General features: G+C 34.9%; 1 protein-coding gene and 2 pseudogenes across 1 annotated transcript; 1 reads left to right on the forward strand and 2 right to left on the reverse strand.

The window, feature by feature from the left end:
- Positions 1 to 99,098: 99,098 nt before the first annotated feature.
- LRRTM4 (leucine rich repeat transmembrane neuronal 4) lies at positions 99,099 to 956,350 on the forward strand. The gene is made up of 3 exons (XM_036872338.1): positions 99,099 to 99,273; positions 101,110 to 102,656; positions 955,992 to 956,350. Exons 1-3 carry the CDS (start codon positions 99,270 to 99,272, stop codon positions 956,109 to 956,111), a joined length of 1,671 nt encoding a protein of 556 aa, XP_036728233.1. The 5' UTR covers positions 99,099 to 99,269; the 3' UTR covers positions 956,112 to 956,350.
- On the reverse strand, positions 833,463 to 833,784 carry LOC118906268 (annotated as a pseudogene).
- On the reverse strand, positions 866,330 to 866,981 carry LOC118905641 (annotated as a pseudogene).
- Positions 956,351 to 1,153,433: the final 197,083 nt, after the last annotated feature.

Consider the following 1,153,433-nt stretch of genomic DNA (forward strand, 5'->3'; position numbering starts at 1 on the left):
CAAAGTCTTTCTTTTATGCCACAGATTGCAATATTCTGTGGCTAATCTTTTTGAAAAGCAACTTCAAATACTTCTCAAATGCAGCGGCACTTTTTGTTTTCCATCCTTTGCAGAAGTGTAATTTTTATTTTTCTGTCATATTTAATATTTTCATAAATTGATTTAACATGAAGTGGTTTTAGGTGTTGGCAGTGGATGTGGACAACAAAATTGATAAGTAGTTCTGTCTAATCAAGAATCAATATTTTTTATCCTGAAAATAATATAGCTTCCTTAGAGACCTGACTTCTTGTTATGGGAATAGTTGGTTTCATTTTAAACAACATTGTATATTGTCTACATATGATTTGGGGATTTAGGGTTCATTCTTGTGTTTTGCTTCTGTCATTGGGCTGAAGAGAAGATATTAAATCTCAGAGCTCAAACTACCTACCCATATGAAATTAATTTGAAAGTGTAAGACAGAAAGCATAATGTGAAACACAAACTTCCTTAAGGATATAAATATCTGATACTAGGTCAGTTATGCCAATATTACTCCATGATTTAGGGCTTACCTGGTTAATATCTCAAAGTCTCAAATCATCATATCTAAAATAAGGGGTTTTGAAGCAATGATCTTAAAGGGCTTTGTAGTCTAAAACTATAGGATTTTGTTATCCAGTAAAGACATGACATGTTGCCTTTGTAAATGATATAAGTATTCCATGTACACATAGCAATATTGGACAATAATATATGCTTGTTTATCTTACTGTTCTAATGAAATGACAAGAGTGTGTTTTACAGTGTTATTTTATAAACTATTAATTTAAAAAGCATCAACAAAGCAATGAGTATTTAATTAACTATATGACAGTGACAGAAAGTTATTCACGCTGGAAAATAAAGGCTCTAGTCATTCCTTGGCAAAATTTGTTTTGATTTGGAAATCAAACTAAATAACGCTTGAGCAGTAGCTCTTGATGAAGTTATCTAACCAAATAGAATGTTGAAATATGGTGGCTACATCCTGCTGTTTTTAGTAAAAGAGGTAAAATATCAGAGAAGAATTAGCCAATTGCAGAAAAATGGAAAGGTATACAGTTCTGCAAAGGGAAACACTCTTTTCATGTGTGTTATATGTCATATTATTATGGTGTAAAACTTAAACTTATACAATGTTATATGTCAATTATATCTCAATAAAATAAAAAAGAGAATAAATAAATAAAATTACTGAAGATTTACTGTACCTAAAAAAAAAGAGAGTTCAATTATTTGGCACTTCACAGACTTGAAAAAGATAATAGATAATATAACAACAAAAACAAAGAAACAAACAAATGAAAACTAAAGAGGAAGAGATAAGATTCTCTTAGAGCCCTTTGCAAGAACATTCAAGGATCTATCCTCAGACATATAACAAGTACAAGTAAAGAAACCAAGACCAAATTATGCTTTTGTCCATTTTATGGCTTTTCTCAAGTTTATTTTGTCTTCTCAACCAAGTCTTTAATCTCAGATGGGCTTAAGAAGAAGAAAGAGGGGGAAATTTCAAGAACAGAGCCCTTAAAATAATGCTAATTCAGGTTTAAACATCACAATCAGATGTTTTTGACCCTGCTTATTCTCCCATGGAAGTAACTGAAAGCAAATCATCTGGATGCCTTCTAAGTTTTAGCAGAAAATTTACTGCCATAGAATCTACAATTCTGGCCTAAGAATACTTGTTGTCATTTAACTTATACTCTGAACCCTTAGGACCTAAATCAGCAAGAAGCAGGCTATAAAACTAATGCAAGGCTTTTGGGTGGAAGCTTTTATTGTAGTGTCCTGCTTCCCATTCACATCATAAAATAAGCCAAGAAGTACATGAAATAGAAATGCCATGTATATATGGGATTTATATATATTACAGATTATTATTGAACAATATTTAAAATGATATTGAAATAATTATGATCAAGTTGGGAAATAATTAAAGTTTTTATCTATGTTTTCTCATATACATAAAAAAAATTCAGATGAATGAAAGATTTTGACAGAAGAGTACATGCACACATACACACACACAAAGACATACATATATATATATAATAAACCTATAGAAAAATACACTTATAGGTAAAGATATAAATAACAGTATAGTTATATATATATATATAGATATTTGAATTTTTTTTGGCTGTGATAAGCCAGAAGACAAGTCATTAAGAAACCATAAAGTAAAACATTGATTGAATTGACCATATGAAAATTAAATCAATTGTAGGTGGCAAAGGCGATATGAATAGTCTGAAAAATACGATGTTCTGAAAAGTAAGAAAGAAGACTGGAAACATTTATTTGCAATAAATAATAGGCTAGAACATAGTTATATAAATAGTTATTTCAAAACAATAAGGAAAGAGCCCCACAGGAAAAAAAACAAAAACAAACAGGGAGCAAAGTTATTAACTGTCATTAACTATAGACATGAATCAGTCAACATAAGAAGTAATACAAATTACCCATAAACTAAATGAGCACATTAAATGAATTGAATATCTCAAATAATATCTAAAATTCAAATTAAAATACTTGTGAAATACCATTAAGATAAGCCAAATTTTAAAAAATCTATAATTGATAACTGGCAAGATTATGGGGAAGAACTCATTCCATACACAATTGTTGGAAGTTTAAACTAGAATAGCTCTTTGAGATGATTTTTACTATCAAATATAAAATGCATACTATTTGACCCGCCAACTACATTTCTTCTATTTATTAGAAATACTGACACCAGAATACAAAGTTACATGCTTAAGGAGAGCCATTGCAACAATTTATATAATAGAGAAAAGTTGGAACAGAATAATGATCATTATTAGAGAAAATTTTAGAGAATATTCTACTATACTAAAAAGGAAAATAATAGGTGTATTTTTCAAACAAGAAAACATTTCCAAAGCATAATATCATTTATGTGAAATTGAAGTGCAGAGGAAAAAATACAAGTATGTGGTACATAGAGAAATATGTAGGAAGGATACTTGCAAACTTGAATAGTGCTCTCTGAGGTATGCCATGGTATTGGCTGGGAAGTGTTGGGTCATTTTAACTTTGTCATCCTTAAATTTTGGTACTATGAACATTTTAACAGTAATAATTATAGTATTAAGTTTTCAAAAATATTCTTGCTTTCGTGGACTTTGCTATTACTAGAAATGACATTGTTTATTTTGAGCTTTAATATGCATTGGCAGGGATTATGAAGGATATTTAATATTTTTCTATAAATAACTCTAAAACAATATATTCACATATAATCTGTTTACCTTTCCAAGACAAAGTCTTTATCTCTTCGTGTTCATCACAGTAGCATAACTTGGCATATGTGTATTTTGAGGAGCTAGAATTTTGAAAGAACAAAAGATTTCTTAAACTGTGGTACAAATTACATGATTATTTTCCATGAATAACAAAACATCTGCAGAATCACATGACTAATGTCTGCAGAATAATGTAAATAAAATGTCTGTGGAACAGGCCACAGAATATTATATTCTACTCTGATCTCCAAAAGAATTAGCTATAGAAATAAATATTTAATCTCTCCAGGTCTCTATTTGGTAACTATCAAGTAAAAGGATAGACTAGGCAATACCTAGATTCTATTCTAGCCCTTGTTTCATATTTGTTATATTCTGTTTTCTAAAAGCCCAGTTAGAAACCTAACTGCCTCCTAAAAATTTCAGTCACATTTTTTCATGTGTAGTGAAAAATAGTTAAAAGGTCTAAAAGGATTTTTCACAGAGCTAGAACAAAAAATTTCACAATTTGTATGGAAACACAAAAGACCCTGAATAGCCAAAGCAATCTTGAGAAAGAAAAATGAAGCTAGAGGAATCAGGCTCCCAGACTTCAGACTCCATACTGGCACAAAAACAGAAATATAGATCAATGAAACAGGATAGAAAGCCCAGAGATAAACCCACACACATATGGTCACCTTATTTTTGATAAAGGAGGCAAGCATATACAGTGGAGAAAAGACAGCCTCTTCAATAAGTGGTGCTGGGAAAACTGGACAGCTACAATTTAAAAGAATGAAATTGGAACACTCCCTAACACCATACACAAAAATAAACTCAGAATGGATTAAAGACCTAAATGTAAGGAAAGACACTATAAAACTCTTAGAGGAAAACATAGGCAGAACACTCTATGACATAAATCACAGCAAGATCTTTTTTGACCCAACCCCTAGAGAAATGGAAATAAAAACAAAAGTAAACAAATGGGACCTAATGAAACTTAAAAGCTTTTGCACAACAAAGGAAACCATAAACAAGACGGAAAGACAACCCTCAGAATGGAAGGAAATATTTGCAAATGAAGCAACTGACAAAGGATTAATCTGAAAAATTTACAAGCAGCTCACGCAGCTCAATATCCAAAAAACAAACAACCCAATCCAAAAATGAGCAGAAGATCTAAATAGACATTTCTCCAAAGAAGATATACAGATTGCCAACAAACACATGAAAGGATGCTCAATGTCACTAATCATTAGAGAAATGTAAATCAAAACTAAAATGAGGTACCACCTCACATCAGTCAGAATGGCCATCATCAAAAAATCTACAAACAATACATGCTGGAGAGGGTGTGGAGAAAAGGGAACCCACTTGCACTGTTGTTAGGAATGTAAATTGATACAGCCACTATGGAGAACAGTATGGAGGTTCCTTAAGAACCTAAAAATAGAACTACCGTACGACCCAGCAATCCCACTACTGGGCATATACCCTGAGAAAACCATAATTCGAAAAGAGTCATGTACCACAATGTTCATTGCAGCTCTATTTACAATAACCAGGATATGGAAGCAATTTAAGTGTCCATTGACAGATGAATGGATAAAGAAGATGTGGCACATATATACAATGGAATATTACTCAGCCATAAATAGAAACGAAATTGAGTTATTTTTAGTGAGGTGGAAGGACCTAGAGTCTGTCATACAGAGTGAAGGAAGTCAGAAAGAGAAAATCAAATACTGTATGTTAACACATATATATGAAATCTAAAAAAAAAAAAAAAAAAAAAAAGGTTCTGAAGAACCTAGAGGCAGGACAGGAATAAAGACACAGACATAGAGAATGGACTCAGGGAGGGGGGAGGGTAAGCTGGATCGAAGTGAGAGAGTGGCATGACTTATGTATACTACCAAATGTAAAATAGAAGCTAGCGGGAAGCAGCCGCATAGCACAGGGAGATCAGCTCAGTGCTTTGTGACCACCTACAGGGGTGGTATGAGGAGGGTGGGAGGGAGGCTCAAGGGGGAAGGGGGTATGGGGATATATGTTTATGTATAGCTGATTCACTTTGTTATAAAGCAGAAACTAACACACCATTGTAAAGAAATTATACTCCAGTAAAGATGTTTAAAAAAAATGTCTAACAGGGATAACTGAGATAAATTCCTACAAGTGCAAAGACTGAATCAAGAGGTAGGCATATTTTAAATTTAAATTTTAGTGCAAAATCATTCTGAAAATGTATATATCAAACTGCAGTAAGTACAACATTATATGAGAATAACTTCTCCATATTATCTTTGATATCACTAACAATATAACATTTAAAAAATTATGACAATCTGAATATATTACCTATGTTTTGCTGTTGTATTTTTGAAGCCAAACTAAATTATTTTAAATTCTGACTTTACCACTTTATTGCTGTAATATTAAGCAATTAGAATATTGGACAAAAACCTCTCTTGGCTAGGTTAATAAATATGTAAAGAGGAGGAAATAACAGTACCTGGTTCTAGGTAGATTGTAAGAACTGATTAGATAATTCAAATAAAGAATGTAGCATTTGGCAGGTAGTAACTGCTTGGTATTTGTGGTACTTATTATTATCATTTCTGGCTTCTTTACTTAATATGCCCTTACATGCACTTAAGATTATAAATATAGTCACAAAGAAAAATAATTCATCCGGTACTGTAACATACTTCCTTAAGCCACTTAGAATCTATTCTTTAATGTAGTAGGAGGGAAGGATTCATTTTTTTTCCACCCAAATGGATGACTTAATAATACATGCAATGTGTTAAATACATCTTTTCCTGACTTATGTCAATTATCACTTTTAATATTCCCTACTAAATTCCTATAGCTAAATGGATCTGTTTTTAATTTCTACAAATGAAAGAAAATATATCATTGTCTTGGGGAAAATATAAGTATCTAATTGTAATTTGAGTCTGCTTATACCTTTAGTCTCAGGTGTTGATGGGTAGACCATACAGTGGAGCTTAAATTATTCTATTTAACAACATTGAAATATTAACTGTTAGCTTTATTCACTGAAAATTTTATTACCATACTTTTCATTGGAATAAAGTTATTATAAGCATAGCTACCTCAGTTACATCATGAGGGTTTTCAAAGGTAGTGAAATTTTAAATAATGATCGTAAAAATACACCAAGAGTTGTAATGAGGTGCTGGGTTTGGGAAACACTTCATACTTTGCTCCCACTTATCACTGAGTTCAATATTAGGGAAATACTCAATAACTTATTTAACCTTGTCTACACAGAATTTTTCCAAACAAATTCAGCCAGCCATCTCTTAAAATAATCTTTCATATCTCATAGAATACCTTTTTCTATGGAATGTAGCTTAAAAATAAGAAATACAGATCAACATTATCTGATTAAAAAAAAAAAAGTACCAGCCTATCTTGAAAAACATAAAGAATAAAGTGTCGATAGATTCCATTTTTTTGGAAACCAAAGCACAAAAATCTCCTATAATCTTCATGGAAAATAATCACTTCAACTATATCACCCAGTCTATAATCTGATGGGGACAAGTACGCATTCCCTCTTACCTGCAAGTGTGAAAGAAGTTAGTCTTCCTGATTGAATGGTTTCCCACATTACTTCACTTAAATATATTTTGAGACTTGGTTTTCACACTATTCTGTTAGTTTAGATGTAATAACCTAAAACCATAATACTACCATAGGGAAGATTCAAGTAATAACTATATGAAGATTAGTAGATAGAGAGTGTTAATAACTCAAGAACTCTAATGCTTGAATTTGAATCTGGGATCTACCATTTTTGGGCTATGTGACATTAGGAAAATTTATTAAATTCCATGGGCCTCAGTTACCTGATCTAAATAATTTTAGAAATAATGCAAGTACATTTATAAAATTTTGTGTGTGGAATGAATGATTTAATACACATACATTTCTTTGAAGACTTTCTGGCACAAAATAAACAAATATACTCAACAAATAAAGTTACTTATTATTGTCATTCTGTACTAGCAGATTCTATTTCCTTTTCTTAAAAAATTATAATTGTTTATTTCATTCTAGCTATATATATGATCTAGTAAAGGAATTTAAGTCCTTATTCTACCTAATTAATGTGGGATTTTTGGTTGTATTAAATCAACTTTATTTTTTAGGGCAGTTTTAAGTTCACAGCAAAATTTAGTAGATGATACAGAGATGTCCTATATACTTCCTGCCCCACCTTGTGTACAGCCTCCACCATTATCAATATCCCTCATCAGAGTGGTACATTTGCTACAATTGATGAACCTATACTGACACATCAAAATCACCCAAAGTTCATAGTTTTTATTAAAGATCACTCTTGGTGGTGTAATTCTATGGCTTTGAACAAATGTAGAATGACATGTTTCCACCATTGTAGTATCATATATAGTAGTTTCACTTTCCTAAAAGCCCTCTGTGCTCCACCTATTCATCTATCCCTCACACTTAACATCTGGCAACAAATGACTTTTTACTTTCCCATAGTTTTGCCTTTTCCAGAATACTATATAGCTGGAATCATACAGTATTTAGCTTTCTCAGATTGGTTTCTTTCAATTAGGAATGTGCATTTGTTCCCTCCATGTCCTTTCATGGCTTGATAGCACATTTCTTTTTAGTGCTGAATAATAGTCTATTGTCTGGATATACAATAATTTATTTATCCATTCACCTCCTGAAGGACATCTTGGTTGTTTCTAGGTTTTGGCAATCTTGAATAAAGTTGCTATAGATATCTGTGTACAGGTTTTGAACTCCTTTGGGTAAATACCAAAGATTGCAATTGCTGGATTGTATGGTAAGAGTGTGTTTAGTTATGTAAGAAACTGCCACACAGTTTCCCGAAGTGGCTGTACCATTTTGCATTCTCACCAACAATGAATGAGAATTCATATTGTTCCACATTGTCACCAGTATTCAATGGTGTGAGTGTTCTAGAGTGTAGTCATTCCAATAGGTGTTATTTCTTTTTTGACTTCAGGGGATTTTCTTTTTTCCCCAGAAGATAGATTCAGCTTAACTATTTGACTATGCACTTTATAAGTCTTACTTCAAATAATGTAAACATGGAAAAGAAAACATAATCTTGGCCACTTACCCTATTGCAATCCTAGAATTATAAAATTGGGCCTTTTATCCTTTTCTCTCAAATCCATTATAATTAAGAAAAAGAAAAAAATGGCCTCTTCTTGCTCATTCCAAACTACTACTCCAACTCCTTCTGGAAAAAGATGTATATGTATATAATTTATTACTTATAATTCACCTAATATAAATTTACATATATTTAAATATGCACATATATAAGTTCAGTTAAGTAATATATACATTTACAGATATGTAAATATATATGTACATATATATATATGTGGGTATTTTTGTGTCTGTGTGTGTATATTTGCTGCAAAAACTATCTGACTATACTACATTGACTCTTGGCTTATTGTCCTTCAAAAGTGCCTCTCGCTCACTGCTTCATTTCATATTTTACCCTGTCTAAAGCTATTCCTGAATGTGTTTTTCTTTGTGATTCAACTATGTAATATCATATAATTTGGCCACTTATTTTTTATGTCATTTCTAAGAAATATTTGTTCTCCAACTCAGCCACCCATTCTCAAATGACTATATAGTTTTTCATCAATAAACATGATTTTAGTCTTATCATTAGTCTTCAATTTTTATCCATCCAAGTTGAATAATTTACTGCCACAAATTTTTTACTTATTCATGTAGTAAAAAATTATCAAATTTGCCACAGCCTTTAACTCATACTTCATTAAAATTGTACCTGAAATCAGGAGCCACATATTTTAATGGCACTTAAAAAATGGAAAATGATTTTAAAAAGCTGTTAATTTGTTTTTATTTGAGCTCCACCTGTATCTGTATGTTTTTTCTCCCACTAGACTATGAACTCCTAAACAGTAGGAACCTCATCATATTTACTGTTATACCTTGTGCACAGTAGGTACTCTATAAATGTTGATTGTATTGGAGCTGTATGCCTAGGCTACTTAACAAAAGAATGCAATCGGATTACTATATATAATATATATATCATAGATAATATTAGATGTAATATATGTCATATATTATAAATATAGTATAATAAATTATATTTAGTCATATATTAAAATATAACATTAAATATGTAATATATAATATACAAATATTGATATGTATATTATATATGAAATATATGATAAATGAAATAAATCATATAATATAATATCAATATATTATGTATTTATTAATATAATATAATGAAACATACATCAATATATTATATTATAATAATATGATATAAATATATATTATGAGATAAATATATATATATATTGATATGATATGTATATATAGGAAGATAGCATAGATGATATTTAATAGTAAAATATAAGTTATTGAGTAGTATTAATATAATATGATATTAGCATAGAATATGGTATTATAATAGTAAGATAACATAGACATATGATATATAAGGTATGTATACATAAACTAATAAGATAATATATAATAGATCATAATTATAATATTAAAATATAATTTTATATTAATCTATTATCTTATCATAGAAGATGTTATAGTATATATTAATATCATATGCAGCTGCCCTCTTCTATCTCCATATATGTAATATAAAATAATTCACTCTCTCCCTATATCATTCTTATACCTTCACATATTTATATTTATATTACTATAATAATATAGTATATACATTATAATATATTATATAATACTATATATTATTATAAATATACATTATTATTATAATTTGACATGACATTATATATATATATATTATATATTATATAAATATCATATAATATATATAATATCATATGATATAATATTAATATACAAAATTATATATTATACTAATATAATATAGTAAATAATTATGTATAGTATTTAATTTTATATTACCTTATATATTATGTGTAATATATGCATTATATTATATATTATATTATATATTGTATATTATATATTATGTATATCGTGTCATGTCACTTTATATTAATATATAATAATAGATACTATTAACATATAATATGTAAATAATATATCTTACAATATATAATAATATATAATAGTATAATATATCATATGATATGATATATATCATATTATATTAATATATAATTTGTATTATGTTAATATATTATATTATATATATACATACTCTCATATATAATATATATAATATAATACATGTATATATATCATATCTAATATAATATATATATATATATCATATCATACAATGCAGAGGGACAAGAGCATGGAAAGTGACCTTCTCTGAGTCTCAGGGCCACAGATGGGGCTGAAATCTGAGAGGTCAGCTAGAGGAAAACCCTTCAACAACTCAGTTCCCACCCTCCGAACAAGGTATCATTAGACAAATTGGACAATTTTGGTACAAATTTGGTTAACTATAGCAAAAACAAAATTCAAACTCAAGTCCTGATTAGAGTACCTCAACTGCTACTCTACTCAAAGATATGACAGAAAAGGCATACCCTTTTCCAGAAATAAATACTATTTTCCTCGGTATCTGTTGCTCCATACATGATGACCAACATTCACTCAAAAATTATGAGATACACAATATAGCAAGAAATAAGACACTATAGACAGTAAACAAAACAACCAAAATACATAAACTGAAATGTCTTACATGTTGGAATAATCACACAAGGACTTTAAAATTATTATGATTATTATAGTCAGAAATATAGTGGTAAATGTGCACAACATATGTAAAAAATTGGGATTTTCAGCAAATGATGGAAAATATAAAAAGAATTAGAAAGAAATACAAGAAATACTTTTTAAATGATATCAGGAAAAGAATTCCTCAATGGACACATCAGTAGACTCAACAAAGCTAAAGATTCAGTGGTTCAGCTTACATTCATTTGGAGACCCAGGTAAGAACAGAGGACAAAGTAATTGCCAATAATTTCCCTCAAATAATAAATGACAGAAAACCACATATTCAAGAATCTCAGATCACTTCAAGCAGGATAAATATCAAATAAAGCATAGTTAGACTCATCATATTTAAGCTACTGTAAATGAAAAATAAAGGAAATTCTTGATGGAAGCCAGAGAAAAGGACACCTTATCTGTAGAGGACAATAATTAAGATCATTGTACACTTCTTGTCAGGTCTCTGAAAGTAAGAAGACAATGGTGTGATATCTTTGAAGTACTGAAAGGAAAATAAAAACCTGTCAACACAGACTTCTATGCACATATAAGAATACCTTTTGAAAATAAAGTGGATAAGGACTTCTTTTAAAACATCTTTATTGGAGTATAACTGCTTTACAATGTTGTGATAGTTTCTGCTGTATATAAAAGTGAATCAGCTATGAGTAAACATATATCCCCATATCCCTTCCCTCTTGAGCTTCCCTCCCACCCTCCTTATACCACCACTCCAGGTGGTCACAAAGCACCGAGCTGATCTCCCTGTGCTATGTGGCTGCTTCCCACTAGCTATCTACTTTATATTTGGTAGTGTACATATGTCAATTCCACTCTCTCACTTCGTCCCAGCTTACCCTTCCCCTTCCCAATGTCCTCAAGTCCATTCTCTACATTGCGTCTTTAATCCTGTCTTGCCCCTAGTTTATTCAGAACCACTTTTTTTTTTTTAGATTCCATATATATGTGTTAGCATACGGTATTTGTTTTTCTCTTTCTGACTTACTTCACTCTGTATGACAGACTCTAGGTCCATCCACCTCATTACAAATAACTCAATTTCATTCCTGTTTATGGCTGAGTAATATCCCATTCTATATATGTGCCACATCTTCTTTGTCCATTCATCTGTTGATGGACACTTAGATTGCTCCCATGTCCTGGCTATTGTAAATAGTGCTGCAATGAACATTGTGGTAAATGTCTCTTTTTGAATTATGGTTTTCTCAGGGTGTATGTCCCAGAGTGGGATTGCTGGGTCATATGGTAGTTCTATTTTTAGTTTTTTAAGAAACCTCCATACTGTTTTCCATACACTTATGGAAATTTACATTCCCACCAACAGTGTAAGAGGGTTCCGTTTTCTCCACACCCTCTCCAGCATTTACTGTTTGCAGATTTTTTTGATAATGATTATGGCCATTCTGACCAGTGTGAGGTGATATCTCATTGTAGTTTTGATTTGCTTTCTCCCATGATTAGTAATGTTGAGCATCCTTTCACGTGTTTGTTGGCAATCTGTATATCTTCTTTGGAGAAATATCTATTTAGATCTTCCACCCATTTTTGGATTGGGTTGTTTGTTTTTTTGATGTTGAGCTGCATGAGCTGCTTGTATATATTGGAGATTAATCCTTTGTCAGTTGCTTCAATTATAAATATTTCCTTCCATTCTGAGGGTTGACTTTTCATATTGTTTATGTTTTCCTTTGTTGTGCAAAAGCTTTTAAGTTTCATTAGGTCCCATTTGTTTATTTTTTGTTTTTATTTCCATTTCTACAGGAGGTGGGTCAAAAAGTATCTTGCTGTGATATGTCATAGAGTGTTCTGCCTATGTTTTCCTCTAAGAGTTTTATAGTGTCTGACCTTACATTTAGGTCTTTAATCCATTTAGATTTTATTTTTGTGTGTGGTGTTAGGGAGTGTTCTAATTTCATTCTTTTACATGTAGCTGTCTAGTTATTCTAGCACCACTTATTGAAGAAGCTGTCTCTTCTCCACAGTATATTCTTGCCTGCTTTATCAAAGATAAGATGATCAAATGTGCATGGGTATATCTCTGGGCTTTGTATCTTGTTCCATTGATCTATATTTCTGTTTTTGTACCAGAACCACACTTCCTTGATAACTGTAGCTTTGTAGTATAATCTGAAGTCAGAGAGTCTGATTCCGCCATCTCCATTTTACTTTCTCAAGATTGCCCTGAGTATTTTTCCATACAAATTGTGAAATTTTTTCTTCTAGTTCTGTGAAAAATGGCATTGGATGTTTGAAAGGGATTGCACTGAATATGTAGATTGCTTTGGGTAGTATATTCATTTTCACAATGTTGATTCTTCCAATCCAAGAACATGGTATATCTCTCCATCTGTTTGTATCATCTTTAATTTCTTTCATCAGTATCTTATAGCTTTAGGCATAACAGGTCTTTTGTCTCCTTAGGTAGGTTTATTCCTAGGCATTTTATTCTTTTTGTTGCAATGGTAAATGGGAGTGTTTCCTTAATTTCTCTTTCATATTTTTCATCATTACTGTATAGAAATGCAAGAGATTTCTGTGCCTTAATTTTGTGTCCTGCTACTTTACCAAATTCATTGATTAGCTCTAGTAGTTTTCTGGTAGTATCTTTAGGATTTTCTATATATTGTATATTGTCATCTGCAAACAGTGACCATTTTACTTCTTTTATGATTTGGATTCCTTTTATTTCTTTTTTTTTTTTTTTCTGATTACTGTTGCTAAAACTTCCAAAACTATGTTGAATAATAGTGGTGACAGTGCAACCTTGTCTTTTCCTGATCTTAGTGGAAATGGTTTCAGTTTTTCACCATTGAGAACGATGTTGGCTGGGGGTTTATCATAGATGGCCTTTACTATGTTGAGGTAAGTTCCCTCTATGCCTACTTTCTGGAGAGTTTTTATCATAAATGGGTGTTGAATATTGTCAAAAGCTTTTTCTGCATCTATTGAGATGGTCATATGGTTTTTATCCTTTAGTTTGTTAATATGGTGTATCACATTGATGGATTTGCATATATTGAAGAATCTTTGCATTCCTAGAATAAACCCCACTTGATCATGGTGTATAATCCTTTTAATGTGCTGTTGGATTGTGGTTGCTAGTATTTTGTCGAGGATTTTTGCATCTATGTTCATCAGTGATATTGGCCTGTAGTTTTCTTTTTTTGTGACATTGTTTTCTGGTGTTGGTATCAGGGTGATGGTGGCCTTGTAGAATGAGTTTGGGAGTATTCCTCCCTCTGATAATATTTTGGAAGAGTTTGAGAAGGTTAGGTGTTAGCTCTTCTCTAAATGTTTGATAGAATTCGCCTGTGAAGCCATCTGGTCCTGGGCTTTTGTTTGTTGGAAGATTATTAATCACAGTTTCCATTTCAGTGCTTGTGACTGGTCCTTTTATATTTTCTGTTTCTTTCTGGTTCAGTCTCAGAAGGTTGTGCTTTTGTAAGAATTTGTCCATTTCTTCCAGGTTGTCCATTTTACTTATTGGCATATAGATGCTTGTAGTAATCTCTCATGATCCTTTGTATTTCTGCGGTGTCAGTTGTTACTTCTCCTTTTTCATTTCTAATTCCGTTGATTTGAGTATTTTCCTTTTTTTTCTTGATGAGTCTGGCTAATGGTTTTCAATTTTGTTTATCTTCTCAAAGAACCAGCTTTTAGTTTTATTGATCTTTGCTATTGTTTCCTTCATTTATTTTTCATTTATTTCTGATCTTTTTTTTTTTTATTATAACATACATATTTTATTTTTTATTTATTAACTTTGGTGGTATTGGGTCTTCGTTTCTGTACGAGGGTTTTCTCTAGTTGCGGCAAGCAGGGGCCACTCTTCATCGCGGTGCACGGGCCTCTCACTATCGTGGCCTCTATTGTTGTGGAGCACAGGCTCCAGACGCGCAGGCTCAGTAATTGTGGCTCACAGGCCCTGTTGCTCCGCGGCACGTGGGATCTTCCCAGACCAGGGCTCGAACCCATGTCCCCTGCATTGGCAGGCAGATTCTCAACCACTGCACCACCAGGGAAGCCCCCTGATCTGTTTTTTATGATTCCTTTCCTTCTGTTAATTTTGGGGATTTTTTGTTCTTCTTTCTTTAATTGCTTTAGGTGTAAGATTTGGTTGTTTATTCGAGATGTTTCTTGTTTCTTGAAGTAGGATTGTATTGCTATAAACTTCCCTCTTAGAACTGATTTTGCTGCATCCCATAGGTTTTGGGTCATCGTGTTTTCATTGTCATTTGTTTCTAGGTATTTTTTGATTTCCCCTTTGATTTCTTCAGTGATCTCTTGCTTATTTAGTAACGTAAAGTTTAGTCACTATGTGTTTGTGTTTTTTACGTTTTTTTCCCTGTAATTCATTTCTAATCTCATAGCGTTGTGGTTAGAAAAGGTGCTTGATATGATTTCAATTTTCTTAAATTTACCAAGGCTTGATTTATGACCCAAGATATGATCTATCCTGGAGAATGTTCCATGAGCATTTGAGAAAAATGTGTATTCTGTTGTTTTTGGATGGAATGTCCTATAAATATCAATTAAGTCCATCTTGTTTAATGTGCCATTTAAAGCTTGTGTTTCCTTATTTATTTTCATTTTGGATGATCTGTCCATTGGTGAAAGTGGGGTGTTAAAGAAGTCCCCTACTATAATTGTGTTACTGTCGATTTCCCCTTTTATGGCTGTTAGCATTTGCCTTATGTATTGAGGTGCTTCTGTGTTGGGTGCATAAATATTTACAATTGTTATACATCTTCATGGATTGACCCCTTGATCATTATGTAGTGTCCTTCTTTGTCTCGTGTAATAGTCTTTATTTTAACATCTATTTTGTCTTATATGAGAATTACTACTCCAGCTTTCTTTTCAGTTCCATTTGCATGGAAAATCTTTTTCCATCCCCTCACTTTCAGTCTGTATGTGTCCCTAGGTCTGAAGTGGGTCTCTTGTAGACAGCATGTATATGGGTTTTGTTTTTGTATCCAATCAGCCAGTCTATGTCTTTTGGTTGGAGCTTTTAATCCATTTACATTTAAGGTAATTACCAACATGTATGTTCCTATTACCATTTTCTTAATTTTGGGGGTTTGTTTTTGTAGGTTGCTTCCTTCTCTTGTGTTCCTGACTCGAGATGTTCCTTTAGCATTTGTTGTAAAGCTGGTTTGGTGGTGCTGAATTCTCTTAGCTTTTGCTTATATGTAAAGTTTTTAATTTCTCCATCGATCTGAATGAGATCCTTGCTGCGTAGAGTAATCTTGGTTGTAGGTTTTTCCCTTTCATCATTTTAAATATGTCTTGCCTCTCCCTTCAGGCTTGCAGATTTTCTGCTGAAAGATCAGCTGTTAACCTTACAGGGATTCCCTTTTATGTTATTTTTTGTTTTCCCTTGCTGCTTTTAATATTTTTTCTCTGTATTTAATTTTTGATAGTTTGAATAATATGTGTCTTGGCATGTTTCTCCTTGGATTTATCCTGTATGGGACCCTCTGCACTTTCTGGATTTGATTAACTATTTCCTTTCCCATATTAGGGAAGTTTTCAACTATAATCACTTCAAATATTTTTTCAGTCCCTTTCTTTTTCTCTTCTTCTTCTGGGACCCTATAATTTGAATGTTGGTGCATTTAATGTTGTTCCAGAGGCCTCTGAGATTGTCCTCAATTCTTTTCATTCATTTTTCTTTATTCTGCTCTGTGGTAGTTATTTCCACTATTTTATCTTCCAGGTCACTTATCCCTTCTTCTGCCACAGTTATTCTGCTGTTGATTCCTTCTAGAGTATTTTTAATTTCATTTAGTGTTTGTTTGTCATTGTTTATTTGCTCTTTAGTTCTTCTAGGTCTTTTTAAATCCTTTCTTGTATTTTCTCCATTGTATTTTCAAGATTTTGGTCATCTTTACTACCATTACTCTGAATTCTTTTTCAGGTAGACTGCCTATTTCCTCTTTATTTGTTTGCTCTGGTGGATTTTTACTTTGCTCCTTCATCTGCTGCATATTTCTCTGTCTTCTCATTTTGCTTAACTTACTGTGTTTGGCATCTCCTTTTCACAGGCTGCAGGTTTGTAGTTCCCGTTATTTTTGGTATCTGCCCTCAGTGGCTAAGGTTGGTTCAGTTGGTTGTGTGTACTTCCTGGTGGAGGGGACTGGTGCCTGTGTTCTGCTGGATGGGTCTGGATCTTGTCTTTCTGGTGGGCAGGACCGTGTCTGGTGGTGTGTTTTGGGGTGTCTGTGAGCTTATTATCATCTTAGGCAACCTCTCTGCTTATGGGTGTGGTTGTGTTCCTGTCTTGCTAGTTGTTTGACATAAGGTGTCCAGCACTGGAGCTTGCTGGTCGTTGAGTGGAGCTGGGTCTTAGCATTGGGTCAGAGATCTCTGTGAGATTTCTTGCCAACTGATATTACGTGTGGCTTGGACGTCTCTGGTGGTCCAATGTCCTGAACTCGGCTCTCTCAAAGGCTCAGGCTTGACACTTTACTTTCATCTACATTGGGGTCGCCAATGTAGGTGAAAGTAAAGGAATCTGAGTATCTGAAATTGGATAGGGTGCAGTCATGGCAGAGCCGGGGGTCGATAAGGACATTTTTAATGACACAAAAGTTTAGAGAATTCACTTCCAGCAGACCTGTGCTTCAATAAGTGATAAAAGGATGTTCTTAAGGCCAGCAATATGATACCAGAGAAAACTTGGCTCTATATAAATAACTGAAGACCTGTGGAAATGGTAAAAATGATGGTGAATATATGAAATGTTTTTCTATTCTTTTTTTTTTTAATTATTTATTTATTTTTGGCTGTGTTGGGTCTTTTTTCTGTGCGTGGGCTTTCTCTAGCTGTGGCAAGTGGGGGCCACTCTTCATCGCGGTGCATGGGCCTCTCACTGTCGCGGCCTCTCTTGTTGCGGAGCACAAGCTCTAGATGCGCAGGCTCAGTAGTTGTGGCTTATGGGCCCAGTTGCTCCGCGGCATGTGGGAAACTCCCAGACCAGGGCTCGAACCCGTGTCCGCTGAATTAGCAGGCAGATTCTCAACCACTGCACCACCAGGGAAGCCCTATTCATCTTTATATCCTAAAAAGGTAACTTAATGTTTAAAGCAAATAATAGTAACAGTTTTTTGTGGTTTTATAACATATATAAAATTTGTAAGTCTTTTGCACCATAGGTGCAAATATTACCTATAGGCATATTTTGATAAAGACATAAATGATCAACTCTAGGGCAACCACTTAAAATTTTAAAATAGATCATAACAAGCAAGACAAAAGAGGTGACAAAATGGAATAAGGATGAAACAGAATCATACAGCAAGCAATAAATATAACATGGAACATATAGAAAAAAACTAAATATTATGGTCAATACAAATATGATCATATAAATTGTTGCATTAAAGCAAATGGTCTGAACATCCCCAATTAAAATGCAGAGATTATAAAAGTATAAAATAGCAAGACTAACTATGTGTGGAAAAAAAACACTTCTAATAAGTCAACATAGATAGGTTAGAAATGAAAGATTGGAAAAGTATATGTTTCATACCTTCACTAATTAAAAGAAAGGTGAATGTCTATATTATTATGTATTATTATTAGGTAAAGTAATTTTAAGAAAATAATATGATCAGGGATATAAACAAATACTATACAAAGTTATGATTTCACCAGAGCTTCAAAATACCTAAAGCAAAAATTGATAGAAATAGATAAATCTAAATTATATTTGAAGACTTCAACACTCTTCTCTCAATAATAAATAAGATAAATACAGATGAAATCAGTGAAAGATATAAAATACCTAAAGAAAACTGTCAATTAACATGACCCTACTTCTATTTATATAACACTCTATTCAGTAACATAAACTACCTACACTTTTCAAGTATACATAGAACCTTCACCTACGTAAACCTCATTATGGACCATAGAACAACCATGAACAAACTTAAAACAATTAAAAAAATAATAATAAAATCATGTTCTCTATGAGAAGGAATTAAACTAAACATTAACAAGAGACAATGCCCAGACATTTGGAGGTAAAACAATATAATTTTAAACTCTCATGATTCAAATAGGAAATCACAATGAAATTTGAAAATATTTTGATTTTTGTTAAAACTGAAACACAATGTATTAAAAAAAATGTATGTGCTGTGGATGAAGCCTTCTTTAGAGATAGATTAATAGCACCAGATGTTTTATATGAACAATAAGAAAATCTCAAACCAATGCTCTTAACTTCCAGCTAAAGAAACCTGTTTTATCTCACCTCTCTTTTTTATTACTCTCCAATCTTATGCTAATGTCTCTTTCTGGCCAAATCCAACTAAAAGTCAGAAGGTAAGAGGACATGACTCACAGTCTATAAGAGATCATAAAGCCATTCAGAGAATGTTGGAGATGGAATTGGTGGGAACAAATGAAAATTAAGCAACATCAAACTTCTTATACTAACCACTATAAATTACTTCAATGATGAAATATTAAAAATAAGAGATTACCTGGAGTTAAGAAAGGTATTTGTAGTGTTTTCTTCCTTGCGTAGAGTTGATCAAATGAAAATGAATGTTGATTATATCAAAAACAATGTATAAACAATCCTGAATTTACTGAACACTTCAATTTCACCTACCTCTTTTGCTTTAATTTCTTTCTTTTTCATTCGATATAAATGGTCATTATTTTAATGGATTCTTTTCAAAATTATTTCTTTCCTTCCTTTACTCCTTTTTTTTTTCTATTAAGAAAAATCTTTTAATAAACACTACAATCTATGTTTTCTGTGTAGGCCTGAAAGTAGCAAAATTTTGTGTGAGGAGCATGAAAGAAAAATGAGATATGTTAAGAGGCTATTGCGGTCTTCCAGGCAAGAAATGAAGGGACTTGGACTACAGAAGTCAAAGCAGAAGTCATAATATGTGGTCAGACTCTGAACATAGTTGGAAAATCCAGTCTATTTGATGAAGGATTGGATGTGGATAAAAGGGAAACAGAAAAATAAATAACAACTCCCTGGTTTTTTGCATTGGCAACTTAATGAAGAAAACTGGTACCAATTATAGAAATGGGGATGCCTGGGGAAGAAATTTGTGGATAAAGGGGAAAATGTAGAAATCAATTAAGTCTGTTCAGAACTTGTTAAGTTTTCAAAGCCTATTATACATTCAAATCAGATTAATTAGGGAGTCAGTATGTAAGTGAAACTAAACACCTGGAAAAGTCTTTCACACACTATAATCCTAAAAAAATCTCACTCAAGGTTAGTAATACAAGCATGGTAAGTTTAATTTCCTAAAGTACTAGACTATCTTTTGTTTGTTTGTTTTGATGTTTTGTTTTCACCTTAGAGGAATTTTTGTCCATTTTGTTGTGCAGTAGAGTTTAACATACCAAGAAAAATACAGCCTGGGATACAATGTTCAATGTAGCTTCTCTAGTATTCATGTCAATAAATTGAGCTACATGAAAAAACTTTAATATACCCTTTGTCATGTCCATTCTTTTTCCATTCCCTCAGATAATTCCAGAATCTTTACAGTATATTTTTTTTTCTTAATTTATTTGAATACATTTAGGATATAATATTTCCCTTGGCTATTCTTTGCATTTTACCACTAGTGCATGTTGAGTTCAAAATCACTTTTTATTTAAGAAACATATGAGGAGAGTACATAAAGAAAGTGCTATTTTTCTACTTTATTTCTTGTTAAAGGAAATCTTCATCAGGCAAAGGAGATTCAGAGAGGAGATGATTTTCTATAAATTTTGGTGGTTTAAGATTATCCAGAATTTCTGAATTCTCAGATATATCACTGTTTCTATTGTTAAGATGCTGATCTTTCTTTGTTAATATCCTAGGTTTCAGAAAAAAACACCTGTAAAGACTGTGTATTCAAATGTTGTTTTATATCCCCAATTGAGTGAAATCAGTTGCCAAGTTCAATATTAAGTAATGTTCTCTATACAGGTTTAAGCACTAAACCTCGGTACTAAAAATCCTTGTGTTTTATCCCATACCTTGAGGCAAGAATTTTAAGTTTGTTCTTGTCACTTTCTCACTTTTAATGTTGTTATGAGCAACCACCATTGGTGTAGTAGGAAGGACAATGATCAAGTTTCCTAACAAAAGCCAAAATAGCAGTGGCTGAACAAGGTAGAATTTTAAAATTCTCTCACAGTATAGTCCCAATATAAGTAGCTAAGGGCTGTATAAATGTTTCTCAGTGAAGCTCTGACATCCTAAATTCATGGATTCGATAAAGTGCACTAAATTTTCTGTTTCTGCCCCCTTAAACAAGACTATTTTCTAGCCAGTGGAAAAGTTGGAAGAAGGAGTGAAGATCATGCCTCTTCACTTCCATAGTATGATCCAGAAATTTCACAAATACTTTTGCTTTCATCTCACTGGCTGGAACTCAGGCATGTGGCCATACCTAACTGCAGGTAAGTAGGCATATGCAGTCTTTGACTGGTGGCCATATACCAGAAAAATCTTGTCATTTTCATTCTAAGGAAATAAGAGCAACATGGATAAAAGTGAGCAAAATGTTGTCTTTATTAAAATTGACATTATTCATCTTCTTTAAATTGACATTTCTCCATATGACACATTAACCTCAGGTTTCATTCTCATTAAGTATGTTGGTGATTACTTGAATGACTGGTTCCCCAATGTATACTGTATAATGATATCCCATTCAGAATTTATATATATTCTGTAATGCTCTATTTTACCCCACTTCTTTCTAGCAATTAATTGTGAATGCTCCTGTATTTCACCTGGAGTCACCTGCTTGCATCCTTCTTTTGTTATCACTTTCTTTATCAAATACGATTTCTTATAAGCAACAGAAACCAAATCGGGTTAAGTGAAGAAAAATAAAGGATGCTATTGAAAGTATACTGATGTCTCACTGTTATCAAAAGACAAGTTAAAATAGCAGGGTGTGCTCTGACCCTTCTGGAGATTTCACCAGCATGAATTCATGAAACTTTATCAGTGGCTGCCAACAATGACTCAACTCCAACAGCCTTTAGTCCCTGAAACTTCCCTCAAGACTCAAATGCCCAGATAACAGAGTCTAGTTCACTAACTTTGGCCACAGTTTCATCCCCCTTTTCCTGGGGTGTGTGTCAAGGAAGAAAAGGAAGGGCAAGAGTGGAGTGGAATAAATATAGTTTCCTGAAGGGAGGGGTGACAAGCAGCAAACATAAGAGATGTCTTCTCTCTTCCTTTGAAGATGCCAGCCATTCTTACTTTTCTATTTATTTGAGTATTTTATTGACTTCTATGAGGAGGCAAGTCACAAATTGTTCAAAACACCATTTTATCCTCTATTCTCTTGGTAATTTTTATTTGCTTTGAGTATCAATTTTATTATCTTTAGAGTTGGAATGTTATATCTTGTAATTCCTTTGTATGTTTACATCAGATAATTCCTAAGATGTCGGTTATATTTTTGGACTTAGAAATATTAGTTTTCATACTTATTAAATTAGTGAGCATTACAGAATGATTTATTTGATTTCCAATACTTGCAGTTTTATTTCTTTTTTCCCTTTTTGGCTTATGTTTCAACTTGTAAACTTATTAAGAGATCACTTATTAAGATTTTATCTTCTAAAAGCATAATTCAGAGCTAATCATTTATTTACCATTCTATAAGTGCTTCTTCATTAATTGATAGCTTCATTTAAGTTTTTCAACTGCTGTAGTTTTACTAACTCCTCAGATTGAAAGGATAAGAAAGAAGAAAGTAACTTTATTAAATAAACATCCACAAATCTATAACCCTCCATATGTCAATTTCAGTTGATTAGTCAAAGCTATGTGGAGTTGGACAGGGAGGTTTTTGAGTCGTGACTGAGTGAAATTCAGTGAAAAAAGTTGTCTTCAATAATCAGTGATCCCCACCATAGGTACAGGTGAGAGTGTGGCAATATGCATGATTGATTAAAAAAGACTAGCTTCATGTCATGTGTGACATGAAGCACTTAGGAAACCTGATGAAATGCAGGTTCTGTTTCCTATGGTCTGGGGTGGGACACAAGATTTTGCATTTTTAACAATCTGTCAAGTGATGTGGAGGCTGCTGTTCCACAGGCTGCACTTTGAGTATGAAGGACATAAATGTTTATTAATCAACTAGATGATTTCTCACGAGTTTTTGGCTTGTATAATTGAAGATTTATGCATTCATGCAATACATGTTTATTGACACTTCACTATATACCAGGCAACTTCCTAAGTGTAGAAATACAGCCATGAATAAAATGTCTCTGTTGTCACATGTCTTCCTGTCTGTATGTGAACGTGTGCATGTGTGTGTGTTTGTATGAGTTTAAGGGAGGGAGAAGAATAGGTCAGGAGAGGAGCAGAATGGCACAAATTAAACAAATACAAATATAACTTAGTACCTAAACACAGAGTATCTTGCTCTGGGAATATTTACTCCAACTCCCCTTTTCACTTTAGCAGCAAGCATAGCCAGTTTTTCTTAAGAAAATAAACAAGCTTAAGCCATTCTTTAACAAATATAACAGGTTGGATTTAGTGAAAACAATACTTGACATCCATAGGATCTTTCTATCGCACTTAGGTCCTGTTGGGCTTGCCATGAGTCATAATATGACAAAATTGATTCCAGTGTCAGATGCCAAAACTTTACACTCAATGGCAAAATGGGTGAGCTGCACTAAAACAATCACTAGCCCAGGGAACAGCCTAGGAACCCCCACTGCAGAGAAAAGTTGCCATTTGCAGGTAATATCCAGTCCCAGCCCACTATCCCTTTTCACTATTACAATGAAAACACAATAAGATCCTCACTCACATAGCTATTATTCAAAGTAGCAGAATTTCTGGAGAGGAGGGTGGGCAGAAAGAGGGGAGAACTCAACTCTGAAAAACATGTATACCAGAGTCATCAAAAGGGACTATTTAATTCATTATGAAGAGGTTGACTTCGAATAGGATTAGTATTTAAGCTGAAATAAGACATTATTTAGAAGTAAATAAGATACTGTTCACTGGCAAATCTAAGTGTGTTTGTTACCCAACAGGATGGGAACTCAAAAGAATGATAGAGAAGTGACAAAAAATTTACATTTTTTAAAAAACACTTGGTTGTTGTGTGGGTAAATTAATGATCACATAATATATGCTACAGACTAGCTCTTAAGAACCTTCCTTTCTGGACTCCTTTTGGTTAACCTCTGCTACAGAGGACCTTGGTGTTGTTACTCAACTGGGCACTGATGCTGTGGACTAATGACAAAAACAAAACAAAAACACCACGGCCCAACTAAGATCTTATGATCTTTCTGAAGTCATTGCACTTGAAATTCCATACAGAATTTCCATACAGAAATTTCCAGGTACCCAGAAATTCCATACAGAATCTAGATGGCCACAATCATTGAAAATAGTTTCTCTAAGAGATGACAGCCCTAGTCTGAGTTTATAAACCCTTCCTGAGCTGTTTTAGATCCTTACATCTTACCTATGGAGTAACATAGTACAAAATTAACAATGCTTTTTATTCATTTGGCAGACTTATGAGGAAAATATATATTCTCAGAAAGCATAGTACTACACCTGATTACACATTTTCTTATTAGAAATAAAGGTAGCATTTTAGTCTGAAGTACCTGGTCACCTCACTATTCACAGGTGCAACAAATACAATGATGGGTAGGTCTTGTCACATGTCCTCATGACTTAAAAAGTCCAACCTACCACTTTCTGTCCCAGAACAAAATGGGAATATTTCCCCAAAATGAGCTCCAATCTTCAAATTAGAGACTAGAAACTCTTATAATACTAAAGTAGTCAGTTTTATAGCTGAAAGTACAGTTAAAATTTTAGTACTTACTGGATACTCCTTCAATTCAGTGCCTAATTCCCCCTTCCCTCCTTCCTTTCTTCCTACCTTCCTAACTTCCTTCTGTCTGCCTTTTCCTCCCTCTCCCCCACCTCCTTGATTTCCTTCCTTCTTCCTTCCTTCCTTTCTTCGTTTCTTTCTTTTTCTTTCTTTCACTGTTTACAGCTTACTTTGAAAAATAACAAGTGTTTTAAGGACTTTCAGTATAAATAACTTAATGAATATAATACTATAATATTTTAAAGGGTTATATATATATTAGCCAAAAAGGAAAAATTAAAAAAAGCAAAACTCCCTCTCTTTCTCTTTTGCCCTTTTCTTCTATATCTATGAAAGAAATGGTATTCTACTCATTATTTATTTTTCTGGGAGGAATAGCATGTAAGAGTCCCCTTGGTCCAGACTGTTAAGAAAAGGTGGTCAAGGCTAAACACTGTTCTACATAAACTATTATTCTTGAAAGGTTAAAAAAGGGTAAGAAAATATACATCCTATTATTGATGTGAAATAGACTTTTTTATTTGAAGAAAAAAAAGGAATTTGCCCTTAGGTTTTAAAGGAAGTGTTAAACTCACAAAAGTCAAATGAATGTTTCTTCTAAAGTTTAAATATTATAATTATCTATCATAAAAACACTCATAAACTGTCCTACATTTTATATCCTGTTATTCTTTGTAAATGCTTTCCCATATATTTTGATATAATTTTGTCCTCATAAATATCCTTGTGAAGGAGGGTGGGGAGTTATTAATTTTGTCTCTTATTCTCAGAGGCAGCCTAGAATCCTCACTGAGTAGATTAAATATGCATAACTTCATTTTTCATTCCCTGACTGATTCCATAGTCAATATCTTAATATTGCTAGGAGAAGTTGACTTCCTTAAACTAAGGCCCTGTGATACAGACAGAATATTTATAAAGTAATAAGTAAAGCATTTTTATGAAGAAGAGTGCCAGTATTATGAAGAAAACATATTTCACATTTATTATAAAATTTTAATTATTAGAGAGAAAATGTTTCAACCAGGTACCCAGGAATTTTATCTATAAAAGAGTGATATATAATTTTATTAAAATACATTTTCTTTGAAAATGAATTTTTCTATATCCTAAGATTTAATTTTGCTCATGACTTAAGATTCTCAGTCTCTCACAGATTCAGGAAGAGTTTGCCTCATAATTTAGGAACGTGTAAAAGAGAACAGCAAAGCTAGCATTAGAAATTTAGATTTTGTTTTGTGCAGCAAGGCCTGGAATGGAAGTCAGGGCATCCAGGGAATGTAAGAAACTTCATAAACAAATTCAAGCTCAGAATGCAGAGAATGCTGTTAGTTCCCTTGAAGTCCAGGTCAAAGGATGTTAAAATATACCATTAGAAAATGAAGATGACAATTTTACAAGGAGCAATGACTATGGTTCTTCTGTCTAAAAAGAAGGTTGTCAAAGAAAGAGAAGAATAAACCAGGTAGAGATCTCAGCACTCCTCTAAAAGACTTATTGTCTAAGATTATCATAAAAAAATTCTATCACTCAGAGATAATCATTGTTTGAGAGGTATGTTTTTGCAGAGTGTTTTGTTCCATGTAAATGTACATAAATACATATTGCATGTATTTTTGTGTATATCCATACTTAAATCTATATCTATGTACTCTGTCATCTACATAAGTAAAAGGCACATATGCAATTAAAATTTTCTAGTGACCACATTCAAAACTAAAAGGAACAGATGAAATTAATTTAGTAATACATTTATTTAATGTAATATGTCTAAAATATTATAATTCCAATATATGTAATCAACTTGTAATATGTGATTATATACATTAATTATATGTAATCAGTGTAAAAATTACCTTACATTCTTGGTAATGAAGGATGAGTAAGAATGGAGCAGTTTGTGGCACTATGTATTTCTATAATAAATTTATTAAGACAACCTTAATAAAAATTCCTATTTTTTTGAACCTGGGAATGAAGACATGTTACTTCCATCAGCATGCACCCATATTAGAAAAAATGTGAAACGCAGTTCCCTTCAACCTTATTCATCTAGCACCTGAAACAAATCAAAAAATAAAGATCATTTTTAATGGCCACACAATACTCTTTTGTAATATTTAACAAATTGGATTAAATCGGTTATTTGTTAAAAGTTCTTGCTCCTTTTTTGCATTACAGACAATACTTAATAATCATCTTTGTACATATGTCTTTGCCTGAATGTACCTAAAAATCTTTGGAAATATAAGTCATGTGAAAAAGAGGGATCTATATAGAAATAATAGGAAAGCTTGGACAAGATATCTTGAAACATTCTAATGTTCTCATCTCATTCAGATATCTGAGGAAAAGACATACACAGGAGACAATGGAACACAATGGACCATGTGATTAGGCAACTCTGAACTTCAAGCTCAGTGAAGGGCTCTAGTGAGACAGACTTGACTATGTGGACATATAGTTTTACTTATGCTAAAGAAAGAAGTAAAAATAAATCAGACAGTATCTTCCTAAAGGTTAGAGAGCCCTTATTAGGGCCAAGACACAACCCCACTTTTTGTAGCCTGTGATAAATAAACGTTTGCATGTGCATGCGTTAGTGTAACAAGGGTGGGAAACTTCCCCCTCACACAATGTACAGGGCTCTGCCAAAGCCTCTTTCTTGACCTATTGAGAAAGCAAGACTTGGGTTCAGCAGAAGTATTAAGGATAGAGCTATCTGGATTATAACATGCAGTAAATCTACTTAAAATATTTTATTTTCCCAAATATAAAATTTTAGAATTTCATAATAGTTAATAGAAACAAGTTGTTAACAAAGCAATGATTTGGTCATTTTGTTATTCTCCAAAATGAAGTGACTGATTTTTACAAAGTGCTTTGCTTCCATAATAGAAAGTGTCTTGTGACTATAGCAAGGCTGTCATGCATACAGACAGAAACAAGTTAAAGTCACACACTTCTTTTGGCATACTTGACTCATTTTACCATCTTCAAATATGAGAAAACAAAGACATTAAAATGTGGTATATTAAAGTACTAGAGAAATCTGGGTTGGGAGAGAATCAGCATCAAAAAGACTTAGAAAAAATAGTTTAAAATGATCCATTTCAGTTTCTAGAAGAAAACTCTCGAATAATCGATAGATTATCTAGGTGCGCAGTGAGATCAACTCCATGAAAGTCGTTCAGAAAGCCGGCAGGGGAAAAGGGTGAAATGGAAAAGAAGAAAGATAAACTACGAAGACTAAGGATTTTACAAATGGACGATTATGAAGCATGGGAAATCTTCTATACACCAAAATGTTCACAGTGCTTATTTGCTGTCTGTGCAGTTACAGTAATTAAGTTTATTTTTTACTTTTATATATTTTCCAAAATTTCTGCAGTGTATGTGCAATAACTTTATCAAATAGAATATAAATGAATGGTATGAAATACATAGAACATTTTAAATAAGATTGGAAGGAACTGAAAACAATTACAAAAACATTATCAAATAATGAAACTCCAGTTAGATGGTTTCACTTATTATTTCATTCAAACTTTTGGAAGACAGATTATTTAAAATTTACATAGTAGAACCTAAGGTATATTTTGAACCAAAATTATGTTTATCACAAAAGGTAACTCTAGGAAAAGGGTAGTGAAAAACAATACTTTTTATAAATCAATATGCAAAAAAATACTAAGTGCTGTACTAGTAAAGACAATTAAACAGCATTTCAGAATATCAATTGCATAAGACTGAGCAGAGTCTAATACATGGAGTAAAAGATTGTCTTAATATAAGAAACTGTATGTTTACTACAGATCCAAAAATAGAAGCATCACACAAAAAATAAATTAGCAACATTTTGTGTTATTAAAATTTCTAAGTAGTTATATATATATATATATATATCCTTTCATCTTAATATCCTTGTAGACTCTGGCCTATAAATTTTAACACTAATGATTTTTTTTCTCTTATTGGATAGACTAGACCCTCTGGAATAATATTAGGAGTAATATAGGCATTATTTTTAATAAAAGCAAAATTTATAGTGTTTTATCCTTAGGGTATTAGTGGCCATTTTTGAAATAGATATCATTATGATAAAGTGCATTGTTCTTCAATATACTGTCTTATTCTTTCAGCAGTATAGTTGGACTTTATATAACAGTGTCTTTGTTATACTATATTTAATACCAGGTGGACTTTCCTTTAGTTGGGTAATTTGTCTTTATATCTTAGCCTTTGCTTATGGAGTGCTCTCTTCTGGGCATCTCTGCAGTCATGACTGCCCATCCATCCTGCTAATTTGCATCCAGAAAACTGTAGGCTTTTCTTTCCTTGGAACTCACAGTGCTAGTCTGCTTTAGGGTATAAAATATATGGAGTCAATCCAAGGATGTGTTTATCACTTTAACAATTTTTAATAAAAAAATTATTTTCTATTAAAATAAACTATGACAGAATTTCTGTATATAGGCAAATCTTTCTTTACAGTGCTCTTGACAATTCTAAGTATGTTCATGAATATTTTTTAACAAAAACTCATCAAGACCATAACTATATAACAATGTTCCTATCTTTTTTTGTATGTTTATAGGCCAACTTTAATGTTTTCTGAATTTTTTACCTTATTTTTAAATATACTATTTTTATAGTGAAGATGCCTTCCAAATAACTTATATAATTACTACTTTAATTATAAAAATCACATAAATTAGCTAACTACAAAACAAATCATTATAAATTGTATGCCTTAGAGAAAGAGAATAAATTATTAATGCTAGAGGAAAATGATGGCACTTTGATAAAAAAGAAAAGGTGGAGAATAATTTTAAATTGTCTCCCTATTTTATTTTACCCATCATCCTCCTTATAAAGAATATGCCCACACTCACACACTCTGTTTTTCTGACTATAAACAGTTTAATCCTCTGCTGCTGAAATGGCTGGGAAAACTCACAATGATTAAACCCAATTCAAGTTTATGACCATGAACCATGAGTTTCACTTAATGCCCCCAGGCAACTGAATTTTAAGTCCTTAAGCCACTCACACTTTTATGCACTCTTCCTCTTTAGCAGACTTCTATTTCTCACCCTTTTTCTCTATCCTTCAGCCCAGTATTTTCTCTTCCAACTTCATTCCATGTTGATGGCCCTTACCTTCTATTTCACTTGAAACATAATTGAAGCCAGGGTAAGAGGAATCAAAACCCTTAATATTGACCCATCCATCACATGGTCGCAGCTATCCTCTTTCTCATGGATACCTGCAAAGGCCTTCCTACCTCCTAGCTCTTCTACCTTGCCCTCTAGAGTTGGCAGATAGATTACAGGTGAGACATGGGTTACTTTTAAGTATACCAGCTGGTATGTTAGGGGAAGGGGTCTAACCCAGTTACTATCTCAAAACAGCTCACTTGGAGGTTCAGGTCTGTGAATAAAGCATGGTAAGAACTAGTGGGATTGTGGCTTACAGAGGGTTCAAGAAGGATGTCAGTACAACCAGGAAGAGAATAGCAGGTGCTCCTAGGGTGAGAGGTAAGAAACAAGCATATGCACAAACTGTCACTTTAACACATTTGTCCTTGGGAGTCTCATTGGGATCCTTATCATCTCAGTGAGGTTTTGACAGTTTTTAATCATTGGCCCTAGAACTGTAAAAGTTCCAGATGTGTCCAGGCTCCTAAATATTTTGACATCTGAGCATATGCCAGATCTATATGTGTCTTCCCAAGGTATCCAGAATCATAATTTACAAAGGTGTGTAGCAGATAGAGAAAATGTACTTTCTGTTTTAATATATCCAAGTTGCCAAGCTGGCTTTCTCCTGAGATAAAGAAATAGGTATGTTACTGACCAGGGTTCCTGACCTCCTTAATGAATAGAAATTGATCAAAGGCCAGACAAGAAATTCAAGCAAGGCTTTATTGGGGCCCCTGCTGCAGCAGGAGGGTACAAAAACAAACAACAGGTTCCCTTGCTTGCTCGCTCCCTGGGGGGTGTGGTGAGCTTGTTCCTTATATGGAATGAGGGTAGGGGTGTATCCAGGGGTCAGCCTGAGGGGTGGCTTAGGTGGTTTGCCCACCCCTTAGGTGGTGTGGGCAAGGGGCATGCACAGTACCCTGCTTTTGCTTCCGACCCCCTGCTTTTGCTCTGGGCTCTTGAAAAGTGGCAGTTGGGTTTTTGGTCTCTTTGTATCTTTTGTACAGAATTTACCCCAACTGCGCATGCATGCAGCACTGCAGCAAAAGGTCCCAGGCCCCAGCCTGTCTCAGGTGCATTGAGGAAGAAAATATACTTTATTATAACTGGCTTTAATTAAGAAAATTAATACCATGATTTCTTAAGCTAATTTTGTTTTTATATATCTGTCAACAAAAGCATAAAAGCATTTTAAGCCTACCAATACCGATCACTTTCTCTAACTACTAGACAGACTGCCACGTATTTCAAATATGATTAATACTGCCTTCATAAACTTGTATCAGTGTAATTCACCACATGGTATATTTACACTCCATGATCCAAATTGCTTTTCTTATATGACATTATCAAGATGAGGCAGATTTTAAAAAAATAATAACTTAATTCTTTCTAGCCACAGTGTATGACAGAAAAGAAAGGAAATAGAAGCATTGATTATCTTTTAATTGGTTGGCACATTTCCTTTGATCATCATTTCTCAAGGTGACGAAAATGCCCTTTAATTTTTGCTGACCTGTCAATATTCTTTTCGAATGTTACAAATTGCTCAAAGGAATTTGACATCTAAGAAGATGATGAAAAATTATCTTTCATCTGGTTGTAATGTTCTTACAATTGTGAAGAACCAAACATTTAAAAATTATATTTAAATGCCTAAGCCTAGAATCTGCTTCATAGCCACTTCTGAGACAGACAGAAATAGTCCATTCTGAGTAAGAGGGCCATGGGAATTCTACTGTCTACTTTTTTCCTTCTTGTTTTGGTTGTTTCTATATCTCTTCCTGCCTTGCACTTGTCCTCTCTCTCTTTCTCACTCTCTCTCTCTCTCTCTCTCGCTCTCTCTCTCTTTTTCTCCATTCTTTCCTCCCTCTCTCCCTCTCTACTTCCTATCTCTGTCTTTTATCTTTTTTTTTTTTCTTCACTTATTACAACTAAAGACTTAAATCCCTTTGGTACCTTACAAGAAAATTCCCCACATACATTTTACCTCCACATACATTCTGCCTGCAGAGTTCCGATAGCTCAGGGAACTTCTCTTGACCCTTCATTTCAACATGTCTTTACCCTGTTAGTAGGGTTGCTCCTCAACCTTGAGATTTGCCTCTTCATACTTAGGCTTTGTTGCATGCTCTGTCAGAATTTGGTTTTCCTTTCAATCCTAGATTTTTTTTCCACGGGCTAAATTTGGCTCCACAATCTGAAGGCTGTCCTTCCCTAGCACTGGTCTCATATTTCCTCACCTATGCCTTTAAAGAAGGGAGTGTGGGGAAAAACAAAATGGAAAGGAAATAAAATGAAACAAGGTAATACAAGGTAATAGCTTCTTTCCTGGTATATTGGTATAGAAAGGAAGGTAGAGGCCTGATTGTAGAAGACCTTGATTGCCAAAATATGTGTCACCAAAGGAGTTTATGGAAGCTTTTTTGATTAGGGCAGTAAAATGTTGAAAGTGATATTTTCTAAAGTTTAATTTGACAGAGATGTACCAGAGGGATTAAAGAAAGATAATGTTGAAAGGACAGAGCCCAGGTAAGAGGCAGTGAGATATGGAAGTGTGCTCCATAGCCAAGTGGTATCAGAAAGATGGAATTTCCCTTCTCTTTTGTGAGAAGACATGCTGAATACACCAACCACAGTGTATCAAAAAAAAAATTCTGGTCTTGATTTAAAAGTAATATAGAATACCCCTCTAGTTCATTTGTTCCTACTTACAGCTTTGCATTTGTAAGACAGTGCTGATTTCTTAACAATTGTTTCCTAGGATTCAATTTGCACCTGTGTCTCTATAGATCCTTGAATTTTCCAGCTTTTCAGTCCTGTGAGCATGAATTTATGTTTTGATAAACCTATACAAATGAATATTTTTCTGACCTATCTTTGAAATTACTTTATGAAGCTCAAATAATTAGAAAATAATTTTTGTGGAAGACTGTGTTCCTTTTTTGGTATGAATTATAAATCTGCCCTACCTTTAGAAATGTAAAAATTACTACAGGTCAAAGGAAGCAACAACTTCAGTGGCAGGGTCTGCATATGAAACATGATCAATTATGTGTTCTGCATCTTTGCTCAAAGTGATAAAATAGGAAAAAATTGAACCTGAGGAGAAAAGCCAATATTTTCGTTTTCTATATATATCCACTAAATTCATTGTATTTAAGAAATGATAAATGACTTACTAAGGAAAAATGTATTTCGTTTGCTTACATATTATCAGAGGATAGAGACTAACACAGCAAGTATCAAATAGCCATTTTTCTTAGTGAATATATTTTAGAATTATATTAACTTAATATGAAAGTGTTTCATAGTCTAAACACGTGTTAGCTATGGCTGTGAACTTGTGGCATGTTAATGTGTAGAACTATTTTGCAATGGAATAGAAAATTTCCAAATAAGGAAGAAATGAGAAAGAAGCTTATCATCGATACCAACACCTTATATGTAAGAGAGAAAAATAAGAAAGAAAGAAAGAAGTTAAATGGTTTATCCAATGTCTCTTGGGCTTCTTATAACTGGGTTAGAACTGTGGTCTCCCAACTCACTCTCCTTCAAATTTTACTCAAGCTAGTGTTTCTTTGTTTCTGAATGGCATCCCCTGTCTTTCCTGAAAAATAGGAAGTAAAAAATCAGATGTGTCCTTTATTGTTTAAACATATCACCAGCACAGAAGTTTGACAGTCCCTATGAATAATATTATCTTGAATAAAAAAACACAAATATTTTCTTCTCCCAGACCTCTGACTTGTTCTCTTTAGACACTTACTACCATGTGTGTGAATATTCAAAAAATATGTCCACACTTCAAGTAGTATTTTGTGTATGATTATAAAGCATATACAATTTTGCCCTACATATTAAACTCCTAAAAATGTCATCCTTTTTCATAACCAAAGTAAGGAAAATTAGAAAAAAATAGATTTAATTTAAGTAACAAAACAAAATCATGTTTAGCACCATAATTATTTTTTAGAGTAAGTCAATGGGGAATTTTTACCTTATTAATTTTTTTAATGAGAAGATATCACCATACTTTTAGATTTCTTGTGAAAAATATTAGCTATTCCAAAATGCTTACATGTATTTTGTAACTTGGGAAAATGTCTTCTTCAAGAAACAGATTTTAAAGGGCTGGCAGGGCGGGATCTCTTCAGTCTATATAAGTGTGTGTAGGCGCATGAAAAATGCAAGGAAGTTGTAAGTTACTTTAATAAAATAAAAACAATAATTTAACTAATTTTTTTTAGCTATTAGTCACTTTTAACTTACAGGCCATTGCTGACCCCTGGCTTAATCCGTTTTCTTCAAATAGGAATATAATGTAAGCCACAGATTAATTTTAAATTTATAGAGGCTCATTTTAATATTTTATTTAATTGAATATATACAACATATTATCATTTCAAATTGTAATCAATATAAAAATTATTGAAATATTTTACTTTCTTTTATTTTTACACTATGTTTTCATAATACAATGTGTATTTTTCACCACTATCGTCTTAATTTTGACTGTTCACATTTTGAGTACTAATAGCTACATGTGATTCGTGGTTACTGTATTAGACAACACAGGTCTAATCATTTGAAATGCATGGTGTCCAAAGCAGATTTTTTCCTATAAATTTTATTCTCTCAGTATTCACTGACTCTATGAAGTGTAATCCTCCCATTTGCTTAAACTCCAACACTAAGATATATTCTTTATCTTCCCTTTCATATTAATCCATTATTAAGTCCTGCTGGACTTTCTCCAAACAAATCTAGACTCATTCTACCTCTCTGCATTTCCCCAGGCTCTATTCCAGGTCACTGTTACCACTCATCTAGACCATTACAATGGCCATATTTCTAGTTCTGTTAGCTTTAATCTTTCCCCACAGTCATACAATTATTTAAATCTACATCATACCATTTCACTTCTCTCCTTTAAGCTTGAAAATAGGTCCCGCTGCTCTTAAAATTCAACCTCCTTGGCCACGACAGTGAGAGGCCCGCGCACCGCAATGAAGAGTGGCCCCCGCTCACCGCAACTAGAGAAAGCCCTCCCACAGAAACGAAGACCCAACACAGCCAAAAATAAATAAATAAATTTATTAAAAAAAAAAATTCAACCTCCTTGTCGTGGCATACAGGGTCATATAATTTCTCTCCCTGTCACTCATCCATGCCATAAATTAATAAGAATTTCACAGGGTTATTGTTAGGATAAATTGATTTAGTGAATATTGACAAACATTTTAAGTTTTTGTAGTATGCATTAATATAAGTTCTTATATATCCATAAATGAGGGGCCTGTCTAGCTTCTGAATTTTTGCTGAGGGCAAAGTGCTAGTGTATGATTTAATGAAATCATCTGAGAGCAGATCCAAGAAATGGAAAACCAACAGGAACATGGAATAATGACCAATCTATATTTTCTGAGGGTGGAAGCAATTGAAGAAGATTTTGTCAATACATTATTAGTGATATGAGCTAAATAAATTCCTCAATGCCTAAAAATTGCTGATAGAGCATATCTGAATATTGAAAGCACTATTTTTCTTAATCTTCATGCTATTTCAGTCCCAGAGACAATGTGAGTAGATGGGACACAAATATGTTTTTTTCTCAAGTTTAGAATAGTATTTTTGACAGGGAAGGAAGAATTGTTTGAAATTACTTGAAATTATATGTTCCACTTTATTGGAAGAATTTGTGCAGTTTTTATGAAATAATAGTTTAGAATATTTATCGTAAAAGTTAATACATGTTAAAATTTAAATACTTTTAGCATCAAATTACATAAATATAAAAATTCTGTGTAAAGAACTATAAAGGAGTATTCTGTTAGTTTAAACTTTTAAAAAAAACTCTCAGATTTAGGTCAAAGACAGAATTTATTACTGTTACTTACTGAATTTATGTACCCTTGTTACATCAAAGATTTCTGAGTTTCAATCATAAAGTTTGAAAAGCCAATTAATAACAAATCTGTTCAAGGTCCTTGTTCCACAACATAATACATGCACTGCAAAGAATGCATGGCCTTTGGTTAACCTTTTTCTAAATTTGTGGAAGTTGTGTAAAACCATTTTATTGTAATTTAATTCTATCAAGACATCAAAATATACTTTAAATGTTAATATAATTTATAATTAAAATACATAAGTATAAAATATATAGTAGGACTTTGAAAAAGAAACAAGTTCTTAAGAAATTATATGGAATAAATTATGGTATATTATGGACTACTATATACTGGGAGTATATTATAATTATATTAAATTATGAGAGAAAAAATTATTTTCACTCAAATGTTTTAACTATAATATTATAAAAGGTCACATGAGGATGATGATGGGACTGTAAATAGAAAAATAATAGTGAAGTTTAGTTTACTGAAGATAATCTGTTTGAAATTCAGGCATGTCACAAGTTACTATGTTAGTTGCATGCTTCTCCCACTAAGACGGAAAACAAAAGGAGCTGGTGTGAAATTTGGGCATGTGGACAATGATGGGCATGGTTACCAAATATTTCAAAGATGAAGCAAACCTGTGGTGAGATTTAGAAAAGAGCAATGAAGTTAGTAATTGTACAGGATGAATATTTGCTGAAATATATTCTCGTGATTAAACTTCAATTCTATCCTATATATTGACATCTTTCACATTTCTGTAGTGTTTTACAGTTTAAAATATGTGAACTTTCCAAAATAGAATTCTAACTTAGAAAAGCAAGTTGAACAGGATCACCCTGGTGTTAAGAGTGAAAACCTCTAATGCAATCTAGCCCTTGACTCTATACTTTTTACTACATGGTATAATTCTGGACAATAATTCCACTTAATAAATTTTTGTGGTGATTTCTGACATTATTTAGTTTTGAGTTTTGCTGTCTGCAAGTAGTATTCTCCTTTCATGAATGCTAATGGTAATTTCCATGTAATGGCTTAGTTTACTAACTCAACTATAATTAATTTTGTCTCTTTCTAGTGCTCCTACCGAACATAGATACAAGCATAAATTTTCAAATTACAAAGATGTGCTATGTTATTTTTTCTTAATCTATTAATTTTAAAACCACTTTATCAAAATATAATTCCCTTACCACAAAAATGGTCTTTAGTGTATTCAATTATATTTGACATCATTCCCACAGTCACCTTTAAAACATTTCATCACTTCAAAAACAAATCCTGGGTCAATTAGGTATGACAACCCATCTCTCCACTCCTCCCCCAGCTCTAAGCACCCGATAATCTACTTTCTGTCACTATAGACATAAATGCCTATCCTTATAATGGGATTGCATATAAATGAAATATATATGGAATCATGAAGTGAAATCAGAGTAAGTCATCTTCTGTGACTGTCTTCTGCCTGCCTGGTTGCTTTCACTTAGCATAATTTTTTCAAGATTCATTTGTCTTGTGGTATGTGATAGTACTTCATTCCTCTTTATGGCTGAATAATAATCCATTGTATTTATACCACATTTTGATTATCCTTTCACCTTTTAGCACAATTAATAATACATGCTATAAACATTTGTGTACAAGTTTTTGTGTAAACATATATTTTGATTTATTTTGGAAAAATACCTAAAAGTGAAATTGTTGGGTCATATGGTAGCTCTATGTTATTTATTTGAGAAACTTTCTGTTTGTCAAAGTAGTTGCACTATTTTACATTCCCACTACCAGTGTGGGAGAATTCAATTTTCACCACATCCTCGTCAACAGCTGTTATTGTTTGACTTTAAAATATAGCCATCTTAGTGGGTATGATAGTGATATCTCACTGTGGTTTTGATTTGCATTTTCTAATGGCTATTGATGTTGAGCATCTTTTTATATACTTATTGGCCATTTTCATATTGTCCTTGAAGAACTGTCTATTCAGATGTTTTGGCTATTAAAAAAATTGAGTTATCGGTACAAGTTCCTTTGCCAGATATATGATTTACAAATATTTTCTCACATTCTGTGGGTTGTTTGTATTTTCTTGACAGCATCCTTTGAAGCACAAAAGTTTTAATTTTGATAAAATGCAATATATCTATTTTGTTATTGTTGTTGCCTGGGCTTCTGGTGTCATATCTAAGAATCCATTGCCAAATCCAAGATCGTGAAGATTTGTTTCTACGTTTTCTTCTAAGAGTTTTATCACTTTAGCTCTTATATTTAAGTAGTGGATCCATTTTGAGTTGATTTACATATATGGTATGAAGTAAGGGTCAAACTTCATTCTTTTGCTTGTGACTATCCAGTTGTCCCAGAACCATTACTGAAAGACTGTTCTTTCCCATTGAATCATATTGGCACTCCTGTTGAAAGTTTGCTGACTATAGACAAATGGTTTTATTTCTAGAATCTGTTTTTTGTTTTTTTTTTAATGTGTAAGATCATGTTGTCTGAAAATAGAGATAGTTTTCCTTCTATCTTTTCACTCTGGATACCTTTTATTTCTCTTTTCAATCTAATTTTTCTGGATGGAACCTGTACTCCAATGTTGAACAGAAGTGGCATGAGCAGAACTCTATGTCTTGTTCCTGATTTAAGGGGAAAGTATCTAGTCATTCATCATTAAGTATGATGTTAGCTGTCGGTTTTTCATAGATGCTTTTATTCAGTTTAAGAAAGTTCCCTTCTATTCCTAGTCTGTTGATGTATTTTGTGTAATGCTTTTTCTGTGTTGATTGAGATGATCATGCGTTTTTTTGGTTTTGTCTTGTTTTTGTCTTCTACTGACAAGACATATTACACAATTGACTTCTGGATGATAAAGTAATCTTGCATTCCTGGGATAAATTCCATTTGGTCATTGTGTATAATTCTTTTTATACGTTGCTGGATTTGGTTTTCTACTATTATGTTGGGGATTTTTGCAACCATATTTGTGAGCTATTGGTATAGTTTGCTTTTCTCATAATGTCTTTGTCTGGTTTTGGTGTCAAGGTAAAACTGGCCTCATAAAATGAGTTGGTAATTGTTTCCTCCTCTTCTATTTTGTGAAAGAGTTTGTGAATAACTGGAATTAATTTTTAAGTGTTTGGAAAAATCAGTGGTGAGGCCATTGAGCAGTGCTTTTCTTTACAGGTAGATAGGTTTTGATGACTAACTCAATCTCTTTATTTGTTACTGGTCTATTCAGATTGTCTGTTTCTTGTTGGTTTTGGTCATTTGGGTATAACTAGGAAATTTTCCATTTCATTGAAGTTGTCTAATTAATTCATTTCAGACTCTAGTAATTTTGATCTTCTCCCTTTTTTTCATTGTCAATCTACCTAAAGGTTTTCCTATTTCATTGATCTTCCAAAGGACCCACTTTGGTTTCATTGATATTTTCTATTGGTTTACTCTTTTCTGTTTCTTTGATTTCCTTTCTAATGTTTTTATTTATTTTGCCTATCTTAAATTTAGCTTGTTCTTTTTCCAGTGTCTTATAGTGGAAGTTTAGTTATTGATTTGAATAAGAGCTTATTTTTTCCTTAATACTATAGATATAAACAGCTATATACTGTTTTAACTTGATCCCATGACTTTTGGTTTATTGTGTTTTCATTTCCATTCATCTCAAAGTATTTTCTAATATTTCTTTTTATGTGCAAGATCATGTTGTCTGAAAATAGAGATAGTTTACTTTCTATGTTTTCACTCTGGATGTCTTTTAGGCTTTTGCTGTTTACACGAAAACATCTTTTCTCCATTCTTTTAGTTTTAATTACTTGTATGTATAGATCTAAATTTGTAGAAAATATATAGTCACATCTTTTTTTTTTTTTTAATTCAGGCTGTCTCTGCCTTTTTATTGGGTTGTTTAATCATTCTCATTTAAAGTTTTTGTTGATATTGTTAGAATTATGTCTGCCATTTTACCTTTTGTTTTCTATGTCTCACACCCTTTTATTTGGTTCCTGTATTTCCTCCTTATTGTTTTCTCTTGCATTAACTTAATATTTTATAGTGCAGCATTTTAATTTCTTTAATATTTTTTTACTACATTTTTAGCTATTTCTTGAATGGTTGCTCTAGGATTTACCATGTACATCATAACTTATCAGAATCAGCTTCAGGTTATACTAACCTAATTCCAGTCAGATATAGAAATGTCACTCCTACAGTTAACCCCTTTTTGTTCTATCATTGTTATACATATTATATTTATAAATGTCACAAACCCAAAATTACATTTTTATATCTAGCACATTATATAAGTTTAGATCTTTACTGTAACTAAAAGAAGAAAAGAAAGTTTATGTTTATAGTTTTTATTATATTAATTTTATGGCTCTCTTCATTTGTTCTTATGATTCATGTAACAGTTTGTAATTATTTCCTTAACACAGCATTGCTCCCATCAACTTGATTTTTCCTCCTTAATAGAAAATGTACCACATTTCTATATGTTAGAGGCACAGTATTTTTATTGTTTTATATATAATATAATATTGTTTTATACAACTGCTCTTTAAATCAATTAAGAGAAGAAAGATGAAAAATATTTATTTATACTATCCTTTATAATCACATCATTACCATTACAGGATTTCTTTGTTTATTTATGTGGATTTGAATTATTGTCTGGACACTTGTTTCAGCCTAAAGAACTTCCTTTAATATTTATCATTAGGCAGGTCTGCTAGTGACAAATTCAGTTTTGTTTTTCTGGTATCATTAAGTTTTTAACCATTTTTGAAAGAGCTCTGCTGGATATTGGATTCTTTGTTATCAGGTTTTTTGGGGTTTTTTTTTCCCCCTTAGAGCACTTTGAATCTGTTATTCCACTGCCTGCTGGCTTCCATTTTTGTTTTTGCTAGGTCAGCTTTTAACCTTATTGTGATTCCCTTGTAAATAATGACTCCTTTTTTTTCTTCTTCTTTTAAGATTTTTCTTAACTTTTGTTTCAGCATTTTTACCATGATATATCTACTTGTGAATCTTTTCCCATTTATCCTACTTGGAATTTATTGAACTTCCTGGGTGTGTAGATTATTGTTTTTCAATAAATTTAGGAAGCTTGTAGCAATAATTTCATTGAATTTCTTTTTTCTACTCCTTTTTCTTCTCCTCTCCTTCTGGTATTCCCATTATGCATATGTTAATGGGCTTAATAGTGTTCCACCTTTTTCTGATACTCTGTTTATATTATTTTATTATTTTCTCTTTCTGTTTTAAGGATTGTATCATTTCTATTCATCTGTCTCCAAGTTCATCAATCCTTCCTTTTGCCATTTCAAGTCTACCACTGAGTTCCTCTAATAAATTTTCCATTTCAGTTATACTTCTCAACTTCATAATTTCCATTTAATTTTATAAGTTCTATCTCTTATTTATATTTTCTATTTGATACAACATTGTCATCAAAACTTGCTTTATTTCTTTATTCATGGTTTGTTAGTTCTTTAACTTAAAATGACTGCTTCAAAGATTTTTTTCTATTATCCAACATCTGGTTGCTCTCATAGGAAGTTTCCAGTGCTTGGGTCATACTTTCTTGTTTCTTTGCATGTTTGGTAATTTTACTTTTTGGAAAATGGATATTTTAATCTTATATTGCAGCAAATGTGCAATACATATCTCTCAGGGCTTGTTTTTCTTTTTCTTTTTCCTTTTTTTTTTGCTTGATTGTGTAGTGACTGACTGGATAATCTTAGTGGAGTCTATTTCCCCATCTTACACAGTTGCTCCTCAGAGGGTGCAGTCTGAGGCATTTCCACAGTCAGTCTGGGATGACAGTGCTTTTTGCAGGATTCTGGCAGGATTCTCTTTGACTATCACTGTCTATGAATACAATCAATATTTAGGTTTACTCATTGTGAGCTGATTGATCTAATGGTTTTAACAAAGCCCTGGAGTATAAATTGTTCCACAGACTTAACCAGTGAAACTTGGTCTCCTTTGAAGTGGTAGTTCTGAGATTAGTGTTGAGAGTTATTTTGACTACCAGCAGGTTTTTCTTAGTTCTCTCCTTCCCTGAGTCTCTAAGGAAAAACCAGTCAGCCTACAATTTAGCCTATATATCCAAAGAATCCACCAATCTCTTCCCAATAATTTGTCTCAACAGCCTCTGCTGTTTTTGAAAGTGCCCTTAGGCTTGAATTTTTCCACACTCTGTTGGAAATGAAATCAGTTTTTTGGGGAAGAGATTGGGAGCTATCTGTTTAATAGCTTGCTTCTCTCACAAGGTAAAATCTATGAACCACTGTTCTGAAGCTGGGCATGGAACCAATGACATACTTGTCTATAAATGATACCTTTGCTTTAGGACCTAAGCTTTTGGTAGAGTGGAAAAGCAGGCTCAAGTCTTCTTTTTTGCCTCTCCTATAAAGGAACTGCTGACTTATGAGCTGGGGGAAGGATATGCGGGGCTATATTATTCTCAGCAATGTTACACACAAGGTTGGACCTCTGTCCCATGAGTAGTGGCTTTGCACGAACAGGGATACCTTGGACTTTGGGTACATTAACCTGAAGCTTAACCTCAGCAACAGGTAGAGAGAAGATGAGAAATGCTGAAACACTGCCTCTCTAGGGACATACTTGCTTCTGCCCTTCAACTGGGTTCTGGGGGCAGAGAGAGTCCTCTGTTCTTGGCTAAACAAGTCTATGGTGGGATTTCCATCTCATTGAGCTAGAGATGATGTGGAGGAAGCAGTTTAAATACCACATACAGTCATAGTTTTAATTGAATTTTAGTAGATTTTCTTGAATAAATGGTTTTCATTTATGTTATGTCCTTGGAATCATTTACAGATTTTAAAATGTTTTAAAAATAATTTTTACCAGGTTTGTTGGGATCAGGTCCCAACTACCACGTGATTCAGCAATCCCACTTCTTCTGGATATATATCCAAAGGAAATCAAATCAGTAACTCAAAGAGATATCTGTACTCCCATGTTCACTGCAACTTTATATTCACAATAGCCAAGATATGGAAACAGCCTAAGCATCTGTTAATGAATGAATGGATCAAGAAAATGTTATATAAACACACACACACACATACACAAACACAAGAACATTATTCAGCCACAAAAACAGAAGGGAATCCTTTCATTTGTAAGAACATGGATGAAGGAGGAGGACCTTATTCTAAGTGAAATAAGCCAAACACAGAAAGACACAGATATTGTATTATCTCATTTATGTTGAATCTAAAAAAAAAAAATGAACTCGCAGAAGCAGAGAATAGAAAGGTGATTGCCAGAGGCTGTGGGGTAGGGAAAATGGAGAGATGATGGTCAAAGGGTACAAATTTCAGTTACAAGATGAATAAGGTTGTAACTATAGTTAATAATATTGTATTGTATTGTATATTTGAAATTTGCTAAGAGAGTAAATCTTAAGTGTTCTCACCACACACAAATTGTAGCAAATATGAGGTGAAAATATGTTAATTAGCTTGATTATGGTAATCATTTCACAATATATACATATATAAAACCATCACATTTTGTACCTTAAATGTATGCCATTTTTATTTGTCAAATATACCTCAATAAACCTGCGGGAAAAACCTGAGTAAAGTAACTAGAACATAGGCTTTAAAATTTGTTGCTTAATTTTTTTTTTAATTATAATGTAACTCATTAATTTCTTATTCAGGAATCTAATTTGTATTTTCTGCTTCATCACTATTAATAAAAAAATGCACACACACACACACAAACACATGACACAGAAGGACTTTAAATGCAAACTTATGAAGGAGCCAATCTGAAAAGGCTGATTCCAAACTTTTGGAATAGTTGTATCATATAGTTGTATGATTCCAACTATATAACATTCTGAAAAAGGGAAAAATACAGGACAGTAAAAACATCATTAGTTGCCTGACAGGTATTTGAAGAGATGGAGGAAGGGAGGGATGTATTTGTGGAGGATGGGGGAATTTTAGGGTAGTGAAATTATTCTCTATTGTATTACTATGGTGATTACATGGCATTATGCATTTGTCAAAATCCATTGAATTTCACAACCTAAAGAGTGAGCCCTAATGTAAACATGGATTTTAGTTAATAATAATACATCAATATTGGTTCATCAATTGCAAAAAATGTACCACACTAATTCAAGATGCTAATAATAAGGGAAACTCTGTGCTGGGGTGTGAGATTGAGGGAGCTTTCAGAATTTTCTGCACAATTTTGCTGTAAACCTAAAACTGCTCTCAAAATAAAGTTTATTAAAGCTTGTAAAAAATACTTATTTTTAAAAATCCAAGAGACGAGAATATAATGAAGCAGGCCTCCCAAAAAGCAGTAAGTCACTAAGGCAAAGTCTCCTTACCTGATCATTTTGTTTACTTTTTAACTTCATCTTTGTCTTGAAGGTATCTAGAAAATATGTATTTAAAATGTAATTATACTAATATATAAAGATAATAGTTCAGTACATTTTCCAAGATTATGAAAGCCTTATCTTTGGCTTTTCCACCATTTTCTATGGCAGATGTCACTACTACTAAGAAGATGATTCTAACAAAGATATTATTTATATAACTTTATCATTTAGTGAATTGAGATGGGGGATATAATGAAGAAAAATGTAAGATTAACATTTTGCTGTATTTTCTATGTAAAGAGTAAATTTAAAAAATAGCATGTAGACAATGGTGCACAACAGAAAAATATTTACATTCACTTGGATTGTGTTTGTTTGCTGACAAAATAAAGTGCGTAGTTCAACTTCATATGTAACTTTTCAGTAGCCTGCTATGTATGATATAAATAGCTTTAATGTATGCTTTCCTTTTATGGCCTGTAAATTTGCTAAACATAATGCCGTATATTATCTTCCTAGTATCTAATAATCTGTCAGTTAAGGATATGTACATTTCATTCAAATCAACAATTTCCATGCAATTTGCATATATTGTGGGCAATTTTCTTTTCCTTGCAGAAGTATTCTTAAATACAATTACTGTGTTTGTAAAAGGTATGTTATACTAGCATTTTGTAATATGGGACTTTAAAACCATCATATAGCAAATAATGACCCTTTCTAAGAAACATAATATAGATATTTTAGACACTTATTGAAGTAATGAAATAAAAATTCCACTAAGTTGCTATATACTCCTTAGAGAAAATACTTGAAGTAATTTTTCCCTCCTTCTTGAATTCATCTGATGACCTTGAAAATGCATAGTTTAACCGAGTATCTTATCACTTTCAGAATGATGTGCTAACTAGCCTTGTCTGTCTTCATGATTTTCTTCCAGCTTCCTACCGTAAACATTATTTCTCCCACTGATATGGTTTTCTTTTCATTTCCTAATAAACTTGGGACCCTGATTAACAAATACCCCTTTTTTCTTAAACTATGTAGTCGCTTTTACAAAGTCCACATATGCTTTTCAGAAGATAGGATTTATCACTGTGAGAAACTTTAAGATTTTTTTTTTCCTTATCCCAAACCAATAATTCAATTTCTCTATTCTGTTCATACATTAAATGATCAAAATAAAAGTGTGGTCAGCCATAACTGTAGGAAACATTATCAGCAAAATGATGCTGGGAATAGTATGCTTCATGGGAGCATGTCTGAATGCATCTTATAGTCAGTGTAATTGAATTTTACTGCCTGCAGTTTACTGCCGATCTTTAAATTATGTAGGTCCATTACCCCCCAAAGTATTTCCAAATTTAGCTGTAGCATATCCTTATTAAAACTCATAACTGTGTGCTCATATTATATTCTTGAATGTTTATTACTGTAGTGACTGGAATATCTGGGTCTGCATCATGTCACAACCTATTTGCTGTTGGCAGGACCACATATCACTCAACTTAAAGTGCTTACTTTGCATCGCATATTTCCTACAATGATAATTTTTAAATCTTGCATGTGAGTGTCTTTAATTACTATTGATTTTGAATTCCTTATTAAACACGTTTTCTGGGCAAACTCTTGGTTTTGGAATGGGAAAATTCTGACTAAATAGATTAATTCTGATCTTTCTGAAAAATTACTCAAATAATAAAATATGAAATACCTTGAGAATGTAAAACAAACTTTTAAATAAAGGAACCTCTGTGTGGAAAGAAATGCGGAGCAGTTATGCTAGAAATTAAAGTTGATTTTTTTAAAAAATAATGCCCTGTGTTATTAAGAAAACTTTCTTATGTGTTTTCTAGCATCTTTAGTACTTTTGGTTTCATTTAATGCCCTAGGCTGTGTATGAATTTTTAAGTAATTACACAAACAGGCTTTTAAAAATCTCTACAAATACATTGCTAACTTGAAAATCTGAGTCAATTTAATATATGGAGGTAAGAATTCTGGCTCTACAACCAGACTGACAAGTCTTGCATAGAATTCTAATTTCCTACTTGCGTGCTGTTGGGTAAATCACATGCTTTTACTGGACCCCTGTGTCCTAAGTTCTAAAAGGAGTGAAATAATAGTGTCAGGTGTCTGTGGTGCCCTGCCTAGATCTCCTGGAGTGCATTATTCAGTTTTGTAGTTGTGCCTATCTCCTATTGCTGGGGTACTAGGTACTTTCCTAAAGAGTATATAGTTGAATTCTTAATGAATACCCTCATGAAACTGAGCTTACCTAGCATGAGTTGCTTGGGCATTATAACTGCCCCCGCCCCCATGTCTTCTACCTTAAAACTCCCTCCACTGGGGTCATAGGCAATTAGAGAGAAACCAAAGCTCTTCTTTGATTCAAAGTGGAATAGAGTCTTTGGAGTAATTTACCCTCCAGAGCTCCCCTTGAGATGAGGCTCTCAGTTAGACCTCTCCTGAATCCACATTCTTGCACAAATATAACTGTTTTCTCTTTCCTGCTTTTCTCATGACCTTACAGGTTACTCAGAGAGCACTGCTTCAATAAATCACATACTTATAAATCTTCTTCTCAGGCCCTGCTTCTGGGGAACACAACCTAACTCACCTGTCTTCTTGAGTTATTATGAACATCAACTTAATTCATTTAAAATCTGTAGAACCACACCTGACAAACTGTAAATAATAAATGTTAACTATTATTTTAATCATTAATATTGCTGAGACAGGAAAATCATATATGATTTAAAGAAGTTTAGGTTAATTTGACCTATAGAAGATTGTGAAGATGAAAATTATATACAAGTAACTCCAATGAAATGATTAATTTGTCAATGAATTATTAATTATCATTTTATTAAATGGCCAACTTCAAATGTACCTTGATCAATGGATGAATATTACTTTTCTTAAAGGTTAGAGTAAGCTGGTGCAAAAAACCAAAAAATTAGAAAAACATAATACACAAAAATCTGGCAGGTAATTGTATGCAAACAGTATTATGAGACCTAGGAAACAATTCTGTTTCAAAAATGCATTGGTGAGTGGATGTCTGTCTTTTTTAATTAGCATATAATTCTTGACTATCTCAACTTAGTTTTACCACCATAAAAAGTGTGGACAAAATTAAAGTTATATCTTCATATCCATATAATAGATAACGGGAAGAAAATGGACTGAAAAGTAAAAGTTAATAAACTTTTGTTTTTTTCTCTGTTGTTTACACTGAAAAAACTATATAGAAAGATGTAGAAGATGACTAATTTAGTAACCTAATTCTTTGAGAAAATTCTTCTATAGAAGATTCAAGCATTTTTAATGGGAGGCTATCCATCAGAATATCATCAAAATTTTGTCAACATGTAGTACATTTTATTGCCAAAATGGAGTCAGCGTGGCCCACGGTTTGTGAAAGGCCACTTGAAAGTCTCAAATTGGTCTATGTTTTAGCACTGCCAAACTTGATATTAAAATGATTTTATTTCCATCATTTAAATGGAAAAGTCATCTCACTGTGAAAATAATTATGAAATCAATATTTATTCATGCTAGTAAATTGATTTGTGATAGATTTTAAGGGCAAAATTTGGAAAAAATGTTTTATATTTCATACATTCATATTCAGTATAGTTCATATATTTCATGAAATATAACAGTATTTAAGGGCACATTAATAACTATTCACTTCATAAATGCAGTTATTACTCACAAAATAAAGTTGATAATAATTACATAGTATTCAACTATTTAGAGATACATCTTTTTGTTGGATATTCTTCTAGAAATTTCATATGCATATATTAATTTCAAAGTGATATCATACTTATGTACTACTTGTTACAAACAATTATGAAATTCTAATTGTACAAATATTGTGAACAGCCTTCTATGTCATTACAAATTGCCTATGAAGTTAGACAGATGTTTATATAATATTCCATTGTATACATTACTAGATTATCTAATCAATTTTTCTAATTTATACAGAATGTTAATACACAATTATAAACAGCCTGACAATGCAGATTATTATGATAACTAACAACTTTGAATCGATGCAGGATTATTTCTTCAGCATATATTACTCCTGAAAGTTTGTGACAATATACACTCCTCCAGAAATATTTGAGACTGACCATTTCATTGCAACTTCACTCATATTAAAAAATATATTTTAATCATTGACAAATCTGCAATTAAAAGTTTTGACAATGAGTGAAACTAGATATGTTTCACATGTTAATAATATTTAAATGTACAATAGTCACATTTTACATACTCTCCTTTAGGAATTTTTAGAATTTTCGTATTAATTGTTAAGATCTTTTTATATATATATATTCTTTAACATCTTTATTAGAGTATAATTGCTTTACAATGGTGTGTTAGTTTCTGGTTTATAACAAAGTGAATCAGCTATACATATACATATATCCTCATATCTCTTCCCTCTTGCCTCTCCCTCCCTCCCACCCTCCATATCCCACCCCTCTAGGTGGTCACAAAGCACGGAGCTGATCTCTCTGTGCTATGCAGCTGCCTCCCACTAGCTATCTATTTTACGTTTGGTAGTGTATATATGTATATGCCACTCTCTCACATTCTCCCAGCTTACCCTCCCCCTTCCCCGTATCCTCAAGTCCATTCTCTAGTAGGTCTGCATCTTTATTCCTGTCTTGCCCCTAGGTTCTTCATGACCTTTTTTTTTTTTTTTTTTGATTCCATATATATGTGTTAGCATACGGTGTTTTTCTCTTTCTGACTTACTTCACTCTGTATAAGAGTCTCTAGGTCCATCCACCTCACTACATAACTCAGTTTCGTTCTTTTTTATGGCTGAGTAATATTCCATTGTATATATGTGCCACATCTTCTTTATCCATTCATCTGTTGATGGGCACTTAGGTTGCTTCCATGTCCTAGCTATTGTAAATAGAGCTGCAATGAACATTTTGGTACATGACTCTTTTTGAATTATGGTTTTCTCAGGGTATATGCCCAGTAGTGGGATTGCTGGGTCGTATGGTAGTTCTATTTGTAGTTTTTAAAGGAACCTCCATACTGTTCTCCATAGTGGTTGTATCAATTTACATTCCCACCAACAGTGCAAGAGGGTTCCTTTTCTCCACACCCTCTCCACCATTTATGGTTTGTAGATTTTTTGATGATGGTCATTATGACTGATGTGAGGTGATATCGCATTGTAGTTTTGATTTGCATTTCTCTAATGATTAATGATGTTGAGCATTCTTTCATGTGTTTGTTAGCAATCTGTATATCTTCTTTGGAGAAATGTCTATTTAGGTCTTCTGCCTATTTTTGGATTCGGTTGTTGGTTTCTTTAATATTGAGCTGCATGAGCTGCTTGTAAATTTTTGGAGATAAATCCTTTGTCAGTTGCTTCATTTGCAAATATTTTCTCCCTTTCTGAGGGTTGTCTTTTCGTCTTGTTTATGGGTTCCTTTACTCTGCAAAATGTTTTAAGTTTCATTAGGTCCCATTTGTTTATTTTTGTTTTTATTTCCATTTCTCTAGGAGGTGGGTCAAAAAGGATCTTGCTGTGATTTATGTCATAGAGTGTTCTGCCTATGTTTTCCTCTAAGAGATTGATGGTGTCTGGCCTTACATTTAGGTCTTTAATCCATTTTGAGTTTATTTTTGTGTATGGTGTTAGGGAGTGTTCTAACTTCATTCTTTTACATGTACCTGTCCAGTTTCCCCAGCACCACTTATTGAAGAGGCTGTCTTTTCTCCACTGTATATTCTTGCCTCCTTTATCAAAGATAAGGTGACCATATGTGCGTGGGTTTATCTCTGTGTTTTCTATCCTGTTCCATTGATCTATATTTCTGTTTCTGTGCCAGTACCATAGTGTCTTCATTACTCTAGCTTTGTAGTATAGTATGAAGTCAGTGAGCCTGATTCCCCCAGCTCCGTTTTTCTTTCTCAAGATTGCTTTGGCTATTCGAGGTCTTTTGTGTTTCCATACAAATTGTGAAATTTTTTATACTAGTTCTGTGAAAAATGCTAGTGGTAGTTTGATAGGGATTGCTTTGAAACTGTAGATTGCTTTAGGTAGTAGAGTCATTTTCACAATGTTGATTCTTCCAATCCAAGAGCATGGTATATCTCTCCATCTACTTGTACCATCTTTAATTTCTTTCATCAGTGTCTTATACTTTTTTGCATAAAGGTCTTTTGTCTCCTTAGGTAGGTTTATTCCTAGATATTTTATTCTTTTTGTTACAATGGTAGGTAAATGGGAGTGTTTTCTTAATTTCACTTTCAGATTTTTCATCATTAGTGTATAGGAATGCAAGAGATTTCTGTGCATTAATTTTGTACCCTGCTATTTTACCAAATTCATTGATTAGCTCTAGTAGTTTTCTGGTAGCATCTTTAGTATTCTCTAAGTATAGTATCATGTCATCTGCAAACAGTGGTATCTTTACTTCTTTTCCAATTTGGATTCCTTTTATTTCTTTTTCTTCTCTGATTGCTGTGGCTAAAACTTCCAAAACTATGTTGAATAATATTGGTGAGAGTGGGCAACCTTGTCTTGTTCCTGATCTTAGTGGAAATGGTTTCAGTTTTTCACCATTGAGGACAATGTTGGCTGTGGGTTTGTCATATATGGCCTTTATTATGTTGAGGAAAGTTCCCTCTATGCCTACTTTCTGCAGGGTTATTATCATAAATTGGTGTTGAATTTTGTCGAAAGCTTTCTCTGCATCTATTGAGATCATCATATGGTTTTTCTCCTTCAATTAGTTAATATGGTGTACCACGTTAACTGATTGGAATATATTGAAGAATCCTTGCATTCCTGGAGTAAACCTCACTTGATCATAGTGTATAATCCTTTTAATGTGCTGTTGGATTGTGGTTGCTAGTATTTTGTTGAGGAGTTTTGCATCTATATTCATCAGTGATATTGGCCCGTAGTTTTCTTTCTTTGTGACATCTTTGTCTGGTTTTGGTATCAGGGTGATGCTGGCCTCATAGAATGTGTTGGGGAGTGTTCCTCCCTCTGCAATATTTTGGAAGTGTTTGAGAAGGATAGGTGTTAGCTCTTCTCTAAATGTTTGATAGAATTCACCTGTGAGACATCTGGTCCTGGGCTTTTGGTTGTTGCAAGATTTTATTCACTGTTTCAATTTCAGTGCTTGTGATTGGTCTGTTTATATTTTCTGTGTCTTCCTGGTTCAATCTCAGAAAGTTGTGCATTTCTAAGAATTTGTTCATTTTTTCCAGGTTGTCCATTTTATTGGCATGTAGTTGCTTGTAGTAATCTCTCATGATCCTTTGTATTTCTGCAGTGTCAGTTGTTACTTCTTATTTTTCATTTCTAATTCTATTGATTTGGGTCTTCTCCTTTTTTTTCTTGATGAGTCTGGCTAATGGTTTATCAATTTTCTTTCACTTTTCAGAGAACTAGCTTTTAATTTTATTGATCTTTGCTATCATTTCCTTCATTTCTTTTTCATTTATTTCTGATCTGATCTTTATGATTTCTTTCCTTCTGCTAAATTTGGGGTTTCTTTGTTCTTCTTTCTCTAATTGCTTTAGGTGTAGGGTTAGGTTGTTTATTTCAGATGTTTCTTGTTTCTTAAGGTAGGATTGTATTGCTATAAACTTCCCTCTTAGAACTGCTTTTGCTGCATCCCATAGGTTTTGGGTCATTGTGTTTTCATTGTCATTTATTTCTAGGTATTTTTTTATTTCATCTTTGATTTCTTCAGTGATCTCTTGGTTATTAAGTAGTGTGTTGTTTAGCCTCCATGTGTTTGTATTTCTTACAGATTTTTTTCCTGTAATTGATATCTATCCTAGCGTTGTGGTCGGAAAAGATACTTGATATGATTTCAATTTTCTTAAATTTACCAAGGCTTGATTTGTGACCCAAGATATGATCTATCCTGGAGAATGTTCAAGGATCACTTGAGAAGAATGTGTATTCTGTTGTTTTTGGATGGAATGTCCTATAAATATCAACTAAGTCCATCTTGTTTAATGTATCACTTAAAGCTTGTGTTTCCTTATTTATTTTCAATTTGGATGATCTGTCCATTGGTGAAAGTGGGGTGGTAAAGTCCCCTACTATGATTGTGTTACTGTTGATTTCCCCTTTTCTGGCTGTTAGCATTTGCCTTATGTATTGAGGTGCTCCTATGTTTGGTGCATAAAGATTTACAATTGTTATATCTTCTTCTGGATTGATCCCTTGATCATTATGTAGTGTCCTTTTTTGTTTGTTGTAATAGCCTTTGTTTTACAGTCTATTTTGTCTGATATGAGAATTGCTACTCTAGCTTTCTTTTGATTTCCATTTGCATGGAATATCTTTTTCCATCCCCTCACTGTCAATCTGTATGTGTCCCTAGGTCTGAAGTGGGTCTCTTGTAGACAGCATATATACAGGTCTTGTTTTTGTATCCATTCAGCCAATCTACGTCTTTTGGTTGAAGCATTTAATCCATTTACATTTAAGGTAATTATCGATATGTATGTTCCTATTCCCATTTTCTTAATTGTTTTGGGTTTATTGTAGGTCATTTCCTTCTCTTGTGTTTCCTGCCTAGATAAGTTCCTTTAGCATTTGTTGTAAAACTGGTTTGGTGGTGCTGAATTCTCTTAGTTTTTGCTTGTCTGTAAAGCTTTTAATTTCTCTGTCAAATCTGAATGAGATCCTGATGGGTAGAGTAATCTTGGTTGTAGGTTTTTCTCCTTCATCACTTTTAATATGTCCTGCCACTCCCTTCTGGCTTGCAGAGTTTCTGCTGAAAGATCAGCTGTTAACCTTATGGGGATTCCCTTATGTGTTATCTGTTGTTTTTCCCTTGCTGCATTTAATATTTTTTCTTTGTATTTAATTTTTGATAGTTTAGTTAATATGTGTCTTTGTGTGTTTCTCTCTGGATTTATCCTGTATGGGACTCTGTGCTTCCAGGACTTGATTAACTATTTCCTTTCCCATATTAGGGAAGTTTTCAACTATAATCTCTTCAAATATTTTCTCAGTCCCTTTCTTTTTCTCTTCTTCTTCTGGGACCCCTATAATTCGAATGTTGGTGTGTTTAATGTTGTCCTAGAGGTCTCTGAGACTGTCCTCAGTTCTTTTCATTCTTTTTTCTTTATTCTGCTCTGCAGTAGTTATTTCCACTATTTTGTCTTCCAGGTCACTTATCTGTTCTTCTGCCTCCGTTATTCTGCTATTGATCCCTTCTAGAGAATTTTTAATTTCATTTATTGTGTTGTTCATCACTGTTTGCTCTTTAGTTCTTCCAGGTCCTTGTTAAACATTTCTTGTATTTTCTCCATTCTATTTCCAAGATTTTTGGATCATCTTTACTATCATTATTCTGAATTCTTTTTCATGTAGAACGCCTATTTCCTCTTCATTTGTTAGGTCTGGTGCGTTTTTACCTTGCTCCTTCATATGCTGTGTGTATCTCTGTCTTCTCAGTTTGCTTAACTTACTGTGTTTTGGGTCTCCTTTTCACAGGCTGCAGGTTCGTAGTTTCCGTTGTTTTGGGTGTCTGTCTCCAGTGGCTAAGGTTGGTTCAGTGAGTTGTTTAGGCTTTCCGGTGGAGGGGACTAGTGCCTGTGCTCTGGTGGATGAGACTGGATCTTGTCTTTATGGTGAGCAGGTCCATGTCTGTTGGTGCGTTTTTGGGTGTCTGTGTCCTTATTATGATTTTAGGCAGCCTTTCTGCTAATGGATGTGGTTGTGTTCCTGTCTTGCTAGTTGTTTGGCATAGGGTGTCCAGCACTGTAGCTTGCTGGTCGTTGACTGGAGCTGGTTCTTGGCGTTGAGACGGAGATCTCTGGGTGATTTTCGCCGTTTGATATTACGTGGAGCTGGGAGGTCTCTTGTGGACCAGTGTCCTGAACTTGGCTCTCCCACCTCAGTGGCACAGCCCTGATGCCTGGCTGGAGCACCAAGAGCCTGTCCTCCACACGGCTCAGAATAAAAGGGAGAAAAACAAGAAAGAAAGAAGGAAGAAGATAAAATAAAATAAAGTAAAATAAAGTAATTAAAATAAAAATTAATTATGAAAAAAAAATTTTTTAAGCAAAAAAAAAAAAAAAAAAATGGACAGACAGAACCCTAGGACAAATGGTAAAAGCAAAGCTATACCGACAAAATCACACACAGAAGCATATACATACACACTCACAAAAAGAGAAAAAGGGGAAAAAAAAATATATATATATATCGTTGCTCCCAAGTCCACCTCTTCAATTTGGGATGATTTGTTGTCTATTCAGGTATTCCACAGATGCAGGGAACATCAAGTTGATTGTGGAGATTTAACCCACTGCTCCTGAAGCTGCTGGGAGAGATTTCACTTTCTCTTCTTTTTCGCACAGCTCCTGGGGTTCAGCTTTGGATTTGGCCTTGACTCTGCATGTAGCTCACCTGAGGGCATCTGTTCTTCGCTCAGACAGGATGGGCTTAAGGGAGCAGCTGATTCGAGGGCTCTTGCTCACTGATACTGGGGGGAGGGAGGGGTACGGAGTGTGGGGTGAGCCTGCGGCAGCAGAGGCCAACATGAAGTTGCACCAGCCTGAGGCGCACTGTGCGTTCTCCCGGGGAAGTTGTCCCTGGATTACGGGACCCTGGCAGTGGCGGGCTGCACAGGCTCCCGGGAGGGGTGGTGTGGATCGTATCCTGGACTTGCACACAGGCTTCTTGGTGGTGGCAGCAGCAACCTTAGCGTCCCATGCCAGTCTCTGGTGTCCATGCTGATAGCCGCGGCTCGCGCCAATCTCTGGATCTCCTTTATGTGGCACTCTTAATCCCCTCTCCTCGCACACCAGGAAACAAAGAGGCAAGAAAAAGTCTCTTGCCTCTTTGGCAGTTCCAGACCTTTTCCCGGACTCCCTCCCGCTAGCCATGGTTCACTAGCCCCCTTCAGGCTGTGTTCACGCTGCCAACCCCAATCCTCTCCCTGGGATCCGACCTCCGAAGCCCAAGCCTCAGCTCCCATGCCCCACCCATCCCGGTGGGTGAGCAGACAAGCCTCTTGGGCTGGTGAGTGCTGGTTGGCACCGATCCTCTGTGCAAAAATCTCTCCACTTTGCCCTCCACACTCCTGTTGCTGTGCTCTCTTCCATGGCTCCTAAAGCTTCCCCTCTCCGCCACCCGCAGTCTCCGCCCATGAAGGGGCTTCCTAGTGTGTGGAAACCTTTCCTCCTTCACAGCTCCCTCCCACTGGTGCAGGTCCCGTCCCTTTTCCTTTGCCTCTGCTTTTTTCTTTTTTCTTCTGCTCTACCCAGGTATGTGGGGAGTTTCTTGCCTTTTGGGAGGTCTGAGGTCTTCTGCCAGCATTCAGTAGGTGTTCTGTAGGAGTTGTTCCACATGTGGATGTATTTCTGATGTATTTTTGGGGAGGAAGTTGATCTCCGCATCTTACTCTTCTGCCATCTTGAAGCTCCTCCCCTTATATTTTTATATGCTCCATTTTTTTCATTTTACCTTGTTTTTTTACATTATTATTGTAGTATAGTAGATTTACAATATTGTGTTAGTTTCAGGTGTAGAACAAAGTGAATCAGTTATACACATATATATATCCATTCTTTTTTTAGATTCTTTTCCTATTAGGCCATAGAGTGTATTGAGGAGAGTTCCGTGTGCTATACAGTAGGTTCTTATTAGTTATCTATTTTATATATAGTAGTGTGTGTGTGTCAATCCCTGTCTCTCAATTTATCCTTCCCCTGCCCTTACCCTCTGATAACCACAAGTTTGTTTCGACATCTGTGATTCTACTTCTGTTTTGTAAATAAATTCATTTGTACCTTTTTTTTTTTTTAGATTCCACATATAAAGGATATCATATGATATTTTTATTTGTATTTCCTACTTACTTCACTCAATATGACAATGTCTAAGTCTATTCATGTTGCTGCAAATGGCATTATTTTGTTTTCTTTTTATACCTGAGTAATATTGCATTGTATATATGTACCAAAACTTTATCCATTCCTCCATTGATGGAGATTTATGCTGCTTCAATATTCTGGCTATTGTAAATAGTGCTGCAATGAACATTGGGCTGCTTGTACCTTTTTGAATTATGTTTTTCTCCAGATATATGCCAGGGGTGGGATTGCTGGGTCATATGGTAGTTCTATTTTAGTTTTTTAAGGAACCTCCATACTGTTCTCCATAGTGGCTGTACCAATTTACATTCCCACCAACAGTGTAGGAGGGTTCCCTTTCCTCCACACCCTCCCTAATATTTATTGTTTAGAGATTCTTTGATGATGGCCATTCTGACAGGTGTGAGGTGATACCCCATTATAGTTTTGATTTGCATTTCTCTAAAATTCGTGATTTTGAGCATATTTTCATGTGCTTTTTGGCCATCTGTATATCTTCTTTGAATAAATGCCTATTTATTGTAGATCTGCCCATTTTTTGATTGGGTTCTTTGTTTTTTTGATAGTGAGATGCATGAGCTGTTTCTATATTTTGGAAATTAATCCCTTGTTTATTGCTTCATTTGCAAATATTTTCTCACATTCTGAGGATTGTCTTTTCATTTGTTTATGGTTTCCTCTTTTGTGCAAAAGCTTTTAAGTTTAATTAGATCCCATTTGTTTATTTGTATTTTTATTTTCATTACTCTAGGAGGTGGATGCTAAAAGATCTTACTGGGATTATGTCAAAGAGTGTTCTGCTTATTTTACCTCTAAGAGTTTTATAGTGTCCAGTCTTACATTTAGGTCTTCAATGCATTTTGAGTTTATTTTTATGTATGGTGTGAGGGAGTGTTCTAATTTCATTCTTTTACATGTAGCTGTCCAGTTTTCCCAGCACCACTTATTGAAGAGACTGTCTTTTCTCCATTTTAAATTCTTGCCTCCTTTGTCACAGATTAGGTGACCATAGGTGTTTGAATTTATCTCTGAACTTTCTATCCTGTTCCACTGATCTGTATTTCTGTTCTTGTGCCAGTACCATACTGATTCCTCCAGCTCCATTTATCTGTCTAAAGATTGCTTTGGCTATTCGGGGTCTTTTGTGTTTCCATACAAATTGTAAAATTTATCATTCTAGTTCAGTGAAAAATGCCATTGCTAATTGGGTAGGAATTGCATTGAATCTATAGATTGCTTTGGGAAGTATAGTCATTTTCACAATATTGATTCTTCCAATCCAAGAACATGATATATCTCTCCATGTGTTTGTGTCACCTCTAATTTCTTTCATCAGTTTTATAGTTTTATAGGCTTAGAGAGTACAGGTCTCTTGTCTCCTTAGGTAGGTTTATTCTTGGATATTTTATTCTTTCTGTTGCAATGGTAAATGGGATTTTTTCTTGATTTCTCATTTTGATCTTTCATTGTTAGTGTATAGGCATGCAAGAGATTTCTGTGTATTAATTTTGTATCCTGAATCTTTACCAAATTCATTGATAAGCTCTGCTAGTTTGCTGGTAGCATCTTTAGGATTTTCTATGTATAATATCATGTCCTCTGCAAACAGTGACAGTTTTACTTCTTCTTTTCCAGTTTGGATTCATTTTATTTCTTTTTCTCGTCTGATTTCCATGGCTAGGACTTCCAAAGCTATATTGAATAATAGTGGTGAGAGCGGACATCCTCGTCTTGTTCCTGATCTTAGAGGAAATGCTTTCAGTTTTTCACCATTGAGAATGATGTTTGCTGTGGGTTTGTTGTATATGGCCTTTATTATGTTGTGGTAGGCTCCCTCTATGACCACTGCCTGGAGAGTTTTTATCATAAATCGATGTTGAATTTTGTCAAAATATTTTTCTGCATCTATTGAGATGATCATATGGTTTTTATTCTTCAATATTTTTAAGTGGTGTATCACACTGATTGATTTGTGCATATTAAAAAATCCTTGCACACTGGGATAAATCCCATTTGATCATGGTGTAGAGTCTTTTTAATGTGTTGGTGGATTCTGTTTGCTAGTATTTTGTTGACAATTTTTACATCTATGTTCATCAGTGATATTGGCCTGTAATTTTCTTTTTTTTGTGATATCTTTGTCTGGTTTGGGTATCAGGGTGATGGTGGCCTCATAGAATGAGCTAGGGAGTGTTATTTTCTCTGCAATTTTTTGGGAGAGTTTAAGAAGAATAGGTGTTAACACTTCTCTAAATGTTTGTTAGAATTCACCTGTGAAGCCATCTGGTCCTGGACTTTTGTTTGTTGGAAGATTTTTAATCACAGTTTCAATTTCACTACTTGTGATTAGTCGGTTCATATTTTCCATTTGTTCCTGGTTCAGTTTTGGAAGATTGTACCTTTCTAAGAATTTTTCCATTCTTCTAGGTTGTCCATTTTATTGGCATATAATTGTAGTCTCTAATGACCCTTTGTATTTCTCTGGTGGCTGTTGTAACTTCTCCTTTTTCATTTATAACTCTGTTGATTTGAGTCCTTTCCCTTTTTTTCTTGGTGTGTCAGGCTAAAGGTTTATCAATTTTGTGTATCTTCTCAAAGAACCAGCTTTTAGTTTAATTGAGCTTTGCTACTGTTTTCTTCATTTCTATTTCATTTATTTCTGCTCTGATTTTTCGATTTTTAAAAATTTATTTCCTTCTACTAACTTTGGGTTTTGCTGGTTCTTCTTTCTCTAGTTGCTTTAGGTGTAAGGTTTATTTGAGATTTTCCTTGTTTCCTGGGGTAAGATTGTATTGCTATAAACTTCCCTCTTAGAACTGCTTTTGCTGTCTCCCATAGGTTTTGGATCATCATGCATTCATTGTCATTGTCTCTAGGTATTTTTTGATTTCCTGTTTGATTTCTTCAGTGATCCATTAGTTATTTAATAACATACTGTTTAGCCTCCATGTGTTTGTTTTTTTTACAGCTTTTTCCTGTAATTGATTTCTCATCTCATAGTGTTGTTTTGGAAAAGATGCTTGATAAGATTTCAGTTTTCTTAAATTTACTGATGCTTGATTTGTGACCCAAGATGTGATTTATCCTGCAGAATGTTCCATGTGCACTTGAGAAGAAAGTGTATTCTGCTGCTTTGGGATGGAATGTTCTATAAATATCAGTTAAGTCTATCTACTCTAATGTGTCGTTTAAGGCTTGTGTTTCCTTATTGTTTTTCTGTCTGGATAATCTGTCCATTGATGAAAGTGGTGTGTTAAGTTCCCTCACTATTATTGTGTTACTGTCAATTTCTCCCTTTATGGCTGGTAGTATTTGCCTTCTATATTGTGGTGCTCCTATGTTTGGGTGTATATATATTTACAATTGTTATATCTTCTCCTTGGATTGATCCCTTGATCATTATATAGTGTCCTCCCTTGTCTCTTTTAACAGTTTTTATTGTAAAGTCTATTTTTTCTGATATGAGTATTGTTACTCCAGCTTTCTTTTGATTTCTGTTTGCATGGAATATCTTTTTCCATCTCCTCACTTTCAGTCTGTATGTGTCCCTAGGTCTGAAGTGGGTCTCTTGTAGACATCATATATAAGGGTCTTATTTTTGTATCTATTCAGCCAGTCTATCTCTTTTGGTTGGAACATTTATTCCATTTACATTTAAGGTAATTATACATTTGTATGTTCCTATTGCCATTTTCTCAAATGTTTTGGGTTTGTTTTTGTAAGCCTTTTTTCTTCCCTTCCTCTTTTGTTCTCTGCTCTTATGGTTTGATGACCATCTTTAGGGTTGTGTTTGGGTTGCTTTTTCTTTTTTGTGTGTATATCTATTGTAGTTTTTGGTTTGCATTTCCCATGAAGTTTTGATAAAGTAGTCTATATATACACAAGGTTGTTTAAAGTTTCTGGTCTCTTAATTTCAAATGCAATTCTCATTTCCTGCATTTGTACTCTCTTCTTCTCCCAGTTGCTGGTCTTGATATCATATTTGTGTATGGATGATTTCCTGCTTTTATTGTATGTTTGCCTTTACCAGTGAGCTTTCCCATTTGTGATTTTCTTGTGTCTAGTTGTGGCTTCTTTTGTTTTTCTTCCCCTGCCTAAAGAAGTGCCTTTAGCAATTGTAGTAAAGTTGGTTTGGTGGTGGTGAATTTTCTTATTTTTGCTTGTCTATAAAGCTTTTGAATTCTCCTTCGAATCTGAATGAGAGCCTTGCTGGGTAGAATATTCTTGGTTGTAGGTTTTTTCCTTTCATCACTTTGAATATATAGTGCCACTCCCTCTGGTCTGCAGTTTCTGCTGAAAAATCAGCTGATTTTTGAGGATTCCCTTGTATATTATTTGTTGCTTTCCTCTTGTTGTTTTCAATATTTTTTCTTTATATTTAATTTTTGTTAGTTTGATTAATATGTGTCTTGACATGTTCCTCTTTGGGTTTATCCTGTGTGTGACTCTCTGTGCTTCCTGGACTTGGGTGACTATGTTCTTTTCCGTAGGTTTAGTTTCTGTTTTGTGTCTGTTTCTTTTTTTTTTTTTTGGTGTGAGGGATATTTTTATTATGGATGACTGCCTCCTCTTTCCTCAGTGTATGGTGGCTGTTACCCTTTGGTAGAGGGTTTGACTGGTGTTGTGACCAGAGTGTGCCCTGGGTATTGAGTGGGACCACCCTCTTGCTCTGTGGTTGTCACTGCCCTGCCAGGGGCAGGTTCTGCTCCCTAGTTGCTGGAGTAGAGGTCCCCAGATCTGTTTCTTAGCCGTGTTTCTGATCTGTGGTGTGAGGTAGGTGGGATTGAGGAACTCCCACTGGGAGAGAAGCCACTGAGTATTCTTCCTCTGGAGATTTTCACCTGTGAATGTGCTCTGTTGTGTCCCCTTTGGCCTGCTGTGCAAGCTCACAAAATACACTGTTGTTGTCACTGCTCTCAGTCCCACCTTAACTGTGGGTATGCTGACAATTGGCCCTGGTGTCTCTCAGGCATTGTTTTTACCAGGCCACCAGCGAAGATCCACTGAGGTCAGGTTCCAGGACTGCAGTAGTCATGCACCTGGACTAGCTGTGGGAGCTATGGATGTGGCTCAGACTCTGGCCTGGCCCAGCCCCCATGTGCACATGTCCACAAAGCCCACAGCTGCTAAAGCCAGGCCAGTCCCATCTTCAGGAGCACTTGTTGCCCTTTTGGATGTTTCACAGGCACTGAATTTAGGAAGCTGTCAGCGGAGGTGTAACTCCATGGTTCATCCAGCTGCAAGGAGAGATTTCAGCTCTTCTTCATTAGTCACACGGCCCTGGGGCTCAGCTGTGGTTTCAGCCCCTTCTCTGGGCAGATTTCCTAATAGAGGGAGCTATCCATGCCCTCCTGGGACCACACGGGCAGGTCCTGGCACCCACTGACAGATTTCCTTGTAGCAAGTGCTATCCGCATGCTCCTGGAACAGTGAGGGGTGTCCTGGCACTGCTGACAGAATTTCTAGTGGCAGAAGCTGTCTGCCTTACTGGGTCAGTGGGGGCGGGTCTTGTGGCCTGCTGATGGATTTCCTAGTGGTGGGAGCTGTCAACAACCTTCCGGGTTGGCAAGGGTGGGTCTTGGGGCCCGCTGGTGGATTTTTAGTGATAGAAGCTATAAACATCCTCCTTAAACATGGGGGAGGGGCCTGGTGTCTGCCCAGGGGTGAAAGAGGCAGCCAGTGCCTGCCTCTGGAGCCCAAGATGGCAGTGGTGACTTGCGCCCATCCCTGGAGCTCTTATAGGTGATGTCCTGTTTCCTGGGAGTGCTCACAGGGAAAGAATCTCTTATAGTGGTTCCACCCCTCTCCTTGTATGCCTCCCAATAATGGTACCTTGGCTGTCCAGCTGGCACAGGCTTTTTCCTAGTATACCCTCAGTTGCCACAGCCTGGCCTCTTCAGGCTGTTTCTGCACCTAACCCTGGTCCTCTCCCTGAGACTGATCTCCAGAGCCTGAGCTTCAGCACCTGACCCCCACTCACACTGACAGAGGAGTATCTCATGTTGAGGAGTGCAGGGTGGCGGTGCCAACCCTCTATGCAGATTACTCTCGGGTTTGCATTCTGAAGTTCCCCCTCCATCCATGATGATCTCCTTGATGGTGAGGAGATGCCCCTGGGTGCAGGAACCTTTCCTCCTTCACAGCTCTCTCCCTGGGGTGCAGGCCCCATCCTGATTCCTTCTTATTCTTTTTCCTTTTTTTCCTACATGGTTACATGGAGGTTTTCTTGTCTTTTCAGACATCTGAAGTCTTCTGTTAGCAATCAGTAGCTGTTCTGTGTGAAGGTCCACTAATAGATGTATTTTCAATGTTTCTGTGGAAGAAGGTGAACTCTGCTTCCTACTCCTCCGTCATCTTGATCTCTCTCTTATTTTATTTTAAATTTTCATGGTATTTCTAGTCATTGTACAAATATTGTACATTCAAATCCAACCTCAATAATTTATTGCATGTTTTCTATGACATTTCTATGAAATGTGTACATGACTTATTGTCATTGGCTTTAAAATGAATGTGACAAGGACAGGGGTAGGGAAAAGGGCAGGGAATGACAAGAACCTGGAGTCAGCTGTGACAAAGAGTAGAGACTGTGTTTGTGTTTGGACTGACCTGGCTCAGGGACAATTAGCAGTGCTCTGAGTTGGACATTAGCAACAGGAGCAGGGGAATTTGTTCCATAACAATAATCTTTGTAACTGTTGGTGGTATTTTTAAACTTCAAAAAAGCGTCTTTGATATCTACCTTCATTACTTAGTGGTAAACATGATGGGGCACTTGGAAATATCAGTCGAGCTGAACCTTTGAAAAGTGTTATGAACTTCTGGATAAGATGGTCATGTGGAATATTGAGTGCTCTCTTTGTGACACTACTGATGGACATTATTTTCTAGTTTTAAAATTAACACTCTTGATCTTGTTTAGCTCTACATATTACAGTATTGCTATGGGGCAAAAAAGCTGTATTTTTTGCTTGAATATGACTGTTGTTTGTGTGTGTGTGTGTGTGTGTGTGTGTGTTTTGTTTTGTTTTTACGTAATGTGTTATTTATTTTTATCCCGTTTTGAGTTGCTGCTTTTTAGTTTTGGATGACCAAATCTTAGACTCTCTTTATTTTCATTTCGACTATTAATGTACTTGCATTTGTAGTCATTTGTATTTCATTCTGCTACCTGTTCTTCTCTTTTTTAAAAATGTTTGGACTGTTTTATAGGACAGATAATCAATTCCAGATGACATTACCACATATTACTAAAAGGATTTTTAAAAACAAACTTTCATTTTAGAAAAGTTATAAATTTACAGAAAAGCTGTAAAGATAGTACGGATTCTGTATACCTCACAGCAGATGTCCCTACTATTAACATTTTATTTTAATATGGTAAATTTGTCACAATTAATGAACCAATATTGATATGTAATTATTAACTAAAGTCTATTATTATTCAGATTTCCTAGGTTTTAATGTCTTTCTTCTATTCCAGGATCCTATCTGAGACACATTACATTCAGCAGTTCTGTCTCCTTATAAGGGATCAACTAGACTGTGAATTTCTCAGACTTTCCTTGTTTGGATGATCATGATGGTTTTGAGGAGTATTAGCCAGATATTCTGTATATAGAATGTTTGTAATTGAGATTTTATTTTTCTCATGATAAGACTGGGATTTGTTTGTTTGTTTGTTTGTTTCTGGATAGAATGCCAACAGAGGCAAAGTGCCATTTTCTTTACATAATTATCAGGAGTACAGAGTATCAATATAACTAATCATTGTTAATGCTAACCTTGGACATCTGGCTGTAGGTAGTGTTTGTGAGATATCTCTACTGTAAAGTCATTTGTTTTCCCTTCCCCTATTGTACTTTTATGAAGGAAGTCAGTGTGCAGCCCAAACTCTAAAAGTGGAGAGTTGTGCTACCTGTTATTGAGGGTGGTGTATATACATAAATTATTTGGACTTGTTCTGTATGGGATATTTGTCTCTGTTCCCTTATTTTATTTATTTATTGAATCATTTATATCCATATGACTTATGCATATTTATATTACACTTTGGGTTATAGTTCAACAATATGTTATTTATTCTGTTGTTTAAATTGTTCCAAGTTTGGCTATTAAGAGCTCTTTCAGTTGGCTCATCTGTCACTTTCACATACTCCCATCATTATGTTGTTAATTTTGTTGTTGTTATTGTAAGTACTTCCTTAATTTCTAGCATTAAAAGATGATCAAGGTTAATCTGTATGTCTCTACTTCAGCCCTAGAATCAGCCAGTTTTCCAAGAAGCTGTGGTTCTACATTGTTTGAAGAATCATATCAACAACCGACATATGGGTGTTACATTTCCTGTTACTCCTAGGTTGTCAATATTTTATGTCCTCTCAGTGACAGAACATGGAAACATATATGTGTATACTAACCTAAGTATATACAGATATTTATAAATGGTTTCCTCTATGTCCTACTGATGACTAGTTCATACTGATGTTGCCAACTCTAATCTATTATCACATTGATTATTCTGGTCTTCTCCTCTTACTTGCCCATCATTTCCAACAGTGAGAAACATGGTTCCCAACATCCATCATCCATTTACTTAATTGTTAAATTCCAGTATACCTTTATAGTGGTTTCAATACTATTAACCCAAACCCTCATGGAAAAATATCTTTATCAACTAGGTTATAATGCTTCTGTAGAATTCCTTTTGCCTTTAGTCTTATAGTCTCCTTGAATTTCAAAAATAGTTTGTCAGCATGTGTTCTCCAGTCTCCCAGAATGAGATCATTACATTCATTTGTAATACACTGAGATTCTTTTGTCACAGTCTGTATTCCATTCTGAGATACCATGACATCATGAATGATTTTTTAAAAATTTACATACATTAAACTTCACCTTATGTTCTATGTGTTTTGACAAATGCATAATGTCATGTAACAACCCAATAAAATAAAACTATACAGAATAGTTTCATGAACCTGAAGACCTCTGTGTTCTACTTATTAAACACTTTCTCTTTCCCAAATCCCCAGCAACCACTGCTTTGTTTTCCATCTCTATAATTTTGCCTTTTCCAGAATGTTGTATAAAAGAACCATAAATTATATAGCTTTTTTCAGACTGCTATTCATGGTTCTTTAAATTTTTTTCTATCTTCAGATATAATGACTTTTGCATTGTTTAATTTTTTTTTCTTTTAGCAATTTGGAAAGAAAAAGACCAACTTATTCTGGTTTAGCAATTATTTACCTTCACTTTTTTCAAAAACTCATTTAAATCTATTCTAAATAGAAATCAATTTAAACATAAATCAATTTAAATAAATCAATTTTCAAATAAAATAAAACATATTTTTAAAACTATGCAATAAAATAAAATTATCTTTACCTTTTTTTATGGGATATAAGACAGTTAGCCCATTCTAGCTTCAGATTTTATCTTCCTTCATTTTTATGTTTCAGCTGGTGTAATATGATGTTTTAGACCATGTTTACATATTTTAAAAAAATTTTATAGTTGATAACAGTAATATTATTAGTGCATATATACTTATATACACATTATTTTCTACAATATATGTATAGTCTTAAATATTTTAAATTTGCATTTTTTGATAATCCAATCAGACAATACTTAAGACATAATTTAAAAGTATTTTGTAATCATATCTATTTTTTTGCAACCAAAAAGATTTTACAAGATTTTTTTTTTTTGCAGTTTTGACTAAATTTGCTCTTCATTGCTGTTGATTTCTCTCCTTAAATTTTTAAAGAATGGAAAATTGACCTATAGTCAATTTATGTTGAAGGAACGTCAGTTGTCAAGGATCAATATCTGCCCCCCATTGGCTGTTATGCTACTGGTATTTAGATCCAATTACTGCAACTTCAACTCTCAAATGTTAGGCATTCATTTTTATGTCCTTCCTCATCAGAAACAAGAATGGAATGGTCATTCTCATACAGTCAGTCAGGTTGGCCAACATTATCTCATATCTCAATCAGAAATCTGAAATTTCTGAGGTGTGAGGTATATTTTATCATGGTTTTCAGCATAGATGCATATGATTTCTTATTTTTGAATTCCTTTGCTAATTTCTATGAAAATTTAGGAGACCAAGGTTCTTCAGTCCATGGAATTATATCACCCTGTGTTCTGGAAACTCAAATATGTTTTAGTTTTCTTTTCCTTTGGTTCTTTTGATGAAAATTTATCTTTTTTTCCCTGACATTTGAAGTGATTCTAAATTATTTATTAAAGAATAGATGGCTTATAATAGCCAAACAAGTTTTGATTAAATATTATCAGAAACACTACACAGAAAATTTAATTTATATATCTATCCTCTATCACTCCCCTGACTGCAAAAAGGAAGATTGGATCTTTCATAAAGGCTATTATTTTAACTGATATTATTAGAGTATGATAACTTATAGAATGTGCATTGTACATTTTTCTTGTTATTTTTTCTGTTTTTCTAAATATAGCACTGCACTGTACATAACATGTTATTTATTATTTGTTTATGATTTGAATAATGGAGTAAATTATGAAATTGAGAGTGATTTAAGAGACAACAACTTAAAAATTAAAAGAGCTCCTCTTAGGGAAAAAAGCATATGACATAGTTCTAATGTTTAATAATGTTGCATGATCATTTTTAGCATTTCCACTTGAGGCTAAGAGACATTTGCATAACTAATATTTTACAAATATGTTTCTTTAAGGGATAATATTCCCCCATCCCCAAACAGAAACTAGAATAAAAATTCACTAAGAAGCACTATTTGGACTCTTGAGTATAAGAATTCCATCTGTTTTTAAAGGACATTTGTGTGTTAGCAGCAGAGTATTTCTACTATAAAAATATCTTAATTCTAAGAAAGGTATATAGAGCAAACTTCTAAATAGCTATTATTTACTTACCCAGAACTCTGTCTGAACTGATATTTTTAAAAAGTCTGCCTCATAAAAGGCTGATGGTTAAAATCATAGTCCTGAAATGCATATGTTTTAAGATATTATAAAAATAAAAAACATTAAAATATATTTAGCACACTTTTAATTACTAACTCTATTAGTTATAAATATTTAAACAAAAATATACCAAATATATTTCATAATATGCATATTAAAGCTATTTCATTAAAGAAAAATACCAGTTCCATAAATTTATTGAATACTTGAGATATGACTGCTTTTGATCATACACACACACACACACACACACACACACACACACACACACACTCTTTTTAAAAAATTAGTTGCAGGATGTTATTTCTACTTAGATTGTTTATAGTTAAAAACAAACAAACAAACAAAAACAGGGGCTTTAGCCTCTGCTGTCTTCACATATCTTCTGCATAACCTCTCTCTTGGTAACTTTTAGTGAATACACTTAACACCAAACAAAAATTACATACATACACACACATATTTAACACACATACAAATTTTTACTACTTCTTGTAATCCCAAAGAAAACAGGCAAAGACATTCAAATTTCCCATTGTATTCAAATTTTCCATAAATTCTAGCCCTGACTTTTCTTTATAAGGTCTGCCTGTGTTCTTTGACTTTACAATGACTTTTCATATTCACAAGTTTCATGTAAGTTAAAAATGTGCAAGAACTTTAATAAGTAAAACATCAACATCGTCTTCACCATCAACAAAGCTCTGAACAGCGGGGTGATCAGATTTGTTTTCATATATCCCTGTTCATTTCTACTTCTTTTGGCAAATGGAGCTGGGTAAATCAGTTTTCCAAATGAATCCCACTCTTTTGGTAGCCACCTCCACACCCTAATCAATCTATTCTCAAGTTTCACAACAGTGATCAAAAGAATATAAAGTTGAGGAGGGATGACTGTATCAGTACAAGGATCAGTGCTGAGGAGATTTTAAAACATGAATCCCAATTCACTGACACATTCCCTTCCTTTTGGCAATCTCTGGCCAGGCTTGTGACTACTCGGACCACATGGACTAAATGATGTTGTGTGACTCCTAAGGCTGAGTCATAAAATGTGATGTAGTTTCTGCCTTGTTTGGTTGTAACACTTGTGATTAGAGCCCTGAGAATTAAGGAAGATCAGCCTGAGTCTGCCATGCTGCTAGGAAGCTAAGAGACAGATAGAGAAGCCATACAGCTCCCTAGTGTTCCCGTCCTTCAAGCTCAGGTGCCAGACATGGGAGTGAACAAGCATTCTGCAATGTTCCCAGATGAGGACTCTTCCCAGCTGAGGCTCTGGACACTGTGAAGTAGAGAAAAGCCACCCCTGCTGTGCTCTAAATTTCTGTACCCAAAAACACTGAGCATAACAAATTAGGTGTTTTAAGCTGCTAATTTTGATTAATTAGTTACAGAGCTGTAGTAACTTTAACAAATACAAACTTCCTGAAGAATACTTTGAGAAATGTTTCTAAGATACACTGCAGGCTGGTTGAGGGAAGGGCAAATTAACCCAAGGATTTACTTTTAAATGAAAGGGGTCCCAAGAGGAACAGCCCTTACACTCTCTACATTAGGGTAGCAGACAGAAGTTATAAATGAGGGGACAGTGGGGATGAGATGCATGTTCTGGAGTTTGAGGGAAGAAAATTTGATGTTATTAGCTGTTCCTAACATACATTAGATGTTGGCACAGAGGATAATACTGTTTCCAACTTGCTTTGTTTTGGGCTACATTCTTAGAAACATAACACACCCTACTACATGGGTCTAATAAGTTAAGGTGTGTTCTTCCGAAAAGAAGCCAGGGGTCCCAGCTCACTACACATGTCTAAATACCTAAGAAGTAGAAATCTGTGAGCATATTGATTAGGTGCCCTCATGCATCTGCCAAGGGTATAGCTTGTGCTTCCCTTTCCAGAAGCATCAGCCTGAAAGGAGCATTGAGCACAGGAATGGCATGGTTTATTTATATTTTTAAAACATTACCTTGGCTGTTCAGTATGGGATAGATTACAGAAAAGTAGGAGTAGAATTGCAGGGGTTTCTTGCAATAGTTCAGGTGAATCATGACAGTGCCTTAGACTAGGGAGGTCAAGGGGACACAGTCTCACTTTATCTTGAAACTAAACTATAAGAATTGTTAATGGATTGGGCCTGTGGTGAAGGTTGTAGAGAGTTACTCTTTTTTATTTAATTTTTATTTATTTTTTTATCAGAATGAACTCCTTTTTTGTATTTGTTACATGAGTCTCTGTGTGTGAGTGTTGTCATTTATATCTTTACCTTTCTTACTGTTAAGACGTTTATCTTTTTTTTTATGATGCCTCTAACTTAATTATGACCCTAATATATCTCCTTGAGAAAAGTAATCCTTTCACTTTAGTATATTTTGCCAATACTTTTCCAACTTGTCATTCCCCTTTTATTTTTGTTTAGGGTGTAATTAAATTGCCATTTCAGAGCATAACATTTTTACTTGCAAGTATTTGGCTTTACAAAATGCATTCCTCTAAACCTGTTTTTAAGTCTCTAATCTAAAGCTAAAGGAACAAACACCAATGTAGACCACCTGAAATAATTACATTCTCCATCTTCCTTAAATCTTAAAATATTTTAAAGCAAATAAATAGAAAATAATATCTGCAGGGTATTATTTATATAATAGGCTTTACTCAAAGCAAATTTGATCTGTTTTCCCAAGAAATATTTGTTCCATCGAAAGATTGAATTGCTCAGAAGCAATATGTTTTTGCTTTTTTCCCCCAAAACAACAAGCTTGCGTGATCAACATTTGTGAAGCAATGTCAGATTCCTTCTTCTCTTTGTGAAGCTTCATTCTGTGTATCTCTAAATGGATAAAGGAAAATATAGTAAATATAAATGATTCCCTTTTAATTTCACCTGTATATGAAAGATACGGAGATGGACCAACTCACGTCTAGAGTAGAGCCTTTATCAACTTCAAATACTGAATCATCAAAGGCCTCCGTCTATATACAGGGGCCATCCAATTCTGCACATTTACTTGCACATTTCTGAGTGATGATTTTTTGCCTTCCTAGTGTGAGTTCTAACTCAGTGACTGGCCCATGGAACTGTCAAAGGATGTATCTTGAGAATATAAATGAATCTCATGTTAAGTGTTTAACTGACATTTATATAAATATTTGATTATTCAAAATTATACTAATTAACTATTAGTAAATGTCATTTGGTTATTCAAAACATGTAGTCAATTAAAACATTATAAGGACCACAGATTTTGGCAGTTAGGTGTAGGAGAATATAATTTTATTTTATGGTAGAGATTCGTGCGTTCTCTGGTGAATGATGCAGGCATTAGAGAGAATTTCATAATTTTTAAAGCTATTTTGAAGAACGTTTTTAAAATACATTCAATTCATAAGAGCAAGGAAAGAAATTGAGGAGTATAGTCATATTTATGTTTATATGTGGAGATAATATGCATATACATATACAGATCCAAATATATATATATACATATATATAGATACATAATTTTTTTAAAAAAGAACAGAAAGGAAAAACTAAGTAGTGCTTACCCTTTAGAGAGAGGGAATAAGGGTCAAAGGACAAGGACACTTAAATTTAGTTTTGTTTTTTTCTTATTTTATTGTATAAGTATTGCACTCAATTTTTTTTTTTTTTTTACTGTGTGTACTACTTTATTTCAAAGAAATTTTTAAAAAGAAGACAATTTCCATACAAAAATGGCATGTTTGAAGTGCACACTTGTTTAAATTCACATGTCCTAAGTAATTATAATGGCGGTAGATAACCACTTCTGTTGTAAAGTTCATCTCAAGTTCAGCATTGCATAAAGTAACTGCAAATTTAAAAAAATTAAAATGTTTTCTGCAAACAGGCCCACCTGACTCAGCACTCTCACCTCTTCCTAGTGTTTGGGCGGACTTTCTCTCAGACTTTCAGCCCATCCTGGTTTTGAGTGTGGGTAGATATATTCCAAGGCCCAATGATGCATGGCACAGACCAGGCTGGCCTCCCAGGACAGGGAAGCCCTTTCAGTGTACGTTTATACATCTAGAGTAGCTGTAGCCAAATCGAGATCACCCTAATTATCTTGGTTTAAAATACAAAGTTCATTGTCTTTGTAAGTTAATAACTTAGAGTAGAGGAAAGAGAACACAACAGCATTTCATATTTCTAATTATGCCATCAAAAAGTAAGAAGTAATAGGAGAATATGAGTTTTTCAAGGAAGGGAAAAACTTGTGTCTTCTTATACTACAAGGAAACTGAAACACATAAATGAAAACATTTACCGTGTTGAAATTTTATTTCTTGTTGAAATTATTATTCTACATCCACATTAACTTTTATTGTTTTTATACTCCTTAAATGCACTATTATCTTCTTTTTGTCTTAATTTGCATTTATTTCATGTTAAAAATGTACATTCCCACTTTCAAAATTCCTGACTACATTTACCACGTAAGAATTGAGTTTTCATGTCCATTGCTGATATATCTAGTTGAATAGAGATACATTTTTATCAATATTTACAAGTTTTTGCATAAAGCACATTTATATGTGGTCTCTTAGAACTGATTTAAATATTTTCTTGGTCTGCTTTCTTTTTTAATTATATTTTTTGTTATAGAGAAATTACTTTTAATTTTTTGTAGTCAATGGAGCCATAATTTATTTTTCCTTTCACTTCCATGGCTAATAATTTCTACTTCACAACATTTGATAAACTTTCTATTTTGAACCAACTTTTCTATACCTCGAATTTTTACTTTTACTTTCATGTCCATCTGAGATTTAATGTTGTTTGTGATATGAAATATGTACATACAAAATTTTAGGAATTCATCTATCCAATGAAAAAATGTATATAATCCCAAACCATGGAGATGACTTAGCTAAGGAAAAAAAAAATTGTAATTCTCTCTTTTAAAAAATAACTTGCAGTAGCTTATGCTGGCCCATTTCATCACAGAGAGAATCACATTTTATGGCTGTCATTGAAGCAGGCTATCATGTATAAGATATTCAAGAGGCTGCTACACAGGTTTTGGTTCAGCAGACAGTAGCAGAGTTTGAATGGAATTAGGTTTTTTCTTTCTGAAAATAAAAGTGTTGAGATTGTGCATTTTGAAATCAGTATTCATTGGTTGTTTCCAATGTGTAGATGGAGCACCAGTAGCATCACATAGGAAATGTTGGAAATACAAGTTATTGGGCTCCATCCTGAACTTGCTGAATTAGAAACTCTGGGACAAGACTCATTAATCTGTGTTTTAATATACCTTGAGGTGATTTGGATGCACACTAAGTCTGAAAACCTGAGAACCACTGGTATAAAAATCAAGATCTGTATTTGTCTTAATCAGTAGGCAGATCTTTCCTTTGTCATTTTCAATTTTATATATTTAAAGATTTTAATTTTTGACAAAGGAGGCAAAAATATACAACGGAGAAAAGAGTCTCTTCAGCAAGCAGTGTTGGGAAAGTTGGATAGCCACATGTACATCAATGAAGTTAGAACACTCCCTAACACCAAACTCAAAATGTCTTAAAGACTTAAATATAAGACATGACACCATAAAACTCCTAGAAGAGAACATAGGCAAAACATTCTTTGCCATAAATCCTACCAATGTTTTCTTAGGTCAGTCTCCCAAGGCAATAGAAATAAAAGCAAAAATAAACAAATGGGACCAACTCAAACTTCTAAGCTTTTGCACAACAAAGGAAACCATAAATAAAACAAAAAGACAAACTACGGACTAGGTGAAAATATTTGCAAACAATGTGGCCAAAAAATTCCAAAATAGGCAAACAGCTCATACATCTCAATAACAAAAAACCCGAACAACCCAATCAAAAAATGGGCAGAAGACCTAAATAGACATTTCTCCAAATAAGACATACAGATGGCCAACAGGCACATGAAAAGATGGTCAAATGACTAAAAATTAGAGAAATACAAATCAAAACTGCAGTGAGGTATCACCACACACTGGTCAGAATGGCCATCATTAAAAAGTCTACAATTAATAAATTCTGTAGAGGGTGTGGAGAAAGGGAACCCTCCTACACTGTTGATGGGAATGTAAAATGGTGCAACCACTATGCAGAACAGTATGGAGGTTCCTTAAAAATCTAAAAATAGAGTTACCATATGATCCAATAATCCCACTCCTGGGCATATATATGGAGAAAACCATAATTTGAAAGTGTACATGCACCCCAATGTTCAATAGAAGTACTATTTACAACAGCCAAGACATGGAAGCAACCTAAATGTCCCTCAACATATGAATGGATAAAGAAGATGTGGTATATATATATATATATATATATATATATATATATATATATATATATATATATATATACACACACACACACACACACGAATGAAATAATGCTATTTGAAGTAACATGGATGGACCTAGAGATTATCAAACTAAGTGAAGTAAGTCAAAATATCATATGATATCATTTATACATAGAATCTAAATATGATACAAATGAACTTATTTAAAAAACAGACTCACAGACATAGAATACAAACTTATGTGTACCAAAGAGGAAAAGTTGAGGGGAGGGATAAATTAAGAGTTTGGGATAAGCAGATATAAACTACTATATATAAAATAAACAACAAGGTCCTACTGTATAGTACAGGGAACTGTATTCAATATCTCATAACAAATCATAATAGAAAATAATATGAAATATAAAAAAGAAGATATATATCTATAATTGAATCCCTTTGCTGTACACCAGAAACTAACACAACACTGTAAATCAACTATACTTCAATGAAAAATCATTTAAAATAAAAAAAGATCTTTTGTTGCCTATTAATTACTAGTTGTATTTTTAATTTTTGAGGAACCACCATACTGTTTTCCATAATAGCTATACCAATTTAAGTTCCCACCAACAGTGTATAATGGTTCCCTTGTCTCTACATCCTTGCCAACACTTACTCTATTTTGTCTTCCTGATAATAGCCATCCTAAAAGATGTGAGGTAATATCTTATTGTGGCTTTGATTTGCATTTACCTGATGATTAGTGATGTTAAGCATTTTTCATGTACCCGTTGGCCACTTCTAAGTCTCTTTTAAAAATAATGTCTACTCAAGTCCTTTGCCCATTTTTTTAACTGTATTATTTGGGTTTTTACCTATTGAGTTGTATGGTTCTTTATATATTTTGAATATTATCTCCTTATCAGATATATGGTTTGCAAATATTTATTCCCATTCTGTAGGTTGCCTTTTCAATTTATTGATCATTACCTTTGTTATGCAAAGCTCTTTAGTTTGAAGTAGTCCCATGTGTTTATTTTAGCTTTTGTCTCCTGTTCTTTGGTATCTTATCCAAGAAATAATTGCTAAGATCAATATCAAGGAGTTTTTCTAGTGAAATTTTTTTTTTATTGGAGTATAGTTGCTTTACAATATTGAGTTAGTTTATAATGTACAGCAAAGTGAATCAGCTATACGTATAATATACATATATCCTCTCTTTTTTGGACTTCCTTCTCATTTAGGTCACAACAGAGCACTGAGTAGAGTTCCCTGTGCTATGCAGTAGGTTCTCATTAGTTATCTACTTTATGCATAGTATCAGTAGTGTATATATGTCAATCCCAATCTCCCAATTCATCCTACTCCCCCTTTTCCCCCTTGGTATCCATATGTTTGTTCTTTACATCTGTGTCTCTATTTCTGCTTTGTAAATAAGATTGTCTATACCAATTTTTTCAGATTCCACATATATGTGTTAATATACGATATTTGTTTTTCTCTTTCTGACTTACTTTACTCTGTATGACAGTCTCTAGGTCCATCCATGTCTATACAAATGACCGAGTTTTGTTCCTTTTTATGGCTGAATAATATCCCATTGTATATATGTACCACATCTTCTTTATCCATTCCTCTGTTGATGGACATTTAGGCTGCTTCCATACCCTGGCTATTGTAAATAGTGCTACAATGAGCATTGGGGTGCATGTGTCTTTTTGAATTATGGTTTTCTCTGGGTATTTGCCCAGTAGTGAGATTGTTGACTCTATGTTTTCTTCTAAAAGTTTTATGGTTTCAGGTCTTACACTCAAGTTTTTAATCCATCTCAAGTTAATTTTTGTGAGTGGTGTAAGATAGGAGTCCAATTTCATTCTTTTGCAAGTAGATATCCAGTTTTTCCAACACCATTTATTGAAGAGACTCTCCTTTAACCATCATGTGTTCTTGGATGTTTGTCAAAAATTAGTTGATCTTATATTTGTGATTTTCTTTCTGGAGTATTCTATTCCCCTTTTCTATGTGCCTGTTATTATTACTGTACCATACCATACTTTTTTTAAAAAATTTATTTATTTTTGGCTGCTTTGGGTCTTCATAGCCACGTGTGGGCTTTCTCTAGTTGTGGCAAGCAGGGGCTACTTTTTGTTGTGGTGCATGGGCTTCTCATTGTGGTGGCTTCTCTTTGTTGCAGAGTACAGGCTCTAGGCACATGAGCTTCAGTAATTGTGGCACACGGGCTCAGTAGTTGTGGCTCGCGGGCTCTAGAGCTCAGGCTCAGTAGTTGTGGTGCACAGGCTTAGTTGCTCCACAGCATGTGGAATCTTCCCGGACCAGGGCCCGAACCCATGTCCCCTGAATTAGCAGGTGAATACTTAATGATTGTGCCACCAGGGAATTCCTAATACCATACTTTTTGATTGCTCTGTAATATAGTTTGAAAACAGGGAGTGTGATACCTCCACTTTGTTCTTCTTTCAGAAGATTACTTTGAATATTTGGCATATTCTGTGGTTCTATACAAATTTCAGCATTGTTTGTTTTATTTCTCTGAGAAATGTCACTGAAATTGTGATAGGGATTGCACTGAGTCTGTAGAACTCTTTGAATAGTATGGGCTTTTAAAATTGTTATTTCTTCTAACCGAGAACTTTGGATATCTTTTCATTCGTGTCTTCTTCACTTTCTTTTATCAATATCTTCTAGTTGTTAGTGTACAGGTCTTCCATCTCTCTAGTGAAATTTATTCCTAGGTATTTTATTGACTTTGATGCTATTGAAAATGCAACTTCATTCTTAATATTTCTTTCAGATAGTTTGTTGTTAGTGTATAAAAACACCACTGATTTTTGTATCTCAATTTTGTATCATGCAACTTTACAGAATTCATTATTTAGGCTAACAATTTTGGGGTAGAGTCTTTCAGGTTTTCTATATATCAGCTCATTTCATCTGCAAATAGAGATAATTTTACTTTTTCTTTCTGATTTGGATGCCTTTTATTTATTTATTTTTCCCTAATGTTGTTGCTTGGACTTCCAGTACTATGTTGAACAAAAGTGGGGTGAGTGGGCATCCTTGTCTTGTTCCTGATCTAGAAGAAAAGTTTTTAACTTTTCTCATATATGGCCTTTATTCTGTTGAGGTACATTTGTAGCAGTTCTTTATATATTCTGTTTATTAACCTTTTATCAAATATATGATATGCAAATATTTTCTCTTATTCCATAGGTTGCCTTCTCACTCTGTTAATTATGTTCTTTTATTTACAGAAGTTTTAAATTTTGATGTAATTCAATTATCTACTTTTCCTTTTCTTCTTCTGCTTTTGATATCATATTTTAAAAATCTCTGTAAAACCCAATGTCATGAATATTTTCCCCTATGTTTTTCCTTAAAAGTTTTAAAATTTTAGGTCTTATGTTTAGGTCTTTGATCCATTTTGAGTTAATTTTTTATATGATATTAGGTAAGGTTTCAGATTCATTAATTTGCATTGCCTATTCAGTTTCTCAACAAAGTTTGCTGAAAACTGTTCTATCCTTTTCACATAGAACAGTCTTGTTACCCTTGTCAAAAATAACTTGACCATATATATGTGGTTTTATTTCTGTATTCAATATTTTATTTTATTGGTTTATAAAGCATAATTTCTATAGATATATATGGCATAATTACTTGATAATTATGATTAAAACCTTAAGAACTATAAAATCTATGTAACTTTGTTTCATTAGTTAATTATTTACTTGCAATAAAGACCTAGAAAAGAATTGCTGCATGGAAAAGGATGCATGTTTATACATATTTCCAGATATTCTGAAATAATTACACTGTTAAGATTTAAGTGTATTTTTTCTAAACTCCCGTTGTCACTGAATATTAGCTATCCAACACTATAATCTTTGTCAACTGGCTATGTTCTTTCCCTTTTGCCTATTATATGTGTAGCTGTAAATATTATATATTAATTTTATTACATTTTAAGTGTTTCTATAAGTTCGAGATATGGAACATGTGCTTAAAATTTTATTTTAAGAAATATTGGGGCTTCCCTGGTGGCGCAGTGGTTGAGAGTCTGCCTGCCAATGCAGGGGACACGGGTTCGAGCCCTGGTCTGGGAAGATCCCACATACCACGGAGCAACTGGGCCCGTGAGCCACAATTACTGAGCCTGCACGTCTGGAGCCTGTGCTCCACAACAAGAGAGGCCATGATGGTGAGAGGCCCGCACACCGCGATGAAGAGTGGTCCCCACTTGCCGCAACTGGGGAAAGCCCTCGCACAGAAACGAAGACTCAACACAGTCATAAATAAATAAATAAATAAATAAAAGAACGTGAATTTCTTTAAAAAAAAAAAAGAAATATTGATGAAAATTGATAGAATAAAATCATACAAACATTCATGCAGAAAAGACATACCATCTATAAAGTGAAAAAAAACCTCTAGTTGGACTCAAATTTCTCTGCATGCAGGAAAGCAATGAAAGAGGGATTTAGAATTTGAGTTTAAAAGATTGTGACTGAAGAAATTTAAATCAGCTAAACCATAATTCTTTTACAAGCACCAAACAGATTCATTGCCATGCAAAGATTCATTTCGTATGCTACCCTCACACGAATTCCGGAAATATATATATGAATGTAAAATTAAATAATAATAAAAAGAATAACAGTGATTAAAAAAAAAGAAAGGACAGGGGTAGGGGCAAGATGGCGGAAAAGTAAGACGTGGAGATCACCTTCCTTCCCACAGATACAGTAGAAATACATCTACACGTGGAACTGCTCCTACAGAACACCCACTGAACGCTGGCAGAAGACCTCAGACCTCCCAAAAGGCAAGAAAATCCCCACGTACTTGGGTAGGGCAAAAGAAAAAAGAAATAACAGAGACAAAAGAATAGGGACGGGACCTGCACCAGTGGGAGGGAGCTGTGAAGGAGGAAAGGTTTCCACACACTAGGAAGCCCCTTCACAGGCAGAGACTGTGGGTGGCAGAGGGGGGAAGGTTCGGCACCACGGAAGAGAGCGCAGCCACAGGGGTGCGGAGTGCAAAGCGGAGAGATTCCCGCATGGAGGATCAGTGCTGAGTAGCACTCACCAGCCCGAGAGGCTTGTCTGCTCACCCGCCGGGGCGGGCGGGGGCTGGGAGCTGAGGCTCGGGCTTTGGTGTTAGCCGGGAGGGAGTCTGGGAAAAAGTCTGCAGCCACCAAAGAGGCAAGAAACTTTTTCTTGCCTCTTTGTTTCACGGCACGCAAGGAGAGGGGATTCAGAGCTCCGCCTAAATGAACTCCAGAGACAGGCGCAAGCCACGGCTATCAGCGCGGACCCCAGAGACAGGCGTGAGCCGCGGTTATCAGAGCAGACCCCACAGACGGGCAGGAGACGCTAAGGCTGCTGCTGCCGCCACAAAGAAGCCTGTGTGCGAGCACAGGTCACTCTCCACACCGCCCCTCCCGGGAGCCAGTGCAGCCCGCCACGGCCAGGCTTCCGTGATCCGGGGACAACTTCCCCGGGAGAACACACGGCGCGCCTCAGGCTGCTGCAACGTCATGCCAGCCTCTGCCTCCACAGGCTTGTTCCGCATCCGTACCCCTCCCTCCCCCCAGCCTGAGTGAGCCAGAGCCCCTGAAGCAGCTGCTCCTTTAACCCCGTTCTGTCTGGGCAGGGAACGGACGCCCTCAGGCGACCTACATGCAGAGGAGGGTCCAAATCCAAAGCTGAACCCCGGGAGCTGTACGAACAAAGAAGAGAAAGGGAAATCTCTCCCAGCAGCCTCAGAAGCAGCGGATTAAAGCTCCACAAACAAATTGATGTGCCTGCATCTGTTGAATAACTGAATAGACAACGAATCATCCCAAATTCAAGAGGTGGACTTTGGGAGCAGGATATATTAATTTTTCCCCTTTTCCTTTTTTTGTGATTGTATATGTGTATGCTTCTGGGTGAGATTTTGTCTGTAGAGGTTTGCTTTCACCATTAGTCCTAGGGTTAGGTCTGTCCGTTTTTTTGGGTTTTATTTTTTTGTTTTTCTTTTTTTTAACTTAAAAAAATTTTTTTTTACTAATAAATGTTTTCTTAATAATTTTTTCCTTATTTTCTACTTTTAGAAATTAAAAAAAATTTTAATAAGTTTTATCATATTTTTTATTTTAAAAAATTAAAATTTTTTTCTTAATAAATTTTTTTCTTAATTTTTTTCTTATTTTTTATTATAAAAAATTAATAAATCTATTTTTAAAAATTAAAAAAAAATTTCTGAATACATTTCCTCTTAATTTTTTTTCTTATTTTTTATTATAATAGCTTTATTTTATTTTATTTTATCCTCTTTCTTTCTTTCTTTCTATTTTCTTCTCCTTTATATTCTGAGCTGTGTGGATGAAAAGCTCTTGGTGCTCCAGCCAGGCATCAGGGCTCTGCCTCTGAGGTGGGAGAGCCAACCTCAGGACACTGGTCCACAAGAGAACTCCCAGCTCCACATAATACCAAACGGCAAAAATCTCTCAGAGATCTCCATCTCAACATCAAGACCCAGCTTCACTCAACGACCAGCAAGCTACAGTGCTGGACACCCTATGCCAAACAACTAGCAAGACAGGAACACAACCCATCCATTAGCAGAGAGGCTGCCTAAAATCATAATAAGGCCACAGACACCCAAAAACACACCACCAGACGTGGACGTACCCACCAGAAACACAAGATCGAACCTCATCCACCAGAACACAGGCACTAGGCCCCTCCACCAGGAAGCCTACACAACCCACTGAACCAAACTTAGCCACTGGGGACAGATACCAAAAACAACGGGAACTACGAACCTGCAGCCTGTGAAAAGTAGACCCCAAACACAGTAAGATAAGCAAAATGAGAAGACAAAAAAACACACAGCAGATGAAGGAGCAGGGTCAAAACACACAAGACCTAACAAATGAAGAGGAAATAGGCAGTCTACCTGAAAAAGAATTCAGAATAATGATAGTAAAGATGATCCAAAATCTTGGAAATAGAATTGACAAAATGCAAGAAACATTTAACAAGGATGTAGAAGAACTAAAGAGGAATCAAGCAACGATGAAAAGCACAATAAATGAAATTAAAAATACTCTAGACGGGATCAATAGCAGAATAACTGAGGCAGAAGAACGGATAAGTGACCTGGAAGATAAAATACTGGAAATAACTACTGCAGAGCAGAATAAAGAAAAAAGAATGAAAAGAACTGAGGACAGTCTCAGAGACCTCTGGGACAACATTAAAGACACCAACATTCGAATTATAGGGGTCCCAGAAGAAGAAGAGAAAAAGAAAGGGACTGAGAAAATATTTGAAGAGATTATAGTTGAAAACTTCCCTAATATGGGAAAGGAAATAGTTAATCAAGTCCTGGAAGCACAGAGAGTCCCATACAGGATAAATCCAAGGAGAAACACGCCAAGGCACATATTAATCAAACGATCAAAAATTAAATATAAAGAAAACATATTAAAAGCAGCAAGGGAAAAACAACAAATAACACACAAGGGAATCCCCATAAGGTTAACAGCTGATCTTTCAGCAGAAACTCTACAAGCCAGAAGGGAGTGGCAGGATATACTTAAAGTCATGAAGGAGAAAAACCTACAACCAAGGTTACTCTACCCAGCAAGGATCTCATTCAGATCTGATGGAGAAATTAAAACCTTTACAGACAAGCAAAAGCTGAGAGAGTTCAGCACCACCAAACCAGCTTTACAACAAATGCTAAAGGAACTTCTCTAGGCAAGAAACACAAGAGAAGGAAAACACCTACAATATAAAACCCAAAACATTTAAGAAAATGGAAATAGGAACATACATATCAATAATTACCTTAAATGTAAATGGATTAAATGCTCCCACAAAAAGACACAGACTGGCTGAATGGATACAAAAACAAGACCCATATATATGCTGTCTACAAGAGACCCACTTCAGACCTAGAGACACATACAGACTGAAAATGAGGGGATGGAAAAAGATAGTCCATGAAAATGGAAATCAAAAGAAAGCTAGAGTAGCAATTCTCATATCAGACAAAATAGACTTTAAAATACAGACTATTACAAGAGACAAAGAAAGACACTATATAATGATCAAGGGATCAATCCAAGAGGAAGGTAAAACAATTGTAAATATTTATGCACCCAACATAGGAGCACCTCAATACATAAGGCAAATACTAACAGCCATAAAAGGGGAAATCGACAGCAACACAATCATAGTAGGGGACTTTAACACCCCACTTGCACCAATGTACAGATCATCCAAAATGAAAATAAATAAGGAAACACAAGCTTTAAATGATACATTAAACAAGATGGACTTAATTGATATTTATAGGACATTCCACCCAAAAACAACAGAATACACATTTTTCTCAAGTGCTCATGGAACATTCTCCAGGATAGATCATATCTTGGGTCACAAATCAAGCCTTGGTAAACTTAAGAAAATTGAAATTGTATCAAGTATCTTTTCCAACCACAATGCTATGAGACTAGATATCAATTACAGGAAAAGATCTGTAAAAAATACAAACACATGGAGGCTACACAATACACTACTTAATAACGAAGTGACCACTGACGAAATCAAAGGGGAAATCAAAAAATATCTAGAAACAAATGACAATGGATACACGACGACCCAAAACCTATTGGATGCAGCAAAAGCAGTTCTAAGAGGGAAGTTTATAGCAATACAAGCCTACATCAAGAAACAGGAAACATCTTGAATAAACAACCTAACCTTGCAACTAAAGCAATTAGAGAAAGAAGAACAAAAAAATCCCAAAGCTAGCAGAAGGAAAGAAATCATAAAGATCAGATCAGAAATAAATGAAAAAGAAATGAAGGCAACAATAGCAAAAATCAATGAAACTAAAAGCTGGTTCTTTGAGAAGATAAACAAAATTGATAAACCATTAGCCAGACTCATCAAGAGAAAAAGGGAGAAGACTCAAATCGATAGAATTAAAAATGAAAAAGGAGAAGTAACCACTGACACTGCAGAAATACAAACGATCATAAGAGATTACTACAAGCAACTCTATGCCAATAAAATGGACAACTTGGAAGAAATGGACAGATTCTTAGAAATGCACAACTACCGAGATTGAACCAGGAAGAAGTAGAAAATATGAACAGACCAATCACAAGCACTGAAATTGAAACTATGATTAAAAATCTTCCAACAAACAAAAGCCCAGGACCAGATGGCTTCACTGGAGAATTCTATCAAACATTTAGAGAAGAGCTAACACCTATCCTTCTCAAACTCTTCCAAAATATTGCAGAGGGAGGAACACACCCCAACTCATTCTACGAGGCCACCATCACCCTAATACCAAAACCAGACAAAGATGTCACAAAGAAAGAAAACTACAGGCCAATATCACTGATGAACATAGATGCAAAAATCCTCAACAAAATACTAGCAACCACAATCCAACAGCACATTAAAAGGATTATACACCATGATCAAGTGGGGTTTATCCCAGGAATGCAAGGATTCTTCAATATATGCAAATCAATCAACATGATACATCATATTAACAAACTGAAGGAGAAAAACCATATGATCATCTCAATAGATGCAGAGAAAGCTTTCGACAAAATTCAACACCCATTTATGATAAAAGCCTTGCAGAAAGTAGGCATAGAGGGAACTTTCCTCAACATAATAAAGGCCATATATGACAAACCCACAGCCAACATTGTCCTCAATGGTGAAAAACTGAAACCATTTCCACTAAGATCAGGAACAAGACAAGGTTGCCCACTCTCACCACTATTATTCAACATAGTTTTGGAAGTGTTAGCCACAGCAATCAGAGAAGAAAAAGAAATAAAAGGAATCCAAATCGGAAAAGAAGAAGTAAAGCTGTCACTGTTTGCAGATGACATGATACTATACATAGAGAATCCTAAAACTGCCACCAGAAATCTACTAGAGCTAATCAATGAATTTGGTAAAGTAGCAGGATACAAAATTAATGCACAGAAATCTCTTGCATTCCTATATACTAATGATGAAAAATCTGAAAGTGAAATTAAGAAAACACTCCCGTTTACCATTGCAACAAAAAGAATAAAATATCTAGGAATAAACCTACCTAAGGAGACAAAAGACTTGTATCCAGAAAATCATAGGACACTGATGAAAGAAATTAAAGATTATACAAATAGATGGAGAGATAGACCATGTTCTTGGATTGGAAGAATCAACATTGTGAAAATGACTCTACTACCCAAAGCAATCTACAGATTCAATGCAATCCCTATCAAACTACCACTGGCATTTTTCACAGAACTAGAACAAAAAATTTCACAATTTGTATGGAGACACAAAAGACCCCGAATAGCCAAAGCAATCTTGAGAACGAAAAATGGAGCTGTAGGAATCAGGCTCCCTGACTTCAGACTATATTACAAAGCTACAGTAATCAAGACAGTTTGGTACTGGCATAAAAACAGAAATATAGATCAATGGAACAGGATAGAAAGCCCAGAGATAAACCCATGCACATATGGTCACCTTATCTTTGATAAAGGAGGCAAGCATATACAGTGGAGAAAAGACAGCCTCTTCAATAAGTGGTGCTGGGAAAATTGGACAGGTACATGTAAAAGTATGAAATTATAACATTCCCTGACACCATGCACAAAAATAAACTCAAAATGGATTAAAGACCTAAGTGTAAAGCCGGACACTATCAAACTGTTAGAGGAAAACATAGGCAGAACACTCTATGACATAAATCGCAGCAACATCCTTTTTGACCCAGCTCCTAGAGAAATGGAAATAAAAACAAAAATAAACAAATAAACAAATGGGACCTAATGAAACTTAATAGCTTTGGAAATTCCTTAGCAATCTATAAACAGTATAATCACTAAACATTATAAATTTAAGCTATTTAATTCTACTAACTAATATCAAACTTAATGAAGAGATATAGATGCAATTTTTGCATGCTTACTCATAATTATTGATCATCGTTCTGTAATTTTTGATTACTAAAATGAAAAAAAATCAGAAGTAGAATAGAGGTATTGAAAAACACAAATTCACTTTAAAATTTAAAACCAGATCATTTAATTCGTTTATATAGATTTTGGTATTTTCTGTTAAAGAAACCCTTCAGAAAAATATCTGTGGATATGTATATGTATTTATATGTTCCACAGTAAAAATATGCCTTTGAGGAAGCCTTACAATTTAGCAGTTTTGAAAATTATATAGGCATGTTTGTCTACTTATGTTTAATCATAATGTGATTCGAATTTCTACTAAAGACCTTAATAGTGGTTATCTCTAGGAGAAAATACTTTACAAAATATATATTTTTTAATTTTTAAAATCATATTTATTGAGTATCTATTACTTGATATTAAAAGTTAAATGCTATAAAAATAAAAGAGGCAATGTTATTATAGGATACCAGTAGAATTGATAATCAATGTGGTGAAAGGTGTCTGATTTAATATATGACGTTGACAAAACTTGGTAAATGAGCTTTTAAACATAAAATAACCATCACCATGCAGAGACCAACTCAGGTCATCAACTGAGAGTAACTTCCATTCTCTAGTTGTCTTCTCTCTGAGTCCAGCCACTTACTCCCTAGAGTTCTTTCCTTTATATTGCAATATCTGCACCAGATGTTGATTCCGTTAGGATGCTGATGGCCTCAAGCTTGAGACCTTCAAGACAGTCTGTCGGAAAACAAAAATCCTTACCAGTCCAGGTCCAAACACTCAGTTGCTCAGTCTGAAATGCTTCATGGGAGGCATCCTCAAAATGATCCAGGTTGGTCTTTGCCTTTCTCAGCCTTTTCCCCTTTAGGGTTTCTCTGTCTGTGTGAAATTAAGATATTCTTCCTTGAGCTTCTAGACTCTGGATCAGATTCCCTCTAGTTAACCACCTGGAGACAGCTCTTACCAAAACAAATAATAAATGGTGAAAGAAACATTATATGTGTATATCTTAGCCATAACTGCAGCCATAACATTCACAAAGAAGTGCCTGATACAGCCTCAACAGTAGTACCTGTTAGGCAGACTGGAGTTTCCCATTTTTCTAGAGACGACTTGTTTTTAACTCACTTTTACTTTTACATAAAAGCCTAAAACTAAGCTTTCAAGAACATAAAAGCCACTGAGAATAAAAAGTTTTAGCAGGCAACATTTTCCTGTAGAGAGCTAGCTGACATAATATATTATTTTCCATCTGCCAATTTCAACTTGAGTATGTCTGTACATGCAGCCTTAGGGTTAGCTTCACACAGGGTGAATGTGACTATTTGTCAGTGCCTCAAGCCAGAAAATTCATAGGCTGTGTGTGAATAGTTTGTCTGTGAAATCCCTTGAATTGCTTGATGTGGTTGTAATATCTGTTGTTTTTCAAAACAGTTTTATTTATAGAAATTAAGGCATCACCACCACAGGAAAACAGTGTGAAGCTTGCGAGAGGGTCTGTGATACATTACAGACACATTTAGTAAATCTGGTCTTGATTTAAGAATTGACACATCTTGGCTGCGGGAATGCCAGAAGTTTAATTGTCTACTCCAAAGTATAAATGAGCACATGTTAATGTAGTCATTGAATATTGCATATCTCATAAGTTTCTTTCTTAATAGCATTAAGAATAAGGACAAGTGACTTCTTAGTCTGTTGAATTGTTCTGAGGCTGACACAAATTATAGAGTCTAAATTTATTAAGAATCGCCGTTTGAATTATTTTTATGGCACTCTAGCCACAATTAACTAACTCTAGGCTGATCTTTAATATAATGATAATTTGTACTGTCTAAGGAAAGAATTGGAGCTGGTGCTAGTAAATTCAAGTCTTCTTAATATCATTATTATCTGAGGATAATGTTAATTAAAAGTTATATTAATAAAACTACTATAATTCTAATTTATTTGTCATAATTGTGTTTTCCAAGTTTCAAAAAACAGAGTAGAATATTCTAAAAGCTAACTTAGTGTCTACCCATCTTTTATATTATATTTACATGTGTTTGAGATAGCCAAATAATGTCTCTCTTATTTAAGATAATTTTTTTTCTCAATTAGCCTTGAGTTTAAAATGATTAATAATTAGAGAATGTTATCATTGATAAGGTGATATAAGAAATACCTCATTCTAAAAACGTCAGTCTTTTTCAAAAACAAAATTATTACTATGTTCCATTTTGAAAATTCTGGAAGATAGAATTTCAGGGCCTAATATTTTCAGAACAAAAGAATCTGTCAAAGACAGCAGTGCCTTCAAATATTTCATTTTCTTAATTTGGGAATTCAGATGATCTTAAATTATATGGATATGTAAATTATTTTGGTCTTGAAGCTGATTGACTTTTAAAAATATGTACATTAATAATCAATTTGTCTTTAATAATTTTAACATAATGAAATATATTGACTTTAATTCTTCAATTTAATCTATATTAAATGGTGTTTTCTGTGCTTCAAAGACCTTTCTGGAAAAATTCCTCTGCTTAGACTCTACCCTTGATTTGTGATCTCTGAATTTCCTTCACCTTCCTCTTCTACTTGAGAAGCAGTTCTCAATCGGGGAGAGAGTGTATTTTGGTCCTAGGGGATATTTAGTAATATCTGATGACATTTGAGATTATAACAATTAGGGTGGGAATTTGTTATCAAAATCTAATGAGTAGAGACCAGAGATGTTGCTAACTATCCTACAATGCACAGAACAGCCCCCAGAAAAAGAATTATCTGGTCCAAAATGCTGACAGTGCTGTCCTTGAGAAGCCTTGTACAAACATATTAGTCGCCATGCAGAAAAAACCTACCCCTGAACACGGAACCTAGCATTTCCTTAGAAAGTAGCTCCAGCACTTTTGACATCACTGGTGAAGGCTATTTCAAGAAAGAGTGTTTAAGTGTCACCTTTAGTCAAGTCACTTATTAAGGTAAGAAGTCAATCAACCACAAGTCACAAATCAATAATAAAATAAGCTTCATTAGCTCCAACATTTTCTCCAAGGAACAGTTTGCTAAATCATGCAAGTAGAAATAATGCCATGAGTGTGCAGGTATTAAAAAGTAAAAACTGAATCCTGATAATATACAATTTTGTGTTGCAATGGACATATCGAACATAGTATCTCTTTATTATGCAAGACTCCTTTACTCTAAGATTTATGCATGGATTTTACATATTGGTTATGTCTACGAAAAACAGCTATGACATTAAGACACCAAATATTGCTTAATTCAGCAATCTTCTCATAGTTGTCGGGCTTTGAAAATTACAGTCAGTGCACGATCTGAGTTATTTAAATAATATCCATGTTTTTGTAGAGTTATAATAATATACATGTCTTTATACATCATGCAATATATAGTCACATTATTATGTCTATACGGATATGAAAAGCAGTATGATGCAAAAACCTCATTACTCAAATTACAAGTTAATATTGGATAAGAATTTGACAAATTAAAGTTCATAGATGTTCTCAGTGCCATGATTAACTCACAGTTTGACCTAAAAGTATAGTGTAAGTAAGGATTGAATTGTTATACAGCCTAAGAAGACTCGAATTACAAGAATTTTGCTGACACTTCTATTAACAGACAAATGGCTTCCAGCCTTACAAATTTGTTCTCTGTCAAAAGCTGCATGGGTCACAGGAGTAATTCTCCACATTCATATTCTACACTTTCAGTACTTAGTTTCATCATACTTCTTTGTCATGCATTGTGTTAAAAAATAAACTGAGGCACATTAAAAATTTCAAGAGCTTATTTGCACATACATCAATTCAAATCAGGCAACACCAAACCAGGAGTTGTTAGGAGTACCCCATTGGCAGGAGATAGGGGAGATATTTTTACAAGGAAGACATGGAAGCAAAACGAGGAAATTGTTTGATTGGCTACAAGTTTAAGGCTGCATTATTTGGGAAAGCTGGTTGGCTGTTTGTGACTGATTCTTCCTAAGTTTCATATTCTCGAATTTGACTGCATTGATTCTGGCTTAGTTTCAGTTTGCTTACACAGGCTCTTAAGGCATCAGAGCCACCTCCTTGTTTAATTACTTTAATACCTGTAAGTTTTTAAGCATTATTTAAGTATTATTTTAGTCTATCTCTTAAAATATGGACATTATTTCCCTCAGAAAGCCAGAAATTCCTAGAAATTGGATATATATCATATTTATTTGTACTCCCATTTCTAATGCCACAAGGCTAAGCAAGTCATAATAAATGATTCATCATGGAATAACATATTCTTACCTTTCCTAGTCCATCTTGTAGTCAGTGAATTGCATTTGTAAAATATGTGGCTGGAGAGAGAATTATAGAACTTGAGAGCAAAAAGAGAAATTTCTTCTAGGTGTTCTAATATATCCTTTAGGTCAATTCGTTGGTTAAAAACAAATGTATGATGAAAATTCCAGTTGCCCTTAGCCCACCAGCCTTCCATCAGTATGATCTCCATCAGTCAGTTCAGTTTTTATTTGAATGATACTATTCTTTGAAGGACCTAGAAATGTAGTCAGCCATTCTTCAAAGTAGTTTGGTATTCTCCATCATTCCCTTGCAGGACATCTCAGCCCACACAAACGTGTTATCAGAAGGGAGACGTCCAGAGATTACAGCTCCCACACTTTTCTTGGCTCAGAGTGAGTTTGTTGCCTAATTTAGCTCTGCAGATTAGTCACTGTCCGTACAACTTTAGTTTAGAGTAAAAGTCAAACCTGGTTAGGACTAAGACTACTTCCAAGACTGTGGGGATTTACAGTTCCTGACATTCTCAGGAGCAACTGGTCTAGAACAGCTTGCAATGAGCCAGCCCAGAGGCTGAGGGTGTGGGTACAACTATAAGGGTTACATAGATGTTAATTGTTGTTTTCATTACGGTGATTGCTATCAACTCTGATGTATGACTATGGAGTTTATCACAGGGTGATGAAGGCTGACTTTCTGTACCCCTCCTCTGCCAGCTGTACTTCAGTTGAATCCTAGGGTCACACATCTGAATGGATGGAACCAGGCATCTTTGGGGTTCCAGCCTCTGTGTTGAGGTATAGAGCATACTATGTCTCCCCAGCCCATTTGTCCTCTGAAACAAGCTCTTACATCTCTCATGTCTCATGTCTCTTTTTGTCTCATGCTGAAGTTAGGTACTTACCTCCTCAGAGGGGTGAGTCTGTTTGCTTCCACTATAATTGAGAAGCACCACCCCCTGAAATAAAAACTCTCTTTTAAATTTAAATTCATTTCATGATCCCCTGGAAATATGCTTTAGCTAGCCTGTAGAAGTTTCCAGGTCCACAAGTTTTAACCTATTAATACCTATTCATTTTTGCCATTACCTGTATTAAATATATTAAAATTTATAAGACTATATACAGATGTGAAAAGCAGGGTCTTGAGTTTTTAAATAACTAGTCCAAAGTCATATTTTCATAACTGGTATTTGGATAACACCAGAAACCTAGACTCCTGCCAAAATGTGGCAGACCCTTGCATTTTCCTCTGTTAATTTCTAGTGACATTCAGTTTCCTTTGGAGTTTTTTCATTACTGTAATGGCCAATTATAAATATGATGTGAGAATTTTCTATTGGAAAATTGTTTTAAACACAACTATATTTTCATGGGCAGTAATTTGGAAGTAAAAACATGCAAAAAACAGTGTGTCTGTGTGTGTGTGTGCATACTCACATATACATGAGAAATCAGTGTTCCTAGTACAGAGTATTTTCTGAGGGACGTGTTTCAGAGTACTATTTAGATACTTTTTCTTTACATTCTAATTATGTGTCAATCATTAAACCCAGAGGGTATAGGAATTGCACTGATAAACATCTTAGTTCCTGATGCCTCCTTACTTATACACCTACAGAATGGAGAGAAATCTATTCTAAGCTGCTGAAGCATGTTCATTCTGTTCTATTGCTGTTGTCACTATTAACTTCATGACTCCTGCTTTAGATGAGAGTGCCTCAGGGTCATTTGGGGACCTTGTAGCATAAACATATATCTTACTTCCCTAAATAAATGCAATACTAACTCTGAACTTACTGCAAACTGTTACATATAAACTCAACTTTTACATTTTTTTCTCCCAATTGGGCTCTATACAGCTACAAATAAGGAGAAGTTACCTTTGGGATATACTTAAAACATTTTTTTCAGTTTCAAGATTTTCTTTGTTTAGAAATAAAGGGTTAACTTATGAAGTCATAAATTGATTTATAGAAGACTTTTATCTGGGCAGGTGGCAGTTTAATATCTTACCTAATTAACTAAAAAGTTATTCTCAGACATTTTCTTTTTATTTTATGTAATACATGATATGGATGGAGGACATTTTAGGGGCTGTAGAATAGTCCAGGATAGATCTAATGTTGTCAGAGTTTGCAAGGAAGCAAGATGACCAAATATTCCCTTGTATTTTCCTAATATTTATAACCTATTATTTGTTTGCTTTAATATAGTTATTATGCAGTTAATCAGAGACTGTTAGCACCTAAAGAAATCTGATGTCTTTCTTAGAGTTGATGGGAAAAAAAATTACTTAGCAAAATTATAATACTACTAAGGTTACTTTGCTGGCTTATAGTTGAATCTGGACCATAACACAGGCCCCCATGGTGTTATTGCCAGTGCAATAAGATATGTTTGAGTGAAGACTTGAGCAGGTCTATTAATGTACTGGCAATGACAGTCAATAAAAAAAAGAAGTACAAAGCCTATTTTCTCTTTCAAGAAAATAATTGATAGTGAAAAATACAAAATATATACACACAGGCTCAGTTGAATATCATTAAATCTATCAGGGAAAACACTTAACATGCATTAATTAAATACAAATATATTGCTATACCTATCAATATATGGATAATGATATGGAGATATATACACTTAATACTCAAAACATCCTTAGCAATTATATACTATTATCCTATTATTTCCATGTTACAGATAAGGGACTAGAGTAGGACTGCTTAACTTACTGATAACTTATTTTTTTTTTTAATCCAGCTACACAGAGTTCTATTTTTGCTCACTGATACAGTACATACTCAAAAAGTACTCAATACATAGAGAAACAGCTAATAGTGCTGCATTGGAATGCAAATTTTCTTTACTTCAGTAATCATGTTCTTGCTAATATACTGTTTTGCTTTCATCTGAAAAAATGTACCAGTGTGGCAGAAAGAAAAATAATATTGATTGGTGGTGTCTTTTAAAGCTTCATAAAGTAATTGATATAAAATATCTGGATGAGATATTTCATTCAAAAGTGTCTGTGTAGTACTTCACAGAGGACCATACACAAATATAAACACACTGTCTTGATGACAATGAATATAACTGTCTCATGCATGATTATAAAAATTTGTTTATGGAAGATATGATAAAACACACTTTGCAGAAGGCCAAAACCAAATCAACAACAGCAATATGATGAAAATTACCAAAATTTAATTGCTAGGTATGTCAGGACAATGTGCAGAAAATAATAGACACTAGTACTTAATATAATTTTTATCAGCTATATAGACATGAATTCTACTGGAAATATCATAGCAGAGCTAAACATTTTATAGGTCTTTAAATGTTTTGCTATCATTATTTACTTAACTTTAAAAATATCTCTGCTTTCCAAATTTATGTTATAATCCCCTTCCTTATAGAAGATAAACATGAGATGCAAAGGGTAAAGAGATTTATCAGCATGGTTCAGATACAAAAGGTTGTTAGAGTGTAAAATACCTACTCTAACCAGTCAGTATCCTGCAATGGATGTCTGATTGGATGTGATTTTGTAGTCAGGAAAGACAGCTTAAAATCATTTATAAAGTATCCCAGATCTTTCAATAATAAAGTCAGAAACTTGACTGATACCTGAAATTAACTTGTCATAATTTAGGGTGAAATCAACACCCATCTGGAGCCATCTTCTATCCTTCTGATTCATATGTATTTCAGGAAGAGAATTATAGCCATAGAGAAGTTATCAAAAAGTTATAAATTCATCAATTCTTTTTTTTTTCCTGTGTTACCTTCACTCTTTTTTGGGTCTTAGTGTAGATTTTTTTGCATGGTTGTAATCAGTAAGATGAATACCATTTCACTTTAATCATAAAAATTACTTTCATATTTATTCAGTACAAATATTTTATTGATTAATGTGTCATGTTCAATAAAATGTTCTCTTTTTTTAAAGTTTATTTTGTGACTTTTTTTCTTTTCTTTCTAATAATATTGCAATGCATATGTTTGAATATTGTATTCTATTATTTTAAGACATCTTAGAATGGAAACATTAGGTTAAAGGCTAGTAACTTTTGTTTCTATGGATCTTGATACATACAGCTAAGTATATGAAAAAATAATTATTCCAATTTATACTATAGATACAGGTTTTACAACATACATAAAAACATGTACAAATATAATTTAAAATATAATATCTGATAGTCTGTATGTGACTTAACTTTTATTTCTTTTCCTAGTAGGGATATATATTTTATATTTTTTCCCATCTGACTTTCTGAATTTCTGATATCTTGTTACCCCATCTATAGTGTAAGCAGTTTAAATATCCTATGGAAACAAAGTCTTGATGTATTGTTTTCATTTTCTTAAAATTTTCATTGAAGCTAAGTTGTGCATTTTCGTACAAGAATTTGTCAGCTCTTCTGGTGTGGTTTCTTATATCACCTCAAATTGTATAAAAACAACGGACTTTGGAGACAAACAAACAATAATAATTAATTGAGCCAAAGTTACGCCTTGGTAATGGAACTTCCAATGAATGTTGCCACTACTCCTATAACAGACAAAATGCTCATGTTATGTAAAAAACACAATGTCATAGCACCTGCACTGAGTTCTGTTCAAAGCTCTAATGTTAACTATTTATGAAATTTTGAAAAGGCTACTAAACTTACCTTAACTTTAGTTTATATGTTTGTATGTTCATGTCAATGTTGTTTAAACCATATACAGAGAAGTCAATTAAGTACACTATCAGTATATTATATAGCAAAAATTTAAAAAATAAAATATATCAGAGAAATATTGCTTTATGAAAGGCATTTTTAATTCAGTAAAATATATTATTTTCTATGGGTGATGGTGAAAATATATTTATATATATATTTGAAAGTCCCTAAACTAAATTTCCCATTCTATTGTTTTATCTAGTTCTCTATGTAATCTTCCATTCTGTTCTGCCCAATTTCCATTTAAATATATCTATAGAGTTATTAATTTCAATAACTTTCATTCTGTTTTTAGTTTTCTAATTTTGATTTGATTCTTGTTTACAAATTTCATTGAGCTGCTGAAATCCCCCATCTTGTGATCTATTTTTTTAAGATAGTAATGATAATTATTTTTAAGTCTGTGTCTGGTAACTCTACTGTTGAATTATCTGTGAGTCTGTTTCTATTGTCTGCTTGTGTTTTCCTATTATTTAGTCAAACAAAGACAAGCATTTACCTCTTCCCAAACTATTTTCTTATTGTTTTCTCTGTTGTGTTCCTCTCTGTTGTCCTTAATGTTTGCCTAGTTCACACCTCTCATTCATTTAGTCTAAACTATGATAATTTATTTATTCCACAAATGTATGAGAGTATTTTACTTGAAAGCCCATTAAAAGATTATTTTTAAAGATTCCTTTCCCAATTCTCCAATGCAAATTATCACCCATTATTCTGCTTCATAACATACTTTATCATTTACTAACATTTATCATAATTATAAATTATATTCTCATTTTAGTTTTTATTGGCTTAATGTCCAATTTCCACACACCTCAACCCCCATTTTATCATGTTTTACATTATCATTATTTACTCATTAATATCCTACAGTAGATTATCAATATATTTTTCTCTTTTGATATGTTAGTTCACTGGTTAATAAAATAAGACAGAAATAGTCCATTTTTATGTATCTGTATTTTAGTACAACTTTTGCTGTGTCTATATTAATAATGTGAATATTATCATAATTTACACACTGAGATTAAAGGCTTTAAGTATAGACCTTAAGATTCCTAAATTCAGCTGAACACATATAATAAGATGTTATTTTTCTTTAAATTTTTAGCAAGTAAGTAATTATCACTACTATCAGAAATGAGGTACTATTAAATTACAATGAGTAAACTGAAAAAGGAGAAGAGTTCATTCATTTTGAAAAAGGTGATTCAAGGTTCCTCTTCAGGTTGAAATTGAATTATGTACATAATTGAAATGTGTCTTGATGAGTAAATTATTTCTAAACATTTTCAATGTGTGTGGGTGTGTGTGTGTGTGTGTGTGTGTGTGTGTGTGTGTGTGTGTTGGGGGGGGAACATGTGTCCAACATGAATACTTCTGATACATTAATGAGTAAGACAAAAGTGAAATAATATAGACATATGTTGGCATTTCACTTGGCAATGGCATGAGTGATTTCTTTGCTCAATCAGCTAATAGTTTTCAAATATTGGAAGGATATGTCTCAATTTTTGTGCTATTTGTAATTAAATGGCTACAGATACAGTGCACTTTTAAGATTAATCTTTAATACTAATATTTCCTCCTTCAATTTCTTAAGACTAGACACTCAACAAAACAATAGATCATGCCTTAAATTTTAGCTTTTGCTGATTTCCTTTGTGTAAATACTCCTACCATGGTCAATTTAAAATTATCAAAGTGAGGTTACTGAATTCTCTTTGAGGTAACAAAAATTCCTATTATATCCTTAGTTTTAATGTCTCAATTTAGTAAATGAAAATATTGTCTATCATATTAATTAATACCTCTTATTTCATATAAATCTTAAGCATTCTCCCCCCCCGTTCCCCTGGAGGACGAGTTGCAGATGGGCCATCTGCTACCTAGGAAAAACGAGGAAGTGAAGTCAGCTTCTCTCATTCTTGCTCACCTTCTCCCACATTTACTTATTGCTGTTTCTGACCTTCCCAGGAAACTTTTTGGTTGACTGGTACAATTGCAAAAAGGTTTTTTGATCTCTGGGCCTAGCAGAAGTCAAAAATATTTATCTTTCTCACGGACACATTGATAGATCCTTAACAGCCTCATTAAGAGGCTATTATTCCCATGACAAGGATGACACATTTTTTTCTACATATGTCTGGTACCTGTCCAAACTTGATTGGTTTCTATTTGTTTTTTGTTTATCTGTGTGTTGTTTGGATAATGCACTTACACAGATTCATTCTTTTGGGGGGTATCACCAGGATTTAAAATGGCTTGAACTTTCTCCCTCTCTCTCTCTGTCTCATAACTCACCTCTCTTTCATGGAAAACACCTATACATATTTTTATCTAGACAAACTCTGAAAGTGAAAGCCAATCCCAACACTAACTTAACTCTTCTTTGCTCTGGCAAACCCATTTTTTATCTTCTGGATTTCTCAGACAGGAGCCAGATTCCATTCTATAGTTCTGGGCTCACTGTGGGAAAGACATATCAAGCTCTTCAAGTTGCCTGAAGAAGCCCCTTGCACTACAATTAAGCTGAGGAGCTGACATCCCCTCCACCTTCTTTTGGGTGAGGGGATGTGTGTGTGTATGTGTGTGTGTGTGTGTTTATGAGTGTGTGTCTTATGCACATGCACATGTGGTAATACAGGGACAGCTCTTTCCAAAGAAATCTTCCACACAATATCCTTTGTTACTCTCAGCTCTCTCTACCCTTTAATGTCCTCACAGTGTGTTCAGGAGAACTGTAACTGATTTTTGACAAAAGATTCTTTATAAATTCTGTGTATGGTCTAGTATTTCCTTTGGAATACACATATATTAGATCTTAGTACTTCAAACAAAATTTGAATTTTAGCTGGTTATTACACCATAAATGTGGGTAACATCATGAGATTTTTCCAATCTACTATCAAAACTGTTCTCATGTCTTTCATTCAAGCATACACATACATATATACACATCTCAGGTACCACATATTCATTATATTTAAAAAAATAGAAAATACAAATAAATGAAAAAATCATAAACAATGAAATGAAGTACACCCAAAATTAATTTCCCAGGAAAATCTGCTTTATTTTGTGCCCATGCAAATAAAAATATGTACAGAAATAGACTCCCTATCATTATTCTCTAGTACCTGTGTTCTCTGCCCCTCCTATTCCTGCTTTATACATTGTGCTCCTCATTCCCTCTCAGCAAATACAAACCATTTTAATTTCAATGGCAGTATGTGTTCTAGTTCATGAATACATTAACTTTCCTGAACTAATCCTCTATCATTGAATATTTAGGTGGGGTTTTTATTTCTATGTAAACCACAATACTATAAACAAATTATATGTGTATCATTTATGTTAATTTCCTTAGAAAGGTATATACTTTTCATTAATCTCTTTTGGTGTTCATTTTCATTTAATAAGTATTAAGCCTTAAACCAAAGGTATACTTTCTAAAGTAGAAATTTAGGTATCAGTTAATGGGAAAAGGATTTATTTGTTCCTTGAGAAATCCTTGTAATTAAGCAATTGCCTGATATTGCTTACTCATAAATCTGAGTTAAATAATATATATTATTCATATGATAAACCGCCCTTACTTATTAATATTTTGGAAGACAATCTAAAATCAATGACTATTTCTAAAAATATCCATTTCCAATGATCCACAGCAATCCTAGATGATTATGTAAAATTCAGTTATACTTCCCACACCTGCTAAATTAGGTTAGCACACTTATCTAGCAGTCTCTCTCTGTATTGTATTGGGTCGTTATTCTAGATTGTTCCAAAAAAATTTTATCTCCCAGAAGATTATGGAATAAATAAGAAGAGAAACAAAATGGAGGTAATGAGTTATACTATTTTTTTCAAAGCTTAGTACAAGTTAAGGAAAGTGTGTTATTTAAAAAAAAAAATACATATTTTGGGTATTATATCATTTTATCCCTTCTAATTCTGAGGATATTCTGCAAAAATTAGAGAAATACAACAATGATGTAGAACTCACATGCTTCTGTTTTTCTGGAATTGCCCATTATGATAACTGACTTGCATAGGAAAAACCTTGCATTAAAATGTAAATGAGTTTTAAAGACAGTGCATCCAGCAATAAGGATGTCAAGCAGGAATTCTCTTATCTAACATTGTCTCTCTTAGTTACCTGCACATTTGGTAATATAGTATTTAAAGATGACTGTTTTAGGCCACAAATGTGCACTTTTGAAAGTAATGATCTAGACTCCTCAATAAATGTGCAAAATTGCAGAATATATTTTATTATCAAAAGTTGGGAATTTAAAAGTTAGACCTAAATTTTTTTAATGTAACTATCTTTAAAAGTGATATTTTTCCTTGAGTATGACTTTATTCTCAAGGGAAAGGCCTCTATTAATTCCTGTCCTTATGCATTAGAACTCTGCATATATGGCTAATGAGGTTCAGTTTGGGCTGTTTATTCCTGTTGAGCACTCTGTCCATATGACCCATCAAGAGAGTAATGGAAATATGGACACTGAACAGGCTGAACAAAGTTATTGAATGAAAATAAACATAATTCTACTAAAAAAAAGACTGCTTCTCTTTGTGGTTTGCTTAAAAATCTGTAAATAAAACAAACCAACATCAACAAAAATAAAACTGAAATTATTTCTGTTGTTAAAAAACACATATCCCCTGTGATATATGTAGAAAAAAATCAGGTCAAGGAAACTTTAAAAACTACTAATTGAATAATATTTAGAGATGCAGTATTTTACTTAATATTTGAAATCACTGAATGGAACTCTTTGGCATAAACCTTTCATAACATGTATTATCGGAGAAAAAAAAGTGATCCTGTGCCTTTAATTTCCCTTTCTGAGAGAGGGAAGGCTGCACACCACTGACAGGCTCACTTGTTCCCGTCTTTAATGTGCAATCTGTTTTCTCCAGCGGAGGGCACTCAGTGTATCACAAACTCAAGCATTAGCACCAACAAGCTCTGAGGAACATCAGTCTCTGGAAAGCCTTCAGAATTAGACAAGGCCTGCCTCTCAGCACAGCTACAAAACACTTTAAACCTGACCAGCTAAATGGATAAACCTACCCTGCATAGCTTTTAAACTGGGGTCTCATACAGCACAGGAGGCCTACTTGCTTGAAGAACTGAAAATCCAGAGGATGATTTGCTTTATCTGGGAATGGCAAAAGCCAGCACAATAAGGAATGCCAGGTATTCTGAAGATTCTCTTTTTCTTTTTCTTTTTTTTCCTCTCTTTTTACAGAGAAGTTGGTTACCTTCGAGATGGGCTGTAGCTCTTTTGCACAGATTGCCAATTACTGCTGATAGGTCTCTGGTGAATTACACAATGATGCTCAGAGCCTAGAGGCCCTCCCCCACCCCGCAACTGCTTCCTTCTCCCTGCCCCCCATCCCAATACGTGCTGATTTTTTTTTTCCTATATGTATATATATATATTTTTTGTCTGTCCCCTCTGGGGAAGTTTGTATGGGGCTACTAGCTCACATGTGGGATCAGAATGGTGTGAATGACAGCCGCACTGTATCATGAAGGTGGTGGTGGTTTCAACACGTGAGACCAAACAAGAAGAAAGCTGAGAGAGGGGTGAACCGTTTTGGATGACAAAGGATGGGTAAGTGAACTTTTGTTGTTTCCTTCTTAGTAAAGCTGATCCTCTTGGCTTCGTATTCTCAGTCGTGGCATTAGCTGATAAAAGACGGGAAAACAGGCAAAAAGCGGCAGCCTCGGAGTTTGCCAGTTGACTCACTATAGTTGCTATTATATTTTTAGATCATTTTCCTTTTTCTCGTTCTTTTAAACTGTAAATGCATAACATGGACTTAAACAGACTGGAGAAATATCTTTCAGACTGTCTCTTCCGAATGCGTATCCTGGCTTGGGAATTGAGCGTGAGATAAATGTTGTTTCCTTCTATTTCTTGATAATATTAACCATGCTTGTATTTCTGGTTGCTGTCAGGAAGATTGTTAACACTTTACTGCGTGTGTGTAGGGGTGGGGTCATTACTTTATCAGAGGTCGCACAAGGGCTTGTTTTATCTTTGAAGATGCACCCTGAACACAGCTTCCAAATTTCCAGCAGTCATTTGCCAGTCTTATTTTTTCAAGTGTGACTGGCTCCCCACCCCCCCACCGCTTTTTCCTGTCTGGGAGAGCTGGAATGTATTTCAATGAGTCTGTAGCTGGCAAGAGGACAGAGAGCAAGATCGGGTTTCAAATTAAAAAAAAAAAAAAAAAATCTTAACTGAGTAAAAGGAGAAGTTTTTTTTGTTGTTATTTTGTTTTTTAAATTAGGGATTTGGCTGATTGCCTCTTGGTTAAAAACATGAATATTTAAGATTAATAAAGAAACTGCAGCACAAGGTACTTTTTTTTCCCCTCACCACTCAGAAATAATAAATCTACTGTTGACAGAGGAAAGAAGTCCTTTAACATGCTATGACTTGGAAATGCAGCATAAGTGCCAATAGATTGCAACTTTGCAGGTTTTCTGAAGTTAATGGAGGTTGGGGAGAAAAAAAAAGTCAGTGAGAAATTTGAACAGGTTGGGATAGGGGGGAAATAATAGTCTGCTGTTTCTCTGCTTGTTTATCCCCCAAATTTGCAAAACCAACTGTGTTAAATATATCAGAAAAAAACTAGTGCTACACAAGATTATTTTGTATCTTATGCAAATATTTAATAAGAATTTGATAATCATAACTTTGGAGTGTTCTGTGTTATTAGTAGTTAGGACACTGAGCCGGTGATCACTGAGCAGGAGAGCCTCAGTAGGAATCTCTTCCTGAATGTTGAGAGCATATATGCTTATTAACACATTGAGAGTACCTCCTGCTGTTACTAGTCTTCATACCATACTTCACTGGCTGTTTATACTGGTCCCAGGGACATGTTTTCAGAGCTCCTATATGGTTATCTCATTATGCAATAAGGATGCCATTTCAAGCAAGGCGAACTTGGGTTACCTTGACAGTTTACTGAAGCTCCTTTGCCAAATCACAGCCTCTTTACTCAACTAAGAAAGATGTACAAGTATAGGGCTTACTAAGATACATTTTTCCCATTACCGGAAGACTTAGTACTCTTCCTTTTGGTCCTGGTGTTCAATAGAGTGACTAGCCAAGCACTGATGTTATTAAATGTCGCCATTATGTGATAAGATAGGCTCAGTGTTTTTCAGTGTTGATGCACATACGAACTCCTGAAACTCAGGAAGCTGTGCTTAGTTCTATGATGCTGTGGCGATTTGGAAATCAAGGAAGAAAGCGTGAAACCTAAATAGCAAACGTGCAACACTGAAGAAAATAAAGCTTTAAGTGTCAAATACATTGTTCTTAAATCAACTGTGCCATTACTACACTAGATGAAATGCCCCTGATATTGGTAAGCTGGTGGTGATTTACATTAATAGCTTTACAATGTGCATTTGTCTTCTTTTAATATTGTAGGTTTCCATTTAATTACGCAGCTGAGAGGCATGCGTGTAGTGCTAGTGCTACTTCCTACACTGCTGCTTGTTATGCTCACGGGGGCTCAGAAAGCTTGCCCAAAGAACTGCAGATGTGATGGGAAAATTGTGTACTGTGAGTCTCATGCTTTCACAGATATCCCTGAGAACATTTCTGGAGGATCACAAGGCTTATCATTAAGGTTCAACAGCATTCAGAAACTCAAATCCAATCAGTTTGCCAGCCTTAACCAGCTTATATGGCTTTATCTTGACCATAATTACATTAGCTCAGTGGATGAAGATGCATTTCAAGGGATCCGTAGACTGAAAGAATTAATTCTAAGCTCCAACAAAATTACCTATCTGCACAATAAAACATTTCACCCGGTTCCCAATCTCCGCAGTCTGGACCTCTCCTACAATAAGCTTCAGACATTGCAATCCGAACAATTTAAAGGCCTTCGGAAACTCATCATTTTGCACTTGAGATCTAACTCATTAAAGACAGTGCCCATCAGAGTTTTTCAAGACTGTCGAAATCTTGACTTTCTGGATTTGGGTTATAATCGTCTTCGAAGCTTGTCCCGAAATGCTTTTGCTGGTCTGTTGAAGTTAAAAGAGCTCCACCTGGAGCACAATCAGTTTTCCAAGATCAACTTTGCTCATTTTCCACGTCTCTTCAACCTCCGCTCAATTTACTTACAATGGAACAGGATTCGCTCCATTAGCCAAGGCTTGACATGGACTTGGAGTTCCTTGCACAACTTGGATTTATCAGGGAACGATATCCAAGGAATTGAGCCAGGCACATTTAAATGTTTGCCCAATTTGCAAAAATTGAATTTGGATTCCAACAAGCTTACCAACATCTCACAGGAAACTGTCAATGCGTGGATATCATTAATATCCATTACTTTGTCTGGGAATATGTGGGAATGCAGTCGGAGCATTTGTCCTCTATTTTATTGGCTTAAGAATTTCAAAGGAAATAAGGAAAGCATCATGATATGTGCAGGACCTAAGCATATCCAAGGTGAAAAAGTTAGTGATGCAGTGGAAACATATAATATCTGTTCTGAAGTCCAGGTGGTCAACACAGAAAAATCACAGCTTGTTCCCCAAACTCCCCAGAAGCCTTTAATTATCCCTAAACCGACAACCTCAAAATCTGACCCCAGCCAGTCCACCCTTGAAACACCAAGCCCTTCCCCAGGGTTTCAGATTCCTGGCACAGAGCAAGAGTATGAGCATGTTTCATTTCACAAAATTATTGCAGGGAGCGTGGCTCTCTTTCTTTCGGTGGCCATGATCCTCTTGGTAATATATGTGTCTTGGAAACGCTACCCAGCCAGCATGAAACAACTTCAGCAACATTCTCTTATGAAGAGGCGGCGGAAAAAGACCAGAGAGTCTGAAAGACAAATGAATTCCCCTTTACAGGAGTATTATGTGGACTACAAGCCTACAAACTCTGAGACCATGGATATATCGGTTAATGGATCTGGGCCCTGCACATATACCATCTCTGGCTCCAGGGAATGTGAGGTATGAACCATGATCCTCCTAAAAGCGTTTCTACTGTGGGAAAGGAGAGGTAAATATTTGAAGTTCTAGAGGTGTCTCTAATCACTAGAAAGAGTAATGACCCTTTTGCTTTTGGGTTTTGCTCAGTGTGAAAGGTTACTTAATTAAATTACAACCACCAGGAAATTGACTGCTTTTTTTTTTTCCTTAAATGGTTGAAACTTGAAGGAAGTTCATTCAAGGATGATATTAAGTTGGAATAAAGCACTATGTTAAAACACCTGTTTTTTAACAGTTTGTATACAGGGGTTGGATTTACAAACACACATACACACAAAACTCTTTTCATCCTAAAATTTATGTCTGGTTCTTGTTGTTTGACTTTTGTAATCAAGTAAAGAAGGAGGGGCCAGCTTAATTTAAAAAGAGTGACTCTACCAAAATTCCAGGAGGTAATGAAGATTTAAACCAAAGAGCAATTTACCCAAGGGTTGATTTTGTTGTACATTTTATAGTTTTAATTAAAGCATGCAACAGGGATCTCATAGGGATAACTGTTTCTGTGTTACTTGCCATTTAGTTATTATACCAGCATAGAGAATGTCAGGCCTATTGTGTAATTGTATTAAGGCATTTAAAGATGTGTTTTTTCCTCCTTTCCTTCCTTCCTACCTTCCTGCCTTCCTGCCTTCCTTCCCTTCTTTCTCCCTTCCTTCCTTTCTTTTCTTCCTTCCTCCTTTCCTTCCCTTTTTATTTTTTGTTTTTGTTTTTTTATTACTGGACATAGATCACTTTTCAAAAGTTTTCTTAAGTGCTGGCTTTCTGTATGTAATCAGAATGAAACTTAAATTCTACATTTTGGCTTTGTCCCTGGTAACTAAAATCAGGTCATGATGTTGTGGATGATTTAGCAATAACATAATGACAAACATAACAGGGACTGTTTGTCAGTGTTGCTGTCATCCCCAAAGACGTAATGTGTATTCTTGTTAAACTAATCCAAAACTAAGTGATGCAAATATTTATAAATAAAAAGAGAGAGATTTGGGTTCTGAGTATTTTCCCTTTCTGTAACAATCACCTCAAATGAAGGCATTTCATGTTATACTATTTTCATTTTCATGAGAATAAGTTTGGATCAGTGTCTGATTATTTAATTTTAAAGGTCACATATAGGAATGCGTTTATGAGTAGGAAACTGGTCACAGATTTCCAACTTGTTAATAAGTAATACTGGATGCAAATGATTCTTTACTTGGTAAAGTTGATCAAAAAGTGCAAAGACTGTGACTACCTAGGCCTTGTTACAAGAATAAATTAGTAAAGAGAGGTAAAGTTCTGGCTCTGTGTCATCTTACTATCCAATTTTACATGATTACTTTTTCAAAAGAAAGTTTTAGTGACAATTTAAAGACTTTGCCCTTTTTAATACTAGTTATAAGAGTTGAAAAATATAAATTGCTCTTTGATAATATATTCCCAAATCTTTCCATAATCCTAAATGCAGATGCTAATGAAAATGTTTTCAGACAAAGCACTGAGTCTGAAGTAATCTCCAACTCAGTGTAATTTGGAATATGGAGCTATTCTTCACAGAGTTCATTTTCTCCTCTTTGTGTATGATTGAAAATAAGAAAAGTAATCCCAGATAATAAATTCCTGAAAGAAACCTGTATAAGCAATTGCCCGTAAAAATTAAAGAGAATAAAAAATTTTATATAAAAGTCTAACAAGGCTTGATGTTTCTATTGCAGGCTGACATTTATATAATATCTGTGAATATTAGTAAAACAAGTTCATCTTGCTTTATTCTAGATTTGTCTTCTATTTTGAGATCTTCTTAAAAACTAGTAATATAAAAAGAAAAGGAAAATCCACTTCCATTCATTCATTTTCTCCTAACGTTTATATTAGAATCGTGATTTTTATTTGTAAGAATCACCAAGAAAGATACTTAAAGAGCTAGCACTTCAGAACAAGTGGTTCTAAAACTTTTCCAGAGATCTTAAATTCCAGAGATTATCCTTTAAAGACCATAGGCATTACCATGATAGAAACAAAATAAAAACATATTTCATTCTGTAAAAAAGTGTTTAAAAATACATTTTGATATTATATGTGTTCTGTAGAGTGATGTTTATGGTCCTGAAATTGCAGTGACATTGTTGGGGTTGGGTGTGGTGTTACAGCATTAAGTAATGAAAAATTTAATTAAATGTTATAATGAAGCTGTTGAGTTGAAATGGTAGCCCTACTGAAGTAGTCAAACTCTCCATGCCCTAAAAAGTAGGAAATGGTTGGCTATACATCTGAGATCATTAACTCCACTTCTGAGTGCTCGGGGTCCAATAAAGCTACGTTTAAATGAGTATTAACTTGTTTTGAAACACAAATACACAGAAACAAAGTGTAGCTGCCACTCCTCCTTTTTGTCAGTGTAATCAGTGTTCAGTATATTACAGTTACAGATGGAAGTAAGAAATGAGGAAAAGTAGATTCTTAGAAATTGTTATGAAAACAATAATTTTCCCTTACTTCTTTGTCACCCTAGAGTAAAATTTCTCTTGTTGAGAAAACTTCTCTACAAAATGAAGCCAAAAGAGAGAATCAATTGGCCCAAGTTTATGACTTCTTAGGATAGTGGAGGTACGCTGAGTTTAGGTCTGGTGGTGTTTTGAGAAACCTCATGTATCAATAGTTTAGAAAAATAGTGAACCATTATTATATTTATAATACGTTTTTGTGAGGTAGGTTTTTAATTCAAAACATCAAACTCTACCCAATAAAGCCATAAATATTTAACTAGAAAACTTAGCACCAAATGCTAATTTTCTAAGAGAGTGCCTTGAAAAAATTGCATTAAATTGAAAATTTCACTCATATAGTTGATGTTACCTTCAATGATCATAATCTAAATATAGTTAAAATATCCATTTTGTCTGTTTCCTTTAAGAAGAAAATAAAAATATTAACAGTCTTCCTTAGAATAATGTCTGTGAGCCACCACACACATCTAGCATGCAATTTATAAAGTAAATAATTTTGGCTCTGATCTTTATAAATTTAAAATTTTAAAGTTCCAAGTGCACATTATATGATAATAATCTGAAGGAGAATATCGTAATAATATAGGCAGTAAAACTTTCTTATATCTATAAAAAAGGGATAGAGTAGATAGCTATGAATAATTAATATGATTTATGGCACAACTCCAATAGATACATTTCAGTCATACTTTGAGTGGATCAGTGTGCTTTGTTGAACTGAATCATTTAATTTGTTCTCAATATGTGCTCAGAGAAGAGAACATAAAACCGAAAGGATACAGCTTTGTCTAAAAAGTGCCACTGACAGAGAAAATTGCAAATACTTACTTTTGAAAATAGCTTGTGAAACTTTGGATAGCTTTATTTCATAAAAAATTATAAGAATTATAAAGTTACTTCATTTTGCATACCAAATTTTTACTTAAAGATTATACAAACAAAATTTTGAATACCTGGTTCTTCTAGGATATGTTTTATCAACTGAAAATAGCAAGGACTTTTATAAAATTAGTAATTGTGAATATAAGCCAAGAGAGTTTGCCTTTTGAATGAAAAAAAATTGAAATTGGTAAAACCTTAACATGACTGAAAGTGGTCTCTAAAGAGATCCTGCGTTCAGAGTGTTTTAAAGGAGAAGTAATTAAAATATAAAGTTTAATGATCCCATAATGCTAACAGTGCTGTCATTAGGGCAATGGGAATATAGGTGACCTTAAGTACATATTTTTCAAATATTTAGTATTTTGGTTACACTCTTCAAAATCAAGTAAAATAAAAATAAATTGGTTGTCAATTGGGGCTTATATTATTTCTTTCACTGCTGTGCAGTGGGTGGTATAGACCATTTCTAACAATTTATATTTATTGAAGGTATTAGGTCATGTCCAAACTACTGATTTAAAGGGGAATATTAACTTCTTTCTACACTGTAGAAATTGACATTTTGAAGTATACTGAATGAACTTCCAATAACTAAAAATCATAATATATTCAGAGAGGATTCTAAGTGAAACAGGCCCAGTATCACTGAGTTTAATACACTTTACTAATATAAAGCTGTAGAAAACAAAGTTAATTTTGGTGGCTGACTACCACTGTGTCATATTAAAATGTTACAAAATTGAAACTATACTTTGTGTATTTAAAGGAAGTCTATTTATGCTTGTGTGTGTGTGTGTATGTACATGTGTGTGTTTGTATTATGTAAGTAAGTGTATGTGCTCATATACAGAAATAGAGGGAAAATATAAGTATATTTTGTCCATTTTGAACACTTGAAATACTAATAATAAAACTTGGGCCATGATTACTGGAATTTGTTACTTAGGAAAATACTTCTTAAGAATAAATGTTTAATAATCTCTAAAATTATATGTATCTTATGTCTAGATAGTCTAGCGTTCTTTTTTGAAAAAACAGAATTTATACTACACATTACCATTTTTGCTGTGACTTTGGGTGAGTCATTTCATTTCTCTGTGAACCATCACTGAATGAGTGTAATTCAACTAGTGCAATATATCCCAACTCAAATCATTCCTCAGAATAGTCAACTTTGTAAAATCTTTGTGGTCATTCCCAGGACTACAAGAGCAAGATGGCATGTGGGGGAAAAACTGAGCTATTTATATTCATTGTCAATGAGGAAAGAGAGAACTTCTTGAGTTACTAAAAGGTGGCATGCTCAGGTGAAAAGCCATACAATGTCTTTATGCTTGAAGGCAAAATATATAACACACACGCACACACATGAGCGCACACACACACTTATATGTCTTCTAAATTCTTCCAAGTAACTAGTTATTTTGAAAGCATTTAAAATATGACTTTAAAAAATCTACCATCTAAATTTGATGCAACTAAATTTCATTCATGAATACAATTTTTATTAGTCTGCAAATAGTACTGGTGAAGAGTGACAGCTGCCAAGAAGGCCCAACATGGCTAATTTAGGACAGGTTTTAAACTGACAATAAATGGTTCAATTCCTTTTTCTAGAATTAGCTAGTATTAGCATCTCAAGAACAAGTTTTTAATAATTGGTTGCTCTCTAAATCCCCAAGTTGAGAAGTCTGACTCTGGTCTTAGGAATGGATAGCTTTTGACACACCCCAGTAATCTTTAGATGATTCCAGAATTTTTCATCCTGTGACTTTTCTATATTCAGTAAAATCTAGTCATCCTAGTTCTCAAGAATTACATTTATAGATAGCTCTATGCTTTGGAATTTGCTCGGGAATATTAGCATTGGGTACTTGGTGACTCATCAGAATTTTCATGTCTCTAGAGTTTCATGAATCACTAAATCAAAGTGAAACACTAGCAACCTGTATATCACCAGACACTGGAAGTTTTGAAAAATTACTCTGTCTTTTGATCAGTGAAAAGCATAAAAGAGATGCTGAATATATTTTAAAAATTAAAACTGATTTTTATATTACCCAAAGAACTACCATTCATTGAGTCAGTTTGATAATATCTCAATATTCTTAAAATGAAAGAGAAATTGTGAGGGTATTTTTCTCATGCACTCCATAAGCCATTAAAATTTTAACTGTTAGTTAAGGAAGGTTGAGAAAAAGCACAGTATTTCCTATGATATCAGAATCACTGACTTTTTAATAACTGCTTTAATATGCTTGAAACTGCTCTATAGGGGCAAAGGATATGATTTATACTCCTGCTAACTGGTTTAAAAATAATGCTTCCACCATCAAGAGAAATTAGGGTCCTTTAAAAGTAAGACATTTGACTTTAAGTCAAATCTTACACATTATAATACTTGTAAAGTTTGGTAATTAAATGACAGCAAAGTGAATACACATTAATAAAAAGGTTAAAGTAAGGGTGAGAATATAAAATTTTCAGAAAAAATTATGTCCAAAAATTATGAACAAGCTTGACTAAAAAAAAAAAAAAAAAAAAAAGCTGAATAAAATTGATGTCTCGATATCAGATAAACAATAAACACGTGCATAATTAAATAAGATTATGATATTTAACATTATTGTCTGTACATGGAAATGAGATATCTTTTAATACTATATAAATGGTATTCTTAAACATACTTAAAAATAACTTTGAAATATAATTGCATTTCAACAACCATGTACAATTAAACACCCATATATCCCACATAAATATTTCTGAAATACTGAAATATATGTTGTAAACAGGTAGTAGATTAATATATATTATAGTTTTGAATAAACCCCATTCTTTACTAACTTGACCAGTCCCCATAAATTGCCTCAATTATAAACATTTGGAGGAAACATTAAAAAAATTTAATGGCATCAAAATAACTTTATGTTTCTTTTCTCATTGCCTCAATGTATCATGATGGTTTTCTGAATTTTTGGACATCCATACAGCTTCTCTCTCCTTTATTTCAGTCTTTCATATATTCACTGAATTCTCAGACTTTAGAGTTAGGGGTAAAGATGTAATAACTAAATCTAGCAAGAAGGGTCATCTCTTGATTTTTCTTTTATTTTTTAAAAAAATGTAAAGTCTTCTGGTAGAAAAAAGTAAGGTACAGTAAACATGTTTGTCACTTTGATTTTTAAAAGAGAATTTTAAAGTAAAGAAAGAGTAACTATAATATCAAAACAAAATTTCCTAAACAAATTTATAATTATCATTTTTATCTACTATTTCAGTTGTTAGGATCTTCAAATCTCATTGAATTATAAAAACTAAAATTTGTATTAGGTTTTACAATATATTTGAATATTTGAAACAGACAAGCTAAAATGAGTATAGATGGATTTGTTTAAGAAAACTCACTGTTTTTTAGGATCTCAGTAAGCAAATGTATTCCAGAACAGAAATATATAATGTTATGAATTGATTCCATTTTGAGGTTATTTTTAATGTTAGAGCAAAACCATATAGACACTAATTTTGGAATACCAAATGATACAAAGAGGGAAAATGCTTGAAATCGTTTTATTTTGGAAAGTCAATACTACTTAATTCATCTTCACTGTATGTTTTCATTTTAAAAGGTAATGATTGCTGTTTTGCTGCCTTCTTTTAAAATTAAATATCATCAGATAAATCATTGAAATTATACTGATTTTATTAAAACAAACAAACAAGAAACAATCTTTGGGTATAAATTCTATGCTTGCTTTTTCAATTCCTCCTTCTTCCCTCAAGTCACATTTACTGAAATGTTTTTTTTTCATTTTCTGCTGGAGATCTAATTATTTACTGTGCTAGGAATTATAAAAAGTTGATTTCTTGTTTCCTTTAACCGATTCCTATTAAATACATTTATGTGCAAATGAAGTCTTGAAAATATTGCTTGTTTGTTTCAGCATAAAGTTGATCATGATGCATTTCACTATTTGATATTTATTATTTTAAATTGAGACCAGCTATTGTTAAATATTCCTAATAAGACTAAAAAAAAAGGAAAATAATAGAAATATAAGTTAATTATGTCTGAATCTTTTTTGGTATGGTCTCCATAGATGAAATATTGTTATTTTCTTCTGTGTTTATAGGTCTGAAAAAGTAATAGCAGAGAGGACAGCCTTAAAGTACTTTAGGTTGATAGTCAAACCACAACATGGACCAAAATTGCATTGATCCAGTGGTTAGATCAAGGGGTGAAAAAGAGGTCTCAGAGATTTGTTTTACTTCTGTAATACTGGACAAGTAAATATATCTGACCTTTCTGTGATATAATTTTTCCATCTATTGAACTGGGATAATAACTTTCCAACTAACTTGTTGAAATGATTAATGAGCTACTATTCGGAAACCACTCCGAACTCCTCCATAAAAAAGCTTCAGTGTAAATATAAATTATTACTAGCCATAAGCCCTACTGTCTACGGAAAAATGCAAAATACAATGTGGCTGTATTATTTTCATTGTTATTATTAGTTATAATGATGGTTATAATACTCCCTGATGTAGAAACAAGTGTTGTGGTTACATTTTTAGTAAAGTGAATAATAAACCTGAACTTTCAGTCCCTTGTCTGAGCTGTAATTTAGTTTGGGTACCAGACGCACTGATATTTAAATAATACCTCAGGGTTTGTAAAATACTTCCTTGGCTGAATACTTTTTCATGTTTCAAAGAAAGCAGCATTTACAATTCTTTTATTGGTATTAACTCTAAAGAAGAAATGGGTTATAGAAACAACTTATAAGTTTCCAGTCTGATCAAGTATTGCCCTTCAGCTCATTTTCTTAACAAATGGAGGCAGTTTTAATTTCCCCAAAGTGTTTATGCATGACAAGTGGGAATTTTCAAATAATATGTAGGGTATTCCTTTTGAATAAGTTAATACGTGATTTTAAGGACCGGATATTTCTCTAGTGTATATGTATATACATACAGACACACATATGTTTAATGCTTTGATGTGAATAGTATTTTGGTTGAATATAAAATGAGCTCTTATTTTTGCATAAATATATGGTTATATAATTCCTATTATTTATGATATACTTAAAAATGAAATACATTTAAATTTTCACATGGACTATTATTGTATGCTGTAAAATAGAGGGCACCACTGGTATAAGTCCTTTACAAAAACAAGCAGGCTGCAGACAAAGAAAAACGCTAGCATTGCTAGAGAAGACAGTAAGTTGTTTTCTTTGTGATTGGAAAGGCAGAATTATTCCAAATTGGAAATTCTGCCAGTTGATGAATGTCTCTTCCAATTATGTATTCTAGAATGAGGGAAATAACCACATAATGGGGTCACAGACGCACTGGACCCACTGTGAAATAGATCTGAACCAAAACTCCATTGATTTCATGAGCCTCTACGCTGACCAGGGGACCACAATGATATTTTGGATCTCCAGGATTAGTGTCCCTTCAGAGTTGATGTCCCCAATAATCCACAAAAGTCTGATTACTTCACTTTCCCCAGTGCACATTCACCTTGGTAAATAGCTGTATGTAAATGTATTGTGATTTAAGTTAGACTTCTGTCCACTTGACCTAGCAGTCTTCCACTTATACAGACTAAGAATTTAGTAGACTGCTCCTGTATTTTTTTCTAAGGACACCATAGTTAAATAGACAACATCATAGGTCTGTTTTGAATCAGACTACATTGATTACTGCTTTAACTTTACTGTCCCATATGGTAACCATGCCCATCTTGTCTTGGCACTAGACCTGTGCCACCCAAGAATCTCATTTTTCACATTACATTTAGGGACACCAGTTCAGTGGTAGCTGTTCCCACTGTAATTTCTGTCCTGCAGTGAAGAGTGACAAGAGAGACATAAATCCTGAACTTCCTTTTTCAATCTCTTTCCCCTCTTCAGTTGCCAGGCTGTCAATCAATTTTATCATCTTGGAATATGGTCCACAGTATTCTAACCAGATTTTCTTTAGTTTTTGAGAATTACTGCTTAGACTCCAATCTAGAAACTTAAAAGAAAAGAGAATATAAAATGTAAATATAAAATTCTGACTTTCTGCAATTCATAATTCTTTGAGCTCTCTATCCACTCATGGTCTATCTATCTTTTCTCAAATGATTATAGAGGATAAGAGATAATTTTAAACCAATATTCCAACTATTTCCCCTTTAATTTTGGCATAACACCTTCCTTGAGAATGTGCATACAGTTTTCCTCCAAAACATGAAGATTGGCAAGGATCATTGGCCTAGAAAGAAGATAGCATCCATTCTCTTTCTCATTGTGTTTCTTAGAATTTATTGGAACATGGTCATCAATTGCATAAGCAAATATACAATTTTATTAATGTTGTCGAACTATTCATATTCTGTTGATAGTAAACAAAGAGATAATCTTATTCTAAAATATGAACAAGTATAATTTTGTGGATTAATCTGACATGTTCTTATTTATTTATTTATTTATTTCTAATTTTAAATGAATGCTTTGTTTAGGAAATGTTGAAAATATGAGATTATTTATAAAAATAAGCAAAATATTATCAAAAAATCCCACTATGCAGAGATAATACTTTAAATATTCTGCTACATTTACATCTAATAATATGCACAGATATGTGTATGTGAGTGTTTATACAATTAATTTAGCATTGAAAACTGTAGCATAGATTACATAAACTATACTGTTACTTTAAAGTTAACATTTTGTGATGAATAGAGTCACTTTTAAAAATACTGTTTTTGAAATTACATCCCTAAAGTGTCATATTTTACTTACACTTCCCTTTTTCTTGAACTGTTATGATGCTTTGTTTCACTGTTATAAATATTTCTTCAATGGCTTCCTCATCTAGATAGATTCCTAGAAGATAAAATTCATAGCCAAATGAATGAAAACGTTAAATTTAACTCATGTCGCCAAATTACTCTCTTAAAAATATATACCTATTTGTATTACCACATGAACTGTACAAGAGTTATTTTCCCACATATACACCAACATTATTTATCTTTTTTTTTTAAGAAGTTGACAATTTTTTTAGTGTTTAATATTTATGTCTTTGGCTTTAGGCTGTAGAATTTTTTTTCTGTGTATTTTGTGTTATTGGATTTCTTATTTTGAAATATGATATATAAATAGTCCGTGGTGTCAACAGTAATACTAGTTTTCATTATGTATTTTTACATTGCTTTTATTTTTAGAAAGGCCTTTTCCATCCTGCAAGGAAACATTTACTATGTTTTGATCACTCCCTCAATAATTTTATTTTTATATTTATTTCTTTAATCTACCTACAATATCCTTTAGTATATCATGTGAAACATGGAGCTAATTTGTTTTTTATCACTAAAGAATTATGAAAAATGTGTTTTACCATTTTAATGTAGAATTTTCATATATCTGCATCAGTTTTGTGTTTTCTATCTTCTTCCCATGGGTTCATTCTCTATTCTTATATCAGAATCATATGTTTACCCTATTACAGTTTTTAAGTATTTTTTTTTAATTTTTATAAATGTGTCTTTACTCCTGCTGCTAAATTCCACATATATATTTTTAATTGTCTTGTTTATTCATCACTGTTTTTATTTGAAATAAAATTTTGCATCTTTCTCTCTCTGTCTCTTTTTTTCTGGAGCACACACATACAACATACACACACACACAGTATTTTGACTGGGATTGTGTTGCTCGATTAATTCATTTGGAAATACTTGAAATATCTACAGTCATCAAAAAGAAATGTTATAAATGTTATGGCATAAAAATGGCATAGAGCTCCATTTATATTATCTATTTCTTACATCCTCAATAAACATGAGCTGATTTGCTTTTATTATGATTCTAATATGTATATAAAAACATATATATATGCATGTATAATTATTATCAATATTTTGACCAAATCCTTAATTTCAGTAGATTGTTTTTTTTTGAAATTTCTGGTTCAAAAATAAGTTTATAAAGAAAAAAAATGTGTTAGCTTTCTAATAGCTACATTTCTTCTTTACTTATTTTTCTATATTGTATTGTCTAAATCTTCTAGAATAATGTTACACGATTATGGTGATCTGGAGCAAAAATTTTTTTTTTCTAATTTTAACACAGACTGTCTCCTGTGTTTTTGTACATTTTATCATTCTATTTATTCATTCACTTATTTATTCAACAAAAATGTATTGTATACCTACATTAGTATCTGTTAACACTGGGCTCAGTGCTGTGTTTACAGTAGTGGATAAAATACTTTGTTTTAGGTAAAAATTTATTTGTCACATTTTTCATACCTATAGTCTCATAAAATACACATTTATCAGGATGGATATTAAGTATTACTTAATGACTTTTTGTCACTTTGTTTTTCTCTTTTTATGCGTCCTGTATTTTTCCCCACCTTTTAGTTATTCATTTTATGAATTACATACTTTTGTTTCCTAATGTTAAAAGTTATTTGCAATTCTGGAATACATTATGGTTGTTTCTTTCATAATATTTTTCCTAGATCAGCTATCATTGTGTCTACTTTTGTTTGCAATTTTTAAATCTCTCTTCACTAATAAGGGAACTCAAAATTAAGCTCTCTTTATCAGTTGTCACATTTATTATCATTTTTCTAGTTCTGAAATGGTTAAAATAATATGGACATAATCTTTTCCTTGAAATTTATAAAACATTCCCCAAAAACTGCCTTCATGGTTCTCTTTTGGGAGAAAATGGCACAAATTTTTATCTAGTTTTTTTTTGCCTTTTTGTGTCCTTGAATCAGAATGTTGAATTAGATTTCTTAGAAAAATACCCATTTCATTGAAAATGTAACATATATAATGATTTATATAATAATTACATTTTCTTAAACATCTTCTCTAGTCATGTATTTGTTCATTCAGTCTCTGTGGACCACTATACTAGAAACTGTAAATGAGGCAGGTGAGTTTCTTCAATCCATATTCTAATAATCCAGAATAAAGTCATTAAAATATTAGATGTACTTTTTTCTTAAGATTTTAAATTCCTTAATGATGTATAACTTCTCTAGTTGTACTTTTTTGTATTTTAGTTTCATTAATTTATTCTTGTTCATAATTGCTGAAGGTTTTCAGATTTATTGTTTTCTTAAAAGAACTTGAGATGCATTATCTTCAGACTACAGGAAATTATATCAATGTTCTACTTCCCATGGTATAATATCATCTATGTATGAATGAATCCCTCCACCAATACTCTCTGACATTCTAAGTTATTTTACCTTATCATTCTTATCTTACATTTCACTGCCTTATATAGCCAAATTATTTCTTTGATCTATAAGGGGTTGGCAAAATATTTCTGGAAAGGACCGGATAGTAAATATTTTAGACTTTGTGGGCTATATGGTCTCTGTCACAACTACTTTACCTGCCATCGTAGCATGAAAACAACCATAGAAAATATATAAAAGAAGAACACATCTGTGTCCCAACAAAACCTTATTTGCCAAAAACAGGCAGCAGCTGGATTTGGCTCATGTCTTATAATTTGCTGACTCCTAATCTAGATCAGTTTAAACATTCCTGAGTCTTAACACTCAAAAATAAACAGCATAGAATTTTCTCCTAACTTGATACCTTCTTCTACTACTGCCCTATCTTAGTCCTCCCCTTCATAGAAAATCTTGTCATAAGATTCTATCCCAGTCTGTATTTCCTCATCAGTCTCTCAATTCTTCAACCCACTACAATCTGTCATCAGAGCCTGTCAAGCCATCGAAAGAGCTCTTGCTAAATTTGCCACTGACTTCATTATCACTAAATTCTATGTCCTTATTAAAATTCTTTGCTTCACTATGATATCTCAGTAACATTCAACACTGGGTCTTTTCTTCCTTCTTTAAATGTTTTCCTTTCCAGAATACTGTAATCAGACCATTTCCTCTTCATTCCAACATATCCTTTTCCATTTCCTTTGTAAGCTCAACCTGAATATTATGTTTTGCTAAGGCTCTTTCCTTGCATCTCCTCTTATACCACTATATTATCTCTCTCTCTGTCTCAATAATCACATTTACATAGACAGCATGCATTACCATTTATTACTAACAATAAATAAGTTATTTCTCTATTGCTTGACCTCTTCCCTGCATTCCCCACATGTATACCAATTTCCTATTTGACATCTAAATTCAATTATAGAAGAGTACCTTAATCCCATTTCCAAACAAAATCATGATCTTTCTTTCTGAGCCTGTTTTCCTTTTGCCGGTTCTTGTCTTGTGAATGAAGCTATCCACTTCTGTAAGTCAGAATCATAGGAACCATCCTTGACTCCGTCCTCACTCTCACATTCCAAACAAATCACCATGAAGTCCTGCTGGTTTTACCTCTTGAGTATCTCTCAAATCCATCCATTCCTCTCTATCTTTACTATTGCCACATTTTTGTCCTATTTAGTCTCCCTAGCTCAGCTCTTGTTCCATTGGATTTATTCTCTACACTGAAAACAAGAAGCATCGTTCAAAACAAAAGCTGATCATGTCACCATCTTCCTTTATTTCGAGCAATTTGGTGGAGTCCTGTTGTTCTTTGGATGAAAATTAAAACCCTTAACATGACCTTAAAAACCCTGAATGATCTGGCCCTTCCTTCACAGATCCTTCTCACATCACACTCCTCTTTGCTCTCAAATCTCCATCCAAAGAAGCTTCCTTTTACTTATCCTTTGACAACGTCATTCTATAAGCCCAGCCCTAGATGCTACTCACTCTACTTAGTTAATTCCTAACCATCACCTCCTCAGGAAGCCATTGCTGAAATCCTTACTGTCAAACCACAAGATTTAATTCTTCTTCACTATCACTTCTTTTTAATAATGATTTGATTAACATCTTCCAATTCTATTTGAATCTACTGTATCCAAGGAAAGGTAATATATGACTATTTTTGTTTGACTTTTATCTCCAATGCTTTACTCCATACATTGTATAGAAGAGGAATATCATAAATGTTTACTGAAAGAATAAATAAGTGCATTCCCAAATTTTACTTCTCTTTATTTTCTGCCTTTTAAAAATAGACTCCCTTCTTTGAAAAGTCACTTTATAAATTATTCTCTTGAAAAATTAGTAAGTTTATTTCATTATTTAAAGTTCAAAACTGTAGATTAAGATATAGATTTGGTGTAGCCCATTTTTAATAATAATTTTTCTCATCTTATTATGTCTATGTTCAAGATGACAAAACACATAAGGGCAAAAGCAAGAAAAATATATATAACTTTGTTTATATATATAACTTTGTTTATCATTTTCCTAGCATTTTTGTATATTTTTGTTACACAAATAAAATTAATAGAAGCAAATTGTTTATAACCTGCCATTTTTATTTACTTTATTGTGAGCATATTAAGCATCCACCTACAGCATAATTTAGTTACTGCATAATACTGTATATTATTTTACTGTACACGGGTTACAGTTTTGTTTTGGTGGTTGTTTCAAAATTTTTGGAATAAACAAACTTAAGATGACCACCCTTGCACTTATGTCTTTCTAAATATACTTAATGATTACAGTTTTATATTAAAATTTCAAACCATCTTATCCAACATTTAAAAAAAACTGGTAGTGATCTGTTACAATTTAGATCAAAAGGTATTTTGTTGTTTTTTTAAGATTCACCACTTTGATTACAAATGATACCCATAATATCTTACATTTTTTTGACATTTGTATATTTTACTTTCTGTATATTATGTTCATTTGCTTTGCCAATTCATAATTCTTATTGACTTCTGTAGGGTTTTTTTTTTCTATTTCTATAGGTTTTAAATTAATTTATTAATCTTTTAGCTTTTATAAATGTCACAGATGTTTTTCTCAGCACCTGTTATTCATCTTTTAATGATTTCAGGTGGGATTTTGATTATATAATTAGAAAATTAATTTCACATAATTAAATTATTGTATGTTTTATTTTATGGTTTCTGCCTTTTTTTGTATAGTACAAAAGTTATCTCCAGAAATATTAAATAAATATTCATTTTGTTATCCTCTAATAGCTTCATGGTTTTATTTTTTGCATGCAAATCATTAATTCAACTTTTTGTTGTCAAAATTTTACCTAGTTCCACAAACTCATTTGTTATTTACTCACAGTTATGAAATGTTCTATTTGTTAACCTGCAAAGCATTAAATACTTATAGATACATATATTAAAACTGTATGCATATATATTTATGTGATATATGCATGGATTATGTTTTCACATATATGTTTCCATATATATACAAATATATATGAATACACATGCTCTTCTATTAAACTTTTAATTTTCCTAATAATTTTATCCAGTCTTTATTTAATATAATCAGTTGAATTACATCTCATTGTTCATATTTTTAAAATATTCTGGCTATAATTTTGAGTTTCTATACTTAATTATTAAAGTCATTATATATAATATAGTATATGTATACCTATACATATATAGTATTATATATGTATACATTATATTATTATATATAATATACATTATATTATATATATGTGGTTTTTTCAGCTACCTTGCTTTCTATTGCTTTTTAACCTCTCCAAAATGGTATTCTAGAAATAAATCACTGTTAACTCTTTACTCTGTACTCTTTTGGATATTTTCTGTGCATATATAAATGAATATGTTTTTCTTCTTGTATAATATTATACTACCTGTAATGATCTAAATTCTGTTTGTATGCTTTTGGCTTTGTTTCATGTAATATATCTTGGACATTTCTCCATGATGACAAATAAAGATCTACCTCTTTGTTTTTAGTTAACTAAAATGATTCTCTAGTGGCAGACAAGTGAGATGTTTGAAAACATGGAGATGAACTTTAGAATTATTATGTTAGTACCATAATAAAATTTATTTGATACTTTTATTGGAATTGTGTTATTTTTAAAGAAAAATTCGGAGTGAATTAATACCTTTTAAATTCTAAATCTTCATCTTGAGATATGATAAAACTCTACTTTTGTTAACTTATATCTGAGTTAAGTAAACAGTGAAACACTAAACTATTTTGCATATGGGAGAAAATTTATTTTATATATGTTACAATTACAGTTAACCTTTGAAGGCCAGTTTGAACTGCTTGGGTACACTTATCCGTGGATATTTTTCAATAATAAATAATACAATACTACACAGTCCATGGTTGATTGCATCTGATGATGCTGAGGAACTGCAAATACCAAGAGCCAACTATAAATTATAGGCAGATTAACCCCTGCATTGTTCAAAGTCAACTGTATTTTATTTTTGTTCCTAATATGTACATGATGAATTTTCCTTTTTTGATATTTTCTACCTGTTTTTTGCTATCATCCACCTAATCCATGTTTGTGTGTGTATGTAGAAGTGGGGGTTGTATTTTTTTATGTGCCTATTACAACCAAAAACAATACTATTCCAAATGTTAATTCCAATTGTGTTTCAGTATATTTTCTTTGGTTTAATAAATAGGACATTCTTCATTTATCCATTATCTCTTAACTCTCCCAACTGTTAAAATTTGCATCATTTATTTTAGTCAAACTTCTGAAATGATGTTGACCAGTTAGGAAGCTCAACAGTTTCCCTCCCTCTCATCTTCACAATAGTCTGAGGAGGAAAATCATTACTGTGGATGATTTGGACCAAAATCTAGAATGTTCAAAGTGATAGAGCAGTGTTATAGCAGATAATAAAACTCTTCTGCAGGAAGGGGCTGCAATAAGGTGGCCTGGCAGCAATTCTCAAATGAGAGTGTTTCTACTCTGAGGGAGTAGACTTAGACAAGTTGCTCTGAGTAATATCACTTTCTTCTTTAGTATTTTCTATTAGGCTTCTTCTAACACTTGTAATCTTTTGGGTGGAGCTACCAAGGGAGCCAAAATAAGCATATAAGTTTGTGTCAAAATATTAGGAATCTTCTGTTTAAATTTGCCCATGGGTTGCATTTAATGAAACCTAGGCAAACTCAGATGTCTTCAAGGGCAAGAGAGATTATATGAAACAATATGTATGAATAAATAAGGATTAGGAATTAGGGGGACTATGGAAACCTACAGTGACATGGGCAGACTGTGTAGCCTATGTCAACTGTTTTCTTATCTATAAAATAATGAGACACAATTAACATTGGGCAGGCTCAGGTAAGTGTGTAGAGAACTAGAACTAGGAAAACTTTCCTCAGGGACTTGTAAATGCTGAAGTATGGATATTTTCATACCCCTCTCCACCCCCCAAAAAAACTCCTAAAGTAGGAAATGATCTACTAGAGTGTTATTCAACCTCAGCACTATTGATATTTGGGGTCAGATATTTGGTGTTGGCAGGAGGTAGATCTGACCTGAGCATCATAGGAAACATGTCTGGCCTGATCCATAAGAAACCAGCAGCAACACCCACCCTCCAGCTGTGACAACTAACCGTGTCTACAGATATTGCTAGATGACCCCCTGGGAAAAGGGAAGTAACATCAACTATGGTTGAGAACCACTGATGTAGCACATAGGATTTGGTCTTGGAGAGATAAGAATACATTTCTGTAGCCAAGAAAAGTTCACTAGTGATCCTTAGACTTCAAAATCTTGATGTCATCTACATGGAACAAGGGGTAATCTAAGCAGAGATGGGTAGGTAACTCTAAAGTAAACTCAGGCTCACATCAAAATTGAGAGAATTTCTATGTCAAGCTTTTAACAAAGTGATATCAGGATTTTGTTGATGACGGGAATGATATACTTTGTTTTACTGTGACTCTTATCCAAGGTGAAAGGACTAATAGGTGTCTACAGTTAAAATGGTAACAATCCTGTTCCAGGAAAGAATGAGAAGAAATGAATGGTTTTGCTGCCACCATAGTAGTAATGTAGACCTAGAGAATTTTGCATGAGGAGAGGCAATGTTGGGAGAAGTAAGTACATGATAGTTCTTGTCAGAACTTGTCAGCCTTGTCAGCCATAAGGCTCCTGAGTAATTGGGTTTGGGAAACACAAATAGCACCAATCAGGTCTAACAATATTTAATGCATAAATATTAGTTAGGCATCAGTGAATTTAAGACTATGACTTTGTTTGACCATTATATACATGGACAGGGGAAACACCATAATAAAAGATTTTCTACTCTCAGTTCAAAGTTGGAAGACCTGAAAAGCAAGAATCAAGGGGGAAACTGAAAAGCAAATAAAAGGTTTTGAACACACCAAGTGAAAATGTGTAGGAGAAACTAACCTCGGGAAAAACTTGGGGACTGGCAGAGGCATTTCTGTAATTTTCTACAATCTCTAAGAATATAGTTTTTCACAAGACTTGCTCTATTAGAGGAAGCAATTTTCATGCATGGTAGAATTTCCCCCTATTAAATGAGAGAAATATGGTTAAACTCTTGATGAAAGATTTCTTCCAGTTGAGTTTGAGGCTCACAAGTAATGAAATCTGAACAAATGCCACAGACTGACTGGTACCATGGAGAGGCTGAAATTAAAAAGAAAATGATATTTTTTTTCTTCTCCCTTTAAGAATATTTTGTAGTCAAAAAGACCTAGGCTCTAACACTAGCCCTGCCATGTTTAGCTCCGGAATCATGGGCAGACTTTGAAGCTATGTCAACCTGTTTTCTTAACCATAAAATAATGATACCATTTGTACCTGATAAGTTTATATGAAGGTGTCCTATAGTAAAGGACATAACATAGTCTCTGGCACACAGTGAGTGTTCTTAACAAATGGTAGCTATTGTTGTGATAGTGTTATTATGCATGTAATATCCTCCCTCTTTACTCATGTCACTAATTTTTGATTAAGTCTATTACTGTTACCAACTATTTAAGCATATTACAGAATATGTGGTGCCATTTTGGAATAAGACATTATATAAGATAAAAAAGATTATATATTTTATTTCTCTATATTCATATATAAAATTCTTTATAAATCCATATTCAGACACATATACGTATTCAGACACATATACGTATATTCAGACACAGAGAGAGAGAGAGAGAGAGAGAGAGACCATGTGTTTGTGGGTGTGTGTGTGCATGAATATGGATATAGATCTGGACTTGAAATATTTTGTCTTCTTGACTTCTTGAAGCTATAGAAAAGTGCAGCATAGGGGATATCTGGTAGGAGATCCTGACTATAAGCTCTGGAAAAAATTTCAAAATTACAGCAAGTACTTATGGGAAATTGCAGTGATAAATGCCTATATTGTAAAAGAAGAAATGTCTCATAAAAATGACCTCAGCTTATACCTTAATAAACTAGAAAAAAATAAAAGAGCAGATCAAATCCAAAGTAAACAGAAATACATAATTAATAAAGGTAGAAGTTGAAATCAATCAAATAAAAAGGTATAAAAATAATAAAGGAAATTATTCTTTGAGCAAAGCAATACAGTCGATTAAACACTAATCATATTGATCTGCAAAAAAAAACAAAAAAACAAAAAACAATAGAGAGCAAAACACGAATATCAGTATCATGAATGAGAGAGGTGGAATCACACCAGTTTCTAAAGATATTAAAAGCAAAGTAAGGGAATATTATAAACTTCTTTTTGAAAATTAATTTGATAACTTAGATGTAATTAACAAATTCCTTGAAAGACACAAGCTACAAAAGTTTACTCAAGAAGGTAACCTAAATATCTTTATGTCTATTAAATAAATAAAATAAGTGCCATAAATGAAACTCCATGTGTAGATGGCATCACTGATAAATTCTACCACACATTGAAAGAAGAAATAATACAAACTGAAGAGGATTGAAGAGAAAATTAAAGAGGAGGAAATACATTCCAATTCGTTCAGTAAGGCCATCACTGCACTGATACAAGAAGCAGTCAAATCACAAGAAACAAAAACTACAGGCAAATACACCTAATAAATATATGTGCAAAAGTTCTATACATACTCCAAAATTTGTAATCATGACCAAGGGGGGCTTATCTGAGGAAACCAGGAACACTCTTTGGTATAGTACCTAATATCAATCAGTATAATTTATTAGATGATATAATTAACAAATAATTGTCTTAGTACATATGGATAAAGCATTTGACAATATCTAACATACATTTCTAGTAAAAACTCAGAAAACTAGGAATAAAAGGAAACTTCCTCAACAGATAAGGGTCATTTATAAAATATTGATTGCCAACATCATAAATAATAGTGATGAATTCTTTCACCATAATATCAGGAACAAGACAAAAGTGTCTCCTCTCTGCTTCTATGTAACATAATGTGAAAATTTTAGCCAGTGCAACAGGCAAGAATTAGAAATTAAAGGCATCCAGATGGGAGAGAAGGATATAAAGCTATATCCAGGTAACAGACCATCTAAGTAGAAAATCTAATGGAATCTATGAAACAACAACACAAAACTCCCAGAATAAGTGAATTTAGCAAGGTTACAATGTGCCATATTATTATATAAGAAATCGATTGTATTTCTATATTAATAATAAACAAACATTTAAATAAAAACAATGCTATTTATGATAATATCAAAATATGAATTACTTAGAAATAAATCTGACAAAAAATGCCCAAGACCTGATCTGTACTCTGAAAACTACAAAATATTACTAAGAGAAATTAAAGAATACATAAATAATCAGTGACACAGACCTTCCTTATGAATCAGAAGACTGAGTATTATTACAATGTCAATTCTCCCCAGATTGATCTATAGAGTCAATAAAATTCCAAACAACATCCCAACAGGCTTATTTTTGTGGCAAATGCCACATTGACATTGAAATACTAAATTTCATACTGAAATGCAAAAGACCTAGAATACTCGAATGAAATTTGTGAAGGAAGAGCAAGTTGGAGGGCAAATTACCTTATTTCAAGACTTATAAAGCATTAGTATTCAATACAGTATGGAATTGACATGAAGATAGACAAATAGGCAATGAGTCCATAAGTAAACCCATACATATATGGACAACTGATCTTTGATAAAGATGCAAATGCACTACAAGGGAGAAAGCATAGTCTTTTCAACAAATGAGGTTTGATTTCCATATGAAGAAAATAAAATAACAAAACACTACATACCTCATATCAATTTAATAATATGGATCATAGACCTACATATGAAACCTAAAACTATAAAATTTCTAGAGTAAAATATAAGAGAAAATCTTTGTAGTTTTTTTTTTTTTTAGATATGATAACAAAAGCATGATCCATAAAAGAACAAAGTGATAAATTAGACAATCAAAATTAAAAATTTTGCTTTTGGAAAGACACTGTTAAAGGAATAAAAATATAAGCCACAGACTGAGAGAAATGGCTAAAATGCAACTGATGCATGTTAATACCAAGTGTTGACAAAGATGTGGAAAAACTAGAACTGTCATACAATTCTGGTGAGAATGTAAAATGGTAAAATCATTTTGGAAAACCATTTGGCAGGTTCTTAAAAAGTTAAACATGGACCTAACCATGTGACCTAACGCTTCTACTGCAAGGTATTTAATCAGAAAATATGAAAGCACATGCTTATACAAAGACTGGTACATGAGTGAACATAACAGCTGTATTTGTAATATGTAATAACTGGAAACCATCCAAATGCCCATCAACAGATTAACAGGTAAACGGATTGTGTTTTATCCATACAGTGGGACACTACCCAGAAATAAAAATGAACACATCAAGGATACTACACCATAGTAGAATCTCATAATGTTTATGCTGAGTGCTAGTAGCCAAGCAAAAGAGAGAATGTTATGCCTGATTCCATTTTTGTAGATCTCTAGAGAATACAAACTAATGTATAGTGATAAAGAAAAGATTAACAGTTTCCTGGAGATGGAGGGGATTATTGGTAGGAAGTCTAAAAAGGGGCACAAAGAAATTTCTGGGTGTGGTGAATATGCTCATAGTCTTGATTGTGCTGATGGTCTCACTAATGTATACACATGCCAAATCTCACCAAATTGTGTATTTTATATATGTGCAGCACACTGCATGTTAATTATACTTTGTAAAGCTGTTAAAAAATGCAACCACTGTCTTGAAGGAGAATCTCTGGCCTGGACCATGCTAAATAAAAAGCAGTGGGGAAAGGCAGTGCACAGATTCAGGTATTGTTCTGTGACAAATTCTTAGAGTAGAGGAGCAGTAATGGGAAAGGAAGCCTCACTTTTAATTATCTGCTGATATCCTGCCTGAGAGCTTCCTTGATAGTCCACAGGTCTTGGCCAAGAGAATAACTAGAATTATCTAAATGTTGTGAAACTGTGGATCTAGGGACCACTAGCACAAGTCATTTTCCATCACCTACCACTGTGTAGAAGAACCCCTGACAGCCATGAGAAAGATCAAGAAAGATTTGATAATAGAGATCTAGGGAGGGATTCCCTGGTGGTATAAAATCAAAACCAAACCAAACCAAACCAAACAAATGGGAGGTGAAGCCACTTCTGTCCCTAATTTTTTTAAGCTTAGTTTATTTTTCCTCTTTTACATTCTCTCCACTCATAGACAAAAGCTTGACAGGTCTTTTGTAGTCCAAAATTATTGACAATTAGTTTTAGGTAGACATTCTTTAACATGTTAAGGAAATACTGTATTTTCAGTTTATAAGAAATTCATATTGAAATTTAACGTAGAGGTAAGCCATATCTATGGAGATAATTTCTATTAACTTATTACTAAAGTTTACTTATTTTATGAGAATTCCTAATTTTCAACCATCATCACTTTACTACTTGAAACTCTATCACAGAATATCATGGTAATATATGGCTGAAATAAACTGGCTATAAAATATTAAGTATTAGGTATGTATATCTGTAAAAAAATAATTAGTACTTTTTTTTTCAATTTGCCATTTTTATTACCAGAATTAAACTGGGTTTGTTAAATGAATTATGAAGCTTTGCATAATTTTTTCCTCCTTCAATAGTTTAAAGTACCTAAAAATAGATATGTATTTTGTTTATGTTATACTTAAAATTCTTGGGGTCCTGGGTCTTTTGGGAAACATATATTTCCTGACTCATTTTTATACAACTTTATGTTCAAGGATTTATTTAAATAGTCCTCATGAAATGGTTTTGAAAATTTCTACTTTTTAGAAATTAATTTTTAAGATATTCTTAAGTTTATTTGCAGAGCGGTAGAAATAGATATTTTAAATATTAAAGTAAATAAAAAAGTCTCTCAATTTACAGTTTTATAAATGATTCATTTTCTTAGTCTTAACCCCTTTCTTAAATACACATATTTAATGTATATATCTCATATCTTGATTTTGCTTTCAAGAAATTTGCATATATTTATCATTCTTAAAAAGTTGCTTTAAGAAGTATTTATTAAATATGCCACATAGTCTTCTAATTTTTATTACTGTTACATTGATTATTTTTGTTTGCTACCAATTTATACCTTCCCTTAAATATATTTTTTTTTATCTTTTGTATTACTAAGTGTGGTTTAGTTTTTAGAATTTCCTCTTTTGTTTCATAATGAAAGACGTTAACCCATGACATTTGTTCAGAGTAGAGTTTTGGCTTGAGCCCTGATGGGTATGGTTCTGATTGTTGATAATTTTCAAACAGATTTTAATTGCAGTTTTATTGTCTATTTTAGGCCTAGTTTTATTAAAGAGAATGGTATACTTTGGTTTTTGTATTTTTGCTTTTTAAGACTTTCAGAAATAATTTTGTTTTCTAATTTTATTACATTACTTTTACTTTGTAAAACAAATTGAGATTTTTCTGTGTTGATCAGTGCACACAATTTTTTTAAGTATTATAGGCTCTGGGTATGAAAATGTCATTTCTTTCTATGGTACAACTGTAAATATATAAACTATCTTAATGATATTACTTAAGTTGTATAATTTCTTGCTTATTTATCGATCTCTCAAAACTAAGGGCCATATATAAATTTCATGAAGTTTTCCACATTTCATTTCATAATGGATCCTTAAATCTTAATTATTTTATTTTTAGTATGAATAGTTTTGTATTTATACATTTTTATTCTGTATTATTTCCATACATAGATTTTCAGGAATTTTTATGTCCCTTGGGAATGGTACAATTAGACATATATATCAATGTTTTTTGTCCAGAAAAATTATTTTCACCTATGTTCTATAAAATTTTGTTTTAATTTTGTGATCTTGAATTTTAAAAAATTTCCTAATATACTTTTCTAACATATTAACATAATTTCTAATACTTCATATGTTATTTTAAATGTGAGTTTTCTTTGTTTCAATTTAAGGGATGACTCTTGTAAAATAGTTTTGTATATAATTTAACTAGATTTTTCCCTAGGTCCACTTGAAATTATTCATATATGTAATTGATACATTCTTTATATTTTATGATTGCATGTTTTTTAATTTTGACTTTCTCATCTTTATTACACTCAAAATGTACATACCTTGTTTTGTAATTCCAACAATTGTCTTTATTTTTTTCATTTTTTCAATTTCTGATTCCACTAATTATCTGAGAAATGAAGAAATATATAAAATGTTATGCCCACTACCTGAGACAAGGGATTTAGCATTCTTTTACTCTTTCCCTCTTCTTCAACAATATATTTTTATTGTTATTTTAGATCTAATTTTGTTATTACATTATCATATAATTTACATATTACTTTAAATCTTTCATATTTTAAATTTTATTTATTTTTTATGGATTGAACAATGGCATTTCAGATTTTTTCGACTTCTCTCTTTTATTCCATCGTGTCATTAAATCACAGCAATTAAAGTTGTTCATTCTGCTGGACAATGTGGAACTTTGTCATACATTATTCTTTATTTTTTTGGCTGTATCGGGTCTTAGCTGCAGTGCTTGGGATCTTCGTTGCAGCATGTGGGATCTTTTGTTGCAATGAGCGGGCTCTTGGTTGTGGCACGTGGGCTTCTCTCTAGTTGTGACACACAGGCTCTAGAGCACACAGGCTCAGTAGTTGCAGCATGTGGGTTCTCCAGTTGTGGCATGTGGACTCTAGAGCGAGCAGGCTTAGTCTCCCTGAAACATGTGGGATCTTAGTTCCCCAACCAGGGATCAAACCTGCATCCCCTGCATTAGAAGGTGGATTCTTAACCACTGGACCACCAGGGAAGTCCCTGTTGTACATTATTCTTATATTTATCTAGGATGTGCTAAGCTACTGTTTGAGATGTGATAAGCCATTTAAATCTGTATATGGGTATTTTTCATCTCAGGTACATTGCTAATTGCCATCCAATTATTTTTCTGCTTTACTTCCTTTATCTCTTTTTCACTTCTGTGTTTATCCATATTTGGCATCATTCACTTTCCTCCTTATCTATTTTGTAATCTCTCAATATTTCCCAGCTTTTTAATTTCCTTTTACATTCAAAGTATTATTTTCAAATATTTCTTCTGTTACTTTAATTTTCAACAAACTATTTTGATTTTATATCTTTTAATGTAGATTTTTTCTCTGAAATTTGCTCTTTTTAGAAGTTTCTTAAGTCTGTTTTTTCTTTTCTCTCCCTCTCTCTCATTCTCTCTCCTATATTCTCATACTGTTGATTTTTTATACCAAGTTTCTTTCCAGTTTTGATATTCTGTACTCTTTGATAAATGTCAGATATCACTATAACTTATATTAAAGGAATCTTTTTGTGAACTGTCTCTCTGATCCTTTTCAAAGTTTTTAATGAGATTGATTTTTCTTTCCTTTCCTTTGTTCTGTCATATATTATTACCAGTCCCATATTTTGTTCTTCATGAAAGAAAGAAAAATTAATTCAGATACAGTATTGTAAAGACACAGGGAAGCAAGGCTGACTGTGGTGTCCATCTTACTCTAATGAGGTACTAACATTCTCTATCTAGGCTGCCTAGTTTTCATATGCAGGCACACTTTGTTTTATTGAACTTTACAGATATTGTATATGTGTTTCTTTTTTTTAATTGAAGTATAGTTGATTTATAGTATCATATTAGTTTTGGGTGTAGAACATAGTACTTCAATATTTTTATAAATTATACTCCATTTAAAGGTATTATAAAATATTGGTATATTTCTTGTGTTGTACAGTATATCCTTGCAGCATATTTATTTTATACAGAGTAGTCTATACGTCTTAATCACCCACTCATATCTTGCCCCTTTCCCACATTCTCACCCCTAGTAACCACTAGTTTGTTCTCTATATCTGTGAGTCTATTGTTTTTGTTATATTCATTTGTTTGTCTTAATGTTTAGATTCCACATATAAGTGATAACATACAGTATTTGTCTTTTCTGTCTGACTTATTTCACTAAGCATAATACACTCCAGGTTCATCCATGTGGTTGCAAATGGCAACATTTCATTCTTTTATGGCTGAGTCATATTCCATTGTGTGTGTGTGTGTGTGTGTGTGTGTGTGTGTGCGTATAGCTTCTTCTTAATCCATTAGTCTGTTGATGAACACTTAAGTTGCTTCCACATATTGACTATGGTAAGTAATGTTGCTATGAAATCGGGGTGAGTGTATCTTTTCAAATTAGTGTTTTCATTTTCTTTGGATATATACCCAGGGGTGGAATTGCTGAATCACATTGTAGTTCTAGTGTTTGGTTTTTGAGGAACCTCCTTACTGTTTTCCATAGTGGCTGCACCAATGTGCATTCCTACCAAAAATGTTCCCTTTTCTCCACATCCTCACCAACATTTGTTATTTGTGGTCTTTTTGATGATTGCAATTCCAACAGGTGTGAGGTGATATCTCATTGTGCATTTGATTTGCAATTATCTGATGATTAACAATGTTGGGCATCTGTTCATGTTCCTGTTGTCCATCTGTATATCTTCTTTGCAAAAATGTTTATTCAGGTCTTCTGTGTATTTCTTTTAATCAAGTTGTTTGTTTTTTGATATTGAGTTGTATGTGCTGTTTATATACTTTGGATCTTAACCTGTTATATGTCATATTATTTGCAGATATTTTCTCCCATTCAGTGGGTTGTCTTTTTATTTTCCTGGTGGTTTTCTTTGCTGTATAAAAGTGTATAAGTTTAATTAGGTCACATTCTTTTACTCTTTTTTTTCACATTAAATTCTTTTATTTATAGCCCCACTGTTTTAGATGTACATTTATGGACTATCCAAAAGCAGTATTTTTTTAGCAATCCTGGAAATTTTAAATACTCTAAGCAACTCCCGAAGATCAAGTTGTCAAGTTCCTCACTGAGGACATCCTTAGGTCATCTTTGTGCTCCCAGATAGTAAGTAGTCAGCTAGCAGCAGTTTATGCTTCAAGCATCCATCTTTCACCTGAACGAAAATTAAAACCAACAACGTGGCAAAGGGCATACCAGGCCACTGCCCTCCACGCGTTCAGGGACTGGGAGCCTCAGACCCGGCCTGGCTGCGGCGCCCCAGCCGTCAGAGGCCAGGTGGCCACAGGCCTGGGACCGTCCGAACCGCCACCGCCGAACAGGCCGAAAGAGAGGTGAGGTTAGAAAGCCATTCTTTTATTCTTGCTTTTGTTTCCTTTGCCTTAAGAGACAGATCCAAAAAAAAATATTGCTGCAATTTATGTCAGAGACTGTTGCCTCTATGCTTTCTTCTAGGAGTCTTATGGCTTATGGTCCTACATATAGGTCTTTAACTCATTTTGAGTTTATTTTCCTATATGATATGAGAAGATGTTCTAATTTTATTCTTTTACATGTAGTTGTCCAGTTTTCCCAGCACCACTTAGTGAAGAAACTGTATTTTCTCTGTTGTATATTCTTACTTCCTTTATCATACATTAATTGACCATAATTGTATGAGCTTATTTCTTGGCTCTCTATTCTGTTCCATTGATCTATGTGTCTGTTTTTGTGTCAGTATAATACTGTTTTGATGATTGTAGCTTCATAGTATAGTTTGAAGTCAGGAAGTGTGACACTTACAGCTTTTTTCTTTTTTCTCAAGATTGTTTTAGATATTTGAGGTCTTTTGTGTTTCAATATATATTTGAGGATTATTTGTTCTAGTTCTGTGAAAAATGGGTATTTTGATAAGAATTGCATTAAATCTGTATATTGCTTTGTGTAGTGTGGATATTTTAACAATATTAATTCTTCCAATCAATGAACACTAGATATATTTTAATTATTTTGTATAATCTTCAATTTTCTTCATCACTGTTTTATAGTTTTCAGAGTATAGGCCATTCACCTCCTTGGTTGTTTATTCCTAGATATTTTGGGTTTTTTTGATGTGATCTTAAACATGATTTTTTTCTCTTTCTGATAGTTCATTATTAGTGCATATAAAAGCAACAGATTTCTGTATATTATCTTATATCTTGCTACTTTACTGAATTCATTTATTAGTTCTCGTAGATTTTTGGTGGCAAATTTAGGGTTTCCTTAATATAGTATCATGTCATCTGCAAATAGTGACAGTTTTAATTCTTCCCTTCCAATCTGGAGGCCTTTTATTTTTTCAGGTCTGAGTCCTGTGGCTAGTACTTCCAATACTGTGTTATAGAATTGGCAAGAGTAGGCATCCTTGTCTTGACCCAGATTTCAGAGGAAAAGCTTTCATTTTTTCACTGTTGAGTATGGTGTATGGTTTTGTCATAAATGGTCTTTATTATATTGAGATACGTTCCCTCCTTCAATGAGGGTTTTTATCATCAATGGATGTTAAATTTTGTCAAATTCCTTTTCTGCATCTATTGAGATGATCATGTGATCTTTATCCTTCCTTTTGTTGAAGTGGTGCATCACATTGATTGATTTGTGGATATTGAACCATTCTTGCATCCCTGGAATAAGTCCTAGTTGATCATGGATTATTTCACTAGTAGTGATCAATCTGTTCATATTTTCTAGTTCTTTCTGATTCAGTCTTGGAAGGTTGGATGTTTCTAGAAATCTGTCCATTTCCTGTAGGTTGTCTAATTTGTTGGCATATAACTGTTCATAGTATTCTCTTATGATTTTTTGTATCTCTGTGATATAAGATGTTATTTCTCCTCTTTAGTTTTTTTATTTTGTTTATTTGTGTCTTCTCTCTCTTCTTTTCGTGATGACCCTGGCTAAAGTCTTATGAATTTTGTGTATCTTTTCAAAAAACCAGCTCTTGGTTTTATTGATCTCTTCTATAGTGGTTTTTTTATTTGTCTTTATTTTATTTATTTCCTCTCTGATACTTATTATTTCCTTTCTTCTGCTAACTTTGGGCTTTGTTCTTTTTTTTCAAATTTCTTAGATGGTAGTTTAGGTTGTTTACTTGAGATTTTTCTTGCTTCCTGGGGTAGACCTGTATCTCTATAAACTTCTCTCTTTGAACTGCTTTTGCTGCATCCCACAGATTTTGGAAATTTGTGTTTTATTTTCATTTGTCTCAAGGTATTTTATGATTTCCTCTTTGATTTCTTCATGACCCAGTGGGTTTTAGTGGCATGTTGTTTGGTTTACAAGTGTTTTAATTTGTCCCATTTTTCTTGCTATACTTGAATTCAAGTTTCATACGGTTATGATTGCAAAAGATGCTTGATATAATTTCTATCCTCATAAATTTTTGAAACCTGTTTTGTGGCCTAGCATGTGATCTATTATGGAGAATGTTTCATGTGCACTTGAAAAAAATGTGCATTTGGCTGGTTTTGGATGAAATGTCTTGCAGATATCCAACTTGTAAATCCAACTGATCTAATCTGTTTTTTAAGAATACAGTTTTCTTATTGATTTTCTGTCTGGATGATTTTTCCATTGATGTAAGTGTGTTGTTATAGTCCCCTACTATTATTGTGTTATTGTCCATTTTTCCCTTTATGTATGTTCATATTTGCTTTATATATTTAGTTGCTCCTATATTAGGTACATGCATTTTAATAAGTGTTATATCTTCTACTTGTATGGAACTGTGCCCATATAAAAAGGCATACTTAACAAATGCTGTGTGTTCTGACTGCTCCCGTGCTCTCTTCCTATGCTCTGACACAAAACAATGTTGAAATTAGGCCAGTTAATAACCTCTCAAGGGCTTATAAGTGTCCAAGTAAAAGAGTTGCATGTCTCTACCTTTAAATCAAAGGTAGAAATGATTAAGGTTAGGGAGGGAAGCATGTTGAAGGCCAGGTTGGGACAAAATATAGGCCTCTTGCACCAAAGAGTTAGACAAGTTTTGAATACAAAAAAAAAATTCTTGGCAGAAATTAGAAGTGCTACTCCACTAAACACACAAATGATAAGAAAGTGAAACAGCCTTATTGCTTATATGGAGAAAGTAGTCTGGAGAGATCAAATCAGCCACAACAGTCTTTAAGCTAAAGCCTATTCCAGAGCAAGGCCCTAACTCTCCTCAATTCTGTGGAAGCTGAGAGAGTTAAGTAAGCTGCAGAAAAAAATGTCTGAAGCTAGCAGAGGTTGATTCATGAGGTTTAAGGAGCAAAGCCATCTCTATAACATGAAAGTGCAAGGGGAAGCAGCAAGTACTGATGCAGAAGTTGCAGCAAGTTATCAAGAAGATCTAGCTAAAATAAATAATAAAAGTGGCTACTCTAAACAACACATTTTTCAGTGTAGATGAGACAGACTTATATTGGAAGAAGATGCCATCTAGGTCTTTCATAGCTAGAGAGTAGAAGTTATTGCTTGACTTCAAAGCTTCAAAGGACAGGTTGATTCCCTTGTTAGGGACTAATGCAGCTGGTGACTTTAAGTTAAACCCAATATTCACTTACCATTCCAAAAATTCTAGAGCCCTTAAGAAACATACTAAATTGACTCAGCCTGTGCTCTATAAATGGAACAACAAACCCTGGATGACAGCACATCTATTTACAACATAGTTTATGGATATTTTAAGTGTACTGTTGAGACCTACTGCTCAGAAAAAAAGATTTCTGTCAAAATATGACTGCTTATTGACAACACACCTGGTCACTCAAGACCTCTGATGGAGATGTAAAAAGAGAATAATGTTGTTTTTATGCCTGCTAACAGAACATCCCTTCTGAAGACCATGGATCAAGGAGTAATTTTGACTTTCAAGTCTTTTTATTAAATAATAATACATTTCTTAGCTGCCATAGATAGTGATTCCTCTAACGAATCTGTGCAAATTCAATTTAAAAGCTTTTGGAAAGGATTCACCTTTCTAGATGTCATGAAGACCATTTGTGATTCATGGGTAGAGGTCAAAATATCAACGTTAATAGCAGTTTGAAAGTAGTTGATTCCAACCCTCATGAATGACTTTGAGGTGTTCAAAACTTCAGTGGAGAAAGTAACTGCAGATGTGATGGAAATAGCAAGAGAATTAGAATTAGAAGTGGAACCTAAAAATGTGACTGTATTGACACAATCTTGTGATAAAACATGAATGGATGAGGAGTTGTTTCTTACGCATGAGCAAAGAAATTGGTTTCTTGAGTTGGAATCTACTCCTGGAGAAAATGCTTTGAGGATTGGTTAAATGACAAGAAAGGACTCAGAATATGAGATAAACATAGTTGATTAAGCAGCAGTAGGGTTTGACAGGATTGACTTTGATTTTGAAAAAAATGTTCTACTGTGGGTAAAAATGCTATCAAACAGCATTACATGCTCCAGAGAAATCATTAGTGGAAGGAACGATCAATCATGCAACAAACTTCATTGTCTTATTTTAAGAAATTGCCACAGCCACCCAGTCTTCAGCAACCAACACTCTGATCAGTCAGCAGCTGTCAGCGTCAGAGGAAGATTCTCCACCAGCAAAAGGATTAAGACTTGCTGAAGGCTCAGATGATGATTAGCTTTTTTTAGCAAGAAAGTATTTTTTAAAATTATGGTTGTGCATTTTTTTTTCTTTAGACATAATATTATTGCACATTTAATAGGTTACAGTATAGTGTGAACATATCCTTTATATGCACTGGGAAACCAAAGAAGTTGTCTGACTCACTTTATTGTCATATTCACTTTATTATAGTGGTCTGGAACTGAACCCCCAATATCACCGAGGTATGCTTGTACTTTGCAGCAAGATAGGATAGTAAAATAAAAAGTTATATTGTGAACTGCAATTCAAGTTCTTGTGATAGCAAAAATATCTTCTTCTTGTAAGGACTTTTCTTCTGTGGACTGCACCTCCCAGAATATACTTCTGCTCTTCTTACTACTAGATATACCCTTATATTAGAGGAATATGAATCTCTGTAGAAATATTGTATTTTTCCCATATTATTGTTATTTTTTTTTACATTTAGGTTTAATTTTATTCTAAATTTATGAAAAAATATACTTTAGTAAAAGTATGTAAGGTATTGTCAGTGTTCCCTGACATCTTTATAAGATAATTTTTCCTTTTTCAGTTCTTTATTATGCTTTATGTCTTGTAAAATAGACTCAGTCTTCAAATAATTGCTTACAGGACAAACAGATATAAGTGGTATATGTTATGGATCTTTCTGTATATGAATGTGTCTCTCTGTTTTCTCCGTACTTATAATCTAGCAAGGCTGAGCCTAAAGTTATTTTTGGGCACATACTGCTACACTTCTGATATTTAGTGTTGAAGATAAGTAATATGTTTAAGAACTATAAATGAAGGTTGGGTGGCTAGTTTTCTTTTTGGCGCAGTTCTTGCATCTTTGGAAACAATGGTGGACAATAAGGAAGGGATTAAACTTTTGCCTGACTGTTTTCAGGAACCATTATTTCATGATACTACGTGTATTTATTCCATGTAGCAGTGTCTCAGTCAGGATCTATTTATCTAATTGTTTGAAAGGGTCATTCAATATCTGTGAAAAGATTAGCTTTCTGTCTTAGTTTTCAATCCTATTTTAATAGTCATTATTTTTTATCTGTATATGATGGAACGATAAGTTGGGAAGCAGAGTAGCACAGTGGAAGTGTGCTGGGCCCATAGTGATGAGGTGGGAGAGTCTGCTATGTATGAGAGTCTGCTACCTATATGGCATTTTATCTTTATGAAAAAAACATGAATGTGATTTTTATATCTGCAAATATAATAGTCAACTATTATTAATTCTCTTAAATTGGGTAGGCTTGGTTTACCCAATTTTAAAATAAATTGATTAAATAGATGCACTATAAAAGATACAACAACTTTTATAATATAATGTCTTTATCTTTATATAGCAGTTGAATAATTTCAATCACATTTCACAAAATATGAATACATCTAAACTCAAGATAGCATGTTCTTTAGCAAAGGGTTTGTTACCTCCATTATACAAACTTATATCTCCTATCACACTTTAAATCTTCTTTGAATATCATACAGATAATACTAAGGAAGATCAAGGATGGGAAGAGTACATGAGAGTCATTAGAAGTTAGAAATCTAGTATAGGTTTTACCACCTTGGTCCATTCAGCTACAATTCTTGCATGCTGTAAGAGGTAATTATTATTATTTTTTAATACTAAATACTTTAGGCAAGCTCCAAGGGTACCTATGATAATTATTCCTCAAGCTCTGTAGACCATGATTTTGAAAAAAAGAAAACTCTTAAAGATGCATGTTGATCTAAATGTTTAATGTTTCCTATAGCAGGATTGTTTAAAATAAAGTATTTTTGTGAACAAGCCATTCTTGGTTATAGGACTTGTTGCTTTGTGCAATCATAAATCAGAGTTTATATTACAAGTAGTTGTTTAACTATTTTGAATATCAGTCCATAGTTCTCCAAATCACAGTAAAAGCAAACTTCTAAGAAAGACTGATAAGTTGTAGATAGAATGTAGTTCTGTGTAAATGAAAACATGAAGGGCCACCTGTGGATATAACTCATGTGTTATCTGCAAAGGGTAATAGTTGCACAGGTTTAGACAGATTATAATCTTCTGGACTAGAGGCAGTTTGAAGAAATCAGAAGTAAACATCATATAGTAGTATTGAAAAATCAAGAAATATAGAGACAATTTGGTCATTGTTGTTTGTATTACTAATACATATACCTGTTAGATAGACTAGTAGACTTTGGGTAATGTTTTATAACATTTTATGAAGTCACAAATAGATATGGATTATTAAAGCCCTTTGCGCCTGTACCAAACAGATAAGTGCATTGTGTAAGACTCATTCTAGTACCTGGTTCAAACATGGCAAAGACTATAAGTGTTGGATAAGAAGAGAGGTTGTAAACCAGTTTATTAATTCCTGAAATTGATTAGATCATAGTATTGGAAATTAATTCATATTTGTTTGTAGTAAAGAACAGCTTGTTGTTTTGCTTGATAGATCTGAAAATATGTCACTTTAAGAATCTATTAAATTTTCAACGTGCTGCTCTTTCTACTTAATTTTAAAATTTTCATTATTTAACTGGTATTTACACAGTCCTTTGGTGTGCTATAAATTATTTGTGAGAATAGAAATATTTACCTATTTAACTCTTACTGCATGCTGTTATCTCTGATAGTCTCTTTCCATTCAAATGAGAGCAGAACATTCCTAATATAGATCTGTCATTTTTAGATGTTTATCACAAGAGTTGGAAATGGACATTATCATCTCTTTGACATTATTTATTTCTTCATCTCAGTGAACTTATTTAAAAGTGTACATAGGTCAGTGATCAATCATGCCATATATGTAAACTTTAAAAATAGTTTTTTAACTTGCTTAATAATATCACTTTTTTCATAAGGAGTATGCAGTTATATGTAATTATAGTGGCTCCATCCTTGTAATCTATAATCCATAATATTATACCATATCCTTTTTTTAAGTTTGTCACAAAATAAATATAGTTTTTCACACAAATATCTCTTTGCCACAGTAATTGAGGAAAATATTTTATTTTATTTTTCTAAGACAGGGAATAATCCCTCCCTCTTCTCTCTCTCTCACTCTCTCTTTGTCTGAGTAGGAAGAGAAAGGACACAATACTCAGTTTTTCATTTGTTTCCAAAATCCATTAGTTCAGATATTTTTAACTTCTATGAGAATAACTGCCATTACTATTTATTTCTGATGAAACTGCTCTATTGAGTTGGAAGGAAATGTATATTCCAATCAGTGTGAAACAATAGCCAATTAAAATAGTCTTCATGGCTAAAGAAGTGGTAGCTATGTAACAATCTCTGAATATTTATTGTGTTCCTATATGGCGTGTTAGAAGTTTCAAATTTATTTTAAAAATGCAGCCCTTCCTTTGAGGAAGTATAGGGATGAAGCTGACAATCTTCATTTTTGTTGAGTGCCTCCAAGGCTATCTTCTCAAAGAACAAATCTTATGTCACATTCCTGATTTGAAAATCTCATTGACTTCCTTTCTCTTCCTGATAACATCCAAACTCTTAACCTCTTTATAATCTTTATAACCTGATTTCAAACCTTCTATCCGAATTAAAATCCTGTTAATCCCTATTATATATATATATATATTTTTTCCAAGCAGGAGCCCTTTGGTTCACAACTATAAAGGAACATCACATTTTTCTTCACTTACTGGGTCTTTGTTCATAGTTTTTCTCTCAATGTAGATTACAATTTGCCCTATTGTATCTACCTGGAAAATCACCCTCATTTAAGATCCAGTTCAAATTTTATCTTCAACTCTCCAAGTGACTTAGTGTATACTCTTATGTATTCTCAAGTTTTGCATGCTCTCTGTGTCTCTCCAAATTTACATTAGATGACCCACTTTAAAAAAGGAAAAAAACTCTTTGTTTACATACTATTCCCCACACTTGAATTTGAGCTCCTTGGATTAAAAACCTATATTGTATTTATCTTTAATATCTAGGAGTCTCATAAATTGTCTAACATAAAATGTTCTCAAAAATAAATTTTAAAAGTACACATGGTCTAAAGAACATATTAAATACTGCAAATAACTGAATGAGCAGAAACCAATTTTGGAACCTATTATAATTCTACTTGAGATCCTGATTCATTGAGAATTTTTTTTTAACATCTTTATTGGAGTATAATTGCTTTACAATGGTGTGTTAGTTTCTGCTTTATAACAAAGTGAATCAACTATACACATACATTGAATTTTTGTTTTTAGCCTGAGTTTTCCTGATCTGTTTTTCTGTAAAGATTCTATGTGTATATATTCCTCAGTGTTCTCTATTGATAAATATGTCATTAATTTCCATTTATTCTTGGGTAAATTTAAATTATAATAATTAAAACCAGTGATTGAAAGATAGTTCTTAATTAACTGTTAAAACAATAAAGGGAAAGTGAGTTTATCAATACAAAGAAAAAACCCTGAGAATTTGTTTTTTAAATTTTTAGCATTTGCATTTAATTAAATAAAATAATTTAAAAATTAGAGTTATACTTTCCAGCATCAAAGTTATGTTGTGGATGTCTGAAATGTGTTTCTAGTTAGCATACTAAAAATTATAAATTTAAGAAAACTTTATTATAATTATTAATGGCTCTGTGCAGTGTTCTTGACCTTGAGAAAGAGATTATTAAAAGGTAAACTATAAATTTCAGAAAAAGGCCTCATATTCTAGACCAATCTTGAATCCATGGGTACCCCTTTGCTGTCTCATGTCAGGCTCAAGAATACAGACATCTCTTCAGACACAGACAACTAACCTGGCCAAAATATATGAATGATTCATGATTTATACAAAGGGGTAGGTAGCTTAAGTGTGTTAGAGGAAAAAATAAAAATTGAAAATATCAGAAAAATTGACATTGGGCTGTAAAAACAACTCAATCTAACTGTGCAAGAAATCTTCTGTTGCTAACTGAAGTGCTTGGTTATCCAGTAGCCAAAAACCCTGACTTGGTATCTCAAACACTACCTACTGCCTGCCTGTTAATGACACCACTTGCTTCTTAACCTATATATGCCTAGACACTCTTCAGTTACACTCGGACCAGTCAAATAAATGCAGCCCAACTATACTTCACTATGCTATGGTCTAATGGTAACACAACAACACATACTATCTGTATTAGACAAACTTCTAAGACTGAGTTAGCAATGAGGTAAAAACAAACAAACAAAAAAACGTACTTTGAAGTATTAAAAAGAAGTCTATATAAAATGGATAGAATCTCTGACTTATAATAGACAATCAGTAAATTCAAGCTATTATTAAAGATACTTACCATCCATTCCAGCTATACTTAAATGCTCAGCTTGCTTCATTAACCAAAAATAATGTTACTAAAATTTATTAGGTAGATGAACTTGTTTTTTTTTCACACCACTAACTTTCATGAGAAGAACTGTCACAGATAGCTACCCCAAGGTTTTTTCAGTTCACTCATTTAGATTTCAATTCACATTCAAGGTCATTTTTGTTCTCTAGCTGCCTAGAGCTTCTCACCAAAGAGGAAACTTCACTCAAGTCTTCTTGCTAGGACTTTGACATCCTCTCTTATTTACCCACCTATCACTCATATGAATTAAAAAATACCCTATGCAGTCTTCCAGATTTTCACCCAAGATAAAAAACTCACTTATCATACATAAGTCTTTAGATGATATATTCATAGATAGATAGATAGATATGCAGATATGCATTGTAACTTAGAATCTCATGGCATTTAACCCAATAACTTGAAATTTTATATTAGATAAAAAATATTTTGAGGGAGGGGACAAATGGGTTTCATTATTCATCAGTTAATACGAATTCATTCTATTAAATGAAATATAGTCTCAATAAATAAATGAGATTATAAATTTTTAAAACCTGATTTTGAAAGTGATACATGTTAGAGTTATTTGCAATAAATTACAGAAGGATGAAAGATATTTTGCCATGTCATTTTATATCTAAAAATGTATTAGTCAACATATTACGTAAAGATTTTGAATTTTTAAATTTGTCATGTAATTATTTTTTCTTCTATGGATCGACACCTCTCTGGAATCTGTGTCAAGTTTTATTTTCTAATATTTTCAAATGGAATAGAAAGTTAATTACATGTCCTAGTTAGTCTTTTAAAAACATGTCTATGAAATTTTTGTATTCAAAAATACATTGTTTTATAGTAATTTATATTTCATTTTTTCTTTCTTTGCCTTTTCATTTACTTCATGAAGTCTCAAAAACCTCATGTAGGGTATTAGATTTAAAATCCAGTGCCTTGTAGGAAATCAAACAAGAAATAAAAGCTCATCCTATTCCCTCACAGTTGGAATAAAGACTGGCCAAATCATATGGGAAAAAAGCATCAGCAATTTCAAATTAGTGAGAATCAACGATGGTCATTCATTACATGCTTCCCCCATCCATCATCTTCTTTTTATTGAAGTCACTAATTCAAACTCAGGAAAAGTTTAGCTACCCATTGACTTGAAACATGTAACATTTCATTTGAAATTTTAGAGCATTTTTTCATTATCTTCATACAGCTGGTTAGAAATTAGAGTTATACACTAGTTTTATGTCCTAAAATTTGCAACAGAACTTTCAACCCAGGAATTTTGAGAGAAATACTGTGTTTCATGCTTAGGTCCCAAAATAACTACAAGAAAGAAAAAAAAAAAAATCAACCTCCACCCTCTTGTTATGTTATACTGTAGTCTTGTTATGTGAAATAGGTTAACCTGGAGCAGTTGCCCTCATCCTTGGATAATCACACTTTTTTGGAAAAGGGGCTTTCAAGTTTATGTATCCATGAAAAGAACTGACAAGGGATGCCTGAGACAAATACCACACACTTCCAAAAACAAAACAAAACAAAACAAACAAACAAAACATCTCACAATCTTCAATTAAGAAGCAAATAATGTAGAAGGAGAAATTAAGGGTGGCTCCTAGTGCACGAGAAGGTGGGTGGTGGGATCTCTGCCCTTGACTTTTGTCTCTCCCTTCATCTCAAACCTGGAGGATGAAGAGGCTCCATTAGCTAGAGAACCATGGCACTTCCATTATTTTAATTTTTTATTTGAATTTTATTTTATTTTTTCATATAGCAGGTTCTTATTAGTTATCTATTTTATGCATATTAGTGTATATATGTCAATCTCCATCTCCCAATTCATCCTACCACCACCACCGCTGCCCCACTTTCCCCTCTTGTTGCCATACTTTTGTTCTCTACATCTGTGTCTCTATTTCTGCCTTGCAAACCGGTTCATCTGTACCATTTTTCTAGATACTACATATATGCATTAATATACGATATTTGTTTTTCTCTTTCTGACTTACTTCACTCTGTATGACAGTCTCTAGATCCATCCATGTCTCAACAAATGACCCAGTTTTGTTCCTTTTTATGGCTGAGTAACGTTCCATTGTATATATGTACCACATCTTCTTTATCCACTTGTCTGTCAATGGGCATATAGGTTGCTTCCATGACCTGGCTATTGTAAATAGTGCTGCAATGAACATTGGGGTGCATGTCTCTTTTTGAATTATGGTTTTCTCTGGGTATATGCCTAGTAGTGGGATTGCTAGGTCATTTGGTAACTTTATTTTTGGTTTTGTAAGGAACCTCCATACTGTTCTCCATAGTGGCTGTATCAATTTACATTCCCCCAACAGTGCAAGAGGGTTCCCTTTTCTCCACACCCCCTCAAGCATTTGTTGTTTGTAGATTTTCTGATGATGCCCATTATAACCAGTGTGAGGTGATACCTCATGGTAGTTTTGATTTGTATTTCTCTAATAATTAGTGATGTTGAGCAGGTTTTCATGTACCTATTGACCATCTGTATGTCTTCTTTGGAGAAATATCTATTTAGGTCTTCTGCTCAATTTTGGATTGGGTTGTTTGTTTCTTTAATATTGAGCTGCATGAGCAGCTCATTAATTTATATATTTTGGAGATTAATCCATTGTCCATTGATTTGTTTGCAAATATTTTCTTCCATTCTGAGGGTTGTCTTTTCAAATTGTTTATAGTTTCCTTTGCTGTGCAAAAACTTTTAAGTTTCATTAGGTCCCATTTGTTTATTTTTGTTTTTACTTCCATTACTCTAGGACGTGGGTCAAAAAAGATCTTCAGTGATTTATGTCAAAGAGTGTTCTTCCTATGTTTTCCTCTAAGAGATTGATGGTGCCTGGCCTTACATTTAGGTGTTTAATCCATTTTGAGTTTATTTTTGTGTATGGTGTTAGGGAGTGTTCTAATTTCATTCTTTTAAATGCAGCTGTCCAGTTTTCCCAGCACCACTTATTGAAGAGACAGGCTTTTCTCCATTGTATATCCTTGCCTCTTTTGTCATAGATTAGTTGACCATAGGTGCCTGGGTATACCTCTGGGCTTTCTATCCTGTTCCATTGATCTGTATTTCTGTTTTTGTACCAGTACCATATTGTCTTGTTACTGTAACTTTGTAGTATAGTCTGAAGTCAGGGAGTCTGATTCCTCCAGCTCCGTTTTTTCCCTCAAGATTGCTTTGGTTATTAAGGGTGTTTTGTGTCTCCATACAAATTTTAAGATTTTTTGTTCTAGTTCTGTAAAAAATGCCATTGGTAATTTGATAGGGATTGCATTGAATCTGTAGATTGCTTTCAGTAGTATAGTCATTTTCACAATATTGATTCTTCCAATCCAAGAACATGGTATATCTCTCCATCTGTTTGTGTCATCTTTGATTTCTTTCATCAGTATCTTATAATTTTCTGAGTACAGGTCTTCAACCTCCTTAGGTAGGTTTATTCATAGGTATTTTACTCTTTTTGTTGCAAAGGTGAATGAGATTGTTTCCCTAATTTCACTTTCTGATATTTTGTTGTTAGGGTAGAGGAATGCAAGAGATTTCTGTGTATTAATTTTGTATCCTGCAACTATACCAAATTCATTGATTAGGTCTAGTAGTTTTCTGGTGGCATCTTTAGGATTATCTATGTATAGTATCATGTCATCTGCAAACAGTGACAGTTTTACTTCTTCTTTTCCAATTTATATTCCTTTTATTTATTTTTCTTCTCTGATTGCCATGGCTAGGACTTCCAAATCTCTGTTGAATAATAGTGATGAGAGTGGACATCCTTGTCACGTTCCTGATCTTAGAGGAAATGCTTTCAGCTTTTCACCATTGAGAATGATGTTTGCTGTGGCCTTTATTATGTTGAGGTATATTCCCTCTGTGCCCACTTTCTGGAGAGTTTTTATCATAAATCGGTGTTGAATTTTGTCAGAAGCTTTTTCTGCATCTATTAAGATGATCATATGGTTTTTATTTTTCAATTTGTTAATATGGTGTATCACATTGATTGATTTGTGTATATTGAAAAATTCTTGCATCCCTGGTATAAATCCCACTTGATCATGGTTTATGATCCTTTTAATGTGTTGTTGGATTCTGTTTGCTAGTATTTTGTTGAGGATTTTTTGCATCTATATTCATCAGTGATATTGGTCTGTAATTTCCTTTTTTTGGAGTATCCTTGTCTTGTTTTGGTATCAGGGTGATGGTAACCTCGTAGAATGAGCTTGGGAGAGTTCCTTCCTCTGCAATTTTTTTGAGGAGTTTGAGAAGGATGGGTGTTAGCTCTTCTCTAAATGTTTGATAGAATTCACCTGTGAAGCCATTTTGTCCTGGAGTTTTGTTTTTTGGAAGATTTTAAATCACGGTTTCAATTTCATTCCTTGTGATTGGTCTGTTCATATTTTCTATTTCTTCCTGGTTCAGTCTTGGAAGGTTATACCTTTCTAAGAATTTGTCCATTTCTTCCAGGTTGTCCATTTTATTGGCATAAAGTTGCTTGTAGTAGTCTCTTAGGATGCTTTGTATTTCTGCAGTGTCTGTTGTAACTTCTCCTTTTTCATTTCTAATTCTATTGATTTGAGTCTTCTCCCGTTTTTTCTTGATAAGTCTGGCTAATGGTTTATCAATTTTGTTTATCTTCTCAAAGAACCAGCTTTTAGTTTTATTGATCTTTGCTATTGTTTTCTTTGTTTCTATTTCATTTATTTCCGCTCTGATCTTTATGATTTCTTTCCTTCTGCTAACTTTGGGTTTTTGTTGTTGTTGTTGTTCTGCTTTCTCTAGTTCCTTTAGGTGTGAGGTGAGTTTGTTTATTTGAGATTTTTCTTGTTTCTTGAGGTAGGATTGTATTGCTCTTAAGTTCCTTCTTAGAACTCCTTTTGCTGCATCCCATAGGTTTTGGATCGTCGTGTTTTCATTGTCATTATTCTCTAGGTATTTTTTGATTTCCTCTTTGATTCCTTCAGTGATTTATTTAGTAACCAAGTATTAATATTGTTTAGCCTCCATTTGTTTGTGTTTTGTACATTTTTAAAATAAATTCCCTGTAATTTATTTCTAATCTCATAACATTTTGCTTGGAAAAGATGCTTGATGTGATTTCAATTTTCTTAAATTTACTGGGCTTTATTTGTTACCCAAGATGTGATCTATCCTGGAGAATATTCCATGTTGCACTATTTTAATTTTATCAAACTTCTATATTTGGCTATCTAGGTAAAGGCAGAGTCCACCTACTCTCATCTGCTTAGTTCTGTAATGTGTAAAGGGGAGGGGAACTAATGGATTGCCTTGCTAAAGCCAGGTATTGGTCACTGTTAAGAAGGCAGGTACAGGAACCAGGTTGCTGCATTTAAATCTCAGCTCTGCCTTATACTAGGCAGGTTACTTTATTTCTCTGAGCCTCAATTTTCTCTTCTGCAAAATGAAGATAGTACTAGACCCATGTATCACAGAGTTGTAAAGAAAATAAAGTGAGCTCACATACATATCAGTTTAGAACAGAACTTGTCACAGAGAACGTGCTCAATAATGTGAATTAATATTCATATTGTTTTTTCCTGAAAGGTGCCAGTAAGTAGGCAGTGAATTAATACTCTTAGTGGAAGAGTTGAAATTCTCTGGGCAGAGAGCAGAGAGAGGATGACTAATGCTGTATTTCCATATAGGTCATCTCTGAAATATCTGACATCAGTTCAAGGCCCTGTCAGATGTTGCAGTTTGGGATGTGTTTGGTGATTCAGTGACCCTGCATTGCATTTGGATGTAGACTTGATCTGCAAAGAAAAAAATGAGAGAAAAACCTGCACAAAGAACTCTTGCTGTCTGTCTGTCTCTATATCTGTCTCTGGCTCTCTCTCTCTCTGTCTCTTTTCCTCTGTCTCTGTCTTTCTCTCTGTCTCTCTATCTCTGGCTCTGACTCCCTGCTCCCACACACACATTCTAAAACAGCAAGTTTTGAATTTCAGAGTGTTGGAGAGTGATGCTGAATGACTCATATGGGTTATTCTTTTTGTAAATTGTGAGCTTTTATGCTTGCACTTTCTTTTTACCCCCTGCGGCTGGCAGTGCTTAATTTGCCTTCTTTATTAATAGTTGCAGTATGGAGTAGGCAGAAAAAGATCTATCTAGGAATTGGAATGATGCATTAGTTGATTTGCTTGGACCTGTTTGCCTTCATGATGGTGAACTGAACAAGTGTCCAATGAGCAGCCAGACATTAACCCTGGGCAAGGTGACTGTTCATTTTACCATGGGCTGTGCTCTCTTTTCTTCTCATTCGCAGTTGCTAGCATAATAAAATATAAAGAATGTACTATCTGTTGGAAAAATAGGACAAGAATTAGCACAAAGCATCTCTAAGGAAGAGTGAACACCTTCTGAATTACCTGAAAATAATCTGCTGCCAAGCAATAGTGCTGGAGATCTTTTGCAAAGGCTCTGCCTCTCTTCTCTTCTGTAGTTTTTTTCACTTGATAATTTCCCCTTTAAAGTAGAAATCCACTAACATCAACTTCATTAATTAGGCAGGATTTGCTGAGGTTTATAATCAGAGACAATGCTGTTTAAATGGAAGAGCATGGGCTGAGGCAGACATCATCTCTCCTTTATACCAAATTCCAACATTGTCTGCACGGGCTCTAATTCTGGAAAGTTCACTCTCTTCATCTGGATGGTGGTGGCATCACCATTATAGGCCAAATTAAGTTGGGGATAAGGGTAAAATGAGATCCTAGATAGGAAAACCTTGTGTCATAGTAAAATATTATTTGAAATATGTTTGTTTTGTTTCCTAGACATTTAGCCTTTTCCTATTTCTGTATTATTTGAATAACAGGTAGCTTACAGCCTTTGTGAAAAGATGAAGTTTACAATCACTCTGAAGTGTCTGAGGATCTATGGGTTTGAGAGAGAGGGGTCAGAAAATGGCATGAAGTGATGACTGGATACCTCCTGTAACCCTGAGACCCACTGTGGCTCCGGATGACTTACAGGGCAGAACTGTACTGTGTACTTCCTGCAGCTCACCTCACTTTCACAATCAAAGTCACCTCCTGTTACTTATCTTTGTTTGTAAGTCTGCAGGGATTAGTATCCTGCTAAGGGGACACTCTCCAGTAAACTCTGAGGACTTGTTTTTTGAAACCTCCATAGCTTTTACAAAGTGCACTGCCTATTTGATCTTCTTTTTTTTTTTGTCAGATATATTTTGTTAACAGAAAAATATTGATTTCTGGAGTATCTCACTTCCTATACACTTTTATGATGGGTGTTAAAGAGCCCATTAAAAGATTCTCACATTCATTTTCATATTTTAAAAAATCAGACATTGACATTAATGAAAAGGTCAACAAGGAAATGAAATTGCTTATGAGACAGAAAACTCCTTATAGAAAAATAAATACTGAATTACATAAAAATCTTTCACTATAGAGGATCGATCAACACTAGCCCTTGCTTTCTTTTTAGAAAATATAAAAATTATAAACTCATATGTGGCAATTATAGCAGACAGCGTCTTCACATCAGAGACTACTTACAGGTCTTTAGAAGTAAGTGCTTCTGAAATGACATGAGCAAATAGAAGGGCATTTTCTTTAATTGAATATCTTAGAAACTCAGATTGTTTGCCAGGAAAAGAATTAGTGTATATATGCCAGTGTATGTGTAGAGACAAATACCTCTCAATCAATGGGCTTTGTGGAAAGTGTGAACTTTTCACAGAAGCAAAATTTCTCTCATTAAGGAATCCAGAAAAAAATAAAATAAAATATTTAAAATACTAACTGCTGATATGGGACACTATATGTTTAGATGCATAAGGTTTTCTAAATAACCTATGAGAAACCTAATAACTTAAAAAAGAGATTGAAGAGCAAGGCATGGATAATGGTTATAGCACTTTATCTTGATAATTTTGAAAGCTGAGCTGTATTGAATGATAAGTAATATTTGCATAGATGTAAAGATAAAGTTGCACTTAAAAATAACATTTTTATCTTAAATTGCACTTTGGACTAATCATGAAATAAAGGAGATTACTTTCCTTGAGTAAAGTTTGAAGTTGTGTGTTTCCATTACCTCCACACAAGTCCTGATCAATTTTTTTAATATGTGAGATTGAAAAGAAAATAGAGGCGAAGATAAATTTTTAGGGAGAAGCAAGTATCAATACTAGCAGGGAGACCAGTGGTTTACAACCCTGTCCAAAATAGATGTTAATGCAATTCATCTTGAAGATTAGAATCTATGTTTGCTTGAAGAAGATAATGAAAATCCATGAGCCTGATTCCCTTATTCTTAGGATTAAAGTAACAGTACTTGCCTCACGTGGTTGTTGAATGAGTACAAAAACATTAATGCATTTTCAATACTATATGGTACTGATATGCATCTCAAAATAAATCATTTTTAAAAAAGAAGATAATGGGAACATAATATTTCCATTTGTAGTTATGCATGAGTTTGAAATAAAGTTTTAACTCTACAAAATAGGGCCATTACCTTGCTAAATCCCCATTCAGGGCTTCCTTTAGTCAAAATGAAAGTTTTCGTTTTGTTTTGTTTTTTGGAAATTGTTTTTGCTACAGAAGTGCCATCCATTATGTCACCAAGAATATTTCAGATGTACCTCACTAAATACTTTTATTTTCTTTGGTGCCTAGCGATTTCCTAAAAACAGTTTCCCTGAATCCTCAGTAGTCTTCTGGAATTGTACGTAATTTGGATTATTTTGGAAAGAAAATAATCTGCAATCTTACCCCTTAGAGAAAACAATTATTCACTTATATTTCTGGTAAAATATACTGCAGTAAATTGTTTACTTAGACTATTAATTTTTTTAAACATCTTTATTAGAGTATAATGGCTTTACAATGTTGTGTTGGTTTCTGCTGTATAGCAAAGTGAATCAGCTATATGTATACATATATCCTCATATCCCCTCCCTTTTGCATCTCCCTCCCACCCTCCCTATCCCACTTCTCTAGGTGGTCACAAAGCACAGAGCTGATCTCCCCGTTCAATGCAGCTCCTTCCCATTAACTATCTATTTTATATTTGTTAGTGTATATATGTCAGTGCTACTCTCTCACTTCATCCCAGTTTACCCTTCCCCCTCCCCATGTCCTCAAGTCCATTCTCTATGTCTGTGTCTTTATTCCTGTCCTGCCCCTAGGTTCTTCAGAACAATTTGTTGTTGTTGTTGTTAGATTCCATATATATGTGTTAGCATACAGTATTTGTTTTTCTCTTTCTGACTTACTTCACTCTGTATGACAGACTCTAGGTCCATCCACCTCACTACAAATAACTCAATTTTGTTACTTTTTATGGCTGAGTAATATTCCATTGTATATATGTGCCACATCTTCTTTATCCATTCATCTGTAGATGGGCATTTAGGTTGCTTCCATGTCCTGGTTATTGTAAATAGTGCTGCAATGAACATTTTGGTACATGACTCTTTTTGAATTGTGTTTTTCTCAGGGTATATGCCCAGTAGGGGTATTGCTGGGTCATATGGTAGTTCTATTTTTAGTTTTTTAAAGAATCTCCCTACTGTTCTCAATAGTGGCTGTATCAATTTACATTCCCACCAACAGTGCAAGAGGGTTCCCTTTTCTCCACACCCTCTCCAGCATTTATTGTTTGTAGATTTTTTGATGATGGTCATTGTGACCAGTGTGAGGTGATATATCATTGTAGTTTTGATTTGCTTTTCTCTAATGATTAATGATTTTGAGCATCCTTTCATGTGTTTTTCAAACTATTTAAATAATGTTTGTAACTGGCTTTAGTATGACAATCATTCCATGTGTTTATTCTACTGTAACATTATTTTTAAATTGCATTATTTACCATTATAAAGATTTTCCAAAATAAATTTGGATTTAATTTATAGTCTTAACTACAATTCATGGTTTCTACACTTTTCATTATATTGTAAACTTTTTCTAAATGATGCTTTAGTTTTCTTATTGATTTAAGAGTTATTAAAATGAATACTTTGTGTTTACTTAATTTTCAAGGTATTTTACTACTAAAATTAATTTGTGGCTTTTGTTTCATTATAATCAAAGAATCAGATCTATATATTTACTGGTTTTGAATTTTTTGTATTTAATTTTCATTTAGAATATGATTAAATTTTGTAAATGTTCTACAAGCACATAAGAATCGAATATTCTTTTTGATAGTTCAATACATAGCTCTAAAATAAATCCTATCAATTACATTATCCCATTTCTTGAACATCTTATTTATGTTCCTACAAGTTTGATATGTCAAGGACTGAGTAAAATGTATAAAAAATTTCCCCTCTAAAATGGGAAAGTTAAAAACTTGTATGAAAAGTCATAAATTTATGATTCTCACATACATCTATCAAGTATTTCTTTTCAGGGAGAAAAAGGAATCTTAATTAGATGGAGCTGGGATAACTGATTAACTATTTTAGAAAAAAAAAAGAGGTAAATGATTCATATCCTATAACAATAGAAACAGCATTCTGAATAAATTGACATACAGAAATAAATGAGAACATTAAAGAACCAATGATGCAAAGGTGTATGTCTAGGCAAGATGACTGGGAGAAGGGCATTGCAGGCATGGCACAAAAAGGGCAACAAGGAAGAGGTTTCTTCCGAATACACAGTACACTAATGGGCTCAGGTAGTTCATGATTCTTTTTACATGCTTCAGCAAAGTTTTCTCAGTACTTTTTCTCATGAGAAAAGATTCAATTGAACTCTTTACCCTGAGAAAATCCTCCATTGCTTTCATTAAATTTTTTAATGTGTCTGTGTTTGAAACGGTCAATATTGATCAACAGGGAAACACAAAAGTTTATTTTTTGTGTGTAATAAAACGTTAAAATTGTAAAGAAAAAGATAATATAGAGATTGCTATGATGGAAAAATGGTTATTTTATTAAATAGGGAAAGTGGGCCTACAAATAAATCAATCAAAAATAAAATGTCATAAACCTTAAACTAAAAAAGACAAAGAATATGAAGAGGCAACCTAAGAAAGAAGAAATATGAAGTGCCAATATATGAAGAAATGCCCAAATTTACACACAAATAAAATATATGCAAATTACACTAAAATTAATTATCTTCTTTTCCTTGTCAGAATATTTTTAAAATTATTAAATGCTAGTGTTGGTGGAGAATGGGTAAACCTTTCTAGAACACAATTTAGAATCTGTATCAAAGGACTTTAAAACATGCATATTATTTAACCTATAAAGCATATATTTGAGAAACTTCTCTGAAGAAATAGACATTCATCTTTGTCTTGTCTGAAAAAAAAAAATTCTATGTGAGGTTACTGTATATTACTTAAATAAATACTAAGTGTTGGTTCAAAATAGATGAAATATTTGTGAAAAGTAATTTAGGCATTGTTCACTATGATAGTAACCTGTGAGCTCTAGCAATATATAGTGGACTATAAAAATGATTAAGGCTATCTGTTCAAGTTTGAAAGTTTGAATTTTTAATAAGATTAATGCCCCCCCCCAAATTAAGCTAAATTAATTACTTATGAACGAACTGAGTTATAAAACCAATACCACCTGTGCTTCTTTATATGTGTGGATTGGAGTTGCTTCCTCTGCAACACACAGTTGGTGTTTTAGGGAAAGAATAATTTTTTCTTCTTTTACGTATTTTAGAAGAAAATGTTTTCGCATAAATACATCTTCTCTCTTGGTCACAAATTTTTCTTAAAGTTCATATGTCTTTCACACAATCAGTTGTTTGCAGTATAGTGACCCCTTCCTTTACTCAACTTACTTGATTCACAAAATGGAATTTGGACTTTTGGATACCAGTGGATGAGCAAAGTTTTAGGTTATCATGCTGTGATGCTGCCTGGCAGTCAACAACAATGTTGTGAAAGCCTTAACTACATTCATATTACAAATATATGTGTTGATTATTTGAAAATTTTATCATATTATACCTTTATTTTATTTTATTTTTTTGCTTTTTTTACTAGCTATTTTTTCTCTGACAGTAACAATCTTTAAAGTGAAAATAAGAGAATTTGCTCTGATAAGAAGCCTCTAGAAACAATATCATATGAAGGAAAGGGAATTAAATTCTAGTCTGTAGCTAGATATTGACACCTAGGAGATGACTGTTAGATGATTCATTTTTGTGTGACACGGTAAAGAGACATGTGGAGAGATGGCTATACCTTTATTATTTTACAGAATGCAATATAAAAGAATTGCTGATTGTTACAAACAACATAATTGAATTAAATGTGATCATCACTACAACTGCAAAAAACAGCTCATTTTGACCCTTAATAATAGACATATTGGATTTAAATAAGTCAATATGGGTCAAATATAAAGTAAAAATAAGAAAACTAGGGGTTTATAACCTTTATATTTTTACAAATTTGGTACCTATTTCCTATGTCATTTATTTGGCTTTGAATAATTATTGTCTTGATTTAATTTTGACTTTTTTTTTGTTTAAACGAAGTCTATCATATTGATTCTGTTTCAATCTTAGTTTTGACATTGTTGTAGAAGTTCACCCCTATTGAGAAGTTTCCACTGAAATAAGCTTCTGTGACTACTATATATACCATGAATCATATAAGACTCGGCAGTTGGGTTCTGTCAGAAAGCCATAAATATGATTAAGTCAACAAAGCAAGAGATGGGACTGACAATTTATAAAAAATCTTACCTATGTAAACAAATAGCTGCAGCCCCAGACAAATGACTCAAAGTCTACTCAATATCTTTTACTTCTCCATTTCTCAGGTGCTCTCTCACTCTTCTGGTCTCTCTTCTTCTCTGCCTCTATCCCTTCCTCTGTCAGCCTATCCTTCCACACGTGTTAATTTTTTGAAGCAATTTAACAAAATGTGTTTTCTCTGCAAATTAAAAACACATACACACACACACACACAAACACACACACACTTTAAGTGTGAATTCCATGGCTGATTTTTTTCTGCATCACTGATCCAGAGATAACAAAAAAACACATTTGTGTTTCAGTGTAATACCAATGAGGGATGATAACAAAACAAGGACAAAGCAGACAAATTCATCTGGCTCACATTCTAAGTGAGGGAAGTGACAATGAACACTCTAAATTGCCAGGACTAACTGAGTAAGTGGTTATTTGTAAGAATGACATACAAGCAGTCTTGGCTTGACTGCTGCAGTGCTTAGAATTCTACCTGCCAAAGAAAGAGAAGAAAATGAACAATAGAAGGAAATCTCTCTTTCATTTCTTTATTAGTGTCGCATACACTGGTGTCAATAAAGCTGTCAGACAGATGTTTTGACTTAAATATCCCTGGCAGTGACTTTATTGAAAATCAACACAAATCATGGTCAACTATCAGTTTTTGCTCCCCAAAGAAATAATTAAGTCAAAATGACAGCTCAGAAGGCCTCAAAGGGGAAAACCAAAGCTCAAAGTCTGTGAGGGGAAGGTGTTCTGTGTCACAGTTGTCAAGCTGCAATCGGGTCAATGATCCTTTCTTTATTTGATTTTACTTGTACATCAGTCCCACTCATTTCTAGAAAGAAAGAAAGAAAAAAAAAAGACTAATAGAGCTATCAGGTGAGCACTGTGCATAAAATCAATCCCATTAGCCTGAAGGGAAAGCAAAACTCTTGTGTCTGAATGATGTTAATTTGTGTATATGTCTTTGATTTTATGCATTTTCTTATAATAACAATAACCATATTTATCCTAAACTACTTCTTTATGAATCCCTTGATAAATATTTGTTTCAAATCTTAGAAGAATGATTCATATTGTAAAATGTTTATTCATTATTTTAATAATATTTCATACCATTGAGGCTTTTTCAAATTGTGTTTACATTCATGGTCCTTCTTGATCCCTTCAACAATTCAGAAAAGTAGGTAAGGAAGATAAGTTTATATGTAAATAACAGTGCAAAATCTGAGTTTCAAAGTCTTTGTGACTTGATAGTGAGGATAGATGGTATGTGTATGTAAGTGTGTGTGTGTCTGTGCGTGCATGTCGTCTAAAGGAAAAAAGGTAGAATGATACGGGAGTAGAGTCCACATTTTCTAACTCTATATCCTCAATCTGTTATCTACTCTAGGCTGATTTCTAGTTCAGATTAATCACTGCCATTATCTATTTAGCATTTTAATTTAAGGATAAGAATAAATTTTCATATCACAATTAGTTTAATAACTAGTGATATGGGCTTGCTTGTGATCAAAAAATGATAAATTCAGTTTAGAATTAGATATACCTGAAATGCATGTGTTGTTTAATTCATTCATTTAACCTTCCTTCATTTCATTCATCAACCAAATAGTTTTTTACCAATGTCACCTTGAGCAATACTCAGGTGGTTAGGAATCCAAATACACTTCCTGGTTTCACATCTTTGCACTGAGTAACCTTAAGTAAGTGATTGACCTCCTTGTTATAAGCTTTTTTAATATGTCATATGAGTGTGATAGCCCCTACAACATTGAACTGTTGGGAGTATTATATGCTGTAATAATATATTATTACTACTGAGAACCAGCTACATTCCAGGCATGGATTTAATCTCTGGAGATATATTAGTTAGGAAAATAAACAAGGCCCTGCTTTTTCAGAATTCCCTACATTAAAGGAAAAAGTATTACAATAAAAAGGAACAAATATAGTCAAACCTCATTATTCACAGTAGTTATGCTTTATAGTGTTGCCACTAACACTGTATTAACACATACTAAACCATTGCTCCTAGGGGAAACACAGGGTAGGTTCCTGTGAGCCTCTGGTCACAGATTTTTTGTAGACTGAGCAATACGTAACCTTGTTTTATGTGTGTTTCTGCTTAAAGACACCTTGTTTAATAGATGCTGTTGATTCACTGACGTTGAGCTTACAGCCAACAGCACAGTAACTCATGCTTGAACAAGGCTCATCTAGGACACACATTTTCTCTGCAAGGCACAGCATAGTTTTCTTGAATTTAGGAACACTAGACAGCACTTCAGCACTACACTTGGGGTTATTTTAAACAGATAAATCACTAACAAAAACATGAAAAATGGGAAAAACATGGCACAAAATATACTGCAAAAAGGACACTTGTCTATAGTATGAGAGATGAAACAAGAAGGTAGAGAGGTCTGCCTCAGATGAGAATGTGTCCCTGAGTGACACATTTTTCACAGCTCTGCACATGCCTGTGAATGACTTTGAAAACACCACTGCAAGTATTAGATTTGAGGTAACAAGTAAACTTCAGTGAGTGGGCAATTTTGCAAATACAGAATTTGTGAAAAATGAAGACAGATTACATGTATGTATGTGTCTAAAACATACCAGATGGTAAAAAGTGTGATGGAGAAAAATAAATCAGGGTAAAGTGGACAGAAAGTGCTGCTGCTGGTAGTGGTGAGTGTGTGTATGTGTCTAAAGTTGTCAGTAAAGTCCTCTGTGACAAGCTGGCATTTGAATAAAAATCTTAAGAAAGTTAAGGAGGATGCCATGTGTATATGTATCAGAAATGTCTTCCAGGCAAAGAATAGCAAGTGAAAATGACTTGAGGCAGTATCACCATCCTTTTGTTTGAGAATCAGCAAGAAGGGCTGGGAACAGAAGTGGAGAGAGGCAAGAATCATGGAGGAGATGAGTTCAGAGGGATTGCAAAGGGATAGGTCACATGAGGCATTAGAGAGAGCTATGGGAAGTCAAGGGGAATTTGAGAAGATGAGAGGCGTCATCTGACATATTTAAAGTGGATCATTCTGACTTTTGTTGAGAATGGATGGGAGGGAAGAAGGAATTTATTTAGGAGATTACTACAGTTCCAGAGCTTATTACAATAGTTTGGCTGAGTGATGATGATACTTTGTCCTGGGACAGTCAGGGGTGGTCAAACTTTGGACTTATTTTGAAAATAGAGTTGATAGGATTTTCTAACTGTGTATAAGGTATAGGAAAAGAAAAGTCTATGGTAACTCCATGATGGCTCTCCGAGCAACTGGGAGAATGGACTTGCTTTCAATGAGAGGGGAAAACTATATGAAGGGTGGCTTGGGGGAAAGGGACAATCAGGAACCTGGTTTTGTGTATGCCAAGTTTCAGATGCAGATTTGAAACACAAGTGGAGACATCAAGTCCTTGGCTGTTGTGTGAGTTTAGACTAGAGTTGTACATTGGGAATCAGACACATATGATAATATTTAAAAACAAGAGACTGGGGGGGATCACTGAGCAAGGAGGATACAAGGTGCTAAGACTGAGTCCTGTACATTAAATTACTAGATGATTTTTGGCCTTAATAAGTGTTTATATCTGTTTTATTGGTATTAATTTAGTCCATGAAGCTTCCCGTGATTTCGTAAACAGTTGGCATGATCTTATTGTATCCTTATTTATATAATATAAATGAAAAATAAAAGTTGTACATTTCAAAAATACTGAGTTATACCTTAAAGACACCAGAGTGCAATTTTGTGTTCTATATTTTCAAATGCAGTCTTAAGACAAATGTATCATAAAACACCAGATGAATTGTAAATTAATTTCTAAATCACCCTATAATGCTGAGGTGCATTTTTATGGACTGTCAACAACCAAAAGTTGTGATTGTGCCATAAATATCGTTACCTTACTTGAGGCAGCAGTCTTTGTATCTATCTGATGCTTGTTCAACTGACTCACCTTTCTACTCTATACAGTTTCATTGGATAGCAAACCAAATGTCTTTTTGTGGGTTAGTATTTAGTTTTTCTAAAAACACATTTTTGTATCTTCCCTCTCAAAAATATTTCATGCTTTCAAATACTTGCTTTGTGTCATTCGGTCTCTGTTTTATGTAATATTCAACACATTCAGCATCAACTTGATGTGCCTTTCAAAATTCTTACGTCCACCCATCTGCTTATTCACGTGCCAAAAACCAAGGTAAATGGCTCTTAATCCTTAGTTCTGAAGGAAATAGTTGGACAGCATGAATTATTCTACCTTGCTGTGTGATATGTAATTGTGAATGATACAATTGCTTGCATAATGTTATGTACTTTTAAAATGTATTTGCCTACACCCTGAACACATGCCCTTGCTTTTCTGTAGCAGTTCTAGTCAGTCCTAAGAAACTATGCCTATTAGAGCTAAAGCAAATTGATCCTGAGTGACTCACTTCTTACCTTATCTTCCCCACCCATGTCTTTCACAGCAGTGTGTAATCCTACATTTCCAGGAATATAAGTTTATTGTAATTAACTGTACTTTTATAAATAACAAAACTTTGTTTTACTCTATTGTGATATTAAACTAATTATCACTTAAAAATGGAGATAATTATATCAGCCTTATCAAGAATTGTGCAAAAATGTCAGAAAGAGCATAAAGTGATATAGAAAAAGAAAGTTGTCTTTGAATATGTAAAAATTATAATACTGAATAGATTTATAGCAATATATGCATTCATATGCATGTTTAAAATATATATGTGATATACATGTATAAAAATTTTTAATCATCTTCCTTTACCAGAGTGAGATTGATATCTTCAGTTTGCTGTAATTCATCATCTCACTTCCTTAAAATCTTTTTATATATTTATCAAAATTAGGGCCTTTATTCTGGAATCATATGGAAATGAAATAAAGTCTCTGGCTTTCTCATTTGCATAATTGCAAAATTTTGATTTATGTGTTAACCTGGCACTATTTCTTGGCAGTGTCTTTACTGTTAGCAGCAAGCTTATTTTTGCAGTACATTAGCTCTCTATTACTAAATTTCAGTTTGAATCCCTTGTAGGATTTTTCTTCTCTGCCCCCTGACACATTCTCTCTTTCTCCATCAAATAGGCTTCTGTTTGAGTAGTTTATTAGTGGCCTTCTGTGAAATAAAGACGCTTCTGTGTGGGGCTGTGATTTCCGTGCTGCCCCTGCTTTCAGAGGCAAACCCTTGCTGCTTCTTTTGCCCAGGCTGATTCTGTAGTTTTTAGAGATCACCCTTGCAGTCTCACTACTTTCCCCAAATGTAAATATTTAGGCAAATTAACGTCTTCCCCTCTTGTGTTTCCCTCCGCACTCCCTTTCTCTGTCCTTCCTTTTAAGAAAGCAACTAAAGTTGGGTGTGAAAGGGCAGTTTCTGTGTTCCCTAAACAAGGCACCTTATGCACTAATGGGGCACAGTCCTGCCCTACTAAGTAAAGAGCTGGATTAGTTTTCAGTTTCAGCACAAATACGGCAAAAACAGGTAACGTACTGTACTCGGTACTCTAAGGGGTTAAAATTTCAGGACGGGTCCATTTTGCAGACATTTTTTGTCATGTCTGCAGTGACTGAGAGAAGATCTCTTGTGCTGCTCCAGTGAGAGAAGGGAAGAGGATCAGTTTGGACCTTTAGGGGTATCCCTTTGTGTGGTAGACATCACATGGGAGGTTGGGCATGCAGACATCCCTGAGAACACAGGGCACAGAACCATGAGAGCAGGAAGAGAGCTAGGAGAGTGTGTGAAGACTTCCAGACTGCCCCAGTGAGAATCAGTGTTCCCAAGTGTGGGTAAAGATGGCCTCAGAGCACTGTGCTGCTCTCACCCCTGCATGGCAATTGCCCTTTGATGTGTCTGTCTTCTTTATAGAATCTAAGCCCAGTAAGGACTTAGTGATCCAGAATAAAACAGCTTTTCCATATTTGAAGAATAAATACAGACTGCTCCAAAAATACTTTAAGCATAACTCAATTTTATAGCACGCTCTAACAGAATGATCAATTTGTCTGACTGTGGCTTCCTGCGGACACAGAGTGTGTAATAAGCATTTTACATTCTCAATAAATAACAATTCTTTGTTCATATGCTTCCCAAGAATATAGCATAGTGCCATACTCATAGCAAGAGTTAAATATTTGTCAAATGACGTAAAAAGTAGAAGAATGAAAAAAAAACAGTGATAGCCAAATGTATAGTTAATTAATGTGGTTTTAATAATTTTTTTTTTTTTCCTTGCTACTCTCTGACCCTTTGGTCTTTATTCTCTGGAGAAGAAGCAGAGGAGGGTTATAAAAAAATACCACAGGCACTGGCAGGAAATACCGTGATGGATATTTATAATATCATAGATATTTTGGAAAGAAAAGGGGAAAGCCAATGAAATAAAAGCAAAACACAAAAACAAATAGACATCCATATGACATGAATTTTTTCACCTCTTGGCTGACATAGAGAAGTATATAAGTGCCTCTGATTGCTACTCAATTGTAAACAGTAGCAGGGAAAAAAAGACAAATCAACAAATGACCTCTGACATTTATTCAAAATATTTTTTCAGGGTTGACAGCCATTGATTTGATAGCACACAGAATGTGTTTCTTTTCTAAAGGTCTTGTCATTTTCCCTACCATCCAAACTTAAGAACACTTTGCTACTTTTTTTTTCTAAAAACTGTATGGTTTTAAAATGTCAATTTACATTGTGTTTAAAACCACTGTTACATTATTTATATACTCAATATCAGCCTAACTCAAAACCAAACTACCGTGCTTTGGCCTAATTTATTTGACATGAATTATTCTTAGAATATGTTCGTAAGATTCCCTTCACTCTCCTGGTGGTTAAGAATGTAAATGTACAAGCCTACACGTACACACGTTCAATCATAAATGTGTGTATGAATGTGTATACATTCTTGGGCTATCTGAAGTGGAATTTTATCCAAGCACCCAGACTTCTTAAAGGGAGGTGTAAAATGACTGATGGCTGTTGTGTAATCCCTGGCAGATAAGAATCCAGAGCAGCCCACGAGATGGAAATGTCATGCTGTAACTGTCCATGGAGGGGGCTGAGTCTTTCTGCTACATGTCAGGATGTGTATTCCAAACTGGCAATATATAAATAAGTAAGAAGACAAACAATGTTTTGACCACTAGACCTGGTGAAAAACTCAGAAATCAGAGCTTCCGTTAGATACATCTTTCAACCCCACAAACTCCATTCCCCCTTCCCACCACCAAAAACAGACCAACAGCAAAAAAAATAAACTTGTTTTATATACAAATGTTAGCATGTAAAATGTGATATTTAGTTTCAGTAGTGAACAGAAAGTGAAAGTTGCTATACATAGTTTGGGAGCTCTTATCACAGCACCAACTATTTTATTGGCAACAGATTATTCCAGAAACAAAGGATTGGAAAAGGAACTTTCTTGTGTTGGTATCTTACAGATCCGAATTGATTAATTATTCACAAAGAAAACCAGTGACTAAGAAACATGATATTATCATTTAACTGTTAATATAAAAGGAAGAGATGTTTTAAACCATGAAATAGTTGAGGGATTGGATTGTTTAGTTAGTGACTCTAGTGCATCACATTAGCAACCTCAGTTCCTTGCATTAAGGCATCTCTCCCAGACCATTAACCTCACCTTTGCAGTTATAAAACTCAAAATACTTACACTTAGCTACCAGATATTCACATTATTTTTCTTTTCTTGCTCAGTGGTAACCAAGACCAATTTAATTCCGACTTCTCTGAAGTAATTAATTTGGGGTGTTTTAAAAATCAGAATTCTGCAGAAGCAGTGTTCTTTTCACTTCCATACAATTAAATTCACAAGACTTTCCTGTCCCCATATGCCCCCTTCTGATAAGCTTTGTTCAGAATTGAATCTCTGTGGAGAACTCATCTGAATTTAATTCTATGGTTTCTAAGAAATGTATCCCATAGTTAAATCCTATTGTTTTTCCGTAAAACAAAGATCTCCTCCTTACATAAAAAAGAGTCATGGTTGTTTAGGGCCTGCGTCAGACACTTTTTATGTCCTGTGAGTGGATTATAATCACTAAGCAAAATAATGGTGCAAGGGAAAATAGTCCATATCGCATTTGAGAAGCCTGTTGTTTTTATCATTACCTTTGGTGCCAGCTGCCTGTATGCATTGTTCTGTAATGCCAGTCTAATCAGTGCAGAGACTGGGAGCATGATACCTGTGAAAACTAGAGAAATATGGCTAAATAATAAATCCAAACAGAAATCATAATATTGTAACGGTTGTATTCTGAAAGAAAATGCTTTCCAGAACAACGAGTAGGTAAAATCTTTGGCAGAAACAGATATTTTTCCCTCCTATAGTCGTTGAGTTGAACAAGGATTTAAATGGTCGGCGAATCTTAGGTGTCTCTCTATATAATAAAATTATAAGGGATTTTCTTTGTCCCCCTACTATGATCACAGGACAGAATAACAACTATTAAAGCAACTCCTTATGGATTGAAGTGAATCTCTTCAGATATGTGCTTTTAAAATGCAGAAGTTATTGGGAGATGGAATACAACAAGTTATTAACAACTGTGAGTTTATGAATTCACTCTTCTCCTGCACAGAAAAAATAGACAATCTGTTGGGGAAAAGTTGTGTTAAATGAAAACCCTGTACATATAATCAATTTTTCATTTCATACAATACTTAAAGATACATATAATCTTCAGTTTGTGGGTGGACAAATTTTTAGTTCACATGGTTAAATAACTGGCTAAAGGAAGTAAAGATTTCATTCATTCATCAATCAACTATTTGTTGAACACCTACTATTTTGCCAAGAACTGTTTTGATAGATACATACTATATATTATGTGGATACCATACATAAGTCCCAAACCTCATGAAGATTATATGCTGTTGGTGACAGAAAGACAATCAACAAGCTATATTATAGTGTGGGGCAGTGATAAATGCTATGATGAAAAATTAATTGTTTGAGCTTCTGAGAATATGGTGATTATGTATTTCATAATTTTTTATTCTCTACCATGCTGCCTCTCAAGGTAAAAGGTGATTAGAATTGATTTGGCTCTAAAATGTTAATGGTTTCATGTAGCATCGCTCCTTATGTCGCTTATTGGGAAAGTATTTTTTTAAATCTGCATTTTCAGGCATATATCTACACAAGAAATCCTTGGTTAGGTGTGTTAAAAATGCTAAATCTTATTGTCCAACCCAGAGGTTCTAATTTAATAAACTTTGGAGTGGATTATTTTAATAAGCATATGAGGTGATTCTAATGCAGGTGCTTAACTGGTCACCTTTTGAGACAAAATTACCTGAAAGAATGGATAGTTAACTTTGGTTATCCACTGTAATATCAGGCCCTACAGTGGGGCTTCAGAAGAACAGACGTGCCAATTACTGTCTGAGAGCTGCCACATTCAATACATGTGGCTCTTAAGCCCTTGAAATATGCATGGCCCAAATTGAGGTGTGCTGAAAATACAAAATACACACTGGATTTTGAAGACAGTTAAAAAAAGAATATAATGTAGTTCATTAACAATTTTTATATTGGTTACATGCTTAAATGATATTCTGTTGGATGTACTGGGATAAATAATATATATATTGTTATATTAATTTTACCATTTTAAATATTTTTTATTAAATTGTACTTACTCTTTCTTTTTATTTTTTTTTTATTTTTTAACATCTTTATTAGAGTATAATTGCTTAACAATGCTGTGTCAGTTTCTGCTTTATAACAAAGTGAATCAGTTATACATATACATATATCCCCATATCTCTTCTCTCTTGCATCTCCCTCCCTCACACCCTCCCTATCCCACCCCTCTATGTGGTCACAAAGCACCGAGCTTATCTCCCTGTGCTATGCGGCTGCTTCCCACTAGCTATCTATTTTACATTTGGTACTGTATATATGTCCATGACACTCTCTCACTTTGTCCAAGCTTACCCTTCCTCCTCCCCGTATCATCAAGTCCATTCTCTAGTAGGTCTGCATCTTTATTCCCATCTTGCCCCTAGGTTCTTCTGACCAGTTTCTTTCTTTTTTTTTTAGATTCCATATATATGTGCTAGCACACAGTATATATTCTTCTCTTTCTGACTTACTTCACTCTGTGTGACAGTCTCTAGGTCCATCCACCTCACTACAAATAACTCAATTTTGTTCCTTTTTATGGCTGAGTAATATTCCATTGTATATATGTGCCACATCTTATTTATCAATTCATCTGTTGATGGACACTTAGGTTGCTTCCATGTCCTGGCTATTGTAAATAGAGCTGCAGTGAATATTTTGGTACATGACTCTTTTTGAATTATGGTTTTCTCAGGGTATATGCCCAGTAGTGTGATGGCTGGGTGGTATGGTAGTTCTATATATAGTTTTTTAAGGAACTTCCATACTGTTCTCCATAGTGGCTGTATAAACTTACATTCCCACCAACAGTGCAAGAGGGTTCCCTTTTCTCCACACTCTCTCCAGCATATATTGTTTGTAGATTTTTTGATGATGGCCATTCTGACCGGTGTGAGATGATATCTCATTGTAGTTTTGATTTGCATTTCTCTAATGATTAATGATGTTGAGCATTCTTACATGTGTTTGTTGGCAATCTGTATATCTTCTTTGGAGAAATGTCTATTTAAGTCTTCTGCTCATTTTTGGATTGGGTTGTTTGTTTTTTTGATATTGAGCTGCATGAGTTGCTTGTATGTTTTAGAGATTAATACTTTGTCAGTTGCTTCATTTGCAAATATTTTCTCCCATTCTGAGGGTTGTCTTTTCATCTTGTTTATGGGTTCCTTTGCTGTGCAAAAGCTTTTAAGTTTCATTAGGTCCCATTTGTTTATTTTTGGTTTTATTTCCATTTCTTTAGGAGGTGGGTCAAAAAGGATCTTCCTGTGATTTATGTCATAGAGTGTTCTGCCTATGTTTTCCTCTAAGAGTTTGATAGTGTCTGGCCTTAAATTTAGGTCTTTAATCCATTTTGAGTTTATTTTTGTGCATGGTGTAAGGGAGTGTACTAATTTCATACTTTTATATATACCTGTCCAGTTATCCCAGCACCACTTATTGAAGAGGCTGTCTTTTCTCCACTGTATATGCTTGCCTCCTTTATCAAACATAAGGTGACCATATGTGTGTGGGTTTATCTCTGGGCTTTCTATCCTGTTCCATTGATCTATATTTCTGAACTTGTGCCAGTACCATACTGTCTTGATTACTGTAGCTTTGTAGTATAGTCTGAAGTCAGGGAGCATGATTCCTCCAGCTCCGTTTTTTTCCCTCAAGACTGCTTTGGCTATTCAGGGTCTTTTTTGTCTCCATACAAATTTGAAGATGATTTGTTCTAGTTCTGTAAAAAATGCCATTGGTGGGCTTCCCTCGTGGCGCAGTGGTTGGGAGTCTGCCTGCCGGTGCAGGGGACACGGGTTCGAGCCCTGGTCTGGGAGGATCCCACATGCCGCGGAGCGACTGGGCCCGTGGGCCACAGTTGCTGGGCCTGCGCGTCTGGAGCCTGTGCTCCGCAGCGGGAGAGGCCAATGGTGGGGGGCCTGCGCGCCGCGGTGGGGAGTGGCCCCCGCTTGCCGCGGCTGGGGAGGGCCCTCGCATGGAAGCGAAGACCCAGCACAGCCATAAAATAAATAAATAAAAAAAAAAAAAAAAAAAAAAAATGCCATTGGTAATTTGATAGGGATTGCATAGAATCTGTAGATTGCTTTGGGTAGTAGAGTCACTTTCACAATGTTGATTCTTCCAATCCAAGAACATGGTATATCTCTCCATCTATGTGTATCATCTTTAATTTCTTTCATCAGTGTCTTATAATTTTCTGCATACAGGTCTTTTGTCTCCTTAGGTAGGTTTATTCCTAGGTATTTTATTCCTTTTGTTGCAATGGTAAATGGGAGTGTTTTCTTAATTTCACTTTCAGATTTTTCATCATTAGTGTATAGGAATGCAAGAGTTTTCTGTGCCTTAATTTTGTATCCTGCTACTTTACCAAATTCATTGATTAGCTCCAGTAGTTTTCTGGTAGCATCTTTAGGATTCTCTATGTAGAGTATTATGTCATCTGCAAACAGTGACAGTTTTACTTCTTCTTTTCTAAATTGTATTCTTTTATTTCTTTTTCTTCTATGATTGCTGTGGCTAAAACTTCCAAAACTATGTTGAATAATAGTGGTGAGAATGGGCAACCTTGTTGTGTTCCTGATCTTACTGGAAATGGTTTCAGTTTTTCACCATTGAGGACGATGTTGGCTGTGGGTTTGTCATATATGGCCTTTATTATGTAGAGGTAAGTTCTCTCTATCCCTACTTTCTGGAGGGTTTTTATCATAAATGGGTGTTGAATTTTGTCAAAAGCTTTCTCTGCATCTATTGAGATGATCATATAGTTTTTCTCCTTCAGTTTGTTAATATGGTGTCACATTGATTGATTTGCGTATATTGAAGAATCCTTGCATTCCTGGGATAAACCCCACTTGATCATGGTGTATGATCCTTTTAATGTGCTCTTGGATTCTGTTTGCTAGTATTTTGTTGAGGATTTTTGCATGTATGTTCATCAGTGATATTGGCCTGTAGTTTTCTTTCTTTGTGACATCTTTGTCTGGTTTTGGTATCAGGGTGATGGTGGCCTCGTAGGATGAGTTGGGGAGTGTTCCTCCCTCTGCAATATTGTGGAAGACTTTGAGAAGGATAGGTGTTAGCTCTTCTCTAAATGTTTGATAGAATTCGCCTGTGAAGCTGTCTGGTCCTGGGCTTTTGTTTGTTGGAAGACTTTAATCACAGTTTCAATTTCAGTGCTTGTAATTGGTCTATTCATATTGCTATTTCTTCCTGGTTCAGTCTCGGAAGGTTCTGCATTTCTAAGAATTTGTCCATTTCTTCCAGGTTGTCCATTTTATTGGCATATATTTGCTTGTAGTAATCTCTCATGATCCTTTGTATTTCTGCAGTGTGAGTTGCTACTTCTCCTTTTTCATTTCTAATTCTATTGATTTGAGTCTTCTCCCGTTTTTTCTTGATAAGTCTGGCTAATGGTTTATCAATTATGTTTATCTTCTCAAAGAACCAGCTTTTAGTTTTATTGATCTTTGCAATTGTTTATTTCATTTCTTTTTCCTTTATTTCTGATCTGATCTTTATGATTTCTTTCCTTCTGCTAAATTTGGGGTTGTTTTGTTCTTCTTTCTGTAATTGCTTTAGGTGTAGGGTTAGGTTGTTTATTTCAGATGTTTCTTGTTTCTTAAGGTAGGCTTGTATAGCTATAAACTTCCCTCTTAGAACTGCTTTTGCTGCATCCCATAGGTTTTGGGTCATCATGTTTTCATTATCATTAGTTTCTAGGTATTTTTTGATTTCCTCTTTGATTCCTTCAGTGATCTCTTGGTTATTAAGTAGTGTGTTGTTTAGCCTCCATGTGTTTGTATTTCTTACAGATTTTTTCCTGTAATTGTTATCTAGTCTCATAGTGTTGTGGTTGGAAAAGATACTTGATACAATTTCAATTTTCTTAATTTTACCAAGGCTTCATTTATGACGCAGGATATGATGTATCCTGGAGAATGTTCCATGAGCACTTGAGAAGAATGTGTATTCTGTTGTTTTTGGATGGAATGTCCTATAAATATCAATGAAGTCCATCTTGTTTAATGTATCATTTAAAGTTTGTGTTTCCTTATTTATTTTCATCTTGGATGATCTGTCCATTGGTGAAAGTGGGGTGTTAAAATTCCCTACTATGATTGTGTTACTGTCAATTTCCCCTTTTATGGCTGTTAGTATTTGCCTTATGTATTGAGGTGCTCTTATATTGGTTGCATAAATATATACAATTTTTATATATTCTTCTTGGATTGATCCCTTGATCATTATGTAGTCTCCTTGTCTCTCGTAATAGGCTTAGTTTTAAAGTCTATTTTCTCTGATCTGAGAATTGTTACTCCAGCTTTCTTTTGGTTTCCATTTCCATGGAGTATCTTTTTCCATACCCTCACTTTCAGTCTGTATGTGTCTCTAGGTCTGAAGTGGGTCTCTTGTAGACAGCATATATATGGGTCTTGTTTTTGTGTCCATTCAGCCAGTCTATGTCTTTTGGTTGGAGCATTTATCCCATTTACATTTAAGGTAATTATCAATATGCATGTTCCTCTTACCATTTTCTTAATTGTTTTGAGTTTATTTTTATAGGTCTTTTCTTTCTCTTGTGTTTCCTGCCTAGAGAAGTTCCTTTAGCATTTGTTGTCATGCTGGTTTGGTGGTGCTGAATTCTCTTAGCTTTAGCTTGTCTGTAAAGATTTTAATTTCTCCGTCAAATCTGAATGAGATCCTTGCTGGGTAGAGTAATCTTGGTTGTAGGTTTGTCTCTTTCATCACTTTAAATATGTCCTGCCACTCCCTTCTGTCTAGCAGAGTTTCTGCTGAAAGATCAGATATTAACTTTATGGGGATTCCCTTATGTGTTACTTGTAGTTTTTCCCTTGCTGCTTTTAATATTTGTTCTTTGTATTTAATTTTTGATAGTTTGATTAATATGCATCTTGCTGTGTTTCTCCTTGGATTTATCCTGTATGGGATAAATCTCTGCACTTCCTGGTCTTGATTAACTCTTTCCTTTCCCATATTAGGGAAGTTTTCAACTATAATCTCTTCAACTATTTTCTCAGTCCCTTTCTTTTTCTCTTCTCCCTCTGGGACCCCTATAATTCGAATGTTGGTGCGTTTAATGTTGTCCCAGAGGTCTCTGAGACTGTCCTCAATTCTTTTCATTCTTTTTTCTTTATTCTGCTCTGCAGTAATTATTTCCACTCTTTTATCTTCCAGGTCACTTATCCATTCTTCTGCCTCCATTCTTCTGCTAGTCACCCCTTCTAGCGAATTTTTAATTTCATTTATTGTGTTGTTCATCATTGTTTGTTTGCTCTTTAGTTCTTCTAGGTCCTTGTTATAGGTTTCTTGTATTTTCTCCATTCTGTTTCCAAGATTTTGGATCATCTTTACTATCATTATTCTGAATTCTTTTTCAGGTAGACTGCCTATTTCCTCTTCATTTGTTAGGTCTGGTGGGTTTTTGCCTTGCTCCTTCATCTGCTGTGTGTTTCTCTGTCTTCTCATTTTGCTAACTTACTGTGTTTGGGCTCTCCTTTTCATAGGCTGCAGGTTTGTAGTTTCCATTATTTTTGGTGTCTGTCCCCAGTGGCTAAGGTTGATTCAGTGGGTTGTGTAGGCTTTCTGTTGGAGGGGACTAGTGCCTGTGTTCTGGTGGGTGAGGTTGTATCTTGTGTTTCTGGTGGGCAGGTCCACATCTGGTGGTGTGTTTTGGGGTGTGTTTTGGGGTGTCTGTGTCCTTATTATGATTTTAGGCAGCCTCTGTGCTAATGGATGGGGTTGTGTTCCTGTATTGCTAGTTGTTTGGCATAGGGTGTCCTGCACTGTAGGTTGCTGGTCGTTGAGTGGAGCTGGGTCTTGACGTTGAGATGGAGATCTCTGGGAGATTTTCACTGTTTGATATTATGTGCAGCTGGGAGGTCTCTTGTTGACCAGTGTCTTGAACTTGGCTCTCCCACCTCAGTGGCCCAGCCCTGATGCCTGGCTGTAGCACCAAGAGCCTGTCCTCCACACGGCTCAGAATAAAAGGGAGAAAAAAAAAAGAAAGAAAGAAGGAAGAAGATAAAATAAAATAAAGTAAAATAAAATAAAGTTGTTAAAATAAAAAATAGTTATTAAGAAAAAAACATTTTTAAGTAATAAAAAAAAAAAAAACTGGACAGACAGATCCCTAGGACATGGTAAAAGCAAAGCTACACAGACAAAATCACACACAGAAGCATACACATACACACTCACCAAAAGCGAAAAAGGGGAAAATATATATATATCATTGCTCCCAAAGTCCACCTCTTCAATTTGGGATGATTCGCTGTCTATTCAAATATTCCACAGATGCAGGGTACATCAAGTTGATTGTGGAGATTTAATCCACTGCTCCTGAGGCTGCTGGGAGAAATTTCCCTTTCTCTTCTTTGTTCACACAGCTCCAGGGGTTTAGCTTTGGATTTGGCCCCACCTCTGAATGTAGGTCGCCTGAGGGCGTCTGTTCTTCTCCCAGACAGGATGGGATTAAAGGAGCAGCTGCTTCGGGGGCTCTGGCTCACTCAGGCTGGGGGGAGGGACGGGTACGGAGTGCAGGGTGAGCCTGCGGCGACAGAGGCCAGCGTGACGTTGCATCAGCCTGAGGCGCGCTGTGCGGTCTCCCGGGGAAGTTGTCCCTGGATCACTGGCCCTGGCAGTGGCGGGCTGCACAGGCTCCCAGGAGCGGGGTGTGGATAGTGAACTGTGCTTGCACACAGGCTCCTTGGCGGCTGCAGCAGCAGCCTTAGCGTCCCATGCCAGTCTCTGTGGTCCGTGCGGATAGCCGCGGCTCATGCCCGTCTCTGTAGCTCCTTTAAGTGGCGCTCTTAATCCCCTCTCCTCAGGCACCAGGAAACAAAGGGACAAGAAAAAGTTTCTTGTTTCTTTGGCAGCTCCAGACTTTTTCCCGGACTCCCTTCCAGCTAGCTGTGGCGCACTAGCCCCCTTCAGGCTGTGTTCACGCAGCCAACACCAGTCCTCTCCCTGGGATCTGAACTCTGAAGCCCGAGCCTCAGCTTCCAGCCCCCACCCGTCCCAGCGGGTGAGCAGACAAGTCTCTTGGGCTGGTGAGTGCTGGTCAGCACCAATCCTCTGTGTGGGAATCTCTCCGCTTTGCCCTCTGCACCCCTGTTGCTGATCTCTCCTCCATGGCTCTGAAGCTCCCATCCTCCACCACCAGTAGTCTCTGCCCGCAAAGGGGCTTCCTTGTGTGTGGAAACCTTTCCTCCTTCACAGCTCCCTCCCACTGGTGCAGGTCCCGTCCCTATTCTTTGTCTCTGTTTTTTCTTTTTTCTTTTACCCTACCCAGGTATGTGGGGAGTTTTTGCCTTTTGGGAGGTCTGAGGTCTTCTGCCAGCGTTCAGTAGGTGTTCTGTAGGAGGTGTTCCACATGTAGATGTATTTCTGATGTATTTGTAGGGAGGAAGGTGATCTCCACGTCTTACTCTTCCGCCATCTTGAAGCTCCTCCAAATTGTACTCACTCTGTCCCGAGGTCCCAAGGATTGTCACAGCTTTCGCTGGTGGGGTGCCTCCAGAGCTGGCAGCCTCAGTGAGGCCGCCCTCTCCTCGGGCTCCAGGGCAGTTCAGTCTTAAATATTTTTAATGTGGTGACTAGAAAATTTTAAATTATATATGAAGCTCAGATTATAGTTCTATTGGAGTACTGTCTTAGACCAATTATGGGCCTTTGTTTATTTAAAAATCTATGAAAAATAATTGCACTGTTATCCTGAACTTGCTTCCAGGGTCATGTTATTGTGGTATATATGGGTCTTTCTGATATTTCCCTAGTCTTAACCCATGCATGAGCCACACTGGACCCATGTGTTCTCTTTCCTTGTTATGTTCTGAACCAGCCTGCATCCAGGTCATTTGCCTTGTCTGTCCTTCCAAACAAGACTATACATTGCTACATTATACATTCCTATTATTCCATCAAAATCAGTTCAAATCCCATCTTTAAGAAACATGTATCTATAACATTTATTCTGTAACTCTGTATTCATCAATTCATTGATTCACCCCAAAAGTTATTAAAATGTTGCAATAGTAATGTTTCTTATTATTGTGTACTTTAGAGCAACCAGTGATACGGTGTAAAGGGAGGACGTGCAATCACTGACTACACTAATATTATAAAATACATTGCTAGAGATGGCACTGCAGTGCAACTGTGATAAAATATGTATATTTATTTCATTATTCATTATTCCAGTTGTTAAAAGGGATTGAAGTAGGAGGAAAGTAACAAGGTCTGTGAATGAGACTATCTTAGAGCCATTGTCAGAGCTGTAAAATATATAATGACCTTCCATTCATACAAAATATAATCATGATTCTCTGGTGGATTTTCTTGGAGGACAATTACTATCACAAAATGCACTTAAAGCCCATAAACATTTTCCAGTGTTGTGTTGCAATATAGGTATCTATAAGCTATTTTGAATTTCATAATTATGAACATGTGAAAGATTTTGGTTTATTGGTTAGAGTATTTGTATTCATGTATAATATTTGAGATTTGCAATATTCATGAACGTACCTTAACATAAAAGAGAGCGGGTTTCTTATTTATTTACCAAGATGATATAATCAAATAATAATTAAATTCAGCATAAAAATCAAAATAATTCTCCCCTGTGTCTTCCTAGTCATTTCTTCTTTGAGACTTTCATAATCTTTGCCTAGATCCTTCTCTGTTAATTCACTGCTCAATTCACAAACACACACACAAATGGACCCTTCTAGAAGGCTGTTAAAACAAGAAGGATTGCCCTAGACTAAAATTTTAAAAATTGTATGTACATTGATTTCTACACAGGTAGGCTATTTGTGGTTTTATTTTTTCTTATGCTGATTGCTAATTAGGGCAGATGCAAGAACTGCTTTGTTTCCATTTAAAAGCCTTTGCTTGTGAGTATTTCATCATCTGTTAATCCAGCAATAGCATGAATATCAAAGAGAGAGCTGTTGGTTAGATCTTCCTGCCACCTGTTTTTATTTTTTTATTTTTCTCCTGGTGAGCCAGTCGTGCATTTCCATATGCTAGACCATTTCCTTGTAAGGTTCCTTATGTCAAGACAGGCAGTTTATTTACTGATTGGTAGTGGTCAGAAGTGAGGGTGGGGCTGGGTCAGGAAGAGTGAAGGAGGCTGGGCTCTAATAACCCTTGCTCCTGTTCTCACTCAAATCTCTGCCAGGGAAGAATGCTACACCACAGTGATTCCTATATGAAAGGAGACTTTCCAAATGTCTGGGCTGATCACTTCTTGATCACTTCCTCTTTGCAACAATAATCATTCCCTTGAGAGATTTGGTTTTATTTTGATAATGACCTCTCTCTGTCAATATTTTGCTATGTACTGGGGATGCAATGGTGAATACTCCAGAGCTCACATCATGACTTTCACAATACTGTAAGAAAGAAAGAAAACAAACTGACCTTTACAATGGGCATAAGTGCCTTGGTAGAGTTATACATGGGATGTTGTGAGGGCAGAGCATGTGGGGTGTTCAAGTCAGACTTCCCAAAGAAAGTGTCAATTGAGCTGCTGGGTTAAGTGAGTAGATAACAAGGGGGAAAAGAGACAGAATGTTCTCAGTTTGTTCTCAGAGAAAAGTCAATTCAAGATATATTTTATTTTTCAAGGATTATGGCCTGAATGATGTTAATTAATATGTACAGAAAGACAAAAGCAGTAAGTTTTTGCTAAAGGCAAGCAGATAAACAAAACAAATAATCAGAGAAAGGAATAGCAGTTCAGACAGCCATTTGAGGCAATTGACTGAAAAGTCATGTTATTGCTTGCTCAGTACAAGTCAATAATTCCAGGATGAGAGACGAAAATCAGCCACAGAGCAGGGGATGGTGAGTGAAAAGGCAGTAATGTTCATAAAATTCAGAATGAATTGGATTTACTGTAAAGAAGTTGCTTAGCTCCCCAACAAACAGTAATATGTATGTAATTTTTTAGCAAAATAATTTTATATTTGTTATTTCAAAATAATCATAAAAACAGTCCTCATTAGTAAAACAGTGTCCTTTATGTTTGCTTTAAAATTTTGTACTATCTTTAATTTTCATTGCATAGAGGTAGTTAGAAGTAGGGAATGGGATATTTTGACATTTTCAGTTGATATGGCCTCTGAAATTCTTAATCCCTGCCATGGCAGGGAGATATATGCATTCAGTTACAAATCTACAAAGATATTTGACCAGCACTCAAATGAGCAGAGCCAAGGAAGTCCAAATACCAGGGCTGCTGGCAAGTACTGAATCTGAATAAATTGCTTTGCATTTGAGGATGCATACAATAACCAAAAAAATAAGATCCATGGTAAAAGTGGATACCTCTGGATTATTTATAATGTATTCTCATGTGTTTCCATGTTTTGTAAAATAAGTATACATTTTAAGTCAGAGAAAAAAAGTGTTCAAAATCAGCATATACAACTCTGGTTTGTGTGTGTATATATGTATACATATACATATATATATAAATAAATTATATGTTTGTGTATGTATGTATGTGAAAATACATTGATGTTTTAAACATAAGAAAATTAAAGTACACTAAATAGTGAATTAAAAATAATTGATTCTGGGTTGAAGAATTTTTTTTTTTTTCTTCCAATTACTTCTTTGTAATTTTCAAATTCTTTAAAATTTAGTCTGTATTCCACTTTCAATATTCAATGGGGAAACCATTACTTTAAAAAATATCAGGCTTGGTAGAGGGTAGGGAAAATGGGTTGGAATTCCCAGTGTCACAACAGATTATCAGAATACAGCTACTTTATTGAAAGTTAGTACCCCAACTAGGGTGAGGTCAAAGGAATTACTTTCCTGGGGGCTTTTATACTGCTCCTTTCCTGTTGCTCAGAATTTAGGTACAGAGATCCAGTAACTCTACGAAATGCAAAATGCATTCTCTAACAACCAAATCAAATATTTTAACTATTTTTATCTTTCTGACTATCATACATCATTCCAAAAAGAAATTTCTTTCATTATCAATTATTCTATTACATGTAAATAATTTTTTTGGTTAATGAACTATATAAATCATCATTTTAAATTGATTTTTATGGTTGTCAAGACTTACTAAAATGACCTCAAGAAATAAACTACCTGGGGATTTTTTTTTTCTTGCCTAAGATAAACAGACATGCAAAAGAGATTTGTCATCATCATCTTCAGACTAGTGACTCTAATGGTTTCTCTCTTACGGATAAAAGAAAGATCAAAGTTATTAAGTAACTTAACCAAAATTTGTATGGTTAACAAAAGTGCACATTCAGCTTTGTCTTAGTCCAGCACTCATGCTGCTTCCAATAAACAGAATTAAATATGGAAAATAATATATGTTTAAAAAGAAAGAAAGAAAAGGAAACTTGTCTCTGATTATGTGCAGAAGCCTAGGTTAGCTTGATTACGGTGGAGAAGTATTCAGGGAATCAGTCTATTTAATGTATAGAAAATGTATGTAGTTCAGCAGCTATGCAGATATTTAGGTATTCAGTCTGTTCTCCTTATGTTTTCTTGTACTCCTCTTTGTATCCATGGAGGATGCAGATGTGGAATTATTTCAATTAGTTTGCTCAAGTGGAAAGAGAAATGTAGCAATTTAGAGACCATCATTTTTCTTCATGATCATAGGATAGATTGGGACTTGATGAGCTGCTCATTGTAATAAGAAGAATTATGAACTAAACTTAACACAAGGCAGAAGCCCATTGTGAAAAGACAAGATTAACTCACAAGCATTTGAGATTCCATTAGCATAAATGATTATTCAAGAGCCACACAATTTCGTGGCAAACTTTTTTTTTTAAACCAAAACCAATGTATACAAAGAGTATAAAGCTTTAAGTGTGTCATGGGGAAAGAATTTACTTCTATGTCCCTTGTTTTACTAAATTATATTTCATTGAAAAGTATTTCACTGGAGTGTTAGCTAGGCTTGACATTAAATATGTTTAATATGAGCTATTAATATTAATGTCACAGATGCCAGAATTTGATGTTTTGCAAAGGACCAATATTTTATACAATGATTCTAGATTGGAGACTATTATAGTGGGGATAATTAAGGGCTGACTCCTAATTTTTAAAAAATCTGAAGGACAAACAAAACCCAAAATTAGTAGAAGGAAAGGAATAATAAATTTCAGAGCAGAAATAAATAAAGTAGAGATTAAAAAAATAGAAAAGATCAATGAAACTAAGAGCTGTTTCTTTGAAAAGATAAAATCAACAAACCTTTAACTATTTTAAGCAAGAAAAAGAGAGAAAGGACTCAATAAAATCAGAGATGAAAGATGAGAAACTATAACTGATATCACAGAAATAAAAAGGATCATAAGAGAATACTGCAAACAAAAATAGGCCAACATGTTGGATAACCTAGAAAAAATGGATAAATTCCTAGAAACATAGAATTTTCTGAGAACAAATCTTGAAGAAATAGAACATCTGAATATATCAATCACTAATAAGGAGATTAAAGGAGTAATAAAAAATCTCCCAACAAAGAAAACCTTAGGACCACATTGCTTCACTGGAGAACTCTACAAAACATTCAAAGAAGATTTTATACATATTCTTCTCAAACTCTTCCAAAAAAATCAAAGAGGAAGGAAACCTTTCAAACACATTTTACAAAGCCAGAATTACACTGATACCAAAACCAGGAAAGGGCACCACAAAAAAAGAAACTCACAGGCCAATATTTTGGTGAACATAGATGCAAAAATTATCAAACAAAATATTAGCAAACAAAATCTAACAATACATTAAAAGGGTCATACGCCACAAGCAAGTAGCATTTATTCCATGGATACAAGGATGGTTCAATGTCTGGTAATCAATCAGTGTAATATGTCACATTAGCACAGGAAGGATAAAAATTATACGATCATTTCAAATAGATGTGGAGAAAGCATTTGACAAAAATCAACATCCATTTATGATAATAACTCTCAATAAAGTAGGTATACAGGGAACATAACTTAACATATTAAAGGTCATATATGACAAGCTCACGGCTAACATCATACTCAATGGTGAAAAGCTGAAAGCTTTTCCTCTGTTGTGAAAAACAAGACAAGGATGCCCACTCTTGCCGTTCTTATTCAACATAGTACTGGATGCCCTAGCCACGGCAACTAGGCAAGAAAAAGAAATAAAATCATCCAAAATGGAAAAGGAAGAAGTAAAACTGTCACTGTTTACAGATGACACGATACCATTTGCAGAAAACCCTAAAGTGCCACCAAAAAGCTGTTAGAACTAACAAACGAATTTGGTAAATTCACAGAATACAAAATCAGTATACAGAAATCTGTGGTGTTTCTTTCTATATAGTGATAATAAACTATCAGAAAGAGAAATTAAGAAAACAATCCCATTCACAATTGTATCAAAAAAAAAGAGAAATATCTAGGAACAAACTTAACCAAGGAGGTGAAAAACCTGTACACTGAAAATTATGGCAGTGATGAAAGAAACTGAAGAGGACACAAATAAATGGAAAGTTATTCCATATTCATGGATTGAAAGAATTAATGTTGTTGAAATGTCCATACTACCCAAAGCAATCTACAAATTCAGTGCAATCGCTATCAAAATTCCAATGGCCATTGTTGAAAGTGGGATTTTGAAGTCCCCCACTATTATTGTGTTACTGTCAATTTCTCCTTTTATGGCTGTTAGCATTTGCCTTATGTATTGAGGTGCTCCTATGTTGGGTGCATATATATTTACAGTTGTTATATCTTCTTCTTGGATTGATCCCTTGATCATTATGTAGTGTCCTTCTTTGTCTCTTGTAACAGTCTCTATTTTAAAGTCTATTTTGCCTGACACGATATTGCTACTCCAACTTTCTTTTGATTTCCATTTGCATAGAATACTTTTTTCATCCCCTCACTTTCAGTCAGTATGTGTCCCTGGGTCTGAAGTGGGTCTCTTGTACACAGCATATATACGGGTCCTGTTTTTTATCCATTTAGTCAGTCTACGTCTTTGGTTGGAGCATTTAATCCATTTATATTTAAGTTAAATTTTGATTTGTATGTTTTATTGCCATTTTGCTAATTGTTTTGGATTTGTTTCTGTAGGTCTTTTTTTTCACTTCCTCTTTTGTTCTCTTGTGATTTGATGACTAATTTTAGTGTTGTGTTTCGATTCCTTTTTCTTTTTTGTGTGTGTATCTGTAGTAGATTTTTAGTTTGTGGTTATCATGAGGTTTTGATACAGCAGTCTATATATAAACAAGATTGTTTTAAGTCGCTGGTCTTTTAATTTCTAATGCATTTCCAATATCCTGCTTTTGTGTTCTCCCCTTCTCACAATTGTTAATTCTGATATCATATTTGTGTATGGATGATTTCCTACCTTTCCTGTGTGTTTGCCTTACTGGTGAGCTTTTTCATTTGTAATTTTCTTGTTTTTAGTTGTGGCCTTTTCTTTTCTGCTTAGAGAAGTTCCTTTAGCATTTGTTACAAACCTGGTCTGTTGGCGCTGAATTCTCTTAGCTTTTGCTTGTCTGTAAAGCATTTGATTTCTCTGTTGAACCTGAATGAGAAGCTTGCTGGGTGGAGTATCCTTGGTTGTAGGTTGTTCCTTTTCATCACTTTAAATATATCATGCCACTCCTTTCTGGCTTACAGAGTTTCTGCAGAGAAATCTCAGCTGATAACCTTATGGAATTTACCTTTTATGCTATTTGTTGCTTTCCCCTTGTTGCTTTTATTAAAGACCTAAATGTAAGACCAGATACTGTAAAACTCTTAGAAAAAAACATAGGCAGAACACTCTCTGAATAAATTACAGCAATATCTTTTTTGATCCATCCCCCAGGGTAATGGAAATAAAAACAAAAATAAACAAATGGGAACTAATTAAACTCAAAACTTTTGCACAACAAAGGAAACCATAAACAAAATGAAAAGGCAACCCACAGATTGGGAGAAAATATTTGCAAATGAAGCAACCAACAAGGGGTTAGTCTCCAAAACTTACAAGCAGCTCATGCCATAAAAACAAACAACCCAATCAAAAAATGGGCAGAAGACATAAATAGACATTTCTCCAAAGAAGACATACAGATGGTCAAGAGGCACATAAAAAGATGTTCAACATTGTTAATTATTAGAGAAATCCAAATCAAAACTACAATATCACCTCACACCAGTCAGAATGGCCATCATCAAAAAATCTACAAACAATAAATGCTGGAGAGGGTGTGTAGAAAAGGGAACTCTCCTACACTGTTGGTGGGAATGTAAATTGGTATAGCCACTATGGAGAAAAATATGGAGGTTCCTTTAAAAACTAAAAATAGAGCTACCATATGATCCAGCAATCCCACTCCTGGGCCTATATCTGGAGAAAAACTTAGTTCAAAAGTATACATGCATCCCAAAGTTCATTGCAGCACTGTTTACAATAGCCAAGACATGGAAACTACCTAAATGTCCATTGACAGATGAACAGATAAAGAAGATGTGGTATATATATAAAATGGAATATTACTCAGCCATTGAAAAGAACGAAATGCCATTTGAAGCAACATGGATGGATGTGGAGATTATACTAAGTGAAGTAAGTCAGACAAAGACAAATATCATATGATATCACTTATATGCAAAATCTAAAAAAATTATACAAACGAACTTATAGAACAGAAACAGACACACAGAGTAAGAGAACAAATTTATGGTTTCCGGGGGGTGGGGGGAGGGATAGATTGGGAGTCTGGGATTGACATGTACACACTGCTATATTTATAATAGATAACCAACATGGACTTACTGTATAGCACAGGGTACTCTGCTCAATATTCTGTAATAACCTAAATGGTAAAAGAATTTGAAAAAGAACAGATACATGTATATGTATAACTGAATCACTTTGCTGCATGTGTGAAACTAACACAAAATTGTTTATAAACTGTGCTCCAAAATAACATAAAAATCTCAAAAAGAATAAAAGGGCTTCCTTGGTGGTGCAGTGGTTGAGAAACTGCCTGCCAATGCAGGGGACATGGGTTCGAGCCATAGTCCAGGAAGATCCCACATGCCACGGAGCAACTAGGCCCGTGAGCCACAACTACTGAGCCTGCGCGTCTGGAGCCTGTGCTCCACAACAAGAGAGGCCACGATAATGAGAGGCCCGTGCACCGCGATGAAGAGTGACCCCCACCCGCCGCAACTAGAGAAAGCCCTCGCACAGCAACGAAGACCCAACACAGCCATAAAGAGATAAATAAATAAATAAATAAACCCAAAGTTTAAAAAAAAAAAAAAGAGTAAAATAATTTGTAAAGCAATAAAATGAAAAAAAAAAAATTCCAATGGCATTTCACAGACCTAGAAAAAACAACTCTAATATTTGTATGCAACCACAAGAGACCCCAAATAGCCAAAGCAATCTTGAGAAAGAAGAACAAAGCTGGAGGTATGCTCCCAGACTTGAAACTGTACTATAAAGCTGTAGTAATCAAAACAGTATGGTACTGGCATGAAAACAGACACACAGATCAATGGAATAGAATTGAAGGCCAGAAATAAACGGAAACATATGTGGACAGTTAATTTACAACAAAGGAGCAAAGAACATACAATTGAGAAAGGATAGGGTCTTCAATAAATGGTGTTGGGATAATTGGACAGCCACATGAAAAATAATGAAGCAAGTAAGATAGTGAAACTATCTTACACCAAACACAAAAATTAACTAAAAATGCTTTAAAGACTTGAATGTAAGATCTGAAACTATAAAATTCCTAGAAGAAAACATAGATGGTAACTTTATTGACATTGGTTTTAGAGATGTTTTTGTGGGATATGACTCCAAAGGCAAAGGAATCAAAAGCAAAAATAAATAAATGGGGCTACATCAAACTAGAAAGCTTCTGCACAGCCAAGAAAACCGTCAAAACAAGCAGGCAACCTATTGAATGAGGCAAGATATTTGAAAATAATATACAGGCATACCTGGGAGATATTGCTGGTTTGGTTCCAGACCATGCAATAATTCAAATATCACAATAAAATGAGTCACTTAAGAATTTCTTGGTTTTTAAAAAAGACAGTGGATCATTGGAATATTTTAGTTGAAAAAAAAAAAGAATCTGTCTTTTGTTGAGAGAGGATTTTAAAATGTGTCTCAGGAGAAGTTCCCCAATCTCAATTGTTACATGTGTATCTGTTTATTTAAACATGAAAAAAAAAATCCTAATTTTAATATGATGAGTTTTAGGTACATCTGAAATAATCACCTTATTTGTGTCATCCAAAATGATCAAAATATGTTTCACTTTTACTCCGTTGAAATGATCCATGACTTAACAGTACTATAACACAGGTTAAATAATAACATGGCATACCTCTCCCAAGAATGGGGTGAAGATGAAGTTGATATTTTGAGGAGATAAATAATAGTTCCTTCCAGCATTTTATAGAATGAAGAGTTCATTATTCTAGTTATTTATTATTATTTTGGATAAGAAACAAATATCTGAACTTTTTGAACAGATCAAGTTGTGATACAGTCCAGATTTTAAAAAATCAGAATTTCCATGTAGTTAACATTATGAACTTTTAAAAATTCACATGGATCATGTAATATGAGAACAGGGAAAGAACCAAAGGCCATGGTGTCATGAACTCATGGATATAGTACTGTTATTTCACTTGTCATTTCAATGCATATTTAAGATATCAATCAGAGCTCACACATTTAAACTTCCTGCCTAATTTTTGAATTTCCACTGAAATAAAAAAAAAAATTAATGCACTTAAAGTTAAAATTCCTATCTATATTTAAATCCAGGAAGCCACTCAAATGTGAAAAATATTGAAGAATTTCTGTAAAATAAATTGTAGGAATGAACATCTTAATAGGACAGTCAACCATCCAGTGAGTCTCTGCAGAGCTGGAAAAGCCCATTTGGATATGAGGGGTAGTAGCTGCACTGTGGAATCCCACTAACATTCTTTCATTTGCACCAGCAGAAGATGGAGCTAAAGGCAGCCTCTGGGCCTTTGACGGGATGTACAAATTGATCACATTATTCCTCCAGATTTCTATCAAATGCTGGAATCAAGTCCACAGGACAAGCCTGCAGTGGTGCTGTCTCCCAGGTTACATTTGGCATGCATGGCTTTTTCAGTAAAGCAAGGCAGTACTATAGCTGGTTCCAAATGAAGGGAGTGGTGCCAGCTCTAAAGAGTGCCACTGACCCAGCTAATGCCTGCTGCTCTGAGAAATACAAAAAGAAACTATTTGGCAGAAAGATGAAGCACTATGTCTCTGCTCTTTCTGGCTATAGCTCCCTTGCTACTCCATCCTGGCAGCTGAAAATAGAGCAATTCTAAACCTTCCCTTTTATTCCTTTGTCTGGTCTGGAAATATTTGAACAGAAATCAACATAATCTCTGATAGAGCCCATCTTAAATCCCAAATCTGGAAAAGAATTATTGACTGTATGAACTCTGTAGAGGTGGAAAAAATATATTGGACATACACAAGGACTAGGTTTTAAACAGAGAGCTAATCTAAGGATTTAAACCAATGCTACCTATGAGACAGGTCAGACATTTCTCTTACCTGGGTAATTTTAACTTCATCAAGTTGGGCTCACTGCTTCTAGCCTGACTTCCTTTCTCCAAATCCATGTCTGTACTGAACTCTAAAATAAAACTGTGTCAGGAGTGCAAGGTGATCCAGGAAGGCATGTCTTAGAAATTGACCTTTGGGCTGAGGCATAATGAAGAGAAGGTGCCAGGTGATGATATCTAGGGAGACGTTTTAGACCATGGAACAAAAAATATCAAGGAATTAATTCAGGAATAAAATGGGTTTTATGGAGGGACAAAAACAGGTCCAGTGCACTGGCTTCCATGCACTGATGGAAGACAAGAAAGATGAAAGAGACATCATCAGAGCATAAGGAAATGAACAGTAGAAAGATCACAGGTCTTGTAGTACATGATGCAGCTTTAGGAAATTTTTAGAGGGAAATTGAGAGCTGTTTAAGTGACTTTAAGTAGGATAGACATGTGTATGATTTTTATTTTAAAATATCATTTTGGCTTCTTTATAGAAAATGAACCAAGGCAGGGAGGTTGGTGTGGAAGCTCTTGCTATAGTCAAGTTGAGAAATGAAGTTGATTGGATTAGAGGTGTCGAAAAAGAGATGGGTTATGTGCTGAGATATAACAGAACTTGAAGAGTTTTTAGATTTGTGTGTAAAGAGGATTGGGGTGATGAGGGAAAGGAAGAAATCAAGAATTAGTTTTACTTAACCATATCCCACTCACTGACATATGAAAATCTGAGGGAGAAAAAGATTTTGTGGTGAGAGAGGGGGAAATAAAGTATACTTATACGGCTTTGTTAAGTGTGAGATATCACTAGACAGGTAAATATTGAAATATCCAACTCTGGGGAATCTTCAGAGTAGGAGATAGAGTTTAAAGTTAACTAGCATATAGATAACATGTAAAAACCGCTAACTAAGAATAAATCATCAAGGGAAGAGAAACAAAGAAGTCTTGACAAAATACTCCACTGGAAAATATTAGAGTTTATAAAGAATAAATAGTCTGCAAATAATAGGGGGGTTAGGGGAAGATGAGAGAAAATGAAGGATGACATTACAGACAGAGAAGAAAGTAGTTTTATATCAAAATTTCTCCCATATTATCAGAAATTATTTCTAAATATGCATAAAATATTTGTGTAAAAGATCATTTACATTATCAGTAACTCAACAAGTATGGTTGAGGCTGTAGGAAACAGTTTTGTGCAAAAGTGCATTGAATAAAGACTTGGAAGTTGGAAATATAAATCTTAGTTCTTCCAATGGCCCATGGTATACTGAATCTAATCAAAAATCTTGGCTGAAAAAGTCATCATTTTAGCTACTATTAACTCATCCCCAATGTCACTTTCTATTTTTGAGTATGACTTTTTAGCTGGACCAACTACACCCATAATTTTCAGAACTCAGTACAAAATGAAAATGCAGGGCCTCTTGTTAAAAAATTGTTAAGAATTTCAAGACAAGGACACCAGAACCTTAATAAGCCAAGTGCAGGAGCCTCTGAGCTTGGGGGCCCATGTCACTGCCCAGGTTGCACATCTGATGTCCCTCAATAATACATTCCTCTGCCTCCTAAAAAAAATCCATTAAAATGCTTTTACTCTATGTCCAGTGCTGCAGTTTAGCCCATGCTATCTTATACTCTGCATTTGTTAGAAAAGTCATTAAAATGAGTTAATGACACATTTATCTTAAAACCCTCAAAATGTTCTTATATCTCTTAGAATAATATCCAAAGTTCTTACTAAGTAAGAGGACCTCTGTTTTCTTGATTTTATTTTTTTCCTTTCCTCTCCACATCCAATCCATCAGCAAGTCCTGTTGGTTCTACCACCCACATGTATCCTGAATTTGGCAATTGCCCCACAACTCCATTGCTGTCATCCTACCCCCGCTACATGGATAACTATAATAACATTCTAGGTAGTCTCCGTTTATTGTTTTTTTTTTTTTTTTTTTATCTTTAGTAAGGCAGTCTCCTTCTAAATGTAAAAGTAACTTTTAAAACCATAAATCAGTGCATGAGACTTCTCTGATTAAATCCTTCCGGTGACTTTCAACTGCATATAAAGTGAAATCTGTACTCCTGTCAATGCTCTACAAGGAAAACACATACATCTTGGCCCTGTCTAGTTCTTCAAATGCCTACTTGTCTACTCTCTCATTCCCTATTCTCTTGTATTCTGTAAGTAGAAGATAACTAGAAACGTCAGAAGTTTTACCTTTAAACAACCAAACTCATTGGTGAGTAAAGGCCTCTGAACATTTACACATCCCTTTGTGTGGAGAGCTTTTCACAGCTCACGGCCAGCTCTTCCTTATCATTCCTCTCTCAGTTCATCTATCTCATGCACAGAACTTCTAACCTGAAGAGGCCTCTCCCTTCTTGTCCACTACCCTGTGGATTGTATTCAAAGTAATTATCACCATCTAACGTTTCCTTAATTATTTATTTCCTTAGTTTTGTTTCCACCTACTGCAAAACAAGAGCTATGTAAAGAGTATCTTGTTCTTTGCTGTATTATCAGTGATTGGAATAGTACCTAGAATTTAGAAGAAGTTCCAAGTTTTCAATGAACAATTACAAAAAGAAAATGTACAGACCTCTTTCTGTAAAAAAAATTAGAATTAACAATAAAAGAATGAGCAGGCATATAGAAGGGCTTTCCCCGCAGCCAAAATAAGAAAAGAGTGCACCAGGTCTGATTTTGTATTCTGAGTCTCATCTCTAATCAAGTCCACTGGACCTCTAAATTTCATTTGCCAGCTCATCAGGAAAAGTAACAATGATGCTGAGATTGCATATAAAAATCAATAAACAGATATTTATTGACTGTCTCTTATAGGCATTGAGCAAGATTAGGTGATGTATGTGGATGGACCTAGAGGCTGTCATACAGAGTGAAGTAAGTCAGAAAGAGAAAACAAATATCATATATTAATGCATATGTGTGGAATCTGAACAAAATTCGTATAGACGATCTTATTTACAAAGCAGAAATAACAACATAGATGTAGAGAATAAACATATGGATACCAAGGGGGAAAGGGGGGTGGGATGAATTGGGAGACTGGGATTGACATATATACACCATTGATATTATGTATAAAACAGATAACTAATGAGCATCTACTGTATAGCACAGGGAACTCTACTCAGTGCTCTGTGGTGACCTAAATGGGAAGGAAATCCCAAAAAAGAGGAGATATATGTATACGTATAGCTGATTCACTTTGCTGTACAGTAGAAACTAAAACAACATTGTAAAGCAACTATACTCCAATAAAAATTTTTAAAAATATATAGCAAGCAATGCTTGTGTCACCTGTTAGAGGGGACTGGATGCTATCTAACAGTGCAACACATGGGATACTTTCAAAAAGCTAAAGAAATTCATAACAGATTGGGACTGGGGTGACCAGTGATGACTTCGGGAAGCACTAATCATCAGATAGGCTTTAAAAGATGGACTGGGCTGGACTGGAGAACAAGACTTGCAAATGTAAATATGATTCTTTTCAAAGAAATTTTATGGGACAATAAAGTGAACTATTTAGGTTATTACAAATGTTTACATATAGAATTTATGGAAAATAAATTAGAAATTTATGTTTAGTTGGATTGTGAGATCTTTGAATGCTAAATGCATTTAAAAGTTAAAATACAGGGGAGTACTGTTGGGAAAGTAGTAAGATAGGATTTAATCTATAAAAAATTATAGAAGAGATCGGACTACCAGAAACTTGGAGCTGGGAATAAAAGTTGGAATATTAGAATTGTCTAAATATAAGGTGGTAAGTGCTTCAGCTAGAATGTCTATAGTGAAAATTGAACAGGGGAGATAAAAATAGCAAGTCTTTAACACATGACCATTTGTAGTTGCTTTGGGAAGAAAGGGAATCAAATTCTTGGGTATTGTTTCAACTCTCTACAATATAGAGATAAAGAGAGGCAAGGATAGTAGATGGAAACTCCTATGAAAACATGATTTCTGTTTATAGATAGATATGTTCCTTTTTCCCAGTTTCTAAAAGTCCAGTACAGTCACAGTGCTGATTATTGGCACTGAGGTGAAGAATAAATACACTTGTCTATCTTCTTTATTTAGCTTTACCATCAAAAATTATTTAGTTAAAACAGAAAAAAAAGACATTATAAAGTCCTTTCTTTCTATGATATTCATTTAAGTTAAAATTGAGATTTAAGTTCTAGTCTGATAGATTTCCACTGGGACATGTATTTTTTGGATAATGCGGTGGTACAAGATAATTTTTATTATGTGCCCTGTAACTCTGTACCTGATGAGATGTGTGTGTGTGTGTGTGTGTGTGTGTGTGTGTGTGTGTGTGTGTGCAACCTGAGTGGGGGAGGGGGGAGTTAATATTATGTAACTCCTAAGCTGCTGAATAATGTCTCTCTAAACCAAATATAAAGTAGTGTTGTGTTATTAAAATATATTAAAATTGTTTTAAATAATCATTTTAATACTTCAATGACATTTTTTCATGACTATATTTTTATCTGACATTTATTTCTGAGATAATAATAGCAAGCATTTATCCAATAAATATTTATTTAGTGTCCACTATCTGTTAACCTGAGCTGGGTGCTGGAAATATAACACTTAACAAATCAAACATAATTACTCTTGGAGCTTATATTCATTATTACTATAAATCTGGTACTGGTTAAGTGTTTAACATACTGTATCAGTCACGGGTTATAGCCAAAAGCAAGAGAAACTGGCTGATTCAAGCATGAGCAGAATTCATTAACAGTGGAGCTGGAGAACAGGATTTGAGGTGACATAGCCCTTAACAGTGCCCAAAATATGCCAAAGGAAATGATCCAGTGAAGTTAGACTCTGGTTACACCAGGCACCAGAAGCTGCAGTTGACAACACTGACCCCACCACCACAGCACACTGGACCACAGAACTACTGATTCTGGAAAGTAGATGTAGCTGCTGCCAGTGGCTACCTCTTTCCACACTGGGTTCTGTGTAGACCCTACTTCCTTCTATCACTAGTTTCTGATTCAAAGTCTGTGGAGGGTATGTTTAATTGGCACAGTCCAGATCACCTGATTGCACCCTAGTAATAAGGAAGGCTAGGGAATGAGACCGGCACTTTTAGCTTCTATAGACACAAGAATGCTTTGCCTAATGAAATGTAATATTCCCTAAAGAGAGGAAGCTGGTTCAAAATTCTGAAAAGGCAAACAAACAAGAAACAAAAATGACAAATATTCACTCCCTGTACATTATCTAATTTAAGACTTGCTATAAAAAAAAAAAAACTTACTACAACTCTGATATTATTATAATTATTTAGAACATGAAATAACTGACATGCAGAGATTCTAATTAATCCATTGACCAGCCAACATCTTAACCAAGTCCTGTCAGATTCTAAAACCCAAGCCAATGACTCCGTGCTCCAAAACTTTTTGGGATATCTCAATATACAAATGAAATATAATTGTCTTAATCATATATTCATGTGCTTGAAATAGTCAGTTTCCATTAGATTTTATATCCCTTAATAATCTAAAATTTATAGCCAATGACAGAAAAGGAATGCATAAACTTAAAGAATAATGTTTGATTTTAGACTCAGTTTACTGTTCTTTCTTATATTAAGACTCACAGAGATATGGAAGATATTGTCACAATGCTACTAATTTATCTATGTTTATGATCATGGAATTTCAAATATTCCAATGTCAGTTGCAAATATATTAAAATGACAAACCTGCCACTTTCCAGAAATATGTGAGGATCATTATCTATTGATATGGTCATACTTTTAAAAAATTACTAAAATATAAAAAGTACATTCTTAAATTTGCTAGGTACATTCAGAAATAATACAGTTTTGAGTCTTGACAAATAACATCCACTTGTAATAAAAGATCTTACAGAAGGGATCACTATACAACCTGGTGTTTCTGCTCCTAGAACTACTCCCAGAGACTCTTGTTCATGCTCAAGCAAATATTTATGGTAGCATTATTCATAACAGCCCAAACTAGAAATGACACAAACATCGCATTAACAGGAGAACTGAAAATAAAACTTTGCTTTATATAAGAGAAGGCTCTACAGAAGTGAAAATGATTAATTATAGCTATACACATCAAAATGAAAGAATCTCAAGCATAATATTAAATGAAAGGATTAAGTCACAAGGATATATATACAATATTATTTGATTTGTATAAAGTATAAAACCAGGAAAAACCTGGTTATAAATAATAAATTAAAATTAAAATAAAATAATGTAATAAAATAATCTTATGCTGTAATATAGTTATAATGGTGGCATTAAAAGTAAAACAAGGGAAAGGTATACACAAGATTGAGTGCATCACTGCCTTTGGAAGTAAAAAGATGCGATCAGAAATTGGTACAGGAGGGGTCTCTAAGGTGCTGAAAATGTTCAATTTTTTAATCTGAGTAAGTTTTTTTTTGTTTTATTATTAGTTTTTACAGTATGTGTAAGTTTTATACAATATTGATTACATAATATAATCACATTTTAAGGAATAAAGACAGAGAAATGTAACATATATATGAGTCCTTACTTTGTGCCAAAATCTACAATCTTAAAACCTGTGATTTGAAGTGACTACATTTGTTGAAGTCCTTTCAGAACACAAATGCAAATAGGGCTAATTCCATGCTGAGCAGTTGAGAAGGACCTTTAACTCTGCACAAATCTCCCCTTTCCACATCCAACCTTTCCACCATCTTTTTCTGTTCCTAAAGGAACTGCAGTATCCAAAGGGTTTTACCTCACTTCCAGTCTACAGAGGTATACATTTGTTTCCAGTATGCTGATATCAAACCATTGCTTATTTTTTTTATCTTTCTTTCTTTTTCCATCTCCCATACAATCTTGCATTTATATCTTGCTATCTTTTAGGTTATAAGTAGGTTAATTCAGGTAGAACACACATTTGTCCATATTAGCAACATTATAATTAATTAAAATCATAATTATTACATTAGTAATTGGATTGTTATTTATAGGCATTTTTTTACAATGAGGAAAACAGTTTATGTTAGTGGCAGAATTATTTCTGGGAACAAAATACATTAGACAGTTTTTGACAAATTGGGATTAAATGATTTTAATTTGGCCTCAGGAATGTTTCATTAACATCCCCATAACTACCAATCCTGATAATATTCTTCATATTTATCATATAGTTCCACTTAGGCATGATTCAGCTCACTTCATTCAGAAAAGACTTAGAGTGATAGTTACAACTGATTTAATATTGACTCTTTAGATGATCATTGGAAAAAAAAAAAAAAAAAGATGAAACAGCACAACCAACCAAAGGAATTTGGACATAAGATAATTAACTCTAGTTTTACATTAATATGTTAACTAGGATTCCAAAGCATGATAGTGGCTGACAAAAACAAAACAAACCAAACAAACAAACAAAAATATTAAACTTCCAAATACACAATAAATTAGTTGTAGTCCCCTTACCCTGCAAAACTTCTCACTTTATACCATTGAATCATCACTGGCCATACCCACAGAGATGGTGCTGTTTGCCTCTCCACACAAACTACTCTTTCCTTCTTCCTTAATCAACAACCCAAGAGTGAACATATAGCAGCACACAATTTGTACATATGTGATATTTTCAGATTAAAGTTTTTCAAAGTGTTTCTATCATTAGTAGAAAACAAAATTGGCATTCTTGTCCTACTCTGCCACTAATAATCTGCATAATTTTGAACAGTTTATTTATCACCTGGGGCCTGTTTTCCCTCCAACTAAATCAGAAGGTGAAGCAGAGTATGGGCCATATATGCCCAACAGATATCTTTTATTTGGCCAGTTATACCGTTTTTAAATGCTTTGAATTAGTTGTCAACATTTAAAAATTGGAGTTCTTCACTCACATATCAGGTTATACAATGTCCTGTGAATCTCTGTGGATCCTTTCAACTCGATGTGTATATTCCTTCACAAGCCTGAAGTCACAGACCCCTCCTCTCACACAACCTCCAAATCCAGCCATTCACCAAATACTGTCAACTTTATCTTCTGAGTACCTTTCTAATCAATCCCCCGCCAACCCCAAAGCGTTCTCACTGCCCTTGCCTTCATTATCACTTGACTACATTATAGCAATAGATCCCTATTATTATTATTTTTTTTGGCCTCTGTCTCTCATCATTAAAATAAAATGATTGTATTCCTTCACACAACACTTTAAAAAATGTTCTTTATTAGATTTAGAACAAATCCTAGATCATGGCACAGAGGGGCAGTGACACTCATTGTGAGCACTACCTGATTCCAGAACTTCTTCTGCTACCTCATTTTCCCTCATGCAACCTCATTCTTGGGCTCAGCAATTTGTAATTCCTGATCTTGAGAGAATATCTTGCTTTGGGTGTCCTTGGATATGCTGCTTATTTCCTCTATCTGTACCAGCCTTACTTCTGTCTTTTGCCAGTTAATTCCTAAAGAGTTCCAGTACTCAGTTCCTGTGTCTCCAGCTTGAAGCCTGTGCTGCAGTTTGGTCCCTTCCTCTCTAGTCCTTCAGTCCTGTGTGCATGTTTCTTTAATCACATGGATCGTTGTGGTATTTTTTTATTAGTCTAATTACCTCAACATCTTTTTTCCATTCATGAAATACTCAATTGCAAAGACTATTTTCTTGCCATCTTTTCAGTCTTTAGTAAATTTAGAGACAACTCTCTCTTAAATCACTTTTATTTCTTTCCAAAGGAGTCAGTGGGTTCACTGCATCAAAAACCCTAGGGATTTGGCCCCATACCAAACCTACTTAACAAAAATCTCCAGAGGTGGGGCCCTGAATTTTTCATATTTAAAAAAAAATTATCTCAGGTAATTATTATACCCATTGAGATTGAAAAACCATTGTCATACATGAATATTTGTTGAATGAATGTGCCTATTCCAGCATATTTAGATGTACACTTCAACTTATTTAATTCTGGTTCAACTTAGTCTAATCATAGATTTTCCATCTGCTGAACTCCACATCTATTTTCTTGAAAATAACATTTCTGTCAACCTAAATATTAGATATATATCAATAGGCTCAGAACTCAAAGTGGAAGTTAGAGGGAGTTCCACCTGGGTAGGAAGGTTATAATTGCAAAGGTAAAGTTGGCAGCTTCTTAAAGAACAGATTTCATGGAAAGCACTGAAAAATAAAATCTAACCACCTAAAGGGCTTTCTTGACTAAGGCTTCTTGAATTTATTTTAAGTTATTAAATGCCAAGAAAGTATCACATGTGTGGTTAGTTTTGTGCAGAACCTTATTTAAATAAGCTTTGAGTTAATTGTAAGCACTTTAGTTACGTGGCATGGGACCTGTGTCAGTTCCTTCTTAGTGCCATTATATTACATTTATTTTCTCAGACTCCTTAAGAAAAACAGAAAGTGAAAGGAAACTACTTGTGAGTGTCGACTGAAAAGTGAACTACACATTTCAGCTTCTTCTACTCATTCCTCCCTATACTATCATCCTCCCAAAAGTATCAAAGTATCAAAGAATTTTCATAATTTTATGACAAACCTCAAGATATTTCATACGGTTAAAAATAAAAAGTTCGACGTAATCAAGATTAAAACTTTTGCTAATCCTTAAAGGTGTGTTTTTAATCCTGTTACAGTAGATGATGACCAGGTTTATAGAAATCAATAATCTCCTGTCCTCATGCCTCCTTCCCATGGGGCTCCTAAAGCACCCCATGCTTTATTTTCATGCTTGTTAAGTCAGAGATGCCCTTAACAAGGCTTGGCTAAGTTGCCGAGCTCTAGAAAAGGCTGAGTTGGAGCAGGACATTTGGATTTGAAGCCTCAAGTCTTCTGTAGGTATCCTTAGTCATTCTTTTCTAATTTTAGAATATATGTAGTCAGTTGTATCTGTGATGGTTTAGATATGGCCATGTCCCAAATTACTCTTTTAGCAAAAGGGAACTAGAAATAGAGGGAAATGACTGTTTCTTGAGGGTGTGGGTTGGTGGTGTTGGGGAGGCTGATTCAAGTTATCATCTATATGTGCTCAGCCATGTAAATCCACAAGGATAGACAGAGAGAAAGGTTAGCGAGTCCCATGTAGGAGGATGGGAATGGGAGGAGGCAGGATGAGTGGAAATAGAGGGCAGGCATGGCTTCTAGTATTTTAAGGAGCTCAGTAGTAATCATAGCTCAATCAATGCCTAATACTTTTAACTATAGTTTAGCATGTTCTCCTACCTTGAGGAAGAATATAGAAAGGTTGAAGTACCCATAGAATAGAAAAAGGCACTCATAACTTCCCCTAAACCTGCATACCCTGTTTCCTCTTCCTTCTCCAATTATCTTTCCCTCTTTACTCTTTGGATTCAGTGTTCAAGGCTACAGGCAAGAGAAATGGTGCTCTCCTCTACTAAGGAAGGGAATAAAAGTTATAGGAGGGATCTGGCTTTCTTCTATATGGAACTATTATTCAAATACTTAATACAGTTTCTTTATAGTCTTCTGAGAAAGCCAGATCTCTACCCCCAAATCCTCCAGGTCAAAAAATTCACCTTGATTGTATTTCCCATCTCAACTCATGCACAGTCACAAGTGTCTAATCTGACTCTCTAAAAATTATACAATGAGCCCTACATGGGACCATTATTCAAATAAAAATGAAGCATGCATTACAGTTGAGCACTATGGAGTACTGCACAATTCAGTAACCCTGAATTCAGACAAGAACTTTCCTTTTCCTCTCTCTTACATAGTGAGGGGCCAAAATGAAAGTGCCCAATTGTGCTTATAAGAAACTCAGCATTACTCCATTTTTACATGACTCAGAATGGCAGCATAGCAAATTGTAAGGGTCTCTTTAGCAAGTCTCTCAACCACTCTGTGCTAATGTTCTCCCACCTGTAAGACAAGACTAACACTGCAGTGAGGATATAATGTCCTAATACATGTGAGGTGCTTAGAACAGTGATTAGCATATTCTAAGTGTTTGCTAGTATAACTCTTAGCTATAAAAAATCAGGTTAACAGATACTGCACATTTTCTTCTCTTTGAGGTACAAAAGGAGGACAAAGAAGGACATGAGCTCAGCGTTGGAAGAGAGTGGAAGCTCTCTCTTCACACCTGTGATATCATTGATTTTGAACTCCATGATTTTCTATTGTTAATACAGAGGCAGTGCAATTAGTAACAACATACCCGATTGATCACATTTAATTTGTAATATGTGAGTGTGTATGTGTGTGTGTAAGAAAATATTTTATTCCCAGTTTCAGAAGAGTAAGAATCATATTTATAAACTCCTTCTCCAGTTCTTTTCCTATTAGAGCACGTCAGATAATGGTAACTTTAAAATCCAAGCTGCAGAAGTGAACAAAGTTACTTGGAAAAAATTTTTTTGATTTTTTTGTTAACACAATTAGAATGATACAGATGCAAATTGTAAACTGTTTTCCCCTAGGGGTCTAGTTATTATTGTTGTAGGCTAAAGAACAATTTAAAGATGAGGCTACAGAAGGTACTATGTGGAGTATAAGTAATAATTTTGTCATTAAAGTAAAGGGCTGATCTCTACCAGAAGCCAGGTATGCTCAGGCCTTGCCAGTCATCTGAGGGTGTCTGTAGTTAAACCATAGTGCAGGACGGGAGGTCAGAACATGCTGAGCCATCCACACCACAACAGCTGATTCTTACGCAAAATCTACTGACAGTAACAAAGGAGCTAATGCCACCTTCTGTGTGCTATGGCACATGTTCTGCTTTCTATCCCCTTGAGAGGGAATAAGAAATTAATTATAGGATGATTAAGGAATGGAACATTCTCATAATTTGTTTTCTCTTTTTCACCTTTCTCCTGTTTCCCAAGGGTTCATTCATCTAATCTGCTCTTTAAAAAAACAATGCCTTCTCTGCTTCTTATGTAAAAAGGAAAATGTTTAAGAAATAAATTGTACTAATTCAATGCTAACATTCCCACATTCAACATTAGTTACAAAATCCTTAGTGAAACAGCTTGTGAAACAGCTAATGCCAACAACTCTAGGAGTATTCACCAATATCATTAAACTACAGCTGGGTCTGCTGTAACTTGACATGCGTGTTCCTGAAAACCACTGTGATACACAAAATTGTGCAATGAAAGCTACAGTGCTTGTGGGAAAATGGAGTTAGGGGTGCAACACTCAAAAACTTCATATTTAAATATGACATAGTTTTTAAAAATTATAAGACCCTAATAAAAATTGTAGCACAGTTTTATACACACTGAATCATTAAGATATATAGAAATAACACAATAAATTGGCACATAACCTTGAAAAATACCTAAACTTTGAGGGTGGAAGAGGACTTTAGAGTAATTGGAGCTCCTGCTTTATTACACAGTGATAGAAGGAGAGTTCTAGAAATTGGACACCAGATGTAGGTGGTCATAGTTAATAACACAGTGAATTGAGGTCACTGGTAGACTTTGAAGTATGTTTGCTACCTGGCTGCATTCAGCTGGGTGCAGTTTTCTGCATCCACCTAGTGTTCTTGCAGATGCAATTTCAAATAAGAAAACATATTTATATCTATATAGAGGCAAATATACCTATGCTTTATAGATATATTTGCTTACAGCATATATATCATATATATAACTATATATAATATCATATAACTATATATGCCATATTACTTCTATGCACATATCAACTGCCTTGAAATAAATCTGTTTTCAAAACAAGTGTTTTACTAGAACTACCTATAGCAAAAATAAGTGACACAATATAGTATAGTAGTATTTGGAGTAAAGTATTGGAGAATCTGATAAAAACTGTAAATCTTCTCTCATAAATATCCACATATACATGCATACATTCATGAGCAATGCATATAGAATAAGACCACCATTCCTTATGATTTATATTGCTGGTGCCATGTTTAAAATTTTCCTTTGCATCACAAGATTATGTACCCTCTTCATCTTGACTTTGGACTAGTTTCGCTTCATACTCTGAAAACTCTAAACTCTCAAATTACAAATACTTACTTGATTCAATAAGGAAGTTTTGAGTTCATTTCCAAATATGTTTTCATAATTTTGTGTACCTTTGTCAGTCCCCAAAGCCTGAGTTATTATTTCCATTGTTTTCTGTACTGGTAAAGAGGAGGATTTCACCAAATTCGGGTTACAGAGATTGCCAGAGTATTTTTTACAGAGAAAAACTGCATTTGTTCAGGGAAGTTCACAAAACAAGTGCATCCGGTTTACATTGTCCATATTTAAATTGCTATCTTGTTGTAGCTAAAGTCCAAATGCTGATTCTTGTTTAATCAATAAAATGAAAGAAGAGAACAGTGTAATTGATGTTAAAACTTAGTGAAGCCAAAAAGGTGTGAGTTTACATTGGAACTAGACCAAATTAAGCCCCACAAAGAGCTAATTATTGCAGATTGCTAATGGTACTAAGTTAGTTATAAGAATAACCTAACTATTGTTTTATTCTCTTACTTTCCAACATAAGTCATATTTTGTTATTGAGGATGAACAACTAATACTGTCATCTCTGGAGATCAATGTAGTGTAGTAATTCTCAAAAAGTGATAATTTTGTTTGCCAGGAGCTATTTGGCAATGTCTGGAGATATTGTTACAACTAAGGCATGGGATGTGTAACTGGTTTCTAGGGGGAAGATACTAAGAATGCTGCTAAACAGCTTATAATACACAGGACAACCTCCCACAAAAAAGAATTATATGACCCAACCAAGACAGCATTTGAATCTGGGCACTAAGAATACATATAAAGATATATATATATCTTGGTAATACCAAGATTGAGAAAACATTTTGTAGAGGAATTATAACATTTTATTAATTTAAATAGATGAATAGATGAATTATTACGTGCTGAGTATTACATTTAGTAAAGCACTGATCTATTCTGTCTATAAAAATTGTGTGCTGATGCTGCTGTTTTGAAAGTACTTCATTATGTTGTATATCAGTCCCTAACCCTATCCCAAAGGAACTTAGAACATGGTACATATTTTTTGATTGATGATAACAATATCTCATGTCATTGGGACAAATAAAATTAATAATAATACTGGTAATATGAATAATTTACCTTTGCTGAATGCTTACCATGTTCCAGACATTGTTTTGAATACCTTGCATATTCTATTTCATTCAATTCTCACAACAGTCCATAGGATAAATTATTTTTTTCATTGGTTTACAGATGAGGAAACTGAGAGGATAAATACCCAAGTCACACAGCTTGCAGTAGTGGAACCAGGAAGCGGGGAATGAAAATGGATTACTCATGAAAACATTTTTATAAATCTTGATATTAAGGGACCCCAAATTTATTGTAGCTATGCCAAATAGTATGTTGTTTGGGGGTGTTCAATTGTATACTGATATGCCGAGCATTTTAAGGTTACTTCTAAATGTGTTTTATTGATGCTTAGAAAAGCACTAAACTCTGCTCTACTATACTTTCACCCCCGTGATACATAGAGACTCAGAAATCATTTGAAGACCAACAGAAGACATAGCTAAAAAAATGAAAAAAGGGGGAAAGGGAAAAAAAAGGGACAAAAGAAAGAGGGACAAAATGTATGCTAGAAATTTGTTGTATAAGTAGTAGAGTCATGTCAGCTTCAAGGATATGAGAAGGAAATTTTCCATAGACAGACACAGGAAATGATAAAAGTTGATACCTTCTAGACATCCAATACTCTTCTAAGAGTATTACGTGTATTGACTCATGTAATTCTCACAATAACTCTGTGAGTCCCCTACGTATGAACTTTCAAGTTGCGAACTTTCAAAGATGCGAACGTGCATCCACATGTCCAATCATGTTAGTTCATGTGTCTGGTGTACATTGTCACATGCATGCATCCTCTACAAGTGGTTGTGCTTTTGTGTACTTTACTGTACAGTACTGTATAGAGTACAGTAGCACAGTATCTTTATTTCAATCCCAGGATGTCGGAAGCAAGTGTAAAAGTAGCAGTGTTAGTTTTTGAGGCAGAGGACCCAAATGTAGAATGATACATGAAGGTTGCAGCAGCCGTTCGGGATGCAATCCAGTGCTACCATGTCATCTAGGATGAGGGAAAAAAAGAGCTACTACCCAGACATCACTGGATTGTTTTTTCAAGAGGGTAGATGGAATTGAATCCAGCAAGGAACCAGAACCTAGGCTGTCCAAAGTCAGGTATGAGTGAAATTGCAGCTTGCCCTCCATCTCCTATTGCTGAAGATCCTTCAGCTCTAACATCTCTCACCTCTTCCCCCTTTTCCGGTCAGTAACTCTTCTTGCCTGTTCACTTGATGCCAGCCCCTGTATGCCAGCTGTTGTACTGTACTACTGTACTTTTCAAGGTACTGTACTGTAAGATTAAAAATGTTTTCTTTATTTTTTTCTGTTTGTTTGTTATGTATTATTTGTGTGAAAAGCATTATGAACCTATTACAGTACAGTACTATATAGCAGATTGTGTTAGTTGGGTACCAAGGCTAACTTCATTGGACTTACAAACAAATTAGACTTACGAACGTGCTCTCAGAATGGAACTCATTTGTATGTAGGGGACTTACTGCATGCCTACTACATTCATTTTACAGATGAGAAAACTGAGGCATATAGGATTGAATAGTTTGTCCAGGCCATATGAATGGCAAACAAACAAGAATTTGCATTTGAATATGGACACTAAGGCTCTAAAACCCATGGTCTTAACCATACTCAATTGCCTTAAAAAAGATACTTCAGACTTAAAACAAGGAAAATCAGTCCCTGAAATAGCTTGACAATATTTCTAAGCATAAATCAGTTAGGAATTGATCTCTTTTTGCTGATCATCAGTGTTTTGTGTGTGTGTTTGTGTGACAAAAAGACAGACAGAGAGATGAAGACACACACACACAGAGAAAGAGAGAGAGAGAGAGAGAAGGCAGATGCATACAACTCTGCATTTTAATGTATTTAAAACCCACATAAAATAGGTTTTAAAGGAAAATGACAGGAAAGTGTGTGAGACTGATTTTTTCCTGATACTTTTCAACAGATAGAATGCTGGAGGTTGAAGTAACTTATTGAAGAAAATTGTTCAATAATCTGTGAATTTAATAGAAACTCCTATTTTGAATCTAGTGATTATCATGTTGGCTGAAATCAATGTTAAAAGATTTTCACATTTTTAAACTTTACTTTTTAACTTGATGTTTTGCAAGTTAAATCAGCAGTATATGATCATTTTAATAAGTGAAATAATAAATATAAAGAGATAATCATGCAAAGAATATCATGTGCCTTCATTATGTCTCCTTATATTGCTGGCATCCCTAAAATAATAAATTTTATCAGCCTGGAATCCGTCCTTCCACATAGTTCTTTATTAAAAATAACATATAAAACACCTACAGTTTTACAAGTAAGCAATTATATCACTGCAATGAAAGATTTAACCTCAGAAAATATGAAGTTTTACTGGAAATATAAAGGTTACTTTTGATGAGTAAGTATTACCCTGGAAACTTTGTGACTATGTGTTTGCTCCATGTGTATCCACAGGATCCATATATCTTATATATGAACAACATATTAAGCATCTATTCATAGGTACCTAGCCAGGGCATAAATGTTGTTCAATATAAATATTGAGTGTTATAATAACAAAAAAGCTATTTCTTTCAATGTTGGTATTTTTTTCCTTTTTATTTTTATTGATGTATATTTGACATACAATATTATATTAGTTTCAGGTGTATTGTGTAACATAATGGTTCAACATTTTTATATATTACAAATTGATCACTGCAATAAGTCTAGAAACCATCTGTCACCCTACAATGTTATTAAAATATTATTGACTATATTCCCTATGCTGTACATTACATCCCCATGACCTATTTATTTTATAACTGGAAGTTTATACCTCTTAATCCCCTTTACTTATTTTGCCCTCTCCTACACCACCCCTTTGGTTGCCACAATTTGTTCTCTGTATATGTTATTCTGTTTCTGTTTGTTTGTTTGTTCATTTGATTTTTAGATTCTACATGTAAGTGAAATCATATGGTATTTGTCTTTTTCTGTCTGACTTATTTCACTTAGCATAATACCCTCTAGATCCATCCATATTATAGCAATTGTCAGGAGTTCATTTTTTTTATGGCTGAGAAATATTCCCTTGATATAAATCACATTTTCTTTATCCATTCATCTACCAATAGACACTAAAGATGTTTCCATATCTTGGCTATTGTAAATAATGCTGCAATGAACATAGAGGTGTGTACACCTTTTCAAATTAATATTTTTGTTTTCTTCTGATAAATACCCAGAAGTGGAATTGCTGGATGGTATGGTTGTTCTCACTTTTTTGAGGAACTTCCATACTCTTCTCCATGGTGGCTGTACAAATTTACCTTCCCACCAATAATGCAAGAGGGATCCCTTTTCTCCACATCCTCACCAACACTTGTTATGTGTTTTCTTTTGATAATAGCCATTCTGACAGGTGTGAGGTGATGTCTTATTGTGGTTTTGATTTGTACTTTTCATGTGCCTGTTGGCAATTTTCATTGGAAAACTGTCTGTTCAGATCCTCTGCCCATTTTTTAATCAGATTGTTTTAACTGATATTGAATTGTATGTGGTCTTCATATATTTAGACATTAAACACTTATCAGTGTATCATTTGCAAATGTCTTCTCCATTCAGTAGGTTGCATTTTTGTTTTGTCAATAGTTTCCTTCACTGTGCAAAAGCTCTTCAGTTTGATTGTTGTCCCTTTTGTTTATTTTTGCTTTTGTTGCCCTTGCCTGAGAAGACAGATCCAAAAAAATATTGCTAAGTCAGAATGCACTGCCTATGTTTTCTTCTAGGAATTTTATGGTTTCAGGTCTTAAGTTTTCATTTAAGTTTTCAATCCATTTTGAGTTTATTTTTGCATATGCTGTAAGAATGTGGTCCAGGTTTATTCTTTTACATGTAGCTGTCCAGTTTTCCCAGCACCATTTATCAAAGAGACTGTTCTTTTTTCACTGTACATTCTTGGTTCTGTTGATATAAATTAATTGACCATATACGTGTGGGTTTATTTCTGGGCTCTCTATTCTGTTCCTTTAACCTATGTGTCTTTTTTTGGCAATACTATACTGTTTCAATGACTGTAGCTTTGTAGCATACTGAAGTACAATTGGGATGCATTTATTTGATTGGTTTGAGTGTAACTGAAAGTTGTCTAGACACACATAGGTTAAGAAATAAGTAGTGTCATTCATAGGCAGGCAGTAGGTAGTATTTGAGATACTAAGTCAGGGTTTTTTGGCTACTGGGTAACCAAGCACTTCAGTTAGCAACAGGTGATATCTTGAGCAGTTAGCTTGAGTTGTTTTTACAACCCAATGCTAATATATCAGATATTTTCATTATACTTTTTTATCTCTAACCCACTTAGGTGGCCTGCCACTTTTTGGTGGCTTGTATTGTACTGGATCATGAATCATTCAAAATATTTTTCCCAGGTTAGTTGTCATTATTTGAAGGGATGTCTCTATTCTCAAGCCTGACATGAGACCGCAAAGTTGTACCCATGAATTCAAAACTATGTTGACTAAAAGTGGTGTAAGTGGGCATCCTTGTCTTGTTCCTGAATAAGAAATAACTTTGATTTCTTAATTACCGTCTTACAAATAGTCCCTGAATTTTGTTATGCCAGTTATTTTTTAGATTAGCTCTTATTTACCTCTTTAAATAATATCCCCCAAGTTAATTTAATTTGTTTAAACTAAGCACTTATGACTGAGATCTGAACATCCTGTTTTTGTCCATGTGTCTTTGTTCAAGTCTTCTTCTTTCTACCTACTTATTACTTTTTAAAAATGTTTTCCATAGGATTCGGCCCAAGTAAGGGTCTTATTGTTGTTGATGTTGGTTGTCTGATACTGCTGTTGTTATTAGTGAAGATATTAAATTTAGAAATGAATCAATCAACCATTTCATATTGAATGTCTATGTTAGGAATCCAATTATATTTTATGTAAAGTATTATGAGACACTGCTGTGGTTATGAAAAATGCTTATATTTATATTACTTATTTTTCCTCCATAGAACTCAGAATGCTTCACATGTTACTTATTTTATTATCTGAGGATCTAATTTCAATAATGATAGTAGTTATTACAATAATAATAAATAGCTAGCATTTAGTGAGTGTCAAACGTTGATAAAGTCAGTAAAACATTAAATATTTAGCTCAAGTATATGTTGCTTCTGGAATTACAAGAACTTCATTTATAGTACCCACTTTAATAAAATAGTTACATGCACTGCCTACCTACCCATCTGTATTTTCAAAGTATGCAAATAATAAAATATTTATTGAGCACAAAATAGAAGTTATATCCTCCATGGCACCACTTTTTATTCTGGACAACTACCAGGATATCTAATTGATGGATCTACATCCAGTGTGACACCTTTCCAATCTCTGTGACTCAACAGAGGAAGAATCATCTTGTATAAGCTCAAATATAATTAGTTCATATTCACTCTTCCCCTTTTCCTTTTGAAATCTTTCTTAGAATTTAAGAAAAACAGCTCAGCATACAAAGCTCTGGCTGGATTGACTCTCACCTCCCTCTCCAGCCCATCTTACACAACTTTCTTTTCTCTCTTTCCATTGGAGCCACCCTGTCTTTTTTGAGACACTTTTTATTAGCCACACTATCTCATGACATAGGGCTTTTGAACATGTCATTATTTATGTTAATAATGATAATTAGAAGAAGGAGGAGGGGGGCAGGAACAGAAGGAGAGAAAGAAGGAGAATGCAAGTAGCTAACATACTAAGTGAGCTCTTACTCTGTTCCAGGAGCTGATCAAAGCAATATATATATATATATACAACTCAATCCTCACAATGCCCATAAAAGTAAGACTTTATCAATGTGAATACCTAGAATAATCCCCCATACCATCTCCATGAATTTAAAAGGCTTTGGTTCAATCAGACCTTTACCCAAGGGTCACTTCTTCAGGAATATCTTCTTTTACCTCTTTGATTTAGTTAAATCCACTTAACATACACCTCAACATACTCTGTTCACCACGTAGCATTGAGTACCAAGTGCAATGAGGGAGCGAAATGTCTTTTGTTGCGCACCACTGAGTTCTCATAGTTTCTCACAGGGCCTAGAACATTTATAATATCAACAAACATCTGTTCTATCAATACTATATATTTGATATGTGAGGTTTAAAGAACTTTATTGCATGCTAAAATGTTTTTATGTCTTCAGGCATTATTGATAACAAAAGAGCTTGACACACATGCAGCTTTGAGGGAAGTTATGCTGAAGGCACTAATGTAATCGCCATGCTACATTGTGGGTAGTATCAGTCAAATTTTTGTTTCTGGAAGGAAGAACAGTTTTGAGTTGCTGTACATAAAATTTCTTCTTGCTTCCGTCTGAATGCATGAACTACTGAGTTTTAGGAAATCTGAAACGCCATCAATTGTAAGACTCATCATGATATTATAGACTTCTTAGAAAGAAAATAAGAAATGACGATGCTTTTCTGTCAGAATATTGTATATTTTACTTACTGAAATAATGCTTTTAGACTATTTAGACAATGATATGTACATGGATAAAAGGAAAATATATGTGAAATAAACTGGGTTAAAATCTGATACAGAAAAGCAGGGTGTTAAACGCAAAGAGGTTTTAGAAATACCATAACCAGAGTCCTCTGTGCCCATGTTTTTCCATATTACATTCCTCTCTGGAACATTGAGAACATTGGCAGTGCAGAATTTCTGAAAATAATATCCACTACTGTCTCTGCATACTGTCTTTTTTTCTTATTTTGTTTTGCTTATCCAAGATGATGGCTTCTATTCTGAAGTCTTCTTGATATATATATTTTTTAATTTTTAAAAAAATTTTTATTTTATGTTGATTTTAACTGAAATAAAATATCTAGACAATACTCAGAACTCCTATCCTTACCTCAAATGGTCCTTAAAGGGTTTATTGACTAAAAACAATGAGCAGTCACAGTATCTAAGTAAGCGTCCAGAAATAACAAGTTTATACAGATTCAAGCAAGGAAAACTATGTCCAACTTCTATTTAGTTAACTGTCATTATAGGATGTGAAAAAAGTGTGATTTGAAGGCCCATTGAAATACTTTTAGTGGTTTTATTCTATCAACTATGTGTCTAACACTGTGATAAACATTTATTATTTTAGTCATTATTTCTAAGGACCTAGGCCAGATAAGCTTATTATCTCCATTTTACAGATGAGGAGAGACTCAGAGAGAGACACAGATTCATTGACTTGCACTCCCCCCCAACCAAAAAAAAAAAAAAAACTAATAAAAAAGCTGACATGTAAACCCTCATTTATAAATGTGGAATAGAAAAATACTAATTAGGTGATTGTGAGCACTAATCAAGGCAATCCACTTTAAGTTCTTAGCACAATACCTGGAAAATAATAAGTACCCAAACATATTAACTATTTATATCATTCATTTGTTAAACAAGTATTTTTTGACCATCTACAAGGGGCAAGTTACTGATCTAGGCATTGGGTATAATTTTAAAAAATATTATTTAAAAATCTCAGTCCTTGCTCTCCTGAGCAGTTATTCTAGTGGATTGTTAATACATATATACTTTTTCAAATCTAGGGACTTGGTTTAAATAAATTATACCAGATCATCTTCAGTTCAAGGTGAGATAGAGGTGTTTAGACATTAAACAGACTTTCTGCAAACTTATTAAAGTATACATATTTATTAACAAAGTCAAGTTCAGACTATGTTAACATATTTAGTTCACTGTGAGAATTTTTTTTTAAGAGTAAATAATGTAGGGATTTCCAGCATGCACAAATACACAATAACGTGACTTCTTCATTGAATTGGAAAGAGTGCTTCTTAATTTACATATGGAATGGCCAATCAGGACTGTTCCATTTAAATATTACTTTCATATCTACAAAACTAAATCTATGTGAATAAGGAAGGCAAAGGTATCTAAATTTTCCTAGGGCATTCAATCTATACGTAACAAAAGGAAATATTTTTCCTGAGCATAGTTTAGTGTTTTAAAAATAATATGTAATACAAGACATCACATGCATTAGAAATATATTGTATTTGCACTGCCTTTGTAAGAATTAATTTAGTTTAATTAATTAATAATTGTTGAATTGATACTGATTTGCAAACTTAAAGACAGGAGCTTCTGAGTTTTACTTTATTTGGCATTAACATTCTAAGCAATCAATGTCCAAAATAAAATTATTTTTACAGCAAATATTTAATTCCTTAGTAAACACTAGAAGAGAATCCTGATATTTGTCCCCAGTAGACACTGTACTCCCAAGCGGTGTTATCTCTCTCCCACAAGATTTTTAATACATTCGCAGGCTTGTTTGTAGAATATTCATTTTCACCCCTCTCTCCTTTGCCAGTGCCACATTTATTTAATTACTATATTGCAGAATAACTTATTCTTTGATAGTGTAGATATTATATTTTGTATTTAGATGTACAGTATACTTTTTTTTAATTAATTAATTATTTTATTTATGGCTGTGTTGTGTCTTCGTTTCTGTGCGAGGGCTTTCTCTAGTTGTGGCAAGGGGGGGCCACTCTTCATCGCGGTGCGCGGGCCTCTCACTTATTGTGGCCTCTCTTGCGGAGCACAGGCTCCAGACACGCAGGCTCAGTAGCTGTGGCTCACGGGCCCAGTTGCTCCGCGGCATGTGGGATCCTCCCAGACCAGGGCTCGAACCCGTGTCCCCTGCATTGGCAGGCAGATTCCCAACCACTGCGCCACCAGGGAAGCCCCAGTAGACTTTTTAAGAACACTATTTCTGAAATCCTCCAGCTTGGTTCATTCTGTGCTAAGTGTAAAATTCAAAATAGTACTCCAATTTTTCCTATTTCAACTGGTTCATCTGTAAGTTGCAAATAATGATATCACTTTCCATGTAGTTTTGTTTTCGAAGTATAAAATGAGATAATACATGTAAAATAGCACTGCACTGGCTTTTTGAGAGTGCACAGTATGGTACGTAGTATCACTATGTTGTTATCATTATTACTTGTGCTATTTTAAGAAAGTCCTTATCTTTCTTAACAACCTATACTGTTAATTTCTAAATATAATTGTTTGGAATTACTATTCTGATTATTATTGCATTGAATTTAGAGATTAATTTTGGGAAAATAATAATCCTTAGAATAATATGTCTTCTCCTTCAATAGATTTTCTTACAAATTTCTTCCTCAGTGATGGTTAATATTTTCCAAAATTCCTAAATTGAATGAGGACTTTGAGTTTTTATTGTTTGATAACAAAAATAAATAAATTAATCTATGATTAATTCCATATTTGGCCTTATTTGACCATATCTGGCTTTATTCCCTAAGAGGCAATTATAGTTTAAAAAAAAGAGGAGTAAGAAGAGGGGGAAAGGAAGAGGAAAGAGAGGAAGGAGAAAAATATGATTTTAGCATTGTAAATCCTTTGACATAATACTGTTAGGGGCTCTAAGTGATGAACTATCTCTAATTTTTTCAACATCCTGAGTTTAGTCCTGGTTTTATTGCCCTTTTATAAGAAAAGAATTTTAGGCTTAAAAAGGTCAAGTAACTTCTTCAGCTTCATGTCACTTCAGCCTGAGTCTGATGATCATGAACTTAACACTGCTCTGTCTTATCCCCTTACTTTCTAAAGAGCCTGTAAGTGCAGTTTGAGTTATTCTACTGCAAGTGACATTCAGGACTATTCGTTAACTTCTAACTGGCAGAGTAACTTGTTTATGTGTGTGTGTGTGTGTGTTTAATTAATTTCTAGTTCTATTGCATTATGCTCACATAACAGGGTCTATAATTTTTGGGTTTTTTTTTTTTCCAGAAATTTATGAGATTGTATCATTTATAAATGATACCCACTTTTGTAAAATGTTCCATGCTTCCTGGAATGAAGAAATGTTTTGTATTTAAAGGGTCCACAGGGCTTCCTTGGTGGCGCAGTGGCTGAGAATCTGCCTGCCAATGCAGGGGACATGGGTTCGGGCCCTGGTCTGGGAAGATCCCACATGCCGCGGAGCAACTAGGCCCCGTGAGCCACAGCTACTGAGCCTGCGCGTCTGGAGCCTGTGCTCCGCAACAAGAGAGGCCGCGATAGTGAGAGGCCCGCGCACCGCGATGAAGAGTGACCCCCGCTTGCCGCAACTAGAGAAAGCCCTCGCACAGAAACGAAGACCCAACACAGCCAAAAATAAAAAAATAAATAAATAAATAAATAAATAAAATAAAAATAAAAATAAGGGAGAGTGAAAGCATCCTCTCTCAAAAAAAATAAATAAATAAAGGGTCCACAGTTTGATATGTCTTTGCGTATACCTATGCTAATAACAACCCTTATTTTTTGAAAAGATTAATTTATATTTTTCTAATTATCATTATCATTTAAAAAAAGTAGCTTTTAGATTCTAACAAATACTTTATTCTACCTTTCCCACAAAATAAGCATTTTTGTAATGTGGTTTCTTTTTTAAAAAAAAAGATTTATTATTATTTATTTATTTATTTTTGGCTGCATCTGGTGTTAGTTGTGGCACTCGGGATCTTCACTGAAGCATGCGGGATCTTTCGTTGTGGTGCGTGGGCTTCTGTCTAGTTGTGGCATGCGTGTTTTCTCTAGTTGTGGCGCACAGGCTCCAGGGGGCGTGGGCTCTGTAGTCGTGGGGCATGGGCTCCAGAGCACATGGGCTCTGTAGTTTGTGGCACATGTGGGCTCTCTAGTTGAGGCGCACAAGCTCAGTAGTTGTGGCATCTGGGCTTAGTTGCCCCGCAGTATGTGGGATCTTAGTTCCCTGACCAGGGATCAAACCCGCATCCCCTGCATTGGAAGGCGGATTCTTTACCACTGGACCACCAGGGAAGTCCCTGTAATGTGATTTCAAACTCACACTGCTACTCTACTAATTTCTTTATTATATCAACTATGTCAAAATTATTTTTGATATTTTATTCAATGCTATAACAATATTTACCACTCTACTGAAATACATAAGTTTTGTTCATTTCATAGTTTGGCAGTATAGTTTCTATATGTTTTAGATACACTTTGTAAACAACCTGGCTCTGAAATGAAAATATATTCATTTCATTTTTGTGATCTAGCTAGCTTTCCTGAATTTTAAGAAATTTAGTGAAAGATGCCATTTATACAATAACTGTGACATCAGTCACGAGAGTTTGTCTCCATAACAACTTGATAATAATGTTGCTATGCATATAGTGTAGCTATAGTTACAGTACACTGTTAATTCTTTATAACTGATTAATAATCCCAACATAGTTTCTATTCTGTTCTTATTTGGAGGAAATTAAAAGGAAATTGGTATATTATAAATGCTCAGTAAATATGAGCTTATTCATTTCATTATTATATTCAAAAGAGAAAAATATTCAAAAAGGGAATGAGATAATATTAAATGGTCTATAGAAGCAAAAAACAAAGTCTAAAATAGAGATTCATTAAATATTCTGGCCTTATGTTTCCTATCAAACATGACTCAGTCAATTTTTGGAATGTACTTGTTATGTTATTTTTAATCACTTCGATAACTTTACAAAAGCAATGATGATGTTTTACATGTATCTAGTGAGTTAAATGTCCCTAATAAAAATATTATTTTTCCAATTCAATGAGTTTTCACTTTTTATATGAAAAGGTTGTGCCCCAATTTCCTCAAAACAACTTGGTTATTTTTTAATATATTTCTTTGCAATTATTGAGTGTAATAGCTCTAACACCATGGCTTAAAAAGTCAGTGGGGTTGAGATAATACAATTGCCTTGTTTTCTTGCATGAGTCAACAAATGGAGTTCATTAGAGGGTTGAATTTCTGAATAATATGAAGTTGTTGTGAAAGACAAAGCATATTTTAAATTTCTCATGCTTGCTTGCTCAGAAGGGCATATTTAATAAGCTTGACTTTTCATGTTTAAAAATATCATTGATATATCTGACTTCTTTAACTATCCTAAACATCTTGCTTGATCAAAAATTAATAAAAATCATCATATTTAACCAACTGGATATGTAACAGGCCAGTAATGTTGAAAGGTCATCTTAATAAAAGTTATACTCTTAGCAAAGTTATTATACTCTGGGTTGTTTCTAATCAGATCACTGCTGAAACAGTTAATTAGAATTGTCTTGCCAATCATACACACAGATACATAAGAGTTATTGTTATAGATCAATTATTTATATTAATATTTAAGTTGTTATACTTTGTGTGGATTCTCAGCTGATAAAAATATACTCTTTGTTGTAGTTGTACCAAGAACTGATTGCAAATTACATTAAGTAAGTCCAAGTCCTTAAACTTAGTTTGTTTGCTATTTTAGGAGTTTAGAGAAAGAATTGACAGAATTATTTGTCTATACAAATAAAATATTACCTTCATAACTAGTATGTTACATACAGAAAATACTTGATTATTATCATTATAGGACTAGCAGCAGAAAATAAAGTCTTTGTAAGATCGAAGGCATAACATTTTTATTTCTTTTCTCTTCTACTGTATTTCATCATCTAAAGATTATATATTGTGACTTACCCATTTAATCCATCTAAAGCTTTCTAGAATCTTTTGTTTGTTATGTGCATATCATTTCTGGAGGTAATGATTTCTACAGTAAACGAATCTCTCTTCCATTGGTCCTAAACTTACTTCTTCCTAATGTCAAGATGTGACTCCTAATTTTAACTTTACTTTTTAGGGCATTATATAATTATGTAAAATCAGTTATATTTATACATATGTGATGTTATATACATATATAATTAATATAATTGATTTTATATAATTATCTAACAACCTTAGCATCGATCTTCAAAGATAGATAATTTTCCTATTTTTAGTAGTCTAGTTATCATTACACTAGAATCAGTGGCATCACCTGGAAGACAGGGTATGTGTCATGATCAGTATTGTAACTTTAGCACTTTGCAACTTGTTTGACTTTATTAAATGTTGTATAGCCAATTAAAGATTTTATTCCTGCTCTGGTCATTCTTTCTTCTGGTAGCCCATAAAAATACACAGCATGGTTTCTTCACTGTGAAGAACAATCAATAATTTTAATATTCCTTTTAATAACTTTCCTACAACACTTTGTCTTGTTTGAAATGATCAGTGTCTCTCCTAATCACATATATTTCCTCACACATGGAAAGTCAAAACTATCTAAGGAAAAATTTAATGTGGTGGAAATAAAGGAATTAAAACTGAGTAAAGGCATGAGTCAAACATCTCTCTGAGAGTTCCATTGGTCCTTGATTTATTTTCCCCTTGTGCTTATGGTCAAGGTAAATATGGTTTTAATCTCCTGGCGTTATAGTTTATTGTTTCATTTTATCCTCCTAAGCTATTATACAAAGTTGATATTATGATCTTTATTTTAGAAATGAGAGGCTATACATAGATAAAGTAATTGACCTGCCTAAGAATTTTCAGCTGAGCAATAAAGCAATTCAATTAAAGAATGGTTGAATAATAAAACTTGAAAATATGTCCTATGATGCAATTTCTTTCCGTGAATTGTAGAAATGTCTCCAACTATTCTAATTATTAGTATTCAAGTTGTGAGGTCACAAGAAATCTCAAAACTAGAATCAGGGCAGCTAGTAAAGGAAAGGTCATTTGAGTGGCCCCTCAGTCACTTTAAATATAAAGCAATTGTTCTCAACTAGGAGCCATTTTGCCTCCTAGGGGACACTTAACAATGTCTGGAGACATTTTTGGTTGTCCCAACCGTAGGTGAAAGCTCTATTAGCATCTAGTTCAGGGATACTGCTGAACACCCAACCAGGCACAGGAGAGCCTATCACAATAAATAGTTATTTGGCTCAAAAGTTCAATTAGCACCAAGGCTGAGAATCCTTAAAACTAGAGAACCAGTTCCCTTGAGATAAGAGGTAAACAAAACCTTCAATTCAGTTTCAGTGTATATACTCACTCACCAGTATCCCTCTACTTAATTCTGCTTATAAATATATGGTATGGTTTTTAGAAGTAGAATTGTTATGAGTATACTTGGGTTTAATCCCTGGTTCTACTACCTCTTTGCTTACTAACCATGGGCAACTCATTAAACCTTATTTACCTTTAAAATAGTAATGCTGTAGTAATGATTTCTAAGTTGTGGGGTTGTTGTGAAGGTAAAATAATGCAGGCAAAAAATAAGCACTCAATAAATGACAACAATTATGTTAATTTTGTGTAAGGATGTTTGTGAAGCTATATCAATTGTGGTGTGCAAAAAATTTAACTTCTTTTTTTCATGACTCCAATTAATTTCTGCCACCAGATCTTTTTAGCCTGATGGTGAAACAAAATTAGTCAATTGTTGATAAACTCAAATAATTCATTAGTTTCTTAATACATTAAGAGTTATTGTGTTCTCCCTTTATTTCTAAAGTTGCATGTGTTTCTGACTCATTCTGACTTTTCATCAAAGCCCATGAAAGGTGGCTGAGTTCTTGGTGACTGCTGACCCATTTTGGTATCTTTGGCAGCTCTTTATTTTCCCTATCCCCATTCAGCAAGCGATATACTCCTCTGGCATTTGGAAGGCATTTTAAAAAATCTGGGCTCTGATAACGTATCTACACACCTCACTCTGCTTGTTCAACACCGTGACCAGCATGTTGTTCTCTGCAGCTCTGCGTTCTCCATAGGGAACTTTTGGATGTTATCCTATACCATTTTGGCTCCGTGGGAAGCTCTGTAGGGCAATCTCACATCCAGACACAGTAGATGACTATGTGTAAATTTATTGCTACAGCAAAATGTTCATGTAGAGGGAACTCTAGAACCTGATGCTCATGCAGGCCTATGAAACCAGACTAAGGTATTCTCTGCTCTAGAATCCCAAAACTTGTCTAGGGATTCAACTGTTCTCTTTCTCATAAAGCACAGACAAGGGTGAAAACACAAGGTAGAAGGCCATTTCTCAGGAAGCTTTGCAAAGTTGACTTAATTATTTTGTTCTTCTCTCTGATGCTCCCATGTCTCAGTTCAAATGTGGGTAGAGAGAAGTATATCTACTTATTCTGTAGCATCACAGTGGCTTGAAAATGTTCTTTCCATTCCTGTTGTTTGTGTTAGGACTTCAGCTTTTGAAAATCTAGAAGCCAAGGATTCTTCTTCTCCGTCTTCTTTTTGTTTTTTAATGACGCAAGAAGGAGGAGATATGGGGATGTATGTATATGTATAGCTGATTCACTTTGTTATACAGCAGAAACTAACACACCATTGTAAGGCAATTAGACTCCAATAAAGATGTTAAAATAAATAAATAATTAATTAATTAAAAAAGAAAATGTCTGCTATATCTTCCCTTATTTGATGGCAATGAAGATCTTACGGCAATGAGGAATTAAAAATGGGTAAGTAGGGCTTCCATGGTGGCACAGTGGTTAAGAATCTGCCTGCCAATGCAGGAGACACAGGTTCGAGCACTGGTCCGGGAAGATCCCACATGCCATGGAGAAACTAAGCCCATGGATCACAACTACTGAGACCATGTGCTGCAACTACTGAAGCCCACACGTCCTGGAGCCTGAGCTCCATAACAAGAGAAGTCACTGCAATGAGAAGCCTGTGCACCACAATGAAGAGTAGCCCCAGCTCACTGCAACTAGAGAAAGCCTGCACGCAGCGATGAAGACCCAATGCAGCTGAAAATAAATAAATAAATAAATAAATAAGTTTTAAAAAGAATGGGTAAGTAAACTTACTATATGTAAAATAGATAACCAGACCCACCTCTCAGCTCCTGCGCTGTTGGCTGCGCAGCTTCCAGGTGTCCACTCTTCTGGTGAGACGGGGCAGGGAGACACTCTCCTCAGCTCCTTGCCTGGGTGGGCAAGTCAAGCTCTAGGGCCAGTAGAAATCCTCGTTTGAGGGTCTCACCGAGCTCCCCAGTCAGAATGCTTCAGTTGAGTGGAGCGGCTGCTTGGGACTACTGCTTGGGCACTGCAGAAATCCTTCTTGGAATCTGAAATGTTATCACTTTGGGACCGTTGGCCAGCTGCTCCTAACTTGGCCACATGAAGGCTCAGACTGTCCCAGTCTCTGAACTGAAGAGAACAAACACTGTTAGCATATCTCTCACCACCATGAACACAAGGTATTTAAATGAAGGGTATCAGGAGGACATCAACAAATCCCAGAATGGCATGCACAAGTTCTGAGGAATGGTTGAATAGCCCAATGTGTCTGGGTGACCTTTGGAGACAGCTGAGACAGAGCTACAACAGGGTAGTGGTTGACACCCAACTCATAGCCCATCTTCTCCAGCCATGTGGCTGACAGGATCTTGATTCTCGGCCAGCTGTCAGGCCTAAGCCTCTGAGGTGGGAGAGCTGAATTCAGGACATTTGTCCAACAGAGACATCCCAGCGCCATGTAATATCAATTGGTGGGGGTTCTCCCAGAGATCTCCATCTCAACGCTAAGACCAAGCTCCACTCAACCACAAGCGAGCTCCAGTGCCAGACACCCCATGCCAAAAAACTAGAAAGACAGGAACACAACCTCACCCATTAGCAGAGAGGCTGTCTAAAAGCATTCTAAGTTCACAGATACCCCAAAACAAACCACCAGATGCATCCGGCCCAACTGAAAGACAAGCTCCAACCTCATCCACCAGAACACAGGCACCAGTCCCCTCCACCAGGAAGACTAAACAACCCACTGAACCAACCTTACCCAATGGGGGCAGACACCAAAAACAATGGGAACTACTAACTTGCAGCCTGCAAAAAGGAGACCCCAAACACAGTAAGTTAAGCAAAATGAGAAGGCAGAGAAATACACAGCAGATGAAGGAGGAAGGTAAAAACCCACCAGACCTAACAAATGAAGAGGAAATAGGTGGTCTACCTGAAAAGAATTCAGAGTAATGATAGAAAAGATGATCCAAAATTTTGAAAATAGAATGTAGAAAATACAAGAAACGTTTCACAGGGACCTAGAAGAACTAAAGAACAAACAAACAATGATGAACAACACAATAAATGAAATTAAAAATTCTCTAGAAGGAATCAATAGCAGAATAACTGAGGCAGAAGAAGGGATAAGTGACCTGGAAGATAAAACAGTGGAAATAATGACCACAGAACAGAAAAAAGAAAAAAGAATGAAACTAATTGAGGACAGTCTCAGAGACTTCTGGGACAACATTAAATGCACAAACATTCGAATTATAGGAGTCCCAGAAGAAGAAGAAAAACAGAAAGGGATTGAGAAAATATTTTAAGAGATTATAGCTGAAAACTTCCCTAATATGGGAAAGGAAATAGTCAATTAAGTCCAGGAAACACATGAAGTCCCATACAGGATAAATCCAAAGAGAAACACTCCAAGACACATATTAATCAAACTATCAAAATTAAATACAAAGAAAAAAATATTAAAAGCAGCAAGGGAAAAGCAACAAATAACTTACAAGGGAATCCCCATAAGGTTAACAGCTGATCTTTCAGCAGAAACTCTACAAGACAGAAGGGAGTGGCAGGACATATTTAAAGTGATGAAAGGGAAAAACCTACAACCAAGATTACTCTATCCAGCAAGGATCTCATTCAGATTTGATGGAGAAATTAAAACCTTTACAGACAAGCAAAAGCTAAGAGAATTCAGCACCACCAAACCAGCTTTACAAAAAATGCTAAAGGAACCTCTCTAGGCAGGAAACACAAAAGAAGGAAAACACTTACAATAACAAACCCAAAACAATTAAGAAAATGGTAATAGGAAAATACATATTGATAATTACCTTAAATGTAAATGGGTTAAATGCTCCAAAAAAAGACATAGACTGGCTGAATAGATATAAAAACAAGACCTGTATATATGCTGTCTACAAGAGACCCACTTCAGACCTAGGGACACATACAGACTGAAAGTGCGGGAATGGAAAAAGATATTCCATGCAAACGGAAATCAAAAGAAAGCTGGAGTAGCAATTCTCATATCAGACAAAATAGACTTTAAAATAAAGACTATTGCAAGAGACAAAGAAGGACACTACGTAATGATCAAAGGATCGATCAAAGAAGATATATAACAATTGTAAATATTTATGCACCCAACATAGGAGCACCTCAATACATAAGGCAAATGCTAATAGCCATAAAAGTGGAAATCGACAGTAACACAATACTAGTAGGGGACTTTAACAGCCCACTTTCACCAATGGACAGATCATACAAAATGAAAGTAAACAAGGAAACACAAGCTTTAAATGACACATTAAAAAAGATGGACTTATTGATATTTTTTGGACATTCCATCCACCATAACAGAATATATTTTCTTCTCAAGTGTTCATGGAACATTCTGCAGGATAGATCATATCTTGGGTCACAAATCAAACTTTGGTAAATTTAAGAAAATTGAAACTGTATCAAGTATTTTCCAACCACAATGCTATAAGACTCAATATCAATTACATGAAACAAACTTTAAAAAGCACAAACACATGGAGGCTAAACAATGCACTACTCAATAACCAAGAGATCACTGAATAAATCAAAGGGGAAACCAAAAAATACCTAGAAACAAATGACAATGAAAACATCATGATCCAAAACCTATGAGACGCAGCAAAAGCAGTTCTAAAAAGGAAGTTTATAACAATACAATCTTAACTCAAGAAACAAGAAAAATCTCAAACAAACAACATAACCTTACAGCTAAAGCAATTAGAGACAGAAGAATAAAAATAATTCCAAAGTTAGCAGAAGGAAAGAAACCATAAAGATCAGATCAGAAGTAAATGAAAAAGAAATGAAGGAAACAATAGCAAAGATCAATAAAACTAAAAGCTGGTTCTTTCAGAAGATAAACAAAATTGATAAACCATTAGCCAGACTCATCAAGAAAAAAAGGGAGAAGACTCAAATCAATAGAATTAAAAATGAAAAAGGAGAAGTAACAACTGACACTTCAGAAATGCAAAGGATCATGAGAGATTACTACAAGCAACTATATGCCAATAAAATGGACAACCAGGAAGAAATGGACAAATTCTTAGAAAAGCACAACCTTCCAAAATTGATCCATGAAGAAATAGAAAATATAAACAGACCAATCTCAAGCACTGATATGGAAACTGTGATTAAAAATTTCCAACAAACAAAAACCCAGGACCAGAAGGCTTCACAGGCTAATTCTGTCAAACATTTAGAGAAGAGCTAACACCTGTCCTTCTCAAACACTTCCAAAACACAGCAGAGGGAGGAACACTCTGAAACTCATTCTACGAGGCCATCATCACCCTGATACCAAAACCAAACAAACATGTCACAAAGAAAGAAAACTATAGGCCAATATCACTGATTAAAATACATGCAAAAGTCCTCAACAAAATACTAACAAACAGAATGCAACAGCACATTAAAAGGATCATACACCATGATCAAGTGGGGTTTAACCCAGGAATGCAAGGATTCTTCAATATACGCAAATCAATCAATGTAATAAACCATATTAACAAACTGAAGGAGAAAAACCATACGATCATCTCAATAGACGCAGAAAAAGCTTTTGACAAAATTCAATACCCATTTATACTAAAAACCCTCTGGAAAGTAGACATAGAGGGAACTTACCTCAAAATAATTAAGGCCATATATGACAAACCCACAGCCAAGGTCGCTCTCAATGGTGAAAAACTGAAACCATTTCCTCTAAGATCAGGAACAAGACAAGGTTGTCCACTCTCACCACTATTATTCAACATAGTTTTGGAAGTTTTAGCCACAGCAATCAGAGAAGAAAAAGAAATAAAAGGAATCCAAATCAGAAAAGAAGAAGTAAAACTGTCACTGTTTGCAGATGACATGATACTATACATAGAGAATATTAAAGATGCTACCAGAAAACTGCTAGAGCTAATCAATAAATTTGGTAAGGTAGCAGGATACAAAATTAATGCACAGAAATCTCTTGCAATCCTATACACTAATGATGAAAAATCTGAAAGAGAAATCAAGGAAACACTCCCATTTACCATTGCAACAAAAGAAGAAAATACCTAGGAATAAACCTACCTAAGGATACAAAAGACCTGTATGCAGAAAGCTATAAGACACTGATGAAAGAATTTGGAGATGATACAAACAGATGGAGAGATATACCATGTTCTTGGATTAGAAGAATCAACATTGTGAAAATGACTATACTACCCAAAACAATCTACAGATTCAGTGCAATTGCTATCAAATTACCAATGTCATTTTTCACAGAACTAGAACAAAAAATTTCACAATTTGTATGGAAACACAAAAGACCCTGAATAGCCAAAGCAGTCTTGAGAAAGAAAAATGGAGCTGCAAGAATCAGGCTCTTTGACTTCAGACTATAATACAAAGCTATAGTAATCAAGAAAATATGGTACTGGCACAAAAACAGAAATATGGATCAATAGAAAAGGATAGAAAGCCCAGAGATAAACCTATGCACATATGGTCACCTTATTTTTGATAAAGGTGGCAAGAGTATACAATGGAGAAAAGACTGCCTCTTCAATAAGTGGTGCTGGGAAAACTGGACAGCTACATGTAAAAGAATGAAATTGGAACACTTCCTAACACCATACACAAAAATAAATTCAAAATGGATTAAAGACCTAAACGTAAGGTCAGACACTATAAAACTCTTAGAGGAAAACATAGGCAGAACACTCTATGACATAAATCACGGCAAGATCCTTTTTGATCCACTTCCTAGAGAAACGGAAAGAAAAACAAAAATAAACAAATGGGACCTAATGAAACTTAAAAGCTTTTGTACAGTAAAGGAAACCATAAACAAGACGGAAAGACAACCCTCAGAATGGGAGAAAATATTTGCAAACAAAGCAACTGACAAAGGATTAATCTCCAAAATATACAAGCAGCTCATGCAGCTTAATATCAAAAAACAAAGAACCCAATCCAAAATTGGGCAGAAGACCTAAATAGACATTTCTCCAAAGAAGATATAGATTGCCAACAAATACATGAAAGGATGCTCAATGTCACTAATCATTAGAGAACTGCAAATCAAAACTTCTATGAGGTATCACCTCACACCAGCCAGAATGGCCATCATCAAAAAGGCTACAAACAATAAATGCTGGAGAGGGTGCAGAGAAAAGGGAACCCTCTTGCACTGTTGGTGGGAGTGTAAATTGATACAGCCACTATGGAGAACAGTATGGAGGTTCCTTTAAACCTAAAAATAGAACTACCATACGCCCCAGTAATCCCACTACTGGGCATATACCCTGAGAAAACCATAATTCAAAAAGAGTCATGTATGTTCATTGCAGCACTATTTACAATAGCCAGGACATGGAAGCAACCTAAGTGTCCATCGACAGATGAATGGATAAAGAAGATGTGACACATATATACAATGGAATATTACTCAGCCCTAAAAAGAAACAAAGTTGGCTTATTTGTAGTGAGGTGGATGAACCTAGAGTCTGTCATACAGAATGAAGTAAGTCAGGAAGAGAAAAACAAATACCGTATGCTAACACATATATATGGGATCTAAAAAAAAAAAAAAGAAAAGGTTCTGAAGAACATAGGGGCAGGGCAGGAATAAAGATGCAGACGTAGAATAAAGATGCCACTGTAGAAAATGGAGTTGAGGACACGGGGAGGGAAAAGGGTAACCTGGGACACAGTGAGAGAGTGGCATGGACATATAAACACTACCAAATGTAGAATGTATAGCTGGTGGGAAGCAGCTGCATAGCACAGGGAGATCAGCTCGGTGCTTTGTGACCACCTAGAGAGGTGAGATAGAGAGGTTGGGTGGGAGGGGATATGGGGATTCCTGTATACGTATGGCTGATTCACTTTGTTATACAGCAGGAGCTAATGCACCATTGTAGAGCAATTATACTCCAATAAACGTGTTGAAAAATAAATAAATAAAATATAATAAAATAAAATAGATAACCAAAAAGGACCTACTGTATAACACAGGGAACTATACTCAATATTTTTTAATACCCTATAAGAGGAAAGAATCTGAAAAAGAATACATACATACATTTGTATGAATCACTGTGCTGTACTCCTGAAACTAACATGACATTGTAAATCAACTATATTTAAATAAAAATTTTTTAAATGGATAAAGTTATCAAAATCATACATAATCATTATTTAATCTCCCATTACTACATAGACACTCTATTTCATAGTGAGAATACTTTATAGGTATAGTGTTTGGCTTTTAGAAATTTAGGCATTCTTAGATTTGTTAATACTGGTGCAAGGTTGAAATGAAGGTAATTTTCCTCTTGGATCCCCAAGCTGTTTTGATTTTATGATGTCATTGCTGATTCTGTTTGATCTCTCCCAGTTCTTATTATCTCAGAATATAACATCATAGCTTTCAACACATTCTATTTTTCTCATACTGCCCTCATAACTTTCTTTCTTAAGGAAATAAAAGGGTAGGGCTGCCTGAGTCCTTCTACAGGGCAGCAGTCTTCAAATGATTGAATACCTTTTCTCAAGGTGCAGGAAGAAGGCTCAGGGGTTGCAAAGGAATGAATAGATTTAAGGGATTTAATTTCCTGATCCACATATAATATTTCCTAAAACTGAACCACCTGAGAACTGTCTATTGACTGCAGATTTTCTTTTCCCACCTCCCCTTTCTCAGTTACTGCTTACCCATTTTACAGAAGAAAGATACAACTTTCACTCAGCTACCATCTCTCCACTGAAAATAGCTATTAAAAATCTCCTGGGCATGAAGCACAGAAGCAATTGGAAAATGCTTTTTTTCTGAAGGGTAATCCCAGGAGAAAAGCAAACAAAGTATTAATAAGTATTGCAATGGACAGAGTCTGATTTCATCCTAGTTACATACTTCTTGCTTATCTCTAGAATGAAGTTAGTATCTGCTTCTTTCAATACTTCTTACCAATAATTTCAATATTGTTTTGGTATGTGTATGTGTGTAAATACTCATAAACCCAAAGATATGCCAAATGTGTATTTATCTCTTAATCGTTCTATCTCTATCTCTCTACCTATGTAAGAATTAGAATTCATAGTGAGAAGGTTACCACAAGGACATAAGCCATATTTTTATTTTTATTTTTTAAAAATGTCTTACTTTTTCTGAGAGAAATTTGTCTAATTTGGATGAATGATTTGACAAAAAAGACTGGATTTTACTAATGCAGACATTTTCCCTAAGCTGAATGAGATAAATCTGTCCCTTGAAAGTTTAACCAAAAATATATTTTAAAGGATATACCATTTACAATTTGCCAAAAAAATACATCTTTCACAATGATTTTAAGAAAAAAAAAATCTTGGATGTAAACTTAAAATGTACAAGAAGATACCTGGTTTTCAAAGCCTTATATGGAGCATATGGCTGCAATTTTTGAAGTCCAATGCTTTGCAGAGCTCTAAAATATCACTGGAATAAACTGGAATTATTAAATTGTTACAGTAGCTTTTTGCAAGCCATTCTTTCTGTAAGTGACAAATTGCAAGTTGACCTTACCTTGTAACAACAATTAAACAAAAAGTCTTCCCTTGAATTAATTTATCATCATTGAATGTATTTGGAATTTTCACAGGCAAATTGCAAAGTTCATCTGCCACTGGAATCTTGCAGTGATAGTTTGGAGAAATGCATACAAAATGTGGCAGAATGTTTTTTGATAGAAATGAGTATGTTGTATTACTTATTACTAAACATTTTATTTAATATAACTCCCAACATAATATTTGGTTTGAAATTGCAAACATAAATAAATAAATAGATAAATGGATGGATAGATAGTTAGATAGATAAATGGAGAATATGAACTAGGAAGAAACAGAACATTAACCAAGTATTTCAAAACATCAGAACTGCTTTGAATTCTAAATATAAATTACTAAGTACACTTTTTAAAGCAAAATGAATGTTTCCTTATCTGTACCAAATATAAATTTAATGAATATTTTATAATATTTCCTTTTGGATTCTAGGATACTTAGTATTTTGTACATGGCTTCATTTTTCATTGCCACTATTTTCAGAGGCAGACAGGTATTGTATAGCCGAAAAAGCAAGGATTCTGGACCCAAAATTTGGACATTTGTTTTATCATGAGGTCCTGTACTTTGAGTTAAAATAAAAATTTTAGTTGAAATATTTAGTATAACAGTGATAAGATTAGCTGGAAAAAGGCAAGGCCCATTCATTTATTCATCCATGTATTAATCTTGTGCCAATGTGTAAACACTCTATGGTAGTGTACTGTAAAAATGAGATACAGTTCATGTATTGCTGAAATTATACAAAAACTCAATCATTGCACTACCATATCCTAAAACTAGAGTGGTTTTACAAAATCTTATGGAGCTCCTGAAGTGAAGAATCTACCTAACAGCATCAGAAATCCAGAGAAAGAGTCCATATAAAACTTCAGTAAAACTGAGTTCTGCTTGATGAAGATGTGCTCACCAGCAGTGGGAATGTTGGGGGACAAAACAAAAGTTTTAAATGCAAAAGTACACTGTAAAGGAAAGCTTGATTTGTTTGAGAAACTCCAAGCAGTTCAGTGTGCCCAGGGAGTGTGGTGCATAGGAATGGGGCACAAGACTTGAACAGAATAGGGAGGGCTTCAAGATAAAGTTCCTGAGGTGTTTGGCAAAACTATTAAAATTAATTTTGAAAATCCTGGAAAGCCATTGAAATATTTCAAATAAGGAAATGGTAATAGAGTATTTTATTGTCAAAATCACAATAATAATTAATATTGAGAGAGATGGGTCTGCATTATGGAAAGGAAGGTCAATTGGGAGAGGTAAGGAATACTAATAGCTGAATTGAAGTAGTGACAATAGGAAGAGATGAAAAGTATACAAGTTGTAATTATTAAAATAAAGTCTTCCAATTTAATAATTCAGTAGATGTCAGATTAAGTAGAAAGCTAAAATGACTCCAAAAGTTTTGGCAATTAGGTATATGATTACCTTAATGTTACTTCCTAAAATACAGAATGTAAGAAAATGACACACTTTGTGGGACAAAGTAGGGAGATCCGTTTTGAATATGTAATTTATAACATTGCTAAGAAATACCCAAATAAACATAGACATTCAATTGGAAATATGGCTGGATTTCAAAAGGTGAGGTTTGCACTTCAAATAAGTCACCAGTGTACAACAGTATATGTACTGTAAGTATATGTACTATACTGATCAGCATTTATTTCCACTGAAAGTGACAGAAAACCAATTCAAAAGTAGAAAAAATAATTTTTCACTTATATGATACATAGAGTTATTTTTCAGGTACAAATTTATTTGGGGTCCAAAGAGATGTCAAGCTTCTGTATTTCCTTTGGGTTGGCCCCATTTTGAGGGTACATTTGAAGGCTGCCACCAGCCTCAGGCTTCTCTCAACAATTACTGTCTAGAACCCATATTTTCATGTCACCAAAACCCTAGAAAATATAGGATATTTTTCTTCCCTCAAAGCTCCACCAAACATCTCATATCTCCTCTACTCTGATGGGGTTACTTACTCTTTCCTGAACCGATTAACCATGGGCAAGGTACAGGATGTGCTGATTGTCATAAGCTGATCTTGCCTCTTTGGAGCCATATGTACCTTCACATCATCTGGAAACACCTGAGTGAAGAACAGAAAAGATTCCCCCTAAGGAAAGTTAGAACATGTTACCAAGAAGGGCAATAGTAAGCCGGCCAGGCAAAGAAAAAGAACATTAAAGAAAAAAAAAGATTGAGAAATATCCATTAAGTATGGCAATTAAAACCACAGTTTTGGAAGCAGATTACCTTGGATAGTGTATAGGAAGGAAAAGATGTAGTCATATGGTCTTCTAAGGAATTGCCAGCATTTAAGGAATCCATGGTGAGTGATTTTTTGCAAAACTTTTTTGAATGAAAAAGCATATTGTAATGCTTAGATCAATTTCCTGGATCATAAATGGTATCTCATAATCTATTATTCCATATCTAGAACCGTTCTTTAAATGCTTTACTTCACACTTGCCCACATTGGAGCTCAATTGCCATTTGCCTTACCCCACACAGATTCGTGAGCATTTTACTCCCACTGGCTCAGCATTCCTTTGCTGAGGAGAGCTTGGATAATTTACTGTGTACTCCCACTTTTAGGTTATTTATAAAAATTTTTAAATAAAATTACTGTCAAACCTGGGGAATGACATTGTTAACTTTTCCCACTCAGCAGAGCATTAATTTAGCTCTGTTCTTTTTCTCCTAATTGTGTCTACTCCTTATACATAGCAATCAATATTTATTTGTTAAGCATCACACTATGTGCTTAAAAGTACACCAGAGTCTTGGGGCACACTGATGAGTTTGAAGACATTCAAGGGATTCTATTAATCACAAGACATTTAAACTTTATTTGCTTTTTTAACAGTCTCGATGAAATTTTGCTTAAGACCATGCATTAGTTTTGTCCACTGTTTACTGTTCTTATTCTTCCATTAATAATAAAAGACCTTACCTGTGTTTCCTTTTGACGATACACAAGCCAACTTCAACATCTTTTCTCAGCTTTATCACTTATCCAATAGATAACTAAAGTTATTTTGAAGCTATTTGTCAAAAATGAAGAAAATTTCTTAGAATTTTTCATAGGAATGAGGAAAAGAAATATTTTACTCACTTACATTATGTGAGTGATTCCCATATGTCAAATTATGAACTGGGGCCAGTCTCCTGATGGCATTTTAACAGGCCAAGATGAAATGATAAAAATAAGAACACACCACAGTTTAACAAAAAATTATTTTTATTTAATTGAAAAGTCTGTCCTTTGTTTCTTTTTCTTTGGTGTTAATATATATCCTTCTTCTGCTGATGACATGGTGATTGAACAAGTAATGTGGGCATTGTTAATATCCATAGTTGGCAAGTGAAAAAGTTGGCAAATTTATGCCAGTCTGAAACACTTTTTTTGAGTATTATATGGTATGTAAGATGTTAAATATTAGTAAGATTGATTCATATGCCAATAGGCAAAGAATTTAATCCATTCAGCTGAGCTTTGGTTTTGGAATCTAAGTAAAAATTACATACCCAAAAATACAGAATATTCTCCCCTCTGTTCTCTCTCCGTAGCAGACTGACAGCCATATCATATAATTTAAGGTGAAATATATGTTAAGTCAACAGGTCAACTACATAACTGTTTTATATGGATCATTCATCTTCAAAACTGGATTTATCTTGTAATGCTGTAAGAATTTTAACTTCAAACTACCAATAAAGGAGAATTTTCTCTGTATTCTAAGGTGATAGAGCATTGTTGCATGAATTAACGTATGCATGAAAATATGTACATGTTCTTTTCAGTTTAGCAAGAGTATTCCCAAGGGAAAATATTTAACTTGTTAAATCTCTTAGTTTAAGAAAAAGGAAAATATACATGAAGGTAGAATTAGGTAGGGGTATATGATTTGAAAGTATTTATGTATTATTTTTTCAACAAATCCCTCTTACATATTAAGAAGTTTCCAAGCACTTCATTAGTTGTTAGGAGTAAATTAAACTAGACATGGTTCCTGCTCTTATGGAGCTAAAAGAATAATGGGAACCCAGGCATTCAATAGTCTTATGAGGGAATACAGAATTATAACTTTGAAAACAGAGAAGATATATTAATCAGATCTGAAGAATAAATAGAAATTATTAAAAAAGATAATTTAAAGTTCAGGCCCTGAGACTGCAGGGAAACATATTACTGTGAAGGTCTAGTAGATAACCTCAGTAAAATGTTAGTAGGGGTAACTCAACCAACATTTCTAGGAGAAAAGGGAAGCTGATCATTGTTTTACTTGAAAACCATTATCAGGTTACTGTGATGAAAGTATTTCTCTGGCAGAATGCAGAGAATGAACTGTAAGGCAGCCAGGGGGTGGTGCATGTGGGTAGATGATTTAGGTCTCTACTGTAGATATGAAATAGACATAATAGTAGCTTGGACTAAAAAAATGGTATTAGCAAGAGATATATTCATGTTCAGAACTACATGAGCTTGGATAATATTTAACAGGTATATTTGAGAAGATTTTTGATGAATTAGATAGAGAAAATCAGTCAATGGATGTCATAGTCGACTCAATTACTGACTTGAGTAACTAGATGCAAAGGGGTTCTGTTATATGAGAGGACAGGTTTTGAAAGGACATGTAGATATAGACCACCTAAAGATCACAATGCCTTTGAAACCAAGGAGAAGTTGTCAAGGAGACAATGGATATAGATGTCTGGAGTTAAGAGTGAGATCTGGCCTAAACATATAAATCTGTGTCTCTGTTCATAGGTGTCAATTGATATGTATGTGATTACTGTGATTACTTAGGGAAATAGTATAGAGTGCAAAGAAGAGAGACTTTAGACAGAGTCTTGAAGAATTCCAATCAGTAGAGACGTAAGTCTCCAAAAGGAGGCACGGAATGGGTAGCCTAACATGAGAGAAGAAAAACAAATGAGAAACGACCAGGAAGCCAAAGGAAAATATGTCAACAAGAATGAATGATGCTTAGAAGACAAGTAATATGATGGTTGGTAAATAGCCAATAGATTTAGAAAAATGAGTTTGATTGGTGACTGTCATGAACAATTTAGAGTGATGGACTAAATTAATGACTAAGCTGAGAACTGTTTAAAAGGGCAGGAAATGAAAAGAGTCAATATGGACAGCTCTTATAATAAGTTTGTCTATGAAACTGGAAGATATTTAACTTGGTCCCTAATTTTCAGACACTGTTACTTTGAACAACTAAAAACAGGAAGAAAAATTTAAGAAATAAAAATATTTGAAGATTATTAAATGCTAAATTTCTCACTGCATGAGTGCAGTTTTATTTAGCATGGATCTTTTTGCAATTCACATGGTTTTTTAATAGACACCATGCTTAAATCATCTTCAAGAATCTGCCACTGTGATTCAAAGATGTTTCATATTCCATTTAAAATATCAAGCATCTAAAATAAAAAAAGAATATATTAGTCCACCTCCTGTAGCTTTGTGATATTTTAATACAAACAACACTAATAATGGACTCATTAACACTTGCCTCTGTCATCTATAGGCACTCCTGGGTCTATAGCCAAATACAGTATAACTTCCACCATGAGAGTATAAGTGATTAAAACTGGAATTCCTCAAGTTTATAGCAAATGCTCCCCAAATCTTTTGTTCTGCTGCATTTTTTGTTGAATGGTCTCAAGAAATCCATTTCAACAGTGATAGCAACTTATACAATCATCTTGAAGGTGTTATTTGATGGGTTCTAGAAAATTTCCTTTTGCTATAATATTTTGCTCATCAGAAAGTTGCTAACAGAGACATCACACATTGTGAAATACACATTCTATTGGGATAAAGACTGGTTTTGGTTGAAATGAAAATATTCCATAGAAGAAAGATGAGTTACCTCATGTCTATTATTAACACTTTAGTACTAAAGAGTTTATCTGATCTTATCCAAAGTGACAGTGAGGTGATATCAGCTTATTCTATAATGAGACATATTATGAAGAACTTTTGAAGGCAGAAGAGCAGAACAAAATTTCCAGAGCTAAAGCACTATCCATAGAGGGTGAATGAAAAAACATTATTTAAAAGATGTTTTTCTTGAATTCAACTTTCCAGTGATCTCTTATTTTATTAACAACAACAACAACAAACTAAAACATATAGAATGCTTGCTATGTGCCCAGCAGTATGCCAAGTTTGCGTGATTACTAAGGGCTGGAGCATTACACTAACTAGGTTATTTAACTATGGATTCTGAGTTTTCAACCCCCTCAATCACTATAACATCTGCTTATCCCAAAATTGTTGATATAAATTTTTTAATAAACATACAGATACTTATTTAGATAGTGGCAAAACACATGAATAGGTAGCTAGGAAAAGTATAATAAAATTAATAAAGATACAAAACAAATTTGATCTCATTAACAGCCCAATAAGTGCAAGTTAAAAACAAACTAACATCTTTTATGTAAATTCATTAAGAAATGAAATGCAAATGATTGTACCACAAATCGGATATCATTTAGCACTCTGGTATTCTTGAACCATGTGGGGCTCATGTATGATGAATTGACTCACTCAGCAGACATTCCTAGCTACCTTGTCTCTTTTATAGAGAAGAGACAGGGAAAGCTGCTTTTCTTTGAGCTCTGTTGGGCTTAGGGAATCTTAGTTTTTATTTCCCAGTTCTTCATTTTTTTCTTCTGATCTTTTTTTTTTTTGCTTCTAAGAAAGCATTTGCCTTTTTTTCCCCTTTCTTCCTCTCCCAACGTAACAATCGTGGTAACAGAATGATACTGCTGATTTACCAATGTATTTAATGTAAGTAAAAACGGAGAAAAAAAAAAGAAAACTTTTATAGAAACTAGAAAACTAAACACTTTATATTCCTACACAACTTCTAGTCAGGCATGAACTTTCAACACATTTCTCACCAATGAGAAGTCAGAAGGAGTCTACGAGGAATTACTTGCTTATCTACATACAGAGACAAAGACTTGAAAGGAGGCTTTGCACTTTCAACTCAATCCAATCTGGTGCCTAGATACTTTGCAACAGCAAAGGAATCATGACCATGAGGTAGCACTAAAGATGGCACAACAAAAGAACAGAAAGAACTTGTGTTACTGATGACATCATTGTGCTACTGTACTAGCCCTGAACTTTATATTATGTGAGACAAACAAAACACTTCTTATTTAGGTAATTATTATAGGATGTTCAGTTATTGGCAGCCAAATGCTTTCAATCTCTGCCGAGAGTGATTTGTCTCTATGTCTCAATAATCTTTAGAATGATGAGAACTTATATTAGGTTATTTAAATTCTGGGAATTATTCCAAAGAGATCAATTTATACAAGACCTGTATGCCCTAAAATGAATGAGTTTGAATAAGAAATTATATTATATGCAAAACTGTTTATTTCAGCACTATTTATAATACCGAAACGTAGAAAAAATTAAATGGTAAGTAGGGGTTGAAAGGTAAATTAAACAAGTGATGTTTATTTAATGGACTGTTATCTAACAACAAAATGAGCCTTGATAGTGAATAATGCTAAGAGAAAACATGTTTTAATATAAATAGAAAGTTAAAATTAATACAGCATGATTAAAGTACTATATTAAAGCATATATAATGCTAAGTTTTGTTTCAAGTTGATATGCATTATGGAATATTTTATTGCAATATTATCATCTGATTTTCCCCCTTAATTATGACTACAGTAATACAAAACTTTCATGCAACTTTTAAAACTTTTATGCAAAATTTCAGAAAAATGTAAAAGTAGGGAAAATGGTATCATGAACTCATAACTTCAAACTGTTTCATTTGTATTCCTATACATATTCTCTTTTTCCATCCTAGATTATCTTGAGGTAACTACCAACAAATATCATATAATTTTTCTGTAACAATTCCAACCAATATCTTGAAAAGAATGCTTTTTAAAAATATGATCACCATATCATTGTCACACCTATAAAGATTTAAATAATTTCTTAACATTATAATCAGCTATCTAATTTCTTTTCAAATCTCCGTGATGCTCTTATAAATTTTTTCTGCTTATTTGTATTGATTGGAATCCAAATATCTTCCATTTCCTGGAATTGGTTGATGTGTCTACTCTGCGTGTTGTTGTTTCTTTGCAATTTACTTTTTGAAGAAATTGAGACATCAGTCCAGTAGAATTTCTCAAAGTATGGATTTAGCAAATTACATCTAGATGGTGCCATTTATAACGTTCCTCTGTCAGACATGGATTCAGTTTATTGTCAATAAAACTATGGGAATGGTTGTGTTCTTTTATGTTTATGTGATATTAGGTGTTATTGATGATCAATGCTCAAATCCACCTTTTATTAGAGTTTGCAGAAAGTGGGTATTTTACTGTAAACATTATTACTTTGTTAACTGAAATACTTCTATAAAGAAAATTTTCGGCTCTTCAACTATTTAGTTTAAATGAAGTTTTCTCAATCCAGGTGTTATGTTTAGACTGGATAATTCTCCGTTTAAAAGGTTGTTCTGTGCATTGCAGCATGTTTAGTAACATTCCTGGCCTTTTCCTACTAGATAGTAGTAACACGCTTCCCCCAGTCATGAGAACAAAAAATGTCCCCCTCATTGCCAAATTATCCATAGGGGCAAAATTGTCCCCAGTTGAGAACCACTGGGTTATTCTATAGTTTAGACATGAAAAGCAGAATGTATACTTTTCCTTTACTTCTCAGTTTTCAAAATGATGAGTTAGTTCTCAAGCGTTCCTTGAGGAGATAGAGGAGATTTCTTTCTAATATGATTATGAACTCATGATTTAAAATGTATTTTATATCTTGAATATAATGTACTTTTCCAACTTATGCTCATGTTTTCCTATTTTTGGTCTGTTGGAGCCTCTTCACAGTTGTTTCTTAAATTCATTTGATACATCTAGAGGCCTTGCTTTCTACTCTAACAAGTTAATCCAAGTTAATTTTGTACATTTCCTGCTCAGGCCTGAAATCCACTATTTCTCCAAGGAATCCTATTTCTTTCTGAAGAAAATAGAATTTAGAGAGTACAGTCTGGGTGAATGTTTAGCACTCTCCCTCCCCTCTACCCAAGAGATATCAGTAGCACCTCCCCACCCAGTTTTGACAAAGAAACATGTTTCCAAACATTACCAAAACTCCCCTGGAGAACAATATCAATCTCTTTTGAGCATCACTACCTTAGATACAAAATATATTACTTTCCTTTTTTCACAGATGCATGACATATTTGTGTGCATAGACCATAGCTTTTTTCACCAATGCCTTCTCGGTAGACATTTTGGTCTTTCCCAGATTTTTGCTGTTAAATACAGCACTGGAGTGAATAGTCTTGTGCTTTTATCTTTTTATATTTTTGCCAATTAGGAATCTATTCCAGTGTATCATTGGAATAGATTCCTAATTGTAGGATTGCTACATCAAAGCATAAATGCACCTGTATATTTGTAAGATATTAGCTAATTCTCTTCTTACCCCACAGGATTTGAACTATTTTACTTTCTTCCAGCAATATATGAGAATGTTTTCCTATGGCCACACCCACAGTTTGTTGTCAAAGTTTAGAATTATTGTCAATCTGATAGGTAGGAAAAGTATCTCAACCATTTTCATATGCATTTCTCTTAAGAACAAGACTCAGCAACTTGTCATATATTTATATTCGTTTTAAATTTTTTGCCCATTTACTATCAGTTCTTTTTTTTTTTTCTTTTTTTCTTTTCAGAGGTCTTTACATATTAGGTGTATCAACTGTTTGTAATGTTAGTAGAAAATATTTTCTCAGTTATGCATTTGCCTTTTAACTTGTTTACCATGAAAACAAAAAAAAAAAACTAGATTCTTTTTTAAAAAAATCAGTATTTTTCTTTTCTACATCAGGATTTTGAGTAATGGTTAGAAATTTTCCCAATGCCCAAAATAGAGGGGAACTCATCCATGCTTTTCCTTAGCAATTGTAGGAAAATTCTGAATCAATTTTTATTTATTCTAATGTATATAGTAAGAAGAGCAATATCAACTTTATCTTTTTCAATATGGCTACCCAGTTATCCTAACACTGCTAATTTTAAAAGTTCGTCTTTACATTATTGATTTTAGAAGATACTTTTACATTACAGTCCAATTCCAAACGTACTGTGTCTATCTGGATTTTTATTTGTTTTTTAACACCTTTATTGAGGTGTAATTTAATGCCTTGAAATTTTCTTATTCTAAGGGTAAAATTAAATGAGTTTTAGTAAATTTATAGAGTTGCACAACCGTCACCAAAATCTAAGTTTAAAACATTTCTATCACTCCCAAAAGATCTCTTGTTCCTATTTGCCATCACTCTCCATTCCCATCTCCAGCCCCAGGAAACCACTTTCTGTCTGGCTTCTTTCACTAAGCATAATGTTTTTCAGGTTTATCCATTTTGTAGCATGTATCACTACTTCATTCCTTTGTATTGTCAAATGATATTCCATTGTATGGATACACTACATTTTTTAATCTTATTACTAGATTATGGACATTTGAATTGTATTCACTTTTTGTCAACTGCAAATAATGCCGCTATGAATATTCACACATGTGTATTGATGGGGACAATATATATTTTATTTCTCTTGAGTGTATATTTAGTAGTAGAATTGCTGTATGATATGGTAAATTTGTATTTAACTTTTTAAGATACTGCCAAACTGTTTTCCCATATTTCCTATTCTTTAACTTTGGCCTATGTGTCCAAGCCACACTAATATAATTTAGAAAATATATCTTTTAATATCTGAAAGGCTAGACCCCTCCCCTTCAATAAGGTATTTCCTGCTATTCTAACTTCATTTGTTTTACTTAATTTCAGTTTTGAAAAACGGTAATTTAATTAAGATTACATTAAATTTATGAAGTGGGGGACTTCCCTGGTGGCACAGTGGTTAAGAATCCACCTGCCAATGCAGGGGACATGCGTTCAAGCCCTAGTCCTAGAAGATCCCACATGCCACAGAGAAACGAAGCCCGCAAGCCACAGCTACTGAAACCCATGCACCTACAGCCCGTGCTCCACATCAAGGGAAGCCACTGCAATGAGAAGCCCACGCACCACAACAAAGAGTAGCCCCGCTCGCCGCAACTAGAGAAAAGCCCTCTTGCAGCAACGAAGACCCAACGCAGCCAAAAAAAAAAAGAGAAAAAATTTATGAAGTAGGATGGTCATTCATTGTTACGTTAATGTTTTATATTCAAGAGTAAGGTACACTTTTCCATTTGCACCAAGTCTTGGACCTAGACTTGTCCCAAGTCTAGCTTCTTGTTTCTCAGAAGTATAGGCTTTAGACTTTTAAAAAAATCTTTGCCTGAATTTCTTCTGTTTTTGGAATTATTCTAAATGTAGTTTTCTCTTCCATTACATCTTGTAACAAGTTGTTTTATTATGAAAGATATTTTTTTGTTGATTTTATAAATTTCTACTTTGCTCAATTATCTTGTTGATAGTACATTTTCCATTGACTCTTGAGTTTTCTTGATCTATAATAGTATCATCTGAAAAACAAAAGGCTTATTTATATCTGTCTTTCCAGTTGTTATGGTGCTTTTTCTTTTCTAATTGTATTAGATAATACATTTAATAAAATCTAGGTTGTAGTGTAGATAGTGAGTACCCTTGTATTTGTGTGTGTGTGTGTGTGTGTGTGGTGTTATCAAGAAAATCTCTATTATTCTCCATTGAGGAAGAGGTAGTCTTGGAGATGAGGTATTCATCAGTTCTTATGTTATGAAGAAACATTTTCTATAGAACCAATTGAAGCTAGGTTTTTGTTGGGTTTGGTGTTGCGTTCTTTAACAACTTTCTTTGGTAACTAGCCTTTTAGACTTCTGTCTTTATTAGGGATACTTTTGTCTAGTTGTTCTTATTTTTCTAAAAATTTATGCATTTCATCTAGGTTTCCAAAGTAATTATTTTTTTTTTCTGGTTTAATGGTTATTTTACCATTGTCAATTAAAAAATTTCTCTGTTTAAGCCTTCTTCACCCAAAGCATAGCACACCTTTCTTTCTTTATTAGCCCCATTAGTGGCTTGTCTATTTTTATTATTTTCAGAAAACAGTTTTATTTATTAGTTATACTGTTTTATTATATTTTATTTTGCCACTGCAATATATTTACAGGTTCACTAAGCATGTAAAATACTGAAGAATTATATTCATAGTGATTCTATAAGAGAGGAGAGCAGCAGAATCATTGGACCTGGGATGCAAGTCAAGGGAGCTTCAAATTTTGGCTGTATTAAGAGCAAATTTTTCATAGGAAACAGGATAAGCCTTTGTCACATGTGTTGCTTACAACCAAAATTAATAAGCTCTTATTCTTTTGTCAGTGAATTTGAGGTTCTTGATGTCTCATTGCAGAAAGAATTCAGTGAGAGACAAAAGTTATAGGTAAGAAGTGGATTTATTTAGAGAGAAACCTACTCCACAGACAGAATGTGGGCCATCTCAGAAGGCGAGAGAGACTTGAAATATGATGTGGTTAGTTTTTATGGGCTGGGTAATTTCTTAGGCTAATGTGTGGGAGAATTATTCCAATTATTTTGGGGAAGGGGTGGAGATTTCCAGGAATTGGGCCACTGCCCAATATTTTGGCCTTCTATGATTAGCCTCAGAACTGTCATGGCAGTGGTGGGTGTGTCATTCAGCATGCTAATTTATTACAATGAGTGTATAATGAGGCTCAAGGCCTACTGGAAGTTGAATCTTCTGCCATCTTTGACCTAGTTGGTTCTAACGAGTTTTTGTCATGTCCTGTGGCTATGTCATTCTTTTAAAGGTTGTGCCCTGCCCCTTCCCCTCATATCTTTACACTCAGGCACATACATGTGGAAAGTAACAATTTGAAATAATTATTTTAAAGATTAATCAACATGTGAAGCAAACCCACTGTGAGCTAACATTTTGGAAACCAAGAGAAGTGGAATAACAAATGCCAGAAACCCAAACTTGAGAAAGGGGAAACCACAGGTGAGGGTGAAGTGCGCATGGAGCACCGAACACCTCTGATGTCACCATGCATCCTCCCTCAATGGCCCAGTTCATTCGAAGGTGTCTTTGTAAATGCTTGATGCTTGCTTAAAAATTGCTGATTTGGGCTCTATTGTAAAATTCCTGTGTGCTGCAGTCTTATAACTATGGCACTACCTTCATTCCATTATACCAAGGCTTCTCAATCCAAGTACTATAGATATTTTGGTCCACATAATTCTTTGTTGTGTGTTTTGTGCATTGAATGATGTTTAGCAGCATCTCTAGTATCTACCCACTAGATGCCAGTAACACCTTCCTTCATTTGTGACAACTCAAAATGTTTCCAGATATTACCAAATGCTCTCTTAGAGGAGGCGGAGCAACAATACAAACTACTGCATAATGCATTTACTAACCATATTCCTTCTGTGATTGATCATACCTTTCCTTTATTTTCCTGGAAATGTATGGGAGAAATAAGCCTGGACAGCTGTGATTCATCCTTGTTTTCCTTTTTTTTGAAATTTCATTTTTTAATCTTACATGTTTTTTTTTATTTTTAAGCCTGCCAAAATTTGTTCTGTAAAGTTCATAATGGACATTGGGGAAAAATTGTATATTCATAAATTAGTAATAGACTCCAAACAAGATATAATACATGTCAAAATATGGGACTTTCTCTTGACTGGGCATTATTAATTTTGGACCCAGATGTTTGTAATCACAGCATAGACGGTAATATGGAACAAAAACAAGTAGACAGGTTCACAGACAGGGCAGGCAAAAAGAATATATTCACTCATGCAACAAACATTGTGTATCCTATATACTAAGTATGCTAAGCACTCAGTATACATCCATAAACAAAGCAGAAAATATGTCATGCCCTCATGGTACTTACAATGTAGCAGGAAGAGATAAACAATAAACATGAAAAATAAGTGAATGTCAGAATGCCATGTGTCCTAGGGGCCAACTTAAGAGTCTATTGGCCACAGTAAATAAATGACATGCTATCATGGAAACTGGTATAAATAAAGCAGGGCAGGAGATAAAGAGTACATGTATGGGGATGTGTTTAAACTGAAATAGGATGGATAGTGAAGACCTATCTAACAATCTGATTGTGTGCAAAGTCTGTGACTTAGAGAAGAACATCTGCACTGTGGAACACACAGTTCAAAGGCCTGAGGCAGGCAAATACCTGCCATGGTGTAGGAGTCACGTGGTTGAGACAGAGGAAAGGAAAACATAAAGAGACATTGAGGGGGGCACTGGCTTTTGCAGGGCCAAATAAGCATAGGAGGACTTTGTATCTTTCTCTGCACACAATTGAGAATCAGTAGAAATTTTTGAGCAGAGAATTCTTAGTAATGTTAGGATGACAAATCTCTTACTTCAACTTCTGTTTTTCAAGATAAACCAAAAGCATATGCTACGGTGATCAAATAGAAAGTTTTCAGGAGATGAAGCACCATCTAATAATTTTCTAATCTGATCACAAATTTCTGTGTGTTTTAATATTTAAACATATTTTTCTCAGTTTAATGTACAAAATCATCAAAAGATTAAACAAAAATATATCAGTCAACCAGATCAAGTCACATATTGTTGAAAACAAAAATCATTAGGAATACTATGTCCAACAGCTATTGTCCTTACCTCACAAAATCAGTTTGGAGAACTCCACAGCCCACATTGTTTACATTTTAATAAACAGCAAAAATTTAGTTAGAGCCTAAACTAAGAGCCCTCTGACACAGGAATAGCTGGAATGGGGTGCTATGTACCTCTTTTTAATGTTTAAGGGCTCCCCTGCTGCAAGTCCATATTTGCTTCCTTCAGATATCATCCTATGCCTTTAAACTGATTTGTAGACACTAGCTATCTAATTAATGAGACTGTGTTCTTCATTTGGTCTTTTCTCTCCTTCTTGAAGTTTTATAATCCAAAAAGTGGATAAAGTGATATATTTTCCTTGTTTCTTAAGTTTTCATTTTTACTTTCCAGTATTTAAAAAAAAAATTGCTCAGTGTTTGTCTTAGCTTAGGCCCCCATAACAAAATACCATATACTAGGTGGCTTAAAAAAACAGAAATTAATATCCTCACAGTTCTGGAGGATAGACATCCAAGATCAGGGCACCAGCATGATTCAATTCCATCAGGGTTCAATTTCTGGTGAGGGCTCTCTTCTTGTCTTGCAGATGGCAATCATGGTGAAGAGAGAGCTCTTTTATTCTTCTTGTAAGGCTGCCAATTCTATCAGATTAGGAACCCACTCTTATGACCTCATTTAACCCTCATGACCTCCTTAAAAATTTCTGTCTCCAAATTCAGTCACATTGAGGGTTAAAGCATAAACATACAAATTTGGGGGGGAAAACAATTCAGTCCATAGCAGTTTCGTTAAATAATTATCCTTATTGGTATTCTAGACCATTAAGTTTATTTCAAAATTATCTATTCTGTTATCATTCTCTTTTGGTGTTTCAAAGTACATATTGCATATATATACATGTATGTATTAGCGGTATATATGTCTATATGTATACACATACATATACACACATATACAATATATACACATATATACATGTATGTACAATATATATACATATGCATTTCTACAACACACATATATGCCTTGTGTACTACATATACATATATATATATATTTCCCAGATCATTCTTTTGTAATAGCTCCTTGCATTCTCTAAAAATTTTAAATATAGACTTTTTTTTTCCTTTGGCCCTAAAATTTTCTCTTGTTAAACCTTCTTCAGAGAAAATAACCTAAGGCAATTTGTCAGATTGATCTCAATTCTTCAAATCACTGAGTCCCTTAAACAAAGAGTAAATGCCCTTTGTTTATTTATATTATTCCATTCATATTAGACCATCTCTCACCATGAGTTTATTATTAACTTCTTAGTGCAGGGGCTAAGAAGTTGTCATTCATGAGGGAGTACACAGAAACAATTCTTTTACTGTGGGCTGAAAGTAAATGGACTTCAGAACTAAGTCTTTTCCTAAGAATTAAGGGAAAGCTCCTGGTTCTCAGTCTTTGACCAGAAAGAGTAGTCCTTTTTCAGTTGCATGATAGAGAAATAATTCTACTTTTTGTGTAGAGCCCCTAGAGGGCAGCCAGGACCGCAAGATCAGCAATAGTTCCCATATGTTAGCATAACATGTAGACAGAGACAATTCATCCCCTAATGTTGAGGGACACCCTGGGCCAGTTGGTGTCTAGCAGATAAAATACGCCGGCTCACACACATAAGGATACCTCAGTGCCTTGTGTGTATAGTATGTATGTATATAGTAATCCATCAGACCCCATTCCCCCACCTCTCTGATCCTTCCTATCAGTGTCTGTTATTTTTATTAGTAAAGTCAGCCTAGCAAGATATAGCAGAGTAGAGACAATGTCCTCCTAGGCCTGTTTTCCTCTGCAGAACTCAGAGCCGCCACCACCTCTTAGACTTTATCTTTACTTCTCTGATTCTGTTCTGAGGGTCAGAGTTGATCTCAATTTTTAAAAATGTGTTTCGTACATCTTGTGTTCTTGTTTTATTCTCTTAAAAAGAGAGAGTTTAGCAATATAACATATGTTAATTTAGAAGTCATTTACTGTCTTGTTGGTGTTTATATAATTCTGTTCAAAGTATAATTGGGCAAATAATGGAATTGAAAGAGACTTCCTGACCTTCATGAGTCTATTATATAGTTAGAAGTTCAGACATGATTAAATAAACAGAGATAATTAAAATAAGCCTGGGATAACCTCTTGCTGACTTTGATATAAAGTCCTGTAGAAATACAAAATAGCGTTGGTCAGAATGAATTTAGAGCTCACCAGGAGATTTATTGGAGAAGATGTCTTGAAGCAGTTTTAAAGGAAGTCAGGAGTGTGAGTGGGTGGAAATTTCTACATAGCCTAGGTCAAGAATAAGCAAATGTGAGAATAAATGAAAAGGCAAGGATGATTAGAAGATTTTCAAGAGCCAAGTTCACATATAGCTTGGTTTGGATGCTTGAAAAAAATGTTAAATTTGCTTTAGCATATATATATTTTTCATTTAGTAAATACAATTTTCATTTAACTCAATACATTTCAAGCTTACTTCATAAGTGCTAAATAATCTAGTTTCAGTGATAATCATCAGGTTTCTATAATATGATTAGTATTATAGGAAAATGGTGTATCCATGTGTCTTTTTCTCTGATTTCACAAGTTGTCAGAAGAGAAATGGTACAAAAATAAGAAATTCATACCTCTTCCTCTGACCTGACCTCAGATAAAATATGAATGAGTCTTGGGGAGGAAGGATTTCCTAGCAATATACCATAGAATCGTCACAGGAAATATTCTAAAACACAGAACTTATGCAAAAGACTCTCTTGAAAGAGTGGCAGTCAAGAGTTTTAGTGGATGTCTGATGGAAATTAGTTTGGTCTAATACATGTGGGCTGTTGATGCCTTTCTCCAGTAAATCATGACCAGGGAAGAACCAAATGATAAGAATGATGGTTTTTCATGATCCTCTTTGTTACTGACTCAGAAACTCTGTGTGTTCTTAGTATTTCTAGTCCCCACCAAATGGTGAAATCATTAAAAAATGGGTAAGTCATAGAAATGCAGTTTCTGCATACAGAAGGTTTGAAAGTAGCTCTATTTAGGATATAGATTACTTACTTGATGATCTCACTCACCTTTAATAAGATATGAGCCATACAGTGTGCCTGTGAAATACACATAAAGGACTCTGAATAGGAACATCCAAACCTTCAATCATATTATTTCAAAGAGTCAGATTATTTGAGTGTTTCATTCTAAAGTGACAACATAAGAAAATATTTTAAAGTACTTATTTTTTGGTTAAACAAACAACAGGATAATAGTTTCAGCACTCAAATGTTTAAAGTGAAAAATTTTATTAAATTAGGATATGTCAGAGAAAGACAAATACTGTATATTATCACTTATATGTGGAATCAAAAAAAAATGTATATAACAAAACAGAAACAGACTTACAGATTTAGATAAAAAATGTAGTTACCAGTGGGGAGAAGGAAGGGGAAGGGGCAAGGTAGAGGTAGGGGATTAAAAGGACAAACTCCTATGTATGGAATAAATAAGATACAAGAATATATTGTACAGCACAGGGAATATAGCCAATATTTTATAACAACTTTAAATGAAGTATAATCCATAAAAGTATTGAATCACTACATTGTACACCTGAAATTAATATAATATTGTAAATCAAATATACTTCAATTAAAAATGTAAAGTAAATTCCAAAAAAATGTATTGCAAGATGAAGTTACTGCTATGTGGTTTTTCAAAATGGTTAACTTCTTACCATGTTTTCAATTTCCTTGCCCACTGCTTTAGAGACATCTGTTTATAAAGACATTTTAGAGAGTGAAAACATATTAGCATGTTATTTGCAAAAGGAAATATAATATACTTTTTTCAGGAAAAGCAAATTTTTATGAAATACTGAAAATTTAAAAAAATTAATTTGCATTGATTTCAGAAATATTTTTAATTCTGCCTTTCAAGAAATGTAAAACATTTAGGTTGAGAGGGAAGGTTTTTTTTTCACACATTTAATATAATTTATCAGGGCAAGAGAAGACATATCTGATGGTAGCTACTATCATGTTGCCTTGAAAGCTCTGAGTCCTACTGTGAAAATAATAAAAATATAATAATTTAGAGTGTGGTGCCACACTTGCCTTCAGAAAACATTATCATAGCATTAAAGTAATCAAGAATACACTTTCATTGCATTTATATTGTATCGACTATGTGTAAAATAAATACTAGAGGTTTCTCACGTTTGAAAAGCTATTTTTAATGTAAAAATTGTAAGAAAATCTATACACAAAATAAACGTCTGATTGATAAAGTCACTACTTAAGGGAAAAATTAGATATGACAGGCTTGTGATTTTTGTTCACTGATCTACCTCTAGCATCTAAAGTGTCAGAGAAGGTACTCAAAAATTATTTGTTGAATGAACATGTGATTGGGAATACTGTGATCATCTGTGTTCATTATTAAATTATTAAACAAGGAGGTCTAATAGCTAATAAACTCATATTTTTAATGCTTTTGATGTTTTTAAATAAGTAGATCTAATGAAAGATGAAATTTTATAGTCTTTATTTTAGACATTCAATTATTCAGTTACCATACTAACTTCTTTTTTCCTTACTTTTTCTTTGACTAGGTTTCTTTAGTTTTTCTGTCAGAAAGGGGCTCTTTTTACTAAACCTGGGAAGTCTAGTTCTAAGCTGTAGTTTTGTCTGAAGTAGTATGCTTTTACTAAGATTCCATTAATAAATGTCCATAGTAAGAAAAATCTTTTGACGATAGTAATTTTTCGTGTTCATTTTAAGGGAGGGCCAGAAAAGTCTGAATTTTTTTTTTTTTTTTTTGAGAATGAATTTGTAGCCATTTTAATGTTTTACAATTATAAGCTTTTGTAAAACGTGGGGCATATTTATGAACACACTGAAGACATTCAGTAGCAACCCGTACAAATAAATGTTTGTGTACATACCATGAGTTATATATTTATTCCAGGAAAAAAAATCTAATAGTTGGACTGAAGAATCTGTAAGCGACCACAGAAAAATATTTGTTGCTAAAATCCAAAAAGTGTGATAACGTCAGACTTGCTCATTTGTAGGTCCATCATGGGCCTACAAATTTACCTAATGGAGGTGAGTATTTATCAGTTGTTAACTATTCATCATTAGTTTTACAGTCATGATTTGAAAGTCCACAGGATTTAGAGGACAAAATGAAGGAATATTATTCTCTTCTATAATAAAGCATGTTGGAAAAATGTAATCAATGCACAAAGGGAAAAGTACAAATCATATTTTATTTTAAAGAAAAAGAGATGTGATGTGGACTATGGAGAGAAAATATTTGCATATTCTCATAATATACCTTGATTCTAAAGTATAAATTAAGAGAAATGTTAGCCAATTACATAGATTTCCTATAGAGGATTTCAGTCATAACCTAGTAACCAAGAATAAATCAATCATGTTTGGATATGCTGAGTTAACTAGCATTTAATCAATGACATTCATTTATTTATTTATACATGTGACAAATATCCAAGGAGTACTTATGATGTACCAAGCACTGTGCTAAAGTCCATGAGAGAGAAACCGTGTTTGATCTCATAGAATTAGGCCAGGAAGGTACACGTAAATAAATAGGCAATCACAATACAAAACGTTGAGATAAAAGCAAGGTGCTATATAAATTTCTTAAGACATATCCGTATAAGGGATTCTATAGGAGAATCCTAGAAGAAGTAGTACTTTTTAGTAGAAGTACTTAAGATGACTCTAAATGTTGAAAAGGAATTAAACAAGCAAATTGGTGGGGAGATAAGATGTTTTATGCAGACAGAGGAGTATCCACAAAAGTTCTCCTAGGGAGACAAGGAGACGCCGTGTTTTGCAAGAAGTAAACGTGGGTCAAAATGGCTGACACCTGGAGCCTAAGAAGGCCTTATGGGTAAATCTCAAATTCACCAAGAAATCTTGATGGCTGCACAACTGAGAAAGAGTGAATGTGAGGAATTAATATGCTCTTGCACCTCATAAAAAGGAAAACAATTTTCAACTGGCAGATACCTTAAAGAGGGTAATCTCTAATACAGGAAAAGTGAATACTTATTCACATGAAGAAATGTATTTCTCTAAGTAAACCCTGTTAACTATAGTTAAGGTATAACAATTATTCCATTATAAGTATTGTGTACAGGAGTATGATTAGGAAATACTTTTTAGGAAAAAAAGTATTCCCTCAGAAAGAAAACATGTATCAAACATTGAGTGAAGTGGGCAAACTTATTTATGTCTTTTTTAGTGATTTTACAGTGAATTTGATTTGCAGTACACTGGAATGCAAACATGTCAGTACAATTTAGAACCATGATCAATATTCACTCCTTCTTAAATCATTACCATTAAATCTTTCTAAACCTGTTATAGAATGACTGGATTTCAATAGGACTTTAGAGATTATCTTGTCTAACTTCATATTGTATGTTAAAAAAGAAAAGTCATTGGAAATAGTCAAACTCCATTTTTTTGGTTTCCCTCAGATTTCTTGAGGTAAAATTGACAAAAATTGAATATATTTAAAGTGCATAATTTGATGTTTTAATATATGTATACATTGTGAAATGATTACCACAATCATGTAATTAACGTGTCCATCATTTCACACAGTTACATCTTGTTTTGTTTTGTGGTGATAACACTTGAAATCTTAGTAATTTGCTCATTTTGATTTTAGGTTTGATGTTTTGATGTTTGATTTTCTAGCCAGGTAGCTCATGTATTGGAAATGAATTACTGGTGCTGTGTACATGGAAGGGGGAAAAGTATATAAAGTGTTGCAGGGAGGGCTAGAGTTTTGTTCACAAATCATAGATCAATAAGCATAAATTTCTTGGCATGAACACTAGACTGCTGATTTCACTCTTGCTCCTTCCCTAATAATAATCTGTCTTCCTGAAAAAGCATGGTTGCATTTCTCATAGTAATTACTATGAGAAATTTTAGAAAAATGTACATCCTTTACTAATGCCAAATTATACTTGGGAACCTGTCCTCATGGAGTTCATGGTCTCTAACTGGTTTTAGTGCTGATAGGACTATGGTTGGCAAAGAAATGGAGACAATTAAAACACACTGAGATAAACTGAAGTATGAACAGGGCTCTTTGAGAACACAGAAAGAGATCACTGATCAGACAAGGTTTGGAAAATGAGCAAGGGAAGGCTTCCTTGGGCAGGCCAATTGAAGATAGCAGAGAGATTGTTCATATAATACTCAACATCTCTCTTTTCATAGTATTTGACTAAATTATAATTATCTGTGTACTGTCTGTCTGCCCTTAAAAGTGAGGATCTGGATTTACCTTTGTTTTCTCAACTGTGCTATGGTACAGTGCCTAGCACTTGAAAACCTTTGATATCTCTTTGTTTGATGGGAAGAAGATAGGAAAACACTAAAAAGGGGAGAAGAATGTAAGAAGAAAGGAAAGAAAGTGAAAGAAACATGACATAATCAGGTGGAATTAGAAGCTTTTTATTTATTTATTTTATTTATTTTCAGATAACAGTCTAGTCTTCCAACCTTCAAGCATCTTGTCAGTCAGAAGTATTGCAAATATTTCCTCATTTTTCTTTTATAGTTAAATAGATTTGTGGTAAACTCTGTTTGGAGGAAAGTTTCATTGACTTTTGGTGAACAAGTTTCCTGCTGAGTTAGGGTAAAGGACCCCAGGCATCCACATAGCTGGGGATGTCTCTGAGGGAACTAACTGCATAACTGGACAAGAGATATTATTGATGTTTGCCTGGTGTTTAAAGTATGGATCCATATATAAATGAACGATTTCATTCCAGGAGGTAATAGTGGGCACTGTTTGTGGGTGGGGGTTTAGATGAAGGAGAGCCCTATAGAAGCATTTTGCTTCTCAATATCAATTCTCTCTCCCACTGGAAAGAGTTTCGCAAACTTCCTGTGACAAATCATGCCTCTAAGTCTCATCTGTGAGTAGAATTTTCTCCAACACCAGGTGTATTGGCTTAAACCAATTGGACTATCCATCTCACACTCCACAATAATTGGTTCAGTAGCACAGAACAGAGTTGGTCAAAGAAAGCATTTTCTGGGACTTCTGAAAAGGAAAAACTTTCACTGTTTTTGGAATGAGTAGTGCCAGTTTGGGAGACTGGGACTGCTGAAGTCAGTTGGTTATCCTGAAGGGAAGCAGCTTGATGATGAAACAGAGGAAAGGGTCTTAAGATAGGGATCCCCATGACCTGGTTTGAGCTTTAACTGCAGGTAAAACCAGACTTAACCATACTTTTTTCAGGTCTATGAACCAATCAATTTCTTTTTATTTTATTACAATTTGGGTCAAGATTTCCTCTAATTACAAGCAAAACAATCCTTAATGATGCAAGTAATGAACTAAGAATTATAAAACCAGTATTTGAGTCAATAATCTTGGCACTAACCAACTGCACTTGGTTGGTTAGTCACCTCTGCAGTTGAGAAACTGATTACCAAAAAAAAAAAAAAAGAAAAAAGAAAAATCTTTCCTGCCTACTTCAAAATATCATTGTGAGTCTCAATAGAGACAATGTGTGTTAAAATACTTTTTAAGTAGTACATTAATAAACAAATAAATATGAGACTATCATTAATGTTTCAAAAATGAACATTACTTTTTTTCTTCTTACTGGCAATGAAACTGAGGTATAGAAACTAGATGGTAGAAAGTTAAATCAAGATATTTCAACTTTTTATCCAACTATATCTCTGCTATTCTGTGCTGCTGGTAAAATGTAGAATAATTTGCAAAATTGTATCTCATTAATGATGGCAGTTTCTGATTAATTATTACACACATCTCCCTTGATAGTCCTGCTGCCAAAAATACCCTTATGGGCTCTGATTGCACAGACATGACCTTGTGTTTCAATGTTGTCATGTCTTCAGTTACAGACAGACATGATTTGAAGCAGCCAGATTTCCTTTTTACAACCAGTAATTCACATTTAGGCTGTTCAAAATACTCTTGGGGTTAGCACATCGAGAAGACATTATCCTAAAATTAAACACTCATAGTTGCTTGCAAAATGCTTGCAAATACTCTGCATTTGCAGGTGGCTGAATAGATGCAATTGTAGTATGCTGTGGAGATTTGGGGAAAACTTAGGAATGGAACATATTAAGAGTGATACTTTTCTTCCACTGTCTGCTAGTCTTTGTTCAGAGATAAATTTATTTCTTCCAAATGGCATCCTGCTAGAATCTTGGCTGTACTGCAAACTAAAATGTTGCCTTCAGATATTCTACTTGTGTCTGTGGTCCTTGTCTGCTCCACTGATCTACCTGTCATTCTTCACACTGAGGAGATATTTATGTGGGGAGTACTTGGAGGTCTCTATGAATAATGCCAAAGTGAGACAGGACTGTAGCCAGTGTAATTTAGGAACAAGTGATTAGTCCTTAGAGAATCCATTCTAAGGACGACAATCATGTCTGTGGGAAGACTAAGATTGAGGCAGATGACTGGGCTGATACCGCAGACGTTCATTCTTAAAATAAAGTGAGACAAGCAAGAGGACAGTATGATCTCAGAGTCTAAAACCTACATCGCATTATCAGTAGGTCATGTGTTCCTCAAGGATAAGGATGGGGTTTTATATATTCCTGTTTTTCAGAGCCAAGCATACTGTTTTACATGATAGCCTCTGTAAATTGGCTAAATAAATACATTGGTGTGGTGGTGGGTTAAGTGCTGCAGTAGAAACCCAAGACCCTGGGGTCTAATGCTTTGGTACCCTAACCTGGGACAAGGTATAAGGTAAAGTGACTGGAATCTAGGATCTCATCCCCCATATTTTGCAGGGGGTACTTGTGGTCTTAAGCCTAACATAGTTTAGGGACACAAAGGAGACTAAGGCTGTGGTTTAGATTGCTGCTAGAGTCCTTTGTGAGAGACCAGGGAGAGGTAAGGGAAATAGGGAAGGGGCCTGAACATGTGCTCCAGGAAGCTTTTCCTGAATGTTCCCTTCAAAAGTAATGTATTCCTCTATATTTTATTTGCAACATTTTTATAATATTTAACAGATTATGCCTTGTATTTCTAATGTTCATGATTTATTATTCCTGGTAGATTATAATCTCCTTGAAAATAAGATTCATGTCTCATTACAGTTATATTACCTCAACATTGTTTCTTCTAGGTAGTAAGTTTTTCCAATGAATGTTTCTTGAAAGAAAATGAGCCCAAAATAGTTACCTTGCTAGCTTTTTATGGCAATGGTATATGTAACAGAATGATCTGGAGAGATTTTAAACATGCAGATGTGGCCTATCCACCAGACATTCTGATGCATTCAATCAACTGGGGGGTTAGGACATTGTTTAATACTCCCAGATGATTCTGATATATATCCCTGACTAAATACCTGTACTTTCGTGAGTGGAAAAGAAAATGCTGTTGATTTCCAATACATGTATCCTTAAGATAAATTTCAATTTGCCCAAATTTTCTTTAACATCCTTATTCTCATTCAGTATTCCTCTCCTCCTTGTGGGCACCCTATCCTCAATATACTTTCCCATAGGAACTATCTCACTTAATTAGCTGTCTGCCAGATTGGAAAGCAATCCCTGATTAGGTGTTAGCTGATGCTTCCTATGGTGCTACATTCTGTAAAGCAATTTCAATTTAATAGGAAAATGTGAGGAACAAAATCTTAAGGGTTTAAGATATTTAATAGGGGTTTCAAGTACCAGTGTGGGAACTATTTTAGGACAGGGAGTTCTTTAAAACAGACCTATAAAATCACAACAAAACTGGCTCCCCACTTATGTGGCTGGCCCTATTTCTTCAAATATCAGACCCCAGTTATAAAGTGACATGAAAAAGTTTCTGGTGATTTCTCTCTGTTGAATGTAAAGTCCTGAATGTTAGAAAACATTTATCTGTAGATTGTTCTTTTCTATAGTATCGTTTAAAACCTATGAGACTTGTTTGTTTTTATTTCTGATATATATATATATATACATATATGTATACATATATGTGTATATATATATATATATATATATATGTATAATTATTTGTGGAACGAGATTAGCAGTGAAAGGTGGATAAATCCAAGCTATTTTCTTTCAAAGCTTACTCAAGATTTCTTTGTTTATGGGCATTTCCTACTTTCCTTGTTGTGAGGTTAAGTGGAACAAGTGAGGCAAGATTGCCACCAGAGGAGAAGCGCTACACCAGGATGTTGCAAATGCGTCTCTTTCTACTCTGGGTTTGAGTGGCATTGTTCCTTAAACTTTTTCAGTCAACTTTAATATCAATTTAGGGCAGATAAGTTAAAACTAAAGATAGGACTCTTCTACTTAAAAAAACAGTTTTGTTTTTATTTTTTAAAAGAACAAAGGCTGAGAAACGACATTTCTTATTAAAGAAACTTTGTCAGTTATTTGCTTTTTTTGTTTTAAAATTCTTCTAAAAGAATTAAAAACACACATGCACATGCTCACACATACACACACAAATATACACATATCCAACCTAAAAGACAAACAAAAAGGCCTCCTATTGGTTAAATGATACTATGTATCAGATACTCTTACATATTTATTATTTTTAATTTGCAAACTAATCCTATGAGGATAAGATATTATTTTCTTTATTTTTTTCTGCCATTACCTATCTTGATGAAAATTCCACAATGCAGGATTCAATTGTTCATTAAAAAAAAAAAAAAAAAAAACACTTTCAGTGGAAGAATGTTATTTGTATGATTAGATGAAAACAGCTATAGTTTTCCCAATAAAAGTTGGCTCAATTATAATATTTTCTCAAAAAGTGCAAATCATTAGTACCAAAAGACAGCAGAACATGCACATGTGATTCATTACATATTTTCCAAATTGACTGTTTGATATTAATTTTTTTCATGCAAACATTTATTAAACAGAAACTGTAACACCTGTATCAAACACTAGGGATTTAACAGGCATAATTTCTTTTTTTGAAGAGCTTCAGGCTAATGGGGGATACGAGAAGTAGAAAACCAATTATAATTCAAAGTGACAAGGGCAACAATGGGAATAAGAGTTTGACAGCAGAGGAGCATCTAACCCTGACAAGAGGATTGGAGGCTTCTGGAGACACACAGGGCTCACAGGTAATTTGATGAACAAAGCAGTCAATGCCCCAGTGGCTGCAATTACTTATTTTTATGAGAAAACACACAATGAAAATTACTTGTGAACATAACTTCAGCAAATTAAATATTGATTTTATATTATATCTCTTAGGGATTTAAATTCTAAACTTAACAGATGAAAGTCCTAATTAGTAGCAGCATCATTTAATAACATATTTCAAATTGGGATTTATGACCTGATATAATTTGGTCTATGGAAAATTATGTCTGGAAAATATCACAAACCATGATAGATATTGAGCTATTAACAAAGAAACACTAAATTGGAAGATAAATTTCAGTAGCAGATACAAGAGCAAATATTCTACTTCTATGGGATTAGAACCCATCATGAAGGCATATCATGTGCATGGCAGAAGCCATAATCTTAATAAACTAGGAGGTAAGATTAAAGGATAAGAATAGAAAGCATCAATACTGAAAACTGGTTTTTTAAATGGAAATATTTAGGTGAAAATTTCTATTCTAACAGGGGTTGATAATTTTTTGAATGTTGGAGAAATAGACACTCTTGTATATGTAAGCCTACAGAGTCTGATTTACAAATTCCCTTCTGAAACTTACCAAGGGTGAAAGGATAGTCTCTAAGTTTGACCAAAGAAAAAATTAGCCAGGTATTTGTGATTTTTTTTCCTGTTGCCAGGTTATTTGACATGATCACTATGTCTTTAAGATATATGCCCAGATCAAAGACATTCAAAGAGTTACTATTTAAAGACAATTTTGGAGGCATTGAAAGACCCCTGAGAGTAATAGGTGAAGCTACTTGCAGTCTTTTTTTATTTTTAATATTTGTTTATTTTTGGCTGCGTCAGTTCTTAGCTGCACACGTAGCATCTTTAGCTGGGGCGCGTGGGCTTAGTTGCCCCATGGCATGTGGAATCTTAGTTCCCCTACCAGGGATCAAACCCGCCTCCCCTGCATTAGAAGGCAGATTCTTAATCACTGGACCACCAGGGAAGTCCCTACTTGCAGTCTTTTAAATGTATACATATGATTTCTCCCAAGGCTCCTGTTGTCAAATTAATGAACTTTAACTGCCAAAACAAATAAACAAAAACATAAACTAACAATAAACTCAAACTTAAAACAAATCATGTACTTAAAAGTAGTACAAACGTAGTTTTTGTCCAAAGCTATAGCTTCACTCTCCAGAGTATTTGTTAGTCTGAAATCGACACATCAAGATTACAGCTCTCAAAAATTTCATGCAGTGATTACAACTCATACATATAAAAAAATACTTCAAGGCACTTTCTAAACATAATAAGAAGGTAATTTTTTTTTTTTTTTTTTTTTTTTTTTTTTGCTTCATATAAATTCTGTTTTCTTCTAACCAAATATTTTCCTGTCCCTGTCTCAAATTGTTCTCAAAGGGGGACATGGAAGATTGGTGTATATGTATAAATTCCTCTGCCCTGATAAATACCACAAAGCAAACAAGCATGCCAATTCTTTGTGAGATTTTCTTGGTAAGATTTACTTTTAATTACAAGTGCACTCAATAATCCAGGTCTAAGGAATAAATACTTCCTCTACAATTAGAAATTATCTATGAAAAAGATTGGCTTTATTGATCTACCTACAGTAGTTAATTTTGTAGGATGTACATCAGCAACCTGCTGAAGGACAATTTATTTCTCCCAGGACATTGGGCAGTATATTTCATCAGTTATTTTCCATTAGAATGGAAAGACCTGTTTTTTTGGTGGTCATATTTTTTTAAGATACAAGATTACTCTGTCCCAGTCTTTCCTTGTTATTTGTTGATTTAGAGCAAAACAAGTTTTCTTTTCTACTGTATTTCTTTGTATGAGATGAAAATAATCTCTTATCACACTGAAGGAAGAAATTTAAGCTCAATCCATGCAAAGTGGTCTGATGACCATCGATTTTCATAGTAACGACTATATTATCTTTTTTTAAAAAAAAATAATTTTCTTACTAGTAACCTAAACTAATATTAGCAAAATAGATGATGCATGTAAAAGTCTCTATTATGAAACCTAGTACATATTAATTGGTTGCTTACGTTAGCAGTTGATTAATAAATAGTCTCAATTTGAGTTTTTGGTCCAAATTCTAGTGAGCACTTTCCAGGTATAAGCTTTTCTTTCTTACTTCCCTGCTTTTGTTTTCACTTCCCAACTATTGAAGAAAGAAAGGTTAGTATGGCAAATATCATTCTATTAAAATGTGAGTGATTTAATATGTTTGTCAACATTTTTATTCATTTTTTTTTTTTCATTTATTTATCCAATATCTACTGGTTTTGTACAGTGTTAGGCTTTGTTACAGGGATAAAGAAAACGGATGCCAGTCCTGCTCTTAAGAAGCTCATTGTCTAGTGTGAGAGTCAGACGTGTACACACAAAAAGGGTAGAGAGAAATAAAAGCTATGGAAACCAGTGGAGGAGACATACTAGACTGAGGAGAGTATGAGGAAACTGCCTCCTTCCTCAGTACGGTATAACAGAGACAATCCAAGAGATGCGATGCAAGAAGACTCTGGGTAGGTGCGGGATGGTTGGACTTGGAGTCCTTATTCTAGGCTTTCAAATTCCTGCTTCACTTTCAAGGCCACTTACCAATTATAATTGCCAACACCTCCTTTGTTTCATGAGTAGCTCTGTTGCTAATTTCAGAGAATTAAAAGAGAATTCCTGGAAGGGTATATCTTTGAATAAAATATTGAACAAAAATCAGTATTATATAGGTGAAGTTTGAAAAAGGAGTGAAGGGAGAGACACTGGCTAAGAAGAATAGTATAATGATGCAATGGTGTAAGGTTCAGTGCTGACATGAAACTATGTTCAAAGACCAAGAGATATATCACATTCAGGTACATACATGTTGTTCAGTAGAATAGAAACAAAGTATTAAAGGGTTAGGGTGGTGAACAGAGGCCCACTTCATGGATATCACCTCTCTACCATGACCAGGAGCTTCCTCCACCCCCACTCCAGTTTTGAGGTGAAGTAGTATTTTTACTACTAGTATTTTATAAAAAGTGGGTTTTTCATAATTCCCAGAATGGGCAGCCAAATCAAAATGAGCATTGTTCTCATATATCAAAGTAAATTATATTAACTTGGTTGCAATTAGAGTGAGACTGATAAGCGGAAGTTTTCAACTCAAACCTCTGTGGAAGCTGAGTTTCTATGTTAGACTTTTAAAATTACATTATAAGAGTAATTTAAACCATGGCTTACACCTGCTATTTAGTAATGCTGATTGCAGAGTGTTTAATAAGTTTATAAATTTATCTTAAACAGTGCATCACCTTTACCAATAATATGAAAGTTCAATGATTTTAAAAGGAGAAAGGAGAGAGGTTTATGAAAAATATTAGAAACATTAAATTCAAGGTACCCAATAATTCCTGTTTTTTGATTTCCCCTTTGATTTCTTCAATGATCTCTTGGTTATTTAGTAGTGTATTATTTAGCCTCCATGTGTTTGTATTTTTTACAGATTTTTTCCTGTGAGATAGGCAGATAACATAATGGGTTGAGTTTGATGAATCTGGCTGTGTGGCTTAACTATGTTTTATAGAAATTTGGAGGTTTTGATAGTGTTGAAAGAAAACCCCAAATCTCTTTAGTCCATTTGAAAATTCACTAGGATTAAACAATCAGAGGTCAAACTATTATTGGGATATATATGTTAAACAGTATGTTTAGCTACTATATATGTATTCCCAGCATTTCCTCTCCTTCTAAGGGCCTCTTTTGCCTCTTTAAATTTGCTTAAGGGAAGATGTTTTTCTTACTCTTATTAGATAACTCTGCTGTTTTCTGAAATGTAGTGCCCAATAGAGAAAGTCTTAATATTAGCAAACATTTTTGTTAATTACAGTATCATTACAGGCATACCTCAGAGATATTGTAAACTCAGTTCCAGACCACTGGAACAAAGTAAATATCACAATAAAGCGAGTCACACACATTTTTTAGTTTTTCCAATGCATATAAAAGTTGTGTTTACACTGTACTGTAGTCTATTAAGGGTGCATTAATATTATGTCTAAAAAATAATGTATATACCTTACTTTAAAAAATGTTTTATTGCTAAAAAAATGCTAACCCTCATCTGAGCCTTCAGCGAGTAATCTTTTTGCAATTGTAACATCAAAAATCATTGATAAGAGATCACCATAACAATGAGAAAGTTTGAAATATTGTGAGAATTACCAAAATGTGACACAGAGACAGGAAGTGAGCGAATGCTGCTGGAAAAATGGCACCAATTGACTTGCTTGAGGCAAGGTTACCACAAACCTTCAATTTATAAAAAATGCAATGTCTGCAAAATGCAATAAATGGAAGCACAAATAAAAGGAGGTGTGCCTGTATTGTAAAAAGCTGACCCATCAAATTGAATAAAACTCTTTGCCAGTGTTAAGTAGCAGTCATTTGGAAAAAGATGATGGGGAAATTAAAAATAGTGACAACTGAAGAGCATGCTTTTTCACTAGCACACAATTACACCAATTTTGTATTCGCTTTTCATTTCTATAAATTAGTTATGTGACAATATTTTAAAGTAGAGTGAATAGCTAAATCAGAAACCAGAACATCGTCATGCAACATTCCCATAAGGAGAACTGATCTAAGGACCATTCTCCTATATGAAACAATAAATTAGAATAGAAGTAGTATTCTGTTATTTATCCAGGCAAGACAACTTATGATTCCAACTTACTCATGTTGAATGCTAAGATGGATCCTTTAAAACTATAACAATAAATTACATTGCATTATATTTATCTATAAGACATTTTATAAAATGATTTTAAAAGTGTAATAAACATCTTTCTTCTTCTTCGTAAAAAAGAAAATCCCTCAACCAAATTTCCTTTCCTAAAATATATGTCTGTTTCTCATATAAATAGGCAAAAAGATGTTACTTACCTATTAAAACAACAGCAGAAACAAAAATTAGTTATATTTAGTGTTGGCTATTTCATGATATAGTCAGAGTCAGTGTAGGATTAAGTTTCAAGATGATAATGGCAAAATATGACACATACATCTCAGAGTGGACAGAGATTTAAAGGGAGAAATTATCTAAGACCCACCTCAATTATCTAAGTCCTGCCAACTGTCTTAGAATTATCTAGGACCTATCAAGTCCCAACCCCATTACTGAAGGATTAGAAGTCATTAATTAAATACTTATTAAGTAGAGCAAAAAGATAAAGAAGAAATAAAAGTTCAATATATTTGATGGTGAATTTGTTTTTTTTAATTATATATAGATAGATAAATATATTTCTATTATGTACATAAAATCTTCCCAATTTCCATTATTTCTCATTCATCACTCATTCATTTATTCACCCCCTCTTTGTACAAATAATAAATACTCACTCTACTCCAAGTACTGTACTAAGTACTAGAAATCCACCTGAAGCAATACATACCTTCCAACCTCAAGGGATTTGCAATCCTATGGCAACCACAAGACAATACTAGCAGTAAGTGATTTCTGGGATAATGATCAGGGCACTGTGAATACACACAGGAGAGTAAACCAATCAACTTAGGGGGACTGCAACAGCCTTTCTGTTGCTATGGAATTCTGAGAAGAGATCTTAAAACAGGAGCTATCAGGATAAAAAAAGCAGAAAAGGGGGTAGGAAGAATTTTGGATAGACAGGACCACAATTATCAATATATACCTATAGAGCCAGAGATAATAATCAAAGGACTTAAATTAGTTCAGGAGAATTAGAACCCTGAAACCAAGATGGCAGTGGAAGGTTTTTTTGTTTGTTTTTTTTGTTGTTGTTCATTTGCAGGGTGGCTGTGGAGGAATACTATTAAAAGGGCAGGATAGAAAGGCAAACCGATGATTGAGTTTGTCCTGATCACGTGAGGGACTTTAAAACTTACCTTAGGTTAGCAAGGAGTCACTGTTAGGTTTTCAGCACAAAAATCGTATGACCAGATTTGTGCTTGAGAATCATTTTTATGGCTTAGTGTGGGGAGTGGCTTAAAAAGAGTGAAACATGAAAATGTTCACATAGGAATCTAAGAAATAATAATGTTGACCTATATTAGGATAGTGACCACCAGAAAGTAGAAAAATGTGTACATTTTTTATGGGCAAAAGGACTAATTTTTTCTCTCATCTACCACCATAATACAGAGCCCTGAAACTGGTAGATATTCAATAAGTATGTGTAGGGATCTATGAAATGTCATATAGGCCCTTCCCAGAGTATATTCTAATGAATAAATCATTTGTGAGGATTTTCAGCAGAGAAATGGTATGATCTGATACATTTTCAAAGTTCTTCTCTGTCTGCTCTATATAAACATGAGACAAAACTGTGGGAAAGTGAAGCAAGAAAAGAACAGGGAGACTCGTCAGAAACTTCTCTCAATTATCCAGGTTAAAACTTCGCCTTGAACTCAGGCAATGGTATACAAGTGGAGGAAAGTGAGGTTTGGAGATATAAACCAACTACATGTACTGATGGATGAGCTGTGAGATGAAAGAGAAAGAAATCAATGACAGTTTAAAGCATTTCAGTCTTGGAAGCCAGGTGAACTGTAGGGCCAATTCCTGAGCTGTAGGCTTTAGAACAAATTGAAGGGTCAATTATTCAACTGTAGGCAATAGAGCAAAATAAATAATAAAAAATATAAAAAGGCAGAATAGACATTAGACATGATGGAGGAAAAAATAAAGAATATAGAGAGCATTATGCCACCAAGCAAAGAAAGTGTTTTAAGAAGAATGGGCTCAGCATGATCAGATACTGGGAGGTAAAGTAAAGATGAAGATGAAGAATTGGCCAAAGAATTGGGAGAAAAGTAGTAGAGATGGTGTTTACAGATTGTTCTAGAAAAGCTTTGCTGATACAGGGAACAGAGAATGGGGAAGTGGCTGGAAAGGTGTAGAAATAAGCAGCACCCCTCCTCTTTTCCAGTAAAGACTGGAAATATTACAGCATACACATATTAATTATCCAGCTAAGAGGAAAATCTTGATGAAGGGGAAGAGACTAAGAAAACTTTCCGGTTTAGGATTTAAGTTTATTAGAAAAGATGGCATCTTGTTCATGGTTGGAGGACTGTCACTATAGAAACAAGAGAGAGGTAAGAGTAATATATAAAAGTGCAGATATAGAACATGTGGGGAGAGGATATACCTGCTCTTATCTGATTACTTCTATTTTTTGTAGTCTGGGAATAACAAGGAAAACTATGCTTACCTCCAGGACTTCTGTGAATTGGCATGAGAGAAAATAGACAAAAGAAAAACATCTGCTTCTTGAAAAGATTTCCGAGGAATCTCTTTTATCCAACTGCAGGCTGATTTCATGAAGGAGATATGCAGAGAAGAAATTGAGGGATTCTGTTGATGAGGACATACTTTATAGGCCAGAGGAAGGAGTGAGACTCAAATTAGGCTGTGTATAGCACATAATGGGGGTATGTGTTCAACTTCAAATTATTGCATTTTCTTGAGACTGGGTAGTATCATAGTTGATCATATGGGCATATTGAGGAAGAGCGATGGTCTGACCAGGAGAAAGAAGACTTTCATGGCTCTACATAGTCTTTTGGGGTCAGTGATGAGGCCTGGAGTGAGGATGAGGAGCAGTCTGAGCCTTGTGGGCTTCTTCAGTACTACAAGGGCAGTGCTGAGCAGCTGATGGTCACTTGTGAACACACTGTGCCAGGTCACATGATGTTATCACATTCAGTCATCTTAACAACCCCATGCTATAGGGACCATTAATTGGCCATTTCATAAATTAGCATGAGAGAATTTGAAGTGCCTTTACCCAAGTTTTCTGAGACAGTTTTCAATCCAAGTTTTCTGACTTTATGGTCTATACTTTTGGCAACTTTTATTTTTTTTTTTTAATTTTTATTTATTTATTTTTGGCTGTGTTCGATCTTCGTTTCTGTGCGAGGGCTCTCTCTAGTTGCGGCAAGTGGGGGCCACTCTTCATCGCGGTGTGCGGGCCTCTCACTATCGCCACCTTTTTCTTGTTGCGGAGCACAGGCTCCAGACGCACAGGCTCAGTAGTTGTGGCTCACGGGCCTAGTTGCTCCGCGGCATGTGGGATCTTCCCAGACCAGGGCTCGAACCCGTGTCCCCTGCGTTGGCAGGCAGATTCTCAACCACTGCGCCACCAGGGAAACCCCCATGGCAACTTTTAAGGAGACAAAATGAGGAGGGAATTATAAGATTTAACTTGCACATGTTTTCCAAATTCCCTTTTTGGAGTAAGTTTAGTGTCATATTTAAGGGCAAGGACACTGATTTTTATTATGTCTTCAGCAAATTACTGTGTGGCTTTGAGCAAATCACTGAAATGTTTTCAAGTGATTGATTCCTCCTTATTTATCTGTAGACAGTAAGGAACCACCGACGTAATGCAAAGTGACCCTATAGGCAAGGGGTGTAATGTAGAAAGCCAAATTATACTCAAGGTATTAGTTTAAAAATTTACTGATAAGAGGATAGAACATAAGGTCCAGCACATGGAAAGACAATGACATGCATCATTCTGTTTACTTAGCATAGAATCATGATTTTTAAAAGGGGATAATAGTATGAGTTTAAATGGTTAGTGGCATATGCATGAGATAAACTAAGGATAGTTTCATATAAAGAATAGTAGAGACAGAGAAGGCAAATCAAATTCTTGGACCAGGGTACCTCAAGGCTCAGCATAGCTATGGAATGAGCATTGCAGAGGTTCTTCTTTATGACTCTCCTCTGTATTCTATGCCCTGAAAAGCTACACCTCTTTAGAGAGATGCATTATTTCGTAGAGATGATAAATAATTTGATCAGGTTATAATCACATCCTAATGGCCTGTGAACCATCAAGTCTTTTTAAAATGCCTTTTTTTATCTTCTCTCTGATTCACTGTCTGCTGATGTCTGCATTTAATTAGCAGAAATCAGTCTTAGAGGTCTTCCCACCATAAGGGAAGATACTGAGAGTTAGCACATCACAATAAGGAATGACTAAAATTACAAGCAATGGCCATGAAATATGGGATCAGAGGACCTGAGTTCCAGTCTTGATTTGATAACTTATTCTAAGATGGGTGTTCTTATTACACCTGTTACACATTAACTATGCAAATGGAAATATTTTAGTATAGCCTCACATACTTATTTTGATAATCAACTAGTGTTCATCATATATTGCACACTCTCTACACTTAGTAAAAGTTTGTTGAATGTATAAGCAAATCAAAGTCTCAGTCGATCTTTGTGTCTTGCTGTCCTGGAAGCCACCTGTCAGAGGTTCCTGTTATGTACAACTTTCCCATGGGTAAAGTGAAGAAGAGCAATAAGAGAAGACAGTAGCAATGTACTGTCTTCTGTGCATAAATAGCCTTCTCTTATGAAATGTATATTCAGACATTGATCTCTATTGACCTTGCTGTTCAACCTTCCAGCAGCAACAATGCCACTTAATCACTTTTCTGTTCTATGTGTTGTTCAGTAAAGTGTACAGGTTGTTTGGTCTCACCAGTAAATAACTTGTTGTTAACTATGGTGCTGAAACATAAACCTCTGACAGTTTTTCTTAAACTCTCATAATCTAGTATGCATTGTTTTGGCCTATCATGAAAAACAAATTTGTAGTAAATTTTCTTGGATTTTAAGAGGATTTGAGGTTGTTCTTTTTTACCCAGGCAAAGACCATATCGTGTGTATGTGTGATTTATTCAGAAGAACTTTCACAAAATGTAGACCCTAGAGATAACCAACAATTCAGTTTTGTTGTTCTCTCTTTCCATCTCTCTCTCAGTCTCTCTCATTCTCTTCTTCCTTTCCTCCCTCTATTCCAATCCCTCTCCATTTCTCTTTATCTTTCCTCCCTTCTCCATCTATTTTTATTTAAATCATTTTATTTTCAATAAATTGTGTTTTGTAGGGCCTGGAAAATTAAGACTCAGAAATTCAAACATGCTACATTAGGCAAAGGGGAGAAAGAGTGTGGATTTTTGAGAAATATTGATAATCATGTTCTAAATAAAGAATATTGCCTTTGTGTTCTCTACTGAATACTTCTTCCACTATCAACTGATAATAAGGGTAGATGGTGTCGACTGAAGAAATGCACAACCTAAAATTTGAGAATTATGTTTTATATGGTGGACAAAACTAATGGCTTAAGCCCGGAAGGTAGCCTCTCAGATAGCTCTGAGGGACTGCTCTGAAGAGGAAAGGGAGGAACCAGGATATAGAGGAGTTTTTGCAACAAAGACCAGGTAGTTGGAACATCAAAAGATTACTGTTAATTAAAGAAAACCAGATATCTCAAGTTAAGGAATTTAGCACTTTTCTATGTATGGGCAGATACCAGGGTCTCGGCTCACTGAAATCATTCCTTTGATCTGCACCTCAGCTATCTGGGGCCAGTATCCTGTTCTTTCTTATCCTGAGTCTCCTCAGGGTGCACCTGTTGGGACTGGTTGCAGTCTGATGACTGCTAGATAGCAATCATCACGTTCCATGCTGTGTTCCTTCACGGCTCACTGTAGGGGTGGCTGTAATGTGATGGCTTGATGGCCGCAATATCCTTTGGTTACTGATATGGAAGGCAACATTGTTTCATTGACATGGCAACAACTGCAGCTAACTGCATCCTATGAATGACCATAGAGATCTGTCAACTGAAGTGAAGAAACAGGGGTGAATGCCTCCTCATCTAGAATATTCCAAGAGATCACTCACAGTAGATACTTTATAAAAATCCCTGGATCTATTCAGTTGAATGAATACTGAATAAGTGAGGATCTCTGAAGCATTAGGTTTTCATTATGCAAATGAACACTGAGAAAATACAGTGTTAATGGAAAGAGGAAATTAATATTTTAAAAGACCAAATATAAAACTTCCAATTAAAATCAGATGATACATGTAAAGACCTCAGTACATAACAGTTACTCAATAAATGCTATGTTATTTCTTATTTATGCTGACTTACAAAATATTTCTATTATAACATTTCCATCAATAGGTAAATTTTATTTAAGAAAAAAATGATTGTGGATATTTTCCTTAATGTGTCCATTATATAAATAAGCCCATTTTACAGAAGTGAAAACTGAGACATATTTTCAGTAACTTGCTCAAGATCTCACAGCCAGTCAGCAAAAGAGTCAGGACACAAACTTTTGTCAGCTGACTGAGATCCCAGAAGAAAGGTCAAGCTGTTAAGGAGCCCAGTAACTTATACATGTGCAACTCCAAAGTAATTTTCTTGCTTTTGAAAAAATATGTACTGTGGATAAACTGTCATTAGCAGGTTCAGATTTTTTTTTAACAGTAGTGATCAATTTTATCTGTACTCTCCAACATCATCTCGCCCTTGCAAAGGAACAGTTGTGTTTTAAGAAAAGTAAGAAGTTAAATTACCTATAAAGGATTGAGTTCATATTATCATATTTTAATCTGATTAAGTGGCTGAAAAGAATAGAGAAACTATATGCCAGGGTAGCTCTATGGATGGGAAGTTCCTCTGAATTTAGAAGCTTCCAAACTTTTAAATTTTCCCATGTACCTAAGTCCTAAAATTTGGCTTGAAATGCCTTGGTTTCTGGAAATTAGAGTAGTTACTTGTGAAAGCAACATCTGTTTTGGTAGTCATTTGCTACTTATCAAATCTTTTTGAGAAATAGGAAAAATAACAAATATTAATTTAAATAAATAATTCAGTTGTTTTTGAATGTTTCAAAAGTTTGAGCTTACCACACAGATTATCCAGTAGGGATTATTCCTTGTCTGTTAATAATTTAGTGATATTCAAAGGGCATCAAAAGATAGGACTTTTACATTCTCACTGGCAAGAAATGGGCTTTTCTCAGTGTCATGCTTTCCCTTTAAGGTACAATGTTTTAAATTGCTGTCCAAGGACATTTTTGCCCAGGACACAAAAGTGGCTCTCTCACTTACAGTCAGGACAAACTGTCTAGAATTTTGAACATCCAGGTATTAAAAGGTCATTTTGGTCAAAGTTGTTTCCCAACCTTTTAGTCTGATGACTGTCATTCCTATGACTTTTGACAGGAATCGTGCTATATTCTATCTGGTAAGGAGAAAGTTCAATTGTGAGGTTTCCTTGTTTTAATGACAATCCTAACACAAGTATAATCTAACCAAGATTGTTAATAAAAGATAAGAAAATCAATTTTAAAATACTATTGCTTTTTTCTTCTAGCTTCAGTTCAAGGAGAAGCAACTATGTTTGCACTTTTGTACACCACAGTCTTTGTAAAACTCTTCATTCCTTCTAAGCAAACAGACCACACATTTCAATACTTTTAAGGAAAGTCAAGCTTTTACAAACAATTATGTTTCTGTAGTATATCTTTATATTGTATACTATTCTTTTATCTCATGAGTGCTGTCTTGATTTTCTTTTTTGTTGAAGGAAATGCATGGTTTCATTTGTTTTCATTTATTCTTGAAGGAGAATGGTCTTTATGATTTTATTTTCACTTCAAAATAATGTAAATGACCTATTTTAGATCTCTTTACCCATAGCCTCTATTGCTAGAATGTTCCTTTTGGAGATTCAGGTGTGGAAATGTGACTGAAACAAGTGTAATTTTTGGATTAGTGATCTAGAGCAAGGATTGCCATGGGCAATCCCAGTATGGGTACATTGAAACGTGACTTTCTTCTCTGTGTTTTATCTATCCCTATAGAGACCAGCTTTTCTGTTCTACTTATCTGTACTCTGCAAACAGAGGGGTGTGCCCTGCCCTCTTTGTCACTGCTCGTCATAAGGAAGGGGTCTACAGCATCATGGGAAACCCTTACCAAATAGAAACTTAGCTGATTTCAGTTTAGTGTGTCCATACTCTTGCTCCTGAACTTTGCTCCAAATCAGCTGACCTGAAAATTTTTTTTTATCCACAGTGGCCAAAGGGATTCCTAGCAGAATAGTTCCATTCTTTCCCTCCAGTCCTCACCTTTCTAAATTAAGACTTGTTTGTGAGATTCTGTTCTGTTTTGTTTTTTTCTTTTTTTCCCACTTACTTAGCAGCATCTGTATTGCTATTTCAGGAAGTAAATGTTTGCTCCTTCAATAAGGTTCCATTTCAATTGAATTAAGCAGAGATCTCTTGAGGATTTCAGAATGTGGATGTCTTCCTTCCCTATTAACAGCGCTGATGCAAATTTTCTCTACTTTTATATACCTTTGTTCACTCAACTTCTAATATCAAGGGGGGGAATTTTGGTTGCCAATTCTGAAGCCATCACTATTCTCTGAAGACCCTCTATGGAATAAGCTTTTGGCCTTTGGCATTTGTAGACTATTCAGGTAAGTTGCTATATCAGAAACTATATTGTTTTGCTTCACTGCACAATATAGAAGGATTGTATAACAGAAGGCAGGATAATAAATCTCAAATATTTTCTATTTTCACCTTAAATCCCTTTTTTAACCTCACATCTGCAGTAGAAGATGGTACTTACTGATAAAAAATAATTTAAGGTTTGAGAAATAAAATACATCAGTGAGAAATAAAAGAAAGGTCTGAGGAAAAGCTTATAGGGGCTAGATTTACTGCATTTTAATAAAACATTTCTAGACTGAAGGGTCAAATAAACTAAATTTACTGTTTTCTGTCATTCATTTAACAAACATTTAACAAGTACTCAACAGTATGCAAAGCTGTATGTAGGCACTGTGGGAGCTATAAAGATGAATTAAACACAGTTCCTACCTGTGAAAATCTTTGGGAGACAAGAAATATGCATAAATAACTTGAATACAAGCTCCAAAAATGATGAAAGCCATAAGAGGAGCATAAACAAAGTCTACTGAATCCAGCAGCTGCAGAGATTACTTTCCTGCTGAAGGTAAATGTGGAATGCATATACATAGATGCATGTACATATGTGCACAGGTACACACATATGTATACATGCTTTAGAGGCTTTTTATGTGTTAATTAGCCTTTAAAATGTTAACCAGTCTCTAAAGTGGATAAATCATTTTGGTGGTTTTAATAAATAAATCAACAAAATTAAACATGCCTTGATAATAGAATCTAAATGATTCCAAACATAATTCTGAGTTTAATAACGTTCGAAGAAATGTTTCAGTAAAAATATCAATGCAAGATATGAAAGATATGAGATAATTAATAATGAGCAAAATTAGCTCCTTGTCTCTTGACTAATGTCATAGAAACACATCCATTTGTATCTAATTATTTTAAATGTAGCAAAAATTAGGAAGAAAATTGGGTCATTTTTTTTAATTTATTTATTTTTATTTTTTGACTGTGTTGGGTCTTCGTTTCTGTGCGAGGGCTTTCTCTAGTTGTGGCGAGCGGGGGCCACTCTTCATTGTGGTGCGCTGGCCTCTCACTGTCAGGGCCTCTCTTGTTGCGGAGCACAGGCTCCAGACGCGCAGGCTCAGTAGTTGTGGCTCACGGGCCTAGTTGCTCCGCGGCATGTGGGATCTTCCCAGACCAGGACTCGAACCCGTGCCCCCTGCATTGGCGGGCAGATTCTCAACCACTGCGCCACCAGGGAAGCCCGAAAATTGGGTCATTTAAGAAAAAATGTCTAAGGAGAACAACTGAGGTAGTACTGAAATGGATATTAAGTGAATACTAAAGCATCAAAACACTTTTTGAGTGTTTAAATAATTTGAAGTAAATCCTTGCCCAGTGGGCTTAAAGAATATAAATGAAGTTTTGAACATATCCCTGGTCAGCTAGTCTCATTTGTGTCTGTGTGGAGACAAAGAATAAATACATTTTAGTTTTTTTTTTTTAATTACCATTTCTTATTTATTTATTTATTTATTTATTTTTGGCTGCGTTGGGTCTTCATTGCTGTGCGCAGGCTTTCTCTAGTTGCCGCGAGAGGGGGCTACTCTTCGTTGCAGTGAACAAGCTTCTCATTGTGGTGGCTCCCCTCATTGTGGAGCACAGGCTCTAGGCGTGCGGTCTTCAGTAGTTGTGGCCCATGGGCTCAGTAGTTGTGGGTTTAGCTGCTCTGCTGAATGTGGGATCTTCCCAGACCAGGGATCGAACCCATGTCCTCTGAATTGGCAGGTGGATTCTTAACCACTGCACCACCAGGAAAGTCCCTGCATTTTAGTTTTCCAAAGACTAAGTTTCTGTTAGATTTTTAAAATTTTTAAAACAGCAACCTAACTATGATAGAAGCATCAGAACAACTTAGTAAGACTTGTCAACTTATAAAATCCTATACGTTACACACACAAAGGGACATGAGGGAAGCTGTAGTTGAGGGTCTCTTCAAGGGAATTAGTATTGTGGCATAGTCAAAACTATCTAAATTCAAGCACTGATACTCTTGGGTCTAGTTATGTGATTTCAGGTAAATTTTTAACTTTTTTGAGACTTCTTTACAAAGTAGGTAAAGCTAGGTAACATTAATATCTACCTCATTAATTTTTATATGAGCTTACACATGTGAAGTTTTAGACTAGTATTTTCTCACATATTAAATAACACTGAGTAATAAACTCTTCCCCACAAAGCAAAAACAAAAATAAGCAAGGAAGAGAGGGAGAAAACACTGATATAGGGAAAATGTTTGTCACAAATATCCTGATGATTCTTTACTTTCTGAATGAAAATCTGGAAGGAAGCCAGGGGCATTATAACAGAATAAAATTAAGTTCCTTGAATTGTTTATTTAAATCTATTTTATTTTTACACTATTAGCTTTCCTTTGCTTCAGTCTTTTCTGGTCTTAGATTTGCTTTTTCTGGTATCCTTGATTTAAAATTATGAGTTGTATTACATGAGACATAAACCTGTACTTGTGTTAGAAATTAGATAAATTCCTGAATATTGCAAAAATGCAGGTACTATATCTAATACTGTACCACAGTATGATTGTCAGATTAAATACAGGACACCTGTTTAAATTTGAATTTCAAATAAATGATGAATAATTTTTTTAGAGAAATGTCCTGAATTTACATGGGGCATATTTTATTAATAAATTATTGTATGTTTATCTAAAATTCACATTTAGCTGATCATTCTGTATTTTTATTTGATGATTTCTGGCAACCCTGGACGGTAGGAAGCTCATTAACTCCCAATGTGTCAACCTCAAAACAAATTAATCAACAAGTAATTCTGGGGCTTCCCTGGTGGCACAGTGGTTAAGAATCCACCTGCCAATGCAGGGGACACGGGTTCGAGCCCTGGTCTGGGAAGATCCCACATGCCACAGAGCAGCTGGGCCCATGAGCCACAATTACTGAGCCTGCGTGTCTGGAGCCTGTGCTCTGCAACAAGAGAGGCCGCGATAGTGTGAGGCCCGCGCACAGCGATGAAGAGTGGCCCCCGCTTGCCACAACTAGAGAAAGCCCTTGCACAGAAACAAAGACACAATACAGCCATAAATAAGTAAATAAATACATTAAAAAAAAAAAAAACAAGTAATTCTGTATATTCATCTCAGTCCCTGCCACCACCTCCTTCCTTTAGACCATAATCATTCTGATTCTAATCATTCCAACAGCCTCCTAACTGCCTCTGGTTTTATTCTCTCACTCTTCCAATCTATTCTCCACCCTGTAGCAAAGTGATTGTTCTAAAACACATATCTGATTACAGTGACTTGCCTGCTAAACATTTGTCAATGGTTCCCCAGAGCTCTCTGGATAAAATTTAAACTGCTTACTAAATAAGGTAAGGCAAAGCCCTAGGTGATCTAGGACTTGTGTTCCTCTCCAGTTTATCCACTGTAAATTAAACTTCACCTACAGTGAGCCTCATTTCATCTTGATTCCTCTGCCTTAAAAGAGCTTCTCATACATTCCCTCTTCCTCCCTTAGCTAACCCCTACTTGCCAGTCTGCTTTATGCTTTTTCCTTTATGTTGTCCCATGCTAGGTAAATGACATCCAATTATTTGTTTAAATACTGTATAGAAGTATAGGCTATAATATCTTCTTTTCGTATGTATTGAAGACAGAATGGAACTGACTAATGTGAGCTGTGAAAGAATTTCCCTACCTTTAACCAAACTCTCTTTAAAAATGATTGAATTAAAAGCTATTTTTAAGAGGTAACATACACAATGTTCAATAAGTAGAGAAAACAATGTAAAGTTATAAAACTTTCATCTGACATATTCAAGCTGTGGATTTCATGAAAATAATTTTTTTCTTAGTTTCACTGTTTCAATTGGCAATTAAGTAATTAAATATTCATTAATAAAGAATTTATAATGTCCTGATTGCAAATTTTAAGTGGGTCATGCCCTACAAAGATATGCTCCATTTCACAGTCTCAAGCTTTTAAAAATTTAAGCAGACAGCCTCTCTAAAGATTATATATTTCCTTTTGTTTACATTTTTTCTTCTGTAACATTTTTAAATTTCCCATTTTGCTAACAATCATTATACTCATTCTCAATACTCAAAAGGATTAAAAATTAAAACATGATTTATTCAAAGTATATAGAATTGGATATATTTAATAAAAATATAAACTAAATAAATCAAGATATTAACTTCTTGATACAAAAAAAATTTCCTCTAAATTATTAAAAATTATGTAGTATAATTTGTTTTGACTCTATCTAAATGTAAACCAAATTTTAAATTATGTTTATATGAAAATCGTTTTACTTAGCTTTTTTTTTTTACTTTTTGAATTTTATTTAATTTATTTTTTTATACAGCAGGTTCTTATTAGTCATCAATTTTATACACATCAGTGTATACATATCAGTCCCAATCCCCCAATTCATCACACCACCATCCCCACCCCACCACGGCTTTCCACCCTTGGTGTCCATAACTTTGTTCTCTACATCTGTTGTCTCAACTTCTGCCCTGCAAACCGGTTCATCTGTACCATTTTTCTAGGTTCCACATACATACGTTAATATATGATATTTGTTTTTCTCTGTCTGACTTACTTCACTCTGTATGACAGTCTCTAGATCCATCCACGTCTCAACAAATGACCCAATTTCGTTCCTTTTTATGGTTGAGTAATATTCCATTATATATATGTACCACATCTTCTTTATCCATTCGTCTGTTGATGGGCATTTAGGTTGCTTCCATGACCTGGCTATTGTAAATAGTGCTGCAGTGAACATTGGTGTGCACGTGTCTTTTCAAATTATGGTTTTCTCTGGGTATATGCCCAGGAGTGGGATTGCTGCATCATATGGTAATTCTATTTTTAGTTTTTTAAGGAACATCCATACTGTTCTCCATAGTGGTTGTATCAATTTACATTCCCACCAACAGTGCAAGAGGGTTCCCTTTTCTCTGCACCCTCTCCAGCATTTGTTGTTTGTAGATTTTCTGATGATGCCCATTCTAACTGGTGTGAGGTGATACCTCATTGCAGTTTTGATTTGCATTTCTGTAATAATTAGTGATGTTGAGCAGCTTTTCATGTGCTTCTTGGCCATCTGTATGACTTCTTTGGAGAAATGTCTATTTAGGTCTTCTGCACATTTTTGGATTGGGTTGTTTGTTTCATTAATATTGAGCTGCATGAGCTGTTTTTATATTTTGAAGATTAATCCTTTGTCGTCAATTCATTTGCAAATATTTTCTCCCATTCTGAGGGTTGTCTTTTCATCTTGCTTACGGTCCCCTTTGTTGTGCAAAAGCTTTTAAATTTCATTAGGTCCCATTTGTTGATTTTTGTTTTTATTTCCATTACTCTAGGAGGTGGATCAAAAAAGAACTTGCTGTGATTTATGTCAAAGAGTGTTCTTCCTATGTTTTCCTCTAAGAGTTTTATAGTGTCCGGTCTTACGTTTGGGTCTCTAATCTATTTTGAGTTTATTTTTGTGTATGGTGTTAAGGAGTTTTCTAATTTCATTCTTTCACATGTAGCTGTCCAATTTTCCGAGCACCACTTATTGAAGAGACTGTCTTTTCTCCACTGTATATCCTTGCCTCCTTTTTCATAGATTAGTTGACCATAGGTGCGTGGGTTTATCTCTGGGCTTTCTATCTTGTTCCATTGATCTATGTTTCTCTTTTTGTGCCAGTACCATATTGTCTTGATTACTGTAGCTTTGTAGTATAGTCTGAAGTCAGGGAGTCTGATTCCTCCAGCTCCGTTTTTTTCCTTCAAGACTGCTTTGGGTATTCGGGGTCTTTTGTGTCTCCATACAAATTTTAAGATTATTTGTTGTAGTTCCATAAAATATGCCATTGGTAATTTGATAGGGATTTCATTGAATCTGTAGATTGCTTTGGGTAGTATAGTCATTTTCACAATATTGATTCTTCCAATCCAAGAACATGGTATATCTCTCCATCTGTTGGTATCATCTTTAATTTCTTTCATCAGTATCTTATAGTTTTCTGCATAAAGGTCTTTTGTTTCCCCAGGAAGGTTTATTCCTAGGGTTGCAATGGTAAATGGGAGTGTTTCCTTAATTTATATTTCAGATTTTTCATCATCAGTGTATAGGAATGCAAGAGATTTCTGTTCATGCATTTTGCATCCTGTAACTTTGCCAAATTCATTGATTAGGTCTAGTAGTTTTCTGGTAGCATCTTTAGGAATCTCTATGTATAGTATCATGTCATCTGCAGACAGTGACAGTTTTACTTCTTTTCCAATTTGTATTCCTTTTATTTTTTTCTTCTCTGATTGCCATGGCTAAGACTTCCAAAACTATGTTGAATAATAGTGGTGAGAGTGGACATCCTTGTCTTGTTCCTGATCTTAGAGGAAATGCTTTCAGTTTTTATTTAGCTTTTTGAAAAAAATTGAATTTATAGCATATATATATTTTTTAACATCTTTATTGGAGTATAATTGCTCTACAATATTGTGCCAGCTTCTGCCATACAATGAAGTAAATCAGCCATACATATATCCGCATAGCCCCTCCCTCCTGCGTCTCCCCTCCACCCTCCCCATCCCACCTCTCTAGGTGGTCACAAAGCAGCTAACCAATCTCCCTGTGCCATGCAGATGCTTCCCACTAGCTATCCTCTTCACACTTGGTACTATACACATGTTCATGCCACTCTCTCACTTCATCCCATCCTCGCATTCCCCATTCCCATGTCCGCAGGTCCATTCTATACATCTGCTTCTTTATTCCTGTCCTGCCCCTCATTTCTTCAGAACCGTTTTTTTGTTTTTTTGTTTTTTTGTTTTTTTTTTTTTTAGATTCCATATATATGTGCTAGCATATGGTACTTGTTTTTCTCTTTCTGACTTACTTCACTCTGTATGACAGACTTTAGGTCCATCCACCTCACTACAAATAACTCAATTTCATTTCTTTTTAGGGCTGAGTAATAGTCCATTGTACACATGTGCCACATTTTCTTTATCCATTCATCTGTCAATGGACATTTAGGTTGCTTCCATGTCCTGGCTATTGTAAATGGTGCTGCAATGAACATTGTGGTACATGACTCTTTTTGAATTATGGTTTTCTCAGGGTATATGCCCAGAAGTGGGATGGTTGGGTCGTATGGAAGCTCTATTTTTTGTTTTTTAAGGAACCTCCATAGTGTTCTCCATAGTGGCTCTATCAATTTATATTCCCATCAACAGTGCAGGAGGGTTCCTTTTCTCCATACCCTCTCTACCATTTATGGTTTGTAGATTTTTTGATGATGGCCATTCTGACTGATGTGAGGTGATATCTCATTGTAGTTTTGATTTGCATTTCTCTAATGATTAGTGATGTTGAGCATTCTTTCACGTGTTTGTTGGCAATCTGTATATCTCCTTTGGAGAAATGTCTATTTAGGTCTTCTGCCCATTCCTAGATTGGGTTGTTTGTTTTTTTGATATTGAGCTACCTGAGCTACATATATATATTGGAGATTAATCCTTTGTCAGTTGCTTCATTTGCAAATATTTTCTCCAATTCTGAAGGTGGTGTTTTCGTCTTGTTTATGTTTTCCTTTGCTGTGCAAAAGCTTTTAAGTTTCACTAGGTCCCATTTGTTTATTGTTGTTTAATTTCCCTGTCTCTAGGAGGTGGATCAAAAAGGATCTGGCTGTGACTTATGTCATGGAGTGTTCTGCCTATGTTTTCCTCTAAGAGTTTTATAGTATCTGGCCTTACATTTAGGTCTTTAATCCATTTTGAGTTTATTTTTGTGTATGGTGTTAGGGAGTGTTCCAGTTTCATTCTTTTACATGTAGCTGTTGAGTATTCTCAGCACCACTTATTGAAGAGGCAGTCTTTTCTCCATTGTATATTTTTGCCTCCTTTATCAAAGATAAAGTGACCATATGTGAATGGGTTTATCTCTGGGCTTTCTATCCTGTTCCATTGATCTATATTTCTGTTTTTGTGCCAGTATCATACTGTCTTGATTACTGTAGATTTGTAATATAGTCTGAAGTCAGGGAGCCTGATTCCTGCAGCTCCGTTTTTCTTTCTCATGATTGCTCTGGCTATTCTAGGTCTTTTGTGTTTCCATAAAAATTGTGAACATTTTTGTTCTAGTTCTGTGAAAAATGCCATTGGTCATTTGAGAGGGATTGTACTGAATCTTTTGATTGCTTTAGGTAGTACAGTCATTATCACAATGTTGATTCTTTCAATCCAAGAACATGTTATGTCTCTCCATCTGTTTTTATCATCTCTAATTTCTTTCATCAGTGTCATATAGTTTTCTGCATACAGGTCTTTTGTCTCCTTAGGTAGGTTTATTCCTAGGTATTTTTTTCTTTTTCTCACAACGGTAAATGGGAGTGTTTCCTTAATTTCTCTTTCAGATTTTTCATCATTAGTGCATAGGAAAGCAAGAGATTTATGTGCATAAATTTTGTATCCTGCAACTTTACCAAATTCATTGATTAGCTCTAATAGTTTTCTGGTAGCATCTTTAGGAATCTCTATGTATAGTATCATGTCATCTGCAAAGAGTGACAGTTTTACTTCTTTCCATTTTGGATTCCTTTTATTTCTTTTTCTCCTCTGATTGCTGTGGCTAAAACTTCCAAAACTATGTTGAATAATAGTTTTGAGAGGGGACAGCCTTGTCTTTTTCCTGTTCTTAGAGGAAATGGTTTCAGTTTTTCACCATTGAGAATGATGTTGGCTGTGGTTTTGTCATATATGGACTTTATTATGTTGAGGTAAGTTCCCTCTATGCCTACTTTCTGGAGGGTTTTTATCATAAATCATTGTTGAATTTTGTCAAAATCTTTTCCTGCATCTATTGAGATGATCATATGGTTTTTCTCCTTCAATTTGTTAATATGGTGTATCACATTGATTGATTTGCTTATATTAAAGAATCTTTGCATTCCTCGGATAAACCCCACTTGATCATGGTATATGATCCTTTTAATTCTTTTTGCTAGTATTCTGTTGAGGAATTTTTCATCTATGTTCTTCATTGATTTTGGCCTGTAGTTTTCTTTCTGAGTGACATCTTTGGTTTTGGTATCAGGGTTATGGTGGCCTCGTAGAATGAGTTTGGGAGTGTTCCTCCCTCTGCTATATTTTGGAAAAATTTGAAAAGGATAGGTGTTAGCTCTTCTCTAAATGTTTGATAGAATTCACCTGTGAAGACTTCTGGTCCTGGGCTTTTGTTTGTTGGAAGATTTTTAATCACAGTCTCAATTTCAGTGTTTGTGATTGGTCTGTTTATATTTTCTATTTCTTCTTGGTTCAGTCTCAGAGGTTGTGCTTTTCTAAGAATTTGTCCATTTCTTCCCGGTTGTCCATTATATTGGCATAAGGCTTGCTTGTAGTAATCTCTCATGAGCCTTTGTATTTCTGCTGTGTCAGTTGTTACTTCTTTCTCATTTCTAATTCTATTGATTTGAGTCTTCTCCCTTTTTTTCTTGATGGGTCTGCCTAATGATTTACAGATTTGCTTATCTTCTCATAGAACCAGCTTTTAGTGTTATTGATCTTTGCTATCGTTTCCTTCATTTCTGTTTCATTTATTTCTGATCTGATCTTTATGATTTCTTTCCTTCTGCTAACTTTGGGCGTTTTTTGTTCTTCTTTCTCTATTTACTTTAGGTATAAATTTAGGTTGTTTATTTGAGATGTTTCTTGTTCTTGAGGTAGGACTGTATTGCTCTAAACTTCCCTCTTAGAACTGCTTTTGCTGTATCCCATAGGTTTTGGGTCACCGTGTTTTCAGTGTTGTTTGTTTCTAGGTATTTTTTTAATTTCCCCGTTGATTTCTTCAGTGATCTCTTGGTTATTTAGTAGTGTATTATTTAGCCTCCATGTGTTTGTATTTTTTACAGATTTTTTCCTGTAAGTGATATCTAGTCTCATAGCATTGTGGTAGGAAATATACTTGATACGATTTCAATTTTCTTAAATTTACCAAGGCTTGATTTATGACCCAAGATATGATCTATCCTGGAGAATGTTCCATGAGCACTTGAGAAGAATGTGTATTCTGTTGTTTTTGGATGGAATGTCCTATAAATATCAATGAAGTCCATCTTGTTAAATGTATCATTTAAGGCTTGTGTTTCCTTATTTATTTTCATTTTGGAAAATCTGTCCATTGGTGAAAATAGGGTGTTAAAGTCCACTACTATGTTTGTGATACTGTCGATTTCCCCTTTTATGGCTGTTAGCATTTGCCTTATGTATTGAGGTGCTCCTATGTAGGGTGCATAAATATTTACAATTGTTTTATCTTTTTCTTGGGTTGATCCCTTGATCATTATTTAGTGTCCTTCTTTGTCTCTTGCAATAGTTTATTTTAAAGTCTATTTTGTCTGATGAGAATTGCAACTCCAGCTTTCTTTTGATTTCCACTTGCATGGAATATATTTTTTCCATCCCCTCACTTTCTGTCTGTATGTGTCCCTAGGTCTGAATGGGGTCTCTTGTAGACAGCATATATACAGGTCTTATTTTTGTATGCATTCAGCCAGTCTATGTATTTTGTTTGGAGGATTTAATCCATTTACATTTAAGGTAGTTATTGATATGTATGTTCCTATTACCATTTTTTTGATTGTTTTGGGTTTGTTATTTTAGGTCTTTGCTGTCTCTTATGTTTCCTGCCTAGAGAAGTTCCTTTAGCATTTGTTGTAAAGCTGGTTTGGTGGTGCTGAATTTCTTAGCTTTTGCTTGTTTGTAAAGGTTTTAATTTCTCTGTCAAATCTGAATGAGATCTTTGCTGGGTACAGTAATCTAGATGGTAGGTTTTTCCCTTTCATCACTTTAAATATGTCCTGCCACTCCCTTCTGGCTTGCAGAGTTTCTACTGAAAGATCAGCTGTTAACCTTATAGGGATTCCCTCTTATGTTATTTGTTGTTTTTTCCCTTTCTGCTTTTAATATTTTTTCTTTGTATTCAATTTTTGATAGTTTGATTAATATGTGTCTTGCTGTGTTTCTCCTTGGATTTATCCTGAATGGGACTCTCTGCACTTCCTGGATATGATTGACTATTTCCTTTCCCATATTAGGGAAGTTTTCAACACTAATCTCTTCAAATATTTTCTCAGTCCCTTTCTTTTTATCTTCTTCCTCTGGGACCCCTATAATTTGAATGTTGGTGCATTTAATGTTGTCCCAGAAGTCTTGGAGGCTGTCCTCAATTCTTTTCATTCTTTTTTCTTTATTCTGCTCTGCAGTAGTTATTTCCAGTATTTTATCTTCCAGGTCACTTATCCGTTCTTCTGCCTCAGTTATTCTGCTATTGATTCCTTCTAGAGAATTGTTAATTTCATTTATTGTGTTGTGCATCATTGTTTGTTTGCTCCTTAGTTCTTCTAGGTCCTTGTTAAACGTTTCTTGTATTTTCTCCATTCTATTTCCAAGATTTTGGATCATCTTTACTATATCATTACTCTGAATTATTTTTCAGATAGACTGCCTATTTCTTCTTCATTTGTTTGGTCTGGTCGGTTTTTACCTTGCTCCTTCACCTGTTATATGTTTCTCTGTCTTTTCCTTTTGCTTAACTTGCTGTGTTTGGGGTCTCATTTTCGCAGACTGCATGTTCATTGTTCCCATTGTTTTTGGTGTCTGCTCCCAGTGGCTAAGGTTGGTTCAGTGCATTGTTCAGGTTTTCCTGTTGGAGACGACTGGTGCCTGTGTTCTGGTGGATGAGGCTGGATCTTGTCTTTCTGGTGGGCAGGACCGCATCCGGTGGTGTGTTTTCGGGTGTCTGTGACCTTATTATGATTTTAGGCAGCCTGTCTGCTAATGGGTGGGATTGTGTTCCTGTCTTGCTAGTTGTTTGGCATAAGGTATCCAGCACTATAGCTTGCTGGTCGTTGAGTTGAGCAGGGTCTTAGCGTTACGATGGTGAGCTCTAGGAGAGCTTTCACTGTTTGTTATTACGTGGAGCTGGGGCATTCTCTGGTGGACCAATTTCCTGAACTTGGCTCTCCCACCTCAGAGGCACATGCCTGACACCCAGCTGGAGCACCAAGACCCTGTCAGCCACACAGCTCAGAAGAAAAGGGAGAAAAAAAGAAAGAAAATATAAAATAAAATGAAATGAAATAAAGTTATAAAAATAAAAAATTATTAAAGATTAAAAAAATTAAAATGTAATAAAAAAGAAGAAAAAGGAAAAAAAGGACAGACAGAACCCTGGGACAAATGGTAAAAGCAAAGCTATACAGACATAAGCACACAAAGAAGCATACACATACACACTCACAAAAAGAGAAAAAGGAAATTATATATATATATATATATATATATATATATATATATATATATCCATATATTAAAAAAATAAGGAGGAAGAGTGCAACCAAATCAATAAACAAATCTACCAATGATAATAAACTCTAAATACTAAACTAAGATAAACATAAAATCAGAAACAAATTAGATGCAGAAAACAAACCTTAGTCTACAGTTGCTACCAAAGTCCACTGCCTCAATTTTGGGATAATTCAGGTATTCCAGGGATGCAGGGTACATCAAGTTGGTTTTGGAGATTTAATCCACTGCACCTGAGGCTGCTGGGAGAGATTTCCATTTCTCTTCTTTGTTCACACAGTTCCTGGGGTTCAACTTTGGATTTGGCCCCACCTCTGCATGTAGGTCGCCTGAGGGCATGTGTTCTTTGCTCAGAGAGGATGGGGTTAAAGTAGCAGATGATTAGGGGGCTCTGGCTCTCAGGGCGGAGGGAGGGAGTGGTACAGCATGCGGGGCAAGCCTGCGGTGGCAGAGACCAGCATGACGTTGCCACAGCCTGAGGCTGGCCGTGTGTTTTCCCAGGGAAGTTGTCCCTGGATCATGCGACCCTGGCAGTGGTGGGCTGCACAGGCTTCCAGGAGGGGAGGTGTGGATAGTGACCTGTGCTTGCACACAGGCTTCTTGGTGGCTGCAGCAGCATCCTTAGTGTTTCATGCCCATCTCTGTTGTCTGCGGTGATAGCCATGGCTTGCGCCCATCTCTGGAGCTCGTTACATGGTGCTCTGAATCCCCTCTCCTCGCGCACCACGAAACAGTGGTCTCTTGCCTCATAGGCAATTCCAGACTTTTTCCAAGACTTTCTCCTGGCTAGCTGTGGTGCACTAGCCCCCTTCAGACTGTGTTCATGCAGCCACCCCCTGTCCTCTTCCTGGGGTCTGACCTCTGAAGCCAGAGCCTCAGCTCCCAGCCCTCATCCTCCCCAGCTGATGAGCAGACCAGGCTGTCAGGCTGGTGAGTGCTGGTCTGCACCGATCCTCTGTGTGGGAATCTCTCCACTTTGCCCTCTGCACCTGTACTGCTGTGCTCTCCTCCATGGCTCTGAAGCTTCCCCTCCACCACCCTGCATCTCTGCCAGCGAAGGGGTTTCCTGGTGTGTGGAAACTTTTCTCCTTCACAGCTCCCTCCCAGAGGTGCAGGTCCTGTCCCTATTCTTTTGTCTTTGTTTTTTCTTTTTTCTTTTGTCCTACCCAGGTATGTGGGGAGTTTCTTTCCTTTTGGGAAGTCTGAGGTCTTCTGCCAGCATTTAGTAGGTTGTTCTGTAGGAGTTGTTCCACATGTAGATGTATTTCTGATGTATTTGTGGGGAGGAAGGTGATCTCCACATCTTAATCCTCTGCCATCTTGAAGGTCTCCCCATATAGCGTATTTTTATAGTAATAACACAATTTGAAATTATAGCTTTAGAGAACATAAAGAACATTCTGGTTTGCCAATGTTATGAACAGGGATCATGCTTCAGATGAATTATGTCTAAACCTTTATATATATTTATTTATGGTGATATGAATTATTTCATGTTGCAAAATGATTCTTGACTGCTGTGTGTAACTTACATGGAAATTGCACTAATGTGTGAGTACCTCTAGAAGCATAAAATGGAATACTATGGGAAAAAAATTAATGCTCCACAGTTCTGGGAAATGCTATTTCACTATGTGAGGAGCTATTGCCTTCATGCCAACTTTAAAAGTATATACATGTGTATGTATTTTCTCTTTCCTAAGCTCATCCACTGCTCAATTCTCTCCATGGTAGCCAAAGCATTGTCCATTTTTCAAAGCTGTACAGCACACAAATTTTTACAGCACTCAGACACAGTTGGCTTTGATTTAAAAGGAATAGGGCAAAAATATAAAGAGGTGTTTCCTTGGGGTTTAGACAATGTTATTGTGAAAGTGAATATTTAAGATTAAGCGTTACCATGTGCTGGCCTGATTGCTAGATTCTGAGTGACAAGATGGTCCTGTTCTTTAGTACATGTTGTGCCTGTGTGAAACACTAAGCCTCTAAAGCCCAGGACTCAGGACAGGGGACCATCTCATTCAGGTGTAGTAGCTCCAATAAAGTCAATATTGGCTGCCTTCCATAATAAGTGTTTCCATAAAGCCTCCCCATTGTATTCACAAAGCCCAGCACAGTGTCTCACACATATTAGGACCTGAAGAAATGAGAGGGAGGGAGGGAAGGAGTAATAAAGGAAGAAGGAAGGAAGGACGGAAGGATGGAAGGAAGGAAAGGAGGGAGGGAGGGAGAGAGTGAAGGAAAGAAGGAAGGTTTATAGTTTTGTTCAGGCAGATAAGAATTATTCCTGCTTGCAATGTGGTGGGATAAGTAGGGATTTGTTAGCTCAATTGGCAGTACCATCTTGAAACCGAAGTTCCTTTAATGGGAGGTAGTTTAAGTATAAGGAGATATCAATTTTCTTAAGATGATCAGTCAGGAAATAGATTTAAATTACAAATTCACTTTGGTAACTGGATAGCATTTAGGGATTTACAAATATCAAGACCTCTTAAAGTCTCTTTTGGTTTTATATCCAAGCAAAGAGCCAGTGTATAAATAATCATCTGATAATCACCTGTTTGAAATTGTCCACCTACTAGTTACTTTTGCATTTTTAACACAGTTGAGTGGTTCTAATTCATCACAAGCCTGGTTTGGCTTTATCTTTGGCCCTGGCTCTAAGAAAGGCTTCATTACTTTTTCTGCGTGTAGAATTGATATCTTATTCAGTCCCTCAGATTTTCCAAATTTCTTTTTGAAACAAAATCAAGCATTTTTCAGCCCTTTTAATTCTTAACTGTTCTTCTATAGATATATTAAAATATAGTTATAATAAAAAATACAGTTAACTTGATTTGAAATGGCAATATGATTGGCAGCTATTTAAAACCTGATAGTTTTAAAGTGAGATTGTAAAATTTTCACCTGGAACTTTTTTCATGCTCAATTACACTTTTTTTTTATAAACTTTAAAATACTTGTGAATACATATTTTAGTACAGATTATAGAAAAAGACCCCTTCATTCAATATCTAACTCTATAAAATCTGGTATATCTTTGGAATTTCTTGTTAATGGTTATATTAGATTATTTAGTACTGTATCACCCAAATTACTATTTACAAAACCTTTCCAATTATATATGGGACTTTAAACTAAAAATATATATTATAAAGTACATGTATTTATATAAAAGAGTATCTATATGCTATCTTACATATTCATTTACTCATTTATGTATTTATTTATTTTATTACTTCACTGAAATGAATTAGCGACATAATGAATTAATGACATAAAACACATTCACTAACACACCTGCCTTCGGAAATGCTGACGAAAAGACTTAGAGAAAACATCCAGCTAAGTACAAAATTTAAAATACAATTGACACTATACTAATTCATTACTATTCATAAATAGTACTCTTTCATGTATGCTATAAATTATTTGATATAAAGTGATTGTAATAGAAAGGGAGACTTTATAAATTAACCTAGGTGATAAACAATATTTATAAATCTCAAAATTTACTTGTAACTGTAACAAAATTGCATGAAAGAAAAATAATGTTCCCACTAAAGTGAAAAAAAGAAACAATGAATAAAAAAGAGAAACTCTCTCTGATTTATTTCCTCCAAATCAGGGCCTGCAGATTCCTTTTGTTTTGCTGTCACAGTTTTGAATGTCTGATGTACAGAAGTAATATGCTGGCCTTGCAGTTATGAGATCTGTGCGCCACCAACTACATGGTATGACCTTGGACAAGTGACCAAATCTCTCTAGACTTAGGCTAGATGATATTTATGGTCTGATCCAGCTTTAACATTCTATATCTAATCTAATCTTTACTGTGACGATTCAGTTCATTCACTTCTTTACACATGGGGCCTGAATGACTGTTCATTTTCAGAAACGCTTACTTTTTCTATTTTTGAAGACTGAAGTTTCTAATCTGACTTTTCCTTTCTTGAAGATGATCATGTCTCTTAGTCCTCCGTTACACTGTCAGGTAAATCAATTTACCACACCATACATCAGAGGCCTTCATCCAGTCAGGGACAAAAATCTACATCAAAAGAGTGATGTGAGCAGAAAAAGAACAAGGAACTGATCTTATCCTAGGTCCTGTGAAAACATGAAGTAGAGAATCCATTTAAATATCCTCGATCATATTTTTCACTATCAGTGAAGTGGTATATGATAAAAGCTTGAGGACATTTTAATATAATCTCTATTCAAAAAATAGAGGTAATGTGAAGTAACGGTGAAGTGATTTTATTAACTATTAGGCTTATGCTTTCCAACTCATTACTATGTCCCTAGTTTATACATACTTTTTCTCATCAGATGGAATGACTTCCCTTTAGGTAAGCTAGTCCTTGTCAAGAACTGTGAAGGGCCCAAGATGGTACCCTGCTTGCAAGCTAACAAGTTAGCCTGCCACACTTTCACAGAAGCTGGGAGAAGGTGCATGAGAACTCAAGGCACAGCAGACAGCATGAGCTTCCTGTTCACATGGCTTCTCTTGCCTCCCCAGCCCTACAAGGTGATATGGAGTTGTCCAGCTTGATGGTGAGCAACTTTGAGTTCAGGAAACCCCAGTCTTTTAGAGGACCAAACCTGCTCAACTTTGTTCCAGATGGAGATATCCTGGACAGCAAAGAAACATGCCCCTTGCTTAGAAGACATGCAGAACCATGCAGGATCCATGAAAAATTGTCTCTCAACGGTCCTCATAAACAAAGAAAAATCAAAAACAAAAAATATAGAAAATTCACCTTTATATAGAAATCTGCATGCTTATAAAAATTAGAATGTCTTCTTTCCTAAGGACATTAGGAAAGAAGACATTCTAATCAACCAAATCTAGTCATATCTAACATCTATTAAATGCCTGTCATATTCCAGGCATTTTCATATATACTTTTACTCTAATTTCTAAATCATCTCTATGAAGCATATTATATAATTCTCAATTACATATTATCTATGAAGAATATTATATAATTCTCAATTACATTCTCAATTATATAAGAATATTATATAATTCTCAATTGAGAAGGAATATTATTTCCTTCTCAGTTACAAGGAAATTTATGGTCTCACAAGGAATATTACCTGCCTCTTGGTCATAAAACCATTCCATAGAAGCAGTGGGATCTAAAACTGGTATAACACACTGAGAAATAATATGTATGAGGGCCTTATGTGAAATGAAGGTAATAATCAACTTTTGATTAAAAATTTTCTCTTTGTTTTGTTGACTTAGTAGATGCACTGAATTTATTTAACTTTGTTAGGAGGTAGTAGCATCCTTATATAAATGTGCTAATAGAGGATTAAGTAGATTTATAGGTTTATGAAATCTGTCCCTTTTGCTCATGTTAGAAAGCTTATTGATCTAATATAGCCAACACTACTCTTTCCTCTCTTTTTGGTCTTTTAAGCTTTCAAGTGCAGTTATTTTAGAACAATGATGAGGAGTTAGGCTCATCAAAAATCTTAAAAATATTTTCTTTTAGAAATAATCTATTTTCTACATCAGAACTTCTAAAATTGCACCATGTAACGTGTTTTAAGTATAATCTAGATTTTTATTCAAAAAGAAAAAAAAGAAGAAAGTCTACTTATTAGCTTAGGACATCTGGTATTATTGATGGAGTGAGAAATTCTGAGGTTCATACATTTCAAAAGTATGTTTTAAAGTAAACTTGATCATCTTAAGACTATAATAAGTCATGCTTATTCGATATGAGTTTTTGCTAGAAAACTACTCCCATTTTAAAGCTTATGATTGCCTTAAGACAACTGCCTAAGTAGTCAGTGAGTGGGTTAACTGAGGGGCAAAGAATTCCGCTACACAAACATTTTCAAAGCCAACAATAACTAAAGAGGATTTGTTCTTTACTAGTGAATCTACTTCAGAAATCTCTTTGCAACCACGGTAAATACAAATCTGTTCTCTTGTCTATTGTTAATGCTAGTGTTAGTTGACTTAATTTTGGCTAAGCCCTAAGGATAAAAGGTTTAGAAATGTACAGTTAGAATTATGGATGGAATTTATAAAATCGAATGGGTCATTAGAGTGCAATCTACTCTGATCCCTTTTGAAGAATTCCATTTTCCATTATCTCCTAATCTGTTTCTCAGCCTGCAGAGATCCTACTGTGATTGTTACCTCTTAAAATGCATTACCCAACAATGTTATTTTTCCGATTTCTAAAAGTGTTATTTTTTTACTTCAAGTTTCCTTCCTATGCATTTTTCACCGGAATTGCATTTAGAGGATTAAAAGAAGACAGTATAGATGGGAGATGATTAGATTTCTGTAAATGCTACTACTTGAGTACTATAAATTGCATAGCTTTGCTGTAGCATATATTATTTATATAAAGTGAAATTTCTTTAATAGAGATGAATTTTAGTTTATAGCAAGATAGTACCCACATATATTAACTTTAAATCTAAACTTGATCCATCTTCACCTACTGTCCTTCACAAACCTGTTGTTGTATCAAAACTGGTGTATTACTTTCCCAGAAATATTTTTTTCAAATTTCTCTTTTTAGCAACTCCTTTTCCTTTTCACTAGGGAAAGATAAAGACAGACCTTGCTCAATTTAGGCCTCATCTTTTCTTTAAACTTTTCCTTGAACACCCAAGCCCTCAGTGATCTTTCAATTTCATCAAATTATAATTAACCTCTTTTATTATTGCTGTTCATTAGTATTTTTACATAGATTGTATACTGCTAGTAGTACTACTACTAGTAATAGTAATAGTAGGAAGAGACATAGTGATAAGTAATTAACATTTATTGGAAGCTTAATATATGTTAGACATTGTCCAAAATACACACTTTCTCATTTAATTCTCATAAAAACCTAATATGTTGAGTTCTTTTAAGAAAAATTTAGCAATCAAGTATTTGAACAAATAATGGATAAAGCTGCACAAACGATATATAACTATATATGCTCTATAGAGCATTTTTAATGATCTATGTTTTTTTAATATTCTTATCTTCCTAATTATATTAAAAGCTCTTTGAGGGAAATGACAATGTCTTATACATTTCTTGCTCCCTTGTAGAACCTAATTTCATGTACACCGAAAGTTCTTAATGAATATTAAGTCATTAATTGAAGAACTGATACAGTGAATTATAAAATATGCAGTTTAACAAAATATAAATATTAAGAGTAATAATAAAGTAACCAACAATAGCCTCATTTATTCCAGCACATTTCTATCTGCAAACTCAGCTCTTGTAAAATTAAACACTGCAACAGTGCAGCTTAGTGTAGTGGTTCTCATATTTAAACTTGCATTAGAATTCCCTGGAGGGATTATCACAGCACAGATTGTTGGACCCTCAGAGGTTCTGATTCAGTAGATCTGGGGTAGTTGCAATATTTTGCATTTCTAACAAGTTCCCAGGTGATGTTAATGCTGCTATTCCAGGAACGAATCTTTGAGAACCACTGGTTAGTGATTCTAGAAGTGTGGAGCTAGAACCCCAACTCTTTAACTTTTAAGCTGTGTGAACTTGAGCAAATGATTAATATCTCTGGGCTTCAGTTTCTTCATCTATTGAAAGGGCACTTTAGAATTTTTGTGTGGATTAAATGAGATAGCATGTGTAAATTGCTTACAATAGTGCCTAGCACATACGTAAGTTCTCAGTAATTATTAACCATATTAATTTTTATATTAGCTATAATTATTAAGTTGCAAGCATTGATGTAACCAACTGTTTACTAAACTGTTTTGTGTGTGTGTGTGTTGTACTGAAAAAAGCAAAGCATTGAGAAATAGACTCAGCTGTGATTCTCAGAATAGCAGAGAAGAAGAGCTTGAGGTATAAGAAAAGCATGAGAAAAGCCTTAGTAGAAGATCGAAACAATTGTACAACGAACACAGAGAGACTCATGGGAAAAAATAAGGTATGTGAGAAGTGGAAGAAAGCAGGATGATTTAAAAAGAAGCAGAGTAGAGGTCAGAAAGTCAAGTAAGAGAGAGAGAGATCTTATTTGCAAAGCAGAAATAGAGATGCAGATGTAGAGAACAAACGTGTGGATAATAAGGAGAAAATGTTGGGGGGAATGAATTGGGAGATTGGGATTGACACATATACACTACTATGTATAAAATAGATAATTAAAGAGAACCTACTGAATAGCACAGGGAAATCTACTCGGTGCTCTGTGGTGACCTAAATGGGAAGGAAATCCAAAAAAGAAGGGATATACATATCCCTGTATCCCTGTATACATATCCCTGTATCCCTGTATACAGATGTGTACATATGGCTGAGTCACTTTGCTTTACAGCACAAACTGACACAGGAGTGTAAAGCAACTATACTCCAATAAAATTAATTAATTAATTAATTTAAAAAAAAGGAATTCAGGTAATTTTTAATTATCTGAAGTATACAAAATTCAAGATGAATGTTTTTTTTTTTTTAAAGCACTTTTTTTTTTTATAGCTACTTTATTTATTTATTTTATTTTATTTTTGGTTGTGTTGGGTCTTCGGTTCATGCGAGGGCTTTCTCTAGTTGAGGCAAGTGGGGGCCACTCTTCATCGCGGTGCAGGGACCGCTCTTCATCACGGTGCGCGGGCCTTTCACTATCGCGGCCCCTCCCGTTGCGGGGCACAGGCTCCAGACGCACAGGCTCAGTAGTTGTGGCTCACGGGCCCAGCTGCTCCGTGGCATGTGGGATCTTCCCAGACCAGGGCTCGAACCCGTGTCCCCTGCATTAGCAGGCAGATTCTCAACCACTGCGCCACCAGGGAAGCCCAAGATGAATGTTTTTAAGAATAAAATTATCATCACTATTTTATGGGTAGTTAACATGATCCATAGTTTTCTCAATCATTTTACTTTAGTTTATGAAACAGGAAATTGATATAATTTCCAAAATTTAATTTGAGGTACAAAAACACATCAAATATTTTCCTTGTTCCTTGTGAACATGCTAGCAATAAAATTGAAACTGAGGGAATTTTGCAATTTATGGAGAATATGTATTTCCATAAATTGCAAAATGGAGAATATGTATTGCAAAATGGAGAATGTATTGCAAAATTGCAAAATGGAGAATATGTATTTTTTTTAGCAACAGGATGTGCTGTACCAGGATTCCATTCAAATGAGGTTTTTACACAGCAAAAGTAACCGCATAACAGGATAATATCTAAAGATATAAAGTAAGTGGTTTAGGTATGGCTAGTACTCTACCGATTGCCCCATTTTTCAGCTTAGATCCCCTGTATACTTAGATTTCAATTTTAAAAATAATATTCCTTTCTGTTTTTAACAGGACCACTTTATTCTAATCTAAAATGATGTGAGGAAAAAATACAGCAGAGACATGATATCCAGTGTAAACAGTTTTACATAAAAGGTCATTCTGTGGCCACTGTTGTGAGAATATGCTCCTGAATATTTTTGCATACCTCATGAGGCAGATGGCAGGTTAATAGAATCAGATTAACATTGCTAGGATTTATATAAAGGACAAAGACTTTTGTTAGTGTCTCTCAGAGTGTGGTCTGTGGGTACCTGCCCCAGAATCACAGGGGATGTTGGTGAAAAATTTAGGTCTCTGGGCATCTCCCAGGACCACTGACTTATAACCTCTGGGAGTTTACTCATGAATCAATTATTTTAGATATACCACAGGCACTTTCTCCTGAACTTGTAACTATCTGATGTTGACAAGTGCAGGTTTTCTGGGAGAAATTAGGTGGTTAAAAATAAATTACATTTTCTTCCTGTAGGTTAGGAAGTGTGCAAATAAATTAAGCATGCCAATCAGGGGTAAAATACCTGTAGAGAGAACAAAGCATGTATTAGTAAATATTTTATTTTATATTTATTTATAAAATATTTATAAATATTTAGTTTGAAAAATGCTGCCATTCTCATGTATGCCAGATTACAGAAAAATCTTCAAGGAGTATATAATAAATCTGAATACTTCAGTCTTAACCATGACTTGAAAGACAGTAGAAAAGTTCTACAAAATTATTCTCTTTATACAAATATTCTTAACATGAAAATACCTAAAGAGGTATTCATATTGCATGATAACAATACAAAAACTATTCTATAGCTTGTTTATTAGTATTCCAGTGAGAAACTGAAATGCCTTATATATTTATTATATTTACATATTATATTATAAATTATATAAATTTTTCTTCTTTTGCTAAAGTCCCTGTCACAAGAAAATGAGTGGTCTCAAACATTCTTTTTCTGTGCAAAAATGTGTATGTGTGATTATATAGTAAATATCTAGAAGTGAGTTCACTGGATATTCTTTTTCAAAATACCACTAAATCACCTAACTAAAAAGGTTGTGACAATTTGCACACTCATCAAAACACTAAAATGACCAACTCCTTTCCCAAATTCCTATTCACCTTGGCTATTAATAAACTTCTTCATCTTTACCTGACATATGAATAGAAAATGGTAGGTTTTTATTATAATTTGCAGTTATTTAAATCAACTGAGATTGTACATTTGTATGCTTATTGGCTATTTATCTATTTATTGATCAATTCTGCTACTGGTCTTTTTTTTATTGATTTCTAAGAAATGTTTTATGTAAAGCACTTCACTCTCTTGCTGTCATATAGTTGCCAGGTTTTTTCTAGTTATTTGTCCTTCAGTTTGGTTTATTATATCATCTATACAAGAACTTTAAAATTTTATGTAATCAAATTCATTAATATTTCCTTTTCAGCCTTTCTTTTATGTATCACACTAAGAAAATTTTTCTATACATTTCTAAGTCTGAAATCTCTAACTTATTAATCTCCATTTTTCAGTACTCTCATAAATTAATAATAGCTAATTATACACTATGTTATAAACATCTTATTTATATCTACTTTTACTAGGTTTCTTGTGTTCCTCCCATTCAAAATAATTGATTCACCTGATCACAAGGGTGATTCACGTAAATAGCTTAGAAAGTTTAGAAAACTAAAAGAAAATTAAAAGTATTCATCATTATATTACACAAATACTGACCCTGCCACTAGTTGATATATATTATTCACTTATTTTCTTATGTTTTATCTATCTATCAATGTGTTAATCAATTAATTTGACCATATTTTTATCTCATTGTATATTTTTTTTATAAACTAATTTTTAACATGACACGTCTTTTCCCCTGAAGTTCCTTGTAAACCTTACTTTAATAGCCAGGTAAGTGTTTCATTACATAGACATGCCATAAGTTTTAAGCAGGCTAATTCCAGCTTGTTTGCTATTTTATTTAAAATTGTGTTAAGTATCTTTTTCATAGTCTTCTGAATAAAATTATCATTATGAACAATTCTTAGAAGTTAAGTTCCTGGGTAAATCTATATGAATATATTTTCGGCTTTTTTCATATGTTGACATATTACCCCAAAGGGATGTTTTACTGACTATTACCCCCTGAGTTGTGCATTATGTTTTTCCTTTAACTGAAACCTTGCCAATATTTGATAATGTTTCTAAAGTCAATCTATAACAATAAAAATCTTTAAAAATTTAATATACAAAGGATTTTTAAACTAATTTTATGTTTCAGTGGAATATTTGCCCTTGTTTTGTCTTAAGCATATTACCTAATGAGCTATAAGTATAAAGGTCTATACTATTTGAGATGATTGTTAAGAATTACAACTTCATAGTCTAAAAAAAAAAATTACCTAAAGAAATGAGACCCACATATGCCTTTTTGTTGCTTGCTATCTGCATATAAACACAGTATTATGAAACTGTAGATTATCAAACACTAAGTGAAAATTTTAAAAACAACCAGAAATAAAAATAGATTAACTACAAATCAATAATGAGATTGAGAGCAGACTTCCCAACTTCAACATAAAGGTCAGAAAACAATGACATCCTATGTTTAACTTGTTGTGAAAAATAACTGCCATTCAGGTAGCCCAATTAACTACCATGGATGAAAGGCAGAAAAATAAAAGGCAAAACTAGATAGGGTTTATTTATAAGCCTTTTCTAAGGAACTACCACAAAGGTATAATTCAAGTTAACACGGTAGAAAACACAGGGAAATAACAATTATGAGCAAAGAAACTGGTAGTCATGTAGTGAAATCTATATATAATTTACTGTAAATATCAATATTGATAGCAGGAACTAGTGAAAGAGATTAAATTTAAGATAGAGGTAAAATAAAGGACAACAATAATATACTGTATGTGAGACTAGCCACTGGAGTTAACTAATCTAAGTGTCAAATGTTATTGGAAAGAGAATGGAGTGTATAATTCTTTAGATGTTGCCATGCCAAATATTCATATTACAGATATACACACAAACATTAAAACTACATAAACATAAGGTATTACTTCCAAACCAGTGAAGATAAAGAAAGGAAATAAAAGTTAATACAGAAAATTCTATCAATGTCCAGAATCAGATGTCCAGAAAGGAGATGAGGGAGAAAGAATAAACACTGAAAATAAAAGCACAAAATATAACAAAAAAATAAATCCAAAATATTAATAATCAAAAGAGTGAAAATAAAATCTACTCTTAAAGGACAGAAATACATATTCAATGGAAATATATACATCTTTAAAACAGACACCTCTGAAAACTATAAGATTAAAATATAAGATTAAAAGCAAAAAATGAGAAAGTATACTAGAGTCACTTACAAATAAGAACAACATTAGACAAAATCAGGAAAAAAAATGAGTTTTTTAGTCACAAAGAGCACCATTATGCATAATGACAAAAGGAAGAGTTTACCAGGAAGATAAATTTCTGACCTTTTGAAATGTGAAATGGCAAACACTATGCCACCTAATACATTCCAGCCCAGCCTCTAGGTGCTTCACACACATTAATTTGCTCACGATGTATCACAACCAAACAGGAGTGTCCATTGTACACATGAGGTCACAGCAGTTGAAAGTTTAAGTACCCATTCTGAACTCACACATCTAGCTGTGGATAAAGTCAGATGTATGCAGTAAGCCTGGCTGCAAAGCCTAGGATGGTGCAGGACATACGAAGCTGCCACAATTAGAGAAAGAGACATTTACCTCACATCTGAAATAATGCAGATTGAATCCAGGCACGTGTGGGACTTTTAACAACACCTGATCAGGTTACAAACAAAGTCTAAAAAATGCCTAAAATTTGAAAATACAGAGCATGTTCTCAAAGCACTCAGTTAATTATCCAGGAAAGAATATGATAGCTCCAAAAAGGTAATATAGAGAGATTTTTTTTTTAAAAACACACATGCACACACGAGATAAAGAATTGCTCTAAGAAGAAATAATAATAAAAATAATATATATTTAAACAACAAAAATACCAGATATCTAAACATGGGGAATGAATTTAAGACAGCCTTTGAAATAAAAAATTATAATCTTAAATGTATTAGAATAAAATCAATTAAATTTATTTATCACAAGGAGAGAAGGGCAAATACTCCCCAAAAGTAGGAGAAAATGATAAAAGCAGATTTTAAAAAGTGGAAAATAAATTGAAATATTGTATAGAGAATAATTAATACCTTTAACTACTGTCATTTGAAAAATAAAACAAAATAGACACATGACAAGATTACAAAAAGAGGAAAAAAAGATTAAAAGTTAAATAAAATAACATTTAAACTACAGATATAGTTTTTAAATTATAAATGAATATCATGAATAATTGTGAAGCAGTAAATATGAAAACTTGGGCAAAATGGACTTTTATAGAACAACCTAAATTAATAAACTATTTTTAAAAGATGTAAGATTTTGATAGGAATACAGACATCAAAGAGATCAAATTAATTTTTAAAAGGTTAATAGACTGATTTTACTTTAAGGAAATAGATGCAAAATTATAAAATAAAGTCTTAGCATGTTTTACAAAGCAATGAAAAGATAAATATAATATATCCTGACTAAAAAGAGTTTAATTTCAGACAGGGAAGGAAGTCTTATTAGAAAATCTATTCGTGTAATTCATCACATAAACTGATTTAAAAGAGAAAAAAAGAATGTGATATTCTCCAGTGATTCAGAAAAGCATGTGATAATATTGAGCACCCCTATAAGATGTATTTATTTTTTTAGCAGCTTGTAGAGAGAAGATTACTTCTTTAACGTGATAAGTAGTATTATCAAAAACTTGCAGAAAACATTGCACTTTACAAAAAGTAGTAGAACATACAATTTTACATTGTTCTGGAGATGTATCCAAAAGAGTAAGATTAAAATTAAGATGAATCAATATTGTAAAATGTCAACTAACCCCAAGTAATCTATATGAAGGGTCAGAAAGCTATGACTTGTCGGCCAAATCCAGCTCATGGTCTGTTTTTGTACTGCCCCATGAGCTAAGAGGTTAGTAGTTTGTTGTTGTTGCAGTACTAATTGTCAGGCAATTTTCTAAGGTCTTTATTTGTTTCAATTTTTCTTTTTTTCTTCCCACAAACACTCCATGAAGCAATAGCCATGTTTTCCCATTTTACAGAGAAAAAAATCAAGACACACAGTCAGATAGTTACTTGCCCAACATCACAGAGCTAGGAAACAGTGGAGCACAGATTCAAACTCAAGCTGTTTCCCTCTAGTCTTTCTAAGCATTTATTGGAATGATAATGCCAACTTCCTGAGGTTGGAGAAAGAAAAAAAGCCTTGGAGGCTAGAGATCTAGCAATAAATACAATGTGAGTTTTGTTTCTTTTCTTGTTTAGATTTTTTTCCTAATTTTGCTGTGTCCTTTCTTCCAGAGAAAGCTGAAGGTAACTGTAGCAAATTACAAACAATTTCTGTTTCCTACTAACATCTACATTTATTTTTTAATCAAATTAAAAAGTTCTCTTGAGTGTGAAAAAGTTGTGATTTGAAATTTGTAAAATTTGAGTTCTCATTGAGTAATGGAAACAAGAAAAGAGTGAATGGATGTATGACATGTAAACTTTGTTTAAAAAAAATAGGTTTGACCTAATATTCAGAAGAAATTTAGGAAAAATGGAACCTGGGAAGCTGATAAAATTGTAAGAAACTGAGGAAACTGAGATATTAGTAGGATCATCCAATAATCTCTGGATGAAGTTCCAGAAATTAAAGTTTATACTAGAAAAACAATTAATACTTTTCTTTCCTTTTACTAAAGAAAACTAGAATGTCCTTCTCTACAAAATGACTTTGGAACTTAAAATTTATAGCAACTAGATCAAGAATTGCTACAACCACAGAATGTTTGATATTGCATTTATAAACTAGATATAGATAAATCTTTGAGACCAGATGGTCTCTAGTCAAGATTTTTGAAAGCAATTAAGACTGGCACTAAAGTTTCATAGTAAAAATAAATAGTCATTGAGAGTAGTCACTCTGTTAGAGTCAAAATTTACTGACATCCAAAAGAAAAGTCCCACTATAAACCCTAGAGTTACCATCTAGTGACTTTCACTTCCATATTAGAAAAGTTGGCAAGATCTGTGCAAAGTTATTAGCTTCACTCACATTTAAACAAATAATTTTAAGAAGAGAAATAGTGGGTTTTTTTGTTTGTATATTTGAGAAAATCATGTCTGTCTAATATAGAAACCATAGGGAAATGGGTACTAAGTTTTAGTTCCTGGATTATTCTTTTTAAACACCTTTGTAAATTATGGAAAGAGGAAGTTCACTGATTAATTCCCTGCAAGTCAGTTCCCTCTTCTGTCTTCAATATATTTATTCCCATTTGCTTTGAAATTCCTTCTTAGCTCCTCGATCTCACATTTTCATCACAGCTCATTTACTTTAAATTTCAGTCTTTTTTTTCTTACAGCTATTTCCTGGAGCCTCACATCTTCATGTAATCTTTTGAGTGTGCCAAACTTTCGAACGTTATATATTTTTATTCAGCAGTGGAAACTGTGGTTAGGCAGGATGAGGACATGTGCTTGCCCTCTATCTTCAGAAGTGAGTGAATAAAAGAGGGCATGTGGAAAGGTCCCTGTCCAGTTTCTCACTTCCAGTGAGACTTTGCCTTTTTGACTCTGTAGCTGAGCAGTTTCATCTCCATTTTCTACTACAGAGTGGACTTTTCATTGTACAGTGATCCAGGCTGTTTCCATTCCTGCCTAGACTTTTCTGACTCTATGTTAAAAGCAATGTTAACAGTCCTGCAAGGGACACCTCCACTTCCACTCCCACTCCATTCCTACCATATACTTCCTGACCAATTGTTTTCTATGAGTCGTATATCTGAATATAGCTTTAAAAATGAAGGGGAGGGAAAGAAGAGTGAGGAAATCCAAATAAGGTTGTTAGCTTAGTTAATAGTATGGTAACAAGTCTAATTCCTGGTTTGATGTTATATGCTTATATAAGATGTTTTCATTGAAGGAGGCTAGGCGCATGGTACCTGGGAACTCTGTACTGTTACAACTTCTTATGAACCTAATATGTTTCAAACTAAAAAGTTGAAAAAAGGAAGGAGGGAGACATGAAGCAATGAATGTTTCATATACCTCAAAACACAGTACCAATGTTGTTGAAGGACAGTGCTTCCATTTTATATTTTGTATAAACCTTGGATTTATGAGTCTAGAGACAGACAGAAATTGAAGATAAATCATTTCCTAACATATTTTTTTCACAAGTGAGTTTTATTTCCTGGTTGACTATAATGCAAACATTCATTATATTAATTGTTTACTTCTTCCGTAATCTCTTTTTTACTCTTACAGTTAGTGAAATATATTCAAAGACCCTCATTATAAGTTATCCGTAAGTGTAAGTTTTAGAAATTTTAAGAGACTATTTTTTATTCTCATACCATCCTAGTTTTTGTTGGTTTTTATTTTTAAATTTTAGTTTATTTTCTTTTATTATTTTTTGTTTTGTTTTTGAGGACTGGGAAAAGTTGCATAAAGGTCAAATGCCATTTTAAGCCAAAAGTATCCCCAATCTGGTTGATATTTCTTATGATCCTTTTCAGTAAGCCTTTTTTCTTTTTCCCCAGAAATCATTAGGTTTATTTCTGTGAGCAAGTAAATTGTGTTTGACCAGCTGTTCTACTGCACTCATTTCCAGAAGGAATTGAATTTGCTTCTGAACTCTGAACTCACAGTGGCTAAACTTGGCACAATGTGTTTTCTCATCCCTACCCCAAAAGACCAAGCACATGCAGTTATTTAATATCATGCAATTTTGAATGTGGGCTTAAAACAACATGGAGGCTTACAGCAACTACAACAGTGTATTTTTCCATGAAGTGCCATGTGTGCCTTCCAGAGTGAAGAAAGCACTGTTAATGCTGAAATATTATTTGCAACTTATTCATTTTTATTGGATCAGTACTAATATGTGTGGAGATTTTTTTACCAGATATCAATGACTAGTAATATTTCTGCAGTTTATAATGAAATGCCTACCTGTGATTTATGATTTATAATTAAGGGTTTTTAAAAATCACCATTATTCCTGAAATGTGCTGTGAGGTTCATTGTGTTTATTAAGAATTCAATTCTTCAAATCTGGTACTGTACTGTGTTCTGCAACTCTGTAACTCCCCACCTAGCAAAATGGCTATAATGTAGGCAACATTCAGTAGATTTTTTAAATTAATAAGAATATAAATAAAGACAACTTTTTGAAGATGGCATTTCTAAATGAGTTGGGACAGCTTTTGTCCCAGATTATATTTCTGCTAGAGACCATTTTGTCCCAGATTATATTTCCAAGGAGGTTTTTATAACAGAAGGCCTTGGAAGATAGGGATACTTTCTTCCTCAGCAGAGGGCAGGTTTGCTCCTGACCAGAATAACAAAGATAATGTCTTCTTCCTGCACAAAGTTGGACGAATCTGCCAGAAGCCTGCTATAATACTGGGGTTTATCTAAGTGTGGTTGGTTCCTTAGCTGTAAGATAAACCCACTGTGTACATGGTACACCCCCTTGGCCATATGCATCACTGCTGTGGGCCCTAGGGGCCCAGGCAACCAAAGTAAACATAAAGCCCATGCTTCTTGCTGTACCATGAGTAATAAAGACCTTTATCTCTTACATATGAGTTTTGTGTCTCCTGCCACTATGCATAAAACTGTGGCAGACTGAGTTGCTAGCCTTCAAGTGGAGTAAAATCTCATTCCCTTCAAGTTTCTTGAAATAACGATTTAGCTTGGAGCACATTACAACTTAGTGAGTAGCTAAGGTGAACTTGAAGCCAAAGGGAGGTATATTGGATTTGGAGGATTTAGCTCAGAGGGAGGAGCACAAAGGACAGGTTGAACATATGTAAAGGAGATATGACTGATGTAGTCAGTTCCTAGAACAGAATTGACAGGAGAATCTCAAGGCACGAGAGTAAAGCATGGCTTTGAGCAAGAGGAAGGCCACTTCATCTTGTGTGAATGGAGAAAAGAAAGAAAGAACGTTGTGGCAGTGGAAAGATTAATAAATAAAGAGGTGGAAAATTGAGGAAAATCAAGCCTGTTGGCCATAATTTTCTAGGTTGTCAGGCAATCTGCTGAGGGAGGGGGTGAGAATTGAGTACAGAGAAAGTCTGAGGAAAAGGAATAGTTCTGAAATTGTCAGTAAGAGGATGGGAGAAGTAGCTGACTAAAGACAGGTAATGGGATTGATAGGTGGTTTTGAGGGCCCAGCTGAGTTCAGAAAATACTCATCTGTAGAGTTCTTAAAATACTGTCACATAATGGTCTCTAGCAGAAGCAAGTTGCTGTGAAATAGTAGAGAAGGCCCATTTTAGAAGTTTAATTTTCCTGGTAAAGACAAAGAGTAATATCCATTGCCTGTTATTTTGGGATGAACCTTAAAGTTTCATGCCCATCACAGGTCCTAGCTAATTGTACATCCACAGATGTAGATGACCATTGAGATGATAGTTGAGTAACATCCTTTTTTTTAACATCTTTATTGGAGTAAAATTGCTTTACAATGTTGTGTTAGTTGCTGCTATATAACAAAGCAAATCAGCTATATGTATACATATACCCCCATATCCCCTCACTCTTGCATCTCCCTCCCACCCTCCCTATCCCACCCCTCTAGGTGGTCATAAAGCCCAGAGCTGATCTCCCCTTGCTATGCAGCTGCTTCCCACTAGCTATCTATTTGAGTAACATCCTTTTAACAGAAAACTCATTGTTTGATTCTCCAGTAAAAGTTGAAACTTACATACATGTTCATGTTAAAAGGTGTTAAAATGTGTTAAAAGGTGTTAACCTTTTTACTATATGATACAGTCCTCTCCCATCCAACTAATCATATTACAGATTAAATCCGCCTTGTCTTGAAATCATGTATTAATGAGGGTCCTTGGGCATGAAACTAGAGTTAATTTGCCTGGATGCCTCTGTTCTTTTTACTAGTGAAGTCTAGCCAGACCATGTCACCAAGGAGCTGTGAGTGATGGGGAGCTTCAATGAAGCACTTGGCAAATGCATGTCAGAGAAACTCTTAATAATAATAAATCCTCTGACAAGACAAGAGCACTTAAGTCTGATGGTGACAGTTTAGTTTACAGAAATAAAGCCTATGTTCTCTGCTCCATTTTCTGGGTCTGAATGGTTTTAATCGTGCTGTTTGGCAGATAGCTACATCAATCCATCTCATCATATCTAAATTCTGTCATCTTTGGTTAGTCATCCATAGACATATTTCTAAACTTCGAAAACAAAGAAAACCTCTTTTTATTTTTCATTTTCACTTAGCAGCCATAGAAGCATTCTCTCATTTACAGTTTGAAAATGAATGAATTTCCTGTGAAATGAAATGATGCTATTTCTCCAAAATTAGAAAAGTAAAGATTAGTGTCAAATCAACCTTATGTTAATGTTTCATAAAGTACCATTGCTAGGGGCTGTAGTTATTATACTTAGAAACTTGATGGGCTATATATCTACAGTCCTACATCAGATTTGTCCCCATTTTCTGACCCCCCCCCCCACCCCTTGCTTTCTCAAGCCAAGCTCAACATCTTCCCTTGCTTCTCTCCAGCCTGAGTATAGATTAGCTTTAGTGAAGAGTGTATCTCTCTAGAAATGCCATGTACATTGCCCTGACCATAGTCTTTGTGGATACTTCAACTCCAATCTATTCAAGTGTTTCTGGTAACTGTTTTATGTTGATCAGAAAGTTTGAGGATGACCTCAGTATCAGTCTTTTCTTGGGATTTTCCTATATTATACACAAAACCCTGCCTCAATATCATTAGTCTCTCTTTCTTTCCTATACCTTGACCCACAATGGATTAAAAATATATAAAAATATATATAAACCAAGGGCAATGCCTTATTTATTCTTTTATTCCCAGCTTCTAAAACAGAGACTTGTACCTTGCATATATTGTAGCATAATAGAAATGTGACATGTTTTCAATTCACATAAACCATATAGATTTGAATTTGAGCTCTATTACTTTTTATTGAACTCATTAAGCCAAAGTATCTTCATCTGTAAATAGAAATATTAAAATATACGTCATGATTTATTATGAGGATTAAATAAATGTTATTCAAGCTAGCTTATATTTTTTAAAAAGTAGCTTATGTTTAAGGATTCAAGGGTATCTCATAGTACCCCAAGGGCAAGGATAAAGAAAGGACTCAGAACAAGACTGTATGTGAATACAACCATGACTTCCATTTTCCTTCTCATACCTGGTTGATGGTAATCTGCTACCTTCTTTATTTCTTGAATCCAATTTCTCTTCCTCTCCAAAACACATGGTAGAAACAGGTGAGTTACCTGCAGATAAAATGATCTTTCTCTTCTTCAGCCCAAATTCCAAATTATTTGAGAAAAGAGAGGTTGCCCTACCTTGGGAACCTGACTACACCTGTCCCTGGGTGAAGAGGATAGTGAGTATTGGCAAGGTCATATAGTAGAAAGCTGGATCTTCTAAGCCACCTCTGGGTAGTTCAGGTAACACTCCTGGTGGCTTGGATCAGAAGAGAAGTCTAGGTTATGACAGAGGAAGAAATATTTTCCTACTACAGAGTTTTTTATTTAAAACACAGATTATCAAATAATATTGTCTAATTGAGCTTTATATGATGATGGACAAAATCACCTAAAGTATTTCCTTGCAAACCAGGAAATAATATTTGATTTTAATTAATTTAAATTTAAATAGCCATATGTGGTTACTGACTAGTATATTGGACAATGCAGCTACAAAATTTCACTGTCAACAAATGGAAGCTGTTCCTATGAGGTAATCTATCCTTGTTTAATGAATGTGTAAGTGAACGTCTTCCCTAGACAGAGAACAGTTACTGGTCATCTCTTATTACTCAATCCTGCAGCTCTTTTTATACTTTCTGTAATTTCCCCTATTCTTTAGGTACTTGGAAACAGAAGTATCCGGGGAGAGGTGTGTTACAATTGTTTAGTAAGAGTAGAGTTAGCTTCAGCCTGCTGTGGGGGTCACTGAGTTTCTAAAGATGAGGAATCGCCAGAAATTGGAAGGGGGTAGCAAAAATGGAAGAAGAGAGCAGAGGTATTAATAGTCTTTGCCTACTCCACAATTTCACATAAGATATGCTCTGTTCAAAAGTCCTTTAAACAAGTTATTCAATCCTAAACAAGTTACTACCTCAAGTAGAGAATGAGATATGTGCTCACAATTAATCATTGTCTCATGTACACATTTTCATGGCAGTAGCTGGAGTTGCAATCAAAAACAATATAGACAGGCTCCTGCTTTTGTGTAGCTTATTATCTAGTAAGTGACACTAAAAAATGAAAGAATGACACCAAGTGCAAGTGCCATGGAATCCTATGTGGGAGTGTGGAGGGGCATTGACCTAGGTTGGGAGGAAAGGAAGGCTTCTCTGTGGAAGTACCCCTTTAAATGAGAGCTGCAAAAGGATTTTGTCTTCATATAAGAGCAGTTGGAATTTATTAATAATGAGGAGGAGGAAGAGGGAGAGATAGTGATGTGACTAGACTTGTAACTTTTTAAATGTTGCTTTGGTTTTAGCTTGGAAAGACAGACGGGAGAGGGAGAAGTTAAGTGGATAATGCAGTGTCTGGGGCAGAGATGATAATAACTTGACCAAGGATGTTGTTCGAGATAGACATAAAAATGATAATAGTAAGTACAGTTCTTGAGACTGAAGAGGGTATTGGATAGTGTATATGAGTATGAAATAAACAACACTGATGACTCTGTGTTTCACTTATACTGCTGCATGGATGGTGGTACTTTTCATTGAGATAAGAGACTGGAAGTTGGAAGCGTTTGAGAGGGGTAAGAGGAATTATAGATTAATTTTTTTATGATATTGGCCTTTGAGATACCCAATGGAGATGTCAGATTAAAAGTTAATAAATTGCTTGGAGCTTTCAGGAGTGGTCAGGGCTAGAGACATAAATTTGACTTGGGGTGGAAATGAGACAATTTGGGTGAGAATATAAAGTAAGAGAAGGAAGCCATCTAGGAATAAGCCTAGAAGATTTTGAATAGTTAAAGACTAGGTGGAAAGTAATGAAGCTTAAAATGTGGAGAAGAAGTAACTAGACAAATAGGCAAGGGTATGTCTTGGAAGCCAAGGAAAAGCATGTTTCAAGGGAAAGAGAATAGTCAACTGAAGTGAATCAACTAGGAAATTAAGTTGAGTGTCATTGAGTAAATGACCATTAGATCTGGAGACCTTGGTGAGAGATGCTGTGGAGGAGGGCAGTGTAAGAAGCCAGGTTGGACTGAATGTGTGAGAAGGAGGTAAAACAATGGATGTAGAAATAATGAACAATGCTTTTAACAAAGTTGTCTGTGAAGAGAAGGTTCATTATATTTATTTTTGACTTAACTTTCAAAGTGGTACATCAACCAATCTGGCACATTTCATTTCATATATATATATATATATATATATATATATATATATATATATACACACACACACACATATGTGTGTGTGTGTGTGTGTGTGTGTGTGTGTGAATGTGTGGGTGTATAATCAAACTGTTCCATCAACAAGAAGGGATTTATTGCTTAGATTTTTAAAAAATTATTACATAGAGAAAATAAAGATGCAAATAAAAACATCCACAATCCCAACACTCTTACATGGTTTATTTGCATATATTAATAGGTAATATTTATATTAATAAGTATTAATAAAGTCACTCAAGCAAATTAATAAGTAACAAACAAATATTATTATTTACCTTCCCTTTGTTTAGGAGGAGGTCTTACAGTTTATTTTAGAGATATGCCAAATCTAAACTTATTAACCTCTATGAAAAAAAAACTGTGTCAAGAGAAAAATCATGAGAGCTTTTCTGGTTGCTTGATCACTGAATGACTGCTTAGTTTATTCATAATTTTTTCACGTAATTAAAAAAAAAGCTGAGTGTTTTCACAGAGCTGGAACACAGGCTGATAGTATTTAATTAAGTATTATGTTCTGGGGACTGACCTGAACTTTGTGGTATTTGGCAATTAACTAGATGATAACAAGACTTTTATTATTGACTCTGTAGTATTTCTTGAGAAAATCAACATTCAGTAAACATGTTCTTGGTAAATTTTATTCTACTTAAGGCTATATTTTATGTGTAAGAGTCAAAATGTAGACCTAGACTCTACCTGCATAAAGAAAACTTTCTACTCTTTTTTTTTTTTTTCTTTCTTTTAAAGATGATTAGTTCTTACATCTCACTAGTGTTCAACTTCTACCTTGAAAATAGAGGTAGAGGTTTGGGCCCTGAAAGACTTGATAGAATCCATAAAAGTGAAATCCTTCTCACTGGAAGGATCAATGTTGGTTTAAAAGTTTGATTTAAATAAATGTTGTTTGTTTATCTGCTAAGAGGTAGGATTATGTGATTATTGGGGATTTGTTCTACTCTGGTGAATCTAAAAGCAGTGATTTTCCCACACAGAAATTACTACAACAATGAAAATAGCAAAAATAATACAGGTGATTCTGGTTATTATGAATCAGAAGATCTCTATTATGATGAATCTAAGATCTCTAGGCTCATTTTACATGACTGCCTTACTGTTAAGACAGCTACTTATTGGAGTGGATTTAGTTAGACTGCTGTCTTCTTCCTTCCGGGGTAGAGGCTGCATTAAAGGCTGTTGACTCACTGAGGGTGAGGCAAACTTCCAGGAGATGGAGGATGTAGCAAAAGGAGGGAGTGAAAGGACATTATGGGAATTGCAGAGGGCACAATAGGAATTCAGATGGCTCTATAAATTCAAAGAGCAGTGTCTCCAGTTTTCATTATGGCTGCTAGACTCTTAGGGCTGTCCCTTTAAAATATATCCTGGTAGAGGTTTTGTCTGTAAGTTAACATTTGGCCCTCTCCTGGTTAACTCCTTCTTTATTGTTAGGAGTTGAATCCACAATTTCCTTTAATTCTCTAAGTCCTTTAAAATAGAATCAATTTTGTAGCTTTCTCCAAATGCATCCCTTATAATAGCAGTTAGTTTGAAGATTCAATTTTTAGTGGAATTTTAAACAAACGTGTGCTGAGGAGCAGAAGGTAAACATTCTTGTGCTTGGAAACCACTCATCCTGCTACACTGTGGCAGGTATGCTGATACTGAATGCAAATAAAAGTTCATGCACACAGAGGGAAGTAAACAAGAGGTTTTTTTTTTTTTTTGCTTGTTGTCCATGGCATTCTCTGCTTCTAAATGCATGATTTATGAGAAAGACTTTACCAACTAAATTTGCCTTTTGAGATTCAAATTGAGGTATGTTTAGAGGGAATACATGTAGCCCATTATCTTTAGTAATTTTGTAACTGTGGTAAATGTGTCAATCATATGTGGAATTATATATCACTTGTAATTGAAACTTTCCATTATACTAAGAAGTACTCGAGTTCAACTATTTTAAATGGTTTCTTTTCATTTGAGAATTCAAAGAGTTATATAATAGGTTTAGTTAAAATTGCAAAGCATTCCTCTTAATGCCTTATTGCAAAAGAGGAGATAAATCTTATATATATACTCTGTGTTCAGTTAGAGCTGTAGTCTATGTATAGAGAATGCAATTATTTGTGGTAAATTCTCCCCCTTTTATTGAGGACCTAATGTTAATGAGACAAAATTTTGAAGAGCACTTTTATTAGTCATTTACTATTTATGTCACGATTCTGAGTCAGAATGGAATTTTGGGTTGGACGCAAAGCTCAGGAAACCATTTCAGGATGACAGGACACAGAATTCATGAAATGGTGCATGGCCCTGATTCCTTAAAGAACATAAGGGAAATTACCACCACTACTTCTATTCAGTGAGATGACTGGTAATAATACCTGGCTTTGTTATTTTCCATCTCACTACTGTCATTAGGCACAAGGCTGGAGTCCGTGTCAGTTCAGGACTATATGCTATATTCTTAGGAGCACATTTTTCTTTTTCTTCTGATTTCCTACACTTTTCAGTTTCATTATTTTTCTTCTTTGCCTCCTACTTTTTTTCTTTTCAATATTCAGTGCCAAGTACTAAAGATATGTGGATAGCCCATGAGAACTACATAACATGAAATTTGAAGGCATAGCATAATGTTTTTATTATCAACCCTGATAATGTTTATTGTGGATTTTAATTATGGATATAGTATAAATTATAAAGGGACAGAATAGCATTGCTGTTAAGAACACAGACTTGGGGGACATATTGCCTAGTTTCAAGTGCCCTCTTCACACTTATTGATCTTGGGCAAGTTACTTAACCTCTTGTTGCCTCAGTCTTCCCATCTGTGGGCAGTAATAGTACCCGTATGGATTCTTATGAAGATCCTTTGTTAAACACATAATATTATACATTAAAATTAAATTAAGTTAAATTTTCTTGCTTTATAAATTAAGAAATGTGCTAATGTTGGACCAGCTTTTGTTTACAGACTGACTATTCTAGTTTTCCTACTGACTTGTTTAGTCTCAAGAAATTTATAAATTAGGCACTTAAAAGTAGGAATCATTTATATGGTTGTTATGGAGAAAAATTTTTTTTAAAAAAATGGAAGGAATAGTTATGATATCTTCTATCTTATGGCCCTGATGCCAAGGCAGAATCAGTCAGATTTTCATCATCTCATCACAGGTCAGATTTTATTCAATACTTGCCATAAAATGGGCTACTCTAGAATGATAGCTAAATTAGGCCAGTCCCCATGTTACCTCTCATGGGGTCAGTTTTAGGGTAGCATCTGTCCCTGTTTCTCATCTTTCAAACAACCTAGTTTCTCCCCCAAAGTTGTTCTACATTAGAAGTGTTGGTTTGATCTCTGATTGCTTTAGGTTTTCCCAGAGTGGTGTGAATTGAAGTTCTGTTTATGCTTACCTTACTTAGGGAGACCAGTGTTATATACTAGAATCTTCTTCTGACCAGGAAATGCTGAGCATAGGTATGAGACAGATATGTTTGATAGTTAAGAGTACGAACTCTGAAGACAGACTGCCTGGAATGAAATCTAGGAATATGCCACTTTCAGCAATTTAACTAAACTTTCTGGGTCTCAGTTTTCTTAATTATGAAATATCAATGGCTATAGTGATAGAAATGGAGAAAGAGGGATGGGTTTAAGAAATACAAGAAGTAAAATATTTGATGTTGATGTGGAATGATCCTAAGATGACACCAGATTTCAACTTATGTCACCGATCTTAAGTTTACAAAATTTTTGCCAGTTTTGTTTGTTTGTGTTTGTCTTTTATAGTTTGTTTAATGGACTGTTTAAAGGTATATCAGGCATGATTAGTTCACTGAAAAGATAAATGGTATGTCTTCTAGACATATTTTCAAGCAGTTTAGCTCTGAAGAGAATATATAGAACCATAGTTAGCAGAAGATGTGGATTTCAGGGAACATTTTCTTTTAAGATGAGATAAAATTGAGCATTATAATTTAGCTAAGGTAATAGTCAAAAAATGTAAAAGAGTGAGGATGGAGAGAATGAAGGTGTTTGAAATAACACGATATCTCAAAATGTCAGAGAAAAAGGCTTAAATTTTCATTTAGAGAAGAAACCTCCTCAACTAAAATGGGACGAATGGATGGAAGAATGCAGAGTTTGATTCATCTGCGAGTGGTAAAAAGAGGAAGTTTAGACAGTTCTTGCCTGATTGCCTTTTTTTTTTTTTTCAGTGAAGGAGGAAGGATCATTTGCTGAGAGGAGGAAGGAGGTGAGGCATATGGGATTACAGGAAATAAATCAATATGTAGAAGAATTCCTGAAGGAGTTACACTTAATAGGAACATATTGAGGAGGACCTGTCAGAGTTTAGAATCTGAATGTTTTATGAAGCTGTAACAAGATTGTGAGATTTTCTTATGCATTCAGTCAGCTGTCCAAGACCAGAAACAGAAAGCTAAATTGTTGGATTCATCACAGCCTGGGACAAAATGTGGGTAACTAACTAAGAAAGTTAAGTCCAATGGTAAGATACCGATAGAAATGGTGGCAGATGTGACAGACTCTGAGTGAACTACTGAGGGAAAATAATTAATGAACTTGGGAGAAGATTAATGTAGGAAGCTGCAATATACCTTTAAAAAATTCATAATGAAATAAGAGTATCCTGGAGGGATCAATGGCTACTAACTAATAAAAGTTAACATTCTTAATATATTTGTTGAATTTCAGTTAAGTCTATTCAGTTATATCACAGTACTTTGGACTATTAGAAAGATTCTAGAACCCCAAATCCCAGTTCTGCTCTGTTCTTCTCTAGCAAGGGGTCATTAGAGAAGTCACTTAAATCCACTGGGCTAATTTATTTATCTACAAATTATAGCACTATGTATTTTTGGTAAACATTTGATTCATATCAGGTGAATAAATTAGTAAATAGAATAGTTGGGATTTAAAGATAAAGTTTATGTAAGTTATTATAACATGTTTATACAACACTACATTTCCATTTCTCAGATATGTAAACATATATCCTATTTTTTTTAAAGACTATAGAGCAGGAAAATTCAGGTTCTATTTTAGTGACTAAGTCAGAGCTTATTAAAAAGTCCTTATCTGTAATGTCTCCTTTAACTAACTTAAATTGGCCATAATGTATTTCAAGTTAATTTACCCTGTTGAGTAGAAGTGTAGGGGAAGGTACAAAGCAAATATTATGTACCAGATAACTTTCATATCTCATTTCTCTCAACTTGCACAACCATCATTTGAGGGAAGTATCACTGCTCACATTTTATACTTGAAAATAATTAGGCTTAATGGAATCATATATAGTGGCAGATCCAGGATTCAAACCTAGGTCTATGAAAGATACCTGACAAAATCTTAGCCTTCCAGGCTTTTATATTTCTCTTAGTTTACAGAGAGATTGAAAAGTCTTCCTAATGGTAATACAGTTTATAGCAATATATTTCATAAGACCTATGTATACTATGTCATAAATACCGTCATATTTTCTCTAATTAGAAAAACTCTCAGAATAATAAGGCAATGAAAGAATGGAATTAGGGAAATATGAGATGGGAAACTTTTTTTAACTACAGGAGTTAACATAATTTATTATTAGTGAAAAATAGAATGGAAAACTCAAAGAGACCCCAAAACTTGCAAGAATTTTATATGAGAGATGATTGATTATATCAAAAATCTCATTTAAATAATTTGATTGGATTTGGGGGAAAAAAAAATTAGAAGATCCCTGCCTAACAATAAGAAAAATCAATTTAATTTAGATTAAAAGATTAAAGTTGAAAACCAACAATACAATATAATTACAAACTAAAGTAAACAGTCATCTGATTTTAGGCTGAGAAAGGTTTATGACCAAGTCCAAATGCAAAAAAAATTAAAATTTGATACATTTATTTCATAAGATTTTTAAAATTTAGTAATCAAAAGCATTAAAAAGGTAAGAAACTAGTAAAATATTGTAATTAAATGAAAAATAAATGATAATTAATACAATTGTTGAAATGCTTTCATTGATCAATAAGAAAAAGCTGAATCACCTAATGGGGAAAGGGACAAAATATCAAGAGAGGAAATTCACACACAAATAAAAGATAATTCATTAGCTAAAGTATATATTAAATATTTAATATTAAATATTTGTACCCAACCCTATTAATAATGAGCAACATTTTTAAATTAAATTAAATTTTCCATTTTTATGTTTGGAAAAATTGTAAAATTGTTAACAAATGTTCCCAAAGTCATAAGGTAGTGGGCAATCTCATTTACTGATATTGGGTATACATATTAGAAAAATCTCTCAAGAATAAAATTTGTCAATGTACATTAAAACCTCATATTTTTTAACAGAGTAATTCAACATCTAGTAATTATCTCATTAAAAATTCCAAAATGAGGAAAAATTTATGTAAGAAAATGAGTACTGTTAAAAACTGAAAATAACCACAAAATATAATTTTTTCCTGACATAAAACATTATGTTTGGGCTTCCCTGATGGCACAGTGGTTAAAGATCTACCTGCCAATGCAGAGGACATGGGTTCAATCCCTGGTCCAGGAAGATCCCACATACCATGGAGAAACTCAGCCCTTGTGCCACAACTATTGAGCCTGTCCTCTAGAGCCCACGAGGCACAACTACTGAGCCTGCATGCTTCAATTACGGAAGCCCACACGCCTAGAGCCTGTGCTCTGCAACAAGAGAAGCCACCGTAATGAGAAGCCCATGTATTGCAACAAAAGTGTAGCCCCCACTCGCTGCAACTAGAGAAAGCTCGCACACAGCAGTGAAGACCCAATGCAGTCAAACATAAATAAATAAATAAAACAAACAAACAAAAACATTATGTTTTAGAAGAAAGGTTAAGGACATGATTTCAGCATATATTAAGTGGGAGAAAAAAACTGAATTCAAAGCAGTATATAAAGTATGACCCTAACTTTCTCTAAAATATTATCTATTTCATCATACTACTCATAAACATCAAAAAAAATATATGAAGGGAATACACTAAAATAATAACATTCCCTCTGGCTGGTGAGTTATTTTTTCTTTTCATTTTCATCCCTAACTGTGTTTTTTAAGTCCCTAAAATAAACATTTGTTTTAAAAATGTTATGTGTATGTGAACTAATCTTATACTCATTAAAACTTAGAAGTGTTTTTTAATAGATATAATGCTGTTTAATGCAATAAATTGTACATTATCTTATCTTAAATTTATGTAAATTTTAGTCGTTTCCAAATTTGCTGTGGTGACACACTCTTTTAATTGTCTTTGTCTTCTTAACACCCAAAGCATTTCCAAGAATAGAGAGAACAATCAAAGTTGGTTTAGCAAATGAATGAAGTTTGTATTTATATGCATAACTCTTTGGAAGATTTGAAGCAGACATTTAAGCTAACTAGATATTTTCCATTTAATTAGTATTTAGGAGGATAAGGAATATTGGGGGAGAATTTTCCAAGCAATGATTAAAATACCAATGTTGAATGCAATATGTGGCCATGGTTCTTGATTTTCTATAGAATATTCCAGCTGTGCTAATTTGTAATGTGTTAGGGGAAATAGGAAAATGTCAGTATCATCTTTGCTCATTTTGCAACACTATAATAACACTTTTTTGTTGTAAAGTGTTCTTATTTTAGTTTTCATTTCTTTGTTTTTCTTCTTCAAAGATTTTTGAAATTAGTTTTCCCTTCCACTATCTAAACAAATAATAAAATCAACTTAAACATTTTGATGGTAAGAAAAAGGAATGTGAATATAATGCCACCATATAATAAAATATGTCAGGCAAAACACAATTTAACCTGATATTAGTTCATAACCATGAAACACAAGAGATTATAATGTACAGTATCCAAATAATACTTTAAGTCACTAAAAACTAAGGGTGTCACTGTAAACTTCCTCAAAATGAGAGGAAGAAGACATGGTGAATTACTAGGTATAGGTGTTTCATAATCATGATAGTCAAATGGCACATAATACTCTTCCAAAAAAAATTCAAATGTTTTAAATGTGTTACATTTCACCCTTAATAGCAATATAATGCCTAGAATATAGCACATACCCTCATTTTACAGATAGAAAAACTGATACAACAAAAGGTGGAATGAAAATCTAAAATCCCACAATGAATAGTCCTAGTGTTAAGACTGGATTTCAAGTTTTTGGTTTTATAATTATTTTAAGTGGACATCTGCACTTAGCCTTGCCTACTAGCCCCTGTAGTCATTATACATGTTTATGTGACTATTCTGAAATGATAGCATAGTGCCAAGGCACAGAAAACAGATGTCTTGTCTTACTGATTCCTTTTAATAGGCATTTCTCAAAACAAATTGTTCCTTATTCTCATTCTAACCAACTAAGCTGAAGACACTTTTTGCTTTTGATGTGATTTCTTTTTTTGCTGCTCTATGTTACAGAAATACATTTCTTCCTTTCTGAGCTTCAGCACATTAGAGTGATCTTTGAAGCTCCCTCCACTTAAGTTCTTCCATCTTTGTATGTTTTCTGTTATTATTTTCCTTTGAATTATCAATGTCTTTTGAAGAAATCCCACTGCCATCACACTAGTAGAGATTTTTGCAACCTCAAAACTAAAATACCTCAGGAACCTCTAAAACTGGTCTAATGTCTTTTAGAAGATTTTTCAGACCACCAGAAAAGTCAGCATCTATTAAATACTCTTAAAATGTTGCCGTGGTCATGTTACATTACTCCTCTGAGGGAAATCTTTAATTTTTCAATTACTCTATGATCTGCATTAAAAAAAAAAAATTATCCTGGCATTCAAAGCCCACCTATAATTTAATTCCAACATAAACTTCAACAGGGGTTACACTAGTGCCATGCATTGAACCAGAAGCAGTCAAACAAATTGCCATTCCTCAGCAGGCATCATTTTATAGGCCCTTTATCTCTGCTCTTTCAGACTATCTTTCCTCTTCACAGGGGTTTGATGTATTTGTTTATGTCTTATCTTTGAGTGCTTTGATACTGAGAAAAACAAACAGAATCTGTGTTTTATTTGTCCTTTGTCTGAATATGCATGTTCTCCAATGATAACCTTATTGTTCAGCAATTTATGACCATGCAAGTGATCAGGAAAACTAATGATTAGTACAGATGCATCATTCTGGCATAGCAGGTGACTCTTTCAACATTGATACTTTACTCTGAGTGGTAAGAAATTCTTAGAGAGACCCTCCAAAGGATTTTGGAAACAGAAAGCAAGATATTCAGATTTACTCTTTGTTGTCCAGTGTAAATTACATAGGAGGGAGGGGTTGACACTATAATATCCATCCTTAATTTTAAAACCACCATCCCAATTGTTATTTTCATACGAAATGGAATTAGTTAAAATTCCCAAAGATGTTATCCAACACTTTTTACCTATAAATACTTATGGTATAATAAATGGCACTTACATTCATTAGACCATAGCATAGTAAACAGTAGAAGAAAGTCATTAGGTGTTTAAGTGTTTGTAATAAAGAATCCGTGTATTAGATGACCACATTCTTTCTCATATTCAATAATACATTTCAATAAAATAGGGCATTATACAGAGTTAGGAGAGATTATACAATTGTTTACATGGTTTCTATTCATTCCATTTTTATTGTCAAGTATATTTAAAGCCAATTGAGGAAATAGTTGGCAGCTCCTGGATAACAAGAGAGACAGAGAAGTAGGCTTTGTCTGTGACCACCCAGTGCCCTGTGGATCTGTGATTCTGTTCTGAGCACTGTCACTTTTCCTGTAGGTGAAGAGAGGTGGAAAGGCTGGGAGTATATTGAGCCCATTTCTAAGAGGTCCTTAGCCGGTGGCTGACTAGTGGAAGCATGAAAGAGCAATTCCCTTGCCTAGAGCTGAGAAGAAGCTCGGAGCTCTCTCAGAAATCACTTGTACCTTGGAGACCCCTTGTGGTATCTGGCTAAACTTTAGACTCTGCCTGAAATCACATCACTGCTGGTCTTTCTCTTCTTTCCTGTCCTGTTTCCCTCATTCTCTTTCCAGTGTCTCTTGGAAGAACTTCCTTTAATAAAATACTTGCCCAAGATTCCTGGTTTCAAATTTGTTTCTGGGAAACTCACTGAGTTATATGGTTGATTAGTGAAAACAAAGTACGGAACATGCTACCCAAAGTGTAGTCCTCAAACCAACAACAGTAGCAGCATCCGGGAAGTAATTAGAAATGCAAATTCTGTGGCCTCACCCCAGATGCAGTGAATAAAATTTCTAGGAGGTATGTCAGAGAAATTTGTGTTTTAAGAAGTTCCCCAGATGGTTTTTATGCTTGCTAAAGTTTAAGAACCACTTGTCTGGAAATGTATCTCCTAACTCATAGCCCACAGCTTTTTAACATCTTTGTTTCTCTCCTCTACCCCTGTCTGTTCCTCTATCATTCTCCTCTCATTTTTTTTACCTATCTTTCCTTCCTTCCTCCTGTCCTCTCTCCCTCCCTTCCTTCCTTCATTCTTTCCTTCCTTCCTTCCAACTCTCTCTGTCCCTTCCTTCCTTCCTGTTATCTATTTATCTGTCTGTTCCTCTATCATTCTCCTCTCATTTTTTTTACCTATCATCTTTCCTTCCTTCCTCCTGTCCTCCCTCCCTTCCTTCCTTCCTTCCTTCTTTCATTCCTTCCTTCCATCTCTCTCTGTCCCTTCCTTCCTTCCTGTTATCTATTTATCTGCCTGTTATCTATCATTTATCATCATCTTGTTAACAAGACAAATAAATAAATAAAGCTATTTTTATTTATTTGCCTTTTCCTCTACCCATATTATAGGCTTGCCAATAACCTCAAAGAATTTCCTTACCCTCCTGCAGGGAAAGAAGAATGATCAGATTTTTCACCCCTGTACTCCTAAACAAATGATGAGCAGTTTAAATCATAAGTAACTGTTGCGTACTAGTTATTTGACTTCTGTTTTTTTTTTTTTTTTCCTTTAAGAATAAAAAACAATTCAAATTAGATATAGTAAGAAATGTAATCTTCTTCTAAATTTATTTTGATATAACAATTTTTGTGAAAAATATTATTTCACCAAGTGTTGAATGATTTAGCTGACTGCTAATTGGTATTAGATTGTTCATATTTACTTATTTGGCATACATTTTTGATAAATGTAATATCTTGAGAACTTGCTTTGTGCTAGGTACTGTTTTATATCACACAAATTATCTCAATTAATCCTTGCAGCAACCTTATGCATATGCATTATTATCATACTCATTTACAAAAGAGGATACTCAAGTTGAGAGGGATTAAGAAAGTTTCTCAGATTGTTTACTTTTATGCAAATTTCTTCTGGCCTGCAGACTCTAAGAAGATTTCAGACATGGCCAACTTGTGTATTCTTTAAAAATTTGTTTATAAGTTTAAAGAACTTACAATTAAAACTCCAAAGAGATTTTAAAAACTGGGAAAAGTGAGTTTAAATAACAGTTAGCAGGATAAATAGGCAAGAATATCATAGATTTTTTAAACAATAAATATGAGGAGTGACTTGCTCTGTCAGATACCTGATATATTCTAAGTCTGTAATAAGTTTAAAAATCAAAATGGAACCAGAATACAACAGTGGGTGAATTGGTCAATGGCATGTATATCCACATACGTGTGCATATATCTATGCATATACACACAATACACATTTACATATATGTGTTACAAATATACATGCACCAATATAGATACAAAAGTATACACACAGAAAGGTATGCAATACTTTTTTACATTGAAGTATCGTTGCTTACAATATTATATTAGTTTCAAGTATACAACATAGTGATTCAATACTTTTATAGATTATACTACATACAAAGTTATTCTACTATTATTGACTATATGACCTGTGTGGTACATTATGTCCCTGTGACTTATTTATTTTATAACTGGGAGTTTGTACCTCTTAATCACTTTCATCTGTTTCATCTATTTTGCCCTTCCTCCCACCTCCCTCCATTTGGCAACCACTAGTTTATTCTTTGTTTCTGTTTTGTTATATACATTTGTTTGTTTTGTTTCTTATATTCCACATATAATTGAAACCATTTGATATTTATCTTTCTCTGTCTGACTTATTTCACTTTGCATAATACTGTCCAGGTCCATACATGTTGTCGCAAATGGCAAGATTTCAGTCTTTTTTATGGCTGAGTAATATTTCAGTATATATATATATCTTCTTTATCCATTCATCTGTTGATGAACATCATCTAAATTGCTTCTCTATCTTGGCTAGTGTAAATAATTCCACCACTCAGGAGTAGAATTCCTGGATTATATTGTACTTATATTTTTAGTTTTTTGAAGAACCTCCATAATGTGTTCCATAGTGACTGCACCAATTTACATTCCCATGAATAGTGCACAAGGATTCCCTTTTCTGCACATCTTCACCAACACTTGTTATGTCTTGTCTTTTTGATGATAACCATTCTGACAGGTGTGAGGTAATACCTCACTGTAGTTTTGATTTGCATTTCCCAGATGATTAGTGATGTTGACCATCTTTTCATGTGTATTTTTTCTGTGGGAAAAAGGTTACTCAGGTCCTCTGCCCAATTCTTAAATCAAAGTTTGTTTTATTGATATTGAGTTGGATGAGTTCTTTATATATTTTAGATACTCTTTATCAAACAATCATTTGCAAACATCTTCTCCCATTCAACATTGACTTTTCCTTTTGTTGACAGTTTCTTTTGCTGTGCAAAATCTTTTTAGTTTAATGTGGTCCCATTTGCTGAGTTTTGCTTTTGGTGCCCTAGCCAAAAAATCTAAAAAATGTTGCTAAGATCTGCTTCAAAGAGCATACTGCCTATGTTTTCTTCTAAGAGTTTTATGGTTTCAGGTCTTACATTTAAGGCTTTAATCTATTTTGAGGTTTCTTTATGTTTTTTTAATATATTGTGTAAGAAAGCAGTCCAGTTACTTTTGCTTGTGGCTGTGCAATTTTTTAACACTATTTATTGAAGAGACTATTCTTTCTCCATTCTATGGCTTTGCTCCTTTGTCATAAATTAATTGTACATATATGTGTGGTTTTTCTCTGGGCCCTCTATTCACTTTCACTGACATATGTGTCTGTTTTTTCTGTGCCAGGACTGTACAGTTTTTATTACCAGAGCTTTGTAGTATAGTTTGAAATCAGGGAGCATGATAACTCCATCTTTGTTCTTTTAAGGCTTTTTTTTTTAATTTATGGCTGTGTTGGGTCTTCGTTTCTGTGCGAGGGCTTTCTCTAGCTGCGGCAAGCGGGGGCCACTCTTCATCGCGGTGCGCGGGCCTCTCATTATCACGGCCTCTCTTGTTGCAGAGCACAGGCTCCAGACGTGCAGGCTCAGTAATTGTGGCTCACGGGCCCAGTTGCTCCATGGCATGTGGGATCTTCCCAGACCAGGGCTCGAACCCATGTCCCCTGCATTGACAGGCAGATTCTCAACCACTGCACTTCCAGGAAAGGCCCCATCTTTGTTCTTTTGTCTCTAGATTACTTTGGCTATTTGGTATCATTTGTGGGTCCACACAAATTCTGGAATTTATTTTTTGTTCTGTTCTGTAAAAATGCAATTGGTATTTTAATAGAGATTGCATTGAATCTGTGGATTGCTGTGGGGAGTATGGACAATTCAACAATATTAATTCTTCCAATCCATTAAATTTCTTTCTTTAATGTTTTACAGTTTATGCAGGACAGGTCTTTCAACTCCTTGGTTAAATTTATTCCTGGAATTTTATTCTTTTTAATGCAATTGTAAATGTGATTATTTTCTTAATTTCTCTTCTTGATAATTTGTTATTAGTGTATAAAAATGCAACAGGCTTTCTGTATATTAATTGTATATCCTACAACTTTGCTGAATTCATTTGTTAGTTCTACTGGTTTTTGGTGGAGTCTTTAGGTCTTTCTATATATAGTATCATATCATGTGAACATTGACGGTTTTACATATTCTGTTCCAATGTGGATGCCTTTTACTTTTTTTTTTTTTTTTTGGTCTGATTACTGTGGATAGGACTTCTAATACTATGTTAAGTAAAAGTGGCAATAGTGGGCATCTTGGTCTTGTTCCTGATTTTAGAGGAAAGGCTTTCAGTTTTCACCTTTGAGTATGATGTTACCTGTGGGTTTGTCATAAGTGACCTTTATTTTGTGCTGTTTATATGAATTTTGCTGAGAGTTTATGTGAATGGATGTTGAATTTTCTTAAATGGTTTTTCTACATTTATTGAAGTCATAATGTGACTTTTATCCTTCATATTGTTAATGTGGTGTAACATGTTGGTTGATTTGTGGGTATTGAACCATTCTTGCATCCTTGAAATAAACCTCACTTGATCATAATGTATGATCCTTGTAATGTACTGTTGAATTCAGTTTGCTAATATTTTGTAGAGAATTTTTGCATCTAAGGTAAAATTTTAACAATTTATCAATTTTGTTTATCTGCTTTTGGTCTTTATTTTTTTTAGCTCTGATATTTGTTATTTCCTTTCTTCTACTAACTTGGGTTTTGTTTATTCTTTTTTTCTAGTTCCTTTATGTGTAAAGTTAGATGTTTTCTTGTCCCTTAAGGTAGGCCTGTATTGCTATAAACTCTCTTAGAACTGCTTTTGCTGCATCCCATAGATGTGGAAAGTGAGTTTCCATTTTCATTCATCTCAAGCTATTTTTTTTATTTTCTCTTTGGTTTCTTCATTGACCCATTGTTTTTTTATAAGTATCTTGTTTAATCCACTTATTTGTGGTTTTTTTTTCCATTTTATTTGTTTAATTAATTTATAGCTTCATATCCTTGTGATCACAAAAAAATGCTTGATATGATTACAATTTTCTTAAATTCATTGAGACTTGTTTTATGCCTTAGTATATTATCTATCCTGAAGAAAGTTCCATGTGCACTTGAAAACAATGTGTATTCTGCTACTTTGGGATGGAATGTTCTGTGGATATCTTTTTAAGTGGTTGATCCACTGCCTTCACTATATATTTGCTTTTACCAGTGAGATCGTTTCTCTCATTTATCTTTTAAATTTCTTATTATGGTTTTTTTTTTTGCTTTTTGCTTAAAAAAGACCCTTTAAAATGTCTTGTAAGGCTGGTTAATTGGTGATGAACTCTTTTAGTTTTTGCTTATCTAAGAACCTCTATCACTCCTTCAATTCTGAATGATACTTGCTGGAATAGATATCCTTGGTTGTTTTCTCCTTTCAGAACTTTAAATATATCATACTAATCCCTTCTGGCTTGCAAAGTTGCTGCTGAAAAATCAGTTGATAGTTGCTGCTGAAAAATCAGTTGATAGTCTTTCCTTGTAAGGGACTCTTTGTTTTTCACTTACTACCTTTAAAATTATCTTATTATCCTTAAATTTTGCTATTTTATTATTATATGTCCTGGCCTGGATCTCTCTGAGTTCATCTTGTTTGGGATTCTCTGTGATTCCCTGACCTGAATATCTGTTACCTTCCCCAGGTTGGGGAAGTTTTAAGCCATTATTTCATCAAATACATTTCTACCACTTTTTATCTCTCTTCTTATTTTGGGACCCTTCAAATATAAACGTTAGTATGCCTGATGTTATTCCAGAGGTACCTTAAACTATCCTGATTTGTTTTTTTTTTGTTTTTTTTTTTCTATTCTTTTTCCTTTTTCTGTGCTGTTTGGGTGATTTCCACTATTTTGTCTTCCAGGTAACTCATGTGTCCTTTGGTTTCACCTAATCTACTATTAATTCCCTGTTATGAATTTTTTTTTAATTTATTGTATTCTTCAGCTCTTTTTTTCAATTCTTTTTTATATTTCCTAATTCTTTGTTGAAGTTCTCACTGTGTTCCTCTAGTCTTCTCTTGAGTTTGGTGAGCATTTTATGGCTGTTGCTTTAAACTCTTAATCAGTTAAATTACTTATCTCCATTTCATTAGGATTTTTTCCTGGGGTTTTATCATGTTCTTTCATTTGGAACATATTCCCGTCTTCTCATTTTTTTTTGATTTTCTGTGTTTGGCTCTATGAATTAGGCAAAACAGTTACATTTCCCAGGCTTGAAGATGCATCCTTGTATAGGGCATCCCTAAGCAGACTGCAGGTACCCAATGGCTTTGACAGGAGGTCTAGGGTTAAAGAGAGCACAAGCCAATACTTTTTTGCTGGCATGCTGGGGTCACCACCTTGGCAGGGGCATCTAGAGTCGAAGGGACTAGAGCACAGGCTATGGCTTCTACAAGGATGCACTTGGGGTTGTGGCCTTGGCATGGGGGTTTGGAGCTGAATCATGTACATGCTTGAGTGCATATTGAGACTACCTTTGCAGGCTGGCTAAAGCACCATGTGCTTTTCAATCTGCTGTCTCTGTGCTGGGACTTGGAGCGAGTGAGTTTGTGCATGCACCCTTTAAATGTGTAATCTTGGGTTCCTACAGCCCTCCAACTCTCCTGCTTGTAAGCCCCACTGGTTTCCAAAACCATTTAAGGGGTTTGTCTTCTTGTTCCCAGTCCCCAAAACTGGTGTACCCAATGTGGGGCTTGAACCCCTTACTCCTCAGGGAGAACCTCTGAGTTCGTTATATCCCCTTCCTCTTTTGGGTCACTCACTGGGTTGTGGTCTTGACTAGATAGACTCTCTTCCTCTCCTACTCCTCTCAGTGTGGTTTTGTTCTTTATATCCTTGGCTGTGGAAGAGCCATTCTGCTAGCCTTCAGGATATTTTCAGAGAGAGTGGTTTTATATGTGGTTGTAGTTTTTGTGTGTCTGTCACAGGAGATGAGCTCAGGGTTTTCCTATTCCACTATCTCAATCCTGCCTCTGAAGGATACTTAATATCAGTGTGTGAGAATTGTTCAATAAGTAATATCAGTATATTTAAAAATCAATTTGGTTTAAAAATTGATACATTTTTATACCAAAATAAACTTCAAAAGGTAAAAATAATTAATAGAATTATAGAATAATTAGATGAAAATATAAATATTTTTATTACTTCAACATGGTGTCATTATCTCTACATACAAAATTCAGAAAAGATACATGTATACTGTTGTTTATTACAGTTTATATGAAGGAAAAAGTTGAAACAACCTGAATATTTTAAAAACAGGAAATACACTTTATATATTATGATTTAGCCATACAGAAGAAAACTACTTAGTCTTCAAACATAGCACTCTAAAAATTATAAACATTAAAAAATGTTTAAAAAATACAGTGAGCAACAAAGTATATATGCATTTTTATTTTTCAGAGAAAAAAGAAAATAAATCCTTGAAAGTATACATTAAAAGTTAATATCTATTAACTGAAGATGATAAAATTATAGTGATTCTTACTTGCATCTTTAAGTCCTTTAATTTTAATTTTTGCATTTTCTAATGTTGCTACATCTAACATATATATTGTAATATAAATAAAAGCATTTTTAAAGAAAATATTTTAATTCCTTTTTTAACATGTGTAAAACCAGTACTTAAAAATTTTAAAGCGTTTTATACTGCTTACCTTAAATGTTGCAGAATTCAAATTCACAGAATAAAATTAGTCATAAAGTTTAATTACTTAAACCTATTAATAAGAATATAAAAATTAGTTATAGCTACTTGTTTTGATGTGTTTAATATTACCAATTAGGCTCTTTGCTAAAAATTGTGCAATTGACTTCCTACTCTGTATGTTCTTGTTTCTCCATCAGTCAACTTACACTGAAAAGGCACTTGTAATAGCTTGCACCAAGGAACAAAACAACAACAACAACAACAAACTGTTTTCTTGTTTGTTTGTTTTTATTCTCCTTAACTCCTCTAAGTTTCCACTCCAGGTTGCAATAAAATCTTAGCCTGGTTTGGAAGATGGAATTGTTGCAAGGCTTAAGGGATCTCTGTACTGTCACATTTAGATCAATAACTCATGTTAAATATAGCTCTATTAAGCAGGGACAAATCTGGTCTCTCCTCAAATGTAAAACACCTAGAACAATGAGAACTTTTGATTACATCTAGTTTGAAGCAATTTAAATAAGATGGGTCATACATAACATTAATTGCAATTCCTGGAGTTTCCATAAAGATCCAAGGGTGCTGCAGATCACTTAATAATTGCCACAGTAATCTGTCTTCACTGTTAGGTCACTGAGGGAGAGGTTGAATTTACTCTTCATTGCAGTCAAATGTAGGAAACTAACACATTTTCTGTTGGCCATCTGGTGAATTGTACATCAAATCAGTAATATGACTTCACTCCTAAAATCTAATTATTATTCAAACATTGGTAAAGAGAACTAAACAAATAGCTTTAAACTTCTATTCCATAAAGGAAGGTCAGGCTCAGCATCAAGAGGAGAGTGAATTGCTTCTCATTAATGCTAAGCAGAGGAAAAGAAAAGTTGTCCTGAATCTTCCCTCATTCCCAATTGATTGACTAGGAATTATGTGATTGACTAGGAATTATGACATGAAACTTGATCTTTCATTTCCCATTTTAATTTACACTGTCACATATTTCAAACATGTAATAAAGGTGACTTTGTTAATAAAATTATACAAAAGAAACAAAGAGTATACTCAGAGGAATGTAGACAAGAAATAGCAGCTGTTCCTAAATGTATTTTATAGTAATCCTTATTTTGTTTTAAAATTGTTTTTACAAACACAAAGTACAGACACACATCCACACACACACACACTCATGAAGGAATTCTATTGTCTTATATATTCTTTTTTTCACATTTTTTCTTCTTGTTGCTATTTTGTGGTAGTATGATCCTCTTTTTGTTCCTAATTTGTTTGGTTTCTGCCTCTTCATTGCACACATTAAACATCAAGTAGTCTGAGTTAATGACTCAATATGAATCCTTCCATATTTTTCTCTATATTCATGTGTGTGTGTATGTGTGTGTGTGCAAACTTATAAATTCACATATATAAGGGTTTGCCATTCATTCATGAAAGTATATTATATTTTGCATCTTGCTTTTATCATTCAAATATGTTGCATAGAAATGTTTACAAATCATTTGGCTTAGTTCTGCTTATCCTTTAATATTCCATGGTACAGAAGTACCTCAAGATCATTAGCCATCCAACTACTGATGAGAATTCAATTTGTTTCAAGTCTTTTACAATTATACGGTGATAAATACTTCAATAAACATCATTCCACTTGCATCATTCAATATAATTGTTATTTACAAGAAAAAGAATACTTGAATTGGGGACATCTTGTCAAAGAAAATATGCATTTCAGTACTTTATAGATTTTGACCACTTGATATCAAAATGCACTGTAACAATTTATATTTTCACCAGTAAAGGTTTTGTTTGGTTATTAAGCTTTACATTTTTTTAGCAGTAAGCTCAAAATGAAATTTTACTAAATGAAATAATTTTATACACTGTGTATTCTTGAGTACTGATGAGTCTGAACAGCTTCATATATGTTTTTGGATTATCTTGTAGTTATTAATATTCTGCTTGCTGGTGGAAATAAGTCTTTGCAACTCTATTGTATGTACCTTTAATTTGTCTATGGTATTTCTACAAACTATTTTAAATTATTTTTATAATTAAATATATCTCCATTTGTTTCATAGTTTTAGGTTTCAAGTCTTGGTTATCCTTTAATATGCATTATGCATATAAGTTCAGAGAAATGTTAAAGAATTTTTTAACACTTAAATATTTATTTACTCCAAATTATTATATTTTCTCAAATTATTCTAAATTCATTCTTTGAAATCTCAGCATTATCAACTTCTCTGTGAGAAAAATTTATGAGAGGAAAAATTGAAGTTTCTGAAGTTAAGGTTCCCGTTCTTGAAGAGTCTGAACCTAGTTCTAGGGGAATAATTGGGAATTTATTTTGTATGTGGTGTAAAACAGGAGAATAATTTTATATTCTTCTAGTTAGCCATGTAGCATTCCTGATGACAATAATTTATAGTCCGTTTTTACCTACTGCGTTGGAATAACACAACTTTCTTAACTTACGTTATCATAAACATTGGAACTTTATTTTTATGAATTTCCTATTTTGCTCCATGGATTTTTTTTTTACAGTTTCCATATAAGTTTTATTGCATAAATTTATAGATTTTCTAATATCTGGCAAAGCATGTCCCTTTTTTCCATTGTTCTTTTGCAAAAAATATCTTTGGTTTTTATTCATTTATTCTTTCTTATAATCTTTAAGGTCATCTTATCTCCACCCCACCTTCCACCCCAACAACAACAAAAAACACATCAACAACAAAAATGTCACAAGTCATCTGCTTTCATAATTATTTTAAATGTACAGTAAATTTTGAGAATATAAGCCTCTGGTTAAGAGCATAGTATCACTTTCCATTTGTTGAAATCTTATGTCCTTCAAAAAGATTATTAGAGTTTTCTTTATCAATTCTTCTGGACCATTCTTACAAAAATTTCTATCAGCTTTTCCAGTAACTACTGCTGGAATAGAAAAGAGCTAGGGTTTTATTTTTTAATGTATTTACCTTGCATGCAGCCAACATACGAAAGTCGATCATTAACTTTAATGGCTTTTCACTAGTCTTTAATATTCTAAGCATAAATAGGGTATTGTCTTTATTTTTCTGATGTTATTTCATTTTCTTATTGCATTCACTAGATCATCCAAAAGATTATTGATTTTAAAAATGGAGCTAGCCAGTAGCCCTGTCCATCTCCTCATATTACTGAAATGCTTTTAGTGGTTTGACATTTATAATCATGTTTGCTGTCAGTTTTAATGGTCTTCTATTTTTGTTTTCTTTGGAGTTTTTATTTTAAGCGGCTGCTGTACTTTATCAAATGCCTTTTCATTTTTTTAATTAATTTGTGGATGTGAGATTATGTTGATAGATTTTTTTTTTATCTAACCACCTCTGCATTCATGTACTACATTCTACTTAAACATAATCTTTTTATATTAATGTCTTCTATTTGCTATTATTTTTGTATACTTTTTGTAACTATGTTCATAAAGTTTTATCTGTATGTGTTTATCTTTTAAATTTCAAACTATGGGTTCATTGACAATATTTGAAGATTGTTTATTAGCAAAAGGATAAAATAAAATGATAATCTCAGTAACAGAAATAACAACTTTAACATAATATTTTTTATATTTTTCCAGACAAATATTCTTTAAATTTCGACATTCTGTTTTGCATACTTGTAAGTTATATTTCACTTAGCTAAATATTTCTATCTTTCCATGACATTACATATGCTTCTACAATTTTATTTTAGGGTTGGCTTTGTGTTCTATTTTGATTTTATGAAAGCATTTTAAACTCTTCCTTTTGATTGGATCTTTATTTGATTTTTCCAGTTTTTCTTGTGAATAATACTGTTAAGCTTAATTGTCAGGTCAAAAAATATGCTCATTTAAACATGTAGATAGTTTCTGCCTATCTGTACTGTACAGTATAGATACTGCCCCAAGCAGTATATGAGAGAGCCATATTCTCTGAAACTTTAGCAGTAAGAGACTGTGTATATGTTTGTGTATATTCTGCATTTTGTTACTGATTTTTTTAATGTTCATTCATATATTTATCAAATATTTATTAAGTACCTGATAGGTGACAAGGCACTGTTTTGGTATCATTAACTATACCTATGTATAGCTAGATAGATATAGATATAAATAGATAAAATATATGGCTATAGATACAGATAGAGATACAGGTATCTTCTTGATCATATTTTAGACCAACGTTACAAAAATTGTGGTCTGCAAACAGATGTAGGTACACAAACATAAATTAAAATATTTAGAAATGTTTATAGCAACTTAACAGAATAATTTTATGTCTCCTGAATTTAAATATAAAAGATGTGGCTTGTATATGTATTTTTAATTTAATTTTTTATAATTACCTTCATTATATTTTATAAAACTTTATATTCATGACAGATTAAAAAACAAGTAATCTCTCACAATAAGTAGTTTGACAAACATTATTGTAGTAAATTACATTTTTTTCCTTTTGTAGTTACAAAAATCCACACAATACACATAACAGTAAATAACACACAAAACACATGCATAGAAGTAAATCCACATAAAAGTAATATAAATAAATAAATACTTTTCCATAGCAAGGGATAACTTCTGCTAATGTTTTAGTGAAGGTAATGTTCAGGATCCTGGCAGGAAATACCTAGTATAAAGTGAGCTGATTATTGACAGAATTTAACAAATAAACTACTTACAAAGGCTTCAGGTTAATGACAAAGGGAAGCTGAAAAACTCCAGGGTTGAGACCAGTGTGAAACCATCATATCTCCTGAGTCTGAATAGGAGGCAGTGGTTACTGGAAGTCTGTGTAAACTCTGGGTATAGGGTTTAACCACTTGACAGGAGTTATGGCCTTTGGTCAAGTCATGTAACTACTATCCAATCATAGTCTTCAAGGAGAGAGCTGAGGAATAAACACTTTCAATCTTCCCCCTCCTTTCCAATTTAGTCAGTGTCTTAGATTGGCCCAACCAGCTGGAAGCCAGGGTGTAAGGGAGCCCATTGATGTAGTCCCACGGCAGGGAGGAGAGGGTGGAGAGTGGATCTGTAGAGAAGAGTGAAAGATATAACACCTAATGCACATAATTTGTACTATTTGGGGTAGTGTACAAATTAAGAAATATATAAATAATATTTAGAAAATATTATCAAAATGTCTTTATATTCTGTAACTAATTTTTTAAAAATCTGTTATGGTGATTATTTCCTTTTAAGTAAATATATTTCTCAACATCATTTCAATAGCTGCTTGTATTATTATTACTATTTAATCAAACCTCTATTAATGGTTATTTAAATGTTATTAAATTATTCAATATTATAAGTAACTCCACAGTTGAAAATCCCAAAGCTACATTTTTGTCTATGTTGATGATTAGACAAAATTTGATTTCCAGAAGTAGAGTTCCTTTACTTTTTTGAAAATATTTAAAGTTTATCATAAATATTCCAAGGACTATTGTACCAATTTAAAATTCCTACTGACAACATATATGTGTCTATTTTTCCACATTTCGATTGCTCACGTCCACAGATAAGTACATAGATTCCTCCACACAGAAACACGCATATATGCACTTGTACACATCTATATCTGTCTGTCATTTTGTTAGCCATACTTCTCACACTTCTTAAATGTATGCTTATTTGATCGCAAATTAAAACATTTTTCATATCATATTAACCATTTGTATTTCTATTTCCTGTGAATGGCCTTAATATGGTTTTAACCATTTTTTTTTTTTAATTTTATTTTTGGCTGTGTTGGGTCTTCGTTTCTGCGTGAGGGCTTTCTCCAGTTGCGGCAAGCGGGGGCCACTCTTCATCGTGGTGCGCAGGCCTCTCACTATCGTGGCCTCTCTTGTTGAGGAGCACAGGCTCCAGACGCGCAGGCTCAGTAGTTGTGGCTCACGGGCCTAGTTGCTCCGCGGCATGTGGGATCTTCCCAGACCAGGGCTCGAACCCGTGTCCCCTGCATTGGCAGGCAGATTCTTAACCACTGCGCCAACAGGGAAGCCCTTAACCATTTTTTAATTTGGGTATCAATTTTTTAAAAAATGAATTGGCAAGAGCTCTTCATAACTTAGGGTTAATTAAAACTGTTATATTCACGTTCTTTGCAAAATTTCCCGTCAGGTATAACCTGCTTGCACTTTTTTGCATTTATTTATCTCTAAACACTTTAATTTTCTTTCAAATCCATATTTTTCTAGCACAATTTATGCCTGAGTATAAACTTGAAAAAGTACAGCCAAACAAACTTTCTCATATTCTTCATTTTTTTTTTATTTTCAGTAAAACTGAATTTTTTTTTTTTTGTTTACCACTCTGTGAATTTTAACACATGGTTAGATCCATGTAACTACTATCATAATTGGGATATAAAACAGTTCTATCACCTTACCTAGTACTACTCCTTCGTACTCAAACTCCTCTGTGCCTAACCCCTAGCAACCACTGATCTGTTCTCTGTTCCTACAGTTTGCCATTTTCAGAATGTAATGTAAAGGAATCATACATTAAATAACCTTTTGAGAATCTCTTCTTTTACTCAGCATAATATCCTTGAGATTTGCACAGGTTGTTGTGTGTAACTATAGTTCATTCCTTTTTATTGGTGAGGAGTAGTTCATTGTACAAAAGCACCAGTTTGTTTATCCATTCATTCAGTAAAGGACATTTGGATTTTATTGTTATCAATGTAACTTCTATAAACATAATGTACAAATATTGTGTGAATGTAAGCTTTCATCTTTATGGTAAATATCTAGGAATGATATCACAAATTCTTACGGTAAATGCATATCTAACTTTAAAAGAAAATGCCAAACTGTTTTCCATGGTAACTCTATCACATGGCATTCTCACCAATAATGTTTGGCTTTCTAATTGCTGCAGATCCTCACCAGCAAATGGTATTGTCAGAGCGTTGTTGTCATTATTGTTTCATTCAAGTTGGTATTTGGTGATATCTCATGATATTTTGATATTTTAATTTGCATTACCCTGTGGATTGTCTTTTCCTACTCTTATCATTGCATTTCTCAGAGAAAAAACAATTAACTTCAATAAAGGCTAACTTATCATTTTAAAAATGTATTCTCACAGTCTGTTTTTCATTTTAATTAATATGATTACACAATTTATATTTAATATGGCTATTAGACTGTTTGGATTTTACTTTTTGTTTTCTATTTTTCCCTTTATTTTACAATTGTTTTCTGGTTCTTTCTTTCTTTGAATTGCCTGCATATTTTTATTATTTCATTTAGCTTTTTATTGAGTGTTTTATTATTTGTATGATGTGTTTAGTAGTTGTTCTAGAGTGTTCTGCCTTTAGTTTTCAGCAGTTTGATTGAAATATACCCTAACACAGATTTCTTTGATTTAATACTGTTTGAGGTTCTCTGAGCTTCTTAAATTTGTGAATTCATCACTTTCACAAAGTTTGGAAGTTTTCTTCACCACACTCTTCTTTTCTTCTGGTAGTATAATAATACAAATATTAAACTTTGGTATTGCCCATAAGTCCCTAATGCTTTGTGTTCATTTTTTTCCTCAACTTTTTCCTCCCTGTTATTCAGATTGGATAATTTCTATTGCTATATCTTCAGGTTCACTCACATTTTTTGGATGTAAAAGTCCCATTCTTCTATGAAGCCTAATCCATTATTTTTCATTCTAAAACTTACCTTTACTTCTCCTATATTTCTCTGCCAGGACTTGGTGTGTCTTAATTCATTTGACATGTTTGCTCTTATTTATATATATATATATTTTCATTATTTATTTTTATTTATTTATTTATATATGGCTGTGCTGGGTCTTCATTTCTGTGCGAGGGCTTTCTCCAGTTGCAGCAAGTGGGGGCCACTCTTCATCGCGATGTGCGGGCCTCTCACTATCGCGGCTTCTCTTGTTGCGGAGCACAGGCTCCAGATGCGCAGGCTCAGTAATTGTGGCTCACGGGCCTAGCTGCTCTGCGGCATGTGGGATCTTCCCAGACCAGGGCTCGAACCCGTGTCCCCTGCATTGGCAGGCAGATTCTCAACCACTGCGCCACCAGGGAAGCCCTATATTGGTTCTTTATAGTCTTTGTCAGATAATTTCAACATCTATGTAGCTCAGAATTAATTAGTATCTGTTAATCATCTTTTTATTATGACATGCCAATAGGATATCTTATGATATATATTTAATATGATTTATTATGATAATGTCTTTTGTATGTAGAGTAATTTTGGTTTGTATTCTGAATAGTTTATTATGTTATGGAACACTAAGTCCTGCTTATGTCTTATAGAGAATGCTGATTTTTTTTTGCTTTCTCACTTGCTCGTTTGTTTGTTTTAGAAGGCTCGTGTGAATACCACTTAATGGTCAGAATGACACAAATTTTAAAATTTATTATTTATTTTGTATCCAGTTTTCCCATGCTTTTTTCTAGCCGCCCCATCCTTTCTTCTATTTCACCAGTGCAACAATCTAATTCCCTAAGGACTTTTGTATCAAGTATTTGAATTTCTTGATGTACTCTTCCTGCAATTCTACCTGCCTAACTTCCCCACTTTCAGATAGCAGCTTTAATCTTCTTTCTTCAGAAAAGCCTTCCCTGACTACTTGCATACAGGTGTACCTCATTTTATTGTGCTTCACAGATATCACGTTTTTTACAATTGAAGGTTTGTGGCAACCCTGCATCAAGCAAGTCTATCAGAGACATTTTTCCAAAAGCATTTGCTCATTTTGTGACTCTGTGTCACATTTTGGTAACTCTCCCAGTATTTCTAACTTTTTCAATATTATCATATTTTTATAGTGATCTGTGAGCAGTAACCTTTGATGTTATTATTGAAAAAAGATTATAACTCACTGAAGACTCACATGATGGTTAGCATTTTTTTAGCAATTAAGTATTTTTTTAATTAAGGTATGTACATTTTTTTTAGACATAATGCTATTCCACACTTAACAGATTACAAATATAGTGTAAACATAACTTTTATATGCACTGGGAAACAAAAACATTCAAGTGACTCACTTTATTGCAATGTTTGCTTTATTATGGTGGTCTGGAACTGAACCCACAATCTCCCCGAGGTATGCCTGTACTTATATTTATATCACAATTTCTTATTACCTCATGGTACAAAAATACAAGGGTTTTACCTCATTATTTGTCTTCATCATTAAGGTAAACTTATCAGTTTTTCAACATAGTAACTGGAACATAGTAGTCACATACCTAATAAACAAATCTGATATATATAGCTAAAAATTGTTTTATTATTCTACATTTAGAGTATATAATAGTTATAGTCATAATATTTTCAACTTTAATTTTTTTTTTTTTTTTTTTTTTTGCTTTACCAGACTTTTTTTGGGAAAGTCAGTACAAGTTACGCAAGTACTACTAGCCTTATATGACTAAAATTAGAAACTAAATTTTTAAAATAGAGTGAAAGATTATTATTACCACAGGTTTGAGATCTACTGGTCTTGAAAAGTTAATATACATTGGATGAAATCCCATAACTAACTTATGGTTAAGGAATCCTTAATATTTTAATTCAATAATATTATTTGCATTAATTTCTATGAAACATTTCATATTTTTCTCCTAAGGCAATCTATTTTATGATGAAGTCAAGACAGTTACATAGGATAACCCTATTATAATGTATGTTAGAAAACAGGAGAACTCTCCATTTCCTACAGAATGAATAATAATTGTATCTGTGTATTTCAGGACTCTTTGGGTTGCAAGTGACAGACACCCAGTGAGCTAACTAAATAAAAATAGAAGCTTTTGTTACCTCAAATGATGGTAGAAGCTTCAGAGATGATTGGATACAGAGCTTAAATTCAGTCTTTCCATCTACACCTCTTATATTTGCTTTCTGCTCAATACCAGCTTTAAATTCTTTTACTGTAAAAGAGTTTTAGTCATATCCAATATAACTGTAGCTCAATCTCTTGACAAGGGAACAAGATTGTTATTTTTTATCAAGTTTGGAATCCTTGAGAAAGGCATTAATGTCCTGGTTTGGATCATCTGCTCATTCTCAGGATTCTAATTGTGGCTACTGGCACAGGGTCCTAAGTTTGAACCAGCTTGAGGCACAACATACTGGTATGTCCCTGGAGTAGAGTTTGCAGAAAAAGTAGGATTCCCAAGTGTGCACTAAACAGCCAAGCAAATAAACAACACCATCTAGCTATCACGGTTTTCATCTATTAAATGACTGTTCTAATGGCAGATTATCCCACTGTACAATTTCATACACACTATTTTTCTTCAAACATTTACCCTCAAAATTAATTTCATTTCTATTTTTCCAGTGAAGAATCTGAGGCCTAGTCAGATTAAATAATTTAAAATTCAACAGTTAAGCAACAAAATGGAGACTTCAAGTCCTCTCTGAATCCACAATGGTTGCTTTTTCTACTCCACTAGATTTTCTCAAGTTTGACACTATTGATATTATGGGCTGAATAATTCTTTGTTATGGGGGCTGTCTTGAGCATTGCAGGATATTTAGCAGCATCTTTGGCTTTGACTCAGTAGAAATCAGTAGCAACTCCTAACCTGAACAGTTGTGACAACCCAAAATATCTCCAGACAATGCCAAATGTCCTCTGGGGTAAAAAAATAAACCTACCCCAGTTAAGAACCTTGAACTACACTACTGATTCCCAGAATGTGTTTTGTGTATGTACATTCTTCATGATGCTCTGTGGAAAAGAGAAGTTCTTCTTAGATAAATATGTTAAGGACACTCTTTATAAACTATAAACTTCATGGTAAAGTCCATTATGTAGTACATTGGTATAGCAAATAGCTCTGAGAAATCCTACAATAATGAAACCTGTATAAATTTTATTTAACTTAACTGTTCTTTTCTTTCTGAATCACCCAATAGTTGACACAGAACTTCTGTGATACTGTGATGCTTCATCCATCTTGATCCCAATGCCTTTACATATTATACTAAGCCTTTTACAATCTGTCTTTCACAAACTATTATTCTCTACAAGGAAGTTTTCCAATTCAAACTTGGAAAAGATCCTTTGGACTTTAAAAATGCTTTCTTTCTGTCTATAAATGCCCTTCTCCTTAATCCTGCCTGATAAACTCCTATTAGAGCCTTAAGAGCCTCATGAAAGAGTCACTATTCAATATAAACTCTCTAGTCTTCCCAGAAAATAAATTATTTTATCTTAGTAGCCTCTCAGCATTTAACCCAAATTGTCAGGACACATTTGGTTTTTCATTCATTCAACATATATTTATTGAGTAGAGTCTCTTGTGATGAATGAAAGCCTATGTACTTCTTCTCCTCATAGAGCATAGAAGCTAGTAGGGGAGAGAAAGTTAACATGCTATTATCAATAAAACTGTGATAAACATTATTCTAGGACAGGGTCCGCTGGGCCGAAGACAGCAGGAGGAGAGCAGCAAGTGAGCAAAGCTTCATCTGCCACTCCCCATGGCTCGCATTACAGCCTGAACCATCCACCCCCCCCACCACCACCACCACCAATCCGTAGAAAAATTGTCTTCCATGCAGACGGTCCCTGGTGCCAAAAAGTTTGGGGACTGCTGTTCTAGGAAGTATGGATTGTTCTATATAACCATAGCAGCTGAAATAACCTCCAGGTTTCCAAGAAGGAGTGATATCTCGTCTGAAACCTCAAAGCTAAGCAGGGTCTACCAGGACAACAAAAAGAGTAGCAGTATAGAGGAGCATCACAGGCAGAAGGAAAACATGAACAAAGGCTCAGAGGCAAAAGAGAACATGTTTCATTCATAGAACTGGAACAACAACAAAAATCCTAGGAGGAATTTATCTTAGATTTTGAGCGTGGGAAGGGTAATTTAGTACAGATGTGGATGTACTTCTCAACCTGGTTATGTTCAGCCAGATATTAAGGACTGTGTCCTAGTCTTCACATCTGCCCATGTGGCTAGCAAAGTGTTAGTTATTCACAAAATATTTTTGAGTAAATGGACCATTTTAGTCTTGATAACCCATAGGATGGTAGGAGATATGTATGTATGTCATTGTGCCTATGAAGGATTTCATTTCTCTGGCAGAACACCTGAAATTGGAATTTCAAAATGCTTTATGTCAGGATTTTATGCTGCTTGAATGTTCTCTTACTCAGAGGTATTTTATGAGGTTGTGTGATATGCACTGTTAAATTTCCTCTCTATACTCTGACCAAGTAACTTTTTTAGACTTCTTTTACTTTGAAATGTAGATCATGCTCTCTGAACAAGTTGCATATATTTATTCTATTAAGCAACTTGTAGAGTCAAATGCCTGAAAAGAATATTGAAATCATGAATCATGAATGCCAAATATTTAAATCATGAATCATGAAGGCCAAATTAAAATAATTTCTGGTCTCAATAAATGATAAATCAAGGCACTACACACACAGTGACACCATAATTTCTTTTATTTTTACATTAATTAGAATTCTTGACTCATAATTCCACCCCTACCAATTCTTCTCCAAATATAAGCACTCCTCATTTTCTACATGTGACAATGAAAGTGTTTAAAAAGTCAACAATCTGTGTAGAGCTTTACTGTGGTTAATTTAGTGTTATTTCTGCATTTATGTAGGCATTTGATTATTTGAACAGGAATACGTAACCTTCAGTAAGGATTTACAATGTGTCACGTAGTGTACTAAACTCATTACACGTATTGAGTTGTGTAATCTAATTGAAGATACCAATTTAAAATGGTTGTTTTGCCTAATATCTGTGACTTCATAAATTATGGATTTATACCCTTCTGATTCCAAAGCCACATTCTTCACCACTGCTCTATGCTACCACCTCTAAGAATGCATGGCTGAGGGTATATCTTTAACATTTATATTTTAGTGAAACCAAACAGATGCATACTAAGTTATCTGGCAAGAATAAAGTATACTCTATGACACCTATCCTCTTCAGGATGCACTAATAATGTTAATCAATTTCTTAAAAATCTATCAGAATATGGTGCATCACATTTCTTATGAAATTTGTTTTAAACTAGCATTCCTTTAAATCCATGTAAACTCATATTCAGACTATAGATTTATAGCCTCTAAGTGTTTGCCCATTTCTTTGGTCACAATCATCAATGTGTATCATTCTAGTTAGGAAATAAAGCAACATTCATTGGAGAGAATAAAAACAAGTGTGAGGGTTAAGAGTGCATAAGTTTCCCTGGCAGAAATCTTTCCTCTGCTTAAGAGATGAGTCTATTCTTCTCCTCCACTTGTCACACTATTCCCAGCCTCTGGGAGAGGAGATACAGCTCTAACTTTTTCTTGCCTTCTATCCAGTCTCCATATATCTGCCTCTGACCCATCTCAGGTTGGGGAGGATAAGGCAGCATAGTAAAGTGAGAGTCTTTAAGGAATAAGAGTCTGAAACCTTAATAAGGAGCTATATGGTCTCAAACACTCATTTATGCAAAAAGAGTCTCATTTTTCTCATTTCTAATTTAGGGCACTAATACACACATCTCCAATAGACAAGGTTTATCTAATTATTCATTTAACAAATATTTATTAAGCACTTGCTATATGGCCATGCTGCCCTAATGGAATTAAATGAGGAAGACAAATAGTAAACAAGTAAATAAATATGTAAACATACTATCAAATAGTGATAATTGCTTTTGATAAAATAAAGCAAGAAAAAAAAAAGGGGGGGGGGAATGGAGAGTGATGGGGAAACAGGAGAGGATACTTTAGGTAGGACTGACAGGGAAGATTTTCCTGAGAAGTTGGGCTTTGAATGAGCCATAAATGAAATGATACAGCAAGGCATAGCTTTCTGAATGTGAAGTGTTATGTTAATATTTTATTTGTTAAGTCTCTTCAAATTTATTCAGAGTGTGGGTCTCAGAGGAAGGAAATAGGCCAATTTCCTGGAATAATGAGATAGGTAAGGCAGAAAACATTAGGGTGAACAATGGCTATCAGAGACCTCCAGTTCATCCAGGCATAGGCACAAGGCCTTCTAATGCCTATAAATACCTGTGGTGCTTTTATAATATCTATTTAGTTATGTGAATCATTGGGCACTTGTAAGTTGATGGCACAATTAAATTTTGGCATGACAAATAATTTCACAGAGCCATTTCAAGGCAGTGTCTTATTAGTTTTATGTCAGCTATTTCTTAAATGGGCTACTAGTTAAAAGGAATATGAAATGGATTGGTAAAATGTCCTTGCAGTCACAGAAGCATTCTAAGTCTTTCCCTTAAAAAGATGGGTGACTACAAATTTAGACCATGTTTAAACAGTATGAACTTCGATTATGACCACATTGATAGGACATTATTTTTTGACCTAGTTGTTAAAGTAGTTTTTGTAAGAGAAGATTTATTTAGTTTAGTCAAAAAACTTTAAAACTATTTTAAACTATTTAAAGCTTAAAAACAATTTTAAGCTTTAAAGCAAAGAAACAGATGTACTAGACCTGGCTACAGCTGCAAGCCGGGACAGATCATGAGAGATCCTTGTGTGAACCACTTTACAAAGATCAGTGACCTTCGATAACCTCCAATATACTGATGTCAGAGAGAGAAAAAAACTGTTTATCCTAACACTATTAATTTTAGAGAAGATAATTAGATAAAAATATTTAAAATATATTGTGAAAAGTAATTTGAAGAAACGCTTGAGATTATTTTGGTATATCTTAAAAGGAGTTGTAGGAAACAGTTTATAGTTTTGGTCAAAAACTCATTTATGAGCTAACTGTTGAAAATCCAAGGCTTTCATAAGGTATTGTGAGGTAGTGTCTCTTTTTTTTTTTTTTTTTCCTCTCTCTCTTTTGTTTATTTTTTAGAAATAATTTCACAAAAGAACCGTACAATCACTAGAGTAAGGAGCAGCAAATTATGGCCTGCAGACCAAATCCAGCCCACTGCCTGTTTTTTATAAGTGAAATTTTATTGGAAGTAAGACACACCCATTCATTTATGTATTGTTTACAGCTACTATTGTGCTACACCAGCAGCACTGAGTTACTGTGACAGAGACTGTATAGTTCAGGAAGCCTAAAATATTTATTGTCTGCTTCTTTACGGAACAAGTTTGCTCACCCCTGCACTAAACCCTAACTTCTTGAGTGCAAAGACTGTTAGACATGACAAATTAACAAGGGATACTTTGCAAGAAGCTCCAAAATTACTTCTATTTGAAAACTCCTGACTGAAGTAGAGATGACTCAGTTCTGAAGGGTGTGCCAAGGAAATATGGACCCATTCACTACATTCTGCAGTGCTAGGTCAACAAATGCCTCTTTATGCCAAGGACATGTACTGAGGATTACTGTGTAGGGGGCATCACATTAAGTGTTTTATTGCAGTACCTCACTCAACCTCACAATTCACATGAGCAAAGTACTATGCTATTCCTATTTAAAGATGAGAAAACTGGAGTTAGAGCATTTAAGACCAAATAACTAGTGAATGTCAGAATTTGTGTAAATACCCAAGCTTGCCAGACCTCAAAGTCCGTGTTCTTTTTAGTACTAGTATTAAACAATATTGTCTACAATGAAATATATTTTTATACATTGTACTGAAAAAATATATAATTAAATACATTAATATGTAAATGATTATAAATCCAAGTAAATGCAAAAACCAGTTGTAATAAATTTAGGAATGTTGGGGCATTTTTATATTATTACTGAGAAAAATACTTGGAACTATAATCTGACCCTTCTGTCATTGTTTTCTAAGAATGAATATGATTAACAACGTTTTCTTAAAGCCTATTTAAAAACAGAAGTCAGGTAGAATTTGATATATGGTTTGGCCAAGGGAAGAAATCCTTACAATCAATTATTATACCATCACTATACACATATGAACCCCTTTGTTAGACCATTAATAATTTTTTTTTGTATTAGAGAAAAACCAAGTTCATAATTGTGGAGGACTCTTCTAAAATGTTTACTAAAAATTGGGGTTATTATTTACTTATTATGCAGCTCCTGATTCTTCTATTTTTTTGACTCTCACCAGAAGTTCCCAAACATCCAACTATTGTCCTTTGTGGCCTGCCGTATTTATTGTTTGGCTTATTTATAAGTCAAAATTCCAATTGTCCAAGTCTTATTGGAGGGATGAGTTCAAGTAAATCTAAAAAGATTTGTTTGTGTATTTTTTGTTTTGTTTTGTTTTGTTTTTATCAGATTGCAATATTTATGATAGCCCTTGCGTTTTGAAGAAGTTCAATTCTAGAATTTAGCCAGTTTCCAATATGTAATAGTTTTTCCTAGAAAACTAGGAATGCAAAGTTTTCCTAGGAAACAAATTGGCATTTTTATTATTTATGACAATATCTGTTGCTTTGCCCTGATAATAAAATTGGTCTTATTTAGTGAAAATACACTTTCTGTCCTTCTACATAAGTTTTTCAATACATATCTGGTTTCAGAGAGTTTTCATAAAAATAATTTACTTGTGTATGCCTATTTATTTGTTTAGGGAACTATCCCAGTTCCTTTCCATATGGTTTTGGCAGGGCTTAACACAAAGGACTGGTTGTCAATTGTATGTGCAAAAATTAAAGATCTTTCTCAGTATCAACTGTATTAAAATTTCTAGGAGTACAAGTAACCACAGGGTAGAATCACAGTTGGGAAAACTCTGAAACCTCAAAGACCATTTCTCAGATCTTTTCTTGCCACATTCAGGCCCAGATTAACATAAGAGGTTCTTACTCATTCTGTGCAATCACATAACTTACAGACTACAAGTCAATTTGATCATGCAACCTCTCCATTTTCACTTATATAGGTTCATAACCTTTGTGCCCTTTCTCTCCTAAGGACAACACCCAATAAAAGGAGAGAAGAGATTGAAGGACCTGCTACTTAATTATTTACTATACACTTTCAATTATGGTATTTTTTTCCCTCTCCAAATTTTAAAAGTAGGACTGGGCAATCATCGTCCCTCATCCCATTGCCCTAGTTATAATGACTAGTACAATGAAGGGTATGCAAATCAAACAGGGTCAGTGAATCTTCCTTGGAATTGCTATATTAATCTTAGGAGATTGATTTATTTTTCCCTACTGGAATGGATAAACGTGTACCATGGAAAGAATACATGTCTGAAGTAAGAGAGAATAATCTCAGCAAGAAGAAGAAAGCAAATTTGGAAAGAGAACTGTAGAGAAAGAGAATGAGACAAATCAAGATAAAAATATTGTTTGAGTACTGAGTTAGATCCCTAAGGTCTTGTTTTCTTTGAATCTTTAGATCCATCCAACCAGTTGCATGTTTTGTCTTTCAAATTACATAAACCAGTGTTTAACAAATAGATTATTGCCGGCTTCCAAAGAGCCTTAATGAACAAAAATAAATAAATAAATCTTTAATTGAGTCACACTGCTTTATTTTGATAATGGATAAAGCACCATTTTGATATTTTGACAACTTAATCATTTCCTTTTCCCATAATATAAAAAGCACTGTGAAGTACTGGGCTTTGAATTTGATTCCACCATTGAGCAGAATTAAATACATGAAACTTCCTAAATTTTATTTTTTCAAATAAGTAGTTTGACTAAAAGAAAGTTTAGAACAAGTTTGTTTGTTTGTTTTATAACATAGATGAGTATAAAAGAAAAAAAGAACCCCAATATCCAATTATTTAAAGACAGCAACTATTAAATGTCATATTTTATTTGTATGTGTGTATATATATATATATATATATATATATATATATATATATATGATACACACACACACATATACATACATATAAAATAGAAACCAGATTTTTTTTCATTTTCTTTCACATGTTGTAGGAATTTCCTTACATCATTAAAATTCTTTGTAAACATAGTTTGAGATGGCAGCTTATCAACTTATTATTCTTCACTTAGTGTAGGATGACAGCCTTTGAAGGACCAATTTTCTCCCCACTTAGCAAAGCATAAACAATTAATAGTATTTTAAATATCACTATTTAGATTGTAATCAGCACCTCTGAATAAAGCATTATTAATTGGATGCATGTGAGTTCATTTTGTGGAAAGTTAGCAAGTGATTTGAACCATGTGGGCACATTATAAGTAACCAAGTCTAGGAAAGCAAACAATTAAATAACAAAACAACTCCCAAACTTTAATGCATGCCTAATCTATAATGAGCAAGTGGTCTCCCCACCTACAGCCCTGCCCCTCTGGATCATCCCCCTCCAAGTGACATTTACCAAGTGGCATTTCTAAAATACAAACTTGAGTCAGTCCCTCTGCCATCCAAGGTTCCAAATCAGTCCAGTCTGATGTTTAGAGGGGAGAAAGCTGAGTGATCTGATCCCGCCTTCCTTGCTCTTCCTGCCTCCTCTCTCATCCTCTAGTCAAGCCCGAGTCAGTTTCCATTCTTTCAGTTTCCTGACTCCTCCTTGCCTAGCTGAATAGGGATATTTTGTTTATTCTAATAATAATGGAATTATTATCTACTCCCATAACACCTTCATCCTGGTTAATCAGGTCATCTGGAAAAATTCTATACACTCTCAAGACCCCAAACAAATGCCAACTCCTTCTATGAAATTTTTCTTAATTTTTTTCTCTGCCTCACACACATTACAGTCAGAAGTAAATATCCTCCCCACTTCCCTCCCACGTGCTCCTGTGCATCCTGTTGTGAGGAGATCTAAGGCCCATGCATCATATTTGTTGATTTCCCTGACACCCTCATTAACCTGACCACCTTCAGGCCAGGGACCATGGTATAGGCAGCTTTAGAGTTTCAGTCAAATGCAGTCCAGGGAACCTTCCTTGGCTTTATTTTTTCTTTAACATTTAGCACTGTTAAACAAACTATAGGTTTTACTGGTACATCTCTTTTTTTTCTTTCCAGTTGCCAGTCACCCGTAGAATTTAAACTCCTGAGTATAAGATTCTGTTTCCATGTGTTCATGCCAGTATTTCCCACCTAGAAGAATTCCCAGACCAGCACACATATTAGATGCTCACTTAAATATCTATTGAATGAAAACCTATATTTGATTAAAAAGTAAAAGGACACAGAGGTAAAGATATAACTTTACATGAGCAATTTTCTGGTAAGTTGGACTGAGTTCTGTAAAGTTACTCATAGCTAAATGTATTTTAACCAGTCAGTGGAGTACCACAGCCACTTCTGTGATGTTAGAGCACTTAGGACAAGCTACCTAAATTCTCTAACATCAAAAGAAGACACTCTGTTGATGTTAACATTTAATGGCCATCTCATCTGGGATTCACAAAATCCTGGCTATTCTCTAAACATTACAAGTGAGAAAACTCAATTCAGAAACATCAAAGATACCTGGTCAAGGTTCCCAGGTAGCTGATGGACCATTTGACCTGTTGCTGTCTCACTTAGCTCTTAAGAGATCTCTGCTGAAGGGATTCTATACCTAGAGCATTCACAATGCCTTTTGTGAGCATCAGTGCTGAAGTATAGAAGCCGTTCATCAGCTTATTTCAATTTATGTGCCTATGGTGCAGCCTGAAATCCCTAAATAGAAATAAATCACTTGCCAAGTTACATGAAGACTCCTGTGTAACTTCTCCCAACGACAGCACTTGTAAACCATATATCATAGCTCACTGCACTGTCCCCCAGGGCTTCACATTTTGCTATGAATGTATAATATTTCTAGAAAGTTATAGTTTTAGAAACTGTCATTGTACAGTTCCAATCCTTATACCCTCAAACTGTGGCCTGAATATGTTCTAACGGAATAGTTGTGATCAAGGAAAAAAAGAGGATGAGAGAATGAGGGAGAAGGAAGGAAAGAAGAAAGAGAGTGAGGGTGAAGAAAAATGACACCAGTTCCCATTACTGGAAATTTCCCTCTTCAACCACGTAGTTGTAAAAATGTCAACCCACACAGCAAGCTTCAGGATTCTCCATGGAAAAATCAGCCAGCTCTCTGACAGCAATCACATCTGAAGGGATGAGGTTACTATGACTGCCAGAGCAGGGGTTTTACGAGGCTGGGGTTTTGCAAAGAGCTATTATAGCAACCTTCACCTACACCTTTGAGCTCATTTGGACTTTAAATTTAACTTAATCTCAAGTTATATCAAGCAGGTTATGGAGTTAATGGATAAAACCTATTTGCTGAAATTATAACTTTTATTACCAAAATTAAGAGGTCACCAAGGGCTTAGCACAGTATGTAGTAAGAAATGCAATGCCATGTGTCTTAACACATGTATTTTGATAAAAGGCAGATTCTGGATATAAATCTGTGAAATAAAAAAAATCTGTCAAGTAGCCTTTCCTCCCCTGTATGTTTTCACCTCTCTTCTTTGTTCTCCTCCCCTGTCTCTTTCCTCTGACTCTCCTATCCCCACTCCCTTTTAAATTTCTCTCTTCTTTTCCCTCCTCCTTACTTCTTCCTTTCCTTTACTCTTTCCATTCTTGTTGAATTCTTATTTTCCTTCTTTCTGTTTTTCCCATTTTATTAATATTCCATTCTATTTCTCTTTACCTTTTTCCTTCTACATTCTAGTTATTGAGATTATTATTTTTTTTAAATTTTATTTATTTATTTATTTATTTATTTATGGCTGTGTTGGATCTTCGTTTCTGTGCGAGGGCTTTCTCTAGTTGCGGCAAGTGGGGGCCACTCTTCATCGCGGTGCACGGGCCTCTCACTATCGCGGCCTCTCTTGTTGCAGAGCACAGGCTCCAGATGCGCAGGCTCAGCAATTGTGGCTCACGGGCCTAGTCGCTCCTCGGCATGTGGGATCCTCCCAGACCAGGGGTCGAGCCCGTGTCCCCTGCATTGACAGGAAGACTGTCAACAACTGCACCACCAGGGAAGCCCTGAGATTATTTTTGAAGGAGATAACTATGTGAATATTACTGGGCTCCCTATTCCCCCCAAAACATACTACCTAGAGAAGATAGGCTTGCTTAAAATTAAACTAAGGAAAAATATAAAGCAAATGATAGATTACATCAGTCCAAAATGCTGAAATTACATAGAAGAATAAAGGATCACTGGTATAGAGAGGATGGGAGGGAGATGCAAGAGGGAGGAGATATGGGGATATATGTATATGTATAGCTGATTCACTTTGTTATAAAGCAGAAACTAACACACCATTCTAAAGCAATTATACTCCAGTAAAGATATTTTTTTAAAAAAAAGGATCCCTCAACTCCTCTCTCCTTTGTCCCTACCTGCCCAACTTATAATCTAGTGTTCTTCATTCCTTCTGTTACCTATAGAGAAGTTAAATTACTTTTTCAAATACAAAGTGTACCATGATTTAGGAGAAGTTTTACATAAGTCTTTATTATATATAGCCAAATAGCTCTTTATTGTTATTGATATTTTACTAATTACAATGGAAAAAAGAGCTCTACATCCACTGAAGTAGTGTATAATATTAGGGAGCTGTAGGAGGTGAGAGTCTTGAAATTATATAAAAACTATTTGTATCACATTCTCAGGTTACCCCAGTTTTCAATCTGTTATAACTTTTTAATATTTTGTACAATGTGCTTAGACCAACACATTACTTGATTCACATAGTGTTACCCTTTAGTTCCAGAGTGTATATAAATAGTTTAATATAATGAATTAACTGATCTCCATCCTTGCATCCATGTGATGAGATGTCCTCTACATTTAACTTAGGAAGAAATTCTTTCCCCTACTCCTTTGCTGTATCCACTTTAGAGAAGAGAACCACAGATGAAAAAAAACAAAATGGAACAAATCTTCCTTTTGCCTAAGACATGTCTTGCAGCAGAGACAGCTCAGGTCCAGGTTTAGGGAACGTTTTGCATTCTGGAATTAATACAGGCAGGAGAGGGAAATGGAAGCTCATATGCAAAATCAGGGAAAACAATTTTGTCAAATGATAGTTTCAAACTTGCACGAAGTAAGCATGACACTTTTGTGACAAGATGGTAACAGAGAAAGGGAAACTAGTCCAGTAGTATGAAATGCAGTATCTTTCATTCCATTGGCTGGAAATAAGGTTAGAGCCTATAGATTCTATTTAATGTAGAGATGGACAGAGTGGTGATCTATTTGGACAATAAAAAGTTAAACTATGAGAGGTTTGAACATGACATATAATATTTCTACTGCCAGAATCAACTCCAGATAAAGCTGATTCACTGCCTAAGGAAAAAAGCTTTCACAACAATTTTTACCAATACAAAGTACAAAGAGCTTAAAGCTGCAAAAATAGTTGGTATCACTTCAGAAATAGTGCCGTCACCAAAACAAACAAAAAGGGTAAATTTCCCAAGCCTCAACATGAAAGGGGACCTCAGAGAAGAAGTGGAGAAAATTCTGTTAGCAAATGGCTCACTGTAATTCCAAATCTTTGAGGGGAGGCTTGACCTTTTTCTCATGCTATTCTCTCTCTCATTCCCAAGCTGCATTTATTTTTTATGACATCTATACAATCGAATTTTATTTCCCTTCCTTTCTGAGGTCCAGAAAGCACAAGTTCCCTCCTTCAGCTAAAAAACAACTTGACATCTCTACACGGTTGGCTCATATGGGTCTCAAGCCCTTAATGTCTCCAAATGAACTTGCATATAACCTCCATACTCAGCTCTATCTCCAGTGCATTTCAAAGTTTCTTTGGCCAGAAGGATGAGAATCATGCTAGGAATATTTTATCCTTTGCTAACTCTCTGGCTATCTTATTTCCAGTTCCCTAGAAGAGACTGAGACAGGAATTTGGATACACAAGATATTCTGTATCAAGAGAGACAGTCCTTTAGAGACTGACAGTCATTGGCTTGGGGTGTGAGTATGAGGGATGAAGATAGGTATCTAACTTCTGAGCAGGTTTTGAATTTCTCTGTTAAAGGGATTAGGTGTAAGCCTAGCAACCTACTTAAACAGCAGCTGGTCCAGTAGAGGGGATTTGAGTAGGTCACCACAGCATCTACTCCAGCGACTATATCTAGTGTATCACCAAGTCTCATTAATTTTTAAATAATTATTGATTCAGCTATTTTCCTCTATCATTCTACCATTACCCTGTTCAAGGTAATAGCTTCGCTTTTCAAAACCACTAATATATTCTCCTAATTATTCTTCACAAATCCATTTGTATGCCTCTCTCATCTATCCTCCACAAAACAGTCAATGACTTCTTTAAGAAACAAAATGAAACCACTCCACTACCTTACTTAAGACTCATAGGATGAATTCACAAGTCTATAAAATGGTCTACAAAATGCAGTATGATCTGTATTGTGTCAACCTCTCCAGCCACTTCCCTAACTGTATGTCCCCTGACTCTAATTTAGCTACTAGAGGATGTTAAATTTCCTAAAAGCATGAAGTTGCTTCCTGCTTCGTGGCTGTTGTTCATGCTGTCCTCTCTTCTAAACACTTTTCTCCAGATGAAGCTAGTTCTAGACAAAAATCTTATTCACAGAGGACCATCCTCTTGCTTCCTGGAATAGATTTGAGTCTCCATTTAACTGCTCTCACAGTACACTACACTTTACTTTTGTAGCACTTTTGTCAGAAATGTATTTTTGTGTGTGGGTTTACCTATTTAAGTGTCTATCTCCTACACAGTCCACAAGACTGTTAAGCTACATGAAAGTAAAAATCTTATCTGCTTTATGTTTGCTACTCTGTTCCCTTTCTCCAAAACTCTGAAACACAAGCTAAATGCTAATAAATATATGTTGGGGAAAAAAATCAATAAGGTCAAATACATGTGGAATAAGAAGACAAAACCAGAAATACTACAGTCATTCTTATCTGAGCTCTATGATAACCCTACATTTCCAGCTGAGATTTATTTAGGTCTGTTTTTAGGCAGGGATGATGTGCCTAAAGAATCTGTATTCTGTTGTTTAGGAAACCTAATCTGAAAATGTTTCCATGAAAACTAATAAATGCAAGCCTAGTGCCAAGTGGCTAAAACAATTTAGTAACGAGTTTGATGTCTCCCTTGAGTACAATGGGTTGGGGGAATACAGTACCTCACAAGCAGTGGAGCACTATTCCTGAGGGATCTGGGGCAAGAGCCAGCTTTACAGAGGTTAGAAGAGGCAACATGGAAGCAGAGCATGATGGTCTAGGAGGTCGGGGATTTCCTTAGAAGGTGAGCAGGTCCTGCTTTCTAGGGTACGGAGAGCTTGAGAAAGATTAGTTGGAGGATTGTGATTGGTGCATATTAGGTTTCCTTGACAGGTGTTTAGATTTAAGTGTAGGCTGACTTAGGTTTAGATTTGTGATGTGCACCAGGACACAGGGACAGCCTCCATTTTGTGGGTCCTAATACACAAATTAACTTTATCACTAGTAATTATAATAAAAGCTAGTATTTTTTGAGTGATTATTATTACATAGGTACATTTCTAAGCACTTCATATGTTTTAACTCCTTTAATATTCATATAAGTTAGGAACTATTATTTTCCCAAAATTATGTTTGAAGAAATTGAGATCCAATGAGGTTAAATAACTTGCCCAAGGTCACGCAACTAACAATGGTGAAGCCAGTAATTAAGTCCAAGATTACTTTTCTTAACAGCCATGCTCTCAATCAGGGTTCCTATAGTGTAGACTTTGGGAAAGCCATTTGAATTGTAGCTCTGACAATTTAGCAGATGTGTGATCTTTAGCTAGTCATTTAACTTCTTCAAATTTGTTTCCTTATTTATGAAATGGAGGCAATAAAAGCCTTTGCCTCCCAGGCAGCATTTAACACAAAGCCTTTCAATTAGGAAACACTCAAATAATAATAACTACCACCATTGCCACTATATTGTGATTATGTGTTTGTTTGCAAGTAGCAGAAAGCCTGCATTAAACTGGCATAAACAGTAAAGGAAAATGATTGGCTCATACAGCTGAAAAGTCCAGTGTAAGATGGACTCCAGGCAAGGTTAGAGCAATGTGACCGAGGACTCAGGCTTTTTCCAACTCTCTGTTCTTCTGGTGTAGCAGCTTTATTTAAAGGCTAGATTCCTTCATGTTCTCAGGATGGTGGCAGACAATGTAAGTACTGGCTTCTTTCTGGTTTAGAGTAAGAGCATGTTTCCTCCAACCACCAAACAAATTCTGGGAAAGGAAGTTCTGGGATTTACTCTGTTCAGAATAACTTTGGTCAGGAAGCAAAGTGAACAGGAGATTGACATGAGACAATTGCAAATATCTGGGCGACTGCTCATTGGGGAATGATAAGTAGAGCAGATGCTGGTGTTTGATAATCAGAGCTCTCCCCAGAAGCCAATGCCACCCCAACCTTTTGTCTTTGAACAATGGAAAAAGGGTCGTTCTCCCAAGGAACTTCTGGATGCTATGGGAGACAATGATGTTGAATAGACAAGCAATGAATTTTCACTAAAAATTATTACCTTTATAGTATTTTTGTTTTTAATATAAATATCTATGTAACAGATATTTATTGTTGATGTTTCTGTTTTATACAACTGTTTATATGGAACAGAGCATTAGAGAGAGAGAGAAAGAGAGAGGGAGAGGGAGCTCATGTAGTTCCAAAGTCCCAACTCTGTCTTGGACCTTCTCTGGCATATGTATACCAAAATCAGAGGGATTTTGTAAAATTTGTGTGGATTCTAGTTGTTTCACTTTTTTAAACTAATTTTGACACCTGTTTGATGAAGATCTCTTATTTATATTTGGATCTGTGAAGGTTATTTTTACCCTAGATCTACGTAAGTGTTCCTGACAGAAGCAGTTTTTTCTCCCTAGAGCCATACCAAGCACTCTTTTTTTTTTTTTTTTTTTTTAAATAGTCAACCTACAGAGTTTGTATGAATGCATTTTTTCTCCTCATTGAATTCAGAAATGTTTCAACATTTGGGAGAGTATCTGTTGAATGAATTGTTAAATTTGCCCTATCATTTAGTGAAAGCAGAATCATTTTCAGTTTAACTGTACTAAGACGGGATCACATCTTGAAACACTGAGAGTTTAGTCTCAAAGTGTTTAGAAGAGCCAGATGCATAGGAAATGTTCTTAATGTCAATTTGTTTTACTTAAAGAGGTATATTTGGATCACATAAGAAGATGGAAAAGTAGCATCCTAGTGAAGCTTAGAGGAGATTACCCATTTATACGGTAAGCATATTCACTCTCAGCTACCCAGCCACTCCCACCTCCCAGGAAACTGTACTGGTATAATTAAGCTCCTTCTTCACAAATCTGAAAAAAAATTCTTTTGTAAACAAAGGGCCTGAATTCAAATGTCAACTCTATCAACTCTACTTTTGTGATGTGACTTTACCTTGATTACCATTGAAACTCAATTTCTCCATCTGTAATGGGGAGAAATTAATTTAAAAATAAAACAAACTTTTCCCTCCTGAAACTCAAAATTTCATATCTTAAATTTCAATTTGAAATAATCCATTTAATCCTCTCAAGAAAATGTAGAAAATGAGTTCTATTGAATTTACAGCAAAGCTATGTAGCAACAGAAGAATTTTTTGTTTTGTGTTTATAATCCATTAGGTCAAATGCTCATACTAAAAGTCTTTTCAATATCCCAGAAATAATACCTTGCTACATTTTTGAAATATCAAAAAATTCTAAATTTATTCTTTTCATGATGATCTTGCTTTAAAAATAAAATGCTTCACTCTTCCCTTGTTAAATTCACACATCAAATTTTGTCATGGTTAAAATTAACTGTCTAATGAATATAAAATATGAGGGTTCCCCCCCTTTAATCTTATCTCACATTCTTTTCAGAGTAAGAATGTGTTTTTCCTTTCTTCATTCATCCAATACTTATTTAGAACCTACTGTGGGCTAGAATCAGGCTACAGGCTGGGCAAGTTAAAACACTTCAGTTCAGATGTTGTACCGTCTCCTGTGGGGGAGGCCTTTGCACTTACTGAACTAACAATTGCCTTTTGGTTATGTAAGACTTATTTAGAAGAGAAAATACTCTCACTTATATACCTAAGGTTTCCAATAAAAGGCAAGCTGAAAAATTGATTTCCATTGCACACACACAAACACACATAGACTAAAACATTTTACCAGTAAAATCTACCTCCTGTTTCTCTAGGCTTCAATATGCAGAGGAGAAAGTGTGCAGGCCTGCAAGAGAGAAATGTGTTTCTATTCTTTTATCAGAGGATCTGAAGACAGACAGATTGAAATACATCAGTTTCTAGTAACCAGTAGATGGTGCTTTTAGTAATAAATTTATGAGGTTACTTGAATATCCTTTCTGTAGATTTTTTTTTAATGAAACTAACCAGAAATGAGAGAAGGTAATATTTTGCCATGACATGAAACAGTCTATATATTTTTTTGTTGTTATTAACATATTAACTTACAAAGCTCAGCATGGTTTTTCCAATATTCCTATCAGGTCTCTGTCAAATAATGAGAGGTGAAATATCAAAGAAGCTAAAGTTAATATAAGTCTTATAACACAATAATTTATTTAAATGCTGAATGCTTATGGAATTGGAGTAATCTAACAGCCAGCATTAACTCCAATTACAGATAAACTCACATGTATTGTTTTAACTCATGCTGACTTGGTAACATTTTTGTATGTGTGTATAATATTTTTCAATATTAAAAATTAAAACTTTACATGGCTCGTATAGGAAAAATTGCCATGAATTTAAGCTTTTTGACCTCTTAAACTATATTCGCATTTGCTCTTGGCATGTTTTATTTGACCTCTTTCTTTGGTTGTGGACTTCATTTATCTTATATCAACCTAATTGTATTATGCTCTTCCAGTCTTGGCTACCACATTTTAAAGAAATAAATGTCATCTCAAGTTTACCAAGGGAATCTGCTTCTTAAATTGGGCGGGGGTAACTTCCAATAGTAAGAGTAATAGTAAAATTTAAAATAGTAAAAACATTTCCATTTACCCTAATACCTGATTTTTATATTTCATTTGAACAAGCATCATAGGCATAAATATGAATTATTCGGTGTGAACATTTTGGGATAGTGACCAAGTGTTACTTCTATGATATTTTCAAGGATGTAACCTACTCTGAGAAGCAAGGATAAAATAAGTCAGAATAATATCATATACCTCATGATAGGAAGCACTGAGAAAGGCTCTGTACTATTCTTACCATAATTTCAATCTAGTCATGAGAAAATGTCAGATAAACCCAAATTGAGGGACATTCTACAAAATAATTGACCAGCATTCATCAAAATCATCAGAATCATAAAGCAGAAGGAAGTTTGAGGAATTGTCACAGATTGGAGGAACCTAAGGAGAATTGACCACTATGGGCAATGTAGGAGGCTGGATTGGATTCTGTACCTAAAAACTAATATAGGTGGGAAAACTGGCAAATTTCAAAGAATATCAGTAAGTCATTTTAAAATATTGTATTAATGTAATTTCCTAGCTTCTATCATTGTTCTGTAGTCATATAAACTGTTAACGATAGAGGAATCTGGGTGAAAGTATAAAGACACTCTGTGCTATTTTTGCAACTTTTCTGTAAGTCTGACATTATTTCAAGATAAATAATAAAGACTGAGCAGATGGGTATATAAATAATCCATAATGCTCAGAATTTTACAGAAGTCTAACAGGTTTAACTTAGCTTTCAAGTCTTCTTTCTTACAAATCTTTATATTAGTCTAGCTCCAAATGAGAGTTGGTGATGCCACATAAATAAATTGATACCACCTGTTCCTTTACCCAAATTCGATTAACTATCCTATTTCAAGCCAAAAAGATATTAAGTAAGGAGTTTATTAGATTTCAGATCTGGCCCTTGAAAAGAGTAGTTATATTTTCCAGGTGTCATTTTAATTTTCAGCTAAAGGTAACGTGATCTGCAGCAGTTCTATGGAAGTATTGGTCTGAGTTTTCTTTCCCATGGTGCTTTTAAGTTCATAAATATGTAGTTTGAGTTTCCTGTGTGTCTCCACATGAGTCACATGTAACAATTTAACAATATGTCATTCATGTCAAGAGACTTACCATATAAACATGCTTTAAATAAAACTGAGTGTTAGAAATTTAAATGAAAATGTTGATTTGGAGAGGAAAACAATAATACAGTTATAACTATAGTTATATTATAACTATAATACACTAGTTTTATGTATTCTGAACAAAAAAAATTCTCCATATGAGTCTTTATTAACATCATTACCAACCCATGGTGAGTCCACATTATTTTGGAGTTCTTAGAGGAGAGTTTTTTTCTTTTTCAATAAACAACATGCAGGCAGTGGTTTTAAGTTTTATCTATGTGGAGAACAGAAATAAAGTCCCATGTATTTATTAAAAGAGTCAAACAGAAAAAGATGGCCTTCCAGCCTCCTACTAGTTCCCACTACATCAGTGGACTGTCTGAACTGACTGGTGGTTTACTAACTCTCTGGGAGTGATACATAGCATTATCTAATTTTAAGAATACCACTTGACAACTAAAAGAGGAAAATATGTAAGAAAAAAATGTCTATTTGGGACATGGGATAGTCTTACAAATATAAAACTATAGAGGAAACTATTATATTAATTTGGAGATAACAAAATTTACTATAGACCTATAGATAGGAGTTAATGAGAGTTCATAGGAAAAAAGTCAAAAAAGCTAAAAGAAAGCAGTCAAGGGTGTCTAAAAAGAAGACATCAAACAATATAGAAATATTTATTTTAATTTCTTCTAGAAAAATAATGACCTAGAAGAAACTCTTGCTTTTTAACTAGCAGATGAATACCAAAGTTGATTACTTTGGTCATTTTTATATATTTTGTGATTAGTTATGAAATGGCAGAAAACTGCAAAGATGATCCATCACAGTTAATGTTTTTTATTATGCATTTTAGACTGCTAACTAGCCCCCTTGATAGAGAAGTTACGGATTACGATGTATAAATTGTTGTACTTTTTTTTCACTTCACATTTATCATGAAAATTTTCTCAAACTATAAAAGGTTCTTAAATGTGATTCTAAACGTTTATATAGTTGTATAATGCTTCATTTAAGTTATCTCCTATAATTTGGTTTCTCAGGGTTGATTCCAATAATAAAAATAATGATATAATAATATTAAAAATAGAGTTGGGTTAAACATCAGTGCTGATTAATATTTGCTGATGTTGAACAATTTCTTAGCCTTAAAAGTAGGCACAATATATATTTTTTTTAATATTTAATGTCATATTGCCCTCCAGAAATATAATAGCAATTTATATTTTCACCCCTGGCATATGAGAATATTTACTTTGCCAAATATTTGCCAACACTGCAGAGACATTTTTTTTTTTAATTTATGTCACTTTGATTGCTAGAAACTAACATTTTACTGTTTCAACTTCCAGTAAAAAAAAAAAACTGACATGAAAAATTTTTTAGGTGTTAATTAGCAGATTATTTTTGTAATTGCTTATTTAAACCCTTAGAGTATCATTTCTAACTTTTACTGAGCACTTCTTATGCATCATTCTGTAAAACACTTTACCTACTACGTTATCTCCTTTGACCCTAACAACCATCTTGCTTGGGAGGTGCTGTAAACTCCTATTTACAAATCAAAAGTTGAAGTTTAACCATTAAACTTGCCCCAAATTATAGAACAAGAAATAAAAATCCAGCTCTATTTCTTGATGTTTTCGTGTCAAAGAGAAGTTTCTCAGATCCTCGAGAAAGACAATTCTGGCTTGTGAAACTGGCAGGAGGCTTTGGGTAGAAAAAGGATTTACAATTACTTTGCCCTCACAATTAAATTACTCTCAGAAATGGGAATTTAGAGGCCTAGAGTCAGGAAGAAACATGTCTAAAGTTTAGCCAAGCTGAGGTGAATTTTAGACTGTCTTGGTCATTCAAATAATCTTTGATATTCAAAGAAATTAACTCTCCATTAGTCATACTTATTGCAAATAATTTTCAACAACTGTATTTCACTTTATAATTTAGTAAATGTTATAGCAATAGCAATCTATATTTGTTATAGAAAAATGAGAAACAACTGAGTGGCAGGAAACCTATATTTAGACTATTTATTTAAATATGTTATGCAAATGAGTTACCTACTTTTTCTAATTAACAATGTATTTTGAAAGTTGTTCTTTGTAAATAACAACACTCTAGAATAGCATTCTAAATTTCTATTTGACATTTTACTGTTTAAGCAAACCCCTGCTATTTCATATAGATTGTTTGCAACCTAATAATAAAAATGTGTACATGCCATACACTACTACAGAAAAAAAAAATTTATCTGTTCCTAATAATACAGATGGTCCCCGACTTACAATATTTTGACTTTATGATGGTGTGCAAGTGTTATACATTCAGTAGAAACTGTACTTTGAATTTTGAATTTTGATCTTTTCCCAGTCTAGTGATATGGAGTATAATACTCTCTCATGATGTTGGGCAGCAGCAGTGACCTGCAGGCAGCCACAGGGTCATGAAGCTGAACAACTGATACACGTACAGCCATTCTGGACCCAGACAATCATTCTGTTTTTCACTTTCAATACAGTATATCAATAAACTATATGAGACATTCAACACATTATTGTAAAATCGGTTTTTTGTTAGATGATTTTGCCCAACTGTAGGTTAATGTAAGTGTTCTGAGCACTTTTAAGGTGGGCTAGACTAAGGTATGCTGTCCATAGCTTTATGTATTAAGTGCATTTTCAGCTTATGCTATTTTCAACTTAGGATGGGATTACTGAGACATAACCCAATGGGCAAGTTGAGGAAGATATGTAATAACATGTTGTTATTATTAGTTTATAGTACATACTATATTTTCTAAGGACTTTGCATTTAATCTTCTCAAGAGCCCTAAGAGGAAGGTACAGTTTTCATTTCTGTATTTCAGACAAGAATATTTAATCAGAGAGATGCTAAGTTACTCCCCTAGGGTCACACAGCTAGTAAATAATCTTGCAGAATAACTTTTAATTAGTAAACCTCCCAAACATAGAGCATATGCATATAACACTGAGTGAAAAAATGTTGATTGAAAAGAAGTAAATATGTTATGCTCCTATTCTTAGAAAACTGGTATAGATATATGTATAAAATTTACAAAAGGCTATAAAACAAGATCTGAACAGTGCTTACCTCTCTTTGATAGGATTAATTTTATTTTCTTATTTTTGTTAGTTAATATTTAAGCATGGATTGCATTGATAATATTACATAATAAATATTTATTTTCAAAAGTTATGATTGTTGAATCTTTGTTCATTGAACATTAAAGCACAGCAAAATATAAAACAAACAGAATATACCTAGAATATGAGAAGAACTATAATTGTAGAAACTCTATTACAATTTGATCATCCAAGAAAAACAAGTGAATAAAAATTATGTCTGACTATAAATAAGCTTGAACTGAAACATGTGAAAATTTATTTCCTACGATCATCTGAAATGTCCACATCTTCCAAAAATTACCTATTTGGTCACAGAGGATAAGTTACATTATCAACATTTAGAGATAACAGAGGAACTTTGGTTCAAAATTGAGAATAGCAATTTCCACTGAAATTTTTTTTTCATTTTACTGTAGACTTTTGTAATAAAAAATGAATAACAAACTTTGTTCTAAGAGGAGGGCAATAAGTCATTAAAATATTTTGATTTTGAGTGGAGCATAGCTTCCTAAGTAATTTGGATGTTACTAGGTAGCCTTTGGGGAATTATTGAAGTTTAAGGGTATTTTTTGTATTCAAAGAGAAATCCGTTGGCATTACTTGTTTTAGGAAGAACACTGTCAACAGTATGTGGGATAAACCAAAATGAAGGAGAGACTGGGGATAAGAATACCACACAGATGATTAGGATAGTAATAAAGAAACAAGAGGGTGCTAAGCCTTTTAAGAAGATGAAAAAGAATATGGAACAAAAGAACATCAGGAAGGATGCTCATGGATGTCAGGATGAAGAGAAAAGTTAGAGAGGGATAACACAGCAACAGCTTCCAGGAGGCTCTTTAGTCACTGAAGGTGGATTTTGACTTGAAAAGTCAGAAAATCCACCTCTGTGATATGGATTAGATCTTCCTAACAATGGAAGGAAATGAAACAACCTACAGAGATGATGCCTACTTTTTCTATAAATTTACTTATAATTTTATGCAGGCACCCTTGTCTTTCTCAAGAGCTTTTCCCTTCATTTCCAGAACTCTAATCAATGCAGAGTCTTTGGTACTGACTCATTTGACCTTATTCATGTGACTTCAACATCTACTCAAAATTCTCCCTTAACATTTGATGATTCTAAAAGGGCCACATCAAACCTCTATTCCAGTTTTTGAGTTATTTGAGCTAGTGTCTGTTTAATTTTGTTTTTCCTTTTTCAGAGTAGGTTAGGCTTATTAGTTGATGAATTTCCATTTACTTAGATAAGATTTTAGAAAGAACTTAAGGTTTAAGCCACATTATGAAAGTGTGTATGTGTGTATATGCCTGTGTCTATGTGTGTATATCTGTGTGTGTGCTTTAAGAACCACATAGGTAATTATGCAGAGCTGAAACATTTGAAGTATGGGTTTTGTAAATCATAGTGAAATAAACAAGAATACTTATATATTATCTAAAAAAAATATTTAAAGTGAGAAATATTTCTGTCTTCAAACTTTAGATTTTTAATTTGAGGTTCAAAGTGGATAATTAAGCCTCAATTATCTAAAATTATCTGGTAGTGCCCACAAAATAAAATCACATCTATATAATTGTGTTGATAACTTGTTGATGGGATTTAATAACAGCATTTTTCACTACTGAAACAATCACAGTCCAGAAGAGGTTGAAATACAACATGAGTAAACAGGTCAGTTTCACATCATTAAGAAGATTTAAGTGATATCTAATTAACTCTGAGGAATAATATACATTTGTAGAATGGAACACACTACTGAGAAATAATGGGAGAAATTCATATTAATGACAGAAATATGTGGGCAGTGAAATGGATTAAAGTCAAACAACCTTTAAAACATGGATCACATGTTTCAATAGCTTGGGTGTCCAAGGTGGGGGTTTGGGTTATGGGTGGAGTTATAGGAACTCACCAACACTCTAAGAGTGAGGAATGATAAAAAAGCAAAATGTACTGTGCTTGCTGATCATTTGTGGAATATACAGAGAAAAAAAAAAAAAATCAGAGTCCACTGTCCCCTGCTTGGATTGCCTCATATTCATTTGGAATGGCCAGGGTAAGAGTAAAACAAAATTTGCTTACATTTCTCCTGACAACTCAATATTTTGTTAGACTCTCTTAATTTTTAGTCATCATATTTTCTACCAAAGCCAGAATTCTCCATAGTCTTTTCCCGTCTGGAATTTTTAAAAATCTGTGTCTGACTAAGCCCTGAGCCTGCAACCAAACTCATCTTCCCTTCCTAAGCGTTTCTTCATTCATGCTCACTCTTTCTAGTGACTTTACATTGGCAGCTCATTATGACCTACCAAATAAACTTCACACTCGTCATCATTTACTTAACCAGCACATAATACACACAGTCCTTGATATATGCCATCTACTGTGCTAAACGCTTTACAACAATTAGACCATTTGCTTGTGAAAATAACTTTATGAGAGAGACAGGCAGTAGTATAATTGCCTACACTCTAAGGATAAGCAAACTGAGGGCTTTAAACTTGCCCAATTTTACACAGCCAGTAAGCAGAATTCAATCCCAATTATCCCGTCTCCAGAGGTTATGCTGTTAACCTGGGTACTTTGTTTTCTCCCACATAAACACTCACCTCTTAGGTTCTGTAAATTAAGTAATTCTTTCTGACCCCCAGATTTCATCTACATTCTTCTTTGTAGCCAGCAGAAAATGGGAGAGTTTTAATAAATCAAATATGATATACAGAGAACAGTATTTAAAAGGCCAGGTCTTTTAAAGTTCATCAGATTTCTACATTGCACCTTAATTTGTTAATCTTGGGCACAAATCTTGGGCAAGATTTGTTCATCTTGTTTTACAGTTACATTTGAATTCAACTCAATTTTTGCAAAAAAACCTTAGTACTGTCAAATAATTTCGGGTTATTCTGTGACAATATTTGCAAACTTGTACTGGACAATGAAAAGCCAACTTTGCCATCCAAGGCTTAAATTCATACTGAAAATTAAAACCATGAATTATTAGAGATATTTCAAATATATTATTATATTCTTCCTTTAAGAATGAGTCTATTTTTGTCAAATGGCAGGCTCAACATGATTTAAATAAATAAATATGTACATTTATATATATATAAATAAAATATGTATATATAATATACACACTGCCATGATTATTATTCCCAATGCTGCAATGTTTATTGTCATTAAAAAAATTGATTAATCATGGAAGTCTGGTACAGTATCGACATATTGGTTGTACTTGTCTGATCTCCTTTTCTGTAGCAGCTGCTGGGCTCTTAGATCAAGAGACACCTTTGCTGCCACATCAGACAACAGTCTTGTGACAGATGTTCTGTGTTCAGCTGAAGGAGCACAGAGGAAAATTACAGTCTCTCCATGCTTGTGAGACCACAGTTGAAAATGAGCAGTTGTCCCCCTTCCAGACAACTGTTATCAAACTCATAGAACCTTGACATAATTTGCAGCTGCCCCGCTCTAGAATGAGGCCTACATAGTACTTGAGGCTGGCAGGCTCCACACTATTGAAACACAAGTAGGGTCCGTTTTCCTCTTCTGAAAATTCAGCTGTTAGAAACAATGATTGCACAGCCAATGATAAAGACTGCCCCAAAGATTTTGCTCATTTTCTTTTAAAAAATATCTTTTTGTGAGTTATGTGTGTAATTTCTTTATGGAAAAAATTTTAAAATGCATAATAATGACAAAATGGAAGTCCCTAATAATCTTTTCTCATAACCATAACCATCACTAACATGATGTTTATCCTTCCTATACACTAACAAATGAACACATACACATTAACACACATACACATTTTTAGGTACACAAAAATATAAGCTTAGCATACATAGTTTTATAATTTCCTTTTCCACTTAATATTATCTCACAAAAATGTTACCATGTTCATAAATATACCTCTTTCTTACCAAGAGTAAGAAAACTTTCTGTAAACAGCAAGATAACAAATAATTTAAACTTTGCTGGCCAAATGATCTCTGTTGCAACTAATCAACTCTGCCATTGTAGCTTAAAAGCAGCCATAAACAATAGCTACATAAATGTGTGTCTTTGTTACAATAAAACTTTATTTACAAAAGAAGGAAATGTGCCAGAATTGACCCGTGGATCATAATTGCCCATCTGTGACCTACACTACATATTAAAATATTATTTTAATATTGGCAGAAGCTTCCATGATATGGGTATAGTATGGTTTATTTAAGCCTTTTGCTCCCATGGGGTATGTGCTTTCAGCCTTCTGTTATTATAAAAGCTCTTGCACTGGCAAGGATTCCACTGCAGGCATGCCTCTCAGTGCTGTGATTAGCATACCTGGGAGCTAGCTTTCCTATCAGTTAATAACTCCCCCAGCCTGACTGTACTTCCAGGGCTTCTCCTTCCCAGCCAGATGGCCTCAGTGAACTTTGGAATTCCTCCACTATGTTGTCTCAGGTGTGTCCTATTTTATCAGCAAGGTTAATTACAAGAGAACATTTGATGGACATGCTGTTTTACTATAGTCATGCCTGCACGTCAATACATCCCACAACATTTTCAGCATTTGGATGGTTTTTTAACATAGCTTGGAAGATCAGCGAAGTTTTCACATTTCCTAAGTCCAAAAGCAAGGAAGGAGAGAGTCAGACTTTTGTCATTATGACCTTCCAGAGTGACCTGTCCATTTGATTTTTCAGGACATGTTGCTATTTTAATGTCATTTAAAAGTGTGTTATTTGAACTGTACTCCAGTTTCTGCCTCTCTGAATTGGAAATGGCAAACAAAGAACAACATTAAGTGGGTTTATTTCTGCCCTTTTGATCTCGGCTGGCCTTGGCCTGCAGCAGCTTGAAGCAGGGTTTTAGTTCCTGGCCAGAGATTGAGGTTGAGCTGCAGCAGTGAGGGCACTGAATCCTAGCCACTAGACCACCAGGGACCAGTGGTGAGTGACAAGGCCCTGGCCCTTTGGCTTTGTGGAAAAGAATTCCCATGAAGACAGAAAGTAGAGAAACAAGTAAAGTGTTTATTAGGAGGAAAAAGAGGATGTGTGGATAGACACATGGGTGGACTCAGAGAGAGAGAGTCATGCCCTTGTGGTAGTTTGAATCACTTTTATGGGGCATTTCTTCTGGGTTTCCTTTAGCCAATCATTTTTCTTTGCCTTGTTCTGAGTCCATATTTGGTACATCTCAGGATCCTCCCATATGTGTGCACATCTTTTAGCCAAGATGGATTCCAGCGAAGAGGCCTATGGGTAGGTTGACATCACCTACGATGGGGTGGCACCCCCTCCTTTTTTGACCTTCAAGGAGCTTTATAGTCGGGAAGGTCTCCTTGACTTCCAGAATGAGAAATATGTGGTCTCTATCTTTTACCTGGGTAGGGCTCAGCCTCACCTATCTTCATTTTTGAGTTCAAACTCCAGCTGCTCATCCTGGGGCCCATCTGTCTACTGCCATAAATCTCCCCTGAGAGACGTAGACCCCAAGAAATCTTTATTGGGAAGATGAAGGGTGAAGGTCTGTCTTCTGTAGCTTCTCCAGGCTGGCAAGGGGCTTGTAGACCCTACCTAGCTGGGGTCACAGAGCTCTTGCCCTGTCTCATTATGGGGCCCCAGGGTGACTTCCATTGTTATTTCGGCAGGATCTGCTTTGGGGAGTAGCTTGATTCCCTGCATCACCATTGTCCTGTGATGCTGTAGAGAAAGCAAACTAAGTAATTAGATTAGAGAAGCTGGAGCTAAAGACTAGAAAATGACTATTATAATCAGACACTCAAGCAAGGGTAAGAATCTGGTTATACAAGGACAGCATAATTTTGTTAATCTCAGGCTTAAAATTTAGTATATTGCTGTATTCCTAAAATGGAAGGTCTGAACCTGTTAGCCCCAGGCCTCCTTCTTGGACAAAAAGATCTTAGTTGCAGAAGCACAACAGTAAGGAACACTAGGCAAAATAAAATATAAATCATTATGGCTGAAAAGAGGAAGTTTATGAAAAAATGGAAACATCCCATCAGAAAGTTTTTAATACCTTATGGGATCCAGGAGAACAAGCTGGAGAACCAGTTTTCAATTTCTGCACCCATATTGAATAGTGAGGATTGGTGGTTAATTGTCTGCTGAAGCCAGGTGGCTTGTTATCTAATTTTCTCAATGTTGGTCTCTACCTGGGAAGAAGTGTTAATGTATGTGCAACAAGTAGTATTGGCAACTGCACATACCCCTCCTTGTACTGTCAACAGATAATCTAGGGCCAGTTGGTTGTCAAGGACCACCTTGGTCAGTGAATCTAGAGACTTCTGTAAATTAGTGAGAGAGTTAGTGGTACTGTTAGCTATGGCAGTAAGAGTATGAGATAAGTTTCGATGGACATGTTGGTGGGTGGTTACTCCCCACCATAGTAACAAGGTGTACCGAAAGAAATAGGCGTCTCCATCTGAGATGCCACCATGTAAATATCGAGTTAATCGAGTGAATAGTTTTAATGAACTAGCCCAGTGCTTGGATTCATTTAAGGAGTGGATTGAGAAAGAGGTAATCAAGGTTCCCAGCATACACTGTATAGGCGTGGAGTTATTGCATAGGCAATTAGTGGCCTGTGGTTTTTTATCTACTTGGCATATGAAACGTATCCTGGTGAGGCACAATAGAATAACTCACCCAAGATTTTAAAGCCTAGCCATCCAATTCTATTGTTATGGAAATGTTCTCCAGCTACAAACCCAACACACTACATGCACGTCCATCCTGATATCTGCTTCTTCAGTGTGGATCCTTCTTCCATTGTGTAGCGAGTTAGAGTTTGAGCACAAATAGGTAACTGGAGTTCTGGCTTGGAGGGGGCCATTATAAAGCATTGGGGTGCTTTAGTACCAGTTCTTCCTCCTCCCAGCTTGACTTTGTAAGCAAGCAGGACCCTTTGGGGCCTTCCCAGGACAGGTCTTCCCCCATATATTCTGCTTATCTCCTCTCTGAAGTACCTAGATAATGGTATTTGATGCACATTTCCTGAGTTGGTTTGCAGATGTGACTCTCCCCCCAACAAATGGAAGATGTTAACTACTTCACAACCATGAGCACATAGCCCCAGGCCTCCTGGAGCCTGAGGACTAATAATGTTAACCCTTGTGACACCACCCTGCTCCCCCACCATCAGCCAATCAGAGAACTGTGCACAAGCAGATCACATACCCTGCGACCCTCCTCCTCACCTGGCTTTTAAAAGTGCTTTGCCAAAACCCTTCAGGGAGCTGGGGGCTTTTTAGGGCATGAGCCACCTCGTCTCCTTGCATGGCCTTGCAGTAAACCTTTCTCTACTCCAAACTCCCAACATTTCAGTTTGTTTGGCCTCACTGTGCTTTGGGCACATGAACTTGAGATAACAACTTCTCTTTCATTCTTACAGAAATTTAGGGCTTTGTTTTCTTTCTTTTTATGTATATTTTTGTTTGTTTTTGCAATTTGTGTTATCAATGCCAGAAGGCTCAGAATTTAAAATTAGGTTCTTTTTGTGATTTTACACTTATTGTTAGGTTTTGTTTTTATTTTATTTTTTTGAATTTGTGCATTCTACTGAGCTTTAGGATGAGCTTAACCCATATCTCAAATGCCAGAATACAGCATAATTTGATAGACACTGCTGCAGAAGATAATAGTTTGGACTTGCCAACTGAAAAAATTGCACAACCTAAAAGTTGAGAGTTATATTTTTTTGGCAGACTTTCTGAGGACTTAAGCCCAGAAGATAGCCTCTCAGATAACTCTGATGGACTGCTCTGAAGATGTAAGGGAGGAGCCAGGATATATACACGTTTTTGCAACAAAAACCAGGTAGTCAGAACATCAAAAGGCTACTGTTAACTAAAGAAAACCAGACATCTCAAGTTAATGAATTTAACACTTTTTATGCATGGGAAGATGCAAAAGTCTGGGCTCATTGAAATCATTCCTTTGATATGCACCATCCTCCACCTTTCCTACAGAACTTAAAGGTATTGTAATGTATATTCCTTGAGGAGGGGTGCTTTATCACTGAACTATTGTTCTTGACTACTCCTCCTTAGTTTCTGCATTCCCTCTCTTTGCTGACAAGCAAATGTTTGAATCTGCCCTTTGGAATTCAGGGAGGGTCAAGGAGGCTGAATGAAGCATATTTTCTAAAAACAAGAAACAGGGGCGGAGTGGTGGGGACGGACACAGAAAGGATTTGTACCCGGGAGGGTCCACAGGGTCCTGCTCCATTTTGAATTTATACTGCATATTATTAATAATAAAAGAAACATCCCCTTTAAAGTCAAATATTTCATTATAGGCTTTCATGCTTTTTAACCTTTTCCCAATACAGAAGCAAATAACATGACAAAATTGTATACATTTGTGTATGTGTAATAGAAGTGGCATATGTGTGTACATATATAATTGAATTATAAAATTTTAAAATAAATACAAATTATAAACATTATATCATATACAGAAAAAAGTCTATCTCTCATTTTTAATAAATGAAATCTGAAATTAAGATACTGGGTGCATAGATATAAGAAGAAGAAGCACAGCTAAGAAACAAAAAGTAACTAGTAATTCATGTATCAGAGAAAATTTCAGGTTGATCTCTAACCCTTTTATATTTTATTCTGTAGGATTTTAGTACTCAAACTAGACCTCAAAAATATATAAAAGCAGAATATGAATATAGCTACTATTTTAGAAACTATATGAAATGACAGTTTTTAATTTTACTATTTAAATGATTAAGAACATTAGAGCTTTCATCTCATCAGTTGCAGTTCACTGTTTGACATCTGACTTTTTTTTCTATTTCATTATTTTATAACCCGAAAAAAAAAATTCTTTGAAAAATGGGTCACATGTATTGAACTATTCTCCAAATATAGTTGTTTCTCATACCCTTAACCTGGGATAGGTAACTGCACCACAGAAAATTGCATTAAAATGATCCTTAATCGGCCTTAGGTTAACTGATTTGGGGAGGAGAGGAGAAAAGAGATTTTAAAGATTTATCAGCTGCAAAAGTTGAATAGTTATTTGAATACTAGTATTGACACATTTGCATACCATTTTGGGATATGTCTGCTCCCAATGCCTCAGGTGTGACTTAATGGAAACTATCAGGTTTAAGGTTTTGCAACAGGAGGCCCATCAGAAATATCTGAAAGCTATGGTAAATTGCAGTAGAGCAATTGCAAGGAGGTTACACACCATGCTGATGTGAGCTATTGTCTCTGCAACTTGTCATTGTTGAGTGACATGTCAGATGCTGCAGGATGCAAAAGGGCACAGAATTTGATTTCTGTTATTAAACTACAAAGGCCATACGTATTAAAATTCTTTTTAAAAAATTATAACTTTAATGTGGCAATTTCACTTAAAATAATTTATCTTATGTATATAGTTAGAAAATTACAGAATTGATGACAAAATGGAAAAAAAAACCTGAAACTAATTGCATATATATCCAAATATATGGGATTGAATAAACAAATTATTATGCATCCAGACAATGTATAATATGCAGCCTTTAAGGAGAAGTTATAGATGTAGACACATGGTCATAATGCCTAAGTGTAAGGAAAATACAGATTTCGAATGATGTGATCCATTTTGTACACACAAACATGCACATACTTTTATTTTGTCTTATCTAAATTTTCAGAATAAAATATATTGAATCAGTAGTAATGATTTTATAGATTTTTTTTAGAAGCTTGAAATGTTCAGGGTTGTTATTTTATTATGAGAACATAAAAGAGATAATTCTGGTTATACTATTTCAGCATATCACTTTGCACAACTTTCAGAAAACACAACATCAACCTTTTTTTACTTTATAATTTTAGGGTAGCATATGAAAAGGCCATCTTGCCAACTTTTAGTAGCATAACAAAGCAATGATTTTAAGAGTTCAGCAATAACGCATGGCTATGAAATGAAAATTTTAAAACATGCACAGACTGTTAAAACTATGTCTGTTGAATATTAAACACCTGAAATTGCTAGTGCCTAAAACACTTCATTTAGCATAATGTATATCAACTTTGGAACTATTTTCAGACACCAGCTTTTAATAAATGAAGTGCAAGGTTGAGAAGAAAGTTTACTACAAAATATTTTGTTTACAATGGAATATTACTCAGACATAAAAGGAAATGAAATTGAGTTATTTGTAGTGAGGTGGGTGGACCTAGAGTCTGTCATACAGAGTGAAGTAAGTCAGAAAGAGAAAAATAAATACCGTATACTAACACATATATATGGAATCTAAAAAAAAAAAAGGTTCTGAAGAACCTAGGGGCAGGACATGAATAAAGACGCAGACATAGAGAATGGACTTGAGGAAACGGAGAGGGGGAAGGGTAAGCTGGGATGAAGTGAGAGAGTGGCATGGACATATATACACTACCAAATATAAAATAGATAGCTATTGGGAAGCAGCCGCATAGCACAGGGGGATCAGCTTAGTGCTTTATGACCACCTAGAGTGGTGGGATAGGAAGGTTGAGAGAGAGATGCAAGAGGGAGGGGATATGGGGATATATGTATACATATAGCTGATTCACTTTGTTATACAGCAAACACTAACACAACAATGTATAGCAATTATACTCCAATAAAGATGTTTAAAAAAAATAATTTTGTTTTATAATCATTTATTTTAGGTATTACTCATATTGAATCTTTGTAAGACATGTGAAGTTAGAGAAAAGGTTTAAAATGGGGTTAATATTTGAACATTTTGATAATTTAAATTAAGCTCAAGCATGCTTTTAAACATGTTCCCAAGAATAACAATATTGTTTACAATTCAATTTTTTTGTAGTATGTATACAGGATTGGCATTTATAACATTAAAAAAATAAGAAATTTGACAAGAGGTAAACAAAATAACCTGATTCGTATGTAAGTCAATGAAGAAAACTAGACAATCTATGTTGTATTGGTGTTGAATTAACTAGTTCTGAGTTTCAAAACAATAATTAAATAATAATCTCAGGTAACTGAGTTTTATGTGTATCTTTTCAACCTTACTTTATATTGGTCCAATGTTCTCAGAGACTGATGTGCATTAACAATGTTCCTTCATTTCATATATATGCATGACATGATGTTCCTAATATGAAGAATTAATCCACAATGAATGAATAAAATGATTGGTTAATTTACACAGCATAATTATTGGTATATTACATAGGGATCTTAAAATATATTGTTTTAAAAAAATTTGGTATGCCATCCTAAGAAGATATGGAGTCAGAAAGGTGTTCATTTGCATTCTGGTCACACTATGTACTGTGTGATCTAGGATAGTAATTAATCACTCTGAGCCTAGTTTACATATATGTGAAATGGACACAATACTACTGTTACCAATCCAAGCTCAGTCTGCTCACCACACAACAGGCCAATAAATCAGGAGACGAGGTGTTGAGGCAAGGAACAGTGACTTTATTCAGAAAGCCGGGCATCAGAGAAGATGGTGGACTAATGTCCTAGAGTATCATCTTATCGGGGTTTGGATACTAGTTTCTTTTATAGAACAGAGAGGGGGAGGAGATGAGGAGGTAAAGTAAAAAGGCCATAAGTCTTGCAAAATAACTCCTGGTTTTGGACAGCTTTGGGGAGGGGATGTGTTAATTTCTTCTTTTCTGTAGCCATTCATGGGTGTGCAAGGTCAGGGTGTTTCCCTGTGAGCTGAACAAAGTCACTTTAGTTTAACATTCAGGCAGAGAGGCATGGTTCCCCGTGGCAGGCCATAAATGGTTATAACTATAGACAGAACAAAAGCAACGGAAAGCAAAGGTCAAGGTAAAAGAAACAGATCCAACATGGAGTCAGATTTTGTTCTTCCCTGTTACAATACCATTTCTTTGAAGGTTCTTTTAAAGAGTAAACGAGATAATGTCAGGTAAGCACTGATCATAATGCCTGATCACATACTAGTTGCCCAATACATGGTCGTTACTACATTAACACAATTATTGGTTGTTCTGGTACTAGTACACTTAGTCTGGTAACCATTGTAATAAACCGAGAGGCAAGAGCTATTCCCTTCTAGTTTTTCTGTCTGACTTCTAATTCATATTAACCCTCAAGTATTTTTTTTTCAGGTGCATCATTTGACTATTTTTTTTTCATTCATTTCAGATCATTTCTTGGATAAAATTAGTTCCACAAAAGTAGTTTAGATGATGACCACTTGCCACTTAATTCTACACTTCTTCTTCTGAGTTCAGGAACTTGGCATTCATTTCTCCTCAGGAGAACTCCTTTCACTCATTCAAGAAATTTTTGTTGAGTGTTTACCACGTGATCAGCACTGTGGAAAGAGGTGTTGAAGTTAGAGTGGTGTGGGATTCAGGACACTAATGTGTGTGATAAAATCTGTGCCACAGTCAGACTCTGCTAGGGTCCCACCGTGACAGTGGACATGCTTGTTCTAATTAATCACTTTCCCTATCAAAATAAGTATATAGAAGCCTTTGTCTTCTTGGAAATATTAACTACAACTCCCCTCTCTACTAAAATTTGCTGGTTGCAGTTAAATCTACTTTCAAATACCTACCAATAAACTTGTGACAATTACACTTTTTCCTGATGAAGAATGAAAGACATGGTAGTTTTGAGCAGGTGATTAAAACTTTCAGCTTTATATTTTAGAAAAATTTACCTGGGGCAGGTAAAGTAAAGAAGGGGCAGGATAGATATATAGAATTGCAATCATCCAGGAAAACAAAAAACTCTTAGGGCTTTGCCAACTGAAAAAAAACCATTACAACCTAAAAGATGGGAGTTATGTATCGTTTGGGGAACTTACTGAAGACTACAGCCCAGGCAACAGCCTCTCAGATAGCTCTGAGGAACTGTTCTGGAAATGTAAGGAAGGAGACAGGATATGTAGGAGTTTTGTTGAAAAAAAAAAAAAAAGGAAAAATGGTGGTTGAACATCAGAAGATTACTGCTAATCACACACACATAAAATAACAACAACAAACAAACAAACAAACAACACATCTCTCATCTTCAAGGAATTCATGGAAAAGACTCTGACAAGTACAGGTTTCTGGTAACTGACTATACTGCTGAACTGAATGAATAAGCATTTTCAGAACTCTAATGGAAAACTGATGAATTCATAAAAGTGCTAACGAAAGATCAAGATGGAAAAAAAAAATTAATTACATGGGACTGAGTGAACTGATGAGGATGATTATAATTTTTGTGACTTTCTGTTTGAATAAAAAAAAAACACGTCTCAAGTTAATGATTTTAGTGCTTTTCTTTGTATGGGAAGTTGCAAGAATGTGGACTCATTGAAATTATTCCTTTGATCTGCATTTTAACTATCTAGGGTTGATATCCTGTTTTTCTCCATCCTGAATTCCCCTCAGGGCACACATCAGGGTGGCTGCAGTGTCTGAGGGCTTGAAAGTAGACAGTATTTGTTTTTTATCAAAAAGGCAGGAAACATTCTTTGTTTACCAAAATGGCAGGCAACATTTTTTTTTTGGCCATGGCCTGAACAGTGACAGAGTCTAGCATATATACCCTAACCTACTCAGAACCTAGACACTTCAGCCTGCTGATCTGAGTTGTTTCCTCATTTTATCATCCCACCCCTTCCATGCATAGTGGTTTCAATCAAAAGCTAGATTATATTAAGACAGATTGTCTTACATTATCTAACATTATCTCTACACAAAGTGGCTCTGTCTCCTCCCTCCCCTAATACTGTCTGGTAGTAATTTCCTCAAATTCATTCCTCAGACCCAGGAAAGGGTGTGTGTATAAACATTTCACTCAAAACTGCTGCAGAAATCTCACTGAAGGTGTTGTAGTAGTTTATAGCACCTCCATCTACTATTGCCAACATAAGTCCCCTCTACTACTGTAAGAATTTCCATGGGATTTTACAAATTAGAGTAAGAGTGAGCAAATATTTATTGAAAACACCTCCCTTCTCCCATAAAATAGGGACTGTGTTAAATAACATTATTTACATGTTTTATTTAATCCTCACAACAACACTGATAGGCATATTCTGACTTCAAACTCCATGATTTCTTTTTGCATTCTATCACAGCTGCCTTAGAGGAAATCTTGAATCCCACTATTAATGCTATTGAGAGCCATTTGCAAAAAAGTCAACATGTTCAGTGATTAAAAATAAACATATATTTAATATAACAAAACTTTAAATTTTAAAATGAAGGGCAGATTTATCTACTATTTCTTAAAATAATAAGAGCTAGAAATGATCTCATGGATGCCACTTTGAAGCAAGACTGAATAGTATTGTGACACAATTCTTTATTTTTATATTAGATTTATATTTTACTACTTTAAATTTGGAACTCATTTTTTATTATTTCTGTTGAAAATTTTACTGCCCTGATGTGAGTTTGCAGTGATGACTAGAAGAGTATGTCTTTATTTCTCCCTACTCCTCTATTGCTCCTCTGATGCATGGAAAATGAGCCCATTTCTGCTTAGCTCTCTTTTTCCACCTAGATGACTTAGAAACTATGTCTAAAATAGTTTTTAAATGATTTCACCTGTTCTCATTTCTGGTGAGTCTTCCATAGCTTTCATTTTTTGAGGTGTTGCTAGGCAATGTCTAAACTATCCTTTATTTCTTGTGATTCCTTAGCTTCTCTATGTTACAGAATAAGTTTTGAGTAGAGGTCACAGACACACAATATGCCATTTCTACCCTGTGTTTGAATCTCTCTTGGCCCAAGAATAACCAAGCTTAATATGAAGGGAATATAGGATACTACTTATTTTAAGTTTTATTAGCAAAAATTCTGCCTAACAGTTCAAACATAGGGAGAAATATAATTACATGAGTATATTGTCAGCAGCCTCCTGCACTCCTATGTGTCTCATGGGGCAAAATAAAAATGACAGCAATTATAGTTCAAATCTCAGAGGGACACTAATGTAATAGTTTTAGCAATAGCTTTCTTATTTATTTATTTTTATTTGTTTATTTATTTATGGCTGTGTTGGGTCTTCGTTTCTGTGCGAGGGCTTCCTCCAGTTGCGGCAAGTGGGGGCCACTCTTCATCGTGGTGCGCGGGCCCACTCTTTATCGCGGTGTGCGGGCCTCTCACTATTGCTGCCTCTCTTGTTGCGGAGCACAGGCTCCAGATGTGCAGGCTCAGTAATCTTATTTTTTATAAAGTTGTGTTAATAACTGCGGTAATTAGTGCAATATTACATTTTGTTAGCAGTAATTACCACTTAATATAATCTATGTGACATAATGACATAAAAAAACTTCCTGAGACATATACTATTTCAGGGTAAAACCTCATGAAATATCATTCTTATTTATTGAATATTTTCTGATAATATTTTATCTGGTAGTATCTACTTAAATTTTTAGCAATAATTTATTTCTTTAGCTATGGCATTATATTTTTCAAATTTAATTACTTTATTGTATAAACTTAAAATTAGAAATTATCAACATTCAATGGTTATATGATTTCAGAGCATAAAAATTATCCATTTTCTTACAAACCTGTTTAAATACATAAAGTTAAACAGAAAAGCAATCATAAAAATTTCATGAAGTGTTTATTTCAGAGTATATTAAAAATGTGTAGTGTGATTTTTTATAAAGATTTATATCTTTTCTGTTAATCCTAGACAAACCACAGAGTTCAATTAACTTTAAAAGAGACATGGCCTTGTATGTATGGCCCTGTATCCTGTTAAAAAAAAAAAAAAAGAAAAGAAAAGTCTATCTCTTTAGAGACGTTTAAAGTGTTTTTCAATTTACTGCAACTGGAATTTTAGTATGATTTACACCTTTCTTTTAATTTAGTATGTATTACTATTTTTAAATGTGAAGGCATAGAAAACCCAGGATATCACAGAATGCCAGTTGTTATCCTAATCAGATAGATAAGGATAATTGATAAACACAAAATGAACATACAAATGTGCACATTAAATATATCTCTCAAATCCTCATATCAGAAGTAGTAGTTAATTGATAAATGACACACATGCATGTTGTATTTGATTTACAGATAGCAACAGTAGCTACCAGTTATTGAGCACTTGATGTCAAAAGCTCAGCCTCTCTGTACCACCAGTGCCAAATTGAATCTTGGAGACAGAGTTTTGGGTGACGTAGAAAAGGATAGCTTTATTGCTTTGCCAGGCAAATGGGGACAGAATGGGCTCCTGCACTGAAAAGCTACATGTCCCAACCAGGGAGGATTTGATGAGGAGTTTTATAGCAACAGTTCAAGGGTGGAAGTTGCTGACAAGATTAGGGTATGTGCAGGGTCTCAGGTGGTTGGTCTCCTAATCTTGGTGAGCTTCTCTGGTCCCTTTAATCTTGCCTCAGATGGTTTCTTGGCTGCTCCTCCCATGATTAGCAACTGTTTGAATCTGCCCTTTGGAACTCAGGGAAGGTCATGGAGGCTGGAGTCTTGCCTACAGAAACAGGGGACATAAAATGCTTCCGTGCCCAGTAGCCCCACAATGTCCTCCTCGGTTTCACACTTCCTTTGTGCTAGACACTGTATTAAATGGTATGCATAGTTATTATAGTTTATTCTTCACTCCAACTTTATGCGTTGTTTATTATAAAATCTATATTACAGTTGAAGAATTGAGCCACATATTAGGTAAACTAGCCCACAGTTGCCCATCTAATCTTTGTTAGAACTCATCCATAATCATAGGTTGTAATGCTGAATTGTCTTAACACTTAACTATTTTGTCCTCTGACTTTTATGTAAAAATACTTTAAGAATCTCACGAAAGTTTAAAATATCTCTATTTTTCACTTAAACGGTATCACCAAAAGATTAGCACAAGTCTTCCAGCTATGATGACAGTTCTGATTAAATAAGATGACTTGTGAATAATCATTTCTACAAATTAGACATAAAATATCCCCACATTTTCTAGAAGACATCACTTTTATGTACTCTATTAGAATTCACGGGCCTCAAACAAACTTTAAAAAAACTCATTATCACTTCATATCCTCACACTTGGTGACAATGTGTTGTTATGTCTCCATATGTCTGTCAACATGTTTTCTTTGAAAGGTTAAAGTGTTTCTTTTCAATAAGGTATAATGGATTAACTTCTCCTTTTCAATAAGGTATAATGGATTAACTTCTCTACATTTCTTATCCACCTTTTAGAGACTCAGTGTATCTCACAATGGATAATGTAGCAGTTTTACTTAGGCTTTTATTTTTCTTGCACTCGATTTTAGAAATAGATGGCTAAAAGTAGCAAATATTCTGCTTCCACATGAAAAGGAAACAATGTTCCAGTTCCTCTAGTCATGAGACTGAATTTTGAAGAGTCTATTTCTTAGTTCAGGAATCTTCTTGAATTCCTCTAAAGTTGAAATTCATTATATTTCACCACTCATAATGTGGTAATGAAGAAAACATAATTGTGAGATATATATGTATCAGTTATATATCCTGTGAGATATGTATATTGTGACAAGTCGGAAGAACTATTGTGCATTTCTCTTCCTTCTCAAGAAAGCCTATCTGCATTATTGCAAACAACCATGTAGAGTGTCACATTAAAAATTTAATGGTTATTACTATCTTTGTTTTCTTAATTTGCACTTCAGCCAGATTGTAAATTTCTATTTCATTAAAAGGAGAATATTTTTATACATTGTATGAACATTTATGTATAATGTTTTATATAAACCTTTTTATTCATCATCTTCTATACATTTTAGAAACCATGTTAGGTGCTTCTCATAGACTTTAATCATTAACAAGTATTTATCACTATTAAGTTAGAGTTATGATTAGTAGTAAGGCAAGATAATTTAATGTGCCAACAAAATTCCATTTTTTGGTTGGAAAATGAATACAATAATGGCATTGTTTTTATTCAAGGTATTTTTCCTCTGGAATGGTAGCAGCAGGACACTTTCTGATGAATGCAAGATTAATTAATCAATTGTAAACTTCATGACATTAAATTGTAGACAGGATTGGTTAACACATACTTAGTGCATTATTTTGGTTCATCAACTATCATAGTGGTTTTCAACTCTGGCTTTGCATAAAAAGCACCTCTAGAATTTTCAGAAAATACCTGTTCTTGGATTACAACATTTGAGATATTAACTCTGGAGTGAGATCTGGGAATTGATTTTAAAATTTCCTCTAGTGGTTCTCATATGAAATAATTTTTATAATCACTTGTCTATCTTAATTAGATTGTCTTTATTTGAGAATAGATCCACAGAGGACACAAGGTGATACTACTCCTGGTAACTGATTAATCCACTTGTTTATTGATCTTGGATTATTGAAAGGCAGCATTTACTCTCTTCTTATGAGTTTCTTACAGATCACATGCTCATTCATCATACTTAATGCCCAAGTGTTCTGTGTAGAATTAGAAATATAAATCATATCACTTGATTTGGAGAATGATGAAAGATTTTTTTCAAAGAAGAAGAAGAAGAGGAGGAAGCAGCTCATTTTCTTTCTAAGTGGGTAAGCCTTTGACCACATGATGTTGTGTCAGTCCTAAAGTAGCATTGTAATCAGAAGGTATTGTTAATTTAGAGAACATAAAATTGATGAACTAAGAGCAGGGGGATCACCACGGGGGAAAACTTCTCTCATTACATTATTTTTTTTTTTTTAAGGTCTATTTTCTTGACTCTGTTATTAAGGCAAAAAAATCTGAGAATTCTGGTATGGCTGCCTTCAGGGACAGCACCTAGGGGTTTCTGAAAAAGACTATAACCAAGCTTGGTAGGAGAAGTACCCCTAGGTATAACTAGACCAAAGAACAAACCAGGCTTACTTAATCTCTGGGTCCCAAAGTGTAAACAAAGAGAAGTAAACACTAATTATTTCATGCCTGAGGAGAGTCCCTAAGATCAACCTACTGAAGTATGTTTGTAGTTTTCCCTCTCCCCTATCTCTCACTGTATAGATAGTGCCCCTAGAGAGAAGGTACTAACCTCATCAGGTATACAGTAAAATGGGGTGACTATGGAATAACTAGAATGCTCTCAGTGAGTCAAATAATCATTCTCATTACATCTTAGCCAACTTTTTTTTTTTTTTAAGCCAGCATTTTATTTACTTATTTATTTTTGGCTGTGTTGGGTCTTTGTTTCTGTGCGAAGGCTTTCTCTAGTTGCGGCAAGTGGGGCCACTCTTCATCGTGGTGCACGGGCCTTTCACCATCGCGGCCTCTCTTGTTGCGGGGCACAGACTCCAAATGTGCAGGCTCAGTAGTTGTGTCTCACGGGCCCAGTTGCTCCGTGGCATATAGGATCTTCCCAGACCAGGGCGCGAACCCGCGTCCCCTGCATTGGCAGGCAGACTCTCAACCACTGCGCCACCAGGGAAGACATAAATAGGTCAGACAATCTATTCTTTTTATTTACGATGATGTAAAACTCATATAACAGAGACATTTTTAAAATAGTGAAAGATAGAAAAGAGTTTCTGCAACCCCCTTAAGGCAGCTAAAATGTTTGAAGAAAATCTCCAGATAGATGCAAAAGAAATATGTGGAAAAAAAACAAAACCAAAAAAACAAGATTTACTAATAATGGAATGCCAAAATACTAGCGAAATCTATATTCATTACCTGATGGAGCTGTGATGAGGACTTGGGGGCAGAGAACTCTCTCTTCTGTGTTGATTCCAGGTCTCACCTAATGAAACAGGAACAGACCTGGAACAGACTCTTCCCTCACAGCACTCAGAAGGATCCAACTCTGCCAACACCTTGATCTTGGACTTCTAGCATCCAGAACTCTTAGAAAATAAATTTCTGTGATTTAAGTCACCTAATCTGTGGTACTAGCTATGGCAGCCCTAGCAAATTAATCCAATATGGTCAGGTCAAATAATTGAATACATTAATATATCAATATTATTGGAAGTGTAATTTGCCTGAACCTGCTAACATGGACTGGAAAGTACTGATCAAAATACAATCTCCTAACTAACTCCTTTTTAAAAATGTAGACTTTAAAGTTTAAGTAAAATATATACCTTAGTACGAAAAATTATAAGTAGCAGAAAGTTTTCTGATTAAAAAAGATAAGCTCTTTTTTTTAGGGAATTTTTTTTTTTTTAAGGGAAAAACAATTGCTAAGAAATAAGCTACTTCTGTATCTAATGTAATATAAGAGGATACTGCAGCTATGTTCTTAAAATAATATGTAAAATAAATCACACTTGCTTTAAATTAAACACTTAAAAAAGGATGATGATATCTTCAATGCTAGAAATACTTGATTAAATTTGTAACAAGTGACAGCAATATAAGTACAGCACTATGGCTAGAAATTCTAGTATTATTACAAATATATAAAGTTGACAGTACCCTAGAAATAAGATGATTTTGATCACCTGGAATCATTTTAAGTTTATAAATTTTTCATGATGATTAAATAAGTGTACTTTAATTACATTGAAATGTTACTTAAATGGAACACACGGATGAAATATACAAAATAATTGTATATAGTGAATGTCTGTTTTGATTTTTCCAGTTTTAAAATATAGACGATGTTAAAATATAAATCCTGTGTGCATTTATATAATCCATTTATAATCCACTGCAACTGAGCTCAATTCTTTTCTAGTGTCATTTCGAGTTCCCTGTTGCCATAGTTGCTGCTAAGAAAATGCATTTTTCTAAAAGATTTATAAATAATGATTGCAATGTTTTTAGCTCTTTGTAGTGAAATACCATATCCAATGCCTCTGAGAAGAATATAAATTTAAGCACTAGGGAGCCATTCAGGTCACACTTGAGTCTTGTTACAAGTAGGGCAAGAAAAGTGTCTCACTGGTATCCATTAATGTTTACTCTCCTGCCCACTCAAAAGATAAATTCCATGTAGTTAGGTTCCGAAGACATATACAAGACTGTCTTTAAGCTTTATATTTGCTTATATTACTCTAATATCTTGTGGAACAGAAAAAGGTTGCATTTTTTAACCCCTCTCTTTTCTAACATTGCTTACTCTCATCATTCTTCTAAATACTAAATTAAAATATTTAGTTTATATGAACATGTTTTGCCAAATGCATGCCTTCTTAATATCTCTGAAAATTAGGTAAATTCTAATTTTTATTGTGACAAGGAATCAAAGTTATCTATATTTGATAAACTGATTTTAATTATGGCTCTTGATATGAGATGAAAATCAATATTTAAAAGTCATTTCCTTCTCTTCAGATCAGCCACTATTTACTAATTGGATAATTGTTTAAGTTATTCCACATACAGTGCATGCTACCTGAAATAAAAAAAATGTACCAAAAAAACAAAACCCAGAAAACAGAGAATGAGGATAAAATAACATAAATATCTACCATCCAGGAATAAGGAAAAATTGAATATTTCTGATACACACACACATAAATACACAGGTCTGATATACATGTCGGTGGTATATACACATGTATTACTTGGCTAGTCTAGATTATGATGCAGTAACAAAACCAAATTTCTATGGGTTGAAAAAACAAAGGTTTGTTTCTTCCTCACGCTTATGCTCAACACTATTCAATGGAAGGGTTTGCTTTCCTTAGTCACTCAGGGACCCTAAGATGGCAGAAGTTCCACCATCTTATGACATCTCTATCTCATCATGAGGTTTCAGGGTTTACCATGGCAGGGGAGGAGAGGGCTAGTGCTGCAGGCTCCCACACCAGCAATTAAATGCTTTGGCAATAGTACATTACCCACAGTTAGTCACATGACCTTGATTAATTGCAGATGATGGAGAAGTATATTCCTCCCATATGTCCAAATAGAGGGAAATGTCTATTGATAAGCATTGGAAAGATTAACCACAATGTTCTGCACAACTCTTCATTCTCTTCTTCCTTCTTATTCTTTCTTTTTTATGCTTTATATATATCCTAGTCAATAGAGAATGTCAATAATAATGTTACCATTTTTATGTTAATAAATAAATACCTATATCATCATTTTAGTGGTTCCCTGATTTTCCATTATATGGATTTATGAAAAAATGTTCCATTTTATCCACTCACCCCCTTCCCTGTTTTTTCTTTTAATCAGTTAACTATGGGTCACAGTGCTTGGCACATAATGTGTCTAATGAATCATATGGTTTAAAATTCTCCTTCCAGTCTTGTATATTTTTCATATGGCACACCCTAAGTTCTCAACAAATGTTAGCTCTTATTACTTTTGGTGATAATCACCACTTTTTCTCATTTGAATTCCATTTTTAGTATATACTGTGAAAATTCCTCAATTTCTTATTTGACATTTTTCCTCCTGATTTTACATTTTAGTTTTACTTCCCCAAAGTGTCATATTTTCCTATAGATTTCCATGATAATTTGAAAAGGAAAGGAATTAAGTACACAAGTTCATAGTGTCTTGATACAAAAATAAAAATTTTCCTCTTGACAAAATGTGGTATATTTTAAAAGCATACTGGACTTAAAGGCATGTGATCTGGATTTAGTTTCCAATTCTGCTAATAACTAGGGATATGTTTTAAAGAAATAATCTATTAGAGTTGAATTTTTATTTAACCATTAAAATAAATGGGTGAGTAACAAAAATGGCTAAGACTTATTAAATAGAAAAATATAGACCACATGCTAAAATATAATGGTCCCTCAATACAGGTTTGTTCGTTTATTTTCTTCTTTTCCCAAAACTTTCTCTTATCTGAAATTCTGAAGCACACAGAAACTCTGCTAAATATTTATATGTGAATAGTGTTATACAGCTTTTAAGTTTTTGATCTTTACTGGCAATCACTTAAGTTGATATCATTGGAAGTAAATAAGACACAGTTATGTAAATACAAAGGAAATTTTAATTTTATCACTTCTTACATTTTGAAGTTTATTTTTTCTTTTAAATAAACTTTATTTTTAGAACAGTTTTAGATTTACAGAAAAGTTAAGAAGATAGTACTGAGAGTTCCCATATACCCTGCACCCAGTTTCCTCTATTGTTAACTTCTTATATTAGTATGGTACATTGGTTACAATTAATAGATCAATATTGATACATTAGTATTAACTAAATTCGTACTTTATTTAGATTTCCTTAGTTTTCACTTAATGTCCTTTTTCTGTTCCAGGATCCCATCCAAGGTAGCACATTACATTTAGTCATCATGTCTTATTCAGCTCCTCTCATATCTGCTTTACAAAACAAAATCAAAGCTCCTCCATGGCTCCTGGTAAATTAGTTTCTTCTGCTTCCAATCTTTGCTTCCTGGACCCATGCACAACAGAAAGTTTAATTTTTAAGGCATACTTCTTGATGCTGTTCTTCGTAAGATTAGAAAATTATAAGAATAATATTCTAACACTCAAAAATCCAGAGCACTAATGTAGGTGCTACATACATATTTTACCAAGTTTATATAACAATCCAATGAGGTAATGTGTACGGAGTCTGCAGAAGCCGCAATTATTTATTTATTTATTTATTATTTTTTTGATAGAAGCAGGCATGCTCCCTTGCTGTTTTGGTACTCCAAGTTTCTTTGGTGACTCAAGTTTAACCAAAGCAATGTAAGAGAAAAATATTAGGTAAGGCTTCCAGGAAAGTTTATATAATACACAAACCCTCTTGGCACCTCACTTTGCCCTTTGTCATTTGCCCTACCCCATGATTTTTATGTGGAATATCAAAACTCATTTTGATTAATAGAAGGACAGAAGCTATCTTAGTATCTTGTGGATGAAAGTCCAAAGCTAAATTGGAATAAGAAGACAGAAGGAACAATGACCCTTTTTGAAATTTTTGCAGCTTGTACAAGCCCCAAACAGCCTAACTCCAGAATTTTTGTGTTAAAAAAATAATCTTCTCATTTATGCCAGCACTAGTCAATTATGAGACTGTTGCCATTAACTAAAATCCTAGTTGACATTCTAGATTAAATCTTGAGCATAATGCCTGGTACAGGTACTCTGATATTTTTATTAGATACTGTTATGAAGACATCTACCAGTTCAGAAAATTAAAGCTACCAAACAAAATATAAACACCCAGAATATATTAAAATTTAGTTTTCCTTAATAACACATATTTACATTAAATATTTTTGCACATAATGAAAAAAGTGGGTCATCAGCCATTTCCGCCTATATTTCACAGAAAGAGAAAAGCTGCTATCTCCAGGAGAATAGTAGCTCACAGGCCAAAATACAAGATAATGGAAGAAGAGAAGTACTTCAAAAGAAAAACAGAAACTGAACAATACATATCAACTAAGAATAATTATTGAAGCAGTGAACGAATAATTTAAAATAAGCATAATAAGTATATTTAACAAGAAGAAGGAAAGTATTACCATGTTAGATGTGAATGAAATGAAGAACACAATGGGAGAGATAAAATGTGGGATGGAAACAGTAAAAAATGAATTTGTGAGTTGAATTGGGGTAAATTGCACAGATGTTGAGAGTAAAGTGATATAGAAAACAAAAGCAAATTTAAGGAATATAGAGAAAAAGCATAAATATCCCAATTATATGGATATCTTAAAGAGAAAAAGTAGAAAGGAGGAACTACTGCAGTAATAATGGAGTAAAAATTTCCCAGATTCAAATAAATTTGATAGACCTTAGACTAAATGGTTCATAGAGTCCCTGCTAGGTGAGAGAAGGAAAAACTTAACCTAAATACATAGTAAAACTTTAATACACTGATTACAAATAGACAATTCTTAACCTTATTTTTAACCATACAAAGATATTACAATATAATTAACTATACTCCTCACCCCCTGCCCCAGCAACCACTTGTTTGTTCTTATATATGAATCTGTTTCATTTTGTTATGCTTGTTCATTCGTTATTTTTAGATTCCACACTATTGAGTATGGCACTGTCCCTACCTTATTCACTAGAACAGAATGTGAAGCTCCCTATGGGCTATGAGAACAGAAAAGGGGCATATAGCCCAGCAATAATGCACTTCCACATGAAGTGTGTCTTAAACTGAGATAGAAAGATTCCCGAGCTGACTGTTCACTAGGAACTCAGGGCTCATAGATGTTTCAGGAAGCAGATGCAGCATGGAAGAACACAAATTCCAAGAACTTTAAGTAACTGAGTGTGGCTGCAGCATTTAAAAAATCCTGAAGCTGTAGGGAAGGCAAGAAGAAAAGGAAGCTAGAATTATAGGTAGGGCCATATTGTGAAGGGACTTAGATGGTAATACTAGAGTTTGGACTTTGAAAGTTACGGGACAGCATTGGAGATGAATTCAAACATGCGAGGAAAATTGTCAAGTACATGTTAACCTCTCTTGAATAAATACTATATGACAACTGGGAAAGATATTGCCTAGTAGTTACTGCTACTGATGATATTAGCATCCATATTTGTGTAGACTAGGATTTTTATGTTCCACCATGTCTAATGAATCACACAGACTCTCCTTCCAGTCTTTTATATGTTTTCATTAATTTTCACCCTGTTTTAGTTCACAAAACATTTAAGGATGCTTACAAGTCATTAAAAAATTAACAGAGCAGGCTTCCCTGGTGGCGCAGTGGTTGAGAATCTGCCTGCCAATGCAGGGGACATGGGTTCGAGCCCTGGTCTGGGAAGATCCCACATGCCACGGAGCAACTAGGCCCGTGAGCCACAACTACTGAGCCTGCACGTCTGGAGCCTGTGCTCTGCAACAAGAGAGGCCGCGACAGTGAGAGGCACGCGCACCGCGATGAAGAGTGGCCCCCGCTCGCCGCAACTAGAGAAAGCCCTCGCACAGAAATGAAGACCCAACACAGCCAAAAATAGATAAATAAATAAATACATAAATAATTTTTTAAAAAAATTAACAGAGCAAAGTCAACTGATGAAGAAGCAAAACCCTTCTTAATATTACAAAGAGATAATAGTTCCTTCTGGATATCTTTCATGAGTTTTCCCTGATGGATTAAGAGCCAAATTAACTGGGAGCAAGTGGCCAAGAAAAAGAATGAAGGAACACTATTTTGAGAAATATGAAAAATGGCAGAAGAGATGAATAATGTGTGGTTTTTCTTATTAAAGAAAGATTCACCTCAGAGATTTTAAACATTGAGATGTTACTATTTCAAACAGAAATGAATAGACAAAAATCTTATCACATACTCATTGATTATGAAATTCAATTAACATGCCTACTTTAGAGACAGAAATAGGCCTGAGTACAAGCCCCAGAGTCTAAGTTTTCAGTATTAACCCAGGTTGGCCTCCAAAGACCAACTCCTAAAAATACAAACATATCTTCATGATTTTGTATGTGTCATTATTGGCATGAGATAAAATAATAGTGTCTTTGTCAACTGTGCATTAGGAAGCCCATGGTTAATATAAATGTTAATCAGGGTTATGATAGTAACTCCAGGGATGATGGTAATTGTGTAGCATATAATGCAAGCATGATGTCTCAATTCATGTGTAAATATGTAGTTAATGAAGGATACAATCACTTAAGAAACCATTTTCATACTCACAGTTTTGAAATTTTGGGGCTATAAAACCATTAACTTTCAAATTTTCCTTTTGAAAATAGAAACACCCATTTTATATTGAAGCCTAAATTAAGACATGTTATTGTGACAAGGGGAAAAAAAAGAACTGAATTAAGAAAGAAAGTAAAAAAAAAATATGCATAATGCTATCACTGTGCACCCCTTCCACAACATGTTGGTGATTCCAGGCAATGTCTAGTTCATGCATAGAGTATTGGTTTTAATAAAAGAATACAACTATACATACAAAATTGTATATTAAAAACAAAAAAAACCCTCTAACACTATATTATAAAAAGTATTTGACTATCAGAAAACAACTATTCATTTTCAAAATACTTTAAATGGCAAACAATTTTCCATTATATGGGTGAACACTAAACTAATCAATTGTCTCCTTACTGTTTTTATTTCCGAATGTTTAGTGATAAGTGATATGCTAGTAATGCCTTGCAACATTATTTTTGTGGCTCCATCCCATCTGGCTTCTTTTGAGCTATCACTGGGCAGAAATATGACACAAGTACACCTAGCTGGAAGAATGTGTAGGAAAGTGGGAAACATGATAGTCAAGATGAATTTGAAACAATTATAGTACAAAAATCTAAAATCTATATAGATACTATTTCATTTTTTTTTCTAAACATTAATGTTTGCAGTGTACAACTTTGAGATAGAAAAATTTTTATTCCTTTGTATTTATTTTTTCCCTGCCTATGTGCTTTATAACTCAAAGACATTGCAATGGTGTTACCAAACTCAGGTTCAGCTGCTTGCCACTCAAAAGCCAATACTCAAGAGGCAAGTGTTGGTAGAAAGTTGCTTTAATCAAAAGCTGTCAATATGGGGAGAAGATGGACTCATGTCCCAAAACCAACCCCAAAGATTCTGCTGAGCCTTGACAGTTTTTATAGGAAAAAATTGGGAAAGAATCTTAGTGAATCATCAAGGCAGGAGGTCAAGATCTGTGTCATTTTCCATTGCATGCAGGCTGGCTGACCCCTCGTTATCTTCCTTCAGATATTATCTTGTCTCATGGTCTGCCTGCAGGATTGCTAAGGGGGCTCCTGGTAGTAGAGAGCTAGTTAGTCTTTAGCTACTTAATTCTTTATTCCTACTTCTTTCAATCTAGGAAGAGAATCAAAAGGTAGGGCAAGGCATTGTGTGCATTTAGTACAGCATAAATCAGGAGTTAGGTTAAAGGTTACCTAGTGATTTCATTTGTATAATTAAGGTTTAAGGGAGATAGAAATAAGCAAACAGGAATGGGACAAAAGAGCTGATTACAAATCCCCACTTGTCCAACATCATTCTGTTTCTATGGGATTGGGGCAAAGGTCCGTCTTCTGTAACTTCATGCTGACATAGGGTTCTATATTTTCAGAGTGGAAGATGCCAACATGGGTCTGTAGCGTATCTTTGATGACAATTTTAGTTGCCCACTTACGTACATTGGCAGAGCAAGCTACAATTAATTTGATGCCCACAAATATACAGATTATTATGAAAAATAGTGTTAATCCCATTCTCTTGAGTCCAGTTCTAGGAACTGTGCTAGCCATAGACTCAGTACTGCTCAAGGTGGAGCAGCTTATGTCATGGCTGGAGTCTGGTCATCATGCAGTTAGCTTTTTCCCTCTAGTGGCAGTTACAGTATCTGTAAAACAACTCAGAAATGTGCATCAGACACTGAAAGATTCTTTGACTCTATTGTCCTAATCATTAACTGCCTAAGCCTGCTCTTTTGTGACTCAGAGAGGCTTGGGAAACTTCAGCTTTTCTACAAACAAAAGGCAGGAGATGTGGAGGGGCCTTCGCACTTAGGGGGGTCCCCTGCAGTGTTCTGCTCAGTTTCAATGGTATGTTGATATATTAGACAAACTATCCTGGAGAATAATGGGTTTTTAAAACTAGTATATGTATAATATTTTTCATAATTTATAAATATTATTTTCTAATACAGCATTGCTTTTTTACTTCTGTTCCTTTTATTTTTCATCTTTTCCTTTGGAAACATTAGCTTTTGGTATATTGTTCTCTTTAGCATGTCTAACTTACTCCATCTCATTAACCTAATTTATTTTTACTTTTTTAAAAACAAGTTTGCTTATCCATATCATTTTTCTTCAATATTATGTTTGTTATTTGTCTCCAAATTGTATTGTAATTCCATTTTTGTTACTGTTGTTTACTTTCTTCACTATTCTTCCTTTTTAGTTTCCCTTTTAAATTTATTACTTAATCTAATTGTCTTAATTAGTCTATTTTCTCTATTTTATGCTCTGCTTCTGATTCAGGGGGACAAGGCTGTATTATCATCTATTTGGTATATCAGTTTTCTGTGTTTTCCTTCTGAAGTTTCTATTGGGTCATATTCAGAGATAAGATCACCCCCCAAATCATGAAGACATTTTTATTTTCCTCTTTTTGTAACCACAGAACCAATGTTGTAGCTTGCTCTCTTGTTTGTTTTTCCTCATCCTTAAAGAATGTCCAGACAACAAATTTGTCCAATGCTTTAGTATGAATGGATTGCCCTTTTTTGTGCACTTGTGCTTTGGATAAGGTAAAGGATGAGTAGGTATGAAGAGCACCCTGTCTGTACTAGATATTCACTATAATTCTTTTGTTTTTTGGGGCATTTCTCAGGGTGTAAAACAAACAAGTCAAAAACAAACTACAGTTCCCTTCTTGAATTTCTATAATACCTTCCCCTTTCTTCTAGTCTCCTGGGTAACCTACATAGCCTAACCCATGCAGGGATGCTGCATTATATAACCAGCACCAATTCACTCAATGGTCCAGTGGTGCCTTGTTTTGGGATGGCAGCCATGAACACAACACTCTCCTTGATTTTCCCTATCAAATTTCTCCACTCGTTCAAACATGGAGAGTCTGATATAGGATTGGGCAAGAAAAATTAATAAGATTAATTTTGAATAGGTTTTTCCTTCAGGTAGCATACAAGCATCAATTACTATCATTTTCCCCTTTAAATATGACAATTCTTAAATATTTCTTTGGTTATATTTTTTTCCATTTACTTAATGAGCATTTTTATAAAATCTGGTCTAGGCTAAATTAGGAACTCCTACTGAGATACCAGTTTAAAATAGAAGCCTTCTTCTTAACTTCTTCTGTTTGTCTTAAATATCACAGTGTGGTTTCTACAACGTGATTTTCTTTCTTGCTAGAGGATTTTTCCTATATATATATTTTTGTTGGTGGTGATTTATAGTGGAAGGAAAACTGCCAATCGAGGGAAAAAGTCATTTGCATTTTATAATGTTAAAATAGCAGATGCTTAAAGACCAGAATGTTAGTTAACATTTAGTATGTTTTTAATCAATTATGATTTTAAATCATTTTTGGAATTAGATTAAAAGTATGATAATTAATAATTAAAAATTATTTTCTAACACGTATTTCCACAATCAATATCATTTAAATGGCTTAGAATGATTTATTAATGTAAACTTTGACTACCTTGTATTTTATGTATTTAAAAACACACTTTCAGTTTACTGAATTATTCACCAAGATAAGTATGAAGAATAATCTTAACATCTTCAAATTCTAGATTTCAATCTGCATACCCAAGCTGAATTTATAAGATTTAAGCAGGTCCTCAAAACAATCCATCCAGAGCATTCTTTCAGCTCTGTAAATAGCAGGAAACATACAAGTTTACCATATATAAGATTATAAGGTTCCCAATGTTTATTAGATTGTGCTTGTTAATTGAAATAAACCTAGGAGGCAATAATAAAGCAGGAAACATTTATTTGAGATCAAAGAATTGCAATCCCTGGCACACAGATTAGGGTAGAAGCCCAAATATAGTCCTGCTAGGGGAGTAAAAGTCAGGGGTTTTTAAAGGCAAAGAAGGGAGATTTGCATTGTAAAGAATTTTAATTGGAGTTGGAGGCAGAAGTTAGTCTTGGCTAAATAAGATTGAGTGCTAAGGCTATCACTAGAGGGAAGGAAAGAATTTGTTGCTGTGACAAGTTACAGCTGTTCTTGCAGAGTCCTTGGAATATTTGTCGTTTGAGAAGTTCCAAAGTTCATGGTTCCACCTGGTGAGGATGTGTACAAGGTCCACTCCATAATGGCCTCTCAGCTTCATCTTAAAACCCCTTAACAAAAGTGACTTCATTTTTTATCTCACATTCACATCATCTTTCCATCAGCCACACCCAATACAGTTTAACAGGCCATGAAATATAAGGTTAGACATCTATAATTACGTATAAGAAAAAGTTCTTAATATTTAAGGAAAGTATTTTGTTTTATCATTTTTGTCTGGTAGTGCAGCATTTTACATTATTTCTTTAAGCTTAGATTTACATTCATTTTACAGTGTTACCACTTAATATGGCTTATCTTATCCTACATCTTGAAGTCAGAAATATCTCTAACTGGCAAAATTTGGAAGGCATGAAATATCTAAAAATTTGTGTTACTTGTCCTCTTCTGTTTTAGACTATCAGGATCTATTATTAATATTTCTTTCTTAAGGAATTTCTGTAATGCTTTCTTGCAGTTACTCATGCTATTGAATTTTTGTATTTCTATTGGTCAAATAAAATTTATAAAAATTTTGTGTTGGGGTACTGAATTAGTTCCTCTTACTGCAAGTTGAAAATACCCTCATTGTTTTTTAAAGAGAATTTGTGCTAAAATGAGGTCCTGGGGTTTTTGTGTTTTTGGTGTGTGTGTTTTTTTGTTTGTTTTTTTTTTCCTACTGCCAGAAATAAAAGGGCAGGAAAAAAACAGAAAATATTATTAGACTAAAGTTTTTTAGCCCAGTTTTGCACCTATCAGAGGTTTATATCATTTGACCTTTAGTTTAATACTCTGAGCCTCCAGGAATAAAGGCTCTACAGTAGCATTAAGCATTATTGCTCTTATCTTCATCATCTAAATACAATCTTTACTTAAGATTCACCTCTCACTGTTGGACACTTGCTTTAATACCTCTGTAATTGTAAAGAGGACTTTAATGAGAGTATTAAGGTTTCCCCAGCTTCTGAGTGAATTGCCTATTTAATAGTAGATAAGCAGACTTCAAGAACTATTGAGATTATCGACATTCAGTTTCCTCCGATTCCTTCATTTTCTAATTTATTTAAAATTCATCTCTTCCTCACTACTGTGAAATCATACAAGCAAATACGAGGATAAGGTGGAAGACAGAATGACTTAGGAAATAAATTCCATTTTTAACTCCATCATTAACTTTGAGTAAGATCTTGAGAAAAATTACTGCAGAATGGGGGGATAGCCCCAGAGACCATCTGAGTTGGAATATTGGGATTATTCTAGAATGTGTTTAATGCCTCTTATGTATCTAATTATCTTTTCAGTGATTTACTGACACTTAAGAGTAAATATGTCACCTGTCCATGTGGAATTTTAGATATAGTTTTTTTTTTCTTTTCTTTTTAAATTACTTTCTGTATTTAAGAAAAATGCATTAGATAGAAAGAGAAAATAAAATGTAATTTCAACCTGTTTAGATAAATTTGAATTTTTTAGTATGTGTTGTCATCTGACTTTAATATTAATAGAATATTATTTTCTGAGACAATGAGTACACTATGAGAATTATCACTAACAGACCATGTGTGCATATTTGATACATGCACTACTGTAAGTGTAGATACTTCCCCTGTGAAACTCAGCCCAAAGAAAGACTTGGGCAATAAGTAGTCCTTATTTTTTAACTCCCAAATGAGGAATGAGCTTCACTTGTTGCACAAAGAAAGGAATACAGCAGCACAATTTTAAAATCCACCTAAGTAATCTCAAGGCAGTATTTTTAGATATTCAGGAAACAATACAGGGAAAAAGTACTTTATTAAAAACAGATAAACAAAAAAGGAAAGAAAAGTAGTTTAACCAGAAGCTGTTGGATATGTCACCTGCATTTTATTTTTAATTATTTTATGACGCATGATGGAAGTCAGAGAACTGACTCAGTCTAAGAGGTCAAGCTTCCTCTTTGTGAACTCTTTCTATACTTGGCTGTTTTTGTGATTAGTTTGCATGTTTTCCTTAACACATTTACTTAAGTCAAGGCTTCTATGTAACCCATCAGCATATACCTGTCCACCACTGAAAGGCTGAAACTGTTTGGATATGTATAATACATATCATTTCTGTCATGCTAATTTTTTTCCTCCTAAGAATGAGGCACATTAGGAACAGTTGCAAATTGATAGCCCTATTACCTAAATCACAAATCAGATCAGTCCTTTCTTTTATTATCAAAGCTGAACTGCAAGAAGTTGATATGTGAAAAATGTCCTATTTCACCTCTACTAATTTTAAATTTACTTTTATCATTTGTTTAAGAAATAAATTGATATTTCAGTCATGGTGACTCACAGTTCTTCAGTAGATGTTTGGAGATAGCATAAGAATAGGCACTAGTGTCACTCAAATGATGATATATTGAAGCTCCAGTTAAGAAACAAATCTAGAATGTAATATGGTGCAGCTGTAATGGAAAACAGTATGGAGATCCCTCAAAAAATTAAAAATAGATGTACCATGTGATCCAGCAATTCTACATCTGGATATTTATCTAAAATAATTTAAAGTAGAATCTTGAATAGATATCTGCACTCCCATGTTTGTTGAAGGCTTATTCACAATAGTCAAGATCTGAAAACAGCTTAAGTGTCCCTTGATGGATGAATGATAAAGGAAATGTGATATATGTATGCAACAGAATGTTATTCAGCCATGAAAAGGAAAGAAATCCTGCCATTTACAACAACATAGGTGAAACTTATGCAAAGTGGGTACTATGCCAAGTGAAATAAGTCAGACAGAAGAAAACAAGTACTACATAATGTTCACTTATATGTAGAATCTAAAAAGGCTAAACTCATACAAACAGAGAGTAGATTAGCGATTAACAGAGCTGGGAATTTAGGGAAATGAGGAGATTTTGGTCAAAGGGTACAAACTTCCAGATATAAGAGGAATAAGTTCTGGGAATGTAATATACAGCGTGGTAACTATAGTCAAAAATACTGTTTATGTATCTGAAAGTTGCTAAGAGAGTAGATTTAAAATATTCTCACCATAACAACAGTAAAAAAAAATAAAATAGTAATTATGTGAGATGAAAGATGTATTTACTAACCTTTTTGTGGTAACCATCTAGCAATATACAATTGACCTTTAAACAACTGGGGGTTGGGGCACACACACTTGAGCATTCAAAAATCCAGGTAGGTTCGTCTCTTGGTAACCACAGGGAATTGGTTCCAGGACACTCCATGATCCACGGAAGCTCAAGTCCCACAGTTGGCCCTCTGAATCCATGGTTCCACAACCATGAATTCAACCAACTGCAGATCTTAAAGTATTGCATTTTTTTGAAAAAAGATCTGTATATAAGTGGACCTGTGCAGTTCAAACACATGTTGTTCAAGGGTCAACTGTGTACATGTATCAAATCATCACATTGTACACCTTAAAATTTACATAGTTATATTTCAATTGTATATCAATAAAGCTGGGGGAAAAAAAAGTAAAACTAAATTACAGATAAGGAAATATGGTATATGCATACCATGGAATATTAATCACCTTAAAAAAGAAAAGTTTGCTCATATGCTACATAAATGAACCTTGAGTACATAAGCCAGTCACAGAAGGGCAAATACTGCATGATTCCACTTATCTGAAGTATCTAAAGTAGTCAAACTCCGGAAGCAGAGAGTAAAACTGTGCGTGGTTGCCAGGGACAAGGGGAAGGAAGGTTGGAGAATTGCAGTTCAATGGGCTTAGAGGTTCAGACACAAAAGATGAAACAGTTCTAGTGATCTGCTTGCAACATGTGCACATAGTTAACAATACTGTACTCTGGTAAGAATTTTAAAAGGTCAATTTCATGTTTCATGTTATGTGTTAATAACAATTTTTTTAAAGCCTTGAGAAATAAATGGAAGTGACTTATGTGTTTCAGAAGCTGGTCCCATTTCTGATTCAGAGCCTTGTAACTTTGGGAAGGTGAAGGGAGGGCTGGAAAAATGGAAGACCCTAGATACAGAAGCTCGGCTGGTTGCTAACTTTCTCACTGAAAATCTTTCCTATTAATATATTAAAACCTTTAAAAAATCTAGAAATTATAAACTCTGGAAACATTGTTATAATCTCCAGAAATTATAGATAATATGAGGTTCTGGAACCCTGAGAATGACCTTTCCCAAACTGTAAGCTGTTTATAAACTTTCACAATATTTTATATCACAAGAAATACTACGCATAGGTTTCTGGAACGAAACAACTTAGAAAAGAGTAGGGTATTGGACAAACATTAGCCAAATGAGGTTGACATTGATTTCAGATGAAATTCTTGAACTAATTTTAAAAAGAAATTATTAGTGAATACCTGAAAGAAAGAACACATACCACTCAGCTACAGTATGGGTTCACACAGATAGTCATCTCAGACTAATTCAATTTCTTCTTTTAATAGGGTTAGTAGCTTAATTGATTGGGTGATATTAGAGACACTGTAGACAGGGTCTGGATTTCAGCCAGGTATTTGATAAGTCTTCTGATGTCTTGCTTGCTGACAAGATAAAATGAACTGGATTTAAGAGCAATTTCTGCTTGAAGAAAACATGATAATGTGTAAATAATTTTAAAACATTAAACTAATGACAATTATTTATTTATAACTCTTTATGTAGAAGCCACTACTGTGTGCTTTACATACCTGCTCTAATATTCTTAACCCTCATAATCTATGAAATATACACATCCTTCAAGTTAGAAAAATGAAGCAAAGGGAAGTTTAGTACTTTGTATTATATTTAGGTCATGTGGTTTATAACTGGCAAAGCCATAATATAAACCCAGTACGTGTGACTTCAAAATCATACCCTTAATCACTATGTGATAACCACTTGACTTGTTCTGTACTTTTACACAATTAATTACAGCAATGAAGCTATAGATGACATATTCATCAGTTTTGGCATAACCTGTATCTGAAATATTTTGGATGATGTAATAATTAACATTAGAGTTTGCCTCTTTGAATTAGAGCTTTCCATGGCCATGGTAACAAATTCCCATAAACTTAATGGCTTAAAACAACTTTAATTTATTATCTTATAGTTCTGTAGGCTTGAAGTCCAACATGGGTCTCACTGGGCTAAAGTTAAGGTGTCAGCAAAGCTACTTTCTTTCTGGAGGCTCTAGGGGAAAATCTGTTTTCTTGCCTTTTCCAGCTTCTATAGACTGCCTGCATTCTTTGGCTTATGGCCCCATTACATCTCCAAAGCTAGCAATATTGCATTTCTCTGTGCCTATCTTCCATAGCTACATATTCCTGACTCTCTCCCTCTGTCCCCCTAATCCACATTTGTGATTATTACATTAGATTCACCCAAATAATCTAGAATATTCTCCCTATTTTAAGGTCAGCTGATTAACAACCTTAATTCCATCTGCAGACTTAACTCCCTTTACCATGTAACCTAGCAGAGTCATACATTCTGGGGATTAGGAGGATGTAGACATCTTTGGGTCGACCATTGTTCTAACAGTTTTTCTAATTCATTCTCTATAGAAAGAGTGAAATCTCTAAGGCATATACATGGTTTTGTCATTTGGTGAGCATTGTTTTTTCTTCCCACAGCCACTCGCATGAGCTTCTTAGTGCAATTTCTAGTTTAAAATATCCTGCTTAAAACCTTTTATTATCTCTTCATTACTTTATAGATAACCTTCAACCAACTTCATGGCTTATAAAATCGATAATATTCTGGAAGTTGAGAATTATTGAAGCTGGGTGATGAATATATGGGGTATTTACTATATTAGTCTACTTTTGTATATATTTAAATTTTTAATAATAAAAATTTAAAAATAAACTTAGAGATTTTATTAAACTCTATAATAATCAGTCATATAATGAGAACAATCTAAAAGCTGATGCAATACGTACTAAAATAGTAGAATTTTAATATATAGAACAAGAGAGCAAGTATTCCACAGTATATAATGGATAAACAACCATTGATTTATGATATCCACTTTTGATTACTACAATAGAAAGAAATGTAGACAAACTGGATCATATTCATAGGAGAGTGGCTAAAATGATACATGGATAGCAATCTACATAAATTTTGTTGAAGAAATACTTTACCTTGGTCAAAAAAAAAAAAGTGCTGGCATAATATTATCAAGTATTTAAAGATCATTACGGTAAAACAGAAGTAAGTTTATTTTCCCTGGCCCCTGATAAGATGAATATTTAGCGACTTCCCTGGCAGTCTAGTGGTTAAGACTCCGTGCTTCCACTGAAGGGGTTGTGGGTTTGATCCCTGGTCAGGGAACTAAGATCCCACATGCCAGGCAGCACGGGCAAAAAAACCCAAGAAAACAAAAAAAAAACCCAACAATATTTAGTAGATCCATGGGAAGAATTATGGAAATAATCTTGGTTATCTATATAATTTGAGTTATCCAAAGGCGAAAGAGCTGTTTTGAATGACAGTGAGTTAGATGACCTCATGAAGAGGATCCAAACAGTAGTTTGTTGGACTTCAAAAGGTTTGTAATTTCTTCTAACCTAGACTTAAAATTTGGTAATGGATGAAACTTTGACCCTTTTAGTTTGTAATAATCTCTAAAACCATACAACACATTCTACTTGATTTCTCAGTTTTACAGAGTAACAGTTGTCTATTATAATCACACTGAAGTGTTTGGAAAAGACAAGTGAAATCTCATTGCTTTGAGCCAACTTACAAAGGGCACAGTATGCATCTTACTTGATTGAGGGCAGAGGGATTTATACTGCTGTAAGTACTAAAATACCAAGCCCATGAGGGTGCTTATGGGAGGAAAAATCCTATACTTGCCAAATGATATTAGGCCAGAAATTGGTGAAGTCCATATGGAATACACTACCTCCTAACCTGACCTCTACAAACTGGTGAAGTAAGATACTGTGGGTGGGGAATCTATATCCTCCCCATGTACCTGAGTCTTTCCTCCTCAGCTATATTGGTATAAGTGTCCCCTTGGCTCCCGCTAGACATACCCTGAGACTCATAGTTTTGGCTTTTTAATTTTCTTGCCAACTTTTCTCATATACCTTTATGCAATTTAGGGAAAATCTTTTTTTAAGTGACATTTAGTGCTCTACCACTGTGATTTTTCAAAGCAATCTCAGTCTATTGCTAGGAGATGCTTAATGAATGAAAAACATATTTCAGGAATGCCAGTCAAGCATGCACAAACATACATATGGTGAATTTTTAAGTTCCTTCCAGCTGTCATAAGACAGTATTACATGCAAAGAAGATATTTTTCATTTAATAATGTTTAAATTCCTCATTTGTATATAAACTTAATATTTTTCTAAATGTTTGTCAGATATAATCTCTTTTGATCCCTATAAGTACTGTTAAAAAAGAAAGGTGTCATGAGGAAACTGAGATCTAAGTGTCTTTGCTCAAGGTCACATTGCTGGTTAAAGGTCAGAAAGGCTTTAGAGGTGCAATTACTATAACATACTCATCCCTCTAGACAGGAGGAAAACCAGGCTTTGATCCTTAGACTTCTAATTATAAGTTCAGTGCTCTTTTCACTATGCTATATGACCTTTCCAAGTAAAATGCCTCAGCTTTCCAACATGGTAATTAGCTTTCAGTGTGGCTTTGAGGCTTTCATTGCTACTTCTAGGGGAGAGAGAGAGAGAGAGAGAGAGAGAGAGAGAGAGAGAGAGAGAAATCCCAAGTGAAAAACTTTCGTTAACCCTAGTAAATGAATTTGATTTATTTTTCTTATGGGTCTAATCAGAGTTGGAATTAATCTGAAACGAATAGCTACAGTTTTCTCATCTTTAGTTTGCCATATAGAGCTACTTTAAAAAGTACTCAGTGACATTTTAGAGTAAATATGTCAAACAAATGTAAATGTAATTACACAAGTCATATATGGTGTGAGTCATTTGTAAAGTTCACTAGGAATGAGCTATATTGCACAGAATCCATTTGTCACTTAAGAAAATGAGATCATCTGCTTTTACATATGAAGGAAGAAATTTAACAGTGCATTAAACCCAGTCTAAGACAGAAAATATCCAAATTAACATTCTCCAATGGTTTGGGTTCAAATAATCTAACCATGAGGATATTCCCCATTAACTCCTTTCCTGGCAAAGGCTGGTAGAGAAAAGGAATAGAAAATCTGAAGAATATGTATATAACTTTTAATTTTTTGTGTGTTTGAAAGGGGACCTGAATAAAAGACAGATGTATGTCTCTTATGTTTAACCTCTTCATTATTTTATGTCTCTATACTGTACATTTTCATAATATACAATTTCTAATTTTCTGTGGGATAATATCCAATTACCAAAACAATGATTTTCTTTATGATATAATTGGCCAGATCAGAGAAAGATAGGTTAAACTTATAATGAACTAAAACAAAGTATTTTCCATTGCTATACAGATGTACTAAAAGCTGAAAATAGTAAAATTTATTTTCTCAGAAAATATGCTCTCTGTGCTACTGTTGCTGTCTGTAATTGGCTTTGAGTATAATTTTTCCAAAAAGTGAAACTATGGAACAATGAGGTACATGCCACCTTTTAGAAAATTATTTCAAAATGTACATTTTGAATTGTTCCTTCTGCCCTGCCACATGCTTTGTAGTTGTAAGTTGCTGGCCTTGTCTACTACATTTTAAAGAATAAACATCCTAGAGCACAGAATACTGATAGAGGGTGTGAAGCCATTATCTCAAGAACAAAGTTCAATAAGGTGACTGAGGTGACTTCCCACACCTCACCCTCTACCCCTAAACTCTAAATTTGGCCTCTTCTCCTCATGATTTTTGTTTGGTCTTGTTGATCCCCTTCATCCTTTACAGAGAGAGCTCTCCTATCTCCTCAATGCTGGAAGACAAGGGTTATTTCAATCCCCCATGTTCCTTCTTGCTTCTTTTTTCCTTTCATGAGTTACTCCAGCAGCCAGTGTTTAGGACCCCCTCACAAAAAAAATATATATATATATACACACACACACAAACACACATACAAATCTATATGTATGTGTGTGTATATATATAATATATATATATAGTTTTAAATTTTACAGTACAGTCCTGGAAGATTGGTTCCAGAATCCCCTGCGACTACCAAACTCCACAGATGCTCAAATCCCTTATATAAAATGGCATAGTGTTTGCATATAACCTACGCACTTCCTCCTGCATACTTTAAATCATCTCTAGATTACTTATAATAGAGAATACAATGTAAATGCTACATAAATAGTTGCTATGTGGCAAATTCAAGTTTTGCTTTTTGCAACTTTCTGGAATTTTTTTTCAAATATTTTTGATCCGTGGTTGGTTGAATCCGAAGATGTGGAGCCTGCAGATATGGAGGGCAGCCTGTAGTTATATGTCTATATATACTTCCTATGACAAGATTCCATCTTCCTTTCTTCCCTCCCTCCCTCCCTCCCTCCCTTCCTTCCTTCCTTTCTATCTATCTTTCTTCTAGGTTTTAGCATGTTATATATTTTTATGGTGTAACGTTTCTTTGAGACTCTGAAGTAGTCAATTTGGGAGATTTTCAGCAAATAAAAACATTTTTTAAAACCACTGGCTTGTTTTTAATGATTAGAATTATAATTTAATGATAAGCCTAGCGGATACTATGGAGCAGTAGTTGAAGATACATTTAATACTTTTTTTGTACTTTGTTTGGTTGTTTTGCCTGTACCCCATATATTTAAGTCGGTTAACTCTTCTCTACTTAATGACGCATGTACTTCCAATTTAACGCTCAATTTTTGAAAATCAGTTCTTTCCTGAAGCCTTAAAAGGAAGAGGATTGTTATCTTAAGTGTGGGGACTCCAAAGAAAGCTCATCCCAAAAGTTGAATACATGTAATCATTTTTTTCCAAGGCAGAACCTCCAAGAAAATCTCCCATTATCTTATTTATCTCTTTATCTGTCTCTTTGATTTGGTGTCATGTTAACTTTGAGAGTCCTGGAACTTTCTAATGTCTGCATATAATAACAATCTTCAAGCTATGCACTATCACTCAGGTCGAGTAAATGTGAGCACTGTTGAGGTCCAGCATAGAGAGAAACACATTTGTAGATGCCTAGAGGCCTATGTCTTTTTATAGAACTGCTGAAGCCCCGCAAGAGATACAATAGTTTTTAAAGGTCTACTACTATTTATATAGTAGTAAGCCCCTTAAATCAATTTATATGCTCCTGATTTTACTTTCTGGAGCATTTTTTGCATGGTAACATAGCCTACAGAATAATTTTGCCTGATTATCAATTATATTTTTAAAGTATATTCAAGAACATTTACTGAGCTTCTATTGATTGCATCAGGCTATATTTGCTTCCATAACAAATTCAACAAATATTACCTTAGTGGCAATTATGGAGGAGACTGATCAATGCCTTGGAGGGAGAGGAGAATCAAAACATTATAAAGTATTACTCTCATTTTGCAGGATTTTATAACCTAACTTAAAAGTTGTAAAGAAATTTCTGCAGGAACAATGCAAATCAGTGTAGGTGGGTACTAAATGTGTGGCACAGAGAAGTGCTATGGAAGTTTTAAGGGAAGAGATTATTTATAGGCAGCCAGAGCTGCTTTTGCATATGTCAGGATGGGTTTAAATGGTCCATAGCAACCATTTTCTTTCCCATTCCCTTCCCTTCCTTTCCCCTCCCCTTTTTTACTTTTAAGACTTAAACTTTGTCTTTTGGATAGGTTGTGATTTTTGTCATGGTAAGGATTTTATTGTTTTTGCACATTCTTGATAATCTCTGTTTTCTCAGTGGCCCTCACAGAGCCTGACACATGCAGTGATACCCATGGTTAGGTGAATGGAAGTCATACACAGTGAAAGCCACCAAAAGCTTGTTACTCTTTTTTCCTTTCCAACTACACACACTGTCAAACTACCTAGATTTTGGAATTTTAGGGAAGAAAGAAGGACCTAATGACAGTTGTTCTTGTTAACTCATCTATGGCCCCCTTTACATATGTTTTAACAATTAGATACCTAGGGCTTTGGTGGATATTATAAATGGGTCATTATTGCTCCATTAAAACTCCAAAAGCTAATTTTATGAAAGTAACATAGCTAAAATACTCTAAGATCATGCATTTAATATAATAGCTATATTAGGTATTCTTTGCCAAAATCTTCTGACACATTGTTATTTGGGTTCACTAATGTCACTTGGAAATTATTGATTATCTAAATTTTGTTTTTAGATACACTAGAAAAAAAAATCACAGAGACATAAAGTATTTCCCAAGACCAACTTGGAAGTATTTATGTTGATTCTTAAAAAAAGTTCTATGCATAAAAAAAAATATGGATAGTTAAATGAGCACATTTATTATCCAGACACCATGACATTTATTGTACCTGTAGTTTCTCCATGCTCCTCTGAAGTCTGAGATATTTTTCCACAGGAACAGATACAGAAGGAAGCCAAGACGGCATTTAAAATCACCAAATGAACATTAAAACCCTTGGGTTGCATCTCATCTAGATGCTCATTAACCTTTTTGTGATAGATTATTTGGTCTTCTAATATATAGAATGGGCAACAGAAAAGTTACCTGCTTGATTGCCAGCAAGCTTCAATGTTGTGTTGTGTGTGTGTGTGTGTGTGTGTGTGTGTGTGTGTGTCTGTGTGTGTGCATTCACATATGAAAGAAAGAAATAAAGCAAAAGAGAACAAGAGTATGAGGGCTTTGGAAATAAAAAATTACCATTATTTCACCAGAGTGAACATACATGCTGCCAGAGTAATGAAATTAATGAGTCTCAAGCATTGTTAGCCTCTATTTTTAGGAGAGACTCAAAAAACATATTTTGTGAGGGTCACTTCCTAAGAATTTTCTTATTACTGAAATAAGTAAGAAATAGGCATCTTGCATTTACCCTACCAGAAAAAAAAAAAAAAGTGCTGGTTTCAGAGCATATATATATATATATATATATATATGTCCATATATATTCTGAATATATATGGACATATATTCAGATATATGTCCATATATTTTGTAAAATCAATGCATTATATATATATATATATATATATATATATAATCAGCAGTTTAAGAATCTCAAAAGTTGTGTCTATTTCTAAATGCCATCAGATATCAAAAGCAAAGCAGAAAACCATAAAAAAACTTTAAAAATTCCTACTGCTTATTTTATATATTGGTCTTGTTATTTTGTTTCTAAAGAGAATGCATAAAATTAGAACAGAACATTTTGCTTTTTATCCCTTTTAAACATTTTAAAAACCTTACATCTAATTCCCTGGAATGTCTTAATTCACTATTCATCTCACAGTTTTCTTAAATAATGACTCCCACCTAAAGTCTACACAAATCCCTGGCTAGGTGTGTGAGTGAAGGTGTTGTCCACATGAGACCCATATGCTTCCTTCTGCTAAATCCTTATCCAAGTAAAAATAGGGTTTAGTGACTAACATTTTTGCCATAGTGATTATAATTCTAGTGTAATAGACAACAGAGGGTAGAGGTCTGTTTTCTTCAGACTGCTTGTTCACTGCATAAGAGAATCTAAACTGTTGAAAATAAAACAGTTGCTCTGAAAATTATCAGGCTTGTATTTAATTTATGCAGTTTTCCCATTAATAGCATTATCTATTTAACACATCCATTACACATTCTCAGCGTTAATTTAGACAGAAAAAAATGTAACAGCTTCAAAAGGAAATCCTCCATTAAATTAAAGATATTGACTTTAATGGATGTCCCAAATAGACATAGAAATTAACAGGATGAAAAAACAAGTTGATTAAAAGTGGTCCCATTATAATTTGTTATGCCACATAGAATGAAAATATTAAGACAGAATTCACTAAAAAAAATAGTGCCATAGAAAGCTCTTTGTACTTTAAAAGCTGTCAAATCATAGAATCTTATGTAAAAATATGGCTTTCTACTGTTCTAAATAAATGTATATCTTGCAAAAAAAAAAAAAAAATTGGTATTTATGAGGTTCACTTTGTTTTGATGGTCAAGGAGTTGGAAGTAGTGATCAGCATGCTTGTTTAATGACCTCGTTTCAAAGAAACTCTGTACCTTCTCAGGGCAGGCAGGGTGAATTGCTGCTTCTTTCCCTTCCCCCTTTCTCCTCTTTCTGCATCCCACAGTTCACAAATAGCTATTATTATGTTCATTAGATTGCTTGAAATCCCTTTTAATGATTCATTCTTTTGGACCTTAAAATCTTTCAGTTTTTTGATCCTATTAAAGTGTCAATATACCTGAGTCATCATGGAACAAACAAGTCAATAAAAGTCCCAGGCAGTAAGGATTATGCAACTGGGGGGGGGGGCAAGGAATGGGGTGGGGGGAAGAAAAATCAAAGACCAATGAGAACAGGCTCAATATATGACGTGGGGTGAAGAAAGGGGTTTAATAGGGTGAAAGGGAAGGTGAGTGGGGACAAACTATTCCTTCTTTACTATGTTATGTCTAGTTTAGAAATTTAACTGATAACCTTTTTTCATCCACTGATTCATCTGTTCAAACTGATTTATTGTATGCTTATAATCACACTGGCCTTGTGTAGGCACTGCAAATATAAATATAAGAGAGTCCCAGTTCAGTCTAATGTATAAGGGACTATAAATGTAAATTATTATATTGTAATGAATTTTAAATTATTCATTTACAATATACTTGCTGAGGGTCTTCCCCACGCAGGGTAGGAACTTAGAAAAGGAGGATGGGAATGGTATCAGAAATGTAAATGGTCAACTACCAATGAGGAAGAAGAATAACATGGGTTATGAAATGCGGATCCTTGATAGGCTCCTGAAAAGAAGCAGACATTTCTTCCAGAAAATGTCCTAGTAAATTTTAATTCCACAGAGTCTTTTATCGTACGTTTATTATTACACCAAATTAGAATTATCTTTTTCATTGAAAAAGATATTTGGAGGACAACAAAGCAAGGGTGACCTTATTTTCACACCAGTCATCATGGGTAGACCTCGGTCTAAATAATATCCCTTTTGGGCTTGAAGAAAATGCAAAAGGATGCAATTTCACAACCTTCCTTGGCAAACTGAGAGCAGGACCTACTACCTTTTCTATCTTTTTCTTCCAATTAAGCCCTAACTTTTCAATTTTCTAGGTCATTTTTCTAAGCTGTCCCTTTCTTTCTTAAAATCAGTGACCCAAATACATAACTTATTAAGATAGAGGATTTTACTTTTGCCCAAGCCTCTACAGAGGGATGCAGATGAACAACTGCTGCCTGATCAGTCAATCCAGACATTTGCCCCAGTTCAGGTCTTAAATCGTCTTCCACTTTAGTGCATGCCTGTGGCCAGATGACCATAACTTCTATGTCTTTCAACAATCACAGGTAGGAAAGACACAGCTAAATGGGTGTTGAAAGCATGGTCTTTCTTGAAGCCCCATGTTACTTAGTAACCAAGCAAAAAATTCAGAATTTAAGGAACCAGGGCTTCAGGAATTTAGTTCAAGCTTTTTCCAATATATCGCTGTTCCCAAAGATAAAACACTTAACTATTCATTCTTTCATTGTTTGATTTTTGTTGAATGTTATACAAAATTTTATATAAAAGAGGTGCAAAACAAGTGCAGATTGAATAAAATGTCTTGTGCTTTGAAAGAAAAAGAAATTAAGGGGAAAAAAAATCTTAACAAAGGTCCTTGTTTACAAGTGAGCTCTGTATAATCATACGCTGTATAACCAAGCACATTTTTCTCTCATTAAGTGATTATCAGCAATTGGTATATTTGAATTTCATTTATATTTGTAAATGGTACTGACTTAGAATGTCTAACAGACACTTTGATTCAGTAAGTTTTATATAATGACATATAATCTATTGTCTTACTTAGATCAGTGAATGCTTGTCATTAACAATGCAGTGTGCTAATTGGCTTCATTTACCTTATTGTTTCACCACCATTTCATCTCTATGTTTACCATATTCACAGTAAGCTGGTAATACTTATTGAGCTTCTTTTATGTGCCACCATTCTTGATAAATTATGAGTCAATCAATCAGATCCAGGGCCTCCTGTTTTGCAAAGTCTAGATAGACATTTAATCAACTAATCACACAAATATATAATAACACATTTTAATAGTTGGTTTGAATGATAAATGCAGGAAGCTGTGAGAGCTTATTACAAGAAAATCTAATCTAGACGTAGGGGAAGATGAAGCATCAGGAAAAATGCCCCAGAAGAAATAAAACTTGATTTGAAATATAGAAAACAAATAAAAAGTAAGGAAACGGGAGGAGGGAAATAATTACAAATGAAGAAATCAGCATGTGGAAAAGTTTAGTGGATCTCAAGCTTTAGAGTGCATCAGAATTACCTGGAGGGCTTGTTAAAACACACAGTTCTGGGCTTCCCTGGTGGCACAGTGGTTGAGGGTCTGCCTGCTAATGCGGGGGACGCGGGTTCGAGCCCTGGTCTGGGAGGATCCCACATGCCGTGGAGTGGCTGGGCCCGTGAGCCATAACTACTGAGCCTGCGCGTGTGGAGCCTGTGCTCCGCAACAAAAGAGGCCACGATAGTGAGAGGCCCGTGCACCGCAATGAAGAGTGGCCCCTGCTTGCCGCAACTAGAGGAAGCCCTCGCACAGAGACGAAGACCCAACACAGCCAAATAAAATTTAAAAAAACAAAGAAAAACACACAGTTCTGAGCCCCATCCTAGAGCTTATGATTCAGTAGGGCTGGGGCAGTGTCCAAGAATTTACACCAAGTGAATTTCTAACAAGTCCTCAGATGCTGCTGCTGTTGCTGGTCTGGAGAATGTGCTTTGAGAACCATTGGATTAGAGAAATTGAAGGAAGATCATTATGGTTAGTCCACTGTGACTATGGAACAAGGGATTGAGGAGACAGAAATGTAGAGAGAAGACAGATTATTTAAGGCTTTATAAGATTTTTTTCATAGTTTTAAGAACAATTGGTATACCTTAGTGGATTTTAAGTGAGTAACTGATTTGATCACATTTGTCTGTTAAAAAGATCACTGGGTTTATACTGTGCAGAAAGAATTGGAAAGGAAGTGAGAAGAATACATGGTAGAAGAGAAGTTAGGAGCTTATTCTGGGAGTTCAGAGGAGAGCAATGGCAGGGTGACAGGAGTGACAATGCAGAGACTGAGTGACATACAAGGGATATATAGGAGGGAAAATCAATAAGACATGGAAATAAGAAACAAGAAAATAAGAAATAAGAAAATCAATATAAGAGTATTGGAGAGGGATGAGTCAAGATGACTCCAAGAATTCTGCCTTCTAATACCTGGATGGTCCTTTATGGTACCATCCAGGGGAAAATATTTCTGGAAGAGGGCCAGGTTGGAGGTGGAAGTGATGAAAGGAATAGTAGAATTAGGATATTGAGGGGTTTTTTGTTTGTTTGTTTTAGTAGAAATGTCAAATGGACATTTGGATATCTTTTGACCTGGAGCTCAGATGAAAAGTATGTGCCCAAAATACAAATTTGAAAGTCATTGACCTATTGATGGATTTGAAGTTTTGTGTGTGGATCAAATCACCTAAGATTAAAGTATACAGTGAGAACATGAAAAGACCTAGAACTGAGTTTAAGGAAATAAAACTTGACAGAAAAAAAGAGAAAAAGAGCTGATAAAGAAAGTTGAGAGGTTGTAGGAGGAAAAAAAATAAAATTGCTGTTTCAGATGCCTAATTATTTTCCTATGGACTTTACTGGGACTGACCAGGGCAAACTGGAATATATTGTCTCTCTACATTAGTGATATGTTAGATCTTCTGGATTAATATTTTAAGTTTTCTGCCCTTTTATTTTCAATCATTTCTGGGGAATTTCTTTGAGAGTAATTAAATTAAGCACTAAAGAGCTTATTGGAAGATTTATATGGGGACAATTGTTTCCTGGTGGCTTTACTGTACAGAGATCTCGAGGAAAACAGGGCATGACATTTGGTGTAGGGAACTCTCCTTTCACCAAATACCATTCCTTCAATGGTTTTGCTTGTTTGTTTTCTCTGGATAGTGCTTTACTGAACAATCTTCAAGTTTCCAACCTATTTTCAGGGAGTAGGTTGAGAGAGGAGGGAGAAGTCTCTGAGTTCAACATGTCAACTTACCCCATGTTTCAGCCTGATGCCTTGTCTCTGTACTTGACTGGGTCTGGTGTCCTCCACATTCAGAGACTCTGTAGCTCTACTGATCTGTAAAATTGTCCCTTTGCTTCCTGCTGTCAGAAGAACTAGGCCTTTCAAACATAATTTTAGTCTCCCACTATCCACTATAATTCCGCTGGACCCTCTCAGGAGATGGGTGGGACAAATCAACACTTTTCTTATCAGAATGCCCTCTGTAGACCCTTGGAGTGTCATTTCCTCCACTCTACTAAATCATTTACAACTCCTTTATCATCTTTATTGTCCAAAAATCTGTTGGAATATTATTTTGGTCCTAATGTCTGCTTACATTTAAATCTTATTCAACTTGAAATTAAATTTGGAATACAACATTAAGTAAGATTCCTCATTTTCTTTCTGCTAAAATAATCATTTGTTATAATATAATATATTTAATTATTCATTATTTTCTTATCACTTTGTGATTCTAAGTTTTTATAGACTAAAGATTTATCTTCACTTCTTTGGGTTTGAAAAGCCTTTTCTCAAGGTTCCACATGCATTAAATGAAATGTAATTATATATAAAACTATGTAACACATTGATTTGAACATGTTACTAATGCAGAAGATATTACTGTACTGTTTCCTTCTCAAATATGGTAATTAGAGTAGTTAAAATACAACTTTATAAGTATGCTGAGTGAGTAGCAAGTAGAGGAAAGCTTTACATCTTATATCATTGTTTCATTTGTTCTCTGTTGTATTAAGCAGAACCTCTCTTTTGTCCTTTTCTTAACATATTATGATGACATGACTTCCCTTTTGATTTTAAGGCTTTCTCAACTTATAAAAGCCATTCACTGTGACTTCTCTTGGTGAATGGCTCATCATATTTTCCTGTTGTTTTACCATCTTTGAAAACAAATAAAAATGACACTTCTAAACACTCCACTAAAACAAATTAGATTTATTCTGAAGAGTTCACTGAACAGCATTTTGAATGAGATCCATAATGGGTTTTTTAATTAAATGAATATAGTCATTTCATAGAGGCAGTTCTCATTAGCAGAGCAGTATTAAGATGACCATTTCATTCTAATTGTGCTGTGTGTTTATATAAGGGGGCTTATTTTAGGGTTGGTTTGAATAGATTTATATCTACTCATGTCTGGATGCCTAGTGCACATTTGAAAGATAAATATTATTGCTTTCCCAAAGACAGTAGTCAAATAGTCTCAATAAAAACAAAACATTTTTCCCAGTAATTTGCTGTTATTTTATTTGTATTGGGTAATAGAGAAATTAGATTTTATATATTGTCTTTTATTAAACCCTTGGCTTTCATTTTATTTCTTTACCTTAAGTTATGTGTCTTCCAAGTGTGTCTCCTAAAAATTCATATGTTGAAACCTGAATCCCCAGTGTGGCTGAATTTTGCAATGGGCCTATAGGATATAATTAAGGTTAAATGAAGTCATAAGGGTGGACTGATCTGATATAGTTAGGGTCCTTATTAGAAGAGACACCAGAGACCTCATTCATTCTCTCTTTCTTCACATGAATGGACTGAAGTAAGGCTGTGGGAGGGAAAGGCTGTGATCTACAAGCCAGGAAGAGAGTCCTCATCAACCATATAGGCATCCTGATCTCAGACTTCCAACTTTCAGAACTATGAGAAAATTAATTTTTGTTGTGTAAGCTACCTAGTCTGGTATTTTTATGGCAGCCTGAGCACATTAATATACCTCTCTTTATGTAATTCTAAAATGTTAATATTCTGAGTTGCTATCAGAGTAGGTATGTAAGTATTATGATGAAATTTCATAGCAAAATGTTAAAGAAGCATGAGCTTAACATATCTTGCTACAAGTTAAAACCTTCATTACCCGAAGGTCTTCCTTTGCATAGATACCATTAAGACAAGGTACCAAGAAATATTGGAACATTCTATAAGTGGAGCATGAGATTCCAGGAAGAATTATCTAAGTCTAAAAATGTGTATGCAAGGGACTTCCTTCTTTAGGGTATAGTATAAAATGGTACGGTAAGGAATAAGTTTACAGTGGGGAAAACCTAACAAACACTACTTCAGTCAGGTAATTAAGGATGAAATCATCAGTGATAAGTCATTTTAATAGTAGGTACTCTTGGTGTGATGTGATATTCCTGCCCAAAATCCATAACTACAGTCTGTGAGAAAAATATCAGACAAATTCAAATTGAAAGATAGTCTACAGAATACCTAATGAGTACTCCTCAAAATTGCAAAGGTCATCAAAAGCAAGGAAAGTCTGAGAAACTGTCACAGTCTAGCAGAGTCTAAGGAGACATGAAAAATAAATGACATTGTATTCTAGATGGGATTATGGAACAGGAAAAAGGATATTAGGTAAAACCTAAAGAAATGCAAATAAAGTATGAACTTTAATTAATAATAATGTATTAATGATTGTTTATTAGTTATGACAAATGTACCATACTAATGTAAGATGTTAACAATCAGGGAAATTGGGTAAGGGGTATATGGGAACTCTGAACAATATTGAAGCTTTTTAGTACATCTGAAAGCCCTTGAAAAAAAAGTTTATTTTAAAACTGTAAGTGTATGAAAGGGATGCTATTTTTTTAACTTGTTTTTACCCAAAGTCAGTAAGACCCAAAAACCAGGATAGAGAGCCTTCCCTCTCCAAGGATCAGTAATCCTAATACTGTTTGGAATCCTTCACAGACTCATTTATCCAGTTTGCCTCATAGGATCCTGTACCAGGCACCATGTGTATTAATCAGGAGAGACTGGGCTTGGATATTTTTAAAAAGTGGATTAAAGTAATCCAGCTTTATTTCTTTCTCATGTTTCAATTCCAGTTTGGGACACCAAGGGGATCTGCTTACTCAGAGACCAAGGCGAAAGGGAACTTTGTATAACAGCACCAACTCAAACAAGATTTCCAGGTTCACCAGAACAAGGAAGGGTATCCTGTATATCTACTTTTTACTGCCTTAGTCCAGAAATGATGCCTGTTACTTTTCCTCACAGTCCATTGATTAGAATTTTTCATATGGCAGTTGCCAGCTGCAAGGAAATTGGGAAATGCATGGAACAAGTGGAATATTTGGTCATCAGTAAATTTACCACTCATTCTTATTTCCTCATTCTTTACCACTCCTTGCTTACTTTTATCCAATTTCTTTTCTTTTTTTAATTAGTACTTCCAAAATATTTGGGAACTCTTTTTATGAAACTGCTTAATCTTCAATACTCACAGTACTCTCAGTTCATTCTCTAGAGGAACTGGGAACCCCAGTTAGATCCCAGTTTTCCACCATCTCCTATAGACTAAACACAAAACTCATGCTTCCTCCAATTTGTGCTTGTTTAATACTTACAAATGGAAATAAGAAGAAACATGGAATTAGTATATGTGTGAATATAGGAGATGATTATTTTAAAGTTATTGCCTAGTGATAGGGAAAAGTACAAATTACTCTATGGTTCATCTCCTGAAATCATTACTCTAAGATTGTCTCCAATTCCAGTATCATAAATTAGTATAAGGTCCCCAAGTGCATTTTGATCAGGCTTGGTGAGGCTTTATTTTCATAAGGAAATTGTCTTCTTGCCTTCTAAATTGGATAATTATAATTCTAAAAATCCACTCAGAAATGTAAATGCCCAATCACCTATGAAAATGTTATGTTTTGACTTGCATTTATTGCATCTGTGCTTACGAGTTTAGTTGAATTAATTTTGCATCTTGGTACAAGCTCAGTTTGTATTTTCCTTTCTTAATAGCATCAAGAACTGAATGATAACAAATTAGAATCTATTTTATAATGTGGTAGTTAATGATTAATAGAATAATATTTTGGCAGATTTTGGCAAGAAATGGTTTGATATCTAAATGCTGCTATCTATTTGTGTAGTGGTGTGTTATGAATCACAACTATCCTGTAGAAATTCACTTCTGTAGAATATTATTCTGACCCCTAATATACAGATAACACTGCACTCTACACTGAAAACAACACTTCAACTAACCAAACACACACACACACACACACACACACACAATTTCTTGGCAGTTCTAATCTCTTTTAATGATAGGTCAAGAGTTAGGGAAAATCTAATGTAGGAAACCTGGAGGGAACTTTCATATTCACTTGTGCTCTGTTCATGTTTTTGATCTCTTCAACCTCTTCTGTGCAATTTCAGATGAGCATATTCTTTACCTCCATAACCTGTGCTGTGACCCATAACTTTGTAAAGCTGAATAGAAATTTAATTCTCTGTTAAAAATCACACAGACTGTTTCCCAAATCTCTTCATACAGAATTTTCTCCTGCTAGTACCAAAAGAAACCTTATGATCTATTAGGCTGATCTTCTTTTAATTCACATCTTAAACCTCCTGACACTCAGCTTTTGCTTGCTTCACCACTCTCCAAATAGAATGCCCTCTCCTTTCCTTTCTGTGTTTCTCCTTCGATTCACAATAATTAACTGAAGAGTTATGACTCTATTTTGACCTACAAAGGCTCTTGACATGGGCTGTTCTATTGAACTTCTTTGTTCATCAAACCTGTAGGTGTTATACATGGAAGGGATGAAAAGTCAACTGATTACATTAACTTCAAATAAATTATTTCCTCTCAGTCTTGCAAATGATGTGAAACATGTATTAAAACTTGCTACATGTTGGGCACTCAGCATATCATATGCATTGTCTCAATACTCATATCTCTTTTTAAAAGCAATATTAATCCTGACTACTTTACAAGTATCTTAGATACATTTTTGAGAGGTTAAATAATTCACTCAGTGTCACACAGCTAGATAATGTGAGAGCCAGGATTTGCATCTAAGCTTACTTGATTCCTAAACCCATATTCTTGGCTCCTGGCATATTCTGTCACTAACATTTTGAGGACTAACACTTTAAAGGACATTACCTTCTTTTTAAAAATTTTGTTTGTTTTTGGACTTTCTAATTAGTGCCAAATATCTCTGTGTTAATTTCTGGTCAATAATGTACAAATTTAGTTATAGTAATTTTATTATATATTTTGATGTCTCTCTAGTACAAGTTGATCTTCCCTGCTACTCCAGGCCTCCTCCAAATCCCTGCTGCCACACATTAGTTTTGTTTTTTTTTCCTGCCCCAAATCTTCTTGAGCATGTTGCTCATATTATTCTTCTAGGCAAACCTTAAGAGAATTTGGTCTTATTCCAACAAAAACCCACTGAGATTTTTATTTGAGTTGTGGAACTTATATATTAAAAATGAGGATAGTGGGGACATGCAACCATCAATTTGCTCTATATTCAAGTGTTTTAATCATTTTCCTTAATACTGTATAAACAATGATTTAATAGTAACACAAAAGTTTACTAGTTTACTAACTCAATGCCCTGTATTTATTTTATTTAATTATTTTTGGTCAATTTTTTTTGTTATTGCTGATCTCTTATTTTCAAATAATTATAGAGTAAGAGAAAGTTGCAAAGATAGCACAGAGATTTTTCAGATACCATTCATCCAATTTCCCCATAGATTATATATTATACAGCTACTGCACAATAGCAAAATCAGGAAAATGATAGCACCGTAAAATGTGAATATAGTTCTGTCATTTTATCACATATGAATATTCATTAAACCACCACTGCAATACACAATCAAGATACAGAACTACTTCATTACCATAAAGATCTCCATTGTGCTACCTCTTTATGGTCATGCCCAAACCCCTTCCTATACCTAAACTCTGGCAAGCATTAATCAGTTTTCCGTCTCTATAAGTTTGTCATTTTAAAAATGTTACAAAATGGAAACAGACAGCATGTGATCCTTAGAGATTAGCTTTTTTCACTCAGCACCATGCTGTTGAGAACTATCCATGTTGCTGTATAAATAGATTTTTTTGTTCCTTTTTATTGATTAATAGTACTCCTTGATATGGAGACACCACACTTTGTTTAACATTTCATGCTTAAAAGTAACACTTTTGTTGCTTTCAGTTTCTGGCTGTTATAAATAAAATTGCTGTGAAAAATCAGGTATAGGTTGTTGTGTGGATAGAAGTTTTTATTTCTCTGGGATATATTCCCAGAAGTACAATTGATCTGTTGTATGGTAATGTATAGTTTAGTTTTCAAAGAAATTGCCCAGCTGTTTTATTATAGTGACTCTACCATTGTACCTTCCCATCAGCAATGTGTGAGAGATTGAATTTCTTCACGTTCTCTCCAGCATTTGGTATTGTCACTATGTTTAATTTTCTAATAGACGTGAATGGCATCTCATTGTGGTCTTAATCTGTATTTTCCTAGTGGCTATTGATATTAAACATCTTCTCACATACCATTCATGAATTCTCCCACTATTGTGCATATTTTTTAATTAGATTTTTTTCTTGTTGAGTTGTGTGAGTTCATTATGAATTCTTGATCGAAGTCCTTTGTCAGATATATGGTTTGCAAATATTTTCTCCCAGTCTAGAGCTTATTTTTTCATTCTCTTTACAGGGTCCTACTCAAAACAGAAGTTTTTAATTTTGACAAAATCCAGTTTATCTTTTTTCTTTTCTTATATGGATATCTCTCTGTTGTCATGTTTAAGAATTCTTCACCAAGGCTGAAGTCTCAAAGATTTTCTCCTACGTTTACAAAAAGTTTTGTAATTTTTTGTTTTTTATTTAAGTCAACAGTCCATTTTGATTTAAATTGTGTAAGTTTTGAGATTTAGGTTATTTATTTATTTTTTTACCTATAGGTATCATATTACTCCAGTACAATTTATTGAAAAAACTATTCTTCTTCCTTTGAATAGTTTTTGTCCCTTTGTCAAAAATGTGTTGGCTGTACTTCTGTAGGTCTGTTTCTGGATTATCTTATTCTGTTGATCTTTGTGTCTAACCCTTCGCTAATATCAAATAGTCCTTCTTACTGCAGCTTTAAAATTAGTCTTAAAATCAGATAGACTGATAATTTTTACATTTTTTAATTTTTTAAGAAATGTTATCTATTTTATTTCTTTTGCCATTCCATATAAATTTTAGAATAATCTTGTATATGTCTACAAAATAGCTTGCTAGGATTTTGATAGAAGTTCTGTTAACTGTCTATTTCAATTTACAGAAAATTTGTCTTTCATACGTTGTCTTCCAATTCATGACCATGTTATGCTTTCCATTTACTTAGATGATCTTCCATTTTATCAGAATTTTATAATTTACAACATATAAAGGTTGTACATATTTTTTAGATGTGATATAAGTATTTCTCTTTTTTGAGGGTTTGTAACTGGTATAGTCTTTTCATTTTTAACTTTCACGTATTCATTGCTAGCACGTAGAAATGTAACTGATTTTTTTATGTTTATCATACACTCTGAGACATTTCTGAACTCACCTATAAATTCTAAAGAGGATTTTGCATAATTTTGAGGAGGTTTTCTAAGTAGACAATCAAATCTTCTGCATATAGAAATTATTTCTTCCTTTCCAGTATATATACCTTTTTTTTCCTTTTCTTACCATATCTTGTTTGCTAGATCTTCCATTTCTATGTTAAACTGCAGTGGAGAAACTGCATTGCTTTGCCGTATTCCTAATCTTTGAGGAAAATACATTCTGTCTTTCATCATTAAATATGATGTTAGCTATAGATTATTTTGTAGATTTTTTAATCAAAATGGAGAAGTCCTTCACTCCTAGTTCTCTGAGAATTATTATAATGAATTGGTGTTGAAATTTGTCAAATGATTTTTCTGCATCGATTGTTAAGATTATACATAATTTTTTTTAGCCTATTAATATTGCTGGTTATATTTCTTTCTTTTTTTTTAGTTGAAGTGTAGTTGACATAATATTGTGTTAGTTTCAGGTGTACAGCAAAGTGATTCAGAGATGTATATATATATATATATATATATATACACACACACACACAAACATATGTGTATATATTATGTATACCCTATATTATTTTTTCTCACTCTCTTCCTTTATAGTTTATTACAAGTTATTGAATACAGTTCCCTGTGTTATACAGTAAAACTATTTTTTTTAAGATGGCTAAAGTCTTTTATTATTTGTGCAGAAGACTTTTAGTTTTTTCTTTTTTAACATCTTTATTGGAGTATAATAGCTTTACAATGGTGTGTTAGTTTCTGCTTTATAACAAAGTGAATCAGCTATATATATATATATATGCCCATATCTCCTCCCTCTTGTGTCTCCCTCCCACACTCCCTATCCCACCACTCTAGGTGGTCACAAAACACTAAGCTGATCTCCCTGTGCTATGCAGCGGCTTCCCACTAGCTATTTTACATTTGGTAGTATTTATAAGTCCATGCCATTCTCTCACTTTGTCCCAGAAGTCCATTCTCTACGTCTGCATCTTTATTCCTGTCCTGCTGCTAGACTCTTCAGAACCTTTTTTTTTTTGGATTCCATATGTATGTGTTAGCACACGGTATTTGTATTTCTCTTTCTGACTTATTTCACTCTGTATGACAGACTCTAGGTCCACCCACTTCACTAAAAATAACTCAATTTCCTTTCTTTTCATGGCTGAGTAACATTCCATTGTATATATGTGCTACATCTTCTTTATCCATTCATCTGTTGATGGACATTTAAGTTGCTTCCATATCCTGGCAATTGTAAATAGAGCTGCAATGAACGTTGTGGTACATGACTCTTTTTGAATTATGGTTTTCTCAGGGTATATGCCCAGTGGTGGGATTGCTGGCTCGTATGATACTTCTATTTTTAGTTTTTTAAGGAACCTCCATACTGTTCTCCATAGAGGCTGTATCAATTTACATTCCCACCAACAGTGCAAGAGGGTTCCCTTTTCTCCACACCCTCTCCAGGATTTATTGTTTGTAGACTTTTTGATGATGGACATTCTGACTGGTGTGAGGTGGTACCTCATTGTAGTTTTGATTTGCATTTCTCTAATGGTTAATGATGGTGAGCATTTTTTCATGTGTTTGTTGGCAATCTCTATATCTTCTTTGTAGAAATGTCTACTTAGGTCTTTTGTCCATTTTTGGACTGGGTTGTTTGTTTTTTTGATATTGAGCTGCATGAGTTGCTTGTAAATTTTAGAGGTTAATCCTTTGTCATTTGCTTCATTTGCAAATATTTTCTCCCATTCTGAGGGTTGTCTTTTCGTCTTGTTTATGGTTTGCTTTGTTCTGCAAAAAATTTTTTGTTCTAGTTCTGTGAAAAATGCCAGTGGTAGTTTGATAGGGAGTGCATTGAATCTGTAGATTGCTTTGGGTAGTATAGTCATTTTCACAATATTGATTCTTCCAATCCAAGAACATGGTATATCTCTCCATCTGTTTGTATCATCTTTAATTTCTTTCATCAGTGTCTTATAGTTTTCTGCATAGAGGTCTATTGTCTCCTTAGGTAGATTTATTTCTAGGTATTTTATTATTTTTGTTGCAATGGTAAATGGGAGTGTTTCTTTGATTTCTCTTTCAGATTTTTCATCATTAGTGTATAGGGATGCAAGAGATTTCTTTGCATTAATTTTGTATCCTTCAACTTTACCAAATTCATTGATTAGCTCTAGTAGTTTTCTGGTAGCATCTTAAGGACTCTCTATGTATAGTATCATGTCATCTGCAAACAGTGACAGCTTTATTTCTTCATTTCTGATTTGGATTCTTTTTATTTCTTTTTCTTCTCTGATTACTGTGGCTAAAACTTCCAAAACTATGTCGAATAATAGTGTTGAGAGTGGACAACCTTGTCTTGTTCCTAATCTTAGTGGAAATGGTTTCAACTTTTCACCATTGAGGACGATGTTGGCTGTGGGTTTTTCATATGTGGACTTTATTTTATTGAGGTAATTTCCCTCTATGTCTACTTTCTGGAGGGTTTTTATCATAAATGGGTATTGAATTTTGTCAAAAGCTTTTTCTGCATCTATTGAGATGATCATATGGTTTTTCTCCTTCTTTTGTTAATATAGTTTATCACATTGATTGACTTGCGTGTATTGAAGAATACTTGCATTCCAGGGGTTAAACCCCACTTGATCATGTGTATGATGCTTTTAATGCACTGTTGCATTCTGTTTGCTAGAATTTTGTTGAGGATTTTTGCATCTATATTCATCAGTGATATTGGCCTGTAGGTTTCTTTCTTTGTGACATCTTTGTCTGGTTTTGGTGTCAGGGTGATGGTGGCCTCGTAGAATCAGTTTGGAAGTGTTCCTCCCTCTGCTATATTTTAGAAGAGTTTGAGAAGGATAGGTGATAGCTCTTCTTTAAATGTTTGATACAATTCACCTGTGAAGCCATCTGGTCCTGGGCTTTTTTTTGTTGGAAGATTTTTAATCACAGTCTCAATTTCAGTGCTTGTGATGTGTCTGTTTTTATTTTCTATTACTTCCTGGTTCAGTCTCAGAAGGTTGTGCTTTTCTAAGAATTTGTCCAATTCTTCCAGGTTGTCCATTTTATTGGCATAGAGTTGCTTGTAGTAATCTCTCATGATCCTTTGTATTTCTGCAGTGTCAGTTGTTACTTCTCCTTTTTCATTTCTAATTCTATTGATTTGAATCTTCTCCCTTTTCTTCTTAATGAGACTGGCTAATGGTTTATCTATTTTGTTTATATTCCCAAAGAACCAGCTTTTAGTTTTATTGATCTTTGTTATTGTTTCCTCCATTTCTTTTTCATTTATATCTGATCTGATCTTTATGATTTCTTTCCTTCTACTAACCTGGGTTATTTTTTTTTTTTCTTCTTTCTCTAATTGCTTTAGGTGTAAGGTTAGATTGTTTATTTGAGATGTTTCTTGTTTCTTGTGGTAGTAGTGTATTGCCAAAAAATTCCCTCTTAGAACTGCTTTTGCTGCATCCCATAGGTTTTGGGTCATCGTGTTTCCATTGTCATTTGATTCTAGGTATTTTTTGATTTCATCTTGATTTCTTCAGTAATCTCTTGGTTTTTAAGTAGTGTATTGTTTAGCCTCAATATGTTTGTATTTTTTACGGATATTTTACTGTAACTGGTTTGTGGTCTCATAGCGTTGGGGTTGGATAAGATACTTGATACTATTTCAATTTTCTTAAATTTACCAAGGCTTGATTTGTTTTCCAGGAAATGATCTATCCTGGAGAATGTTCCATGAGCACTTGAGTAGAAAGTGTATTCTGTTGTTTTGGGATGGCATGTCCTAGAAATATCAATTAAGTCCATCTTGTTTAATGTATCGTGTAATGCTTGTGTTTCCTTATTTATTTTCATTTTGGTTGATCTGTCCATTGGTGAAAGTGGGGTGTTCAAGTCCCCTACTATGATTGTGTTACTGTCGATTTCCCCATTTATGGCTGTTAGCATTTGCCTTATGTATTGAGGTGCTCCAATATCGTGTGCATAAATATTTACAATTGTTATATCTTCTTCTTGGGTTCACCCCTTGATTATTATGTAGTGTCCTTCTTTGTCTCTTGTAATAGTCTTTATTTTAAGATCTATTTTGTCTGATATGATAATTCCTACTCCAGCTTTCTTTTGATTTCCCTTTGCAAATAATATCTTTTTCCCTCCCCTCACTCTCAGTCTGTATGTGTCCCTAGGTCTGAAGGGAATTTCTTGTAGACAGCATATATACACGTCTTTTTTTGTTGTTGTTGTTGGTTTTTGTTTTAATTTTTCACATGAGAACATGGTTTCTTTTATTTATTTATTTTTTATTTTTGGTTATGTTGGGTCTTCGTTTCTGTGCGAGGGCTTTCTCTAGTTGCAGCAAGCGGGGGTCACTCTTCATCCCGGTGCGCGGGCCTCTCACTATCGTGGCCTCTCTTGTTATTGAGCACAGCCTCCAGATGCACAGGCTCAGTAGTTGTGGCTCACGGACCTAGTTGCTCCACGGCATGTGGGATCTTCCCAGACCAGGGCTCGAACCCGTGTCCCCTGCATTGGCAGGCAGATTCTCAACCACTGTGCCACCAGGGAAGCCCCCCAGGTCTTGTTTTTGTATCCATTCAGCAAGCCTGTGTCTTTTCGTTGGAGCATTTAATCCATTTACATTTAAGGTAATTATCTATATGTATGCTCCTATTACCATTTTCTTAATTGTTTTGGGGTTGTTATTGTTGGTCTTCTCCTTCTCTTCTGTTTCATGTCTAGAGAAGTTCCTTTAGCATTTCTTGTAAAGCTTTTTTGATGGTGCTGAAATCTCTTAGCTTTTGTTTGTCCATAAAGGTTTTAATTTCTCCATCAAACTGAATGAGATACTTGCTGGGTAGAGTAATCTCGGTTATAGTTTTTTCACTTTCATCACTTTAAATATGTCCTGCCACTCCCTTCTGGCTTGCAAAGTTTCTGCTGAAAGATCAGCTGTTAACCTTATGGGGATTCCCTTGTATGTTATTTGTTGTTTTCCCTTGCTGCTTTTAATATTTTTTCTTTGAATTTAATATTTGATAGTTTGATTAATATATGTGTCGGCGTGTTTCTCCATGGATTTATCCTCTGTGGTACTCTCTGCACTTCCTGGATTTGACTGACTATTTCCTTTCCCATATTAGGGATGTTTTCAACCATAATCTCTTCAAATACTTTCCCAGTCCCTCTCTTTTTCTCTTCTTCTTCTGGGACCTCTATAATTTGAATGTTGGTGCATTTAATGTTTTCCCAGAAGTCTCTGAGACTGTCCTCAGTTCTTTCATTCTTTTTACTTTATTCTGCTCTACAGTAGTTATTTCCATTATTTTATCTTCCAGGTCACTTATCCATTCTTCTGCCTCAGTTATTCTGCTATTGATTCCTTCTAGAGAATTTTAAATTTTATTTATTGTGTTGTTCATCATTGTTTGTTTGCTCTTTAGTTCTTCTAGGTTTTTTTAAATGTTTATTTTGTTTTCTCCATTCTATTTCCAAGATATTGGATCACATTTCCTATCATTAGTCTGAATTCTTTTTCAGGTAGACTCCCTATTTCCTCTTCATTTGTTTGGTCTGGTGGGTGTTTACCTTGCTCCTTCATCTGCTGTGTGTTTCTCTGTCTTCTCCTTTTGCTTAACTTACTGTATTTGGGGTCTCCTTTTCACAGGCTGCAGGTTTGTAATTCTGGTTGTTTTTGGTGTCTGGCCCCAGTGGCTAAGGTTGGTTCAGTGGGTTGTGTAGGCTTCCTGGTGGAGGGGACACCAGGAAGATGTAGATGAGGCTGGATCTTCTCTTTCTGGTGAGCAGGACTACATCTGCTGGTGTGTTTTGGGGTGTGTGTGACCTTATTATGATTTTGGCCATCTTCTCTACCAACGGGCGGGGTTGTGTTCCTTTTGTGCTAGTTGTTTGGCACAGGATGTCCAGCACTGTATCTTGTTAGTCACTGATTGGAGCTGGGTGCTAACATTGAGATGCAGATCTCTGGGAGAGCTTTCGCCATTTGATATTACGTGGAGCCAGGAGGTCTCCGGTGGAACAATACCCTGAACTCAGCTCTCCCACCTCAGAGGCACAGGCCTGACACCCGACCGGAGCACCAAGCCCCAGTCAGTCACACAGCTCAGAAGAAAAGGGAGAATAAATAGAAAAAAAGAAAGAAAGAGAAGAAAATGAGTTATTAAAATAAAAAATAATTATTAAAAATTTTTAAAAATTAAAAAGTAATTAAAAAAAGAAAGAAAGAAAGAAGAGAGCAACCAAAGCAAAAAACAAATCCACCAATGATAACAAGCGCTAAAAACTCTACTGAAACAAACAAACAAACAGAAAAAACGGACAGACAGAACCTTAGGACAAATGGTAAAAGCAAAGCTATACAGACATAAGCACACAAAGAAGCATACACATACACACTCACAAAACAAGAAAAAGGAAAAAAAAATACATATATACATATTAAAAAAAAAAAGGAGGAAGACAGCAACCAAATCAATAAACAAATCTACCAAAGATAATAAAGTCTAAATACTAAACTAAGATAAACATAAAACTAGGAACAAATTAGATGCAGAAAGCAAACCCCAAGTCTACAGTTTGCTCCCAAAGTCTACTGCCTCAATTTTGGGGTGATTCAGTATCTATTGAGGTATTCCACGGATGCAAGGTACATCAAGTTGATTGTGGAAATATAATCCGCTGCTGCTGAGGCTGCTGGGAGAAATTTCCCTTTCTCATCTTTGTTTGCACAGCTCCTGGGTTTCAAGTTTGGTTTTGGCCCCGCCTCTGTGTGTAGGTCACCTGAGGGTGTCTGTTCTTTGCTCGGACAGAATAGGGTTAAAATTGCAGCTGATTAGGGGATTTGGGCTCACTCAGGCCTTGAGGAGGGAGGGGTAGACAATGGGGGGTGACCCTGAAGCAGCAGAGATGGGCACAACATTGCAACATCCTGAGGCATGCTGTGTGTTCTCCCGGGGAAGTTGTCCCTGGATCTTGGGACCCTGGCAGTGGTGGGCTGCACAGGCTCCTGGGATGGGAGGTGTGGATAGTGACCTGTGCTTGCACACAGGCTTCTTGGTGGCTGCAGCAGCAACTTTAGTGTTTCATTACCGTCTCTGGTGTCTGTGCTGACAGCCATGTCTTGCGCCTATTTCTCGAGCTTGTTTAGGCAGTGTTCTGAATCCCCTCTCCTCACACACGCCGAAACAATGCTCTTTTGCCTCTTAGGCAGGTCCAGACTTTTCCCAGACTCCTTCCCGGCTAGCTGTGACTCACTAACCCCCTTCAGGGTGTGTTCACCCAGCCAACCCCAGTCCTCTCCCTGGGATCTGACCTCCAAAGCCAGAGCCTCAGTTCCCAGCCCTAACCCATTCAGCTGGGTGAGTAGACAAGCCTCTTGGGCTGGTGAGGGCTGGTTGACACCAATCCTCTGTGCCAGAATCTCTCTGCTTTGCCCTCTGCACCCCTGTTCCTGTGCTCTTCTCTGTGGCTCCTAAGCTTCACCCCCACCACCCTCTGTCTCTGCCAGTGAAAGGGATTACTAGTGTGTGGAAACTTTTCCTCCTTCACAGCTCCCTCCCAGAGGTGCAGGTGCCATCCCTATTCTTTTGTCTCTGATTTTTTTTTTTTTTCTTTTGCCTTACCCAGGTATGTGGGGAGTTTCTTGCCTTTGAAGAAGTCTGAGGTCTTCTGCCAGCGTTCAGTAGGTGTTCTGTAGGAGTTGTTCCACATGTAGATGTATTTATGATGTATTTGTGGGGAAGGAGGTGATCTCCATGTCTTACTCCTCCACCATCTTGAATGTCTCCTACACAGTAAAACTTTTTGTTTATCTGTTCTATATATGGTAATGTGCATCTCTTAATCCCATACTCCCAGTTTATCTGAGCTCATTATATTTTTTGATTCTAGAATATTGATCCAGCCTTTCATCCCTAGAGTAAATCCCAGTTAGTCATAGTGTATCTTTTTATATCCCTGAATTCTATTTGCTAATATTTTGTTAAGTAATTTTGGGTCTGTTTGAGAGATTTTGATCTCTAGTTTTCTTTTCTTTCTTTTCTTTCTTTTTCTCCTTTTTTTTCTTTTAGCTATCTTGGGAAGTCTTCACTCCTCTTCTATTTTTTATATAAGCTTGTTTAAAATTGTTAATTCTTCTTCAAATGTTTGGTGTAATTTTCCAATGAAACTCTGAGCCTGAAGATTTCTTTTTCAGGATTTTTAAACTAAGTTTAATTGAAGAGTTATAGGGCTATTTACATTATCTATTTAATGATGATTGAGTAATGATAATTTGTGTTTCTAAGAACTGGTCCATTTCATATATGTTGTCCAATTAATTTTTGTAGAATTATTGTATTATTCCTTTATTATCCCTTTGAGGTCTGTGGAGGCTTAGAGGTATCCCCTATTTCATCATGACATTGATGTTTTCCTTTATTTTCTTGTCTGTTATGCTAGAGGCTTGTCATTAATTGATCTTATCAGAGAACTAGATTTTGTTACACGGATTTTCTCCATTGTTTCTGTTTCTCACTTCATTAATTTCTGTTTGTGTTTTTGTTATTTCTTTACTTCTGCAAATATTGGGTTTATTTTTACTCACTTTTTTCTAGTTCCTTAATATGGGAGGTTAGATTATTAGGTTGAGGTTTTTCTTTTTTGCTAATGTAGGCATTTTAGTGAGATACATTTCCCTTCTTCACTACTTTAGCTACACCCCACATATATTGAGAGATGGTAAGTTTATTTTCATTCAGAGAAATGTATTTTTCTATTTCCCTTCAGACTTTCTTTCTGACCCATGAATTATTTAGAAGCTAGTGTTTAGTTTTCAAGTGTTTGAAGATTGTCCTGTTATTATTATATTATTGATTTCTACTCTGATGTCACTGTGGTCAGAGACTACACTCTGTATGATTTAAATTCTTTTGAAGATTCTGAGTTTGTTTCATGGTTTAAATATGGTCTATTTTGATATATATTTTTAACTTTTTATTTGTTTGTTTTTGGCTGTGTTTGGTCTTCATTTCTGTGTGTGGGCTTTCTGTAGTTGCAATGAGTGGGGGTTGCTCTTCATTGCAGTGAGCATACTCCTTATTGTGGTGGCTTCTCTTGTTGTGGAGCAGAGGCTGTAGGTATGAGGGCTTCAGTAGTTGTGGTGTATGGGCTCAGTAGTTGTGACTCATGGGCTCTAGGGCACAGGCTCAGTAGTTGTGGCTCCCGGGCTTAGTTGCTCTGTGGCATGTGGGATCATCCTGGACCAGGGATTGAACCAGCGTCCCCTGCATTGGTAGGTGGATTCTTAACCACTATGCCACCAGGGAAGCCCTTGATATATGTTTTATAGAAATAATGTGTAATCTGCTGTTGGTAGGTGAAGTATCCTATAAAGGTCTATAGATCCTATTGGTTTATAATGACGCAGACTTCTTTTACAATCTTGCCAATTTTCTGTCCAGTTTTCTATCACTTTTTGAGAGGTTAGTGTGGAAAAGTTAACTATAATTGTAGATTGATCTATTTCTTCTTTCAGTGTATCAGTTTTGCTTCACATATTTTGCAGTTCCGTTGTTTGATGCATACACATTTAGTATTACTGTCTTATTGGCAGACTGATCCTTTTATCACTGTACAATGAACCACTCTTTTACTGGTAATTTTCTTTGCTGTGAAATCTACTTTGCCTGGTATATTAATATAGCCTCTCCTGCCTTCTTTTGGTTATTTGAATATTCTTTATAAATATTTTCACTTCACCTACATGTATCGTTATATTTTAAGTGAGTTTCTTGCTATTTGCAATCCACTCTTTTTCAATCCACTCTATTTTTTCTTCTATTTTATTGCAATCCTTTTTTTATTAATCCGTCATCAATTTTATACACATCAGTGTATATATGTCAATCCCAATCGCCCAATTCAGCACACCACCATCCCCACCCCACCACGGTGTTCCCCCCTTGGTGCCCATACGTTTGTTCTCTACATCTGTGTCTCAACTTCTGCCCTGCAAACCGGTTCATCTGTACCATTTTGCTAGGTTCCACATACATGTGTTAATATACGATATTTGTTTTTCCCTTTCTGACATACTTCACTCTGTATGACAGTCTCTAGATCCATCCACGTCTCAACAAATGACTCAATTTCATTCCTTTTTATGGCTGAGTAAAATTCCATTGTATATATGTACCACAACTTCTTTATCCATTCGTCTGTTGATGGGCATTTAGGTTGCTTCCATGACCTGGCCATTGTAAATAGTGCTGCAATGAACATTCGGGTGCATGTGTCTTTTTGAATTACGATTCTCTCTGGGTATATGCCCAGTAGTGGGATTGCTGGGTCATATGGTAAGTCTATTTTTAGTTTTCTAAGGAACCTCCATATTGTTCTCCATAGTGGCTGTATCAATTTACATTCCCACCAACAGTGCAAGAGGGTTCCCTTTTCTCCACACCCTCTCCAGCATTTGTTGTTTGTAGATTTTCTGATGATGCCCATTCTAACTGGTGTGAGGTGATACCTCATTGTAGTTTTGATTTGCATTTGTCTAATAATTAGTGATGTTGAGGATCTTTTCATGTGCTTCTTGGCCATCTGTATGTCTTCTTTGGAGAAATGTCTATTTAGGTCTTGTGCCCATTTTTGGATTGAGTTGTTTGTTTCTTTAATATTGAGCTGCATGAGATGTTTATATATTTTGGAGATTAATCCTTTGTCCGTTGATTCGTTTGCAAATATTCTCTCCCATTCTGAGGGTCGGCTTTTTGTCTTGTTTATAGTTTCCTTTGCTGTGGAAAAGATTTTAAGTTTCATTAGGTCCCACTTGTTTATTTTTGTTTTTATTTCCATTACTCTAGGAGGTGGATCAAAAAAGATCTTGCTGTGATTTAGTTCAAAGAGTGTTCTTCCTATGTTTTCCTCTAAGAGTTTTATAGTGTCCGGTTTTACATTTAGGTCTCGAATGCATTTTGAGTTTATTTTTGTGTATGGTGTTAGGGAGTATTCTAATTTCATTCTTTTACATGTGGCTGTCCAGTTTTCCCAGCACCACTTATTGAAGAGACTGTCTTTTCTCCATTCTATATCTTTGCCTCCTTTGTCATATATTAGTTGACCACAGGTGCGTGGGTTTATCTGTGTGTTTTCTATCTTGTTCCATTGATCTATGTTTCTGTTTTTGTGCCAGTACTATATTGTCTTGATTACTGTAGCTTTGTAGTATAGTCTGAAGTCAGGGAGTCCGATTCCTCCAGCTCCGTTTTTTTCCCTCAAGACTGCTTTGACTATTCGGGTTCTTTTGTGTCTCCCTACAATTTTTACAATGATTTATTCTAGCTCTGTAAAAAATGCCATTGGTAATTTAATAGGGATTGCATTGAATCTGTAGATTGCTTTGGGTACTAGAGTCATTTTCACAATATTGATTCTTCCAATCCAAGAACATGGTATATCTCTCCATCTGTTGGTATCATCTTTAATTTCTTTCATCAGTGTCTTATAGTTATCTGCCTACAGGTCTTTTGTCTCCCTAGGTAGGTTTATTCCTAGGTATTTTATTCTTTTTGTTGCAATGGTAAATGGGATTGTTTCCATAATTTCTCTTTCAGATATTTCATCATTAGTGTATAGGAATGCAAGAGATTTCTGTGCATTAATTTTGTATCCTGCAACTTTGCCAGATTCATTGATTAGGTCTAGTAGATTTCTGGTGGCATTTTTAGGATTCTCTATGTATAGTATCATGTCATCTGCAAACAGTGACAGTTTTACTTCTTCTTTTCCAATTTGTATTCCTTTTATTTCTTTTTATTCTCTGATTGCCATGGCTAGGACTTCCAAAACTATGTTGAATAATAGTGGTGAGAGTGGATATCCTTGTCTCGTTCCTGATCTTAGAGGAAATGCTTTCAGTTTTTCACCATTGAGATTGATGTTTGCTGTGGGTTTGTCCTATATGGCCTTTATTATGTTGAGGTAGGTTCCCTCTATGCCCACTTTCTGGAGAGTTTTTATCATAAATCGGTGTTGAATTTTGTCAAAAGCTTTTTCTGCACCTATTGAGATGATCATATGGTTTTTCTTCTTCAATTTGTTAATATGGTGTATCACATTGATTGATTTGCGTATATTGAAGAATCCTTGCATCCCTGGGATAAATCCCACTTGATCATGGTGTATGAGCCTTTTAATCTGTTGTTGGATTCTGTTTGCTAGTATTTTGTTGAGGATTGTCGCATCTATATTCATTAGTGATATTGGTCTGTAATATTCTTTTTTTGTAGTATCTTTGTCTGGTTTTGGTATCAGGGTGATGGTGGCCTCATAGAAAGAGTTTGGGAGTGTTCCTTCCTCTGCAATTTTTTGGAAGAGTTTTGAGAAGGATGGGTGTTAGCTCTTCTCTAAATGTTTGATAGAATTCACCTGTGAAGCCATCTGGTCCTGGACTTTTGTTTGTTGGAAGATTTTTAATCACAGTTTCAATTTCATTACTTGTGATTGGTCTGTTCATATTTTCTGTTTCTTCCTGGTTCAGTCTTGGAAGGTTATACCTTTCTAAGAATTTGTCCATTTCTTTCAGGTTGTCCATTTTATTGGCATAGAGTTGCTTGTAGTAGTCTCTTAGGATACTTTGTATTTCTGTGGTGTCTGTTGTAACTTCTCCTTTTTCATTTCTAATTTTATTGATTTGAGTCCTCTCCCTCTTTTTCTTGATGAGTCTGGCTAATGGCTTATCAATTTTGTTTATCTTCTCAAAGAACCAGCTTTTAGTTTTATTGATCTTTGCTATTGTTTTCTTTGTTTCTATTTCATTTATTTCCGCTCTGATCTTTATGATTTCTTTCCTTCTGCTAACTTTGGGTTTTGCTTGTTTTTCTTTCTCTAGTTCCTTTAAGTGTAAGGTTAGATTGTTTACTTGAGATTTTTCTTGTTTCTTGAGGTAGGCTTGTATAGCTATAAACTTCCCTCTTAGAACTGCTTTTGCTGCATCCCATAGGTTTTGTGTCATCGTATTTTCATTGTCATTTTTCTCTAGGTATTTTTTGATTTCTTCTTTGATTTCTTCAGTGATCTCTTGGTTATTTAGTAACGTGTTGTTTAGCCTCCATGTGTTTGTGCTTTTCACGTTTTTTTCCCTGTAATTCATTTCTAATCTCATAGCATTGTGGTCAGAAAAGATGCTTGATATGATTTTAATTTTCTTAAATTTACTGAGGCTTGCTTTGTGACCCACGATGTGATCTATCCTGGAGAATATTCCGTGTGCACTTGAGAAGAAAGTGTAATCTGCTCTTTTTGGATGGAATGTCCTATAAATATCAATTAAATCTATCTGGTCTATTTTGTCATTTAAAGCTTCTGTTTCCTTATTTATTTTCATTTTGGATGATCTGTCCATTGGTGTAAATGAGGTGTTAAAGTCCCCCACTATTATCATGTTACTGTCGATTTCCTCTTTTATAGCTGTTAGCAGCAGTTGCCTTATGTATTGAGGTGCTCCTATGTTGGGTGCATATATATTTATAATTGTTATATCTTCTTCTTGGGTTGATCCCTTGATCATTGTGTAGTGTCCTTCCTTGTCTCTTGTAACATTATTTTAAAGTCTATTTTATCTGATATTAGTATAGCTACTACAGCTTTCTTTTGATTTCCATTTGCATGGAATGTCTTCTTCCATCCCCTCACTTTCAGTCTGTATGTGTCCCTAGGTCTGAAGTGGGTCTCTTGTAGGCAGCATATATATGGGTCTTGTTTTTGTATCCATTCAGCAAGCCTGTGTCTTTTGGTTGGAGCATTTAATCCATTCCCGTTTAAGGTAATTATCGATATGTATGTTCCTATGACCATTTTCTTAATTGTTTTGGTTTGTTTTTGTAGGTCCTTTTCTTCTCTTGTGTTTCCCACTTAGAGAAGTTCCTTTAGCATTTGTTGTAGAGCTGGTTTGGTGGTGCTGAATTCTCGTAGCTTTTGCTTGTCTGTAAAGCTTTTGATTTCTCCATCAAATCTAAATGAGATCTTTGCTGGGTAGAGTAATCTTGGTTGTAGGTTCTTCCCTTTCATAACTTGAATTATATCATGCCACTCCCTTCTGGCTTGTAGAGTTTCTGCTGAGAAATCAGCTGTTAACCTTATGGGAGTTTCCTTGTTTTTTATTTGTCGTTTCTCCCTTGCTGCTTTCAATAATTTTTCTTTGTCTTTAGTTTTTGCCAATTTGATTACTATGTGTCTCGGCGTGTTTCTCCTTGGGTTTATCCTGTATGGGACTCTCTGCACTTCCTGGACTTGGGTGGCTATTTCCTTTCCCATGTTAGGGAAGTTTTCGACTATAATCTCTTCAAATATTTTCTCTGGTCCTTTCTCTCTCTCTCTCCTTCTGGGACCCCTATAATGCAAATGTTGTTGCATTTAATGTTGTCCCAGAGGTCTCTTAGGCTGTCTTCATTTCTTTTCATTCTTTTTTCTTTAGTCTGTTCCGCAGCAATGAACTCCACCATTCTGTCTTCCAGGTCACTTATCCGTTCTTCTGCCTCAGTTATTCTGTTATTGATTCCTTCTTGTGTAGTTTTCATTTCAGTTATTGTATTGGTCATCTCTGTTTGTTTGTTCTTTAATTTTTCTAGGTCTTTGTTAAGCATTTCTTGCATCTTGTCGATCTTTGCCTCCATTCTTATTCCGAGGTCCTGGATCATCTTCACTATCATTATTCTGAATTCTTTTTCTGGAAGGCTGCCTATCTCCACTTCATTTAATTGTTTTTCTGGGGTTTTATCTTGTTCCTTCATCTGGTATATAGCCCTCTGCCTTTTCATCTTGCCTATCTTTCTGTGAATGTGGTTTTTGTTCCACAGGCTGAAGGATTGTAGTTTTTCTTGCTTCTGTTGTCTGCCCTCTTGTGTTTGAGGCTATATAAGAGGCTTGATGGGAGGCTCTGGTGGTGGGTAGAGCTGACTGTTGCTGTGGTGGTCAGATCTCCGTAAAACTTTAATCCACTTGACTGTTGATGGGTGGGGCTGGGTTCCCTCCCTGTTGGTTGCTTTACCTGAGGCAGCCCAACACTGGAGCCTACCTGGGCTCTTTGGTGGGGCTAATGACAGACTCTGGGAGGGCTCACGCCAAGGAGTACTTCCCAGAACTTCTGCTGCCAGTGTCCTTGTCCCCACGGTGAAACAGAGCCACCCCCACCTCTGCAGGAGACCTTCCAACACTAGCAGGTAGGTCTGGTTCAGTCTCCCCCAGGGTCACTGCTCCTTCCCCAGGGTCCCGAAGCACACACTATTTTGTGTGTGCCCTCCAAGAGTGGGGTATCTGTTTCCCCCAGTCCTGTCGAAGTCCTGCAATCAATTCCCACTAGGCTTCAAAGTCTGATTCTCTAGGAATTCCTCCTCCCGTTGCCGGACCCCCAGGTTGGGAAGCCTGACATGGGGCTCAGAACCTTCACTCCAGTGGGTAGACTTCTGTGGTATAAGTGTTCAGCAGTCTGTGAGTCACCCACCCAGCAGTTATGGGATTTGACTTTACTCTGATTGCATCCCTCCTACCATCTCATTGTGGCTTCTCCTTTGTCTTTGGATGTGGGGTATCTTTTTTGGTGAGTTCCAGTGTCTTCCTGTCGATGATTTTTCAGCAGCTAGTTGTAATTCTGGTGTTCTCGCAAGAGGGAGTGAGAGCACATCCTTCTACTCCGCCATCTTTGTTCTCAATCCACTCTTTTAGTCTGTATTTGAATTGTTGAATTCAGCTAGTTTACCTATAATGTAATTATTGGTATGTTAGGGCTTATGATTGTCATTTTGTTTTTTGTTTACTCTTGTTTCCTATGTTTTTTACTTTTCTGTTTTATTTTTTTCTCTTCCTGTGGGTTACTTGAGCATCATTTAGAATTTCATTTTAATTTATCTATGATGTCCTTAAATGTATCTCTTTGTATAGAATTTAAACATATTTGCTCTAGGCATTGAATTATATATACATTACTTATAACATTCTACTGGTGTCAACATTTTACCAGTTGAGTAAAGTGTAGAAAAATTCTCTCCCTTTACATATCTCTATCTTCCTTCAATTATAATATGTTTGTCTTAAATATTTTATCTGTATTCATTGAGAGCTATAATAGATGGTGTTATAGTTTTTGCTTTAATCATCAGATATAATTTAGAAACTCAATAGGCAAAGGAAAGACTATTGTACTTAGCAATAGTTTTGCTTTTTGTTCTTTTCCTTTCTTCCTGATGTGCCAAAATGTGTTCTTTTATCATTTCTTTTCTGTTTACATAACTTCCTTAAGCCATTCTTTCATGGTATGTTGTCTGGTAACAATTCTCTTTGGTTGTTGTTGTTTCTCTTTTGTTTCTTTTGTTTTGTTTTCCATCATCTGAGACTGTCTTGATTTCCCCTTTATTTCTGAAGGATATCTTTGTTGGATACAGATTCTGAAATGACAGCTCTTTTATTTTAGTACTTAAAGAATGTGCCACTTAATTTTAGCTTCCATGGATTCTGAAGAAAAATTTATTGCCACTCAATTTTTTTTCTCCTATAGGCAAGGTGTTGTTTCTCTCTGTCTTCATTCAAAAATTGTTTTTCTTTAGTTTTTAAAATTCACTTATATGTCTTGGCATGAATTTCATTGAGCCTATCCTGTTTGTGATTTGCTCAGTTTCTTGAATCCATAAGTTAATGTCTTTTGCCTATTTGAGGAATTTTTCAACATTGACTTATTTGAATACGTTTTTCCTCTCTACCCTTTTCTTTTTTCTCCTGACACTCTGATAACATGAATGTTAGATCTTTTGTAACAGTTTCAATGATCCCTGAGACTCCGTTTTTGTGTTACTTTTGCAGATTTATTTTTCCTGTCCAAATTGCATGATTTCTTTTGTTCTCTCTCACAGTTCTTCTTTATATCTTCTGTTTCTTTGCAGAGATTTTCTTTTTTAAAAAAATTGTATCAAGTGTCTTTATAATTGTTTGTTTTATTTATGGATGATTTAAAAGTCTTCTCAGATATTTTTAACCTCCGTATGATCTAGCTGTTGGCACCTGTTGGTTACTTTTTCTCATTCAAGTTGATATATTTCTGTTTCTTTTTATGTCAAGAGATTTTAAAAGAGGTTTTTTTTTTTAACCCTGGATATTTTGGAGACTATGTATGGGACTCCTCCTCTCATTTAAATCTTGTTTTAGTTGGCCTTCTTTGACTCTGCTCTGGCAGGAGAAGGGGGAATGTTAGGAGAGAGTGGAAGTTCATTTTCCCCCACTCAGTCTCCTTTGACACTGGAGAGGAGGAGGGACTTCTTTTTACCATTGAGTAGTGATGAAGTCCTGACTCTCTACTAGGCCCACTCTGATACCACCTCAGTCAAGAGTAAGAAGGGTTACCTTGTTACTCTTAGGTGGGAATGGATTCCCACTTGTTCTGCAAGGCTGAAAGTTCTGGCTCACCACTTAGATTTCTTTGATCCACTCTCATTGAGAGCAGGTTTGGGCAACTTTTTATAACCAGTAGATGGTGGAAGTCAGAGCTCTACTCTAGGTGTTTGCTGATGTGGGTGGAAATGGGGTCACAATTTTGTGTGTGATTTGGATGGAGCAAAGTGGCTGTTTTCTGAAAGTATTTTATCTTGCTAGAATGTCTTTTTTTTTTTGGTCCTTTTACTAGAGAGGAGCAGGCTTTTTTGGGCTTCTTTTTAGTCTGTGTCCATTTGATGTTTACAAGTTATTGCCTTTTGCAGCAAGAAGTCTACAATATATGAAGAAAAGAGAAAACCCATAGAATTCACCATTGGATGCCAAGGTCCCTTGCCAGTCTGCTTTCTTCTTTCTGGTGTTTTTCAATGTAGTTAGCAGGAAGAGTAGAGAATGTCTTCTACTCCATCTTTTAGGAAACAGAGGTTTTTGTTTGTCTATTTTAACTTTATTACTGATGCTTTAATGTGATTAATTTCTTAGTCATCTGGAGTACATCCTTAAGAGGTTTTAAAAATTTTATATTGCATTTTGAAAATTTTATATTTCTGGCAATATCCATTTGGTGCCATGATTTATGTATTATAGATTGAAGGATTTTAAATAAATAAATAAATAAGCACATACATGCATACATATATATGCATAGCTATATAAATATATACGTATATATACATACATGTACATGTCCCTCTACATTATCTTATAGCTCTCTGACATTACTGATGCAGATGATAAGTGTGCCACCAACATAAAACATTTTTTAGCATGGATTGGATTTGTGCTTGTTTCTCTGAAAATACTTAGAAAATTTTATTTATTTTCTTTAACTTTGACAATTAAGATTTCCTACAGGGCTAGGTACCAAGTTGTGGCCCTCTATATATTTATTTGCATGGTAGTTTTTAAGCCATCTTGATCTCAAATATTCCTTCATCCCAGAAAGATTAATTTTATTAATTCTTGATCATTGATTTTCATCTTGTTCTTAACTGCAATCTGGACAACTGATCATATTTCAGGGTACAATTTCCTGTACCTTCCTTACTGTCATAATTTTTGTTCTCTTTTCCTTTTTCTTAGGTATTGTGTGAAATATTTCTGAAAATTGACATCTAGTACTCATGTGGGTTTCTACAATATCCAACATTCTGTACGCTCCCTGTGTTACAGTTTTTATATCAGTTATATCATGTTTTTCATCTGAGGTGAAACATTTATTTCTCTGAACAGCTGGTACAAGAATTCCTGTTAGAGAGAAGATTATATTGGAAACATATTTCGCTTATGGATAAGAAGCTAAGGGAATGCTCAAGAACCAAGAATGATTGCTGAATCACGTGTGAGGAAAGAGGTAGAGAGAGTCAGGGAGGTTATGAAAGTTCTGATATGCTCACCATGACCCCTGTGGTGGGGCTCCAACGTATTTTCAACATACAAATGTTTGGTTAATGAATTTGATTAATTTTTATGTGTGTGAAAGGGACGGACTAAGTGTCATGTTTTATGTTAGGGGCAATGTGTTAGGGTCAGTAAATAATGTAAGAGACAGAAAGCAAGGAGAATGTAATCTCCTTAGCATTAGCATAGATACTTGAGAAACCCTTGGACTTCCAAGAGCTATGAAATTTGTGGAGAGGATAATGCAATCAGGCACAGAAAGGAATTCAAGACAATTTTACAAAGTTTCAAAAGCCAGACACAGAACACACAGAGGGAAGATCATGTGAAGACATAGGGATAAGATGACCACCTACAAGCCAAGGAGAAAGGCTTCAGAAGAAACAACACTGCCAGAACTTTGATCTTTGACTTCTAGTATCCAGAATTGTGAGAAAACAAATTTCTCTTTAAGCCACTTCCCTACACCCACCCTTCCAAACAAACAAACCAAAGTCAGAGATGTTCCTAGCTAAGATGCAGGTAACAATTTTTTTTTTTTTTCTTGTTCTCAATTCTTTCCCCTCTTTATGGTTGACTGTCTACTTTTAGTTTCTGTGATGGCTTTTTCCTTGCTAAACTGGTGTGCTTGTGCTTCATTGAAATTTCATCATGGTCATCTCAGAGACTGGATTTGTTTTGGTTTGAATCATTTAAACTCAAATGAAGTAGGAAGCAAAATGTGGTCTGTCTCCATTTTAGTTGTGTCATTAGAAGTTGATTAGGGAACTGGTCTCATTCTCAGCTCACTTTACCTAATTTACTAGAAAGACAAACAAACAAAATACTAAATCTCTTTGTCTAGCCAGTCCAGCTCCTCCAGGTATAAGCAGGGAACACTATGTGCCAACACTGGATCCCTACTGTGTCATCTCAGGCATCTGTGACCTTCCTCGGGATCATAGTTGGATCAAGACATACCTCCCTCTGCTCCAGCAGCTTCCCTATCTCTGAAGCCAGACATTCTGAAACAAGAATGCTGATTTTGGGGAATATGCTTCACATATTTGAGGTCTATGGTTGCTTGAATTTGGTGAATGGTGGGTTTCTTGGCCTTTCATCAGATCTAGTCCTTTCTGTATTCTATCTTACTTAATCCTCAAAGTTTCTTGCACACTATTTTCTGTCTGAAAATGTGTGAGAATATTGATATTTTTTAAATTTTTGTTTTAAATTAACTTAATTATGCCTCTGAGCATCCATGCCACCAGACCGGTAGAAAATTCAGTTTCAGAAATGCACATACTCTAACAACAACCACGTACTCAAATATCATCACCTTTAAAGAGACAAATTCTCATGGGGCTTTATTTAGTGCCACAACAGTGAGAACTTTGTCAACCAGACATCATGTAAGTGAAGCTTATAACCATAAGCAGTGAAAGCGTACAGTGGGTGAGTGCAAAGGCAGTGGAGCAAAGAAGCTCTGAATAGAGTACTGTCTCTACTTTTGTTGTGTGGCATTGCATACTAAATAACTTCCCTTTGCCTCAGCCTTTTCAGCTGTAAAATGTAAATTATAATACTTGGTCTCAAAGATTTTTGTGAGGATTAAATGAATAAATGCAGGTGAAGTTCTCAAAACGGTGCTTTGCACACAGCAAGCTCTACACATGTTTTTGAATTATGCTTCTCTGAGCTCCTGCCTTCTCCCTGGGGTGCTGTGGGTTCCCAAGGACACAGATTAGTGAGCCTCCTTCTCAATCTCAGTCCTTCCCATCTAACTACTTCTTAATTCTCTTCTTCCTCCATTTCCTTGGAAATCCTAGGAATCCTCTTTGCTGAGCTTAAAATTGCACCAAAAGAGAGGAAGTGCTTTTAATTATTTTCTTGTCATTCAAAATCTGTGGCAAATTAAAAACAAAACAAAAAACAAAGAACAGAGCCCAGCTACTTTCTAGAAACAGGAGAAGTTACACACAAGGACAACATACAAATATTCAGGCACCCATGCTCTATGGCCTTTAATCACTTCACTGGGAATGTTGGAGAGAACTAGAATTTAAATGCATTTGCTGAAGTATTTATTTTTCTGAAAAGCTTTCATAATTTTTTTTACCTATTTTTCCTAACTGAGATCCTATAGAATTTATGATCTATTCAAAATTATAGAGAAATTGTTTTCGCTATGCATACATTAAGATAATATTAATAAAATTATAGCAATACAGATTGAAAAAGGGCATACTCCCTTGGTAGCCATGTATGTGGAGATAGAGTATACAACCTACTCACATAAAACAAGACAAAAAAAATCAAGCTTTCACCTTGGATTTACCCTTTCACTGTTAAATGTATCTTTAATTGCATATTACTTGTGATTTTCTGTTAATAGTACTTATACAGTTAGAGTTATATAAAGTTTGCACTCCAGCTTACCTCATGGCTTTCAGGCTCAAATCGCACTTAAAATTGATTTTCTATGAAGTATGATTTTGGTAACATAGAAATTCATCATTTTTATTCAAATTTGATAGGTTCTATAATAATTATATTTATTTGGTATCAATATTTTATGTCTATGCTTTACTTTGAAGCAATATAAATATGTATTGATCTTGTGCCCATATTTTTAATTAGCAAATGAATATATATAAATACACATATACACTTAAACATACTTATTTGGTGCCTATGTTTTATTTTGTAAATCAATGCATACATGTATATATTTATATATTTATAAAACACTTAAGATTTATGTATATAGAAATTCATGTATAGATATTATATTTACATAATGTGTATATAAAATGTGTCAGCAATTTTTAAAAATTATATTTAGATGTCTAATGATAATTGTTTCTTGTGCCCCAGAATAACCAAAATTCAGTCTCCGACATTAAAATTATATGCCAATAACATATTGAATAATACAATTAATATTATATCATAACATTATATTATCTTATATTAATCAATGGGTTAAATCATATTAGTATAATTTGCATTATACTAATATATACATTTTATTAGTACATTAGTTTATACTTATTAAAAATTATGGTAACATAATAATATAAATACTCATATAAAAATAACCAATTGCTCTTCCAGGAAATACTGAACATAACAGCACAATTTCAAAATATTAATTAATCTTACCTTCTGTGGGCACCATTCTTAATTACAGATGTAAACATAATTTTTTTTTTTTAGTGTTACCCATGCACATTTTATTGGAGGAATATCTCATCCTGACAGTTTTGTGTTGCTTAAATTTTCTCTCCAACTTCTTAGGGATCACAAAATGTTGACAGAGTAATAAGAGCACTGAGAGATGTGGTGAGCACCTAAGTTATAAAAAATCAGAGCCTACATAGAGTTATAAAGGAGCTTGTAATTTTCAGGAACAGTATCTTCAAAACAGCTATGGATTCTGCAAAGTACTTTCTGTTCTGAGTGCTATATAAGAAGAACAAATAGACCTATTATTCCTAAATACCTATCTGAAAGATACCATTGCTAGAAACTAGAAAACAGATGGAAGATTTTTCAGGTCTCTAAATAAAAAGAAAAAGGAATATTTCAATAAGTCATATACTGGTGTGATTTTATAATCATTCAATTCACCTACATCAAGTTTTAAGTGAATAGAAATTGCAGGTCCTCAGTTTTGTACATGACATATTTTCCACCCCTTGTGAAGTTATATTTTGTTTTTATTGTAGTTGTCATTAATATTCATTAATTTAAAATTATTTATTAATTTAAAATAGGTTTTCAAGTGATTATCATATTATTAAAGACAATGTATGACACACGTGCACTTTTGTTAATCAAAATGTTTTGTAAATACCAATCAATATAATTTAAAAATCTTATCCTATTAGAAGAAGGATATTTATTTAGAAAATGAAGTAAAATTATATGGATTACAATGGTAAAAATATGATTTTAAAAATATTAAACATAGTAATATATGAATGTAATTATAAAACATCTCATTTTTCAAATACGTTTAGGTAAGCTGGAATGTTTACCTCTGAGAAGAGTCCTATAAATTCATCCAGAGGTTTCATATTTTCATTGATAAAAATGAATCAAAACAATGAAAACAACAACAATGATAATAATATGCTGTTATAAATACAAAGAGCTTTTACACTCATTTTCACATTTGATCATCCTACTTATACTGTGAAGTAGACAGGGATTTTCATCTTCATTTTAAAGATGGGAAAATCAAAGAGGATGATGTTGAAAGAAGTTTGTATAATAGAAATTTCTATGATAATGATAACGTTCTATACCTGTGCTGTACAGTTCAGTAACCACTAAACTCTTATTGCTATTGAGAACTTAAAATATGTTTAGTGTGACTGAGGAGTGAAATATTTAATTTAATTTAATTTCAATAGTCACTCATGACAATGTTTAACAACTTGTGCCTTCCATCATGCTGACCACATTGTAGAGCCAGTGAAATACCTTATTTAATTCACAACTTGTGAGGAAGCACAGATTAGAAGACACATTCAGATGTAGGTGTCTTTTACTTGCTAAGAAATTAGGTTGTAGAATATAAACTGTTGATCAGTCACTAAATCTAGTGAAATAACTTATTTTGTCACTTGCAAATATTTATATCTAGTATCACACACATTCAAATGAAAAGTAGCTTTGCCTACTTATCACTAGAGTCAGCTAGTCAAACAGGCATTGGAAAAACCAGAGAAGATAAGTAATTCAGCTAAGGATTTACAGAGAATTTTCTGGCATTTAAGATTAATGGAACTGACTGATTATGTTATATGGTTGATCAATGTAGATTTCTGGTGATTAGCAAGGACCAAATTTTCTCTTGTGAGATCCAGGTATAAAATTCATGCAGTTCAAATGTTGCTTCACACTCCCAGTGTTCATTCAGAAACTGGAAGTGGATATCTCTACTAATGATTGAGAAAGCTGCTTCATTCTTTTCCATTCCTTCTTATTCCATTGCTTCAAAACCCCCAACACACGTGTTATATGTGTAGAAAACTTTAGGAACATGCTGAGTTCCAACCTTTAGGGTATTATTTCTGCCAGTCTTCTTGGAGATCATTGTCTTCTTTGAACTTTCTTCTAATTCTTTTACATATTTTTTTTCTGTCTCACTCAATGTCATTTGTCATAGTCATTACCTATTTTCGTCTAACAAAACATCCCAAAATTTAGTGGCATGAAAAACCATAATCTCAGAATTTAAGTGGGTCAGGAAGCTGGGCTTGTCCTGATTGGGTCTTCTAGGTCTCAGGATCTCTCATAAGAGCTCAGAGTGTTGGCCAAGGCATGAGTCATATCAAGGCTCTACTGAGAAAGGATCCCCTTCCAAGGTTACTCATGTGGGCATTGGCAGGATGTGATTCTTTGCGGGCTTTGGGTTGAGGGTCTTCATTCTTTGCTGGCTTCCTTCAGATTTTGCCTGTGGCCCTCTTCATGGAGCAACTGAGAACATAGCGACATGCTTCATCATGGTGATCAAGTGTGAAGAGGCAGAGAGAGAGGCCTTGAGAGAGAATGAGAACAAGAGGGGAGTTACAGTATGACTTAATCTTAAAAATTCCATAATATCACTTTTGCTATATTCCATTAATTATGAGCCTCTAGGTCCAGACTACACTCAAGAAGAGGAGATGATATGAGGCTATGAACATCAAGATGGAGGGCATAATTAAAGTCATTTCAGAAACTGCCCTGTCATAACCTCTATTTTTAGGTATCTACCAATCTCCCTATATTTGCTCCCATTCTAGTGCTGCTAATTTCCTTTAAAACATGTAGATATAAATGTCTGTTATTCATGATGATATTAAAATATTGTTAAAAAAACTGAAAACAGATGTGCATTACTTTAAGGGATAATATATCAATTGTCATTTTAAAAATAAAATTTTAGTTGTAGTAAAAAACACATAACATAAAATTTACCATTTATCCATTTTTAAGTATATAGTTCAGTAAAGTTAAGTACATTTGCATTGTTGTGCAACCAATTTCTAGAACTCTATTCATCTTGCAAAACTAACTTTATACCCAGTAATCAACAACTCCTATTCCCCACTTCCTAACAAATGCTGGCAACCACAGTTCTCCATTCTGTCTTATGAATTTTAGTACTCTAGTTAATTCACATAAGTGGTATAGTGCAGTATTTGTCTTTTTGTGACTGGCTTATTTCACTTAGCAAAATGTTCTCAAGATTCATCCTTGTTGTAGAATGTGTCAGAATTTCCTTCCTTTTTAAGGCTGAGTATGATTCCAAAGTATAGACCACATTTTTTAATCATTCATTCATTGATAGACACTTGGATTGATTCCACCTTTTGGCTATTATGAATAATGCTGCTATAAACATGGGTGTACAAATATATCTTTAAGACCCTTCCTAAAATATTTTGGGTTTATAGTCAGAAGTGGTAATTCAATTTTTAATTTTTTTGAAGAACCACCATACTGTTTTTCATAACAGTGAAATTATTTTACTTTCCAATGAACAGTGTATAGGGGTTCCAATTTCTGCATATCCTCACCAACACATTATTTTCTCTGTTTATTTTGTTTTGGATAGTAGCCACCATAATGGATTGTGAGGTGGTGTCTCATTGTGGTTTTGATTTACATTTCCCTAATGCTTACTGATATTGAGCATCTTTTCATGTGCTTATTGCCCATTTGCATTTTTCTTTGAAGAAATGTCTATTCAAGTAATTTTCCCATTTTAATCAGGTGTTTGCTTTTTTGTTGTAGACTTGTAGTTCTCTGTATATTCTGCATTTTAACCCTTTATCAGATATATGATTCACAAATATGCTCTTCCATTCCATAGGTTGCCTTTTCACTCAGTTGATTGTGTCCTTCGACACAGAGAAGTATTTAATTTTCATGTAGCCCAGTTTACCTATATTTGCCTTTATTGCTTGTGGTGTCATATCTAGAAACTCATTGCCACTTAATATTGTTAATATGTCAGTACTATCCAAAGCAGTCTAAGTTTCAGTGCACTCTCTATCAAAATTCATGGGTTTTTTTCAGAAACAGAATAGTTCATCCTAAAATTAATATGGACTCTTAAGCAACCTGGACTAGCCAAAATAATTTTGAAAAAGAACAAATTTGAAAACCACACACTTCAAATTTCCAAATTTATAAAGTAACAGTAATCAAAACAGTGTGGTACTGGTGTAAAGGTATACATATAGGCCAATTGCCTTAAAATAACAGCTATCTTGGCATCCCTTAGCCCAGTCAAGCTGACACATAAAATTAACATACATACAAATATGTATAAATATATAATACATATTTATATCACTAGTTTTTCCATCTGTGTCTTTTAGTCATGCATATTGAAAAAGAAATGGCATCTTCCACAACTTATACCTTACGCCTCACCTCTATATGGTAACAGTCCATGTGCACTGGAAAAGAAACATGTATTCTGCTGTTATTCAGTGGATTTTTCCTTAAATCAGGGGTCCCCAACCCCTGGGCCGTGGACGGGTATTGGTCTGGGACCTGTGCCTGTTAGGTACTGGGCCTCACAGCAGGAGGTGAGCAGTGGGTGAGCAAGTGAAGCTTTATTTGCTGCTCCCCATCACTCCCCAGTGCTCATATTACCACTTGAACCATCCCAAACCCCCAACCCACCACCCCGTCTGTGGAAAATTGTGTTCCATGAAACCTGTCCCTGGTGCCAAAAAGGTTGGGGACCCTGCCTTAAATGACAATTAGGTGAAATAGGTTGACTTGCCTTAATAGATTGAAGAACAAATAGTATTCTCTAGGTCTTTTCTGTTTGTATTACCTACCTTATTCTAACATTACTGAGAGAGAAGCATTTAAAATCTTCAACCAAATTTCTTAATTTTTTAATCTGCTTTCAGTTCTATTAGCTTTTGCTCTATGAATTCTGAAGTCCTGTTAGTAGGTGAAAAAATGTTTACAATTATTATATCTTCTGAATGGATTGAACTCTTTATCATTCTGGAATGACCTCCATTATCCTGATGATTTCCTAAATCTTTAATATAGTTAATCAAGCTCTTCTTAGATTAATATTTGTGAGGTGTATGTCCCCCATCCTTTTGCTTTCAATCCACTGATAACTTTATATTTAAAGTGACTTTTGTGTTGACAGCATATAGTTGGGTCTAGTTTTTATATCCAATCTGATAATCTATTTCTTAATTGCTGTGTTTAGGACAATTTGCATTTTACACTATTGATATGGTTGGTTCAAAATCTAGCAAGTTGCTAGCATTTTCTATTTGTCCCATATCTTCTTTGTTCTAGTTTCCTCTTTACTGCCTGCTTTAGAATAATTGGGTATATTTTTTATTGTTCCATTTTAACTACAATATTGACTTCTTATTTATTTTCTTATCACAATCTACATCTGGATAGTGCTATACAATTTTGTGCAGTATACACAAGTATACACAGCAGTATACTTACATTTCCTCCCTCTCCTTTTTGTATTATTATTGTCAGATATTTTATTTTTACATATGCAATACATCTACAATGCATTGTTACTATTTTTGTTTGGACAGTCAATTATATTTAGAGTGATTAAAAATAGGAATAAAAATATTTTCTCTATCTTTATTTAGACCATTGAGACCGTTTAGAAACTCTTTCTTATTTCACATTTATTCTGATATATTCCTTCTCTCTGAAGAATTTCTTTAACATTTTTATAGTGCAAGTATGCTGGTAATGAATTTTCTTAGCACTGGTTCCTCTGAAAACTTTTATTTTAATGAAAAAAACTTATTTTTGCTGATATAATATCCCTGGTTTTGACTTTTTGTTTTTGTTTGTTTCAGTACTTTAATGATGTCAGTTTTTTTTTTTTTTTTTTGTATCTAGTTGCATAGTTTCTGACAGGAAATCTGCTCTAATTCTTGCCTTTGATCCTCTATCAGCATATTATATTTCTTTTTTTAATGGCTGCCGACAAAATTGACTCTGTATCTTTGATTTTAAGCAGTTTAAATATAATGTATCTAATAGTGTTTTATTTTTGTTTTGATTTTTAATATTCGTTCTGCTTGGATTTCTGCATATGATTTTCCTTCTCCCAACAATAGATTGCTATTGCTTGTTACTTGGTTCTTGCTAGCATGGTTTGAGATGAGGGAACATAGGGGAAGAGGGACAGATCTCTGTTTTTCATGATGGACTTTCAGCATTAGGCAAGCACTGTATGCCTTGTGTCTTTGCAATGGTACTTTTCTTTGCAGTATCTCCTATGTGTAGCAGACAGACTATGTCTTCTTTCTTTGGTATTCTTGAGAGAGAATGTCCTGCTCTCCTCCAAAGTTAAGAGACTTCCAAATGTGTTGCTTTAGGTTTTTGCACCCAAACTTTCTCCACCCATAGTGTTAGGGTTTTTATTATTATTTTTCTTTTGCTCTTCACTCAGTCACAATGGTTCTTACCTGTGCCCTGGGGCAAGTGTTTGCTGCTCCTTCCAGGCAGCCTAGAGCTTTTGAATAGTAGACAAGAAGGGTCTGGATGGAGCTCTGTGTCTTTCCTCTTGTAGTGGCAGTCTCCTCCTCCAGATTTACCCCACCAAATGAGGCTCTCTGCAGTCTCCCATTCTGTTCCCAACCTAATAAATGAGAACTTGATGGAGGTTCATGAAGAAGAGCCCCAGAGTAAGTGTAAATTCCCCTGTGTCTGTAGCTCCCAGTGATTCTGTACTCTCATTGTGATCCACTCTCAAACTTCAGAAGTTCATTAAAATTTTAGGGTGAAGTCTTCTTTCTTGCCAGTAGGACATTTTCTGTCTCTTCGCCTCATGCTCTGCAGTAAGTTAACAGTGCTTGCAAAAAGTTCTTAAATTTTAAGCTATGTTGTAGCCATGTGAGTTCAGCAATCTGGGTGTAAGAAAGTTATAATTTTTGTAGCCTGTCTGATTTTTCTTGTTGGGAGTTAGGCTTTTAACAGATTTTTGTGTCTTTGGGGAAAACAGAACTCCTGCATCAGTACTAAACATATAACAATAATGACAATAAAAGCTTCCCAGGTATATCTAATACACAACTACAGTTGAGAACCCCAGAAACTTGAGCACCATGCATAACTTCTAATGCCATGGCTTTCAACACTGGGTCCTGATAAAAATCAATGGGGACATTTTTAATAAATATTGATGCCCAAGTCCCAAGCTTCAGAGATTCTTAATTAATTGGTATGAGCAGAGCCCCAGGCATGGGTATTTATTAAAATCTACCTAAGTGATTCTAATGTGTAGTCAAGGTTAAGATCACTGCTCTGATCATTCTAAATGGTCCTGTAAGTGTGTGAAATAACAAATCTTTTCATATGATCCATAATATTCTTAAATCTATTATAATCACACATTTATTTGAAGGTATTCATTTTTTAATCTTACCTCCTTCAGTGAAACCAACCAAGGTCATTTTTTTTACACTTGTAGATACATATTCTACCTGAGGCCACATCCAAGCTGTAGTCACAGATTATTTGAAATCATTACAGTGATTTGTTTTTGTGAGCTAAGGAGAGAGGTGTCTTTTCCAAGGGGTTAAATCAGTCCCATTGGACTCTTCTGTTATCATGGTTGGGTAAGCTATTAATTGAGGTTCTTTTGAGTCTGCACAGAATATTAGAAAATATGAAGGGGGTATAGAAACAACAAGAACATATATGTCTTTTGGATGATTTGTTTTTCATGATCCAGTTCAATAGATGTGACCATTATATTGTCAGATATATCATGTACTGTATAACTGGCACATACATGCTACTCAGAAAACATGCTACTTAGACAAATGTCAGATAGTTAGAAGAAAATTTTCATGAACAGAAAATATCCTCTGAGTTTTTGATTTACAAAAAAAGTTTTAAATAAAAGTTCTTAATTGTTAAAACATCAAATTATTTATGAATTTATTAGTGAGCAAAAACATTGACATTTTGTCAACAGAGAGAATTTGAGATATAGAGAAATTGAAATATAAAACTTGTGATGCAGAAAAATAAAAGACCAAAATATTACATCATAAATATAAACAGAAACATCAAAAATAAATAAGTATAGGTATAAACATGATTCAAAGATATTCCAGAATTCATAATATTAAAGAAAAAAATTAAGAAATGTCAAGTCTCAATTTTATAGAGATATCTTTAATATTTTAACATTTCTGCTTTAACCGAGCTGGGGGTGAGGAGTCTCTCAGAAGCCCAGATATAAGTTGTTTCATAAAGCAGCTGTAAAACCAGTCTCCCAGTTAGGAACTTGCCAAGGAAGATTAAAGAATGGTTAGAAAGGAGAGCAAATTGATAGGTTTTAACATTTTTAAACCTTTTTAACAAGGTCCAAGCTTCCAAGTACTTCATAAACACTACTTCATTTCTACAAAAAAACTAAATTTTTAAGATATTAATTTGTTGTAAGATTTGTGACCCCCCAAAAGGTAGATTTCCTAGCTGTGATTCATCCTAGAAACTAAAAAGTCTCAAGTAATGCAATCTCTTTATGTATCACCTATCTATCAATCTATATTGTGTATGTTTAATTTTATTTTAAAGATTTTTTTCTTGTTATAGTTTTGTCATACTTTCTAAAGACAAATAATTGAGTTCATCAATTCATCTGACAGTTAAACTCAGAACTTAAACATTTTCACTCAACTGCAAACATACTATGAGAAAAAATATGATTTTAAAATATAAACGTATTCTACACCTTGAAGAACCATTTACCTTAGGCATATTTTAATTTTTTCTATTAAATGTTTGACTTAGCAGTGGGAAAGACCCTATCATGTAATTAGTGATTGTTTGGGACCATATATTCATGTTGCTTTTACAAAGCTTTAAGATTATTTCACATTTCTGCCATTGGCAAAATAATAGGGAGAGTTCAGAGATTTCCTCTCTATGTTCAATCCATATCTATAGAGTAAAAGGTTAGATAAAACCAAATATATAAGATCCTATTGCAGCTATACAATTTGGCATAGGTGCCTGGGGAAGGAGATTTAGACTTAGACTTCGTTCTAAAGATGCAAAGGAAACCATGAGGCTCATAGAAGCCAGTTCTGCCAAACATGGCAATATTTGGATCAGTCTTTGAAGAGTCTCTCAGAAGTTGCTCTGTGGAGAATTCCCAGGTGGTCCAGTGGTTAGGACTCAGCACTTTCACTGCAGGGGCCTGGGTTCGATCCCTGGTTGGGGAACTAAGATCTTGTAAGTCACAGGGTGCAGCCAAAACAACAACAAAAGAGTTGCTCTGTGGAGAACATGTCTTTCATGAATGACATGAAAAGGTGTGTAGTAAGTAGAGTTCAAGGACTCAAATTCTGTTCCTAGGCAGAAATGTTAATGTTGTATAAGTAACAAATTCTTCTACTTTAATATTAACTTTTAAAGAAATATAAGAGTAGATGACTTGGGAAAATATGTTGGCTATAAATAAAGACAAAGGTCAGATCTGAAGAGTATTGGGCAATAATAGCTACCATCACACTCACAAGCAGAGTAGATTTGGCGGGTCTGGCCACTTGAGTGTTTTTCCCCATTCATCTTTCACCACTCAACATATGCCATGCTGGAACTTGCCTTTTAGATAAAGTTAAGTTGATTTGGAAGATAATGAGGACTCTTCGATGCTTAATATACATGTAACATATTGCCTTGCTAGGAATTTCTTTGAAAACTCTGAACGAAGGAATAATCTGAAGAAAAACAAAAGTTATATGAAAAGTAAATTTTGAATTAAGTATTTAAAATGCCAGGTACTAAACATAAAAAAAGAAATCAGAAAATAGGTTTTCATTCTTGGCAGGGCTGAATTACTAGTGTTATAAATACTTACTTGTTTTATAAAAAGTCAGAATACCTAACCTTTAGAATCATTTGTGTGCATAATGCTCTATACTTTCACATAAATTATTTCAATGCTCAATGATTTATTTCAGTGCTTATTTAATTTAATGCATTTCTCTCAAAAATTATTTACTGAATGAATGAATGACAAATGCGTCCTTCCTCTATTCATGAGTTGGCATACTTTCTCTATAAAGGGCCAGATAATAAATATTTTAAGATTTGTGGACCATATAAGTTCTCTTGCACATTATTCTTTGCATATGATCCCTAATATTCTTAAATCTATTATAATCACACATTTATTTGTGATTATTTGTGATTATCACACAGAGCAACTTCTGAGAGACTCTTCAAAGATTAATTACAAATATTGCCCTGTTGGCAGAACTGGCTTCTTATGAGCCTCATGGTTTTCTCTTACATCTTTAGAACAAAGTCTAAAAGTCTCCTTCCCCAGGCACCTATGCCAAATTGTACAGCCACAATAGGATCTTATATATTTGGTTTTATCTAACCATTTACTCTATGGATATGGGTTAGAAATTGAATTTAATTTTAGAAATTAAAATACAAAATACAGAAATGTAAAAAAATTATTAGCTTGAGGGCTATGACAAAGAAGCCATAGGTGAGATTTTGCTCACAGACCTTAGACTGCAGATCACTTCTCTATACATTAAACGGATGTTAATTTGATTCTAAGACTCCTCCTAGTTTTCTGAGTTCCCTTTCAATGGTATATCAGAGCTTGCCCTTACCAGCTCAATAGATGAAATTGGCAAACATGGCAATAAGACCTCTGCTTGCATATGTATGTATATGTGTATGCATGTGTGTGTGTATGTATGTGTGTGATGAGCCTGTTTATCAGCATGCTGCTTTTTAAATTAAAAAATAAAAGAAGATATTGTATTTAGAGTTGACAGATTAAATTCAGGCATGCCAGTTAAAGTTGAAATTCAGCTTAAATTTATTTTTTTAAGTATAAACATGTCCCATGTAATATTTGGGACATACTTATATAGACATTTAGTTTTATTTATCTGAAATTCAAACTTAACAGGGAACCTTGTGTTTTTATTTGCTAAATCTGGCAAACTCTACCTGCATTAATTAGAAATTTTGTGACAAACAGTAGAAAACTACTAAGTATGTTGTTAATATACAAAAATGACCATTACATAATAGGAAATATTTTGTGTTTTTTTTCAAATAGTTTTGGGTCTTTTTCTTATTCTTAAAGTTACAGCTATTTCTTTTAAAAATACATATAAAAGTTAAGCCTACCATTGTACAGCTAACATCATTCATGCTGTTTATTTAGCCTGTATTGTCCTTACTATTATAATAATAATTGAAAACTTATTATGTGCAGGCACTAGGTTATATGTTTTATGAACTTTTTTTTCATTTAATATGCATAAAATTCCCTGTTATATAGATGAAGAAACTAAATATCAGAGAATTAAAACAAAATATCAATAAAAATTTAAGGAAAAAATTTCAAATATCATTTACTATAATTAGTAAGTAATGGAATTGCTATTTCTTCTCAATCTTTTTATATTTAAATTACATAAAGACCCAGTTCAATGGCCAGCTATGAAGCAAAGCTTTCTACTACTGTTCTTTGTCTTTCTAGGAATAATTTCTCTTTGGAACATTCTTCGATTGCAATCTTTATATCTTTTTCTCTCTGATGATGCTTATAGTTTTTCTATAGTTTTTCTATAGTTTTTAAGGGAAACAATGGATCTTATTTATATATGTATTCCCAGTACTATTTAGCACAGTGTTTTATGTGTATATGGGTTTAAAAGTATACTTGGTGAATAATTTATCAGCATTGAATAATTAATAGTATAAATTAATATTTATGTGATTGCTTAGTGTACAAGTTGAATGAATGCAAAGAGTGTGACTCTTTTATATTAAAATCCTTTATTTTGAAACTAAATTTACAGCACGATACTAAAAACTCTAAAGGAAGTCACTTTTATGAGCAGTCAAACAGACCTAAGCACTGAGAAATTAGAAATAGTGAAATAGTCCTGCTCTCTTGTAGTGTATATTTTTCTGGGGAAAACAGACAGACAGAATATTTCCTGTGGTAGTAAACTAAGTGAAGAAATATAAAGCAAGTTGAGTGGATAAAAAGTTATTGTGAGGGATGTGATATTTTATAGGAGAATTTTTTAAAAAGACAACACTGATAAGGTGATATGTGAGCAGAGATTTGAAGACAATAAGAAAGCAGCCATTCAACTGTTTAAGACAATAGCATTCTAGGCAGCAGAAACATCTATTGCAAAAACCTTGAGCAGATGTGTACTTGAGATACTCAAGGAAGGCTCATGAGACTAATGACACATATGCAGCAAAGTGACATCCATATTGTTCTCAGAACTCTCATTCTGCTGCTGCTGTCTGGAGAATATTCACTAGAAGGGCCAGAGCAAAAGCACAGAGAATTGATAGGAAGCTATTGTTAAGTTCAGGCATGAGATGATGGTGCCTTGGACTGTGGATGCACAGCAGATGTGGGGAGCAGAAATTGTGTTTTGGATATATTTCAGAACAACTGTCCACATAATTTGCTGATGGCTTAGATGTGGAGTACTAGAGAAGGAGGGATATCAGAAGGGATGTAAGTGAATGAGCCTTACTATCTGGAAAAATGTGGTTACCATTCAATGATAATGGGAAGACTGAGGAAGAAGCAAGTTTAGGGGCTGGCAAATTTAGACTCATTAAACTTGAAGTACTAATTAGTAATCTAGGTAAAGATTTCCTTAAAGACCAAAGAAATTTAGAACTCACTTGCTTATGACCTTCTTACAAAGTTGAGAGGTAAGTTGGATAAAGCAATTTGTGACTTAGAGAAGAGTTTGAAGCTAGAAAATAAAGTTGTCACTCATTGATTATAGGTGATGTTCAAAGTCAAGGAGAAGTATGAGGTCATCTGGGCAATGAGTATAGAGAAATATAGAGAAGGACAAAACACTAGGACACTCTAATTTACAATTTGTGAATTCAAATATAATCCAACAAAGGAGAATGAGGCGGAGTCACTAGTAAGACAGAGAAAGAACCAAGAATATGGTATTCCAGAAAACTAGTTAAGAAAGTGTTTCAAATGGTCATGATCATGCTGTCAAATTCTGCTGCTAGGGTGAATAGTGTAAGGATAGAAATGTGATTACTTGATTGGAAACGTGGAGGTGGGCCAGCTCTTTTGCTGGATAATTGGGGATTTTCATTAAAAACTGAAGGGAGTTAAGTGGTCAAGAGCACATTCATTCATCCCCCCATTCACTGGGAGAAAACTCATGGACATAGGAGAAGTAGCAGATATATGGATCCTTTGATGCACATTCATTCTAGGGTAACCCCCAGGTATCCAGCAAGAATGAACATGAGATTACAAGTGAGGAAGTCTGGCTTTGGGAACCTTAAGCTGATTTAAGTAATCACTAGGTCTTCTCCTGGTATGAAAAAGGTCAGGACACAACAGAATACATTTTGGCAGAACCTTTGCTGCAGCCCAAACTACTAACTCAGACTGAATAGCTGCGAGCAGTACCAGCTCTTTCCCTGGGGTGATCAGTGGGCTAGTGTCCAAGCTTTGAGTTTGTAGCTGTGTAAGGCAAAACACTGGCAGCAAGATTTCCCACATAAGAATGTTTGGTTGGAAACTCATCAGACCCTCTTCTGGCATGAACAGGTGAGCTGAGTCTCAGCCTTATTCACTGAACTCTATCCAGTTTCTGTAGAGCTTTCCAGAAAGTCTATCTTTTTTTCTGAGTGACCAGTCTGCAGAAGATCAATCTAGGATAAGATGGGGCAAAACAGTGTAATGGATTCAAGAGAGAAGGAGAAGACAGGAAATAGAGTTAAAGAGTATAGATAGAAATTAACAATGTAAATATTAATTATTATGTGAAAAAAATAAACTTTAGTGGAAGATCATGTATTTGGACAGCATCCACTATTATTAAAATCTTAGAACAGTTATGGATCATGAGCAAAAATTGAATCTCTTTGATTCTCAGTTTCTTCAGATTTCTCAGCTCAGGCTTACATTGCACTATAAGACTTTATAATTGTGTGCTATTTCAAAACCAAGGTAATATTAGACTTAATAATAATATCTTTGTGACACCAATATTTTATTTTGCCTCATAAGCTCTACATAATACTGATAAATTAATTACTATTTAAATAGTGATAATAGGAAGAAATGAAATAGTCCTATGATAGCTCAATTTGAAAGAAGCAATAATAATGTAAGCATATGCATAAGATAAAAATTGGAAAGTACAATCATATTGTAAAGCCTAGAAAATATGCTCCTTTTAACATTTCTTATTGTAAAATAATAATTTTAATTTAAAATACAACAACTATGGTTAACTAATTCATTAATTTAACTGTAAACATTAGTTGCCAGACCACACTATATGATCTTTATTTAAACACTGTAAGGTAAAACAGGATAGAAATATAGATTAGAAAGATACCAACATATGTAAATCCTACTATGTCCCAGGCCCTGTTAGTTTAATTAATTTAATCAAATAACTATTCTATGCATGTTTATAATTAAATTGACTTAACTTTGTCATTGTACAACACTGTCTTTGTGATGTTGAAAAGAAACAACTCCTTGATTAATTGCTAATATAAAAATCTTAATTGCTTCCACCTATTTATTTTTTGTCTCATTGTTTCCTCATGGTTTCCCTCCTGCTCAATGACTCCTCAGCTTCTTAGAGTCATTTTTGTAGAGATTACATTGAATCATTTATTAAATTATGTTTTTAAACTTTCAAATATGCTCATTAGTGCTAAATTTATTGCACTCCGCAAACCATTGGCAGTGATATTAAAATAAAATAAACATTGAATGTGAGCTATGGCAATTTGGAAATTCATAAAAGTACAATTTCCTCTCCTTTTGTATCTCAGAGGCTACACATTAAATTCTTAAGCAGATTGCTGCTAACACTCATAAAACCGGGTTGGGGGGCAGAAAAAAGTGATGTTGGCATTACTCTAGTATGGCAGATATTAGCAACAACTAGCACTGAGAACTAGAAGACCAGGTTGCAGTGCTATTGACCCAATTTCAGCTTGTCCCTAGATATGGCTGGGAATAACTGTCAATGGAAAACACATTCATTAACATTCCATCCAGTAGAGTATAAGGCAGAACATTGAAAATACAATGTGGAGCAAAGGGAAAGAGATATTGGATGTTGAATGGGAGGATTTAGTTCAGATCTTAGAGGCATAGCATATGCACTCTGTCTAAATCCATCACCTTCCTAAAATTACTCATTATTAGTACATTCTCCCTTGTGCCTGTGCAAATAATTCTATTTCAGAATATTAGTCTACCCCAATTGTGTTCCTACTTAAGGATTCAAAACATGTCAAAAGAAAGATTTATAGAATGTATATTTGCCTTGAGAGGAAAACCTATACCTGAGAACAAATGTTTTATTTTTTAAGCTCAACAAATGAGTTTTTTAAGTGCAGTTTTTGAGAAAATTTTACATCATTTAGCAAGCTTTTCTTAAAGAACTATTAAGTATCAGAAATTGTTTTGAGCATTTGCATGATATATGTCATCCTATCAGTAATAAACTATCAGTAGAAATATTAAATGATAGAAAACAAATGCTAACAACAGCAAGAACTGGGAGCTTATTCATTTTAATTGGGGAAATGAAGCGTAAATGAACCTTTATATATTTCTATTCTCTAATTACAAAGACATTGAACTATTATTATAAAAATTAAAAAGGGATAGAAGTCATATCTGATTGTTTGTAATTTTTATTTTTGCTTTGTGATCTCTAATCCTACCTGAGCTTATTTTATCCAGGGTAGGAAAAGGAGCGAGCGAAAGAATTCTCTGGCAGATGTAGGTTAAGGTATTGCCTTGTTCAAATCATTTTACATAAAATATTGGATAGGAAAATTTCAGTTGATCTTTAAATTTTAGTCTTTATAATTTGAGAGTGATCTAAATTATCTGAAAATAAATGTTTAAACATTTATAAATTTTAAATAAATGTTAAAAACAAATATATTTTAAAATAAAATAAAAATTTTAAAATTCATAACTTCACACATTTTAAAAAATAAAATTTTAAAATATTAAACATGTACATATTTTTTACATTGTTTATTTGTACTGTCATGCAGTAAGAACGAATTGCTTATCAGACATAATAGCTACTTACTGTTCATTTCCAAAGATAAACTTTTAGATGTCTTCTCTGTAGATGGAAATGTCTATCTCTGTTTCTCTCTGTAAAATATTGTATTGTAATGAACTAATTTCTACTAAAAGCAAAGACAAAATGATGTAAGCAACTCAAATCAGTTTTCAGGTACATTTTAACTTTTCTCCTTAGATAAAGCTATTCAAGGGCATGGCCATGTTATCTATTTCATCTGTTTTCACCATAGCATATATAGGTCTAGGCCAAATAGTAATTATTTATTTATGTACAGTGTATAATTAAAATGTGTATAAGCATTATTAATTAATTAACTCAGTAAACATTTATGGAGAATTGTGAGACTAACAAGGCCCCATAGATAGTAAGTTCTCTATTTACCTAGCAAGTACTCAATAAATATTTGTCGTGGAAGAGAAGAAGTGAAGTACTTAGAGGAGTGCAGCACACACCATAGGCAATTTAGAAACATTAGCTACTGTTATTGTCATTAAAGTGAGTTCCTTGAAGTCACACAGCTGCTGAGTGGCGAAGATGTATCTCAAATTCTCAAGTTCTTTTCAGAAATTTTCAGTACTGTGAACAAGGGTACTGAGTATTTGTTTACCATATATATGCACGTGTTAAATCATGGTCCTGTTTTTAATCCTAGGACTTCCTGACTGTGAGGGAGTGCACTATGAATTCAGGATCCTAGGGGAGGGGTATTGAGGCCTTCTGATATCTTTCATTCCAGTGACTTGACAGGTTATGCTATTTGACCAATAATTCCAGATGGTGACCAGAACAAACTCATTATGTATGCAAAGTAAATACAAAGAGGATCTGATGATGCAAACCCTGCTTTTTTTATGGTTCTCCTATTGTTCTTATCACAGAATCAGCTCTCCCAAACCCATATACATTGAGAGAAATACAGCTGAAGCTCCTCCCCATCTAAAGAATTCAAGGAAGTGTCAGGCTGAAAGTTATAGGATTCCTCCTGCCTCTTTTATAATATTTTCAGGAGGGAGGAAGCAATTTGCACCATGCCTAGTTATTTATTAAGAAAGAATCTGTGGTTAAAAAATCTGATTTTAACATTATTCAGAGGAATTTCAACACTCTAACATTCTGTGGTACTCTAACAATGCCCAGCAGTTATCAGAAGCATTGTTTTATTTGTTTACATTTTCTTCTCCACTTTATTTTGAGCCCTTTGTGGCAGGGGTTTAGTGTTTTTTTTTTTGTTTTTTTTTAATCTCAGTATCAATAATGCTTTGCTTAGCAGAAGACCTACATAGACATTTCTCCAAAGAAAACATACAGATAACCAATAGGCATATGAAAAGATGTTCAACATCACTATTAGAAAAATGCAAATCAAAACTATCAATACAACTAGGTACTACCTCACACTGGTCAGATGGCCATCACTAAAAAGTCTACAAATAACAAATGCTGGAGAGGGTGTGGAGAAAAGGAAATCTTCCTACACTGTTGGTGGGAATGCAAATTGATGTAGTCACTATGGAAAACAGTATGGAGGGTCCTCAACAAACTAGAGTTTCCATATGATCCAGCAGTCCCATTCCTGGACATATATCTGGATACATGCACTGCTATGTTCATAGCAGCACTATTCACAATAGCCAAGACATGAAAGCAAAGTGAATGTCCATCGACAGAAGAGTGGATAAAGAAGATGTGGTACATACATACAATGGAATACTGCTCAACCATAAAAAAGAATGAAATAATGCCTTTTCCAGCAACATAGATGGACCTAGAAATTATCATAGTAAGTGAAGTAAGCCAGATGAAAAAGACAAATACCATATGACATAACTTACATGTGGAATCTAAAATATGATACAAATGAACCTATCTACAAAACAGAAATAGACTCACAGAAATAAAGAACAGACATGTCGTTGCCAAGGGGGTGGGAGAGGGGGTGGATTAGGAGTTTGGGGTTAGCAGATGCAAACTATTATATACAAAATGGATAAACAACAAGGTCTTACTGTATAGCACAGGAAACTATATTCAATATCCTGTGATAAACCATAATGGAAAAAATATGAAAAAAGAATGTCTATATATGTATAACTGAATCACTTTGCTATACAGTAGAAATTAACACAACATTGTAATTCAACTATACTTCAATAAAATTTTTTTTTAATTAATGCTTTGCCTCATATATGGCACTTTTTATTCAATAAAGGAATCACAAATTTTACACAAACAGTGTTGCAAAAAGCCACATTATCCAAGCTTACTGAAATTGTTTCTCATGTGAAGCTGGATATGTAGCATTAAATGCTTCGGTGGCTATAGCTAAGAGACATGTTTGATAATTCCACCAGGGAAGGGTCATGGACCCAAGGGTTTCAGATATTGGGGATATATCTGAAATATCCCCAAAGTCTTTTTCAACTTGGAAACTGTTTATTCTTCATTAAATATCTGACGGTTCTTAAAAACATTTCTAATATCATAGCACTAATAATAAAAAAAAAAAACACACAAAAAAGAAGAATACAGAGCAGAACTTCAGAGAATTAAAAGAGATGTAATTTCTGGGGTAAGAGACAGCCATTTTTCCCCCCACTCTTTTTGTTTTTTCCTTGCAGAAAGATCACATTGAAGATAAAATATCTGAATGCATATCAAAAATAACTCAAATCTGAGCAATAGTTTTAGGAAAAGTAAAGCTCAATTTTGTTTAATTAACATTTATTGAACCTCTATCATGTGTTAGGTGCTGATAGTGGGTATAGTACCCAACAAAGGAGACACAGCTTCTAATATAATGACACTTCTACTGTATTTATTTGGGAATCAAGGTCTTTAACATATTAATGTTCCATGCTGTCATTAGCAATCAAGGCTAAAGAAGATTACCATATGAAAGTGGGACTGGTGAAGACTATGTTACAAGTACTAATTAAGCCTTATAATTTATCTGTAATTGGTATAAAAACATTTAGAAAGGAAAGAAAACATCTCAAAATAGATGTGGGACACGGAACACTACATCAGAACAATAAATGGAGCAGGACCAACATGACCCAAAAAACAGTTATGTTTGCCTTGATACTTCTAGCTCTAGCTTAGGTGAGGAGTAATTTGAACTCAATTCTAGAAACACAATTTCTATTATTTGTATATTATCTTCAAATTAAAGGCTTAAAAAAAATAGGTAGTTCATTCTGTTATGCAGCCCAAGTCATTCTCAATTAACATAAAGTTAGTGACTATATATAAATCAGTTAGGTATTATTAAATATTAATATCTCTAATAGGCTGACCTCAAAATTCTGGTACCTAGAGTAAGCAGACTAAATAAACAAAACTCTCAATAGAAGGATAAAATATGCAACAACGATAGTTGTACATCAAAGTTGTATGAATAATTTTTTAAAAAAGAGAGTGTCAACTTAAAGAAAAATACAGCATAAGAACTGTGAGTTTAATTTTTACTCAGGGTCTTGCTGAGGACTATCGTACAGGAGACAGCCACCCAGTAAGCCCTGAGGAAACTGCTCCGAAGAGGTAGGGGAGGAGCCCGTTAATATATGATGCAGTGAAGCATATATCTTGGTAAAAGATTACTGTTAGTCACAAAGAAGATATATCTCAAAGATTTTAGTGCTTTTCTATGTATGGAAGATGGGAGTCTGGGGTCACTGAAATTCTTTCTGAGGTATGCATCTAACTCTAAATACCTGCTAGTGCAAAGCACAGAATGTCTCATTCTGTTTTTCATCATGAAATACTTTCAGAGTGCACTGTCAGTCAGTGACTGTGTGGGTTACAACTTAACCCTTGTAGAACTTGGTGGTGAACAATGCTCTTTGGCTTAGCCATCTTAAATTTTTCTTCTTTCACAAAAGCAATCAATGCCTGGATACCAGTCCAGAACTATCCCTGGAAATCCTGATTCATTGACCTAGGATGCACCCTCCTATGTGATCAAAAGTATCCTCATGTGATCCTGATGCACACATAAGTTTGCAAAACTCTGAAACATATCTGCATTAATGAGGTTTATTTCTGTGCTTATGTCACATGTTACCCTTTCAAATAGAAACCACAGATTTAGGGGACTCCGTTATACCTGCTTAGGTGAACAAGCCATCTTCAAGGGAGAAATTTTAAGTAAATACTGCTATTTACAAATACATCATATATTTCCTAAAGTAAGCTCATTTTTATTTCTTCTAAAAAACGCTTTATGAGCATTGCATTCGAGTTACTATATGCACTAAAATTGGAAAATTTCTATTATTTTTCTGAAATCTCAGAAATGCTTTATACATCATGCTTTCGAGTTTATTCAAATCCTAGTTGTATTACTGTGGGAGGGCTTTTCAAAGCATCATAGTCCTCAGCTTTTCTACAAGGGATAGAAGCTTCCCCTCTTTATTCCTATACCAGCTCTAGCAGCCTACCTGTGACATAGCAAGCAATAGGAACATGGATCAAATGATGTATGGGGGGAGGGGATCCTATAGTTGACAAATAATTTGCTGATGTTGTCGTTAGCAATAATAATTCTAAAGAAAAATCATATTTATAAATATATATAAATAATTTCAAACTTTTCACTAATAAAAACTGCATGAGCATCGAAAATCTACAAGGTTCTAGGATAACTGACATTGTTCAGTTGTGGCAATTAAAATCAGCCATTCCGAAGAAACTAGACTGACCAAAGTTCAACTAAACTGTAAAAGAAAGGAAAGTCTGAAACAGTTCTCTGAATAAAAAAAGTGCCTCATAGCCATTTCAAATGAAAATGATAGGAGCTAAGCGTCAACCTCTCACTCCAAAAGTAAGGCTTCAATTCATCTGTGCTCTAAGTATGATAGAATAAGCCAATTTGTGTTTAATGAGGAGATACCAAGAATAGTTGAAGAAAAAAAAATTCGGCATAATTCCACCCTGTTAAATATAGTGTTAGACTACCTCTTAATTAGCCTGTGACAGTTTCTTATAGGCAAGTGATGCATCTGGGCATAGAAGTGTCCAATTGTACCATGTAACTTTGAAGCATATTTTGGCTAAGTTACTCTTCTCATTAATGAAGCATCTAAAATACCTTTCAATAAGTGGTGCTGGGAAAACTGGACAGCTACATGTAAAAGAATGAAATTAGAATACTCCCTAACACCATACACAAAAATAAACTCAAAATCGATTAGAGACCTAAATATAAGACTGGACACTATAAAACTCTTAGAGGAAAACATAGGAAGAACACTCTTTGACATAAATCACAGCAAGATCTTTTTTGATCCACCTCCTAGAGTAATGGAAATAAAAACAAAAATAAACAAGTGGGACCTAATGAAACTTAAAAGCTTTTGCACAGCAAAGGAAACCATAAACAAGAAGAAAAGACAACCCTCAGAATGGGAGAAAATATTTGCAAACGAATCAACGGACAAAGGATTAATCTCCAAAATATATAAACAGCTCATTCAGCTCAATATTAAAGAAACAAACACCCCAATCCAAAAATGGGCAGAAGACCTAAATAGACATTTCTCCAAAGAAGACATACAGACGGCCACGAAGCACATGAAAAGATGCTCAACATCACTAATTATTAGAGAAATGCAAATCAAAACTACAATGAGGTATCACCTCACTCCTGTTAGAATGGGCATCATCCGAAAATCTACAAACAACAAATGCTGGAGAGGGTGTGGAGAAAAGGGAACCCTCTTGCACTGTTGGTGGGAATGTAAATTGATACAGCCACTATGGAGAACAATATGGAGGTTCCTTAAAAAACTAAAAATAGAATTACCATATGACCCAGCAATCCCACTACTGGGCATATACCCAGAGAAAACCGTAATTCAAAAGACACATGCACCCGAATGTTCATTGCAGCACTATTTACAATAGCCAGGTCATGGAAGCAACCTAAATGCCCATCAACAGACGAATGGATAAAGAAGTTGTGGTACATATATACAATGGAATATTACTCAGCCATAAAAACGAACAAAATTGAGTCATTTGTTGAGACGTGGATGGATCTAGAGACTGTCATACAGAGTGAAGTAAGTCAGAAAGAGAAAAACAAATATCGTATATTAATGCATGTATGTGGAACCTAGAAAAATGGTACAGATGAACCGGTTTGCAGGGCAGAAGTTGAGACACAGATGTAGAGAATGGACATATGGACACCAAGGGGGGAAAACTGCGGTGGGGTGGGGATGGTGGTGTGCTGAATTGGGCGATTGGGATTGACATGTATACACTGATGTGTATAAAATTGATGCCTAATAAGAACCTGCAGTATAAAAAAACAAACAAAACAACTAATACTAAACTTTCATTGGGTTATTTGTATGGAAATATATTAATATAAATGTTTCAGACATTACATGAAATTTCTAAAAATCTTACATGTTCTGGTATAATGTTATAAGTAATAATCCTAATTATTACTTATAATGTATATCTCAGAAATAACTAATTTTCTTGTCAACTGCATTATTATGAACTTTCATCAAATCTTTAACCGTGGTCATTTTTAAGTCTTTTGTCATTTACAGACAGTTCTGGGTGTACTCTGATGATTTTGCAAATATGTTACTATAAAAGGGTTTCATCTTCAAGAAATTCATGGAAAAGACTCTGACAAGTACAGGTTTCTGGTAACTGACTGTACTGCTGAACTGAATGAATAAGCATTTTCAGAACTCTAATGAAAAACTGATGAACTCATAAAAGTGCTAACAAAAGATCAAGATGAAAAAAAAAATTAATTACATGGGACTGAGTGAACTGATGAGGATGAGTAAAATTTTTGTGACTTTCTGTCTGAATTAAAAAAAAAAAATCCCACAAGGACTCAGAGGCAAAGAATATACAAATCAATTTTCACTGCAAAGTAAAGGAGCTGTTACATTGGAGGATTACTGGACTGAATGTCAATATTATGACATAGTATGAGTGTGTTTCATGTTTGGTAATTGCAATCATTGTTGCTTTTGTTGTGGTCATCCATGTACCATGCTTGGTGTCAGTCTATTTATCTCTTGTAAAAATAAAATGCAGTGTGTGTGTGTATGAAAAAATAAATAAATAAATAAATAAATAAAATACCTTTCAATTCATGAAGGCCACAGGTTTTAAGAGTGGTTCCTTTTCTCCCTGAACTTTTTCCCTTCAAAACCATCTTCCACAATCTTTTCTTGTTCTTTTTTCCTGTTCCCTAGCATTTTTCCCCTCTTAAAATATGTCTTCTGGTACATAACTAATTGTAATTGAAATTCTAAGGCTCTTATTGTTAAATGAAGGAATCTTATTGTTAAAACGAAGGTTTGCATATGTTCACTGATAAAAGAGTAGCCAGCCAAAATTGACTACATTAAGCCACATCTGGAATATATATATAGTCCTTATCAGTTTACTAAAAACAGATATTTGGAAAGTTACTAAGTATAATATAAGCCAATTAAATTATATAAGAACTTTGATTTTATTTAATCTGAAGAAAGCAGACTCTAGACTATTTAGTGAAAGAAAAGATTAGAAGCGATCTCACAGAAAACTAAGTCACCCTGGAATAAAGATGAGAGAATGCTTCTTTAGGATGCTAAACACCACTGTATCTGTTCAATTTAAAGAGGGACTGTATTCTGATAGAATTATAAATAAATATTTTTACAGAGAAAAGAGTTAACCGATGGCTGGAGATGATGGTCCATATCAGTGAATTAGCAATGGTAAAAAAAAAAAGTTCTATAAAAAGTTAGTAGTTTTACTATTTACTTCTTTTTCATATTATACTTAAGGGAAGGTTTACCAATACAAGCATGGCATGTACCATGAATAATGATGAATTCAATAAGCTAAATCTTCACATAGCTATCTTTTCTATTGAAAATGGCAAAGTACCATTTTGGAGTCAAATTATGTAAGCATGAATTAAGTTTTGCCATTGTACAGAATAATTGTCATTGCACTGAAGACAAACTAATAAAGTAACAGCCTCGTTTGTGAACCTGCTGTGCGTCCGGCATAAAACTGAGCAATCTCTACAGTATATAATTTAATAATTATTAATATTTATGCAAAGAAATATTATCATTACTGCTGTAAAATAGAGTCTAAATGACAGTCAAAGACAGTAAGGATAGGCAGTATATAGCCTTTTATAAAGGAGCTGAATGGCTGATGACATTTTGCTTTCACATTCATTTCATATCTTTTCCATATCTGCCCTACTACTAGGATAGGTGAAGTAAAACACTTTTCTCTCCGCTGGAGTTCCATCAAACAAAAATCAATTATACCCTCCCAGCAACCTGTAAGACTCTCTAGCACATCTGAGCTGAAGCTAGCTGGCAGATAAGAGAAGATGCCAGCTCAACCTATTCCTTTAGTCCCACATGGGTTGTGAGAGTCTGAGGTTGGGTTTTATAGACCTCAGCATCCACCAGGAAAGGAAAGCTTGTGAAGAAGTCAATCTTGTCTTTTGCTGTTGGAAGATAATGTAAGGCCTGGTTTCAAATTCTTGTATGGTATAATGATAGCAGATAACTTTGTTGAAAGTGTGCTGTGTGCCAGGTACTCCTCTATGTGCTTAACACATATTAATTCATTTGTTCTTAATGACAACCCTATGGGATAGGTGTTATTATCACGATGACCATTTTGTAGATGAGGAAACTGAGGCCAAGAACAGTCAAGGGACATGACCAGGTAACACAATGAGTTGAGAAGCTGGTTGAGATTCAAATCCAGTCCATCTAGTTCAGAAGTTCCTGATTTTCACCACTAGTCTGCATTCCCCAGTTCCTAGACAGAAGAGTGGCCTCAGGTGTTTGGCAAGACAGCATGTCCCTACTTTACAAGCTAAAGTTGATGTTAACAGTATTTAAAACAAATTGAAAATTATATTTAAGAATAGCATTCTTGACAGAATGACCTACCAGTGTCTTTTGTTTCTCTATCTCATTTGCAGGTGTTAACTGGTGTTAATGAGAGTTGCTATGCTACTAATTCAGAACAATTAACTTTGATTAGTAGATCGATTTGCAAACTTGAAATAAAGTTTTGACAGAAAAAATCTTCAAATAGTATATATTTTGTATTTTTGTGAAGTTCATTATGTGAACAGTGGGTACAAAATAAGATTTCTTGTGTGGACTCTAGAGCTCATTCCTAAAATGTTTCATCTCTATTTTCAAAGACTAAGTACACGAAATAAATACTACACTTTTTTTTTTTTAACCAAGAAAAAGATTGTATAAACAGATTTACTAAAAATAAATTATACCTGGTATAGGGTATACATTACCACCTTAGAGTTTTTGTATAAGACACAGCAGTGAGGAGCAGATACAGTCAAATAAAGTAATAAATTAGAGTCCTCAAACTAATGCTATAATTTAGAAGTTATTTTATATAAGGAAGTTTGCTTAAATTTTTGTACCTCTATTTTTCTCAGCTCTAAAATAGGAATACACATAGTTATCACATGAGTTAGTTATCAGAATTACATTAAGAAAATATAAAACAATTAATATTCATTTAATAATAGCTCCACAAATTCCAAAGTAAATTAACATTTTCATAGAAACTCTTCTGTGTAATATATCATTATTAACATTATAATAACTATTAGTATTTTGTTAAGTAATCAACCTAGAATAGTGAGTTTTTTTCTAAACATTCTGAACCTAATGATATCACTTTGTCATTTCAGTAATGCTTTATGGTGTCTTTGTTCCTATACATTTAGGTCATCCCACACACTGTGCGTTTTGATGTATATGTATGGTAAGCAAAAAAGGAGGTATATTTCATTAACCCTGAAATTCATCACTATATGCACAGTATTGGATCAGGTGCCATTGGCACTGACATATTACTCATTGTTTCTATCCACAAAGAGTTTATTACTAGGTTGGAAAGAAAAGTTTCATGAAGAATTAATGAACATGATACTACGTAATAAACTTTTAATTGCATAGGAAAATTGGGGAATACAACTGCATGTAATAATGTAAGAATTAAATTTTACTCATATTACACTTAATATAAAGATTGGTGAAAGATCTGAATTATCTAGAGAACACCTAAAGGAAATTTAACATAAATATCTTCTTCAGAAGGTTTTAAAGTGTTGAGAGACATAGCTATGTGAATGGAGTCTTTCTGACAGCCTCACTGGCATTAAATTGATCCCATGGTTAGTTAAAGTGAATTCATTTACCCACTTAATTTAGCTGAAAAGACTTGTGGTAGAGTTAGAATGATCTATAATAATTATTAGAACCAGGTGGAAATATACCTTTGGATATTATTGAACAATGATAATAAGTATTTGATTTCCTTTGAATACTTTATCTTCAGAATCAAATTGTGAATAATTTGCAGTTGGGTCAATCACTTGCCCATTTTCTCTCAAACACATTTCCCTTTCTGTTCCCTTGCTCCATAGTTTCCTATTACTTTCAGTGTAGGCAGTCAGGAGACTGAGGATAAAAGAATGGGAGAAGCCTGCATATTTCTCATTCTCTCCCCCTGCTTTTGTGCTGATTCAGGCAGTACCTGCCTTCTCTTTCATGATTCTAGTACTTATTGGGTATCCCCTCTCTATCATTGCACTCTTGCATGTTGGCCCTAACACTTAGTTTCTGGTTTCAATTATTGTCTTTCTAGCTCTAGAGCTGAGGGTACTTTCTATATGTATTTCACTTTGGGTTGTCACACCTTCATTAGTGTTCAGGTTTTGCAATACATCTGTGTCTAGTTCCCCAGATTGAATTATTCTATAGAATTACCTGGGCTCTCTTTTAATGGATGGACCTTGAGCACAAGAGGGCTTCAGAGAGACTTTTTATCTGATGGATTCCTTAGGGCAGGGTGACTATTCTTTTACATCCATTACACCTTTCAGGCAATGGGTGGGCTAACACATCTGTTACTCTGTAGCTCAGAGCAGTTTCCTGTACTTATTGGGCAGTAGAGACAGTGCTGTCAGTCTCTCTCCATGTGCTGTGTGTCCTTCATGCACCTACATATTTGGGGACTAGAATAAACTTGCCTGATAGAAGATATAATTTTTCAGTACAGGGAAATGATTAGCTGAATGTCTTCAGGTCAAACCTCTAAACAAGCTCTCTATTTCTGTTGCAATTTCAAAGACATCATCAGACACTGAAAATGCAGGGAGTGGGGCAGGGTATGAGGAATGGCAAACTAGGAGTCAAACTGAACTTGATTAAAGTATTATTTCCACCATTAACCAGTGGTGTGACCTAAGGTTATTGGGAGAGAGGTAAAAATTTTGGAGAAAGGAGATTCAATTGACAAGATATATAAAATTATTTATGAATATGACACAAAGACAAAAACAAAGCAAAATAATACATGTTTTATCAGTGCGGTAAATTTTCCTCTTTGTTTCCTAAATTTTTAAATTTCTTTAGTGACTTTTTCTAAGAATTTTAATTTATTTTTAAAGGATTCTATTCTTTCCAGATGTTAGCTAGTTAAAAGAAAGCTTTATGAGGGGAGGGGGAAGAAAATTCAGGGAAAGAGAGAACTTCCAGAACTACAGATTTCCAGAAAAGGTGGGACTGGATGAGTTTTGTGTTACTATAAAATAAGAAGCAAAGATGCTATTACTAACGGGATTGAGAATAAAAAAGGCAGCATAAGGCCCAGAGGTGATAGGGAGAAGCTAAACCTATTTTGCTTCTGATCTTTCCTTCAAATGCCTAGTCAATCCCTTGGCATGTTAGAAATCATCAGCAACAAAATTAGTTACTATTTCTGTAAATAAAATATAACTTGGTATATTTGTGGTGGATTCATATAGTGTCTAACACATCCTAATGACAAGTGTAATGCCCACCGAAGCCAGGTAGATGGCTATATTATTGTATTCTGGGTTGAGAACAGAAAGTTTTGAAACCAGGAGTCAAAGAGTTACTCTGTGAAGAACAAGAATTGTAGAATGTGAGGTAGATTTAATAGGGCTTACTTCTGTAGTCCTGCTGAGTTACTATTATCCAAAACACACAAAAGCTATTTTCACCTTGTTCAGTTTCTCCTAATGGCTTTTTCCAAATAAAAGTATTCTCAATATGTGATTATTGAGGTCAGAGCATTGTTTCAATGTAATTGTTTTGTTGCCTTTTATTCCTTTTAGAAAATGGCATAAGAAGATTAGAGTTCAGTAGAAATATCACTTTTTTTCTTTTTTTTTGCTAAATAAATGCATGTAAATGATCAGATTGAAAACATGTTTAAGTGTTTCAACAAATGAACTTTATTTAAATTGCACCATTGTTGATAATGCTTAGTTCTAAAACATTATCTGTGCTTTAAGGAAATTGACCTTGCCATTGCAAGAGGAAGAACTATTGTGATGTTTGTGCTTTTGCAGTTTGGTATCAAATTGCCCAATTTTCTTCTTAAGTACAAAAGCTTTGCAAGCACACTATTCTCTTGAGTATCATCTAGGTACTAACATTTGGTTGTTACAGCTGCACATTAAAATCACCTGGAGAATTTCCCAAAACACCAATGACCAGTTCCCACTTCCAGGGAATTCTGGTTTAGTGTTTCATTGTGGAGACAAGGCAAAAGTATGTTTTAAGCTACAGCTTGGTTGAGAATTCTTCTGTAGAGGAAAGAAAAAGGAAAAAAAAATGTACAGCAAGATTTCCCTTCTATAATGAGTTTATAATCTTGATAATTTGATAACCATTCAAAGACTTAAAGTCCTATTGAAAATTGAGATGGAGGGAGCCCTGTGAGAACAAAGATCTGGTGACGAGGTAGGTTGAATATTTTAGACATGGGAGGAAAAGCCTCCATAGGAAGGCTGAGTAGAGGGAAGAATTAGGGTGGAAGTTAGATATGGAGTGAAATTTCAGATGGAGAAATTTCATTTTTGTGAATTTTTAGCGCTGAACCATAGAATCACTGACATCTCTAAAACACAGGAGACTTTCTAAAAATACTATTTTACTCGTGTGATGCAAATAGCCAACTATGTTAAATCATCCCCAGATATAATTGTTTTAGTATATAACTACTTTTCCACCAAAACTTTCAGGCCCTTGACCTTGACATTTTCTAATAAACTATTAACGTGCATATGACTTAATTTTCCAGGCTAAACCTCTGGTCTTCTACTTCCCACATTGACCGAACAAGCAGTCATCCTTCTCCCCTGCAGTAAAATAACCTAATCTCATACTTCCTGAGATAACTTCCAACTTCTCCAACAGTTGACCAGTATCTCTACCTATAACCTTTCCTTTCCCCTTCTGATTCAGTGAGTGGAAGTAGTCTTCCTCCTGCAGTCTCACATTTGCTCTAGATCCCCAATCCTGCTTGTCTCCCCATGTATGGAAGGAATTCCTTCTTCACATAATTATTCTGTTTATCCTTCAAAGTCTTGTTGAAGTTTCACCTCATGGGGGGAGGCTCCATCCCTTACAGCATCTAATTCTTACATGTAACATGTAATTGTTGATTAAATTGTAGTCTTCCCTACTATGCTCTATACCCCTTAAAAGAAGCAACTATGTCTTAGTCAATATTCACTAACAAGTATCTAGCACAGAACAGAGAATACAGAAACACTTCCATATAGAGAGGAAAAAATTGAACATGATTTATTTTAAATAATTTATGGAACATATAATACATAGTTTATATACAAGCTGAAAATATTAAGGAGAAACTAGAGGCCTGCTAAAATCTCCACATCACACAGAATTGTCAATGATTACTACAGGCATTTAAAGGTAATAGCGTGATGAGACATCAAGGACACAAACTTGCAAAACTTTGTATGAATTTATAACAAGTGGCCAAATGCTGTGAGCTTAACTCTGCAGTGGACAATAAGTCACAGTCTGCTTGAGTGTCAGCATCAATTATAACCTCTACCTGATGACATGCTACAAGGAGAAGAGAAGGGAACATCTAAGTGCATCCTAAAAGTTTTCTGATGAGAAAACAAAATGAAATTAGGAAAAACATAATTTTTAAGTTTTTTTCAATCTGGTCAGAAACAAAAGAAAAACTGGCAAGTCACATTTTTCATGAAATGAAATGGGGAATTGTCCTTGCCACCTCTGTGGGATGATTTGAGCAATGGAGCTACAGTAAACTGCAGTTAGCATAGGAGACTTTTCCAAAGTTTGGTAATTTTTGGTCCCAATTTAAATTAGCTGTCTTTGATGTTAAATGTGACCCGCACTGCATTAATTAAGGCTGTTTATATTGATATGTCAACAAAATCATTTTGGGGATGTTGGAGAATAGAGAACAGTTAGACTGTAGTGTTCAGCCAGAAGGATTTTGAAATCTTTATGTAGCACTGAAAAGAGGCAAAAGCTCTAGCAACATCATTATTAATGATGTCTGAAGTTTATACACAATGTGTTCATTCAGCATTCATGACAGAATAGATACCTTCTTCTTATAATAGCCATGATGGTTTATTATAACCTTACTGATGCTGAAAACACCTCATGGATTTCCACTGGAGTCAGAATAACATCCAAATTGTCATGGTGTGCAAATCCTTTAGGATCTAATGTCTCCTCCTCTTCTGACCTTGTCTAACTCCACTCTCCCTCTTGCTCTTTATGCTCTAGGCTCCTTTTCTCTCCTGGTCCTTTGCTCACATCACACATACTCCCTTCTGAGAGCCTTTACCCATGTTGTTTCTTTTACCTGGAATAGTGTCCCCCATATCTTTTCAGCACTAGTAAATTCTTGTTCATATCTGAAGAAGTCACTTCCTTCAAGAAGCCATCCACCACTATCTAATCTAAAATAGACCATTTAGTACTTCCCCTTCCTCTGAATTCATTACCCAATATATATTTTTCCCCATGGTGCCTTTCAATATCTGATATTATCTCATTTGCTTGGATTCTTGTTTCTTTGTTTTCTCTATTCCTCTCTTGAATATAATCTCCATGAAAACAAAGGACCATCTTTATCACGTTCACTGTTGCATTCCCCAAACCTAGGATAAGAGCTATTCAAATAGCTGCTATTTAAATGAATATTTGAGTGCTGTAATGTATTGCATTTATACATTGCCTTATTCCAGGACTGGAAATTATTCATAGCCTTCCAATGGCTTAAATAGTCACACTTCTGCTGGGGAATTATAAATCTCTCAAGTTAGCTCTGGACTTTATAATACCAACAGCCTTATACTTTGATGTCATAATAATTTCACATCAGACAAAAGTTGTAAATTATCACAGTTCTAGATGTTCCTGGTTTTCTTTTATTTTTATTTTTTACATATTTATTGGAGTATAATTGCTTTACAATGGTGTGTTAGTTTCTGCTTTATAACAAAGTGAATCAGCTATACATAAACATATATCACCATATCTCCTCCCTCTTGCATTTCCCTCCCATCCTCCCTATCCCACCCTTCTAGGTGGTCACAAAGCACTAGCTAATCTCCTTGTGCTAAGCAGCTGCTTCCCTCTACCTATCTATTTTACATTTGGTAGTGTATATATGTCCATGCCACTCTCTCATTTCGCCCCAGCTTACCCTTCCCCCACCCTGTTTCCTCAAGTCCATGTTCTACGTCTGCATCTTTTTCATGTCCTGTTCTTAGGTTCTTCAGAACCTTTTTTTCTCTTTTTTTAGATTCCATATATATGTGTTAGCATATGGTATTTGTTTGTATCTTTCTGACTTTCTTCACTCTGTATGACAGACTCTAGGTTCATCCACCTCACTACAAATTACTCACTTTCATTTATTTTTATGCCTGAGTAATATTCCATTGTATATATGTGCCACATCTTCTTTCTCCATTCATCTGTCGATGGGCGTTTAGGTTGCTTGCATGTCCTGGCTATCGTAAATAGTGCTGTCTTGTCTATGTCTTTTGGTTGGAGCATTTAATCCATTTACATTTAAGGTAGTTATCGATAGGTATGTTCTTATTACCATTTTCTTAATTGTTTTGTGTTTGTTATTGTAGGTCTTTTCCTTTCTTGTGTTTCCTGCCTAGAAAAGTTCCTTTAGCATTTTTTGTAAAGCTGGTTTGGTGGTGTTGAATTCTCTTAGCTTTTGCTTTTCTGTAGAGGTTTTAATTTCTACATCAAGTCTGAATGACATCCTTGCTGCATAGAGTAATCTTGGTTGTAGGTTTTTCCCTTTCATCACTTTAAATATGTCCTGCCACTCCCTTCTGGCTTGTAGAGTTTCTGCTGAAAGATCAGCTCTTAACCTTATGGAGATTCCATTGTATGTTATTTGTTGCTTTTCCCTTGCTGCTTTTAATATTTTTTTCTTTGTATTTAATTTTTGATAGTTTGAATAATATGTGTCTTGGTGTGTTTCTCCTTGGATTTATCCTGTATGGGACTCTCTGTGCTTCCTGGACTTAATTGACTATTTCCTTTCCCATATTAGGGAAGTTTTCAACTCTAATCTCTTCAAATATTTTCTCAGTCCCTTTCTTTTTCTCTTCCTCTTCTGGGACCCCTATAATTGAATGTTGGTGCATTTAATGTTATTGCAGAGGTGTCTGAGACTGTCCTCAATTCTTTTTATTCTTTTTTCTTTATTCTGCTTTGTGGTAGTTATTTCCACTATTTTATCTTCCAGGTCACTTATTCGTTCTTCTGCCTCAGTTACTCTGCTATTGATTCCTTCTAGAGAACTTTTCATTTCATTTATTGTGTTGTTCATCATTGTTTGTTTGCTCGTTAGCTCTTCTAGGTCCTTGTTAATGTTTCTTATATTTTGTCCATTCTATTTCCAAGATTTTAGATCATCTTTACTATGATTACTCTGAATTCTTTTTCATGTAGACTGCCTATTTCCTCTTCATTTATTAGGTCTGGTGGGTTTTTACCTTGCTCCTTCATCTGCTGTGTGTTTCTCTGTCTTCTCATTTTGCTTAACTTACTGTGTTTGTGGTCTCCTTTTTGAAGGCTGCAGATTCGTAGTTCCTGTTGTTTTTGGTGTTGCCCCCAGTGGCTAAGGTTGGTTCAGTGGTTTGTGTAGGCTTCCTGGTGGAGGGACTGGTGCCTGTGTTCTGGTGGATGAGGCTGGATCTTGTCTTTCTGGTGGGCAGGACCAGGTCTGGTATTGTGTTTTCGGGTGTCTGGGACCTTATTATGATTTTAGGCAGCCTCTCTGCTAATTGGTGGGGTTGTATTCCCATCTTGCTAGTGGTTTGGCATAGGGTGTCCAGCACTGTAGTTTGCTGGCCGTTGTGTGGAGCTGGGTCTTAACGTTGATATGGAGATCTCTGGGGGAGCTTTTGCCATTTGATATTACATGGAGCTGGGAGGTCTCTGGTGGACTGATGTCCTGAACTCGGCTCTCCCACCTCAGAGGCACAGTCATGACACCCGGCTGTAGCACCAAGACCCTGTCAGCCACACAGCTCAGAAGAAAAGGGAGAAAAAAAGGAAAGAAAGAAAGAAGAGAACAAACAAACCACAAAACAAATCCACCAATGATAACAAGCACGAAAAACTATACAACAAAAATAACAAACAAACAAACAAAAACTGACACACAGAACCCTAGGACAAACAGTAGAGGCAAAGCTATACAGACAAATATCACACAAAGAAGCATACACAGGCACACTCACAGAAATAGAAAAAGGAAAAATATATATCTTTATATAAAAAAAATGGAAGAGAGAAACCAAATTACTAAACAAATCTACCAATGATAATAAACTCTAAATTTTAAAGTAAGATAAGCATAAAACCAGAAACAAATTAGATGCAGAAAGAAAACCCCAAGTCTACAGTTGTTTCCAATGTCCACCACCACAAATTTGGGATGAGTTGTTGTCTCTTCAGGTATTCCACAGATGCCGGGTACATCAAGTTGACTGTGGAGATTTAATCCACTGCTCCTGAGGCTGCTGGGAGAAATTTCCCTTTGTCTTCTTTGTTCGCACAGCTCCTGGGGCTCAGCTTTGGATTTGGCTCTGCCCCTGTGTGTAGGTCGCCTGAGGGCATCTGTTCTTCTCTCAGACATGATGGGGTTAAAATAGCAGCTGATTAGGGAGCTCTGGCTCACTCAGGCCGGGGGTAGGGAGAGGTACAGAATGCAGAGCAAGCCTACGGCAGCAGAGACTGATGTGACATTGCAACAGCCTGAGGTGTGCCATGTGTTCTCCCAGGGAAGTTGTCCTGGGATCATGGGACCTTGGCAGTGGCAAGCTGCACAGGCTCCTGGGAGGGGTGGTGTGGATAGTGACCTGTGCTTGCACACAGGCTTCTTGGTGGCTGCTGCAGCAGCCTTAGTGTTTCATGCCAGTCTCTGGTGTCCGTGTTGATAGCTATGGCTCGTGCCCATCTCTGGAGCTCGTTTAGGCAGTGCTCTGAATCCCCACTCCTCATGCACCCTGAAACAATGGTCTCTTGCCTCTTAGGGAGTTCCAGACTTTTTCCTGGACTCCATCCCTGCTAGCTGTGGCCCACTAGCCCCCTTCAGGCTGTGTTCACGCAGCCAACCCCAGTCCTCTCCCTGGGATATGACCTCCGAAGCCCGAGCCTCAGCTCCCAGCCCCCACCTGACCCGGCGGGTGAGCAGACAAGCCTCTCAGGCTGGTGATTGCTGGTCGGCACTGGTCCTCTGTGGGGAATCTCTCCGCTTTGCCCTCTGCACCTCTCTTGCTGCACTCTCCTCCATGGCTCTGAAGCTTGACCCCCGCCAACCACTGTCTCCACCAGTAAAGGGGTTTCCTAGTGTGTGGCAACTTTTCCTCCTTCACAGCTCACTCCCAGAGGGGCAGGTCCTGTCCCTATTCTTCTGTCTTTGTTTATTCTTTTTTCTTTTACCCTACCCAGATATGTGGAGAGTTTCTTGCCTTTCAGAAGTCTGAGGTCTTCTGCCAGTGTTAAGTAGGTGTTCTGTGGGAGTTGTTCCACATGTAGTTGTATTTCTGATGTATTTGTGGGGAGGAAGGTGATCTCCACGTCTTACTCCTCTGCCATCTTGAGGGTCTCTGATGCTCCTGGTTTTATATCTGATTTTTTTTTTTTTTTATGGCACTCTTACCCAAGTTGAGGGATGTGTGGGTAGGTATACTATGGCAATTGATAGATTAATTTATTTATTTAGGAAGTATTTATTGAGCACTTCTTAATCTGCTCAGTGCTGTGCTTTGTATAGGGCATAAATTGGAATGGCCCCAACTTTCATGGAGTTTACAGTTTACTGAGGACAGAGAGCAGGCAACTAAACAGTTCCACACAATGAATCACAAAAAGTGCTTCTCCCTGTGATGTCTGCCTTGGACTCAGTTTTGCTAGGCAGATGCCCTCTTTCGTTGATGCCCTCTTTGTTCCCATGTCGGTATAGACAAAGGGCATGGCTTAATGCCCAGGTCTCCATATCTGACAGTGACCTTGTAAACTCCAGGACATTTCAGATAATGGCACCTGACACATCAAGTAGCTGTAGTTCAGGTCTCTGGTTGCTATAGTGACTTTCTCTGTGACCTAGAAAGAGGCAAAAAGTCTTCTACCTCAGATTGTAGACTAAAAGTCATTGCTACCTGGAGTTTTATGTCTTTTCAACATATCTTGGTGGAGCAGCATGTTTCTTTAACTTAACCTTACAATAGAACATTTTGAGCATAACATCTCTGAACAGAGGGAGTTACCATGCACTGGCTGTACCAGAAATATATATCTCTTATTAAGACTACCCACTGCCTTTGAATGAACCTTTTGTACTTGAATCTGTTCTGTATTCCACAGCTTAAAAAGCTTTATCATCAGAATAAGTAATTAGTGGTGTTTTCTAAGTCAACACTATGGAGCTCCATCCCAGAATACACAATTATTGGAGACCAGACTCAAAGTCTCTGCATCCATTCTCATTGTCACCAGCAGGAATGTGTCCTTGAAACCCGGCCCTGTAAGCTAGACCCCCACTGCCAGATTCCAAACACAAGTCTTGACCTAAGGCAGTGAATAGCAAAGAAGTCTACTGGAATTTGATTTTAAACTATATGTGCTGTTCTTCAATAATGACAGTGTGATATAGTTCTTGAAATCCTTTTCTTTCATTGTTTATCATTCCTTGTCCATCTCCAGGAGCTTCAAGTTGTATAACTTAGCATTTACCTGGGCCCTTGTCCTTGTTGGCTGTTGAGTAATCTGTCTATTTCTCTCCTGACAATGGAAATCTGCTTTTGTCTTTAGATAAAACTTTGTCTAAATTTTTGTCTCTAGGCAAAATTTCTAAAATTGGAAATTTTAAAAGGAAACACTGAGAAGACAAAAAATAAAATTAAACAGAAAACTAAAATAAAACAATGACCGTAACAACTCTCTGAACTGCCCTAAGCCTCTCAGCTTACACCAAAGGCTAACATAATTCCAGTTCTATTCATTTGGAATACTGCAGTCAGCTATAAAATTTTGAGCAACTTCTCTTAGACCTTTCCTTGCCTAGAGAAAATAATTTTCCAAATTCTGATATAAATTGGCAACCCTATTTTGCTTGACCACTTCCAGAGACAATTAAGTTGTAGACATTTATGGATATACACATTAAAACTATGTAGTACACTTATAGTAGTATTGGTACTACTGCTACTAATAATAGTAATTAGTAGTAACATCATTTATAAGGAGTTGTCAGACATGGAGATGTCAGGGCCAAAATCTCCAGATTGACGTGTTTGGGTTTTTTCCTATTTCAGCTAATCTGAATAAGTTTGTCACTTCACTTTCTATGTAATGAAAGTGTAATCATCAGTAGAAGTGATGATTTTAAAGCATACCTGGGGGGAAAACGAAACAACTCAGGATTTCCAAAGAGATTGATAAGTTTACAGAAGTCACTTTCTACACTATCTGGGCCACTTCTATTTCTAGCACCCTTTTACTGTTACTGACAACATTACCAGTTGAACTGAATAATTTACTCTCTCACCTGACAGTGGTTGTCATTATAAAAATTGCTAAGCCAATTCAGAGAGCATCTGCACAATGGGGGGACTTAAACTTTTAAACAACCTTCAAGAAAGCCTAGACTCATCACCGCTTCTTGTCAGCTTGTACATGAGCTCAGCTTTTAGTCTCAAAAATTTGGCAGATGAGAAGATTATATATGATAGATCTGAAATAAGCATCCATGACATCCTTCCCTAGTAGTACCCCTGAAAAGAAGTATAATGAAAAATCATATTTAGAAATTGGTAAGTACTTTACAAAATGAAGGAGATTATGTTTATGGCTATTTATAATCCACTCCATTTATCTGTAATAAAACCCTAGAAATCTGTGATTTTTAATATAACAAGGTGATTTATCAGAAATTCTATGGAATGTTACTACTTCTTGGCATATATTAGATTTTTGCTATTATGCCCATTTTATTTATTCCACTAGGAGCTTGGTAAAACATAAGCCTTTTCTTTTCAGTATAGTCCTATCTGCTTAAAAAACTTGTCTCTTTCTTTGCATTCTGTTTCTTGGTTTGAATTATACTGACATATATATATATATATGCCATGTATATATATATACATACACACACAGCTTCTTAAAAATATTTGTCAGATAAACTGTTCTTTTAAGTGGAAGTTATTTCTTTTTCCAAAAATTCAGTCAATTAACACATATACAGCTTCCAACGTCCAGGGATCAGCATTACATAACATGGGCTTAAACTAATTTTAGGCAAAACCAAGAAAATGTAGCAGTATAGTTTTTTTGGGCACTCTTAGAGATGACTCCCATTTTGGTTTCTGAATCTCTAAAATATACTTTGCAGACCCCTCTTACTATCTGTGTAGTCAACCTCTAAGAATCCAAGTTCTCAGCCACTACCTTGGAGTCCTATTTGAAGAATTTTTAATCTCTTTTTTTTTTTTTTTTTTGTTCATACTTTGAATGTTTACTTTTTCTTTTCTTCTTTTGAAACCCATTGATTCTGAGCCTTGACAATATAAAGAATAACTCTCCTCAATCATTGTTTTGCTAAAAGTTAAAGGTGGTGTTACATATTAAACTGTGATGTGCTTATTTACATCTGCCTTGGCTGATTTAGAAAGGATTTTGCTTCAGGTTTTCTATATGTGCGTATAGATGATTTTTGGCTAGTGGGTGGGAATAGGAAGGCAGTTGTGGAAAGTAGAGTTTAAAATCCCAAACTCATATTTTATAAGTAGTTGGTCATAAATAACTTAGGATTTTATCCAGCTCTCCTTTACCAGTTTAATGAGGTAAAGAAGAAACAGTCATCATATTAAATTATGTCAGTTTTTCTGGGAACCAGGTGACAGAACAAATCGTTTCAAACTTCCCCATTCTACATTCTAAGAATCCACTGAGGACTGCAACTGTTGACCTTTATAGCAGACAGTTGTAGCCTGGGGAGAAAAAATAAGTGAAGATAACATTTCACTGAAACATTTTTACCCTACCTAGCATGAGTCTTTCCAACCCCTACCCTTATCAAACATTCTTCTGAGAACATGGATATATTCATTAAAGAGAGTTTTCCAGTATGGATATTCATGTAGTTCATAAACATTTTAGAAAGGTAATTACTTTGTCAATTGAGTTTGTATTTTGTTATATATATAAAATATAACAATAATTATACATATATATATATATATATATATATAGGAGAAGATGTATGTACACATACAGATTTAATACTTTTTGGCAGCATATATCAGGCCCCAGAGAAATTAAACTTTTGATCAGAAAGTTACATTATTAAGAGAGCTAAAATATTATTGTTTCTTTAAAGTTCTTGGGACATTTAAAATGAACCCACTGTTTTTTATGTCATATTCCCTTAACTCCAAAAATCAGTGTTCCTAAAGCTTGTTTCACACAAGATACTTCAAGAGAGAAGTAGGGTTTCCATAGTAAGTTGGAAAGTCTGTTCCTTCTAAGAGAAGTATATGATTCTATCATCATAGGAAAAGATTCTAAGAAATTTGCCTAATCTAAATTTCTTACAATGTATTTGACTATGAAAATTGATTCCATATCTAACAGCTTCTTGAAGACATTGAAGTGCTTAAAAAAGAAGCACTTAGAAGTTTTGAACTTTAGAGAAATTTGTGATATATTTATAAGTGGTTGCCTCAATGCCTTTGACTCCAACTTTCTCTTGGTGTGTAACATGTGACACTTCCACTTATCTTGGGCATGCCATTCTTGAAACTAACTTATGTTTGCTATTCATTAATTACAATGAGTGAACCTCCTTTATTAAACAGCTATAAATTTTCCTTGTCTTTGAGGTATAATAAACATGACAAGCATAAGACAGCACAGGGCATTACAAATGAAATTTGTGTCACCTCTGTCAGTTATATCTGAGTAGAAATCGTGAAGATTCTTTGTATCCAAAAGTTTGCAATTTAAAACCATTGCCATTACCTTACTCTTAGATACATGAAATGGAAAGTGGGATCTGAGGATCATTTGTTCTCAATTGTTTTTTTTTTTATTTTTTACAAAAGGGGGAAAAAAAAAACAAAAACTGGGAAAATGATTACTCCAACATAGCTTAATGAGTAAAATCACAGGCTCTCGAGTCAGACTATCTGAGGTTGAATTTGGCTCTACCACTTATTAGCCATTTGATCTTGGGCCAATTGTTCACTCTTTGTGTTTTTAATTCCTTCATGTGTAAAATGAGCATAACAATAGCATCTGCCTCAAAAGGTTATTGTTTGGGGCCAAATGAACTAAAATACATAAAACTTCATTATCTGGTGTGTAGCAAGTGCTAGATAAGTATTTGCTATTATTATTACCATTAGAATTCAAGCCTCTGATTTCTAGCTGTGTCTTCAGAAGAGAAATTTATTTAATGCTCTTATGTGGAATACTTTAATAATATTTAATGATTTAGCATCCAATAAGTACTCTCAAGACAATACTGGAAGGTTTGTGATCAAGGGCCAAAGTTCCAAAGCAGAGCTACAGACACCAAAGACACAGAGGAATTGAAAAGGCAATCATTGTGTGGTAGGCTCCAAAGACTAACATGGCAGATGGTGTCCCTGACCATGTGTATTTTACAGTCTGAGGAGAGTAGCAATCAAAAGTAAGAAGAAAAAAAATTGTATGTAGGACACATAATGAACACTCAGAAGATAGTAAACAGGATGCTTAGAGAGATCATTCTGTGCCTATGTTCTACTGAATAACCAAAGTGAATTAGATTAGTTCTAGTAGAGAAGGCTCTACAAAGAATGGTAGATTTGTTGCTGTAGTGTAAAAATGAAGATTATTCAGTAGCTTAGGAAAGTCAATGATTGGAATCAAATGACTAAGTTCACTGGCTTTATAGCTAAATGATTATTTAAAAAATTGGTTATAATTTCTGTGCCAGATATCTAGGTTTTTGTTTTTAATTCTCTCTGAACTCTCACCCCTGCTTACTTCCAAATAATATATTTTCAGTTTAGTTTGATTGAATTACAACCAGTTTTAATTTTAACAATCTGTCTAATGTAACCAAACGGCTAGAATCACTCAACAAGCTTGACAATGTTGCATCTGAAAACTAATGGAAGCAAACATATTTATAATTTCTGAGCAAACAGATGCCTAATGTGAACTTTTTAGAGGTGCGTCTGATATCCAGGTCTTCTTCTTCTGACTAAACCTGACATAGGAAAGCTGAAACTTCTGAGCCCTGTGTGGTAAGATGGGGTGTTATTTCTAGTCAGTGAGTGGTGTAGGGAATGGCATGTGTCACTACTTGGCCAGAGCCTCAGTTTGTGCCAGACCCCTCAGAGGCCCTTTCCCACTAAGGCAGTGAACTGAGAGGCTGTCAAGATGAAGTCTCAGTTGCCCTTGGTCCTAGAGAATGTGCAATGAACAAGCAATCCTCAGTGTGCAAGTTACATGAGGAAGAAACAAATGTTTGTTGTGTCAACTGTTAAGGTTTTGAGAGTTTTTTGTACTACAATATAATCTAGTCTAACCTAACTAAAACTCATAGCTGTCAACATAAAATCATGTTTATGTGTGTGTATTTCTTTCTCTCTTACGATTGAAAAATAAAACTTAAATGAAAATAGAATTTAACATAATATCTCTCCTGGTTGATATAATGCATGCAAAGCAATAGAACTAGAACTTTGTCTATGTTTTTGGAAGACATCAAGTTTTCAATAAATGAAAGAAAAATAGTTAACTTATTATCATTCCCTATATAATGATATACTAGGCAAATGGATGGGGAAAATGAACATGGCACAAGAGATACTTACTGTACAGATGGAATAACTGGAGTTCAGCTGTAATGAATTAATTTCCCAAGCGAGTTCTCATTAAAAAATAGTTGCAAACTCACAAAGTATGCCTCACTGAGGCCTTATCCCAGGTGCTGCCTCCCAGTTCATTACATTTTTCATGTGATTTATTGTTTAAATATTAAAAAATTTTAGAGGGTATAATAGATTGGCACCTGTTATTTCAAATATTAGCATTTATATTAAAGTGTTTGAATAAGAAGTTGCAGGAGGAGTATATCTTCTTTAAGTCTAATAGTCTCCAAAACAATCAGCATTGATGCTGTTCCTCATTTGCATAATACAGATATATGGAAAACTAATGCCAATTTACTATTCTCTTTTATTTTGTGGTGTGTGGTAGACTATAAAGAGTAAACAGTATGTCGGGTTCATTTTCCGTTTTTCTGCATGACCTCAATATTCTCAAAAGTAATTTCCTCAGAACACATTTATTTTAAGATATTTTAATTTATTTCCATTACATAATGGGAAAACTATAGAGAGATTTCCACTAAGATTAAGAACGGCAAGGATGGCCACCGTTTCCACTTCTATTCAACATTGTAGTCGAGGTACAAATTTAGGATGACTTAGTTTAATTAAGGTAGGCCTATTAATGTCAAAGAGAAAAAAACACTGCCAAATTTTACCAATAGATTTAGTAATTGGGATTCATGAAGTCAATGGAGGAGACCAAGAAAATTTTGGATGAAAAAAAAGAAAAAAACCTTGGTATGCACTCAAAACCGGAATAAAGAAATCTGCGATGCTAGAGTTCTTTATTAAATTATTCTAAAATTTCAGCCAATTCTTTTAAAATGGTTTCTCTCTCATATTTTTGTTTTTCTTGTATTAAGTATTCATACTTATTTTCTTACTCTTAAATTCATTTTCATAAATCTTAGGTTCAACTTTACTTAAAGTTGTTAAGTAACAGTTTGTCTTTCCTCTCTTCCCCTGTCCTATTTTGATGTCCTGTGTATATCCAGGGTTCTCATGTTGTCCTCTAACTAAGATCTCTGCTTAATTCTAGCCGATGGTATCTCCTTATTAAAAATATAAACTTCTCTTCACTGCTACAAAATTTTGGAAATGACAATAACTGAAAAAATACATCATTATTTCTAATGTATTAATGACTGTTAAATGTCTTCATCCTCCAAAGTAATGTATTTGGGTTTTAATATGTGTTCAAGAGCCATCATGAAAGGGACTGATTTCTTCTTGTCCTGGAAAGTTAATGACTTTTCTACACACGTGGAAGTTTTCCTACAACATTCAATCTTCAAGATCCATTTTAAATAGCGCCTCTTCTATGAAGTCATTTCCTATCCACATAGTGGCCATATATTCTTGTTTGAACCTGGGAACTCAGGTTCAAACTGAGAACTCATCATAATTAACAGCACCCACTATGCTCTCTCAACAGAATTTTCATGACCTATTTGGGTGGTAAATTATATGGTCACCCAACTACCTTAGAAATTAAAAAACTAGAACTGAAGTTAATTTTTACTTTTTATTTTTGTATTATATTATTAATGTTTATATTTTGGAATTTATTAAATTTGGAATTTGGACTGTTACAGTTTCATTATGCATACATATATACTATATATAACCTACTATATATATTATATATATATAGTCTTCATCATATTAGGTTAAATGCAGAAATTTGACATTATCTACATTTACAATTTTATTTGCATAAAGTGCATTGAAATGCAGCCAGCACTTATTTGATAAATTTTGAATAAATAATCTTAGCTTTAAATACAGTTCTTTAGAGTAGGTGCTAAGTTTTCCTATTTGTTGTTATTAAAGGTTTTAAAATATGTGTAAAATAGTCTTGTTTATTTAAGTTATAAATGTCTAGCTTTTAAAGTTTTTCATTTTCCAGTATTTACCTGTTGTGCATTTGTATGGAACAATGCCTAAGAAAATATTTATAAAGATTAATAGTGTTAATAATTTATTAAGCATTTTCAAGATGCAAATTATTCCTAATATAATTTCAGAAGCATGTCATTGTAACAAAAGCAAGTAGGATAAAAAATTAATTCCTCCCACCCAATAAACTTCTTAAAATATAACACATGTTTATTTTGAATAATTTAGAAAATACAGGTGAATACATAATAAACATATAAAAACAAATTTAATATTATTGAATTTAATTCATGTTGTATCAAGGGATCTTTTCCATCATGGATTGTCAAATATTTATAGCTTCAGCATATTGTATGTAAAGAAAACACTGTGACATTTAAATATTTTAATTTTATAACTATGTTAGACATTCTTAAAAAATAAATTGTCACTTATTTTTCCTTCACTTAATTTGAATACTTCTAGTGCTCTGATGGGGCACTTTTTCCTGCAAATGAAAGAAAACCCAAACATGTTGAATTGTCTGCAGTCAACTTGCAATATGGCAACCTCCATGTACACTCTCTCTTGTGGGTCCCAAAGAGCAGCATCCAAGACATGTTACCCAGGGTCGCCTTCCGCACAGGTTACAGGTCAGATTCTTCTAATGAGAGGCTGCTGTGCGAGGTTTAGAAGCTGAAAAGGAACAAAGGCTTTTGTTCTCTGAAGGCAGTATAGCCAGATGAATGGATAGGCAGGACATTTCCAGTCATTTACCACTAAGCTCTTGAGGACATCTGATTTGTTGATGCTATCTAGGCACTCGGTGGAAACTTCTACAGATTCTTGAGAATTGTGGCAACTGCCCTGTGAATGCTAAGAACCTCACATTTCAGCTTTTCAGATTGATATGTTAAACTGTGACTTCCTAGACTTCCATTTCCCACGTATTTAAATGCTTTTGTAATTTCTACATTAAATTCTTTATTCCTGAAATACAGAAAGCAGTTTCTGACTTGCTCTTCAAATCCTGACTGATATGCTAACTAAACGTGGCCTAAATCAATGGACTTTTAGTTTCTCACATAAGAATTCTGGAGGTAGGTATGTTCTGGAGGTGATTATTTCAGGGGCTCGATGACATCATCAAAGACCCAATTCTCTCTATTTCTTTTAATGTTTCATCTTCAAGATAATGGCATTTTCTCTTAGATTCCTCATTACTACTCCAAGACCTGGGCAAGAGGGTACCCATGACACAAACATCACTCAGTATCATTGAGACATTTCTCTACACCTCTCACTCTAATGCTCAAAACAAAAGGTGACTATAGACGAATGCCCCTAAGGTGTGTGAATTTCACCACTGTCCACTACAGAACAATAAAATTTTAAGCAACAGAAGGGCTTAGATGAATTAACTTGCTATATCCTTTCTCTTAGAGAGCATGAGTACTATAGATTCTGGCATAATCACTTCCCAGAGGGGCAAGTTTCCATCTTCTTGCTTCTCTATGTGTTCCTCATATACACGTCAGTGTGTCCTAATAGTGTTCAACAGTGGACATGGTGACTGAAAGATATTCTGTGATATTAAAAACTCATATTTTTCTCAAATTTGTATATATGTATTCTACAAGTAACAGGAGTAAGGCATGATACCAATTTTTATATTGCAACTAGATAGATTCTTAAATACAAGAACTGTGAATTATTTTATTTTATAAAAATTATTTAACATTTAAGTTTTTTCCAAAAATTTTTCAAAAAATAAAAACTTTAGCTTTATTTGAACAGTTTAAGTATTGTCAAGAACAAAGAAAAAATGTACAAGCTAGACTTTTGACTGAAAATCAAATGCTTTATTTTTCCATGTACAATCTATTGTTTGTGCTACTGAGCTAATAGCAATGATATTCTTTGAAAAATTCAAATATTATACATGATGCTTTTGGAATCTGCCCAAAGATGAAATATCTTGTGAAGCACATACAAAATTTTACCTTTAAACTGCTCTTGGACACACAATGGTAATGGTATGTAAATTCTGTAGAAAAAAATTGATTTAATATAATGTATATGTTGCAAGATATACTAGAAGTCAATTGTGATCTTTGGCAGAAAATCAAATTAATTTTGAACTTGTGCTATCTACAATTTTCTGGCATGGCTTACAAAAAAATGAAAGCAAACTAATTTAAGTCTAGCTATTTCACTTTGGAGAAGATAAAATTTTTTAGAAAAATAATTTTTCTAAATTTCAAAAGAAGAGTGATATTAGTCAACTGAAAAACATGTTGCTATTTTTAGGTTTTGTTTCCCTTTTTTTGGGGTATTATGTCACACACTGAAAAACTTGGAAAAAGGAAAGAAAAATTAAGTACCATAGTTATAATTTCATTAAAAAGTAAAAATTTGAGGAATATAATAGCAATTTATAATAAAAAATTTTAAAAAATAACCAAGAACTACAATACCTCAAGAAATGTTGTCTTGTTTAATATCAAGGTCAGTACATTTATGTGAAAATCTTGACTTAAACAGTCTAACTAGAGAATTTGCTGAAATGGAAGCAACAGTCATAAATATATGAAGTAAAAATCATATAGGTTTTTTAAAAAATGTAAAATTTGGCCTTTATTATTTTATTTTTCTTATAAATACTGCACCATCAACACCCAGCATGTACAGTATCAATTTCAATTGTCTGGATATTTTGCCAATTTTCAGTTATAGAACATTCTAGTTTCATGTACCTATATTAGAAAGTTTATCTGTTGTGGGTAGAGGTATACCATATCTTATTTTCTAGTTGGCTATCTTTATTTTTATCTTTTACATATTTAAACATATAGTTAGCAGAGAGGACTTGATTTGTACTATTGTTTCTGTCCTGTTAAGTTAGGAATCGGCCTGTCCCCTCATATTCCCCAAATCATAATTATAGTTCCCAGGTGATAGATATGTAGAAAAAATACTTTTAACTACTCTAAAAATTTTAATCTTTCTCAGAATTTTTTCAACAAATGTTTCACACGGCGATTTTATTTATCCAAATTTCTACTTCTTGAGATAAATAAGTCAAATTGCTTTTTATCAAGAAACACTGCTATTTTATAAACATTTCTTAAAAAACTTCTAGCATATATGTAATGTTTCCTATCATTTTAATCTTCTTAGTACTTATCATTAGAGTTTTAATTTTAAATTTCCATTGGTATTAGTGATTTTTTTTCTTTTTTTTTTTTTGCAGGTTCTTATTAGGCATCAATTTTATACACATCAGTGTATACCTGTCAATCCCAATCGCCCAATTCAGCACACCACCATCCCCACCCCACCACAGTTTTCCCCCCTTGGTGTCAATATGTCCATTCTCTACATCTGTGTCTCAACTTCTGCCCTGCAAACCGGCTCATCTGTACCATTTTTCTAGGTTCCACATACATGCATTAATATACGATATTTGTTTTTCTCTTTCTGACTTACTTCACTCTGTATGACAGTCTCTAGATCCATCCACGTCTCAACAAATGACTCAATTTCGTTCCTTTTTATGGCTGAGTAATATTCCATTGTATATATGTACCACAACTTCTTTATCCATTCGTCTGTTGATGGGCATTTAGGTTGTTTTCATGACCTGGCTATTGTAAATAGTGCTGCAATGAACATTCGGGTGCATGTGTCTTTTTGAATTGCGGTTTTCCCTGGGTATATGCTCAGTAGTGGGATTGCTGGGTCATATGGTAATTCTATTTTTAGTTTTTAAGGAACCTCCATATTGTTCTCCATAGTGGCTGTATCAATGTACATTCCCACCAACAGTGCAAGAGGGTTCCCTTTTCTCCACACCCTCTCCAGCATTTGTTGTTTGTAGATTTTCTGATGATGCCCATTCTAACAGGAGTGAGGTGATACCTCATTGTAGTTTTGATTTGCATTTCTCTAATAATTAGTGATGTTGAGCATCTTTTCATGTGCTTCGTGGCCGTCTGTATGTCTTCTTTGGAGAAATGTCTATTTAGGTCTTCTGCCCATTTTTGGATTGGGGTGTTTGTTTCTTTAATATTGAGCTGAATGAGCTGTTTATATATTTTGGAGATTAATCCTTTGTCCGTTGATTCGTTTGCAAATATTTTCTCCCATTCTGAGGGTTGTCTTTTCTTCTTGTTTATGGTTTCCTTTGCTGTGCAAAAGCTTTGAAGTTTCATTAGGTCCCATTTGTTTATTTTTGTTTTTATTTCCATTACTCTAGGAGGTGGATCAAAAAAGATCTTGCTGTGGTTTATGTCAAAGAGTGTTCTTCCTATGTTTTCCTCTAAGAGTTTTATAGTGTCCAGTCTTATATTTAGGTCTCTAATCCATTTTGAGTTTATTTTTGTGTATGGTGTTAGGGAGTATTCTAATTTCATTCTTTACATGTAGCTGTCCAGTTTTCCCAGCACCACTTATTGAAGAGACTGTCTTTTCTCCTTTGTATATCTTTGCCTCCTTTGTCATAGGTTAGTTGACCATAGGTGCGTGGGTTAATCTCTGGGCTTTCTGTCTTGTTCCATTGATCTATGTTTCTGTTTTTGTGCCAGTACCATATTGTCTTGATTACTGTAGCTTTGTAGTATAGTCTGAAGTCAGGGAGTCTGATGCCTCCAGCTCCATTTTTTTCCCTCAAGACTGCTTTGGCTATTCGGGGTCTTTTGTGTCTCCATACAAATTTTAAGATGATTTGTTCTAGCTCCGTAAAAAATGCCATTGGTAATTTGATAGGGATTGCATTGAATCTGTATATTGCTTTGGGTAGTATACTCATTTCACAATGTTGGTTCTTCCCAATCCAAGAACATGGTATATCTCTCCATCTGTTGGTATCATCTTTAATTTCTTTCATCAGTGTCTTATAGTTTTCTGCATACAGGTCTTTTGTCTCCCTAGGTAGGTTTATTCCTAGGTATTTATATTCTTTTTGTTGCAATGGTAATGGGAGTGTTTCCATAATTTCTCTTTCAGATTTTTCATCATTAGTGTATAGGAATGCAAGAGATTTCTGTGCATTATTTTGTATCCTGCAACTTTACCATATTCATTAATTAGCTCTAGCAGTTTTCTGTGGCAGTTTAGGATTCTCTATGTATAGTATCATGTCATCTGCAAACAGTGACAGTTTTATTTCTTCTTTTCCAATTTGTATTCCTTTTATTTCTTTTTCTTCTCTGATTGCCGTGGCTTAGGACTTCCAGAACTATGTTTGAATAATAGTGGTGAGAGTGGACAATCCTTGTCTCGTTCCTGATCTTAGAGGAAATGCTTTCAGTTTTTTCACCATTGAGAATGATGTTTTGCTGTGGGGTTTGTCATATATGGCCTTATTATGTTGAGGTAGGTTCCCTCTATGCCACTTTCTGAGAGTTTTTATCATAAGTGGGTGTTGAATTTTGTCAAGCTTTTTCTGCATCTATTGAGATGATCATATGGTTTTTATTCTTCAATTTGGTTAATATGGGTTATCACATTGATTGATTTGCGTATATTGAAGAATCCTTGCATCCCTGGGATAAATCCCACTTGATCGTGGTGTATGTTCCTTTTAATGTGTTGTTGGATTCTGTTTGCTAGTATTTTGTTGAGGATTTTTGCATCTATATTCATCAGTGATATTGGTCTGTAATTTTCTTTTTTTGTAGTGTCTTTGTCTGGTTTTGGTATCATTGTGATGGTGGCCTCATAGAATGAGTTTGGGAGTGTTTCCTTCCTCTGCAATTTTTTGGAAGAGTTTGAGAAGGATAGGTGTTAGCTCTTCTCTAAATGTTTGATAGAATTCACCTGTGAAGCCATCTGGTCCTGGACTTTTGTTTGTTGGAAGATTTTTAATCACAGTTTCAATTTCATTACTTGTGATTGTCTGTTCATATTTTCTGTTTCTTCCTGGTTCAGTCTTGGAAGGTTATACCTTTCTAAAAATTTGTCCATTTCTTCCAGGTTGTCCATTTTATTGGCATAAAGTTGCTTGTAGTAGTCTCTTAGGATGCTTTGTATTTCTGTGGTGTCTGTTGTAACTTCTCCTTTTTCATTTCTGATTTTATTGATTTGAGTCCTCTCCCTCTTTTTCTTGATGAGTCTGGCTAATGGCTTATCAATTTTGTTTATCTTCTCAAAGAACCAACTTTTAGTTTTATTGATCTTTGCTATTTTCTTTGTTTCTATTTCATTTATTTCTGCTCTGATCTTTATGATTGCTTTCCTTCTGCTAACTTTGGGTTTTGTTTGTTCTTCTTTCTCTAGTTTCTTTAGGTGTAAGGTTAGATTGTTTACTTGAGATTTTTCTTGTTTCTTGAGATAGGCTTGTATAGCTATAAACTTCCCTCTTAGAACTGCTTTTGCTGCACCCCATAGGTTTTGGGTCATTGTGTTTTCATTGTCATTTGTCTCTAGGTATTTTTTGATTTCCTCTCTGATTTCTTCAGTGATCTCTTGGTTATTTAGTAACGTATTGTTTAGCCTCCATGTGTTTGTCTGTTTTACGTTTTTTTTCCCTGTAATTCATTTCTAATCTCATAGCGTTGTGATCCGAAAAGATGCTTGATATGATTTCAGTTTTCTTAAATTTACTGAGGCTTGATTTGTGACCCAAGATGTGATCTATCCTGGAGAATCTTCCGTGTGCACTTGAGAAGAACGTGTAATCTGCTGTTTTTGGATGGAATGTCCTATATATATCAATTAAATCTAACTGGTCTATTGTGTCATTTAAAGCTTCTGTTTCCTTATTCATTTTCATTTTGGATGATCTGTCCATTGGTGTAAGTGAGGTGTTAAAATCCCCCACTATTATTGTGTTACTGTCGATCTCCTCTTTTATAGCTGTTAGCAGTTGCCTTATGTATTGAGGTGCTCCTATGTTGGGTGCATATATATTTATAATTGTTATATCTTCTTCTTGGATTGATCCCTTGATCATTATGTAGTGTCCTTCCTTGTCTCTTGTAACATTCTTTATTTTAAAGTCTATTTTATCTGATATGAGTATAGCTACTCAGCTTTCTTTTGATTTCCATTTGCATGGAATATCTTTTTCCATCCCCTCACTTTCAGTCTGTATGTGTCCCTAGGTCTAAAGTGGGTCTCTTGTAGACAGCACATATATGGGTCTTGTTTTTGTATCCATTCAGCCAGTCTATGTCTTTTGGTTGGGGCATTTAATCTATTCCCGTTTAAGGTAATTATCGATATGTATGTTCCTATGACCATTTTCTTAATTGTTTTGGGTTTGTTTTTGTAGGTCCTTTTCTTCTCTTGTGTTTCCCACTTAGAGAAGTTCCTTTAGCATTTGTTGTAGAGCTGGTTTGGTGGTGCTGAATTCTCGTAGCTTTTGCTTGTCTGTAAAGCTTTTGATTTCTCCATCAAATCTAAATGACATCCTTGCCGGGTAGAGTAATCTTGGTTGTAGGTTCTTCCCTTTCATCACTTTAAGTATATCATGCTACTCCCTTCTGGCTTGTAGAGTTTCTGGTGAGAAATCAGCTGTTAACCTTATGGGAGTTCCCTTGTATGCTATTTGTCGTTTTTCCTTGCTGCTTTCAATAATTTTTCTTTGTCTTTAATTTTTGCCACTTTGATTACTATGTGTCTCGGCGTGTTTCTCCTTGGGTTTATCCTGTATGGGACTCTCTGCGCTTCCTGGACTTGGGTGGCTATTTTCTTTCCCATGTTAGGGAAGTTTTCGACTATAATCTCTTCAAATATTTTCTCTGGTCCTTTCTCTCTCTCTTCTCCTTCTGGGACCCCTATAATGCGAATGTTGTTGCATTTAATGTTTCCCAGAGGTCTCTTAGGCTGTCTTCATTTCTTTTCATTCTTTTTTCTTTATTCCTTTCCACAGCAGTGAATTCCACCATTCTGTCTTCCAGGTCACTTATCCGTTCTTCTGCCTCAGTTATTCTGCTATTGATTCCTTCTAGTGTAGTTTTCATTTCAGTTATTGTATCGGTCATCTCTGTTTGTTTGTTCTTTAATTCTTCTAGGTCTTTGTTAATCATTTCTTGCATCTTCTCAATCTTTGCCTCCATTCTTATTCCGAGGTCCTGGATCATCTTCACTATCATTATTCTGAATTCTTTTTCTGGAAGGTTGCCTATCTCCACTTCATTTAGTTGTTTTTCTGGGGTTTTTTCTTGCTCCTTCATCTGGTACATAGCCCTCTGCCTTTTCATCTTGTCTATCTTTCTGTAACTGTGGTTTTTGGTCCACAGGCTGCAGGATTGTAGTTTTTCTTGCTTCTGGTATTAGTGATTTTTAACCTAGTAAAATTTTAAAAATGTCTACATTTCAGTGGTCTACTGAGATTATTTTTAATCATATTTTTGCTTTTCTGGTAAGAATATATCCTATGTGTATATTTGGAAACCTACTGAGACTTTATTTGTTGCTTTTGAAAAAAATAATCAAGTTTAAAAATTCACAAGGCTATAAATGCTGTAATTTCTACTTTTTAAGTACAAAGTTTGATATACTTTTATTAAGTTAACCTTATTAATTAATTTCAATATTGCACAAATAAGTTTAAATAGAACTTCCTCTGGAAAGCATTCCATGAACCGTGCCTGACCCCATACTAGATAATTATGCCATAGTATCTTAAATTATTTACTTTTTACTTTTTATTTTATATTGGACTATAGGTGATTTACAATGTTGTGTTAGTTTCAGATGTACGGCAAAGTGAATCAGTTATACATAAACATATATCTATTCTTTTTCAAATTCTTTTCCCATTTAGGTTATTACAGAATATTGAGCAGAGTTCCCTGTGCTATACAGTAGGTCCATGTTGGTTATCTATTTTAAATATAGATTCCTCATATAAGCGACATCGTATATTTGTCTTTCTCTGTCTGACTTCACTTAGTATGATAATCTCCAGGTCCATCCATGTTACTGCAAATGGCATTAATTCACTTTTTTAATGGCTGAGTAATATTTCATTGTATATATGTACCACATCTTCTTTATCCATTCATCTGTCAATGGACATTTAGGTTGCTTCCATGTCTTGGCTATTGCAAGCAGCACTGCAATGAACATTAGGCACTTTTGAACGATGTTTTTCTCCAGATATATGCCCAGGAGTGGGATTGATGAATCTTATGATAGCTTTATTTTTAGTTTTTTAAGGAATCTCCATACTGTTCTCTATAGTGGCTGTACCAATTTATATTCCCACCAACAGTGTAGGAAGGTTCCCTTTTCTCCACACCCTCTTCAGCATTGTTTGTAGATATTTTGATGGTGGCCATTCTGACTGGTGTGAGGTGATATCTTATTGTAGTTTTGATTTGCATTTCTCTAATAATTTGTGACACTGAACATCTTTTCAAGTACCTCTTGGCCATCTGTATGTCTTCTTTGGAGAAATGTCTATTTAGGTCTTCTGCCCATTTTTGATTGGGTTGTTTATTTTTTTGATATTGAGCTGCATGAGCTGTTTGTATATTTTGGTGATGAATCCCTTGTCGGTAGCATTGTTTACATTCTGTGGGTTGTCTTTTTGTTTTGTTTATGATTTCCTTTGTTGTGCAAAAGCTTTTCAGTTTAATTAGGTCCCATTTATATATTTTTGTTTTTATTTCCATTACTCTAGGAGATGGGTTGAAAAAGATATTGCTGCAATTTATGTCAAAGAGTGTTCTGCCTATGTTCCTCTAAGAGTTTTAGAGTATCCAGTCTTACGTTTTGGTCTTTAATCCACTTTGAGTTTATTTTTTTGTATGGAGTTAGAGAATATTCTACTTTTATTCTTTTACATGTAGATGTCCAGTTTTCCCATTTATTGAAGAGAATGTCTTTTCTTCATTGTATAGTCTGGCCCCTTTGTCATAGATTAATTGACCATAGGTGCGTGGGTTTATTTCTGAACTTTCTATCCTGTTCCATTGATCTATATTTCTGTTTCTGTGCCAGTACCGTATGTTTTGATTACTGTAGATTTCTAGTAGAGTCTGAAGTCAGGGAGCCAGATTCCTCTAGCTCTGTTTCTCTTTCTCAAGTATCCTTTAGTTCTTCTACTTAGCACTTTTTAAACTAATGGTGACTATATATAATACTGTTTTCCCATATTAAACTCTAAATCTCAATGAGGCCAGAGACCCTATTTATCTTGCATGTATTCATTAGTTTTGTATGTTGATTATGTATTGTGTCTACATGTATGGCATGTATATGTACTACTTAGTATAGTGTCTAGCATATGTCTGTGAGGTGTGGTGTTAGGCAGAGTAGATTTCAGTGTAGATAGATCATATTTGAAATGAGGGTGAAGCATCTAAAGGGAGATGCCAATAGGATCTGAATATTTGAGTCTAGTGATAAGAAAAGCAGATTGTGCTAGAAATGTACATTTAAAAAGTGGAAACAGGAGGAAAAACCATAATTATTCTTTTAAAAAGTGAAGAAGTATGTATGGAAAAATCAGGAACACGTTATGTCCAAGAGGCTAAGATCAGAGAGCAAGAATTTGAAGAAGTAACTGACTGGGTCTAATGAGACGTGCAGAGAGACAGAGAAGTAACTGGATGAAACTTTGGACCAGTGAGGGTCTTCTGGTATCATATTTTTCATAAATGGGAAAAACCATGGTAATAATCATTTGAGATTGAAGATGCAGCAGAAAAAATAAGAGTGTAGTCCCTGAAAAGGTAAGAAAGAATGAACCTCAGAGTACATGTAGAGACACTGGCGTTTGGTAGGAGAAGCACACTTCTTCCTTGGTTACAGAGAGGAAGTGTAGAAAGTGCTGATACAAGCAGGTTGAACATTTCAGGGAGTAAACTATCAATATATTCAAAGCCATCAGGCCAACATTTTTAAGAATAAAAGCTGAATATAAATGTGATATGTAGTAACAATTTTTTAAAATTATTTTTCCAGTACATTTTTTTTACATCATATCCAATTATTTAATAAATTTCCTAAAGCACAGTCTCTTTTCTATTACCACATACCTGTAGTAAAAACAATAGCTAACATTTTGATGGTTTTTAACATCATGGGCTATACAGTGTATCAAGAATTTTACATGTTTTAACTCTTCTAATTTTCGTCACAACTTTATAAGGCAGGTACCATTATTATCCCCATTTTATATATGAGAAAACTGAGTACATACAGAGAGCAATTATTCAAACATAAGCAAACTATTATGATACTCTGAGCATTCATAGGCAATCACTTGAGTCATTTAACATGAATAATTGATCATATTCCAGTATATTTTATTTCATTATTATTATTATTTTAATAGGTCTTTATTGGAGTATAATTGTTTTACAATGCTGTGTAAGTTTCTGTTGTACACCAAAGTGAATCAGCCATATGCATACATATGTCCCCATATCCCCTCGCTCTTGAGCCTCCCTCCCACCTCCCTATCCCACCCTTCTAGGTCATCGCAAAGCACCGAGCTGATCTCCCTGTGCTATGCTGCTGCTTCCCACTAGCTAATTATTTTACATTCGGTAGTGTATATATGTCGATGCTACTCTCACTTCGCCCCAGATTACCTTTCCCTCTCCCAGTGTCCTCAAGTACATTCTTTATGTCTAAATCTTTATTCCTGCCACGCACCTAGGTTCTACAGTACCATTTTTTTTTTTTAGATTCCATATATATGTGTTAACATATGGTATTTGTTTATCTCTTTCTGACTTACTTTACTCTGTATGACAGACACTAGATCCATCCACCTCACTACAAATGACTCAATTTTGTTTCCTTTTATGGCTGAGTAATATTCCATTGTATATATGTGCCACACCTCCTTGATCCATTCATCTGTCAATGCACACTTAGGTTGCTTCCATATCCTGGCTACCGTAAACAGTGCTGCAATGAACATTGTGGTGCATGACTCTTTTGAATTATAGTTTTCTCAGGGCATATGCCCAGTAGTGGGAATGCTGGGTAATATGGTAGTTCTATTTTAGTTTTTAAGGAATCTCCATACTGTTCTCCATAGTGGCTGTGTCAATTTACATTCTCACCAACAGTGCAAGAGCGTTCCCTTTTTCACCACACCCTTTACAACATTTACACTTTCTAGATTTTTTGATAATGGCCATTCTGACCAGCGTGAGGTGATACCTCATTGTAGTTTTGATTTGCATTTCTCTAATAATTAGTGATGTTGACCATCTTTTCATGTGTCTCTAGGCCATCTGTATGTCTCCCTGGGTAAAATGTCTATTTAGGTCTTCCACACACATTTTAATTGGATTGTTTGTTTTTTGATATTGAGCTCCATGAGCTGTTTGTATAGTTTGGAGACTAATACTTTGTCTGTTGTTTCATTTGCAAATATTTTCTTCCATTCTGAGTGTGGTCTTTTTGTCTTGTTCATGGTTTCCTTTGCTGTGTGAAAGCTTTTAAGTCCCATTTTCTTTATTTTGTTTTTATTTCTGTTACTATAGGAGGTGGGTCAAAAAAGATCTTACTGTGGTTTATGTCAAAAAGTGTTTTTCCTATGTTTCCCTCTAAGAATTTTGTAGAGTCTGGTCTTACATTTAGGTCTTTAATCATTTGGAGTTTTTTTTTTTTTTTTTTACCTTTTTTATGAATTTTTTTTTTTTTTTTTACAGCAAGTTCTTATTAGTTATCCATTTTATACATATTAATGTATACATGTCAATCCCAATCTCCCAATTCATCACACCACCGCCCCCCATGCCACTTTCCCCCCTTGGTGTCCATAGGTTTGTTCTGTACATCTGTGTCTCAACTTCTGCCCTGCAAACTGGTTCATCTGTACCATTTTTCTAGGTTCCACATATATGCATTAATATATGATATTTGTTTTTCTCTTCGGGCTTACTTCACTCTGTATGACAGTCTCTATATCCATCCACGTCTCAACAAATGACTCAATTTCGTTCCTTTTTATGGCTGAGTAATATTCCATTTTATATATGTACCACAACTTCTTTATCCATTTGTCTGTCGATGGGCATATAGGTTGCTTCTGTGTCCTGGCTAATGTAAATAGTGCTGCAATGAACATTGGGGTGCATGTGTCTTTTTGAATTATGGTTTTCTTTGGGTATATGCCCAGTAGTGGGATTGCTGGTTCATAGGGTAATTCTATTCTTAGTTTTTTAAGGAACCTCCATACTGTTCTCCATAGTGGCTGTATAAATTTACTTTCCCACCAACAGTGCAAGAAGGTTCCCTTTTCTCCACACCCTCTCTAACATTTGTTGTTTGTAGATTTTCTGATGATGCCCATTCTAACTGGTGTGAGGTGATATCTCATTGTAGTTTTGATTTGCATTTCTTTAATAATTAGTGATGTTGAGCAGCTTTTCCTGTGCTTCTTGGTCACCTGAATGTCTTCTTTGGAGAAATATCTATTTAGGTCTTCTGCCCATTTTTGGATTGAGTGGTTTGTTTTTTTAATATTGAGCTGCATGAGCTGTTTATATATTTTGGAGATTAATCGTTTGTCCATTGATTCATTTGCAAATATTTTCTCCCATTCTGAGGGTTGTCTTTTCATCTTGTTTGTAGTTTCCTTTGCTTTGCAAAAGCTTTTAAGTTTCAGTAGGTCCCTTTTGTTTTTATTTCCAATACTCTAGAAGGTGGATCAAAAAAGATCTTGCTGTGATTTATGTCAAAGAGTGTTCTTCCTATGTTTTCCTCTAAGAGATTTATAGTGTGCGGTCTTACATTTAGGTCTCTAATCCATTGTGAGTTTATTTTTGTGTATGGTGACAGGGAGTGTTCTAATTTGATTCTTTTACATGGGGCTGTCCAGTTTTCCCAGCACCACTTATTGAAGAGACGGTCTTTTCTCCATTGTATATCCTTGCCCCTTTTGTCATAGATTAGTTGACCATAGGTACGTGGATTTATCTCTGGGCTTTCCATCCTATTTCTTTGATCTATATTTCTGTTTTTATGCCAGTACCATATTGTCTTGATTACTGTAGCTTCGGAGTATAGCCTGAAGTCAGGGAGTCTGATTCCTCCAGCTCCATTTATTCCCTCAAAACCACTTTGGCTATTCGAGGTCTTTTGTGTCTCCATACAAATTTTAAGATTTTTTGTTCTAGTTCTGTAAAAAGTGGCATTGGTAATTTGATAGGGATTGCCTTGAATCTGTAGATTGCTTTGGGTAGTATAGTCATTTTCACAATATTGATTCTTCCAGTCCAAGAACATGGTATATCTCTCCATCTGTTTGTATCATCTTTAATTTCATTCAGCAATGTTTTACACTTTTCTGCCTGCAGGTCTTTTGTCTCCCTAGGTAGTTTTATTCCTGGTATTTTATTATTTTTGTTTCAGTGGTAAATGGGAGTGTTTCCTTAATTTCTGTTTAAGATTTTTCATCATTAGTGTAGAGGAATGCAAGAGATTTCCATGCATTAATTTTGTATCTGGCAACTTTACCAAATTCATTGCTTAGCTCTAGTAGTTTTCTGGTTGCATCTTTAGGATTCTCTATGTATAGTATCATGTCATCTGCAAACAGTGACAGTTTTACTTCTTCTTTTCCAATTTGTATTCCTTTTATTTCTTTTTCTTCTCTGATTGCCATGACTAGGACTTCCAAAACTATGTTGAATAAGAAGAATCCTTGTATCCATGGGATAAATCCCACTTGATCATGGTGTATGAGCCTTTTAATGTATTGTTGGATTCTGCTTGCTAGTATTTTGTTGAGGATTTTGCGTCTATGCCTCAGCAGTGATATTGGTTTGTAATGTTCTTTTTTTGTAGTATCTTCCTCTGGTTTTGGTGTCAGGGTGATGGTGACCTCATAGAATAAGTTTGGGAGTGTTCCTTCCTCTGCAATTTTTTGGAAGAGTTTGAGAAAGATGGGTGTTAGCTCTTCTCTAAATGTTTCATAGAATTCACGTGTGGTGCCAGCTGGTCCTGGACTTTTGTTTGTTGGAAGATTTTTAATCACAGTTTCAATTTCAATACTTGTGATTGGTCTGTTCATATTTCTGTTTCAGCAGTTAGTTGTGATTCTGGTGCGCTCACAAGAGGGAGTGAGAGCACGTTCTTCTACTCCACCATCTTGAACCAATCCCCCCTGTAGTTTACTTTTTTGTATGGTGTTAGGTAGTGTTCAAATTTCATTCTTTACATGTAGCTGTTCAGTTTTACCAGACCCACTTATTGAAGAGGCTGTCTTTTCTCCATGTATGTTTCTTGCTCCTTTGTCATAAATTAGGTGACCATGTGTCCGTGGGTTTGTCTCTGGGCATTCTATTCCTGTTACCATTGACCTATATTTCTGTTTTGTGCCAGTACATACTCTCTTGATTACTGTAGCTTTGTGGTACAGTTTGAAGTTGGGGAGCCTATTCCTCCAACTCCATTTTTCTTTCTCAAGATTGCTTTGGCTATTTGGGAACTTCTGTGTTTCCATTCTATTGTAAAATTTTTAATTCATATTCTGTGAAGAATGCCATTGGTAGTTTGATAAGGATTGCATTGAATCTGTAGGTTGCTTTGGGTCTTACAGTCATTTTCACAATATTGATTTTTCCAATCCAAGAACATGGTACACTCTCCATCTGTTTATGTCATCTTTGATTTCTTTCATCAGTGTCTTATACTTTGCTGCATACAGGTCTTTTATGTCCTTACATAGGTTTATTCCTAGGTATTTTATTCTTTTTGTTGCAATAGTAAGGGAGTGTTCCTTATTTCTCTTTCTTATTTTTCTTTGTTGGTGTATAGGAATGCCAGAGATATCTGTGAATTAATTTTGTATCCTTCAAACTTTACCAATTCACTGATTAGTTTTTAGTAGTTTTCTAGTGTCATCTTTAGGATTTTCTGTGTATAGTATCATGTCATCTGCAAACAGTGACAGTTTTTACTTCTGTGCCAATTTGTATTCCTTTTATTTCTTTTTCTTCTCTGAATGCTGTGTCTAGGTCTTCCAATACTATGTTGAATAAGAGTGGTGAGAGTGGACATCCTTGTCTTGTTCCTTATCTTAGTGAAAATTCTTTCAGTTTTTCACCATGAGTATATGCTTGCTGTGAGTTTATCATATATGGCCTTTTTTATGTGGAGGTAGGTTCCCTCTATGACCATTTTCTGGAGAGTTTTTATCATAAACTGGTGTTGAATTCTGTCAAAAGTTTTTCTGCATCTATTGAGATGATCATACGGTTTTTTATTCCTGAATTTGTTAATGTGGTGTATCACATTGATTGAACTGTGTATATTGAAGAATCCTTGCATCCCTGGGATAAACCCTACTTGATCATGGTGTATGATCCTTTTAATGTGCTGTTAGATTCTATTTGCTAGTATTTTGTAGGAGATTTTTGCATCTATGTTCATCAGTGATATTGGTCTATAATTACCTTTATATGTAGTATCTTATTCTGGTTTTGGTATCAGGGTGATGGGGGCTTCGTAGAATGAATTTGGGAGTGTTTCTCCTTCTGAAATTTTTTGGAAGAGTTTGAGAAAGATAAGTGTTAGCTCTTCTCTAAATAAAAAAATACTTGAAGAGATTGTAGTTGAAAACTTCCCTAACATGGGAAAGGAATCTTCACCCCAGTCCAGGAAACAGAGAGTCCCATACAGGATAAACCCTAGGAAAACACACCAAGACACATATTAATCATATAACAAAAGTGAAATTCAAAGAAAAAATATTAAAAGCAGCAAGGGAAAAACAAAAAATAGCTTACAAAGGAATTCCCATAAGGTTATAGGCTGATTTTTCAGCAGAAACTCTGCACGCCAGAAGGGAGTGCCAGGACATACAAAGAGTGATAAAACAGATCAACCTACAACCAGATTACTCTATGCCTATGAAGGCCATGTCTCCCTGGACTTTCGGTTTGCTGGAAGATTTTTAATTACGTTTCAATTTCATTACTTGTGATAAGTCTTTTTATATTTTCTAATTCTTCCTGGTTCAGTCTTGGAAAATTGTACCTTTCCAAGAATTTGTCCATTTCTTCATGGTTGTCCATTTTATTGGCATATAGTTGTTTAGTAGTAGTGTCTTATAAACCTTTGTATTTCTGCAGTGTCAGTTGTGATTTCTCCTTTTTCATTTCTAATTTTTTTGATTTGCGTCCACTCTCTTTTTCTCTTGATGAGTCTGGCTAAAAGTTTGTCAATTTTGTTTATCTTCTCAATGAACTAGCTTTTAGTTTTATTGATCTTTGCTATTTTTTCTTCATTTCTATTTCATTTATTTCTGCTCTGATCTGTATGATTTCTTTCATTATACTGACTTTGGGTTTTCTTTGTTTTTCTTTCTCTAGTTTTTTTTAAGTATAAGGTAGGTTGTTCATCTGAGATTTTTCTTGTTTCTTGAGGTGAAAATGAATTGCTATAAACTTCCCTGTTAGAACTGCTTTTTGTGCCCCATAGGTTTTGGGTCATCATGTTTTCATTGTCATTTGTTTCTATGTATTTTTAAATTTCTTCTTTGATTTCTTTAGTGATCTCTTGGTTATTTAGTAGTGCACTGTTTAGCCTCCATTTATTTGTGTTTTTTACAGTTTTTTTCCCTGTAACTGATTCCCAATCTCATAGCATTGTGGTCAGAAAAGATGCTTGATACAATTTCAATTTCTTAAATTTTCCGAACCTTGATTTGTGACCCACCATGTGATCTATCCCGGAGAATGTTCTGTGTGCCCTTGAGCGGAAAGTGTATTCTGCCACTTTTGGGTGGAATGTTTCTAAAATATCAATTAAATCTACTGGTCTATCATGTTATTTAAAGCTTTGTGTTTTCTTATTTATATTGTTTGGATGCTCTGTCCATTGGGTAAGTGGGGTGTTAAAGTCCCCTACTTTAACATTATTGTGTTACTGTCAATTTCTCCTTTCATGGTCGTTAGCATTTGCCTTATGTATTGAGGTGCTCCTACGTTGGGTGCATAAACATTTATAATTGTTACATCTTCTTCTTGGATTGATCCTTTGATCATTATGTTGTGTCCCTCATCTCTTTTAACAGTCTTCTTTTTAAAGTCTATTTTATCTAATACAAGTATTGCTACTCCAGCTTTCTTTTGATTTCCATTTACATGGAATATCTTTTTCCTTCCCTTCACTTTCAGTCTGTATGTGTCCCTAGGTCTGAAATGAGTCTCTTGTAGACAGCATATATATGGGTCATGTTTTTGTATCCATTCAGCCAGTCTGTGTCTTTTGGTTGGGGCATTTAATCCATTTACATTCAAGGTTATTATCGATATGTATGTTCGTATTACCATTTTCTTAATTTTTTTGGGTTTGTTTTTGTGGGTCTTTTTCTTCTCTTGTGTTTCCCTCTTAGAGAAGTTTCTTTAGCATTTGTTGTAAAGTTGGTTTGGTGGTGCTGAATTCTCTTAGCTTTTGTTTGTCTAAAAAGCTTTTAATTTCTCTGTTGAATCTGAATGAGATCCTTGCTGGATAAAGTAATCTTTTTTTTTTTTTTTAAAGCATGATCTTGGACAGGTTCTCCAGGAGGTGAGTCTGGGAAGAGGAGGAAAGATGGGCCGGGGAAGAGGGAGGGACTTGTGACGGAATCTGGGGCTTTTTATTTTTAATTTTTATTTATTTACTTATTATTTTTGGCTGTGTTGGGTCTTCGTTTCTGTGCAAGGGCTTTCTCTAGTTGCGGCAAGCGGGGGACACTCTTCATCGTGGTGCGCAGGCCTCTCATTGTCACGGCCTCTCTTGTTGCGGAGCACAGGCTTCAGACGCACAGGCTCAGTAGTTGTGGCTCATGGGTTTAGTTGCTCCATGGCATGTGGGATCTTCCCAAACCAGGGCTCAAACCCGTGTCCCTGCATTGGCAGGCAGATTCTCAACCACTGCGCCACCAGGGAAGCCCTGGATAGAGTAATCTTGGTTGTAGGTTTTTCTCTTTCATCACTTTAAGTATATTCTGCCACTCCGTTCTGGCCTGCAGAATTTCTACTGAAAAATCAGCTGATAATGTTATGGGGATTCTTTGTATGTTATTTTTTTGTTTTTCCCTTGCTGCTTTTAATATTTTTTCTTTGAACTTGATTTTTGTTAGTTTGATTAATATGTGCCTTGGTGTGTTTTTCCTAGGGTTTATCATGTATGGGACTCTCTGTGCTTCCTGGACTTGGATGACTATTTCCTTTCCAATGTTAGGGAAATTTTCGACTATAATCTCTTCAAATATTTTCTCAGACCCTTTCTTCTTCTCTTCTTCTTCTGGGATCCTTGTAATTTGAATGTTGGTGCATTTAGTGTTGTCTCAGAGGTCTCTGAAATTGTCTTCAATTCTTTTCATTCTTTTTCCTTTATTCTGTTCCTCGGCAGGTATTTCTACCATTTTGTCTTCCAGATCACTTATTCGTCTTCTGCTTCAGTTATTCTGTTATTGATTCCTTCTAGTGTATTTTTCATGTCAGTTATTTTGTTGCGCATCTCTGTTTGTTCTTTAGTTCTTCTAGGTCTTTGTTAATCTTTTCTTGTATTTTCTCAATCCATGCCTCCATTTTATTTCTGAGATTCTGGATCATCTTTACTATTATTACTCTGAATTCTTTTTTACGAAGATTTCCTATTTCTTCTTCATTTATTTGGTCTTGTAGATTTTTACATTTCTCCTTCATCTGTGACATAATTTTTTGCTGTCTCTTTTTTTTTTTTTTTTTTTTTTTATGAGTGGGATTGTGTTCTTGTCTTACTGGTTGTTTGGCCTGAGGCTTCCAACACTGGAGTTTGTAGGCTCTTTGGTAGAGCTGGGTCTTGTTGCTGAGGTGAGGACCTCAATGAGACCTCTCTCTGATGAATATTCCCTGGGGTCTAAGGTTCTGTGTTAGTCCAGTGGTTCAGACTAGGTGCTCCCACCACAGGAGCTTCAGCCTGACTCCTGGCTCGTGAACCAAGATACAGCAAGCTGCATGGGTGGGAAAAAAAAAAAAGAACAATAACAAAGTAAAAAATAAAATTAGACTAGGAAACTAACAGATATGTTAGAAAGAATATAAAAATAAAAATATAGATGAATAAACAACCAGAAGGTACTACAGTACCACAATAATAAAAAAAGATGAGGAGGGGAAAAAAAGGGGAGGGGAAAGGCCTTAGCTGTGGAGGGCAGGGCCTAAGCAAGGGTGAGGTTTGTGTGGTGGGCGGGGCCTATGCTTAGGACCCACAGGGCTGGAAAAGGCCCTGGGGGCTGTAGGGGTGGGGCTTAGTCTCAATGGAACAGAAGGGGCCCAGGCGTTCCCCCAACCCCTGGTCTCAGAGGATGGGGAACCTCATCTGGGAGTCCAACAGGCTTCCTGGGCTCAAGTGGGCAGGAGAAATCTCTCCTCTACTCTCCTGCTCCTCCAGTCCTGGAGGTCCCCTCATGCTTGCCTCTCTTGTTCTCCCCTTGGCCTCCTTCCTATGCCCCCCAAGACCAATGTTGCCAGGGGGGAGAGGGGCCTTGGAGGGCAGGGGACAGGCCTGGGAGCTCAGCAAGCTCTCTGGGCCTGAGTGCATGGGGCAAACACCCTCCACTCCTCTCCCGTTCCTCTCAGAGGGCCCCTCCCACCTGCCACTCCTGATGTCCCCTGCCTCCCTCCTATGCCCTGGTGTGGGAAGATGCCGAGTTAGCATCTCCCCACAACTAGGACACCTGCCAGCCACTGGTGGGGGTTCATGATGCCCAAGGAGATTGGAGGAACCCCCAGGTGAACCAGTAGGACATGGGGGGACTGAGAGGGGAGGAGAAGTGGAGGCCAGACATGATTGGCACCCCCGAGACCAGGGAGGTCAGGAGAGGCAGGTGGGAGGGACCTTCCAGGAGGAGCCAGAAATATGTAGTACAATTTAAATCTAATAAAAACTATTAAAAAGACAAAGAAAATACAATATTTAGAAAAACACAGTACTTGCAACTCATATTTTAGAAAATTATCTTGTGTATTTATATATTTTCATTAGAGGTATGGAATAATACTTAATTAAAAGAAAATATTTTAAACTGATTTACTCTTCTCCCTGTGACTTTTCTCCAAAAGCTTTTAATTTGCATGTTTGTATGGAGAACATATTTGTTTTTACTCATTTCAGTGGTGATGCTAAAAATAGTTACAGCTTTTGCTTGTTAAGGGATGGGGAATTAAAAAATAAAATAAAATAAAAATAAATATCTAGGTTCAATGATCTCACAGGGAAATCTGACTCTTAAATGGCACCTCAGCTATCCCATCTCTAGGCAAGGGGCCTGGGTTCTTAACATACTAACCTCGGTCAGTCATTGGCTACAGGTCTCAATTCCTACCCTGGGCATTTCTGAGTATGATGACCCCTGATATAGAAAAGGTACATCTCTGATCATTTTAGCAGCCATGGAGAGGTACATCTGCAGTAAATTGGAGCTGGATGAGGCAACTGCATTTCTACTACCATGGACAATGAAAAAAGACTTGTCCTGGGACGTCAGAGTCCTTATTCTGCTTTTAATCAGGACAAGAATCCCTTTCTTCATAGTGAAAAAAACCGTTGGATTAAATAACTTCTGAAGTTATTTTCAGCAATGTGTTTTGGTAGAAAGACCATGTACTTTTTAGTGAAAAGTCTGTTCAAATTGTTGTCCACCAGTAATTAGCTTACTTCTGGTTTCAATTTTTTTAATAATATAAAATATGAATGGTAATTCCTAAACCAAATTATCTGGATTTATCTAATAAACCCCTTGGTGTAGTCATCATTAATAAGTGATTATTTGTTGAGATAAATAATTCACATGTTACCTCCTTATATAACTTTGGTTCTGTGGTTCAGATAAAAATCCCACCATTTAAAGCTACTGGTATGCTTTGATTATATGTGTGTTTCTAAGACCATTTTTAGTTCTTCAACAAATTAGAAGGGTTTATACATCTCTTGCCTTCTTCTTGGGCTCAGTCCTTGAATATGGATCTAAAGAAATCCACAGAATTCAGTACAGTTAAAGTATTCTAAAAGAAATGAAAAGAATTTGTCCAAGTGGGAGTGCAGTAATTGCCACATTTTGTTCTTTGGGTGAAGAGAAAGGTATTCAAAGTCTATAATCTCTGTAATACTCACTATTCTTTTTCTACTATTTTCAAAAAAAAAAAAAAAAAAAAAACCTGCTTCACTCTATATTCCTCAAATACCACTCAGCAGATCAACCTATTGTATTGAGTGTTGACTTCTATTATGATGTAATTTAATCAGTATCAGCAAGATTCTTTGCCTAAATCCCCGTGACACTGAATATATACTTACCTATTGTTGATACTTCTAATAAAACTTCACTAGCAAAATAGGCAGCCATTTTATGGGCCATGGTTTGCTGATCTGATTTTTTTAATATTGTATAAACATAGTATTTATCTTGATCACTGTGTTTTTTGTTTTTCCTGAAATTTTGTATGGGGGATGAATACTTCAGTTACCTTACACTAGTCCTAGCTCTATTCAGGAGAACAGGATGTAGTCTATGAAAATAAACTGCTAATAATCAGCCTTCCTCTATGCAGAGTGATAGTATCAAATGTAGATCTTAGTTTAGAAAATAGAAAAAAGATAAAGATAAAAATATCATCTAAAGCCTGAGATTAATGTCTTCCTTGCAAGAAGTATGAATCAAGTATCTTCTCTAAACCTAAAATTTAATGTAATGCTAACTGTAGCATTAAATGTTTCATGCATTAATTTATGCATTTAATTCATGAAACTATCTTATTATTTATAATTATGTCATTATCAATGTGAATTAAATTTATATATTATCAATCTAACCATAAGTTTGGATCAAAAAAGGCTAGACTAAATGTTATATTAAACGTGTGTTGGTACTGGTTTGATATTATTTAGGAAGCTACATAGGGAGGAAGGAATATAATAGCTTTTTAAAGGCAAATCTATCAGCCCTTGACAATAGGTCTATATATTATTCTATTTTCAATCTTCATAATGTAATACGTTTTTAAAATAGCTCTTATTATGGCTCCAAAACTTATCAGTAGCCCTTGGGGTTTTGTCGTGGGAGTTAGCAACAGCGTGCGAAAAAGTTTTCCTTGACTCATAGCTGGATATTGAGCATTAATTGCCCCATATAAATCTCTCTATAAAACAGTCGGAGGGATTGTATAATTTTTTTTTTTTTAACAAAGGTAAAACAAAATATTTATTTATTTATTTATTTACAACATGCCTTAAATCAGGGGTAAAAACTGGCAGCCTGAAGATACGGCTTTGTCCCCCAACAAAATGTTCACAAATTTTTCAATTTTAAATGGCTTTAGGTGGGCTTGTAGCCTCCAGTTTGTCACAGGTGCCTCCAATCCTCTTACATTATATCCTACATTCATTTACGCATTTAACTCCCTACTCCAATAGGTACTTGAGTTTGCCAATCCCTACTTTAGGTGTATAAACCAAAATTAACAAATGAATAATTTCTTCCTATTTGCAGAAAACTTCTGACTATCTTCCAAAATGACTTCTAAAATGAGTAATGGACTTTTCTCCAAGACAATTAAATTTTTGCCATGTTGGCTTAAAAATTGGGAGCTGGCCTTTTGTCAGTAATAGTCTCTTCTAGAGAAAATAGAATGTGGTGTCATGCCTCTGATTTACTTGACTAAACTGTGTTCACGGCCACACTGAGTGATCTGCATTATCAAATTATGCATACTTTATACTTACATGGTTACTTTCAACTGCATATTTGAAAATATATTTTAAAAGACTAAAATGCCTACAAGGAATATTAATAATTTATATATAAATTTCCATTCCTTCGTTTAAAAAATCTCAGAACACTTTAAAATATTTTACAGACAATTTACAAAACATTCTTTTTTTATGTAGTTAAAAAAAAAATCCACACGGTCTCACAGAACAACAGAGGAAATTCACACTCACTATCTAGGGTAGTAAGTCTTCAAGACTACATTCTTTTCTTAAAAAAATTGATCTTTATTAATGTTAAGAACTTTCCGTTTAATACTTTGGGAAATAGTTGTGCAATACTTTAAACGAATGGAAGAATGTGAGAACTTTAAAAGAAGTGTTAAGTACTTCTTATTTCTCCCATTTTTTTTCAGGTAAACACTGCCTCATAGACCATTTGTATACTATCACGTTTACCAATTGTTTGGGTTTATTAGAGCTCTCCTTAGCCAAAATAATAGTGAGTTACCTATGTTTATATTCACTGCCTTCCTGTCAGCCCCTAATAGTTTGCTATTATGATACTATGAATATTTTTTTCTTTAATTTCCATCTGTACTCCCAGTCCTAGTTTGGTATGTTTTTATTTTATCTTCCTTTTTTAATCTAGTAAGCAAGCACTAATTTGTAAAGGGCATGCAGAGTAATACAAGATGACCTTCTAAGGATTTTTCCGACTCCAACATTCCTTCAGCAAGTCTTAAAATCTTGTCAGTGTCATACCATTATGGTTTATTCTAATATGTATTCTTTTTTTTTTTTTTTTCTTTTTCTTCTCTGATTGCTGTGGCTAAAACTTCCAAAACTATGTTGAATAATAGTGGTGAGAGTGGGCACCCTTGTCTTGTCCCTGATTTTAGATGAAATGGTTTCAGTTTTTCACCATTGAGATGATGTTGGCTGTGGGTTTGTCATATATGGCCTTTATTATGTTGAGGTAAGTTCTCTCTATGCCTACTTTCTGGAGAGTTTTTATCTAAATGGGTGTTGAATTTTGTCGAGCTTTTTCTGTGTCTATTGAGATAATCATATGGCTTTTATCCTTCAGTTTGTTAATATGGTGTATCACATTGATTGATTCGCATATAATGAAGAATCCTTGCATTCCTGGGATAAACCCCACTTGATCATGGTGTATGATTCATTTAATGTGCTGTTGGATTCTGTTTGTTGGTATTTTTTTTTTTAATCAGTCATCAATTTTATACACATCAGTGTATACATGTCAATCCCAATCGCCCAATTCAGCCCACCACCATCCCTACCCCACCGTGGTTTTCCCCCCTTGGTGTCCATACGTTTGTTCTCTACATCTGTGTCTCAACTTCTGCCCTGCAAACCGGTTCATCTGTACCATTTCTCTAGGTTCCACATACATGCGTTAATATACGATATTTGTTTTTCTCTTTCTGGCTTACTTCACTCTGTATGACAGTCTCTAGATCCATCCACGTCTCAACAAATGACTCAATTTCGTTCCTTTTTATGGCTGAGTAATATCCCATTGTATATATGTACCACAACTTCTTTATCCATTCGTCTGTCGATGGGCATTTAGGTTGCTTCCATGACCTGGCTATTGTAAAGAGTGCTGCAATGAACATTGGGGTGCATGTGTCTTTTTGAATTATGGTTTTCTCTGCGTATATGCCCAGTAGTGGGATTGCTGGATCATCTGGTAATTCTATTTTTAATTTGTAAGGAACGTCCATACTGTTCTCCATAGTGGCCATATCAATTTACATTCCCACCAACAGTGCAAGAGGGTTCCCTTTTCTCCATACCCTCTGCAGAATTTGTTGTTTGTAGATTTTCGGATGATGCCCATTCTAACTGGTGTGAGGTGATACCACATTGTAGTTTTGATTTGCATTTCTCTAATAATTAGTGATGTTGAGCAGCTTTTCATGTGCTTCTTGGCCACCTGTATGTCTTCTTTGGAGAAATATCTATTTAGGTCTTCTGCCCATTTTTGGATTGGGTTGTTTGTTTCTTTAATATTGAGCTGCAAGAGCTGTTTATATATTTGGCAGATTAATCCTTTGTCCATTGATTAGTTTGCAAATATTTTCTCCCATTCTGAGGGTTGTCTTTTCGTCTTGTTTATGGTTTCCTTTGCTGTGCAAAAGCTTTTAAGTTTCATTAGGTCCCATTTGTTTATTTTTTTTTTATTTCCATTAATCTAGGAGGTGGATCAAAAAAGATCTTGCTGTGATTTATGTCAAACACATAACATTTATGTGTTATGTCTTCCTATGTTTTCCTGTAAGAGTTTTATAGTGTCCGGTCTTACATTTAGGTCTCGAATGCATTTTGAGTTTATTTTTGTGTATGGTGTCAGGGAGTATTCTAATTTCATTCTTTTACATGTAGCTGTCCAGTTTTCCCAGCACCACTTATTGAAGAGACTGTATAATTGATACCTGGCTATAACAGAAGCACCTATTGGGTTTAAAGTTATTTCATGCCGATTAATTTTCACCCTAGAGAATTATTTCCTTTTTATATGAGACCTATAGCATTTTATTTGAATTTGACTTTGTCATTGTTTCTACAATCTCATTATTTCAAGTTTTTGAGAAATACAGTGCTTTCTAAGTGAATATTAGGTTCTCTGATTTATTTTTTATTTGGCCACACTTATTAAGTGCTTATTCTATATAAAGTAATACACTAAACAAAGAAATAAGACTGCTACCCAGGGACATAAAATCCAGCAAGGTAACTAAAAGATATTCACAATTTATTTCAACCCAAGGAAATCTCTGATTAGTACCACATGGAAGTGCAAGCTATATTCGTTATGAAAGAGTAAGCACCTTCTGATGACCTTGGAGAGCTTCATGTAAGAGATAAAATCTTATAACATTAGAACTGATAAATATCAGAAAAGAATATGTGAAGGATGCAAGGCACCAAATCTCAATCTGAAAACCTGGGAACTAATCGGACTGAAGTTCATGGGAATGAAGGTGGGTGTAATGTTGAAGAATATTAAAACCAATTGATATTTCTTCCTTTCTGTTACCTTGCAGCCTTGTGATAGTAAGCACATTACCTATTTTTTCTCTAGGTGTCAGGTCTTCATTACAAAATAATGATAATAATAGCTAATATCTGTTGATTACTATATGCCAAACACTGTGTTGAAGGTTTTACAAGCATTGTCTCACATAATGCTCATGCAAAGCTCATAAGGTGAGTTCTCATTTTATCCAGCTAAAGCTTGAAGAGGTTCAGTAACTTGCTTAAACTCACACCACTTGTAAATGGCTGAGCAGGAATTAAAACTAAGCGTGTTTGACTTCAATTTCCATGGTCCTAACTGACAAACACCTGCTGCACCTAACTCTTTGGGTGAAGGTTAGTTTTAAAAGATGTATGTGACTCTTGGTCACCTACTTAATCTTGAATGAGAAACAACCTCAGTGTGTAATTTAAAGTCTGTTTCTTGTTTGTACCTTAGCTTGATTTCTCCACCTCTACCAGCAACCCTAACACCCATGATCACCCCAAACATGCATTCACACACTTGTTGTGGGACTCTGGTCACTTAGCTCTCAGTTGTGAAAGTAAAGTAAAATGGAAATTATACTCTCAAGTTGTGCAGGAAGGGGGTAGTGTATAAATAACAGCCCCTCTGCTCATCCATTTCCAGATCCAATAGAGTAATAAAGGCATGAACCTGATGGATCAAGATATGACCTTTATCACTGATACAGCTATTGTGAAAATTACTTTAGATCTGTGGACAATGAGCATGCTAATAATTCATCTCATCAGCACTGGAAAAGGGTAGATTTTCCCATCAGGAGTGACCCCCTTATCACAAGACAGAGAACAGACCAGAACATGTGGATCTGAGGATATGCTGGCTTCTAAGAAAGCTGTCACTAAGTCAGGCATGCTCAGTTCCTTCTCCAAAGATTACTAAATATAAAGTTTATTCTTCTTCCCATGGGCAAGAATGATTGACGAGTGGGGAGTGGGAAGGTAAAGGACAGAAGTGTTAGTTTAGGTCCATGGATTTCATCCCTGGGTGTACAGTGTGCAGTATATAGAAACCACCACCAAAGAGATTTTTTTTTTTTAATCAATCTGATGTGAGGCTCAGGCCCTAGTAATTCCTCCATATGAAAAATAAAGGACACAAGAAGTGAATATCCCCCCATATCAATGTTATCTTATTTCCCAAATACATTGATATAAGATGTAAAGTCACATAATACTTTTCCAGTTTTCAATTTTATTAACAAGGAAGCAAATATTAGAATACATCTCTTGATGGAAATAATGATTACCACTTTTACATAAGGAGATACAAATTTAACATTTACACAGAAATCAATATCTCCCTCTTCTGCTTGTTTTATTTATGGCTGGAATAAGAGGGAACTAGAAGGAAGTGGAACTCCACCTGGAACCATTCCAAGGACAAACTTTTAAAGGAAACTTTATTGGGAAAAGTTTTATATGTAATTCTAATAGTCTGAGCATTACTGTTGGTATTGCCTAGCTATACCAGTAATATTTGGGAGGCAGGACAGGAACAATAATTCAGCTTTCCTTGTAGTGTTTATTTTTAAAAATATAGCTAGACATCAACTGATTATAAATCAATTGTTCAAAGATATTTTCATCAGAATATAATTTTTATGTGAAATCCCTCATCAGTTTTCAATTCTCTCTGTGGAGACTTTGTGAGAGGTAAATAATGCGCATGAGTCTCAGTGCTGCCACTTCCTTCCCTATGAATCCTAGGGCAAGTCAGCGTTATTCTTTTCGTGGCTGTGTTTTCCCATCTTAAAAGAGGAGATAATAATTCATATTTTGGAAAGACGTAAATGTTTTTTAAAGTAATGCATGTAAAGTTTGCTTAGTTGTGTGTGTGTGTGAAAGAGAAAGAGGATATGAATAAGATAAATTTGAATAAGGTAAATTTCTAATAAACTCATTCACATTGAAGAATTATGGATCATGATTTTCTAGCTCCAAGGAAAAGCAGACTACGTTTTTCATGAGTGAATTAAGGGGAATGAGGTACAATGTATTAATAATACTTGTAAACATTCAAGGAGAATACTAAAAGCTTTAGGCATTAATAAAATTGTAGTGCTTTATTAGTCTGTGTGCTATGAAAGTGACTTTAATTTTTTATTTAGATTTGTAGTTTATTTTAATATATTTTCATAACTTTCATTAAAATTTTTAACAAAATACTTTTTGATGGAAGAAAAATTTAATGCACAAATGGAGAAAAGGAAAATAACATTAATTCTACAATCTTTATGTAGCCATATGTAATTTTGGTTGCTCATACTACATTTGGGACAATTCAAATCTTTTTGCAATTGTTTCTTCTGTGGTTTCAAGATAGCTTGTCATTGCTTTAACTTTTTATTCCAATTTTATTACTTCTTTTTAAAAGCACTTTTTATTCATTTACCTTGGCTAGTACTTTCATAACACGGGATAAGTCAGATATCTTTTTCTTTCTTTGATTTTAATGAGAAGGCCTCCATTATGTAGGATTTTAGCTTTTCTTTGTGATAGATAATCAATCTTTACCATGGTATTAACTTATCCTTCAATTTCTATTTAGTAAAAGTGTTGTATTTAGTTAAAAACCATCAACATACGTTGAAATTTATCAGATGCTTTTTAGGGGCATCATTCCAGATTATATTTTTTTTCACTATAAATCTCTTAAAGTGATGCATTTTTATTATCACATTTCTAATACTGGACCACTATCAGAATTTTGGAGTTAAAGATTTTTGTTTTCTCTCTTTTTTTGTCCCCTCTGGTGATTTGGAAGATATATATCCTAAGATCATTAGAATATTTGTTATGTTATAATAAAATCAAAATGCTGAACCTAATTATTTCAGCTGAAATCATAAGTAATTGAATTGTTTACTTTTCTGATGTAAAATGAAAACTTCTGGCATATTTTTACACTTCTCCAACCATTTAAACATCACATAATGATGGTGAGAAACCATAGATTTTAGCTCTAGATGATAATGGCTCTTGAAACAAAACATTTCTTTCACTTCAGTGTGCTTCCATTGATTGTGTTTTATAGCCATGTTACCAGTAATTATTTAAATATTAAATATGAATACGACTGGTTTTTATTATGAAAAATCATTCTTTATATCACATTTTGTTATAATTTGATATCAAATTTTCTTTTATAAACTTGTGATTTTTCTTGTTTGTTGATGTTTATTATAGGTGTTTCTGTCTATTTCTGTATTGGTACTACAATTTAATTGTTGAAATTTTTTCCATTGTATTTTGTAGTAAGGCTGGTACCCCATATTATTATTTTTCTAATCTTTGCTAGATATCCTTTGATTAATTTTTCCATGTGTACTTTGAAATAATCTTATTAAATTGCCACTCCCTCCCCCCCAAAAAAAACCCTGTTGCTTTTTTTGTTTGTATCACATTAAATTTATTAGTTAACATAGAAAGAATTAACATCTTATTTAACAGTATTAACTGACTGTTCATCTGTTCTTATACTGTTTTATTTGGGAATATTTAAATAGCATTCCTACTATGGCTCATTTTTTAAAAAATGTATGCCTGGGTAAGTTATTTCTGTTGTTGTTGTTTGCTATTTTTATGAGAAGTTTTACTTTTGTATCTAAAATTTTGTATTCCTTTTCTGGGTGTCAGCAAAATGGTAGTTAATTCTGTCCTGACTGGCACCATTGCCTTTCTCTTGAATCTGTTTTAAGCCATTGTTCTTTTTTTTTTACCACAAGCCGGTCAGTCAAATGCAAATCTTTGGCACTGGGATGATAATGATCTGTGTTGTCTCGGGTGTCTGGCCACTTCTTTAAGTCTTTAGTAATTTGTTTAACTATTCCATTTCCCTTTCTGCATCTGTTTCACCACCAGCCACAAATTGCTAGTCTAAGTTAAGTTTGTCCATGGGTCTTTTGGACACCCTTCCCAATATACCCGTGTGAGATTTTTCTTTCAAGCAGTAAATCACAGGTCCTGCCCTCAACTCAGTCTAACCTGCAGTGTAATCTACAGATTTTTTAAAAATTTATTTATTTATTTTTATTTATGGCTGTGTTGGGTCTTGGTTTCTGTGCGAGGGCTTTCTCTAGTTGTGGCAAACGGGGGCCACTCTTCATCGCGGTGCGCGGGCCTCTCACTATCACGGCCTCTCTTGTTGCGGAGCACAGGCTCCAGACGCGCAGGCTCAGTAATTGTGGCTCACGGGCCCAGTTGCTCCATGGCATGTGGGATCTTCCCAGATCAGGGCTCGAACCCATGTCCCCTGCATTGGCAGCCAGATTCTCAACCACTGCGCCACCAAGGAAGCCCCGACAGATATTTTTTAAAACATCTGTCTGCCTTATTCTATCCTGCTAGAAACAATTTCTACTCATTACTATATTTCTTTTGTAAAATCATTTGGGATTAGGAATGAACAGATTAATCCATGGGTTCAAAACATAGTTTCCACTCCTCATGCCTGTTTAGTTTTTAATTCTTTTAAAGATAAAAGATTAGAGAGCTTTAACATAAAAGGATTAAACATAAACTACAGAGGGTAGAATTTATATAGGAAATGAAAGTGCACTGAAATTTCACATTAATTCAGTGTTTATTATCCATGCCTGACTCTGAGAATATGTACATTACATCTTCAGAGATTGAAACAGAGTGTTCCATAATCCCCAAATTCACTATTTTTTTAAACAGTTTGCGTGATATCCTTTTGGCATAGCTTTTATGACAAATGGATATCATCAATATACAGTACAGTGGCATAATAAGCCAATCAAAATTTTCTTCCAAATACAAATTGAAGTGAAACTAACATTCAACATCATGACACTAAAAAAATATTTTCATGATTTTCACAAACTTTCTGGAGAAAAAAATAATTAAAATTATGTTTTATTGGAATTGATCCCAGGGGGCCTCGGCCTGCAGCAGCTTGAAGCAACGCTTCGGTTCCTGGCCAGTGATTGAGGTTGAGTTGTGACCAAATCTTAGCCACTAGACCAGTGGTCAGTGACAAGGCACTGGCCCTATGGCTTTGCATAAAAATAATTCCCACAAAGATGGAAAATAGTGAAACAAATAAAGTATTTATTAAGAGAATAAAAGAGTACAGTACATGTGGATAGACACACGGGCGGGTTCAGAGAGAATCGCGCACTTGTGACAGTTTAAATATGGGGCATTTTGATTTGCCTTGTTCAGAGTCCATATTTGGTGTATCTCAGGATTTTCCCACGTGTGCGCGTGCATTTCTTAGCCGAGATGGATTCTACCACAGAGGCCTATAGGTTGGTTTGGCCACTTGGCATCACTCCCCTTTTGACTTCCAAGAAGCCTTTTTGCGCATGTGTAGTTGGGGAGGTCTCCTGACTTAGAGAATGAGTATGTGGTCTTTTATCTTCTATCTGGGCAGGGCCCAGCCTCCTCTCTCAATTGTCCTGTTATTCCCATCTTGGAATATCTGTCCACAAGAAACGAATGCAAACATTGTGCCCGGGGGTCCCATCTATCCCCTGCATCAGAATGAGTGTTTTACATGAATTTCTGTACAAGTCCATGAAGTAGGAAGAACTAAATCTCCATTTTATTTTGGGGGAAATTGAAACAAAGAGAGGTTAAACTACTAATACAAGTCACACAACTAACTACTGGAAGAGCCAGGATTTAAAGCTATAATTTGTAATATATTAATAACGCGATAATTAGGCAGGTCAACCAGTGTCTCATTTGGCCATGAACTAATATTCTCCATTTTTAAGAGATAGAATATCTTAGTAGATGAATGTACAGGGACTCAGAATCAGGCAGAATCAGTGTATCAGTGTACTGACATTTCTGTCTGGTGCTGTTAAAGTTGTAATTTCTGTTCTATGCAAGAGACTATAACAGTCCTACAAGATTCTCAGAAAACTCTCCTGTATTCTTACAGCATTTCTGACGGGGTTTCAGATGCTAATTTCTTATACTTTGGCATCTAAGACAAGAGCTAATCTGATAAGCAATTATAATAATTTGTCTTATTTTTTTTAGCTAATCACTTTCTTATAATAATTCTATTCAGCTCTTCAACATAAGAAGTTCAATAGTTCAATATAAGAACTATTCAGTTCTTGAACAAAACATTTAATTTTGTTATAACGTTATATAATATGTTTAGATATTTCTGATCAACAACTTTGTTTGTTGGTCAATTTTTGTTTCCTAAAGATCGGAGAAACTTGTTATTTAAAAGAACTGGTTTTCTATGTCTATGGCTACAACACTTTTCAACTTCAACTACATTGAGATCTGCAACCTGGAAGTAAGGTGATTATGCTGATAAGAAATCAGTCTTGTCTTAGTAATAAAATGAGTTGGCTCTTAGTCTCATTTTTTCTATCCTCCAGCTGAAGCCCGAATCGTCCTTATTAGAAAAATTTTATGGTCTAATTTTTAATAGAGTAAAACCTGACATGTCAATGGAAAATCGAACATTAAACCCCTAAACATTATGTGACTTACTCTAGATTTAACCTCAGTCGTTTTGAAATACTGATGAATGACAAGTAATTACTCACCGTAATGCTTGTCAATCAACTGAACAAACAATTACTAAATCTCGCATCATATTATTCAGCAAAAGTCTCAAGCAACCCACAGGGGAAAAAGTTAAATATTTCAAGGACCACTGACTCAGTACATCTGTAAGTACCTTTATTCTGACTTTGTTTATTGACTTCTTTGACTTACTTTACGTTCAAAGCCAAATTAGATTTCCTAAAATAGAGTAAATGATCCTAGCTACTGCCACTATATTTCAGGAAATTTGCTTATTGACATGTTAATTTTGCTTGCTAAAATGGAAAGAATTCCAGGCATGGCATTCAAAGACCTAGGTTTTGCTTTGTTACCTCTTGCTGAATGGGTCGTCTATCTTAAGATTGCCATAGGACTTCTGTCCCTTAATTATCCATATCCTATCTTCACCACAGAAATATAAAAATATTTTGAATTATGCAAAAATTCCTCAAAAAGAATGTTAAAAAAAAACAGTTAAAAAGCTAAAATACAATTATAGATAAAGATTAAATTAATAGTTATATATTTACATATATATGGATATCTTCATCCATTTATAAGGATTTGGGAGAATGTAGGAAATTTGGCACTCTACAGGTGAAAGGAAATTGGCCAGAATTTTTTAGATTAGTGTTACAATATGAATCACATTTTAAAAATTGTATCCTTTGGCCCAAAAATGCACCTTCAGAATTTGATCTTAAGGTAATAATACTTTGCTGAAAAGTTTTGGTCAAAGATATCAACACCCAAATTTGTTCAAAATAATAAAACTTTAGGAAAAGCTGATGTTCATTATTAAGGAATTCATTAATTATACCATTTTACAGCTACCTGATGGAAGACTACACAGTCATTAAGTGAATATATAAAATAGTGAAACAGTAAAAACAAAGAGCTTTAAATTCTCTACAGAGAATAATTTCAAATGTACAAATATTATCTGAGAAGAATAATTCTCTGAGCAGAATGATTCCAGATAACTTTTATATTTTTCTACATTCAATTTCTATGTTTTTAATGTCCTTGAACTATTTATATATTAAGAAAACATTAATTCATTGTAATATAGTATTAAGATATACCAGGTAATAGCTGACATTTTTTGAGCACTTGCTATGTGCCAGGCACTCTCCTATGTGCTTTACATGTATTAACTTATTCAGTATGAATAAGCTTGTTGATATTGCTATGCATATGGAATAATCTTTCTCTTTTGGGTCTCTCACTGTAGTAAAAGTCTCCCAAAGGAATTTTGTTAATGATAACTGACTCTAATTCTTCTCCAGAGTTTTGAAGACATCTGACTGGAAGGGAACAAAGGAGTGTCAGTGGAGTCAACTTACTTCACGTATGGAGAGAGGATAAATTCATGCCTAATGTTTTAACTGGAAAGAATCAAGTACTTAAAAAATATCCAGTTCCAGGGTCCCCTGGGGCCTGGGGCTTCTTATGCTTATTTGAAAACTAGGACTTCAATGTGAAAGTTCTTTAGACAATGGAAGTCATAAGAAACCATTCTGGTTTGGCAGGTTTATCTTTAAGAAGCCCCACTTGATGGGGCTGGGTAGACTTCTGAATAAGAATGCTTTTGTTAAAAGGGATAGATTTCTTCACCTTGATAATTTTAAGAGAATGGAGAAATCTTTGAAGTACTTGGAAGGTAGAAGACACTTAGGGACATAGTGGGAAATGGGAAAGCAATTTGTGAAGCACTTCCATGGATTCCTTCTGCACAATTTGAATGAAGAGGGTATTTTGCTTTCTAAATAAGGTTCTAAGACACAGTTCCAAGAAACATATTAAATAATTTGCTATTGTCTATTTGTGCATCAAGAATCTAATTCAGTTAACTTGGTTTGTGGTAGTTGAAACAGTGGGATGACGAAAATAACATAAAAACACCATATTAAATAAATTTCCTAATCATCTCAATTCATAGTGTAGTTTAAGAGGAATCTATTAATTTTTTTATGACCTTGGTGCTGACAATCCAAGTGTAAGTGATTTAAATTGATTGTTCCCCATTCCATCACCCTCTTGCTCCCTATTGAATCAGTCATTAGCACCTTTTCCAGAGGAATTACCAGAAAAAAGAGAAAGAGATTGAAACCAGATCTAGAAGTAAATGTTTTCCTGTGGTGGTTGATAATGAACAGAGCAATTTATATGATGAGGGGTAATCAAATCATCTCAGTTTGCATAGGTCTTGCCTAGTTTTAGCAGTGAAAGTCAGGTATCGTGGGAGCCCTCTTAGTTTCAGGCAAAGTGGGATTTTTGGTCTTCCTAATTGTATGATCTGCATAAATACCTCAACACAGGTACAGAATTATAACCAGAGTGATACGTGACAAATGTGAAGAGGCCTTGACAAACTGGAAGGCAGTCTCACGTGTCTAGAAAACATTAACCTGATGGCTGACTTTAACCATCTGAGGAAATTTCATATCAAATAGGAAGAAAGCAATCTGTCACAACAGCAGAGAACTCAGTGGAGGCACAATGAGCTGAAATAATAAAGACCATTCAGCCCCCCAGTTTGCCTACCACCCACTGTCCCCAAGCTTCAGGGCTCAGGTAGGTAACTTTCTATTATTATTCAGGAGTATTGTATAGAAGATATTAGAATTGAGAGTTAGATCCTAAGATCCTGCCTAACTCTGACAGTCTATGAGGAGATCAGGAAATGGAAAGTAAAATGGAAGCATTTTCTTCCTTTGAATTTAAACTGACTACTTTCTTGGGATGGTATTTTACTCATTTTTCATTCATTCAACAATATTAATTCAGTTTCTTTATGATCTGACAAAAGAGAGGAAATCATGATCAAATTGAATTTTAGATCCTGTAAGTTCAATTGAGACACTGCTGTTACCTATTGATCCCTGGGTTTATTTATGATTATTTCCATGGCAAAGTCTTCACTCTAGGTTATTAAGATTGTATCTTCCTTTTTGCAGTACTGTCTTTATTGAGCAAGTTGCCCATCATTCCCAGAAGATATCATTCCTTGCTTTACAGAGACTTTTAGGATTTCTAATAAGAAATCCCGTATTTATTGTACTTCTTATCTAACATACTTATCTCTTTACCTTATCTTCTCAGCCTTTCTTCCCATTTTATTTATTTATTTATTTTTATTTTATTTTTGGCTGTGTTGGGTCTTTGTTGCTGCATGCGGGCTTTCTCTAGTTGCATGAGCAGGGGGCTACTCTTCTTTATGGTTTGCAGGCTTCTCATTGTGGTGGTGTCTCTGTTGTGGAGTACGGGCTCTAGGCACGTGGGCTTCAGTAGTGGCAGCACATGGGCTTAGTAGTTGTGGCTCGCGGGCTCTAGAGCACAGGCTCAGTAGTTGTGGTGCACGGGATTAGTTGCTCCGTGGCATGTGTGATCTTCCCAGAGCAGGGATTGAACCCATGTCCCCTGCATTGGCAGGCAGATTCTTAACCTCTGTGCCACTGGGAAAATCCCTCTTCCCATTTTAGATGAGAAAGTTATTACCCTCTTTCAACCCTTATAAACTCTCTTTATAACCCCTTTCCAGGACTTAAGAAAACTGAACAAAATTTGTACTAATTTTCTTCTATTTGAAGTATCTCTGCCTTTAGAACACTTCTCTTTGCCTTCAATGTGTTCAGCTCTCTTCATCTAGAATAAAAATGGTTCTATTTGATCTTACTGCCCTGTCCTCCTATGATATTTCTTTCTATTCCTTTTACTAAAAAGTGTATGAATGAACAGTTTACTCTTTAAGAAATAAAAAGTCAAAAAAGATGGGCTTCCCTGGTGGTGCAGTGGTTGAGAATCTGCCTGCCAATGCAGGGGACACGGGTTTGAGCCCTGGTCTGGGAAGATCCCACGTGCCGCTGAGCAGCTAGACCCGTGAGCCACAATTACTGAGCCTGCGCGTCTGGGGCCTGTGCTCCCCAACAAGAGAGGTCGCGATAGTGAGAGGCCCGTGCACCGTGATGAAGAGTGGCCCCCGCTTGCCACAACTAGAGAAAGCCCTTGCACAGAAACGAAGACCCAACACAGCCATAAATAAATAAATAAACAAGTACTTAAAAAAAAAAAAGTATTATAATCCAATTAGTTCACAATCTAGGTCTCCATTACGATTAAAAAAAAAAAAAAGGTAAGATTACTGTATCTTCTGTTTCCTCTTTCCTCTCAAAGGCCTTCAATCTCTGTCCCTAGATTTCTCTTTGTAAGCAAGACACCTAATACATTCATAGGTAAATTGTATTCAAGTTTATTGTACAAGTATCTGAAAAGTATTCTCCTTTCTTTCCTTAGATAGTTGGAGATATGTGTTGTATGATGGAAAAAGAGGAAGATGAAGGGGGGAGGAGGTCTAGAGAACATGAACCATGACTGAAGGCAGGGCTTTGAAGACACCTTCATTTTCCAAATAATATTGCTGTGTTGCTTAAAAACAAGCACTATGATAGCCTTGTTTTTCTTCAAGAATATTCTCATGTCTCCTCAAATCCTTACATGTTAAGTGACAAAAAAAGTTTGTGGAATACATTTCTGGCCATGCACTGAATATAACTATACTTCTTCTTGCCTCTAGACAAGTGTCTAAACCTCTTTTATTATTTTTCTACTTTTAAAGTTGTTTTTTGGATTAAATAGTTAAGCTTTATTTAAATATTCAAATGTATCCTTCAAGTTTTGTAATGTCCTTTCAAAGTTCTTTCATAAAATTGAACATTTGTTGAATCACTGATCTCAGCTAAAAATGTTAGAAGAAACCAATATGAAATTAAATCAGTGCTCAATTGGTCTTATTTCTTGGGTATTTTTTTTTGAAAAGTAGAAAATATCTTAAGACATAACTTTACTTCCACCATAGCTTGGTGACATAGCTGGACTTGTAATGTTTCTAGTTCTACTCCATAAAGTTGGGGAGACAGAAATGAAAAAACAGAAAAGAAAATCAAATGTTGAGTAAGAGTAAGGGGAGGAGGAAAAGCCAACATTTTGTAACATTCTTTCACAGTGAAATGTCACATCCTAACTGAATAAGAAATAAAATAATTGTTGAAAATAAAGTATACTTTATGATGCTAAAAATTTTGAAACAACCTGTGGTAATGAAGTGTTTGGGGGGAAGTATCTAAGATGTTTGTTTGTTTGTTTGTTTTACTTCCTTGGTTATTATCACTTGAAAAATCTTATTTTCTATCACAGATTACTGTGCTAAATATTATTGCTCTTTATTGATATGTAGTTTCCTTCTACACTCAGGGATACAGGAAGACCAGACTCTCCCTCTCTTAGAGTTAGGCAAGGACATGAGAACTGATCAATGAAATATGGATAGAGGTGATCTGTTGAATTAAGCATTTAACTGGTGCTCAATTCTCCACTTTCTCTTCCCCTTGTTGTCTTGACTATCAGCATTCTGGTTGAGGTAGCCTCTGTTAGCCTGAGACACAACGTGAGGAAGACATGGGGCAGAAAACCTCATTAATATACATGGAAATGTACCATGCCTTAGAAGTAAACTTTTTGTTTTTTTAAGCTACTAATATTCGGGGTTTATTTGTTACCAAACCATAACCCTCTCTATCCTCACTGATATATCATAGGGAGATCATGACCGAACTGGAATAGGATAAATATCAAACAGATATTTATCACATAGAGATCACATATTTTGGGGAAAGGGTATGCAAATTTTGTTCTGTGATGGGTAGTTACATTAAGTTTGGCGAAAGAATACTGTTGTTTGTATATAGCATTTAGATATTTAAATGAGGTTAGAAGGATGTCTATGGATGTTGAGTAAACAGGTAGTGCGCTGTGCTGAGTTATCAACTGTAAATATTACATCAACTCAACTCTAATGTGCATATTTTCTGGAAGCCTGGAACTACATTATCTAGTATCGCCTTATATTTATGGGTCCAGATGAGAGATTATCGGTGAAGCCCATCCCTGTCAAATTTTGAAAGTGTGAGAGAAGGAAAGAAGTTATTTCCTAGTAACACTCCCTGACAAATATGCAGGAAGACACCAAGTTCTGAAAATTGCCAGCTGAGGTTGGTAGCAGTGGCACTGCCTGTGATTCTCAAGTTTCACTGTGGTTACTGCATAAGCACCTATGAATCACCCATTTGTGGCTGTGCCTTCATAGAATTTTTCAAACTACTATACACCTAATAACAGTTTTAAAATACATGATTTAAAATGTGATGTATCTGCAAAGAGAACTTTAAAAATCCATTGTCTTGGGCTTCCCTGGTGGCGCAGTGGTTGAGAATCTGCCTGCTAATGCAGGGGACATGGGTTCGAGCCCTGGTCTGGGAAGATCCCACATGCCGTGGAGCAGCTAGGCCCGTGAGCCACAACTGCTGAGCCTGTGCGTCTGGAGCCTGTGCTCCACAACAAAAGAGGCCACGGTAGTGAGAGGCCCGTGCACCGTGATGAAGAGTGGCCCCCTCTTGCCGCAACTAGAGAAAACCCTTGCACAGAAACGAAGACCCAACACAGCCAAAAATAAATAAATAAATAAATAAAATTAAAAAAAAATCCACTGTCTTAATGGGAGATTCAAACATCAATCTCTTAATATAGATAGAGGAGGTAGATAAAAATTCAGTAAGGTGGCAGGAATTTTACATCACAGGCTTATCCCTAATCAGATGTAGAATGCTGTTCCACTCTGATCACAAAGATATCAAGTTAAACATCAGTATCAACAAGGTAACAGTACCTATACATTTGGGAAAAGGTTATTTTATAAATGCATCAAATATCAACATATAATGATCAAACAGAAACATTAATTTTGAAGTCAAGAATAAGACAAACAAGGCCATTATTATGATTTCTTAACACCATATTTACATGTGTTCATGTTTTTAGTTCTAAAAATTCTCTTCTTGGCCTTTTGGGATATTCATATTCTATTGAAATTTATATTAGTAATATGACCCTTCATATATTCTTAACATCTTATTGACAGACCCCACCCAACATCATTACCTTCTTCCTTTTTTTCTCCCTTTGTTAATATGTATAAACTCCATACTATAGCTTAGACTTTATTATGCAGTTGTGAAAATACAATTTAGATTTTCTAATGTTAAGTAACCCTCTTTTTGGATATACCTTTTAGTTCATACATTATCTTTTAAAAGTGTTCAATTATTATTATTTGATTCTTGCAAAATATTTCAAAACACAAAATGTATAAAGAGTAATACACCTACTAAATAACCTGGAAAGAAAAAAAGCATTAGTAAGCAGTAAAGGCCTTAATGTGTCCCTTTCCAGTTCCCATCTCTTCTGTCCATCCTGAATTTCATGTTTAAATGCATTTGTTGACACTGATTCTACACATGTATTTCTAAGTAATATATGTCATTGTTTTCAATGTTTTTAATTTTGTATTAATGAAACTATACTGAAATATCTATCACTTTTACCCAATGTCCCTTTTAATTCATAAAGCTTGGATTGATTCATTTTTACTTCTGTCCAAATTTCCATTGTTTGAATATACTCTAATTTACTTAACCATTCTCCTGTGACTAGACATTAATTTAAAATACTTTCTTTTTCATTTTTTGGTGCCCTTTTCTTTCTTCATAATAGTTTTCCCAACCTGTATTTCCTAAATTATTTTAAAATTCTAATCTTATACTCTTTTGCTCTACTATGTCCTAATTGTGTTTCCTGTTTGCTAAACCTGCTCCTGTTATGGAACTACAGTTTTTTCATGTTGCTTATAAATTATAATTCTTTTTATTTGACTGCTCATTTTTAATACAACTTTCCTCCTTTATTTATTTATTTACCAGATAAATAAATTTTATTTTTATGAGAGATGCATGGCATTTACTTCCAAGAACTCAGTCAGTTTCTTCCTGAATCACAATTTTGCCACATGGGGGCTCTGCTGTGAGCCACAGGAGATTCCTAAGCATTCCCCATACTCTTAAGGGAAGTAATTTTCAATCAGGATTAAAGTATTTATGTTACAGAGAAGGGTTCTCCAGCCCAGTTTAAGAAAGTCCCCAAATAGACTGAAATATTTTTGTGGAACATAAGGACCCTTATTCGCTGCTACTACACTGCCAACCTACGTAAAATTTCTTTTTTTTCTTTTAAGAATTTCTTTTCCATCAGAAGTTTAAAATCTCTTAGGTCTCCAGCATACAACCAAAAAACAATAGACATTGTTTCAGAAACAAAAATAGAACTAACCAATGGAATATTATGCTTTTTTATCCAAATCAAGATTTCTATCATCTTTCTCCACCTGGGGATCAGGGGATTTAACTCTTTTTTTCTTTTTTCTTTAATTTTTAATTTAATTTTATTTATTTTTTATACAGCAGGTTCTTATAGTCATCAATTTTATACATATCAGTCTATACATGTCAATCCCAATCCCCCAATTCATCACACCCACCATCCCCAACCCCCGCGGCTTCCCCCCTTGATGTCCATACATTTGTTCTCTACATCTGTGTCTCAACTTCTGCCCTGCAAACCGGTTCATCTGTACCATTTTTCTAGGTTCCAAATACATGCGTTAATATACGATGTTTGTTTTTCTCTGTCTGACTTACTTCACTCTGTATGACAGTCTCTAGATCCATCCACGTCTCAACAAATGACCCAATTTCGTTCCTTTTTATGGCTGAGTAATATTACATTGTATACATGTACCACAACTTCTTTATCCATTCATCTGTCGATGGGCATTTAGGTTGCTTCCATGACCAGGCTATTGTAAATAGTGCTTCAATGAACATTGGGGTGCATGTGTCTTTTTGAATTATGGTTTTCTCTGTGTATATGCCCAGTAGTGGGATTGCTGGATCATCTGGTAATTCTATTTTTAATTTGTAAGGAACGTCCATACTGTTCTCCATAGTGGCCATATCAATTTACATTCCCACCAACAGTGCAAGAGGGTTCTCTTTTCTCCACACCCTCTGCAGAATTTGTTGTTTGTAGATTTTCGGATGATGCCCATTCTAACTGGTGTGAGGTGATACCACATTGTAGTTTTGATTTGCATTTCTCTAATAATTAGTGATGTTGAGCAGCTTTTCATGTGCTTCTTGGCCACCTGTATGTCTTCCTTGGAGAAATATCTATTTAGGTCTTCTGCCCATTTTTGGATTGGGTTGTTTGTTTCTTTAATATTGAGCTGCAAGAGCTGTTTATATATTTGGCAGATTAATCCTTTGTCCATTGATTCGTTTGCAAATATTTTCTCCCATTCTGAGGGTTGTCTTTTCTTCTTGTTTATGGTTTCCTTTGCTGTGCAAAAGCTTTGAAGTTTCATTAGGTCGCATTTGTTTTTTTTTTTGTTTTTATTTCCAATACTCTAGGAGGTGGATCAAAAAAGATCTGCTGTGATTTATGTCAAAGAGTGTTCTTCCTATGCTTTCCTGTAAGAGTTTTATAGTGTCCGGTCTTACATTTAGGTCTCGAATCCACGTTTAGTTTATTTTTGTGTATGGTGTTAGGGAGTGTTCTAATTTCATTCTTTTACATGTAGCTGCCCAGTTTTCCCAGCACCACTTATTGAAGAGACTGTCTTTTCTCCGTTGTATATCTTTGTGTCCTTTGTCATAGATTAGTTGACCATAGGTGTGTGGGTTTATCTCTGGGCTTTCTATCCTGTTTCATTGATCTATTTCCCTTTGTGTGCCAGTACCATATTGTCTTCATTACTGTAGCTTTGTAGTATAGTCTGAAGTCAGGGAGTCTGATTCCTCCAGCTCCGTTTCTTTCCCTCAAGAGTGCTTTGGCTATTCGGGGTCTTTTTTGTCCCCATACAAATTTGAAGATGATTTGTTCTAGTTCCATAAAAAATGCCATTGGTAATTTGATAGGGATTGCATTGAATCTGTAGATTGCTTTGGGTAGTATAGTCATTTTCACGATATTGATTCTTCCAATCCAATAGCATGGTATATCTCTCCATCTGTTTGTATCATCTTTAATTTCTTTCATCAGTGTCTTATAGTTTTCTGCATAGAGGTCTTTTGTCTCCCTAGGTAAGTTTATTCCTAGGTATTTTATTCTTTTTGTTGCGATGGTAAATGGGAGTGTTTCCATAATTTCTCTATCGGAGTTTTCATCATTAGTGTATAGGAATGCAAGAGATTTCTGTGCATTAATTTTGTATCCTGCTACTTTACCAAATTGATTGATTAGCTCTAGTAGTTTTCTGGTGGCATTTTTAAGAGTTTCTATGTATAGTATCATGTCATCTGCAAACAGTGACAGTTTTACTTCTCCTTCCAATTTGTTTTCCTTTATTTCTTTTTCTTCTCTGATTGCCGTGGCTAGGACTTCAAAAACTATGTTGAATAATAGTGGTGACAATGGACATTGTTGCCTCATTCCTTATCTTAGAGGAAATGCTTTTAGGTTTTCACCATTGAGAATGATGTTTGCTGTGGGTTTGTTGTATATGACCTTAATTATGTTGAGGTAGGTTCCCTCTGTGCCCACTTTCTGGAGAGTTTTTTATCATAAAGGGTTGTTGAATTTTGTCAAAAGCTTTTTCTGCATATATTAAGATGATCATATGGTTTTTCTTCTTCAGTTTGTTAATATGATGTATCACATTGATTGATTTGCGTATATTGAAGAATCCTTGTATCCCTGGGATAAATCCCACTTGATCGTGGTGTATGATCCTTTTAATGTGTTTTTGGATTCTGTTTGCTAGTATTTTGTTGAAGATTTTTGCATCTATATTCATTAGTGATATTGATCTGTAATTTTCTTTTTTTGTAGTATCTTTGTCTGGTTTTGGTATCAGGGTGATGGTGGCCTCATAGAATGAGTTTGGGAGTGTTCCTTCCTCTGCAATTTTTTGGAAGAGTTTGAGAAGGATGTGTGTTAGCTGTTCTCTAAATGTTTGATAGAATTCACCTGTGAAGCCAACTGGTCCTGGACTTTTGTTTGTTGGAAGATTTTTAATCAGAGTTTCAGTTTCATTACTTGTGATTGGTCTGTTCATATTTTCTGTTTTTTCCTGGTTCAGTCTTGGAAGGTTATACCTTTCTAAGAATTTGTCCATTTCTTCCAGGTTGCCCATTTTATTGGCATAGAGTTGCTTGTAGTAGTCTCTTAGGATGCTTTGTATTTCTGTGGTGTCTGTTGTACCTTCTCCTTTTTCATTTCTAATTTTATTGATTTGAGTCCTCTCCCTCTTTTTCTTGATGAGTCTGGCTAGTGGTTTATCAATTTTGTTTATCTTCCCAAAGAACCAGCTTTTAGTTTTATTGATCTTTGCTCTTGTTTTGTTTGTTTCTATTTCATTTATTTCTGCTCTGATCTTTATGATTTCTTTCCTTCTGCTAACTTTGGGTTTCATTTGTTCTTCTTTCTGTAGTTCCTTTAGGTGTACAGTTTGATTGTGTATTTGAGATTTTTCTTGTTTCTTGAGGTAGGCTTTTATGGCTATAAACTTCCCTCTTAGAACTGCTTTTGCTGCATCCCATAGGTTTTGTATTGTCGTGTTTTCATTGTCATTTGTCTCTAGGTATTTTTTGATTTCCTCTTCGATTTCTTCAATGATCTCTTGGTTATTTAGTACGTATTGTTTAGCCTCCATGTGTTTGTGCTTTTACATTTTTCTCCCATAATTCATTTCTAATCTCATAACGTTGTGGTCAGAAAAATTTCTTGATAAGATTTCAGTTTTCTTAAATTTACTGAGGCTTGATTTGTGACCCAAGATGTGATCTATTCTGGAGAATGTTTCTTGTGCTCTTGAGGAGAAAGTGTAACCTGCTGTTTTTGGATGGAATGTCCTATAAATATCAATAAAATCCATCTGGTCTATCGTGTCATTTAAAGCTTCTGTTTCCATATTTATTTTCATTTTGGATGATCTGTCCATTGGTGTAAGTGAGCTGTTAAAGTCCGCCACTATCATTGTGTTACTGTCGATTTCCTCTTTTAGAGCTGTTAGCCATTGCCTTATGTATTGAGGTGCTCCTATGTTGCATGCATATATATTTATAATTGTTATATCTTCTTGGATTGATCCCTTGATCATTATGTAGTGTCCTTTCTTGTCTCTTGTAACATTCTTTATTTTAAAATCTATTTTATCTGATATGAGTACTGCTACTCCAGCTTTCTTTTGATTTCCATTTGCATGGAATATCTTTTCCATCCCCTCACTTTCAGTCTGTATGTGTCCCTAGGTCTGAAGTGGGTCTCTTGTAGACAGCATATACATGAGTCTTGTTTTTGTATCCATTCAGCAAGCCTGTGTCTTTTAGTTGGAGCATTTAATCCATTCACATTTAAGGTAATTATAAATATGTATGTTCCTATGACCATTTTCTTAATTGTTTTGGGTTTGTTTTTGTAGGTCCTTTTCTTCTCTTGTTTTTCCCACTTACAGAAGTTCCTTTAGCATTTGTTGTAGAGATGGTTTGGTGGTGCTAAATTCTCTTAGCTTTTGCTTGTCTGTAAAACTTTTGATTTCTCCATCGAATCTGAATGAGATCCTTGCCAGGTAGAGTAATCTTGGTTGTAGGTTCTTCCCTTTCATCACTTTAAGTATATCATGCCACTCCCTTCTGGCTTGTAGAGTTTCTGCTGAGAAATCAGCTCTTAACCTTATGGGAGTTCCCTTGTATATTATTTGTCATTTTTCCCTTGCTGCTTTCAATAATTTTTCTTTGTCTTTGATTTTTTCCAAATTGATTACTATGTGTCTCGGCGTGTTTCTCCTTGGGTTTTTCCTGTATGGGATCTCTGCGCTTCGTGGACTTGGGTGGCTATTCCTTTCCCATGTTAGGGAACTTTTCAACTATAAGCTCTTCAAATATTTTCTCTGGTCCTTTCTCTCTCTCTTCTTCCTCTGGCACCCCTATAATGTGAATGTTGTTGCATTTAATATTGTCCCAGAGGTCTCTTAGGCTGTCTTCATTTCTTTTCATTATTTTTTCTTTATTCCTTTCCACAGCAGTGAATTCCACCATTCTGTCTTCCAGGTCACTTATCCATTCTTCTGCCCCATTTATTCTGCTATTGATTCCTTCTAGTGTAATTTTCATTTCAGTTATTGTATTGTTCATCTCTGTTTGTTTGTCCTTTAATTCTTCTAGGTCTTTGTTAAACATTTATTGCATCTTCTCAATCTTTGCTTCCATTCTCTTTCTGAGGTCCTGGATCATCTTCACTATCATTATTCTTAATTCTTTTTCTGGAACGTTGCCTATCTCCACTTCATTTAGTTGTTTTTATGGGGTTTTATCTTGTTCCTTCATCTGGTACATAGCCCTCTGCCTTTTCATCTTGTCTATCTTTCTGTGAATGTGTTTTTTTGTTCCACAGGCTACAGGATTGTAGTTGGTCTTCCTTCTGCTGTCTTCCTTCTAGTGAATGAGGCTATCTAAGAGGCTTGTGCAAGTTTCCTGATGGGAGGCACTGGTGGTGGGTAGAGCTGACTGTTGCTCTGGTGGGCAGAGCTCAGTAAAACTTTTATCCGTTTGATTGCTGATGGGTGGGGCTGGGTTCCCTCCCTGTTGGTTGTTTGGCCTGAGGCAACCCAACACTGGAGCCTACCTGGGCTCTTTGGTGAGGCTAATGGCAGACTCTGGGAGGGCTCACACCAAGGAGTACTTCCCAGAACTTCTTCTGCCAGTGTCCTTGTACTCACGGTGAGCCACAGCCTCCGCCGCCTCTGCAGGAGACCCTCCAACACTAGCAGGTAGGTCTGGTTCATTCTCCTCTGGCTCCACTGCTCCTTCCCCTGGGTCCCGATGCGCACACTACTTTGTGTTTGCCCTACAAGTGTGGAGTCCCTGTTTCCCCCAGTCCTGTTGAAGTCCTGCAATCAAATCCCACTAGATTTCAAAGTCTGATTCTCTAGGAATTCGTACTCCCATTGTTGGACCCCTACGTTGGGAAGCCTGATGTGGGGCTCAGAACCTTCACTCCAGTGGGTGGACTTCTTTGGTATAAGTGTTCTCCAGTCTGAGTCACCCACCCAGCAGTTATGGGATTTGATTTTACTGTGATTGCGCCCCTCCTACTGTCTCATTGTGGCTTCTCCTTTGTGTTTGGATGTGGGGTATCATTTTGGTGAGTTCCAGTGTCTTCCTGTTCATGATTGTCCAGCAGCTATTTGTGATTCTGGTGTTCTCGCAAGAGGGAGTGAGAGCATGTCCTTCTACTCCACCATCTTGGTTCAGGCCCTCCTTTATTTTATTTTTATGTTTTTACCTTTAAAAAATGTTTATTGTTATATTATAACATATACATAAAATTAAATTTACCTTTTTAACCACTTTTATTTTCTAAATTTGAGTATATTTGATTTATAATGTTGTGTTAGTTTCAAGTGAACAGCAAAGTGTTTCAGTTATACATACATATATATCCATTTTTTTCAGGTTATTTCCCCTTATTACAAAATATTGATATAGTTCCCTGTGCTATACAGTAGGTTCTTGTTGGTTATCTATTTTATATAGATAGTATATATTTACTGTGTATATGTTAATCCTAAACTCCTAATCCCTCCCTTTCCCTTTGGTAACCAGAAGTTTCTATGTCTGTGGATCTATTTCTCTTTTGTATATAAGTTCACTTGTATCTTTTTTTTTTTTTGTAGATTCCACATATAAGTGATGTCATATGATGTTTGTCTTTCTCTGTCTGACTTATTTCACTTAGTATCTTAATCTCTATGTCCATCCATGTTGTTGCAAATGACATTATTTCATTCTTTGTTATGGCTGAGTAATATTCCTTTGCATATATGTACTATATTTTCTTTAACCATTCACCTGTCGATGGACATTTAGGTTGCTTCCAATTGGTACAACCCCTATGGAGAACAGTATGGAGGTTCCTTAAAAAACTAAAAATAGAGCCACCATATGATCCTGCAATCCTACTCCTGGGCATATATCTGGAGAAAACCATAATTCAAAAAGGTATATGCATCCTAATGTTCATTGAAGTACTATTTACAGCTCTCCTCTTTTAAACTCCCCCCACACTCTTCAGGGAGTCCTCTGTGTACTCAGAGGGACACTGGGGTTCTATTTCTTTAGAAGCTAAGCTTCCTGTGGGTAAAGAAAGGAATTTTTTTCTAGTCCTCTCTTCAAAGATGAATCAGCTTTTCAAAACTTTCTTCTCTACACAGGGGCTCAATTTCAGCCCCATCATCTGGTACATGGAGATACCTTCAATGTGGACATCATTGAACACAGCCCACAGGGCCTATGTGCAAATACTACATCTTGGTTTCAGATCCCACTTCTGTACTTGCTTTCCATTCTTACTGCATTTATGGCACCTGCTCCCCTTCACCAGATCAGTTCTGTATTAAAAGACATATTTAACAGTATTTAAAATTTTCATGTGTTTATAGCCAAATTTGGAATCATTTTGATTTATCATAATCCCCATGTTGTCCAAAAATCTAAAAAAAAATATTATTTGTTTGATTCTATCCCTGGTTATTTCTCAAACTACATAAATACAATTTGTATTAGAAAATATATACCTTATCTTTTAGACACTTCATTGCAATTAAGTATAATTTAAAATTCTATTTTTTTTAAATCCCATGAATATCAGATTTTTACTCAACTTTAGGCTTGCATACGACTTAGCAAAGAGTAAATTTTTTTCTAAAAGTTAAACAATAATTTGTGAAATCATAGAAAGCTAGAATATATAAAGAATTTATATGCAGATGTTTCATTCTCCTTCCCTATTTATAGGTAAAATAAAATTTTACGTTAATGTTGCTCTGCTGCTATGTAACTTTTAGCTGTTTTTAAATTCAGCAATTAATTAAGAATTACCTCCCATGTTAGTTGACCTAGCTTTGCACCATCATTGTTAATGGATGCCTAGGAGTGCCCATCATGTAGATTTACATTAAAACTGAGAGTTAAGAGTTCAAGGCACAATACAAATCATATCTTACTTACTTCTCACAAAAAATTTCTGATAACAATCTGATACCATGATTATACCCATTTTAAAGGGTCAGAAACTGAGTTTTATAGTGGTTAAAATTTTTTCATAAGAAAATTTTGCTATGAAATTTCAGAGTCCTGAACTGAAACAGTTCTCTGATTTCAAATCCCATGTCCCTAACTCTTATTATGCTGTGCAGAGTCCCATCAACATTCATATAACTAATCTTCTATTCTTTAATATTTGTTTATATACTTCATATTTTTTCTCTTATGAACAGCTATGATAAACATTCTTAAGTATAAATGTAAACCACCTTTGTAAATATGTCTATTGTCTTAGTATAAATTCTTAGAAGACAGAGTGTTGAATTAAATGGCTAATTGTATTGCTTTTAATGCATCTTGGCAAGTTACTATCCATAAAGTTTTTACTAATATACACACTTGCTTCAGCAGTTTAAGAAAGTGCCTGTTTTCCTATGTTCATGCCAATGTGAATTCTAATCAGCCTTTTTTCTTTGCCAATCACCAATTACACTGTCAAAACCCAGAGTTTATGAAATGCACTTTTAAAATAAAATTATTTCATTATTGTTTAGGTTGGCCATTTATTAATTGTTCAATTGCAATTTGTAAAATTCTTCTTGTTATTGAGGGATCAAGTGCACAGAAGGTTGATTAAGAAAAGAAATTACACTCTAAATAGTTTGTCTCTAGGATGGATCATAAAGCATATTTAGGTTAAGTCTGCAATTGTTCAACATGGAAACTAAAAAGAGAAGAAAGTTACATAGCTCTGCTAATATCACAACTTTCACAGGAGGGCCAGAAATGGAAATAAGTCCTCATAAAGCCAATTCAGAACACTTTCCACTATCTTACAACTCCTTTGAATTTCATGTGAATTGTTGTTGATCAGATTTTAGTAATTAGAAAGTTTATAATTGAGAAATATAGCAATTTATTTTAACCTTCTGTGAAATAATTCTGAAAGTTCTAAGATTTTTTTCTTAAGCAGAGTATCTTACAGTATATTTGGAGTGATGAATTAAACTGGATGTCAACTGTGAACCATAAGCTTTTAATAATTAAATGTTTCCTTTGTCACTAGGGACAGAAAAAGTGCACTCTTTAAATCAAGAGAATAATTATTTTTCCTGACAAGACTTCACTGTGCTTGATTGAGATTTTAGAATGCATATGTATGAATTGACAGTTTGCATTTGCTGTGTTTTCCCTTAGGTGATATCTAAAAGTGTTTGTAAGCTTTAGTTTTAATGAGAACAGAGCCCATTAACCCTAAAAATGTTCTTTTTGCTCAAAGAAATATTCCACCTGGAAAACCAATATAAAAATATCTCATCATGAAATGAAAATTCAGCTTTTAAATAAGGCACGTGGGTCTTTAATTTGAGACATAGTAAAATAGCGATTTCTGCATCCCTATTCATGGTTAAAAACTATATTTTTCTTGGCCTTTAAAGAGAGAGAAAATGGCTCAATTTTTTTTGTATTAAATTTACATGAGTTAGTATTTCTCAGATTTTTAAACTTAGAAGCTGTACGAAATACTCAGAGAATTAACTTCACTGAAGACTATATACTTACGAAGCAAGGTGACCATCCTTTTAAGTATGTGAAAAACTGTTACAGAAAATGTGGGCAGGGAGGCATTCTCCCCTCATCTTCAGACAACACAGTCATAGCATATTGACGACTGCAGAGTACAGCACTAATCTTCAGTACCTCTTTCCCCAGAAGGCTCAGTATTGCTTCTAATGGGGAGGAGGTCCTCTGTGAGCATTAACGGTATTAAGAAGCCACCTCGGTGCAAATTTGAAGACAGGGGAATCTTAGAGTAAATATCAAAAAAGAAGGATGGAGTTTGAATAGGAGAAAAATAATGAAAAATTGGCACTTATTGAGTAGTTACTCATTATTCTCATTATTATATGTGTCTCTCATGAATTGGCCCATTTAAATCACACAGCAAGCCCTTGATGTGTAATTGCTATCTCTATTCTGTGAATGAATAAACTAAGATATAAAAAGTGAGGAGCTATGTCCAAAGTTCCAGGTCACGTATGTGGTGTACCTGGGCAATGAGGCTCTGGAGTAAGCAAGGAAGTGCTCTTAACACCGTGCTCTGCTGGGATCAAATGGCAGCCCCACATGACGTCCTTAAGGATACCAGTTAAGCGTCTCTGTAGGCCCAAATTAGACACCCTTTAGGAATTTTGACAATTCACAAAAGGAATAGAGGTGAACAAGGTGGTATGAAGCCAGGACATCAATTAAGAAATTTAAGCAGAGAAACCTGAGTTACATCAAATTTCTTATTTTTTCTTTGCATTTTCCAGATGTTGGTTAAATTTTAGATCCATTTGCTTACCTGCTTATCCCTTTAAGATACCCAATTGGGTAAGATTCCATGAAAAGCATTACTGAGATAAATGTCTTCCTGTTTCAAAAATATTAAACTAATCAACCTTAATCTAAGAAAATACTGAGTAGGATACAAAGCCTTTATACAAATTGATTGATGGGTTAGAGTCAAATAAGAAAGCAAAACCTTTCTGTTTCTAAATGTACTTACAATACCTAAGGAATTACAATCTGCTTTCCATTATATGATATTTTTAAAGTGTGTAAGGTGTTCAACTTGTTGAATAAATGGGAGGTGAGACAAAGAGAAAACTAACTTAGAAATGATGGAGAAAACTCCAAAAAGAAAGATTAGAGCAATAGAAGAGGATGTAGCAGTTGCGGGGTGGTGGTGGGAGGAAAAAATATGACACACTGATTTGACTTAAAAATATGATTTTTACATTTATTTTTGAATAATATAAAGATATGGTATACATTTAAAAGATGAAATGGCATCCAGCCACACACTCTGTTCCTGAGCCAGTCAAGCTGTCTTTTAACAGGCAAACTCTTATATTATTTTCTTACATATTCTTCTTCAGTCACATAGGAAAACATTATATATAAAAAGATGTATGTATATAGGTGTCTAGTTGAACCTAGAGTAACACTAGTTTGAACTGCACTGCATGGGTCCACTTACAGGTAGACTTTTTTCACTAAATCCGTACTGCAATACTACATGATCCATGGTTGCTTGAATCTGCAGATACTGAGGAACCTCCTAAACAGAGGGCCAAACTATAAATTATACATGATTTTTGACTGTGCAGGGGGTCAGTGCCCCTAATGGCCCCCGCTCCCTGACGTTGTCAAGGGTTAAACTTACATGTTTTTCACACCATGTTTTTCTGAGTCTAGAATCAAGAGTTGTATTAGTAAGTACTGTAGCCCCTAGACACAAAGGTAGTGAACATTTGAAATACAGCCAGTATGAATTGAGATGTGCTGTAAGGGAAAAAATACACACTGGAGTTCACAAATTTAATATGAAAAAAATGTAAAATATCTCAATTATTTTTACTGTAGTAAAATATGGTTTTAATTTTTAAAAAATTTGTTCAATGTGGCTACTGGAAAATTTAAAATTCCATATGTGGCTCACATGTATCTCTCCCATTGTATTTTTATTGAATAGCATTCATCTAGATCTTTCATTAACTTCACAGATTCCCTGGTCTATTAAAGAAGAGCCAGAGACTCACAGGGTCTCTTCATGTAAAGAAAGAGTGTGTGTTCTATTGTGGATTCTTGCAGATACATACTTACAGAATGTATCTGATCTGTGAAAAATGTGAAAACCATGTTGTCCAGAGGCATAAAAACCTGTTTGAATTTTCATTAAGGAGATTGATTTCTAATGTACCATGCTTCTAGGAGACTTTAAAGGAGAAAGAATGTGAGAACTTCTGAATGTGACTCTGTGGACAGGCACTCATTAGGGGCTGCCTGCCTCATTGGTGAGCCCTGAGAACCTACCTGCCAGAGTCTCACACCTCACTGAACTTGGACTCCCAGGCAGTCACACCAATCATTTTCTGCCTCACTCCCCCTCCTGCTTGATAGAGCTCTCTCTCCTTGGATTTGCCAGGGAGGCCATATAGCCTCACTTACATACATTATTGATGTGATGAAGACAAACAATGCGGTCCTTTGGGACTATTTTTTTTCTCTAAATGAGGTTGAAAATTTGTATTTATTACCAGTTAATTTGTACATTAATTAACTAAGTACATTAATTCAGCCTGTACTATGTTCATGATCTGCAGTTGGTTGAATCCCCAGAAGCTGAAACCCGGGGAACCCGAGGACTGAAGGGAGGGATTTCAACATCCTCTGTATTTTTGTAAGGGGGTGTTTGTCCTGGAGCCAGTTCCCTGGGGATACTGAGAGATGATTGTATTAGGAATATCTGCTGTAAGACTGCTACACTTTACTTCCTACCCTTTGTTTCCTCATTGGATTTTGACCGTAGAAAATCCTTGATGCGAGTTCACTAACAGCTTGTGAATTGCTGCAACTGTGTACTCAAAACTGAGTTTTGAACCATCAATTGCAGCTGATTTTTCTTTACCTTTTTTCTAGTTCCAAACCAACCCTTCTCTCCTCTCCTGTCACCTGTTTGTCTTTCTAGGTGCCTGATTCCTATGTTACAGCACTGCAACTAGTTGACCTTTCACTTCATTTCCATTATTCAAATGCAACAGAATTACCATTTACAAAAGTAAGTTGACTAATGTGTGTTTTGGACATTGACAACTAGATGTATATGTTGTTTTTTTAAAAAAAGAAGAAAAATAAGATGTGGAGAGGTTAAATTCCTCACATTCTTAGTGTAGCAATTTAAATAAAAGTCACACATATTTATTTCCCTATTCATTTTCCACCATCATTTCAAGGTATGCCAAATAATTTTCATTTTGCAAGACCGCCAAGGCCAAGCCATTCTCAGGATGCATTTGCCAGGCTGAAATCAATAGCAACCCAAGGAACAGCTAATTGCACATGTTCATGAGGTACAAGTTAGAAAGGAAGGTAGATTCTATAAAGTAAGTGGTTGCATGCCAAGAGGTGGAGCCATAGAGTTGGTGCCAAAGCATGTTAACCATTTTCTAAAAATGGCTAATAAAAATCATTTATATTGAGTGCAAAGTACTATATAAATTAGGGGAAATCTTCAATTTAGAAGCCCTCAAAGTTTAAACAAAATTTTAAAGGTAAAAAAAACTATTCTATCCATAATTAGATTAGTATTTCCATTTTATTTACACAGTTGGCACATTCTTGTGTATGCCTCCTTACAAATTATCCAATTCATATCAATGTTCTTTTTTTAAATTTCTATTTATTTTTTTGAATATTCTCAGTTGAGTTTAAGGGAGAGCTTTAACTGAAGACATCAGTGCTTGCAAATAACTTTTAAGTAATGTTTGCAACAGTACAACAGAATGACTAGATGAAATTTGGGAAAAATAAAAAGAAGTTTAATGGTAGGTGGGAAAGTACTGAAGCCAAGGAAGAAAAAGTTGTCTGAGTGAGAAAGCAAACCCAAATTAAGAGAGTCCTGGTAACAGGATAAAAAGGTGATGATATAATGTACGTGACAGATTTTTCTAATCACATGAAAACAAACCACTCAGAGCCCACAGAGAAACACTGTGCCATTAATTTTGCTCTGCTGTCTTGCACACTAACAGTTCCTGTCTTAATTAAATGTGCTCCCAGAACATATGTTTTATTGTCTGAGCTGGGCCATTAGATTTGATATACAGTACTTGTGACTCTTGTCATCTGGGATGGGAAATCCTTCTTGCAGGAGTCTTCCCTGAGTATAGCATAGCAAAGTATCATATTTTATTGGCAATAAACAGCAGGTGTAAATATAGAAACCAACAACATTGAAACCATTCCTTTGAACTTTGTATGCTTAAAGATATGGTGGAAAAGAAATATATGTGTAGAAAATAATACGTTTAAGTTCACCCATCCTTACATTAATGCAGTAGTCTTTTTATTCTCTGGAAAAGTTGTATAGTTTTTTTAAATTGAAAATTTTATTAATTATTATGAAATCAGATACTGTCATCTAATGACTACTTTTATTATTAAATTAATTTCAATTAGTTTGTCAGATAAACTGCCTCCTTCTATTTTTTCTGTATGGAATAAGGTATTGCTCAAGTAATCTTTGTCAAGAAAGGAGAAGAATGTGTGAAAGAGGAAAGATTCTTAGTTTTTTATACTGTCTGAATAAGTGGCTTAACTGGATAAAGGAAGTTATTTAGGACTGATTTAATGCTTGGAAATTTGAATTGGTTCCACTCTAAAACAGAAAGTGTCCTTTAAGGTGAAATTACAAAATATTAGTGAAACGTATTTTATTTTCTAGAATCTCTGTGTTCTACCTCATAGAAATCTCTGGCTTTTAAAGGAACTAAAGGAAAACATGACAGCAATGGTAAAAGAAAATTTCAATTGTTGTTAACCTAGTCTAAAACTTGAGGGTCTTCCATTCCTAATTCTCAATGACCCTGAGTTGGAACAGGGTCCTTTGTTTCATAGAAGTCCTTATAGTTCAGCATCTCAGCTTAGTTTTTTTCAGTTCTAAGGTTAAAAGAGGATGAACATGGCAGCATGTCTCTAGCATCTATGCTGTGCTCTGCCCACAAGCAGATGTAAGCACTCTTGATCCTGAAACACTTTTTAAGCTGGAGTTGAAATTGTTTGTTGAAAATACAAAGTATTATAAGAGTTTGTGTTTATATCCTCATTAAAATTAGACATGAAACCCTTTACTATTGTAATTCTGTTGCCAGTCCTTAGATTCTTAATTGTTGCAGAATAATATGGAGAACAGGATCTTATATTTGTAGGGATAAAGGTGCCCAATTATGTAGTGCTTAAAGGTTAAAAGTAGGGTCCAAAAATAAATAAGTAAATATACACTGAAACAGGAGGTTAAATATATACCATCAACTAAGAAGGTCTGAATATAGATTTTAAAAGGCCACATTTTTTTTTTCCTCTCTCTAGTTTCTATTTATTTATTTATTTATTATTTTTGGCTGTGTTGGGTCTTCGTTTCTGCGCGAGGGCTTTCTCTAGTTGTGGCGAGTGGGGACCACTCTTCACTGCGGTGTGTGGGCCTCTCACTGTCACGGCCTCTCCTGTTGTGGAGCACAGGCTCCAGACGTGCAGGCTCAGTAATTGTGGCTCACGGGCCCAGTTGCTCCGTGGCATGTGGGATCTTCCCAGACCAGGGTTCGAACCCATGTCCCCTGCTTTGGCAGGCAGATTCTCAACCACTGCACCACCAGGGAAGCCCCAAGGCCACATTTTTAATATTGTTTACACACTTCAAGCAGATGGAGGACTGTAGATTAAAGGTGATGGGATTTGAAAATCTTTGGTCTTAAATTTTCTTGGCAGAAGGATAGTCTTTGAAACAGTAATAAGACTGCAAGAATGCATAAGCAATGCTCTCAGGATATTATCTTCTCTTACCCAAGGACACATGCACATTTTATGAGAAAAACTCTGGTGACAACTAAGGTTTCAATTCTTTGAAATATTCTTCTCTATATCATTCACTGCTTTTGTCATGAAATTAATACAAATGTACTATATCACATTATAAAATGTAGATGAGGGGAAAAATAAAAACCACAAGGCTTTCTCATGTTCAAAGACTGTTTTTGTTTGTTTTTACTACTCTTTGTCAATTTCTCTGCTCTTTACTTTTGGACTTTCTATTCCATGAATATGGCACCTTTCCTAGCTTTTTACTCTCTGCCTGTTATCTTTATCATTTCCTATTAATGTTGCCAGTCTTTCTTGCTGGAATTAATATGTTTAGACATTCTTTTCAAGGCCATAAATTGGTTTTCTACACATTTTATTTGTTGCACATTATTTGCATTATTTCATGTTTAAAATTCTTCCAATCATATTTTCATATCAGAGCACATATTTCCAATCTTACTCTTTCTGAAGTTAATAAATCCAAAGTCTTCTCAAATCTCCCTGAGAATGACAGTTTTCTAGTGGTCCTTCCAGCAAATCTATTGCTTTGAAATATATCTGCTTTTCTTCCCCAGATATTTTCTCTTTAGAATTACTAAATCTCTTTATATGACTTGTGCTATTTTTTCTCTTTGATTGTCTCTCAATATGATAGTCTATAGACTATCATAGTTTGGAAGCTAAGGGGAATTCTACATATGTATAACTCTCTATTCTAATTTCACAGTCATGTAAAAAAGAAGGGAAAAGCTTAGCTCTTCTGAAGTGTTATTTTTCTAGCACTGAAGTCCTATTGCTTCTATCAGCAGAGTTCAGTAGAACTGTAGATGAAGGCAACTGCGGCAGACAGTCTTATCTGTGGACCAGTTTCTCTTCTTTGTAATTCATGTCTGGCTCTATGTTTCCTTCTCTACCCAGCATAACTATTCTCATCAGAAACTGGTGTTATTTTTGTTCTTGGGTAAGTGTGGTGAACACTTTGATGTGCTCCCAAGTCTCATTTCAAGGAAGGACCTGTAGCCTGTTTGTTGGGGGTATTGTCAGAAAGCAGCCTTCATGTATCAGCTCATTCAGGAAGTGACTTAATTGTAGAAAGCCACATTGTCCAAAGTCACAACCCTTCCCAGGATGATCCACATGCAGTGACCAATTGATGTAAGGTCATAAAGGCCTGGACATTTTGGCTCACTTCAGGACAACTCAGAAGGACAATTTATATCCAGGCCTTCCCACTGAGTTGGCCAAACCTATAACTGGACCTTCATAACAACTTAACTTCTCCCAATGCTACACTGTTGTTCTTTTCCTCCTTTCCAAGGGCATTTCATAATAAAGATCCTAAATATTAAGCTCTGTTCCTGAATCTGCTTCCAGAGGAACCCACCCTGCAACAGTTAGTTATGTGAAATGACCACAGGTATTTTAACTATGTGTGAATGCACAAACCTAGTGAATTTATGGGAAATACATTCAGTATCTAGATCTAGTCGCAGCTGATTGTCCAAATTCTTCCTTACAATTTCACACTTTGCTTCTAAAGCTAGCAGTTGGCAATGAAAATCCTTTAACAGTTTTGTCCCTTTGTTTTCCCTCTGGGCTCTTATTTTACACATTGTGAACAATGAATTGTTTGGCCCTTCCCTAAATCCAGCTTCTCCTTTATATCTTGCAGAAATTCTGAAAAGCTTCTGGCTTGTGGATGATAAAATTGTCCTAGAATCTTATAGTTTTATAGTTTGCTTTCTCTGTTTTTCTTTACCACTGATTATTTTCATTGAAGTTTTTGAGAGAAGGGGAAAGCTATAAGCATGAGCTCAGATCACCCATCTCTAAGCAAATGCCACCGACATATTCTTGGTATAAAAATTTATATGTCTTTTTCCACCACAGAGAGCACTGGAATTCCCTGAAACAAAAATGAATAAATATCACAGTGTTTTTCCTATACATGCTAATGCTATTTAAAGGTTAAATTAAGATATAATTATTATATTAAAATCATTTTAATTGTAAAGATATACTAGTTCAAATAAGAGAACTGACAAAAATGTTCTAATTAAGGTTGCTTTACTCAGAATAGTTACAATTGGAATTAGAAGAAGCATAGATTTAAAAATCATCCAGTCTGGATTTGAATCCCCATCATTCCTATATTTGCCTCATTATTAGTGGTGTTGGTGTCGGTGCTAATATTGTTTGAGTGTGGGGACAGAGAACTCAAATATAAGGAAAATGTAATTATTTGATGCAATATGATTTCCTGAACTAAAAGCTTAGATTCATACTATGGCTTTGTCACAAGAGGAGTGGGACCTTAAGAAATATTTTTAATAGCCCTTTCATTGAGTTTTCTTATTTATAAGTACAAATAAAAAAATGGTATATTACAATGGTTAGAGACTATGTGTTATAAGAATCAGATTAGAGTATATATATAAAACTGTCTTACAAACATGTTAATATTGTAAACATGTAAGATATCATCACTGCCATTCCCTTCTTCAATCCATCTTTATCAATATCCTTTCCCAAAGTTTATGAAAGGTTCTCACCATGGGGTTCAGGGGTCAAGGACCATCTTTGTTATTATACTAAAACTGCTTTGCTTGACTGATTTATTAAGGACAAACATCTAGAATGTGATATAATTAACCTTTGAATTCAAAAATTAATTATTAATTTACTTAGGGCATTAAAATAAAAAGTGGATATTACCTTTTATACTTATCAATAGAACTATCAACTTTTTCTTTAATTAGTGAAGCTTTGAGAGGCACGCAGAGACTGTCTGTGTGTGTGTGAAGATGGTGACAAGAAGCAACAAAAAGCAAACTGGCTCATTAGGGTTTTTGATCTAGTCTAGTCCTTGGACTAAACATCCCAGGAAACCATGGAAACAGGAACAAGAACTCAGACACAGGGTACAACATAGAGGATTTTCATCTAAAAAGTCTTGTCAAAAATTTGTGGTGAAAAAGTGCAAAACAATTTGATGCTGTAAATGTTCTCATACATTTCAGGGGTATTAATTCTAAAAGTTCAGATCACTGAGGAAGACCTCTAGCAATCATTTTCTAGAACTATCAAGCCTGTGGCTAAACTATAAAACCTGCTGTCTTTAGTGTGGAGTACATTTCTTACTTGTGATTTTGTATATACTTCAATGTGTTGTCAACTGCAGATTTTTCAGTCTATTTCAGCTCTGGCTCTAGCACAGATAGTAAATATGAACTCTAGAGATGAATGTAATTAGCAAAGAGTAGAACTGTGATTTAGATAAGAGACTTTGGAGTTGAAGGCCTGGGTTTGTATCCTCTCCGTTACCTACATGAAATGCAACTTGTTTCTGTTTACACAGCTGTTGAGTGCCGATACATACAACCTCAGAGCCATTGTGTCCTCATATAAACATAATATTAACCATTAGATGAGATATATAATAGTCAAAAAAAAGATGTATAACGATAATAACATTAGGAGCCTCTAACAAATGTCAAATGAGTTTGGCAACCCACTTCAGAAAATAAAATTTTATTTATTCATTCATTTTGCTATATTAATTCTTTTTACATTGAATTGCTACTTATATCCTTGTAGTTCTCATATTTGTTGTGGTTACTTTCAAGGCACTAACTTCTAAATTTTATACATATATATGTAAAGGCCTTCAAAAGTAATACTGAAAAAAAAATCAAAGAATATTCACAACAGTAGACTTCACCATAATCAACTGTTTACTGAGAATTTTCAGAAGTGAAGATTAATCAGAATGTGTTGTTGTAATGAGAAACTATAGCATTTATTTTCTAGATCAAGTTCTGCCATAACCCATTTTATTGTATATATGTGGTGCTGTCACTGACCACATTGATATCTAATCCATACATTGCAGGGATTTTGTAATCCCAGAAGACCCTTCTGACTAGGATGGAGAACTCCTCACTGATGACTGTGTACCCTGGCTATGATGAAGACAGAAGTAAGCATGTGCCATTGGACATAATGAATGCCCCTCATAGGAAGAATGCTCTATCTGTCTGAAAAGGGACACATGGGCCGGCCTCATGCAAAGAAAGCTCTGACGTCCTTTAGCACTAATTAAGACTTTGACTAGTGATGTAAGCCCTGCACATTGGCCAGTGTTTGCCAGGACACTGGTTCTGTAGGAGATGTGGGACTGTTACAGATCCAGGGTTTTGAAAATTTGGATGGAATGTTTTTACCAGTCCATTTTTATTCAGATTTTTGTTTCACTTATAATTTTCAGTCAGCATAATTTCAGGATTTCTATCTGTAGTACCTTTCAAATAAATGTTATTGATGCTTCTGAAAGTTTTGAATGTTAAGGGTCTCACTCCCTTTCTGTAGAACTAAACTTTTACTGTTATTGATTTCATCTTTAAATGGGAATACATTACAATACATTTAGTGCATCTATACTCAGGTTTACATTGTAACCTGAGCATAGATACAGTAAATAAAGAACATATGCTCATTTAATTCACTTTGTGATTGATTATTTATATGATGAGAAAGATATTCTCATGAGTTTTCTTCACCTAAAAGACATTTAGTATTTGACATGTTATTAGGGCTCTGTTATAGTAAGACTTCAGTACACTTTTCCTTTAGAAATGATATTTTCAAATGTACAAAGACGAGTGTACAAATAAGAATATAAGAACTAAAATTCTAAAAGGAAAATAACTGAAAATAAAAGGAAAAAAATCACTATACTTGTGAGTTACAAGAAATTTGACATATTTAGTCATGTGTAAATTGAAGCATTAAGTCCAAGTTTTTGGTGTCCCTTAGTAGGAGAACAAATTCCATATTTAGCACAAATATATTTAACATATTTTAAAATAACAAATGTCTCCTGAACCTTGAACTTCTTGTGGTCAATGTAAAGCTAATGAAAAGTATTTTTCTAATGGAAAAAATGTGCATGAAAATATTGGACAAAGTCATCAGTCTAAAAACAATTGTTTTAAGCTGGGCACTTCAAGCTGTAAGCCACCTGCTAGCACACCTTTTGCATGTCTTTATCATAAACAAGCCATGACAATATAAGATCTAAATTCCTTATAAATTTTATTTGGTCAACTTTGAAGTGCTAGCTTTAAAAAAAGGTGTTAATTTTTATCTTTACTCTCTCTTGATCCTAGACATTTATGGATTTTTACTCAAAATAGATAGGTATGGTATATTTTATATTTATATTTAATAGAATTTTGTCTAGTGCTATTAAATCTTTGCTGTTTTCAATGTTAGCTACCAAGACAGAGTATATAACATTGATTTTTGGACTTGGCAGGTATAGCTCATTTTTTAAATCTCTTCTTATTGTTTCAAATAATAAGTGGTTTATAATTCCTCAAATATACATGAGGAAAGCAAAACAAAACAAAGTGTAACCACATACTTTTAATCCCATCTAACTGTGGTAACCCAAGCCTCAAGTAACAGGATGACATTTAATGACAGAGTGGTAATATTGTGAGGAGGTAATTATCACTGTGCCAGTTTTTTTCATGGTATATACCCAGTACCAGGGTGCATGCATATCCGTGCAGAGAAATAGTTTGTTTCACTTGACATCTAAATCTAAATTAGTATGTCTTAACTACACGACAGAACTGAGGTTTGTGACACTAAAACCAAAAAATCATTGGTTCATTAGCGTACTCATCGATGAAGTGTAATGTCATCATCCCCAATTTTCCCTTAGTAAAAGTTAATTTCACACTAAGTGTACTTGATGTTTATCTCGGTTACTACTGAGCTGGCTGGTCTCTGTCTTAGATATTTGCCAAGCTGCCAACACTAGCTTAGCTCCATTTCTAAACAAATAAAACCCAACACAGACATAATTTATACTCAAAATGCTTATTTTACCATTGGCTCTGCTCAATAACTTGAAGTACATTCTCTGTGAAGCTGCAGGATTCACTCCAGGCAAAGGAACATCAGGTAATAGTGGCTTAATGTTTATACTCATCTGCATTTTATCCCTCTTCCTCCTCCTCCACCTCCTACTCCACTTCCTCCACATCCTCTTTCTTCTTCTAATTTCTCTTTACCTTTCCTTCTCTTTTTCTTAAAATTCTTCTTCTGGGTCCTTCAGGGATGTTTCCTCCTAAGTATTTACTAGTCAGTTATATTCACAGAAAATTTATTGAGAAGTGGGAGGCTTTTAGATCCTACCTTTGGAAACATGACTCTATCAATTCCTCCCCCATGCTCTCACCACTGACATCCTCTTGAGAGTGTGCAGTCCAGATTAGGCTGAGAAATTTACATTTGGCCTTTCTCTAGCTTCCCATGCAATATACCACTCTTTTAAAATAAATTATGTTCTGACAGTGCACTACATATTATGAACCACGATTTTGGTTCAGTTAAGATCCCAAACCTAGGTATTTATATTACTGAGCAAAAGACAAGCTAACTCCATCAGATTAGTTTTATGTATTTAACATACCAGATTGTCACGGCCAATTAGCGATGGAAATACTGGTGTTAAAAGAGTTGGGATTTCCAGAGAGTTGATGTTTCATTCCAGTTTTGATACCCACAAGGGAAGTGATCTTGTTTAGTTTAACTTCTCTGAATCTTAATTACTTTGTCAGTAAAATGAGTAGAATGGGAATAACACTAATAACTACCCCATAGGTTGCTGTGATGATTAAATACCTATAAAATATTTACTTGCAGCTTTGTTTAGCACACATTTATGTATTACACTTTGCCCCTTTGTGTGATACATAGGGAAATAAAATAATAAAAGATAAATTAAACACAAATATTATATGTTATAGTATAGTGCCTGGCACCCAAAATAATAACTGTTATTATTTTACTCTGGAAATCTCCTCAACACTTTCCACGTTTTACAGATGATGATCAAAAAGAAAAAAAAACAAAACAAAACAAATAAATAACTCTCCTTCTGTCACAGCCTTAAGTAATCCAAATAATGACTGGAAGACTAATAACTTTTCACCAGCCTTGAGGAAAGGATATTGACCTCTGGAAAACCTGAAAAATTGAATGATGCCCACTTGCTAATAAAGTTGGATTTACACCAAGTGAATAATACATTCAATTATACTCATGTTTTTGTGAAATTCAATAAGTCTTTCCCTCTAACTAATCTTCCTAGTAATAAATCCATTACAAAGCACTGATACTCATTAAAAACAGCTCTGACAAATAACTCACGTTCTTGGCCTTAAGCCACACTTCAAACTTCTGTGTTCTTTTCCACAGTCTTTGGATAATAAACATGGATTAACTCATATATCATGAACTGAAAGTTGCACTGAGCAATATTTTGGGGCATAGAATACAAGTCACTCAAGAGAAAAAAAATAAATTAATTTTCATTGGTAATTTTATGCATCTCTTTCTCTCTCTTACCCATCACACACACACATACACACACACACATACACACTCCTGAATATGAAGAAACAAAGGTCTCTTTTTCTTACCTTTGTAACAATCCAGTTATTTGTGATGTTCCTAAATTTATACCTTTCATGGTAGAGATTCAGATTAAAGAACAATGAGGTAGGCATATATGAGGAAGCCAGAGAGTGATTTAAGGAGAAATTAATTGTGAACACACCATGTGGGTCTGAAACATAAGGTGAATGGAAAGGCTTCTCCACTTATTTCCAGAACAAATGCAAATTGAAGACTTCTGGATGAAAGCATCTGAGCCTTGTTTCTCATTTTTTTCATTCTCATTTGTTAAGTAGAGGCAATTATCTTAATTAAATTAGAAAATAGTGTGCATTTTCTCACATATCCAATATATGACACTTAAAAAAACTGATGGGGATAGAATAAGGCATATTATAGAGATTCTGGTAACTACCTTTTCTGAAGGAAGGTGATTAGTAGATTCAAGGAACTTATAGAGAAAGAATACAAAGATAGATATATCCTAATAAATAAGAACCTCCAATATGTGATATTAGAACTTTTTTGGAGGAAGACTATGTGATAGGTACATCTCTGTTACTACTTATGTTATTGCTATTTGAAGTGTAACCTTAACATTTCAGGATGTTTGAAATCGTTGATGACCCACCATTCTGGGTTGCTAATAGTTGCTTTCCTTAACCAAGGCCTTATCCCAAAGGAGAAACAATTGCGTTTCACTTAGCAGTAGAGAGTGACAATTCTGTGAAAGGCCTTATGGTCATGCCATGCAGGCAGTCATTTACTTAAAATATACAAGGCTCCATGGTGCTGCCAATCAGGTTTATACAGAGATTTCCTGGAAACTTTGTGTAACTAGGATTATGATATCTGCGGAGAACACTTTATTCTTCATTTTATTTAAGATGATGTTTGGCAAGGTTTGATTCTTGCCACAAAGGAATAACTGCAGCACTTTATTGAGGCATGTCAGTGAAGCCAGAAACCCAAGTTAGGCCAAGCAGGCTTTGGGTCAGACAACGTCTATCAAAAATAGTAAAAGTTTGGAGAACCAGCTTGAAATATGAAGAAAACTTAGGCTAAATAAAACAAGAGGGCTCATGTCCACTCACCCAAAGGGGCCCTTTGTGCATATACTTCACATAGTTCTGCACTGTCCCAGACCTAATCAGTTTCTTCTTCCTTGCAGGAGTTGCCTAGTCATTTAAGACACCTACCTCTGCATTATTAGCATTTGTTTGTACAGAGGATATAAAAGGGTTTTGCTTTCCTCACACTTACCCACAAGAGTGCTTAGTATCAGCATTTAGTGAAAATCTTGTTTACTCATTATGTGAGACCACTGGATGATCAAGAGATAAGTCAGTCTTATAGGTTATGGAGGGGAGTGAACTGCTGTTTTTTTCACTACTTGCTTTATCCCCTAGGTTAAATCAATGTTCTCAGGCCATGGCTATGCGGCTAGATCCCTGAAAACACGCCTTGGGAATAAAAAGCCCAAGAAAACAAAGGAGATACAAAGACAGAAATATGTTTTCTTTGATTGGGAGCATCTGTCTGCAAGGACAAAGTGGAAAATCAAACATGGCACAAACAATATGAAAAATATCTTTTTCAGTACAATTTTCAAGTATAAAAATTTAGGCATGATTCTCCTTTCTCCTTATAATACACGATGGAATTGTTCTTTTGACTATAAGAAAGAAGCAAAAGGTTGGATAGGTTTTATATAGTGCTACAAAATGGGACTTCATGGAGTGATTAATCTACTAAGGTACCATGCTTGTTGTGAGATTTAGTCTTAAATTTGAGGACACACTGCTTAGCATGTGTTTGTAACTTACAGCATTTCATATTTGGTGTGCTTTCATGGTTATCTTATACTTCTAAACCCAGATGTCAAACTTTTGGTGAAGAAAACATCCAAAACTTATTAATTGCTTACAATGGGTATTTATTATGTACATGTGTTTTTGGTTTTGGGGATTTTCCCTCTGAAATAATTCATTTGTATTAGCCCAAAAGTTGGCAGTTTAAAACAACAAACACTTATTGTCTCACATAGTTTCTGAGGCTTAGAAATCTGGAGGTAACTTAGCTGTGTGGTTCTGGCTCAGGGTCTCTTCTGAGATTGTAGTCAAACTTTCCATCAAGGCTACTATCATCTCTTATGACTAAACTGAGGTTGGAAGATTGGCTCCAAGATCATTCATGTGCTTTTTTGTAGGAGACTTCTGTTCTTGCTACCTGGGCTTTTCTATATGGTTGCTTATAACATTACTTCCCACAGAGCAAATAATTAGAGAGAGAAAGAATGATCAAAATGGAAGCTTCAGTCATTTATAACCTTATCTCAAATATGACCTACAACCATTTTTATGTTCTATTGGTCTCACAAACCAATTCTTGTATAATGTGGAAGGGAGCTACACACTAGGTGAGTATCAAAAGCTGAGTACACTTCGGGCTATCCTGGAGATTAGCTGGAATATAATGTATTAGTTTATTGATTTATATGATTAATGCAATTTAAATTAAGTAATTTTGATTAGTTTACTCACTGAATATTTGTTAAGTGCATGTGATGAGCCATAAAGAACTCATAAGGACAGCATGTAGCAGAAGATTAAAAAAAAAGTGAAAAAAGCTGGGTTGGGTTCAGGATTCTTTGAGATTACTAGAGCTTGGGTGGCCAGGGAAGTCAGACATCTGAGTAATTGACATCTAAACTGTGGAGGAGAGAAGTCAAATAAAAATTTTGGAGAGGAAAGAAATCATGGCATATCATGTAAGTTTTCAGTGTATTTAGAGGATAATAAAAGATTAAGGGGGAAAATGGGGAAAAGATGGATTTGTACATAAAGGAAGTATAGAAACCTTCAGAACACCAGTAGCAGAATCAAAAATAAATTCCAGGACCTCTCACTAATCCTTGGCTTTGCATGTTATAATTACCAGCCAGTGACGCAAACACCTTCCAAGGATTAAATGCCTGATTTTCCTTTTATCATCTTGGTATCCTTCATCTACTTTGTTCTTCCATTTTAGATGTAACTAAATCAACTCCAGGAGGACCCCCTTAATAGCTCCAAATCTTTCTAGGAATGACCTGACAAGACCCCTATGTCATTTCACAATTTCTGTCTACATCCTACATTTTACTTGTAAGATGAGAGAAATCCTTATAAAGTGAGCTTAGAGAATTGATTTCCCATGAAGGGAATCTATCTTTCTTACTTAAATAGCCTCTTTTATAATGGAATCACCATTTTACTTACCTTTGGGGTACCAGATGCAGAACCTTTTCCTTTCATTGCACAAGGAGAAATATGCCATACTAGAAGCAAGGAGAAGATATAATAAACAATACAGAAACCTAGAACAATAATCTGCCCACTTCTATCTCTCAAACCTTTTCCCTGCTTCTCTTCATCATATACCTAGGGTCCCAATATGAAATATCTATAATTATTCCCTCATTAACTTGTCATTGTTAATGATTCTTAAGTGTAATCTTTTGTCTGTCCAATTTTTAGTTTATCTCCCAGAGTACTATTTATTAATGTATTCCTTTATTGGATTATGCCACTTTGAAATAAACAACAATCCAGGCAAGTTAGCTTTACAACATAAAGGTGTTCAAAATAAAAGCAACTGAATGATGTAAACTACTAAGAATTCCATAAATATAGTTTATTTGCTTATATAGAGACTATAATAGTTATTTTACTTCCCTATTGCAGATGAGTAGTTTATTTTTACTCAGCATGTACACACATATGTATATATGTAAATATATAACCCAGAATTTATATGTTTATATATGATCCAGTGTGTATATATATACAAATACACATTTATATACACACATGTATATGTATGTATACACATACATGTGTGTATGTGTGTGCAATCACTACTTGTTTAAGTCACTTGATTCAAAGCTCTGTTACTAGCTTCAAGTGAAATTTCTATTATGCATAATAATTTTTTAAAGCATATAAACTAGAAATGATGATCTCATAGTTTTCGGTGTAAAGGTTTAAAATGTCCATATCTTCATATCTTTCTTAAATCATGCACACACACATTAAGGACACACAAGAATGCATACAGTTCCATTTTATTGGTTATGTAGACAATAAAAAAACATTAAATGTCAAAAAAGGAGGATTCAGGGAATTATACTAACTATGGTAAACTCATTAGTGCAGGACAGTCCTGGTTTACATGTAATTATCAATAACCTCAACCCAAATGATAAAGAAGGTTCAAGGTGAGTGGGGCTTTTAGGATGGAAAATAATACAAGATGAAAAGCAAAGCCTGGTCTACCAAATGTGTGCCAGTCCCCTGTGAGAGGGGATTGAAAGTCAGCTCTTGGGGGGACTGTATTCACATGCTCCTCTCTCTCCAATGGAAACTTTTGTGGACTATCTTTTTCATCTCCATATCATATCATATCATCTAAAATTATAGAAATAGTGTTTATAGAAACTTTAAATGTCATCTTAAGACCAATGGATACTGTTTCACAGATGATATCCAAAATATGGCTTTGTATTCTGAAGGTCAAAACTTATAATACACTCAGTCAGAGCTCCAGCAAATTTTGTGTACCTGTGGCCAAAAATTTTAACAGGAAATCCTACTAAGGTCTTTTCATGATGGCATCAACAATAATTTTGGATCCTTATCAATCAGATTCCCATCTCAATCTGAAGAGTCATTTATTTTTATGGATTTTGGGAGCTTTAAATTGGAAGATAAGAAAGGAGCAGATGACACACCCTTGTTGCTTATTCAAAACATGTCCTGCTCAACCAGGCCCAGAATTATATGCAAGCTACATGTTTCTGCTTGCTGATTCCTATTCCCTTCAGACATATCTGCAAGACATGCTATACAATAGAAATGTTTTTAAAGAATCAGCACAATGTTATGTATTGACCTGAAGAAGATAGATGTCATGAGCTACATCATGGTCAAAAGACAGTACAGTCAGCAGAATATCTTACTGCCGTGTTCCATTGTCTGGAAAACATGATACGTACATCTGTGCTGATGGCCAGAGGAGTACAAAACTCAATCAAAATTATTAACATTCCCTCCAGGAAGCCGGAAATAGAGAGTGACTCCAATGTTGCCAATTTAATCAAAGGTTGACAAGGAGTTACAGAGGTAGCATGGATTATCTGGTGAGGTCTGTAACTTGGACAGGAAAGAGATCTCCATCCTACCTTATTGAAAGCTTTCTTCTAGAAAAAAAATTGGTGAATTAACACTCAATTTTTGTTTTAAAGTTCTGAGCCAGTCCTACTCTGTGCCCAAATTTATGACCAATTTTGTCTCAAAGTAGGGGAATTTAAAACATTACTTTCTTTGTCTTTAATGTCACAGCACAGAGAGAATCATGTCATTCTGATTCTACTTTGACACTGTCCTGAAAGTCTTTAACTTGGCTGTTAGTCTTGTTGCTCTGTACAAGCCCCAGGCACATTCTGTCACTTTGCCCCTTTATTCTTCCTTGTCTTCATGTTTTGGTTCTCTTTATCTTCCACCCCCAGTTCCCTCACATAAAAGACCCTGATTCTAACTTGCCCATTTTTCTTACGGTTAAAGTTCTGCCTCTGAGCTCTAATGCTGTGGCTTCATTTTCCTTGATGTCAGACATCCCTGAGGCTGGGTCTAGACAATCAGGTAAATCACTATTTTACTTGCCAATGGCATTCCTTATCCTTGGCCTCTAATACTCTTTACTTTAGCCCATAGTGGAAATCTTTCCTCACTGCACCAATTTCTAGATCTCCCTTGTTTCCAGGCTTACAGCCTGCAGTGCCACATAGGTGTGATATTTTCTCATTCCGTCCCAAAAATTCTAGGAAGACATACTTAGATTGCTATTACTTATTGTCAAGGCAGAGAGGGTAACAGGTGAAGTCTCGTGCTACTGTTTTAATTGGAATACTGGTGTGGCCTGCCCTGGAAATCACTTGTGGTGCCACTCAACATGCATTAGCATAGCAAATAACTCCTGATGTGAAAACAATATTAAAAACTATATTCTGTGTTAGCAAGAATAGTTTTTTTCATTGTTCCTTTAGAAGGAGAAAGAAAATGAGATGGAATTAGAAGTTTCTAAAAAAAATAAATAAATTTAAACCTCTTTTTCATCCAGATTTCACTCTAAAAATGTGTATTACTTCATCACTGTATTGAATATGATATTCAACATAAAGGATTAGATATTGGATTCATGATCTTATACCATTATGGATACTTTCTGCCTACATATGTTTCTTAATATCACTGTTCCTTCCAAAGTCTTAGTCCCACACAAAATGTGCAGAAACTAATGAACATGGAAGAAATACTGCAGCATTGCCATTCAAGGTTTATACATGATTCAGTTGGGGCTTCCTTTTCTTTTTATTTACCTTAGGCTGCAAGCCAGAAAACAGAAAAAAAAAATTAATTAAATGGAGTTCATCAGGAAAGTTAATTTACTTTACTGTGAGAATATGAAAAGTCTGCCAAAACATGAAGTAAAAAGAGTGAATTATGAATTACATTTCTCCTCCGTCCTTTCCTCCTTCCCACCTCTCTCTCTCTCTCTCTCACTATCTCTCACTCTCCAGGTGGAATTGGGATTGTATATAAGGAGGAAATTTTTTTTCTTTGTTTGCTTATGTTGTTTTTCTCCTCAGCTTGTGCATTTGCTCCCATGACTGGTTCCCACTATGTAAATTAATTTGGATATTCAGTGTTAGAAAAAAGAAAACATTTTTCACATATTTGAATTGATTCTAATTCATTGTTTGTTGTTCTTAACACATTGAGCCATGCCATTAATTTTTATTACAGGGTCTCATCATTTTTCTGACTCTTAGAGTGGACACATATAAATTTGACATGTCTTACATAAATAAAAGCCTTGAGGCAAACTGAGGGACTGCTGAATTACTTGGAGTGATAAAATCACACAAATACTATTTTCAAAATTAATTACTTTTCACTCATCACAGATTGCTGGATTTTCTGAGTTTTGCCTCTCCTTGATATTATTGTCCTTTATTACTTGAGAGAAGCTTTTTACTTGGATGATTTTCTATCATTTATTCAGTTAAGTCTGTGAGCATACTGCTATGGGGAAAAGTACATTCATGGATGATGGATGGCAGAGCTTTAGAATGGAATATTAACATTCGATTGCCCAATATCAGACTTTCTGTGTTACCCATACGCAAATTGCAAGAATGGTGTTTGCCTGTCTGAAATATGTTCTTTCAGATACATATATAGAGAATGAATCCTGCATCATGAAAACTTCCTGTGATGTAAGATACTTAAAAAGGAAACTGAACACAATAACGTATATGAGAACTTATCACACATTGTTATAGTACAAAAAATATTTTTAATGTACTTGGCATGGCACTAAGATTTGTTAACGTGATTCCTTTATAGTATCTGATGTAAATAGTTCCCATTGAACTCAATCATTTCTCTCAGGGAATGTTTGTGCAAGTTGTTGTTTTTTTTAAATTTTTACTGGAGTATAGTTGATTTACAATGTTGTGTTAGTTTCAAGTGTACAGTAAAGTGAATCAGTTATACATATACATATATCCACTCATTTTTAGATTCTTTTCCCATATAGGTCATTACTCTCATAGAGTATTGAGTAGAGTTCCCTGTGCTATAGAGTAGGTTCTTATTAGTTATCTATTTTATATACAGTAGTCTGTATGGTCATTCCCAATCTTATATGTGGAATCTAAAAAAAAAGAGAAGGTACAAGTAAGCTTATTTACAAGACAGAAATAGAGTCACAGGGAATTCCCTGGCAGTCCAGTGGTTAGGACTTGGTGCTTTTATTGCTGTAGGCCAGGTTCAATCCCTGGTAGGGGAAAAAATATCCTGCAAGCCACACAGAGTGGCCAAAAAAAAATTTTGAGTAACAGATATAGAAAATAAACTTATGGTTACCGGGGTGGGGGAGGGGAGGGGAGGGATAAATTGTGCAAGTTCTTTTTATGAAACAGTTAAATCTCTAGTTTTTAATGTGAACTTAGTTAAACAAATATATTTTTATATTTAGTTGTTTATAAAATAATATATACTATATAAGACACATATTTATACATAGACATATAAATATTGTGCATGTCTGTACATTCCAAAACAAAAACTACTCTGTCAACATATTAAGCAATTACTGATAACTATATTGCAATTTTTTGCAAAATTGCATAATTTATCGATTATTAATAAATCAATCTTCTGGAGTATTCCAAAATGTAAATTTTAAATAGATTTATGCTAAATTCTTACATCTGAGGATTTCACGTTAGTAGTGGGAGCCCACCAAAGGGTAGCCTAAATCATTGCTTCCTTCTGTCTTCACCAGAAAGACGGTAACCTGAAACATCATCTCAATTAGTTATAGCAAATGGTAGAAAAGTGCTTGCTTAGCTAATATCATCTACCCAGGGAAAATGGACTAAAATTATCCATCAAATTAAAGAAGAAATCTACATAGTCATTATGAATCCCTAATTGTACAATAAAACTTCTGCTGTTTTTTCTATGGAAATTTGTTTCCATAAGAATAGTCTATTATCTTCTAAACTATTTTATTTTTTTTAATTTCCGTGGCATAAAAATCTTATTTATTTTTAAATAATTCTTGTTCACTTTGTAAAATCAAACTTTACAGAATTTTCCAAAGCAAGCATCTTGGCTTTCAAATTTTTGTGGTGTGTGTTTTTCTAAATGTTAAGCATCAAAAGAAATATATATTTTCTTAACACTTTGTTTTTGCCTTAAATTGAGGATGCACAACACCATGTATCCCCTGAGAGAGGTAATTTATTGTGCTATGTTCTTAATTAGGTGCAGTTCAGTTTCATTTTAAAAATGTTCATATTGATATTAAGATGAGGAGCTGATGATAAAATCATTATATACAGTTTAGTCTTTAAAATTCAGACATTTATTTTCATGTCAAACAAAATTTAGTGTGATACAGCTGTTGGAAACATGAAATGAAATGGTGAGTTGGTAATTTGCCTTTTCACATTCTCCCTGCCCCCATTTCCAAAAAAACTAATTTTTTCACCTAGACATGAGGCTTGACACTAAAACTCTGTCTCTTGTCTTGTTTATCTCTCTTGTCATTATCTTCCAAACAGTGCACCTACACACAAACAACCCACACATAGACACATACAGCTCCTGTGTTTCTTTTTCAAGATCTGCTTCAAAATCATTCTGAACACTTGAGGTTCTGCACTGTAGAACTGTAGACTGCAGTTGAAAGTCAAATCAAATTATATTTTCTCAGACTGTCAGAGAATAAGATGTGTTGATAGAAAAAAAAAAAGTTTCCTTCATTGACACAAATACCATGCATCAGTGAAGTGAATGCAATGTTTGGCTCTATCACAGATGCCAAAGACATTCTTTCAATGTGCAGATTTTGTTTTTCTACCAAGATAAATATTGTCCTTTATCCAAAAAAATATATTTTCCAGCACTCTCAAGTCATTTATCAATGGACTTGTGTCTAAGAAAGTGAGCTTATGAAAGAGAGATGCTTCAATATGGTTTTGAAAATGAAGCATCAGAAGCCTGAAATTACATTATTGGCCTAGAAAATTAATGAAGTATTTGAAAACCTTGTGTACCTCAAGTTTCTGAATGCTTTTAAATGATCCATTTTAATATTCCATTTCATATTTTTGAATTAATATTGGGGAAGAGCTCTGCTTTAAGTAGTTTTGATAACTTTCTTTCTGAAACATTTCTTCATACTTTAATAAAGCATGTCTTGGGGACTTCCCTGGTGGTCCAATGGTTAAGACTTCACCTTCTAATTCAGGGAGTGTGGGTTCAATCCCTGGTCGGGGAGTTAAGTCCCACATGCCTTGCGGACAAAAAACCAAACATAAAACAGAAGAAATATTGTAACGAATTCAATAAAGACCTTAAAAAATTGGTCCACATCAAAAAAAAAATCTTTTTTAAAAAAATAAAGTACATCTTTTGAAATTCTCACCACTATCCTTCATCTCAATTTCTGCTCAAATCCTAAACTGAATTTAACTATAGTGCCACTCCTGTTAACCCACTCTCCATGTGATAATACATCCATGCAGATGATACATTTGCTGCTGGTTGAATATCTATATGCCCCCACACATATTCCAGCCCTCTTGCAACTACCCAAGGCCAATGGGTTATGAGCAGAAGTAATGTGAAACCAATTTGGACTAAAGCTATTTTTCAACGTCTAACACCTCTCTTCCTTTTTGGCAATGACTGTGGAAGCCAGTGTAGAGATGGTATGTTCATAAGATAGAAATATCTTGGATCACCGAATGACCATCTGGAAGCTGTTCTAGAGGTATGCCCAACTAGTAGCAAAATTTCCATGAATAAAGAGTAGGCATTTACTTGTTAAGTAATTGAGATTTGGGGGGTTATACATAAATGTAGGTTACCCTTACTTATGCGAGTCCCAGCTCTTCAGACACAGTAGATCCTAGATAAACCCCAGAATATCTTCATATTTCAGCTCCAGTCTTGATCTGAATAGTAGAAAAGAAGCATAGAAGAGAGGAATAAGTTACCCAGAGCAGTGATATTTAAAATTCTAGAGATCGAATCCAAGCTTCATTTGGAAATTCTGCTACAGAAGCAGATTTACACCATTGGTTACCTCCTTTTACGCACTACTATACATAAAATATATAACCAACAAGGACCTACTGTATAGCACAGGAAACTATACTTGATATTTTGAAGTAACCTATAAGGGAAAAGAATCTGAAAAGAATATATATATCTATATATCTATATCTGAATCACTTTGCTGTACACCTGAAACTAATGCAACATTGTAAATCAACTATACTTCAATAAAAAATTTTAAAAAAGTAAAAAAATAAAGTTACCTAAACAATGTCCCTTGAGTGTATTTTTAGAAAGGAAGCTCCAAGAGACAAGGACTATCTCCTCTTTGCTCTATCTACAGCATCTGCTCCAGTACTTGGAGTAGAGTAGGCAAAGTACACATGACTTACTTACACGAATTAATGGTTACTTCATAGCTATGCCTATGAGCAAATTTCCTAGGACAATGCTTGGGTTGAATTTTCATGTTAGTTGCTCTTAGATCAAAATATTTTAAAAGGGGATTTGATTTTCAAACATCAGGCAAATAGATAAAATTTAAAATTGTACTAATCTTCACTTGCATTACTTGAAACTTTACCAGGTGTCAAGCACTGAGCTAAGGGTGCTTTACATAAAATAATCATGTGCACATCTTACTCAGGAAATCTTGCTTTATGTGTGTTATCCCACTGTAATTATTAATAGGTCCCCTCTTCAAAGTGTCCTGATGAGAACAAAAACTTCTGTGGTTTACCTAGCCTTACGGATTTTCTCATTTGATCTTCAAAGAATCTCTATGCCATTATTATCTGTGTTTGAGAGGTGAGAAAACCAAAGTCTAAAAAGTTGAGTAACTTGTTCCTAGCTCTCATATAATTAATAATAAGTCAGGTAGCATGGCTCAATAACGCATGTTTTTAACCAGTTAACCTTACCACCCTCCGCTTTCCAGGAATATGTCTATTGTGTTCAGTGATGAACATTCACCTAGATTGATTCAGTTTTTCTAGATTCCAAAATTATACTTTGTTAAAAGCTGAAGAGTCTCAGAAATAAATGTGTGTAATGATGACTCAGCAATGTTGCATACTCTATCCATCACTGAAAGATTTTGAGCATTAATAATGAGCAAGCAGGATTGAAAGAAACTATGTGTCTCTGTCAACTCATAAACCACAGCAAACCATGAAAATGGAGTTAGTGACTTACCACTGCACTGACATTATTAATGAGTATACAACTTTCCTTCATGAAGAAAGTAGATACTCTTCCTAGTTTGAGGTTATAATTTTTTCTAGACATTACATCAATATTAGTACTCAGTGTTCCTAAACCAAGCTATAATTTAATAATATTTACAAATAAGACTAACACTTTATTTTTTAAGGATACTTTATCAGTTTTGTTTCTAACCAAGATGACATGAAATGGGCTTCTCTCCCAGTGACAGCATCTCTACAAAACGTGCCCAATTTCTAGCAGTGACAGTCTTTGTTAGAAGGTCTGGCCTTATGTAAATAAATGAGGTCAGTGCGATGAGGAGGAACATTTTCTGAAGACAGCAAATTTATTTTTTGTTGTAATTTCTAAATTATTGAATTTAGAACATGGGAAGTAGTAATTTAGTTGTGAAACTACATTTTAACAATAAAAAATGCTCTGGGTACAACACAGAAATTTTGAACTTCACAATGCTGGAGTTTTGCAGATGGAAATTACCTTCTATAGTGCTAGAGTCACATCTCTTCAAACAACATGCAGTTAGACACAATTAACTCTTGAAGTCTTAAGGCAGTAGTAAGCTCCAGAACCTAGAACAGGTCTTGGCTCCATAATTATTTTTAGAATGTTTGAATAAATTAGACCACTTAAAAGTTTTTTTAAAAAATACATAACAAAAATGTATATTTATACATGTGTGCATACCATTTGTGGATTTCCCATATGACTAAAACTTTTTTAAATTGGATCAGCTGATTTTATTTTTTGCATCAACTTCACTGCATACATTTTGGCTTGGCAGTACTACTTATTTATTTGGTCATTGCTGATATAGAGAAAAAGGTACTTCTCATATATTTGCCATTCCCATAGGAGCAGATGATTTATGGTAAAAAGGGAAAGATGTCACTCCAGGAAAAATTAACATATGAATTTATAATTGAGTATTAGATATAGTGTATAATGTATTTCCTCAATTCTGATGAAGACAAATGGATGCATGTATTATTAAGACATGTAGGAGAAAATATTTAAACAGCTTTTCCAAATTTTACAATGAAAAAGAGTACCCTTTTTGGACTCTATTGAATCACTCTAAAATTGTACATTTTCCAAGTTTTTTTAATCTTAATTTCAATTCCTTAAAATTACACAGATATTTGAAAACATGTCCAGGCAGAGACTTGTACATGGATATTCACAGCAGCATTATTCATGAGAGGAAAAAATCTTCAATGTCCATCAACTGATGGATAGATAAAATGAGCCATATCCATACAATGGAATCTTATTCAGCAGTTAAAAAGAATAAACTATGGATATGTGCTACAGCATGGATGGACTTCGAAACATCATACTCTTGAAAAAAATCCATACATAACAGACCATATATTATTGATTATATTTATATGATATGTCCAGAAAGGGCAAATCTATGAAGAAAGTGGTTGTCTGGGATAGTTGTGTGTGTGTGTGTTAACAGTATAAATGCATGAGGGATTTTACTGGGGTGATGAAAATATGCTAAAAGTGATTTATAGTGATGGTTGCACAACTTGATAAATTTACTAAAATATCATTGATTTTTTCACTTTAAATTAGTCAATTATATGATATATAAAAACCTTCATTTATTTTGAAAACAGAAAAAGATGTTGAGTACATAGGGGAGCAGAAAACAGCATTTATATTTTGTATAAAAACATTTTTAAAAGGAAAAGTGTTCACTGTATAAGAAATAGAGTACAGAATCTCGTTAGGCTTTGGAGGACTGTATTATCAGCCATTGCAATTCTCCTGATACTCTGAACAAAAGTTAGTGCATTATGCTGTGCTACATATAGGTTAAAGGAGATGAAGGATGGTTGACTGTTTTCCTCATGGTTAGAAAGTAAGTGGACAATAATGCTCAGTTTGAAGTATTAATTTAGTAAAAATAACCTTCAAGCTTTTATGATTAGCTCTCCCTGAACTGTAAAAAAAAATATATATGAAATAATTATACATTCAATAAATATTTAGGTTCTTTTTTTATGTTTCTCTACATGGACTACTTTAGTGTTAAATTGGAGTTGATTCTTATACTTCTGCTTTTAGAAATATTAGAGGATAAAGTCAGTGTTCTAGATTGATCAGGTTATACTACCTTAAAAAAAATTTTTAAGTGACATCTTCCAATCTGTCTAATAAATCATATTGTCACTGAATCCTCACTGTGTTATACTTTGGAATCTCAGAGTCCACATATCTATGCCCCTTCATCTCTAGCCAGTAGACATTACCTCAGAAAAAGCATATTACACACCCTATCTGTTTAAATCTTTCATCAGTGATTCTTGAGCATTGTACTTTAAAATCAATATAATGTTTTGTGTAACATTGAAAAACTACAGATTTATCAATTGCAAAAGCCATATAAAAGGGAAAATACTATTTTAACTTCAAGAATGACTTTTCAGTATGATATCTATGCCTAGAATTGTATTCATATATGAAGTCATTTTAAGTAAAAATGGTAATAAAACACCACATATTTTGGCTACTTCCTAATCTATTTATAATCTCCATGGAAACTTGTAGCTTAATTTCTTTCTTGGTCATTCAAGAAAATAGTCCGTTACAAGCTCTATTTGCAAGAAGAACTTAAATAAATAGAATTATACAGTAGTAATCACCAAATATAACATTTACTAAAAATCAGTATTCATATTCTTACATTGCAGACATCTAAATAAGTGATCAGATCTTGAGATTAGTTAGAATATACACTGTTGCCTTAGAAACAGCCTTGGATTCCCCTGGATATCCTTTTCACCTCTTGTTTTCCTCCTCCTGCCTCACATTTTCTAACTTAAACATGTGAGACTAAAGGTCATGGTCCAATGTAGAAAAACTCTCTCAATAGTTCCTTCACTCATGAGCTCATAAAAGCAGCTGTTTCATGCTCCTACATGTCTTGTTCGAATTCTATGTGTTCACAATTTCAGAAACTGAGGCCATATTTATACCCAAAGATAGCATTTATTTTTGATAATATTTCTTCTGAGTACAAAAGCAAATGCTTACTGTAGAAATAATTTTAAAATATAGTCAGGCACAAAAAAGCAATTTGAAAGTACTCACAATTCCATTGCCAGAGATAACTAATTTTAATATTTTGGATGATATGTCTCCAGTAATATTTCAACAAAATTGTATTCAAACTCTATATAATAGTGTAGACCACTTTTGAAAATAATATACCTTTGATACACATCCATGCTTTTAGACAGATGTCTCTCTACAAACACATGATTAGTGATGGTATAATATTTCAATATTTTACAAGTTCCATCTTATTGGGGATCTGATTTCAAAAACTTTCTTGTAGGCAAATATTTGCACATATCCATGACAAAATTATTAGGACAAAACTTATAAATAAGGAATTTCTGGTGCAAAGGATGTAAATCTTAAAGTTTTTTTAATGTATAATAGCAATTTATGTTTGTATCAGCTTAAACTTCCATCCTTATTGGATTCAATGTTATTTGCCATAAGTAATATCTTACAGGACCTAGTTCAGCAAAACTCTGCTGGTAGATTTTGATTTTGATTTGTCTGAAGATGTTATTTTTATTTGATTTGGTTATTTTTTTGGTTTTTACACGATAGTTTGGCTGAGTATAAATTCTAAGTTGCCAGCTATTTTCTCCCAGTATTTTAAGGAGTCAGTACAGTTGTCTTTTCTTTGTAAGTGCTTAGTTGTTTCCCACTGATCAATCGTACCCATCAATTTAGTGCTCGGGAGATTGACTCTGGTGTGACTAGATGTGGAGTTTGCCTTCTTTATGCTATTTCTTTTGTGTGTGGGTGTGATGTCTGCATCTAATTATTCATATCTTTATTCAATTATGAAAAATGTGAAGTCATATCACTTTGCATGTATCTCTCCCTCATTTTCCCTGTTCTCTATTTCTTACACTGCAATTAGATATTATTTTTAATTATTTATATAAATATGTATTTAAATCTCTTTAGTGGCTTGTGCTGTACTGTATGTATTTAAATCTCTTTAGTGGCTTGTGCTGTACTGTGGGTAATTTCTTCACATCTATCTTGCCATTTACTGATTCTGTCTTCAGTTCTTTAGAACATATATTTTGCTTTTTATTTTAGTTATTTTTTCAACTCAAAAATTTCTATTATTTTATTTCTCAGATTTCCCTGGCTTCTTTTTTGTTCTCCTGTTTTGAACCTTCTTTGCTGTCTTTAACAGTTTTATGCATGTTTGTTTATATCCTTTATCTGCTATTCTGCTTATGTGAAGGGAACAGTGGCTAGTTGAGTCCGTCACTCAGCTCTGAGTTGGACTGGGTTAAACTCACCTCTTTCTCAGCTGCCTCACCAAGCTTTCCAGTGAGGACTCCTTGACTATTTGGGGATTATTTTCTTTTCAGTTTTCTTTGATCCTGTGCTTTCTTCTGCACAAATGCTGATAAATCTGTATCTTTAGCTCTTAGCAGTTTTTCACCACCTGATTATATTTTGAGGTTTGTAGGAATATGTTAACATTTAGTTCTGTTGTAGATATTGTGTGTGAGTTTGTGGTTTTGCTATCCTTGTCCCATATGTTTTTAAGGCAGTACTCATAAAAAAACTACCCCACCACTGCCTTCAAATTCCTACAGTTTATTTTTATAGAGGGAAGTAATTTAAGGATTCTGGTAGGAAAGTGGTATGAACTGATTTACATTTTTAAAAGCTCACTCTGCTTGCCACGTGGAGAATGGATTCATGAGGGACAGAAGTGGAAGCAGGGAAGCCTGCAAGGAGGCTTTCATATCAGTACAGGTGAGTGAAAATGTTGACCTGGACCAGGGAGGTAGAGGTGGAGGGAACACTCAGAAGATGATATTGATTTAGAGATAAGTGTGGCAGAATGTGCTGGTGGATTTCTCATGGGGTGAAAGAAAGAAAGGAATCAACAACTTGTAGATTTTGGCCTTGAGCGACTGTAGGAAGGTGATGTTAACTAAGATGAACGCTACTGTAAGAGAAGGTTTGAGTGATAGAAATAAAGGATTTTGTTTTGATCTTGTTAAATTTGAGATCCCTATTAGATATTCAAGTGAAATTGTCAAATGAGCAGTGAATCTTCCAGTCTGGAATTCCAGGGACAGTTAATGGACAGAGAGCTGTCTAATTATCTTCACTCTTTCTCTTATTTGAATCTTATTTTTATCTAAATTCTAGGGGAATTTCTTTAATTAATTAATAGTTGCATTTCCTGCAATTTGTGATTTGCTTTGACTGCCTCCACTGTATTTTTAAAATAGGACAACCTTTCCCTCTGGATCAGTTTTCCCTCACTCAGAGTATTGCCTTGTCATGACTGCCTATTCTGTTGTAATATATATTATGCCCTCCTGAATTATGTTGAGTGTCAATTACAGACACCACAGCGTTTTAGTGTCTCACATTGTAGATCTATTTCTAAATGTTAATACAGAGTTCAAATATTGGTTCCCCTCTTTTTCAACTGATAAATCTAATTCATATGCCCAGTGAACAAATGGTTTCTTATTCTTACAGATGGATGGCTATTTTTTACACTTGAGAATTCTCTTGCAGATTGCATTGAGTTGTTGAATCTTTAATGACATGAGAGGTAGAAAAAGTTTAGATTCCATTTGCTAATTTAAATCTTCAATTGTCTGTGCTAACTTTCTTGTATCTGTGATAACCCTGAAGGACAAAATGCTCCTTTTATTTTCTGTGGTTTAACACAATTTATTTTTATTTTTATTTTTATTTTTGTGATATCTTCCCTTTCCGGATGTCATGACTTCTCTCATTAGCAGCTACTTATGACAGTGGCCTTCACCTCTGATGGTCAGCCTACTGCCCCTGGCCTCAAATGAAACCTGTAGTGAATGAAATGATTCAATTTCTTATCTGTGTGAATTCTTGCACCAACTATAATATTTGGAATTAATGTTGGTGTTAAACTTTGTTCAATACAAATAACACTGTATTTTACTCTTGGATCTACTGTCTACCCTACTGGCAAACTTTTTCAATAAAGGGCTAAATGGTAAATATTTTAGGCTTTTTAGGTCATATGATCTCTGTCACAATTATTCACCTCTATCTTTATAGACAATACATGAATGAATAAATGTGACTGTACAACTTTATTTATAAAAACAGACAACAGATTTCTTTGTCACACCAGCCATAGTTTGCTGACCTCTATTATGTAATATTACAGGAATTCCACTGGAAAGCATTCCCTCTGCATTCAGAGTTTCCTGAGTAAGCCCAAGAACTCCAGAATTTCAAATTATTTTTAACCCTTCCTCCACGCCTTTTCCTGCACCCAAAATATTACCCCAAAAATCTTGATTTAGAGCTAACAGTATTTGCCAACCACCCTTTCCAAGTATTACATTCCTTTGATCATTTGAAAAATAATTTTATATTATAGAAGATTTAACTATGTACTAAGATCCCTATCTTAAAATGTGTTTCACTTGAGTCTAGCCCGAAAAACATATTACATATTTCAAACAAAGGAGGTCTGTTTACCTTGATGTTAGAAGTTTGAAAGATCAGAAAAGAACTCTGAAGTAACCTAGAAATTTATAACTGCCCAAAGCAGCCATCACTTCTAGAACGAGTGAAAAAAGTGGAAATATATGGAATTAACCAAACCTAGGAGCAGCAAAATACATATCCACTAGTGCAGTGCTTTGATTGCTGGTAGAGGGCCGGGCATGGGATGCAACACTTAATAGGTGCTTGGGCTTCTGAGGAAAGAGCAAGGCCTGACTGGTAATTGGGCCACATGGCCAGTGCATGGGAGCCTGCAGCGTGTCTGGTGTACTAATTGCCACGAGGACATGGCAAACCTGGGGTTTGAGGGTTGAAAGAAGCTGCAAGCTCGAGTCAGTTGTCGTCTGCTGCTGGAACAATATAGGTAGTAATTACTAGAAAGCAGGAAGGAAGTCCCTTTACGTGCGCTAAAATCTCTGCTTCGTTCCTGCCATTAGCATCATCTACTAGAATGCCAACAGACTAAGGAAATGTGGGAAATGTAGTTTGCAGAATCACATAAAAAGGAGGTTCTAAAGGAGGCTTTTGGCTATAAGACAATCTAGCACAAACTAGTTTTAGATATATTTGACTCAAGGTTTTAGTAGGCTAACTATGAGGCTTGGGTGTAGGGTAGGGGCATAGTACACATGTCACATTTACAAATATTGCTTATCAGAATTTATACAAAAATCAAAACCTTTACTATTACTCTAACAACTTTGCTTCATTTTTGGGTGTTTTTTTTTAACACCCTTATTGGAATATAATTGTTTTACAATATTGTGTTAGTTTCTGCTGTATAACAATGTGAATCAACTATATGTATACATATATCCCCATAAGCCCTCCCTCTTGAGCCTCCCTTCCACCCTCCTTAACCCACCACTCTAGGTGGTCACAAAGCACCTAACTGATCTCTCTGTACTATGTAGCTGCTTCCCACTAGCTATCTTTTTTACATTTGGTAGTGTATATATGTCAGTGCTACTCTCTGACTTTGTCCCAGCTTACCCTTCCTCCTCCCCGTGTCCTCAAGTCCATTCTCTACATCTGCATCTTTATTCCTGTCCTGCCCCTAGGTTCATCAGAACCTTTTTTTTTTTAGATTCCATATATATGTGTTAGCATATGGTATTTGTTTTTCTCTTTCTGACTTACTTCACTCTGTATGACAGACTCTAGGTCCATTCACCTCACAACAAATAACACAATTTTGTTTCTTTTTATGGCTGAGTAATATTCCATTGTATATATGTGCCACACCTTCTTTATCCATTCATCTGTCAGTGGACACTTAGGTTGCTTCCATGTTCTGGCTATTGTAAATAGTGCTGCAATGGACACTGTGGTACATGTCTCTTTTTGAATTATGGTTTTCTCAGGGTGTATACCCAGTAGTGGGATTGCTGGGTCATATGGTAGTTCTAATTTTTGTTTTTTAAGGAACCGCCATACTGTTTTCCATAGTGGCTGTATCAATTTACATTCCCACCAGCAGTGCAGGAGGATTCCCTTTTCTCCACACCCTCTCCAACATTTATTGTTTCTAGATTTTTTGATGATGGCCATTCTGACTGTGTGAGGTGATACATCATTGTGGTTTTGGTTTGCATTTCTCTAATGATTAGTGATGATTAGCATTCTTTCATCTGTTTGTTGGCAATCTGTATATCTTCTTTGGAGAAATGTCTGTTTAGGTCTTCCACCCATTTTTGGATTGAGTTGTTTGTTTTTTTGATATTGAGCTGCATGATCTGCTTGTATATTTTGGAGATTAATCCTTTGTCAGTTGCTTCGTTTGCAAATATTTTCTCCCATTCTAAGGGTTGTCTTTTCGTCTTGTTTATGGTTTCCTTTGCTGTGCAAAAGCTGTTTCATTAAGTCCCATTTGTTTATTTTTGTTTTTATTTCCATTACTCTAGGAGGGGGGTCAAAAAGGATCTTGCTGTGATTTATGTCATAGACTGGTCTGCCTATGTTTTCCTGTAAGAGTTTTATAGTGTCTGGCCTTACACTTAGGTCTTTAATCCATTTTGAGTTTATTTTTGTTTGTTCATTTAATAAGATAAACAAAAATATCTCCATAGTATCTAATACCCTGTCCATAGTCTCCTTTTCTTGATTACCTCAATGATTTTTTCCCAACATTTTATTTATTTTAAACTAAACCAAACACAGCTGCTCATTGCATTTGAATATTACATCTCTTAAGAGGTTTTAAGAAACTCTGCCTTTCATTTTTTATGATACTTTTCACTGGAGAAGCCAGGCTATGTGTCCTGTAGAATGTTACACATGCTGGATTTGGTTGATTGCTTCCCTGTGGTGAGGTTTGACCTGACCTTCTATCCTTGCTTTTTCTTATAAACTAGTGTTAAAGCTAAAGGTATAATTCAACTCAGCAACATTGCTTTTGCAGCAAGAACACTTCATGTGTGATGCTGTGCATTTTCTGCTACATTACATTAAATTTTACAATATTAGTGACTGGTCATTTAAGATGTCCAGTGTGAAGTTTAGTTCTTAGAAAAGCATGTCGGGGTATTGTGAGTATGATCTGATGAAGTGCTTAATGATATAAAATAAATTCTTAACCCAAGTTAGCATAAATTCCTGAAAAAGTGATGGATACTTCCTCTTTTATCACAGTCAACATTATTAATGTAATGTGTCAAAAAAGTGCAATGAGGCTGAGAAGGAGGTTAATGTGTAAATGTTACAGAAATGACAGAAAATTCATTGCATGTTAGTCAAAGGAACAAGAGGACACCAAAGGATACAAAACAAAACAAAAACAATGAGTAGCTAAAGGAAAGAGAAGAATAATTTTTGGTAAAGGATGATTCAACTGTTTATAGAACAATTATGTTACTTATAAAATACCCATAAGTTATGGTCTTCAGGAAGTTGTACAGCTGCATTTATGTACTGTACATTCATGAAAACATAAGTGACAGTGAATAATATATTAATATTTATTTTAAAAATTATGTTCAGATGAATGTTAAATTTAAATAAATTTTATTATACTAAAATACTTTGAATGTTATCCAGATTCCTTAGCTTTCACTTAATTTTAATATTCAATCCAAACAACTGTTTCTTTAATTTCTTGACTTAAGCAGATATTTATACATGTTGATCTGATTGTTCTCCCTATTGGTTAACATTCATTTTAAATTATTTCTGATATATAAAAAGCATAAAGAACAACATTCATGTGACCAATATACACCTATAAAACATTTTAAGTTCTATTGGAGTCTCCTGGCTAACACTCCCAATTGCATCCAGTTCTCTTTCCTCTGAGGGTATTCATTTAAAGTATATGTAAGTATATATATCCATAGAATATATATGTATCTCCCTAAACCATGTGCAATATTAATACACACATTTTAATATATATGTAAATAAACTCAGAATATATGCATTATTCTCCAACTTTTATGTATAACAATATATTTGTGCAATTCATTCATTTTGACATATATAGGTCTAATTCATTCATTTTCACTGCTATACAATAGATAATCATGAAAATATCACAATTTATTTTTCCTTATGTATAGAGGGACAGTATTTTACCTAATTATTCTGCTATGAGAAATAATACTTCTACTGTAAATATTCTTGTCTGTGTCCCCTGTGCAAAAGTTTTCCTAGATTATACCTAGGAGTTTACATATTTATTAGATATTCCAAATTTTTCCCTAAAATGGTCTTAATCAATTTAAATTACCACCAGAATGTATGAGCTTCCATTGTTCTACCTACTAGCCATCTTTTGACATTATCAGATTTTCATATTATTGTCAACCTAGTAGGTGTGAAATGTTATGTCATTATAGTTTTGTTTTGTTTTGTTTTTTATTGAAGTATAGTTGATTTACAATGTTGTGTTAGCTTTAGGTGTACAGCAAAGTGGTTCAGTTATACTTATATAGATATAGATGTATTCTTTTTAAGATTCTTTTCCCTTAGAGGTTATTACAAAATATTGAATATTGTCCCCTGTGCTATACAGTAGGTCCTTGTTGGTTATCTACTTTATGTATAGATATGTATTTAGATTCACGTATATGTAAATCCCAAACTCCTAATTTATTCCTGTGCCCACTTTCCCTTTGGTAACCATAAGTTTGTTTTCTATATCTGTGGGTCTATTGTCATTGTGGTTTTAATATTAATTTAAAAACATATTTTTAACTTTCTTAATATGTTTAGTTATCTTTTTCTTATTTATGTCTATTCATTATATCATGGTCATTGAATATTATCTGTATGACATGACATTTTAAAATGTGTTCAACACTCCTTTATAGTTTTCCATAAGCTTTATTCCAACTGAAGAAGAATGTGTATTTTTTAATTAAGGGATGCAAAGTTCTATAAATAACTACAAATAAGTTATGATAATCAGATTCTTCAAATTTTTTATTCTTACAATTACTTAAACATCCTATTTTTAACATTGAAATTCTCAAATAATGGTGGATTGGTCAATACCTCATTATAATTCAGATAGTTTTGCCTTATGAATGATTTGTCAATGTCAATAAGTACATAAAATATGAGAATTTTACTATCTTTTAGCTGAGTGGTCACATATATTTTATGTAATAATTCTCCTTATGTGTAGTATGTTTTTAACCTTATTTTTTCTTAATATTACTGTAGCTCTACTAGCTTGCTATTGATTAGTGTTCCCCTGCCATATATTTTCACCTCTGCTTTCAAATATTCTATAATCCTATATTTTAACTGTGTTCTTTATAAATTCTATAATAATATATATGGAAATAAGTTGGCATATAAATTTTATATTTTGAATGAGGCCTTAAAATCACTACTATTAACTGAAGAGTTTAGTCCAATTATCTTAAATTGATAATATCTATTTGGAATTATTTCTGTCACTTAATATAAGCTTTCTTTTTACTCTGACTTTCTGAGCTTTATTTTACATTTAAAAATTCTTCCTCCTTTTGGATAATAATTTATCTAATTTTTCCCAGTAATAGAAATTCTATAGTCTATTTTTTTAGTGTTTGTACTTACTCTCAAACATGCAAACATTTGTATTTGATTTGACAATACTTATATCTATTATCTCTACCCCAGTCTAATTCAGAAAATATACAGTATTTTAGCTTTTATCAATCCCTTCCATTGTATTTGATGTTGTAATTAGGCATTTAACTTCAATTTTGTCTTTTGCCCCATATTCTTATTACAGCTATTTTTATTATTGTTCTGTGCACTCTGTTTTTGTTTATATTTACTCATCTGTTAATCCATATTTTTGCTCACTATTCTTACATCACAATATTTTCTTATAATTTTTTTTTTTTCTTATTCGTGGAGAACACCCTTTTATAGTTCCTGCAAATCTCTTATTGGTAAACTTTCTTTTTTTGACTATGTCATTTTTTTCTCATAACTTTATGATATATGAATGTATTTCAACTCTAAGTTGAGAGGTTCTCATTCAACATTTTGAAGGCAATATTCCTTAACTTCCCCATTCTGCTATTGCCATTGAGAAATCTTCTGATTCTCTAATTTTACATCATTCCTTAATTCTAAAGTTATTTAGTCATTATCTTTTTTACCATTACCTCTCTTCCATTCTCTATGTTATATTCACCTGTGACATCAATTAGATTATCGTTAGACTTCATTTTTCCTCTAACACAGGGCGTATTTCTGGATATTAATTTGCAAGAGACAGTTCATAGGCAGCTAGATTCAGTATGTGCTTTCCCTCACTATCTGGTCCAAAGGCTCTGTAGATGGTTTGTGCTGCTTCTTTCTCTGTCCTGGAGCCAGGTCACTATGACCAACATCCTTACAGCCTGAAGGATCTTCTGAAGCTTCTGCTCCTAAGCCCTTCTGCCACTAAATGATTCAACCCATAATATCAAGTGGTACTAACATCATGCCTGTCACTTCTCCCTCTTGTCTTCACCTCAGGGCTTCCAGTGGCTTCTGAGGTATGAGACTCTGTAGGACCTATTTGATATCTGTACATCTGCAACTGGAAAGTAAATGGACTTAACTCCTTAGGTCATAAACTTTGACAAATAGAAGAAATCCAGTGGGCAAAATCAATTCTCATCTCTTTCTCTTCCTGTTTCAGGCAAGATTAATCATTCACCTTGTCATGAAGTTGTAGCTTGCTCAGCAACCCACTCTATCTCTTATCTCTGCTTCCCTGCTTCACTTCCCATTTTCACTCTCTTATGCTTCCCTAGTATTACACTTCCCAATGAAGTGTTTGCATATGATATTTTGCCTCAGGAAGAAGGAACTGGGCAAAGAAATATATTGACATGCTGTCATATTTCTATTACTTTATTCTCTGCACATATTTTCTAACAGTTCATTAATTCTCTCTCCTTTGTTATTTAACTTAGCACAACTATTGATTTTTAAATTAAATGATTATATATTTCTTTTGTATATATTTTTTCACAGCTGCTCATTCTCTTTTAATAATACTATATGCCTTTCTGTTGTTCTCAGTTCTATCTTTAAACATAGTCATTTTTACATTCTTCATCCAATTATTTTATTATCTTTACCCTATGCTATTGGTGTTTGAGTTCTTTTCTAAATGTTCCTGATAGTTCTTACTCAGTGTGGCTTGTGTCTTCATGTATTTAGTAATTTTAAATGGTGAGCTCAGGTTTCCCAAGATTTAGTTTGTGAGACTTCTATGAAGACTGGTTGAGGATCTGCACATCAGAAGAGTACTGAGGCTTAATTCAGCCAGGCATTCTAGATTACTGTCAACCTGGGAATTTTTTTTTTTTTTTTTTTTTTTAACCTGGGAAATTTTAAGTGAACTTGTTGACTGTCATTTTTCTGGACCAATTGTAAAATCAGATTCCTAACTGCTGAGAGAAGGCTGTGACTGTGAATTTTTATGGGAGAGATTTTTTCCTACCAGACCTTAGGCCAAGATAAGCTAATTAGCTTGTGGGTTTTGCCATTGCCAGCAGGAACTGTTTTTTTAGTTCACTTAGGATGAAAACTTCTGAGAGTTCAATTTCCTCTGTGTGTGTGTGTGTGTGTGTGTGTGTGTATGTGTGTGCCCATCTCCTTGATGCTATTTAGCCTAAGGTCTTTTTTCTGGTCTCCAGAGCCACTATTAAAACCCAAGTTGCCAGCAAACAAGCCTTTTGCTTAATAAGCTCAGCAGCAATGCACTGGTTGCTTTAGTTTTAGTATTAACTTGCCATTCTTATTTCTAACTCCCTTTTCTTTTTAGCCTCTGGTAGTCTATAATATTATATTGTGACTTCAGCTACAATGTTAATAAAAGATTGTAGTTTTACATTTTACCTAGAATGTCTAGGTGTGCTTTGTCAGTTGTTTCTTCAGGTTATTTAGATAACATTGCTGCTAGAGACAGAAGTTAGTTCTCTGACATTTAATTGTGGAGTAAATTCACTGTACTAGGGCTTACCAGGCTTGCACCACGGTTTTTGTTTTTTTTTAAATATTATTATGATGTATGGCCTTTAATATCAACTTCTTAAAAACAAACATCAATAAATGATTTAAAAATTAGAAAAAATGCAACATTTAAGAGGCAACAAAGTATGTTAGTGGAAAACATAAACATTAGAGACAGACCACTTGAGCTTGACTTCTGGCTCCCACACCTCTATAATGTTAGAACTTAGTCCAGCTGCCATTCTCCTTGAGTCACTTTTCTCATCTAAAAAATGGGCACACAAATAACAGTATCTATTTCTTTGGATGGCTGTGATGATTAAATGAATGCATATAGAAAAAGGGTGATGAACAGCTACTGGAATATTAAAATGTTCTATGAATACTTTCTATTATTATTACTGCTTTTTCCTGCCCACCTTCAGTGTAATTCCAAATTACTTAATCTATATGATCTGTCACAGGATTTTTTTGACCTGAATTTAACTCACATGTTTTCCCCCCTTTTCAAAAATTGGCTTACATTATAGGGTAATGACAATAGCATAAAAGAACTTGTTCCTTTTGGCTCTTCATTATCTGCATACATTTTGTGAGGATAAGAACATTCATGCAAACAAGAAATACTTAAAAAATTTAGGAACTGAGAACATTTAGAAACCATTTTAATCTCATATATTTTACATTGGTTAATCAGTTCGTGGTAAGAAGCTGTCTTTAAACAAGCAGAAAATCATTATGTGATATACAAAGTACTGAAAATAGATAAAGAAAATATGGTATCAATTTGAAATAAAAATCATTTGATTGTTCTCTTTAGTTGAACACATTTTTCTTGGTAAAAACTAAAGGAATTTTGTCAGACAGAAAATTGTGTTTCATATAGTATTTGCTGAAAATGAATAAATAGCACATTGGCAATTAGTTTTCCATAGAATGCAAAGGCAGACTACAATTCTTTCTTAATACATAATTCTGTGTTAAAAAGAGAATAGGAAATTATATAAATCTTTAATAATTTCTAGTTAAAGTTAATCTATCTTTTACTGAGAGAATTAGGTAAGACTCAAATCTCCCCCAAAATTTACAAGTAATATCCTTAAAAGAGAAAATATGTTTGTATGTGTGTATATATATATATATATATATATATATATATATATATATATATATGTATTTATGTGAGTGTGTGTGAGGAGAGGGGTGCTTTTTCTTTCAACTCTTCAATGGTTCTTGAGCTATTGTTAGTATATAATACTTTTAGGTAAAGAAATGTCCAAAAATAAAAAACTGACTATGAAAATACTTTCATGTATCACTGAAAAATTTTATGTGATTTGTTAACTATGTATATACGTATATTAAAAATAATAAATGTGATATTAAAGAAAAGATAGTCCCATAAACTATTTCTTCATAAGCTTAAGTACATCTAAAATTCTTAAAATTAGCTCTTTTAACATATAAAAATTTTTTTTCCAACAATAGAAAGGTTTGCTTTTAAAATTATAGTGTTAAATCAGATTAGCTTTAGTTGATATACAGGCATTCATTGTTACACTACAGGCATTCTAAAATTTTACTTATAGAAAAGATAGCTTTGACTTTTACAATAGATATTTTGGAATTAAATTTTATTGTGTATGTGTGGGCATATGTGTGTGTATAGAATTATCATAACCACTATTAAGTATTAAACTCTAGCCTATATTAATGTTCCAGTACTTGTTCTACAGCTCATAATTAAAAAACATACAACTGTAAATTTATACATACATATATCTATAATACTTAATATGTGTTCTCAACTAAGATAAGCTCCTGTATATAATATCAAAATTATTTCTCATGACAATAATAAGTAGTAAGTACTATTATTATTACTATCTATGATTAAACTAGCTGAGGCTTGTTTATATAACTTGAAAATATATCTTGTAAATGGCAAAATCAAAGTCACTCAAGCCCCGGAGCCCATGCTCATAACCATTACTTCTAAGTATACAATAAATGATGTAGGTAATTGGTAAAACACCCACGAAGCAGAAAAATAAACGAAGTAGTTCACCAAAAACAATATCAAGGTAAATTTGGAAATATTAAGTGTAATAATTAGAATTAGGTCGACTGAAATAACCAAATTAAACATAATTAAACCAAATTAAACATAATTAAACGAGAGGCACTTGTTTCTCATATAAAATTCTGAATGCTGCTATGGAAATTATTTTCACAAAGTCCTGGCTATGTGGGCATATTTCAGCTTGCCACCTATCAAGCTTGGTGGTCTTTATCTTCGGGGTTAAGATGGTTGCTAGTAGTTCAGTCATTACATCTCATATCACAGACATCGGAATGTAAAACTAGTTGAAGATGGGCAAAAGACAAAGTTACTTTTCTGCTCATTGGAACTTTCTCATGTACTCTTTTGTTTTTATATCATTCATGAGAAATTAATCACATTTTTATAAAAAAACATTGTTTCCAGTTAAAAATTGGGAAGTTCTAGTACTATGAAAGAAAGAAGGGAGAATTGCTACTGGGATTCAGTCAACACTCAATAACAGAGTGAGTAAGAGGAATATTATAGTTATTGTTCTTTACTAAATATTCATTAAGAAGTAGAAAAGAGAATAGGAACTTATAGACTATCTAATATTTGCCAGGATTAGCTTCCTATGTTATGTGTCTGTTTCATTAGCTTTGACTGTCTTTCTGGCTTTCACTGTTGAAATAAATGGTTGGTGAAATGTGTGGTAGATTTTCTACTTGCTACAACTTTTGTCTATGTGGGCAAACTCTTCGGAGTCTCTTAGGATTTGGTATTTTAAGGAAGTGTAAACACTCCTCCAAACCCCTAGCATGGCATCCTTTGCCCCACAGGGTGGCTAACTGGGTACCTGGGGAACTGGGCCACATCCTTACCTTAATATGTGTTTTTTCATGCACCATGCAATTCCCACCATGCTGCCTTTCATTTTATGGAAAATTAAAGGGCTCGGGATTTTCCAATCAGCTCATAAATAAAATAAGGAATAAATCTGTACATATTTACCAAAATCACAGATGTACAAATATAGCATTTTTATATCAATCAGATAGGTATATTGGTATACTTTAAAAAGTTATAAATTAATAAACAATAATCCTCAGTATATCTGCTGATGTTTTTTCCTTCTTGAGGATGTATAAAGGCTTGGAGTTATTCCAAATATATGAGTCATAACAAGCTGATCTCCTAATAGAACAGAAAATAATTAATTAAAATGACAAAATATTGTTTGTATTGTGTATATAGTATTTGTGACAGGGCATTTGTGTTTCTTCTTTAAGAGCAAATGTGCAACATAGTGTAAGAATGTGTAGTTCTTATAAGAAAAAGATAAACGTTCAAAATAGATTTTTTTCCCTGGTATTAATGTCAGAACTAAAGAGGGGGGTTTTTCATTTTATTTTTCTCTACCTCATATTGATTTTTTTTAAATCAGAGGAGAAATACAAATAGTGCATATATATGTGTTCACATCTGGTTTATCTTTACCATTTCTCAACTTATTAAGCCAACATCAATTTTCTGCACTGACCTATGTACTATGTATGAATCATGCCCTTTTGAATAGGCCATTTTAAAATTAAGCTGTCTTTAAATAAAGTTGTAACATTGTCTTCAACTGAGGAAGCTGTGAAAACTCACTATAAACATTAATTTTAAAAAATATATTTGAATTTAATAACTATTTCTATGACAAGACTCATGAAAAGAAGGAAATCAAGCAAGATAGTAAAGTCTTTGAGTTTGGGCATCTGGGTCCCTCTAAGCATGTGGGCCAATATTAATCACATCATAGGTGTTTGATGAATAAAATTGTAGTAAAAAATTGAATCAACCAAGCAATTGGGAAAAACAAGAATGAGCTGTACCTCAGGCTCAAACTCAAAATGATACATTAATATTCCTGGAATTTAACATGAAGCATAAAAATAAGTAGAAATTAGGACAGAAAAGTCGATGAGAAAAGGCATGCAAGAGAAGAGGTTTTCTTCTGGGGTCTACTTATCTTCCTGAAATATAGCAAGGAGTAAATAAACAACAAAATAAAAATACAAAGAGAGGTATATATAAGTGTAACTAAAGTTAACAACTTCAAATCTTTCTAAGAATATGTGTGCATTGCAAAATAGTGACAGCATTAGGATGGAATTTAGATAACAATTTTCATTTATTTATTTTAAAATAAAAACCAAAAAGCTGACTAAATGTGTCTTTGTAAATTTTCTAATTGATTTGTAGCTGTCACTATTGGAGTATTGCTTCCAGAAGTTGAGTATATCTAATTGGTCTAGGAAGATATTTAGTTGACTCAGCAATCGCCCATGGCAAGAAAGTTGAACAGTTTTTCAGGGTGCAGCATTGTCAGAAAATTAAGTCTAAAACATTTTTTAAAACCTATCCAGAGTACATTTCCAAACTGATAAACTGCTATTGAAATGTAAGATTTGAGAAAAATATATAGAATCCCTAACTTCAAAATGTACCTGGAATTTATTAGGAAAAAAGTCACTTCTCTAGAGTAAAATGTTTGAAAGTGATGAAAGCCTGAATGCTTCTTGCGTGAGTAGCAGGTAGAGATTTTGTCTATATGTGCACACACATGTGTGTTAATTTCTTATATATATATATGTGTGTGTGTATATATATATATATATATATATATATATATATATATATATATATAGTTGTCAGATTTTCAGCTACTATTTTAGGCAGTAGAAATGCATCAGGGCACAAACAAGATCACTTTTCTCATGTGGCTTATTTTCCATGCAAGGGAGAGATAATTTAAAAAAAGAAACATAATTATGAAGTAAATTATAGATTATGACAGAAGATAACAAATGCAATTAATAAAAGAAAAAGTAGAGTAAGATGGTAAGGATCTGCTATATGAGCAGGGTGGGAGTCCTTGAGACATTTCTACTAAAGCAAGGCTTGAAGGAATTAAGGAAGTTACCTACCTTATAGCTGGGGATGTGGACAGAGAGAAGGGCAAACACAAAAGCCCTGAAGCTGGGGAGTGCTCCATTTAACTGTAGAACTTGAAGGAGACAGTTTGGTAAAGAGGAGTGAAATGGGGGCAAAGTAATCATAAAGGAGGCCTGTATAAGCATTGTAAGTACCTTGCAGAAAACAGATGATGATTCAGATCAGGGTCTTAGCTGTATTGGTGGTAAAATCTGTAAGGCTTAAGTTCTGGACATAAATTGAAGGTGGAATTACCATGATTTGTTAAAATGGGCTGTGAGAGAAAGAGAGAAGTCAAGGATGACTTCAAAGTTTTAGGCTTGAACCACTGGAAACATGGCGTTTCCATTAACTGAGATGAAACGGATGCTGGTCAAGTCAATTTGGGCTAGAACATTGATCGTGAGTTCAATTTTGCGCAGGTCAAACTTGAGATGTCTGTTAGACTTCCAAGTAGAGGTGTCAAGAAGCTAAGATACATGCTTCTGGTGTTGCAGAACGATCCAAGAATATATATTTTAGAGTTGTTTACATATAGATGGGGCTAACAGCCAGAGATGGGATATGCACAAGAGAGTGAGTGTAGACTGGGAAAGGTGATCAAGGACTGAAGCCTAGGGCAAAAATCCACAGTTAAGAGGAGATTGGAAAAAAGAGGAAGTTTGGCAAAAGAGATTGAAAACAAGCAACCAGTTATGTAGGGGTAAACAGGAGAAGATAGAATTCTGAAAGTCACCTGCAGAAAGCATTTCGGGGGGAAAGAGTGATTAACCCTTTTAAATACTGCTAATAGGTCAAGTAAAACAAGAAGTGAATATTGAATTCAGTAATGTAGGGTCATTGAAGAAACTGAGGGCAATTTTAAAGTAATCATGGGGGTGAGATCATGATGGGAATGAGTTTAGAAAGACTGGGAATTTTAAAAATGGGAGACGAATATAAATAACTCTTTTGAGGAATTTTGCTGAAAAGAGAGCAAAGAAATATGATAGTTGTTAAAAGTGCATTTGAAAATATATTCTTATGTAAAATGCATATTTAAAATAAAATTAAGTGTAAAATGTGTTTTCATTATAGGAATTAGATGTAACATTCCAAGAAATTTGGAACATAGAGATAACTAGAAAGAAGAAAGTAAAAGAATGGAAATAAAAACCACCATTATTCTATCAATCAGTAAATAAATAGTACTTACCTATCTTTTAATTAATAATTATTAAAATTCATGGCACAGTAAGACAAGGAGTCAGAAAATTTTGTCTTTAACAGAGACCACAGTAGTTTAAGTTTGTAGGTCATACAGTTTTGGCTTTGATTACTCAATTCTGCAGTTGCATGGTGAAAGCAGCCACAGATAATATGTAAATCAATAAGCAGAGCTGTGTTCCCATAAAATCATATTTATAAAAATAAACATTGAGCTCTCTTTGGCCTGCAGGCCATAGTTTGCCAGTCACTATGCAAAACTATCATGGCATTTAAGATTCCAGACCCTAGATTTAACTCCATAAAAAAAAGAGGTGAAATGTTTGATTTGTAAAGTCCAAATCCATTATTCACAGAAAAGACAGTTTTCCTTTTGTCAATGTGTTTCTCTTTATTTATAATGTATTTTAAAGCATTTCCCTGGACAAGTGTTGACGACAATGTGGAGAAAAGGGAATTCTTATGCACTGATGGTGGAAATATAAATTGTTGCAGCCACTATGGAGAACAATATGGAGGTTCTTCAAAAAATTAAAAATAGAACTACTATATGATCCAGCTATCCCACATCTGGGTATATATCCAAAGGAATTAAAATCTGGATCTTGAAAGATATGTGCACCTGCAGCATTATTGACAGTAGCCAAGATATAGAAATAACCTAACTATACATTGAAAGATGAATGAATAAAGAAAATGTATTATATCTATACATTAGAATGTCATTCAGCTTTAAAAAAGAAGGAAATTCTGCCATCTGTGGCAACATAGGTGAGCCCAGAGGACATTATGCTAAGTGAAATAGGCCAGATGAAGAAAGATACTGTGTTATCTCACTTATATGTGGAATCTAAAATAGTCAAACACATAGAAGCGGAGAATGGTGGTGGCCAGGGACTTGGGTGAAGTGGAAATGGGGATGTGGTAGTCAAAGGGTATAAAGTTTCATTATGCAAACTAAATAAGTTCTGGATATCTCCTATACAACATAAGGCCTATGGTTAATAATACTCTATTGCATACTTAAAATTTTCTTGAGTATACATTTTATATTAAGCGATCTTACCACAAAAGAAAAAACAACCAAAAAAAAAAAACCAGGAGGGCTGTAGGTTGAAGGAGACTTTTGAATGTAATAGGTAAGTTTATGGCATTGATTGAGATAATGGTTTCACAACATATACTTATGTCTAAATACATCATATTGTATACATTAAATATCTACAGCTTTTTGTATGTCAATCAGATCTAAATAGAGCAGTTAAATTTTATTTCTCTAACTACAGACAATGTTAACAGAAGTCTGTATGTGTTTTCCATAGCCTTTTGCTTGTTGTACAAGGTTTGCCACTGTAGTATACAGGTATCAGATAATCAAATTTTTGCCAAAGGCCCTAAAGATAAATAGCTCTTCAAAATAATGGCAATTATTCTGTCATATATCATGACAGCTCTTCTATACAAAAGACTTTCTGACTTGCTAAGTTGATAAAATACTGATTAGAAAAAATATTATAAACATAATAAAGAACAAGGCCCTCTCAGACAAGGTTATTATATTATTCTGCTTTGTTGCTATACATATATTCTTCAATAAGAAAAGTTTCTTTCCTTGTTCTTTTTGTTTTAGAAGAAACTGGATGTGAAAAGAAAATACTAATAAAATAAGCTTACACTTAGATACAATTCAACACTGCCAATCCCTATTGGATTAGTTTGTGGCAGATAGAGATATAAGATGACAGAATTATTAAAGAAATCTCAGATGGCTCTTGGGGATACATAACAACAACAACAAAAAGTTAATCTCCATGTTGCTTATCGCTTTATAGCAAAAGGTAAAACCATAAAACCACAAGGAAAATCTTGCTTTCAGGCAGTTGAAAGAGTAGCTCAACTACTTCAGAAAGGGAGTGAAATCTGGTTCACTAAAAATATTGGGGAAATGGGATTAGAAAGCTCCAGAGGAAAATGGAAGGAAGCACACAATTTTACTTCTCTCTGTCTTCATTTAAAAATGCAAGGCTACTTTTATTAGAGAGGGCTATGAAGATTAATTATTTGACAAATACTAAGTATTGTGAATTTTCTCCTTATAACTCATTAACCAAAATGCAAGCTCCTTCAATCTTGGTCAACATGCTGTTTCCAGATGCTACTGAGTATATTCTACACATATAAAAACAGACCAAAAGATTGTTTCTTATTCCCGTAAAACATACTTTGGATTTTTATTAGGCTAGTCACTCCCAGTCCTTATAAACTCACAGGAACCGTGTTTATGCTACTGGTAGTCCTTCTGGATCTTGCACACTGGAGTGGTCTCAGCAAGTTCCAAGAGCATGGGCTGTGATTAGGAAATAGAGGTGAGAGACATCATCTATAGCTCCAGCCAATTGGGTTTCCACTCTGGTCCACAGGCTGTTCTGAAGAGTTGAAAATGTCTAATGTCATATCAGAATTTTTCAAAGTTTCTGACCTAATTCCAAATGGTTCCTGAAAGAACTGGAAAATATCTCTGATATGTCTCATCTGTGGTATCTTTTAGGATGTAGTAACACATTATGTTCATAGACTGGAAATAAGCTAGTATTGGTCAAGGTTCCTAATCTCACATTTTTAGGTTGATCATAGATATTCAAGAAGTGTATGGATTTAAGACAGTGAAATCTGTGGCATAATTTATTGATGCTTCTGTTATAAGTGAGAAGGTGACTTATTACGTGTTTGAAGAGAAGTCTTTATTATGCACGTAAATCAATATGGAGCTATCCTTTTTTCTATTTCTATGTAATTTTTCATACTGTGTACATACTAATGCATAGGAAATGAATTTTGCTTTTCAGACCTTCTAGGTACTAGATAAGAATTGATTGCAACAGTTGCAGTACCCATCTTAGAGTTGTTACATTTTGTTTTTCTTGTTGTTGTTAAACCTAATTGCTATTAGGGTAAATAGAGAGGAAAGAAAAAATGTTTCTTGACAAAGGGATAAATTGATGCAAATTTTGGTGCTCACAAGTCTGGCATAGATCTAGTAGTAAGAAAGCACTCACAGTCTGTTTTCTCAAAGGCTACTTTTGCAAATAAATTAGCCATTCATGAATAATTTTAACAATGAAAGAGTTATCTCAAAATCACACAACTTAAAACTAGCAAAAATGGATAACAAAAAAATTATGTTCATTTGTATGACGTTTATCCTATTTTTTCTATAATATAACATTTTAGGGTAATTTAGACACACATTCAATGACATTACCCATATTTCATGTAAATATAGCAAAAAGAATGAACACTATTCCCCCAAAAAACACAGGAAGATATTCATGCTCATTTATTATAAATAAACAAAAACACTACAGTGTATCCTTCTCTTTATCATGACAGTTGTTACTACAATATCTGTTTTTTATGCACTGCTTGTTTTATTTTCCAGCTGTACTTCAAGCATTAGGAGAGTGATGGGGGCTGAAACCATTATCCCATTTTTAACTTGTGAATTAAATTACATTCCATTAAGGGATCATTTGGTGGAATATTCTTTAAAGTATTTAAAATATGCAAATACATTGCAGCCTGTGTATAATATGTATTGCTACAAATTAAAGTAGTTAACTTCTCAAGTTAAACTCAAGCACTGAAGGAATTTTTCTAACTTCCAAGGACAGTGTGAGTTCTGCTAAGTATTGTAACTCAGTGACAAGCCATTTACATTAGAAGTAAATCTAATTAATGTTTTCCCTAAGCTGCAGCATCTTTCTCTTCGAAGAATGGCTCTGAGAGAATGAAAATGCCTTTTACTTTATGTAACTGTCAGAAGCCTCACTGATCAACATAGTGCTAGGAAAAAAAAAAAAATCTGAAATAAATGGAAACAGTTCTTGGAAAGGAATCTACATCAGACTTTAGAATGACCCTATAAGAAACCAGCTTAACTGCTCATCCCACTCCATTTAAAACAAAGTCAAAAATTAGTTTTAAATTTGGATTCTTATTATCAAATTTGAATCCTACTTGCATGTATGAGAGAACAATATACAACTTATTTTATGACAAGTTTATAAAGAGATCTTAAGTAGTGTTTAGTGTTATTGCCACCATAGCTATATCGTCTTAATCGCTGTGAAGCATGTCACAAATTTTGTGAAATAAAAATATAATCCCAAACTCAACTTAGTCTGAAGAAATTTAAAGCAATTTAACTGCTGATTTCTTTACTAAGATTAATAAACTAACAGAGAGTCCAGGTTATTTTTTATTAAATCTAACTTTTACAAGTAGAAAAAATAATAATCAAATAATTCACTTCTTAAGACACTATTCCTTCAAAACTCAATCTCTGGATAAGTTTTGGAAGGATACACTATCTATATTTCTTGTTAGTCTTTTTCAACTTCAGATTTAGCATATATTGGAGGGAGCATCTCACCTACTATTTACTCTGTGGGAAAAACTCACTGAAGATCATACCATAAAATAAAATAAATCTTAATGTTGATACAAGAATGTTGGTGTGGTTTACATGACCCAGAGATAGTTTCTGGCTTGAATTGATAGCTAGTTAGCAGTCTGTATATGCTGTCACCCACATTCCCACTGAAATATTTATTAAAATATAGCAAACAGCAAAATATCATTATGTTCTGAAAAAAGTCAATCTTAAGTCAAACTTCTGCTGGTGTACCTGGTTTTCCTTTAAACATAAGTTGAGGGAACTTATTTGATTAACTCAAATGCTGGCACCCCTCTGCAATGCCAACTAGGAACTATAGGAAAACCTATTCTCAGTTTTGCCACCTCTTAGTTTAGAAAGTCCAGATCTGTTACCATTGACCTGATGTCATTCTAATGTTTAGGGCTAATTTCTAAAATAGTCCTTCTTTCCTCTGTTCCAAATCAGGACTTTTCTTTCAACTTCCTATTGGTGACTGTAATTCACAGCCATAAAGTCCATCCATCCAGATATAGAAGGCTAGATAGATGATAGAGATAGATATAGATTGATTAGATAGATGATAGTTATCAACTGAATAGGAAAAATTCAGGAGAGTGCAATCTTGGTAATTCAGTCACTAAAAATAGAGTGTTGTAGGCTTAATAACAGAAATAAAGAATCCAGGAATGCTGAATGTTTAACCTTGAGTTTCTATAATTCCAAACAGGAGTGAAAAGAAAACAGAACATGTCATTTTATTACTGTTATTTCCCACATGATAAAGTCAACTTCAACAGTGAAAAGTATTTATGAGACTGTGGACAAAAATGTACTTTATGTTGCAAATTTGAAGATGCTGATCAACTAGGTCCAAGGACACAGGTTGTATGAAAAAAGGCAATTCACACACCCACACTATTAGCAAAGACTGATTAGAAATAGATCACTTATGTTTGAGAATAATATAAAGATATAAAGGTTGAGATAATAGGATAAAATTAAAGGAGAAATAGATAAAGGTGAATTTGGGGCAATTAAAATATCCATTAAAAATTTAAATTGCATTGAAGATAATGAAACATAAACTAGACATTGCAATATCGAGTCATTGATACAAAGGTCAAACTTGCAAAGGTTTTCAGAATGCAGAAGAAAAGTACAAATGTACACAAGGATGAAATATTCATAAGAAAAATATATAGAGCTAATTAAGAATATATTTTTCATAAATACAAATGGTAAAATCATATAGATTTTATAAAATGCCCTCAGCTGAAAAGAAAACCAGGAATAATAATAATAATAAATGTTTACCACATTCCTAGAAAAAAAAATCATTGCTGAAATTTACACATTTAACCATAGCTATCTTTAAATTATTATAAAAAGCAAAAATATATACAAATACCCAGGCAGAGAAAGACAAATTATCTATAAAGAAGGAAAGATCAGATTTTCCCTTGTAACACGAAATTAGAATTGGTATTCTATTTTCCATAATAATACACGTTTGCTCCTTTATACCCTTCTTTTATGGTGTATTTGAAGATCAACAACAAAAAAAATGTAAATTAAATAATTAAAAATGGATAATTTTGTGGTTAAAAAAACTCATTTCCTAAGATTCAATTTTTTTTTTAAGGGGTCATTTTATATTTATTTTGCATAGAAAATAAAACTGTATTACCACATTCATGGCATGATTTTATAATTGCCAGATTTGATTTCTCATGAAATTCAGCTTGTCTAAGATAAAAAGTTTTTGTGGGTTTTCTTGAGCGTCATCATCTGACCTATGTATAGCGCCGTGTCAAAAAGTTCAAGTGGAGAGAGCAGACTTGGAGCATCTCCAAAGGACAGATCGGGCCCCTGCTCATGTCTCTTATAGTTGCGATTTATCTTTTTCTTTTTTTTTTTTTTTTCACACACACACACACTGTATTTTATTTTTACAAGAGATAAATAGACTGATTCTTAAGATTCAATCTTAAGAAGACCATTTTACAATGCTAATGATTTATGGAACATAATATTGAGAACATGTTTACAGGAGGTACTATAACATAGAGATGAAACATTATGACAAGAAAAGTGTCACTGAAATAAGCCTGTTGCAAGACTTTACATACTATATAATTCCATATTCTATGTATAATATGCAAGAATATATTAATAATGGTTGAAGCAATGTGCATCAAAATTTTATACTAATGATAAGAATCAGGTTGTTTTCAATTTCTGCTCTATTTTGCTACATTTTTGAAAAAGGCATGTCATATTTAATAATAAAATTAGAAAACAATATCGATAACTTCTAATGATATAAGAAATATTTATAATATAGTATTATAAAATTGTATGAATATATAAACTATAACATATTGGAGGAGAAAAACCACTTGTGTACCCACAAAAATTTCAATAGTGGCTGCCTCTATATTAGTGTTTCTCAAGCCATAACATGTACATAAATCACCTGGGGATTTTGTTTAAAAACAAATTCTGATATTGCTGTCTGGGATGTAGACTGGTTTTCTGCATATCTAAAAATCTCTCAGGTAATGGGGATGAAGCTGATCCGAGCCCCACACTTTGGGAAGCAAGGGTCTATAGATTCTGCTAGAGGATAATATTTCTGTTTCTTTATGCTTTTCTGCATTATCAAAAATGTCAGTAACAAATAATTTATACTTGTATTTTATATATTAAATTTATATATAAGTTCTATATTTATGATGAATTTATTATGTTATCAAAAATGATTACATGATAAAATTTAAACCAGAATATTTGCAATCCATTTTCTTGTCCCTCCTCTAAAATCTTTAGTGCAAACTAGAAAAACTCTTTCTGTCCTGATAAACCGTGATCTTCCAAAGCCTTCTATTGTGATCTGACAGATACAATAGAAGGCTTTGGAAAAAGTAGCTGGAGAACTGCGAAAATCATATATACTTTGGGGATTGTGGAAAAGTTTGATAAGGCATTCTTGGGTGAGCCATGTGGGATGCTTGAATCTTAAAAATCATATGTCCCAAATCTTTGGCTTCACCTACAATTAATTCTTGAACAATGTGGGGGTTAGGGGTGCTGGTATTTCTCTATGCAGTAGAAAATCCACTCACAATTTTACAGTTGGCCCTCCTAATCCATCATTCTGCATGTGTGGATTCAACCAATCACAGATCAGGTAGTACCATAGTACATATTTAGTGAAAAAAATGTGCATATAAGTGGACCTGCACAGTTGAAACCCATGTTTGTTCAAGGGTCCACTGAATTTTGAAATCAAATATATTTATGTGTTTGGGCTATTAATTTTATTCAGCAAAATAATGCCTCAAATATAATGAAAAACTTGTTGAATAGTTTATAACTATGGCAAAATGAATCAGCTGGGTGCTCAGCTAAAGACCACCGAATTAGAAGAGACTAACCTATAAATTTTAAATACAGTCAGCATTGTAAACAGCTGATTTAATTTTCTTCTATTGTTATGCTGTTGACAGGCACCATTAGTTCTCATTCTTATGTTTTTAAATTGACAGCATGGAATGTAAAGTTTTGAATCTTTAATAACATTCCTACAATTCTGAGTTTTTGAGATAGAAAATCATATATGTATATATAGCAATATATAGTAATAATAAATATGATTATGTGTATATATATAAATAAAAATAATGTATATTTTCTATTAGACAAAGTCAAGTGAAAACTTTTGACAGATTAGAGAGAGTAGAAAAACTGTTGGAGATTTCAGTGACATGAAATAAAATGAGAAAATCCTACCAAGTCAAAATTTTGAACATCTGTCAGCTTTCATGTTCTGTACCACCAACCAACTTAATGCTGCCTGGGTTGTAGTATAGGAGTATATACATAAAGTTTAAACACTAGTCCCCTCAACTTTCCTCTCCAAATGCTAGACTGTGGAGTCTGTTTGAAGATTTTTCTTTATCAACAACAAATACTGTATTCTTAAATTTTACTATTTGTAAGAGTCTATATAGCACACTTAGCCATGAACGGGAATGCATTCTATGGTACATAGTTTTAAACAAAATAAAAACAATTAATTTTGGATTTGTTTTACCTGTTCATAATTTTTATAATGGTTACAACTTGAGATTTTTAACAATTTTTTTTCCAGGTTTAACTCATGTTGTAGGAATAAAACTCTGCTTCTCTTTTCTTCCACTATGACCCATATTTATAACTGACTTCATATTTCTCATATTCCTTGCCTTGAAGAGAATTCAGGAGAAAAATTCTAATACAGAAAACCCCATTACACTTAAAATATTAAAGATTGAGTCACAATGGCTAAATGATTATTTGAAATACTAGACAGCTGTCTTGGTATGCATGAATTCTCCATTTTCATTGAATTTTATTAAAATAATATAGGTCAGAAATGTAATAGACATTTGTTAGTCTCTAGAAAATCACTGCAGTGTACAAATATACCAGTAACAGTTTAGGTTAAGGAAAATTTTTGTTGTTGGGGCATTCTGATCCACCAAAAAAAATTAAAATTCAAGTTATGTAAGTATTATGTAGATTCTAAAGTTCACACTAGAATTTTATATGTCATCTTTACCTCCTTCATGAAGATTTTGGTGGTTTGTTTTTGGCACTGAAGATATGGATCTCGAGAACTTTTTGTGAAATGTTCTTTATGTTCCTGTATTTACCTATGTACACCATTTTCAAAGTATATGTGACCTCTAGAGTTAAAAAGAATAAAATATGAGACATGCACAGAAAGTAAAACCTAGGCTCTGGATAGGATTGAAACTACAAGATTCTGAAGGAATATAGTCATTTGATTTTAAAACTGTTCTTTAAAAAGTGTATTATTTACTAATTTAAAAAGATGCTGTTGTATAATTTTGTAGAAATTTTAGAAAGTAAAACCAGAAAAATGAGTAAATAAAAAACACTTGTCAAAATTCTGGTGATAAATTAAACAATATTATTACTTTAGTTTACTTTTCTGCATAGTAGAAAGGGTGAATATTTTTGAAATGTAGTTTGGTCATTTACATTTTATCATTTAATTATTCTATATAGAGTGACATCAGTGAAAATGGCAGAGTAAAGGTCTCCATAAAATTTTTCCTCCATAAAATCAACACAAAACCTGCAAACAATTGTTCAAAACCATAACTCTTGAAATTAACCAAAGACATGCAGCAACCCATAGAGCATTTATTTTCAAAAAATGGCTGACTCTCAGTAATAACAGTGTGTTTTGTGGCATTTTATCTTGTCCTAGTCCCATTCCCTGTTCTTAAATTTGACAGGACTCTTGATAAAAAAATGGTCTGTATATCAGGAACTGGAAGGAGAAGAAAAAAGCAGAAGCTTTTTCCAAGCCTCATTCCCAAATAATTGTTATTATCTGAAAAGTCTGGTAGTTACCTAGAAGTTTCTACTCAAAAAGTTTGTATTTAATTGACCTGACTCCAGTTTGTGAAGGCTAAAACTTCTCCCACAGGGTGTATCAAAAAACATTTGCAGGCAATTGTTTTGAACTTTGCAACTGCCTGGGACAATGGCATTTTGTTGGGGCAAAGACTAGATTAACCAAAAAAAGCATTCCTCACAGAAATAGAAGAAACAATCCTAAAATCTGTGTGGAATCACAAAAGTTCCTGAATAGCCAAAGTAAATCAGAGGAAAAAAAAAAAAAAAAAAAAAGAACAAAGCTAGTTTCATCACACTTACAGATTTCAAACTATATTATAAAGCCATAGTAATAAGAACAGTGTGGTACTGGCACAAAAATAGACACATTGACCAATGGAACAGAATAGAAAGCTCAGAATTAAACCCCAGTATACACAATCAACAAATATTTGACTTGGGAATCAAGAATACCCAATGGGGAGAGGGTAGTATCTTCAACAAATGGTGCTGGGAAAATTGGAGAAACACACGCAGAACAGTAAAATTGGACCACTATCTCACACCACTCATTTAAACATAAGGCCTGAAACCATAAAACTCTTAGAAGAAAACATAGGGAAGAAGTCTTGGCAATGATTTGTTGAACATGATGCCAAGAGTGCAGACAACAAAAGCAAAAATCAACAAATGGGACTATGCCAAAATCAAAAGATTCTGCACAGCAAAAGAAAGAATTAACAAAAGTAAAAACCCTACAGGATGGGAGAACATTTTTACAAATGATTTATCAGATAAAAAGGGTTAATATCAAAAATATATAAATGACTCAGTCAACTTAACAAAAAAAAATCCCATTAAAAACGGGTGAAAAGGGCTTCCCTGGTGGTGCAGTTGTTAAGAATCCACCTGCCAATGCAGGGGACAAAGGTTTGAACCCTGGTCCGGGAGGATCCCACATGCCGTGGAGCAGCTGAGCCCATACACCACAACTACTGAGCCTGTGCTCTAGGGCCTGTGTGCCACAGCTACTGAGCCCACGAGCTACAAATACTGAAACCTGTGTGCCTAGAGCCCATGCTCCACAACAAGAGAAGCCGCTGCAATGAGAAGCCTGGGCACCACAACGAAGACTAGCTCCTGCTTACCACAACTAGAGAAAGCCTGAGGGCAGCAACAAAGACCCATCGCAGCCAAAAGAAATAAATAAAATAAATTTATAAAAATTAAATTTATAAAAAAAAATGGGTGAAAGAACTAAATAGATATTTTTGCAAAGAGGACATCAAAATGGCCAATAGACATGTGAAAAGATGCTCAACAACACTAATCATCAGGGAAATGCAAATCAAAACCACAATGAGAGATCACCTCACACCTGTTAGAATGGGTATCAAGAAGAAAAGACAGGACAGGTGCTGGGGAGAATGTGGTGAAAGGCAACCCCTATGCATTGTTGATGGGAATGTAATTTGCTCTAACCACTATGGGAGACAATATGGAGGTTCCTCAATAAATTAAAAATAGACCTACCATATGATCCAGCAGTACCACTCAGGGTATGTACCCAAAGGAAATGAAAACAGAATTTCAACTATATATATGTGCACTCCCATGTTTATTGTAGCATTACTCACAATAGATATGGAAACAACCCAAATGTCCATCAACAAATGAATGGATAAAGAAGATGTGGTATATATATACAGTGGAATAATTATTGAGCCATGAGAAAGGAGAATATCTTTCCACTTGTGACAACAGGGATAGACCTTGAGCACTCTATGTTAAGCAAGATAAATCAGACAGAGAAAAACAAGTACTACATGATATTACTTATATGAGGAATCTAAAAAAAGTTAAACCTGTAAAAAAACAGAAAGTAAACTGGTGGTTACCAGTGGATAGGGGTGGAAAGGATAAGAGTGATGGTGTTTAAGTGTTTACATCTGTAACAAGTAATAAATAAGCCATAGGGATTGAATGGCAACATAATGAATATAGACAATAATATTGTACTATAATTATATAATGTGAAAATAGTTAAATATCACTACATTGGCAAACATATTACAAGATATAAGTGTATCAAAGTAACATGCTGTACACCATAAACTTACACAATGCTACATGTCAAATTTATGCCAAAGAAAAGGAAAATGGGGGAAAAGAAACATAAAATTTGTAAAAGCACAAAAGAAAAAGCCAAGGTAATGCTCATAGGAACTTTGAAAAACTACTCCATTTTCTTGTAAACCTAGAAAGCACCCATTTGTATAGAATTGTGAACATGCTCCAGAAAGACTTAAAGAGACTCTAGGTTCTCACTGCTGGTTGACTATGAGGTTCTGAACTAGGCTGGCTGAGAGTTGAAGGCAAACTCCAACAAGCAACAGAGAGCAAGGCAAAGACTGGGAATTTTACTGGTTGGGGCTTTTAAGAAAATCTCTCTCCATTCATTAGATAACCAATACACAGAGTAGAAATAATAGTGGCCATATATGACAGAAAATAGACTTTACAGAATTAGTACAGAAAAGTCACTAAATAAACAACTGCAACAAGCAGCAACAACAAACCCTGTTATATCAAAAAGATATAGCAATTGTAAACACATATTCAGCTTGCCACAGAGTCTTCAAAATGCCTGAAACAAGAACTAACAGATTGATGTAACAAATAAAAAAGTAATAAGAGACACTTTATTAACAGATCTTCAGCAATGAAGAGAACATCTAGACAGAAGATCAACAAGAAACAGAAAACTTGACAAACACTAAACCCAACTAGACTTAACAGACACTCCACCTATCTTTTCTGACTACTATGGTATGAATTAGGAATCTACTACAGAAAGGAAAATGGGAAAAGAACAAATACGTGTAGAATAAACAACATGTTAATAAAAAAGCAATGGTTCAAGGATGAATCAAATAAGAAATCAGAAAATACCTCGAGACAAACAAAATGAAAGCACAACATTACAAAACCTATGGGATGCAGCAAAAGCAGGTTCTAAGATAGAAAATTCACAATGATACAGGCTTTCCTCAAGAAACAGAAATACCTTAAATAAAAAAACCTAAACTACTACCTAAAATAATTATATAAAGAAGAACAAACAAAGCCCAAGTTAGCAAAAGAAGGAAATAATAAATATTAGAGAGAAAATAAAGTAGACTTCAAAAAAAAAAAAAATAGAAAAAGATCAATGAAACCAAGAGCTGTTTTTTTTTAAAGATAAACAAAATTGAGAAACCTTTTGTGAGACTCACCAAGAAGAGACAGATACCAAATACACAAAATAAGAAATGAAAGAACAGAACTAACTAATACCACAGAGATACAAAACATCACAAGAGAACAATATGAACAGTTATAGGCCAACACATTGGATAACCTAGAAGAAATGGACAAATTTCTAGAAACATACAGCCTGCCAAGACTGAGTCAAGAAGAAACAGACAATTTGAACAGACTGATCACTGGAAATGAAATATAAAACTCTAATAAAAACTCCCTGCAAACAAAAGTCCAGGACTGAATGGCTTCACTGGGGAATTTCACCAAACATATAAAAAAGAACTTCTATCTATTCTTCTCATGCTATTCCAAAAAACTGGAGAGGAGGGAACACTCCCAAATTCATTCTACAAGCCATCATTACCCAGATACAAAAGCCAGACAAGACACTCCAATAAAAAAATATATAGGCCAATATATTTGATAAATATAGACACACAAATCCTCAACAAAATATTACTAAACTGAATTCAACAACACATAAAAAAATCATACACCACAATTAACTTGGATTTACTCCAGGGTCACAAGGATGGTTCACCATATGCAAATCAATCAATGTGATACACCACATTAACAAAAGGAAAGACAAAAACCACATGATAATCTTAATAAGCACAGAAAAAGCCTTTGAGAAAAATCAATATTTATTCAAGATAAAAAACTCTCATCAAAGTAGGTATGGAGAGAACATATCTCAACATAACAAAAGCCATTTATGACAGACCCACAGCCAACATGATACTCAACAGTGAAATGCTGAAAGCCTTTCTGTTAAATTCAGTGATAAGACAAGGATGCCCACTCATATCATTTCTCTTTAACATAGTATTGGAAGTCCTAACCATAGCAATCAGACAAGAAAAAGAAATAAAAAGTATACAAATGAAAAGCAAAGAGGTAAAACTTTTATTATTTGTAAATGACATGATATTCTGTGTAGAGAACCCTAAAGTCTCCACCCAAAAACTATTAGAACTAATAAATGAGTTCAGAAATGTAGCAGGATACAAAATTAATACATAAAATTGTTGCATTTGTATACACTAGTAATGAAATATCAGAAAGAGATTAAAATAAAAAATCCCATTTAAAATTGTATCAAAAAACATCTGGGAATAAACTTATCCAAGGATGTGAAAAACTTATACACTAAAATTTATCAAACATTGATAAAGAAAATTGAAGATGGCTCAAAGGAATGAAAAGATAGACGTTTTCTTGGACTGGAAGAATCAATAGTCTTAAAATGTTCATACTACCCAAAGCACTCTACAGATTTAATATACAATTCCTATTAAAGTACCAAGGACATTTTTCACAGAAATAGAACAAATAATCCTAAAATGTATACGAAACTGTAAAAACTCCAAATTGCCAAAGCAGTCCTGAGAAAAAAGAACAAAGCTGGAAATATAACCCTCCCAGACTTCAGAATATAATACAAAGCTACAGTAATCAAAACAGTATGGTACCGAAACAAAAAGAGACAGATCAATGGAACAGGATAGAAAACTCAGAAACAAACCACACATTTATGGTCAATTAATTTATGACAAAAGGGGGCAAGAATATACAATGAGGAAAAGACAGTATCTTCAATAAGATGTGCTGGGAAAACTGAACAGCTTCATGTAAAATAATAAAATTAGAACATCCTCTAACACCAAATATGAAAATAAACTGAAAATGGATTAAATACCTAAATGTGACTCTGGATACTATCAAACTCCTAGAGGAAAATGTAGGCAGAACACTCTTTGACATAAATTGCAGCAATCTTTTTTTTGGATTTGTCTCTTACAGTAATGGAAATAAAAGCAAAAATAAATTAATGGACCTAATTAAACTTAAACAAAACAAAAAGATAACTTATGGAATGGGAGAAAATATTTGCAAGTGATGCAACTGACAAGGGATTAATTTCCAAAATATGCAAACAGCCCAATATCAAACAAACAAACAACAAGCAAAAAAATGGGCAGAAGACCTAGACAGACATTCCTCCAAAGAAAACCTACAGATGGCCAACAGGCACATGAAAAGATGTTCAACATCAGTAATTATCAGAGAAATGCAAATCAAAACTACAATGAGGTATCACCTCACACTGGTCAGAATGGTCATCATCAAAATGTCTACAAATAAGTGCTGGAGAAATGTGGAGAAAAGGAAACCCTCCTACACTGTTGGTGGAAATGCAAATTGGTGCAGCTACTATGGAGAACAATATGGAGGTTCCTTAAAGAACTGAAAATAGAGTTACAATATGATCCAGCAATCCAACTCCTGGGCATATATCCAGAAAAGACAAAGACTCTAATAGAAAAAGATATATGCACCCCAATGTTCATAGCAGCAATATTTGCAAAGGCCAAGACATGGAATTAACCTAAGCGTCTATTGACAGAGGAGTGGATAAAGAAGATGTGGTGTGTGTGTGTGTGTGTGTGTGTGTGTGTGTATATATACATATATATATATGTATATATATATGATATTATGATATATATAATATTACTCCGTCATAAAAAGTGAAATAATGCCATTTTTAGCAATCTGGATGGACCTAGAAATTATCATACTAAGTGAAGTAAGTCAGACAGAGAAAGACAAGTATCATATAATTTATATGTGGAATTAAAAAATAATGTAAATGAACTTATTTACAAAGCAGAAATACACTTATGGCCATAAAAAACAACCTTATGGTTATCAAAGGGGAAAGGAGGGAGACAGGTAAATTAGGAGCTTGGATTAATAGATACACCCAACTATATATAAAATTGATAAATAACAAGGAACCTACTATATAGCACAGGAAACTATATTCACTATCTTGTAATAACCTATAATGACAAAGAATATATATACATTTATATAAAAGTCATATAACTGAATCACTTTGCTGTAAACCTGAAGCTAACACAACATTGTAAATCAGCTATACTTCAATGAAAAATAAAATAAAATAAAATAAATAATATTTTAATAAAAATAAAAAAGATCTCCAGTCAATAACCTAATCTTCTACCTTAAGAAAGAAAAAAAAGTGTAGCAAACAGCACTCAAAGTAAATAGTAGGAAAGAAACAATAAAATTAGAGCAAAAAGTGATAATATAAAAACAATAGTGAAATCAATAAAACCATAAGCTGGTTCTTTGAAGAGATCCACAAAATTGATAACCTTTAGTTAGACTGACCAAGAAAAAAAAATGAGAGACTAGAATCAAATTATAAAAAATCAGACATGAAATAGAAGACATAACCACCAACTTTAGAGGATTTTTTCTAAAAGATTATAAAGAATACTATGAATACTTGCATAAGAACAAATTAGGCAATCTAGTGATATGGAGAAATCTCTTGAAAGATGCAAACTACCAAAACTACCCCATGAAGTAATAGACAATCTAAATATACCTATAACAAGTAAAGAAACTGAGTTTGTAATCAGAAGAGTTCCCACAGTAAAAAACACAGATCCAGATGGTTTCACTGGGGAATTCTACCAAATGTTTAAAGAAGAACTAACATCAATCCTTCTCAAACTCTACAAAAATAAACCCTTCAAAAATAGTACAATAATAATACACACCAATACCCCTTAGATGCAAAGTCACAACCCAATACTAGCAAACCAAATCCATCAGTGTGTAAAAAGGATTATATAGCATGATCAAGTATGATTTATCCCAAGAATTCAAGATTTGTCAAATAAATAAAAATTTAATTAATGTAATGTACCATTTTAATAGAACACAGGACAAAGCCACATGATCATCACAATAGATGCAGAAGAATTATTTGACATAATCCAACACCATGTCTATTCACATTTTTTCATAACACTCAACAACCTGATAAAACACATCTACAAAAAACACACAGTTAATATCATACTTAATGATGAAAGACTGGATGCTTTTTCCCCTAAAATCAGGAACAAAACAAGGTGCCTATTTTCTAATTTGTACTAGAGGTTTTAGCCAAGGAAGTTAGGCAAAATAACAAAATAAAAGGGATCTATTTGGAAAGGAAGAGGTAAAACCACCTCTATTTGCAGATGACATGATCTTATATATAGAAAACCCTTAAAGAATCCACAAAAAATTTATTTGATCAAAAAAATGAATTTAGGGGGTTTCCCTGGTGGCGCAGTGGTTGAGAATCTGCCTGCCAATGCAGGGGACACAGGTTCGAGCCCTGGTCTGGGAGGATCCCACATGCCGTGGAGCGACTGGGCCCATGAGCCACAACTACTGAGCCTGTGCATCTGGAGCCTGTGCTCCGCAACAAGAAAGGCCGTGACAGTGAGAGGCCTGCGCACCGCGATGAAGAGTGGCCCCCGCTCGCCGCAACTAGAGAAAGCCCTCGCACAGAAGCGAAGACCCAACACAGCCATAAATAAATAAATAAATAAATATTAAAAAAAAAAATGAATTTAGCAAGCTTGAAGAATACAAGATGGAGATACAAAAATCAATTGTTATTCTATACATCAGCAATGAACAATCTGAAAATGAATTAAGGGAATCAATTCCATTTATAACAGCATTAAAATATATAAAATACTTGGGAATAAATTTAATCAAACAAGTGAAAGTCTTGTTCATTGAAAAGTACAAACTATGTTGAAATAAATTAAGGAAAATTTAAATAACTGTAAAAACATCCCATGATCATAGAGAAGAAGACTTGATATTGTTAAGATTCAATATTCCCTAAATTTATATACACATTCAATACAATGTCAAAATTTCAACTCTGTTTTGCATAACTGGACAGGCTGATCTTATGTCACATGGAAATGCAAGGGACATAGAATAATCAAAACAATTTTGAAAAAACTAAGAACAATTTCAAATTTGGAGGGCTCATGCTACTCCAAAGCTACAATAATCAAGAAAGGGAAATATTTGCAAATTATATATCTGATAAGTGTCTAATATCCAGAATATATCAAGTACTCTTATAGTACAATAATAAAAAAAAAGACAAACAACTTAATTGAAAAATGGGCAACAATTTTGAATTGGCATTTATCCAAAGAAGATATAAATATGGCCAATAAACACATTAAAAGATACTCAACACCATTAGTTATTAGAGAAAAGCAAATCAAAAACACAAAGAAATACCACTTCATACCCATTATGATGGCTATAATTTTAAAAATTGAAAATAACAAGCGTTAGCCAGGATGTGGAGAAATTGGACCCCTAATACATTGTTGGTGGGAACGCAAAATGGTGCAGCCATTGTGGAAAACAGTTGCCCGGTCCTCAAAAAGTTAAACATAGTTACCATATGACTCAGCAAGTCCACTCCTAGCTATACACTTCAGAACATTTAAAAATATATCCACACAAAACATATACGTGTATGTTAATAACAGTATTATTCATAATAGCCAAAAGTGGAAACAGCTCAAAAGTCCATCAATTGAATGATGGAAAACAAAATGTACTACGGCCATACATTGGATTATTATTCAGCATAAAAAGAAATGAAGTACAGGTGCATGCTATAAAATGCATGACCCATGAAAACTTTCTACTAGTAAAAGAAGCCAGATACAAAATTTCACATACTGTTTGATTTCACCTATATGAATATCCAGAATAGGCAGATTTATGGAGATAGAAAGTAGATTAGTAGTTTCCAAGGCCTGGGAGAGGAGGGGAATGATGAATGAATGCTAATAGGTTTGAGGTTTCTCTTTGGCGTGATGAAAATATTCTGAAATTAGATAGTGATGATTGCATGACTGTGATTATACTAAAACCCACTGAATTGTACACTTTAAAAGGCTGACTTTTATGGTATGTGAATTATATCTCAATTTTAAAAAACAAACAAGCAAAAAACTGAAGCATTGAGAATCAAAGTGAAATAATCACCCAGTTTCTGACTAGCAGATGTTCCTTTTTTTCATTTTAGAGACAGAATTCTTTAAGAAACAAGAAGTTATATATGAAAAAATATGAAATTTGTGCTCTTATTTCCACAACAGATTATACGCAACCTAGAGTCTATACTCCTAAACAAAAAACAAAAAAAAAACCCAAGAAACAAAAATGAAACAAAAGCCTCCATATTTTTCTTGTCTGCATTCATCTCTAGTGTGAATATATTTTTTATTAATAAAAGTATATTAATTTGTAAGAACACTTCGTATACATATTCATATTTCTTCCCTATATGTTGACACTCTGTATCCAAATTTGTCATTTTATTTCAATTTATTTTATGATACTTTAAACAAATACAATAAAAACCTATCAGTATATTTCTTTTTCTTTTTTGACACGCATCAAGATTAGTATATATTTATATTTCTACTTATATATTTCTTTTCATTAATTTTGACTGTACTCAGTAAGAGATTTCTCTCTAAAATGAGGCTAACTTTGGGCTCAAATATAATATATCTTATGGCGTACTGGTTTATGGCTCCCTCAATTTCTGTTTTCCTTATTCTTTCTGAAATTCTGATTTCGTATATACGTGCCTTTGAAAGTCGACCATCCTAGTTCTCTTTATGGCTTTCTCATAATATTTATCTCCTAATCTCTCCCCAAGTTCTGGCGAAATTTGTATTCTTACCTTCGAATTCATTGATCTTTTTTCTACAGTATTCCATTTTATCTTTAAAAGATGCTTTAAAACTTTAGTTAGTTGTATCAAAATATAACCCATTACCCCCACTTCTCCATTGCCTACTTTGAGGCCCTTCTTATTGTTAGGCCAATGATCCTAATCAGAAATTGTCATTGACTTATTTTAGTGCCAGGTTTTAATACCTAAGGGTACTTTTCTCTAATTTGAAATATACGATGAGGTCATCCGCCATTCCCACTGTCCTGTCTCACCTGTCTTTTACCTTTTAGAAATTCCTCTAGCTATCAGGATTCTTTCTTAAGTTTTGTAAATGATTTAAACGTTCTCTTTTGTTTTCTTCCTTCCATCATTTTAATAGGAATTAAGAAAATACGGTGTCAAATTCAGACTGTCTCCTGACAGATATTCACTTTGCTTACTTCCCATTATTATGGTGCAAAAGGCAGTGAAAAGCATCATTAGGATATATTTTCAATTCCATTAATGCCAAATTATAATTATAATGGAATCACACATCTGATGTGTCTAATATCCAGAATTAAGAACTCTTATTTTTTACCAGAAAGGCCTTTTAATAATTAATTAATGTTGAGGTATAACTGATATATAACATTGTATTAGTTTTAGGTGCACAAAATAATGATTCACTATATGTATATATTGTGAAATGATCACTACTATAAGCCTAGTTAACAACTGTCACCACACATAATTACCATTTCTTTTTCTTGTGATGGGAACTTTTAAGATCTACTCTCTTAGAAACTTGCAAATATTCAATACAGTATTATTAACTTTACTGACCATGCTGTACATTACATCCATTGACTTACTCATTTTATAACTGGAAATTTGTATCTTAGATCCCCTTACCTATTTTGCCCTAGTCCCACCCAATCCAGCTCTAGCAACAATCAATCTGTTCTCTGCATTATTGTCTTTCTCCATTTAACTTATTTCATTTAGCACAATGTCCTCAAGATCCATCCATGTTTTTGCAAATGGCAAGATTTCATTCTTTTTTATGGCTAAACAATGTACTATTTTGAATATATATACCACAATTTCTTTATCCATTCATCCATCAATGGACATTTAGGTTGTCTCTGTATCTTGGCTATTATAAAAAAATGCTGCAATGAACATGGGAGCGTAAGAACTCTTATTAATACAATAATAAAAAAGACAAGCAGCCCAATTGAAAAACAGGCAAAGGATTTGAATCAACAAGTATCAAAAGAACCTAGAGTCTGTCATACAGAGTGAAGCAAGTAAGAAAGAGAAAAACAAATTCGTATATTAACACATATATGTGGAATCTAGAAAAATGGTACAGATGAACCGTTTTGCAAGGCAGAAACAGAGACACAGATGTAGAAAAAAAATGTATGGACACCAAGAGGGGAAGGGTGCGGTGGATGAATTAGGAGATTGAGACTGACATATATACACTAATACGTATAAAATAGATAACTAATGAGAACCTGCTGTACAGCACAGGGAAATCTACTTCAGTTCGCTGTACAGTAGAAACTAACACAACATTGTAAAACAACTACACCTCAATAAAAGCAAACAAACAAACAAAAAAGAAGATAAATACATGGCCAAGAAACACATGAAAAGATGCTAACATCATTAGTTATAAGAGAAATCCAAATCAAAACCTCAAACACCACTTCACACCCACTGTGATGGCAATAATAAAATAATGTAAACAAGTGTTGACTAGGATATGAAGAAACTGAAACTCACATATGCTGCTGGTAGGAATGCAAAATGGTGCAGCCACTGCAGGAAAGTATGACAGGTCCTTAAAAAATTAAACAAAGTTAACAGATGACACAGCAGTTGGAGCAATTGTCCCCTATCTCCCAATATATTGTCTTTGAGTAAACTTGGAATTTGGCAGTCTCCCCAGAAGAACTGGGCAATGTTCATAGGTTTGTGATTAGATTAGATCATGGGCTGGAATTCAGCAGCCAACTCATCTGTCAGCCATACATTTGTGCTGGACATACCATGCACAGCATTCATTACTAGTCATCCTTGTTTTAGGGAACTCCTAGTAATTCTTCAAGATTCAACCTAAATGTCACATCTTCTTTAATTCATCTTTCATAAAATGCTAATCTTCAGTGGGCTCATAATGTTTAAATATTTTATATGTTCCTTTTGTATATATTTACTTATGTAGCTGTCTACATATCAAGCTCCTCTATGACAAGAAGAGTCTTCCATTTTTTTGTGTGTGTTGCATTAATCACAGAAGATGCTCCAAAAAAGGGAAACTGCTGAGCTTTCACATTAAGCTCCTGATTTCTAGCTATTACTTTACTTCTTTTAAGCTGTAGTGACCCTTATGCTTTCAGTCTTTTGCTCTAAAGCTTGAGCTTTAAAATGAATTGAGTAAGAGAATTTGAACTTCTGAGCATGAATCTATGACTACAATTGGCTGTCTCCACAGAGATGATGCCCTTTAGTCTCCTTTTTTAAAGGTGTTTACTGTACTGTTCTAAGCCCCATCCTTGTTCTATTCATTTAATTCAACAGACTGGGCAGGTCCAGTACTACTAGTGACCTCCTTTTATAGATGGTGGGACTGAGGCATATAAAAACTTAAAGAACATATTGAAAGTCACAAAATAGCAATTAATAAAGGCAGGATTGGGAAAAGGCAATCTAGCTCAGCATCAGAGCTCTTAACCAGTATGCTGTTCTGTGTCTTTCACTAATGAAAGTTGTTACTATTAGCATTTGAGGAATCCAAGAGAGAAAGGTAGAGTATATCATTTTTCTTCACTGTAAAACTGTGCAGCTTCTTTACACCATCCTGGATTTATTTGAGACATTGCCAGAGTGTATAGGAAGGATCTATTAGATCCCATTTCACATAAACAAACATTTATTAAGCACAAACTATGTACCTGGAGCTGTAGTTGGTATCTCACACATATGATTTAATTTATATGAAATGAATAAGGCTAGCATCATTTTTTCTTTTTTACAGATGTAAAAAATGGAGGCTCAGAGCTAATGACAACCATGCAAATGGTTGAAATGGGTAAATTGGGAATACACTCCATTCTGTTATTATATGGGAGAAACATCAAATGACAAGATTAACAGAGACTCTTAGCTTTGGACCAGGAATTTACTCTGCCAAATGTTTTGTTCCCACGTTACACCTCCCTTCTTGATATTGAGTATGCTTCACCTGAATCACAGCCCCAGGGTTTTCCAGCATTCCATGCAGCTTCAGGTTATGTAATCCAGAATGTTATTCTGTCAAACTCAGTTGTTACAGAATGTGATTTAGTAGCATTTACTCACCCATTCAACAAACATGTATTTAGCATCCTTTATGGGAAAGTTGAGATGTTGAAGATATTAAGACCCCCAAAAATGGTCAAAAAAGAGTGGGACATGACTTAATTTTACATTGTATTTAAAATATATTTTTCAAAATTAATTTCCATAATTATGTGTGAGTTCTCTGAGGGCAAGGTCTGTGACTATTATCTCTGTAACTTCTGGGTCCATTACTGCAAATTAATAAAAAGATGGAAAGAATTACGCCTCTAAGTCCAGTAGATCTGTGTACAAAAGCAGTTCTGCCACCCAATTAGCAGTAGGAAAATAATAGCTAAGTTCCTTGTTGAATGGGAGTAGTAATACTTGAAATGACTTTGATGAAAATTAAAAGAAATAATACTTACAAATCGTTCACTGTAATACTTGACTCATAATACTTTTTCAATAAAATACTAATATTATTAATTATTATTATAGGTATTAAATCAATATGTGAATGAACCACAGTTGAATGCAATAGGTGTTAAATAACATTAATCAACATTAATTATAAAGATTTATCAGATCATAGAATATCTAGGGACTAGTTGTGCTTGTATGGGTAGGCTTCAGAATGTAAGTGATATCTTATTTAGGTTCCCCAAGAATAGGTTAAATCTGCCAATCAGAAAGGGTGACTAGGGGGAAGGAGGTACGAAAAAACACCATTGCTCAGATAGAATATTCAAAAGTTCTCTCTATGTTAAAAGATTTTTCCAAAATGCTGAATAATTTTATGGGCATATAGTCCTTAGAGAATATGAAGAAACTGTATCAAGCAAATACAAGATGTCGTTTCATCTTGTGAGAGAAATGTGCAGAATGATTAATTTCTGGCCTGAGTGACCAAGGGTAAACTTGCTTGGAGATAAGACCATCTCCGCTAAGGTATGCACATACTTCCCTGGCCTGAAGAATGTAGCTGATAGTTGTTCTTTGAAATTATTTTTTGGCAGATGTCTTTAAAGGATCTATATCTGTGTCTTCTGTCACAACTTGCCTGAAACTCTCAGTGAGGGAAAAAATGTCAACTTTGAAATCTACTTTTAAATTAAGTTCTTAAGATACCCTTCCTTAGCTTCCTCTGTAGCCCTCAATGTTTTATCTACACTATATATATTGCAGTAAATGCGGGCAATTATCAGGTTGCCCACTGAAGGCCTATTTTAAATAATACATAGTCATACTGTTGCAAGACCTCATTTTACAATTATCACTTTCTTAAGCTTATACAATAGTACCTTGGGTGGGAGTACCTACTGAATAAAATTAGAGTTCCCCAAACCTTTTTTTTAAACCAAAGCTAAATTGGTTTTGAGATGAAAATATTAACTTTTTTTCCCAACGGATTCTTTTGAATTATGTTTCCACATTTCATGAGTACATTAAGGAAAGTAAGAAACAAATTATAATCTTCCTTGAAAGTCATGCTGTAAGTATACATACACATACATGCACACACAACTTAATCTTTCCTCCTACTCATACTTTTACTTTTGAATCTACTTCCCAAATAGGCTTTGTCTCCTTCAGAAAAATAATAATCCAGACCATCAATAATCTTTATTTTAGTAACATGCGGTAGACTTCCAGTAACTATAGAATAGAGTTGATTTAATTGAGTAGAACACAATGCGGAAGGATTAAACTTGTTATAGATTCAGAATTGTAGTTTATTATAATAAGCCTTTGACATTGTGTGCAGTATTTGAAATGGAATGTTTCCTTCCAAAACCTGCTCAATTTAATTTTGACCAAAAATAATGGACGACTTTTAATGTTATTGAAATTTCAGATGTTATAAAGTGGGTTCCTTTGATTTTGAACTTGAATGGTGTTTGCCCTTTATGTTCAATTGCATTTTTTAAAGACTTTTGGAAAAAAGCATAATTTGGAAAAGACTACACATAGATCTTCTGCTGACAGCACAATTATCACCAAAAAAAAGCACTATTTTCCTGTTCTATATTTTTTCTTTCTGGATAGTAGTTGTACATATAATTTTGTGGAAACATAGAGGCAGATTATATAATGGCCCCATGGTTAGCAAATACACAGGCTAAGGAGGCAGCATTACATTATTCTAAACAGAATGAACTCAACAGGTGTAAAACAAGTCTTTGGAGACCTTACTGTGATTTAAAATGTGAATACAGCAATGACCAGAAAGTTAAGCTACCGTAAAAAGGACAAGGGGAACAAAACACTGAAGAAAAAGTTATCAGAAGAATGTTCAAGACATAAAATTTGCACTGACAACAATTAAGGCCCACCTCTACCTTCCTGTATCTGTGCTGCAGAACATTGTATCTTGTGCCGATATTACAGAATGCTGAAGAATGTTTAAACTTTGGAGAACTATAAGCCACCTGCCCCAGCTGCACTTTATTGGAGGCAAGAATAAGACATCATGAAAGATCCAAGACTATGCTGTGTTGCTGAGAGAGGGAGAGAGAGAGAGAGAAAGAGAGAATGAATACCTGAATTACCATCTGAGCCTTACCTCAACCCCTGGTTTTTATTTATTTATTTTTATTTTATTTTATTTTTTAACAGGAGAAAAAGGAAAAAAAAATTAATTCATGAACATGGAGGTTCCATAGAAATGCGACCTAAGAAGTGGCCAAAGCAGGCAGCTTTTATGCTTTTTAAACAAAGAAACTTAGGTTTTGGGTCCCCAGTTAGTGAAGAATCTAAATAGAGTTTGGGTTGGGATAGTAAATTAAAGAAGTAAGGTTTGTTTATAAAACCTTCTCAGCCCAGAATTCCCTGTCTTTGATAATGATGTTCTTCTACCACCAAATGCAGGGAGTGCACCTTCCACAGGAGAGATTTATTTCCTGCTTTCAAGGAGACAGAAAGGTGAGTCAGAGTGTCCCTCTTATGGTGACCATTTCTTCTGTACCTTTAATTCAAAATAATCAGTATGCCATTGGGGCAGAGCTTTGGGTGGCCTACCCTGGACCCCAACACTGTGAAAACAAGTCCTGGAGAGAATAAAGCTCGAGGTACAGGCAGTCGCCTAAATCATGGCCACGCATACATTTGACAATAGGTATTTGTAACATAAGTATAAATACGAATCATGCATCAACACAAATGTAAAACAGCTGCCAAATAGTTTTTAAAAGAAATAATTGTCAAACATTAAATTTTTTTAGACATCTTATTCACAAAATCAAATCTTAAATTAATATTTTAAACAAAAATTTTTTTAACTAAATGAAAAGGTCACAGATGAAATTTTCAAAAATTAAATCTCAACTAAATTTCCAAAACTTATATTTGCAAAGTTAAATTACATTTTCAAAACTTAAAATATTAAAATCTCTAAGTTAATTTTGAAAAATAATGAAACTTCAAACTTAATTAATTAAAAAATTGAAATTTAAGTAACCTTTAAAAGTTGAGTCATCCCCCAACCTGAGTCGCACCCGAGTCCCTTGGGTAAAATGCTATTTGACTGCTAGAACACAAAGAAACCTCCCCTCACTCCCAAAATAGTTCTCCAAAATTTCCGGAAGAGCCTGCCTCATCCTGTCCTTTTGCATCTCACCAAGGAGTGCTATAGGGTAAGTTATACTTGGGGCTCTACCTCTCTGCTTCTGCCTCCAGCTCAAGTGCTCTCATGCTTTTCAACCCCTGGTTTTTAAAGTATCAGCATAATCTCTATGCATATTGAGTAGACAGAAGAACCTGGTCATTTCCCAGAGAGAGCTTTGTCAAGTTCGAAAACTTGAAATAATCACCAGATCAGGTTACTCATCATTTAAACACTGATTAAAATTATTATTAGCTTTAAATTGATTACACTAAGTTGCAAGTATAAGTTATTTTTAAATCTTGAGTTTTATCATTTTTCTGCAGAGACTGAAATTCTACTGTTATGTAGGGTTCTAGCATTTTAAATGGAGAAATTCTTATCTGTTTTTCTTCCTACCAGGTGCTCTTTGATTAATCTGGTTTAGAAGCTAAAATAAATTGCAAACACTGATGTTGCCATTTTTTTTAGATCTTGGAGTTACTGCCTAATGCGAGCAGAAATTTACCAGACTGGAGGTTTGTCCAACAATGTAAATATGCAGAACGTATGCAGGAAAAGAAAATGAGGGTTTTTCAAGGGTTAACTCAAGCCAGAGTTGATCAATGAGACAAATGCCTCACCTCTCACCTTTCTATTCCCCTCACACATCTTTCACAAGCATATCCCAGAACATTAGCTATTTTCACTGTACCATGCTTTATAAGGTCACTTGTGCTTTACACATTCTCAAGGAGCCTGCATAAAATATTTTGTTTAATTGGCTCTTTAACAGCTATCAACTATTAAGTACTGTGTAGATGACTTTGAAAGTATTCAACTGGGGTTCAATTAAACAGAGAAAGAGAGAGAGAGAGAAGGCTAGTTCAATTAACAATTAACTCATGATTGTTCACACTAATGAATCATAAATTCATAGAATTTAATGGTTCAAAGTTGTGAGGTAGATCACTCAGAGTAGAGGATAATGGAAAGTCACATTTGGGAGTTGGTTTGCTATATATAAGAACATGATATTTTATACTAATCTGGGAAGTGGCGATGCTGCAAACAAAGGCGGGTTAATCATGTTCATCTGGCTTCCATACCGAGCTCTCTTCCTGGAGGGAGGCTAGAATGTTTGTCATAAACCTTCAGACTAATGCAGTAAACCAGCCTAAAGCAGAACTGATTTCACTTTGAAAGCTTCTGCATAACATTAAGTGAAGAAGTAATTGACATTCTGGCTCTCAGAATCTCAGCAGGTTTATTCTTTTGATTTTGAAGACAACTTTTTTTCAGATACTGGTAGACTAAATTAGGGAACAGATGAGAGCAGCCTTAAAACCCTGGACTTAACATTTATTTCATTTACTGCTATTAGCAATATGAACTTACTTTTAAGATTTGCCAAGTATAATCATTATAATTAAAATTGCTACTACTGTCTGTAATCTAAAGGATATTGCCTTATCTAATTTGCTTTTCACTGACATTGTGATATAAGAAGGACAACTGATATGTACTGATTGTATAGATTTAAAGAAACTAAACTTAAAAGAAATCTAATGTCATCTCCAAAGTTATAAATCAAGGAAGTGGCAAGACTAGGACTTGAGATGATATTTTTGATTCTATGTGACATGCTCTTATAATTTTCTAGTAAACTATTGTTTACTTCTTAACGATTTAACTTTCTGATTTGCTATTGTTTCTATTTCACACTTGAAAAACAGACACACACATAGAAATAATAAATTTATATAAATTGTGTTGAATGATAATTAAGCATTTATGTTCCAGGCAGTCATTGTGCTAAAATCTTTCCATGATTTATCCGACTTAGCACTCAAAACATCCCTGTTAAGAAAATACTGTATTTTCCCTGATTTTTGATAAAAAGAAATCAACTGCATTTTAGATAAATTACAATTACCCAAGGTAAGCGCTGTTAAATTGCATAAGCCAAATTTGAATCATAAACAAACTCTAGATCTAGAGCTGTATAACATTTATAATAGTGTGTATAACATATATAGATATTCCCTTTCCTTAATATTGGACTTTACATATTTTACCATGAACTTAAAATAATTGTTAAATTATCTAGTATAATTCTACATTTTTATGTATGGTTTTTTTGATACAAATAAGAATATATACAGCTAAGTTGCTTTAATACTTTTAAAATTCCAAATACATATTTACCTAAATCTTTTTTCCCAAAGATGCTAATCCATTTTCTCCAAGGACATTTGATCTGAACTCTTCCCATTTACTGCTTAATATTTTCCATAGCATATTTATATTATAAAATAATTACATATTTACCACAGAAACTTTTGCAAATGTCCCGTCTCAAAAAAAATCACATGGGAAAAAGAAAAAGTCATTAGTAATTTTTCCACTGAAAACCACAATTAACATCTAGGCATATGCTTTCATAGGTTTTTTTTCTAAGCATATATGCTGTGAGGTAGTTAAGGCATAGGGAGATTGCATAACTGGCCCAAGGTAATTTAGCTAAACCAAGATGCCTTCCAGACAAAATGACTCCAGTGTTCCCTATCATATCATAGATTGCAAATGTCTACCTGTAGAATACACTCTTAGCTCAAGGGCCATACACAGAGAGCCATATTGGGCCCATGGGCCATAGTTTGCCAGCCTCTGCTCTTCACCTTTACTCTACCTTGCCTCTCACAAAGAAAACAAAAGAAACAGAGCAAAGACCTTTACTTTGACTGTGTTATTCCTCGAGATGCCTGTTCCACAACCAATTGGAGATATCAAATCTGGGGTTCTTGAGAAGAACTGGCAAAATGATTCAGGGTATAATAGAACAGCATGAGGCAGAAAAAAGATGCATTTAATATAAAAAGTGACTTTAAGATGTGAGCAAAATGTTTTTTGCTTTACTTTTCAACTCCTCCCAAAAGAGGACAGGTACAGATCATTAATGAAAAATGTATTGCCTTTTATGATTGCCTGCCACTGTGTAAGAATCAATCACTTGGTATAGAACATGCCCATAAAAGAAGTGTTATTCAGATTTAAGAGATTGCCTATAACTCATTTGAAAAGGAAACAAAATTATTGAGTCTCTTACCACGGACTTGATTCTAAACAAATCATGCTGCTCAGGCATATGAAATGTGTTTCAAATTATGACTGAGGAGGAACCGGCACCTCACTTACAGAGCTTGTGTTGATTCTATGCCAAAACATAAGCCATTATATTTAGTTTCTTGCTATTTTATTATAATATCTAAGTGCTGAAGCTACCCAAGTGAAAAAAAAAAGAAAAAGAAAAAGGCTTGGGAATATTTAGACAACTCTACTAAAGGAATTATTATCCACTGCGACACGATAATAGTTTATTACTGAAAGAAAAATGGCCTTCCAAATCCCAAGACATTTGTCAGGAAATTAAAAAATTGAGACAAACACAATATATTTGTTTTGAAGTACATTGTTTTATGGTGATCATCTAGTTCTCTTGATTCAAGTATGCTAAATAACCCTGTATAAAAGAATAAATTTAGCTGCAGATTCAGAAAGCCATTGCCAAGCTTAGGAAATAAAAAGAAGACTGACAAGTTTAGTGGGAGAAGAAAAAGACTTTGTTTTCAAAAATGACAACTTTTGACTGACCTAAGTAATGAAGAAATTTATAAAAGTTACTTAGAAAATAGTTATTTCAAGGCTTACTAAATCAGAAAATTCTCATTCCTAAATATATTTATAAGCATTGAATGAAAAATATTGTTATAAAATCCAGGACTTGAGATTCAAAGGAACTAACTGTTCAGTATTACCTATATTGAATTGATAAAAAGACAACAATCCTCTTTAAAATAATTATCTAAATCTGATTTTTTGGGTCATATGTCTAATGTGGAGAACCAAAAAAAAAAAAAAATTCTTGCTTTGTTAGACATTTTACTCTAATTTTCATTAGTGACTTGTATATTAAAACTATTTAAAATTTCTTATAATAGTACATGTTTTAATCAAGAAAATTAATATTCTCACAACATTGTAAAGTAACTATACTCCAATAAAAATTAATTAAAAAAAGAAAACTAAATATTCTAATGCCACTTGTAATATATTAGAAATATAAATTTGGTTACAGGGTATTTTACTTTGTTTAGAGAGAACAGAAGAATAAATCAAAGAAAAAGTAAAAGGTAGGGAAAAGACAATACTGAGTGAGGAAGGCCTTTTTGGGCACTAGCTATAACTAACATTAACCGGTTTCACTCTGGCCCTAGCAGTTTTTTTAATTGAGATATAATTGACATATAATATTTTATTAGTTTCAAGTGTGGAACATAATGACTTGAAATTTATACATTTTTCAAAGTGATCACCACAGTAAGTCCATCACCACACAGAGTTACATTTTTTTTTCTTGTGATGAGAACTTTTAAGATCTACTCTCTCAGCAACTTTCATACATACAATACAGTGTTATTACCTATTGTTACCATGTAGTAGGTTATACCCACAGGACTTATTTATATATAGAAGTTTGTACCTTTTGACCATCTTTGCCCATTTTGCCCACCTTCAACAGCTGTCTCGGTCACAACCAATGTGTTTTTCTTTTCTAGGAGTTTGATTTTTTGTTTTGTTTTTTAGATTCTACATATATGTGAGATCATACAATATTTGTCTTTCTCTGAATTACTTCACTTAGCTTAATGTCCTCAAGGTCCATCCATGTTTTTGTAAATGGCAAATTTTCTTCTTTTTATGGCTGAATAATATCCCATTGCATACATATACCTCAATTTCTTTATCTATTCCTCTATTCATTGACTGATGGACACTTAGGTTGCTTAAATAATGCTGCAGTGAACATAGGGGTGAATATTTCTTTCTGAGGGGTGCATTTTTCATTTCCTTTGAATAAAGACCCAGAAGTAGAATTGCCTCCACATGGTAGCTCTATTTTTAGTTTTTTGAGTGCACAAGAGTTTCCTTTTCTCCACATCCTCACCAGCACTTGTTTTTTTTGTCTGTTTAACAATAGCCATTCTAACAGAAGTAATGTGATATTTCAATGTGCTTTTGATTTGCATTTCCCTGAGATTAATGATGTTGCACACCTTTCATATTCCTGTTGGCTGGCCCTTTTTAATTTATTCCCCTTCATCCAGAAACACTTGTTACAGGAGCAAAGACAGACAATTGAAAAGAATACCCAGTAACTAACAACCTCTGTTCTATGAAACAATCAGCTATGAAATATAAACAGTGAAAAAGACTACCCTACCTTGAGATTTTTAGTTGGTTAGATTAAGTTAAAAATAAATACTGGAGTAATTAGGTATAGGAAAATAAAAAGATTACTGTAAAATTTGCCATAATTTGGAATTGATGCCAGAGATCCATGAAAACTCCAAACTATTGACCAAAAATTTATGGGGACATAGAAACTGAAGAAGGCAATTGGTAACAGACTATGGAAAAGCTGATGCGAGAAGTGGGAGTGAGTCATGTTTATGTGTGTTTATACTCTTGTGGGAACTTTCTCAGTTCAAAAAACCATGAATCCCTGGGCTAGTATGAATCTTAGTCTTAGCTTCCCATGAAATTTAACTCTCCAGTCCATATCCACCCAAAATACAGTTTCCTTTTATTTATATGTTTATTTCAATAGCTCATGTTTCTTGAACCTGGCTGCACATTAGAAGCATGTGGTGAGTTTTTGAAAATTAACAAGAGGTATAATTTAATGGGTCTGGGATATGGAAAGGGCACTTGGTATTTTGTTTGAAGGCTCTCCAGGTGACTATAATGTGCAGCCAGGATAAGAACCACTGGACTAACTTGGTTGGTTCTCAGTTCCTTGAAATCAAAACAGCCAGACTAAAATTCATGTTATTAATAGTAAGGAAAAGTAAAATTAACCATGCTTGCTCTATGATTTAAAAACTAAACTGTATGTTAGTATACTGTGAACTAGTTATTACTCTAATTAATGGTCTTCTTGTGCCTAATGATAATCCAATTAATTTGTTTACCTTGTTCCAGGGTTCAAAGCATTTTCACACACATTATCACAATTGCTTTCAACAGTAAGTGTATATTATACTGTTAGCCTATTCTGTTCCAGAAAAATTTTATATATACATAGGTTTCATAATAATGTCACAGTTATTTACACTTTATCCCATGTTTTACAGGATTTTCCCCAAACTTATTTTATATAACATCTTCATAGGAAAAATAAATGTGTGGCAATCTTTCTGAATCATTATATACCCTTTTGATCAGAGGTTTTACAAATTTTGTATCAGGGATTGGCATAGTTTTTGTGTAAAAAGCCAGATGGTAAATATTTAAGACTTTGCAGGCTATACAGTCTCTATTGTAATTATTCTGTCGTAGTCTGAAAACATCCATATGCAACATGTAAATGAATGGACGTGGCTATGTTACAGTAAAACTTTATTTACACAGGTGGTGGGCCAGGTTTGGCACATAAGCTGTAGTCTGCCAAATCTCATATGGTACGAACTAAAGTTTGGCTATAGTTCTTGCTCTACAATTATTATCTTTCAAAACTTTGTACATGTTGGATCTTGTCTTTAGATATTTAGAGTATGAAGGGAAATTAGATAACAGATGTTTTCTTGGAAATAGGCAACCATAGGGGGTGGGGGTGGGAACTGATTTTTTTCTTATATCATTATGCTTTTAAAACTTAGCCACTAATATACCTAAGTATATAAACTTTTGCCTAGTTCACATTACTGTGAAATCTTTATTTCTACAGTGAATGACATTTTTAAACATCTTTATTGGAGTATAAATGCTTTACAATGTGTGTTAGTTTATTCTGTACAACAAAGTGAATCATCTATATGTATACATATATATCCATATCCCCTCCCTCTTGAGACTCCCTTCCACCCTCCCTATCCCACCCCTCTAGGTCATCAGAAAGCATCGAGTTGATCTCCCTGTGCTATGCTGCAGCTTCCCATTAGCCATCCCTTTTACATTTGGTAGTGTATATATGTCAGTGCTACTCTCTCACTTAGTCCCAGCTTCCCCATCACCCACTGTGCTCTCAAGTCTGTTCTCTACGTCTGCATCTTTATTCCTGCCCTACCCCTAGGCTCACCAGTAACAGTTTTTTAGATTCCATATATATACGTTAGCATACAGTATTTGTTTTACTCTTTCTGACTTACTTCACTCTGTATGACAGACTCTAGGTCCATCCACCTCACTACAAATAACTCACTTTCTTTATTTTTATGCCTGAGTAATATTCCATTGTATATATGTGCCACGTCTTCTTTCTCCATTCATCTGTCGATGGGCGTTTAGGTTGCTTGCATGTCCTGGCTATCGTAAATAGTGCTGCAATAAACATTGTGGTACATGTCTCTTTTTGAATTATGGTTTTCTCAGCGTATATGCCCAGTAGTGGGATTCCTGGGTCATACGGCAGTTCTGTTTTTAGATTTTTAAGGAACCTTCATACTGTTCTCCATAGTGGCTGTATCAATTTACATTCCCACCAACAGTGCAAGAGGGTTCCCTTTTCTCCACACCCACTCCAGCATTTACTGTTTCTAGATTTTTTGATGATGACCATTCTGACCTGTGTGAGGTGATACCTCATTGTGGTTTTCATTTGCATTTCTCTGATGATTAGTGATGTTGAGCATCTTTTCATGTGTTTGTTGGCAATCTGTATGTCTCCTTTGGAGAAATGTCTATTTAGGTCTTCTGCCCATGTTTAGATTGGGTTGTTTGTTTTTTTTTGATAATGAGCTGCTTGTATACTTTTGAGATAATCCTTTGTCAGTTGCTTCATTTGCAAATATTTTCTCCCATTCTGAGGGTTGTTTTTTCATCTTGTTTATGGTTCCCTTTCCTGTGCAAAAGCTTTTAAGTTTCATTGGATCCTATTTGGTTATTTTTGTTTTTATTTCCATTACTCTAGGAGGTGGGTCAAAAAGGATCTTGCTGTGATTTATGTCATAGAGTGTTCTGCCTATGTTTTCCTCTAAGAGTTTTATAGTGTCTGGCCTTACATTTATTTCTTTAATCCATTTTGAGTTTATTTTTGTGTATGGTGTTAGGAAGTGTTCTAATTTCATTCTTCTACATGTAGCTGTCCAGTTTTCCCAGCACCAGTTATTGAAGAGGTTGTCTTTTCTTCATTGTATATTCTTGCCTCCTTTGTCAAAGATAAGGTGACAATATGTGCATGGGTTAATCTCTGGGCTTTCTATCCTGTTCCATTGATCTATATTGCTGTTTTCATGACAGTACCATACTGTCTTGATTACTGTAGCTTTGTAGTATAGTCTGAAGTCAGGTAGCCTGATTCCTCCAGCTCTGTTTTTCTTTCTCAAGATTGCTTTGGCTATTCCAGGTCTTTTGCATTTCCATATTAAATGTAAAATTTCTTGTTCTAGTTCTGTGGAAAATGCCAGTGGTAGTTTGATAGGGATTGCATTGAATCTGTAGATTGCTTTGGGTATTATAGTCATTTTCACAATGTTGATTCTTCCAATCTAAGAGCATAGTATATCTCTCCATCTGTTTGTATCATTTTTTATTTCTTTCTTCAGTGTCTTATTTTCTGCATACAGGGCTTTTGCCTTCTTAGGTAAGTTTATTCCTAGTTATTTTATTCTTTTTGTTGCAATGGTAAATGGGAATGTTTCCATAATTTCTCTTTCTGATTTTTCATTGTTAGTGTAGAGGAATGCAAGATATTTCTGTGCATGAATTTTGTATCCTGCGACTTAACCAAATTCATTGATTAGCTGTAGTAGTTTTCTCGTGGCATCTTTAGGATTTTCTATGTATAGTATCATGTCATCTGTAAACAGTGACAGTTTTACTTCTTCTTTTCCAATTTGTATTCCTTTTACTTATTTTTCTTCTCTAATTGCTGTGGATAAAACTCCCAAAACTATGTGGAATAATAGTGGTAGCAGTGGGCACCCTTGTCTTGTTCCTGACCTTAGAGGAAATGCTTTCAGCTTTTCACCACTGATATAATGTTGGCTGTGGGTTACTCATATATGGCTTTTATTATGTTGAAGTAGGTTCCCTCTATGCCCACATTCTGGAGAGTTTTTATCATAAATGGGTGTTGAATTTTGTCAAAAGCTTTTTCTGCATTTATTGAGATGATCATATGGTTTTTATTCTTCAGTTTTTTAAAATGGTATATCACATTGATTGATTTGTGTATATTGAAGAATCCTTGCATTCCTGGGATAAATCCCACTTGACCATGGTGTATGATCCTTTTAATATGCTGTTGGATTCTGTTTGCTTGTATTATTTGAGGATGTTTGCATCTATGTTCATCAGTGATATTGGCCTGTAATTTTCTTTTTTTGTGATATCTTGGTCTGGTTTTGGTATCAGGGTGATGGTGGCCTAATAGAATGAGGTTGGGTGTGTTCCTCCCTCTGTTATATTTTGGAAGAGTTTGAGAACAATAGGTGTTAGCACTTCTCTAAATGTTCGATAGAGTTGGCCTGTGAAGCCATCTGGCCCTGGTCTTTTGTTTGTTGGAAGATTTTTAATCACAGTTTCAATTTCAGTGCTTGTGATTGGTCTGTTCATATTTTCTATTTCTCCCTGGTTCAGTCTTGGAAGTCTTTGTACCTTTCTAAGAATTTGTCCGTTTCTTCCAGGTTGTCCATTTTATTGGCATATAGTTGCATGTACTAGTCTCTCTTGATCCTTTGTAGTTCTTTGGAGTCAGTTGTTACTTCTCCTTTTTCATTTCTAATTCTGTTGATTGAAGTCTTCTCCCTCTTTTTCCTGATGAGTCTGGTTAATGGTTTATCAATTGTGTTTATCTTCTCAAAGAACCAGCTTTTGGTTTTATTGATCTTTGCTATTGTTTTCTTCATTTCTTTGTCATTTATTTCTGGTCTGATCTCTATGATTTCTTTCTTTCTGCTAACGTTTTTTTTTATTATTTCTCTAATTGCTTTAGGTGTAAGGTTAGGTTGTTTATTTGAGATGTTTCTTATTTCCTGAGGTAGGATTGTATTGCTCTAAACTTCCCTCTTAGAACAGCTTTTGCTGCATCCCATAGGTTTTGGGTTGTTGTGTTCTCATTGTTATTTGTTTCTAGGTATTTTTTTGATTTCCTATTTGATTTCTTCAGCGGTCTCTTGATTGTTTAGTAGCATATTGTTTAGCCTCCATGTGTGTGTATTTTTTACAGTTTTTTTTCCTGTAATTGATATCTAGTCTCAGAGTGTTGTGGTCAGAAAATATTGATACAATTTCAATTTTCTTAAATTTACTGAGGCTTGATTTGTGACCCAAGATGTGATCTATCCTGGAGAATGTTCCATGTGCAACTGAGGTGAAAGTTTATTCTGTTGTTTTTCAATGGATTGTCCTATAAATATTGATTAAGTTCGTGTGGTCAAATGTCTCATTTAAATCTTGTGTTTCCTTATTTATTTTCTGTTTGTATGATCTGTCCATTGGTGTATTGCGGTCTTAAAGTCCCCACTATTATTGTGTTACTCTTGATTTCTCCTTTTATGGCTGTTAGCATTTGCCTTATGTATTTAGGTGCTCCTATTTTGGATGTATATATATTTACAATTGTTATATGTTCTTCTTGGATTGATCCATTGATCATTATGTAATGTCCTTCCTTGTCTCTTGTAATAGTCTTTATTTTAAAGTCTCTTTTGTCTGATATGAGTATTGCTACTCCAGCTTTCTTTTGATATCCATTTGCATGTAATATCTTTTTCCATCCCCTCACTTGCAGTCTGTATGTGTCTCTAGATCTGAAGTGGGTCTCTTGTAGACAGCATATATACTGGTCTTCTTTTTGTATCCATTCAAACAGTCTGTGTCTTTTGGTTAGAGCATTTTATCCATTTACACTTAAGGTAATTATTGATATGTTTGTTCCTATTACCATTTTCTTAATTGTTTTGTGTTTGTTTTTGTAGGTCTTTTCCTTCTCTTGTGTTTCCTACCTAGAGAAGTTCCTTTAGCATTTGTTGTAAAGCTGTTTTGGTGGTGCTGAATTCTCATAACTTTTGCTTGTCTGTAAAGCTTTTGATATCTCTGTTGAATTTGAATGAGATCCTTGCTGGGTAGAATAATCTTGGTTGTAGGTTTTCCCTTTCATCACTTTGAATATATTCTGCCACTCCCTTCTGGCCTGCAGAGTTTCTGCTGAGTTAATGACTTTTTAAGTCTTTTATTGTATTCTTATTTTTATGTAGTTACCAATGACAGTCTTTTCATATTTTTATCTGTTCTTCAGTCTTTATTTTTTCCATTGATCTTGAACCTTTGTTTAAGTCATGTATTCTGTTTTCTGTTATGGCCAATATTCTCTGTATTGCCTCATTTGTATTTTAATTTCATGTTAAAGGTCTTATAGTTTTTAATCTAGTATAAATGTTAAATATATATTTAAGAATTTAAAAAAAAAACAACTTCCTTCTTAAAGCAAGCTGACTTTAGAGCAGGATATATCAGACACTTTGGCTGGTTTGGCTGCTTTTCCTGCTCTTGAACTGCTATATCTTACACCACATTATTATTCTCAGTTGGTTTTATAAATAAGATGTGTGCCCAGAAAAAAGAGTACAACTGATTTGTGTCAGCAGTTGAGCATGTTCTTCCTTGAGTATCTCAGGCCCTGTCCCAGAGAAAAGGAGCAATTTAGAGGCCCTGTCATTTTGTTTTGCTTCTTCACGTAGCAGTTGATAGAGTCAGTTGGCAGAAATAGAGCAGGGAAATCATCTCTGTGATGGACAGTTCCTTTCCTGTGTTTGCTGTGGAAACTCTCAGCTGTGGGAGACAGTGTTCTTCTTCTCTGCCAGCACTGTTTTACTGCTGGTAACCAGCCATCACAGGCCCCCAGCTCTTGGCCCAACCTTGCCCTTGGAACAAGAATAAATGCAGCTGCTCAATTCCTACTACGTGGAAAGCAGACAATCTGACTGCAAATAAATTGAGGGTTTTTTTTTTTTTGGGAGGGGGGGGTCGAAAATGAATAAGTCAAAAACAAAGTTGTTGAAATGATAAATTGATCAAAAGTGAATATTTTCCAGTCACTGATTCTGCAATTTTTCCAGTCACTGATGCCTGCTTTACTTTTAAAAACAGCAATTACTCAAACTAAAGAAATAGCAATCTGATTGTTTCTACTTTTCAAAACAGTGTTAACAGTGTTAACCTCTCTACTTATAAAAACCATGATTCTTCAAACTAAGGATATAGTGCTCTCTATCTGTAAATGGGTACACTTAAGGCAAAGGTTGTAAGAATATCTATGCTTATTAAGAATGCCAAATTAATGAGAAATATCTAATTTGGGATATTTTTTCCTGAATAGTACCTACTTTAAATGTTTAGCCATGTTTACTCCATTTATCCTACATAGTTTTAGTTCTTTTATTATTAAATAGCTTTGAACATCCTTTTGTAAACAATCTGAAGTGCTCAGCGAAACAAATAAATACAATTTTTTTGTATGTGACTGAAAAAGTATTTGTTTAGCGTTCCTGTCATTCATCATCATATCAGGTAGTCTGTATCCCCAGGTTTGCCTAATTATTTGCAAAGTAAAAGTGGATGCCTCTAGAAAAATGTTTTAAAATCAGTGATTAGGCAAATTCACATTGTATTCATTTGTGATTTTGAACAATGTGCAATATATTTTTTCAACCAAAATTATTTTTTTAAGAGTTCACTTCAAACCATTCCTTGAGGCTTCTATCCACTTGTCCACTGGGATGGAAACTTGTAGAATCTATGTAGGCATCGTCTCCCAAGGTCCAACTTCCCCATGACTTGCTTTCTTATGGACTCTTCAGAAGAATCCCCTGAAGAAGGTACTGTACCATCCCCATTCTACAGACAAGGACACTGAGGCAAAGTCTCACAGCTAGAAAGTAAGCAAAGCCAAATTCTATTTCAGGCATGCTGATGTGGAATAGGAACTCAGAACCTTATCATAAATAGCTGCCATGGAAGAATTTTTTTTAAAGTTCCTAAGTACATTTATAACTCAAAACCACTTGTATTTGAACTGTTTTACTACTCATATTAACAAAGGATAATTTGAAGTTGTGCTAGTAAATCAATCTGATTTTCTTTGGTTATTGCTTTAGTATCACGCCTATATTTAACAAATTAAACAGAAAAAATTGTCTTATATAAATTTATTTTAGCTCAAAATTTCTGTTTAATTTTCCTTTATGTTTTTTTCAGTTTCATATTGTGACCTAATTGTGTACCCAATGTTCCTGCTATGTTTGGCAAAGAGACTCATTTATTCTATTACCTCTATCAGGATAAAAGAGGAATTTTGAAATGGCTAGCAGCTACAGATCAATACACTAACTCAATAGAGATAATTATTGAAATCACTAGGAGACCAGCAAGCTGTCAGCTGTAAGCAATCATTTTAGGCTTGGGATAAATCTGCAGAAAACACAAAGCAAACATAACTGTATTATTTTAAAATTGAGAGTCATATGCTTACGGTTGTCTTTCTGTTTTTCATTTCCACAGATCCATTATCATTGGTTCCTGATGATATATATTGAATTTTAAATACTTTGGCCCACTTAGCTTCATATTAAACTTTAATTGCTCTGTCTGCTTTTTTCCTCATTCACTATCCCAGTTTTGTGGTCTTATTTAATTAATAAATTTTGTTCATTTCCTTTATATTTTTAAATATGAATATTTTATTTGGACTTATTTGGACATTGCATTTACAGTGATCAGTTATGGAACTACAGGAGAAAGAGTTGTCATGTATCTACAAATAGAAGTAAAATGTCCTATAAACATTTGTGCAGTGTCTGAATTCTGTCTTAGTGATAAACCTTGCATTTCATCTTATAGTTTCTTTGAACCAATGACGTTGTAGTTATCATCAAGTACTCTCTTTTTCTCTCTTAAATTTCACACAGCTTTCTGTTTCTCCTAAACTATGTTAGTAAAATATCCTTTTATCAACATTTGACTTTGTCACTTCTTTTTTACCTTCTATCCTGGGATTCCTAGCTCCTTTTCAAAAATTACTAAGTGGGACCTAAAACCTAATTATTTTCATGAACTCAGATGGAAAGCTATTCTATTGTATATGCCCTGAAGAAAATCAGTGGGGCCAAGCTTTACATCAAGCACATTTTTCACTTTTGTTTTGAATTTCTGTGTCAGCATCCTTGGTATTGTAAGAAAATAATTAAAATAGAAAATTAATAGAAACTTTCACAAGGATTTTATATACACACACAAGCACATACACACACACACACTTCAGTATTATAGAGAAAGAAGTAAATACAATGATTATAAAAATTAGAATAAAACCTATTGTTTAGATTCTGAACATAATATCATTATAAAACATGGTAGCATATGGCTTCTTCCTCCAGTTCAGTAAAAAATACATGAAGTAAAAGACAAGAGGAAACTTTGTAACTTATTAAATGAGGAATATGGCCCAAAATGATCACTTTTAAGAGCCTCATGATTCTCTTTTGTGAGGAAGGAGATGTAACTTTATTTCCTTTTGTATTCTTTTTCCCAGGTTGTGTGTGCTGTTGCATTTCTTTCATTGATTGCTCTTGTCAAAGGTTAAGAATGTGTCCAAACATAACCTAACTTCCATCTACAAATAAAATACGTTTGTTTTTTAAATTACATATAGATTACTGCAGGTCCTTGAGGAAGAATAGAAATGAAAGTACTTCAGACCTCAGAAACAATTACATCTCCTAAAAACATTAGTATACTAGAGGGAAATGGTTGGTTTTCACAGATTATGCCACTGTCATGAAAACCAGCCACTGCTTTCATTTCCTATTTGACAAGGTGAGACAAAGAGTGAAAAAAAAAAATGAAGTCTTTATCCAGATGCTCAGATTTCAAATTTGATAATCAAATTAGTCTTTATGTAAATAGTTAATGTTAACAGATGAGAACCTTACACAAAAACTGGTTTTGTAGATGTCTAGGGACCTTTAAAATCTAGTGTCTTATCTATCGCAGAAAAAAAGTATGGAAAGTAGTTTCAAGCTATGACATTACATGTATTAATTTGAGGTGCAGACCGGAACAAATGGCTAGTGATCCACTGGGGGATTTCATTTATTTTGGTTTCAACAGTTTAGTCAGACATTAAGATGATAGATTTATCCTGATTCTAAAAGCTTTCTTTTGAAACTCAAACTTCTGTAGTCCAAAGAAAAGCACTTAATTCATTTGACAATGAAAACTTCTTTGAGGAATATATGGTGCAAATAAAAACAGTTTGTGACTGTCACTTGGCCTTTTTCTAGATATATCTCCCTTTTCTGATTATTTTTTACCCTCTTTCATAACAGTAATTCTTTAATTCATGTCAGTAAATATCTCTAGTGCAGGTTTCTCAAATCTCACACTATTAATATTTTGGATCAGATATTTCTTTGTTATGGGCTCTGTCCTGTACACTGAAGTTTATTTAGGAACATCTTTGGCTTCTACCCAGTAGATAACAATAGCACACACCCCCCAGTCTTGACAATCAAAAATATCTGCAGAAATTACTAACTGTCCTATGGGGTCAAAGTCACCCAGGGTTGAGAACAGTGGCTCTAATATTTAATGTTGTCTATAGTATTTTTTTGGAGTCTGGTTGATCTAGATAGATACAAGTAAAGTTAATTACTCATTTGAGTCAGTTGAGAATATGACATGATGATTATTTACAGAATGAGTTAGTGAGTTGTCAGAATAATTGTAGCTAGAATAATAATTGGTAACATTTAATGAATGCTTACTCTGCCAAACATAATTTTAAGCAAAGTATATTATCTTTTTAAAATACTTACTTAAGCTTATGTAATAAATACAATTACTTTTCCTATTTTATAGAACTGGAAAGTGAGTTTTGGGCAGGTTAAATAATGCCATGATTACATAGCTAGCAAAAGAAGTAGGTAAGAGATCCATTTTGCAGTAATCAAGACATCAGTTTAGATCCAAGACATAGTGCGTTTCTAACAGTGCCAAGCAGTTAGTGGCAAAAACTTTTGTTGTATGTATGAATACACAAACTCTTGTGGGTTCAGGTTCTTGGTCTTCATAATGATGCCTTATATTTTTGACCTATTTTTGTACAGAAGTGTTCTGATACCTGTTTCTTGAAACATAATTGATTTTCATAGATTCAAGTTTTAAGTTGAAATGGCAAACCGTTATTCTATCTATAGGGTTATAAAATTAATGGGATTGACCTAGATTAGAACAAACACAAACATAAATAACATCTAGCATTAGGCATCATTGGGGAAAAGTGACAATGGTGGGGCCAGTGTCCTCCTGAAGAATATACCCAGACAAAGGGGCTACAGCTTCTGAACTCTGTCTGATTGTTGCCATGTAAGAATGCAGAGTCAGGAATTCCAGAGACGCTGATGTCTCAAGAAAAGCAGAAATCTCAGATTTTTAAAGGAAATGTTGTGATTTCTCTCTCTCTCTCTCTCTCTCTCTCTCTCTCTCTCTCTATATATATATATACATATATATATATATATATGTATATATATATATACATTCTTTTTCATATTCTTTTCCATTAGGGTTTATCACAGGATAATGAATATCGTTGCCTGTACTATGCAGTAGGACCTTGTTGTTTATCCATCCTATATATAATAGTTTGCATCTGCTAATCCCAAACTCCTAATCCTTCCCACCCCCATCCCCTCTCCCCCTTAGCAACCATAAGTCTGTTCTCTGTCTGTGAGTCTGTTTCTGTTTCATAGATAAGTTCATTTGTTTCATATTTTAGATTCCACATATAAGTGATATCATATGGTATTTGTCTTTCTCTTTCCAACTGACTTCACTTAGTATGATAATCTCTAGATCCATCCATGTTGCTGCAAATGACATTATTTCATTCTTTTCTTATGACTGAGTAATATTCCATTGTGAGATATATATATATATATATATATATATATATATATATATATATATATCACATCTTTTATATATATATATCACATCTTTATCCATTAATCTATCAATGGACACAGGTTTTTTCCATGTCTTCACTACTGTGCTGCAGTGAACATTGGGGTGCATGTATCTTTTTTAATTAGAGTTTTGTCTGTATATATGCCCAGGAGTGGGATTGCTGGATCATATGGCAACTCTATTTTTAGTTTATTGAGGAACCTCTGCACTGTTTTCCATAGTGGCTGCACCAACTTTCATTCTCACCAACAGTGTAGGAGTGTTTCCTTTTCTCCACACCCTCCAGCATTTGTTACTTGTATATTTTTAAATGATGACCATTCTGACCCATGTGAGGTGATACCTCATTATAGCTTTGATTTGCATTTCTCTAATAATTAGTGATATTGAGCATCTTTTCATGTGACTGTTGGCCATCTATATGTGTTCTTTGGAGAAAAGTCTATTTAGGACTTCTGCCCACCTATGTTTTGCTGGATCGAACACTTTCCTTTTTCTTTTCTTTAGTTTAAATTCATTATAAGAAATAAAACCACTTGAAAAATGATTTTATTGCAGACTGGTACAGTCCATCGGACACTCTTTTTGACCTCTGCTCCAAATAAGTCATGGGGTACATTCTTTAAAAAAAAAAAAAAAAAAGAATATTGCTCTATCACCTGTTATTAAACTTTTGGTCATTTCACTGTTTTTATTTTACAGAATAGAAACCTAAAGAGTCAAAAAATTTGCTCAACTCATCTAAATTTTTTATATTCCTTGTCAACGAGTCATTTGGGTAAGAGATATTGAGATTGTTTGGCAAAATGATGTGTGCATTCCTTCTTTCTCTGGACCTTTTCAAGGCAAGGAAGGCATATTATACTCATTTTATCAAAATTTACTGAAAGATACCCTAAAAAAGCTTCAATAGCAAATGTACAAAGAATAGGGATTTTTTTCTTTCAAATCAACAGAATTTATTTAGACCTGTCTTTGAAGCATCATTTTAATTCCATGCATACAGACATTCTCTATTTGAATTTCCAGTTTTTAGAGGGTTATATTAAGAAGCTTTAACACAAACCAACTGTACTGCCTATTTCTGAAAATTGATCTATGATGGCTATCCATATTTTTTTAATAAAATAATCCATGCCAAAACAGGGTTGCAATACCCAAATACATGCATGATTCCACCTCTTTTGACTCACTTGATGATAAAACCAAATTTTCATGCCAATGCTTTGTCTGGCCCACCTAAGTATACACCTACACACACACACACACACCCCACATAAAAGTATACACACACACAATTTATCTATTTTAAATCATGATTGTTTTATGCATATCAGAAGTATATGCTGCTTTATTTTCCCCTGTTAACACAGGTCCTTCCATTGCCCATACCTCATTTCATTTTCAATTCATTTTTATGAGATCAAAATAAAAATACAGAGAGGTACAGATGAGAAATTAGAGAAATGCATTTTACAGCAAAATATTTTTGTATCTAGTTATAAAAATAACTACTTTATTAAAAATAAAAATTTACCACTTTGAAAAAATAAGTTAACTCTTCTTTCATTACTATTTCTGAGGGGAATAACAACGTTAACTTGTCTCTGAGTTATGATAATTTTCAGTTTTCTGTAGACATACAGAAATAACTTAAAGGTTATCTAATTGTTCAGTGAGTTCTCAACTGGGGCTGTCCCCCTATCTCAGGGGACTCTTGGTACTATCTGAAGACATTTATGATTGCCATAACTTGGGGTTGAGGTGTTACTGGGCATCTAGTAGGTAGAGGTCTGTGATTCTGCTAAGGACATTCTATAGTGCACAGGACAGCCAATATCCCTGCCCCACAAAGAATCAGCAAGTCCAAAATATCAATAATGCTGAGGTTGAGAATCCCAAATATTTCATCATCTAAGTCTAAATGATATATTGGACGTTATGGGTTGAAATGTGTCCAACCAAAATTTATAGTTGAAGTCGTAATCCCCAGTACCTCAGAACATGACCTTATTTGGAAATAGGGTCATTGTTGCAATTAGTTGTAATTAGTTGCAGATGTACTTAGTTAAGATGTAATGACACTGGCGTAGGGTGGGCCCCTAATCTAATTTGACTCCTGTCCTTAAGAAAGGAGAGATTTGGACCCATACACACACAGGAGAATATCATGTGAAGATGAAGGCAGATATTAGGGTGATGCTTCGACAGCTCAAGGACTACCAAAGATAGCCAGCAAAGCACCATAAGCTAGTGGACAATCGTGCAACAGCTTCTTGCCCACAGCCCTCAGAAGGAACCAACCCTGCTAACACCTTGGCCTCAGACATCTAGCCTCTATAAGCATTTGTTCTTGAAGCCATTCAGTTTGTGGTACTTTGTTATGGCAGCTCAAGCAAACTAATACATAGTGCTTTTAACTTCTCTGTTACTACTCCGTTTACTTAAAGTTTCTGCTCAGGAACAACTCTGAAAAGTATTGTAAATAACAACAACAATCTGCCTGCAGTGACTGGCTAAAGCTCAGTTCATTTAGCAATGCACTTACCTGGCTTAAATCAATGTCATATATGAAACCAAAAGAAAGATCACAAATATTTTGATAAAGGTGTGCCAAAATGCCATAGAGGTGCCAAGAACAAGGATTTCTTTTTTGTAAATATTTATTTATTTTAGTTACTTATTTTCCTTATTATTATTATTATTTTGGCTGCCTCGTGTCTTAGTTATGGCACACAGGATCTTTTCCGTTACATACGGTGCGTGGTCTGCTCAGGTTTCTCTCTAGTTGTGGTGCGTGGGTTTTCTCTCTCTGGTTGTGACGCACAGGTTCCAGGGCACATGGGCTCTGTAGTTGTGTCATTCAGGCTACCTCTATTGAGGTGCACAAGCTCAGTAGTTGAGGCGCACAGGCTTAGTTGCCCCACGGCATGTGGGATCTTAGTTCCCCAACCAGGGATTGAACCCGTGTCTCCTGCACTGGAAGGCAGATTCTTTATCACTGGGCCACCGGGGAAGTCCCAAGAACAAGGATTTCTTCCCATCAAGGTTTCTCACAAGCTTCAGTGTAACATATTTCTGAACCACTAAACACATTTTAACTCCTGAATTGTGACAAAATGTACCTTGATTCTTGGACACTTGTTCTGAGTTAGCAGCAGAACACCTTCATGTGGAATAAGTTAGCAATCAAAATAAAGAACTAAAGGATGGACTTCAAGCTCTTTCTTCTTTCTACATATCTCTGTCAGTCTTATGAATGCATTTTGAAATATCACACTTCTGCTTCCATTTTATTCATCCCACCAGAGTCACCTCATTTGGTTTGATAAGTCCAATGTAAACACTTCAAACTCTGTCCAAAGTCAAACTATCTTTTCCTGTATGACAAAAACTGTGTGTGCCCATGTGTGTGCATAGATACACATGCATGTGTGTCTATACTGTGGAGCAGATATCCTTCTGCATATTCCTTATACTTCATTTAAAAAAAAAATTATGTCTTCTACTATTTTTTGCAGTGTGAAAGAAGCAACTGTTTCCTGGGAAGAAAGTGGCTAATTCCACACTGCAACCTCCAGGGTACATGTGTCAGACTCAGCTTGTCTTCCTGCTGAGCAGTATCTACTCTAGTCATTCTGCCAAAGGTTCCTCCATGGACTTCATCATTGAGACTGTCTGCCAGGGCTCTGTGGCAATTGAATATCAGATTATATTCGAGGGTACTATTTGGTGGAGTGATAGAATATATAGGTTGGCATTAAGCTTCCATTTACTACAGATTTATAACTATTTTCCCAGAGAAAACAAATCTGTCCATTGCATATCTGGGACATTGGTTGGCCTTTTGTGCTAACAATTGTCCCCAGATATAAAGTTTATAGACTAGTGTAAAGGAAGGTGTTGCAAAGAGCAGCATTTTAGAATCAGATGCATTTTCTTCTAGGCTTGTGGGGCTGGTTCTAATGCAATATACAGCACATGGGACCACCTAGGAAGTATTTTTTCCTAAATAGTTCAACTGCCATCATATCAAGATTTAGCTAGATTTACAGGTAATATGAGAGAATAGAGGAACAACTTAAATGACACTAAGAGGAATCAAACATACAAATTCAGAATGTTGGGCATATTATGGAACAACTAATCTGATTTCTCTAACAAGTCAATGGTGTGAAAGAAAAAGGGAGGGTCTGTTCTGCATTAAAGAAACAAGAGACATAGCAAACAAATGCAACGTGTGGATTGGATCTTGATTCCAACTAACCAAAAAAAAAATTCTGAAGCTATCAGGGAAATTTAATTAGGGACTGAATATATAATGATACAAAAATTGCCAATTTTGATTTAAGTATAAAAATGGACTTATTCTTAGGTTAAAACATATCCTGTATTTTTGAAAAAGATGAATACAGTTGTAATTTGGAGGTAAAATGACATGATACCAGGATTTAGCTTTATAATACTTCAGCAAAAAAAGAAAAAATAAATAAAAATAGTGACAGATAAAACAAATGGGGCAAAAATCTTGACACTTCTTGAAACTGAGTGATGGGCATATGGGAGTTCATTTGCAAAATTTTCTCTACTTTTTTATGAAGTATGAAATTTTTTGTAGCAAACATACAAAAAGTAAGGATACCAAGTTCAGATTCCCACATTTCTGGGTTCAAATTTTACCTTTCTCTCCAAATTTACTAGCTTCATTCTGGGTTAATATTAACTTTCTAATCTCATTCTTATATTCTGTTTAAAAAAATGACATGATCTTTTCATGTAAAGACAATTTATGTTAACATATTTAAAATGTAGGTACATAACATTTAATGCTTGGTAACTGATTATCATATTCATATTCACACGATTTTCACTACCAAAATATTCTTGCAGATATATGCCTCATCTATGCCAGACTGTCCATAATATCTGTGTGTGTATAATGCCAAAAATGTATTAGTCATGGAAAAGACATCAAATAAACGATTTTCACCCCCATATCCATCTCTCCCTCCTTCTTCTCTCCTTCTCTCTGTCCCTCTCTCATTTTCTCTCTCTCTCTCTCTCACACACACACACACACACACAGTCTTAACTAATACCTGCATTTGTTTAGAAAACTACATTATCATAAGAAATATTTTTAAGGTCGACTGTAAGATCTGTATGAATTTCCTCTTTTAAAATATTTCTGTTTACAAAGAGAACAGGATCAAGACTAGTACTTTTGAGCTTTTTATACAAAGTAATATTTGGACAGTTTGATGTAACTTGCAGAGTTTCAAATAAATATTCTAAGCACCGTATTTTACAGATAATCTTTAGCTGAACTATTTTATTTAAGCACTGCATCTTTAATTACATTAAAATAATATTGCTTTTACAAATTTAATGCACTTTATATTCAAATGAGTTCAAGGTACTCAAGTGTAACGGACAATATGTCCGCTCGGTGTGTATTCCCATACTGTGAGGGCTAAGCTAGGATATTGTAATCCCTACAGCAGTCAATAAAATACCTACAGGAACTTCCCTAGAATGTTTAATGCATTCATGATTTCTGTCTTCATTTTTTGTTATTATCTGGTAAGAAGATGTGGAAGAAAACAAACAGAAATGAAGGAGAAAATGAGGAAGTTCTCCCAACTGAGGTACCGCATATCCTGGAATAAGTGTGCAGGTGTCTCCTTAGTTGGGAGGCTCACTAATCTATCCAGGATGTGGGCTAAAAATTGTTTTTGCCTATTTGAGGGCTGCAGAATTGACCACTTTGCTACTTTAATTTCAAATAAATTATAAATGATTTCTTTTTTTACCTGACATATAGAACTTAACATCCATTAGTTATTATTCTGACAGAAATGCTTCATCACTTTAAAATAAGAATGTTTGCAAGAGGAATTCTGCCAGATTATAAGATCATTAGACTGGTCCTGATTCATCATCCTTCATAAAGTTTGGCGGTAATCTGCACATTTATAAGATAATAGTCCAGTTATAATTAAATGTTCCCATATTGTACCTTTTTAATCAGATAGTACTTGCTTAACTCTTTCTCTCTCTTCTCTCACACAATGTCAGTGTTGACTATGGCTTGAATTTGATTTCAGTAGGCTGCATAAATTAAACACAGCAACGTTCATTTAAGCATCTTAAAAACACTTCTGCAAGCATTACAGGAAGACCCTTCAGAGAATTAGAAATTTCTCAGAAATATTTCGTGTTGCAATGTTGTATTTTGTGTTAGAATTGGAAGATAACACTTGCTGAGAAGCCAGGATGCTTGAATCCTCATTTTCTATCCTCCTATAGAAAACACTTCTGTTAGATAATGAGAAAATTTAAACATACAAAAAAAGTCAGTTGTCAGTTGGAACATTAACTTCAAATCTGAATGCCTACACTAGAGGCAGCCGCTGACCTAGAACCAAATTATCTTCTTATCTTCCCAGAACCACACCCACTCACACATCAGTGAAAGGTGAGTACAAGAAGCAAAGCAGCAAAGAATGGGAAAACAAGGTTTACTTCCTAAACCCAAGGACAGAGCTGGCCTAACAAAACCATGCACAAGCTTTCCTAGGCCTGAGTAGCTCCCAAGAGAACCAGGGCATCTTGATAGAAGAAAGATAGAGCCCAAAGAAGACCCCCCCACTGTAACCCACAGCACCAGATCTAGCTTTTATCCCTTTGTTTGGAGCAGAGAAAGCCCTATCTTTCAGCTCTGTGGTCCATTCCAGACTTTGCCCAAGGACAGTGGAAGGGGTCTAAGGAAGAGGAGGAGAAAGGGAAGGAGTCTAATGTTCTGACTACAGGTGCCTTTATAGTTAAATTCCATCAAGGGAAATGCTCTTGATCAATGTAAGTTTATAAACACTCCACTAGTAACATTACATTATATGATGTTCACATAAAGCATTTACCCATGATCATAAGGATTATATAAAATTACATTTTATTTAAAAAAATTTTCTGTATAATAAAAAGACCCTATATTATATTCTACAATATTATACACATAGATTACAGTCTTGTTATAATTCTGATTTGGTTGAGTACCCGTAATAACAGATGTTAAGTAACTACCATGTTTCATACATCAAATTAAAATTTGTAATAGGCAGAGATATTCTTATTCATACATTTTTTTATAAATTTTAACTTATTTTGATGTAATTTGAGATTTATATAAAGTACAATGTACTAAGAATTCCCACGTATCCTTTAACCTTACTTCCCAAATGTTAACATTTTTTCATATTGCTTTATCATTTTCCTTCTTTCTACTTTTTTGAATACTTACCCCTAAACACTTCAGCATGTATTTCCTATAACACAAGGACATTCTCTTATACATGCATAGTATAACTATCAAAATCAGGAAATTAAAAGTGATATGATATTATTATCTGAACTACAGGCCTTATTCAGAATTTTCCATTTGTTCCAATAATGTCCTTATAGACAGAAAAAACAAACATAAACTTGGGTCACACATTGCATTCACTGTTGTATCTCTTTGGCCTCTTTTTAATTTGTAATATTTCTTCTCTCCTTATACACATACAGAAAGTGAACTCACACAATTTGTCTTCTCTAGAGCTGCAAAAGTAGTGAGTGACTGATTTGGTGTCCAAATACTTATTCCTTTGATTTCTCAATCTCATTCCTAAGTCCAGTATATCACACCAGCTCTCCTGCTTTGTATATTGGGAAATGTATGTAGTTTGTATTTGAGTATTTAACCTCTACAATTGTCAAATGCCAAGATTCCAGAGCATTTCAACTACTGAGAAGCCTATTTATTAGTGCTTCTAAGTAGGGCTACCAAAACATAAGCTTGATGACTTTCGTTTCTTTTCTTTCTTTTTTTTTTTTTATGTTTCACTGAACTTACTGAGGCGTAGTTAAAATTTATCAATTTGACAATCTCTTTCAGCTTCATATGATATAACCTTATTCAAGCTTCATTTAGAGTTTTGGTAGATTAAACAAGACTTGTTTACTTTTAGTTATTACATGTGTAGCATTTGTCAAAATATCTGCAAGCATTTAGCAAATGAAGAGCTATAATTTGGATACACAAGGAGTATATATATATATATATATATATATATATATAATGTAGAGAACAGAAAGAAGATTCAAGATATATGTCTTGTTTAATGGAAGAAAAAAAATTTAATTAGTATTATACAAAAGAAAAAATAAGCACAGAAAAAATACCTATAGTTTTAAAAATTTTATGGATTTGGACCACAATGAAGTCTATGATGGCATCAATTAGACCACTCTGCTTTTATGTTTTCTGCTGTCCTGCCAACCAGTCTACTAATGCCAAGATAAGCATAAAGGTAACTTGATTTAGCCAACAAGATACAACAAAAATCCACATACTCTTGCTTATAAAAAGAGTTTATTTTAACTTCAACTATTTAAGAGGTAAGAAAATAATTATTAAAAAACATTCATTAATATTGTCCAATGACAAAATTACTAGGTTGAGTTTTGTTCCCTCTGCAAAATCATTCTATTAAAATAATTTTAAAACAACCTTCTCTTTAGTGAGCTCAATGCTATTCTAATGAGTGGTACAATAGTTTTTTTTTTCCTTTCCTTTAACTTTTTATTTTTAACATCTTTATTGGAGTATTATTGCTTTACAATGTTGTGTTAGTTGCTGTTGTATCACAAAGTGAATCACTTATATGTATACATATGTCCCATATCCCATCCCTCTTGTGCCTCCCTTCCACCCTCCCTATTCCACCCTTCTAGGTGGTCACAAAGCACCGAGCTGATCTCCCTGTGCTATGAGACTGCTTCTCACTAGTTATCTATTTTACATTTGGTAGTGTATATATGTCCATGCCACTTTCTTACTTCGTCCCAGCTTACACTTCCCACTCCCCGTGTCCTCAAGTCCACTCTATACATCTGCGTCTTTATTCCTGTCCTGCCCCTAGGTTCTTCAGAACCTTTTTTTTTTTCTTCTCAGATTCCATATATGTGTGTTAGCATACAGTATTTGTTTTTCTCTTTCTGACTTACTTCACTCTGTATGGCAGACTCTAGGTCCATCCACCTCACTACAAATAACTCAATTTCGTTTCTTTTTATGGCTGAGTAATATTCCACTGTATATATGTGCCACATCTTCTTTATCCATTCATCTGTTGATGGACACTTAGGTTGCTTCCATGTCCTGGCTATTGTAAATAGAGCTGCAATAAACTTTGTGGTACATGAATCGTTTTGAATTATGGTTTTCTCAGGATATATGCCCAGTAATGGGATTGCTGGGTCCTATGGTAGTACTATTTTTAGCTTTTAAGGAAACTCCATACTGTTCTCCATAGTGGCTGTATCAATTTACATTCCCACCAAGAGTGCAATAGGGTACCCTTTTCTCCACACCCTCTCCGGCAGGTATTGTTTGTGGATTTTTTGATGATGGCCATTCTGACTGATGTGAGGTGATACTTCATTGTAGTTTTGATTTGCATTTCTCTAATGATTAGTGATGTTGAGCATCCTTTCATGTGTTTGTTGGCAATCTGTATATCTTCTTTGGAGAAATGTCTATTTAGGTCTTCTGCCCATGTTTGGATCGGTCTGTTTGTTTTTATAATATTGAGCTGCATGAGCTGCTTGTATATTTTGGGGATTAATCCTTTGTCAGTTGCTTCATTTGCAAATATTGTCTCCCATTCTGAGGGTTGTCTTTTTGTCTTGTTCGTGGTTTCCTTTGCTGTGCAAAAGTTTTTAAGTTTCACTGGGTCCCATTTGTTTATTTTTGTTTTTATTTCCATTTCTCTAGGAGATGGCTCAAACAGGATCTTGCTGTGATTTATGTCATAGAGTGTTCTGCCTATGTTTTCCTCTAAGAGTTTGATAGTTTCAGGCCTTACATTTAGGTCTTTACCCCATTTTGAGTTTATTTTTGTGTATGGTGTTAGGAAGTGTTCTAATTTCATTCTTTTACATGTAGCTGTCCAGTTTTCCCAGCACCACTTATTGAAGAGACTCTCTTTCCTCCATTGTATATTTTTGCCTCCTTTATCAAAGATAAGGTGACGATATGTGTGTGGTTGTATCTCTGGGTTTTCTGTGCTGTTCCATTGATCTGTATTTCTGTTTCTATGCCAGTATCATACTGTCTTGATTACTGTAGCTTTGTAATATAGTCTGAAATCAGGGAGAATGATTCCTCCAGATCTGTTTTTCTTTCTCAGGATTGCTTTGGCTATTCAGGGTCTTTCATGTTTCCATGCAAATTGTGAAATTTTTTGTTCTAGTTGTGTGAAAAATGCCATTGGTCGTTTGATAGGGATTGCATTGAATCTGTAGATTGCTTTCAGTAGTATAGTCATTTTCACAAGGTTGATTCTTCCAATCCAAGAACATTGTATATCTCTCCATCTGTTTGCATCATCTTTAATTTCTATCATCAGTTTCTTATAGTTTTCTGCATACAGGTTTTTTATCTCCTTAGGCAGATTTATTACTAGGTATTTATTCATTTTGTTGCAATGGTAAATGGGAGTGTTTCCTTAATTTCTCTTTCAGATTTTTCATCATTAGTGCATAGGAATGCAAGAGATTTCTGTGCATTAATTTTGTATCCTGCTACTTTACCAAATTCATTGATTAGTTCTAGTAGTTTTCTGGTAGCATCTTTAGGATCCTCTATGTATAGTATCATGTCATCTGCAAACAGTGACAGTTTTACTTCTTCTTTTCCAATTAGGATTCCTTTTATTTCCTTTTCTTCTCTGATTGCTGTGGCTAACACTTCCAAAACTATGTTGAATAATAGTCATGATATTGGGCAACCTTGTCTTGTTCCTGATCTTAGTGGAAATGGTTTCATTTTTTCACCATTGAGAACAATGTTAGCTGTGGGTTTGTCATATATGGCCTTTATTATGTTGAGGTAAGTTCACTCCATGCTTACTTTCTGGAGGGTTTTTACCATAAATGGGTGTTGAATTATGTCAAAAGCTTTTTCTGCATCTTTTGAGATGATCATATGGCTTTTCTCCTTCAATTTGTGAATACGGTTTATCACATTGATTGATTTGCCTATTTTGAAGAATCCTTGCATTCCTGGAATAAACCCCACTCACTCATGGTGTATGATTCTTTGTGCTGTTGGATTCTGTCTGCTAGTATTTTATAGGGGATTTTTGCATCTATGTTCATCAGTGATATTAGCCTGTAGTTTTCTTTTTTTGTGACATCTTTATCTGGTTTTGGTTTCAGGGTGATGCTGGCCTCATAGAATGAGTTTGGTAGTGTTCCTCCTTCTGCTATATTTCGGAAGAGTTTGAGAAGGATAGATGTTAGCTCTTCTCTAAAAGTTTGATAGAATTCTCCTGTGAAGCTATCTGGCCCTGGTCTTTGTTTGCTGGAAGATTTTTAATCACAGTTTCCATTTCAGTGCTTGTGATTGGTCTGTTTATATGTTCAATTTCTTCCTGGTTCAGCCTTGGAAGGTTAGGCTTTTTTAAGAATTTGTCCATTTCTACCACGTTGTCCATATCACTAGCATTTAGTTGCTTGTGGTAATCTCTCATGATTCTTTGCATTTCTGCAGTGTCAGTTGTTACTACTCCTATTTCATTTCTAATTCTATTGATTTGACTCTTCTCCCTTTTTTTCTTGAGAGTCTGGCTAATGGTTTATCTATTTTGTTTATCTTCTCAAAGAGCCAGCTTTTAGTTGTATTGATCTTTGCTATCGTTTCTTTCATTTCTTTTTCATTTATTTCTGATCTGATCTATATGATTTATTTCCTTCTGCTAACTTCGGGCTTTTTTTTTTGTTGTTCTTCTTCTTTCTCTAATTGCTTCAGGTGTAAAGTTGTTTATTTGAGATGTTTCTTCTTTCTTGAGGTAGGATTTTATTGCTATAAACTTCCGTGTTAGAACTTCTTTTGCTGCATCCTATAGGTTTTGGGTCGTTGTGCTTTCATTGTCATTTCTTTCTAGGTCTTTTTTGATTTCCTCTTTGATTTCTTCAGTGATCTTTTGGTTATTTAGTTGTGCATAGTTTAACTTCCATGTGTTTGTATTTTTTTAGAGATTTTTTCCTGTAATTGATGTTCTAGTCCCATAGCATTGTGGTCAGACAAGATACTTGATACCATTTCAATTTTCTTAAATTTACCAAGGCATGATTTGTGACCCAAGAAACAATCTATCCTAGAGCATGGTCCGTGAGCACTTGAGAAGAAAGTGTACCTTTGTTTTTGGATGGAGTGTCCTATAAATATCAATTAAGTCCATCTTGTTTAATGTATAATTTAAAGCTTCTGTTTCCTTATTTATTTTCATTTTGGATGATATGTCCATTGGCGAAGGTAGGGTGTTAAAGTCCCATACTATGTTTGTGTTACTGTCGATTACCCCTTTTATGGCTGTTAGAATTTGCCTTATGTGTTGAGGTGCTCCTATGTTGGGGCCATAAATATTTACAATTGTTATATCTTGTTCTTGGATTGATCCCTTGATCATTATGTAGTGTCTTTCTTTGTCTCTTGTAATAGTCTTTATTTTAAAGTCTATTTTGTCTGATATGAGAATTGCTTCTCTGGCTTTCTTTTCATTTCCATTTGCATGGAATATCTTTTTCCATCCCCTCACTTTCAGTCTGTATGTGTCCTTAGGTCTGAAGGGGGTCTCTTATAGACAGCACATATACGGGTCTTGCTTTTGTATACATTCAGCCAGTCTGTGCCTTTTGATTTGAGCATTTAATCCATTTACTTTTAAGGTAGTTATTGATATGTATGTTCCTATTACCATTTTCTTAATTGTTCTGGGTTTGTTATTGTAAGTCTTTTCCTTCTCTTGTGATTCCTGCCCAGAGAAGTTCCTTTAGCATTTCTTGTAAAGGTGGTTTGGTGGTGCTGAATTCTCTCAGCTTTTGCTTGTCTATAAAGTATTTAATTTCTCCGTCGAATCTGAATGTGATCCTTGCTGGGTAGAGTAATTTTGGTTGTAGATTTTTCCCTTTCATCACTTTAAATATGTCCTGCCACTCCCTTCTGGCTTGCAGAGTTTCTGCTGAAACATCAGCTGTTAAACTTATGGGCATTCCCTTGTATGTTATTTGTTGTTTTTTCTGTGCTGCTTTTAATATTTCTTCATTGTATTTAATTTCTGATAGTTTGATTAATATGTGATTTGGCATGTTTCTCCTTGGAGTTATCCTGCATGGGACTCTGCACTTCCTGGACTTGATTGAGTATTTCCTTTCCCATATTAGGGAAGTTTTCAACTATAATCTCTTCAAAAATTTTCTCAGTCCATTTGTCTTTCTCTTCTTCTTCCGGGACCCCTGTAATTCGAATGTTGGTGCATTTAATGTTGTCCCAGATGTCTCTGAGACTGTGCTCAATTCTTTTCATCATTTTTCTTTATTCTGCTCTGTGATAGTTATTTCCACTATTTTATCTTCCAGGTCACTTAATCGTCCTTCTGCCTCAGTTTTTCTGCTATTGATTCCTTCTTGAGAATTTTTCATTTCATTTATTGTGTTGTTCGTCATTGTTTGTTTGCTCTTTAGTTCTTCTAAGTTCTTTTTAAACGTTTCTTGTATTTTCTCCATTCTATTTACAAGATTTTGGATCATCTTTAACTATCATTACTCTGAATTCTTTTTCAGGTAGATGGCCTATTTTCTCTTAATTTGTTTGGTCTGGTGGGTTTTTACCTTGCTCCTTCATCTGCTGTGTGTTTCTCTGTCTTCTCAGTTTGCTTACCTTACTGTGTTTGGGGTCTCCTTTTTGCAGTCTGCAGGTTCATAGTTCCTGTTGTTTTTGGTGTCTGGCCCCAGTGCTAAGGTTGTATTGGCTTCCTGGTGCAGGGACTGGTGCCTGTGTTCTGGTGGATGAGGCTGGATCTTGTCTTTTTGGTGGGCAGGACCAGGTCCTGTGGTGTGTTTTGGGGTGTCTGTGACCTTATTATGATTTTAGGCAGCCTCTCTGCTAATTAGTGGGATTGTATTCCTGTCTTGCTAGTAGTTTGGCATAGGGTGTTCAGCACTGTAGCTTGCTCTTCATTGAGTGGAGTCGGGTCTTAGCATTGTGATGGAGATGTCTGGGAGAGCTTTCGCTCTTTGATATTTCATTGAGCCCAGAGGTCTCTAGTGAACCAATGTACTGAACTCAGCTCTCCCACCTCAGAGGCTCAGGCCTAACACCCGGTTGGAACACCAAGATCCTGTCAGCTACAAGGCTCAGAAGAAAAGGGAGAAGAAAAAAAAAAAAAAAACCTAAAAAAGAAAAATACTAAAATAAAATAAAGTTATTAAAATAAAAAAAAAACTATTACTAAACATAAAAAAAGTATTTAAAAAAAAGAAAGAAAGAAAGAAGAGAGCAACCAAACCAAAAAAAGAAATCCACCAATGATAACAAGTGCTAAAAACTATCCTAAAATCAAAAACAAACAAACAAACAAAAAAACAGACAGACAGAACCGTAGGACAAATGGTACAACGAAAGCTATACAGATAAAATCACACAAAGATGCATACACATACACACACACAAAAAGAGGAAAAGGAAAGAAAAATATATATTTAAGAAAAAAAAAGGAAGAGAGCAACTAAATCAGTAAACAAATCTACCAGTGGTAATAAGCTCTAAATACTAAACTAAGATAAACATAAAACCAGAAACAAATTACATGCAGAAAGCAAACCCCAAGTCTACAGTTGTTCCTAAAGTCCACTGCCTCAATTTTGGGATGATTTGTTGTCTATTCAGTTATTCTACAGATGCAGGGTATGTCAAGTTGATTGTGTAGGTTTAATCCGCTGCTCCTGAGACTGCTGGGAGAAATTTCCCTTTCTCTTCTTTGTTCACACAGCTCCTGGGGTTCAACATTGGATTTGGCCCCACTCTGTGTATAGGTCGCCTGAAGGTGTCTGTTCTCCATCCAGACAGGACGGGGTTAAGGTAGCAGCTGATTAGGGGTTTCTGACTCACTGAGGCTGGGGGGAGGGAGGGGTACAGAATGCAGGGTGAGACTGTGGCAGCAGAGGCCAGTGTGACCTTGCAACAGCCTGAATCATGCCATGTGTTCTCCTGGGGAAGTTGTCCCTGGATCACAGAACCCTGGCAGTGCCGGGCTGCACAGGCTCCCGGGAGGGGTGGTGTGGATAGAGACCTGTGCTTGCACACAGGCTTCTTGGTGGCTGTAACAGCAGCCTTAGCATTTTATGCTCATCTCTGGTGTCAACTCTGATAGCCACAGCTCGTGCCCATCTCTGGAGCTCATTTAGGCAGTGCTCTGAATCCCCTCTCCTCGTGCACCCTGAAACAATGGTCTCTTGCCTCTTAGGCAGGTCCAGACTTTTTCCCGGACTCCCTCCCGGCTAGTTGTGGTGCACTAGCCTCCTTCAGCCTGTGTTCACGCAGCCAACCCCAGTCCTCTCCCTGAGATCTGGCCTCTGAAGCTGGAGCCTCAGCTCCCAGCCCCCACCTGCCCTGAAGGGTGAGCAGACAAGCCTCTCAGGCTGGTGAGTGCTGGTCAGCACCTATCCTCTGTGTAGGATTCTCTTTGCTTTGTCCTCTGCACCCTTGTTGCTGCGCTCTCCTCCGTGGCTCTGAAGCTTCCCCCCCACCCACCCCCCATCTCCGTCAGTGAAGTATCTTCCCAGTGTGTGGAAACTTTTCCTCCTTCACAGCTCCCTCCTGGTGGTGCAGGTCTGGTTCCCATTCTTTTGTCTCTGTTTTTTATTTTTTATTTTACCCTACCCAGGTATGTGGGGAGTTTCTTGCCTTTTGGGAAGTCTGAGGTCTTCTGCCAGCGTTCAGTATGTGTTTTGTAGGAGTTGTTCCACATGTAGATGTATTTGTGGGGAGGAAGGTGGTCTCCATATCTTACACCTCTGCCATCTTGAAGGTCTCTGGTACAATAATTTTTGACTTTATGTAAAGACTAAGATAAATATACAAGCAATAAAATAATGTTTCTCAGAAATTAACTACATGAAAAAGAGGAAATATTCTAATACAAGGATGCAATCTGTATGCATATGTAAACACAAGATGACATTTCTTTAATACTATTTGATATGGTATAAAACACAGGCTTTTTATTATTTTAAAATAGTATAATTTCCAAAAAAAGACAGAATTGACTGTGGAGGGGTGGGGGAAGGGGAGTTGTTTTATAGAAATCGAAACATATTTTAACCTCAAAATTGTCTCTGACTGCTATTCCTAAATGCATCATCTCAAATTGAATGAAAGTATTAATGACAACAGCATATAAGGAGATATGTCTATTACTGACACTGAAGGAACTGACAGTAATAATGAAAAAAAAATCAGAACTTGAGTAAAATAAATACATCTAGACCTGAATTCATATTAATCTATAGCTATGCTTTATAAAAATATAATAATTATTATAATTTTTAAAAGTCAGTTATTCAAAAAGATACCTATATCTCAATGTTCATAGCAACATTATTTATAATAGCCAAGATATGGAAGCCACCTAAATGTTCATCAATAGATGAATGGATAAAGAAGATGTGGTATATAAATACAATGAAATATTACTCAGCCATAAAAAAAGAATGAAATTTTGGAGACTGTGCAAGATGTCAGAGTAGAAAGACCCTGAGTTCACCTCCTCTCAAAGATACAGCAAAATCACAACTAATTGCAGGACATCTATCAATAAAAAAGACCAGAATTTACCAGAAAATATCTCCTATTATTAAAAATATAAAGAAGAAACCACAATGAGAGAAGTAGGAGGGCTCTAGTCATGATATAGTCAACTCCCATACTCCCAGGTAGGTGAGTCACAAACAGAGAATAATTACAACTGCAGAAGCTCTCCCAAAGGAGTGAGAGGTTGGAGCCCCACATCAGGCTCCCCAACATAGGGGTCCTGCATCAGGAAGATAAGCCCCCAAAGCCTGTGGTTTTAAAGGCCAGCCGGGCTTAGTTGAGGGAGTTCCAGAAGGCTGGGGAAAATAGAGACTCTGCTCTTAAAGGGCACGCACAAAATCTCACACACTGTGGGACCCAGGACAGAAGCAGTTATTTGAAAGGAGTCTGGATCAGACATACCTGCTGATCTGAAGAACAGGAGGCAACTGCAGCTTACCCTGTAGACATAGACACTGGTGGCAGCAATTTTCAGGAGCTCCTTCTACCAAATGTACACTGGTGATGGCAAGGACCATTCTGGAGTCTTCCCTCTAGCTTATAAGCCCCAGAACCCAGCCCTGCCCTGGCCCAACCATCTGCAGACACCAGTTCTGGGACAACTCAGCCAAGCAGCTAACTGGGCATGAACAGAGCTCCACCCACCAGTAGGCAGGCTGAGCCCAAGACCACCTCTGGACATGGCTCTGCTCACTAGAAGGCCCACGATCCAGCCCCACACACCAGTACTCAGGCACTAGATCTGAGACCCCATGAGCCCTCCAGCCAGAGAACCTGGGACAAGATCCACCACCAGTAGGCAGATACCAGCCACAAGTAAACCACAGTCCCACAGGCTAGGATTCTACCCTATTCACTAGCAGACCAGATCCTGCTCTGGGATAGGATGGGCCTAGGGCCTGCCCACTAACAGGCCAACAAAACTTTCAAGACATGCTTGACTCAGCAGCCAAATGTGTCCAGAACTGGCCCCACCCACCAGCAATCCAACACTTGTTCTGGGACCTCTATGACCTTTAACCAGACCCCAGGACCCATCTCTGCCTGCCAGTAGGCTGGCACTAGCCCCAGGAACCTGGATTCACCCACCAGTGGGCAGACCCTCGGGTCTCCTGGACACTGACTCTGCCCATCAGTAACCTAGCACTTGTCCCAGGGCCACTTGGGGTTCCCCAGTCAGCCAACCAGTGGCAGGCAGCTTCCACATAAGACAACCTGGAAACCAAATGTACTGAGGTCCAACAAATGTACCAGACTGCCCAGATAGTCAGCCTGCCACAACAGGAAGACACATACAGCCATCATAGGGGGAACCTCTAGAGCATATAGTTCTGGTGATGAGAGGGGAATGTGCTGCTGAGGTGCATAGGACTTCTTCTACAAAAGACTACTTCTTCAAGTTCAGGAAACATAACCAACCACCAGATGAATAAAACTAAAAACAGCAATTAGACAAAATGAGGTGGCAGAGGAACATGTTTCAAATGAAAGAAGAAGATACAATCCCAGAAGAAGAATTAAGTGAAGTGGAGATAGGTAATCTATCCAAGAAAGACTGCAAGGTAGTGATTCTAGAGATAATCAAAGCACATGGTAGAAAGATAGATGCACAGAGTGAGAAGTTAGACATTTTTAACAAAGTTAGAAATTATAAAGAACCAACCAAACAGATGAAGGATACAATAACAAAAAATACACTAGAAAGAATCAACAGTAGACTAAATGATACAGAGGAATGGATCAGCGAACTGGAAGACAGAGCAGAGGAAATCACTAATGATGAACAGAAAAATGTATGAAAAGAAATGAGGACAGTTTAAGAGAACTCTGGGGCAGCATCAAGTGCACTAATATTTGCATTAAAGGGGTTCCAGAAGGAGAAGAGAGAGAAAAGGGAGCTGAGAACATAATTGAAAAAATAATAGCTGAAAACTTCCCTAACCTGAGAAAGGAAACAGGCATCCAAGTCTAGGAAGTGCAGAAAGTCCCATATAGGATTAACCCAAAGAGGAACACAGCAAGACACATTGTAATTAAAATGGCAAAAAATAAAGATAAAGAGAGAATATTAAAGTCAGCAAGGGAAAAGTAACACGTTATGTACAAGGGAACACCCATAAAGATATCAGCTAACTTTACAGCAGAAATTCTGCAGGCCAGAAGGGAATAGCACAATATATTTAAAGTGACAAAGGGAAAAAAATGTACAACAAAGAATACTCTACCCAGCAAGGCTCTCGTTCAGATTCGATGGAGAGATCAAAATCTTCACAGACAAGCGAGAGCTAAAAGAGTTCAGCACTAATAAAACAGCTTTTCAAGAAAGGTTACCTGCCAAATATCATTCATGAGCATAGGTGCAAAAATCCTCAATAAAATATTAGCAAACTGAATTCAGCAATACATTAAAAAGATCATACACCATGATCAAGTGGGATTCATCCCAGGAATGCAAAGATTTTTCAGTACCTGCAGTCGATCAATGTGATACCCCACATTAACAAACTGAAAAATAAAACCATATGATCATCTTAATAGATGCAGAAAAAGCTTTTGAGAAGATTCAGCATCGATTTATGATAAAAACTCTCCAGAAAGTAAGAATATATTGGATGTAACTCAACATAATAAAGGCCATATATGACAGCTAACATTATACTCAAGAGTGAGAAGCTGAAAGCATTTTCTCTAAGATCAGAAACACGACAAGGATGCGTACTCTCACCACTTTTATTCAACATAGTATTGGAAGTCCTAGTCACAGTAATCATACAAGAAAAATAAATAAAAGGCATCCAAATAGGAAAGGAGGAATTAAAGCTGCCACTGTTTACAGACTGTAGAGCTCATAAATGAATTTGATAAAGTTGCAGGATTAAAAATTAATATTGAGAAATTTGTTTCATTTCTATACACTAACAATGAATAAGCAGAAAGAGAAATTAAGCAAATAATCCATTTGCAATCACATCAAAAACAATAAAATACCTAGGAATAAATCTTCCTAAGGAGCTAAAGAACCTGTACTCATATAACTATAAGACACTGATGAAAGAAACTAAAAAGACAACACAAACAGATTGAACGATATATTGTGTTCATTAATTGAAAGAATTAGGTAATCTACAAATTCAATGTAATCCCTGTCAAAATACCAAGGGCATTTTGGAACTAGAACAAATAATTTAAAAATTTGTATGGAAACACAAAAGACCCTGAATAGCCAAAATAATCTTGAGAAAGAAGAGTAGAACTGGAGGAATCACTCTCCTTGACTTCAGGCTATACTACAGTAGTCAAAACAGCATGGTACTGGCACCAAAACAGATGCATAGATCAATGGAACAGACTAGAGAGCCCAGAAATAAACTCGGGCACTTATGGTCAATTAATCTATGACAAAAGAGGCAAGAATACACAATGGAGAAAAAACATTCTCTTCTATAAGTGGTGCTGGGAAAACTGGGCAACTACATGTAAAAGAATGAAATTAGAACATTCTTTAACTCCATATACAAAAATAAACTCAAAATAAATTATAGATCTAAAAGTAAGACCAGAAACAATAAAACTCTTAGAAGAAAACATAGGCAGAACACTCTTTGACCTAAATCTTAGCAATACTTTTTTGAGGATTTGCCTCCTAAAGCAAAGGAAATAAAAGCAAAAATAAACAAATGGGACCTGATGAAACTTAAAAGCTTTTGCACAGCAAAGGAAACCATAAGCAAAACAAAAAGACAACCTACTGAATGAGAGAAAATATTTGTGAATAATATGACTGATAAGAGGTTAATATCCAAAATATATAAACAACTCATATGCCTCAACATCAAAAAAACAAACAACCTAATTAAAAAATGGGCAGAAGACCTGAATAAACATTTTTCCAAAGAAGACATACTCATGGCCAACAAGCACGTGAAAAGACGCTCAACGTCATTAATTATCAGAGAAATGTCAACTAAAAACACAATGGGATATTACCTCACACCTGTCAGAATAGCTGTCATCAAAAAGACCACAAATAGCAAATGTTGGTAAAGATGTGGAGAAAAGGGAACAAACTAGTGCTTACCAGTGGGAAGAGGGAAGGGGAAGGGGAAGGGGAAATTAAGGGGTAGGGAATTAAGAGGCACAAACTACTATGTATAAAATAAATAAGCTACAAGGATATATTGCACAGCACAGGGAACATAGCAAATATTTTATAACTCTAAATGGCCTATAGCTTCTAAAAAATGTGAATCACTGCTCACCGCAGTGAATCACTGCTTAGAAAATCTGCTTACTGTAATTATATGGATACTTTGAAGACCACTAGGCTCACTTGGACTTTTACACCTGAAACGTAATATTGTACATCAACTACAGCTCAATAAAAAAAGTCAGTTGAAAGATGTTTGGGACTTATCTCAGGATATACCCTGGCTTGGACTTAAAGCATCTGTCAAAAAAAAAGAACAAACAAAACAAAATTTAACCACCATTAGCCTCTTTATCCTTAGGAGCTGTTTTGTGACATCCTTGTTCTGAGATGACAGATCTGTTAAATGTTAAATAGGTTATGTCTTTATTTTTCTTACTATTTTAGAGATTAATTACTTCTCTTGTCCTATTTAAGCAAAACAAGATTTTGATTGTTTTTTTTTCATTAATTGCATTCATCACTATACTGCAGATGTATAATCTAATTCAAATTTTTTATGAACTTAGAAATCTATTGACCTTCACTGGACCTATAGAATTGCAAATGCTATATTGCTAATTTTACAGATTCTTAAAACACACTATATACTAGGAGCAATGCCTAAATATAGTCCCTAAACTCAACTACTTTTAGTCTGATATGGGAATCAGACGTGCAAAGAAATAAAAATGCAATATGAAATGGTTAGTGCTATGAACAGTAAGGTAAGGGAGAAGGAAACTCCCTAAATAACTCCCCTATTTACATTGTGTTGCTTAAAAACTTGAGTCACCAAGAAAACCTTTAAATTATTTTATTTTCAGAATCATTCCTTGAGAACTGGCTTTATAAAAGGTGGAAGGACAGTAAAATGGGGGTGGGGGCAGGAAAGGGATTTGCTGATGACTCAGTTCTATCAGTATCAGAATCTTAAAAACACCATACAAATACCGTTGGGGATAATGGTAGAAATGAAACTGAAGGGAGGTCAGAATTTTGCATCACTCCACCCTTTAGCACGTGAAATGGATAATGCTGAAACATGGCTTCATAGAATCTGAACAGTATAATTTCTATTAAAAAAAAAAAATTAGCCAGAGTGTAAATGGTAACTTGTGAAAAACGAACTGAAACAAAACAAAACAGATGCTATTTTAGGATTGGAGTTAACATGCTTAAGGTCAGGTGAATTCTAATAGCAAATCTGCTCCTGACTGTGCATGGCAGATATCAATCTATTAGGCAAATTTCAAAGGTTGAATTTTTGAATGCATTAAAATCATGGTTGTCATTTGCTTCTTTTTGAAAGATTTGTGAAGAATAAGTAAAAACCATAGTAACAATTTTGAATTAGTTCTTGCAACTTTTCTACTCAAAATTCCATAGATTTTCCTTGGAAATAGTGTGTATTCATTAATAAATATTCAGGAAGAAAATATAAGTGGTCTAAAAAAGAAACATATGGATACTTTACTGGGGAGAAAATCTGCTTACTGTAATTATATGGATACTTTGAAGACCACTAGGCTCACTTGGACTTTAGCAAAGAATATGATCCTGAGGATTCTGACAGTTTCACTAGTCACTGGCCTCCAGGCATACTTCATTACTAAAGTCCTTGAGAGAGTCAACCAGATAAACGTATACTTCCCACCAAATGCATTAATATGAAACCAATTTAAAATGTGAAATTAAAATTGAGAGAGCATTTAGAATCTATAACCATTTAATTGTAAGCAAAAGTCAACTCTAGTCAGAAATGCTGGAAACTGAAAACAAACATAAAATTTGTCCATTGGGAACTATACAGAGATCTGAAATTGTATCCTTAAGACACAATTAAAGCACCCCTTCCCATGGTTTGAGTTTTTACATCTTTTAAAGTGGAGATTTGTGGTTTCTGTTTGAAGGAGACACAATGTATTAAATAAATGTGAGGATTCTCTTTGGTTAGACTAAGAATAAAGAAAACAGCTATGAGAGAAATCATTGACATGGTTATATTTGCAAGTAATATTTCAAGCAATGAGAGACAAACAGAATATTTAGGAGGTGTGTAACACTTGAAACTGCCTGCAAGGCAGGATTAAACAATGATTATAGAGGGAAATATTATGGCCTACAAGTGATTTAAGTGACTGAGTTCCTATAAAGTCAAGACTCATAAAAATACAACAGGAGACCATATTGTTTGATGACGAACATGTACTTGATCTCTAACACAGTTTCTATAAGATATTTTAACCCTTATTGAATTGGATGAAGATCTTTGTTGGGAATCCAGGATCTCTGAAGCCCACATCCTCTCTTTCTATATTAAGTTCCCCCTTTAACCAAGGAAGCTATGTTCCAAGACCTTCAGGTGATGCCTGAAACTTCAGATAGTACCGAAACCTATATATACTATGATTTTTCCTATTCATACACACCTATGATAAAGCTTAATTTATAAATCAGGCACAGTAAGAGAATATTCGAATTGCCAGCATTACTGCTCTTGTGCTTTGGGGCCATCATTAAATAAAATAGAGGTGACTTGAACATAAGCACTGTAGTAGCTTCGACAGTTTATCTGGTAACTGAGATGGCCACTAAGTGACTAACAGGTAGAATATGTTGGACAAAGGGATGATTCACATTCCTGATGGGAGATTTCATCACACTCCTCAGAGTGTGTGCAATTTAAAATTTATGAATTGCTTATGTCTGGAATTTTCCATTTAATATTCTCTGACTGAGGTTGACCACGGGTAACTAAAACTGCAGGGAACTAAAACCGAGGAAAGGGGAATGCAGATAAGTGTGGACTACTGTACTGAAGAAAATATAAGTGGATTTATACTCTTGGCCTCCTAGATGATTACAGCCTAGCAGTGGAATCCCATCCCGTTGTCTTGGTGACCAGATTTAGGGGAGAGGGAAATGGTGAAATTCAGTCTCACAGTACCATCCTATTGAGGGACCACCTAGGGAAATGCCAAGCAATTGGTAGGGGTAGGGGTGATTCTAGAATTCTAAACATCTGAGTAACAACCCTGCAGGATTAAATAGGGCTCAATCACTTCTAGAAACTTTTAGATCATTCTCCCCAAACTCAGACTAGTAAAGAGTTTCTATGCTTTGCATTGATCAACTGAAAATTTATTTAAGAAATCCCCAGTTGAGGTGGGAGGGGCATGAATAAAACATCTCTCACCATCTTCCTTCTTCAGTCACTATTATTAGGTCAACTGGAAGAGACTCCTCTTTCTTCCAGGATTCAACAATATCTACGGTTATTAAACAAAAGCCAAACTTATCAAGTCCAGTATATCTAATATATGAAAATCTCTGTACTGAGTACATAAAAGGATTTATATAGAAATAGCATCAGTGTTACACAGTAGACATGATATATATATACATATTTAATATGCTATTTGATTTTTTTTAAAATTTTTATTTATTTATTTATTTATTGTTGGCGTGTTGGGTCTTCATTTCTGTGCAAGGGCTTTCTCCAGTTGCAGCAAGCGGGGGCCACTCTGCATCGCGGTGTGCGGGCCTCTCACTATCGCGGCCTCTCTTGTTGCGGAGCACAGGCTCCAGACGCGCAGGCTCAGTAGTTGTGGCTCACGGGCCTAGCTGCTCCACGGCATGTGGGATCCTCCCAGACCAGGGCTCGAACCCGTGTCCCCTGCATCGGCAGGCAGATTCTCAACCACTGCACCACCACGGAAGCCCAGACATGATATTTTTAAGAGATAAGATAAATTTGTGTGAAAAGAAAAATGAACATTTAGAGAGTGCCCAGAGTCAATGGGTGGTAAGGTTGCAGGAGCCCAAGCATTGGTAGAGACCCACTCTGCTGAGCTAATCAGGAATGACTCTGTTGAGAATGTGATATCTGAGCAGGATCCTTATAGTAGAATTTTTTTAAAAATAGATTTTTGTTTCTTAGAAAAATTAATATTGTTCCAGGAGTTAAAAATCAGCCTGAACAAAGGAATATACAGGATAATACTTTAGCCCATGAAATTATGTAATTTCTATACGGAACTGTGGGTAAAACCAGAAATGTACCTCCACCTATATGAACTTTATTTTGCAATTATTTTATTTTTCTCTCTTCTCCCATACCCATAATTTTTTCTTCAATATTTTCTCTGACTTTGGTTTTTCATTTCAACATAATGCTTTCTTTTGATGGTTCTGTGATAGGTTCTTCATTATGTTTTAAGTGGATGCATGTGAATAAGTTATCAATTTGTATTCCTTAGTTTTTATGTGGCAACATCTACATTGCCATGGGAATAATATGTCTTAATTAATTAAAGGTCCAATCTAACTCTTTGAGAGTAAGGCACTCTAACACCCTAGGGAGATTCAGTTGAAGTCTGGAATCTCAAAACCATTAGGCTGTTTTCCTTAGAGCTTAATCAAATCAAGTTTTTTCAAACAAGCCTTAACTGCTAACAGTCATCCAAATTCTTGTAAAGTATTAAAAGCTTGTGTCATGTTACAGTTAAGGTGTATTTCAGAGTTTTATATTGTAATTTGTTGTCAAAAAAACAGGCGGCCATGAATCAGAAAAACTAGAATTTAGTCTCTTTTGTGCTATATAATAGTTTCCTTCTTATGAGAGAAAAAGATATTTCTGGGCATTCAGTTCAAAAGTGTCTCTTGAGGATTAGATGAGTGTAAGTATGTGAGGTAATTTGAAAAGTATAAAATTAGAAATCTCCTTCTAAGTTATTTAATTAAAAAACATTTATAATCTCTCAATCACTTTTTAACCTATTCTAAATTTGGCTTTCAAAAGTATGAGGCAACCATATCCAAAGACTAAAATGACTTTTACCACTAATAAAATACATTTAAAATAATCCCCTCTTGCCTCACAGAATTTGCTTTTTCCAAGGTCATTAATAATCTCCATGTGGCTAAATTCAATTGACATTTTTCTGTCCTGATTTTACTCTACTTATCAGTAGCCTTCAACAGAGCTGACATCACCCTTCTTCTTGAAATATTCTTCTTTTGTTGAATCCAGAACACCACAGTCTACTGTCCTTTTGTGTGCCCTGGAAATCAATTTTCAGTTTCCTTTGCTGTCACTTTTACTCTTACTCTACCTCCAATTTTGTGGGAGGAGAGAGGCGTTCTCAAGATTTGGTCCTGCTTTTCTCTTTCTTACCTATAATTTCTTATTCAATCTAATTTTGGAATATCAAATAATTTATTAACATTTCAGATTGTAAGTGTAATCTCTTCATGACTAGACTCTCTTATTAACTTATTTAATTAAATTCATATTAATTAAAATCCTACTGCATGCCAGACATAGGACAGGATTTTGCAAAAGAAATAGTGAATGGAGAGATGAGATTTTGTCCTTAATGTAACATACAATTTAAATATATTCAAAGGGTATTCTTCATGAGAGAGTGAATCTCCACTGACTGATGCAGTGCAACTACAAATCTGATTAGTGTTTGTCATCAAATCAAATGCTGGACTAGGTAACAAATTAGTCTAATGTTCTAGAAAAACTTTCAAGAACGTTTTGTATATTATAATCAAAACTTGTGATTAACTGCTCTTTTGACATTATTTTCCTTCAAATAGAGTTGGTCTTCGTTCAAAATAACTATTTCAAAAATAGTTCAAATTTAACATTTACATTTAAAGAAAAGCTACTGGGATAAAATGCTAATAACACTATTCATGCTTTCCCAAAATGTGATTATAGCTTACACAGAATTTATACATATACTCATTCATTCATCATATATACATACGAATGTGTGTATACACACACACAAAATGCAGACAGGCCCAAAAGCACAAAGAATAAATTAAAACTTTAGAGAATTTCCTGAAAAGCTTTATATATGTAATCTGAATATTTCTATATATTCATATTATTTTTTGTTCTTAAATATTCAGGCTTCATTCTAAGTATACTGCTTACTAATATGCTTTTATTACCTAAAAGTGAACCAAGAACATTTCCTCAGGTCAGTAGATCGTTTTGTCAAAATGATTTTTAATTGATAGCCTGTATTTCATCTTGAGAATATATTATTTATATGTCCTATAACTTTTTATGGGCACTATTTTTCTTTCCTTTTTTTTTTTTTTTGTAATTTAGAATATATAATCCTGGTGTTAATTTTAGTAGCATATAATTGTTAATTTATAAAATTACAAATGAAAGACATTTCTCACATTAATAACTTAATGAACCAGTTTGTATTACCTTCATCAGTATTATAGAGCACTTTTAAATATTCCTATTTTTTGAGTGATAGTATAGTTAGATCTGTGGTGCATTTTATTAGTCTAATATTTTTGACATTTCAGTATGATTCTGGGGCTCATGGAAGGGGCAGGGAATGAGATGTGGGTTAGTTTACATGTTTATGCATGTAAATATGTATTCTTGTTTCATTTTGTTTTTTTCTTTTTGTTAGTACAAAAGGAAATTCTCATGATTATTTTACAATGGAGTGTTTTCCTAAAGTATAATACATAAAGGGAAGTTGAGCTGACTGTAGGAAAACAGAATATAGTTTTAGGAAATTACAGAAGGGTCAAGATTGTGCTTAAAACTTGAAAATAGATTAGCATAGTAAGTAAATATTGCAAGATGTGACAGCCTTAAAAATTGTGTATGAACACAATGATATAGCAGCTCAATATTAACACCTGCAGTGATGATTTCCTTTCAAATTTGTCCAGAATATTGAGAGAACAGTGCTTCAATCTTAATAGAAAAAAGAACTTAAAGTACTAACTGAAACATTGCCTTTTCCTAATACTGTCAACTCTCGATTATCCATAATAATGAAAGGGAGTAGTGACATATAAAATTTTTAAAGATAAATAATTCCAAAGCTAATTTTGAGAAATGCCCTTGTACTTAGGTTTGGGTGTGAGAAATACTGCCATCCCTGGAATTTGCAGCATTGATAAAGTGAGCAGAACTTCACTTCCTTCTCAGCTCCTCCTCAATGGGAAGACACACACACACACATTTATATATATGTGAGTATACACGTATGTAGAAATCTTTGTAGAACTTCCTTAGATATGTATATGCCCTTCGTTTCTTGTTATCTAGTACTTAATATCATATTGCTTAGGAAAGGTAAATTGTTAATATGCTGGGCATATCTCATGTTTCCTTTTTACCAAATCAGAACACCTGGGTACTCTTAAACTCCCAAGCATAATTATCCAGGAACCTTGAGGTAATTTTAAATTTTGGCAGAACTACTTAAATGCCAAGCAAACAATTAAAAATAAAAGTGACAGTTAACAAAACCATAAAATATCTCACCCCTTTTTATGATAATATATAGAACATGGCATGAAAATTTGGGATGATCAGTCATTTTTCTAAGCCCTATACAGAATCAGTTTGCTTTAAAAATAGAACTGGTCGATTTAAGATGATATGAAAAAGAAGATACTAAAGCACATCAGAGAAGGAATAAAAATGCAACTGAACATATAGGTGGATATATATGTATTAGTCATAGCATATGATTTGTGACATAGAAAAGGACCACTTCTCTTAGAATCACACTATCTTAGAGTTGATCAATATTGCTCATAAAATCAAACTACCAACTCAATGAAGAGATCTTATCTACAATAACTCTGAATAAAGTCCTGTTATGCTAAATGGTTGACAATGATAAGCTCTGGGACTAACCCATTTTATTTTTGAATAGTTCCAGTTTGAGAGGCAGTACAGTGCAGCAGTTAAGAATATAATTTCTTAAGCCAGTCAACCTGGGTTTACATCTCAGTCCCACGACTCACTCCAAGTGACCATGAGCAAGCCCCCTAACTCCAATGGTGTTAGAAAGTTTATCTCTTAAGCACTTGTAACAGTTCTTGCAAATAGTAATTTCTATGTAAGGGTTAAATAGCATTAATATTCCAGTTTTTAAGTTCTTCATTTTATTGAGATAAACTGCCTTCTCTAAAAACTGTCTATTTAAAATTTAGTAGCTAACATTAATTTCACTCTGACAGTTGATAACATCTTTTATATGCATAATTATAATTTTTATTAGAGTTTGGTCCTGCAGAAAGCAAAGTCAATAGTCTTAGGCATTCCTGCCATGAAACTTTCCCCTGAGAATGCAAGATGAAGAGGGCAAATATAAATCAACTACCATTAATCATTGTAGTTTTGATACAATTCCTCAGCTAATTCTAACTCTACCTAAATTCATTGTCAGCATAGTTTGGTCTGAGAAATATTCCATTGTATATTGGTACCACATCTACTTTATCCATTCCTCTGTCAATGGACATTTAGGTTGCTTCCATATCCTGGCTATTGTAAATAGTGCTGCAATGAACATAGGGGTGCATGCATCCTTTCAAATTATGGTTTTTCCTGGATATATGCCTAGGAGTGGGATTGCTGGGTCATAAGGTAGCTCTATTTTTAGTTTTTTAAGGAAACTCCATATTGCTCTCCATAGCGGCTGTACCAATTTACATTCCCACCAACAATGTAGGAGGGTTCCCTTTTCTCCATACCCTCTCAAGCATTTATTATTTGGAGATTTTTTGAAGATGGCCATTCTGACCAGTGTGAGGTGATACCTCATTGTAGTTTTGATTTGCATTCCTCTAATGATTATGATGTTGAGCATCCTTACATGTGTTTGTTAACAATCTGTATATCTTCTTTGGAGAAATGTCTATTTAGGTCTTCTGCCCATTTTTGGATTGGGTTTGTTTGTTTGTTTTTATATTGAGCTGCATGAGCTGTTTGTATATTTTGGAGATTAATCTCTGGTCAGTTGCTTCATTTGCAAATATTTTCTCCCATTGTGAAGGTTGTCTTTTTGTTTGGTTTATGGTTTCCTTGGCTGTGCAAACCCTTTTAAGTTTAATTAGACCCCATTTGTTTATTTTTGTTTTTACTTTCATTACTTTAGGAGGTGGATCAAAAAAGATCTTGCTGCGATTTATGTCAGAGAGTGTTCTGCCTATGTTTTCCTAAGTGTTTTATAGTGTCCAGCCTTACATTTAAGTCTTTAATCCATTTTAAGTTTATTTTTGTGTATGCTGTTAGGGAATGTTCTAATTTCATTCATTTACATGTACATGTAGATGTCCAGCTTTCCTAGCACCACTTATTGAAGAGACTGTCTTTTCTCCACTGTATATTCTTGCCTCCCTTGTCATAGATTAGGTGACCATAGGTATGGGTTTAGCTCTAGGCTTTCTATCCTATTCCATTGATCTATATTGCTGTTTTTGTGCCAGTACCATACAGTCTTGATTACTATAGATTTGTAGTATAGTCTGAAGTCAGGGAACATGATTCCTCCAGCTCTGTTTTTCTTTCTCAAGATTGCTTTGGCTATTCAGGGTCTTTTGTGTTTCCATACAAATTGTAAAATTTTCTGTTCTAGTTCTGTGAAAAATGTCATTGGTAATTTTATAGGGGTTGCATTGAATCTGTAGATTGCTTTGGGTAGTATAGTCATTTTCACAACATTGATTCTTCCATTCCGGTATATATCTCCATCTGTTTGTGTCATCTTTGATTTCTTTCATCAGTATCTTATAGTCTTCTGCATACAGGTCTTTTGCCTCCTTGGATAGGTTTATTCCTAGGTACTTTATTCTTTTTGTTGCAATGGTACATGGGATTGTTTCCTTAATTTCTCTTTCTGATCTTTCATTATTAGTGTGTAGGAATGCAAGAGATTTCTGTGTATTAATTTTGTATCCTGCAACTTTACCAAATTCATTGATGAGCTCTAGTAGTTTTCTGGTAGCATCTTTAGCATTTTCTATGCATGGTATCAAGTCCCCTGCAAACAGTGACATTTTTACTCCTTCTTTTCCAATTTGGAGTCCTATTTCTTTTTCTTCTCTGACTGCCTTGCAAGGACTTCCAAATCTATGTTGAATAATAGTGGCAAGAGTGGGCATCCTTGTCTTGTTCCTGATCTTAGAGGAAATGCTTTCAGTTTTTCACCATTGAGAATAATGTTTTCTGTGGGTTTGTGGCATATGGCATTTATTATGTTGAGGTAGGTTCCCTCTATGCCCTGGCCCACTTTCTGGAGAGTTTTTATCATAAATAGGTTTTGAATTTTGTCAAAAGCTTTTTTCTGCATCTATCGAGATGATCATATGTTTTTTATTTTTCTATTTGTTAATATGGTGTCTCACATTGATTGGTTTGCATGTATTGAAGAATCCTGGTATCCCTAGGATAAATGCCACTTGCTCTGGTGTATGATCCTTTCAATGTGTTGTTGGATTCTGTTTGCAAGTATTTTGTTGAGGATTTTTGAGTCTATGTTCATCAGTGATATTGGTCTGTAATTTTCTTTTTTGTGATATCTTTCCCTGGTTTTGGTATCAGGGTGATGGTGGCCTCGTAGAATGCGTTTGGGAGTGTTCCTTCCTCTGAGATATTTTGGAAGAGTTTGAGAAGGATAGGTGTTAGCCCTTCTCTAAATGTTTGATAGAATTCGCCTGTGAAGCCATCTGGTCTGGGACTTTTACTTCTTGGAAGATTTCTATTCACAGTTTCAATTTCTTTAATTGTGATTAGTCTGTTCATATTTTCTATTTCTTCCTGGTTCAGTCTTGGAAGGTTGTACCTTTCTAAGAATGTATCCAATTCTTCCAGGTTGTCCATTTTATTGACATATAGCTGCTTGTAGTATTCTTTTATGATCATTTGTATTTCTTTGGTGTCAGTTGTAACTTCTTTTTCATTTCTAACTTTATTGATTTGAGTCCTCTCCCTTTTTTTCTTGATGAGTCTGGATAAAGGTTTATCAATTTTGTTTATCTTCTCGAAAAACTAGCTTTTGTTTTCATTGATCTTTGCTATTGCTTTCTTCATTTCTATTTCATTTATTTCTGCACTGATCTTTATGGTTTCTTTCCTTGTACTGACTTTGGGTTTTGTTTGTTCTTTCTCTAAATGCTTTAGGTGTAAGGTTAGGTTGTATATTTGAGATTTTTCTTGACTCTTGAGGTAAGATTGTACTGCTAAAAACTTCCCTCTTAGAACTGCTTTTGCTGCATCCCATAGGTTTTGGATTGTTGTGTTTTCATTGTCATTTGTTTCTACGTATTGTTTGATTTCCTCTTTGATTTCTTCAGTGATGCATTGGTTATTTAGTAGCATATTGTTTATCCTCCATGTATTTGTGTTTTTTACAGTTTTATTTTTCCTGTACTTAATTTCTAATCTCATAGCATTGTGGTCAGATAAGATGCTTTATATGATTTCAATTTTCTTAAATTTACTGATGCTTGATTTGAGACCCAAGATGTGGTCTATCCCGGAGAATGTTCTGTGTGCACTTGAGAAATTGTATTCTGCTGCTTTTGGATGGAATGACCTATAAATAGCAATTAATTCTATCCGGTCTAATGTGTCATTTAAGGCTTGTGGTTCCTGATTAATTTTCTGTCTGGATGATCTGTCCATCAGTGTAAGCGGGTGTTAAAATTCCCCACTATTATTGTGTTACTGTCAATTTCCCATTTTACAGTTGTTATCATTGGCCTTATGTATTGAGGTGCTCCTATGTTGGGTGCATAAATATCACAGTTGTCATATCTTCTTCTTGGATTGATCCCTTGATCATTATGTAGTGTCCTTCCTTGTCTCTTGTAACATTCTTTATTTTAAAGTCTATTTTATCTGATATGAGTATAGCTACTCAGCTTTCTTTTGATTTCCATTTGCATGGAATATCTTTTTCCATCCCCTCACTTTCAGTCTGTATGTGTCCCTAGGTCTGAAGTGGGTCTCTTGTAGACAGCAATTATATGGCTTCTATTTTTGTATCCATCTTGCCAGTCTATGTCTTTTGCTTGGAGCATTTAATCCATTTACATTTAAGGTAATTGTTGATATGTATGTTTCTATTACCATTTTCTTGTTTTGGGTTTGTTTTTCTAGGTCTTTTTTTCTTCCCTTCCTCTTTTGTTCTCTTCTCCTGTGTTTCTTGACTAGTGAAGTTAGTTTGGCAATTGTTATAAAGCTGTTTTGGTTGTGCTGAATTCTCTTAGCTTTTGCTTGCCTGTAAATCTTTTGATTTCTCCGTTGAATCTGAATGAGAGCCTTGCTGGGTAGAGTATTCTTGGTTGTAGGTTTTTTCCTTTCATCAGTTAAATATATCTTGCCACTTCCTTCTGGCCTGAAGAGATTCTGCTGAAAAATCAGCTGATAACCTTATGGGGCTTCCCTTGAATGGTATTTGTTGCTTTTACCTTGTTGCTTTTAATATTTTTTCTTCGTGTTTAATTTTTATTAGTTTGATTAATATTTGTCTCGGTGTGTTCCTCTTTGGGTTTATCCTGTATGGGATTCTCTGCACTTCCTGAACTTGGTTGACTATTTCCTTTCCCACATTAGGGAAGTTTTCGACTATGATCTCTTGAAATATTTTCTCAGGCCCTTTCTCTTTTTCTTCTTCTTCTGGGACCCCTATAATTCAAATGTTAGTGTGTTTAAGTTTGCCTCAGAGGGCTCTGAAACTGTCTTCATTTCGTTTCATTCTTTTTTCATTATTCTGTTCTATGGCTGAGATTTCCACCATTCTGTTGTCCAGGTCACTTATCCGTTCTTCTGCCTCAGTTATTCTGCTACTGATTCCTTCTAGTGTATTCTTCATTTTGGTTACTGTCTTTTTCATCTCTGTTTGTCCTGTCCTTTAGTTCTTCTAGGTCTTTGTTAAAATATTCTTGTATCTTCTCGATCCATGCCTCCATTCTTTTTCCAAGATCTTGGGTAATCTTTACTATCATTACTCTGAATTATTTTTCAGATAGATTAGTCATCTAATTTTGTCAGAATTACTGTGTTTGTAGTCTCCTTTCCACAGGCTGCAGAATCACAGTTCCTTTTGCTTCTGGTGTCTGCCCCTGGTGTGTGGAGGTTGGTCTAACAGCTTGTGCCATTATCCCCTTGATGATGGTTTTGATGGATTTGCTGTTGTGGTGATCAGAGCCTGCTCTAGATATTGAGTGGGGCCTCCCCTTTACTCTATGGTTGTATCTGCCCTGTCAGGGGCAGGGTCTGCTCCCTACTTATTGGAGTAGAGGCCTCCAGATCTGTTTCTTAGCTGTGATCTGATCTGTGGTACGAAGTAGGTGGGATTGGAGCACTGCTACTGGGAGAGAAGCCACTGTATTTTTCTCTTTGGAGGTATTTACCTGTGAATGTGCTCTGTTGTGTCCACTTTCACCTGTTGTGTGGGCTCGCAAAGTACACTGTTTTTGACACTTCTCTCCATCCTGCTTTAACTGTGGGTATGCTGGCAATTGGCCCTAGTGCCTCTCAGGCATTGTTTTCATCCAGCCACCAGCATAGGTCCACAGAGGTTAGGACCCAGTACTGCAGTAGTCATTCACCTGGACAAGCTGGGGGAGCTCGAACTCTGGTCTGGCCCAACCTGCATGTGTACATGCCCACAGAGTCCACAGCTGCTAAAGCCAGACCTGACCCAGATGCAAGAGCGCTTGCTGTCCTTTTGGATGTCTCGCAGGTGCTGAATTTAGGAAGCTGTCAGCAGAGGTGTAACTCTGCAGTTCATGCAGCTGTGAGGAGAGATTTCAGCTCTTCTTCTTTAGTCACATAGCCACTGGGGTTCAGCTGTGGTTTCAGCCCCTCCTCTCAGTGAATTTCCTAGTGGGGGAGCTATCTGTGAACTCCCAGGACAGCGGGGCGGGTCCCGGCACCCACTGTCAGGTTTCCTAGTTGTGAAAGGTTTCTCCACACTCACAGGATGGTGGGGCAGCTCCAGGCACCTTCTGATGGATTTCCAGTGGGGGGATTTATCTGCACCCTCCCAGGGCAGTGGGGCAGGTTCTGGCACCCACTGATGGGTTTCCTGGTGGGTGAAGTTATCTACGTGCTCCCTGGACAGCAGGGTAGGTTCTGGTACCCACTGATGGGTTTCTTAGTCATGGAAGCTTTCCATGCCTTCCCAGGACAGCAGGGTGGGTCCCAGAACCCACTGGTGGGCTTCCCAGTAGACAGAGCTACCCACATGCTCCTGGGACATCAGGGCTGGTTCAGGCATCCACCAATGGACCTCCTAGTTGCAGAAGCTATTTGCACCCTCGCAGGACAGCATGGGCAGGTCTTGGGGTCTGCTGGTGGAATTCCCGGTGGCTGGATTGGTGCACGCCTCTCCAGATCATTGGGGGTGGGTCCCAGTGCCCACCAGCAGAATTACCAGTGGGGGAACCTGTCTTCACCCTTCCAGGTTGGGAGGGCGGGTACTGTGACTGGCTGGTGGAATTTCTAGTTTCGGGAGCTGTCCATGCCTTTCCAGGTCAGCATGGTTGGGGGCTGGCATCTTCCCATGGGTCTGGAAGGGGCAGCCAGTGCCCACCTCTGCAGCCAAGATGGCAGCGGCAACTCACTCCCACCCCCGGAGCTCCCATACGTGGTACCCTCTTTCCTGGGAGCACTCACAGGGAAAGAAGGTTTTGTGGTGGTTCTGCTCCTCTCCTTGTGCACCTCCCAATAATGGTGCCTCGCCTCTCTGGCCAGCCCAGGTTTCTACCTAGCACACACTCAGTTGCCACAGCCTGAACTCTTCAGACTGTTTCCACACCTAATTCTTGTCCTCTCCCTGGGCCTGAGCTTCCGGGTCTGAGCTTCAGCACCTGACCCCCACCCTCACCGACAGAGGAGTATCTTAGGTTGGGGAGTGCAGTGCGGCAGAGCCGACCCTTTGGGCATGTTACTTTCCATTTTGCCTTCCACAAACAGGTTGCTGCTCTCCCCCTTTTTAGGCTCCAAACTTCCCTCTCCATCCAGTCTAATTTCTCTGATGGTGAGGAGCCTTCCCAAGGTGCAGGAAGCATTCCTCCTTCACAGCTCCCTCCCCAAAGCTCAGGCCCTGTCCTGATTCCTTCTTTTTCTTTTTCCTTTTGTCCTAGCTGGTTACATGGAGGTTTTCTTGTCTTTTTTGACTTCTGAGGTCTTCTGTCAGCATTCAGTAGCTGTTCTGTGTGAATCGTTCCACACGTAGATGTATTTTCAATGTTTCTGTGGAGGGGGGTGAACTCTGCTTCCTACTCCTCCACCATCTTGATCCTGACCCTCCTATATAATTCCATTTTAATGAAAATTCTAGAAATACAAAATTATAGAAATAGTGAAGAGACTAATTGATCTCACAGAGGGGCTAGGAGTTTGAGAGAGGTAGCTGTAGCTTTAAAAGTGAAATAAGAAGAACCTTTGTGGTGAAGGAAATGGTGAAGGAAATGTTCTCTATCTTGACTCTATGGCTATCAATAGCCTGGTTGTAGTATCACACTATAGTTTTGTAGGATGTTCATATTGGGGGAAACTGAGTAAAGTGTACACAGGATTTGTCTATATTATTTCTTACAACTGCATGTGAATCTACAATTGTCTCAAAATAAAATGTTTATTTAAAATAAAAGGAAAATCCTAGTTAGTCACCTTTGGAGGACATCAGGGAACCAATTTATTTTCTTTAAAAGAAATAATACAAAAAAAAGTCACCTTTATCCTGCCTTTCCTGTATGAATTATAACACTAATAGTAGATGAGTGAAATTTTTCTTTATAGAATTACTCCAACTGATAAATAAAAAAGAAAGAATTATACTATCACCAGTTTGCAACCCTCAAAAAATTAGTGATTCCAGGCATTGAATACCAATGGTTGTTAACAGCATCAAGCAAATAGACATAATATGCTTTCTGAAGAAAGAAAACATCTGTATCCTTGACAAAGTGATTAAAACTAAGTCTAATCAAGTCTCTGGATTCAGCTGCCTATTTTCAAGAAAGACGGGAGGCAGAGGAATGTTGAACTGCACCATGATTGTGAAATCAGCAAAATCCATACTGTGGGAGACCCAAATGCTCCCTAATCTTCTAAACATAATTGGGAAGAGAAAAATAAAAGATGAAGTGAGTATCTGCAGATTGAACAATGACTTAAAATGCATATCATGTTTTTAAAATTTGAACAAGATTAAACTATAGTGTCTAAGGAAGTACACGTTGATATTAAAACTAGAAAAGCTCAAAAGAAAGCAGTTGCTATGAATGTCAGGAGAGCACTTAATTTGATTAAATTGGTGGACTTGTACAGGATCTCTAGGGGGCTGGCAAAGTTCTGTTTCTTGATTTGGATTTTGGTGACAAGGATGTTCATTTTATAATATATAATTAAGCTCTGTGTATACTTTGTTTTATTTTTAATTAAATGTTTAAGAAAGTATTTTATAGTGAACATTTCTCCACATTTTAAAAATACTTTGAAACACTTGTTTTAAACTAGTATAATATACCTTTATAGGATCTACAATATTTACATAACAATTTGCCATAATAGGACAATTGTAGTTTTTCCTAGTTTTAATTAACACCAACATAGTAAACATGCTTTCTATTTAAAAGATGATTTTGAAATATTGATTGTGTTATAGTTTCAGCCTCAGACATGCTGGTTTTTTGCTAACTGCTTTTAAAATAAGGGAAATAAAAAACTTTGATGACTTAAACTTCTGCAGTGTTTGTCTTTATTTAACATTTAAGTAATTCATCTCATGCTTTATAGGAGTTTTTTGGTATTAAGCCACTTAATAAGATGTTATTACATTTTGAGAGACAAGCCATCTTTATGATATAAAACTAAAAATTGTTAATATTAGAATTGAGCTGGGCAAGTAGTAAAACAGATCTCTATTATTTGTTTCAGCTGCATGTGAATCTACAATTATCTCATCATAAGAAGTTTAATTTAAAAAAATTCATATATTGTTCTTTTTCACAGACAGCATATGATTTTCAATAACTAATATTTGTTAACATCCTGAAATGCTATAGAAATTAATAAAAATGCACTTTGATGGTACAAAACTAACATACATATGTAGTAGAGGGGGAGAATTTTTTATAACAGCTGCAATTGTAATATTTAAAAAACTAAAACCAACTTAGGTGTTCTTCAATAAATGAATTGTTGAAATGTATTACATCCATAACATGGAATGCACTCAGAAATAAAAGGGAAAGGACTATTGATAAACGCAACAACCTAGATCATCAGTCCCCAACATTTTTGGCACCAGGGACCGGTTTCGTGAAAGACAATTTTTCTACGGACAGGTGGCGGGGGTTGTGGGGATGGTTCAGGGGGTAATGCGAGCCATAGGGAGTGGCAGATGAAGCTTCCAAGGTTAGCTGCTCACCTCCTGCTGTGCAGACCGCGGCTCGCGCTGGGGGGGTGTGTTGGGGGACGGTGTTTGCTGACCCCTGACCTAGATGTCCAGAGGATTATGCTGAATGAAAAAAGTCCATTCCAAAAGATTACTTATTATATAATTCCATTTTAATGAAATTTTGGAAATGCAAAATTATAGAAATAGTGAAGAGACTAATTGATCACACAGAGAGGATGGGAGTGTGAGAGTGGTGGCTGTAGCTTTAAAAGTGAAATAAGAAGGACCTTTGTGGTGAAGGAAATGTTCTGTATCTTGACTCTATGGATATCAAATGAGAGGATAAGTCGTCCTATCTCTAATGTTGATTCTTACAGAGCTTAGATTATTATATCCCTCATCTCCTCAAATATGGAAAAGTATAATCTATGCTCAGATTTCCAAGGAGAAGAGTTCTATGTAGATTTGTGGTGGAAGAATTCTTAAACTTTTCTGTGTTTTAGAAATATCTGTTCCTTCAATTAAATTGATATTCAGTACACAAGGAAATGGTGATTTAATTTGTCAATATTATTTACAGCTGCATGGCCAATATTGTATACAATATTAATATATTGAGAATAAAAAAAACTAATTATGCATTTATTACTTACATAATTATGAGCTAATTATGCCACTAATGGAAAATGTCTTTCATTGTTGTTAGAGTTCAATAAAGATATTTTTTATAATCTTTACTTGGCATTTAGTGTGCAATAAATGTCTTCATAAATATAAATTCAATGCTTTCTTGAGAGCACATTTAAAATAATAAATGTATGTGATAATGATCTTGTTTAGAAAATGTGAGTTTTAAATACTGAATAGATTACAACCTATGTTGGTTCCTTGGAATTACTGTTCTTCCATTGTGGCTAAAATTTAAAGCCCTTCTTCCCAAGACGTCATTTCTGTTGCAACTTTTCAGTTACTTTAACTTAAAAACACCAGGTAACCATAGATTGTGATTGTCTCAAAAGTCCTTTTTTCCTCTTCATCTGTGTGCTCTTTTATTAGGAGTTTGAACATGTTATTAAATATAAAATGTGTTGCAGGTGGATCACTTTTACATAGTACAATGAGTAGAAACATATTCTACGGTATAAAGGACAATTAAAATCCAGAAAGAAAGAAAACTTGTATTTTATAAATTCCTAGTAAATCAATATGACAAAATTGGTAGTAAAAAGATTTCCAAACATATCATTATTGAAATATAATTATTATAAAAATATTATTTATAAATCAGAGAAATTTAAAAATAATTAAACAGGTAAGTCTTAAGAAGGTTCTGATGTAGCCCTTTAGCACCTTGTAAGGAATAACACTTGTGTATATGACTATAAATCATATATTAATAACTAAATTTCTCTGAAACTGAACACCTCATTGAAAAGAAATGGAAGAAAATAGGATCAAACAGATCTCAGTGAGTCAGGCTTGCTTTCATTTATTCAATTGTTTATTTATTCATGCAACATATTGAAGTTCTACTTTGTGACAATCTCTGCTCTAGCATATGGCAATAAGACCAAAACTGAGTCCCTGTTGTCATTCATTTGGGGCTCATCAGACATACATGATACTTAAAACCATGAGACTGTGTATGATCACTAACACAAACATGCAATACAAAGAGGACTGAGAAATAAACCTTAGGCTCTCAAATGTATCCTGCTTCCTTAGGATAATCTATGATCTATAATAATCTGTAATTTCTGTTGCTAGAACAATGTCTAGTTTTAACCATGGGTAAACTAGGGTAAATGACTCTAGATAACTGTGATCTACTTGAAAAAGGAAGTTAAATCCCTACCTCAGATATTATAGCTAAACAAATTTTTTGTAGACTGAATAATTAAATGAAGATATAAAACCATAGGGCAGCTATAAGAAAATATTTATTTGATCTCAGAGTGGTGAAAGCATGAGTCTCTCCTTAATGGAACAAATAGTAAATTAATGGAATAGTAGATTTAGCTTGCATAGAAATTGAAAAAAAAATGACATGCCAACAAACATCATAAAATTAAATGTAAATGGCAAATTTAGAACTATATATTTGCAATATAAATAGCAAAAAGAATAATATCTTATGCATGCATGTTCTACATAGTGTATTATAAATTGCACTTACAAATCTGGAAAAAAAATCACAATAGAAATATGGGTGAAGAACGTGAATAGTTTATTCACGGAGGAGGAAATAAATACCACAGACCAATAAATTTCTTAAAATATTTACATCAACAGTTATCAACAAATTGCAAATTAAGAGAGATGCTTGCCTAAGAAAATGGCAAGATTAGACCCTGGATAGTGTCTGAGCTTTGATGGAGTGAGAAGAGTCTCTTTATAACATTGTTGATGGCATGGTACAAGATTTCTAATAGATAATTTGGCATTACTGATAAAAGCTGTGAAGACTGACAACAATCTTTGTCCTAGAAAACATCTTTTGGGACTTTACTGCAAGGAAATAATGAGTCTTATTTTTTTTAATGGTAGCATTTGACTCACCTAATTTTATTTTCATAACATATCAAATTGTTCATTTTTGAGAATTTATCCTTTTTGATTGCTTTTGTTTGTTTCCTTTTAAAAAACATTTGATGTATGAACTCAGATGTTTTTTTTTCCTCATCCTCTATCAATTGGAAAGTATACATCCTGTTTTATATACTTGTATTCATCATCCTAAGATTTTTATACATTTAAGATTAAATTCTAAACATTATTTAAAAACTCCTTCCTTTAAGCAAATATTTGCATTTTTATTGCTTTGTTAAATCTGTGATATTTGATATTATGTGTGAGTGTTCCTTAGTTCACAGTAAATTTTTTTAATGAAAATAAAATGATTTTTTAATAAAAATGAAATTTAAATTTAGTATTGTCTTATGGACATACAAATTCCTCATGCTAAATTCTATGTACCAATTATTGCAGCACTCACTATTAGACATTTTATACTGTAATGTTACAACTCTTGAGTTGTTCATTTTAATCCTCTGATTTTGTTTGATGCACCACCCTCCCCACTGCCCCCACCAAGTCTCTAAGGTTTCTTGGTCACCACTGAAACCTGTCCTACCTCATGGGACTCTGCTTTATTACCCTTGGTCTCCTTTTCTAATGTTTCAAGGTAGATGATGATTCGTTTTATTTAGAAACAAATCTTACCTCTGCTCAAGAATGTTTCATGTTATTGTATCTTTGGTTATTGCTTGTTTACAATTTATTTGTTGTATTCTTCAGGAGCTCTAATTGCCATATATTAGATTTCTATTTTCTGACTTCCTTATCAAATAATCTCTTTTAGAGTTTTCATCTCTGACATTAACCTCTTAATACTGGACTTATCAAACCTGTACACTACATCATAGAATCTACTGTGGGCATGGATAGCTCTGACTTTATTGCTTATGAATAGTTTAATTCTCTGTTGTTTTCTTCTTATCTTTTGATCTTTATATCACCACCTATTTTATATTGTGTTTATTTTCAGTGTGCTTTCTTTTTATCAACATCATAGTAATTTTTGTCCCATGGTTGATGTTGTTTCCTTGTTTTCAGAATTTCCGTTTTCCTCATTCTCATTGAAATTACAGAGAGGATGACTCGAGAGTGGTTCTTTGTTTTTTCTTTCAATCTCCTCTCATAGAATCTAATATACAAGCAAATTTTTTGAATATTTAGCCATGTGGTTGATTCCTTTTTATCTTATATTCCCTTGGGCTTCTCCAGAAGGCTTCTAATGGAGGGATGGAAGGTTAGAAAGTTGATCTAAATTCAACATTTTTTCCTGGAAGTCCTCTGATTAACGTTTGTAAGTGTTTTCTGAAACTTGATTTTCATTCATGCTTTTGGCTTCTGAGGTTCCACTTCTATATCATTGAACACTCGCTAACTTTCTTGATCTATGTATCTTTTATTGCTTAGTGAGTCATATGTTGCTTTCTGATATCTCTTCCTTCTTCAAATTTATTTTGGACTTTAGATTTAAGTACATTTACCTTTTCTTTTCCTAGCTGAATGCTAGACTCTTTAAGTTAATCCTCCTTTTATCCATGGAAAGCTTAATAGAGGTAGTACCATAAAAAATTGCTTATTTTAATTGGTGTAAAACCTTGTCAAAGCTTATATGGGTGTAAAGTGAAAAATCATGAATTCATTTTATATATTTGTGCATTATTTCAACTCTATGTTGAAAGAACTCTATGTTCTTCAAAATCTAGAGACAGTTACTAAAAAAGAGGAAAAGATATAGGAAGCAGTTTAAAAAAGAATCGTTAATTCTGTTTATTCTGCTCTTAAGCAGTATTGCTGCTTCTCAAATAGAACTTTAGTGAACATATACTTTGGATATTGCAAATACAATATGTTAAAATCCACATGGTAAGAATTGGGCAAACATGCTAAAATTAATGCAGTGTACATTGTAATTCAAATATCTTGATATTTGTAATATTTCCCTTACATGTTATTTTAAAAGACAAACAGTCAATAAATGATTAAACTAGATGGGATGATCCTCTAGAAAATTCACTTTTTAACTATAATCATTTAGAAGGCTCCTAGTGATTCAGGAAGCACATTATACACTCAGAGCTGATATTACACTGGTAGAATTGGTACTGTCATGCCATTTGTTAAAATATTAAATTGCTTCTACACTGGCTGGTAAATAGCTTTTACCATGATCTACCTACCTACCCATTCTGACACTGCCACCTGGCTTTTGAGATTAGAAGCACATCAATGCTCTTAAAACCTCTGAATCACTGGTGCTTATATGTACTAAAAATTAATTTTGACGTTCTGTGACAATTCAGTCTATTACATAAGCTATTTTTAAAAACATTTATTATTTCCCTTTAATAGTCAGTTCAACTCCGCCAATTTTGTAACCTTAAAAAAAATCCTCAGGTTAAAACATCTATTCCCTCATTAAACATTGAACCTTGCTCTTACATGGCACTTTCTTTGGTATGAAGAAGCATGCAAATAAAAAGAGATGGCCTTAGTGCAAACAGTCTATAAATAATTCAGGAGAGAAGGAAAGGAAAGAAGTGGCACGGGGGGAGGTGTGAGATATGGGCACTATAGGGATTACTGTAATTGCAATACTTCCTGGTGATATGGCAGATACAAAAATATCAAGGTGGTAGATAGGAAAATGTAAATTCTGTTGTAGAGTTGTAACTAAGGGGAGAGATTTTTTTCTTTGCTGATCTTTCATTATGTTGTACTATATATTTTCCTTCAAATGAACATTTCCTGTAACATTTTACTAAATATTAACAGATGTATCTAATATTTATTTGCCTTGCATTTACAAATATTGAAATCTTCTTTTAAATACTTGTATACCACTATAGCTCAGTATTATACTGTGAATTTCCTCCCAAAATATTTTTTTTTCATTTTTTTAACATCTTTATTGGAGTATAATTGCTTTACAACGTTGTGTTAGTTTCTGCTGTATAACAAAGTGAATCGACTATATGTATACATATATCCCCATATCCCTTCCCTCTTGCATCTCCCTCCCACCCTCCCTATCCCTAATTTTAATTCAGACAAAAATTTTGAAACAATACTTGGGTTAACGTGTGTGTGTGTGTGTGTGTGTGTGTAATATGCAAGCAAAAATGCAAATAAAACTTTTTTCATTCAGGATTTTAATTTTTATATGACAATAAACTGCTCTTCAGGTTTTGTAGAAGGATTTACATATATATGGTATAATAATTAAAATTGAGTCAGATATCAAATTTTAATAAAAACTAGATTAGAATTACTTTGGTTGTAATTTTGCAATATAATTTAAAAGATGGTAAAACTCACTATAAATTATTGTAATAATTTAGATTTTTGCAAATGCATATGTTGGACAGTAACTATTCTTATAATTATTGATTTGTTTAAAAACCAAACACTTAGAATCTGGCATATAAGTAGTTGACTCTCAGCTCCACCTTCCAAGTTACACAAAGTTTTTAATTTCTCTGAGCCTCATTTCCCTTATCTGTAAAATCAAGAAAATATAATATCTCCGTCCTAGGCTTTCAGTGATGATTGAATAGGATGATGCATGTAAAGTGCTTCAAACTGCCCCTGAAACATAAATGTTACCTACTATTATCATCACTGTAATAAATCAAAAGATTATTTCTCTTGCAGTCCTAATTACCAAAAAGAGTTCCACAGACTACGCTTTAATGCTCTTTAATGTCATTTAATCCCCAGTAAAATTACTTAACCAAGGCAAAGAAAATAAAATTTTGTCTTAGTCAATGTTTATAATGTATGACTTAATTTCGGAGCTGTGCATGTGTTGTTCCCCCATTCTATATGCTTTATTTTGACTTAAGTAGGAGGCACGTGTTGTCATAGCTTGTTTATTTAGCAAGATAATTTGTAAGAAGTGGTAACTGACTTTAATCTCTGGAATACTGATCTAACTAGGGTCTCCTTTCAAGTATGTGTAGAAATGGTCGTTGATGAAATGACATCTAAAATAAGGAATAAAGAAAGGAAGAATCATCTCCCATGTATATGCAGGCAGAGCCTGGTTGCTACCAAAAGTGGGTGTCTCGCTGCTCACTGCTCTAAAGCCAATAAAGAGGCAAGGTTGGTGGAAAGGAAAATTTGTTTTACTTAAGATGCCAGCAATCTGGGAGGGGGAGGGCAGACTCCTCCCACTGACAACCAGTGGGCAAGAGCTTTTACAGGTGGAGGGAGTGGGCTACATGTAGAAACAGCACAGTCAGCTCTGACAGTCATCTTGAAATTGGTCATACAGTGGTCTGATTAGTGTCATCTTATTGTTTTAAGTACAGTTAGTCTTTAGTTCCAGGGTTGGTTTGTTCGCATTTCTTTGAGGCCAGTTCTCGAAATCGTGGCAGCTTATATCATGGCTACCATCCGGTCACCATGTAGTTAACCTCTTCCACCTGGTGGGGGTTTCAGTATCTATACAACAGCTCACAGGATATGGCTCAGAATATTATCTGTAGCCCTTGAAGAGGAACTAAAAGTCATTGAATATGCTTAATGACTAAACTGTTATTATTTAGTCTTGTCGGACAGTTTTTCTTTGTTTCTGTATTTCCTTACTTCTCTAATTAAAATTATTCTTTGGCTAAAGGTTTTCCACAGACAAAAGGCAGACTGAGGACATGGGGGCAAAGACCATAGGGTCCTGTCCATTTCATGGTGGAGGTGGTTAAGTTTTTGTAATATTATGTTACTCCCTAAACAAACATACTTTGGTAGCTCTATATTTATGCTACCTACTTTTTAACACAATCCCCTCCACCCTGGCCCTTTCCCTTTAGCCATTCACTAAGTTATTGTACAATGGAGAATGGGAAAAAGATTGGCATCTTTTGGTACCCAATACTGCTTAAGTTCTGAAAGAAATGATCTGTTGAAATATTGATGGACTTTATTTACATTCTGATTATTGAGGAAAAAAAGGAAGATAGATTCAGAATATTAAAAAGAAAAAGGATGAGAAGGAATGAAAAAGAGGAGGAAAAAGAAGAGGAGGAGAAGGAGGGCAAGGGGGAAACAGAGGGGAAGAGGGAAAGAGAGAGGGAGGGGGAAAAATTGTTGCCATTTCTAAGAACTGTTTTGCAGAAAAGAAGAAAGAGATTAACGCTCACCAATCTGGAAGTGGGGACTAAGTTTCTCTTACATCCAAACATATACAAGACCTCCTCCAAGATTTGCCCTGTGCTCATTGGATGTAGAGGGAACTAGCCATATTCAAGTAGGAAATATTAGATATTGTGAAAAACAGCAGGAGAGAGGAATCCGATATTGTAATTATAAATCAACCTACTTCAAGACATTATTTGAAAGGATTACTAATAACATACATTTGAAAGAACTCATAGTATCTTTCCAGGGAAATAGTTGTGACTTATTAAGGGGGCATGGATTTTGCAAGGGAAAGAAAGCATTACAGACCTCTTTGTTAGTTGGAATTTTTAAATCTTAGAATGTGACATAAATTTCCACTAATTATGGAGGGACTGATTAACTTATCGCAACATAAAACGTGAAAATATGCATGCCTTGAGTTGTTGAAAGCCTTAAAATTTCAAAAATATGGATCAAGAGTCTTTCTCATTCCAACCAAAACAAAACGGTATAATTTCTCAAATTAATTGTTATTGGCACAAATTCAAAAAATATTATCTGTTTGCATTATCAGTTAAAGAGCTCATCACATTTCAAACAAGATATATCCTAACTAGCTTTCCAAACATCCCTTGGGAATGATGTGCTAGACTCAGTGCTTAAAATGTGTTTCCAATAATGGAATTCCTACTATCTACCTTTACAAACATCTTTACTGTGGCTGTTTTATATTTTTCAGAATGTTTCACATATATTATCTCAGTTAACCCTCAAATGGGAAAAATCGTAAATGAGTAAACTGTGTTGTATTGCTCCATAGATGAGAAAAATTACCTAAAACCAAAATAAGAAGAGGCTACATGGCTGCCTCACTGTCACACAACTAATTAGTAACAAAGAAATGTTTTTCCCCTTTTTCTTTCTTTTTGATTTTTTCTTTTTCTGTCGTCTTTTAAGGACTTGAATTGTTTTATTATTTTTATTCTAGACTCTTTTCAACCAATGATGTGCATTTGTGAGATAGGCCGCTTGTATTAGAATTTATGGCATTAGTAATTGCATTGGTTATCTATGCTGTATAACCACTCTCAAATTCAGAGGATTAAACAAGAAAGATATTTTTTATTGACTTTGTTGGTTGGAGGAAAGTTTCTTTTGCTGATTTCACTTGGGTTTACTCATGCAGCTACATTCAGCTGGAAGTTTGGTAAAAGGCTGGGCTTAGTTGGGATGGTTGGGATAATTGGGGATCTCTCTCCATGTGATCTTTAGTGTAAAAAGTGTGATCATTTTTTCACATAGTGACAGCTGGCAAGCTCAGCAATGTAATCATTTATCATATCTTTTCTTGTGTCATGTGTTTTGATATCCCTTTGGCCATCATATTTCAGAAGGGGAAGCCCTGAGTAATATAAAACAATTTATCCTGTTCTGCTCTCTGAGTCCAATGATTAATGCCCCAGTCCATCTGTAAAATATATTCACACTTTGCCAAAACTCCAATGTCTTATTCAATCAAAGTATTAGTCTTAAAGTCCATGTTCCTTATCTGTATCAATTCTGGATATTGATAATATTTTTTTATTTTCAGTACCTTATGTGTTCCTCTTATTCCAGGAATCCATAAACTAAAGAGATAAATTACACACCTTTATACTGCCAACATACAGTGATGAGACAAGTACAGGATAACTGCGATAAACACTCCTGTTCAAAAAGTTAAGAAATGAGAGGCAGTCCCTAGTCCACAACAATTCTGAAAATAGCTGGGTGTGTCTGTTCTCAGGATTCCCCACTCAAAAGACAGGGAATGCTCTTTGATTAGAGTCTGTTTCTGATCACTGGGAGTCTGATTCTCAAATTCTTTGTCCTTGGTGACTCTTGGCTCCACCCTGTGAGATACTCTTCTGTAAGAAACGACCAGTGTTTGAGGCTGAGTATCTTCTCAGGTTGCTTTTAGATCACAGAAATATCTATGTAGGCATAGAGATATCTTTTCATTTTGAACTACTTCTGACCCTTTTAGTTCAATCTGATACTACTCCCTTAAAAATGTGAGCTTCATATGCATGTAACTGTTCACATCATGTTTCACAAGCCATATCTACAATTATTTCTGAAACAGACCTCTCTATTTTGCATAGAGTGTTGGGGCAGAGCCTTTAAGATTCTTAGAAAACATTTTATGAAGCTGATGGGGTCCATGTTTCTAAATTATTAACAGAGGATCTTAAAATTATATTAAACTTACTCCTTACTGCGAGGCCATTTCTTATTTTGAGAATAGTTTACTAACGGGAAGGACTGGAGAAAATACAATTTTCAAACTAAGCAAGTCTTGTGCCCTCTATATTTACTATTAACATCACTTTTGAACTGAAAATTTCTCTTTCAGTTCAGCTTTTTAAAAAAATTTTCTTTTCAGTTATCTATTACTGCATAATGAGTACCATTAAAGTAATAATCTATAAATGTAAGCAAGTTTGTCTCTCTTAAAATTGGTTTGCATGTTTTAGAAATAAGAATTGGCTTTATCTGCAAATGATTTAATTGTTATCACTGAGTTAGCAGTATGAATACAAATAAATGCTAAGCCTTTTAAGCAGTTACTGTCTGCCAATCATTGTGCAAAGGATTTAAATTCATTTTCTCCTTATATCTTCACAACAGTTCCTTCAAATGAGATTCATAGTTAACATTTCACTGATATGGGTAACTGAGGCTTAGAAAAGGTTTGTAACCTTCTCAAGGTCACATAGAAAGTAATAAATTTTGGATTTAAACCTTAATATTCTGACTGCAGAAATGATACCCTTAAACACTATATAATATTGCCCATAATGTTGCATATTTTACATTAAGGTCTTTGGGGCCTTAATAATGACAAGGGATATCAATAATCAGGGTCAATGCACTATGTTGTCTTTATTTGAAAAACAGGGACAAGCTTAGCATCCAGTTGTATGTTCTTAAATAAATCTTATTTAGTAAAACTCAATACCATTATTTGTTAGTGGAGTTATATTCTGACTCTCTGTAACAAGTCTAAAAATTGAGTTTCCATATTTCATTCAAGAAGTTTTTCACATAGCACTCTGAAATGAACAGCAGATTGGGGCCTTCCAAGGAGTGAGATTCAAGATTGGAGCTGCAAATTCACTACATTTCTGTGACAAGGTGTTCCTACTTTTTACTTTAGAGACTGAGATTGGGGGTGGGGAGGAGCAGAGCACTACATGAAAGAGAATTAAATTTCAGAATAAAAAATATTTAAAGAAAGCATGTTTTACCACATTCAAACAAAAACCAGTGTTAAAATTAGACTGAAACATTGCTACCCCTTAGAAATCCTTAATATTTTTTTTGGAAGGAAAAATAATTATAATTATCATACCAATTGTTTATATGCAAATTATACTTTTCACACTGCATCAGAACACTTAAACCTTTTAAAAGGCTTTAAGCTTTGTCCTAAAAAAAAAAAAAATTTTTTCCTATTTGCTTAAAAAGCTTTCTGAGTTAATGTAAGCCTTCAGCCTAACTTCTGAACTAGTAGCAATTTAGAATTTAACTTCAAGAAAGAAAAATGTACGTATTTCTTATTATAATCAAAATCTAAGATTCTAGAAATTGGCCTGGGTGTTGTTGTTATGATAAGGAATGGAAGAGGCTGGTTTCTGCCTTCTGCTCAGAAAAAGTGCTGTAGGATATATGAATCAATAATCATCCTGAGTTAATCCATACACAGCAGTCTAGCACAAAATGTTATCCAGACACAGATACGATATGGCAGCTACATTATTTGTTCTCAGAAAGGATGTAAATGAGAAAATTCCAGCCATCAACAAATAAAAGAACCCTTAGGAATCCTTCAGGTATCAAAGAGGGTTTTACACCCCTCCTGTTCTTTTTTCATCTGCTCACAGTCAGAAAAAGAGCAAAAACAAAAAACAAAAACAATTGAGAACTCAGAACTCTATGGCTAAGTGAAATGCATTTTTGAACAAAGAAAACCAAAGCATTTTTCTTTAGGGGAGCTATTTTTCATCACATAACAGAAATGAAATGTTTTAAGTGGAAACTAGATTTTAAAAACATCAAAATTCAAAATAGTTCTTTCAATTGTTTATTACACTAAACAATCTGTATATCACATCTATAAATAAGTCAAGTACATATTGATTTAACATACATGCAGATGAGCCAGATATTTAGATTTACATTAATTATATACAAAACATATTTACATAACATTTCATTATGATTATTTGTTCATATCTTTGTTGAGCCAACACTTCCTATTTTAAATAAAGATATTTCTTAATATATAATCTTTTGATTATTATCCAACTTGCTAAATACAAATGGATGGGATTCTCCTATTCTGTAAACCTATAAAAAGCCAAATTAATGAGATTAGAAGATTTCACACAATCATACCCCAAATCTTCTTTTATACCCACTATTTATTTTTCTTTTCAGATATTTTGATGATTAATATGGGTCATGGGAAGAGGGGCAGGAAGAGAGGGCTTATTTACATAGATAATGTATTTGGTATAAGTAGTCCAGGACCCTGTCATAGGTCTAATCAAACATCCTTACTCATAGGAAATTGCTTCTCTGTAGATGCTACAAAAGCACATGAGAGCTGTGAGCACTACTTTCATTTAGCTTCAGTAAATGATCTCTTTACCTGTATTTATCAAATCCTAGAATGTACAGTTAATGGAGTAGGTATGCTGTTAGGAAAAAAAGATTCTTTTATATCTTTCTCAAAATTAGAAGAGAAAATAAATGGAAAAGGGTGTTAGGCCAATAAGGATGGCATTTGTTCTACAAAAGGAGTTTATAGCAAATGATTATTTTTAGTAGATAGTTCACAAGTGTGTTTACTAAAACGGGATTTATTTCAAATGTGACTTTTATAGAGTACGTGTGTAACTTTCAATGGCAGCATGGCAAAGCAAAAAGAGAGCAGGCCTTAGTTAAAATCCTGTTTCTGCCTTGGATATGACATTTAATTTCTGCAGCCCCAGTGCCCTCATCTATGACACCTGTCTTGGAGAATTCTTTTTGATGTCATTTAAGGGATATCTAACAAAGGACAAAGTACCTACTGCCTAGTGTTGTTCTCTTCCCTTATGCCTTTAAAATAAGTAACACCCAATATTTTTAGCTGAGTGTAATTGAGAAGGAGACATGGAGTATTCATGATTTGCTACTATGAATTAGAGGAAACAAGATATGACCCTAACTACAATTAAATAAAGAATGCTACTACACATTTCTCTGCTGGCTATGTCTGCCGTATTAAAAAAAAAAAAAACTCAATACAGTATCATTTCAAATCTCCAAATGGCCTTACTTCCTAATCAGTTTCTGCAGCCAAAGGCAGCAAATGTTGAACAAGGCAATAGGTGAGAATGTGAAGTTCCCAGAAATAGAAAGTGTAATTCTAATATGTAATTCACTAGAGGAAATGTTTCAAGGCCTCCGTTTATCATTTGTGGGCACCTCTGTAAGGGTAAGTTTATTTGCATTTTCAGGGGCAAGATATTTTATGTTCTTTCATCAGAAATGGGAACGCAGCATGAGAGGAGAGGCAATCCACGTGGTCCAGTTGCAAATAATGTGGAAACATTTCCATTTGAGTTAGCACATGACTACAATACTTACAGGCTTCATGGTGCCAGGAGGAAAATCCTGGTTATCCCGAAACTCTAAGTTTAAAAAAATTTATTTATGTTCATCAATTAGGAGTTGTTCCTTTTTTCTCTTCTTTCTCACTGTTCCCTCCTCATCCACAAAACAAGGCTTGGTTAGCACGTTAGCAATCACCTTGGCATTTCCTTTTCTTTGACATTTCAGATCTAGTACTTAGTCTTGAGAGATTTCAAATTTCCAGGTTTTTTTTTTTTTTTTTTCCTTATGCACTTCATGCATTCACTAGGCTGATGAGCTTTTCTTGGTCATTTGTTTCCTACTTCAAATTATATTCCATGGTGATACTATTTATGAAAAGCAAAATTTCCTCCCTGTACCAGTGCAATCCAAAAAGAAAAGTAGAACCAGTAGGAGATATATATTAAGAGATATTGCAAGGAATTGGCTTACACAATTGCAATAGCAGGGGCTGATTAGGCAAGTCTGAAATTTGTATTGTAGGGCAGACTGTCAGGAAGGGCAGAGTGGAGTTCTGGGTAGAGGCAAAGCTACTGTCCACAGGGTGATGCCTCAGCTTTATTTTTAAGACCTTTTAACTGATTAAATCAGCTCCATCCTGTTTATCCAGGATATTCTCCTTGACTGTCAACTGATTATGGACTTTAATCACATCTACAAAATATCTTCACAGCAGCATCTAGGTTAACCTGTAGTGAATAACTGGAGATAGTAGCCTAGCCAGTTGACAAATCACAAAACCATCCCAGTCCCTATATAATGAAGTTCTTTGGAAGAAAGAAAAGTCAATCATAGTATAACTATCTTTTTGGATATTGTATAGTCATTAAAAGTAATGTTTATAAAAAGTTTTATTAGATGGCATAAATGCTTGTTCTGTAATGCTCTTGAGAAAAAGGATAGTCAATCATATAAACAGTGTTTATTAGCTACGTAAAAATTCTTACATGGAAAAAGGGCAGAAAATGCTTCATATTATAGGATGGGATTGCCTTGTTTGTGTTCTACAAATTTGAAATGTTTCAGTTGGAAGGTATTCTTTTTATAATAAATTAATATTTAATTTATAAGTAGAATATATATACTCACATAGTCCTGCATTCTAAGCATACTTGTGCTTACAGTTTGCCTATACCTTGACTTTTGTCTAGTTTTTTTTGTTTCTTCCAAATTTGGCCTTCTCCATGTTATTTGCCTTCATACAGTTCTCTCTATTCATTCTCTCCTTCAAGTTCTCCAAATCCATAGCATATAGGAGGAACAAACAAACAAAATGATCAAGTTCATACTCACCATGCAAACTTGATCATATTCATCATACTTCCTCATCATACTCATGGCAAAGTGTTGAGAATTTACTCACTTTGATTCCTACCTGGCGGGATGAAAAAAAAAAATGTAAGTTTACTAACCTAAGTAACCTAACTAAACTTAATCTTACCTTCAAAATCCCTTCAAAATGGGTACAGCAATCCCCATTTTACCCATAGAATACTGAAGCACTAAGAAGTAACCCACCCAGTTGAAGGCAACAGACACTTCCAGCTTATAACAGTCTCTTTATAGTTATCATGATCTCGTTGGGGTAAATATGTAACTATTTCAAAATTCAAATTCCTTACTTGAGTTACTCCTCCCATCCCACAGAGTTTTACTACCTCTTCCTTGGTCCAAGAGAGTCTGTGAATGTGTTGGGAAGATTGTTATCACCACTGGCTTTGGGTGGCGTTGACCTCTGCCCTTGTTGTCACCACTGACTAGAAGCCAGAGGCTATAGTAACTCATATTCAGTCCTCTCAGCACTGGTTGTTGAGACAATTGTTTTGGTAGGGCTGGTCTATGTCATCACTGGTGTTGATATTCCTACTCACCTCAATTTCTAATAGTGCAGATCATCTTAGGCTTGGCTTTGATTTCCATTTGACTTTTAGTTTGCCTGCAATGTTCCTTACAAGGCCACTTTTCCCTCACAGTGGTGACCTCACAGGCAAGCTTGCTCAAACAGGAAGACCCTCTCTCTACTTCCTGGGAGCTGAAGGAGAATGGCAGGCACTTTCCTCAGACTCTATCTTTGCTGAAACATGTCACAAGAGCACATCCGCCCTGTGCAGGCAACTCATAGGAGCACAAAAAACAAACTAGAATCAAGTTGCACACCTTCTCCTGCTCCCTGCTTCCATCTCAAGTGCTCTGAATAGTTCCACCTCTTCCATTGAGATTCAACCTAAAGTTGGGTAAGTGAAGACCATTCTGTAATGACCTCTCTCAGTGGGAAAGCTGAGAGAAAAAATAAGGTAAAAAGAAAAGGAAATGAGAATGATGGAAAGTGGGGAGAAGGTCATCTAACCTTAATCATTTTTATTAAATCTATTTGTTGTGATTAAAAGTATACCTCTTGAACATTTATCTTTTCCCTGGGGGGGATGTACCTTAAGGTTACTAGTCATAATGTACTGCACTCATTTTATCGGTAAGTCTTTAACAGTGTTGTGGATAATACTTACTAATAGGTATTATGTATGTGTGGTGAGTTAGACTTAACCAGGAAAGTAATCCTTGTTTGATTGAATAACCTTATTTGCTTTTCTCATTTTATTTCTGTTATAGTATATTAGATCTCTGGAAAACACAGTCCTAGTTTTTGCTGAATTGCTGCATAATCAAATTTGAGGTTACTCACTTCATGTTTCTGGGTCTCAGTTCCTTATCTGGAAATTCAATCTGATATTTTGAAAAACTACTTCTAGTCTGAAAGCCTGTGATATTTTTACTTTAAAAATTGCGTTAGAACTTTGACTTCAAGTGCAGTTAGCACTCATCAAATCCTGCCTGGGCTTTGTAGGTGATTCTTTATATTCTCCAGGATCTCTGCAGTTAAATGATTTTGTGTCTGTGTCCATAGTTTTGGATTAAGAAAAAAGAAGCAGCAGAGGATGGGAGAGATATACCAACACAAACTCTGTAAGTGTTCATTTCTCAGTGTAAAAACTGTTTCTGCCTTACAGGAGTTTTCATTAGAACCTATCTTTCAAACCCCTCTGTTGTAATGTCATTGAGATGATATTTTCAAAGAATAATTTCAATTTTAATAGGACTTGGAAACACTTGAGTAGGCTTCCCTACCTGCCTGTGGTGCATTTATACTGTTATGAATTTAAGCTGGAACTTCATTTCCCAGAATTCATTCCCTGTATGTCATAGGGTTTACATTGGCTACAAAAGACATTTTACATGAGATTTGGAAGGCAGAAGTAAAGCTGTAGCCATATATATATGCTTTAAAGTTTGATGCAGGGCTTCAAACACTGTGGCAGCTGGCATGTGCTGTAGCTGATTTGTTATCTCACCTTGTAGGTGTGAGGCAGCATCTGAACCTGCAGCTTTCCCACCTCCCACCAGCTTGCTCCCTTCAGCAGCTCTGAGTTTTGGACCACATGAGTATGTAGGTCCATCTGTGGCATCTAGGTTGGAGGTGGTAAGAAACATAGGTGTGTTGCACTTTTTCCCCTTGTGTTCCACTCTTTCTTCATTCTTGTCCACAAAAAAACTTTCTTCACCACAAAAAAACTTTCTTCTCCACTTGTCAATCAGGCTGATCTTTAGAAACATCAGGCTCAATGTTAAACACAGAGGTTAAACCTTGCATAGATTCCTCCAGTAGTTCTCATAATTATGTAGTGTCTAACCCCAGTAATAAGTCCCTATTCTAGCTCTGTTCTGTCCCATATGATAGCCACTAGCACATATGACTATGGAGCACTTAAATGTAACTAGTCTAAACTGAGATCTGCTATGAGTATTAAATACACAATGGATTTTGAAGGCTTAGTGTAAAAAAAATGGAAGTAAATTCATCAATAATTTTTTTATGTGATTGTATGTTGTAATCATATTTTTAAAATTTTGTATTAGATAAAATATATTAAAATTAATTGCATCATTTCTGTCTTAGTTCTGGCTTCTATAGCAAAACACCATAGACTAAATAGCTTGAACAACAATAATTTATTTCTCACAGTTCTGGAGGCTGAGAAACCCAAGATCAAGGTGTTTACAGATTTGCTGTCTGGTAAGGGCCTTCTGTCTGGTTTGCAGATGCGTCACCTTCTTGCTGTGTCCTCACATGGAAGACAGAAAGCTCTAGTCTCTGCCTCTTCTTAAAAGGATGGGAATACCATCTGGGAGCTTCACCCTCATGACCTCTTCGAAACCTAATTATCTCCCAAAGGCCCCACCTCCCAATACCATCTACTGGGGGTTAGGGTTTCAATATAAGAATTGTGGGGGTGGGGGGCACAATCATTCAATCCACACCTTTCTTTTCATTTCTTAGTGTGGCTATGAAAACATTTTGAATTACATGGGCAGCTCACACTGTATTCGTATTAGATAGTACTATTCTAGATTACTCATACACTTATGATGTTCTCAGAAAACTGACTAATTCAGTAATTTTAATATCTTCAGTCCCCTATGTGGATGAGTAATATTAGAAAAAAGCCCTCAAGTGTTATTTGATGTCCAGCTGATCAATTCTTTTTGAATGTTGCTTTTACGTGGTGAGAATTGTAAAGTAATATTCTCTTCCAGGACCCCAAAACACAATCAATCTCAGCTTAGAAAATTACCTGTGGAATAGGACTTTAGTTGACTAACCTCACTGTGAACATAAATTTATTCATTTATTTGTTTATTTATGTATTCATTCATTCAACAGATGTTCTCTGTTACCACCTAAATATCAGCTACTCTCCTAGGGCCTAGGGGGAGGGGATACAACTTTGAACATGTTAAAAAAAGGGACTTGTCCTGAGGGAACATAGAGTTTAATGAGGGGAGACAGATGATAAGATAAGCAAAAGAGTGATTAGAGAGTTTGAGACATATCTTGGGCAAAATAAAAGAATAATATGATAGAAAGTAACTGGAAGTGGTTTTCTTTAAATGGTTTGAACAATGATCATTTCTTTCTCAAATTATTAGGAGATGGAAGCTTACATTGTGTTAAAGGAAATAAACTTATTGATAAAAGACGTGTACAACATACAAGAAATAATTTCAATTTTATTTTTTTAAAGCAAACAAAGTTGGAAATTATAGAAAGCCATGAATATGGAAGTGGAGTTGATTTTCATTGATTCGTAAAATGGGGCTTCTGGGATATTAGAGCTAGTGTGTTCAAGTTTAATATTAAAAATGTAAGGCTTACCATCATTTTAGTTTTATTTTTCATTGTAGACATAAAGTAGAGGATCAGTTACAGTTTTATCAGTGATCATGAAGGAATCGTACCTCTTGGTGCTTTTAAATGTGTTTAATATTTAATGTGTCTGTAGGATGCTTTGAATGATGTAGTTTATACAGTTAGAACATTTAAGAGGGATGAGTCATAGTACATGAATCATGTTTGTTATCTCTTTTGAAATTCAAAGTCAATAGCAGGCTTCCAAAATGCATATTCAAGTTGTAAAGGAAATATGAGAGGACAAACTTCTCATGATAAAGAAAATAATACCACAGAACACATTTCAGAGAAAAACAGTATTTCTTATAGACTTCAGTGTTGAAGTCATACAGTAATTGAAAGGAAAGAAATTCACTGGAGCTGACATCTTTTCTTTGGGTTGGCCCATGAGTTGTGTATGAATGGTGTCAGCTTTCCACTTGTGCTGGAAACATTCAGTGGTTTCAGTGCCAAAGCAGTTTTGACAAACTTTTTTATTGGTGCCAGTTCTCATGATGGTATGCTCTCAGCATTTGCCTTTGAATTTCAAATGGTTGTAAAACTCCAGGGGTTCACACTCTGTGAATGAAATGAGACAAGAAGATGTCAGCAAAACTGTTTAGCTGCATTTCATCATGTTTTTTCCTTCTTGGCTCCAGTGTGGCTTGAGAGCTGGCATACTGTATAACAGAAAAGTGTTAGATATAGTGCTGACCCAGTCAGAAACAGTGAATTCTACAAGGAGAAAGCAATAAGCTACCAGAAAGGCATTGCCAACACCTTGCCATGCCTTCAGGCCTAGAAAACAATTATAAAAATTGTACATTTGGAAATCCCTATGTCCCAGGCAGAAGCAATAAATTGACTGAGTTGATGTACATGATTTGACTACTGATATAAGTCTGAGCTATATGGCAAACACACCTCTGCAAGAAAGACAAGAGTTTAGTCTGGTACTCAGATGTTATTCATATATATAGCTGTTAGACACTGTATTGCCAACAGTTAGTGAATTTAATCACCACAGCCCCTATCTTGTTTGTCTTATGGTGAAAACAGTGGCAACCTTACTTAAAAAGTTGAACTGATATCACATCAGTAGTGAGGTCAAACTGCCCACAGTTACGTTAGCTTCTGAGTGAAGCTACATTACTGTGAACACATTGAAGAATCTGACACATATATTCTATGATACTTCTGTGATTCTGCTTTCAGGAATGATTGAGTTTAAGAAAAAAATGTAATACGGATTACATTTGATTATAAGGTAAAATAAGATTAGAGGTTTTATGTATCAACTTTCACTTAGGGTGCTGGGATAAACATAAATGTGGGTACCACCAATTCAAGTAGCTGTTTTTGGTCATTTTATAAAGAATGCCATTTGTAAGGAATGCCATCCGGGATGACTTTAATTTACATTATAACATCAGACCACATTTGAGGTTTTCATTTATTTTCTTTTTTCATTGTCTTCTCTATCAATGTATCTGGTCAAACAATAGGTGATTGGTTAAACAACAAGATTCTACAATTATTGTTGTGGTTTACATTTTTCTTCTCTATTTCAATTTGGTGCAATGGAGATTAATACCTTAGATAATATATCTAAGGCACAATAAAAGTATGTACTTTCAGTGAATGACTCAATTCATCGAAGGAACAGTAAAATTATATGAGCTGTCTTGGATGTAGAACAAAATCACTTGACCTCTGCCATGTCTTTTGTAGGATATGTAGGTTATGGAGTTGCACACATGGAGTTGCACACAATAACTGATTCCCAGAAGAGTCATTAGGAAAAGACCCAATTTTCTATTCATGGAACTCTCTCTGAAGAAAAACAAAAGATGTGCAACCTTTCGTTTTCACTGACCCATTGCAAGAACAGTGTAAATACCTTCCTTTAGTCTGTCCCCTTAAGAGAGACCTGAATGGTGAGACGTAGTTGTAAAAATATTCACTAATGTGCCAGCCAGAGGTACAAGTTATGAACACATTCATGTTGCCACTTTATTAGACAGGGGAAGGAATATGACAGACCAATGCTTTCTCAAAGCTTGGAACCATTTTTTCCTTGGCCCTCCTATGGATGGAAATGCCTATTTCTATTTATAGACTTTCATTGTTTTCCAAATATGTTCTTTCACATGGGAATAGAATTTGATCATATAACAAATATACCTCAACAGATTTTACGTGCATGACTGCCATCTTCATATTGATCTTTTCAAATTGCTTCAATATTTTGCACTGTGTCTAAAGGCTCCCAATGTTTCTTTTAATATAATACACAAGGGAGTCTTGATGTTTACCTCCTCTTTTTACTCACATCTCCTCTGTGAATTCTTAGTTATCTTAGATAAAAGAATTGTAAATGTGTATACGCTATATCCTGTATGAGCAAAAAAATCCCTTCTCTTTATTTTTATAAGAAAAAGCTCTAATTCTCTTGAGTTTCTATTTTTCTCCCAAGATTTCACAAGTTAAAACTGGGTCTTTCAGATTAACTCAGACTCTTGTTAATAAAAGGTCATTGGAATTAAAAACAATCATCTTGGGCTATTCTTCTCTCTATAAAGCTTACACTTTGCCCTCCTTGAATCTGGACATAAGAGGACATTTGTATGAATGTGTTTGGCTAGAGAAATATTTGGTCCAACTGCTGTCCTTGGGACCTCTATCAATCTTCCCAAGGTCTAGGTTTGCTCTGTTCTCTTCTCTTTGTGTCAGGGTCTGGTGTCCACTGAAGGTTGCCTGGCCCTGCCTGTTTTTTGTGGGTGGCTTGTTGTCATATGCCAGAGACCCCTGTCAAGTGGTCCATGTTTGCAACCACTATATTCCAATCCCAGACCTTTCTAATCCACCAGTTCTCTTCAAGTATTCCACAGCTCCAAAGTTCAGGATATCTCGGCTTAGTTTTCTGCAGCATGTTGGTACCTGCAAACTATAAGGGGTTGCTCTCCAGCCCAACAACCTAGACACCTCCTGTAGCCCTTAACCTCTCTGTACCTCAGAATGCCATGTAGATATGGACTTTGCTAAGGGCAATAGACCTCGATCCCAGTGTTAAGATTTTCATCTCTTTCCTCTACGCCCATCCACTAAAATTAAATTTTGTGGAGGCTTTACTTTTGGAAGGGGACAACATTCATAATAATCCTCAAATATTTTTTACTATTGTCTACTGAACTTATCTTTGATATCTGATCTGAGTAAAAATGGATTTTGAGAATTTAGAAAAAAATTTTTTTCTCAACTTGGCTTAGATTTAAAATTATTGTGATCACTAGGATTCCAAAAATGTTAGATTCTTGATTCAAAAATTATCAGTAACCATTTTATTCTAGGCCATATTTTTCTCCCCCTGAAGGAATGGAGGTCCTTTGTTTAAGAGTTAGAAATTCTCAGAAGCACATGATTGAAAAGAAATGAATATATGAGAAAATATTTTAAATACATGCCATTTTGGGGTTTTGACCTATTTATTCATTTGAGAAGTTGGACTCTGGAGATAGACTACCTAAATTTGGGCTTAAATTCTGGTTCTTCTATTTACTACCTGTGTGATTAAGAGCATTACTTATCTTCTTTGTGCTTCCTTTTCTCTGTGTGTGTGATAAGGATAATAATATTATCTGTGTGATTACAGAAGGATATTAGTAAATGAGCTAATGTTTGTAAATTTCTTAGAATAATCCCTAAAATAGTATAAGCTCTATGTACATGTTTAATAATAATGATAATGCCAACAAGCAAATAAAATAAACTGGAATCTACAATTATCATGAATAGAAAATTTAGTTATAAAAAAAATACATGGAGAACATTTCATTGACAGGAAGCAAATGACAGAAATAACACATAAAAAGCTGAAGTTTCAGCCTAAGGGACTTTAAGAGAAATTGGATATGTTCTCTTTGCAAAAGTAAAGACTTGAACATAAAAAAAAAGACTTAAAATAAAAACTCAACTGACTACCAACTATACGTCACTTCTGTTCTAGGCATTGCATTACCACTGTAGACAAGACAAGTTTTAGCTCTATACAGCATAACTTCTTAATAAGACAGTGACTAAACAAGTAAAAGTTAAAAAAAATAAATTAAAATGATACATACTTAAAAAAAATAAATTACAGTGGCTGAAGGGAGAGGTAAGAGTTTAGATTCAGTCTTCTAGGGGCCACCTGTGATGAGGGGCCTCTTAAGTAGAGACCTGAATGGTAGGAAGAAATCAGTCTGAAGAGGATGTGAGAACAAGGATGACAAGGATACATCAAGGGCAGAGAAAAAATGAGCTCCTTGTTTCCAGGCAACACAAAGGGTACTGTGGTGTGAAACCTTGGGGGTTTAAGCAGAAGAGTGACACATTCTGTTGTATGTTTTTAAGAAGAATAATCTGATTGCTATGAAATGAATTGATTGCAGGGGCCTAGTATGAAAGCAGGGATGCCACTTAGAAGGCAATAGTTATAGTTCAGATGAGTGATGGTTTCAGATGGGACAAAATCCACTGTGGTGGTTATGAGGAAAAAATGCCCACACACTAGGAATTCTGAAATATGGCTTGTAATATTTGCTGAGGATCTGAACACAGGAAAAAATGAGTCTTGCCAGCCAGGAATTGGGCATCTACCACACATCTCTCAATAATGCATCATTTTTACAGCTTCCTTTCATACATGGGCAGAACCCCAACTTTAAGTCTTTCCCAGAGTTGCTCTGGGGTTAACAGAAAATAGACTTTAAAAGCTTATTTGAAAAGCAAACTAAGATATGTATTTGAAAAGAGGTCAAATATACATTTGAAAATAAGGAAAATCACAATATTATCTCAAAATAACACAGAGAGTGATATTGAAGATCTGCAAAAGCATAGTGATTAATTCTAAGAGGGTAAAATATTAAGCATGTGTTTTATACACTGGGTGGAAGAAAATCAATCAATCATCATTAACATAAACCTTTATTTGAAAATACCAAGCATGAGAAGGCTCCAAAGGAACATTCTAACTTGGGGCAGGAGGGTTTAATGGTTTCAGGAGGGTTATCAGGCAGGGTGAGTGGCAGTTTGGCTAGTTTCAGGAATAGTTGGTCAAGGGTGATTCTTGAGAAGGAATTATTTGTGTAGGTCACCAGCCATTGTTTACGCAGTATGAATTTTGTCAAGAGTAGCAGGAGGTAGCAGTTAAGAGCTATGGTCTTGTAAAAGAGGTGGTGGGAGAAACAGTTGCCAGGACAAAGGCACATGAAGCACTGTGGAAAATTCTCAATTGTTCAGTGTCTCTCAAATTGAGTCTTAATTTTTCATGGCATCTATTTTACAGGACGGGCTGATTTTTAAGTTAGTGGAGATGGAGAGAAGTGGCTATGAGTGTGAAGGAAAGAGAGAGTTCAGGGATGATGCTGTGTTTTCTGCCTATTCATTGATTCTAATCTTACCTTTTGTTCTCAAAGAAGTATTAACGATAATTAATTCTATCATGCAGAGAAAGGGAATGTTTGATCCACAGTGATACTCCCCACCCACTGACCCCCCCCCCCATTACTTACACACACTTGGCTTAGGAATGTTGTACTGCATTCTGATAAGGTTGTCTTATTGAGGCAACACATTCATGGGAGTAAGGACCCTGGCTCTCCAGTTACACTAATCATTTTGGATCCCCTGCCAATTATTCAAGGGAAAAGTGTGATCCAAAAATGGAAAAAAATTGAAATTCATAGGGTAATCTGAAGACAGGATGGTGAAGAACTGTCTTTTTTCTCTGGCCTCAAGTCTTTGAATGTAAATTTCAAGGAGGGTAGGTATAGGCTTCTCTGAAGCTGCTGCTAAGGTGACACCTGCCACAGCCCAGCAAGTCAGTACTTTGATTGGTCTGGGCTTATAGCTTCTGAGAGCAATGTCCTTGCATTCTCAAGGACAAAGGGATTCCAGGGAATAAGAGTCAGGGGGTTCCCATGTAAAACTTCCCTCCACTGCCACCATGGAGGGGCATAGGTTAACTTGAGGAATGAAAGAAATGGAAGTTTCCTGAGACAGAGAACAGAGCCCAAATAATGGCTTGGAAAAAAAACAAGAAGAAGATGAAAAAATGGCCATAGTAATCTCAGTTATTCTATTACTCTTAAAATCTGCAAGTTTCCAGGACAACTCAAGATATGCACCTCTCTTTTGCTCCGTGTCCCACAAACTACACAATTATGGGACAGTAAAGTGATGCCTCCCACCTCCTTTCATTTAGGGCAATCCAATACTGCACCTTTGCGGTCTGCTGTCCCTGAGGACAATTAACAATATTGAGTTATATTTTGCTTCAGTGATCCCTTCACCCCTCACATGTCATAGATACTGCCACCAAGATCGAGAGCATAGCCATGCTTGACCCTTCTACCAGCAGGTCTGCAAACCAAACCTGCCATGTTCTCTCCCAAGCTATCAGTTATTATAGCTCTTGGAATTTGAAATGTCAGCATCCTGTGATGGAAAAGACCATACAATTACTACCACTTTACTTCTCCCAGAAATCCTTTAAAGCTAAGAAGATAGACTGTATGCTCAGTCCAAAGGACTCTCTTGTGCCTCAGCTGCCCCGCAGGCTCATTCACAGTTTGATTTAGGGTCATGCTTTCCATCTATGGACAGTCTCCATCTCAGGTACTGTCTGAGGCTTTTGTCAATTCATCAAGTTAAATGAGGCTCAGAATCCAAAAAAAAAAAATCACATAGCCTATATTTTTCAGTCTACCTTCAGTAATCTGTAAAGAAGAACGATCTATTGTACAGTTTTCTGGCCAAAAGGAGCTATTATCATCTTCCATTTAGTTCTTTCCATAGTATATAGAACTGGCACACTGCTCTTGTACACCTTTAAACTGTAACAACTTAGTTTTAAGGTACAATAGAAACCATCTGAAAATGGCATTTTGAAGCAGTTTTATAAAAGTTTGGAATCTATATTATATAATTGTTCAAAATGCTTTCTATTTGACATCCTGAGACAAATGAAGAATGGATACAGCTACGGGAACTCTAAATGGTGTGCTGTGAAAGACAAAATTAAATTCATTATAAGCTGGTGGAGAAAATTCACTGTACCAGATATATTGCAGATTATTTGTACTATATTAACAGCTTAAGTAATTCAAGTTTTAAAGTGGAGGAAAATAGAGAAAATTCAAATGCCCTTATGTTGCTCTCATGATCCAAAACAGGGTAGTTCTGTTTTAGCCCGAATAGGCTAAAAACATACTGATTTTATAAAATTGAGAGAAACTTCATGTATCTCACATTATTATTTGCAAACTCCTCACCAGCTATTTTGTTTCCTTTTGTGTTTTCTTTCTTGGAGTTAAGTACTTTTTATGGTCCTAAGATTGAACCCCAGAGCGCCTTAAGTCACAGTCATCATTACTGTGTACCAGTTGCTCAAGTACATCTTGAGATTCTATCAAGATATTTTCTGAAACTGTTCACTTGAGAATTGTATCTACTCGCAGGATAGGAAATGAAAAGAAACACATGTTAGGGCAAGTGTTACAGCTCTTATACTGTTAAGTAATATTATTTATGTTTGTGATTTAATTACATTGATTTATTGATTCTGCTGCAGTTCTGTTTGAAAGTATTTTGGATGAGTCATAACCACAAAGGAACTATACTTCAGGACTGACTAAAAGAAATTTTAACTTATGCCTAATGTTAAGAAGAAAGGGGAAAAAGAAGAAAAAACTAAGGAAAGTGTAATGGAGAATAGCACCAATGACTCTTATTTCACATTGGTTCTTTCTCCAAAGGGATGGCTGATTAGAGCAGTGGATGCCAGACTTCAATGTGTACAAAAATCACCTGGGGTTACTTTTTGGTCATGTGGATTCAACTCTCAGCCTGGAAATTAAAACTTCACGGTTTTGTTTTTATTGCTGTTGTTGTTCTTGTTGTTGTTTTGTGTGTGGTGGCAAGGGAAGTCATGGAACTGTATGTTTAATCAGTACTCAAGTTGATTCTGATACAGCTAGCAGAGGGACCACACATGAATATTAACCCCATTCATAGATGCCCTGGGAAGACACTGTATGCCAGCTTATGTATGCAGGTCCCTCAATTCTCCAGTGGGACTGATGATATAACCCTTTAAACCTACGTAGGAAATAGTAAGGAATAAACAGAAGGATCTGCATAAGATGTTGGGGGCACGGTGTGTGGAATGTAGTATATACTTCACAAAATGTTAGTTCCACTTCTAGCTATGTTACCAACCATGTATCCTTAAATGCAACTTCATGGGTTTTCCTTCATAAAACAGGAATTGTATAAATTAGTAGAGTGAGTTAGGAAGTGGGAGCAGTGTAATCTGGAGGAAGACTGGTTTGAGCTCTGCTGGATCACATGACATAGCACCTCAATTTGGTAACATCGTTCTAGGGTCCCAAAAGCTTATTTTATCAGTGTTCATGCGTGATGAGGGCTGAGCCAGAGGACTGAGTCATGCTAAGTAAAATATTGAAAACACTAAAGTAAACAAGAGACTGCTAAATCGCCAAACTTACAGTGAAAAATAAAACATTTGCAATGACATGTACTCCAACATATTTACATATTTACAAAAACAAGCTCTGTCACTATTTTCAAACTGCATGGGAACAAAAAAAAAAAAAAAAAAGTCAGGACTGAGAATGAGAGTACTAATTCACTTCTAGAAATCACAGTCAGACAGATCATAAATATTTAAAGTCCATTTGATTGAGCTTCATAAGTTGATGATTGCTTGGGGAGCATGGGATCAGAATGAGGGAAATTAGGTTAATTAAAATTTTACTGGTTGTGGAATAAGACGTTAAGAGAAATCCATCAGAAAAGTCTGGTTCTGAATAAATACACAAAATAACCCAACAATGCCTTATCCAATGGTTCTGGCTCCTTCTCCCTTGACCAGGACCAACATTTCCCCTTTGGACTGTACATTTACCAGGCTTGATATGTCCTCTTGATTGCTTTCTGGATATATTAAAATATTGACAAGTTCCTGCAAAGCACCTACAAGAGTGAGTCTCTAAAAAAAAGATTGTTTTAGGTGTGACTCTTAGGCCAATAACTCACTTATGCAAAAAAAAATATTTTTTTTCTATAAATACACTTAGTTTGATTTTTACATTTCAGCTGAGCAGATTTTCAGGAAAGTTTGTCAATCATTAACATCATGGTATATTTTCTCCTAAAGAATATTACCAGAGGTTTATTCTCCTCAAACCTCAACCCCACTTATTAGTACTTATGAGCTTTACACATGTTTCAGGCAAGAGATCATTTGTATTAGGATTGTGCTTAGGAATTAATACAGCTTTATAGTCATCCTTGTTTTTCCTCTATTAATTTTTAGTGATATATGTTCTTAAGCAAAATTTTATTATCATTAAGAGTTGGCTTCTCCCCACAATTCTTCAAAGAAGTAACTCCTCTTCATATTTTTTTACTCTGAAATATTCTTCCTCTGTTTTGGTAAGCTGCAAAAAGGGCATTTTACAGGACAGTAGGCAAAGTTATAGAAGTTGGTACAGCTTTCATTAGCAGGACACTAGGAATCTCATGATTATTGTTATTTCTTTTTTTTAATTTTAATTTTATTAATTTAAAAATTTCATCTTTATTGACATATAATTGACAAATAAAAGTGTAAGATATTTAAAGTGGTGATTTCATTTATGTATACATTGTAAAAGGATTCCCACTATCTACTTAATACATCCGTCATCTGACATATTTATTTATTTATTTATTTATTTTTTGTCTGATTGTGTGGGGGATAAGATAGAATTCTTATACTGAGAAGAGTTCAGCTCTTGAGCTGCATTCTGTTGGGAACAATGAGGAATGCATTGAAGGGCATATAATATGCAATTGACCAGAAGACATTGAGTCAACTTCTAGTAAAGTAGCAATGTTCACATATGATCTCTCTCACGTGTTCTCACCTAATTGTGAAATTCCCATGCCCAAGCATATGGCTTTTCCTCTACCTCACACTTCCCTAAGACTATTTACAGTGAACTAAATATGATCTGAGTTTGGCAGCATATTGTTAGTTATACAACTCATTAGTCAATTCAATTTCATATGAGAATAGTTCAAAACTACATGTATACAATACAATCTATATACTATTAATGGAGCTTTGTATGGTGAGGCCAGTCAAGATGGCTGTTCTCTTGCTCTCTGTATATCCCCTCCTCGACCAGTGCCTGCTTCACCTATACCCTATGCATGTGACACACGGTGACCTTCCTATGTACTTGCCCCAGGCTCCAGCAAGTGATTGCTCTTATCAAAGGGGCAGTGAGGGGCATGCCACTCTTCTTGTTTCCCTGGTAACTAATGAGCCCACCTGATGTCAATTCCCCTATAACTGGAATTGACTGGTTAATAATTCCAGTTATAGGAATTATGTAATTTCCCCTCCTCCCACACCCCTGGGAGTGAAGACTGACACCATGTCCTGCCACCATGCGCTGCACACAGTGGGGTGTCTCTCCAGGACCTTGCTTCAGACGTGTAAACTCCCCCATGCATTAAACCACTGATGTCTCTGTTGCTGAGTCTGGGCTCTTTCTTCAGTCTTGAAGCTGGGCAAGTGCAAGGTTTGTACGCCTGGAGCGTGCAGCCCAACAGAGCTCTCTTGGAAATGAAAACAAAGCACAATAATCTTAACAAATGAGCATAATTATAGCCTAGAAGATAAATAAGATTAATGGTTTCTAGTGCCTTCCTTTCAGTCCCATAGCATTTTTTTCTCTTTATGGAGCTAGGAAACCACTGGGTTCTGCCAAGAAATGTCCCATCTTCTTCTTAGGTATGCTGCACCACAGTTCCTCCAAGTTCTTTTAGTATTCTCCAAATCTTTATAGAAATTTCTACACCAGCACCAGTTACCAGTCTCCATGTTCAAATACAGCCCAAACCTTAGAACATAGCAAGCATTTCCTTATTTTTTTCCTTTATAGGACTCAGAATTCTCTCACAGTAACCCTCACAGGTTTAAGCCTTGACAACTGGTACTGTCCTTCTCCAGCTAGTGACTATCTAAGAATATTTATTTGACATTTCATGATTTTTCCTCAGCTAAGGGTATAGGCTGAAGTTCCTCTGCACTTAAGACCCTAGCCAGCACATATTAAGCCCTAAATAGATATGTACTGAATAAGTGAATGAATCCCACTCAATGTCTTTGTTTTATTGAGGTATAGTTAATATACAACATTTTATAAGCTCCAGGTTTTTAACACAGTGATTCACAGTTTTAAAGGTTATATTCCACTTATTAAATTTTGGCTATATTCCCTGTGTTGTACAGTATATCTTTATAGTTTATTTATTTAATACATAGTAGTTTGTACCTCTTAATCTCTTATCTTTCTCTTGTGCCTCCTCCAACTGGTAACCACTAGTTTTTTCTCTATATCTTTGAGTCTGTTTCTTTTTTGTTGTATTCACTGGTTTGTTTTATCTTTCAGATTCCACATATAAGTGATATCATACAGTACTTATCTTTCTGTCTGACTTATTGCCCTAAGTATAATACCTTCCAAGTACATTCATATTCTTGCAAATGGCAATTTTTTTTCTTTTTTGTGGTTGAGTAGTATTCTATTGATATATGTATATATATCACATCTTCTTTATTCATCTCTTGATGGACATTTAGATTGCTTCCATATCTTGGCAATTATAAATGATGCTGCTGTGAACATTGGGGTGCAAGTATCTGTTTGAATTATTGTTTTCTTTTTTCTGTATATATACCCAAGAGTAGAATTGCTGGGTCATACAAGAGTTCTATTTATATTTCTTTTAAGGAACCTACTGTTTTCCATAGTGGCATCACCAATTTATATTCCCACCAACAGTGAACAAAGGCTCCCTTTTCTCCACATCCTCTCCAACATTTGTTGTTTATGGTCATTCGATGATAGCCATTCTGACAGGTGTTAAGTGATAGTTCATTGTGGTTTTAATTGGCATTTCTCTGATGATTAATGATGGTGAGCATCTTTCCATGTGTCTGTTGGCCATCTGTATGTCTTCTTTGGAAAATGTCTATTTAGGTCTTCTGTCTATTTTTAATTGGGTTATTATTTTTTTTGAAGTTGAGTTGTATGAGCTGTTTTTATATTTTGTATATTAACCCCTTATCAGTAAAATTATTTGCAAATACTTTCTCCCATTTGGTAAGCTCTCTTTTTGTTTTGTCAAAAGTTTCCTTTACTGTGCAAAAGCTTTTAATTAGGTCCCATTTGTTTATATTTGCTTTTATTTCATTTACCTAAGGAATCAGATCCAAACAATTATTGCTATGATTTAGGTCAAAGAGTGTTCTGCCTATGTTTTCTCCTAGGAGTTTTATGGTTTCCAGTGTTACATTTAGGTCTTTAATCCATTTTGCATTTATTTTTGTTTATGGTGTTAGAGAATATTCTAATCTCATTCCTTTATATGTAGTTGTCCAGTTGTCCCAGCACCACTTATTGAAGAAACTGTCTTTTCTCCATTGTATATTCTTGCCCCTTTATCATAGATTAATTTACCATAAGTGCCTGGGTTTACTTCTGGGCTCTCTATTCTGTTCCATTGTTCTGTCTGTCTTGATGCCAATACCATACTACTTTGATTACTGTATCTTTGTAGGATAGTCTGAAGTCAGGAAAGGTGATTTCTCCAGCTCTGTTTGTCTTTCTCAAGATTGTTTTGTCTATTCTGGGTCTTTTGTGTTTCTGTACAAATTTTAAAATTATTTGCTTTAGTTCTGTGAAAATACCCTTGGTACTTTGACAGGGATTGTATTGAATCTGTAGACTGCCTTGAGTAGTATAGTCATTTTATCACTGTCTTTTTATACACACTAAACTATCAAAATCTAAGTTTACTTACAACATCTGTCTTCCTCCTGAACTAGACTGTGGCCTCTTTACACTTTACTCTCTATGTTTCCCCATCCATATTCTGTTACTGTTATTTAACAGTTATTTAACTGTTATTTAGTGTTAGCATTTCATACTCATCTCTGGGGTCTGAGCTGATAGCCATGGCTCATGCCCATCTCTGGAGGTTGTTTAGGCAGTGCTCTGCCTTCTGTGGGCAGACAGAGAAGGAATAATGTCTCTTCATGCACCCCGAAACAATGGTCTCTTGCCTCTTAGGCAGGTTCAGACATTTTCCTGGACTCCCTCCTGGCTAGCTGTGGCACATTAACACCCTTCAGGCTGTGTTCATGCAGCCAACCCCAGTCCTCTCCCTGAGATCTGACCTCTGAAGCTGGAGCCTCAGCTCCCAGCCTGCACCACCCCTGGCAGGTGAGCAGACAAGCCTTTCAGGCTGGTGAGTGCTGGTCAGCTCCAATCCTCTGTGTGGAAATCTCTCCGCTTTGCCCCCTGCACCCCTGTTGCTTCACTCTCCTCCATGGCTCCGAAGCTTCCCCCCCTCACCCCCCGTTTCCACCAGTGAAGGGGCTTCCTAATGTGTGGAAACTTTTCTTCCTTCACAGCTCCCTCCAAGAGGTGCAGGTCCTATCCCTATTATTTTGGCTCTGTTTTTTCTTTTTTTCTTTTGCCCTACCCATGTAAGTGGGGATTTTCTTGCCTTTTGGGAAGTCTGAGGTCTTCTGCCAGCATTCAGTAGGTGTTCTGTAGGAGTTGTTCCACATGTAGATGTATTTTTGATTCATTTGTGGGGAGGAAGGTGATCTCCACGTCTTACTCCTCCACCATCTTGAAGGTCCTCCCCGTCTCCTTTTTGACTGCCTCTCACACATTACTCAGAAGTCTCTAACTTCCTGAACTCCTTAATAAAAACTTCAATCATGTGGCAAGACTATTGACATAACAGAATTTTCACTAACATCCTTTTAGCAGTTGACAACTTTTGTCTCAGGATGGGCTCTCTCACCCTGCGTGATGAGTCTTATTTGCTTTACTGTCACTTAAGGTCTCTGGAAGGGGCATCCTATTTCTTCTTATTCTTCTGTTCCTTTTCTGTGGTATTGGCAGAAGAAAGCAAGGAAATGCTATCCCATTGTATCTCTAAGCTGAAAGCCACTCTCTCTGGGAACCCTTTCTAATACAGAGGAGGCAATTTCTCAATTTACTCTTAAGGAAACATTATCTCCCCTAATAATTCACAGCTGGGGACTTTTTAGATATACACAACTTTTATGTATTTCTAATACAAACCCTTACACCAAGTTTTCTAATTGTGAATTCATTTTTTTTTTAATGCAATAGTTTTAAACAAAAGTTTAAAGGGTTTCCTGAAGAGTATCCACAATTTGATAAAAGATCAAAAAAATATTTTTGGAGGAAAAGTATGAGAGGATCTGCTTGAAGTTATGAGATTTTGAAAAACCAAATGCACATAATTCATTCTAAATTTAAAATACTTTACCTTGAATGTCTATAATGTTATAGCACTGAAACTTTACCCTCTGGTTTCCCCAAAATTCAGAAAAAATATCCTTATATTATTTTTAATCTTAATAATACTTATTTTGTCAAACCTCCATTTTACCATCTACTTATGCAAATCTAAATACATTATACCTATTTCAGTTTTTTAATCATATTAACTTGAAAGTGAGCAGTATACTTAGGAATGCTTTGTCCTGCGTGTGACAGCAAATCCAATTAACATGAACTCAAACAAGTAGGAGTTTACTTTCCTATATAAGAATTTTGAGAGCAGTTTAGTGCCGATTCAGTGGCTCCACAATATCCTTAATGTGTAAGACTTCTGCTGGTTTTTGATCTATCAACCTGACTGTGTTGGTCCTTGGCCTCAAGTCGTAAGAAGCCTTTCCTAACTCCAGCATCACATCCCAGTTTAGGGCAGGAAGAAGAAGGTTGTACAGAGAGCCTTCTGGTTGACTCTGTCAAATCCAGAAGACTCCCCCTTAAGTCTCATAGGTCAAAATGTTATCACATGGCCACCATACATATAAGTCATCTAGGAAAAATGGGACTGAGGTGTAGAACAGCTAAAACTATGCAACAGTGTTGCACCTCTGTTGCCTATTTTCTTAGAGATAAACATGTAAAAACCACCAGATACTAAATTGTTCCTTAATTCTACAAAAAATAGAATCTACATATTTTTAAATATTGAAACATTTCTGAATCTGAGAAACAAATTTCAGTCAATGTGTGCTAATATTAAATATATTTTACACTCAAAAGCAGCTGTTATTAAATTAATAATGTATCTCGGAGCTGAGAAGACATGTCTCAAAGGAACCACAGTGTTTTAATTCTTAGTCAGAGGAACATTTTGTATTGTATGTTTCTACTTCCCTAAAATGAGCTTAGTAACATTTTAACATGGTAAATTTCATTAAAATTGTAAATAACTCGTAATTGTTTAGGTAACCCTGGATTGAATCTTAATTCAGATAATGATCACAAGCAGCAGGTGTCAGGTAGTTGCACTGGGAATCATCCTGCTGTTTTCAAATGTGTGTTTGTACAACATTTGATACTTCCCATCTTAAAACATATACAGAGAAATAGGTGTGTGCTATTTAAGAGCACAACTTCCTTGTGGACCCAATATCACTGTTTTTATTGGATTTTTGTCTATATACTAGGACATTATGAAGACAGACAAATTTAAAAATTTTTTAGGGCCTAATCTTGTTTCATATCACAGAAATGATTTGTAGAGTTGGATTACATGAAGATGGTTGGAAACAACCCCTGAGTCTTTTCCTTTCTAATTTCATGTATGATTTTTAAGAATATGATATAAACACAAAAATACAAAATAAATAAAATGCAAATATAAACTAAGAAACATTACTGTTCAATGATGTACTTCTAAGAGTCTAGAAAAAGGGCTGGGAACTTAAGGCCAATTTGGACTCCTCTGCTCCATTCTATCTATACCATTTTCTTGCATATTTAGGTTTATTAAAGAATTTCTGAATTGTACAGCAACCTTCTTATGCTGGGAGAAATGAGTGGTTTTTATTATTTTAATGTTATGCTGGAATTAAAAGGATTACTTAAAATCTTTTGAGTGTAATGGTACTATCCTATAAAGAACACAATATTTATAGTTAAAGGACTTACATTAAATAATTTAATTTGATGTGTGACCTTGAGTAAGTTTATTTAATTTGATGTGTGACCTTAAGTAAGTTATTTAACTGCCAGAGCCTCAGTTTACTTATCTGCATTTGGAGCATAAGAAAAATTGTCTAAAAAATGCTTTTCTACTTGTTGTAGAAGGGCCACAGTTGTAGGTATAAGTTTTAAAAATAAATGAAACTTGCAACTTTTCACCCCTCATTTCACTTTCTTTGCAAGTGTATCCTACTTTTGCAAGTCTATTTAAACACTGGCTTTCATAATTTACCCTGTTGTTTGGTTTACACCTGAATCATTTCATATCAAACCTTCAAACACTCCTTGTGTAACTCTGGATTTCATCCATGCTCCTTCTGTCTTTCTGGATATGCTCTTGATCCACACATGCTGCAGCAACTGAAATAGGTCACATTCCATCACTCAATTAAGTTTCCCCCAGCTGGTCACAAACTCCTCTACCACTCCAACTCTCCTATAAAGGGTCAAGAATTATGCAAATTTACCTTTTTATTATCAACCTTGATATGAGTGTAATAGATTTCAAATTATTCTTTCCTTTCCATTTAATTTAAACCCCTCAAAAGAGACTGATGGCTTAAAAATAAAATATGTGGTTAAAAATATTTCCCATTTTGCATCATTGGAATTTTCAGAGTGAAATTATATAAATGTTATTAATATTCTAAGAATTCATATTATTGTGATGATTTTCCTACTCAGTAGGGTTTCTTACTATTTTGTATTCAAATGTAACAAGACTTTGAGTGAATTAATAGAGAATGATAGCAGACTTTCTTTTCAAGGTCAAATAACTAGATAGGTAAAGGAAATATGGCAAATGTCAGATCATAACTATATTCATGAATGTATAATGCAGTACGACCTAGGATTGATGACATAAGAACATATAAACTCACTGAGCACAATCCTTTTGTTAGCAAATATACTTCTAAGTTTTTTTAAGAAGAGATCTTCTACCAAAAGGCCAATATGCCTCCTCCTAGGCAGTTTAATTTCAGTTTCCCAAAGATTTATGGGGTTAAGGAAATTGAGACTCCTTAAAGTACCCAATTTTTAATATTACCTTCTGTCCAATGTTTGTGACAAAACTCACATTATACATTCCATTACTCTATGTAGAAGCCTGGACTCCTTTTTAATTGATTTCTTTAAAATGTTGCTTGTATATTTCCAAATCAAGCTAATATTAAATTGCTATATTTAAAACAGGTTTTGATTTGCAAGGCCCAACTGGCTCCACCTTGACATAATTTATGCAATAGGAGTAAATGCCCTTAGGTGAATGGAGATTTCTATTGATGGTGCCTAGTAGTTGTTCCCAGCTGTGAATTTTTGAGTGAGGCATAGCTGAGAGAGAATTTTTTTTCTGTTTTACTACCATCTGAGTTTCTCTTTTAGGGCGGAGACTATGATTTTCATAGTCACATCTCTGTGTTTCCCACACATAACCAGTATGTTTTGCCCAAAACAAGGTTAATGCATGTTGAGTAAGGAATTAATGAACACTATTACTTTTCAAATGTAACAAGATAAATAATGCTTATATTTATTCATTGAATATGAATATTTTATAGCACTCACTATGGTGGCAAGCACTTGTAATTGAGCGAAACAGAGTCTGATAACTACATTAATCATTTCATTATGATTGTCCCCCAAAGAAATTGAAGGCCAGTGAAGGACAAGCCTACTGTGTTAACTGGGTAGATAAGAGCACTTAAATATCAGTGTGCAACCATAGGAGACAATTCTCCGATTTCCATGAACAATTTAAAAAATTATAAGAAATAAAGTGGAATACAAAAATATAACGTAATTGTTCCTTGCCTCCTCTTAATTCTTTAATAATACTTTTGACCCAATCATTACCTCTGGCATTTGTTGAGATCTAAGTTTAAGCACTAGAATACTTTCTCACAGCCATCAAATGTTGACTGTGCTCCTTTCAGGAGTCATTGTTCTGAAACTTGAAGCACTGGGATCAAAGCCCTTACCCCACTTCAGTCAGTTACTGGCTTCAAAAATGCCTCCAGGTTTTCACTAGCTTGCTAGCATACCAAGTTAGAGTTTACTGTCTTAATAATCTGGTGCCAAGAACTTGTCCTTTAGGAGAGTGGCTTCTCTCCATAGCTATCGGTCTTCTCTTTTCTTGAATCTTTCTGCAAGACACACATAGTGTCGTAGAGACATCCCATCCGTTTATCCTGCCACCGTTATATTTTTTTTTAATCATATACTTGAAAAATTTTAAACAACCTAGATTTATTATTCAGAGCCATTTCTGCCCCACCCCCCAACCTTTTGGCAAATACATGAAGCTAAACACAAGCTAGTTTGAACAAATATATAACTTGTTTGCTATAACAAAATATTACAGAAGGTGTAGCTTATAAACAACAGAAATTTATTCTTCACGGTTAGGAGGGCTGGAGATAGAGATCAGAGTGCCAGCATGCTCTGGTGAGGCTCTCTTCACAGGTTTCAGCCTTCTCATGGCAGAAAGGGCTAGTGTGTCCTGTGGGCTCTCTTTTAGAAGAGCATTAATCCTATGCATTTGGGTTCCATCTTCATGACCCAATCACCTCCCAAAAGTCCCACCTCCTAGTACCATTACATTGGGCATTAAGATTACAACATGTGATGGTGTGGGAGAGTGATACAAGCATTCAGACCATAGCACTTAAAATATTCCAGGGATGCACATGAAAACTGAGGATAGAGGTGTCCAGACATTAGCAACAGCTCCACCCAGGGACTCAATTGTCATCAGCACACTTTCTCATTTCTCTCATTGTTGCTTCTCTCTGAGAGTTTGTGGTATTCTTTTGTCTTGCTGAAGACTGGCTCTCTATGCTCCTCAGTCCATACAGCAGCACATGGTTACCTATACTATCTGAGTTTACATATTATTATTATAGCTACCTAAGGAAAGGCTAATCTAATTCTCCATCATCTAAAATCCAGAGAAGGGAATGATTGTCTGAGCTTGTGTCCAGCCTCTGAAAGTAAACACGTGGATACAGTGTGTGATGAGTGGGATCAGAGGAGTTATTCCCAGAAGAAGGGGTGATAAGGAAGAATGTTACCATAATAAGAGGAATAATGAGCAAACAGTCAGATAAAAATTTAAAGTCTGCTCCAATCAGTCCACTACTTTCACATATTGTCATGTTGGTGTGAGTTTAAGTATCTTCAAAGAGTAACATCTTCAAGAACTTTTCACCCTTCTTCTATGTCTAAAAATCTCAAATACATTTTGAATATACAAATACAGTTTAATTTTTTTAATGTCTTAAAATGTAACATGATTCCATAGAACAACTGGTGAGGCAGGAAATGGAAACTTTTAGACAGATCTAATTGACTGTAAGGAATATTACAATAATATCAAGAGCTTTGTACTGAGGGATTTTTTCAAGAGTGTTTTCTATTAATTTATTCTTCACAAGTATTACAATTCCCATTTTATGGATAATGATACTGATGCAAGAAAACTTAACTTTCCAATGAGCACATGTTTAGTGAAAAATAGAGTTTAATTCAAACCCAAGAAATTTGTTTCCATAGACTATGCCTTTAAACTTCATGATATTCACAAATACAATGGAAATAAGATGTAGTAGGGACATAGCCTAGAAATTTGCTTCATATAGCCTGCACAGGGTCTTCCTTACATTCTCTTTAGTTCACACTAGTATTTCATCCTGTTTTATCTTCTGACTGGATTTTCCTTTACTCATAAATATATTTTTTAATCTTATATGTTCAATTTGTGCTTGGCCCATCACAGAACTGGTGATACTTAACAACTCTTCTTAAGAAATCTTTTGAGCATCTGTTCCCAAACCTAACTTGCCCTTTTCTAACAGTAGTCCTGGCTTATAAGTGATGAGATTTAGAATATGCTCATAATTTGGGGCCAGATAATAAGTCAAGGGTTGCTGAGTGGACTTTGGATGGTTACTCTTGAGTTCAGTGACTGCTTCTCATTCAATTGGCTGGGGATGGTACCATGTGGAACAAAACATGGCCACCTTGACTTACCCTTTCACACAAAGGTACAATAAGACATGTCTCAATGTCTTATAATATCATTATCATTAATTTTACACATTTACTCTACTAGAAAAAGAAAAAAGAGAAAAAGAAAGAAGAATAAGAAGAGAAGAAAAGCCCCCGACAGAGAATATTATTGGACCAGAAAGAGACCTTAAACATCATTACTACAACACAGTTCTTCCTTTATTAAGGAATTGGAAACAAAGATGGGTATATGTCCAAAGTAGTGAAGTAGCAGACTAGATGCAATGGTGCTTAAGTAAAGTTACAATCCCCTTTTTTAAAGAGCTTAAAGTTAACATGGGGAGGTGAAATTCACACTCATGTACAATGTCATGGGAGATATTTCTTTACACTATTTGAACTCCCATTGTCTTATACAAACCTACAAAAAATAAGTTCTGAATAAATGCTTATTCTGCTTCTTATGTGTGTTCCCTATACAATGATCCACTTCCTTTTCATTTACTTCTTTATGAATAAAACTGGTGGAAGATAAATAATACACCCAGATAATTTCCAGCACTGATCCTATTTCTAGCTTTAGCCAAGATATTCAGTGCTTTCTCCACATCCATCAACCAGATTCTGATCAGGTTAGTCTTCCAACTTTTTTTTTTTTTTTTTTTTTTTTGCCTCTTCCTGAACTTCTGAGACTATTTCATCTTTTTCGTAGAGAAAATAGAGGACATAAGGAAGGTTCACTCTCAGCCTCCTGTGTTCCCCCAATCTCTTCTCTCTAGTCATATGATCAACCTCCATGCTCACCATCATCTTTTTCCTTTCCCTCTCAAGTGGAGGAGGTATCCTCTTGTCTGTCCAAAGAAAATTCCTCCACCCATGATTTGGAACCTATTTCTTCACTCTTCTTAGGCAGTTATTCCAACAATTGCCTCCTGTCTTGAATATTCATCTTCTCTCTCCTTATTGGCTTTTTATCTCCAGCATATAAATATGCTCAACTCTATCACCTAAAAAAGAAAGCTTTAACTGCTATTCTATGTATTAATATTTTCTTCCCATCACAAGATTCTTCTCTGCGTGCTATTGTGCCATGATTTATACTGGGTATAAGATAAACTTGGATCACTTTACTATGCATTTATCTATTCAGGCAACAACTATTTATTGAATTTCTGCTGCTTACCAGTTACTGTGCTGCTGTTTGAAGTATAGCAGTGAATAGGACAGATGTGGTCTCTAGCCATGTAGAACCTGACACCAGGAAAGAACACAAGATAGTTTCTGACATGAACCTTATTTGTCTTCTAAACTCATATCTGTCTCTCTCTACCTTACTATCTCTCTGTCGTATCTACCTATCTATCTATCTATCTATCTATCTACCTATCTACCTATCTACCTATCTACTTATCTATCTATCTATTGCTTACGCCCTAATTAAAACCTTTGCTTCAAACACAAGCAAACTTTTTCAAGTCCATGAATATACTTTAGAATGTCTTGCTAATCCTTTTGTTGTAGTGCTTTTTATGATTTCTCTATTTTTTTCCTCTATATCTTTCCAAACTCAGTCTCACAAGTCTGGATTACACATTCATCCTTTGCTCACACATCACTCTCCCTCTGAATTTTTACAGCATCTACCAATAAGTTGTAACTATTTCTTAATGAGGTTAAATTAACAGTAGTAACAGAAACTCCATTTGTCCTTGCCTGCTTCTGCTCATGCAGTACCTCAATGATGTGAAAGTATCCTCCAGGCTTTTCTGGGAGTCTCCAAGGGTTTTCTGATATGTGGTCACATGTATGTCTGATAATAGTGGAATTTGCCATTACTTAGGTGAGCAACTGCTGACTACTTAGTGGGGGTCAGGCATCCTCACTGACCATTGAACATTCTGGTTTCTGTGACTCTTTTGTGATCACTGGTAGTCACAGTGAAATTACACATGTTACAATAACCTTAATACTGTATTATGTGTGTGGAACAGAGAACAAAATCCTTCTCTCCCACTCTGTGTCATTTTATATTGTCTGAAGACATGAGGACTTCAGGCTGTCTCTCAGTGTCAAATATGAGGCTACATGAAAATATGTTATGTACTTCCTCTTCATCTCTGTCTCCTCAGACCTCAAACCCAATTCATGCTTCAAGGTAAGGGAGAACGCTGCGTTGTTCTGCACCACCCCCTTCTAGGCTCAGTCAGAAGGTGCCAGCATCCAAAAAAATCTCCCCTTTCACCTTCTTCAAAACAAATACTTTTTCATGCAAACCAACTACAAGAAGATCTGTTTACCAGTTCACCAGGCACTTCCAAACATATTTAAGCTTCCCTTTCTGCTGAAAGTAGTATGTGTGTTGATTGAATAAATGACAGAGTTAATGATGGAATAATTAAGTGCTCTGTGGTATCTCATCAGTTTTATTTTTTTCTCACCCATTGCTTAGAATGCAAGAGTCCTAAGCTAGAGGCCATATGAGTGAGTGAGCATTTGGACTGAAGAAAATAAATGTGAAAGCAGAACACTAAAAAATATATTTTCATGTTATATAAGAAAAATGACTACAGCTATTATCATTCATCATCACCAACATAACTAAGCAGTAAAATCCTCTAACTTAAGCCAAACATGTGCCTTGATTCTTTTTTTCCAGTATCTAAATTTCGCACAGCGAAATGCTTCTGAAGGAAATGGCTTAGCAAAGAATTACTTTTCTGTAGTAAAAAAGAAAGGACTTGCCTTCAGAGTCCATAATGCTGAACCAGCCTAGCAGAGGAAGTAATCTGTTTGTAGGCCAAGAGGGAGAAAAGTTTGGGAAGGCTCATAAAAGAAAGAAAACTATGAGAGGGCTAATGGTTGCCATTAGAATATAATTTGTGTGAGAAGAACCAGATAACGTATTAACCTTCCCCACAGACTCATAAGCCATGGGTTTGACCATATGGAAGCTCACATTCACACTGAGTGAATGTAAATAAAGGTTTTCAACTCCAGTGCTATCAAAGTCATTTATGTTTCTGGCTCAGCAAGCTTTTCAATTTTTTCCTAGACGTAGTTAGCATAAAAGGGCATCCCACTGTTTTCACTACATTTGGATGAAAAAAAAGTTTATACCCTAATCCTTATTTGTTTTTATATAATAGGTTTTTGAAAGAGAAAACACATTTCCTATGCTTTAGATTGCTCTTTCATGACTGAAATATAATAAAGAATCACCAATTGACAACCATTATACCAAGAAGAATGAGATGTCATATTTCTCTGGTCTCAACATTATCAATATTCCAAAAGAAATAAACCTCTACATGAGTTATGTCTGCGAGGACCTAGGAATCCAATAACAGTTTGGGATGGTTATTGCATTTATGCCTTAGGCATTGAAAGGCAGCCTTAGATATTTTGGAAATCAACAGGCTGCTGATTCAAGTGTGTATGACTGCAGTGGGTTAATGCTCTACCTGCCTTCTGAAATTTTAGTTTTTATTGAGAATAAGCCAATACTTGCAATCTTTCAGAATTAGTTTGCAATAAAATGTGTTCACGCTGTGTGAACTCTATGCAGGAAATTGTGATTGCCACCAGGTGGGTAAGTTCATGGGTATTTGTACTTAACTTGATCAAAAATTAAGGATCACACATTACTCCCAAGAGAAGATGAGCAAAAGATTTCAAATATGGACAAAAAATTGGAGGATAGGTACAGAAAATCAGTATGACATCTAGATATTTTATTTAAAAAAAGGATATTTGCTGGTGCCATTAAGAATGCCCAGGAATGTGGGATCAAGAGTGCCATTTTGAACGTATTAATATTTATGTGGAATTAATGAACTCCCAAAGGAAATGACCAAATTGCTAGCTCAAAGGGAAGGTTTCCACTGAGAAGACTATCTACACATGTACCCACATTCACACATGTACACACACACACAAACACATACAATGCAATCAGCATATTGATGACGTTTAATGCCATAGAGATGTATGAGAAAAGATAATGGTATGTGTGGGTAAAGAAGAAATTTTGTCTGAGCCTGGGCCACACTGACATTCAGAGAACTATGGAGAAGGCAGAGATGGCAACAAGACCTAAAAGGAGATATAAGAACAGAGACAGTAGCTAATTACTGATATATAATAATGATTTGTCTCTTAATGAATGATTAGCTTATCCAACCTTATTACTCATATGTTTTAGATTGTTTTGGTTTCTTTTTCTTAGTTAAATGGTTCCATTAAATAAAGAAGTCATTATTTAAGCATGGATTTCTTTAAATCAAGCCCAATATGTTTTTCTTTCCACAGATACTGGGTCTAATTAGGTCATAATTTTATTGTGTTTGTTCTCTTGATTTTATTATTTAAAATGTATTTTGATATAAACATAGTCTGCTATTATTAAAAGACTCTTTGCATGGTTAATTGTGTGATAAGCAAGCAAAGGAAAAAAATCTGGAAGAACATCTTTTATGCATTTAAAGACAAAAATATTGCAGACTATGTCTGTAAGTGGATTGGAGATTGCATAAAAGTTTGAAACCCTTTAATATAAAATGCACACAAACCAATTTTCAATAAAAGGAACATATTTGTTATAAGAAGAATTAAAATCCAATAAAAGAAACATTATTTCCCCAAATAATCAGAGGCAATAAAAAAAGAAAATCCATACACATGGCATGAATGACCAAGAATGCAAATCTATTTATTTCATTAGGAAAAAAAAACAAAACAAAAACAAAACAGGAAGTTATCTCTTCTCAAAATGTTCTATGACTTATTTTATCTCTAGAATTTATGTTTGTTTCTAAATCACTTAATAGCTATTTGATTAGCTACAAAGTAAACAAATGAGAGAGAAAAAGATGCTGATTTGATTCACTGTTTCCTATAAACTTATCAGTTATTGTGGCATCATAAAGACACTTTAGGGCCTTTTACAAAGGACTCTGCCAAAAATGGTCCAATAAAATATCTTGCTCATGTCTGTTTAATATTTTCTGCTTAGTAGAGTACTTCCACAAGTAACTCCTAATATTCGCCTCAGAATCATCTTTTGACTATTAGTGTGGGTATAATTATCTTCTTTTATTTTTGAGACATGAAAATTAAAATGTAGTGATATTAAATAAAATGCTTAGAATACGGAATAGTAGGGGAGGAAATAATATGGCAGGTATTGGTCTCTTCCACACTACTGGTAGCCCTTTCTGAAAACAACCTCCCTCTACTTCCAGACTTTCCCTAGAAAATCACAGAGGATTGGCCAAAAATGTCCTTTGATTTTATTCCTGTTAGATTTTGTCCTCAGATTCCTAGTGAACAAGTGAGGATGCATGCTCCTTGCCTAAACTAAGCATTAAGAGCAAAGTGGCCTGTTTCTCACCACATGCATGGCAAAGAGGGGTCCTACTTAAGAAATCACTATGAGGAGAAGAGACTTGGTTTGTACAAAAAAAAGATGAGCTCTCCGAGCCTATGATATGCTATTTTTTCTTTCTTTTTTTTTTTTTTTTTAATTTTATTTATTTATTTATGGCTGTGTTGGGTCTTCATTTCTGTGCGAGGGCTTTCTCTAGTTGTGGCAAGCGGGGGCCACTCTTCATCACGGTGCGCGGGCCTCTCACTATCACGGCCTCTCTTGTTGCGGAGCACAGGCTCCAGACGCGCAGGCTCAGTAGTTGTGGCTCACGGGCCCAGTTGCTCCATGTCATGTGGGATCCTCCCAGACCAGGGCTCGAACCCTTGTCCCCTGCTTTGGCAGGCAGACTCTCAACCACTGCGCCACCGGGGAAGCCCCGCTATTTTTTCTTAAATGGGTCCAGTGGTGTGCTCAAAGATAAGACCAACTGTACTTATCCCTTTCCCTCTCCAGCATCATGATGTCAGGTTGGTAGCTAGAAACCCACCGTGGTGGGAGAATTTACATCACAGAAATCAGCCAGTGCTACTAATCAGGGCTTTTTGTTTGTTCATTTGTTTGTTTCTTTTGTTAAATATTTATCAGCATACCTCTGCACACAGTTCATGTGATATTTATAAATAAAGATCCACTGTTTAAAGTGCCACTCAATTTAACAATTTATCAATTTTGAATGCTAGGAAATGTAGAAAATACATATAAAAGAAAATATTTTAAAAGCATATGCCAAGATGATTATTGCTGTGCATAATTATTTCTGCATGCCCCTCATGATTTCCTTAGATTCAAAAAAAGTATAAACGGTTTTAAAAGATAAAAGTGTGTAAATTTTTAGAACTTTTAAAATATATTGTTGAATATACTCCAGAAATATTTTTGGAAAATTAAATTTCTTTTTTTTTAAATACATTTATTTATTTATTTTTGGCTGCACTGAGTTTTCATTGATGCATGCAGGCTTTCTCTAGCTGCGGAGAGCGGAGATTACTCTTCGTTGCGGTGCGTGGGCTTCTCATTGTGGTGGCTTCTCCTGTTGTGGAGCGTGGGCTCTAGGGCGGGCGGGCTTCAGTAGTTGTGGCACACTGGCTCAGTAGTTGTGGCTCACAGGGTCTAGAGTGCAGGCTCAGTAGTTGTGGAGCACGGGCTCAGTTGCTCTGCAGCATGTGGGATCTTCCCGGACCAGGGATCGAACCCGTGTCCCCTGCACTGGCAGGTGGATTCTCAACCACTGTGCCACCAGGGGAGCCTGGAAAATTAAATTTCTAATCTTAGTATATCAGAGTATTCATTTGACTTTAAAATGTAATCAAATTTCCTTCCAAATCCTAGCACAATTTACTGAAAAATATTATTTGTACTCATTTGAAATTCCACTTTTATTAGAAACTAAAGTGTAGATATATTACCTGGATAATTCTCTGGGCTTTCTTGTCATTTTCATTATGTGTGTATGTGTATCACATTGGTAATCCCACCCTCTTATTTATTAAAATTTTTAGGCATAGTGAGGGTTTGGTTAATATTATAAAATACACCATAGTAATAATACAATCATTTGGTATTTTCAAACTGTCTAGTGTTCTCAAAATAAATGTTTCTAACTTAAAAAACATTTAACTTTCAGGAATAATAATGTCAAAATATGTTTAAAAATCTGTTAAATCATTTTTCATGCTCTGGTATGTCAGAATAAAAAATATACAGATATACTAGAGCAAATGTATTAATAATCATATAATTCAGCATTAGAAAATGTGCATTTATCTGAACAGATGACAAGACATTTTTCTAAGGAACTGGAAATTATTCTCCGTATGTACTGTGTTCTTAACAGGTGCTACTTTGAGAGTACATTTTCCTCCACCCTGAAAATGTGAACATGACAAGCAATACCAGTTGCATTTTTTTTCACAATGCATGTTTCATTGATCCTTTATTTAAGAAAAGCTGAAAAGTAACTTTCTATCACATTTATTCCATGACATATAATTTCAACTGTGAGAGTTATTAGTAGAATGAATGACAAATGATAGGGAAAGACTGACAGATGCTAGTAATTGTATGTGCTACCCTGGTTATTCTGTTCTGTCCAGACTTCCATATTTCATTTTGTCATCTTTTGTACATTAAGCTTACTCATCCATCTTGTAGAAAGGTAGAAAATTGCATAAATGGGTTATCTGGTTGTAGTAGCACTGATAGAGTAGAAATGAGCATTGCCTTTGAAAGTATATATTAGAGCTCATCAGAAGCGATATGGTCTACAATTCCCCTTGTCTCACAGGAAAGGCAATATTTTCTTGGGCAGAGTGTTCCAAATACCGGTGAAGACTTCTTTCCATCTGAAAACTTTAGACAATGGAAAAAGTAAACAACATGTCTACCTTCAGGAGAGTGTGCATGTCAAATATGACATATATTTTCTGTAATATGCACTGGAGAACTAAAACTTCTGAGAAAATATTTCTTCCACTTAAGAATATTTTAAAAATCAGTAAAACTCATCAATTTCATGTAATTGGAAGTAGGGACAAATAGTACTCTCCTATTATATAAACATAATAAAACAAAGAAAATTGTAGTGTGACATGGGACACTGTAATTAGTACCTTCAAGACATTTAGTCATTTATCCTATGATTATAATTTCATAGAAATCATATGCTAATTCAATGCCACTGATCTTCCAACCCTTTCTTTGTCAGCTATCAGTTTCCTTCCAACTGCCCTCAGTTACACCACTTTTTATGCAATAAAATTAGCTTATATATCACCAGATAATGTTTGTCAACCACCTCAGAGAGTCAAAACTTGATTTTGTTATTTTGGTATCACAGAAAGCATTCTCATTTTGATCTGGTCCAAATGGTACATACTTGTCAAATTTTGGTAGAAAAAAATCTTTACCGAATATTCTTGCTTACCTTTTAAAGAGAAAGCAGGAAGAAGAACCACAAAATTAACTCTAGCAAACCTTTTCTTCATACTAATTTCATGATTTCATATGGTAAATATTTTTCATTGGAGGTGGCATGATAATTCAGACACAAACCTTGCCATCCAGGGTTCCAAATGCCATGAAGTTAGACACATCAACAGTCTTATTTATGGGTGTGCCTAAACTACCACATGGCACACAGAAGGAGCTTAAAAATATTTTGAATGAATGAATGAATTACACACGATATTTACAAGGCAGAGAGTGATTTGTGACTTCAGAGTTATATTAATTAGGAGCTTGACTACAGTAGGAGGAAGAGACTTTCTCTCTCCTGAGAGGCTCACCATGGGTGCTAGCCACACTTACATTCCCTGTTACTTTCTCTCATATCCTCATCCTCCCCAGACCTCTCATCTAATTGGATGAGCAGATTTGACCAGGATTTTCCGGGAAATACTATTGGGTACCGCCTTTTCGCTGACAAATTCTTCTGGAGAAAAATCCATTGAGAATTGTTGAGATTTTCCTGGAATGGCTGACTTCTGGGAAAGTGCTAGGATAACAACCAGGTCCTGTGCTGCATTTTAAATGAAGGCCATAAAGGAAAAATGATGGTGACCCCCAAAATAAAGACATCTGTTCCCTTGCAGATCAATGAAACAGCATGATAGGTGGGATGAAATATAACACTATCACTATAATCATCAGTCTTCATTTTATAGAAAAGTAAATAACCATAAAATTTTTTCATTACAATTTAAATCTTATTGATTTTTTGCTCTCTGTTTTATCCATGTATTTCTGGAGGAGGGTGAGTTATTTTCTGTTCTTTTCTGCTATGTCCATTTGAAAACTTTGTAAAACAAATCCACAATTGAATGATTGAATGTATTTGTAAATACATTTAAAAACAGTTAATATAGTTAAACTCTGGCCCTATGCTCTCCATTCCAAGCTGACTCCTTATTCCTTGTTTACTATCCAGGTTTGTACCAATATTTCTCAAACAAGGGGCTACACTGAAAATTATTTCTTCTTTGAGATCAGAACTCTACCCAAACCTGAGACTAGAGCCTGCTCCTATTCTACCTGACAGACACCTCTGATGCCAATCACCTATCTGAATCCCCCCCCCCCATTCCTCCTAATGCAGTGACTGGCCTTCCCAATGAAATTCAACTGATGCCCCGTATTTAGCAGGGATTTAGCACCTGTTAATCATCTGCTTTTCTCTCATCAATTGCCTGCCACCAAATTCTAGGGATCAGTGGTTGTCAAACTTCAGTGTGCATTCAGAATTGACTGGGGAGCTTATCAGAGGTGCATATTCCAGGACTCCAACTCAAAACATTCTGAATGGGTTGGTTGGGTGACAATGTGTGCTTTCAACAAACACACAGGTGCATGCAGATATAGGTGATACTCACTATAGACTTTGAGAAAGTGCTAGTGGGAGTCTGTTTTATCTGTCTCAGAAGACTGCTCTTCCATATGCAGTTGCTCTCCCCTCTAGCATCAGTCCCATCACAGGGAGTTTGCTCTTGTTTCCAGCTCAAGAATCTTGGATCATCAAATTACCTAGCTGCCTTCACATGCTGCTTTGTACTGTCATCAGGTTTTCTGTTCTGCAAGCCTTGGAGAGACTTTGAAAAAAGGGGTTGGCTCTAAAGAGCAAATAAATCAATGATCCTGAGACTTAAGTGGGTCTCATTTACATCCCAATGGGAACTTCATACTGCTCTTGTCTCAGTTATTCCCCAAAATAGTGCATGTAATTGTAACTCAACTTATCAACCTCTGAATGTGACATTTTGGCATAATAAGCAAAATATGTGATTAAACACCTTCCAATGAAATCAGCATATTCAGTCATAAAATGAAATCTAATTACATTGCTACAGCTTTAGGCTAGGAGTTTTGGATTTATGTAACTGTTGGCAGAACATATGTGAAGGTGGTGTTAAATTACTTCAGGGTATTTTCCTTTTGTGAGAAATTACAGGTTTCATAATGCAAACCAATTATTTTTCAGAAGTTATTGAGCTAAGGATAATAGTTATTCTATAATATTTATAACATTTGTATAACATGCCATGAATATTGCTGAATTTATTCAACTTCTCATAAATCAATAGTGTACTTATAAAGTAAGGACCCAGACCAATGTGCTTATCATTTTAATAGGAAAGAAACCAACAAGGAATATTTGGGATTTACAACAGAATAAAAATTGTTTCCTCACTATTTACAATACTATTAGTGTCATGAGTGCTAGGAGAAGAAAAAGCTTTCAGAATTGAATACTGCGAAATACATTTCTTTTGTCTAAGAACTAAATAGGCAGCATGGTGTATATCTTGAATGTACTCATTGGCTTCTCAGAGATTTAAAATATTCTATCACTTTTATCCTGTACACTTATTCACAATTATCAAATTATGAATCCTAATTTTTAGAGCCATTGTAGATGTCATGGAAGGAAGACTGTATTGTGTACTGCTTTGAACTCCCTGGTTGACTGACCATGGGTTCATCACTTAACTCTGTGAGTTTCAATTTCCTTTCCCTAAAAGGAGTGAGTGGGACTGAGTGATCTCTAAAATGGTTTCTGATTTGAAGTTACATGAAAGTTATCAGAAGTTCCAGCAGAATAGAGATATTTTGAAGAAGACACAGACCAGGAGAGATGCATTTGAGAATTTGGGTCAACTATTAATTTTTCTAAACCTCAATTTCTTATCTTTTTAAAGAATACAGAGATAGCAATTTCAAATCTTGTGGTTGTTGTGAGCAATGAAGACAATGTATCTAAAAAAAAGTGGTCCATAATATAGTTTGAGAATGCAGTAAGTGTTCAAAACCATTACCAATAGCATCATCATTTTCATCATTATAATTATATTATTATTGGTGCTATTTTTATTATTCTATTGCTATGGCATTTTATTACTAATTAGAAAATTTTGTTACTATATGGAAAATGCAAAGCTTTATTCAGCATGTAATTAGTATTTAGCTATCTGTATGTCTACCTGAATGGCTTAAATTTTCTCTATATTCAGACCTGCACTGATTTTTCTAGGGTTGTGTTTCTTGGAGGAATTCTAGAACATCTGCTTCTGGATTGAGGCGAATACTAAAAACATCATTTTTCTTGCACTTTTGCATCTCTGTATTTGGCACCAGCTGGAAACAGGGAGGGCAGAAACAAACAAACAAACAAAAAAGATAGAAAATATACCAGAACTTCTTCAAAATAGCATAAGACTTAATTTGCAGAATGACTAGGTAAGAAGCAAGGTCTATGGTACTACTCCTTCAGCACCCAACCTATCCTCACAAGAGGCTAATTAGCTGTTTAATGGACTGCTAACATAAAGAAGGGTATTTTTAAAGAGGACCCAAAGCTCTTCCTTAAACATGTTTCTAAGATCTAAAAAGATCAGATTCCTTCGACGTTAAAAATTGAAATAGATACTAGAAAATCCTTGGATGAACTATATAAATGAGAGGAAAGCCCTTTGGGAGGATGATAAGGGCAGTGTTCTCTTTATTTTTCAATTAGCAAAGGCTAAATGACTGCAAGGTAATTGACAGCTCCCTAGGAGCTCAATTTTGATTTAATACATTGAAAACAAAACTCTGAGATTGTGAGATCTTTAAAAAGAAGCCACAAATCAATGAGTAGGGGAATCCACTTTAAGTGCTTTACTGAGCAGAAGCCTTTGAACTCTGAATGCTGGGCAGGAGCTTAAAGTGAGAGAGGAGTAGTTTCGCAGGGTGAGGATTCTTACCTGATTGTGTGGATTATCAAGGATTTTGTGCACATCATTTATCTTTTCCTCTTTACCTGTTCCTTTTCCCTCCACCATAAATACTTATTACTCTCCTCCTCTGGCCAACCCAAGAGAGTTAAAAGCTAAATGAGCTAAAGATTAAAGGAAAGCTATTGAGGAAGAATAGGCTGGCTGCGCAAGAGTATTTACTTCTGAAAGTTTATATATATATATGTGTGTGTGTGTGTGTGTGTGTGTATACACACACACACTTATATATATACACATATGTATGTATATATGCACATATATATACATACACACACATACATACACTCATACAGCAAGGCTGTATTGCTTTAGTGTTCCTTTAGATGGAACAGTTTATACTTTATTTTGACTCTCTTGTCTTTTCAATAAGAGAGGATAGAAAGATAGAATGATAGCTAACTAGATAGGTAGATAGATAGATAGATAGATAGTTAGATAGATAGATAGATAGATGATAGATCGATATAGAGGGGAGGAGAGGAGAGAGCATGCAAAAGGGAAAGATTAATTTCTTTTTGTATACTTTACATATTTTTATATTTCCATTTGACCAATACTCTGTGTTATTAGATTTTAGATTCATTGCCAAATTTGATTTTACTTTTAGAGTTCCCAGTGCTGTTTTAATTTATATATTTTTAATTATCATTAGTGAATTAAACAGTTTTTACATATGCCTTGTAAGCTACATTTTTAATGTAAGGTTTCCATAAATAAATGCCTGAATATGTGCCAAAATGTTGATGACAGATAGATGAATGGTGTAATTGACATTGTTTCTTTACTTTGCTTACTTACATCTTTAATCTTTTAATCATCCCTTATTGCCTTTTTAATCAAATAAATAGTTGAAAATGACATGCCAGTCCTCAGTCAACCTTCATTTGTCTTCATATTGTTAAACCACTATACTGCATCAGGCACTGAGCTAGTTGATGGGAATAGAGGTACAAATAGGACATAGGGTCTATTCATATAGAGTCCAAAATCCAGGGGGAGAATGTAATAAGTGTTATAACGTCAGTATTTGCAAAGTGTTATTTAAAAAAATAAGAGAAACTTGCTTCTCAGAGGAAATGATATATAATGTAAGACTTAAAGAAAGAGTAGGAATTTGACAAAACTACATATGTGGCTGAGGAGAAAGGATATCCTAAGAATTGTCGTGAGCAAAAGAGCAAGTTTTATAACTATGGCCAGTTTGATGAATTAAAAATTATTTTGCATGATGGAACATAGGTTAAGTGATGGAAAAGTTATTTGAGAAGATTAAAAAAGGAGGTAGGCAGGAGTGCCAAAAGATCCCATGCCCATATTCCAACAATATTAGAGATTACAATTTGTTGTAGAGAAGCTGAATGACCTTATGTTGTAAGTGACATGATGAAAATTGCCACATTGAAAGACGAAACCAATTGAGTTTTGTAGAATACATGGGTAGGTGGAACTCTATATGATGTTACTGGAATCTGAATTGATAGAGATCCTGCAACTGGAGAAGAATAGATCAGAGACATATTTAGGAGATAAAATATGGGAAACTTTCTGACTACCTGAATTTGGAACATGAGAGGAAGGAGGGTGTCTGAAATAAGTCAAACAAGTCTGAAATACATCAAACAATTTAAATATATGACAGGTGTTACAGATACCTATGGCATTATTTAGTTTGATTCAGGCAGAGGGAAAAATGTTAAGACTCAGCACTCTTTTTTTTTTTTTTTTTAACACCTTTATTGGAATATAATTGCTTTACAATGGTGTGTTAGTTTCTGCTTTATAACAAAGTGAATCAGCTATACATATACATATATCCCCAAATCTATCCCCCCTTGCGCCTCCCTCCCACCCTCCCTATCCCACCCCTCCAGGTGGTCACAAAGCACCGAGTTGATCTCCCCGTGCTATGTGGCTGCTTCCCACTAGCTATCTATTTTACATTTGGTAGTGTATATATGTCCATGTCACTCTCTCTCTTCATCCCAGCTTACCCTTCTCCCTCCCCATGTCCTCAAGTCCATTCTCTACGTCTATGTCTTTATTCTTGTCCTGCCCCTAGGTTCTTCAGAACCTTTTTTTTTTTTTTTTTAGATTCCATATATATGTGTTAGCATGTGGTATTTGTTTTTCTCTTTCTGACTTACTTCACTCTGTATGACAGTCTCTAGATCCATCCACCTCACTGCAAATAACTCAATTTCATTTCTTTTTATGGCTAATATTCCATTGTATATATGTGCCACAACTTCTTTATCCATTCATCTGTCGAAGGACACTTCGGTTGCTTCCATGTCTTGGCTATTATAAATAGAGATGCAATGAACATTGTGGTACACGACTTTTTTGAATTATGGTTTTCTTGGGGTATATGCCCAGTAGTGGGATTGCTGGGCCATATGGCCGTTCTATTTTTAGTTTTTTAAGGAACCTCCATACTGTTCTCCAAAGTGGCTGTATCAATTTACATTCCCGCCAACAGTGCAAGAGGGATCCCTTTTCTCCACACCCTCTCCAGCATTTATTGTTTGTAGATTTTTTGATGATGGCCATTCTGATGGGTGTGAGGTGATACCTCAGATTCAACACTCTTATTTGAGGATGATAAGAAGGATCAGAGGGAAATTTCAGATATTCTGACTTTGGATATTATAGAAAAACTGTAAGGTAGATCTGGAATTTATCATAAATTTATTTCCTTCAAATATCTCATATTGTATATAGTCAAGGAAGCACACTAGAGAGTAACTAATAAATCATGAATCAATGCTGATGGGCACAATGAAAATAAGATTTTACATTCTCCCTAATTATTCACAAGTGTTGATTCCAAAATCACACTGGTAAAATAAATCATCTCTTGGTATTATTTTCATTTCTCCCACAGTCCTAGCACAGTATATTTTGCATAGTCATTACTCAATATAAATGGTGAGCATTTATTGTTTATAACGTGACGAACATTCTACTAAGCATTTTAAATATATTTCTCAATTTAAACCTCATAAGAATGGTATAAGTTCAGATTTTTAAGAGACTGGATTATAACTATACAGAGATTTTGTTTTAAAAGGAAAAATAACTTGCAAAAGGTCATACAATAGAAAATGCAGTCAAGTTTAAAACTTACATCATGTGATTCTAGAGTCCTCTTAACCTGTGTAATATCTTGACCCTCAGAAAATTGTTTTTAATATACTGTGGTCCTGAAAAAGATATGTGGTATTCCTGTGTGTGTGTGTCTGTGCATGCTAATATGAGCATTTGTGATAAAGATACCACATATTGCTGACTGTGCAGCAATTTTATGATGCAATTTTTGAGACTAATGAGTAAAGAGGTCATGCAAGGCTGTATTGCTTTAGTGTTCCTTTAGATGGAACAGTTTATACTTATTTTGACTCTCTTGTCTTTTCAATAATAATACTGTTTATTTTATAAATTGGAAAAATAGAAAATCATAAAATGGAAAAATAAAATCTCATGTAATTCCAACTCTCAGGTTTTCTATACGAACCTATATACTATATATAGTACAAAACATTTATACATATGTATATAATGGAGAATTTACAGCGTGATGAACTATTTGTATTTTTTTATTGAATGTAGTTGATTTATAATAATACCTGTGTTAGTTTCAGGTGTACAGCATAGTGATTCAGGCTTTTTTTTTGCAGATTATAATTTGTAACAAGATATTGTGTATAATTCCCAGTGCTATACAGTAAATCCTTGTTGCTCATAGAAATCATATGTGCAGCTCATATAACTCAATAATAAAATAGATATTTTATGTATAGGGGTTTGTGTCTATAAATCCCATACCCCTAATTTGTCCCTCCCTCCCTCTTTCTCCCCTTTGGTAACCGTACATCTATTTTTATGTCTGTGAGTGTGTTTCAGTTTTGTATATAAAGTTATTGGTATTATTTTTTAGATTCCACAAGTGAGTGATATCATACAGTAATGTTTTTGTCTGAATTATTTCACTAAGCATAATCATCTCTAGTTCCATCCACGTCGCTGCAAATGGCAGAACTTAATTCATTTTTATGGATGAGTAATATTCCACTGTGTGTGCATGTACATGTGCATGTGTGTGTGTGTTTATACCACACCTTCTTAATCCAGTTGTCTGTTGATGGGCAATTGGATTGCTTCCAAATCTTGGCTATTGTAAATAGGTCTCCTGTGAACAATGGGGTACATGTATCTTTTCAAATTACTGTTTTCATTTTTTCTGGTTATATACACAAGAGTGGAGTTGCTGGATCATATGGTAGTTCTATTTTTAGTTATTTAAGGAATTTCCATAGTGTTTTCCATAGTGGCTGCACGAATTTACATTCCCACCAACTGTCAATGAGGGTTTCCTTTTTTCCACATCTTCTCCAGCATTTGATATTTAGTAGACTTTTTGATGATAGTCATTCTGACAGGTGTGAGGTGATACCTCATTGTGGTTTTTTCTTTTTTTTAAACGTTTCTTTAATTAATTAATTAATTAATATTTATTTTTGGCTGTGTTGGGTCTTCGTTTCTATGCAAGGGCTTTCTCCAGTTGTGGCGAGCGGGGGCCACTCTTCATCGCGGTGCGTGGGCCTCTCTCTGTCGTGGCCTCTCTTGTTGCGGAGCACAGGCTCCAGACGCGCAGGCAGGCTCAGTAGTTGTGGCTCACGGGCTTAGTTGCTCCATGGCATGTGGGATCTTCCCAGACCAGGGCTCGAACCCATGTCCCCTGCATTGACAGGCAGATTCCTAACCACTGCGCCACCAGGGAAGCCCCTCATTGTGGTTTTGATTTGCATTCTCTAATAATCAGCAGTGCAGAGCAGCTTTTCATATGCCTGTTAGCCATCTTTATGTCTTCTTTGGAAAACTGTCTATTCAAGTCTTCTGATCATTTTTCATTGGATTATTTATGATTTTAGCATTGAGTTGTATGATCTGCTTGTATATTCCAGGTATTAACCCTTTGTTGGTCACATTATTTTCAAATATTTTCTCCCATCTCTGTGTTTTTGTTTTGTTTATGGCTTCCTTTGTCGTGCAAAACTTTTCAGTTTGATTAGATCCAATTTGTTTATTTTTTCTTTTATTTCTTTTGCCTTAGGAGACTGATTTAAGAAAATATGGCTACAATTTATGTCAAAGAGTGTTCTACCTATGTTCTCTTCTAGGAGTTTTATGATGTCATGTCTTACATTTAGGTCTTTAAACCATTTTGAGTTTATTTTTGTGTATGGTTTTAGAGAATATTCTAATTTCATTGTTTTACATGTAGCTGTCCAATTCTCTCAGCACCACTTATTGAAGACTGTCTTTTCTCTATTGTATATTCTTGCCTCCTTTGTCATAGATTAGTTGACCATTGGTGTGTGGGTTTACTTCTGGGCTCTCTATTCTGTTCCTTTGATCTTTGTGTCTGTTTTTGTGTCAAAACCATGCTGTTTTGATTACTGTAGCTTTGTAGTATAGTCTGAAGTCTGGGAGGGTTATATTTCCAGGTTTTTTTCTTTTTTCTCAGGATTGCATTGGTAATTTGGGGGTTTTGTGGTTCCATATAAATTTTATAATTATTTACTCTATTTCTGTGAAAAATGTCTTTGGTATTTTGGTGGGAATTGCATTAAATCTGTAGAGTCCTTTGAGTATTATGGCCATTTTAATAATACTGATTCTTCCAATTCAAGAGAATGGCTATCTTTCCTTTTCTTTGAATCATCTTCAATTTGCTTTATCGATGTTTTATAGTTTTCAGCATATAACTTTTTCACCTCTTTGGATAAGTTTATTCCCAGATATTTTTTGATACAATTTTAAATGGGATTTAAAAAAAAAATTCTCTTTCTGATATATCATTATTATTGTATAGAAATGCAACCAATTTCTATATAGTAATCTTGCATCCTGCTATGTTTTGGAACTCATTTAATAGTTCTAACAGATTTTGGGTGCAGACTTTAGGATTCTCTGTACAGAGTATCATGTCATTTGCAAGTAGTGATGGTTTTACCTCTTTGTTTTTAATTTGTATAAATTTATTTCTTTTTCTAGTCTGATTGCTGTGGCTAGGTGTTCCAATACTATGTTAAATAGAAGTGGTATGAGTGGGCATCCTTGTCTTGTTACTGAATTTAGCAGAAATGATTTCAGAATTTCACTGTTGAGTATTATGTTGGTTGTGGGTTTGTCATAAATGGCCTTTGTTGTATTGAGATATGTTCCCTCCATACCCACTTTGATAAGAGTTTTTCTTCTTTATTTTGAATGGATATGTAAATTTTTCAGATGCTTTTACTGTGTCTGTTGAGATGATCATGTGAGTTTTGTCTTTCCTATTGTTAATGTGGTGTATCACATTGATTGATTTGAGTATGTTGAACTATTTTTTTGACCCTGGAATAAATCCAAGTTAATCATGATGTATGATCCTTTTTATGTATTGTTGGATTCAGTTTGCTAATATTTTGTTGAGGCTTTTTGTATCTATATTTATCAAAGACATTGGCCTGTATTTTTTTTTTTTTTTCTTAATTGGAGTGTCTTGTCTGGTTTTTCTATCTGGGTAATGGTGGGCTTGTAGAATGAATTTGGGAATGTTCCTTCCTCTTCAATTTTTTGGAATAGCTTGAGAAAAATAGGTAGAAGTTCTTCTTTATATGTTTGGTAGAATTCCCCAGTGAAGCCATCCAATCCTGGATTTTATTTGCAAGGGCTTTTTTTTTTTTTTTAGAGATTCCATTTCATTTCTAGTGGTCAGTCTTTTCAAATTATCTATTTCTTCCTGACTCAGTCTTGGCTGACTCTGTGTTTCTAGAAATTTGTTCATTTCTTCCAGGTTGTCCTATTTGTTGGCATGTAACTGTTCATATTATTCTCATGATTTTTTGTATCTATGTGGTATTAGTTGTTATATCTCCTCTTTCATTTCTTATTTTATGTATTTGGGATTTTGCTCTTCTTTGTGAGTCTCACTAAATGTTTCTCAATTTTGTTTATCTTTTAAAAAAAGAGTTCTTGGTTTCATTGATCTTTTCTTTATTTTTTTTTTTTTTTGAAGTCTACTTTATTTCCTCTCTGATCTTTCTTTTTTTTTTTTTTTTTTTTTTTATTCACACACACACACACTGTATTTTCTTTTTACAAGACATAAATAGACTGACACCAAGCATTGTACATGGATGACCACAACAAAAGCAACAATGATTGCAATTACCAAACATGAAACACACTCATACTATGTCATAATATTGACATTCAGTCCAGTAATCCTCCACTGTAACAGCTCCTTTACTTTGCAGTGAAAATTGATTTGTATATTCTTTGCCTCTGAGTCCTTGTGGGATTTTTTTTTTTTTTTTTTTTTTAAATTCAGACAGAAAGTCACAAAAATTATACTCATCCTCATCAGTTCACTCAGTCCCATGTAATTAATTTTTTTTTCATCTTGATCTTTTGTTAGCACTTTTATGAGTTCATCAGTTTTTCATTAGAGTTCTGAAAATGCTTATTCATTCAGTTCAGCAGTACAGTCAGTTACCAGAAACCTGTACTTGTCAGAGTCTTTTCCATGAATTTCTTGAAGATGAAACCCTTTTATAGGAACATATTTGCAAAATCATCAGAGTACACCCAGAACTGTCTGTAAATGACAAAAGACTTAAAAATGACCACGGTTAAAGATTTGATGAAAGTTCATAATAATGCAGTTGACAAGAAAATTAGTTATTTCTGAGATATACATTTTAAAGTAATAACTAGGATTATTACTTATAACATTATACCAGAACATATAAGATTTTTAGAAATTTCATGTAATGTCTGAAACATTTATATTAACATATTTCCATACATATTTCCATACAAATACAAATATAAGATTTTTAGAAATTTCATGTAATGTCTGAAACATTTATATTAACATATTTCCATACATATTTCCATACAAATACAAATATAAGATTTTTAGAACTTTCATGTAATGTCTGAAACATTTATATTAACATATTTCCATACAAATAACCCAATGAAAGTTTAGTATTAGTTGTTTTGTTTGTTTTTTTATACTGCAGGTTCTTATTAGGCATCAGTTTCATACACATCAGTGTATACATGTCAATCCCAATTGCCCAATCCAGCACACCACCATCCCCACCTCACCGCAGTTTTCCCCCCTTGGTGTCCATATGACCATTCTCTACATTTGTGTCTCAACTTCTGCCCTGCAAACTGGCTCATCTGTACCATTTTTCTAGGTTCCGCATACATGCATTAATATACGATATTTGTTTTTCTCTTTCTGACTTACTTCACTCTGTATGACAGTCTCTAGATCCATCCATGTCTCAACAAATGACTCAATTTCGTTCCTTTTTATGGCTGAGTAATATTCCATTGTATATATGTACCACAACTTCTTTATCCATTCGTCTGTTGATGGGCATTTAGGTTGCTTCCATGACCTGGCTATTGTAAATAGTGCTGCAATGAACATTCGGGTGCATGTGTCTTTTTGAATTACGGTTTTCTCTGGGTATATGCCCAGTAGTGGGATTGCTGGGTCATATGGTAATTCTATTTTTAGTTTTTTAAGGAACCTCCATACTGTTCTCCATAGTGGCTGTATCAATTTACATTCCCACCAACAGTGCAAGAGGGTTCCCTTTTCTCCACACCCTCTCCAGCATTTGTTGTTTGTAGATTTTCTGATGATGCCCATTCTAACAGGAGTGAGGTGATACCTCATTGTAGTTTTGATTTGCATTTCTCTAATAATTAGTGATGTTGAGCATCTTTTCATGTGCTTCGTGGCCATCTGTATGTCTTCTTTGGAGAAATGTCTATTTAGGTCTTCTGCCCATTTTTGGATTGGGGTGTTTGTTTCTTTGATATTGAGCTGAATGAGCTGTTTATATATTTTGGAGATTAATCCTTTGTCCATTGATTCATTTGCAAATATTTTCTCCCATTCTGAGGGTTGTCTTTTCGTCTTGTTTATGGTTTCCTTTGCTGTGCAAAAGCTTTGAAGTTTCATTAGGTCCCATTTGTTTATTTTTGTTTTTATTTCCATTACTCTAGGAGGTGGATCAAAAAAGATCTTGCTGTGATTTATGTCAAAGAGTGTTCTTCCTATGTTTTCCTCTAAGAGTTTTATAGTGTCCAGTCTTATATTTAGGTCTCTAATCCATTTTGAGCTTATTTTTGTGTATGGTGTTAGGGAGTATTCTAATTTCATTCTTTTACATGTAGCTGTCCAGTTTTCCCAGCACCACTTATTGAAGAGACTGTCTTTTCTCCATTGTATATCTTTGCCTCCTTTGTCATAGATTAGTTGACCATAGGTGCGTGGGTTAATCTCTGGGCTTTCTATCTTGTTCCATTGATCTATGTTTCTGTTTTTGTGCCAGTACCATACTGTCTTGATTACTGTAGCTTTGTAGTATAGTCTGAAGTCTGGGAGTCTGATTCCTCCAGCTCCATTTTTTTCCCTCAAGACTGCTTTGGCTATTCGGGGTCTTTTGTGTCTCCATACAAATTTTAAGATGATTTGTTCTAGCTCCGTAAAAAATGCCATTGGTAATTTGATAGGGATTGCATTGAATCTGTAGATTGCTTTGGGTAGTATACTCATTTTCACAATGTTGATTCTTCCAATCCAAGAACATGGTATATCTCTCCATCTGTTGGTATCATCTTTAATTTCTTTCATCAGTGTCTTATAGTTTTCTGCATACAGGTCTTTCGTCTCCCTAGGTAGGTTTATTCCTAGGTATTTTATTCTTTTTGTTGCAATGGTAAATGGGAGTGTTTCCATAATTTCTCTTTCAGATTTTTCATCATTAGTGTATAGGAATGCAAGAGATTTCTGTGCATTAATTTTGTATCCTGCAACTTTACCATATTCATTAATCAGCTCTAGCAGTTTTCTGGTGGCAGTTTTAGGATTCTCTATGTATAGTATCATGTCATCCGCAAACAGTGACAGTTTTACTTCTTCTTTTCCAATTTGTATTCCTTTTATTTCTTTTTCTTCTCTGATTGCCGTGGCTAGGACTTCCAGAACTATGTTGAATAATAGTGGTGAGAGTGGACATCCTTGTCTCGTTCCTGATCTTAGAGGAAATGCTTTCAGTTTTTCACCATTGAGAATGATGTTTGCTGTGGGTTTGTCATATATGGCCTTTATTATGTTGAGGTAGGTTCCCTCTATGCCCACTTTCTGGAGAGTTTTTATCAGAAATGGGTGTTGAATTTTGTCAAAAGCTTTTTCTGCATCTATTGAGATGATCATATGGTTTTTATTCTTCAATTTGTTAATATGGTGTATCACATTGATTGATTTGCGTATATTGAAGAATCCTTGCATCCCTGGGATAAATCCCACTTGATCGTGGTGTATGATCCTTTTAATGTGTTGCTGGATTCTGTTTGCTAGTATTTTGTTGAGGATTTTTGCATCTATATTCATCAGTGATATTGGTCTGTAATTTTCTTTTTTTGTAGTGTCTTTGTCTGGTTTTGGTATCAGGGTGATGGTGGCCTCATAGAATGAGTTTGGGAGTGTTCCTTCCTCTGCAATTTTCTGGAAGAGTTTGAGAAGGATGGGTGTTAGCTCTTCTCTAAATGTTTGATAGAATTCACCTGTGAAGCCATCTGGTCCTGGACTTTTGTTTGTTGGAAGATTTTTAATCACAGTTTCAATTTCATTACTTGTGATTGGTCTGTTCATATTTTCTGTTTCTTCCTGATTCAGTCTGGGAAGGTTATACCTTTCTAAGAATTTGTCCATTTCTTCCAGGTTGTCCATTTTATTGGCATAAAGTTGCTTGTAGTAGTCTCTTAGGATGCTTTGTATTTCTGTGGTGTCTGTTGTAACTTCTCCTTTTTCATTTCTGATTTTATTGATTTGAGTCCTCTCCCTCTTTTTCTTGATGAGTCTGGCTAATGGCTTATCAATTTTGTTTATCTTCTCAAAGAACCAACTTTTAGTTTTATTGATCTTTGCTATTGTTTTCTTTGTTTCTATTTCATTTATTTCTGCTCTGATCTTTATGATTTCTTTCCTTCTGCTAACTTTGGGTTTTGTTTGTTCTTCTTTCTCTAGTTTCTTTAGGTGTAAGGTTAGATTGTTTACTTGAGATTTTTCTTGTTTCTTTAGGTAGGCTTGTATAGCTATAAACTTCCCTCTTAGAACCGCTTTTGCTGCATCCCATAGGTTTTGGGTCGTCGTGTTTTCATTGTCATTTGTCTCTAGGTATTTTTTGATTTCCTCTTTGATTTCTTCAGTGATCTCTTGGTTATTTAGTAACGTATTGTTTAGCCTCCATGTGTTTGTCCTTTTTACGTTTTTTTCCCTGTAATTCATTTCTAATCTCATAGCGTTGTGGTCAGAAAAGATGCTTGATATGATTTCAATTTTCTTAAATTTACTGAGGCTTGATTTGTGACCCAAGATGTGATCTATCCTGGAGAATGTTCCGTGCGCACTTGAGAAGAACGTGTAATCTGCTGTTTTTGGATGGAATGTCCTATATATATCAATTAAATCTATCTGGTCTATTGTGTCATTTAAAGCTTCTGTTTCCTTATCTATTTTCATTTTGGATGATCTGTCCATTGGTGTAAGTGAGGTGTTAAAGTCCCCCACTATTATTGTGTTACTGTCGATTTCCTCTTTTATAGCTGTTAGCAGTTGCCTTATGTATTGAGGTGCTCCTATGTTGGGTGCATATATATTTATAATTGTTATATCTTCTTCTTGGATTGATCCCTTGATCATTATGTAGTGTCCTTCCTTGTCTCTTGTAACATTCTTTATTTTAAAGTCTATTTTATCTGATATGAGTATAGCTACTCCAGCTTTCTTTTGATTTCCATTTGCATGGAATATCTTTTTCCATCCCCTCACTTTCAGTCTGTATGTGTCCCTAGGTCTAAAGTGGGTCTCTTGTAGACAGCATATATATGGGTCTTGTTTTTGTATCCATTCAGCCAGTCTATGTCTTTTGGTTGGGGCATTTAATCCATTCACGTTTAAGGTAATTATCGATATGTATGTTCCTATGACCATTTTCTTAATTGTTTTGGGTTTGTCTTTGTAGGTCCTTTTCTTCTCTTGTGTTTCCCACTTAGAGAAGTTCCTTTAGCATTTGTTGTAGAGCTGGTTTGGTGGTGCTGAATTCTCTTAGCTTTTGCTTGTCTGCAAAGCTTTTGATTTCTCCATCAAATCTAAATGAGATCCTTGCCGGGTAGAGTAATCTTGGTTGTAGGTTCTTCCCTTTCATCACTTTAAGTATATCATGCCACTCCCTTCTGGCTTGCAGAGTTTCTGCTGAGAAATCAGCTGTTAACCTTATGGGAGTTCCCTTGTATGTTATTTGTCGTTTTTCCCTTGCTGCTTTCAATAATTTTTCTTTGTCTTTAATTTTTGCCACTTTGATTACTATGTGTCTCGGCGTGTTTCTCCTTGGGTTTATTCTGTATGGGACTCTCTGCGCTTCCTGGACTTGGGTGGCTATTTCCTTTCCCATGTTAGGGAAGTTTTCGACTATAATCTCTTCAAATATTTTCTCTGGTCCTTTCTCTCTCTCTTCTCCTTCTGGGACCCCTATAATGCGAATGTTGTTGCGTTTAATGTTGTCCCAGAGGTCTCTTAGGCTGTCTTCATTTCTTTTCATTCTTTTTTCTTTAGTCTGTTCTGCAGCAGTGAATTCCACCATTCTGTCTTCCAGGTCACTTATCCGTTCTTCTGCCTCAGTTATTCTGCTATTGATTCCTTCTAGTGTAGTTTTCATTTCAGTTATTGTATTGGTGATCTCTGTTTGTTTGTTCTTTAATTCTTCTAGGTCTTTGTTAATCATTTCTTGCATCTTCTCAATCTTTGCCTCCATTCTTATTCCGAGGTCCTGGATCATCTTCACTATCATTATTCTGAATTCTTTTTCTGGAAGGTTGCCTATCTCCACTTCATTTAGTTGTTTTTCTGGGTTTTTTTCTTGTTCCTTCATCTGGTGCATAGCCCTCTGCCTTTTCATCTTCTCTATCTTTCTGTAACTGTGGTTTTTGGTCCACAGGCTGCAGGATCGTAGTTTTTCTTGCTTCTGTTGTCTGCCCTCTTGTGGTTGAGGCTATCTAAGAGGCTTGATGGGAGGCTCTGGTGGTGGGTAGAGCTGACTGTTGCTGTGGCGGTCAGAGCTCAGTAAAACCTTAATCCACTTGACTGTTGATGGGTGGGGCTGGGTTCCCTCCCTGTTGCTGTGGCGGTCAGAGCTCAGTAAAACCTTAATCCACTTGACTGTTGATGGGTGGGGCTGGGTTCCCTCCCTGTTGGTTGTTTTGCCTGAGGCAACCCAACACTGGAGCCTACCGGTGCTCTTTGGTGGGGTCAATGGCAGACTCTGGGAGGGCTCACGCCAAGGAGAACTTCCCAGAGCCTCTGCTGCCAGTGTCCTTATCCCCACGGTGAAACAGAGCCACCACTCGCCTCTGCAGGAGACCCCCCAACACCAGCAGGTAGGTCCGGTTCAGTCTCCCCCAGGGTCACTGCTCCTTCCCCTGGGTCCCGATGCACACATTACTTTGTGTGAGCCCTCCAAGAGTGGGGTCTCTGTTTCCCCCAGTCCTGTCAAAGTCCTGCAATCAATTCCCTCTAGGCTTCAAAGTCTGATTCTCTAGGAATTCCTCCTCCCGTTGCCGGACCCCCAGGTTGGGAAGCCTGACGTGGGGCTCAGAACCTTCACTCCAGTGGGTGGAATTCTGTGGTATAAGTGTTCGCCAGTCTGTGAGTCACCCACCCAGCAGTTATGGGATTTGATTTTACTCTGATTGCGCCCCTCCTACCGTCTCACTGTGGCTTCTCCTCTGTCCTTGGACGCGGGGTATCCTCCTTGGTGAAGTCCAGGGTCTTCCTGTCAATGATTGTCCAGCAGCCAGTGGTGATTCTGGTGCTCTTGCAAGAGGGAGTGAGAGCACGTCCTTCTACTCCGCCATCTTGGTTAATCTCTGACCCTCTCTGATCTTTCTGATTTCCTTTCTTCTACTGACTTTGGGCTTTCTTTGTTTTTCTTTATATAATTATTTTAAGTAGTAGTTAGGTTTTTTTATTTGAGGTATTTCCTTTTTCTTGAGGAAGGCCTGTTTCAGTATGAACTACCCTCTTAGACCTGCTTTTGCTCCATCCCATATTTTTGTAAAGTTGTGTTTTCATTTTTTTTTGTCTCAAGGTATTTTCTGATTTCTGATTTGATTTCATCCTTGAACCATTGTTTTTTTATTAGCATGTTGTTTATTCTCTATGTGTTTGTTCTTTCTCCATTTTTCTTTCTGTAGTTGATTCCTAGTTTCATACTGTTGTGGTCAGAAAAGATGCTTGATAAAATTTCTATCCTCTTAAATTTGTTGAGGCTTGTTTTATGACTTAATATGTGATCTGTCCTGGAGAGTGTTCCATATGCATTTGAAAAGAATGTGTATCTTGTTTTTTGAACGTAGCGTCTTTTATGTATCAATTAAGTGCAACTGGTCTATTGTGTCATCTAGGACCTTTGTTGCCTTACTGATTTTCTTTCTGGATGATCTGTCTGTTGATGTCAGTGGGATGTTAACTGCTCTTACTATTATTGTATTATTGTCAATTTCTTCCTTTATGTCTGTTAGTATTTGCTTTATATACTTAGGTGCTCCTGTATTGGGTTCCTATATTTTAAGGAGTGTAAAAGTCTATTCCTGTATTGATCCTTTTATCACTATGTAATGTCCTGCTTTGTCTTTTGTTATAGCCTTTGTTTTAAAGTCTATTTTGTGTGATATGACTGCTACCCTCATTTCCTTTGGCATGAAATATCTTTTCTATACCCTCACCTTTAGTCTGTGTGTGTCTTTTGCCCTGAAATTAGTCTCTTGTAGACAGAATATTGAAGATTCTTGTTTCTTTTTGATCCAGTCAGCCACTCTATGTCTTGATCAGAGCATTTAGTTCATTGGCATTTAAAGAAATTATTGATAGGTATAACTTATTGCCATTATATTCCTTGTTTTCCAGTTGTTTTTGTGGTTCTACTCTGTTCATTTCTTCTTTTTGTTTTTCCTGTTTTGGTCTGATGATTTACTTCTGTAGTATGCTTATGTTCCTTTCTTTTTGCTTTTCTGTGAATCTATTTTAGGTTTTTGATTTGTGGTTACCATGGGATTCATGTATGTTGACTCATAACTATGTCTACTTGCTCTAAACTGATAATCATTTAAGTCCAAACACAGCCTAAAATATCTACATTTTTACTCCCCTCCCTGACATTTTGAACTTTTGATGACCTATTTTACATCTTCTTGCTTATCCTTTTATTGTTTATTGTAGTAATAGTTGCTTTTGTAATTTTTTGGTTTTTATTCTATGTACTGTCTTATTTAAATGGTCTTCAATCCTTACTATATACTTGCCTTCTTATTGGCGTTTTTCTTTTCCTATAGATTCTTGCTACTTTTCCATTTAGAGAAGACCTTTCAACATTTCCTTTATGCTAGGTTTAGTATTGTTGAATTCTTTTATTTTTTGCTTGTCTAAGATTTCTTATCTCTCCTTCTACTAGAGATGATAATCTTGTTGGGTAGAGTATATTAGGTTGCAGATTTTTCCCCTTCAGGACTTTGAATATATCATGCCACTCCCTTCTGTCCTGCAAAGTTTCTGCAGGGAAATCAGCTGATGGCCTTGTAGGGGTTCCCTTTTAAATGACTCTGTTTTTCTCTTGATGCCTTTAGAATTCTGTCTTTAACTTTTTCCATTTTAATTATGATATGTCTTGGTGTGGGTCTATTTGGGTTCATTTTGCTTGGGACCTTTTGTGCTTCCTGTACCTGGATATCTGTTTACTTCTTTAGGTTTGGGAAGTTTTCAGGCATAATTTTTTAAAATACATTTTTGATCCCCTTCTCACTCTCTTCTCCTTCTGCAACCTCTTTTACGTGTAAGTTGGCATGTTTTATATTAACCCATAGATCTTGTATATTGCTTTCTTTTCTTTTCTTTTTTTTTAAGTTTCTTTTTCTGTCTGCTGTTCTGCTTGGTGTTTTCCATTGTTTTATCTTCCAGATCACTAACTCATTCTTCTTTGTCACTTTTTTTGCTATTCTTTGCTTCTAGATTGCTTTTGAACTCAGAAATTAAATTGTCTATTTTTGATTGGATCATCTTTTAAGTTTCTAGTTCCTTGTTACAATGACCTACATTTATATCAATAATCTTTTTACATTCAGTTAGCATTTTTATTGCCATCTTTCTGAACTCAGTGTCTGGTTGACTGATGATCTCTGTTTCATTGTTTGTCCTTTCAGGGGTTTTCTATTGCTCATTTTGTTGGGAGTAGTTCCTCTGACTTTTCATTTTACTTAACTTTCTCTGTATATGAATTTAAGATGAATAGTTATGTATTGTGGTCTTGAAGGGGTGTTTTCATGTGAGACCATCCCTAAGTAGACTGCGTGTGTCCAATATCTTTGGGGTGAGAGCTGGTTTTGATTTGGATGCCACGCACATCTTTCCTCAGGGTGTGCTGGTCACTATCACCTTGATAGGGGGTGTCGTTGCTGTTAGAGGATCTAAAGGCTGCACAAGGTGTGAGGCAGGACTTCCTTTCTGGTCTGTGGCTATCACAGCCCTGTCAGGGATGCGGTCTGCTCCCCAGTTACTGGAAATAAAGCCCTGAAGTTTGAGCTCAATCAGGCTCTGTTCCCTTTGAGTGTGCATTTGCCCCAAAGCAGGGGAGTGCTGAAGTAAATGAAGCTTATGAGCCCATAGACATCTGATTCATTGCCTATGTATGTTTCCAGGGCTCGGCTCAGATGCAGCCCAAGTTGTGTCCCTTACCATTTTGTGGTCATCCTAGATCTAGTCCAAGGCTGTGTTGTGGAGTGGGTGGGGTTGGAGCTGTTCCTGTGGCACTGCTTGAGTAAGCACAGAAAATAGCTGCTACTCCCCCCTCCACACTTGGACCACACCCCAGGTTCCCAGGCTGTCACTCTGTAGCTAGATCAAGTGTTTTCTTAGGGTCGGCCTAGATCCCATTCCAAGCTATGGTATGGAATAATCTGGGCTGGGGTATTCACCTGCTTGGATTGGTGATGGTGGCGAGGTAGCCACTGCCAGTGCAGAACTCTTGACACCCTTTAGTTGGCAAGCCAGCACCTGTACACACTTTGCGAGTGGAGGTTAGACTTCTCCATCTTTTCTATCTGTCCAAGCAGTTCTCCCAGCAGGCAAGGGCATTTGTCTCTTTCACATAGCACCCTAGGACTGGGACACCTAGACTTTGGCTCAACCCACTCGTGCCCCAGGGCAAGTATCTGCTTATGTGGATCTTCTCTTCCTTTCAGATCCTTTGCAGGGATGGAGGCCCTGACCCTATGCCTTTTTTCCATTCTACCCAGTTATGTGGAAATCTTTCTTGAAGCTTTGGTTATATAGGAGTTCTTCTGCCAGTTTTCAGTTAGTTTTCCATGAGAAATTTTCCATTCGTAGGTGTATTTTTTATGTGTTTATGGGGGGAGGGGAGCTCCATGTCCTTCTACTTTGCCATCTTGATCTGAACCTGCATATGTATTTTTTAACAAATTGATGATCGTACTGTGAATTCTCTATTGTAACATTGTTTTACCTAACCAATATATTTGGAACATTTATCCATAATATGAAATAATATCCTATAAAAAGTTTTCAAAATGATATATTATTCTCTCTTTTAATATGTAAGAATTTAATTAGTTTTTTTTACTGTTTACTAACTAAGAGAATGGAGAAGAAGATGTGGTATGTGTGGTCCTCCTGATTTAACTCACTTTTTGTGTTCTTTCTGCTTGTAGTCTTGGGAAGTCACTGTCACATCAGGCAATTTCTAAGAACTAGTTTTCTGCTTGGTCATATTTTCATTTCTAATACACAATAAACCAGTGGTTATGAAGGTAGTAACAATGGAATTGGTCTTCCCCAAGTACAGGTAATAATGGGATGCAATATTTGTAGAGATTTTTAACATAGTAATAAAACAAAATGAGTTAGCCTCCTTAAAAAAAAAATCACCATGTACTGGCATTTAAAACAATTCAAGTGATATAGTACTCTTCCTTATCTGGATGTGGACTCCCACAGACATAACCCTTAATATACCACTGATCCCTACCATTATAATTGTACCCTCCAGCCTACCAAGATAAATGAACAGTAGTTGTATCACATACTATATTTAAATTCTGTGTATCCAACATCAAATACTTAGAACAGCTTATTTTGCATGCTGCTGCTGCAAATTTTACATGTTACATACGCTGCTGAAATTTTTCCTAGTACATGTGTGCCTTGTCTATTCCAGATACTACCTTCCTCTCGATCCCTTCCCTATTCAAACTGAGTGTTTGTTTTTTTGTAACACTCTCATGTGCACTTCTGATGTGACTCATTTTTAAGATGGGAATAATTTTTCTTATGTCTTCTATCTTGTCTTCTCTTTTTCCAGGAACGCTTTGATGTTTGTGATATTAGCTATTAGATAGCAGCCTATGCCCCATCGCTAACATTGATGTGGGGTTTTGTTTTCCTATATTTAGGATGTTTTCTTTATTTTAGTATTTTTCTAGGAAGGAGCTGCTAGATCCTTATATTCAAATTGTACTTCTCTCCATCATGACATTTATTTTTAATTAATACTATGAACAACATTGGATACAATTTTAAAATTTGAGAACTTATTAAGAGTATCTTAAAGAGTATTTTAATTAAATATTTACTCAATTTAAATAGTTAAAATAGCAATAAAGCATCATTTGATACTGATTTTGCAAGTTCCATATATAGGGAGTTGAGGATTTTTTTAATGCTTATTTCCACTTGACTAAAATGGAAAAAGGAATGAATCAGTTTATTTTGATTTATGGAATGTCATGACCTATTTGGATAAACATTATTGAGATCATTGCCTTGAATTTCTAAAAACCTCTTACAGCCTAGGCAGCATTTTTTTTTTTTTTCTCTTGAGTTCCCCATCAATCTCTTTTGCATTTCATTTAGGTAGTAAAAGTAGTTGAGCTGCATCATTTAGTAACTCTTATTTCACCCTCCATAAACTTTACTTTCTGCGTTAAAGTGTACAATAGCATTAGCTTTTTTATTTTGAGACTAAAATGTCTTAGGTTTAAGAACTAAGCAAGTTGTCTGTAAATGTATTTTCTAGTCCATTTGTTAAATCTGCAGTAATAAATGTCCACATTTGGTAAAAAAAAAAAAAAAAAAAAAGAAGAGTAGTTTAATAGACTACTTTGGGTGACGATTAGGGGAAATTTTGAAATTTCAAATTTCAGCATCAAGTAACAGAAATCATAATTACCCAAGGGGACACTCTAGATTTAGAGGTCAGATACTCATGGTGCTGGACATCGTCAACAAACAGTTCAATATTCTCTAGAAAAGGCACTCAGGGAAACATTAATAATGTGACCATTGCCTCTGAGTTCTCCTTTCACCACCGAGGACAGCCCACCTTGGGCTCTTCACCTTCTACAGGATCATTTTCTAGGCAACAAGCCTGGAAAACTATTCCAACAAGATACTTGCTGCAACAGAGTGTAGATGAGGAAATTTCAAGATTTAAAAATTTGAGAAATACTACATATTCTACCTTCCCACCTAAGCATGCAATTCTTCTTTCATTTAACACCTATTACTATTCCATAGGACTACAGTTCCTTAGAACATTCCTTCAAAAATTCTCTTCAGCAACTGGAAGCCATGGGTTGTGTGTTCAGCTCTGGATCAGGCTCTCATTAGGCTCACCAGTAGTTGGCATACTGATAACGTTGCCTGAAGGATTCATAAAAGGGAGAATAAAGGAAAAGATTGTATAGGGTGCACCCTCCAAATCAGTTACCATTATTTTCTAGGCTCTCTGAGGGAGCCTATGAACTCCTTCACGGATAACCTGTCATTAGTCCTTACAGATGGAAATACCTGTCTTTGTTTTTCATGACAGGATCATCCTTAATAACTAAAATCTTCATGTGGTTCCAAAGCATGTGACATAATTTCTGACAGGGTTTGTATGTATTCAGTCAGTTTTGGTGACTAGGTGATAATTCCCAAAGTGTAATCAGTGGATCATTTATATTGAAATTGCCTGGGTGGCTTGATAAAAATTCAGATTTCTTTACATATTGAACTGCAATATCTGGGGAGTGGGATCATTGTGACTGCAGTTTTAGAAGCGAGAATCTCAGGTACTTCTTGTACTTGCTAAGGTTTTTAGAAACACTGATTTAAATTACAAAATAGTGCTTATTTTTTAACTGGATCCTCATATGTGCCTGAGGTTCTCCACCTGAGTGGAATCTTCTCACACTGCCATGTCCTCCTACTTCACGGATATGAACTGTCTGAGCCAGAAGCTTTGGTTAAGTTGAAAAACTGACTGATATAGAAGCTTGGTAGGGAGAAGATTCTGGGACCTTTGTAGACTCAAGTTTTGAGTTCTACAGCCCAGAGATAAAAAGCAGAAGGGGACTGTAACAGCTGATATGAATGGTAAGATTTCCTCAGACTCCATTAGCTGATCAAGAAAGTAACAACAGACCTTTGAGGTTTCAGTTAGGTCTGAGTCAGACTTTATGGTATGTAGGCCAAATCCAACCTACTGCCTGTTTCTATAAATACATATATGTTTATTAGAATACAACAATGCCCTTTCATTTACTTATTGTTTATGGCTGCTTCCATGCTACAATGGCAGAGTTAAGTAGTTTCAGTAGAGACTATCTGGCCAGTAAAGCCTAAAATATTTACTATCTGGCCCTTCACAGAATAATCTTACCAATTCCTGGTTGAGGATAATTTTATTCTAGGTGTAGTATCAGTTTAGAGGAATAGTTTTGTCTTATATTCATTGAAACATGAAAGCAATCCAAGATTTATTTGCTTGGTTCAAATAACACAGAGAACATAGGTGAGATTCAAGTGTTACTTCAGGGTCTCATTGTAAACCAGAATGATCTTCCATGAAAATGGATGCTAAATTTAATTTGTCATGGTATTTAATATTTAAAAAACTATGAAAGCAGATGAACTAGGAGTTTAAAAGTGTTCTAATTGGAACATTCAATTTTTTCAGTATGTTTCCCTCCTTTGGGTGGGGGTGGGTGTGTTACAAGGTTTGCTTATTCCAATGATCATGGGGCTCAGTTGCTCACTTTGAGTTGGAAAATTTATCAACACATCATGCCAGAGAGCTACAAAATCAGCCTCGGAATTTTCATCAATCAAGAGATTCTGTCAAAATTATTCCTAGTTTGCATTCTGGATTCCCGGGAAGAGATTTTCACAAGAAATTTAACACTATGATTATAGCACAGGCCCTCTGCTTAGCTACTGGGTGCAAATGGTTAGCTTTTCTATAAATATTTAATTTCATATTAATGGAAAGAGTAGAGAAATGTTTGATCCCATGAAATTTTGTAGTTAATAAGACAACTTTTTGCCACCATGTGAGTCATATCAACAGTTAAACCTGACCGTACTGTCACAAAGGTACCCAAGATTTACAGCTGAAAATAGCTGAAATTGTAACCATGACAATAGAAGACTTAAACCTGAATAAAATAAAAGTGTATATCTCTTGAGGGAAATCTACTCTATTTAACAAAGCCACATCATAAGGGTCTATATTTTGAGAAGTCCTCATTCCAAAATTATATGACTGTGTGCCATTGTGAGAAACTTGGATTATTACTTCTCATATTCAAGTCTTTTCATCCTGTTAAAGTAGGTTGAATTTAGTCATTTTATCAAAGAGTTCACTTTCCAATAGTGGACACTAAAATACTGCCAAATCAATTTAAATCGATCAGGAAGGGCATATGGTAACCCAAGTTTGACCTAGATTAAATGGTAAATTATGGAAATGAAAATAAAGAATTCTCTTGAAATTGTGAAAGTTAGATTTAAATTTTGAATAGTTAATACATTTTCTTGTTATTTTGGAAAGTAAAACAATATTCCTTACCTTGAAATTCTTAAATTATGTTTCCCCTACTGTGAGAAATAAAGGTCCAGAAAATATTATTTGGAGTAGAAGGAAGATGTGGTCCAGTGACCTGTTTTCCTATAATTAACCAAAGACATATTTTTCTCATTATGAAGAGTACAGTTGAAAAAAAATGTGTTTGTGAATAACGTGGGCATCTTAAAAACTAAGTGGTAAAGAAGCTACCCTTAAGACTAGAAGAAGACAAAACTCAAATCAACTTCTCTCCTAATCATCATACTTACACATTTGCCATTCATATTGTCCACAAACTGATCAGCAGGATCACAGAACAGACACTTCCAGTCTGTTAATCACTCAAATTTATTTTATTTATTTATATATTTTTAATTGAGGTATAATTGACATATAACTTTATATTACTTTCAGATGCACTACATAATGATTCAATATTTATATATATTACAAAATGATCAAATACATAAGTCTAGTTAACTTCCATCATTCCACTCCAGTTTTATTATTACTTAGTGCTTGTAAGATTAGTTTTAAATTTTGGAACAAGTGAAAAGAATTTATTTATGTGTATTTTCACTTAATTTTTTCCAGCTATTATTTAAAAAACAGCCGATCTATCAATTGACTTTTGTATAAATCCTCTAGACTAAAATCATCATAAATAACATGTGGTATACTTATTATATTTTATTTCTTCCTTAAAATAGAAAAATGCTAATATGTAGACCTATTGTTAAATCACGTTGATGTATTCCTCTTCCAAAGTGTTGAAATTAAGTAAAACAGGCTGTACGTGAATGCATCTGTATGGTATATCTGGAGACACATTGTCAGGAAAACAATGAGGTTTTCCTGACATCTGGGAAACTTGAGTTCATTTTAGCTTCATTAATGATGCATGTTTAGATATTGGACAAAACAGCTCCTGAATAACTCAATTATGCTACATATTAATGGTGATAACAATTCTCTTTCCAGGAAGGCAAAAGAATATGCCACTAAGCAGGCAAACCCTAGTAATTGTTTGAGTCAGAATTGCTTCCATTCAAATAGACAAATGTGCTTCCAGATAGCATTTCATTAATTCCCAATCAGTAAACCATTAACAGGGTGGAGGACATTATTATTAAATAATCCAAATCTTATAGTTTCATGAGACTTTTATTGCTTGTCCTTGTGATAAGCTTTATAATTATCCAGAAATAGAAAAGCTAAACTATATTCTGAATACATTAGTAAAGATACAAACTTATGACTCAACCAGTTAGGGAATGTTTGCCATTTTTCATTCAAATGTAAACATAAACTCTGGAAGCAATAAATTAATGTTCTTTAGCTTTCAGTGGTGTGGAAGAGTCATATTGTTTTATCAGTGAAGGTCTATTTTATGAGGGACTGGCATTGGCACATTTAAAATTATCAGCTTGTCTTATATTTGCTTCAACACAAGGACAACTGATTCTCAGGCACCAATTGTCATCTAACTTAAAAATACTGGAACAGAAAGTATTTTTAACATTTTGAAAGAAAGAATAATGTTCAGAATTTATTTATTTGAAATAGTTGCAGTCTTACTTGAAGGGTACTTTTTCCTGTATAATTAGTCTTATAATGTTTTATCTACACTTCCATTTGTTCAACCAACACACATTTATTGGCAATGAAGAAAAGAATAGCAAAACAGAATTCCTAATTTCATGTGCTTTAAATCTAACTATGACAAAACTCCTTCTTGAAAACACTTTCACCTACAACTGATCTTTAAAAAAATTATTTAATTTTTTAAAAGAATTGGGTCAGGTCTCAATATTTCCCTTTTTCCTACATTAAAAATATTCTTATAGGGACACAAATTTGACTATGTACAGAATGTAGTCTTTTTTAACTATTTGTAAAAATAATTATTGAAGGTTTGGATAGAAATATCTTTTGGCTCAAAGGATATTATTTCAAACAAATTAATCAGTATTGACTAGATCCAGCAAAGGATTCAGTTTTTTTCTAACCTTTTTAATTCAAATACAATATCCATATTCACAGTTTAGAAGGTTAATAGAATTTTCTTAACTAACACCATTTACATTGCATTAGATGGAGTTTGGATAATTTTTCTGCCATATGCTAGGTTAAATTGAGCTGCTTAAGCATGAGGTTATGTTGTATTTGTGACCAATTTCATAACAATACCTGAAGTACCTTGATGGGCATGCCTTCAGATGTGAATGAGCTAAAATGCCATGGTACCATAGAGGCCTCTGAGGTGACCTTTTATGATATACTTCTAGGCTATTCTTCAGAACTATGGATTGCTCTTACTTTTTTCTTGGGAAATCTCTTTAAGAATTTCTGAGCTCTCATAAAAATGCTCAGAAATCTGGAAGGGCTTGCTTGATCCTTTTCCCAAGAATTGCCACTCTTACTACACTTTCTATCCCTTGAGAATCCACTTTTCTTTGTTTGCACCAAGGCCTCTATTCATTCATTCTTGTCAAACTTACAACTCTTACTGCTGACTTCTTACTCTCTACTAACTTTACATATTTTCTATCGTATCCCTTATTTTTCCTACTTATTTCTTTCTCCATGGCTCTTAATTTTGGTTATTATGGGACTTCGTCTATGATCTTGACCAGTCAATGATAATGCAGCTTACCACTTTTCTGTTGAAACAGTTATTGCATTGTCTATATTTTTCTAATATTATCACCATAAGTATTTTATATCAAAATAAATAATGTGTTTACAATATCACAAGGTGATTTCAACTATCTCAATGTGTTCATTGATGATAATTCTGTTAGATATGAGCAAATTATCACAGTAACAGGGAAGTAACATATTTTACAGATAAGTCAACTGAAACACAAAGAGACTGAATATACAAGAAGAATCTGAGATCTTTCCAAATCCTGTGGTCACTGAGCATTACCACGTCTCTACTAATATTTTTGGCACGTTTTTCCATGTCTCCCCCAACAGCTGAAATTCCTTTCATCCATCAAGTCTGGCTGAAAATGTTTTCTCATCTATGAAGTGTTCTGTGAACTATTCAAGCAGAAAGAATTGTTCTTTCTTTGGGGTATTTTCCAGCTTCTAGGAGAGAAGGTTTTATATTGTATTATATTTAGTTGTATATGGCTCTGCATCTACTTTATTGGGAATTCTATGAGAGTGAGCAGCCTGACTTCTTTATACTTATATCCCAAGTCTTTAACACAGAGCTAGAAACTTAATAATTATTAATTTACTTGAACTTATTTTAAAAAAATGCATCTAGATTTAAGGTTATCTCCAAGGGCCAGGGATGCCTAAGAAACAGGGACGTGGGTGTAAATGTATTTGTATTAGCTAAAAGATTGCTCATTTTTTTCTAAAGCACTCTATTTCTCTTAATTGTATGAAATAGTTGAATTTGAGTATAAATATGGAATATTCACTAGAGAGAATTAAACCTATCAATCACTTAAAACAAATATGGCCTTTGTAAAGACTTAATCACCACAGGCTTCAAATCTCACACAGATAGCTTAATTTAAAATCAGTAAACTATTTTAAATCAAATCTTCCAGATATCATGTAGTCCTTGCCTTAAAATCTACAAAACCTAGTTATGATTAATGGCATTTTTATGAATCCCAAATCTCATTACTGAGTATTGCTGAATTTACTTTCAGTTCAATGTTTAAGTATAGTCAGATTACAACTATTCAATGATTCCTTACAACTTGTGGCAAATCATTATTACTTCCTTCTATTGCTATTGTAATATTAATCATAATGAATTCCTTTGAAATTCAGTGGAGCAGTAACATATTATTCCTTATGCATTTCCACTATAAATTATCTCTAGTGAAATAACTGCTTAAGAACTATTATTAAGTTACTACATAACACCTGCAGAATCATAATCAGACCAAGGAATTTATTCCAAATGAAGTTACTATGACCAGTTCTACTGGAAATGGAAGTCAGATAAATGAAAAAAAGATAATAAATCCTAAAAATAAAATATTTCTAAATAGTGTAAGATTATTAAATTTCCTCTGCAAATATGTCCAGTAGACTTTAATGAAAAAAGATTAAAATGCAAAGAATTGGGCTTGTCACATTACAAACCCAAGAGAGTTCAGTCATGTAGATTATACATATCTCTAGTCTAATTAAATGGTGAAAAAGATTTATGGGTACAATAGGAACATAGCCTCAAGGTATATTTGTCATCTCCTCTGTCTGTAAAATTTTCTGCTCACAGTAACAGGAAGTAATGAGGGCAGGAAGAAACAAAGGACAGCCCTATCCCTTTTGCCATTGAATAGATTTGTGCTGGTGTTTACTTGCTGTTGCTGTGCAACTTGCAGCTCTCACAGTATTTGGAGTTCTCTATCTTAAGTCAAAGTTTCCTTCCTCTCTATCTTGTGAATAAAATAGGTTGAGGATCTGCAAAAAGAGAAAACTGCAGAAATCAACTGATAGTACATAATTTTAAAACATTCTCCAGTCCAAGGCATGAGGGAGGAAGATCAAGTTATCTGGGCAGCTCATAATTTTTTTTTTTCTTTTTTTTAATCTGAGGAGTCACATTGAAATTCCTTTCTTTTGTTTGGTCATTTCTAAGAAGCTAGCGTAAGCATACCTATTCTCTCAAACCTAAGAATAAAAAGGAAGGCATAAATGACAGGCATAAATGACATTGTGATTAGTGGTTGTATTGTATTCATTACAACTTCTACTCCTCTCTAATGGGCAGCTGCCCTCTAAAGTAAGTTGTCAAAATTAGAATGCTGTTTGTATGTGTGTATGTGTCTGCATGCTTGCATGCATGAGTGCGTACAAATGTCTATCAATTTGTCCATGTGTCTGTGTGAAGATGTCTCATTTCTGTTTTATCTGTAAATTGATTGCTTGAACATGCAAGCATGAATTAGATAAGATGGGGTGAGGCACTAAGTTAGGCATGAATCTGACTTTATAAAACAAGTCATAATTCCTACATTATTATACTTAATTTATAATGACCATTCCTTGGAAGAATCTGACTTCAAATCCAGGCATGTTCACTTTACTGGATCTGTTCTTCTAGGCAAGTTGTGTATCCTATCTAATTTGTTAATGTCTTTTTCATTTCTACAATGGGGAGGCTACTAGTAACAGTACTATTATGAGGCTTGAAAGAGATAAGGCATAAAGTACCTCACTGTAGCCTCAGGATCACTGAATGAATTCAATAACTATTAGTTCTACTTCTGCTGCTACTTATTATTATCAGCTTACTCTCTTATTCCTCCTGATTGATTTTCAGTTGACAAGTGCATTAACATGTTAAGAATTTCATTTTTTCCATCTCAAATCTCAATATTTCCTTGAAATTCCCAGATCAAGAACTGAGAATTCAAAACCCCGTCCCTTAATACAAAACTGGTGATTCCATCACACTTATGAATTAAGTTTTATTTATCATTCCAACCATTTTATCATTATCTAAACATGTCATCTTTCAGGACTTCCTGGTGATATTATAATCTTTTTAAAAGATTATAATAAAAGAAAGGAACTTAACATTTGTTCTCTTCCTCACCTGTATATGCCAGGTATACCTTATTTGGCAGAAAGCACATACTTTGAGTAATGGCTCATAAATAAATCCATGTATATTGAATGATGATTCAAGTGATATTTAAAAATTTCAATGAAACTTTAGAGGAAAAATTAACTTCTCCTTTTTATATTGTATAATTTTGAAGATTATAGACAAAATTCTTACTGTAGTATGCATTAGCAAAACATTTAACATTTGTTACATGCCTACTGGGCTGCTGAAACTGGCCAGGCTTTATGTATTCTGTTGCATTTATTTCTTCAATGAAGCCAGCAATGCATACATTATTATCTCAATTTTAAAGAAAAAAATTGTAGTTCAGAAATAATAACTTGTAAGTTCACTAAGTATTAGGAAGTGATAAAGGTATCCAATGTGCATGATTTTTAGTGTATGTTTTTAGGACTATACTGCTAAGATTTTTTTCAAATACTGAAGTCTTATCTGTGCTTTTATATACAGCCTTATTTCCAAACACATAAGAACACTGGACATCATCTTTCCATGCAACTGAGAATAGTTTTTCTATTTTTCATATATTTACTGTGATTTGAATTTGCCTTTATAGTTATGTCTTAGTCTGTTAGGGCTGCTGTAGTAAATACTGTAGATTGGTGCCTTAGAAACAACAGAGGTTTATTTCTCACAGTTCTGGAAGAAGTCCAAGATAGGAAGTCCAAGATAAAGGCACCAGACTTGATGTCTGGTGAGAACCTGCTTTCTGGTTCATAGACCACACTCTTCTCACTGTGCTATCACATGGTAGAACAGAGGTAGCTCTCTGGCATCTCTTTTATAAGGGCACTAATCACATTCGTGAAGGCTCCCTCCTCATGACCTCCAAATACCATCACATTGGGAGTTAAGTTTCAACATACCAATTTTGGGAGACACAAATATTTAGTCTGTACCAAGTTATAAAGATAATGCAAACTAAAATATAAATGTATAAATTTATGAACATATGCTTATATCAATCCCACTGAACATAATTAAAAATGTGATTTCCTTGTAGTATTTACTCCCCAGAAGGTTTTCAACCATCTTTTTTTTTTTTTTTTTTTTTTTTTTTATTTTATTTATTTATTTATTTATTTATGGCTGTGTTGGGTCTTCGTTTCTGTGCGAGGGCTTTCTCCAGTTGCGGCAAGCGGGGGCCACTCTTCATCGCGGTGCGCGGGCCTCTCACCACCGCGGCCTCTCTCGTTGCGGAGCACAGGCTCCAGACGCGCAGGCTCAGCAGTTGTGGCTCACGGGCCCAGTTGCTCCGCGGCATGTGGGATCCTCCCAGACCAGGGCTCGAACCCGTGTCCCCTGCACTGGCAGGCAGACTCCCAACCACTGCGCCACGAGGGAAGCCCTCAACCATCTTTTAGGAAAGTATTTAGGTGTAAGGAAATAACTGGCTTCTAAGTTGTTACCCATGGAGTCAAGATGCAATGGGCCTACATTTAGAAAACATGACAAAATGCTGCACTTTAAAGACACTGCACTGAGATTTCAAGTATAAGTTGTTTAAAAAGTTTAATTACTATTATTATTATTAAGAGAAACCTTAAGTTTTTTAAGAGAAATTGAGTGGAAAACAAGCATGAGAAAGGATATATGAATTTCTTACCACAATTTCTCAATTGTGGATACAATTATGGTTGCATATTTGAATGAAATAAAAGTAAAAGAAAAAACAGTTTTGTTGTTGTGAATTTTTAAAAAACCACCTTCCATAATGCTTCTTTGAAAAAAAATACACATTTTTTCACTCAAAATATGATTGCTCGACATGTTTCATTTTTTTATCCCAAATGTCTCCCACATATATTAATCAAAATTTTACTGTTTTTCTGTTCTCTTTGTTCTTGAAGTTCATTATAAGACTTTAAAAAAAGATTGCATTAAAGATATGCAGATCTTTTTTTCAGTGCCCAATAGGTTAAAAATCTTTGTAATCAAATGCTGCTTCTAATTCTATGAAGAGTTATTTAATAATTTGTATTACACCTTGGATCCTCTTTCTGCCACCAACTGCACTGTACATTTGCCACAGCAGTTGACGTTTCATTTTCACCAATATTGCCCCATGCCTTAATGGGCCATTTTCAATCTGCTAAAATAAAACATCATACATTTTATTATTGTGACATTTTCACAGCAAATTTTTCTGCACTGAAGAAGTTGTTACTCTGAGACCAATCAGTATACATTAAAGTGAATCTACTTTCCTCAGGAAAATATAAAAAGTGTCATTTAGATATCCTAGTTGCTTTATCTTATGAACAATTCCTTGGAGTTGAAGTTACTTGCATATTCTATCTTTTTTTTTTTTTTTTTTTACAAAGATAAAAGGGAAACTATTAAGTAGTTATTTTGGTTAAGATTCTCCTTTAGGTAATTACGTTTCATTTTATAGATGTCATAATGTCTTGCTATTTACTCTACCCATGACCTTAAACAAAACACAACTATCCTAAACCTGAATTAGGATTTTCAAATCCTTAAATCTGGGTCCTGACTCCACAGGTGATTTCTAAATTCCACAAACTATGTGCCCTTTTATAGGAGTCCTGAACTCCTGCAACAACCTTCCAAGTAAGCTCGGTAGAAACCCCATAATTTGCCATCTCCTTTCTTATATCTGAGCTGAAGAACACTCATTAATGTCCCCAGTGAATACAGACTTACACCTTTAAAAATACATAACTTTGATTATCTCTTCATTCATTGTGAATATCTTTTTACTTGCCTTTGGTGAAATTCCTGTCTGGTGTTCTAAAATATACTCTGAGAACACCTGGAAGAACACTTCTCAGTTTACTAACTGAATATCCTATAACCATAATTAAATTTTCAGTAGATAAGTACGACTATAGTTTTAGAACAAAATTGAAAACAATAGCATTGAGCTATTTTATCTTCATTTGTCTCCCACTAATTCTTATCTGTAGGTGAATGTATGCATACATGATTCATAATAAGGCGTGTTCTTTCATTGTCATAAACAATGTATTCTCTTCTTTTCCTTCATTCATTATTTATTGGGTGATTACTACTTCTCAGGCATTGGGAAAATCACTGGAGATGTAGCTGGGAACAAAGCAGTTATGTCCCATCTGAGAGCTTTCAGTGTTTTTGAACAAATAAACAAGTAGATAGAGAATTCAATACAATGTGTGAGTACTGTGAGAAGGGAGGTATAGTCCCATAAGAGTCCCTAAGAAGAAATTTCATCTGGATTTAAGTGCCAGGGAAGGCTGCCTTGAGGAGGTGGCATGAAAGTATGAGTCAGGAGTAGGAAAAAGAGGTATTAGGAACTCTGACTCACAAAGTGGTGATAGCATGTTCAAAGAGTTAAGACCATACATGAAACAGAATGAAGGCTTGTGTGACTGGAACTTATAGGGGAGAAGAGAAATGAGACCTAAGAGACAAGTAGCCAATCTTAAAGGGCATCAGAGACCACATTAGCATTTAGGTTAAAGAGTGATGAGATCATATGTTCTTTTGATGATTCAGTATAGAACTTGGATTGATGACAAATAAGACTGAAATCAGGGAGATCAATGATGAAGCTATAGGAATAGTCCAGGAAAGATAAGATGGTGGTACTAGGGTAGTGGACCTGAGTATGAAAAGATACAGGAGATGTATAAGAGGGGAAGCTATCAGACTCCTGGTGTGTGGGATTGTGTGTGAAAGAAGAAGACAAGCAAGACATTAAAGTTGATGCTTATGCTTTTGGCTTAAAAGAACAAATGTGTGTCAGTGCCATTTATTGAAGTACATAATAGAGGAGAAGAAGTAGATCTGAGACAAAAGTAATATGTTCATTTTGTGGTGTTTTGAAGACTAGATTCCTGCAGGGTATACAATTGAAGCCAACCAGAAGGCAGTGGGATATAGAAGTCTGGAGCTCACAAGAGCAGTAGAGCAGAATTCAATTGTTATGGATAGAAGAATAAATTGTAATGAGGAAGTATAGACCATAAATAAATGTAAACACCTCTTCATGTCATGATTACTGTTTCCAATGAATCTTTTAAGTGATACACAAAACTAGCTGCATATTAATCTCCTAGGGAGCTTTGAAAAATATTGATATTTTGTCCTGGTCACAGAAAAATCAAATCAGAATCTGGGGATTTGAGGGTTTCATAATCCAGAGATTGGTGTGTTATAACAGCTTTACAGGAATTCTAACATGAAGACAGAACTAAAATCTACTGATTATAACTTTATGGTATATTTGTAATTCTCAAAATTTTATTACCTATCAAAGGGAAAGGACCAGTAGACATATAGTTTATGACAAATGATATGTGATTTAGAACTACTTATTGCAACATGTAGTTTTAATCATTGGCAATATTAATTACCTACATTTACAAAATACTATGTTATTTCATGGATACATTCATCTTGGAACTAGAAAACCCTGAGACAGAAATTAATATATATTTAGTACCTAGTACTCCCCACACTCTTATTAAGAGTTTTATATAAATTATGTCATGTAGTAAAAAAATTAAAAACCTATAACTACCCTGTACTATTGAAATAAAAATCTCTTGATCCTAGGGGTTTCTTACTTGCCCAAGGTCCCATTATAAATATATTAACAGGTAGACCCAGTGTTCATAAGCCCTATTGGGCACATTATTTTTATAATGCAAATTTATACATTTCCTTCTTTTTCTGGCTGAAACTCTGTTTGAGATTGTTTTTATAACAAAGAAGAGTTAGCACAGAGATTTAAGCATTAGAAATATGTATTCTTTTGTCTGTTCTCCTTGGGGGCAAAACACCAGTTATCTCTAAATCATAATACTCTTTCACCTGACTCTTAGTTGAATGTATTTGGAATGTTTAATATAAACAGCCATTTTTGCCTGAAAATTAATCAAATATGATTCAATGTATGAAACATATAGTATATGTACATCCTGCTAGTGAATGCAGCCCGTGAAACAACTTTTTCTTCTTTTTTAAATTTTTCCTTCTTTTTTTGATCTTATTTCTGAAATAATATTTTGCATACATTTTTATTTATCTTCTCCTGCATTGTGCTTTACCTTATTTTTCATTCCTTCCTTATATTCCATGAAAAAACAAATAAAACTCCAGACATAAAGTTAAGAAAAAAAAAAAAAAAAAACACAGCTATGAGAATCAACCTCGGCTCTAGGGAAAACTAAGTGGTAAGAAGTCAGTAGGTAGTGAAATGCTGTATGAAGCTTGACTTGCTAGACTTGTATAAGAAGAGAGAAAGAAAAAGGACTCTAATTGAAAGGATGATTTTTGCTAGAGCTGGGGTATTAGATTTAAATTCTGGACATAAAAAATAAGGGGATCCAGGTTAGCACAGTGTAAGGAGGGTGAGTGGAGATTTACACTGCATACCCTCTTCAGGAACTCTCTTCCTGAGGTCTAGAAAACAAATATAATCTGGAACCTGTACATCTAAACAAGAAACAGAGTAGTCGAAGAACCAACCCTATTTTGGCATTGAAATAATGAATAATTGTCAGTAACGTGTTCATTTGAATATAACAATCAATGGTATCAATCAATTATATATGGGGAAATGACCCATGATTTTTTTTTCCTAAATCTGCTGCAAAATGCTAAGAATTATTGATGATTTCTGGCCAGTTAGAAGCCACTGAATACAGATTCATTAAAAGGATATCACTTAAAAATCAGACCATCTGCAACTATCTGAAATACCTGTAATTACTTTGGATAAAATTTGTTCCACAGTTTTATGGTCAGAAGAAAATTTGTCATTTAATATAGGAGAGAAACACAGCATCTGTCAGAACAGTGGCAAAATATTATTTTTATTCTTTGAATACCAAGACAGGGCCAGTAGATATTTACCAAAAATGTATTTTATCTTCCATAACATGACTATACCACTGGGAGAGAGCTATCTTTCGTCAGTGGAATATGAGCAGAAGTGAAACATGAAATTTTCTGATTTTTAAGGTGCAGGTATGTCTTCACTATTTTTCCCTCATTTGATGTTGAATGTGGATTACAAGACCATAGAGCATTTGATGAAAGCAATCTGAATTCATGAATCTTCATGCAGAGGAAAGTACCCAGGAAAAACTGCACTGAAACGTTGTCTGAGTTAGAGATTTCTACTGTGTTATCTAAAATTTAAAGTTTGTTAATGCACTCTAAAAGTAAGATCACCAGAATTTTTCCAATAAAAAGTGACCAGTTAAAAAATTGCTAGAAGGTATTATCCTCTGTTCTAGTAAATATAGAAGTTTTTGAAGTATGAATGTTCATCTAGAAAGTGGAATATGTGGGGAGTTTCTAGATTCTACAGAATGTTTATGTTGTTCTGTCACAAATCTCAGAAACAACTCGTCATAAATAAAATCACTTACTCTGATTTAGCTTTTCCTGCTCTTTTGTTAGTGGCATGTCACTCCTATGTTGTCACTTACCATGTCTTATATCTGGGTTTTTATTGTTCGTTGTTTTGTTCTGAGTCTCCTTTTCATTAGCTATCAAAAAGCATCATCATTAGTGGGTTGAAATAAATAAAGAAATATAAGTTATCTATGAGGTTCTATAATCCATGGGCCTGATGGAAAATTTTTCAGAGAAGACCACATATGTATCATTCCTGAAATTTATCCTAACACAACTATTACAACACAAGTCTCTTTGTGGAGATGTAGATTCAGAGGACAGCAAGGAAGGAACATTTTATTCTTTGTTTCCATGTCGGCCTAAATCTCAGACCTGAGTGAACTGAGTTGGACTCTATAGATATGCAAAAACTCTTGTGTTGAGAAGGTAGGCCTGAGATTTTAACTCCAATAGATTTAATGGATTCCTTAGTTCTTTTTTCCTCTAAATTTTATCTATAAAACTCTCTTACTATTTTGATGGCAAGAAAAAGTCTAAGGCAAAAGAAGAAGAAAGTGCATATTTTCCCTAATGTTTACTGCAGGGTTGATCTAAATTATCTGTCGCAGGCCTTAAGAAAGAAGCATATCCCAGAAAGCAGGGAGACTCAAGGCCTTTGATTATCCCATATTCCAGCTAGGACAGAGATAATGACAATGAAACAAAGAGCTTGAATACATTAGATCTTTACTAGATCTTAAAAGCTCTTCATCTAGAATTGGAATATAATCAACATCCTTGACAATGATCCTATGTTATTAATATTTCTACTTTTGAGTGGAGAGGCATCAGGGAATGAAGTGACCAGGATTCAAGAGCCTTGAGTTTTTCATAGAAGTCAGCAGGTATCAGGTAATAATCATAACAGAATAGTATAATTATCATTATTATTGTCATTATTATTATTATCATAATGATCAATAGCATTATACATACCTTTTGTGTTCTCTTTATGCACTAGACACTATGCTTAAGGTTACAAATAAATTATTTCCAGTGAACCACATGTGCAAATTGAGGCCAGATGTATTATATGCCCAATGCCTAAAATATATGAACTCTATTATTTAGAAGGTATATTACATCTTACATTTCTTCTGGATTCATGCCTAAATGAGTAGGATGCCAGAAGTCTTAACACAAAATATGTAAGAATATTACCTTAACTGTATAAGTACTTAATTTTCCATATATAAACTTAAGAATAAATTTGCATAAACACATTCACATATATATTTAATATTTAAACAAGTTTATTTTAATAGTTTATCCTATAGAAATCAAGAGAAAATATATGAAATATTAATTATGACTGAATAATGATCTACTTGAATTCAATGTTAATGCAAAGTGAAATAAATTCATAAGTGAACCTCTAGGGGAATCCAAAAAGGCATAAAATTCATATCTGGAAATGACTTAACATATTGTATAGCTCATGATTTCTAGATAAACTGAAGATAAGAAGTTAAATGTTTTCACAATGTCACAAATATATGAAAAGGCACCAGATTTCCATATTCCCTGTCAAATATTCCTTTGACCACACACACATAAATAAAAAATGGATATGTTACATAACCCCACAATTCAATGAAGACAAGTGGGAGGTGAGTCCTTCGTTACTTGAGTGGTCTATTGCAATTAAATTTGATTTTTATAATACCAAGAGGATAGTTTTAGGAATATTTGTTTTTATAAAACAAATAATACTTCTTCATTAATACTATACTTAAGTAAATTTAATTTGTATTTTTTTCTGTTTTTTAACTTTCAAAATGCTTGGAATTTCTTCACAGAATGTTCACGTCATCACTGATAGAAGGCAGCTATTATACGAATATCTCTAAAATACTTGAATAGACCAAATGACAGTCTGTATCAGAAATAACCATATGATACCACTAGACTATTAATACACTTGGAGTCCAGGGAATAATACAAAGATTTATACACTCTTCCTCTGTGGTTGCTTTTTATTCTTAGCTGAGTTAGTTTAACATCGGCACTAAAATTTCCCTCACCCTTGTCTTTGGTCAGCATGTCTTATTCACTCCAACACCTGGCTTCATCTTTTCATCTCGCTATCAATTTCATTCTATTTCATACTGTCACTCCTTCAATCTCGTTCTGGCTCAAACCCTTGGCTCATCCAAATTGTAAACCCTACATCTAATATGAAATGATATCTCTCTTAACATGGTTCATGTGACTGAATTTTAATGCATTATTTTGCTCAAAGACAGCATTCCTACAAAGAGTGAGGATGGAAAAAGGGCAGTGGGAAAGAATAGAGTACAGAAATGTTATTCATCACCTCCCTTGTTAAAGGATATATAGGTTGATTCCAAGTTTTCTTGAATAGAATTTCTTAGATGATAATCTGTTTTCTCTACTATTAGCATAATAGAAATGTGTCATCCTCATAGGGTCTGTGTCACAAATAATTTTACAGAGCAAGAATGCCAAAGCTGTGCTTAACCAACAGTTGTTGCCAACAGATCCTCCAAATATTCTTCATAGACAAAGATGTTTCTATAGAGAATAATTTTACTACAAAGAATAACAAACAATTGAATGCTAAATCTGCTTTGCTCCTTTGCTTTCCCCAGGCATTTCTTTGCTGGAATCCTCTGTGATACATAAAATTAGAAGATAGGACTGTATATACACACTTTAAAAAATAAAAAGAACACAGGATGAAAATAAGATCTTTTATGATATAGATAAATAAAATATGAATAATTTAAAACATTTTATTTGCTTTCCCTATTAATTTTTTCAGATATAATATTATAAAAACACTAATGTCTTTCAAAAATAACTTTCCATAATAGCCTTCCTGCTTGCGTATAACTACGATCAACAGAACAGCATTATAAGTACTCTTCCTAAAAAACAAAACAAAACAAAACCCACTTAGCTTTTAAATCTAAAGTTGTTTGAACAATTGTTTAAAAATGAGGGAAAATGTTAGATACAAATTCTACATCACACAAAATGTAGTATCTCATTTTACTCAGTGAGGCTCATTAAAATCTAGTTCATTAATTCTCATATGCAAACATACCATGTGTCAAATCACATCTCCCAAAACATAACTACAAACAATAAAAAGCAGTTATGAAGAAGCTCTTTCTAATGAAATTATGTGATCCATAATCAGGAAAATTGTTCTAAAACTGTCATTACAATTTGAGATATACTTTTTTACAATAATTTATATTCTTTTGTCTCTGAAATTAAGAAATGTCACAATAGATTTGTCCCAATTTCTAAAATATGATCTGTATGATTCTTTGCCAAATACTTAAGTTTGCCAGGCAGTTAGGGCCAAATGAAGCTTTTTTTTTTGTTTTGAATTTTTTAATTTAATTTAATTTATTTTTTTATACAGCAGGTTCTTATTAGTTATCCATTTTATACATATTAGTGTATATATGTTAATCCCAACCTCCCAATTCATCACACACACAACCCTACCCCCAGTCACTTTCTCCCCTTGGTGTCCATATGTTTGTTCTCTACACCTGTGTCAGGACTAATCTTTGTACTCTCTCTGGACTTGCCAATTAGATGGAATTAGAACTAAGGAATGTCAGAGAAAAAAATCAAAGCTGTTGAAACGAACTGATGAAATGCAGCCATGAGCCAACAGAAATTTTCTTTACCAGAAATTATTTTAAAAAAACACAAATTGGGATGAAAAGTTTATTATTGGATATTTAAAAAATTCTGGGGAGGGAAAACACTCAGGAGAATCTTAATGAAGCAGAGCCAAAGCTCCCAAATGTTAAACAAAATCAACATTACTTTATTGCTTATAAGCGATACTTTGATTCAGTGATTTACTCAAGTGTCATTAGAGCTTATGCATTTTTTACAATATGCAGTGATTGATAAAATCCACCTATTATCTTGCATAATGCCTTAATTAAATCTATTGATAGATACACCTATCATCTTGCATAATGCCTTAATTAAAATAAAAGGATTATTTGATGCCTAAACAAAATCAAGTTAAAAAAAATGAAAGTTCCATCCAAAGATCAGAATGACCACCACACTGGTTCTTTGTCACTTTTTCTATCATACCAATATAGGGAAAACTGTTATCAAAATGTTATGCTAAGTGTCTTTCACTAGAACTTCCTAGATACTCCATTCCCCCCTTGTCTTATAGCTAGATTAACGAGATTTTGATTTGCATCAGCTGATCACCTTCACGAATATTTTTATGCACATGTTAACTCAACACAGATTTAGTGAGCATCTGCTTTTTGTGATTCACACTACAGCTCACCTGTTTTCCAAAGGAAGCAGTGTGTACTGGAACTAGCTTTCACCAGCTTACAAAATCTATTCTGTGCATCCCTTTCCACCTCCATGCTCAGTGCTATCATATTGATACCTTGAAATTGGCTATGGTGGGAATATTTACTCTCAAAAAAATGGCAGCTGCTACAGATTGAGGCCTTTCTTGGCCTGGACAACTGGTTGTTAAATGTTTATCAGCATATCACTAAATGTATGTCTTGTAACTGTTTGAAAAATGTACACTAATTTGAATTTTACTGATAAGACATCCAAGATTCCAATATGTTAGCTGGCTTACACCTCATCACATGACTGTCATGTGTGTAATTGGATAGAAATGCAGGTTTTTTGACTTAAACTCAATTATTTTTTCACCCTTCTCCAGGGTTGTTATTCTGTATCACTAAATAATTGTATTCCAATATTGTTTATCTGTGTGATAAAGGTGCATATGCGTGCACACATATATATATACGCACATACATATATATATATTACACGCTCTAATGGATTAATTATCATGGTTAGCATAATTAAATGCTAGTGATATTTTTGAAGGAACTCTGAGTGACAAGGACAAAAATCCAAGTTTGTTGAAATCCTCATGAGATTTTTCTGCATAGTGCTCTATTTTCATTTAATGTAGAATCTTGCTTTGAGAACTGGAGTCCTGATGCAAGGTGAACACTGGTAAATCAATTGATGAATGCTGTCGGCATCTTGGCCACTGACCTGAAGATGTTATTTCTCAGCATAGAAGTACCTGTGTAGGGCAGACTATTACCAATATATTTTAAATTTCTACCTTTAATATCCAAGTAGAGTAGGAAAGGGAAAAATGTAAATTTGGAGTGAAGGGTTAAACGTTTCATCAACTTTCCCAGGAATGTCATGGCTGCCTCTAAAGTTAGTATTTCTAGGTGTACTAACAAATACCCAGCAGGAACAATTCATTGATTCTGACACTAGTGCTTTGTTCAGAAATTTCTCCCTCTTTATTTATTTAAATCATCAGTCTCTGATCCAGTCAACACCTTGTAAATGAAGAGAGACTTATCTGGCAGCTTTCAATCAGTATAATAGCTACTGCTAGTACACCAATGGGTCAAACCCTGCATATTTTTATTTCAAAGCATGATATCCTAAAATTGTGCAATCATTAATACCAGAGGCTAATTTTAGTAACAAATTCTAAAAAATTAATAAGCACTTCTTTTACATACCTCAATTCTATTTATCATCCTCTAATTACTCTAGGTAAATATGCAAAATTTGATTCTTACTCTAGTACTAGAAATATGAGCAAATTTTGGAAAAGCAGCTATTTATAGAATACTGTGAGCATAAAAAGAACGCCTAATTTTGGATACAGAAAAAATATTTTTAATATGTAGTAATTGGCAGGTTTACAATAGTAGAATGGGATAACGTACAATTCTATTGCTTAAGAAAGCATATCTTTCTAAGTGACTACTTACAGTGATTACTTTGATATGAAATTCAGATGAAAGGAATTGATGTTATTTCACAGATTTTCAAAATGTGCTATTTAGATGTATTTATTGTCATTTATCATAAGTTGACTTACTGTTGCATTCAATGTTATTTGTCTTATTGGCTAAGTCCTGTGTCCACAAAATTAGGATTTGAGGAATTGAAGAAAATGCAGGTATTTCAAATTATTTTCCTATACGCACTTCAACTGAATGTGTAAAATTCCATCATTTGAAATTAATTTCTTTAAGGCAAGCATTTTCCTGTCTTATGTATGTATATACACATATGCATATATGTATATGTATATAGACAGAATGCACATGTGGTGTGTGTATATCCTCCTGCTCTTCTGAAGTACAGGGTTCCTATGAAAACTTTTGTTAAGCCAAATGATTTAAAATGAAGAAGCAATTTTCTTTTTCGTAGAGGTGAGAATCTTTTTTCAGATTTCTTTTGGTTCGCAAAAACAGGTACTAATGTAGGTCTTTTGTAAAAGCAAAATGACATAACACAAACTTTCTAAAAGAGGGCAATACCTGTATAGTATATGTATGTGTGTAATGTGTGTGTATGTATTTATTTTCCTCAAAAGGCAAACACTCCAGGGGATTAATACAGTGAGTCACCAACACATTAATATGAATTCACTCACTTCCTCCACCATCACTACTCTCAGAAATAACTTACAGCTTTCCTTTCTGATAGTGAATACGCCATTTTACAAAAATAATAAAGCTAAAAGAAGTTGTTGGAAAAAAGCTTCATCTACTTTAAAATTTACTAGTGGAAAATTCTGGCTATATCTGCCTGAGGCAGATTTTAAAGGGTTATCAGAAAGTGATAAGCTTTTCAGACCTGGTAGTGAACTTTGATATTATTCTGGACAATGGCTTTGCATTTACAAATGAGACAAGTGAGGTCCAGCGTACATACTGAATACAAAAGAAGGATGTTCCCCTCCTTCCTTTAAGGATAATTCCTTGCGCCCACTACTTCTACTCACATTCCTTTGTCACAGTTTAATACAGTGGTCACACCTAGCTATGATGAAGACAGGGGAATATCTTTATTATGGGTAGCTTGGTGTCAGATATAAGTTGGAGATTTTATTTCTAAGAGAAAGAGTGGATAAGAGTTATCAGTGGGGGACAACAATTCTCTCTCATCAGTTTGTACTTTGATCACCGAGATAATGTTCAGAGCCCTTCTCATATATGAACATATTTTCTCCCTCCCTAAAGGCAATATCATCAAGGTTTCAGTTAATTCATGTTTTCAGCTCAAAGTCCAACCACTTGGGATGTGGTCACATTTGGATGTAATGCTCATGGCTCAAGGTACGTGTTTCTGTCTCAGTCAATATACAATGAAAGATGAGCAGGATAAACAGAATAAAATTCACTTTAAATAAGGGGAAAAGGGGGATAACACAGTAGTCACTGTGATTGTTGTGATCAATTCCCAGGTTAGAGTAATTGGAGCCAAATATTTTTGGAGACATACTTGTACATCTTAAGACTATTCTTTCACTTACTAGCCTCTCTGCTCTGCTTTCTTTCTTTCTTTCAACCTGATGAAAACTACCTTGATATTGAAAATATTTGTTGGATTTTTGAAGGTACTAATTAGTTATAAGTCCCCCACTCAATGATTCTGGATCATTTGAAAACTAAAATAAGAGTAAAATATGTATCAAAATATCAGCTTTAGGTGTAGTAAATTTAGACTGAAGAAAGTGCATTGGACCTGCGGTGTAAATAGGTTTTTTGTGTGTTTTTTTTTACTTTACTCCTTTAAATCAAGCCCTATAGAGAACATATGTACTTAGCCAGCCAGTTGGATTTTGTCCATTCAACCCTGAGAGTAAGGAGGGACTGTTCTGATCAATAACACAGCTGGGAGGCATCAGGAAATGGGGGAAAAAAAGAGAGCAAGAGGGAGAGAGTAAGAGTGTGACCGAGAAAGAACATTGAGAATACATACAGGCAAGCTATGGGCATATCAGGGAAGCTTTCACCATACTGCTCATGAATCAAAAAAGAAATTGTCAAGGGAAAAATCAAGGAGAGCAGCACGACAAAAGGCCAAAGCACAGAATTATGGGGCGAATAAGGAAATGGTTTCCACTATGCTATATTTCTTCATTTCATTACAGAAGATGAGTTTAACATAATGTTGAGCTATGAGTAGTATTGCTAATATTTATTAATGTATGCTTATATTTCTCCAAAAAAATGCCCAGAATGCAAATAATCACCTCTATTTAATAGCTTTCTTATTTATTTGATGGATGTAGGAGATATCACAATAACATGGGTTTCATAGTTGATAAAGAAGTTTGATATGTTTTTTACTTAATTTTTATTTCCAAAGGATCTTTTTTCTCTCAATTTTTTCTCTCTTTCTTCCTCACTGATTTTGTACCATAATCCTATAGCCTTTTTCTTACATAGTTAAGATACTGCTATAAAACAAATGTGTGCAAATTCTTCAAACAAAAGTTTAATACCACAAAAATCAAACAGGGTCTATGAGTTTTAAGCAATGCTGACAGAAGTGGTATAAATATCACTAGGGCTGGAGTGAGAACTTTCCTTTTTGATGTTAGAGATGATTTGACTTCCATTAAGAAAACTGTAAGAAAAATACAATTATAATTTATTTTTAAATAGCACTTTATAATTTATCAAGCATTTTCAATGTTTTATCAGTTATTTATCATAGCACCTCTTAGGCATCTCCATGACATTGGTCATTATTTTAGAGATTAGAAGACTAAGGACAGGAAGGACACATGACTATATCCAGTGAGGAAACCAACCCAGACTTCTAAATCTATCTATCCATCTGATTCCATATCCCTTGCTTTCTCAACTCCAGCACGCTGAAGTCACTAGTGAAAAAGCACTCCATATGTCACACAACATGCCATAAGATTGTCCGACTATTTTGAAGAAAATCTCTCAGAGAAATCAATGACCAAGAGAGAACTGCAGAAAACAGATGGTGTCATCAGCATACTTCTGGTGCAGCATCTGCGTTTACTTCTGTCTCTAGATTGGATTATACTTACATCAAAAGAGCCAATATGTGCAAAAAGGAAGAAATATTAGTAAAATAAGAACAAAACTTTCAACACAGACACATTTACTAATTACAGAACTATTGATGGATATTAACCATACTATGGTTTGTGTGTGTGTGTGTGTGTGTGTGTGTGTGTTTGTGTGTGTGCACATGCACCTCAGCATCATAAGAAGCTTACCTAATGTTCAGTGAATGCTGTGAAGCTTGGAAACCCAGAGGCCAAAGGAGCCCCAAGAGACTCACCTAAAAATCACAGTAATGGAGTTGCAGTGGTAACCCCCTACCTAATTACAGATGGTGCTCAAAGTAAAATCCCATTTAGACAAGTTTCATGGGTTTGTTGTGATTGGCTGTTAGAAATTACACCATTATTACACAGAGTCTGAAGTCGAAATGGCACTGATCTTCAATCTCTCTGCAGAGAGATAATAAATGAAAAAAAAAGAAAAACATCACCAACAAAAAAATCCTACAGTTAGAGGTAGTTCTCCCACTTAAACTGGTTTCATCCTAAAAAAATATGCTATAAGTCAAATTTAAAAAAATAAAAGCAACTCCAATTGCAATTGACTTATTTTTAGAGCTCTATTACAAAACAGATTCACCTATGTTTTTTCTATTCTTTATGAATGAACAAGCTCAAAAGATAGGATACGTGAGGTTCCTTTAACATTCATCTTGAAGCAGTATGCTTTTTCAGTCAGATCACTGATGCTAGGGCATGTGGCTGGACTCTGAGACCTGTCCTACACTAGATCCATGAGGGATTTACATGGAGGGAATGCTGGGCAAGTGTTCACTTTATTGCTATGTAAGATGAGCTTGGCTTTAAACTCCCACAGTCTGTGCCTTGTTGAATTATGCTGGACTACGTGTGTAGTTTAAGACCTTACTTGGCACATTTAACTTAAAGTCAAGATTAGAAGCATGTCTGCTCTTTTCACTTTTCCTGAAGTCTGTACTAGGATATTTAGATTTTCTCACCCTATTGGCAAAGGAAGTCTCAAAGGAAAAACCAAGATAGAAAAAACTGAGAACTAGAGCAGAGTCAGCTTAAAATTCTCAGTTTATACTTCTTCCACCTGAACCCAACTCTGGTGGGTCAACAAATATTTTCTGTAAGTGTCCAGATAATAAATGCAAATTCAGATTTGTGGGCTATAAGACCATTGTTGCAACCACTCATCTTTGCCATGGCAGCAATGAGCATAGTCAGGTTTGATGTGGAACAGGAAGGATGTGGCCTATGGGTCCTATTTTGCTGATCATTTTAGGTCTTTAGCAGATGTAGACTGCTCCTCCTAGTATGAGGTTTCTCCAGGCCATCTCTATGATGGAATTGAAAGAGAGGAAAAGGAGAGACGATTTAACAAATGAGAACAATCCACAAAGGGAAAACAAAAAAAACAAAAAAAAACCCACAACCTCTTTCTTCTTCTTACTAATATTTCTGACCCTTAACTCTTTGGTTGCCTAATTTGTTTTTATTTCTTTGAAGCATTCAGAGATTGAGCTTGTAGAAGAAGCTGAGCTGGTGAGCTTCAGCTTTTGGTTAAAATGTGCAGTCAGTACTATCCTAAGGAGGTTTTTTTTTTCAGTAGAACCCTAAACCTATAATTTGATCATCTGCCCACTTTTGCAGTGTAATCCTCACAAAAACCATATTCAACTCCCTCTAAAAGTAAGAACATACTACATTACATAAAACTTTCTAAAGTTCATGTGAAATTAAATACAGTAACATAGAACCAATCACAGAAAATAGATTTAATATGATTTTATATTAAAGATGATTACACCACAGTCTTGCTTTTTGATAGTCCTTAATTAATTTTTTTTCATGGTGTTAAGTCAAAGGTGGAATTATCAGGAAAATTATCAGTAATTAAGCAGAAACCTTGACAAGCATTTTTATTCCTTGAACTGATTAAAGGTCTTTCAACTAGCTTGAAAAAATTGAGAAACAATATTTTGGGCTGTAGTTTTCTTTTCCCGTTTATCTAAAGAGAAGGTAAATTGGCTTCCTTAAATGCTCATTTCACCAGTCCCAGAAGCTTCATTCTATGCATTGAAATTATTTCGGGCATGACTGCCTTTAAAATGCATGAACCCGTGTTTGCCCTCAATGTTCCAGTCTTTGATCTTTCACCACTGATTGTTCTACATCATCAAAAATCCTCAAAGCTTCTGCACGAGTAGTGGTCAGACCTACAGGCACACTGCAGAATTTGATCTTGAAACCACACAATTAGAAGTCTTTACGTCTCAGCCTCTCGTCCTGCACTTGTTTAAACAAATTCATAACACTTTGGGATGGCTTTTGCTGTTACTCATTAAATTATACATTATACCGCTTTTAATGTTTTAAATGAGAGAACTGACAGTCAAAATAGAGAATTCCAATTAACACTGAATTTTTATTTTATCAATATTTTAAAGGATTTAAAGCATTAGAGATGAAGTGTGATTCTAAAGTGTGACTTTTGTCACAAACCCAAATTCCCACATCCACATGGCTCCTGTCCTTCTATTCAGTTCAACAAACGTTTATTATGTGACTACTATATATCTGATGTAAAGCCATATAAAAATTGGAAAGACACATTCTCTGCCTTCCAGGAGCATGAAATTTAGGAAGGTAATTAGAGTATGTGTTTTATAAAATTAGTCAGTTTATTTGAATCACTTTAGTGTAATTGATTTTCAAAAACAAGACCTTCAAAGTAATAAATCTTATGAGAAAATAAACCTTATTGCTTAGATTAGAGGAGAGTTACCTCCTTTTACCTGCTTAGCCTCACTGTCTCCTGTCCCAACTGTTGAATACCTTATAGACAGATATCAGTGCTTTAAAACTGAAAAACTCTAGAAAAAGAGACCAAAACATTAGACTGAACTTGTAAACTGAGAAAGCATAAGGCACAAGCTGGGAAGCTAAATTACATATGTTCATTTGTTACCTCTGTAACAGTTTATTAATTAGGATTCCATTGCAAATGGCAGAAACCAAAGTAAATTAGTGGAGGAGAACTAATTTACTCTTGAAATACATAACTGTTGGAAAACCAGATCATGGGAAAGAGGGTAGCTTCAAGAATCAAGATTTACCATCAAGTCTTTTCCATTTCATCTTTGTCTCTGTTTGTCTCTGGCTTATCTCCATTATCCCTCACACTTGACTTGTGCTAATCACAGCTATCAAGAAGAGCAAAGTTTTATATCATGGACTTTTTATATTGGAGAGGCCTTTACAGATATCTTAATCCCCTCACATTCTAAAATTCCAAAGAAGGAATTTGATTGGTTCAATTTGGGACAGATTCACATTCCAAAACAAATAAACTATGTATATAAATACAGCGGTACATCATGTGGTCATGTAAATATAACAAAGGGAGGGCTCCCAGGAAAAATGTAAGATGACCACTGATAAAGACCTCTGTAGAAATCAACTACAAGCATACAAAATCTAACTACTGCAAACAGCTTAAGTATTAATAAACATAAATGAAAACATCATAAGTAAAATCACCATAAATAGTTGTTGATTTGCAATTCAAATGCAGAAATAAATTAAACAGATGTAATATATTATGTCTCCATTCATCATCTTGACACATGTTCATATGCCTTTGCTTTGTTCCTACTGAAACTAGGAAGACATTTCATATTTATATGAGCTTTTCTGAAGTAGTTTGAGGAAATTTTAAGATACAGAACAGTATGTGGATGCAATTGAGAGGAAATTTCTTTTTTCTTGATGAAAGCACCATTATCATCATACTTATAACAATTCATGAAAATGTCAACTGTAATTCAGTTTTCTCTTACTCCATCAATTTACTCTTCAGTAGTAGACAATGATGGGCTTTCATTAGAGGGAGTAAACCAGAGAATTCATGTGTTATATATAAAATGTATTGGACCTAATATAGAGTGAATCAGTACTATTGTTTACTGGCAATGGCATAGCCTTGCCTAAAGAGTTTTTCTTTGTAAGACTATTTATAATAGTTTTATTTTATCTGTATTTGAAAAATGAATGTTTTTAAGATCTTGGTTAATCCTTCATGAAAGTATTCTTAAATACATTCCATATTTAACTGAGTCCTCTAAATAGTCCCTGAATGGAGAACCTTATAACCTCAGAAGAGAAAACAAATCAGATTCCTCAATTTATAAAAAGTAGAACTTAGAAAAAATTCACTTACTATAGTAATTCCTAAATAAAGTCTCAGACTCACATCTTGTTTATGAGGGTAGAGATTGGGAAGAGCAGCCTTGTAATAACTTGGTTTTATTTCTGAAGGCCTCACAAACTGTTCATTACTTTAAAAGGTAGTTTGAGGGTAAATATGGCAACTACATGGAATACTATTAGAAAAAGTTTTTACTCTTTGTAAGATGTTTACATTGTAAATATTTGTGAAAGGGTTTGTCCCCAAATATATTGCAAATACAGCCAGTTCTAATATAAGATGGCATATGTATTCCTAAAAATCACTATGCTGTGTAAAATTGCACACTAGAAAATACAGAGCCTATTGGAAAAATGGGGTTGGGTCACAACACTTAAGAACTTCATTAGCGACACATTTAAGAAAAGATAAAAACCTAATAAAAACAGTCGCATACTTTCACACATGGTAAATGATTAAGAAATACATGAATATTGCTCCCAAAATGGTACTTTACATTGTAAATGGCCTGAAGTTTGTTTGTGGATGTGGGCATCAGAAACTACATTTGTTTTCTATTGCATGCATGGTAATCACCACAAACTTCATGGCTTGAAACAGCACCTGTTTATTAATCTTGCGGTTCTATAGACCAGAGGTCCAGGCACAGCTTAGCTGAATTTTCTGCCCATAGTCTCACAGGCTGAAATCAAGGTGTCAGCTGAGGTAGTGATATCTACTAAAGCTCTGATCCTCTTCCACTCAGTACGTAAGCAGGCCAGATTTTGGGGTTGCAGGATTGAGGTCTCAGCTTCTGGAGGCCACCCTTCCCCACAGGCAGCTCACAACGCAGCAGGAGAGGAGGAGCTCTAACTTCCTTCATCCCTGACCTTGAGACCCTCTTTTTAAAGCCTCACATGATTAAGTAAGGCTCACCCAGAATAATCTACTTTAAATCAGTTCAAGTTAACTGATTAACAAACTTAATTATATTGGAAAATTTCCTTCACCATTACCATATGATGTATCCTGATCATGGGAGAGATAACCCATCACCTCTTACATGTTTTATTGATTAGAAGCAAGTTACAAGTCCCTCCCACTCAAGAGAAGGGATTAATACAAAGACATGAGTCATTGGAGGCCATCTTTGAATTCTATTAAAACAGAACAGTTGCAGCTTGTGAGTTATTGTGAAGTGGTGATAGGAGAGCTACATGAAATTGGATGAAAAGTTTTAACACAAGATGTGGATCAATGGGGATTATAACACATGTAGTGAATGGAGGTAGCTGGTAGATGTTTGAGGTGCGTGTGTGTGTTTTGTGAATTCCTACCCAGTAGCTCAGTTCAGCTTTGTGCAGTTTTCTGCATTCAGCTATTGTTTCTCATAGATTAAATCATGCATAAGCAAATGCAAAATTCGTATTATGCTCAGGTTGTTCCTTAATATATCAGTCGTGTTGGGACTAATGTGAATTTTTAAAACAAACATTATAGCAGAATGAACTATACATATTTATCTATTGCCTTCAATACCTAAAAGAACGTTGGCGTAGAATGGAAATTTTGTAGTACATTTTAAATTGAATAGAATTGGAATAGTCTTTGGATTTGGAATAGATACACAAATGGGCTTTATTTCAATCCATCAAGTCCTTGCTGAATTGTGGTCATGGCTCCAATGAGCCAAAGAAGAAGAGAAATGGGATGGATATGTGGTTTATCTACATAATGATGTAGAGCTCAGAGAGAACGAATGAGAAGAGTTCAGGAAAATATATTGTAAAGGCACTGTGGTACAGTTTGGATACCTGAGTTCTAATTTAAAGCTAACCACTATGATATTTATTATGTGTATTTTGCTTTCCTTTTAAAATGTGTCTGGTACAAGAGAGTTTCTGAAAGTAAATGAGTTTCTGTAACAGAAAATTTCAGAAACACATAAATAGTTTTGTCTCTATTTCTCACTTGATCTTTTATAAAATGCTGCCCAGCTATCAAGGCTCCACTCTAGTTAAGAAATTTCAGTGTATTCTCCCAATAGCACTTCCTCTGCAGAAAGACAATCAGGAACCTAAGCAAAACCAGGTTAAGTGTCAAAACAAGGTAAGTCAAGAATATTTTACATCTCTGAAACAACAATATTAAAAATGCCTCATGTGTGGATCATCCTACGTGACTATTTCAGGAATGTGAAAAAGAATAAGAAGACATTCCTCTTTGAAGATGACTAGTGACCATATATTTAATCCAAATTAGCACCAAATTACCACTGACATAACTAAAATAAGATAATTTCAATTAGCCTTCGTGAAATACGGTAAGGAAATAGCATCAAAACAACCCACATTTGAGAATTTTGTGCATTATACTAGTGTGGTGGGATTTGGCTAAACTAAGTGCCAAACTATAATTTAATAAACAAAGAAAAAGCTTTCCTAGAATATATGGGGTACGTGTGGGGTTGAGAATAAAAACTGCTCAATAGAAAAAAGTATAAGGAAAAATATGTAGTGGCTAAGAAATGTAAGAATAAACATGAAAATAAGAATATGTTTGTAAATTATTGAAATAAAGGTTAATTTTGTAAAATTTTTAATGAGAGTCAGTGACTCCCAAAAAAGTTCAAAAACAAATAACAACTAAATGCTGTTTGCATCTAAAAGAAAATGTCATTTAAAAATAATAATAGAGGGATGAATAACTGGCCATATAGGTAATACAAACAGAAAAAAATAATGCCAGTGACAAATACTAGTAATGTTAGACAAAGCATAATTCTGGTAAAAAGCATTTATATTTCCTTCAACAAATAGTTACATAGTGCCTACTATAGCCAGTAGTAGAGAGGAGCTGAACATCTAACCTATTGGGTCCAGACAAAACACTCTGTGGTCTTACCTTACCTTCAGCCATCTCTTATCTAGCAATCTGGTGACCAGGCTTTATCACCTCTGTCCTTTCCTAAATAATCGTAGGCATCCAACATTTCTGGCATAGTGGTCATGGAGCTACACCATAAGCATCCACAAGAAGCAGCTATAATCAGGAATACACATAATCTCTGCAAATGTGTTGTTCTAGAAATTACAAGTATTGTTTGACAGTCAGTGAAAAAGTTAACTCCTGGTTGTATAGCCTAAGCAACTGTTTAGCAATATAATCTTCCACCCATTTATGAATAAAGCTATTATAAAATTCCTGGATTTTTAAACATTTTATATAAGCTTAGGAAGAAAACAATAAACTTTAAAAATATGAGGCAATCAATTAAACTTGAATGCTAATTGGAGTTTGGATAATATTACAGAATGATTTTTTTTAAGTTTAATAATAGCATTGTGGCTACATTAAAACCTGTATTTATCTTTTAGACACTCTGTAGAAGCAAGGACAGTAGAACATCAGGAGTATGTGAGAGAAGCTAGTAAAAGAGTAGATGAAACAAGATTTGCCTGTATTGATTATTTTTTTTTAACACCTTTATTAGAGTATAATTGCTTTACAATGGTGTGTTAGTTTTTGCTTTATAATGAAATGAATCAGTTATACATATACATATGTCCAGATAGCTCTTCCCTCTTGCATCTCCCTCCCTCCCACCCTCCCTATCCCACCCCTCTAGGTGGTCACAAAGCACTGAGCTGGCCTCCCTGGGCTATGAGGCTGCTTCCCACTAGCTATCTGTTTTACGTTTGGTAGTGTATATATTTCCATGCCACTCTCTCACTTTGTCCCAGCTTATGCTTCCCCCTCCCCTTATCCTCAAGTCCATTCTCCAGTAGGTCTGAATCTTAATTCCTGTCTTGCCCCTAGGTTCTTCTGACCATTTTTTTTTCTTTCTTTTTTTTTTTTTTTTTAGATTCCATATATATGTGTTAGCATGTGGTATTTGTTTTTCTCTTTCTGACTTACTTCACTCTGTATGACAGTCTCTAGGTCCATCCACCTCACTACAAATAACTCAGTTTCGTTCCCTTTTATGGCTGAGTAATATTCCATTGTATATATGTGCCACATCTTCTTTATCCATTCATCTGTTGATGGGCACTTAGGTGGCTTCCATGTCCTGGCTATTGTAAATAGAGCTGCAATGAACATTTTGGTTTATGACTCTTTGTCAATTATGGTTTTCTCAGGGTATATGCCCAGTAGTGGGATTGCGGGGTTGTATGGTGGTTCTATTTATAGTTTTTTAAGGAACTTCCTTACTGTTCTCCATAGTGGCTGTATCAATTTACATTCCCACCAACAGTGCAAGAGCGTTCCCTTTTCTCCACACCCTCTCCAGCATTTATTGTTTGTAGATTTTTTGATGACGACCATTCTGACCGGTGTGAGATGATATCTCATTGTAGTTTTGATTTGCGTTTCTCTAATGATTAATGATGTTGAGCATTCTTTCACGTGTTTGTTGGCAATCTGTATATCTTCTTTGGAGAAATGTCTATTTAGGTCTTCTGCCCATTTTTGGATTGGATTGTTTGTTTTTTTGATATTGAGCTGCATGTGTTGCTTGTATATTTTAGAGATTAATCATTTCTCAGTTGCTTCATTTGCAAATATTTTCTCACATTCTGAGGGTTGTCTTTTGGTCTTGTTTATGGGTTCCTTTGCTGTGCAAAAGCTTTTAAGTTTCATTAGGTCCCATTTGTTTATTTTTGTTTTTATTCCCCTTTCTCTAGGAGGTGGGTCAAAAAGGATCTTGCTGTGATTTATGTCATAGAGTGTTCTGCCTATGTTTTCCTCTAAGAGTTTGATGGTGTCTGGCCTTACATTTAGGTCTTTAATCCATTTTGAGTTTATTTTTGGGTATGGTGTTAGGGTGTGTTCAAATTTCATTCTTTTACATCTAGCTGTCCAGTTTTCCCAGCACCACTTATTGAAGAGGCTGTCTTTTCTCCACTGTATATTCTTGCCTCCTTTATCAAATATAAGGTGACCATATGTGCGTGGGTTTATCTCTGGGCTTTCTATCCTGTTCCATTGATCTATATTTCTGTTTTTGTGCCACTACCATACTGTCTTGATTACTGTAGCTTTGTAGTATAGTCTGAAGTCTGGAAGCCTGATTCTTCCAGGTCCGTTTTTCTTTCTCAAGATTGCTTTGGCTATTCGGGGTCTTTTGTGTTTCCATACAAATTGTGAAATTTTTTGTTCTAGTTCTGTGAAAAATGCCAGTGGTAATTTGATAGGGATTGCATTGAATCTGTAGATTGCTTTGGGTAGTAGAGTCATTTTCACAATGCTGATGTTTCCAATCCAAGAACATGGTATATCTCTCTATCTATTTGTATCATCTTTAATTTCTTTCATAGGTGTCTTATAATTTTCTGCATACAGGTCTTATGTCTCCTTAGGTAGGTTTATTCCTAGATATTTATTCCTTTTGTTGCAATGGTAAATGGGAGAGTTTTCTTAATTTAACTTTCAGATTATTCATCATTAGTGTATAGGAATGTGAGAGATTTCTGTGCATTAATTTTGTATCCTGCTACTTTACCAAATTCATTGATTAGCTCTAGTAGTCTTCTGGTAGCATCTTTAGGATTCTCTATGTATAGTATTATGTCATCTGCAAACAGTGACAGCTTTACTTCTTCTTTTCCAATGTGGATTCCTTTTATTTCTTTTTCTTCTCTAATTGCTGGGGCTAAAAGTTCCAAAACTATGTTGAATAGTGGTGAGAGTGGGCAACCTTGTCTTGGTCCTGATCTTAGTGGAAATGGTTTCAGTTTTTCACCATTGAAGATGATTTTGGCTGTGGGTTTGTCATATATGGCCTTTGTTATATTGAGGAAAGTTCCCTCTATGCCTACTTTCTGGAGGTTTTTTTTAACATAAATGAGTTTTGAATTTTGTTGAAAGGTTTTTCTGCATCTATTGAGATGATCATATGGTTTTTCTCCTTCAATTTGTTAATATGGTGTATCACATTGATTGATTTGTGTATATTGAAGAATCCTTGTATTCCTGGAATAAACCCCACTTGATCATAATGTAAGACCCTTTTAATGTGCTGTTTGATTCTGTTTGCTAGTATTTTGTTGAGTATTTTTGCATCTATGTTCATCAGTGATATTGGCCTGTAGTTTTCTTTCTTTGTGACATCATTGACTGGTTTTGGTATCAGAATAATGGTGGCCTCATAGAGTGAGTTTGGGTGTGTTCCTCCCTCTGCTATATTTTGTATGAGTTTGAGAAGGATAGGTGTTAGCTCTTCTCTAAATGTTTGATAGAATTCGCCTGTGAAGCCATCTGGTCCTGGCCTTTTGTTTGTTGGAAGATTTTTAATCACAGTTTCCATTTCAGTGCTTGTGATGGGTCTGTTCATATTTTCTATTCCTTCCTGGTTCAGTCTCGGAAGGTTGTGCATTTCTGAGAATTTGTCGATTTCCTCCAAGTTGTCCATTTTATTGGCATAGCGTTCCTTGTAGTAATCTCTCATGATCCTTTGTATTTCTGCAGTGTCAGTTGTTACTTCTCCTTTTTCATTTCTAATTCTATTGATTTGAGTCTTCTCCCTTATTTTCTTGATGAGTCTGCCTAATGGTTTATCAATTTTGTTTATCTTCTAAAAGGACCAGCTTTTAGTTTTGTTGATCTTTGCTATCGTTCCCTTCATTTCTTTTTCATTTATTTCTGATCTGATCTTTATGATTTCTTTCCTTCTGCTAACTTTGGGGTTTTTTGGTTCTTCTTTATCTAATTGCTTTAGGTGTAAGGTTAAGTTGTTTATTTCAGGTGTTTCTTGTTTCTTAAGGTAGGGTTGTATTGCTATAAACTTCCCTCTTAGGACTGTTTTTGCTGCATCCCATAGGTTTTAAGTCATTGTTTTTTCTTTGTCATTTGTTTCTAGCTATTTTTTGATTTCCTCGTTGATTTCTTCACTGACATCCTGTTTATTAAGCAGTGTGTTGTTACCCTCCATGTGTTTGTATTTCTTACAGATTTTTTCCTCTAATTGATATCTAGACTCATAGTGTTGTGGTCAGAAAAGATACTTGATATGATTTCAATTTTCTTAAATTTACCAAGGCTTGATTTGTGACCCAAGATATGATCTTGGGAGATCTCATGGAGAATGTTCCATGAGCACTTGAGAAGAATGTGTATTCTGGTTTTTTTGGATGGAATGTCCTGTAAATATCAATTAAGTCCATCTTGTTTAATGTATCATTTAAAGCTTGTTTCCTTATTTATTTTCATTTTGGATGATATGTCCATTGGTGAAAGTGGGGTGTTAAAATCCCCTACTATGATTGTGTTACTATCGATCTCCCCTTTTATGGCTGTTAGTATTTTCCTTATGTATTGAGGTGCTCCTATGTTGGGTGCATAAAGATTTACAATTGTTATATCTTCTTCTTGGATTGATCCCTTGATCATTATGTAGTGTCTTTCTTTGTCTCTTGTAATAGTCTTTGCTTTAAAGTCTATTTTGTCTGATATGAGAATTACTACTCCAGTTTTCTTTTGATTTTCATTTGCATGGAATATCTTTTTCCATCCCCTCACTTTCAGTCTGTATGTGTCCCTAAGTCTGAAGTGGGGCTCTTGTAGACAGCATATATACGGGTCTTGTTTTTGTATCCATTCAGCCAGTCTATGTCTTCTGGTTGGAGCATTTAATCCATTTACATTTAAGGTAATTATCGATATGTATATTCCTATTCCCATTTTCTTAATTGTTGTGGGTTTATTATTGTAGGTCTTTTCCTTCTCTTGCTTTTCCTGTCTAGAAACATTCCTTTAGCATTTGTTGCAAAGCTGGTTTGGTGGTACTGAATTCTCTTAGCTTTTGCTTCTCTGTAAAGCTTTTAATTTCTCTGTCAAATCTGAATGAGATCCTTGCTGGGTAGCGTTATCTTGGTTGTAGGTTTTTCTCCTTCATCACTTTAAATATGTCCTGTCACCCTTCTGGCTTGCAGAGTTTCTGCGGGAAGATCAGCTGTTAACCTTATGGGGATTCCCTTATGTGTTATTTGTTGTTTTTCCCTTGCTGCTTTTATTATTTGTTCTGTGTATTTAATTTTTGATAGTTTGATTAATATGTGTCTTGGCATGTTTCCCCTTGGATTTATCCTGTATGGGACTTTCTGTGCTTCCTGGACTTGATTAACTATTTCCTTTCCAATATTAGGGAAGTTTTCAACTATAATCTCTTAAATATTTTCTCAGTCCCTTTCTTTTCCCCTTCTTCTTCTGGGACCCCTATTATTCGAATGTTGGTGCATTTAATGTTGTCTCAGAGGTCTCTGAGACTGTCCTCAATTCTTTTCTTTCTTTTTTCTTTATTCTGCTCTGCAGTAGTTATTTCCAATATTTTATCTTCCAGGCCACTTATCCATTCTTCTGCCTCAGGTATTCTGCTATTGAACCTTTCTAGAGAATTTTTAATTTCATTTATTGTGTATTCATCACTGTTTGTTTGCTCTTTAGTTCTTCTAGGTCCTTGTTAAACGTTTCTTTTATTTTCTCCATTCTATTTCCAAGATTGTGTATCATCTTTACTATCATTATTCTGAATTCTTTTCCAGGTAGATTGCCTATTTCCTCTTCATTTGTTAGGTCTGGTGGGTTTTTGCCTTGCTCTTTCATCTGCTGTGTGTTTCCCTGTCTTCTCATTTTGCTTAGCTTACTGTGTTTGAGGTCACTTTTTCGCAGGCTGCAGGTTCATAGTTTCCAATGTTTTTGGTGTCTGTTCCCAGTGGCTAAGGTTGGTTCAGTGACTTGTGTAGGCTTCTTGGTGAAGGGGACTAGTTCCTGTGTTCTGGTGGATGAGGCTGGATCTTGTCTTTCTGGTGGGCAGGTCCACGTCTGGTGGTGTGTTTTTTGGTGTCTGTGGCCTTGTTATGATTTTAGGCAGCCTCTGTGCTAATGGATGGGGTTGTGTTCCTGTCTTGCTAGTTGTTTGGCATAGGGTGTCCTGCACTGTAGCTTGCTGGTCATTGAGTGGAGCTGGGACTTGGCCTTGAGATGGAGATCTCTGGGAGATTTTTGCCATTTGATATTACGTGGAGCTTGGAGGTCTCTTGTGGACCAGTGTCCTGAACTTGGCTGTCCCGTCTCAGTGGCACAGCCCTGACGCCTGGCTGGAGCAGCAAGAGCCTGTGCTCCACACACCTCAGAATAAAAGGGAGAAAAAAATGAAAGAAAGAACGTAGAAGTTAAAATAAAATAAAATAAAGTAAAATAAAATAGTTATTAAAATAAAAAATATGTATTAAGAAAAAAATTTTTTTGAAGTATTAAAAGCACAAAAACAAAAATGGACAGACAGAATCCTAGGACAAATAGTAAAAGCAAAGCTATACAGACAAAATCACACGCAGAAGCATACACATACACACTCACAAAAAGAGAAAAAGGGAAAAATATATACATACCGTTGCTCCCAAAGTCCACCTCCTTAATTTGGGATGATTCGTTGTCTTTTCAGGTAATCCACAGTTGCAGGGTACATCAAGTTGATTGTGGAGATTTAATCTGCTGCTCCTGAAGCTGAAGTAGAAATTTCCCTTTCTCTTCTTTTTTTGCACAGCCCCCGGGGTTCAGCTTTGGATTTGGACCCGCCTCTGCGTGTAGGTCACCTGAGGGCGTCTGCTCTTCACTCTGACAAGATGGGGTTAAAGGAGCAGCTGCTTCGGGGGCTCTGGCTCACTCAGGCCAGGGGGAAGGAGGGGTACGGATGCGGGGCGAGCCTGCGGCGGCAGAGGCCAGCATGACGTTGCACCAGCCTGAGGTGCGCCGTGTGTTCTCCTGGGGAAGTTGTCCCTGGATCCCGGGACCCTGGCAGTGGCGGGCTGCACAGGCTCCCAGGAGGGGAGGTGTGGAGAGTGACCTGTGCTCACACACAGGCTTCTTGGTGGCAGCAGCAGCAGCCTTAGCATCCCAGGCCCGTCTCTGGGGTCTGCGCTGAGAGCAGCGCCTCATGCCCGTATCTGGAGCTCTTTTAAGTGGTGCTCTTAATCCCCTCTCCTCGCGCACCAGTAAACAAAGAGGCAAGAAAAAGTCTCTTGTCTCTTGGGCAGCTCCAGTCTTTTTCCTGGACTCCCTCCCTGCTAGCTGTGGCACACTAGCCTCCTTCAGGCTGTGTTCACACAGCCAGCCCCAGTCCTCTCCCTGGGATCCCACCGAAGCCTGAGCCTCAGCTCCCAGCCCTCGCCTGCCCCGTCGAGTGAGCAAACAAGCCTCTCGGGCTGGTGAGTGTTGGTCGGCACTGATCCTCTGTGCAGGAATCTCTCCGCTTTGCCCTCCGCACCCGTGTTGCTGCACTCTCCTCCATGGCTCTGAAGCTTCCCCCCTCCGCCACCTGCAGTCTCCGCCCGCGAAGGGGTGTCCTAGTGTGTGGAAACCTTTCCTCCTTCATAGCTCCCTCCCACTGGTGCAGGTCCCATCTCTATTCTTTTGTCTCTGTTTTTTCTTTTTTTCTTTTGCCCTACCCAGGTACGTGGGGAGTTTCTTGCCTTTTGGGAAGTCTGAGGTCTTCTGCCAGTGTTCAGTAGGTGTTCTGTAGGAGTTGTTCCACATGTAGATGTATTTCTGATCTATTTGTGGGGAGTAAGGTGATCTCCGTGTCTTACTCTTCCACCATCTTGAAGTTCCTCCTGCCTGTATTGATTATTGAGTGAGTGAAAGACTGAGGGATTCAATAATTTTTCTACTTTTGTATATGCTTGAAATTTTCTGTGACAAAAATAAAAATGAGCCTGGTATCAATGAGCACATCCAGCACCCAGATCTTAGCTTCCAATGTTCTTTTCAATAAAAAGACCCAGGTCTCCTTTTGGAAGTGGCTGATTCTAAGGCTGGAGCAGGAATATACAAGCGGAGTGTGAATCATCTTGTAATGCCAGAAAGTAAGGAAGTGCTCAAAAATAAAAAACAATTGGGATATGTCAAAGGGACCCAGAAACATGAAAGAAACCCCATTGCCAAACCTGGAAAAATTTGAGCAACCAACAAATAATATGACCTATAGTATAAAATAAATGTCCATGAATCTATACTGACATAAATAAAAGGTTAGATAGATAAACAAATGGGAGAAAGAGACAAATCTCCCAAACAGAATAATTCCAATTCATTTATATAGATATTACCTGCTCCAGGAGATGGAGTTTAACTTGAATGTTGGCTGTGCTTAATGACTTACTCTCAAAGGACAGGACATGAAAAAAGCAGGGGTTAGAGGAGTAACTACAGTGGAGAAATATGGCAAACATTACCTCTGCCAGGTGACCACAAGTGACATCATCAGTGATAAGTCATCTTAATAGAGTGTACACTTAATATGAAATAATGAGAAAGCACTTCACCTCTGTGGTCTTCCTACCAGAAACCCATGACACCAGCCTAACCATAAGGAAAAACATCAGAGGAATTCAATTTGAGCAACATTCTACCAAATACCTGACCAAGTCTCCTCAAAACGGTTGTCATCAAAAATAAACCAAGTCTGAGAAACTGTCTTAGCCAAGAAAAAGCTAAAGAGATATGATGACGAAATTTAATGTGATATCCTGGGTGGGAGGCTGTCATAAAAAATAGGGCAGTAGGTGAAAGTTAGTGAAATCTGAATAAAGTATAGAGTTCAGTTAATAATATTATACTGAGGCTGGCTTAATTTTGACAAATCCACCATACTAATGTAAGATGGTAAAAATGGGGGAAATAGGGTGAGTGGTATATGGGAACTCTATACTTATCTCTATATAACTTTTCCATATCTAAAGTTTATTAAAGTAAAAAATTTACTTAAATTGAAAACAATCAAAGAAAGATACTAGGAAAAAAATGTTTCAAATATATGAATTAATTTAAATGTGGTAGAGATATGGCCTAGAATAATGGTGTTTTGGCAAATGAAGTGAAAAGCAAAGACCATTTGTTGAGAATCTATCATGGGCTGAGCTAGGTGCTTCATTTTACATATATTTTATTTTTTGCTTTTCCATCATTCTATATTTGAACAAAAAAGAAAACACCTCTAAGCCAACAAACCAGCTCTAAATAAGTAACAGCTGAGTCTCCGAAATTAAAAATATATCAAATTGACAACTTTTGAATGTTATTAGGGCCTACATAACACCAAGTGTGACAGGTATGAAAATGAAGTCTTCTCCAGGTTCTGAAATCAATTGCTAAAACCTCAATGTCCTTCTTTTGCACAAGTGCAAAGCCTTCAGAATTTTATGGGAAACTAAACATTTATTTCAAAACCAGGCATTCAAGCCTGATTTTAAAGGAGTGTTTATAGTCTAAAACTGTGCTGAAGGATTAAAAGTATTGTGAAAGAAACTTCAGGTTAGCTAGGATTTAATGCAGCTAATCTGAAACTAACAGAGAATTACATCAAAGTTTATCCTTTTGAGGAAAAATATTTTTATTTCTATTGAAAATGAAGAGAAAATAGAAAAATGTGGAATGGCTACAAATTGACCATTTCTATCAAAACTACGTCCTAAGTATCTGTTGCAAATTAATTTTTATTATCTGTAGATGGCAGAAAAGGATCTTGAATTGTTCTTTTGAGAGAGATAAGTGGCAAAATCTCATTGGAAGAACATAGAATCAGAATTGAAATTCAACATTCAATGTATTTATTGAGAGTTCATTATAAAAAACACTGGGCTAGGTTATTGGAAATAACATTTCAAGGAAATATAAAGGAGTAAAAGAGAATGTGAGTTTCTCAGAATTGTAGCAATAGAGATATTGTAGTTATTGAATATATTTAGCACTAGACAGAGGACCAGAAGAAGACAGGACAAGAAGACAGACTTTCCGCCATATTGATATTCAATCTAAGAGCCAATTGTATCAGAATATATATGTTTTAAAAACATATACGTGTATGTCATGGTATACATTAGATACTGAATCAGTTAAGATCCATTTAGCTGAACCAAAGAGAATAGCCAAATAAGATAGAGCCTAATAGTATATTTCACATTCAAGGTATTCACAGGAGGGTGGTTTGGAGGTGGTAAATCATATCAAAAAACGCTCAAATCCTGCACATTCCCAAGAAAGTTTTGCCTTCAGAACTGGCCCTTGACTAGTTCCTGGGAGATAAATTTCGAGCTCTTGGAATATTCCAGCTGCGTTTTAAAAATATTTTGTGTTCTGTTTAGTATGCCCGAGGCCTTGTGCCATGAAGTGCCAGTTTGATTAGACAGTTTATGCTAACAATGTGGTTTATGGTGAATGCCTGTTTTTGCTCTGGGGTTTTGGAGTCTGAATAGCTAAGGTCAGTCATAGAGGTGCTGCATGCCTATGTGACTGAACACCCCACCACCAAAAAGAATAAAAACCCTGGACATTAAGGCTTGGGTGAGCTTCCCTGGGTGGCAACATTTTCCATGTGTTTCACACATTGTTGGGAGAATTGAGCATGTTACTGTGCTTCCACTGAGAAAGGACACCTAGAAGCTTGTACATGGTTTCTCCTGAATTCCACTCTTTGCATCTTTTCACTTTGTTATAATAAACCATAGCCTTGAGTATAACATCTTTTCTGAGTCCTGTGAGTCTTTCTAGCTAATGATTGATCCTGAGTGTGGTCTTGGGGAACCCCAGAAAAGTTGGTGCCAGAAGTGGGAAGCAATGAGGACAATATTCTCATTTATGTCTCTTCTCATCACAGAGGGGTATCTTTCCCAGAATTAATTTGTACTAGTCAGAGCAGGTCACAGGGCCACTCCCAGCTTAACTGAGGCTAAAATGAGAATGATGCAGTTTTAGCCTCTATCATGTGAGGTAAGTTGTTATGAAGGAAAATAAGGCAAGGAAATAGCTGTTAATTAGGCCACCAAGAGTAATGATGCAGATGATTTCTGGTTCCTCTATATCTTTACATTACCCTCCTTCCCCATTTTTTGGTCAGTCTAATTTATTCCTTTTACATTTTTTTTTTTGAATCTTTTTGTTTGTTTGTTTTTTAACATCTTAATTAGAGTATAATTGCTTTACAATGGTGTGTCAGTTTCTGCTTTATAACAAAGATAATCAGTTATACATATACATATATCCCTATATCTCTTCCCTTTTGCATCTCCCTCCCTCCCACCCTCCCTATCCCGCCCCTCTAGGTGGTCACAAAGCACTGAGCTGATCTCCCTGTGCTATGTGGTCGTTTCCCACTAGCTATCTATTTTACGTTTGGTAGTGTATATATGTCTATGCCACTCTCTCACTTTGTCCCAGCTTACCCTACCCCTTCCCGTATCCTCAAGTCCATTCTCCAGTAGGTCTGCATCTTTATACCCGTCTTGCCCCTAGGTTCTTCTGACCATTTTCTTTTTTTTTTTTTTCCTGTTTTTTTTTTGTTGTTGTTAGATTCCATATATATGTGTTAACATGTGGTATTTGTTTTTCTCTCTCTGACCTACTTCACTCTGTATGACAGTCTCTAGGTCCATCCACCTCACTACAAATAACTCAGTTTCGTTCCTTTTTATGGCTGAGTAATATTCCATTGTATATATATGCCACATCTTCTTATCCATTCATCTGTTGATGGGCACTTAGGTTGCTTCCATGTCCTGGCTATTGTAAATAGAACTGAAATGAACATTTTGGTACATGACTCTTTTTGAATTATGGTTTTCTCAGGGTAAATGCCCAGTAGTGGGATTGCTGGGCTGTATGGTAGTTCTATTTTTAATGTTTTAAGGAACTTCCATACTGTTCTCCATAGTGGCTGTATCAATTTACATTCCCACCAACAGTGCAAGAGGGTTCCCTTTTCTCCACAACCTCTCCAGCATTCGTTGTTTATAGATTTTTTGATGATGGCCATTCTGACTGGTGTGAGATATTATTTCACTGTAGTTTTGATTTGCATTTCTCTAATGATTAATGATGTTGAGCATTCTTTCATGTGTTTGTTGGCAATCTGTACATCTTCTTTGGAGAAATGTCTATTTAGGTCTTCTGCCCATTTTTGTATTGGGTTGATTTTTTTTTTGATATTGAGCTGCATGAGTTGCTTCTATGTTTTGGAGATTAATCCTTTGTCAGTTGCTTCATTTGAAAATATTTTCTCCCATTCTAAGGGTTGTCTTTTGGTCTTTTTTATGGGTTCCTTTGCTGTGCAAAAGCTTTTAAGTTTCATTAGGTCCCATTTGTTTATTTTTGTTTTTATTCCCCTTTCTCTAGGAGGTGGGTCAAAAAGGATCTTGCTGTGTGTCATAGAGTGTTTTGCCTATGTTTTCCTCTAAGAGTTTGATGGTGTCTGGCCTTACATTTAGGTATTTAATCCATTTTGAGTGTATTTTTGTGTATGGTGTCAGGGAGTGTTCTAATTTTATTCTTTTACATGTAGCTGTCCAGTTTTCCCAGCAAAATTTATTGAAGAAGCTGTCTTTTCTCCACTGTATATTCTTGCCTCCTTTATCAAAGTTAAGGTGACCATATGTGCATGGGTTTATCTCTGGGCTTTCTATTCTGTTCCATTGATCTATATTTCTGTTTTTGTGCCACTACCATACTGTCTTGATTACTGTAGCTTTGTATTATAGTCCGAAGTCAGTGAGTCTGATTCCTTTAGCTCCGTTTTTCTTTCTCAAGATTGCTTTGGCAATTCGGGGTCTTTTGTGTTTCCATACAAATTGTGAAATTTTTTGTTCTAGTTCTCTGAAAAATGCCAGTGGTAGTTTGATAGGGATTGCATTGAATCTGTAGATTTCTTTGGGTAGTATAGTCATTTTCACAATATTGATTCTTCCAATCCAAGAACATGGTATATCTCTCTATCTATTTGTATCATTTTTAATTTCTTTTATCAGTGTCTTATAATTTTCTGCATACAGGTCTTTTGTCTCCTTAGGTAGGTTTATTCCTAGATATTTTATTCTTTTTGTTGCAGTGGTAAATGGGAGTGTTTTCTTAATTTCTCTTTCAGAGTTTTCATCATTAGTGTACAGAAATGTTAGAGATTTCTGTGTATTAATTTTGTATCCTGCTACTTTACCAAATTCATTGATTAGCTCTAGTAGTTTTCTGGTAGCATCTTTAGGATTCTCTATGTATAGTATCATGTCATCTGCCAACAGTGACAGCTTTACTTCTTCTTTTCCAATTTGGATTTCTTTTATTTCTTTTTCTTCTCTGATTGCTGTAGCTAAAACTTCCAAAACTATGCTGAATAATAATGGTGAGAGTGGGCATCCTTCTCTTGTTCCTGATCTTAGTGTAAATGGTTTCAGTTATTCACCACTGAGGACAATGTTGGCTGTGGGTTTGTCATATATGGCCTTTATTATGTTGAGGAAAGTTCCCTCTATGCCTACTTTCTGGAAGGTTTTTATCATAAATACGTTTTGAATTTTGTTGAAAGCTTTTGTTGAAAAGATACTTGATACAATTTCAATTTTCTTATATTTCCCAAGGCTTGATTTGTTACCCAAGATATGATCTATCCTGGAGAATGTTCCATGAGCACTTGTGAAGAATGTGTATTCTGTTGTTTTTGGATGGAATGTCCTATAAATATCAATTAAGTCCATCTTGTTTAATGTATCATTTAAAGCTTGTGTTTCCTTATTTATTTTCATTTTGGATGATCTGTCCATTGGTGAAAGTGGGGTGTTAAAGTCCCCTACTATGTTTGTGTTACTAGCGATTTCCCCTGTTATGGCTGTTAGCATTTTCCTTATGTATTGAGGTGCTCCTATGTTGGGTGCATAAAGATTTACAATTGTTATATCTTCTTCTTGGATTGCTCCCTTGATCATTATGTAGTGTCCTTTTTTGTCTCTTGTAATAGTCTTTATTTTAAAATCCATTTTGTCTGATATGAGAATTGCTACTCCAGTTTCGTTTTGATTTCCATTTGCATGGAATATCTTTTATCCATCCCCTCACTTTCAATTTGTATGTGTCCCTAGGTCTGAAGTGGGGCTCTTGTAGACAGCATATATACAGGTCTTGTTTTTGTATCCATTCAGCCAGTCTATGTCTTTTGGCTGGAGCATTTAATCCATTTACATTTAAGGTAATTATCGATATGTATGTTCCTATTACCATTTTTTAAATTGTTTTGGGTTTATTATTGTAGGTCTTTTCCTTCTCTTGTGATTCCTGCCCAGAGAAGTTCCTTTAGCATTTCTTGTAAAGCTGGTTTGGTGGTGCTGAATTCTCTTAGCTTTTGCTTGTCTGTAAAGCTTTTAATTTCTCTGTCAAATCTGGATGAGATCCTTGCTGGGTAGAGTAATCTTGGTTGTAGGTTTTTCTCTTTCATCAGTTTAAATATGTGTTGCCACTCCCTTCTGGCTTACAGAGTTTCTGCTGAAAGATCAGCTGTTAACCTTAAGGGGATTCCCTTATGTGTTACTTGTTGTTTTTCCCTTGCTGCTTTTAAAATTTGTTCTTTGTATTTAATTTTTGATAGTTTGATTAATATGTGTCTTGGCGTGTTTCCCCTTGGATTTATCCTGTATGGGATTCTCTGTGCTTCCTGGACTTGATTAACTATTTCCTTTCCCACATTAGGGAAGTTTTCAACTATAATCTCTTCAAATATTTTCTCAGTCTCTTTCTTTTCCTCTTCTTCTTCTGGGACCCCTATAATTTGAATGTTGGTGCATTTAATGTTGTCCCAGAGGTCTCTGAGACTGTCCTCAATTCTTTTCATTCTTTTTTCTTTATTCTGCTCTGCAGTAGTTATTTCCAGTATTTTATCTTCCAGGTCACTTATCCGTTCTTCTGCCTCAGTTATTCTGAGTTATTCTCAGTTATTATCAATTCTCAGTTATTGATTCCTTGTAGAGAAGTTTTAATTTCATTTATTGTGTTGTTCATCATTGTTTGTTTGCTCTTTAGTTCTTCTAGGTTTTTTTAAACATTTCTTCTTTTGTCTCCATTGTATTTCCAAGATATTGGATCACCTTTCTTATCATTATTCTGAGTTCTTTTTCAGGTAGATTGCCTATTTCCTCTTCATTTGTTAGGTCTGGTGGGTTTTTGCCTTGCTCCTTCATCTGCTGTGTGTTTCTCTGTCTTCTCATTTTGCTTAACTTACTGTGTTTGGGGTCTTTTTCTCGCAGGTTGCAGGTTCATAGTTTCCATTGTTTTTGGTGTCTGCCCCCAGTGGCTAAGGTTGGTTCAGTGAGTTGTGTAGGCTTCCTGGTGAAGGGGACTAGTTCCTGTGTTCTGGTGGATGAAGCTGGATCTTGTCTTTCTGGTGGGCAGGTCTGCATCTGGTGGTGTGTTTTGTGGTGTCTGTGGCCTTATTATGATTTTAGGCAGCCTCTGTGCTAATGGATGGGGTTGTGCTCCTGTCTTGCTAGTTGTTTGGCATAGGGTGCCCTGCACTGTAGCTTGCTGGTCGTTGAGTGGAGCTGGGAATTGGCGTTGAGATAGAGATCTCTGGGAGATTTTTGTCATTTGATATTACGTGGAGCTGGGTGGTCTCTTGTGGACCAGTGTCCTGAACTTGGCTCTCCCACCTCAGTGGCACAGCCCTGACGCCTAGCTGGAGCACCAATAAACTGTCCTCCACATGGCTCAGAATAAAAGGGTGGAAAAAAAAGTAAAAAGAACGAAGAATATAAAATAAAATAAAATAAAGTTATTAAAATAAAAAATAAAAAATAATTATTAAGAAAAAAAATGTTTTTAAGTAATAAAAAAAAAAAACTGGACAGACAGAATCTAAACAAATGGTAAAAGCAAAGCTATACAGACAAAATCACACACAGAAGCATACACATACACACTCACAAAAGGAGAAAAAGGGAAAAATATATACATATTGTTGCTCCCAACGTCCACCTCCTCAATTTGGGATGATTCATTGTCATTTCAGGTAATCCACAGATGCAGGGTACATCAAGTTGATTGTGGAGATTTAATCCACTGCTCCTGAGGCTGCTGGGAGAAATTTCCCTTTCTCTTCTTTGTTCTCACAGCTCCCGGGGTTCAGCTTTGGATTTGGACCCACCTCTGCGTGTAGGTTGCCTGAGGGTGTCTGTTCTTCGTTCAGACAGGACGGGGTTAAAGGAGCAGGTGATTCAGGGGCTCTGGCTCACTCAGGCTGTGGGGAGGGTGGGGTACGGATGCGGGGTGAGCCTGAGGTGGCCAGGTCCGGCGTGATGTTGCACCAGCCTGAGGTGTGCCGTGTGTTCTCCCAGGGAAGTTGTCACGGGATCCTGGCAGTGGTGGGTTGCACAGGATCCGGGGAGGGGAGGTGTGGATAGTGACCTGTGCTTGCACACAGGCTTCTTGGTGGCTACAGCAGCAGCCTTAGCATCCTAGGCCCATCTCTGGTGTCCGCGCTGATAGCCACGGCTGGCGTCCATCTCTGGAGCTCCTTTGAGCAGCACTCGTAATCCCCTCTCCTCACGCACCAGTAAACAAAGAGGCAAGAAATAGTCTCTTGTCTCTTGAGTAGCTCCAGACTTTTTCCTGGACTCCCTCCTGGCTAGCTGTGGTGCACTAACCCCTTCAGGCTGTGTTCACGCAGCCAGCCTCAGTCCTCTCCCTGGGATCCCATGGAAGCCTGAACCTCAGCTCCCAGCTCCCACCCACCCAGGTGGGTCAGCTGACAAGCCTCTCGGGCTGGTGAGTGCTGGTTGGCACTGATCCTCTGTGCAGGAATCTCTCTGCTTTGCCCTCTGCACCCGTTGTGCCGTGCTCTCCTCCGTGGCTCTGAAGCGCCACCGTCCCCACCCTCCCCCGCACCCCCTCGCAACCAAGCAGTCTCCACCCGTGAAGGGGCTTCCTAGTGTGTGGTAACCTTTCCTCCTTCACAGCTCCCTCCCACTGGTGCACGTCCTGTCCCTATTCTTTGTCTCTGTTTTTTCCTTTTTTCTTTTACCCTACCCAGGTAATTGGGGAGTTTCTTGCCTTTTGGGAGGTCTGAGGTCTTCTACCAGCGTTCAGTAGGTGTTCTCTAAGAGTTGTTCCACTTGTAGATGTATTTCTGATGTATTTGTGGGGAGGAAGGTTATCTTCGCGTCTTACTCCTCCGCCATCTTGAAGCTCCTCCCTTTTACATTTTTGTATATGGCTAAGCCTTCATGTCCCACACTTCTGACTTATGTGATAAGCCAAATATGTTCCCGACAAAAGTCAAAAAATTTTAAAAATGGGACCTAAAGGTGAAATTCTGAATTGTATGAAAACATTTACCCCAAATTGGTACACGACAGTTCTAAATATGAACAGACAGAAAGAAAATGCCATAATGTCATTTGATTGCACCACAAGTAAAAAAAAAAAAAAAAAAGTATTTGAACATTAAATACTATTTTAAAACTTAATATTTGTTTGCTGCAAGCCTGTTGCTGTTTTGTGATTTTAATGTTTAATTCAGCAACTGGTAGAACTTTCATAAATGGTTTAGAAGGGCAGGCAATCTTCAAGAAAGTGTATTTCTTAAATACTGGTGTGTTGTTACAATTTTTAGTATTCATTGCTTTATTTTTTAATATTTTTTGGCTGAGTTGGGTCTTCGTTGCTGCCCATGGGCTTTCTGTAGTTGCGGCCAGCGAGACCTCTTCTTCATTGTGGTGCACAGGCTTCTCATTGTGGTGGCTTCTCTTGTTGCAGAGCACAGGCTCTAAGCATGGGGGCTTCAGTAGTTGCAGCATGTAGGCTCAGTAGTTGCGTCACACGGGTCCTAAAACACGCGGGCTTCAGTAGTTGTGGCGCAGAGCTCAGTAGTTGTGGCACATGGGCTTAGTTGCTCCACGGCATGTGAGACCCTCCCAGAGCAGGGATCAAACCCATGTTCCCTGCATTGGCAGGTGGATTCTTAACCACTGCACCACCAGGGAAACCCCCTCATAGTTTTATTAACATAGCATTGTTACTGTTTTGCAATAAAGGTGATATGTTAAGTATTAATCCCGGGAAATCAACTAATACCTTGAAGTATCGAATGGTGTGTTCATCCATCTTCCCTTCCCCAATAAGAAAAAGGTGGTACATTTTGCCTGGCTAAGTATCAGGCAGAAGGATTTGGAAATACATTTTCCCTCAAAATAAAGCCTTGTCAATACAAAAATGAGGGTAATGTCGGGGGTGGGGTCGTGGGCACTAGTTAAAGTAATGGGAGTAGAGAAGAGAAAAAATCGAGGAAGAATAGGAAATGAGGATCAATTCTACCCTCTCAGGGAAGACTCTTAGGGACATGACTGAGTATGACACGAACTTGAGAGGAAATTTGGAGTGTGGTTTTATTATCTTGATTCATGGTATTTAGCAACACTACAGAAATGGGCATATAGTGATATATGCACAATAATCTCCCTGAATTTTCTATGTAGGTAAATGTCCTGGAAAATTATCCAACAATTTTGGGTGAAAATGAGGGAAAAACAGAACTTAGGAAAAGTTAAGACATCCAATGGAGATACATAATGCATGAACCTCTGGTTAGGAACACAAGTACTGTTTTCAAGTATGACAGTGCTATGAAATCCAATATAAAAATAATTAAATTAAAAGTCTTTGGAAAGAGTTCTGGGAACTTAGTATATCAAGGGTCAGCAAAGTATAGCCTTTGAGCCAAATCAAGTCTGCCTCCTGCTTTTGTAAATAAAAATTTAATGGAATATAACCATATTTATTCATTTAATTATTGTCTATGGCTACTTTTATGCTACAATGGCAGAGTTGGGTTGTTGCAACAAAGGCCCCATGGCTCACAAAGTCTAAAATATGTACTATCTGTCCTTGTACAGAAAAAGTTGGCCAACCCCTTGTTTGCACCAAAAAGAATTTGTTAACAAAGGGGACCTGTGTATGACACACCCCAGGAAAAATATTGACACACCCCAGGAAAAATAAAAACACCTTCCCAAGTGTTTCCTGGATTTCAACTTAAGAAATTACATGTAGTTTCAAAATCTGGGATACAGTGAGATGCTAGTAAATTTTTATTAATTTTGGTTGATCGTATGTATCTTTAAAACTCTACCACTTCTTTGGTTAAATTATCAGAATCCCTGTGTTTTATTCTTTCCTCTGGAATTTATATTTTAAATATATTTTATCCCCAGAATCTGTTCTACATGTCACTTTTCCCTCTCACCACTACCATCTCTTTATTTTTGAATTCTGATTGCTGAGAAAATGTCTATATCTTCAAATGCACTGGTTTGTTTTCTTCACTTACTAATCTGAGGCTTACTACCAGATTAAAAATGCAAAGATTAACTTTTTATTTTCCAATAATCCTTTTCTCAGTAAAATGTATCATTTATTATATAATAATTGTTCTAGTTTCATAGAAATAATGTGCTATTAAAACTTTTTTTATTGAAGTATGGTAGTCTTACAATATTATATTAGTTTCAGGTTTATAACATAATGATACAATATTTTTATAGATTACACACCATACAAAATTTTTCAAAAATATTAACTATATTCCCTGTGCTATATATGACTTCCTTGTGACTTATTTATTTTATAACTGGTAGTTTGTACCTCTTAATCCCCTTTACCTATTCCACCCCTCCCCCCACCCTATCCTTCTACTCTCTGGCAACTGCAGATTGTCTATTTGTGAGTATGCTATATTTGTTACATTTCTTCATTTGCTTTTTTAGATTCCACATATAAGTGAAAGCATACAGTATTTATCTTTCTCTGTCTGCCTTTCAATAAGCATAATACCATTTAGGCCCATTCATTCTGTCACAAATGGCAATATTTCATTCTTTTTATGGCTGAGTAACGTTCCCATGTGTGTATATATATGTGTGTGCCACATCTTCTTTATCCATTCATCTGTGGTTGGGCACATAGGTTGTTTCCATATCCTGACTATTGTAAATAATGCTGCTATGAACATTGGGGTGCATATATCTTAGTGTTTTCATTTTTTTCAGATAAATACCCAGGAGTGGAATTGCTGGATTTATGGTAGTTTTATTTTTAATTTTTTTGAGGAACTTCTATACTGTTTTCCATAATGACTGTACTAATTTACATTCTCACCAACTGTGTACTTGGGTTCCCTTTTTCCCACAACCTTATTTATTAATATTTGTTATTTCTCGTCTTTTTGATGATAGCCTTTTTGACAGATGTGAGGTGAGATCTAATTACAGTTTTGATTCTTTATGAAAATATTAAATAGATATTTTATAGTTTTCTTCAGTTTTTTATAATAACTTTTATGTTGTATATTTTATAATATATATATTATATTTTATTTTATTTTATAATAACTTTTATTTACCCCAGAGTGTGTCCTTTAATTTGAACTTCTTTTTTCATATTTTAATATTTTTTACTTTCACTTAGTCCCTGAAAGAGATTTTTTTTTTTTTTTTTTTTTTTTTTTTTACTATGTTCCAGATAAGTGGAGATGGTTGAGATGGTTTCCTTCAGGTATGACATGAGGTACCTGCATGTCTCCTTTATGTTCTGAATATGGAAGAATAAAAAAATGCAAATTCAGTTGAGGGAAAGAGGTAAACTTATCCAAATACCTGCATTTTAATCATTATCTTTAATCATTATCTTTAGTTAAATGTCAGAAGCCTGAGCTTTAGAGGCAAAAGAATTGTACAGCTTCCAGTAGATGGAGAAGATGATCTTTGCCTCTTTACTAAAAATAAATCTTGCAAATTTATCTGGGACAGTCTCTCTTATTAAAAAAGACGCAACTTTAAACAGACCAACCCTCAAGGCATAGGTCTGTTGTAACTCTTAGGACTGGATTTCATTTTCATATCACTTTCACTTACCTGCAGAACTTTCTGTGAGGACTCAGAATAGATACTCTCTCTTACACTATAAACCATTAGCTCACTTGTTCTTGCCTTTGGCCACTCCAATCAGGATGACATCACCCAGTTTGCTCCCAGTATCCACCTCATTCCCAAGGCAAATATATTTTTGCATATGGTAAATCTCCAGTTGGTTGTTTCTTCTTCTTCTTCTTTTTTTTTTTTTTTGGTCTCATTTTAAATTTTTTGAGACACTCCTAAAATGTTTTGACATTTTGATGGCACTTTCCCAGATCCAGCAACAGTTCTTATTTCTTGTTATATTTTATTGGGTATTCAGAAGGTGGATTTCTCCAGTTTCCTTACAAAGCCCAGGTGCACAGTCTTTCAACATCACTGAAAAAGATCAGTGTTTAACTTTTAGTTAATAAGCATAAGATACCTGAAATTTCCTAACTACTCCTAGTTAACAGTAGTTATTTTATGATTTATAATCTTTGCTGTTAATTAATATGTAACTATAGATAGAATATAATAAAGAAGTAATTATAATTATGTTGATGAACAACAAATTGAGTTAAACTTTGAAATTAATCTAAACTTTATTATTAAACATTAAAAGTTTAAGTTAAAAATCGTAGAAATGGAATTATATAAAATGAGACATATACTACTTTAAAATTTCAATTTAGGGTTTTCAAGAATGAATAGAAGTTTGTTGAGTCAGAGCAGAAATAACGAATGATATTAAAACATGCAATTCTCTAACTTTCACTCAAACATACTGCTCACTTTTTCAAGTTGACACAAATGTGATATGAGTTTTAATAATATATTTAATAATCATAATTTAATAGACAGTCTAATTTTACCATATGAACAGGAAATATTCACTTCTTCAAATGAACACTGAAGCTTTAAAAAATATTACTCCAGATGATGAAGCAAAATGGAAAATATGTCCAAATATAAAGAAAAAGTAGAGGGAGTACAGTATACTATCTTTATTTACAATGAAAATTCAGACAAAAAGAATAATAGTCTAAAAAACCAAAAAGAAATCAAACCTCTTACAAATAAAATGATTTTTAAAATGGCATAGCCACAGATATAAAGAAAATTAAAGTGTCAATTGACAGAAGACTGGGTAAAGAAGATGTGATATACATATACAATCAAATAGTACTCAGCAATAAAAAAGAATGAAATCTTGCCTTTTGCGACAACATGGATGGACCTAGAAGACATTATGCTAAGAGAAATAAGTCAGACAGAGAAAATAAAATACCACATAATTTTACTTATATGTGAAATCTAAAAAAACAAAGCAAATGAACAGACATAATAAAGCAGGTACAGAGTCATAGATACAGAGGACAAACAGGTGGTTGCCAGAGGAGAGGGGGGTGAGGGAAGGAGAGAAATAGGTGACAGAGATTGAAGTACAAACTTCCAGTTGCAACATAAATGAGTCACAGGGATAAAATATAGATGGGGATTATAGTCAATAATAATTTGAATGGTGACAGATGGTAACTAGACTTGTCGTGGTGATCATTTTGTACTGTATAGAAATATGGAATCACTATGTTGTGCACCAGGAACTAACATAGTGTTGTAGGTCAATTATACTTCAACAAACAAAACCAAAAAAACTTATAGAAAAAGATATTAGATTTGTGTTAAACAAATGTAGGGGGTGGAGGGAGGGGGAACTGAGGAAGGTGGTGAAAAGGTACAAACTTCTGGTTATAAGATAAATAAGTACTAGGGATATAATATACAACATGATTAATATAATTAACACTACTGTATGTTATATATGAAAATTGTTAAAATAATAAATCCTAAGAGCTCTTACAAGAAGGAAAACAAAATTTTTCTTTTTCGTTTATATATTTTGTATTTATATGAAATTATGCATGTTCATTAAATTTATTGTGGTAATAATTTCATGATTTATGTAAGTCAAATCATTATGCTGTATGACAAATTTACATAGTGCTCTTGTCAATTATATCTCTATAAAACTGGAAAGAAGGAAGGAAGAAAGGAAGGAAGCAAGGGAGGGAGAGAGGAAGGAAAGGAAGGAGGGAAGGAAGGAAAGAAGGAAGGAAGAGAAGGAAGGAAAGAAGAAATAAAGAGAGAAAGAAAGGAAATCCTGTTCTGGAAAAAAAAAATAATTCTAAATGATTCTAAACAATATTCAAACACAGTGGCAAAAGTCTAAAATATGCTCTAAACTAAAAAAGAAACAAGTTTTCTATCACCACTATTATTTTACATATTTTCTAATACTTTTAGTGAATATCTAGAGAGACAATAATTGAAGTAGGAACTATGAATATTGGGAGGTAAACAAGAGAATTTATCCTTATTTGCAGATGTTAAGATTGTCTACTTGAAAAAAAATTTGTAACTTAAAGATTTCAAATTAATAATAAACTCAGTAATATACTTACTTAAGTAAATGAACTTACATTAATTTTCCTTTATTAGCAATAATCTGAGATAATTGTAAAAAATACCATTTACATTAGAAAAAATATACCCAGTAATAAGCTTACCATGAAACATACCAAAAATTTTTCAAATGCTGAATTCTAATGTTTCCAAAATATATAGATCTCTTACAGATCAATAAATATAACATATGCATCTAAGAAAAATGAATCAAGGTAGCATATAGCCTAAGTAGAAGAAACATAGATGTAAAGACAAGTTCAGTATGAATAGTAGTGATGCTACAAAATAAATAATATTTTTCATTTGCAAAAATTAAACTATATGATGATAATAAGTGCTGTCTAATGGTAAGAAATTGGGTCCTGTGATATCAAAACTTTATTTTTCTGGCAAAACCTAAGTCATCATGAGCATTCTGAATGGCATTATTTCTAAATGTTACAACAGTCTTGGAATTACCAAAGGTCTTTTGCATTACTTATTGCCTGTTTTTTTACTTCTAAAATTTTATCCTTGGAAAATAATTAAGGGTGGATTAAAGTTTAAAACAGCAAGAGATTCATCATAGGCCTATTTATAATTGCCAAAAAATTGGAAACAATCTAATTGAAAAATGTACTGAACTAAGACATATCCCTAAAATGCAATATTATATCATTTTTGCAGAAGTATCCTTATTGACATGGAATAACAATTTTGATAACGTAAATGAAAAACATTTGTAAAATAGTGTGTGTAATGCATTACTTATTATTATACACACACCTAATGAAAAAGACACATCATAACTCATTGTTTCTAATTCATTGTGGTGGGGTTATGGACAATTTCAAACTACACATATACACGTCTACACACACACACACATACAAATCATAAAGTTTTAATTTTTTTTTTAATTGGAAAATGTGACTTTTAACTGTTGCATATAATTCCATCAAAGTGATGTACCGTTAGTTTTCTATTTTTCCCCAGCATCATATTGTAACATATAAATACATCAAATTAACACATTGTACACCTTAAACTTACTCAAGTTTGTATATCAATGTTTTCATTTTTTCTGTTCTTCTTTGAGTGTACATATTACATATTATCATAAAAAAATGATTAGCCCACTCTAGTTTATTTCCATGTCTTTATACATATCTATTAAATATAAATAAATATAAATAAAATATTAATTAAATATAAAGGGATATTTCTATGTATCCCTTTCTTTCTTTCCTTTTCTATATATTCCTCTCTGCCTTCCCCATTACTCCTCTTTTCTCTGTTGTTTTGTTTTCTTCTTCTCCCATACTCAATTTCTCCTCTTCAGAGAGCATAACAGAGCTCCATAATGATCCATTCAATGGCCCAGTGTCTCACCTCTCACTGCCAAGAAGCATAGGAAAAAGCCATAGCTCATTAACTATGAACTGTAGGAAAAAGCTGTAACTCTCAAACACTAGAATTTTTTTTGAAACACTTGATAGAATTACTGCAGATGGAAAGATTTACACCATGGTTGAGTGTGTAACCATTTCTTGAGAAAGACTATGTTCTGTCACAGTATTTGTTCTTGGCTGTCAGGGACAAGATTTTCACTTTTATTTTCAATAAATCCTTTATGGACTGAAAGCAAATAATTATGAAAATCCTAATAATTATTATTGTATTAACAAATAGTATGATAAAATATTTGTTGTTTTTACTACTCTGGCTTTGCAACAAATCCATCTATTATATTATTCACTGAAGGTTTCCTTTGCAAATTCAATACCTAATTGACCTTTATTCTCTGCATTCAAGAAAAATGATTCTTCCTAAATGATTCATTGTTAACTAAAGAACACTTTTTTAGACATTCCTTTTTCATCTTATTCCCTAAGTAAAATGTGTAAATATTATGAATCGAATGTGAATTCCATATTTTCTGCAAAGATTAGCAATCTTATAGATTGTTTTACTGAGTGAAAGCATTTTTTTGTAGATCAATTTATTACTCAATACCATCAAGGTCGTCAGTGTCTTTTCTTGTTATTTAGTCTAAGACACTGTGGAGAATGCATGAAAATAGTCAAAAAAGACAGATAATGTCTAGTAGAAGAATTGAGATATAGTTCTACTATATGTTGGGGGAAAAAGGAAATAAGCTGGAAAGAGAAATCATATGAGATCAGTTAACATTTCACACCACAGTTGTTTTCATATAACAAAGTATTTCTGTGAAATGGGTGGCCCTCCAGCATCTTTGTGACTATTTTATTGCAGTCTTCTTTCATAACTACAAAGTTATTATCTAGAGTGGTAAGTAAAGAATTTGACACAAGCTTTATCCTTGGGCTTGCACACTTTTTATAAGGTATTCCATTAATCTATGAATAAGGAGAAACTGAAAAATATTTATGCTTAATAATAGAGATTTAAGAATAAAGCACTTTCAACAAGTGAGTGGCTCATGCTATTTTCACTATGACATTTCATGGTGCATAGTTTTATACATTATATCCGGTTTTCTTACATGTGTGACATTTGATATTTCCTCAGATCATAGAACTTGTTAATTGTAGATGGAGTTTCCATAGGAGTTTTCTAACTTCCAAGCAGATGTTCTTTCTACAGGTCCAACAGCCTTCTAAGATATTGATGTAGATTCCTCACTGCTCTGATATATGAAAATGTGTCCTTTACAGACACTTAGAATCTTCTATACTCTCACAATGATTTACATTAACACTGCTGAGAGATACACGTTGTTTCAGCCAGTCATATTCTCAAGCTTGTATGCAAGGAACACAGCTTATTTTCCATCATGAAAATGTTGTAATGATATATGCAATTGTGAAACATAAGACTGACATCAAGTGTGTGACTAAGTCCCATCAAATCGGGAGGATTCCACGTCTAGTCTATCTGTGAGTGTTTTCTTCCTTGAGCAACAATCTCTGAATCAAATCTGCTGTGATCAGTAGGGTTGTATGTTTTACTCCTTAAAATGTACAGCTACTCAAGGAATAAGGTTATATTCTTCTCAGAAGTTAGCTAGCTATGTAATGGAAACTTCATGACAGATTTTTTTCCATCTTGGCCAACACAAAGGGGTAAAAAAAAATATTTGGCAAATGAAGCACTGATCTACATAATATAAATATTAAGTAAATAAGTATTTTCACATTGATATTCCCTATAGTGAAATTAAAATCATAAGCAATGAGAGTTGGAAGAGACATAGAAGTATCCTGTCAATTCTTTCTTTGCCTGTTTGAATCTTGCATACAACACGGCAAACAAATGCCAACCAAGCCCCACCATTAAAACTTCCAGCAATGATTAGCTCATTAACTTCATTAAGTATCTCATTCTTTTCTTGTATAGCCTTTATTCCTGGTAGTTCCTGCCTACTGCTAAGCTGAAAAAATACCTTCTTAAAATTCAAACCTGAAACTTAAGGCTTATTTCATGCAGTAGGTCTTTAAATCTTTGAAGATTTTTTTGGGGTATCTTTTAAATCTCTGACTTTATTTTATTGTTACTGTTTGAGTCAGATCTGCTAATGTCTTAGTCTTTTTTTTCTTTCTAAAGTAGTTATTTTTAATAAGTTCTTCACTGCATATTTTCATTAATCTTGAAAAAAGATCTACTTATAGTAGATATATGAATTAATTCCATCATCAAATGTTTTCAATAACCACATTATTAATATCATTAAAACTCTGACCCTTAATTGTATGTTTTCATTTATAATTCCATAAAGTTGTAAACACATTTATTAATGTTTCCACTACAGTATCAACATCATCACTATGATTCTGAAAAACGATAGTATTTTTTTAACTTTTCAATTGATAACTCACACTGGATTATTGTTTGGCATAATGTAAAATGTTAAGCAGTTGACAGTGTATGAACTTAGAGACATATAGAAGTGTGTTCATCTCAATTTTTTTTGTTCTAATCTAATGAATTTAGCCTAGCATTTTAAACCATGAACCTTATGTTGTTTCCATATATAATATGAAGATTATAAAACAAATTTATAGTATAATAATGAGGATAATAAATACATGAAAATGCTTGGAATTTGTTGGTATAAATTTAAGACTATCAGAGATCAAGATGGCAAACTAAGAGGATGCAGAGCTCACCTCCCTCCAGGAACACACCAAAAATACGTCTACATGTGGAACAATTCTCAATGAAAACTAACTGGAAATTGGCAGAAGGACTCCTGTACAACCAAGGCTGCAGGAAAAATGCACATGTAATTAGCAGGAAAGGAAAAAAAGTGATCATATCAGGATATGTGACCTTGGGGTGAGTGGAAATCTGACGAAAAGGGAGATTGCATGAGTGGACATCCACCCTGGGGAGTTAGCAGATTAAGCTACAGTCTGGGCATCCTACTGCTGGTGTCCTACACTGAGGAAATAAACCCCTTTGGCCAGTTGGAGAACTGCTGGGACAGATAGAAAGGCTGGAGAAACCTGGACTTTGCTTCTGAGGAGTACACCCATGCTGGCTTGCCCCTGGGAAGGGCAGAGAGAGGTCTGCATTAATGGCTGCTGGGTTTCCCATGACTGTCTCACCATGCACCTCAGCCAGAGCCAAACAAATGCTCCCTTCCGACTCACTCCATGCCACCGTGTGGCATTGGATCTGGGGTGGCAAAGACTGGGGAAATGGCTTAAACTTGGGACCCAGAGGTGACAAGATCCTGGGGCAGAGGATATGGGTGGGGTGGCAGTGGCCATTCTTGACCCTTTCTCTGCCACAGCTCACCACCCAATACACACAGAAAAATCATCCAAGCCCTGCCACCACTGCAGAGCAGTTCCGTAAAAGGATAGGGGCTGTAGAGTCTGGGGCCAGTGATACACTGTGAGAAACAAAGGGTTTTTTTCCCCCAGAAAGGTCAGAGAGAGGTCTGCTCTTGAGGCTGCCAAGTTTTTCATGACCACCTCACCATGCACCCCAGGCTAAACCATGTGAACCCTCCGGCCCTCTCAGCCCATGCCACAGACCAGACTGGATCTGGAGCAGCCAGACCAGGGATAAAACTCTGCCATGGGCTGCATCTGAGTGGAGCCACAGATGAGTACATAGGTAGCACATTGGATCTCTGTATACACAAAGGTCCCACTTACTTCAGCACAGCCCTCCTCTGGGGCAAAGTTCCCAGTGTAGGGAGATGGGGAAAACACACACTTAAAAAGAACGGAGCAGGCCTAAGCTGGACCCCCAAGTCTTCTGCTCCAGCAACTTGGGAATCAGACCCTGCCTCTGACAGGGCAGTGATGGCTACTGGACAGAGAAGTCCTGCTTCACATCCTGCACAGACTTTAGCCCTCCATCTTTAGCTCCACCCCCTACTTAGGTGATAGCTTTCAGAAAACCTTGAGGAAAGATGCAACTGGTTTCCACATCAAATCCAGCCCTCCTACCAAAGGCACACACAGTCTGCATAGAAACAGTCCCACTTAAAAGCACCATTTCAAAACAGCAATAGGTAACTGTTTCACCTAAATTTACAGAGACATATAAAGTTAAGTAAAAGGAAAAGGCAGAGGAACTATTCTCAATTGAAAGAGCAAGAGAAAACTCCTAAAATTTTAAATAATTAAACAGAAATAAATAATTTACTGGATAAAGAATTCAAAACTTTGGTAACAAAAATGATAACTAAATTAGGAAAAAGGATTTAGTTAAACAATTATCATTTTAACAAGGACCTAGAAAATATAAAAAAGACCCAATCAATAATAAATAATTCAATATCTGAAATAACAAGCACACTAGAAGCAGACTAAGTGATACAGAAGAACACATAAGTGACCTGGAAGATAGAATGATGGAAATCACTCAATCAGAACAGCAGAAAAAATTAAGAAAAAAATAAAAGCAATGTAAAAGATCTCTAGTATAACATTAAGTATTCCAACATTCACACTGTAGGGGTTCCAGAAGGAGAAGAGGAGAAGATCAAAAATGTATTTGAAGAAATTATGGCTGAAAATTACCCAAACCTGAAGAAGAAAAATAAGATGAAAACAAACAGCCCCACACTAAAACATATTATAATTAAAATGACAAAAGTTAAAGATAAAGAGAAGATTTTAAAGGCAGTGAGAGAAAAACAGAGAGCTAATTACCAGGGAATCCCCATAAGGCTATCAGCTGATTTCTCTGTAGAAACTTTGCAGGCTAGAAGAGAGTGGCATGATATTTTCAAAGTGCTGAAAGGGAAGAACCTGCAACCTAAGATACTCAGCTAAGCAAAAGTATCATTTAGAATAGAAGGAGAGATAAAGAACTTCTCAGACAAGCAAAAACTAAAATAATTAATCAATACTAAATGTACCCTAAAAGGAAGGTTAAAGGGTCTTCTCCAAAGGCAAAAGAAAGGTAAAAATCTACAGGAAAGGGAAGATCCCACAAGGAAAGGCAAATATACAGCAAGAATTGAAGATTACTCAAATAAATAAGTACACAGATTGAAAGACAAAAAATTGTAAAATATAATAAACATGAAGTTGTAAAATATGATATCAAAAACACAAAATGTGCCTAGAAGAGAGTAAAAAATGTAGATCTCTTAGAATGTGTTTTTGAACTTAAATAACTACCAGTTTAAAGCAAGTATATATAATTATGGGTGAACATATATGAACTCCATAGTAACCACAAGTCAAAAATATACAATAGATACACAAAAACCAAAAAGAAACGAATACAAGCTTACTACTAAAGAAAATCATCAAAGCACAAGGGTAGAAAGAACAAATGAATAGGGAAGAACTGCAAAACAACCAGAAAACAAGTAAGAAAGTGGCAATAAGTACCTACCTATCAATAATTACTTTAAATGTCAATGAATTAAATTTTCCAATAAAGACATAGGGTTGGTGATTGAATAAAAAAAAACAAGACCCTTCAATATACTGCCTACAAGAGACTCACTTCAGGGCTAAAGGCAGACTGAAATTGAGGGGATGGAAAAAAACATTTCACGTAAACAGGAACAGGAAAGCGGAGGTAGCAATAGTCATATTAGACAAAATAGACTTTAAAAAAAGGCTATAACAAAAGATGAATATATTTGATTACTATGTATGCAAAATCCTCAGCAAAATATTAGGAAATTGAATCCAACAGTATATAAAAAGGATCATACACCATGATCAAATGGAATTTAGTCCAAGGATGCAAGGATGGATGAGTATTCACAAATCAATGTGATACACCACATTAACAACAAGAAAGATAAAAATCACTAAATCATCTCAATAGATGCGTAAAAAGCATTTGACAAAATTAAACATCCATCAATTATAAAAACTCTCATCAAAGTGGCTAAAGAGGGATCATATCTCAACATAATAAAGACTATATATGGCAAACCCACAGCCAACATCATACTCAATGATAAAAAGCTAAAAGTCTTTTCTTTAAATTCAGGAACAAAACAAAAATGCCCACCCTCACCACTTCTATTCAATATAGTACTGGAATTCCTAGCCACCAAAATCAGACCAACTAAAAGCTATCCAAATTGGGAAGGAAAAGGTAAAACTGACACTATTTGCAGATGACATGATAATTTATACAGAAAATACTAAAGTCTCCACCCCAAAACTATTAGAACTAATAAATGAATTCAGCAAACTTGCAGAATACAAAATTATTATACGGAAATCTGTTACTTTTCTATACACTAATAATTAACTATCAGAAAAAGGAAGCAAGAAAACAATCCTGTTTAAAATCAAAAAGAATAAAATACCCAGGAAGAAACTTAACCAAGGAGGTGAAAGACAAATACTATGAAAACTATAAAACTTTTATGAAGCAAATTGAAGATGATACAAAGAAATGGAAAGATAGCATATGCTTTTGGATCAGAAAATTTAATATCGTTAAATAGAAATGCTACCCAAAGAAATCTACAGATTTAATTCAATCTCTATCAAAATACCCATGACATTTTTCATAAAACTAGAACAAATAATTCTAAAATTTATATGGAACCACATAAGACCCCAAATTGCCAAAGCAATCTTGATTAAAAAAGAACAAAACTGGAAATATCACCTTTCCAGACTTCAGATTATAGTATAAAGCTACAGTTATAAAAGCAGCATGGTCCTGGCACAAAAACAGACACAAGGATCAGTGGAACAGAATAGAGAGCCCAGAATTAAACTCATGTACCTATGGTGAATTAATCTAAAACAAAGTATGCAAGAATATACAATGGAGAAGAGACAGTCTCTTCAAGGAGTGGTGCCAGGAAAACTGGATAGCTGCATGAAGAAGGATGAGATTAGAACATATCCTCACAACGTATAAAAAATAAGCTCAAAATAAATTAAAACCTAATGAGACTGCAAACCATAAAACTCCCAGTAGAAAACATAGGCAGAACACTCATTGGCATAAATCTTAGCAACATTTTTTTGGATCTGTCTCCTAAAGAAAGGAAATAAAAGAAAAATAAACAAATGGACCTAATTAAACTTAAAAAATTTTTCACAGCAAAAGAAACCATTAGCAAAATGAAAAGACAACCTACTGAATGGAAGAAAATATTTGCACATGATGTGACTGACAAGGGGTTCATATCCAAAATACACAAAAAGCTCATAAAACTCAATATCAAATAAACAACCAACCCAATCAAATAATGGACAGAAGACCTGAATAGACAGTTTTCCAAAGAAGACATACAGATAGCTAACAGACACATGGAAAGATGCTCCACATCACTAATTATTAAAGAATGCAAATCAAAACCACAATGCGGTGTCACTTCACACCTGTTAGAATTGCTTTCCTCAAAAAGTCTACCAATAACAAATGCTAGAGAGGATGTGGAGAAAAGGGAACCCTCGTACACTGTTGGAGGGAATATAAATTGTGCAGCCATTATGGAAAACTATATGGAGGTTCCTCCAAAAACTAAAAATATAACTACCATATGACCCAGCAATTCCACTCCTGGGCATACATGTGGAAAAAATGAAAACACTAATTTGAAAAGAAACAGGCACCCCCATGTTCATAACAGCTCTGTTTACAATAACATTATGGAGGCAAAAATAATACCCATCAGCAGATGAATTGATGAAGATGGGGCATATACGTATACAATCAAATATTATTCAGCCATAAAAATAATGAAATTCTGCCCTTTGCAGCAATGTAGAGGGACCTGGAGAATATTATGCTTAACGAAATGTCAGAGAAAGACAAATACCATATGACATCACTTATATACGGAATCTAAAACATACTACAAATGAATGTATATGCAAAACAGAAAGAGACAAACATATATAGAAAACAAACTAGTGGTTACCAAAGGGGATAGGAAAGGAGAGTGGGGCATGGTACTGAGATGCAAACTACTATGTATAAAATAATAAGCAAAAAGGATATATTTTATAGTACCATGAATTATAGCCACTATCTTGTAATAACTTTTAAGGGTTCATAATCTGTAAAAATACTGAATCACTATGTGGTACCCCTGAAACTAATATAATATTTAAATCGACTATACTTTAATAAAAAATAAAAACTGATTTCCTCTTTTACTTTTCTCTTTTTTAAAAATGTAGTATTCCAGATTATCCCAAATCAACCCAAGTTTTGTCATTTTTCCCTTTGCTCTTTTTTATTATTTTTAAAAATTCATTCTATCTTCCCTATAAGCAAATGCTTCTTTCTCTCTCTTATATTCTTCCCCCATGGTTTCTCCAAGAAGGCCATTTTTGTTTTCAATAAATTGGTGAAATTCTATTAGGCAATTAACTGAAATAGCTTAATTGGAAGATAGGAAGATCTGCTAAGCATACTCCAATTATACAACAAAAGACATCCTATGAGGCTGAATCACAAGCTGCTCTGCCTCAAGGGCAATTGTAATAGTAATAGATGGCACTGAACTGGGAGTACTCTAACTGAATCCTGATTTTCCCATGCTATGCAAACCTGGGAAGTAACTTCATTCCATTCGATTTCAGTTCCTTAGCAGTAGGTGGGAATAAGACCTGTCGTCCAGTATCCTTGCCAAGATTAAACGTAAGAGCACCTGGCTTTCACATTTTCATTACATTGTATTCCTACATTTGAAGAATGGCCACTTAATTCTGAAACACTTAAGGGATTTCCTTTAAATATATTTTTTTAATTGGAGTATAATTGCTTTACAATGTTGTATTAATTTCTGCTGTACAAGGAAGTTAATCAGCTATATGTATACATATATCCCCTCCCTCGTGGACCTCCCTCCCACCCCCCCAATTCCACCCATCTAGGTCATCACAGAGCACCAAGCTGAGCACCCTGTGCTATACAGCAGGTTCCCACTAGCTATCTATTTTACACATGGTAGTATAAAGTGAATGGATAGAATAGAATAATAATCTATTTACTAAGGGCTTCTGTTATAATGAAAAGAAAAATTACATAGTTGAGAAAAGTAGCATATCACCTTTCCAGAATGCAACTTTTCTATGATCATTTTATTAGTAACTGGATCTACAGATACTCGAAACCCAAGGAAATATGAAATGATGAAAATGCTTTATGGATGTTTCACTTTTTAATGTATCTCAGTTGCAAGAATATCATGTTTTGACTGCTGCTCAGATTCCTAATTTCTCTAGACAGCAATGTCATCAACAAGCATTACCAAGCTTGGATAAAATAAGCTTTTGTAGTTTTAATGAAATCTGGTTGAAAAATAACTGAAACAGTTCAGTATATACTAATGAGCTGAGAAGCTGTGGAATTTTATTGACAGTTTAAAATTACATTAATCTTGACCCACCCAATTCTTAAATTTATTATACAAAAAGTCAGTCCCTGGAAATAGAACTTTATATTCAGAGACACCAAGAAATGGTAAGAACGCAAAGAGCATGGTAACTTTTTCAAAAACTTCTTTCAAATGCACCAGGGAAATCTATCAATTTGAGATCAGTGAAAGTATAACAGTAGAATATTTTAAAACTAAGGCAGTTTGATCTTATATAAGTGTTCAATGAAAAATAAAATGGTGGTGCAGAACAGAACTTAAAAGAGAGCGCAAGCCCAGGTAAAACTTAAAATAGGCAAAGTTTACTAACTGGCACAAATCTCATTCAGGAACTGTCTCCCTAGGGCTCCCCTTATAATTTCTGGTCCTATGAGGCCCTCATTCTTGGCTATCATCTTCCATCTCTGCCCCTAAATTCTAAACTTTCTAGACTCCTCTCAGTCATCAAAATCCACGTGCCTTGTGTTCTTTTCTCCAACAGACCGTAGTTTACGAGAAGTGATTTCATACAGAAATTTTTGTTAAAACATTAATGTGGACAATTTCTCAAGTCTGATTGAATAGATACTGGTTAATACTAATAATTTTTTTAAAAACACTGGTTATTTAATTTTAAGAAAGGTAGATTAAAAAGGGAGAAACATAAATGACTCCTGGTCTGCTTATAGTGTGATAGGTAGGAATAGGAATATCCAGGTGTAGCTACAGTGGTCAGGATGTTGTAGAAGATTCACATTCTTTTTTTAAATTTTTAAAAAAAATTTATTGGAGTATAGTTGATTTAGAGTGTTGTGCTAGTTTCAGGTATACAGCAAAGTGAATCAATTATATGTATATATATATATATATATATATATATATATATATATATATATATATATATATATATATATATATATATCCACTCTTTTTTTTTTAGATTATTTTCTCATATAGGCCATTACAGAGTATTGAGTAGAGTTCCCTGTGCTTTACAGGTTCTTATTAGTTATCTATTTTATATATATAGGACTGTGTATATGTCAATCCCAATCTCCTAATTTATCCTTCCCCCCTTATCCCTTGGTAACTATAAATTTGTTTTCTACATCTGGGTCTCTACTTCTGTTTTGTAAATAAGACACTATGTTTTTTAGAAGACTTGGATATTGACCATCAATTTTGTGAGTATGTTAAGTAGAGATCATTAAGTAGGTTTTCACTTATAACTTTCTTTTAAATAAAATTCACATTTTTACAGCTTTTCTATGTGTCTTGGTCCAAAGGAAATCTGAAAATTCCTTGCATTACAGAAGAGACTGTGTGTGGATGAAAATGTGTGTGTGTATGTGTGTGTGCATGCATGCATATGTGCATGTGTTGGGTATTAAAAAAAAAAGTGAGATATATTGGGGAATTTTTCTTTAACTGTTCTTTGTAATAGACTAATGATCCCTCAAAGAGGTCCATGTTCTAATTCTGTGAACCTGTGAATATTTAGGCTACCTGGCAAAGGGAAATTAAGGTTATATATGGAATCCAGGTTAAAATAGGGAGATTATTCTGGATTATGTGGATGCCCCAATGTAACTAAAAGGCTCTTTTAAGTGGAAGAAGAGGAGGAGAAAAAATGAGAGTGAGATGTGACTATGAAAGAATAGTTGAGAGAGATATAATGTTACTGGCTTTGAATATTGAGGAAGGGGGTCATGAGCCAAGGAATGCAAGGAATGTAGCTAGCCTCTAGAAGCTGGAAAAGACAAGAATTTACAGTTTATCTAGAATCTCCAGGAAGGAACCCAGCCCTGCTGGGTAGAAAATAAGCCATAGAGATCTAATAATGTTCAGTATAGTGAATATAAATAATAATATTGTACTACAATAATGTAATGTGATAAATATCACTACCAGAACAATCATATTACAATATATAAATATATCAAAGTAACACATTGTACTTGGTAACACATTAAATTTATGTACTGTCATAAATAAAATATATTAAATTAAAATTATTTTTTTAAAAAAGACACATATCCACAGACAATAACTTGACATTCTGAGTCTCAGTATCTTCTTTTGGATCTCAATTAAACCAGAAAAATTTTTTCCACTAATTTCAGAGGCAGCCTCAGAATCTTAGTGTTGCCTCTGAGCTTTCTGTGGACAGCAAGATGGGAATAGGAGGATGGAATTTCAGGAAATAGGACACGGGGCCTTTCCCACACCATCCTCTTCTTTCCCTTCTCTGAATCACAGTGACAGTGACTCCATTTAAAATGTGATTTTTTTCATTAAGATCCTGATTAAAAATTCTCTTGAATAAGAGAATAGGTATACAAAGAGAGAGAGAGAGAAAGAAATGTTAGATAATGCCTGGATTAACTGTATTTTTAGGTTTCTACAATTCTGAAATTCAGTTCTAGTCAACATCTGCTAATATATGATTAAATTTCAACAAGTGTTAATTGAATGTCGTTAGATTTAGAATTGCACTGTTTTAATTTAACATATTGTGAGCATTATTTTGTAATATTAAATGTTCTTTGTAAAGAAGATTTATTCCTATATGATATTCCATCAAATGGATATGCAATAATTTCTAATCATTACCTTTATTTTGTAAACGTGAGGTTTTCCATTGTTTCATTATTGTAAATTATGCTGAAATGAGCATCCTTTTACATAGATCTTTGTATTCCTTATTTCAATTGGATTATTTGCTAGAAGTACAATTGTTTATTCATTTATTCACAAAGTACTTATAGAAAGCTGTGATGTACCAGGAACTATTCTATAATTAGGCATACAGGAAAGAGCAAACAAAACTGCTACCCTAATAGATACATTATAATAAAATAAATGTAAAATATAATGTTAAGACGGATTACTTTGAAAATAATACAAGATGAGGGAATAGAGATGATAATTGAATTTAACAGCATGAAATTTTGAGACTTGTGATAGGTATTTCTAACTCTCTAATACCTCAAAGAAATCCATATTCTACAGCCACAAGAAAGTTATTAAACAACAAGAAGTATTTAGTGTGGACATCATACAAAAGGTCCTGTTCTAAGTTCTGGAGTTGCTGCAGTGAACCAAAAAATGTTCTTGCTTTCATAGATGTTGATATCTAGTGTATTACCTTTTGTTATATTTGTTCCCAACATATGATCTCAGTTTGTCGTTTGTCTGTTAATTTATTCAATGTTTTTAATGTCCAGAAAGTTGTAAATGCATATGTAATTAAACCTATCAATCATTTCAGTAAATCCATCTATAGTTTCAATAATTTTTCTATTACTTTCCTTCCTTCTCTCCCTTCCCTTATCCTCCTTGTTCCTTCAGTATGCCAGGATGAACTCACCTTAGGCATTTTCCATTGGCTGTTTCCTTCATGTTGAGTCTTCCTCCAAGAATTTTTAGGATTTATCCCTCACCTCCTTCAAGTCTTTGTTCATATATCATCCTCATAAGGCCTAACAATGACCAGTCTTGTAACAACTCTTAAACAGTACACAATCAACAGTTTTTATCCTTTCTCTTAATAGTGTTTATCATCTACTATTCGAAAGTAAAGTGTATATAGATATGTTGCTTATTTGTCTATCTCCCCTCCACTAGAATGTAAGCTCCTAGAGGGCAGGTATTTGTGCAGTTTTGTTCACCTCTGTATCCACATGATCACTCTCTCTATATTTGTTGACTAAACTATTAAAGTTCTTTCCTACCTTGAGTTTGTAAATATTCACCTATATTTCATTTAAACTTTTAGTTCTATCTCAATTAAACAATTATTTGTTTTGGTGTAAGGAGTTAGCTAAGAGTCTTATAATTCTTCAAATGTGGAGTTAAACAATTTTTCAACACAATTTGATCATAAACCTATTTTCCTCTACTGGTTTGTAAATGTAACTTAATCAAAGAGCACATTCTTATATAAACTAGGTCCTGTTTCCAAGGAAAACCAGTCTTTCAAAACATTTCAAAAGCTAAACTATGGGAGAGAAGATGGCGGAAGAGTAAGATGCGGAGATCACCTTCCTTCCCACAGATACATTAAAAATACATCTACACGTGGAACTGCTCCTACAGAACACCCACTGAATGCTGGCAGAAAACGTCGGACCTCCCAAAAGCTGTGTGGATGAAAGGCTCTTTGTGCTCCAGTGAGGCATCAGGGCTGTGCCCCTGAGGTGGGAGAGCCAACTTCAGGACACTGGTCCACAAGAGACCTCCCAGCTCCACGTAATACCAAACGGCGAAAATCTCTCAGAGATCTCCATCTCAACATCAAGACCCAGCTTCACTCAACGACCAGCAAGCTACAGTGCTGGACACCCTATGCCAAACAACTAGCAAGACAGGAACACAGCCCAATCCATTAGCAGAGAGGCTGCCTAAAATCATAAGGCCACAGACAACCCAAAACACACCACCAAACGTGGACGTGCCCACCAGAAAGACAAGATCCAGCCTCATCCACCAGAACACAAGCACTAGTTCCCTCCACCAGGAAGCCTACACAACCCACTGAACCAACCTTAGCCACTGGGGACAGATACCAAAAACAACAAGAACTACAAACCTGCAGCCTGTGAAAAGGAGACAACGGGAACTACGAACATGCAGCCTGTGAAAAGGAGACCCCAAACACAGTAAGATAAGCAAAATGAGACGACAGAAAAACACACAGCAGATGAAGGAGCAGGGTCAAAACACACCAGACCTAACAAATGAAGAGGAAATAGGTACTCTACCTGAAAAAGAATTCAGAATAATGATAGTAAGGATGATCCAAAATCTTGGAAATAGAATAGACAAAATGCAAGAAACATTTAACAAGGACGTAGAAGACCTAAAGAGGAACCAAGCAATGATGAAAAACACAATAAATGAAATAAAAATACTCTAGATGGGATCAGTAGTAGAATAACTGAGGCAGAAGAACGGATAAGTGACCTGGAAGATAAAATGGTGGAAATAACTACCGCAGAGCAGGATAAAGAAAAAAGAATGAAAAGAACTGAGGACAGTCTCAGAGACTTCTGGGACAACATTAAATGCACCAACATTCGAATTATAGGGGTCCCAGAAGAAGAAGAGAAAAAGAAAGGGACTGAGAAAATATTTGAAGAGATTCTAGTTAAAAACTTCCCTAATATGGGAAAGGAAATAGTTAATCAAGTCCTGGAAGCACAGAGAGTCCCATACAGGATAAACCCAAGGAGAAACACGCCAAGACACATATTAATCAAACTGTCAAAAATTAAATATAAAGAAAACATATTAAAAGCAGCAAAGGAAAAACAACAAATAACACACAAGGGAATCCCCATAAGGTTAACAGCTGATCTTTCAGCAGAAACTCTGCAAGCCAGAAGGGAGTGGCAGGATATACTTAAAGTGATGAAGGAGAAAAACCTACAACCAAGATTAATCTACCCAGCAAGGATCTCATTCAGATTTGGTGGAGAAATTAAAACCTTTACAGACAAGCAAAAGCTGAGAGAGTTCAGCACCACCAAACCAGCTTTACAACAAATGCTAAAGGAACTTCTCTAGGCAAGAAACACAAGAGAAGGAAAACACCTACAATAACAAACCCAAAACATTTAAGAAAATGGGAATAGGAACATACATATCAATAATTGCCTTAAATGTATATGGATTAAATGCTCCCACCAAAAGACACAGACTGGCTGAATGGATACAAAAACAAGACCCATATATATGCTGTCTACAAGAGACCCACTTCAGACCTAGAGACACATACAGACTGAAAGTGAGGGGATGGAAAAAGATATTCCATGCAAATGGAAATCAAAAGAAAGCTGGAGTAACAATTCTCATATCAGACAAAATAGACTTTAAAATAAAGACTATTACACGAGACAAAGAAGGACACTATATAATGATCAAGGGATCGATCCAAGAGGAAGGTATAACAATTGTAAATATTTATGCACCCAACATAGGAGCACCTCAATACATAAGGCAAATGCTAACAGCCATAAAAGGGGAAATCGACAGCAACACAATCATAGTAGGGGACTTTAACACCCCACTTTCACCAATGGAGAGGTCATTCAAAATGAAAATAAATAAGGAAACACAAGCTTTAAATGATACATTAAACAAGATGGACTTAATTGATATTTATAGGACATTCCACCCAAAAACAACAGAATACACATTTTTCTCAAGGCTCATGGAACATTCTCCAAGATAGATCATATCTTGGGTTACAAATCAAGCCTTGGTAAATTTAAGAAAATTGAAATCGTATCAAGTATCTTTTCTGACCACAACGCTATGAGACTAGATATCAATTACAGGAAAAGATCTGTAAAAAATACAAACACATGGAGGCTACACATACACTACTTAATAACGAAGAGATCACTGAAGAAATCAAAGGAGAAATCAAAAAATACCTAGAAACAAATGACAATGGAGACACGACGACCCAAAACCTATGCGATGCAGCAAAAGCAGTGCTAAGAGGGAAGTTTATAGCAATACAAGCCTACCTCAAGAAACAGGAAACATCTCGAATAAACAACCTAAACTTGCACCTGAAGCAATTAGAGAAACAACAACAAAAAAAAACCCAAAGCTAGCAGAAGGATAGAAATCATAAAGATCAGATAATAAATAAATGAAAAAGAAATGAAGGAAACAATAGCAAAAATCAATGAAACTAAAAGCTGGTTCTTTGAGAAGATAAACAAAATTGATAAACCATTAGCCAGACTCATCAAGAGAAAAAGGGAGAAGACTCAAATCAATAGAATTAGAAATGAAAAAGGAGAAGTAACCACTGACACTGCAGAAATACAAACGATCATGAGAGATTACTACAAGCAACTCTATACCAATAAAATGGACAACCTGGAAGAAATAGACAGATTCTTAGAAATGCACAACCTGCTGAGACTGAACCAGGAAGAAATAGAAAATATGAACAGACCAATCACAAGCACTGAAATTGAAACTGTGATTAAAAACCTACCAACAAACAAAAGACCAGGACCATATGGCTTCACAGGTGAATTCTATCAAACATTTAGAGAAGAGCTAACACCTATCCTTCTCAAACTCTTCCAAACTATTGCAGAGGGAGGAACACTCCCAAACTCATTCTATGAGGCCACCGTCACCCTGATACCAAAACCAGACAAAGATGTCACAAAGAAAGAAAACTACAGGCCAATATCACTGATGAACATAGATGCAAAAATACTCAACAAAATACTAGCAAACAGAATCCAACAGCACATTAAAAGGATCATACACCATGATCAAGTGGGGTTTTTCCCAGGAATGCAAGGATTCTTCAATATATGCAAATCAATCAACGTGATACACCATATTAATAAATTGAAGGAGAAAAACCATATGATCATCTCAGTAGATGCAGAGAAAGCTTTCAACAAAATTCAACACCAATTTATGATAAAAGCCCTGCAGAAAGTAGGTATAGAGGGAACTTTCCTCAACATAATAAAGGCATATATGACAAACCCACAGCCAACATTGTCCTCAATGGTGAAAAACTGAAACCATTTCCACTAAGATCACAAACAAGACCAGGTTGCCCACTCTCACCACTATTATTCAACATAGTTTTGGAAGTGTTAGCCACAGCAAGCAGAGAAGAAAAAGAAATAAAAGGAAACCAAATCGGAAAAGAAGAAGTAAAGCTGTCACTGTTTGCAGATGACATGATACTATACATAGAGAATCCTAAAGATGCTACCAGAAAACTCCTAGAGCTAATCAATGAATTTGGTAAAGTAGCAGGATACAAAATTAATGCACAGAAATCTCTTGCATTTCTATACACTAATGACGAAAAATCTGAAAGTGAAATTAAGAAAACACTCCCGTTTACCATTGCAACAAAAAGAATAAAATATCTAGGAATAAACCTACCTAAGGAGACAAAAGACCTGTATGCAGAAAATTATAAGACACTGATGAAAGAAATTAAAGATGATACAAATAGATGGAGAGATATACCATGTTCTTGGATTGGAAGAATCAACATTATGAAAATGACTCTACTACCCAAAGCAATCTACAGATTCAAAGCAATCCCTATCAAACTACCACTGGCATTTTTCACAGAACTAGAACAAAAAATTTCACAATTTGTATGGAAACACAAAAGACCCTGAATAGCCAAAGCAATCTTGAGAACAAAAAATGGAGCTGGTGGATTCAGGCTCCCTGACTTCAGACTATATTACAAAGCTACAGTAATCAAGACAGTTTGGTACTGGCACAAAAACAGAAATATAGATTAATGGAACAGGATAGAAAGCCCAGAGATAAACCCACGCACATATGGTTACCTTATCTTTGATAAAGGAGGCAAGCATATACAGTGGAGAAAAGACAGCCTCTTCAATAAATGGTGCTGGGAAAATTGGACAGGTACATGTAAAAGTATGAAATTAGAACACTCCCTGACACCATGCACAAAAATAAACTCAAAATGGATTAAAGACCTAAGTGTAAGGCCAGACACTATCAAACTCTTAGAGGAAAACATAGGCAGAACACTCTATGACATAAATCACAGCAAGATCCTTTTTGACCCAGCTCCTAGAGAAATGGAAATAAAAACACAAATAAACAAATGGGACCTAATGAAACTTAAAAGCCTTTGCACAGCAAAGGAACCCATAAACAAGACCAAAAGACAACCGTCAGAATGTGAGAAAATATTTGCAAATGAAGCAACTGACAAAGGATTAATCACCAAAATATAAAAGCAGCACATGCAGCTCAATATCAAAAAAACAAACAACCGAATCCAAAAATGGGCAGAAGATCTAAATAGACATTTCCCCAAAGAAGGTATACAGATTTCCAAGAAACACATGAAAGGATGCTCAACATCACTAATCATTAGAGAAATGCAAATCTAAACTACAATGAAGTATCACCTCACACCAGTCAAAATGGCCATCATCAAAAAACCTACAAACAATAAATGCTGGAGAGGGTGTGGAGAAAAGGGATCCCTCTTGCACTGTTGGTGGGAATGTAAATTGATACAGCCACTCTGGAGAACAGTATGGAGGTTCCTTAAAAAACTAAAAATAGAACTACCATACGACCCAGCAATCCCACTACTGGGCATATACCCTGAGAAAACCATAGTTCAATAAGAGTCATGTACCAAAATGTTCATTGCAACTCTATTTACAATAGCCAGGACATGGAAGCAACCTAAGTGTCCATCATCAGATGAATGGATAAAGAAGATGTGGCACATATATACAATGGAATATTACTCAGCCATAAAAAGAAATGAAATGGAGGTATTTGTAATGAGGTGGATGGAGTTAGAGTCTGTCATACAGAGTGAAGTAAGTCAGAAAGAGAAAAACAAATACAGTATGCTAACACATATATATGGAATCTAAGGAAAAAAAAAAAAAAGGCCATGAAGAACCTAGTGGCAAGACAGGAATAAAGACACAGACCTACTAGAGAATGGACTTGAGGATATGGGGAGGGGGAGGGGGGAGATGTGACAGGGTGAGAGAGTGTCATGGACATATATACACTACCAAATGTAAAATAGCTAGCTAGTGGGAAGCAGCCGCATAGCACAGGGAGATCAGCTCGGTGTTTTGTGACCACCTAGAGGGGTGGGATGGGGAGGGTGGGAGGGAGGGAGATGCAAGAGGGAAGAGATATGGGAACATATGTATATGTATAACTGATTCACTTTGTTATAAAGCAGAAACTAAAACACCATTGTAAAGCAATTATACTTCAACAAAGATGTTTAAAAAAAAAAAGCTAAACTAAAAATTAGAATCAAAAGTAGAAATTAATAATTGGTGTACAATGTGTGTAAAAATTACAAAGAAAGCTATATGTATCTTATACTCTTATATTAGTTCTTTTTAGAACTAGTAGACATCGTCCATAAGATGCCATATCTCTAGAGCTATTTGCTCAGGAAACTGTACATGATTGTGAATAATAAAAATATTAACACAGATTTGAACAGCGACATTAATTGCATTATCCAGTACCACCACCCATTACCGTACTGTGAATGTACCATTATGAACGTTTTGAAATTACCCTTTTCTACAGAAGTAAAATTTTGACTTGCAATATACAAGAGGAAATTATTTTAATGGTTGTTTGTCACATTGTCTCAAATACTGTATAGCTATATAATTTGCTGATCCCTGAAAATTTGTTAGCAAATATTCCATATAACAGAAGAAAATAGCTTTGCAGAGACATTCCTATGTATTTAAAAACAAATACATAGTCACTATATAATGAGTACATATTTTTTATTTATACAGAATTAAGAAGCAGAAACAACCAAGAGTACAACACAATGTATATAAGTAGCAATATACATCCTTTAGAACAGAAGTCCCCAACCCCCAGGCCGCGGAAGGTACTGGTCTGTGGCCTGTTAGGAACCTGGGCATATAGCAGGAGCTGAGCAGCAAGCGAGTGGGCGAAGCATCATCTGTATTTACAGCCGCTTCTCATTGCTCACATTACTGCCTGGGCCCTGCCTCCTATCAGATCAGTGGTGGCATTCGATTCCCATAGGAGCACGAACCCTACTGCGTATGCAAGGGATCTAAGTTGTGCACTCCTTATGAGAATCTAATGCCTGATGATCTGAGGTGGAGCTGAGGCGGTGATGCTAGTGCTGGGGAGTGGCTACAAATACAGATCATTAGCAGAGAGGTTTGACTGCACAGAGACCATAATAAATCAATTGCTTGCAGACTCATATCAAAGCCCTATCAGTGAGTGGCAAGTGACAATTAAGCTGCATCTTATGGAGTAGGCTGGACATAAGCAACACACTTAGGGTGTCACTGTCTCCCATCACCCCTGGGACCATCTAGTTGCAGGAAAATGAGATCAGGGCTCCCACTGATGCTGCATTATTGTGAGTTGTATAATTGTTTCATTATATATTACATTGTAATAATAATAGAAATAAAGTGCACAATAAGTGTAATGCACTTGAATCATCCCAAAACCATCCCCCTACCCCGTCTATGGAAAAATTGTCTTCCACAAAACTGGTTCCTGATATCAAAAATTGGGGACAACTGCTTTAGAATACATAGGCAAATTTATTTATAAGGGAAGAGAGCCTGTATGAATTTGTCACATTTCTTTTAGCTAAATTTTCTGATACTAGAGGGTGTTTAGCCATTCATTTGTGCCCTCTCCTTTTTTATTCCATATCTACAGAGAAACTCTGAAGGAAGATTGGGCAAAGGAACAAATCTGGGCCATCTTGTTAGGGGTTGGAGTTTACATTTGAAAAAGTAAAGACATTAGAATATTTGTTCTATATAAAGTCTTCCCTATTTAGATTGTCTTCCCTTTTGATGGCTTAATTCTACTAATATGAAAAACCTATTTTGTTCTTCCTTCCTCTATGGAATGAAAGACATTGTTGTTATTAATTGGCCAGGCAGGAATAGAGGTAGGATTCAAGGACAAGGGTCCACAGAGCAAATGACTAGCCTGAACCTATGAAATGTTCCCATTAACATATGGCCAAGCCCCGGTCACTGAAGGAAATGGCATTCAGTTGGCCATAGCCCAGTCAGTGATTAAAACATTTGTCTTTGCCTAAAGTGTATTACCTCCTAGTTGTACTAATTGGAGGTTAAAAATGGATATACATAGAGCAAGAGCTATGATGACCATCTTTGATTGACTAAGATCTAAGAATTCAAGACTTCATCTTACTCTTTTTCTCTTTTTATTCTTTACATCTAATATTATGCTTATTTACCAAAGATTAATAAAAGGTGATTTTGTTATAATGTTTTATACTCTATAGAGAATAAGCACAATGTACAAATTCCATGAGAAAATTCAAATTGATTCATTTTAGTTGCCTTTATGCCCAATAGACTTAGTAATAAAAGTAGGTATTGGTTATCATACAAACTCTTACTTTATTTTAGATATGGAGATGAAATTTGAGATGTCACAGGTGTTGTGTGACATTTCTTTCCTCTGTCTGCTCATGAACTTAAATTTCAGAGAGCTAAATTTTCTCTAAATGCAGGAGGGAAGGTGATTGCATTATCAGGCAACCCCACACCATCCCATTCTCTGCACTGGATAAACAACTAAAATTCAGCTCAAAGCTTGCCTTCTTATATAAAGTTCTCAGAGAATTTGGGCTCTTTCAAACTCATTAGAGCAATGACTGTAGAGTTGTCTAAACAACCACCTCCTTTTTGAAACTTAACCTAAGAAAGTCTATCTTAGTTAAGTGCACTTAGTTAAGTGCACTCTCATCAGAATATTCTCTCTCCCAAATTCAGGAAAATTAAAAGTACAGACTCCAGATTTCTTCTAATTCCTTTCTCACATGTATAGCCCATGTTTTTTGTATAATAACATTAGTTTGTTAGAAATTGCATTATATAATTATTTAACTCTATCTTTTATGTATAACTAGTGTTGCCAAATAATGAGCCTCTGGTACTAGGAACACATCATGTATATCGTGTACAGCAATCATAATCCCTAAGGGTACTGTCAGAATGTGTTCAATAAGCACTTGCTATGAAATGAAAGGATTTGAAAATCAGACTGACTCAAAGATTTGATGAGATGATACTTTCATAAACTAAGTAAAAATATAAAGAGATTCAGTTTTAACTAAAGTGATTATCTTCTGGGAATACTCTAAATAACTGATATGTAGGTTGTATAGTTTGAACCATATAAACTTTTGCCAAATATAGCATACTTAATTTAAAAAAATTTTGCCATATCATGAAAAATTGCACCTGAGATAAGCCACATGGATTGTTCAAGTTTGATAATTTTTTTCATACAAAAGAATAAAATTTTCAGTTCCCTGGCCAGGGTCAGGTAGAAATTAGAATATGTCTATACCTGATGAAAACTGTTACTTTTATATTCAAAGCAATATGCTTTTTTATTCTATTACATTTTAATTAACTGTGACTGCATAGGTATGGTGTTTATTGTCTAAGTTATTGATCAAGTGATTTTTTGCCACACCACAGGAAAAACATAACAGAGTCTAAACTAAGCATGTGTCAGCTGCAGAGAAATTCCAACTTAGTGTAAGCCATTTTAGATACATTTTTCTTCTTGGAATTTTCCCATAAAGGATATTTTGTGGGGTTCATCTATGTAATAGATAATGATCTTTAACTTCTTTGGGACAAGTTAAAGTGTTTTTCCAAGGACATAGACTTGGCACTTATCCACCTCTGTATTCACACACAGTAGCACACAAACCTGCTGAGTGCTTTTATTTACCCTGTAAACCTGACAGATGTGATCCCAGTGAGGTTCCATCATATTCCACAGCTGAGTGGAGCCCATATGTTACTGAAAAGAGAAAAAGAAAAGAAGAAGATTAATTCAGTTGTCAATGCAAGTAATTGGGGTTATGTCGCCACCCTTCCTAGTCTGCATGGAAGTTAGTCATTTTCTTAATTATTTATAAAAAGACAGAATTAGGCTTAAAACCACCAATACATTTTTTGCATTGTGTTTGCCCCTGTGGCTCTTCACTTTCCATTCAGATGGAGTGATAAAGGCACAGATTATTCTCTTCTTAACTGTACAATCTGAAGAGTGTGCTGGATAATGGACATACATAGAGTTCAAGCTAAAAGTAGAGAAATATTTAAATCTCTAACAATCTGTTTGCTTCTCTTCATCAGAAACCATGACTGGGAGGGAAGAAAATTCCGAGGCCTGTATTTTTGTTCAATTCCATACCCATTGATTCAGAGGATGAGTAATTTTAGCTTGATTTGTCACCATGTCTGCCTTTGTTCTGAGACTCTATATCAAAATGAGATAATATTTGTGACCTTGATTTATAAATTGTATAAATTTATAAATTTATAAATTGTGTAATATAAATTATACTGCTTTATGCAGTATAAATACTGCATAAAGCACTGTTTTTATTATGACCACTCCTTCTCTTTGATGGATAAATGGTACTGCAGTTTGAGAATAGGTTCACTAGTAAAGAACTTATGCGTAATCTATTTTATAAAGCCTATTTGAATATGAGGTATTTTTATCCATAGCAAATCAGTCTAACATCTTCCACAAGTTTTATATAAATAGAGTTGGAAAATAACACAGAATGTTATAAAAAAGTAGATACGTTACAAATAGAAATGCAAATGAAGTGCTAAAATTTTATAGTGGGAAAATATCTACCTGGGAATGTCCTATTAAATCTGGCTCTTTTTAAAAATTGCATTGTCTGCCAAAGTATTTTTCCTTGTTTCATTTAAAAATGAAATGTCATTCTTTAATATTTGGTAAGTGAATATTCTAAAGAGGTGACAGTTGCAAGATTATAATTTATTTTAAGAGACATATATTAATATATTATATATATTAGTTAATATATATAGTATATAGTATAATATATAGTATATATTATATATTAATTATATAATATTAATATTATTATAATGCATAAATCAAGTTGTTATTGAACTGCATTATTTTTAACTATCTAGTATAGCTATGTGTATTTGTGCACATACATTGTAAATAAACAATGTGTGTGTATATATATAAACCTATATATGTATATAAACCTACCTACACATGCACACATATATAAACATATACACACATACATACTATATGTGTGTGTATATCTCACACATGCATATACAGATATTTACATATAGATATCTGTCAAGCAAGCTTACAATCAAGTGTTCAAAACTATTCGCTGAGTTGAATTGCCAGTTTACTAAAAGAAAAAATAATGTAATTCAAACTATTGCAAAGATTTATTATAGTGCTTTTTTTAACCTTCACCAAATAGAATTCAGTATTACAAAAGAGTTAACATTTGGCCCATTTTGAAAATAGGAACATTAACATAATTTTCCAGCAAAATACCGTTTAATTACAAACACCATATTAAAAATCAGCTGATCTGCTACTGTAAGCTGTTGTAACAACCTAACAGTCTGAAAGTTTCAATCGATTAGAAACAAGCTAATTAATAAGATGAATTAAACATATTATCCTCATGGACCTAGAGACTGTCATACAGAGTGAAGTAAGTCAGAAAGAGAAAAATAAATACCGTATGCTAACACATATATATGGAATCTAAAAAAAAAAAAAATGATTCTGAAGAACCTAGGGGAAGGACAGGAATAAAGATGCAGACATAGAGAATGGACTTGAGGACACGGGGAGGGGGAAGGGTAAGCTGGCATGAAGTGAGAGAGTGGCATGGACATATATACGCCACCAAATGTAAGATAGATAGCTAGTGGGAAGCAGCCACATAGCACAGAGAGATCGGTTTGGTGCTTTGTGACCACCTAGAGGGGTGGGATAGGGAGGGTGGGAGGGAGATGCAAGAGGGAGGAGATATGGGGATATATGTTTATGTATAGCTGATTCAATTCACTTTGTTATACAACAGAAACTAACAAACCATTGTAAAGCAATTATACTCCAATAAAGATGTTAAAAAAAACACAAAAACATATTATCCTCAAAAGCGGTCAATTTAGAAACCATAAGTAGACATGGCCTCTATCAAGATATAAGGGATCAAATGACTCAGTACTTTCTACAAACAAGAATCATAGAATTCTAGAATCCCAGGCCCAATGGGATGTGATATGCCATATAATCCAATTATCCACCAGTGCTTGAATTATTGCTAATGCATTATCATCATATGGTTTTCTAGCATGTGGAAGAAAGCCCACTGCCTCTCAAGGAAACCAACTTCATTGTAAACACCATTTAATTTTAAGAAAAGTTTTAAGTAGCCAAACTTTATCTCTCTGTAAATTCCATCCACTGGTCATCTTTGCATATCTTTAACAACAGACATTAATAAAGACCCTTTTTACATAAAATTAGCTAACCATTTTTCAGTATAATATGCACATTTGAATTTATCTAATTGGGAGAGTTACTTATAGTTGATTGAACCAGATGTGCTATTTGAGTTCAGGCCATTTAAAATCTGTCAAAGTTCTTCTCACATGAAAAATCATCCATATTTTAGAGGGAAAAGTTGTTGGCTGCACACTGACTCATGACTAAATAATAAAAAATGTCTTTCTGCTCTCTAGTGTTAAACACACAAAATGTACAAACACAGTGTGTACTAAATACATATGTTATTTTGAGTAAAACAGCTGTTTTAGATCTTATTTAGAGTTTGTTTGTTTGTTTGTTTTTAATCCTTGGGACTCAGAGATGAGTGTGTGACATTTTTAATGGAAAAAATAAGGACAGAATGCATTGACACAACTAGAATCTTCTCTATCTCTGATCCTGACCATTCATGTCAGGAAATATGTCAGTGTCCTTAGGATGAGTTCTCTTTCAAACAAATAGACTCCTGGAAGACCCATGCCTTAACTGGAGCAGAGGACATCAGCTTACACTAAAGTTGATATTCTGTATAAGTATACACACATAAAGAGAAACAGAAACACACACATCAAAATAGGATGAGGATGAATCAAGATCCCTGTGGAATTCCAGTAAAATTTCCCTCTGTGCATGGGTATATACATTAATCAGTACCATTTTGATGACAACAACAAATACACAACTAAACCATGCCATAAATTGTCCTGGAGTTTACCTGTTTGTGTTGTTTTTCTTAGCTTGTTCATCTACCTGGGAACAATATTTTGAGGTTGTTAACACATTTTTTTCTTGCCTTGAAATAGACCAAATAAACTATAAATTATCGGCTCTTTGAAGGTTTGAAATAACTCACCAAGAATTATCTGTTTTGAATGCCATTTGATTTTTAATTCTTTAAAACTTTAAAATTAACATTATCAAATTTATCAGAGATTATTAGGTTATTAAAGTTCTTCTACCTCTACTGAGGTCAATAATAGCTTTTTTGAAAATCGACCCTCTTTGGGAAAAGTATTCCTTTTTATTTGAATGTGACTTTAGAAAAATATAATTCTGGTATGTCTTTTGAACAACATGTATCAATTTGTTTTAGAAAAATATAATTCCTTGTATGTCTTTTGAACAATATGTATCTGAATTTATTTTAAAAGTCAAGTGCAAAAGTTTTTTCCTTTAATATAAAACAAAACTAACTGATTTTTGTCACTAAATAATAGAATAATATTACTACTTTAATCTCACTAAATGGTTGATTTATAAATTCAAACTCTATAGTCAGTTTTTCATTAATTTTTTGTGCACTGATTTTTATTTTGCTTGTTTTTTGCTGATAATAGTTATGTCTGTTTCTCTGAGGTTCAAATTAAGTAATAGTCCTCTAATCATGATTTCCAACATCTTTTCATGCTTTTGGGACAACTTTGAATATGTCAGTAGGAAAGATTTTTAATAATCCCCAAAGAATACCACTGAAGTGTCATTTCAATGTTTCTTATCATATTTCCTTCGAAGTCAATATTTCCCAAAGATATTTTTGAGGAATTCTAATCCATTAAGATCTTCCTTGAAAAATGATGTGAGGAAAATATATTTGGGAAATACTACATACTTCATTTCCCTCTTGGAGGGTAATAATGAATATTTAAAGTGCTGTGATTTTCCAAGTTTAAACAATGCAAAATCACCCAGATTTTCCTAAATATATTTCATTTTGAATCCCCACTTCACACACTGATTTTTTTCCTCTTAAAATTAAACTTATTGACTTTTGTGGTTCCTTGGAACATGTTTTGGGAATTCCTGATATTCATCACTGTTTTTAGGTTTGCCAAAAAAAGTAATTTACACTTAAATCAGTTTTCAAATGCCTAAAGTGGGAGAAACCCCTATGCCTTAGGGGTCTATTAACTCTTTCTAACTTCCTAAAAATCTACTCTAGAAGCAATAAAAATGGTATGAGCATTATACCACATTATAACATTTACATCATGGACCTGGCAGCAACTTTGAAAGCAGAATGAAACAGCTAGGGCTGTCAGCATGGAAAATTTGTGCTACCATCAAGTAACTAGAAAACTAGGGACTATTGCTGAAGGTCCAAAACTGGAAGAGAAAATAATCAAAATATATATTTGACAAATAAATGATAAATCCAGCTTATAATTTTGTATCAGAAAGGACAAATAGAACCAGAAAGGTAACCAAGTGAACACTGTCCCAGGATGGAAAGGTTACCTAGAGAGTGGAGTATGGTTTGGGTTCAACAGTTATGTTACCAAACTCAGGTCTGGATGCTCATTGCTCGAAAATTAATACTCAGGAGGCAAGTGTTGGTGGGAAGGAAAGTTGCTTTAATCAGAAAAGCTGGTAATCTGGGGAGAAGGCTGGCTGGTGTTCCCAAAACCAACTCCAAAATTTCTGCTCAGCCATAAAAGTTTTTAAAGGGAAAAGTGGAAGTAATCTCAGTTAATAATGGAGATAGGAGATCAGAATCTCCCACTGCGTGCAGACTTGTCAACTCCTTGTGATCTTTCTTTAAATGCTATCTTGTTCACACAATTTGTTCACAAGATTGCTGAAGGGGAAGCTAAGGAAGAGATCTGGTCATCTGTTAATTATTTATTCTTCATTTCTACTTCTTTGATCTACGGAAAGAACCAATATGCAAGGTACTGTGTGATCAAAAGATTTGAAAGGTGCTTAGGCTGGAGATGAGTAGAGCATGGGGGTGCCTGGTTTAAAGTTAGTTACAATATAGCTTTGCTAAAGAGACAAGACAAAAGGGGCCTCCTGCAGAGAGCTGTTTCCTGCAAAGAGCTCTTTCTGCCAAAAGCTGCCTACAAATCCCCACTTGTCAGAACATCATTTCATTTCTATGGGTTTAGGGGTGAAGGTCCGTCTTCTGTAACTTCTTCATGCTGAAAGAGGGTGCCATATTCTTAGAGTGGAAGATGTCAACATGGGTCTGTAGCATCTCTTTGCTGACTATTTTAGTTGCCTGCTTACATATACTGGCAGGACAAGCTACAATTATTTTGATACCCACAAAGATTTAGATTATTATGAGCAATAGTGTTAATTCCATTCTCTTAAGGCCAGTTCTTGGAATTGTGCTAGCCATAGACTCAGTACTGCTCAAGATGGAGCAGCTTGTCTCATGGCTGCAGTCTGGTCATAATGCAGTTAGCTTTTTCCCTCTGGTGGCAGTTATAGTACCTGTAAAATGACTCAGGAATGTGCATCAGACACTGAAAGATTCTGTAACTCTATTGTCCTAATCATTAACTGCTTGAGCCTGCTCTTTTGGGAGACTTTATCTTTTCTACAAATAAGAGGCAGGGGACGTGGTGGGGCCTTTGTACTTGGGGACACCCAGGGTTCTGCTCGGTTCCAGTTAGAAGACTGAGTTTATTGTCTGATTACTCCACAGTCTCTGGTCTCTTTCTCTGTTGAGGATATTAAGAGATGCAACAGAGGCCACAAATATTCTGGTGGAAGCCTGCTTTTCTGTTGGTCTGGACATCAAGTACAATACTGTAGCCAGGATTAGACCCAAAACTCCCACTGCCAGCTGTGCACGTTGGTGAGTTACTCAACTACTGCTTTCATTTCCTCATGTATAAATGGAGATGATAAACTTCTCAGGTTCCTATTACCTTAGAGGAGATATATATGAAAGCGCATAAAACAGGGGCATATTAGGCTTTCTAAAATAATAACAATTATTCTTGTTGCTTATATTATTAGTAGTATTATAAGAATTTAAAGATATGTAAATTATTTCCCAGATAGCCAAATATACAACCATCTTCCAAAAACTTTCCTACTCTATTGGACACAGATTTTACTATTAGAAACTGCCCAGAAATATATACCAGTTGCAATTTACTTTAAAGCATTTACATTTTAAGAGATTATTACATGAATTCTTCAAATAATAACTGAGAATTTAAATCTCTTTTAATTTTTCCAGTTTACACATTAATATCTTACGGAAACTTGAGTAATACAACAGCCCTATTAAGTTACTTATTTTCTTTTTTTTTTTTTAACATCTTTATTGGAGTATAATTGCTTTACAATGGTGTTTTAGTTTCTGCTGTATAACAAAGTGAATTAGCTATACATATACATACATCCCCATATCCCCTCCCTCTTGTGTCTCCCTCCCACCCTCCCTATCCCACCCCTCTAGGTGGACACAAATCACCTGAGCTGATCTCCCTGTGCTATGCAGCTGCTTCCCACTAGCTATCTATTTTACATTTGGTAATGTATATATGTCCATGCCACTCTCTCACTTCGTCCCAGCTTACCCTTCCCCCTCCCCATGTCCTCAAGTCCATTCTCTATGTCTGCATCTTTATTCCTGTCCTTCCCCTAGGTTCTTCAGAACCATTTTTTTTTTTTTTTTAGATTCCATATATATGTGTTAGCATACGGTATTTGTTTTTCTCTTTCTGACTTACTTCACTCTGTATGACAGACTCTAGGTCCATCCACCTCACTACAAATAACTCAATTTCATTTCTTTTTATGGCTGAGTAATATTACATTGTGTATATATATATATATATATATATATATATATATATATATATATATATATATATATATATATATATATATATATATATATATATACCACATCTTCTTTATCCTCTGTTGATGGATATTTAGGTTGCTTCCATGTCGTGGCTATTGTAAACAGTGCTTCAGTGAACATTGGGGTGTATGTATTGAGTTATGGTTTTCTCCAAATATATGCCCAGGAGTGGGATTGCTGGATCATATGGTAGCTCTATTTTAACTTTTTAAGGAACTTCCATACTTTTCTCCATAGTGGCCGTACCAATTTACATTCCCACCAACAGTGTAGGAGGGTTCCCTTTGGTGGTTAAAAAAAAAAAAAGTGTTTTTTTCATATTGCTATTATAAATTGGGCTCACACTTACAATATTCTAACTAGATTTTATTTATATATAAACATTACTGACTTTTGCCTGGTCAGTTTGTCACCAGGTTGGTGAGTGTTGTGTCAAATAGCTTTAACCAAGGAGGTCAATGGAAGACCCGGACCAGCAATCTCAGTCCTTTTGATAGCAAGCAAAGAATTGCAGACTACCACTTCGGGCTTAAGCGCAAAGCAAAGTTTATTAAAGCATAGTTACACTCTCAGAGGGAGAGCGGGCTGTTTCTGTGAAGTGAAACCAGCCCTCCTGAACAGGCTTAAGGGTGTTTATAAGGAGTGATTTGCAAGGAGGGTGCAATCATGGGTGAGTGACAGGGGATCAGTATTTGATTGACAGTCCTGAGTTGTGTAACAAGTTCATTATTGTGCATGCCCTTACCCTTGATTTGCTAAGAAAAGCACACCTGGGGGCAGGGAGATGGGAGAGCAAAACCACATGCAGATTTTATTATAGTGATGGTGTAATGAGTTTGGGTTTACTATAGGTGATATGCCTGTCTGGTCTGGGCGTGCTCAGCCTGGGGAAGTTCCCTCGTGTTACTGTGCTCCCTCTTATCAGGATAAAAGTTGCCCACCACGCGACCATAGTTTCACCCATTCTGGGTGGGGTCAGAGATGGGTCCCCAGATGGTTGGGGTATGATTCAACTACTCCCCTCTTGTCTTTTCACCACTGTTGCCTCCTTGCTGCTAATGTCTGACTAACTACCTAACAATTTCATATTCTACCACCTTAATAAGTGTTATTGTTTGTGTTAATCTTATCACTGATTCTCTAAGGAAAGGGTTAGCAAACTTTTTCTGAAAGAGCCAGATAATAAATACTTTAGGCCTCCTTGGCAATGACTTTCCTATCACAAATATTTAACTCTATTGTTGTAGTACAAAAGTAGGCACAGACAATACGTAAATCAATGACCATGGTTGTGTCCCAGTAAAACTTTATATACAAAGACTTGATTTTACAAAACAGAAGGCCAGGCTGCTAGCCATAGTTTGCTGACCCCCTGTCCTCAGTTGCCAGTAATAAGTGGCCATCTGGAAAAAGTCTTTTTATTTTTTGTCCAGTTGCTACAACTCTGCTAGTTTTTGGTTGGTTGTGTTCTGTTCATTTTGTTTAATCTTTTGTCTCAGTGTGTTCATTAACACAGGAGTCCCCAACCCCTGGGCTGTGGACTGGTACCCATCTGCCACCTGTTAGGAACCAGACTGCACAGCAGGAGGTGAGCGGTGGGTGAAGAAGTGAAGCTTCATCTGCCACGCCCCATCACTCCCCATTGCTCGCATTACCACCTGAACCATTGCTTGCATTACCACCTGAACCATCTCCCTTGCCCCCATCCGTGGAAAAATTGTCTTCCACAAAACCAGTCCCTGGTGCCAAAAAGTTTGGGGACTGCTGCATTAACACCTCCAATCAGTGCTAAATATTAGAGGAGACACTGGGCATCCTTACCTTTTGTATCTCCTTAGTGGGAATGCCTCTAGTGTTCCTCAATAAGTAAAATGCTGGCTTTAGGATTGAGGCATACATTTGTTACTATGTAAAGCAAGTATCCATCAACTCCTATTTTATTGTTTTTTTCAGAGATAGATATGTATTGAATTTTATAAAAGACCCTTTCAACATCTACAAGGATAATCATGAATTTTCTATTTGGATCTATTAACCTAGTAAATTATAGTCAAAAGATTTATGAATATTAAACTAATCTTACATAATTTATTATGCATAAATATGCTTAAGTGAGATTGGTAATTTTATGTGAGTAAGTGTGCATATATATGTTTAGGCATTAATGTTAACTTTGCTTCATATAAAGAATCTGAATGTTATTCTATTTTCATATACTCTGGGAAAATGTAAAATAATATTGTGATTATGTTTTTTTGAAAACTTGATAGAGTTTTCTTGTAAAATATTCTAAGGCTGGAGATGGTTTGCATGGAGTAGTTTTGTAAGAATTTTCTCCATTCCAGCAGCTGAATACTGATTCTTTTTCTTTTTTTTTTTCCTTAGGTAGTTTTGTAAGGATGTCATCTACTCTTTTGTTTACTTTGAAAGTCCTTATAATTTTCTGGACAAGCAATAATAGGTTATTCTTTTTAGGCAAAAGTGGTTGAGTTGTTTTATAACATTTCTTTGAGATCTTCTCCAGTTGTTATATTTAAGTAGTTTTTGTTTTATTTGGAATGTCTTCTGCCTATATGATCCTTTTTGTTTTGTAGAATCTTTAATTTCCTTCTTTTCCTTCACTAAGTCTTTAAATGCCTCCTCCTTTGACTTCATCCTTCCTTTGTCTTTAAAGTGGTGCCCTAAGACTGACATTTTCAGTGCCTTGAAATTTCAAAGCTTCCTGTTGCCTTGTCAGTAATCTTTCCTCAGACCCATCAGTCTCAGATCTGTTCTGAATCTTGTCCATCAGGGTATGCTTCTCTCTTTCTAAGAGTGATTTCACCGGTTTTCTGCCTATGTTAAGCTTCTGGAGCCGTTTTCTTTACCCAGACTCTTCCTAACCCTCTTTTTTGGCATATGAGTCAGAGCTGGCTCTGCTTAAGTTATTTATTGCAATAGTTCTATATAAATTCAACTTTGTAGCATTATCTTTCTATCAGTTATGTATTAGGTATGGATTATGGTCAGTTGTATTTGCTATCGTTGATATGTATGATTTTTGAAAAGCTGAGTTAGCTCCTATTGTCCTATGGAAACATTACATTCTTTACTATTGTATATACAGTTTTCATATATATATTTTAAAGTTTTTTTCTCTATTTCTTTCAGATGTTTGTTTTGTTAAGTCATAAATTTTCAATGTGCATTAACTTAGTCTGAGGAAATATGGTCATGAAACAGTCTAAAGAAAATGTAATTAACATTGGCAAGACCTTTGGCCTCTGAAGCAACTTTTGATAATTACATAAATCATACTTAACCATGATGTTAGAACTTGTTGAGTAGAATATTAAGATGGTCAGGACATAATATCTTTTGTTCTCACTTCACTTGTGAGGTTTTGGCTCGTCCCCACTTGAAATTTTAATTTGCAGGAGTAATAATCTATGAACTAAAAACACTGTTGGATCATGAGACCTAGATTCTAATAACCAGTCAGGGCTAGACAGCTAGCTGTGTATGCTTCACAGTCATGAACCTTGGCTTTATCAGAATAAAGTTATTGGTTGGTGTGGTGGGATGATGAAATCCAACTCTAAGAGTCTAAGTTTTTATATTGCTTTTGATGGTGTGTGTGCTACAATTACTTCTTTTCATTGATCGTGGTTGGGACATTCACCAGCAAATGACCTCAGATCTTTTTGCTCTTGATGGAATGACTGATCTCCCCAAATATCCCTGCAGTTATTCATCTAAGAATAGGTCACAGAACAGAATGCCCTGAGGTGAATAGTGCTTCAGTACCTGTGGCCATTGGCCATCACTTGCAAGTTCTTGATTGTTCATTTTTGCAATCATTCTCTCTATCTCAATCTCACTCGCTACCTTCTGTTTCTTTCTCCTCCTTCTTCCTCATTTTATTTGTCTCTTTTCCTCTCCTATGTGAAAGAAACACAAAGAAAGATAAAGGCAAGAATAATTTTTCTACTATGTAATTTAAACAGGCACTGAGAGTGTGGTGGGGGCTACTGCTCATGTTAAAGTGCAGCCCTTTTGCCTGCCTGTCACCTTGCTAATTGGATCATCAGTTAACTTGACCTTCCATTTGCTTCAATCTGTATCCTTGGATCTTTGGAGTCAAATTATTTTTATGTATCTGTTGCCAGGTTTCTAGCCTATCTTTACCACCTTCATTTCTTAAATTCATAAATCATATACTAAACACTAATATCTTTAAGAATAATGAAGATATAGAAAGAAGTGATAGTGGATTTTTCACTTTAATCCTAATGAAAATGAAAGACATACTTCAAGTAAAGGCTCTTCTCACTTCTTTTCAGTAAGACGTTCTCATTTCTTTTTTTAAAGACTATACACACAAAAAGCAGTATTTTTAGTCTATATAGAAATATTTATTCCTCAAAATCAATATCTGGTTTCTCAATCTAAGCTTCATCTAGCTAAGAGAGGTTTGTGGTGAAGCATGTTCAAAACTAAAATCAAAACCTTAGTTTATAAACAGATGAGTAAAATGGTGATTAAGATAATATTATTAATTTTACATCAATTGCATGGTTAACCCAACCAAAGCAAAGATCAAATGTTCCTAATTCTCCTCCATGAAAAGAAAAACAAATAGTCTATTTCAAATTCAATTTTTGATAGTTTTTGTTTGTTTTTACCTGTGTGATATTGTCATTCTAATTCAGAGTTAACATGAAGTATTACCATGGGATATTTAAGTATCGAAACATACGCTTCCTTAAGAAAAAAAAGATTGTTGAAATTAGGTTCCTGACATGCCTTAATTGAAAAATTCAGAATTGCAGTCTTTCTCTTAAAAAGGAGAAAGCAGGATTGTCAAAATAAGCATCATTTTTTTAAAAGCATTAACTTGATTTAATCAACAAATCATTAAAAGAACAATCATTCTTTGGACATGGCAACCAGGTGTTAGATGCAAAAGAATGAACATTATTTCTCCAGAATAGCAAAAGAAAAATGCACAACAAAATAAATATTATTAAATACAAAACACAAGAGGCAAGGAAAGCAGTGATCTAAACTAAAATTTAGGGGAAAAAAAAGCATTAGATAATTAAAATGAACTTTGAAATTTGAATAGAATTTGAAACTAAGGTGATAATTTTGATTTATAAGAATAATTATAAGCATCTGCCATCTCAACAAATCAGAATGCCTTTCTTAATTTCCTTGCTTGAAGTAAGCTAGTTTTAGCCTTAAATATATTTTTATTGACAGTGAAAGATATGCATGCACGTTAAGAAAATAAATCTAGCCATCCATAGTTGATAATTGTAAAACTTTAGAATATAACCTTTCAAATGTGTGTGGGAGGGGGCGGGGGGTGTGTATGTACAGGAACAAAACATATGTTATCTCTATATATTATACATTATACAGTAATGCATATATGCATATGATAATGAGCTTCAGGGTTATTTCTTGCATTTCATTATTATTCCAAAAATACATTAGCAGCTAAACTATTTCTTCTTTAAAATTATATATATGTACATACATATAATTATATATTTTTCTTTAATGTTATATATATATACACCCACACAATAACAGGCATTAGGAATATATATATGTATATTTACCCACATATATAATATATGATTCAAAGTGTATACACTTTTAAAGGCTTTTGATAAACAGCAACAAGTTCATCTCCAAGTAGATTGTTATTTTATCCATTCATAAGGTGAATATTAGGGCTTCCACTTGATAACTTAGGCATTATTTTTTTCTTAGTCGTGACAATTTGACAGCCAAAAAGTGAAAGTAGTACATCATTATTTTAGGTCACATTCCATTGGCTACTAGGTAAGTTATTTTATCTTTTCATGCTTTTCTCAGCCATTTGAATTTCTTAACTTTCAATAGTGAAGCATTTTCTAATTTTATCCTCTATTGTATTTTATTTTGAAATGTGTTTATACATATATATAGTAACATATATACATACATAAACATATTATGGGTATATACAATATATACATATTTATGACATATGTTTATGTGTATATATATAAATTAAGAGTATCAATTGTAATTTTTTGTCACTGTTACTGTTTTGTAGTGATGGTACTATTGGTCATATATTTACATCTATCATGTTTTTCTTTTGATTATTGCCATTGCTGTGAGCCTTAGAAAAAGATTCCCTTGTATACATACAAGATTTACTGAATTAAATTAAATATGACAAGTTTTTAAAATATTTTACGCATTTACTTTCACATTATACTTTAATGCTCAAATTTATTTTAGCATATGATACTAGATAATTATTTTCTTTCCTGTTTAATGAGTTAAACAGTTAATTCAAACTTATTTTGAATAATTTATTTTTTATTGAAAAGTATTTGCTTGTCTGTGTATTTTTGATTAATATTTCATTTTATAGATCTCTCTATACATTCTGGTATTAGCAACCCAGTTTTAAAAGTAAATAATTGTGATGCAATAATAGTACAATGCAAGTCCTCTTTTACTATAACTTTGAAAAATTCTGAAATACACATTTAGATTTGCAGACAAATGTGAATATCAAGGTATTAAGCTAAAACATTTATGAAACCTATGGATCAGTTTGGAGGAATTAATACCCTTCTTGTGTTGAATCTTTCATTCAGTGTTTTATAGTATAATAAAAGATTTTCATTTATTTTATTTATTAAATCTATCAGGAATGAGACAGTTTTGATTGTACAGATCCTACACATGTAGTGTTAACATTACCAGGTGTTTAATATTTTTCTCTGCCAATCTTTTTTTTAAACACTTCATTTTCTAAATGATAATTTTTAGTATCTAGGAAAGTTATGTTTGTTTTTTTATTTTTGTAACCAGACATTTTTATAAACACGCTTATTAAGTCTATTGGCTTTTCAGTTTTTCCCATGGGTTTTCCAGGTAGTAAACTATATCATCTTGACCTAAAGATATGTCTCTTTTTTTTCCTTCATATTCACTCATATTATCTCACTATTGGTTTTATTGCATGAGATAGAGAAAAATACCATAACAGTGCTGATCATGGGAATCCTTACTTATACTTAACTATAAGGGGAACTTCTCTAAAGCAGAGGTGTTTAACCTGAGTTCCATTAACATTCAAGCTAATCCACATACCCCCAGATATCACGTAAAAATGTGCGTATGTGCAAGTTTAAGGGTGTTTAATTATCATTAATGATGAAGACTCAAAAGTGTTTGGGACTCAAATGGTTAAGACTATTGCTCGTTATTAAATAAAATATTGTTATTTATTTGAGATAAGTATTCTATATCACAGTAAGGGAAATGTATTATAATTTTTTTATTTCTTAATATTCTTTTTTTTTCTTAATTTTCTTAGCTTGACTTTGCTTTTCTTTGATTTTATATTCAGGATATTGACTTTTCTCCAATGCCTTTAGCTTTAACCTTTGGTTTAATAAGTCATGTTGAACATTTTTTAAGTTTAGAAATGGATTCTATTTGATATGATGTACTATACTTTTAGCTTTTTGGAAAGTGTTATTTTTGTCACATTTATTTATCTGACGTGTTGCTAGCTTCTTGCAATGAATTGAAAAGATTTATGTCTTAGGAGCTGGAAAAGTTTACATACAAAATTCTTATTTATTAGTTGAAAGTTCATATGTATTTTCCATAAAACTCCCAAAGCCTCATGATATTTTCTAGACTTTTTTTTTAGTCAAAGCTCCCTTTCTGTTTATCAGTCAGATCAAATCCTCCATGCCTTTTGTTGATTGATTGATTCTATTAGCATTTATTGAGCACACAGTGGTAAGTTAAGGGAATACGCATATTATTAACATGCTGTGGCTGCATTTTAGTGTCTACAGTCTAATAGGGAAGGACTTTATTTTTTATTTTTTATTTTTTATTTTTTTCTAGTCAGAAGGACAACAAGGGAGGAGGGAAGGACTTTATTTTACAAGTCACCATTCAATATCTTTTTAAATTTGCTTAGTTCTTCATAAAAATAATCATACTTAATAGAGAAAGTTTGGAATTTGGAGTGACTTTTTATTTATTTATGTATTTATTTATTTATTTAACATGGAGTGACATTTTAAAAAATATAAATAAAATATGGGGATTGTGGAAAAGTTGTGGAATACAGAAAGTTATAAACATGGAAATCAATCATCATCCAAATATTCAGAGAAAACCACTAGTAACATTTTAGTGTTTTTATTGTATTTCCAGTCTTTTATCTGTGCTTATATTTTATAATCATACCACACATACAATTTTGCATACTGCAGTTCTGCTTACCATTATATCTCAAGCATTTTTCCTTGCCATTAAAAAGGTTTTGAAGGTATAATAACTATGTAAAATTACATCCTATGTGCACAATAATTTTCTTGAACGTGCCCAGTTGGATATTTAAGTTGTTTACATTTTTTCACTTTGATGAGCACCTTTATTCACAAGTGTTTACCCACTTTTTATATGACTTCTTTAAAACAGATTATAAGAAATAGAATTACTGGGTTAAATGTTTCAACACTTAAAAAGCTTTCAGTACATATTACCAAAGAATAGAAAGATAGTTTTGGATTTTGCTTCATTTTTCCCCCATGCAGGAGGATTTTGTTGTGTTGTTGTTTTAATCAGATATGTAGTTGTAATCATAATTTATATACAATTTTACATTCTACTTCTTTGGCCTAACAAAAACATCTTTATGTGTAAATCTGTTAATAGGCACATAATAATCTTTGGGTAGAATTATAGCTTGCTTAAACATTTGTCATCATTGGAATTTAGTCTTTTTCCAATATTCAGCATTATACATAATATAAATTTTAAAGTAGTTGTCATAGTAGTTATGATTTGGTTTTTGACAGTTGGTTTAGGATTCCCTGACTTTTAACTAGCTGCATGACTTGGGCAACCTACTTCACTTCTTTAAGCTTCTTTCTTCTTCTCTTCATGGGGTTGTTGTGAGAATTCAATGAAATAATATAACAATGAGTCTAGCATGGTGCCTGTTATAAAATCAAGTGCTCAACAATATTAAGGTGCAAAGGCATTTTTTAAAAGTCACATTCTCCTTAGTTGGCTTGCTTAGTCTAAATCAGGTACCAATAAAACATCTAAATCTTGACTACATTAGGATCAGTATAAAAGACTTTTCTTTCAACCAACTCACACTCATTTAGAGATTTAGAGCCTCTCTGAAGTACTCAACTTTAGTTCTCCCAGATTACTGAATCTGAGATGGCTGATAAAGTAATTTTCAGGGACAGTGACTGCTCCAAGCTTCTCAATTCCTGAGGTAAGGATTTGTAAGAAAAAGTGGGATGAGGGGAAGAGTGGAGTACAATGAGACACTTTTGACTTTTTTATTTGCTAATAGGATCTTCTCTTGTCCTCCTTCCACTACCCTAGCCATACATATCCTGTTGGGATTGTGTGATTACCTTTTTGGTTGAGCTCATGGAATCTGGCTCTCAAACTGCAGCTTAGTCTGGCTACAAAAATCCTCTTGCAAGTTTAGCACTACCATTCCTCCCTTTTAAATAAATGTGTAGGGTTGCTATTAAAATAACCTTCCAGGGCTAGGTATTCTTGGTGTTTTGGGGTATAGCAGTGTGGTAGAAACCTTCCAGGAGAAAGTCCTCCTGGGTCTGAAGAAGAGCTTAAGGGCTGGAAGATGAAGGGTAGCACTCAGATACCAATTAATGCATCCTTTGTTCAACAAAAAATTATGGGCACTTAACTATGTTCTAGACATTACCACATGGTGGAGATGCAACATAAAGAGGACCCAGCCTCTCATCTTTGGACATTCATAATCTAGTTTGAACAGCGTAGTAGAAAGCAATTATGCACAGAGTACAAGCAGAGCGTCAAACCCTAAGTGTGGTTGAAAAAGAATTTTGTACTAGAAATTCAATTTTAAACAAAGTTCTATTCATTTTGGATGATGGTTATTAGAGAAAAAATAGGATTAATTTTTTTCCCTAAAAGTTAACACAAGTAGAATTTAAAATAGACTCTTTACTAAAATTTACTAAAACAATAACATTAATATAAATTCAATATCTATGGCTAAAAAACATAAAGTAAAAGAGAATAAGAACACATTTAAAAGAACAAAGCAAACCTTCACTGCAAAAATGTTACATTCTTAGATAGTAACAATAATACCAGATATAAAGTATCATTATAAATGTAATGGAAAAAAGTGACCTACTAACAAAAGAAAAAGAATTTCATAGACCATGTGTGAATAGTAAACTATCTGAAATGTTAAATGTTTGAAAATGTTTCCTTTTTGCCCTCACAGTTGATTGCTAATTAGGCTCTACTGAATTTTGGGTTCAAACTGATTATTTTAAGGACGATGACAATGTTTTTTCTGCCTTCCTTCATGGTCACTAATGAAAAGTCAAATCCAAAATTGGTTCTCAATTCACTTATTAGCAGGCTGTGACATTGCTGTTGTAGTAGCTGTGGTCATGGGAAAAATTAATTTGATTTTCTCTCTAGTCATGGGCTTGTGTCCATTCACCAGGCTCCAGGGTCCAGAAGTCTGATCAGTTTGAAGCTGCTTGTCTTCTTATGGCCCCAAATAGTTTTCTTCCAATAGTTTTGTGGCTATTTCCTTTCCTTCTTTTTCCTTTTTTTTTTTTAGTGCTCTCTTTCTAGAATACCTCTACACAGATATTGGATTTGCTTCACTGATTCTCCAAGTCTTTTAATTTTTCCCCTGACTATTCCATCCCTGTAAACTATATATTATGGAATGTTTCCCTGACTTCAAATTTAAAACCTCAGTTGTTTTCTTTTTATTAATTAGATCTTATATTTGATTTATATCTAAGTGACCTTGATAAAGTTTTTATCAGGAAGAAAATAAAATTTTGATAAGGAATAAAATAATTGGGAATTTTTTTATATTCCTGAAATAAACATAGAAATATTAGCATGTAATATTAAATACTAATTTAATATTAGAATGTAAAACACAACCTAAGACATTTTTAATTTGACCATTTACCTTCAATTTAAAATTCCAATAGACATAGGTATTATTTTACATGTCACCCTAATTACACTAAATAACATGTAATTATAAAGTGCTGATCCTTTAGTTGATTAACCATTGTTCATAAAGGTAGAATAGTCACTAATTTCTGAAAAAGATTTAGAAGTTTAAGCAGCAAAAAAATTTAAAAATCTAAAGGAATAATTGTAAAAAGGTATAAACTCTTCCTTTTCAAAGTTGCACAAAATTATGGATATTTTAACTAATAAAATATCATTTTTCAACCAACTTTTTCAGACTACTCACTTAAAATTGAATAAAATAAATGAATTAATAAAAAAAACTTTACCAAAGAAGCAGAGTAGACAGAATCTGCTCAAAATAAAATAAAATTTGGGCTTCCCTGGTGGCGCAGTGGTTGAGAATCTGCCTACCAATACAGGGTACACGTGTTTGAGCATGGTCTGGGAGGATCCCACATGCCGTGGAGCGACTAGGTCCGTGAGCCACAATTGCTGAGCCTGCGCGCCTGGAGCCTGTGCTCCACAACAAGAGAGACCGCGATAGTGAGAGGCCCGTGCACCGTGATGAAGAGTGGCCCCCACTTGCCTCAACTAGAGAAAGCCCTCGCACAGAAACGAAGACCCAACAGAGACATAAATAAATAAATAAATAAATAAATAAATAAATAAAATTTTAAAAATAAATAAATAAATAAATTAATTAAATAAAATTTACTTGTAACTCTTTAAAAAAGTGTTAAATGCTAAAAGTTGTAAGATCCTTCTATGTTTTTCAAAACCTCTGATACATTCTAGATGAAAATTCCCAAAATTTAAAATAATTTAAGTTTAAAATACAAGCATACCTTGGAGATATTGCAGGTTAAATTCCAGACAACTGCAATAAAGCAAGTCACAGGAATTTTTTGCTTTCTCAATGCATATAAAAGTTATGTTTACACTATACTGTAGTCTGTTAAGTGTGCAATACCATTATGCCTGAGAAAAACAATGTAAATATCTTAATTAAAAAATACTTTACTGCTAAAAATTGCTAACCATCATCTGAGCCTTCAGCAAGGTGTAATTTTCTTACTGGGGAAGGGTCTTGCTCAATGTTGATGGCAGCTGACTGATCAGGGTCATGGGTAACAAAGATTGGGGTGGTTGTGGCAATATATTAAAATAAGGCAATATCAAAGTTTTCAGCATGCATTAACTCTTCCTTTCATGAATGATTTTTTTTTAAGTACATTTTTTTTAAATTAATTAATTTATTTTATTTATTTTTGGCTGTGTTGGGCCTTCGCTTCTGTGTGAGGGCTTTCTCTAGTTGTGGCAAGTGGGGGCCACTCTTCATCGCGGTGCACGGGCCTCTCACCATCACGGCCCCTCCCGTTGCAGAGCACAGGCTCCAGACGCGCAGGCTCAGTATTTGTGGCTCATGGGCCCAGTCGCTCCGCGGCATGTGGGATCCTCCCAGACCAGGGCTCAAACCCGTGTCCCCTGTATTGGCAGGCGGACTCTCAACCACTGCACCACCAGGGAAGCCCTGACATGAATGATTTTTCTGGAGCATGCAATACAGTTTGATAGCATTTTACTCACAGTAGAACTTCTCTCAAATTCAAAGTCAATCCTCTCAAATCCAGCTGCTGTTTTATCAACTCAGTTTACATAATATTCTAAATTTTTTGTTGTCATTTCAACAATCTTCAGAGCATCTTCCCCAGGAGTAGATTCTACCTCAAGAAACCATTTTGTTGCTCATCTATAAGAGGCAACTCCTCACCCATTAAAGTTTTATCATGAGATTGCAGCAATTCAGTCACATCTTCCAGCTCCACTTCTAATTCTGGTTATCTTGCTATTTCCACCATATCTGCAGTTACTTCCTCCACTGAAATCTTGAATATCTCAATGTTTGTCAGGAGGATTGGAATCAGCTTCTTTTAATCTCCTGTTAATGTTGATATTTTTACTTCTTCCCATGAATCATGAATATTCTTGATGGTATCTAAAATGCTGAATCCTTTCCAGCAGCTTTTCAATTTACTTTTCCCAGAACCATGAGAGGAATCACTAAGGCAGCTATAGCCTTATGAAATGTATTTCTTAAATAATAAGACTTGAAAGTCAAAATTACTCCTTGATCCATGAACTACAGAATGGATGTTGTGTTAGCAGGCATGGAAACAACATTGATTTCATTGTACATCTCCATCAGAGCTCTAGGGTAACCAGTTGCACTGTCTATGAAAAAATGAAGCATAATATCTTGAAAGGAATTTTTTTTTTTGAGCAGTAGGTCTCAACAGTGGGCTTAAAATATTCAGTAAACCATGTTGTAAACAGTTGTGCTGTCATCCAGGGTTTTTTTGTTCCACTGATAGAGCACAGGAAAACTAACTTTAGCACAATTCTGAGGGGCTCTAAGATTTTCAGAATGATAAATGAGTACTGGCTCCAACTTAAAGCCACTAGCTGCTTTAGCCTCAATAAGAGAGTCAACCTGTCCTTTGAAGCTTTGAAGCCAGGCATTGACTTCTCCTCTCTAGCTATAAAAGTCTTAGATGTCATCTTCTTCCAATAGAAGGCTGATTTGCCTACATAGAAAACCTATTGTTTAGCTTAGCCACCTTCATTAATTATATTAATTAGGTCTTCTGGATAACATGCTGCAACTCCTACATTAGCACTTGCTGCTTCACCTTATAATTTTATGTTATGGAGACAGGTCCTTTCCTTAAACCTCATGAACCAAACTCTGCTAGCTTCAAACTTTTCTTCTGTAGCTTCCTTGCCTCTCTCAGCAGTCACAGAATTGAAGAGAGTTGAAACTAGCTCTGGATTAGGCTTTGGCTTAATGGAATGTTGTGGCTGGTTTAATCTCCTATCCCAACCACTAAAATTTTCTCCAAATCAGCAATAAGACTGTTTTGCTTTCTTATCATTCATGTGTTCACTGGAGTCGCACTTGTCATTTTTTTAAAGAACTTTTCCTTTACATTCACAGCTTGGCTGACTGGCTCCAAAGCCTAGCTTTTGACCTATCTCAGCTTTCAACATTCCTTCCTCACTAAGCTTAACCATTTCTAGCTTTTGATTTAAAGAGAAAGACATGAGACTCTTCCTTTCACCTGAACACTTAGAAGCCATTGTAGCATTATTAATTGGCCTAATTTCAATATTGTTGTCTCTCAGGGAATAGAGAGGCCCAAGGAGAAGGAGAGAGCAACTCCTGTCAGTGGAGCAGTCAGAAAACACACATTTATGATTGTTTGCTGTGTTATATGGGTGTGGTTTGGGGTGCCCCCAAACAACTACAAAAGTACTATCAAAGATCACTGATCACAGATCACCATAACAAATAAAAACATCATGAACAAAGTTGAAATATTCTGAGAATTACCAAAATGTGACATAGAGACACAAAGTGAACAAATGCTGTTGGAAAATTGTCACTGATAAACTTGACACAGTATTGTCACAAATCTTTAATTTGTAAAGTAAACGCAATATCTGCAAAGCGTAATAAAGTGAAGTGCAATAAAATAAGGTATGCCTGTATCTTCTTTAGTGTACAAACTATAAAAAATGTTAATTTTAAAATTTGAAAAACTAAAGACTGGAAACCTTTATTTTAACCAATTTATCAATGTGGTCTTCACTGCACCATCATCTCCTTTCTATTGCATGTCATCAATTTATATCCATTATTGTTTTATTTTTAGATTAAAAATTGTTATTGAGATATTATTGACATTTCATATTAATACTAGTTTCAGGTGGACAACACAATGATTTGATCTATGTATATATTGTGAAATGATGGCCAACAATATGTCTAGTTAACTTCCATAATCTCATATATTTACAATTTTTTTCTTGTGAAGGGAAATTTTAAGATCTATTCTCTTAGCAACTTGCAAATATACAATCCAGTATTTTTAACTATAGTCACCATGCTGCACATTACATTCCCAAGACATGTATTTTATAACTGGAATTTTGTACCTTGGAACTATCTTCAACCATTTCACCCACTCCCCAACCTCTATCTCTGTAAACCAACAATCTGTTATTTTTTACCAAGTTCCAGAGCAATTTTTTTATTTATAAGCCAAGAAAAAAATTCAGCCAGAGTTAAAGGTTAAAGTACATAAATAAAAATACAATATACTACTTTTAGAATCACAATAAGCATTTAATATATAAAAACATGGAGAGATATATTAAAATTTCATGATATGGTAGCTGCCTCTTATGAAGGAGGAAAGTAGGATGACAGGAGGGAAGTAAGGGCAAGAGAATCAAGAATGATGTTCAACTTTGTGTATAAGAATTTATTAACAAAAATGTTCTGAGGCAAATATGAAAATCATAGACATTATATGTTAATTTTGATCATCAGATATGTAGATACTCATTATATTATCCTTTGAGTTTTTTAATATTTTTATCTAAGGATAATGGAAATTAATTTTTTTTCTTATAATGTTATGTCTAATAGAGATGCTTCAGTAAAAAAAAAAAAAAAAAATTCATTTCAGTACATTTCCCAGGACTTTAAACTAGCAAAAAATATCTAACAATTCCTAATCTTAATGCAATAATGCAATCTTTTTAGGTAGTGTTATGCCTCTGGACCCAGCACTAACATCCAATACTTCATTAGTTTTTTATAAGTGTCTTTTGAGTTCAGAGATATTGTAAATGAACAATATTTTGAACTTAGGTGTAAGTACGTCAGGATTTAACAATAATCAATCCAAATCTTACTCATTTCTCAAAAAAATTCCTCCCTTTTCCTCTAAAATCTTTAGGCCGACTTTGTTCTTTACTCTGTGTGTATAATTCTTAACTCCAGGGAAAACACCAATTAGACTTGATTAGAGAGTAGATTCCTTGTGGACCGCTAAAGAAACACTCATGAAATTGAATTACTGTAAATATGGAAAAAAGTTAAAAGATGGGTTTTTGTTTTTTTTTTTTTTACTCTAAATGGTATTCCAACTTAGTAAATACTCTTACTGAAAATGTGCTCCCAGGTCAGCAACACTGTAATGAAACACACATTTTTAACCATGCGCTATGACACAATTCAGTGGAAATAAGAGTTTGCCTGCAAGGATTGCATATAGCCCCACCATACACTGTCTTAAAAAGCATTATTGCCTTTGGAAAAATAGTTTCCACTGAGGATATAAAGTGACCAGAAACATCTGAAAGGTCATGGGAGGAAAAAAATACTTAACCCATGTAAACACATCAAGATTTCTATATTATTAATGGTAACTTGACATAAGTGCTTAATAAAGAAAATGATGTTTCTAAAAAGCATAGAGATAAATAACCAAGAGATCATGGAGAAATCAAAGAGGAAATCAAAAAATACCTAGAAACAAATGAAAATGAAAACACGACAACCCAAAAAATTATGGGATGAAGCAAAAACAGTTCTAAGAGGGGAGTATATAGGAATACAACCCTACCTCAAAAAACAAGAAACATCTCAAATAAACAACCTAACCTTACACCTAAAGCAAGTAGAGAAAGAAGAACAAAAAAACCCCAAAGTTAGCTGAAGGAAAGAAATCATAAAGATCAGATCAGAAATTAATGAAAAAGAAATGAAGGAAAGAAATAGCAAAGATCAATAGAACTAAAAGCTGTTTCTTTGAGAAGATAAACAAAATTGATAAACCATTAGCCAGACTCATCAAGAAAAAAAGGAAGAGTCAAATCAATAGAATTAGAAATGAAAAGGGAGAAGAAACAACTGACAATGAAGAAATACAAAGGATCATGAGAGATTTCTACAAGCAACTATATGCCAATAATATGAACAACCTGGAAGAAATCGATAAATTGTTAGAAAAGCACAATGTTCCGAGACTGAACCAGGAAGAAATAGAAAATATAATCAATCACAAGCACTGAAATTGAGACAGTGATTAAAAATCTTCCAACAAAGAAAAACCCAGGGCCAGATGGCTTCACAGGCAAATTCTATCAAACATTTAGACAAGAGCTAACACCTATCCTTCTCAAACTCTTCCAAAGTTTAGCAGAGGAAGGAACACTCCCAAACTCATTCTACAAGGCCACCATCACCCTGATACCAAAACCACACAAAGATGTCACAAAGAAAGAAAACTACAGGCCAATATCACTGTTGAACATAGATGCAAAAATCCTCAATGAAACATTAGCAAACAGAATCCAACAGCACATTAAAAGGTTCATACACCATGATCAAATGGAGATTATCCCAGGAGTCCAAGAATTCTTCAATATATGCAAATCAATCAATTTGATAAACCATATTAACAAATTGAAGGATAAAAACCATATGATCACCTCAATAGATGCAGAAAACACTTTCAACAAAATTCAACACCCATTTATGATAAAAAACCCTCCAGAAAGTAGACATAGAAGGAACTTACCTCAACATAATAAAGGCCATATATGACAAACCCACAGCCAGCAGCATTCTCAATGCTGAAAAACTGAAACCATTTCCACTAAAATCAGGAACAAGACAAGATTGTTCATTCTCACCACTATAATTCAATGTAGTTTTGGAAGTTTTAGTCACGGAAATCAGAGAAGAAAAAGAAATAATAGGAATCCAAATTGGGAAAGAAGTGTAAAACTGCCACTGTTTGCAGATGACATGATACTATACATAGAGAATGCTAAAGATGCTACCAGAAAACTACTAGAGCTAATCAATGAATTCGGTAAAGTATCAGGATACAAAATTAATGCACAAAAATCTCTTGCATTCCTATAAGCTAATGATGAAAAATCTGAAAGAGAAATTAAGGAAACACTCCCGTTTACCTTTGCAACACAAAGAATCAAATATCTAGGAATAAACCTACTCAAGGAGACAAAAGACCTGTATGCAGAAAGCTATAAGACACTGATGAAAGAAATTAAAGATGATACGAACAGATGGAGAGATATACCATGTTATTGGATTGGAAGAATCAATATTGTGAAAATGACTATACTACCCAAAGCAATCTACAGATTCAATGCAAGCCCTATCAAACTACCACTGGCATTTTTCAGAGAACTGGAACAAAAAATTTCACAATTTGTATGGAAACACAAAAGACCCGGAATAGCCAAAGCAATCTTGAGAAAGAAAAACAGAGCTGGAGGAATCAGGCTCCCTGACTTCAGACTATACTACAAAGCAAGAGTAATCAAGACAGTATGGTACTGGCACAAAAAAAAAAGAAATATAGATCAATGGAACAGGATAGAAAGCCCAGAGATAAACCCATGCACATATGGTCACCTTAACTTTGATAAAGGAGGCAAGAATATACAGTGGAGAAAAGACAGCTTCTTCAATAAATTTTGCTGGGAAAACTGGACAGCTACATGTAAAAGAATGAAATTAGAACACTTCCTAACACAATACACAAAAATAAACTCAAAATGGATTAAAGACCTAAGGTAAGGCCAAACACTGTCAAACTATTAGAGGAAAACATAGGCAGAACACTATGACGTAAAACACAGCAAGATCCTTTTTGACCCACCTCTTAGAGAAATGGAAATAAAAACAAAAATAAACAAATGGGACTTAATGAAACTTAAAACCTTTGGCACAGCAAAGGAAACCATTAAAAAGATGAAAAGACAACCCTCAGAGTGGGAGAAAATATTTGCAAATGAAGCAACTGACAAAGGATTAATCTCGAAAACATACAAGCAGCTCATGTAGCTCAATATCAAAAAAACAAACAACCCAATCCAAAAATGGGCAAAAGGCCTACATAGACTTTTCTCCAAAGTAGATATACAGATTGCCAATAAACACATGAAAGGATGCTCAGCAGCACTAATTATTAGAGAATGCAAATCTGACTTCACTCTGGTCAGAATGCCCATCATCAAGACATCTACAAAAAATAAATGCTGTAGAGGGTGTGAAGAAAAAGGAACTGTCTTGCACCCTTGGTGGGAATGTAAATTGATACAGCCATTATGGAGAACAGTATGGAGGTTCCTCAAAAAACTAAAATTAGAAATACTATACAACACAGCAATCCCACTACTGGGCATATATACCCTGAGAAAACCATAATTCAAAAAGTGTCATGTACCACAATGTTCATTGCAGCTCTATTTACAATAGCCAAGACATGGAAGCAACCTAAGTTTCCATCAACAGATGAATGGATAAAGAAGATGCGGCACATATATACAATGGAATATTACTCAGCCATAAAAAGAAATGAAATTGAGTTATTTGTATTGAGGTGGATGGACCTAGAGTCTGTCATACAGAGTGAAGTAAGTCAGAAAGAGAAAAACAAATACCATGTGCTAACACATAAACATGGAATCTAAAAAAAAAGAAAAAATTGGTTCTGACGACTCTAGGGGCAAGATAGGAATAAAGACGCAGACCTAGAAAATGGACTTGAGAACAAGAGTAGGGGGAGGGGAAACTGGGAAGAAGTGAGAGCGTGGCATGGACATATACCCACTACCAAATGTAAAATAGATAGCTAGTGGGAAGCAGACACATAGCACAGGGAGATCAGCTTGGTGCTTTGTGTCCACCTAGAGGGGTGGGATAGGGAGTGTGGGAGGGAGATGCAAGAGGGAGGAGATATGGGGATATGTGCATATGTATAGCTGATTCTCTTTGTTATACAGCAGAAACTAACACAACATTGTAAAGAAATTATACTCAAAAAAAGATGCTAAAAAAAAAACCATAGAGACACAGACAAAGGCCAGAGTCTATATATTTCTTAACATATGCCAGTCATCAAAATTTGGGTTTCTTATTCCTTTATACACCCACTATCTGCAATGACAATATAAATGGAAATGCATCTTAATTACTTGACTGATTCATTCACTCATTATTCAGTAATTTTTAAACTACATATCTTAACAAAATTTGTCAGATATGGGCTAGATGTGAGATTACAAAGGTGGCTTCCTGGTCATTCAGAGGAATAAAATTAAATCAGTGCATAATCTAAAAGCAATATGATGAGTGAATGTGAAAAGTTTGTGTAAATCATAAAAAAATATTAAGGAAGGAGAAATCATTGAGAAGTTTTAAAGAGGGAGCGCTATTTCACTTAAAGGTCCTAGAATATATCAGAACATGGTAGGAATTAGCTGATATCTGCATCAGACACATCTTTTATTGTCTCATAAGTTTTACCATAGGAATAGTTATCTACTTTATTTCAGAAAAATACATGCCCATCATGTGTGCATCATTACAAATAAATGAACATGTGTTTATTTGTTTTTTTGTTTAATTTTATTTATTTTTTTATACAGCAGGTTCTTATTAGCTATCCATTTTATACATATTAGTGTATATATGTCAATTCCATTCTCACAATTCATCACACAACACCTCCCCTCCCACCACCACCACTGTCCCCCCTTGGTGTGCATAGGTTTGTTCTCTACATCTTTTTCTCTATTTCTTCCCTGCAAACTGGTTCATCTGTACCATTTTTCTAGGTTCCACATATATGCATTAATATATTTGTTTTCCTCTTTCTGACATACTTCACTCTGTATGACAGTCTCTAGATCCATCCATGTCTCAAATGACCTGCTTTCATTCCATTTTATGGCTGAGTAATATTCCATTGTATATATGTACCACAACTTCTTTATCCATTCATCTGTTGATGGGCATTTAGGTTGCTTCCATGACCTGGCTATTGTAAATAGTGCTGCAATGAACATTGGTGTTCATGTGTCTTTTTGAATTATGGTTTTCTCTGGGTATATGCCCAGTTGTGGGATTGCTGTGTCATGTGGTAGTTCTATTTTTAGGTTTTTAAGGAACCTCTATACTGTTCTCCATAGTTGCTGTATCAATTTACATTCCCACCAAAAATGCAAGAGTGTTCCCTTTTCTCCACACTCTCTCCAGCATTTGTTGTTTGTAGATTTTCTGATGATACCCATTCTAACTGGTGTGAGGTGATAACTCATTGTAGTTTTGATTTGCGTTTCTCTAATAATTATTGATGTTGAGCAGCTTTCATGTGCTTCTTGGCCATCTGTATGTCTTCTTTGGAGAAATGTCTATTTAGGTCTTCTGCCCATTTTTGGATTGGGTTGTTTTATTTTTTTTAATATTGAGCTGCATGAGCTGTTTATATATTTTGGAGATTAATCCTTTGTCCATTGATTCATTTGCAAATATTTTCTCCCATTCTAAGGGTTTTCTTTTTGTGTTGTTTATGGTTTCCTTTGCTATGCAAAAGCTTTTAAGTTTCATTAGGTCCCATTTGTTTATTATTGTTTTTATTTCCGTTACTCTAGGAGGTGAATCAAAAAATATCTTGCTGTGATTTATGTCAAAGTGTGTTCTTCCTATGTTTTCCTCTAAGCGTTTTATACTGTCCAGTCTTACATTTAGGTAACTAATCCATTTTGAGTTTTTTTGTGTGTATGGTGTTAAGGAGTGTTCTAATTTCATTCTTTTACATGTAGCTGTCCGGTTTTCCCTGCACCACATATTGAAGAGGCTGTCTTTTCTCCATTGTATATCCTTGCCTCATTTGTCATAGATTAGTTGACCATAGGTGCATGCGTTTATCTCTGGGCTTTCTATCCTGTTCCATTGATCCATATTTCTTATTTTGTGCCAGTACCATACTGTCTTGATTACTGTAACTTTGTAGGATAGTCTGAAGTCAGCGAGTCTGATTCCTCCAACTCCGTTATTTTCCCTCGAAACTGCTTTGGCTATTCCGGGTCTTTTGTGTCTCCATACAAATTTTATGATTTTTTTGTTCTAGTTCTGTAAAAAATGCCATTCGTAATTTGATAAGGATTGCATTGAATCTGTAGATTGCTTTGGGTAGTATAGACATTTTCACAATATTGATTCTTCCAATCCAATAACATGGTATATCTCTCCATCTGTTTAATTTCTTTCATCAGTGTCTTATAGTTTTCTGCATACAGGTCTTTTGTCTCCTTAAGTAGGTTTATTCCTAGGCATTTGATTCTTTTTGTTGCAATGGTAAATGGGAGTGTTTCCTTAATTTCTCTTTCAGATTTTTCATCATTAGTGTATAGGAATGCAAGACATTTCTGTGCATTAATTTTGTATTCTGAAACTTTACTGAATTCAATGATTAGCTGTAGTAGTTTTCTGGTAGCATCTTTAGGATACTCTATGAATAGTATCATGTCATCTGCACACAGTGACAGTTTTACTTCTTGTTTTCCAATATATATTCCTTTTATTTTCTTTTCTTCTCTAATTACCGTGGCTAGGACTTCCAAAACTATGTTGAATAATAGTGGTGAGAGTGGACATCTTTGTCTTGTACCTGATCTTACAGGAAATGCTTTCACTTTTTCACCATTGAGAATGATGTTTGCTGTGGGTTTGTTGTATATGGCCTTTATTATGTTGAGGTAAGTTCCCTCTATGCCTAATTTCTGGAGAGTTTTTATCATAAATGTGTGTAGAATTTTGTCAAAACCTTTTTCTACCTCTATTGAAATGATCATATGGTTTTTATCCTTCAATTTGTTAATATGCTGTATCACATTGATTTATTTGCATATATTGAAGAATCCTTGCATCACTAGGATAAATCCCACTTGATCATGGTGTATGAACCTTTTAATGTGTTGTTGGAATCTGTTTGCTAGTATTTTGTTGAGGATTTTTGCATCTATATTCATCAGTGATATTGTTCTTTAATTTTCTTTTTTTTGTGGTATCTTTGTCTGGTTTTGGTATCAGGGTGATGGTGGCCTCATAGAAAGAGTTTGGGAGTGTTCCTTCCTCTGCAATTTTTGGAACAGTTTGAGAAGGATGGGTGTTAGCTCTTCTCTAAATGTTTGATAGAATTCACCCGTGAAGCCATCTGGTCCTGGACTTTTGTTTGTTGGAAAATTTTTAATCACAGTTTCAATTTCATTGCTTGTGATTGGTTTGTTCATATTTTCTGTTTCTTCCCGGTTCAGTCTTGGAAGGTTATACCTTTCTAAGAATGTGTCCATTACTTGCAGGTTGTCCATTTTAATTGGCACAGAGTTGCTTGTAATAGTTTCTTAGGATGCTTTGTATTTCTGCTGTGTCTGTTGTAACTTCTCCTTTTTCATTTCTAATTTTATTGATTTAAATCCTCTCCCTCTTTTTCTTGATGAGTCTGGCTAATGTTTTATCAATTTTATCTTCTCAAAAAAACAGCTTTTATTTTTATTGATCTTTGCTATTGTTTTCTTTGTTTCTATTTCATTTATTTCTGCTCTGATCTTTATGATTTCTTTCATTCTGCCATCTTTGGGTTTTGTTTGTTCTTCTTTCTCTAGTTCCTTTAGCTGTAAGTTTAGATTGTTTATTTGAGATTTTTCTTGTTTCTTGAGGTAGGCTTGTATAACTATAAACTTCCCTCTTAGAACTGTGTTTGCTGTATCCCATATTTTTTGGATCATCTTGTTTTCATTGTAATTTGTCTCTAGGTATTTTTTGATTTCCTCTTTGATTTCTTCAGTGATCTCTTGGTTATTTAGTAACGTATTGTTTAGCCTCCATGTGTTCATGTGTTTTATGTTTTTTTCTCTGTAATTGATTTCTAATCTCATAGCATTGTGGTCAGAAAAGATGCTTGATATGATTTGAATTTTCTTAAATTTACTGAGGCTTGATTTGTTACCCAGAATGTGATCTATTCTGGAGAATGTTCTGTGCGCACTTGAAAAGAAAGTGTAATCTGCTGTTTTTGGATGGATTGTCCTATAAATATCAATTAAATTTATCCGGTCTATTGTATCATTTAAAACTTGTGTTTCCTTATTAACTTTCTGTTTGGATGATCTGTCCATTGGTGTAAGTGAGGTGTTAAAGTCCCTCACTATTATTGTATTACTGTTGATTTCCTCTTTTAGAGGTGTTAGCCATTGCCTTATGTATTGAGGTGATCCTATGTTTCATGCATATATATTTATAATTGTTATATCTTCTTGGATTGATCCCTTGATCATTATGTAGTGTCCTTCCTTGTCTCTTGTAATATTCTTTATTTTAAAGTCTATTTTATCTGATATGAGTATTGCTATACCAGCTTTCTTTTGATTTTCATTTGCATGGAATATCTTTTTCCATCCCCACACTTTCAGTCTGTATGTGTCCCTAGGTCTGAAGTGGTTCTCTTCTGGACGGCATGTGTACGGGTCTTGTTTTTGTATCCATTCAGTGAGCCTGTGTCTTTTGGTTGGAGCATTTAGTCCATTCACTTTTAACATAATTATCGATATGTATGTGCCTAATACCATTTTCTTAATTGTCATGTTTTTTTTTTTTTTGTAGGTTCTTTTCTTTTCTTGTGTTTCCCACTTAGAAAAGTTCCTTTAGCATTTGTTGTAGAGCTGGATTGGTGGTGCTGAATTCTCTTGGCTTTTGCTCGTCTGTAAAGCTTTTGATTTCTCCATCAAATCTGAATGAGATCCTTGCTGGGTAGAGTAATCTTGGTTGTAGCTTTTTCCCTTTCATCACTTTAAATATATCATGCCACCACCTTCTGGCTTTTAGAGTTTCTGCTGAGAAATCAGCTGTTAACCTTATGGGAGTTCCCTTGTATGTTATTTGTAATTTTTCCCTTTTTGCTTTCAATAATTTTTCTTTGCCTTAATGTTTGCCAATTTGATTACTATATGTCTCAGCATGTTTTTCCTTGGGTTTATCCTACCTGGGACTCTCTGCTTTACCTGGAATTGGGTGGCTATTTCCTTTCCCATGTTAGGGACATTTTTGACTATAATCTCTTCAAATATTTTCTCGGGTCCTTTTCTTTCTCTTCTCCTACTGCGACCCCTATAATGCGAATGTTGTTGCAATTATTGTTGTCCCAGAAGTCTCTTAGGCTGTCTCCATTTCTTTTCAGTCTTTCTTCTTTATTCTGTTCTGCTGCAGTGAATTTCACCATTCTGTCTTCCAGGTCACTTATCCATTCTTCTGTCTCAGTTATTCTGCTACTGATTCCTTGTAGCGTATTTTTCATTTCACTTATTGTGTTGTTCATCTCTGTTTGTTTTTTCTTTAATTCTTTTAAGTGTTTGTTCTTTAATTCTAGGTCTTTGTTAAACATTTCTTGTATCTTCTCGATCTTTGCCTCCATTCTTTTTCTGAGATACTGGATCATCTTCACTATCATTATTCTGAATTCTTTTTCTGGACGGTTGCCTATTTCCATTTCATTTAGTTGTTTTTCTGCTGTTTTATCTTGTTCCTTTATCTGGTACATATTCCTCTGCCTTTTCATCTTGTCTATCTTTCTGTGAATGTGGTTTTTGTTCCACAGGCTGCAGAATTGTAGTTCTTCTTGCTTCTGCTGTCTGTCCTCTGGTGGATCTGAACATGTGTTTATTTTAACCTGTATGCTACTTGGCTCATGTAGAAGCTTCTAGTTTCTGCCATTGTGTAGCAGAATATACAGGCATAAAAATAATTCCACAAATCAAATGCCACTCCAATAAACAAATGAACCAGGGATATTGGCAGACAAACTATAGATGAGAAATGGAAATAATTATAATAACTGAAGACATGTAAATTATTGTAACAGATAAGCAATAAATACATGAATAGAATATTTGACCTTCATCACTAAACTATAACATGAAACCTGACGCTGTCACATATAAAATAAGAAAATGATAAGAAATAAATTATACCCACTGTTAACATTACTAATCATTAATCTTTCCAAAAAAACTAATCTGGCAGTAGTATCAAGAGGCTTAAAAATATTCTATTTGTAGGAATATATTCTATGGAAATCATCAGAAAAAGAGATTAGTATTATATTACAAAATGAACCACTGAATTGCTATCTAAAATAGCAAAGCATTAGAAATAACATCAATGACCAACCAAAAAGAATTTCTCAATAAACAATGGTCCATTCATGTGATGGAATATTACACAGCTATTCAAAATATTATTCTCAATACTTGATCATCATCAAATATACTCATAATTTAATTTATGTATTAAAACAGGCCATTCATTTGCCAAGACATTCATTTATGAAATGTTTATTACTATTTTGATACAGGCCTATTTTGGCAGTACAGTTTTGTGCAAAACTTTGTCTTTGCTCTCATGAGGATTGTAGCCTAGCTCTAGAGTTAAACAAAGAATCAGGCAATTTAAATGTGATATTGTGTGTGTATTTGTTGAGATAAAAGAGAAAGGTACTAAGAGAACATAATAAAAATTTGGTGAGCACAGCTTGTTGGGTCAAAATCAACTGTGATTTGTCAAGACTTCCTCAATGGTTGTCTAGTATGAGACAAGAAGGATGAATAGGATTTAAGCAGACAAAGAATGTTTGGAAGAATGTTCCAGACAGAAGAAAAATTATATGCCAATGTCCAAAGAAAAACACAAACATTTCCTATACAGTATGATTTGAATTTTCCATAAAGTACTCCAACATACTAACAATGATTCTCTATGAGAGGTAGATTTTTGGTTGGTATTTATAACTTTTTTCTCGGTTTAAAAATTGTTATTAAATCTTGTTTATGACAAACATGATTTGCTATTAAATTAGGAGTAATTAACCTTACAAATTTTCAACAGATTCAAAGGATTAGAGGAGACTGACCTTCAAAAGAAGTAATCAATACTTAAATTTATTGTGTACACTGTTCATGAGTCCTCTTGTGTTTAAATGCATTAGCATCAGGATTGGGATATCAGTCTATCAACCAATTTCATGTGTTTCTCCTAGTAAAATTTGTGACTTCAAGCAGCATACCTTGATGATTAACCATAAGGTCATATAGCAAAATGCTACCTAGTAGCATGTTGGTCTCACTCATGCCAGGGTCAGAAGTCTATCACAAAATTTAAAGATGGGATAAAGTGTTAGTCTAATTAGCTGCCTGAATGCCAGAAGAAAAATCAATAATTGCTCAGAGGAACTAGCTATTTTTTTTCAGAGCTGGTTTTACAACTAGGCTGTGTATAATGCATAGGTGGCTGACTAGGTGATGGTAAATACACCAGTGTCAAGGAGGGTCTAGGTTTGAAAATACTAAGCAAACTACCTAATTTCCTACTATAATGCAAATGGACTTCCTCATGTCTTGAAAACTTTTGATATTTGAATTTTCCCTTAAATAAAAGAGACATTATTTCTATTGATAACATCAGCAACATAACCTACAAAGACAGATATGTGAGCACCTTGTCTGTCATAAATGTCTATATATTATGCTGGTATTAGAGAGGTAAAAGATATTATACATGACCTCAGGAAGTTTCACTTACTTAGAAGGGCATATTAGGGAGACAGGATATGGGTCTGTGCACCCATCAGTATTATCAGTAACATATTTTAGGTGCTGCATAACTGATACAACCAGTAAGTTCTTAGGGAGGGCAAATGAAGCCAAGACCATACACAGACACTGGAGGTCAGAGGTGGCTTCCTGGAGATGACACTCTGAGCACTTCGGTAAGGGGATCTATAGGCAAGTAAAGAGTGACATTCAAAGAACCATTTGTTGTGTGTAAAGACATTTTGGAAGGTAATTATAATTTACTTCTATTATTAATTCCATTTTTATTATTGCTTTTACTGATTCATGGTTATGCAATTGTTTTATGATCATTTTAATAGGGGTTTCATGACTCTGATTTTAACCTACCCTGAAGTATGGAAAAAACTTAATGTTTGTATGTTGCAGTTACATTCCCTTGATTGTAGACAAGATTTATCTCCTTTAAACATTGTACCTTGCTATTTTACCCAAAGCAAATTGTATTAGTTATCTATTGTTGCATAACAGATTATCTCAAAATTAACAGCTTAAAACAAACATATTTATTGCCTCACCATTTCTGTGGGTCAGGAGTCCAGGCATGGCATAGCTGGGTCCTCTGCTTCAGGGTCTCTCACAAGGCTTCAGTCAAGGTGCTGGCCTATGTTGAGGACTTATCTGACATTTGACTGGGGAAGAATCTTCTTGAAAGCTTACTTACACAGCTGTTGACAGGATTAAATTCCTTGTACTGTGTGAATGGTAGACTGAATTCTTTGCTGGATGTCAGAGGTAGCTCTCAGTTCCTTTCCACCCAGGTCTCTTCATAGGACAGCTCATAAAATGAGCAGCAGGCTTTTAGTTAGGAAGACAAAAATTACAATCATGCATAATAGCCCATCAACTGCTGTATTCTGTTAGTTAGAAGCAAGTCACAATTCCTGCCCACTTGATTATACAAGGACATTAGTACAAAGAGGAAGAAATCATTGGGGAACCACCTCAGAGTCTCTCTACCACACAATTTTACAAGTTTTATATGCTTAAGTGGGATGCATAAATTATGGCAGAAACACAAAATTTTTAATTCAATATATGCATTTACTTGAGATATCCTTGACTAGAAGATGTGGTAAGACTATTTAGATTGTTAAACTGGTTACTGGTAAAAGGAGACTATAGTATAAACTCTAGATGCTCTACTAACTACTATACAATATTAGTCAAATCCTCAACTCCACTTATGCCCAGTTTCATTATCTATAATATCAAGAGATTGGACTAGAAATCATTTTAATGTTAATATCTTATTACTGTGCATCAGATACAGTAATCTGAACTTTTAAGGCAAATTTGGCAAAAGGGTGTTTTAAATATTTAAGTGGAAGTTCATTTTTTTTCTACCTTTGCAACTCTATATGAAATGAAAGTTGAGACAATGTTTGTTCTCTACAGTATAGAATATGCCATTTTAAAGTATGGGTAACCAAGCTGAGGTTGTGCTGATTTTTTTCAACGATTTTATAACCTACATTGTACTGTGTTGCAACCTAATTATGTAGTCTGTAAGATGTAGAACTCTGTACACATAATCAGAAGCAGTGTCCCTGGATTCATTCAGAGAACACAGATTAGTACAAAGGTAGGATGATTAAATTGTGTATTATTGGGGAGCAGCTGAGTTACAACATTTTCATGAAGTTTGACATGTGTACAAATGGAGAAAAATAAAAGATCTAAAATGATAGGAAAGGAATCGGCCACTACTCTGTTTAGCAGTAGAATCAAATATACTGGACAAATTTCATTCACCTGCCCTGCTGTATACCTGCACTTGCTATCTAACCTCTCTCTATAGCTTCTTTTTTTCCCAAAGAAAATATTTTATCCAAAGATTTCAGTTTTTCTTTTGGGAAACACTAAGGATGGAGTTGGGGGTGTTCTGACTATGCTCATGCAATCATTATTCAACAATGTACTGTCCTGCAGTACTCAAAGAGAGATGCCAGAGAGGGTTATAATATCTCTTATATGACCCAGCACACAACCTTTTCAAAAAGACTTTGTTAGACTACTCAGCAACTCTGCAGATCCAAATGTAAACTATATATTCTTCCTGGAGAAGGCAGTAAAAGGCATTGGTATGCAAAAATGCTGAGCAAACAGTAAACACTGGAAGATTTCAGTAGGATAAAATATCATATGTCTTTCCAGTGAAAAATAAAAGAATGATCCTGGCTACTAGTGAGCATTAAAGATCCCAGGATACTTCTCCCAGGAAAGGACTGTTAATCTATGTGTTCTGACAAAATTCCATTTTGGGTAATTGTCTTCTGTCTCCCTAAATCTCTTTTTCCTTTCCATTTATATTGAAAATGTCTCACTTTGTGTCCTAAATGGATTACACTATCACTCACCTAGAAGGGCATATTATAAGAAGGTAATTGTAAATTTATGTGTTAAATGCCAAATAATGTGCACATTCATAATACTAGTTCCTTATCATTATTATTATTAATTTATACGTTGTTGCCTGCTAGAATATTTTGTTGTCCTTCCTTGCGTATTGTTTTAGTTTGTAGTTTTCTTTCAAATTATCTTATAATCATGCAATATAAACTCTCAATTCTACTTCCTAGGTTTAGTAAATTCATTTTGCCTTTGATTATATTGTATTTGGTTTTAATAGCATACATTTACTTATATCACACATAATGCCAACCATGTACTTAAGTATATCTGAAGTTGGCAGACATTTTTTAAGTTCCCCAAAAAGATCTGACCTTTTTAAAAAATATCAATCGTCTACCCTTTCTCACCTCTAATTCATTTTTCAAATCAGCCTCAGAATAAGCCAAACCATCCTGTGAGATTTCAGAGCTTTGCCAGTCTGCATTTATAAGGTTAAGACAATCCTAACATAAAAAAATACATGAAACTGGTGACTATCCTGTTATACAATCTGAAAGACAAAGAGAAGGCTCAGTCTCTTCAACTTGCTACCTGAAATTATCTTCCTCACCTTCAAGTTTTATTAGCTTTTAAAATATAAAACCCCAGAGAGGTCAAATAAAACTGTTAACACTTGCACATATATAGGGTTGAGTAAATTCCCTGTCCTTTCCTGAAAGCAATTTTAATAGGGTGACCAGTGAAAATATAATGAGAATTCAGGTACTTGAGAATAGGAAGAGACAAAGGATGATTAAATGGGGGCAAAAAGAAGGACTGCCCAGAAAAGATCAGAGGTCAACTTTGTCCTCTTTCATCTGGATCTGACTCAGTTAAAATTTTAGGCTTCTTTTTATTTAAGTGACAGGGCTCCCTCCTACATATTGCCTATTGCAAAGCCACTGGATATTTTTTATTATGTTCTTAACAATATTTCTGCATAGAACTTGACAATATAAAAATAGCTTGAACTTCCTTAAGTTGAGTGAGGGCTATACCAGACTTTCTTATTCTGCTAAAGCCCATCTCGAACATAATCCTAAAATAGGCCCTTGAAATTGCTGATAGATCTGTGGGAGTTTAATGCATGTCTTTGAGAGGAAAAATTTACCATGTACAGTGTATAAAGAACATTCTGATTGAAAGGTGCTATATAAATGAGAGATATTTTTTCTTATCCTGTTCACACTAGAAAAAATTTGTTGAAAACTGATCGTGGCATGTCTGTAGATAGAAGATACTGAAATTTTAATAAATGTGATTCAGATTCATGTAGGAGTACAGACTAGATCTTAAATCTGATGCCTTCATGAGCTATTAATTTAATCAATCAAGTAAAAAATAATAATATCAGAAAAATCTACCTTTATTCTGAGATTTTTGCATGAGAGTCTATGTCTAAAATCTTTCTATAGATTGACTGAGTTCAGTTGAAAAAAATACTTAATTCGATCAGATGACTTTATGTTTTTTTTCCTGACTCAACCTGTGATACTCACATTAGACCAGTGTAGGACAGAACATCTCTATCAACAGGAAATGTTCCCACACATGAACTGACCCTGTAGGGCTTTTTTTTGTTAACTTGGCAGTAAGAATTAACAAGAAGTTCTCATGAAGCTAATCTCTAGAAAATTCCTAGGGCTATGTAAGCCGTTAACACCTCAATCCTATGTATCTTGGGACTTTGGTGGAATTTCCATTGCTAATTAGAATGACAAGAAATATACATGTATATGTGTACTTGTGTGTGTTATAGGAAGGTATATGTCTGATAGAAAATATATTCTATTCCAGACAACATCTGCCTCATAGTGCCAAAAATTATAAATTGACAAGAGCACCCTATTTTAAAAGGTTAAGTCAGTGATTACATACTAAAGTGGTGTTACCAAATAGGGGAAAATCTATGAACAGTGATGGGAGTATATTGTTTGTGGTTTTAGGACCACTGTAGCATCAGTTGCACACTAACCTAATGGCAAATATCTCCCCAACTGAAAGATCTCTAAAGAATTTATTATAGTAACTAACTTCTAACATTCATAAAAGGAAACAAACAAAAAATTAAAATAAACACACATCATCCTCACCAAAGATACCCAGAAGAAAGGAACAGCAAAATTGTTTCCAGAGTTTGGGCTATGTCCCAGGCATTTTATCTTTAAATCATTTATACTTGGCCTTATTTGTATCCAATTTGGTTTGCAAACATGATCTGAAGTCTTTCATATTTGTATTCATTGGCAGAATTTGTTGTAAAACCTCAAAGAAACCTGTCCAACAAGCATCACATTGCATCCTAATGTTTCTTGTTCAGTTCAGTCCATCATTCTCACTTGCTCATTGATGGGTACAATGCAAGGAGACAGGAGTTACCTAAAGTGATGTGACACAACATGACACATCAATCAAGGATTGTTTGAAAAAGGATGCAGTGCAGAGTTTTCCAAGTTTTGTCTTTTGGAAGAGAAAGGTTTTAAATTCGTCTTAGGAAAAAAAGATGAAGGGCCGATCCAATGTTGCTTGCTGAGTCATAGGAAATTGAATTTGCTCTAAGGAAAGAAAGGTAACCAGCAGAGCTGATGAAAACCCTGAGGAAAATGTTCAGAATGAGATCATCATAATCGTTTCATGTTGGTGAGTTTGTCAAGGCTTCAAAGAGAAGGATGGTGGGAACTGAGATTGTTCCGCAGTTGAAGTGCATGCAGAGAGGTTTAAATTAACTTCTGAAATGTTCAGTGATCCTCAAAGGAATTTAATTCCTTAACTTTGGATAAATCTTGAAGGGAGGTAGGTAATTGGGATTATTCTTTGGCAAGAGCATTATCCTGCTCTGGAAGGAATAGTACCAAGTTCCTCTATTTTGTTTGCATTCAGGGATGGGATGTGGTATAGTACCTACCAAGACTCCTCCCCACCTGCTCATTTCACTCCAGCTGCTAAGTAAAGTCTTCTGTGAAATTTGTATTGATCACCCTAAGAGTAACATGTGCCTTCTTCAAAGTAATTTGAATGATTTGAATATGGGAGTTTTGATATATACAACATTTGTCATAATGTGATGTAGTATTCTGGACTCTAACATTAATCTTCAGAGGTCTAAAGATAAATTTGATTTAGTTTCTTACTTGCTGTCTAGTAATATGCAATGTGACAGTGCTACTACATCTTCCTTTTATATAATACTAAACAGGGTCATCAGGTAATAACAGGTCTCTCTCTCTTTGTTTAAATGTATAGTCTTTGTCCTTTATTTAGTCAATATCTATATCCTAAGTATGTGTATTTCTGCCTAATTTATTCCTTTAAAGTAAGGTTTGATCTTAGTGATCCCCTTGATTCTAAAATATTTAAACCTTGACTTTTAGCAATTATGGGAGGGAGCTCAAAATCCTGTTAGCCCAGATGCTTAATGAGAAGTTAGGAAAAAGCCTAGAAAAACTGATCTCTTCAAATTAGGGATACGAGTTTTATTAATGGATAATAACTTCTCTAATAAAGTAACAAAGGTGAATGAAAACTAGGTACAAAAAAGTAAAATGCTATTTTGGAAAAGACTTTAATTTTATAAACTTCATTCAAAATAACCCATGAGATATGTGGGCCATGCCCATCCCCTAGATCCCATGGTGTTGTTAGCATCAATACTCTATTGGTCTTTGACTCTTTTTCACTACCAGAGAATATCTAGAAGTCGCTTCTGAAAAGGGGACCCACTTCTTCCTCCAAAAGGGTGGGTAAACCATGAATATCAGGATGGACATGATCCTTGCCCTCATGGCGCATATAGTCTAAAGTGAAAGGATTTGAACACACATGCTAAATAACTTCTGAAAACAGCATGTGTGCAAAGTGCTACACAATGATTGCTTGTCCTATGGGAGAGTGTGGTGAGGCAACATAACCTAACCACGAATGAAGGTAGAGAATGTTGTCAGAGTCCCAGTAACAATTCTCTCCTACAAGAATATGAAGAACATAAGTAATAATCAAGATTTTGATGGGATTATAAGCACTGTCTGACACTGAAATCCCTTTTTAAAAATCCCCAACAAATGGTTTTTAAATTTCTGCATAAAAAATTCAAGGAGTGAATAAATTTATACTCTCCAGGTATTTCATTCTGTCTTTGGCCAACTTGGTTATGTAGTGAGAGGAAATTTTCGACTCCATGTTCTGCCTTTTGATCTGAATTCTACCACTATAAAAACAAGGAGAATTAGTTCAATTTTTATCCCACATGACCATATCAAAATACTGCAAGAAGACTATCATATTTTCCTCAAGACTTTTATTCTCTTAAGCAAAATTCCTTTGATGGAATATTCCCAATTTACTTAGTAACCCTGACTATCATTCTAAAAATGGGATATAATTTGTTTGGTTTCCCATGCTAAAATGTAGTGAGCAAGTTTAGGCTAGATGTGCCTAAATCTTTTTAAGTCTTGCAGATTTTTTAAAAAAAATCAGAGTGTAGTATTTAACATTAATTTTTATTAAATTTCATCTTAATTAGATACCACCTGATATTCCAAATAGGTAAGAACTTTGGGGTCTAATTCAGTCACCCAGTGTATTTCAGATGCCTGAGTGTTAGACTTGTGAAATATGGTTGTCTTACCTTCTACATCATCAGAAAATTGTGAAAAATTAAGTTGGTAATAAACATGTAAGGAAAATGACTTTCTCTTCCTCTGTATTTTCTATTAATTTCTGGGGAGTGTTTTAGTTATTTGTGTATAACTAGCATCTATTTAAAATTATTATTTGAAAAACTGTGGACTTGACCTTAGCCAATGAAAGGGAGGAATCAAAGATATATAACTATAAAACACTTTTAGCTGTGAAGAATAGAGGAAGCAATGTAAATTTAGTGCCAGGCAGTTCAGGATTCATTTACTATATCTGCTACACTAGCTATGTGATCTAGAGTACATCACTAACCTTTTCATCTTAATTTTCTGACATGGAAACACACACACACTCTCAATTATATACCAAAATATTGTGTGAACTGAATGATTACATACAAATACAAGGCTCTTGGCAGTTAGATTTTCTCTCTTACCAGAAGTTTATAATAACCTGGAGGAGATGGACAATTTTACAAATAATAAAATAATTTGAATGAAAGTGGTGAGTAGGTGAGAGGTAGAAATGTCCAGAGGGGTTATGTTTAAGTCACCAACAAAATGCTTCCAGTTTTGAATACTGTTGTGATGGTGTATGACTTAAATTCTGCCCTGGCAAAGGAGATGATTGGAGGGCAGAAATATAGTCTGGAAGTAGAATCTGCTTTAGATTACACAAAAGAATATTCAGATGGTGCCATCCTTAACCACGTGGTTTTCTGCAACCATAAGAATCCATCTTGCCAGCTAGATGTCTTCATTTGTTAAAATCACATTTCTCTCTTTTAATTCCAATTCTTTTTTTTTTTTTTTTGACTGCTGAGCAGATTTTATTTTTGCAGGCAAGAATGCAGAAAGACACAGGAAGTTTAATCTTTAAACTGAGCTCTCAGGGGCGAGGTGACTCTCTTCCTGAAGAGGGCTGAGGCATCCTGAACTTCGAGAGGTCCAGGTTTAGGTCTAAGAAGGTGTATGTGCTGTAGTCATGATGCTTGAGATTCTTGTACGTGGTGTTGTCAAATGGCTCAGCAAGGGCAGTGGCTTTTTGGTGGACTTTGCTTCTTGGGATTCGTTAGCAATCTCTTTTCATTCTTTCCTGATTCTGCAGAGAGAGAAACTATAGGAACAACTCCTCGAAACACTCCTGCTTCTAGAAACACGGTTTTCAGCACCCCGGCTCAACCTTGCCCCAGCAAAAGCGAGGCCGCCATGGCCGTGACTTGGGCGCGGGCCAGTCCTCCTTCAAAGTCAACAAATATATGTGAATAAGATCCTCATTTTCAGTTCTTACTTTGTTCAAGCATGGATCAATAGAATTCAGTTTAACAGAGTAATTGCATTTACAGAGTATTGCTTTATGGTATACATCGTATATATGTACAATATATCATATATATAATATCATTGATTTATGATATACATAGTATATATATACTATATATAATAAATATAATACATACATGTGTATATAGTATTTCCCTCCCTCTCCTCAGAGTACAACCTTCCTTTTCTTTCAGTCAGGAAGGTCATGCTGCTACTGTCTGTTGTTGTGTCTGGTCCAGAGCAATGACCTTCAGCATGATCTTTTCAGGGCAATAGCATTTCTCAGCATTTGTTTCTCACCTGAGAAGTGGCAGCTGGCTTTATCACCCTTTCCAAGCACTTCCCTGAATAAAGAACAAAGTTCACAGCAATTTTAGGTAGAAGCAACAAATAAGTGATTGCTAGATTCAAAAAAGCATTTTCTGAGCACTGCTGTGAATTACCATTTAATCTAAGCTTCCTCACATCCCAAGGACACACTCTCAACCTGAAAGGGATTGTGTTCCAAGAGTACAAATACCCACTACTGCCAGACCTTACCAGCCACTTAAGCAGAGGCACTACACAGCACCAAACGTTTCCTGCTAATTTAATTTATATGAGCCGACATTTTAAGTCCCCAAATCCTTCGGATACTGAATAGTTCAAGTTTCTGGAACATCAGGACTCTTGTGCAGTCCCCAAGAAAATGTCTTCACATAGGTGTCTTGGAAGCCAGTTTATAACTATTCTCTGGCAAAAGACTGTGTTGTGGGGCTTCTTTAAACCCAACATACAGAAGAGTAACTGCTATTGAATTTGTATTTAAAGCATAGCTATTTATACTTTCCAAAACAATTTTCTGTATTATCATGTAATCGTACTTCATTAAAAAAAACTATAAAGCAGGAAGGGCTAAAAAGAATTGTATTTAATTTAGTGAGGAGGTGAAGGATATGGGTTGAGTGCAAGGATACTGGAATCAGAAAGAGCCTGAATCCCAGCTTTGTCATTTGTTGTTTCTTTCTTAAAGCTATTTATTCTGGTTTCCCCCAGTTCTTTGGTTATAAAATAGAAACCTTTTCATAGGGTTGTTTTGAGCAGTATGTATTACCCATTAAACACACTAAGTACTGCCCAGTATGTATTAGACACTCAATAAATGTTAAATGTTAAATGTTAAATGTTATTTATAATAACAAGTATTGCTTTTTAATGGAATAATGAGACACAAAGTTCAAATGATGTACAAAAAGCCAAGAGATATGATTAATGACAAAGCAGGATTTTGAAGTCACTCTCTTTCAACTCCTGTGCCAGTATCCTTAGCATTTCCTTAACATATTGCAGGGTAGGATTAAGTGCAAAATAAATAGACAGTAAAAAGTCACATGTAAATACACAATATGGACAATTGTATATGCCAGGTTTTCTGCCTTGGAAAACCAGTAATTGTAGCCTTTTGCCTAGAGGTTACAAAAGGCAAACTTTTGAACTTCTGAACTCCCAGAAGTTGTCCACTATTTGGAGTTGTCCAAATATTGCATTATGAATACACTAATATGAATATATGAATAAAAATTATGTATTTCTATGTATATTATATTGATAAATTTGTAAATAAATGTGTTTCAAACAAAAAGGGTAATGGAGACATTTATATATTGGAGCAGTAAGAGAAACATACTTTGTTAACAAGAATTTTGAAGATTTTTTGCTGTAAATTTTTATTTTGTTTTAATGATTTTTTTTAAGAACAGAAGACATGTATGTTTATTTTTCAAAACTTGGGAGGGGAAAGAGAAAAGCAAGAAAGCAAAGAAGCAAAAATAATGCAATGACCAATTCTAAATTTGCTGTATCATTGTATAAACTTTATTTCAGCCATATGTATATATTTAATATTTTGATTATAGACATATATATTTTTAAAAAAAAACACTATGCAGGTTTAAAACACATTCAGCTTAATGATATACAAGGACATTTTCACAAATCATTTAATACATATGCTCTAAATGGAAAATAAAATATTTTATTGATAAATAGGTAGTAATTTAAGTATTAACTTATATTAAACACTTAGGTCATTTCCTATTTTTATCTATTAAAAGGACACTTTTACACAAATTACATAAAGCAATATTAACCTTTTAATGGAAATTCCTAGAAATCAAATTTCTGAGATAAATTCTAGGTGTACTGATAATGCTTTTGCTACATGTGGCTTAATATTTCTCATTAATAAGTGTTATATTGTAATATTTACATTTATATACATAAGAGACCTCTTAACCTGCACTTCAACTATATTGGGTATATACCCAATGTAATATTAATTTAAATATATAAAAATAAAAATAACACCTCATTTTTTCTTAATTTGTTTCTTTGATTATTAGAGTAATTGAATGATTACCAGAGTAACCAACTGTAGTTCTTCTATGAATTGTTTATTTCAATTTCCCACTTTAAAAAATTCCAGAAACGTCTTTATCTAAATCTACTATTTATTCTCACCCTTCAACAGCAGCATTATTTGTGCTTTTTTTCTTTCTCTCTCTCTCTTTTTTATTATTTGTGCTTTCTCTTGAATCTCCACATCCCAGTTGGGGGCCTTGCTATCAAGGTCCCTTAACCTCACACAGTACCCATATATGCCAACAGCAGGATGATATCTCTTCTTCCGAGTTAATGCCCTCAGATTCACTTTTTAGATTTATCCACATTATATGTTTTCAGACCTATTTTTTTTACATTTTGGCATACTGATGTTATTATTTGCTGGTTTTAATTTTAATATTGATTTAAAATGATCTGATTTTTTATGTTTTTTTGTGGTTTCATTAAACAGTGTGGAGAGCAAAAGAAGAGACTAGGATAAATGAAATTCTTTTTCTCTACCAATAATCTATTCACAGAATGTGTGATTTTATTTTTTAACATCTTTATTGAGGTATAATTGTTTTACATTGTTGTGTTAGTTGCTGCTGTATAAAAAAGTGAATCAGCTATATGTATACATATAACCCCATATCCTCTCCCTCTTGTGTTTCCCTCCCACCCTCCCTATCCCATCCCTCTAGGTGGTCACAAAGCACCAAGCTGATCTCCCTGTGCTATGCAGCTGCTTCCCACTGGCTATCTATTTTACATTTGGTAGTGGATATATGTCAATGCCAGTCTCTCACTTCGTCTCAGCTTACCCTTCCCACTCTCCGTGTCCTCAAGTCTATTCTCTACGTCTGTGTCTTTATTCCTGTCCTGCCCCTAGGGCCTTCAGAACCTTTTTTTTTTTTTTTTTTTTTTTTTTTTAGATTTCATGTATATGTGTTAGCATACGGTATTTGTTTTTCTTTTTCTGACTTACTTCACTCTGTATGACAGACTCTAGGTCCATCCACCTCACTACAAATAACTCAATTTTGTTTATTTTTATGGCTGAGTAACATGCCATTGCTGTTTGGTTTTAAAGGAAACTTTATAAAGTATCTTATATGATTTTACTATCTGTCAAATAAGATAAAATTTTAGAGTGTATGTTTCCTTTTATAACAAATTGGAAAATATATAAGATTTTAATAGCTTTAGCTCTAACCATCATTTAAGGAGAAAACGTTTTCTTGTGGAATATTTTAAGTCCTAAGGTGAAATTGATCTCACAGAGCATGAGTTAGCATTTAAGGATTGTCAAAGAGTATGAGGTTGGGCATTCATAAATATCAATCTATGTCCTAGATATGGATCAGTAATTTTCTTCAGTTATTTTGGCAATGATGGTCGATGACCTAACAACTCATAACCTAGAAGTCCTCCCTGACCTGTTGCCTTAAATTTCCTGGAAGATGATGGAGTGATAACTCTATGTGAATCACTGAAGCACCCAAACTGCAAACTACAGGAGTTGTGGTTGACGGGTGGTTACTTCACTTCTGTTTGCTGTGTGGACCTTGCTACTATACTTATTCACAGTGAAAAACTAAAAACTCTGAAACTAGGGAACAATAAGATATATGATGCTGGTGTCAAAGAGTTATGTGAAGTTTTGAAGCATCCTAAGTGTAAATTAGAGAATCTTGGGTTGGAGATGTGTGAGCTCACCTCTGCCTATTGTGAGGACCTGGCCTTGGCTTTCACTGTCTGCAAATCACTGAGGTGCATGAACCTGGAATGGATTAGCTTGGACCGTGATGGGGCGGTGGTGCTGTGTGAAGCCCTGATCAGTCTGGAATGTGACCTGCAGATGCTTGGCCTGAATAAATCTTCATATGATGCGGAAATTAAGATGCTGCTGACAGAGGTGGAAGAGACAAACCCCCACTTGACCATTTCACAGTCTCTGGATTGATTACGAGCACAGGATCAGGGGTGTGCTTGGCTAACGGGGAACATCCTGAAATAGTCTTCTCACAAAGGCTTCCCCTTGGTCGCAATGGGCATTTCTCCTCCTGACACACCCTGTCCTGTAAATTGTTCATCAGGGCAGTGGGGGCTGTGATTTCAGAGCTGTTCCTTCACAGTATTCTAGCAATATGATTGTGGGATGTGCCATCTGTGCCTAAGTCCTCTATGCTCCACCTTTAAAGTTCCCATCCTGCCTCGCAGTGTTTAGAAGAACAAATACATTAAATGGGTAAACAGTTGGGAAAAGTGTTTACTCTCCCTCTCCTCTCCCTCATCTTTCTCCTGGTGACTCCTCAATCTGGCCTCCCAGGCTTCTGACCAAAAACCTTTGCTCTAACAATTCTCTCTGCCTGGAATACTCTTGTCCCAGATATCTGCTTGGCTGAATCTTTCTTCTCTTTCAAACCTTTGGTCAAATGTCACTGTCTCAATGCATCTTATCTGAGTCATCTTATTTATTACTGAAATTTACCTCTTCTGGCCACTAGACTCTCTTTATCTTCCTTTCTGTGATCTACTGTTTCTTTTTAAAGTACTACTTATCAACTTCTAAAGTATTATATAATTCAGTTGTGTATTATGCTTATCATTGATTATCTTTCCCTTTCTTCTAGAATCTCACCTCCATGAGGGCAGAGATATTTTTCTCTGTTTTGCACACTGATGTATCCCAAATGCCTTGAATAACTTTTGGCATGTAGTAGATGTTCAATAAATACTTTTCAAATAAATAGAGATATCTTAAAGTAGATAGTCTAGAGCAGGCTCAGTAGTTCAATTTTTGTCATCAGGTACCCAGTCTGTGCTGTGCTACATGTTCAGTGATTGGTAATTTCAATTCAGTGATAATAGGGATATTTACACCATTAAAATTGATAAACAATACAAATCATGACTTTTTGCCCTCAAAAAGTGGTTTATCAACACCCCTCTGGACCCAAGTTTTTCATTCCTTTATTTCTACCATGCTTATTGATTTGGATTATTGTGCTTGCTACTTCATGATTGAAAGATGACTGCCACTTCATCTGCATCATGACTCTTTTTAAGATTTATGTGTTTATTGAAGGAAAGTGAAAGCAAACTCTCAGCATGACTAGCTCTTTTATCAGACAGCCAAGGCTCTCTCAGATATCCCTTAAAAGATTAATGCTAACCTCTCATTGGCCCATATTTGTCACAGGACCATCTTTTAGTTGCACAGGAGACTGTGACAGTGAATGTCTAGCAATGGGAAATATTCCACTACTATTGCCTTAGAGTAGTCATAACTCATCTACTGGAAATGTAATTGCATCCCTGAACAAAATCAAGAATTAGTTGCTAGGAAAGAAGTGGAGTATGAAAGCTGTAAGATTGCCAACTCAGAGTGGTTACTACTAAAGGCAGACCATGATGAAAGATTCTCTTAAGTACTGAACTCATTAATGGGTAGACAAATGAGCACCTGCAATTTTGAGGAGAGGCAGATGCATATGAATTTTCAACAATTTCCACAACTGAGAGGGAAAGGCAACTGAATTTTGTGTCACTGAGAAAACACATTCCTTTAGATATCACGTATGGCAGGTCAGCATCATGTAGGATCAGCTGTAATACTGTCATTGCATTTGTCCTTACAGAACACTAATCAATTCTATATTTTTTGTTTTCTTTGCCTTCTGGAAAATGACTTCATCTGGGATTTATCTTAACACTTTTTTTGATGTGTTATATGCCTGATATTCACTGTGGAAAAGAGTTAAAGTACTAATTTCAAGATCTTCTTTAGGATTAACAATTTTTTGCTGTGCACAAGTATTATATTTGCCACTTAGACTATTTTAAGTAGTACTAAAGGAAGTCACTTTAAAGTATATGTTCTGGGTAACATTTCTTAGACAAATTGTCTACAACTGAACAGTATTCCCATTCAAAGAGAGCTTTAATATCCAAAGGGCAAAAACAAGTGTTTGGTTTGTCCCAGAAAAAAATCAGCAAGAAAGCAATTGTGTTCTATTTAGAAGGTGATAGGTGCTCTCAATAATTTGGAGGTTGAAATAAAGGCAGACATATTTTTAAAAAATCTAGGGGGACAGAGAGCCTATCTCAATTCAGTCAGTTCTGTTGATTATATTTCTTAAACATCTCTTGAATCAATTTTTTACCTCTCCTTCTTCACCACAACTATATCAGGGACAACAGCTCCTCCCCATGCATCCTCCACACTGTACCCACCTTATCTCTCCAACACCAAAATTTTCACATCAAAGCTCTGCCTAACTCAAAACAAAACTGAAAAATCTTCAGCATCTCCTAAGATAAAGCCTAGATTTTTCAGCATAGCATAAAGCTTTCAAGAGACATGTACCAAACTGTGAGTTCTGTGTCATCTCTTACTATTCAACTTGCTATAGTACACAGATTCCCATCCTCTTCTGAGAATATACCATACTTGTGTTTGCATACATTTTTTCTTCTAACGAAATCCTCTCTTATCTAAAAGAAAGCTCAATTTTTCATAATTTCCAGCCTCCTCATTGACGTGTTCTCAAACCTAAGATACCCTTAACAAAGCTACTTTCCATATCTATTCTTATAATAACATTTAAGGCAATTTTAGTCATGAATTGTATTGTAACATTTTTTTAACATGTTTATTGGAGTATAGTTGCTTTACAATGGTATGACAGTTTCTGCTTTATAACAAAGCTAATCAGTTATACATATACATATGTCCCCATATCTCTTCCCTCTTGCGTCTCCCTCCCTCCCACCCTCCCTATCCCACCCTTCTAGGTGATCACAAAACACCGAGCTGATCTCCCTGTGCTATGTGGCTGCTTCCCAGTAGCTCGCTATTTTACGTTTGGTAGTGAATGTATGTCAAAGCCACTCTCTCACTTTGTCTCAGCTTACCCTTCCCCCTCCCTGTATCCTCAAGTCCATTCTCTAGTAGGCCTGTGTCTTTATTCCCATCTTGCACCTAGGTTCTTCATGACCATGTTTTTTTTTGTTTTTTGTTTTTTTAGATTCCATATATATGTGTTAGCATACAGTATTTGTTTTTCTTTTTCTGACTTACTTCACTCTGTATGACACACTCTAGGTCCATCCACCTCACTACAAATAACTCAGTTTCGTTTCATTTTATGGCTGAGTAATATTCCATTGTATGTATGTGCCACATCTTCTTTATCCATTCATCAGTTGATGGACCCTTAGGTTGCTTCCATGTCCTGGCCATTGTAAATAGAGCTGCAATGAACATTGTGGTACATGACTCTTTTTGAATTATGATTTTCTCAGGGTATATGCCCAGTAGTGGGATTGCTGGGTAGTATAGTAGTTCTATTTTTAGCTTTTTGAGGAACCTCCATACTGTTCTCCATAGTGGCTGTATCAATTTACATTCCCACCAACAGTGCAGGAGGGTTCCTTTTTCTCCACACACTCTCCAGCATTTATTGTTTGCATATTTTTTGATGATGACCATTCTGACCAGTGTGAGATGATATCTCATTGTAGTTTTCATTTGCATTTCTCTAATGATTAATGATGTTGAGCATTCTTTCATATGTTTGTTGGCAATCTGCATATCTTCTTTGGAGAAATGTCTATTTAGTTCTTCAGCCCATTTTTGGATTGGGTTGTTTGTATTTTTGATATTGAGCAGCATGAGCTGCTTGTAAATTTTGGAGATTCATCCTTTGTCAGTTGTTTCATTTGCAAATATTTTCTCCCATTCTGAGGGTTGTTTTTTCGTCTTTTTTATGGTTTCCTTTGCTGTGCAAAAGCTTTTAAGTTTCATTAGGTCCCATTTGTTTATTTTTGTTTATATTTCCATTTTTCTAGGTGGTGGATCAAAAAGGATCTTGCTGTGATTTATGTCATAGAGTGTTCTGCCTATGTTTTCCTCTAAGTGTTTGATAGTGTCTGGCCTTACATTTAGGTCTTTAATCCATTTTGAGTTTATTTTTGTGTATGGTGTTAGGGAGTGTTCTAATTTCTTTCTTTTCCCTGTAGCTGTCCAGTTTTCCCAGCAGCATTTATTGAAGAGGCTGTCTTTTCTCCACTGTATATTCTTGCCTCCTTTATCAAAGACAAGGTAACCATATGTGCATGGGTTTATCTCTGGGCTTTCTATTCTGTTCCATTGATCTATATTTCTGTTGTTGTGTCAGTACCATACTGTCTTGATTACTGTTGCTTTGTAGTATAGTCTGAAGTCAGGGTGTCTGATTCCTCCAGCTACTTTTTTATTTCTCAAGATTGCTTTGGCTATTCGGAGTCTTTTGTGTTTCCACACAAATTGTGAAATTTTTTGTTCTAGTTCTCTGAAAAATGCCAGTGGTAGTTTGATAGGGATTGCATTGAATCTGTAGATTGCTTTGGGTAGTAGAGTCATTTTCACAATGTTGATTCTTCCAATCCAAGAACATGGCATATCTCTCCATCTATTTGTATCATCTTTAATTTCTTTCATCAGTGTCTTATAATTTTCTGCATACAGGTCTTTTGTCTCCTTAGGTAAATTTATTCCTAGATATTCTATTCTTTTGTTGCAATGGTAAATGGGAGTGTTTTCTTAATTTCTCTTTAAGATTTTTCATCATTAGTGTACAGGAATGCAAGGGATTTCTGTGCATTAATTTTGTATCCTGCTACTTTACAAAATTCATTGATTAGCTCTAGTAATTTTCTGGTAGCATCTTCAGTATTCTCTATGTATAGTATCATGTCATCTGCAAACAGTGATAGCTTTACTTCTTTTTTCCAAACTGGATGCCTTTTATTTCTTTTTCTTCTCTGATTTCCATGGCTAAAACATCCAAACTATGTTGAAAAATAGTGGTGAGAGTGGGCAAACTTGTCTTGATCTGGATCTCAGTGGAAATGGTTTCAGTTTTTCACCATTGAGGATGATGTTGGCTGTGGGTTTCTCATATACAGCCTTTATTATGTTGAGGAGAGTTCCCTCTATGCCTACTTTCTGGAAGGTTTTAATCATAAATGGGTGTTAAATTTTGTCAAAAGCTTTCTCTGCATCTACTGAGATGATCATATGGTTTTTCTCCTGCAGTTTGTTAATATGGTGTATCACATTGATTGGTTTGCAGATATTGAAGAATCCTTGCATTCCTGGGATAAACCTCATTTGATCATGGTGTATGATCCTTTTAATGTGATGTTGGATTATGTTTGCAGGTATTTTGTTGAGGATTTTTGCATCTATGTTCATCAGTGATATTGGCCTGTAGTTTTCTTTCTTTGTGACATCATTGCTGGTTTTGGTATCAGGGTGATGGTGTCCTTGTAGAATGAGTTTGGAAGTGTTCCTCCCTCTGCTATATTTTGGAAGAGTTTGAGAAGGATAGGTGTTAGCTCTTCTCTAAATATTTGATAATATTCACCTGTGAAACCATCTGGTCCTGAGCTTTTGATTGTTGGAAGATTTTTAATCACAGTTTCAATTTCAGTGTTTGTGATTGGTCTGTTCATATTTTCTATTTCTTCCTGGTTCAGTCTTGGAAGTCTTTGTACCTTTTTAAGAATTTGTCCGTTTTTTCCATGTTGTCCATTTTATTGGCATAGCTTTGCTTGTAGTAATCTCTCACGATCCTTTGTATTTCTTCAGTGTCAGTTGTCACTTCTCCTTTTTCAATTCTAATTCTATTGATTTGAGTCTTCTCCCTTTTTTTTCTTGATGAGTCTGGCTAATGGTTTATCACTTTTGCTTATCTTCTCAAAGAACCAGCTTTTAGTTGTTTCGATCTTTGCTATCATTTCCTTCATATCTTTTTCATTTATTTCTGATCTGATGTTTATGATTTCTTTCCTTCTGCTAACTTTGGGGTTTTTTTGTTCTTCTGTCACTAATTGTTTTAGGTGTAATGCTAGGTTGTTTATTTGAGATGTTTCTTGTTTCTTAAGGTAGTGTTGTATTCCTATAAACTTCCCTCTTAGAACTGCTTTTGCTGCATCCCATAGTTTTTGGGTCATCATATTTTAATTGCCATTTGTTTCTAGGTAATTTTTTATTTCATCTTTGATTTAGTCAGTGATGTCTTGATTATTTAGTAATGTATGGTTTAGCCTCCATGTGTTTGTATTTTTTACAGATTTTTTCCTGTAATTGATATCTAGTCTCATAGCATTGTGGTCAGAAAAGATACTTGATACAATTTCAATTTTCTTAAATTTACCAAGGCTTGATTTGTGGCCCAAGATATGATCTATCCTGGAGAATGTCCCAAGAGCACTTGTGAAGAATGAGTATTCTGTTGTTTTTGGATGGAATGTTGTATAAATATCAATTAAGTCCATCTTGTTTTATGTATCATTTAAATCTTGTGTTTCCTTATTTATTTTCATTTTGAGTGATCTGTCCATTGGTGAAAGTGGGGTGGTAAAGTCCCCTACTATGATTGTGTTACTGTTGATTTCCCCTTTTCTGGCTGTTAGCATTTGCCTTATGTATTGAGGTGCTCCTATGTGTGGTGCATAAATATTTACATTGTTATATCTTCTTCTTGGATTGATTCCTTAATCATTATGTAGTGTCCGTCTCTGTCTCTTGTAATAGTCTTTGTTTTTAAGTCTATTTTGTCTGATATGAGAATTGCTGCTCCAGATTTCTTTCGATTTCCATTTGCATGGAATATCTTTTTCCATCCCCTCACTTTCAGTCTGTATGTGTCCCTAGGTCTGAAGTGGGTCTCTTGTAGACAGTATATATGCGGGTCTTGTTTTTGTATCCATTTAGCCAGTCTATGTCTTTTGGTTGGAGCATTTAATCCATTTACATTTAAGGTAACTATCGATATGTATGTTCCTATGACCATTTTCTTAATTGTTGTGGGTTTCTTATTGTAAGTCTTTTCCGTCTCTTGTGTTTCCTGCCTAGAGAAGTTCCTTTATCATTTGTTGTAAAGCTGGTTTGGTGGTGCTGAATTCTCTTAACTTTTGCTTGGGTATAAAGTTTTTAATTTCTCCATCTAATCTGAATGAGATCCTTGTTGGGTAGAACAATATTTGTTGTAGGTTTTTCTCCTTCATCACTTTAAATATGCCCTGCCTCTGGCTTGCAGACTTTCTGCTGAAAGATCAGCTGTTAACCTTATGGGGATTCCCTTGTGTGTTATTTGTTGTTTTTCCCTTGCTGCTTTTAATATATTTTCTTTGCATTTAATTTTTGTTAGAGTGATTAATATGTGTCTTGTTGTGTTTCCCCTTGGATTTATCCTGTTTGGGACTCTCTGTGCTTCCAGGACTTGATTAACTATTTCCTTTCCCATATTAGGGAAGTTTTCAACTATAACCTCTTCAAATATTTTCTCAGTCCCTTTCTTTTTCTCTTCTTCTTCTGGGACCATTATAATTCGAATATTGGTGCATTTAATGTTGTCCCAGATGTCTCTGAGACTGTCCTCAATTCTTTTCATTCTTTTTCTTTATTCTGCTCTGCAGTAGTTATTGCCACTATTTTATCTTCTATGTCACTTATCCATTCTTCTGCCTCATTTATTCTGCTATTGATCCCTTCCAGAGAATTTTTAATTTTATTTATTGTGTTGTTTAACACTGTTTATTTGCTCTTTAGATCTTCTAGGTCCTTGTTAAATGTTTCTTGTGTTTTCTCCATTCTATTTCCAAGATTTTGGATCATCTTTACTCTCATTATTCTGAATTGTTTTTCAGGTAGACTGCCTATTTCCTCTTCAATTGTTAGGTCTGGTGAGTTTTTGCCTTTCTCCTTCATCTGCTGTGTGTTTCTCTGTCGTCTCATTTTGCTTATCTTACTGTGTTTGGGGTCTCCTTTTCACAGGCTGCAGGTTCGTAATTCCCGTTGTTTTTGGTGTCTGTCCGCAGTGGCTAATGTTGGTTCAGTGAATTGTGTAGCCTTCCTGGTGGAGGGGACTAGTGCCTGTGTTCTGGTGGATGAGGCTGGACCTTGTCTTTCTGGTGGGTAGGTCCACGTCTGGTGGTGTGTTTTGGGGATGTCTGTGGCCTTATTATGATTTTAGGCAGCCTCTCTGCTAATGGATGTGGTTTTGCTCTTCTCTTGCTAGTTGTTTGGCATAGGGTGTCCAGCACTGTAGCTTGCTGGTCATTGAGTTGAGCTGGGTCTTGGCATTGAGATGGAGATCTCTGGGAGATTTTCGCCATTTGATATTACATGGATTTGGGAGGTGTCTTGTGGACCAGTGTCCTGAACTTGGCTCTCCCACCTCAGAAGCACAGCCCTGACACCTAGCTGGAGCACCAAGAACCTGTCATCCACACAGCTCAGAATAAAAGGGAGAAAAATAAAGAAAGAAAGAAGATAAAATGAAGTAAAATAAAGTAAAATAAAGTTATTAAAATAAAAAAATAATTATTAAAAAAATTTAACATGTAATAAAAAAAAAAGAAAGAAAGAAAGAAGAGAGCAACCAAACCAAAAAACAAATCCACCAATGATAACAAGTGCTAAAAACTATACAAAAAAAAAACAAAAAAACGGAAAGACAGAACCCTAGGACAAATGGTAAAAACAAAACTATACAGACAAAATCACACACCGAAGCATACAGATACACACTCAGAAAAAGAGAAAAAGGGAAAACATATATATATCGTTGTTTTCAAAGTCCATTTACTCAATTTGGTATGATTCATTTTCTATTCAGGTATTCCACAGATGCAGCATACATCAAGTTGATTGTTGAGATTTAATCTGCTGCTCCTGAGGCTGCTGGGAGAAATTTCCCTTTCTCTTCTTTGTTTGCACAGCTCCTGGGGTTCAGCTTTGGATTTGGACCCACCTCTGTGTGTAGGTCGCCTGAGGGCATTTCTTCTTTGCTCAGACAGGATGGGGTTAAAGGAGCAGCTGCTTCAGGGGATCTGGGTCACTCAGGCCAGGGAGAGGGAGGGGTACGTTGTGTGTGGCAAGCCTGTGGAGGCAGAGGCCGGCGTGACATTGCACCAGCCTGAGGCGAGCCATGTGTTCTCCAGGCAAAGTTGTCCCTGTATCACGGGACCCTGGCAGTGGCAGGCTGCACCAGTTCCCCAAAAGGGGGGAGTAGATAGTGACCTGTGCTTGCACACAGGATTCTTGGTGGCTGCAGCAGCATCCTTAGCACCTCATGCCCATCTCTGGGGTCTGCACTTATAGCCATGGCTTGCACCCTTCTCTGGAGCTCCTTTAAGCGGCACTCTTAATCCCCTCTCCTCATGCACCAGGAAAGAAAGAGGCAAGAAAAAGTCTCTTGCCTCTTCGGCAGTTCCAGACCTTTTCCTGGACTCCCTCCCGGCTATCCTTGGTGCATTAGCCCCCTTCAGGCTCTGTTCACACAGCCAACCCCAGTCCTCTCCCTGGGGTCTAACCTCCGAAGCCCAAGCCTCAGCTCCCAGGCCCCACCAGTTCCGGCGGGTGAGCAGACAAGCCTCTCGGGATGGTGAGTGCTGGATGACACTGATCCTCTGTGCTGCAATCTCTCCGCTTTGCCCTCTGCACCCCTGTTGCTGCGCTCTCCTCTGTGGATCCTAAAGCTTCCCCCCTCCGCCACCTGCAGCCTCCGCCCGTGAAGGGGCTTCCTAGTGTGTGGAAAACTTTCCTCCTTCACAGCTCCCTCCCACTGGTGCAGGTCCCGTTCCTATTCTTTCATCTCTGTTTTTTCTTTTTTCTTTTGCCCTACCCAGGTATTTGGGGAGTTTCTTGCCTTTTGGGAGGTCTGAGGTCTTCTGCCAGCCTTCAGTAGGTGTTCTGTAGGAGTTGTTCCACATGTATTTCTGATATATTTGTGGGGAGGAAGGTGATCTACACGTCTTACTCTTCCGCCATCTTGAAGCTCCTCCTATAGTAATATTTTAATTTATTTGTTTGAGTGTCTGTAACCCTATCTTACTCTTTGAATTTCCAAAGTATTAAGAATACTTTATTGTATTTGCATGTTTCAGAGCAAAGAATGTTAAAAATTTTATTGAACAAATGGATGGGTTAAACAATAATTATTATAAATCTTATGTGTGGCCAGAGAAATATGCTTTTTTCGAAAAGGAGCTTATAAGCAAACACTAATTTAATAAATAATAATATGAGAGCGTAAAATTGCATCCAAAAGTGATGCAGACAAAATTCACTAAAAATATTCAGAAAAGGGAATTGGTGAAATCTGATGTAATTATTATTAAGAGTTCCTGATGAGGATTGGAACATCATTTGAATGTTAATGTAAGTGTAAAGTTTGCATAGCCTAGGACAGAATGACAACAAACAATTCCAAAAAGCATAGATGATTTTGAGGATGGAATGAAGCTAAGATTATGGTAGGAATCTAGGTTGAATGCTGCCTCCAGTTTGTGCTGAGTGGTAGTAAGAAGCAGGATTTAATAGAAAAGGTATTATGAAAGACTGCTAAGTTTGGAATTAGAAGATCAGAGTTAGAATCTTCTTACTCACTTGTGACCTTCAGTAAGGCTGTTTTGATGATAACATTCAACAATGCAGGTATAATTCCCTAGGATAATGTGTAAGAGATAGTAAGTGTTCAAAATTATTAGTTAAATGTGAATAGGATTAGAAGAAATGAGGTTTCCTTGGGACTTTATCATACATACAGTATGATTCAACCTTAAGTAATACTGACTTATATTAAGACTCCACAGTCATGAAAGCAGTGTTTCCCTTGTTCCCTTTGCTTCTACAGATATAGAGACTGTTTCTTATGTGATTAGCAAATGGGATCAAAAATTGTAATTTTTTATTGTAATCAGAATTGTAACATAAATAGGAATAAAAAACCTGTGCTTAATTTTCCATATCCCAGGAAGATAACATCACTTTTGGGAGAAGTTTTTAGGAAAACATTCAGTGTCAAATCAACAAATAAACAAACAAACAAATTAAGCATGAAAGTTTCCTTAAAAGAATACACTGCTGGACTTTGAAGGAAACTGAAGGTCATCAACACAAACTCTATCAAATTATTGATAATAAAAGTGAAACCTGCAGAGGTTAAGCAACTGCCTAAATCTACAAATAGTTAGTCTTGTATGATGGTTTTTAGGAGATGGCTTCACAATCCCCATGATCTCTAAACCAGTGTTTCTTTCTCACTGGTTCTAGGTGGGCGTCTGTCAGCACAATAAGGTCATGTCCTGCGTCTTTATCATTAGATCTTTTAGGTAACTCACATGTCCTCAATGCAAACCCATTTTTAAGGCATAAAGAGATGCCCAGACAAAACCCAAAATTATACTTGCAGCAAAACCCCTGCTATTTCAGTACATTAGCTACAGATTCAATAAAAGTAAAGTGGTTGTTAAGCTTTTCAGCTTGAATGGCATCATTTTTTATTGCACTTGGAAGAAAAATGTGGTGGCATCAACCCAAAATCATAAAACCAGAGCATCTAACAAAAGATGCTGTGAGCCTTGAACTCCATTATAATTTCAGATTTGGTGTGCTTCCACTCTGTAAATCACCTGAAATTTACAGCTGCACTTGCAAAGTCAAGCATTAGGCTGAACTCTTAGATAAACAGAATTGCTCACAGTATTCCCAGAATGTGCACTGTTAGCAAAACTGGGCCCTCAGCCCAAGAAGGGCTCTAGATTTACCCAAACGGGCTGCTGCTCTTTAGCCAAAATCAATTGGAGCTTTGGTAATTAAATATATAGAGAAATAGTGTCAATCTTTCAGGTATCTTAAGAGAGTCTACACTAAGTTATAGGGGAAAACGAATATTCCATAAGTCTTTTTTTAAAAACAGCTTTATTGGAATATAATTGCTTTACAATGGTGTGTTAGTTTCTGTTTTATAAGAAAGTGAATCAGCTATACATATACATATATCACCATATTTCCTCCCTCTTGCGTCTCCCTCCCATCCTCCATATCCCATCCCTCTAGGTGGTCACAAAGCACCGACCTGATCTCCCTATGCTATGTGGCTGCTTCCCACTAGCTATCTACTTTACATTTGGTAGTGTATATATGTACATGCCACTCTCTCACTTCATCCCAGCTTACCCTTACCCTTCCCCATGTCCTCAAGTCCATTCTCTACATCTGCAAGTTTATTCCTGTCCTACCCCTAGGTACTTCAGACCATGTTGGTTTTTTTAGATATCATATATATGTGTTAGCATATGGTATTTTTTTTTTCTGTTTCTGACTTACACTTCACTCTGTATGACAGATTCTAGGTCCATCCATCTCACTACAAATAACTCAATTTTGTTTCTTTTTATGGCTGAGTAATATTCCATTGTATATGTGTGCCACATCTTCTTTATCCATTCATCTGTTGATGGACCCTTAGGTTGCTTCCATGTCCTGGCTATTGTAAATAGAATTGCAATGAACATTGTGGTACATGACTCTTTTTAAACTATGGTTTTCTCAGGGTATATGTCCACTAGTGGGATTGCTGGGTAACATGGTAGTTCTATTTTTAGTTTTTGAAGGAAACTCCATACTGTTCTCCATAGTGGCTGTATCAATTTACATTCCCACCAACAGTGCAAGAGGGTTCCCTTTTCTCCACACCCTCTCCAGCATTTACTGTTTTACTGTTTGTAGATTTTTTGATGATGGCCATTCTGACCGGTGTGAGGTGATATCTCATTGTAGTTTTGATTTGAATTTCTCTAAGATTAACGATGTTGAGCATTGTTTCATGTGTTTGTTGGCAATCTGTATATCTTCTTTGGAGAAATGACTATTTAGGTCTTCTGTCCATTTTTGGATTAGGTTGTTTTGTTTTGTTTTGTTTTGATATTGAGCTGCATGAGCTGCTTGTAAATTTTGGAGATTAATCCTTTGTCAGTTGCTTCATTTGCAAATATTTTCTCCCATTCTGAGGGTTGTCTTTTCATCTTATTTATGGTTTCCTTTGCTGTGCAAAAGCTTTTAAGTTTCATTAGGTCCCATTTGTTTATTTTTGTTTTTATTTCCGTTTCTCTAGGAGGTGGGTCAAAAAGGATCTTGCTGTGATTTATGTCATAGTGTTCTACCTATGTTTTCCTCTAAGAGTTTTATAGTGTCTGGCCTTACATTGGAGTCCTTAATCCACTTTGAGTTTATTTTTGTGTATGGTGTCAGGGAGGGTTCTAATTTCATTCTTTTCCCTGTAGCTGTCCAGTTTTCCCAGCACCACTTAATGAAGAGGCTGTCTTTTCTCCATTGTATATTCTTGCCTCCTTTACTAAGAGTAAGGTGACCAAATATGCATGGGTTTATCTCTGGGCTTTCTATCCTGTTCCGTTGATCTATATTTCTGTTTTTGTGCCAGTACCATACTGTCTTGATTACTGTAGCTTTGTAGTATAGTCTGAAGTCAGGGAGCTTGATTCCTCCAGTTCCATTTTTCTTTGTCAAGATTGCTTTGACTATTCGGGGTCTTTTGTGTTTCCATACAAATTGTGAAATTTTTTGTTCCAGTTCTGTGAAAAATTCCACTGGTAGCTTGATAGGGATTGGGTCGAATCTGTAGACTGCTTTGGGTAATATAATCATTTTCACAATGTTGATTCTTCCAATCCAAGAACATGGTATATCTCTCCATCTGTTTGTATCATCTTTATTTTCTTTCATCAGTGTCTTATTATTTTCTGCATACTGGTCTTTTGTCTTCTTAGGTAGGTTTATTCCTACGTATTTGATTCCTTTTGTTGCAGTGGTAAATGGGAGTGTTTCCATAATTTCTCTTGCAGATTTTTCATCATTAGTGTATAGGAATGCAAGAGATTTCTGTGCAATAATTTTCTATCCTGCTACTTTACCAAATTCATTGATTAGCACTAGTAGTTTTCTGGTAGCATCATTAGGATTCTCAATGTACAGTATCATGTCATCTGCAAAGAGTGAGAGCTTTACTTCTTCTTTTCTGATTTGGATTCCTTTTATTTCTTTTTCTTCTTAGATTGCTGTGGCTAAAACTTCCAAAACTATGTGAATAATAGTGGTGAGAGTAGACCACCTTGTTTTGTTCCTGATCTTAGAGGAAATGGTTTCAGTTTTTCACCATTGAGAATGATGTTGGCTGTGGGTTTATCATATATGGCCTTTATTATTATGGGTTAAATTCCCTCTATGCCTACTTTTTGGAGGGTTTCTATCATAAATGGGTATTGAATTTTGTGAAAGCTTTTTCTGCATCTATTGACATGATCATATGGTTTTTCTCCTTCACTTTGTTAATATGGATAATCACATTGATTGATTTGTGTATACTGAAGAATCCTTGCATTCCTCGGATAAAATCCAGTTGATCATGGTGTATTATCCTTTTAACATGCTGTTGGATTCTGTTTGCTAGTATTTTGTTGAGGATTTTTGCATCTATGTTCATCAGTGATATTAGCCTGTAGTTTTCTTTCTTTGTGACATCTTTGTCTGATTTTGGTATCAGGGTGATGGTGGCCTCATAGAATGAGTTTGGGAATGTTCATCCCTCTGTTATATTTTGGAACAGTTTGAGAAGGATAGGTGTTAGCTCTTCTCTAAATGTTTGATAGAATTCTCCTGTGAAGCCATCTGGTCCTGGGCTTTTGTTTGTTGGAAGATTTTAAATCAGAGTCTCATTTTCAGTGCTTATGATTGTTCTGTTTATATTTTCTATTTCTTCCTGGTTCAGTCTCGGAAGGTTGTGCTTTTCTAAGAATTTGTCCATTTCTTCCAGGTTGTCCATATTATTGGCATATAGTTGCTTGTAGTAATCTCTCAGGAGCCTTTGTATTCCATTCCTTTTCATTTATTTTTCATTAATTTCTATTTGCTCTTTATGATTTCTTTCCTTCTACCAGCTTTGGGTTTTTTTGCTCTTCTTTCTCTAATAGCTTTAGGTGTAAGGTTAAGGTGTGTATTTGAGGTGTTTCTTGTTTCTTAAGGTAGGATTGTATTGCAATAAACTTACCTCTTAGAGCTAGTTTTGCTGCATCCCATAGGCTTTTGGTCGTCATATTTTCATTGACATGTGTTTCTAGGTATTTTTTTAGATTTCCTCTTTGATTTCTTCAGTGATCTCTTGGTTATTTAGTAGTGTATTGTTTAGCCTCCATGTGTTTGTATTTTTTACAGATTTTTTTCCTGTAATTGATATCTAGTCTCATAGTGCTGTAGTCGGAAAAGATACTCGATATGATTTCAACTTTCTTAAATTATCACGGCTTGATTTGTGACCCCACATATGATCTCCCCTGGAGAATGTTCTATGAGCACTTAAGAAGAAGGAGTATTCTGTTCTTTTTGGATGGAATGTCCTATAAACATCAATTAAGTCCATCTTGTTTAATGAGTCATTTAAGGCGTGTGTTTCCTTATTTATTTTCATTTTGGAAGATGTGTCCATTGGTGAAAGTGGGGTGTTAAAGTCCCCTACTATGATTCTGTTACTATCGATTTCCCCTTTTATGGCTATTAACATTTGCCTTATGTATTGAGATGTTCCTCTGTTGGGTACATAAATATTTACAATTATTTTATCTTCTTCTTGGATTGATCCTTTGGTCATTATGTAGTGTCCTTCTTTGCCTCTTGTAATAGTCTTTATTTTAAAGTAGGTTTTGTCTAATGAGAATTGCTGCTCCAGCTTCCTTTTGATTTCCATTTGCATAGAATATCTTTTTCCATCCCCTCACTTTCAGTCTGCCTGTGTCCCTAGGTCTGAAGTGGATCTCTTGTAGACAGCATATATATGGGTCTTGTTTTTGTATCCATTCAACCAGTCTATGTCTTTTGGTTGGAGGATTTAATCCATTTACATTTAAGGTAGTTATCGATATGTATGTTCCTATTACCATTTTCCTAATTGTTTTTGATATTTTATTTTAGGTCTTTTCCTTCCATTGTGTTTCCAGCCTAGGGAAGTTCCTTTATCATTTCTTATAAAACTGGTTTGGTGGTGCTGAATTCTCTTAGCTTTTGCTTGGCTCTAAAGGTTTTAATTTCTCCATCAAATCTGAATGAGATCCTAGCTGGTTAGAGTTATCTTGGTTGTAGGTTTTTCCTTTTCATCACTTTAAATATGTCCTGCTACTCCCTTTAGGCTTGCAGAGTTTCTGCTGAAAGGTCAGCTGTTAACCTTATGGAGATTCCTTTGTATGTTATTTGTTGTTTTTTCTTTGCTGCTTTTAATAATTTTTCTTTGCATTTAATTTTTTTAGTTTGATTAATATATGTCTTGGCATGTTTGTCCTTAGATTTATCCTGTAATGGACTCTCTTTGCTTCCTGGACTTGATTGACTATTTCCTTTCCTATATTTGTGATGTGTTCAACTATTACTTCAAATTACTATTCAACTATTACTTCAAATTATTTTTAACAATTACTTCAAATATTTTCTCAAAGACTTTATTTTTCTTGTCTTCTTCTGGGACCCCTATAATTCGAATGTTGGTGCATTTAATGTTGTCCCAGAGGTCTCTGAGACTGTCCTCAATTCTTTTCATCCTTTTTCCTTTATTTTACTCTGTGGTAGTTATTTCCACTAGTTTATCTTGCAGGTCTCTTATCCGTTCTTCTGCCTCAGTTATTCTGTTATTGATTCCTTCTAGAGTAATTTTAATTTCATTTATTGTGTTGTTCATCATTTTTTTGGCTCTTTAGTTCTTCTAGGTCCTTGTTAAGCGTTTCTTGTATTTTCTCCATTCTGTTTCCAAGATTTTGGATCATGTTTACTATCGTTACTCTGAATTGTTTTTCAGGTAGAAGGCCTATTTCCCCTTCATTTGTTTGGTCTGGTGGGTTTTTACCTTGCTCCTTCATCTGCTGTTTGTTTCTCTGTCTTCTCTTTTTGCTTAACTTACTGTGTTTGGGATCTCATTTACGCAGGCTGCAGGTGCGTAGTTCCCGTTGTTTTTGGTGTCTGCCCCCAGTGGCTAAGGTTGGTTCAGTGTGTTGTGTAGGCCTCCTGGTGGAAGGGAATGGTGCCTGTGTTCTGGTGGACGAGGCTGGCTTTTGTCTTTCTGGTGGGTTGGACCACGTCTGGTCATGTGTTTTTGGGTGTCTGTTACCTTATTATGATTTTAGGCAACCTCTCTGCCAATGGGTGGAGTTGTGTTCCTGTCTTGCTAGTTGTCTGGCAAAGATTGTTCAGCACTGTAACTTGTTGGTCGTTGAGTGGAGCTGGGTCTTAGCATTGAGATGGAGATCCTCTGGGAGAGCTTTTGCTCTTTGATACTTCATGGAGCCCAGAGGTCTCTGGTGGACCAATGTCCTGAACTCGGCTCTCCCACCTCAGAGGCACAGGCCTGACACCTGGCTGGAGCACCAAGACCCTGTCAGCCACATGTCTCTGAAGAAAAGGGAGAAAAAAGGAAAAAAGAAAGAAAAAAATAAAATAAAGTTATTAAATTAAAACGTTCTTAAAAAACATTTCGGGTAATAAAGAAAAGAAAAAAAGAAAGAAAGAAAGAAAGAAAGAAAGAAAGAAAGAAAGAAAGAAAGAAAGAAGAGAGCACCCAAACCAAAAAACAAATCCACCAATGGTAACAAGTGCTAAAAACTATACTTAAAAAAAGAAAAAAATATACAACAGACAGAACCCTAGGACAAATGGCAAAAGCAAATCTATACAGACAAAATCACACAAAGAAGCATATACACTCACCAAAAAAAAAGAAAAGGGAAAAAGTATATATATCTATATATTTTTTTAAAAATGGAAGACAGCAACCAAATCAATAAACAAATCTACCAACAATAGTAAACTCTAAATACTAAACTAAGATAAACATAAAACTAGAAACAAATTAGATGCAGAAAGCAAACCCCAAGTCTACAGTTGCTCCCAAAGTCCACTGCCTCAATTTTGGTATGATTTGTTGTCTATTCAGGTATTCCAGAGATACAGGGTACATCAAGTTGATTGTGGAGATTTAATCTGCTGCTCCTGGGGCTGCTTGGAGAAATTTCCCTTTCTCTTCTTTGTTCGCACAGCTCCTGGGGTTCAGCTTTGGATTTGGCCCCACCTCTGCATGTATGTCACCAGAGGGCGTCTGTTCTTTGCTCTGACTGGACAGGGTTAAAGTAGCAGCTAATTAGGGATCTCTGGCTCGCTGAGGCTGGGGAGAGTGAGGGGTACAGTATGTGGGATGAGGCAGTGGCGGCAGAGGCCAGCATGACATTGCAACAGCCTGAGGTGTGCCATGTGTTCTCCCGGGGAAGTTGTCTCTGGATCACGGGACCTTGGCAGTGGAGGGCTGGACAGGATCCCGGGAGGGGAGGTGTGGATAGTGACCTGTGCTTGCACACAGGCTTCTTGGTGGCTGCAGCAGCAGCCTTAGTGTTTCATGCCCATCTCTGGTGTCTGCACTGATAGCTGTGGCTTGCTCTTATCTTTGGAGCTCATTTAGACAGTGCTCTGAATCCCTTCTCCTCATGCACCCCAAAACAATGGTCCCTTGCCTCTTAGGCAGTTCCAGACTTTTTCCTGGACTCCCTTCCAGCTAGCTATGGCACATTAACCCCCTTCAGGCTGTGTTCACACAGCCACCCCCTCTTCTTTCCCTGGGCTCTGACCTCTGATGCTGGAGCCTCTGCTGCCAACCCCCACTGGCCCCAGCAGGTGAGCAGACAAGTGTCTCAGCCTGGTGAGTGCTGGTTGGCACTGATCCTCTGTGTGGGAATCTCTCCGCTTTGTCCTCTGTACCCCTATTGCTGTGTTCTTCTCCATGGCTCCGAAGCTTCCCCTCCCTGCTGTCTCCACCAGTGAAGGGGCTTCCTAGTGTATGGAAACTTTTCTTCCTTCACAGCTCCCTCCCAGAGGTACAGGTCTTGTCCCTATTCTTTTGTCCCTGTTTTTTTCTTTTGCCCTACCCAGGTACGTGGGGAGTTTCTTGCCTTTTTGGAAATTTGAGGTCTTCTGCCAGCTTTCAGCAGGTGTTCTGTAGGAGTTGTTCCACATGTAGATGTATTTCTGATGTATTTGTGGGGAGAAAGGTGATCTCCATGTCTTACTCCTCTGCCATCTTGAAGGTCTCTCCCATAAGTCTTAATTGTGATATATGATCCATTTTTAGCTTTCTCTCATTTTTCTATTTCCCCTTTTATTATTAAGAATTGACAAATTTAATTCTTAGAATCAGTCAAGCATTAACAGAATATTTATTGAGAAAATTATGTATATAATACTGGACCCAGCACTACAAAGCGTCTGTACAAACACACACACACACACATCCAATGACATGGTGATGTCGTTCTTGTTCTTCAGTTGAGCAGAGGTGGGGAGAGAAAAGTGACATGTGTCAAGGGCCTACCACATGCAGAATACTTAACATATAATGGAGAAATATGCATACCTTCCCTTTCCTACCCTCTCATATTTCTTACTTAAACATGGTATTTAATCTAGTTAGCAATTTTGGATCCTACTTATTTTTATTCTCAACTACCAAATGGAAAAACCTAATATTAAAACTATTCATTAGTTTGCTTTACATCACTGAATTATTAATGCAACGAATATTTGAATCTACTTTTCTTAGTCCTAATCCATGGTCTTGCTACACTGTCATTTTCTGATCTGTCTACAGCACAACTGCTTCCTTTTCACTGAGTTTCTGGTAAATACATCTCTTCATGGAACATATTGAACTTTTGGTAGGTCTTGAAAGATAGATAAGATGTGAATGATTGTAAAGAAAGAAAAAGATATGGCATGAAATACAGATGGGCACAAAGGGTTTGGATAGAGCAGGAAAACTCAGAAACGTCTAGAATAACATGTTTAACTTGAAGACTTTCAGATAGAAAGTTGGAAAATTGAAATTAGATTGAGAAGGATCTAAAATAGTGGAGACTTCAAAATTCAAGGGCTAATAATTATCCACTAGTACCAAATGATTGTCACTATGTGCATGAGGATATATTTGCTCCATCATCATTCATACTTATGCTCTAAGATTCAACTCCTTTTACCAGCCTCCAACAATCACTATACTTTTCATGTGAATAAGAAGGGAAAATATTATTGTAAATCACTTCTTTGTATGAAAGGAACATATCATTATCACTTCTGTTTTTCTTCTTTTCAGAAAATTGTTTGAACCTCTAAGGGATTACTGAACATTATTTTAAATACTGTGAAATAACTGAAATTATAATACAGACTTAAATGCAAGGAGATTATAATCTAGTTGCAGGTATTTGTAAATAAGTTGTTTTGATTTCATTAAAAAATTAGGAAAGTTTACTTTTGGAACTTATTTTCTAAAGAAGAATTTGGTAGAGATTACTGATCATCATGATTATATATTTTGTGCAAAAGATTTTTTAAGTCACCTTTTATAGAAGTATAACAATGCATTCATTTTAAGAAGACTTTTCCTCCCATTTCCATTCATTATTCTTACAAATGCATAGAATTTATTTTGGACAATTTCTTCTGTAGGATATATTTATATATTTTCACAAAACAGGAAATATTCCAACTTTGTGTTTTCAGCCTTCCTTAATTCACAGAAGAAACATTACATCACAGCTGAGATATTTTAATTTTTCCAAGAGGAGAAGTCATGCTGTCTCAAAGAAGGATGGAAGAGGAGGATCACATTGATAATGCATGTCTTGAGCACAAAGGCAAGAACCTTATTAAAAGAGAAATAGCCCTCCACATGATTGCCTTTCCTTAATTCAACCTACTCACTCTCCTTTGCACCACCATCTCTACACCATTCTCAAAGCACTTATTAAGCCTTGATTAAAACTCTGTACTATTATTTAATCCTGAAAAATAAACCTTTATTTACATTCTGTTTACACTCTGTTTTTTTATTTACAATCTGTTTCATAAAGGTAAATTTTAATATAAGAACAGTATCTGGGGGAAAATGAGGTCTGGCATGGTAGAGAATACAGATTTTGCTTGTCAGAACTTTTACCAGTGGGTATTTGGTAACTAGGACTCCTCAAAATATTTGGTATAAAGCATGTCCATCAAGGAGCGTGCTCTCATGAATTAATTTTCCAAAATCTTGCATACTCTTTTCTGCCCTGCAATAAAATAAAGTCTATTAATATGTAAATTTTCTAATATTTCAAATATTTTACTGTAAATAAACATTTGCACTTAGTATAAGCACATGTTCCCCAAACATTTGTCCATCAGGAAAAGTATTTTTTTCCTTTTTTTGAAATTGCTATTAATATTCACATGTATGAAAATAGTTTAGAAATCCTCAGCATACGTTATACAAAGATAATTTCATGGGTTTCAAATAAAATAAAATAGTAATGGAAACCAGCTTCAAAATAATGATGAACTGGAGATTTAAATAAGAAAATTCACAACTAAAATTAGCTTAATTTGCAGTCAAAGTTAAGTGAATATCAGCTTAAGATAAACTATTTTACATATATATATATATATATATATATATTAACTACATGGTAACTACAAACCAAAAACCTGCAATAGATACACAATAAACAAAGGAAACCAAACAAAACACTAAAGAAAATCAAACTTCCAGGGAAGAGAACAAGAGAAGGAGAAAAGAACAGAGAAGAGCTACAAAAACAACCAGAAAACAATTAACAAAATGGCAATAAGTGCATACCTATCAATAATCACTATAAATGTAAACTGTCTAAATACTTCAATCAAAAGACATAGAGTAGATTAGTGGATAAATAACAAGACCTACAAGAAACTCACTCAGAACTAAAGACACACATGAACTAAAAGTGGAGGTATGGAAAAAGATATTACATACACATAAAAATGAAAAAAATACAAGCTGGAGTAGCAGTACTCATATTAGACAAAATATACTTTAAAACAATGATTGTAACAAAAGACAAATAAGAGCATTACATAATGATAAAGGTGTTTATCAATGAAGAGGTGGGCAAACAAAGCCCAAAGTCAGCAAAAGGAGGGAAATAATAATGATCAGAGTGGAAATAAATGAAAGGGAGGCTAAAATTTTTTTAAAATTTAGAAAGGGTTAATAAAACTCAGAGTTGGTTTTTTGAAAAGATAAACAAAATTGACAAACTATTAGCAAAACTAAACAAGAAAAAAAGAGAGGGCCCAAATATATAAAATTCAAAATGTAAAAAGAGACATTACAATCAATACCACAGAATTACAAACAAACATAAGAGATTACTACAAATAATTATATGGCAACAAATTGGACAAACTAAAGGAAATGATAAATTCATAGAAACATACAATCTTAGAAGAGTAAATCAGGAAAAAATCGAAAATTTGAACAGACCGATTACTAACAATGAAACTGAATGAGTAATTAAAAACCCAACAAACAAAAATCCAGGACCAAATGGCTTCTACAAAATAATTAAAGAAGATTTAACACCTATCATTCTTAACAATTCCAAAAAATTGAAGAGAAAAGAATGCTTCCAAACATGTTCTATGAGGCCAGCATTACCCTTATTCTAAAACCAAACAAAACAGTGCAAGAACAGAAAACTACAGGACAATATCCCTGATGAACATAGATACAAAAATCCACAACAAAATATTTGTAAAACAAATTTAATAATACATTAGAAGGATCATACACGATGGTTAACTGGAATGCAGGGATGCAAGGATGGTTCAATATCTACAAATCCATCTGTATGATAAACCACTTTAACAAAATGGAGGTAATTAAAAATCATATGATCATCTTAGCAGATGCAGAAAAATCTTTTGACAAAATTCAATGCCCATTTGTGATTAAAACTCTCAACAAAGTTGGTATAGAGGAAACATTCCTCAACATAATAAAAGTCATATGTAACAGACCCACAACTAACATAGTCAACAGTGAAAGCTTTTCCTTTAAGATCAGGAACAACACAAGGATGCCCACTCTTGACAATTTTATTCAACATTGTATTGGAAATCCTAGCCACAGCAATCAGACAAGAAAAAGAAAGAAAATACATCCTGATTGGAAGAGAAGAAACAAAATTGTCACTATTGGCCTATAATCTGACACTGTATATAGAAAATCCAAAGACACCACCAAAAATAATAATAAATTTTGTAAACTTACGAGACACAAAATTAATATACAGAAATCTGTTGCATTTTTTACACTAACAACTAACCATGTGAAAGAGAAATTAAGAAAAACAATCCCATTTACAATTGCATAAAAAAAGCATAAAATGCCTAGGTATAAATTTAATAAAGGAGGTAAAAGACCTGTTCACTAAAAATTATAAGACATCATTGAAAGAAACTGAAGATGACACAAATAAATGGAAAGATATACTGTGCTCATGGATAGGAAAAATTAGTATTGTTTAAATGTCCATACTACTCAAAGGTATCTACTGACTCAATGTAATTCCTACCAAAATACCAAAGGAATTTTTCACAGAACTAGAACAAATCATCCTAAAATTTTATGGAACACAGAAGACCTCAAATAGCCAAAGCAATCTTGAGAAAGATGGACAATGTTGGAGATATCATGCAGCCTAATTTCAAACTATACTACAAAGCTATAGTAATTAAAACAAAATGGTACTGGCACAAAAACAGACACATAGATCAATGGAACAGAATAGAGACCCTAGAAATAGACCCATCCTTATAAGGTCAATTAATCTACAACAAAGGAGGCTAGAATATACAATGGGGAAAAGACAATCTCTTCAATAAATGGTGTTGGGAAAATTGGACAGCTACATGCAACAGAATGAAAGTAGTGTAGACCACTTTCTTACACCATATACAAAAATAAGACAGTTTAAAGACATAAGTATAAGACATGAAACCATAAGACTCCTAGAAAAAGACATAGCAGTAAGCCCTTTGACATATAGCATAGCAATATTTTTGGGGGATCTGTCTCATCAGGCAAGGGCAACAAAAGCAGAATAAACAAATGGGACTACAACAGACTAAAAAGCTTTCCATAGCAAAGGAACCCAAAAACAAAATGAAAAGGCAACATATTAAATACGAGGAGATATTTACAAATGATATGTTTGATAAGGGGTCAATATCCAAAATATATAAATAATTCATACAACTCAACATCAAAAAAAAGAACAAACAAACAAACTGATTTAAAAATAGGCAGAAGTTCTGAATGGATATTTGTGTAAAGAAGACATACAGATGGCCAACATGCACTTGAGAAGATACTCAACATCACTAATCACCAGGGAAATGCATATCAAAACCACAATGAGATATCACCTTATGCCTGTCAGAATAGCAATTATTTAAAACTTGCAACAAATAAAAAGTGTTGTTGAGAATGTGAAGAAAAGGGAACCATCTTGCACTGTTCGTGGGAATTTAATTTGGTGCAGCCACTATGGGGGGGAAGGGGGGATGGGATGAATTGGGAGATTGGGATTGACATATATACACTGTTGATACTATGTATAAAATAGATAACTAATGAGAACCTACTGTATAGCACAGGGAACTCTACTCAGTGCTCTGTGGTGACCTAAATGGGAAGGAAATACAAAAAAGAGGGGATATATGTCTATGTATAGCAGATTCACTTTGCTGTACCGTAGAAACTAACACAACACTGTAAAGCAACTATACTCCAATAAAAATTAAAACCTCAAAAAAAAGTTATATTGTTCACATATAGCATCAATATGTATAGAGCAATAAGAAATCAAAATATAGTAGGAGAAAAAGTCACTCATATATCCACTCAAAAAAAAAAAAAAAAGAAAGAAAGAAAAGAAAAAAGAATCAAAAGGAAAAATATATAAATGAGATCTCTGGAAAACCGCCACCATTGAATTTTTTCTAAGATTCAGCCCTGCTTTGATTCTTGCTTCATTGGTCAGTACATCTCCATGTCTGACTAGAGCTATCTTTGTATTTCTCAAAAATTTCATAAAATATCACCCATGAATAGGTCCTTTTTTTCCCCTTTCCAACCTCATCATCTAGAATGGCATACCTGTAGCATTAATCTCTAACCAAATCCCTTAATGCTACATGTTATTCCATGTCTTTTTGACTTAGCAATGGAGATCCCTTTACACATTTTATCACTCACTGTGTTCACCCTTGACCTCAACCCCTATGAATTAGCCTAGCTCACAAACTCAGTTATATTCCACTACATAAAATCTTTCACAACCCACTCAAATAACAACTGTTCTTCAGATCCAGGACCACTGTAACATACCTGCTACACTCCATATTCTACTGATCAGGCATTGTTTATTATTTTACTTGTTTAAATGTCTGTCTCTTCTTGAGCTGTTTGAGATTGGTGACCAATTCTTTATCAATCTTTGGAACCCATGGCCTCGTTTGAATGCTCCAGAGGGAGTATGTTTGCAGATGAATGGGCAACTGGATGAGTGAATGTCCTTATAAGGACTTTTACTTGTACCGAGATATGAGAATTTTGGATGTCAATTTTTTTTTTAATGCTTTAAGGTTAACAATCATTTAATGTATTAACATTATCACTTATAAATACACAATTTGCATATACAGGGAAAAATAGGTTCTGAGGACACAACAGAAAACTAGAGACAGGCAAGCAATCAGAAAAAAAGATCAACCCTAGGGGAAAAAAATGGAACTGCATCCCATGCTGGTGTCTACATAAACTTGGGAAGGAGAAAGAAAGATCACATAGTATCACAATTAATGTAGAAAATAAATGTGGGTCATTCTGTCTCAATGGCAGGAACTTCTCCCATGATACAGATCTTGCATCCCGGTCTGGTCTGTTTCATGAATGATGATCTGAAACACAACCACGGGTCTCTCCCTTCTCTTTACATCTAAGACCGTGAAGTTAACTCAAGGAATTCAAAGAACAGAGCTAAGAAACAAGCAGACTGGCATGTGTGCAATGTCAATGGCCAACTAGTTAAAAGTACACATGGAAGTAAAATACTGACTAAACCTGAACAAGTTCTTTCCAACTCACCTAACTTCTTGATTTAGGATTACCTAAGCATTGGCATCTACGAGAGTTGGGGCCAGGGAAATGAAGTATCTCAGCCCATCTTTATACCGAATATGTATTTCCTCTCAGGATCAAGTCACTAGTGACAGTGAACTTCAAGACTCAACTATAGTTGCCCAGTGGGGCTGGCCCCACTGGGGACAGGGACTGGATATGGGGGGGCACATGTGTGCCCAAGCTTCAGTCCATAGCTCTCCTCCTTCTGTCAGAGGGAAGCCAGGGGAACACAGGGAGACCATCTGCTTCAAGGGCATTTCACTGACATAACTCAAGACATAACTTGGTATCTGTGGCTCCAGTAACACCAAGTTCAAAATTAATACCCCGATGTAACATTAAAAACTGAGTTTAGTGTTTTGTAAGTAAAGCATACAGCTCAAATAATGATTACCATCTGAACAAAACCATTCTTATTACATAGATGTAAAATAACTAAAGCAACACTTTTAACCATCAAAACCAGTGTTATCACACATCACATATGGCAACTTTCCACCATGTCAAACATCCGAAGAGATGACAGCCAAGTATACCTCTTTTCAGCTGGAAACAAACTCTCCAGTGTCAACAAGTGCAATAGAATTGGCTAGGAAAACAGACCTGTGGTCACCACAAAGTTCATTTGGCATCTGGTTTCATACGGAGATAGATCTATTTAAGTCTGCCTTAGAGATGGAGTGGGTTGATCAGTGAAACAAATGACTATGTATGTAACTGGACGCATAGATTAAAAACAGAATTTGTGCTACTACGAGTGTATTTTATGGAAAATAGGGCCATATGGAGTATAGAGGCAGAGACCTTCAATGTGCTAAACTGCCTTTGTAAAAAGTAAATTTTTTAAAGCATGCAGGACAGAAAACTGGAATAATTGAAATTTTAAAATTTACATAAATAAATAAATAAGAAATAACAAAAATACATGACTCTCAGTTTTCCAGAGCTTCACACATAGTTGGGGCTCAAATTAAATGGTTTAAGTGACTCTGTGACATTTGAGTGAAGAATAAAAACAAGGCTAGTGTCCTGGTCAGGTGGGGTAATACCTTGCGCAGGTCATTCATGTCTTTAGGCTGCAATTACCATCTGTAACCTGACTCTACCCCACCATGCCATCACCAGGGCTCCAGGCACCCCAGTGCTCCGGGAGAGCCACAGTGCCCCAGTCCTGCACAGGACAGGAAATGGGTTCTTTAACAGCCTTCAGAAGGGTGGAAAAGAGAATCCTTAGTGCAGCCCAATCCCCTGAAACAGTAACACTGTAACTATGGCTCTCATTCCACTTTCCTCACCATTCTCTTAATATTACTTTCTCAACAGGTAGAAAAATAAGCTATAAGTAGGCTGAAGTGGCAATAAAAATGCTCAAAGCAAACACTAAAAACATGATGTCTCTGAATAAAGCAAATCTACCTCCACACACTTGTTTGTAATTGTTTTGCCTTGTTCAAGTTTTAAATGATAAAGCCCTAAAACGCTGAGACTCAAGTCTACTCCTAATTTGGGATGTTTTCCAAGGATCACTACCAAAAACAAACTAGTAAGAATAAAATGAAAAAGCATCATTTTAAAGGGGGGGATCTGCCATCCCGCCCATCATCCTGAGCAGTCAGCTTTGCTGAAAGTCTGCAGAGCCCCAGAGGCTGTGGGGATATCACACGGCTGCCTCAGGAAGGTTCCATCCTACAACTCCTGAAGTAACGTGCAACCAGTTCTGGTCTGAGGTTTCAAATTCTGACATTAAACCAAAACAGCTGAAGTTCTTGCCACAATCACTCGCTCACTCATACATCACCATGTTACTAGCATAACACTAAAATAAATTATCCCTTAAGCACTAAGGCCTAACTCTAAAAAGAAAATGGCCTTTACAAACAGGTGTGTTCAAATAAGGTATTCTGAGAGTTCCATAAAAAAAACTCCTAGAATGAGCCAGTGCCCCCAGATAGTCTACGTTTTAGCTAAACAGCAGTCCAAAGCCTTCTCTGTGGTACTTATATGGATTAGTTATAAGTATGATGTCACTTCTTTCAAAAGAACTACTAAAACTCTTATTAAACACATTTATAACAAACAGAAATGCCCTGCAAATTATATTATTGCACCCAGGGTATCAGAAGCTATGCACATCCAGGTTCCAAGGACTCTAGAAGACCCAGAACAGAGCTCCTAAGGCCATGCCTGTGGCTGTTCCAGCCAGCATGCCCAGCGCCAGGTCACAGTCCTTGTCTCGATACCGCTCACGAATGACGATTTGGTTGGTAGGCTGCTGTCCGTAAAGTCCGGCATACAGGTACTGGTAGGGTACAGCATAAGCCTGCCCATTTGCAGCATAGACAACTTGAGTTCCTGGTGGGTACGCACCACTTTATGGACCATAGCCATATGCCTCAGGGGCTGGTGCAGCATAGGCTGTGTAAGGAGGTGGGGAGGAAGCCACGGCAGTCTCATCATACATGACTTCAGAGCCAATATAAGCTGTGTTTGTCCTGGAATCCTGAAGTGTAAATTACCAGGCCAAACAATCATCTGTGCTTTCTGGACAAAAACTGATGGTTTTCCCATCTAGGCAAACAATCTGCAGCAGACAGTCTTTTGGCTTCCCATCTGGAGGCCGAATATCCCGACATTCATGTCCCGTGTGGATGTCGATGCAGTCCACTGGCATGTGGACCTTATCCTCTACACTCTGCCGAGTTTGGTCATCATAATAGATCAGGTGACCATCTGACCACAGGTCAAACCAATTCTTCTTCCAGCGCTTCAAAATAATATTCTGTCTCAGAAACCATTCACTCTTCACAAACGCTGTATTTTCACCTGCAAAGCCTCCGGCCGCAGCCGCACACCGAAGCAGGGCAGGAGCGCAAGGACGCTGCCCGGCGCCTCGGCTCCGACTGCCTCAAGCCCTAGATGTCAATTTTTAAAATAAATTAACTTAAAGTTTTTATGAAATCCCATTAAAAGTCTAATGAGTATCTAATTCTGAAATTGACAAAAGTTAACATGCATAATCAATAAATTTTCTTATAAAGTACTTAATAAAGATAAACAAAATTGTGCAAATGTAGAATATTTAAAAATATGTATGAAACAGAATATTAAAATACACGAGAATATTTATTCTCCTTTGTAATTAAGCCAATGACATTTTTTCTTTTCTTTTTCAAACAGAATTTTATTTTATGAAAGTAACAGAAAATAATAAAATTAAAATAATTTTTATAGAAACTCAACCTATCCTGCTGGCCATACACCTTTCATAAACATAGAAAGGCATTGATAAATACCTTTGGGAGAAATGGGAGAAAATCTATATTAAAAATGGAGACAGGGTGCTGCAGAAGAGATGATGAAGAACAGGAAAGTTACTTTCATGTGGAAATTATAAAATGAAAGCAGTATTTATTTTAGAATTTTAAGTACTATTATAAAAATCTCTCTAATATTAAATTTGTGGTCATTGTTACAGAAAGCATCTTTTTGTTGGACAGCTTATTCCAAAGAAAACATATTAAGTCCAGTAGAATTTTCAATACAAACTGTTTGTGTTGGCAAGGAGGCACAAGTACGTTGGGAGTGAGGTGATAGATGGATAGAAGTTCAAAACATATTATTTTACAAAACTTACAATCTTTCCCGGATACATCTGTCATGAAAATAAGAATTAATAAATTATTTCTTTATACCTTTTTAAGGACTCCACTTAAAATAAAATGTTCCTAGTTGGTTCTTGATATCTGATCTATCTGGAAAGCACTGATCTAATAAGTAGTTGTTCATTTGTCCTTCAAAATCTAGCTCAAATTTTACTTTTTTACAAAAATATTTATCTTTCACCTACTAAACAGTGTGTTAAATTCAGGAAGGTTTCTAGATAGATCCAATTTTGTGTTTCCAACATATAAAGCTATTCTTAGTATATAGTTGAGGAAAAAGTGAAAATATTTATTAGTATTTGAATCTAATGGTACAGAGCAGGTAAACCAACTAAATATTCTAATTATCCAGAAATATTTGTAATTAAAAGTGTTTCTCTTTTTTTCTGTGCTGAATTAATATAGCATTATTGAATGATTTTCCTGTCAACAGATATATAGATGATAGATAGATAGGTAGATAGATAGGTAGGTAGATAGATAGATAGATAGATAGATAGATAGATAGATAGATAATACATAAAGAGAGATAGGTGACAGAGAGAGAGAGAGGGAGAAAATCTGATAAAATCTGTACAAATACATTTATACAGAACACATAGCCTTAGTTTTGAGTAGAATGTTACTCTAGTTGACGTTTTTTAATGGTACGTGGATCAGGACAAACAGAAGGGAGGAAGGCACCTAGGGCACAAATATTAAGGAAGTCCTCATCAGGGTGGTACAAGTGTGGGGTCAGCCCCTGAAAGTGAGTGCAACCTTAAATTTGCCCCCTAGGTACCTCACTCATATCACTTCGGTCTCTGCAATTGCCCAGTTTTGGAATTACCTCACTACCTTATCAGCTTTCTTCCAAATTTCCAGTGCCTCCCATGATGCCTAGCTTCTGAGATGTCCTCCTGCACTAGAGCACTGAACCCCAATCATATTTAGGAGTTTTTCTGTCCTATTTCCTTATCAAAGCTCCAGTTGTTTCTGCACTGTTCATGTGGAGAATGCTATCACGTAGACAACTTTATAAATAGCTGTTTCATTTTTGAGATAAAAAGACTGAAAAAAATTCATCTAAGTTCCCTAGATAGTACTTGAATTTTATAGAAAAATGCCTGCATACTAAGGAATGCATTTTTTAGTGTCCTCAATGCTCACTTCCACCTCAGTGCATCTGCTGGTGTGACCTGATCCCACAGTCCATCTACAGCCTCCAGTTGAGACCTGCCTCCTGGGGAGGATTCTTCTTCACACGTCTACAGGGAGCTGCCACTCACCTTGCTGTCCACAGTAGACCCTGTGTTTTTTAGTTTGTTACATACACTTTAATTTCTTATTTATTGTGGTTTTTCGATTGTCTTATATGCATTGGTTTTATCACCTTGATTGCATATTAATTTCTTTACAGTCAAGTTTTTCCACCTCCAGACTTTTGTTTTATAAATCATGAATCTTTAATTCTCTGACATCAAACAGACTATAATAGAGGAACCGAAGTTATAGATTTGGGGGCCGGGATTCTCACTTGCATCACTAAAATGAATTCACATTTGCAAACTCACCATACCTCTGCTTAAAGCAAGCCCTGCCAGCATGTCTTTCCCTACTCTTTACGACTGCCTTTTAATTGGTAACAAAAGAATCCCATTGTCATTTCTCCAAATGAAGGGAATACATTCCTTTTTAAAAAAATGACTAAGCAACTTCTAGGCTGAAATCCAACTACACAATGTGTATGGGTTTGGTAGCATTATATCAGATTTTCTCATTAAAACCTTTACACAACAGTGATCCACCACTAAGTAAGATGTTCAAAGACTTTAGAAGTGGAGGTTAAGAGACATTATAATCAAATAATCTTTTTTTCTAAAACAGTTTAACCCTCCTTGTGAATAGAAATAATGGTAAAATACATTTAGCCTGGGACTCACCAATTCTAAACAACATTATTGCAGATGATACATGGTTTGTTTGTTTCTTTGCTTATTTGTGAAACTTTAGTTAAAAACTAAATTATGTAGTAATAGATAAAGAAATAATTTAATTCAACTTTTGCTGACATAAAGATGGGAACAAAAAACAAGGAGAGAAACAGAAATCGTGATTCTTTTTCAAGTAAATATTAATAAAGAAATTATTGTGTGTGTTTTAAAGCATGGGGTTTGGAGATGGAAATATTTAGTATTGATATTGTTTTAACTTTCATAATGGATAATTTTGAACATACGCATAAATAGTTTTGTATGAAAAATTGCCATCTACCTACCACCTGAATTCAACTACCATCAACCTTGGCCAGTCCTACCCTAGCCTCACCCCTTTCCAACCTTCCTCCTTCAAATTTTTTTGAATGTATCTGAGAAATCTTATCATTTCATATGTTAGTATTTCAGTATGTAATTTTTTTTTTTAAGTTATACAATTATTTATTTATTTATTTATTTATTTATTTATTTATTTATTTATTTATGACTGTGTTGGGTCTTCGTTTCTGTGTGAGGGCTTTCTCTAGCTGCGGCAAGTGGGGGCCACTCTTCATCGCGGTGCGCGGGCCTTTCATTATTGCGGCCTCTCTTATTGCGGAGCACAGGCTCCAGACGCGCAGGCTCAGCAATTGTGGCTCACGGGCCCAGTTGCTCCGCGGCATGTGGGATCCTCCCAGACCAGGGCTCGAACCCGCGTCCCCTGCATTGGCAGGCAGACTCTCAACCACTGCGCCACCAGGGAAGCCCCCAGTATGTAATTTTTAAAATGAGAACTCATTAGCTTAACCAAAACATCAGTATTAGATGTAAAATTTAAAATAATTTATTATCATCAAATATCCAGTCAACATGGATATTTCCAATTATCTATTAATAAGAACTTGATTTTAGGCCTTATTTTTCCTCTTACTTCTGTATGGCTTCATTCTTCTTATTTGTAAAATGAGGTTAAAAGCCTCACCCGATAGGGGGGTTGAGGATTAAATGAGGTAAGATATATATATATATTCATTTTAATAAGATATTTTACAATACAATTTTAGATTTTGGGAATATGCATTAAATCTAAGTCATCAAAAAGTCATCAAGGGCAAATACAAAAATAAAATTGAGACTGGAAAAACTGTAAATCACACTCTGACCATCTTTGGATTCCTCCTTTGTGTTCTCTCTTCTCCCTCTATCCAGATCCATTGCTCTCACTTCTTCCTCACTCATATTTACCCATTTGTGTTGCCCAAAAAGATGACTATTACCTGTTTGTCACTCGGAAATGATAAGCAAAACCACACTATGGTGTTGAAGTTATTGATGGAAAAAATAAAAAGAGTGGCAATGTATAAATTTTCTCACATATTTTAGAGCACAACTTTGAGCCTATGGGCCATTTCTAAGCAGAGGAAATTTCTCTCTGCATCTGAATCCATAGAAGTGACAGCTAACTCCAACTATATGTTTATAAAAAGTAGCTAGTCTCCCTTAATATAGATAGATTTCATAAAGATTTACCTTAATCACATGTCACTCATAAGAAAAGAGAGGGTCAATTTCCTCCCTATTTTAATTTTTCACTAATCCAGAATTTTCCTTATTTTGATATTATTTCAAATGAAATATGGGAAGGAGAAGTGTTAAACAGTTGAAGCTAAATTCCAAATATGTTTTTAATGATAATTAATGCTCAATTTTTAATAACAAATGTCCAAGTTTTGCCTCCTATGAGCAGTGTATGTGTGAGCCCATTTTTTTCACAGTCTCACTGACATCCTTTTAAATGTTTGCCCATTTGATATGTGAAAATAATATCTCTTGCTTTAAGTTGTGTGTCTTTGGTTAATAGTATGGTTGAGTATTTGATATTTTATTGGTTATTTCATTTGTCTCATGAATGTTTACACACTTTTTACATTTTTGTATTGGAGCATTTTGTCTTTTTTATATTGAATGCACAGTACACTTTTCATTTCCCTGTTTTCCAGGTTACCAAACTGCTCTGAACTTTCTATATTTTGACTGGCATTGTGTGCCTTGAATACTAATAATCATTGGACTTGTATGGTATTTAAAAGTTGAAGATTTCAAAGTACTTCATTGTAATGAATTCCCATCACACCCCAGTTTTACAAAGGCCTTTTAAAGGCAGTAAATTGAAAGTGACATTTTCCTGGATGTATGGTCAGAGAGATGGCAAATTTATGACCAGAAACAAGAATCCAGATATCAATACCAACTCCATCCTCTCTTTTTTGTTTTCTTACCTGTTACCATAGGAAATAGAAAACTACATGTATGCAGGACATCTGCAAAAACCCAACCAATTGGTTTTTGTTTTGTTTTGTCTTTTGTTTTTGTTTTTGATTTTGTTTTTGTTTTGTTTTATGATCCTGTCTTCTGTATGTGAGAACCAGCAGATAAAATTTTGATATTCACAGTTATCACTCTATGACCTTGTCAGGTGCTGGTGAACATTCCAACAAGTACACCAAAGCATTTGCTGGATGCCCAGACTGTGTTCTGACAGATGCAAGAAAAGGAAAGGAAAGCTCTTTTACTAGCTGTGAAAGGCTGCATTTGTGGAATATGCCTTCTAAGAGGATGCCTTTGCTCAAACAATTTTGGCATTATTTTTGCAATTTCCCTCAGAACCTGTTTTGCTCCCACTGTATTTTATTTAATCTATGATTTTGAAAAAAAGGAACAATGACAATGTGAGCATTCTGCATTTCACTAAACTTAATTTAAAATAACAAATGGCTGTTAGCCCACTTTGTCTTGGTCCCATAACCCTCCTTACTAAGAAATTCATTTTCAAAGGGAAAACAATGCTTTTTAACTATTGATGATATTCAAAAGAACACTATTATCAGAACCTAAAAAGCAAAGTTAAAGGAGGGTCCTTCAGGAATAGAAGCAATATTTGGACAGCAGGTGAGTCTCCATTATTTATTATTGTGTCCTCAGAGCCAGGCTCAGTGTCTGGCATACAGTAGACACTCAATAATTCTTACTAAGTGAATAAAAGAAAAATTCAGAATTCCAGAACCATTTGATAAAACAAGAATTTCATAGTGTGACACTGACATTGAGATTACTCCTCATACCGATAGAACAAATACTCCTTTGTGCAGTTTTACAAGATTCAGCAATTAAAAAATAAAATTTTATTTAGAAATTACTTGAATTATTCAAATATGTTTATAAGCATAATAAACTATTTGATAAAGAAATTAGTTATATGATATATGCAAATATGTACTTTCTACTATTAATAATAGTGGAAATAATCTATTCTATGATGTAGGAAATACTGTGCTAGAATAATATTTTTATGACGGTTTTCCAGGGTAAACATCACCAGCAAACAGGCATGATTAATTGAAAATGACAGGATCAAAATGATCTATCAGGAAGGCTTGATGTGCAATTGATGTGCAATATATTAGAAAATATAATTAATTATTATAAGGAAAATGGATACTGTTTGTAAATTGTCAAGTAATTGTACAGTAAAAATAGTTCACTGCTTTCTTATTAATTTAAGATTACAATTTGAGAATTTAGGGACAGTAAAATGTTTTTAGTTATAAAAAGGTTAATTAAGAATTTCTTTCCTGTCTTCTTTGAGTCTTACATTCTCTGAGATCTGGTTAGAACTGTTAATGCAATCTTGTGTTTATACTTAGAGAACTTCCCTTTCAGAAATTGTCATTTGAAGATGAAATATCTGTATCTCTCTACTTCATTGACTCTCCATCTGTTGTCAACAATTATTTGGGAGAGTACTTCTTATTTTCCTCACACTGCCTCTTAATTTATTTTTATCTTTTAACAGTTTCATAATTAACTCTATATTATGGTAAATGTCCTTAGGAAAAATGCTACAAAAATATTTTAGTGCAGAATATTTACATTACAGAGGACTTGAGGTGATCTGGCTCCCATAATGGGTATCCAAATTCCCTTTCTTTTTTTATTGAGTAATGGATGTTATACACTTCATTGCTAGTATCGTTCTGGGTAAAAACAAAATAATTACGTAAACTAAGACAAATTGAATGGATGGGTTTGTTTGCAGAACAAAAAGTAGGTATCCTGAAATAATTGATAATTAAATCCAGCATATATTGATGAAATTTTCCCAGATCAAATTCAAAAGTGATATTTGGGTTACTTAGTCCTTTAAGTCTATCAATGAGCTCTTGTTAACACGTCCCATGTCATTATCAATTCAAGAATATCATTTTTTATTAAAATAACGTCTATTACTTAAAACGTATTTTCATACATTTCTGGATGTTATTGGAGGTGTGATTCAGAGAAGAAACTGACTATAACATTTCAGAACTTTGTAAGTGTTAATAGCAGTTTCAAGTAAAATGAGAAGCAAAATGCCACTCTCTACTTCAATAGAGGTTGGGTGGGGAAATGGGAAATGGATTCTAAAACTAATTTGCAAAAGCACTTGAGGTTACAAAATTAGAAGTGGTTTCCACGAGCTGAATTTTTTTACACTGTCATGAAGAACAGTAGGATAGAGTCTGAAATTGTTACATTATTTGTTCCTACTCAGTGAGTTATTCTTCTTGATTTAGGGGTATACATTAAACACTGCAGAAAGCCTTCTTGTATAAACTAGTTACAATCTTAGAAGTAGAAAAACAACTACTATAAATATTGTGCAGAGAAAACAAGTTGAAAATATGCTTCTGGGTAACTCAACCAAAATAATTTCTTACAGTAATATAAATTGAATGATAAATGCAATTAAGCATCTCTGGTATATTACATAGTTGATGTTTAAGACACTTTTGAGAATGTAAATTTAAGTAATACTAAAATGCTTAAACATCCCCAAATTTTTGCTTCTATCTTCATTCTTAACTTCTAGGGTGACAGAATGATCCCATCCTAACATTTCACCTGCTTGTATACAACACGGGGAAAATCCTCTAATTTCATGACATTATATATTATTTTTATTTACTATATATAACTTAATATTAAAATGTTCTTGGAACAGAAGGGAAAGACAAATTAAAACAACTTCTATGGGACCAATCTTAACAACTAATGGCCAAACATAAACTTTAGTTACATCTTTCTCTCCACCTCCTTAGACTTTGTGAAACACATTCTATGCTGAATTGTGCAAGATCTTGGATTCTGATCACATATGGATTTGAATCCCAGCTGTGCTACTTACCAGCTGTGTAACACTGAAGACAGTACTTATTTCTGAACCTTTATTCCATCTATGAGATTAATGGAATAAGAGAATAAGCTTGGGTAACAGTAGATCTTACCATATGGGATTATTAGAATTAAGTGACATGAATGTAAAGCATTTAGCACAGTCTCTAGTGTATATTAACTGTTCAATAACTGTTTATCAATAGTATCATTATCATGTCTTTACAACTAAAGATGGAACAAAAGGACAAGACAAGGGAGACCTGTTGGAAAGATGTATGGAAGAAAATGAAAATGAGAAAGAAGACAGGAAGGCATGGAGAATGCCCTGGAGTAGGTGCTTGCAAATGTTGGCATGGGCATAATCAAAGACATTAACAAAACAACAAAGAAGAAAGCTAATATTTATTGAGCAATTGCAGTATGCCAAGAGTCTTTGAAACATTGAAACTGAGGCTCAGAAAAGTTATGTAGTTGGACCAAAGTCACATATCTAATAAATTACTGACAAGGAAGAATTAATATTCAGATATTTTGATTCCTTTAAGCTAAGTTAAACCATTACTGGTCTCTTACATCCTGCTTATGATGTTACCATGGGGATGATACTCTTGATGAAATATGTACATAAGACCAGAGTTAGACTATAAGGATCCTGATATTATTAGTTCCCGAAAACCATCTAGTTTACTAAACATTGAAATAGTAAAAGTTCTGATCACCCAATTCCAACATGGAGGTGAGGGGTTTTCCCCCATATCAATAAGCAATGCTCAGACACCAGCTAGTTGTCTTATAATTCAACTCAGTTCTGACACTATCTACCCAGAAATAATGACAGATTCCACAGGTAAAGGCTCAGTCCCACAAGACTACCTCCCCTCTCCACTTCAGACACTAGTCACAATTCCAGGTTGTCACTTGACTGGCCTGCTATAGATTGGATGTCCCAACGACCCTCACTTTGGGTTTAATTAATTTTCTAGAGCAGTTCACAGAGCTCAGAGAATTTTGTTTACTTTTTAGATTATTGGTTTATTATAGAAGGATATAACTCCAGAAAGGCCAGATGGAAAAGAGGCATAGGGCAAAGTATGGAGAGAACAGAGCTTCCACGCCCTCTGAATGCTCCATTCTCTCTACATCTCCACTTGTTCATCAACCTGGAAGCTCTCCAGAGCTCTCTTTTTTGGGGTTTTATAGAGGCTTCATTACAAGCTTGGTTGATTAAATTAATGGCAATTGGGGACTGAACTCGATCTCCAGCCTCTCTCCCCTCCCAGAAGGTCAGGAGGTGGGACTGAAAGCTCCAGCCGTCTATTCATGGTTCCCTTGGCAAACAGTCTCCCATCATTACATGCCTTCCAAAAGTCCCCTTATTAAGATAAACCCAGTTGTTGTGCGTTATGAATAACAAGACATCCATTTTATATTTTTGGCTCTGAAGCGATTTAAAGAAGTGATAACAAGAGACCAAATATTATGACAAAAGATGCTTCCATTATTTTTATCACTCAGGAAATTTCAAGGGTTTTGGGACCTGTGATCCAGGAACTGTGGACAAAGACCAAACATATCTGAATGACCAAATATATATTTCTTATAAATCACAGTATTTAGTCATTGAACTGATGTGTCTTCTTTCTATTATTAACTTTTTCACATATAAAGGGAAGATCAGAACTTTATGGTCTTCCAAGAAAAACCTTTTATTGGTCATGGTCTAGTGGTGACCTTGGTCTTCTTTGAAATCACTCATGTTGACTGAAATAAAAACACACAATGTGAGAGCTGTGAATTTCAGTTTTATTTGGAGACTTAATGAGGACTATAGCCCAGGAGACAGCCTCTCCGGGAGTGCTAAGAAACTGCTCCACAGAGGTAGGGGAACATCGTGGATATATATAATTTTTTTTTTCAGGTAAGAAATACATGTTATCAAGCATACATCTTGGTAAAATGTTACTGCTAGTCATGTGGATCAGATACCTCAGTTAATGATTTTAGTGCTTATCTATATATGAAAAGATGTAAGACTCTGAGGGTCATTGAAATTCTTCCATTTTATCTATCTAGGGGCCCATGTATCCAAAACACAGGATGCTTCATCCTAAATTCCTTTTTGGGTATACTTGTAGGTCAACAGCTGCAGTGGCTAATGACTTGATCCATGTAATAGCTGGTAACTTTCTTTGTTTACACTCATTTGGCATTTATTCAAGTATTGCTGTGTAACATTATGCATAGTGTTTCTTCTATTCTTACTTCATGAATTTGGTATATGAATCATCTTTCTAAAGAGATCTATACATTTTATATATGCACCATCTATACAAGTAGTGTATAAGCTAACAAACTAAATATTTTGATATTCTCACAAATCCTAGCTCAGAATTGAATAGCAATCTTTGAATAGGAGTTTGAGCCACTGACCATGGAGAAAGCATACCCATGTCAAATGACATATTATATAAAAGAGATGATGAATATGATTATGATGGAATGATATATTGCTCAGAAAAAAAAAAAAAGCAAGCAGAATAGAAATGCATGAAGAGACTCTTAATTGTACTCTGATCTTAAATCTACCTTGTACAGCTATTAAAGAAGTCTGCTCTTTGAGGCCATGGGCAAAAATCCAATTACTTACAACAACGTTACATACATTCCTAGAACCTGAAATTCTTACATGATTGCAACAATATGGACCAAGAGCCTTAAGTACACCTACAAGCCTTGACTCACTATTCTAAGTCTAGGAATATATGCAAAGAGAGGACTAACCAGATTTTAAGCACAAATATTCTCATTGAAGAATTAGAGTAACTGATACTTGGAAATTGCCTTTAAGTCCAAAAATAAGAGCTCTTTCAATGATGTCATGGTTATCTGTTCAATGGAGTATTACACATTCTTTAAAAACTACTTATATGAAGGGTATTTAATGCCATTAGGGAAAAGAGAAAAAAGAAAGATAGAAAAGTGCAAAAATTATCTTTGTTACTTATAATTAAATAGAGCAATATATTTAAAATATAGACATATCAAAATATTATCTTTTTAATTTCTCTAAAAAGAAAATATTTTAATTTTTATAATTTAAATTGTTTTACAACATCATTATGATGAAGTTAAATAACTTTAAAGACTAACACAATTAAAACTTTATTATGAATTTAGTAACATCATTTTTATAATTTATTATAAAATTATGTTTATTGATAATATGTAGCTACTAATATAAATTTATAAGTGGATATTCCAATACATAGTTAAACTGAGAAAGTTAACCATCAACCTTATTCTACTAGTTTTACTAGTTTTTATAGTGACCAGACTATCATATACTTGAAAGGTGCATCGTATATAAGGACAGCTAAGTTATTTTTAAGTTTTTTATAATTTTTCTCCAATTCTGAGATAAAGTATATTGGGTATAGAAAAATTTATGGATTCAAGTACTCTGACCCACTTAAAACATCCATATAAAGTTGCAAGACAAATGGCATATTTACAATCAGAATTTGCTGCTTGGATGTGGATGGGTAAGTCACAGAGGATTCTTTTAAAGGAAAATAAGAGCTTTAAAATAAAACTTCTCATGCTTTATGATCACTCCCTTGAAGAGTTCATTTACTTTTATGGTTTCAGCCGTTATTTCTATGCCTTACAGCTCCCAAATCTGTATTTCCAACTATGCTTACTCACCCAAGTTCCAGATCCATATTTCATACACAGTTCCACTTAGATATCTAACAGTCACCACAAACTCAAAATAACCCACCATAACTCTCCCAACCCAATAAACATGTTCTATTTTCCAACTTTCTGATGTTGTTAATAGCATCAAAATGTGTCTAGTGTACCACATCCTCCCTTTTCTCTCAGTATTAACAACTTGATGGTGTCTAAATTCCTCTGGGCTCTTTACCTACTGAGTTAGCTCAATCAGCATGTTCTATTGACTCTTTTCCTAATCCTTCCTAGCTTTCTATTGCAATACCTTGCACTCTAATCAAGCCCTTATCACATCATACCTGGAGACCTGCAGTCATCTTTGTCTTGGACATCTTTAAGTACACTAGAGGTGTTATAGCTGGCTTTGAATCAATCACACTGTCTCATCTATGAGTTATAGTTAATTTAAAATGGCAAGACTTGGGAATTAGAATGTTTTTATTCAAATTCAGTCTATAAATATCAAAATACATTCATTCTAAAACATCTTTGATATAATATATTGGATATACAGTGAGAAAATTCAAACATTATAGAAAAAGTAAAAATATTAATTCACCTTTTAACAAATTTTCATCCAGGATCTAAGAGTTTCTTAGTCTTCTCTACCCTGTTAAGCAAGATAGAGAAAAGAATCACTTCAAGGATGCAACTAAATGATGTATCTGAAAATAGACTATAGGAAAACATAAGATTAGCAATCCACGTGGTGGTCAGGGAAACCATGTGTGTGAGTGTGTGTGTGTGTGCGTGTGTGAAGCTTTAATCAACTTGAATATATGCGTAAAGTGCCTGTTTCACATGCAACACATTTTAGACTCAATACGGATGCAAAGAAGCCTAAGATAAATTTCCAAATGATTTACAATTACATTGGTGATAGGAAAATCAGACATGCTAAATAAAAGCAATAAGATAAAGTAGAGCATAGACATCTATAAGTATAAAAACCTAATTTGTGTCTGCCAGTGTGCTGGAGAGCAAATTTTCAGAAAGTGGTAAACTGCATTGCATTATTTTAAACTGAGGGAAAAGAATGGGTTCCAAATGTATCCAAACCCCCAAACATCTTCCTGCAAATCTTTAAACTGTTTTTAACCACCAATATAAAAATCCATTGAGGATTTCTGCAGAATAGAATGTTCTTAAGATACCAATTCTAAAATTATTTAACGTTTAATGAACCCCAAAGGATATGTTTACATGTAGAATACAAAGATACAATACTGTGTCAGCTATAGATTGCATTTGTTTTCTGCACTGCAACAAACATGCGCCACCATATAAATTCTAAAAATAAAGAAGAGAAATGGTAAAGATACTAAAGATGATGTCTGAATTGCGCCCAGGTTGACAGTGCCCACAGGTGCTTGGTAGATGCAATATTGAAGCCCAATAAGGGCTAAATTCTCAGGAAAAATGGGGAAATTGTTAGTAACAACAATAGGATATCATGAGAGGGATTGAACTAAGGTGTTAGTATACTAACATCCTTTCTTTCAGATGTCAACATTTCCACCGATATATGAACATATTCGTTATAGCAGTGTTACAATATGGATCACGAATTCCATTTTGCAAGTCATTATAGCAAAGGTTGAAAACTGAATGATCAGATATCAAGGGATACTCCTTTTTATTAGCTAATGAATTTTATGTTCGGGATTATATATGCTATAGAAGGAATTAAATAGATGAGGGTCCACAGCAAAGCTATTGTAAACAGAAAACACATTAGGGAGCCATTTAAGTGGGTGCAAAGGAATGGTTAAAGTATTCTTAAATGTGTGTAGAACAGAGAGGTAGAGATGCAGAGACCATGTAGAGAGGCTATTTTTAAAGAATGCTTGTGCACCATGTACACACACAAATGAAAGTACATAGGCAGAAACACTAAAGTTGCAAATAATATTTAGTAGTTGCAAACCACCTGAAATTCTTAATATATATTCATATATATATATATATATATATATATATATATATGGGTGTGTGTGTATAGTTTTGTGTATGTGTGTTCATTGTAGATATATTCATTGTATATTTTATTCATATATATATAGAGGCACATACAATTTATTATATTTTTAACGATGATACACTGTTTTGCAATTACAAAATAGAAATAAAGAATCTTCACCAGCAACATCACCTTTAAACAAGGCAGGGGGTGGAACGTTGCTAAATTTATAAAAACAAATAAAAATCTCCTTAAAATAAGTAATTGGCTAGTAATTTAAACCAATTGTGCTAAATTGTAACCACATAAAACTCTGTTTTTAAAGATAACTATGACTAGAACTATAGCATTTGTTTATATATTTATATTTTATTTATTGAATCAGAGATATATAATAACAGCTAAAATTGTGATCTAAAAATCAAACAAACTAGAATTAACATTGGGTACATTTCACCATATTTGTTCCATTTGCTTTACCTTAAATAGAAATAGTTTACATAAAAATTTATCTACTTTTAAATAAACACACTCTTTTCCTTATGTTTTTCAATGCTAGTTCATAACAACATTGTTTTTAAGAATTTTTGATAATGCAAAGCTTAATTTTTAATTTTGTAACAAGGATTCTAATATTAGTATGAACACAAAATCTTAAAACACACAATTTCAGAATTCCAAAAGTACAAATATTCTCCATTCCATTCCATAGTTATGCTCCCTGGAGCACTTATACACACACGCATGTACCCACAAACTCTCCCTCTCTCTCTCAAAAGCACATGCAAACAACTAATTTTAAACATAGAAACATAGACAACAAAAAAGGAAGCAGGGCTGAAATTTCTTTCTAGTCTTAATTATTCCTTTCCCATTACTTTGCAGGAATAAGAAAATAAAAATCCTGGAAGGTAAAAATTAAAGGATAAAAGTAGAATGGACATAGCGGAATTAAATATAAGATAATATAGTTTATAGAAATGTGAATACTTTGATGACGGTAAGAACAATGTTTCATGTGGACACTGGGCACAGATGAATCTGGGGTCTCTAAGACTCTCCCATGAAAGAACACTAGCCCTGATAATCAAATTCCTGTTACTTCTTACATGTAAAACTATGAGATTTGTTTCTATTCTGGGAGGATTTTATTACACATTGGTCGGTTAAAACTGCTCAGAGTCCTGCAATATATGCATCTGGTAGTCTAAGGTTAATTGGATCGACAATTAATCTTTGGACATCTGTCAAGGACACTGGATTCCTGCCAAAGAAGGGGGAGTAAACAAAATGGCCATTCATGTTTCTTCATTCTCCATGATTCTATTCTAAAAATAAATTTCCTCAAAATGTATAAATGAAAGCTATGAAGTTTACAATCCTGATTAATTAAAATGTAAGGCAGAGGTCCAGGGGACTCTAGGGGAGTCAAGAACAAGAAGCTGCTAAACCACTAGGACACATTGTTTTTACTTTTCCTGGGCACATTAATAAAATCAACAACCCAAAGAAAAATGGAAGAGAAAATCAGATTAATTTAAACATAAGCCTGGTTCTCCATGTACATTTATATAACAAAATGAACTTAGTAATTGATTTATGCATAACAGTATACTAAACAGTAAAAAACAAAAAGCAATTTATATGTAATTACAGAGGGTAAGGGGAGGCTGTAACCAATCAAAAAGCAATCACTTGACAGTCTATGATCAAGGACCAGATTGTAGTGCAGATTCTATGAACTCGGATGTCATAGGTGAGCAGCTTCTCTATGAAATAAAATGACCAATTCAGTTAAGAAATTGTAGAATTAAGCTGAATACTTTAGGCAGGAAAGACCCTAATATTTGTGGGATTGAAGAAAGAGTACAAATTGTCACACCTAGCTTGCATCTTGCTTCCCTTCTTTTCCTACCTCCAGGTTTTCCTGCATTCGACAAGCATCATACACATGGGTATGGACACCCTCAACCTATAACTGTCTCAATCCCAGCCATCAGTTGCTCCTTGGCTGTATATTAAGCCTGTGTACCCAATCTCCAGTGGAAGTTAGCTTTGGGGTTATTTGAGCAGAGAATTTTTGTAGTAGGCATAGTAAATTTATTCCATTCTTCTACAGCTGCAAAATGAAAAGAATCTGGGAGCTCAAAGATGAATTTGCTTTCACTTTCTATGAGGATGCAGTAGACACTGTGTTCACATGAGCTTAAATTAGTTAAAGTGTCTTTTGCAAGTAAAGAGGTAAGGTCTGTTTTTGAAAACACAAAGGAAAATTCAGTCATACATTCATGGTACCAACAGCGTCATAGTTGTAGTAAGAAATTGTTAACTCCCTAATGGATCTGTACACTTTTCCCTTGTCCTCTCTCAAAAGGGAGCATTGCATTAAATAGTTGAGAAGGAATTTTTATTTTATGTAAAAAAAAATTTTTTTAACATCTTTATTGGAGTATAATGGCTTTACAATGGTATGTTAGTTTCTGCTTGATAGCAGACTGAATCAGCTATACATATACATACATCCTCATATCCCCTCCCTCTTGTGTCTCTCTCTCACCCTCCCTATCCCACCTCTTTAGGTGGTCACAAAGCACCAAGCTGATCTACCTGTGCTATGTGGCTGCTTCCCAGTAGCTATCAATTTTACATTTGGTAGTATATATAAGTCCATGCCACTCTCTCCCTTCATCCCAACCACCCTTCCCCCTCTCCGGGTCCTCAAGTTCATTCTCTACATCTGAATCTTTATTCATGTCCTGCCCCTAGGTTCTTCAGAACTTTTAAATTTTTTTTAGACTACATATATATGTGTTCGCATACGGTATTTGTTTTTCTCATTCTGACTTATTTCACTCTGTATGACATTCTAGGTCCATCCACCTCACCAAAAATAACGCAATTTCATTTCTTTTTATGGCTGAGTAATATTCCATTGTGTATATGCGCCACATCTTCTTTATCCGTTCATATGTTGATGGACACTTAGGTTGATTCCATGTCTTGGCTATTGTAAATAGAGCTGCAATGAACATTGTGGTACACGACTCTTTTTGAACTATGGTTTTCTCAGGGTATATGTCCACTAGTGGGATTGCTGGGTAACATGGTAGTTCTATTTTTAGTTTTTTAAGGAACCTCCATAGTGTTCTCCATAGTGGCTGTATCAATTTACATTCCCACCAACAGTGCAAGAGGGTTCCCTTTTCTCCACACCCTCTGCAGCATTTATTGTTTGTAGATTTTTTGATGATGGCCATTCTGACCGGTGTGAGATGATATCTCATTGTAGCTTTGATTTGCATTTCTCTAATGATTAATGATGTTGAGCATTCTTTCATGTGTTTGTTGGCAAATTGTATATCTTCTTTGGAGAAATGTCTGTTTAGGTCTTCTGCCCATTTTTGGATTGGTTTGTTTGCTTTTTGATATTGAGTTGCATGAGCTGCTTGTAAATTTTGGAGATTAATCCTTTGTCAGTTTCTTCAATTGCAAATATTTTCTCCCATTCTCAGGGTTGTCTTTTGGTCTTGTTTATGGTTTCCTTTGCTGTGCAAAAGTTTTTAAGTTTCATTAGCTCCCATTTGTTTATTTTTGGTTTTATTTCTGTTTCTCTAGGAGGTGGGTCAAAAAGGATCTTGCTGTGATTTATGTCATAGAGTGTTCTGCTTATGTTTTCCTCTAAGAGTTTTATAGTGTCTGGCCTTACATTGAGGTTCTTAATCCATTTTGAGTTTATTTTTGTGTATGGTGTGAGCTAGTGTTCTAATTTCATTCTTTTCCATGTAGCTGTCCAGTTTTCCCAGCACCACATATTGAAGAGGCTGTCTTTTCTCCATAGTATATTCTTGCATCCTTTAACAAAAATAAGGTGACCATATGTGCGTGGGTTTATCTCTGGGCTTTCTATCCTGTTCCATTGATCTATATTTCTGTTTTTATTCCAGTACCATACTGTCTTGATTGCAGTAGCTTTGTAGTATAGTCTGAAGTCTGGGAGCCTGCTTCCTCCAGCTCCATTTTTCTTTCTCCAGACTGCTTTCGTTGTTTGGGGTCTTTTGTGTTTCCATACAAATTGTGAAATTCTTTGTCCTAGTTCTGTGAAAAATGCCATTCATAGTTTGATAGGGATTGCACTGAATATGTAGATTGCTTTGGGTAGTATAGTCATTTTCACAGTGTTGATTCTTCCAATCCAAAATCATGCTATAGCTCCACATCTTTTTGTGTCATCTTTAATTTCTTTCATCAGTGTCTTATATTTTTCTGCATACAGGTCTTTCATCTTCTTAGGTAAGTTTATTCCTAGGTGTTTTATTCTTTTTGTTGCAGTCGTGAATGGGAGCGTTTCCTTAATTTCTCTTTAAGATTTATCATCTTTAATGTACAGGAATGAAAGAGATTTCTGTGCATTACTTTTGTATCCTGGTACTTTACCAAATTCATTGATTAGTTCTAGTAGTTTTCTGGTAGCATCTTTAGGATTCTCTATGAACAGTATCATCTCATGTGCAAAAGGTAAACAGATTTACTTCTTCTTTCCATTTTGGATCCTTTTTATTTCTTTTTCTTCTCTGATTGCTGTGTCTAAACCTCCCAAACCTATGTTGAATAATAGTGGTGAGAGTGGACAACCTTGTGTTGTTCCTGATCTTATTGGAAATGGTTTCAGTTTTTCACCATTGAGAATAATGTTGGTTGTGGTTTTGTTATATATGGCCGTTATTGTGTTGAGGTAAGTCCCCTCTATGCCTACTTTCTGGAGGGTTTTTATCACAAATGGGTGTTGAACTATGTTGAAAGCTTTTTCTGCATCTATTGAGATGATCATATGGTTTTTCACCTTCAGTTTGTTAATATGGTTTATCACATTGTTTGATTTGTGTATATTGAAGAATCCTTGCATTCCTGGGATAAATCCAACTTGATCACAGTGTATGATCCTTTTAATGTGCTGTTGCATTATGTTTGCCAGTATTTTGTTGAGGATTTTTGAATCTATGTTCATCAGTGATATTGGCCTGTCGTTTTCTTTCTTTGTGACGTCTTTGTCTAGTTTTGGTGTCAAGGTGATGGTGGACTCATAGAATGAGTTTAGGAGTGTTCCTCCCTCTGCTATATTTTGGAAGACTTTGAAAAGAATAGGTGTTAGCTCTTCTCTAAATGTTTGATAAAATTTGCCTGCCAAGCCATCTGGTCTTGGGCTTTTGTTTGTTGGAAGATTTTTAATCACAGTCTCAATTTCAGTGCTTGTGATTGGTCTGTTTATATTTTCTATTTCTTCCTGGTTCAGTCTCAGAAGGTTGTGCTTTTCTAAGAATCTGTCCATTTCTTCCAGGTTGTCCATTTTACTGGTATGTAGTTGCTTGTAGTAATTTCTCATGATCCTTTGTATTTCTGCAGTGTCAGTTGTTACTTTTCCTTTTTCATTTCTAATTCTATTGATTTGAGTCTTCTCCCCTTTTTTTGATTAATCTGGTTAATGGTTTATCAATTTTTTTTATGTTCTCAAAGAAACAGCTTTAATTTTATTGATCTTTGCTATCATTTCCTTCATTTCTTATTCATTTATTTCTTATCTGATCTTTATGATTTCTTTCCTTCTGCTAACTTTGGAGTTTTTTTGTTCTTCTTTCTCTAATTGCTTTAGGTGTAAGGTTAGGTTGTTTATTTGAGATGTTTCTTGTTTCTTGAGGTAGTTCTGTACTGCTCTAAACTTCCCTTTTAGAACTGCTTTTTCTGCATCCCATAGGTTTTGGGTCGTCATGTTTTCATGATCATTTGTTTCTAGGTATTTGTTGATTTCCATTTTGATTTCTTCAGTGATGTCTTGGTTATTAAGTAGTGTATTGTTTAGCCTCCATGTGTTTGTACTTTTTACAGATATTTTCCTGTAATGGATATCTAGTCTCATAGCATTGTTGTTGTAAAAGATACTTGATATGATTTCAATTTTCTTAAATTTACCAAGGCTTGATTTGTGACCCAAGATATGATCTATCCTGGAGAATGTCCATGAATACTTGATAAGAAAGTGTATATTCTGTTGTTTTTGGGTGGAATATTCTATACATATCAATTAAGTCCATCTTGTTTAATGTATCATATAAAGCTTGTGTTTCCTTATTAATTTTCATTTAGGATGCTTGGTCCATTGGTGAAAATGGGGTGTTAAATTCCCCTACTATGATTGTGTTGCTGTCGACTTACTCTTTTATGGCTGATAGTATTTGCCTTATGTATTGAGGTGCTCCTATGTTGGGTGCATAAATATTTACAATTGTTATATCTTCTTCTTGGATTGATCCCTTGATCATTATGTAGTGTCCTTCTTTTTCTCTTGTAATAATCTTTATTTTAAAATCCATGTTTTCTGATATGAGAATTGCTACTCCAGCTTTCTTGTGATTTCCATTTGCGTGGAATATCTTTTTCCATCTACTCACTTTCAGTCTGTATGTGTCCCTAGGTCTGCAGTGGGTCTCTTGTAGACAGCAAATATATGAGTCTTGTTTTTGTATCCATTCAGCCAGTCTGTGTCTTTTGGTTGGAGCATTTAATCCATTTACCTTTAAGGTAATTATCAATATGTATGTTCCTATTACCATTTTCTTAATTGTTTCTGCTTTGTTATTGTAGGTCTTTCCCTTCTCTTGTGTTTCCTGCCTAGAGAAGTTCCTTTAGCATTTGTTGTAAAGCTGGTTTGGTGGCACTGAATTCTCTTAGCTTTTGCTTGGGTATAAAGTTTTCATTTCTCCATTGAATCTGATGAGATCCTTGCTGGGTAGAGTAATCTTGGTTGTAGGTTTTTGCCTTTCATCACTTTAAATATGTCCTACCATTCCCTTCTGGCTTGCAGAGTTTTTGCTGAAAGATCAGCTGTTAGCCTTATGGGGATTCCCTTGTATGTTTTTTGTTGTTTTTACTTTGCTGCTTTTAATATTTTTTCTTTGTATTTAATTATTGAAATTTTGATTAATATGTGTCTTGGCATGTTTCTCCTTGGATTATCCTGTATGGAACTCTCTGTGCTTCTTGGACTTGATTAACTATTTCCTAACCCATATTAGGGAAGTTTTCAACTATAATCTCTTCAAATATTTTCTCAGTCCCTTTCTTTTCTCTTCTTCTTCTGGACCCCTATATTTTGAATGTTGGTGCGTTTAATGTTGTCTAAGACTGTCCTCAATCATTTCATTCTTTTTTCTTTATTCTGCTGTGCAGTAGTTATTTCTACTATTTTATCTTCCAGGTCACTTATCCGTTCTTCTGCCTCAGGTATTCTGCTCTTGATTCCTTCTAGATAATTTTTAATTTCATTTATTGTATTATTCATTTATTGTTTCTTTGCTCTTTAATTCTTTTAGGTCCTTGTTAAACGTTTCTTGTATTTTCTCCATTCTATTTCCAAGATTTTGGATCATCTCTACTCTCATTACTCTGAATTCTTTTTCAGGTAGATTGTCTATTTCCTCTTCATTTGTCTGGTCTGGTAGGTTTTTACCTTGCTCCTGCTGTGCGTTTCTTTGTCTTCTCATTTTGCTTAACTTACTGTGTTTGGCGTCTCCTTTTCACAGGCTGCAGGTGTGTAGTTACTGTTGTTTTTGGTGTCTGCCCCTATTGGCTAAGCTTGGTTAAGTGGATTGTGTAGGTTTCCTGGTGGAGGTGACTAGTGCCTGTGTTCTGGTGCATGAGGCTGGATCTTGTCTTTCTGGTGGCAGGACCACATCCAGTGGTGTGTTATATGGTGTCTGTGACATTATGATTTTAGGCAGCCTCTCTGTTAATGGATGGGGCTGTGTTCCTGTCTTGCTAGTTGTTTGGGATAGGGTGTCCAGCATTGTAGCTTGCTGGTCATTGAGTGGAGCTGGGTCTTAGCACTGATATGGAGGTATCTGGGAGAGCTTTCACCATTTAATATTATGCAGAGCCAGGAGGTCTCTGGTGGACCAATGTCCTGAAGTCGGTTCTCCCATCTAAGAGGCACAGGCCTTACACCCAGTCAGAGCACCTAGACCCTGTCAGCCACATGTCTCAGAAGAAAAGGGAGAAGAAAAAAGAAAGAGAGAAAGGAAAAAATAACATAAAATAAAGTTATTAAAATAAAAAATATTTATTAAAAATAAAAAAAGAAAAAGAAAGAAGAGAGCAACCAAACCAAAAACCAAAACCATCAATGATAAAAAGCACTTAAAACTATAGTAAAATAAACAGAAACAAACAACCAAAAAAAAACAACAACAACAAAAGAAACAGACAGACAGAACCCTAAGAGAAATGGTAAAAGCAAAGGTATACAGACAATATCACACAAAGAAGCATACACATACACACTCCCAAAAGGAGAAAAGGAAATATATATATATATATATCTATATGTTTTAAAAAAGGAGGAAGAGAGCAACAAAATTAATAAAGAAATCTACCAATGATAGTAAACTCTAAATACTAAACAAAGGTAACATAAAACCAGAAACAAATTAGATGCAGAAAGCAAACTCCAAGTCTACAGTTGCTCCCAAAGTCCACTGCCTCAATTTTGGGATGATTCGCTGTCTATTCAGTTATTCCAGAGATGTAGAGTACATCAAGTTGATTGTGGAGATTTAATCCATTGCTCCTTAGGCTGCGGGGATAAATTTCCCTTTCTGTTCTTTTTTCACAATGCTCCTGGGGTTAAGCTTTGGATTTCGCCCCACCTCTGTGTGTAGGTCACCTGAGGGCATCTATTCCCCCCCAGACAGGAAGGGATTAAAGTGGCAGCTTATTAGATGGCTCTTGCTCACTCAGGCCAGGGGGAGGGAGGGGTATGGAATGTGGGGCGAGCCTACGGCGGCAGAGGCTAGCATGATGTTGCAATAGCCTGAGGCGTGCCGTGTGTTCTCCTGGGGAAGTTGTCCCTGGATCACAGGACCCTGGCAGTGGCGGGCTGCACAGACTCCTGGGAGGGGAGGTGTGGATAGTGACCTGTACTTGCACACAGGCTTCTTGGTGTCTACAGCAGCAGCCTTAGCGTTTCATGCCCATCTCTGGTGTCCACGTTGATAGCCACAGCTCGCTCCCATCTCTCGAGCTTGTTTAGGCAGTGCTCTGAATCCCCTCTCCTAGCACACCCCAAAAAAATGGTCTCTTGCCTCTTAGGCAGGTCCAGACTTTTTCCTAGACTCCCTCCTGACTAACTGTGGTGCACTAGCTCCCTTCAGCCTGTGTTCACACAGCCAACCCCAGTCCTCTCACTGGGATCTGACCTCCGAAGCCCAATCCTCAGCTCCCAGCCCCAACCTGTCCCAGTGGGTGAGCAGACAATCCTCTTGGGCTGGTGTGTGCTGGTTGGCACTCATCCTCTGTGTGGGAATCTCTCCTCTTTGGCTTCTGTACCTCTGTTGCTGCACTCTTCTCCATGGGTCTGAAGCTTTCCCACTGCCACACCCTGTCTCCGCCAGTGAAGGGGCTTCCTAGTGTGTGGAAACGTTTCCTCCTTCACAGCTTCCTCCCAGAGGGGCAGGCTCCGTCCCTATTCTTTTGTCTCTGATTTTTCTTTTTTCTTTTGTCCTACCCAGGTACGTGGGGAGTTTCTTGCCTTTGGAGAATTCTGAGGTTTTTTGCCAATGTTCAGTAGCTCTTCTGTAGGAGTTGTTCCACATGTAGATGTATTTCTGATGTATTTTGGGGGAGGAAGGTGATTTCCACGTCTTACTCCTCCACTACCTTGAATGTCTCCCCAAGAAGGAATTTTTTAGATTCTTCATAAGTGTCATCATTTCATTCTCTGAACACTTCAAAGCATAGGAAGTCAAGAGAAGTAGCACTGTTTCTTTAAAATGTGCATTACGATGATAACCCTTCCACTTCATATTACTGTTCCATTTTTATACACTACACATAAGGCATTTGGGCCCAAATAAGATGCAATTATGGAAGCACTGAAATGGAGATGGCCTTTGCCTCTTGAAGTTTTAAGAACTTTCCTACTTAACTGCAATTTGGGAGGGAGAAGCAGCTCTTTAGAGTGCTCTGTAGTGTCCTAAATGGCATGCTTAGGCAATCAGGCAACCACTTACATCAGATCATTCAATGTTAAGGAGAAACACACAGGAGATAATTCTATTCCAAAAATGGTAGTAATAAAGAAATGATGAAAGGAATGATTGTTCTTTTCATTAAATCCAAAATGTAAACACTTGAGTCTAAGCAAGACTTTTCTAACATAGACAGCAAATTAGAGTCAAAGCAAATGACATTTTCCTGTGTATTTTGAAAATAACATTTCATTTGTTCTATTGTGTTCCCAAACTAGGATGTTATATTTAGAATAATTAACTGTGGAAAATGGAAAATCTGATTCCTGAGAGAAAGCAACAATAACAGTAGTACTATAACTATCTAGTTCCCATGAAGAAATAACTTTAAAATCTGGCACAAGGTATCTTGATAGATATTAATATTGCCTAAAACTACAACAATGTATTTGTAATTTTATCAGTACGCAATATGTTGATCTTAAATATACAATCGAAGAAATAAAATTATTGTCTCAATTCATTATCCTCATATACAACTTTTTGTACATGAATCTGAAATATGGTCAATTTAAATAACACATTTTCAGAAATCAGATGAGAAATTTTCTTAATGCCGTGAAATACATGTCAATCCATCAAGACATAGTCATCATAGTGTGTAATTTCTAGTATCGTCATAATCCTTAGACAAAATCTGAGCAACATTCAAAGGAAAGAATGAAGCAGTATGTGTTTTTGTTTTAATGGAGACTCACAATCAGTAACCAGTAGGGCAGGTGAATCATAAGGACAAACCCCTGAAATTTGAGGCAGCTCTTTTAAGACTCAAAAACTTTATCTTCAAGTACATGGGAAGAATTAGGTCGTGAGAGACTATTTCAAATGTCTACAGAGTTGAAACATGCACAAATTTCTGATTTATTATTTTACAATGGAAAATAACGTCATAGGATGAGGAAATACTTGAACTCAGAGTGATAAGCACATTTTCTCTTCTGCCATACAATGCTATGGGAAGCCAAATCGAAATTAGAAACCACTTTATTGATTTACCACAAGAACTAATGGTCTCAAGACAGAGAAATACTCAAAGGTCCATCACATCAGCACTTCCTCTTCATGAGCTAGATGTGTACAAGAGCATGAGAATGGCTTGGTGAGCATGGAAACAGAACAAGGGAATGGAGTCAATCAAGCTTAGTGTGCCTGCCTGAGAAAGCTAGAAGCCACCCTTGCTATTGTGATGAGTTTCCTTTCAAAAATGGAAACAGACATCCCCTTGGCTATAGAACAATATAGTGATTTCTACTCCAAAGATGGACTTTCCATATGAAACAGAGATGATTGGGGGTGATGACTAATGTACACTTGTTTTTGCATTGTATTTGAATCACTGTGATCAGTACCTTCCCCAGTGACGTTCCTTTTAATTCTGCTTCAATGGCTGATTATTTACAAGATTATTTAGGTAGTTTAATGCAATTCATTTAAGTACTGTTAAATATTGGCTTTGTAGATATTCTATTTCCTACAGATGAATTTCAAAATGCATATTGTATGTATATGTGTGTGTATATATATCCATTATATGTTTTATATATATCCATTTTTATATAATATATAAATTGCATATATATAAATAAACTTATTTATTTATTTCTATGTAGCAGTTTATGTTTCAATGACAATGCGTATTCTAACTTTCCAAATTCTTAAGGAGTATATTGGTGTAGTCCTTAATATTGTCAAACTTAAGGTTTTCCCTTTATGAATGATTGCATAATGCTGAAAGGGTTTATGTAACTTATTTAAGATGCGTGCAGTGTGCAGGGATACTTGGATTCAAAACCAGCTGCTTCTTACACGTAAGCCTAAATTCTTTGCTGCTATATTAAACAACTTGGTGGTTTTTCTGTAATCTTCTTCTGTTAGGTTTGCTAATTTTTTGTGTCATTAACAATTGCATTTGGTAATGATCTTCATCTTCAATATTAAGGAAAAATGTTCTGTGTAGTTACCATGGCATTTCTCTGGTCTTCTTTATAGCAAAACATTTAGGTAACACTTGCTGGTATGTAACCACCTCTTTCTTATTTCTCATTGTCTCCTCAACAGTCTAAGTGGAATTCCATCCATTCAAATACAATGAAACTTATTTTATCAAAGTTATCAATTACTCTAGGTTAGCAAATTCAGTGTTCGTTTCTTGGATTTGTTTTAATATATGAGAAAAATTAAATACTTCCTTTTATAACATCTTTATTAGAGTATAATTGCTTTAAAATATTGTGTTAGTTTCTGCTATATAACAAAGTGAAACAACTATATGTATACAAACATCCCCATATTCACTCCCTCTTGTGCCTCCCTCCTACCCTCCTTCTCATACCCCTCTAGGTGGTCACAAAGCACCAAGCTGGTCTCCCTGTGCTATGCTGCTGCTTCCCACTAGCTATCTATTTTACATTAGGTAGTGTATGTCTGTCAATGCTCTCTCTCACTTCATCCCAGCTTCCCCTTCCCCCACTCCCCAGTGTCCTCAAGTCCATTCTCTACATCTACTTCTTTATTCTTGTGCTGTCCCTAGGTTCATTAGAACCATTTTTTCTTTTAGATTCCATATATATGTGTTAGCATATGGTATTTGTTTTTCTCTTTCTGACTTACTTCACTCTGTATGACAGACACCTAACTAAAAAAAACTCAATTTCGTATCTTTTTATGGTTGAGTAATATTCCATTGTATATATGTGCCACACCTCCTTGATCCATTCATCTGTCAGTGGACACTAAGGTGCTTCCAGGCCCTGGCTATTGTAAATAGAGCTGCAATGAACATTGTGGTATATGTTTCTTTCTGAAATATGGTTTTCTCAGGGTATATGCCCAGTAGTGGGATTTCTGGTTCACATGGTAGTTCTATTTGTAGTTTATTAAGGAATCTCCATACCGTTCTCCATAGTGGCTGTATCAATTTACATTCCCACCAATAGTGCAGGAGGGTTCCCTTTTCTCTACACCCTCTGGAGCATTTATTGTTTGTAGGTTTTTCGGATGATGCCCATTCTGACTGGTGTAGGTGATACCTCATTGTGGTTTTAATCTTCATTTCACTAATGATTAGTGATGTTGAGCATCCTTTCATGTGGTTGTTGGCAAACTGTATATCTTTTTTGGAGAAATGTCTATTTAGGTCTTCTGCTCATTTTTGGATTGAATTGTTCCTTTTTTTGATATTGAGCTGCATGTGCTGCTTGTATATTTTGGAGATTAATCCTTTGTCAGTTGCTTCATTTGCAAATATTCTCTCCCATTCTGAGGGTTGTCTTTTCATCTTGTTTATGGTTTCCTTTGCTGTGCAAAAGCTTTTAAGTTTCACTAATCTTATTTGTTTATTTTTGTTTTTATTTCCATCACTTTAGGAGGTGGGTCAAAAAGGTTCTTGCTGTGATTTATGTCATAGGGTGTTCTGCCTATGTTTCCATCTAAGGGTTTTTTAGTGTCTGGCCTTACATTTAGGTCTTTAATCCATTTTAAGCTTATTTTTGTGTCTGGTGTTAGGGAGTGTTCTAATTTCATTCTTTTACATGTAGCTGTCCATTTTTCCCAGCACCGCTTATTGAAGAGGCTGTCTTTTCTCCATTGTATATTCTTGCATCCTTTATCAAAAATAAGGTGACCATACGTTCGTGGGTTTATCTCTGGGCTTTCTATCCTGTTCCATTGATCTATATTTCTGTTTATGTGCCAGTACCATACTGTCTTGTTTATTGTAGCTTTGTAGTATATTTTGAAGTCAGGGAACCTGATTCCTCCAGCTCCGTTTTTCTTTCTCAAGATTGCTTTGGCTATTCGGCGTCTTTTGTGTTTCCATACAAATTGTAAAATGTTAAGTTCTAGTTCTGAGAAAAATGCCATTGGTAGTTTGATAAGGATTGCACTGAATCTGTAGATTGCTTTGGGTAGTATAATCATTTTTCACAACGTTGATTCTTCCAATCCAAGAATGTGGTGTATCTCTCCCTATGTTTGTATCATCATTAATTTCTTTCATCAGTGTCTTATAGTTTTCTGCATACAGGCCTTTTGCCTCCTTAGGTAGGTTTATTCCTAGGTATTTTATTCTTTTTGTTGCAATGGTGAATGGGCTTGTTTCCTTAATTTCTGTTTCTGATTGTTCATTGTTAGTGTATAGGAATACAAGAGATTTCTGTGCATTAATTGTGTATCCTGCTACTTTACCAAATTCATTGATTAACTATGGTAGTTTTCTGGTAGCATCTTTAGGATTCTCTATGTATAGTATCATGTCATCTACAAACAGTGACAGTTTTACCTCTTCATTTCTAATTTGGATTCCTATTATTTCTAGTTCTTCTCTGATTTCCGTGGCTAAAACTTCCAAAACTATGCTGAATAACAGTGGTGAGAGTGGGCAACCTTGTCTTTTTCCTGATCATAGAGGAAATGGTTTCAGTTTTTCACCATTGAGAACAATGTTGGCTGAGGGTGTGTCATATATGGCCTTTATTAGGTTGAGGTAGGTTTCCTCTATGCCTACTTACTGGAGAGTTTTTATCATAAATGGCTGTTAAATTTGGTCGAAAGCTTTTTCTGCATCTATTGAGATTATCATATGAGTTTTATCCTTCGATTTGTTAATATTGTGTATCATATTGATTGATTTGCGTATATTGAAGAATCCTTCCTTTCCTGGGATAAACCTCACTTGATCATGGTGTATGATCCTTTCAATGTGCTGTTGGATTCTGTGTGCTAGTATTTCATTGAGGATTTTGCATCTATGTTTATCAGTGATATTGGCCTATAGTTTTCTTTTTTTGTGACATCTTTGTCTGGTTTGGGATCAGGCTGATGGTGGCCTTGTAGAATGAGTTTGGGAGTGTTACTCCATCTGCTATATTTTGGAAGAGTTTGAGAAGGATAGGTGTTAACTCTTCTCTAAATGTTTGATAGAATTCACCTGTGAAGCCATCTGGTCCTGGGCTTTTGTTTGTTGCAAAGTTTTTAATCACAGTTTCAATTTCAGTGCTTGTGATTGGTCTGTTCATATTTTCTATTTCTTCCTGGTTCTGTCTTGGAAGGTTGTACTTTTCTAAGAATTTGTCCATTTCTTCCAGGTTTTCCATTTTATTGACATATAGTTGCTTGTAGTAATCTCTCATGATCCTTTGTATTTCTGCATTGTCAGTTGTTACTTCTACTTTTTCATTTCTAAATCTGTTTATTTGAATCCTCTCCCTTTTTTTTTTTTTTTTTTTTGATGAGTCTGGCTAATGGCTTATCAATAATTTTTATCTTCTCAAAGAAACAGCTCTTGGTTTTATTGATCTTTGCTATTGTTTCCTTCATTTCTTTTTCATTTATTTCTGATCTGATCTTTATGATTTCTTTCCTTCTGCTGACTTCGGGGTTTTTTTTGTACTTCTTTCTCTAATTGCTTTCTCTAAAGCAAGATGTTTCTTGTTTCTTGAGGTAGGATTTTATTGCTATAGACTTCCCTCTTAGAACTGCTTTTTTGCATCCCATAGGTTTTGGCTCATCGTGTTTTCATGGTCATTTGTTTCTAGGTGTTTTCTGATTTCCTCGTTGATTGCTTCAGTGATCTCTTTGTTATTTAGTAACGTATTGTTTAGCCTCCATGTGTTTGTATTTTTTACAGTTTCTTTCCTGTAATTGATATCTTTTCCCAAAGCGTTGTGGTTGGAAATGATACTTGATCTGATTTCAATTTTCTTAAATTTACCGAAGCTTGATTTGTGGCCCAAGATATGATCTATCTTGTAGAATGTTCCATGAACACGTGAGAAGAAAGTGTATTCTACTGCTTTTGGATGGAATGTTGTATAAACATCAATTAAGTCCATCTGGTCTAATGTGTCATTTAAAGCTTGTATTTCCCTATCTATTTTCATTTTGGATGATTGTCCATTGGTAATAAATGGGGTGTTAAAGTCCCCTACTAAGACTGTGTTACTGTCGATTTCCCCTTTTATGGCTGTTAGCATTTGCCTTATGTGTTGAGGTGTACCTATGTTGGGTGCATAAATATATACAGTTGTTCTATCTTCTTCTTGGATTGATCCCTTGATCATTATGTAGAGTCCTTCTTTTTCTCTTGTAATAATTTTTATTTTAAAGTGTATTTTGTCTGATATGAGTATTGGTAGTCCAGCTTTCTCTTGATTTCCATTTGCATGGAATATGTTTTTCCATCCCCTCACTTTCAGTCTGTATGTGTCCCTAGGTCTGAAGTTGGTCTCCTGTAGACAGCATATATATATATATCTTATTTTTGTATACATTCAGCCCGTCTGTGTCTTTTGGTTGGATCATTTAATCCATTTACATATAAGGCAATTATCGATATGTATGCTTCTATTACCAATTTCTTAATTTGGGGGTTTTGTCTTTGTAAGTCTTTTCCTTCTCTTGTTTTTCCTGCCTAGAGAAGTTCCTTTAGCATTCGTTGTAAGGCTGGTTTGGTGGTGCTCAATTCTCTTAAATTTTGCTTGTCTGTAAAGCTTTTAATTTCTCCATTGAATCTGAGTGAGATCCGTGCTGGGTAGAGTAGTCTTGGTTGTAGGTTTTTCCCTTTCATCACTGTAAATATGTTCTGTCACTCTCGTCTGGCTTGCAGAGTTTCTGCTGAAAGATTGGCTGTTAACCTTATGGGGATTCCTTTGTATGTTATTTGTTGCTTTTATCTTGCTGCTTTTAATATTTTTTCTTTGTATTTAATTTTTGATAGTTTGATTAATATATGTCATGACATGTTCCTCCTTGGATTTATCCTGTATGGGACTCTGTGCTTCCTGGACTTTATTGACTATTTCCTTTCCCATGTTTTGGAAGTTTTCCACTATAATCTCTTTAAACATTTTCTCAGTCCCTTTCTTTTTCTCTTCATCTTCTGGGACCCCTGTAATTTGAATGTTGGTGCATTTAATATTGTCCCAGTGGTCTCTGAGACTGTCCTTGATTCTTTTCATTCTTTTTTCTTTATTCTGCTCTTTGGTATTTATTTCCACTATTCTATCTTCCAGGTCACTTATCCGTTCTTCTGCCTCAGTTATTCTACTATTGATTCCTTCTAGAGTATTTTTAATTTCATTTATTGTGTTGTTCATCATTTTTTTTTTTGCTCTTTAGTTCTTCCAGGTCCTTGTTAAACGTTTCTTGTATTTTATCCATTCTATTTCCAAGATTTTGGATCATCTTTACTATCATTATTCTGAATTATTTTTTTCTGGTAGATTGCCTGTTTTGTCGTCATTTGTTTGTTCTGGTGAGCTTTTACCTTGTTCTTTCATTGGCTGCATATTTCTTGGTCTTCTTATTTTGTTTAACTACTGTGTTTGTTTAATTTAATGAAGTGAGTGTATTGATACCACTCAAAATAAGAATTTATTAAATGGCTTATAATTAATTGGTTGAACATGAAGACACTCCAATGAGAACCTGAAAACATTATATTTATAAGGGTCTATGAGTATCAGTTGAAGGAAAATAGCTTTTCTTTTTCCCTGAAGCAAACATGTCAATTTTTTTTCACAAAAATAAAATAAAATTATGGCAATAATGCAGAAATAAAATACACACATTCTAATTTTTATTCTACTCATTAATTTATGTGGAAACCAGGTAGATATCATAACTGGTCAAAAGAGAATGCAAAAAAAAGATACATTTATAGATCAAGAATATTGAATGATTGTGTAAATGGAGGAAAAACTGGAAAGGGAGTTTGGGAAGAGTCAATTAAATCTCTACCAGACAAGGCAGAATTTGCATGTCTATGGATAATAATTATTTTTACATTACTATAATATATTAGCCTTCACCTCTTGAAGGGAGCAGTATAAGAGAATCTGTGAATATATTTTTAAATCACCACATTAACTGAATGTGAGAGCCTTTTATTTTAATTAAAGTTTTTAGTCAATTTAGTTAAAGATGTTTTATTTGGTCATACTTTCTCATCTTAATTCTTTCTAGTTTACTTGTTTCTCTGTTCTCTTCTACCTGGATATATTTTCTCCAGTCTTTTGCTATAAGGACAAGGTATGCTTCTTTAATTTCCTCTTGTGATTTGTATGTTGTGTAACCTATTTTAAATTTTACCATGGTAACTTTTACTTTATTACCTGATCATTTCATTTTGTAATCATTGCATCAAGACTAATATATGATCTTTTCACTCTGTTCAATGTAAAATAATAAAAACTATTTATATTTTGTCCCATTTCTGCTTTTCTCATTTCCCCATTATTGTTTTTCTAAAGCATTTTTTTCTGAATATATGATTTTTGTTTGAATCTGGACTATCATCTCTATCAAAATTTTACTGAATATTTTCATGGACCAAATAACTTTTTTTTTTTCACTCATTAAATTGTAAGCATTTATTTAGTTCTATTATTTTCCAAAATCAGAATAGATTAATTTGTTTATGATTTCCTCAAAAAAAGTTATTAGACTCTGTTCCAATACACACCGGGCAGTACACTATAAGGATGGTCAATAAATAAATTTATTGGTACATTTTTTTGCCCTCATATTTGGTAAAATTTTTGTATTTTCTTTATACTCCACTTTAATAAGGTAGGAATGAAGCTGTTTCAGGGAGAAAGCCCACCTTTTCACTTCCCCTACTGTAATGAGCATTTGCTGGATGTACCAGCACATTATTTCCTTAGTGTACTTCTTTTCAAAGTAGTTAAAACCAAGGGGACTGAAGATTCAAAGGAAATGATCCATGCCAGGTGCTGCAAAATTATGTCAATATCTGTTATTTATTTTTATTTCACTGGATTCCTGATTTCCATTGAAATGCATTTGGTCTCTGAGGTCTTTCATTCTGGTTCTATGAGCTTTATACCTAGATGAATACATCATGTTTCAGAAATTATGAAAACTAAAAAAAACAAAAAAACCCCACAGTAATTACATTAAAACTCAGGGCAGCATGGTGACAGACATCTATCCTCAATTGTACATAATACCCAGGGGTGCACTCAATTTTTCTTCCATTTTAATTTAATTTCACTTGGAGAAGAGAGGACCAGAAATCTGAATTATCCTACTCACTTTTTATGATTTTCTCAAGCTGTTGAACCTTGGTTTCAAAATGCATTTAAACAAAGCAGAAGGGATGATTACATCCCTTCTTAAATGTGTGCTTCCATAAAAGCTTGGCCTTATTTTGCTACACAATTATAGGACACATTATGTTGTAGCAGCAACTCATTTTTTCTTACCTTGGTCACAGGCTGCTCAAAATCAGTTTCCATTTATTTCTTATATTCATCAACACCTCATCTAGTTTTTTGGTTTTTTTGGTTTTTTGGCAATCTTGAGAAAGAAAAAGGGAACTGGAGGAATCAGGCTCCCTGACTTCAGACTATACTACACAGCTAGAATAATCAAGACAGTATGGTACTAGCACAAAAACAGAAATATAGAGCAATGGAACAGGAGAGAAAGCCCAGACATAAACCCATACACATATGGTCACCTTATTTTTGATAAAGGAGGCATGCATATACAGTGGAGAAAAGACAGCCTCTTCAATAAGTGGTGCTGGGAAAACTGGACAGCTACATGTAAAAGAATGAAATTAGAACACTCCTTAACAACATACATAAAAATAAACTCAAAATGGATTAAAGACCTAAATGTAAGGCCAGATGCTATCAAACTCTTAGAGGAAAACATAGGCAGAACACTCTATGACATAAATCATCTAGTTTTTATATTCATAGCATCACTGGGATATAGCACCATGCTTAGTATGCTGATATAACCCATGATTTTACATCAAAACATACATCTAATCACCTCATTTTTAGTTCAAAAAATGAATGTCAGATGCATTAGGTGATATCCTACTGGTTTGCCCTTATTTCCAGTCTCCAAAGAATGGATATCATGGAGAATTAATATGCTGCAATGGCTTCCAGCTCCTTTTTTGCCTCAGTGGTTTTTTATTTTATTAGTGCAATAATAGCATTCATGGTTTTATATAGTATTAGATTATAACTGAACATTAGCAGTATTGCCAGCTTGATACTTAAGTTTACTTTTTCTATTATTTTTAACAAAGAGTTTCAGTCTCAATTAATATTTTTGATAATTGACGATGTATTATAAGTAGTTCTCTATAAGCAAAAAACACTAAAGATAGTCATATATAGTTGGGTAAGCAGATCTATCTAATTCCTTAAAGATTTATTTTAAATATTTATTTATTTAGCTGTGTCAGAGGCACACAGGATCTTTTGTTGCGGCATGCGGGCTTATCTCTAGTTGTGTGTGCAGGTTTTAGAGCACATGGGCTTAGTTACCCACTGCATGTGGGATCTTAGTTCCCCAACTAGATATCGAACCCTCATGCCCTGCATTGGAAGGCAGATTCTTAACCACTGGACCACCAAGGAAGTCTCATAATTCCTTAAAGATTAACATATCTAAAACATAGTCCATTGTTTTTATGACAAATTTCTTCCAGTGATTCTGCCTCCCAGTAACTAAGTCTAAATAGGAAACCATGATTTACCCTAGATTTCTGTTTTGCTTTTACTCCCACTCCTATGGAGGTCTGAAGCAATCTTTAACTTCTCCAGTCTCCTCCAATCTGACTGAATTAACTATAGCCCTGGCCCTGATCTGGCCTTCAGTACTGTATTTTCTAATTTGATGCAGCAGGAAGTTAGAGAGCCTAGAGAAAGAATGTTAAATGAGAAGAAAGTGAGTCCCAAGATGAAGACCTGAGAAATGCCAATATTGAGAGGCCAGGTAGGAAGGCTGACTACCCAACAGAGTTTGAAAGAGAGGCCATGCAAGATGAGAACTTTAAAAGCACCAATTAAACTTAGTAACAATTAAAAAGCAATTTCATTGTTGTAGCATGAGCAAAAGCCTGATTTAAGTAGAATGAGAATAAGAGAAGTAGATTATGTTAAGTTTCCTTTGTTTTTTTGCTTAAGACATTCTACTAAAGGGCAAGAGAACTGTGAGATGTGTACCTGGAAAGGCATGTGGGATTCAGAAGTTTTTCTTGTTGTAGTTGCCATTGTTGCTAAAATGGGCACTATTAAAATGTGCCAAGGAGATAGAGAAGTTGAAGATTCAGATCACAGAGTGGGTATACTGATGGTTTGGAATTCCTGAAAAAGCAGAAAGTTGATAGATTGGCCTTTCACAGGGAGGTTACTAAAATTGGAGGAAGGAAAAAAAGATGGTTGCACATGAAAATTAAATTTTAGTTGGGATGGCTGGCATCTGAGCAAGTTCTACGTGATATTATTAATTTTCTCAATTGAAGGTTTAATGGCAGTGGTAGGCTGAGAATAGCAATCTAGAAAGTGAATCACAGTTTTAGGACTGGAAAATTATGAAAGTATCACTGTCGGGTGGCAAAGTCTTTGATTTTCAATTTTACCCATTATTTTCTTGAAATAGTAATATTTTTAATGTTATGAAGTGATATCTATCAATGTTTAAGTACCTCACTTATCAACAGAATGTTAAGATACAGTTTGCTTGTTGCTTTGCTTTCCAGGCCCAATTGGTCAGTTTTTACTTTAATTACAAAATGCTTTGTTGTTCTTTCTTAGTTTCCTTAGCTCTGTTTTGCTACATTGAGGATGACATTTGATTTGCTATTTATGCCTTTTGATTTGGGATGTATACATACTATTTTTATAACCTCAAGCAAATAATGTAACTTTTCTATGATTCAGCTTTCTCATTTGTATAATAAAGAAAATATTACTAACTACCTCAGGTGATTTTATTGAATGAAGATTAAATGAAGTAATGCACATATGGTATGAGACAGCAATAAATACTGGCTATTATTATTACTGATTACCTTTATTCCCAAATTATAAAGTAATATGTTTAGCTTTATTTTAGTCTATAAAAATAGACTAATAATTTTATTTTATCAATTTTTGATAATATAATATGGAATTTTAAACACAATATTATTGCATTTTTTTGTATTTCAAAAACTGTTCTATTATTTGCTTTGTTTCATAACCATGTCAACAATTATTTAGGACATTATTTTTAATTGTTTCACTAATATTTAATGTATATGACTTCTCATCTTTTAATTTTATGTAGTGTATATGATTTTTGTCTCTTTATTTTTTGGGGGGAGTATTAACCAGTTTTTTAAAAATGATATTCTTAGAAAACATATGTGGACAATAATCTGTCTGGTAGAGGGCTGTCTGCAGGTGTGGGTGTGGTGATACAAGAGTGAACTTTCATGTTCAAGGCTATCTCCTTAATGACCTTAAATGTTAATTGAATTGAGCACATTTGGAACGTATCAATATTTTATTTGTAAGGAACTGAGAAAGGGAGGATTGGTTACCACTTTCCTTTCACTCTACAATACATTTTACATCTTAGCATTTGCTCATTCTAGCTGAGGAATTTGAGAGACTGTTTTAGTTCAGACTTCATGTTCAGTAATACGATGGGTCGTGGCTCTGAGGAGATCATAGTTTTCATGTATTTTTTTCTGAGTTTTTAAAGTAGAAATTTGATATTATATGAGGGTATGTCCTAGTAAGTAAATTCTACTGTACTTTTCACTGACTAAAGGAACACAACAAATCAATAAAACACTATGTTTTTAACATAAGTTTAAAGAAAACATTTCCATTAAAAAGTTAATTTTACTTTAAAAGTTTACTTTAAAAGTAAAAGTTAACTTTACTTTTTAATTTTAATTTGCTTTTTGTCTTATTATTTTTTAAATTGAAAAGTATCTTTAAGGGTTATGAAATATGTCATCAGCTTAAGTATATATTACAAAGGATAATGCACTGTAGCTTTTATTTTTTCCTTTCCTTGACCAAAGGCTACAAACCACAATGTCCATGCTTCTATTGCTATCTGTATCCTTAACGTTTTAAAGAACTTGCTCTGGATATTCATTCATTCAGAGTTTAAGAGAGCATAAAACCCTGTAGTGTTATGTCCAACATGATTATATTTTATGAATGATGATATGCTCTATTATAAATACGACAGCTCTTTTTCCCTGCAGAGGAAAACCAGTCCTTTCACCTGAAAGGTATAAAACTGGAATATCTGAAGCAAGATGATGTTACTCTGAAGCCCAGATTCATTAATGCAAATTTGATAGGATTATTAAAAATGTCTCTTGTTCAAAGAGTATTTAAGCATTCAGTAGTATTTTAAAACACTTTGCATTTTAAAATGATATTAAAGGAAGTTTTCCAAGAACGTTGCTGAGGACTTGAGTAGATATGTTATGGGCATAGCCTTACTCTCTGGCTACAATTCTAACTGCTCCCCAGAACTCCTAGTGTCAAGAATGGAATAACAAAATATGATTTCATAAACTTACTAGCTGTGCAACCTTGGATAAGTTACTTAACCTCTTCCATTCTTGTGAGGATTAAACAAGGTATTACTCATTCCATTCCCAGCATTGTAATTTGATAAATGTTAGTTAATTGCTCCTTCTTCTACATCCTGACCCCAACTCCATTTTACACGGCCTCAATCCTCATGTCTTTTACTTCTATAATAATCATGTCGACTTTGGTACATTTATATAACCTCAAACTCAGCAACAACCTAACCTGAACTTCCGATCTGATCCCATATTACCCATGAAATATCATTGCCCACTATACATCAGAAAGAATTAACAGGCTATTGAGACTGCTTGCTCATTTATGCTAGAAACAACCATGCCTACTCCTGGCACTCACCATTGCTTTCAGCCTGTTCCCTCCCTCTCGAATTCTCTTCCTTTCTCCCTCTCATTCTCAGATGAATTTTAATAGTGGGGGAGGCTGTACATTTGTAGGGGCAAGGGTATCTGGGAACTGCACTTTCTGCTCTGTTTTGTTGTGAACTTATAACTTCTCTATAAAATACACTCTATTTTTAATGTCCAAGTGAAATAAAAAGAAACAAAAACGGTATATGAACAAAAAATATTTATTGCATATATACCTATTATAAAAATGTATTATCAGGTTCTGTGCTAAGTACTAGGGATACAATGATAAATATGCACATGTGTGTGAGAATATGAAGAGGTGTTTAAAAGATTAGTCCCATGTAACTAAAACAATACCTATAGTCAGTTTTCTAGGTTTCATTTGTGAGATGAAGGGAATGCCCATTTTTAATTCCATATCATCACACCCTCTAAGGCCTAAAATTCTATAATTAATGATTCACCTGAAATATTATAGAATAATAATAATAAAAAAACACGCATAAATCCCATTGGTAAAAATGAAATCTTAGGGAAGCATACGTACTAAATGTCTCTAATCTCACTGAATCATGATTATGTATGTATCTGCCTCACTTGCTAGGCTGTGCTATTTTCCACGATTCCCCTGTTTAGCATAAAATTACTACTCCATAAATGTCTGCCAAGTGAAATTGCATTAAGTAATAAGTCAAAGCATTAGGTGATTTATTGTGTGCTCTGTTATTTGGTTTACCAGATGCTTTTCTCTATGACAGGTAGGGTCAAATTGGCAGCCAGAAATCACTAAGTGCCCTGGGGTGAGGAATTTTCTGCTGAAATGGGAAAAAAATGAAGCAGGAAAGAAAAAGAGGGAAGAGTTGCTTTCAAGGACACATTTGACCCACTTTATACTTCCACCTGCCAGTAACTCACACCATTAAAACCACTTGGTGTTGAGCATATTTTCATGTGCTTCTTAACCATCTTATGTGTTCTTTGTAGAAAAGTCTGTTTAGGTCTTCTGAATCACTTTGTTGTACACTTGAAACTAACACAACATTATTAATCAAATATGCTCCAATATAAAATAAAAATTAAAAAAGATAAACACTTGGTGATGTCAACACCAGATGTTTCCTACATCTGACTTAGAGACAGTGTACATTATAGGGATTGCTTATTCTTCATTTGTGTTTTATTTACATGGTAAATATACTATTTTTTTCAACCTAGGATCTATGGATAGGTCCTGGAATTTGTTAATATTCTTATAATTGGTGAGAGAGTGTTCTCTCACAATATTCTCATTATTTGTGGAGAAACATATATGAAATAATTGGGTAGTGGAGGTGTTACCTCCTTTTATCATTGCTTGGGGATTTTAAAACCAGTAAGAAAAAGAAATGAAATTGAGTTATTTGTAGTGAGGTGGAAGGACCTAGAGTCTGTCATACAGAGTGAAGTAAGTAGAAAGAGAAAAACAAATACCGTATGCTAACACATATACATGGAATCTAAAAAAACAAACAAACAAAAATGGTCATGAAGAACCTAGGGGCAAGATGGGAATAAAGACGCAGACCTACTAGAGAACGGACTTGAGGATACGGGGAGGGGGAAGGATAAGATGGGACAAAGTGAGAGAGTGGCATGGACATATATATGCTACCAAATGTAAAATAGATAGCTAGTGGGAAGCAGCCCCATAGCACAGGGAGATCAGCTCAGTGCTTTGTGACCACCTAGAGGGGTGGGATAGGGAGGGTGGGAGGGAGGGAGACACAAGAGGGAAGAAATATGGGAACATATGTATATGTATAACTGATTCACTTTGTTATAAAGCAGAAACTAACACACCATTGTAAAGCAGTTATACTCCAATAAAGAAGTTTAAAAAAAAAAACAAAAATAAAACAGTAAGAGTTGATGTAAAGAGTGAGCAGAAGTTGAAAAACATCCTTTTCACCAAAACCTCTGCTTTAGCTTTGACCAGAGGAATGATAAATTTGCATTTCTTCAGATTTTTAAGCCTTTTCACTATTTTTATCATTATTATATTATTAAAAAAACATATACCCATGTCAGAGGGATAAAAATAGCCAGCTGGAGAGCTCCCAATGACCAAAACTGGAACAATTTAAACAACAAAATAAACATCATAGATTGTAAGCCAAAGTGTAAAATAAAGATCCATGAGTCATACCAATATTAATGCGTGATTGATTAAGAGATGAGAGGGAATAGAAAAATGTCCAGTGCAGAATTCCAAATAATTTACGTAGACACTCCTTCTCAAGAAGAAAGATCATAACTTCCTATTCCTTAAGTGTTGCCATGCATAGTGATTTCCTTCCACAAAATACAGTATGGAAAAGGGGTGGGAGTAAGGAGTAACTTTATGGTGTATAAATCCAAAAAACACTGCCTAAAACAGGGGATCAAGATTAGCATCACCAGTGATAAGTTATGTTGATACTATGTACCCTTGATAAATTTGATGAGAATGGCACTTTCCCTCTGTGATATTCCTTTGAAAACCCCATAATTCCAGTATAATCATGAGAAAAACATCAGACAAATCCCAGTTTAGGGCATGCTACAAAATACCCTACCAGTACGCCTTGAAACTGTCAAGGTCGTTAAAAACAAGAAAAGTTTGAGACATTGCTACAGCCCAGAGGAGGCTAAGGAGACATAAAGACTAAATGTAATGCAGGGTCCTGGAACAGGAAAATGACATCAGGTAAAAAATAAGGAAATCTGAATGGACTTTAGTGAATAATATTATGCCAATTAACTGTGACAGTGTAATACCAAGGATTCACTAATGTAAGATGTTAAGAATAGGGGAAACAGACTGTGCAGAATATGGGAACCCTCTATACTATCTTTTTGGTAAAAATTCTTCTAAATTTTTTTGTAAATCCAAAACTATTCTTTAAAAAAGTTTATTTAAAAAATAACACCCCTCTCTCCTCCTCATCTGCCCCCTGCTACCACTGCAGGGGTAATAAAAGCTAAAGCCTGTCAACCAAACCTAATCTGAAATTCAAAAGGAAAGAAATGTGCAAAAAGCTAACTTGGACTACTTAATTATTTTTTGCTGCCTGGGATTATTTATTCTACTGCTCACATAAATGAGTAGTTTACATCTAAAACACATGAATTATATATTTTTAATGGAAAGAATATGACAAATTAAAAAGAACAAAATATTAATAGATATTTTCATACTCTATGTCTTGGGGATTTCATGTCTTGAGACAGACCCAGGGCTTTTATATTCCCCTGAAATGAGAGAAAGTCAGGCAAGCCCAGGGTTGATGAAAGACATCTGATGAAACAGCTGATGAGAGATAGGCCTCGTCTGACAAAAGCAAGATTATACCATTCATGATTTAAGTAAAGAAAAATAGTTCCTATAAACAATTCCCCAGTGAGGTGATTTCCTGATGCACACCTTTCCACATGAAATATGTATACATATTCCTCCTTTAATGGATCTGAGTATTTTTTAGCAAAAACATATGCAAACTTTCTCTAAATCTGACCTTGGAAAAAGCCTATTTTAATGCAGAAATGCAGTAAATGCACCATTTCAGATTAAATATTTATCCCACCTTCAGCCTAGGCACAAAAAGTCTACCTTATTGCAAAACAGCTTCTTCATGTCTCCTTCATAGGAAAGCACTGGGGCTGGAGACGACCCAAGTATAATTAAAAACCAATAATTACTCTGAATTGTGTCTCTTGGTGAAACAGGCTCTTATCAAGGTTGTGCGAGCCTATTAGATCTCATTTCAATCCTAACAAGTATCCCCAGTCAATTTAAACCACATTTTAGCAAGCTGCCTCTCTCAGACCTTTCCAAAACTCTCTTAAGACTGGAGAATTTACTGCCAGGCCAGGCGTTTGTTAACCACTGTCCGTTCTTACAGAGCATTTCATTGGTTGGCAACCAGGAAAACACTCAATGAAGTTTTCATTCTGTCGGTCTTTCTATAGTACCAAGCATACACATAATATAATTAAATGTCAAAGAAGTTTATGTGGTGTTTAAGTGATTAGAATGGATCCTAGATCTGAAAATTGGATTAGATATATGAAATGGGAGGAAGTATACATTGTTTCATTCCTCCTTCCAGACCTCAAAGACTTCTACTACCTGTGTTTATTATTCAGTTACACTATAAATTTTTTCTTAGTGCTTTATGAAGTTCAAATAACTCCATTTATCAAAAGGAGTATAAGTTATTTTAATGTTTTATTGCTATAGGAAAAAAAGGTCAGTGTTTGAAATTTAATTCTTATGAAACATATTTAGTATAATGGGAATAAGGAAAATGGGAGATTAACATAAGAAAAGTAAAGGAGTAAACTTACTATGTAATAAAAACAATGAATAGGATCATGGTAGAAAAACATACAGTTTTTTCTCTGTGTGTGTGTGTGTGTGTGTGTGTGTGTGTGTGATTTTTTTTTCCAACTGTATCCCTGCGATTTCCTACCTTCCAAATGAAATGAAGGCTTACTTTCAACCATTGAGAATTTGGATTCTAATTCTCTGCCTCCTTCGTGTTTAGGATCAGTAAAATGAAAACGTGAGGCCTTTGTTCAACAAATAATTAAAAGAGCAAGCATGAGGCCCTTCTAAGTGTGGGGGGACACAGGTCAGACACACATGAAGTCAGTTCTGTTGGTGTTCAGTTTTCTTATGTTGATTTCTTGCATGAACGCATTCATCTACCAGATATAGACATTGCGGCAACAAAGGCAGACAAACCTAGCTAAAATGATAGCCACGAAGGAATGGATTTTCCCTTCAGGTAGAAGGGAAATAAATAAACTCACACTTAAATAAACTCACAATGTAGAGATATGTGATGGTGTGGCTGTTCCCTTGGGCTTTCAGGTGGCCTGCGGCCCTCCTTTCAAGTAGTCAGTGTACATTTGCTGCCTTTTGGAAGCCCAAGAGCCCCCAGCCATTTTGGTTTGCCCTCATTTATCTTTCACTCTTCAAAATGTCTATTCATCTGTCTTTAGGGCTTCAAGCTTCTGAAAGCTGCTTTGTGACAACTATGAAATTAGACAAAATATGTGGGCTAAGGGGTTATGGAGTGCTGATGTTTGTTTTTCTTTAATAACATAGATTCTTGAATACTCAAGAAAATTTGGGGTTGCTTACAAGGTGTCAGGAACTCTATTCAAGCATGTTGATAATAGCCTTTTGTATCAAAGCCATAACAGAAAGAAATGCTTCTAAATGTAGAAATTTCAAGGTCTGTGGCTGGCACCTTAAAGAAAGGATGGGGCTAAGGTAGGGGTGGGATGGTTGGAGGACTTTGTCCAAATAAGAAGGACTTTTCATTTCCATATCTCTCTCAAATGAATCATGTCCAAATATCTCCTGATTTATTTTCAGTTGATCTAGTTCATAATATTTTAATGAAAGATTACAATATTACCACACTAGTGAAATAGTGCAGTATCTCTCAAAATAACCCCAAGTATTCATAAATGCTAAGAGAGAGTTTGTAATATTGAATAATAACTAGAAATAAGCCTCCTGGATTTTAGTTCCTTGAGAAAACACATTCATGCCTAATCAGCATGCTTTTGTAATGTGGTTTATCCATTGATCTCAAGGCACAGTTTTTATCAAGACGCCAATAATCCTACTGAAGCAGGGACTTAAGTATTTTCGTGAAAATAATGAGAAACTCAGTAAGCAAGTTGTTGCAACAGGCTGAAAACCTGTCTTTTATATTTGGAATACAATTTCTTTAGATTTTAAGACTTTTTAGAAAAACAACCATTTATAATTTTTTTTTTTGAATCACTAGCCTGTACTGATAGCTCACTATGTAGCAGGCCGTTTACATAAATGATCTCAAAGCAGTTTCATTAGTAATACCTAAAATGCAAAAACAATATCTTATCTCACAAGTAAATGGAAAATATAAGAGAAAAAAATGATAAAGCTCAGCGTTCATAGGTTATGGGAATATAGGCATTCTCATACCCTATTAGTGGAATCATAAATTAGGAAAACCTGTTATTAAGAAATGTTTTGCAAAATGTTAACATCTTTTAAATGATGTAATTTACTTCTTAGGGTTTACTGTTAAGTTATAATTAAGGATGAAAATCATTGTCTATAAGAGAAAATAAAAACTGCAGTTAAAAGAAAATGGTTTAATCAATTTATGAGTGACTGTTGTGTGTCACTCACTTTGAAGGTGGTGGGTATATAGCAATGAACAAAAACTGACAATGTCACTATCTTCATTCAGCTTACATTCTAATGAAGGATATAGAAAGTAAGTAAAACAAGTACATAAATGTATACCATATCAGCTGGTGATAAATGCTGTGAAGAAATAAAAAGCAAAATGTAGAACAGCAAGTCACAGGTGATATTTTTTATAGGTTGGTATCTGAGGTGATAACATTTGAATAGGAACTGCATGAGGTGAGAAAAGGAGCCATGAGGGTCTGGGAAAAGCTCTTAAAGCCAGAGCAAATGGAAAGTGCAAAGGCTCTCAGAAGGAAGTATAGCATGTTCAAGCGTCCTTAAGAAAACAGCTGTGGCTGGAGTCCAGTGAGAGAGGGGAGAAGGATAAAGATTGATCAAAGAGGAGCCACAGGACAGTCATACAGGTTCTTGTAGGCCAAGGCATGTATTTGGGGTTTTACTGTCAGTGTGATGAAGGGAACTGGTGGATTCTAAGCAAACGAGTACATGGTCTGACCTATTTAACCAATGGTAGGAGTGGTAAAGCGGAAGAAGGGAGCCTTCTGTTGTCGACTAGAAAAGGAAAAAAAAAATTGTCTGCCTAAGGAGTTAGCAGTGGAGGGTAGGAAGTCTGTAGATTATGGATTTTTTTGAGGTAAAGTTAAAAAGATGAGTGGATGTGGGTTGTGAAAGGGAAGAGTCATGGAAGAGTCCATGGTTTAGGCGTGAGCAATTGAGGTATGAAGTTGGCATAACTGACAGGGGGAGACCTTGGAAAGGAAGGTGGTTATAGTAGTAGCAATGAATTGCAAATATTAATGTTCATACTCTAGAAGAATATGTAACAAAATTGGAAACTGTTAAAGCTATAGTATGTGGGATAAATTGTATAAAACAATATGTACAATAGGATTGCACTTGTGTGTATGTGTATAGAAAAATTACTAGTGATAAAAAGATGTTTATGTTATTTATCACTGGTTAGTACAATTATAGTTGACTGATTTTCTTCATCACTTTGTTCTCCATTTTCCAATTTTTTTACTGTAAACATGTGTATTGAATGAAGGGGAAAATCATTTCAAATAGCTCTGAGATCACGGAGAAATATAATTGGGGTAAAATATGGCTGAGAAAGCCCAGCTGTTTGAAAATCACTTGAAACATTTAACAAACAAAACACAGCTGGTCTAGAGGACAGAGATATTATGTAATTTGAATTCTTTACTGTCTCTGCTAAAATAGGAAAGAAATGGAAGAAAACATTCTTTAAAATAAGAAGATTACCATCTATTTTCTGTGTTGAACATTAAAAAAATTCCAGCAGAAAATTCTCAGTAATCCACAGCATTTTTGAGTTTCCTGACTAAATGTTTTCCAAGAAAAGTCACTGGCCATGAAACATTCCACATCACTGATGCACATAATGGTAGATTCCAAAATCATTCTGTACCAATTCTAGAAATTTGGTAGTGGCCTTCAAAATACTGGTTTTTACTTTTCAGGAAAATAAAAAAGTGTGCCAAAATAATGTCGACAGCAATTTTGCAAATTTTAAAAAAGCATAAAGTATGTGTACGCATCAAGAGATAAAGAAAAGGACAACTCTTGATTGGATATTAGGTGATTCTTTTCTTTATGAGTTTATGAATTGTTTCTTTCAAAAACAATGTACATATATACTAGTTATGTAGACAGAAAATATTATGAAAAGTCAGTGAATGTGCATTATAGATAATTAAGAAAAATAAAGTTAGAACAATATACCCAAATAAGTAAGAAACTATAAAAAATTTGAAAACCAAGCCTATGACATACAGAAAAAAATCACCATGATCAAGATTTTAGACTCCCAGAAAGAAAGCAGGCTTTGAGAATAAAGAATATTGTTTGTATCTAAGTACTCTGATAGTGGGAAGAGTCAAGGAAAGCTGAACAAATATGAAGCATAACAAGGGGAGAGCAATTTCCCTGAAACCAAATGGCATAAGCCATTCACTTCATTATATAGGACCCTGCACCCTACTTTCTTAAAAACTTGAGTGTGAATACTAACTCATACTTCCATGTTCTGTGTGAAATTCAGGAAGTTATCTAATATTGATAAAGCTTTGGTTTCTTCACTGGCAAATGAGTAATTTCTTCTAAGAGAGTATAGAATCAATGAAGACTTCTACTTTCCATCAAGATGGAGTGACATAGATAGGTTTCACCCTCCCACTCAGAACAAATAAAAACTCAGACAAGATATATAAAACAATGGTTTTCGAGATACTAGACATCAAGCAATGAAAGACAGTGATCCCTGAGATATGGAGACAAACAAGGTGAACCCTGTGATTGCTCTGGCTTACTGCCTTGAATGAGTTTCCAGGGCACAGTTCAGCGAGGGGGTACCCAGGGAGACCCCAGGTGACTCCCTGAATTAAGGAACAGAGCTGAGTGTCTGTAACTACTAGCACTTACAGGAAAAAATACTAAAAAGGGGGAAGAGAGTATTCCAGAGATCTGTAGAGGGTCTCCATCAAGAATTCAGCAGAAGAGTGACCATTCACGGCATCAACATTGCTACTCATAAGGCAGTTTTTCTTGCCTGGAATACTCTGTTCTCTGATAGCTACTAGAAGACAGAAAAGCTTACCTTGTGCCATCACACACACACACATGCCCACACACACATGTCTTTCTTAGTATACTCTAAGTTCTTAAAGTATGGATATATGTCTTTCTACTTTTAAATCAACCATGGTTCCTAACAAGTGTTTTGTACAGACTATATGCCAAATAAATGTTTCCTGGAGTTGAACACTAGCATTCTATGGCACTTGGCAGAATTTCTATATATTCCTGATCTCTGGGGGCTAGTATTTAATTTAATGTATAAAGTGACTTCCTTCTTGCCCAGAAAGAGGGTGTTGTTATTATGGATATTTTTTTTCTTTCTGAGATGATTTTATATACATTTTTAAAATGCTGAGACAAACTAATACTACATATAGGTGGAGCATAATATCAAAAACCACATATCTGATCTTCTTTTCTTAGTCTGCAAGTTCTTTGTTTTATGACCAGAAAAACCCCCTTTTATTAAATATGGACATTTGTATTTTATGTATTCTGCCTGCCTCTAGGTTTATGTGCTTAGATAAACAAGAGCTGACTTTCTTTCTGAAATAGAACACTATAATAGAGAAAACTGGAATGTAATAAAATTTATGACCCAGATCTGATACAGAAACATGAGTGGGTGATAAGCTAAGCTAGTTAAGAAGTTTTTGTTTGGTTTCTATTTTTTGCTTTTCCCCAAGAATTCTCTGGGATTTTAAAGCTTCATATTGGAAACTAACTTGTTACAATGTTTTGACTTGATTCTCTATGACAAAATTTTTTGGCAAAATAAATAAATACAGCTCTGAAACTGGAAGTTCCTTTCTGTTGTGTATCCATAGAATGTGTATCTCTGCGTAGCTGATTCTCTCACCAATTTGCATTATAACATTTCTTCATATGAGAACATAAAAGGTACTGAAATTGTGTCTTAAGCTGATCCTCACAGTTTAAGAAAACTTTGTATACAATTCAGAAGTATCCACTGTGTCCTACTGTATTTTCCTACATGTCTGGTAGGATTGGATTTATTGCTCTATTGAATATTTATATTGAAGTAGAGGCCCTAAGTTCCTGAGCCCTTTGTCTTCTTTATGGTATCTTGGTGTTTACATGATATTCTCATTTACTTCTTTTCTAAATTTGCTGATAAATTATTTAATAATCAGCTAAGAGTCTTATATTCCAATTTTGTAATCAAAAGCCCTTCTCTTGATTTTCTAACCTATTAAAGAGCATGGATAGACTTGGGCAAGGAGCTTTGTTTCCTCAAGTAGATAATGCCTCCTAACACTGACTTCTAGAATTGTTGAAATGATTACCATAGAGGTTTAGAAGGTGTTCTGTGAAGCCCTTTCCACATATCTTAGCTGTAACAGGGTTTTGGCAAGATCCTTCCCTTGATCACTTGCAGCTTTAATGGACTCTGGTTCTATCATTCTCTGATTCCAATTTTGACTTGAGAAGAGGTAACCCTGCATTACTTCAGGGAACTCACTGGATGCAAGGGAATATTGATTCTGTGTCCTCTGAGGCCATCAGAGTAATAGCAAACAAATTATATCCCTGGTAAATTATCTCTTTGTCATTGTAACATCAAACTGGCTTACCACGTAGCTGAGAAAAGAACTTTGGAGTGTTTTTTTTTTCTTTTTTTCCATATTTAGAGTGAGATAAAGAAACATGCCCTGCCATTGTAGTAGCACAGTATTTATTGATTACCATGATCCTCTCTGGGGTCCAATCAGAAGGTGTTATTGCCCAAATCAGTTTTCTAAGAAGAGAAGGACATTAAAAAATGGAAAGAGATCATGCCCTTTAGCTCCATGACATTGAAACATTTAACCATAGGCTTGGGAACCTAGAATTTGGCTATTCCAGATCAACACTCTTTCTTCATGACTGTGACTAATATTCAAGCATGAATGGTGCATGGCAACCATAACGGAGATGTCATAAACTCCTCCTGAAATTTAAGTTCTCACTAAGCTAAAATAAACAAAAAATAAATAAAAATTGTATAAAGTTAGAATGCCACTGAAGCTTAAAAACTAAATCCCATTAACTTTTAGAATTTCCCTCTTTAGTGATTTATTTAGCAATGGAGAAACCCTTCCAAAGAAGGATTATTAGACAAATCATGTTTTTTGAGTTACTCTTTGAAGATGAGTGTTATTGGAAGAGGGAGAGAACACTAGAATGGAAGTGAGTGAGGAAGAGAAGAGACTGTTGAGCTACAGAAGGGGTTTGGGAAAGAGAAGCAGGAGTTTCTAAAGACAAACCTCACCTCCTTGACCACTTTTCCAGTGTCTTCCCTGCTATTTGTATTCCCTTTCATCACTACATATGCTAGCACGTACAGAATCTCAGTGGGAATAAAATAACAGTGAGCATCTCCTCCAAATAATTGCAGTCCAACTCCAGGCAGGTGCTCCCCATGGGGAAGAAAGTGTAGGTGGAGTGTGGGTTGGAATTGAGTTCCCTCATTTGTTTGTCTGGGCAATTTCTGAAGGGCACAGCCTGACAAATCCTAGGTGGTGGTTCTGCAAGTTGATAAATTAGTCAATACCCCAGGCATGCATCATCTAACAATGTCCCAAACTGAATTTGAGAACAAGTTAGCATTCTTGGTCCTATACAAGGAAGATAAACAAGAAAGCTATAGGCTTATACTACACAGTTTTCTTTGTTAAACAATAACCTTATTGAAACCAGTATGGTTATGTAGGGGTTGTTAGGATTGGCCTTGATCTTTACATGTTTTCTGTAAACTAAAACAAAATGCTGTGTCATTTTTTTAAAAAAGAAAATGCATTTCTTTTAGAAGGCAAAAAGTAAACTAACTATAATAGTGTTGGGATAAAAGATTATAACATGCAATTCTTCTTTATTGCCTCAGGTATCATGGTCTGAGGGTGGGACAAGACAGAAGGGTAACTTATTGGCTCCTCTGCCATCTCTGTCCCACCCTTCTTCTGGAATTTAAAGAAGTTAGGAATTAGGGACAAAGCTCCTATCCTTATCCCTAATGGGTCCTCAACCCTGAACTCTATGACCCCAAAGCATCTCCAGAGCATAAGTTTCCATTTTTACTGAGAAGTAGCTTGTAGTAGAAAAAGCACAGAATGCAGAACCAGAAAAGCAGGATGTATTTGCTGTTTAACTTGGTATAAGAGCATTTATTTGTCTGACTCAGTTTTCTCAATAAAATTTCTTTTTTAACAGTGGTTAGGGATTTAAAGGAAATACTGTATACAGAAAATATTTTTGAGACCATAAGTTCCGTATACATAAAAGCATTTAGCATTATTATCACAGATCTTAACATAAAAACCTATGTTTACGAGTCCTCAACTATAATAAAACTTTTAATATTCTCTTCTTCACATGAATTCACAGGATCTTCTTTCTAAGGTTACAATGATATAATTATATAAGAGGACATTGAACAGAGACACAGTGCTTCAAATTTGCATTATTACTTTTTTCTTATGTGATTTCCTCCTTATGTGATTTCCTTCTTATGTAATTACCCTTAAAAAAAGTTGGCCTTAAATTTTTATCTAAATTTAACCTCGCTTTGTAAGCTTCCTTGCACTTATTTTTAAATTATGTCTTTTGTGTTTCTTTGCTGTGATTAATCTCAGCTACTCCTAAATCTACACAAATAGAGAACACTTAGTACTTTTGCTCACTTCCTAGTTCTAGTAAATGTGACCTTGTGTTCAAATTCATTTTAGTTCTGATTGAGTGAAAGAGAGTTTTTTCACTCATTGCCTTTGTCCTGATTCTGTGTTTAATATTACAATGTCTGATTATAGTTATTTATCAAGGATAGCTAGGTACAATAATGTGATTGGCTAACTCTGTTTCTAAACTAACTCTCAAATGTTGCGCTAGCCCAAACCCATTTTTCTCTTGAACTTAAGGCAGAGTCAATTGCTGTTCTATCCACATTTCTACAGGAACTTACATTTACCTCAATTACATTTCTTAACACACTGTACTGGAACTATTTATTTAATTGATTATCTCACTATGCTCTGACCTTCTTCAGTTCTAATCATGACTGGGCCCATCACGTAGAATCACGAATGCTAGCTCATAAAAAATAATAGTAACAACTGCAACATTTATTCACCTCTCCTTATACCAGACAAGGTTCTGATTGTTTTTACACATATTAACTCTGTTAAAAAATAATTTTTATATGGTAAAATCATGAACCTCATACAGGCAAAATGAACATGTGTTAAAGATTTTACTTAACTCATAATGAAGATTCTAGACAGATGTTACAACTTGTTCAAAGAAGTTAAACAAGCACAAAATTTATATAAAGGACTGGTGAAATGATTTTATAAAGAGAAAGCGGCTTTTTCCATGGAGAGGAAAAGAAGTCAACTGAACCTCCATCTGAAAGACTGTCTTTGTTGTCTATAGATAAGAATCATTTTACATAGTTGTAAAATAACTCCTGTGGGATCAGGAATAGATAACCTGGAAAAGTATACTCTGGGGAATGCATAATTTTCCACTGAAACACAGACTTTTCCCTGTAACTCTTTTAATTTTCACAAAATAGGCTATCTTTGTTAAATTTAACCAAAGTACTAAATTTTCCTATTCACTCCATAGAAGATTCCTTTTTTTTTTCCTGTCCCATGTTTTTAACCCCCACTCTCTATTTTCAACTCAACACCTAATCATTAAATATTCTGTGTTGAACTCAATAGATAATGGGCCTCCTACCTGTTGATCTTGAACTCTGGAATTGTTGACATTGGTGAGATTATGCAGAGCAGGTTGCATATGTCAACACAGGAATAATCTAAAGAGATAAAGATCAGCATAGGCTGAAAATTGCCAATAATGGCAAGTTATATATTATTAGCGCAAATCAAATCTCCTTATACCAGTTGTTCACTCTTTACCTCTGGAGCGATTTTTCTCTATCCAACCTTCATGTTTTCCAAATCATTTTTATTTTCCACACTCTTCTCTCTTTTCTATTAGAGATATCATTGGCCACCTGACAGCTCACTGCTTCGTTTATAGCATGGATACTGTTTTTCCTTTCCCTGGTCACATGTTTCCTTTCTCCAGCTGTGGATAGCAAGATGGGAATTTTCCCCAGAGCACTCATATGTATTTCCCTTCCATATGCCTTTGGGGGTCTCCAAGTCACCTGGACATGGAAGGAAATAGAAAAGTGATAGTCAAATTTGCTCCTCAGCAAGTTTTCACTGTGTTCAGCCAATCAAAGTGTCAGGAACTTGCTGACTAGAATGGCTTCACTATGATGCTGTTAGCATGAAGAAAAAAAAAGAAAAGCAGCAAGGGAAACAGTATGAAAATCCTGTTCCCTCTGCATTCTTTAAGCAAGCTATTTTTATTTTGTCAACGAAGAAAATGTTGTATTACTTTGCAGAAATCACATAGCCTGTTGACACAAGATAAAAAATTGAAAGGAGGCCACTTAGAGAGCAGGAATCAAAGTGATAGAAACTGTCTGAATTCATCTGCACCTCCCGTAGATATTTTTAAAACTAAATTACCTCTCTACTCTGAGGTCTTTTGTTATTTTGCTCCTCTGTAGGACAGAGTGGAGAAAAGGTAAAGGAAAATTGAATCAGACAACTCCCTTAAGGATTAAAAGAGTTACATTAGAAATTTTCAAAGTTTTCATTAAATTTAATTACAACTAACTTTTATTCTTAGAATGTTATGACAATGAAACCTATGATAGAATTGAAAATATTATACAAATACTGCTAAGAAAGTGTTAGAGATGTTGGGAAACCAGACAATCAATTTACTCATTTATAATTTGTGTTTTCTTGATTTTTTCCCCACATGTTATAAATATTCACAATCAATATACTCTCTGCCATTTTCAAACTTATAATCTAAGGAAAATTGATCACTTGGAAAAGGTTAAGTGTAGCTTATTAATGGTTCATGTTTCATTTTGGAAAATAAGCTAGAAGCTTTCTTTATTGCTCTATGAATAGGAAAAACTTTGTACTTCTTTTCCAATCAATTATGGCAGGTTTCCCAGATGAAGTTGAATTTGAGGTAAGGGTTGAAGATATAGCTTGCCAAGATACTCATATACCTTATGTTTTCTGGAGTCACAAACTATTAAAGAGATAGGAGCAGCTAGGTATCATTCAGCTAAAGTGCATATTGCTCAGAAATCAGTCAAGTGCACTGCCACTGATTAACTCTTGTTGAAGATATTTCTACTCATGGTTCCTTTTGTTTCTGGTTGACCAACAGGCAATACTTTTTCTTCCTCATCCAAATTTATAGGTTTCTATATGTCTGGTCTTTGCATTTTAATGCTCTTCTTTATAAATAAATTCATGAACATGATTGATTCAAGCCGTGCTAACAGTTTAAATATAGAATTGTTAAATTTCTCGTACATCAAAATCAATTTTATTTTCCACCAGGTATTTGCAGCAACTCAATTATATAAATCTGAGAGGGTAAAAAAATATTTTTTACTTTAATATTTTAATATATACCATAAACCATTTACTCTATTTATATGTTTTTATGAAAAAAGATTATTAATAATATGTTATATAGATATAATTTAAATTATTGGTAGAAAATAGAAACACATTCTAAATTAAATAAAAAAGGATCCTTCCAGGATTACCATACAAAAGGTGATTAGTGATGATCTGCTTCTAAAATATGATATGGACTATTTGGTTTTCCAACCAAAATTCACTCTCATGAAATTTGGCTTTATTAGAAGTTTTCTTGAGCCACTTAAAAAATACTATTGATATTATAAAGCACATAATTAGGAATTAATGCTCTATTTTGCTTAATCCTTCAAATTATTAATTTTACCACATGCTTAACTTCAGAAAGAAAACTGTAGCCAGACATTTGAGAAAAGATTTTTCTCATTACAATACTGCTATTCAACTATTTAAAAAGTTCTTATTCTTAAATTTTATTCAGACTATTCAAAATATAGACACCAATGTAAACACAAGATCAGAATTTTCAAATAGTTGTTTATACTTTCTTACATTCTTCTTCAAGAATGTATGTAGCAAGAAATCTTTGGAGGACTAACATCTAGACAGTTTATTTTCAACTGCAGAAATAATTGAATGTTGATATAGTCATATTGTAAACAACAAGAGAACACTGCCTCTAAGGGATTAGGATGGGATAGAATACAAAGACCCAAATTGCTACAATGCATCCTACAGTGCAGTCTGCCACTAAGTTATTGTGAACTTCTATTTGAATTGAATTTTGTGCAAAATAATTGATTTCACAATTAAAACATTTCACTACATGCTGGGCTGAGCAGTTTTCTTTAAGGCATATTTACTTAACTGTCTTAGTATTTTATTTTTGTGAAAATGAGTAAATAAAAAATGACATGGAAAGAAATTCAGTCTTCACAAAATTACTGGCCAACACAGTTACTGGTATTTTAAGAAGTTATTCAGATGTGTAATTATGATATTAATAAGATTATGGGAAGCTCTTCATGCATGAAATGAGGAGAACATTACATTTATCATTTCAAAATCAGGGGTACCCAATAATAAATACAACTTAAATAAATGAAATTACATAAAATAAATAATTTTAAAAAGATAGCATTTATTCATATTATGTGATTATAAAAGAAGAGCACAAAAATCAGCTCAAATTCATCACCCAGTGAAAAACACAATACTCACATATCTATGCACAGGCGTATGTGCTGGATTTATTTTAATGGAAATATAGTAATTTCTGATCTCCATTTTTCATTTGGCATGTGTATGAAAGCTTTTTCCTGACCTTAAATATGTTTCCATCATAATCTTCCATCTGCATAGGATTACAATGCATAAATTAATGTAGTATATGTTATTTATCTGAATAACATCTTAACTGAAGAAACTGGGATTCTTTTTCAGAATTATTAATCTAGTGGTACCTATGCATCTTTTATTGTGATACATCTATAGTTATGACTGAACATTAAATTAGATAAATGTGAATATATCATTAACATTAGGGATATTTTAATTCAAAATATAAAAGTTTATTTGGAAATTAGTTTCCAAAAATAATTCTTTGCATTCTCTCACTTTCACAATAAAATAAAGAAAATGCAAGACAATTTTACATTTTTTGAAAATTCAAACATTTTGTTAACCCTCCAGTTCTACATTTTTCCTAATGAATAAATGAATAATCTATATATTACTAGTCACTTTTGTTATGAGTCCTTTTACTATAAGCTCATACACATCTTTCTTCCATCTCATTTTGAAACACTAATTGAACATTGCAATTAAAGTACACCACACACACATACACACATGCACACACACAAGTATTGTCACCTTGAATTTCTTTCAAAAATGCTATTGTGTTCTCTTGCCTCATGCCTTTGCACCTGTTTTTCTTCTGCCAGAAATGCCATCTTCCCAACCCGACCTTTTTACTTGATCATATAACATCATTGTATAAGACAGAAACCCTGCCTGTTTTGTTTACCATGTATCTATCTCCCAAGGTTTGATTTAGTGGAAAGTGCAATTAAATAATTGTTAAATAAGGTATTTGTTAAATACTGCAGGAAAAAAAGAGAATATATGGATTAACAGAAGGAAAATATATTTGTCATTATTTTATAGCAGTTTTCAGAGAAAAAATTAAATTATTAATATTTAATTGTTTTCTTTTATGTTATTCAATAATTTGTTAAATCCCTTCTTGAGATATCTTTTTCTCTTACAGATTTATTTCATTATCTTTTAAAATTTGTTTTAGTTTCTTGAAGCAAATGTTAAGTTTGCTTGCTTTCATTTTTTTAATACCAAAAAAAATTAAGGTTCTACATTTTCCTCTAAATGAAAATGATACAGTTTATTTATTGATTCTGTGTTGGTGGGATATGAATTGTTCCCAATAATAATTAACATTGGCCATTTGTAAATAATGTTCTCTGTCAGTTCTTGTACATGTAACTCCCTGCACCTAAGCATGAATATCTCTAAGATATATATATATATATATATACACATTTAGAGAATAAAAAAAGAATAAAGGTTAAAAGCCATTTTTAATGAATTTATAAATTTTAATAAAGGCTTAAGTAATTGCTATGTGTTTGGTATATCACCGTTTCTAATATATGCTGCCCTCACAATTTAAATTGTTTCCCCAGCAACAATTTAAAATTTCAGAAATCATTAACTAATTTAAAATCAATGTTAATATGGTTGTATTTATTATATTTTAATTTTTCCCTCTGGACAACTATCCTCATCTTAAATTTAAGATATATTTGAGAACAAAAGAATTTAAGAATTCTAAAATTGTATTATTCCTAGTAAACAAAACATTGATTCCAAGATTAAACCATTTATAGCCTTTATTATTTTGTCCACATGGTCTATGGAAAACTGAAAGGAACTATTCAATTTCTCATTGAGTTTCTAGGGATTTTTCCCCTAAAATATTTTGATTTTATATATTTCTTTGATGTACTATTCTGTGTAAATATCACAACTTTGAGAATTTAAATTTAATTTAATTTAAATTTTTACCTTTTATTCTTTATTTTTAGTTGTTTCTTTCCTTTGACTCTACTTTGGAATTAGCATTTTTTTCTTTCAGTTCAACTTTTAGAGTGAAACTACATACCTGTATGAAATGGTGATGAAAAATTTATCATTTTACTCACCCACATATACTGTATGTGGTCCATACTATATATAGATTTTATTAAAACTATATATGTTTTGTCAAAGAAAAATTCCACTAAACAGACTTAAATAGGCAAGAAAGATTTTACTAAAGACTGCAGCAACAAGGAAAAGAGATAGAACTGAACTCTGCTGAAACAAAGACCAGACAGTTTGTAAGCCCTCTGTGAGCTAGTGGAAAGTCACTGGAGGACATTCGGGGGAGATTGATCAATATGATTAGGCCATTTTTTAATGAGTATATTTCAAAGGTGTGGCTCCATGTCCTTGAGAAAGATATTCCTGGGTTGTAAAACTGCCAAGAGGCTGGGAGAAGACTTACATCTCACAAGCGCAGAGAAAGAATTTATAATTTCAAGTTTTCTAAAGTAAATGCTCTAAAAAAAGGTAAGGACGTGGCCTATAGTCTGGAAGGATCAAAGTTTAGTACAGCTTAGGGGAAGGCAAAGGCTCTCTTTGTCAGTTTATTATTTCTTTTACATATTTGTCTTTTTTTTTTTTTTTGTAAATACCAGCCATCCCCCTCTCCCAGCCAATATGCATGATGGTTGCTTCTTTTTTTTTTTTTTTTTAAATTTTATAGCTACTTTTATTTTTATTTATTTATTTATTTTTGGCTGTGCTGGGTCTTTGGTTCATGCGAGGGCTTTCTCCAGCTGCGGCAAGCGGGGGCCACTCTTCATCGCGGTGCGGGGACTGCTCTTCATCGCGGTGTGCGGGTCTTTCACCATCGCGGCCCCTCCCGTTGCGGGGCACAGGCTCCAGACGCGCAGGCTCAGCAGCTGTGGCTCACGGGCCCAGCCGCTCCGCGGCATGCGGGATCCTCCCAGACCAGGGCTCGAACCCGTGTCCCCCGCATTAGCAGGCAGATTCCCAACCACTGCGCCACCAGGGAAGCCCTACATATTTGTCTTTTTCCATAATTCTTTTCCATTATTTTAGTACTTAGTACACCATCAACATTTATTTAGACATTGCTAAATTTCTTGTTCTTTTTGCCCACAACAACTTCTTTCTTATTCTTAAGTAATTTCCTGTAAATTTTTGCATTTGTCTCACACCTGGCATCTATGTTTTCATGTTTATTTTGTTCTTTTCCTCTCTCTTTGAGGACATGAGAAAAATTCTGGGCTGAAATTTCCATCAAAATCACCTGGGTGGGTTTTTCCTCAGATCCCTCATTGCTCCCATGGAGAGCATGAGTCCTTCTGGATATTAGGTGGAAGGGACTCTAAATTCAGGATTCTATAGCATTAGAGGCAAAGAAAGAGATCAGTCCCTGGGGTCTGTCAAGAGAAAGGTCCTCTCTGTGTTGGTTTGGACTCACTTCTGTACTGTATTTGTCACGAGGTGTATTCCAGGTCAGTCTTAAACCAAACTGTTTTTCAATTCATCTGGCAATGATTCAAGGTGCAGCACACAGCCTTCTTGATGCTCCAGGGAAGCGTTCTAGCCAAAGTTGTTTGAAGTGACAGCAATGTGTCTCGGACCTCCCAGGCAGTTACTTAAGAATACTGTGGAAGCATGGCTGTTAAAAGGATTCCACATGGAGTTGTTGCTTCTGCCCCACCCCACTTCCATTCCTCATTCTCATGAATAAGGTCATTTTAGTGAGATTTTATGTCAATCTCATCTAAATCAGATTGAGTAGTTCTGAATCAGCCATTGTTTTCCTTCTATCTGTCTCTTGTTGCATTAAATTGCTCCAAAGTCCTCTAAGGTCATGGCAAAAAGGTAATACTTTACACTGTTTCCAAATAGCTGGTACAGCAATTCCAGCCCCTGCATGTACACACACACACACACACACACACACACACACACACACACTTTTTCATCCTTTAATCATTTCTTTGAGTTGAAAGTGAGACATGATGAGGGTTAGGCATTTGTGATCATATCACTGTATTTTTAACAATTGTTTGTCACATTTTGTTGTTGTTGATGATTTTTGTTTTGTTTTTCAGGATTGAACCTGAGAAAAGGGAAATTATTAGAGAGCTAGGAATAACATTGTTAATAAGAAACATAATACCTGCAAGGGCTTGTATTTAACGAAGAGTCAAATTTTTCTTTAGATCTTTTCAAACTGTTGTATAAATGAGGAGCATTTGTTCGCATCCTATTTTTTGAGGATTACAGAGATGAGACTAACTTGGACTCTTGGAACATGTAGCACAGTGTGAGTACTTAGTTGACCTAGAAAAGCTCTCCAAGGGACCCAGAAACAATTAGAAATTTAAATGAATGAAAATGGAGACATATTTTATGTTATGTCAAATGTTTCAATTGTACTATTGGGGGGTAAAAGACCTTCTATGACTTTGTTCGTGGATTTTTTTAATGCTTAATATATAAAAGGAGAAATTCTTAACATAGCTTATTTTTAATCAGAGGACTTCAGTGTATTTTACAGGTAGTTATTCATCTTAAAAAAAATAGGATGACTTCTAAACCAGGAAAATAAATAGGCCTTTTCATCCTAAAACAAAACATTAACAAATAAATAGAAAACACATATTATACACCAACTGTATCCCAGGTATAGTGCTAGATGCCTGGGGGCTACATAGGTATAAGACCAAATATCTACCCTCTAGAACTTTTATATTTGAAGCAATCCCACAGGGTTCCTTGTACAGATAATGGGGATGCGAGTTCAGAACAGAAAGCAATGCTGTTTGGGAGAAATGGGTTCTCTAAAGGAGCTAGTATTTTATGAGTTTTGAAGGAAAATTTATGGAGTTGAAGAAAATATAACAATCATAGTCCATTCCGCATATATTATGTTACTAATCTTTTAAAACATGGCACTGTTTTTGGAAATATTTCCTTTTACTCTCAGCCTCTTTTTGGAACTTCTGTTTTCTTCTTATTTGGTAACTCCAGTTAACCGCTTTTCATCCTGATTATCTACATCTGGTGAGTCTTCAGCTCCCATTCTCATAGTCACATTGTGCATCAGAATCACCTGTAGGGCCTGTTCAAACACAGGTTCCTGGGCCCTGAACCCATAGGTTTGATTCAGTAGGTCTGGAGAGGGGTACAATTATTTGTGTTTCTAACAAGTTAACAGGTCATGCTGCTGTTACTGGTTCAGACGACCACTTCTCTGGAACCTAAAAAAAATGATTTCTTTTTCTTTTCTTTCTTTTTCTTTTTTGATCTAGGCATGATGGAAACATTGGGGTCATCCAGTATAAATACCATCACCATTCTGGTAGATGATTGCTATGAAACGATCTGCTAAAGCAGTGTGGCACAAACTTGAACATTCATATGAAGCATCTAGAGACCTTGTTGAAATGCTGACTCAGATTCACTAAGTCTGGGGTGAGACCTGAGATTTTGCATTTCCAACAAGCTCCTAGGTGGTGTGGACTAGACTACTAGGAGCGAGGTGTTAAAGGACATTGAATATATCACCTTAGCAAAAATATTAGTGTTTTTTCAGTAACAAATGAACTTCTTTTAAGGGACATTTCAAATTCCAAATTCATCTAATTAATTTCACTACTTCAGTTATATTATCACTGTCAACTACTCCCAAAAGAAAAAAAAAATTTTTTGTATTCACAGAAAACATAGAATAAGTCAAAGTGGACCTTAAATATCTTCTAAATTAATCCCTTCATTTTACTTATCAGTATTTTTTTTTCTGGTTCTACATCAGATTGGGAATAAGAAGAACATGGTAGAATCATTTTAGAAAAATATTTTTGTTTTTTTCAGGGTACATTTAGTCATTTTAATGAAGAGGAGTTCCTTAGGTAGCAATGACAGTTTATGAAACCAAGGTAGCAGAATGATCCTTCAAGTCCTATGGAGAAGTTAATGATCTTCACCTGCCTCTTTTTATGGCAATTAATTGAAATACATACTTTATAGCCCCACTGTGCCTGAAACTAGTTGGTGATTATGAGCAGCCCTCAAAGAAACATGAGTCATTTCTTAAGCAGTACCACAGGATGCTTCATTTGATATCTTTGTTCAGACCTCTTTATAACATTAGTTAGAGTGCTGTACACATCTAAAGGAGACATTTCTCTGTGTCACTTTCACATGAATTTCAATATAGCCTGTCCCCAGCACATTCTATTCCCTGCAAAGAATGAACAAGGCAATTAATCTCTCCCAATTCTTCAGTTATCCTGGATAGTTTTAGGCAGGAGGAATCACATCCTGATTTCAGCTAAATTTCTGAAATGCCAAGAGAATGCTTTGTTTTTGACTTGTGAGAGGGTTATTTACAGAGAAAATTGCCATGAGAAATAGAGTGCTTTGTTTTCTTATTTCTGAGGATTTACTTTTGTCCATAAAGAAGACAGAGTTAGAAGAGCACTTTGAATTTACAAGCATAAACTTCCAGTCTTAACTCTTTCTATATGTAAGTTTAGGGCAAGCATGTTGTGCATTGCTCTCAATTAGTCATAGAAATTGGAAATAATTTCCCTAGGAAAAAATAACTTGTATATCTTTAGAAAGAGTATTTAAACCTCTTTTAGAATAACACCAATTCTTTGCATACTATAAATTCTCAGTTGACCTAATAAAAAGCCAGTATTTCCTCTAAGACAAAATCTTATTTCACTCATTCACCAGTGCATCCATTTATCAAAGTGTCAGGCCAACTCAGCTTTTGGTGTTAAGTACTGTACATATATGTTATAAAAAAGGGATAGAATATGTTACATATTTAGGATTGTTGCATGTAAAACACGAGTATACTTTTTCCCTTACCGTCATAATTCCTTAGAGAATGAATCAATTTGCCCACTTTTAAAAAGTATTTTCTAAGAAACTATTACTTTTAAATATCAGCATTTCATATTTTCAAAACAAAGCCCTCATAATAAAAAAAAACTATTCCTTTTAAAAAAGCTTCATATCTCTATATAATATGAATATAAATTAAAACCTGCTTTTTCTGTGTTTTTAAAGTATAAGCTTTAAGATTCAATTGATTACATAACAAAAATTCTTTATGAAATTGGCTATATTGTTGCTTCAAGACACTAGCACTTGGAAAAATAAAGTTTGATTTTATATTTAACATTTTGTTAAAATACCACGAATAGCTTTAATTAATATTTCATACATTCTTTCTGTTCCTGATGGTTTGAATGCCATTCTGACTAAGAAATGAACCTAGTTTATTTTAACATTTAGGTGCCAGAGAAAGACCAAGTTTTGTTAAAATAGGCAAGGCAATGGGAGGGAAGAGTGGAAATGGAGAGGCATGCAAGAATAAAGGGAAAAGAGAAACAAAAAGGAAATGAGAGGAAAGATAGGAGTCAAGAAGAAGGTAAAGACAGAGAAGTAAAGGAAAGAGGAACAAAGGACATGCAGAGTGGAGTATAGAATGCCACCAAGAGTTGCCCTGGATGCTTCTCTGAAAATTTCTTTGTGATTATTTGAATGATTCACTAGCACCAACTATAGCTTCTTGTGTTATAGATATTATACAGTTTTTTTTTTTTTTTTCTGAAGACAGAGTGCACTGCTTGAGGTAGTAAACACCCAGGCTTGAGAGCCATTTTCAGTATGTGACCTTGCTCAAGTCAGTTCACCCATGTGCCTCAGTTTTACCATCTTTTAAATGAAAATCACATTAGCACCCAAATCATAGAACTCTTCTGAACATTGAGTTGATCACATCAAGCACTTATAAAGATGGGTGGCCCAAAGACACCACTCAATAACTTAGCAATTAGTACTGGTGGAAGTTTCTAATTTAAGCAAAATGAACACGATGTTAAATATTCATATCAATTGCTACATGTAAATCTAAAATTCCATGTCACTTAGAATCCCACAAAGAAACATTGTACACTTAAAAGTTTTAATCAAAGAGAGTTTAGTGAAGGGAATTGTATAGAAATGAGAGCAGCGTTAATGGGAGATCTGCAAAGCATGGTGAAGAATTCAAACAGAAAAAGCTGGAAGCTTCTCCTGACCTCCTACCCCCAAGGCCTGAAGGAACAGAGGGAAGATACAGTGTGATCAGATCTAAGTAGGCACTATAGTTGTGAAAAAGGGTCCATTTAAAAGGAGCTGTAACTACAGCACGGGGCGCCTTGACAGTGGTACTTCAACATTAAATCAGATGATCCTCTGTTGTTGTTGTTGGATGTCTTGTGCATTGTAGGATGCTTAGTAGCATCCCTGGCCTCTACACTAGATTCCAGTAATATTTCAGACCTGACAATCTCTTGTCTTGCATCAGTCTCGACAATAGAAATACCTCCAGATATTAACCACCAAATATTCCTGGGGTGAGGGTGGGGGATAAAATTCCTCCAGGTTGAAAACCACTGCTGTAGAAGAACCAGACACTGCAGAACTGTAGTAAGGCCAGAATGTGTGTCAAGTACTAAATACTCTGACCTACCATTCCCACCACAACTGGATACCTCTCATTACTGAAACTAATCAAAGCTGGAAAGCAAGAGAGCTTGGTGAAGCAGTCTAGTTATAAATTGAGATTCTTTGGGTATAGCAGAGTATGGAAGAGCAGAAAGAATTCTGAGGGGACAAAAAGAAAATAATCTATTTACAGTCCAAAGGCATGCATTAAATTAGAGTTACCTGGTCCCTTTTGCAGTAGTCATAAGCCTTTGGTGTAACATGAAAAGACAAGGAGCACCATGACTTGTAGGTTCCTAGGAAACTGTATCGATGTCAGGTCCCCAGCTGGACACTATGAGAGCAACAGCTTAGATGTATAAAAATGTCTTCAGCTTGGATTCCAAGCGAACATTAAAAATAAGGCAGAAGGAAGGGAAAAAAATCCCCTCATATATAACCCCCTCCCACCTCTAGCTTCACTTAAATAGTACAAAGATTAACATTATATAATGGAGGAAGGGAGAAGATGTTCAAAAAAGAATACAAATCATCATGCTCCTGTTATTTCTGTCCTAAACTCATAGATATTTTTCTAGGAGAGAGATCTCAGCATCTTGTGAGAGTCAATATATTGATCTTTGCAGTCCAGCATTGAGAAATCAGATAAATACAACTAAAACCCATGTACTCTGCTATTAAATAGCAGGATTTCACTCATCTCTCTTAAGAATTTTTTCTGGATCTCTGTAGAAGAATTAACAATACTTTCTCACAAAATGATCCATCAACTACAGCCACATTTCTTCCATCACTGTGAGAGCATCCAGCAATATTCATGCAAAACCTCACCATTCTGTAGTGACCGTGCCTATATTAGTCAGTTCAGGCTGCCATAACAAAATACCACAGACTGGTTGACTTAAACAACAGTTCTGGAAGCTGGTAAGTCAAATATGCTGGCAAGGTAGGTTTCATTCTGAGGCTCCTTCTCTTGGCTTGTAGGTGACCACCTTCTCACTGTGTGCTCACATGACCTCTTCTTTATGTGCACATGGAGCAAAAGGGAGCAAGCTTTCTGGCATCTCTTCTTATAAAGACACTAATCTTATGAATTCAGGACCCCAACCATTATAAGCTCATTTAATCTTAATTAACCTTAACATAAACTCACTATCCATCAAGGTGATGGAGGTAGGAAAGTGCATGGTCTACATACACTAGTAGCTTGTTGACCTTAGGTTAGGGAAACAAATTTCCGTTTCACTCAATGAAGTTCACTACATTTTTAAAAATGCTACATAATTTATAATTCTCATTAAGTGATCATCTATTTATCTGAATTGATGAGGTTTTACTACATGCTTAGCTAAAAAAATAATGGGCCTTTTCATGTTTTTAGTTAGTTAAACACAAATTTCCTATCATCCTGGAAAATGGTACTTAGGTTGCCTAAAGAGGCCATATAAAATTGAATGTTTCCAAGAGACCATCAAGATTGCAGAGGAGTAAGATATGGAGATCACCTTCCTCCCCACAAATATATCAGAAATACATCTACATGTGGAACAACTCCTACAGAACACCTACTGAATGCTGGCAGAAGACCTAGGACTTCCCATAAGGCAAGAAACTCCTCACGTAAATGGGTAGGGCAAAAGAAAAAAGAAAAAAACAGAGAAAATAGAATAAGAATGGGACCTGCACCATTGGGAGGGAACTGTGAAGGAGGAAAAATTTCCACACACTAGGAAACTCCTTCACTGGCGGAGATGGGAGGTGGTGGGGGGAAGCTTCAGAGCCATGGAGGAGAGCACAGAAATAGGGATGCAGAGGGCAAAGCACAGAGATCCCTGCACAGAGGATCCCCACATAGAGGATCCCCCCCAGCCTGAAAGGCTTGTCTGCTCACCCACCAGTGGGTGTGGGCTGGGAGCTGAGGCTCCAGCTTCAGAGGTCAGATCCCAGGGAGAGGACTGGGGGTGGCTGCATGAACACAACCTGAAGGGGGTTAGTGCAACACAGCTAGCCAGGAGGAAGTCCAGGAAAATGTCTGGAACTGCCTAAGAGGCAAGAGACCATTGTTTCAGGGTGAGTGAGGAGAGGGGATACAGAGCACAGCCTAAATGAGCTCCAGAGATGGGCGTGAGCCATGGCTATCAGTGCAGACACCAGAGACGGGCATGAAACACTAAGGCTGCTGCTGCAGTCGCCAAGAATCATGTGTGCAAGCACAGGTCACTATTGACACCTCCCCTCCCAGGAACCTGTGCAGCTTGCCACTGCCAGGGTCCTGTGATCCAGGTACAACTTCCCGGGGAGAACACACAGTACACCTCAGGCTGTTGCAATGTCACACCAGCCTCTGCCACTACAGGATTGCCCCACATTCTGTACCCTTCCCTCCACCCAGCCTGAGTGAGCCAGAGCCCACTAATCAGCTGCTGCCTGAACCCCGTCCTGTCTGAGAGAAGAACAGACACCCTCAGTTGACCTACACATAGATGTGGAGCCAGATCCAAAGCTGAACCCCAGGAGCTGTGCGAACAAAGAAGAGAAAGGGAAATTTCTCCCAGTAGCGTCAGGAGCAGTGGATTAAATCTTCACAACCAAATTGATGTACCCTGCATCTCTGGAATAACTGAATAGACAATGAATCATCCCAAAATTGAAGCGGTGGACTTCGAGAGCAACTGTAGACTTGGAGTTTACTTTCTGTATCTAATTTGTTTCTGGTTTTATGTTTCTTAGTTTAGTATTTAGAGATTATTTTCATGGTAGATATGTTTATTGATTTGGTTGCTCTCTTCCTTTTTATTTTAAGTATAAAGATATGTATTTTTTTCGTTTTCCTCTTTTTCAGAGTGTGTACGTGTATATTTCTTTGTGTGATTTAGTCTGTATAGCTTTGCTTTCACCACTTTTCCTAGGGATCTGTCTATCCGTTTTTGTTTTGTTTTGTTTTTTAGTATAGTTTTCAGTGCTTGTTTTCATTGGTGGATTTGTTTTCGGACTTGGTTGCTTGCTTTTTTCTTTCTTTTTTTAATTACTTTTTAATTTTTTTATTTTTAATATTTTTTGTAATTTTTTATTCTAATTATTTTATTTTATTTTATGTTTTTCATTCTTTCTTTTTTTCTACCTTATCTTCTGAGCCATGTGGCTGAGACTGTCTTGGTGCTCCAGCTGGGTGTCAGGCCTGTGCCTCTGAGGTGAGAGAGCTGACTTCAGGACATTGGTCCACCAGAGAATTCCTGGCTCCACATAATATCAAATGGTGAAAGCTGTCCCAGAGATCTCCATCTCAATGCTAAGACCCAGTTCCACTCAAAGACCAGCAAGCTACAGTGCTGAACACCCTATGCCAAACAACTAGCAAGACAGAAACACAACACCACCCATTAGCAGAGAGGCTGCCTAAAATCATAATATGGTCACAGACACCCTAAAACACACCACCAGACATGGTCCTGCCCAGCAGAAAGATAAGATCCAGCTTCATCCACCAGAAGACAGGCACCAGTTCCCACCACCAGGAAGCCTACACAACCCAACCTTACCCACTGGGGGCAGACACCAAAAACAATGGGAACTACAAACCTGTAACCTGTGAAAAGGAGACCCCAAACACAGTAAGTTAAGCAAAATGAGAAGACAGAGAAACACACAGTAGATGAAGGAGCAAGGAAAAACCCACCAGACAAAACAAATGGAGAGGAAATAGGCAGTCTACCTGAAAAAGAATTCAGAGTAATGACAGTAAACATGATCAAAAATCTTCGAAATAGAATGGAGAAAATACAAGAAACGTTTAACAAGGACCTAGAAGAAAAAGAGCAAACAAACAATGATGAACAACACAATAAATGAATTAAAAATTCTCTACAAGGAATCCATAGTAGAATAACTGAGGAAGATGAATGGATGAGTGACCTGGAAGATAGAACAGTGGAAATAACTACAGCAGAGTAGAATAAAGAAAAAAGAATGAAAAGAATTGAGGACAGTCTCAGGGACTTTTGGGACAATATTAAATGCACCAACATTCAAATTATAATTGTCCCAAGAGAAGAAGAGTAAAAGAAAGGGACTCAGAAGATATTTGAAGAGATTATAGTGGAAATCTTCCCTAATATGGGAAAGGAAATAGTCAATCAGGTCCAGGAAACACAGAGTGTCCCATACAGGGTAAATCCAAGGGAAAATCATGTCAAGACACATATTAATCAAATGATCAAAAATTAAATACAAAGAAAAAATATTAAAGCAACAAGGGAAAAACAACAAATAATATACAAGAGAATCCCAATAAGGTTAACAGCTGAACTTTCAGCAGAAACTCTGCATGCCAGAAGGGAGTGGCAAGACATATTTAAAATGATGAAAGAGAAAAACCTAAAACCAAGATTATTCTACCCAGCAAGGATTTAATTCAGATTCAATGGAGAAATTAAAACCTTTACAGACAAGCAAAGTTAAGAGAATTCAGAACCACCAAATCAGCTTCACAACAAATGCTAAAGGAACTTCTCTAGGCAGGAAACACAAGAGAAGGAAAAGACCTACAATAACAAACCCAAAACAATTAAGAAAATGGTAATCAGAACACACATATCGATAACTATGTTAAATGTAAATGGATTAAATGCTCCAAACAAAAGACATAGACTGGCTGAATGGATATAAAAACAAGACCCGTATATATGTTGTCTACAAGAGACCCACTTCAGATCTAGGGACACATACAGACTGAAAGTGAGGGGATGGAAAAACATTCCATGCAAATGGAAGTCAAAAACTGGGGTAGCAATTCACATATCAGACAAAATAGACTTTAAAATAAAGACAAGATGCAAAGGACACTACATAATGATAATGGAATCAATCCAAGAAAAAAATATAACAATTGTAAATATTTATGCACCCAACATAGGAACACCTCAATATATAAGGCAAAGGCTAACAGCCATAAAAGGGGAAATCAACAGTAACACAATCATAGTAGGGAATTTAACACCACACTTTCACCAATGCACAGATCACCCGAAATGAAAATAAATAAGGAAACACAAGTTTTAAATGATACATTAAACAAGATTGATTTAATTGATATTTATGCAACATTCCATCCCAAAACAACAGAATGCACTTTCTTCTCAAGTGCTGGTGGAACATTCTTCAGGATAAATCATATCTTGGGTCATAAATCAAGCCTTGGTAAATTTAAGAAAATTGAAATCATATCAAGTATATTTCCTAACAAAACGCTATGAGACTAGATATTAATTACAGGAAAAATTCTGTAAAAAAACCCAAACACATGGAGGTTGAATAATACACTACTAAATAACCAAGACATCACTGAAGAAATCCAAAAATACCTAGAAACAAATGACGATGAAAACAGGGTGACACAAAACCTATGGGATGCAGCAAAAGCAGTTCTAAAAGGGAAGTTTAAAGCAATACATTCCTACCTCAAGAAACAAGAAACATCTCAAATAAGCAACCTAAACTTACACCTTAAGTAATTAGAGAAAGAAGAAAAAAAAAAAACAACCCAAAGTTAGCAGAAGGAAAGAAATCATAAAGATCAGATCAGAAATAAATGAAAAAAATATGAAGGAAATGATAGCAAAGATCAATAAAACTAAAAGCTGGTTCTTTGAGAAGATAAACAAAATTGATAAAGCATTAGCCAGACCCATCAAGAAAAAAAGGGAGAAGACTCAAATCAATAGAATTAGAAATGAAAAACAAGTAACAACTGACACTGCAGAAATAAAAAGGATCATGAGAGATTACTACAAGCAACTATATGCCAATAAATTGGACAACCTGGAAGAAATGGACAAATTCTTAAAAAAGCACAACCTTCTGAGACTGAAACAGGAATAAATAGAAAATATAAACAGACCAATCACAAGCACTGAAATTGAGACTGTGATTAAAAATCTTCCAACAAACAAAAGCCCAGGACCAGACGGCTTCACAGGAGAATTCTATCAAACATTTAGAGAAGAGCTAACACCTATCCTTCTCAAACTTCCAAATATAGCAGAGGGAGGAACACTTCCAAACTCCTTCTACGAGGTCACAATCACCCTGATACCAAAACCAGACAAAGATATCACAAGGAAAGAAAATTATAGGCCAATATTACTGATGAACATAGATGCAAAAATCCTCAACACAGTACTAGCAAACAGAATCCAACCGCACATTAACAGGATCATACACCATGATCAAATAGGGTTTATCCCAGGAATGTAAGGATTCTTCAATATACACAAATCAATCAATGTGATAAACCATATTAACCAATTGAAGGAGAAAAACCATATGATCATGTCAATAGATGCAGAAAAAACTTTCACAAAATTCAACACCCAGTTATGATAAAACCCTCCAGAAAGTAGGCATAGAAGGAACTTATCTCAACATAATAAAGGCCATATATAACACACCCACAGGCAAGATCATTCTTAATGGTGAAAAACTGAAACCATTTCCTCTAAAATCAGGAAAAAGACAAGGTTGTCTACTCTCACCACTATTATTCAACAGAGTTTTGGAAGGTTTAGCCACAGCAACCAGAGAAGAAAAAGAAATAAAAGGAATCCAAGTTGGAAAAGAAGAAGTAAATTTGTCACTGTTTGCAGATGACTTGATACTATACATAGAGAATCCTTAACATGCTACCAGAAAACTACTAGAGCTAATCAATGAATTTGGTAAAATAGCAGGATACAAAATTAATGCACAGAAATCTATTGCATGCCTATACACTAAGGATGAAAATCTGAAATAGAAATTAAGGAAACTCTTCCATTTACCATTGCAACAAAAAGAATAAAATACATAGGAGTAAATCTACCTAAGGAGACAAAAGACCTGTATGCAGAAAACTATAAGACACTGATGAAAGAAATTAAAGATGATACCAACAGATGGAGAGATATACCATGTTCTTGGATTGGAAGAATCAACATTGTGAAAAGGACTCTACTAACCAAAACAATCTACAGATTCAATGCAATCTTATCAAACTACCAATGGCATTTTTCACAGAACCAGAAGAAAAAATTCCCCAATTTGCATGGAAAGACAAAAGACCCCGAATAGCCAAAGCAATCTTGAGAACGAAAAATGGAGCTGGAAGAATCAGGCTCCCTGACTTCAGACTATACTGCAAAGCTACAGTAAGGTACTGGCACACAAAAAGAAATATCGATCATGGGAACAGGATAGAAAGCCCAGAGATAAACCCACACACATATGGTTACCTTATTTTTGATAAAGGAGGCAAGTACCTACAATGGAGAAAAGACAGCCTCTTCAATAAGTGGTGCTGGGAAAACTGGACAGCTACATGGAAAATAATGAAATTAAAACACTCCCTAACACCATACACAAAAATAAACTCAAAATGAATGAAAGACCTAAATGTAAGGCCAGACACTATAAAATTCTTAGAGGAAAACTTAGGCAGAACACTCTATGGCATAAATCCCAGCAAGATCCTTTTTGACCCACATCCTAGAGAAGTGGAAATAAAAACAAAAATAAACAAATGGGACCCAATGGAACCTAAAAGCTTTGCACAGCAAAGGAAAATATAAACAAGACAAAAAGACAGACCTCAGAATGGTAGAAAATATTTGCAAATGAAGCAACTGACAAAGGATTAATCTCCAAAATTTACAAGCAACTCAATAATGAAAAAACAACAACCCAATCCAAAAATGGGTAGAAGAAGTAAATAGACATTTCTCCATAGAAGATATACAGATTGCCAACAAACACATGAAAGGATGCTCAACATCATTAATCATTAGAGAAATGCAAATCAAAACTACAATGAGGTATCACCTCACACAAGTCAGAATGGCCATCATCAAAAAATCTGCAAACAATAAATGCTGGAGACGGTGTGGAGAAAAGGGAACACTCTTGCACTGTTGGTGGGAATGTAAATTGATACACCACTATGGAGAACAGTATGGAGGCTCCTTAAAATCTAAAAGTAGCACTACCACACGACCCAGCAATCCCACTATTGGGCATATACCCTGAGAAAACCATAAATCAAAAAGAGTCATGTCCCACAATGTTCGTTGCAGCTCTGTTTACAATAGCCAGGACATGGAAGCAACCTAAATGTCCATCAACAGATGAATGGATAAAGAAGATGTGGCACATATATACAATGGAATATTACTCAGCCATAAAATGAAACGAAATTGGGTTATTTTTAGTGAGGTGGATGGACATAGAGTCTGTCATACAGAGTGAAGTAAGTCAGAAAGAGAAAAACAAATACCATATGCTAACACATATATATGGAATCTAGGGAAAAAAATGGTTCTGAAGAATCTAGTGGCAGGACAGGAATAAAGATGCAGTTGTAGAGAATCGACTTGAGGATGTGGGGAGGGGGAACTGTAAGCTGGGACGAAGTGATAGAGTGGCATGGACATATATACACTACCAAATGTAAAATAGATAGCTAGTGGGAAGCAGACACATAGCACAGGGAAATCAGCTCAGTGCTTTTTGACCACTTGGATGGGTGGGATAGGGAGGGTGGGAGCGAGACACAAGAGGGAAGAGATATGGGGATATATGTATATGTATAGCTGATTCACTTTGGTATAAAGCAGAAACTAACACACCATTGTAAAGCAGTTATACTCCAATAAAGATGTAAAAAAAAAAAAAAAAATTTAAATGTTTCCAAGAATATTGTGATTTCTTTTTTTACCAAATTCTCAATGCTAGACTCCATTCCAGGCATCTAGAGCTTCTTTGAGGGTCTAAATTCATGATGAAATAATAATACAACTTATATTAATATGTTATATATAAGCTTATTTATAACACTATTATAAATAATAAGTATTATTAGTGATAACAGTAAACCAGTAAACCACAATTAAGTTGGCACTTAAAAAATTAGTCATTCTATTGAGCATTCTTAGTCATATTCACTAAGTGTCAGCCTCCTTGTTAAATGTTATGATTTATCTGTATTAAGATACAGCTCAGAAATAAGAGCTTTCAAATCGAACTATTAAGAGCAGTGGGAAATTAGGAATCTAGGCTAAATACCTTGACTAGGTTCAAGCACCCAGAAATCAGGATCTAGGAGAAACAGATAAAACTAGAACACAACAGTAGGTTAGAAGTGATCTGCTGAGATAGTCAGAAGTAAAAGGTATGTGAATTATAATAAACAGCTGAGGAAGCTACATGCAATTCACTGAAGTGGTTTAAGATAAAGGGTAGTTAATGATCGAATCAGAATTCAAGAAGCCAGGGTGGAATTTTTTAGGAAATATAGAAAAGAAATTTGGGTTGGGGAAAATACTTTTATAGTCATGGTGTAGAGTGGGTTTAGACACCCAGAAGAGTTTAGATTTTGGGTGTTGGCCAAAAAAAAAAATGAACCACAGCATGATGGATTCACCCAACTCCTCTGGATTGTGTCAATTCAGCTACTCAATTTAGCTTCATTCTAAAATAGGGACCTATTCAGTCTCCCAAGGTAACAGAAATAAAAACAAAAGTAAACAAATGGGTCCTAATCAAACTTACAAGTTTTTGCACAGCAAGGCAGCCATAAAAAAACAGGGCTTTCCTGGTGGCACAGTGCTTAAGAATCTGCCTGCCAATGCAGTGGACACAGGTTCCAGCCCTGGTCCAGGAAGATCCCACATGCTGCGGAGCAACTAAACCTATGCTCCACAGTTACTGAGCTTGCACTCTAGAGCCTGTGAGCCACAACTACTGAAGCCCGCGTGCCTAGAGCCCATGCTCTGTAACAAGAAAAACCACCACAGTGAGAAGTTGGTGTACTGCAACGAAGAGTAGTCCTTGCTCACCGCAACTAGAGAAAGCCTGCCCACAGCAACAAAGACCCAGCACAGCCAAAAATAAATAAAATAAAATAAATAGTTATTTTTAAAAAATTAAAAAGAAAAAACAAAGACAACATATGGAATGGGAGAAAATATTTGCAAATGATGGGACAGACAAGGACTTAATTTCCAAAGTATACAAACAGCTCATACAACTCAACAACAAAAAAACAAACAATCCAATCAAAAAATGGGCAGAAGACCTTAATAGACATCTCTCCAAAGAAGACATACAGATGGCCAGTAGGCACATGAAAAGATGCTCAACATCACTAATTATTAGAGAAATGCAAATCAAAACTACAGTGAGGTACCACCTCCCATGGTCAGAATGGCCATCATTAAAAAGTCTAAAAATAACAAATGCTGGAGAAGATGTGGAGAAAAGGGAACCCTCCCACACTGTTGGTGGGAATGTACATTGATGCAGCTACTATGGAAAACGCTGTGGAAGTTCCTCAGAAAACTAAAAATGGAATTATCATATGATCCAGCAATCCCACTCCTGGGCATATACCTGGACAAAACTATAATTCAAAAAGATACATGCACCCCTATGTTCAGAGCAGCACTATTCACAATAGCCAAGTCATGGAACAACCTAAATGTCCATCAACAGGTGAAAGGATAAAGAAGATGTGTTACATATATACAATGGAATACTACTCAGCCATAAAAAAGAACAAAATAATGCCATTTGCAGCAACATGGATGCAACTAGTGATTATCATACTAAGTGAAGTAAGTCAGAAAGCGAAAGACATACCATATTATATCACTTATATGTGGAATCTAAAATATGGCACAAATGAATCTATCTACAAAACAGAAACACACTCACAGACATAGAGAACAGATTTGTGGTTGCCAAGGGGGAGGGGGATGGAGGAGGGAAAGACTGGGAGTGTAGGATTAGCAGATGGAAACTACTGTATATAAGATGGATAAACAACATGGTCTTACTGTATAGCACAGGGAACTATATTCAAATCCTGTGATAAAACATAATGGAAAAGAATATAAAAAGGAGAATGTATGTGTATAACTGAGTCACTTTGCTGTACAGCAGAGATTGGCACAACATTGTAAATCAACTATACTTCAATTTAAAAAATTAAATTAAAAAATAAATAAATAAAATAGGGACCTATGGAGGTAGTCTATAAAAGTTAATACTCCGTAGTGCTGGGAAACTATAAGCATGTGTACCTGGTGGCCCATGGTGGAACATGGTAGTAAGAGGCAAGTAAATAAGTCCTGTGATCTTTGGGGTAGGTGGCAGCTGACAGTGGGTGTGATGGGTGGAGGGTGGAAGAACAGCTTCTTCAAGCTGATGTCTGTAGTCTCATACCTGCAGATCATTTCCTTCTCTGATTTACTACCACAGATAGTGAATTTCATCAATTATAAGTCAACTCTTACTAATTTCAGCAGTAGAAGACCCCCTTTTACAGCCCCCTATGTAATTGAGTATCAGGTTGCTTTAAAGCAAAGATGAATTTAATGATCTTTCCCAAAGATTTTTCTTAGTCATTATTGCTTACTTGCTAACACTTTTGAGTTTTAATTCTTTTTCTTTTCTTTTAAATTTATCACTTGATGGAAACAATTGGGAGGTGTGGATATTTTTCAACAGTGGGAGCCTTTATTATCTTTTAAGTAGATAAAATTATCCTTTCTTACCCATAGTGCAAAGTGGAATGGGCTATTACTACCATCCCAGTAAATTAAATTACTTTAAAAAAAGAAAATAAATAGATTGTGAAAATGTTTAGCCAAAGGAGTTCTCCAGCTGACTGAACATTTATGGGCACTTCGCCATCAAGGCAAGGTAAATTCACCCTACAAGTAGCTATTTAAAAAACATGTGTATAATAATAGTTGTTAAACCTACCTAACTGAATTACACCTAACTTTAGACAAAAGAGTAGAATATATACATAGCCAAATTGATGATAACTAAAAGGATGACAGAATAATCACCAACAAGAATATGAATAGGGCCAAGTGAAGAAGCTTAAATTGGTGAGACAGAATAATTAGCAGTAATGAATTGAACTTAAGAAAAACTTAATTGGAAAGGTAAAAAAAGAAGGCACACCTATGTGCACATGTATGTCAACTTCTGATTGGGAAGTAATCAGCTTTGTTTTGAGCCAGGCAGGTGTGGGAAATTAGTTAAATCAAACTGTATACTCCCTGTTGGGCCTACTTCTTTAAAGGAAAGGCTTCTAAATTTAAAAAGAAGCAGTGTTCTCAACCGTAGTTGCACATTTGAATCACCTGAGGTGTTTTGTTGTTTTTTGTTGTTGTTTTGTTTGTTTGTTTTTTAATAGGCCATACCCTAGAAATTCAGATTTAGTTGATCTGGGGTAGGGATGAGACATAAGTATTTAAAAATCATCACAGATGTCAAAGTTGCAGCCAGGCCTGAGAACTACTGCTTTAAGTGCAGTACTTTTTGGCTTCCATTAAGGGTGGCTTGGGTTGATTGTTTTGTTTCTCAGCAACAGCTGAGAAAGCAGCTTGTAGCAATGCCCTGCTGTCTCCATATTCCAGAGGTATGGTAAGTCTCACTGCTTAATATAACTTGGGGATGCTTCATTTGCAACACTTCATTTGCAGTGTTGACCTGAGAGGTGTGGACAATGGCTGAAGAGACTGAGGGTGAGGAATCCATTCTGTACAAGGGCAAGTTGTGGGTAAGTTGGGTAGATTGCTAAGATTTTTTAAAAAGTAGCTTTTTGTTATACACCACTTGGGAAGTAGGTTCTCAATGGCACTTAGGAAGCCATGTGCCATGGCAATATGTATGTGCTGACTCTATATTGAAGCTACATGTGGTACCAGGCTTTCTCTTGGTGACTCCATAAACATTTGTTCTTTGAATCAGGAACCACTTGATAAGCATCTTATTCTCTCTTCTTTCCTTCCTTGTCATTGTTCATACACCTCCAGTATTGCATTTTACCACAAGTGATGTTACATTGTAAATCTGCTCACATTTGTCTTCCATATTAGGCTATAGATTCCTTAAGGTCATGGATACCTGTAGTCATACTCATACTTTTAGGTCTCAGCACAATGCCAGGCATGCAAATTTTTGTAGATAGAAATGTTCGTGTGTTATCGTACATCTCTTTTATATTCAAAGCTGAGAATGGATGACAGACAGTGGAAAGAGAGAAAGGAAAGGGAGGAGTTCACAGTTTCTGAGACAAACCTCTTCCAAATAAAACCCAATTCTCTAATACTTCTCATAAATTCATACATTCTTTTACCATGTATTTATTGGAATATTCTAGCCAGAAAGCAGCAAGCCAATCAGAAAAGCTCTCTGACAGTATTGGGGGAAAACAGTACAGTACAGAAATGTCAGTCGCTGTAAGACTGAGGAACAAGTCCTGAGAGCAGGTGAGGGGATTAAGAAGAGATGGGGTCAGGAGGGTGGTGTACAAGCACACAGACACATTATGTCCCAACAAAACTCTTTTTATAGATTGCAGTAGGCAATACATGTTTTTGTTAAAATCACAAGACAGAATCATCAGACAGTATTTCCTTAATGTTGAAGTTATAGTACAAAACATTCTGCGAACCAGAATATAAACATGCATGAGAACAGACTGTGATTACCGAAACATGCCAAGGACAAACTATAGTTAGAGAAACCGCCATCAACCTCATGGGTCAAGACTCATCTTCTCTAATAACTCTTTCGGGTCCTGTCAAGAATTAAGCAGGACTTTGCCATGCTTTAAGCTGCAAGAACTGTGTCAGCTTGCATCTGATTCCCGACATGTCCCCCTTCCTTATTTTTTAATGTAAGGTTGTAGATTCCGACTCGGAGTTCTGCAATTGCTCATAGGCCAGTTCGCAGGAGGACTGGAAAACAACAAATACACAATAATATTAAAATACCAATAACAATTATAGGATAAAGGAGGTTAATAAGAGAACTCGGGGCAAAAGTATGTGTAATCTGGGTAAATATGTCTTGAGCAATTTCCACTGGATTTACATCTAGGGGAGCTGCATGCTGGATATTTGTGATATCCTCATGTAAACGAACAATATCAAGGGATAGATTGGAATGAGACCAAATTCCCAATAAATGATTCTTAATCTGAGGCCAAGGCCATTGCGAATGATTATATGGCTTAGAGGTTACACAGATTGCAGAAAATTCTGCATGACAACGCATAGAAAAGGCAGTTTTAAAGCAGCTAACTGGTCTCCAAGAATAAGAACAACTTCTTCCAGCACATTAACACGACTTTCTAATTTTCTATCAATAGATTCTTGAGTTCCCAAAGCATTAGAGACAATAGTGGCTAAGTTATTCACAAAAGTGGCAGTATGGATACTTTGAGTCAGCGCAGTAGCAGAAGCAACTACAGAAGCGATAACTGCAATGAGCGCTGTAATTCCAGCTATAAGTAGCCCCAAAAATCGCTTGGCCATTGTAAAAGAAGGGAAAGTTCATGTATGACCTGCAAACCTGAATTAGAATACTAAGGACCTGCAACATTTACAGGGAGCATAACAAACGGAGGCTGATGAACAAGAAGAAATCTCAGATTGGACTCCCCCGTGGGTATACAATTTGTCAAATTACAATTATCACAACGTATGTCATCAAACTCTTTTTTTTGGAAAACGTACACAGAACCAGTAAGAATAGCATAGTGTGATGGAACACAAGCCATAACAAAAGCGGTTAAATTCCTAACAGTATGCTGTCGAGTCGCATTCTCTCCATATGGTGGGGGAGGGAATTCACCATCAGGTCCGGATCCATAATGCAGGGAAGGGAATTCTCCATTTGGTCCGGATCCATAGAATCTCACCAGGCGCTCAGGCACCCAATGAGGATCCTCAGCATCCCTAGGAAACACACAAACATGCCCTCGTCCCCATATTAATACAGGATCTGGACCATTCCATTGATTAGTAAGAGGATCCTGCCAACGGACTTCAGCAAAAGGCAAGGCACCAGGATGCCAAAATCTTTCTGAAGCTGTCTGTCCTTGCTTATCTACGTTCAAAAAATTTAAAGTATATAAAGAACGTTGCAATAAATTGTGCGGGATTGTGGTATATTCCCCCTTCTTTATTTTAAACCCCAAAGAAGATATATCTTCCCCCTGCTTAGAAGCTTGAAATAAAGCAGTTTGGAGTGGAAAAGAAAGACTCACAGGCAGAGAGGAAGTAGAAGAAACAGAAACAGACCCCTGATCTACTGAGGGGGACTCATCAGGAACTTTCACTGGCAAGGAAAAACCAGAAGAATGCCCAACAGGGGCTAGGGAAGCATCTTGAGTAACATCATGTAAATGTTTTACACAAGTTAAAGCTTGGGCTAGAGCAGTAAATGAAGTTTTATCTAATATAGGGAAGTTTTCAGATCCCGCAGGTGCATTCTTAAGGGCTGCAAAAATGCCATCATCAAAATCAGGATTGTGATATCGTGCAGCCTCTTCCTCCAATTCAGCCTCATCCTCTGAGGATAATTTATCATCGTCCTCCAGGGACTCTGAGGATGGCACGTTCACCGACAAGGGAGGCGCAGTAGGAGAGACAGGCTCAGGTTCCTCAGACAAATTTTGTAACTGAGGAGCAGAAGGAGAGCGGCATAAAGACGCTGCTTTAAATAACTTGTGAATCCCATGAGTTGGGTCAAGACAGTCCCTTATCAAATTCCAAAGTGAAAAAGTATCTACAGGAACTTTAGAAGGTCCATGAAGTGAATAGAAAGTTTTCAATTGCTGACCTATTTTTTCCCATGTTTGAATATTAACAGTTCCTCCTTCCAGGAACCATGGACAAATTTCCTGCACAAAATGAAGAAAACGATCAAGCTGTTTATGCGTAACCTTAACGCCCCAAGTGGAAAACATAGAGTACAGTAGCTGAACGAAAAGTTGTCGTTCCTTAGATCCAGTTTGCCCCATTTTTACTCCTGATGAGAACAAAACAGAAAGAAAAACTACATCTAAAACATCCCCTGGCACAATCTCACTTACCTTATGCGTGCACGCGAAGTATCTCCGGGGTCCCTCTCAACAGCCCACGTACTCAGGTCCCTGTTCGGGCACCACTTGTCAGTCGCTGTAAGACTGAGGAACAAGTCCTGAGAGCAGGTAAGGGGATTAAGAAGAGATGGGGTCAGGAGGGTGGTGTACAAGCACACACACACATTATTTCCCATCAAAACCCTTTTTATAGATTGCAGTAGGCAATACATGTTTTTGTTAAAATCACAAGACAGAATCATCAGACAGTATTTCCTTAATGTTGAAGTTATAGTACAAAACATTCTGCGAACCAGAATATAAACATGCGTGAGAACAGACTGTGATTACCGAAACATGCCAAGGACAAACTATAGTTAGAGAAACCTCAAGCAACGTCACGGGCCAAGACTCATATCTTCTCTAATAACTCTTTCGGGTCCTGTCAAGAATTAAGCAGGACTTTGCCATGCTTTAAGCTGCAAGAACTGTGTCAGCTTGCAGCTGGTTCCCAACACAGAAATAAAATATAATCATGGATATTTAACATTTTGATAAATGTTGTGATGGGAAAACAACAACAGAGAATTGAAACAAGGTATGGCTTACGTATATGAATAAGGATGGGATGGCATTTTAGACAAAGTGATTGGAGAAGGCCCCTCTAGAAACATGACATTTAAACTGTGCCCCAAGAGATTAACATAATTTCACTGCAAAGAGCTGGAAGAAGAATATCCCAGGCAAAGGGTATGGTGAGTACAGAGACCCAGATATGGAAAAAGGCTTGGTGAGATTGAGAAATGAAAAGAAGGCTTTTTAACTTTTTCACAAAACAAAACAAAACAAAAACCTGTTTATAATTAGATGACCTGTGAACCTAACCTCTTTTACAAAATCACCAAAGTTCTTTTGGGCTTTGCATTATAAACCATCATACACCTAGGGGCATGTTCACTGGCTTAAGAGTGTTGCTTAAGGTCTTCACTAAAGGGTCATTGGGTGTTTATTCTGCCCAAGAATGTTTGCTCTAAATGACTTCAATGGTGACTTCAGAACTCCCACCTGGAGGTTTAAGTCTGACTTCTAAGTACCCAGGTTGTGTAAGTCCAGCTCTTTGTCTGGATCAGCTGAGAGCTTTGCTGTTAAGTGGAAGACCTGGATCTTCACAAGGAAACCTGCAATTCCCGCTGGCTGGACACTTTTCTCCCTCTGCTTTCTTGAATTGGGTTATGCAATATAAAACACAGGGAAGTGGAATTGGGTTTGCCTCATTCTATCAGTTATGAATAAGCTCCTTGAGTAAAATACCCTTATTTTATTCCTCTTCAGATACCTCGCAGATACTTACTTACTACAATGCATAGTATACACTAAATTGATCACTACCTGAATATTTTTACTTTTTTAATGGTTGAAAAAAACAGAAGAATAGAAATGTTTTGTGACACCTGAAAACTATATCAAATTCACATTTCAATGTTCATAAATCAATTTTATTGAAATAGAGCCATGCTCACTCATTTACATTTTGTCAAAGCCTATGTACTTTCATGCTATCATGGCAGAATTGACTATTTATGGCAGAGACTATATGGGTTACAAGCCTTACTTACTACTCACTACTGGCCTTTCACAGAAAAAGTTTGCCAACCTCTGTGACAAGTAATTTTCATGTAAATGAATGAATGCATAAATAAATGAACTATAATGGCAAATTTACTTTTTATGTAATTACTCCTCAGAAGTACTCCATGGCAGACATCCAGGCATTAATTTCAGTCTTAACACATTTTATTAAAAAATATGAGACCAGTATGACTTGTGCATCACTCTGCTGTGCTAGTCTAAAATTCAACCAGAATAAAAACTTTTTGTTTTCTAAATGGGTTTCTCTGATTTTTGTAAGTAAACATACATCACCATGCTTCTTTTTCATGAGGATCGGCCAGTTCCCCCAAAAGTTCTATTTAAACTCTGTTACTCATCTCAGGTTGCTCATCTCATTCTATCAAGTATGTGTATGTCCTTCTGGGGTTTTCTTCCTTCTGCTTTTGTCATTTGGTTCTAACATTTTACCCTGTGATACACAATTCTGCTCTGAAAAGATACATGACTGCAAGAAACTCAATCACCTTCCTTATTTGTGAATTTCATTTCATTTTATCTTTACATTTTTAAACATATTCTAGCTTTTACTGAATACTCACTGCACTATTTGAATTGGTTATTTGGGAGGATCACAAAGTGAGTATATCTTCAAAAACAGAACAGGTCACATTTGGAAGAGATACACTCTTGTATAAAGCAAGTTAAAGACACTATTAATGATTTAACAGAAAAACCATACAAAATACATACTACAAAATTTCATATGGAAACTAGAAATAAGCTACTCTGAACAGTGTGGAGAAACTGGAAGTGAACTTGGAAAGAAAATGGCTCTAATGCCTGTTGCTTTCACCTTCCTAGTATTGGCATTCCTGCTGCCTTTTATTTATTTCCTTTTCCAAATTTCTGAGAAAGGATTACAAAGTAAATCTTAAATTGAATGTGTTTCATGAGCTGATGTTTTGTTTTTCTTTTTGTTTGTTTTCTTTTGTATAGTTTTGTTTTCAAGTTTTGGGAAGTAGATTCAGACTCAAGTTCTGTTATAGAAAAGACTTGTCTTTTGCACATCATTGTATATCGTTGAAACTTCCATATTTTTTTAGGGGAAAAATGTGGGTTTTGATATTTTATTGTCTCTATTTTTTACTTAAGTGTTTTGGAAGCAAATTTATATAGATTTCACTTAAATTGTATGTTCATTTTCATTGCACTATTGGGGACACCTTACTTTTTCAAATTCAGGGGCCAGAGCTACAGGAGGAAAGCCTTTAGATGTTAATATTAGCTACTTAACCCAGCTCTTTAGTCCAAAACCTCAGTGAATGCTGAGAGTGCTGCTAATGTAATAATCTTCCCTGTTAATGGAGTCAAAGTGAACTTCAAAGAATGGCTAGTACTCATTCATTAACTTAATCAACTCTCTGGACACCTCACAAACATGGCATCCTGGTAAGAGAGCAATAAAGCTGTAAGTGGATGTTCTGTTCTGTTTTCCCATCACTGACTTAAAAGTTAGAATTTGGACAACCATGAGTGCACAAATACTACACATTCCCACTTTTAAATAAGACCAGAAAAAGAAAAACAAATGCTACCATGTAAATTTTGTCAGAACTTAAGTTTGAAATGGTCCAAAGAGTCCAGTCAATATAAAAAGTCAACATGCAGTGTGTCTAGCATTGTGCATTTTACGTGCCAGAGTTGCTGTACACACAACTCTGTGTACAACTCTGTGTACAAGCCTTTGTGTACAAGCTAAAGCCTGTAAACAAAATGGAAGTGGGGCAGTTATTAATTTGCACCATTATCATTTTGTTTTCCTTTAAAGTTTTTCTAAAACAAAGGTCATATGTTTAATGAGTGTAGTTAACAAATATTAATAGATTATTTTACGTTTTTCACATTTATGACTTATTTTAATCTTTAAAACAAAGTAGGGGAAAGATAAGATTTTTATTGTTCTTTCATTCAATCAATATGTGAATACCTACTACGTACCTAATCAGTGTCTAGATGATGAAGTTCAATAAGAATGCATTTAAAATTATTTTTATTCATTTTTAGCAAATCTTGCCCTTTAATCCCTTGATTTATCATCTTCTCTTGAATTCTTGAATCTTTCTTGTTTCTGGAGATTCTTCACTGTTATAGTTACTGCTTAGGGAGGAAGGTCTTTGTGTGTGTGTATAGATTTTGATTAATTAGTGAATTAGTTGAAGTTTGTAGGTCGCAGAGAGAGAGAGAAGCTATTGGTGAAGGCAGCTGAACAACAAGAAATAAAACAGCAGGCAGAGTTTTGTTTCACTTTTGTCACTTGAAAAACTCACGATTTTCTAAAATAGAAGGTGAATTTTCTGGTTCAGGCACACCCTTGCTTGACTTCGTGTCCCACGCTGTGAATCCTGGGAGTGACGGCTTATTCTCTTCTTGCATCTCTCTCTGGTTTTACTCCTGGCCAAGGAATTGTTCAAAATCCTGAGTTTTCTTCCTTCCTTACCATCCTGGATACTCAAAGCTGGTGAGTGTCTCATAGGTTTGCAAAGGACCTTTCCCCAGCCCAAACTAGCTTTCCTCCAGTTGCACTGAATTATATGCTAGTAAAGTTTTCTTTTGATCCATTCTCCTGTCTGTCTTGCAGGAATTTCTCAGAGTCTTTGATATGGTGATAGAAAAACACAAACATCTCTATTTTTTTAATATCATGTGATATTAAAAGTTTTACTTTTTAATTAGCAGAAACTAAATGCTTAGATAATCAGTGTTTTCTAATGAAGAAGCAAGCCTGTATTTAAAAAAAAAATGAATAAGAATGTTTCATTGTAGAATGGGATTAAAAATGTCATTTGATAAAACTATTTTGGTTCATTACTTATCGTGTCTCTTTTCTTTTATATTATAAATGTCTTTAGATATTCAAAACCCAAGGAGGTAACATTTATGAAAAGGTAACTGTTAATTCTCTCAATTGAGACGTGAAGGATGGAATCAGGTTTGTAGGAACTATTAATTTTACAGCTCAGTCAGATGCTCATAACCTCCTCTGGGATTTTTGCTCTTTGGCTTATGTGCCTGTGATGAGCTTCTCTGGGCTGTAGCGGGTGCTAGCTAGTCTAAGATGCCTCAGTTGATCCACAAGGCCTTCCATCCTTCAATGGTCTAACCTGGGCTTGTTCTCATGGTGGTGGCTAGCCTGGCCAGGATCCTAAGTGCCTTGCAACCCAAACAGTGTTGCCGCCACTTTTCTATTGCCCAAAGAGAGTTACAAGGACAGCCAGTATTAAAGGCAAAGAGAAATAGGCTCTAATTTCTGGATGAAAGGAGCTACTAAGAACTGTGGTCATTTATGGAATCTACTATGTCTGGAACATGTACAGCTTTGGAGCTGTCGTAGTCATGTAGGAGAAACTGATAGGACATGAAGATAACTTTCAGAGATTATAAGGCATGGTTGACTGAGAGGACCCTGGTAACATTTGTGTTCCTAGTTTCAGTTCCTCCTGAGACTTAGTGGTAACCTTGAACTTCCCTCAGTGTTGCTGTTAAATCCTTTCTTGTGTCTATGAGTCAATTGTCTCCATTTTACCTAACTAACTTAAATGAGTTGAGGTTCTATCAGCTTGTATCAAAATCCTGCAAAAAACCTGTACCCAAACTTGTTTACATTTTCTTATTCCCTGTCCATTCTTGTCTAATACTAATATATTAAGTAGAATAAAGGCTAAGTTATATATTCATTTAGCTATTGCCCTTCATTTTTCAATTTTATTTCCAATAAACCAAGTGTCCATCTTCATTAAGCAACTCAACTATATTTAATTCCTCATCCAGATTTGTAAGATGGTACTTTTTAGATGGTCTGAGTAGTCAGACACTACATTTTAATTCTAAAAATTAGAGACCGAATGTCATTTAGGAAATTGAAAATCAACTTTTTATGACTTCAATTGAAAGAACTCATACTGAAATGTGAACAATGTTCATGAAAAGTTAATAAATAAAACTAATGATAGTGCATAGTAATTTTAGAATGATCAGGCTATTAAACTACTTATAACTAATGTTAATACATTTGAGAAAAGAGGGTAATGATATTGGAATTTCATGCTCAAAACAAAACTGAACTTCAAAAGCCTTTCATGATCACATATATCAAGAGTCCACATTGCTCTCACATTCACTAACTAGAGACATTCATTTCTCATTTTAAATATAATTATTATGGATATAAAACTCTGGGATCTGAAGTAATTTTCAGACTTTTGAAATGCCACATATCCCTCTATAATTTTGCTCTTTCTCCTAAGATTTAAAAATATCCCCTTTTCCTCTTCCCTCTTTGAATCTCTAACACTATGGGCCACTGTAATTGAGACAAGTGTGTCCTTTTATATTCCCTTCAGTATGTTGGAAGAAAAACATATTCTAGGCAAAAGGTAAATAATGTTTTTAGAAAACTGGCACACAGACTAAGGATGTTAAGCTTCTGAATGCACAAAGTAGGAATGAAAGCCCCTGTTAATGAGCCACTCTGTGACCCTTCATGTCCTTGCATCTCTCTGAATAGAAACAAAAGACAGGGCACAGTTTCCAGGAAAGACACTATCAAAGTTGAGTAAAATTTGTGTAGGAATATGCCTTTTCAGTATATTCTTCTTTCTTGAGAACCAGGGAGTACTTTCAGAGTTATCTGAAATTTATAGAGGTAAAAGAGGTGTCATTACTGTTCCCTCTTTCAGTGGATTCACAGGAAACTTGGGATAATTAAAGAGACATAATTAGTGATAATAATGTTTCCTCCCCTTTGTAACCTACCTCAAATTTAGTTATGAAATATGTCTCTATAGAAGTTTATATGTTTCTATAAAAGTTTAAATGCAATTGAGTTGAAATATTCATATTCTCGAGAGAAACAAACAGAATTTTAGTATATTTCCCCCAATGAGTTCCCTTCATTCCACATAATACACCCAGTATCTGTAAATAAAGTGCAGCTTCCAAGGCAGTCAATGAGCAATCAAGCATGTGAATGAGGCCATATTTAAGCAATGTTGTTGTGCTGTGCTACAGAGTGAAGTCCATCAGAGAGCTGATGGAACACGGGGACCATTGGAAAAGCTCTAAGAACACATTTACAAAAATACCAAATACACATTAAGAGGAACTTAAGCATACTTTGTTTTGACTGCTGGAAACAACGATACACACAGGGACCCAGGTGGTTAATGTACTGTACATTATTATTATGAAGTACAAAACCTCAGTCTCTCAGTTCCTCAGAAACCACAAAGTGAGTTGATTACACAATGCCCTACAGAATAGACTTTAAATGTAAAGGAGCAAACATCGCAGATACTCTTTCAGAGCTTGCCAATTCACTTGGCTTTTGAAGTCTTGCTATCGGGCTGCTGTGCAGGATAACTTTACAATATTTTCACTCTACTAGAGGTTTTAAGCTTGTCTCAAAAACAATAGAGAAAATGTCAGAAGCCCTTGTTCATTGACATAAAAATAAACTGGTACAACTGTTACAGCAAAACAAATTTTCTGAGTTCAGAGGTGATGCAATATGTAAACCTATGCCTCTGAAATTAATGGAAGTCCCTTGACAAGTTTGAAGACAAATACCACAGTATCTTAGATATTGGATTGCTCTTTCCTATTATAGTTCAACTTTAGGGATTTTATTTTATACTGGAAATTCAACCATGTTCACAAATGAGCTAATGGTTTTCATCTGTAGATTAACCTGGTTTTCAGAAGGGTCTTTAAGACCCTGTCTTATTCTCACATTCTCTGCTCATACATGTTTGTAAATTCAAGTGTCTTCTCACTGCAATGACTGGAGAAAGACTATACATGAGGATACAAGATGGTGAACAAAATCACAATCCATGCTTAATGTTTATTTTGATGTCTTTTGGTATTTGGTTAATTTGGAGATAATGAGTCATTCCTTTAAATGAAAGTGTGCAAAAAATATTCTATACCCAGTGAATGTTGCTGTCATTGGAAATGATTTGGTGAAAGTTTTTATATTTTCAAGTAATACTATTTCACCTATCAACAACAACAACAACAACAAAAGTAAGAGTGGACTATGTAACTCGTAAGGAGGTCTTCTTCATAAAATTCTTCCTGCTGAAATGTGAGAATAACATGATTTGATTTCTACACTTTTTCAGTTTTGGTGACCCATGACACCAATCACAGATATCTCAACCTATCCAACACACTTCAAAATCCAATGAGGTTTCCTAAAATAGAACTTGCTGACAAACACAGGTCTATATGAGTAAGAAGAAAAAAAAAAACAAAAAACTATTGATTTGGGGTAGACCTAACTTTATATTTAGTATTTGGTAATTCGGCCATGTTGTCTTATAATTTGTTCCTTGCTTTCACTATGAGCAGAGAAATTAATGTCTAATGTCTAAAAAAATCTCTGTATAAATCCCAGTTTTGACCTAGTATGTATTTTTTTCAGATTTTTTTTGAGGATGGAATTGTATATTCAGGTTATATCAAAGTATAAAGAAGTTACCTCTTCCTCAATATTTCTTAAAATACTTGATGAAAACAGTGTTTGCTTTTCATTAGAAGTAAATATGCCTCATCATAGAAACAAAGCAATATATATTAGTTTAATTTTCTCATTCATTGAGAAAAACAGTGAATTATGAGTTAGGAAAAAAAGAATAGTTAAAAGCAGGATGGAAATTTATTCAGGCTATTGCTAATCACATTATAATAATCTGTAATCTGAATATGTTTTCTGATTATTTTTAAAAAGCATCTTTTATGGTGATTCCCAATTTTTTAAAAAATCACAGTATGATTCAGTAGACACATACTCATATGTACACACAAATGTGAAACAAAAGTTTTATGAAACAACTTACCTTTACTCGTATGATATACTCTGATACTTTCTATTCTAATTAATTCTATTTTTAAAATGTTTATCTGGATTCACTAAATTGATTTTATAACTCACTAATGAGTTGTGATCTGCCATAGAAAACATTGCTTTGATCTATATCTTTAAAAATGTGAGGAGGTGACTTTTATCTTAATAAGTATAGAGTGTTAAAAACATAATTCTCATACAAACAGACAGTGAATTTGTGTCAAAATTTTATTCAACACATTAATAAGGATATCAGGAAGAAAACACAAGACCTAGTTTAAAGAGCATTTGAGGTATTTATATAGTAATTGGAGGAATGGATTCTGAAAATAAGGTTGCTAAGTGAGATATAAGACTAGTTAACTTCCTACAGAACAATTAAGCCACAGTTAACTTCTCTACTAAATTATAAAATTATAACAACTTATCATTTTCCACAGTTTAACCTACAGAAAGAGCCAGATATAGCCCAGTCAGGAGACAGACAACCTATCAGAGATTTTCACAAAGAATTTTATAAAGTAGTGCTAAGTAAATACAGAATTTTTGCTAAGTTCATGCAAAGGCTAAAAGACAGTGTCATAGTATAACATAGACAGCAACTTCAGGAAATACTGCCACTCCTACCACCTATAGAATTAAGGAACTAAAGGAACATGTTGGAATCATTAAAATTCAAACACTTGGAGGAGGAGCTTTGTGGAGATGAACCTCATATTTCCCTGGTGCTAGAGTCTCTGTGGGGGACATGATGAGATCAAATGTTGGAAATGCAAATGATGAAAAGATTACAAACCAGAATCACCTGCTGTTATGGAAAGGCACTGCTGCAGCCAGAATGAAGAAGTGTTATTGGGGTAAATATCTGGAGCAGGAAAAAGCAGAGAGCAGTCCTTCTATCTTCTCTAGTCTTGCCATCTCCCTCCAGTGGTCCCCACTGGCAAAGTTTAACAGGGAGCAGCAGGTCAAACAGAAATGTGATTTGCAAAGCCCCTGCCCAGCATCATAAAGCCAACTACAGAACTGGGGCTGGAGCCAAGAGACAAAGGTTTAGGCCACTACTACCTTTAACCTTACAGGACAGTGAAGGGTTTGCAATTTTATCATTTGTGGACTGTTATCAAGAGTCATATTGGATCTAGTGAGTTATGAGAAATGCTGTAGCATGAAAGCAAGAATTAAGCAATCATCATTTTCCTTTTTCTAGTTTTGAGACATTTTTCTTTATCGGAAATTTGTGATATAATTAAAAGCTGTACAGAGAATCAAAATTACTATAATTTTAACATTTTCAGCATTTCCTATTAAAGAGATTTCTATAGACCATTATTCAGGTTTATTATTCTAACATTAGACACATTTTAGCTTATTAGCTTAAAATCAACAACATTATTATTACAAATGCAAAGATGTGCCAACTTTCATGATTCTAGAGTACTTTTGTTCAGAAATTATAGAATTGTTAGTAATAATATGTGAGAAACTGTAATTTAAAAAAAAGTTAAATAAAAGTTATATATGTCCATAATAAAGATTTCAATGATTTATAAAGATATTTTTGAAAGTAAAAAAAAAATCTATATGTTCACAGTTTTATTCACACAAAATGGATCCTACTATACATTCTTTACAACTTAATTTTTCCACTTAATATCATATCTTACCATATTACATAGGTTGATATTCCCCAATCTTTGTATTATCTGCATTCAAATGTACATGTACATAATATATGTTAAAATTATTTAACATAACATAATTATGTTAAATTTTGATGGGAATTTAGGTTGTTTCTAACTTTCTGCTATGTTGATAGATGATAAATGATGGATGGACAGATGATAGGACACACACTGAAAAGTCTTTATATATGATTTCATATACAAGGTATATATACACTTTGTACATAAAATGATATATAATGGACAAAACAATACTGAGTTACATACTAACAAGTGTTATTTTGTTTAATGTTTATTTACAGTTGGATCAGAAAGTGATGACTTAAAACACCATGAAAGAGAACAAAATACAATCCTAGGAGTGTCATCTTCTCATCCAAAGCATTTTTATAATCAGTATCTTTCTTTCTCATAACCAGATCCTACACCACGTGAAGCCCTTGCCATATTATAGCTACGACCAGCCGGTGATCAGGTACTGCCAGGCTCACCAGCCACTCCATGTCAACAAGGGCTACGAAGCAGTGTCTCCAGAGTAGGACGAAACTCCCAGCCTGGAGCTCGGGCCCGACCACAGCTTCATCGCCACCATAGCCAGGTCTGCAGCCCCAGCCATTTACCTTGAGAGAATAACAAACTAACGTGAAAGGCAACTAACTCCTCATTGGGGAACTCGACGCGGGGAAGGAAGGCCTTCATTTTAAAGGAGAATGGGTGTCCAAATCACGCAATCCAGCCTGCTCATCGTTCCTAAGACATTTATGACATAGACGAAAGGAAACAAACAAATAAAAAACTGCTTAAAGAGGGCAGTGGATGCACCTGCAGCATAACCAGGAGAACTACAGAATTCTCTTTGCTTTAAAACATACAAACAAAAATGTTCCTGGATATAAATAGTAAAAGTGTCAAGTTCTTATAAAAATAGATTTCACCTTAGCTACCTATAGGTTTGTTTGTATATTTTGCTTTTTCTACACTGCATGGTTCCTGTGCTGGAGAACCACAGGGGGTGGGGGGTGGGGGGAGCATCAAACCAGGTGTGGGTGGGAAGTTGGGGAAACAATACAGTTTTCCTTGTTAGGTGTGTGTAACAGATTATTAAAATTGCTTTCATTTCATTTTTCTTTTAAAAATGTCATTTGTTCATGTTTGGTTTGTTTTATTTTTTTTTCCTGGTCAAGCAATTCTGTTCCCAATTCTAAACATGGGTGTTCAAACTTATGTTGTACCAAAAGAAGATTTGGTGTACCACAGACCACAAAGAAATAAAGTTGACCACAAAGTCTGACAAAGCTACTGGAATGAAAATCCAACAAAATCTGGGCAAATGATCCTTCAAGGCACATTGTATACAATGTGAGTTTTGATTTTTTTTTTTTTTTTTCCTACTGGCAGTCCTCACTGTGAGCTTTCACTGTGTGAGAGGTGAATAAAAAGACGTGAAGATCTCCAAATGAGAAGACAACCAGAAATATTCTCACCTGGACTAGGGGTATATGAAGAACAAAGGCCATGTGGTCAATGAATGAAACTGCCAAGCTACAAATTTCTAAACACAAGATAATGTGTAACCTTGGTTTTTAAATTAATTATCAATTAACTTTTGTGTAATTTTTATCAATAAAAGAAAAAAATGTTAGAAAAATAAACATATTATTTTGCAATTGGTACGCCACAGCCCACCTAATGTTGAGTGCTTTGTCTCTATATTATAGAATCTTTCTAGTCTATATCAGAGCAATTTAAGAAGAATATGTTGGTATCTATCAAGTGCCTTCTGTATGTTCCACCCTCAGGTAAGGAAGTCCTGAAAAAAGAAGTATGAGATACCTTATGAACTAACTGGATTCATAATTACTTCTGGAGACATGATGTAACTCAAACAGAATTAAATAACAATATGAGAAAAAAGTAAGTGTCCTTGAAAGGGTTAGAGGTTGAATGATCTTCTAGGAGAGCGAGAACTGTGCGGAAATTGATTACTAATCTGAAAAAGGCATAGTGATCACCCATTTTTTTAACAAAGGAAATACCTATGCACACATCAGTTGAACCATTTTCACTTGACTTCCTTGGTTCTGTGATGCTATATCTCATCAATTCTCTGATTCACTATGGACATTATCCTGATCTAACCACTGGTCTGATTTGATATTTTAAAACAAATTGAAATTATATAGTCTATGTCATCCTTTATTAAGTGAGATTTTGCATTCTGAATGGTGCTAGTATGTGGTGGTACTAGTGGGTTTTCTGAAGAACTAAATAGATAGCTGGCATCCATTTAATTCCAAATTCTCCTAAAATAATAATAAAAGAGCTTTGTCAATTACTTTCACATCAAAGTAAACAAGCATAAAGTATAAGAATTTTTTTTTTTCTCAAAGTCATTCTGTCTTACTATGATTTTAAATTAGATTTGAAGTTAAATTCTATCTTAATTGATTAAACAATTATGTCATATTAAAGAAAATTAAATCAAAGGAAGTTTTTCACATTGGAACACAGGCTGTTGCTCTCAGATTCTTGTAACCTTCCTGCTAACATTTATAAATTTGGATTATATTATATCTGGCCATGTTTCCTAACTATTCAAGTAGAATGAATTGACTATGAGTTTAAAAATTAAAGATAGTTCTTTGGCATTTTGATTTTTTAATTTAATAATTATTTAACAGATTTGTAGCAGAACATTTTGGAATGCCTGCCCAAATTACAAGGATTCTCTTAACCCTTCCCACCTTCTCCATTTATCCAACATCAGCCATATATCCCATCTGCCACCCCACCCCTGCCTGAAGTGATTTACTAGAGGTCATACCTGAAAAATCTTGACCAAATTTGGCTTAAATCAACAATTTATTCTGTTTATTTCTGTTTCTTGTAAACAAAAGAGAGTCCTAAATTGATAATATTCTTCATGTTATTTAAAACTGCCATATTTGGCCAACTGTTTCCTCAAGTCTAAAGTGAAATACTGAACTGCTAACAAAACAGACATTATGACAATGCTATACCCTCTGAATAGGAAAACTTTCAAATATTTTTTTTAATAGCATTTACATATGCCAGAACAAGTTATACTGAGCTTTGGAACTCTATTGATGATTAAACAAAAAACCAAACCAGCCAACCAACCCAACAAACCAAAAAACCTAAAAAACATCTTTGCTTAAGTAGGCTTAGAAAAGTTCTTAACTGAAAAATTCAAGCTTGATATTGTATGAGAGATCAAGTAGATTTTTAGAGAAAACAGCTTCTTGAAAAAGTTAGTGATATTTCAGCAGATGACTTAAGAACCAAATACTGGATTATTCATCCTTTAAACACAAAAGTCAATCATATCTATGCTGAAAGCCTGGTGTAAACAAGGAGGATGCAAGGTTTCTGTTAGTCACCACTCAGACTAAATTATTGTCTGGACTCCTCAATGATATGGAGCAAACTTCTCCCCTCAGGTCACTTTCATCACCATGTCTGGTTCATTCAAGTGCTATGCAAACTGATTGCCCTAGATTCCCCCTTCTCCCTCAACATGGAAGAGAGTTTTAAATTTGGGATTGTGGCCCCATTAAAAGGTGGCATTCAATGAGTCAAACGACACACTTAGTATTTTCCTAGCGTACAGTGGAAGAAATATATCACACCTCTAGAGACGTTTTGATTTTTTTTTCTCTACTTATAGCTAACATAAGGTTTTTTTTTTTTTACTGTCTTCTAAAAGTCAGGAATTATTTTGATTTTACTTATTTTTCATGTTAAAATGTTAAAGAGCCCTAAAACAACTTATGCTCTATTTCAAGACCATCCTGATTAGTAATTTGATTTTATACTATAATATTTATTGAACCTCTGAAAGCTATGCAGGTTGAGGAATATCATGGAGTATTTATAGAGCAAGGACATGAAAACCATGCCTAAACGGAATTATGAATGTGATACATACAGACTGGAATGGTCAATTATTCGAACATTCTGATTACATTTTTCATAAATATTCTTAGTAACGCTGAGTTTGCTTTTACTTATTGCATTATGCAATAAAGAAATATCTAAAATCAGAAACTATAAATATTGTGTGTGTGTATGTATATATATATATATATATATATATATATATATATATATATATATATATATATATATATATCTGTTTAAATTTCATTCTATTGTAGCTCTTCTCACAATATTTCATATATGACCTTCTGAGACTAAAGATGTAAATGATGAGTCATCATTTGCAGAATGCCAAAAACCCAAATACTTTGAAAATTAAAAGTAGACTAAGTCATAATATTTCAAATAATTTCACTCAATAATAAGACAATGTGAGGGGAAGGAGACCTCTAGGAGGATGCCCCTGGCATCTGCCATTGGCCTTCGTGCCACACTTTTGCCAGTAGCTTGAGTGAAGTTGTGGTAGATCTACACTACAAAGTGATCCCTGTCAGGAAACTGAGAAAGGAGAGAAAATGTAGTATCCCAATCTGTAAACCCTTGTGTTTTTTGAGCAATCAATGCATGTGAATTACAACAAGACCACCAAAGAAAACAAGTCATAGAGATGTCCAAAATAGAGAATGTTATTGTTTGAATCTAAGCTTTACTAGTCAAACCACACCTGGAATTCAGTATCAGTGTTATATCAGCAAGGAGACATCTACAAAAATAATAAACAGAATATTGAAATTTATGCAATCCATAGCATATATCCTTGCTTATTGAAGCACTGAAAGCAGGACCATTCATTGGATGAAGCTATTAAAGAATTACAGATAATCAAACAGTGAAGAGAAGCAAAGAGAAGAAAATTCATTCTGCTCTACAGGCCCATGACAGCCACACAGTGTTAGTAATTGATTATTTAGCTGATGCTTCCAAGACTTTCATGGCAATAACCAGCCTAGATCCTTGTCAAGCTCCTCATCTCTACACCTCTCTAATTTCTAAAGCCTCATGGCGTCTCATAAAGGCATATTTACCATACTGCATGTTGTATAACCTTGAATTGCCTTTAAATCAGAAGAGCATAACCAGCATCACCAGTCTAAGTTCAGAAACTCAAGTTATCTATCATTGAAACTAAGTTTTAATTTTACTTAGTCCAAGTGCATGCATGTAGTGTCAGGACCTCGGCATTGTTCCTATAACAAAATTCTGTAACTGCCTTCTGTTTTGTTCCCTGGAGTTCTGAGTTCCTCCTGCCTTGGCACATCTCTAGGATCCAGGTTCCTCCAAGGCTGAACAATGTCTTTTTCTTGCCCATATTACTAGGCACCTGATTTCTGCCTATGAATCCCAGTCATTTGTTACCAAACCTGCTTTGCTGATCTCTAAATGACCTCAGTTTCTCAAACATCCAATGTGCCCTGCTGCAGCCTTTGCTTCTGCTTGTAGTACCTCTTGGGCAGGTGCTCTATCCTCTTGATATGATACCTTGCTAGCTAGCTACTCAATTCCCTGTCTACTATTGTTGAGCTTGTACTACGGTGGGGTACAATCCAGTTTCAAAAAAACTGCCCATTCTACTCGATTAAGGTCTGAGTCACTGTTTAGATTATAATATGCAAAATCAGTGGTTCTCAGGTTCTCAAATGTTGCATGTATGACAATTACCTGAAAGGCTTTTTAAAACAGATTGGTGGGCCCCACCCTCAGCACGTCTGATGCATTAAGTCTGGGGTGAAGTCTGATAATATTCATTCCTAGTAGGTGATGTCAGTGCTGCTGGTATGAGGACAACATTTTGAGAACCACTTTGCTATAGAGCATAGATATTTATATTCTTGTAGGCTGATGACTCTGTGTGAGGACTCAAACTTTATATTTCATATTTACTTAGAATTTAATGTTAAATGAATCTTTAAAATAAGAATTGACTTAAGTGGAAACATTATGCAATCACGTAACATGAGAGGCCTATACCTTTCTGTACAGAGCATGTTCTATAATGTGCTGTGTAATACTAACAGAAGATGGTTTCTATAAAAGCAAAGAAACAAAAAATAAACATCAGCAACAACCACAACAACAAAAGAGTTTCCTATGTTCAAATTAAATTCATAAAATGTTGCATATGACATGCTCCCTTTGGAAATTCACAAGGCCCTATAACATTTAAAGATATCAGAAATATTGTGGTCAAGAAACCCATTTCACTTTGTTTAACCCTGGGTTTTCTACAATAGATGTGTCCCAACACAATATCCTTCTCTAATTTACTGCCTAACAAAATCCTTCAGAACTAATATTCTATAGAACTGAGTTTGTAAATGTTGATTTAAAGAATGCTCTTACTTTGCCCATCAAGGAAAGCATGTACCTTTGCAAATAACTATTTCCACATTTACAAATAACATAATGTACTCTTTACTTCTGAGAGTCAGTGAGGCTTTTATTTAAATTAAGAACACAATATATTTTAATCTCTCTAGTAACAGAGCATATGTCAAATTCATCTGGATTAAATGAGAATGAATATGATAAGACCCTGGTATCATGAATGGAAAATATTTAATAGATCTCTCCATATATGACATTCCTCTTCCCTTGTTGGAGATTAGGCCCATTGTTTCTGCTGTGTAAGGCATTGGAAAATCATAATAAATCAACAAAAGCACACAGTAATGTGAGAAGCCTTTATTATGTGAGTTGACAAGTTCCTGATCAGTCACTAGCCTCAGGTGATGTCATTTATTCATCTGTGTTTTCTGGGCTAGAGTTTACCCTCAGACAAGAAATAAGATTGCTGGTAGAAGGGGAGGTGAGAGGACCAAACATGGGCCTTGGTTCATCTTATCTAAGTCATTTCCTTAGCAGATCCAAGGAATTAATTGCAGTGTTAAAAAGGATTTTAGATTTCCTATGCTCATTATTGTTTGCTTTTCAAAATAATATAAGAATAAAAATGCATTGAAAGGAGATCAGACATGAGTTCAGATTTTGTACATGTTATAAAAGCTACCCTAATGGAAATGATGGAAGAACTATATGATGAGTATTCCCTGGAGTCAAAAATATTCATATTATCAAAATTAATGAGTTTTGCTGTACCCCTTTAGCAGAGCACTCACTTGATTTTAGATAATGGAGGAAATCTGATGGAGGATGACTAATGTGTGGATTAATCAGGCAATGGATTACTCTGCTCAGGCTGCCATAACAAAATACCATAAACTGTTTGGCTTAAACAAAAATTTATTTTCTCATGGTTCTGAAGGCTGAAGAGCCCAACCTCAAGGCTCCAGCATGATTTGCTTTTGGGTGAGAGCTCTCTTCCTGGCTTGCAGACAGCCACCTTCTTGATATTGTACACACAGCAGAGAGAATGTACTGTTTAGTGTTTCCTCTTATAAATACACTAATCCTATCAGATCAGGGCTCCACCCTCATTACCTCATTTAAACCTAATTACCTCCTTATAGACCCCATCTCCCAATACAGACTCATTGGGGGGATTAGGACTTCAACATATAAATTTGATGGGAATGCAGTTCAGTCGATAGCAGACAGGAAACCAAACCAAACCAAACCAAGAAAAACATCAGCTGCAGGATACCTACTAGAATGATTCAACTGAATCACTTTATTTATTTATATATGGTAAAGAGCCAGTTTATTCTAGAAGAATTCTTGAGGGGAATGCAGTTTATTTGGGGTTCTGAGTGAGTATGAACTCTAAATATATTTATAGATAATATAGGTCTACTTTGTTTTGGCCACATGAAGTATTAATATAGATCTTAATAAGGTCATCAGAGGAGGTAATTAAGAAAGTTTTATATATCATCTTAGAGTTCTTAAAGAAATCTATCACTTAGGAAAAAAAAAGTCCCAAATTGGTTTTACATTAGTCCCATGATGTGCTTTGCACAAAAGTGTTCCAAGGTCAAGTAACCTTAAGGGAAAGTCATATGTTTTATCCACCCTCTCAGACATTCTCAATGCTCATTGATATATTAAAATATTTGAGAATTTCTATAGTAAAGAGGGTGCTTGAATCCATTATTTCCCAAACGTTATTGAATTTTGGAATATTCTTCATTGAAATAACAGTTATTGAGACCTGTAGAGTTACTTTTACACAGAGTACATTTAGGAACACATTTTTTGCCTAATGAAGAGCTATCCAATGAAGGGAAGAGAAATAGGAGAATTTAGTGTGGGTATAAAATTCTCACATTAAAAATGTAACTTTCTGGAAGATATTCTACTCTAAAAATGAGCTATCTAATTTGTCATCAAAGTAAATATTTTGAGCTTTTTGTCAGAGTATATTATACAAACAATGCATGGAGTACTAATTTCTACACAAGCAGAGTATCTCAGTTCTCAATATTTTATCATGGTTTGAAAATAATTGATATACTGTGTTTTCTTACACTTTGAAATTCACATAGAGTATGATGAGTAGACTCTTGGGATGTTGGAAATCATAACAGTATTGTGGAATAAACTGGAGAACTGAGAATAAAGAAGAGATTCAGGTAGGGTAAAACATTCCTGTCTTTAATGATTGAGATGATAGTAATATAAAAAGGGGAAGTGTGCTTGCTCCTTTTCCCAGATGCAAAAAATCTGGATGGCAATTTTTAGTTCCATGTCAGAAGTGCTATAATAAAGAATGGGATAGAATTGGAACACATACTAGAGTGACACAATTGGCAAGAGTGGAAATACCGCATTGAGGGTCGGCAAGATGGAAAGAGTTTTCAAAAGAGGGCAAGAGTACTCAGAGGTAAGAAGAACATGAATGGTTCAAGGAAACAGAATGCAGTAAGTGAAGAAAGAGGTGGTATAAAGTGAAGTTAGAAAAGTAATCAGAGGCCAGATCATGCAATGTGAAGGCAGCTATGCTGCATTTGGGCTTTAACTTAAGTTTAGAATTTATACTCCAGCAACAAGGGTGTCATAAATGGATCTTAATAAGGATAGTAAACATATTTTGGCTTTGGTATGAAGACTGAATGAAGTGAGACAGACGAGAACCTTGGAGATCAGTTAGGAGTCTACTGCAATATGTCACTTGAGAGATGATGAATGACTTATGAAAATGCCAGTGGGAGTTAAGAGCAGAAAACTATAGAGAGGATAGTAAAGATTCATAAAGTGCTTACTGTGTACCATGCACTGTTCCAATAATTGTATTTAATGACCCACAACAATTCTTTGACATATAGTCACTACTGTTAGCTTCATTTTACAGATAAGAATGCAAGAAATGGAGAAGTTAAGGTAGTAAGTCACAGAAGCATTATTCTAAACCAGAAAGTCTCCTCAAGAGAGAGGCTCTGTTAGCACCTATGCTCTATGACATTTTAGGACTTCACATGAGAGCTTTCTAGGAAGTAGAAGCAGCAGGACCATGCAATTGGGAGCAGGCAAAAATTGAGGAAATGGGAGGTACTGAGGATAGTGCCCATATTCCTGATTTGAGCAACTAAGAACATATTATTACATATTATGATATTATTATCTAAGATAGCAGACACAGAAGGAATGACATGGTTTGTGGTAGAAAATAATGAATTCTCTTTTGGACTTGTTGACTTTAAAAAACTTGAGAATTTTCAACTAGTGCAATTCAGGGACTAGCGAGATAGATATATCTGAAATTAAGAATGGTAAGGGTGATATATACACTACCAAACGTAAAATAGATAGCTAGTGGGAAGCAGCCACATAGCACAGAGAGATCAGCTCGGTGCTTTGTGACCACCTAGAGGGGTGGGATAGGGAGGGTGGGAGGGAGGGAGATGCAAGAGGGAAGAGATATGGGGACATATGTATATGTATAACTGATTCACTTTGTTATAAAGCAGAAACTGACACACCATTGTAAAGCAATTATACTCTAATAAAGATGTTTAAAAAAAAAAGAATGGTAGGGGTGTGTATATTAGCATTTAATATTGAATCCATGGGAATTGAAGAAATGGATCATGGACTGTGTGTATATCGAGAAGGAAAGTGGGACCATGTCAAAACCCTAGTTAACAGAAAAAGTGCCATTAAAGGAGAATCAAAAGGATTACCTGGAAAAACATCAGGATAACAAGAATTATAGATTTCATTGAAGAAGAAAATTTTCCAGCTTTGACAAATAACATAAAGGCCTGTCTTGGCAAGTAGTGAAAACTTGTTAGTACAAATATTAACGTGGGTATCTGATGTCCAACTGCTAGAATAGTGTATAAAGTGGTTTGCAATAGTTAGGAGTTTGAACTAAATGACATCTTGGTTCCTTCTAAATTCTAATGATGCTGTACATTTTTCCATTAAAGGCAAAATGATATATATCCCCAGATTCCCAAACTGTGTGATTATTTTCAGTACTTGAGATGAGAAAACACATCCTGAAGTTCATTTATGTTAGTTTCAATTTCTACTAATTTTTAATTTGGTATGCAGTTATGCTAGGTGGGATAAGTATAATAAAACATGTATTATTTGTCAAACTTTCCAGTCTCAAAATTAAATATTGAATGACTAGGGAATTTCTACAGTACTTATTTCAAACTGAATATGAACTATTCAGGTGTTTTCAAATTTGCCAAGATTCTGGAGCCTGGCATATAGTAGGTATACAATAAACATTTGTTAGAAATGAAAGAATAAAACAAATCCATGGTATAATTTTCATGTTTGAAATCAGTGTGAAGATACTATTTATGAATACAGATCTTTTTAATTTTCTAGCTGCATAATACTTTCCAGTATTTATTCCATTGTGGGTTTTTACCCCAAAGAATATCAAGGACCCTGCCTGCCAGAAACAGAATGATTACTTGAGTAGTCTCATAATTTTTACCTTTAATATTAAATATATATGTTTGTAACAATTTCTATAGCTTGCTTAAGGAATCTTTTCAGGTCATAAAAAATAAATTTTCCAATATCTTATTAATATTTATAATCCTTCCCCCAAAACACACACAATTTGAAATGTTGAGTAAGAGTAGGATTAGATGCTGTTTATTTATGACTGAAACACACTAGATGAGATCCAGAAAAACTGTCATAAAGTCTGACACCATTTTTATGTTTGACAGATGATAGTTTTGAATTCTTACCATTCCCCTTTGCCCTTCTCTCCTACACCTGGGTTAGCTAATAAGAAAACCTGAATGCTTGGAGCAAGTGGGAAATTAAAACCATGCAAGCCCCATCCTGTATGCAGGGACCCAAGCCCAGCCCCACCCTGTAGCTACCATAAATCCCATGCCACTCTCCTTTCCCTGCTTGCTCAAGACCATTTTTGAACCAGCTTGGGAGCCTGCCCTTTTCTCTCCAGAAAGTCTCATTATGTGAGTAATAAACTTTTTCATAACCTCTTGGTGCGTGTGAGGTGTCATCAGTCTCAACATTCAAACCAAAGCAAAAACCCAAACAGAATAAGCATTGTCTGTGGTTACTAAGACTTCTGGGCCCCTACTGGGCCCCATAAATTATATGACTAATACTTAACACAAATTTCTATGACAACAGCACTTAGCAATGCTCTTTTTTATAGTATACTATATAATCAATATATTTCTCCTTTTAGAAGAATGATTCTCATCTGTCCTTCCCCTTTATTCCTCACTGGTAAACTTGTATGTCTAAATTTATATATTTAAGTCCACTTTCTCCTGGTAGGTAAAACAAATTAATGAATATATATATGGCCCAAGGAAGCTTGCTTTTGGAAATTTGTAATGCTGTATCAACTAATTAAACAAAATACTGTACTCTCTGTGTAGAAATTTGTGAAATGTTGACTAGCTTCTTCATGGATGAAGTAATTTTCCCTTTCAAGTTTATATTTTTTAAAGCCTTTGGTAACTCACCTAGTTCTTCCTATATTCCCCAGAGTACTGTGGTAGGGACTATGTTATGTGTTTACCACAACATTTTCCTTTCCTATGGAAAGCTGAAAAACTACAATTCTCAGTAGCCCTGATGGTTAAATTTGGACCATATGATTGGGTTCTGCTCAGTATAAAAGTGAGTGAAAGTCATCTGTTATTTGTGGCCTGAGACAGTTAAAAACAGGTTGGAATTCTTCATTGAATTCTTCATCCTCTCTCTTTTCTATCCATGGCTTGTGGAAAGATCCTGGCTTCCTGAGTTACCATTAAGGAAGGAGCAGGTTCTAAATACAGCCACCTGAACACAACCAACAACTCTGGTATTTGGAATCTTGTGCCAAGCCACCGAGAATGGATGGGTTTTGTTACTGCTGCAAAACTTAGCTTCTTATGACTAATACTAATATCAAAATATTCACAAACAACACTTACTTTCTCAGTTACATACAAGGAGGTCTCTATGACCTTTAGCCAGTTACTTTAGTATTAAATTAGACAAATTCTGAATATTAACATCCACTGAAGCAGTATTTTTATTTATTTATTTATTTATTTATTTTTACACTATTTTTTTTTTTTTTTACATCTTTATCGGAGTGTAGTTGCTTTAGAGTGTTGTGTTACTTTCTGCTGTATAGAAAAGTGAATCAGCTATATGTATACATATATCACCATACCTCTTCCCTCTTGAGCCTCCCTCTCACTCTCCCTATCCCAACCTCTCTAGGTGGTCACAAAGCACCCAGCTGATCTCCCTGTGCTAGGTAGCTGCCTCCCACTAGCTATCTATTTTACATTAGGTAGTGTATACATGTCAATGCTACACTCTCACGTCGTCCCAGCTTACCCTTCCCTGACCCTCCTGTGTCCTCAAGTCAATTTTCTACACCTGCATCTTTATTCCTGTCCTGCCACTAGGTTCATCAGAACCTTTTTTTTTTTTTTTTAGATTCTTTATATATGTATTAGCATATTATACTTGTTTTTCTCTTTCTGACTTACTTCACTCTGTATGACAGAATATAGGTCCATCAACCTCACTACAAATAACTCAATTCATTTTTTTTATGGCTGAGTAATATTCCATTGCATATATGTGCCACATCTTCTTTATCCATTCATCTGTAGATGGACATTTTGGTTGCTTCCATGTCCTGGCTATTGTAAGTAGTGCCACAATAAACATTGTGGCACATGACTTTTTAAATTATGGTTTTCTCAGGGTATATGCCCAGTAGTGGGATTGCTGGGTCATATGGTAATTATATTTTTAGTTTTGTAAGGAACTTCCAGACTGATCTCTATTGTGGCTGTATCAATTTACATTCCCACCAACAGTGCCAGAGAGTTTCCTTTTCTCCACACCCTCTCCAGCATTTATTGTTTGTAGATTTTTTGATGATGGCCATTCTGACTGGTGTGAGGTGATACCTCATTGTGGTTTTGATTTGGATTTCTCTAATGATTAGTGACTTTGAGCATCTTTTCATGTGTTTGTTGGCAATCTATATAACTTCTCTGGAGAGATGTCTATTTAGGTCTTCTGCCCATTTTTGGATTGGGTTGTTTGTTTTTTTGATATTGAGCTGCATGAGCTGCTTGTATATTTTGGGGATTAATCCTTTGTCTTTTGCTTCATTTGCAATTTTTTTCTCCCATTCTGAGGGTTGTCTTTTCGTCTTGTTTATGGTTTCCTTTGCTGTGCAAAAGCTTTAAGTTTCATTAGGTCCCATTTGTTTATTTTTGTTTTTATTTCCATTAGTATAGGAGGTGGGTCAAAAACGATCTTGCTGTGATTTATGCCATAGAGTGTTCTGCCAATTTTGCCCTCTAAGAGTTTTATACTATCTGGACTATACATTTAGGACTTTAATCTATTTTGAGTTTATTTTTTTGTATGGTATTAAGAATTGTTCTAATTTCATCCTTTTCTATGTAGCTGTCCAGATTCCCAGCACTATTTATTGAAGAGGCTGTCTTTTCTCCATTGCATATTCTTGCCTCCTTTATCAAAGATAAGGTGATGATACATGCGTGGGTTTATCTCTGGGCTTTCTATCCTGTTACATTGATCTATATTTCTGTTTTTGTGCCAGTACCATACTGTCTTTATTACTGTAGCTTTGTAGTATAGTATGAAGTCAGGGAGCCTGATTCCTCCAGCTCCGTTTTTCTTTCTCAAGATTGCTTTTGCTATTCACGGTCTTTTCTGTTTCCATACAAATTGTAAAATTTTTTGTTCTAGTACTGTGAAAAATGTCATTGGTCGTTTGATAGGGATTGCATTGAATCTGTAGATTGCTTTGTATGGTATAGTTATTATCACAATGTTGATTCTTCCCATCCAAGAACATGGTATGTCTCTCCATCTGTTTTTATGATCTCTGATTTCTTTCATCAGTGTCTTATGGTTTTCTGCATACAGGTTTTTTGTCTCCTTATGTAGTTTATTACTAGGTGTTTTATTCTTTTTGTTGCAATGGTAAATGGGAGTGTTTCCTTAATTTCTCTTTCAGATTTTTCATTGTTAGTGTATAGGAATGTAAGAGATTTCTGTGCATTAATTTTGTATCCTGCTACTTTTCCAAATTCATTGATTAGCTCTAGTAGTTTCCTGGTGGCCTCTTTAGGATTCTCTATGTATAGTATCATGTCATCTGCAAACAGTGACAGTTTTACTTCTGCTTTTCCAATTTGGATTCCCTTTATTTCTTTTTCTCTCTGATTACCATGGCTAAAACTTCAAAAGGTATGTTGAATAATAGTGGTAAGAGTGGGTACCCTTGTCTTGTTCCTGATATCAGAGAAAAGGTTTTCAGTTTTTCACCATTGACAATGATGGTGGCTGTGGGTTGTCATATATGGCCTTTATTACATTGAAGTAGATTCCCTCTATTCCCACTTTCTGGGGGGTTTTAATCATAAGTGGTGTTGAATTTTGTCGACAGCTTTTTCTGCATCGATTGAGATTATCACATGGATTTTATCCTTCAGTTTGTTAATATGGTGTATCACAATGATTGATTTGCATATATCAAAAAATCCTTGCATTCCTGGGATAAACCCCACTTCATCATGGTGTATGATCCTTTTAATGTGCTGTTGGATTCTGGTTGTTAGTATTGTGTTGAGGATTTTTCATCTATGTTCATCAGTGATGTTGGCCTGTAGTTTTCTTTCTTTGTGAAAACTTTGATTTTGATATCAGGGTGATGGTGACCTTGTAGAATGAGGTTGGGAGTCTTCCTCCCTCTGCTATATTGTGGAAGAGTTTGAGAAGGACAAGTGTTAGCTCTTCTCTAAATGTATGACAGAATTCACCTGTGAAGCCATCTGGTCCTGCCTTTTGTTTGTTGCAAGGTTTTTCATCACAGTTTCAATTTCAGTGCTTGTGATTGGTCTGTTCATATTTTCTATTTCTTCCTGGTTCAGTCTTGGAAGGTTGTACTTTTCTAAGAATTTGTCCATTTCTTCTAAGTTGTTCATTTTATTGGCATATAGTTCCTTGTACTAGCCTCTCATGAGCCTTTGCATTTCTGCAGTGTCAGTTGTTACTTCTCCTGTTTCATTTCTAATTCTGTTGATTTGAGTCTTCTCCCTTTTTTTCCCTAATGAGTCTAACTAATGGTTTATCAGTTTTGTTTATCTCTCAAAGAACCAGCTTTTTGTTTTATTGGTCTTTGCTATTGCTTCCTTCATTTCTTTTTTATTTTTTTAAAAACATCTTTATTGGAGTATAATTGCTTTACAATGGTATGTTAGTTTCTGCTTTATAACAAAGTGAATCAGCTCTACATATACATATATCCCCATATCTCCTCCCTCTTGCATCTCCCTGCCACCCTCCCTATCCCACCACTCTAGGTGGTCACAAAACACTGAGCTCATATCCCTGTGCTATGTGGCTGCTTCCTACTAGCTATCTATTTTACATTTGGTAGTGTATATATGTCAATTGTTACTCTCTCACTTCATCCCAGCTTACACTTCCCACTCCCCATGTCCTCAATTCCATTCTCTATGTCTGCGTCTTTATTCCTTTCCTGCCCCTAGGTTCTTCAGAACCATTATATTTGGATTCCATAGATATGTGTTAACATACAGTATCCATTTTACCCTTTCTGACTTACTTCACTCTGTATGACAGTCTCTAGGTCCATCCACTTCACTACAAATGATTCAATTTCGTTTCTTTTTATGGCTGAGTAATATTCCATTGTATATATGTGCCACATCTTCTTTATCCATTCATATGTCGATTGACATTTAGGTTGCCTCCATGACCTGGCTACTGTAAATAGAGCTGCAATGAACATTGTGGTACATGATTCTTTTGAATTATGGTTTTCTCAGGATATATGCCCAGCAGTGGGATTGCTGGGTCATATGGTAGTTATATTTTTAGTTTTGTAAGGAACTTCCAGACTGATCTCTATTGTGGCTGTATCAATTTACTTTCCCACAAACAGTGCAAGAGCATTCTCTTTTCTCAATACCCTCTCCAGCATTTATTGCTTGTAGATTTTTTGATGATGGCCTTTCTGACTGGTGTGAGGTGATACCTCATTGTACTTTTGAGTTGCATTTCTCTAATGATTAGTGATTTTGAGCATCCTTTCATGTGTTTGCTGGCAATCTGTATATCTTCTTTGGAGAAATGTCTATTTAGATCTTCTGCGCATTTTTGGATTGGGTTGTTTGTTTTTTTGATATTGAGCTGCATGAGCTGCTTGTAAATTTGGGAGATTAATCCTTTGTCCATTGCTTCATTTTCAAATATTTTCTCCCATTCTGAAGGTTGTCTTTTCGTTTTGTTCTTGTTTTCCTTTGCTGTGCAAAAGCTTTTAAGTCTTATTAGGTCCCTTTTGTTTATTTTTGTTTTTATTTCCATTTCTCTAGGATGTGGGTCAAAAGGATCTTGCTGTGATTTATCTCATAAAGTGTTCTGCCTATGTTTTTCTCTAAGAGATTTATAGTGTCTGGCCTTAAATTTAGGTCTTTAATCCGTTTTGAGTTTATTTTTGTGTATGGTGATAGGGAGTGTTCTAATTTCATTCTTTTCCATGTAGCTGTCCAGTTTTCCCAGAAACACTTATTGAAGAGGCTGTCTTTTCTCCATTGTATATTCTTGCCTCCTTTATCAAAACTAAGGTGACCATTTCCTTCATTTCTCTTTCATTTATTTCTGATCTGATCTTTATGATTTATTTCCTTCTGCTCTTTTGTTTTTGTTTTTGTTTTATTTATTTATTTATTTATTTATTTATTTATTTATTTATTTATTTATTCATTTGTTCTTCTTTCTCTAATTGCTTTAGGTGTAAGGTTAGGTAGTTTATTTGAGATTTTTCTTGTTTCGTGACCTGGGATTGTACTGCTATAAACTTCCCTCTTAGGGCTTCTTTTGCTGCATCTCATAGGTTTGGGTAGTCGTGTTTTCATTGTCAGTTGTTTCAAGGTATTTTTTGATTTCCTCTTTGATTTCTTCAGTGATCTCTTGGCTATTTAGTAGTGTATTGTTTAGCCTCCATCTGTTGTATTTTTTACAGTTTTTTTCCTGTAATTTATACCTAGTCTCATAGCGTTGTAGTCGGAAAAGATACTTGATATGATTTCAATTTTCTTAAATTTACTGAGGCTTGATTTGTGACCTAAGATATGCTCTGTCATGGAGAATGTTCCATGAGCACTTGAAAGTGCATTCTGTTTTTTTGGAATGGAATGTCCTATAAATATCAACTAAGTCCATCTGGTCTAATGTGTCATTTAAAGCTTGTGTTTCCTTATTTATATGCATTTTTGATGATCTGTCCATTGGTGAAAGTGGGTGGTTTAAGTCCCCTACTATGATTGTGTTATTGTTGATTTCCCCTTTTATAGCTGTTAGCATTTGCTTTATGTATTGAGGTGCTCCTATGCTGTGTGCATAAATATTTACAGTTGTATCTTCTTCTTGGATTGATACCTTGATCACTATGTAGTGTCCTTCTTTTTCTCTTGTTACTGTTTTTATTTTAAAGTGTATTTTGTCTGATATGAGTATTGCTAGTCCAACTTTCTTTTGATTTCCATTTGCATGGAATATGTTTTTCTATCCCCTCACTTTCAGTCTGTATGTGTCCCTATGTCTGCAGTGGGTCTCTTGTAGACAGCATGTATACGGGTCTTGTTTTTGCATCCATTCAACCAGTTTATTTCTTTTAGTTGGAGCATTTAATCCATTTACATTTAAGGTAATTATCGATATGTATCTTCCTATTACCAGTTTCTTAATTGTTTTCAGATTGTTTTCATAGGTCTTTTCTTTCTCTTGTCATTCCTGCCTAAAGAAGTTTCTTTAGCATTTGTTGTAAAGCTGGTTTGGTGGTGCTGAATTCTCTTAACTTTTGTTCGTATGTAAGGTTTTAATTTCTCCGTCAAATCTGAGTGAGATCCTTGCTGAGTAGAGTAATCTTGTTTGTAGGTTTTTCCCTTTCATCACTTTAAATATGTCCTGTCACTCCCTTCTGGCTTGCAGAGTTTCTCTGAAAGATCAACTGTTAACTTATGAGGATTCCCTTGTATGGTATTTGTTGCTTTTCCCTTGCTGCTTTTAATATTTTTTCTTTGTATTTTATTTTTGTTAGTTTGATTAACATGTGTTTTGGCGTGTTTCTCTTTGGGTTTGTCCTGTATGGGACTCTCTGCACTTTATGGACTTGATTGATTATTTCTTTTCCCATGTTTGGGAAGTTTTCAACTATAATCTCTTCAAATATTTTCTTGAACCCTTTCTTTCTCTTCCTCTTCTGGGACCCCTGTAATTTTAATGTTGGTGCATTTAATGTTGTCCCAGTGGTCTCTGAGAGTCTCCTGGATTCTTTTCATTCTTTTTTCTTTATGCTGCTCTGTGGCAGTTATTTCCACTATTCTATCTTCCAGGTCACTTCTCCGTTCTTCTGCCTCAGTTATTCTGCTATTGATTCCTTCTGGAGTATTTTTAATTTCATTTATTGTGCTGTTCATCAATTTTTTTTTTTTTTTTGAGCTTTAGTTCTTGTAGGTCCTTATTAAGAGTTTCTTGTATTTTCTCCTTTCTATTTCCGAGATTTTGGATCATCTTTACTATCATTACTCTGAATTCTTTTTCAGGTAGACTACCTGTTTCATCTTCATTTGTTTGGTCCGTGGTTTTTTACCTTGCTCCTTCATCTGCTGCATATTTCTCTGTCTTCTCATTTTGTTTAACTACTGTGTTTGGGGTGTCCTTTTCACAGGCTGCAGGTTCATAGTTCCTATTATTTTTGGTGTCTGTGCCCAGTGGGTGAAGTTGTTTCATTGGCTTCTGTAGGCTTCCTGGTGGAGGAGACTGGTGCCTGTGATCTGGTGGGTAGGGCTGGATCTTGTCCTTCTGGTAGGCAGGGCCATGTCTGGTGGTGTGTTTTTGGGTGTCTGTGAACTTACTATGACTTAGGCAGCCTGTCTGCTGATGGGTGGGGTTGTGTTCCTGTCTTGCTAGTTGTTTGGCATGGGGTGTCTAGCACTGGAGCTTGCTGGCCATTTGGTGGAGCTGGGTCTTAGTGTTGAAATGGAGATGTCTGGGAGAGCTCTTGCTGATTAATATTACATGGGGCCGGGGGGGTGTCTGGTGGTCCAGTGTTCTGGACTTGGCTATCCCACTTTGGGGGCTCAGGCCCGATAACCAACTGGAGCACCAAGACCTTACCAGCTGCATGGTATGGAAGAAAAGGCAGAAAAAAAATGAACAGACAGAACCCCAAGGCAAATGGTAAAAGCAAAACTAAACAGACAAAACACACAAAGAACATACACATGCACACTCCCAAAAAGGGAAAAATAAAAAAGCAAGAGTTCAGCCAAACCAATAGACACAAATGAAAACACACAAATGAAAACAAACACTAAAACGAAACTAAGATAAACATAAAACCAAAAAGAAATCAAATTCAGAAAGCAAACCCCAAGTCCACAGTTGCCCCCAAAGTCTACAGCCTCAATTTTAGGAACAACTGTTTTCTATTCAGGTATTCCACAGATACACGGTTTACCAAGCTGATTGAGAGCATTTAGTCCTCTGCTCCTGAGGCTGCACAAAGAAATTTCCCTTTCTCTTCATTGTTTGCACAGCTCCTGGGATTCAGCTTTGGTTTTGGCCCCACCTCTGCATGTAGGCCACCCTCTGGCATCTGTTCCCCACACAGACATCAGGGCGTTAAAGCAGCGGCTGATTAGGGTTCTCTTGTTTGCTCAGGATGGGGAGAGGGAGAGGTATGGTAGTCACAATTTTGATGTGGGGAATGCCTGTTGCGGCAGAGGTCAGCATGAAGTTGCAACAGCCTCTGGCGCGCTGTGTGTTCTCCCAGGGAATTTGGCCCTGGATCACGGGACTCTGGCGGTGGCGTGCTGCATAGGCTCCCAGGAGGGTGTGGGTAGTGACCTGCGCTTGCACACAGGATCCTTGGTGGCAATGGTGGCAGTGGTAGCAGTCCCGACTAGCTGTCGTGCACTAGCCAGTTTCAGGCTGTCTTCACACAGCCAGCACCAGTCCTCTCCCTGGGGTCTGATCTATGAAGCCTGAGCTTCAGCTCCCAGCCCCCACCCACCTCAGCAGATGAGCAGACAAGCTTCTCAGGCTGGTGAGTGCTGCTTGGCACCGATCCTCTGTGTGGGAATATCTCCACTTTGCCCTCCATGCCCTCATTGCTGCACTCTCTTCTGAGGCTCTGAAGCTCCCCCTGACTGTCCCTGCCAGTGAGGGTGCTTCCTAGTGTGTGGAAACTTTTCCTCCTTCACAGCTCCCTCACAGAGGTGCAGGTCCCATCCTTATTCCTTTGTCTTTTTTTTTTTTTTTTCTTTTTTTATTATGCCCTACTCATGTATGTGGAGATTGTCTTGCTTTTTTGGAAGTCTGTGTTCTTCTGCCAGCATTCAGTAGGTGTTCTGTAAGAGTTGTTCCACATGTAGATGTATTTTTTTTTTAACATCTATATTGGAGTATAATTACTTTTCAATGGTGTGTTAGTTTCTGCTTATAATAAAGTGAATCAGCTATACATGTACATATATCCCCATATCTCCTCCCTCTTGCATCTCCCTCCTACCCTCCCTATCCCACCCCTCTAGGTGGACACAAAACTCCAAGCTGATCTCCTTGTGCTATGCCACTGTTTCCCACTAGCTATCTATTTTACATTTGGTAGTGAATATATGTCAATTGTTACTCTCTCACTTCGTCCCAGCTTACCCTTCCCCCTCCCCATGTCCTCAAGTCCATTCTCTACATCTGCATCTTTATTCCTGTCCTGCCCCTAGGTCCTTCAGAACTTTTTTTTTTTTTAGATTCCATATATATGTGTTAGCATACAGTATTTGTTTTTCTCTTTCTGACTTACTTCACTCTGTATGACAGTCTCTAGGTCCAACCACCTCACTACAAATAACTCAGTTTCATTTCTTTTTATGGCTGAGTAATATTCCATTGTATATATGTGCCACCACATGTTCTTTATCCATTCATCTGTTAACGGACACTTAGGTTGCTTCCATGTCCTGGCTATTGTAAGTAGAGCTTCAGTGAACATTGTGGTCACATGTAGATGTATTTTTAATGCATTTGTGAAGAGGAGGGTGATCTCCATGTCTTACTTCTCCACCATCTTGAAAGTCCCCTTTCATCCACTGATGTAGTATTTTTAAATGCTCTTTTTAATAATGATCCTTTCTGATTTTCTTCCCCAAAAATCCCTTGATTGCTCTCACCCATTCCAAAGGTACACTTACTTTTCTCAATGTTGCATTTATTTTTAAGCTCTTTGTCTTTTTTATCTACCTTCCATGTTTTTCAAAGAATACTTCACCTTTTAGAATCTGCCTTCTTAATATGAGTCTATCAAAAGGGATGAGACACAGGTTCCCTTGCCATGGCATTAGAAATTATCTCCAGATCAATCACAGAACTTAAAATAATGTATCCTCAAAAGTAAGATAAATTACTTTGCTTGGAATATGGCTTTAATATGTGTATGTCTATTCTCAAGATCTTATTACTTATGTCAAAGAGCAAAGTAAATTGCCTGCATGTATGCTAATGAACTAGCTATATTTGAAATCATTACTTCTTTACAATCAGCTTTTTAGATCCTTCAGGATTTGAAGTACTGTTACTGGATAAGTGTAACTCTATCCTACTCTCAGTGTAGAAATTTGGGAATTATTGACTTGCTGCTGCATGAATGAAGTAATTTTCCTTTCCAAGTATTGTCCTTTATGAAAATATATTGTCAAGACTTTATAACCTTTCAATTTCAATCTCTTTTTTAACAGAGAACAGTACAACTACATCAAAAATTTAAAACATCAACCCAAATATTAATGTGATTTCTTCAAGGTGTAGATAAGAAAATAATGAAATATATATAATGAACTGTTAAATTATATGTGGCACCTGCTTAAATTGTCTTTAATTTGGTAGTAAACAGTTACCTTTTGAAGCAAGAATTATGGTTGGTTTATAAATTGTAGTGTTTGTTGATGAGATAGATATATTTGGGTGCTGCAAAACTGGAAATAATTTTTAAAAATATGACTTATACTCCTTTTTAGATTGAATTACAAATCAGTGATAGTCTTTTTTTGATAAAGGTTATACTTTAAGATTCTGAGTGCAAAAATAGATTCACATTAAATGCTCTTTTCTCCTTCTAAATTCCTGCTATTTTTTGTACTGTTCATTTTGTACTTAATCAGACACCAATTTATAAGCCCCTTTTATTATTGTCTTAGACATTTATTAATTCTATATTGTTATTTAACATAATTTATTTGTAACTCTTGATTCCCTACCTAACATTTAAACTCTTACAGAACAGAATCTCTATAACACATAAAGCCTGTTGCATAGTAAAATGTAATTTTAAAAAGTCTCATAAAACATATAGCTAATAACAACCTCCCAATTTTATATAATTCTACAAATCTGTGTAGATGCTTGTACCCAGAATGGATGAAGTACCCCGAAGGTATATGCCCACATGCCCATGTACAGGTTGCTCACAATTAAGTTGTGATGCCAAGATTATTTACAATCTTAGAACTTGTTGGACAAACATAGTCAATGATGGTAACATTTTAACTGCTCCTTGCTTTAATGATGCAAAGAATACCTAAGTATCGATTTTTAATCATCAATTCATTGAATGGGTTTTAAGAATTTTGTAAATAAAGGAGACAGGCCAAAATGGCTAAGAGATAGGAATTGTTCAAGGAGGATGTGGCCACAGTGGGGAGCAGGCCATCTATCCTACATTGTTTGGTTCACAAAGTCTAAAAAGAGGAGATTCAATAACTCACAATCGTCCATCAGATGTTAGATGGCAGGTGAAGTGGTTAAACCTCTTAATGAGAGAAAAATGATTTTCCATGGTATCCATATCAAAGTTGTGTTTTTTGTGCTACAAAGTTCATCATGATTTGGCTGACTAGGAAGGACAGCTTTACTAAGTTTTACATTGGAGATTGGAGATTTAAATTTTACTGATTTTCTTCCAGGTTACAGAGAAGGCTTGAAATCCTGTTTCTGTTTTTTTGTTTGTTTGTTTGTTAATAAATTTACTTACTTACTTACTTTATTTATTTTTTTTATTTTTGGCTGTGTTGGGTCTACATTGCTGCACACGGGCTTTCTCTAGTTGTGGCGAACGGGGGCTACTCTTTGTTGCGGTGCTCAAGCTTCTCATTGCAGTGGCTTCTCTTGTTGTGGAGCATGGTCTCTAGGCATGCAGGCTTCAGTAGTTGTGGCTAACAGGCTCTAGAGCACAAGCTCAGTAGTTGTGGCGCACGGGCTTAGTTGCTCTGTGGCATGTGGGATCTCCCAGCAGGGATCAAACCTGTGTCCCGTGCATTGGTAGGTGGATTGTTACCACTGTGCCACCAGGGAGTCCCATTTTGTTTGTTTTTGCTTACTAAGATCTTTCTTGTTATCTCTAGAAATCATTATAAATATATCTTCACCAAATAATTAATAGATTTTAACTGTGGCTGTAGTATAAAAAATATATATATTGGTCCTTGCCTCCCAGTTGCTGGCACAAATCCTTGAAATCCTTGAGTAACTCCTGTGCAGTGGGGAGTGGGGAGGCTAGGTAGCTTCAGAATAGGGTCTGTTGCCATAACAACCAATAACTTTCAGTCCTGCCCCCTAATAACTCCTTTGGAGGGGAGAGGGGCTGGAGATTGAGTTTAGTAAGCAATGGCCAGTTATTTAACCAATCATGTCTCTGTAATAAAGCCTCTGTAAAAAACTCTTAACAATGAGCTTCAGGAAGTTTCTTGTTTGGAGAACACATTGATTCTTTGTGGAATAAGAGCACCTGACTTTGCACCATCCTCCCTACCTTGCCCTGTGCACCTCTTCCCTTTGGCTATTCCTGAGTTTTATCCTTTAGAATAAAGCTGTAATGGTAAGTATGGTGCTTTCCTGAATTCTGTGAGTCACTCTAACAAATTATTGAACTTGAAGAGTTCAACTCACCAGAGTTGAATTAAATTGAATGGTAGGACACTCAATTGGTGTCTGAGAACAGGTGTTGGAAAAGCAGAGGTATAGTAATTCAGACGTGCATGGCCTATCTTCCTCACATTTCCTCCACTACATGTACCATAATTGCCATTTCCATCAACATTATCTTTTAATAGTTCTAAAAGAGGTTAAATAACACATTGGAGAGCAAATATAGTAAGAATTTTAAAATCATTTTTTCTAATTATGAGTATTATTACTGAAATGTAGAACTCTTGGGTAAAAAAGGAAAATATGAAGAAACAATTCTTTATAATCTCTATAGTCCAGAAAAGAAAAAACTACTAAATACATCTAAGATTTGTGTGTTTGTGTGTGTGTGTGTGTGTGTGTGTGTGTGTGTGTATTTATTTATTTATTTTAACTTTGACCCCATTCACACATTTCTCCCACCCCCCCAACCCCTGCCTCTGGCAAACACCAATATGTTCTCTGCATCTGTAAGATTTTCTGTTTGTTTGATTTGTTGTTGTTGTTGTTATTTTTGTTTTTGGTTTTTTGATTCCACATGTAAGCTAGATCATAGGGTGTTTGCCTTTCTCTGTCAGACTTATTTTAGTTAGCATAACGCCCTCAAAGTCCATCCATGTTGTTGCAAATGGCAAGAATTTATTGTTTTTTATGGCTGAATAATGTGTGTGTATATATATATATATTATGTATCAATTTATTCGTTGATGGACACTGAAGTTGTTTCCATATCTTGACTATTGTAAATAGTGCTGCAGTAAATATGGGGGTGCTTATACCTTTTTGAGTTAGAGTTTTCATAATTTTTGGTTAAATACCCAGAAGTGAAATTGCTGGATCATATGATATTTCTATTTTAATTTTTTGAGGAACCTCTATACTGTTTGCCATAGTGGCTTCATCAATTTACATTTCCACCCACAGTGTACAAGGGGTCCCTTTTCTCTACACCCTCACCAACACGTGTTATTTCTTGTCTTTTTGATAATAGCCATTCTAACACGTTCAAGGTTATATCTCACTGTGGTTTTGATTTGCATTTTCCTGATGATTAATGGTATTGAACATCCATTCATGTACCTGTTGGCCATCTGTATGTCTTTTTTGGGAAAAAAAAAAATGTCTATTCAGATCTTCTGCCCATTTTTAACTTTAACTGTTTGGTTTTTTGCTTTTGAGTTGTATGAGTCCTTTATATATTTTTTGGATATTAACAAATATTTTTGATTTGCAAATATGTTCTCCCATTCAGTAGCTTGCCTTTTTATTTCATTGATGGTTTCCTTTGCTGTACAGAAACTTTTTAGTTTGATGTAGTCCCTTCTTAAATTTTTGATTTTGTTGCTTTTACTTTTGGTACAAATATTTTTTAAAATTTTCAAAATGGTTTTCATACTCACTTTTGTTTGTTTCTAGCATATTACTAATATTTTTCTATGTCAAAAATAGTTATCCATAATATTCTTTTATAGTCACAGGTCATCACAGGGAGGTTCCATATCTTACCATTCTAATCACTATTTCAAAGACCTTATGTCAAGAATGATCATTTCATGAGTTCCACAGATGATGATGACAAATCTGGGATAAGAATGTTTTGTTTATGTTTTTTTTTTCTTTTTTTGAAATCTATTTCAGATATATCCAGATCTAGGCCAACACAGAAATTCAGATGTATTTTTTTGTTAATATTAAATTTTTATGTAGTTAATTTGATCTGATTTACTGTCTATCTAAGCAGTATGATCATCTTCACATGTAAGTGCATCTGTGTTTATTAGGGCTTCATTTTTTATGCCTAAAATTCATCTAGAACTCACTTTGACTTATAACCACCTGGTTAAGCACTTTGGACATGCAGTCAGAACCAAGAGTTTAATGATTTTTCTTAGCCTCTACAAACCTCAGTTTCCTCATTTGCAATGTGGCCTTGATTATATGACTCACTTCTTGTTTTTACTCTGAGGAACAAATAAGACATTAAAAGTATTGGCTTTAGCACAAAGCTTTGTAAACATTTAGTAAATATAAGCTACCCTCAATATATATTTTTTCTTCAAAGTTTTAATCAATTATTTCAGGACCCAATATGAAATATTTATTTCCTCACTAAGTAAAAACATCACATTTATCAAGTAATGCACTATAACTGTACTATATAACATGATGGTGTGAAGTACTAAGATTCTTTTTGCTCTGGGAGTTTACAAAGTATAATAGGAGTCATCTTGGAGAAAATTGGCCTATTGAAAATAAAATTACCAAATTTTCCAAAGCCAAGTTCAATGTATGTCTGGTTCTTGGCAAAATGACTCCCAATACACCTCAAGAGCAATATAAGGGACCTTAGGAAAAGTCAAAAAGCAGACATTGAGAGAGAAGGTCAGAATCAGGAAGGACATACTTTGAGCCTAGAAGTTTCATATTGAGTGTTGCTTTTTTAAACTCTACAGCAGCCCTACTCCCTCTCCAGGTCAGAGTGATGAACATTTATGCTGAATGTGTGTCCACTGAATGTTGGCTCTTCTTAAACATAGAAGTGAGTGTTTTTCTCTGGTCTGAACGTTTCTAAAGGCATGAAGCTCTGTGGACTGTCTCCCTGGAGTAGCAGCCCTCGTCAGGACAAAATTGCTGCTTTCCTACATTACTTTTTAAGAGTTCTGGAAAAGTTTAAGTAACACTTTTGAAGAAAAGGATCATCTCTTCACTTAGAACTTAAAAATCAAAGCAGACCCCAAAAGTTACCCTGGTATCATATAAGAAAGCATGGAACAGTGGAAACTGGCTCTGCAGGTGTGCTGGACTGATAGAGTGGCACACATGAAGAGAAACTCGCTTCAGAGAAATGAATGGGTGAGCCTGAAGATAGCTGAGTACTACCAAGAACCACAAATACCAGCTGAGCAGCTTGGGTTTAAATTTCCCATCATATTAATAATCATCCTTCATAGGGTTTTCACCAACACTCAAAGCCTAATGCCTTACAGATAACCATTTTAAGATCATTGCCACCACACAGATATGCAATTGCTCACATCACAACAATTACAAACAAACAAAAAGAGGTCAGCTGACACACCAGACAGTCACAGTGAATGTACTCCATCTAACTCTAACTTGAGAAGCAGATATCAGGAAGCAAGTTTGTGACTGCTGATGGGGAGATGACCTTCCCTCCGCAAGTTCAGACTGAAGCTGGGAATGAGAAAGTTGTGGAGAAGAGAGCAAACTTTCAATTATATATACAACTTATTTTTTAAATTCAATTGACTTTCTTTTAATAAATATATCAGATGAAGGTATCATTAAAAAGGTCAGTTGCTCAAGAGGAAATATGCTTTCAATTATTACTAATTTTAGGAAATTAAAATCATTTTGTATTTAGATCACAATAGTAAAACATATACATATATTATTATATATGGTTTTGCTCCTTTTAGTCAATTCATTAACTTATGTATTCCTTGGTATCAGAGAACCAGCCTGCTTGTATCATTGGAATTTTATTTTATGATAATATATGTGCATTCTCACCATCATTAATATTCTTTTGAAAGTATTTCTGGCTAGAGGTCCTCAAAGTGTGATTTCCATATCAGAAGCATCAGCATCACCTGAGAGTGTGTTGAAAAGGAAAATTCCTGGACCCCACCCCCAAACCTGCTGAATCAGAAATTCTGGAAGTGAGACCTAGCCATCTGGGCTTTGACAAGCCTTCCAGGTCATTCTGATACACATTAAGGAAACGAATAACTGTTACAGACTATTTTCTGCTTGTTTTGTCTATTTCTACTTGTTTATTCATTGACTTTTAAGTTAATGATAAAACCATTTTTGTATTACCTCAGGAGTGGCTAGGGTATACAGCAGTAACAAAATCTTCAAATCTCAGTGGCTTAAAACAGCACAGGTTTATTTCTTGTTCATTTTGTATGCCCATTGCATGCCGGCAGGGGGCTCTGCTAATCATTAGGTACTAAGAGACACAGAATGATGGAGCAGCCACCATCTCTGGTATTGTTGGTTGTCTTAGAGCTAAAACCAAAAACTTCAGTAACTCCCTAGAATTGAAGGAGATCAAGAGAGTCACAAGTATGAAGCAGCAGCTCTTCACGTGGGTAGATCTCTCAGAACAAATAATGTGCTTGTCCTTCTACTTGGAGTACAGCTCAAAGCAAATTTCTGTTCAACATGCATGAGTGTCTACAGAATATGCTTCCAAGTCTTGTTTATCACAGATTCGTTGGTGTGACATAATGACTCCCAAAAAAAAGTGCTATGGCAGATTTACTTCTTTTGTCCCTGAAGTACACATTTAACAATATTTCCAATTTTGCAGCATTTACATTTATAGACATGCTACTACAGAAGAATAAGTTATGAGGGGGCTTTAGATCATCTCTGCCAATATAGATTAAATGGTCAAGACTCGACCATCCACTGAATCTTTAGCAGCCTCAGATCCATTTGGCATCAGCTTCTAGTATGATGTAAAACTTCTGATTCAGGGTAAAAAAATGTAGTAGGTATTATATATAACAATTTATCTGATACTTCCTTCCAGTTATTAAGTAATACACATACGTATACACACATACATGTTCATAAACACTCCAAATATTCTATTGTGCAATCTGGTCCAAGTTCATCAAATACCATACTCACTTATCTTTTGGGTCTCTTGCTTGGATAAAATATTAAACAAAAATGGCATTTTAGAGACCGAGTTTAGAAGGGCAAATAATGATGAGACAGGAACCACACTCAAAGGCAAGATCTATGCTTAAGGGAAAATACATACTTCATGGAAGCATACTTGTAAGTGTTACAAAGGACAAATTAGAAGGAAGGCATGAAAGGAAATGTAATTAGATCTTTGATTCTATGTCTTGGAATTGAATCCTGAGTTGTGTGCACTTTATTTCCAAAAGTTTGGAATTCATAAAAAATTTCATGATAGAGAAGACTTTAATACTATACAAAAATTACACATGTATTGGAAATAAGGCAGAAAAGGTAGGTGACACAATCTTTCAATATTATATGGCAGAAAAGGCCACCCAAGAAGTGACTGGGGTTATATATGTAGTTCATCTCATTGTTTATTTTTTATTAAAGGTCCCAGACTTAGCAAAGTTATCTAACTTGCAGGTTAATTTGATACTTCTTTGTCAAATAGACTATAAATAAGTTTCTCCTTAAATGCTTTTTGAACTGGCCATAACATCTTACTGGCTTCCTCATTAATTAATGAGTTAAGTAAAATATTTTCATGTATTCATTTGATATTTACCTTGGAATCACAATTTATCTTTTTGAAAAATATACTGTAACAATGTATATGAGTCTAAAACAAATGAAATTTTCAATGCTTGAGAGTGTTCCTGCTTTTGGAAGACTCATAAAACAGAAGAATCTAAAATAGAGTTACATATTTATCACAGTCAGAAAAAAAACCAAAAAAAACAAAAACAAAAATCTTCCGTCCAAAAAGAAAGAGACACACCTGAGAAGGTGAAGGCAGTTTGAACACGGCCTAGGAAAATGACATGTATTATAGCACAGACACTCAAACATGTTTCTTGCCTTCTAGCCAAACTGTGACTGTATTTTTCTCTAAGGCTAGAAAAATTAACTTAGATCTAAGAGATTGGATCTTAACGTAATTCAGAAGGAAGCATGGGAAATACAGACTGGGGGAAAAGGGATGGCTGTCTGAATTGCACATGACAATCAATTTTCCAATCAAATACAGTTAGTTCAATATAACTGCCTTGCTCAGACACTGGAAGAGATGTATCACTTGAACCCTCTTACACCAACTCATCCTCCACCGCAGGCTTAATTAATAAAACATGAAATATTGTCACTCAAGATCAACCAGTCCACTAATTAGCCAAGAATCCATCAGACATTTCTCTTAAGACCACAGACAGTCTGTGGTTTGTATGTGAGCTGTCAGATTATACATGTGGAGGTGAAAGGTTGGCTGAATGAGGCTGGCAAGCAAAGTGGATTCTACCATACCAGCAGATAATTTAATATTACACACATTCTTTAGAGAACGAGATCCACTGAGGGCAAAGTTTTAAGTAAAATATGGGTAGAGTGTACTGAATTAATTACTCCCTATGACCTTAGTTAAGAATTGTACTAAAGGGACAATCTATAGCCAGATGATAGTGGAAGAATTGTGTCTCCCTTTTGCAGGAACCCTCTTCTGCAGACATCTGATCATTTGAGAGCACAGATGTCTAGAAACCAGTCTGTTAAAAATCAAGTTATAGGTGCAGAATTCTTGAGACAATTATGTTAGGATAGGTAAATGTGTAAACTCTGAAGCCATAGTGCCTAGGTTCAAATCTTGGCTCCATCCTTAATAGACCTCTGTGGTCATAATAAACAAGACATTTAAGTGCCCTGTTCTTTTCCAAGTCATGGATGGGGTTGTTATTTAAAGCATATAGAGCAGTGTCTGGTGCATATAAATGTATATTATTACTATTATATTCTCTTTCACACCAGAATTATATGATATAGGCCATGGTGAACATATTGTCTCCTGGTACTTGTGAGCTAAACAAAAGGTGGTAAGGGCTGGGGTTATGGTAGGGGGCTTATGACAATGACCTACTGTGGGGGCTGACTTTGAATTCATTTTTTGTCTCCCTATAAGTTTTTCCTGATTAAATGCCTGACCATATAGAGCTATGGTTCTCAACTTGGAATGGCTCTGCTCTCACCCTCCCAGGGCACATTTGATAAAGTATGTGAATATTTTTAATTATCATAAATGGCATATATCAAGGATTATTATAGGCATATAGTAGGTAGAGGACAAGAATGTTGCTAGGAGAAGAGTCAAGATGTCAGAGGAGTAGGAGGACATGGAGTTCATCTCTCCTCACAAATATATCAAGAATATATATACAAATGGAACGATTCTCACAGAGCACCTGCTGAACGCTAGCAGAGGACCTCGCACACCTGAAAGGGTAAGAAAGATCCCCACATAACAGGGTAGCGTGAAGGAAAGAAGAAGGAAAAGGAAGAGGAGAGGAAGCAGGACAGGACCTGTACCCCTGCGGGGGAGCTGAAGGAGGGGAAAGGTTCCTATATCCTGGGAAGGTTCCTCACCAGTGGGAAGATCAGCTGGGACAGAAGGGGAGTTTCAGGGACTATTGGAGGAGGGCACAGCAACTTATCTGTGCAGGCAGGACAGTGTGAGACTTACACAGATGGTCCTTACCACAGCCTTGCACAGTCCATCCTGAGAGGTGTGTCCACAAGTGTGGACAGAGGCTGGTTGCTAGAACATGGGGATTGGAGAGCAGACCCAGGGAGAGGACTGCTGTTGGCTGTGAGGGCATGGCCTGAGGAGATGGGAGTGAGGAAATCCACAACCGGGAATGCTTGTGGAGGAAACCGGGACTGCCATAAAAGTGAAGTGCCGTTGTTGAGTGATGCACGAAGGGTGGGGCTGCCATTGCAGCTTCTTTTCCCATGCACCAGCCCCTGCCTCCTGAGCACTAGAAAAGGCTCCCATCAGGGCAGGTGCTCTTGCAACCCTGGCAGCAGCCGCCTCTTCTTCTGAGCCCCATCCCCACTGGGGCAGGTTCTCTCGTGCCCTGGATGCCAGTTCCCCGCCCCTCGCCGGGGTGGGCTGTGTGCTCTGGGGTAGCCTTGGGAGCAGATACCTGTGGGTGGTCCACACGCAGAGGTGGAGCTGAAACCACAGCCGAGCCCCAGGGACCATACAACTAAAGAAGAAAAGCTGAAATCTCTCCTCACAGTTGCACAAACTGTGGACTGCCACACCCACAACTGGTTTTGTAAACTCATCACCTACAGTACATCTGAAAAGACAACAAGTGCTCCTGCAGCCAAGATGGGTCTAACTTAAGCAGCTGTAGACTTTGTGGGCAAGTACACACAGGGGTAGGGCCAGGCCAGAATCTGAGCTGCCCCCATAGAGCCCATAGCATGTCCAGATCCAAGATCCATGATTACTGCAATTCCAGGACCTGACTTCAGTGAATCTGAGCTGGTGGCCTGGGGAAAACAATGCCTGAGAACCACCAGGGCCAATTGCCAACATCTCCATGATTAAGGTGGGGCTGAGAGCAGTGCCAACAACAGTGTAATCTGAGAGCTCACAAAATGGGTAAAAGGTGACACAACAGAGCACACCCACAGGTAAACGGCTCCAAAGGAGGGACACTCAGTGGCTTCTCTCCCAGTAGGAATGCTCCAATTCCACCTACCTCACACTGCAGATCAGAAACACAGCTAAGAAACAGATCTGGGGGCCTCTGCTCCAACAACTAGGGAGCAGACCCTGCTCCTGACAGGGCAGTGACACCAACAGAGCCAAGGGGAGAACCTGCTCAAGATCCAGGGCAGGTTCTAGTCACCACAACATCAGTCACACCTCCTAGCAAGGGGATAGTGGCTAGCATACACTGAGGAAAGAGGTGGCAGATATCTATAACAAAAAGAGCACGCACACCAAAAAGCATTAAACCCACTCAGGCTACACAGGGACATTCCCAAATAAAAATAGCCCTCCAAGACAGTCTGGGGGTCTGGCATCAGGAAGAAGAACCCCCAGAGCACTTAGCCTTGATGGTCAGTGGGGCTTAAGTGCAGGAGTTCCACAGGGCTTGGGGAAATGGAGACTCCACTCTTTGAGGATGTACACAAGGTCTCACATGCACTGGGAACAACCACAAGGCAGTACCTCCATAGGAACCTGGGCTAAACCTACCTAGGGGTCTTGAAGTGTCTCCTGGGGAGATGAAGGCTGACTGTATCACCCTGATACCAAAACCAGACAACAATATGACAAAAAAAAAAAAAAAGAAAGAAAATTACAGTCCAATATCACTGATAACATAGATGCAAAAATCCTCAACAAAATACTAGAAAACAGAATCCAACAACACACTAAAAGGATCATACACCATGATCAAGTGGGATTTAACCCAGGGATGTAAGTATTCTTCAATACACTTAAATCAATCACTGTGATGCACCACATTAACAAATTGAAGAATAAAAACCATATGATCATCTCAATAGGTGCAGAAAAAGCTTTTGAGAAAATTCAACACCAATTTATGGTCAAAACTCTCCAGAAAGTGGGGATACAGGGAACCTACCTCAACATAATAAAAGCCATATACGACAAACCTAACATCATTCTCAATGGTGAAACACTGAAAGGATTTCCTCTAAGATCAGAAACAAGACAAGGATGTCCAGTCTCCCAGTTTTATTCAACATAGTTTTGGAAGTCTTAGGTATGGCAATCAGAGAAGAAAAAGAAATAAAAGGAATCCAAATTGGAAAAGAAGAAGTAAACCTGTCACTGTTTGCAGATGACATGATACTATACATAGAAGACCCTAAAGATGCTACCAGAAAACTACTAGACCTCATCAGTTAATTTGGAAAAGTTGCAAGATACAAAATTAATACACAGAAATCACTTGCATTCCTATACACTAACAATGAAAGATCAGAAAGAGTAATCAAGGAAAAAATCCCATTTACCATCTCATCCAAAAGGATAAAATACCTAGGAATAGACCTACCTAAGGAGACAAAAAACTATACTCAAAAACTATATGATACTGATGAAAGAAATCAAATATGACACAAACGGTTGGAGAGATATACCATGTTCTTGGATTGTAAGAATCAATATTGTCAAAATGACTATACTACCCAAAGCAAACTATAGATTCAATGCAATCCTTATCAAATTATAAATAGCATTTTTTTTTTAATTTATTTATTTATTTATTTTTGTCTGTGTTGGGTCTTCGTTGCTGTGTGCAGTCTTTCTCTAGTTGTGTTGCTGTGCGTGGGCTTCTCATTGTGCTGGCTTCTCCTGTTGTGGAGCACCTGCTCTAGGCGTGTGGGCTCAGTAGTTGTGGTGCACGAGCTTAGTTGCTCTGTGGCATGTGGGATCTTCCCAGACCAGGGCTCGAACCTGTGTCCCCTGCATTGGCATGCAGATTCTTAACCACTGCACCACCAGGGAAGTCCCTCAATAGCATTTTTCATAGAATTAGAGCAAAAAAATTTACAATTTGTATGGAAACAGAAAAGACTCTGAATAGCCAAACCAATCTTGAGAAAGCAAAATGAGGCTGGAGGAATCAGGCTCCCTGACTTCAGACTATACTATGAAGCTGCAGTCATCAAAACAGTATGGTACTAGCACAATAACAGAAATATAGATCAATGCAACAGGATAGAAGGTCCAGAGATAAACCCATGTGCCTATGGTCACCTATTCTATGACAAAGTAGGCAAGAATATACAATGGAGAAAAGACAGTCTCTTCAATAAGTAGTGCTGGGAAAACTGGACAGCTACATGTAAAAGAATGAAAGTAGAATATTTTCTTATGCCATATACAAAAATAAACTCATAATGAATTAAAGACCTAAATGTAAGGCACTTTAAAACTCTTAGAGGGAAACAGGCAGAACCTGTATCACCTCACACTGGTCAGAATGACCATCATCAAAAAATCTACAAACATAAATGCTGGAAATGGTGTGGAGAAAAGGGAACCCTCATACACTGTTTGTGGAAATGTAAACTGGTACAACCAGTATGGAAAACAGTATGGAGGTTCCTTTAAAAACTAAAAATAGAGTTACTATATGATGCAGCAATCCCACTCCTGGGCATATATCCAGAGAAGACCACAATTCAAAAAGATACAGGCACCCCAATATTCATTGCAGCACTATTTAGGGCAGCCAGGACATGGAAACAACCTAAATGTCCATCAACAGAGGAATGGATAAAGAAGATGTGGTACATATATACAATGGAATATTACTTAGCCATAAAAAAGAATGAAATAATGCCATTTGCAGCAACATGGATGGACCTAGAGACTGTCATACTGACTGAAGTAAGTCAGACAGGGAAACACATATATCATATGATATAGCTTATATGTAGAATCTAAAAAAAAATAATGGTACAAATGAACTTATTTTCAAAACAGAAATAGAGTCACAGATGTAAAAAACAAACTTATGGTTACCAAGGGGGAAAGCAGGGGAGTAGGGATAAATTAAAAGGTTAGGGTTGACATATATACACTACTATATATAAAATAGATAACTGATAAGGACCTACTGTATAGCATAGGGAACTCTACTCAATACTCTGAAATGACCTATATGGGAAAAGAATCTAAAAAAAGAGTTGATATATGTATACGTATAACTGATTCATATTGCTATACCACAGAAATGAACACAACATTTTAAATCAACTATACTCCAATAAAAATTAAAAAAAAAAAGAATGTTACTAAACATCCTATGTAGAAGACAGCCCTCCATAACAAAATTATTCAACCCAAAACATCAGTAGTACTACTGTTGAGATATAGTGTTTTGATTTGTTAAAACACCTATGGATTAGTAAGGTCAGGACATAAACTGATTAAAACTGAAACAAATACTGGGAAACTCTGCTCTGGAACAGAGATTGAATCAGTGGTAATTCACTCCAGGTGGTCACAGAGGTCTGGAGACTGCTATAACAGATAAACTGAATGAAGCCATGAGCTCCCAAAGATAACAGAATTAGTACTTAGGAGTCTATATCAGATCTGGAAATAAATCATCTCATAGATTATTGTTTTCTAAACTACTAATTTGTGACCCACTGTCCACGACCTACTAATGAAACTGTTTGTTACTTTAAAATAGAAAATAGAGTAGAAAATATTAAAAGTGATGTCGTTACAATGGGAATTGTTTTATGACACTTTTTAAAAATGTGTGTATAAATGTGTGTGTAATTGATCACAATGAAAAACATATTTCTTAATATAGATCACAGCTAAAAATGCTCAAAATACACTGTCTAAGATTTGCTAGTTTCCTCAGCTAGATTTGCTAGATTCCCAGTTTCTGAATCAGTATATGTCCTCAAAGACCATCTTCATAGCCTGCAAATAAATATAAAATTTGGTGTCATCTGCAAATTTGTGTAAGAATATATACATTTATACTTACAAAAAACAGAAAGACTACAGAATGTAGGATATTCATCAAAGTAACAATGGAATATATTTCTAATGGCAAAGATTTGCTTATTTTTATTTTTCTGTACTGTGTAAAATTCTATGGTGAATCTGTTACTTTTCCAGTTAGAAAATACTCATATATATATACATATACATATATATGTATATATATATACATATATATATGAGAAATTTTGTTATCATTTAAAAAAACTATTTCTGATGGAAGACTGATGGGGAACACAGGTTTAGTGTGTTCAAGAGTGAATGTTGTAATAAGGAAATAAGTTATTTGTAAGTGACAGAAATAGCACATGGAGAGGAAACTAGAGAAATTTGGGAATTTTCTTTTTAAATAAATTTGGTAGGTTTATAAACTAAACACAGAAAAAGTTCAAGTTTATGAAGAAGACTACTCTAAAGAGGATTTCAGAAGTGAATTTTGAAACAGGAACATTTCTTGATAAAGAATGTAGGTCTCCAAAAATGTTAATTTGAAAATTGATGTTTATTAATTTTATAAACTCTTTGTTATTGTTAAAAATTAGCAATCTCGCCATTAATAGTCACAACCTCTAAACACTTAGAGGCATAAATATATATGTAATTGTTAAAATTAAAACAAACAAATAAACCCCCACAAAGCTATTTCTATTCTTCTCAGTCACAGCAAGCTACAAAAGATCATTTTGGAGCTCAGTAGCATTAAATGCATTTTCAGAAATTCAAATATTTATGGTAAACAGAAGATCATAAGTATGTGGTAACATGTAAAAGACAAATTATTTATGTGCCAATGTATGAGACAAATTTTTGCAAATATTTATAAATCATTCACAAGACACACTAGTCTTTTGAAATGATTTATCATGTAACAGAATACATACAATTATGATGAATAGCAAATAAATCCCTTGTAAAATATTTACAATGTATCAATTGCTCAAATATTAATTTTATACTCATTAATTCAAGTAATTTGTAAGTGATTTACAAGTTAGTTGTCATCCAGGCAGTTGAGACTTTATAGCTTGACACAAATATATATCAAGAGAGTGTTAGGGGATCCTCTTTGTAGATCTTCTTCCTTCATTTTCCTGTTGAAGACTGACTGCAACTATTATAAGTTTGGGCTGTAGAAGGATCATTAATTTGTTGGAATTAGTTAGCTGGTGACAATTTGGTAAATGGATCAAGAGTAAGAAGTCATACGATTTCCAGCAAACATAGTGAGTGGCCCAGATCACAGCTGCTTACCTTACAAGTTTATTTCTAGATCATGCTATAGGTTCAGTGCAGCTTTGCTGAGGTCCTACTCTTTTTGGAAGACAGTCTTCCATGGTGCTCTCACACCACTGTCTTTGAGCAGAAACATTGTTGGACATCACTCTGGACTATCTTTTCAGAGTAGTTTGTATGTTGAACAGCCTTGGAAGATAGAGAAAGTATCTCCCTCTGAAGCAAAAGAAGTGCTTGTTTAATGCCCAGTATAATAGAGTTAATTTATCCCTCCAGGAAAAATGCCCTCCATGTTTGTTTCAATCAATTATAAAAGATTTGGGTTTCCTAACTCGAGGTTACCATGCATGTGCTCTTCAACCTGACCACCTCCATGTCACTCCCAAGGGGAACTTGGGGACAAGTTAAACTGACATGAAACATGATGCTCATGCTGCTTACCTGTACTGTGAGTAATAATAATTTTTTTCTCTGACTCAAGTGTCTCATACCTTCTATTCTAAAACAGTGGGAGGATGAAATTGTATGTTTGCAAGTAGAGTAAAAGCTCAGACCCTTCATAATTGGTTACGGTTCCATGTTGTTTTTACTATAGGAGCCAGGCTGATGGAGCAGCTTGTCTCTGAGATATTATCAGGGGATATAATAACTAATGAAATTACACTCAAATCTTCTTCCTGGAAGGAAAAAACATCATTTATTTTCACATTTTATTGTTTAAATCAGGGTTTCTCAACATTGGCACTACTGATATTTTGAGCTGGATAATTATTTGTTATAAAGAGTTGTCCTGTACATTTCAGAATTTTAAACAACATCCCTGGCTTCTATCTATTCAGAATCAGTAATAACCCCTCCCTTAATTGTGACAACCAAAAATGTCTTCAGATATTGACATATGGTCTCTTTGGTGACAGAATTGCTCCTGGTTGAAAATCACTGGCCTAAAGCAAGACACATGGCAAGACCAAATTTCAGCAGTTTGAGAATATATAATCTTCTCCTTGGGAAGGGAATTGAATTGAGAAGCACTAATTATGGATGAACACTAATTCAATTTACCACAGGAGACCACTTACATTATCAACTGTATGAGTTAGTAGAGGATGCTTGGCCCTATCTAGTTTTAGCTAACCCAACAAATACAGAAAAGCTTTTACTTAGTGGGAAGAATACATGCCTTGCCTCAACAACTTCCACCTGGAGTTCCCATCAAGATTGCACACATTGTGGGGAGACCAAGATGCCAGAGTAGGAGGATGCAGAGCTCCCAGCCCCCAAAAACACATCAAAAAAACACATCAAAAAATAAGTGCATGTGGAGCACTTATCACTGAAAACAAACTGGAGACTGGCAGAAAGACTCATACAACCAAAGCTGTAAGAAAGATCCACACAGAATTGAGTAGGAAGAGGAGATAAACCATCAGGTTAGAACAAGCACCCACTGGGAGGGGACACAGAAGAGGAGGAGAATTACATGTGTTTTGAGATCCTCCTTGAGAAGTAAGTAGTACAAACCACGTATTGGGTGCCCCAGCTCTAGGGTGCAACACCAGGAGGATGAGTCTTCTTTAGCTGATTTGAAAACTTGTAGGACTGACAGCAGGGCTGAAAGAAACTTAGACTCTGCTTGTGAAGAGCATACACACACTTGCTTATTCCCAAAACAAGGTGGAGGTAGCAGATTTAAACTTCCCAGGACCCTGGTCAGTTTTCTGAGACTGTCATGGCATGTACCCCAGCCTGAGCCAAGCACATGCTCCAGCCCCTCTTGCTCCAGGATGCAGCTCCGCCGTAGGGTGAGGGGTGTCACACTGAGGGGATTGAACAGTTGTGAGGGACAGAGCCAGCTTGGTCCCAGAACAGGATATAAAGGGGGCATGGGCAGTCTTGTTGGAGCCTATGGAGGCAGAGAGTCAGGAGTAGTCTGAGACTCTGGTGCTGGGGCCACAACAGCCCATACCCTGACCCATGCCCAGTGTGTGTTCTGGCCCCTCTTGCTCCAGTATAGCTTCCCTTGGTGCAATGGTGCCAGTGTTGGGAGGGGTAAAGCACTCACTTATAGCAAACAGCCAGAATGAACCTGACACACAGGGCTTCTGCTCCAGCAGCTTGGGACCTGACCCCACCCCCAATAGGGTGATATTGGCCACTGAGGAGAGGAGAAGCCTCAGCTCACACCTGCCTCTGGTTCAAGCCCCTCTAACTCCAGCTGCACCTCCTACCAAGTTGAGAGCTTCTAGTGCACCCTGGGGAAAAGCATGACTCCAGCTCTCCCACCTAAGCCACTGAGCACACTCAGAAGATACAGGGATGTGCCCATATAAGGAGACGACTTCAAGACTAGAACAGTTAACAGTTTCACCTAATTTCATGAAGACAGAGAAAGTTAAGCAAAATGAGAGAACAGAGGAATTTATTTCAAATGAAAGAACAAAAAACCCCCTAAAAAACAACTAATGAAACAGAAAAAAATGTAATTTATCAGATAAAGTGTTCAAAGCACTATTAATAAAAATGCTAAGTGAATTAGGGAAAAGAATAGATGAAGACAGTGAGAATTTTAAGAAAGAAACAGAAAATAGAACCAGTCAGTATTGAAGAATACAATAACTCAAATGAAGTACCCACTAGAAGGAATGAACAGCAAAGTGATACAGAAGAACACATAAGAGGTCAGGAAGATAGAATAGTGGAAATCATGCAATCAAAACAAAACAAACAAGAAAAACAAATTAAAGAAAAGGTGGAGGGAACAATTTAAGGGACTTCTAGGACAACATCAAAAGTACCAGCATTCTCCCAGAAGGAGAAGAGAGAGGGAAAGGGGTCAAATTATTTTTGAGAAATTATGGCTGAAAACTTCCAAAACCTAAAAAAAGGAAACAGATATCCAATTACAGGAAGCACAGATGGTCCCAAACAAGATAAACCCAAAGATATCCACACCAAAACGTATCATAATTAAAATAGCAAAAGTTGTTTTTTTTTTAATTTTTATTTTATATTGGAATACAGTTGATTAACAATGTTGTGATAGTTTCAGGTGTACAGCAAAGTGATTCAGTAATACATATACATGTATCTATTCTTTTTCAAATCAATTTCCCATTTGGGTTATTACAGAATATTGAGCAGAGTTCCCTGTGCTATACAGAAAGTCCTTGTTGGTTATCTGTCTTAAATATAGCATTGTGTATATGTCAACCCCAACCTCTTAATCTATCTCCCCACAACCCTTCCCCCCAGTAACTATAAGTTTATTCTCTAAGTCTGTGAGTCTGCTTCAGTTTTCTAAATAAGTTCATTTGTATAATTTTTTTAGATTCAGCATAAAAGTGATATTGTATGATATTCGTTTTTCTCTGTCTTACTTACTTCATCTAGTATGATAATCTCCAGGTCCATCCATGTTGCTGCAAAAGGCATTATTTTGTTCATTTTTTATGGCTGAGTAATATTCCATTGTATACATGTACCACATCTTTTTTATCCATTCTTCTGTCAACATTTAGGTTGCATCCATGTCTTGGTTATTGTGAACAGCACTGCTATGAACATTGTGGTGCATGTATCCTTTTGAACCATGCTTTTCTCCAGATATATGTCCAGGAGTGGGATTGCTGAATCACATGGTAATTCAATTTTAGTTTCTTAAGGAACCTCCATATTGTTCTCCATAGTGGCTGTACCAATTTACATTCCCACTAACAGTGTAGGAAGGTTCCCTTTTCTCCACACTTTCTCCAGCATTTATTGTTTGTAGACATTTTAATGATGGCCATTCTGACTGGTGTGAGGTGATAATGCATTGCAGTTTTCATTTGCATTTCTCTAATAATTAGTGATGTTGAGCATCTTTTCATGTATCTCTTGGATATCTGTATGTCTTCTCTGGAGAAATGTCTATTTAGGTCTTCTGCCCATTTTTTGACTGGGCTGTGTTTTTTGTTTTTTGGTTTTTTTTGATATTGAGCTTCATTAGCTGTTTGTAAATTTTGGAGATTAATCCCTTGTCGGCATCATTTGCAAGTATTTTCTCCCATTCTGTGAATTGTCTTTTCATTTTGTTTATGGTTTCCTTTGCTGTGCCAAAGCTTTTGAGTTTAATTAGGTCCCATTTCTTTACTTTTGTGTTTTTTCCATTACTCTAGGAGATGGATCATAAAAGATATTTTACTGCGATGTGAAAAAGTGTTCTGACTATGTTTTCCTCTAAGAGTTTTATAGTATTTGTCTTACATTTAGGTCTTTAATACATTTTGAGTTTATTTTTATGTATGGTGTTCAAGAATGTTCTAATGCCATTCTTTTACATGTAGCTGTTCAGTTTTCCCAGCACCACTTATTGAAGAGAATGTCTTTTCTCCATTGTATATTCTGGCCTACTTTGTCATAGAACAGGTGACTATAGGTTTGTGGGTTTACCTCTGGACTTTCTATCCTGTTCCATTGATCTGTATTTATGTTTTTGTGCCAGTACCATACTGTCTTGATTACTGTAGCTTTGTATTATAGTTTGAAGTCAAGAAATCTGATTCCTCCAGCTCCTTTTTTTCTATCTCAAGTTTGCTTTGGCTATTCAGGGTCTTTTGTGTCTCCATACAAATTTTAAGACTTTTTGTTCTAGTTCTGTAAAAAAATTCCATTGGTAGTTTGATAGGGATTGCATTGAATCTGTAGATTGCCTTGGGTGCTACAGTCATTTTGACTATATTGATTCTTTCAATCCAAGAACATGATAGGTATATCTTTCCATCTGTTTGTGTCATCTTTGATTTCTTCCATCAGCATCTTATAGTTTTTGTAGTACAGGTCTTTGGCCTCCTTAGGTAGGTTTATTCCTAGGTATTGTATTCATTTTTATGCATTGGTAAATGAGATTGTTTCTTTAATTTCTCTTTCTGATCTTTGGTTGTTAGTGTATAGAAATGCAACAGATTTCTGTGTATTTATTTTGTATCCTGCAATTTTACCAAATTCATTGATGAGCTCTAGTAGTTTTCTGGTGGCATCTTTAGGATTTTCTATGTATAGTATCATGTCATCTGCAAACAGTGACAGTTTTACTTCTTTTCAATTTGGATTTCCTCTATTTCTTTCCTGCTCTGATTGCTGTGGCTAGGACGTCCAAAATTATGTTGAATAAAAGCAGTGAGAGTGGACATCCTTGTTTTGTTCCTGATTTTACAGGAAATGCTTTCAGCTTTTCACCTTTGAGTATGATGCTCAGAAAACTTTAAGCAGCTTGCCTGCTAATGGGTGGGACTATGTTCCCACCCTATTGGTTGTTTGGCCTGAGGTGTCCCAGCACTGGAGCCTACAGGCTGTTGGGGGGGGCTAGGTCTTGGTGAGAAAATGGTGACCTCCAAGATGGCTCACGCCAATGATTATTCTCCAGAACTACTGCTGGCAGTGTCCTTGTCCCCAGAGTGAGCCACTGATGTCCCCCACCTCAACACGAGACCCTCCAATACTAGCAGGTAGGTCTGGCTCAGGCTCTTTTGAGGTCACCATTTTTTCCCTGGTTCTTGGTGTGCACAAGGCCCTGTGTTTGCCCTCCAAGAGTAGAGTTTCCGTTTCCTCCAGTCCTGTGGAATTCCTGCAGTCAAAGCCCTCTGGCCTTCAAAGCCAGATTCTCTGGGGGTTTCTCCTCCAGTTGCCAGACCCGCCAGACCCGCCAGACTGTGGAGCCTGACACGGGGGTCAGAACTTTCATTCCTGTGGGAGAACTTCTGTGGTATAGTTATTTTTCAGTTTGTGGGTCACCCACACCGGTGTGTATGGGGTTTGATTTTTATTGTGATTACACCCCTCCTACCATCTCATTGTAGCTTCTTCTTTGTTTTTGGATGTAGGGTATCTTTTTGGTAGGTTCCAGGGTTTTTTTTTGTTTTGTTTTGTTTTTTAATGGTTGTTCAGTAGTTAGTTGTGGTTTTGGTGTTTCTGTAAGAAAAGGTGAACTCACATCTTTCCACTCTGCTCTCTTCCACAAAAGCTTCTTAATTCTCACTAATTCATTTACTTTCCTGATTCACTTGACTTAGGATAACCTTAGGGAAGACTTCAGAGGAACAGAAAAATTGTGAACAGAGCCCACACCCATAGACACCCTCTTGGCAAAAGTTAATTATAGAGCCTTCTAAAGGCAGCAAAAGAAAAGCAGAGAATCACATACAGGTACACCCATAAAGCTATAAGCTGATTTTTCTACATAAATTTTGCAGGCCTAAGTGAGTGACATAATATGTTTAAAGTGCTGAAAAGGAAAAATCAGGAACCTAGAATAATCTACACAGGAAGATTATTATTTAAAATTCAAAGAGATTTAAAAAAAAAAACTTCTCAGAGGAGCAAAAACTAAAAGAGTTCATCAATACTGAACCTATCTTAAAATAAATGTTAAGGGGTTTCTCTATGTGGAAAATAAAATGCTACATCAAAAAGTAAGAATCTATTAAAAAGGAAGAATCCCACTAAAGAGGCAAATATATAGTAAAGGCTGTGAATCAACCAGTTAAGCTAACACAAAGATTATAAAACACAAAATTTTAAAAGCAACTATAAGTTCAATAAAAAATAAAGGGATAAAGATGAAGATGTGAAATATAATATCAAAAACACAAAACGTTGGGGAGGAGAGTAAAAAAATGGAGGTCTTTTAGAATGTGTTTGAACTTAAATGAAAACCAGTTTAAAACAAGTAGATACAGTTATAGGTCAAGATATATGAACAAATGGTAACCATAAATCAAAAACCTATATTAGGTACACAAAAACTAGACGAAAATGAACACAAGCATACCACTAAAGAAAATCATCAAACCACAAAGGAAGAGCCTAAAAGAAGAACAGAGAAGAACTACATAAACAATCATCAGAATACAAGTAACAAAATGGCAATAAGTACATACCTATCAATAATCACTTTAAATGTCAACAGACTAAATGCTCCAATCAAAAGATATAAGATGGCTCATTGGATTAAAAAAAACAAAACAAACAATCAAAAAAAAACTCTATATGCCGTTTATAAGAGACTCACTTCAGAGTTAAAGACAAACAAAGACAAAGTGAGGAGATGGAAAAAGATATTTCATGCAAATGGAAACAGCAAGAAAACTGGGTAGCAACACTCATACCAAAGAAATTAGACTTTAAAACAAAGTCTTTAACAAAAGACAAAGAAGGGCATTATATAATGATAAAGGGATCAATACAAGAAGAGGATATTACACTTGTTAACATATATTCAGCCAAAACTGGAGCATTTAAATATATAAAGCAAATACTAACAGACATAAAGGAGAAATTGACAATACAATAATAGTAGGAGACTTTACACACCATTTCCATGATACCAACCAGACAAATATACTACAAAAAAAAAAGATTACAGGTCAATATCTCTTTTGAATACAGATGTAAAAATCTCAATAAATATTAGTAAACAAATTAAAATATATATATATATATATATATATATATATATATATATATATATATATATATAATATTATACACCATGATCAAGTGGGATTATCCTAGGAATGCAAGAATAATTTGATATCAGAAATACATCAATGTGATACACCACATTAACAAAAAGAAGGGAAAAAATCACATGATTATCTCATTAGGCACAGAAAAACCATTTAACAAATTTTAACATCCATTCACGATAAAAACTCTCATCAAAGAGGGAACATATCTCAACATAATATAGAACATTTATACACAGTCACAGCTTCTATCAGACTCAATGGTGAAAGCTGAAAGTTTTCCTCTAAAATCAGGAACATGATAATGATGCCCATCTTCACCACTTCTATTTAAAATAGTATTGGAAAACCTAGTCACAGAAGGGCGGCTAGTGGGTGAAAGAACTCTACTGTGTAAACTATAAGACACTGATAATGGAAATTGAAGATGATACAAATAAATTTAAAGATATGTCATGTTCATTGATTGGAAGAATTAATATTGTTAAAATATCCATACTACCCAAAGCATGTATGCATTTAATGCATTTCCTATGCAAATACCCAAAATATTTTTCACAGAACTAGAACAAATAATCCTAAATGTATATGAAGCAAAAAAGAACAGAAATAGCCAAAGCAAACTTGAGAAAAAAGAACAAAGCTGGAGGTATCATGCTCTCTGGCTTCACACTATACTACAAAGCTACAATAATCAATACAGTATGATACTGGCAAAAAAACACACACTAGATCAATGCAATAGAAAGAGAAGCCCAGAAATAAACCTATGTACGTACCATAAAATTAATCTATGACAAAGGTGGCAAGAATATACAATGGAGAAAAGACAGTCTCTTCAACATGTGGGGCTGGGAAAACTGGACAGCTACGTGTAAAAGAATGAAATTAGAACATTTTCTTACACCATATAAAAAGATAAACTCAAAATGAAATAAAGACTTATGTGTAAGACTGGAAACCATAAAACTGCTAGAAGAAAACATAGACAGAACACTCTTTGACATAAATTGTAGCATTATTTTTTGGATCAGTCTCTGAATGAAAAAGAAATAAAAACAAAAATAAACAAATGAGACCTAATGAAATTTAACAGCTTTTTCATAGCAAAGGAAATCATCAACAAAACAAAATGACAAACTACAAAATGGGAGAAAATATTTCCCAGTGATATGAGCAATAAACTGTTAATACCCAAATATATAAACAGCTCATACAACTCAATAGCAAAAAAAAAAAAAAAAAAAATTAAAAAGTGGGGCAGAAGACATGAATAGACATTTTTTCCAAAGAAGATATGCAGATGGCTAACAGGCACATGAAAATATGTTCAAATTGCTAATCATTAGAGAAATGCAAATCAAAACCCCAGCAGATATCACCTCACACTTGTCATAATAGCTATCATCAAAAAGACCACTAATAACAATTGCTGGCAAGGAAGTAGAGAAAAGGGAATCTTAATACACTGTTGGTGGGAATGAAAATTGGTGCAGCCACTGTAGAAAACGTTATGGAGGTTTCTCAAAAACTAAAAATATAAGTACCTTTTTGTTGAACAATACCACCCTGGGTGTATATCCAAAGTAAAGGAAACCACTAAATTGAAAAGATACATGTACCACAATGTTCACAGCAGTGTAATTTACAAGAGTCAAGATATGGAAATAATGTAAGTATCCATAAACAGATGAATGGGTAGAGAAGATATATACAGTGAAATATTACTCAGCCATTAAAGAAGAATGAAATCTGTCATTTGTAACACCATGAATGGACTTAGAAGTTACTATGCTTAATGAAATGTCAGACAGAGAAAGACAAAAACTGTATGTTATTCCCTTTAAGTGAATCTAAAAAATAAAATGAATGAATACAACAAAGCAGAAACAGACTCACAGATATAGAGAACAAAGTAGTGATTACCAGTGGGGAGAGGGAGGGGGAAGGGCAAGATAGGTGTAGAGGATTAAGAGGCACAAATTACTATGTATAATGTATATAAGATACAAGGATATATTGTACAGCACAGGGTATATAGCCAGTATTTTATTAATAATTTTAAAAGGAGTATAGTCTATTAAAATATGTATCACTAGGTTGTACATCTGAAACTAATATAATTTTGTAAATAAACTATATTTCAATTAAGAAAAGATCGTACAGGTTGCTATTTTTCTCATTGGGGAAATAAAATTGCAATGATTCTACACCATTCTCATATTTCATATTCTGCACTAAAGGGTCCAAAATTTAACTCACACCTCCTTTGGTTCACTTCAGCTTCCTATAGGATTGGTTTATACATACCTCAGTGAAAATGATTCAAACAGAAAAATGGCATTATGTTCAATAACTGGAATATTTTGATTAATTAGAGCCATTTTCACAGCATGAAATATGAAAATACAGAGTCAAAAGGTAAGACCTATAGAGAAAAATAAATCAAATATACATATTATGCACAAATGGATTTGCCTTGAATCTAAATCAAGATGAATTTACCAAGAAGCTAAATGGACCTTAAGCTTCAGTGTTCCACATTTTTATGGACCTCTTCTAAAGAATCTAACAATGTGCCCACATAGTCATTGAATTCTATAAAATTTACAAAAGTGAGGTATTTTAAGTAGGGATATCAGATGGCTAATAGAAGGATGCAGAGCTCACCTCCTGCCACAAATACATCAAAAATACATCTACATGTGGAAGAATTTTCACAGAATACCTACTGTATGCTGGCAGAAGAGCTCATACAACCAAAGATGCAAGAAAGTTCACCGCATAACTGGGTAAGACGAAGAAAAAAAAGGAATCAGGTTGGGATCTGTGTCTCTGGAGGGAGCTGTGGAAAGAGGAAAGGCTCCCTTACCCTGGGAAACCCTCCACCAGACTAGACCAGTGGGGGACAGACAGGGAACTTCAGAGATTCAGAGGAGAGGCAGCAGTTGGCTTGCAGCAGGCAGAACAGACAGAAACCAACACAGACTGTCCTGGCCACTTCATGCACTTCACAACCAGAGACGTGCATCTGCTCGTGTGCACGGTGGCTGGGCACTGAGACTCAGGCTTCAGTGAACAGACCTGGGGAGAAGACTGCACAGAGACAGCCTGAAAGGACTGGAGTGTGGTCCAGGCTGCAACTGGGGGTGTTCACAAGATGGAGCTCAGGTACACCACAGAAGACCCATTGTTAAACCACATGAGAAGAGAGAGGCAGGGCCCACCATAGCCTCATGCTCACAGGGTGCCAGGCTTTGCCTCTACAAGCTCCAGGAGCATGACAGCTTCTGAGGGTTGCCCACACACAGAGGTGGGGCTGAAATCTGAAATGATCCCTGGTGGCATCAGGAGTTCTGAAGCAGGGCTAACATCTGACCTGAGTCCAGTGGCTCTGTGACTTAAGCGGATTTACTCTGCTGATAGCTTTGTAACCACAGTGCCTCCAGGACATCCAAGAAAATTACTGGTGCTCCCATGGCTGGGTTGGGTCTGATTTAGAAGCCATGGGCTTTGTGGGGTGTGAACATGAGAGGTAGGGTTGGGGTCTGGGGCTGATTCTGTAGCTCCCAGGGCAGGTCCATGTGTATTACTACACAGCAGGTCCCACTGCCGGACATAAAACGGATCTGCACCAGCAGCTTTTGTGAGCACAGTGCCTGAGGGAGATCTGGGAAGATTTCCTGCATTCCCAAGGCTGAGGCAGAGTCAAGGGGGAATGCCAAAACAGTGTAATTTGTGAGTTCTCACAATGGGTGACAGGTAATGCCACAAGGTGCACTTCCTGGTGGACAACTCCTATGGAGGAGTACTCAGTGGCTCCTCTCCAAGCAGGAGCACTTCATTACTGCCTACCTCACACTGCAGCTTAGAACTGGATCTGGGGTCTTCTACTCCAACAGCTGGGGAGCAGACCCTGTCCCTGAAAACTTCTATGACAACCACAGAGCAAAGAGGAGGCCCTGCTCAACATCCATGCTGACTCGTGTCACCAACCACACACCAATCACAATTGGGGTATCAAAGGGATAATGGCCAGCACACACTGAGGAAAGATGTGGCAGATATCCATATTAAAAACAGCTCTTGCACCAAACATATTAGACTCATGAAGGCTGCACAGGTACCCTCCTACATAAAAACAGCCCTGAAAGACCACAGTAGATAACTGTTTCTCCTAAATTTATAGAGTCAGATAAATAAAAGTAAAATGAATAAGCAGAGGAACCACTCCTAATTTAAAAAATAAGAGAATTCCCCTGAAAGAATAAACAATAAAACAGACTTCTCCAGACTACCAGACCCCAAATTCAAAAAGGAGGTAATAAAAATAGTGAAGGAATTAAGAAAGGCTATTGACAGAAATGCAGAGGCATTGTAATAAGGAACTAGAAACTATAAAGAGGAGCAGCTGAAATTTAAAACTCATTAGCTAAGATGAAAATCTAGCTTAAGGCAATAACTAGCAACTAATAATACAGAAGAAGGAATAAGTGATCTGGAAGACAGAATAATGGAAATCACCCAAACAGAACAGCAGACAGAAGACTAATTTAAAAAAAAAAAAGCAATATATGAGACCTATGGGATAATATATAGTGAGACAATCTATGCATAATAGGGATCCCAGAAGGAGAAGAAAGAGAAAGGGAGATAGAAAATGTATTTGAAGAAATTGTAGCTGAAAACTTCCCAAACCTAAAGAAGGAAACAGCTATCCAGGAAGAGTAAGCAGAGAGGGTCCCAAACAAGATGAACCCAAACAGACCTACACCAAGACATATTACACTTAAAATGGCAAAAAAGAGAAGATTCTAAAGACAGCAAAAGAAAAACAAAGAGTTACTTAAAAGGGAACCCACATAAGGTTATTAACTGATTTCTCTACAGAAATATTGCAGGCCTGAAGGGAATAGCAAGATATATTCAAAGTCCTGAAAGGGAAAAACCTACAACCTAAGATACTCTACCTAGCAAGATTATCATTTAGAAAAGAAGGAGAATTAAAGAATTTCTTAGACAAGCAAAAATTAAAAGAATAGAGCAATACTAAACCTATCCTAAAAGAATTACTGAAAGATCTTCTCTAAATAGAAAAGAAAAGAAAAGAAAAGAAAAAAGAATTTACAGGAAAGAGAAAATTACAATAGGAAAGTAAATCACTTAAATAAGTCTGTACACAGATTTTTTTCAAAAATCAAATACTTTTGGGAAAGCAATTATAACTACAATGACAGGAAAAAGGATAAACATGAAGATGTAAAAAAGGACACCAAAATCATAAAATGTGGGGAAGGGCAGTAAGAAAATGTAGATTTTTTTTTTTTAATAATGTGTTTGAGCTTATATGACTACCACTCTAAAGCATGTAGATATAGTAATGAGTTTACATACTTGAAAAACAGGGTAACCAAAATCAAAAACATACAATAGATTTACAAAAAAACAAAAAGGAGAGAACTCAAGCATGACAAAAAGAAAACCGTCAAACCACAAAAGGAAAAACAAAAAGGAACAAAGAAGAAATACAAAATCAATTAGAAAACAAAGTTGAAAATGGCAATAAACACATATCTATCAATAATTACCTTAAATGTCAATGGTCTAAATGCTCTGACCAAAAGACATAGAGTGGCAGACTGGATAACAAAAGAAGAGCCTACAATATGCGGCCTACAAAAACTCACTTTAGGGTGAAGGACACACATAGATTGAAAATGAGGCGATGAAAAAATCTATTTCATTCAAGTGGAAATGACAAGAAAGCAGCGGTAGCATACTCATATCAGACAAAATAGGCTTTAGAACAAAGGTCATAAATAAAGATAAAGAGGGACACTATATCATGATAAAGTAATCAATACAAGAAGAGGATATTACACTGGTTAACATATATGGTCCCAAACAGAAGCACCTAAATATATAACAGAAATAGTAACAGACATGGAGGGAAAAACTGACAAGAATACAATAATAATAGGAGACTTTAACACCCCACTGACATCAATGGACAGAACGTTCAGATAGAAAATCAATAAGGTAATCAATAGAGATCCTAACTAACACAATAGAACAGTTAGGCTTATTTGATATTTTCAGGACATTAAATCCAATAAAACCCCCAGAATACACATTCTTTTCAAGTTCATATGGAATATTCTTTAGGATAGACCACATAATAGTTCACAAAACAAGCCTCAATAAATTTAAGAGAATAGAAATTGTTTTGAGCATCTCTTCTGACCACAATGAAATGAAAATAAAAATGAGCCACAGAAAAAGAAATGAGAATAAAACAATTACATGAAGACCAAACAAAATGCTATAAAAAAAAAAAGTGGGTAAACAATGAAATCAAAGAGGAAATTTAAAAATACCTTAAGACAAATGATAATGAAAACCCAACCATACAAATTATATGGAATACAGCAAAAGCAGTCCTAAGAGGGAAGTTCATAGCAATACAGACCTTCCCCCCAAAATAAGAAAAGTCTCAAATAAACAACCTAATTTACCACCTAAAAGAATCAGAAAAAGAAGAACAAACAAAACCTAAAGTCAGCAGAAGGAAGGAAATAATAAAGATCAAAGAGGAAATAAATGAAATAAAGATTAAAAGACAGTAGAAAAAAATCAATAAAACCAACAACTGTTTTTTTGAAAGGATAAACAAAATTGACAAATCTCTGGCCAGGCTCACCAAGAAGAAAAGAGAGAGGACCCAAATAAACAAAATAAGAAATGAAAGAGGAGAAATAACAACCAATACTGCAGAAATACAAACAACCATAAGAGAATACTATGAACAATTATGTGCCAACAAATTGGACAACCTAGAATAAATGGACAAGTTTCTAGAAACATATAGTCCGCAAAGCTGAGTCAAGAAGAAATAGATAATTTGAATGACCCATCACTAGAAGTGAAATAGAATCTGTAATTAAAGAAAAAAAAAAAAAAAACTGCCTGCAAACAATAGTCCAGGACCAAATGGTTTCAAGGGAGAATTCTACAAACATACAAAGAAGAATTTATACCAATCCTTCTCAAGCTCTTCCAAAAGATTGAAGAGAAGGGAACACTTCCGAAGTCATTCTCTGAAGCCACCATCACACTGATCCCAAAACCAGACAACAGGACTACCAAAAAAGAAAATTACAGGCCAATATCCTTGATCAATATACTGTAAAGATCCCCAACGAAATATTAGCAACCCAAATCCAACACATAAAAAGGATTATACACCCTGATCGAGTTGGAGTCATCCCAGAGTCACAAGAATGATGCAACATATGCAAAGCAATCAATGTGATACACCATATTAAGGAAAGAAAAGACAAAAATCACATGATCATCTCAATAGATGTGGAAAAATCATTTGATAAAATTCAACATCCATTCATGATAAAAAAAAAAAAAAACTCTACCAAAATGGGTATAGAGGGAACATATCCCAACATAATAAAAGCTATTTATGACAAACCCACAGCCAACATAATACTCAATGGTGAAAAGCTGAAAGCCTTCCCACTAAAATCTGGAAAAGGACAAGGATGCCAACTCTCACCACTTCTATTCAACATAGTATTGTAAGTCCTAACCACAGCAGTCAGACAAGAAAAAATTAAATAAAAGGTATCCAAATTGGAAGGGAAAAGGTAAAATTGTCATTATATGCAGGTGACATAATACTCTGCGTAGAAAACACAAAACTCCACACAATAAATAGTAGAATTAATAAACAAATTCAGCAAGGTAGCAAGATACAATATTAATGTACAGAAATCTGTTGCATATCTACATTAACAATGAAATATCAGAAAGAGAAAGTAAAAAGAAAAAAAATCCCCTTTAAAATTGCATCAAAAAAGTACTTGGGAATAAACCTAACCAATGAGATGAAAGAGTTATATGCTGAGAACTATAAAGCATTGATAAAGGAAACTGAAGATGATTCAAAGAAATGGAAAGATATCCCATCTTGGATTGGAAGAACTAATATTGTTAAAATGGCCATATTACTCAAAGCAATCTACAGATTCAATGCTATTCCTACCAAATTATCCATGACATTTTTCACAGAACTAGAGCAAATAATCCTAAAATTTATATGGGAGCAGAAAAGACCCAGAATTGCAATAGCAATCCTGAGGAAAAAGAATAAAGCTGTAGGCATAACCTCCCATACTTCAGATAATACTACAAACCTACAGTAATCAAAATAGCATCATATAGGCACAAAAACAGACATATGGATCAATGGAAGAGAATAGAAAGAGCAGAAATAAACCCACACACCCACAGCTAATTAATCTTCAACAAAGGAGGCAAGAATATACAATGGAGAAAAGACAGTCTCTTCAACAAGTGGTGGTGGGCAAGCTGGACAGCCTCATGTAAATCAATGAAGTTAGAACACTCCCTCACAGCACACATAAAAATAAACACAAAATAGTTTAAAGATTTAAATATGAAATGATGCCATAAAACTCCTGGAAGAGAACATAAGCAAAACATTCTCTGACATAAGTTATTGCAATGTTTTCTTAGGTCAGTCTCCCAAGGCAATAGAAATAAAAGCAAAAATAAACAAATATGTCCTAATCAAACATAAGCATTTGCACAGCAAAGGAAACCATAAACAGAACAAAAAGACAACCTGTGGACTGGGAGAAAATAGTTGCCAAAGATATGACCAACAGGGCTTAATTTCCAAAATATATAAACAGCTCATGCAGCTCAATAACAAAAAACAAATAGCTCAATCAAAAAATGGGCCAAAGACCTAAATAGAAATTTCTGCAAAGAAGACATGCAGATGGCCAATAGGCATATGAAAAGATGCTCAACACTGCTAATTATGAAAGAAATGCAAAGCAAAATACAATGAAGTATCACCTCACATTGGTCAGAATAGCCATCATCATAAAATCTACAAATAATAAACTCTGGAGAAGGTATGGAGAAGTTGGAACCCTGTACACTGTTGGTGGGAATGTAAATTAGTGCAGTCACTATGGAGAACCGTATGGAGGTTCCTTAAAAAACTAAAAATAGAGCTACCATATGATCCAGCAATCCCATTCCTAGGCATATATATCTGGAGAAACTCTAATTGGAAAAAATATATGCACCCCAATGGTTATAGCAGCACTATTTACAATAGCTAAGGCAAGGAAACAACCAAAATGTCCATCGACAGATGAATGGATAAAGAAGATGCAGTGTATATATACAATGGAATATTACTCAGCTATAAAAAAAGAGTGAGACCAGTTGCCACCCGCCATGGCCGCTGATGCTGAGGGGACCTCCCCGCGGCCACCGCCTCTGGCCACCGCCATCGTTGCCTCGGGCTTCAGGACTAGCGTCGTTCTCAAACACCTGGCTGAAAAGTGGTTCCCGGGCGAGCAGGAGAGAGCCTGGGTGGCCGGGCGTCTCGGGGAGCTGCTGCACCAGGGGCGCTACGGGTAGACCCTGGCCGCCGCCTGCGAGGAGCTGCGAACAGAGCCCAGTGACTGGACTCTGAAAATTTACAGAGCTGAATCATATGCTGGTCTGCGAGAGTTTAAAGCAGCCATAGAAGATTTAAATGCAGTTCTCTTTCAACTGCAAAATTGGCCTGAGGTCTACTTCAGGAAAGGAAAAGTCCTCCATGATGCTGGTTTTTTAGGTGATGCCTTACAACTGTTTCTTCAGGGCTTAATGCTTGATGAAGATTTCGCACCTGCAAAGCTAGAAGTAGACAAGATTTTATGTGATTTATTATCACCTGAAAGCTTAAAAGAAGGCCTGAAGGACTCTTCCTGGATTTCATTACCATGTATTAAAAACAAACCTTTTGGTTTTCCTTCAGTAATAGAAGAGTCTCATTGTGCCAGTGAGCTTAGCCCAGAGCAGAATGAAGAAACAGCAGAGGTCACTTCAGAGACTGTCAAAGGAAACCTAAACCATGCTCGGTCAGCACAGCCTATAAATTCAACAGACGTGCCTGCCAGAGAGGATTGTTTAAAATGAGTGTCCTCAGAACCTTCACTCTCTGCTCAAGAGAAAGGTGTTCTGCTGAAAAGAAAGCTGTCTCTCTTAGACCAGGATGTGATTGTAAATGAAGATGGAAGAAATAAGCTGAAAAGACAGGGAGAAACTCCCAATGAAGTCTGTATACACCATATTAACAAATTGAAGGAGAAAAACCATATGATCATCTCAATAGATGCAGAGAAAGCTTTCGACAAAATTCAACACCCATTTATGATAAAAGCCCTGTAGAAAGTAGGCATAGAGGGAACGTTCCTCAACATAATAAAGGCCATATATGACAAACCCACAGCCAACATCATCCTCAATGGTGAAAAACTGAAACCATTTCCACTAAGATCAGGAACAAGACAAGGTTGCCCACTCTCACCACTATTATTCAACATAGTTTTGGAAGTGTTAGCCACAGCAATCAGAGAAGAAAAAGAAATAAAAGGAATCCAAATCAGAAAAGAAGAAGTAAAGCTGTCACTGTTTGCAGATGACATGATACTATACATAGAGAATCCTAAAGCTGCTACCAGAAAACTACTAGAGCTAACCAATGAATTTTAAAAAGTAGTAGGATACAAAATTAACGCACAGAAATCTCTTGCATTTCTATACACTAATGATGAAAAATCTGAAAGTGAAATTAAGAAAACACTCCCATGTACCATTGCAACAAAAAGAATAAAATATCTAGGAATAAACCTACCTAAGGAGACAAAAGACCTGTATGCAGAAAATTATAAGACACTAATGAAAGAAATTGAAGATGCTACAAATAGATGGAGAGATATACCATGTTCTTGGATTGGAAGAATCAGCATTGTGAAAATGACTCTACTACCCAAAGCAATCTACAGATTCAATGCAATCCCTATCAAACTACCACTGGCATTTTTCACAGAACTAGAACAAAAAATTTCACAATTTGTATGGAGACACAAAAGACCCCGAATAGCCAAAGCAATCTTGAGAACGAAAAATGGAGCTGGAGGAATCAGGTTCCCTGACTTCAGAATATACTACAAAGCTACAGTAATCAAGACAGTATGGTACTGGCACAAAAACAGAAACATAGATCAATGGAACAGGATAGAAAGCCCAGAGATAAACCCACGCACATATGGTCACCTTATCTTTGATAAAGGAGGCGAGAATATACAGTGGAGAAAAGACAGCCTCTTCAATAAGTGGTGCTGGGAAAACTGGACAGGTACATGTAAAAGTATGAAATTAGAGCACTCCCTAACACCATACACAAAAATAAACTCAAAATGGATTAAAGACCTAAGTGTAAGGCCATACACTATCAAACTCTTAGAGGAAAACATAGGCAGAACACTCTATGACATAAATCACAGCAAGATCCTTTTTGACCCACCTCCTAGAGAAATGGAAAGAAAAACACAAATAAACAAATGGGACCTAATGAAAGTTAAAAGCTTTTGCACAGCAAAGGAAACCATAAACAAGACGAAAAGACAACCCTCAGAATGGGAGAAAATATTTGCAAATGAAGCAACTGACAAAGGATTAATCTCCAAGATTTACAAGCAGCTCATGCAGCTCAATAACAAAAAAACAAACAACCCAATCCAAAAATGGGCAGAAGACCTAAATAGACATTTCTCCAAAGAAGATATACAGATGGCCATCAGACACATGAAAGAATGCTCAACATCATTAATCATTAGAGAAATGCAAATCAAAACTACAATGAGGTATCATCTCACACCGGTCAGAATGGCCATCATCAAAAAATCTACAAACAATGAATCCTGGAGAGGGTGTGGAGAAAAGGGAACACTCTTGCACTGTTGGTGGGAATGTAAATTGATACAGCCACTATGGAGAACAGTATGGAGGTTCCTTAGAAAACTAAAAATAGAACTACCATATGACCCAGCAATCTCACTGCTGGGCATATACCCTGAGAAAACCATAATTCAGAAAGAGTCATGTACCAAAATGTTCATTGCAGCTCTGTTTCCAATAGCCAGGACATGGAAGCAATCTAAGTGTCCATCATCGGATGAATGGATAAAGAAGATGTGGCACATATATACAATGGAATATTTCTCATCCATAAAAAGAAACGAAATGGAGTTATTTGTAGTGAGGTGGATGGAGTTAGAGTCTGTCATACAGAGTGAAGTAAGTCAGAAAGAGAAAAATACAGTATGCTAACACATATATATGGAATCTAAGGGGAAAAAAAAAAGTCATGAAGAACCTAGTGCCAAGATGGGAATAAAGACACAGACTTACTAGAGAATGGACTTGAGGATATGGGGAGGGGGAAGGGTAAGCTGTGACAAACAGAGAGAGTGGCATGGATATATATATACTACCAAACGTAAAATAGATAGCTAGTGGGAAGCAGCCACATAGCACAGAGAGATCAGCTCGGTGCTTTGTGACCACCTAGAGGGGTGGGATAGGGAGGGTGGGAGGGAGGGAGATGCAAGAGGGAAGAGATATGGGAACATATGTATATGTATAACTGATTCACTTTTTCACTTTGTTATAAAGCAGAAACTAACACACCAGTGTAAAGCAATTATACTCCAATAAAGATGTTTAGAAAAAAAAAAAAAAAAGAATGAAATAACACCATTTGCCACAACATGGATGGACCTAGAGATTATCATATTAAGTGAAGTATGTCAGAAAGAGAAAGACAAATATCATGTAATATCACTAATATGTGGAATCCAAAAAAATGGTAACAAACAAATGAGATTATTTACAAAACAGACTCACAGATATAGAAAGCGAACTTATATTTACCAAAGGCGAAAGGTGAGGAGGGACAAGTTAGGAGTTTGGGATTAGCAGATACAAACAACTATACATAAAATAGATAAACAACAAGGTCCTACTGTACAGCACAGGGAACTACATTCAATATCTTATAATAAACTATAATGGAAAAGACTGAAAAAATATTAAAAATAAACTTTAACTGGAATTTGTTAAATCACTACATTGTTCCATTTTAACTTTCTCTCCATTCTTCTACTTCTAATCATGTTAGAGTGGCCATGGACAATTTGGTTCTGTTTGGTCTTAACATATAAATGAATGAGTAGAACTCAGAATTTATGTGTGAATTTGGGTGAAAAAAAGTACATCTTTATGTACAGTGACTTAGTATTTCCTTTACTTATGAATGAAAGCATTAAACCACAGTAAATTAACAATATCTGTGACTAGTTTTTTCTCATTGACATTACATATATATTGTATCATCATAGAGTCATAATAGCTAACTCTGCATATGCTTTGCTTATCACCATTTGAAATCATAGGGATTAAATCCTTTAATTGTAATGTAATAATAAAGACACACCTATATTAATATATTACAACTTTATTATTTATATATGGATTTCAATATAATTGATTTAGTTTTTAATATTAGTATATTATTTTATGCACTTATTATTCTGAAAAATCCACAGGCTGAAGCCAAAGAGGTCAGTGGTACCAAAAAGATTGAAAATACTTAGGCAAAGAGGAAATTTTATAGTGAATACATGTAGGTTGGGTTTAGAGGGATATATTTATGTGTTTCACAGTAGCTTCTATGTACAATTAAGTTATAGCACCTTGCCCCAGAGTAGGAATGGCTTCTAAGAATACTCCAGCTACCTGTTCTGCTGACTCATTCGTAGTTGAAGGTGTAGGGCAAGTGGTCAAATCACAAGATGAACATGCCTCATAGCACCTGTCCTTAGAAACTTGTGAATAGTGGAGAAGAAATAAGTTTTGAAAAGTATGGAGGCAGATGCTAATCTGTGAAAACTTCTTCTAATCTGAGATTTATAAAACTGTATGTCCAGGATTCAGGTGTCTTGGAGTCTAATTAAAATAGAAATTTGCTCCCATCAAAATATACTTGAAAATGAAGTATCTGTAATTATAGACATATTTTTATTTCTTTCATAGTGAAATTAACCAAAGTAATATAAATTGTAATTATTTTATAGAGAGAGCAAAATTCTGTAGCAGTAACACAAATAGTGAGTGTGTTTGAGTGTTAAGATACATGTGTTTCATGCAAATGGTGTTAGATTTCACCTCTGCTGAATCTTGACCTGAGGAATGCTAGGATTCTACCTGTGTGGCAAAATAGCCTGAAGAAACAAGTGTTACTGTGAGAAATTTCTATGCCTCTTCATCAATTAGTCAATACAGTCAATGTTTCTGGTACAAGAGTAATTTGATTACACAATTATGTAGCTCAGAATGACAGAGTGCCAAGTTTAAAACACGTTTGGATTATTCCTGTGTATGTGTTAATTTTAGACTAATTTTAATTATTATTTTCAGATTTATTAATCATACCAAATTCATCTACACTAAAAAAAAAAAAAAAGAATCTTAATGGAAGCTAGATGTGTGAAGGGAAAGAAAGAAGACTGGCAGAAATGACACAAGAAACCAATGACATATTTTGTAGTTACTGAAAAGAATAGAGTAGTTATATATGAACAGATAGGAATTGTGTACAGTCATATAGCTAGGTAAAATATATCAGTTAAAAAAAAAAATCAGTGTGAAGAATATGCTACAATTTGTTTGAAAAAAGAAGCACATGCACAAATGTATGTAAATGCATGGACTATCTCAGATACAACAGATGGTTATGAGTTAATGGTGTGACTTCTGAGAACAGTAAAAGGGTACTTGGGTACAGGGGAGGGACACAGATTATTTTTTTCACTTATACCAATGTGTATCTTTTGAATTTTGCAACTTTCGAAAAGGTTGGCTATTTAATAAATACATGTGTAAGTAAATTTTTATTAAAATATAGTTCAAAATGAGTCAAAATACAAAATGTATCTGTATGGTAATTATGAGACCATCTATCAAAAATAACCATAAACAGATTAGCAAAACCATATCAGGCAAACCATATTAGCAATATCAATATTAATGGGAAAGTTAGTAATCCAGGTAGACAAATTAGATAAAAAGGATTATATCCTTTTGATTAAAACTTCTCTACAGAGTGAAACTGTTTTGTCATAAAAGTTTATACAATTGAATATGTAGCATCCAAATGCATGAAAATATTGCCCAAACCCCAATTTTACTGGAAAACTTTGACTTACTTCTGTTAGACTTGACAAACTAAAAAAAGAAAAAGTAAAAAATGAGTGATGGAATATTATCTTTAATAATAATGTTGCTTTAATAGTTTTATATAAAATGTTGTACCCTACAGAGAATATATACTGTTTTTTAATGTCTGTAAATGTTTTTAAAAATTGAGATAACAATGAATATCTTATGGAGATCATATTATCTGACTTCCACTAGATGATTCTAGAAAGTAATAACGAAATAAACCAAAATAATCAAACTACTTGGAAACCAAAAGCACTATCCTTAATAACTTTTGGGTCAAAGAGAGATCAAAGCTGCAATTACAGGCTTTAAAGAAAGACAATGAAAATAACAAGACTATATTTCAAAGCATATGAGATGCAACTAAAGGTAAAATCAGATGAAAAAGAGGAGCAATAAACATTTTCATTATAAAACAAGAAACAATTGCTAATGAATTTCACATTTAATTAAATAAGTGAGAAGAAAAACAACAACAATATCACTATTTCTAAAGACTATAACTAAAATATAGGTGGGGGGAGAATGCTTTAAAAATAGGAGGAAGAGTAAAAACAAAATTAACAAATTGGAAATACAAACACTTAAGAATTGATGAAGAAATACTGGCACTGGTTATTTGCAAAGATCAGTATAGTAGACAGTCTTCTGACAGGCTAGCTAGAAAACACTATATAGAATGAATAATTACAAATGTCATATAACCACAGAGACCTGTACTTTGAGATGATGTGAAAATTGGATTATTTTTTAAGATGAAAGACACTTGAAATTTTCTAAATTTGAAGGAAAGAGGACAGTAGATAGAACTGTATTGAGGAAATACAAGAAGGGAAATCAATAGAGCAAGGTCTCCAAGAAAGCCATAGCCCAGGTTGAGAAATAAGCTATAAAAAGGAAGGACAACTCTTTTATTACAGCAGTTAAAAAGAAAAAGTAGGTGGGTGCAGACTCAGGAAAATTGGTAGGTGGCAGGTACATGGAGGGAAGTTAAAGGAGTTGAGTGTTAAGAAAGTTTCTCTTTTATTTGTGAAGTAGGTTAACAGGTCATTTGCAGAGAATGAGGGGGAAGAGAATAGAGGTAGAGGTTAAAAATAGCTACTGTGAAGTTTGGATGGAGGGCTCCCTATGGAAACACCACCTAACTGCTGGGAGAATTAGGAGAAGCAGGAGAGAGCACTTCTATGTTGTGTGAGAGCCCCCACGCCCCACCCACACACACACACCGGGCCTTTGTTTTGCCAGCTTGTCCCCGTAAGTTCCCCTGAAAGGCAGGAACTCTGCAAAGTCAGCAAGATGAGCTTGCTGAGTTCCTGTAATACCCTGCTTGGGGAAGGCTGTCTAATTTCCCCCCAGATGGCAGGGTAACGCTCCTTCGTTTCAGATTCCATTTGGTGCAAGTGACTGGGGGTCTTTGAGTGGCACTGCCTGGCAAGAGCCTATTAGGGTGAGGTGAGAGGGTACAACTTATAAAATACCTAGGAATTTACCTAACAATAAATATATAAGCCTCATATGAACATTGGTCCACACATAAATTGTAGGACAGCAGATTGAAAAAAAGCAGAAGACTTGGAGGTTACTACTAAGTGAGAGAATTTAATACTGTGTTGATGTCAATCCTCTCCAAACTAAGTTCTTAATTTGTATTATTGTTACTTACAATCCCAATGGGACTTTTCTATTTTTCAATATCATAACAAGGATTCAAAAATACATGAGAAGAACAATCTCAGAAAGAAGCATAATAAAGATAAAGTTACATCTTCAGACGTTAAAATATAATTAAACCACAATAATTAAGAGAAGGCTACATTGTTGCTAGAAGAGAAAAATGGTTCACATAAAACTTAGAAACCTAGAGACAGACCCAACAGAATAAAAGAAGTGTATATGTGTATGTATGTGTGTGCATATATAATTAAATATTCTATAAAGTTGGCTTTTTCAAATTAGAGAATATATATATATATATATATTTCCTTCATATTTCAGATAAGTATATATATATACATAATTCAACTACTTATATTGGGAAAATTGCTTCAGAAACAAAATAAAGTTAAAATTCCTACTTTACAACATGCATCAAAATAAAACCAAAGTGGAAATATTTAAATATGAAATTTTAAATAATTTAAGAAATTAAAGGTATATGCATTAAGTCCACAAGAATAATATAGAGTAAATGGATGATATTAGGAAAACACTAAAGGCAGGAACCATAAAAATGATATTTTAATAAATAAAATATAAAACTTTGTAAAAGGAATGTCTCAAAAAAACCCCACAAAGTAAAATGGTCCTTTAGAAGAATTTGCAACATAAAGAAATCATTACAATTATGTAATATCTTTAATATACAAAGAGTCCAAAAAAGATAAGTTAGTGTTTCTATTTATATAACATTATTGAAATGGCAAAACTACAGAGATGGAGAACAGATTAGTGGTGCCTAGGGTTCAGGAATGTAGGAGAGAGAGGGGTGGGTGTGACTATAAAGAGATAACAAAAGAGAAATCTTTGTTTTGATGAAATAGCTCTGTACCTTGATTGTAATGATATTTACCCAAAATGATAAAAATGGTATATAACTGTAAACACATATTGTGCTAATGTCAATTTCCTGGTTTTGATATTGTGTTATAGTTATGTAAGATGTAAATATTGGGAAAACAAGGTAAAGTTTACATGAGAACTCTGCATTATTTTTGCACCTTCTCAGGAATCTATAATTATCTCAAAACAAAAACTTTAAAAAGTAAATTACAAAGAAAAATATGAAGAAAATGGTCAAGATTTTGAAAACAACCATTTCATACACACATTCATATGGAAAATACACACACAAGAAATAAAATGCCCAATAATCACGTTTTATCCATCAGTAATCAAGCCTAATGGAAACAGCAATGGTAACGTTTTTTTTCTTAATTTATTAAGTTGTCAAAGAAAAAATAGCTTTTGATGTGAGAAAGTGGAAATTCTTACACTCTACTACTAGAAGTTTAAATTCTGAGAAATTAAACATCAGATATAAAAAGTCTAAAATTCCTTTTATTGTCATTTAGCATAAATAAGTAATAAAGGTGTCTTCATACATGTAATCTCAAGGTTATCTGTTAAAACGTAATTTATAAAAGTTTAAAATTAACAAAATTAACAAAAACTCAAATGTGCAATAAGAAAATTGGTGAAATGAAACACGCATTAGCGTGATAATGTATAATGATAACATATATGCATGTGTGTATTTATATCTGAAAATTCATATATCAAAAGTTATCCTGTGATAAAATAATTAATATTTTGTATTTTCTTCATTATATCAATTCTCATCTTGTTTCCAGACTTTCTTACATGCATATATTCTTTTTAATAGAGGTATTTATTATCTTAATAATTAATTAGAAAAATAAGTAATCTGCTTTAGCTTCAAATGCATTTAAAACTTAAAGAGAATATATCCACATCAAGTGGATGTATTTTCAAAAGATCCTATTTTCAAAATGCATCCATGGATCTCTGTTCCACAAGCTAAAATAACTTGACTTCGTGTACATCAACAAAATATGTAGCAATTTTATACTGATCAATGCATGAATGTGACACTGGACATTATCATTTATTTTAATCTTCAGTGCCTACTCCAAAGATTTGTTAGCTTTTTACTTATATAATTTAGCTGAACTAATGTGTCTTTCTAGGAAGAAAGTGAAACCTTTCCTTCCTTCTTGTCTGAAACAACATCGTCAATCTAGTTAATGGTGAATAAGAATATTAGAGACATGAGTGACAATTGATGTGAAAAACTTAGGTTCCTGCTGGCAATTACCCATCAAGAGCAGGTTGACTGACTGCCAGAGTTAAAACACATGCAAACTGTCAGCTATCATATTAAGGCAAATGTCCCCGAACCTCGGTGCAGCATCAGGTAGAAATTCCGTTTCCTCTGCTGGGAACCTGCCTTCGATGCCACACATTCATAATCTTCTCTCATCAATCCAGGTCCACACATTCAAAGACGTCCATCATTCCCGCAGTCAAATATATGTCCTGTCATATACATTCAAGGCTCTCATGATAAGTTGGACGAGAAGTGACATGTTGCGCATGATTGAATAGAAGGGCATATAGTATACAATTCCTGCTGTCATAATTTTTCATTCTTTTTCTATATCTAGGTAAGTGGCTTAACCTTGATGTTTCCTAAGTTCAAGTATTATGGCCAATTAAAAGACAAGACAAATGTAGAAAATATTTTAATAAGTTGCATATAAAGCATAACTATGATGATATAGTAGGTAGTCAAATAATAAATTTAGTTTGATTTTGAAATTTGAAAACAAGTGTATCAGGATTCAATAAGAAAATCAAAATGGGAAGCACTGTGACATTCAACTTCAAATTCTGCCTAAATGCCAAAGACACCCTAAGGACTGAGCACTGTGCTGATGTGTTTACAGGTCGTATCTCTTTCAGTGTGAGAATATGCTTCTCATTACACAAATGAAATATCTATAAATCAACATTATGTTAATAAAAGCATTCACTGAAATCTGGCTTTGAGCCAAATCCTGGGCTAGAGAAAACAAACTGATTCACCTGTGGCAGACAGTGCATTCTAAAATTAACCAAGGTTTGGCCATAATGAGCAGAAGCACAGACATTTCCTTCACGTCAGATCTTTCCTGACATTTCTATCAATGGAGTTTGGTTGGTATGGTCTCACTAACTTCTCCAGCTAAAACTTCCTTTCCCCTCTGTCTCAGGGACATGAGAAAGGAGAAAGCACACTCTTGGCCCCTCTCTGCAGCTTCCCTACAATTGTTTTATAATCTTTCATTAAAAAAAGAAGAAAGAGAGAAAATAACTTCTCCCCCTTGACACTATTCAGTTATTATCCCTGCAGCTGTTACCTGCAAAATTCCACATTTAAGATCTCCTTTGAGACCGTATCTATGACTTAAACCTATGTGTTTGTGGCCCATCCAACATGCTGGCCTCAGAGATCCTTTACCTTTCCCTCAGAAACTTTTATCCTCTCCTCCCTATAGCACCCACACCTGTAGCAACAGCATAAATTTTGCCATCTTTTGGTTTTCTCTCCATTTCAAAAATCTTCAATTTTAACATATAATTCTGACTACTCTTACCCACCTTACCACATTTCTAACTCCCTAGCTCTTACCAATCCTATGCTTTGAGACTCATGGAGAACACCATTCTTTTTTGGTCCCTTTATTTTTCTTTCCTTTTATTGTTTTCATAAACTTGGATCATTCTAATTATACATTCAAAGTTTTCCCATTTCTTCATACTACTACATGTCATCTTATTTTCTTTCAATTTACTCTTTTTACTTAAAGAAATTTGAGAGGGAAAGTAGTGAAGAGGGAAAAAACATGTATAAGTATGGAAAAGATGATGGTGTCTGAAAAAAAGTTGAAACCTGTTTTAGAGAGTAGAACGTGAAAATGTTTCATAGAGCTAAGGGACTGGTGGTCTAGATAAGAAAGTGAGCAGAAAAGGAAAATGAAAGGCAGCTACACTTGGAAGAAAGCAACTCCAGCCTTTATTGATTTATTAAACAAGTGGTTATTGACTACCTAATAATATGAAAACTGTATCTAGACACTTGGAAACATCAGTGAACAAACCAAAAACTATGCCCACATGTACTATACATTCTAGTGCAAAGAGAAAGACAGAAGACAATAGACATAATAAGTAAGCAAATTATATAGTATGTTAACAGGCAATATATATATTTTATAAAAGAAATGTAGAAGAGTCAGGCATGTAGAGCAACAAATATATTCATTCTGGGTTTCCTAGGCAACAGGGAAGCTTGGAATAGACTCTTCCTACTCTCCTTGCAGAGGGACTATATCTGAATCCAATTTATCATCAGATCTTTCTTTACCTGATAAGGAGGGTCTACAATTCCCAAAGGTCCCAAAGTCACCAGTGAGAAGCTGGCTTTCTCAGACAACTCCTGTAGAGCAGGCTTCAAGACATGTCTGCCTGACATCCCAATAATATGCATATCCCCCACCACATCCTGCCGTGTGACTCAGTTGTTTTCATATTTGTCCTAAAAAAGGAGAGAAAGAGGGATACGGGAATCTGCCCTGGATTATAAACCCATACTCCATGTGCTGCATAAAACCCTGGCATGCCTATGTCTGTAGAAAATGAAGGCTTTGTGGAACAATTGCTTTCTCTTCTTGTTGACCCCAGGTTTATAAGATTTCCAAACAATACTAATTTCTTAACTCATGTAATATGGCTTGTCCCAAGCCTTAGTGCATGACAGATGGCAACTACAAAGGGATTTTTCTTGCACAACAAATCCTTATCTCTTCTCTTCATACAGTTTTGAGACTTAATTAACATAATCCTTCTTATTTAATTTATAATATAAAATTATTATGAAGTGTTTTATTAATATAAGAAAAGTATTTAAAATGTGTGTCCATGAAGAAAACAAAACTTATCAGATATTTTAACAGATAATACAAGGAATTACAAAAGCAGATTCTGAAGAAATAAAAAAAGGAAAAAGGGATAGTGAATTTGCAGAGCTAATAATTGCAGGAAGTAGCTTCTACCCATAGGGTTGGGAGGACAAAAGGAAAAGACTGAGATTATCAGATTCTAGAAGCTGAGAGAAGTGTTCCACGGAATTGGGACTCTGATCCTTTAGGAGGGTCACTGCAGATCAACAGCTGGTACCTCAGCATCTTGGAGGAGAGTTTATACTGAGCTACCCAGACCTCCATGGGGAGGGCACTTCTCTTTCCCTAATTTTTTAAATGTTATTTGTCCTCTCAGACATATTTCTTGTTTCCTTTGTAATTTCTTCTGTTGTGATTTTAAATAACCTACCTCACTCAAAGCTTATACAAATGTTCATAAGATATTCTGTTAACATTTTTACAGTTTCAATCTCTTTCACCTTTCACTCTTTAACATATCTAGAATTTATAGTGGGGGTTAGATTGAATTAGAGGTACAACTATGTTTTCACAAATAGGCACCAATTTTTAATACCATATGATAAATAATCTTTACTGATTCAAACTGCCATTTTATTATATTTTAATTTTGTCTATATTATTTGAATTGTGGTAAAATATGCATAACATAAAATTTACCATCTCAACCATTTTTAAGTGTGCATCAGTGGTATTATGTACATTCATAATGTTGTACAACCATCACACCCTCATATATAACACTTTTCATCTTGTCAAATTGAAATTCAGTACTCACTAAACAATGGCTCCCCATTTCCCCTTTGCTCAGCCCCTGGAAATCACCACTTTGTTTTCTGTCTCTATAATTTTGACTATTCTCACTACCTCATGTACGTGGAATTATAGTATTTGTTTCTTTTTGTGACTAGCTTATTTTACATAACATATCTTAAAGGTTCATCCATCTTGTCACATTTGTCAGAATTTCCTTCCTTTTTAAGGCTGAATAATATTCTATTGTATGTACACACCATGTTTTGATTATCCCCTCATCTATCAACGGACACAGGTTGCTTCTACTTTTTGGCTACTTCAAATAATGCTGCTATAAACATGGTTGTACAAATATCTCTTTGAGACTCTGCTTTCAATTATTTTGGATATATACCCAGAAGTGGAATTGCTGGATTATATTGCAATTTTACTTTTAATTTTTTTGAGGAACCACCATACTGTCTTCTATAGTGGATTTACCATTTTACATTTGCACCAACTGTGTATAAAGATTCCAGTTTCTCCATGTCCTCACCAACACTGGCTTTTTTTTTTTTAAATAGCCATCCTAATAGGAATGACGTGATATTTCATTTTGTTTTGATGTGCATTTCTCTAATGATTCCTGAAGTTGAGCATCTTCTCATGTGATGATTGATCATTTGTATATCTTCTTTGAAGAAATGCCTATTACAGTTTTTTGGCCACTTTTTAATCAGATTTTGTTGTTGTCATTAGGTGGTAGGAGTTATTTATATACTCTGGATAATAGTCCATTATCAGATATATGGTTTGAAAATTTTTATCCTATTCTATATGTTGCCTTTTCACCTTACACTGTTGATTATGTCCTTTGATGCAGTTTTGAACTTTCATTTAGTCCAATTTATCAACTTTGTTGTTGTTTCCTGCCTTAGGATTCTATCTATAGAGAAACAGAATCAATAGGAGATATAATAGATAGATGATAGATAGATAGAGAGATAGATAAATAGATATAAATATATAAAATAGGAACTGCTTCCACAGTTACAGAGGCCAAAAAGTCCCACAGTCTGCTGTCTGCAAGCTGGAGAATCTGGAGAACTGATGGTATGATTCAGTTTTAGTACAAAGGCCTGAGAATGGGGCCACTGGTATAAGTCCTGGAATCCAAAGGTCCAAAAACCAGGAGCTCTGATGTCAGAAAGCAGGAGAAGATGGATGTCCCAGTTCAAAAAGAGAGAGGGAATTTGTCCTTCCTTCACCTTTTTGCTCCATTTGGGAGCAACAGATTGGATGATTCCTACCCTCATTTGTGAAGGTAATTCTCTTCACTCAGTCTACTGAATCAAATTCTAGTCTTTTCCAGAAACACACTCAAAGACACACCCAGAAATAATGTTTTACCAGCTATCTGGGCATCATTTAAGCCAGTCAAGTGGACACAAAATTAACCATCACACTGTGCTTTTGATGTCATATCCAAGAAATCATTGCCAAATCCTATAACATGAAGTTTTCCCCCTATGGTTTCTTCTAAGAGTTTTATAGTGTTAGTTCTTATGTTTAGGTTTTGATACATTTTTAATTAATTTTTGTATATGGTTTTAGATAAAGATTCAGCTTCATTTTGCCAATATTCTTGAATCTTTTCTTGGACATATTTCTCTTTCTGTGAATGTCTTTCTATTTCAGTGCTATTTCCATGCTGTTTTAATTAGTATGGCTGACCACACACAGGCACATGTGTAGATATATGGACATGTGATGCCTCTTACATTATACTTCTTTACTCCTAAAGTAAATAATCTAAATCAAACTGAATATATATCAAAACAGATTGAATATATATCAGAATACCCTGAAGGGCTTTTTAATACAGTGAATATTGGGCTTCAGCCCCAGAGTTTCTGATTCAGGAAGTCTGGTAGGGAGCCTGAGAATTCACATCTCGAACAAGTTCCTAGTGATGCTAATAATTCTGGTCTGGGGATCACACTTTGAGGACCACTGGCCTAAGATATTTATTATTCAAAATAAGCTTTAATAATTATCTTTACCATGTTTTAAGAAAAGGCTAGTCATATTTAAAATTCAAATCACATTAATTTCTTCTATATTCTTTTGAAGACATTACTTTCATGAAACTTTTCTTCTGAATTCTACAGATAAAATCAGTTTTTGTTTCTTTGTCTCAATGACTGGATTTATAATAAGCCATCCACCATTCTGTGTTCAAATTCTGGTTTCTGACAAGGTTTCACCTCACTTATATACTCACTGCACACATATCAAATGTTCCTTCTATACATTACCTAATTGTCTAATACCCTAAACAAATTTGGGATATAACAATTGTAATACTAGGAGTGTTGCTAAAGCAGATACTTTTATTTCTATCCAGTCTTTTTATCTTTTAGACTAAACTTTGGTTGGGTTATGGATAACTTGTCTTCCCACAGCCCTGTTTCCAACTCTGCCCTAGTCCATATCCTACCCAGTGCTTTCTGGAATTTGGTGATCCTACTGGTTTATTGGTAGATAAGAGAAAGCAGGATTAAGGCCCTAGTGTAGAAATAATATTCTTACCCCTGCATCAGAAAACATCTGGGAAAAAGAACGCAGAAACAGAAATATAGATCAAAGGTACAGGATAGAATGCACAGAGATAAACACACACACATATGGTCACCTACTTTACAACAAACGAGGCAAAACATTCAATGGAGAAAAGACAGCCTCTTCAATAATTGGTGCTGGGAAAACTGGACAGCTACATGTAAAAAGAATGAAATTAGAACACTCCCTAACACCATACACAAAATAAACTCAAAATGGATTAAAGACCTAAATGTAAGACCAGACACTATAAAACTCTTAGAGGAAAACTTAGGAAAACACTCTTTGACATAAACCACAGCAAGATAATTTTGACCCACCTCCTAGAGTAATGGAAATAAAAACAAATGGGACTTAAAAGCTTTTGCACAGCAAAGGAAACCATAAACAAGATGAAAAGACAACCTTCAGAATGGGAGAAAATATTTGCAAATGAAGCAACTGACAAAGGATTAATCTCTGAAATATACAAGCAGCTCACACAGCTCAATATCAAAAAAACAAACAATCCAATTAAAAAATAGGTGGAAGACCTAAATAGACATTTCACTAAGGAAGACATACAGATGGCCAAGAGGCACATGAAAAGATGCTCAACATCACTAATTATTAGAGAATGCATTCTGATTGCGTATCACCTCACACCAGTCAGATGGCCATTATCAAAAAATCTAGAAACAATAAATGTTGAAAAAGGTGTGGTGAAAATATAACCCTTCAGCACTGTTGGTGGGAATAATAAATTGATACAAGCCACTATGCAGAACAGTATGGAGGTTCCTTAAAAAATTAAAAATAGAACTACTATAGGACCCAGCAATCCCACTACTGGGCATATACCCTGAGAAAATCATAATTCAAAAATAGTCATGTACCACAATGTTCATTGCAGCACTATTTACAATAGCCAGGACATGGAAGCAAACTAAATGTCTATCAACAGATGAATGGATAAAGAAGATGTGGCACATATATACAATGGAATATTACTCAGCCATAAAAGGAAACAAAATTGAGTCATTTGTAGTGAGGTGGATGGACCTAGAGTCTGTCATACAGAGTGAAGTAAGTCAGAAAGAGAAAAACAAATACCGTATGCTAACGCATATATATGGAATCTAAAAAAAAAAAAAAAGTGGTACTGATGAACTCAGTTTCAGGGCAGGAATAAAGATGTAGACATAGAGAATGGACTTGAGGACATGGGGTGCGAGGGGGAAGCTGGGGCAAAGTGAGAGTAGCATCGACATATACACACTTCCATATGTAAAATAGTTTACTAGTGGGAAGCAGCAGCATAGCACAGGGAGATCAACTCGGTGCTTTGCAATGACCAAGAGGGGTGGGATAGGGAGGATGAAAGGGAAGCTCAGGAGGGATCATATATGGGGACATATGTATGCATATGGCTGATTCACTTTGGTGTACAACAGAAACTACCACGGTATTGTGAAGCAGTTATACTCCAATAAAGATCTATTAAAAAAAATGATAGCAACAACGAAAATGATAGTAACAGAGTTGCCTGTTTCTTTGGATGATAGAAACTCTGTATCTCTGACACTGACAGCAGATGATGGAGAATAGACAAATGCCTGCTACATTGTTTCACAAAAAGATTCAGTACATGTTAGTTTGATAAGTGCAATCCCTATATAAATTAATCAGTTTTATGATTTCTGCTACTTTTTTCTCAGAAGTTGAAATTGGTATGCCTGCTAGTCTTAGTTCTTGCTTACATTGTGGTCCCTTCTCCCATCTCTATAGGTAATTTAATGAGAAGTCAGGGGAGTGAACAGTAGAAGTTTGGGTTAGATACCATTTTAAACTAGTCTGGCCCTTTCCAAGTCTGGGACTTTTATAACAAAAGATAGTTTTATTCCAACCTGCTAAGTCTCCTTCCTTCCTTCCTTCCTTCCTTCCTTCCTTCCTTCCTTCCTTCCTTCCTTCCTTCCTTCCTTCTTTCCTTCCTTCCTTCCTCCCTTCCTTCTTTCTTCAAATGTATAAACACCTTATAGACAGAGACATAGTTTGCTCTCATTGCAATTGTTTTGGTTTACGTAATCTTTTTCAATATTATTGTTAATATCTTTTTAAACAGTTCTTAAAAACAAGAAACAGTGCAGAATCTTTTCAATACAAGAAGAAACCTAAAATTAAATTAAGAACACAGATTACATCTGGTTTACCCATTGTAATATTAGTACATAAATCTTTCAAAACAAGTTAGTTAATAAGAAGCTCTCACGTTTAGTGTTAATCATAAAATGCTTAACATAGTCATTTAGACAAAATGTCATTTAATTAATAATTTTAAAAATCTTTTTTTTTTAACATCTTTATTGAAGTATAATTGCTTTACACTGGTGTGTTAGTTTCTGCTTTATAACAAAGTGAATCAGTTATACATATACATATGTCCCCATATCTCTCCCCTCTTGCATCTCCCTCCCTCCCACCCTCCCTATCCCACCCCTCTAGGTGGTCACAAAGCACCGAGCTGATCTCCGTGCTATGTGGCTGCTTCTCACTAGCTATCTATTTTACATTTGGTAGTGTATCTATGTCCATGACACTCTCTCACTTTGTCACATCTCACTCCTCCCCCTCCCGATATCCTCAAGTCCATTCTTTAGTAGGTCTGTGTCTTTATTCCCATCTTGCCACTAGGTTCTTCATGACCTTTTTTTTTTTTCCTTAGATTCCATATATATGTGTTAGCATACTGTATTTGTTTTTCTCTTTCTGACTTACTTCACTCTGTATGACAGATTCTAACTCCATCCACCTCATTACAAATACCTCCATTTCATTTCTTTTTATGGCTGAGTAATATTCCATTGTATATATGTGCCACATCTTCTTTATCCATTCATCCGATGATGGACACTTAGGTTGCTTCCATGTCCTGGCTATTGTAAATAGAGCTGCAATGAACATTTTGGTACATGACTCTTTTGAATTATGGTTTTCTCAGGGTATATGCCCAGTAGTGGGATTGCTGGGTCGTATGGTAGTTCTATTTGTAGTTTTTTGAGGAACCTCCATACTGTTCTCCATAGTGGCTGTATCAATTTACATTCCCACCAACAGTGCAAGAGTGTTCCCTTTTCTCCACACCCTCTCCAGCATTTATTGTTTGTAGATTTTTTGATGATGGCCATTCTGACCGGTGTGAGATGATACCTCATTGTAGTTTTGATTTGCATTTCTCTAATGATTAATGATGTTGAGCATTCTTTCATGTGTCTGTTGGACATCTGTATATCTTCTTTGGAGAAATGTCTATTTAGGTCTGCTGCCCATTTTTGGATTGGGTTGTTTGTTTTTTTGTTATTGAGCTGCATGAGCTGCTTGTAAATCTTGGAGATTAATCCTTTGTCAGTTGCTTTCTTTGCAAATATTGTCTCCCATTCTGAGGGTTGTCTTTTGGTCTTGCTTATGGTTTCCTTTGCTGTGCAAAAGCTTTTAACTTTCATTAGGTCCCATTTGTTTATTTTTGTTTTTCTTTCCATTTCTCTAGGAGCTGGGTCAAAAACAATCTTGCTGTGATTTATGACATAGAGTGTTCTGCCTATATTTTCCTCTAAGAGTTTGATAGTCTCTGGCTTTACACTTAGGTCTTTAATCCATTTTGAGTTTATTTTTTTGTATGGTGTCAGGGAGTGTTCTAATTTCATACTTTTACATGTACCTGTCCAGTTTTCCCAGCACCACTTATTGAAGAGGCTGTCTTTTCTCCACTGTATATGCTTGCCTCCTTTATCAAAGATAAGGTGACCATATGTGCGTGGGTATATCTCTGGGCTTTCTATCCTGTTCCATTGATCTATATTTCTGTTTTTGTGCCAGTACCAAACTGTCTTGATTACTGTAGCTTTGTAATAAAGTCTGAAGTCAGGGAGCCAGATTCCTCCAGCTCCATTTTTCATTCTCAAGATTGCTTTGGCTATTCGGGGTCTTTTGTGTCTCCATACAAATTGTGAAATTTTTTGTTCTAGTTCTGTGAAAAATGCCTGTGGTAGTTTGATAGGGATTGCATTGAATCTGTAGATTGCTTTGGGTAGTAGAGTCATTTTCACAATGTTGATTCTTCCAATCCAAGAACATGGTATATCTCTCCATCTATTTGTATCATCTTTAATTTCTTTCATCAGTGTCCTATAATTTTCTGCATACAGGTCTTTTGTCTCCTTAGGTAGGTTTATTCCTAGATATTTTATTCTTTTTGTTGCAATGGTAAACGGGAGTGTTTTCTTAATTTCACTTTCAGATTTTCCATCATTAGTATATAGGAATGCAAGATATTTCTGTGCATTAATTTTGGATCCTACTACTTTACCAAATTCATTGATTATCTCTAGTAGTTTTCTGGTAGCAGTTTTAGGATTCTCTATGTATAGTATCATGTCATCTGCAAACAGTGACAGCTTTACTTCTTCTTTTCCGATTTGGATTCCTTTTATTTCTTTTTCTTCTCTGATTGTTGTGTCTAACACTTCCAAAACTATGTTGAATAATAGTGGTGAGAGTGGACAACCTTGTCTTGTTCCTTATCTTAGTGGAAATGGTTTCAGTTTTTCACTATTGAGGACAATGTTGGCTGTGGGTTTGTCATATATGGCCTTTATTATGTTGAGGAAAGTTCCCTCTATGCCTACTTTCTGCAGGGCTTTTATCATAAATGGGTGTTGAATTTTGTCCAAAGCTTTCTCTGCATCTATTGAGATGATCATATGGTTTTTCTCCTTCACTTTATTAATATGATGTATCACATTGATTGATTTGCGTATATTGAAGAATTCTTGCATTCCTGGAATAAACCCCACTTGATCCTGGTGTATAATCCTTTTAATGTGCTGTTGGATTCTGTTTGCTAGTATTTTGTTGAGGACTTTTGCATCTATGTTCATCAGTGATATTGGCCTTAAGTTTTCTTTCTTTGTGACATCTTTCCTGGTTTTGGTATCAGGGTGATGGTGGCCTCGTAGAATGAGTTGGGGAGTGTTCCTCCCTCTGCAATATTTTGGAAGAGTTTGAGAAGGATAGGTGTTAGCTTTTCTCTAAATGTTTGATAGAATTCGCCTGTGAAGCCATCTGGTCCTGGGCTTTTGTTTGTTGGAAGATTTTAAATCACAGTTTCAATTTCAGTGCTTGTGATTGGTCTGTTCATATTTTCTATTTCTTCCTGGTTCAGTCTCAGCAGGGTGTGCATTTCTAAGAATCTGTCCATTTCTTCCAAGTTGTCCATTTTATTGGCATAGAGTTGCTTGTAATAATCTCTCATGATCCTTTGTATTTCTGCAGTGTCAGTGGTTACTTCTCCTTTTTCATTTCTAATTCTATTGATTTGAGTCTTCTCCCTTTTTCTCTTGATGAGTCTGGCTAATGGTTTATCAATTTTGTTTATCTTCTCGAAGAACCAGCTTTTAGTTTCATTGATTTTTGCTATTGTTTCCTTCATTTCTTTTTCATTTATTTCTGATCTGAACTTTATGATTTCTTTCCTTCTTCTAGCTTTGGGGTTTTTTTGTTCTTCTTTCTCTAATTGCTGCAGGTGCAAGGTTAGGTTGTTTATTCGAGATGTTTCCTGTTTCTTGAGGTAGGCTTGTATTGCTATAAACTTCCCTCTTAGAACTGCTTTTGCTGCGTCCCATAGGTTTTGGGTCGTCGTGTCTCCATTGTCATTTGTTTCTAGGTATTTTTTGATTTCCCCTTTGATTTCTTCAGTGATTACTTCGTTATTAAGTAGTGTATTGTGTAGCCTCCATGTGTTTGTATTTTTTACAGATCTTTTCATGTAATGAATATCTAGTCTCATAGCGTTGTGGTCGGAAAAGATACTTGATACGATTTCAATTTTCTTAAATTTACCAAGGCTTGATTTGTGACCCAAGATATGATCTATCCTGGAGAATGTTCCATGAGCACTTGAGACGAAAGTGTATTCTGTTGTTCTTGGGTGGAATGTTCTATAAATATCAATTAAGTCCATCTTGTTTAATGTATCATTTAAAGCTTGTGTTTCCTTATTTATTTTCATTTTGGATGATCTGTCCATTGGTGAAAGTGGGGTTTTAAATTCCCCTACTATGATTGTGTTACTGTCCATTTCCCCTTTTATGGCTGTTAGTATTTGCCTTATGTATTGAGGTGATCCTATGTTGGGTGCATAAATATTTACAATTGTTATACCTTCCTCTTGGATTGATCCCTTGATCATTATATAGTGTCCTTCTTTGTCTCTTGTAATAGTCTTTATTTGAAAGTCTATTTTGTCTGATATGAGAATTGCTACTCTAGCTTTCTTTTGATTTCCATTTGCATGGAATATCTTTTTCCATCCCCTCACTTTCAGTCTGTATGTGTCTCTAGGTCTGAAGTGGGTCTCTTGTAGACAGCATATATATGGGTCTTGTTTTTGTATCCATTCAGCCAGTCTGTGTCTTTTGGTGGGAGCATTTAATCCATTTACATTTAAGCTAATTATTGATATGTATGTTCCTATTCCCATTTTCTTAAATATTTTGTGTTTGTTATTGTAGGTGTTTTCCTTCTCTTGTGTTTGTTGCCTATAGAAGTTCCTTTAGCATTTGTTGTAAAGCTGGTTTGGTGGTGCTGAACTCTCTCAGCTTTTGCTTGTCTGTAAAGGTTTTAATTTCTCCATCAAATCTGAATGAGATCCTTGCTGGGTAGAGTAACCTTGGTTGTAGGTTTTTCTCCTTCATGACTTTAAGTATATCCTGCCACTCCCTTCTGGCTTGCAGAGTTTCTGCTGAAAGATCAGCTGTTAACCTTATGGGGATTCCCTTGTGTGTTATTTGTTGTTTTTCTCTTGCTGCTTTTAATATGTTTTCTTTATATTTAATTTTTGATAGTTTGATTAATATGTGTCTTGGCGTGTTTCTCCTTGGATTTATCCTGTATGGGACTCTCTGTGCTTCCAGGACTTGATTAACTATTTCCTTTCCCATATTAGGGAAGTTTTCAACTCTAATCTCTTCAAATATTTTCTCAGTCCCTTTCTTTTTCTCTTCTTCTTCTGGGACCCCTATAATTCAAATGTTGGTGTGTTTAATGTTGTCCCAGAGGTCTCTGAGACTGTCCTCAGTTCTTTTCATTCTTTTTTCTTTATTCTGCTCTGCAGTAGTTATTTCCAGTATTTTATCTTCCAGGTCACTTATCCGTTCTTCTGCCTCAGTTATTCTGCTATTGATCCCATCTAGAGTATTTTTAATTTCATTTATTGTGCTTTTCATCGTTGCTTGGTTCCTCTTTAGGTCTTCTACATCCTTGTTAAATGTTTCTTGCATTTTGTCTATTCTATTTCCAAGATTTTGGATCATCTTTACTATCATTATTCTGAATTCTTTTTCAGGTAGACTGCCTATTTCCTCTTCATTTGTTAGGTCTGGTGTGTTTTGACCCTGCTCCTTCACCTGCTGTGTGTTTTTTCATCTTCTCATTTTGCTTATCTTCCTGTGTTTGGGGTCTCCTTTTCACAGGCTGCAGGTTCGTAGTTCCTGTTGTTTTTGGTATCTGTCCCCAGTGGCTAAGGTTGGTTCAGTGGGTTGTGTAGGCTTCCTGGTGGAGGGGACTAGTGTCTGTGTTCTGGTGGATGAGGTTGGATCTTGTCTTTCTGGTAGGCACGTCCATGTCTGCTGGTGTGTTTTGGGGTGTCTGTGGCCTTATTATGATTTTAGGCAGCCTCTCTGCTAATGGATGGGGCTGTGTTCCTGTCTTGCTAGTTGTTTGGCATAGGGTGTCCAGCACTCTAGCTTGCTGGTCGTTGAGAGAAGCTGGGTCTTGATGTTGAGATGGAGATCTCTGAGAGATTTTTGCCGTTTGGTATTACGTGGAGGTGGGAGGTCTCTTGTGGACCAGTGTCCTGAAGTTGGCTCTCCCACCTCAGAGGCACAGCCCTGATGCCTGGCTGGAGCACCAAGAGCCTTTCATCCACACGGCTCAGAATAAAAGGGAGAAAAAAAAATAGAAAGAAAGAAAGAAAGAAAGAGGATAAAATAAAATAAAATAAAGCTATTATAAAAAATAAGAAAAAAAATTATTAAGAATAAATGTATTCAGAAAAAATTTTTTTTTAATTTTTAAAAATAGATTTATTAATTTTTTATAATAAAAAATAAAAAAAATTAAGAAATAAATTTATTAAGAAAAAAATTTTTTAATTTTTTAAAATAAAAAATATGAAAAAACTTATTAAAAAAATTTTTTTTAATTTCTAAAAATAGAAACAGGCATAGCTCGCGCCTGTCTCTGGAGCTCGTTTAGGCGGTGCTCTGAATCCCCTCTCCTTACACGCCGCGAAACAAAGAGGCAAGAAAAAGTCTCTTGTCTCTTCTGCAGCTGCAGACTTTTTCCCGGAGTCCCTCCCGGTTAGCACCAAAGCCTGAGCCTCAGCTCCCAGCCCCCGCCCGCCCCGGTGGCTGAGCAGACAAGCCTCTCTTGCTGATGAGTGCTGCTCGGCACCGATCCTCTCTGCAGGAATCTCTCCGCTTTGCCCTCCGCACCCTTGTGGCTGCGTTCTCCTCCGTGGCTCTGAAGCTTCCCCCCTCTGCCACCCGCAGTCTCCGCCCGTGAAGGGGCTTCCTACTGTGTGGTAAACCCTTCCTCCTTCACGGCTCCCTCCCACTGGTGCAGGTCCCGTCCCTATTTTTTGTCTCTGTTATTTCTTTTTTCTTTTGCCCTACCCAAGTACGTGGGGATTTTCTTGCCTTTTGGGAGGTCTGACGTCTTCTGCCAGCGTTCAGTGGGTGTTCTGTAGGAGTAGTTCCACGTGTAGATGTATTGCTACTGTATCTGTGGGAAGGAAGGTGATCTCCGCGTCTTACTCTTCCACCATCTTGACCCCGATGATCTAAAAATCTTGTACATTCTTATCTTCAGCGAGAAAAGAAAAATTGGGGAAGAGAGGGGTAACTTTACAGTATAATTATTTTAGCCTAAACATAAAAAATTATTCTTTTTTTAGGTTTTTCTGGTGCATGAATGATGGCCTCATGAATAGTGACAGAAATAAAACTACTGGAAATTTACTTTTGAATTGTGTACTTGGCTTGCTTTTATTTTTTAAATATTTTAATCATATGTATTATTTCACTGTGACTCACTTATTCCAACAGAAGTTCTCATTAAATTTTCTAAAATTTTTCTCATAGAACCAGGCCACAGAGAAAACTCAGATGTTTTTGAGAGTTAGAGAAAGTTTTCAATCATTTTGGAGTTAGATTTTTTTTCTTCTCCTTTCAGAGTAAACATGGGATTTCAGAAGAGGCAGTAGGTGGATCAGCTACTCTCTGCAAGATGTGACATTAGCATTGATTTTTTCTCTGATTAGAAGGTAGGAGCATCTCCTAATTACCTAACATTGCTCTCTAAAAATCATTATTTTATATTTAATCTTTCTAAGATTTTATTTTTAACTTTGCCTCTTTTAAACTACAGATTTGTGCTTTGTTTCTGACCCAATTTGAGTGTTTGTTCAGCATATAAGTTTTATAATCCACTAACTAAAGTGAAAAATGTTATCCTTTAAGATGAAGAACAAGCCAAGATGTACTTTCTCACCATTTCTATTCAACATGGTACTGAAAGACCTAGATAGTACAAAACAAAACAAAACAAAAAAAGGAAATTCAAAGTGTACAGATTAGAAGGAAGAACTATAACTCTCTTTATTCTCAGATAATATGGTTGCTATGTAGAAGATCTCAAAGAATTGACAAAATATTCCAGAGCTAATAAGCAAATACAGCAAGTTTGCAGGATACGATGTTAATGTACAAAACTCAATTGCTTTCTTATATGCCAGCAATGAACAAATAAAATATGAAAATAAAAACAATCCCATTTACATTAGTATACACAAACACATACAAATGATGTATTTAGGTATAAATTTAGTATAATTTATACAGGATATACATATGGAAAACTATTAAACACTAGTGAAAGAAATCAAAGAGGATCTAATAAAAGGAGATATTTTGTTAAGATTTCAATTCTTCCCACTCTGATACATAGATTTAATGCAATCCCATCAAAATCTAAATAAACTGTTTTGTAGATATTGGCAAACAGATTCTAAGTTTATTTAGAAATTCAGAAAACCTAGAATATACAACATAATACTGAAGAAGAATAAAGTTGTAGAATATGTGCTACCCAATTTCAAGGCTTACTGTAAAGCTATAATTTTTAAGACAGGGTCATACTGACAAATAATAGACACATAGAACAGAATCATGTAACAAAATAACCCAGAAATAGACCCACACAAATATAATCAGTTGATCTTTGACAAACAAATGGTGCTGGAAAAACTCAGTGTTTACATGCAAAAAAAAACCCAAAACAAAACCGAACGTAGAAGCTGATCTTACACTTTTTTACAGAAATTAACTAAATATAGATCATAGGCCTAAAAGTAACATGCAAAATTATAATTCTTCTAGATCAAATTATAGAAGAAAAAATGAACTTGGGTTTGGTGATGAGTTTTAGCTGAAACACCAAACATGATTAATAAAAGAAAATTTTATTTTATTAAAATAAAACACTTCTGATATGCAAAAGACATGTTTAAGAGGATAAAAGGACAAGAGATAAACTGGGAGAAAATATTTGAGAAACACACATCTCATAAACAATATATACCAAAAATATGCAAAGAATTCTTAAAACTCAATGATAAGAAAACTAATAATTGAACTAAAAATAGGCAAAAATATCTCCACAGACACCCCATCAAAGAACATATACTGATGGCAGGTTAGCATATGAAAAAGTGCTTAATATCATATGTATCAAAGAATTGAAAATTAAAACAACAGTGAGTTACCACCACACACTACGATGGTTAAAATTGAAACACCTAAGTATACCAAATTTGGCAAGGATGCACAAAAACTCTTTTTTTATAACTATAGTTGATTTACAATATTGTATTAGTTTCAGGTGTATAAAATAATGATTCAATATTTTTATATTCCATTCAAATTTATTAAAAATAATGGCTTTATTTTCATGTGCTGTACAATATATCATTGTTGTTTATTTGTTTTATACCTAGTAGTTTGTATATCATGATCCCTTACCCCTATCTTGCCCATCCATCCTTCACTTTCTCCACTGGTAACCACTAGTTTGTCCTCTGTATCTGTGAGTCTGTTTCTGTTTTCTCATACATTCATAAATTTTATTTTTTAGATTCCACATATAAGTGATAACATACAGTATACGTCTTTCTCTATCTGACTTATTTCACTAAGCATAATACCCTCCAGGTCCATTCCCATTGTTACAATGGCAAATTTTCATTATTTTTATTCCTAAGTAGTATTCCATTGTATGTATATCTTCTTTATCCATTTGTATGTTGATGGACATTTAGGTTGCTTCCCTATCTTGGCTATTGTAAATAATGCTGCTATTAACATTAGGGTGCATGTGTCTTTTTGAATTAATGCTTTCATTTTCTTTAGATATATATCCAGGATTAGAATTGCTGTATCATATGGTAGTTGTATTTTAGTTTTTTGAGGAACCTCTATGTTATTTTCCATAGTGGCTGCACCAAATTACATTCCCACCAACAATGTACTAGGATTCCCTTTTCTTCTCGTCCTTTCCAAATATTTGTTATTTGTAGACTTATTGATGAAAGCCATTCTGACAGGTGTGAAGTGATATCTCATTGTGGTTTTGATTTGCATTTCTCTGATAATTAGTGATGCTGAGCATTTTTCATGTGCCTGTTGGCCATCTGTATGTCTTCTTTGGAAAAATATCTATCCAACTCCCCTAAACTTTTTTTAACCAAGTTGAGCTGTTTACATGTTTTGAATATTAATCACTTATTGGTCATACCATTTGCAAATATTTTCTCCCATTCAGTAGATTGTGTTTTCACTTAGTTCACAGTTTCCTTTGCTGTGCAAAAGTTTTTAGGTTTAGTTAGGTACCATTTGTTTATTTTTGCTTTTGTGTCTTTTGCATTAGGAGATGAATCCAAAAATAAAACTTTGCTATGATTTATGTCAGACTGTTCTGCCTATTTCTTCTAGGAGTTTTGTGATTTTCAGTTTTACATTTAGGTTTTAAATCTAATCCATTTTGAGTTTATTTTGTCTATAATATGAAAAAGTATTCTAATTTCATTCTTTTATGTGTAGCTGTCCAGCTTTCCCGGCACCACTTATTGAAGAGACAGTCTTTTTTCTCTATAGTATATTCTTGCCTCGTTTGTTGTAGATTAATTGATGGCAGATGCATGGGTATATTTCTGAACTTTCTATTCTGTTCCATTGATCTGTGTGTCTGTTTTTGTGGCAGTACCATGCAGTTTTGATGTACTATAGCGTGAAGCCAGGGAGCATGATCCATCCAGCTATGTCCATTTTTCTCAAGTTTGCTTTGGCAATTGGATTTTTCATGGTTTCATACATATTTAGGATTATTTGTTTAATTCTATGAGAAAATGGCAAGCATATTTTGATAAGAATTGTATTAAATTTGTACATTACTTTGGGTAAAATGGACATTTTAACAATATTTATTCTTCAAATCCAAGAACACAGAATATCTTTCCTTTTCTTTCTATCATTTTCAAATTCCTTCATCAATGTTTTATAGTTATCAGAGTATAAGTATTTCACCTCCTTAAATTTATTCCTAGATATTTTATTATTTTATGTGATTTTAAATGGTATTTTTTCTTCATTTCTCTTTCTGATAGTTCATTATTAGGTTATAGAAAAGAAACAGACTTCTGTATATTAATCTTTTATCCTGAAAGTTTACTGAATTTATTTATTAGTTCTAATATTTTTTGGTGGAGACTTTAGAGTTTTCTATATAGAATATCATATCATCTGCAAATAATGATATTTTTACTTCTTCCCTTCCAATTTGAATACCATTTATTTGTTTATTTATTTTTTCTTGTCTGCTTGCTGTGGCTAGGACTTTCAATACTATGTTGAATAGGAGTGGTGAGAGTGGGCATCCTTGTCTTGTTCCTGAATTTAGGGGGAAGGCTTTCAGCTTTTCACCATTGAGTGTCAGGTTGGCTATGGATTTGTCATAAATGGCTTTTATTATGTTGAGGTATGTTCCCTCTATACTCACTTTGATGAGAGTTTTTATCATAATTGGATGTTGAACTTTGTCAAATGCTTTTTTTTGCATCTATGGACATAATCATTCAGTATTTGTCTTTCCTTTTGTTAATGTAGTGTATCACATTCATGGATTTGTGTACGCTGAACCATACTAGCAACTCTGGAATGAACCTGACTTGATCATATTGTATGATCCTTTTTATGTATTGTTGGATTTGATTTGCTAATGTTTTGTGGGGGATTTTTGCATATGATTTCATCAAAGATATTGGCTTGCAATTTTTGTTTTTTGTAGTGTCTGTGCCTGATTTTGATATCAGGGTGATGGTGGATTCATAGAATTAATTTGAGAGTGTTCAGACTCTTCAATTTTTGGAATTGTTTGGGAAGAATAGGTATAAGTTCCTCTTTGTATGTTCAGCAGAATTGCCCAGTGAAGTCTTTTGGTCCTGATTTTGCTTGTTGGGAGTTTTATTGTTATTATTATTACAGAGTCTATTTCACTTCTAGTGATTGGTCTGTTCAAATTATCTGTTTCTTCTTGACTCAGTTTTGGTAGGCTGTACGCTTTTAGAAGCTTGTCCAGTTTTTCTTCTTGGTTGTCCAATTTGTTGGTATTTAATTGTTCATAGTATTCTCTTATGATTTGTTAATTTCTGTGGTAACAGTTATTATTTCTCCTCTTTCATTTATTATTTTGTTCAGATGGGCCCTCCCTCTTTTTTTCTTGGTGAGCCTGGCTAGATGTTTGTAGATTTTATCTTTTCAGAAAACCAGCTATTGGTTTTATTGACCTTTTCTTTTGTTTTTTTGATCTCTATTTTATTTATTTCCTCTCTGATCTTCATTATTACCTTCCTTCTGCTTACTTCAGGTTCTGTTTGTTCTTCTTTTCCTAATTATTTTATGCAGTAAGTTAGATTGCTTATTTGAGATTTTTTCTTATTTCTTGAGGAAGGCTTGTATAACTATGAACTTCCCTCTTAGAAATGCCTTTGCTGCATTGCATAGAAATTGTCAGGTTGTGTTTTCATTTTTGTTTGTCTTGAAGTATTAAATTTTTGATTTCTTTGATTTCATCATTGACCCATTGGTCTTTTAATAGCATGTTGTTTGGTCTCTGTGTGTTTAGTATTTTCCCATTTTCCTTTCTGTGGTTGATAACTAGTTTCATGTCATTGTGGTCAGAAAAGATGCTTGAAATGACTTCTATTATCTTAAATTTGTTGAACCTTTTTTGTGCACTAATATTTCTTCTATCCTAGAGAAAGTCCCATGAGCACTTGAAAAGAATGTGTATTCTGCTGTTTTTGGATGTAGTGTCCTGTTGATACTAATTAAGTCCAACTGGTCTACAGTGTCATTTAGGACTTCTGTTACCTTATTGATTTTCTGTCTGGATGATCTGTCCGTTGATGTCAGTGGGGTGTTAAAGTCTCCTGCTCTTATTGTATTCTTGTCAGTTTCTCACTTTATATCTGTTAAAATTTGTGTTATATATTTAGCTGCTCCTATATTATGTGCACATATGTTAACGAGTAATAATCTCTTCTTGATACTGATCTTTCTGTCATTACATAATGCCTTTCTTTGTTTTTCTTTATGGCCATTGTTTTAAAGTCTATTTTTCTGATATGAGTATAGTGACCCCCTCTTTCTTGTCATTTCCATTGGAATGAAATGTCTTTTTTCATCCCCTCACTTTCAGTCTGTGTGTACTTTTCAGCCTGAAGTGTGTCCCTTGTAGGTAGCATATTATACATTTTTGTTTTTTTACTTAATATGCCACTTGTCTTTTGATAGGAACACTTAGTCTATTGACATTTAAAGTAATTATTTACATATATGTACTTATTGCCATTTTAATCCTTGTTTTTCAGCTGTTTTGGTAGTTCTTCTTTGATCATTTCTTCTTTTTGTTTTTCCTTTTGCAGTTTGATGCCTTTCTTTTGTAGTATGCTTGAGTTCCTTTCTGCTCAGTTTTTGTGAATCTATTTGTGCTTTCAATTTGTGGTTACCTTGGTTTTCAAGTATGTTGACCTATAACTATATCTAATTGCTTTAAATTGATAGTCATTCAAGTTCAAACACATTAAAAATGATCTACATTTTTATACTCCTTTCCACCACATTTTGTGATTTTGATGTCTTATTTTACGTCTTCATGCTTATACTTCTATTGCTAATTTTAGTTATAGTCACTTTTACAAGTTTTTATCATTTTTTAATCTGTGCCCTGACTTATTTATGTGATCTTCAATCCTTTTATATATTGGCCTTTCCTATTGTGATTTTCACTTTCCTATGTATTCTTGCTTCCCTTCTATTTAGAGGAGAGCCTACAATATTTCTTTTAGAGTAGGTTTAGAATTGCTGAATTCTTTTAGTTTTTGTTTGTCTGAGAAATTCTTTATCTCTCCTTCTCTTCTAAATGATAATCATGATGGGTAGAATATTCTAGGTTGCAGGGTTTTCCTGTTCAGGACTTTGGATATATCATGACACTCCCTTCTGGCCTACAAAGTTTCTGCTGAAAAATCAGTTGATGGCCATATGGGGCTTCCCTTTTAACTGACTGTTTTCTCTCCTATGGCCTTTAGAATCCTGTCTTTATTGTTAACTTTTAACATTTTAATTATGATTTGTCTTGGTCTGGGTCTGTTTGGGTTTATCTTGCTTGGAACCCTCTGTACTTCCTGTACCTGGGTGTCTGTTTCCTTCTTAGATTTAAAAAGTTTTCAGCCACAATTTCTTCAAATATATTTTTGTTCCCCATCTCTCTCTCCTCTTTCTGGAACGCCTATTGTGCATAGGTTGGCATGTTTTATATTTTCCATAGATCTTATACGTTGCTTTCATTTTTTTAAATTTTTCTTTCTGTCTACCGTTCTGATTGGGTGATTTCCATTATTTTCCCAGATCACTTATTTGTTCTTCTGTGTCATTTTGTCTGATATTCATTGCATCTTGATTGGTTTTTGTCTTGAGAATTAGAATTTCTATTTTTCATTGTTTCATATTTATACTGTAGCTTCTAGTTTCTTGTTACAATGATCTGCATTTCTGTCAATAATCTTTCTTAATTCAGTTAACACTTTTATCACTTCCTTTTTGAACTTGGGGTGTAGTAGACTGATGAGCTCTGTTTCATTATTTGTTCTTTCAGGGGATTTCACTTGTTCTTTTAATTGGGAGTAGTTCCTCTGCCTTTTCATTTTACTTAATTTTCTCTGTCTCTATGAATTAAGGAGAATCAGTTACCTACTGTGGTCTTTTTATAAATATTAATTTATTTACTTATTTATTTGGTTGTGCTGGGTCTTAGTTGTGGCAGGTGGGCTCCTTAGTTGCAGCATGTGGGCTCCTTAGTTGTGGCATGCAAACTCTTAGTTGTGGCATGAATGTGGGATCTAGTTCCCTGACCAGGGATCAAACCTGGGCCCCCTGTATTGGGACACAGAGTCTTAACCACTGTGCCACCAGGGAAGTCCCACTTACTGTGGTCTTGAAAGGGTGTTTTTATGTGAGAGTGTCCCTGTGCAGCCTGTGTGTGTTCAGTATTTTTGGTGCAAGGGCTGATTTTGGTATAGACACCAGCCAAGTGTTTCTTCAGGGTGTGCTGGTCATTATCCCCTTAATAGGGGGTGCTGTTGGTGTTGTAGGATCTAGAACCCATGCTGGGTGTGAGGTAAGGCTCCCTCTGTCTTCTGTGGCTATTACCACCTGTTAGGGGTGGTGTCTGCTCTCCAGTTGTTGAGGTAGAAGCTCTGAGAGTCATGTTAAATCAGGCTTCCTTGCCCTGAGCATATGCCCTGCCGCAAAGGAGATGATTGCTGAAGCAAGTGAGGCCCATGAAGTCACAGAGGACCTATACTCTGGCTGTGTAGGCATCTGCAGTTACATTCAAAAGCAGCCCATGGCCATGTCCCTTTCTCTGTTGTGTTGTCCCAGATCTAGTGCAAATATGTGATGTGGAATAGACTGGGCCAGAGATTAGGGTGTTGTGGCTGTAGACATTGAGGTGGCTGTGCTGTCGCCTGAGATCTGGGCTGCCTCTGTGGCAGACTTCTCCCAGGACCTATATCTTCCCCAGATCTAGTGCTAAGCTATAGTGTGGAGTGCTTTCGTCTGAGTGCTCTGGCTGGGAGAGGAACAACTGTATATTCCTGAGCATGCTGACAATGGCTGATGCTGCTCCAGCTGGACAACTCCCCAGACTCTCCAGGCTGTCTCTCTGCTTAGCTCTATGGAGTCTTCTCCCAGGACCTGTCTGCTGGAGATTCAACAGTTAGCTGTGCAAGCCCTTGTGGCACTGCCCTGTGTGCTCTCTGACAATATCCCTGTGGCTACACCTGTTGCCCAGTGTGTAGCACTGGCCTCCATGGATTTGCGTGAGTCATACCCATGTTGCCCCAGTCTGTCTCTGCATAGATAGATCAAGTCTTTGCCCAGATCTCATGCCAGGCTCTGGTGCGGAGTGAGTGAGGCTGAGGTGTCTGCCTCTTCAGACTGGGAAGTGCAGTGAGATGGCAGCCAATAGTACAAAGCTTTCCCCTCCCTGATTGTTAGCAATCTAGCATGTGTGCACTCCTCACGATTAGAATCTGGGCTTCTCCAGCCCTTTTATCTGTCTCATTGGATTTCCTAACAGGCAAGGGGGCTTGTTTCCTTAATGCAGGCCTCCAGGCCTGGAATGCCAGATTTTAGCTCAGCCTACTCACTCCCCAGGATGAGGGTCCACCCATGTAGACCTCCTCTACCTTACAAATCCCTCCCAGAGGCACAGGTTCTGACCTGATGCCTTTTTTGGTTGTTGTTCTACCCATTACATGGAACTCTTTCTAGTTTGTTTGCATAGGAGTTCTTCTGCCAGTTTCCACTGAAATTTCCATGAGAATTGTTCCACATGAAGATGTATTTTTTTTATGTGTTTGTTGGTGAGTGGGGGGTGAACTCCACATCCTCCTATTCTGTCATCTTGATCCCCCTCCTGCTTTAAACTTTTTATCAGGTAAATTTTTTATCTCTCTTTTATTAGTTTTTTTTTCTTGTGGTTTTATCTTCTTCTTTTCTTTGGAACATATTCCTCTGACTTCTCATTTTGTTTGACTTTCTCTGTTTGTCTCTTCAAAATTAAGTTAAACTGTTACCTATCCTGGTCTTGGAGGTGTATTCTTATGTGGGAGCATCCCTGTGCAGTCTGCATATGTTCAATGGTTTCGGGGGGATAGCTGGATTGAAGTCACTGGCCATGATTTCTACCAGGGTGCACTGGCTACAGCCACCTTGGTGAGGCAAAGGGCTGGAATTGGAGGCACTAGAGCCAGAGCAAGGTGTGAGCCAGGGTTTCTTCCAGGCTTGACAGCAGTTGCTGCCCTTTCAGGGGCATGAACCCTGAGGGAGCTCAGTTTCTCCTCAAAGCAATGGCAGTCTCCACCTTGGTTGGGAATGGGACCATGGCCCAAGGGGCTGGAGCCACAAATCTGAGCTACCTCCACTTCTCCCTGGAGTGATGGTGGTCTCTGCCTTGAGGCCAAGGTCTGAGAAGCTATGCACGCAGTCAAGGAATAAATCTTAATGTATGCAAATTTAAAAAAATCATTTAGCTGGCCATTTTATTGAATAAAATGCAAAATTTTACTGTATTATAAATGAAAAAGATGTCGACCTAAATAACTTTGGAAATGAATAGAATCAGTAAGACTAAAGGCAAAAGAAACAACATAAACATTGTATTTAGTTAACAAAGTTGTTTCCCACAGGGAACAATTCTAATACTACTCTACATGTATTGTGAATTGAATAATGAAATAAATTGATGGTGATTCTCACTGTTGGATTGGAAGTTTACAAATAAGCAAAGGGAAGAATCTAAAATGATTCATGTAGTAATGATTTAGAGTGGGAGACATCAGTATGAACTCATGCCTATCTTAATATAGATGCATGGTTACATATATAAATATTTCTAGGTGTGTATATATGAATATACATATATATAATACACATATTCCTTGTTCAATCAGCTGAAGGGCCTAGAAACAACATCTCAGTTGCAATAACCACAGTTAGCATCCAGATGTTGATCTCTAATACCATTTTCCAATTAAAAGAATCAGGGCTCTTTGAAGAAATGGATTATTCTAGGGCTAGGACAAGAACTATACAAAATAAGCCTGGGCATCTTTCAGTGCCAGAAAGTAAGGAAATGCACACACACACACACACACACATGCACACACACACTCACACACACACAGTGAGGGAATATGTCAAGGGTTACAGAAGTCAGCTAAGAGAGCTCCCAATGGCCAAAACGGAAAAAATTTGAGAAACAAATAAATATAGTAGTACTGTATTTAACCCAAAATACAAAATAAATATCCATAAGTTCATACTGAAATAAATCTTTGAACAAAAATACATGTGAGAGGAGAGACAAATTTCCCATGAAGAGTTCTAAATAAATTGTGTAGATACACCTTCCTCAAGGAGGTAGAGCATAACTCCCCACTCTTTATGTGTGGGCTAAGCATAGAGACTTCCTTCCATAGAATATGATATGAAAAAGGGGAATAAAAGGGTAACTTTATAACAGAAAACTTCACAAACACTATCTCAGCCAGGTGATCAAAGTCAACATTAACAGAGATAAGTCACATATCACTGATATGATGAGATGAAAATGGCACTTTACTTCTGTGATCTTCTTCCCAAAAAAAACTATAACTGAATATGAGCACAAGACAAAAAATTAGATAAATCCCAGCAAAGGAGCATTGTACAAAATATCTGACCAGTACCCCTCAAAACTATCAAGGTCATTAAAATCATGGAAAGTCTGAGAAATAGTCACCACCAAGAGGAGTCTAAAAAGACATGATGTCTAAACATAATGTGGTATCCTGTATAAAATCCTGGAGTAGAAGAAGGACATTAAGTAAAAATTGAGGAAATCTGGATTGATGGCAAAGGACATCTGTTGCCTATCACCAGGAATAAAAGTCTGAGTGCTTCTGCCTACTGTATCTTGGTATCAGAATCAGCAAGGAAAACACAATGCAATTGAGTACTGGATAGAACAATGCTCTACTCACATAGAGAAAAGACAGAGCAAGATCTTCAGTAGTGGGTCTAGTTTCCCCATGACCAGCGAGTCCCTTCCTAGACAATTGACCTGCACGTCAATTGAAGAGATGGAGAGAATTTTGAACTGGAGTACCCTGCAATAGGATGTTAATTTCCAGTTCACTCTTACTTCTGGTATGAGCCCCTGAAGATTCCAACCTAAACAAAGGGGTGTCTCCAGGACCACATCCCCATTTAGGTGGACTCTAAATTCCAATTCTTGTCTCACTTGTCACATGAGGTTCTCAAAAATGTTTATAAGCTTCTAACTCTCTCAACCATTTCCTCTGATAACAGCAAATGTCTCCAAAGGGAAGAGCGGGCCTAATGAGATCAATTCCCTAAACCTCTGCCCACCACTCCTGGATCTTGGCTCAAAAATAACTTCACTAACTTGCTGGTTTTCTGATGACCTCATGTGGATTTTTAAAATATTTTATACAGCTTTTATAGTTGTCCTCATTAGAAATCTTCATCTAAATTACTTATTCTGCCATTAAGTAAGTGTTATTCAATAATCCTGTGACATAAGTACTCTTTTTTCTCCATTTTCTGATGGAGAAACTGATTTGTAGAGAGAACTAGCATTCTCCTCTAAACCCACAGAGTTAACAAATGACCAGCAAAACTAAGAGTGGAGATAAATACTTCCAGTCAGGTTTAAGAATCTTCAGTAGTTGCAAAGTGACTCGGAGGTTGGTAGATGACAGTTTCCTTAAGGTGAGTTAATGCTTCATGGTCCAGAGCCTTAGAGAGTGAGTACTTTACAGATTCCTTACAAAAAATAGTGGAGAACAAATCAATACAGTAGTGGCAGCACAGACCACACAAGAGGTCTATATAGTTTTGTTATTTAAGGTACCTATAGTGGAATATTATCTCCCATACTGGATGAATGCACAGAGAAAAATAGTCGACTTAAACTAAGTCTCTAAAAGTACTACTTTTCTTTAATTATAATTTTACTCTTACAAATACTATTCAGTTGGCCAAAGTTAGATTAATTCAGACTGGCTCTTACCACATTCTGTCTACCTCTGGGAAGAAGGAAAAGAGGAAAGAGAAATAAAGATTTTTTATTCGTGTGTGTGTGTATTTATTATCACTGGTTTCGCTAGTGTGTGTTTGCCTTTCAAAGCTTAAAGCCAGAAAAGTAAAAGTAAAACCAAGTACTGAAATAAGAGTGATGAGACAGTAAATTCAGAAGACTGAAGGGGGAAAAAAAGAGGAAAAGAGAGAAAGTAGTTCAAGGGAGAAATGAAGGGATAATTGAGGGATAGAGAAAGGGATAAAGTAGTAAAAGTAAGGATAGAGAGACAGAATGAGTTAAAAATAAGTGTGAATGAAGCACACAGGAAAAACGATGGAGGACAGAATAAGTCAACAAAGGGGAAGCTGGGATAGCATGTGTTTCATTTGTTCAAACTAAAAGTTTGAAACAAGATCATAGGTAAAGATTAAAGAAAAAGCTATGTAAAGGGAAGGGGATAGAAAGATACCTTCAAGGCTTTGTGGTACAAGAGGATATCTAAGACACGTGGTCAGTACGATTTGATCAGACTCTGGGTGTAAGATGATGAGAATGTTTTTTCAAGATTTTTTGTAATATTCATCACAGAATTGGGTGTAGAAGAGTGTTGGGCCACTGAAATGGATTTGCTTAAGGCAATGTCTTCATGTCTTGCTTAGTAAACAACTTAGAAGTACTTAAAAACAGAAACCTGTAGGGGATATTTTAAATTTCAATGGTTTGTTGAATAACTCTTAGAAGGTATTCAAAGATGGGATGTAGAGATTGTATCTAATGATCCTTAAAGGTTTTATTTTCAATTCTCAGATTTTCGATCTTTGTGAATATTGCTATACTGCTTCTTATTCTTTAAAATATTAACTTGGTAGGGTTAAACAAGCAACAAACTAGACTTTAAACAGCTGGATCAAAATACTGTGACATTCAGGCTGTCTGACTTTGCTCAGTCATCCCGAAAGAGGCTTAAAAAATAATGATAATAATAAGGCTGGTAGTCTGAGTCCATGCTGCCTAACTGCTGTATTAAAATAATGCTGAAAACAGTATTATTTTAATTAAAAGGTAAGTACTGGCCTATAATATACTCCACTTCCCACTGTACTGATGTTAGCAAATAATGTTTAACTGTCGTTGTCTCAGCTCATTAGCTTCTCCATCTGGTTATCTTATTATAGTGGCTCAGTAAATTAGTCAATGTTCTTATAACCTCCAGGAAACCCAGAACAGGTCATGTCTTTTGCTAGATTGACTGGAAATTGCTATCATTAGGTGGTGAGTCTGTATTCTCTCCAAGAGTTAATGGGCACAACTGTAGAATGTGTCTGAACCTGCAGCCTGGTTGTTTTTCTCTCTTTCTCTGTGTAGACCCTGCAGCAATGCAAAGATGCATGACCAAGGCTTTTGCAGGTTTATATCTGAAAATACTCCATTAGCCTCATCATTCTGAATTGTGTCTTAACACTAAATTGCACTTGTCCTTTAATATAAAACCTGACTGCCTTGGTTCTGGGATGTTGTGTGACCTGTAAATGCCTGGTAGAGAGCTTTTAAAAGTCTTTATCATTAGGGACTGTCATGTGGCTGTGGTGATGTCATTTGGGACCAGATTACTAATAGCCTTTAAATTATTCTGTGGCTTTTCTTCTTTAGTTCTGAATGAACATCTATTATTTTACATGTTTGCCAATAACAGCAATAACTGTGACTTTCTATAACAATTTTTCTTTTACCTTTAATATCCTCACTGTATGTTCTAACCACATAAAAGTGGAAAAATCTAAAATTGCCAAGATATCTTACAAATTGTGAACTATAAGTAAGACACACTATAGTACACTGAAAAATTTGGACAGATCTGAGTTGAAATTTAAGATTAAAATGTATATTTTGTAAGACTTTGTATTATGATAATCTGTAAAAAATATCTAGCTCAGTGGTTAAAACATATAAAGGCAAGACAAGATGAAGAGACAGCGGAGGGAGATTGGAGCAAATGGGTATGTGTGCCTGGATAAGAAGACATGATCAGGTGGTGGAAGGCTCAGAAGTCTGGAACTACTGGTTGGCCTTTGAATATCATGGGGAATTTAGGGGCACTGACCCTATAACTTAGAGTTGGCCCTCTGTGTCCGTGGATCCTCTGTATCAACAGTTCCACATCTGCCAATTCAAGATTCAACCAATTGTGGATTGTGTAGTACTGTAGTATTTACTACTGAAAAAAATCTGGTATATGTGGACCACTCTGAGTTTAAACTCATGTTGTTCAAGTGTCAACTGTACTTTAATTTTGGAAAGTATCAAGAACAGATCAGTGCCTTGGGAAGAATGAGCTGGCAATCAATAGTGAATAAAGCCCATTGCCTTTCCTTCTTTTGAATTAAGGGATGTAGCATTACATTTGCTACCCAGGGCAGTGGAAGATGGACCTATGTAAACTTAAAATATAATTTGCCTTGAAAACAAATTGTAAAAGTACTGACGATGGGGTTCTTAAGTATCAATCACATCTGAAATTACAATGTATCTTTTATTTCTCAAATTGGTGCTTATTTACACAACAAGGAACTCTCAAAATTGCAAGAGAATGTAGTGACTAAACTCTCTTCCAATGTACCATTTTCCTCCATGATATCTCTGTTGTCACCTGCAGTGATGCAAACCTTATCATTTAACAAAACAGAAAATCTTCGTGTGGACATATCTATTTGGAAAAAAAGATAACCCTTTTGCTTATGTTTGAAAAGTTAAACACCTACCTAGTAATTCTATTTCTTTCTTTGCAGCAGAACTTGCACCGTATTCTGTAATAGGGATGCTTTCCAGTATTTGAATGTAAATGTATATTTTTATTGATATGAATATACTTATATAAATGCTTATGACATATATCTATAGACATATAGATATATATCCATCTTTTACACTATGGACAAAAAGAGTAGGAAAGAGAACGAATAATAGAACAGATAGGACTAAAAACCTGCCTGGGTTCACGTCCTGAAACACTGAGAAAAGGAACAGTTTGTTTTGTTTTATCAAATTGTGTCAAGTAGTTTTACTTCTCAAAGGCTGCTACCTCTGGTGTATGAGACAGTAGCAGCAGACTAATGTAGCAAAACGTCATGGGATAAGCTGTGGGTCAGCCAAACCTGACAACAGTGCCAGCAGGGAAAAAAAAAATCACCTTAACTCATGGAGAATTCATTTGGCTATAGCTGTAGCTGTGCTTTAGATAGTAATCTCTGATTCTGCTATATTAGGACATTTCCTTTGAGTTTTACTTCTTTATTTGTTTTGCTTTTATTCTCAGTACTGATCAGATCTGTTGTGTTTCAACCATATAATCTCATTCAGTTTACACCTGTTAATGTGTCTCAAAGCACCTGATGAAGGACTGGTAGAATAGAATACTCCAGTGAGGGGCTGAACACTCCATGAATGTACACTTCTCAAAGCCCACTGTGCTCTGAAGATGGGTGGAGAGTGAAAGCAGAGTCAGGGAGGGCAAGTGTGGGCTCTCTGAAGTGTGATGGAACCCTCCTACATTCTCTGTGTTCTTTAAATCTTGTACATATATTCCTTGTGTTCTCCAGCCTTTCCTGCTCTGAAGATTAATGAATTCAGTCTAACACAATTCGTTGAGGAATGGAGAGATGGCAGTGAGTAGGAACTCTCCTGGCCTCAAAATGCACTTACCTCTATTCTAGGAGAGTTCATGATTTCTTGTTTGTGGTCAGAAATATACAGGTATTTATAGATAACGTGGATTTTTATACTGGCAATGATAAGTTGATTAATTTTAATTTTGCTATATTAAGACTAATAATAGTAACAATAACAGTAATAATAAATAATAGCTATCAAAACTATCTCCTATTCAACAGAAGCCATCCTCAGACTTTTACATTCATTTCTCACTTAGTCCACAAAACACTGAGAAGAGATATATTCTATTATCCTTATATTACAAATGAGGGACACAAAGGAGGAAATTAACCCTCCCAATCTCAAAAAATGATTAAAGAAGGAGGCATTTGAACTGCATGCTTATTCAAAAGTTCTGTAATACTCTCAAGCTCTAAAATTGAGTTCCATGAACACACACTTCATGGTAATTTTTTCATTTGTCAGTCTTTTTTTCTTTTATAAAATATTTCATACATTTAATTTTACATATTTATATTAGATACAGTTTATATATAGGTATATAGATTAAAATATATTTGTTTAATTTACATTATATTTATATCACAATAAATTTTGAATTTTTTTCTCCCTTCATGGTTTTCTCCAATTTCCTACTGCCTTTTTCTCTGTTTTGGCCTCTAAATTTCATCTTAGAAGTTTTCCTTGTACTCCTGTTGATCCTCAGTTGCTTTGTTTCTGTCTAGAAAGCTCATAGCAGCACTATAAATATGGATTGAGATATGAGTTTCTCTGAAAGATCATCTCTCTGGGCTGTTTTGTTGTGGCCTTTCTGATATCAGGTTTCTTAAATCTTTCTCTGGAGCTAATCAGATTCCTCAGAGAGGACCTATCCAATGTCCTGCTAAGAGGGTGTTGATCTAGCCAGTAATTCTGTGAATATGAGAGGGAGAAGAGGGCTGGTTGTCTCACTATTTAATATATATTCATTTAATTCCTTTCTTTAAGTACACATACCTGCTGTCAACTGTGGTTTCTATAGTCATACTCTAGCTTACCCTCTTCTGCCTGGATAAGGAAGGGACAGTCCCTCAGCTGCAGAGTTGGGGTGGGAAATTTTTATTGCCAGCGTACCCAGTATTGATACTAAAAGCCAACATTCGTTACTTGCCCTAATATATTGTTTTTCTTTTCCTAATGTTCTTAAAAACTTTTCCTAATGTTTTTCTTCCAGATTTGGATCTTTCTGTTTTTAGCCCCATCTTCACTCTGACTTCCAGAGGACATGTTGCTGACAACTTCTGGGGCTTCTTGGTAATTTCTAAGCTTTTTCCAGTTTGGCTCTATATACTAAGTCAGGTACCTCTCACACTTCTGCTTTCAGCTTCTGAATGTTGTTAATTTCTTTCCTTTTCCTTTATGAGATTATGCCTTCAAAAAAATTCTGTTATTTATATTATATGGGAATTCAGGAGGGACTCAAATTTAATATGAGTGTTTCATCTGTCATTTTTACCAAGTATAAAAAATTCTTTGTAATTCTGCAATAATTTTTATAAAGCTCTGATTTCATAATGGAATATTAATAGTATTAAATATAATAGGCCATGATATTGTAATTAATTGTATTTTCAGTTTCAGATGTAATACAATTATCTCCCCAGCCAAATATGGTCTTGCATGGCTCAGCAGATTAAGAATATATGGAATAGGAGACCTTCAAGATGGCAGAGGAGTAAGACATGGAGATCACCTTCCTCCCTACAAATACACCACAGGTGCATCTATATGAGGAACAACTCCTACAGAACACCTACTGAATGCTGACAGAAGAGCTCACACTTCTCAACAGCCAAGAAACTCGCCACATACCTGGCCGTGTGGCTGGCAGGGTCTTGGTGCTCTGGCCGGGTATCAGGCTTGGGCCTCTGAGGTGGGAGAGCAGAGTTCAGACATGGGTCCACCAGAGACCTCCTGGCTCCACATAATATCAAACAGTGAAAGCTCTAGCAGAGATCTCCATCTCAACGTTAAGACCCATCTCCACTAAACAACCAGCAAGATACATTGCTGGACACACTATGCCAAACAACTAACAAGACAGGTACACAACCCCACCCATTAGCAGAGAGGCTACCTAAAATCATACTAAGGTCACAGACACCCCAAAACACACCACTGGATGCGGCCCTGCCCACCAGGAAGACAAGATCCAGCCCAACCCACCAGAACACAGGCACTAGTCCCCTCCAACAAGAAGCCTACACAACCCACTGAAACAACATTAGCCACTGGGGGCAGACACCAAAAACAATGGGAACTAGGCACCAGCAGCCTGTGAAAAGGAGAACCCAAACACAGTAAGTTAAGCAAAATGAGAAGACACAGAAACGTACAGCAGATGAAGGAGCAAGGTAAAAACCCACCAGACCTAACAAATGAAGAGGAAATAGTCTACCTGAAAAAGAATTCAGCGTAATGATAGTAAAGATGATTCAAAATCTTGGAAATAGAATGGAGAAAATAAAAGAAATGATTAACAAGGACCTAGAAGAACTAAAGAGCAAACAAACAATGGTGAACAACACAATAAACGAAATTTAAAATTCTCTAGAAGGAATCAATAGCACAAAAACTGAGGCAGAAGAACGGATAAGTAACCTGGAAGATAAAATAGTGGAAATAACTACTGCAGAGCAGAATAAAGGAAAAAGAATGAAAAGAATTGAGGACAGTCTTAGAGACCTCTGGGACAACATTAAATGCACCAACATTCAAAATATAGGGGTCCCAGAAGAAGAAGAGAAAAAGAAAGGGACTGAGAAAATATTTGAGGAGATTATAGCTGAAAATTTCCCTAATATGGGAAAGGAAAGTTTTCAATCAAGTACAGAAATCACAGAGAGTCCCATACAGGATAAACCCAAGGAGAAGCATGCCAAGACACATATTAATCAAACTATCAAAAATTAAATACAAAGAAAAAATATTAAAAGCAGCAAGGGAAAATGACAAATACATACAAAGGAATCCCCATAAGGTGAAGAGCTGATCTTTCAGCAGAAACTCTGCAAGCCAGAAGGGAGTGGCAAGACATATTTAAAGTGATGGAAGGGAAAAACCTGCAACCAAGGTTACTCTACCCAGCAAGGATCTCATTCAGATTGAATGGAGAAATTAAAATCTTTGCAGACAAGCAAAAGCTATGAGAACTCAGCACCACCAAACCAGCTTCACAACAAATGCTAAAAGGACTTCTCCAGGCAGGAAACACAAGAGAAGGAAAACACCTACAATAACTAACCCAAAACAATTAAGAAAATGGGAATAGGAACACACATATTGATAATTACCTTAAATGTAAATGGATTAAATGCTCCAACCAAAGCACATAGACTGGCTGAATGGATACAAAAACAAGACCCGTATATTTGCTGTCTACAAGAGACCCACTTCAGACCTAGGGACACATACAGACTGAAAGTGAGGGGATGGAAAAAGATATTCCATGCAAATGGAAATCAAAAGAAAGCTGGAGTAGCAATTCTCATATCAGAAAACATGGACTTTAAAATAAAGATTATTACAAGAGAAAAAGAAGGACACTACATAATAATCAAGGGATCAATCCAAGAAGAAGATATAACAATTGTAAATATTTAGGCACCCAACATAGGAACACCTCAATACATAAGGTAAATGCTAACAGCCATAAAAGGGGAAATCAACAGTAACATAATCATAGTAGGGGACTTTAACACGCCAGTTTCACCAATGGACAGATCATCCAAAATGAAAATAAATAAGGAAACACAAGCTTTAAATGACACATTAAACAAGATGGACTTAATTGATATTTATTGGACATTCCAACCAAGAACAACAGAATACACTTTCATCTCAAGTGCTCATGGAACATTCTCCAGGATAGATCATATCTTGGGTCACAAATTAAGCCTTGGTAAATTTAAGAAAATTGAAATCATATCAAGTATCTTTTCTGACCACAACGCTATGAGACTAGATATTCATTACATGAAAAGATCTGTAAAAAATACAAACACATGGAGGTTAAACAATACACTACTTAATAACAAAGAAATCACTAAGGAAATCAAAGAGGAAATCAAAAAATATGTAGAAACAAATGACCATGAAAACACAACAACCCAAAACCTATGGGATGCAGCAAACGCAGTTCTAAGAGGGAAGTTTAGAGCAATAAAACCCTACCTCAAGAAACATCTCAAATAAACAACCTAACCTTACACTTAAAGCAATTAGAGAAAGAAGACCAAAAAAACCACGAAGTTAGCTGAAGGAAAGAAATCATAAAGATCAGATCAGAAATAAATGAAAAGGAAATGAAGGAAACGATAGCAAAGATCAATAAAACTAAAAGCTGGTTATTTGAGAAGATAAACAGAATTGATAAACCATTAGCCAGACTCATCAAGAAAAACAGGGAGAAGACTCAAATCAATGAATTAGAAATGAAAAAGGAGAACAAAGAACTGACACTGCAGAAATACAAAGGATCATGAGAGATTACTACAAGCAAATATATGCCAATGAAATGGACAACCTGGAGGAAATGAACAAATTCTTAGAAAAGCACAACCTTCTGAGACTGAACCAGGAAGAAATTCAAAATAAAAGCAGACCAATCACAAGCACTGAAATTGAGACTGTGATTTAAACTCTTCCAACAAACAAATGCCCAGAACCAGATGGCTTCACAGGCAAATTCTGTCAAACATTTAGAGAAGAGCTAACACCTATCCTTCTCAAACTCTTCCAAAATATAACAGAGGGAGGAACACTCTCAAACTCATTCTACAAGGCCATCATCACCCTGATAACAACACCAGACAAAGATGTCACAAAGAAAGAAAACTACAGGCCAATATCACTGATTAACATAGATGCAAAAATCCTCAACAAAATACTAGCAAGCAGAATCCAACAGCACATTAAAAGGATCATGCACCATGATCAAGTGTGGTTTATCCCAGGAATGGAAGAATTCTTCAGTACACACAAATCAATCAATGTGATAAACCATATTAACAAATTGAAGGAGAAAAAACATATGATCATCTCAATAGATGCAGAAAAATGTTTTGACAAAATTCAACACTCATTTATGATTAAAACACTCCAGAAAGTAGGCATAACAGGAACTTACCTCAACATAATAAAGGCCATATATGACAAACCCACAGCCAACATTGTTCTCAATGGTGAAAAACTGAATCAATTTCCTCTAAGATCAGGAACAAGACAAGGTTTCCCCCTCTCACCACTATTATTCAACATAGGTTTGGAAGTCTTAGCCACAGCAATCAGAGAAGATAAAGAAATAAAATGACTCCAAATCGGAAAAGAAGAAGTAAAACTGCCACTGTTTGAAGATGACATAATACTATACATAGAAAATCCGAAAGATGCCACCAGAAAACTACTAGAGCTAATCAATGAATTTTGTAAAGTAGCAGGATACAAAATTAATTCACAGAAAACTTCTTCATACATGTACACTAATGCTGAAAAATCTGAAAGAGAAATTAAGGAAACACTCCCATCTACCACTGCAACCAAAAGAATAAAATACGTAGGAAAAAACCTACCTAAGGAGACAATAGACCTGTATGCAGAAAACTATAAGACCCTGATGAAAGAAATGAAAGATGATACAAATAGATGGAGAGATATACCATGTTCTTGGCTTGGAAGAATCAACATTGTGAAAATGACTATACAACCCAAAGAAATCTACAGATTCAGTGCAATCCCTTTCAAACTTCGAATGGCATTTTTCACAGAACTAGAACAAAAAACTTCACAATTTGTATGGAAACACAAAAGACCCTGAGTAGCCAAAGCAATCTTGAGAAAGAAAAACGGAGCTGGAGGAATCAGGCTCCCCGATTTCAGACTATACTGCAAAGCTACAGTAATCATGACAGTATGGTACTGATACAAAAACAGAAATATAGATCAGTGGAACAGGATAGAAAGCCCAGATATAAACCCACACACTTATGGTCACCTTATCTTTGATAAAGGAGGCGAAAATATACAGTGGAGAAAAGACAGCCTCTTCAATAAGTGGTGCTGGGAAAACTGGACAGCTACATGTAAAAGAATTAAATTAGAACACTCCTTAACAGCATACTCAAAAATAAACTCAAAATGGGTTAAAGACCTAAATGTAAGGCCAGACACTATCAAACTCTTAGAGGAAAACATAGGCAGAACACTCTATGACATAAATCACAGCAAGATCCTTTTTGACCCACCCCCTAGATAAATGGAAATAAAAACAAAAATAAACAAATAGGTCCCAATGAAACTTAAAAGCTTTTGCACAGCACAGGAAACCATACACAAGATGAGAAGACAACCCTCAGAATGGGAGAAAATATTTGCAAATGAAGCAACTGACAAAGGATAATCTCCAAAATATACAAGCAGCTCATGCAGCTCAATATCAAAAATACAAACAACCCAATCCAAAAGTGGGCTGAAGACCTAATAGACATTTCTTCAAAGAAGATATTCAGATTGCCAACAAACACATGAAAGGATGCTCAACATCACCAATTATTAGAGAAATTCATATCAAAACTACAATGAGGTATCACCTCACACCAGTCAGAATGGCCATCATCAAAAAAATCTACAAGCAATAAATGCCGGAGAGGGTGTTGAGAAAAGGAACCCTCTTGTACTTTTGGTGGGAATGTAAATGATACAGCCACTATGGAGAACAGTATGGAGGTTCTTATAAAAACTAAAAATAGAACTACCATACGACCCAGCAATCCCACTACTGGGCATATACTCTGAGAAAACCATAATTCAAAAAGAGTCATGTACCACAATGTTCATTGCAGCTCTATTTATAATAGCCAGGACATGGAAACAACCTAAGTGTCCATCGACAGATGAATAGATAAAGAAGATGTCACATATATATACAATGGGATATTACTCAGCCATAAAAAGAAATGAAATTGAGTCATTTGTAGTGAGGTGGATGGACCTAGAGACTGCCATACTGAGTGAAGTAAGTCAGAAAGAGAAAAATAAATACTGTATGCTAACACATATATATGGAATCTTAAAAACAAACAAACAAAAAGGTTCTGAAGAACCTAGGGTCAGGATGGGAATGGAGATGCAGATGTAGAGAATGGACTTGAGGACCTGGGGAGGGGGACGTGTAAGCTGGGACGAAGTGAGAGAGTGTCATGGACATATATACACTACTAAATGTGAAATATATAGCTAGTGGGAAGCAGCCTCATAGCATAGGGAGGTCAGCTCGGTGCTTTGTGACCACCTAGAGGGGTGGGATAGGGAGGGTGTGTGGGAGACACAAGAAGGAGGAGATATGGGGATGTATGTATATGTATAGCTGATTCACTTTGTTGTGAAGAGAAGGCTGGCCCACCATTGTAAAGCAATTATACTCTAATACAGGTGTTAAACAAAAAAAATCTCAATGCCTGGGCCACATTGGCCCAGGCCAATGCCCACACTTAACTAAGTGCCCACCTGACAGTGCTGTTAGAGCTTGTTCTTTTTTTTTTTTTTAATTAATTTTGTTGGATTATGGTTGATTTATGGTGTTGTGTTGGTTTTTGCTGTACAGCAAGGTGAGTCAGTTATACATATACATATATCCACTCTTTTTTAGATTCTTTTCTCATACATATCATTACGGGGTATTGAGTAGAGTTCCCTGTGCTGTGCGGTAGGTTCTTATTGGTTATGTATTTTATATACAGTAGTGTGTATGTGTCAATCCCAATCTCCCAGTTTATCCCTCCTTCCCCCCAACCACCCATAACCATAGGTTTATTTTCTACATCTGTGACTCTATTTCTGTTTTGTAAATAACTTCATTTGCTTATATGTAGAATCTAAAAAAATGGTACAAATGAGCTTATTTACAAAACGCTTGTTATTTCTGCTGTAATGATGACGAGTGGCTGTAACACACCTCTCCACTCTGGCCTCTATTTTACAGATAAGAAAACATTTTACAGGTAGGAAAACTGATCCTCCAGGGAGCGGATCTGACTCACACATGTGGCAGTTTGAATTGGAACTCAGTCCATGGCCTTTTCTGCACATCATTTTAAAAAATGATCAAAGACAGCAAGACATAAATGAAGGGGTGCAGATGGGATTTCAGGTGAAACTTTGGTGAAGGGAGGAATCTCAGGGCTTTCCCAACACCCCTCAAATCCCACCCCACCCTCCTCTGCCCTTAGGATCCTTTAGAAAGAAAAGGAAAAAGAGGAGATGGAAGGAGAGCCCGTTTTCCTGGAGGGAGCCTTGCCCTAAGCCTCCTCATCTGACTGTAGCTTCCCACAGGTCACTGCCCTTCCATGGAAGGGGTGAGTACCCAGGGTGTATGAAGGGGATGGAAAATGCCAGTCTGTCTGGCAAAGGGAGGGAGAAAAGGGCGGGCAGGTAGGAGCTGCCTAAGAAACACGCAGCGGCTCACGTGGGACCACAGCGCCCCCTGGTGGAGCTGTTGGTGGCCAACGGTCTGGAGGGGCCTATGTTGGACCAAAGGGGTTTGGGGGCCCAGTCAGTGAGGCAGGGGCATGCTGGGAAAGGCAGTACCAGCCCTCCACCAGGCTGTTTTGAGGGGCAGTGAGGATGACTCCACACAGAGCACCAGGGCCCCACTGCTGCCCAGAGCTCACATCAGCATGTGGGCAGAGCTCAGTGTGTATGTTCAAGGTTCTGGGCTAGGCTGCCTGGTTCAGTTCTCAGCCCCACCACATCCCAGCTGTGTGCCCTGGGCAAGGTCTTAACCTCTCTCTGAACCTCAGGCTCCTCCACTGTTAAAATAAGGATAATACTAGGATCTACTTCATGGGTGGGAAATTAAACAAGTTAATATTCTTAAAGCCCTCAGAACAATGCTGTGTTCATACTAAGTGCTATTGGGAGGAAGAGGAGAGGTTAAATAAACAAATGTTCTTGGAAGATTAAAAAAATAAGAACATATGGAATAGACTGGGAACTGGGAGGCTAAACCCCTACCTGAACAACTGGTAATAACATTTCAATTCTGCTGACAGAGCATTTTCCTTGAGAAATAGCCTACATGTCCCTAAAAGGATCTTGCCTTTATGAGGATGGGATATTTGTTTTGAGGCTGGGAAAGTTTCTGCTAGAATTCAAGCTGCTATTGCAGCTAACTGCATTTCTTGTAGACACGATCTCATGTGGGGTTGAAGAAATTAGAAGATGGAATCTGATCTGGGAAGGAAGATTTAATTTTAGGATTTGAGGCAGACTTAAATAGGGTCTCAAATTACAAGGCAGCTGCTATTCAGTCAGAGTCCTCCATGGAGAGAAAGCCTTGATGGAGCTAGGGCTTTATTTCCTAAAACAGAGAAGCATTGCCTTGTGGAACTTCACTGGAGGGATCTGGCTTGGAGGTTACAGGCAACAGTGGGTGACATTGTGTTTAGAATTCAAGTTCTCCTTTCCTCTTGGGACTAATGGCTGAAATGTTAACCCAGGAAAAAAATAAAGGGGTATGCTACAGTAGAAAAATGAGATTGGAATGACACACTTGTGCTGTCTTGGAGTAACAGATTTCCAAACCAAGGATAGGCATGGTTTCTAGAAGAGTACCTGACTAAAGGTCACATCTTTAGGAGTAACCCTTAGAAAGAGCCTGGGGTACAAAGTCTTGGGGACTTTTCAAAGCAAGAATACTGGGTCAGGGAGGTTGCCTATTCAAATTATGGGGATCTCTTACAATAGAAGAATTAAGACTGTTTCCCCTATACAGAGCTCATATCAATCCAGCACTGAAATGCCAGAAAGGCAGAAGCCAAAGGGAAAACAAAAGCTTTTAAACATAAAAGATGAAATGAATAATGAATGACATATCTCCAAGAGATCTGATAGGAAACTAGTTTGAGATTTGATCATATTTTAGAATTCCTGTGAGCTCAGGGCTGATGTTCTGATATTTGTATATGATATGTGTTTTGTTGATTCACTGGAACTTCAGAAATGTGGGAGACATTAGTGATTTGGCATTAGAGTGATCACTTATTGCTGAAGAAGCAACATTTGTTACAGCCCAAACAAGACTGAGCATAGGCCCTCTGCATGGGAATTAGCAATATAAGAAGAAATGAGAGTAGGGAGTTAATTTGGACTTACAATTTAATTTACTTGTGGAAACAAAAGATTTGCTTGATAAAAGTAAAGACCAATTTGAAGCATTTTCTAGTGTATTTATTATAATTTGGCATATTGTGTCACCTGGCTCATGTTGGTGAATGAGCTTAGATATATACTCAAGCAATTTTGAGATAGTAGAAAGAGATATGATTTCTTGTCTTTATATAAAATTTGAATATTATTCCTTAAGTTACATTAATGGAGACAGAATAGCATAGTGTTTATAAGTACATAATCCAAACGTTAAAACTTGGGCTCAAATCCCAGCTCTAGGCAAATCAAGGGATTTAAAATACCTTTGCCTTAGTTTTCTCACCTGTAAAGTGGTAATAACAATTGTATTTATCACATGGGATTCTTGTGAAGGTTAATGGGGATAATGCAGTTGAAAATATTAACTTATTTATTCACATGCTAGATAGTTTTCCAAAACTTGTGTGCATAGGAATCACTTCAGGAATTTTCTTTTTAGAACTTGCAGATGAACCAAATGGTTTTCATGAGGTGTTTTTAAGGCCACACTGATCCAGGTCCTTGTTTTCTGTTCATGAACATGGTTTCAAAGGGATTTTATTAATGCCTTTAATACTGGTAAGAAGCAATGACCTAAGAGGAATCCTCCTCACATAGGTTGCCAGATTTAGCAAAAAGCAAAACAAAAACAAAAAATCCGATACCCCAAATCAGCAACGACTTTGACTCTAATGCTAATGGAAGCCCACTTACTCAGCTGAACACACTAGACCATCTTCTTCCATTTTTCTTACCTTTTCATAAACTGAGGGTAGGATTGCCCATTAAAATATAGTACTCTCAGGTAAATTTGATTTTCACATAAACCACAAATAAGTATAAGTATGTTCTGTGTAATATTTGAAGTAAATTTGAGAATACTAAAGCATTATTCACTGTTTAGATCTCTGCCTAACTTTAACATGAGCCGTGCTTGGCATGAACATGTTGTCCTCAGCTCTCTTTGACTCTTCAACTTGAGAACTTCACCCTCTCATGAAATATTCGTAGAATGATTGAGTAAATGCATTTCAATAACTTATTTAATGGATTTGATATTTTGATTAAAATAGTTTATAAAATGCATGTATATGATCATTTAAACCACAACTATTGTGATATTACTATAATAAACAGAGATGTTCACTTAATGTAATGAGCTTTTTTTTTCTAAGGTATCTGAACTTGTGATACCATTTTCAAAAGCTGGGTGATAAGCATGCAGGACTAAGAATAGTGCTAGGATGAAAAGGACAGATATGACAAAACTGTTCTGCTAACCAGGCTGCTGGGTTAGAAAAAGCAGAGAAATCTGAAATTAAATAAACTATGCAGTAATCAGGCTGTAGAGAAAGGCACCTGGAAGTGGAGAAAGATGCTGATGAAATAAGCATGATGGGACACACTCTCCAAATAAGTTACATCTGTGCCCAGGAGAAAAGGGTAGTTTCCACTGAGGTATAAAGGGGGTTGTGAAGAGTTTTCTCTTTGAAAATATGAAGGGAAATAGCATGTGTACAGTTTCTATTTTGTAGCAAATGTTAAAGAGATGAAGGAGAAAACTCTTACTGGAAAATCTGCTGTGCAAGCCACTTCAAGAAAAATAAACAGGCAGCAGAATGAGCACATCTGCCCGATGTTTGGCATGTGTGGTGAGGTTGTAGGAAGAGAGCAGCAAAGACATGGCATACTAAGCAAGGGCTTTGAGGGCATGTGTGTCCTTCAGCTTTCCCCAGAGCTTGGGAGGGAGGAGTTGATGAAGGGTTAATCATCCAGAGGGTGCTTTGTAAGATAGAAGAGACACTCCTCTCAGTCTAGCTACCAACTGGAAAGATGCCCGTGTAGGAAATGTAATCATAGCAGCTGAAACATAAGAGCAGACTCCAGAGTTGATATCATATGTGTGGCAACCACTGCATCCAACAGGGGAGCTGCTTTGCCTAGGGAGTAAGTCTTTCTGGAGAACCATTACATGCTCAACTCCATCAGAGTCCACACAACATGACAGGTCTTATGTTGCGTGGTGGAACGAACATTTATATGAAATTCTAAATACCAGTGTTTCTCATACTGAGCAATGCACCATTTTAAATATCAACAAATCTTGGAGGTCCTGTCAAGGGACAGGATTACCTATAAAATAACTCTGAAATATTACTATGGATTTACTGAGCAATATGTTATCTGTGCCCAAAGGCCCCACCTTCTCCTGTTGGGGAGAATGCAACATCCCACCAACTCCAAGTTAAAACTTTGTCTGAGAAAATGATCTGAAAACTATTCATACTAAGGTCTGAAAGGCAGATTGATCAAGAGACTTTTCTAAAATTTTTCTGGACATTTATTTGTAGAACTTCATACCTATCAACATCCTAGTGCCTGAAACATGTGACTATGTTACCTGACGTGGAAAAAGGGACTTGCAGACGTGATCAATTTAAGAACATTGGGTAGGGGAGCTTATCCTGGATTAGCCAGATGAGACCAATCTAAGCACATGAGTCCTCAAAATCGAAGAATCCTTCCTGGCTGTGCTCAGAGAAAAAGATAATGATGATGAAAGCAGGATCAGAGAGACGCTACATTGCTGCCTTTGAAGCTGGAGAGAGGGTCCATGAGCCAGGGAATGCAGGCAGCCTCTAGAAACTGGACAAGGCAGAAAAACAGATCCTTGCCTTGAGTCTCCAGAGAGGAGCCTAACCTTGACAACATCTTGATTTTAACCCAGTGAGACTCATGCTGGACCTCTGACCTGCAGAATCATTGGAGAATCATACAATGATAAATTTGTGTTGTTTAAACTGTTATGCCCTTGGCAACTTGCTGTAACTGCACTAGAAAACAAATACAGTGTTCTAGCCATTTATTTACACAAAATATCTTCACATGCACAATTAAGTCAGTTAAGAGTCCTTTTCCATCCACCTCATAAACTCATTTATACTTCCTACATGAAAGTTTTGCTCTTATATTAAGTAAAACCTCCATAGGGTGATAAATTAATCTAAATGTAAATAAATGAAAAAGATTGCTTACCTAGCTAATTAGTGAAATCTAATAAATTTTCTTCTAACTTCTGAGATTGCAAATAAATTAAATGTAGCTCTTAAATATTTGAGGGGAGGGGTTTTCCGGAAAGAATCAATTATATTATTTCCAACACAAATCTTTAAAAAAAAATAGAGAGTGAAAACCCTGCATTGATGTTTGAATTAGTTTTATCTGTATGCCAAACACTAAAAATTTCTACCAAATGCAGTGTAAATGGTACAGGATATAAAGAGAACTCAGAGCGAACATGAAACTCATCATTCCCCAAATGCATCATAACACAGCAGAATTCAATAGAGAATATACGGGGGTTGATTTTTTCCCCAAGGTCCTACCTTGGAGAATCAAAGACTAGAGACAAGAATGGTGACCCATGGTAAGGAAGACCCATGGTCAACATCCCATTTAGAGGATATTTGCCCACTGAGCATGAGGAAGTTGAAGCAGTTGGAGCTTCACAATCCCTAGGCCTATAAGTAAAGAAATGGGTGGAAGGGGAAAGAACAGTGGTGCTTCTTGAGTATGTAGGTCTGCTGTAGCAACAGAAATGACAGCAGTCACAAGTATTGTAAATACATAAACTAAATCTCCCAGCAGTGAAGCTGTCCTGCTGAGATGACCTTCATCCCTTCCCACCATTCCCAAAAGGCTGACAGATCTGACAACTAGAAACCAGCCCTGTCTTCATTTCCCTTTCTCTCAGTGAAGTGCTGACAGGACAGATTCTAAAGGTCAAGTTTTTACTTAAGTATAAAGGTAGCAAAAAACCTTCTCAAATATGCACACCATTAGGATATTTTCCATTATGTAACCTTCATACTACATTATTTGAAGAAGCATAATAGCTGAAAAGAAGAATCACTGGAAAAGAAGACCCCAAGATCCCAAGAACAGAGAAATGATGTTCTAACTAGAATTAAGGGAAGATTTAGATCTATTTGTTCACTAAGATAAATATTATACATATATACATATATATGAAGAGAAGTATAATAATACATACATACTGTTGAGCCTTGAACAACATGGGTGTGAACTGAGCAGGTCCACTTATACGTAGATTTTTTTCGATAGTAAATACTACAATAATACATGATCAGAGGTTGGCAGATTCCCCGGATACAAAGGAATCTTGTATAATGGAGGGCCAACTATAGTTTATAAGTGGATCTTTTACTACACCCCTATACCCTGCATTGTTCAAGGGTCAACTGTTTATATAACTAATACAGCTCTCAGTCATAAGTCTTAGTTGCAATTTCATACAAATAAGAAGATATGTATCTCCTGTTTGAGTTTATCACAGATTTTTTTTTTTGTACTTTCTATAAATCAATTTAATTGCAGTTGCGAGCCTACCTTCTTTCATATTTGCAGGAAACCTCAGTCATTCCTGGGGTCCCCCCACCAATCCAGGGCTATGCACTGTTCAGTGCTTTACACAGGAACCCACTGAGATGTTCCCTTCATTTCTGCCTGATCCTCCAGCAGACTTCTGCAGCCCTGTGCCCGCCTGGGGCAGAGGCACATCTGAGTAAGCTGTTTGTGATTTCTCTCTGCCAGGATGCACCAGGCAGCTGTTCCTTTTAGGAAACTTACCCCATCCTCTGCAGGCTACTTTGGGGAACCATGAAAGTTCCCCATGCTTTTCTCACCCTTTCACCCGCCCGCTTCTGAAACTTCTTTTAGTCAGAGGAAAATTCTTCTGTGGTCATGTTTCTTCCAAGCCACTGTAACACAGAATTTTTTAAAGTATCCAGATCCCTAATTTATTTAAAATAATTTAAACTATGAACAAATTTTAGCTATACATCCACAACATAAAATAAAGTACAATTCTCTAAATAGGCTTATTTACTCTAGTTCAACAAAATTCCTTTATTCTATTTTAAAAATTTCCTACATTTTCTTTTTTTAAAAGCTTAAAAAAAACAGATATCTAACACCCATATTATGGAATGGATGTGTGTGCATGATGTAAAAAATCAAAGAGTAGAGGAAGTTGTGAAATGCAAATATTTCTACCCCCTCTCCTTTCCTCAAAGGCTATTAATGGTTTTTGTCTCTCAGTCTTCAAAGGGTTACCATTTTGATCTTAAATGATGCAATATTTTTATTATCAATCTATCAATCAATTTATTTTCTTTTGTTTTGTTTTTACATTTAATTTTATCAAAATAAAGCATTTACATACTTTAAGTGAAATTATTTACAAGGAGTATAATAAAGAACAGTAGTATGCTATTCTCTCCTCAGAGGGTACTCACTTTAAAAACTTTTAAATATTTTACCTGATTTTTCTGACAAACTATTTCAAAATTTTAGGTAATGTGCTTCTCCACTGTTATTTTTTTACATTCTAACTTTATTCACAATCCATCTATGGACTTCCTTCTGTGCAAAATGAATATTTTGTTCCCACACAGCTGTCAAACTGTTACCTCTTTTTTCCTCTCTCCTTTTTGGTTTGTCATGTTACGTGAGTGTGCTTGCTTTTTTCTACACATCTTAGATTATGTTAAAAAATCCCCACTATATGTCATCATTTTAAATGAAATAACTGAGAAAGGTTAAAAATCAAAGAATGAGTGGCAATATAAAAATACAAAATTTTTGGAGGTGATGGCTATGTTTATGGCATAGATTGTGGTGAGGGTTTCATGGATGTATACTTATCTGCAAACTCATCAAGTTGTATACATTGAGTATAGACAGCTTTTTGTTTATAAATCATACTTCAATAAAATGGTTTAAGAAAAATAACACTTCCAAAAAATACAAAAGGCATAAGCAAGCCAAATCAAAGTAGTGAGTACAATAATCTGGACCCATATGTTTAGCTGCCTACATTTGAAAAAAATGTTTAGTAGAATCTTTATCTTACTGCAAATGCTCATCTAATTTCAAATAGTTGAATATGCATGATAATACCATGAAAATATTAGAACTGAGTATAGGAAAGATTTTTGTTATAACTTTCTGGGGAAAGACATTCTAAGGGTGATATCAAAGAGAAACTATAAGGAAAAAGCAAATTTGAAAAAAAAAATGTCTGAATGTAAAAAATTATCATAAGCAATATTAGGCCACAAGTGGCAAGCTGAGAATTGTAAGAATGCTTTCAAACTCTTGCAGCCAGCCTTAAAGCTGGATAGAGACCGGGAAGCCAGAGACCACCTTCATCGGACTCTCTTAGTGCTTTTGGTCCAAGCTGCAGTGAAGAAGGTGGATAGTAGAAAAGTAGCACAGAAATGAAGTGGAAGCCATGTTTTTGCTGTTCTTGCTGCTTCTGTGGGCAAGTTTGTTTGTGGAAGTCATTGGTTTTATGGTAGCAACAGTAGTCATGGCCACAGTGGATACTCCATGGCCTTGTAGACATTAAGACACAGAATCCAGGGTATCTGTTATGTATTGGAATTTGAGCAGTACTGGGGAAGCAGCCTTCCTGACTCCCAAGCTTTTGAATTGGTCCACCAGCCTCCATGGAGGGCCAGTTATGCAGTATTGTCCTCACAGTCATTGTGTTCAGTCAGGATCTGCAGAAGCAGAGCCAAGATGGGGATTTTTGTGTGAGTGATTTACTGATTGAATGCTCCTAGGAAAGGGAGAGTTATGATAGCAGGATGAGTTGGGGAGAGGCTAAACAAGGATGTTGCCTGTACCTAAGGGGAGCTTTGGCTGTGGGGGAAACTCTGAGTCATCAATTGCACCACCTTGAGGCAAGGGAACTGGCCTTTTATATCTAATGTTAGTCAGTTATTGCCTGCCAGCTTCTTTGGGGGTGTAGGGTAACCTAACCACCAGGGTGAGGTGGCTCCCATTCAGCCAAAGAAAATTCTTAAAAGAAGTAGGCAGCTGTGAACTAACTCTCACAACTTCTGTGGCATGGTATCCTAACTGGTAAGAGGAATCATGTGGGTCATCAGTAACATCCACTCTACTGTATATGTTCAGCCTCCAGTCTGTGTTCCCAGATCTTCTAATGATTTTATAAGCATGTAAAACCCTGATTATATTTCAATTGCTTGAAAGAGCTGTAGTTATTCTGTTATACGCAACTAAATTCTAAGTAATAAAGTCATGAGCAAGGCTTCATTAAATAAGAAATAGATTGCCAACAAAACTGTTAATAATTGTTTGGCCTCACTGGTAACCAAATAATATAAATAGAGAAAAAAATTATGAGTGGCATTTTTCTTATATGATTAGAAAAGATAAAGTTCAGGTTTGACAAGGTGTAGAGTGAGCATTCTAATAATTGCTAGTGGTAGCTTAAATTGGCACAGCTTTTCTGGAAGAAAATTTAGTAATATATATCAAAATATTTGTAAATATGGGTATACATCCTCTTGACAAAGCAATTCTACTCCTAAGAATTCTAAGGAAACAATTTCAGTTATTCAGAAAATTTATTTAAAAAGCTGCATATACCAGAAAATTCATTTCAGCAGTATTTATATCAAATCATTAGAAATAATCCAAGTGAAATACCTAATGCTGTTTGGAATGTAGTAGGAACATATCAAAACATTAAATGCATATGTAATGTAATAGGAATTGTCTATATCTATATTTATAACTACCTATATATTATGTTAGTATATTATATATGTATATAAGCAATATATAGCTGTTAAAATTACAGAACTCAAATGACACTTACAGTTTTCAAGAATGTACATGGGGGCTTCCCTGGTGGCGCAGTGGTTGAGAATCTGCCTGCTAATGCAGGGGACACGGGTTCGAGCCCTGGTCTGGGAAGATCCCACATGCCACGGAGCAACTGGGCCCGTGAGCCACAATTACTGAGCCTGCGCGTCTGGAGCCTGTGCTCCGCAACAAAAGAGGCCGCGATGGTGAGAGGCCCGCGCACCGCGATGAAGAGTGGTCCCCACTTGCCACAACTAGAGAAAGCCCTCGCACAGAAACGAAGACTCAACACAGTCATAAATAAATAAATAATAAATAAAGAACGTGAATTTCTTTAAAACAAAAACAAAACAAAAAAACAACAACAAAACAAACAAAACAAAAGAATGTACATGGAAAAAGCACCTGTTAACCTAGTAAAACAGTTGGTTAAAAAAAAAAAAACAAAACAGCTAAATGGGTTTATTCAGGAGCAGCAAAGAATTGTAGTTCAGGACAGGAGGAGAACCACATGCAAGCCCATTAAAACAAAGGAAAAGAAATTCTTTTACAGAGGAGAAGGGGAAGTTGGAAGAGGCTCTTATAAACAAAAAAAAGCCTTTGGAAGAAACTGGGAGTTCAAAGTATAGTGGATTTTAATTGGCTGAGCTGTGACAGTCTCTCATTGGTTTAGCTCTTGCCAGGCAAAGGGGAAAAACTCTTTCTTCCTCCTCTTGGTGGTAGTAAAGTAGTGTCATTTCCTTGCCAGAGATGCAAGGTACCTCTCTTCCTATTGGGATCTGTATTGACCTGGAATGGTCTGTGTGTGAGACCTCCCCCTTCTGGTCTCCTGACTATTTTAGCGAGATTTTTCCTTTTTAACCTTCACACAGCCTATAGAAGAGTAATAAAAATGATCTTATCTTTTCATTATAGTTATGTGTATATAGAAAAATACACCAAAAGAACTGACACCAAGAGTTTATAGTCCTGACTGACCACTAGGTAATGGAATTATGAACACATTTTTTTTTATTCTTTTTTGCTTATCTTTACTTTCTATCTGTTCTATAATAAGCATACATTACTTTCATAATTTAAAAATGTATTATATTGAAAAATTGAGGGTCATCTGTTCTGGTGGTTGCAGGACTCAACAACCAAAATTTGATGTGGGCTTTGAAATCTTTTTGGTTTTGTTTGTTTTTTTGTTTTGGGTTTTGTTTTTGCTTTCTTTTTTGCTCTTCCTTAGTTTTCTGAATCTGACACAAAAGACAGAAGCAACAAATGACTTGTCAATATTCTTTTTCATGCTTCTCCAGATAGACTGTTCACACCTAAAGCTGTGGTGTTTATCCATCCAGTGTACCCAAAAAAACACTGTAAAGAAAATACTATGTTCTAAAAGGGTGTGATGATTGAGGGATTTGACATCTTTATTGTCTGTCAATAGACCGGCAGTTCAGAAAGCCAGGTAACCTTCAGGTTTTGATAGGAATTTGAGCTGTGAGTTTTACCAACCCTCCTCAAACCCCAGATTCATATTGTAATTTTAACCTTGTTTACTGCAGCAGCTATTTCTTGTGGTTGATTCAAAGTGGGAGCAAACTGTGGATTCATACTACATAAATTCATTGGTTCCAAACTTATGTAGCTATTCCAGAACATTCTGCAGGGTTGTCTTTTGTTATGACCTGCTGTAAACCTGATGGTGTGTGTACTGTAAACATAGAAAGGTCTAGCTAACAAATGGATCTCTAGTCATTTTAAAAGCTCCATTCCTACTTTAAGATGTTTTACTTGTGTGTTGGAGCATGCACTTTATTTAGAAGTTCCTTTGTTATTATTTTTAGGGTTTTAAAATTATTTTCTTCTCAAATGTCACAGAATGTCTTACCGCCCATCTGCTCAAGAGGCATAATTATGAAACTGACAGTCTTTTTTGACACCTCCCTGAAGTGGGAGGAATGAACACATTTTCATTCAGTTTGGGAACTCAAATTTTGGCTTTCTTCTTTTCCCTGTGGGGATTAGCCTTTTGAACAGTGCCCACATTGCATAAGTATTTGCAAGATGTATAAGAAAAACAAGGACACTTTTAAAGACATAGCCATATAGACATGCTCAATTACTTAAGCCACTAGTGGAATTGGTAAATTGTTATTTCAGCCCCAAACTGGCTAATCCCAAATGAACATTTAGGCAACTTTTACACATCAGAGTTGCCTATGACTGTGTCTCTTCAGAACAATGTAGATGATATATGACACTGTGATATTTTATTAAGCTCTAACAGTAAATAATGTTGTTTATTAATAACCTCGTAAAACCATACACTAAACATTATGAGAAATTATATTTGCTTTAAAATATTGAGCCATCATTGGTTCTAATCTATTATTTTTTTTTTAAAAGTACCAAATTTTATCTATTGCAAGCATTGTGCTTTTAAGGATCTTCCTGACATTTATTTTTTTTTTTTTTAATGCACTAACACATCTTACTTAACACAGTTGAGATGCATCAGTCATTTAAAAGATCATATTGGGACAGTCTGATGTAAGCTCATGATGAGCTGATTTCATTCAGTATGGCTCTGGTCACCTCTAACAAGGTGATAATTCTAATTATGGCATTTTAGAACTAGTAAAGCAGAATTTTTGAGACTGAGTATAATTTCAGAAATAGCTATTTTTATAAGACTGGACAGATTTCAATTCTAGTAGCAAAACGTCTGAGTAACAAGTTATCTATTTGTGAAAAAGAGAAGTTGTACTTTAAGAGTGCACCAAAAAGTAAAATGAAAGACAGAGATATGGGCATGAGGAATTATTTTGAAACTTAAAACTATTATAATGATTCAAGAATGAGGCTTATTCTAGAATTCCAGATTTCAGGTTAGATCAACCAAAACCTTTTTGAGGTACCTATAGTGTGATATTCAGCAAGTAATGGAGCATGAACACTGTGGCATTAGCTCTGCGCCCAGCTTATAGTATAATTAGGAAAACAAAAATATGTGAAAATGTAGGAATTACATGAGTTAAAGATTACAAATGTTTGAAAGAGGAAGAGATTTCTAATGGTTTGTGTTACCAGTAAAAGCTTACAGCTGCTTTGATGGCATTATAGGAGGAGTTTATGGAGAAAACCTAAGATTACATGTGTTCCTATAAGGCACCTTGCTCTTCCCACCTAAAGTCCTCTTATATGATGGTCTATCTAAACATCTTTTGCCCCAGCCAGAAACATTCAGAGGTCATTACAATACATGGTTATGAAATGATAATAGCTTGAATGAGAATGATGACAGCAGGCAAGAAGCAACAATTTATTAAGCACCTACCAAGCCAGTTACCACTGATATATTAGTGTTCTCATTTAATTGCCTCCAAACATTATAGAGTAGACATTAGTGTGCCCATTTTTCAGATGAGGAAATTAAGGAGAGTGAGAGGATGCCACTCACAAAGAGCTAGAATGTGACAGAGTAGGACCTGTTTGGCCCCATTCTATCATGCTTCCCTTAATGAAGAATGGTTGTGATAAAAGAGCAAATAAGACATAGAGTCTGTTTAGATATTAGGGATGATTTAAAAGTAATAATAAAATATGACCATAAGTAGAGAAATGGTAACATTAGCTTCAGTGTCAGTTGTGTTTTTGGTTTTAGAGAACATTTGGATTTAGATTATGGGGAGGGGGCTGGTTTACAATGGAGATTTCAAACAGGTGTATGAAGTGGGTAGTTAAAATATGGGTATGTGTATATGAAGGTACGTGTTGTATGCTCTTAGTATAATCCTTCATACTGATAGGGACCTGGAAAAGTATTAGTTTTAGAATAAGACATCTTCTTGAATTACTATGATATTGTTAATTCCAAAATAATTCCTCATGTTCTCATCTCTGTGTGTGCAAGAAGGAGATAAAAGAGAATATGTGATGTAGCTTAAATCACTTCATAAAGGTAATTTGATTTCAAGGACATAGTAATCTCACTGTAGTAGACTACGACTTTATAAGTCAGAATCCAGTACAGATGAAAACTACTTCTTTTAAACATGAAGGTATTTAATTCTGGGAAGTAAGAACTCACACAAATCACTGGAAATGATGGCAGAGCAGGGTGTTGGCTGAGATTCATACACAGAAAGATCCTGCATAGGAACACCATAGAACTGGTGTACCAAAAGAAGTGCCAATTCTGCCACAATCCAGAATCTTGAAAATGGGATAGGGAGTTGATGTCAGAGCTGGTGGCCCCAGAGCCCTGTTATGGCTGCTTGAGATGCAACAGCGAAATGCATGTTTCAAGGGCTATTGCTGGTCTCCCTACTTAACTTAATTATAGATCCAATGCTCAGGCAAGTGTATCTAAATGGAGGGTCCTAAATTACATCTGGAACTCCAGGTGAAAAGAAATCTGGGAAATGTAATATTTTGCTGTCCAGCCTCTTGAATAAAGGAAGTCACCCTTAAAGGAATTTGGAACAAATGGCCAACAAGGCAATATAGCATATACATCAAAACAGACAAATGTTAATACACCAGAGAATTTCTGTAATGCATGTTACTGAAGTAGAAGAGAAAAACTAGTGGCCAATTGGCAGCCAGTTTCAGGTATATAATTACTGAGGAAAACTGATTGCTGATCTCTGAGGAGATTTGGAAACCATTAACATAATGAGAAAGACTTAGGAATTTGGGAATTTTATAAAACCTGTAGTGTAAACTTGGAGCCTTCATCTCCATCCTTTCCCAGATTCTCTTAGTGAGTTGATTTAGTGCCAGAAATGAGACCATCTCAGACCAAGGCCAGGGCTCTTCTGGATCATGTTTTTTTCTCTTTTGTATAAGTAGAGAAGGTGAAGAACTCCATTAAAGAGATTGAATGGATTGATCCTAGGATCACAATAATGAAGTTTATTTCAACTGATCTTTCCAAATCCAATTGTTCTGTGTGTTCTCAATGCACTTAAAAAATGATCATTTCATGTGATAAATTCATACTGCAAACCCTTCATTGTGCCAAATGAGCTTTTATGTGACACAGTAACTTTTAGAGTTTGCCAGAACTTTGAAATGTTGAAAAAGGTGTTGATAGCTTTCAACATGTGCTAATTGGGTTTGCCTACCCAGATGACATAGAAGAAGAAGGAAAATAGATAGATGATAGATACATAGGTAGATAGATAGATAGATAGTTTCAGCTTCTAAACTGATCTAATCAAGTAAAATAGAGGTAATGCATACAAAACTAAATCATTTAACTTCCTTGTTTATATTGATGGATATAATAGGATAGTTCAAATTTTATTTATCATGTTTTGAGGACTGTGCATATACAGTTACTACTTAGGGAAAAATATAATCACAATGGCATAAAATAAAAAAATTTAACTCCTATAAGTTTCTGAGCACAGTTTTCAGAATCTGTAACTTAAAGTGAACCATCCATATTTTACAACTATATAAATGGATCTGTTGTAACTGATTAAACAGTTTCTTCTACATGAGAAAATTGGTAGGATTTTCTTGTTTCTCTGTCTGATTTCCATACTGAGTTTTATACCAATAGTCACATCTTTCTTTTCTCTTTTGGGTCTGGAGTTGGTAGTGTTTGAATTCTGCCAAACTAAGATTTAGCTACTTTGTCACTTATAAGTGACTAAGAATCAGCACATGCCATTTTCTGTTTTATAGATCTGTACTTCTTGATGTTCTTATTGACCCAGTATCATGTGTTTCACTGTTTTGAGTAAACAGTTTATATATTGTCAGATATTTTGAAATAATTTATAGCATCCAGATTTTTAATAATAATTTTCTGCCAAATCAGTCACCCAACCAACAATTTCATTGGCCTTCTTTCTGATATTATCTGATGTTTGATTCTGTTAGAAAGCCTCACAATGTGACCAAGAATTAACAACTAGGAGATACTTGGAAATGTGGTGAATGATTGATTTGGAAAACAAGTAAGACACTATATTGAAGCCAGTTGTATCTATGGTAGAAGTTTAACTCTGAAAATAAAATGAAAATTACTTATTTCTATCATTTTGATGAAAAATTGGAAGTTCATTGAAAGCTATGTTTTTCTATATGTTGTAATACTGAAATATTTTTAATTTTAAATATCAAATAAAAATATTAGCCCAAGAACACAACTTCCCCCATCTTTTTCTCAAACCTTATTGAAATGACCAAAGGAAAAGAAGGGAAAAACCTGAGTCATTTTTGGAGTCCAGGTAAATAGTAATTGCATTCAGAGTAAATCTGATAGAAAGGATTGCTTTGGGACAAAGTATAAACAAAAGCAAATGCCAAAAGCTGACTCACAACATTCCCTCTGTGAAAGAAATGTGGTATTTCAGAAAGCCAGTAGAGAAGATTATTACAAAGCCACGTTAATGCTCTGTGATTTGAAAATTCAAGAACTAAATATTTACTATGCACTGAATGTTTGTGTCCCTCCAAATTCCTATGTTGGCACCCGAATCCCCAATATGAAAGCATTTAGAGATGGCACCTTTGGAAAGTAATTCATTTTAGAGGAGCTCATGAGGGTGCAGGCCTCATGATGGGATTAATGCTCTCACAAGAAGAGGAAGAGACATCAGAACTTCCTCTTTCTTCTTTCCATCAGATGAGGATGCTAAGTGAGGATAGCCATCTTCAAACCAGGAAAAGGACTGTCAATGGACATGGGCTGCGTGAGCACCTTGATCTTGGAGTTCCCAGCCTCCAGAACTGTGAGAAATAAATGTTTGTTGTTAAAGTCACCCTGTCTATGGTATTTCTGTTATAGCAGCCTGAAGTGACCAAGATGTGGTTATGCCATGCCCTGGTATAGAAAATGATTTTTCGCCACTGCAGATTTAGGTTTGGGGCAGTTGTGTGCATGGGCTTTGGGTAAATGTTGTACCAGAGAGAAGGCCTTCATTATGACACCACTTTTTTTCTGATATAATGGTCAGGATATCAAAATGAATTCTAGTTCAAAAATATTTTCCAGATGAATGAAAGAAGTACATATAAAATAAATGAAAAACAAACAAAAAGCAAGCAAACAAACAGAAAAGATAAAATGTAGACCATCATTTATTTTAATCCCTGATGTTGCAGGGTTTTTCTTTTCCCTAGTCATACAGGCAAGGAAGAGCTCATAACATAAAATAATAGATAAGTAGATAGCTAAGTACATTTATAGGTAGAACTGTATTAGTATGTACTGGTTGAAAAGCCCAAAGACTAATTAAAGGAAATTACACATCAAAAGGAATATAGATTAGCATACTTAATATAGAAAAAGTACTGATGAAACGATTAGAAATGTTCCTAATTATCTTTTAACCTTAAAAAATACTGGTTTAGAATATCTGAGCCTTTATTATTCTTGAAGTAACCATCCAATTATAGTTATTTTAAAAGATTATTTTCTACCCTGATTGAATAAAATCTCTTCACCATGGTCTATAAAGTCCTATATGATCAGCCCCTACCTATCCCATAACACTCCACCCCTTGGGGACACTGCACTAGCTGTATTTTTGCTGCTTGGAGATCTCTGCATGACTGGCTTCTGTTCATCATTCAGGTCTTAGTTCAGTGGTAACCTTCCCAGAGATGTCTCCCCTGAACACTACATCGAAATAGGTCTCCCAGCCCATACTTGATCACGCTCTATCATAGAAGTTTAATTCAAACCTTTGTTTTCCTTCTAGTGTTTGTCACAGTCTAGCGGATTGAATTTTGCTCCCCTAAAAGATATGTTCAAGTCCTAAGCCCCAATACCTGTAAATGTAACCTTATTTGGAAATAAGAACTTTGTAGATGTAATCAAGTTAAAATGAGGTCATAGTGGATTAAGGTAGTCTCTAAATCCAATGACTGATATCTTTATAAGAGAAAGGAGGGATGTCTTTGGACACAGAGACATAGAGGATACACACAGAGAGAAGATGGATACAGAGATTGGAGCGAAGAGGCCACAAGTCAAGGAAATGCCTGGGGGACATGAGAAGCAAGAATAGACAAGGAAATTTTCTCTCCTAGAGACAGAGAGAACACAGTCCTGCTGACACCTTGATTTCAAACTTCTAGCCTTCTGAACTGTTACAGAATAAATTTCTGTTGTTTGAGCCACCCAGTTTGTGGTAATTTGTTACAGCAGCCCTAAGAAACTAATACAAGTAATCCAAAAGTAACTTATTTTTTTGATATTTTGCTTATTATTTGGCTCCCTTCAGAAGCGTGTGAACAGAAGTTTTTCTTCACTAGCAACTGAAAGAATTCTGACTGCAGCACAGTAGGTACTTACTAAATGAATAAATGGATGAACAAATGAATGATGAGATGAATACAACAAAAAAGTAAAATATAATTCATTGCAGATAACCAATGACTATATTGAAAATTTTTCCACTTAACACTCAAACACCTCCAGGTAAATGAAAACAAGATAAAACCTTTAATCTGTTAATTTGGTAAGAGTTTAAATGTTTTGATAATAGCCACTTTAGGCAATGATAGAGAAATCAACAATCTTACCTCCCTGTCGGTAGATATTAAACTGGTATGACATTTGGGGAAAAAAAATTTAATAATACATATTCTTTGACTCTTTCCATTAATTTATTCTTAGGAATTCATCATAGAGGTTGATGTCATTTTGTTTTCTTTAAGTATATTCCTCCTGGGATTGTTTATAATAGTTTGAAAACTTGAAAATTAATAAATAAATAATTATATTGACTAAAAGTTTTGGTACATTATGAATTTTATGGACATAAATATAACTTTATATAAAATATTTTAATAACAGAGATCTGCGCCTGGTTTATTTATTTATTTTTTTTAAACATCTTTATTGAAGTATAATTGCTTTACACTGGTGTGTTACTTTCTGCTTTATAACAAAGTGAATTAGTTATACATATACATATGTTCCCATATCTCTTCCCTCTTGCATCTCCCTCCCTCCCACCCTCCCTATCCCACCCCTCTAGGTGGTCACAAAGCACCGAGCTGATCTCCCTGTGCTATGCGGCTGCTTCCCACTAGCTATCGATTTTACGTTTGGTAGTGTATATATGTCCATGACACTCTCTCACCCTGTCACATCTCACCCCTCCCCCTCCCCATATCCTCAAGTCCATTCTCTAGTAGGTCTGTGTCTTTATTCCCGTCTTGCCACTAGGTTCGTCATGACCTTTTTTTTTTTTCCCTTAGATTCCATATATCTGTGTTAGCATACTGTATTTGTTTTTCTCTTTCTGACTTACTTCACTCTGTATGACAGACTCTAACTCCATCCACCTCATTACAAATACCTCCATTTCATTTCTTTTTATGGCTGAGTAATATTCCATTGTATATATGTGCCACATCTTCTTTATCCATTCATCCGATGATGGACACTTAGGTTGCTTCCATGTCCTGGCTATTGTAAATAGAGCTGCAATGAACATTTTGGTACATGACTCTTTTTAAATTATGGTTTTCTCAGGGTATATGTCCAGTAGTGGGATTGCTGGGTCGTATGGTAGTTCTATTTGTAGTTTTTTCAGGAACCTCCATACTGTTCTCCATAGTGGCTGTATCAATTTACATTCCCACCAACAGTGCAAGAGTGTTCCCTTTTCTCCACACCCTCTCCAGCATTTATTGTTTTTAATTTTTTGATGATGGCCATTCTGACTGGTGTGAGATGATACCTCATTGTAGTTTTGATTTGCATTTCTCTAATGATTAATGATATTGAGCATTCTTTCATGTGTCTATTGGTCATCTGTATATCTTCTTTGGAGAAATGTCTATTTAGGTCTTCTGCCCATTTTTGGATTGGGTTGTTTGTTTTTTTTGTTATTGAGCTGCATGAGCTGCTTGTAAATCTTGGAGATTAATCCTTTGTCAGTTGCTTCATTTGCAAATATTTTCTCCCATTCTGAGGGTTGTCTTTTGGTCTTGCTTATGGTTTCCTTTGCTGTGCAAAAGCTTTTAAGTTTCATTAGGTTCCATTTGTTTATTTGTGTTTTTATTTCAATTTCTCTAGGAGCTGGGTCAAAAAGGATCTTGCTGTGATTTATGTCATAGAGTGTTCTGCCTATGTTTTCCTCTAAGAGTTTGATAATGTCTGGGCTTACACTTAGGTCTTTAATCCATTTTGAGTTTATTTTTGTGTAAGGTGTCAGGGAGTGTTCTAATTTCATACATTTACATGTATCTGTCCAATTTTCCAAGCACCACTTATTGAAGAGGCTGTCTTTTCTCCACTGTATATGCATGCCTACTTTATCAAAGATAAGGTGACCATATGTGCATGGGTTTATCTCTGGGCTTTCTATCCTGTTCCATTGATCTATATTTCTGTTTTTGTGCCAGTACCAAACTGTCTTGATTACTGTAGCTTTATAATAAAGTCTGAAGTCAGGGAGCCTGATTCCTCCAGCTCCATTTTTCGTTCTCAAGATTGCTTTGGCTATTCGGGGTCTTTTGTGTTTCCATACAAATTGTGAAATTTTTTGTTCTAGTTCTGTGAAAAATGCCAGTGGTAGTTTGATAGGGATTGCATTGAATCTGTAGATTGCTTTGGGTAGTAGAGTCATTTTCACAATGTTGATTCTTCCAATCCAAGAACATGGCATATCTCTCCATCTATTTGTATCATCTTTAATTTCTTTCATCAGTGTCCTATGATTTTCTGCATACAGGTCTTTTGTCCTCTTAGGTAGGTTTATTCCTAGATATTTTATTCTTTTTGTTGCAATGGTAAACGGGAGTGTTTTCTTAATTTCACTTTCAGATTTTTCATCATTAGTATATAGGAATGCAAGAGATTTCTGTGCATTAATTTTGTATCCTGCTACTTTACGAAATTCATTTATTAGCTCTAGTAGTTTTCTGGTAGCATCTTTAGGATTCTCTATGTATAGTATCATGTCATCTGCAAATAGTGACAGCTTTACTTCTTCTTTTCCGATTTGGATTCCTTTTATTTCTTTGTCTTCTCTGATTGCTGTGGCTAACACTTCCAAAACTATGTTGAATAATAGTGGTGAGAGACGGCAACCTTGTCTTGTTCCTGATCTTAGTGGAAATGGTTTCAGTTTTTCACCGTTGAGGACAATGTTGGCTGTGGGTTTGTCATATATGGCCTTTATTATGTTGAGGAAAGTTCCCTCTATGCCTACTTTCTGCAGGGCTTTTATCATAAATGGGTGTTGAATTTTGTCGAAAGCTTTCTCTGCATCTATTGAGATGATCATATGGTTTTTCTCCTTCACTTTGTTAATATGATGTTTCACGTTGATTTATTTGCATATATTGAAGAATCCTTGCATTCCTGGAATAAACCCCACTTGATCCTGGTGTATGATCCTTTTAATGTGCTGTTGGATTCTGTTTGCTAGTATTTTGTTGAGGATTTTGGCATCTATGTTCATCAGTGATATTGGCCTGTAGTTTTCTTTCTTTGTGACATCTTTGTCTGGTTTTGGTATCAGGGTGATGGTGGCCTCGTAGAATGAGTTGGGGAATGTTCCTCCCTCTGCAATATTTTGGAAGAGTTTGAGAAGGATAGGTGTTAGCTCTTCTCTAAATGTTTGATAGAATTCGCCTGTGAAGCTATCTGGTCCTGGGCTTTTGTTTGTTGGAAAATTTTTAACCACAGTTTCAATTTCAGTGCGTGTGATTGGTCTGTTCATATTTTCTATTTCTTCCTGGTCAGTCTCGGCAGGTTGTGCATTTCTAAGAATCTGTCCATTTCTTCCAGGTTGTCCATTTTATTGGCATAGAGTTGCTTGTAGTAATCTCTCATGATCGTTTGTATTTCTGCAGTGTCAGTGGTTACTTCTCCTTTTTCATTTCTAATTCTATTGATTTGAGTCTTCTCCCTTTTTCTCTTGATGAGTCTGGCTAATGGTTTATCAATTTTGTTTATCTTCTCGAAGAACCAGCTTTTAGTTTCATTGATTTTTGCATTGTTTTCTTCATTTCTTTTTCATTTATTTCTGATCTGATCTTTATGATTTCTTTCCTTCTGCTAGCTTTGGGGTTTTTTTTCTTCTTCTTTCTCTAATTGCTTTAGGTGCAAGGTTAGGTTGTTTATTCAAGATGCTTCCTGTTTCTTGAGGTAGGCTTGTATTGCTATAAACTTCCCTCTTAGCACTGCTTTTGCTGCATCCCATAGGTTTTGGGTCGTCGTGTCTCCATTTTCATTTGTTTCTAGGTATTTTTTGATTTCCCCTCTGATTTTTTCAGTGATCGCTTCATTATTAAGTAGTGTATTGTGTAGCCTCCATGTGTTTGTATTTTTTACAGATCTTTTCCTGTAATTGATATCTAGTGTCATAGCATTGTGGTCGGAAAAGATACTTGATACGATTTCAATTTTCTTAAATTTACCAAGGCTTGATTTGTGACCCAAGATATGATCTATCCTGGAGAATGTTCCATGAGCACTTGAGAAAAATGTGTATTCTGTTGTTTTGGGGTGGAATGTTCTATACATATCAATTAAGTCCATCTTGTTTAATGTATCATTTAAAGCTTGTGTTTCCTTATTTATTTTCATTTTGGATGATCTGTCCATTGGTGAAAGTGGGGTGTTAAAGTCCCCTACTATGATTGTGTTACTGTCGATTTCCCCTTTTATGGCTGTTAGCATTTGCCTTATGTATTGAGGTGCTCCTATGTTGGGTGCATAAATATTTACAACTGTTATACCTTCCTCTTGGATCGATCCCTTGATCATTATATAGTGTCCTTCTTTGTCTCTTGTAATAGTCTTTTTTTTAAAGTCTATTTTGTCTGATATGAGAATTGCTACTCCAGCTTTCTTTTGATTTCCATTTGCGTGGAATATCTTTTTCCATCCCCTCACTTTCAGTCTGTATGTGTCTCTAGGTCTGAAGTGGGTCTCTTGTAGACAGCATATATATGGGTCTTGTTTTTGTATCCAGTCAGCCAGTCTGTGTCTTTTGGTGGGAGCATTTAATCCATTTACATTTAAGGTAATTATCGATATGTATGTTCCTATTCCCATTTTCTTAAATGTTTTGGGTTTGTTATTGTAGGTGTTTTCCTTCTCTTGTGTTTCTTGCCTAGAGAAGTTCCTTTAGCATTTGTTGTAAAGCTGGTTTGGTAGTGCTGAACTCTCTCAGCTTTTGCTTGTCTGTAAAGGTTTTAATTTCTCCATCAAATCTGAATGAGATCCTTGTTGGGTAGAGTAACCTTGGTTGTAGGTTTTTCTCCTTCATGACTTTAAGTATACGCTGCCACTCCCTTCTGGCTTGCAGAGTTTCTGTTGAAAGATCAGCTGTTAACCTTATGGGGATTCCCTTGTGTGTTATTTGTTGTTTTTCCCTTGCTGCTTTTAATATGTTTTCTTTATATTTAATTTTTGATAGTTTGATTAATATGTGTCTTGGTGTGTTTCTCCTTGGATTTATCCTGTATGGGACTCTCTGTGCTTCCAGGACTTGATTAATTATTTCCTTTCCCATATTAGCGAAGTTTTCAACTATAATCTCTTCAGATATTTTCTCAGTCCCTTTCTTTTTCTCCTCTTCTTCTGGGACCCCTATAATTCGAATGTTGGTGCGTTTAATGTTGTCCCAGAGGTCTCTGAGACTGTCTTCAGTTCTTTTCATTCTTTTTTCTTTATCCTGCTCTGCAGTAGTTATTTCCACCATTTTATCTTCCAGGTCACTTATCCTTTCTTCTGCCTCAGTTATTCTGCTATTGATCCCATCTAGAGTATTTTTAATTTCATTTATTGTGTTTTTCATCATTGCTTGGTTCCTCTTTAGTTCTTCTACGTCCTTGTTAAATGTTTCTTGCATTTTGTCTATTCTATTTCCAAGATTTTGGATCATCCTTACTATCATTATTCTGAATTCTTTTTCAGGTAGACTGACTATTTCCTCTTCATTTGTTAGGTCTGGTGTGTTTTTACATTGCTCCTTCATCTGCTGTGTGTTTTTCTGTCTTCTCATTTTGCTTATCTTACTGTGTTTGGGGTCTCCTTTTCACTGGCTACAGGTTCGTAGTTCCCATTGTTTTTGGTATCTGTCCCCAGTGGCTAAGGTTGGTTCAGTGGGTTGTGTAGGATTCCTGGTGGAGGGGACTAGTGCCTGTGTTCTGGTGTATGAGGTTGGATCTTGTCTTTCTGGTGGGCACGTCCACGTCTGGTGGTATGTTTTGGGGTGTCTGTGGCCTTATTATGATTTTAGGCAGCCTCTCTGCTAATGGATGGGGCTGTGTTCCTGTCTTGCTAGTTGTTTGGCATAGGGTGTCCAGCACTGTAGCTTGCTGGTCGTTGAGTGAAGCTGGGTCTTGATGTTGATATGGAGATTTCTGAGAGATTTTCACCGTTTGGTATTATGTGGAGCTGGGAGGTCTCTTGTGGACCAGTGTCCTGAGGTTGGCTCTCCCACCTCAGAGGCACAGCCCTGATGCCTGGCTGGAGCACCAAGAGCCTTTCATCCACATGGCTCAGAATAAAAGGGAGAAAAAAATAGAAAGAAGGAAAGAAAGAAAGAGGATAAAATAAAATAAAATAAAGCTATTATAATAAAAAATAAGAAAAAAATTATTAAGAATAAATTTATTAAGAAATTTTTTTTTAAATTTTTTAAAATAAAAAATATGAAAAAACTTATTAAAATTTTTTTTTAATTTCTAAAAATAGAAAATAAGGAAAAAATTATTAAGAAAACATTTATTAGGAAAAAAAATTTTAATTAAAAAAAAAAAAAATAACGGATGGACCTAACCCTAGGACTAATGGTGAAAGCAAAGCTATACAGACAAAGTCTCACCCAGAAGCATACACATATACATTCACAAAAAAGGAAAAGGGAAAAAATTAATATATCCTGCTCCCAAAGTCCACCTCCTGAATTTGGGATGATTCGTTGTCTATTCAGGTATTTAACAGATGCAGGCACATCAAGTTGTTTGTGGAGCTTTAATCCGCTGCTTCTAAGGCTGCTGGGAGAGATCTCCCTTTCTCTTCTTTGTTCGTTCAGCTCCTGGGGTTCAGCTTTGGATTTGGACCCGCCTCTGCATGTAGGTCGCCTGAGGGCATCTGTTCCCCGCCCAGATAGAACGGGGTTAAAGGAGTAGCTGCTTTGGGGCTCTGGCTCACTCAGGCCGGGGGGAGGGAGGGGTACGGATGCAGGGCGAGCCTGCGGCAGCAGAGGCCAGCATGACGTTGCAGCAGCCCGAGGCGTGCCGTGCTTTCTCCCGGGGAAGTTTTCCCCGGATCACAGGAGCCTGGCAGTGGCGGGCTGCACAGGCTTCCGGGAGGGGTGGTGTGGAGAGTGAACTGTGCTCGCACACAGGCTTCTTGTTGGCGGCAGCAGCAGCCTTAGCGTCTCTTGCCCGTCTCTGTGGTCCGCGCTGATAACCACGGCTCTCGCCCGTCTCTGGGGTCTGCTTTGATAGCTGCGGCTCGCGCCCGTCTCTGGAGTTCGTTTAGGTGGCGCTCTGAATCCCCTCTCCTTGCGCGCCGCGAAGCAAAGAGTCAAGAAAAAGTCTCTTGCCTCTTCGGCAGCTGCAGACTTTTTCTTGCTCTCCCTCCTGGCTAGCTGTGGTGCGCTAACCCCTTCAGGCTGTGTTCATGCCGCCAACCCCAGTCCTCTCCCTGGGATCGGACTGAAGCCCGAGCCTCAGCTCCCAGCCCCCGCCCACCCCGGCGGGTGAGCAGACAAGCGTCTCGGGCTGGTGAGTGCTGCTCAGCGCCGAGCCTCTGTGCGGGAATCTCTCCGCTTTGCCCTCTGCGCCCCTGTTGCTGTGGGATCCACGCTGATAGCCGCGGCTCGCGCCTGTCTCTGGAGCTCTTTTAGGCGGTGCTCTGAATCCCCTCTCCTTGTGCGTCGCGAAACAAAGAGGCAAGAAAAAGTCTCTTGCCTCTTCGGCAGCTGCAGACTTTTTCCCAGACTCCCTCCCGGCTAGCACCAAAGCCTGAGCCTCAACTCCCAGCCCCCGCCCGCCCCGGTGGCTGAGCAGACAAGCCTCTCAGGCTGGTGAATGCTACTCAGCACCGATCCTCCGTGCGGGAATCTCTCCGCTTTACCCTCCGCACCCCTGTGTCTGCGCTCTCCTCCGTGGCTCTGAAGCTTCCCCCCTCTGCCACCCGCAGTCTCTGCCCACGAAGGGGCTTCCTAGTGCATGGAAACCTTTCCTCCTTCACGGCTCCCTCCCACTGGTGCAGGTCCCGTCCCTATTCTGTTGTCTCTGTTATTTCTTTTTTCTTTTGCCCTACCCAAGTACATAGGGAGTTTCTTGCCTTTTGGGAGGTCTGATGTCTTCTGCCAGCGTTCAGTGGGTGTTCTGTAGGAGCAGTTCCACGTGTAGATGTATTTCTATTGTATCTGTGGGAAGGAAGGTGATCTCCGCGTCTTACTCTTCCGCCATCTTGCCCAGACCTCCTGGTTTATTGTTAAATGAAAAAAAATATTAGGCTATAAACCAGTAGTCTATTATTGTCCCAATTTTGTAAGCATATAAATACATTTGCATATATATGTTTAAACATGTATATGTTTATATGTTATGTATAATATATATATGTTTTAAGACTGGTTATGGTAATAGTAGTTTTCTCTGAGTTGTGGGGTTCAAGCAATTTTTATTCTCTTTGTGGTTTTCTGCATCTTCCTATATTTTTTACAATGAACAGTTATTACATTTAGAGTAATAAAATAATTTAAATTAAGAAGAATTAAAGATATTCTTTCATGGTTCAGCTATTACATGTCCTTGAATAATGCTGTTGTCCCTTTTATAAATGATAGGCTTGAATTTTTCTGTCAATAATACATTTGAGTCTAAAGACTTTCTACAGCTAATGATGTAGCACAAAAATAATTGGCCAATTTACACATCAGAGTTCATTTACACTTCTCTTGGGAAGCCTAATAATGTGTTACCTTAACCTGTACCTTGATTATACCATAGTTTGATAAAATGTGGAATAGGAGACAATCCAACTGAAAACACAGCAGTGGGAAGCTCAAACATATTTTCTATTCTATAGAATGTAATGGCTTTAATGATGGCTGAACAGTTGATCTAAAATTATTTTCCTAGGGGAGGAAATACCCTAATTAATGGATTTGCTAATATTGTTTCTCCTATGGTCATTATTTTTTAATTATGGAAAAAATTGTTAAAAGAAACATCATGTGTTTAAGAATCCAGGGTTTCATGGTGAAATCTGATATTCCTGACCCCATACAAAAGCACTTTGGGTGCTTTGTGAGAATGGAAATGAGAAATATAGTTAGCAAATCTGTGCTCTAAAATAGGTGGGAAAAGGATGCCTTTGTCATTCACTCCCAGTGGTAAAAAGGAACCACAAGCTTAGGGAAAGTCTGGTTGGGGGGGGTGGGGTGCAGCTGTATCTAAGTGACACCAACCTGCTGCATGCCAACACTGCCTCTGCCAGGTGCTGGTTCTGCATTCTTGGGTTATTTATTTAACTTGTAAGGATGATTTTCTCATTCTTAAATTAGCATAATAATATCTGAAAATTTTCTTTAGTGCCTAGTAAGTGCTTTGAAAATCATAGTGATTGCCTTTTCTCAGGGGAAAAGGGTGCATATTTCCATTTGATAACCCAAAGTCTTTTCCATTGTTCTTGTTTAAAAACATATTCATCACTCTTGTAGTAGTTCACTTAACTCTGACCAATTTACTTGGTGGTCCCTTCCTGTTGTCCTGTCAAAGGTGGGAGAGAGTTTGACTCCCTTTTGATATCTCAGTCTTCAGAAGGATGAACCTACACATTATTGACCTACTGCTCTATAATTACCTACCAAGAAACCCAGGCATGCAAAGTTATAACATACAAAGTCAAAGAAAGGCCAAAGACCAAGAGTCTTTTCCTATCACCTGAGAGCTACTGTCATTTTCAGTGATTTTGCCAAGCCAGATTTATTGCTTCTCTGTGTTTTAGCTGTCTTTTGAGTTTGAGCCATTGTTGAATGAACCAGCCAGATAAGTGATTCTCAAACTCTTTGACTGAAACATTAGCACTTAGTGAGTTGTATGAGATGGTCCTGCATTAACAGAAAATTGTAAAATAAAGTGTTGGTTAGTAATAGGTAAGTTATTTCTTTTTCCTGGTGCCAAATTCTTTTATCTTATTTGCAGTAAATTACATTGTACATGTATTTAGTAGAGTAGTATGACATGCTGTTTTTCAAATTAAACCGTGATTTACTGGAAAATTTTGAGATCTTCCAACTTCATTGGACTGTAAATCTTATCCTTTCATTCTTCTTTTTTGACCTATTTCTTTTGGTAGGGCAAAAATTAATTATAACTTCCATGGTTTCCCTTATAATGGTCCAAAGATGAGATTCAGGATTTTTGAATCCTGTGAGGACACTCCATACCAATCACTGAATCTTAAGTACCTGGCACATAATTGCTACTCAGTTATTATTTATTGACTGAGCAAATAAATGAATGAAATATTGAGGGTTTGTGACACATGTCAAATTTTGCATCAGATATAGTAAGACAATTCCAAATTATTAGAATGATTATGAAAGAACAACCAGAGTTTCACCTAATTCAGAATGTCTTTGCAGCTGTTGACAAAAAAGAAGTAGAGACATCAGCTTCAAAGATATTTTTCAGGCTTTGTTGAAGGGACTCTAGTGAGGTAAGAGCTGATTTGGAATTATAACTATAGTACATCCATCAGTACAGTGCTCTGGTCTATGGCACTCAGAAAATATTCTTGCTGATTGTTTCTAAACTTTATATTCCTTAGGCATATCAAAATGAACAACAAAGAAACAAGTCTCACACATATAACCTTAATTTGCCTGTAAGTTTTATAGCTTTATATTTCATTGAGACGTTTTGCCCACAAATCATTTTACACATTAGAGTTAATCCACATATATCTTAAGGGTTACTCAAATGTGACTAGCTTTTGGTTTGGGGACAGTGTTTTTTATAAGAATGATAATAAACAGATTTAAAAAACTACCCTGAATTAATTGTTATAATAAGACTTCAGCGGCACCATGAAACAGACAAGAAGTAACCTAGAATAATTTTTTGTTTGCTTTAGTTGCATAATAACCATTTTTTTTTTTTTTAGATTGAGAAACTGATTGGAAATTGAATGCAAACTAAGACCACTTGACTGTTACTGAAATGAATAGCCCAGTTTGCTTTTTTTTTTTTTTTAAAGAAATTCACGTTCTTTTATTTATTTATTTATTTATTTATGACTGTGTTGAGTCTTCGTTTCTGTGCGAGGGCTTTCTCTAGTTGCGGCAAGTGGGGACCACTCTTCATCGCGGTGCGCGGGCCTCTCACCATCGCGGCCTCTCTTGTTGCGGAGCACAGGCTCCAGACGCGCAGGCTCAGTAATTGTGGCTCACGGGCCCAGTTGCTCCGTGGCATGTGGGATCTTCCCAGACCAGGGCTCGAACCCGTGTCCCCTGCATTGGCAGGCAGATTCTCAACCACTGCACCACCAGGGAAGCCCCATAATAACCATTTTTAAAAGCACTTTTATTTTGAGCTTGCTTTTCTCATTAGTTTGTTTAGTATTTTATATAAATCAAATGAAATGTAATGATCCTGTGATCTTTGAGAAATCTCTTGTCTGAATCAGTATTTATTAAGTTAAGCCTAAGCAGGATGATCTCAGTTGTGATGAAATTATCAGGAAAATGTCATGTGACATTGTCAATGTCAGTATCATGAAAACAGTACTAGAACAGTGTTTTAAATATATTCACTGTGCATAGTTCTGTTTTAGGAAAAAAACAATGATGCATCACTCCCACTGAAGGATATACTGCTACTTTCTGTCCTATATCTTGAACTCTAATCACCTTTCAAAGCCAGGGCTTCTTCCCCTCAGATATTTGCAGTCAGTTAAGCTGCTGAGTTAGCCTGTGGTCAGAATAAAAAGATGAAAGAATTAAGCTGCAATTTGAACTGCGGGATGTTGTTGTTCTTTCTGTACTTACTGTTAACATGAACATGCGTTGGTTCTTTTACAATTTAAAGTGAAAGTGTGAAATAATTGCAATTCATTGTATTAGATGGACAAGTGAGAGGTGCTGGAAAATGCTCATATAAGCCAATGCACAAAACACATACTGACTGCAATATCCTTTCATGTAGAAAATAGTTCATTTACATTCAGTGTACGTGGAAACACTTAAAGAGTATTGCAAAATGTGAGTATGAAGGCTATTAAAAGATCAGCTCAATATCTTATTGCTGAAAACTCACTGCAGTATTGGCCTTGACATGACCTATAGAATTTTATGTTGGCAGGAAACCAGCTTCGAAATTTGTTCTGTAGCAAACCATTGTGGCAATATACTTCCAGGAATTAAATTCTTTACATTGCATGGCAGTGCTGCCAGAGAGCATGTAGGGTTTCTTCTGATAGCAACCATGAAGCAGGCTTTGGCCAGGAATTCAAAGCCATATGTTAGTCCTGTCAAAACTGATACGGATCTGCTTACAAAAACCTTGCTCAGTAGCTTTGCCAGGAACCCTGTGGCTGTGCCCTGCTGGAAAGCCACTGCATGCATTATCACTGCCAGAAATTGATGCTGCCCTGGGATAATCTAACAGCACTAAAAGCTCAACCGCTGGATTTCTACTGCCAGACTTTAAGAGAGGCTATGAGTGTATTACATGGAAATAAGGCCTATTTGCCCTCTCTAGGGTGAAGGTGGGCAATCCTGTCGGCTTCAAATACTCAGAGTTAATTAGCTCTTTGGAAACAATTCCTGGCCAGGATTATAGTAGTTATTTGTTTCCTGTTGTACATGAACCCTAGCTAACATTTTCTCAAGAATAGACTTGAATGATAGTTTTATTTATAGAGGGAAAATGGACAAAGTAAAAGTCAAGATATTTTATCTGCAAAAGAATAGTTATATATATCATAAAGTATAATAAATATCAACTCCTGGTTGCTATACAAAACCTGGGTAACAACAAAGTTCCCAGTTTTGATATTTGTGACACAAAACCAGTTGATGACAAATAACTTCCATATTCTCCAGTGTAGTCAGTGTTACACACTGCCACTTTAAGATGAATATACCATAATGGAAAATACTCCAAGAAAGTTCATGTGATATTTGGTATATTTGAAATTGAAAATTTTCTTAAGACATTTCCATTTTGAATCAATGAGCATGTTTACCAAAGTTGTATAAAACTGTGCTACACAAAGTGTGGTCCATGGACTGATGACAGTTTCTGAACTGTTTGTAATTGGTCCACAAACAGATAAGTACAGAATATCAGGGGAAACACTAAGAAAATTTACAGCAATTTGATATTGCTGAAAATTTTTAATTGTATTTTATAAAACATAAGTCTGAAATAAATTAGAAATTGAAAAAAAAATCTACACTACAGATAGTTTGAGGAGCTCTAGAGACAGAAAACTGGTCACCACTTCCTCATTTTATGATTAGACATTGCTAATCACAGACTTGATTAAACCATTCTTTTATCACTGTTTATGTAGGCTTTGTCCATCATTTTTCTATTATTAGTAACTCTGCTCTACAATCTTTGTACATTAATGTTTGACTGTCTTGAAGTTTCTGTAGGGAAATGGTGATGGGTCAGCTAGTGACTTCAAAGTGAGCTCCTTCTCCTTACCCAGTTCCATTGTGAGGAACTCAAAAAAAGAGATTATTTTGCCAAAATTGTGGAGTCCTTGTGTATTAATTCCCTTAGCTACATGGTTGACCCCAGCTGAAAAACCAATATGTAATTTATCTTATTAGTAACAGATATAAATTAATTAACAAAACTTACTTTGTCCCTTAGTTTCATCAACGGTATAATGAAGTCAGGTTCATGGTCACATGGTTTGATGAGAACAATTCCCATAATTTTTCTATCACCTGTTATCTTTACCACTCATTCTTTAAAAATCTGGGTTTTAAATCCTGTTACTGGCCCCCACGGACTATATAGAGTCTCCATTTTGTTTTCAAAATTATGTAGCCTTACATATTTAATCTACCTCTATCCTTTTACCCAATAACTACTTTTAGAGAACTCAGCATTAGCTGGGTCCCACAATGAGCGCTGGGATTACAGCAGGAAAAAATGACAGAGACCATCTCTGTTGTCAGGACACTCACTATGTAGCAAGGAAGAAAATGTTAAGAAATAATTACACATATTATAATAGAAGAAAAGGGACTGATTAATTGAATTTTAGTACAAGTTGTATGATGGAATAATATACACAGTCACCCCTTGGTGTTTGTGTGGGATTGGTTCTAGGACTCCCCGCAGATACCAAAATCCAGGAATTCTCAAGTCCCTTATAAAAAGGGTAAAGTGGTATAGTATTTGCATATAACTTACACACATCCTCCAATATACTTTAAATCATCTCTAGATTGCTTATAATACCTAATACAATGTAAATGCTATATAAATAATTGTTCCAAAATATATTTTTTGGAAAAAGTAGGTTATCAGAACAACATATCTAAAAAGAAAAGTTATATTCTTGCAGTTTGATGTATATCAATGCAGAGAAGATAATATTTGAAAGGAAATTTATCAAAATGCTAACTATGTAATAATCTGTGTGTTTGAAAGTAATTTTTCTTGATTTCTTTATACTTTTACAAATTGTTTTAATATTTTACAGCAAGCTTTATAAATTCTACAAAAGAATAAATGTTAGTTAATTTTGAATGACATTTTTTTTTCTAATTTTTTTTCATTGTCTTTTAGTTGTATGTTTTTGATGAGGAAGATTTTAACTTATCAATACTGTTTATAATTTCTACCTTTGGTGTCACGTATAGAAAGGCCTTCTCTGGATTAAATTCTATATTAACATTTATAGTCCAGTAATATTTTTGGATTAGTGTTTTACTATTAATTCTTTAATCATTTTGAAATTTATGTTGCACAAAGTGAGGTAAACATCTTTCCTCTCCCCAAAGGACTGGTCAATTAGTTTGACACCATTTATAGAGTAACTTGGTTATTTAATGCTAACTTGGTATTTAATACCATCTCATTCATATACTAAATAGTTACATATTCTGGTTTATTTCTAGGCTTTCTGTTCAATTTCCTTATTTAGTTTTCCAATTGCCAGAATCATACTATTTAGATTATCTTAACTGCATGGATAACTTTTATATTATTTAAGACTAACCTTCATGTAGTCTTTATATTTTTCTCCCAATTTAAATTTTCAATCATTTTTTTCCAAAATCAATCATACATATTTTCCCTGGAATAAATTACATAAAAATTATTTCAGAGAGAATTACCACCCATTTTAATATTGAATTTGGAGGAATTTTAGAATAATTTTGTAAAACTTTATAAAAAATGCATAATTAGGATTTTAACTTGAATTGAATTAAACTCAACTAATGTGGGTTTCATTTTCATATATTTCACATATTTCATACTATTCAGTAATAATAGCAAGCAAATCCTTTTAATTTATTGACATCAATAGGGTATTGTTATTCTTTCTATATATGTCTCTCATTTATTGTTATGATATTTTTATGCATATTACATTTCTTGTTATTGTACTTGAGATATTTATTTTCTATCAGTTACCTGTTATTTAAATACTGTTATTATGTGCACAATCTTTTAAAATTGTGTCAGCAATTAAATGACAATGATTTGCTAGTTAAATATTAAAATGCATAATTTTTTTGTATTTTTATGAGCTGTGGAAAAGTTTATACAGCAGAACTGGTTCCCCTTTTTTCTTATCTTTCTTTAATATAAATATCTCTCTTTTTAAAATTTGGTATCTGGCTATCTCTTTTTCTGACTTTTTCCTCTAGCTTTAGATGTGTGGTTTCACATTTGATCTACTGTTCTTTCATCCCTTGAGTCATTTTATCTCCCCACAAGGAGCCAGAGGAGAAAAATGCTTGTTTCCCCTTTGAACACTGGATTTAAAAATTAAATAAACCATTATTATCACAACCTCACAGCATGGGATTGCATACAGTGGCACCATAATTAATAGATGAGTGCAAATTAGTTCAAGGTCTCAGGAACAGGTCTCTAAAATGTTGAAAATTCTAAGAAACATAATTGAGGCTTATATTTAATTGTTTTAATACAAGCCCTATCTACTACTGAGATGTAGTAGTATAGTCAAAGAACTCACATGGAATAGCCACACATACCATTCCCAAGGATAGGTTCATGTTTGTTTCTTCAAGTACTTGATGCATACAATGGCAGTTAACCTTTTTCTAATGTGGTGTAAAATTCAAACAATCTCAAAACTTACATAGCTGGAAATCAAGTGATTTAGTTTTGCTTTGTGTCACTACTTTTATTAAATAATTATTTATGAACCTTTCTACGTGCCAAGAACTGTTCATATTACTAAGGATATCACAACAAAATCTTGGCCTACTAAAGTTTTTATTTCAAGGGTAAATCATAAATATATAAGCATAAATATTTTGGATAATGGTAAGTATCTCTTAAAAGTGTCTACAAAACAAGGTTATGAGATAGAGTGTGGTAGTTGGGGGATTGTTGCTACTTTAGCTATGATTGTCATATGAGGCCTCTCTGAGAAGGTGGTTTTTTTCAGGTAAATGTTGAAAAGAAGACAGTCATGACAAGAGTATTCCAGAGGGAGGACAGAGTAAATGCAAAGACCTTAAGGCAACTATAAGCTAGGCCTCCTCCAGGGACTGGAAAACTATCTTTCTGGAACATAGTAAATAAGGAGGAATTGATAGGAGTTCAGAGAGATAGCCAGGGGTCTGGTCTATCATGTTGGACGTCATTGAGCTGAAATGGTGGTTTCCCTAACAAACACCATGATCTATCAATCACAGTACCCCATTGTCTACCTAATAGGTAGTAGATGCTCAATAAATGTGTCTTGAAATATAGTCTCTCAAGAGAAGAATACATCTTTAATTATAGCTATTGTTTTAAAATATAAACGTATAAAAACTAACATTGAAAGTTGATTATGAGTATTATTTTCTTCTGTGCAGCAGAACACATGGCTCAGAAACTGTTTTCCTCTTTTCTCACACATTTTAGAAAATGAAATATAATTAACTCTTGGTAAGAATTTTCTATTTGGCTAGAAGGAAACACTGGCAAACGAAATTAAATTTCCCTTAAAAATTAATTGTTTCATAAAGAAAACCCCAAACTTTATGGAGTGTTCCTATTTCCAAGAATAATGAGTCACATTTTTATTCAGTTAAAAACTACTGAACAACTGTACTGCTTTGAAATTTCAAGAACATCATTTGCATTCAAGTTATGACTGTCCTCTTTTTTTATCCTACTACCATTATGTTTTTTCTTAGCTTTTCATGTGTTAGATGATTCATCTCTTTCTGCTTATCCTTACTAAGAGAATGTTTTATTACAGTTCCCACTACCACCCTCACCATCCCTGTTACTACTACGTGTCTCTAATGAGAGGCTGGTTATCAGTTATTATACTCTAGCTGCACCAGTTAATATAGCATTGAATACTCCTACATGGTTAGTAAAATACGGCTGCCCTAGAGCTCCTCACAGGGCTCCTGATGTCCCAGCCCCTTCCCTGAACCTCCCTAATGTCTGCTATCAAAAGGGATGATGCCAGACCCCCAAGACCTTGTTCTAACATCACAACCTGAATCTGCTTTAATTGATTTGTGACTATGATGTGCAAAATATTTTAAATATTACCTCTGCTTCTATGAATCAAGCACTCACATTAGCAGGCAATGTGCTAAGAACTTTAACTATATAATCTTATTACAAGAAAAAGAAATCAACATCCATGAATAGTTGGTGTTATCTCCATTTTACAGATGGGAAAACTAAAACTCAAAGGATATTGTGACTTGTCTAAGATCACATTGCCAGTAACTGGCTTGACTAAAATTAACCCAGGGCTGTCTGATTCAAACACCTGCATTGTCAACTAGGGCTTTGTGTTTTGGGTAGCAGAAAGTATGTGGGTACTTTTGGTACATGTATGTATGCTCTTTAGCTGAGATAAAATGAAAAGCAAAATATTTTTGCCAGTCTGAAGTCTACTGTATTTGGGAGGGACGTTTAGAGAAAGCTGATATCTACAGGGTAGAACATTTCATGATTAGCCCTCAGGTTTTATTTGTAAAATTCTTGCTTCTGTTCTGAACTCTGTTCAGAAATTTTAATGCTTATGGAGAATATTTCCACTAAAGACATAACAATATTTCCCCTGAATTGGAAGCTGAGTAAGTCTGTTACAGGGCCACTTTGTTGTTCTGAGGTCAGTTTATACATAAGCCCCCAGAAAGGTGTTATTATGTTGTCCAGGTGATATATTTTAAATATCAAGGGGCAATTGGGTTGCATCTGTGTTGTGGAGTCAAAGGGGAGCACAGATGGCACCCATGGGATGCCCTAGGGTACATGTTTTTACTACTAGGTTCAAGAGTAACAGTAATATAAGACCGCTGCAATGCTACACAGGTGGAACCACTAAGGGTTCAGATCTGTTAGGACTGAAGGCTTGGTCTATCCCACTGTAAACAGATCTCTGATCAGTTTAGGTGCTTGGTGAAAACAGAAGTAATCTTTAGTTGTTATTAGATAAGGGAAATAATAAATTCTCTCATGAGTAGTCCCAGAATTAAGGACTATATTATACTATAAATATGTTTTCTTCCTTCCCATACATGTGTGTATGTGTGTTGGGAGACAGACTTTTTCTTTTTAATTTCTCTCATTTTACCCATTGTTGAATAAAATGGGTTTGGTTACCTGTATGACTTAGTCAGTAGTTTGCCTATATACAGGTGGTATTCAGGCCAAAGTAAGGAAACACAAATCTCCCACAGATGATGGTGACACAACACATACCATGATTTGGATGCCTCCTTTTGATGATAAGGTGAGGTATTTTGCTTGCAATATGAGATAGTTGAATTGTGAGAAGCAAGATCATTGTTTTGAAGTGCAAAAAACATGCATTGATGTTGAACAACCAAAGTTTTAGATTGTAGGTAACATTAATAATTTTTACCCGTTCATCACTGGAATATCCTTTTATGTTTGGCAACTGTGTTTAAGTCTTCATGGGAACCAGAATCACCTGTCCCCTATAGAAACCGAGAAAACACCCTTTCTTGCACCAAAAGGGCAGGCAAAGGATTTAAGCCTTAACGTTTAGAGACACACTCTGAACCTGACATGGGAGTTAGTGCTACATAGATGTGGAAATATCATAAACTCAATTTTGGTGATGGTGGTGATGGCAGCAATATCAGCTTTCCAGATGCAACAGTGCATAAGATGACATCCTGTATCCTGCACATTAGCATCAGTGGAGCAAGCTAGAACATCCAGCATTTAATGAGAGTGGCACTGGATAGATCTCATAGTGTATAGTTGCTCTTAATTCCAATTGTTTTCCAAGTATGACCTTAAGGATACCTGGTGATTCTGTGTGTGACTTAATATCCTTCCAATAAATTTCAGGTTTTCTATTGCTTGCAATTAAAACCTCTAGATGATATGTTGGATTTTCCTATTATATTTGGCCATTTCAGTACAGATGTGGAAAGATAATGTCATATTAAACATGTTGACATTAATTGTCATCATGGACAGGGATCTCCTGTTATATTCTCACTTTAAATTTTTATTAGAACTCCAAATACATCATTAATGATTTCTCTAGAGAAATATGACAGCCTCCAGCTGAAGTAGAAAAGTAAATTCTGATAAAATGAAACCAGTCCAGAATGTTGCTTTAATCTATTTTTTCCCAGTGAACATGAATGTTTAAGGCTCTTTCCTCCTTAATTTAAATTCCTGAGTTTAGTTTCAAATAATATCCTGGTAAAGACAATTTTTATTCCTATATAGTTGAGGCTTCCAGTTATAATGAACCTGATTTTTAGAGTGTGCAGTAGAATTTACAATTAATGAGATTAAAGAATCTGAGCTTTCACCTCTTTCTCTTAACTAGATCTCACAAATGATTTTTAAAGGTTAACTCATCACTGCTTCAGGGATCCATGTTTCAGGTCTATTGTCATCTCATTACTGAAGTAGATTTCATTATATCCGGACTCATTATGAGTTCCAAAATACTATGCTGTCTTCCATCCTTTCTCTAATATCTGGGATGCTATAATTGTTCATTAAACAGCCAGCTTTGACAGACTTGTACTTTATTAAGTAGCCCATTAATCTGCCTGCTTGGGGCTCTGAATAACTGTATGTTAATTTCTATTGACCTTGCTTTTGCTGTTTTATATTTTCAGCAATTTGTGTGCACAATGATGACATGATCATCAAATTCTGTTATTGTTTTTATATCAGAGATCTCTCTACTAGAAAAGGTTTACTATTCATCACTAGTTTTTTTTCTTCTCGAAAGAAATAACTGCTTCATATTTGGAGCACTAAGACATTATTAGTAGTGCCCAAAGAAAATTATTTTCAATGTCTTTCATGAAGGATTTATTGGTTGTTTTGTATTATGTGCTGCTAAAATACATAGCTGGAATCTGCCTCTTTAGTTGTTGTTTTTTTATTTAACTGGAATAGGAAGGGGCTGAATTCTGTGGATCCTTAATTTAAAAACCTCGATTCATTTTAAAACACTTTCGTTGTTAATCAGTTTTCACTACAAAATTATACATATTTATGTAAAGGAACTAAATTTTAGAAAAGTACAAAAAAGCAAGTAGAAGAAAATGAAAACCATCCACAGTTCCCTGAGAGATAGCAACAGGCATTTTGGTGTTTACCTAAATTTTCTGTCTCTTTATCTTCCATCAATTCACAGATTTATTCATTCATTCAACAAATGTTTTTGTGTGCATACTAATGTCAGGTTCAGTTCCTGGCAATATAGTAGTAAACGAAACAGATTTAAAAAAAAAAACAAAAACCCTCTGTCCTATAGGGTATATAATCTGAGACACAGGTACACAAATACACACATAACGTCCTAATCCATATTCTGTTAACAACATGCATGGTTAGAATTTTTGTGTCATAAAATATTTAAAACATTGTGTTTTTAAAATTGAAGTAAAATAAAGGAATAATGTAAAATCAACAATTTAAAAGTGTACAATTCAATGGCACTTGATACATTCACTTTGTGACCATCACCTCTATCTAGGTCGAAAACATTTTCATGACCTCAAAAGAAAAATCTCATATCAAGTAAGTAGTCACTTTCTTTTCCCCCACCCCTTTGCTTCTGGAAAATACAAATTTGGTTTTTATCTCTGAATATTTCTGAATATCCTTAATATTTTATATTAATGAAATTATGCAATATGTGATGTTTTGTGTCTGACTTTTTTTTTTACTTAGCAAAATGCTTTTGAGGTACATCCATGTACTAGCACATATCATCACTTCATTCCTTTTATGGCTGAAAATATTCCATATATATATATATATATATATATATATAATATTTTATCTGTTCAACAGATGATGGATTTTGTGTTGTTTCCATCTTTCAGCTGTTGTGAGAAATGCTGCTATGAACATTCATGTGCAAGTAATTGTTTAAGTTCCTATTTTAAATTTTTAAGGGTTTATATACAGGAAGAAAATTGCTGAGTCACATAATAATTCTGTATGTAACTTTTTGAGGAACTACCAAACTGCTTTGTTAGTGGCTGCATTATTTTACATACCCATCAGCAATGTACAAAACGTTCAATCTCTTCATATCCTTTTGAACACATTTTCAATTTTTAAAACTTATAGTCATCCTAGTGGGTGTGAAGTGATAGCTCATTGTGGTTTATATTTGCATTCCCTTATTGACTCCTAATATTGAACAGTTTTTCTTGTGCTATTGCCTATTTGTATATCTTCTTTGGAGAAATATCTACTTTAGTTCTTTGACAATTTTTTAATTTAACTTTTTGTCTCTTGTTCTTGAGTCATGAATTCTTTATATATTCCAGATACTAGACATTTATTATATACATGATTTTGCAAATATTTCCTCCCATTATTTAGGTTTTTTTTTTTTTTTACTTTTCTTGATAATGTCCTTTGATACATAAAAGTTTTAAATTTTGATGAAGTCCATTTATCTGTTTTTCTTTTTTTTTTCTTTTGTTGCTCATGATTTTGGTGTCATATATAAAACTCCATTGCCAAATCCAAGGACATAAAAATTTAACCCTATATTCTTTTCTAAGAGTTTTATAGTTCTAAGTTTTATATTTAGGTATCTGATTCATTTTGAGAGAATTTTATGTGTATCATGCAAGGTAGGAGTCTAACTTCATTCTTGTTTATCTTGGAAAGTCTTTATACCCCCTTCACTTTGGGAGGAGAATTTTGCTGGATATGGAAATCTTGGTTGACAGATAATTCTTTCAGCAATTTAAAACTGCTGTCCCATTTTTTTCTGTCCTTCAGGGTTTATGATGCAAAGTTGACTATTAATCTTACTGAGAATCACTTGTATATGACAATCACATATCCCTTGCTGATTTTAAGATTCTCATTTTGTATTTGACTTTTGACAATCTGATTTTAATGTGTCTGCATAAATATTTTTAGTTTAACTTTGCTAAAATTTGTTTAGTTTCTTTGATGTGTATATTCATGTTTTTTTAATCAGATATGGGGAGTTTTCAGCCATTATTTCTTTGAATATTCTTTCTGTTCATTTCTCTCTCCCTCTCTATTTCTGAGACTCGCATTTTGTATATGTTAATGTGATTGATTATGTCCCACATGCCTCTTAGACAGGATAATTTCAATTGACCTATCTTCAAGCTTGCTGATTCTTTCTTCTGCCTGCTCAAATCTGCTATTAAAATGATCTAGTGAGTTTTTCATTTTAGTTATTTTAGTTTCCAGTTTGAGAATTTCTGTTTGGCTTCTTTAAAAAAATAATTATAGTAAATTATATATAATATAAAATTTATTATCTTAACCATTTTTAAGTGTACAGTTCAGTGGTATTAAACTCATTCATAATGTTGTGCAATTGTCAACGTCATCCATCTTTATAACTCTTTTCATCTTATAAAGCTGACATTCTATACCCATTAAAAAATAGCTCCCTATGCCTCCTTCTCCCAGTACCTAGCAACCACCATTGTACTTCTGTCTCTAGGATTTTGACTACTCTAAGTACTTCACATAAGTGGAATCATAGAGTTGTCTCTTTATGACTGGCTTATTTCACTAAGCATAATGTCATCAAGGTTCATTCATGTTGTAGCAAATGCCAGAATTTCCTTCCTTTGTAAGGCTGAATAATATTCCATTGTATGTATCAGTGGAATTTGGGTTGCTTCCACATTTTGGCTACTGTGAATAATGCTGCTACAAACATATGTGTACACATATCTTTTCAAGACTGCTTTTAATACTTTTGAATATATGCCCAGAAAAGGAATTGCTAAATTATATGGTAAAACTATTTTCCATTTTTAGGAAGCTGTCATGCTGTTTGCTGCAGTGGTTGTAACATTTAACATTCTTACCAACAGTGCCAAGGATTCCAATTTCTCTGTATCTTTTCCAACACTTAATTTCTTTGTCTTTGTTTGTTTGACAGTAGCCATCCCAATGGGCATGAGGTACTATCACATTGTAGATTTTTTTTTTAACATTTTTATTAGTGTATAATTGCTTTACAATGGTGTGGTAGTTTCTGCTTTATTACAAAGTGAATCAGCTATACATATACATATATCCCCATATCTCCTCCCTCTTGAATCTCCCTCCCACTCTCTCTCTCTCCCACCCAAATATGTGTTCACAAAACACCGAGCTGATCTCCCTGTGCTATGCGGCTGCTTCCCACTAGCTATCTATTTTGCATTTGGTATTATATACTAGTCTATGCCACTCTCTCACTTTGTCCCAGCTTACCTTTCACCCTCCCCGTGCCCTCAAGTCAATTATCAACATCTGTGTCATTATTCCTGTCTTGCCCTTAGGTTCTTCATAAGCTTTTTTTTTTTTTTTAGATTCCATATATATGTGTTATCATATGGTATCTGTTTTTCTCTTTCTGACTTACTTCACTCTGTATGACAGACTCTAAGTCCATCCACCTCACTACATATAACTTAATTTTGTTTCTTTTTATGGCTGAGTAATATTCCATTGCATAAATGTGCCACATCTTCTTTATCCATTCATCTGTTGATGGACACTTAGGTTGCTTCCATGTCCTGGCTATTGTAAATAGTGCTGCAATGAATATTGTGGTACATGACTCTTTCTGAATTATGGTTTTCTCAGGGTATATGCCCAGTAGTGGCATTGCTGGGTCATCTGGTACTTCTATTTTTAGATTTTTAAGGAACCTCCATACTGTTCTCCATAGTGGTTGTATCAATTTACATTCCCACCAACAGTGCAAAAGGGTTCCCTTTTCTCCACAACCTCTCCAGCATTTATTGATTGTAGATTTTTTGATGATGGCTATTCTGACTGGTGTGAGTTGATACCTCATTGTAGTTTTGATTTGCATTTCTCTAATGATTAGTGATGTTGAGCATTCTTTCATGTGTTTGTTGGCTGTCTGTATATCTTCTTTGGAGAAATGTCAGTTTAGGTCTTCTGCCCATTTTTGGATTGGGTTGTTTGTTTTTTTGATATTGAGCTGCATGAGCTGCTTGTAAATTTTGGAGATTAGTCCTTTGTCAGTTGCTTCATTTGTAAATATTTTCTCCTATTCTGAGTGTTGTCTTTTCGTATTGTTTATGGTTTCCTTTGCTGTGCAAAAGCTTTAAAGTTTCATTAGGTCTCATTTGTTTATTTTTGTTTTTATTTCCATTTCTCTAGGTGGTGGGTCAAACAGGATCTTGCTGTAATTTATGTCATAGAGTGTTCTGCCTATGTTTTCCTCTAAGAATTTTATAGTGTCTGGTCTTACATTTAGGTCTTTAATCCATTTTGAGTTTACTTTTGTTTATGGTGTTAAGGAGTGTTCTAATTTCATTCTTTACATGTAGCTGTCCTGTTTTTCCAGCACCACTTATTGAAGAGGCTGTCTTTTCTTCATTGTATATTCTTGCCTCCTTTATAAAAATAAGATGGCCATATGTGTGTGGGTTTATCTTTGGGCTTTCTATCCTGTTTCATTGATGCATATTTCTGTTTCTCTGCCAGTACCATACTGTGGTGAGTACTGTAGATTTGTAGTATAGTTTGAAGTCAGGGAGCCTGGTTCCTCCAGCTCCGTTTTTCTTTCTCAAGATTGCTTTGGCTATTCAGGGCCTTTTGTGTTTCCACGTAAATTGTGAAATTTTTTGTTCTAGCTCTGTGAAAAATGCCATTGGTAGTATGATAGGGATTTCATTGAATCGATAGATTGCTTTGGGTAGTATAGTCATTTTCACAATGTTGATTCTTACAGTCCAAGAATATGGTAAATCTTGCTATCTGTTTCTATCATCTTTAATTTCTTTCATCAGTTTCTTATAGTTTTCTGCATACAGGTCTCTTCTCTCCTTAGGTAAGTTTATTCCTCGGTAATTTATTCTTTTGGTTGCAATGGTAAATAGGTGTGTTTCCTTAATTTCTCGTTCTGATATTTTGTTGTTAGTATATAGGGATGTAAGGGATTTCTGTGCATTAATTTTGTAGCCTGCAACTTTACCAACTTCATTGATTAGTTCCAATAATTTTCTGGTGGCATCTTTAGGGTTCTCTATGTATGATATCATGCTATCTGCAAACAGTGACAGATTTACTTCTTCTTTTCCAATTTGGATTCCTTTTATTTCTTTTTGTTCTCTGATTGCTGTGGCTAAAACTTCCAAAGCTATGTTGAATAATAGTGGTGAGAGTGGGCAGCATTGTCTTGTTCATGATCTTAGAGGAAATGTTTTCAGTGTTTCACCATTGGGAACGATGTTGGCTGTGAGTTTGTCATATATGGCCTTTGTTATGTTGAGGTAAGTTCCCTCTATGCCTACTTTCTGGAGGGTTATTTTCATAAATCGGTGTTGAATTTGGTCAAAAGATTTTTCTGCATCTATTGAGAGGATCATGTGGTTTTTCTCCTTCAGTTTTTTAATATGGTGTATCACATTGATTGATTTGCGTGTACTGAAGAATCTTTGCATTCCTGGAAAAAACCTCACTTGATCATGGTGTATGATCCTTTCAACGTGCTGTTGGATTCTGTTCACTAGTATTTTGTTGAGGATTTTTGCATCTATGTTCATCAGTGTTATTGGCCTGTAGTTTTCTTTCTTTGTGACATCTTTATCTGGTTTTGGTATCAGGGTGATGGTGGCCTTGTAGAATGAGTTTGGGAGTGTTCCTCCTTCTGCTATATTTTGTATGAGTTTGAGAAGGATAGGTGTTAGCTCTTCTCTAAATGTTTGATAGAATTTGCCTGTGAAGCCATCTGGTCCTGGGCTTTTGTTTGTTGGAAAATTTTTAATCACAGTCTCAATTTCAGTGCTTGTGATTGGTCTGTTTATATTTTCTATTTCTTCCTGTTTCAGTCTCGGAAAGTTGTGGTTTGCTAAGAATCTGTCCATTTCTTCCAGGTTGTCCATTTAATTGGCATATAGTTGCTTGTAGTAATCTCTCATGATCGTTTGTATTTCTGCCATGTCAGTTGTTACTTCTCCTTTTTCCTTTTAATTCTACTGATTTGAGTCTTCTCCCTTTTTTTCTTGATGAGTCTGGATAATGGTTTATCTTCCAAAAGAACCAGCTTTTAGTTTTATTGATCTTTGCTATCGTTTCCTTCATTTCTTTTTCATTTATTTCTGATCTGACCTTTATGATTTATTTCCTTCTGCTAACTTTGGGGTTCTTTTTTTCTTTTTTCTCTAAATGCTTTAGGTGTAAGGTTAGGTTGTTTATTTGAGATTTTTCTTGTTTCTTGAGGTAGGATTGTATTGCTATAAAATTCCCTCTTAGAACTGCTTGTGCTGCAACCCATAGTTTTTGGGTAGTCGTGTTTCATGGTCAATTGTTTCTAGGTAGTTTTGGATTTCCTCTTTGATTTCTTTAGTGATCTCTTGGTTATTAAGTAGTGTATTGTTTAGCCTCCATGTATTTGTATTCTTTACAGATTTTTTTCCTGTAATTGATATCTAGTCTCATAGCATTGTGGTTGGAAAAGATACCTGATACTATTTCAATTTTCTTAAATTTACCAAGGCTTGATTGGTGACCCAAGATATGATCTATCCTGGAGAATGTTCCATGAGCACTTGAGAAGAAATTTTATTCTGTTGTTCTCGGATGGAATGTCCTATAAATATCAATTAAATCCATCTTGTTTAATATGTCATTTAAAGTTTGTGTTTCCTTACTTATTTTCATGTTGGATGATCTTTCCTTTGGTGCAAGTGGGGTTTTAAATTTCCCTACTAGGATTGTATTACTGTCAATCTCCCCTTTTATGGCTGTTAGCATTTGCCTTATGTATTGAGGTGCTCCTATGTTGGGTGCATAAATATTTACAACTGTTATATCTTCCTCTTGGATCGATCTCTTGATCATTATATAGTGTCCTTCTTTGTCTCGTGTAATAGTCTTTATTTTAAAGTCCATTTTGTCTGATATGAGAATTGCTACTCCAGCTTTCTTTTGATTTCCATTTGCATGGAATATCTTTTTCCATCTCCTCACTTTCAGTCTGTATGTGTCCCTAGGTTTGAAGTGGGTCTCTTGTGGACAGCATATATACGGGTCTTTTTTTTTTATCCATTCAGCCATTGTATGTCTTTTGGTTGGAGCATTTAATCCATTTACATTTAAGGTAATTATCGATATGTATGTTCTTATTACCATTTTCTTAGTTGTTTTGGGTTAGTTATTGTAGAACTTTTCCTTCTCTTGTGTTTCCTTTCTAGAGAAGTTCCTTTAGCATTTGTTGTAACGTTGGTTTGGTGGTGCTGTATTTTCTTAGCTATTGCTTGTCTGTAAAGGTTTTAATTTCTCAGTCAAATCTGAATGAGATCCTTGCTGGGTAGAGTAATCTTGGTTGTAGGTTTTTCCCCCTCATCACTTTAAATATGTCCTGCCACTCCCTTCTGGCTTGCAGAGTTTCTGCTGAAAGATCAGCTGTTAACCTTATGGGGGTTCCTTTGTATGTTATTTGTCATTTTTGCCTTGCTGCTTTTAATATTTTTTCTTTGTGTTTAATTTTTAATATTTTGATTAATATGCATCTTGGCATGTTTCTCCTTGGATTTATCCTGTATGTGACTCTCTGTGCTTCCTGGACTTGATTAACTATTTCCTTTCTCATATTAGGGAAGTTTTCAACTATTATCTCTTCAAATATTTTTTCACTCCCTTTCTGTCTTCTTCCTTTGGGACCCCTATAATTCAAATGTTGGTGCATTTAATGTTGTCCCAGAGGTCTATGAGACTATCCTCAATTTTTTTCATTCTTTTTTCTTTATTCTGCTCTGTGTTAATTATTTCCACTATTTTATCTTCCAGGTCATTTATCCGTTTTTCTGCCTCCATTATTCTGCTATTGATTCCTTCTAGAGAATTTTAAATTTCATTTATTGTGTTGTTCATCATTGTTTGTTTGCTCTTTAGTTCTTCTAGGTCCTTGATAAACGTGTCTTGTATTTTCTCCATTCTATTTCCAAGATTTTATAACATCTTTATTATCATTACTCTGAATTCTTTTTCAGGTAGACTGCCTATTTCCTCTTCATTTGTTTTGTCTGGTGGGTTTTACCTTGCTCTTTCATCTGTTGTGTGTTTCTCTCTCTTCTCCATTTGCTTAATTTACTGTGTTTGGGGTCTCCTTTTCACAGGCTGCAGGTTCGTCGTTCCCATTGTTTTTGGTTTCTGCCCCCAATGACTAAGGTTCACTCAGTGGGTTGTGTACGCTTCCTTTAGGAGGGGACTGGTGCCTGTGTTCTGGAGGATGAGGCATGATCTTGTCTTTCTGGTGGGCAGGACCACATTCGATGGTGTTTTGGGGTGTCTGTGACCTTATTTTTATTTTAGTCAGGCTCTCTGCTAAGGGGTGGGGTTGTGTTCCTGTCTTGCTAGTTGTTTGGCATAGGATGTCCATTGCTCTAGCTTGCTGGTTTTTGAGTAGAGCTGGGTCTTAGTGTTGAGATGGAGATCTCTGCTAGAGCTTTTGCCATGTAATATTATGTGGAGCCAGGAGGTCTCTGGTGGATCAGTGTCCTGAACTTGGCTCTCCCATCCCAGGGGCACAGGCCTGACACCCGGCCAGCACACCAAGACCCTGTCAGCCACATGGCTCAGAAGAAAAGGGAGAAAAAAAGAAAGAAAGAAAGAAAGAAAGAAAGAAAGAAAGAAAGAAAGAAAGAAAGAAAGAAAGAAAGAAAGAAAGAAAGAAAATAAAGTTATTAAAGTAAAACATAAAAAATAAATATTAAAAATAAAAAATTCAAGAAAGAAAGAGAGAAAGAAGAGAGCCACCAAACCAGAAAACAAATCCACCAATGATAACAAACACTAAAAACTATGCTAAAAAAAACCAAAAACGGACAGACAGAACCCTAGGACAAATGGTAAAAGCAAAGCTATACATACAAAATTACACAAAGAAGCATACACATACACACTCACAAAAAGAGAAAAACGAAAAAAAATATATATATATATATCATTGCTCCCAAAGTCCACTGCCTCAATTTTGGGATGATTCATTGTCTATTCAGGTATTCCACATATGCAGGTACATCAAGTTGATTGTGGAGATTTAATTCGCTGCTCCTGAGTCTGCTGAGAGAGATTTCCCTTTCTCTTATTTTTTGCACATCTCCTGGGGTTCAGCTTTGTATTTGCCCCCACCTCTGCGTGTAGGTTGCCTGAGGCTGTCTGTTCTTCACTCAGACAGGACGGGGTTAACGTAGCAGCTGATTAGGGGGCTCTCCCTCACTCAGGGTAGAGGGAGAGAGGAGTATGGAATGCGGAGCAAGCCAGCAGGGGCAGAGGCCGCAGTGACTTTGCAACAGCCTGAGGCATGCCTTGTGTTCTCCTGGGGACGTTGTCCCTGGATCACGGGACTGACAGTGGCAGGCTGCACTGGCTCCCTGGAGGGGAGGTGTGGATAGTGACCTGTGCTTGCACACATGCTTCTTGGTGGCTGCAGCAGCAGCCTTAGCGTTTCTTGCCAGTCTCTGGTGTCTGCACTGATAGCCATGGCTTGCACCCGTCTCTGGAGCTTGTTTAGGCAGTGCTCTGAATCCCCTCTCCTTGCGCACCCTGAAACAATGGTCTATTGCCTCTTAGGCAGGTACAGACTTTTTCCCAGACTCCATCCTGCATAGCTGTGGCGCACTAGCCTCCTCAGACTGTGTTCACACAGCCAACCCCAGTCCTCTCCCTGGGATCTGACCTCTGAAGCCCGAGCCTCAGCTCCCAGCCCCCACCCATCCCGGCCAGCGGGTGAGCAGACAAGCCTCTCAGGCTAGTGAGTGCTGGTTGTCACTGATCCTCTGTGCAGGAATCTCACTGCTTTGCCCTCTGCACCCCTGTTGCTGCAGTCTCCTCCGTGGCTCTGAAGCTTCCCCCACCACCACCCCCGTCTCCATCAGTGAAGGGGCTTCCTAGTGTGTGGAAACTTTTCCTCCTTCACAGCTCCCTTCAGTGGTGCAGGTCTTGTTCCTATTCTATTGTCTCTGTTTTTTCTTTTTTCTTTTGCCTTACCCAGGTACGTGGGGAGTTTCTTGCCTTTTGGGAAATCTGAGGTCTTCTGCCTGCGTTCAGTAGGTGTTCTGTAGGAGTTGTTCCACATGTAGATGTATTTCTGATGTATTTGTGGGGAAAGACGGTCTCCACATCTCACTCCTCCACCATCTTGAAGGTCTCCCCCACACTGTAGTTTTGACTTGCATTTCCTTAGTGATGTTGAGCAACATTTTATGTATTTATTGGCCATTTGCATATGTCTTTGGAGAAAAGTCTGTTCAAATCATTAGCTGATTTTTTGATTGAGCAGTTCATTTTACTGTTGTTGAGTTTTAGGAATTCTCTATACATTCTGAATATTAATCCCTTTACAGATAGATTATTTGTAAATATTTTCTCCCATTCTGTGGGTTGCCTTTTTACTCAGTTGATATTGTCTTTTGATGCACAAAATTCTAAATTTTCATAAAGTGCAATTTGTCTATTTTGTGTTTTGTTGTCTCTCCCTTTGGTGCCATGTCCAAGAAATCATTGTCAACTCTAAAGTTGTGAAGATTTTGCCCTATGTTTTCTTCTAGGACTTTTATAGTTTTAGTTCTTACTTTCAGGTCTTTGAAACATTAAAAAAAAATTCTTGTATATGGTGTTAGGTGAAGTTCCAACTTCATATTTTTTTTTTTTTTTTGGGTGTCCAGTTTTCCTTGTGCCACTTCTTGAGAATACTATCCTTTCCCCATTGAATGGTCTTGATGCCCTTGTAAAATATCATTTGACTACATATCCATGGGTTTATTTCAGGCTCTTTATTCTTTTTAATTTTTCTGTATGTCTGTCTTTATTCCACTACAACGCTGTTTTAATTGTTTTAGCTTTATATTAAGTTTTCAAATCAGGAAGTATGAGTTCTCCATCTTTGTTCTTCCTTTTCAAAGTTGTTTTGGCTGTTCAGGTTCTTTTGAGGTTGCATATGGATTTTAGGATGGGTTTTTATGTTTCTGCAAAAAGAAAAAAAAATTCTTTGGAATTTTGATAAGGATTGCATAGATTCTGTAAATTTTATTGGGTAGTATTAACATCTTAACAATATTAAGTGTTCCAATTCATGAATATGGGATGTATTCTATTTATTTATACCTTCTTCAATTTCTTTCAGCAATGTTTTGTAGTATTCATTGTATACATTTTTCACTTTCTTGGTTAAGTTAATCCTAAGTGTTTCATTATTTTTGATGCTATTATAAATTAATAATATTCATAATTTCCTTTCATATTGTTCACTGTTAGTGTATAGCTAGAATTTTGTGTGTGAGTGTGTGTGTATGTGTTGACTTTGTACTCTGCTACTTTGTTGAATTTATTTATTACTTCTAACAGGTTTTTTTTGGTGGAATCTTTAGGGTATTCTACATATGAGATCATATAATCTGTGAATAGAGATAATATTATTTCTTTTCCAATTTGGATGTTTTTTATTTCTTTTTGTTGCCTAACTGGTCTGGCTAGAACTTCCAGTACTATGTTAAATAGGAGTGGTGAAAGTGGGCATACTTGCCTGCTTCCTCATGATAGAGGAAAAGTCTTTCACTATTGAGTTTGATGTTCACCATGAGTTTTTTTATACATGGATTTTATTATGTTGAGATAATTTCTTCTATTCCTAGTTTGTTGAGTATTTTTATCATGAAATAGTTTTGAATTTTGTCAAATGCTTTTTCTGCATTAATTGAAGAAATTGTGGGTTTTTTTCCCCTTCCATCTGTTAATGTGATGTATTATACTGATTGATTTTTATATGTTGAACCCTCCTTGCATTCCAGGAATAAATGCCATTTGGTTATGGTGTATAATCCCTTTAATATGGTTCTGAATTTGGTTTTCTAGTATTTAGTTGAGAATTTCTGCATCCATATTCATGAGAGTTATTAGTCTATGGTTTTATTTCCTAGTACTGTCTTCATCTTGCTTAGGTATCAGGGTAACACTGGCCTCATAGAATTAATTAAGAAGAATTGTCTTCTCTTCAACTCTTTGGGAAAGTTTGAGAAGGGTTGATGTAGTTATTTTTTAAATGTTTGGTAGAATTTCTCAGTGAAGCCATCAAGTCTTGGGCTTTTTTTATTGTTGTTGTTGGAAGATTTTTGATTACAGATTCAATCTCATTACTAGTTATAGGTCTTTTCAGATTATCTATTTCTTTGTGAGTTTATCTTTGGTGGTTTTGCTGTTTTAGAAATCTGTCCATGTCATCTAGGTTATACAAGTATTTGCTATATAATTATTCATAATACTGTCTTATACTCCTTTTTATTTTTGCAGAATTGGTAGTACTGTGCAAACTTTTGTTTTTAATTTTATTTTTTTTTAATTTTTTTTGGTACTTTTTTTAAACATCTTTATTGGAGTATAATTGCTTTACAATGGTGTGTTAGTTTCTGCTTTATAACAAAGTGAATCAGTTATACATATACATATGTTCCCATATCTCTTCCCTATTGCATCTCCCTGCCTCCCGCCCTCCCTATCCAACACCTCTAGGTGGTCACAAAGCACAGAGCTGATCTCCCTGTGCTATGCGGCTGCTTCCCACGAGCTACCTATTTTACATTTGGTAGTGTATATATGTCCATGCCACTCTCTCACCCTGTCACATCTCACCCCTCCCCCTCCCCATATCCTCAAGTCCATTCTCTAGTAGGTCTGTGTCTTTATTCCCGTCTTGCCACTAGGTCCTTCATGACCTTTTTTTTCTTTCCTTAGATTCCATATATATGTGTTAGCATACTGTACTTCTTTTTCTGTTTCTGAACTTACTTCACTCTCTATGACAGACTCTAACTCCATCCACCTCACTACAAATACTTCCATTTCATTTCTTTTTATGGCTGAGTAATATTCCATTGTATATATGTGCCACATCTTCTTTATCCATTCATCTGATGATGGACATTTAGGTTGCTTCCATGGCCTGGCTATTGTAAATAGAGCTGCAATGAACATTTTGGTACATGACTCTTTTTGAATTATGGTTTTCTCAGGGTATATGCCCAGTAGAGGGATTGCTGGGTTGTATGGTAGTTCTATTTGTAGTTTATTAAGGAACCTTCATACTGTTCTCCATAGTGGCTGTATCAATTTACATTCCCACCAACAATGCAAAAGGGTTCCCTTTTCTCCACACCCTCTCCAGCATTTATTGTTTTTAGATTTTTTGATGATGGCCATTCTGACCGGTGTGAGATGATATCTCATTGTAGTTTTGATTTGCATTTCTCTAATGATTAATGATGTTGAGCATTCTTTCATGTGTCTGTTGGCAATCAGTATATCTTCTTTGGAGAAATGTTTATTTAGGTCTTCTGCCCATTTTTGGATTGGGTTGTTTGTTTTTTGTTATTGAGCTGCATGAGCTGCTTGTAAATCTTGGAGATTAATCCTTTGTCAGTTGCTTCATTTGCAAATATTTTCTCCCATTCTGAGGGTTCTCTTTTGGTCTTATTTATGGTTTCCTTTGCTGTGCAAAAGCTTTTAAGTTTCATTAGGTCCCATTTGTTTATTTGTGTTTTTATTTCCATTTCTCTAGGAGCTGGGTCAAAAAGGATCTTGCTGTAATTTATGTCATAGAGTGTTCTGCCTATGTTTTCCTCTAAGAGTTTGATAGTGTCTGGCCTTAGACTTAGGTCTTTAATCCATTTTGAGTTTATTTTTGTGTATGGTGTTAGGGAGTGTTCTAATTTCATAGTTTTACATGTACCTGTCCAGTTTTCCCAGCATCACTTATTGAAGAGGCTCTCTTTTCTCCACTGTATACGCTTGCCTACTTTATCAAAGATAAGGTGACCATATGTGCGTGGGTTTATCTCTGGGATTTCTATCCTGTTACATTGATCTATGTTTCTATTTTTGTGCCTGTACCATACTCTCTTAATTACTGTAGCTTTGTAGTATAGTCTGAAGTCAGGGAACCTGATTCCCCCAGCTCCATTTTCCGTTCTCAAGATAGCTTTGGCTATTCAGGGTCTTTTGTGTTTCCATACAGATTCTGAAATTTTTTGTTCTAGTTCTGTGAAAAATGCCAGTGGTAGTTTGATAGGGATTGCATTGAATCTGTAGGTTGCTTTGGGTAGTAGAGTCATTTTCACAATGCTGATTCTTCCAATCCAAGAACATGGTATATCTCTCCATCTATTTGTATCATCTTTAATTTCTTTCATCAGTGTCTTATAATTTTCTGCATACAGGTCTTTTGTCTCCTTAGGTAGGTTTATTCCAAGATATTTTATTCTTTTTGTTGCAATGGTAAACGGGAATGTTTTCTTAATTTCACTTTCAGATTTTTCATCATTAGTGTCTAGGAATGCAAGAGATTTCTGTGCATGAATTTTGTGTCCTGCTACTTTACCAAATTCATTGATTAGCTCTAGGAGTTTTCTGGTTGCATCTTTAGCATTCTCTATGTATAGTATCATGTCATCTGCAAACAGTGACAGCTTTACTTCTTCTTTTCTGATTTGGATTCCTTTTATTTCTTTTTCTTCTCTGATTGCTGTGGCTAACGCTTCCAAAACTATGTTGAATAATAGTGGTGAGAGTGGACAACCTTGTCTTGTTCCTGATCTTAGTGGAAATGGTTTCAGTTTTTCACCATTGAGGACAATGTTGGCTGTGGGTTTGTCATATATGGCCTTTATTATGTTGAGGATATTTCCCTCTATGCCTACTTTCTGCAGGGCCTTTATCATAAATGAGTGTTGAATTTTGTCGAAAGTTTTCTCTGCATCTATTGAGATGATCATATGGTTTTTCTCCTTCAGTTTGTTAATATGGTGTATCACGTTGATTTATTTGCGTATATTGAAGAATCCTTGCATTCCTGGAATAAACCCCACTTGATCATGGTGTATGATCCTTTTAATCTGCTGTTGGATTCTGTTAGCTCGTATTTTGTTGAGGATTTTTTCATCTATGTTCATCAGTGATATTGGCCTGTAGTTTTCTTTCTTTGTGGCATCTTTGTCTGGTTTTGGTATCAGGGTGATGGTGGCCTCGTAGAATGATTTGGAGAGTGTTCCTCCCTCTGCAATATTTTGGAAGAGTTTGAGAAGGATAGGTGTTAACTCTTCCCTAAATGTTTGATAGAATTCTCCTGTGAAGCCATCTGGTCCTTGGCTTTTGTTTGTTGGAAGACTTTTAATCACAGTTTCAATTTCAGTGCTTGTGATTGGTGTGTTCATATTTTCTATTTCTTCCTGGTTCAGTCTCGGCAGGTTGTGCATTTCTAAGAATCTGTCCATTTCTTCCAGGTTGTCCATTTTATTGGCATAGAGTTGCTTGTAGTAATCTCTCATGATCGTTTGTATTTCTGCCATGTCTGTTGTTACTTCTCCGTTTTCATTTCTAATTCTATTGATTTGAGTGCTCTCCCATTTTCTTGATGAGTGTGGCTAATGGTTTATCAATTTTGTTTATCTTCTCCAAGAACAAGCTTTTAGCTTTATTGATCTTTGCTATTGTTTCCTTCATTTCTTTTTCATTTATTTCTGATCCAATCTTTATGATTTCTTTCCTTCTGCTAACTTTGGTGTTTTTTTGTTCTTTTTTCTCTAATTGCTTTAGGTGCAAGGTTAGGTTTTTTATTCGAGATGCTTCCTGTTTCTTGAGGTAGGCTTGTATTGCTATAAACTTCCCTCTTAGAACTTCTTTTGCTGCATCCCATAGGTTTTGGTTCATTGTGTCTCCATTGTCATTTGATTCTAGGTATTTTTTGATTTCCCCTTTGATTTCTTCAGTTATCGCTTCGTTATTAAGTAGTGTATTCTTTAGCCTCCATGTGTTTGTATTTCTTACAGATCTTTTCCTGTAATTGATATCTAGTCTCATAGCATTGTGGTCAGAAAAGATAATTGATATGATTTCAATTTTCTTAAATTTACCAAGGCTTGATTTGTGACCCAAGATATGATCTATCCTGGAGAATGTTCCATGAGCACTTGAGAAAAATGTGTATTCTGTTGTTTTGGGGTGGAATGCCCTAAAAATATCAATTAAGCTCATCTTGTTTAATGTATCATTTAAAGTTTTTGTTTCCTTATTTATTTTCATTTTGGATGATCTGTCCATTGGCGAAATTGGGGAGTTAAAATCCCCTACTATTATTGTGTTACTGTCGATTTCCCCTTTTATGGCTGTAAATATTTGCCTTATGTATTGAGGTGTTCCTATGTTGGGTGCATAGATATTTACAATTCTTATACCGTCTTCTTAGATCAATCCTTTGATCATTATATAGTGTCCTTCTTTATCTCTTGTAATAGTCTTTATTTTGAAGTCTATTTTATCTGATATGAGTATTGCTACTCCAGCTTTCTTTTGTTTTCCATTTGCATGGAATATCTTTTTCCATCCCCTCACTTTCAGTCTGTATGTGTCCCTAGGTCTGAAGTGGGTCTCTTGTAGATAGCATATATATGGATCTTGTTTTTGTATCCATTCAGCCAGTCTGTGTCTTTTGGTGGGAACATTTAATTCATTTATATTTAAGGTAATTATTGATATGTATGTTCCTATTCCCATTTTCTTAAATGTTTTGGGTTTGTTATTGTAGGTGTTTTCCTTCTCTTGTGTTTCTTGCCTAGAGAATTTCCTTTAGCATTTGTTGTAAAGCTGGTTGGTGGTGATGAACTCTCTCAGGTTTTGCTTGTCTGTAAAGGTTTTCATTTCTCCATCAAATCTGAATGAGATCCTTGCTGGGTAGAGTAATCTTGGTTGTAGGTTTCTCTACTTCATCACTTTAAGTATATCCTGCCACTCCCTTCTGGCTTGCAGAGTTTCTGCTGGAAGATCAGATGTTAACCTTATGGGTTTCCCCTTGTGTGTTATTTGTTGTTTTTCCCTTGCTGCTTTTAATATGTTTTCTTTATATTTAATTTTTGATAGTTTGATTAATATGTGTCTTGGCATGTTTCTCCTTGGATTTATCCTGTATGGGACTCTCTGTGCTTCCAGGATTTGATTAAGTGTTTCCTGTCTCGTATTAGGTAAGTTTTCAACTCTAATCTCTTCAAATATTTTCTCAGTCCCTTTCTTTTTCTCTTCTTCTTCTGGGACCCCTATAATTCGAATGTTGGTGTGTTTAATGTTGTCCCAGAGGTCTCTGAGACTGCCCTCAGTTCTTTTCATTCTTTTTTCTTTATTCTACTCTGCAGTAGTTATTTCCACTATTTTATCTTCCAGGTCAATTACCCGTTCTTCTGCCTCAGTTATTCTGCTATTGATCCCATCTAGAGTATTTTTAATTTCATTTATTGTGTTTTTCATCATTGCTTGGTTCCTCTTTAGTTCTTCTACGTCCTTGTTAAATGTTTCTTGCATTTTGTCTATTCTATTTCCAAGATTTTGGATCATCCTTACTATCATTATTCTGAATTCTTTTTCAGGTAGACTGACTATTTCCTCTTCATTTGTTAGGTCTGGTTTGTTTTTACATTGCTCCTTCATCTGCTGTGTGTTTTTCTGTCTTCTCATTTTGCTTATCTTACTGTGTTTGGGGTCTCCTTTTCACAGGCTGCAGGTTCGTAGTTCCCGTTGTTTTTGGTATCTGTCCCCAGTGGCTAAGGTTGGTTCAGTGGGTTGTGTAGGCTTCCTGGTGGAGTGGACTAGTGCCTGTGTTCTGTTGGATGAGGCTGGATCTTGTCATTCTGGTTTGCACCTCCATGTCTGGTGGTGTGTTTTGGGGTGTCTGTGGCCTTATTATGATTTTAGGCAGCCTCTCTGCTAATGGATGGGCTGTGTTCCTGTCTTGCTAGTTGTTTGGCATAGGGTGTCCCACACTGTAGCTTGCTGGTCGTTGAGTGAAGCTCGGTCTTGGTGTTGAGATGGAGCTATCTGAGAGATTTTCGCCATTTGGTATTACGTGGAGCTGGGAGGTCTCTTGTGGACCAGTGTCCTGAAGTTGGCTCTCCCACCTCAGAGGCACAGCCCTGATACCTGGCTGGAGCACCAGGAGCCTTTCATCCACACGGCTCAGAATAAAATGGAGAAAAAATAGAAAGAAAGAATGAAAGAGGATAAAATAAAATAAAATACAATAAAGTAAGATAAAATAAAATAAAGCTATTATAATAAAAAATAAGAAACAGATTATTAAGAAAAAGAATTTTAATTTTTTAAAGTAAATTTTTTAATTTTTTAAAATAAAAAATAAAAAAATTAAGAAAATTTATTAAGAAAATTTTTTTTTTAATTTTTTAAAATAAAAAATAAGAAAAAAATTATTAAGAAAAAAAAATTTTTAAGTTAAAAAAAAAAAAAAACAGAAACGGATGGACTGAACCCTAGGACAAATGGTGAAAGCAAAGCTATACAGACAAAATCTCACACAGAAGCATACACATATACACTCAGAAAAAGAGGAAAAGGGGCAAAAATAATATATTCTGCTCCCATAGTCCAACTCCTCAATTTGGGATGATTCATTGTCTATTCAGGTATTCAACAGATGCAGGTACATCAAGTTGTTTGCAGAGCTTTAATCCACTGCTTCTGAGGCTGCTAGGAGAAATTTCCTTTTCTCTTCTTTGTTCATACAGCTCCCAGGGTTCAGCTTTGGATTTGGCCCCGTCTCTGCTTGTAGGTCGCCTGAGGGCGTCTGTTCTTCACTCACACAGGATGGGGTTAAAGGAGCAGCTGATTCGGTGGCTCTGGCTCACTCAGGCCGGGGGGAGGGAGGGGTACGGATGTGGGAAGAGCCTGTGGCGGAAGAGCCCGCCGTGACGTTGCAGCAGCCTGAGGTGCGCCTTGCGTTCTTCTGGGGAAGTTGTCCCTGGATCACAGGACCCTGGCAGTAGCAGGCTGCACCAGCTCCCAGGAGGGACGGTGTGGATAGTGACCTTTGCTCGCACACAGGCTTCTTGGTGGCGGCAGCAGCAGCCTTAGCGTCTCATGCCCGTCTCTGGGGTCTGCGCTGATAGCCGCGGCTCACGCCCGTCTCTGGAGCTCTTTTAGGCAGCGCTCTGAATCCCCTCTCCTCAGGAAACAAAGAGGCAAGATAATGTCTCTTGCCTGTTCGGCAGCTCCAGACCTTTTCCCGGACTCCCTACAGGCTAGCTGTGGTGCACTAACCCCTTCAGGCTGTGTTCACGTTGCCAACCCCAGTCCTCTCCCTGGGATCCGACTGAAGCCCGAGCCTCAGCTCCCTGCCCCTGCCCGCCCCGGAGTGTGAGCAGACAAGCCTCTCGTGCTGGTGAGTGCTGCTCGGCACCGATCCTCTCTGCAGGAATCTCTCCGCTTTGCCCTCCGCACCCCTGTGGCTGCATTCTCCTCCGTGGCTCCGAAGCTTCCCCCCTCTGCCACCCACAGTCTCCACCTGTGAAGGGGCTTCCTAGTGTGTGGTAAACCCTTCCTCCTTCACAGCTCCCTCCCACTGGTGCAGGTCCTGTCCCTATTCTTTTGTCTCTGTTATTTCTTTTTTCTTTTGCCCTACCCAAGTACGCGGGGAGTTTCTTGCCTTTTGGGAAGTCTGACGTCTTCTGCCAGCGTTCAGTGGGTGTTCTATAGGAACAGTTCCACGTGTAGATGTATTTCTGATTTATCTGTGGGGAGGAAGGTGATCTCCGCCTCTTACTCTTCTGCCATCTTGCCCAGACCACTCTTTGATTTTAGTAATTTGGGGCTTCCCTCTTTTTTCTTAGTATCTCACTAAAGGTTTAACAATTTTGTTAATATTTTCAAAGAACCAACTTTGGTTTTATTATTTTCTCTATTATTTTTCTATTCTTTATTTCATTCATCTCTGATGTAATCATATGTCCTTTCTTCTTCTCAATTTGACTTTGGTTTGTTCTTTTTACTGGTTCTTTAAGTTGTAAAGTTAGATTATTGATTTGAGATCTTTCTCATTTTATTATGTAAGCATTTATAGTCATAAATTTCCTCCTTGGCACTGCATTTGCTGTATCTCACAGTTTTGGTATGTTGTATTTTCATTTTCATTCATTTCTAAGTATTTTCTAATTTTCCTTGTGATTTATTCTTTGATCTATTGGTTGTTTAAAAGCGTGTTTTTAATCTCCAAAATTTTATGAATATTCCAGTTCTTGTTGATTTCTTTTTTTTTTCTAGATTTATTTTATTTTTCTAAATTTATTTTATCTATTTTTGGCTGTGTCAGGTCTTAGTTTCAGCATGTGGGATCTTCGTTGAGGCACATGGGGTCTCTTGTTGTGGTGCACAGGCTCTTTGTTGCAGCATGTGGGCTTCTCTCTAGCAATGGTGTGCACGTTTCCTGGCTCCAGTTGTGACACACAGGCTCTAGGGTGCGTGGACTCTGTAGTGTGGCACGCGAGTTCCAGAGCACGTGGGCTCTGTTGTTTGTGGCACACAGGCTCTCTCATTGAGGTGCATGAGCTCAGTAGGTGTAGCACGCAGGCTTAGTTGCCCTGTGGCATGTGGAATCTTAGTTCCCCGAGCAGGGATCAAACCCATGTCCCCTGCACTGTAAGGTGGGATTCTTTACCACTGGACCACCAGGGAAGTCCCTCTTGTTGATTTCTAACTTTCACCTGTTATGGTCAAAGAAGATACTTTGTAGAGTATCTATATTTTTAAATCTATGGAAACTTAATTTATGGCCTAACATATGGTCTATCCTGGAAAATGTCCCTGCATTTGAAAAGAATGTGCATGCTATTGTTTTGGGATAGAGTGTTCTGTATATCTCTTTTAAAATAATAGGTTGATTGTGTTGTTTAAATTCTTTGAGCGTATTTAAGACGGTTGACTTAAAGTCTTTGCCTACAGTTTCTGGAAATTTCTTCTAGGAATGGGCCATGCTTTCTTGTTTCTTTTCATTCTTTCTCATTTTTTGTAAAATATTGGACATTTAAGTTATATAATGTGATAACTCTTGGAGTCAAATTTCCCCCATCTTCAGTCTTTGTTTTTTTTTGTTTGCTGTGTTGTTTAGTTGTTTATTTGGCAACTTTTCTACAATTTTTTTGTAAGGTCTGTATTCACACAGTCTCACTTCAGCACTGGGTCCTCTCAGGTCTTTTATGAGCATGTGTTCTGCCCTGGGGTGCCCATGGCTTTCTAAAGTCTCCAGTACACATGAGCCTTTTTGAATTCCAAAAACTACAACAACAAAAAAACAAAAAAAAAAAAAAAAAAAGGAAAAAAAAACCCTCTCTCCTCAACTTTTATTCCAGAATTTAGATATTTTACTGTTTACCATAAATGTAATCTTTAACCACAGGCTAAATTCAATTAAAGTTGTTCAATTGCCTTAAAAAAAATTTTTTTTTGAAATGCTTACAACTTTCCATACTGTGTGAGTTCTATTTTAGGCAAAATGAAATTAAGAAATTATGTCAGTCTTCATGTAGCCCCATACATGTTAGAACAGATAAACATGATTGAGAATAAGGTCTATTATGCTCCCTATGGAACCAGTGACCAGGGTTCCATACTGGGAAGTAGGCTGCCATCTTCAAGATCATCCTTAAGCCAGGGAGGGGGTTGGGCAAATGCAAGCAAAAACACCATGGAGTTTTCTACGTTTCTAAATTATCATTTTCTTCATTCAGTTTTGACTTGGTTGTTGTAATCCTTTGACTATTTTCTAACATTCTGACAAAACTGATTCTAACAGTGTTTGCTTCATTTTTCAATGTTCCTGTGGATGAATTCTTGGAGCTACCTACTCTGCCATTTGTTCTAGTGGTCTCTTCTAAAATATCTTTGTAAAAACTGTAATTATCTACTGCTTGTAAAATATTTGAAATATAATGTGGGTAATAGATGGTTATTTTTGCCTTTTAGGTAGTATCTAGTTTTCTGAGAATAGTGTAGGGAAGCTGTTGTGATATATCTAGATTGAAATGTTTACTCTCCCACTTCTGCTTATGGGATAAGTGACATTAAAAATCTTTAGACCAGGGCTTCCCTGGTGGTGCAGTGGTTGAGAGTCTGCCTGCCAATGCAGGGGACATGGGTTTTCGCCCTGGTCTGGGAAGATCCCACATGCCACAGAGCAACTGGGCTCATGCGCCACAACTACTGAGCCTGCGCGTCTGGAGCCTGTGCTCCACAACAAGAGAGGCCGTGATAGTGAGAGGCCCGTGCACCGCTATGAAGAGTGGCCCCTGCTTGGCACAACTAGAGAGAGCCCTCACACAGAAACAGGGACCCAACACAGCCAAAATAAATAAATAAATAAATAATAATTAAAGGTGCTAATAATTAAAAAAAAAAAAACAGACTTTGGCTTCCCTCTTGCTCACCTCTTTGAAAAAAAAAAAAAAGTCTTTAGACCAAAGTGGAAGAAGGAGATGATCATTTGGACTTAATATTGTTGTCAGTATTAGATTAAAAATGTGTGTAAAGTGCTTAGTACTGTCTTAGCCCATTGTGTTTTTTAAATGGTATAGAAAGTAATTGCTTCAACTCTTCTTTGCTTATAGCTGTGATTGTTTCCTTAGCATAAATTTCTGGAAGAAAAATTGTTGAAATAAATGGCATGTTCATTGCTTAGAATTATAATTAATATCAACAAATTGTCCTTTTTAAAGTGTTGTTCCACTTTACTCATCTTTTGTGAAAAAGTTTCATTTTCTGCTCTTAAACAGCCTGACTTTCTTGTACTTGCACTTGAGGGAGGAAATAAAGATAACAATTTCCAAATATTCTTCCTGTATTCAGTCACACTTACAGTGTCATTTTGGACTACTTCTTCACTACTTCTGCTCGGTCTAATAGTGATAGTTCAGTTTTGTTCAGTTATTTCTATCAAACTGCAGAAAGATATTAGCACATGGATATGTGGGAAAAGAGCCCTTCCAGACCCTCATAGACATCATCCCAGGGCAAGCTGAAGGCTGTCAAATTCCATGACTTTAAGACCTATATATCTGGCACATAAGCATGTCCAGACAGTCATTAGATATCCCTAGGGGTGACCATATAATTGACCATCAGTCTGAGACACATTTTTTTCCCTATCATTTCATTATAAATTTATTTTAACATACTGCAAGACACTTTTGACAGTAAAAGGAGATTGTCCCTGGCAAACTGGGACACATGGTCATGCTACACACAAACTATTAGTTGATTATCTGTTTACTTGGTCTAGTGCCATCAATCAATCAATCAAGAGTCTGGCATTTGGTTGGTAGTAAGTCTAGTAAGTCTTGATTTTCTTTCTTTTTTTTTTTTTTTTTTGGAGGGAGGGATATGTACTTTCAAAGCTATTTTTGTTGAGAGATGATGTGAGACTGCATGACATTTTCAACTGTAATTCATTCCTCTTCTGACTTATAGGTCAATGTGGTAAGTTGCGTTATGGCTCAACATACTTGTTGCCCCTTCTTGGGCATTCTTTTTTGTGGTGACCCTACCTTTGGAGTGTAATTCTTATTTTATTAGCCTCAAACACAAACACATAACTTACTTTGACCAATCAATTACCACTGAGATTTAAGAGAAAATGCCAATGTTATTTCCCACAAATTATTTCTGCATTAGTTCCCACTTACATTTTCTACATGAGATTGGTAATGTCTTACATAAGGGCTCTACTGTAAGCCTGAATACTGGAGTAAAATAACATGAAAAAGAATCAGAGCCAACTCATGATTGACACGTAATTTCAGAGAGAAACACGTTGTGAGTCACTGAGATTTTTGGGTTGTTTGTTATAATTTCATAATTTAGCCTAAACTGATATAGTCAATCTACTCAGGGAATGGTTTATTTCAGGCTAGGAGAATAAAAAAGAGTTTGAATATTATTCTTTATTTGATAATTTATTCACTTACTTAGCCTTGTCTCCTTCTCACCTAATACCTCATTACTCTTGACCAGATCTATTTTAATTATGTCTTTTCATTCTTTATATACACACAGTGAAGGATATAATGCCCTGCTTATAAATGGTGTATAGCTCTAAACTGGCTACAATTCATAAAGACTGGCTCCCTGTCTGGACTTCATGATCTATACATGAGAAAACTTGAACAAAGATGTCTTGACTTCCCTGGGAGACCACAATGATCATCTCCAAGGACTTCATTTATATCAGGGATTTCAGTTCAGCCCAGATGCCCAGTATAGGTGTTTAGAAGGAAATTTTTATTCTAGATTTTCTAAATTTGAGGCACTAAAGAATAAATTTCTCAAAGTTAAAATTGTAAAAGTGAATATATTATGAGATAAAATCATGTAGAATAAATACCTTGAATATGTTCTTGAAATTTGGAGGCAAAGGACAGGAAATCTTTTTCAAAATATAATCCTCAGCTGCTTATGTTTACTTAAAATATTATCCAGAGGTAAAATTTATCCAGACTTTACCTTCAGAGACATGTATTATACTTGTAACCTATGGAATTGGACATCTCTACCTTGTCACCTGTCCTATAGGCATTCCCATATAAAGTGAACAAACCAGCCCTACAAAAGCCAATGCCAATTGGTTTGAGTGTTTTAAGAACTGAATACAGGATAAATCCCACAAAATGAATTAAGTGACTTCAGAAAGGTCTTTTTTTTTTTTTTTTTTAAATCTTAAATTACCCTTTCCACAACTTACCAGATAATGCCTGGAAACAGTCCAGTGGGAATTTTGATGAAGTTTTATGGAAAGGACACTAGATTGAAAATTAGATCAACTAAGTTATAATCCTGAGTCTATCCTACTTAACTTTGTTGGATTTTAGTTTTATTCTTCGTAAAATGAAGTTGTTTGACTACATTTTTTCATGTTGGCCTATATAACAAATTCCATATAGGACTCAGGGCACACTGAACTCCTTTTCTCACTGAAAACTCCAATGTTTAGTTGAATTTCTAAATTAGTGTAATTTTTGAATGAGAAAAGACTTAAGGGGTCACCTAATTTAACATACTAAGTTTATAAACGAGGTCTTGCCTTGGCCCAAAGTACTGTAAATTTGATAGCAGAGGAAGCAGCCCTGGGCTAGAGAATGCTTTCTACCACCACTGCTGCACCTCTGTTCTTACTAGTTTACTTCTAATAAACCTGGAACACTATTATTTCTCTTTCTACTTTCTTGTCCCTGGCTGCCTGATCAGGCTTCTTTCATGAAATATAATGTCTTTCTGGAAGAAGAACAAGTGTAAGGAAGACTTGTGAAACAGCTACAGACACTGGCAGCATCAACTCTACTGGCAGCTGAGGGGAAAGTGGGTGCTGGGGAGGCTGTCAGTGTTCGCAGTTCTAGTGAATAATACTAAGCATATACAAGCTGTGCACTGTTCTCTTATCACTTAGAGGAGGACTGGTGGATTCAAGTAAACTCAAGCTGTCTCAGGTAGAGAGAGAGAATATTTATATAACAAAGAGAAGTGCTGAGCGCGTTTCTCTAGGTTTGTAGTATGAGGTAGAGACCCCTCCAAATGTATCTCTTTGGGCTAAACTTCTGGAAAATTGGAGTGGATATGAGACCAAACTTGCTTGTATGTTTAGTGCTTAGAGATTTTATTTTATATCCCTCTAATACAGTAATGTAAGAGGATACAATTTATGAAAGACAAAGAGAGAGAGAAAAAATACAATTAAACACAACGTTTTCTTGAGCTTAATTTGTTGGTTAAAAATCTACAAGACCTGCTTTGAAAGACAGTCCTATTACTGACAACAAATCATGTCTCAGCCAGGCATTTCTGTTAATAATGATTTGTCAGGCAAGTAGCTCAGAATTCTCCTAGAAGAGAGCAGGCAGAGGCAAATCTTTCCTTCTCATCAGAGCTCTTTTATTGGAAATCTAAAGATTTATATACCTTGAAGACCATCAGCTGTGGAATTTTCATGAAAATAGCTTTAGCTTTGACTTTAATAAAACATTTCTAGGGCTTCCCTGGTGGCTCAGTGGTTGGGAGTCTGCCTGCCGGTGCAGGGGACACGGGTTCGAGTCCTGGTCTGGGAGGATCCCGTGTGAGGCGGAGCAGCTGGGCCCGTGAGCCACAGTTGCTGGGCCTGCGCGTCTGGAGCCTGTGCTCCGCAATAGGTGAGGCCGCGATGGTGAGGGCCCCGTGCACTGCAGTGAGGAGTGGCCCCCGCTTGCCGCAACTGGAGAGGGCCCTCGCGGAGAAGCGAAGACCCAACACAGCCATAAATAAATAAAACTAAATACATTTAAAAAAAAAAAAACATTTCTAGCAGTAACCAATAAAGATAAGATTATATATGAATTCTTTCTAACCTAATGAATTTCTTATAATATAGATCATTTAATATTTTTATGAATAGTTAAGTAATTTCACTGGGGGAAGCTTAAATATATTATTTAATTCAACAACATTTACTGAGCACCATCTCTGTGCCAAGTATTGTGTCAGGCTCATCTTTCCATGCAGTGCAGTCTGGACTAGATAGACAAAAATAGGTAATAAAAGCAATAGCTAGCAATTACTGAGTACTTACTATGGACCAGACAACTTTCTGTTTATTTTTTGCATGTATTAATAAATTTTCTCTTCTCAATAACTTAATGAAGTAGGCATTATTATGAGCCCCCTTTTACTCATGAGGAGACTTAGGTAGAGATTATTTAAGTATCTTTCTTAAGATCATTCAATAGCTAACGATAGGACTAGGACTCAAGTCAACAGTCATATTATAAAAAAGAATATTTAGAATATAATCTGTGATTTAGTTAGATGATTACATCATTTCTTTCCCAGCACACTGGACCATATTTAGCCATCCTACCTACTGGCAGTGAGGGGCTGGCTAAGACTCTGCAGGCTTATTTCTAAGAGGATAGTGCTCCCTCTGGCCTACCAGTCCTTGGAGTCTATCCAGGTGTGATGGGCAGGCCTTATCCAATTCTTTCCCTATTTCTCCATGCCTGGATCTTTTCTCACTTTGGATCACTAATTTCCTTTGACTTGAGGAACAAGCTTCTCACAACTTTATCTTTTTTATGTGTCTATTTTGGGGACAGGAATAAAGTTCAGAGGGAAGATTACATTCTGGAGTCTTTAACCCTAGAAATAGATGTAAACATATTATTGAAAAAAAAATTAATGTTAAAAAAATCAATATTATAAAATGTAAGGTGTATCACCCATTTATTTATTATTAAAGGTATAATGAATTATTTCTGAGAACCAGTTCTAGAGCTTAGAATTCAATATGTAAGGAATCCAATTTAAATTGTTAAAAATATTTCAATAGAAAAAAATTTGAGATACATGACATTTATGAAAATGTAAACAAAAACCATAATTAACACATCTTTTAATATGTTATTCAAAATAATTAAAAACCCTAGGAGGAAGTATAATGAGGTATTTCACAGTGTGCATTCTAGAGTAAAGATGGTTTTGTTTTAAATTCCAGCTTCACATTTTCCTTTCTGTATAACAGTGGACAAGCTACTTCTCATTACTGGAGTTCACTTTCTTTATAAATGAAAATGGTGCCAATTTAGTGTCTTTTTCAGATTGGTGTTATAAAGATTAAATACCTATTGCAAGTAAATTGCTCAGTGCAGTACGTGGTAGTGAATAATAGATAAATAGAAGATAAATAGATAAATATGAAGGAACCAAGAGAATATACCAAGAATGACAAATGACAGATAAAATCACTATAATGAACGACAATGGTCATATTGGAGCTAAGGGTGGTGAAACTCCACAAGATATTCCTAGCATCACATTTGCCTGTTGTTTGCTGGATATTTTCTGCCCTAATTGGATCTTAGCCCTATGCATCTCCTCAGAAAATTCCTACACGTTGAGCCAACAATCCTGCCAATTTCTGACTTATCATAGTTTTCACAGGGCATGTTATCAAATCCTAGTGCAAGTGACAAGCTTTAAACTTCAGTTCTTGTCATGGGTCTACCTGAAATGAACAGTTGATTCTTTCAAATAACATTTTTGTAGCCCTTCACATGATGCTTCACCATTTGATACATTATCACATTTTTCTTTTCTCATTGTCCCAGCAGTTCCATAAGGATCTCATAATTTTCCTCATTTTAAAGATAACGTATTGGAGAAACTCAGTCAAGCTTAAATCCAGATCATTGAATTCCAAATTGTTTGCTTTTTAAACTTCAACTGGTCTGTATAACAAATATTTTTAATCAATATAGTTTCAATAGATGGTTTAGTCAATGTGATAAAAAAGTCAGAGAATGCTGTCAAAGTCCAGGCTCTCTGTGTTCATCCCCAAACAGATTTAAAATCTTAGCAGCATTCAACATGGTCCTATTGGATTTGCCTAATATGTAAACCTTACACATTTATTTACTTAATGTTTTTTTCTTCCTTCCCTTCATAACTAGCCTGTTAAAGGCAATTTGGGTATAGTAGCAGTTTCATCCTGCCAATGGGGTGGATAAATACTGAGATATCATGCATAATCAATCATGCAAATATAACATATGTCCAGGGACCAGAAGAAATCACACCACACCTAGAACATGCCACACATCTCACTAAATATTTATTCTTGATTGATGAATTGCTTAAAATATGACCAGGTCATTGGGAAATCAGGCAGGAACCCAATCAGAATTTTAATGATCTTGGCTTTTTGCCCACTTTTATCATAACACTTGTACTTCTTTCCTCACTAACATTTAAGATTGTGAAACACGACCTGTCATCTCATTCTCCATTTGGCATTTTTTTTGGCTTATACTGAATTTGTAAATAAATTCAGTTATATTGACTCTCAGCAAATGGCTTTTAAACAATTGCACATAAGAGTCACCTTTGAGAGCTTGTTAAAAATGCAAATTTCACACTACGTCTTACCTCAGAGATCTGGGTGAGACAAAGAAATATGTAATTTTAGCACAAATGTATTGTTGAGGCCACACTCTAAGAAGAGATGTTACAGAAAAATCTTTATTTTTACTTTTGGAAAGGGACAGACGGTATTAACAACACATTGTAATTTTTATTCTAAGGAAGTACAATATCACTTTTTATAGCAACTTTAACACGAATCTTGTCTTTAAAATAACGAGATCTTTGATGATTTCCAAAACCATTATTTGGCTCTATTAATCAATTATGGTGCCACCTCTCTGATAGCTTAACCTACAAAATAGTTGTTGGGTTCATGTCAATGATAATATCAGCCTTGGTCGTCATTAACATGGAATGGATATTCAGCCCTTTGAACAGAAAGAAATAAGAAATTTTAATCATTAATTCTGCATACATAGAAATTTATAATTTTATTTTTACTACATGTTAAATGCATCTTTTCCATAAATCACACATAAAATCAAGGAAAAAAAGGTGTAGGATATAAGAGAAAGACATTTTATAATTTTTTTAACAACTATAACAAAAGTTTATTTTAAGTAAAATTTAATGAGAATTTAGTGATCTGGAGATAATACTGAGACTCATTAATGGCTGCTATATTCAAATTTGATAGCAAATAATGAGTCTCAACATTATCACCAGATCAAATTTGAATATGAATTTGGCTATCAAATTAGAATGTAACAAAGCATCTGCTATTGAGATACTGTTTTGTCTGGGCTGACATTAGTGAAGGTTGATTGGATTATTTTCCCTGCAATTTTTCTTGCATTTTATGATTTATTTTAAATCAAGAATTATTATACATGTCTGTACTCTGTTACAGTCCTTTAATATATACTTCTCTCTACCCTGTCAAAGTTAGTTACATTCATTTTTCTTATAACTCATTAATAAATATACTAAGCTCTCTCACCTATTAAAAGCTCTTTGTTGTGTATTGTGGTCACCTACAGGGTGGTCTATTTAACTCTTGTTCAGGACCTACTTTCCACTCCTACAGGGCTAGACCATGTGTCTGCCTCATCATTCCATTCCCTGGCTGCAACTAGTTGGTCAAAGTGTAGACCCCCCTGAGTAACATTGGGCCAATCAGGTATTCTCTTCAATAAATTAGAATTGGGACCAAATAATTTTACTCTGTTTATGCTGCTTCTTAATTAGAAAAAAGTGCATAGTACCTTCTGTGAACTAAGGAGCAGAGAAAGTTCTCCAGAGAGAGAAGGACAAAGCAGATAGGACTCCTAAATTTATATTTCCACTTGGACCTCTCCTCTGAACTCCAGGTTTACATAGACAACTGTCTACTTAACGTCCTGACTTAGATGTCCAAAAATGTTTCTAACATAACATGTCTAAGCCTCAAATTCTAATCTTCCTTTCCAAAGTTTCTCCGCCAGCATTATTCCCCATTTCACTTAATTAATTGCATACTTTGTGCATCTCACACATGAAAAGCTGAGTTATCTTTTACTCCTCTCATTTATCTCATGTCCCATGATTATCAGAAAATCCTATTGACTCTTTCTTTAAAATATATTTAGTCAGATCACTTCTCAGAATCTTTACTGTTCACTTCCCTGGTCCAAGCTCCCATCATCCCTCACGTAGATAACTGCAATGGTCACCCAACAGGTGTCCTTACTTCCATCTTTCACCCTCTACAGTCTATTCTCATAAAAGCAGCCAGAATGATCCTTCAAAAATGTAAAATCCTACAATTTCTCTCATCAAGGCCCTGTGACACTTCCCCAGTGTGTTCATTTTAGAGCTCTAAGTCATGTCAACTACCTAAACAAACATCTTTAGCACTTGCACACCAAAAGCGTCAATTAATACACCCAGGTACTCTGATGGCCTCGCTTGGGCCTTGTAAGGCTTGATTTTCACTGGCTTTTACTCTTTAAAGTGACTTTAGGCATATCTTCAAACCCATCTAATTCCAAGTTTGTGCTTCAGTAAAATGTAAAAAAGGGACTGACATCTGCTCTGCTACTTTCAAAACATCCTTTTGAGGATAAAAATTGGGAATATATGCAGGAGTGCTGCACATATATAAACAATTATCATTGGGAAGCAGAACAGATCTTGTATTTTGAGCTCTTAGAGTTAAGAAAGCATATTATTTAGTTTTCATCTTTATTAAACTATTACATTCTCTTAAAACTATTCAAAATATAGGTGAATTTGAGGGGAAATCTGAAAGGTGATAACAATAAAGTTTGTGGTGTAACCAGATTAACACATTTAGAAAATATTATGTGCAACAAGAGTGCCAATTTCTTAATTTCATAGAAAAATACTGAATAAAAATACATACTAGGGTCTAACCACTGTATTTTTTTCCACAGATAAGGTGAAAAGAAAGGTGACATAATCAGAAGGCAGTTTTCTTTTTCTACTTAGAAACAAAATGTGTAATAAGTCAATGTACAAATTCTGATATACTTTGTACATTTTCCTCAGATGACTGAATTTGGGAGACCAATAAACTATAATTCTGTCCCAACTTCTGAGTTTTGATTCAATTAGAACTATTCAATGGTATCAGACAGACAAACATAATAAAGCAGCACAATGAGAAGATAAAAAGATAATTGACATTGTTGTCACTTTCTATTTGCCTAATAAGACCACTAGGAAAAAGAATACTAGCACACATAAAATAAGGTAGGCATTAACATAAATTTTTATCATTGACTATTTTCCCATACTTATCCATTTTACAACTCTGTGTCTCTGCATCTGGAGATCATCAATTTGTAATGAGGCAGCATGGCTGACACCCAGTGCCTCCTCCTGCAAAGATCAGAATTCTATTGTGTCATTTTTGTAAGTCAGTATCAATAGAGATTCACCTCTTCCTCAGTAACTCAGAGAATCCTGCCTTTCCTATTGATTCAATGCAAATAATCAACGTTTATGAAGTTGGAGATTGGAAAAAGAGTTGTCCCTTCAGGAAAGAAGTTGGGGATCAGTCCTGCCATGAAGCTAGGCTCATCTCTACTGGACTTGGTGAACTCAACAATGCTCTCTCTTCATATCTTTGGAGGAAATCATCTGAGCCAGAAATATGGTAATTAGTCATTAAAACACAACCAAACAGGGGCCCAAAGGGCAACTGGCCTCCCTGGCCCTGAGGGGGTTGTAGATGACTGGGGAGGGTCTTCTTCTGTGACACAGGGAAGAGGCTGACACAATTATATCTGGCATCCCTATTCTTATTCCCCAGAAGCCTTGGTTTCCTCATTCCAATTTGGGGGATTATCATTTTCAGCCTCCACTTGCCATGTCAACATGGATCATTAAGAGGAAATATTCAAGTGGATGTGCCTGATTGGAGCAGAGCACTTATAGAGGACACATCAAAAGAGTCTTGAGAAGCAAGCAGATGGTAAAAGACCAGCCTCACATGGCAGAGAATATTTGTCCTGTCGGTGACAGACAACAACTAAAAGTTTCAAGCCATATCTCAAATTTCATTAAAAAAAAAAAAAAAAAAACAACTTACTTCAGTGAATATGGAAGATGAACTGGGCTGCAAGATGGAGAGAGTGGACAGAGCAACCCAGTGAGGAAGCTGGAGCACTAATTAGGATGGAGATAAGAAGGATTTGGACTAGGACAAACAAGTGAGGACTTGAGATGAGGGAAGATAATTGAGAAATATTTAACTAGATTTTATGTGACAGGTTGGAAAGAAATACATTGTTGTTGTGTTAAATAATAGAGTTTAGAAAATTTCTTGCTCTAGGGCTAAAACACCAGATCCTAATTAAGGTTCTCCTTCTGGCATTTTAGAACTAATTTAACACCTAAATCTAACACTTTCTCCTCCTCACTCCCATATATATAGTTTCCCAACTACAGTGGTTTTGATGTGGGAAAACTAATGGAGACTTACTGTCTACCCTCCAGGGACATTAAGCCTGGTTAAGGAGTCATCTAATGAGAACCTGTCCTATTTTTTTAAGACTTACCAGCTCTATCGCAGGGTTGTACACTTTCTATTGACTTCCCTGTCTTGCATAAATTGATGATCGTGATTAATTATCTGGATTGCATCAGACCTTGAAGATTCTTAATTTCAATTCTCTGAAATGCACCCCAACCCTAGATTCCCAATGTTTGAAATCAGAACAAATCTTGGGCACTTAAGGCGTCTGAAGCTGCCTTAATTTTTCCATATACTTTTTCCTACTTATGATTTCATTGTTACTCTTTGTCACGATCTTTGCCTGGGTAGTTGCTTCAGGTTGTTCCTAGATTTAGCCCTTATTCTCTTGAGGTGTACCACATGGATAGGAAATTTATTAGGGATACTAATGCCCAGTTGGACACTAATCCATTTTGAACTTAGAGGATACATACAAGAGGGGTTCTAAATGTTGGTTATGCAACAGAGTCACTTGTAGAATTTAAAAAAAAAAAAAAGGAAAAGAAAGAAAATGAGAAAACAAAATAATATATAAATAAATGGATTAATTCCTTGATAGTTAGTCTGTTCCCATTGGCCTAGATGACAACTAAGTATTCCTAGTTTTATCAAAGCCTTGCCAAATATTTTTGATGAGTTATCAAGATTAAAAAAAAAAACGTTAAGAGGTCATATAATGCAGCTTCTTACTTGCAAACGGGAACATGAGACCAAACTAAGAGGAGTCATAGATGTAGAAGTAGAGTACAGAACTTCCGTCTCAAACTAATGTGTTTTCTGTTTTTAGCAAATTCTTTACCTGCATTACTGACTCAAATAATTAGTAAAAGTATGTATCTCATTGTAAAACTTAACCAATATGTTCTTTCATTCTGATGGGTCAGTAAGCATTGGAACCTATTGCTCAGCCATATCCAATGACTATAATATTCAATAAAACCTTTATAAATATCAAACCTGATTTTAGTCAGAGTATCAGCAGCTGTTTATGTAATCAACCAAATGTGCACAATTACAGCCTTCAGGAGCAGCCCAATAAATATCATAACATGGACTCAAGTGTTCAACTGCCAGTCTAACTCATAATTCTCTTTTTTCATTGTTTAGACACTTGAGCTTCTAACAAATGTATATTAAGCATTACTCCAACCTGTTTGAAAACATGTCTTTTCATTTATTATTATGGACCTGTGTTCACAAGAATCTGTTTGCAGCCAGTTATGTTAGTTCTGAGCTTCTTAGGAGATTATGGTAATAAAAGTGATTGCAGGCTTATATCTAGAGTCTATATGATTCTTCCTTTATTCCTGGGTTTGAGCTTGCTGGTTACTTACTATAACACCCCAATCAAATATTATATTTTATTCATTTGTATGCAAAGTTATTGTTTAAAACTTTTTGGCTCTGTGCAATACTTTGTCCTTGTTAATGAAAAAAACACAATTCAGCTGACAAACTCCACACATGCCATATTGTGCTGCAGATGAGTGCCCTTAGATGCCCTAAATTTAACCCTAAGCCAGTTAATAAATCTGCTTGATAGTACTTTTTGTTCTATATCTTGGCAGAGGTGACAAGTCTCAAAATGTATATCACTCTATGATTTTCCCTAAGGTATGACCCAATGGGACCAGGCTGCCCTCTACCAAATGCTGCCAAATTGGGAATTCCTGTTCCGCAGCCACAGCAATAATATACACAGTCATACTCCTAGCCAGGTAAACATCAAACTTCACACTAAAATACTATTTACTTCCCATATTTTTACCCAGTACATCATGTCCAGGTTTCACAAAAAAAAATCAAGGCACACTGAAGGACAAAAAACTCAGTTTGAAGAGACAGGGGAAGGAGAACCTGACAGGGATATGGCAGAGATGTTACAATTATCAGACAAGAAATTTAAAGCAGTTGTGATTAATGTGCTAAGGGCTGTAATAGAAAAAGTGAACAACATGCAAGAACAGATGGGTAATGTAAGCAGACAGATGGAAAGTCTAAAACAGAATCAAAAAGAAATACAAGAAATCAAAAACACTGTAACAGAAACAAATAATACCTTTGATAGACTTTTTAATAGGCTGGACACAGCTGAAAAAAATCAGTGAGCTTAAAGCTATGTCAATAGACCCTAACACCATACACAAAAATAAACTCAAAATGGATTAAAGACCTAAATGTAAGACTGGACACTATAAAACTCTTAGGGGAAAACACAGGAAGAACACTCTTTGACATAAATCACAGTAAGATCTTTTTTGACCTACCTCCTAGAGTAATGGAAATAAAAACAAAAAAATAAACAAATGGGACCTAATGAAACTTAAAATCTGTTGCACAGAAAGGAAACTCTAAACAAGATGAAAAGACAACCCTCAGAATGGGAGAAAATATTTGCAAACGAATCAATGGACAAACGATTAACCTCCAAAATATATAAACAGCTCATGCAGCTCAATATTAAAAAAAAAAAAAACCCTAATCAAAAAATGGGCAAAAGACCTAAATAAACATTTCTCCAAAGAAGACATACAGATGGCCAAGAGGCACATGAAAAACTGCTCAACATCACTAATTATTAGAGAAATGTAAATCAAAACTACAATGAGGTATCACCTCACACCAGTTAGAATGGGCATTATCAGAAAATATAAAAACAACAAATGTTGGAGAGGGTGTGGAGAAAAGGGAACCTTCTTGTACTGCTGGTGGGAATGTAAATTGATATAGCCACTATGGAAAACAGTATGGAGGTTCCTTAAAAAACTAAAAATAGAATTACCATATGACCCAGCAATCCCACTCCTGGGCATATACCCAGAGAAAACCATAATTCAAAAAGACACATGCACTCCAATATTCATTGTGACACTATTTACAATAGCCTGGCACGGAAGCAACCTAAATGCACATTGACAGACGAATGGATAAAGATGTGGTACATATATACAATGGAATATTACTCAGCCATAAAAAGGAACGAAATTGGGTCATTTGTAGAGATGTGGATGGACATAGAGACTGTCATATAGAGTGAAGTAAGTCAGAAAGAGAAAAATAAATATCATATATTAACATATATATGTGGAATCTAGAAAAATGGTACAGATGAACTGGTTTGCAAGGCACAATAGAGACACAAATGTAGAGAATTAATGTATGGACACAAAGGGGGGAAGTGGGGGTGGGGTGGGGGTGGTGGTGGGGTGAACTGGGAGATTGGGATTGACAAATATACACCAATATGCATAAAATAGATAACTAATAAGAACCTGCTGTATAAAAAAAATAAATTAATTAAAACAAACAAACAAACAAACAAAAACCTATGTCAATAGAAACCTCAAAAACTGAAAAAGTGAAAAAAGAATTAAAATAAATCCAGAATATTCAAGAACTATGGGAAAACTACAAAACATGTAACATATGCTTAAGGGGAATACCACAAGAAGAAGAAAGAGAAAGAAGCAGAAGAAATAGTTGAAGCAATTGATGAGTTTGAATTTCCCAAAACTAATGTAGAAACCAAACCACAAATTCAGGAATCTCAGAGACAAGTAAACATGCAAAATGCTACAAAGTCTATAACTGAGCATATCATATTTAAATTGCAGAAAATAAAAGACAAAGAAATTTTGTAAGAAAATTTTGAAAGAAGCTGGGAAACAAAGAAACAAATAAAACATTACCTGTAGAACAGTATAGATAAAAATTACATCAGAGTTCTCTTCAGAAAATAGGCAAGCAAGAAAAAAACAACCTATAATTCTATATCCAGTGAAATTACCCTTAAAAAGAAAAGAATAAAAACTTCCCAGAAAAAAAAATAAAATTGATAAAATTCGTTACCAGTAGACCTGCTTTGCAAGAAATGTTAAAATAAATTCTTCAAAAAGAAAGAAAATGGTATCAGTCAGAAATTAAGATCTATGAAAAGAAAGGGAGAACATTAGAAAAGTAATAAATGAAAGTTACATAAAATATTTTATTTTTCTTATTCTTAATTGGTCTATTAACCACTTCTCTAATTTAGTATGTATAAGGAGAGTTCTATTATGATTGGGAGAAATCAAGGAGAATGCTCTGTACTCTTTTGTAGCACAAAACAAACCATAATAGATCTACCTCAAATAAAGAATAAAGTCTTCGGCACCTAAAAACAAAATCAAAATGTGAGCCTACAAAATATTTTGGCAAGCAAATGACAGAGATAAATAATATGCTTGAGAAGGAGGGAAAAAAGTATATTTTTTACTTGCAAAAAAATCCAATGAAATGTATAGTCTATGAAAGCAGATAAAATGTGAGATAAAACATGTAAAGAATATGATGAGAAGAACGCAGAAAGAGATATAAAAGAACTATATAGATTAAAGAAATATTTTAAGTAAACTAAAGTTAACAAAGTCAAATATATTTTATTTGAAGATAAAAATAGAAATTAACAAAAAGAAGAACTGAATCAGGGACAGGGTATATACTTGCTACCGGAGATAGAAGAAAAGGAGTAAAAAATAAAAGAAAGGAACATCAAAATACAATAGACAAAGGTGACAGACAATGGATATCAAATATATGGATGATGGTTATTCTTAAGAAGAGACAAGGTCAACAGGAATAAAAGCAAACAAGTGTATATATGTTTAAGTAAGTACAACTATCAACTAATAGATAAATAAAAATAAATGATATAGGTAAATTCAGACACTAAACTCTTAAACATAGTATAAATTAAATCACTTCTAAATATGGATACAAAATAATGCATAAGTAATTTTTGCGTGACAATATATTTTATGTAAAAATTAACAATAAATTAGGCCTAAGATCCCAGGTTAATTAAAAAAAAAAAAAAGCCTACAGGTAGACATTTCGGTAATGAGATGAAGAAATTTTGTTTAGTCATATATCAGAGGAGTGTTTTGCTAAATGATATTTATCTTTAACTCTAAAATATAAAACCCATAATGTTTTCAGACTGTTAAAATTATTTCTTGTGAGAATTTAAAGACATATAGGAGGAGAATAAAGGCTCCTTCAATAGACAGAGTGACTGCAATAAAATAATAGGATCTATTGGGGACTTCTCTAACTGGATAGATGTTCTCTAACGGGAACAAATCCAATTTCTAAAAACATCAATGGACAAAGAAAACAAATCTGTAACCAGATTACTCCTGAGGCCTCCCTAATCAAATAACTTCAGACAATAACAACAACAACAAAAAATCTGAATAGCAAATGACAGAAAACAAAGGTAAAAGAGAAGTATATACTTTTAAAAACTAAGTATTTGGATGTGTGTGTATTTGTGTAATAGAAAGAAACTCATAAAAACAGAAACAATTTTATTTACATTATGAAAACTCTATTAGAGACATATTCACATAGGAAGCAATAATGAGAGTTTATTTCTCTCACAGATGAATATCTACCACTGTGCATTGAACTGACTTAATAATGACATAGCAAGGTCTTGAGAGGTTCTGAGAGCCTGTCTGACTTGACTTTGAGAACAAGAATCCCATACTATGTTGCCATTACATGAGCTCTCCTTTTCAATTGGTCTTCATAGCCTCCCTAACTTCTAACTTTTTCAAGAAACCTTCCTTGTTTTAGAATTTTTGCTTACCAACATCCTTCCACCCAGTTTAGTCCTTAGCTTCTTCTATTTATTAATTTTTTAAGAACTGGTTTTCATCTCTGTTCAGATTTTGAGCTCACTGAGGACAAGGGCTGTGCTTTACATTTTCTATTATCACCAATAATTTTGAGCAATAATTTTTAAATAAGTCCAAAATAAGCAATCAGTTGATCAATTAGCATGCTTGCATATGACATTTCCCCTTGGATGTAAAGGGAAAAATAAGCATATGAAGATATTTCTGCATTCTCTGCTCAAATAATACTTTGAAAGATAATTATTGAGTCTTTGTTGGGTCTGGGACAAAACTAAATTGTGACCTTTTGATATGGCCATGTTTCTGTGTGCCATAAAACACAATTTTGAAAATCCAAATAGCTTTAGTCTGATGCACAAGAGTCAAATTTTAAGATGAATTTTGCTGAGCTCTAGTAAATTGAAAATTTTTGTTTAGTGCACAAGTAAACTTGGAAACTGGCTATAAGATTATTATGTGTTAGTAAAATCAAATTAACCTATTTGTACCTTACCAAATGTTTTGTAAGCTATCCAATAGTTATTTTTCATTTAATGTAACAGTTGGACATGGGTTGTGTCATGGAAATCCTATAAACTGGCAACTTCTCCCATGTCTTACCAAGCACAGCTTGATAAATAGAGAAAAACTGGGAAATTGGCTAATAAAATACTTTAAACTGAGTAGCTGACAAGAGAGCCAGATAGCAATGGTAGCAACTATGGGAGATATTATTTCTGGCTCTGCTTCAGATGCTGTAGTTCACTATCAAAGTAGAAATCTCTTTCTGGAGACTAGTTCAAAAGAAAAAAAACTTGTGCTAAAGTGAATATTTATTATTAAGATAATGGTTTGCCTTTTGCTGGCAATTTATACCTACAAGTCTTCTAAAAGAAACAAAACCATTCAAACCATGCTATTCTAAATGGTAGACTGGTGTGTTCAGTGGTATTTCAAACTCTTCTGAGCCACTGGAGATATTCCAGGATCTGAAGGTCAACTTGATAGCTTGTAAAGGAAGTAATCTGTTGGTAATGATGGACAATCAAACTTAAGAAATTTCTTTATATGTGGAGTTCAATCACCATATATATCTTGGATTTAGGGCTAATTGTCATCAACTGCAAACATGAAACATTACATATAGTAATATGAATATATGGTAATATATGAACTTCAATAGCCAAATTTATGGCATCTCCCATTTATTTTAGGATATTCAAATTTTGGGGACCATTCAACCTCTATTTCCAGCATTAAAAACCCGAGGCCCATCATTTTCTTGTTATGACTGATACTGACTATTCATAAACTTCCTTCAATTTTCACTTAGCCTTCTGTCTATATTCTAAATTACAATAAACTTAGAGACAGGAAAGTACTGAAAAGGAAGTCCTAAGTTTATTATTTTATTAGTGGCAGACATAGTTTGCCATTGCAAAAGAATAGGCAGCTTACAGATCATCTTTCCTAATATTAACTCATTACAACCAAAACTCTACTAGACTCTACTAGAAAGTAGTAGAGAAATAAATTCTAAACTGTATTTAGACTTACAGTGTTCTTAATTACATGGGGCACTAAAGGATTTTTTAAATGAAATGAATAAGTACTTTTATGTATGAAATAAACAAAATAAACTAAGAAAAATAAACTAAAAGTTAATTTTTGTAATATGTTGGTTTTTTCTTTTACCACTAACTTTTATAACATCTAGGCAGCTTTCAAAGACAAGGTTGATGAAGTTGGGTTGTAATGAGTTAAGATAAAATCATCTATTTAGGACTTCCTTTGCAGTACTTTCCTGTATACAAGTTTATGATAATTTGGAACAGAGAAGGCTGAGAGTAAAAATTGAAGGAAAGTAGTTAAAGGTATCAGCCAATGACAAGAAGGTGATGGGCTCAGTTTGTGATGCTGGAAGTAGAGGTTCAATGGTCCCCAAAGTCTGAATATTCCAAAGTTAATGGGAGATGCCATGAGTTTGAGTATAGAAGAGAGCTGAGAATAGGAGACAGGGGAGGATCAGAACCTAGGGAATCAGCCAATGTGGCCATAGATGAGAAATCAGAAAAGTGAGGCTAATTATTTCACTGTATCTAGATAACATTGCTTACTCCAAACAAATTGATATATCCTTAATTTATCTTTTAACAAATATTTATCTGGCTTATTCTTATATCTCAAAAGCTTAAATCAGGAAAGCAAGACCTGCACTTGTGGACCCTCAGTTGGTGTGTAGTAATGATTTTTAATGAGCATGGACATGAAGGTTTTCCTAGGTACATGATATCTAAGGTTCAGAGGGCTCTTGAGAAAAATAAACAAGCCTAACATTCACGCTAGGAAACCTAAATCCCCATCTGGTTGCAGAACTTATTTTTAAGCTCTCCAGCATGTATTTTTATGCTGACTACTTGAGTTAAGATTTACTTGGAAATTGAGGTGGTATTAAGGAATGGAAAACATCAGTGGACCGAGCTGTGTAAGGGGAGGAGGGCTGAAAGTAGTTTTGTCTCTGCTCTCAACCTCAAAATATCACACAAGTCATAAGAGTTTGTTATTTTTAAATATATTTTAGCTAAACAGCCTTATTTGTCAAGACAGATGTGATATAACTAAGGACAACCAGAGTAATAAGAGGTCATCAATAATATGGAGTTCTGAAGTAGAGCTTGGGAATAAAAAAAAAAAAAAAAGGAGACATTGTTGTTAATGTCACCCTGTTTAAAATGCTGAGCTGTTGGGGAACACTTAAGCAGAACCCACCCAAACAAATACACTCCAGAAAACTTACACAAAGAGTAAGAAATACATGACTTTACCTGGTGAAGTAGAAGGGTTTGACCAGAGAAGAAAGCACTAGAGGTAACATTTGAAGTGCTGAAGAGTTCGAGAAGTAAGAAGAGAATTCCAAGCAGAGAAACAATAGGTGAAAAGGAAAAGATGTAAAGTCAGAGAAGAGAAGAGCTCATTGAGAAATGGGGAAACTCAATATGGGTTGGAGTTTGGAAGCATGGGATGATGTTCATGGATGGAAAATGCAATGGGAAAGATTAGAAATGAGATAGATTATGGAGAACTTTGCATGTTGTGCTAAGTCACATAGAACTAATTTCATACATAAGGGCTATATATAGGACTGTTTTAGTAGATAATCATGTTATTAGATTTGCATTGGGAACAAAGTGAGGTTAAACATGGAGCCCAGTTAGGGAGTGATTATAAAAATTCAGATGGGAAATGATGAGTATTTGAACTAAGGTACCTGTAGGTAAGATTAATATCAGTGATCCATTTATGAGTAAACATAAGATAAATAATGAAGATTCAAATGATAGTAATTGTTATGCAAGTATAGAGAAAGAAATACAGTTGACTGGAAAAGGTGACCCATTGGGTGCAGTTGAAGAAGGTGTCTAGCATTTCTTCATTTTTATGGCTTGAATAAATGTTGATAAAAAAAAAAAAACGGGTTCTGGAGTACAAAAGGAGAAAAGATGTTGAACTTGGTTTTGTTCAGATATGAGGTTGGATGTAGAAGGATAGCTCTTACTTGGAGACATATTTGAGGTTAAGTAACATAAGCTGATTATGCTATAAAATAGCTTATCCTAGGATATCCTAAAACATTTAAGAAGATATTTGTAAAGTTTTCTATTTTCTTATTCAGTATCTAATATATATTACATAATTTTTCATATCAGTGCTTATCTAGGTTTAATTTTTTGAGTGTTGAATAATGAATCGGGGCGAAAAGAGAGTTCTGTAAATAGTTTTGTATCAAATCAATAGTGAGAGAGAAACATAAGATTTATTTTATATTTCTTCAAATCTTTGATATTACCAAGGATAATGGTAGTTGTGAAATCTCCAAGTGGGGTATGAGATTCTGAAAATTAAATATATTACTTTAAATTTGCATTATTCCCATGTGGAGATCACAGCAAACTTTAAACGGGGATGGTACAGAGGAGTGTGGTCAGAACTTGCAGCTGCCTTTAGGAACCTACTAGGCATGAAGCTTTCCACATCTAATAGACAATACTCTGCTGTGCTGTAAATGTCTACCACTTCCTCAAGAAAGCCTTCCCAAACTCGAAAGCAAAAGTAGGCTTCCTCTATCTCCCCTACAGGACTCAGGTTATCCTCTTATTAGTAATTATCTCACTGGGATGCACTTGTCTGATTGCATGTCTCCTCTATGTCCTTTGGCTCAGAGCTCTTTTTGTTGGGAATGCTGTCTCAATGCATTCAGCATCTCTAGTTACTAGCAGAGTGCTTAGTTAATATATTAGGTTCTTAAAATTGGGTTCAATCAGTGAATGGAGAGTGAAACCAGCACCAAATGAATAGCTAGAATCCTACCTAGTGTTGAGGACAGTATATTGTCTGTGGGGTCCAACTGGACTGGATTCCCAGCTCTAGATTTGCCAGAAGTACTCATCCCACCCTCTGAAATTGTTTTATCACATATCAAAGGTAAAATAATATATTTTTCTCAAAAGCTTACTTTGATGATTAATGGAAAGCACATATTCAGAACACTTGCTGGATAATAAGAATGCAATAAAATGCAATTCCTTTTCATTTTCTTATTCTACTCTCTTACAGATTCTTAATTTCAGTTCTGTACAAAAACTCATGGTCCTAGAAATATGTATGCTTCTAGATGCAATGATAGTATGATTTTTGGAAGTTTGTTTTTACCAAAAGACAATTCTCTTTTGTACTTGTTGACACATGCATAATCTCTTGTCAAAATAAAAATAGTATAAAAATCAGTTGTAATGATCTCCAAAATGATGATTTCCCCAGATGACCATGGAAAAATTATTCTAACATTATAGATAAAAGGATACGTTATGGGAAATAAAAATGACAGGGGAAACTGCTCTAAATGCAATATTCATACATTGACTAATAGAGTACCCTAAATGTTCCAGGGCCTTATGTAAGGAAAGTCAAAATTAGTATGCAGTTACATGAATCTTTGTTAAGTGCCTACTACTGTATTAACACTTTAATCATTAGATTGTTTTGTTTGCCTTCATTTCTTAAGCAATAATTAGTCAAAATACTACATATTAAATGAGTGATAGGAACATATAACCTCAGACTATCCCTTATTGCCAGATGGCCATTGAGGTTAATTGCTCAGTTTTTATATCAGTCTTCTTCTTCCTGAATGTGAATTCTTGGGAATGTTACCAAACTTCAGTTTCACATGTAGTAAATGGTAAAATAATACTCTATAGGATTTTTGTTACAAGTAATGAGATAACACATGTAAAGAGTACCTACGTAAGTAGTGCAATTAAAAATTAATTAATAAATAATTAATGTTTTAATATTAATATTGAATACAAAATCCTAAACATTGCCATTAGAAATATTAATAAAGCTATTCTATGAAGTATGTTTTAACTAGTGGGGGTATATATATATAATATACATGTGTATGTACATTTAATATATTATATAGATGAGTATATATATTTGTTTTATTTAAATGCAGTTATTCTCTTTAGAGGACCATACATAATGAGGTGATTTCAGGTTTATTTTGTGTAAGTGTATATAGGCGACTTACCTATTATATTTCAGCTTCAAATCCTCTCTTCCGTATTTGGCTCTGGGACGCTCACAGAGATCTGCAAAATACAATTTTCACATCTCTTTACTACTGATGTCCGCCTAGCTCTATAAGAAGCTATATTAGAAGAAGATAGGAAAGCAGGATGAGGGGAGAATAGACATTCCCTTCTGTTTACAGTTCATGTTCCTATCACTTCAGTTTCAGATGACTGTTACAATGTCATCCTCCATCTCCTTCTTTTGGTCCTTCCAGCCCCGGAAGTACCAGCCCCAGCTGGCCATGCTTCCCTCAGCAATCCTTGTACCAACCATGTAATGTATCCTTCAGAGGTCCAAGAAGCAGCAATCTGGGGCCCCTCCTATGAGTTCCTAGGTTTAGATACCACTACCTCTTCCATTTTTCAGATTCCTCAGTTATTATTACCTAAGTTACCATAGTCGTATGAATAATATCTGCTTCTTGCAGTAACTATATTATCTGGTACCCTTTTGTTTATTCAAACTTTAAATATCTATGTGCCAATTCCCTGCATGAAATCTCTTCTTGTTGAAATGTCTAGGGTGGCTTGTATTTTTCTGACTGTTCTCTGAGTCAGCATATAACTAGTATTGTTAAAAAAATAATAATAATTTTGTTCCCTTAAATTTGAAGATTTAATCATTTATTTTATTTTATATTTCCTTAGACATTTGGGAATTATTTTGAAAAGTCTATGTAGCACTCTCCCATTAAATTTCTGTAATGATAGAAATATTATATAATGGCACTTCTGCTCTTAGGCTAACTGCTGTTATGGCAACCACTAGTCCCAAGTGGCTATCGACCACTTGAAACATGGCTATGTGACTAAGTGTTCCCGGTGAATTTAAGGTTCTTTCTTCGTCACGAAAGAATTCAGAGACGAAGGAGAGAGGTTAAGAAAGTAAAGTGAGAGTTTATTTAAGCAAGGATACACTCTCAGAGGGAGAGCGGGCGGACAGGTGAGGAGCTGTTGCCCTGGGGTATTTTTGGCAAGCTGGTTATGAGGGGCCTACAAATGAAGGGGTGGAATATTCACTGGGGAAGGGGGAGTTTGGGGGTCGCATTCCCTGATTTTCATCCCAGCTTCATTTTCCAGAGCAGAGGAGGGATTTTTGTACTTATTTAGCTTAGATCAGAAGTGTCATGGCGTCAGTGCATGATGGGTACTTCTTATCTGTAAGGCTAATTTTATAGTAATAAGAACATAATGAGCAACAGGTTACATTCAGACTCAGGAGGTTCCCGCTTTTTCCCACATTTCTTTTTCTGCTACCCAGACACTTATCACCCAAAATGTGTGGTTTCTCGTCAGTCTGCAGGTTCCTGCTTTCCTTTGTCTGCCTATGGACCCCCGCTGTTTACAAGAAGCATGATTTCCTGACACCTGGCCCCTGCTCCCATTTCTCTGCTCTTACCTAGCTACCTACCTGCTGTAACATAAGGAACACAATTTTAATCTTATTCAATTTTAACTAATTTAAATCTAAATAGCCAGGTGGAGCTAGTGACAACAGTATTGTACAGCACAAGCTATGCATTTGACCCAGTGATTAAATTTCAAAGACCTACAGGAGTATGTCCTATCTAGGGGACAAAATATCTTCTAATGAACTATAAGATCACAGTGATTGCTTCTAGGGTATTGCAGTCCTGTAAAATCTCACAGAATATAAATAAGTATTTTATACAAAAAGGAACATATTTTATGATAACCTAAGCTATTATTTAAAATCTTGAGACCATTTATAAACTTTTATCTAAGAAATGAACATATTGACACATATACACTAATATGTATAAAATGGATAATGTAATATGTATAAAATGGATAATAAGAACCCGCTGTAAGAAAAAAATAAATAAAATTCTAAAATTCAAAAATAAAATAAAATAAAAAAGAAATGAACATAAATGAAAATTATGCTATGATCTTCAATCATGTACTTTTTAACCTAACCTTATACTGTTTTCATTTTCTCACAATCTTACATAGTCCTTAAGAACATTTGTTAATCGTTGCATATTATTTCTTTACATGGAGATATAATAGAGTTGGAGTCACTATTATAATATTGTGATTCACTATTATAAATAGTGATTCACTATTATAAATATTGCTTTAACATAATCCTAAAAGTGGAATTATTATGCCGTTAAAATTTATATTTTAATTATAAAATTACATATCTCTGTTGCAGAATGCAAGAAAAGAAGAATATTTATAAATGTAAAATATTCAGTAGAATCCAGCGCTCAGAGATAATACTGTTTAAAGTTTTTATGTATTTTAAGTAAATTTTCTAAGCATTCTCATATATTTTATGAAAAATCATGTCGAACTCTACATATACTTCAGTGTCTTGCTTTTTTCATGAATTGTTATATTATGAATATTTCTTCATGTTAATATTCTGTATAATACAATTTAAAACTTTTACATGCTATTTACTACTGCATACCATAATTTACCTAATACCATATTGTTGAGCATTTAGGGGTTTTTTTTTTTTTTCCATTTTTATCAATCAGATCTACTTATCTATAAAAAATACTTTTATAAACATATTTTACAGACATTTTTGCACATATCCATCATAATTTTCTTAGAATAAATTTCTAGAGTATGAATTAATACAGCAGAAAGTATAAATATTGTGAGGATATTTAATGACCATTGACAAATTGCTACATGAAAATGGCAAATTGCTACATGAAAGTGCCAAATCTCCTCTCCCATCAAGAGTGCTTCTTTCCCCAGTTCTTTCTGCAGAACACTCGATAACCTTGAGCATATGTTTGCTACTATGTTGAATGGGATTTCATCACTATTGTTTATCAGCTGTCAACTGAAAAAAAAAAGCCAAACCTAAGTTGAGAATTTTGTTTTACTTGGGGAGTTATTGAGGACTATAGCCTAGAAACAGCCTCTTAGATCTGAGGAAATGTTCCAAAGAGGTATGGGAGAAGCCAGGGTATATAGGAATTTGCTGAGAAATAAAACATGTAGTTGAACATCAAAAGATTACTGCTAATCACAAAAAACAGACATCTTAAGTTGATGATTTTAGTGCTTTTCTATGAATGGAAAGATGCAAGAGTCTGGGCTTATTTAATTTATTTCTTTGATATACACCTTCACTATCTAGGGCCAGTATCCTGTTTTTCTCCATCCTGAATACTCCTCAGGGTGCACCATCAGGGGGCAGCTGCAGTAGCTGATGCTTTATAGCTAAAACATCCTTTGTTTATTAAAAGGGTAGGTGTCATTCTTTGTCCACACTGCTTAATGCTGGCATATAGAACGTCTGTTGAATTTATGTTTTATGCAGCCACCTCATGGACCTACTATTATTACAATTACAAAACGCAATCATTGGTTGCTCGTTTCTGACAATGTGATAAACATAACCTGAATATCTTTCAGATATATTTAGAAATACTGTATGAGATTTTTGAACATAAATAAGTAAATGATGCATAAAAGAACTGGTAAAAAGCAAAGGAAAATCCTCAGGTGCCAGGAATAAAGAACTGAGAATTACCATAATTGCCTTAGAGTGGAATTTGAGGCTATTATTCATTCTGGCAATTTAAGGCCGGAGTTTCAATACCCATGCAGGTAAAACAAATGATGCATTCATATTGAGTGAGTTGTGGAGTAGGTATGAAGGCCTTATATTTGGTTGGGACTATTTGAAAGTCTGCATACACCCTTCATGAAAAGGGAATATTCAAAAAATCGACTTACACTGGGAAACTATAAGACTGTTGAGAAAATATTTTGATGTTTCTGCATGGTTAGGGTTTTCCAAACAAAGAAAATTGAAACTTGGATTAAAGGATGAGTCTTGCAAGTTAAAAGATGATTTAGATGTCTTTGGAACAGAGATTTACTTCCCTGGAGGTATATGTTTACATTTCAAAGGGAGATTATATATGGAGCTATCATTTACATTACAAAGGATTTGTTTATACTGATAAACAAACTATTCCACTCCTCTCTTGGAGGGGAGGAGGGGTTGCTGTGCAAGCTCTCTTATAAAAACTCCCAAATTCCTAGTTCAAGGTCCCTCTCCTGTCGTGCATAACTTTAGAAGAGGGAAGAATTGGGGAAAAGGGAAAATGATGTTGTTATTTCTGTAATAATGATAACCTGCCTGGATCCAGAAACTTTGTTCACTTTCATAAATAAATATAAATATTAAAAATTGATTTAAGATGACAAAAATATGCATCTTTGCTTGAGGTCTGGTGTAGAAAATTCTGCTCTAAGAATTTAAAACCTCTAGTATAGAATTTGCTTAAATTTGATGTTTCAATTGTGGCCCTGGAATTTACAATCTGAGAAATTAACATGAATAGTGCTATTGAACCAATTATATGCATTTTGTTCTTGGCAGAAGACAATCAGAATCACTCTGGAAAGATACTTTGACAAACTTAGGCACAAGGAATTAAAAAAGAAAAAAATAGAAGGCAAATATGAACTAACCATCAGAAATTACCAAATACACAAAGCAAGAATAAACACAAGGTGTAAACAGCAATAGGAAATAACAGCAATAATAGAAAACATGGATTTCAGATACATCAGAAAGAGAATATGAAATACTTTTTCACAATGATTAAGCACATAAATTATTTAATCACAACTTTAAAAACAGAAAGTTAGATGTGAAAAGGAGCTAAACAGAATGTCTTAAAATTTTTAAATATATAAATGAATTTTAAAACCTGTAGATGAATTGTATAATAAATTAGACAAGTCTAGGAATAGAACTTATCAATTTCAAGTTAGACCTGAGGAAATTATGAGGAATGAAACTGTTATAAAATATGAGTTTTAAGGATGAAGTGAGAAAATACTACATGTGGATATTAGGGTTTAGAGATAAAGATGATAAAGAAATTGTGGGAAAGAAAATTGTGGGAAAGAATATGTCAAGAAAAAACATCAATCAATAGTCAATCTAAGAAAGAAATGGAGCAATAAGTAATACTTCCTGCCACGCTTGGATCAACCTAACAGGGCAGGTAAAAGTTAACATTAAGGAAATATACCCTCAGGCAGAGTGGCTTCATAATTTTGGCAGGGGCAATATTGTCTCCCTTTTCTAGTCAACTGTTAAAGGAACCCAAAGTTAACCTTGTTCCTCCCCTTTCTGGGCCCTTTAATGGCTATTGTTGTTCTTCTCCTTTCTAGCCCTTATTTATTTAACCTTTTGGTTGAGTTTGTGTCTTCTAGGCTCCAGCAGTTTGAAGTAAGGCTCCTGATAGCTCAAGGAGTTCAACCCATTCCAGAGGAGGATGTCCCAGGTCCCTACAGGTTCTTGGAACAGTCACTGAGGGACTTTTACATCTCTAGGGTAGGCTAGGGTCTGCAGCCCCTGTCCAGCAGGAAGAAGTTTCAGAAGAAGAGAACTTTGGCCCCTTACCCCTTAAGAATAAGGGTGTAGAGTCTCTCAGGGGGAATGAGACAGGTTGGGACCTGGGATCCTTTGCTACAGTGCTGCAATGCTTGTGCCTGGACACACCTCTCCTTGAGCAACAAAATACAAGGAAACTATATAGGACTAAAAATAACTGCATGCATGCACAGTTAGGGCAAATCCTGGACAAAAGATTCAAAGAGACCAAAAAACCGAACTGCCACTTTTGAAGAGCCTGGAGCAAAAGCAGGGGGTTAGGAGCAAAAGCAGGGTACTGCGCATGCCTCTGCACACAACACCTAAGGGATGGGCAAAACACCTAGGTCACCCCTCTGGCCCAACGCCTGGATACACCCCTACCCTTACCCCATATAAGGAAAAAGTTCACCCCCCCTCAGGGAGTGAGCAAGCAAGGGAACCTGTTGTTTGTTCTTGCTCCCCCCTGCTGCAGCAGGGGTCCCAATAAAGCCTTATCTGGAAAAAAAAAAAAAAAGAAAGAAATGGAAAATTTTATTTGAGCCAAGCTGAGGATTATAACCTGGGAGACATCTTCTCAGAGAGCTCTGAGAACTTTTCTGAAGAGGTAAGGGGGAAGGTCAGTATACATGTGATTTTGGTGAAGGGGATACACACAACCAAGCACACATCTCAATAGAAGGTTGCAGCTAGCCAGGAGGAACAGACTTCTTAGTTAATGATTTTAGTGTTTTTGTGAGTATGGGAAAATATAAGAATCCAAGTTCATAAAAAATTTCTCCTGAAAGTATCTATCTGAAGGCTATTCTGCCAGTTTTTCCAGAGCACAGAGTGCTTCATCCCAATCTTCAGTATTGAAGCTCAGCAATTGCAGTGACCAATGACTTGACTCATGTAGAACTGGATGGTAGGAAACATTCTTTATTTTACAATCCCTTCTTTTTCAGTCTTAATTTCAACCTAGGTTTGGGAGGCAATTTGTGACCAGTTTGTCCAATGGCACTAGGAATGCTCATTCCCAGGTTAGGCAAGGATTTTCCTGATAGGCCACTCAATGTGCTATTACTGGCTAAGCTCTGTTAACAGTAACTAAAAGCCTCTGTGCCACCTGTTTTATTAGTCTATTATGGTCCAGGAAATGGTTCTCCCTTGTTGCTTCTTCCCATATCTAGAGTTACATTATTACAAAAATTGACCTTATAGGACTCCATATTTGGTCAATCGTTTCAAGTTGCCTAATCACCATTAATTTTACCTGAGGCTCAGTCACACATTTGGTAATGCAAGAGACTATAACTTTGTAAAATAGGCAGAATTCAAGTAATATAGCTAATAACATTAGTAAGGTCATAAGTAAGTATTTAAGCTAGGAACATCCATTAGGTGTGGCCTACTGTCACCCCACATCTGCTGACCAGTCTGTTCTGCACCAATCGCTATCTCTAAAGGAAATGATATATTGGCATTGTACATAAAGTTTACCAAAGATATCTGCACATACGAGGTGAGTGGTGGGTCATCGTGATCCCTTCCAGGATTCAAAAAGGAATGTTATCTTCTAAGGAGCTACATGGTTGGTGTCAGAAGGAGAATAATTGATCTTTATGGTTGAGCAGGTATTTCTGCCATTGGGGAAGTCTGGTTAACACATAATACAGAAGCATAACACACATTTGAGGAGAGGGAGGAGGCCAAAGACAGAAAAAAAATTTTATGTTTAAATTTCTCTTTTCTTAAAATGTGAACTTTTATTTCCTCAAATAGAATAGATAACGGCTGAGAATTCTCCAAGATTGGTGAAAGTTTCAAGGAAAATAATTCTTAAGCAAAATATTTTAAAATATATCTCAACTTAGATACATAAGAGTGAACCTGCAGAACGAAGCATAGTTGTAAAAGCAACTAGAAAAAAAATTACCTACAAAGACCAAAAGTTGTTGGATATTAATCTAGTCAATAGTGACAGAAAGCCTGGAGTTGGGGAGAAGGGAGATACTCACTGAGAAGTGATACAGGAAATATTGTGGGATGATAGACATTTGGTATACCTGGATTGTCAAGAATCATGAAATGGTATGTTCAGAATGAGTGAATCTTGTTGTCTGTAAATTATACATGTTAAAAATGATCAAAGAAGACAATTTAGGTGTGATAAAGTTAATTCATATGGAGACCCACAAAATGGAGGTTGCCACAGTGGCCCTGCCCACATCACAAATCCAAACCTAAATCAGTTGCATTTATAGGAAACATACCTCTAGTAAACCTAACATACACCCAGCACAATCTTCTAACCCTTCTTTCTCTAGCTCTCTGTACCCTAGAAAGAAGAACCTGCTCACCTTCTAAGGAAATCCAGACCTCCTAACCCATCATGCTCTGCTTCCATGTTGCCTCTTCTAACCTCTGTAAAACTGGCTCTTGGCCCTGGCTCTTGTGAGGCACTGAACTCTCCCAGTCTATGGATTGTTCTCCCTTCAACAAAGAACATTAAACCCGTTATTAAAAATTGTTTTAGTTTTGTCATTTGTCAGGTGATACAAACAAACTTTATTTAACACTCTGTGAAACAGACATTCTCTGCTTAGAAGGGTGCAGAGAGCTGCAAAATAGTGTCGAAGGCAGGATAAAGAATAAGGAACAGGGAAGAGAAAAATAGAAAATGATAAGGAACAGGAAATAAGCATAGAGCCCAGAGTTGGCTTGGCTGTTTGGGGATTGGCTGACTGCATATAATATGTTTCTGGTCCAGGGGAGAATTTATAGTGGCTTGAAAGTTACCTAAGTTTCGGTTTGCTGACATGGCACCAGGCAAAAGTAGCCCCATCTTGGGCCTAGACATTTATTTTGACACATTTCAACAGAGAGAAATACAAATGTAAATGTCAATGATACATTCCATGCCAATCAGGGTGGGAAACTAAGTATCAGCTGATGGGGATAACAGAGTTGTAACCCTTTTCTGGTAGAAGGATAAGTTTGTATAACAATTTTGGCAATGTCTAACTATATTGCAGTTGCCTACATTATCAAATTCTGACATTTCACTTCCAAGGGACAACTCTACAGAAATTCTTGTGTATGTGCACAGGAGACCTGTGCAATGATGTTTATTGTTCATGTCCTTTTATAAAAGAATTGTAAACCATTTGTAGTGTGTTCACATGGAAAAATACAGTTTTACTACTTAAAATGAATAAATCAAGTCCCTGAATACTCAAAAATATATTGCTGTGAAAGCGACTTTATATAAGAAAACAACAAATCCACTTATGTAAATCATAAAAATTGTAAATAAAACTACCTATCATTGGTAAGATACACATTTATGTAGGAAAATACTATAAGCATGTATGGGAAATGCTCATAGCAATACCAAGATGGCAATAGGAACTTAGAAATGGTGTAGGAGACAGTGTCTAGTGTATTTCAGGGGTGGAGCTTTAGCTTTACCTGTAATATTCCATTTAATTTGTTTTTAATAGAAAAGAGATCAGATAAATACCGGGCAAGCTTTTCTTTTTTTTAATTAATTTATTTTATTTATTTATTTTTGGCTGTGTTGGGTCTTCGTTTCTGTGCACGGGCTTTCTCTAGTTGTGGTGAGCAGGGGTTACTCTTCGTTGTGGTGTGTGGGCTTCTCATTGCAGTGGCTTCTCTTGTTGCAGAGCATGGGCTCTAGGCGCGTGGGCCTCAGTAGTTGTGGCGCATGGGCTTAGTTGCTCCACGGCATGTGGGATCTTCCTGGACCAGGGATCAAAACCATGTCCCCTGCATTGGCAGGTGGATTCTTAACCATTGTGCCACCAGGGAAGTCACTGGGCAAACTTTTCATATCTATTTCATTTTGGCAGAGGATAGAATGGTGTCATTGTCTATGTGTTTTGAATATTTTGTAAAAAAATTTTATATAAAAACCAAAATAAGATTATCTGCAAATAGCAACGGTATTGACTGCTTTACTATGTGTGAATTCTTAATTATGAATTCATTGAAAACTACAATATACTCCTAAATAATGTTTCAGTAATTCTGTATATCATTTCCTAATTTTGAAAAGAATGCTTCTGATGTTTCATAGTCATTAAGATAGTTCACTATAATGTTGGCTTATCTGTGTGTCTATCTATCTGTCATCTATCTATCTATCTAATATCTATCTATCTTTTTTTTTTCTTTTTGGTCTTAAGAAAAATCCATCTGGTAGTATTGTTTAAACAGATTTTAAAAACATTTTTTAAACAGTAAAGAATATTGAATTCATCAGTTGCCCTTCTGGCATGTTAACTGTATAAGCAATACAGTCTGGTTTCTAGGAATTTAGAGCCAGACTACCTTCACTGACTACTCATCACTTGACTATGTAAATTATTGGTTCTATACCTCCCTTTACTCAAGTATTTTTTGCACCCACTTCACAGGTAAGTGTACCTCTTAAAAAGTAAGCAATCAATAAAATGCTAGTGTTATTATACATTTATTTTTTCTCCTTTGCTTATTGATGATGAAAAGTCATTCAGACAGTATTTATCAATTAATATAAAATTGACATTGTTATAGTCATTAGGGATAAAGTGGTATATAAAAACAGACAAGATTCTCTCTTCTCCTATACAGTGTACTTAATATAATAATTTCTATTAATGTATCTCCTAATAGTCAACCATCTTTCCAGTCTCAGAGTAGATCTCAATTATATAGTTGGCTTTGTTTGCTAATATATTTAGAATTTTGGACTCCCTATGTATGGCACATCCATAATTTTTTGTATGTGAATGAGTGTTTTTTTATAAGATTTTAAAAAATGCCCTGAGCAGCTAAAATATAATAGAAATGAATTTTCATAAAACCTAGTATTAAAACTATTTGTATGAGATACCACTTTTCTGCTTAGTTCTTTGACAACTCTTACAGTTTCTTACGTTATCATTCAACTATTATTATTAGTTGTTAAGTTATTCTACCTGTTCTTGAATAACATTTTAAATTATAAATTCCTTCAGAATAGTCTACTTCATTGTAATTTTCAAATTAGCATTTTTGGGTTATATTTTTAATATAATAAACATATCAGTGTTAATATATTCCTTTTCTCATACATAATATACTGTAATTTTGCCTTCATACTGTGTCATGAGTGATCTTAACAGACTTTGTCTATTTTATTGATGTTATTTAACAAATTAAGTGTTCATTTAGTCAATTCTTTTTTCTTCTGTTATTGAATAAATTACATGCTGATATTATATCTATCATTATTAATTACTTCCTTCTACATTTACTCCATTTATCTTACTGTACTTTCTTCTTTTTATTTTTTTCTTGCTTAAAAACTTAAAAGTAAATAAATTGGTACAGCTTTCCCAATATCTTGTTATTCTCATTGATAATAATTTGTGATTACTTTGAAATGCAATTTGCAATTTTGATTAATTCTTTAACCAAAGTAAACTTAATTTCATTATTTCAAAGTTGTTAGATTACTTTAGTTATTGTTTATTCAAAAAGTCTATCATTTTTTGAGTAATTACATTACTCTTAAGATAATATATGCTCCATAAATAATTATTGAGCAATCATTTTGTTTTATTTCAATTTGTGTGTATGTGTTTGAGGATATATATATATATATATATATATATATATATATCTCCACATCCAGGAATTTTATAACTTAATTTTGAATGTTATATTTTATGGATATAAATATACCTGTCTATAAATATTATACTATTCAACATATAAATATTTGACTATAAATATACATACATAAATATTTAATCTAAAGACCTTTTTAACCTTAATTACATATTCTTTCTTTTTAAGTACATTTTGTCTAATATTATCTTTACTCCCTCCATATTTTTTATTGTTTATGTATGTAATGTTTCTCCCTATCCATTTGCTTTATGTCATGCTTTCTACATGTTACAAATTCTTGCTATTTTCTTTAAAATATCTCTCTACCTTTATGAATTATTTATGAATTTTTATTTTTTACTTTTTATCTATTGAACTGTAAATGAATATGATTTTCCATTAATGTGAAAGACATAAAAATTCTAAAAGATCTCTCTTAATAGGTTAAGACCTTTAGCAAGTCTTCAACTTTTCCCAACAATTCTGAGCTCCAGATCTATTGAAATAATCTGTGATTATTAGACCCAACTTATTAATTAGTTGCTTTATACAGCATAATATTTTCTCTTTCAAAAATGCCCTTGCATATTTCATTGTTTAGTAAAAGTTATTAATAATTCTTTGGAAGTTAATGTTCATTTTGTTATTTTTATTAGTCTCAGTTTATAATTTTATATCATGTCTTCCTTATTTTTGATTCGTGTGTGGATTTGTGTGTGTGTGTGTGTTTGAATTTCTTGATTATATGGAGTACTTGGTCAAGAGTTTACTTTCCAGAAAAGGTAATATATTTTGTGAAAATGTTTGATTCAACAAATAGCCCATATCTTTCTATAGAGTTCACATATAGTCTGGCTGAGTACAATTTTATACTAAATTTTGAAAACATTGCTCCATTGTCTTTCAACATTTAGTATTTGAAAAACTAATAATTATATGCATATTTTTTATATTTATATTTTACCTATATTTTTCTATCTGAATAAATTTAAGTATTTTAGTCTTTATTTTTGAAATTTAGAAAAG

Source organism: Balaenoptera musculus, chromosome 13 (assembly GCF_009873245.2).
Source record: "Balaenoptera musculus isolate JJ_BM4_2016_0621 chromosome 13, mBalMus1.pri.v3, whole genome shotgun sequence".
Classification (NCBI taxonomy): Eukaryota; Metazoa; Chordata; class Mammalia; order Artiodactyla; family Balaenopteridae; genus Balaenoptera; species Balaenoptera musculus.

Excerpts from the sequence above, each read along its gene's own strand:
- LRRTM4 (XM_036872338.1), top strand. Across the intron at positions 102,657-955,991 it reads CTGGCTCCAGGGAATGTGAG|ATCCTACACCACGTGAAGCC; the intron begins GTATGAACCATG and ends TCTCATAACCAG.